We start from the raw sequence: 1153433 nt of genomic DNA on the forward strand, positions 1-1153433 counted from the left end.
AAATATTCTCCCATTCTGTAGGTTGCCTGTTCACTCTGATGGTAGTTTCTTTTGCTGTGCAGAAGCTCTTTAGTTTAATTAGATCCAATTTGTCAATTTTGGCTTTTGTTGCTGTTGCTTTTGGTGTTTTAGACATGAAGTGCTTGCCCATGCCTATGTCCTGAATGGTATTACCTAGGTTTTCTTCTAGGGTTTTTATGGTATTAGGTCTAACATTTAAGTCTCTAATCCATCTTGAATTAATTTTTGTATAAGGAGTAAGGAAAGGGTTAACTTCTTAAGGAGAGGCTTGACCTATTGTGTACAACATTGATTGTCCAGCATCCAACACAGTGTCTGACATACTGTAAGTTTTCAATAAAATTGTATTAATGAATAACTGTATAGTATGCACTTACAGTTTTAGTAGAATATCTGCAAATGCTACTTGAGAGATTACCAACTGGATATAATTAAAAACTAAATGGCATTGTACCAATCTATGCACCATTAGCTCTTTAATTTTGATTCTGACATATGAGCTTTTTAACAGCTGTTTGCTATTTGAAACGTTTTGGTTTTGTTTCTGAAAATATTTGTGGTATTAAACACTCAGAAGGCTGTTTTCAAGATACATTTTTATTACACTAATTTTATTATTGATCAGGTATGTTTGGTGTTTTATCTTGTGATGTAACTTATAAGTAAGTCTACCAATGCCTATTCCTTTTTTTTAGGGGCACTGGGGTGTTTTCAAAAATTACAACAACAGTTTACTTCTACATACTGCACTCTATAATAATGTTCCTGTTATCAAGGAAAGAGAAAGCGCATCAAGTTTTTCAAGATGTACGATGGGAAAATTGGCAGTCAACTTTGATAATAGCATAATAAAAACTTTTGCCTAAAATCTTTATATTTTTGTAAAAGAGAAGTTCTGTAAGAGTTCCAAGTTTCATTTGTATTCAAGTCTGCCATTTTTTCCTAAAATGAAAGATTCCAATTTAATGATTTTTATAAAGTACAATCTGGAGGTGAGAGAATATGCATTTGTAAAGTTAAAGAGAGAACTTTTCAAAAACAGTTATGGTTCTTAAACTCAATTTGAATCATTAACACTTTCTTCTATAGTTAAAGAAAATGAACTTATTTAAGAGTATGTTTAAGATTAATATTATACTTCATCCTCATTTCTTAGGATTTGAAATAATACAGAATTGTATATATTATTCAATTTAACTTTATATCAAATAAGATTTCAGACTTCTTATTCCAAGTTTGAAAGCTCATAGGGCAGTCTGTTAAAATTCTATTAACAACTTATATTTTGGCATTTAAAATTGACATAATTTCAACAGCTTGGATTTTTAATGTTTCCATATGAAATGATATCTAAAAATTTCATATAGTTCAAAATACCTATGATTTCATCATGCTTGATTAACATTAACGTAATTGCTTTAAGAGGAAAAAAAATCATTTTCTTTGATTTCATTTTATTAAGACAGATGGGTGGCAAATGGCCATTCAACATATAATTCTTTTCGTTAACATTTCATCTTTAAGGGTATAATAGATAAAAAGGAGGCACACTAAGTAAAGAACTACAGTCCTTTCTCATCTCTCTGATCCTATTATCTCCCTTTCAGCTTTCCTTCATAAGTTCTTTCTGCCTTTGCCCTTTCAAGGAAAGAAAGTCTTTGATTTTCCATTGCATCTTGTCTCTACAGGTAGTATTCGTAACCTCTTTGTACCTCACTAAGACTTCCAGTCGTTTTCTTTTCACATAAATGAAAAGGGCTAAACTCCTTTAGGAGTTTGGCTCCTTTAGGAGCCAAAGGCATCCAAACACAAATTTCTGCATCGTCTTTTAGTTCATCCATTATCTAACAATTTCTGGTCTTTTGTTCATAAAGTATATGAGCTCGCATTTATCAAGTTCCTCATTCTGTCTTCATTCCACACTAATTACTGCTACCATTCTGGGCAATTCACAGTCTAGTACCTAAGAACTTAATTGCACATTTCCTTTAATGTCTCAGTTCTGAAGACATATTGTTCACCCCTTTTCTTGGCTTTTCTATGGACAATTTCTTAACAAGAATTATAATAACTTAAAATATGAAACCATAGTATATGATACTTTATTCAAAAATTTTTTCTTTACAACTCTTAGGAAGCCCAGCAAATTGCTTTCTCCAGCTTTAATTATCAGATAATTATATACCATACAATTTCATATGGAATGTAGTATAACCATTAAGTTCTCTTTTAATTCCTTATTCTGAATGTGCAGACCACAATCTGAAATGACACACATTCTTCTTTGCTTTCCCCAATCACAATCATAGAACATGTCAATTATTCATTTATTATCTTTCTCTTTGGATGTCATCCTGTCCCATGTCTAGGTTTTTGGACATTAATTATCACTTTTTTTCTTATGGTCCCCTCTTGTCTCTACTAACTCTCTTCCTTCAACATACACACTGATCAAATAATAATTCTTTCTTGATTTATTTATTCATCAAATAAAAATTAATTGAGTACTAAATGCTTGTTATTGTTACAGGTGCTTGAGATACAGTAGTGAAAATATCAGACATAAATCTTTCCTCACATGAAGTTAGATCTTGGTGGAATCCTGAGTCTCCCTATGGCTACCACTCGATATATCAATTGTCTACTGCTGAGTGACAAGTTACCATATTTAAGGGCTTAAAATAACACATAGTTTCTACAGGTCTGAAAACTCAGTAGGCTTGACTGGTGTCCTACAAGGACAAAATCAAGGTATTGATAGGACTGGGCTATTATCTGGAAATTTTGTTGAGTAATCTGCCTTCAAACTCATTGGATTGTGTGCTGAATTCAGTTTCTTGCCTCTGTAGGACTGAAATCTCCATTTCCTTGCTTGCTTTCATCTGGGGGCCATCCATAGCTTCTGCAGTCTACCTGCATTTCTTAGCATGTTCTCCCACCAGCTTCAAAACCACCAATGGCGGGTAGAATCTTCTTCATTCTTTAAATCTCTGATTAATTTTCTGCTCCCTGCTAGAGAAGGCATTCTGCTCTTAGGGCTCATGTGATTAGATGAATCCACCCAGACAATCTGGCTATTTTAAAGTTGACTGTTCCATATATGATAATCATGAGAGCAATATATCATCATAGTCATAGGTTCTAGAAATTAAGGCACGGGATATTGAACTGGATGGGAAGTGCACTTTTAGTATTCTGCCTGTCACACTCCATATTTTTGCTATTTTTTTCTTTCACAATTATGCTCGTTATTGTGGTTAAAAATATTATTATTGTGGTTACAAAAATATAACATGAGATCTCCCATCTTAACAAAATTTTAAGTGTACAGTAGAGTATTCTATACTATTGAGAGACAGGACTAGCTGGATTTCCTAGGCCGACTAAGAATTCCTAAGCCTAGCTGGGGAAGGTGACTGCACCCACCTTTAAGCACAGGTCTTGTAACATCTGACCAATCAGGTAATAAAGAGAGCTCACTAAAATACCAATTAGGCTAAAAGCAGGAAGTAAAGAAATAATCAAATCATCTATCGCCTGAGAGCACAGGGGGAGGCAATGATTGGGATATTAAATCCCCGGCATTTGAGCCAGTGGTGGCAACCCCTTTGGGTCCCCTCCAGTATTATGGGAGCTTTGTTTTCACTCTATTAAATCTTGCAACTGCACACTCTTCTGGTCCGTGTTTGTTCCCGCTCGAGCTGAGCTTTCGCTTGCCATCAACCACTGCTGAACACTGCAGTCACAGACCCCCCATTGACTTCCACCCATCCGGATCTGGCAGGTTGTTCCCTGCGCTTCTGATCCAGCGAGGCGCCCATTGCCACTCCCAGTGGGGCTGGAGGCTCACCTTTGTTTCTGTGCCGCTAAGTGCCTGGGTTCCGCCTAATCGGGAACACCAGTTGGCTGCACACTAGTCGCTGGGTTCCACGGTTGACCCAGGCTTCTAATAGAGCTATAACATCCTCTGCATGGCCCAAGGATCCATTCCTTGGAATCCGTGAGGCCAAGAACCCAGGGTCAGAGAATAAAAGGCTTGCCCCCATCTTGGGAGTGGCCCGCCCCCATCTTGGGAGTTCTAAGAACAAAGACCTGCCAGTAACACTATAATCACAACTCTATAAAAGACACCTCTAAACTTTGCCATCCTGACAACCACCATTCCACTTTCTGCTTCAAGGGTCTGACTACTTTAGAAACCTCACATAAATGGGATCATGCAGTATTTGTCCTTTGTTATCTGGCTTACTTCACTTAACATTATGTCCTCAAGGTTAATACAGTTGTGTCATATGACATAATTTCCTTCTTTTTACATTTGAATAATATCTCATCGTCTATATAAATCACATTTTCTTTACATTTCTTCACATTTAGGTGTCCACTTGGCATTTCTGAGTAATGTTGCTATGAACGTGGGAGTGCAAGTATCTCTTTGAAAGCCTGATTTCAATTACTTTGGATAAATACCCAGAAGTGGAATTGCCAGATCACATGGTAATTATATTTTTAATTTTTTGAGAAACCTCCATACTCCATACTATTTTCCATAGTAGCTGCTCAATTTTACATTCCCACTAACTATACAGGGGGTTTAATTTCCTCACATCCTTGTCAATATTTATCCCTTGTTTATTCATAATAACCATCCTAACAGGTTTGAGGTGATTATATCGCTGTGGTTTGTGGTTTTAATTTGCATTTCCTTTTGTTCCTAGTTTGTTGAGTGTTTTTTTCTTTTTATCATCAGAAACGGGGTTGAATTTTGTCAGATGCTTTTTGTGCATCTATTGAGGTGATTATGTAATTTTCCCTTTGTTCTGTTAAATGTGATGTATTACACTGATCGATCTTTATGTTGAACCATCCTTGTATATCTTAGAAATTAATCCCATTTCATCATGGCGCATGATTCTTTTAATGTGCTGTTACATTCAGTTTATTAATATTTTGTTGAGAACTTTGGGACCTGTATTCATCAGGGATATTGGCCTGGAGTTTTCTTTTATGGTAGGGTCTTTTTCTGGATTTGTTATCAGGATAAATGCAGGATTATGCATGGAATGCTAGAAAATCTTTACTATTGGCCTTACTCTGTCTACCCCAAACACAGAGTTCATAAATTCCTTGTCCTGAAATGAGACTGCCTTCACACATGACACTAAAAACAACATATACAAATATTGGTGGTGTTATCTTATTTGTTTTTCAGATTATTTTCTGCTCCTAGGATTCTGCCAGAAATGTCAATCTGCCAACTTCCTGAAAAATTTATCCAATTTGTTAGTATTAAAATTATGTAATGAATACAATGACAATCAAATACAATACAATTTTTTGGGTGGACGGTGCTGTCACAAAGGGATATCAATGTCAATATAGAAAAAAAAAAGTTTCAAGGAAAAAAACAAAGGAAAGAATAATAGTAGGTGTGGACTTATTCATTAGACACTAAAATTTAAAGGTACAGAAGTTAAAATAGGAAAACATTAATAAACAAAATAAGAAATCCAGAAAATTTGAAAATATTTTAAAATATATTTGACATACATGAAAATATAAATATATTTCACATGTATTTGAAAACTCAGAGTAGAAATGTATAATCCACAACTGTAGCTGGAGACTTGAAATGCTTCTCTAAGTTATCAACAGAATAATACATTTTCAAATCCTCAAGAATAGAGAATAGTTAAGCAGTATCATAAACTGAATGGATATACTTGGCATTTATAGGACACTCTACCAAATAACAGTAGAATATACATTATTTTCAAGTTGGCATGCAATCATTCAATAGTATTAATCACTATCTTGTAAAAGATAATGAAACCTTATGTTAAACAATTGAAAGCACACAAGTATGTTCCTCGATCATAATGAAATTAAATATAACTGGAAAATCTGCAAATATTTGGAAATTTAAAAATATACTTCAAAGTTATTTAAAAGCTTAAATAGGAAATTCCAATAGATATTAGACAATATTTTAAACTGAACAAAAATTAAAATACAACATTACCAAAAGCAGTGCTTAGAAGGAGGTTTATTGGAATAAATGCTAATATTAGAAAACAAGAAAGTCTCAAATCTAAAATCAAAGCTTTTCTAAAGAAACTTGAAAAATTAAAAACAGTAATTCTAAAGAAATCAGAAGAAAAGAAATAATAAAAATAAGAGCAGAGAGCAATGAAACTAATAGCAGAACACACACATGCAAAATGAATAAAACTACAAAAAGATGGTTAATGGGAAAAATTGACAAAATTGATAAACTTGTAACTAGTCTGATAAAGAATAAAATGACGGAAGACATAAATTTTTGTCAGTATTAGAAATAAAACAGTGAATACTACTATAGACTATGCAACGGTTAAATAATTAATAAGAAGATACTGGAAGAAAACTCTATGAACAAAAATATTTACAACTCAGATGACACGGACCAACTTCTTGAAAGGGAAAAGTGTCTTCATCCCTTCTGTTGCTATCACTGAATTCCTGAGACTAAGTAACTTATAAAGAAAATATTTCTTAGAGTTCTGGAGGCTGAGAAGTCCAAGATTGGGCAGCCACATCTGGTCAGCTTCTGGTGAGGGCCTGATGCTGCATCATTACCTGTCATAGGGCATCACAGGGTGAGAGAGGTGCATTGAGAGCCAAACTGTTGTTATAATGGATCTACTCCCATGGCAACTCATTAATCCACTTATCCATTAATCTATTAATCCATGAATACATGAATCCATTTATGGGGGCAGAATCCTCATGACACAACTTCTTAAATGCCCCATCTCTTAATAGTGTTACGTTAAAGTTTCAACATGTGTTACAGAGGGACAAAACATTCAAACCATACCAGAAAGCCATCAAAATTTACTCAAAAATAAGTTAATTTATTAACAAACTTAAAATAATGGTTAAAATGGTATGGAAAAGGACACTTTATGCAAAAGTCATGTCACTGGTAAGTAATATCAAGCATTTAAAGAAAAAAGTCAATTCCAAAAATTTAAAAAATGGACAGGAAGTAGACCCTTTCCAATTTATTTTACGAGTCAAGAATAGCTGTGATATCAAAACCAGATGGAAGATAGTACGAGAAAATGAACACACAAATTTTCATCATGAACATAGATCTGAAAATCCTCAAAAAAATTAACAAACTGAATACAGCAATATATAAAAAATATTATACCATATCCGAGTAGGTTTTATTGTAGCAATAATAACTGGTTCAATATTCAAAAAAATCTATCAATGTAGTACATTATATCATCAGTATAAAACAAATAAAAATGTGGTTATATTAGTTGACAGAGAAATAGCATTTGAGAAAATTTAACATCTGTTCATTCTAAAAGCTTCCAGTAAACTTGGAACATAATAGAATCATAATAGAATGTTTACAAAATTTACCTAACCTACCTAACCTCATATTTAATAATGAAGTACTGAAAGTTTTATCTTAAGATCAGAAAAAAAAAACCATGAATGTCTACTCTCATCATTGATATTAAGCATTATACTGGAAATCCTAGCTGGTATAATAAGGCAAGAAAAATAAGTAAAATGGCACATATGTTTGAGATTAATTTCCAAGGTGTTCTTTGTGCTTCTGTATTTGATGTCTAGGTCTCTAGCAAGGTTAGGGAAGTTTTCCTCGATTATTCCCCAAATATGTTTTCCAAACTGTTAGTTCTTCCTCAGGAACACTTTAGGTACCTAGTTTTTGTTGGTTAACATAATCCCAGGCTGTTTGGAGGCTTTGTTCATATTTTCTTATTCTTTTTTCTTTGTCGATGTTGGATTGGGCTAATTTGAAGAGATTGTCTTTGAGCCCTGAATTTCTCTTCTACTTGTTCAATTCTATTGCTAAGACCTAACAGAACATTTTGCATTTCTATAAGTGTATCCAGTGTTTCCTGAAGTTTTCATTTTTTCTCTATGCTATCTATTTTCTTGAATATTTCTCCCTTCACTTCTTGTTTTGTTTTTCAGATTTCCTTGCACTGGGCTTCGCCTTTCTCTGGTGCCCCCTGATTAGCTTAATTAACCTCTTGAATTCTTCTGCAGGTAAATCAGGGATTTCTTCTTGGTTTGGATCCATTGCTGGTGAGTTAGTGTTATTTGGGGGGTGCGGGGGCATGTTAAAGAGCCTTGTTTTGTCATATTATCAGAGTTGGTTTACTTGTTCCTTCTCATTTGAGTAGACTCTGTCAGAGGAACCGTCTAGGGGTGAAGGCTGCTCAGATTCTTTTGTCTCACAAGGTGTTCCCTTGACGTAGCACTCTCCCAATTTTCCTATGGATGTGGCTTCCTAAGAGCCGAGCTGTAGAAATTGTTATCTCTCTTCTAGGTGTAGCCACTCAGCAAGTTTACCAGGCTCCGGGACTGGTACTAGGAGTTGTCTGCACAGAGTTTTGTGATGTGAACTGTTTGTGGGTCTCTCAGCCATGAATACCAGTATCTGTTCCAGTGGAGGTGTCAGCGGAATGGGATGGACTCTGTGAGGGTTCATAGCTTTGGTGGTTTAAAGCTCCATTTTTGTGCTGGTTGGCCTCCTTGCCTGGAGGTGGCGCTTTCCAGAGAGCATCAGCTGTGGTAGTCTGGAGAGGAACCGGCAGTGGGCGGGGCCCTAGAACTCCCGAGTATATGTCCTTTGTGTTCAGTTACCAGGGTGGGTAGGGAAGGACCATTGGGTGGGGGTGGGGCTAGACTCGGTATACTCAGACTCTCCTTGGGCAGGTCCTGCTGCAGCTGCTCTGCGGTTTGGAGGGGAGGTTCCCAGGTCAACGGAGTTGTGTACCTAGGAGGATTATGGCTGTCTCTGCTGAGTCATGCAGATTGCCAGGGAAGTGTGAGAAAGCCAGCAGTCAGGGGCCTCACCCAGCTCCCATGCAATCAGAAGGGCCGGTCTCACTCCCACCCTGAGTCTGTTTCCAGGCAGTGGGCAGAGCTGAGAACTTGCCCCAGGTTACCTGCTTCCCAGCTGCTAAACAAAAGGGAGGCTTCTCAGCGGGTTCAAATTGTTACCAAGTTCAGCTAGAGATTTCCTTCTCCCTGTGGCATTTTCCCCATGCCACTGGCTGCCCTCCTGAAGAATTCCTGTGATGCCAGGCCGGCATGGCCTGGTTGGAGACCAGCGAGCTCCTAGGGCCGTTCTCGCTGCTTCCTCTACCCCTGTATTTCACTGGGCTCTCTAAATGGATTCAGCTCCAGGTAAGGTCAGAATCTTCTCCTGCAAACTAGACCTTCTGTTTCCCCAGGAGGTGTGTGTGTTGGTTTGGGATGGTTGGGGAGGGCAAAGGATCTCCCTTTCCCACTTCCGAGTTTGGGCACTCACAGTATTTGTGGTGTCTTGCGGGTCCTGCAGAAGCAGTCTGCTTCCTTAGAGGGTCTGTAGTAGGTCCTCTTACGATTCCTGATTTATTCCTGTGGTCGTTCTGGAGCTAAAATTCACTGCGCGAGCCTCTGGGCACTGCTCTGTCAGAGTCAGAGCTGCAATCTAGTCTGCCTGCCATCCGCCATGATGGACCCAAAGTGGCACATATATTTGAAAAAAAAAAAAAAAAAAAAAAACCTACAATGGTTTCTCTTCACTGATGATATGATTATCTATTATAAAGTTCTAGTTTTTTTTTTTTTTTCTAAAAATGTCCTAAAACTAATAAGAGAATAACAAGATCACAAGTTATAAGTTTGGCATACAGGAATCAATTGCATTTCCACATATAATAATTTTGACTTCATAAGCAATTAGAAACTAAAATATCAGTACTATTTAGAATAGCTCTGAAATATAACAAGAATAGCTGTGAAAATATGAAATACAAATCTCACAGAAAATGTGCACTATCTGTCAGCTGAAAACTATGCAATATTGATGAAAGTAATCAAAGACCTAAATAAATGCAGAGACATAACAGGTTCCCAGTTTCGAAGTCTCAGCGTAATAAAGAAGTCCCTTCTCCTCAAATCACTTTATGAACTTGAAGTTAACGTTAGTCTAATCGAGGTCCCAGTAGGTGGTGTCATTGATATTGACATGGTAAATCGGAAGTTTATATGCAAAAGTAAAGGAACTCCAAAAAATGATCAATTTTGGGAAGAAGAATAAAGTTGGAGAAATTACAGTACTGGATTTTAAGCCTTACTAAAAACCTGCAGTAAAACAGACAGTGTGAGCTAGAATGATACATCGATGGATTAAAATAGACATTACATAAATATACTCAAATGTACTTGTGCTTCTCCTATACTTCCCCCAATAGTAGTCTACTGTTACTTGTTTTTCAGAAAGCTAGATGGCTTAGTGGTAGGACGAAATAAGCTGTGATCTCTGTTGTTCTGGTTGAACCTCTGTCTTAGGCATGCACTGTTTTCTTGTGTTTAGGGACCTCTTTAACTCTGCCCCTTCTATGGCTGTAGATGTGGGGGTCAGTGCATAATCCTGTTCCTCCCACAGAACTATAAATTTCTTTTTGTTGTTCTTTTATCCCTTCTTCAATGAGATGTCACCAATGTCCTTATAGGTTTTGTAGATTGAGGCTTTTGTTTCATGGTGGGGATAGTGAAGAACAATCCAGGCAAACTTTTTTGCTGCTTCTGCATAGGTGTGTTCTTTTTCTCCTCCAGGTCTGTCCTGCTACTTAGATTCTTTTTTTTTTTTTAATAATATTTTCTGTAAGCATCCAATGGAGTTCATGGAGGAAAACAACCTAAAAGATACATATTGCCCCAGTTTTTTTTTTTTTTTTTTTTTTTTTTGCCTGCCTCCTAGGTGTTTCACATTTCTGCATCAGCCTGCACTCCATTTTCACTCATTTTTTTTTCAATTATTCTATATTCTAACTGGTCATATGTGTAACTGGTTGCATTTACTCCAGATGTGCACATCCTCTCCTCTCTCCCCCTGCAGACATCTCCTTAGGTTTTGGGTTACTGGTTGTTATGGTACCTCAGCTTCTCTTTGTTAGATTTAAAAAAAGTCATAATTTGAATTTAATTTAGCTCTTTGTCTAGGTCTTTGTGGCCGTGAAGATGGGAGTAATGCTTCTTCCAACCTGGGATGGAAGGTAGAATTCCCTTACAAGTTAAAATTTTAAAAACAATTTATCGATTAATGTTTTTAAAAGTGAATTAGTCAGTCTTATTCATCTTTTTTTGCCTTGTTTTAGAATTTTTTTCTTTTTTTTATTGAAACAGAACCTTGCTCTGTTGCCCAGGCTGGAGTGCAGTGGCACCATCTCAGCTCACTGCAACCTCTGCCTCCCAGGCTCAAGCGATTCTCCTACCTCAGTCTCCCAAGTAGCTGAGACTACAGGTGTGCAACACCACGCTAGGCTAATTTTTGTATTTTTAGTGAAGACAGGGTTTCGCCATGTTGGCCAGGCTGGTCTCAAGCTCTTGACCTCAGGTGATTCACTCACCTCGAGAAAAATGTTTTGAGAGAATCATAGATTCATGTAGAGTTGTAAGAAATAGCAAGATTCTGCATACCCTTCACCAGGTTTTTTTCTGTGGTAATATTTCACATAAACACAGCAAAATCAGCAAATTAATATGGATAAAAGGCACCAACATTATTTGGAATCCACAGTTTTATAAGCACTGATTTGTGTAATTCATGTGTTTGTGTGCACGCATCTGTATGTGCATGTATTTATTTCTATTCACTTTTATCAGATTTGACGATTCATGTCACAACCACAGTCAAGATACAGAACAGAGAGTTTCATTTCAGCGTTCTTTCCTGATACACTTTTACAGAAACATCCATCTTCTTTCCATCATTCCTTCCCCAGTTCATAATCCCTGGAAATATCAAATCTCTTCTTTTTCTCTCTAATTTTGTAATTTCAAAAATATTTTATAAATCAAACAAGTATATCTAATCTTATGATTGGAAATTTTTACTCAGTAGAATTATCTTAATACACAAGTTGGTCTGTTTCTTCTTATCGCTAATTAGTATGTGTTCTGTGGTGTGATTGTACCACATTTTGTTTAACTGTTTACCTGGTGGACATTTGAGTTGCTTCCATTTTGGAGCTATTATGAGTAAAGTAACTATGGGCATTAGTTAATATACAGTTTTTTGTGTAAACATCGGTTTTTCTGTCTCTGATACAAATGTGCAAGAGTACAGTTTTGGGATGTATAGTAAGTGCATATAGTTCATAAGAAACTGACATACTGTTTTCTAGAGTGCCTATGTGATTTTGTATTTCCATTAGCAAATGTGAGTTATGCCGTTCCCCGACATCTTCATCAGCATTTGGTGTTATCGTATTTTGTTTATTTGTTAATTTTTAATGTAGTCATGCTGATATGTGCATAGTGATATCTCATGTGGCTATTGATTTGCATTCCCTGAGGATAATGATGTTGAACATCTTTTCATGTTGTCATCTGTTTATACTTCTTAGTGAAATGTCTGCTTCTTCTGCGTAATTTTAAATTAGATTATGTTTTTATTGCTGAGTTTTGAACTTTATATATTCTAAATCAAGTGCTTTGTTGCTAGTGTAATTTGCAAATGTTTTCTCTGTCAACAGCCCATTTTTCATCTTCACAGAATCTTTTGAAGAATTAAAAATGTTAATCCTAAATGTAATTATTACATTTTCCTTTTTTGAAACATGCTTTTGGTGTCAAGTCTAATAAATCTTTGCTAAATCTAAGCTAAGATTTTCTCTTCTTTTTTTTTTTCCTAAAAAGTTTATAACTTTACTTATAAGCCCATGATCTGTTTTGAGTTAATTTTTATATAAAGTGTGAAGTTTTAGGTTAAGGCTCTTTCTTTTACTTGCCATAATTTTGCCATTGCTCCAGCACCATTTGTTGAAAAAACAATCCTTTCTATATTTGTTTCTTTTCTTTTTCAAAATTTGTTTGACCATATTTATATGGTTCTATTTCTGGGCTTTTTATTCTGTTCTATTGATTTATGTTCCTTTTTCTCCACCAATAAAGCATTATATTGATTACCATAGTTTAGTATGCCTTAACATTCAATTGTATGAGTCCTCTACTTTAGTCTTCATTAAAATTATTGTAGTTATTATACAGCCATCTTGCCTTTCCATATATATTTCAGAATAAATTTGTCTATGTCTATTTATAAAACCTTGCTGGGATTTTTATAAGAATTGCATTGAATCTATTGATCAATTTGAAGAGAATTGACATTTTTGCTATGTTGAACCTTCGAATTCATGAACATGATATAATTCCACATTAAATTGTCTTCTTTAATTTCTTTAATCAGTACTATTTTAGAATTTTTAAATAAAGATTCTATACATTTTTTTGTTTATATATGAGTCTTTTTTGGAATACTTGAAAATGATGCAGTGTTTTCAATTTCGGCTTTTGCACATTTATTGTTGGTGTAGAGAAATTTAATCGAATTTTGTGTCTTAATATTGTATTCTGTGACTACTATAAATTTACTTATTACTTTTGGAGCTGTTCTTTATAGATTCTTGGAATTTTTTATGTATGTAAGCAGTCATTTAATCTGTTAATAGTGACAATTTTGTTTCTTCCTTTCCAATTGGCCCCTTCCCTCTTTCTCTCTTTCCTTCCTTCTTTCCTTCCTTCCTTCCTTCCTTCCTTCCTTCCTTCCTTCCTTCCTTCCTTCCTTCCTCCCTCCCTCCCTCCTTCCCTCCCTCCCTCCTTCCTTCCTTCTTTCCTTCCTTCCCTTTCCCGTTCCCCTTCTCTTTTCCTTTCCCTTTCCTTTTCCCTTTCTTTCCTTTCCTTTCCTTTCTTCCCAACTGAGAAGCACAGAACTTCCAAAAGTGATGACAGAGGACATCTTTGTTTTGTTTATGATTTTTGAAGGAAAACATGCAATCTTTCCATTAAGTGTGTTTGTTAACCATCGTAAGTTTTATAGATGCTTTTTATCATATTGTAGAAATTATCCTTTATTTGTAAATTTTTGAAAGTTTTTTTCATGGCTAGGTATTGGATTTAGTCAATGTTCTTTGGTATTTATCCTGTCTATAGAACAACAAGCACAGCCAGCTATCTTAAAATTTAAAAAATATATATTTTTATCAGTGTGGAAAAACTCTGTCTCATGTCTTTTGATCTTGTTTCTTGATTTGGTAAAGAGATACGTAAGGGAATTTAGAAAATCCTTTCACAAGGCAGTAGCCCATCTTATAAGACTCTAGTCTTGCTGCAAAATTCTATGTTAAATGTCTGAAACTAAACATTTATTCTTTATTTTTCATTATATTCATTTGTAATGATCATTTTCTAATCCTTCAGATTAATGCCTGAGTCAAACGGGCAGAAGGTCATACACTAAGAAAAAAGAAAAACATGTTCATATTTTCTAGATATCAACCTTCTCACATTCAAATAGTTGCTTGAAGGAGCTTAAATTTTTAGGCTTTAAGGTCATGAGAGAATACATTGATTTAGAATCTTTCTTAGAGTGCTTTCATATCTGGTTTTCAACCAGAAACCAAAGAAAATTGATTTATTGACCTCCTATGTGGCCTACTCTCTGTTTCTGCCTCCTTCCCACCACAATCCAGAATTCAGTTGAACAAAAGAAACCCCAAACATAAAAATCTCGAATTATTTCTAGAAATGTCTTGTGGTTATAGTGATAGGAAAAAGCAAGATTTTCTAATTAAACATCTTTACCCTCATTTTCAGGGAACTCTTTTAGAAAATGTGCCTGCAATTTAGAAAAAGCCAAGATATTAGTTTTTAAAAAGTAATTTTCCTATTGGGTAAATGTATTTTACGAGTATTATCTGTGACTAAAATTAATTCATAAATACTTTTAGTTACTGAAATAAGAAAATGGCAAGCATTTTCAATTTCGAACATTTACTTTTTTCTCTACTCTCTATTTCTAGAAGGAATTACAGTACAGTCATGAATGACCGAACAATGGAAATACATTCTGAGAAATGCTTCATTGGGTGATTTTGTCATTGTGCAAACATTATAGAGTGTTCTTACACAAACCTAGATAGTAGAGCCCACTATACACCTAGGTTTATGGTATAGCCTGTTGCTTTTAGGTTACAAACCAATATAGCATGCTGCTGTACTGAAGGCTGTAGGCAATTCTAGCACAGTGGTAAGTATTTGTGTATCTAAATATGTCTAAACATAGAAAAGGTACAGTAAAAGTATGGCACAAAAGAAAAATATTTTGTACATAAGAATAGACCTGTATAGGGCACTTACCAGGAATAGAGCTTACAGGACTGGAAGTTGTTGTGGGCAAGTCAGTGAGTAAGTGGTGAGTGAATGTGAAAGCTTAGGACATTACTGTGCACTACTGTAGACTTTATAAACACTGTACAATTAGACTACATTGTTTATTTCAAAGAGTTTTTCTTTAGTAGTACATTAACCTTAGCTTACTGTAACTTTTTACTTTATATACTTTTTCTTTTTAAAACTATTTTATTCTTCTTTGATAAAGCTAGCTTAAAACACAAATGCAATGTACAGCTGTAAAAAATATTTTCTTTTTTTATATCCTTGTTCTATATATTCTATTTGGGATTTTTTCTTTTTTTTACTTTGTATACTTTTTTTTTGTTACAAATAAAGCTCAAGCCCACAGATTAGCCTAGGCCTACACAGGGTCAGGATCATAAATATCAGTGTCTTCCACCTGCACATCCTGTCCCACTGAAGGGTCCTCAGGGGCAATAATACATGAATCTGTTATCTCCTATGATAACGATTCCTTCCTCTGGAATACCTTTTGAAGGGTCTGCCTAAGGCTGTTTTACAGTTAATTTTTTTAACAGGTAGAAAAAGTACACTCTAAAATAGTAATATAAAGTATAATATAGTAAACACATAAGCCAGAAATATACTTGTTTATTATCGTTATCAAATATTATGTACTGAACATAATTATATCTGCTATAAAGTCAAACACGAGATAATGACATTTTGGACAACAATGAACCATGTATACAATGACATTGTAAGATTATAATGGATCTTAATCATTTCTATTGTCTAGTGATGTTGTAATGTCATAACACACTTTATTTTTAAAATTAATTTAGTGCATCCTAGGTGTACAGTATTTGTAAAGTGTACAGTAGCGTAAAGTAATGTCCTAGGCCTTCACATTTGCTCACCGTTCACTCACTGACTCACCTACAGCAACTTCTAGTCATTGACGCTCCATTCCTGGTAAGTGCCCTATACAGGTGGACGCTTTTTATTTTTTATAACATATTTTTACCGTATAATTTCTGTGTTTAGATACACAAATGCTTACCATTGTGTTAAATTTACCTACAGCATTCAGTACAGTAAAATGCTGTACAGGTTTGTAGCCTAGGAGTAACAGGCTATATCACATAGCCTAGGTGTGTAGTCTACTTTACCATCGAGGTTTGTGTAACTATACTCTATCATGTTTGCACAATGCCAGAGTCACCTAATGAGGCATTTCTGAGAACGTATCTCCATTATTAATTGACTGTACTTTTGTACATCATTAATTACACTTTTATGCAAGTGGCAATGCATTAGGTTTGTTTACACCAGCAGCACCACAAACATGAGTCGTGTGTTACACTATGACATTACAATAGGTATAATGTCACTAAGCTCTATTACAATGTTAAGGGACAACCATGTATATGCAATCTATTGATGACCAAAACCACATTATGTGGCATGATTGTACATAAGTTAAAGAAGGAATCTGTTATCTAAATCTGAGAAGAAATTACAAAAATGTATAATGTTAGTAATTGAAAAGATAACAGAGATTATCTAGTTCAGGGAAAAGCAAGTTACAGCCTGTGGTTTAAAATCTTTGCCTATAAAGGTAAATTGGAACACAGATACACTTACTCATTTACATATTACCTATGTTTGCTTTCATGCCACAGAGGCGAAGTGTAATCGTTGAGACAAAGATTATGTGGCTCACACAAAACCAAAAATGTTTACTATCTGGCCCTTTATATAAAATGTTGGCTGCCTTGGGTTTAGTTTAGCCTTTTATTTTTGTAGATAAAAATTGGTCCTAAAAGACCGATTTTCGAATCATAGAACCAGTGCATTACTGAGCTTAAAATAAAGTGCAAGATATTTGTATTTGTACCTTTGTTTATTGTAGACTGATTTACAATACCTGATTTTTGTGTGTCAAATGGAGATAGATAGATAGATGATAGGTAGGTAGGTAGGTAGGTAGGTAGATAGATAGATAGATAGATAGATAGATAGATAGATAGATTACTTGAACTTTGGTTTATAGTGAACGCTCCACTCCAACTCCCCTTCAGAAAAGAAGAACTTATTTCCCCAACTACTGGAAGCTTTGCCAGAAGAAAGCCTTCATCAGTTAGAAACCTACAGGAATTGAATTGAGAAGAGCTGCCTTGACCAAGATCACACCTGCTTCACAGGTGGTCAGCCAGAAGTGGGTATAAAGGTCTGTCCCCATGAACTCAAGTCAGGGCAACATTGAAGGGATTTTTCTGCTATACATCTCCTCATGGATCGGCTAAAGAGCTTTCATGTGGCTCAGTTTCTCTCAGTACCTCACTTTGCTTCCTTTCTTTCTTACTCCTTCCTTCCACAGGTGTTGATCCCAAGAACATTTTCTAATAAGCCTCCTGCTGGCTGCTTCCCAGGGAGCACATCCTGGATAAACTGCCATTAACAAAATAAAGACTAAGAGCACTTCCAATGCAGTGTCTGAGGATCAACTCTCAGATCATTAATTCAACAGCACCTAGTTAGTAAAGATACACTATCTTTCATAAATGTCAGCTTTTCCTGTTTCTTTATTGAAAGGTATCATCAGTTGTTTGTGGAGTTCGTTTTCTGATGTGAGCTAATGGTACAATTATTGGAACTAATTCCTTCAGAAGATAAATTCTAGAATGCTACAAATTGTGGAAAATCTCTCTACCCTTTACACTGGTAAACAAGAGAGATATCTTGGCCCCTTTTAACGACCATGTTGCTAACAGCACAGTGATTAATGAAAACTGAGAACGGATCACTGTAATGGTGGAGGAAGGGGCACAGTAATATCCCACTGCCCACCAGCATGAAGTTTATCCTTCGCGTCTTTTTTTTTTTCACTCTTTTCTATTTTAAGCCTTTAACCATACAGAGAGAGAGAGAGAAAAATAGATGATTAGCTTAAATTTGATTTAAATCATGGTTTTACTTAGATATTAATGATTACTGATTCAACTTAAGTGAGAATTAAAGGGTTTGAACTACTGAAGTATGCAGTAATAATGGAAGGGCTGCTTGAGGAAAAAAAATACAGGTTATTATTTTTATTTCTGCTATCTTGTGACATTTTTAGTGGCTTATGTCAACTGAATGGCTTTACAAAGTGAAACTAAACAAAAGCGAATGGGGATATAGAGAGAAATGCTTAAGTACCCCTGTCAAAGATAGAATGATGAACTATTATAAATATTTGGCATGTTCGGTAAATATGTGGCACTCAATCAAAAGCCATTTAAATCTTGAAAGGACAAGAAACATAATACAACTGAATGAGACTCTTTCAGTTTTACCTGTTTTCTTAGAATGCTTTATTGTGTGTTTTTTTTTTTCTTTCAGATATGGATTTTTAACTCCCAAATTCACATTGAAGCATTAGCTTTTAAATGTGTCATCAAAATGCATGCTGCTGACACACTCACAAAAAAGGATTAATAGTATTTAGATTTCTGTCCTGGCTCATACAATTTACACTGAAAGCTTCCTGGTAAATCACTGCCCTTTCATACTATCACAAATAAGTGGAAATTCACTGCAATTTACTGATTGAATTGAAATTATGACTCTGAAATACATAAGCAACAATCTGAGAAAACTAACACCGTTATGAAACGCAAAGGCCGACTAATGCAATGAAACCTCCAGTTTGTGGTCCTATTTGCTAATATGTTTTAAAAGCAAACACAATTTTAATAAAATATGCCTATTAAAAACAGAATGGCAAACTCAGAAACTGCTGAGATTTTGTTGAGAGAAAGGTGGTCTTGTTTGAAGACTGTTATTTCAGCTGACCAGGTTGATATGTCTATGTATGTTTGTATATATTTCAATGGATGGCATTTCAGGGCAAATCTCAGAATTTAGCAATGATAACTGCTACTAGATGATTATACTAATATTATTACAACAGTTAATGCAGAAATAACAGATCATCCAATTTCAGGCATGAGTGACTGAGAAAATGATAAATATTAGTATGCTCACATTTTATTTAAAAACATAAATCTATTTTTTTATTAGACCAATGACAAGCTACCTTAAGATCCTTAACTTAATTTTATATTCTAGCACCCAATTTATTTTTAAATGCAACTGTCCAGTTTCTCAAAGCAAAAGAGCGAGAAAAAGCAAAAGGCTTCCAGGGCAGTGTTTCTCAAAGTACAGTTTCTATGGAATGCCTGCATCAGTGCTTCTGTGTGATTGGCTAAAAATGCAGACAACTGGGCCACACTTCAAACTCCTGAATGGGAAGCTTTGGGGATAAAGCTTGGAAGGTACATTTCTTGGAGGTTAGCCTCTTTAGAATTACCTATCCCCAATATTGTGTCCTGAAGCCTGGTATAAATGGCAGTGGAGCCAGAGGGATTTTTGGCTCTAATTCAGACTGTGGTTTCTAAATGCTCGAATGTAGCCTCCAGATGTACTGGAGACAGTCCATATGCAGGAAGTATGTGCGAGCTGCTGAGGTACCCAAACACTCATCACTGCTGTCACTTCAGGGGTAAGTGTGATCATGCCTTGCCCAGTCTTAAGTGATAAGAGGCTACAATACCTGGAAAAGGGATAATTGGATGCTTTTTAATTTTATCTGTAGCCATCAGTAATTTCCAATTTATCTGGCTTATGGTGGATGCTCAGCATGTTTTGCATTGAATGGGATGAATTCATTTTAGTCCCTGCTTAGCCACAGACACAATTAGCAACAGACTTCACTTCTCTGAACTTCATTTTCCTCATCTGTAGAATGAGATTGGTAATAATATCTTTCCTCAGAGGTTGTTTTAAGGTGAAATAAGATAACAGGCATGAACTTTCTCTGGAAATGAAAATCCTTCAAGTGATATTAACTGTGAAAGATTTGAAATGTGTGTATGTATTTCACTTATTTTGTTATATGTCAATATAGAAATATTTTAGTAGTAAAAAAAACAGTGCCAGTTTTCTCATGTACATAGTTTTAGTTAATAAAGTAGATAATCTTGATTGGAGATATACATTTTTATAAGACTCAAACTCTTTTAAATGTATAGCTTATAAATACTAAATTTTTTACATATTTTTCTAGTTTTTCATGCAAAAAAATATAAGCAGATAGTGAAGTGGTAAGATATTCCTGTACATTTGGGATCCTGCTAACCTCTCCATATTTAACTGCATTTATTCTTCTGTATAGTAACTAAACTACTATCAAATTCTAACCTCTCTGTGCATAAAAAAAAGATAAAATTTACTACATGACTTCTCACTAGAGTGTCTTATATAAATCTCAAACTTATACAGAAAGTAAAAAAAAATCAATTCTAGCTCTCTTCCTTTCATATGCAAATACATAATCCTCCCCCATTCTTCCCATTGGCTGAGTAACATACCATTCATTATATGGATGTACCAGACTTTGTTTTTCGATTTACCAGATGAAAAATGTTTGATATGTTTCTAGTATTTAGCAAAAAACACCATAAGCATTTAAATAAGTATTTTATGTGTGTGTGTGAACATTAGTTATTTTTTCTTGAAGAAAAGAAGAGGCACTGAAACTCTCCCTGGGGCTGTGGGAGAGGGCACCAATAGCATCCTCAGCACTGTCTGACTTCTGACCATGTGCATGTATTCATTTTTTTATTAAAAAAGTTTACATTGGCCAATAAAAGTCAACTCATGGCCCAGAAAGTTTCTGTCTTTCTCCCCAGTATCATCACATTTTTTTCGCTTTTTCTATATATCCCATCCTTCAATTTGTTTCTTAAATGTTGAAGAAATCCTTTACAAAAGTTCTTCATTCCATTTGGAAACTTTTCCTCTGCTCCCGTTTTTTCTCTTTTACCTGGCTTATTCTCCTTCCTTGATCCTTTAGAACAGGTTAAGATACTTGGTCGTACACTCTCATGACAGCTGCAGCATTTTCTTTGCAGCAGTAATGTGTTATTTAGAAAAGGTCCTGTTATAAGTGGGAAAAATCTACTCAATATGAAAAGAAGAAAACTAAATGTCCTCTTCAGTAGGAAAGTCCAAGTTTGGATACTGATTCAGATAAGGCTGCCTTCAGAAACAGGTTTCCAGTGCTGACTCTGCCTTCTGTTCTGTTGCCCTCCCATTTTCAGGTGTCACACGGTAGTCTCCAGCAGTCCTAGGTTCCCATTGTCCACAGTGAGAATCCACTGGTAAAGGAGCATTCTTCTCTTCATACAAGCAGTGAATATCTAATTGGTTCTAATTGTGTCATATGCTCACCTCAAATTAATCAGTGGAATTAGGGGATGAAATGCTGTGGGAAGGCCACCTACAAATATGTAGGACCTACTTCAGCAATAGAAAGGAGGCTTACCTTCAAAGCAAGACCATGGACAGAAAGTCCATCCTTTGAACTGGGTAAAGGGGAGCTCCTATAACTGATCCAGGTAATGTTAAGACCAGGCTTAGAACCAAAATATTATTTAGTAAACCCACTCATTTAGCAAGGTAGACAGTACTCAGTAATTGTAGCAGGGAAATCATAGGAGAAAACAGGAACTATAAAAGCATAAAGACTTTATATTCTAACAAATCTTTTTAAAGAATCAGCAATTATAATTTAGGAGAAGCAAATTGACCCTGGAATAAGGACTCTACATTTCCACAGAGGCTGAAACACTCAAAAAACCTTTTTATTGCAAAATAAAAGCAAATATACCTTACACAACACATTCATTCTATCAGAACTTAATAAACTGTTAATGCAGTTTAATTATTTGTTCCATTGTCAATGACAGGTAGCAAACTCAATATTCCCAGAAAAAAAAAATAAAGAAGTCCAATAATTGAATTCTTGAGAAAGGAATTTGTAGATATCTACAACTAAATACAGGCTTGAGAAGGATAAGGAGATTTTTAGACAAGCTTGCCCTGTCAAACCTTTATGCACCTTATTAAGTTCAAAATAGGGGACTGAAGTTAATGTTTTTACAGAAATTTCAAGATCATTTTGAAAGAAAACATTAAGCAAAGAATAAAAAGTACATATAATTCTTAAATAACCTTAAGTATTTTACCTGCATTACATGTATTGATTAATTATAATTATTATTATTAAATAATTATCAGTGACTACTAATTATTTGCACATAATTGCCTGCAGTAGCCGCACAAAAACAACTCGTCTTGAGGAAGCATACTTAAGTATTTCAAATAGCCAGGTGAACAAGAATTCAGATATTGGTCTGATGAGCCCTCAAAATAATGCCAATGTGGTTCCCTTATTTCAATCTTAAACTGACCAAGTGATTCCTAATATGTGTTCACATGAATGTGTTCACATGATTTTGGCAAAAAAATCAAGATGCCCAAGGAGTTTGGTGTGTCTGAAGCCATCCCTGAGCATCCTGTTATCAGTGTGTTGAACTTCTCAGTTTGTGAGAAGTGAGCATGTCTGAAGTAGGGACTCTATGTCCCTAATAATTTGTGTCCAAAGATACCTGTGGTTTTGGAATGATCCATTTTTCTGACATACTCACTTTTTTCAAATTGTTAAGTTTGTTAATTATAACTACATATTTGCAGAAGCCAATCTGTTTTGGTTATTTGTATGTACAGAGTGACACATTTGCCTGGATTAGTTTTGCTGTTAGCCATACTGTTGAAATTATCACCACTCCCAATATCTTCAAAAGCTCGAATTCAGGCCTGTTCTTTTAGCTAATAATTCTACCCAAAACACATGTGGTGGTAGGTCTTTCTGGGAATTAGGTCCTCAATGCTACAGCATGATCTCTGGCTCAGATACCCAATCTATTAGAAGCAATCCAGCCCCAAAAGATGGGGAGTCCATTACCAACTGTCACCCCACTTGCCACAATTCTGATGCACACACCCAATATTCCCAAAGGAATGACGACATTAAGTCTGCTCTTGAGCAGACTCTCACCTTCCTTAGCATCTTATCCTCTCATAGCACTGTTACCTAAGACTGAGGGCTTCTAGACAGGTATGACCCCAATAATTATCTTCTTACCTCTTTATCAACAAGTAGTGAGGGTTGTATGAGGCTGAAAAGATAGCTTATACAGCAGGAGCACAGACACCAGTGTTAGAGAGTCTGCACTTCAGCAATCTTTGCCACTCAAAGGCTATGTGACCTCTAGCCAACCGTTAAACCTCTGTAAATTTTGGAAATGATAATGTCAATAATACTTAAAAAATAAGGTCGTTGCAAAGATTTAATTAGTCTCTGATCACAAAGTAAAATTCCTGGAATAGAGTAAGGATAAAAATAAGTAGTAATTATGATCTTAGCCATATTTCCCTAATTTTCAGTTCTGTGATTTTTATGTAATCAATAGTAGCTTATGTCTCCATCGGTTGACTAGACTGTTGTGGTAGGCAAAATTCTAAGATGACCCAGAAAATTTTTCCCCCTGGTCTATTGCCTCATGTAATCCTGTTTGTTTGTATGTGAGTGGGATTTAAGCATGTGATGGGATTTTATTTTCATTACTATTGTTATATTGTGATCTAATAAGAAATATATATTTGGTTTTTATCCATGTCTCCTGGCACAGAACTTCTAAAACTCTTGTAATTTTCTGAGTTGTGGAGGTGAGGGAAGCATCTTTTGTTATTTATAATATTCCCTTTCAACCATACCTGAGTTCATGCTAATTGAGGTAACTCTTGGTGGATCCCTGCCTAGCTTTAGGATAAGGGCTGATTACCAGAGGAACCAACCATGTTATTAGAACTCCAGGGAGGGCAGAAGGGTGGAGATTGAGTTGGTCACCAATGGTCAATGATTTAACCAATTATGCATATGTAATGAAACCTTCATTAAAAAAACCTAAACAAGGAGGTTCAAAGACCTTCTTGGTTTTTGAACACATCCACATGCCAGAAGGGTGGTGCAGCCAAACTCCACAGGGACAGGAATTCCTGTGCTTAGGACGTTTCTGGACCTCATCCCAGGTACCTCTTCAACTGGCTACTTACTTGTATCCATTAAGAATAATTTGGTAAGAGTAAATAAAGCACTCCCCTAAATTCTGTGATACATTCTAGACAATTATCAAGCTTGAGGGTGGGGTTGTGGGATCTGCACAACTTTATAGCGGATCAGTCAAGAGTACTTAAAGCTGATGTCTGAAGTGGGCGCAGTCGCGTGGACTGAGCTCTGAATCTGTGGAGTCGGTACTAACCCTAGGTAGTTAGTGTCAGAATTGAATTTCATTCTAGCTCAGGCATTTGGCCTCTGGAGAGTTGGCAAATTGGTTGGTGAGGTGTGAGGAAAAAACCCCACATCTTCAGTATCAGGATTGTTACGGTTAACAATGCCATTTAATTATGCTATACTGTATAAGAGATTTTGCATGTGTAGTTAAGGTCCCTAATGAATTGACTTTGATTTAAACAACATAGAGACTGTCCTAGATGGGTGTGATGTAACCAGATAACTTCTTTAAAATGATTTATCAGAAGTCAGAGAGATTAAAAGTCAAAGACATTTTCCTGATGTCCTGGAAAAAAAGCAGACTGCTATGCTTTGGAGAGGGCCACGTGGCAGAGAATGACAGGCAGCCTCTAGGAGGTAAATGACCTAGTCCTACAGATTGAAAGAACTAAATTGGGTCCCAAACCACTGAAGTGACAGTAAACTCTGAACTTTAGATGAGATTGAAGCCCTAGTCAACACCTAGATTTCAACCTGCTGAGAAACTGACTAAAGGACCTAGCTTTTCTGTACTTAGATTCTTGACTCATAAAATCTGTGAGTTAATAAATAGATATTATTTTAAGCCATTAGGTGTGTGGAAAGTTGCTAAGCAGCAATAGAAAACAAATATAGGAGATTATATAAAAGCTATTCTAAGATGAATTTTATATTATATGTACAGTTAAATTATTTCAATACAAATAATATCTCAACCTGTTGATTTTAATTGAAGAAGAAAATAGGAAAAATATACTGTATATAATAAGAAAGGGCCTATGTTGATTGTGTTTCCTGAAATAATGATCAAAATTCTGTTAACCATGGAAATACTTGTATGTAGCTATTTCAAAAAAGAGAAATTGCTTTGTTATGCAACATCAACATTACAGGATAATTCCTGCTGACTTTCCAGGGTCAAATATATGTTCAGAATTTATTTGCAGCTCTTATAAAGAAGGGCATTTACAAGCATTTATCTATATTGCTATTTCTTTATTGTTTAGGACATCATAGGGAAAATAATATAAAAGGGGAGCATTTTGGTTCTGTTTATTATCCTCTTTTTATACGGAAGAGAGAAGTCATCAGTATGTCTGTTCGTATAGGTAAATCTCAGAGGCTTTACTGAAAATCGAAGAACAATAAAACCAGATGGTAGTTTTGTGTGAGAAATGTCTATCTTAACTCCACTTCTGAGGTTGTGTAAACATATAGGGACATAAAATAACCTAGGGCAGTACTGAATTATCTCACATCATTTAAATGGTGGCACCCCTAGGAAAAAAGATAGCTGCATATACAATCAACATCATGATTTGTACCCATTTGTTTAATTTCCTATTCTGGTCAAATTTTTATTTAAATGTCAAAGAAATACAAATCATTAGGAAACATATGTATCATCATTTCAGGATGGTAAAAGTTAACATCCACAGGAGAGAAAACTTAAAGGCATTCCTTCAGGGTATCATAGCACAGAAATAATTGAAGGATAGAGGTAAGCATTGGATTGAGTGTGATTTCTAAAACAATGGAGATGGCTCATGCCTGTAATCCCAGCACTTTGGGAGGCCGAGGCAGGCAGATCACGAGGTCAGGAGATTGAGACCGTCCTGGCCAACATGGTGAAAACCCATCTCTACTAAAAATACAAAAAATTAGCCAGGCATGGTGGCATATGCCTGTAGTCTCAGCTACTCAGGATGCTGAGGCAGGGGAATCGCTTGAACCCAGGAGGTGCAGGTTGTAGTGAGCTGAGATCGTGCTGCTGCACTACAGCCTGGCAAAAAAGCAAGACTCGGTCTCAAAAAAGAAATAATAAATAAATAAATATAAAAAAATAAAGCAAATACTCTGTAACACAGTTTCAGTGAGGAAAGGGCACCAGCTGCAGAAAGCAGTTAAGTTCTAAATAAATTTGGGCTATCCCAGCAAACATAGAAAAGTGAAATTATTATTATTTGAGATCTGTCTTGGTCTTGTTGCCCAGGCTGGAGTGCAGTGGCGCAATCTCGGCTCACTGCAACCTCCGCCTCCTGAGTTCAAGTGATTCTTCTGCCTCAGACTCCTGAAGAGCTCGAATTTCAGGCACTTGCCACCACGCCCGGCTAATTTTTGTGTGTGTTTTTAGTAGAGACAGGGTTTCACCATGTTGGCCAGGCTAGTCTCGAACTCCTGACCTCAGGTGATCCACCCACCTCGACCTCCCAGAGTGCTGGGATTACAGGTGTGAGCCACTGTGCCCAGCTGAATACTGAAGTTTTATATAGTAGTGAAGTTTCTGGCCACAAAACCATTTATTTAAACAAACAATAAATAAAATATTAGGAAAAATATTCTAGCAATCTAGGAAAAGAATAGTAAAACATTAATTTTTTTCTGGGAATACATAGATATTTCCAAATTATAAGTCCTCAGGATTATTTATTTCACCAGTGGGCAAGATTATAATTAGTAAAACCAGGATACCTACTCAGTAGTTCTGCAGTTCCTAGTTTAAGTCACACCTCTAAAATAAAGCAGAAACTGCAGAGAGAGAAAATTATCTGGCCATATCTCCAATGCTCTGAATCCTTGCCTCAGTTCAGTAAGTGTGGCATCTAAATAAAAATATATATGCAAAATTTATTTGTGATGTTTATGTAAAAAATGCCCAGCTTTGGTGAAATTTTAGCAATTTTCTTACAAAGGCAAATACATAATATCTGATTATGGTGTTAAAAATACATTTTATGAAAAATCTTGATCTGTACTATCCTTGTCTTCCTGACAAATCTGTTTAACTTGCCCTCCCAGGAAATAGTTGGCACCTCCCCCAGCTCCCACCAGAAGACTCCGAGGTCCTTGGGCAACGTGGTGTGCATATATCCTCTTCAGTTTAAAACTACATGGTTGCAAAATTCTGGACCCTGTCAAGAAAGGAAAGGGAGCAGGGAAGGCATTAATGCCAAATGGGCAATTAACAAATGCCCACTAAAAGAATTAAATTTAGAAAGCCTATTGTAATAACACAATATTTATGTTGAAAAAAACACACAAAATTTTCAACTCAAGAATTTAAAAAATGAATAACATACTAAACCAACCAATGAAAACTAATGAGAATAAAAAAATAGAGTTGAGATCAAATTTAGATGATCGTTTTAATGATAACAGTACAATACCAAAATTGGCTAGAATCTCATTATGGAAATAACCAGAGGTATTAAGTTAATTATCAAACAAACATAAATAAAAAGAGACAGCCAATATAGTTCTGCAGGAGGATCAGTAAACTCCTCAAATAATAGATGATTTAAAAATTGTATTTCCCTTTGATGGAGAAAACATATTTATTGATGCAAAATCCAACAACAAAACCCAAACCCCAAATGTAGTGTTACAATACTAAAAATGTATTCACACTTGGTACATAAGCACTCTTACCCCTGGGTATTCCAATAGGATGGTGGTGGCTTGGAGTTCTAAGTTTTATTTACATTGTGGGAAGTTTAGATCCATCAGAGAATATAATCTGTCTCTCCTAGTAAACAGTCACTTTTGGACAAAATGCTATCTTTTCATGTTCCACTCTCCTCCTCTTCCTCTCCAACTCTCCCCTCCAAGGCTTGGACTAGGTGTTTAGAGAGGGTCCGTGACCTCAGATTAGCAGAGAAAGCCTTAGGTATTTGTATGAACATGTTGTCCTCCGCAGGCTTGCTAGACTGTCTCCAGGGTGCCTGATCTAGTTTCCTCCTGGACTGGTAGCTCCTGAAGTGAGACATAAAAGCGTCTGGCTTTTTGAGGTTATGATGCTCCAGTCAGCGGTGGCTGAAGTCTTTGATCCGGGCCGTTTATCTCTTGATTCAAAGTCCCCACAGCTCACACGCCTTTATTTTAAAACCCAGGCCTCTGCTGGTGCAAAAACTTTCTTAACACATCTGTGTTTCCTTACTGGACACATGGACACTTATGTGTCTCTTTCTGAAAACTCATAGCACACAGAGATCCAGAATGACTTCCAGCTCACCTGTGTAGCTGCTTTTTGCCTGTTTTACAGCACTGTTTCCCTGCAGTGTTGGGAGAAGTGGCAGACTGTGGAGCATATCCTAAAGGCCTGAAAGTGGGCCAATACCCCCCAATCCCTCAGGTTCCCCATATAGCTAATTCTTTCTACTCCTGTATCTATGAGTTCATTCTCTGGAGGCATAATTCCTGCATGTTTGACCTAGAGCTCCCTATGTCTCCTGTCTCTTCCCATAATCGATGGGACTAAAAGACTTTGACTTTTGCCAAATCCTTTGAGTCTGGTTATGATCCCCCCCACTGTCTCCAATAATATTCTATATTTATGTTAGCCAGGGCTACCTCTTTTTATGATAAAGGTCAGAATAATGAAATTCAGAAAAGCTTTATCTCTGAACAGCTCTGTACTAAAGAGGTCATGAAAGTCAGCTTTAAGACTCAAAGCTGATCAATGACCTCTTTATTCTAGGAAATAAGCAAAGATTGCAGAACGTATAGATTTTCTGTGAAGACTAAATGACATAAAGCAGGCCAAGTCCATAGCACAGTGCTTACCATAGAGTGATCACTCACTGCATGTTGGCTGTTATGATTGTTGTGGTTATTCCCCTGTCATCAAAGGAGAGATTCCCAGTCATTTCTTAAAAGTCAATTTTTCTGTTCAAAGAATGCTTTTGAATATTGTTCTGGATATGAGGTTTCTCAGCAGGGCCCTACTCAGTCTTCTCAGACAGACCTTTCCTTTTCCTCCTCTGTGTAACTTGTCCTGAATTCCAATGAATTCCTCTGCATATTCCCTTTGCATACTCCTCCTGCCTACCCCTTCTCCTTACCCTCCCTGCATATTCTCCTGCTGCATTTCTCTGCATATTCTCCCTAGTTTCCAGCTCTCTCCCAACCTGAATATTTAGAAGTAATTAAATCCCTCTGTCTTATTTTGCATGATTCTTGTCTTTCACACGTTTCTAACTTCATCTGTAAGAGCTAAACTTTTCTTTTATAAATGTTTCTAATACTTTAATTCTTATTGTGTTCCTAATTGGCTTTCAGTCACCTTTAAAGCTAAAGTATTTTTCTTTCAGCTTAAAATACCTCACGGTCCTGCCATCTGCTTTGTCTGCGGTTTCTGTTAGCAATATGATTTCTTTTCCCAAATGATTCTGGATGATACTATTTTTTGCCTTTGCATTTGAAATTATTCTTCTTAGACATGGCAGAAACTGGGATGTACATGAGTACTCCAAAATCAAGCTCCACAGGTCATTATTTAGTCCTTTCTTTTACATTTTAGACAATCCCAATCTGCTGCCTTTCAGAAGTCAGTGTTTACTAAAGACATAAAATATGAAAAATGAGAACAAGATTTTCCTCAAAGAGATTAGACACTTCAAATTAATCTATAGTACGTCACTTACACCTTTTTAAAAATAGTGAAACAAACCGCATTGTGGATTCAAAAAAATGGATCTGAAGATTCTAAGGCAAAATATAAAAAACTATTAATTGTTTTTCCTTCCCCTTGTGTGAATTTGGGCCTCACTTTTAGATGGCTCAGAGATTTATATTCTCTCACCTGCCCTGTTAATTAAGGTGTTAGGTGTACTTAGTTGAGACTTTTTAGGAATCAATGGCTTTAAGAATATTAATAACCTAGGAATTCAGAGGTCTGACACTAGATTTGCCTACCATAAATTAAAAAGTGTCTTGATATTTACTAGATTTAGAAGAAATACCATAGTGAAAACTAAACTGTATTCCCTTTTATCTACTAGTTATTTGACATTATTTCTTTAAGTAGAATATTTTTTCAAAGAACAAATATTGTAAAATGGGTTTTATGTAATTCTTTTGAATCCTAACTACTAAATTGAGGATATTGCCATATACTTCTGGGAGAATATTTTGCCTGTGGTTAGCTCTAGTTACCAGGTGCACAAGATTACAAATTATAACACCAAAAAAAATTGTCCCTATGTATTAGGTATGATCTAGTTTTTAGGATTTTTGAAACTATACATGGCTTCTTTGGAATTTGAAAGGATGAGAAAGATTTCTAGGTGATAATATTGAAACTCTTTCTTGCTGTTCTTTTATAGGTTACCATGGTGACCTTGCTGCAGGGCTACAAACGGAGAGGAATGGGCCAAATTTCCTATCCATTGTTTTTAAAGAAAGTAAGTCCGGCAACATCTGACTTTCATGTCATATTTGTCGTATGATCAATAGAATCATTCTAAATTCTGAGGCTCAGTTACCTTCAGTGTTCTTTGATCAAACCTGTCACCCTAAGGCTAATGAGTATCAAGGCTGGGGGTGGAAAATGATCAAGTTCCCCTTCATAATTTACTATAATATGGCAGGCTTGGACAAAAAGAAAAAATTAGAATATAATTCAACTGAGAAAAAAGTAAACTTGCTGATTTAGTGACATGACAGGTGGCTGTGGCCATGATTTGAAAGAATGTAGGGGTTATGGGGTATCAAGTGCCAGGGAATTTGGAAATTATTTTATTGGGAAGCAAATAACTTTAGTTGATAAAGGTGGTGGTGGCAAAGCAGAAACAATGAGGGTTGGATTAAGAAGAAGTCAATAGACTTCTAAATCACTTCGTTGACACTATTTTATATGTCCTCAATGCGTATGTGAAGTAACTGACTCTCTTGGCTCTGATAGGGGTGAGGAAATGGGAAGGTGAGGTATGATATATAATACAAATACATTTTTTTTTTGGTCCCTTGTTCCTGGTACACAGTTTCAAAAATTCTTGGGATTTTCTGACTACAAAGGATGTCTTTAGGCTGGATGCAGTGGCTCACACCTGTAATCCCAGCACTTTGGGAGGCTCAGGCGGGCGGATCACCTGAGGTCAGGAATGTGAGACTAGCCGGGCCAACATGGCAAAACCCTGTCTCTACTAAAAATACAAAAATTAGCCAGGCATGTTGGCGGGTGCCTGTAATCCCTGCTACTCTGGAGGCTGAGGCAGGAGAATTACTTGAACCTGGGAGATGGAGGTTGCAGTGAACCAAGATTGTGCCACTGCACTGCAGCCTCGATGACAGAGTGAGACTTCCAGCTCAAAAAGAAAAAAAAAAAGTGTCTTTGTTATACTAATAGATGAGTTTTGGTAGAACCTTACATAGTTTCAAGACGGAAGATGGTCATTTGAAAGATGAAACATATGGCTTAAGGGTTAGACTTTCATCTGCCAGACATCCTAGGAAAGCAAGGGGTTGGAAATTAGATTAGATTATGTGGCCAATGATTTAATCAATCATGCCTACATAATGAAACAACAACAACAACAAATCTTTGGACACTGAGGCCCAGTATAGTGTGCTAGTTGGTGAACACATTCACCTGGTTGAGAAATACTGATATGCAGGTAGAGTATGCTCTGACTCCACAGGGAAATGGCACAGACACTCTCTTACTTTATATATATCCTTTATAATAAATCTGTAATCTTAAATATAATACTTTCAATGAGTTCTGTGCATTGTTCTAGCAAATTATTGAACAGGCATGGACTGTTAGAATATCTGTATTTTTAGCCAGCCAGACAAACACTTACACTAGATGGTTGGCATCAAAATTGTATTTCAGTATCCTCATTTGGTGTTATACCAATGAAGATAGAAACAGAATAGAAGGGGAAGAATCCTGGTTTTCTGATAAGTGTCTCCTGATTAAGGATGCATAGAGATAATGTCTTTGAATATAAATAGATATTTTTCTGCTTTATTTTCTGGCAAAGTCACTTCCCATTATAGTTAAGAGGAACTTTTTGGAAGTACTTTTCAATATAAGGTGAGAGCAACTTGGTAAATTGGTTTTTCTGAAAGCTGATGCATAGCCAGTAAGGAGGGCTGTGTAGTGGGGTGAAATTTGAAAACAGTCACTTAAGAGTAAAAATAAAGCTTGAGAGATTAAACAAGACTTTTATTCTGATATCCATAGGATCCCACTGAATGACTTTGAGCAAGATAGCAACACTTTTAAAGGACCACTTTAGCTGCTATGTTGAGAATAGGAAAAGCATAGGAATGGCAAGTGTGAACACAGGTGACCAGTGAAGATGCTATTGCAATAATTTGTGTAAGTGATGATTATAACAAGGAGACAGCAGTTGCTAAAGTAAAGGGAAGGGTCAAAAGTAGTATATAAAGTTTTAAATGAAATTACTCATGTAACCAAAAGCAATTTTAAACTTTCTAAATTACCAGGAGTAAAATACACACATACACACACACATACGCACACACGAACTTCTACCTATCTGTAAGTAAATGCAATCTCATCCCAGATATTGAAAGATAAAGAACATTGTATGTGTGTGTGTGCATATATATACGTGTGTGTGCATATATATATGTGTGTGTGTATATATATATATATATATATACAACACATTTTCCTTGTCTATTAATATCTGTTGAACAACTGGGTTATTCTCATATCTCCATATATTGGCTATTGTGAATAATGTTGCAATAAAAATGGGAGTGAAGATATTGCTGTAGAAGTCACACTTTTGATTATTTTGTATGTGCTGGATTATATGATAGCTTATATTAACTTTTGGAGGAACTCCATACTGGTTTCCATAGGTCCTGGACCGTTTTACATTTCTACCAAAAGTACACAAAGAGTTCTAATTTCTTCACATTCTCACTGTTATTTCTTTAAAAAAAACCAGCAATCCTAAGACACATAAAGTGACATTTAATTATAGTTTACTGAAGAGTACTAATACTAAGCTTGTTTGCATATTCCTACTCTTCATTTGTATGTCTTCTTTGAAGGAATGTCTATTCCATCCTTTGCCCATTTTTAATGAGGTTATTTTAATTTATTCCATTTTATTTTATTTTAATTTATTTGCTATTATCAGATATACCTGTTGGAAATATTTACTCCATTTCCCTGGGTTTTGGTTACATTCTGTTGATTATTTTCTTTGCTGTGCAGAAGTCTTACAGTTTGATGTGCTCCCACTTGCTTATTTTTTTCTTTTGCTGCTTGTGCTTTTCACATTAATCCAAAGAAACTATTGCCATAATAAATATCATGAAGCATTCCCCTATGTTTCCTTTAGGAGTTTTACAGTTTCAGGTCTATACTTAAATCTTTAATTCATTTGAGTTGATTTTTATGTATGGTGTAAGCATCTAGTCTCATTCTTTAGCATGTGGATATTTATTTTCCTCTGCACCACTCCTTGAAGAAACCATTCTTTCTCCAATGTGTAGCCATCATCCCTTCAGAACTAGAAATCTTTAGCTAATCAAAGTGATCTTTTGACTTCTTCTTCACTATATATGCCTAGTTATGTGCCAATTCCTCTCCATTTTTCTTCCCAAATATTTCCCAACTGGAAATCATACTCTGTTAACTAGCTCCTGCTTTACTAGGGGCTACCACTAATTCTTACTTGAGTAACAAAAATAATTTTTTTTAACAAGGATTCCCCCATTCCCCATGTCTCCTCTCCAGTCTATTTTTTATTCTGGACCAGTTATATTTCTAGAAATATTATTATGCCATTCTTCTGCTAAAAATCTATAATTGCCTCTCCATTGTATATAGGAAACCACTCAAACGTCTTCATGTGGCTTTCAAGGTCATTCTGCTTTATGCTGACTTTTCCAAATTCGTCTCTAGCTACTCATTCCCACTTACATTTTAAACTGTAGCTATCCCTCCTATTTATTTCTGGAGAGGGCCATTGTTTTCTCTTTGCCATCAGTTTTCTGTCTTAGTACATTCCCTATTGCTTATAACAGAATACACGTGACTAATTTACAAAGAAAAAGATTTATTTCTTACAGTTATGGAGGTTGAGAAGTCCAAGGTTGAGTGTATGCATCTGGTGAGAGTTTTCTTGCTGGTGGAGACCCTCTGCAGAATCCAAGGCAGTGCAGATCATCACATGGTGAGGGGGCTGATTGTGCTACTCCAGGACTGTTTCTTTTTATAAAACCACCAGTCCCACTCCCACAGTAACCCAGTAATCCAACTCTCAGTACTGCCACATTGGGGATTAAATTTCAACATGATTTTGGGAGGTCACAAATATTCAGACCATAGCACTGTCCTTCCACTGCTTCCTCTCATCCTCAATACCTTCCTTCCTTCTTTCTTTCTGTAATGTACCGAATATGAGCTGTTCTGCTTTATATGATGTATTTTCTTTACCCCCCTTCACTCCTGACTCCTGCTCCTTTCTTATATCTTGCACATATCAATTTGTCCATTCCTCAGGAAAACCTTCCTTTAACCTTCACATCTGGTATCCTAACAATATATCCTACCTGTCTCATTACACCATATTTTTAACATATATATGTTATACTTAAAATATATATATTTGAACAAATATGTTTCTCATACATTAATATATTCTCTCTCTATATATATTTGTCTCTACAAATCTTTCATTTTTGCGAATAAAAAAGTTCAATTAATTACTAAAAGTAGGAATAATATAAACTATTTTCTCTCAAAAATGCTAGATGCTGAGAGAGAGGAGAAAGAGACAGAGAAAGAGACAGAGAGAACTCCTGAAAATTAAATATGTTTTTCATAAACAACTATTGAATAAAAGAAAAAAGATAAAAGTTGAGATTGCAAAATATCTAGGAAATAATGATAGTGACTAAGATGATGCTGAAAACAAATCATAGACTTAAATGCTCAAATAAATAAATGCATAATGATCAATCCTTGAAAACATCTCAATTCTCAGTCTTTACAATCAGCTCTGGCAATCATATAAAATTTTTAGAGAAGAATTTTTGGCAACTCCTGAATTTGGTATCTACTTATATTTCCTTTAATTATTATTCTATATTAAGTGTATGAGGCTTCTGTTTGATATGTTCCATGTTTCATGGCTTTCTATTCTATCTTTTCTTCTCTTTATCACCTTTTCTTGCAGATGTTAGGAGGGCAGGTTGTCTGTAGTTTCCAGGACACTTAGCTCAGAAACTGAACCACAGAATTCTTTTTTGTTTGTCTATTTGTCTATTTGTTTGTTTTTTTGAGATGGAGCCTCGCTCTGTCGCCCAGGCTGGAATGCAGTGGCGTGAACTCGGCTCACTGCAAGCTCTGCCTCCCGGTGAACCACAGAATTCTTAAGCCCAGCATAGATGATTGAGATGACTAGAACTGGCTAATAGGCTAGGTTTTTTTGTGATGTCCACATGGAAATAAAAGAAAGGGAGGGGCTTTTATTAAAAAAAGTCGGGGTCGATTTAGGGAATTATTCATTCATTAGGATATAGAGATTTAAAATACAGGATCCTAATATGGGTCACAAGAAGCCCTAGTGGGTAAAAATTTCATAAACTCCACTGGGAAAGAAATTTTGAATCCCCTGAATTCAGCTTGTTATAATAGCTATATTGATCAATAACGGCCATCTTGTCATTCTCTTTTTTTCCCCTAGCCCTCCTTTTAAGATACCTTTGTGGGGAACTTGAAACATGTTTGTTTGAGGCAGACCACTGGCCTCTATCTGTGTGACGATGGATGGGGAAAGGTGAAGATTCCAATTTTTTTTTTCTATTTAGCATATAATAGGTAATTAATGATTTTTGACATATGATAATGAGCATTAAGATATATGTTGATGGCCCCCTTGAGTTATAAAGGATTAAGACAAGGTCACAGAAAAGATACAATCATAAGCCTCTCACTTTGTGTCACTTCTTATGAGGGTGACTTGAAGCATGTTTTTAATATTGGAGCCATAACATCTTTGAGCAAATGGCTTTCTTGGTATCAACCATTAACTGGGTCATTGACTGAATCATAATATATGAAAAATGCTAACCGATCAATACAATACCCTCCGTATCTATAGCCAATTGAGGTTTCTGTTATTTCATGACATCCTGTACACCTACCCGCTGCAACAAGACTACAAATAGAATATGTTGTCTTCTGGTTCCAATCTCAGTATTCTTTGATGGATATTTATTTCCAATTATATTAAACCTTATTTTGTGAGTAAAGGTGCATACATTAAAATGATATTTGGTACGTGTTTCTGACTATACTTTGTTATCATTGATCAAAATTAGGTGAAAGAGAATTAAGAACAAAAAAATAATTGCTTGCCTACAAATAGGCCAATATGTAATCTCCCCACTAAACTCTTCTCAAGTAATGTGGCACAGATTTGTTTTTGAATATTCATTAATATTAGATGCTATAGGAGACCAATGAGAATAAGGACACACATTTAGGTTAATTACATAATATATGGGTACCTATATATTTTGTATTTTGCTGGAGACTTTTTCTTGTAAACAAATACGTAAATTTCTACCTGTCTACTTATTTCTGGATTTGTTGTTCTGATTAGAAAAATCAATTTGCCCAAATATTATATAAATAATCCACATATTTAAACAACAATAATTGTCTTTACTTGAAAGGAAAACACTGCTAACTTCCTATTTAAAATTCTCCTAAAAATCAGTAAGAGAAAGACTAACATTCAAGAAGTAAGAACATAGCATCATCAATCAGCTATATTTTTCAAGATATAATCTCAATATATGCCCTTCGATTTTAATACAATATTGAATATGTGCAAAATTTTCCATCAACCAGGGATGGTTAAGTGAGTACGGGACATCTAAAAATGCAACACCGTGGAGATAATAAGTGGATGGTGAAGATTGTTTTCTCACTCTCTTCCTTTTTAATGTTCATCAAAATAAGTCATGTTCTCATGGTTGGACTTCAGAATATTTATTTTTAAATTATTTTTTCTTTACTTTTATTTTTTAAAGATATTTTTCTTATAAAGTTAATTTTAACAAACCAATACTTGAAATTAACTCTATTAATCTAATTGTTTAATCTTCCAGTTTTTTCTATGTATGCTTTTTCATACCTTATTGGAGTTAAATAAAAAGTATTATAACATTTATATTCCAAGTCCTAATTTGTGTTTGTGGATATTAGATGTTCCTACTTGCCTTAGTTTTATGTATATAACTTAAGGTTCCAATCATTACTTTCATATGGACCATTGAATTTCAAAATAATTTCATAAATTCACTTGCTAAAATTGAGGAAGCCTCTCAGGAATATAAAAGCATTTTTAATGGACTTCATGTTAGAGCAAATGATACTAAATAAGCCTGAAATGTTACATTGTTTACAAAAAACAGCTCATTGAACCTCCTCTTTCAAACTGTCTTTTTTGCACCATAAAATTTACCAGAATCCAATGACCATGTCTCTAAGTTTTTGTTGTTGTTGTTGTTATAGTTAACATGTAAAGACACATATCGGTTATATATTTAAATGTCAAATTTTCAAATCGTACCAGGGTTTGAAGTCACTATCTTTAATCTCACTCTGTAAGTCAAGAGTTTTCGATGTAGTCATACTTCAGTCAATGTTTATGACTTTCTGTATATGATTATAAATGATATTTTTCCAGAAGGTAGACAGATTTTACAATGATTACTTTCTGGCAATCAAAATCCTGAATTTCGGCCGGGAGCGGTGGCTCACGCCTGTAATCCCAGCACTTTGGGAGGCCGAGGCGGGCGGATCACCAGGTCAGGAGATCGAGACCATCCTGGCTAACACGGTGAAACCCTGTCTCTACTAAAAATACAAAAAATTAGCCGGGCGCGGTGGCGGGAGCCTGTATTCCCAGCTACTCGGGAGGCTGAGGCAGGAGAATGGCGTGAACCTGGGAGACGGAGCTTGCAGTGAGCCGAGATCGCGCCACTGCACTCCAGCCTGGGGAACAGAGCAAGACTCCATCCCCCCCCCCAAAAAAAAAAAGAATCCTGAATTTCATATTCTGCCGTGGAGTGTTTCAACTACACACAAACTACAACTAGAAGCTGAGTTGCATCATGCATTCCTATTGTGAGAAAGCTGTCATTCTGAACATTTGCAGCTATTTGAAAGCTTTTATTTTCCAAACAAATTGTACTTTTTATAGCTTCATTCTAGCTATTAATTTTCTAAACTTTTGCCCTGTCCATTGTTGTTATTGTATTATTGGGAATAACATTTTTTCTTGGGTGGGAATTTGTTTTATGTGAGTTTGTTTTATATCTTCTTTGAAGATTAAAATCTTTGTGTTGATAGCCCATAATTTGTCTATTAAGAGACAATGGACATGTACAGAAATAAAACGATCAATTGCCATGGAGATGAGCATATCACCATAGCAACTTGCATCACGTATGTGTGTATGAAAAATCCTGAGGGGTGGGTCAGAAAGACAGTGTGTTTGTGTGTGTTTTTTGAATTCTCAAAGACTGAGGAAGAGTCATTTATCTTCTTTTAATTAGAGACTATCTTAGCAATTTGTTGAAGAAATAAATTAACAGTCACCTTGTCAGTTTGAGTGTTTTGCTCTGTGTTTAAAACGTACTCATTCTATAGATTAGTTCTTCTCTTGCTGATCATAATATCCTGATATTTTGGAGTTCATAAATAGCATTTCCAATTATTTGCACAGTGGGTCAGCTTAATTAATAATAATAATAAAACACTGCAGGGCATTCCGAACACCGTAGGACACAAATAGAATATGATAGAGAATAGGCAATTAAATTTCTGAGATAAAATGGAGACAGGGACAGTGACACAGGTAGATACCAACAAAGAAATGAAATTTCTCATCCTGGTTAAATTTTACATTTTAACGATCCCAAACTTAGAATTACAGTGAGAAATACAAAAGTGGTATAGATTGTATTCACAATTAATAAGCCCCCTCTCCTTCCACTTGCCTGTAAGGATATTGATTATACATCTTTGCACGCTGCCATGTGACTTCAATGCAGAGAAATATACCCCCCATTACTTTGACTTTGGATTAGGTTTGTAACCTGTGGTGACCATTGGAATGTGAGTGGAGTTCACCAATGCTATGTGAGAGCAGGAGCTTTAAGAGACATTGTGGTGCTCTGCCGGCCCTTTACCTCTCTTTTTCTTTGCGCAAAAATGATGTCTCAATCCTCTCAGCCTGAGTCCTAGAATAGAGGATATGTGGAGTACAGTTCTTGCAACTTACTCTCAACCACCATTATGTACTCTGGAATAACATGTATTACATAAGCTACTTTTTTTTTCTTATGATTGCATAGTTAGCAGATATATTAGTTAAAGTGACTGACTTATTTATGTTGTTCAGTCATTTCTCATCTCTCCTCCCTTCCCGATTCTTTACGTGCTTTCAGTAGAGCTGACTCTACCCCAGCATTGTGGCTTATGCTGGATGGACCAGAGTATTGCTTTCTTCATATGGTCTACTGAGACAATAGAACCTCAGCTGAAATTGTTGGAAGACAGGCATCACATCCCTCATTGCTACATGGGGACAGAGAGTGGAATACAAGTTGGTCCTGCTGCAGCAACTTGTATCAATGAAGAGAGAGCCAAACTAAGAAGAGCTGTTAAATCAAGCAGTATCTGAAGCCACTAACCTTCAATTATTGGAAATAAATATTTTCTATCCTTGAAACCTATCCAGTTGGGTGTTTTGGTCACTTTGCTCTAGAGAATAAACAATTGTATTTTCCTAAATTTCTATTATTTATCTAAGTTTGGTTATATTAATGCTGCAGATTGGCACATAATGATTAATGACTCAATCTTTATGTGGATTTTGATTTTAATGAAATGTATCTACTGTGATTTTATTTTTCTAGAGTTCTATTTTGTCTTATGTAATCATTGTTGTACGCACTGGCTACATTTTATTATGTGTTACCTCATCTTTATGTTTTTGTCCTTTTTTCTGTCATTTGATTTTAAGTGTTTCAAGAAAACAACAAATATATGAGTGTTGTTTTTGAGCGAAATGTAATGTTTATCTTAAATAAGTACTTTTATATTTCTTATTTTTTTTTAATTTTTATTTTAAATTCAGTGGGTACATGTGCAGGTTTCTCATGCAAGTATATTGCGTGATGCTAAGGTTTGGGCTTCTATTGATCCCGTTACCCAGATAATGAATATAGTACTCAATATAAGTTTTTCAGCCCTTTTTCCCCTCTCCCTTCCTCTTTTTGGAGTCCCCAGTGGCTATCATTTTCATCTTTACATCTGTGTGTACCCAGTGTTTAGCTCCCATGTGTAAGTGAGGATATGCCATATTTGGCTTTCTGTTTCTGTGTTACTTCGCTTGGGATAATAACCTCTAGCTGCACCCCTGTGACTACAAAGGACATTATCTCATTCTTTTTTATGGCTGCATAGTATTCCATGGTGTGTGTGTACCACATTCTCTTTATTCAATCCACCATTGACGGGCACCTAAATTGATTCCATGTCTTTGCTTCAAATACTTTTAAAGTGATTGTGTATTTTGAGGTTTTATTTTTCCTTTGTGTAGGTTTTAACTGTTCTCCTTTGCTGTTTCTTAAATTATAATAGATCCATTATTCTTTACTTTTTTTTTTTTTTTTTTTGCCCTACGTGTAACTTAAATCATCTAGTTTGGTTCTGTTGGTTAATTCCCTTAGGTTATTATATTTTAAAATTATATTAGCCCATACTCTACGCAGTGTTCTCCATGATGCTTTTTTACAACATAAGAAAATAAGATGATTGCCCTTTTATATTGATCACTTCAGAGCAATATCCACATACTTACTTTAATTGCTTCCTAGTAAGCTTTAGTTAGTCATTTTTTTAAATAAAATCTCCTCATTTCACTGATTTATTTTGAAATGCAATATTGAAGTGAATATTTCTGTGCATGGAGATTTTTGTGAAGCAATCTAAATATTTCTTTAATGGAAATTACTGTAACTTTATATCATAGGTCAAACAGTATAGGTTTTTTTAAAGCCTTTGTTACACATTGCCAACTTACTCTCCAGAATAGTTCCACCAATAAATGCTGCCACTGTGAGTGCATGCAAATGCCTTTCTTCTCACACATTCATTCCAACATTGTCCATCTGATGAGTATAAATTATCTTCATGCTTAAAATACGTTTCCATAGATAGTTCTCAATCAAAATCAAGAATACACAAGTATCTTTTAGTGAGGAATAGGATGGGAAGAATTCCGACTCAAAAGTAGACTGCAGAAAAATCAAACCCTGTCTTATCTGTTTTCCAGCAGTTGACTTACTTTTATCTGTATAATGGGGGAAATATAGGTTCTATTTTATAGGGTATGTGTGAAGATTAAATAAGTAGAGTGATTAGCAGACTGTCTGTGTATAGGAAATACTACATAAGTATTGATTACTGTTATTATTATATGTAAGATAAAATGTTCAAGATATTTCGATTTTCTTCTTGCTTTTTATTATTTTTCTTTACAAAATTGTAGAACTTTTTACTTATATGTTGTTCTGCACTTTCCTTCCTTGTCTTTCATTTATTATTTTAAAAACATTCATTAAAATGTCAGCAATCATTTATGCTTTATAAATTACTTTTAATCGTTTGGTTGTTTACCATAATTTCTTCTCAAGCAGTGCACTTCAGAACTTAAATATGTACATTCTTATGCTCTACTCCAGATACATTGAACTAGACATGCTGGAGGGGGGAAGGTCCAATCCATGGTTTACAAGCTTTTCAGGTGGTTTTGATGCATACTCAAGTTGAGAGCCACCACTTAAAACTACTCTGTAGGGAATAAGGGAAGCAAAGGAAAGTGTTATGACTCTAGTCTCTGAATCAGGTAGTATAGTTTGAAAACTGGGTCTATTATTTAGCTATGTGACCTTGAGCAAGTTAATGTTTCCGTCTCAGTTTCTTTTCTTTTTTTTTTTTTTGTAAAATGGAGATAAAAGAGTTATGAAAATTATATGAAATAACATTTTTAAGCAGTTCAAGCAGAACCTACTCCAAGGAAATGCTTCAGTGAATACTAACTAATTTATCTGCCCTTTGCGTGAGTCCTCGGTAGTTCTTTATAACTTAGTCAATAGGACTATTTGGTCAACATACAGGATTTTCTGAATCTATCATTTATTTTCTTTCCCATGCAACATGAAAATGTTAACAAATGAGAAAAAGGAGAAAGGTATAGGATCAATACTTTAGTACATATTCTTGTCTTATTCCTGGTTAAAGATAAGTATCTTTAAGTTTACCTAACTCGCTAACTCAGTAATTTCTTCTGTTTCTCACTCCAACTTCAGTCAGAGCAGTTCTTCTTTTATCTATATTGATAGTTTCCACATAAAATTTTATTTAAATAAAGAACTCTGCCCAGAAGAAAAGATAAAATATCCAGTAATCTAGTCTAATCCTTTCATGTTAAAAATGAGGAAACTGAGACTCTTTAAAGTTAAGTTTCATATACAAGGTCACAAGGCATAACAAAAAATCAACATCAAAGTGCTGGAACTCTGATGTCTTAAGATTTTATTTTTCAGTAGTTCCACTTGGCAGCATGTGGCTAGAAACATGTCTATGTGCTTGCTAGCTTCTGATGGAAAAGGGATTAGAGTGTCACAGTATGTAAATAAGTAAAACTGTTTAATTTAGGCCTTTTCCTATATTCTACAACATATAGCCACTAAGCAAATGGTAAAAAGGCAAGAAATTTGAGATTTCTCAGTCTTGAGATTTTCTGCCTAAAGACTCCCTATTTGGGGAAGTTATCTGCTGTGTTTCTTTCTCTATTTTTATTTTATTTTATTTTATTTTTTGAGACTGAGTCTCGCTGTGTCACCCAGGCTGGAGTGCAGTGGCCTGATCTCGGCTCACTGCAAACTCCACCTCCCGGGTTCACTCCATTCTCCTGCCTCAGCCTCCCAAGTACCCGGGACTACAGGCGCCCGCTACTACGCCCAGCTAATTTTTTGTATTTTTAATAGAGACGGGGTTTCACCACGTTAGCCAGGATGGTCTTGATCTCCTGACTTCGTGATCCGCCCGCCTCGGCCTCCCAAAGAGCTGGGATTACAGGCATGAGCCACCGCGCCCAGCTGCTGTGTTTCTTTATTATTGACTCAGTTAAATTATACCTATAACTTTCTATTATAGCCTGAGATTTATACAACTGCTTTACTATATTCATAGTTTATATGTTATATATACTATTTATGTATTATAGATATATTTAATATATATTTAACATTTTTTTAAAAACCTTTATGTAAGTTTAGTTGTACATGTGCAAGTTGGTTATTGGTAAATTGATATCATGGGGATTTAGTATACAGATTATTTCATCACCTTGGTGATAAACATAGGACCTAATAGGTAGTTTTTCAATCCTCATCCTCCTCCCATCTTCCATCTTCAAGTAGGCCCTGGTGTTTGTTGTTTCCTATTTTATGTCTCTATATTCTCAATATTTAGCTCCCACTTACAAGACAGAACATTTTATATGTTTTTCTGTTCTGTTCCTGTGTTAGTTTCCTTAGGATAATGGCCTCCAGCTCCATTCATTTTCCTGCAAAATATGTGATCTAACTCTTCTTCATGGCTGCATAGTATTCCATGGTGTATACGTATCACATTTTCTTTATTCAGTCTACTGTTGATAGGCACTTAAGTTAATTCCATATCTTTGCTATTGTGAATATTGCTGTAATGAACATACACATGCATGTGTCTTTGTGGTCGAATGATCTATATTCCTTAGGATATATACCTAATAATGGGATTGCTAGGTCAATAGTAATTCTACTTTGAGTTCTTTGAAAAAATCTCCAAACTGCTTTCCACAATGGCTGAACTAATTTACATTCCCATATGTACATAAAGTGTTCCCTTTCCTCACAACCCTGCCAGCATGTTAGTTTTTTACTTTTTCATAATAGCTATTCTGGCTGGTGTGAGATAACATCTCATTGTGCTTTGGATTGCATTTCTCTAATGATTCGTGATGAGCTTTTTTTATATATGCTTGTTGATCATGTGTATGTCTTTTTTTGAAGAGTGTCTGTTCATGTCCTTTGCCCACTTTTTAATGGGTTTTTTTTTTTTTTTTGCTTGTTGATTTAAGTTCCTTACAGATTCTGAATATTAGACCTTTCTCACGTGCATAGATTGCAAATATTTTCTCCCACTCTATGGGTTGTCTGTTTCCTCTGTTGATAGCTTCTTTTGCTATGCAGAAGCTATCTATTTTAATGAAGTCTCATTTGTCAGTTTTTCTTTTTGTTGCAATCGCTTTCAGCATCTTTGTGATGAAATCTTTGCCAGGGTATATGTCCAGAATAGTATTTCCTAGGTTATCTTTCATGGTTTTTACAGTTTTAGGTTTCAGATATAAGTGATTAGTCCACCTTGTGTTGATTTTTGTTGTATGGTGTAAGGAAGTAGTTCAGTTTCAGTCTTATGCATAGGGCTAGCCAGTTATCCCAACACTACTTACTGAGTCCTTTCTCTATTGTTTGTTTATGTTGACTTTGTGAAGATCAGATGGTTTATAGATATGTGGTATTATTTCTGGACCGTCTACTCTGTTTCATTCATCTATGTGTTTGTTTTTGCAACAGTATCATGCTGTTTTGCTATTTGTTGCCTTTCAGTATATTTTGAAGTTGAGTAATGGATGACTCCAGCTTTGTTCTTTTTGCTTAGGATTGCCTTGGCTGTTCTGGCACTTATTTTTCTGCATGAATTTTAAAATAGATTTTTCTCATTCTGGAAAGAGTGTAACTGATAGTTTGATAGGAATAGCACTAAATCTGTAAATTTCTCTGGGTAGTATGGCCATTTCAGCAATGTCTCTTCATATCCATGAGCATGGAATGTTTTTCCATTTGTTTGTGTTGTCTGATTTATTTGAGTAGTGTTTTGTATTCTTGTTTTGGAGATCTTTCACCTCCCTGGTTAGGTGTATCCCTAGGTATTTTATTCTTTTTTTTTCTGACTATTGTGAGTGAGATTGCATTCTCGATTTAGCTTTCTGTTTGGATATTATTGGTATATAAGAATGCTACTGATTTTCATACATTGATTTTGTATCCAGAAAGTTTCCTGAAGTTGTTTATTAGATCAAGAGTTTATGGTCAGAGATGATGGGGATTTCTAGGAACAGAATTATATCATCTATATACAGCAATAGTTTTACTTCCTCAATTATTATTTGGATGCCTTTTATTTCTTTCTTTTGCCTGACTGCTCTGGCTATGACTGACAGTACAATGTTGAATACGAGTGGTGAGAGATGGAATCCTCATCTTGTGCTGGTTTTCAAGAGGAGTGTTTCCACCTTTTTCCCAATCAGTATAATGTTTGCTGTAGGTATGTCACAGACGGCTTTTATTATTTTGAAGTATGTGTGTTCAATGCCTAGTTTGTTGACTTGTTTTTTTTTTTTTTACATAAAGTAATGTTGAATTTTATTAAGAGCCTTGTTTTTAGTTCTATTTATGTGTTGAATCACATTTGTTGATTTACATATGCTGAACAGACCTTGCATCTCAGGGATAAAGCCTACTTGCCTATGATAGATTAACTATTTGATGTGTTATTGATACAGGAACTAAAAATAAATTATTTTTCCAGATAGTGAGGTTAATGAGTCTCAGCAAGGCTTCCCTTTTAACAAAGAGCAGCCTGTAAAATCAAGCTGCAAACATAGATAAGCAAGCTGAAAACTTGCACAGGTGAATGCTGGCAGCTGTGCCAATAGGAAAAGGCTACCTGAAAGCCAGGTATGTTCAACATGGAGACTCCATCTTCCCTTTCCTTTGTCACCACGTGTACAGTAAAAAAAAAAAAAAAAAAGAAACAACAACAACAAAAAAAAAACAGGCAACATGGCATGAACTAAGTAGATAACCCATCTGTATAATAAAAGATTAGAGTGGGGCAGCCAGCTTCTTTGTGTACTATGCAAATGGTACACCTGGTCCAACCAATCTTTCATGCCCTATGTAAATCAGACAAGCTCATCTAATAACTTCCTGCAGATTTTTTTTATCAAAGACCCTTTTCTGCACAGATAGTTTTTCTCTTTCTTTCACCTATTAAACTTCCACTCTTAACCTCACTCTGGTGTGTCTGCATCCTAGTCTGCCATGGCCATGGGACAATGAACCTCAGGCATCGCCCTAAACAATGATGCCACTTCACTATTGGATTCAGTTTGCTAGTATTTTCTTGAGAATTTTTGCATCCATGTTCATCAAAGATATTGGCCTGAAGTTTTCTCTTTTTGTTGTGTCTTTGACAAGTTTTGGCATCAGGATGACGACAAATGAGTTAGGAAATAGTCCTTCCTTCTCAATTTTTTTGAATAGTTTCAATAGGAATGGTATCAGCTCTTCTGTTTACACCTGGTAGAATTTGGCTATATATCCATCTGATCCTGGGATGAATTTTTTGGGTTTGTAGGCTTTTTATATCTGACACAATCTTAGATCTCATCATTGTTCTGTTTAAGGATTCAATTTCTTTCTGGTTCAACCTTGGGAGATGGTATGTTTAGAGGAATTTATTCATGTCTTCTAGGTTTTCTAGAATGTGTTCACAGAAGTATTCATAGCAGTCTCTGAGGGTTTTTTGTATTTCTTTTGGGTCAGTGGTAGTATCTCCTTTGTAATTTCTGCTTGTGTTTATTTGGATCTTCCCTCCTTTTTTTCTTTATTAATCTAGTTAGTAGTCTATATATCTTATTAATTATTTCAGAGAAAAAAATTAATAATTCATTGATCTTTTGTATGGTTTTCAACTTCCAATTTTCTTCAGTTCAGCTTTGATATTGGTTATTTCTTATCTTTTGCTACATTTGGTTTTGGTTTGCTCTTGGTTCTCTAATTCCTCTAGTGGTGACATAAGGTTGTTAATTTAAGATCTTTCTCAATTTTTGATGTGGACTTTTACTGCTGAAACTACTCTCTTAACACTGCTTTAGTTGTGTTCCAAAGATTCTGGAATGTTGTGCCTTTGTTCTCATTAGTATCAAAGAATTTATTGATTTCTGCCTTAATTTAATTATTTACCTAAAAGTGACTCAGGAGCAGGTTGTTTAATTTCCATTAAATTTTATCATTGTGAGTGATTTTCTTAATATTAATCTTGTTTTTATTGCACTGTGATCGAAAATATGCATGCTATGATTTTGAATTTTTTAATTTGTTGAGTATTGTTTGTGTCATTTGTGTGTTTGGTCTTTGAGTATGTGCTATGTGCAGATAAGAAGAATGTATATTTTGTTGTTTTGGGTGGAGAGGTCTGTAGATGCCTATCTACTATATACACATGACAGGTTCATTTTGTCACATGTCTAGTTCAGGTCCTGAATATCTTTGTTAGTTTTCTGCACTGATGATCTGTCTAATACCATCAGTGAGATGTTGAAGTCTCCCACTATTATTACATGGTTATTTAAGTCTTTTCAAAGGTCTCTAAGAACTTGATTTATGTATCTGAGTGTGCCTGTGGTAGGCACATATATACTTAGAATGGTCAGGCCTTCTTGTTGAATTGAGTCCTTTACCAATATGCTATGTCCTTCTTTGTCTTTTTAGATTTTTGTTGGTTTAAAGTCTTTTTTTTTTGTCTGAAATTGAATAGCAGTCCCTGCTTTTTTCTGGTGTTTTATTTACTTCGTAGATTTTTCACCATCTCTTAACTTTGTGCCTGTGGGTGTTATTATTGTATCTAAGATGGATCTCTTGAAGAAAGCATACTGTTGGGTCTTGCCTTTTTAGCCAACTTGCCACTCTATGCCTTTTCCTAGGGGAATTTAGTCTATTTGCCTCCAAGGTTAGTATTGATATGGGCAGATTTGATCCTGTCATTGTGTTTTTAGCTGGTTATTATGCAGAGTTGGTATGTGGTTGCTTTATAGTGTCACTGGTCTATGTACTTAAGTGTGTTTTTGTGGTGGCTGATAATGGTCTTTTCTTTCCATTTTTAGCACTCCCTTAACAATCTCTTATAAGGCAGGTCTGGTGGTAACAAATTCCCTTAGCATTTGCTTGTCTGAAAATGATTTTATTTCTCCTTCACTGATGAACTTTAGTTTGGTTGGAAATGAAATTCTTGGTAGAAATTCTTTTCTTTAAGAGTGCTACAACATAGTATTAGAAGTTCTGGCCAGGGCTATCAGGCAAGAGAAATAAATAAAGGGTATTCAACTAGGAAAAGAGAAAGTCAAATTGTCCCTGTTTGCAGATGACATGATTGTGTATTTAGAAAACCCCATTGTCTCAGCCCAAAATCTCTTTATGCTGATAACCAACTTCAGCAAATTCTCAGGATACAAAATCAATGTGCAAAAATCACAAGCGTTCCTATACACCAATAAGAGACAAACAGAGAGCCAAATCATGAGTGAACTCACATTCACAATTGCTTCAAAGAGAATAAAATACCTAGGAATCCAACTTACCAGAGATGTGAAGGACCTCTTCAAGGAGAACTACAAACCACTGCTCAAAGAAATAAAAGAGGACACGAAAAAATGGAAGAACATTCCTTGCTCATGGATAGGAAAAATCAATATCGTGAAAATGGTCATACTGCCCAAGGTAATTTATAGATTCAATGCCATCCCCATTAAGCTACCAATGACTGTCTTCACAGAATTGGAAAAAACTACTTTAAAGTTCATATAGAACCAAAAAAGAGCCTGCATTGCCAAGACAATCCTAAGCCAAAAGAACAAAGCTGGAGGCATCATGCTACCTGACTTCAAACTATACTACAAGGCTACAGTAACCAAAACAGCCGGGTACTGGTACCAAAACAGAGATATAGACCAGTGGAACAGAACAGAGCCCTCAGAAATAATACCACACATCTACAACCATCTGATCTTTGACAAACCTGACAAAAACAAGAAATGGGGAAAGATTCCCTATTTAATAAATGGTGCTGGGAAAACTGGCTAGCCGTAAGTAGAAAGCTGAAACTGGATCCCTTCCTTACACCTTATACAAAAAATAATTCAAGATGGATTAAAGACTTAAATGTTAAACCTAAAACCATAAAAATCCTAGAAGAAAACCTAGGCAATACCATTCAGGACATGGGCATGGGCAAGGACTTCATGTCTAAAACACCAAAAGCAATGGCAACAAAAGCCCAAATTGACAAATGGGATCAAATTAAACTAAAGAGCTTCTGCACAGCAAAAGAAACTACCATCAGAGTGAACAGGCAACCTACAGAATGGGAGAAAATTTTTGCAATCTACCCATCTGACAAAGGGCTAATATCCAGAATCTACAAATAACTTAAACAAATTTATAAGAAAAAAAAATCAAATAACCCAATCAAAAAGTGGGCAAAGGATACAAACAGACACTTCTCAAAAGAGACATTTATGCAGCCAACAGACACATGAAAACATACTCATCATCACTGGCCATCAGAGAAATGCAAATCAAAACCACAATGAGATACCATCTCACACCAGTTAGAATGGTGATCATTAAAAAGTCAGGAAACAATAGGTGCTGTAAAGAATGTGGAGAAATAGGAACACTTTTACACTGTTGGTGGGAGTGTAAACTAGTTCAACCATTGTGGAAGACAGTGTGGCGATTCCTCAAGGATCTAGAACTAGAAATACCATTTGACCCAGCAATCCCATTACTGGGCATATACCCAAAGAATTATAAATTATGCTACCATAAAGACACATGCACACATATGTTTATTGCAGCACTATTCACAATAGCAAAGACTTGGAATCAACCCAAATGTCCACCAGTGACAGACTGGATTAAGAAAATGTGGCACATATACACCATGGAATACTATGCAGCCATAAAAAAGGATGAGTTTATGTCCTTTGTGGGGACACGAATGAAGCTGGAAACCATCATTCTGAGCAAACTATCACAAGGACAGAAAACCAAACACCGCATGTTCTCACCCATGGGTGGGAATTGAACAATGAGAACACTTGGGCACAGGGTGGGGAACATCACATACCAGGGCCTGTCATGGGGTGGAGGGACAGGGAAGGAATAACATTAAGAGAAATACCTATTGTAAATGACAAGTTAATGGGTGCAGCACATCAACATGGCACATGTATACATATGTAACAAACCTGCAGGTTGTGCACATGTACCCTAGAACTTAAAGTATAATAAAAAAATTTTAAAAACTTTTTTAAAAAGAGTGCTGTATGTAAACCCCCAGTCTCTTCTGACTTGTAGGGTTTCTGCTGAGAGATCCACTATTAACCTGGTAGAGTTACCTTTGTAGGTGGCCTATCCTTTCTCTGTAGCTGCCTTTAACATGTTTGCTTTAATTTTGACCTCAGAGAATCTGATGACTGTGTGTTTTGTGGATGGTCTTCTTGTATAGTATTTCACAGGGGTTCTCTGCATTTCCTTAATTTGAATGTTGGCCTCTGCAGTGAAGTCGGGGGAATTTTCATGGATGATATCCTGAAATGTGTTTTCCAAATTGTTTGCTTTCTGTTCCTCTCTTTCATGGATGCCAATGAGTTGTACATTTGGTCTCTTTACATAATCCCATATTTCTCAGGGGTTTTGCTTATTCTTCTTTAGTTTTTTCTTTATTTTTGTCTGGCTGAGTTATTTTGGAGAACTGGTCTTTGAGCTCTGAAATTCTTTCCTCAGCTTGGTTAGTTCTGGTGTTAATACTTTTGATTGTATTCTGAAATTCTTGAAGTGAGTTTTTCATCTCTATCAGTTCAGTTTTGTTCTTTCTTAAAATGGCCGTTTGATCCTTCATCTCCTGTATCATTTTATCATATTCCTTAGAATCCTTTGATTGGGTTTTGATTTCCCACTGAATCTCAATGATCTTTTTTTTAATTTATATTCTGAATTCTATTTTTGTCATTGTGGCCATTTTATCCTCGCTAAAACCATTCCTTGGGAACTAGTATGGTCATTTGGAGGTTAGGAAGACAACCTGGGTTTTTAGTTGCCAGAGTTCTTGCACTGGTTCTCTGTCATCTTTGTGGGCTGATGTTTCTTCAGTCTTCAAAGTTACTGTCCTTTGGTCAGGCACAGTGGCTTATGCTTGTAATCCCAGCCCTTTGGGAGGCTGAGACAGGCGGATCACCTGAGGTCATGAGTTCGAGACCAGCCTGGCCAACATAGCGAAACACCATCTCTACTAAAAATACAAAAATCAGCTGGGCATAGTGGTGTTTGCCTATAATTCCAGCTACTCAGGAGGCTGAGACAGGAGAATCACTTGAACCCAGGAGGTGGTGGTTTCAGTGAGCCAAGATCACACCACTACATTCCAGCCTGGGTTACAGAGTGAGACTCTGTCTCAAAAAAAAAAAAAAAAAAAAAAAAGTTGCTGTCCTGTGATTTTTTTTTTTTTTTTTTTTTGGCTTTTATCTTCTTTGATGTCATTGGTGGTTTTACTGTAGTATAAGGTGGGTGGACCGCATTAATTTCTAGAAGATTTTAGAGGGCCGAGATTCAGCTCAGCATTGCTGTGCTGCGTGCTCTAACTCCAACAGGATTGCATCAGCCCTGGCTCTGTTCTCTGGCCCTTTGAGGCTAGAAACCTGCTGTGCTGGAGGAGCTGAGATATTCTGGATCAATGGCCACAACACTGCAAAGGGTGGTGACAGCCAAAACACTTTATTGAGTGGTGGAACCAGGATTTGTGCTTGTTTGTGTGTGCCAGGAGCTGCAGCAAGTTGAATGTTCGTCTACTGGGGTGAAGTACTGGCAAACATCCTCTGTGCAGGTTTTTGTAGCTGTGGCAGTGGTGGAGCAAGGATAAATATGTTGGTGGGTGCAAGGCTGGCAGTCTCCATGAACATATTCATGCCGGTGGCAGTGGCAGTGCAGGGTGGAACCAAGGGGGTCCGTGCACATACTCACGTCTGCCATGGTATCAGCATAGTTGTGGGAATTTGGTGGACACAAAGCAAGCAGCTTCTGTGTGAATATTCATACTAGTGTCAATGGTTGCATGGGATTGCTGGTCTCTATGCATGCATTTAGATCGGTAATGATGGTGCAGTAGGGAGGGGAGTAGGGTACACTCATGCTGGCAGCTATGGTATGGTGGGGTGCATGCATCAAACACACACACTGGCAGGGAAGGAGAGATGAGATCTGCCTGAGCACACATGCATTGGAAAAGTGATGTGGGGGTGACTGTGGGCAAGTGTGTGCTGGCAAAGTGGTGCAGAAGAGGCTGCAGTGGGGGTAGTGTGCAGATGTGCTAAGCCACATCAGTAAAGGCCACTCTGGTGGAGCTCTCCGACAGTCAGGTGTGGTTTGCCAGTGCAGAAGGTATGATACAGGGTCTCTGGAGGCACATCAGCAGGGCATCCAAACCTACACTGCAAGCAAGCATGGCAGTATCAGGCCCTGAGAAAGGCTAGAAGACAGAGGAGTGCTCAGGTTGGAGTGGCAACATCTGATAGGTAAGGGTGCCCTGCTCTGTTCAGATCCAAAAGTTCCCCTAAGGCTACAGTCTCATAAGGAAGCATGGCAAGCCTTGGGGCGAGGGGATTGGGGAGTGATGGGGGTATCTCTGCCTGTGTTCCACTGCAGATATTCCTGCACAGACTTGAGTACTGCCCCTACCACCTCTTTAAGCAGCTGTCCCTGCCAGATCAAGTGTCTATGTGGGTTGTAGGGTCTCCTGCTGCCAAGATTCCAGAGGTTTGTGGCAAGAGCAGATTGCTCCTTGCTTACCTTGCTCACCCCTTCCACAATAATTGTTGACAGCCAGAAACAAGTCCCAGTGCATTGTAACCCTGTGTAGGGTTCCCCATTTCTTTCCCCTTTAGCCCATCATCTGTGTCCTTCTTCTGTCCATTCTCAAATGAATTCCCTCTGGAGATCTGCTTGGAGTGCCTCAGTCTTCCCAATATTCCAGTTCCTCAGTGGCTGTTTCTAGTCAGCCATCTTGCCTCTAACATACTTTTAAAAATTCATTCAAGTTTTGCAGTTGATATTTTCTGTTGTCTTTTACTTGTATTACTGTCTGATACGGTCTGGCTCTGTGTCCCCACCCAAATCTCATCTCGAAATGTAGCTCTCATAATTTCCATGTGTCATGAGAGGGACCTGGTGGGAGGTAATTCAATCATGGGACTGGGTCTTCCACATGCTGTTCTTGTGATAGTGAATAAGTCTCACAAGATCTGATGGTTTTATAAAGGGGAATTCCCCTGCACATTGTCGTGCTTGATGCCATGTAAGACATGACTTTGCTCTTCATTTGCCTTCCATCATGATTGTGAGGCCTCCCCAGCTATGTGGAACTGTGAGTCAATTAAAACTCTTTTCTTTATAAATTACCCAGTCGTGGGTATATCTTTATTAGCAGCTTGAGAACAGAATAATACACTGTATATAGTTAGATTGTATCTAATTATAACATGACTGACTTTATCATTTATTTAACTTTTTTCACTTCAAGCTCTTTTAATGCACCTCAAATATTATTCAGTTTAACATTTATTTTATCAGTGTTTCATCTCATCTATCTGATATTCTTAGTTATATTTACTGATTTGCTGTGTTTCTTATAATGTTTATGATTTAATTTTTAACTCATATAGTTGCTTGAATCTTGCTTTGGCTTCTTTTGTTTTATTTATTTTAGCTTTATTTTGTATTTTTGTTACTCAGTGTATTTTTAGTATCACATTTGTTTTGTTTACTTTGCTTAGGCAATTGGACACAGGACATGTAGCTATAGGGAAAACTTAGGATGAGTTGGTCTCCAGGGATCCTTTTCCAGTTTCAATTAAATAACTCCACATTGTCCTCAGTGTTGAAACCCCAACCATAACTACTTAAACTAAAAAGGAATTTACTCCAACTCTTTTAAAAAGTTAACTTTATTGAAATATCATTCACATACCATAAAATCACATGATTCAAGCAAGCAATTCAATGGTTTTTCCACAAATTTGTGCATTCATAACAATAATAATTTTTTGAACATTTTCATTACGCCAAAATATATCCCATGCCCCATTGCTGTCACTCCTCATTCCTGCCTCCCTGTAGACCATAGGCAATCACTAATCTATTTTTTTTGTTTCTATAAATTGGCCTATTCTAAGTATCTTATGTGAGATAATACAATATGTGGTCCTTCACAAGTGACTTATTATTATTTTTTTGCATCATGAACTGTTTTCTAAGCAAATCCATGTTGTAGAATATATCAGTATTTCATTTTTATTGCTGAATAATACACCATTGTTTGAATATATTTCATTTTATTTATCCATTCATCAGTTGATGGACCTTTAAGTTGTTTCTATTTTTTGTCTATTATAAATAATGCTGCTATGTACATTTGTTTGGTATATTTTTCATGGACATATGTCTTTATTTTTCTTGGTTACATACCTAGAAGTAAAATGGCTGGGTTATATGGTAATTCTATGTTTAACCTTTTGATGAGCTACAAACTATGTTTAAAAGTACCTGTACCATTTTATATTTTCATCAGCAGTGTATGAAGGTTCCAGTTTCTCCATATCTGTGCCAACCATTGTTCTTATATGTCTCTTTTCATTATAGCCCTTCTAGTGGGTGTAAAGTAGTATCTCGTGACATTGAGTGTTGTGGTGTTACAAATTCTTGATAGCTAATTACATTGAGTATCTTTTCAAGTGCTTATTAGACATTGTGTTTCTTACTTGGAGAAGCATGTGTTCAGATCCTTTGCTCATTATTTAATCAGATTGTCTTTGTATTATTGAGTTGTAGCAGTTATTTATATATTCCAGTAACATGGTTTGACTCTCTGTCCTACCCAAATCTCATTTCAAATTGTAATCCCCACATGTTGAGGGAGGGCTCTGGTGGAAGGTGACTGGATTATGTGGGAGGTTCCACATGCTGCTCTAGTGATAGTGAGGGAGTTCTCACGAGATCTGATGGCTTTAAAAATGGCAGTTTCCTCACACTCTCTCTTTCTTTCTTTCTCTCTACCCTGCTGCCTTGTGAAGAAGGTGATTGCTTCCCCTTCTGACGTGATTGTAAGTTTCCTGAGGCCTCCTCAGCCATGCAGAACTGTGAGTCAATTAAACCTCTTTTATTTATAAATTACCTAGTCTCAAGTAGTATCTTTATGGCAGTGTGAGAACAGACGACTACATCTAGACACACATGGTTTGCAAAATGTGTTCCTTTTCAGATATGGGGTATGCAAAATTTCCTCCCACATATGTGTTTTGATAATTACATTTACTGGTGCTCTTTGTTTTCTGTTTTAGATTTAAACATCCATCTAAGTGTACATGTTTTCGGCCTGAAGATTTCCTTTAGTAGTTCTTGTCAGGAGGGTCTGCTAACAACAAATTCTTTTAGTTTTACTTTATTATGTGAGACTGTATTTTTGCTCTTTATTTTTGAAAGATGTTTTGCCTATTGCCTCTATTATTTCTGCTGAGAAGTCAACTGTTGATGTCATCTTGGTTTCTGCCATGTGACAGTTGTCTATCACTTGCTTCTTACAAGATATTCTCTTCACCTTTACCTTTCGACCATTTTACCACATTATGTCTGGATGTGGACCTTTTGTGCCTTTAGCCTGCTTGGAGTTTTTTGAGCTTCCTGGATGTATAGATTAATGTTTCCAATGTTTATCATCAAATTAGAAAAATTTCAACCATTGATTGTTTCAATATATATATTTTTTGCTGTTTCTTTCATTCTCTATTCTTCAGTTTCTGCTAGTGTGACCCTCATGGTGACATGTGGTACCCCTTGCTTGGAAACTGATGGGAGAAGTAGCCCCATCTTTTCAGCCACAGCCACTGCTTTGACATATCTCTGGAGCTTTCTCATATATTGTTAGTCATTCCATTTTCATGCCCACATGTTAGCAGCTTATTATAAGCTTCTTGAAGACAGCATTGGGTCTTATTTCTTTCTACTTATTCAGTAGAAACAGAAAAGTATTTCGGATGTACAATGTAAGTGATAATGAAAAGTGGTGATATAAGTGTATAGTATAAATTAATTACTTTCAAAGATTCCATTTTCTTATTTTGATATGTTTATTGTTACTTTACCAGAAATAGGTGACTAATCTTTTTGTTATTTAGAAGTAAATCATAAAAAATTAAATTCAAAGATTATTTAAAGTCACTCTTCTCTGCAGTATCATTTGTGTGATAGCTTGAAATGTTTGTTGGCTAATTACCCAAGGTGTCACTGGTGTCTGAAATTCTTCCAATTGTGAATATTCATCCAAATATTTACATATTTCCTCTTACTTTATACCCAAGAAAAAAGGAAGAAAACTGCCTTGCCATAAGCAAACCTTCATGGTTTATAGTCTTCCACAGGTTATAATCAAAGGAAAGACATGATCTGCTTCTGAAATTAGGATATAAAACACTGGAAATAATTTAAATTTGAATCCAAAGACAATACATAGTTTTAGAGATATATCTTTGAAAAGAGTCTTGTTGGAATTTTGATAACTCAAGCATTTATGTGGACAATGCAAAAAAATACAGGTTCTTTAAGAAAACTCAGGATATATGTTCAGATAGTTGTAGACCCACTTTCTTGTCTTCTCAAAAAACATCTGACATTAATATTTGGGTGTGTTGTTTAGAGAGTCAGTTTTATTTAGAGTAACTTTTTGCTGAATGAAATTTTTGCTACTGAATCAATTTATATATGTTTCGCCAATATTAAATGACATTTTAAAATATCAATAAGATGCAGGCTTCAGGCAAGTTTAATTTTAATCTATACTTGAACTCAGAAGAACTTTCCTAAACACACCAAGCCATTATTGTTTCATAATTTTATTTCTTAAACAACCTGTAAAAAAGATTAAACACAAATATGCTGGCTGGGTGCACTGGCTCACCCCTATAATCTCAACACTTTGGGAGGCTGAGGCAGGTGGATTCCTTGAGCCCAGGAGTTTGAGACCAGCTTGGGCAACATAGGGAGGTATTCATATATTAACTCTAAACAAGTATCTGCAGCACATATTAAAAGGAAGGGCTTAATATTCAATACATAGATTTATCATATATAGATATCAAATACCTAGATAAGAACCTGTTAAAATAATAATGATAATAATAAATTTCACAAAAAATATTCTTTTTAAAAAAGTTTACATATTTAAAGTATGGTCTTTACAATGCCCACTAAATGATTATACGTGTACACACACACACATTCATATATACTCATACATGCATACAAAAACATCTAAAAAAATTTTCAAAGCAAGAGTGTTTGTCACTAATACACAGGAAAAAAATTTAAGTATCAATAGGAGTGCTGCAAACAGGACTAGATTGAGAAAAGTACTAGCCAAGCAAGAATTCAAAACATGTGAATGATAAAATGAGTTTTTGGAAGCCACAAGGTCTCTTGGAAAACATTCTAAATCTCTTGATCTTGAAGAAACATTGAGTAGAGCTTAATGTTTACAACAGGCTACAATGTACAGTTTAAGCACACAACAGGCTAAGACGTGTGCTTAGGAAGGAGAGACATTAACAACACTGATTCTAAAAAGAAAGTCATCTGAGTATGAGGAGATCAGCCTAGCTGACCCATAGATGTCACAATTCCTGCAGAGAAATATATATAGGCTGATAGGCTCATAAAGACATGAAATGGTGGAAAGAACTAGATGTGCTCCAGTCAGTGCATGTGGAGGTGAGAGCAAACTGCAAATCCATGAATGAGTTCACACTGTTCAGCAATGAAATGACTAACCTTGATATTTACTCAAGCATCTTAGAGAGCATATTCAACAAGCTAACTAAAGCAGAATATATCCAAATTGTTGATAGATGATTGGCATTTTCTCATTTAATTTCTGACTTAAATAATTGAAATAAAAAGAAACTTTGTATCTGGTAGAGATTCCTTTCTACCCTTCAAAATTAGTAAATACATAATTTAATAATAAACAAAAATAGAATATATGTATACATGTAGATGTATTTCTGGCCAAAATCTCTGAAAGGCAAACACAAGATTTTAACCTGTATTAGTTCCCAATGACAGGGAAACTGATCTTCATCTAAAAGTACAGCAAGCAATTAAAAATATCAATAGAAATTTAAAAATGATAGTTGTTAAAAGTAGAGAAACCTACATAATCAATTAAATATTTTTCCATATAACAGACTGAAGATCTCACACATACTATAAGATGTATGAGATGTACTGGATAATACTATTTCAATTGATGTTTATATTAATTTTATATTACTATAAATTTTACGGTTTAAAACAACCCGCAGTTATCTCATAGTTCGGTAGGTCAGAAGTCCAGGCAGGATCTGTCAGGTTCTCTGCTCAGTCTCTCAAGGCTGAAATCAAGGTCTTGGCTGAGGGAGCTGTTAGCTGGAGGCTCTTGGGAATAGTTAGTTTCCAAAGTCACTTCTGTGTTGTCAGAATTCAGGTTCTTAAGGTTATAGGTCTGAGTTTTCCCTTTCCTTAATGGCTGTCTCCTGGGGCTACTGTCTCCTATTAGTGCCGGTTTAAATTCCTTCTTTTTCCTTTTTCCCATTTTCCTTTTTTTTTAAACACTTATTTTAAGTTCACGGGTACAAGCGCAGGTTTGTTACATAGGCAAACTTGTGTCATGGGGACTGTGGTACAGATTATTTTGTCACCCAGGTATTAAGCCTACTACCCATTAGTTATTTTTCCTGATCCACTCCCTCCTTCCATCCCCACCCTCTGATAGGCGCCAGGGCATGTGGTTCCCTACTGTGTGTCCATGTGTTCTCATCATTAGCTTCCACTTACAAGTGAGAACATTTGGTATTTGGTTTTCTGTTCCTGTGTTAGTTTGCTAAAGATAATGGCCTCCAGCTCCATCCTTGTCCCTGCAAAGGACATGACCTATTTTCAAAGGTGGCAGCAGCCCATTTGGTCCTTCTCAGGCTTCAGATCTCTCTGACTTTTCTTGTCTCCCAACAGAGAAAACTCAGCTTTGAAAGGGCTTCTGTAATGAGATTGGGCCTATCTGATAATCCTTTGCTTGCACACTTGCTCAACTGGCCCATCAGACTTCACTTAAAAAACGTAAGTTCTAAGGCGAAATTATTAAGTTTAAAGAAGGTGAAAGCAGAGCATTAAACCAAGTGCAAACTCCTTCTGAGCATGAGGCCCCTGCAGCTGCGTAGGCTGCCCGCCCTTGAAGCCGGATTTGACCAGGCAAACCGCGAACACTTTCTCCAATCTTATATAAGCATGTTGAATAATTTAGGGTGACAAGCAAAATTATAGAACCTCTAGCTGTAATTCCAAACCTCCAAGGAAAAATGGGGGAAGAGAAAACTGTTTCAAAATCATGTGATGCAGTGTGGACTGAAATGATTCACTCTACATTCATGTTAATGGTTGTCGTTGTAAAGATTTCAGGATATAATCAAGGACTCAGGGAAAACGTCGAATTGATTAATTTGTAAATTTTTATTTTTTAATTAAAAATCTAACAAAATGCAATATAAAAATATTTGTTTATTTGGGTTGGTAAATACTTGTGTGTAAACAGTAGTCTCTAAAAATGTATGTGTGTATGTGTATGTGTATAGTAAAAATAAAATAAAATAACTTCAGTTGTAATCCCACCAACTCAGGAGGTTGAGGTGGGAGAATTGCTTGAACCCAGGAGGCAGAGGTTGCAGGGATCATGCCCCTGCACTCCAGCCTGGGCAACAGAGCGAGACTCCATCTCAAAAAAAAAAAAAAAAAAAAAAAAAACACAAAAGCTAAACAACTTCAAATCACTTTTGATATCCATTAAAAAACAAATAAAGATCTCAAACATGGAGCTGCTATACTAAAATTAAAATGAACAATAAAATCAATTAATCATGTAATAAATAGATACATGTAACCATGATCTTAAAATATTTTAAATGTGGTAATAATTATTGAAAGTTCATATGAACATTGCAAAAAGTAATATTAATTGATTCAGTGTATATTTTTTAACATCTGTAATCTAATTGTCCCAGTATATTGACTGATTTCTGTCATGGATAGAGGATGCTTTTGATAAAATTCAACACTTACAGAAGATTAAAAAATAAACCCTGCCAGACCTGAAATAGAGAAACTTTCTTACCCTGATAACTATGAAATATGTACAAATGGTACTGTACCTAAAGGGAAACTCTAGCATTAGAACAAGAGAAGGCTACAACTTAACATGGAATTACTTCTAATGCAGTAAGAAAGAAAAAAGAAATAAGAGATATCAGAATAAAAAAATTTTAAAAAGTGCCATTATTTGCAATATTTGTAAATAATGATATTAAATAATTTAATATGATTATCTCCTAGAAAAAAATGGAAATAATAATCAACAAAACATGGTCACTTACAAAAGAGTTTGGTAAAGTCTCCACAAAAAAAAATGTATATTTACAAAAATGAATTACAACAAACTAACCACAAATAAAAATAAAGATATTCTTCATATTAGCAACAAAAATATAAGGTCTTTAAAATAATACAGAAAACCTCTTTGTATAAGAAATTAATATTTGATCAGAAAACATAAAAGAAGATCTGAAGCAAATTAAGCCATTTTATACTTTTCACGGGATGAATCAACAGTATCAAACATTGTTTCCCTTCAACATTTTAAAAGAAGAAACTAGGAAAGGAGTGAAGGAATCTGCCTCTCAGATTGTAAGGACTAGAAAACCCACTGATAGACCAAGGCATGTGTAAGAGTATGGTTTATAATGGAGCTGAGACAGACGGAGAGAGAGAGAGAGAGAGAGAGAAAACAGTAGAAAAAGATGAATAATTTAATAGTTTCCGAAGGTGGACTCAGTAATATCTTCCATCACACATGCTCTTCTGCAGTGTGACCTGTGACTGAACAGATAATTAGAAGAGAAAAATCCCAAAGGCCTTGAAGCATATGAAGAGATGCTGAAATTCATCCGTAATTAGAGCCAAACAAAGTAGTAATGAAATACCACACTGTTCCTATCAGATTGGCTTAAGTGAGAAGTTTTACGTTATCAATTGGTGGGGGGTGTCCCCTCATTCAGGCTGGCACATCCAGTGAATATTACAGTTCAGAGCAAAAATGAATATGTGGATAGCCTTTTGGCCCAATAATAATAGCACCTTATGGAGATCCAAAAGGAAACATACAAAGATGTTTGTTGTAGTTTTGTTTATGGGAATTAGAATTTTGAGGCAATGAAGGACCATCACTCGGGCTTGATTAAGTAAAATATGGAGGATACACTGTATAGAATATTCAGCAGCAGATAGATGCATGGTATTGAGAGTAGATTTTAAAAAGGGTTCTCTCTCTCTCTTTCTCTCACCCTGCTTAAAAACATGATCACATTTTTGGCAAATACCATTCATATAAAACAAAAATACACGCATACAAATTTCTAATGTATATTTTACAAGAGCCCATTTTAAAAGTAAGTCTGTTACATATATTAGAATGATTGCACAAGGGAATGGGGATAATAATTATAAATAAACAAATCAACAGTGAACCATGATAAAATAGTGATATAAGATGAAAGGTTTGATTAACTGAATCTAATACTAATTAGATTGAAAAGAAATTTATATATTTTCTCAAGACCTAGCCAATAATAATTGAGAGAGAGGATATGCGTTCAAGTATTTCTGATCATTTAATTTATTCACTTAAATCTTAAGTAGTCCCCCATTTTCCTGTGGCAACTACTAACGGAGTGGAACAATACATTTGTGCCTTTGGGATTACAGACCTGAAGTGAATCCTAGCACAGTGCAAGTTGCTGGCTGAGGCAAAGCTTCAGAGCTGCTCCTATATTTCCCAGGCCAAGTCTCATTTCTCAGGTGCCTTTGTCTTCCACATCTGGGAATTGCATTTGCCCCAGCACCTACAGCAGAATGGAACCCACTGTTCTTTTTCATTTATTTACTTCATGTCTTATTTCTGAGTAGAAAGATGTCACTAGCATTCTAAAGACATGAATTCTAGCCTCCCTTCTTAGCATGCTATCGTTGGGAGAATCATCATCAAACATCCAAAACAGAGGCAACGGTTTTCAAGCTCTAGCTCATTAGACAGAACATGGAAATCAGCCATTCTCCTAGCCTGCTTCATTCTGATGACTTTTGCTTTCTTATATTGTACATGCTGGGTTACGTGTACAATTTTGCTTTAAAAAAAAACCAAAAAGTCTGCTTCTGCAAATATGTAGGGCCATCTACTTTGTGCCAGAAACTGTGCATGGTAAGGACGGTCTTTTCTATAACGTGACAGAATTTTTAAAATCATGAAACATGTCTCTCTTTTCTTCCTTCCTTTCTTTCCACATTTACTGAGTATCATCAAATCATCTGTGGCTGGCTACTGACTAATAGAGACACGTTTTAATATTGTGCATTGTTTTGATCATTGGAACTGTGACCAAAACACAGATAATTAATTATATATGTGTTTCATGCTTAAATAATTATTAATTATTTGAACATATCTAGTTATGGAGGCACAAATGTGCAAGTCACGAGCTATGGATTTTCAAATCTGAGGATTGATACCACTCAGCCGTCCTTATTAATAAATATGCTGAAGTTCCCACAGTACTAAGAAAAGGAGCAGAATATTTTTGTAATAGAAAAAAAGGAAAGAATTGATTATAAATGCCTACCTCATTTTAGTTACCATGTAAGGTCAATGTTATTCTGTCTTTTTTCACGGAGGAGGAAATCCTTGAGATCCTGAGACTTTCAGTAACTTCTTCACAGTTACCAAAGCTCATAAGTAGAACAAAGACGCAGTAACAGCCATCCGTTACTGGGAGGTTGTTAGACATGAGGAATTTCAGGCCTCGCCCTTGACCTTCTGAACCAGAATCTGTTGTGCTGGAGCCAAAAAAATTGTGTTTTAACAAACCTTCCAGATGATTTTTAGACACACTAAAATGTGAGATCCTAAAGCTATGCTGATTTGTCTCTAAGCCTGTGTTCTCTTCATTATGCTATGAGAAGTTTCTACAAGACTTTATTCTCTTTCCAGCATACTTAAAAATTTTTGTCCTGAAAAGCAATATAAGGACACAATGGACTAAGGAAGACTGGAAAGAAAATATTTTTGGCCCGGCGCGGTGGCTCACGCCTGTAATTCCAGCACTTTGGGAGGCCGAGGCGGGCGGATCACGAGGTCAGGAGATCGAGACCATCCTGGCTAACACGGTGAAACCCCGTCTCTACTAAAAAATACAAAAACAAACAACAACAAAAAATTAGCCGGGCACGGTGGTGGGCGCCTATAGTCGCAGCTACTCCGGAGGCTGAGGCAGGAGAATGGCGTGAACCCAGGAGGCAGAGCTTGCAGTGAGTGGAAATGTGGCCACTGCACTCCAGCCTGGGCGACAGAGGGAAGCTCCGTCCCCCGCCCAAAAAAAAAAAAGAAAAAGAAAGAAAGTATTTTTATAGTATTATTTTTTCATCGATCATTCCAAAGAGGAAAACAATGTCACCTGAGTAACTTACTTTATTATGCAGGGGAATTCCATTGCATACTTGTATTAGAAAGCAAAGAAAATTATCTTTCAAATGATTGTCATTTATGGAGAAATCCTGAATCCTCTTAAGCCAAAGTTGGGATTTAAAATGAAGTACAATTCTTATATGAACTGATGCAGTTGATCCCACCCTGATTAGTCCATTAGTTCAAGGATTAATTGTGCCTTTCATTTCTCTGTTAAGTAGTGAATGTTTAATTTTTGGCTGCATTTGAAGTGTAATTTCATTTGCAGCACTTGCCAATGTAGGATCAGCCCTTATTTCTTTTCAGCTATGGTAATATTTTAAGTGTGATACATGAAATTTTTATCTACTGGTATAGGGTCCAGAAGTATCTAACAGCTGATTATTTAGAATTCACTATAAACGATTGCATGCCACACAGGGCTTGATTTAAGTGAGTCCGAATTGCCAGTAAATTTGGAAGGCTGATTAAGATTTATAAAAGACTCTATCAAGGTAGATACACAGAAAAGAAGATATTGCAATTTAAATAAAGATGGCAACTTAGTCGGATATGGATACATTCCTCTTCTTTTAATTAACTGTTGGGTTAAATTTGTAGTTGCTTGATAGTCTTGGTTCAATTTCCCTGTCATATGACCCCTACCTTCTTTTAATATTAATACATTTGAAATACTATTGTCTTTAAAAATATGCTTAAATATACGTACTCTCCAATATAGAGGCTTTTAAAATGCTCTTTTCTAATGTCCAGGTGCTGGAACCTCTCTCTAATATCCCTCAATACATGGTCAGCCAGCATCTCCAACACATTAGCCCACTGACTTGTATTTAGTTTGAAGGAGTTTAGACGACACCATTCCAAGTGTGTTGCTCAAGTATATTGAATACTTTTAGTTTAAGGCACTTGAAAAATAGCAGGTACAAAAAGAACTTCCTTCTTGTTCCTAAAAACAGGAGACCAAATTCGCATGTGAAAGATATTCACCCTAAACCTGAAGGAAAGTATCATTCCTACCAATGACAGGAAGCTGGGGACACAGAGAATCTGTACAAAGAAAACTTATTAACCCTTTCCTTCCTAGACTCTTCTCCACCCAACTAACACAAGCCCTTTCACTTTATCATATTTTCAAAATTTACTACTCTTTGTCCAACTCAGTATGCAAGTGTTCAACTTTAACTGGTTTACGTAGGAATCCATATAACATAAAACTTAAACTGAACAAATGCATATACTTTTCTTCTCTCAGTCTTATGTCAATTTAATTATCAGACCCAGCTGAAAAGCTTAAGAGGGTGGAGGTAAAATTTTACCTCCCGTACACATTTAAGTTGATCTGATCTATAAATATATTATCAAGTTTTAATTATGCTGCAATGTCATCATCATTGCAATTTTGATGAGTTATGATCTATATAAAGCCCTTTACAACAATTTCATACTTGTCATGTCAAGTATTATTTCTCTGTGTACTTCTAGATATCAAAGTCGAGTTCCATAAAACATCTAGCCACAGAGTCCACTTTATAACCTATGAATGTTTCTGTATTAATACAAATATCTAATCGTATGTTGTAAAAATATTTGCTCTGATTTAAGTAAATATATAAATAGAGTTTTGTATATTTAAACAAAATTGCTAACGTATACATAAACATGTATTTTCTGGCCTAGTTTAATTTTTCTTTATAGAAGGGATTATACTGTGTATACTATCTTGAAACTTGACTTTTTTACATAATGATCAATCATAGACAATTTCCAATAGCAGTACATTTAGGTTTATATAGAAAAGTACAGAATTTATATATTCTAATTTTTGTTTCTCATTATCTAACTGTAGAGGTTGGGGTAAACAAAAAAATACAAATGATGATAATATGTTAATTTGTTGTTTGTTTTTTATTCTTTAATTAAACACTATTATACTTTTCCCCTACCTCCTGTGAAAAAATTAAAAATGAGGTTATGATTTAAGTGTTTAGACTTTACATACTATATAGAATTTTGTTTAAACTATTGGTGAAATAAAAGTTTCATTTGGCTAGTCAACCTGACTAGTAAGAAGATATTGCAGTTTACTAAATTTGCCTTTCTGTGATACATTGGTCTGAGTAAATTGTAACTGAACTGTCTCCTTTTGGCTATCGTGTAAGTCAATTAAAGATAAACCTCTACTTCTGATGTGGTATCACTGGAAGAGAGAAACAAATAAGAAACTTTTTTATGTGTTAAGTCGATAACAGCTTATACTGCACGTTTGGCACATCTTTAACCCATTGGCTTGTGATACACTGAATGACATTCCTCATTCTTCAGCTCTCCCTGCATTCCAGTATATAAAACCCAGAGATCTATGCCAGGGTTCAGAGGGAGCCATTAACACAGCATCTGGCATCAGATTTATCAATCACAAAGGAAAATGACCAGACCTGGGGGAATATTGTATGCCAGGACCAAGCATGCATGTGGTCACGGGTGCTGGTGAAGTGGGGTGGGAGGCGTGTGAACAGGAGACGACTAACTCGTGGTGTGATACTTGGCCTTTTATATTCAGTATAAGTAAATATGTAATTTGGTTGAGAAATGTGTATCCCTTAAGATAGCAGTTGGCAGTTTTTTTTTTTTTTTCACAGAAGATCTGTGAGTAAATATTCTAGGCCTGCCAGCCTTACTGTCTTTGTAACAACTACTGATTTCTGCAATGTGGTGTGAAAGCAGCCGTATACAAAGATAATACATAAATGAATGGATGTGGCTGTGTTCCAGTGCAACTTTATGGACATTGAAACTTGATTTTTATATAATTTTCATGATTCATGAAAGAATCTCCTATTGCATTTTTTCAATTATTTAAAAATGTGAAAACGTATCTTAGCTCATAGGCCATAGAGAAACAGCACTTAAATAAGCTTATATATGTAAAATTTGAGTTTTAGCCCAAAGGACATATTCTGAAAGAAATAAAACGTAATCTTTAAAAACAATTTATGACTTATATTTAAATAAAAGGGATGAATAGATGATGTGTATCTAATAGGTGAAATAGGTAAGTAATTGATAGGTATGATATATGTCACACAGAAAGATGTTTATTCAGGAAATATTTACTGACGCAGATTATAGAGGAAAGATACAAGATAAAATCCCAACCCCTAAAGTAGTTTTAGAATTTATTGGGTGAGAATCAGCAATAAATATTAATATAAGAACAAATGTGATAAATAGTATAAAATTTGTATATTTTCAAATATAAAGAAGACAGATTAATTTTGATTAACTAAAGCAATAGTTTAATAGAAAAGGTAGCATTTTATATAAATTTTAACAGATGAGTAGAATTTCAAAATAAATAAAAAACTACTTTCAGGCAGATGGAGTAAGAGCAGCAAAAGCATTGAGATATTTAAAGTTTATGGAAACTGAAAGTTAAAGCTGAATGTTGTTTGGAGTCTTACATGGGAATTAAAGACTAGGTGGTACAAAATAATTTGAAATGAGGAGCTATTACCTTTATGGATAAAAAATTAGTTATAAACATAGATAATTTGTGTGTGCATGGAAAATATATTGGAAGAGATAGGATATTTAAGAAAGAGACAGGTATTAGAAAAGCATTAATTCAGTCTTGGCATGAATACATGGTTAAACCAGGGCATTGGCAGGGGAAATGAATTTGTCAGTTTAGAGAAATGTTCTTGAGATATTGTTTATTCTATAGAGAGATGGAGAAGATAAGTTATGGCTACATTAGCTTTCAGCCTTGGCGACAGGAAGGTGTTAATCCCAAGTGTTTAGGATTTTACAATTCAAATGCATTTCCACATATGGTATTTCATTTAAACTTCAATTGACCCAAGCAAATCAAGCATTGATATTTCCCCATTATTATTATTATTATTATTATTATTTTGAGACAGTGTCTCACCCTGTCACCCAGGCTGGGTGATCTTCACTCACTGCAACCTCCACCTCCAGGGTTCAAGTGATTCTCCCACCTCAGCCTTCTGAGTAGCTGGGATTACAGGTTCGTGAGCCACCGTGCCCAGATAATTTTTTATATTTTTCAGTAGAGAAGGGATTTCCCTATGTTGGCCAGGCTTGTCTCAAACTCCTGGCCACAAGCGATCCACCCGCCTCAGTCTCTCAAAGTGCTGGGATTACAGTGTGAGCCACCATGTCTGGCCTCTCCTTTCTTGAAAGAAAATTTAAATTCAATTAATTAAAATTTTGGTTATGTGGTACCATAAGGGCAGATAACAAAGTATGTTTGAGTCTAACTCTATTATCTTTTTTCATCATTTGAATGTTCCCTAACAGTATAAACTTTGGACAGGCCGAGTTTAGGACTAAAGAGACTTTTTGAAAGTTAGAAATGTAAGAAGTGTGAAGTATAGATTTTAATGGATGTTATTATCGAGACAGTAGCAGAAGTAGGGGGAATGAATAAAATTTCCCCAGGGCAGAAAGTCTAAAGTGATAGGAATACAGAAACTAATGTCTTTTTCAATAATGTTTGTGATGTGAACTTGAAATGAAAATACAGGGTGACGCGTGTCATGGCAATACCCTGCTTATTGACTTTGGGGCATTGCTTGATAAAATTCCTGATGAATGCTACATGATCAAAGTAGCATTTATGTGATCAAATGAAATAGGCACTAGTCAAGTGGGAGAATGCAAAGAAATAACCACAAGGAAAAACAACTTAGAGCAATTTTCTATAGCTATAGAGAGCTGCAGAGGGCATGAGCAGGTCTGTTAAACTTACATCCTCCCATTAGCAATAGAGGAGGTTTGCTGGGAAAACTGTGTATCTCAGACAATGATACGGAGTGTTGAAGAGCATAAATATCTGGATTTTATGACATCTAATATAATTATTTTTAAGATGAACCACACTTATAAATCAGTAATATAGGCAATCTACTGCTAATTAAATGCTGACAAAACAAATTTTTGTACAGAATTTTGTTTTGTGTTTAATAAATAAGTCTTTAGAGGGATCTTGATTTATATATAGCTTTGTACATACGTAAGTGGAAAATATAAGCAAAGTAAATTCAGGATATCATTAAAACTGTGTCACACTCATGGTCTGACCTACTGATGGGTCACTTTTCAATTTCACGTTATCATTTGTCAAAATAGCATCGTCTATGCTGTTACAAAAGTTGATGATTTAATATTTTATTTTAAAAAGTATTAAATATTGCTCTATTGGCTCTGGAATTTTTTTCAAAGATGTTGAATATCCTATGGGGATATGATGTATATGACATGTTCTCAGATGGCTTAGGAAAAGTAGATAGATGATTGATAGACTCTGGTGCAACTTCCTGGAACCACTGAATTGGCTCCTCTGTCTACTTCCTTGGTTTAATTTTCCCGTCTTATCTTTTCGTTCTCTAAAGTTACCTTTCTTTAATTTGAGTACAACTACATACTCTTTAAGATATATTGTCCCCCTCCCCCGCCCAGCATAGAATTGTCTATATGCTTTCTAGACAGGAAAGTTGGGAGTTACTTCTGCCCTATTGCTGGAACAAGAATTATCTCTTCTAATAATTGACACATTCTCATTGAGGACTGAAGAAAATTGCTGCTGCTGTTACTACTAAAACTGACAGAGAAGGAAAGAAGTCCATTGCAAATAGTAAAATACGAAAAAGGAAAGCAATTGCAAATGGCTTCGGGTTGAAAACTTGTACAATCAGACCGAATACTATGTACTGTTTTTCCTGCTTAGTAATCAAACTATCCATGGTATCTTATTATTTATGAACTTGTTCACAATGCCTTTAGATTTCTGTTTAGACACAGGAAAAAAAGTAGTGAAATGTACTTCTCACAGAATACAATATTATTTTCAATTAAAAATAAGATTAACATAATATATAACTTTCAAATTTAGATTTTTAAGTGAAAGGAAGTGATATAAATGATTACAATTACAAATACATGTTTATGTGTGTGCATAAAAGGTGTTTACGTATGTATTTGAAAATTGTATTCAAGAACCAATAAAACACTTCTTAAAAAATATATTTGCAGCCATTTATTTTTCCCAAAAATATACATCAAGTAGTTAAGGGAAAAATATTATCTATTGTTACATCCACCATGCCTGAGTACTGGAAGAAAGTACTTCCTTTTAGCAACTTTACCCTAGCTCACTGTTTTACCAAGCACTCTCTTGTAGACTGGCCTTGGAAAAGAAGTGTTAGTGACACATAGTCTGGAGAGTATCAGAAAAGGAATAAAAAAGTTATTTCTAGTTGTCTTCTTGATTTAACCTTGCATAGAAGTGAGAACTCAGTTTGCTGTTTGTATGTTTCACGTAGTATCAAATAAGATTGGAACAGAAGTGTGCAACACTCAGCAGAGGTCTACCAACCTATGACCGCTTATATTTATGCAACTAATAATACTCATTTAACAGATAAATACAGTATCTCACACAAATATTAAACTACATGGATATTGCAGTGGCAGGTGTAAGTCATCAGTTTTAGGTAAATGGGGAAATATCAACATAATAATTATAACTTTTAGTAACATTGTGTGCTTTTATATGCTGTTCTTTCCTTAACTCTATTACAGATCTAAGAATAGTTACATTTTATCAAAAGGAAAACTTTCCTATAAAATGTATATTTACACTTATTTTTAACTTTGCAGTTTAACCCTTAATGTGTAAAAAAAACAACAACAACAACATGATTTGGATAATGGTATTTGGCTTTTCCAAAGGAACATGCATTTTAATCATACATTTTTATACTTAAAATATATTCCTCACTCAGCTGAGATTTTCAGGTTGGTGCAGTATTAATAATCCTCTCCTTAAAAAATTACTCAGTAACATTGTTCATCTGATGATGGAATCAGTAGCATCAAGAGTGCATTGGGCCAATAAGGGAAGAAAATCATAACTTGTGTTTTGAAAAAAAATGTATTGCCCATTGTGATATTGCCTAGTGTGATTTTTTTTTTTTTTTTTTAGAGAAACCATAATTTCTTGGTAAGGTGTTATTAACAATGTCCAAAATGCCAGCCAGAAACCAACAAATTTAACAATTAGATTTGGGAAAGAATCAAAGGTAATTTTTCATTCCAAGTGGAAATTCTTTTCATATGTATAACTTTTTACTTTTTGGAATTATTTTTTAAATATGTATTTCAGCCTAAACTATTGCACACAAACTCAAAATATTTTGAATAATTTTTCTTAGCCCAATATTTGAGTTTAATATATATTTCTAGGGTATTGTAATCTACTTATAGAATTGCCGGGCGCGGTGGCTCAAGCCTGTAATCCCAGCACTTTGGGAGGCCGAGACGGGCGGATCACGAGGTCAGGAGATCGAGACCATCCTGGCTAACATGGTGAAACCCCGTCTCTACTAAAAACTACAAAAAATTAGCTGGGCGTGGTGGCGGGCGCCTGTAGTCCCAGCTACTCGGGAGGCTGAGGCAGGAGAATGGCGTGAACCCGGGAGGCGGAGCTTGCAGTGAGCTGAGATCCGGCCTCTGCACTCCAGCCGGGGCGACAGAGCGAGACTCCGTCTCAAAAAAAAAAAAAAAAGAATTGTGATAATATTTATCTTGTATACCTCTTCTTTTATATATCAATTACAACTTCTTGCTATATAATTTATATTAGTTTTTAATATTCAGACTGTTTCTATTTTTTTTTCTATTGCATCAGTGGATTACCTGGAAATTTGAAAAATGATCACCAAGTATAAAATAAAATATAAAATTGAAAAATGGACACTGTTTGTTTGAAGTGAAACTTAATCAGGCTCAGGATAAAATGACATGTCATACTGTACAAGGACCAAATGTTTCTTCAACTAGCTTAAATTTCCCTGACAATGTCATTCAGAGTTGATAACATATCAAAACACCACACAAAGTGACTAGGAAGTAAATATTAAAAGCGTATAATTTTGACTAGTTAGTGGTTATTGTAAATTCCCAAGTCATTGAAGTATCCTTAAAATGTATTGATACATAATAATCATACATGTTTATGGGATGCGTGTAATATTTTGATACATGCCTGCATTTTATCATGATCACACCAGGGTATTTAGGATATCCATCTCATTGAACGTTTATCACTTCTTTGTGTTAGGAACACCTTAAATCTTCTCTTCTATCTATTTTGGAATATACATTAAGTTATTGTTAACAATGGTCACCTTACTGTGATATTGAACACTGGAATTTGTCCTTCTATCTATCTAAGTGTTTATGTGTACCTGTTAACCAACCTGTCTTCCTCTCCTCTCTTGATTGAATTTAGAATTTAACTTTAACACCAGTAGTGGGAAAGAAGAAAAAATGTAGAAACAAAATCCCATCAGGAGTAATACATAACGTCGTTAATTAAGTGTTATTTGGCTTTGGTTTTGAATTTTTCCATATTTATTATGTCAGCTACTTTCTTGTTTTTCCCAAGAAAATGATACATTACTTGGGATTTCAAATATTAAAGGAATTAATTTACATTGCTCTAAAAAGGTCTATATACTTAATTATATTTAAACTTATGTACAAAAAGAATATGCCCTCTCTCCGACTATTTTATGATGTTTGGAAAAAAAATGACACGCCCAACTGAAATGTTTACTTTTTAATTAATGATAGATGTCTGTGTTTTTAAGCACTTTTCTTGGTTTAATATTGATGCCTAAGGAGCTTTTTGTATCTTAGATGACTTAAAATTAAAGTCTTAAATTCCATGGAGGCAATTATGTTTCTTCATACCAAGATTCCCTTTTAAAAATTTTAACAAAATCACTATCAAAGACACTAATGTGTTATTATCTTCTCTTTTCAAGCTAGTTATGGGACTTTAATAGCTTCTATTCCTTTGACAGTATCATTTTTTCCCGACAAGAAAAAATAATCATCCAATCAATTTATGGAAACATTTTTCCTCTTTTTGATTTCCTATTTAGAATGTCCTCTAAATTTAGATAAAGGACAATCTTCTTTAAATTTGAAATGATTCTCAAAATTGATTTATTTCCCTGCTCCCTACTTTTATTATTGCTTCCATTCCCATGAGCTCACAAATTCTTTATAAATATTTCTATTTAAAATCCTCTAAAAAATCAAATGTAAAGAGTGGTGCTTCTGGGACAAGACACTTGACTGTCTTAGATATCTAAATTTCACTTTGAAATAACTCAATCAATATAAAAAGTCATCTACTATCATCACTGGAAAGTAGAAAAGGTCCATCCACCTCCCTAAAATTTAAAGAAGCATTTTTCAAAATAAAAAGTTCAGAGTGAACTGAGAAAAATGGAACACAAGCCAAACATATTTCGTTGGGTACCAAAGGAAAGTCTACTGCAATAATAAGTGAGAAGTTCCCATCTTTTCTCCTGCTATCTGCTTGCATTCTATCACAACAGCAACCAGAAGTAAGGACAGGAGGCAGTGTGCATCGCAGGAAGAGACGGATCTTAACCACTCTCAGATCATCAAATCTGCTCCACTGACCATGGCAAGTGGACAGCCCAGAGATCTGTTCACAGCTTTTTCTCCCCACCTGATGTGGCCTCATGTTGGTCATTTCCCCACATCATGTGGAAGTAGGGCTTCTTTCTCTCAGAAAGCCCGTTTTCCCTATAGTTCAAATCCTTCTGCAATGCAGTCTCAGAGCATATTGTACCCCCCCACACACACACTTTGCAGAATTGTTGAGAATTATTTTATATTTGTTTGCATAATTATATGATTAATTTCTGTATCTCATGCTAAACTGCAACTTTCGTGAAGGTAAGTTTCTCATCTGCTTTTGCTCACCACTTTATTATAGCCAGCACAGTTCCAGTTATATTGTAGACAATCAATAAACATGTTGAAGAAAGGAAGAGTCGCTGATCTTTATTGGTAGTTTTGAGATAACAAAGTATGAATGCACTCCAGCAAAACAACTTGAAATTGTGTATTAGAAACCATTGCTTTAACATCCATCAGTCATTCTCTGCCATAGGCAATATTTCCACTGGCTATGTCACACTTAGATTCCAAATTACTACAATCTTATTCATTATGGGCTTTCTACTGCTACCTCAGGTTCTAGTCAACCAAATCTAACTCCTTTTCTTTGCAAAATAAATACTTTGTAATTTTATTTTTGCTTTTGTATCTTCTTATGAGCTTGCTATTAGATGAGGAGTGTTTCCGATTTACACTGATGGTCATCACAAAGCTGTTTTCTCAATGAATGGTGACAAAGTATAAAATCAGAGTGGTAACTATTTTTCTAAATGAAAATTTCCAAATTCATATATTTCTAAATTAATGTATTTCTTATTCCTATATGAATTTCCAAATTCATATATTTCTTATTCCTGTATTTTTGTGTTCTATAAAACCATATACATATATATATGAACACATACATGTGAACTTAAGATCAGTTATCTCAATGATGAATATATATATCTCTAAATGGTGAATATCTATATATAATATTAATATATTAATATATATTACATATAATATTAATATATAAATATTCACCATTTAAAGATAACTGCTCTTAAGTTCACATGTATGTGTGTGTATATATATGTGTGTGTATATATATAGTGTGCATGTATGTATGTGTATATATATAAATTTATGTGTGTGTGTGTGTGTATATATCCCAGGATAGATATGGTAGGTCTTTAGGGGTATCATAGAAGGTGTTATCTGAAGCAAATAGTCAACTCTATTGCTGAGCCTAGTGGGTATTGGAACTTCGGTTATAGAGTAGATTGTTGGAATTTCCGAAATGTAGTTTCTGAAATGTCTACGGTGTACTTAGGTAATAGTAAAAAAAGTTTGCATTTATAAAAAGGTTTTAAAGAACTAAATTTTGATGATCATCTCTTTCCTCTTATTCCCAATTTTTCAATAAAGCAATCCAAGTACATCTTATTTGATACAGATTTCTAAACATCAGCTCAAATCATATCAATTATGAAACATTAATAACTTCACTTACCATGTAATTTAACTCACACTATTAAATTAAAATGCTTAAAACAGAACTCACATGATATCTATTTTCTTCCACCAATACTTAAATTACTCTCTCTCCACTATACATATGTTTAGAATAAATAAGACGCTCTTATCACCAAACATATATAATTTTTTTACTGACAAAAATCAAACACTGAAGGAGGCAATGTATCTTTTTATTCTCAGATAGCCTAGCCTATTCACCACTGATGAAGCCGTTACTCATAAGGATATTCATGCTACTTGGAACCTCCATACATTTGAGCTAAGCTTCACTTCTGTGTAGTTCCATATCTAAAATAGGGAGCTCTGTTTCAGCATAGGTCCTGCATGGAGCAATGGACTATAAATGCTTTGCTATGTCATTCACTAAATCTGCACCAGAACCTTTTCTCTATAGCCCTGGCACTAAATAATCTTTTCTAATTCTAACAACAATTTCATGAAGTCTGGGGGTGGGGAGTGGGTGGAAGGGGAGGTGAGAATGGAGGAGTTTGCATTTCTTCTTTAAAGATAGACTGCAATAAATAAAAATACCAAGGAGTGAAGGCAAATGTTCCAACTAGATGTTATGAACAAATAATTATTTTTCCCCACCTTATAAAGTGGGATTTCAATGGTTCCGGGGGGAAAGAAAAATGAAAGAAACCTAAGGAGAAGAATAAAGAAACCAGAAATCAGAATCAAAACCAGACTGAAACTATCCTTAGGAATAGACTCCTTAATTTTAATGACTATTAGGGAGACAGGAAACAGGACTTTAGGAACATGCAACATACATTTAGGGTTCAAAGTTGTATAATCCATGTGATCTAAAAACCTTAAATTGTGACATTTATTTATTTATTTTTATTTTTTTGAGACAGAGTCTCACTCTGTCGCCCAAGCTGGAGTGCAATGGCGTGGTCTAGGCTCACTGCAACTTCGACCCCCTGAGTTTAAGCGATTCTCCTGCCTCAGCTTCCCGAGTAGCTGGGACTACAGGCGCCCGCCCCCACACTCAGCTAACTTTTGTATTTTTAGTAGAGACGGAGTTTCATGATATTGGTCAGGCTAGTCTCAAACTCCTGACCTTGTGATCTGCCCCTCTCCATCTCCCAAAGTGCTGGGATTACAGGCGTGAGCCACTGTGCCTAGCCAATTATGGCATTTATTTAGGATACCCGTGTGTGGTAGCTCCCCTAGTTACATTCCAAACATTCATAATAAAACTATAAACATTAATATTTGGAAGTCATAAACATCAAGCTGCAAATTCAAGAGTATCTACCTCTGGCTGCATGGGAGAGGAATGAAACTGCAAAAAAGTTTTACAGAGAACTGAACATAGTCTGGCAACATTTTATCTCTTAATCCACATAAAATTAGCATATTGTTTTCTGTAAGATTCCTTTTTAAACCTTTTTATATGTCTATAATATCTTCTAATAATTTACATTTTAAGTAAGAATATAATTAATTGAACAATTTGTGTGATGACATTAAACACGTCAAAAGCAATATATTAAGAAAAATATGAATACTATTGTCTTGATAAAAGATTTTTAAAATTTTAAAAATTTGCATTTTAATTAAAAGACAAGTAAAATCCAGGCTATCTTTGTATCATATAAACAAAAATGGTTAATACTGATGAATTTATTTTATTTTGCTTTTAACTTAAAACTATTATTACTTATTTTTTTTTTCATTTTTTTCTGAATTGGTGGAATACTGATATGGAGCACAACCCAAAATACACAAAAGGAATAGTTATCTTAGAAGACTATGAAGAATGTAACTGATTTATGAACCTACCAATAATGAATAGAGAAGAAACATGAATAAACAGTTTGCAAAAAATATTGAAATGGCTGATGTATGAAACTAGCATGTAGATTAGTTTCTATAGGCTAACCTTTTGTCTTCTGCAGTGAATTTCAAAATACGTTAATAGAATAAATTAGAGAAATTAGAATAAATGTTCAATATTCAGTTTAGTATTCAATTTTTCAGCATAAATTTAGGAAATGTTTGAAGCTTTATTTAGCCAAGAGCAAAGACTCGTAGCCCTGTCTCTTCCTAGTCCTCTTTGACCTCTGTCATGTATTTCTGTCCCAGAAGAGGACTGTGTTTTCTTAAGTCACTCTGCTCCTCTTCATTATTTGTTTGCAAGGTCCCTCCAGGTCTCCCTTTCTTTTCTTATTGAAAATGTACGTGAACATCCTCTAGTGCTGTTCTAGCTGTTCTGCTATTGCTTGAGTTTTTTTTTTTTTTTCTTCTTCTTCTTCTCCTTTAGATCCTTAAATGTGAATGTGCCATGTCATTCCATGTTGTAGCTGATTTTGTCATTCTTTCATTTCTTCTGTTTCCTTACTTATGTCTCTTGATGGTGCCTCTAAGAAACTGTTTCCCTGACTAGATGAGCAAGGAATGGCAAGGCGAGAGCACACAAGGACAAACCTGGGGATGCTGGGACTCTGGGTCTAGAAGAGCTCCACCTGTACCTTGAAGAGTTTATTACACTAGTAATGAGAAACTCTTTAGACCTCAGTTCTACCTTTCTCTTCCTGGTCATCTTGCATAAACTTATTGAACAATTCTCAGTCAGCATGGAGCTTCTACTGATTTCAAAGGTTTTCTCTTCATATTAAATTCAAAGAAAATGTTGTTATCTCATAGTAAATACAAAAATAAATTGTGCTAAGAACAAACCTTGAGATGTTAAAGATAAATTGAATTTTCTTGTGATTGCTTTCAAATTATTTTGGGGTACACTTTTAACTCAAATGATATTTAAACACATTAGCATGGTGAAGATTTTGATGAATAGAGGATTCCCAAAGTTTTATAGAGCTTGGGAGTATCAACAATAGTAATTTTTCGTAATTAGTATTTTGTGAAACATTGGCGGATTTTTCTCCAGTTCACATAATGTAAACCAAATATCTGAATGTTGTAAAAGTTCCGAAAATATTTAAACATTTAATATTGAAGGAATGAGAGCATTTATAGCTAGTTCATTTAAGGTCAAACAAAAAAATAAGATTTAGAAAAGTTAGAAGAAAGTTAAATACACACACACACACACACACACGTTGTCATATGACTCTCCATGATGAATACCACATACATATTTATATTTTATGATTTACTATATAATAAAATAATCAAGCTTATTAACTTATAGGCACAATTATATTTTCTAAAATGTGACATGTGGGACAGCATTGTTTATGTTTTGAAATGAACAAACACAAAAGAGATAAACTATGTCTCCATTTTTCCTTAAGGCATCCTCTAGGATCAAGCCGTTTCATTTCTGCTTCCCTCTATTTTCTGAAGCTTTGTGCTCAAATTACTTTTCTAATTAAAAGCAAATTAAATCATAATTTCTTCCCGGCAAACACACATAGACACATAAACAAGAATGATTTGCATTACAATTAGAACTCTTTCCATAGTTAGTCAAAGATAATGAGAGTTAAAGGATTCATACACTTGGATAATACGCAAAATCGTAATTCAAAATATAAATCAATGTACTCAGAGGGTATTAGAAATTCATTTCAAATATCAGCCCAAATTGTCAGGTAATTAAACTAATGCTTTATTGTAGGACATGATTATAGAGACCGCCATATTTTCAGTTGTTCTGACAGCAATGAAATGCCTTGACAACATAGTTACTGAAGGCAACTTCCAGTAGGAAAATAGGCTTTAACATTTTTTTCAAAAATAAGAAAATGTACAATTTCACCAATGATATCTCAAATAATAATTTTTTAAAATAGGTAAATAATAAATTTGTTGTAAATGTGATGCTGTTTAGCTTTGAAAATGTTTTCACAAAGATTAATTGTTTTGATCAACTATGCTAGTAAGAACATGACCATCATTCTTATTAGGAAGATTAGTGAACAAGTAATTAATTACATATCATTACATGTATTAGATAATTAATAAACTATTTAATGATATAATTGCAAACATTCCAGTCAAAATTGAGCTCAATGATTCTGAGCCCAAATTGTTATCATGTGTTTATTTTTAAATGTATAATCTCAACTTCCCTTCATTTGAAAGGCTTTTAAATTACTGGTAGATAAAAAAGGAGCAAGATATCTTGCATTTAAACCTAACTTCATTTTTATGTTTGGTTAATACATGGAAGATACTTAATCATTCTGAGTTCAATATTAATGTGTATCTTAGATTTCAAGTGATAAAAAGCCAACTCAAATCAATTTTCAAATAAACAAAAAAAGGAAAAGGGACATTTATCTGACTATGCCATTTTAAAGGCAAAAGGTATGCTAATACAACTGGATATGGACCTCAAAGATTCATTTGCTCTGGCTCTTTCTCTTTTCTCTTGATTTTTCCTCCCATAGTAAATCAAATTCATTCTCAGAAAGACTCTTCTTCATAAGGAATATAGTTATCACTAGCTTTCTATCCCTCACAGTAAAAAATATAGACATTTTTAAAAGATGAGATTCCCAAGCTGTCTTGGGAATGAGATGAGATAGTCTCAAGAGAGTATCTTGGGATATTCTGTGGAAAGTTACAAGTAAAACTCTGGTCATGCTTTTATTTATTTATTTATTTATTTATTTATTGCCCATCTTTGAAATAATCATCAGGGGAGTGAATTCAAGTATTCCAGCTGACCAGGTTGAGCTACCTATACTCCATGTGGTGGCAGTAGCAGGCATCTCTGTATGCTTGACAGCTCCTTAAAATTATGATAGTGAAAGAGAATGAGTCACGTCAGACCCATGTGTTGCAGATTGCTTGACAAATATTTTATATATACCACATTATTCTTAGGACTGCCAAGCATTCCTACACGCTTCTTTCTATATATGCTTGCATACTTACACCAAAAACTCCCCCGTTATATACCATAACACTATGTACCCTCATCAAAAGAAGCTGTCTTCAAGTTTTTCAAGTTACTCGACTCAGTTTCAAATCTCCGCTGCTAGGGTGATACTCATTTGTGTCCACCATTGCTTGCCAAGTGATGATGAAGAGATAAATATCATCAACGCTAATACACTCAAAAAGTTTTTAATAACCTATTTATAGGTTACATATAAAACAATATTTAGTAGAACAGGGAGGAAAGCCTTTGACAAGAATGTTTTTTAACTTACAAATGTGGGTGTGCAAGAAAATATCACATTATTTTATTTTCTATGAGTCAACGTTTTATTTCAAGTCCCTACTCTTTCAAAATAGTGAGAAATCCTACCACGGAGAGCATTGTCCTTCTTCAAGTCCTAATAGCTGTGAGATTCAGAGTATTAAGATATTGGGAGTGGGAGATACAGAAGAACTACTTGTAGGAGAGAGACCCCCATTGATGATTATGAGGACATGCGATATCCTTTATCTACATGGCATGTCTTCTTAAAAAAATCTTACAATATTGTCTTCTAACAATTCATTTCATCCCCCAAATGGAGGTTCTGTTAACATTTTTCTTGCATGCAGTGCAAACCTAGATATTTTTGGTGAAAATTCCTCCAGGATATCCAAATCATAGGTAGTTGAATCTGCACACTTATTATTTTACAAAATAAAAGGTGAGAAATTTCTCATTTTTGAAGAACTTTCTCTTTCCTTGTGATTCATATCACAGAAAGTTATTTCTGTATTATATATTGAGAGGGTTAGTCTAATATGGTAGGCAAATATTCAAAATGAGGTCCTGAGGAATTTGCAAACTATGCTGTATGTTATAGTTTAAAAACTTACTTTAATGATTATGCATGGTGAGATATATGTAACATGTAGATATCTTGGTTTCATGTCTTCCAATAGTTCCCAGTAACTCTGAATTCAGTCTAATTTTATAACTTATCATAAGTACTACTTTCAGTGAGACCGAGGTCAGCCCCTAATGTATTATCAGATGAGGAACTAAGTCTGCCAAAAAAGTATTAATATTTTTCAAAGTATAACTCTTTCTTGATAGTAATCTTCAACTCAGACTCTGGTTTACAGAAGATAGGTTGGATTAGAAAACTGTATTGCTTTTAAGAACAATGAATCAGAAATTAGATCTTGTATTCTTACACTTGTGTAATTGTAATTTTCAATACATCTGTGTATTGCACATAATCATGAATAATTACAGACTTAATAATGTTAGTGTGACTATATATATGCAGATGAATGTAAGCAATATAAACAGTCAAATTTCTGTTTCTATCAAAGGTCACTCTTGTCATACTTTTATCTATTATTTTTGCTTTTTGTTGAAGTCTCTGATAAACCACTGCTACCTGGAGAAACAAAGTAACATTATTCTCCATTTCATTTGTGGCATGTGCTGCCTAATTATGACCATTGAAAGTCATAATTAACACATTTTCAAGACAATTCTTAAATTCAGTAAAAATGCACATTAGCTTTTGTGTGTGTGAGAGAGTCAAGGAATGAGAAATAGGTAGAGAAGATTTTTCACTTGCAGTCTAAGGATTTATGGTTTCTAAAATGTGTTCTGCTCATGTTAGTGGGCATTACATATACTTGAATAGTTCTGGGAATCAAGAAGTTAAAGAAAGGCAGAGGTTGCTTTACTCTTGTAATTCTCAAAGTTTTTCTATTCTAAAGTACAATTTGAACTTCCAAGATGAGTAGGAGAATTCTGTGTTTCTCAGGCTATTTCACAATGAGCCATTTTTATGGCTTATCCCATTGAACAAATATGGGAAATTTCAATATAGGCATATTGTATTGGAGTTGTAAGTATCCTTGCAAATTACCTAGCTGAGCACATTTATTTTATTAATGAGAAAATTGAGGCCCCCCTCAAAATATTCTAAATTTGCCTAAATTCTACTTGATAGAATAAGAAATATTCTCATTTCAGATGAGGGATTTAGAATAACTTCTAAAACTGAAGACTTGTTGGAAGAATCTCTCAGTTCTCAGCTTTAGAAGTTACTCTCACATTGCTTTAGAATATTCCAGTATTGGCCAATCGTGAGTTTAATTTTAAAGATTGCTTTCCTATTCAAGTCAGGATAAAAAATAAACCAAAAATATTAAAGTTCTCACTATCAAATATTAGAGCCTGGAAACTAGGGAAAGGTGACATTTATACTCTCAAACCTTGAAATAATTTTAACAGGACATGTAACAGTTGAGACAAGACTACAGGATACTTCCTGTAATGCACGTAACCATGTGGGAGGTAAGGAAATGGGACCTTAGCAGAATTGCAATAACAATGCCAAGCTCAGTAGAGAAAGGAATGACAGTGAGGGTATATGAAAAATAATTAAATGGAGCAGGTTTCTTTAGACCTTGAATGATTTATCCCCAATGAAAGCTTCATGGTTGGAAAGGGGGGAAAGTCTTAACTCTGGCTAATTCTTAATGAGGTTAGATTTACCAATTAGTAGTGTTAGTACTAGATAAGCAAAGTCTTTGTAACCTATGTATTTGATCTAGAAAGAATTTGAGATAAACCTGGAATACAGAATACATAAATTCTACCCCCACTTAGCCACTGATTTATGTGACATCACTGAGATACAGCACTGAGGAGAGATAAGACAGTTCAGGTTTTTCCTGAAGGCGAACATGGGAAAGAAGAATATGTGTGTTTCAATTCATTCTCTTTTTCAAAAAAAAAAAAAAAAAAAAAATGTTTGTTACCCAGGGTCAGAGTTTACCATATATATATTTGTAATCTCTTGGTCTACCAGTGATTTCATGGGTCAACTCCCCATACATCCACTTGGAGTCAATGAAATGGAAAATTCAGTCTCTCAAGAGTCTCTTTGATTTTTCCTTCAGAAACCTGAAAGATATCAGGGTTGGGTATTACTTCAATTCATTTTAATCCAAAGCTACACTGTACAGTAGATCAATACACCAACCACTTCATTCTCTTCTCAATTTCCCACCTTGCTAGTTTACAATGAACACTAATTTATTGTGCTATATGTGCACATACTACAATATCACTGACTTTTTTTTTCAAATTTTCTATCATCCTTTCAAAGCAAGCATGTTGATTCCACAGAAAATATCTATTTCCTGAAAATAAATCTGCCATTTATTTTCTCAAAGAACTATTATTGCTTCATATTATAAAAAAGGAAAACAGCTTCCCTTGTCCTCTTGTTCTTCTTTTTTGTCTGTTTCTTTATCTGTCTCTTTACCATTTTATTTCCAGGAAGAGATCCTTATAGAGGTCTTTCTTCAAAGAAAACTGATAAAATTTCTTTATTATATTTTTTTCTCTGAACCAGATTATCTTCTGCGTCATGACTTTCCAAAGCTCTAGAATATCATAGTAATGCCTAGAAAAGTCACATTTGTCACCTTACAACCTCTTAATTTAGAAAACACAAGCAAATCCTTAGCAACAAACATGAATACCACAGAAGCTAACATTCTATACAACCTTATACAATAGCATCATCATCAAACCAAAGTTATGCCTTGAGGATCAATACTTAATATAATACAGACCCAAAATTCTCTTACTCATCAATGGATAGTCTAAATATGGTATTATCTGGGGAGAAAAAAAGAGAAGGATAGTTTTTATTTTCAGGCAATACATGAAAGTTCTCCAAAGTCCCACTTATGAGCATATCCTCAAAATGTTAATTAGGACACTAAAATTATATTATGGTAGGCAAATTTTTTAATAGCTCTAAAAATTATTTTCTCTCTGCAATAAGATCTCGTATAATTTAGAAATTTTTAAAATGTCGGCTCTAGTTTGATGATCTTTCTTGAGAACACTTTCTTCACTTATATTTACGTTGTTAAACATCCATTTCCATTTTCTGGAGTGCCTTTCCTGTAATAAGCTAAAAAAGGTATTTCTTTCATTCAGAAACTTGAAAGTCTCACCCTTTCTTTTTAAATCCAACATTAATAATGAAAATACTGATATCAGTTAGATTCTTCTTTCATTTGACTTTTTGACTTCATTCTTTTTCACGTGTTTTTAGATACTTTTTTTTTTTTTAATTTTAAGTTCCGGGATACATGTGCAGAATATCTAGGTTTGTTACATAGGTATACGTGTGCCATGGTGGTTTGCTGCACCTATTGTCCCATCTTCTAAGATCCTTCCCCTTGCCTTGCACCTTACAAAAGGCCCTGGTATGTGTTATTGCCCTCCCTGTGTCCATGTGTTCTCATTGTTCAACTCCCACTCATGAGTGAAAGCATGCAGTGTTTGGTTTTCTGTTCCTGCATTAGTTTGCTGAGGATGATGGCTTTCAGCTTCATCCGTGTCCCTTCAAAGGACATGATCTTATTCCTTTTTATGGCTGCATTGTATTTCCTGGTGTGTATGTACCATATTTTCTTTATCTAGTCTATCATTTACGGACATTTGGGTTAGTTCCATGACTTCACTCTTGCAAATAGTGCTGCAATAAACATACATGTGCATGTGTCTTTTTAATAGAATGATTTATATTCCTTTGGGTATTACGTAGTAATGGGATTTCTGGGTCGAATTGTATTTCTAACTAAACTAAAGAACTTCTGCACAGCAAAATAAACTATGTTCAGAGTGAACAGGCGACCTACAGAATGGGAGAAAAGTTTTGCAATCTACCCGTCTGACAAAGGTCTAAAATCCAGAATTTACAAGGAACTTAAACAAATTTACAAGAAAGAAAACAAACAAACAACCCCATCAAAACGTGGGCAAAGGATATAAACAGGCACTTCTCAAAAGAAGACATTAGGAGAAATACCTAATGTAGATGACGGGTTGATGGGTGCAGCAAACCACCATCGCAAGTGTATACCTATATAACAAACCCGCACGTTCTGCACATGTATCCAGAACTTAAAGTATAATACAAAAGGAGATATTTACGCAGCCAACAAATGTATTTTTAAAAGCTCAACATCGCTGATCATTAGAGAAATGCAAATAAAAACCACAATGAGATACCATCTCATGCCAGTCAGAATGGCGATTATTAAAAGTCAAGAAATAATAGATGCTGGCGAGGCTGTGGAGAAATAGGAATAGTTTAAAACTGTGGGAAAGTAAATTACTTCAACCATTGTGGAAGACAGTGTGGTGATTCTTCAAGGATCTAGACTTCATTCTTTAAGTGTTTTTATTGTCTTTTTTTTAAGCTTAGTGTTGTTTTCTTCCACAGCTATTAATTTTTTTGTAAATATTTGTTTCTCTTATCATCTAAGGAAATTTCCTTGTATTCTTTAATTTATTTCTATATAAATCATTTCTACTTTGTTTTCTCTATTCTTTCTGGAACTCCTAGTAGTTCAACATTAAACTCTCTACAATGTTTCTCTATATTTTTTCTCTTTTAATTAAGATTTTTTATGTTTAGGCCTCATAGAATGAGTTAGGGAGGAATCGTTTCTCCTCAATTTTTTGGAATAGTTTCAGCTGGAATGGTACTAACTCTTCTTTGTACAACTGATAGAATTCAGTTGTGAATATCTCTAGTCTTTGGCTTTTTTTTTTTTTTTTTTTTTTTTTTTGGTTGCTGGGTTATTTATTACTGCCTCAATTTCAGAACTCATTATTAGTCTGTGCAGGGATTCAATTTCTTCCTGGTTCAGTCTTGGGAGGGTGTATATGTTCAGTAATTTATTCATCTCTTCTGAATTTTTTTGTTTATGTGCACAGAGGTGTTCATAGTATTTTCTGATTGTTGTTTGTATTTCTGTGGGGTCAGTGATAACATCCCTCTTGTCATTTCTGACTGTGTTTGCTTGAATCTTCTTTTTTCTTCTTTATTAGTCTAGCTAGTGGTGTATTTTATTAATTTTTTCAGAAAAACCAACTACTGGATTCATAGATTGTTTTGAAGTTTGTTTCATGTTTCTATCTCTTTCGGTTCAGCTCTGATTTTGGTTATTTCTTATTTTCCACTAACTTTGAGGCTGGTTTGCTCTTGGTTATCTAGTTCTTTTAGTTTTGATGTTAGGTTGTTAACTTGACAGCATTCTAACTTTTTGATGTAGGCATTTAATTCTATTAATTTCCCTCACTGACTTAGCTGCATCCCAGAGATTCTGGTACGTTGTATCTTTGGTCTCATTAGTTTCAAATAACTTCTTGATTTCTGCCATAATTTCATTATTTACCAGAGAGTCGTTCAGGAGCAGGTTATTCAATTTCCATGTAATTGTATGGTTTTGAGTGAATTTCTAACTTTTGACTTAGAATTTTATTGCCCTGGTGTCCGAATAACTGTTTGTTATAATTTCAGTTACTTTGCATTTGCTGAGGAGTGTTTCATATCTAGTTTTGTTATTGATTATAGACTATGTGCCATGTGGCAATGAGAAAAATGTATAGTCTGTTTTTGGGTGGTGAGTTCTGTAGATAGCTATCAGGGTCATTTGATTTCGTGCTGAGTTTAGATCCTGAATATCTTGGTTAATTTTCTGTTTCAGTGATCTAATATTTTCAGTGGGGTGTTCAAGTCTCATTTTCTGAGGCCAGCATCATCCTGAAACCAAAACCTGGCAGAGATACCAAAAAAAAAAAAAAAAAAAAGAAAAAAAAAGAAAACTTCAGACCAATAACTTTGATGAATATCAATGCAAAAATCCTCAACAAAATACTGGAAATCCAAATCCAGCAGCACACCAAAAAGCTTATTCACCACTATCAGGTGAGCTTCATCTCTGGGACGCAAGCTTTGTTCAACACACACAAATCAATAAATGGGTTTCATTGCATAAACAGATCTAAAGATGAAAAACACATGATTATCTCAATAGATGCAGAAAAGGCTTTTGATAAAATTCAACATCCGTTCTTGTTAAAAACTCTCAATAACCTAGATACTGAAGGAACATACCTCAAAGTAATAAGAGCTGTATAAGACATACCCATAGACAACATCATACTGAATAGGTAAAAGCTGGAAGCATTTACCTTGAATACTGGCACAAGACAAGGATACCCTCTCTTACCACTCCTATTCAATATAGTGTTAGAAGTTCTGACCAGAGAAATCAGGCAAGAAAAAGAAAGAAAGTTCATCTGAATAGAAAGAGAAGTTAGACCATTCCAGTTTGCAGATGACATGATCGTATATCTAGAAAACTCTATAAGCTGATAAACAACCTCAGCAAAGTCTCAGGGTACAAAATCAATATGCAAATATCACCACATTTCTACACACCACAGCAGTCAAGCCAAGAGCCATCTTACAAATGAACCTCCATTTACAGTTGTCAGAAAAAAAATAATAAAATACGTAGGAATACAGCTAACTAGGGAGGTGAAAGATCTCTACAAGAAGAAATGCAAACCACTGCTCAGAGACATCGGAGATGACACAAACATATGGAAAATCATTCCATGGTCATAGATAGGAAGAATAAATATTGTTAAAATGTCTGTTCTGCCCAAAGCAATTTGTAGTTTCAATGCTATTGCTGTTGAACTACCACTGAAATTCTGCACAGAACTAGAGAAAACTCTTAAAATTCATATGGAACCATAAAAGAGACTGAATAGCCAAGGCAATCCTAAGCAAAAAGGACAAAACTGGAGGTATCATGCTACTCAGCTTCAAACTATACTACAGAACTACACTAACCAAAAGAGCATGGTACTTGTACAAAAACAGACACATAGACCAATGGAACAGAATAGAGAACCCATAAATAAGACCACACATCTACAACTATAGGTTCTTCAACAAACCCAACAAAGACAAGCAATGGAGAAAGGATTCCCTATTCAATAAATGGTACTGGGAGAACTGGCTAGCTATATGCAGAAGATTGAAACTGGACTCCTTCCATACACCATATACAAAAATCAACTCAAGATGGATGAAAGACTTAAATGTAAAACTCAAAGCTATAAAAACTCTGGAAGATGACCTAGTTAATACCATTCATAACTTAAGCAAAAGCAAAGATTTCATGAGAAAGACATTAAAAGAAATTGCAACAAAAGCAAAAATTGACAAATGGGACTTAATTAAACTAAAAATTCTAAGTCGGCATGGTGGCTCATGCCTATTTTCTCAGCACTTTTGGAAGCTGAGGCAGGAAAATCATGTGAGCTCAGCAGTTTGAGACCAGCCTGGGCAACATGGTGAAACCCTGTCTCTACAAAAAAATACAAAAATTAGCTAGGCATGATGGAATGCAACTGTAATCCCAGCTACTTGGGCGACTGAGGTGGGAGGATCACTTAAGCCCCTGAGGTGGAGGTTGTGGTGAGCTTAGATTACACCTTTGCACTCCAGCCTGGGCAACAGAGTGAGACCCTGTCTAAATAAATGAATAGCTTCTGCACTGAAAAATGAACTATCAACAGATTAAACAGACAACCTACAGAGTGGAAAAAAATTGTTGCAAACTCTGCATCCAACAAATGTCTAATATCCAGGATCTCCAAGGAACTTAAACAAATTTACAAGAATAAAGCAAACAATCCTGTTAAAAATAGGCAAAGAACATGAACTGACACTTTTCAAAAGCAGACAAACGTGACCAACAATCGTATGGAAAACAGCTCAACATAATTGATCATTAGAGAAATGAAAATCAAAACTCCAATGAGATACTATCTAGCACCGGTCAAAATGACTATTATCAAAAAGTCAAAAACTAACAGATGCTGGTAAGGTTGTGGAGAAAAAGAAATGCTTTTACATTGTTGGTGGGAGTGTAAATTAGTTAAGACATTGTGGAAGACAGTGTGGCGATTCCTCAATGATCTAAAGACAGAAATACCATCCAATCCAGCAATCCTATTACTGGTATACACCCAAAGGAATATAAGTCATTCTGTGATAAAGACACATGTGTGCAAATGTATATTGCAGCACTATTCACAATAGCAAAGGCATGGAATCAACCTAAATGCTCTTTAATGATTGACTGGATAAACAAAATGTGGTGCATGTACACTATGGAATATCATGATGCCATACAAAGATTGAGATCATGTCCGTTGCAGGCACATGGATGGAGCTGAAGGCCATTATCCTTAGCAAACCAACATAGGAACAGAAAACCAAATACCGCATGTTCTCACTTATACGTGGCAGCTAACACATGAACACATGAACAAATAGAGGAGAACAACACACACTGGGACCTTTTGGAGGATGGAGGATGGAGAGTGTGAGAAGGGAGAGGATCAGGAAAAATAACTCTAACGGGTACTAGGCTTACTATCTGGGTAATGAAATAATCTGTACAACATACCCCCGTGACACAAGTTTGCATATATAACTAACCTGCACTTGTGCCCCGGAAAGTAAAATAAAAGTTAAAAAATATTCTGTTTTTTTCATTACCTTCAGACCCTTTCTTAACTTCATTTTCTAATGATTTATTGGTTTTAAAAATTGGAAATCATATTTCTAATTAATAATGATACCTTTTTGTTTTTGTTTCTCCTTTTAGAAATTATATTGGTCTTGTTTAATAGATGACTAATGTCTTTAATCTTCCCTTAATTATCAGGAAGAAAGCTTTGTCTTATCTTTTCCAACTCTAGCCAATTCTCTTTAGTTATCTGGGCATTTCTTTGCCACAATTTAGGCTTTTCAGAAATATACAATGATTCATGGTTTTCCATTTATTTTTCTTAATGTGACAAGAATAAATCTGCTCTACATTTTACCTGAAATTTATATTTCTGTAGGCACAATTCCTGTTTTATTTTCTGCCTGGAATTCTCTATTTTTAATTGCTATATATCTCATTTTAAAACTGTTTCCTTTATTGTTTCCATCTAACATAGATTTTAAGTTCCTTGATTTTTTTCTATGTTTGTCTCTGCAGATCTCTCTTTCCCTGTCTTGACACACATTTTTTTTTTTTTTTTTTTTTTTTGGCTCTTGCATTTCACATAGCCAAATTGTGTTTTCTTGCTATTTCATTTGTGGCTAATGCTTTCCATTACAAGTGTGTATTTATTTTATTGTGGATTATGTAAACACTATTTCCTTGTCTCACTTTGAGTCTCATGATGGTGACTGAGTGTTAGAAAGTCAACTTTTCCATTGCTTGATATAGTAGTGCTGATGAGTGGGAAGGCTCAGCCATGAATGGTGGACATTGAACTCCATTTTTCCCTTGGATTTTACTAAAACTATAACAGCATCTTTCATTGAAATACTCTAGGGGATACAAACTTACTTTAAGTTATTCTCAGGAAATAATTAGCCCCAGGCTGCAAGTTGTTGTTGTTTAGTTTTTTTTTTTTTTCCCCTACATGTTACCTTTTCTTTACTTGAAATTGATACTAATTTCAGTCTTCATTAGAGAGAAAATAAGAAACTTTTTTTTTTTTTTTTTTTTTTTTTTTTTTTTTTTTTTTTTTTTTTTTCCTGAGAGGAGGTTTGCCTCTGACATCTACTTGTGCAAAGGTCTAGGTTATGCTGCATAACCTCAAAGTTAGCATATGTTACTCTCCCTCTCACCTGTACAGGAAAGTTTTTTTCTTGTCTCCATGTAACAAGGGAAAAAGCAGTAGTTGGGTACTTAATCAAACTATCCAAGGTAATTTGCAAATATTGCAAACATATGAAGTGGGAATACCTACTGGACCTAAAGTCTATAATCCAGAGTCAGTGCTTGCTTTCTGCTTTTTTTGTGTTTTTGTTTTTGTTTTTGTTTCACTTTGGTACTTCTAAATTTGTAATTCATTCTGAAGAGGTAACTGGATTTCTCAAAGTGTTTTTCAAAAAGGACAGGTAGAATTGAAGCGTATCCTTTCTTACTCCCAAACCAAGTTTATTTCACTGTTTCTCAAACAACTTTAAACAACCCAGATCACAGCTGAGGCAGGGGCACGCAAAAGGAGGGTGGCATTAAAAATCCATTACAGAAAATCAGTTGAAGGCTCTTTACACTTTGGAATCAAGTAAGGTTTAAATGCTTGATCATGAAGTCAAACATTTTTAGATGCATACACTTCAAGCCAGCCTGTGCATACTATTTTACTACAACTATAACAGGAACTGTAACAGATGGGTTGAAACATTGATGACCAAGGATGGCAGATCCAGTTATCCCTAAGGAAATGTGATTTAAGAAGTATCTTGATAAAGACAGAAAGACGAACTGAACAAAAACAGCTGCAATTGCCAAACAAAATAACAACTCAAATATGTCCTCTATTTGATGTGTATTCTCTTGACAATATAACTGTCCACAGAAGAAATGTGTGTGTCTGTGTGTATGTGTTTGTGTATAATCTGCAGACTTGAGACAGAGTTTGCACAAAGAACAGTATCAGCAGTTACTTTTCTTAAGAAATTGAATGGTAAGGATTTTTCATTGTTCTTGATGTTATCTTAATTCATTCTAATGCTTCTTAGTTCTACAATCTCCCAGACACACACATAACAAATTGGCTAACTTTATTGTTAGCATATGGTTAAAGAGTGACTTTTCATGAGGATGAGTTAATTTATGCGTGCACCTGGTGAAAGCAGCTAGAGAATCTTTTGTCTAACCAAAAAGGTTGGCTAGTAATGGAAATGGAAAATAATGTTCGGCATTATTTTGGAAATCAAGACTAATATTACTAGAAGGTAACTTAATCAGAACCTTAGCATGGAAGCAAAAATTTAGCTACTTAAATACCGTGAGTGGAAAAAAAAAAAAAATCTTGTATTCATTGCCAGGTCTTTGCTGAATAAAATGGTCAGCTCTTGCCAAGGAAATTTGCCAGACTCCAAGGTCTGACTCCATCAAAGCACATCTATATCATTTTAATTGATGTCCTCCATAAACAGATAGTAGAGAATCATCTTTTTTACTGTATATTATTTTACAAGCCAATGCACCTGACCTTGGTTCAGGCACACTATATCAGACTTGGAGATACAAGGACAAACTTGCAAAGTAATCCTGTCAGCAAACTACCCATAGGGGATTTTTGAGCTTTAGGTATCATGTTATCATTGAGCTTTATGGATTCCTTATACTCTGACTTGATTCTGAAGTTTACCTTTTGATTAGAAAACCCAATAAAGGTAAAGTGTCATTGTAATGGCTAATTATGGATGGAAACAATTCTATTTGGAGGTTTTTTAGCTGAGTCAACAACTGTCAAAAAGTTTCAGTACAAAAACAAATAATTTAAAGTAGAAGGGGAGGCATAAAATGAATAGAAAATGTAAGAAAATGTTATGCTAATACATTACCCAGGAGACAGGAAGTCTTGAAAAAGTTTTCTACCTGTCTGAAATGTAGAAAATGCTAAGGATATTTTACCCACTCCTCTTAGAACCTCTGCAGTGCCATTCTCCAAGTTAACATTTCAGATCTCTCTATGGAATTACACCGCAGAGTTTTTATATTTGGTGTTACCTTAGCTAGAATTATATAAAACTTGGGGAAAGTTGCCCTATATTGAAAAAGGAAAGAATATTGTAATTGAAGAGCAACTTTTTAAACTTTTCTCATTTTTTGATGCTTGGAATAGATTCATGGCTAGTGATTGAAAGAGATGTTCAAATATGCCCCCAACAAAATGTGGTGATGACGTTTGCGTAATTCTTTTGCTTTTACAAGGATTGCCTCAACCTAAAATAGAAACAAAAACAAAACAAAACAAAAATTCTTGGCTTCAGTTAATAGATAATTTGTTTCTTCACACAAATCCAGGATTTTTAGAATATTTTGTTTTTCACAAAGTATATGCTGTTCTTGCAAAGTCTTTTCTGCCTTAATAACTCAAAGCACTGAATCTTACTGGCATATTGTTTTTAGCTGATATATTATTTTAAATTTATTAGGAAGAAAGAATGCACACATTATGTCTTGTCACTTGCAGGACTCTTGGGGGCCACAGAATTTGTACACTTAATGTAATACCTACTTGAAAACATGCTTTTATAATGTGTTTTCATGTATGAAATAAAATTGTTGCTGTGCACTTTTATTTTTATTTTTTGAAATGGAGTCTCACTCTGTCACCTAGGCTGGAGAGCAATGGCTAAATCTCTGCTCACTGCAACCTCCACCTTCCAGGTTCAAGCAATTCTCCTGCCTCAGCCTTCCAAGTGGCTGGGATTACAGGTGCATGCCACCACACCCAGCTAATTTTTATATATGTAGTAGAGATAGTGTTTCACCATTTGGTCAGGCTGGTCTCAAACTCCTGACCTCGGGTGATTCACCTACCTCAGCCTCCCAAAGTGCTGGGATTATAGGCGTGAGCCAACCGCGCCCGGCCAAGAACCACTTATTTAAAGAATAACTGTAGTTCTCCAGCCCATGGCCCCCTCTAAGGCTCCCCATTTCATCTGTCACAGGGTCTGTCCCTCTTGGTCACTGGTAGGCATGGTCACTCACTTGAGGAGAGGCCAGACAAGAGGAACCACGGTGGAGGGAAGGTGAATAATGGCTTGTGGGAGCTTAAAAATAAAATGGTATGCATGGCTGAAACCAGGTAAGCAAGACTGATATTAATAAACATTAAAGCTTTTCTACAATGTATTTTAACCAGGTTTTACTGCTTAAAAAAATTGTATTGCAAGAAAGAAGAAGGAAAGCAATCATCAACCAGGGAACTCACACACAGCACACCAAAATTCTTTATCTCAACACAATGTCAGGTTTTAATGTATATTAGAGTATAACCAAGACCCTCTTCAAGATTTTTCGCACCGATTGGCAGGGATAGAGAGGACTTTTAAATTTCAGTTTATAAAGATGAGACATTCTACTGCTCAACAGGGAGGCATGACGCCTGCATGAAAAGTTATTATCAAATAAGAAAGTTATTTTTGATGTGTTACTCCCTTGAACAAGCTTCCCGAGTCTTTTACAGATCTTCAATGTCCTACCTCCTTTGTTCTTCAGAACAAATATGGTAACTTCCTTTGTTTTTACGTATAAATATGACCCCCTTTCAAAGGCATAGTTGACCTTTCAAATATATATTATCAATGCAACTTTTAAGTAGCCTCTTAAAGTTTGGTAACTTATGGCTACAACTTTTTTTTTCCCATCCACTTGGAATATCTGTTTATTATTTAAACGTGGTTTTCATCATAAGCTGTAACTTTTTAAACTAAAATGCCTCAGATATAAAATCTTATTCTTCTCTCATCTAAGCTAAATGATTTGAATACAAAAAGAACTCACAATTTATAATGCGGGCAATTATAATTTTTGTACCTTAGAAAGAATAAGCAAAGAAAACAAATAGCATTAGGGATATGAGTATAATAAACAATTAAATATAAATGGAATAACCTGAACATTAGAGCAAATATACTTTCATAAATCATTTTGGAAAAAATAAAGTAAATCCTTTGAAAATACTTTGTTTTTAATTGGAATCCTGTGAACCTTTATATTACATATGATCTCAATTTAAAATTGCTGCAATTGAGCAAATGTGATTTTCAGAAACTATAAAGAATCTACACACAGGATTTGGAGACATGTCAGAAAATTTTCTCCAAAATCATGCAAAAGAATATAGACATTAAAAAGAAATCTGTGATTAGTCAAAGACAGAGCTGTAACTAGAGAAATAGACAAAATTATAGGTAGAAATGCTAACATTTAGATACAGAATTTTGAAATTATAAGGAACTAACAAATTAAAGGACCACACATATGAAAAAGTAGTAGTCAAAACTGTAAGAGAAGGAACTAATCCTGAACTGAAAAAAGGAGAAAAAGGGAGTAAAAATTTCATACATATACATTTCAGTAAAAAATACATTGCATAAGTAGATACATACTGATTAAATCTTGAATACTTTTGCACAGAAAAAAATAATGTGAGCAGTCAGACATTAAAACAAATAAAACAGATGACCTAACTCCTTTCACCACTCTCCCAACCCCTTGAAAATAATCTGGGCAGCAGTCTCATTGACAATAAAAAATAGTTTAGGATAATAAAATAGATTCAGTATTTGTTGTTACAAAATTGTTATTGTAAGTTTGTTGTTATAAATTTGTAAACTAAACATACTAATGTTTATATAAAAGGACAAACTAAAAGGCAATTGTTCTCATGTAGGTTTTCTTTTTGTTTTTTGATAAGTTACATTGTAGTACACCTACCAAACAGTCAACAAAACATCAATGACTTATAAAGGTAACATGTTTATTTTCCATTCATACAAAAAAGAAAATATGATCAACATCTCAAAACCCCTCTTTATACATCAATCTGACCACAGGCCTCTGTCATTCCTTCAGGGCAACAGTATCATGATTTTTATTGTAATATTTCCTTTCATTTTCTTCATCATTTACTACCAATGATTATACAATCCATTTGCATTTTAAAAACCATTGTTTCTTTTTTCCTCCTATTTTTGCATTTTAAATAAATGAAGTCATGGATTATTGTGTTGGTAAATTTATGTGTCTTGTTTTTGTTTTACTCTAGTTTGTGTACAAGGTTGTAATGGATAATATGCCACCATTTATCCATTTGGCTGTGAATGGGCATTTTAGTTGCTTTCTTTTCGCGATTGTAAGTAACATATCTTGTATAATATTTTCTGGTATGCACAAACACTCATTTCTGCAGGGTAGGTAACAAGTAGAATTGTCAAGACATACTACACAATAGTCTCAATTTTGCTAGATAAGTTTTGATTTCCTGTCCGGATTACTCAGGAAGTTGGGCATACACACACACACACACACACACACACACACACACACACACACATATACATATATATATAATTATTATTATTATTGATATCAAGTCTGGCTCTTATCCTCCAGGCTGGAGTGCAATGGCACGATCTCGGCTCACTGCAACTTCTGCCTCCTGGGTTCCAGTGATTTTCCTGCCTCAGCCCTCCAAGTAGCTGGGATTACAGGATCCTGCCACCACTACCGGCTAATTTTTGTATTTTTAGTAGAGACTGGGTTTCACCGTGTTGGCCAGACTGGTCTAGAACTCCTGACCTCAGGTTATCCACCCGCTCCCAAAGTGCTGGGATTACAGACGTGAGCCACTGTGCCCAGTGCACCTTTTTATATTTTTTCTGGTCATTTGAATTTCTGCACTTTGTGATAATTGAAGTTAAGTCTTTGGTGCATTGTTCTACTGGATGGTATGCCCTTTACCTGGAGTTAAGACTTAAAAAAATTACACTGAGTGAGACCCTTTGTTAATTTCCTGAGTTATAAATACCTACTCCCACTCTATGATATATCAGTATATTCTGTTGATGGAGTGTTTGATGACTAGAGGATTTTAATTTTAGTTATCTCATTTGCCAAACTTTTTCTTGGAAGTGATTGTACTTTTCTCTTTCAAACTTTACTGTGGTCTAGTTCTAATGTAATAGTCTAACATTTATGTACATAATTCAACTGGAGTATGTTTTATATTTATGATATGAAGTATGACTCCAATTTTATTCTCATCCATGTGTGCATCAAGTGCGCAAGTTGTTTATTGGAAAAACTCTTCCTTCTCCACTACCATCTTTTTTAAATTATTGTATGTCCGTATATCTGCGGTTCTGTTTATATGCTCTCTTTTTTATTCATTTAATCTTTAGCTAAGCTGGCAACCTTACCACACCTATTTCCATAATTTAAGCTTTATAAATCTCCATAACATTTTTATCTTCAAGAATGTCTGCACATTCTTATTCCTTTACATTTCTGTATGCATTTCAGATTCAGCTTGCCATTCTGAACATGACACACATTTACACACACACACACGCACATTCCACCTCACCACCTCAGTAGACACATCTGTTAGCAAAGGATTGAGATTGCACTGTTTGTTAATTATGCACTGAATCTATAAATGATATGCAGAGAACTGACATCTTGACAACAATGAATCTTTGAATCTAGGAATCTAGTATATATCTGTATTTTTACACTTAACTTCTGGGCTTTAACATATTTAATGCTTTTTAAATGTTTTTGTGTGTCTTTATTTTAAGATAACACACATATTTACTGTGTTTTGCTGCAGTTTATTATGTCATATCAAATTTATGTCCAGTAAATTTGCTGAACTCTCTTAATTTTAATAATATGTCTAACGATGATTTGGATTTTTTACTGGCATAATTGTAGCATATGTGAAATAATGTTTCATCCATTAATTTTAAACATTTCCTTTTAAAAAATTATGGATTCATAGCCCTAATTTAAATGTATATAAATTATGTTCTAGATATTTGGATGCATCCTACTTTGCTTAATGCACAGTATGTTTATCATTCAGATAATTTTTTTAAATTTTTTGTTTTGATCTCTGAGCAATGGGTTACTAGAAATGCATTTTTCAACATTCAAGGATATAGATATTTCTACATATCTTCATTGCTGATTTCAAGTATTGCTTTGAATCAGACAATATATTGATTGTTGTGTTATTTGGTGACATTTGCTTTATGACCCAGTATACCTAATTTTAGTTAATGTTACAAGTACGCTTGTAAAGCATGCATATCCTATGGCTGTTTGTGAATTATGTGGTTCAAATCTATAACCTATTTTTTTGGTCTGGTAATTCTATAAATTACTAAGAAATGTGTCTTAAAATCTCTCACTATAATGTAAGGCATGTAGACTTTTCTTTTGTTTTTCCTTGGAGTGTTTTTCTATTTAGATTACTGGCTGAATAAAAATTACAGATTGTTTTATCTATCTTGATCAAACGAAGTTTTTATTATCATAAACAGATCTTTATCTCTAGTAATACTTTATTTTGTATTAAAATCTATTTTGCCTATTCTAATAAAATTATTTTGCTAACTTTGTTTGATGTTTAAATAATAGCTTGTCAGTTTTCATCATGTTTTTTGAATCTTTCTGAATGTTTATGCTTTGATGTGCCTCCTATGAACAACATAATATTATAATTCTATTTCTTTTTTTTGTTGGCTTCTTTTATTTTTTTAAGCTACATTTTATTACAGAGAAAGAAAAATATACAAGATGTGAGGAAACAATTATTTGCTTCTACCAAAAAGATTTTAATATATTTTTTGAAAAACATTATAATATATCATAAAAATATTTATATTTCTTTTAAAGATAAAGTGAAAGTTAAGTAAAAATGGTAGCACTATTTCATATTGCTCAAAAACTCTAGCCTGTAGATATCTACAAATTTTAGTCTTTTACGGATAACTAATGCCTTTAAAAATAAATTACAATAAGATTAAAATATTGTCTAAAGTAAGAATTTCAGTGAAATTTTATAAAATATAATACTCCATTGTTCATCTCCTCCACAGGAACATCAAATTGAACAACTTTTTATGTTAAACAAACAAACAAAGCAAAACAAAACAAAAAACACTTTCACAAGAGCTAAGTAAACCAGGCGAGAGATCACAGGACCTGGTTTTAGCATAATAACAAGAAAAGACACATTGAAGAGGGTAGAAAGAACACTTTCACATTGCCTACACAACCCTTCACCTAACCACAGGCAGCAGATAACAGTGAAGAAATCTGTTAACTTGGGGAATCAGGAGGAAAGTGTGCATGAGACTTTGCCTTGGAACTGGCCAAGGCACTGTGAGGATGTACTTGCATCCCCTGATTCCAAGCTGGTGCCCATGGATGGATTTCCTAGACTCATCTATGACAAAAGTAAATTTGTTGCCCCAGAAGGATGAACCTGAATCCTAGCTGACTCCCCTGACACCTGTCTAAAGTGGCCTCAGGCTCCAAATAAATTTCATTGGCAGGCAGGCTATAGCGACTATGGCCCTTGAGTGAACTTCAGTGCTATTGTATTCTGGGAGGTCATGAGCTTTGACTGCATCCCAGCTAGGTACCAGCTGTGCTAGACACAGGAAAGCCTGCTACACTTATCTCCTGACTCCAGGTAGCACAGTGCAGAGAAATTTGAGGGGAAGGAAAGGGAAGCGAGTGATGGACTTTGCATGCTAAACTAGAGAACTCTCCTTGAACTTACCCATGTCCTTCAGGGATAAAGACATCAGAATATGCTATAGAGTCTCAGCAAACAGAGAATTAAGCTGCCCTATAGTGCTGACATAACTGTATGACCCCAGGCTTAGGGCTCAACAGTCAGTTCCCTTTACATTCCTAGAAGGCCCTCTAAACAAGGAAGGGTACAAACAAGGCCACACTGTGACAAATGCAATAAATACTTAATTCTTCCATACACAGACATCAACATACATGTACAAGTATCAAGAACATTCAGGGAAATATAAATTCACTAAAAAGACTAAATAGGGCACCCATGACCAACCCTGGAAAAATGAAAATGTGTGATTTATCAGATAGGAAATTCAAAATAGTTGTTTTGAGAAAGCTTAGTAAATTTTGCACACACACACAAACGCACACACAGACAAAAAAGCAACTCAGAAATTATCAGTGAAATTTAATAATGAAATTATTTTAAAAATTATACAGAAATGCGGGAGATAAAAAATGCAATTGCTATACTTAAAAATGTATTAGAGGATATCAGAGCAGAAATGATAAAGCAAAAGAAAGAAAAAGTGAGTTAAAAGACAGGCTATTTGAAAATACACAGTCAGGTAAGAAAAAGAAAGAATAAAAAGGAAAAAAGAATGCTTATGATATCTATATGATAGCATCAAATAACAAATGTTAGTCATTAGTCTTCAGAAGGGATTAGAGAAAGAGAAAAAGGTAGAAAGCTTATTCAAAGAAATAATAGTACAAAAATTTCCAAACTTAGAGAAAGGTATAAATATCCAGTTACAGGAAGGTCCAGTATCACCAAGCAGTTACAATCCAAATAAGGACACCTTGAGGCGTATAATAGTTAAACTCTCAGCCGAGTGAGGTGGCTCATGCCTGTAATCCCAGCATTTTGGGAGACCGAGGCGGGTGGATCATGAAGTCAGAAGGTCCAGACCATCCTGGCTAACACAGTGAAACTCTGTCTCTACTAAAAATACAAAAACAAAATTAGCTGGGCGTGGTGGCAGGTGCTGGTAGTCCCAGCTACTCGGGAGGCTGAGGTGGGAGAATGGCGTGAACTGGAGAGGCAGAACTTGCAGTGAGCCAAGATTACACCACTGCTACCCAGCCTGGGTGACAGATTGAGACTCCATCTCAAAAAATAAAACAAAATAAAATAGTTAAACTCTGAAAGGTCAAGAACAAAGAGAAGATTCTAAAACCAGCAAGAGAGAGAAAAAAAAGGATAACATATAAAGGAACTCCAATATATCTGGAAGGAGATTTCTCAGTAAATCTTTACAGGTCAGGTGGGAGTGGTATAACATGTTTAAAATGAAGAAAACAAAAACAAAAACCCCCTGCCAACTGAGAATACTGTAGCCAGTTATTCTTCAAATGTGAAGAAGAGAGATGAGGTTTTCCCAAGAAAATGCTGAGAGAATTCATCAATAACAGAGCTGTATTTCAAGAAATACTAAAAGGAGTTCTTCACTCTGAAATAAAAGGACATTAATATGCAAAATATTAGAAAGTATAACACTAATTGGTAAAGGTAAGTGCACAAACTGAGAATAATACTGTAACTGCAGTGCATAATCCATTTGTATTTCTAGTATAAAAATTAAAGATAAATCTATCAAATATAATAATGACAGCAACTTAAGAGGCAACATAAAATGATGTAAATTTACACAATGAAATATCGAAATATGGAAGGATGAACTGAAAGAGTAGAGATTTTAAATTTTTTGCATTTTTTAGTTTTTGTTTGTTTCTATTTGTTTCTCTGTGATCAAAGGCAAATTGTCATTTATTTTTAATAACTTGTTATATTTATTAATTGTTTTTTGTAAGTCATAGGCAAATATCTATAGTAGATACACTAAAAATAAAAATGAAGAACCTAAAGCATAGTACCAGAGGAAATCAATAAGATACAAGGAAGACAGTAAGAAAAGAAGATAGAAGTTTCAAAATAACTGAAAACAAGTAGCAAGATACCAATAGTAGGTTTTTACGTATCAACAATAACCTCCATGGACTAAATTATTTAATTAAAATGCAGAGCAGCTGAATGGATTTAAAAAAAAAAAAAAAAAAAGACCCAACTATATGCTGCCTACAAGAAACTAACTGTCCTATACTGACACACCAGGTGAAAGTGAATGTACAAAAAGGATATTCCCTGCAAATGAAAACCAAAAAGGAACATGAATTGCTATACCTAGATAAATTTGACTATGTCAAAATATTTTTTAAAAAAAACAAAAGGCTATTACATAATGATAAAGATGGCCAGTGGATATAACAACTACACATTTGCTAAGATTTGCTTTGTGACCTAAGGTATGGTGTGTCCTGGAGAATATATTATGTGCTGTTGAATAAAAGGTGTGTATTCTGCAGCTGTTATGTGAATGCTCTGTAAATTTCTGTTAGATTCATTTGGTCTGGAGTGCTGTCTGTCTCTGATGCTTCTTTGTTAATTTTCTGTTTGGATGTTCTCTTCACTGATAAAAGTAAGGATAATGAAGTTACCTATTTTTATTGTATTACAGTTGATAACTACCTTTAGGACTCTTAATGTTATCTTTATATATTTAGATGCTCCAGTGTTGGGTTCATATATGTTTATAATTGTTATATCCATGTGATGGTATAATTGTTATATCCACTGGCCATACATACATACCAACAAATTGGAACACCTAGAAGAAATGGACAAATTTCTAGACACACAACCCTTACCAAGATTGAATCATAAAAATAGCATATTTTAGCATACAAATAGGAAGTAACAAAATTGAAGCCATAAAAAGTTATCCCATATGAGAAAAGCTTAGTACCTGAGACTTCATTGTTAAATTCTACCAAATATTTAAAGAAAAACTAATACCAATTCAGTTCAAACTATTTTTAAAAATTGAAAAATAGGAAATAATTCTAAACTCATTTCACAAGGTCGGTGTTACCCAGATATCAAAACCAAGCTAGGATAAAACAACAAAAGAAGAAATTTATTTATCCCCAGATAAACAAAGATGCAAAAATTCCCAGCAAACATACTAGCAAACTAAGTTCAACAAAACATTACAAAATTGATTTACCCTGCTCAAATTAGATTCATCCCAGAGTTACAAGGATTTTTCAACATAATAAATTAGTTAAGATGATACATCACACTAACAGACTCAAAGACAAAATTCATGTAATCGTTTCAATAGATGGTGAAAAAACATTGAAAATAATTCTCTTCATAATACAAACTCTTTAACAAATTGGATATAGAGCAACATACCTCCGAACAGTAAAGGTCACATAAGACAAAACCACATCTAACATCATACTTAAAGGGGAAAAGTTGATAGCCTTTACTTCTGAGATAGGAAACAAGGCAAGAAAGTCCATTCTGACCACTTTTGTTCAACATACTATTGGAAGTTATAGCCAGAGAAATTTAGGTAAGAGAAATATATAAAGGACATTCAAATTAGAAAGGATGAAATTAAATTGTCCCTGTTCACAGATGACATGATCATATATACAGAAACCCTACAGACTCCACTAATCCATGGTTAGAAATAATAAGCAAATACAGTAAAGCTGCATTATTATAAATCAATATACAAAAATCATTAGCATTTTTATATGCCAATAGCAAACTATCTGAGAACAAAATTAAAGAACAAAATCAAGAAAACAATAACAAAAATAGGAAATACATTGAAATAAAACCCAAATGAATGGAAACATAGCCTATGTTCATGGATTGGAATAATTAATATTGTTAAAATGACCATATTACAGAAAAGCAATCTACAGATTCAATACAATCCCTATCAAAATACCAATGACATTCTTCATGGAAATAGAAAAATCAATTTTATCATGTATATGAAAATAGTGGATTTCAAAGTAGAAAGTAGAATTGTGTAACCAAGAGGCTGGGGAGGGGAGAGGGGAGGGAAGAGGATGGAACTGGGAGAGGTTGGTTAATGAGTAGAAAGTTGCAGTTAGACAAGAAGAATAAGTTCTGCCCTTCTATTACACTGTAAGTTTACTATAGCTAATAATAATGTAGTGTGTATTTCAAGGTAGCAAGAAGAGAATATGTCAAATAGTCTCAGTACAAAAAAAAAATAAATGTGTAAAATGGTGAATATGATAATTACCTGACTTTTTATACAATGCATACCTGCATCAAAACATCAAACTGTACCCCATAAAATGTACAATTATTGTGTGAATTATAAATTAAAATAATTAATAATAATATAATGAACTATTGATATATGTACCATAGATTAATCTCAACATCATTGAATAAATTAGAGATTGTACCAAATAAATACACATATACACATAATGTATGTGTATATATTACTTACATATACCTATATAAGTATATTTTTGTAAATAATATATAAAAATGTGTTTTTATAGAAGAAAAATAAGCTGAAATAGCTACAGTATCTGATATCTTCAATGGAAGATTAAATGTAACCTTATGTTGACTTTGATATATGCTATGGTGGTGCTAAATGAGAGATAAACAATCAGAGCTAAAAGTTCCATTTCTTTTGGTGCTGTGTATTTTTAGAAATACAGTTTAGTGTAATTATTTGAATATTCTGCTATTTGTAAATGCAAGTGATCAATTTAAATTATGTTCATAATATACACTTCACAGGCCAAATCTATTGATATGCTATGTATGCATCCATCCTATATGTATTTAAATACATTGTATATGTATAAGCAATATTTATTTATATATGTATAAATAATATGTATTATATGTATAATATAGCTACATAATAGGTATACCTATCTATACATATACATATACAATACATATTTAGGCATTCCAAATGGTGGCTTTTAATCACATTTGAAATATCATATGGACTTTACATCATTAAAATTGTATTCAAGGATGACTATTTATAAGAAAGAAACAGAAAATAACAAATGTTAGAGATAATGTGGAGAAATCAGGCCTATTGCTCAATGTCTGTGTAAATATATAATGGCACAGAAACTATTGAAAACAGTATGATGGCTTTTCCAAATAGTAAAATAACTTAGCGATTTTACTTCTGCATATATACCCAAGAGTTGAAGGTAGTGTCTTATAGAGAAATTTGTATACCCATGTTCAAAGCAGTATTATTCACAATAGCCAAAATCCAGACAGAGTCAACCCAAGTGTCCATCAAGTGATGACTAGATGAGGAAAATATGATGTATATATGCAATGGAATATTTTCCAGCATTAAAAGGAAGAAAATTCTGATATATGCCACAACATGTATGAACCTTGGGGACACTATGCTAAATAAAGTAAGTCAGTCACAAACAGACAAATGTTGTATGATTTCACTTACTTGAGATACATAACATAGTCAAATCTGTAGTGACAGAAAGTAGAATGGCGGTTGTCAGAGGTCAGCAAGAAGGGGCCATGGGAGTTGCTGTTTAATGGACATAGAGTTTCAGTTTGCAAGAAGAGTTTTAGAGATTGGTGCACAGCAATATGAATGTATTTGATGCTACTAAACTGTACATCTAAAAGTACTTAAGATGGTAAATCTTGTTATATATATTTTACTAAAATTAAAAACAGTCAATAATGAACAAAATAGTTCTTTAAATGTTAAAAAAAAATTGCCACCTAATCTAAAAAATTGTCATTGTTTTCCTATAACTTGTGATCTCAGAGAAGTCACTTTTTTCGGACTAAGTATTGATCCAAGAACAAAATGTAACACCTTAAAATCTTCAAAATATACATTCCCACAAAGCATCTGTGAGTGCACTGAAATTCTCAAGATTTTTTAGGGAGGTAGATCATGGCAAGAGAAAGCGCTGTTAAAGGTTTTTAAAGCAGAGTCCTTAAAATATCCATCAGCAGTTCAAAACTGTGTAACTGCACTCACCTCTCAATCTGTCTACACTTCATCGTGTCATCCTTTGTCTTCCTTCTTTCTCTTTCCTTTTCATGACATTAGGTTGTAAGAATTCTAGGAATCATGAATGATGGGTTATCTTTTAACACAAGTACTTATTACACTACTCTTTCAAGCAAAGGCTGTACTCTCTTCCTAAGATGAATATGATGATTAGAATTATTTCCCTCATAGCTCTTATAGAACAACTATATTATAAATAAAATATTGGCAAATGCCCTCAGCTATATAAGAAAAATACAACCCTATAAGATGTTTCAGAAATGTATTAGTCTGTTCTTGCACTGATATAAAGATACTATCCAAGACTAGGTAATATACAAAGAAAAGAGGTTTAATTGACTCACAATTCTGCATGGCTGGGAAGACCTCAGGAAATTTACAGTCATGGTGGAAGGTGAAGGGGAAGCAAGGGCATCTTACATGGTGGCAGGAGAGAAAGAGAGAGCACAGGGGAAAGTGCCAGACACTTATCAAACAACCATATCTCATGAGAACTCCCTCACTATCAGGAGAACAGTAAGAACTGTGCGATCCAATCACCTCCTACCAGGTCTCTCCCTTGACATGTGGGGATTAAAATTTGAGATGAGATTTGGGTAGGGACACAGACCCAAAGATATCATGTTTAGACATTAAATATTTGAAAATACGCAATATTGTATTTTTTAAAAGTAGATTCAGGGAATACATGTGCAGGTTTGTTACCTGGACATGTTCCATAAAGGTGAAATCTGGGATTTCAGTGTACCTATTATCTAAATAGTGAACATTGTATTCAATAGAAAATTTTTTTCAACTTCACATCCTTCCTGCCTCCTACCTTTTGAGTACTCTGTGTCTATCATTTCCCTTGGTATGTCTATGTGTACTCATTGTTTAGCTCTTACTAATTGATGATAACATGTGATATTTGATTTTCTGTTTCTTTGTTATTTCACTTAGGATAATGGCTTCCAGCTCTATTCATCTTGCTGCAAAAGACATGACTTCATCCTTTTTTATGACTGTGTAGTATTATATGATGTGTATATAACACCTTTTCTTTATGTAATCATACACAGATGGACACTTAGGTTGATTCTATAACTTTGCTATTGGGCATAGTGCTGCAATAGACATATGAGTGCAGGTTGTTCATTTTTTTCATATAATAACTTGTTTTCCTTTGGGAAGATACCCAGTAGTGGAATTGCTGGTTGAATAGTGGTTCTATTTTTAGTTATTTGAGAAATCGCCATACTGTTTTCTGTAAAGTTTATACTAATTTACATTCCCACCAACAGTGTGAAAGCATTCCCTTTTCTCCTTATCTTCACAACATCCATTGTTTTTTTTAACGTTTTAATAGTAGTCATACTGACTGATGTATGAGTTGGTGTCTCATTTTGGTTTTAATTTTCATTTCAATGATGATTTGATGCTGAGCATTTTTTCATATGTTTGTTGTCTGTTTCCTCCAAATATAAAATATGAAAGAATTACTAGAATTTCTTTGTAGAAAGAATTGTAGTCCATGTTATAGCAACATAATTTTTACATTATAATCAATTCATTACCAGTATTTTGCTTTATGTGAGAAAACAGGCACTTTCCCACCAAATAATAACAAAACTTGTATCTGCTATCAGTACAATTATTGAAAAATTTTGATCATTCCTATTAATTTGTTTTGACAGCAGAGCAATTAAAAGTTTATAAAAATCTAAATGGTGGATGCAACCTATATTTTCAGATAATTGTTTATCTATTAAATTCAAGAGAAACAGGTGAACAATTGACCAATTATACCTGCTGAAGCAATAATTATATCATTAATTTTTGCCTGTTAATTCAGACTTCTAAAAATTCAATTTTCGTGTTTCATTTTTTATCCGAAATTATTATTTCTTTTGAAATAATATGATAGCTAACATTGATTAAGTATTGCTACGTTGGGGTTTGGCGAAGCACTTTATATCAGTAATTTCATAAGTAGATATTATCATTATCTATCATTGACACATTTTTAGTGAGTTTAAAAAAAAGTCTTGTTCACAGAGTTTTCTAGTTAGATTTTGAACATCCCAAATTCAAAATCCTGCCTTAATAATTCTGTTTTCCTATCCCCACTAGATTAAAAATAAATTATTTCTTTCACATGATAGATTTAAAGCCCAAATTTTATTAAATGTTATTGAAACTGATCAGAATAAATTTAACATTGTCTTTTACTTGAAGTGTGAGTCATTTACAATTTTTTATATTTACCTCAGTTCAGATTCTTACCATAGATGAATGAGGTACTGTTTTTGATATGAAATATTAAAGGAATAACGTGAAATGCCATCTTAAAAAAGAACTGCTTGTCCTCATCTAGGTAATACAGAAATTTGAAATTATCATGAGTTTAAAGAGCGGCAAAATACTTTCTAAAGTTGTCCATCCACACTAAAGCTGTGAAGGAATTGTCAAAAACCTATGATACTTAATTTGAATTGCTCATGTTGAATGTCCACCATAGTGATGTGAATGTTCCTTCAGTATTCCTTCCTCTAATCATTGTCTGTGAAAGCAGTTTCAACTTCTATCTAGAACAGAAAGTACAAGTGATCGATATGGCGTACCGAAACCTGAAGAGCTTAGCCAGAAAACTAAAGTCTTTCATTTTATTTTTGATAGTAGCCCTGTTTACTTCAGAAACAATATTTTAGGCCTGTTGTTTTAATAATATTGACAACAATAATCTCAAGACTAACTCTAATCTTTGCCATAGGCTAGTGAGATGTTACAGTAAGATGATGATCTGATTTTATCCTCAAGTCTTCTAGCCACTTTTGTTATCCATGATCAGTCCAAACCCTTTAATTACAGAATATTAAGGCAGTTTCAATCTGTAATAAAAAGAAAGCTTTTATACACAAGCTGAATTCTGATGGTGCTTGTTTACTGCATTTGGTAGGCAAGACCATCACTTATTTTTAACTCCAAAATCATTCTTCTCTCCAGAGCCCTCTTTCAATTAAGCATAGATGTACTTGCCTCCTTCTTTCTATTTAATTTTTCTTTGTCAGCATTAACACATTCAATATCTTAATTATTGAAATCCAACATTGGTTTTAGAGACACATCTTCTATAGTGGACCAAAGATCTCTTCCACAGGTTTTCCTGTTCAGTGCCAATTTAGGAATAGTCTAATTTTTGTATGCTTTGAATTCAATCTAAGTCATGAGATGACGTACTGAATAAATCCTGGTACATTGAGGCATGTAATGTGATGATACAAAGATATGACATGGTATCATATGATTGATATGATATAATTAATATATGAAATAATATGATATAGTGTGGCTGTTAGTATCTGGCCATGTAAAAGAATCAACACAGATAACTGTTCTAAACATCTCAAGATCTCTGGCTTCCACATGTCCTAACAATAAAAATTCAATATTTTAGATTTTCTTCTAAAGTGGTAATATTGTAACAGCTGCAGCCCTTCTAATTCTTCCCAGGTTGGATGATGTTCCTGATATAAATACTTTTCATTTTTCCTCCTCTTAGTTTGTCTAAATAATTGAAACCAATTTAAAAACTGTATGTTTGTTCTATAATCATATACAATTTATCGGAACAGCTTATTGAAATTTCTTTCTGGAATATTTGCTAGTGGGCCTAATAGTAATTTTAATAATGCCTTATGAAGATATTCTCTACACATAACATATATGATAAATGGCTGGCACACTGTCAAACTTAACTACTTTAACAAGAGAAATAAACCACTGTTGTGTGCCTTTTTTTTTTTTTTTTTTTTTTTAGGTCTTCAATTAGTTTTAATTTTATCTTTTCAAGTTGTGTGCTTTTAATGTGAAAATTGGCATCTCGAAATAGATTAGCAATCACAGATGCAATATCCTCACATAATATGATAATTAAAACTGATTCAATATGGTTACAACAGTCATAGATGAAAGAAATATATTAAGACCATTAGTTAGTTTGTGTCACCAGGGTTTCAATTGACCTAGTTGGTCCAAATAGCAAATTATTATTTTCAAGTTTTGTATCATAAAGGGAAATATTTCTGACTTCAATTTCCTATGTTCCTTGAGATAATGTGTTAGTCAATTTTCACACTGCTGATAAAGACATTCCGGAGACCGGGTAATTTTAAAAAAGAATTTTAATGGACTCACAGTTCCACGTGACTGGGGAGGCCTCACAATTATGGTGGAAGACAAAAGGCAGTCTTACATGACATCAGGCAAGAGAGAATCAAGAGTCAAGCAAAAGGGGAAGCCCCTTATAAAACCCTCGGATCTTATGAGGCTTATTCACTACCAAGAGAACCATATGGGGGAAGCTGCCCCCATTATTCAGTATCTCCCCACCAGGTCCCTCCCACAACACGTGGAAATTGTGGGAGCCACAATTCAAGATGAGATTTGGGTGGGGACACAGCCAAACCGTATCAGATAACATTAAATGTTTTTGGTCAGTTATTTTTTTTTTTTCCTACTGTGTCAGTAATGGTATTTCTTTTTATATACATATAGAATATTTTTGCCTGTAATCCCAGTACTTTGGGAGGCCGAGGCAGGCGGATCACGAGGTCAGGAGATCCAGACCATCCTGGCTAACACGGTGAAACACCGTCTCTACTAAAAAATACAAAAAATTAGCCGGGCATGGTGATGGATGCCTGTAGTCCCAGCTACTTGGGAGGCTGAGGCAGGAGAATGACGTGAACCCGGGAGGCAGAGCTTGCAGTGAGCTGACGTCACACCACTGCACTCCAGCCTGGGTGACCGAGTGAGACTCTGTCTCAAAAAAAAAAAAAAAAAAAAGGATATTATTAATATATTTTACATATAACATACATAATTTTTAAAACTTAGAAAAAATTTCAGATTTACTGAATTATTAAAAATAGTGTTCCCATATACTCTATGCCCTGTTTCTCCAGTATTAATGCCTTAAGTTAGTGTGGTACATTTAACACAATTAATGAACCTATACTGATACATTATTGTTAACTAAAGATCACACATTAGTTAATCCTATATCCTCAGTATTCCCTCAGGTTCTTTTTGTCTTCCAAAATCCCATACAGGGTACCAAATTACGTTTAATATTCACGTACGCTTTAGCTACTCTATATTTGTTTCCTAGGGCTGCTAAAACAAATAACTATCTGTTGGGTGGCTTAAAACAACAGAAATGTATTCTGGCACTTCCAAAGCCTACAAGTCCAAAAACAAGGTGTCAGCAGTACCACACTCTCTCTGAAGTTTCTAGGGAAAAATCTGTTCCATTTCTTTCTCTTATTTTTAGGTTTTGCCTGCATTTGTTAGTGTTTCGTCAACTTGGTGTTTAATGTACCTCAGTGTACATTAAATATTCTTGGTCAGTCTATTTTCTAATATATTCATATTGGCATTTCATTTTATATCTAAAATATATATAAATGGATGCAGCCCTCTAATCTCTGCCTCCACTGTAACCTGACATTCTCTCATTTGTCTATTTCTCTTCTCTTCTTGCTATAAGGGTACCTATCAGATTATATTTTTCTCTAGTGTACTAAGTTGTAAACTTAGGTTATTTTATAACCTTCCTCTTTTCTGATACGTGATTTGAATGTTATAAATTTCCCTGTAATGACTGTGTTCTCACATCCTACAAATTTTGATGACTTGTATTTTTATTACCATTTACTTCAAAACGCTTTTTACTTTCTTTTTACCTCTGTGCTATTTAGAAATATGTTGTGTAATCTCCAAATATTTGGTTACTCTCTAGCTATCTGTCTGTTATTAATTTCTAGTTTAATTTTGTTGTGGTCTGTATAATATCTATTCTTATATACTCTGTATAATATCTATTCTTTTAAATTTGATAAGATATGTATTAGGGCCCGAATATGGCTTTAATAAATATTCCATGAGAGCTTTAGGTGGGTATGTTTTTTGTTATGTTGGATGTGGTAGTGGCTAGATGTTAATTAGATTTATTTTTAAAGAATACTGTACAGATCAGCTATATTCTACTAATTTTAGCTTAATGGATTTATCAATTACTGAAAGAGAAAAATGTTAAAGTTCCAACTATAACAGATTTGTCTCTGTCATCTACGAGTTTTATCAGTTTTTGCCTCATTTTTTTTTGATACTTTATGATTAGTTATATACACATATAGAATTATTACATCTTCCTGGATAATTGATCCCTTTATCATCATATAATACCTGTCTTTGTTCCCAGTAATCTTTACTGATCTCAGCTTTCCTTTTCTAAAATTAATACTGGTTTTTAAAACAGTGGTGGCTTCATACAACTTTCTTCATCTTTTACTTTTAAATTTTATGAGTATTAACATTTAAAGTTGGCTTTTGTAAGCAAATTTAGCTGGATCATTTCCCTCCTCTTATTCACAATATATCATTTAATTGGCATATTTAGACTATTTACATTTAAAGTGATTGTTAATATAGTTTTATTAATATCTACAATATCTCTGCTATTGATTTTGATTTTGTTTCTTCTCCCTTTTTTGTGCCTTCTCTACTTTTAATTGAGTATTTTATATGACCCCATTCTATCTCCTTTAGCATAAATTATACTAAAGGATAATACCAGGGTATTGGTAATTACCCTAGATGTTGCAATTCACATTTTAACCTAAATAAGTCTATCTCCAAATAACACTATACCTCTCCACAATCAGTACCTCGTACAGATAATTCCCAATTTCTCCCACCCTTCCCTTACACTGTTGCTATCAATCATTTCATTTACTCTTATGCTACCATCACACAATGCATTGATACTATTATTGTATTACCAGTTATCTTTATATTTTATTAAAATAATTGAAATAAAATGTTTTATTTTACTTTTATTTTTTCTCTCCTAAACGCTTTCTTTCTTTACAGAGATTCAAGTTTCTGACTTATGTCATTTTCCTTATGCTGAAAAAATATTTTAATATTTCTTGCAGGACTGAAAAGATGTAAAAATGGGAGTAACGATTTAAAAACATTTTACATATTGAAGCCGAATTTGGAATTCAGTAATTTAATTCTTAAGCAGATAATTTGCAGAATCTCCCTGCTTCTTTAAAAGTTTTATATTTCTCCAGTTTATCTCAGTGTTTCTTTTTCTTGGTCTATGTGTTTCTTACATGACCTTGTAAATATATCTAAATATCTCCATCTATATATGTTGTTGTTTGTTTTGTTCTGTTTTTGGAGTCATGGTCTCATTCTCTTTCCCAGGCTAGAGTACAGTGGCATGAACATGGCTCACTGCCAACTTGGCCTCCAAGGCTCAAATGATTCTCCTGTGTCAGTCTCCAAAGTAGCTGGGACCACAATCGTAAGCCACCATGCCTGGCTAATTTTTAAAAAATTATTTGCAGATACGAGGTCTCCCTATATTGCTCAGGCTGGTCTCGAACTCCTGGGCTCAAGCAATCCTCCCACCTTGGTCTCCCCATAGTGTTGGTATTAAAGGTACGAGCCATCACACCTGGCCTTATATATCTGTTTTTATTGAAGAAAGAAAGACTGCATTGGTTACTTTATTTATTGGCACAATTTTTCTCTGTTATTAGGTAGGTATTTTCTGCCCCCAAACTATTCTAGATGAATTAGAATATCTAACTGGGGCTCTATCAAAGGGTCATGGATCAGTGGCATGGCGGCTCATGAATTTCCATTTTTTGAAATTTATTTTCATTATGTATTGAAAAATTACAGTTGTATATATTTATGGGGGTACAAATTAATGTTATAATTTTTAAACATAATAAAGAATGATTAAATCAAGCTAATTAACATATCTATCACCTCAAATATTTAACATTTTTTTGTGATGAGAACATCTGAAATTTACTCATAAATCTTCAAAAATTGAGAGGTTGGCATTTACACTGAATCTCTTCAAATGCTAGAATGAGGAGATAATTATTCTAGTGATGCCAGTACCATACCAACAATATTATTTTTTGAAGGTAGTTAGTTGCATTTATTTTTTAAAATCTCCCTGATATTTTTCTAAGTAATAAACAGCATTGTAGTAAACTTCTGTCGACAGACTTCCAACTAATGGAACTGTTTTTATAGCATTTTCACATTCCAGACTCATACCATCAGTCATCTCTTTTAGGTTTCTATTCCTTCAGTTATTCTCTCTCCTACTAGTATTCAGGACTTCAAGAACTATGGTTTGAATAATCTGTTAGCAAGCTTAATCTCTTTTTCAGCTTTTGGAAATGTGCTTATCATTCTCATCTCATCTCTGCCTCCATACCTCCCCAAACGTCCCATTCCTATTTCCACGTCACTTCATTCTCTCTGCTTTCAGGGATTTTTCCACACTTTTATACATTTTCTGTCATATTTTGCACAGAGTTAAGTTGAATAGAAGCAAAAGGACTTTGTGGGTTTTTTTCTCAGAATGCTTTTGTGACTCAACAGAAATTCAAATGATGTTATCTGAACACTTTTTGTTTTATAATTAAGTCACGTTATATAGTTACAGCCAAAATTATCTGGTCCGAAGTTGGATAAGAAAGAAAATAATGACACTTGCTGGAACCTTGACTCTATGATACACTATATTTCCTGTCTTCAAAAATATTAACATAGAATCACATATTCTATCTCCTGTTATATTATTGTTGTTTGTGCACATTTAGTTTCCTCCACTTGTGGCTGCAAACCTCAAAGATAAACGATAGCAATGTGCACACATATATTACCTTTCTTCTTAGGTTGCAAGTTCTTGAGGTATTAGAACACACACTCTCGATATTTGCAAACTACACAGTGCCCATTAAAAAAATTTAATATTGATAACATTTCAAAGGGGTATGAACAGAATTGAAGCATTAAAAGCAGCCTGTTAAAATCTATACTGATATGGTCTGATCACATTAAGTTTTTAACTCAAGCTCCTCTAAATAGAGATATTTTCTGCAGTATACACAGAAAGAAGTAATTCTAAATCACAACGTTCTTATCCTTCTAATATCAGATTTTCTTCAACGATTTTGCTTTTCCCTCAATAACTCCTGCCCCTCTGTTTTTCCACCTCTGGTGCAGAGAGCAAGATGATTCCATTGGATTAACTTCGTATAGACCAACATGCCTGATAATAGATGTAATATTCGTGATCCCTCTTTGGCTCCAAATTTACTGCTGCTATCTTTAGATATTTATCCTTATAGACAAAATTATAGAAGTTGTGATTTGCTTTCAGACATCATCTAAATGTATCTGATGTGCCCAATAGACACCTTTTTGACCTCCTCCTGCTCTGGTCCTAGAACACAAAGCCTGGGACTTGCTGGTCCATTTCTCCCAACTCGGTAACACTGTAATGTTTTCAGTGACTCTTTTACTTCTAAAAACCCATCAGAGAAACTGGGGCTCACTTGTTTTTAGCTTGCTTATTTCACTATGTCTAAGGGAACAAGGTTGAATACCACCATAAGCTAAATTATTATGTCCAGATCTGGAAAATAAAAAGTTAAAGTAGTCTCTTATTTATTTACTCAAAAAAAAGAAAAAAAAATGTAGCTTGCTTTGAACATTTTGTTTAAATGAAAGAGGAGTATAAACATCATTTGGTGTGATTATACTTCTCCATTTGGCAAAATAATCAGAAACAACTTTCATTAAGAGATGTTTCATGTTCCTATACTCATCAACCAAAATGAATAAATCAGAAATAATTTAAAATGTCTTTGAATACACATGCAAGCCTTGAAGAACTGAGTTACACACACACACACACACACACACACACACACACACACAGACTCATACACATACACATATTTTCAAATATGGCTCAAGGGCAGAAAATTTAGTCACAACACTAAAGAGCTAACAGTGAAAGAGCTAAAAAGATTCAACACTCTGGAATGCACAGAAAAGGCTTAGATTTCTCTTTTCCTATGTTCTTTATTTATTTCTTTTTTTTTTTTTTTTTTTTTTTTTTTGAGACGGAGTCTCGCTCTGTCGCCCAGGCTGGAGTGCAGTGGCGCGATCTCGGCTCACTGCAAGCTCCGCCTCCCGGGTTCACGCCATTCTCCTGCCTCAGCCTCCCGAGTAGCTGGGACTACAGGCGCCCACAACCGCGCCCGGCTAATTTTTTGTATTTTTAGTAGAGACGGGGTTTCACCGTGGTCTCGATCTCCTGACCTTGTGATCCGCCCGCCTTGGCCTCCCAAAGTGCTGGGATTACAGGCGTGAGCCACCGCGCCCGGCCAGTAGCTTCTATTTCTTAGAACTAATGGCCTGTATAACTGGAATAATTGTAAAAACTTTGGCCTTCCTTATAGATGAAGTTTTTCCGAGTGTGGACCTCTTATTTTGATAAAAAGAGACTTCTGGATCATATATTCCCTTCCTCAGCCCAGTTCTCCAGAAGGAGGTCATTTAGGGGTTAAGGCCAAATAACTGTATTCATTAGTGGTCTTTCAGCAACACATTGCTCTCAGGAATATGTGGTAAAGGTAGTTTTCTATTGCCCTGTAATAAATTACTACAAATTTAGCAGCTGAAAATAGCATGTATTTATAATCTGGAAGTTTCCATGAATAATGAGCCTGGGCAGAAGTTATCTGGGTTTTCTGCTCAGGGTCTCACGGGATGCAGTAAAAGAACTGACTGGGCTGCTTTTTCATATCAAGGCTCGACTGAGGAAGAATCCACTTCCATGCTTATTCAAGTTTGTTTCAGAATTCCTTTCCTTTTAGGTATAAGGCTGAGGCCTCCAGCATTTTCCTGACTGGCTAAAGACTACACTCAGATCCTAGGGGCTACCATAGTTTCTAGAGGCTTCCAGCAGTTCCTTGTCACGAAGGACTTCTTAACATGGCATTTACTTCATTAAACCAGCAGGGATAATCTCTCTCTTCAGCCTGCTTAGATGAAGTCAAATAACATCATGCAATCAATCAAGTGATATCTAGTAACCTTTGCTTTGTAATGTAACTCTATCATGTGGCTGCCATTCCGTCACCTTTGCCATGTTAGACTGGATAGAAACAAGCCATAGGCCCCACCTGTCTGCAAGGGGAGGCATTATACAGGGTGTGAATATGAAAACACTTAAGTGTTTGTCTGCCACCTCCTGATTGGGTTGGTATCATCAATACTGCATCCTGATTGTTTCTCTTTCCATCAGAAGTTTTCCTATCATTTGCTGTACATCATCAATTTGAGGTCAATGTATACATAACACATTATAATTTATGAGAGGGAGCTTTCGAAAAGCAGGATAAATAATTGACAAAATCACACACGGAGGGCAAAATTTCAAAATTGGGGCAAAATGATGTGGTTGGACTGAGATATTGGCAGGACGCTTAGAGTGAAGACATATCTGCATATCTAGTGCATTTTTTACACTATCGGTAATCTATTTGGAAGGGAATTGGATTAGTTTTAAGGACCAGGGCAGCCTCAATTCAAGGATGCACAGTTTATGTGTACAAGTATTTGAACTGATGGATGATATATTGTTTACTAATCAAGCTACCTGTTTTTTATTCTTTTACATAATGACAGCTGAGACACTGAATGGCACCAAGTCTTCAATATTCTCATATATATTTATGATTTGAAATATAAATCCCAACATAATATATTTAGGAAAATAATATTTTTAAGAAATAAACAGATAAAATTAATGTGAAAAATACTATGTATACTTTCTGTATTGAGAAGATCAGGAAAAAATGGAATTATCAGAAAGCTAAGCATCAAGGAAAAAGTTAGAAGACCTGTTTTTGGAACACTTTATCTCAAAGAATTAGATTTGCCAAGAGGCAAAAGGAAAGCCACAGTTAGCAAATTAGAAAAAAAAAAAAAAAAAAAGTCTTCAGAATTTTGTAGTGAACAAAAAGAAAAGCTCAGACTTTGAAAAGAGGACATCAGAAACTCAGGAAGATATAGGATCAACTTAAAAACAAATTTTGATCTTGTGGTCAAGACAAAACTTCTAGGCTAGAAAGAGAAAAGAGGATCCAACAATTCTTTTAACCTACATGTGGTAGAAGAAGAAAGAGACCAACTTGAGAAAGAGGTAAAATTTTTTAAATATAGATAAACTTTCATAAAGAAGGCAGATATACAGTATGTAGAACTGAAATGTAACAGAAAGTTTCTGCTACATAAAAATACAGTGGGCATATGCATGCCGATGCTGCTTTCAGTAAGAGGAAGTTTCTTCATGGCCTTGGATATTCAGGTACACAAGTGTATAAGGAAGCACACATGGAATATGCTGCTTCCTACAGCTTTAGGATACACAACAACAGCATTCCCAATTCAGTAATTTGTTGTAGTGAGTACCAACTAGGAAATGTTGCAAATTAAATGTTAAGTTTCTTCAGACATGCTGGATGTAAAGGCTGAAGGAATTGAGAGCCAGAGACGACAGCGTTGCAAAAATAGAAGCAAATGGAAAAAAAAAAAAAAAAAACCCAAAAATTCCTACCAATATTTTTAACGGTAAAATTAGCCATGGGTGTCTATTATCAGAAATGCAATACTTTGGACATCGAAGAGTAGATAGTTAGAAATATGAGTTTTCCTGTTAAAGAAAGAGAGAGACAGAGAAAGAGAAAGAAAGAGGCAGAAAGAGAGAATTTCTGGGCAGAAAAAAAAACCTATTAAATCTTGGAAATAAAAGGAAGGTAAAAATGAAAGTAGATATGAAAAGGGAAATTAGGCAACTTTCATATTGAGGATCATACGATGAAAAATATTGCATACATTTAGGACCATACTGTTACGGGATCTCTGGGGTGTCGATTTTTCTGGCCGGAAATTTCTGTGGCTGTGGCCCCTTTGCCTGAATTCTAGTCCTGCATCCAGGAAAAATGAAGTATACAGACAAGTGAAGGGTGAAGAAGATGAAGAAGAGTTTTATTTAGTGTTAGAACAGCTTAGAGGAGACCCACAGTGGGTAGCTCCTCTCCACAGGCAGATCTTCCCTTGGAGTGTTCAGCTACACTCAGTAGAGAGTAGGCCCTCTACTCCTCTCAGCAGAGAGGAGGCCCCGCATCAATACTAGGGAAACTGACCTCAGCATCACATACTCTTACATTTTGTCAAAGGAAGGTAAGCTATACCAATGGTAAATTTCTCCCCTAGATATGAAAATATTAGTGTTACATTTTAGATATTTAATGATAAATTACTTCAAATTGAGGGTCTTTCTTTCTTTCTTTCTTTCTTTCTTTCTTTCTTTCTTTCTTTCTTTCTTTCTTTAAAGAGAAGAGGTCTAAATGTGTGCCCAAGCTGGTCTTGAACTCGAGGCTCAGTCTCCTGAGTAGCTAGGATTACAGGGGTGCACCATCACACCAGGCTCTGAGTTTTTAAATTCAGAAGAAAGTTGGGTACACAAGAGAAGCTGAGTCTATTGAGATATTCTTCTTCTCCTTCCCTATCCCCTCTTATTTTCCTGGCCCCTCTCCTTGTCTCTCCTTCTCATTCTCCTCCTTTTTCCTTGTACATCCCATCTTTCCTAAGTGATATTCAATGTGTGTGATTGGCAGACACAATATAGGTCTAATAGCAACAAGTACTAAATTCTGACTTACATATTTTACTCAGAGAGGGGTATTTTGCTTCTTTTTTAAATAACTGAAATAATGTTGTTTGCTTCTTGGCTATTTTAATGTAATATTTGACACATTGACTAATGTGTCAATTAGTATATGACACACATGGGTATGTGTCATATCCCAACAGTCATCACCAAGATCGATGTCATGGAGATTTTCCCTTCTGTTTTCTTTTTTTTTTTTTTTTTTTTTTTTTTTGAGACGGAGTCTCACGCTGTTGCCCAGGCTGGAGTGCAGTGGCGCGATCTCGGCTCACTGCAAGCTCCGCCTCCCGGGTTCCCGCCATTCTCCTGCCTCAGCCTCCTGAGTAGCTGGGACTACAGGCGCCCACAACCGCGCCCGGCTATTTTTTTTTGTATTTTTAGTAGAGACGGGGTTTCACTGTGGTCTCGATCTCCTGACCTTGTGATCCGCCCGCCTCGGCCTCCCAAAGTGCTGGGATTACAGGCTTGAGCCACCGCGCCCGGCCCCCTTCTGTTTTCTAACAGAAGTTGTATGGTTTTGCAAATCGTGCTTCAGTCTTTAATCCATTTTGAGTGAATAGTTGTGTATGGTGTAAGATAAGGATTCAAACTCATTTTATTTGTGTGATTATGTGGGTACCTAGTGTTCCCAACATCATTTATTTAAAAGACTATCTTTTTTATTGTGTATTTTTGACACCTTTGTGGAATATTATGACCTTTGACCTGGAAGCACCTGCTTCAAGTTGCCCGGCCTTTGCAGACCAAACCGGTATACATCTTACACGTATTGATTCATGTCTCGTGTCTCTCTATAATGTACAATCAAGCTGTACCTCGACCACCTTAGGCTCATGTCTCAGGATATGTCATGACGTGTCCTTAACCTTGTCATAATAATCTTTCTAAATTGATTGAGAGCTGTCTCAGATAATTTTAGTTCACAAGTCTTTTAATATGCTGTTGAGTTTAATTTGTGAGTATTTTGTTGAGAAGGTTTGCATGTGTTTATCAGGGATATTGGCCTGTAATTTTCTTTTCTTGTAATTTTCTTGTCTGGCTTTGGTATGAGGATAATGCTGGCTTTGTACAATGAGTTTGGAAGTGTTCCTTTCTCCTCATAGATTAAGTGACTATGTTTCAAGTGATATTTCTTGATATTCACAATAGTATGTTTACACCAACATAGATATTGGTATTAATGTAAGTGAACCATGATTTTTACAATGAATTCAATAAGAGCACGTCTGAATAAATGTTTAATCCAAATCAGTGGTGATTTTTCTAGTAGTATTGTAGAAGACTATGAAAAGTAGCTTACTGTGTTATTAAAATGTATTTACATATTTAAATAAGTGGAAGTATAATAGTGAGAACTGATATTATGGTCCCTGTGGGAAGAGAATTGCCAGATTTGCAAAACAAAAATAAAAAATAGGTTTTAGGCCTAATTGACAATTTAAATATTGTCATGTTTGAAAGATTAATTGTTGATCCTCAGATGCTTAGGAGTTTAGCTGAGGAAGCTGTTTTTTTATATCCTTAATAAGCAGTTAATGGCCCACATCAGAAGATGGAAAATCTCCCATCAGTCTAATACTGTATGGGGTTTTCCCTTATTGCTCTACTATGTAATTTTTTAAAGTATGTTAATTGAGTTTTCTACTTCTCTAGAGGGAATCTTAAGATACAAACACATACATAAACAAACAATCAAACAAACAAAAACTAGACTGAATCTGCCAGTGTTTCCTTTAGTCCCTAGTAGGTCTTATTATTTTGTGTTTGCATTAATTTTAGTGGTTTTTTACTCCCTAGTTAATTATTAAATATAACAAACAAATCTATATTCCCCATTTATGCCAACAACAGTAAAGTATTATCATGTAGGTATTATTTTTTTCTCTCAACACTTTGGGAAGAAAAGACTTTCATGAACATATTTATGCCTATTGCATCTTCTAAACATCTTGACCTCTTTTCTTGTAAAATAACTCATTGAAATTAATCAAATTAATTATGTATTTTTCTCTTACTGTTTATATTTGATACAGATGGAATTGATACATTTGGTTAGAAACTGAGAAAAACATACTCCACAGGACCTAATTAGTTTTCAATATTGTACTCAGATTTACATGATAAAAAATTCAAAAAGAAAAATCAGTATACAAAGAAAGGTTTGAGACATTCAAAGAAACAATATCAATCTGAGGGAATAGAGATAATATTCCCTTATGAAACTGACATACCATTAGAAAGAGGTCCAAAGAGCTGGATAATAATCTTAAAAACGTATAATTTGTATTTATTAATGAGATTTGATATGGCATGTCATCTTTGACATGGGCATAATTGGAGATCAGAGAATGTTGTCTTATGAGCTGAAATATAACAGAGAGGGAAAATAGCACGTTGTATCATATAGAAATCCACATCAGTGTGTTGTCAAATGTTAGCCAATACTAGTGCTTCTCATTTTATCTCCATTATCATATGTTTTATTTTGGGGTAGCGACATCTTTTGAGTGGGTGAGTATGTTTTATTAGAGGACAAGCAATCTTACGTCCTTGATTATTTACTTAAGTTGTTTATTAAGCATTGGCACTAAGAAATACCTTTAAGGATATGTGTCCACAAACAATTCGTCTTTTACTACCTTCATATGAGCATCCATAATGTGCCAGATATTTTGCTAGGAGATGAAGCAAAAGTAATGGTCATAACATACAAAGTGTCTGTTCTTGTGGGGCTTACATCTCATTGAAAGAAACAGATAATGAATAAACAAATAAATATATACTATTTATATCATTTTGGTAGACTTAATAATGCCCCTTCAAAGATATTTTTATCCTAATCCCTGGAAACTGTGACTATGTTACTTTACATGGTGACAGGGACTTCTCAGTTGTGATTAAATTAAGGATTTTGAGAAAGGAATTATATCCTTAATTATTTAATTAGGCCCAATATAATTACAGGAATCTCTATAGGAGGCAGGAACTAAGGTAGGATAGAGAGAAGCAGAAGGAAGCAGAGTCAGAGAGGGATGATACACCACTGGCTTTGACAACGGAGAAAGGAACCATGAAGCAAGGAACAGCAGCCTGTAGGAACAAAATGGCTCTAAGTAAGAAAATGATTCTCCCTTAGATTCTCCAAAAGAAACACAAGTTTGCTGATTTGGTTGTAGTCCTGTGAACCTAATTTCTGGGAGACTTCTGACTCCCAGAACCAAAAGAAAATAAATGTGTGTTAAAGCACCGCATTTGTGGTAATTTGTTACAATCAGATTTAAATGATAGTAAGAAAAAATTAGACATGGTACAGAAATATAAAACATACCCATTTTAAATAATATGAGCAAGCAAGAAAGAACTTTCTGATAACATGTCATTAGTGTAGATGCATAAATGAAGAAGTGAAACACATAGCTACAACTATGTTCTGTGACAAGATAGTGCAACGTCCCTGAAGCCTGGTTGGTTGTATTCTAGGAATATGCACAGTACCATTGTGGCTAGAATATAGCAGCTTCGATGAAACAGAAAGGAGATACAGAAGAGAAGGGAGGGAAGCCAGAGCATTCAGGAACCCATGGACCATACTAGGAACTTTGCTTTTTTTGTATGTATATGGGATTAGAAAATGCTGAGATGTTTTCAGAGAAGCCATGACATGTAACAAGATTTCCTTAGGTGCTCTGTGAAGAAGAAACTATAGGATCCAAGAGGCCTGCCTGGTGCCACTGTCTGGACAGGAATTAGACAAACATGATTTTTATCCATATAAAAGCACTTTTATTTGTGTTTTTTAATATATTCTGATTTAACAAAGCCAGAGTAAATCCTTAATTAATAAAAACAACATTTAACATTTAATTCGGTACATGTATTAGAGTACAAAATGCATTAACTTTTCATTCATTCATTCATTATCTACAAATGGATAAACAAAATCTGGTATAGACACAAAGCAAAATATTATTCAGACTTAAAAAAGAAGAAAATTACACCATGTCTTAGTCCATGTGTCCTGCTATAACAAAAATACCACAGACTAGGTGCGTTATAAACAACAGCAATTCATTTCACACAGTTCTGGAGACAGAGAAATTCAAGATCAAGGTGCCAGCAGATTTGCTATCGCTTCCTGGTTCACACATGACCATCTTCTCACTGAGTTCTCACATAGCAGAAGAGACAAGGGAGTTCTCTGGGGTCTTTAAAATAAGAATATTAATTCGATTCTTGAGGATTCCACCTTTTGATCACTTTCTAATACCATCACTTTGGGAAGATGATTTTCAACATACGAATTTTAGGGGGACATAAACTTTCAGCCTATAGCAGGCAATGTAAAACAACATGGATAAAACTTGAAGAAATTACGCTAAGTGAAAAATGTCAGGTATTGTAGCACAAATACTGCATGATTTTACTCTTGTGAAATATTTAAAAAATCAAACTCATAGAAGCAGAGAATGGAATGGTGCTTACCAGAGGTCAGGCGGGAGAGTTCTCATCCAATGGATATAATGTTTCATTTACACAAGATAAATAAGTTCTAAAAATCTGCTGGATATCATCGTGTCTCTAGTTAAAAGCACTGTATTATGCATTTTAAGATTTTGTCAAGAGGGTGGATCTCATGTTAAATCTTCTTGACAATTTTTTTAAAGTAAAACTCTGTTGGCATATTTTATAGTGTTGTGTTTGAAAACATATTTCCGACATAGAACAGAAACTTCATCAACATATTAGCTTTAATGAAAGACTTGATACATAAAAAAAATCAACAATTAAATCTAACATAAAACATCTACTCCTCAAGTACAATAATCATATTTATGTGTACTGAAATATTTTCTGTTTTTAGAAAAGAATTCAAAAGACACAAAAAGCTATTATTAAAATATTTACTTTATTAAAATATTAGAATGACATATTATTCTCAAAATTACATTTTATTTTTCCTCCATTGATTTATTTTTAAAATAGTCCTGTAATCTGAGATGAATCTATGATAAAAATATTTTGCCATATCCTACATATACCTCTTTAAAATTTCTTTTGAAATGACCACACACACACACACACACACACACACACATACACACACACACATATATACACACACACATACAGTAAGAGTTATAGTAGTAGTATCAGCAATATCCTTAATTTACATAGAATGATGGAAGGAGCTTTGGGAAATATTTACAAGATTAGTGCTGTCAAGTATATATTTGAGACATCAAGCTGAAGTAGTTTGGAGTAGTCCTGGGGGGGTAAAGGGAAGACAACAATTGGAAGAGACCCATGCATTTTTGCAAAAGGAAAACTTGCCATAAACATCAAGATTGACTAACAGGTTTATAAATGAAGGAGATTTGTACTACAGTTGGAGAGGCATAAACCTTTAACATGGCCTGGCGGAAGTGGTGTTTAGCAAGCTTCTAACACCATCTCAATTTCTTCCCCTCCCTTCCTTATTGTACTCATGGAAAAGAATTCCCTGATTTCAGGTTATACTTAAAGTGTGAGAATTTATACTCTGAAACCTGATGGGCAGAGTGTTTACATAAATTATTTGAAATTCTTCTGTATAGGAAATTTGGTTATCCTCCTCCATTTATTTGCATAGTCAATCATGCATTTATATCAGTATAAACCCTTGGAAACTTATTGTATATTTTGGTCAAGGCTTCTGTAACCAGTACCTAAAAATGTGAAAGTGGCTTTGAACTGGGTAATTTAGGTAAAGGCTTGGGAATATTGAGGCTGGGATCACTGCCCCAGTGGTTCTAAAAGGAGAACACTGAACCAAGGATTGTTCTCAAGACTTGAAATCTAATGAAACTTGCTTTGCTAAGTTTTGAACTTGCTTAGAACCTATCACCTTTTTCTTGCCTCTGATTTATCTCTTTTAGGATAAGAATGTCTATCCTATGTCTGTTCCACAGTTGTATTTTAAAAGCATACTACTTTTTTGATGTCACACGTTCACAGCTGCAGAGGAATTTTGTCTCAGAATGAACAGTACCTTGAGTATCACACACATCTGATTTAGATGATATTTAAATTTTGGAATTTTGGCTTGAGAGTTGATGCTGATATGAGTTGAGTCTTTGGGGCTGTTGGGATGGAATGAATGTATTTTTCATATAAGAATATGAATTTTGGGGGACAGGACTACAGTTCACTATGGACTGAACTGTGTCCCTCCAAATTTCATATGCTGAAGCTATAACTCCCAAGATTAGTGTTGGTTGTATTTGAAAATAGGGCCTTTAGGAAATAATTACGGTTAAATGAGGTCATAAATATGGAGAATTAATCTGATAGGATTTGTGGCCTTATATTAGGACTATATGTGGCTTTATATAGGTTGGTGTAAAAGTAATTGCAGTTTTTGCCATTAAAGGTAATGAGAAAATCCTCAATAACTTTTGCACCAACCAACCTAATAAGCAAAACTTCTCTCTCACTCTCTCTCTGCCATGTGAGTACACAGGGAGAAGTCATCTGTCTGCAATCTGGGTACAGACCAATCTCCAGTAACCAGACTTTGCTGGGCCTTCATTTTGGACTTTCCAGACTCCAAACTGTGAGAAAATGAATCTTTATTGTTCAAGCCATTCAGTCTATTTTGTTATGGCAGCCCTAGCCAACTAATACAGGTTTATAACCCAACACAACATAATGTATTTTATGCTCAAATTATTCTAGCTTTGGCCATTGGGAGCTCTTTCAGGTGACTTCAGTATCCTTTTTAAATAGTCTCATTACTGTGTGAGGTAGGGATGTATGCGGTTTGTGTATGTGTGTGTGTGTGTGTGTGTGTATCTGTGTGTGTGTGTCTGTGTGTCTGTGTGACCACATGCTAAATATAACCTTACTTTCTGGCATTATAACATACTTCAGGCTCATAGTACATATTTTATGTTCTGCCAAGTCTTAGAATAATTCAGTCATTTCTGCGAGAAGATTTGGTACTTTGTATTGAATATTAGTATTAGAAATAAGCATTTCCTTAATAATATGTTCTATGTTCCTATGCTAGTTTAATTCTAGGCCCTATCAGCTGATAGATTTAAAAAAATGTACTTATAGCCTCTGTACACTCACCTGAACATGAGTTCATAGTGATGTCACCAACTGTAATTAATTACCATGTGTATCATTCTAGCTTCTTCCCCTTATATGCAACTTCCCCTTTCAACTGTGAAAAAAAATGGTTCTTACCATTCACCATCCATTATTTAATTGTTAAATTCAAGTACACACATACGGTGGTAAAATGGTGGTAAAAGAATTGATAATCTATACATCCATGGGGAACAACTTTATTAACTACAATATAGTATTTATATCCAGTTTATTTTGTCTTGAGTCTTACACACTCCTTTCATATCAAAATCAGAATTATATACCACAACCAAGTGGGGTTTATTCCAAGTATACAAGAATAGGATAGACAATTTTAAAGATGTTTACATGTTCTTGTTTAAACTGAAAATCTCTCATATAATTTTAATTTTTATGATGTTGAGAATATTTACTATGTTTTTCAACCATTTGTACATAGGGTGTGTGCGTGTGTGTGTGTGTGTGTGTGTTTAAAAAAAAAATTAGTCAATGGAAAGGAGATAATATTTGAAGTATATATTATTGATAAAGGACATGCAACCAAACTAAACACAACAGGTCAGTAAGAAAAAGACAAATAATCCAATAAAAAAAGATGTTCTTGATATAATTTATTTCTCCACTATTCAGACTTATTTACCACATATACAAAATATCACCTCATGCCTGGTGCTGTGGCTAATTATTGCCTGTAATCCCAACACTTCGTGGGGTGAAGGTGAGACAATTGCTTGAGCCCAACAGTAAAGACCAGCCTGGGCAATGTTACAAGATCTTGTCTCTACAAAAAAACAGAAACAAAAACAAAAAAACACTTAAAAAAAAAAAAAACTAGCCAGTGTGGTGATGTGTGCCTGTGGTCCCAGCTCCTTGAGAAGCAGAGACAGCAGTGAGCTATGCCACTGCTCTCCAGCCTGGGCAGCTATGCCACTGCTCTCCAGCCTGGGCAACAGAGTTAGACCCCATCACTAAAAAAATAAATAAATAAAAATAAGCAAATAAATAATCTCCTAAATCTATTCACTTATCTTATTCTGCACTTTTATTATCTAATACAAAATGTTGTCATCTTTTACATGAACACTATCAATTGCCTGTAAATTGTTTCCTTTCTTCCAAGCTGAATCCACAAATTTTTATCCTCTGCAGTGAGCTGAGTGATTTTTAAAGCACAAACATAAATCACATCTATGCTTTAAACTCATTAGTACCTTCCAATTGCACATAAGATAATATTCACAATTCATATTACAGTCTCCAAAGCTTAATATGTTGTTACCACTTCAACTTCTTACACCGTCTCCTACTCACATATATGCTTTATCAATTCTCGCCTTTGTATTGTTTCCCACATACACTGACTAGTATGCCTGACTTACATGATTTTCTCAGCCTGAAATTATTTTATTTTTGCATAGTGAGCTCTTCTTTGTCATTGAGATTTTAACTTGTGTCATTGACTAAGAAAACCCTTTACTTATCATCTAATTTAACATAATCTATGTTAATTCAAATGCTTATAGCTATATGTAAGAGAACCTCTTATGCAAGTGGCCTACATCATAAGAATAATATGTAATTCACTTGATATGAAGTCCTGAGTTGGGGCTAGCTCTAGTACAATTGCTAACGTGACTCTGTCATCAGAGACTCCATTTTTTCCATTTTATTACCAAATCATTTTTATGGCATCAGCCCAGGAAACATTACAGAGAAGGCACAATAACAGCTGGACAGGCAACTCGTGATGCCAGCTAATTGCAATCCTTGCTCTTAACATACATTTTTTGATAATCCCTTATTGTATTTCTCATTCTATTTCTCAGCCTAGGATTTATTACTATTTGATATTTTCTTATTTTTTTTTTTAGAAAAGGAATTATATAATGACAAAAGTTACAGATTCTGGAGTTTCCTTGCTTACCTTGAATGTCTGACTTGACTTTTTCCTGTTTAACCAATGTATCTAATCTCTGTGCCTTAGTTTTCATAGTAAAATAGGAATGGTTATATTGGGTATCCATATTAAAACGTTGTAAGGATTGAGTGAATTAATATAGGTAAAACACTTAAAGTAGCACCTGGCATGTATTAAGAGCTGTGGCAGGGTCTACTATATATTATTACATATAACTTATTGCTTTTTTAGTCTCCCCCTCCACAGTTACACACACACACCAGAGAATAAGTTATAACAGAGCAAGTTTTATTTATGTGACTTTGTGCAGAAAATAGTTAACATAGCAGATCTGAGATTGCTATCCTTATGAAGTCTGCTTACAAAGTAGGCTGTTGTCTGGTATTTGGAAACTTGGATTTCAGAATGGTTCCCACAATTCCATAACTGGTAAGAATGATTCACTCAGTCTAGACTGTGCGAGCAATATGGTTTATGCTAACTACTTGCTTTTCTTCTGGGACTCTGAAATGTTGTATATGTTAGGCAGAGTGTGCTTTTGTGAGGAACATACAATAAAACCCCTGCATACTGAGTCTTTAATGAGCTTCCCTGGTAGACAGTATTTCTCATGTGTTGTCACAGCTCTGCTGTAGAAATTGTATTCTGTGTGACTCCACTATTAGAGGCCGTACACCTTGTCTTTTCTAGACTTTTCATTATGCACCTATTCTCTTTGCTGGATTTTCTTTGTTTCTTTTTGCTGCAATAAATCATAGCCATGGGTTCAACTGTATACTGAATATTGTTAGCCCTCCTGGTAAATCACTAAACCTAAGAGTGTTCCTGGGGGCCCTGACACACACTTGTTTACCAAAATCTAAAACAGTGACTGATTCATAGTATTAGGTTCGTGCAAAAGTAATTGTGGTTTTGCATTACTTTCAATAGTAAAACCCACAATTACTTCTGCACCAACCTGATAGATTCTCAATGGAAGTCAAATACATAGATGAAATAATAAATGGATAGCTATCACTCTATATGGTCACACACCCATTTGGACAAACAACAGCATCAACCTTTAGCACAGAGAGCAGGTTGTTTCCACTGAAGAGACTGTGCTCTTTGATGGTTGTTTACTTACCACCATTTATCATAAATGACTCAAATATCAGAATGCTAGGCCATGAGGAAATTGGGGGGAAGGACAAATCATGATTCTACAAACAACTTACTATCTCTGCAAGCTGTTTTGGTCAATGTCTTAACCATCGGCTCAAAATTAGTGTGGAATATAATTGCTGGAGTGCTATAATAAAAAGCTACTTATAAAGATATGATAAGCATTATGGTAAAATCTGATCTTTAATTCTACCCTAGGTGACTAGCAAGGGGTAAGTGAGACAAGTGAGGTCATTTTAAATCAATGGAGTTAAGGAAAAGGGAAAAAACTCAGCAGTGATTCCGGAAGATGCAGCGGACTACGGTCCCTTGTTCCATGCGTGAGCTCAGCAGTTTCTCATTCTCTTTCCATTTTGAAAAAATTAAACTGTTAAATTAGTATGTTATTTATTTACTTTTTAGGCTGGATTTGAATACATTTAAGAGTAGCCTACACGATACTGTTGTTGATTTTTTCTTTCTATTTCTATTCCCTAACATAATGTTTGACAGACAGTAATTGCTCACCAGAGGGAAGTTTAGAATCATGGCTACCGGGGGTGTTCAATCTTCTGGTTTCCCTCGGCCATACTGAAAGAAGAATTGTCTCGGGCCACACATAAAAAATGCACTAACACTAACAATAGCTGATGAGCTAAAAAACATTGCAAAAATAATCCCATAATGTTCATGAATTTGTGTTGAGCCTCATTCAAAGGCTTCCTGGGCTGCATGCAGCCCAGGAGCTATGGGTTGGACAAGCTTGATGTCTACCATCTAGCAGGTGAATTCTCTTGGAATAGATTTCCCTTCTAGTCTTAGCACATTTAGGCAGTATTGGACAAGTAATTTGTACTGAGATTTTCTTTACTTATCTGTAAATTGTAATTACATTTAGTTTTCTGTGTCTGTGGGTTCTGCATCTGTGAACATGGAAGCTGACTGGGGGACTTGAGCATCTGTGGATTGTGGTAGTTGTGGAGGAGTGGGTAATCCTGGAACCCGTCCCCAACAGATACTGAGAGATGACTGTAATCATAGAGCATTTGTAAGAGTTAAATTGAATACTATAACTTAGAAAATACAAGCACTTTAGAAAGGCTGGATATTATTATTATAATCTAAGAAAGTAGTAAGAAATTAAAGAGCAATGTTTTGTCAGATTACATAAGGACTTGAATGTTAGCATTTATTTATATGACAGCAATAAAATTTTCAGCAGAAACGTGGCATAGTTATTGTTCTGATTTTATTTATATATTTTTATAGCCAAATCTTATTACTGCAAAGAGTATCTAGAAAAAGGTTACCAAGTTCGTTGTGAACATTCAGTTGATAAGAAATTAGCATTAGTGATGATTAGAAGAGAGGATCCTGATCTTTTTAAAAATACATTACATGTTTTGAGACATAATTATGTATGCCAGGAACATGCATAAGTATTATATGTCAATTAAGAAAAATAAAATTTTTCAAAAGAGTGGAAATACAAAGAAAATTGTGGGTAGACCACTTAAAGAATTTATCTATATTTTGATTCCTCTTAATTTAGCCTTTCATTTTCAACTAAACAATATCCTGTTTATTAATTTATACTACATATTGCCTGGTATAATTATTTCTTTATAAATTTAAAAATTGGAAAAATTTCTTCCATTATATTTCAAGATTTCTGACAATAACTATTTAGGAGTATACAATTTGTTTTTTAAATTTAGTTTTATTTTATTTTAGATTCAGAGGGTATATGTGAAGATTTGTTCCATAAGTATATTGTATAATGCTGATCGGCTTCCAATGAACTCATCACTCAAACAATGAACACAATATCCAATACATAGATTTAAAAACCTTGCTTTCTTCCCACGTTCCCCTCTTTTGGAGTTCTAGTGTCTATAATTTCTATCTTTCTGTCCATGTGTAACCATTGTTTACCTTCCACCTAGAAGTAAAACATGTGGCATTTGACTTTTTGTTTCTGAGCTATTTATCTCGTAATAATGGCCTCCGGATCCATCCATGTTGCTGCAAAACACATGATTTTATTCTTTTTGATGGCTGCTAGTATTCCATTGTGTATATATACCACATTTTCTTTATCCAGTCAATACTTGATGAACACTTATGTTTGTTCCATGACCTTGCTATTGTAAATAGTGATGCAATAAACATATGAGTGCAGGTGGCTTTTTGATAAAACAATTTATTTTCCTTTGGGTAGATTTCCAGTAGCAGGATTGCTGGGTTGAATAGCAGTTCTATTTTTAGTTCTTTGAGGAATCTCCATACTGTTTTCCATAGGAGTTGAAGTAATTTACATTCACACCAACAGTATATAAATACGTTTGTTTCTTTAAACAGCCCACAGCTTTTTAGATGGGTTTTTTTTTTAATACAGTCTACATTTAACAAATAATTTTGATAGAAAAAATCAATTGACCAATTAATGAATCATTGATTATTTTTAATCACAGGAAATCAATAGATGACAACCAAATCTTAACAACCCTTCAGAAGTTAAATCTACATTACTGTGAAGAAAGTCTAATATCTTGGTTTTTAAAAGTTTTAATTTTTTTTAATGGCAATAAGTTTTGAGAAAAAAATGTGCTCAATGATTTCTTAAAGGTATTATTTTTAGGTCATTTGAATTTAATAGTTTATAGGTAATGAAGTTTCACTTTTTATTTCTGCATGTTCAACTGTTTGAGGAAAGAAGGCTGAAAGTCAAATATGGTAACATTTTCTTTCACTTAATTCAAAAGGCCTCTGAAAAATAATAAGATTTATTCTGTAAATTACTTTATAATTGTTCTTTACCACACTGTGATATTTGATAATGTCAGAATGATTTTGCTTTAGGGAACGTGATTTTAGCCCCTGAAGAAAATTAATTACTCTCCCTAAATAAATAGCATTTTATATATTTTATATGAACTTAGGGAATGTTTTTAAGGTTAATTAATCTGTCTCTGACGATTGCAGAAAAATTGTAGGAAAAATTACTTATGCATTCAGGTCAGTTTGCTTATGCTAATATGCTAACCCACAAGAAAAATATCACATTCATTCAATCATATTTGAAGAAAATTACTTCCATTTACTCTGAAATCTAAGATATAACTCTATTGTGTTATCCAGTTCCCAATGTGGTTTCTTTAAAACCTTGTACCAAAAATTGTGCTAATCAATTTACCAAATGCTTCATTTACTCTAAAAAATAATACATATATTGTTTGCTTACTTGATATTTCATCCCTTAATAATCTTTTGTATATTATGCTAAACTCACCAAGGCTTTGCAGAGAGATATATGGAGATATATATATATATATAAATAGAGTCACAGATTAAAAATCCATAGGAAAAGGTCAAGAAGAATTACATCAATCTGTTCATTGTGCGTATCCTTTGGAAAGAGCAATGAGATGCAGGGGGAAGTAAGGAAAATCTACATGAGCTTTTAAAAATATATATTTTTTTCGGCCGGACACGGTGGCTCACGCCTGTAATCCCAGCACTTTTGGAGGCCGAGGCAGGCGGATCACGAGAGCCGGAGATGAGACCATCCTGGCGAACACGGCGAACCGCCCCCCCCGCCCCCCCGTCTACTAAAAATACATAAAAATTTAGCCAGGCCCAGGGGGCGGATCACAAGGTCAGAAGATAGAGACCATCCTGGCTAAGACAGTGAAACCCCATCTCTACTAAAAATACAAAAAATTAACCGGTCGTGGCGGCGGGCGCCTGTAGTCCCAGCTACTCGGGAGGCTGAGGCATGAGAATGGCGTGAACCTGGGAGCCGGAGCTTGCAGTGAGCAGACATTGAGCCACTGCACTCCAGCCTGGGCTACAGAGCGAGACTCCGTGTCAAAAAAAAATATATATATATATAAATTTTTTTCCATATTATTTATTTCTCATTACTTTTCACATTGTTCTAATTAATTTGAGGATTTGTACACATATTTTACATTTATTATTTGTATATGTTTTTAGAAGAATAAGAAAATCTCTTCCTCTGTCACTCCTGTAGTAAATGTTCATGACAGAGAGTGGGACGTCCGGCTTCAGAGCAGGAACCATCCTTGTGCCAGAGACGAAAAATAGAATTAAATATGGGTGATGTTAGAAAGGCAAGAAGGTTTTTCGTTCAGAAGTGTACCCAGTAACACACTATGGAAAAAGGAGGCAAGCACGAGACTGGGCCTAATCTCCATGGTCACTTTGTGCCGAAGCCAGGTCAGGCCATTGGATTCTCTTACAGAGACGCCAATAAGAACAAAGGCATCACCTGGGCAGAAAGGATACACTGATAGAGTATTTGGAGAATCCCAAGAACTACATCCCTGGAACAAAAATGATCTTTGCCGGCATTAAGAAGGCAGAAAGGGCAGACTTGATAGCTTATCTCAAAAGAAGCTACTAATGAGTAATAGTTGGCCACTGCCTTATAAAACAGAAGAAATGTCTCATGACTTTTGTATATGTACCATACTTTAATAGATCTCATACGCCAGAATTCAGATCATGAATGACTGACAGAATATTTTTTGGGCACTCCTGATTTAAAACAAAGACGGGCTTATGGTTAAATGAATATGTTCAGTTATTGAATTTTAATAGTAATTCCAATTCAGTAAATGCTATTACTGTTTACTCCTTCTAAAGATATGATTAGACTTCATTTGTAATGTCCAACTTTTCACAAAGATGATGACTGCCATCTTAAAACTTACTGGAAATTGGTTTATATTTAGATTTCTATAACTGGTCATGTGAATATATTTAAATACTGGGGAAATTCCTTCACTGTCTCAGAACCAAGCAAGATTCATCTGTGTTTTGTGCTCATTTGCCTCTTAAAGGCAAGGGTTGAAGATAAATAAGGTAGCAAAGTCTACTTAATATTTTTGGCCTTAATTATGCCAATCTAATTAGAATTCCCTGTATTTAAAATGGTTCTTTTTACTTATTGAAAGGCATTTTAGTGTGGTTTATGTGTAATATCAAAGATTATTTAACACTTCTCACATTTTATAGATGATCTATAGGGTCACATGTGTTTAAAATAGTAGCAAGTTAAACTTCACTCTTGAATTCTTTACAATCTAAGTCAAACTAAGTTACAATTTAAGATTTTCTAAACAGCCATTCAGATACATAAAACTGCAGAACTGCTCAGTATGTGTGATTGTGAATAGTGTTTCTGCCAACTTAAAAGAATTAAAGTAGAGGAGATATACATAAATTTTAAAATTATGTGTGATCATAAGACTTAAGATAATTCAAAAGAAACAGATCATGGAAAAAAAAAATGTTCATGGCAAAGAAAAGACATACTCTAAATACATTAATAATTACAAATGTGTCAAAAATACAATTCTAGAATTTATGATATAGGCATTAAGTTCATAATATACTATAATGAAATATGTAATTTAATTTAAATAATATTTAGAAATTATATCCATATATTCAACAAGTAATTATTAAGTGTATTTATGTTCCAGATACCATTCTAGGTGCCTGGGATGCATCAGTAAACAGAATACATCTAGTGCTGCATGAAGGAGCTTCCTTTTCAGTGAAGGAGGACATTAGACACATATGTATAAATGAGTCATTGAACAAGATAATTGCTGGCAGAGATGGATTCTATGAAAGAAATAAATCAGAGTGATGAGAGGGAAAGTGACAGAGACACAGCTTTAGGTTGGAGGCTAAAGTGAGGCCTTTGAAAAAATGATAATTCATGTGAGACTTGAATGACAAGATAAAATGTGTAGAGAGTTAGAGGCTGAGGATTACAGGCCAAGGAAATAGCCCCGTGCATATGTTGTGAGACGTAGCTCCAAGACATAGACATGCATAAAGTTTAATTCAATTTGATTCTTCCAGAAATGCATTGAAGGTCACTAGGCCTGGAGTATCAGGAAGCAGAGGAGAAGCTGTGAGAGAAGAGGTTGAAGTGAGATGTCCGTGTCATTTAATGAAGCAAATCACATGAAAAATATCATTGGCATTTATGATTATATGACTTATTTAAAAACAGCAGTAAAATTTACTTCCTACTTTATCCTAAGGTTCTGAAGACCTTTCGATGGTATTCTTGTGGGAGAGTTTACAATTTTGGTGTGTATCATGATTGTAAAGATACCCTGATCTCTTTATAAAATAGAAGTAAATCTAGAAATTATAAAAATAACACTTTCCAGTTCTCTTAGTCAATCACTGACAGTATGCAAAATCATTGTCTAGTTGATAAATTCATTCGAGTCTTTCATTTTCAGTTCAAGGAGACTTTAGGTTCCTCCTTTTGGATTATAAAATGGAAGTTACCTAGACCCCTTTTGTATATACTATTCATGACTTACACATACCAGTTTTGTACATGTATTGTAAATAGCTACTATTGTAAAAGAAAAAATAATTTGCACAGGAATATTTTCTGTGTATAACAGAAATGGCTTACTTATATGTATTTGCTGAAAATATGTCCATAACTAATATAAGGAATATTCTGAACTTTATTTAAAAATTTTAAAAGAATATTTTTATGGATAAGCAATCTCAATATTATAAAAATGACTTCTCTTTCCATGTAAATGTAAAAGTTCCCATCAAATTCTGACAGAACTTAATATTAATGGATCTTGATACAGCACATAAAAATCATGTGAAATATAAGGGACCAAAAAATTGCAAAAATATTTTTGAAAATGAATAAATAAATTAGTGTGACTTAAGCCATAATATAATAAGTCTTACAGCACCTGAAAGTCATATTGTGCAGAGATAGAGAAATAGAAAGCTAAGTAAAATAGTGATTCCAGAAATCAATCAAAAGATGAACACATACACACATATATTTGATGTATGACTATTGCCATTGTAGACTAACAGGAAAAAGAGAAGCAATTTTTAAAAATGATTAAAAATTAGTTATACATATGAAGAAACATGAGATTAGATTAATAATTCCTTCCTTATATTACATATAAAAATAAATGCTATATTTATTAGTCATACTATGTAAACTAACATTAGAAAGATTTTAAAGAAAGTATAATAGTATGTCTTTGAAACAAGATATGAAGAGCATTCTAAATAAAAACCCCAACAGTGAATCATAAAAATGATTGATAAGTTTGATTATATTAACATAAACATTTTTTCCTGAAATATATATTCTTCCTGTGCATGCACATGCATCTGTAAATTTAAAATAAAAACAAATTCAGTATACTTTTTATTTGTAAAAATACTAGAAATCTTATGTGATGTTGTTCTGCAAGTACTAGACATTTTATATTAAGAAAGCATTGTAATACGGTGTTTAAATATTGATACATGGGAGGATATAAGATCAGTGTCTGTAGCTAATATGAGCATAAAGCTGTAGATCATGAGAGAATAAAGGATATTAGAAAACTGACACTGTTGATAAGCCAATTCTCTTTAAATGTAAGACAATCACAAAATAAAACTTTTCTTGAATTATTCGAATTGCATAATTTCTACTTACCGAAAATTATTAAAAATCGTCTGGAACAGTTAAGCATTTATGATAGCAGGAGGTTTATGAAAAAATAATTTTGAAGAGTCACTAGATCTTTCAGATAGAGTTAGCATGCTTTACTTATTAAAACTGAATAATATTGTCATAGAAATAAACACATTAATCAAAAAGAAGTATGTAGATGAATTTTATGATAAAACTAGGATTTCCAATCATTAAAGAAATAAAGATAAATTCTTCATTGAATTGTTTTGAAAAAAATAATATGGCTCTATATTTCAAACTTATGCATTATTTTAAGTTAAATGTCACAAGGAAGAAAACTTTAATGTTAAAGAAAGAAATTAGAGAGTGACATCAGCAAGATGACTGGCAAGAGATGCCTGGCACTCATCCTCCCACAAGAAAATACAAAAGCAATAAACAGATAGATTAGATTTGCCTGAAGGGTCGGGGGCAAATGTTGGACTGAAGAGACACTTATGCAGGAGGGCACGGTGGAAGCACCCAACATCTGCAGCCCAATTTCTCCACCTTGATTGGATCTGCCTGGAGTCAGGAGGAAATTTCTGTTGTGGGCAAAAGGTAAGCATAAGTTCCCCAACATCCTCTATTGCCACTGCCGATAACTATAGTCCTTACTACAGGAGAATCCCACGGTCTGCACAAGCACTGTGCCCACATTGGAAAGATGCCAGGAATTCACACAGCAGTTTTGCCTTAGATTAGGAGCACAAGGTGTGCACTTCCACCCCCACTGACTCCCTGTGAGCCAAGCTGCTGCAGCACAGTACCATCTTGAGACCAGGGCCACCTCTGGAGTGCACCCTGCTCTGGGGACCAGGCCACTGCACCTCTCCAGCACTGGGGCTCCATCTTCATTATATTAATACCTGCACTATGCAAGGGGCTGAATACCACAACCCCAGTAGCATGGAGCCTGGACCCAAGACTCACTGTGATCCTAGTCCTACAAAGTAGGGAAATCAGCCCCTGCCACCCTCACTTCCACCTAGGGGAACAATCTGCCAGTCCCATGCAGGGCGAACCCCCCTTGATCTGGTCAAACCACTGAGCACCCCCCTGTGTCTGGGAGCGAGCCCTGAGCCTCTGAGCAACTAACCCACTCCTGAGCCAGTGAGTGGCTGTATACCCATGCCTGGGGCCTGAGAAACAGCCCTGTAGGCCATTCCTGGCAGACACTCAACCATGCAGGCCAAGCAGCCATGCACCCATGCCCCAGGACTGCAAAAAAATCCTGCAACACCCCCTGATAGGCCTTCCCCCAAGCCCACTAAGCAGCTGTGTGCCCATGTCTAAGACATCCCAAGAGACAACCCATAGGCCACCCCTGTGAGGCAGGCTTCCAGATCAATGGAGCAGTCTTGCACCCATGTTCCAGACTTGAGAAGCACTCCCACGGGCCACTCCTGGCAAACATGCCCAGAGGCTGGATGAGCAGCTATGCTTCCACCTCTTTAGCCTGAGAAACAGCCTCTTGGGCTACTCTCAGTAGACATACCCCTAGGCTGGCCAGGAAGCCTTGCACACCACATTCCAGGCCTGAGAAGCAGCCCCATGAGCCAATCCTGGCAGACCTGCCCCCAGGCAGGCCCAGCATTCTTTAGCTGTCACTGGGGGCCTGAGAAGAAACTCCCACCAGGAAATCCCCAGTCAGGAAGCAGTACAATCAAGCCTGGGGCTTGAGAAATTGCCCTACAGGCTGCTCATGGCAGGCATGCCACCAGGATGACTGAACAACCACGTGCCCATGCTCCTGGTCATAGCACCAGCCCTGTGGCCCCAAGTTGTGGGGCCCCACATGCCCCCATCCTGGGAAACAGCATGACAAGCCCACTCATGGAAAAGTCATATCACCACCACCACAAATTATCTCAGCTGAAGTCACTGAGACACGTGCAAACATCACTCGCAAGGATTACAGTTGAAAAAACTACATGGAAACTACACTAGTGCATCTACCTAGAAACAAAGCCAATGTACTCCACCCAACTGACACCCGAGATCCATTCACACAAGTAAGTCTTTCCCTGTGCAACCTACTCCATAAAATTAGACACCAGATGTGTAGAAATCAGTGTAGCAACACATCACACAAGGACACATAGCATCTCCAAAGAGATCCAATAATTCTCCATAACAAACCCCAATCATAAGGAAATATATGAAATACTAGAAAAATAATTCATAATAATAATCTTAAGGATACTCAGTGAGATACAACATAATACAAATATTTTTTATTTCAATGAAATCAGGAGAACAATTTGTGTTGTTGCATCCAACAACCAGTCAATGGATAAAGAAAAAGTTGTATATGTACACAAGGGAATGCTATTTAGCAATAAAAAAAGAATGAAATTCTGTCCCTTGCAACAATATGAATGGGAATGGAGGATATTATAAGTGAAATAAGCCAGGAACAGAAAGTTAAACACCACATGTTCTCAGTCATAGACAGAAGTTAAAAAAAGTTGATCTCAGAAGTAAACAGCAGAACAGAGATTACAAGAGGCCAGAAGGGTCATGGGAGGAAGGGAATAGGGAGAGATTTTTTAAAGGATACAAAATTACAGCTAGACAAAAGAAATAAGTTCTGGTGTTCTATAGCACAGTAGCATGGCTCTAGTTAACAAAAATGTATTATATAATTTCAGATAGCTAGAAGGAGGATATTGAATATTCTCAACACAAAGAAATGCTAAATGTTTGTGATGATGAGTATGCTACTCACCCTGATCTAATCACTATACATTGTATATATATAGAAGCATCTTTATGTCTTCCATAACATGCAGATAGCTCAGTGGGCCTGTCCCCCTTCCACACAATAAAAGTTATAACTCAGTATGAAGTTCCAGGACAAATTGAATTAGAGTTATGCAGAGGTAACTTAGAATTCTATTTCTCTAAGGATTCCTTGCGGTGGTGACATCAACCAAACTTCATACAAAAGTGGAACATGAAAGAAATTTTGCACCCAGGGCCAGAAGATTCTTTGAAAAAAAAAAAAAAAAGGCATAAAAGAAATGCACCCTCTGTCAGATACTTCAGCTGCTGCTAAACTCCCACTGGGAGCTTTGAGAAACAGAGAGCCACTCATCTAGAGGCTGCCCTAAAAGGCTTTGGGCTCAGGGTATCTCTTAAAGGTTGAATAAGTAAGATCTTAGACCAAAGTAAGATCTATTAATGACGTGGTAAGATTAGAAGATTAAATGTAAGTGACTGAAAAATTAAAGGTGACAAGAAATGATCATATGTCATTTAGAATATGTTAGCAGAGATACATGTCAAAATACATGGAAAAAATAATTTTAGGAAAAAAGTAACAAAAAAACTCAGTAAGAAGTTAGAGAGTTTATATCGCAATGCGTGAAAAAAAGGAGGCATCTGAAAAGGACTTTGCAGTAATTATATTTCAAATTCTTTCAAGAGATAAATGACAGAGTTGTAGTTAGAAAATAAGATTAATAAATTACCATGAGAAATAAAAATAACAGAGACTAGATAATAATGTAAAAGACAATGTTTGGGCTTCAAGGTGGAGTATAGAGAAAGAAATGAAAAACATCAAAGTGAAACACCATGAAAAATAGAGTGAAATATCTAGAATAAGTAATAGAAGAAATGATGGAAAGGCAATATTTTAAGAAAAACTGGCTCTAAAGTTTGTTGGATTGAAGAAAGATAGGTGCTCAGTTACAAAGCACACATAAATAAAAATAAGTGCATACCCAGAAACACTGTAGCTATGTTGTAAAATATCAATGATAAAGAGAGAACCTTAAATGCATCCAGAGTAAAAAGACAGATTATCAATGGAGGAAGAGCAGAGAGACTTACAACAGGCTTCCTGCAGAAACTTCAGATGCCAAGTGATAGTAAAACCTTCAAAGTACTGAGAGACAATAATTTCCAATGAAGAAATCTATGCCTATTAATACTAGCATTCAAGGAAGAAAAGAAGATACAATTTAAAATTACCACCAAAGACACTGTCAGAAATAATCCCAAAGGGTGTCAGTAAGAGTGACAAGAATAAAAAAAGGAACAAATGGAGAAAATGTGGAAAGAAAAGAGAAATAATAAGTTAGATTATTGATAAAAATAGATATAATCCAGTTTTGTAACCAGTCAAAAGTTATTTTTTTTCTGTTGTGAAAATGCAATTAAAATTCTCGATTATAATAGCATGTAAGGTAGGTAGTCACAAAAATTGTGAAGCTATAAACCTGTTCACTTAAAATCAAGATATATTAAATGAAACCATTAAAAAATATATACCTGTATATTTGAAAACATAACAGAAAAGATATAATTTTCTACAATGACCAATAAAAATTAAAATATTTAATTAGTAACCAAACTCTGTCAAACCAAAAATAACTGACCCAGTTTTAAAAATTCAGTAAGAGTTAATGATTTTTATTTGAATTATTTCTGAGATCTAAAATTTTAAGGCTGCCTAGTTTATTTTATGAAATTAGGTAATCTTGATACAAAAACTGAATAAGAACAATATGATAAAATTTATTTTTAATATTCAATTATAAACATTAGGACATCCACTAACAGTTGTGGAATTCTGGGCTATAGTCCAAATGGAAATTACATGTAACATATATCTAAATATTTGAAAGTTACAACTCAAATTAAAAAACCCAATTACTATTTATTTTTTGTTACTACTTTGAAAAATATATCAGTTTATTAAGGATCTGGGTGGCCATACTGATATTTAGAATTCGATAATTTCTTTGAGTTTCATGTGGGAATAAATTACTTTAGGGAGAGCTGGTCAATATTTTCTAGTCATCAGCTACCCCTTGTCTTTCAGCACTATTTCTTTATTGTACAGTGAATGGTTCTATGTATACTTATGGCCAACATCGATGTTTGCATGTGCAAGCTTTGTCTACGTACTACCAAATTAGCTACCCTTTAGGTACAGGCTCTTGTATCCAGGTATGCATACCTACCCATAAAGTAGTTCAGCGTCAGCAGGAAAGACAAGGAAAAAGTCTGTGTTAACCCTGGTAGTATGATCAAGGCCATTGCAGAAAGGCATTCAGAGATCATAAGAGCTCAGGTAAGGCATAAGGGATTGTGGGCATCGTTTGGTCACATCTCCTTGACCCTATGACCTTCTTACCTCCTTGAAAAAAGCAAGTCTGAGCCTAATGATGTTTCCAATAAATGCCAATGCAAATAATCTTAACAAAATGCTTGGTAAATTAAATTTAAAAATATAATGGTACATTTATCATAACCAAACAGAATTTAAAGTACACATGTATAATCTAATATAACTGTGGATTAAATAAGCAAACCATCTTACAAGATGATAAAAAACATGAAAAATTAAATCGTCTTAACATGATGAGAAAGATAATTCTTTATAAATTAAAAACGGAGGAGTACTCTCTTAATTCAATTTGTTAATCATATATACCCACAACCAATCAGAGATATCAAACTTACGATAAACTTTGACATCGATTCTGAGAAAAACAAAGATGCCTCCCCTTGCCTGCATCTTTTTCAAAATAGCTTTAGTGGCCTTTATTCATTAAATTAAATTAAATAAGAAAAGGAGACAAAACAAAAAATAATTTGCACGTTATTTGCTATTTTGTGTACCAAAAATTCCTAACAATGTACAGAAATGATTGAAACTGGCAAATTAATTCATCAAGTTGTAGAAGAGAAATAAATGTAAAAATCAATAAATAATTTGTGTGCAAATAATCATTAAATCTAAAAAATACAATTTTAAAAGCAGATCAACTATAACAGCTACAAAACTCATGAATTCGTGAGTGGACAAAACTCATGAATGGAAAAATTTTGGTAAAAGATATTCAAGAGCCCTATGAAGACTATAAATGAAACTAATGGAATTCATGAAGAGATATATGAGATACTAAGAGTAAGAAATATAGAGAAATGAATTTATAAAACAATAGAGACACAGAAATTTTTAAAGTAATAACCTTATTAATGTTACTAATGGCAAGAAAAGAAAAAAGAGTAAAGAAAAAAATCATTAAATATAGAACTTTTAAGAAAACTACATAGTAACACAAGAAAACAATTCAAAAATAGAGAAATTTAACAAAAAGATTATGATAATAAAAAATTAGAAATCTAGGTGCATTTTCCCCAACTTCATCTCTAAATATAAATTTAAGTAATTTTAATCACCAACAATGAAATAAGATGCCTAAAATTCACATGTAACTGTAAATACACCGAAATACTCGAAAACCTTTCTTAAAAACAAAAACAAAAATGAGGAACTTTTTTTCTACAAGGCATTCAAACTTGTAAAAAATTAAGCATAGCAATTATTTAACTTTTACATAAATAGTAACTGCGAAAAAGCTGCTGTTACCATAGTACGGTAATTGTTACAATAAATAGAGTCAAAGACAAAGAGTAGTGTTAAAATAAATTACTTAAAAATAACACATGCCAAGGAAGAAATAATAAAATGAATTATTTAGAAAATACTGCTATTTAATGCTAATGCTATTTTATTATATTTGTTTTTATTTGTCTTTTAAAATGTATGTATAGCTCACATTTATGTCCATTTTTTAACTTTTTATTTCAATCGGTTTTTGGAAAACAGGTGGTATTTGTTCATATGAATAAGTTTTTTAGTGGTGATTTCTAAGATTTTGGTGCACCCATCAACTGAGCAGTGTACACTGTACCCAATGTAGAGTCGTTTATCCTTCATCCTTTCCCCACTCTTTCCTCTGAGTCCCCAAAGTCCATTGTATCATTCTTGCCTTTATGTCCTCATTAGCTTAGCTCCCACTTATGAGTGAGAACATACGATGTTTGGTTTTCCATTCCTGAGTTACTTCACTTAGAATAATGGCCTCCAATTCCATCCAGGTTGCAACAAATGCCATTATTTTGTTCCTTTTTATGGCTGTGTAGTATTCCATGGTGTGTATATATACCACATTTTCTCTATCCACTTATTGATTGATGGGTATTTGGGCTGAATCTGTGAATTGTGCTGCTACAAAACATGCATGTGCTATTATCTTTTGTGTATAATGACTTCTTTTCCTCTGGGTAGATAGCCAGTAGTGGAATTGTTGGATCAAATGGTACATCTACTTTCAGTTCTTTAAGGAACCTCCATACTGTGTTACATAGTGGTTGTACTAGTTTATGTTCCCACCAGCGGTGTAAAAGTGTTCCCTTTCACCACATACACACCAACATCTATTATCTTTTGATTTTCTTACTATGACCATTCTTGCAGGCATAAGGTGATATCTCACTGTGGTTTTGAGTTGCAGTTTCCTGATCATGACTGATGTTGAGCATTGTTTCATATGTTTGTTGGGCGTTTGTGTATTGTATTTTGTGAATTGTCTGTTCATGTCCTTAGCCTACTTTTTGATGGGATTGTTTCTTTTTTCTTGCTGATTTGTTTGAATTCCTTGTTGATTCTGAATATTAGTCCAATGTCCGATGCATAGTTTGTGAAGATTTTCTCCCATTCTGTGCGTTGTCTGTGCTGCTCCTTATTTCTTTGGCTGTGCAGAAGCTTTTTAGTCTAATTAAGTCCCATCTCTTTATCTTTGTTTTTCTTGCATTTACTTTTGGGTTCTTGGTCATGAAGTCTTTGCCTAAACCAATGTCTAAAAGGATTTTTTCAATGTTATTATCTAGACTTTTTACGGTTTCAGGTCTTAGATATAAGTCTTTGATCTATCTTAAGTTGATTTTTGTATGAGCTCAAAGATGAGAATCCAGTTTCATTCTTCTACATGTGACTTGCCAGTTATCACAGCACCATTTGTTTAATAGGGCGCCCTTTTCCCAATTTATGTTTTTGTTTGCTTTGTCTAAGATCAGTTGGCTGTAAGCATTTGGCTTTATTTCTGGGTTCTCTATTCTGTTCTATTGTTCTATGTGTCTATTTTTATACCAGTACCATGCTGTTTTGGTGACTATGGCCTTATAGGATAGTTTGAAGTCAGGCAATGTGATGCCTCCATATTTGTTGTTTTTGCGTATTCTTTCTTTGGCTCTGTAGGCTCTTTTTTGGTTCCATATGAATTTTAGGATTGGTTTGTCTCGTTCTGTGAAGAATGATGGTGGTATTTTTATGGGAATTGCATTGATTTTGTAGATTGCTTTTGACAGTATGGTCATTTTTACAATATTGATTCTATCTGTTCATGAGCATAGGATGTATTATTATTTGTTTGTGCCATCTATAATTTCTTTCAACAGTGTTTTGTAGTTTTCCTTAAAAATGCCTTTTACCTCCTTGTTTAGGTATATTCCTAAGTATTTTATTTATTTTATTGCAGCTATTGTGACGGGGATGTGTTCTTGATTTAACTATCAGCTTGGTTGCTGTTGGTGTTTAGCAGAGCTACTGATTTGTGTACATTAAATTTGTATCTTGAAACTTTGCCGAATTCATTTATCAGTTCTAGGAGCTTTTTGGATGAGTCTTTAGGGTTTTCTAGATATACAATCATATCATCAACAAAGAGTGACATTTTGACTTCCTCTTTACCTATTTGGATGCCAATTGTTTATTTCTCTTGTCTGATTGCTTTGGGTAGGGCTTCTAGTAGTATGTTGAATAATAGTGCTGAAACTGGATGTCCTTTTCTTGTTCCAGTTCTCAGAGGCAATGATTTCAACTTTTCCCTGTTCAGTATAATGTTGACTGTGGATTTGTCATAGATGGCTTTTATTACCTTAAGTTATGTCTCTTCAATGCCAATTTTGCTGAGGGTTTTAATAACAAAAGGATGCTGAATTTTGTCAACTATTTTTTTCTGCATCTATTGAGATGATCATGTGATTTTTAAAATTCTGTTTATGTGGTGTATCACATTTGAATTGTATATGTTAAACCATCCCTGTATCCCTGACATAAAACCCACTTGTTCATGATGGATTATTTCTGTGATAATGCTCTTGGATTTGGTTAGCTAGTATTTTCTTGAGGATTTTTGAATGTATGTTCATTAATAACATTGGTCTGTAGTTTCCTCTATTTTTTTCTGGTTTTGGTATCATCGTGATACTGGTTTCATAGAATGATGTAGGGAGGATTTCCTCTTTCTTTCTTTTTTCTTTTTTCTTTTTTTTTTGAGATATTGTCTCACTCTGTTGCACAGGCTGGAGTGCAGTGGCACGATCTCGGCTCACTGCAACCTCCACCTCCCAAGTTCAGGTATTCCTCCTGCCTCAGTTTCCCAAATAGCTGGGACTACAGGCACGCGCCATCCATGCCTGGCTAATTTTTTTTTTTTTTTTTTTGTATTTTTAGTAGAGATGAGGTTTCATCGTGTTTGCAGGATAGTCTCAATCTCCTGACCTCATGATCTGCCTGCCTCGGCATTCTAAAGTGCTGTTATTACAGGCGTGAGCTGGACAATTTCCTCTTCCTCTATCTTATGCAATAGTGTCAATAGGATTGGTTCCAATTCTTCTTTGAGTGTCTGATAGAATTCAGCTGTGAATCCATCTGGTGCTGGACTTTTTTTGTTGGCAATTTTTTTATTACCACTTAAATATTGCTGCTTCTTTTTGGTCTGTTCAGAGTTTATATTTCTTCCTGGTTTAATCTAGGAGGGTTGTATATTTCCAGGAATTTATCTGTTTTTTCTAGGTTTTCTAGTTTATACATGCAAAAGTGTTCATAGTAGCCTTGAATCATCTTTTGTATTTCTGTGGTATCAGTTGTAATACCTCTTGTTTCATTTCCAGTTGAGCTTATTTGGATCTTCTCTCTCCTATTTTTGGTTAATCTTGCTAATGGTCTATCAATTTTGTCTATCTTTTCAAAGAACCAGCTTTTTGTTTCATGCATCTTTTGTATTGTTTTTCATTTGTTTGTGTTTCATTTAAACTCTGATTTTTGTTATTTCTTTTCTTCTTCTGACTTTGGGTTTGGATTGTTCTTTTTTCCCTAGTTCCTTAGGTGTGAGCTTACATTGTCTATTTGTGTTCTTTCAGATGTTTGATGTAGGCATTTAATGCTATGAAGTTTCCTCTTACTTCATAGTATTGAACTACCATCTTTGCTATATCCAAGAAATTTTGATAGGTTGTACCACTATTATTGTTCAGTTCAAAGAATTTTTTTCATCTTGATTTAATTGTTGACCCAATGATAATTAAGAAGCAGGCTATTTAATTTCCATGTGTTTGAATAGTTTTGAGAGTTCCTTTTGGAGTTGATTTCTAATTGTATTTCACTGTGGTGTGAGAGAGTACTTGATATAATTTCAATTTTCTTAAATTTATTGAGACTTGTTTAGTGGCCTATAATATGGCCTATCTTGGAGAATGTTCCATGAGCTGATAAATAAGGTGTATATTCTGCAGTTGTTTGGTAGAATGTTCTGTGAGTATCTGTTAAGTCCATTTGTTCTAAGGTATGCTTTAAGTCCATTTTTTTTGTTGTTGACTTTCTGTCTTGATGACCTGTCTAATGATGTCTGTGCAGTACTGAAGTTCTCCACTATTATTGTGTTGCTGTCTATCTTATTTCTTAAGTCTAGTAGTAATAATTTTATATATTGGGGAGATCCTATGTTAGGTATATATATGTTTAGGATTGTGATAGTATCCTGTTGGACAAGTCCTTTTATTATTGTCTAATGTTCCTCCCTGCTTTTTAAACTGCTGTTGCTTTAAAGTTTATTTTGTTTGATAGAAGAATAGCTACTCCTGCTCTCTTTTGGTGTTCATTTGCATGGAATGTCTTTTTCCACCCCTTTACCTTAATTTTATGTGAGTCCTTATGTGTTAGTTGAGTCTCTTGAAGACAGCAAATACAAGGCTGGTGAATTCTTATCCATGCTGACATTCTGTATCTTTTAAGTGGAGCATTTAGGCCATTTACGTTCAATGTTATTATTGAGATGTGAGGTACTATTCTATTTATTTTGCTATTTGTTGCCTGAAGACTTTTTTAAAATTGTGTTATTGTTTTGTAGGTCCTATGAGTTTTATACTTTAAGGAGTTTCCATTTTGATGCATTTCAAGGGATTATTTCAAGATTCAGAGCTTTTTAAAGCAGTTCTTGTAGTGGTGGCTTGGTAGTGGCAAATTCTCTCAGCATTTGTTTGTCTGAAAAAGATTGTATCTTTCCTTCATTTATGCATTTGTTTGTCTGAGAAAGATTGTATCTTTCCTTCATTTATGATGCTTAGTTTCACCAGATACAAAATTCTTGGCTGGTAATTATTTTTATGGAGGCTAAAGATAGGACTCCAATTTCCTCTAGCTTGTAGGGTTTGTACTGAGAAATCTGATGTTGATCTGGTAGGTTTTCCTTTATAGGTTACCTGATGCCTTTGCTTCACAGCTCTTAAGAATCTTTCCTTCATCTTGACATTAGATAACCTAATAACTATCTGCCTAGTTGATTATCTTTTTGAGATGAATTTCACAGGTGTTCTTTGAGCTTCTTTTATTTGGATGTCTAGATCTCTATCTCTAACAAAGCCAGGAAAGATTTCATCAATTATTCCTTCAAATATGTTTTCCAAACTTTTAGATTTCTCTTCTTCCTCGGGAACACTAATAATTCTTAGATTTAGTCATTTAACATAGTCCCAAACTTCTTGGAGACTTTGTCCATGATTTTTTTTTTTTTTTTTTCATTCCTTTTTCTTTGTCTTTGTTGAATTGGGTTAATTCAAAAGCCTTATCTCTGAATTCTGAATTTCTTTTTTCTGCTCGTTTGATTCTATTGCTGAGACTTTCCAGTTTATTTTGCATTTTTCTAAGTGTGCCCTTCATTCTCAGAAGGGGTGATTGTTTTTTATTTATACTATCTATTTCTCTGGAGGTTTTCCATCCATATCCTTTACTTTTCTTTTTCTTTTTTTTTTTTTTTTTTTGAGACAAGGTCTCACTCTGTCACCTAAGGTGGACTGCAGTGGCATAATCTTTGCTCACTGCAACCTCTGCCTTCTGGGCTCAAGCAATTCTCCTGCATCAGCCTCCTGAGTAGCTGGGACTACAGGTACTAACCATTGTTCCTGGCTAATTTTTGTATTACTTTTGTAGAAATGGGGTCTTGTTATACCCAGGCTGGTCTCAAACTCCTGAGCTCAGGTGATCCACCCACCTCAAACTCCCAAAGTGCTAGGATTACAGGCATGATCCACTGTGTTTGACTATTTTGTTAAATTTCTTTGAGTTGGTATTCACTTTTCTCTGGTGCCTTCTTGAGTAGCTTAATGATTGACTTTCTGAATTATTTTTCTGGCAATTAAGGGATTTCTTATTGGTTTGGATCTATTGCTGATGAGCTAGTGTGATCTTTTCGGGGTGTTAAAAAAACTTGTTTTGACATATTCCTAGAATTGTTTTTCTAGTTCCTTCTCATTTCGGTAGACTACATCAGAGGGAAGATCTGGGGCTCAAGAGCTGCTGCTCAGATTCTTTTATTCCACAAGGTGCTTCTTGGATGTGGGAGCTCAGGGATGTGACTTCCTGAGAACCAAACTGAAGTGATTGTTATTTCTCTTCTGGATCTAGCTGCCGGATGGAGCTACCAGGCTCTGGGCTGGTACTGGAGTGTGTCTGCCAAGATTCCTGTGATGTCATCCATCTTCAGGTCTCTTGGCCCTGTATACCAGTACCTGCTCTGGTGAAGGTAACAGGGGTATGAAGTGGATCTGTGAGGGTCCTTGGTTGAATTTTTGTTTACTGTGCTAGTTTTCAGTTGGTTTGACACCAGCCAGGAGGTGGCACTTTCAAGACAGCATCAGCTGCGGCAGTATAAGGAGGATACAAGATTCCCCTAGGGTTACCTGGATGTGTTTCTCAGGTCGTGGGCAGAGCCATAAAGTTCCCACTAAATTGTATCCTTTGTCATTGGCTACCAGGGCAGGTAGAGAAAGACCATCAGGTGGATGCAAGGTTGGGTGTGTCTGAACTCAGACTCTTCCTGGACAGGGCTTGCTAGGGCTGCTTTGAAAGATGAGGGTGTGGTTCTTAGCCCAACAGAGTTCAGTTCCCAGGGGGGATTATGGCTGCCTCTTCTGTATCATGCAGGTCTTCAGGGAAGTGGGGGAAAACCAGCAGTTAGGGCCTCATCCAGCTCCCATGCAGCCTGAAAGGTCAGTCCCACTCCCACCATGCCTCCCCCAACAGCACCAAGTTCATTGCCAGGCAGTGAGTGAGCAGGGCTAAGGACATACCACAGGTTCCAGGCCTCCCTACTGGGAAAACAAGCAGGACTTTCAGGTTTTGCACCTCACCACCTGCCACAACTTCTGAGCTGTGTCTGCACTCTCGTTTCACACTCTCCCCCAGATTCTGTCCAGGAAACTCTGCATTTGGTTGAAATTGGTACAAAGTAAAGCTGGAAGTTTCCTTCTCCATGTGGTCTTTTGTCTATTCCACTGGCAGCCCACCTGAAAGACGCCTTCATTGAGCAAAGTCAGAAATGGCTTCCCTGGGGACTGAGAGTGCCCACAGGGCTCTTCCTGCTCCTTTCTCTTCCTCTGCATTTTGCTCAGCTCTCTAAGTTTGTCTTAGCTCTGGGTAAGGTCAAATCCTTCTCCTGTCATCTGGACCTTCAGATTCCCCAGTGGGGATGTGTGTTCAGGGACAGACGATCCCCCTTTCACACTTAAGGCACTCACAATTTTTTGGCTGTCTCCCAGACCCTGCAGCAGCAATCCTAATTTAATGCTAATGTTATCTTAACTAGTGTGATGTAACTGTGTATAATCTAGTGTGATGAGTTCACATAGAACCTGAAAAGATATTTATAATAATAGGTTTTGTAAAATGTTGAAAATGAATGAATATACAAATTAGGAAATCACAGAAAAAAAGAAAACCAAAGAGAATAAAAGGCAAAATATAATAAAAATTTCAAAAAATAATGTGATAAATCTGAAATATAATTAAAAAAATTAAACAGGTAATTTTCAAGGAACCTGTAAGAAAATATATCTTAAAAAACTAAAACAAGCCAGACAGTGAAGACTGAAATAAATAACTAATCCTTGAATGTGAAGACATAGTTGTATGATCATAAGAAACAGGAGCAAAGAGGTAACCATGACATCCTCAGACAAATCAAGAAGCGAGTAACTGACCCTAATGAGACAATGATATATATGTGAGCTCTCACGTGAAGAATTAAAAATAGTACTTGTAATAAAACTACAAGATAACACAAAAAAGCAACTCAGAAATCTATCAGAGAAATTTAAAAAGAGATTGTAATAATAAAAAATTATAATTAAAATATCAAATAGAAATCCTGGAACTGGAAAAAATACATTTGTGAAACTGAAAAATACATTTGAGGCTTTTAACAGCACAATAGACTAAACAGAAAAGAGAGTCAGTGAGCTTGAAAGCATGCTAATTGAATATAGAGAGTCAGAAAATCAAAAACAATAAAAAGGAACAAAGAACTATATCTTAGAGGATATAGAAAATCAGCTCAAAAGAGCAAATCTGAGAATCATTGAGATTCAAAAGAGAGCTGAAAATAGTAAGGGCTAGAGTGCTGATTCAAAGAAATCATAATACAAAACTTTCCAAATCTTAAGAACGATAGAAATACTCAGGTACAAGAGGGTCAGAGATCACCAAACAGATTTAGCCCAATTAAAACAATCAAAAGGCATATAATAATCAAAAACTTCCAAAGTCAGTAGAAAAAGACAGGATCCTAAAAGCAGCAAGAGAAAAAATAACCAACTAGCATCATGATGTTAGCATTAAATTCACACATAGCAATGTTAACCTTAAATATAAATGAGCTAAATGCCCCAATTAAAAGACACAGAGTGGCAAGTTGGATACTTCAAGAAAGTCTCAGGATACCAAATTAATGTGCAGTTGGTTACAAAGACAATGTGCAAATTAATGGTAAATTGGATACAAAGACAAGACCCCACCAGCATGTTTTATTCAATAGACACATCTCATGTGCAAAGACATACATAGACTCAAAATAAAGGAATGGAGAAAAGTTTACCAAGCAAATGGAAAGCAGAAAAAAGCAGAGGTTGCAATCTTAGTTTCTGACAAGATAAACTTTCAAACAACAAAGATAAAAAACAAAAACTACAACAACAACAACAAAAAAGAGGACATTACATAATGGTCAATGGGTCAATTCAACAAGAAGAGCTAACTATCCTAAACATATATGTACCCAATACAGGAGCACCAAGATTTATAAAACAAGCTCCCAGAGACCTACAAAGAGACTTAGACTCCCACACGATAATAGGGGAGACTTTAACACCCCATTGTCAATATTAGACAGATCATCAAGAAAGGAAATTAACAAAGATATTCAGGACTTGAACTGAGCTCTGGATCAAGTGGACCTGATGCATATCTACAGAACTCCCCATGCCAAAACAACAGAATGTATGTTTTTCTTGGGGCCACATGGCACTTACTCTAAAACTGATCACATAATTGGAAGTAAATCACTCCTCAGCAAATGTAAAATAACTGAAATCAAAAGAGTTTCTCAGACCACAGCACAATCAAATTAGAATTCAGGATTAAGAAACTCACTCAAAACCATGCAACCACATGGAAATTGAACAATCTGCTCCTAAAAACTCCTGGGTAAATAATGAAATTAAGGCAGAAATCAAGAAGTTCTTTGAAACCAATGAGAACAAAGAGACAACATACCACCATCTGTAGGATGCAACTAAAGCAGTGCTAAGAGGGAAGTTTATAGCACTAAATTTCCACATCGAAAAGCTAGAAAGATCTCAAATTGATACCCTAGCATAACAACTAAAAGAACTAGAGAACCAAGAGCAAACAAACCCCAAAGCTAGCAGAAGACAAGAAATAACCAAGATCAGAACAGAATTAAAGGAGATAGAGACATGAAACACCCTTCAAAAAATTAATGAATCCTGGAGCAGTTTTTTTGAGAAAATTAATAAAATAGACCACTAGATACACTAATAAAGAAGAAAAAAGAAAAAAATCAAGTAGACACAATGAAAAACAATAAAGGGGATATCACCACTGACCCACAGAAATACAAATAACCATCAGATAATACTATAAACAGCTCTATGCAAATAAACCTGAAAATCTAGAAGAAATGGGTAAATTCCTGGACACATACACCATCCAAAGACTGAACCAGGAAGAAGTCAAATCCCTGAATAGACCAATAGCAAGTTCTGAAATTGAGGCAGTAATAAATAGCCTACCAACCATAAAAAAGGAAAAAAAACCCAAGAGCAGATGGATTTACAGCTGAATTATATGAGAAATACAAAGAAGAGCTGGTATCTTTTCTTCTGAAACTATTCCAAACAATTGAAAAGAAGGGACTCCTTCCTAACTCATTCCATAAGGCCAGCATCATCCTGATATCAAAACCTAGCAGAGATAAAACAAAAGAAGAAAACTCCAGGCAAATATTCCTGATGAACATCAATGCAAAAAATTATCGATAAAATACTGGCAAACCAAATATAGTAGCACATCAAAAAGCTTATCCACCATGATCAGGTTGGTTGCATTCCCAGGAGGCGAGGCAAGGTGGGTTCAACATACAAAAATCAATAAACGTAATACATCACATCAACAGATCTAAATACAAAAACTACATGATTATCTCAATAGACACAGAAAAGGCCTTTGATAACATTCAAGGTCCCTTCATGTTAAAAACTCTAAATTAACTAGATTGAAGGAACATACCTCAAAATAATAAGAGCCATTTATCACAAACCCACAGCCAATATCATACTGAATGGGCAAAAGCAGGAAGAATTCTCCTAGAAAACCTGCACAAGACAAGGATGCACTCTCTTACCACTCCTATGCAACATAGTGTTGATTGGAAGTTCTGGCCAAGGCAATCAGGCAAGAGAGAGTAATACAAGTATTCAAATAGGAAGAGAGGAAGTGAAATTATCTTTATTTGCAGATGACATGATCCTATATCTAGAAAACTCCATTGTCTGAGCCCAAAAGCTTCTTAAGCTGATAAGCAACTTCAAGAAAGTCTCAGGATACCAAATTAATGTGCAGAAATCACAAGCATTCCTGTATACCAGCAATAGGCAAGTAGAGAGCCAAATCATGAATAAACTCATTCACAATTGCTACAAAGAGAATAAAACACCAAGTAATACAGCTAACAAGGGAACTGAAGAACCTCTGCAAGGAGAACTGCAAACCACTGCTCGAGGAAACCAGAGAGGACACAAAGAAATGGAAAAATATTACCTTATGATCACAGATAGGAAGAATTAATGTTGTGAAAATGGCCACATTGCGCTAAGAAATTTATGGATTCAATGCTATTCCTACCACTGATATTCTTCACAGACTTAGAAAAAAACTATTTTAAATTTCATCTGGAACCAAAAAAAGGCTTGTATAGCCAAGACAATACTAAGCAAAAAGAACAATGATGAAGGCATCATGCTACTGGACTTCAAACTATGCTATACAGCTACGGTAACCAAAAAAGTATGGTACTGCTACAAAAATGACACATAGACCACGGAAAAGGATACAGAACTCAGAAATAAGACCACACGTCTACAATTGTCTGATCTTTGACAAACCTGACAAAAGTAAACAATGGGTAAAGGATTCACTATATAATAAATTGTGCTGGGAGAACTGGCTGTCCATATGCAGAAAATTGAAACTGGATCCATTCCTCACACCTTATACAAAAATTAACTCAAGATGATTAAAGACTTAAATGTAAAATCTAAAACCATAAAAGCCCTAGAAGAAAACCTAGGCAATACCATTCAGAACATAGGCACAGACAACAATTTCATGATGAAATCGCCAAAAGTGATTTTGCAACAAAATTTTGCTTTGTTTTGCTTTTGAAACAAAAACAAATTTGACAAATGGCATCTAATTAAACTAATGAGCTTCTGCACAGCAAAAGAAACTATCATCAGAACAAACAGGCAACCTACAAAGTGAGAGAAAATTTTTGCAACCTATTCATCTGACAAAGGTCTAATATCCAGAATCTACAAGGAACTCAAACAAATTTACAAGAAAAAAAAATTAAAAAGTGGGCAAAAAACACGAACAGACATTTCTCAAAAAAAGACATTCATGGAGCCAACTAACATACAAAAAATATCTCAACATCACTGATCATTAAAGAAATGCAAATGAAAACCACAATGAGATAACATCTCATGCCAGTTAGAATGCTGATTATTAAAAAGTTAAGAAAAAACAGATGCTGGCAAGGTTGTGGAGAAATAGGAACTCTTTTACACTGTTGGTGGGAATGTAAATTAGTTCAACCATTGTGGAAGATGGTATGGTGACTCCTCAAAGATCTAGAACAGGAAATACTATTAGATGCTGCAATCCCATTACTGGGTATAGGCCCAAAGGAATATAAATAATTTTATTACAGATATATGTGCATGTGTATGTTCACTGAAGCACTATTCACATTAGCAAAGACAAGGAATCAACCCAAATGTCCACCTATGATAGACTGGATAAAGAAAATATGGTATATACACACTATGAAATACTGTGCAGCCATAAAAAGGAATAAGATCATGTATTTTACAGGGACATGGCTGCAACTGGAATCCATTATCCTCAGCAAACTAATGAATGAACAGAAGACCAAACGCGGTATGTTTTCATTTATAATTGGGAGCTGAACAGCAAACACATGGACACATGGAGGGGAAAAACATACACTGGGACCTGTCAGGGGTTGCAGTGTGGGGAGGGAGAGCATCAGGATAAACAGCTAATGCATGCTGGACTTAGGATCTAGGTGATAGGTTGATAGGTGAAGCAAACCACCATTGGACACATTTGCACTCGCCTATGTAACAAAAATGCATGTCCTGTACATGTATCCCAGAACTAAAAATAAAAAATAAAATAAAATGTATTTATGGGCACTGAAAAAAAAAAATGCTCTAATTTGTCCTGAAATGGACTTCTCAGAATTAACATTACATGCCAGAATGGAGTGGAAGGACATATTCAAAAATAAAAATACAAAAAATAAAAAAAAATACAAATACAAATAAAAAACAAACTGTTACTTGAGAATACTTTGTCTAGCAAAGCTATCCTTCAAACCTGAAAGAGAGATAAAGTTTTTCTCAAACCAAAGCTGACAGAATTTATCACTGCCAGACATGTTTTATAAAAAATGCTAAAGAATGTATTTCCATCAGAAAAAGAAGGACACTAACACACAAAAAGGAAACATTTGAAGGTATAAAACTCATTAATAAAGTAAACAGACAAACTCAGAATACTCTAATATTGTAATTGTGGTGTGTAATGCACTTGTATCTAGGCATAAAGACTAAGAGACAAACCTATCCAAAACAGTACATAACTAATTAAGAGATAGGTAATATAAAAATGTATGTAACTAATTTAGAGTTAGGTAACATACAAATTTAAATAGAGACAACAAAAATTCAAAATATAAAAGGATATGTATTTATTTTTTATTTTTTTTTTAAATTTATTTATTATTATACTTTAAGTTGTAGGGTACATGTGCATAACGTGCAGGTTTGTTACATATGTATACTTGTGCCATGTTGCTGTGCTGCACCCATCAACTCGTCATTTACATCAGGTATAACTCCCAATGCAATCCCTCCCCCCTCCCCCCTCCCCATGATAGGCCCCGGTGTGTGATGTTCCCCTTCCTGAGTCCGAGTGATCTCATTGTTCAGTTCCCACCTATGAGTGAGAACATGCGGTGTTTGGTTTTCTGTTCTTGTGATAGTTTGCTAAGAATGATGGATTCCAGCTGCATCCAAGTCCCTACAAAGGACTCAAACTCATCCTTTTTTATGGCTGCATAGTATTCCATGGTGTATATGTCCCACATTTTCTTAATCCAATCTGTCACTGATGGACATTTGGGTTGATTCCAAGTCTTTGCTATTGTGAATAGTGCCGCAATAAACATACGTGTGCATGTGTCTTTATAGCAGCATAATTTATAATCCTTTGGGTATATCCCCAGTAATGGGATGGCTGGGTCATATGGTACATCTAGTTCTAGATCCTTGAGGAATCGCCATACTGTTTTCCATAATGGTTGAACTAGTTTACAATCCCACCAACAGTGTAAAAGTGTTCCTATTTCTCCACATCCTCTCCAGCACCTGTTGTTTCCTGACTTTTTAATGATTGCCATTCTAACTGGTGTGAGATGGTATCTCATTGTGGTTTTGATTTGCATTTCTCTGATGGCCAGTGATGATGAGCATTTTTTCATGTGTCTGTTGGCTGTATGAATGTCTTCTTTTGAGAAATGTCTGTTCATATCCTTTGCCCACTTTTTGATGGGGTTGTTTGTTTTTTTCTTGTAAATTTGTTTGAGTTCTTTGTAGGTTCTGGATATTAGCCCTTTGTCAGATGAGTAGATTGCAAAAATTTTCTCCCATTCTGTAGGTTGCCTGTTCACTCTGATGGTAGTTTCTTTTGCTGTGCAGAAGCTCTTTAGTTTAATTAGATCCCATTTGTCAATTTTGGCTTTTGCTGCCGTTGCTTTTGGTGTTTTAGACATGAAGTCTTTGCCCATGCCTATGTCCTGAATGGTACTACCTAGGTTTTCCTCTAGGATTTTTATGGTATTAGGTCTAACATTTAAGTCTCTAATCCATCTTGAATTAATTTTCGTATAAGGAGTAAGGAAAGGATCCAGTTTCAGCTTTCTACTTATGGCTAGCCAATTTTCCCAGCACCATTTATTAAATAGGGAATCCTTTCCCCATTTCTTGTTTCTCTCAGGTTTGTCAAAGATCAAATGGCTGTAGATGTGTGGTATTATTTCTGAGGACTCTGTTCTGTTCCATTGGTCTATATCTCTGTTTTGGTACCAGTACCATGCTGTTTTGGTTACTGTAGCCTTATAGTATAGTTTGAAGTCAGGTAGCGTGATGCCTCCAGCTTTGTTCTTTTGACTTAGGATTGTCTTGGAGATGCGGGCTCTTTTTTGGTTCCATATGAACTTTAAAGCAGTTTTTTCCAATTCTGTGAAGAAACTCATTGGTAGCTTGATGGGGATGGCATTGAATCTATAAATTACCTTGGGCAGTATGGCCATTTTCACGATATTGATCCTTCCTATCCATGAGCATGGTATGTTCTTCCATTTGTTTGTGTCCTCTTTTATTTCACTGAGCAGTGGTTTGTAGTTCTCCTTGAAGAGGTCCTTTACATCCCTAGTAAGTTGGATTCCTAGGTATTTCCTTCTCTTTGAAGCAATTGTGAATGGAAGTTCATTCCTGATTTGGCTCTCTGTTTGTCTGTTACTGGTGTATAAGAATGCTTGTGATTTTTGCACATTAATTTTGTATCCTGAGACTTTGCTGAAGTTGCTTATCAGCTTAAGGAGATTTTGGGCTGAGACAATGGGGTTTTCTAAATATACAATCATGTCATCTGCAAACAGGGACAATTTGACTTCTTCTTTTCCTAACTGAATACCCTTGATTTCTTTCTCTTGCCTGATTGCCCTAGCCAGAACTTCCAACACTATGTTGAATAGGAGTGGTGAGAGAGGGCATCCCTGTCTTGTGCCAGTTTTCAAAGGGAATTTTTCCAGTTTTTGCCCATTCAGTATGATATTGGCTGTGGGTTTGTCATAAATAGCTCTTATTATTTTGAGGTACGTTCCATCAATACCGAATTTATTGAGTGTTTTTAGCATGAAGGGCTGTTGAATTTTGTCAAAAGCCTTTTCTGCATCAATTGAGATAATCATGTGGTTCTTGTCTTTGGTTCTGTTTATATGCTGGATTATGTTTATTGATTTGCGAATGTTGAACCAGCCTTGCATCCCAGGGATGAAGCCCACTTGATCATGGTGGATAAGCTTTTTGATGTGTTGCTGAATCCGGTTTGCCAGTATTTTATTGAGGATTTTTGCATCGATGTTCATCAGGGATATTGGTCTAAAATTCTCTTTTTTTGTTGTGTCTCTGCCAGGCTTTGGTATCAGGATGATAATGGCCTCATAAAATGAGTTAGGGAGGATTCCCTCTTTTTCTATTGATTGGAATAGTTTCAGAAGGAATGGTACCAACTCCTCCTTGTACCTCTGGTAGAATTCAGCTGTGAATCCATCTGGTCCTGGACTTTTTTTGGTTGGTAGGCTATTAATTGTTGCCTCAATTTCAGAGCCTGCTATTGGTCTATTCAGGGATTCAACTTCTTCCTGGTTTAGTCTTGGAAGAGTGTAAGTGTCCAGGAAATTATCCATTTCTTCTAGATTTTCCAGTTTATTTGCATAGAGGTGTTTATAGTATTCTCTGATGGTAGTTTGTATTTCTGTGGGGTTGGTGGTGATATCCCCTTTATCATTTTTAATTGCGTCGATTTGATTCTTCTCTCTTTTCTTCTTTATTAGTCTTGCTAGTGGTCTGTCAATTTTGTTGATCTTTTCAAAAAACCAACTCCTGGATTCATTGATTTTTTGGAGGGTTTTTTGTGTCTCTATCTCCTTCAGTTCTGCTCTGATCTTAGTTATTTCTTGCCTTCTGCTAGCTTTCGAATGTGTTTGCTCTTGCTTCTCTAGTTCTTTTAATTGCGATGTTAGAGTGTCAATTTTAGATCTTTCCTGCTTTCTCTTGTGGGCATTTAGTGCTATAAATTTCCCTCTACACACTGCTTTAAACGTGTCCCAGAGATTCTGGTATGTTGTATCTTTGTTCTCATTGGTTTCAAAGAACATCTTTATTTCTGCCTTCATTTCGTTATGTACCCAGTAGTCATTCAGGAGCAGGTTGTTCAGTTTCCATGTAGTTGAGCGGTTTTGATTGAGTTTCTTAGTCCTGAGTTCTAGTTTGATTGCACTGTGGTCTGAGAGACAGTTTGTTATAATTTCTGTTCTTATACATTTACTGAGGAGTGCTTTACTTCCAATTACGTGGTCAATTTTGGAGTAAGTATGATGTGGTGCTGAGAAGAATGTATATTCTGTTGATTTGGGGTGGAGAGTTCTATAGATGTCTATTAGGTCTGCTTGCTGCAGAGATGAGTTCAATTCCTGGATATCCTTGTTAACTTTCTGTCTCGTTGATCTGTCTAATGTTGACAGTGGAGTGTTGAAGTCTCCCATTATTATTGTATGGGAGTCTAAGTCTCTTTGTAAGTCTCTAAGGACTTGCTTTATGAATCTGGGTGCTCCTGTATTGGGTGCATATATATTTAGGATAGTTAGCTCTTCCTGTTGAATTGATCCCTTTACCATTATGTAATGGCCTTCTTTGTCTCTTTTGATCTTTGATGGTTGAAAGTCTGTTTTATCAGAGACTAGTATTGCAACCCCTGCTTTTTTTTGTTCTCCATTTGCTTGGTAAATCTTCCTCCATCCCTTTATTTTGAGCCTATGTATGTCTCTGCGTGTGAGATGGGTCTCCTGAATACAGCAGACTGATGGGTCTTGACTCTTTATCCAGTTTGCCAGTCTATGTCTTTTAATTGGAGCATTTAGTCCATTTACATTTAAGGTTAAGATTGTTATGTGTGAACTTGATCCTGCCATTATGATATTAAGTGGTTATTTTGCTCGTTAGTTGATGCAGTTTCTTCCTAGCCTCGATGGTCTTTACATTTTGGCATGTTTTTGCAATGGCTGGTACCGGTTGTTCCTTTCCATGTTGAGTGCTTCCTTCAGGGTCTCTTGTAAGGCAGGCCTAGTGGTGACAAAATCTCTAAGCATTTGCTTATCTGTAAAGGATTTTATTTCTCCTTCACTTATGAAACTTAGTTTGGCTGGATATGAAATTCTGGGTTTAAAATTCTTTTCTTTAAGAATGTTGAATATTGGCCCCCACTCTCTTCTGGCTTGGAGAGTTTCTGCCGAGAGATCTGCTGTTAGTCTAATGGGCTTCCCTTTGTGGGTAACCCGACCTTTCTCTCTGGCTGCCCTTAAGATTTTTTCCTTCATTTCAACTTTGGTGAATCTGGCAATTATGTGTCTTGGAGTTGCTCTTCTCGAGTAGTATCTTTGTGGCGTTCTCTGTATTTCCTGGATTTGAATGTTGGCCTGCCCTACTAGGTTGGGGAAATTCTCCTGGATGATATCCTGAAGAGTGTTTTCCAACTTGGTTCCATTTTCCCCCTCACTTTCAGGCACCCCAATCAGACGTAGATTTGGTCTTTTTACATAATCCCATACTTCTTGCAGGCTTTGTTCATTTCTTTTTCTTCTTTGTTCTTTTGGTTTCTCTTCTCGCTTCATTTCATTCATTTGATCCTCAATCGCTGATACTCTTTCTTCCAGTTGATCGAGTCGGTTACTGAAGCTTGTGCATTTGTCACATATTTCTCGTGTCATGGTTTTCATCTCTTTCATTTCGTTTAGGACCTTCTCTGCATTAATTACTCTAGCCATCAATTCTTCCACTTTTTTTTCAAGATTTTTAGTTTCTTTGCGCTGGGTACCTAATTCCTCCTTTAGCTCTGAGAAATTTGATGGACTGAAGCCTTCTTCTCTCATCTCGTCAAAGTCATTCTCCGTCCAGCTTTGATCCGTTGCTGGCGATGAGCTGCGCTCCTTTGCCGGGGGAGATGCGCTCTTATTTTTTGAATTTCCAGCTTTTCTGCCCTGCTTTTTCCCCATCTTTGTGGTTTTATCTGCCTCTGGTCTTTGATGATGGTGATGTACTGATGGGGTTTTGGTGTAGGTGTCCTTCCTGTTTGATAGTTTTCCTTCTAACAGTCAGGACCCTCAGCTGTAGGTCTGTTGGAGATTGCTTGAGGTCCACTCCAGACCCTGTTTGCCTGGGTATCAGCAGCAGAGGCTGCAGAAGATAGAATATTTCTGAACAGCGAGTGTACCTGTCTGATTCTTGCTTTGGAAGCTTCCTCTCAGGGGTGTACTCCTCCCTGTGAGGTGTGGGGTGTCAGACTGCCCCTAGTGGGGGATGTCTCCCAGTTAGGCTACTCAGGGGTCAGGGACCCACTTGAGCAGGGAGTCTGTCCCTTCTCAGATCTCAACCTCCGTGTTGGGAGATCCACTGCTCTCTTCAAAGCTGTCAGACAGAGTCGTTTGCGTCTGCAGAGGTGTCTGCTGCGTTTGTTTACTTTACTGTGCCCTGTCCCCAGAGGTGGAGACTACAGAGACAGGCAGGTTTCCTTGAGCTGCTGTGAGCTCCACCCAGTTCGAGCTTCCCAGCAGCTTTGTTTACCTACTTAAGCCTCAGCAATGGCGGGCGCCCCTCCCCCAGCCTTGCTGCTGCCTTGCCGGTAGATCACAGACTGCTGCGCTAGCAAGGAGGGAGGCTCCGTGGGTGTGGGACCCTCCCGGCCAGGTGTGGGATATGATCTCCTGGTGTGCCTGTTTGCTTAAAGCGCAGTATTGGGGTGGGAGTTACCCGATTTTCCAGGTGTTGTGTGTCTCAGTTCCCCTGGCTAGGAAAAGGGACTCCCTTCCCCCTTGCGCTTCCCAGGTGAGGCAATGCCTCGCCCTGCTTCAGCTCTCGCTGGTCGGGCTGCAGCAGCTGACCAGCACTGATCGTCCGGCACTCCCCAGTGAGATGAACCCAGTACCTCAGTTGAAAATGCAGAAATCACCGGTCTTTTGTGTGGCTCCCGCTGGGAGTTGGAGACTGGAGCTGCTCCTATTCGGCCATCTTGCTCCGAGAAGGATATGTATTTAAAGTGCAGACTTTTACTAAGTTTTTTCTTTGTGTCTATTCTCTGTGATCAAAGATAAGTTGTCATATGTTTAAAATAACTTGTTACATATATTAGATTTTTTTGTAAGCCTCATGGTAAACACAAAGCAAAAACCTATTACAGATACAATAAATGTAAAAAGCAACAAATTAAAACATACTTCTGGAGAAACTCACTTAAGCATGAATGAAGATAGTGAGAAAGAAAGAAAAGAAGACAGGAACTACAAGACAACCACAAAACAAGTAACAAAATGGCAGTGGTAAGTCCTTATCTATCAATAATAAAATGTATCTAAATGAACTAAATTATCCAGTTAAAAATATAGTTTGGTTCAATAAATTTTTAAATAACAAGACTTAATTACATACTACCTATAAGAAATCTGTGTCACCTATAAAGACACACACAGAGCAAAAGTGAAGGAATAAAAATAACAAATTTCATGTAATTAGAAATGAAAAAGAACAAGGGTACACATACTTATACCAGATAAAATAAACAAGTCAAACACCATAAAAAGAGACAAAGAAGGTCACTATATAATGATACAGGATCAGTTCAAAGAAAGGTTATAATAAATTGTAACTACATGTGCACACCCAACATCAGAGCACCCAAGCATATAAAGAAATCATTAATAGATCTAAAGAGATATAGTCTACAATATAATAACATAAACACACAGTCTCAATAAAGGTCACAGCTTCCAGAAACAAAACACATCAAAGTTAAACTGCACACTAGATCAAATGAACCTATTTGACATTTAATGAACAATTCAGTCAACTGGTGCAGAATACACATTCTTTATATTAGCACATGAAAAATTATTCAGAATACAGCATATAACAAAACAAGTCTCAGCAAACACAAAAAGTCAGAATAACATCAACTATGTTTTCTGATACAATGGAATAAAACCAGAAATCAAAAATGAGAAAAGTCTGGAGACTATACAAGCATATGGAAATTAATAATATGTTCCTGGATTATTAATAGGTCAATGAAGAAATCAAGAAGCAAATTTAAAATGTTATGAAAAACATGAAAATTGAAATACAACATACCAAGGTCTATGGTTACAGAAAAAGCAGTACTAAGGGGGGAGTTTATAGCAATAAATGCCCACGTCAACAAAGTAAAAAGACTTTTTAAAGTAAGAACCTGGCCGGGCGCGGTGGCTCAAGCCTGTAATCCCAGCACTTTGGGAGGCCGAGACGGGTGGATCATGAGGTCAGGAGATCGAGACCATCCTGGCTAACACGGTAAAACCCCGTCTCTACTAAAAAATACAAAAAACTAGCCGGGCGGGTGGCGGGCGCCTGTAGTCCCAGCTACTCCGGAGGCTGAGGCAGGAGAATGGCGTGAACCCGGGAGGCGGAGCTTGCAGTGAGCCGAGATCTGGCCACTGCACTCCAGCCTGGGTGACAAAGCGAGACTCCGTCTCAAAAAAAAAAGGAAGAAAAAAAAAAAAAAAAAAGGAACCTAATGATCCAGCTTAAGAAACTAGAAAAGCAAGAATGAACTAAACCCAAAATAAGCACAAAGAAGGGGATAATAAATCTCGGAGCAGAAATAAATGAAATTGAGACCAAATAACAAACAATATGAGAGAAGAATAAGATGAAAAGTTGGTTTTTTGAAAAGGTAAGTCAATAAACCTTTATCTAGACAAGCAAAGGAAACAAGAGGAAGACCTATATAAATAAAATCAGAAACAAAAAGAGGAAAGATAACAACTGACACCACAGAAATACAAAAAAAAAAAAAAAAAATCATTAGGAAACACTATAAACAACTATATGCCAAAAAATTGAAAAACCTGGAAAAATGGATAAATTCCTTCAGACATACAACCTGCCAAGATTGAACCATAATTAAATAGAAGACCTGAACACACCAATAAAGAGTAATGGGATAGAAGCAACGATAAAAAAGTTGCCCACCAAAGAAATCCCAGGCTTCACTCTGAATTCTACCAAACATTTAAAAAAAAAAAAAAACTAATACTACTTCTATTCAAACTATTAAAAATATCAAAGAGCATGGGATATTTCTGAATTCATTATTGATATTGATAGCCAGTATTATCCTTATGCCAAAAACAGACAAAGCCACAAGAAAACCACAGACAAATATCACTGATGGACGTAGTAGCAAAAATCCTTAGCAAAACATAAGCAAATCAAATTTAGTACATTAAAGAGGGCATTCATCACCATCAAATGGGATTCATCCCAGGAATAAAAGGATGGCTCAATGTACTCAAATGAATAAATGGCATATATCAGAGGAATCCATAACAAAATTTCTATGATTATTTCAATGGATGCTGAAAACACATTCACTAAAATTCAACATTCATTCATAATAAAAACCCTCAAGAAACTGGGCATTGAAAGGAACATATCTTAAATCAGTAAAGGTCATATATGTCAAACCCACAGCTAACATACTGAATGGAAAACAATGGAAAACCTTTACTCTGAGATCTGGAATAAAATAAATATACCCACTTTTACCATTTTTATTGAATATAATGCTGAAAGTCCTAGCCAGAACAATTAATCAAGGGAAAGATATAAAGGGCATTCAAATTGGAAAGAAAAAAGTCAAATTAACCTCATTTGTAGACATCATTACTTATATTTAGAAAAACCTAAACACTCCACCGAAAAACTTTTAGAACTGATACATGAATTCAGTAAAGTAGCAGGATAAAAAAGAAAACACGCACACACAAATTTAGTAGCATTTCTATACCCTAACAGCAAACAATCTAAAAAAGGAATAAAAAGTCAATCCCATTTATAAGAACTACAAAAAGTATACAATACTTCGTAATTAATTTTACCACAGAAATTAAAGATTGTTACAAAGAAAACTCTAGCACACTAATGAAAGAAATTGAAAACAACACAAAGAAAAATGGAAAGATATCTCATGATCATGGATTGGAAGAATTAATATTGTTAAAATGTCAATACTGCCCAAAAAACTTTACAGATTCAGTGCAATTTCTGTCAAAATATCAATGATACTAGTCACATGAATAATCTTAAAATTTGTATAGAACCACAGAAATCCCAGAATTATCCAAGCAGTCTTAAGCAAAGAGAATAAAGCTGGAGGTATTATACTACCTGATGCCAAAATATACTACAAAGTCATATTAACCAAAACAGTATGGTACTGGCATACAACAGACACACAGACCAATGTAACAGAATAGAGAACTCAGAAATAAATCCACACATTCACAGACAACTCTTTTTGACAAGTGTCCCAAGAACATACATTGGGAAAAGGCCAATCTCTTCAATAAGTGATGCTGGAAAAACTGGATAACCATTCACAGAAGAATGCAACTAGACCCTTATCTCTCACCATATACAAAAATCAAATTAAAGTAAATGAAATATTTAAATTTAAGACATGAAACTATGAAAGTACTAGAAGAAAACATAAAGAAAAATGATTCACAAAGTTGGACTGGGCAAAGATTTTTTTGAATAAGACCTCAAAAAGCACAGGCAACAAAAGCAAATATAGGCAAATAGAATTATATCAAACTAAAAAGCTTCTGTAAAGCAAATGAAACAATCAGTAGTGTGAAGAGACAACCTATAGAAATGCAGAACACATTTTTGCAAATTATCCTAGAAGGGGTTAGTAACAAAAATACACAAGGAACTCAAACATATTAGAAAAATAAAGTAACCTGATTAAAACATGCACAACATATATGAATAGACATTTTCAAGATAAGACATACAAATGGAAAGCAGGTGTATGATTAAATATTCAACATTGCTAATCATCAGGGAAATGCAAATCAAAACCATAGTGAGATATCATCTCATCTTAATCAAAATGGCTTTTATTAAAAAGACAAAATACAACAGATAGTGGTGAGGATAGGAAGAAAGGAGAACACTCATACCCTGTTGATGTATGAGTATTTCCACTATGGAAAACAGTATAAAGCTTTCTCAAAAAACTCAAAAAATAATATACCATAGGATCAAGCAATATCACTGCTGTATGTATGTCCAAGAGAAAGGAAGTACATGTATCAAAGAAGTATCTGCACTGTCTTGTTAATTGCAGCTACTATTCATGTTAGCCAAGATACAGAATCATTCTAATTATTTATCAATGAATTAATGAATAAAGAAAGTGTGGTATATATACACAAAGGAATATGCTTTAGCCATTAGAAAGGAAATCGTATAATTGCTGCAACATAAATAAAAATGAAGACCGTATGTTAAGTGAAATAATCCAGGCACAGAAAGAGAAATATCACATATTCTTGCACACACATGGGAGCTAAAAAAGTGGTTCACGTGAAAATAGAATGTTCATCAGAGGCAGGGAAGGGAAGGGGAAAGGGAAGATGAAGAGAGGGTGATTAATGGGTACAAAAATACAGTCAGAAGAAATAAGAACTTGTGATTTATAGTTCAGAGGTTAACAATAATTTATTGTATATTTCAAAATAACTAGTAGATAATAATTCCAATGTTTCTAGCATCTTAAAAAATCAGAGAAATGTTTGAGGTGATAGATATCCCAATTACTTTTATTTGATCCTTACACACTATATGAATGCATCAAAATATTATATGTAATTCAAAAACATGTACAATTCTTAGGTATCAATAAAAAGAAAGGTGGTCTTCAAAATACATATATCTGGCATCATGATCTAATGTAAGCATTTCCTTTAAAAATCAAGAATAAAAAACGAGAGTAATTGTTTTCATCGTGTTTATTCAAAATGTTACTAGAAGTTACAGTTTGCAATGTAGAATAAGATAATTAAATAAAAAGTTTAGAAATTTGAAAAGAGAAAATGAAATTCTTACTGGGAAATATAACATGATTGTCTACAAAGTATATGCAAAATTTATGGGAAAATATTACAATTAATAAAGTCTAACACAGTCAATAGGTCTCAAATTCACCTGTTTACACTTGCCACAAGTCTAAAAATATGATTAGTAGATCATAACTTATAACAATAAAGAAATATTAGAAAACTTTTTAAAAATAATAAAATAATAGATGTGTAAAACAAGAAAATTATAAAACCGTTAAAAACATTTAACAATAAATATGAAAATTTATGCTATTATCATAATGAGTAAATGTAATAAAGGTATTTATAGTCTATAATTTTTTTCTACAGATTTGATGTACTTTAAATTGAAATCTGAAAGGACATTATCTGGGGACTTTGATGGATGATTTTAACTTTTATATGGAAATAAAATCAGATATTGAGAAAATACGAAATTATATTCATTAAGTATGATGTCAATAAATTGCAGACAGAAATAGAATAGTGTGTTTTCATATGTAGTCTGTCTCCAAATGGACAATTGAGACACCACATGCAAAAACCAAATTAAAGTGGACTGGAACTTAAATGTAAAAAACAAAATTTAACCACTTTCAAAGTAATGTATTGCAAATGTGTTTATATACATGCATATATAAATATATACACACACATACAATTTGTATATATTGTAGTATGTGCACATATACTACACACACATGCATACCTTTATACATAACAAAAGACAATCTGTATACAAAATATAAAGGCAACCCCACTAAAATGTTAATAATAAATTTTTAAAACTAGGCAGGAGTAATAAAATATTAATCAATATTAAAAGACATTGTATTTAATGAAAGTAAAATATACTTTCACTGCATTGACAAACATTTAAATATCTGATAATGTGAAGTGTTAACAAGGAAGCAAGGAAAGGAAATAAGATATTACTAGGTGGATTATAAGTTGTTTTGGCTTTTGTTTGTTTGTTTTATTGAGACGGAGTCTCGCTCTGTCGCCCAAGTTGGAGTGCAGTGGCACGATCTTGTCTCACTGCAAGCTCCGCCTCCCAGGTTCAAGCGATTCTCCTGCCTCAGCCTCTCGAGTAGTTGGGTGTCACCATGCTCAGCTAATTTTTTGTATTTTTAGTAGACAGGGTGGAGTATAAGTTTTTATAGTAGTTTGGGAAAGTCATTTGGCATTTTCCATTGAAGCTGACAAACTAGCAGTACCTACAAAGGCTTTCATAACCCATGATTGTTCAATATTGTAATTAAGAGAAATCAAGTCAATACAGGGAAGTGTAAACTCCTTACAGCACTCCACTGGTAGGGTTAAAATGATGAGGGCAGCAAGATTTCAAGTGTTGGTAAAACTCCCAACTTCCAGTTATTTACCAGTAACAACACGAGCTGGAAGCCTAGGTTTAAATATCAGAGACGCACCGTAAGTCATGGACTGAGGAGGAATCACATGGAGAAACCAACCCCTATTTTCTCTGGTAAACTAGTAAAGAGGGTCCTCTGAAAAGAGGGCAATTAGTTGAGTTGCACACATAATCCTTAGAAATTTATTCTTCAAAACTCTCACAAGAATTAGTTCTACCTCCATCCTACCCCTCACCTTTTCTTTATCATACTGGTAGTTTTGTTTTTTTTTTTTTTTTTTAGCAAACAAATATAGTTATCTTCACATCCAATAATGTATTATATTCTAAAAACTGCATTGTTAACTCCCTAGATTTGCTTAATTTGAGAGTTATAATTAGCTTCAGTTTTCTTGAACAGAGTGAATGCAAAGTGTATTGGATTTTAAAATGCTATTTCATAGTTGATTTAAGTACTAAAATGTTATACACAAATTGCACTTTTAGTCAAATGACTCTCAAGTATTTTTTGAAGTGTATAATTAAAATATTTAAATGTGCCGTGATAAGCCACTTTCAGAAGCTCTGGAGTACTCCTAAAGGTGACTTGGAAAAAAACCCAAAACCAAACTTTCCTCCTTCCACAACACCTGGTAGCCACTTTGAATAATTGGTTTTTGAAGTACTTCAGAATAAGGACGCTTTTCACTAGTTATTAACATAACTCAGCAGAGTTAGTGTGGTTTCCATTTTACAGGCATTTAGAAGCAGGATATATTTTCAAAAGACTACACCTCATTACCTGTAATAAGAGCAACCTTACGCTCTTTCAATAGAAGCTATTCACAACCTTCATTGGCAAGCGTGATTTAATAAACGTGTTTATCTTATGCACATAATCATTGCCATCTCATCATAATACAACCTTTTAAGCCCTTGACTTTTCTTCAAAAGAACTTATTCTTAAAAATAAATAACTTCTATAATTTTTTATGTTTACTTTCCACATTTTCTCAAAGAGCTCAGGTTGCCTGCAAGATACTGTTTTGTCATCTAAGCTATGTAGCCAGCTGAAAGAGACATGTGGTATTATATTTTATCACATGATAAAAGTAAGGTTGAAAGGTGGTTGTTTCATTGATCCTCTTGTCTCAGTAATCTCATTGTTTACTCTGTTGTACTCTGTATTGGATCAATAATTTTCTGCACAACGTGTATCAGTTACAATCATTTTTCACACAGTGGTTTGTATGTTAGTCTGTGGGTTGAAATTTATCATAAATCCGTAGAAGTTTATAAACTATTCACCTTTTCCCTGATATTAACCCAATTTGAGAAATCCAAATTGTTATTTATTAATGTGAAGGACATCCATCTCCTTCTTGTCAAATGTGATGTAAACCTTTTCCCTTCTAGAACCCATTAGGGCATACAGTGTCTTTTAGCCTTAATTTATCTCACATACATGGTATGCAGACCAGCCCTGAATCAGATGCTGTCTGTGTTCTCTGGTTATAAGACAGAGATTCAAAACAAGACCACTTTCTGTCCTTCATCAAATAAAAAATTTTGTCTTAAAATGAAGGTTAGACTGAAAAAATATATCACTTAAAAGAAAAATTAATTATAGGATTGGTGTAATAAGCTTGAAACTCACTGATAGCATCCTAGTACAATTTCAACAAAATGAAAGTAGCAGCTTTAAATATCCATGCATTATCATCCATGAGTGTATATTGCTTGCCTTCAGGGTCATAAGTTAACAGCTAACACTCAAGTGCAATAATTTTCAAATTGCAGTCAATGATCAGCCTGAATCAGAATCCTTTGAGGTCTTGGTTAAGAATGCAAACTACCTGGATGTTCTCCAGGCCTACAGAATTGAATATGTGCAGTAACATGGATGTAAGTGGAGGACATTATGTTAAGTGAAATAACTCATGCATCGAAAGACAAACTTCACATGTTCTCATGTATTTGTGGGAGTTAAGAATTAAAACAGTTGAACTTATGGAAATAGAGAGTAGAATGATGGTTACCAGAAACTAGGGAAAGCAGTGGGGTGGGGGTAGTGAGGATGTTTGATGGGTACAAAAATATAGTTAGATAGAATGAGTAAGATATATTATTTGATAGCATAACAGGGTGACTACAGTCCACAATAATTTATTGTACCTTTAAAATAACTTAAAGAGTATAATTAGAATGTTATAACACAAATGATAAATTCTCGAGGTGATATATTACTCATTTACCTGATATGATTATTATGCATGGTAGGCCTGCATCAAAATTTCTCTTGTACCATATATATATATATATATATATATGTATATTTATGTACACATATATGTTTGTGTATGTGTATATATATGTATATACTATGTACCCACAAAAAAATTGAAAAAAAAAATATTTAACCAGCTAGACCAACAGTCTTCACTGTATGAAAGCCCTGGAATCAGAGGAGTAAGAGCCACATATATCAACCTGCCTTACAGCTGCAGATCTGAAGAGATGATGTGAACATCAATACAGTGAATAGAAAGTAAGGTAAAATTGTAATACCAATAATTCCAATAGAAAAACACAAAGTGAGGCCATACTCTATTTCTGACATATTTAAAGGTATGTTAGAAGTACCAACATGAAGAAAGCAAGTAAATATTACAAAAGACAGGTTCGAAAAGCAAAAATGCTGCAGAGCAAAGAAAAAAGCACCATGCTGGAAACTGGTAGGATGGTCAGACTTCTGAAAATTGTTTCTATCGAAGCCGAATTCTTAGACATCCTCTCTCAGAGGAAGCAATCCTTGTGTACTAGTGAAAGACCAGAAAGGCTCTTTGAGAACATACTCCTTCAGTGAGTCTTATGGAAATGGGCCTCTCCCGCTCCAAGGATGAGTGCTGGGATTTTGGAAGGGAGACAACAAAACAATGAAATTGACTAAATTGAATAACGCTTTGCCCTCCTGGGCAAATAGGGCCTAATAAGCTCCAAAGGGCGGTACTCCTAGCACAGGCAGTCACATCTTTTTTTTTTTTTTTTTTTTTTAATTTATTTATTATTATTATACTTTAAGTTGTAGGGTACATGTGCATAACGTGCAGGTTTGTTACATATGTATACTTGTGCCAAGTTGCTGTGCTGCACCCATCAACTCGTCATTTACATCAGGTATAACTCCCAATGCAATCCCTCCCCCCTGCCCCCTCCCCATGATAGGCCCCGGTGTGTGATGATGGAATACTATGCAGCCATAAAAAAGGATGAGTTTGAGTCCTTTGTAGGGACTTGGATGCAGCTGGAATCCATCATTCTTAGCAAACTATCACAAGAACAGAAAACCAAACACCGCATGTTCTCACTCATAGGTGGGAACTGAACAATGAGATCACTCGGACTCAGGCAGTCACATCTTTATTGGGTTCCTCGTAGTGAGAGCAGGCACAACAGACAGAACAGGCTTAGAGAAGCTTCTAAGTTAGAAAACTGTGGGAAAGACTGTGACGCAAAGAATAGATATGCCCTGAAGAATCACCAGAAATGAGTATTTCTCAAACAGTGCTGTATAAAGAAATAGAAGAGCATTTTGGAAAAAAGTATAATTTTGGGTTTTTTTTTTTTTGAGATTTAAAAAATGTCTATTTTTGAAACTAGAACAACAATTTACATGAAGAAAAATGTTCGTATTTATAAAGTGTGACCGTAAGATATAGTACAGGATCATAGCATTTTAATTATAATAGAGTGAGCATTTCTCAAACATAAAACAGAATTTCATCAGCAAAAAGAAAAACAAAAAGAGGGAGGATAAATGTATAGATATTTTTAATTAAGAGAGAGAATGATTGGTTTATATTTACTTAGTGGCCATTTTATTTTCATAACGCCAGACTTGTCTTTTGCTCTGGCTAACCTACCTTGGAACTGGGTTTTCTTGTCATCTTTTAATTTCTAATTGCTCTTTTGATATACATTATTTCAACTTTTTTTTTTTTTTTTTTTGAAATGCCGTTTCACTTCTGTTGCCCAGGCTGGAGTGCAATGGCACGATTCGGCTTGCTACAACCTCTGCCTCCTGGGTTCAAGCGAATCCCCTGCCTCAGCCTTCTGAGTAGCTGGGATTACAGGCATGTACCACCAGGCCCAGCTAATTTTTGTATTTTTAGTAGAGATGGGGTTTTCCATGTTGGTCAGTCTGATCTCGAACTGCTGATCTCAGGTGATCCACTGACCTCGGCCTCCCAATATTTCAAGTTTTTGGACATTCTATGCCATCCATGTTTTCTTGATGTTTATATTTGCTGCTGCTGCTGTTATTGTTGTTGTTTGTTTGTTTGTTTTGAGATGGAGTCTCACTCTGTAGCCCAGGCTGGAGTGCAGTGGCAGGATCTCAGCTCACTGCAACCCCCGCCTCCCAGGTTCAAGCAATTCCTCTGCCTCAGCCTCCCGAGGAGCTGGGACTACAGGCGCATGTCTCCATGCCCAGCTAATTTTTTGTGTTTTAGTAGAGACAGGGTTTCACTATGTTTCACAGGCTGGTCACGAACTCCTGAGCTCAGGCAGTCTGCCCTCCTCGGCCTCCCAAAGTGCTGGGATTACAGGTGTGAGCCATCGTGCCTGACCTATATTTGCCTTTTAAATGTGTTCATTTTATTTAAAAATAATTCAATGGAAAATATTTTTCTTCTATATCTTTTGTCTGATGACCATTTAACTCTACAGAGCAACCCCTATTGCCAAACTCTTAAGCATTTTGAAAGGAACATAATGAAAGAAAAATAATAAAAGGAACATAATATGTTTACATAATACATATCTATAAATGACCATGTGTATATGTGTGTGTATATCTATGTCTATATTTATCTATATGTCAATTTCATGTTTATGTCTATATCTACATATACTTTTGATTATCACAACAGGAATTGTACCTTCTGTCTGAACCTTGCTTTTTTTTATTATTATACTTTAAGTTCTGGGGTACCTGTGCAGAATGTGCAGGTTTGTTACATTGTTATACACACGCCATGGTGGTTTGCTGCACCCATCAAACCATCATCTACATTAGGTATTTCTCCTAATGCTATCCCTCTCCAGACCCCCACACCCCAATAGGCCCTGGTGTGTGATGTTCCCTTTCCTGTGTCCATGTGTTTTCATTGTTCAACTCCCACTTATGAGTAAGAACATTTGGTATTTGGTTTTCTGTTCATGTGTGTGTTTGCTGAGAATGATGGTTTCCAACTTCATCCATGTCCCTGCAAAGGACATGAACTCATCCTTTTTTATGGCTGCATAGTATTCCATGGTGTATATGTGCCTCATTTTCTTTATCCAGTCTATCATTGATGGACATTTGAGTTGGGTCCAAGTCTTTGCTATTGTGAACAGTGCCACAGTAAACATGCATGTGCATGTGTCTTTATAGTAGAATGATTTACAATCCTTAGGGTATATACCCAGTAATGGGGCTGCTGGGTCAAATGGTATTTCTAGTTTGAGATCCTTGAGGAATCGCCACACTGTCTTCCACAATGGTTTAACTAATTTACACTCTCACTAAAAGTGTAAAAGCATTCCTATTTCCCCACATCCTCTCCAGCATCTGTTGTTTCCTGACTTTTTAATGATTGCCATTCTAACTGGTGTGAGATGGTATCTCATTGTGGTTTTGATTTGCATTTCTCTAATGACCAGTGATGATGAGCATCTGCTTGTTGGCTGCATAAATGTCTTCTTTTGAGAAGTTTCTGTTCATATCCTTTGCCCGCTTTTTATGGGGTTGTTCTTTTCTTATAAATTTGTTTAAGTTCTTTGTAGATTCTGGATATTAGCCCTTTGTCAGATGGACAGATTGCAAAAATTTTCTCCCATTCTGTAGGTTGCCTGTTTACTCTGATGATAATTTCTCTTGCTGTGCAGAGCTCTTTAGTTTAATTAGATCCCATTTGTCAATTTTGGCTTTTGTGGCCATTGATTTTGGTGATTTAGTCATGAAGTCTTTGCCCATGCCTATGTCCTGAATGGTATTGCCTAGGTTTTCTTCTAGGTGAACCTTGCTTTTTAACATGCATTTATATATCTCAAGTATTGTTACACATCAACAACTTAGTACATTTTAAAGAATGATACAATATTATCTTAAATGAATACTAGAGAATTTATTTAACCAGTCTCCTACTGGAAGACATTGAGGTCATTTCTTATCTTTTGGTATTACAAACTATGCTGTGATAGTATCTACAAAAATAAGACATTTTGTATATTTTTGCATGCATCAATAGGATATAGTTTCATGTGCACCTATAATATCACTTCCTAGAAGGAGAATTGCTGAGTTATAGAGCATTGAAAGATATTATTTACCAAATGTTTATCATAAAGGTTTTCTATTTTATAATCCAATTATTAATACAGAAGAGCATTTATGCCCTTTCTTAGAGTACATTAAAAAATTCATTGATTTCTGCTAATCAGAAACATTAAGACTATTTTATTGTATTTCAGTATTTTTTCTCATTTGGAGTGTGTTGAGCGTAATTTCTCATGGGTGTAATTTTTATCTTTCCAGATCATTAAAATTGAATAAGGCTCTCATATTTTTTCTGGTGTTATTTACCTTTTGCTTTGATTACTATTTATTTCATTTTGTTCTATGTGATTTTTTTCCTGGTTTTCCCTAATCTTAGACCAAACAAGCAGTTGATTGCTTCTCTAGCTCAAAACTGATCACTTTTGTAACTTTATTATTAATATTTTGCATGATACATGGCATATATAAAAGTTTCTTATAGAGTAATGTATTCTAATCACTAAGGCAGAATTTTCTTTTCTCAGTAATTGAATTATTTTGAATTTTTTAAATCTACAGTGAAGTTGAAAGTACAATAAATACCCAAACATTTCTCTTCTAGATTTACTAACTTTGAAGATCTTGCCACCCTCTCCATATCTATATCATTTATATCTATGTCTATATCTACATCTATATCTGTATCTATATATCTATCTATATCTACATCTATCTAGATCTATAACTGTCTGTATTTATATCAAATATAGACATAGATCTGTGACAGACATAGGTTCATATATCTGTCGTCTATCTACCTCTTTATCTCTCTATATGTCTTTTCATCCACCCACAAACACTTCCCTTTTGCTAACTCATCTAAAGGTAACTATATTGATAGTCTATCCCTAAATGTTACCCCAAATAATTAAATTCTTCTATGAAACTATATCACATGAAGCATATAAGATAATCAGCATTATTTCAATGCCATCATCCAATATATGGCCCACTTTCAAATTTTTCCAAATACCTTCAAGATGTCTTTCATTTTTTTCAATCCAAAATTCATTCAATGTCCATGCGTTGCATTGGGTGTTATGTCTTATTAGCCTCCTTAAATAAAGAAAAATACCATTGCTTACTTCTTTTGAGAAACTCAGGCCAGTATTCCTGACAACATGTAATTCTGAATTCAACTGACTGTTTTTACTTGATTAAATGGAGGCTGGTAATTTTCAGCAAGAGTGACACATAAGTCATGTACTTGTTCCACTGCATTACATCACAATGGCAATGCCAAGTTTGACTGGTTAGTTAAGACCATACCATCAAATCTTTCCATTGTAAATTCCTTCCTTCCTTCCTTCCTTCCTTCCTTCCTTCCTTCCTCCCTCCCTCCCTCCCTCCCTCCCTCCCTCCCTCCCTCCCTCCTCCCCTCCCCTCCCCTCCCCTCCCCTCCCCTTCCCTTCCCTTCCCTTCCCTTCCCTTCCCTTCCCTTCCCTTCTGATGGAGTTTCACTCTTGTTGCCCAGGCTGGAGTGCAATGGCACTATCTCGGCTCACTGCAACCTCCACCTCCCAGGTTCAAGCAATTCTCCTGCCTCAGCCTCCCGAGTAGCTGGGATTATAGGCATGCGGCACCACGCCCGGCTAAGTTTGTATTTTTCGTAGAGACAGGGTTTCTCCTTGGCGATCAGGCTGGTCTCGAACTCCCAACCTCAGGTGATCCACCTGCCTCAGCCTCCCAAAGTGCTGGGATTGCAGGCATGAACCACCGCACCCGGCCATATTTCTTTTTTATAATTAAATGTAATCTGTGCAGTAATACTTTGAGACTTCGTGAATATTCTGTATCCTAACTTTTTGCCCATTAGTGTTAGCATCCATTGATGAAATTGCCTGATACAGTTATTATATTTGTTATTATGAAAAGATGATTCTGTTCTAATGAACTGAAAAGTATATGTGCTGTAATTGTTTAATAAAGAAGATAATGTTAGAATGATATCTGTATCATTCACAGTGATAACATCATAATATGATTTAAAGGCCTTATATTAAAAACCCTTTTAAAGCCCACCACCAACAATTCTTATCCAAGAAAATTCATCCACTTTTGAAGTCCTTAACTTGGTTTAATAGCTTTAGTGTTTATTCTATTTTAGAGTTTTTGTTCTTTAATTTTCAAATAGATTAACAATTTCTGTGAACAAATTAAGTTACAGAATCACATGCCTATGTTTATGATTAATGTTTTACTAATATAATCTACAGTATAGGCAATATTCTTGTCGATGATCAACAATTCCAGTCATAATTAGGGATGAACAACTTATTATGGCAGCAACAGGAGAGTCGTGAGGATTTTCCCATAGACAAGCAGCATTGGTAATGCTCTGAAAACAGAGAACAGTTTTAGGGCAAATTACATCAAGGTATAAAAATGTAGAGGTGAAAAAAATACCCAAGTATGGAGAAAATGTATAGGTAGCCATGTATCTATATGATGTGGATAATTGTTACAGTTCTGTAACTGAATAAGCATAAACACTATGATTTGAGTACATCATTCACTTATAAGGCACTGATTTATACCATTTTACTAAAATAAAATGATCAGCACATAATTCATAGCAGGATCTTTTCTTGTTTAACAAATTGAAGTACTTGGTTTGTAACTAGCCATGTGAAAAGCTCATAAATATTAATGAAATATTCTGAAATGTTCCGTTTATTGTCCGTGAATAGTCGTGGAAGATAGTAAAAGAACTTGATTGAAAATAAGCCTTAAACTTCTTTAATAAAGACACACTCCATTGGAAATTTTCCTGTAATGTCACGGTTTTATCTTTTGTTATTCTTTTTCATCAGTAATATAGAACAGTGCAGTGAGGTGACTGAGAAGTAAAGGTCTTAGACTACTTACCATAGCAAAATTCATTGCTTACATGAGGCTTAATGATCTTTACATTTGTTAAGTATTTGACTCTGTAGATAGTCCTTTACCATACTCAACCAGAATATGATACAGTTAAATAATTTATCTTTTTTAGTTAATTAGTTATGATTCAAGTATGGAAAGATCAGATTATTAGGAATTCCATCTCCTTCATGGGAATCTTCTCTTCACTTTTGATTTTCTGAAGACTACACGGATCTTGTGCTGCCCAAAAGAGGTGTCAGTCTGATTTCCATAAATAACTGGGAAAGGTCCAGTGCCTGAATTGCAGGCTACTACTCCTTATTATTTTGGTGCACAGTATCACTGCAGAAGCTCCCCAGACTGGCAGGTCTTTCCTTCAATATGAAACCATTCTAAGGCAGTCTTCTATTGTAGAAAAATAAGGAGAGTTATCCCACTGCTTCCAAGCAAAATTAGAAAAAAAAAAAAAATCTTTGTGAATTTGGATTTCACAAATATTTTTTTAGATAAGATACTAAAAGCAAAATTCATTTAAAAAGATGCATAGGATTTCATCAATATTAACATTTCTTTGCTTTTAAAGAAACTATTAAGAGATTAAAAACACAAGCTAAACCTGAGGAATAACACATGCAAAACACAAATCTGGTAAAACCTGTGTCTAGACTACATTAAAAATATTCATGTGCTGGGTGCGGTGGCTCATGCCTGTAATCCTAGCACTTTGGGAGGCCAAGGCGGGTGGATCACCTGAGGTCAGGAGTTCAAGATAAGCCTGGCCAACATGGTGAAACCTGGTCTCTACTAAAAATACAAAAATTAGCTGGGCATGGTGGCAGGCACCTGTAATCCCAGCTACTCGGGAGGCTGAGGCAGGAGAATCTCTTGAACTTGGGAGGCAAAGGTTGCAGTGAGCCAAGATCACACCATTGGACTCCAGCCTGGATGCCAAGAGCAAAACTCCATTTCAATAAATAAATAAATAAATAAATAAATAAATAAGTATTCATAGCTTCATAAGAAATAAACTCATAGTTCAAAGAAGAAATTCATAGCTCAAATAAACAACAGCAAACTAACAAAACAATTAAATAGGCTAAAAATTTGAGCAAAAGATAAATGGATGACAATTTAACACATTTAAGATGCTCAACATTATTACTCTTTAGTAAAATGTAAATTAAAACCATAATAAAATATCACTACACACATATTTGGATGGATTAGAACAAACATACAGCTGAAAACCTGGCTATATCAATTGAAAAAATATTAGAATGCTCATACATTATTGGTGGGACTGCAAAATAGGAAGGTCACCTCAGAAATATTTTGGCAGTTTCTTTTAAACACATTCAAGAAACAACAAGGAGGCTCTTTTAGTTTTTAAATATAAAAAATTTAAAAAAGAACTAGTGGGAAATTTGGAGACAATGCCCTCCATAAATTTTAGGGAAGGCCTTCCAGAAAAAAAGAAGCTTAATTTATTTTTTCTATGAACAGCCAGCTATTTGAGAGTTTTGATTGGGATGGGGGAAGTAAAAATTATGATTTTGTCTGTTCTTTAGTACCTCTGGATTATAGAGGTACCAAAAACATACATACGATTTCATCAACAATCTATAATCCAGAGGTACCAAAGAAAAATCACATACACAGGTTAGGTAACACTGCAATTGTCTATGAGGAAATCATCAATAGATTAAGTTTATAGATTTGTAGGTAGAGTGAAATGGAAGGATTTCACATGTATTTTGAAAGAATAAGAACAAATATTTTCTGATTTACAGCTTTTTGGCTGTAATAACTGCATAAATTATAGTACATTTGATGAGAAGGGTAATAATAGGGGAATAAAATGTTCAGGGAAGATGGAATTCTAGTGGCAAACAAGATTTAAGATTAATCTAATCAATCTTCAAATTTAAGAACTTCTCCTTTCATTAAGCTGTGTTTCTCAGTGTCCACATAGACACTTGCCAAAGTTTTCTAGGCATGGTTACTACAATGCCAATGGCCATGTCTATGTTAGGATTACAGAACTTCTTATCAAAAAGCACCTTCCTAACAAAAAGCACTGTGTGTCCAAACTCCTTTAGCACATCCAAATTGTATTGTAAAAAATAGACAGTGTTAAGATAAGTTGGGAAACAAGTACAGAATAAAGGAAAAGTGAAATCTTGCCAAAAGTATAGAGTAGATTAAGAACCAATAAGCCTGGAGGAATTCTTTGCAAATAACACAAATGATTTTGTATGTATTTAGAGTATGAGTTGCATGATTGCATTCACACAAATAGTAATTAAGTATGAAAAATGTAGCCATTTCAGATCAACTCCACTAAGCATGGCAGGCCCAAGTTTTCTTTTTTGTACCCAACAGAAATACATCACACTTTGGAATTTCTGATAGTGAATTTGGGGATCCTCTGGCCATTTTTTCTACACTGCAAGGATCTTCGTGTTTCATACTGGTCTAGGTGAGAAAAGATAAATCGTGCAGGTTTATGAAGAAGAGCAGATGAATAGGATATATTTAATTGATATCTAGAGGACTAGTTTTACATTAACTATGTTTCATATATAAGGCAATCTCACTGATTAATCTCTTCATTTGAAGAATTCTATATAACAGTCTTGTAATTTGAGATGTCAGTATGTAGTGGGTAGAAAGTAATCCAGCTTTTCTTTATACGTGGCATTGGGACTGGCAAGATGAAGGCATTTCTGTCAAGAATGGTGATATAAAAGGGCAGGTATGAATTTTTTCCAGTGGAGTAGGCTTCCTTCAGTGAGACTGAAAGGAGGCAATGCTAAGTAGTCCCTTTATCAATTCCCTCAAAAGTAGGTTTATGTTGTGCATGCCATGACTCACCATCTTTTTTCCTTCCTTTCTTCCTTCCTTCCTTCCTTCCTTCCTTCCTTCCTTCCTTCCTTCCTTCCTTCCTCCCTCCCTCCCTCCCTCCCTCCCTCCCTCCCTCCCTTCCTTCCTTCCTTCCTTCCTTCCTTCCTTCCTTCCTTCCTTCCTTCCCTCCCCCCCTCCCTCCCTCCCTCCCTCCTTTCTTTCTTTCTTTTTTTCTTTTTCTTTTTCTTTTTTTTTTTTTTTTGACGGAGTCTTGCCCTGTTCCCCAGGCTGGAGTGCAGTGCCATGATCTTGACTCATGTAACCTCCGCCTCCTAGATTCAAGTGATTCTCCTGCCTCAGCCTCCCGAGTAGCTGGGATTACAGGCACCTGCCACCACGCCCAGCTAATTTTTGCATTTTTAGTAGAGACGGGGTTTTGCCATTTTGGCCAGGCTGATCTTGAACTCCTGACCTCTGGTGATCCACCTGCCTCAGCCTCCCAAAGTGCTGATTACAGGCGTGAGTCACTGCACCATGCCATGACTCACCAATTTTAATACAAAGAGAGACTCAATACACTCATACTGAAGGCATGCGTGAATAATATAGTTGCATAAATTTTAGTACAACTTTGGGTCTTCATGAGGAAAGGAGAATGGTCTGCGTTAATGAATTAGTTTATATCTAATTCACTATCTACAAATTTTATTTTAGTAAAATTGGGAGACCATGAAACTCCCAGGTTTATCCACTAGGTTTGCTGCCCTGATATCTTCCTTCAACCCTCAACACTGCATATGGTCTCATTTAAGCTATATAGAAAAAAATTGGAACCCCATGTATAGATAGCTATTAAATATGCTTATGTTGGAGTCAACCACAATTTCACTATGTGAACAAATACACTAATCAGTGCTGTTAGGTGATTCAAATGTTCTCAGTAAGTGTCATGCAGACTGTAGAACATAAATATGACCACAATTCTGTATGTTCTCAGTTAAGAAGTAGAAGGAAATCTTGGGACGGAAATTTTGGGAAGGAAATCATGTGTACTTGGGACCTACTGCACTGAAGAACATTCTAACTTAGAAAAGAGATACCAACCTTCCGCCTACCCTGTCCCCCAAAAGTAGCTTAATTTTCTGCAGTTTGGAGAAACCGTGGTAGTACTCATAAAATTGTGTTTGGACAAGCATGATACTATACGTGTGCTCAAGGCCGAAAGACTCTGAACTACCTGCCACTTAATTCTGCTAGGGACACATTAAGTTATGTTAGATACAGAATCGGAGGGTGACTGACATTTCACTTTTTCTGAGACACTAAGGAGTAGAATTCTCAAGCAACTTAACACCTCAAATGATTATTTTCTCTCTAGGTGGATGAGAGAAAAATGCTAAAACCTAGTGAGTAGTATCCTGGTGTTCAGGATGAACACAGAAGCTTTTGTGTTTTTTGTTTTTTTTTTTTTGTTGTTGTTGTTGTTGGGTTTTTTTTTTTTTTTTTTTTTTTTTTTTTTTTTTTTTTTTGAGATGGACTCTCCCGCTCTCTCCCAGGCCGGAGTGCAGTGGCGCCATCTCGGCTCACTGCAAGCTCCGCCTCCTGGGTTCACGCTATTCTCCTGCCTCAGCCTCCTGAGTAGTTGGGACTACATGTGCACGCCACGACGCCCGGCTACCTTTTTTTTGGGGGGGGGTTGGGGGGACAGAGTCTTGCTCTGTTGCCCAGGCTGGAGTGCAGTGGCTGGATCTCAGCTCACTGCAAGCTCCGCCTCCCGGGTTCACGCCATTCTCCTGCCTCAGCCTCCCGAGTAGCTGGGACTGCAGGCTCCCGCCACCTCGCCTGGCTAGTTTTTTGTATTTTTTAGTAGAGACAGGGTTTCTTGATCTCCTGACCTCGTGATCTGCGCGCCTCGGCCTCCCAAAGTGCTGGGATTACAGGCATGAGGCACCACGCCAGGCCAAAGCTTTTGCTTTTTGCAAGTGGTTGTAGGGTAGAAGAATAAAATGCTGGAATCAGCTCCTTAAGAATTGTGAACCAAGATCTTCCAGTAACACTACTGAGAAGACCGTGGTAACTTCTTTTAATATGTCTTATATGTGGCTTGAAAACAAAACAAAACAAAACAAAAAAACTCTTGAAGATTTAAGATGTCTGTATTTGAATGTTCCAAAATTTCACTGTGATAAGCTTGGTATAGGTGTTTCATTCTCATTAAGCCAATTGGTCGGAAGACTCTTTCAGTCTGGGCACTAGCAACCATTAGTTCTAATAATTATTCTGATACATATTAAACTTTTCTGAATTTCGGCTCATCTGTTTCCTCTGTTCCCTCTTTCTGAGACCCCTAGATTGCATCCAATCCACTTTTCACATCCGTTCTCTCTGTATTTCTCTTTTTGTGCTCTTTAATTGTATTTACTAAATGATTTCTCTTTCAGAAGTTCTATAGCCTTTTTAAAATATATGGTATCATGATTTTCTTTTTCAAATAACTTTCTACTGACTTTCTAATTTCACCTTTATTGTGTTAGATCAAGTCTCTGCTTTCTATCATGTTTACTTCTGTTTCCTCTTAAATATCTTTCTCAGTAAAGGTGCATCGGTCATAACTTACAGTAAGCAACATTCTTATTTATATCTTTACTTTTCTTTGAAAGTTTAAGACTGTGGTTCAGTTTTCAATTCCTTCCACATAACAACCCACCATGCCCACGATCCGTATCTATAAAACCCAGTATCATCTCACTGGTTTCTCCTATGTAGACTGATTCTCACCACCACTGAAGACTTCTTTTGCATATCTTCTGCTTAGCATTTGGCTTTATTTATTCTCATCCTTTTATGCTAGTGTTCTAAACTGGTGGCTACTGAAAAAACATAATTGTCTACTCAAATTACTTTCTCATTACTCCTGCAAGCAGATACTGGGGTTGTAGTAGTGTTAAGAGCTGGTTTGAGTGGTTCCAAATTCTTTTACTATCTTCAGTATACCAATTTTTTTTAAATACTATGACATAAAACTGAAATACTACTCTTATGTTGATACTGATAATGTTTTCTGAATTTTACTATTTTGATTTGATTTGTTTAACTTGTACTGGTAGTAAGATTCTATGTATAACATCATTGTTTTATCTTTGACTGAGTACAAGTTTGTTTTTATAACAAAAACAGAGAACCCTAAGCCAGAAATTTTACCTATATTCCAAACCTAAGCAAAGATTATGATCTAAATCTACATTCTGATAAAATCTATTAACAAATTTTCTCAGATTTTTCTCTTTTAAATGATTTGAATATGTATTCAAAGAAAATTATCAGCAAAGCAACCCATAAGAAGTCAAATCATACCTGTAACCTTTAAAGAATAAGAACACAAGGACCGGGCATGGTGGCTCACATCTGTAATTTCAACACTTTTGGAAGTGAAGGCGGGGGGATCACTCGAGCCCAGAAGTTTGAGGCAAGCCTGAGCAACACAGCAAGACCCCATCTCTACAAAAAATAAAAGAAAAATGAACCAAGTGCAGTGGGGCATACATGTGGTCCTAGCTACTCAGGAGGCTGAGGTGAGAGTACCTTTGAGCCCAGCAGGTCGTGGCTGCAAGTGAGCCATTATCAGGCCACTGCACTCCAGCCCGGGTGACAGAGTAAGATCCTGTGTCAAAAACAAAAAAACAAAAAACAAAACACGGGGCACATTATTATTGCTTAACTACAACACACTTGGAATTATAGGAAGTTAATTAATTATTTTTTACTCAAGCATTTTCAAATGTTTATGGTTCTAGCACATATAAAGCTAGAATTCTATTAAAACATATAATTAAGCATATCACATTTTGGCTAAGGCACACACACTAATAATACATTTTGAGGAAAAAGTTTTCTAGAATATTTATGAAGAAACAAAAATAAATTACTTAAAAGATATTATTGTGAGCAATTGTTTAAAAACTTTTGACCTATGATTTATCACTTTTGTTGTCATATTTATACCAAATTCTCAAGTTCACACAATTACTGAAACTATTGGTATCATAAACATCCAATTAGAATGGAAACTTTCTGTTCTGAGAAAGAAAAATTGGAAACATAAATTTACAAAGGGTAGTTCTTTACTATTTATATTGAAAAGTTTGCTAGGCTTCATAGGAAGCTGTCTATTTATGATTATATTTATTGTATATATTTATGATTATAGATCTTTTTTTGTTTGTTTGCTTTTGAGGCAGATTCTTGCTTTAGAGCCCAGGCTGGGGTGCAATGGCACAATCTTTGCTCACTGCAACCTCCTAATCCCAAGTTCAAGGTATTCTCCTGCTTTAGCCACCCAAGTAACTGGGATTACAGGTGTGCACCACCACGCCCAGCCAATTTTTGTACTTTTAGTAGAGACAGGGTCTTGCCATGTTGCTTCGGCTGGTCTTGAATTTGTGAGATCAAATCATCCTCTCTCCTTGGCCTGCCAAAGTGCTAGGATTAGAGGTGTGAGCCATTCTGCCCAGCCTATTTATGATTATAATTATAATTATATTTAGGATTACATGGTTTTTTGTGTATAACTGTGGTAAGCAAGAGTAGCATGCAAAATTGTAAGAAGACAAAGAAGGCTCTCTCCTTTCCTTGCCTAACCACTTCTTTGGGATTTTTCATGTAGTAGCATTCCGTCTCTCAATATTTCTTTGGAAGGGTACTAGTTTATAAATTGTTGATTGAGAAACATGGAAATCAAATTCTATGTCTTTATTCATCGATGGTCATAATATTTATAAACTAATCAGAAAAAAAATTATTCTGTGTGGTAAAAATAATATATATTTATAATTAGAATTGCTTGAGATGTTGGTCATCTTTTCTTATTGTTTTCTTATTCCTTTGTATAATACATTAAATAACTACTTGTACATTAAGGTTCATCATAAAAGATGTATGCTTGATAGTTTTGATTTTCTAATTGAACACAAACCAGAAAATGAAGAGTACTCCTCAGTAAAGAAAAATGTTAGCTCTTTCAAAGATGAGTCCTTTACTAATATATCATATTTAGCAGCTGGGATGAGAGTGGAGGTATGGCAAAGAAGTTGACTGTTTCAGTCTAGGAGATAGCATGATTATGTTCCTATTACTTCCTCATTCTATTCAGCTCATAAAATCATTTTTTCATGTTTTCTTATGTAATTTGAATGTTTCCTAATATTTTCTAAATAGGTATTAGGTGTCTTTGTAAGCAAAAAAAAATCATCATGAGCCAGAAAAAAATACAAATTTGGCTAGCCAATGCTTTCAGCATAGATTAATAAGAAAACTTCAATATTAAAATCATGATATTTCAGTTGAGGTAATAATGTCTGCATATTTAATACACTGACTATGTTTTTGAGATATACCCTTTGAACAATTCACTCAAAAAATAAATAGAAATCGTCTTTAGAAATTCTATCATATAGTCAAGATGCTATTTATGCTGCCATTTTTTAATATATGTTCTTTCTCGTTTTAAAAGTATAAGTACCTTTCTCTTCAAATCAATTGTGCATCTATGTAAATTTAAAATATTCTATGTATATTTAAAATATATTTCCTCTTTGTTGGCATAAGGCATAGGAAATACAACTTGTCTTTATAAAAATTATCTAAGATTTCAGTTAACATCGAAACAACAAAATGAAGAAATGATAACTATTCTCTGTGAATAAATACTGTTCAGTAGATATCTAATTATATTTTTATTTGTATGATAGCACTTCTTCTTTACATATAGTTGATACTCCAGCAGCACTAATTTGAAAACACCTATTGAGATTTACATAATAGTTTGCAAAATAAACTTTAAACAAATGTAAATTTCCTCACAGTGTAATGGAGTTCCACAGATAAGGGTACAAAAACATTCATCATACACATTGATCTCTTACATTTGCCGCTTGTACGCCAGGAATTGTTTTGTAGTTTGCATATCAGAGGTTTAATCTGACTGTAAAGCAGTATATTTACTGGGTCATGTATGCATCAGTAACGGCTATTACAGATTGGGTGTCAATACAATTATGGAATGTGAAATAACACTATTTGATAAATTTTTTTTTCTAATAAAATATCATGTTTCTTTCCCAGCAGAGCACATAATGCTTTCCATCAATTTTGTGATCAGTATTCAAGTTTCTCAAAAAAAGTACACTGGTACAATTCCATCTCTTAGTTTCCTTTGAGAAAATACTAAAAATATTTTCTGGTTGTCCAGACACTTAAATTGTAACACCGGAGAGCTCCTTTTTGTAAACATGAAAAGTTTTCACACTCTTTCTCCTTTATTTGGACAAAGAGTTGTTTCGTTAAAACTATCACACAGATTCAATTCTCCAAGCCCAAACAGATTCATAATAGTTTGGTCTCCATAGGATCATTTTACTGTGCATACTTATTCTAAGTTGTAATGCTTATATTAATATTTTTATCTCTAGCTTTCTTTTTATTAATTCAGTTTTTAACTGGAAAAATGCACTGAATGACAAATAAAAATACAAAATTAATGTAAACAAGAATAATTCTTTACCTACCTTAACCAGCTAGAAAAAAAAGTAACACAAAATAACAATTTTTAAATGAATAGGCAACACAAAACTCCAATCCCTGAAAGAAGCTTTAAAAAACAAGTGAGCATGAAAATTTCATCAGATCACTATAACTGAAAACAATCCCAAAGCCATAATTCAGGAAGGGAAAATTCAAACAGAGGAAAGCAGTTGTTACGCTTAGCTTCATAGGTCAACTTTGCTAGGTTATGGTGTCTAGTTGTTTGGTCATACACTAGTCTAGATACTGATGTGAAGGCATTTCCTAGATGTGATTAATATTTAAACCGCATTGATTTTAAGTAACGGAGATTGCCTTTAATAAGATGAGTGGACCTCCTACAATCAGTGGAAAGCCCTAAAAGCAAATATTGGGATTTCCTGCAGAAGAAGAAATTCTGCTTCAAGACGTTAATATAGAAATGCTGCTTGAGTTTCGATCGTGCTGGCCTAAACTACAGGTTTCAGACTTGCCAGCTCTCACAATCATGTGAGTCAATTCTTTAAAATAAATAAAGAAGGTAAACAAAAGCACAAATATGATAAGGAAAAACATCAGGTACGTAAGTGATGAAATAAAAGTTCTAGAGATAAAAATATATCAGGGATTTTTAAAATACCCTGAAATGAATTAATATCAAAAGAAAAATGTCAATGAAATTAAAAATATACCAATGGAAATTCTCCAAATGATGCAAAAAATATTGAAGAAAATTAACAGAGGATCAATGACATGTGGGACTATCTCAAATTCTCTAAAAAAAAAATGCATAATAGGGAGAAGGATGTAAAAAATATTTGAACAAAATTGAACAAATGTGATAAAAATATAAACCAAGACATCTAAGAAGCTAAAAAGCTACTCAAGCATAATACACATAGAGGAAACCACATAATGCATTGTAATTGAAGTACATATATCAAGTAATACAGAAAAATTTCAGAGCAACCAGAAATAAAAATAATTTAGTTATAAATGAATGAAGAAAGATAGTGAACTTCATATTAGAATATGTGCTAGCTCGAGGCAACTGAACAGCATCATTAGAACACAAAGAAAAAGAGAAGACAATATATCAACTTGAAATTTCAAGCACAACAAAAACACCTTTGAAAAATGAAAGTAAAATAAGGCACTTTTCAGATAAACAAAAGCTGAGAATATCCATTGCCTACACACCTTCACTATAATAAATATCAACTGAATGTTTTTAAACGAAGGAAAAATTTGCCAGATGAAATTTTGGATCTGCCCAAATAAAGAGTGCCAGAAATTGCAAATATTTGAGTAAATTAAAAAAAACTCTCTTTAGAGGTTAATGGAAGGAATTCTGGGTATCCAAGGCAACAGCAGGAATTTAGCTCTGATATTCCCAATTTCTCTTCTACAAAACAATGAAAACTAATTTTTAGTATTGGTGTGAGGATATTTATATACCCAATGGAGATAAACACAAAATCCAGAAGTAAGACCACATACTTACATCCAATTGTTTTTTAACAAAACGCCTAGGTAATTAATTTGGGAAGTAATATTTTTTCAACAAAAGGGCTGAAAAATGTTACTTATATCAAAAAAAAAAAAAAAAAAACAGGAATAAGGTTGACATCATATCCTACATAGAAAAATAAAAATACACCATAAACCTAAAGGCAAGCGAAAACTAGAAAACTTCCAGAATGAAACAAGAGAATGTTTTTGTGGCATTATGATAAACATAAAGTTATCAGTTAAGACAGGGCAAAAATATCCATGATGCGTTAAACAAATGAATAAAATGATCTTTTTCAAAAATAAAAGTGTTTGCACTTTAAACAATACATTTAGGAAAAATAAAAGGTAGTTCCCAGATATGAAGACTATATTTATAATGTATGTATGAAGGATATGTATCTAGAATGTATTAGAAAGTCTTACCATTCAATAATAAGACAAATAAACTGATCCAAAAATGGGCAAAATGTTTGAATAGAAAGTTATGAGTTCTTAAAAAAAGAGTAGATATGCAAATGGAAAGTAAGCCTGTTAAAAATAATGTTTTCATCCACTGGGGCAATAGAAAATGAAATTATAGTGGCATACCACTACACACTGACTAGAATGGCTAAAATGAAAAAAAAAAAAAAAAAGAAAAGACAGACAAAAGCATTTGTTAATGAGAAAATGGAGGAACTGAAATTCTATATTGCTGTTGGAATGCACAATGACGCAGCCATTTTGAAAAATAATTGGCAATATCTTATTAATCTAAATATGTTTATAAGATATAACATTCACACTCTTAGATATTTATACTAGATAAATAAAAACATATGTCCACACAAAGGTTTCTACTTCAGTGCCCATAGCAATTTTATTCATTATAGCTAAAAATGCTGGAAAATACCATTGTTCCAAAAGAGGTGAATAGGTAAACAAAATTTCATATGTTGACATACAATTAAAGACCAATAATACAAGCAAAAGAATTACTGATACATAGAACAACATGGATGAATCACAGAAGCACATTGCCCAATAAAGGAAGCCCCAAACAAGACAATATATATTATGAAATTCAGTTTGTATGTAATTCTAGATTCTAAGGAATCAAATAAATCGTTTCCAGGAGCTCAGGTGGGCCTAAGGAAGTGTCTGCAATAAAAGACAAAAAAACTTTTGGCCTAATGGAAATATTCTATAACGTAATTCTGATGATGGGTACAATACTGTATAGATTTGGCAAAATTTACCAAATAGTATACTTAAAATCAATGTATTTTATTATATGTAAATGATACAAGAATGAGGCAGCTTGAAAAGAGAAATATATATTGATGCACTATTAATCACCAATTTAGTACAAAGACTTTTCTGTACTAGGCCTCAGTGTAATTTAGTGATGACTCAAGATCGGTATAAAACTTCTGAAACTGCTTTATGGGACTTACAAGGAGTCTGAATCTCTCTCTTCCATCAGCATTCAGATTGTCTTTCATGTTCATCCTTCCTGTTGTGTATGCCATTCTCACTTTCAATTCTGTTACATTTGTGTGTGTGTGTCAGGGGGGCAAATACTGGATGATAGGACACAGGTTTATTTCCTTTTAAGATAGGCAGACAAAAACTCAAGTCACAGTGTTCGCATTATTTGCCGTACAGAGATAAGTTTATTTACAGCAAAAAATTAATATTTGTTAGACCAGGTTATGCTAACCAATGATCATTTATTTATTCTTTATACTTTAAAAATGATAACTACGCACAATAAATGGGTATTTAGACTAATTTCTAGACTGTAGCACTAAAAATAATGTGGAGGAAAATTCTAAATAATAAACAGAATGTTTTCATCCTTTGCAAGAAGAGAACGTAAAATGCAAAATTTAAGAATTATCCCCTGCAGAATCCCAATTTAAAGATGAAGAAATCAAGGCTCACTGTAGCTAAGATATTTGACAGCTAATAGGTTGCAGACATGAAGTTATGATAGTCAATGAGGTGCCCTTTACATTAGATTTTTTTCAAATATATTCAGTCAATAATTTTTGGTCTGTATAGGCAGAGTGAAGATAAGTTCACCAGTTATAAGAGACATATAGATGTTGACAAAAAATTGTGACACAGCTGATTGCAGAGATGTGGGATTCTCCCTACCTGTCAGTGATTCCTAGTTAAAAATTAAAAGTTTGTGGGGTGCATGAATGCCACAGATGTGAACTGAAGGGGATATTGTGATGCGTCTCTATAATCACTGTTGATGCACATACATCATTCTTGATTGTAAATACACTGAAGTTAGTCTTCTGGAAATATTTCTTATCATACACTGCAAATCCATGGTTACAAGTTAAGTGCATGTGTATATTTGTGTGTATTTTATATATATATATATATATATATATGTATGTATTTGATACCTCACCTCATGTATACATATATAATGCATACACTAAATATACACACAAATGTACACGTGTGAGATATACATTCTCTATATACACATTTTAAAGATAGATATCTAATCTATTAGTACATATCCTAAGTGGTCAAAAGCTGTTCCTTAACTTTTAAATATTGGAGAAAAATAAGTCATTTAAACATGATTAACAAAGTTTAGGAGAAAAATAAATACATTTATATTGAATAACTTAATTTCAGATTTCAATTTTAAATAGTTTTTTTTCTCCATCAGTGTAAGTGCTTGATGCCAGCCTGTGTGATGTTTAAATTCATACTTTTGAATAAGTTTGAATATCTTTCCTCAACAATTTGACAGTTTAATCAGTAATGTCAGGAATAAATGTAAATTAACAATGAAGTAGAGTAAGATGCAGCTTTATAATTTTTCGTTAATATTTCTAGCGGTTACATTGTATTCAAAGAGATTATAAGATGCCTTAGTGAAATGAACAGGCTGTTATGCTCATTAAGAGCTCTTAATTAATTTACTTCCTTCAGGTGACATCCTTGCACACTGATTTAGGACACTGCACAAATGACAAGGATGCCACTGGATCATTAGGAAGGTTATTTAATGAATGCCTAACCTAATAAAGCAGTGTGTGGATCATTTAATTGGATGAGTTATTAAATAACTGTTTTGTTCTGTTTTAGTATAGTTTGGTTGTTTTTTCTTTCCTACTCCTTTCATCTCATGTACAGAGGTGACTTTTCTTTCTTTGTTATCATTTTAATACTATATAGATAAACAGAATTGAAATTGAAGTAACCTTTAAAATACCTATGCTCATTAGTCCTCAAAGTAATTTAAAACGTTAGTAGGGGCATTATTTCTTCTCTATATGATTTATTGTTTTTCATTGGTTTTCATTTACTATAAAAATAATGACATGTTTAGCTATTAATATTTGCTTGCGAAATACACGTATGTGGTGGTTTACAAATCACACTGATTTCAAAACACTTCATAAAAGAGAATAGCAAAGATGATGATAATTGACAGGATTTTCTGTTTAAGTAGTAACGACTGACTAGAATTGGCAATTCAACACGTGGGGACAAGCTTTATTGGTTCTAAACATGGTTTCTATTAATTTTTCAGATAACCAAGAAGGTCATTTTTTTTAAACATCTCGATCACAGCAAGGATGGAAAGTTGCATCAAAGAGGATTTACTTTTACTATAATTCTCCTTTCTCCCAAATCTCATAGATGTTAGAATAATGTTATTCCAGGAAAGATGATTCTGATAGATAGAATTGAACATTTTTGATATTAAAAATTACTCTCAACTTACAATGATTTTGGAAGAGTCAAATACATATATAACGGTTTCCTCTGTTTAAAAAATAACCTGGTATAGTAAGTCATCACTCATGGTTTATTCTATCTCTAAAACAAACTATTCTAAATATGTTTGGGTGTAATAGGAGTAATTTGAGGATGAGGGAAATTCATCCTGTTCTTCCTAATTACTTATTCTTTGATGTACATTTCCTTTGTCTTTATTCTGCTTTGCCCTGACAGTTATGAAATTTAATTCCTCTTTATTTTACTACGGAAAAGTTATTTTACAAAATCCTTTTGCCTCTACATGCTTCAAGTTTTATGTTTTCTTCTGACCTAGCTTTAGTTTATTAATTCTTCTTTTTCTTCATGAGAGCCTCTTGCAAAAATAAAGAGCTACGGTTTTTTTTATGATAGGAAAACACTATTTATATATGTTGCAATCACTGAAATTTACTTTTGTCATGTCTGTGTATTTCTTATTTACTGGGTTTTCTTGTTTCTTTCATTCTGAACATTTTCTTCCCAACACAAAATTCTTCTACACTTTTGTAGGTCACAATTTGCCAGGAATTCTAGGATGATTCTTTCTTTGTCAACCAAACTCCTTTGACAACACAATTTGGAACAGAAATTGAGTTGGTTAATAGAGCGATTCTACTGCTCTACTTCTTTTTTTTTTTTTTTTTTTTTTTTTTTTTTTTTATTATACTTTAAGTTGTAGGGTACATGTGCATAACGTGCAGGTTTGTTACATATGTATACTTGTGCCATGTTGGTGTGCTGCACCCATCAACTCATCGTTTACATCAGGTATAACTCCCAATGCAATCCCTCCCCCCTCCCCCCTCCCCATGATAGGCCCCGGTGTGTGATGTTAGCCTGAGGACATATTCTCAGACTATCTAGTTAAGGAGAATTTTTCTGGTAGTTAAACTTTTTAAAAGGTAGTTAATATTTACCTTAGTATTTGTCCCCAAACTCTTTTCTACTCTTTCTCTTCATAACTTGCATTTTTAAGCAAGTAAATCACGTAGTCTGACCTTGGTAGTTGCCTTTTCCTGTGTGTGCCATGTTTGTTTGACCTTGAGTATTATGTATGGTTTATGTATTGCTTTGGGGCTGTCTGCTCTGTTGTGACTATCAGTTTTGTCTTGTATTCTATTTGTGTTCCAGAAATTCAATAGTGTTTCTTTTTTTCTGTTGCTGTTTTGTGTATGTATGTTGGGTGGTGGATTTATTGTTCTTGTTTACATCTTTTCTGCCACTTCAATAGACTTTGAAGTGAGATGGAGGTAAATGTATCCCAGCCTTTATTCACTCCAACAACTATTGATTGTGGCCTAATTTGTGTCAAACATTATTGTGTTGGAGATATAATAGTGAATAAATACAAATTTCCTAGTCTAATGGCCCTGGCATCATAATATGTGTTAAGAGAGATAAATGCATATAATATATGGATAAAACTATACTATTTCAAATACTGTTTTATACTATTAACAACAACAAAAAATAAGGCAGGGTAAGCAGGTAGAGATTGAAAAGAGGGAGGTGCTGTTTCAGATACAATCATCAGGATCAGAGAAAGCTCCTTTGATAGCAGTCATTTTCTCAGTCACCTAAATGAAGTGAGGGGTAAGCAAAAAGGAAAAAAATCATGTGAAGTAGTCATAAACATATTAGATAATGGAATACAATTAAGGAAGGCAAATAAGGATAATTTTGGCATACGAGAGAGATCAAAGAGATGGTGGTTGCCAAAACTTGAAGCCTCCTTCCCCATCAGATAAGGAGCATTCTGAACCATATGGCACATTTGGAAGACTTACATCCTCCTCAATATCTAATGCCTTGGCTCAAACTTAATAATTCTTCAGGAGTGCTTCCTTGGGGAGAAGGTTATTAGAATTAATACTGCAGAGACAATATTTTAAAAGACAGCTTTAATACAGGAGCTATGGAATCTATGTCATTTTCAGAATAGCACACTCACAACAGCATAAGGAAATGAGATTTAAAAATAAAATGAATAAATTTCCAACAGTGGAGAGTTCTCTGATATCTGAAATTATTACCAAGGGTTTAGATTATTGAAAATCGAGAAAACAATGTAGATTCAAATCCTCATCACCATAGAATGGGACATTCTACAATGTAATAAAAATGGAAAACTAGCAACAAAGAACTTAGTACCAAGAATGTATGGAAATATGAAATAAAATGTTGACTACTGGCTAAATAGGATGAATTTAATGGATATAATAATTTCCTCTTTTTAAAATTTAATAAATGAGAAATAAGATAATGTATAAAGTAACATAGACAAATAAAACCAAATAGAAGATAAAGACACGTAAGTTTCTTTAAAATATTGCAGGATGGAAAATAGAAGGAAGGGAGATAAATCCTGCTAACAGCAGAGCAGAGGAAGTTGAAATGTTTTAGCTCTCAACAGGAAAATGAAGTTAAAAAATAAATTTTTTGTCATCCTTGTTTGTTTGTTTGTTTGAGACAGAGTCTCTGTCGCCCAGGCTGAAGTGCAGTGGCGTGATACCGGCTTACTGCAACCTCTGCCTACCGGGTTCAAATGATTCTCATGCCTCAGCCTCCCAGGTAGCTGGGATTAGAGGCATGCGCTACCACACCTGACTATATTTTTAGCACAGACAGGGTTTCACCGTGTTGGCCAGGCTGCTCTCGGAGTCGTGACCTCAAGTGATCCATCTGCCTTGGCTTCCCAAAGCACTTGGATTACCACGCCCAGTCCCTCAAAAAGTTTTTGAATCTCAAGAACCCAAATGGCTCTGAAATTGGTTGCAGAAGATACCTGTGAAGCTTAAGTGTTTATGGAGCTGAAAGGAGGTGATCCGGTTGACACTCTGTATGTTAATTAACACTTAAGATTTCCACCAACAACCCCCACTAGAGATATAATTGCTTCTCATCCACAGTTATCTATGACAAAGATTTACCATATGCAAAACATGTGCCTAAGAAAATGTAGAATTTGGAATATCAAAAACAACTGTGTTAGGCAAAGGGGACAGTAAGTCAAAATCTGCATACTGAATGGTGAGACATTGCACCAGCTGATTTCATCTTCCTGATTCCCATGGTGCAGTGTGCAGAACTGGAAATTGGAAGTGTCATTGGTGGAAAACAGTGAGTAGCCAAGTATTAATGTTTAGTGGTTTCTCATTAAAATACCAGACATGGCTGGGCACGGAGGCTCCCGCCTGTAATCCCAGCACTTCAGGAGGCCAAGGTGGGCAGATCACCTGAGGTCAGGAGTCCAACACCATCCTGGCCAACAAAAAAATCCTGTCTCTCCAAAAAAAAAAAAAAAAAAAATTAGCCGGCATGATGGCCAGTGCCTGTATGCTAGCTACTCAGAAGGCTGAGGTGGGAGAATCGTTTGAACCGGGGAGGCAGAGGTTGCAGTGAGCCGAGATCTTGCCATTGCACTCTAGCCTGGGTGACAGAGCAAGACTCTGTTTCAAATAAATAAATAAATAAATACATAAATACATAAATAAATAAATATCACCAGACATCTAGTTAATTAACGTATGATGAGGAAAGACAGTCAACAAACGCTACCCATGTAAACATCACCTGATTCCATTTTTAGTGCTCCTTTATTAAATCCAAAGGAAAAAAAAGAGGAAGTTACATTTGAGTGAGGCATCTAACTGGGAAAATAAGGTCTTAGAATAAATACCAGGAAAAAAACAGTAAAGTAGAGAAAATTAGTGAATCATCAGAAAACCTAAAAGCACACTGCTCTCTACAAAAACATCTGGAAGTCTCCAAAAAGAAACAGGCACTATAATCTGGAATATTCAAAGAACAATAGTAATATTTTGTCAATTAAAAATTTGAACCCATACCCAAAAACACAGAAGTGCTGGAATTTTAAGCAATCTCTATCCCACAGAAAGTAGAAAAATCCTAGTAACAAACATTGACAATATCAGCAAAAACTCTAAAAATCCAGTCAAAGAAGGCTAACCTCATGTAAACAGATAGGCTTGAAAGAAAGAACAGAGAAAATGAAGAAGATAAAATTATCACAAAATATGCAACAAAAAAATTCTATAACAGAAGAGTATGGGTCTTCACTTCAGTAGGATCTTCAAAGACTCAAGACAATAACTAAAAATAGAATCCCCAGATACACCATTATGAGATTCTAGAAGATAAGATATATGTATATATAGATACATCTTCTGTATATCTCTACATAGATATATGTTGAAGATATATGTACTATATATAAATATAGATCCACCATATCTATATCTACTATATATAAATATAGATATATAGAGAAGATATAATTTAGATATAGATATATAACATATATACTATATATTTATATATAAATGTATATCTTCTCTCTAGATATATCTCTATATGTCTTCTAGATATTCACAGAGAGATATATATAGAAGATCTATCTATCTATCTAGAGAGAGAGAAACAGCAGAAAGAAAGGGAAGGGAGTAAAAGAGTTACTTTCAAACATTCAGTAAGGAGAATTGCATTGGACTTTTCAAAAGTAATATTCCCTTTTAGCATAAAATATAAAATATATTTCCAACTTAGAGTTTGAGAGTTTTTAAAATAGTTACAAATATGTAAGGTAAAATTAAGACTTTTAAAGTATTCAATGTCTCAAAAATACCACCTATGTACTATTTTTCAGAAAGTTGTATAATTTTATGATCCAGTAAAATGAGGGCCTAGGAAATAAGAGTATCAACACAGGACAGAAAGATGGGTAATTTGAAGAATGATATGAAGGGTGAAATAAAAGGAAATCTCAGAGTCCTTTCCATCCAGAAATTCTAAAAGCAAACAGCAAGATGAAATGTGACCAGGATTCCAGAAACTTCCTGAAAATAGCCATACCTGAAGTTTTTTATAACACTGGATAGAGTTAAAGAAAAGTCTAGAAAATGTTAAGCAGATGTATATAAAGAGAAAAGAATGGAAGAAATCATTGTTCAGGGCTGGACACTTGAGTGTGCAAACTTGGGTGTGCATCAGAATCTCTTGTGTGTTTATTAAATTGCAATTTGCTGTATTGTGCTCTTCCCAACTCCCAGCCCCCAACATGCACACACAACACGCACATCTGCCCAAGGGTTTAGTGTAATACTGGGGAAAGTAATGAGACTGGTTATGCGAGTACCAAAGAAATGTGGGAAATAAAATAGTAATTTTGCATCATGAGAAAAAACCTTTTCTGGGTTACTGACTAAAACAGAAAGTGGGCAGGAAGGTATACGGCCCTTCCCCCTTTTCCAGCTTTGCTGTCTCCCTCAAGTACTTAAGACCAGGAATTAGACGTTAAGCTAAACTTACAGAATACCTTAAAATTTAAATATGAGACTAATGATGATGGGTATTAAGAAATTCATTTAGGAAGAATCCTACCAAAAGCTAAGTCGCTATACGGAGTTTCTCTAATGAGAGATGTGTTGTTTTGGAAATACAAGACACGGAGACAAAATAAACAAGGGAATTGTGTATGCTTTAATTTAGTTGTTAACAATTGCCCCCAAATAATACTAGCATTACCTTGTCTCTGACAAAAAAGGTAAACTGAAAGTTGGGTGATTTAGCAGCTCTGTGGAAATCAGGCGATTTCATTTCCGTTTCACTAGCCTAGCACTGGCTGCCATCTTAAAGGTTCTTTGATGCTCACCGAAAACTGAAGAAGCTCTAACTGTTCTGTGGTCTAGAGTGGCAGAAAGATTAAGGTAGGAGAAACACAATAGCACACTTCCCAACTTAGTGTCCTGCATGTGGGTTTTCCCCAAATCTCACACAGTTTCATGCCACACATTGCTGCTGGTGAGGCACAGAAACGCCATCTTTTAGCCAGGCTTTTTGCATGTCTAAATAAGTTGTAGATTCTGTAATTAAAGAATGAGGATGTAAATGTTATTGGCAGGCAACTAGCAGGTGTGTCCCTGAAGCCCAATACAAAAGCTTAAATAGGAGTACTGTGTAATATTTGCTATAGTTTGAATGTATTTATCTGTCTAAAATTCATATGTTGAAAACTTAATCCCCAAGGCAACCGTATTAAGGCTAGTGAGGGGGCCTTTAGGTGATGATTTAATCATGAGGGCTCAACTATTATGAATGAGTTAGTTCCCTTATGAAAGAGATGCAGGGAACTAGCTAAGCTCCTATGCTCTTCTGTCTCCCACTATGTGGATACACAACATTGGCCCTTTCTGCCATTTGAGGACACAGCAATAAGATGCCATCTTGGAAACTAAAAAAGGATCTCATCAGACACCAAACAATAAGTTTAGGGGGAAAAGAGAGTTTCAGGAGAAAGAAATGAACGTGAGAAATAAAGGAGTTTCCAGGAGTCCAGATAATGAGTTCTTTTCAAGGGACTATAAATATGTCCCTTCTCTAGCTTTGCCTAGAGAAGTTTAGAATATTTTGGCTGGGTGCGGTGGCTCAAGCCTGTAATCCCAGCACTTTGAGAGGCCAAGACGCGCGGATCACGAGGTCAGGAGATGGAGACCATCCTGGCTAACACGGTGAAACCTCATCTCTACTAAAAAATACAAAAACTAGCTGGGCGAGGTGGCGGGCGACTGTAGTCCCAGCTGCTCGGGAGGCTGAGGCAGGAGAATGGAGTGAACCCGGGAGGCGGAGCTTGCAGTGAGCTGAGATCCGGCCACTGCACTCCAGCCTGGGCGACAGAGCGAGACTCCGTCTCAAAAAAAGAATAATAAAAAAAAAAATACATATATATATACAAATTCCATTTCAAAATAAGCAACCTCCTGTACAGTTTTGGGGGATGATAGATATATTATCCAAGTAATGCAAAAGAATACATTATTAGCTGGAGTTTTTGGCTCCGAAGTCTGAGATAAAGCTACATTAAACAGGTTCAATCATCCGGGGCTTCTTTATATGCTAAACTCCTAAGCAGTCTTGGACTAAATGTGACAAAGCTCTATTTATCTCCCCCTACATTAATTTCCAAACCTGACTCTCAGGCCAAACCCCTCTGATGCAAGGACATATAAAAAGCAGATCAACACACACACACATCTGTCAACGTAAATGGAGAGGAGTCCTTGGTCTGGTGCCCAAGTGGAGCAGGCACAGTGTAGCTATTACGCACAAGTTGCCCTCACATTGCCATGCCTGGCCACAGAGTGCTTTCCAGGCTACACATCTAGTACTTAATATGAAAAGTTTTCAATTTTTCAGTCCATGACCTCACTGATTCTTTGAGGTAAGTACATTTACACAAGAAACCTGGATTCTAAAGAGATTATGTCTCTTGCCCTGATCAGAATGGTTGAGCTGCTTTGTAAAACAAGGCAGCCTGAGTCCATAGCATTCACTCTTTCCCACTATGCTACCATTAATGTCTCATTGACAAAGTATTTTCATTCATGTTCTTTCAGTTGACCTTCTCAGCAAAACTGAGAAACACAAAGTAGGTATTACCAGTATTTCACTATATAAGATAGGAAACCAAGGTTCAGGGGATTTTATTCAATGTCCACAACTGCTAACTGGCAGAGTGGGGGTGACATGTTTTATAATCCCAAATCCAATTATCTTTCCATTCTGCCATCTCTTAAAATTTGTAAGGTACTGTTGTTTTCTGTTTTTAACTCATATCTAGGCAGCTTCAATTCAGTCACATGCTTTGGAGAATAATATAATACATTTCTTGAATATCTGGGGTCATCTATCAGAATTAGATAGTGACTCATACTTGTACACTTATTTTGCACATTACGTTTTAGTTGATAATAAAAGAAGTGTTCTGAAAACAGTAGGATCATCAGAGGCTTTACTAAATCATGTGGATCACTTCCTATCTCTGTCTGGACATTTATAGATTCAGAATTCATTCATTTAAATGTCAGGGCTCCTAAGTCAAATACACACACACACACACACACATATATATATAGCTTATTACAGAATTTGAAGTAGAATATATGTCCTTTAGTTAGGTTGTGTTTAAAGTTTTCATCCTGCCTGTGGAGTCTGAAACAACAATGTGGAAGAATAAGATTTCAAACATATGAAACATTATTGTTGTAAAGCCAAATTAAGTAGATGGGAGATAATAAAATTAAGGACTAAACAGAAAATGTATGGGACATTGATTCAGGAGATCTCAGTGAACTATAGGGAATGTTGGAGGAAGTTGTTGACACATACACAAACAGTACTAGCGTAATGCTGAGTCAATTTTCAACTCCAACTTTTAAAAGTTGAAAGCAGTCTTTTAAAAAAAGTGGCATCTAATTAAGTTGCATTATTATCAGGAAAGACTGCCATTCCCAAACCTTTTACAAAGTCTTTATTAACTTACTCAGTCCCAATGAAGTCATTTTAAAGCCAGAGGGAAAACATAAAGAGGCATACATGTCTATTAAATATTTAAAAAGAAAAGAAACACTGTGCTCACTTAAGAAATATCACCACACTGAGTCATAATGCCAGTTATGAACATTCTGCTCTCTAGTTTTTTTCATAAACTTTATTAATCAATCAGTGATTTATTTTGTCTATCTATATGTGGTATATATATTCATCAGTATATCTTTTTATTTCCTATCAATAGTTCATATAAATTTTGTATAATATTTTCTCTTAATAACTTTTAAGGTGAGTTTCCACATATCCACAATAGAGACTACTTTTGTAAATAGTATTTATTTTTAATTTTATTTATGTGTTCCATAAAGAAATGTAATCAGCCAAAACCTTTTAATACTCCATCCTTACTCCAAGGTCCCATTATCTTAATACTATCTTAGACCTATCATAATACTATCATTTTCAGTCTTCATAAATAAGAAAATGATTTACTTTTCCAGTTTTTCAAGTCTTCTTTGACAGCCCTCAGTTGCAATCAAAACTTTTCTTCATTGGGAGCTTATACATTTCCTGCCAAGTTATTCTTTTTAGGTATATTAATTTTTGCATTAATACTGAAATGAATATTTTATTTCATTATATATGTACAATGGTTTTTACTTTATAGATATATATATATATGCATAGTGAGATAGAGAAAGATATATGTTTATGTTATATAATTAATATTGATTTTGTTTATATAGCTAACATACTAATTTATCCTATGTTTTATTTTGATTGCTGCAGTTTTCATAAATAGTTTTGACTTTAATTCTGCTCTGTAATCTTACATTTATTTAGCCTTTTTCCTATAGTGAAAGTAATTTGATGCTTACCCCTGATTTTTTTTTCCACAATTTTTCTAGGGAGAAGATTCCTCTAAAAGGTCTTGGATTTTCACATTTCAGAACCTTATCTCTTGCCTTTATCCTTGGACAGTAGTTTGGTTGTGTATAACATCCTTGGGTTACAGTTCTTGAGGGTTTTGATGGCATGGCCCCACAATTTTCTCATGCACATGCTGTTATGATGAAATCTGAACCTAGCTTTATACTTTCTTCTCTTTTTTTTCTCATTTGGTCTGGTTGTTCTAAATATTCTTCCTTGTTTTAAAGTTTAATAACTTTACTAGACTGGAGAGGAGTTAGGCTGGGGATGGTTGGAGAGGAGATCGGCTGCTGGACAGCCGAACTCCATGGGAAGATCATCCTCCCGCTCCATCCCTTTTCCAACGTCCCATCCATCCGATTTTAAATGAGGCAATTGCTTTTAACATGTGGATTTTCAGTTTCTATTTCTTTGAAAATATTATCTGTATTTTTATCATATTTACTTTTCTTGAGAGGCAAGGGATGGACTCCAGTGGTTTATATGCTGGTTTTTCTTTGCACATCTCTATTATCTACCATTTCTTCCTAATCAGGTTCATAATATTTTGCTCACTATTCTAATTTATGATTTGTGTACCTTTTTTTCTCCTTAGTAGTGACCATTCCAAAACTGCCTTTCTATACTACTGATACAGACAGGAAACAGGGAAATACTGGATAGAAAAGGGCAGTTCCCTGGCAAAGACCCCACCCTTAAGCCTGGAAACCCACGGCCCTAAATGGGAACAGGTATTCCTGTTTTTGCACCCAAAAGTTGCCTTTTGGCCCACAATTCCCCCTATCCTCTATCCACATAAGCCACAAACCCCAGGCTCGGCTCCTCAAGAAGACAAACAGACGAGGATGAAGAGAAGAGCAGAAGAATGGCAGAACGGCATGGCAGAGAGAAGAGATGGAATATCTGTATGCTGAGAGGACTTTGGCTGGGGATGGTTGGAGAGATCAGCTGCTGGACAGCCACACTCCATGGGAGGATCATGCTCTCACTTCATTCCCCTCCCAATTCCCCATCGATCTCCCTGAGAGCCACCTCCACCACTCAATAAAACCCCCACACTCATCCTTCATGTTTGTATGTGACCTGATGCTTCCTGGTCACCAGACAAGGACCTGGATAACAAAAGGGCACTGAGCTGTTTAACACTTAACCTCCATAGACAGCAAGGGCATCCTTTTAAGTGTGCAATGTAACATTGTAACATGTGACCCCACTTGGGCTTCGGGAGTCACAGGCTCCCACCCCTGGACACTGCTGTGGGGCTGGATCCCAGGGGTGCTTGCCCTGGCTCCTGCACCTGCCCTTCTTTGTGCTCTCCCTTCTACAAGGAGTTTGACAATGCGTGGTGACCAAACAGATGAGCCACATCCCTGTTGCACGTCCTCTGAGGGGAGTCAGGGAACTCTCCCATTCCACCACCTCTACATGCTTTGTCTTTCTGACACTATCTCTTTCAATACTACCTCTGTTCAAATGTCATCTCCTGGACAGTGTCTCAACATTTTCTACATGAGATCTTGAATACCCAGTTCCCTACTCTACTGGCTTTTTAAAGGTAATAGTTCACTTATATTTTTTTAAGTCAAAATATTTGGTCATAATTTTGTCTGTAGCACAACATTCTTTGGCGTTTTGTTTAATCAGTTATGTATTTGGTTTACGGGTCATATTATGTATATTTCCGTCCCCATTATAGCTTCAGAAATATTTCCAGGAAATTGGAAATGTTCACTTAATACCATAGTCTTCAAACTGAAATGTTAACTTTTTAAAATAGAAGTATTAACACATCATTTTTAGTTTTTATATTCTAATGAATTAATATAAGTTTCTAAAATGGACTTGAAGCACAGATTCCGATATTTTGTACCTATAATTTTTAACATACACTTTCCTTTTAATTGATAAGATTTGAAAAACGACCCTTATAAAACTCAAACACACATTCTAGTTTTTTTGTGATCTTTCGGTTAAATTGCATTGAGCTTAGAAAAAGTTGTGTGTATATGCTTATTTATTTGAAATGTGTTATGACTTACTTTGTGATCCATTATGTAGTCAACACTTTGTGAATGTTTGAGGTTTAAATAGAGTATCTACTTTATTTTCTGTAGAGTCCTCTCACTTACCATCCCCAAATATACATACATATATACATATACAGTTATGAAATAAAACATAGACTTTAAATGTTCTAATTTAAATTTTTTACCATCTAAGGGATTTGCTTCAGAATGCCTGATTAGTGTTTAATTAAAGAAAATTATATATTAGCATTTTCCTTTTTCTTAATTTCCCTTGTTACATATTATTTGCTTTATGATGTTATATCTGATACTATTATGACCACATTATCCTTTTTGATTGCTATTTGTATTAGCTACCTATAACTGATATATAAAATTCTAGCAAACAAAATGGCTTAAAACAAAAAAATTATCTTATACTTCTTGAAGGTCTCACTTGAATGACTTCTGGTGGACTCAAATTAAGGTGTTGGCAAAGCTATGTTCCTCGCTGGAGGTTCTAGAAAAAAATTTATATTGGTGCCTTCTGCTTCTAGAGGTTGCCCACATCCCTAAACTCATTGACCCTTCCTCCATCTTTAAGGCCCCCAAGAACCAATCAAGTCTTTCTCACACTGCATCACTTTGACATGTATTCTACGGTGTCCCTCTTCTCGCCTGAAGGATTCTAATAATTGTATTGGGACCACTGGATAATATAGTTTAATCCCCCCCCTTTTTTTTAAAGATCACTAACTAGCAATCTTAATTACATAAGAACTTTTATTTCTCTTTGCCACGTAACTTTGCATAATCACATGTTCTGGAAATTAGGACATGGACATATATGGGAAGATATCATTCTTCTTACCATGATGTTTTCCCAATTTTTAAATTCTATCACTTTACTTTCAAAGGTAGGGATTATGTTCTTTTATTATGCTTAAGGTAAACGAGAGAAAGCTGGGTTTCTCTGTTCATTTATTTTTAGCTTGATTTATTAACCTTTATTTTTGATAGGTGAAGTTATCAATTTGGTGTATTACAATTACTACTGAATTTGCTTAATCGTACTTTCTTGTTTTAATTTTCGTTTTGCCATACATTTTTATCATATCTTTTTTTTCTCTTCTTGCCTTTATATTCTTTATTCACACATCTCCTTTCTTTTTATTCTGGTTTCCTTTGACTTTATACACAAACCTAATCATGTACTTTAATACCGCTTATTTACTCCATGAATTCCCCATCCTAGAGTTCTTGATATATAAAATTATAATTTCGGCCGGGCGCGGTGGCTCACGCCTATAATCCCAGCACTTTGGGAGGCCGAGGTGGGTGGATCACGAGGTCAGAAGATCGAGACCATCCTGGCTAACACGGTGAAACCCCGTCTCTACTAAAAATATAAAAAATTAGCTGAGCGTGGTGGCCGGCGCCTGTAGTCCCAGCTACTCAGGAGGCTGAGGCAGGAGAATGGCGTGAACCCGGGAGGCGGAGCTTGCAGTGAGCCAAGACCACGCCACTGTACTCCAGCCTGGGTGACAGAGCGAGACTCCGTCAAAAACAAATAAAATAAAATAAAATAAAATTATAATTTCTACTTTATAAACACAAAATACCTTTCTGTAGTCAATAAATAGATTTACTGTGTTATACTGAATTTATTTTCACATGTTATTTTTAATTTCTCATTTTATCTTTCTGTCTTCATTTTTTATTCTCTAAATACTTCATCAAGGTTTTGAAGATAACACATTTCGTTAGCTTTTTATGTCTGAAAATATGTGTCTTGATTAATACATTTTGCTGAATATATAATTTGAAGTGATAGTTACTTTCCTTCAACATTTTGAAGACAATACTAATTGTCTTTTTGTATCTGGAATTGTTTATTCTGTTATTAATCTGTGATTTTTCTGTAATTAGCCTAATTTTGTGTCTTTGTATATCATTTTGCTTTTTTTAGGTGGTTTTAATATTTTCTCTCTAACATCGATACTCTCAGTTTCACTACATTTTATCTAGGTATGAGTTTATTTTCATATATCTTCGTTGGCACTTTTAATAAATATTCCATCTATGAACTCACTTTTTATCAATTCAGATATTCTTAGTTATTGGATCTTTGAGTGTTTAATCTGCCATTACCTTTATTTTTTCTTGAAACTCCTTCCATACTTTAATAAAAAGTGTGTTAATAATTTCCCATTGCCTTTTAAAACCTCTCATATATTTTATTGGTTTTTCTATGCATTACTATCTGGGTCAATTTCTTGTTAGTAGAATCCAGTTAGTGCATTTTCACTTTTGCCATGTTTAGTCTAGGTTATCGAAACAGTCTCAAAACTAAAGATGGCCTCTGACTTCTTGAGGGTTAAATTTATGATTTTTAAGCTTTATGATGGTATGAAAGTGAAACACATTCAGTAGAACTGTACTCTGATCTCCATAAAACCACTCTGTTTTTCACTTTCAGTATGGTATACAATAAACTACACAACATATTCAACACTATTATAAAATAGCCTTTGTGTTAGATGATTCTGCACAACCGTAGGGCTTAAGGGAATGAGATATTACAAAATGAAAAGAGAACTTTGAGTCCCCAAACTTCTATGGGCATGAAGATAGTTGAGAAAACAACTTAGCTGCAAATACAAAATGATTTTTTTATGAAAAATAATGGCTAATTTAAGAAGCAGAGCCAAGATCCTAGAAGGGAAGAACTGAGAGCCATGATGAATCATTCTCAAGCAGTAGGACTGAGAACTCATCAAGAAACTAGCTTTTATCTATCTGCTTAATATCTTCCATTGTCCTGCTTACGTAGGGAATTAGCATGGCAGTCTCAGGAAGTGATCTCATTTTTTTTTTTTTTCAGTCTACTGTTTTTTTGAGAGAGAGACACAACGTTGATCCACAACGGCAGTTTGATATATTTCTCTGGATAGAAAGAGATAAAAATGACCCAAAGACCATACAAATATTGACATATTACATTCCCAGCTCAACTCTAACTTAGGCCATGAAGTTGTTACCCAATGTGCATGTTTGCTTGATTTTCTCCGGAATCTTGAGAAATCATAGGCAGAGTGTCTGACAAACAAATCGATCCAGGGCTAGAAGTTTGCTGGTGAATATAAAGAAAAGAGAAATGGAGCAAAAAGTTGTGTATTCACACAAGAGTTGTTAAGCTTTGTATAAAGCAATGCTACAAACGTAGGCATGGAAATTAAAGTAGGAGAGTTTGACTAGGGCAAAGGTAGAGATCAGGGAATGAGGAACCCCCTTGCTTGGATGACCTAGCTGCTTCAGAACAAATGGGTAATGGATGGTTTTGTAGAAAGGTGGGTTTAGAAAATAGATGTCTGAATTTGATAATTTGGATTTAGACATTTTGGGATTATCTAATGACTCAAAATATGGTCATGTGAATGAGTAGAATGGAACTAATGTTTACCAGAATGGAATAGTTCCATTTAAAGCATTGGCTTGGGGATTCTCATAGACAGCAATTTCCCCAGCTTGATGGCAAGACCAAAGACAATTACCTACCTGATAGGATAAGTCAGTCAGTGGTAAGAGGTTGAGATATTGATAGTTTGACCAAATTGGTAACATGAGCAAGCAGTCATATTGTTATTTAGCAAAAGTAGATATTTAAACAGTATATGTATGTGAATGTTATAACCACATAAGTAAATAATGTGTGTGTGTATGTATATATATATATAGAAAATCCTTAAAAATGACAAGAATTATGTGGAACAAAATGTTAACCATGCTCAATATCTTTGTCTTTTGTAGTTTTGTACATTTTTTCCTTCACTGTTCTATATAGCTTTTTTATAATAGAAAGTGAGAAATACATCTCTTTAAACCATATTTATATACTTTGAAAAATTTTAATGACATCTATAAATGTTTTAACTGTCTTTACCTTATTTTCTTGTGTTCAAACATGTTATGGTTCTCATAAAAAGCAATTTATCATTGAGTGATATGATATTATGTAAGAAAAACTAGTCAAGAATATTAACTAGCTGAATATTTTCATTTTCATATTTCTTTGCCTTTAGAACAGTCATTTATCTCTGTCCTTTATGTTCACTATGTGTAAAAGAGTGAATTGTTCTGAATAGTCCTTAAAATGGTTTCCCAACTCTAATATTCTAGTATTTTAAGTGTTTGTTAATTACTTACAATGAACTAATTATTATAAATAGTCTCTAAGATAAAAGACATACTTTGGGAGGCCAAGTTGGGAGGATAGCTTGAGCCCAAGAGTTCAAGACCAGCCTAAGAAATATAGTGAGACCTCATCTCTACAAAACTTTAAAAAACTAGTCAACGTGGTGCTGCATACCTGTAGTCCCAGCTACTTGGAGGGCTGAGGTGGGAGAATCACTTGAGCAGGGGAAGTCAAGGCTGCAGTGAGCCATGATAGCACCACTGCACTCCAGCCTAGGTGACAACGTGAGACAGTAGCTCAAAAAAAAAAAAAGAAAGAAAGAAAGAAAGGCAAAGAATGAGATGGAATCCCTAACTATAAAGCTATTAAAATTGAGATGATCATATAGCCATAAAGTCCCAGAGGATATTTTCCTGATGCATGTGTGTAAGTATCACGTACAGTTTTGGGGGTGACCTTTAATAAGATTCTAATGTAATTATGCTTATCATGATTTTGCTTGAAAATAATTTTACTAGAAAGTTTAGTAATTTATTTATACCTAGGGCATATGAATAGTGATGGAGGTATCATATCTAAAACAGTGACATCTGGTGGCTTTAAATGAGTCTTGCAAAGTTACTATATTTAAATTATAATATAAATGAGAGTAATGAGGCTAAGGTCCGTAATAAAATGTGACAAATATGTTTACATCTATTTCTTTAAGGAAAGATGCAAATACTTGTATATATATATGTAGTTTTACCTTACATGATTATGATATAAACTCTATTATGAAAAAGCAAAAGACACAAGATACCTTTGGTCCAGTATTCATTTTTGTCATGCTATAGAAATTACAAAAGTCCCATATTACCATAATTTTATGTTTACTTTTTATGTTACCTATTCCAAAATGGAAAATCTTGATTTGAGAGGAAAAAGGGCTATTCATCTGAAAAGCCCTGTCATATTCCTTTACTTTATAAGATATAAGATGTAAATAATATGAAAAGGCTCTCTCTCCCTGTCAGACTATTTTTAAGGCTATGTTTTCCTTAAGAGCTTTATTTACCTTTCAGAACTATTTTTCTTTTCTTGTATCTACTGAATCAAATATCTGAATTATGATTTCTTCTGAATAGCCATAACTTCTCTCATCTCTACCCTTTCAACTCTCCAAAAGATTGAGATTATAACTAGAAAACACTTTAAGGGCATAATGCATCTTCGATTTCTCTGAATTCTTCCTTGGAATTTGTACAGTGCCAGTAGTGCTGAGAACAAAGTTATGTGTTCAATAAATTCTTACTGAAACGACAGTCATCCTGATTCTGCCTTATTCACCACTGTAGTCATTTCCCTCTCAACCCCAAAGTAAGCCCTCATTCATACAATCTTCCCCCTTCTAAGGCTAAACTTTCTGCCTAGTCTCTTGACCCCACCTCTGACTATCTCTTCAGGGAACTTGCTCCATTAATTACACATTCTCTTTCCAGACTTTTCAATCATTTGCCTTTCATTTGACATCTTTTGTTTTTCTGCTTTAAAAATGTCTCCCCTATAGTTGAAAACAAATCAAACCAGCCAACCAAAAAAGCAAGCAAGAAGCAATAAGAAACTTTTTACCTTAAACATAATTGTCTTTATTTCCTTTCATGGTCAAAATTCTAAAATGTGTGAACTTCGGTGCTTCTTTTGTATCCTCTGACTCCCAACTAATTTAAGTCTGTCTCCAGCACTTTAACAAAACTTTTTATTTGAATTACCTCTCTGAGTACTTTTTTGGTCCTAAAGAACGTATGTTGAAAATCCCACATTTATCTCCCCATGCCCAATTATATCTGCTATTCAAAGTGGCATTATGTACATTGTACAATCCTGTGCCTTTGTGTCTTGAAGATTCTGGAGTAATAGTGTATTTTACCTAAATTAATGTCTCATCAGTTTGTCCCTCACTGATGTGGGGCCCCTACCTGACAACATTTTGTTCAGGTCCACTTCCATCATGCTTCTTATACTTAAAAAAAAAAAAAAAAAAAAAAAATTGTTATTATTGTTATGAGTACTGTGACTTAAATTATCCTTCTTTTCCTCAAATTCTGAGGCTCCTTTCCACCAAAATCAAGTCTCAGTTCATAGAAAGTAATAGAAAAATTTGTTACTTTATTAAAATCAGTTGTAAATTCCACTGAAATCTCTTCCACACAAACACATTTGCCGATTTTTTAAAAAACAAATGTTTTAAAATCTCCTAAGTAAAAAAGCCAACAACTACTGAAACAAACTCACTGCTCTACCCCATCTTCATATTGAAGAAGTGAATGCATTAATTTATGTTTAAATAACAGTATTTTCAACCAGGTGTAGTGGCTCATGCCTATAATCCCAGTGCTTCGGCAGCCCATGGTGAGAGGATCACTTGAGGTCAGGAGTTCAAGACCAGTCTAAGCAACATGACAAGACCTGTCTAAAAAAAAAAAAAAAAAGAATTAGTTGCATGTGGTGGGGTGGACCTGTAGTCCTGGCTACTTGAGAAGCTGAAGTGAGAGGTTCATTTGAGCCTAGGTGTTCAAGATTACAGTGAGCTATGATTGCAATACTGTACTCCAGCCTGGGAGACAGAGCAAGATCCTATCTCTGAACAAAAAAAAAAACTGATTATGCTCCATAGCAATCATGCCAGGTATTTTCTATAGCCTAAAATCTTGACTATGATTTATCTAATATTATTCTCACTCCAGTTCACTTCCAACAAGATGTCTTTTTATTACTTCAGCCTTAACATTTATTACTTTATTCTTAAAATAGACTTCTATTTTACTTCAAATTGTCTGCTTTGTCTGATTTCCCTCTAGTTTTATACTCCTGTAAATAAAAACAATTTTTATTTATTTCTACTATGAGTTTCCCACATGAAAATGGTTCTTCATACATATTTCTTATATATACATAATTAGATTTACTTGGTTATTCACTTGTAAGATTCATTTGTGGACTTGGTAATTTATGCAATTACTGGACTCATCACATTTAATATTAAATAATAATGTGGTCATTTCTTATTAAACAGAGAAGTATGTGTAAGGTGAGACATTTATAGTGAACATTCTCTGCTATATTTCTTAAAATTTACGTATATATCAGGCATAATAAGTGTGTGTGTATTTGTACATTTTTCTGCTTTTTATGCATTCCATTGCATACTTTTTTTCTTGTAGGTACAACTTCAGAAACAATGACAAAAGGACTGACCTTGCTAAAGTAATATTCTGCAAGTCGTAATCAACATTTACCTGCACATGAGGAGGTTGATGTAATTGTATGTTGACTGAAGCTCACTTAAGTACTTCTCTTTAACTTATTTCTTTGCTCAGCACTTTGTAAATTCAATCAAATAATTATATATAAAGATGATTAGAAAATGTTATGTATTACAATATATGTATAACATGCATACAGACATATTCAAAATATATTTTTAAAATATAACAAAGTACAAGTTCTGCACAGATCTAATTACCACAATTCCAGCACAAGGTAATGGGAATAGCTTAGATCTGAATTTGATTTGAATCTTCTGATTTTATTATTTCAGCTAGTGATGCTCTATTGATATTTCAAAGTTCACATTAGTCTATGTCAGATGCTTAACCTTCTGCATCTGAACTCATAAATTAATTTATCTGTCACTCTCAAGTTGCTAAAAACTCAAAGGTTAAATGAAGAGTTGTCATCTATTTTTATATCTTCAGTTCCAATATTATTATATGTTTCACAGATTTATGCACATTGAAATGCCAAGCACATTTAGTGCTTCTTAGAGTGCTCTGAAAACAAAAACAAAAATCTTCTACCAAGTTCCTAACATCGTAACATCGAAATATCTTTGACCATGTTATGAGAGGATAGATGTTTATGCTGAGAGTGCACAAAGATTGAGGTCTGAATAATAAAGTTCTTCACAAGTCTATATTAAGTTCTGTTGTATAACTAAGGACCTCCAATTATGACAATAGAAAGTTTGCTGTTTAAATATTTGGCAACCATTTAGGTATATACTGTACAAGCTATTAATAGTTTTGAAAGAAAATGCAAATTAAAACTGATCAATAGAAAAACATAAGATAACATTATGAATATTCAAAAAGTGAGAAAGTTATTTCAGTTTGAGAGATGAGTTCATGAAGATGATATTTAATGTGTATCTTAAAGGCTAAATTAGTCCGATGTTTAATGTAAAGGGTAATCTAATCATCTACATGGCCTTTTCAAATATTATGCTTAGATCACATTTAAGAAGAACTCCCCAATCCCCTTTTGTATTTAGATTCAGTCTATTCTACCTGTGATTTCCCATGGAAATATATACCTCTAGCTTTGCTTGTATATTTTTGGCATAAGATGCCTCTCACTATCTCTTGTAAAAATACAATATTATATTATTGTATAATAATAAAGGTTCAATTCAATGAGAAAACTTAACTCTCCTAAATATATACGCACCCAACATTGGACCATCCAGATTTATAAAACAGGTACATCTAGACCTGCAAAATACTTACACAGCTACCCAATAATAGTGAGGAACTTCAATACCCCCCTGGCAGCATGGACAGGTCATTGAGAAAGCTAACTAAGAAGTTCTAGACTTAAATTTGCCACTTGAACAATTGGACCTAATAGACATTTAAGTAATACTGAGACAGCCAAGCGGGAAGGGCTATCTGGCAAAACTCCCACTGACCTGCACACTAGAAGAAATGTGCACTGGAGTGCAGCCACAGAAGTTTGCACCCTTTGCAGTGGGAAGGAGCCTGGCCCCACCTCTTCCTGTATGGGACCTGGGATTCAAACTGCAAGGTGGGAAGGGCAACAGCAGGGACTCCGGCTTTGCGGAGGGTCTCTGTTTCCGTTCTTCCGTTTCACCCAATAAAACCTTGCCTTACTCACCCTTCAAAGCATCTGCAAGCCTAAATTTTCATGGGGGTTTCGTAAAGAACCCCCATCTTTAGCTGAACTGAGGAAAAGTCTTGCAACACTTTTGCGGTCCAACGTGGGGCTTGCAAGGCGGTGAGTAAAATGGGAACTCAAAACCGCTAACTGGCCGGGCGCGGTGGCTCATGCCTGTAATCCCAGCACTTTGGGAGGCCGAGGCGGATGGATCACGAGGTCAGGAGATCGAGACCATCCTGGCTAACAGAGTGAAACCCGGTCTCTACTAAAAAATACAAAAACAATTGGCTAGGCTTGGTGTCAGGTGCCCGTAGTCCCAGCTGCTCGGGAGGCTGAGGCAGGAGAATAGTGTGAACCCGGGAGACGCAGCTTACAGTGAGCCGAGTTGGCGCCACCGCACTCCAGCCTGGGCGACAGAGAGAGACTCCGCAAACAAACAAACAAACAAACAAAATACATCTAACTGTCATTTCTAAGTCTTTTCATCCTGGAACTTCTGAGGTTAAGGGAAACCAGGCCCCAACCCCTGTCGCTGCAGGGGGTCAGGAAGGTCGGCCTGGGTCTCCATGGCCTTTTCATTCCTTTCTTTGGACAGAGGAGCAAGCAGTGGTTCCCCCTTCCCCTTCCCGCCGGGCTGGGGCACGTGGCTCCGAGGGCGCCGCACTGCTGTTCCCTGCCATGCACCAGCAGAGCCTTCCTCTTTGCAAACCAAGGGTTTCAACTCTATCGGACAGTAGTTAAACTTTTCTCCCCCCGTGGAAAAACCACTTGCATAAGAATAAAAGGTTCTTCCTCAGGCGTTTTTAAATTTTTTCTTTTGTTTTATCTTCTCCACCCTATCAGCAGTTAACTTTTAAGCAAGTTTTTCTTTTTGTAAGATCTTTTACTAGGGTAAGAATGATAAGAATCACTGTTTATAATCTCTGTAAAGTTTTGGTTGTGGAAAAGAATCTTGAAGGGACTGAGTTTTCTTCTACTTGTTTGTGTAACTATACATGCGTTGTGTATGATATCTGTAGAAAGAGCTCTAATTAATTTTACCTAAAGGTAGACAAGCACTTAGATCTAATATTTTTTAAAGGGATGATAAAAGTTCACATGACTTTAATCTTCGAGAAATAAATACAAATTTAACAACTATTGATAAAATGCAGGTGTCATCAAAATATAAATAGGTGGAGTAAATTATGGAGATCAGAAGTAAGATTTGCTAAGTGTTTTAAGGTTACAAACTGCTTTTGGGGTTTTGAGAACTATTTGACTTTCTGGCTTCACAATCTTTAAGGCCTGGGAACATATTGAACTAACCATGCCCTTAATTATGCTGAAAAAAGTCAAACCTTGGCTGCACTTAGCACACAATTAAAACAAACAACTTACCAGGTTTTACATTAAAGTTAAAAATTGGTAGGATTTACCATTATAACATGTAATCGAGATTACTGAAAATAAATTTACATGCAAGCTGTGTAAGAACAATAAAATGTGTTTTTTAAGTAAAAGATTGTAAAAAGGCATGAAAATATAAATTTTTGCCGAGAGTTAAAGGATTGTTTAGAGTTAGATAGGAAAAGTTGAAAGTTCAAACAGGTAGTAGAAGGATTGTGGAAACTAATCTTGCAGAAGAGGTTCTCTGTGTGAACATATTGAGTACACTCAAAAAAAGGATATTGTATGGTTTTTCTGGAAATTGAACATTGAAGTAGAAGCACAACAAGGTATTCTTAAGGTGCTAATCTGCTTTTTGGCAAAATTTGTAAAGGGTCATAAAAGGTTTTTGCTTCTTTAAAATTTCTGAGTCATCATTTTGGCAAAATAAATAATTTATGGTAATCTGGAAATATATTTCATAATATCAAGTGTTTTAAACCTTGAACATATGTAACAGACTTCCCCAAATCAAACTTGTTTAAAAATTGTCTTTCTTAACGCCTGGGTTTTTGGATACTCCAGAGGGCCCCTGGAATGTCCAGAAAAGAGAGGTAAACAGGATTATTTGACATGTTTAGGCACCTGGGATTGCCAAAATGATGTTGAATCTTCTTTAGGTTATATCTTGATAAATAATGCTAATATATGTTCCAAAATTGTATGGGATTTCTAAAATTCTAATTTCGAAGTATATGCTATCAATCATAATTAGGGTTGTTATGTTAAGTCATTGTAAATCACGGAGACAACCAAACTTCTTTGTCAATTGTGTTTCTAACTGTAACTATCCTGGACATTTTGCTATTCACAGACAACTGTGGTCTTGTTTCAATCCTTTTCAATAGATGGTTTATAATAGGCTATAGAACTTTAACAGGTGCTCTCAAATACAGGCTTCTGATAATTTCGGAGATTGTAACATTGGAATTAAGGAAAATGTACAGGACTCATGAAGAGCCAAAATGGTCACAAGTATCAAGCAAAACAAGAGTTAACTAAATGGACTGAACTCAGAGAGCTGAAGCAACCTTTCTGATTTTGCTTGGAATATTGCTGATTCTTGTTTTGTTTTTCAGAGTCAAGGAAACTTATTTCAAACTATTTAATAATTGCGTAAGGTATACTCCTGTGAACAACATTTGGAGCATGTTTCTCTCCGAAACTTTGTTGGTTCCTCTAGAACTTGAAAACGATCTGTCAGTGTTCTTATGGCAATATAGTTGTCTGCATCATTACAATAAGAATCAATTTTTCCTTTGCAACAGGATGCAATTAGAAAAACTGGTTATCTTACCAAGACTTTGAATGGAAGGGTATGCTTCCCTTTAAAGACTCGATGTCGACTTGCAGAGCTGGTAAAAGCTCCACGGGAGACTGATCTCATACCCTTATCTACACAGCCCCTGCACAGGGTTCCTGACCTGTGGTCAGTAGAGAATGTCACTTTCTAATAGGTCCAAGAACTCCAAATTTTTGGGGGGACCTTAAGAGGAAAGGATCACCCAACTCACAGGTGTTTGAGGATACAAACCCATGGCTGGGCTGGGTGTTAAAAGGTCTTATCTGAGATTCCTTGGGGAACAGAGTTCTATTAAAGCCAATCCAATGCCTGTGTAGAAATAATTATTCTTGCTGTACTTTATGCCAATCATCAGGCCAAGTATAAGACTAAAGTCTATTTAAACAACTCAGTCCTGTGATGATTTTTCTATTTTTAGCAAAAATGAAGATTAACAACAGAGAAATTATGTTTTAAAACTTATCATATATTTGTCATTAAATTCTAAGCTAATTAGTTGTTTATACATTTTTTTTTTCTTTTTATACTTACCCTGCTTGTTCCTGTGAACCAACCAGCAATCTCTGGCTGCCCCTCAGAAAAAAAAAAAAACAAGTGAGATGGGTAATGTAAAAATCTGGATTAATATTCTAGTTCTGAGCAATTATCCTGCACATCCTGCCAGGTGATGGGAATAAAAAGGGTGCCCATCACCCGCAGGTTTCCTTTTTGTGAAAGTAAGACCAAGGGAGCTAACCGAAGCCAGGAACCATGCACCCAAATCCTAGCAAGCTTAACTATAGCCACCAGTTATCTGGGAGTGTCACAAGATATCCTTTACTGTCCTTTTGAGGAGGACTCAATTCCTCCAACAAGGAGGCTTCGCCTTAGCATTTAGCTCACGATGAGGAGTCCATGCAACCACCTCGAGACACATTTTCATCCCAAACTTAATTCCAAGCTTCAGGTCAAAACCCTAGGAAGAAAACTGGATCTAAGGGATCCAGAGGCAACTCATCACAGATGTTAAAAGGCATGGTGCAGGTGAATATGGTTGATTCCTGCCGATTCAGCCTAGCCCAAGCTTCCTGTTTTACGGATAAAGGCCACGTTAGTATCCATGGTATAAATGAGGTCTAAGGAACTCCAAGGCTACTTATAGTAGGTGGGAAAGAGACATAGATGAGCGCAGATAATTCCTATTCTCTAGGTCCTCCTTGCTTTATGGGTTCAAGCTGCTTTGACACTCTTGGTGGTGCCTGCCAAGGTCCCCAGGACTCAGGGATGCAAGGACAGAAGAGGGAAAGAGGACACTCTTTCCTTTCTCCCTCCTGTACCCCAGGTATCTGCTAGGAAAAGAAGGGAACCAGAGATGCCTGCTCCCCTCTTTCTAGATGAGTAGTCATTCATCTTCAGTCTGTACCCCTTTCTAAAGCATCCTGATCCCCTGGGACTCCTTTGAAAAAAAAGTTCTCTTTTTTCCTTTCTCCTCCTCTGTCCTCTCTTCACTAATAGGTAATTGTGTCTTTGTGCTATGGGACATTCCCTTCAGATGCATCCTCCAAAATGGAAAGAGTTAATTTCTCAAACTTCAATGGCTTAGGACTAGGCTCAGGGAAGGAGAACCCAGAAGCCTAACATGCCGGCAAAAGGGTAAAATTTTTGTCCGTTGGGCTTTTGGCCTCCCTCTCCCTCCACGAACTAGTAAAAGGCTTCAGAATTTCTGAGCTGTCCTTACCCCTCCCCTTGTTTTGTTTCAATACATGTGTTCTAATAGTGTGGTTTGTCTGTTCTTGCCTTCAGTCCATCAGACTCCAAATGGTCATGTAACAGGAGCCTCAGAGGATGGCCCCTTCTGCTGGGAACCCTTAGATAGGCCTCTCTTGGGGAGATCTGACTTCTGTTTTCCCCAAAACATCACCCCCTGTCAGCAGGAATCAGTTAAGATCAGTCTTCATCCTCATCCTTACACTTATTCTAACAGCAGTTAGATATACTTCTTTAAAGGGGGTAACGAGACAGCTGGGTGGGAAGAGATCCCTGGCAAAACTCCAATTGGCCTGTGCACTGGGAAGAATGCGCACTAGGGTGCAGCTGCAGAAGTTTGCGCTGTTTGCAGGAGGGAGGAGCCTGGCCCCGCCTCTTCCTGTGTGGAACCTGGGATTCAAACTGCAAGGCAGAAAGGGCACCAGCAGGTACTGTGGTTTTGCAGAAGGTTCCTGGTTTTTTTCCACCCAATAAAACTCTGCCTTACTCACCTTTCAAATTGCCTGAGCACCTACATTTTCATAGCCATGTGATAAGAATACCTGTCTTTAGCTGAACTAAGGAAATCCTGCAACAATACTCCATCCATCAACAACAGAATATATCTTCTTCTCATTTGCATAAATAATATATTAAAAGATTGACCACATGCTCAACCATTAAGAAAGTCTCAATAAATCCAAATAATAAAAATTGAAACCTTACCAACCATACTTTCAGACCACAATGGAGTAAAAATTAAATCAATAGCATGAAGATCTCTCAAAACTGTTACAGGTGTTCCATCTAGAGTGACTCCATCTTGAATCGGGGCTGGGTAAAATCAGGCTGAAACCTACTGAGCTTCATTACCAGGAGGTTAGGACATTCTTAGTCATACGATGAGATAAGAGGTTGGCACACACAGTTAACAAAGACTGTGCTGATAAAACAAGTTGAGGTAAAGAAGCCAGCCAAAATCCACCAAAACCAAGATGGTGATGAGAGTGGCCCCTGGTCATCGTCTCTGCTGAAAAGTCACTCCTATCAGTGCCATGAAAGTTTACAAATGTCATGATAATGTCAAGAAGTTATCTTATGTGGTTTAAAGAGACAAGGAACTGCGAATTGCCCACCCCTTTCCAGAAAACCTATGAATAATCTACTCCTTGTTTAGTATATAATCAGGAAATAAAAATAAGTGTAAGCAGCTAAGAAGTCCATGCCACTGCTCTGCCTATGAAGTAGCCATTCTTTTTTTCCTTTAGTTTCTTAATAAACTTGCTTTCACTTTCCCTCTATGGATTTGCCTGAAATTCTTTTTTTGCATGAGATCCAAGAACGCGCTCTTGCGATATTGATCAGGACCCCTTTACAGTAACAAAAACTCACAATTACACGGAAACTAAATAAACGACCTCAGTAAAGTTTTCAGGATACAAAATTGATGTACAAAAATCAGTATCATTTCTATACAGCAGTTACATTCAGTCTGAAAGCCAAATCAAGAATGCAATCCCATTTACAATAGTGGCAAAAATATAAAATATCTAGGAATGCATCTAACCAAGGAGGTGGAAGATCTCTCCAACGAAGACTACAAAACATTTCTAAAAGAAATGACAGATGACACAAACAAATGGAAAAATATTTCACGCTCATGGATTGGAAGAATCATCATTAAAATCGCCATACTGCAAAAAACAATCCACAGATTCAATGCTATTCTTATTAAACTACCAATGTCATTTTTCACAGAATCAGAAAAAAAACTGTTAAAATTTATATGGAACCAAAAGAGAGACCAAATAGCCAAGGCAATCCTAAGCAAAAAGAATAAAGGTTGATGCAACACATTACCTCACTTCAAATTATAATATAAGTGTCAGGCCTCTGAGCCCAAGCCAAGCCATCGCATCCCCTGTGACTTGCACCTATACGCCCAGGTGGCCTGAAGTAACTGAAGAATCACAAAAGAAGTGCAAATGCCCTGCCTTGCCTTAACCGATGACATTCCACCACAAAATAAGTGAAAATGGCCGGTCCTTGCCTTAAGCGATGATATTATCTTGTGAAATTGCTTTGCCTGGCTCATCCTGGCTCAAAAAGCTCCCCCACTGAGCACCTTGTGACCCCCACTCCTGCCTCCCAGAGAACAACCCTACTTTGACTGTAATTTTCCTTTACCTACCCAAATCCTATAAAACGGCCCCACCCTTATCTCCCTTCACAGACTCTCTTTGCGGACACAGCCTGCCTGCACCCAGGTGAAATAAAAAGCCATGTTGCTCACACAAAGCCTGTTTGGTGGTCTCCTCACACAGACGCGCATGACAATAAAGTCACCTAACCAAAACAGCACAGTAGTGGTACAAAAACATACACATAAACCAATGGAAAAGAATAGAGAACCTAGAAATAAGCCACACACCTAAAGCATGTAATCTTCAACAAAGTTAACAAAAATAAGCAATGGGAGAAGAACTCCCTATTCAGGAAATGATGCTGTGATACCTGTCTAGCCATATCCAGAAAAATGAAACTAGACTGCTACCTTTCACCATATACAAAAATTAACTCTAGGTGGATTGAACATTTAAATATCAGATTTTGAACTAGAAGAATCCTAAAAGAAAACCTAGGAAACAGCATTCTGGACATTGGCCTTTAGAAGGCTTTATTACAAAGATCTCAAAAGCAATTGCAACAAAAAACAAATATTGAAAAATGAGACCTAATTAAACTAAAGATCTTCTCACAGCAAAAGAAACTCTCAGCAGAATAGACAGAAAACCTACAGAATGGGAGAAAATATTTGCAACTATGCATCTGATAAAGCTTTAGTATCCAGACTGTATAAGCAACTTAAACAACTAAACAAGTGAAAAAGAAAAAACAAATAACCCCATTATAAAGTGGAGAAAATCATGAAGAGACACTTCTCAAAAGAAGACATATAAGCAGCCAAAAAACATGAAAAAGTGCTGTGTATCACTAATCATCAGAGAAATGCAAATCAAAGCCACAAGGAGATATCATCTCATACTAGTCAGAATGTCTATGATTAAAGCCAATAAAGAACAGATTCTGGGAAAACTATGGGAAAAATAAAACACTTATATTCTGTAGGTGGGAATGTAAATTGGTTGAGCCACTGTGGAAAGCAGTTTGGAGATTTCTTAAATAACTTAGAACTACCACATGAGCCAACAATTCCATTACTGCGTATATATCCAAAAGAAAATAAACTATTCTACCAAAAAGACATAGACTCATATGTTCATGGCAGCAATATTCACGACATGAAAGACATGGAATCAACCTAGGAGCTCATCAGTGGTGAACTGGATAAAGAAAATGTGATACCCATACACTGTGTAATACTATGCAGCTAAAAAAAGAACGAAATCATGCTTTTTGCGGCAACTTGGGTACAGCTGGAAGCTATTATCCTAAGCAAATTAACAAAGGAAAACAAAACCAAATACCATATGTTGTCACTTGTAAGTGGGAGCTAAGCCTTGGATACTCATGGACATAAAGATGGCAATAATAGACACTGGGGACTACTAGATGGTGGAGAGAGGTAGAGACATAAGTGTTGAGAAACTATCAGATACTATGCTCAAAACATGGATGATGGGATCAGTCATACTCCAAACCTCAGCATCATGCCATATACCCAGGTAATAAACCTGCACATGTACCCCCTGAATCTAACATAAAAGTAGATATTATGAAATTAAATATATGCATACATACATACATAAATTTTCTATTGTAAACTTCTTCGTGTTTCTAAATATATGTTTTCTGAAAAATGAATTTCTCAATTATTTCTCCTACACTGATATTTTTTGAATATGCTTAGTAAAGATTCCCACTCTCAGTCCTTGAATTTCTAGAAGTAAGATTGCTTAAAATAGAAAGTGTTTCTAAATTTTTAATATGAGAAGTTATTATTAGCTGATGGAAATCTAGGTGCCAAGGATTATACTTCAAAATGTAAAATTACTGAGTTGAAGCAATATTCAGAAACAACTTTTGCCTCCTAGATACCATAGCTTGTCTTCTGTGGACATGATGTACACTGGGAAGGGACTTCAGGCTTCTCTGACTTGTTAACTAAATAGAAAAATAAATAAGCAAACAAAAAAGGGAGCCCATGCAGACTCCAATGTCCTCTCTCATTGCCAAGTGTGACTATGCCACATGTGTGGGTATCTTGCTCCAGCTGCAGATACATCTGCTCATGCTTTTTTTGGCATCACAGTAGATATCCCAATAGGATTTCACCAAAACAGCAATCTGTCAGTGCAAATGTTTACCAGCACCATTTTCTGGAAGAAACTGGAAGAAAAGTCTTATTTTTATTTTCAAGAGAAATAACAAACTATTAACACATTTTAATTGAAATAAATCATTTTTACTGAAATAAAAAGTCTTTCATTGTGAACTACTTCTATCTAGTTAGAAAAGATGGAAGAAAAATATAATAAGCACTCTTTCACACTCCTAGTTATACCAATATTGGTTATTATGTGATATTTATTCAGGTCTTCGAAGAAAAAACATGACAGAGATAGTTGAGAGTCTATGTTTTCTTATCTAATCTTTCCTTCCTTCTCACCTTGATGGTAACTTCTATCATAAATTCAATGCTTATGATTTTATGTACATTTTACTAAATATTTATAAATATTACTTATCATTATTTTGCATATAGACTATTATTTAGATAGCTGGAATCATACACCATACATATGTATGTGTATACATGCATAAACCTGCAAATTGGAATATTCTCTTCATTATTTTTTAAAATATATATATAAAATGTACTCATTTTATCTTTTATCCAGTAAAGAGCTTGTACATATATAACATTTTCTTTATCAGTGCTCACATTGATTGACATTTATATTGTTTTCAAATATATTTTTTAAATATTCAAAAATTCACATATTTGTAACTGTACGCATAGCTGTATGGTTTTCTAATATGTAGAGAAATAAAGGGAATTCTTCATTTGAAAATCTTCAATTTTACGGTGTATTCTTAGATATCTCATACAAGGATATAAGGGCTTCTTGTTTTACCCATCTTTTCTAAGAAAAGTATTTGTCAACCTTTCCAGGTTTGCAAATGCAATGGATATAAAATGATGCTAGTTGTAGAAATAATATATTGTTCTTAAAAAATTTGTAAAGTTTGAAATTTTTCAAATTATTGATCTTTCTTATTTTCTTTCCTACTTTTATTTTTAGTAAATTTGTCTTTGGAGCTTTAGATGCACTCTAGATAATTACAAGGCTACATAATAAGACAGTGGTAGTTTTTACCCTCTTTTGTTCTTGAATTTGATGAGAATGTTTCTTAAAGAAAAAGTTTAATGTTTCTATTTTTTTTAAATAAGTTTTTGTCAAGTCAAATAAGTTTTTTCTAAATGTATTTGGCTGAGTTTTTTAAAATTCAAGAATGTATTTTGAATATTTTCAATTGCTTTTTCTTTGCTGCAATAATATTTAATTATTTTTATCCTTGAATTTTATAATACAGTTTTTAAATAATTTTCTGGTATTACACTCTCTAATTTAGATCAGCTAATATTTTATCTGCAACTTTCTTCTAGTTTTTAATGTAAAATTGAGCTATTGTGTAGTGTTTCTGTACTATCCTTAAAAAAAATTATTACAGTTCAGTGTCCTCTTAAAGGAGAGATATGGCTATTTCTTTTTGTTATTTTCTATAACAATTAATATACACTTAATATGATCTAGGAAATTTTACAACTCTGGGGTAGCATGACAGTATTTGCTTAGTATTTAAATATTCCAGAATTTGTACATAAGAACACTAGAGGAACTAGATAGCAAATGAAAACCGACAAATAGCATTAACACTAAACTAGATGACAAGGTGTCCTCATGGACCCCAAAGTATAAGGAAGTGCAAAAGGGAAAGGAGGGCATAACAAAATGAAGCAAAAACAAGGAGAATAGAGGGGAAACCACAAATACCCAAGATTCCAATATTCACTGGACTGGTCATTGTGGTAATTTGAGAATGTCAGTTGTATCTGCTGCTAGATTTGCCTAACTGAATCATGGTTTAATGCAAGGAGTCAGCAGTAAGTTCTATGAAGCTTGAAACATATGGACTAATGTCTTGGAAACAGATACATAGAAGCTTCCTTACAGGACAAGATTAAACACTGAAGGAAAACTTCTGGGAGTAGAATCATAGACAAAAAGATAAGGACAACAGAGTTGAAGGCAAAGAAGGTGGAGAGAATAACAAAGCAAATAAATCTCAAAAAACAAGAGTCATATTTTGGAGCACTTCACAGAAACAATGGCTTATGGGACACTGGGAAGTTTGCAAAACTATCCTGTTCAACGGTCCTTCTATACAGGCAAAGAACCATCACATAGATTAAAAACGTCACTAAACAACAAAGAAACAAAATACATGTTAAAATTTTATTTTGATAAAATATTTCTGAAATTAAAAATATTAAAATACATAAACTACACAGTGAAAAAGCAAATCACATATCTAGAATGACTAATAACAAGCCATAGTCTAGTAAAACTACTGGATTTTCAAGAAAAAAAATTTCCTTTGGGCTTCTCTGAAAAGCATGATCCTTAGTGTGGAAAAAAATGGATACATATGTAACAAACGAGGGGTTAAGTAAAAACTCCATCGTTCTAAATTGAAGTTGTGAGTATGAGTGTAAATACAAGTGAATATTTATCTTTAGAAATCATAATATTGCCGGGCATGATGGCTCATGCCTGTAATCCCAGCACTTTGGGAGGCTGAGGTGGGCGGATCACCTGAGGTCGGGAGTTCGAGACCAGCCTGACCAACATGGAAAAACCCTGTCTCTACTAAATACAAAATTAGCCGGGCGTGGTGGCACATGCCTGTAATCCCAGCTACTAGGAAGGCTGAGGCAGGAGATTCGCTTGAACCTGGGAGGTGGAGGTTGCGGTAAGCCGAGATCGTGCCATTGCACTCTAGCCTGGGCAGCAAGAGCAAAACTCCGTCTCAAAAAAAAAAAAAAAAAAAAAAAAAAAGAAATCATAATATTGTCCAATGAAAAGGCCAAGAACAATGATCAATCAGTAACAATTAGCCTTCCCAGCATCCAGATTGTGAATATGAGTTAGCATTTTCATCTAAAAGGAAACAGAGTTTCTTGGATAAATGGATGATTCCAGGTCTTAAGCAGGAAATGTGTAAGCTTACACTAATGTTAATATACCACCACAGAAGTTAGTAATTGAGCATAGAAGTGCAGCTATTCTTATTTCTTTAACATACTAATTTAATTTCCTTTTGATATATACTCAGAAGTGAGATTACTGCATCGTATAGTAGTTCTGTTTTTAATTTTTTGAGGAAGCTCCATACTGTTTTCCTGAGTGACTGCACTAATTTACATTCCTGCCAATGGTGTGCAAAGTTTCCCTTTCCTCCACATCCTCAACAACACTGGTTACCTTTTTTCTATTTGTTTTTATTCTATTTTTTTTTTTTTTTTTTTTGTAGCTCCAAATTAATTTTGGAACTCTTTTTTCTATTTCTGTGAAAGATGCCATTGGAATTTTGGTAGGAATTGGATTGCATCTGTAAATCGCTTTGAGTAGAGTGGTCATTTTAATAACGTTAATTCTTCCAATTCATAATATGGGATATTTTTCCATTTATTTGTATATTATTCGATTTATTTGACCAATGTTTTCTAGTTTTCAGTATACATATCATACATCTCCCTGGTTAAATTTATTCCTAGGTGCTTTATTTCGTTTTGTGATGTTAAAGTGATTTTAAAAAATTGGGGAGGAGGAGTTTCATTTATTTGTGTATAGAAATGCAATTGATTCTTGTACGTTGATTTTGTATCTGGGAACTGTGTTCAATGTATTTAATACTTCTAACAGATTTTTGATAGAGTCTTTAGGGTTTCTATATATATAAGATCATGTCATCAGGAAAGAGAGACAATTTTATGTCTTCATTTCTGATTTAGATGTCTTTTATTCTTGCATAGTAATTCTGTCTTCCAGCCCTATATTGAGTAGAAGTGGCAAGAATAGGCATTATTGTCTTGTTCCTGATCTTGGAGAAAAGACTTTCAGCTTTTCACTGTTGAGTATGATGTTAGCTATGGGCTTGACATATATGGCCTTTATTAGGTTGTGGTACTTTACTTCTATACTTATTTTGTTGAGGTTTTTTTAATATAAAAAGATATTAAGTTTTGTCAAATATTTTTTCTGCATCTATTGAGATAATCATAGATGAACGATTAATTTCATCATTCATTCTGATAAAGTAGTGTTTCACGTTTATTCATTTCCATAAGTTGAGCTATTCTTACAATCCAGGGATAAATACAAATTAAACATGATATATGATCCTTTTAATGTGTTACAATTAAACATGAAATATGATCCTGATAATGTGTTGTAGAATTTGGTCTGCTAGTATTTTTTTTAAGATTTTACATCTATTTTCATTGAGAGGACTGGCCTGTAATTTTCTTTTCTTGCTGCGTCCTTGTCTAGCTTTATTCTCAGGATAAGGGGTAATTACGCCCCTGTCAATAAGTTTAGAAGTGTTCTGTTCTTATTAGTTTTTCTGAATACATGAAGAAGAATTTGCATTAATTCTTCTTTAAATCTTGGTGGAATTCACTAGTGAAACTGTCGTGTCTTGAGATGATTTTTTGTTGAAAAGTGTTTGATTACTGATTCAATATGCATACTCAATATTGGTCTGTTGAGATTTACTCTTTTTCATGATCCAGCCTTTTTAGGTTATATGTTTCTAAGAATTTATCCATTTCTTTTAGATTATCCAATCTGTTGGCATATAATTATTTATAAGAGCCTTTTTTGATACTTTGACTTCTATGATATCAGTCATAATGTCTCCTGTTTCATTTATAGTTTTATTTATTTGAGTCTTTTTTCTCTTTATCATAGTCCAGTTAAAGGTTTGCCAACTTGTTGATCTTTTCCAAAATTATCTCTTAATGTCATTGGCCTTTTCTATTGTTGTTCTATTCTCTTTCACTTATTTCTACTCTGATGTTCATTATTTCTTTACTTTTGCTGACTTTAGAGTTGGTTTGTTGGTCTTTCTCTAGTTCCTTGAAGCATAAAGTTAAATTGAAATCTTTCTTTTCTTTTCTTTTTTTTTTTAACTAATGTAGGCATTTACTGCTATAAACTTCCCTCTTAAAATTTATTTTGCTACATCCTATATTTTTGGATATTGTGTGTTCCCATTTTTATTTGTTTCAAGATGCTTTTTATTTCTGTTTTCATTTATTCTTTGATATATGGGTTATTTAGGAGTGTGATGTTTAATTTCCACATATTTGTGAATTTTTCAGTGGCCTCATGTAGGAAAATTTATGTAAGTCAAATAACTATATGTAAAGATGCACAATATTATTTGTCATTAGGGATTTTCAAATTAAATCAAAAATAAGATACCACTACATGCCTATTAGAATAGGTAAAATCCAAAAATACTAACAGTACCGAATGCTAACGAGCATGTGGAGCTCCAGGAACTTTTATCCATTGGTGGTGAGAATACAAAATTGTACAAACATTGTGTAATGTATCTTGGCAGTTTCTTACAAAGCTAAACCGCATCTCGTTAATATGATCAAACAATTGTACTCCTAAGTATTTACACAAGTGATTTTAAAAGTGATGTCTACAAGAGTCTGTATTTGTGCATTTATAATGGCTTTATTCACCCAAACTGGAAGCAGCCAAAATGTCTATCATGGATATAAAAACTGTGATATATTCAAATAAGGAAATATTCAAAACTAAAAAGAAATTAGATATTAAACAAAGAAAAGATACGGAGGAAACTTAAATATATATTGGTAAGTGAAGAAACCATTCAGAGAAGGCTCCCTAAAGTTTAATTCCAATTATAAGATATTCTGGAACAGGCAAAACTTTTCAATCATTAATGTTTGTCAGGGATTTGGATGGAGGTTGGGGGACATGAGTAGATGAAGCACTAGAGACCTTCAGGGTGCTGAAAATATTTTGGTAATATTGTAATGGTAATACAAAACATTAATTGGCCAACACAAAAGTGACTCTTAATATATGCAAATTAAAAAAAATCATTTAAGGGGTCAGGGATCCCTAGAGGGAATGCAAGCTTCTGATAACGGAATAGAAATGTATTACAAATATATGTTACCACCTCACTGGAAAGGGCAGAGGAAATACCAAACTCAGTAACTGTGGAAATGAGTGGAGTCTGTACGACTAAAGACAAAACAAATTGCATGCAAACACTGTACTCTCATTAATAAAATTGCTTCCTAAGGGAGTTCAGGTTAACCGTTCTGATACTGCTATGTATTCATAATGGAGTTTGTGAACATGTGTGTGTGTGATTATACATAAATATATTTTATTTATTTATCTGCCTGCTGAAAAGCCTAGAGATGATGAGACCTCAGTCACATTAAGCACACTAAGTACCCACATCTTTGTTTCTAATATTATTTTTCCATAAAAGAAACCTGAGAAACTGGGATAAATGACTGACTCTAGGACTTGGGTAAATGTATAAGATGAGGCTGTAGTATTTTATCAAGTCAGAAAGTAATAAAATGCTAAAAATAAATAAATAAGAAGACACACATGAAGGGAGTATTTCAAAGGGTCAGAGAAATTAGTTGAAAGAGCTCTCAATGGGCAAAGTTGGAAAAATTTGAGCAACAAAATAAATAAAAAAGTACTAAATTATGCTGTAATGTAGGAAATATTCATGAGTCTACAATGATGTAAATAAATAATTGAAAAGGTTCATAAGTGGGAGACAAATGACCCATGTAGAATAATTACAAAAAGTTATGTGGATAATCCATCCTCAGTTAGATGGAGCTTAACATTCCTTCAGTGTAAGCTGCATGTAGTGACTTACTTCCAAAGAGTAGAATAGAATATGAAACAGAGCAAAATATCCCACTTTGCAGCGGTTAAACCTGACAAGCACTACCTCACCCAGGTGACCATGACAACATCAACAGTGGTAAATCATGTTGATAGTATGTACTGTAGATATGATGAGATGAAAAATGGTAATTAACCTCAGTAATCTTCTTCCCCCAAACCAACAACTCCAATGTAATCACATGAAAAATGCTCAACTAATTCCAACATGGAAGCATATACCTGAGCATTACTCCTCAAAAACATCATGGTCAACAAAAACAAAGTCTGAGAAGTTATCAGATCCAAGAGGAGCCTAAGTAGACGCTACAGCAAAATTTAACCTAATATATTGAATGGGATCCTGGGAAAAAATAAGAACATTATGCAAAAGCCAAAGAAAAATTGATAAACTTTAGCTAATACTTCTGTATAAATATTTGTTCACTAAGTGTAACAAATGTCTCATCATTGCAATATATTAATAATGGGGATACTGGGTGTTGAATATTTAGGGCCTCCCTCTATACTCTCTTCTCCATTTTTCTGTGTTTCTAAAACTATCCTAAAAAAAAGTTCAGTTAAAATTAGAAAAAATAATCAAAATTAAAAGAGAGAAAGATTAAATTTTACTTTTAAATTATGCACACTTTAGTAAAAATATAAAGAAGTGCAAAACAGTAACTATGAAAATCATGATGGTGGTTTCTTTTAGTAGACGGGAAATGGTTGTGATTGATAGGATCCTAATTCTTTATCTTGTTGATGATTTATAAGCATATAAAATATGTATATGATTGCCATTATGTTTTTACAAGTTTTCATTCTATTTTATAATGCATATAGTTCATTTTTTAATCTGATTATCTTTTAAAAAATACAATTCTGCATTCCCAGCTACTCGGGAGGCTGAGGCAGGAGAATCACTTGAACCCAGGAGGCAGAGGTTGCAGTGAGCTGAGATCACGCCAGCCTGGAGACAGAGCGAGACTCCGTCTCAAAGAAAATAGTATAAAATAAAAAGATAAACAAAAACGTTAAAAAATAAAATAAATACAATTAACATTAATATACATTTCTTATTCGGGAACACATAGAATAAATTTTATTTTATTTTGTAATTTAAAATTCTTACATTTTTATATCTCACTGATATAAAAAATATACAGAATATAATTTTAACTAATCACATTTCAGAATGCTTATCATAAAATTCTACAAATGTTTTCTACTGATGATGAGATCTTTTCAGGGGACATAAAGAATTGCAGGTTTTCAACTGGCCTCATTGACATCTTTCCTCTGGCTGGCCTATTCTAGTCACCAATTATTTTTGTTATGATTCGCTAAATAAACTTTATTGAGGTATACATTACCTACAATAAATTATATCCATTTAAGGTGTATGATTTGGTAAGTTTTGACAAACATATAATACACCTGGGCAATAATTACTATAATAAATATAGAGACTACGTCTACCACACCAAAAATTTTCTCCATAACCTTGGTTTCAATTCCCATCACCTCCCCAGATCTTATGTCAGGCAAGCAAGGAAAAAATGATGTGATTTCTACTACTAAAAATTAGTTTTATTTGGTCTAAAGCTTTATAGAATTGAATTTATATATGGCTGGCTTATATATGACATTTTTATATCCATTCATTGTATAGGATGTGTCAATATTTTGTTATGGTAAGCTGTATTAATATCATAGTTTTCTAATTCCACTTGTGACTTTTGGACCTATTTCTACTGCTTCTTTTTTTTTCTTCAGGTAGTATGTAAAATTTGCCAACCTCTTGGCATCCAGAGATGCTTCTTTTATTAAATTATCGACATGTTCTATGTTATTAGTTGAATGCCTAGATCTTTTTGCACTACTTTAATTACTGTTGAATTGTTTTTCTTTTGAGTCTTGCTTTATACTTAACAGTAGTGGTTCCAGATTAGCCTTTACTCTTGTCCTAATTTAGCCCTTCTTCAAAGGTATAGCTTTTTTTTAAGTCTCTACAGAAAATCACTAGTATTCAAGTTTTTCCAGTCTAGTTACTTAAAACTTCATTGTTTCCTGGCTTTCTTCTTAATGCAGTAGGTATAATTCTAGAACCAACTTACAAGATTCCAAGTACCTGTCATACTAACACCCTCTTCAGCTATTTAATCGAATAATAAACTAGATACAGCTGCGGTGGGATTTTGCAGCTATAAATGAAGTCACACATTGTTTGATTCATAATATTGAGATGATCTAGGTAGGCTAACCTAAACACATTAGGCTGTTAAAAAAAAAGAGAGTTTCTGCAGAAGACAAAGTCAAAGAGATATGCTCTGTCTGGCCTGGAATGAAAAACAAAAACCAAAACAAAACAATAACAACAAAAAAAAATCGATACTGTTAACTACCTAAGGGGACCTGTAGCAAGGAATTGTTCGGTGTCCTCTAGGAGCTGAGTGTGGTTTGTGAATGAGACATGGAAGGAAAATGGGGAGCTCTTTCCTACAGCCATAAAGAAATTAATTCTGTCAACAATGAGTTGGCTTAGAAGACCGTGATTCTAAATAAATCCAAAGCCATGGTTGGCACCTTGACGTCAATTTCATGGGATCCTGAAAGGAAAATTCAGTCTGTCATGCTCACATATCTGATCCATAGAAACTATAAGTTTTTTTTTTTTTTTTCCAGCTGCTAAATGTGTAAAAGTTTATTTTTTCAGAAATATTAAATATACCCCTGTAGTTCTTTGGCCTTAGGCAGTTTCACCCTATGTGTTACAGTTTAAATTTCTGTAATCCCAGCACTTTGGGAGGCCAAAGCCAGCAGATCATCTGAGGTCGGGAGTTTGAGACCAGCCTGACCAACATGGAGCAACTCCCTCTCTACTAAAAATACAAAAATTTAGCCAGGTGTGGTGGTGGGCACCTGTAGTCCCAGCTACTCCAGAGGCTGAGGCAGAATGGTGTGAACCCAGGAGGCGGAGCTTGCAGAGAGCCGGGATGGCGCCACTGTACTCCAGGTTGGGTGAAGAGCCACACTCCGTCTCAAGAAAAAACCAAAAGACAGAAAAGGTTTGTGAAGTGCTCTCTGTACATACTTCCTTCCTTTTGAATACTATGTCCTACATATGTCAACTGCTTTAGCCATCACAAACTCAGATTTCTGACTTTTCAGCTCAGGAACAATATCATTTTTTGGTTAGATTATCTCCCTACGTTGTAGTCAGATACACGCTTCCAGGGAAAAAGCTAGAGTAACATTTCTTTTACCCTCAAAAACCTTAGCCGTGTGTTTAATATTTGAAAGTGTTAAAAGATAAACTGGAGCACCATAAAATTGTAAAGAGTTTGTCTAACTGAACAACAATTCATGAATTTGGCAGTTTCAAACTGGAGGTTGTTTGGGGACTTGGGAGAGAACAGGGACCGCAAGAGGAAGGCTTTCATGGTGCAAACAGGGCAATAAAGCAAAGAAAATATTCAACTGGTTACAGTAACACAGTTGCCTTATTTGGTCTATTCTCTTGGAAGGTCCCTATATGAGTTAGATGCCAGCTTCTAATCGGTTAGTCTTAAGTATCATTTTTGTTTTAAAAAGGTATTTACAAGAAATAGCTTTGCCAGGCGCAGTGGCTGATGCCTGTATTCCCAGCACTTTGGGAGGCCAAGGTGGGTGGATCACCTGAGGTCGGGAGTTCGAGACCAGTCTGTCCAACATGGAGAAACCCTGTCTCTACTAAAAATACAAAATGTACCGGCCGTGGTGGCACATGCCTGTAATCCCAGCTACTTGGGAGGCTTAGGCAGGAAAATCGCTTGAACCAGGGAGGCAGAGGTTGCGGTAAGCAGAGATCCTGCCATTGCACTCCTGCCTGGGCAACAAGAGCGAAACTCTGTCTCAGAAAAAAAGAAGAAGAAAAAAGAAATAGCTCAATATAAGTTTAATGTGTGTTTGCAAATTAAGCAAGATTAGGACAATTTATGAGGTTTAATTGGCTTTGTCTGCCCAGGGATTCATCATGGCTTGCTCTGTTTTAATTTACTTTAACAAAAGCTATTGTTTCAAATATTTTGTCAGTTTTCTAGTTGTTTATGGAGGGAGCACTAGTTTGATACCATTTCACCAATAGACCCCAAAGTTGAAGCTAGAAGATTCTTAGGATTTCATCATGCTTTCTTCATTATACAACCCTTCAAGTGTAGTATGCATACATTTTTTATCAGATTCTATTTTTCTGTTGTTTGTTCCCTGCTGGTTTGGAGATTTTGAGTTATACTTACATAGTTTTAGTGATTGCCTTCAAATTTCTAAGCTATTTGGTAATCAATAATATTTTTTCCAAGAAAATCAGTCATTAAGTTTATATTCTTTCCTTTTCACAACATCCTTACTAGGAATTGATCATCATTTGAATAGTCTTCTCCAATATTATTATTTAAATATTTAAATTTCCTTTTTGCAAAATGAAAGTTTTTCTTAAAGTGTTAAATATGTTTATTGTTACATTATATCAATTTCTGTTCTCAACAGAGTTTCTGACATCTTTATCTCAGTATTTCACTTTTCTTTAATAGTTTTTTTAAGTCAAGTTCTGTGGGTGGTCAAATTTCCTGTTATTCTATGTGTCTATAGCTGAAAGACATTTTTATTTTGCTTACTCTTGAAAATATTATGCTTGGATATAAAACTATATGTTAGAGTTCTTTTCTTTTAACAGTGTGAATATAGTACCCCATTCACTTTGGCATCTATTGTTGCAAATAAAATGTTCATTGTCAGTCAGGCACTTCTTTATTGTTAAACTGTCTTTTCACTAGCAGCTTTTCTGACCTGTTTTATCATTAATGTACATTCTTCACTATAAAATATCTAGATATGGGGTTATTTATTCTATTTATAAGAACGCAAATTTTATTACAGCTCTCTTCCCCCCTTCAATTTTGAAAACATTAAAAAATACTCAAATACAGTTACTTCTTTATTTATTTATTTTTTATTTTTTTGACGGAATCTTGCTCTGTCACCCAGGTTGGAGTGCAGTGGCCGGATCTCAGCTCACTGCAAGCTCCACCTCCCGGGTTTACGCCGTTCTCCTGCCTCAACCTCCGGAGTAGCTGGGACTACAGGCGCCCGCCACCTCGCCCGGCTAGTTTTTTGTATTTTTTAGTAGAGACGGGGTTTCACCGTATTAGCCAGGATGGTCTCGATCTCCTGACCTCGTGATCCGCCCGTCTCGGCCTCCCAAAGTGCTGGGATTACAGGCTTGAGCCACTGCGCCCGGCCACTTCTCTATATTTTACTCTCTTGTTTTCAACTCTTAAATTATTATTGGAGATTTTGAGTGTATCCTCCATGTCTCCTAAGAGTTTTTTAACATTGTATAGTGCAACCTTTCTACATGTGTCCTGTCTGTTTTGCACGCGTTCTCTCACTATCTTGCATTGACCACTTAACTCTATCCAAGCTAGATTTGCAAAGACTTTTTTGAAAAATATTTTAAGTGAAATATAATTTATGTTATGATTTCTAACCCTTTTTATATTAATGAAATATTATTCTATTCAAAACTTTATGCTAACTTTAAATGTAATATGATACATTATTTCTATACTTGAATTATGAATAGAGTTTTAAAAAGTACTTGCTGAGATGGTAATGCAACTTCAACAGGTAAAAGTTAAAATTTCAAATATGATTTAAAAGATTTTTTTTCCCTGACATTAAATTTCTTCAGGGTCTTGGATATCTGCATTTTCAAGTGGGTTTTGTTTTGTTTTTGTTTGCTTTTTTGGTAGTTGTTTTTCTTCGATGTAAAATCTAGTACTCTATATTTGCATTTATGGCCTTGTAGTAATCTGGATAACATGGCAAATCTAGTCATCGACCCAAAATGGGATATCCTTTTACCTACCATTCGTTAGCTTAGCACTTGCAATTGCTCTAGGTAGCATTGGGCATTATTATTTTTCAGGCTCCTTTCTTTAGCATATGGGGTTCATATGGAGTCTGTAGTTCTAATATGTAAGTGTGATTCAGGTGCGCCATCTTGGTTGGGGGACGCTTAGCTCTTTGTTTTCCATAGAAGCAAAATTTCTGGATGCTGCCACCCACTTCTGTATTCATTAAAGCTAAAGGAGCCCATTGATTCAACACATTTGCCATTTTATCTTCTGTCATTGTTATAAAGATGTTTGTCTTGTATTTGATTTTTGACTGGTATGTTTTCATATTTTATATACTATAATTATTTGCCTAAGAGGTGCTTGAAACAAAACCTCAATTTACCAACCCAGATTTTAACTCTGAGAATAAAGTATCATACAATTCTATGTTTGACAAATTGGCAACTCTATTTCTAGTCAGACGTTTAAAACTATTTATTAATGATTTTCCCTTATGACAAATTTTTATTATAGTCATAGTATTCTAGAAAAAAAATTACCCTCATTTTAAACATGCATAAAACTAAATTAATTTTCCAAGAAAGAATACTTGTTTTATGCATATACATTTCAATGTTTAAAAAAGCATTTTAAAGCTTAAAAGTGACAAAATCTTTTTTGTAACTTTGAAATATAAAAAAGTTTGTAATTAAATTTTATAATTTTCACATTGACAGTTGTATTATTAGCAGGTCTTTTCCTAAGTCATTCTATATAATATAAAATTTGGTCTTAAATAATCATTAAAAAAAACCTCAACCAATAGAAGCAAATGAACTGTATGCTATTTTATTCAAAAAATTAGGATTTTTTTAACACTTAAATTCTGTAATACAACATGCTTGAATGGCAATCTTCTTATATAAATAAAAATATAATTTACTGAAATACTATTTTTCAAGTTTTAATGGAAGCAAATGTTTGAATTAACTTATTTAAATTAAATTACTGAATTCTATTACTTTCAGTAGTAAGTGTCACTAAGTTCAACATTTTGTCTAAAACATTGGGAGACATAATAGATTCATAGTCTCAACATATTAATGTAGACTATTCCCATAAAACTAAGCTGGCATTTAAAGCTGAGATGATTAAAAAAAACAAAGGTCGGGTTAATCATTCTGATTTCTGATTTCCATGTTTGGATATTTATGTCTTTTAGAAACAACGATTATCTTTATGGTTTAATTATGGTCAGAACAATACTAGTTTCATGATCAGATAATTATATTTTAGATACATAGTAAATGTAGCATCACAAATCACAAATTTTCTCAAGAGAAAATAAAAATTGCATTTGGTCTTATTAAACTTTGTGTGCACTGTGCCATAAAAGAAGAAAAATTTGTTGTTGAGTCTTTCTGGACTGTATTAGTAAATCAGATTTGGACTTCGTTTTATTTTAAGACTCAGTACGTGGAATCCTGTGCATGCTGCTATGGATTATTTCTGGTTGTGCCTGTGAGGATGTATATGAATGAAATTAGCATTTGAATCAGTAGGTTCTGTAAAGAAGACTGACCACCCATCAAAATGGGTGGACATCATTCAATTCATTATGGACTAAATAGAAGGACAAAAGAAGGGATAATTTATGCCTTCTCCCTGACTGCAGTATCTGGGACATAAATCTTCTCCTGCCCTCAATCTGAAACTCTCACTATTGATTATCCTAGTTCTCAGGCCTGTTGATCTACATTATTGGTTTATTTGGATCTCCATTTGCAGATGGCAGATCATTAGATTTCTCAGCCTCCATAGACATGTGAGTGAATTCTCCATAATTAAACATATTACATACACACACACACACACATATACAGACACATATATATTTAGTATGTACAGTTATATTAGTATATATATAAATTAAATATAATCTTCTATTGGTTCCGTTTCTCTACTGAAGCCTAATAGCACACTGCCTTAATATTTAATGTGTTTTTTATCACAAAAAATGTCACTACGCATAAAGCATTGGCAAAATATTTTTGTTTCAGCCTTTGAATTATAATAATATAATTTGTATGATTGCAATAATATCACATACACATTGTTATTTTTCTTTTGGTAGATCTTTATCTCAGTTGTTTTTTGTTATACGAAACTCATAGTTGTGCTTTTTAATAAGCAAAGTATTTACTTGAGAAGATATAAATTACTTTAAGACATTTATATCTTCTAATTTTTGATAGTGCATATTTCGGTTAGCATTCTGAAAATTTTATCTTACATGGGTATAAGTCAATCCATACATTATTGGTGATACTCTGTGAAAAAACTGCATAACACAGAGGAATGTATGTTATTGGTGCAATCCTTCCAAGAACATTTTCTGTAATTGACCATCATTCTTATCATTGTAATTTATTTATTCTATTTCCTTTTATCTGGGTCAAACATAGTACATTTATCCTTTCATCATGTACTTTTCTGATATTTCTGTTCTACGTTGTTCAGTTTCAAAAGTCACATGAATTTTATTATTGCATGGTTAATTTAATTATAGTCTTATTTCATTGTTCTTGTATCCATTTTCTTTCTACTGTATAGTGTAATATCCCATGTATTTTTAATAAACTTTTATTTCATAACGCCTTTAGATTTGTAGCGAAGTTACAAAAATGGTACAGAGCATTCCCATGTACCATGCACCCAGTTTCTCTATTAGTGCCTTAAATTAGTTCGGTTCATTCATTCATCTCAGACTAATGCTGGTGCCCGCACAGGCTGACCCTAGATCCCTGTCCCAGCCTGAGCCTGGATCCCTACCTCGGCCCACCCAAGCTGACCCTAGATTCCTTCTACAACCTGAGCCCAGATACTCATCTCAGGATAAGCCTGAGTCCCTGCTCCAAGCTAAGCCTGGATCTCTCTGGGCAAATCAGAGAAACTCGCTGGGATTCTCAGAGCTAGATGGGAATGGGGCTAAGAGCCCATCTGCAGTCAAGGCCTCATCTGAGGGCCAGACCCTCCCTCTGCCTTCAGCCTGACTTACTCATCCCCGTATGCTGGTGAGAGTGACCGTGCCACCCTTCTGAACATCCTGGAGGGGTGAGTGTCGTGGAGAAGCCCCATGGAAATATTAATAATGAAACGTTATTTTTAGCTAAATGCCATATTTTATTCATATTTCCTATTTTTTACCCATCGTCTTTCTTTGTTGAAATTCCAACAGGATGCCATACTATATTTGGTTGCTGTGTCTCTTTAGGTTCCTCTGGCCTGTGACAGTTTTTCAGACTTCCCTTGTTTGTGCTTACCTTGACAGTTTTGAGAAATACTGGTCAGTTATTTTGCATTATGCCTTTCAACTGGGATTCATAGAATGTCCTGGGTATTTTGGGAAAATCTACTGCAGTGAAGTTCCGTTTTCATCATGTCATATCAAGTGTACATACAATCAATCTAACTTACCTTTGTTGGTATCCACATTGATCATATGGCTCACACAGCATTTGTCAGTTTTCTCTGCTGTAAAGTTATTCTTCTTCCTCCCCGTTACATGTTGTACTCTTTGGAAAAAAGTCACTATGCATGACCCACACTTAAGGAAGTGGGAAGCTGTGTTTCACCTCACTGATGGTACAATAGCTCTGTAAACCCTATGGAATTCTTCAGCGCTAGAGGTTTGTCTATTCTCCCTCATGCATTTATTTATCCGGCTAGTTATATCGATATGTTTAGTTATTATATGCCTTTTCAGCGCGTCTGTGTCTTACATGAACATTGTTGTATTTCTTTGCAATTTTGCTTTTTATTCATCAATATTTGGGGCTTTTCTTTTTTTAACATCAGTTACTAGATTTTTCTTTCATTTTATTGGTTGCATTATGTTTAATGACAGATTTGACCGATTCTAAGATGCATAATTTGGGGACATTTTAGAAATTCTGAAATAGAGATGCCTTAAAATTAATGGTATCTTGTACTTACCACAGGTTGGGGGTTTTGTATCATATCTGTCACTGCCTATACCCATATATACTTGGTGAGAGCTCTTCATATTGTCATTACTTCAATTGCATTTGCCATGACTGTACTACCTGTGTTTAATTTGATATTTAATCGATTTTAAAAGCTTATGGTTTGATTTCGTATTGAAATGAAAATTTATTTTCCATGTAGGAAGGGGTAGAAACAGACAACAAAGTGGAAATTTAAAATAGAGAAAGTATTCTTCATTGTAGATTAGAATGCAGTTCCATGTTCGTTTGATTGTTTGCTTTTAAACAACATCCAAATGCTTTTTAGGACCTAAGAAAGGAAGATACCCTTAGCAACTATTACTGACAAATGCACAAAAGTTTAAATTTCATATGTCACACAATGCAACTATTTATATATATATATATGAGAGACAATCTTTTTTAATTGTTGAAATACATTTTACAGTAAATAATGTCTGCTTTTTATTAAAAGTTTATAAATAACTACATGAAAGCATTGTATTTTATTTTAACTGTTATTATTTGTAGTTTTCTCAATTACACTTACTATAAAAACTCATATTACTATCAGGTTTACCTTGCCTTCAATGTAATAAAGAAACATAAATTTATCATGATATTTTAAGTTATTCAGTTCGTTTATAATTTTGGCTTATTAAAGCTCATTCTTTTATGGATATGTATTTACATGACTGTTTATTTTTCATGTATTTATTCTGGGTAGATATCAAGTAATGGGATTGATGGTAACAGTATACACACACTTTAAAAAATAGTATATGCACACTTTAAAAAAATAGTATACACACACTTTTGAGGCTGTTATATTGTTTACCCAGATATTTAGAAAATTTTTTTCAATTTATCAGGAATGTGTGAGACTATAATTTCTCCCCTCCTTTGAAAATAAAATCATAAAATGTTTAAATTCCATAGTTGTAGACGTTTAAGTGTTGTGCTAGCAGAGTTGTAACTTACCATTTAGCTGCATTTACAACTAATAGTCTTTCACTGTTCACATTAGAAATGTCCATCATCAAAATCATGATGATGGAGAAAAAAGAGGGACAGAAATATAGGTCCTATTTGTTGAGTGTTGGGTTTTGTTCTTCTTGTTTTCAGAGTTGAAAAGGAGCAAACAATACAAATGAATGGCACTGTATTTCAGAAACAGTACCATTCCCAAGGACTAAGGCATACTTTGAGTTCTTTAAACCAAATAGAAGATAATCTTAGAAATGTAAAGCAGTACTAAATTGTGAAGTTCATTTATATTATAACAAGTAAAATGGACTTCATTCTTTAAGTGACAAAAGACAGTTAAGCCTTTATACATGTAAGTGACACAATCTGAGCTGTAGTAGTAAAGAAAATATTGACCATACTATGAGCAGGGTTTTAAGAAATCAGAGGTAAGAATATGCAACTAGTTATATAGAAATGTATTAGCAAAGAGGCAATAGTTATGGAGAGGTTTTTGGAGATTGACAAATGGAAGGGATACTGTGCAAATGCAAGTACAAAGAGAGAAAGACAGAGTCAGAGACACTGAAATCATCCTTGCACAGGCAACTAATGGATAAGAAGTTCATTTTATTGAAATTCAAATGGAAAAGACATTCATAAGATACAATAATATAGAAAGCTGTGATGGGGAAAAGATCAACTAACAGAGAGCCAACACCAACTTTAATTTACCTATCTGAATGAACTTAAAGAGTGGCAATTACCTTTGAGGACCAAATTTGATGACATAAGCACAATAATAGTGACCTCATCTTGTATAATTCATACTAACGTTACTCACAGGGGTATACATAGAAGTACCTTATGTCAGTGGAATCAATTAGGGGAACAGATGAGACCAAGGTAGTGACAAATTCAATTGAGGTGGCAATTAAAAAGCCATTTTATTGTGCTTGTCTTGGGTGTTCTGAGGCCCTGTTGAGCTGAATCCATAATGCATAATCCCCTATGTATACCCAGGCTGCTCTCACTTTAGCTTGGTCTTAGGAGAAATCCATTCTCTTTAGCAAATGGTCCCTTCCTATCTCCTGAACCCTCAGCCCCACCCCACTGCTTCTTTCTCAATGGCTGAAGAATCTGAATTGGGAGGTCCTTTATTATACTGTCCTTGATGCTACAGCTGATAGCTTTAATAAGTCATCCCAGAGTGACTGCCACCATTCAGCTTTAGAAGTCCAGAGTAAATAAAAGAGTATTCCCATCCTTTGTTGAAAAATTTCTCTGAGCTGGCTCTGGCTGGCAATTTTTTCTCAACTTTTCCGCTATCCCAACATCCAACCTCTGTCTTATTCCTGACTCATTCTCTAAACTAGGCCTGTCTGTAGAACAAACCATGGGAGAAAATCTACAATACCAACTTATTAATTAATAATGAAAAATAAAATATCAACTGTATCAAAATGCTTGACTTAGAAGAATTGCTGCATGAAGTTAATTTTAATGTGAGGCTCAGTTTATTACTTTACTGTGAGGAGGAATATTTTTAAAGCATGCAGCCATATTCTTCAGGTAGATCATTCTCTCCTTGTGGGCATAGTATTTGGAAGGCGAAATTATAATCGAATTTGTATAATCACAATTTTGTAAGTAGTGCATGGCATACGATTTGATTTTTAAGTGGCATCTCATAAAAGGAAAATGATGTTTAAATCACACAGTCTACCTGAAGTCTATTTGGACATTGTCTTTGAATTCCTGCACTCATTTCCCTGGACAGAGCTAGAAGAGCATTACTATCCTTTGTCTCTTTAGGTTTCCCCTATATAAAAAATATAAGAGATTGTGTATAATCAGCATTGAGTTGGTATATAAAGACAAAAAATGACATATCAAAAATACAGAAAAATGAAGTGAACAGAGGATGTATAAGGAATACAGCACTAAAGTAAAAGTATCATGAATTGGCAAGCCATGAGTTCAGGGGTAGTATAAAAAAGATACTATGTTAAACTAGTAAAAGAAAATAGGTTATATATTTTGTAGTTGTCTTCTCAGAAGAGCAATTGCAAATTTATGACTTCCATGATGATGAAGTAGTTTTAGAAGTTAAAAGGAATTGGTCATGGTAATGCTGAATAAATGCACTCTGGACAGGCACAACTGCCCACTACATCCATTTCTCACATCAAGAAACATTGTAGAAGAACTATGAGTTGGATCCAGAGGCATTCAGTCCATCTGAGACTCAAGCCAGTCTAAATTTAATCAGACCCTACAGCCAGCCAGAGTCAGCTTTCAAACAGGTAGAACTACTACTCCAAGTATTTTGTTGTAAGGTCACAGATAATCACAGATGGCAAACATTTGGGCTCATCAAAAGAATAAAGAATTTGGGAAAATGTTGCTTCTATAGGCAGTCATCAATATTGCCTCAATTTTTGCATCATACGAAGTTACAAACATAGTTACAGAAAAATATCCAATGAAATATTAAAAACACCTTCTCTCTGAAAGGCCTGCTTAGAAATGTATATATCTCAACAAGAGAAAAAAGGGAATGGACCAACTCTCTTATTCATTCCACCATTGACACATCTAAGACCTGTTGAACCACCTCAATTATGCCAGACTTAGTAAAGGATACTTAATAACAAGTGATTCTCAAGTAATCGACTTCAAATTTTATCTTCTTTTTGGTCACTTAGCACACCTACAGTTAGTTGAATTAGAAAGCAAGATCTAATTCCACAGTACATAGGCGATATCCAAGATGAATAAGTAGAAAAAAATAAAAATCCCCCACATATTTACTTTATTTTAAAGTGACGGCTTTCATAATAAAAAAGAGAATCAGAGAGACGTGCTGATATTACTTTAGATATATTTCATCTTATGTATGACTAGTACAGTGCTTGTTGCAGAAAGTTCACATTAGACTTGATGCACACAGTTGAGTCATTAAATTTCACCAGGAATATCCCACATATTCTTTGAGTGTTTGGAAAAGATATGAGGTATTTCTTCTGTACAGTGGTAGTCTGGCTAATGCAATTTGATGTTTTTATCAGTTATTCATAGCAGAATTTCTATTGGGGTACAAAGACGGGAGTTTGGGACAGGATTTAAGTTCTTATTTTTCAGCTTTGATTGGTCCTAGAAAGAGTCATTGTACTGCAGGATAAGGATGAAGGCCATTCTCCAGTCCTTTATCCAGGTTGGTTAGGTAGATGGGCTTAATGCTGTATTCCATACCTTAAATTTCATGAGAAGAAAACCCATCTCTCCCTTCAAACACACTAGTCCTGCTGATAGTTGCCATGTGAAAAGCAACTGCTTAGAATATAGTCTTTTCCTATGTTTTATTAATGATTGAAGCTAATAAGGCTAATCTGACTTGTAAGAATAATTGAGGTCAACATGTTCAGACTAGAGAGTGGAAAACTTACTGTTAAATACAAATGAAATTATAATCATCTCTATCTGAACAATAAGCACAGAGAAAGGAACACTCAAGCAAAGTGTAGTCTAAATAATTTAAAAAATTGAAATTCAGAATGCTTGGGTTACAATGTTTACCTACTTGACATTTCATGGTAGACTCAGCAGAGGATAAAAACATTATAGCATAAAATAACCTACATATCTCAATTACTTCTTACTAAACATAATTAAAATTTCTTTGTAATTTAATTGCCTGCCATCATGGTACATACAGAAGAAATAAACACATTTCTTAGTAAAATATCACTTGAACCTCTTTTTTTAGTAGATTCACATTCAAGAAATCACTTGATAAATAAAGTACTGTAGAAACAATAAAAATATAATTAATTTTAAGTATATGTAGATCATTGTAAAATAATACCCAAAGAAGGGCAATGAAAGCAATTTATCTGATTATAAGTACACATCATAGAATCAATAAGGGCATGAGACTTCACTCATTTATTTTTTCTTTCAAAATATTTTGTTGGACACTTCAATATACTGAATATTGTCCGCAGCACAATGTAGGCAACAATGACTTTTATATAATAATAAGTATGAACAAATATAGGTGATGATGTATTAAACCCGTGTACTTACAGCTTTTAAATAATTTTTTTATTAGAATAATGTGTATCAATAATATTAGTAAGCCAAAGAGTAGAAACGTATTTATTGTTAAATTTGTCATCAGACTTGGCACAGTGGGTACAAGCCAATAATCCCAGAACTTTGGGAGGCCAAGGCAAACAGACTACTTGAGCTTAGGAGGTCGTGGCCAGCCTGGGAAACATAGTAGAACCCACTATCTCTACAAAATATATATTCAAAACCAAAAAAGTGATGTGTGCCTGAGTCCCACCTACTCAGGAGGTGGAGGTGGAAGGATCCTTGAGCCCAGGGGGCTGAAGTTACGGTGAGCTGAGATTGTGCCACTGCACTCTAGCATCCAGCCTGGGCAACAGAGTGACACTCCGTCTCAAAAAAAAAAAAAAAAAAAAAAAAAAAAAAAAAATTTGACATCAAAAGTACTTTTGACAATTAAATTTTTAAAAATTATAGAGTATTGCCTCCCACATATTTTTAAATATACCCAGTTTGTGTATAAAATTAAAAACAGCTTTGCTAAGCACTATGTTGACTATGACCAAAAGTCACATGCCCTCATCTCTGAACATGCCAACTCTGTTGTGGCTTTTTCCTGCTAGGCCTCTCCACTCTTTCCCGTGTCCCCGTACTCTGCATAGAGTGAGGTAAAAGCTCCCTTTGGAAGGGAGGTTACTACTGAGAAGTCACAGCCTCAATCAAAACGACAGAGCAGTTACATCCAATAATGCTCTGTTGGAAGCTGGATGCCCTGCTGGAAGAGTCCAGCTGTCAGCCAAAGACCTGAGCTTAAAATTAATTGAGAATGCAAGGAAAATTACCTCAGGGAGACTTCAGGGATAAAGGAATTTGAAGGAAGAAAATGCAGACTACTTAGTCTCCAACTTGGACAAGCTAATAGTATCCTGAGCTGTAATTTGCTGCGTAGACTCTCATCCAAAATGAAGCAATAGCCTAAATACTTTGAATGTATCATGCTGATCTATTTCCTCACAGAACCAACAGAGTAAAATGCCAAACAAAAAACAAATGTGATATGAACAGGCTCTCATAAGTCCACAGTTTCTGACCTGAGAAAAATAAAAATAATAACACAGGAAGTACGTTGAACATCAAAGTTACTATTAGCTTCCAATCTAAACATTTCAGCTTCACTCATTCAAAGGGAGCTGATCATTTGAAAGAAAAATATAGTTTCATTGTATATATTTTTAATTGAGATATAATTCACATAAAATAAACTCCACCTATTTAAAATATATTATTTGATAAGTTTTCATGTAGGTAGCCCTGTGAAAACATCACAACCATCAACATAGTGGACAGATCCTTCAGCTGCAAAAGTTTCCTTTTGCATCTCACAGCTTCTCTATGCCTCCCTCTATCCTCATTCTTAGGCAACTGTGATGGTTTAATACTAAGTGTCAACGTCATTGGATTGAAGGATACAAAGTATTGATCCTGGGTGCATCTGTGAGGGTGTTGCCAAAGGAGATTAACATTTGAGTCAGTGAGATGGGAAAGGCAGACCCACCCTTAATCTAGGTGGGCACCATCCAATCAGCTGCCTGCGAATGTAAAGCAGGCAGAAAAACGTGAAAGGACAGACGGCCTAGCCTCCCATTCTACATCTTTCTCGCATGCTGGTTGCTTCCTGCCCTCCAACATCAGATTCCAAGTTCTTCAGTTTTGTAACTCAGACTCTCTCCTTGCTCTTCAGCCTGCAGACAGCCTATTGTGGGACCCTGTGATCATACAAGTTAATACTTAATAAACTCCTTTAAATAAATAAATATATATATTCCATTAGTTCTGTCCCTGGAGAGAACCCTAATACAGCAACTATTGATCTAATTGTTGTCCCAATGGATTGGTTTGCATTTGTATAATTTTATATAAAAGAAATCAAAGAGAATGCACTCTTTTTTGTCTAACTTCTTTCACAAGCTTTATCATTTTAAGCTGATGCTGAGAAGCATTCCACTGTATTGGATATACCACAGTTTGTTCATCCATTCACCTGGTGAACACTAGGTTTATTTTGAGTTTTGGGTTATAACAAATAAAGTTGGATAGAAATATGTGTACAAGTCTTTGTATCAAATGCGTGTGTGTGTTTTTAAATACATCCTTAGGAGTAGAAAGGTTGAATCATATGGTGGATGTTTATTTTTATAAGAGGCTGCCGAGCCGAGTGCGGTGGCTCACGCCTGTAATCCCAGCACTTTGGGAGGCCGAGGTGGGCGGATCACGAGGTCAGGAGATGGAGACCATCCTGGCTAACACGGTGAAACCCCGTCCTACTAAAAATACAAAAAAGTAGCTGGGTGAGGTGGCGGGCACCTGTAGTCCCAGCTACTCAGAGAGGCTGAGGCAGGAGAATGGCGTGAACCCGAGAGGCAGAGCTTGCCGTGAGTCGAGATCGCGCCACTGCACTCCAGCCTGATCTGAATAATAGTAACACTGATCACCAAAAATTGATTCCTTAATAAGTGGCAGGCATAATTTCCATTAATTTTTTAATGTTTTATTTTGTGGGGGCTGAAATGAGATGTTTGTCAAAGGGTACAAAGTTTCAGTTATGTAAGATGAGTAAGTAAAACATGTGACTGTATTTAACAATATTATATACTTGAAATTTGCTAACAGGATGGATCTCAGGTATTCTTTTTTTTTTTTTTTTTTTTTTTTTTTTGAGACGGAGTCTCGCTCTGTCACCCAGGCTGGAGTGCAGTGGCCGGATCTCAGCTCACTACAAGCTCCGCCTCCCGGGTTTACGCCATTCTCCGGCCTCAGCCTCCCGAGTAGCTGGGACTACAGGCGCCCGCCACCCGCCCAGCTAGTTTTTTGTATTTTTTAGTAGAGACGGGGTTTCACCGTGTTAGCCAGGATGGTCTCGATCTCCTGACCTCGTGATCCGCCCATCTCGGCCTCCCAAAGTGCTGGGATTACAGGCTTGAGCCACTGCGCCCGGCCGGATCTCAGGTATTCTTACCATAAAAACTGAAAGACAAAAATGGTAACTGAGGTGATATATATGCTAATTTTCTTGATTATGATTATTTTATAATGTATATGTATATCCAATAATTAACCATACTATTTAAATATTCATATTTTTAATTAGTAAATATATCTAATGATATTGTTTATAGAAATAGATAAAACAATTCTGAAATTCATATGGAATAACACCAAATGCTACCAAGGACATGGAAAAACAGGAACTCTCATTCATCGTTCATGGAAATATACATGGTTCAGTTACTTTGGAAGACATTTTAGTAGTTTCTTACAGAATGAAATAGTCTCATATCATGTGATCCAGCAATTGAACTTCTTGGTATTTACGCAAAGGAGATGAAAACTTGTTTCCTCACAAAAACCTGAACACACGTTTACAGTAGCTTAATTCATAATTGCAAGAACTTGGAAGCAACCAAGGTGTCTCTTAGTAGAAGAATGGTTACATGAATTGTGACACATCCAGACGATGAAATATTATTCAGTGCTAAAAGGAAATTAGCTAAGAAGCCATTAAAAGGGATGGAGAGTTGGGCACAGTGGTTTACAACTGTAATCCCAGCACCTCGTGAGGCTGAGGCAGGAGGATTGTCTCAGGCTAGGAGTTCAAGACCAGCCTGGCAACATAGTGAGACCTTGGCTCTACAAAAACACAAAGTAAATAATAATCCAGACATAGGTGTGTGTACCTGTAGTCCTAGCTACTCAGGAGGCTGAGGAGGGAGAAGTGCTTGTGCCCAGGAAGTCCACTCTGCAGTGAGCTATGATCGTGATACTTTATTTCAGTTCAGGCAACAGAGTGAGACTGTCTCTAAATTTTTTTTTTTTTTTTAATTTTCAAAAATACAGGGTTGGGAGGGTGGCTTACGCCTGTAATCCCAGCACTTTGGAAGGCCAAGGCAGGCAGATTGCCTGAGGTCAGTAGTTCCAGACTAATCTGGCCAACATGGTGAAAACTCGTCTCTACTAAAAATACAAAACAATTAGCCAGGTGTGGTGGTGTGCACCTGTAATCTCAGCTACTCAGGAGGCTGAGGCAGGACAATTGCTTCAACCAGGGAGGTGGAGGTTGCAGTGAGCCGAGATCATGCCACTGCATACCAGCCTGGGCGACAGAGTGGGACTCCATCTTAAAAAAAAAAAAAAAAAAACTATGTAGAGGAGGTGATTAAATGCGTATTACTAAGTGAAATAAGAGAATCTGAAAGGCTACATGCTATGTGATTGCAGCTATATGACATTCGAAGGAAGGGAAAACTTTGGAGATAGTAAAAAGATGAGGAGTTACCAGTGACTGGGGTGAGGGAGGGATGAATGGGCAGATCACAGAGGACTTGTAGGGTGGTGGAAATACTCTGCATCATAATATAATGATATATATATATGCAATTATACTTTGTTCAAACTCATAGAATATACAACACTAATCGTGAACACTAATGTATACTATTGACTTTGGGTGATTATGATGTGTCAATGCAGGTTCCTCAATTGTAACAAAGGTACCAATCTGTCCTTTCATATATGCCAAGCCAAAAACAAAAAGCACCACCCTGATGAGGGATGTTGAAAACAGGGGAAGCTACATATATGTTGGGGAAAGGGTATATGATGATTTTCTGCACTATCCTCTTAATTTTGCTGCAAACATAAAACTGCTCTAGAAAAATTAAGTCTTTTAAAAATTCAAATAGAAATACAAAAGGCCTTGATTAGCCAGCACAACTTTGGGCAAAAAAACAAAGTTGAAGACATCTCATTTCCTAACTTCAAAATATATTAAAAAACAATAGTTATCAAAACAGTATGGTACTGGCATAAAGACAGACATATAGACCAATGGAACAGAACAGAGAATCCAGAAACAAATCCATGCATGTACAGTTAATTGATCTTCCAGAAGGTTGGGAATACATAATTGGAAAAAGATAGTCTCTTCAATAATTGTCTTAGGAAAACTGGACAACCCCATGCAAAAAAAAAAAAAAAAATTTGGACCTCTATCTTACACCACACACAAAAATCAAATCAAACATTTGATTTGCTTGAAGATGTAACCATAAAACTTGTAGGTGTAAAACTCATAGAAGGAAACATACTGAAAAATTTTCATGACATTGGTCTTGGCAACAATTTTTTAGATATCATATTCAAATAACAGGCAACAAAATTCACCTGTATTAACTTGGTTCTTCTTAAAACAAAATAAGATCATATTATTGGCCAGATGAAAAACTGAATTTCAGAATGGCACTAATTACCACAGAAATGAAAATCCAGACTCCTCACATGGTCTGCAAAGCCTGTCTGCACTTCCCACATACAATTTTTCTTTCTACTTTCTGTCCTCCAGACTCACTACTGTTCTTTTTATTCTTTGAAAATTAAAGAACTTTCCAAAACTTGACATGTTGCTCTTGCAAACCTCCTGAGGGAAAATTCTTTATTCATTTCACATGGCTCACTCTTTCTGATAATTTAACTCTCGGTGTAAAAAATCTACTTGGAGAGAACTTGCATGACCTTTTATGACCTTGTGTTGATTATCACATTAAAATAATTCTTTATTTTTATCTATACCAATAATTATGATACATAAAATGTATTTACTTTACACTTTTTCTCATTAGTATTTTTTTACTATTTATGTTTCCAGCTATTCAATGTCTTTAATTAAGATACACCAACATTCCCAACTATCTATTTCTATCATTACTTTTGTAATCAAATAGCTTTGAAATTTGTAGTCTTTTTTTTTTCCATTTATTTCAATTCTTATATACATTCATATATCACATTTTCAGGAACATATTTCTCACTCACCCATTATAACTCCTTCTTCTTTTAACACCTGCTATCATATCCCTATTATATATTATCAAATTCTTATTATATCTCTTCTGAATCACGATGTGTTATCAGGAAAAGCAAATATTTTAAAGATCCTTTAAAAATAATATTTAAATTGTTTTTAAATGTTGATTTATTAGGTATAACTAGTTTTTTCGTACTCTTAATTGCATGTTGTTCACTTGAGATTGCTTCACATGAGATTACACTGTTTATGTTTATATTACTTATGTTTCCTGTTCTTTCACCATGAAACATGCCACACTTCTATAGCCAATTTGTAAGAAACACATAATTTACAGGAAATTTTGATAATAAAATTTATTTGACATAATATACAGCATTTTATCTAAAAATGTCCCTATTATATCCATTTTTCCTTGATCTTATAGAATCCTCCTCTCTTTGCTTTTACCTCTAGCATTCAATATTTTGAATCTTTACCTCCCTAATTAACTAATTTTTTCCTGTATTATTATCAAGGTTCTCGTCACATTGCTTCGATCCCAAGCACAGGGTCAATTATATAATTTGTTGGGCCCAGTGCAAAATAAAAATGTGGTCTCTTGTTTAAAAAGCAACTAACAAGCTTCACTTTCTCCTCTAGACTATTTATTTATTTATTTATTTATTTATTTATTTATTTATTAGAGATGGGGTCTTACTCTCTCAACCAGGCTTGAGTTATTGAACGACTAGGCTCAAGTGCTCCTCCTGCCTCTCAAACTGTTGTGATTAGAGGTGTGCACCACCACACCCAGTTAGTTTTAAAAAAACATTTTTTGGGGGGAGTCTCACTGTGTAGCTCGGTCTGGTCTTGAACTTCTGGCCTCAAGCAATTCTCCCACCTCAGCCTCCCTAATAGCTGGAATCACAGGTGCAAACCACTATGCCTGGCCTTCCAGTCTCTTTTTAACCCTCTTATGGTGCTTTTCTATTTGCTATTTAATGATACATTGCCTTTGACATAGTCATACTCATGGGGCCCCTACTTGGGAGACTCCCAGATGCCCCAACTACTCCACTGTTTGTTACATGGGGCATGGGCCAACTCTACATTTTCTTATGCCCTGAGCAGTAGCTGGACAGGAGCAGAGGTGAAGGCACCTGAAAACCTATTGTAGGAAAAAGAGAGGCAGTAAGAGGTAGGATTGCATTTCAGCCAGTTTCAAGCCCCTGATGCATGCTCTATTGTCCCATTAGGGACATATCACTATGTCCCTAATGGGATTTAATTACATATCACAATTCGAAGATAAAATTATTAAGAGTTTTAAGAGAAAGGACCAGGCACGGTGGCTCATGCATGTAATCCCAGAACTTTGGGAGGCTGAGGCTGATGGTTCACCTGAGGTCAGGAGTTCAAGACCAGCCTGACTAATGTGCTGAAACCCCATCTCTACTAAAAATACAAAACTTAGCCAGGTGTGGCTGGTGCCTGTAATCCCAGCTACTTGGGAGGCTGAGGCAGGAGAATCACTGGAACCCAGGAGGCGGAGGCTGCAGTAAGCTGAGGTTGCCCCACTGCACTCCAGCCTGGGTGACAGAACAAGACTCCATCTCAAAATATATATACATTTTGAATATATAAAGAGAATATATACATTTATGTGTGTGTGTACGTGTGTGTATATATATACACGTATATATGTGTATATATAGAATTTTGAAGTCTTATAATTATATATACATAATATATAATATATGTATATATTTATATATATTTTTATGTATTGTGTATATGCATATGTATATATACATAATACATAAATATATACATATGTATGTATACATATATACATAATACATAAATACATATATTTATATATGTATTATATATGCATAATACATGAATACATATACATAATACACATATACATAATACATAAATACATATACATAATACACATATACATAATACATAAATACATATACATATATACATATGTATATATACATAATACATAAATATATATACACATATATGAATTTAGAAGTCTTACAATAAATGTGTGTGTATATATATTTTATATATATATGAAGAGAAAATAACATAGCATTAAATCAAGTACAAAGCTCTTTACTGTTAGTAGTAGCAGAATTAAGAACTATTAAATTATATTAAATTTTGTATAAAAGCTTTACTGATTTGGGATGGAGTCTTATAAAATATGTGCAAGTAGCTGAAGTAAAGGAAACTAGCATTAGAAACAAAGCAAAATGGATGCTGAGTTTCTAAAAGGCAGGAAGCTGACTTCAAAGATTTTGAAAGATCTTCTATTCTCAGATATGTTCCCTTCTTCTTACCTCCTAACTCAGAGAAAGATAAAAATACCTTCTGTGGTCATTGAGTCATTCAGGGTTCATGTATGTGGTAGAGTTTATAGATGTAAACAAGTGGGATATTGTGTAATGTCATTGCATGATAGAGGAAACAAATGTCACAAAAGAATGTTAAAACATGTGTTGTATATTAGGTTGGTGCAAAAGTAATAAGATGATATCTCTACAAAAATAAGTTATTCAATTATTTACCACACTTTTCTAAAAGTCCCCTGGCCAAATAGAGATATGTGTTCATTCAATGACCATGGAAACATCATTAAGGAAAAATACATCATCCAATTTGGTTGGTGCTTGAAATGTAAATTTTGCTTATATTGTGGAAATTTTTTATATGTTTTATATAGACTTTGTACAATGGGAAAACACAAAGTTTTTGATGAGAAATATATGATAATAGTTATGCTTAGGGAAGAATAATGAAATATAATGATATACATATTTGAGCAGGGGTGAGGTACAGATAGAACCAAGCTGAAGTCTAATTAATGTAAACGAAGAGATATACCAGATTAAAGCCAGGAGGGCAGCATTTATTGGTTCCAATTAGGCATTCACATACAGATGGGATAATCCAATTAATTTATGTATTTTTCGCACATAGTTATATCTATGTATTTTCCATGTGCAAATCCTCATATGGATGCAAAACATAATTTGGTTTTTCTACCTTTAATGGATATAATGCATTTTTATATTGAACATAGAACAAGAAACGCAGTTGTTACTTATCCCATATTATACCGTCTTCTAAGATTGATTTTTGTCATAAAGGATCTTTAGTTTGCTGAGTTAACAATCTCTTCATGCGCACTATAACTTATTGTGTATTTGAAAAATTGAATAATCTTTGGAACTTTTAAGCTTTCAGATTGAACTGGGCTAGAATTAGATTGATTTGAATAGACAGGACCACAAGTCACACAGAGTCCTGGACTCAAAAGAGCTTTGTACTTGATTTAATGCTATGTTATTTTCTCTTGATATATATAGATATAAAATATATATACACACATATTTATTGTAAGACTTCTAAATTCATATATGTGTATATATATTTATGTATTATGTATATATACATATGTATATATGTATATGTATTATGTATTATGTATATGTGTATTTATGTATTATGTATATATAATACATATATAAATATATGTATTTATGTATTATGTATATATACATGTAATATACGTATATACATATAAATATATGTATATATACGTGTATATATTATATATTATGTGTATATATACATATATACATATAAATATATGTATATACATATGTATATATACATAATACATATAAATATATATACATATATTATATATTATGTATATATAATTATAAGACTTCAAAATTCTATATATACACATATATACGTGTATATATATACACACACGTACACACACACATAAATGTATATATTCTCTTTATATATTCAAAATGTATATATATTTTGAGATGGAGTCTTGTTCTGTCACCCAGACTGGAGTGCAGTGGGGCAACCTCAGCTTACTGCAGCCTCTGCCTCCTGGGTTCAAGTGATTCTCCTGCCTCAGCCTCCCAAGTAGCTGGGATTACAGGCACCAGCCACACCTGGCTAAGTTTTGTATTTTTAGTAGAGACGGGGTTTCAGCACATTGGTCAGGCTGGTCTTGAACTCCCGACATCAGGTGAACCATCAGCCTCAGCCTCAGCCTCCCAAAGTTCTGGGATTACATGCATGAGCCACCGTGCCTGGTCCCTTCTCTTAACCCAATTAAAAATTGACTAAAAACTTGAATAAACATTTCTCAAAAGAAGAAATGTAAACACGCAGCATGTATATGAATATTTGCTCAATGTCACTCATCATCAGAAAAATGTAACCCCATACCACAATGATGTATATAACCTCATTTCCATTAAGATGACTATGATCAAAAAGCAAAAGACAAGTATTGTCAAGGATGTGGAGAAACTGGAACCCTTGTACACTGTTGGTGAAATGCAAAATGGCTCAGCTGCTCTAGCAACAGCATGGAGGTTCATCAAAATATTAAAAACAGTACTACCATATGGTTCAACAGTCCTACTTATGTTATTATCCAAAATAATTAAAATGATCTTGAGGAGATATTAGCATCCGATGTTTACCATAGAACTCTTCACAATTTTCAATATGTGGAAACAACCTAAATGTTCATTGACAGAAGAATAAAGTAAATGTGGTATATACATAAGTATTTGTCAAGGTTCTCCAGGGAATTGACACAAATAGGAATTGACTCACATGATGTGGAGGCTCAGAAGTCCCAAGATCTGCCATCTGCAACTTGGGTAACCTGAAAAGTTTTAATTAAATCTTAGTCCAGAGGCCTAAGAACCAGGGTAGTTGATGGTATAATTCCAAGCCTGAGTCTCAAGGCCTGAGAGCCAGGGGTGCTGGTGGCTGAGGACAGGGGAGAATGTATGTTTCATTTCAAATATGGAGAAAATGTTTCCTTTTTCCACCTTTTTATTCTATTCAGGCTCTCAGTGGATTGGATGATGCCCACCCTAATTGGTGAGGGTGATCTTCTTTACTCGGTCTATTTATTCAAATGCTAATCTTTTCCAGAAACACCCTTACGGACAGACACAATCAGAAATAATGCTTTACTAGCTATCTGGGCATTCCTTAGCCCAGTCTAGTGGACACAAAAAATTAGCCATCATAACATATAACGCAATATTATTCAGTCTTATAAAAGGACAAAATCTTGCAATATGCAATAACGTAGATGAACCATGAAGATATTATGCCAAGCAAAATAAGCCAGTAACGGAAGCACAAACACTGAATGATTCCACTTACATAAAGTAGATAAAATAGTCAAACTTGAAAAACCGCAGAGTAGAATGGTAGTTACCAGGGCCTAAGGGGGGGGGGGGGGGGGGGAGAAGAAAATTTAAAATTACTAATAAATTGTTATAAAATTTCCATTAGGTGAGATGAATACATTCTAGAAATCTGTTATACAATATTATGCCTATGGTTAAAATATTGTATTGTATACTTAAAAATGAATTCAGAGGCCGGGCATGGTGGCTCACACCTGTATTCCCAGCACCTTGGGAGGTCGAGGTGGGTGGGTCACCTGAGGTTGGGAGTTCGAGACCAGCCTCACCAACATGGAGAAACCCCATCTCTACTAAAAGTACAAAATTTGCCAGGCGTGGTGGAGCATGCCTGTAATCCCAGCTACTCGGAAGACTGAGGCAGGAGAATCCCTTGAACCCAGGAGGCAGAGGTTGAGGTGAGCCGTAGCAAAACTCTGTCTCAAAAAAAAAAAAAAAAAAAAAAATGTATTAAGGGTCCATCTCATGCTAAATGTTCTCACCAGAATAAAAAAAAAAAAATAAAAAGGAAGAAACCATTTATTTAAATTAAAATATATCTTCTATATAAACCATTTGTCATATGGACACAAAAGTGGAAGTATAAAGACGAATTCAGGAGAGTTTGTAACTTCTAGGAGAGAATTGATGGGGACTTAGACCACAGTGGACATACAGGTGCCAAAGGGGGGGAAAAAAAAGCTGGCTATTTGATATATTTTGTAAATAGAATTGATTTTGTGTCTTGCAGAATTGAGTTTAAGAATTTTTTGAGGCTGAAGGAGCAGTTAAAGAAATCTAGATTTCATATTGCACAACTTCTTAATGCTAAATATAAGTATAAAACTGTAGAAGGAATGGAGCAATCAGATGAAATTTTCATTAAAGAAGTTTCTATTTAAAAAAATTATTTTGAGATGTTTAAGACGCAGCCATGTGGTGAAATCAAGCAGAAATTGGGCAGAGGCTTCTTAAATTTGGGTAATAAATCTATGTTAAAGTAGTAGATCTTAGGATCAACATAAAATTTGTGGACAGAATTAACTCACAGATTCTGCGTTGTAGGTTAGAGCAATGTCAAATATTGTAGATCAATTATAGAAAGAGAATATAGTATAGGAGACTGGTCAAAGGTAAAGAATGCTATTTGGTATTGAGAAATACGAGGATCGAATTTGTGGCTGATTGGATATTGTCTGTAATACTGACAAGAACAGTTGAAATAGCTATTTTAAGCTAAGCACTACAATTTTAAATAGTTCATTTAAAAAGCTGGTGATGAATGCAAGCGGGAAAAATATAATGGTTGGAGAAGAATGCAGTTAGGAAATGGTTTTCTTTAAATGGGAATTAAGATAATATCTTTGGACGGAAAAAGCAAATACAGAGCAGACAGGGAGAGTCACACAGGCAAGAGGGGATAATACATGCAGCACAACTTTGAGAGAATGGAGAGGACGGGATCGAGTCAACGTGTGGAAGGACTGCCTTTGAGAAGAAGGGAACGGTGACTTTTTTTGTAAAAGAAAGGATGAAGATGGTTCAGTGAAAATAGGACTCTAAATTTGACAATAGGAACATGAAGAAATTGAGTTGTAATGGGTTCTATTTCTTCAGAACACAGAAAAAAAAATTGTGAGAGGTTTGAAGAGAAAGAAATCATTAAGGAATCCTCTCATAGAGCAAAAAAGCATGGCCACTAGTGGATAGGCTTGCAGGACAAAATTGATTACTCGATTCTGATGTAAGATCGTTAAAGTGAAAGTAGTTTACTCAGTTATATGATTTTCTGCAGAAAAGTCATGTGTGTGGATGGTCTTGGACAGCATTAAAGAGTAAGTTTGCTGTCCCTAGCCCATAAAAACACTTATACCAATTCAAGCCTTTATTACTCATTAAATGTGTCAAATATTGGGAAATTGTTATTCTGCAAGCCTTCATCCCATATAAGACCATTAGGTAGGAAATCAGGTTGCCTATTTGCTTTACAAGACAATAAAGGATTGCTCTGTGTGTGTGTGTGTCTCTGTGTGTGTGTGTGTGTATACACACATTCTTTTATAGAGGAGAAATGGAAGCAAAGAGACTACATTGAAAAATCCACAAATAATAATTTACTTTTGAGAAAATCCCCCAGTACTTCTATGAATAAGATCAAGGGCAAAAGCATGCTCTTTTACATGCCAGAAACCTCAAGAATTTTTCCTAAGGTAGAGTTCAAGGAAAACCAAGCAGCTCTTGACTCAACAAATGAAAATGTAAGTCTGTCTGGAGAATTAGTGAACCAGGGCACCCAGTCAGCTTTCTCCTAAAATAAATTTGGAGAGCTGAAAGATATGGATGAGGTCAGATTTCTAAAAAATCAGTATACGCAGAGTGTTTTAAGAGTAAAAAAACAGATTGAAAGAAAAAATAATTTGTAAATAACAGAAGCCACACCTTAGAGATAAAAATAACTGTCCTCTGATTAACAGAACTTTTAGAATGATGAGAAAAATTAATAACACAGTTAAATATATCACAGTGACTTTTAAAAATATTTCAAGGTTGAAGAAAAAATATTCCTATAAGAAGGAAGACTGAAAAAGAGAAAGTAGAATGAATCAGGTTGGTATCAGAAATTTCAATGACATACAATGAAGGAATAAAGTGGAGCAGCAGCTATAGTTTTGAAACAATGTATTTTACAAGGTTCCTGTACCCAATCAAATTGTAACTTATGTGCTAGGACAATAGAGAAGTAATTTTAGCCAAATAAATAATCTGAAATTATAGCATCTATGCACATTTATTGAAACAAGAAACTCACAGAAATCAAAATAGCAGAGAAATTAATAAATAAAATATTCAAATGGAGGAAAATACATTTTAGAATAAAGCATAAAGAGTAATAAATCAGTATGATTTTTTGAAAGTATAAAAATTGTTACTTTTTTCTATGAATATTTGCTCAAATTTAAAGTAGTAGATTTAATGTTGTAGCAGAAACTGCTAAGTATTCAGCCAAGAGATAGAACTAATAAATAAAAATGATAGTTCTTTTAAAAAAACACAAAAATAATTATCTCATGAGTAGCCTAAGAAAAAATCAGAGAAAGCATGCAAATATATAATTTAGAATAAGGAAGGACGTAAAATATGATTTGGAGAACATAAGAGAACATAGATATGGACAAATGTAAAATCTTGATAAAATAAAATTTATTTCTTTTCTAGAAAATACTCATATATTTAAAAAATAAATCCATCCTGGTAATTGTGTTCTAGTTTTAAAAGACTACTCCATTATTAACTGATAATCTATTTAGTGGTGATAAAATATATTTTCGTAAAAATGCTTTTGTTTTCTATTAATTTGCTATATCATTACCAAGATTATTATTCATGAGAATAGGGAAAATTCTTCTCTTCCCATGTGTATTATAATATTCCGAAAAGAATTACACTGTCTTATACCCAGCCCTTAACCAATTGCCAAGTGCATTGTGTGTCCTCTATAATTGGGTGAGGACCATTTAGGGTAATTCAAATTATCTTCCTTGAGGAAATGGTGTTGAGCTGAGGTGGGAAACATAAATAGGAATTAACTAAGAAAAAAATGGTGGTAAATTATATTTTTCAAACAGAAGGAAAGCGTATGCACTATAAGAATATGTAATAAGGCTAATGTGACTAGGTGAAGAGGGAGTAATTTGGTACAAGGTGATGCCGAATATGTAAGTAAGGACTAGTCCAGGAAGGAAATGTGTATATTAAGTGACTTTACCTTAACTTTATGAAAACAGAGCATCATTCAGTAGTTTGAATCTGTTTCCCTAAATGACTAACTTCTACTCTCAGAATGGCCTTTGGCTCTGTGGTGTCTACAGCGACCTCCTCACAGTCCTTAATTTTGGGTGGAACATTTGACAACTTCAGTTTAGGAACTGTTTGTTTCCTCTGACCCAAACAAAACCAGCCATTCGGCAAACCCAGGCCACATAAACAGAACTCCCAGTCAACTTTTCTAATCCTAAAAGAATCCTCCACAGGGGAAACATGTCCACATGTAAACAACAGAGGAAAATTATGTAGTTATAATAATCATCGTAATCCTTTATTCCTAAATATCAAAAGACAATTAAGAATTTCTGGGCACAGGTGAATGAATAACCAGCACCATAAAAAGGAAAGATTAAGATTAAATATACATGTATTAATTTATAAAACTAAACTCAAGGGAACTGAAGGTAATTTAGGGCATCAAAAATAAATATATTGCTGTTTCAAGATATTTGGGAAAAAATATTACATCCACAAAAAAGCATAGAATGACCTTCATGCATGTGGTAATACAAATATTTTTGCCAGACTATGTTGAAGCAGCATTAGGTACAATCATCCGAAAAACAAAACACCAGAAGTTAAGAATCATGAGCCCCGAAGCTTGGTTGATCTTCAATCCTTTCTGAATATTTTAAACAGCTATAAGAGCTTTGAGGCAATCCCAAAACCAAAACCTGGCCTCTCTTAACCCAGAAACTGTGATTCAGTGGATGCAGTGTGATTCCTGGACATCTGAAGCTTTTAGATTTCTCCAGAGTATTTGACGGTGCATCCAGGTTTGAGTCCCACTGCTTTAAGACAGATACTGCCACACAACCCTGACCTTTGTTATTTCCACATAATATTTTAAATTCTGTCTGATTTCTATTCCAGGCTGGAGATAATTTTCATAAAAGCTTTTCACACTGTGCTACAGTGCTATGTTCCTCATGTGAATCTGTCTTCAGAATTCATAATAGTGCATGATACATAAAGTAGATTGAAAGGAAAAAATAAGTCTGTTTATTGATGGTACTCCTTAATTCCAACAGGAATTTACTAGTTCTAAAATGTATCATTTATAACTTATTATAATGTACCATTTTAAGAATGCTCTCAGCTTGCAAATATCAGTCATTTGTGATTCTGTTCGATTTCATTTATTTTACAAATGGTGAGCTGTTCCTTTTGTCTGATGCAGATGTGACTCCAGACTGTACTTGAGGGGAAGAAAATGCATAGCTGCTGTGTTTTATAGTGGTACCAAAGCCATTCAATAGAATGATTGCCTTTTTCTATTATATATTATTATATAGTACATAATATATTAACTTTCTGCCATTGAATAGCAAAAATACCTCTCCTCCATCGTGTGTTCCTACATATCATGTATCACAGTATTAATAAATCTACATTCTCTTAATATTAGTCCCTGAATTGATTTAGTTTTATGCAGCAGGACATTTAAACAGCCTTGTCAATTCAGATCATATGTATCATTAAAATTGTAATTGAAATAACAAATCCATGAGAGCCCTTAAGATTTCAAGAATATATTTACATGGCACAGAGCTACAAAATGAGAACTGGTAATTTTTCTTCCTTTTTTCCTGTGGTTACTGTTTCCAAATGCAAAATTTTATGTCCGTGTTCAAATATATTGGTGTTCATAAAAACGCAAAAATTCATCACTTGCCATTAACTCTTATGCCTATAGGCATAAAGTTATAAACAATTTTGTAAGTGCCACACCCATGTGACTACAGCATTAAGGCTTCTGAAACTGGGGATAGAGATTGCCAAGAGTTCCCTGAAATGGCACAGTGCTCTTAAACTCTTACGTAAACAGTAATTGAATGAGAAGACTTCTATATAAACTGGTCAGATATAATAGATACCATATGCAAATTATGATCAAGTATGAATTAGTTGAAAGTTGAGAAAGATAAACAGATAATTTATCTTTTCAGAAAATTAAATAATCCTCTGAAAACAAAATTTAGTGAGTATATTTAAAAAAGTAAGAATTGAAATACAAATCTGTCTTATGGGGAGTCAAACTATTCTGGAAGGGCTCTGAGTCAATTAATCAGCTCCCTTTGCAGATGAATTTTATTCCTTAGCTAAATTTCTACAATGTATTTCTTAAAATAATGAGATGCAATTTTCCAGCCATATCTTATGTTTTTGCATGTCTTTCAACAAAGTTTGTCTGCACAGACAGCACAGACAGCTTTAATTCTGCACTATCCTCTTTCAAAGATGTTTGCATCACAAAGAGCATTGAAAAATAGAGATCACTTTGGCTTGTGGAGTAGAGAGCTGGAATGTTTGTTGTTCAATGTAATTAATAGAATGTCTCACTCTGGGGCTATGGTTGAGCACATTTTCCTGCAGCCCATTACAAAACATGTGGATTTCTTAAACTCAGGATTATCTGGCTATGAAGCAATCTCACTGCCTACGAGGCATTCATGGGTCTACTTACCTCTCTTTCTTTGGAGACAAACAGTTTTTCCCATTATGCAGCCTCTCATTGACAGACAGCCTCTCAACAGACAGCCTTCACATTGAATTGGCATAGTTTACTATGACTTGGTATATTACTATTAATCTAGAATCTGAGGAGGGATGGCTACCTTAAAAAATGTGGCTTTATTAAGAATAAGAAGGAGAAGATGCACACTATATAAGAAACCAAATATCATTACTTGTGAAAATTTCTGGTATTAGAATTTTAATACGATAGCTTGTATCTATGTGTGATCTTGATATTAATATGTATTATCTGGGCAGTTTAGGCTTATTTATAATTTGGAATGATTTTTAAAATTATCTTCTGAAATTTTCTAAGTATGACATTATGTTATCCACAGAGTGATGATATTTGAAAAGAGGAGGCAAATAAATACATAAATACTTCTCATTATTTTCTTTTAAGCTGTTTAATCCAAACAACATAGAACCATTTTGATCAAAGCAAACATTCTTACTTTTTTTTTTTTGACACAGGGTAGCCCCGTCATCCTTGCTTTGTCATCCAGGCTAGAATACAGCAATGTGATCTTGGCTCACTGCAGCCTTGATCTCCTGACTTCAAGCGATCCTTCTACCTCAGCCTTCCTAGTAGGTGGGACTACAGGCACATGCCACCACACTTGGCTAATTTTTCTGTATTTTGCATAGATAAGGTTTCACTATGTTGGCCAGGCTAGTCTGAAACTCCTGGGCTCAAGCAATCCACCAGCCTTGTCTTCCCAAAGTGTTGAGATTACAGGCGTAACCCATAGCAGTTGGCCAAAATAACCATTCCTGACCAATCATTTCTAAATTTTATTTTAATATGCTTAAATAAATATATTTTGGCTGGGCACAGAGGCTCACGCCTGTAATCCCAGCACTATGGGAGGCTGAGGCAGGTGGATCATGAGGTCAGGAGTTTGAGACCAGCCTGGCCAATATGATGAAACCCAGTCTTTACTAAAAATACGAAAAAATTAGCCAGGCATGGTAGTGGGCACCTGTAATCCTAGCTACTCAGGAGGCTGAGGCAGGAGAATCGCTTGAACCCAGGAGGCAGAGGTTGCAGTGAGCCGAGATCACGTCACGCCACTGCACTCCAGCCTGGGCAACAGAGCAAGACTCCGTCTCAAAAAAAGAAAAAAAATGATATATATGTTTTATTATTTATTTATTTTTTAGAGACAGGTCTCACTCTGTTGTTTAGGCTAGAGAGCAGTGGTGTGATCATAGCTCACTACAGTTCTGAATTCCTGAGCTGAAGTCATCTTCCTGCCTTGGCCTGTCAACATGTTTGGATTACAGACATGAGCCTCTGCACCCAGCCTGACCAACCATTTTAAAGTCATATTATTTTCTAAATGAACTGACCAGTAAAAAGTGGTTTTCATCTAACAGAAATTTTGAAGCTTAATAAATGGTGGTAAAATTAATCTGGAAGAAATACCAAGAATAACAGTTTTAAAAGGTATATCACGTATAAGCTCCTTACTAAGAAAAAAAATTATAAATTTACAGTAACTATATCAGCTTGATTGTGGTATAGGAATAGACAGATAAATTACTGAAGGTATGCATCCTATTTAAATATGAATCCAAATATATGTGAATATTTAGTATATGACAAATATGGAACTTAAGTTATCATGAAAATAATATATTTCAATAGTTATGAGACTGCAAATATTCTGGTTGCCTCGTTAAATTATTATACTAAAGATAATGTTGAGACGTATTAAGGATATTTATGTAAAAATGAAGAATAAAAGCACTAGATTAATTATTTTAAAATAACCATATAATCTCTGGGTAGAAATGATCTTTTTACATATTTTAGGCATAATGTATCTAGATACATTCTACTCTTAAATAAACTGCATAGATGATTCCAGTAAAGTCTGTACTTTGAAAATAAAACCAAGGCCTGATTTTGAGATCCAGCAACTATTCTAGAACATTCTAGATGTCTTGTGCTAAGTGTAAGATTGGTTTGTCATAATTTTTATGGCAACAATGGAAAAGTAGTACAGGAAATCCTTGTTTATGTGATACTCAGGTCAATTTTTCAGAACTAACAAAATTACAAAATTAATTATTCACGGACTTAAATATGTAATTTCTATTGACTTACATTTCGACCGTCCTCAGATGGACACACAGAAATAAAAGATCCAAAGATACTAATTTTTAGCATTGTTTGTACTAGCAAAACTAAAACAAATAAATAAGAACTACATAAATAGCCATAAATAAATTTAATTTTTATAATACACAATATAATAAAATATTCAGCAGTATATTGACATAGACTCCTCACTGTTGACACAGAAATATCACTGAGGTAAAATGTTTGCAGCCTTTTAAAAAAGTTAAAAAGATTTGTATGTGTGACATGGGAATATCGTGATTCTATATCATTGATAAGTGGAATACATTTCTGACTATAGACTCTCTCTTTACATGAATACATTAATCTAGAATGTTTTATATCTAATACCCAAATGTAGGCACATTTTTCAGTAATAGTTTTGGGGGAATAATAGGAATAAAAAAGTCAGGAAAGTTTTTATTTGTATTTTTCAATCTTTTACATTTTTTAGTTTCTACAAATGCTGGCACTATTTAATAATCATGACATGGACAACTACTTTACACTCGGAGCATATCTTGTGTTTCAGGAGGTGGATAAGGTGTACATGCGTACCTATTATTATATGTGCTCCATATCCCAAAATAAAAGATTTTCATTTACATGACATAATCATAAGAATATACCTCATTGGATAGTGAAAACTAGAGGAAGTAGCCATCCAGTTCCGAGAAAATTCAAGGAAAAAGCAGTGGTGGTAAACGTAGATCAGTTTATAGACTGTGCTATGGACATTCATACAACTTTCTTTACTGAGAAACAGCAGCATACTTGGATAACAGGGGGATAACACGTTGCAAAAACCCTCAAACACCTCCAGATTTGTAGGTCAGGGTATGCGACAAGCTTCACCCATGGGTCACTGAAGCAGCAGGCCACATATACAGTCCCTGACGGTGTAATCAATCACAATTCCACACAGCACAGTGGAAAACACAAGTAGGAAGACAGGATTTGGAGATCACTCCTGTTACAGCAAGTCATAGGAAACAGAGAGGGATAAATGCAGCAACGAGCTGGCAGAACGGGTAGCTTAAGAGAAAAGCTATGAAAGAAAAAGCACCAGCTTCATCAAAGACAAAATAAAAAAAATACAGAGATCAATTTCTCCTGGACTGCCAACAGTTCTGACACCCCTCCCAATTAAGCTGATTCACTGCTCAAGTAGTAACATAAATTTACATTAGCCAGAGTTGCAGCTTAAGCTTTAAACAGACCTTCTAACAGATTGCAAGTGGACGGTTACTGGTACCAAGGAGAAGCCACACATGAAATTTTTAGTAGAGTAAAAAACGTCTGGGTATCATTGATGTCAGCTAATGAGAAAAACATTCAGAAAAATAGCATAAAGTCTATAAACTAATTTCGCAGCTTAAAGAAAAGATTTGAGACTGAGAAAAGTAACCACTTTTATAAAAATAAATAATATAACAACAAAATTGATAACATGTCAGCTTTGTATTTTTCAAATCTTGTTTGAAAAAACAGAGTGGCATTAGACAGTACATATTTAAACTTCTGTGAGATAAGCAAAGAAGTGCTTGGAAGAAAATACAAAGCCTGAAATACTTTTATTTTCAGGGATAAAAGAATAAAAATAGTAAAATTAGCATTCAATGCAAGAAGGCTAAGAAAACTACTAGGAGAAATGAATTCACAAAGACAAAAAATAAAATTTTCAGAACCTAAAATCAATGAAAACAGAAAAAATTTAAAAATTAACCCCAAAATGGGTTCTTGGAAAAGATTAGTAAAATTAATTTAAAAATAGTTATTTAAAAAATAACTATTAAACATCATATTGAAAAGTGGGAAGAATATCTGTAAAATGTGAGTCTGTAATATAAAATGCTGCAATATATTTTGGAAATATATATTTATATGTATATACTTAACACATAAACACACACAGAGACAGAGAGAATGTGTGTGTGTGTGTGTATGTGTGTTGGTTTTAAACTATAAACTAAAGCTGTTTAGGTACTATAATTGAGATATGTTTCGTTCAAGGAGTGGTTAATTATGATGTAATCAAGGATTATAATTCAGAAGTAGTTATCATAAATACTTCAACTTCCTTTAACTCTAAGTCACCATTATAGGACTTTTAAAAAATTAGCTACATGAATGCTACAATTATTTTTTCAAATTGATTAAATTGTGGTAAATCAAATATATGGAGTTGCTAGAAATATAATATAAATACAGTATAGTATTAAATAAATTGTGCATGAGTAATGAACACTGTAGTCTGCACTTTGAAATTGAAACTGAGCTTGGTTTTGAGTCCTGCAACTATACTGGAACACTCTAGGTTTCTGATATCTAGATAACTGTAAGTTTAGTTGAATCCTGGATTACTGCTATATGTCTCTATGGAACAATTTAGTCTCTAACACCCATTTGTCCCCTTTTTCTAACTTTTGGAACCTACAGAAACCAAATGAGAAACTTTCACATGAACAAAATAGTTCAGGTAAATTTGCAACATGCATACACAAAATGTTAGAATAATAAAGAGGACATTATCATATCTTTTGTAAGTTATGAACAGTTTATAAGACAACTACATGTAGACTCAAATCATTGAAATAAGAAAATCCTCGATGAACTAAACAATCTTCTAGGAAGAAGTTCTCAAAGACTAATGAACATAAAACTAAAATTTAAATATGGTCTTAGATTTAAAAGAATCAAACTGCTTCCCAAAACAAGGCTTAAGATTATTTACAAATACAAAAATATTTAGCACTCAATTAGATAAAGTTTACAATGTCTGATGTCTAATAAAACAGTATGAAGTATGGGATGAAACAGGAAAATATGATCTATAATGAAAAGAAATGAATTAGTTGAAAACCACTCAGAACTGACACAGATGTTAGAATGGGCAGGCACAGGCATTACAACAATTAGTGTGACTGTATTCCATATGGTGAAGAATAGTTTAGTAGCTTCTTAAAAACTTAAAATTATACCTACCATATGATCCAGATATTCTACATCCAAGAAAATTAGAAGCATATGTTTATACAAAATATTTGTAAGTAAATGTTCATAGCAGTTTTATTTTTAATACCTGAAACCTGGCCAAGCACAGTGGCTCATCCCTATAATCCCAGCATTTTAAGAAGGTGGAAGTGAGCGGATCACTTACTTCAGCCTAGGAGTTTGAGACCAGCTTGAGCAACCTGGAAAAACCCTGTCTCTACAAAAAATACAAAAACTGTAATAGCTGGGTGTGGTGGCATGTGCCTGTATTCCCATCGCCTGGGGAGGCTGACGTGGGATAATCACCTTAGCCTGGAAGGTTGAGGCTTCAGTGAGCTGTGATCATGCCACTGCAATCCAACACGGTGTCAGAGTGAGACTCTGTCTCAAAAATAGTATTATTAATAATAATAATACCTACAACCTGAAAACATTTCAAATATTCAGTCACAAGCTATGCGATAAACAAATCATGGTATATCCATATAATGGGATGATACTCTGCAATATAAAGAAATGAGGTAGTGACAGATAAGAAGAATGAATCTCAACATAATTATGCTATGTGAAAGAAGATAGAGTACATGTTGAAAAATAATTTATTTCTATGAAAGTCTAGAAAAAGCAAACAAATCTATAGTGACAGAAAGGAGAACAATTGTCTTCTGAGAACTGGTGGTAGGATAGAGGGTTTACACAAACACACAATGATATTTTGAAGGGTGATGGGCATATTCATTACCTTTACTGTGATTATTTTCTTATATGCGTATATACACAGAGAAATTTTTCTCTGTATATACACACATATATGCTTATACATACAGACAGACATATATGTATAATCTACATATATGTGTGTACTGCCAACATTTATCAAACATTAATATGTATAATAGACAAAATGTGAAAACAAGCCAATGTCAATCCACAAGCTCTTGGATAAACACTACTATTTATTTTACGTCAATTTATACTTCAATAAATCTGTATTAAAATGCCAAGAAAATGTAGTTTTTACTAGCTAGAAATTAAAAATTACCAAGTTATAGAAAATATCTGTACTATTTTAACTGTGTGTCATCATAGAAAACTAAAAAATTTCTTTCATATATTTCTACCAAACATGATTTTAAATTTTTAAATAGTACAAAAATGTAGTGTAATTTCATATTAAGAAATTTTAAATAACATTTTGAACAGACTCCAGAATTAACCTCAATAAACTAGAGGAATAATTATTATTGTTTTCTTCCACACTATTTTATAATTCTATTTTAAATATGAAAAATTAATTAAAAGTAAAATAATTCACACAAGAAAACAAAAGTATTTCTATTTTATAATAACAGTCTCTGCAAAACTCCTAATACTTAGAAAGACCATAAGAAAGTATACAATTATTACAAGATCTGATTAAAATGTAGAAATACAAAAAAGTAGTTTCTCATAGTTCTTCCACAATCATTTATAAAATAAAAGAAATAAAAATTGTACTAAAGAATACAAAATATTCAGAAGTATAGTTAACATGCAATAAATGTCCTATGTGAAGAAAATATTAAAACTTTACTGAGCGCTATAAGAAGGCATAACAATGTTTAAGACATTTCTTATTTTTTGATAGGATAATTTAGCCTTGTAAAGATGTCAGTTGTTCCTAAAAGCTTGGGAATATTGTCTTAGTTTCATGTTGCTGTAATAGAAAACTGGAGACTAGATAATTTACAAGAAAAGAGGTTTATTTAGCTCACAGTTCTTCAGGCTAGGAAGTATAAGAAGCAAGGCACTGGTGTCTGGTTAGCTTCTGCTGAGGACCACGTGCTAGGTAAAAACATGGTAGAGAAAGTCAAAGGAGAAGTAAACAGGTGAGAAGAGAGAAAACCTGAGGGGATCCCTGGCTTTATCACAACCTATTTTGGAGGAAACTAACCCATTCTTGTGAGAATTAATCTAGTCTCACCAGATTGAGGACACACTACCACAAGAAAGGCACCAAGCCATTCATGAGGGATTCACCCACATGACCCAACACCACCCATTAGGCCCCACCTCTCAACACCTTCACACTGGGAATTACATTTCAATATGAGTTTTGGTGGAGACAGTTGTATCTGGACTATAGCAAATACCTATATTTAAACGTATGGTCTTTGTCCCTGTAGCTCAGTTTTCCAAACACTGTTTTCTGAACTTTAATATCGCTGTGTTAATTGGGAAATAATGACTGATTTTACAGTATAAGTTTTCTATAGCCATTAACTTATTATTATTATTATTATTATTATTATTATTATTTTGCTGAAGATGAAAAGGAAAGAGGGATAATGTAAATTTCTGTTTAGGAATATATTCCATTATAGGGGTACTCACAGACATACAGAAATACCTACCTTTTCAAAGAACTCCTGTGCAAAAATAACCTGTGTTAATTTGTCCCATTTCTTATAGGATATTTCATAAAGTTCTAGGAAAGTCATTGTGTTAAATTTCTGTTTCAAGAGTCCAGGTCCTTAGTGGCTTCATGGTATGAGTCCTATAACTTATACTGCAAACTCCCTGGAATATTGAATGCTAGGAGTGGTTTTTGTTTTTCACTATCAGCTCTTGGCAGCAAAGTCAACCCTAGCATTGTATTTCCAGTTCATCTGTATCTCTGTGTTATATCATACCTTTGGTCTTCCAGCCAAATTCTTTAGTAGGAGTTACTAGATAGCATAGCATATTGAACATTACAGCATAAAACGCTTTAAACCCTATTCCCTAGCATTTTTTAGGCTAGTACATCTGGGTAAGAGTACTCAGCATTAAATAACTACAGCTCAATCTAGCTTCCTGCTGTTTTGAATCCCCCTTTATATTCATAATTATTGCTTCCAGTGTTGTTGAGTTTTTTCCTATGGTTCTGTTATGAAGAGTTCATTGTTTTTCTCCAAAAATATCAGGATTTCAAATGGAAAAAAATTGGTACAAATTCTTATTCTGCATAAGTCTTTCCACAATGTTCAGGGACATATGAAATCATGTCCTTTAACTATCCGTGGGTCTATCTTGACAAATCACAAAAAAGGGTTAAATCATAAATTAGCAGATCTTGGTTATAAAAATATTGAGAAAATATTATGTACTTAGTACAGTTCTGCCACTGGGGAATCATTTGAAAATTTTAATTTAACAATTATTTATTGAGTACCTACTCTTTCTCTCTCTCTCTCTCTCTCTCTCTATATATATATATATATATATGTATACACACACACACACACACACACACTTTTGGTTATGTGCTTCAGAGGACATGAAGGTATGAAGGTGAATCAGAAACGCTCTTTTGCTCAAGCTGCTAGTACTTATCTTGGCATTAAGCAAATGAACATATTTTTACAATACAAAGTGTATTTGTATAAGAAGAACAATAAAAATGCTTTGTGGGGTTTGATGATTCTAAAGAGGAACAATTAACTGCCTGAAAAAAAAAAAAGAATGCACCATGAAGTCAATACTGAATAGGAGACATTTGAAATGAAAGACAAGTTGAATTCTACCATCTCTTTACATTTGTATTGAGAGAGTATAATATAGTTGTTCTGAACTCTGCATTCTTAGATTGAATTATTATTCCATCTGAACAAGCAATATAACCTGTGTAAGGCTTCAAATACAGTATATATGATAGCGATAATAGCATGTTAGCACAGTGATGCTCTTAAGTTTAAATGAGAAAATATTTATAAAGCACGTAGCACTGTCCCGGGTATATAGTTCAATCAAAGTTAGCTATTATTAATATTGCTATGATGGTAATTGTCATTATTACATCTACTGGTGGAAAAGACATAAGAACAGTGAAACAAATTGAGCAAAAACCTGGAAGCCACAAAGCATGAACTTTTCTGAGAAATGGTTAAATTTGATTTGATCATAAGGTTCATTTGGAAATGAGTGACAGAGTAGCAATACTGGCAAAAATAGATTAAGGATCTATGGAGGGACTTAAGTGCCAGATTAATAAATATATAATTAATTTGGCATACAACAATGAGTTACAGATGTTAATTGAGCATGGCAGTGGCATAATTGGGCCTATTCTTTAAGAAAACTAGCCATAGACCTCAGTAGAAAAAAAAAAAAGAGAGAGTCAGGAAGGCCAGTTTGAAGACTATTGAAGTTGTTATTGCAAAGTGAATAATATGTTTTACAAGAATAATAGCTATAATAATAGAAAGAAGTATTCTAGGAGGATTAGTGAAGAAGTAACTGAATTTTTTTGCTCCGGGTAAAAGTAGAATATGAGGAGGCATAGTTGACCAAGACCAATCTCTACAACTAGAAGTTGAGTTGGGATTATAAATAAATACAGGGAAGTAAGGTTAGAAGTGAGTTTGCTCCATGGAAAATCTGGCGCTTTTTTGTTTAGCACATAATAAGCCTAATGAGCCAATGAAACATACAGTTTAAGGACAAGAAGTTAAAGACCGCGCTGGACCTGGAGAGAGAGCTCAGGGCTGTAAACAGATATTTTGGAGATACTTACAATGAGTGTAAGTTTAAGACATTGAAGAAATTAAGCCCGAAAGATGAGAGGTTTGAGAAAGAAAATAAGGGGTTGGAGGAGACTCCTAGTTTAATTCTTCATGTCTTCTGACCAGTTCCAATGCAACTGGGTCATGTAGGAAGAACAATCTAAATTGTGGGCTTCTACGGTGAATTACTCCAAATCTTAGCACACACAGGTTATACATGTCTGTAGGACCCTATGTGCTTGTTCATTCGTAGTTCAAAATTACTTATCATCCACTATGCAGAAGGGTAGAGGTAGTAACCAAGGTAAGCAGCTGTGTGATCTGTTGTCTATACTGACTTGTACCTCAGTAATGAAGCAATCGGTTAGTGACTTACCTAGGAATTCTTCAATAGGCAGGTTCAGTATAAACCCTTTTCCCTCATGATTTTATTCTCAGTCAGCTACTACAACTCAGCTTAATTTCACCCTTAGATTATCCCTCAAGGCAAAACTATTCTGTTAAAGTCTTTCTAAATTTATTATTCTTTTTTTTATTGTACTTTTCTTTTTGCAGTACCATTAGGATGAGTGTCTTTTTTTTTCCTCCCCGGTTGTACCTTTGATACTTTGGAAAACAATGATCTTGACTCATTCCACCTTTATGATCATATTCTTGCAAGCACTGAAGAATTCAATTAAACATTGAGAGTATCCCCTGAGTTCACTGAATTCAACATTTTTTTTGAAATTATGTTGAATTAATCTCCCTTGGCTGGGCGCGGTGGCTCAAGCCTGTAATTAAAGCACTTTGGGAGGCCGAGATGGGCAGATCACAAGGTCAGGAGATTGAGACCATCGTGGCTAACACAGTAAAACCACGTCTCTACTAAAAACAACAACAACAACAACAAAAAAACAAAAACAAAAAACTAGCAGGGCGTGGTGGCAGGCACCTGTAGTCCCAGCTACTCGGGAGGCTGACGCAGGAGAATGGCGTAAACCCAGGAGGCAGAGCTTGCAGTGAGCCCAGATCTGGCCACTGCACTCCAGCCTGGGCGACAGAGCGAGACTCTGTCTCAAAAAAAAAAAAAAGAAAAAGAAATAATCTCCCTTGAACAATACATAATGCCCTCATCAATATTTTCTAATTAATACTAACGACAGAACCATAGGCAACTCCTCTTTTTCTTTCAACCACTGAAGAAGAAAAATAGCTTTTAAAAAACACAAAAAGAAAATTTTCACAACATGAGAAATTTCCTTTAAAAAGTTTTAAGGGAATGTCAAGTTGTCAAAACACAGAAAAACTAGCAAGGAACAATTTGGTAATCTAAAGGTTTTGTTAACAACTGAGGGATACATTTCCAACCAATATTAACAAAGAAAATTGTACTATAAGCTAGAGGAAAATGAGGTCAACACATATCATCAATTATTTCAAAAGTTAGGCATTTATGGAAGAAGATTGGAATTTTCATCTAAATAAAACTATCATATTAATGGTCTTAATATTATTGCCTTTGGTTTTCATATTGTGAAAAGAACAAGGAAAACAAGGGGAAAAAGGTAGTAAGATGGTAAAATCCTGGCAAAATATTTAAACTAGTATTTATGATGTATTCATATTAGTCAATATTAATAATATTAGGTTCTCATTTGCTTTACCTTGCATTATTTGCCAAAAATGTTGAATCTAAAAATAAATGAATTGATATTTCTAGTTTTCATATCTTATTCAAGTTTTTGGATCTAATTTCCAATTAATAGTTTCAAATCCTATCTCCTCTCCACAGGGCAACAAAAGTGTTGATTCTTCAAAACGTCTCTTAAAATTGTTATTTACTGTTATTCTAATTGATGGAATAGTGTTCTTTTCTTTAATCCCTAGGGCCTGTAAAGAAAAACGTCACAGATTCTTAAGAGACCATTCTTAATAGCCTTCTTTCAAAAAGTCCATTTTATCACAGCTAATATTATTTATCCTAAAACTTTCAACATCTACCTTTGTCTGCAGGGCACTGTCTGTCACTCAGGAAACATGAATTACAGTGCTTAGCACCTGTTAACACTCCCTCGAGTTACAACACGCCCATTCTAGACTTTAAATGCCCCTTTGAATAGTTCATGACTATCAAATCCTAACCACAGAATATTCTTACTTCACTGTAATCCTCCAATTTTCTTGACACTTCTAATTCTTTCTACAGCTGACATTCATATTCATAGCATTCTACCTTATAGTTTATTAAATACCTTCATATGTATATCATATATTTTTATGTTTTACTATCTTCCTTATCCTGGTTCTTGAAGCTAGTCCATTCTATATACATATAATGAAAAAAATATAGTAACATAGTAATTACTTGTCTCTATCTATCTGTATTTAAATACTTCCATAGATATTATATCTTATTCTCATTTTGTAACTGAGAAGAAATCAGTTCAAGGAGGTTAATTAACTTGTCCGTATAAGGTAGCTAGTACATGGCAGAGGAAGTCCCCAATTTCTGTACCTAGGCCATTTCCTATACTTCAAGCTCACTATTTTCTTTCATTTCCAATTACTTTCTCCACATAAATATAAAAAGCCCAGCACTATAGAACAAAGTGCTGTATATAGATTAGCATTTGTATTTTCTATTTCTTCAAAGTGCTAAAGTGCTGTCATTAAATGAGAACTTTGGGTTTGACTTTGCTTTGGATAATACACCAGTTAAGAGATGCAAGCTTCAATCATACAGGATAATAGATAATCGGCTGAAGAGAGAAATTGATTTTAAAGTTGTAATTTACTTGAAGTGTTTGATGATCTCATAAAATACAGGCACAAAATTGAAGTTATTTAGTATTTCATGGCTCCCTTACAGCTTGAATTACTACTTCAGGGCCAAAGTCCTCACAAAAGAGCCACAGGTTCCTGTATTACAGACTACATATTTATTGCAGTGTAAATATATTTCCTGGTACAGAAGCTTTTCCTTTACTCTCTTAATATCTCATTCATAATATTTCTCTCTCTCTGTCTCTCTTTCTGCACCTCAAAAATTACCCAATCCCATGTTGTTTGACTGTCTGGTCATGGTTTACATTTCTGTCAAAAAATGGTTTTGTTTAGGGAAGTGGAAATGACCCTGCGTGTGTTGTTAGCTATCAGCCACTTCCCTTTAACACCTTTCTATTTTGTATTATTATATGGGACTTTATAATTTACCTTTACCATTTACCATTATTAGGCATATTTAAGCAAAGACAGTAACATCCAGAAAGGGAATTAGAGAAAAGAGTCTTCTATGGCTTTTCTTTTCTTTTTTTTTTCATTAAAAGAGAGTGAAGTAGTAGCATAAGAAGCTTGAAGGGTTGCTCTAGTGCAGTGATTCTCTATCTAGGAAGCATAATAGAGGTGCCTGGGGACCTGACCAGACAAATCAGAATCTCCGGAGGAAACAGATTTTTAAGCTCTCCAGGTTATTTCAATGTGCAATTAATGACAAGGACCACAGCTTTAGTGGAATCCCTTTATCTGAAACATGAGAACATTGGAAAGAACTACCCTTTCAATCATGTATGTGTGTGGAGATGTATAGGTAGGTATGCAGGTAGGTAGATAGATAGGAAAAATAAAAATCAAATTAAAGTATGTATTGTATCTCTAAATTGGTCCAAATCTATAAAAGTAAAACAAATGTGATTAATTATCATTAACTCAATGCTTTACTTGGGGCTAATATGTTGCCTACATCTTCTATAGATACCTGGAAGTATGAATGACTAGATAATATGGATCTCATATATATATTTTTGACAACTAAATTTCTATACACCTTTTTTTCTATACATTCTTTTTAGTGATGTCTAAAGACCAATTTTAGAAAGAACCATTATTTAAATCAAGTTTGTAAAAGCATATATAGTAAATAAAAATAAGTGGGACTTTGTTTTGTTGCTGTCATAGTGGTGATGATGGTTTTTGAAGTGTTGTTAGGCTGTGCTTAAAAATAGAATTTTAAAATCACAAAGGCATTGAATTTAAATACTCATGACAATTTTAAGAAAATACTCCTATAATCTTTGTATATATATGAATACCAATTTAGTGAATAACTTAGCAGTATTTTGGTACTCAGCAAATAACTGCCTAAAAATTTACACTAACATTATATATTTGATCTTTAGGTAGCTGGCAAAGAGAGTAGGTCTACTTTATTTTCACTCATCTATAAAGAATCATCCGTAAATCTTTCCATTTGTGATGGAATTTCAAAGCCAAAAAATAAAGCAAAGAATGATTTTGCAAAACCTATTTTTAGAAATAATAAACACTCAGTAATCATAAAAATAAATATGCAGGGAGAATTAGAATAGGAAATAATTATCATTTACACTCCTATATTTAATAAGGATATAAAATCAATGTACAAAAATCAGTAACATTTCTATATACCAATAACATTCAATCTGAGAACCAAACCAAGAATTCAATCCCATTCACAATAATCTCAAAAAAATGGAATACCTAGGAATACATTTAATCAAGGAGATGAAAGATCTCTAGAAGGAGAGCTAGCAAACACTGATAAAATAAATCATAGATGACACAAATGAAAAAAACACCCCATGCTCATGGATTGGAAGAATCAATGTCATTAAAATGACCATACTGCCCAAAGCAATATACAGATTCAACACAATTCTTATTAAATTATCAATTGTCATTGTTCACAGAATTAACAAAAATAATCCTAAAATTTATATGGAATAAGAAGAAAAGCTCAAATAGCCAAAGCAATCCTAAGCAAAAGAACAAAGCCAGAGGCATCACATTACATGATTTCAAACTATACTACAAGGCTATTGTAACCAAAATAGCATGGCACTGGTACAAAAATAGGCACAGATCAGTGGAATACAATACAGAACCCTGAAATAAAGACACCTACCCATAGTTAACTGTTCTTCAACAAAGTTGATAGGAACACAATAAGGAAAACATATCTTACCCAATAAATGGCACTGGGAAAATTGGATAGTCATATGCAGAACAATGAAACTGGACTCGTACCTTTTACATTATACAAAAATTAACTGAAGATGAATTAAAGACTTAAACATAAGACCTGAAACTACAAAAATACAAGAAGAAAACTTAGGAAAAACTTTTCTGGACATTGGCTGACGCAAGGAATTTATGGTTTAAATCTCAAAAGCAAATGCAACAAATGCAAAAATAAACAAATGGGATTTAATTACACTAAAAATCTTCTGCACAGATAAAGAAATAAAATAAACAGCCTACAGAATGTGAGAAAATATTTGCCAACTCTGCATCCTACAAAGGACGAACATGCAGAATTTACAAGGAATTCAAACAAGTCAATAAGGAAAAATCAACCCCTTTAAAATCTGGCCAAAGGACATGAATAGACATTTCTCAAAAGAAGATACAAATGGCCAACAAACATATGAAAACATGCTCAACATCACTAATCATCAGAGAATTGCAAATTAAAACCACAATATGATATCATCTCACATCAATCAGAATGGCTATTATTAAAAAGTCAAAAAACAATAGACATTGTCAGGGATATGGAGAAAAGGAAATGCTTTATACACTGTTGGTGAGTATGTAATTTAGTTAAACCTCTATAAAAACTACTATGGAGATTTCTCAAATAACTGAAAATAGAATCACCATTTTACCCAGCAATCCTACTATTGGATATCTACCAAAAGGAAAAGAAATCATTTTATCCAAAATACAACTGCACTTGTATGTTTGTTGTAGCACTACTCACAATAGCAAAATTGTGGAATCAACTTGCGTGATTCATCAACAAATAATTGGATAAAGAAAATGTGCTATATATACACCATGGGACACAACACATCCATAAAAAGAAATGAAATAATGTCTTTTGCAGCAATATAGATGGAGCTGGAGGCCCTTAGCTCAAGTGAAATAACTCAGAAAAAGGAAATCAAATACTGCATGTTCTCACTTATAAGTGGGAAGTAAACAATAGGTAAAGATGGACATAAAAATGGAAATAATATACCCTGGGAACTCCAAAAGCAGGGAGGGTGGGAGACAGTTGAGGTTTGAAAAATTACCTATTGGGTACAATGTTTACTAATTGGGGTGATGGGTAACTCGAAGTCTAAACCTCACTATTATGCAATATAGTGCATATAACATGCACATAACACACTATATATGCACATAACATACTATACATGCACATAATACACTCACATGTATACACCCTGAATCTATAAAAATTTTAAAAAGGCAAAAAGCCTTTTAAAAAGGCAAAAAGCAAAAAACATTGGAACCACAAAAGTAATTGTGAAGATACTTTTTAAAATTTGCTGGAGTTATTTTAATGGTAAACATATAATCAGTAGCAAATATGCACAATGTTTGATGTAAGTTAAACTATATGGTAAGTTATAGAATTATAGACATTGTCAGAATGTTGATTTATCAATGATTACACCTAGTAACAAAGTTAATACTCTTCACTGACAACTGTTGATAAGACAAATAAATAAATTCAGTCAGTCATTTGACATTTATCAGATAGTAGTTGCCCAAGAATTTCCAATTTCTAAACAAGAAAGTCTGCAAACTTGTCCTATACCTATAACTGAAAAAGATCATTTTCAAACTGGTTGCTAACTTACTTATTTGAAAACAAATGAAACTCAGCCTAGAAACTACGTTTTAGAAAATGCACACAGGATGCTAAAGCCATAGTGAGTCTAATGTGAGTATTGTTCCTCAAATCCCAGTTACTTCAGTTTTGCTGCTTTGGGTGCAGAATGGACTCAAATATACACACATGAAAGTCCACTTCCCCACATACACTGCATGAAGAAATGTGTAAATCATATAATAACAGGCCATTCAATTTTTATTCTCTCTCTTTCTCCCTATGTCCCTCATTGTCTCTATCTCTCTGTTAGACCATAAACAACTCGTTTTACAGTGATGCTTATTTATTGGCCTTTTCTACACTAACCTTTTCTTCCTACATTATTCAAAGAATCTACGGTCTTCTGAACAAGACTGTTGTTTCAGAGATAGTACACGCATCCTTTGTTTAGCTTTGCATGTTAGCAGACTTCGTTAATTCACTTATCTTTAGAGACACATTTATATCAGAAAATTTAACTTGATGATTAAAAAATTGGTGAAATACGTGTAGACTTTTGTAATTGGATTTATAGTTTCATCTAAGAACTCACTAAAAATATTTTGAACTTCAGGAAGAGATTTTTAAATGGCTTTGGTAAGCCATTTAAAAGCCCTATTTTCCCAAACGAATTAGTGTTGGTGTGTGGATGAGGAACTTTGCCATTGCTCTCTGAGCATTACCCGATAAGAACTAATCAGATGACAGATGGAATCTGAAGCTTGTTCAGATGAATTTTTGAGGTGAGTTGGTTACACACAATTTCTGTTTTACTAAGAAATTTATGCATAATAACCTATCCTAGGAGAAATCACAGTTAAACAATTTTGACCATTCATGACTATGTATCTATGAGTTGAAAATCTCAAGATACAGAGCATCATAACTATAGTACAGAATTGGATTTTTGCATTATAATTTCTAATTTTTAACTAGGTGACATCAAGCAATTATCAATTGTTTTGACTGTTTTCAGCCTCATGCTTTTCTTTAAAATTATTTACAGATAATATATCTTCGCAAACTAGGTCAAGACTTTCGTTTTATAATCAATCTCATTTTAATATGTCTTTAATTAAATGATGATTTGATATTCTATTTTAAATTTCATTATTTTACATTTAATTTGGCAAGTGATATGGGAATTTTTTTTTAAGACTGTCACCCCGGCTGGAATGCAGAGGCACTATCTTGGCTCACTGCAACCTCCGCCTCCTGGGTTGAAGGGATTCTCCTGCCTCAGCCTCCCAATTAGCTGGGATTACAGGCATGCGCCAACACATCCTGCTAATTTTTTTGTATTTTTAGTGGAGACAGGGTTTCACCATGTTGGCTAGGCAGGTCTCAAACTCCCGACCTCAAAAAATCCTCCCATCTCGGTCTCCCAAAGTGCTGGGATTACAAGAGTGAGCCACCGAGCTCAACTGGGAATTTCTTTAAATGAAATGATATATAATTCTTAGTAATTTTTAACAAATTGAGGAACAAGTGGATTTAAATAAGTAACAGTAACACAGTGGTGTGCAGGCACACTACATAGTTAAGATGATATAAAAATGACTGAAGTTGTTAAATATTGCTTACATCAGTGCCAGTTATTCTCTATGCCACTTACTTCATATTGACTTACTCTCTTAAAATATCCCCTTCTCAAATATGAAAAATACTATTTGAGCAGAAAGATATCAGACTAGTAGAAGTACAGCAGATAGAATTAGCTATCTATCTGTTTATTTGATTGGCAGAGACTGTTTCGCCAATTCAGGGAAAAAAACCAGTAGGGAATAATAATTAAAAAAAAAACTTCTCACTTTCACTGAAGCCTGACTGAATTTATTCTGTTTCTCCACTGTCCCCACACCATTCCATGAAGTTCTATCTCCATAATAGTGTATTCTAATTTAATTTTTGAACTTCTAAATAAATATTGGCTAGCAAAATTTTGTAAATATTATTCTTCCAGAATAACAAAAAAGTGGCTGGAAGCGGTGGCTCATTCCTGTAATCCCAGCACTTTGGGAGGCTGAGGTAGGTGGATTGCTTGAGGTCAGGAGTTCATGACCAGCCTGACATGGTGAAACCCCATCTCTACTAAAAATACAAAATTAGCCGAGCACGGCAGCACATGCCTGTAATCCTGGCTACTTGGGAGGCTGAGGCAGGAGAATGGCTTGAACTCAGGAAGCGGAGGTTGTAGTGAGTGAGCCGATATTGCACCATTGCACTCCAGCCTGGGTGACAAAAGCGAAACTCTTTCTCCAAACATAAATAAATAGGGCTGGATGTGGTGCCTCACGCCTGTAATCCCAGCACTTTGGGAGGCCGAGGTGGGCAGATCACAAGGTCAAGAGATCGAGACCATCCTGGCTAACACGGTGAAACCCCGTCTCTACTAAAAATACAAAAAATAAAAATAAAAATTAGCCGGGCGTAGTGGCGGGCACCTGTAGTCCCAGCTAGTCTGGAGGCTGAGGCAGGAGAATGGTGCAAACCCGGGAGGTGGAGCTTGCAGTGAGCCGAGATCGTGCCACTGCACTCCAACCTGGGCGACAGAGCGAGACTTTGTCTTAAATGAATAAATAAATATAAATTCAATAAAATAATAAACAAGTGAAACTAATGTAATGAACATGTACCACTAAGTCTTCTGCCATATTTTCTTTACATTTTCCATCAGCTAATAAACTAACACAGATACAACTGTATTTAAAACATATTTTGTACCCCCATTTGTAACATAGTTTGAATTAATATTTATTCATTCCTCTCTCTCTAAAGGAAATCAATTTCTGTGTGTTTTAAGCATCTATATATCCATAATAATGTATTTATTCTTTAACATAGTATTGTTTTCTAACATTTACATAAATCTATCATACTATTCAGGCGTTTTGACCTTTTTATTCAAGAAATATGATGTTTTAGAATTAGATATGTAGAGAAATACAGTTTATAAGTTGTAAATGCTGTATTGATTCAATGAAGGAATATTCTATATTTTATTTATGTTTTCTTCAACTAATAGGCACTATGTTATTTCCCAATTTTCAGTATCATAAATAATTGTGAAGATACTTTGAAAAATTTTCTGGGGTTCTTTTAGTGGTAAACATAAATTGGTATTTCAACATCATAAGCATATTCCATGATTATTCTTGTGCACGTGTATTTTTATGTATATGTAAACATTTATCCAAGACAGATTCATAAAGGAAACAATGGATAGTGTTACGGTCTTTCTGCTCCTTAGATCAGCTTGGTCTAAGTTCTTGTCTCACCAGGAAGCATTAGGTGCACAGACACCACAGAGTGAGTACAGTAAAAATTTATTAAGCAAAAGGAAAGCTCTCAGCAAAGAAGGGGCAGGGGTGGTTCCCCTATCCAAAGGCGGGAAAGTCTCCCATGTGACTGGTTCTGGGGCCTCTTGTGGATTCCTAAGTGTGTTGATTGGTTTGTGAGTATGCAAAAAAAGATTAAAGTGAAGACACCACTCAAAGGTAGGCACAATAGTGTAGAAGACCAGTTAGGAAAGGGTAGGTATATGTAAAATCGGTGAAGGGTGGGGATCAATCAGAGGAAAGCATGTCAAACAGGAAGACAAGTTCTCAATCCATTCTGAGGATTTAACTTGTAGCTTGCATTTCAGGCTTTAAACTGTCTTCAGCTTGGAGGTGGAGTTTTACTGGGGACCTGCCCCTATTTGCCTAGGTATTTGGTTGTCTCCTGCCACTCTCAATAGGCAGTTAAATATTTCAATCATAAAATTTAAAATGTACTGCCAAATTGTTATCAAAAATGAATGGGTCTTTATATCCTATTCTATAGTAAGAGAGCTCCACCTTTCCAAATCCTTAATACAAAGTGACAATGTCAATCTGCAATTTTGCTAATCTGATAGTTATGAATGTACTCATTTTATGCTTTCTTGATTCCTAGTCAAAAGCACTTTTCACATGCACATTGGCTACTTTAGTATCCTCCTCTGTTAGTTACCTGTTTATATCCTTTGTACATTTCTCCATGTAGGCTGTGGAATCTTTTTTAAATGAAATAAATTTTTGTAAATTCTGAGTATTTAATTTTGTTGGTTATATACATTGAAAATACATTTTCCCCAATGTGGCATTTTTCTAGTCTTACCTTATAGAGTATTTTCCATACCAATAATAAGTTTTAAACTTTAGTCTGATCAAGTTTTTTTTTCTTAATGGCGTGTACTTTGGTGTCATTGAGAAAGGCTTCAATCCCTAGAGGATATGAAAATATACTACTATGAATATTTATAAAAGTTTCAAATTTTTCATTTTACCAATAGTTTTATAATCTATGTGGATTTTTGGTATGCTATGAGGTGGCAGCATAATTTTTATTTTCATATGCAGATGCTATTATTGTATACAATTTATTGAACACTTGAATTAATCCCCACTGATTTGCCATGCCGTTTTCTTCTCTGTCACAATTGTCCTTAAATGTTTGGGTCAGTTTATTTTGTCCTCTATTTTTTAGTATTGGTCTGTTAGCTTTTCACTCTGCCAACTCCACAGTATTTTTTTTTATATATAACTTCAATATGTCTATAACTTCAATAAGTCTTAGTAACTGTTAAGTAAAGGTCAAATTTTCTCATGTTTCTTCTTAAAATATAATCTTGGTTATTTCTACTTCTGTATTCTTCTCTATATCATTGTGATCAGCTTAATATTTTACATGTCTTTATCGATGCTGCTTGAAATTAATATATAAATTTGGAAAAAGCCAATGTGGTTATTTATGATATGCTGCATGTGACGTGATTTTGAGTATTCTCATCCATGCAAATGGCATTGTCTGTTGCCTTCTGCTAAACTTGAGATACAGAACTAAGTCTTGTATTTGTGGGTTAGAGATTCTGTATTACAATTATATTAGAGATACTTTAAATCCAGTCGCTGGATTGTCCTTTCAGTAGGTGCCTTTTCTTTCTTGGCTGCATGCTTGCATATGTTCACCCCAACTTCTCTTCTAAGCCCCTTTATATAATCCAAAAACACATGCTGTGTTTCTCAGCTTCTTTTAAGATGAATATACAGCTTCAAATTTTAAGCAATGAAGCTGATGTTGTTCCTCATCTTGAATTAACAATTTTTGTTGTTGTTTTTCTTTTCAGCAGCTACCTCTCATTTATATTTACAAAATAAAAAGCAGCTGTCAATTAGCTTCAGTTCTAGGAATCCTTTTGTTTACAATCCATATTCTGTTCTTTCACATGTATATTTTGTTATTTAATGTAGATATATTTAATTCATTTTAGTTTAATATTTAACATATCATTATTCTCTATTTGGTTCTGAGAATTTCAAAATATTAACTCGCAATACTGTACTGACCGGAAATCTACTGCTAATAATCTTTAAAAGTTTGAGGGATGAGACATTTTATATTTGTTTGTTTTGTTTTCAGAGGAAGTTGGCAGAAGCTATATTGGGGCAGTCATTAACAAAATCAGTTGAATTAGATGACTGAGAAAATATTACTAAAAAGATAAATATAGTGAGTATAATGAATCTATTACCTACATTCTGATAAAAGCATTTAATGATAAAACTGTAAGCACATTTATTACAATATCAATGGTGATTGGAACTCATTAGAGATTGTTAAACTGCTATTCCTTAGAATAAAGAAGTTAATTAGTTTACTTGAAGTTCTTATTTACTATCAATTAAAATTTGGTAAAGATAAGTTGTGTTGCTCAATAGCTCACAATGACTTTTATTTTTAGTTGTAACAAAAATAGTCTGAAGGCTTTGCCTTGAGGAATTTAAATTGAATTAAAGCTAAATAGGAATTAAAGTTATATTTGGCAATAATGACTTCAGGGAAATATAGCCATAGCTACAATTTTTGACTTCAATGTGGATATATGAATAGATATATAACTGGAATACACACAGACATATGCACAAAAAATTTACAAAAACTATGACATTACAGTCCTCACTTATGTATCTGGTCACATTTTAATTGCTGGTATTTATAACTACCTCTTTCCACTACTCATTCTGTATTCCCTTTGTCTTCAGCAAGCGCCTGAGCTGGTCTTGCTTCTTCACCTGGTATGGTGACCCAAATCTTCATTCTAGAAGGGGCTGGACCATGAGTTGTCCTGCCTGAATTGAGTTGTTGTAGTTTTCCATTGACCTTAATTGCAGGGCACGGTAATACTGAGAGACACTCTAAGGAATCCCCTATATTTAAGACATATTTTTCCTTACCTCTAAGTTATAGTAGTAGTCCAATTTCTCTTTGTTCATCAAGATCAATTATCTCCAACAGCATTGTAATTCCTTCTTTGCCTGTTGATTCAGAAGTATGAGGAACCCAAAGTGGCCTGCTGGAAGTCTTACTTTCCAGGTCTATGAAATCACTGTTGTGTCTCCTGGTAGAACTATTCCTCCTTCTGAAAGTAAGACCAACAGGCCCCCAGAGCATAAGAGCACAAGAACAAGAAGTTAAAAATTTGCTAGTGTGTCCAATTTCACCCCGTAATTCCTAGGCCCATAAATTCTGCCTATTAGAGGAACAGTGCCAAATAATGTTAATTTGGAGTATATAAACCCCTCTGGAAGACCTTGCCCTAATCCTGCAAGGTACTGCCACCTAGCTGGTGCTGTAACTGAATCTTCTAAAGGCCTTTCCACTGTTCTAGCAAGCCAGATGCTTTAGGGTTGCAGGAAACATGGTAGGACAAGTGAATTCCACGAATGCCCCCATGTACCCACTGCCACACTTCTTGGGCTAAATTGAATTCCTTGACCAGAAGCAATGCTACATGGAACAAAACGACTGTGGATAGGCTTACCGTATTCTGTAGGTCCACGGGTGGTTGTTTTGGAAGAAGCATTGCATGCAGGGAAGGCAAATTCTTCTCCAGAGTAAGTGTCTATTCTAATAAAGGCGACACACTTGCCTTTCCATGTTGGAAATAGTTCAGTGTAATCGACTTGCCACTAGGTAGTTGGAATGCTGCCATATCAGGGGGTCAGTGTTGATCTCTGCTGCTGACAGATTGGGTGCTCAGCAGTGCTGTAGGCAGGCTGATTTTGGTGTGTGGAAGTTCATGTTTCTGAGCCCATGCATAATTTTCATTCTTACTACCATGGCTACTTTTTCATGAAATTTGAAAAATACATTAAAGTGGCTGCATTTTCCTTGGATTCATGGCATTAACTTTTCTACTGCCAGAATAAATAGAACCTTCACTAACGTGCTAAGGTTTTTTGTTAAAAATACATTTAATTTCTACATTTTTTCCTTCAAGTTTTGCAATTGAAAATTCACCCAATCTGCATACATCTATGTCATCACAATAGCACAAAATTGTTCACAATGCTTATATTTTTATCATATTTATATATCTATTGATATATCATTAGATATATAATCATATATAATTTCTTAGGATAGAGAGAACTGTTTGGCAAAGTGAATAAACATTTTAGCTAGTTAGTTATATATTTCCAGAATGTTTTTCAAATGTTTTTGATGAGTGGACAGCTACACCTTTTCAAATGGGAGAAACTGGCCAAAACAAAGGAATTATAGGCCCTGTACAATTCTAAAATCCAATGAGCCAGTCAAATCTTAAAGGTCCAAAACAACCTCCTTTGATTTCATGTCTCACATCCAGGTAACACTGATGCATGAGATGGGTTCCCATGGTCTTGGCAGCTCCACCCCAGTAGCTTTTCAGGGTACAGTTCCTCTTTTGGCTGCTTCCACAGGCTGGCATTGTCTGTGGCTTTTCCAGATGCATGGTGCAAACTGTCAGTGGATCTACCATTCTGGGATCTGGAGGCCTGTGGCCCTATTCTCACAGCTCCACTAGGGAGTGCCCAGTGGGGACTCTGTGTCAGGGCTTCCACCCAACATTTCCTTTCTGCATTGCCCTAGCAGAGGTTCTCCATGAAAGCTCTGCCCCATTCAGCACACCTCTGCCTGCACACCCAGGCATTTCCATACATCTTCTGAAATCTAAGTGGAGGCTCACAAACCTCAATTTTTGACTTCTATGTACCCGTAGGGCTAACAGCATGTGGAGGCTGCCAAGGCTTAGGGCTTACATCCTCTGAAGCCACAGCCTGAGATGTACCTTGACCTCTTTTAGCCATGACTGGGACACAAGGCACCAAGCCCCAGGACTGCAGAAAGAAGCAAGGGCCTGCACCTGGCCCAGGAATTTAATATTTCCTCCCAGGCCTCTCGGCCTGTGATGGGAGTAGCTGCCATGAAGACCTCTGACGAGCCCTGGAGACAATTTCCCCACTGTCTTTATGATTAACATTTGTCTCCTCGTTACTTAAGCATATTTCTGCAGCTGGCTTGAATTTCTCCCCAGAAAATGGGCTTTTCTTTTCTATTGCATTGTCAGGCTGCAATTTTCCAAACTCTCATGCTCTATTTCCTCTTGAATGCTTTGTCACTTAGACATTTCTTCTGCTAGATACCCTAAATCATCTCTCTCAAGTTCAAAGTTCCACAGATCTGTAGGGCAGGGGCAAAATGCCCCCAGTCTCTGTTGAACACAGCAAGAGTGACTTTTACTCCAGTTCCCAACGAGTTCCTCATTTCCATTCGAGACCACCTCAGCTTGGACTTCACTGCCATATCACTATCAGTATTTTGGTCAAAGTCATTAAACAAGTCTCTAGAACCCAGTCTTGATACAAATTTACTGTGTTGGTTCATTCTTATGCTACTAATAAAGATATATACAAGACTGGATAATTTATAAAGGAAAGAAGTTTAATTGACTCACAGTTCCACATGCCTGGGGAGGCCTCAGAATCATGGTGGAAAGGAAAGCAAGACATGTCTTATGTGGCAGCAGGCAAGAGAGATTGTGCAGGGGAACTCCCACTTATGAAACCATCAGATGTCGTGAGACTTAGACATTACCATGAGAACAGTATGGGGGAGACCACCACCATGATTCAATTACATTCACCTGGCTCCGCCCTTGACGTGTAGGTAATTGAATCATTACAATTCAAGGTGAGATTTGTGTGGGAACACAGCCAAATCCTATCAGAGAGGTTCTAATGTTTAAATAATACATTAATCCTATTTACAAGGATAAAGTTTTAAATCATGGCAACAGATATGAAGATAATTATTTATACAAGCACATATAAATGGAGTGGGGACTGTGGACATTTGTGGAGTTTCTAAGTTTATCCTATTTTGTCTAGAAACTAAAACATAGTTGAAAGTAAGAATTAAGAAGTATTTGTCAGATATTTGAGGAGAAAGAAGAAAGTAGAGAATACTTGTCATGACAGAATGTTTGGACTAAGGAAATATAATATGAGTGCTGGCAAGTGCTATGCAAACTATTTCTGTGCGCACTCATGGTCAAATCTCTCTTTATTGAGTATAAAGAAGATTACTCTTCCAAGCATCTTTGCAGTTACTTGGCTCAGTGTGATGTGTTCTGCCCATTGACTCTGAGTAGAAAAGGCATGTGTAATTTCTCATCTGAAGTCAATGGAAGCCACCTTTCAAAATGGTGCCATCAAAGAGTGGGCTAAGTCTGCATGCTCAATTGTAGGTTGGATGTGAGATACCTTGGTAACGTGACAAACCTATAGCAGAGTTGCGTGGGTGGAAAATAAATATATGTATGTTAAATGGCTGTTTTAAGATAAACTTATGTATGTTAAATGTCTTTGTTTTGTTACTATAATGTATACAAATGTAACCTGAAATAATTGAGCGCTAAAAAGCCACTCTAGCACTAGTGGTTATGACTTTAAAAGTGAGTTTCTTTCTCTTTCTTTCTTTCTTGCTTGCTTGCTTTCTTGCTTTCTTGCTTTCTGTGCTTTCTTGCTTTCTTCTTTTTCATTCTCTCTCTTTCTTTTCTTTCTTTCTTTTTTTTTTTTTTTTTAATAGAGACAGGGTCTCACTCTGTCACCTAGGCTGGAGTGCAGTGCAGTGGCAAAACATCCTGTGCTCCAGCCATCCTCCTGCCTCAGCCTCCTTAGTAGCTGGGACTACCAGTGCAGCACCATGCCTAGCCATTTTTCTTTTCCTTTAATTTTTTATAGAGACACAATCTCTTGCTATGTTGTCCAGGCTGGTTTCAAACTCTTGGCCTCAAGCAATTCTTCTTTTGCTTTGGCCTCTTAAAGTGCAGACTGTTGAAATTACAGGTGTAAGCCACCATCCCCAACCTAAAAGTCATTTCTTTAAATAAATACGGTAGCAGGGGTCCAGGTAGAAGGCAGGCAGAATATTGGCTTCTCCCAAGGAAGTATAAAAAAACAAGAAAGGGGCACAAAAGTTGAATGAGTATACAATGAACTATTAGATTACTAGAGCAATGAATTAATACTGGGTTGGGTGAAAAAGAAGAAAAGTAAAATTCAGGAAAAAGTTGTAGGAGTAATAATTTGTGGTTTCTGAGAAGCTCAGAGAATTGTTGGTTTTGAGGTAATAGGATGAATATGGAAAGACGGAGTGATATGGAGAGATGGAGTTGTTGTAAAGAAAATGGAGCACTTGCAGTTGCAATTTTTGTGTGTAGGAATATGAGCAAATCTATGGAATGCCATCAGAGTAAGGGGATAATATGGAGTAGGGCACTTTGACAGAGAAGGAGATTGAAATAACCAAGAATTTTGTGAAAATAAATGACCATGTAGTCGGTACATAATGAACCACATCTACTTGAAGATGCGTGTCTTTTCTCAAAATTAGTGCAATTTTCTGCTATTTGTTTTACAATTTTCTCTCACCTGAAATAATTCTATGTAAAAGTTTCTTCTGATTTTCTTTTTAATTTTGTTTACATTTGCTATTATATTGCAATCATTATATTAGAACCATTTATCTGTTTTTCCTAAGTTCAGGAAAAATGTCTCAAGGTACCCTTTCTATTATACTGGTTACTATTCCCATTGCATAAAATATCTGGCACTGGTATATTTTAAATAAATATTCTATTTTCTTATCAAAATATAAGATATGTAAGAATTACAGAAAAAGCAAATATATCCTGCAAAGAACCAATATCCCTTAATTCTCTGGAAAATTTCTGTCACATAAAGATGTACCTTATGCTTTCTAATGACTACTGATCTCTAAGTTAATACCCAACATTTTAAAACAGCTTCCTCTGAGATTTCTTCTTTTTTTTTTTTTTTTTTTTTTTTTTTTTTTTTTTTTTTTTTTATTTTTTTTTTATTTTTTTTTTTAAATTTATTTATTATTATTATACTTTAAGTTGTAGGGTACATGTGCATAACGTGCAGGTTTGTTACATATGTATACTTGTGCCATGTTGCTGTGCTGCACCCATCAACTCGTCATTTACATCAGGTATAACTCCCAATGCAATCCCTCCCCCCTCCCCTCTCCCCATGATAGGCCCCGGTGTGTGATGTTCCCCTTCCTGAGTCCGAGTGATCTCATTGTTCAGTTCCCACCTATGAGTGAGAACATGCGGTGTTTGGTTTTCTGTTCTTGTGATAGTTTGCTAAGAATGATGGATTCCAGCTGCATCCAAGTCCCTACAAAGGACTCAAACTCATCCTTTTTTATGGCTGCATAGTATTCCATGGTGTATATGTGCCACATTTTCTTAATCCAATCTGTCACTGATGGACATTTGGGTTGATTCCAAGTCTTTGCTATTGTGAATAGTGCTGCAATAAACATACGTGTGCATGTGTCTTTATAGCAGCATAATTTATAATCCTTTGGGTATATACCCAGTAATGGGATGGCTGGGTCATACGGTACATCTAGTTCTAGATCCTTGAGGAATCGCCATACTGTTTTCCATAATGGTTGAACTAGTTTACAATCCCACCAACAGTGTAAAAGTGTTCCTATTTCTCCACATCCTCTCCAGCACCTGTTGTTTCCTGACTTTTTAATGATTGCCATTCTAACTGGTGTGAGATGGTATCTCATTGTGGTTTTGATTTGCATTTCTCTGATGGCCAGTGATGATGAGCATTTTTTCATGTGTCTGTTGGCTGTATGAATGTCTTCTTTTGAGAAATGTCTGTTCATGTCCTTTGCCCACTTTTTGATGGGGTTGTTTGTTTTTTTCTTGTAAATTTGTTTGAGTTCTTTGTAGGTTCTGGATATTAGCCCTTTGTCAGATGAGTAGATTGCAAAAATTTTCTCCCATTCTGTAGGTTGCCTGTTCACTCTGATGGTAGTGTCTTTTGCTGTGCAGAAGCTCTTTAGCTTAATGAGATCCCATTTGTCAATTTTGGCTTTTGCTGCCGTTGCTTTTGGTGTTTTAGACATGAAATCTTTGCCCATGCCTATGTCCTGAATGGTACTACCTAGGTTTTCCTCTAGGATTTTTATGGTACTAGGTCTAACATTTAAGTCTCTAATCCATCTTGAATTAATTTTCGTATAAGGAGTAAGGAAAGGATCCAGTTTCAGCTTTCTACTTATGGCTAGCCAATTTTCCCAGCACCATTTATTAAATAGGGAATCCTTTCCCCATTTCTTGTTTCTCTCAGGTTTGTCAAAGATCAAATGGCTGTAGATGTGTGGTATTATTTCTGAGGACTCTGTTCTGTTCCATTGGTCTATATCTCTGTTTTGGTACCAGTACCATGCTGTTTTGGTTACTGTAGCCTTGTAGTATAGTTTGAAGTCAGGTAGCGTGATGCCTCCAGCTTTGTTCTTTTGACTTAGGATTGTCTTGGAGATGCGGGCTCTTTTTTGGTTCCATATGAACTTTAAAGCAGTTTTTTCCAATTCTGTGAAGAAACTCATTGGTAGCTTGATGGGGATGGCATTGAATCTATAAATTACCTTGGGCAGTATGGCCATTTTCACAATATTGATTCTTCCTATCCATGAGCATGGTATGTTCTTCCATTTGTTTGTGTCCTCTTTGATTTCACTAAGCAGTGGTTTGTAGTTCTCCTTGAAGAGGTCCTTTACATCCCTTGTAAGTTGGATTCCTAGGTATTTTATTCTCTTTGAAGCAATTGTGAATGGAAGTTCATTCCTGATTTGGCTCTCTGTTTGTCTGTTACTGGTGTATAAGAATGCTTGTGATTTTTGCACATTAATTTTGTATCCTGAGACTTTGCTGAAGTTGCTTATCAGCTTAAGGAGATTTTGGGCTGAGACAATGGGGTTTTCTAAATATACAATCATGTCATCTGCAAACAGGGACAATTTGACTTCTTCTTTTCCTAACTGAATACCCTTGATTTCTTTCTCTTGCCTGATTGCCCTAGCCAGAACTTCCAACACTATGTTGAATAGGAGTGGTGAGAGAGGGCATCCCTGTCTTGTGCCAGTTTTCAAAGGGAATTTTTCCAGTTTTTGCCCATTCAGTATGATATTGGCTGTGGGTTTGTCATAAATAGCTCTTATTATTTTGAGGTACATTCCATCAATACCGAATTTATTGAGCGTTTTTAGCATGAAGGGCTGTTGAATTTTGTCAAAAGCCTTTTCTGCATCAATTGAGATAATCATGTGGTTCTTGTATTTGGTTCTGTTTATATGCTGGATTATGTTTATTGATTTGCGAATGTTGAACCAGCCTTGCATCCCAGGGATGAAGCCCACTTGATCATGGTGGATAAGCTTTTTGATGTGTTGCTGAATCCGGTTTGCCAGTATTTTATTGAGGATTTTTGCATCGATGTTCATCAGGGATATTGGTCTAAAATTCTCTTTTTTTGTTGTGTCTCTGCCAGGCTTTGGTATCAGGATGATGTTGGCCTCATAAAATGAGTTAGGGAGGATTCCCTCTTTTTCTATTGATTGGAACAGTTTCAGAAGGAATGGTACCAACTCCTCTTTGTACCTCTGGTAGAATTCAGCTGTGAATCCATCTGGTCCTGGACTTTTTTTGGTTGGTAGGCTATTAATTGTTGCCTCAATTTCAGAGCCTGCTATTGGTCTATTCAGGGATTCAACTTCTTCCTGGTTTAGTCTTGGAAGAGTGTAAGTGTCCAGGAAATTATCCATTTCTTCTAGATTTTCCAGTTTATTTGCGTAGAGGTGTTTGTAGTATTCTCTGATGGTAGTTTGTATTTCTGTGGGGTCGGTGGTGATATCCCCTTGATCATTTTTAATTGCGTCGATTTGATTCTTCTCTCTTTTCTTCTTTATTAGTCTGGCTAGTGGTCTGTCAATTTTGTTGATCTTTTCAAAAAACCAACTCCTGGATTCATTGATTTTTTGGAGGGTTTTTTGTGTCTCTATCTCCTTCAGTTCTGCTCTGATCTTAGTTATTTCTTGCCTTCTGCTAGCTTTCGAATGTGTTTGCTCTTGCTTCTCTAGTTCTTTTAATTGCGATGTTAGAGTGTCAATTTTACATCTTTCCTGCTTTCTCTTGTGGGCATTTAGTGCTATAAATTTCCCTCTACACACTGCTTTAAATGTGTCCCAGAGATTCTGGTATGTTGTATCTTTGTTCTCATTGGTTTCAAAGAACATCTTTATTTCTGCCTTCATTTCGTTATGTACCCAGTAGTCATTCAGGAGCAGGTTGTTCAGTTTCCATGTAGTTGAGCGGTTTTGAGTGAGTTTCTTAGTCCTGAGTTCTAGTTTGATTGCACTGTGGTCTGAGAGACAGTTTGTTATAATTTCTGTTCTTGTACATTTGCTGAGGAGTGCTTTACTTCCAATTACGTGGTCAATTTTGGAGTAAGTATGATGTGGTGCTGAGAAGAATGTATATTCTGTTGATTTGGGGTGGAGAGTTCTATAGATGTCTATTAGGTCTGCTTGTTGCAGAGATGAGTTCAATTCCTGGATATCCTTGTTAACTTTCTGTCTCGTTGATCTGTCTAATGTTGACAGTGGAGTGTTGAAGTCTCCCATTATTATTGTATGGGAGTCTAAGTCTCTTTGTAAGTCTCTAAGGACTTGCTTTATGAATCTGGGTGCTCCTGTATTGGGTGCATATATATTTAGGATAGTTAGCTCTTCCTGTTGAATTGATCCCTTTACCATTATGTAATGGCCTTCTTTGTCTCTTTTGATCTTTGATGGTTGAAAGTCTGTTTTATCAGAGACTAGTATTGCAACCCCTGCTTTTTTTTGTTCTCCATTTGCTTGGTAAATCTTCCTCCATCCCTTTATTTTGAGCCTATGTATGTCTCTGCGTGTGAGATGGGTCTCCTGAATACAGCAGACTGATGGGTCTTGACTCTTTATCCAGTTTGCCAGTCTGTGTCTTTTAATTGGAGCATTTAGTCCATTTACATTTAAGGTTAAGATTGTTATGTGTGAACTTGATCCTGCCATTATGATATTAACTGGTTATTTTGCTCATTAGTTGATGCAGTTTCTTCCTAGCCTCAATGGTCTTTACATTTTGGCATGTTTTTGCAATGGCTGGTACCGGTTGTTCCTTTCCATGTTTAGTGCTTCCTTCAGGATCTCTTGTAAGGCAGGCCTAGTGGTGACAAAATCTCTAAGCATTTGCTTATCTGTAAAGGATTTTATTTCTCCTTCACTTATGAAACTTAGTTTGGCTGGATATGAAATTCTGGGTTTAAAATTCTTTTCTTTAAGAATGTTGAATATTGGCCCCCACTCTCTTCTGGCTTGGAGAGTTTCTGCCGAGAGATCTGCTGTTAGTCTGATGGGCTTCCCTTTGTGGGTAACCCGACCTTTCTCTCTGGCTGCCCTTAAGATTTTTTCCTTCATTTCAACTTTGGTGAATCTGGCAATTATGTGTCTTGGAGTTGCTCTTCTCGAGGAGTATCTTTGTGGCGTTCTCTGTATTTCCTGGATTTGAATGTTGGCCTGCCCTACTAGGTTGGGGAAGTTCTCCTGGATGATATCCTGAAGAGTGTTTTCCAACTTGGTTCCATTTTCCCCCTCACTTTCAGGCACCCCAATCAGACGTAGATTTGGTCTTTTTACATAATCCCATACTTCTTGCAGGCTTTGTTCGTTTCTTTTTCTTCTTTTTTCTTTTGGTTTCTCTTCTCGCTTCATTTCATTCGTTTGATCCTCAATCGCTGATACTCTTTCTTCCAGTTGATCGAGTCGGTTACTGAAGCTTGTGCATTTGTCACGTATTTCTCGTGTCATGGTTTTCATCTCTTTCATTTCGTTTAGGACCTTCTCTGCATTAATTACTCTAGCCATCAATTCTTCCACTTTTTTTTCAAGATTTTTAGTTTCTTTGCGCTGGGTACGTAATTCCTCCTTTAGCTCTGAGAAATTTGATGGACTGAAGCCTTCTTCTCTCATCTCGTCAAAGTCATTCTCCGTCCAGCTTTGATCCGTTGCTGGCGACGAGCTGCGCTCCTTTGCCGGGGGAGATGCGCTCTTATTTTTTGAATTTCCAGCTTTTCTGCCCTGCTTTTTCCCCATCTTTGTGGTTTTATCTGCCTCTGGTCTTTGATGATGGTGATGTACTGATGGGGTTTTGGTGTAGGTGTCCTTCCTGTTTGATAGTTTTCCTTCTAACAGTCAGGACCCTCAGCTGTAGGTCTGTTGGAGATTGCTTGAGGTCCACTCCAGACCCTGTTTGCCTGGGTATCAGCAGCAGAGGCTGCAGAAGATAGAATATTTCTGAACAGCGAGTGTACCTGTCTGATTCTTGCTTTGGAAGCTTCCTCTCAGGGGTATACTCCTCCCTGTGAGGTGTGGGGTGTCAGACTGCCCCTAGTGGGGGATGTCTCCCAGTTAGGCTACTCAGGGGTCAGGGACCCGCTTGAGCAGGGAGTCTGTCCCTTCTCAGATCTCAGCCTCCGTGTTGGGAGATCCACTGCTCTCTTCAAAGCTGTCAGACAGAGTCGTTTGCGTCTGTGCAGAGGTGTCTGTGTGTCTTAGTTTACTGTGCCCTGTCCCCAGAGGTGGAGTCTACAGAGACAGGCAGGTTTCCTTGAGCTGCTGTGAGCTCCACCCAGTTCGAGCTTCCCAGCAGCTTTGTTTACCTACTTAAGCCTCAGCAATGGCGGGCGCCCCTCCCCCAGCCTCGCTGCTGCCTTGCCGGTAGATCACTGACTGCTGCGCTAGCAACGAGGGAGGCTCCGTGGGTGTGGGACCCTCCCGGCCAGGTGTGGGATATGATCTCCTGGTGTGCCTGTTTCCTAAAGCGCAGTATTGGGGTGGGAGTTACCCGATTTTCCAGGTGTTGTGTGTCTCAGTTCCCCTGGCTAGGAAAAGGGACTCCCTTCCCCCTTGCGCTTCCCAGGTGAGGCAATGCCTCGCCCTGCTTCAGCTCTCGCTGGTCGGGCTGCAGCAGCTGACCAGCTCCGATCGTCCGGCACTCCCCAGTGAGATGAACCCAGTACCTCAGTTGAAAATGCAGAAATCACCGGTCTTCTGTGTCGCTCGCGCTGGGAGTTGGAGACTGGAGCTGCTCCTATTCGGCCATCTTGCTCCGCCCCCCCGAGATTTCTTCTTATGTTTACCTTTGAAATATGAAGCCTGCCTTCCCCCACTTCATCCTCACGTACTACTGGAGACAGGATTAAGTGCTTTGCATTTTATTCCCATTCATTGCCAAAATAATTATATATTACATATATAGGATAAAATATTTAATATATAATTATGTTATATATTAATTACATAGTATGTGCTATCAATATGTTAGATTACGTTAATTATAATAATATATTACATATTAGAAGTCACATATTAAATCATTAAGAAAATCATGGGCTAATATGTAACATAATTACATGGTCATACATGAGAAATAAAACATAAGAAAAAGATTAATAAAGATAGTTGGAAATAGCATGATTAATGAGAAAAAGTTAGCAGATTCTGGAAATTCTAATATTTGAAGTATGTAAAAAACAAAGAACAATTTACTTATGCAATAGTATGATAAACTTGAATTTAAGGGAAATTTTTTAAAAATAGGATTATAATTGAATTTAAAAAGTGTATGAATTTTAAGTTTATGTTGTATTTATTTGTAAAAATTGAAATTGCGTAAATATCAACATAGATTTGACATGTTAAAGTGAATTAATTATACAAATAAAATACTAGGTAATCAGGTAATCAACATCTCAAACGTAAAGTTTTTAAAATTGAAATTTATTTTAAAAAATTATTTTGAATATTAATATAGTTTTAAGAGATAAAGAGGGGAGAATCTGATATCAGTACCATTTTTTTAAGAAAAATGGATAGAAATCTAATTGAAGTAGCATTTCTTAAGTCAGGAAGAGTGGAGAGATATCAGCTTAGAATATAGGGGTTTATAAACTTTATAAATGTTGTGAGAAGTACCTTGTTACAAGCTAAGAGACTTCAACCTTTATGTAAATACATAAACATATGCATATATAACTCCACTTATCCTTCAACAAAGCATGAAAATCCCACATTTAGAAAAGTGTACTCTTCCTTATTGATCATAATATCACAAGTGTGAAACAAAATATTTCCTTTGAAAAATTTTAAAAGAGGGAGAAAGAATTGCTTTTTAAACATGAGGTAATACTCTTGTCATACACAATATTATTTATAAATCTACATATTTAAGTGGAAAAAACCTAAATTTGGCTGCGGAGATGTGTCTTAGGATGAGTAAAAATCAGAATTTTATATTTACTAAATTGCTTTTAAATGATTATAAACTACAACAACGTATATTTGTCTTATTTCATTTCTATGATGTAATTTTCCTTTATTTTATAAATAAATTTATCCTTTGTTAAAGAATTTATCTGATTTAATTTTTTTTTCCTCCTGCAGGAATATAATTCTCTGTCATTTGCTTTATTTATTTATTTATTTAGAGACAGTCTTGCTCTGTTGCCCAGGCTGGAGTGCTGTGGCAGGATCTTGGCTCACTGCAACCTCCAACCACCCAGGTTCAAGCGACTTTCCTGTCTCAGCCTCCTGAGGAGCCGGGATTACAGGCATGCGCCACCATACCTGGCTAATTTTTGTATTTTTAGTAGAGACAGGGTTTTACTATGTTGTCCAGACTGGTCTCAAACTCCTAACCTCAAGCTATCTGCCCACCTTGGCTTCCCAAAGTGCTGAGATTACAGACGTGAGCCACCGCCCCTGGCCTGTCATTTGCTTTTATAATAAAGTATATACACAGTATTTGCAAAGACAGTTACATCTGAATAAAATATATTTATAAATTCTTACAATATTTTCTCAAAAACCGCTTAACCACCTTTTAAACTTCAAATATTCTGTGACATTCTGAGAATAGAAGATAAAACTAAAAATGTTATAGGAACAAAGCTAATAGAGAACTGTTTAACTGGGAGATGGTGGGGAAAAGAAATAAAGGTGTTGACATAGATGTAGCCATAATCTAAAACACATCTCATTTAAATTTAAAGATTAAATTTGTTCCACTCGGGTAAAATGTAGCCTCAAATATTAATTTTGGGTTTGTTATCACAAAGTACATAATGCTATAGACTGTGTAACAATTAGAGAAAGAGGAGAGAAACATAAAGGGCGGCTCGACAGTAACAGTGACAGGTTTATTTTGAATAAACCTGAGAGGGGCAGCTGACGAGTTAGGTCAGAGCTATACTCTCTTATAGACTAAGAGTTTTTAAGGATTCAGGGTGGGAGAGTTTATCAGAGGCTTGGACTGATTCTGTGCCTCTTTGTTGTGCTTATCTGGGAGGGAGAATTGTGTGTCTGTTCCCATACATCTTTCTGCAGCTGCAGGCATACCGGCTGCGGAGTCTGCTTTTAGCCTCCCTATCTCAGTGCACCTGAAAGGAAAGGAATGTGCTTATTAAGCCCCACTGTTTTACTGGGGCCCATTGTATGAAAGTGAAGTTTGGCAGTTACTCGAGAATTTTCTCCCACCTCCCTCTGTGCCCGAGCTGTCTTATATGTGTTTTATGGTCTGCTCTTTCTGGCTGCTTGTAGTTCCAAGAGAAATGATATACTTGAAATGCATGAGGCTAGAAAAGGAGCTGGAATTTAAAGTGGTGGTGTTTGTGTGAGATGATGGTGCTCCTGCTCTATCAGACTGAAATTTACATTACATACCATTTGATAATTTCAAAGAAGAGAGTACTAAGATATATACTGAAATATGTGTTTCTGTTTCTCTTTGGGCTCTTTGGTCTGCCTTTGTTTCTTTTTTATTTATGCATTTGCATAAAAGATTAATATGTGATTTTTAATTTTAGAGCAATGTACTATTTCTAAAATTTAAATACATTTTGACACACTAGGACTTGATGGTTTCATTCAAGATTATGTTTTTGGAGAGAGTCACATTGATACATGTAGCTTGAATTTATTCATTGTAGCTGCTATATGGTATTCCATTGAAAAGGGAAACATATATTTATTATTCTAAAGGGGACTGGTTTTAATTTGTTTGTTTTTTCAGTTGTTGGAAAAATGTGTTGTAATGAACATCTTCAATATCTTTCCTTAGATGTAGCTGTGTGTCCAAGAATTATTCCAGGTGGGCACTGACAATTAGAATTTCCTTGTGATCTGGGCATGCACTTCTATCTGTTTAAAACAGTTTTTCTGCCAGCCCTCAGGTCACAATTTTCAGTACAGATTAATGCTGTACCAGTTTGTTGGGGATAATAACATTCCTTTGCTTTGTTGGCTGAGGAAGGCAGAACTAAGTCTATTTCTCTTCGCTGGAAGGGTTGTAGTAATTTAGGAAGCTCTGATTTCAGATTAATCTTATCAGCATACTCCAGAAAGGAGGCATTTGCTTAGTTTTCTTTCTTTCTGACAACTATCACATCTCTGTCAAATATCTAAATCCTGGTAATATCACTTTTTGCAACTCTGCTTTATCACAATCCATGGGATATTTTGAAAATCCATGATAAATATACATGTGAATTCTATTAAGGAACATGAGAATTGCCTCTAGATGGCCTGTACTAGACTGTAGTCTAGGGTGTATAGTTGGTCAAAAATGCAATGAGTACAATAAAACACACCATAAATTATTCTTTCATAAATTATTCGAAATAGGCACAGGTCTTGCTTAACAGGATAAATGGGTCTGACCTCTGTTGTCTTCATTTATCCACAATTGTTGCTTCATTTCCATCTGTAATTCAGTCACTATTTCCTTTCTCAAGGAAATCTTGAGATAATGATCTTGGTTTTATATTTTGTTTTCACATTACCTTCAAGCATACTGAAAACATTCTACTATATCACTATGATACAAATAGTGAAGTTGACTAGATTTCACCAAATCAATTTTTAAAATAAAAAAAAATACAGATGTTTTGCTGTTCCTGCTCCATTTAGCAGTTTTACCACGTTTCTGAATTCTTCCTCAGATTAGGAATATATTTAACTCTGCTCTTGTATTATAAAAACTAACTGTGGTATCTGTCACTGTTAAATGCATGATAGGACAGTGTCTTCCAGGCTCATCCACATTGTGGCAAATGGCAATATCTCATTCTTTTTTCAGGACTGAATAATATTTTATTGCATATATACATATACCATGATTTATGTATCCACTTATCCATTGACAGAGACTTCGTATCTTGGCTGTTGTGAATAATGCTACAATGAACATGGAAGGTCAGGTATCTTTATTAGGTGGTAATTTAATTTCCTTTGGATATATCCTCAGAAGATGGATTGCTAAGTCATATGATAGTTCTATGTTTATATCTTTATTTTTGTTTTATTTATTTTATTTTAAGTTCTGGGATACATGTGCAGGATGTGCAGGTTTGTTGCATAGGTAAGTGCGTGTTTACCTATATAACATCACCTAATACCTAGGTAGTAGGTATTATTCCTTAAGTATTAAGACCAGCATGCATTAGCTATTTTTCTTGATGCTCCTCCTCCAGTTACACCCCAGCCATGACAGCCCCCAGAGCGTGTTGTTCCCTCCCTGTGCCCATGTATTCTCATTGTTCAGCCCCCACTTGTAAGTGAGAACATGTGGTGTTTGATTTTCTGTTCCTGCATTAACTTTTGCTGAGGATAATGACTTCCATCTCCACCCATATCCCTGTAAAGGACATGATCTCATTCATTTTCGTGGGTGCATAGTATTCCATGGTATACATATACCACATTTTCTTTATCCAGTCTATCATTGATGAACATTTGGGTTGATTCCATGTCTTTGCTAACGTGAATAGTGTTTCAGTGAACGTATGTGTGCATGTATCTTTATAACAGAATGATTTATATTCCTTTGGGATTCCTGACTCAAATAATATTTCTATTCCTAGGTCTTTGAGGAATTGCCCCACCGTCTTCCACAATAATTGAACTAATTTACATTCCTATTAACAGTGCAAAAGCACTCATATTTCTCCACAGCCTCACCAGCATCTGTTGTTTCTTGACTTTTTGATAATTACCATTCTGACTGGCATGAGGTGGTATCTCATTGTGGTTTTTGATTTGCATTTCTCTAACAATCAGTGATGTTAAGCTGTTTTCCATGTTTCTTGGTCACATAAATATCTTCTTTTGAGAAGTATATGTTCATGTCTTTTTGCCAACTTTCAAATGGGGTTGTTTGTTTTTCTTGTAAATTTGTTTAATTTCTGTGTAGATTCTGGATATTAGACCTTTTTCTAATGGCAGCATGCAAAATGAGTAAATTTTAGCTGCTCTTACCATAAAAACACACAAAAAATGGACAACTATGTGAGACAATAAATATATGAATTTGCTTCACTATAGTAACCTTTTTGCTATCTGTATGTATCCTATAACATCTTGTTGTATACCTAAATATATAAAATAACATTTATTTTTAAAATTAAAAAAATGCATGATAGAGAGCCCTTCTTAGAGGCCCAACTGCATATGAACTCTTTTTATTTATCCTTCTAAGTATGTTTTTTTCTGGAACCTGTAGAATCTCAGTTTTGGTTACTATATGATATGGATTGAAAGAACTTTTTTCTATTGATTATGTGTTCTTCCATAAACTTTGCTTTTACCAGGTCCTGACATTTGAGAATAAAAAAGTTAAAATCTGGCCCTCTTTTTCCTTCTGCCTGTACTCTAATCATCCATCCTTTCCTTGAAGCGATAAGTATAGCACACCTTAGCTACCTTCCCTACCATAAAGGACTAAAAAGTGATGCAAGGATTCAAAAACAGAACAACAACAAAATATTATTGATACATGAAGACATAAATAATATTAATTCCAGATTTACATATCTGGCTTTAAAAAGGAAAGGTAAGATGGTCTTGATTTATACTTAAATGAAAATAATTAGAAAACAAGGAAAAAACTAGAAATCATCTATTTTCAGTTATTGTACAATAGACAGTGGCAAAGTATGATTCTTGAGAAACAAGAAACAAATGAAGTGAGTCTTACTATGTCGAGGCAATTCCTGACCTGTTTTCTAGTAAGAAAAGAAAATATAATTCCGCGATGTTGATATGTTGAGAATTTATTTATATGACATGAATTTAGAATAGTCAAATACACTTTGAAAAAGGAACACTTTTGGAAGACTGACACTATCTGATTTCAAGACTTAACAAAGTTAAAAAAAAAACACATTTTGGTCTTATTGTAAGGATAGTCACATTGACCAATGGAACTGAATAGATAGGCCTATTCATATATAATTCATTTTTGTTTTGACAAAGTTCCTAAAGTTCCTAAAGATGACAAGTTAGTATAACACAAGAAAAAATAGTATTTTAAACAAATGGTAGTGAGACATACAGATATCTACATGGAGAACAAAAAGAAAGATCAAGCTCAAATTCCATGCAAACAATCCCTAAATAAATCATAAATCTTCAGTTAATATATTCCTTCTATAAACAATAAATTTTGAAAAATGACTTTGGGTTAGGTAGATATTTTTCAAGTAGTACACAAAAAGTACTCAAATTATACATGCAAAAGTATTGAAAGAAATGTATTTATAAACAAGAAAACGGCCAGGTTCAGTGGCTCACACCTGTAATCCCAGCACTTTGGGAGGCCGAGGCGGGCGGATCACAAGGTCAGGAGATCGATACCATCCTGGCTAACACAGTGAAACTCTGGTTCTACTAAAAATACAAAAAAAAAAAAAAAAAAAAAAAAAAAAATTAGCCGTGGCAGGTGCCTGTAGTCCCAGCTACTCGGGAGGCTGAGGCAGGAGAATGGCGTGAACCCGGGAGGTGGAGCTTGCAGTGAGCGGAGATCTCGCCACTGCACTCCAGTCTGGGCGACAGAGCGAGACTACGTCTCAAAAAAAAAAAAAAAAAAAAAAAATATATATATATATATATATATATAAAATAATATAATATAATTAAAAAAAAAGGCACCAATGACTGGATTTAGAGTCCATTCTGAATTCAAGGCTATTTCATCTTGATCCTTAACTAATTACATCGGCAAAGACCCTGTTTCCATATATGATCACATTCTAAGGTTCTAGGTGGACAGGAGTGGAGGGAAGAGGCACTTTCCAAGTCTCATACCATACTTTAAATATAGATTGATTTTGTTTTATTTAGGTGATTATTTTGGCAAGGAACAAATACTCAAGTTACATTAAATATGGGAAATTCATCATATGAATATTAAGCATAAAATCAGGAAAGAGCAAGAATCTAAGTCATGAATAGAATGAATAAATAAAACCTACAAAGGTGAGAGCAGGAGTGTTAAAATCCTAGATGACCATGTTTTTTCATACTACATGGGTGAGAGTATAAATGTGCTTTTTTCTTCCTCCTGAATTTTTACTCCAAGGATATGTAATGAATTATACAGATGAACTTTTTTTTATAGTAAATGCTTTGCTATTATTGCAATACAAAAAACAAGAAATAAACTTACAAAGTACTATCTAAATTATTTATATCCACGTAATGGATGGAAAGTTAAATGATGTTTGAAAAACTCCTTTAGCTGTCAGAAATCTATATATGAGATACTTAAACTACAGAGTACCTTAATAAAAAGAAATACAACATAATTAATTTACGTGTTAGAAAAATAAAAGCGACTTAAGATTTTTCTTTCCTATGAAATACAAGTCTGACTCCAGAGTCTTATATTTGTAGTGAGAAATAGTTCTGTAACAACTGTTTTCTTTTCCCTCAGTGTTATTGATTTAGTCAGGCTTCCTGTAAACATGGATAGTTCTATCAATCTATATATTATCAATATTTTCTAAGTTTTAGCATAGGCTATACTACTATTTAATTTTTCTAATCTCTTGAGTACTTAAGTCAATATACTTGTTATATTTTATTTTTCATCTATATATTTGTGTCTTCTTCCTTTTTAATTGGTTAGCCTTACTAGATTGTAACTATTACATTGATTTTTTTTTTTAAAAAATATGTTTCATAGAATAATTTTATGTCTTTGCTTATAAAATAAGCTGTTTGGTACTTAGAAATGTATATGTGTATATTTCAGAAATTACATCATGTAAATCGATGTGAGCAGACACAAGAACTCTGTGCAACAGCTCTACCCTGAGAAAATCTAGCAATATTAGTCAGCCTTAGCAATTAACTTTAGCATTATATATGAGTGGTATGTCCAGGTACACTTTGGTTGTTTGTTCTAATGCCTATTGCAGAAAAATAGCACCATTAGCAGAATTTGTCCAAGCTGGGTTGAGAAAGCCTGTAAGTTAAATTTATTTAAACAAACAAACAACAACAATAAAACACTACTGAGACCCAAGTAATTCTGTTATGCCATCCTTTTGTAAGTGTTAAAATTCAAGAAAGAAAAAAACGTATTTCTCTATTTTACAATGGAGAAGTAAGCATCATTTATTAGCAGAATGGAGTTGATGTCTTAAGAAATATGACATAAGTAGAAAATAAGGGCTTGCCGTGGACCAGGGCACCTGTGAAGTCAGGGCCCCAAGTGGAATGGAGGATAAATGGCGGTTCCCAAGCAGGACAGCACCTGCTGAGTGTGTGACAGCCAAACACTAAGAGATGTGTTCTGGTAACCAAAAAAGATTTTTCTCAGTTATGGGATGAGGCAGGTTTTCTTTTGTAGAGTGTCATACTCAATTGTACTTTCAAACTATTCTATAATGAAGTTAAATTTTATGTATGTACTTGTTATAATAAAAATTTTACTATCAAAATAATTTTACATGAAAAAACATGCATTCATTTAAGAATTCTAAAAGATTCACAACTACACAAATATATTTACATTGTTTAAAACACACAAGGATTTTTTAAAATTTGGAATACTGAAACATGAATTCAACTTTAGCTATTCAATTTCTTAAAATTAAAAAAAAACCTTTTAGTTTCAGAGGTATATGTGCAAGTTTGTTATATAGGTAAATTGCATGTCATGGGGGTTTGGTGTACAGAATATTTTATCACCTAGGTAATAAGTATAGTACCGGATAGGTAATTTTTTTAATCCTCACCCTCCTCACACTCTCCACCCTCAAGTAGGCCACAGTGTCTATTGTTCCTTTCTTTGTGTCCATGTGTACTCAAAGTTTAGTTCCCATTTATAAGTGAGAACGTGTAGTATTTGTTATTCTGTTTCTGAATTAGTTTGCTTAGGATGTTGGCCTCCACCTCCATCCATATTGCTGCAAAGGATATAATCTAATCCTTTTATATACCTGCATAGTATTCTATGATGTATATGTGTCACATTTTTTTATCCAGTCTATAGTTGATGGGCATTTAGGTTGATTCCATGTCTTTGCTATTGTAAGTAGTGCTGAGATGAACATAGGCATGCATGTGTCTTTATGGTAGAATAATTTATATTCCTTTCAGTATATACCCAGTAATAGGATTGCTGTGTCGAATGGTAGATGTGTTCTAAGTTATCTGAGAAATCATGAAACTGCTTTCCGCAGTGGCTGCACTAATTTATGTTCCCACCAGCAGTGTACAAGTTTTCCCTTTTCTCTGCTACCTCACCAACTTCTGTTATTTTTCTGACTTTTTAATAATAGCCATTCTGACTAGTATGAGATGTTATCTCATTGTGATTTTGATTTGCATTTCCCTAAGGATTAGTGATGTTGGGCATTTTTTCACATGTTTTCTGGCCATGTGGATGTCTTCTTTTGAAAAGTTCTGTTCATCTCCTCTGCCTACTTTTTAATGGGGTTATTTTTGGCTTATAAATTTAAGTTCCTTATAGATGCTGAATATTAGACCTTTGTCAGATGCATAGTATGCAAATATTTGCCCCCATTCTGTATGTCGTCTGTTTACTCTGTTGATCATTTCTTTTGCTGTGCAGAAGCTCTTTAGTTTAACTAGGTCCTATTTGTCAATTTTTGAATTTCTGTTGCAGTTGCTTTTGGTGTCTTTGTCATGAAATCTTTGCCAGGGCCTGTGTCCAGAATGACGTTTCCTAGGTTACCTTCCCGGGCTTCTATAGTTTTAGGTTTTACATTTGTCTTTAATCACTTGAATTGATTTTTGTATATGGTACAAGGAAGTGGTCCAGTTTCAATTCTCTGCATATGGCTAACCAGTTTTCCATAGCTGTTCAATTTCAGAGTGCAAGGTAATGTTTATAAGCCCCCACAAGTTCAAAATATTATAGAATCAAGATGATAAGCAAATTACAATTCATGCACCTGAATTCACCTAAAAGGCAAGATTACTGCAAAATAATGTGTCCCAGAACACGGGATAAAAAAGACAATGTGTGAAAAGAATCATAAAGCATTTGTAGTTTGGTTATTCTTTTATTCAAAATATTAGCTTAGGAGTCAGAGTCACCTACATAAATATGTAAGTCTACTAATTACGAGCTGTATGTCTTTTTCAAAATTACTTTATGTATCAGTTTCCATTTCCTTGTTTATAAAATAGCACTAGTAATAACTGTCTTATTAGATTTTTAAAATAAATATTATATGGGAAAAGATATAACATAATGAGCCCAGTGACCCATATAATATTCTCAAAATGGAAACTGTGATTAATATATAGAGTTAAATATTAGTTCATAAAAGTATTGATGACTTTAATTACACTACTACCTTGATAAAATAAAATGTATTTGAATGGTCTTTCTGATTTCCTGAAGGTCTCCTCACTTCATTTCTCATGCCACTAGAAGTTATAAAACGTGGTGTATGTTTAATTAAGAATTCCCATATCCCTATTATAATTATAGAACGCACAGCCTCTGTTAACATACAGTATGCAGAACACGTTTCCTAAAGCAAGTTCTAAATGGGGGTAGACTCAGAGGTCCCTGAAGGCAGTTACCAATCAGCTGACTGCTAAATGGAATAACCTCAGAATTGCATTAGAGACTTTGATCCAACATAAAAAGCTCTTGTTGAACAGACATAATGAAAGAACGCATTAACTATGGGGTAGCTGTGTGTGTGTGTGTGTATGAATGAATGAGATCATATCATTTTTCAATTAGAGAATAGTTAACTAATTGTCTGGTATTTGTATTATATGTGGAGACAGCCCCTGTGTTGGTCTCGATTTGGGTTAGATTGCTAAAATTCATTTGTCATTCCACCTTGAGTTTTAAGATCTATTATGAAAAGTTTTACATTTTACTGATTCAGAATTAAAAGATTCTTTTGGCTTGTGAGTCTACAAAAATATAGAACTCCCCAACTCAATTAAACACTTTTTTTATGCTTTGTGGAAGGAGCAAGTCCTGAGAAGTTATTGTTGTTTGGATTATTTCTGGTACCTGTGTTTCTTGGTTGTCTTCCAGTTTTGATTTTTTTTTTTTTTTTTTTTTTTTGAGACGGAGTCTCGCTCTGTTGCCCAGGCTGGAGTGCAGTGGTGCCATCTCAGCTCACTGCAAGCTCCGCCTCCCAGGTTCACGCCATTCTCCTGCCTCAGCCTCCCGAGTAGCTGGGACTACAGGTGCCTGCCACCTCGCCCAAGTAGTTTTTTGTATTTTTTAGTAGAGACGGGGTTTCACCGTGTTCGCCAGGATGGTCTCGATCTCCTGACCTCGTGATCCGCCCGTCTCGGCCTCCCAAAGTGCTGGGATTACAGGCTTGAGCCACCGCGCCCGGCCCAGTTTTGATATTTAAACTGTCTATTTTGTAGAAGCTCTTCCACTGCCCATTCTCTTCTTTTTAAACACAAATCAAAAAGCAGCAACATATTCCATAATTGCAAAAGCTATCTTTAAAGCCAAATATGATGAAGTCAAAATTAAACTATTAGCTGGCATATAAAACAACTATGTAATTGCTTTAGTTTACCTTTTAGTTGGTAGTCAAATGTTTAATGTTACAAATTTGAAGTTCTATTATCCTATGTTTAATTGTCCAAAAAAGTTCACTATACAAAATTTGAATCCACCAGTGTAGTAGAGCAGTAAATTATAAACACAATATATTATAACTTGCAATTGCACAAGTTGTGTAAATACCACACAGGTAGACTACCACTAGAGGCCTTTTGTTGCAAAATTTCTATCTATCTGTCTATCTCTCTATCTCTCTATCTATCTATCTATCTATCTATCTATCTATCTATCTATCTATGTATCCATTTATCTCAATAATCTACCTTCTCTTACCCCCACTGTCTTTTGCCCAGTTGCTCTATTCTTTGGAACAGGCCCCCTGAGACTTCTCTGAGTTTTTAGGATTTGGCTTGCATCTCAAGCAAGACATGGCATGACATCCTCCTCATTGTACTTCTGCAACATTTGTTCAAAAGCACTCAACAAAGTTTATAATTATTTCATTATTTGAATTAAGTTTGTGGCTGCCCCATGAGATGTGTTATCATTTAATATGACATGTATTAAACTATAACAATATTTGTGTGATTTATGAATTCAGGAAGACAGAAGTTAGAGCAGTGTAAAGTGCCTTAGTTCAGGAGACAAAGAAGAATTAAGTTTTGTGTATGCACTTTTGTGTTTACGGACTTTTGTTTTTTTGAGATGGATTCTCCTTCTGTCACCCAGGCTGGAGTGTAGTGGTGCAATCTCAGATCACGGGAACCTCTGCCTCCTGGGTTCAAGCGATTCTCCTGCCGCAGCCTCCCAAGTAGCTGGGATTATAGGCATCCCCCATCACATCCAGGAAATTTTTGTATTTTTAGTAGCAACGGGGTTTCACTGTGTTTGCCAGGTTGTTCTAAAACGCCTGACCTCATGTGAGCCGCTCGCCTTGGTCTCCCGTAGGGCTGGGATCACAGGCATGAGCTACGACGCCCAGCCTGTTTATGGACATTTTAAGTTTGTGTATATGCCAAAAATTGTGAAAAAAATTAATAATTTGGTAGTAAAACAAAATATACATGAAGGAAAGTTTTCTGGACTAGAGATGTGTTGAAATCCATGGGAGCTAATGAGATCACAGAGTTAAGCAATTATGTACTTAACTAAGAAAGCTAGAAGTCATCTTCAAAACAGCGTAACTTCCAAGTTGTTAGTATATTATGTTAAAAGTAATAGATTATAGGCCGGGCACGTTGGCTCACGCCTGTAATCCCAGCACTTTGGGAGGCCAAGGTGGGCGGATCACACGAGGTCAGGAGATCGAGACCCTCCTAGCTAACACAGTGAAACCCCATCTCCACTAAAAATGCAAAAAATTAGCCGGACGCGGTGGCGGGCACCTGTAGTCCCAGCTACTCCGGAGGCTGAGGCAGGAGAATGACGTGAATCCGGGAGGAGGAGCTTGCAGTGAGCCAAGATCACGCTACTGCACTCTAGCCTGGGCTAACAGAGCGAGACTCCGTCTCAAAAATAAATAAATTAATTAATTAATAATAGATTATGTTAAAAATTACATTAAAAGCATAGAAAGCTGGAAAGAGTGTTGCTTTCATCCTACAACAGGAAAATATCTGAAATAATTTCATATTCATTTTTTTAACCCATTGGGAGATGAGATAACAGAAACAACTAGCCCCAAATCAAATAGAAAGACCAGCAGGGAGAGATGATATTCAAGTACTTGCTCACCTGGAGTATATTAACATGACTGATCACAAGTAAGACGAGTTTAGCCAGAACTGTTGATGACTTGTTGAGGATGGAAAGCAAGCTGGTAGGCCAATTTGAACCCCCAGAGGGCCACATAACTGATGGAAGTTCAAGACCTTTTGCTGACTCTTTTCTCTTTTCTCAGCAGTCCCACTGATTTCTAAGAAGGGTTCAGAGTGGTGTAGATCTTAGCTGGGAGGTGGGAGGAGGGCAAAGGTATTGGGAACTGTATGCAAAAGGCAAGAAACTCTACCCAGATAATTCGCTCCTGCAGGAGGAGGGGTGAATTCAGAACTTGAAGGGAAAGGGGAAAGAAGCAATGCTTTCCTTTGGCATCAATAAAACTCATGGCAGCTGGGGGAACAAAAAAACGGGAAAAATTCTACTCTTGCAGCAGAAGCAACATTATACATTGGACAGTGGTTTACACGGCTATAAATAAGGAAAGGACAGGAGAACTAAGAAAGTCACATCTGTGACTTTCCAGGACACATTCAAAACCTTAGAACGATTAGAATAAGAGACTCCTAGCACCAAGCTAATAAGGCTTAAATAACAACAGCTTAACACTACTGGGAGAGAGAAAGGAGAGGAACAAGGTCCTGAAGAATGGTCCTCTCTGATAACATTTCAAGGGGAAGGTGAAAGCTTTGAATCAAACATGCTCCAGTAAATCTACACCCACCCTGTAAACAAAGCACTGCTATAAACTTTGAAGCCTGGGATGCACCATGTACTATGCACATAGTATAACAAACCTCAAACACAGGCAAACCCCTACCTAGCTTAACTCAAACACGACAAACGCCTGGCACAAAGAATGCTTTGCTCTTTTCAAGGCATAAAAATAATTCACCTTAGTCTCTAATGTCTTATACAAAATATCTGGCTTTCTAAAGAAATGTAAAAGCATACGAAAAGGAAATATAAGACACACTTTGAAGAGATAAAATAATCAGCAGAATACTCAAATATGGTACGCATAGTGAAACTCTCTGACATGGGTTTTTCAATAATTATAATTAGTATGTGAAATGCAGAAAAATTCCAGAGTAACATCTAAAAGCACATGAGTAATATGATCAGAAAGATGGAAATCATAAGAAATAACCAAATGGAGCTGCTAGAAATGGAAAAGACAATAACAGAGATGAAGAATGCCTCCAGCAAGCTCACGGATAGATCTGACACAAATGAGAAAGAACCAAACAACTTGAAGACAGGTCAAGAAAACACACACACACACACACACACACACACACACACACACACACACAGAGAATGAAAGAAAAAAAGCATAAAACATCCCAATAATATTGGACAATCTCAAATGATCTAACATGCTGATAATTGGAATTCAAGAAGAGAGGAAAGAGGCAGAAGGAACATTTGAAAAAATGACAGTTGAGAGTTTTTCTAAATTAATGATATAATGATAAAATCCCATATTCAAAAAGCCCAGAGAAGACCAAGCAGGATGAACACCACTGTCCCTTAAAATTGAAGGAGAAATACATATTTCTCAGGCAAACAAAAATGAGAAAATGTCTTGCTTACATAACTACTCTACAAGAAATGTTAAAAGAAGTTCCTCAGAAAGAAATTATAAGGAATTAGAGCATAATCTGGATCTATACAAATAAAATAAGAAACGTTGGAAAAGGAATATATAAAAGTGCAATAAAATTACTCTTTTGTGTGTGTTTAATTACTGTAAGAGATAACTGGCTGTTGAAAGCAGAAATGGGACTATTTCATGATGTAATACTTTTTACATCATGAAATAAGTACTTCTACTTAGTACATATGTAAAAGTAAGCAGCATGACAGCATAGCCCAAATGACTGGAGGAGGGTTTTGAAAAAACAGTATTAAAAAGTTTTAAAACTTCATGCTAAATGGTATTATTTTAATGTAGTGTAATTCAGACTCTCTTTAATGGGTAGTTTTAATTTATTTTAAATGTATAAATGATATACCAGTAGAGGACAGAAAATTAAACACAAAACGTTTTGAATTGACACAAGAGAATATTGTGAAAGAAAGGAGAAAAACAAAGGAGCAGAGCGTACAAATTGAATATGAGCTGCCAAGATGGTTGAATTTAATCAATCATATCAATAATGACATTATGTGTGAATTGTCTAAACACAACATTTAAAAGACAGAGATTATTAGTTTGGATTTAAAAAAGTATAAATGATGGTAGAGTTATATTATTATCAAATAAGTCAATTTCTAGGTAGAAAAGAAGTCTTTCCAAAGATGCCGTCATTCTAATCCCTCAAACCTGTGAATATGTTACCGTATATGACAAAAGGGATTCTGTAGATGTGACTAAGTTAGGAATATTAAGATAGGGAGATTATCCAGGAAGGCCCAGTGCAGTCACAAGGGGCCTTAAAAGATGAAAGCAGGATTCAGGAGGACGAAAGGAGGAAATTCAATGGTGGAAGCAGAAGTCACAGAGAAAGAGAAAGATTTGCAAAATAGGCAATATCATCCCACATTAAAAAGATAATTGAGAAATACTATGAAAAAAACTCTATGTCACTATGTCCGCAAAATTGACAGCTTTGATAAAATGAACAAATTCCTTAAAATCCACAATCTATCAAAATTCAGTCAAGAAGAAATACTCTGAATAATTTTATATCCATTTTAATTATTCAATAATTGAAATTTTTAGTAAAATAACTCGTAACAAGAAAAACTCCTGAGCCAAATGGTTTCACTGGTGACTTCTACCAAACATTAAAAGAAAGAAAACCAGGAAAAACAATAATAATATAAAAAGTAAAATAAACAAACAAATTCACGCATAATTAATTTTGAATCTACCTTCTTTTGGCCATCTCTAGCATCATTAGCTCTGCTCATGGACCATCAGTCTATAACTTGTATCATTGCAATGTCTTCTTAACCAGCGTTCCTGGGTGCAGCCTTGATTCTTCTAGCATAAAATCAATGCAGACATCCGCACATGTGCATGCTTGTTTACGTCTCAATTTACGTCACTTAAAGCCACTCAAATATGTTCCATTGTCTCTAAAGCAAATCCAAATTCCTTACTAGATGTACAAGATTTACGGGTCCAGATCTTTTCTTTCTATTGGATCTGATCTTGTCCACTTCTTGGCTCACTGTCTCTGGCACCCTTGCGTAACTAAGATTTATTCAAATTATTTAAGTTCATCTCTGTCCTAGAAATGATACCTCTACCTAGAATGTTCTTGACCATTCTCTAAATGACTTACTTCTTTAATTTCATAGGTTAGGATTTAAATTTCACTTTTTTTAGGAATCTCCCTGACTAAAGTAGGTTTCTAAATTAAGGTTCTTATTTACACACTTAATAAAACTTATTGCAAATTGCAAGTATAGAATATATAGGTCATATATAGAAAAAGCATAATTTTAGTTCTCTCTCTCTGATACAGGTAAATATGAAATCAGAATTAGCAATCTTTAAAAAGGAACTTCTAGGGGCCGTGGCTCACGCCTGTAATCCCATACTTTGGGAGGCAGGGGCGGGTGGATCACCTGAGGTCAGGAGTTTGAGACCAGCCTGACCAACATGGTGAAACCCTCTCTCCACTAAAGAAATACAAAATTCACTTGGCATGGTGGTGCATGCCTGTAATCCCAGCTATTTGGGAGGCTGAGGCAGGAGAATCGCTTGAACCCAGGAGGTGGAGGTTGTATTGAGCCCAGATCCTGCCATTGCACCCATGTCTGGGCAACAAGAGAGAAACTCTGTCTCAAAAAATAAAAAAATGAATTAATAAGTAAATAACAAATAATAAAGAACCCATGTTAATTAGAGAAAAATTCAAAAGCAAATCATTGACTTCTAAAATTGCTTTGTTATTTCCAGTGATTCTTAAACTTGTATGTGCATCGGAATTACATGGAATACTTATAAAAATGCAAACTATTGAGCCACGCCCACATAATTTTTGACTAAACATATCTGGGTTGGGTTCCAAGAATTTGTAGGTCTAACTCGTTCTCCCTTGAAGGTGATGATGCTGGTGCAGACACCACTCTGAGAAATACTGATGTATTTATATTTTCATGGCACAATGCAGTGCTGAATTTTTAAACTGAAAAGTGATATGTTTCTGAAACATATCACTTTTTTTTATAATACAGATAGCTAAACAATTTGAACAACTAACTAGTTTGACTTGAAGCTTTCAATTAAGGTTAAATTTATATCTACTCTGTGCTTTATTAATGTGACTGATTATGCTGTTTTAGTTTCCTGTCATCTGATGCACAAAGATAAGGACCCCATCATTTTCAAACTATTTTATTAAAAAGCTGTACTTGACCCATCTGAAATGTAAACCTCTATATTTGTAACAATGATTTGTGATGCACAGTTTATATAATTGTTGAAAATTATATAGCATGTTGTAATAGGCAGAAAGATAGCCCCTTGTAGATCCAAACCTCTGGAAATGTTGCGCTACATAGTAAAAGTGTTTTTGTGAATATTTTTAAATTAAATATATTGAGATGGGGGAATTATCCTAGAATATCTGATAAGCCCAATGTAATTACAAGTTTCTGTATAAAGGAAAGAGGAGGTAGCAGAAATAATCAGAGGGGACGTATCAACATAAGCAGAGGTCTAAGTGATGGTATTCCTGGCTTTAAGAGGGAATGAAGGGAAACTAGTTGATTGGTACACATACTTGAGTTAGGTTGGTGCAAATGTAATTGCTCTTCTTGCCTTTACTTTTAATGACAAAAATAGCAAGTACTTTTGCACCAACCTAATAGCTAGAAGAAATCAATTGCAATGTCTGAGAGTAGAATAGGGCAATTATAGTTAACAACAATGCATTATATATTTTAAAGTAACCAAAGAGAGACCTTGAAATCTTTGTAAAATGTAGAAATGGTAAATACTTGAGGTTATAATACTTAAATACTTGATGATCACTACACATTCCATGCACGTAACAAAGTATCAGACATATCCCATAAAAATGTACAAATAATATGTATCAATGGAAATTTTCAAAAGAAAAATTTATTTTAAAAAAGGGACCAAGATAGGTTTAGAAGTTGTAAAAAGAAAGGGAAGAGATTCTGGTCAAGGCTTTCGGAAGACACATAGCACTGCCAACACCTGGATTTTAACCCAGGGGTACCCATTTTAGTCCTTTGACTTCCAGAAGTATAAGATAACCAACAGGAGGCCAATACATATATTAATATTTGCAAGACATATAACTCATAAATTATACTTTTGCTAATCATTTTAAATAAAGCTTAATTTGCAATAAGCACAGGGGATTCTTTTTTCTTATTTGGAATTAGAATTATTTTCTTTAACACTGAAATCTTCAGTGTAACTTTGGTTTTGAAACAGATCTTTCAGTAAAAGTGCTTGACTAAGTCTAAATATAAATATACCAATGTTTATCCTCTGTTTATTTGCTTTTGTGCATGTATTCTTTAGTATAATGCAATTTTTTAAAAAATTGGTTATCTTGTTTATGAGTCTATTCCTACAGCCAGTCACACAGCCTGACATATGATGAACACTCAATAGCCATTTGATATAACTACCTTGATTAAAAAGTATAGATAAATGATACATACTGGATATAAACTATGGAAGCTTGCAATTTCATTAAACTACACACTGTGAACAACTGCTTATATTAGCTTAAAGCATTCTTTGTGTTTTTAAAATGCCTCCCTAAAATTCCTTTCCATGAATATACCACACTTAACCAATTCTCAGTGACAATATGCTTTATAAATAGTGATTTCAGGTGAGAGTATAATTGTTCAGCTACAGTGATTCATCCATCTAATAATTCGCCTGAGATAAATGTACAGAAAAGGAGTCGAAGGATCAAAGGTGGTGGGATTTCCTCTTGGGAGATTGTAATGTAAGAGTCCATATTACCCACCCCTCACAGGGCATAATCCCTCCTTTTAGCTATTGCTAGTATAAATGATAATATGTATTCTACTGATGGTTGAACTTTCACTTCCTTCATGATTAGGGAGAGTTTCTAACACAATGCCTGGAAGTTCACCAACACAAGTGAACAGCTCAACATGAGTGTTATTGGTACTAAATTTATCTTTTGCTCAACTGTCACTCCAATAGAGAATTTAGTGAAGACAGAACACATATTTTATCATACTATGTGATAGTACAAGCATGAAATGGTTTTTACCTTCTCCCGACATTAAAAAATGTATCATGAACACAGAATAAAGCAAAAGATATTGTCAACATAATAATACATCAAAATTACATGATACAAGACAACACTTTCTGGTAATTAGTATTAAAAAGTAGTCAGAATGAACCTACACTCTCACCAACAGTGTATAAGTATTCGGTTTTCTCCACAACCTCACTAGTATGTGTTATTTTTTGACTTTTTAATAATAATCATTCTAACTGCTATGAGATGGTATCTCAAAGTTTTGATGTGCATTTCTTTAGTGATGAGTGATGAACTCTTTTTTATATGTTTGTTGGCTACATGTATGTCTTCTTCCGAGAAGTGTCTGTTCATGTAGTTTGTGTATTTTTAGTAGGTTTGTTTGCTTGTTTTATTATATTTAAGTTCCTTATAGATGTTGGATATTAGACCTTTGTCAGATAGCTGGATTGCAAAAATTTTCTCTTGTTATGTAGGTTGTCTGTTTACTCTGTTGATAGTTTCTTTTGCTATGCAGAAGCTCTTTAGTTTAGTTAGATCACGGTTGTCAATTTTTGCTTTTGTTCTAATTGCTTTTGGTGTATTCATCATGAAATCTTTGCCTGTACCTATGTCCTGAATGGTATTACCTAGGTTTTTCTCAAGGGTTTTTACAGTTTGGGGTTTTACATTTACGTCTTTAATCCATCTTAAGTTGATTTTTGTATATGGTGTAAGAAAGACATGGAATTTACATCAATGCTCATCAGTGATATAGTGGATAGAGAAAGTGGTGCATATACACCATGGAATACTATGCATCCATAAAAAAGAAACTAGATCATGTGCTTTGTAGGGACATGGATGGAGCTGGAGACCATTATCCTTAGCAAACTAACACAGGAACAGAAAACCAAATACTGCATGTTCTCACTTATAGGTGGGAGTTTAATGATGAGAACACATGCATATATTGGGGAGGAACAACACACACTAGACTCTAGCAGAGGGTAGTGGGTGGAAGGAGGGAGAGGATCAGGAAGAATTGCTAATGGATGATAGAGTTAATACCTGGGTGATGGGATGATCTGTGCAGCAAATCACCGTAGCACACATTTACCTATGTAACAAAGCTGCCCATCCTGCACATGTACCTCTGAACTTAAAATAAAAATTAGAAATTAAAAAAAGAGTAATCAGAAAATGTAAGCCTCCAAATCAAGGGCAAATGAGGAATCTACAACGGTCTGCCCAGTAAAAGTGAAGAAAAAAAAAAAAAGGAAAAATCTGACAGAAGAGGGCAAGGCTAATAGGCGGAAGAAAAAGAAAGAAGAATAATTGAGACAGAAAAAGGCCGGACTCCCATTGGTTTTGCACCATTATGTGTACTTTCTGTACGTTTGTGACTAACACTAGTCGCGATCATATTTAGCATTTTCAGATATTTGGAGTCTATAAAAGGTTCTATTAGTAAAGAGGTAAAATAGGAAGTTGGGGAATATTTGGCTTATTCTGATCATTGATGTTCCACCTAATCTTCTGCAGTCAAACACTTTTGTGACTATTCTAGACATCCATAATCAGAAATCATGTGGATTTTTATATACCTAGTACAGGAAATATACACTCTATATATCTACTTCCTCAAAGACAATGTCTTCATGTATTTCCAGGAAACAATGCCTTCATAATATTTACCATCAGGCAAATACTCTCCATTACAAATCTTATGAGAAAGGAAATTCATTTTGAAATCCAAGTAATTCAGCATTAGAAGGGACTGGTTGAAATATAGAGGAAACATTAGTGGGACGTTGGTATTAGAAAGAGTAAGAGGAGATTTTTACAACCTTCTGTCATTTGGCTCAACTTATTCTATTTCTTTTTGTACAGTATTCTTTTGTATAATTAGTATTAGGCTCCTAATATTAAAAGATTTATGAATGCATGACTTTGAATAGTTATGACAGTCTGAATAAGTGATGCAAGCACCTAATTTGAAATGTAGAGAGAACTTGGGTCTCAAAGTGTGAAATCTTAAATTCTTGTCTAATATCTGGCATTTAGTATGTATGTTAACTTTGTGAACCATTTAAGTCTTCTGGGTCTCAATCTCATCATTTCTAATATGTTTTTCTACAAAATCATTAAGGCTTAAAGGAGAATGTGGAGGCAACTTGTTAAATATTATATTTGATAGAAATGCATTGTTTTCAAAATTAATTAATTTTTCCCAGCTGCCCTCCTTTTGGAAGAACTCTGTTGTCTGACTCTATGTGGCTCTTGTGGGGACTGTGGATTACTGCAATCAACTTCCAGGGCACCAATCAAAGGCAAAAATGTTATCTCCCCCACTTCCACATCAGTGAAATTCCTTTCCTGGGAATTTTTAATTGGAACCAATGAAAGCAAGTCTTTCTGTCTGATGGTGAGGATGTGATGATGTGGGATAAATGGAAAGAATAAAATCAGCATGCAGACATAGGCAGATATTTAGATAGAATGGAGACTGGCATATCCCCCTGAAACCCTGCCTCTGGGGTTCAACTTCATTCAAACTCTTCATGTGGTTTTATTCTCTGAGCCAAATAATTTTTGCCCAAGTAGATCAGATTGAGTTTTTGTAACCTGCAAACAAAAATGATCTCATACAACTCTAAGAAAAAGGTCAACATTCTTTAGCTTCCCGGTGGTCCTGCAGCCCAAAAAAAAATCAAGGATATTGTTTCCTGGAGAAGATAAACTTATTTTTCACTACAAATAAATTTAATAGGTATTAGATAATAAGATATAGATGTTTTTGTTCATATGACCACCCTCTCCATAATGAAAGCAGAAGATAATGGAGATAAGACATAGCTATAATTTTGAAGGCAACTTTCTGAATATAAATTTGGTTCTGCCAAAATCTTATTTCCTTTAATTTCTAAGCAAACATTTTACACAGTTCTGAGGTCATTGTTTCCAACCCAGGATAGTACTGAAGTTTCATTGGTTTGTCACTATTGAAAAAGTGCTGTGATCTTTTGGATGATGAGTAGATATATCACATTTATATAGTTTTTTTCCCAAATGCTATCTATCCAGTTCATGATAAATATTATTTGTACTGTACAGTACAAATCAATATTATTTATACAGTAATTAAATCTTATTTCATCATATGTATTGATATATTTCAATTTATTCATCATATCTGATAGTTTTTAATATAATTCAATTCAAAGTTTAAATGTTTAGCTTGCTTTTTTTTTTTTTTTTTTTTTGCATTTTCCTCTTTTTTAAAAAATAATTTCTACTACTGTGGAAAATGCAGGATAGAAGCAAGCTATCCTGCCTGCCCCAAGACAATCCCAAACAAATACACAGTGCCAAGATTTTTACCAGCAACAAATCACAACTCAAATCTGAGAATTAAGATAGATCCTAGGGACACAAAGAAGTTAAAACAAAAAACAAAAAAAAAACAAAAATAAAATCTTCTGGGCAGATGGTAGGAGAATCAAACTTCTACAGCAGTGATGTGCCTCAACCCTGATTCTGCTCCTGTAAGAAGCACACAAAAAATCATCCCCCACCTCATGGTACTAGTACTACACTGAAAATAGTTAGATTGAGATGGTTAACCAGCTTTCCCACCATCTTGGGTTACCTGGCAGGAGACCTGTCCTTGCCTTAACCCATGGGAAGCATGTGACTGTCTGAAGAAGAGTGATTCCTAAGGTCAGTCAGAGACAAAAAGGGGAAGTGGGACTGTAATTTTTACCTCTGGAAACTTCTCTGTAACTCAGACCAAAGAAATGCGAAATCAGAGCAGTTGTTCAGCAGTAGCACACTGTAGAAGATATGTCCCATGGATTCCTTGGGCACAAAACCCTGGCCAGTCTTTCCACACTACCAGGATGATTCCTTGCATTTCTACCATTTGAGATGGGCAGCACTGGGCTTAAGACATCAAGATGAGCTTAAAAAAGGGCAGAGACCTAACAGTCAATATTTGTGAAGCAAATATATCCAGTAAAAAACAAATCAAGACAGAAAGATACAACTGAAATAAATAATCTTTAAATGAAAAGACATAGACATACACTCACAAGAAACAGTAGTAAATGAGGAAGCATGACTTTCTCAAAAGGACAAAGCAAAAATCCGGTGACTGACCCTAACAAGCTGGTGGTTAGTGAGCTTTGTGACTATGAATTCAAAATAGCAAGTTTAAGGAAACCCAATGATCTTTGAGCTAACACAAGAAAGGAATTCAAAAATTTATCAGAGGAATTTAGCAAACAGATTGAAATAATTTAAAAAATCAAAAATCTTGGAACTAAGAAATAACATTTGCTGCACTGAAAATCTCAATAGAGACTCTCAAGAGCAGAATGTACCAAGCAGAGGACAGAATGAGTGAGCTCAAAGACTGGCTATTTGAAAATACATAGAAGAGAAAAAAGAAAAAAACAAAAGTAACAGAGACTGCCTACAAGATACGGAAAACTATTTCAAAAAACCAAATCTAAGAAATAATGGTGTTCAAGAGCATTGGGTAGAAAGAGGATTCAAAGAAAAAATAACAGAAAACTGTTCAAATATTGAGAAAGATATAAATATACAGGCACAAGAAGCTCTAAGGCTACTACAGAGATTTAACCCTTGTAAGACTATCTCAAGTCATATAATAATCAAATTCTCAAAGAATAAAATAGAGAGAAGATCCTAAAATCAGCAAGAAAGAAGAAGCAAATATCATATCCCGGAGATTCAATTCATCTGGCAGCAGACTCCTCGATGGAAACAATACAGGCCAGGAGGGAGGGGAAAATGTTCTTAAAGTGCTCATAGAAAAATACTGCCATTCAGATCATTGCCTGCAACAACACTATCTTTCAAATATAAAGGAGAAATAAAGTTCTTTCCCAGACAAATAAAAACTGAGAGAATTCAACACCACCAGACACGTCATACAAAATACTAAAGGGATTTCTTCAGTCTGAAAGAAAATAAAACACTCACAGGCAAAAAAGACAACTTTCTTTGGTATAAAACCCTGATTAAAAACTGGTAAAATTAAGAACATGGACAAACCCATAATACTCTAATGCTGTAATTGTGATGTGCAGTCTACTTATAAATCTCTTCTGAAACCACAGAGACAAATCTACCCAAAACACTAATAGCAACAGAGGCCGTTAAAAGATAGATAATTTAAAAATATGTAAATTGAGCAATTAAGTCAAAATGTAGAAAGGAAGATGTAAAGTGTGCAATTTTTGGGTGTTTGCCTATGTTTCCAGTCTTTCATTTGTGATCTAAGATAAGGTGTCATTTCTTTAAAATTACTTGCTATATCTACAAGATGTTTTTTGTAAGCCTTATGGTAACCACAACACAAAAACATATAATAGAATCTCTGAAAATATGAAGCAACCAAGTAAAACATACTACCAGAGAAAATTATGTAACCACAAAGTAGACAGTAAAAAATAAAAGAAAGAACCCTCAAAACAACCAAAAACCACAACAAATTAGGTGTAGTAAGTTCTTACTTATTATTAATAACACAGAATATAAATGATCACAGTTCTCCAATTACAAGGCATGGCTGCATGGATAGAGAAACAAGAACTAACTAGATGCTACCTACAAGAAACACACATTATCTACAAAGGCACACATAGACTGAAAGTGAACGTATAGAAAAAGATATTCCATGTAGCTAGAAACCAATAAGGAGCAACAATAGCTTTCTTATATCAGAAAAAATAGACAGCAAATCTAAGATTATACATAGAGACAAAGAAGGTCACTATATAATGGTAAAGAGTTCAATTCAGCCACAAAATATGACAATAATAAGTACTTAAGCACTCAACACCAGAGCACCCAAATATACAAAACACTCATTAATAGATCTAAAGGAAACAATAGACTACAATACAATAATAGTGGGAGAGTTTAACATCTAACTCTCAGCAATAGATCATCCAAACAGATTAGCAACAAAGAAACAGCAGAGTTATGCTACACACTGAATCTAAGAGGCCTAAGTGATGTTACAGAGCATTTTACTCAACAGCTTCAAAATAAACATTCTTCTCATCAGCACATAGTACATTCTACAGAACAGACCATATCATAGGGCGCCAAAAGTTGTAAACAAATTTTTTAGAAACATAATTTTATCAACTATTTTCTGATAATAATAGAATAAAACTACAAATCAGTAATGAGAGGAACCTCAGAAAGTACACAAACACATGAAAATTAAACAACATGCTAGTCAATGACAAATAGATCAATGAAGAAATTAAGGTGGGAATTAAAACATTTTTTGAAACAAAGAAAAATAAAAATACCACATACCAAAACCTATAGGACATGGCAAAAACAGTACTAAGAGAGACGTTTATAGCAATACACATTTATATCAAAAAAGTAGATTTAAAATAAACAACTTAATGATGCACCCCAAGGAATTAGAAAAGCAAGAAAAAAAAAAGCCCAAAATAAGTAAAGGGAAAGAAACAATAAATATTAAAGGATAAACAAATAAAATTAGGACTAAAAAATGCAAAGGATCAACAAAATAAATAGTCATTTATTTGAAAAAGTTAACCAAAATTGACAAATCTTTAGCTAGACCAAAAAAGAAGACATAAAATTAGAAATTAAAAAGGAGACATAAATGAGACCTCTGAAATTCAGTGAATTATTGCAGACTTTTATGAACAACTATATGCCAACAAAATAGAAAGTCTAGAAGAAACGGATACATTCCTGAACACATACAACCTACCAAGATTGAATTATGAAGAAATGGAAAACCTGAACAAACCAATAATGAGTAATAAGATCAAAGCCATAAAAAGTTTCCCACTGAAGAAAAGTTCAGGACCTGATGGCTTCACTGATGAATTCTTCCAGACATTTAAAGAAGAACTAATACCAGTCCTACTCAAATTCTTCAAAAAACTGAAGAGGGAGGAATAATCCCATTACCTATTTTATGATTCCAGCATTACCCTAATACCAAAACCAGACAAGGACATAACAAAGAAAGAAAACTACAGATCAATATCGCTGATGTTCATAGATGTGAAAATCCTTAACAAAATACTAGCAAATGAAATTCAATAACATATCTAAAAGATCATTTACCATGGTCAAATGGGATCCATCCCAGGGATGCAAGCATACATAAATCCATAAATGTGATCCATCATAGTAACATAATAAAGAATAAAAATTATGTGATTACCTTATTATTTGACAAAACAGCATATAAGATTCCATATCACTCTATGATAAAATCCTCATGAAAATCTTTATTGAAGAAACATACCTCAAAATAATAAAAGTTGCATATGACAAACCCACAGTTAACATTGTATTGAACAGGAGAACATTGAAGGCCTTTTCTCTAAGGACTGGAACAAGACAAAGATGCCCACTTTTACTTTTATTCAGCAAAGCTCTGTAAGTTGTGGCCAGAACAATTAGGTGAAAAAGGGGAAAAAAATGGTATCCAAATTGGAAAGGAATAAGTCAAATTATCCTTGTTTGTAGCCATTATTACTTATATTAGGAAAACCTAAAGATGCCACCAAAAATCCTCTTTGAAGTGATAAATTCAATAAAGTGGCAGGATGCAAAGTCAACATACAAAAATCAGTGGCATTTATATACACCAACAACAAACAATCTGAGAAAGAAATCAAGAAAGCAATCACATTTTCAATAGCTACAAAAAATATAAAATATCTAGGAGTCAATCTAACCAATAAATTAAAGATGTATACAAGAAAACCTATAAAACTCTGCTGAGAGAAACTGAAGAGGACACACAAAATAGTGGAAAGAGATTCCCTGAGCATGGATAGGAGGAACCAATATTGTCAAAACGTCAATACTACTCAAGTTAATTTACAGATTCAATGTAATCCTTATCAAAACATCAATGACATTATTCTTCACAGAAACGGAAAAAAAAATCCTAAATTTTATATGGAACTATAAAACACACCAAATAGCCAATACAATCCTGAACACAAACAGAAAGCTATAGGCATCAGACTGCCTGACCTCAAAAGTTTTACAAAGCTATAGTAACCAAAACAGCATAGCACAGGCATGAAAACAGACACACGTAAACCAATGGAACAGAATAGAGGATCCAGATATAAATCTACACATTTACAGCAAACTCAACTTCAACAGAGATGCCAAAACATACAATGGGGAAAGGACTGTCTTTTCAATAAACGATGCTGAAAAACTAGATTAACTGTATGTGGAAGAATAGAACTGGACACCTACGTCTCCCCCAAAATCAAGTTAAATATATTAAATATTTACATCAAAAACCTGAAACTATGAAACTACTAGAAAAAAACATTGGGGGAAACACTCCAAGACATAGTTCTAAGCAAAAATTTTTTATATAAGTCCCCAAAAGCACAGGAAACCAAAGCAAAAATAGACAAATGGGGTTACATCATGCTAAAAATCTTTCTGCACAGCCAAGGAAATAAACAGTAGAGTGAAGAGACATCCCATAGAATGGGAGAAAATATTTGCAAAGTATCCATCTGACAAGAATTAATGACCAGAATACATAAAGAAAACTCAATGGAAGAAATCTGATTTAAAAATTCTGAGTAGACATTTCTCAAATAAGACATAAAAATGAAAAACAGGGATATGTAAAAATGCTCACCATCACTAATCATCAGAGCAATGCACATCAAATCCACAATGAGATGTCATCTCACTCCAACTAAAATGGCTTTCACTAAAAACACAGGCAATAACAGATGCCAGTAAAGATGTGGAGAAAGTGGAACGCTTTTACACTTTTGATAAGAATGTAGATTAGTACAGCCACTATGGAAAACTATGGAGTCTCCTCAGAAAAACTCAGACTAGAGACACTATATGATCTAGCAATCCCTCTGCCGCTCATATATTTAAAGAAAATAAAATCAGTACATTGAGGAGATATTTGCACTCCCTGTTTATTGGAGCACTATTTACAACCACCAAAATATGGCATCCAACTATGTGCCCATCAATGGATGAATGGGAAAGAAAACGTGATACACATATGCAATGGAACATTATTTAGCCATAAAAAAGAATGAAATTCTGCAGAATTTGAGGTAATTATATTAAGTGAAATAAGCCAAACTCAGAAAGACAAATAGCACATGTTCTCACTCACGTATAGGAGTTTAAAGGTAGATCTCATGAAGACAGGGAGTAGCTAAAGGCTAGGAAGGATAGTGGAGAGGGGGAGGTGAGGGGAAAACTACATATAAATATTTATTACCACTGCACCATACATTTGAAAATGATAAGCATGGTAAATTTTTTATGCATATTTCATCTCAATAAAAAACAAAAATGGAAAAAATGAACTTATCTTGAAGTATCTCACTTTGATTAGAAAGTGAAAAAAATCATTATAATGCACAACTCTAGTGTTTAGAGAGTAAATCTATGTAATGTTCCGTATATTAAAAATAAATGCATTATCAGGGCCGGGCGCGGTGGCTCAAACCTGTAATCCCAGCACTTTGGGAGGCCGAGACGGGCGGATCACAAGGTCAGGAGATCGAGACCATCCTGGCTAACACGGTGAAACCCCGTCTCTACTAAAAAATACAAAAACCTAGCCGGGCGAGGTGGCGGGCGTCTGTAGTCCCAGCTACTCGGGAGGCTGAGGCAGGAGAATGGCGTGAACCCGGGAGGCGGAGCTTGCAGTGAGCTGAGATCCGGCCACTGCACTCCAGTCTGGGCGACAAAGCGAGACTCTGTCTCAACAAAAAAAAAAAAAAAAAAAAAAAAAAAAAAAAAAAAGCATTATTAATAGTTGTAATAAAACTCTAGAATGTTACAAAGCCAAATTTAAATAGACTATTGAATAATATTTAGTTTTATTTTAAATGTTAACATTTATTTAATGTGTTAACATTAAATTTTAGCATAGATTTTAAAATACACTATAATAAATATAACACCTCTGAGAACTATCAGATTATGTCCTTTGGTTTAAAAAATTCAAGTAAACTAATCAGTGTGGCAAGAAATATATTATTTGCAATAAAAATAGCAACTGTTTAAGAATGAATAAAAATCATAATCGAGGGTAGAAAATCAAGAGATCCAAATGCTACATAACTTTCACAATTACTAATTTCATCAATATTCCCATTTATTTTTCCACAGATTTTTCTACCCCAGGTTTTTAAAATATATAGATGTATTGGGAATATTGGTAAAGTTCAATTAAGAAATGAAACTTTTCTTTGCCAATCTGTCTGTTCTGTTTGTGTGTGTGTGTGCACGTGTTTATTCATATTAACTCTAATTACTTATCTTTATCAGAAATAATCTTTACTTAAGCAGTGGCCCTATAGTTTTTAACACTTTTTCACCGATTAGGATTTTCAGGGTTTATAATCTCATTTTTCAGTAACAATATTTTCATATTATTCTTTCTATTTTTTAGACATCTCATTTACTCATATTTTCTTATCATATAGGCTTGTTACTCCAGAATATATGGTAGAAATAGAACAATCATCACCAGAAATCCTAAGTAGGATACAGATGCAGTACCACACTGTCATATTCTTTTGTAAACAGCATCCTAGAAACCATTCAAAGAAATTATCTGTGGACTCCAATAATAAAATGATCTGAAAATGAAACAAACAAAACAAGTGCTTTAAAAGATCTAAATAAGTCCATTACACAAATCTTGGGCCCGTCATTCAACGTTAAGATTTCTAGGGAGATTTTAATACAAATGCAAAAGATTTGGAATTTTTAAGATTATTTTTAATTTTAATAGGCTTAATAGCACATCTTTGCATTATTAATAATGTTACTTAATATTGGAGGTAAATAATTTGTAGTCTTTTTTTAATATAATTTTTCTACTGAAGCATGAGTCATTATCATAAATGTGTATGTGTACGTGCATATGTATTTGTTTTTGTGTGAATGATTAAGAGTTTCTACTCATTCATACAGTTTTGAAAACATCATCTTCTTATCAATTTGTAGCAAGTGATTTTGACATTATTGCACAAAATAATCTCTCAAAAATTATTTAATATGATCCCACAAAAACCCCTCCAATCTAGCCTTCTCCTTTTTAAACCTTGGCTGATGACTCTGGGAAGCAGTCCTACCATGTCACAATATCTCAAAGCAAATCCCCATTAAAACACGATAAAAAATCTTCCTAACCATTTTATTTTTCTTTGTTATAGTTCCCGAGTTTAGTAAAACCCTCTATTGTATCAGTATTTCTACATGACGTTTTCTAGATGTCATGTTAGTCACAGAAGACATTTTACAGAATAATTCTGGACTCTAGATAGTTATAGATCTTAAATTATTACTTTGAACAGAGTTTTGGGGGCATAAACTGGAGATAAAAATCAACATGTTAATGACATCAAAACACCTATAATTGGTTGCACTTGACTGGAGGCAGAATATTATATTACTTTAAGAAATGCATATCCGGCTAAATAACCTCTGTAGTGTCTCAGATGCCAGAAAAGTAATAAATATATGTGAAGTAGGATGTACCCTGTTTTCTGTAACTAATCCATGTGCTGTTATTTTTGAACTGACATTATATTTACAATTACTTTTTCAACTATTGGTCTCAAGAAATAATCCATTATTAAATCCTTAAGAAGAAATATCACTGTATTTTTATTATAATTCTAATCTCAGAAAGTACCTCATGACCGTCTATGAAATATCCAATAGACTTAACTCTACTATGCACATAGAAAATCAGAATACTGCTAAATTTTCTTAGTTAAGAATTTCCCTCAATGCATATTATCAGATTATAGTTGTTAATATTCCGAAGGTACATAAACTTACTTACAGAAAAATACTAATTGTAAAAACAGTTTTCCTTATAATCACACAATTTAATATCCCACTATATTTTAAAATATATTGATATTTGATAATTTATAACCATCCATAAAGAATAGACTGCTCATGCTTCCAGTTCTTATTGTACATGACAAAGAATAGTTATTTCTTTACCAAAAAAGCTTAATATTTTAAACCATCAATGTTATTATTGCATAATTACTTTCATTTGAAACATAACTGATGAGAATTTATAGATACTGATTTCTAAGATTAATAACCTCTTGCTAGGCAAATTCTCTCTGTATTGTCCCTTTTGTTCTGCACAGATGACATTTCTCAGATAAATGTTGCTGTTCTTTTCTCTATAGGACCTATGGTTAGAATATATGGGCTTTGTTAGTGATTAAAAAATTATCTCAAGACCAAAATTTTTGAATGCACATGTATAATCCATGATTATACTAATAAAGAACTTTAAAGTTTTACAATAATCTCCCTTGCAAATGTAATGGTAAGCCATTTTTCCCAGATGCTTTTCCTTTAAAATTAAACTGCAGTCTAACATATATTTAGACATTTTTTTTAAGGGCGAGAGAGAGTAAAATGATCCTGATATAATTCTTAGCAAATTATATATTATAGCTTGATAAGAGATTTATGTGGAAGCAATTACTGAACAATATGGATTATATATTTTTAAAAGAAATATAGTGTTAATAGTCTGAATTACTCTAATGTATTTTTGAACTAAGTTTGCATAAATGCCTAGTTGGGGAACTAATTTAATAAATAAATGAGTATTTGGTAATTAGCATATCAATGCTCTGTGACAAGAGAGAAGATGATATTGTGTGTTAAAATAATTTTGCACATCCAATACCAAATTCATTTACAGTAATTTAAAAGTACTAAGTTCTGGTAAATAAAAGTAACATATAACTTTGCACTTCTTTATTCTGCCTAGTTATGCACACACACACAAGGACATACTGGAGGCTGAACCACAACCGTAGTTACTGGATTTTTCTCTGCTTTTAGGACCATCTAATGTTTGCACTCCAGATCCATTGTCTTTAACCCACAAATAAAAACAGTTTTTGTATCGCTCATGTTACTTGACTGTTGATAACTCTAGCTAACTTAAGTGCAAAAAGAAATTACTGGAACAATATTAGGGAATCACAGACTCACTTAGAAGCCTGGAGAAAGAGGCCTGGAAATGAGCAAGAAGCAAAAGTAGAAAAGCTTCTATAACCACGACCATTGTCAGGCCACTGGAAAGTCTAAAAGGTTTTATAAATATATGATGTTTTATTTTTTTTAATTATTATACTTTAAGTTCTGGGATACATGTACAGAACATGCAAGTTTTTATGTAGGTATACATATGCAATAGTAGTTTTCTGCACCCATCAACCTGTCACCTACACTAGGTATTTCTCCTAATGCTATCCGTCCCCTAGCCCCTCACCCCCCAACATGCCCTGGTATGTGATGTTCCCCTCCCTGTGTCCATGTATTCTCATTGTTCAACTCCCACTTATCAGTGAGAACATGCAGTGTTTGGTTTTCTGTTCCTGTGTTAGTTTGCTGAGAATGATGGTTTCCATCTATGTCCTCGCAAAGGACGTAAACTCATCCTTTTTAATGGCTGCATAGTATTCCACAGTATATATGTGTCACATTTTCTTTATGCAGTCTATCATTGATGGACATTTGGGTTGGTTCCAAGTCTTTGGTATTGTGAATAGTGCTGCAATAAACATATGTGTGCATATGTCTTTATAGCAGAATGATTTGTAATCCTTTGGTTATATACCTAGTAATAGGATTGCTGAGTCAAATGGTATTTCTGGTTGTAAATCCTTGAGGAGTCTCCACATTGTCTTCCACAAGGGTTGAACTAATTTACGCTCCCACCAACAGTGTAAAAGCATTCCTATTTCTCCACATCCTCTCCATCATCTGTTGTTTCTTGACTTTTTAATGACTGACATTCTAACTGGCATGAAATGGTATCTCATTGTGGTTTTGATTTGCATTTCTCTAATGATCAGTGATGATGAGCTTTTTTTCATAAGTTTGTTGGCTGCATAAATGTCTTCTTTTGAGAAGTGTCTGTTCATACCCTTTGCCGACTTTTTGATGGGGTTGTTTTTTTCTTGTAAATTTGCTTAAGTTCCTTGTAGATTCTGGATATTAGCCCTTTGTCAGGTGGATAGATTGCAAAAATGTTCTCCCATTCTGAAGGTTACCTGTTCACTCTGATGATAGTTTCTTTAGCTGTGCAGAAGCTCTTTAGTTTAATTAGTTCCCATTTGTCAATTTTGGCTTTGTTGCCATTTCCTTTGGTGTTTTAATCATGAAGTCTTTGCCCATGCCTATGTCCTGAATGGTATTGCCTAGGTTTTCTTCTAGGGTTTTTTTAATGATTTGGGGTCTTACATGTAAGTCTTTAATCCATCTTGAGTTAATTTTTGTAAAAAGTATAAGGAAGGGGTACAGTTGCAGTATTTTGCATATGGCTAGCCAATTTTCCCAGCACCATTTATTAAATAGGGAATCCTTTCTGCATTGCTTGTTTTTGTCAGGTTTTTCGGGGCTCAGATGGTTGCAGATGTGTGGTGTTATTTCTGAGGCCTCTGTTCCGTTGTTCCAAATATCTGTTTTGGTACCAGTGCCATGCTGTTTTGGTTACTGTACCCTTGTAGTATAGTTTGAAGTCAGGTAGCATGGTGCCTCCAGCTTTGTTCGTTTTGCTTAGGATCTTCTTGGCTATATGAGCTCTTTTTTGGTTCCATATGAAATTTAAAGTAGTTTTTTCTAATTCTGTGAAGAAAGTCAATGGTAGCTTGATGGGGATAGCCTTGAATCTCTAAATTACTTTGGGTAGTATGGCCATTTTCAAGATATTGAGTCTTCCTATCCATGAGCATGGAATGTTTTTCAATTTGATTGTGTCCTCTCGTATTTCCTTGAGCAGTGGTTTGTAGTTCTTGAAGAGGTCCTTCACATCCCTTGTAAGTTGTATTCCTAAGTATTTTCTTATCTTTGTAGCAATCGTGAATGAGAATTCACTCATAATTTGGCTCTCTGTCTATTATTAGTGTATAAAAATGCTTGTGATTTTTGTACATTGATTTTGTATCCTGAGACTTTGCTGAAGTTGCTTATCAGCTTAATGAGGTTTTTGGGCTGAGATGATGAGGCTTTATAAATATACAAATCATGTCATCTGCAAACGGAGACTATCATCCTGAATGGGCAAAAGCTGGAAGCATTCCCTTTGAAAATCGGCACTAGAAAAGGATGTCCTCTCTTACCACTCCTATTCAACATAGTATTGAAAGTTCTGGCCAAGGCAATCAGGCAGGAGATGGAAATAAAGGGTTTATTTGTTTTTTTTTTTTTTTTTTAGAATGAGATTATACCTTCTATAATATTCTGAATGCTTTGCTTCCTGCACTTCTTCCATTTCCGTAATTAATCAGTCTTCTCAGCTGGCGCTCAAGTCACCTGCTCACAAGAGTAACAAATGCTCTTCTCCCTTATGAATCCTTTAAAACTAAAACCCCTGGTGTGTTTAATGAATGCAGACAAAAGGCCTGTACACATTTGCTTCAACTAGTTCCCTAGTGATTACCATGGTATTAGCAACTGTTATGGGGTGACATGTGTCCTCCCCAAATTCACATATTGGATCACAAAACCCAAATGTGACTGTACTTGGAGACAGGACTTTTGGAGGTAATTAACATTAAATGAAGCCGTAAGAGTAGGGCCCTAATCCTATAGGGTTAGTGGTTTTATAAGAAGAGTGAAAGAGAGCTCCCACTCTCTCCCTGTCCATATGGAAGAGAGATCATGTGAAGTCAAAGCAAAAATGTAGGTAACTGCACCAGAAACTGAATCAGTCAGCACTTTCGTCTTTGATCTTCCAGTCCATAAAACCATGAGAAAATAAATTTTCATTATTTAAGTCACTCAGTCTATGGTATTTTGTTATGGCAGCCTGAGCTCACTAACAGAGCAAGTATTATTTAGACTACCGTTTACTGTATCATGTGGTAAGTATGTAAGTCTATAAAATTTGAATTTGACAAGAAAATTGTATGAAAGCTAGGGTAATTGAGAAATATTCTGTAAGTTTGCTTAAAAACTGCAATCATTTTAGGCAGGTGAAATAGGCTAAAATTCTAGAAAATATGTACTCTAAAAAGTTTCTGTACTCTGTTTCCTTTATAGCTTTCTTAAAATGGTTTCATTTTAAATAAACTCAAAATAGGAATTTTTAAATTTTTATTATGTTGTGGTTTATACAAGAGATTTAGTATGGAACTACAATCAGCGGACTAGTCCTTAATAATGATGCCTTAGCCCTTGCTGAAAAAATTCATGGATAAATGAAAATAAAATGTTCCAAGTGACATGGACATCATTTAAGGCTATTTACATATTGCATGTATATTTGATAAATATTCAGGTTAATATTACTGAAATGTTGGCAAATAAAATAAAAGAAATAAATGATGGTAACTATTAACATTAAAGTGTATATGTATATAATCTTAATCTATCAGAGACGTCTAAACCATGTCCCATTTTGTTCTTTCTTCTGTATTAGTTTGCTGGAGATGCCATAAACACATACCACAAACTGTGTCCTTTAGACAACAGAGATTTATTCTCTCACCATCTTGAAAGCTAGAAGTCCATGATCAAAGTGTTGGTAGATTTGGTGTTTTGAAACCTCTCTCCTTGGCGTGCAGATCGATGCCTTCTTATTCTGTATTTATATGGTGTCTGTCTTTGACCTAATCTCTTTTTATAAGGACTCCAGTTATATTATGTTAGGGAGCACCTGGATGACCCCATTTTACCTTAATTACCTCTTTAAATGCCTTAACTCCAAATCAGAAACATTCTCATTTTCATGTACTGGGGTTAAGACTTCAGCTTATTAATTTTAGGGGAACCCTTATCATTCCCACAAACAATTTTATAATCTAAACAAAATCCTTCTATTATTTATAAAATATAAGATGATATACCATGTTCAACTCAGATAAGTGGACTTACTGGGAATTTTTCCAACTTTTCACAGTTGAATGAATTTTTGTGTATTTTTCCTTAACATAGTTCACTGATCATTACTAAGGTTGACCAAGACTTCTAGCTATTTAATTTGTTGTTGTTGTTAAGTTAATCTTTTAAAATGTTTGACTGGTTTTCAATGTATATTGTCTTGTTGTAATTTGAAAGAATTCTTTACATCGCGTCTTAGTTTGGGCTGCTATAACTTAGTACCATAGACTGGGTGACTTATAAACAATGAATTAGTTACCCACAGTTCTGGAGACTAAAAGTTCAAGATGAGAGTGCCAGCATGGCTAAGTCCTGGTGGGGACCCTTCTCAGGATTGCAGACTTCTGAATTCTTCCTATGTATGTTCTCACCAGGCAAAAAGAGGGCAAAAAAGCTCTCTGGAGTCCTTTTTATGAGATTAGTAACGCCATACATGAGGGTTCTACCTTCATGACTTTACTATATCCCAACCTAATTACCTGCTAAATGCCCCACCTCTTTATACCATCACACTGGGGGTTAGGATTTCAACATAAGAATTTTGGGAAATCACAAATATTTAGACTAAAACACAGGGTGAGTGCATTCATTCTTTTTTTCTTTCCATAAAAGTTGCAATTTTTCTATTTTCTCATGTTTTGTCTTGTTTACACTTTTCACTTAAAAAATCTATTAATGTTTAAATTATGTCTTCTATTTTTGACATTTTGAAGACATTAAATAATGTCTTCTCATTGTTCTAGAGGTCTTCTTACTCAGTACAATACCACAAAAATAGAAATATAAATATTGAAAATAAATAAAAATAACATTATGCTTATTTATTATTATTGTATAAATTATGTATATATCACGTATCTACTAACAATTTTAACTAATTGGGAGATATAATTAGATCACTGGATAAAAGGTCAATTGTACTTTTACTTATAAGAGAAAATAAAAAATAAAATTAAAAAACATGTTTTACAATAACATTCAAAAATATGCAATTCTGAGGAATAAATCTACTTCTACATGAAAATGTGACATATCACATATTCAAAGATCTGTAGAATATTTGGTTAACAAATAGCAAGCCTCCATTAATATACACAAAGGATTGCCCTATAGTCCAAGGATATATACATATTTGTTTTCTAAATTTCACATGAAAATTTATGTAGTGAGAAAAAACTAAAATTACAATGATTTTCATAAACAGAGATTGTATAGGCCATATCAGCTTATCATATCCAGTGAAGCTGAAATTTTAAAGGAATATAAATATTTAGAAAGAATTATTGTGATATTATTTGAAATTTGGAAAAAAAAGATCTCCTTTAAGTTGCTAACATTGGGTGGAGGGTGGGAAGAAGGTGAGGATAGAAAAGCTATTAGGTACTATGCTTATTACCTGGGTGGAAAAAAATCTATGCACCAAAGTCCCATGGTACCCAATTTACCTATATAACACATTTGCGCATGTACCCCCAAACCTGAAATAAAATAAAACCACAACTTATTTTATTGAAAGAATGTACTTTAAAAGGTTTAGCTATGAATATATTTCATGAAGTTCTCCCTGTATATGTCTTTATTTTTATGAATGAATGTTCAAGGGCTATATATTTTACACTGAGTTTATATTTTATAATTAAATCATTTGTTTTTTTTAAAGTGAAGACATTGACTTTAAATTTTACTTTATTATTCTATTTTTCTTTGTGATTGCCTTGTACGTTTTATGCTCACATTTTTCTATTATCAATTTTGCTTTAGGTCAATTCTAAAATTAATGTCTTTTTAAAAAGTAATTCCGTCACTTGTCACTTATTTTGATAATAGATGCACTTATATTTTTTATATTATTTTCCTCTTAATATGTGTGGTTATGTTTCATTTTCTTACATCTCATTTTTTCAAGACTTTTCTCATTATTCTGGAAATGCACTAGTTAATCTTAAATATGTATGTCTTTGTTTCATTAATTTTTCCTGATAGTGTTTTAAACCGAAAACTTAAGTAATATTGAGATTTTGATTTTTAAATTATTTCTGTAATTATTAATTCACCATTTCTTAATGTTCTCATCTGAAATTACTAACTTTTAGGTTTTAGGTATTCTACTCTCCCCATTTTTTATCACATTAATTATTTAAAAATCACTTTTTTTCTTTGATGTTCTCAGTGAATTTTCTCTCTTCGGTTTACCTATTCATTTCTAAATAAACAAGTTATGTTATTCCAGTTAGAAAGAATTATTGGTGTTGCATGCTAAAGTATCCTTGATTCTCTATGCATTGTATTAAAATTCTCTCCTATAAATGAACCATAATAAATCCAAGAGTTCATTCTGTTTTCTTTTTTCTGCTTTTTTTTTTTCAGTCTGTTCAGTCTTGATTGTTCAAATTACTAATTCATTGTAAATGAATTACAATTTTTATTTGACTGTTCATGTTGACATGTGACCTCAGTACCCAGATAAGCAAGCTATTGGGATGGCTTAGGCAGAAGAAAACAGATGGGCAGTAGAATTTTGGAAAGATTTGTCCTTTATTACCTGGCATCTAATGAGCTGGACAACTGTCACCCTCTGCTGAGATATCATGATGAAGTCTCTTTGCTCCCACATTGCTGCCATTGCAAGTATTATGTTCTTCCAATCACTCAGATTTGGGCTATCTGTTGCACCTGTGGAGACACATGCAAGGTTAGCAGATCTGGGCAATGCTTCCAAGGACTACAGGCAGTAAGCCAGCCGACCACATTCCTTCTCTGTGAATTCCTTAGCCTACCCTCCACGGGAAGGGAAAAATGATGAGAATTTAGCTCAGGCTTTAATAGCTGGCAAGCATTCTTTAATGTCTGTGTTGTCTGAGATTTCATCCAAAATATTGCATAATGAATCACTGAACTGTCTTACTCAAAGATACTGGCATAATAATTTATTTCCTTTACTAACACCAAGTGAAACTTTAACTACATTGGCAATAATTTTATTCCAAGCAGAGAGCTGAAAGAAAAAGATGGGTAAAGAATTTCTGTTTTGGTCACTGATATACCACTTTTGGTTATTTTTAATAGTTGTGCATATTACAATAAAAATATTAATTCAGGGGCCGGGTGCGGTGGCTCAAGCCTGTAATCCCAGCACTTTGGGAGGCCGAGACGGGTGGATCACGAGGTCAGGAGATCGATACCATCCTGGCTAACACGGTGAAACCCCGTGTCTACTAAAAAATACAAAAAAACTAGCCGGGCGAGGTAGCGGGCACCTGTAGTCCCAGCTACTCTGGAGCCTGAGGCCGGAGAATGGCGTGAACCCGGGAGGCGGAGCTTGCACTGAGCTGAGATCCGGCCACTGCACTCCAGCCTGGGCGACTGAGCGAGACTCCGTCTCAAAAAAAAAAAAAAAAAAAAAAGAAAAAAAAATTTATATATATATATATTATATATATATATATATATATATATATATATATATATATTCATCTGGAAGCACGTGTGTGTGTTTGTATTTAACTCAAAATTTATCTAAAAGTTGAGCCAAATTTTATGATTCCACTTGCTGAGAGAGACACACTTTCAAACTACAACATGTTGGAATTTTAAAAACATATTTGTTTTTATTTATCTGTCCAGTTGTAAAGACAAGCACACAACACTAATGCAACACCTGTAGACTGTTATAATATTTTTTCTATTTGAGACATAAACAATTTCATTCACTTGTTTCCAAATATGTAGTTGAATACTTGCCTTAAGTGTTCTTCACATTGTTTGCACCTTTTTCTCTTTTGAACTTGTCAATCACCCTACCAGATAGTTATCTAGATTATGAATTGCTCAGTGGTAAGCCCAAACTTCTTGTGTAAAATTCTTAGTGTGTCAAGACCATTGAAGATCCCACTGTGGTTCAGAAAGATAATATCGTCATTCTATCTGCCACAAGAAAAATCTCTATCATGTGAAAATAGTAATAATAATAAAAGCAGTCATATTACCAATAATATTTTAACTTTTAGATGCTTTATTATGTATTATGTTATATACCAGACACTATTTTAATTTCAAGGATTTTCATTCATTAAGTTATCTAGTCCTCACAATAACACTAATAAAAATGTTATTCTTACTTAGAAATGAGGAAATCAAGGAACAGAGACAGTAAATATCTTACTCAATTTTCCACAGCTAGTACATAAAGAATATTGGGACCATATTCTTTGTTGAATGGGTGTGTCTGTGTTCCATTTTATCTGATTTCATGTAAGTTTACCTTAATCAAAACATCATGACAGATTTTAAAAAATGAAAGAAGCTAGACTTAAATTTTTTTAGTTGATGTAGTAGATTCTTCATCAAGAATGGTTCTCTATACAGGGATAACACTTAAATCGCATCCATGTACTTGGCTACTTGGTTCATAGTTGATTACTATCAAAGTGAGCCCCTAAATTAGGATAGAATAGGCATTTTGTCTTCCCCAAGAGACACAAATATTGGATTATTGCATTGAATCTTGTCAATTCTATCTCATATACTTTAAACCTGCTATTTAGATACATAGAATGGTTTTGTTGCCTGTCCTTAAAAAGGCTTAGTTCAATTATTTCTTAAATTGTGTGACAACCTGCATTATTAATCGGGGTGTGTGTGTGTGTGTGTGTGTGTGTGTGTGTGTCTGCGTGTGCATTTTTCATTCTCTAAATCAAGTCCTTTGTTGAAAATAACAATGGCTTCTCAGTTTTTAGCCCATTTTGTTAATATATATAAATGATGATTGATAATATATATAACACTTATGAAGGATTTGTAAATAATATAACATTTAATTTTGTAAAATTAGTACATCAAAACTATATGGTGCCAGGTATGAATTATACTTTATTCCTTGCTTACAATGAACTTCTACAATGAAATTCTACTGCAGTGTAAATAAATAAGAAAATAATATGCTGAAGATGCACATGTGCCAAAAACTAGCTAAGATAAAATAAACAAAAACAGAATGTAAAATAATTAATAAAATCATAATTTATGAATAAATGTCTAGTAAAATACATTCTGATCTGACTTGTGTTTCATATATACCTTAGACACATAACTTCTATGTAATTCATACAATCTGTTTAATAATTTTGTGTGTGAAACAAAGTTTGTGTACAGGGGACCATCAGAAAGCAAGGATGTCACTATCTCAGCCACCTATGTGGACAATCTTAGTTGATTGGCACCATCCTCGCCTGAAAATTTCTTAAACTTATTCACACATAAGTACTTAAAAAATTTTAAATATCGTTAATGCAGCAAAATATAATGTGTTCAGTGTAACTAAGCAGCTCATTAAGATCACGAGAATACCTGGATCAGCTGTGAAACAAAAGCAAAAACAAACAACTGCAGGCTTTCAGTCGCCAATTAAGATGCTGTGTTTTGATACAAGTTAATGTACACTGGCACTCTGGGAGGTTGATGAGGGCGGATCATTTGAGGTCAGGAGTTTGAGACCAGGCTGACCAACGTGGTGAAACCCCATCTCTACTAAAAATACAAAAACATTAGCCAGGTGTGGTGATGCACACCTGTAGTCCCAGCTGCTCGGGAGGCTGAGGCAGGAGAATCACTTGAACTTGGGAGGCAGAGGTTGCAGTGAGCTGAGACTGCGCCACTACACTTCAGCCTGGGCAATAGAGTTAGACTCTATCTCAGAAAAAAGTATTAATATACACTGGTTTTAATTTTTTTGTTGAAAAACATTAGAAGCATTTAATGGACCAGGAAGCAGTTCCTCTAGTGGTGAGGAGGTTTTCTGTTGAAAGGCTTTTAAAAATATTTCCTCCAGAGTCATCTGTCTCATTAATAATCATTCTTGTCTTAGAAACCTTTCTTTGACTTTATAAACTAACATAAAAACTTGTTGTTACCAATTTACACAACTCTAATCCTTCAAAAAGCCCATCACACATTTTCTTCACATTGTCTCCAGGCATTTTTTCTCAGTGTTAGCAATATCATCTTCATCATCACTGATATCATAATCACCTTGCTTCATCAACACCAATGGCCAATGAATAAACAACCAGAGCCACATCATTGATGTTAAAACATCTTCAATATCTACATCTTCCAGCTTACTGACAAACTCTGAAGATATATTTATTTTTTTGCATATGTAAGATCAGACTTGCATCCATCCATACATCTCTTTTCTTCATCCCTCCCTTCTACTGGCATCTTCTCTCCATTTTTTTTCCCACTCAACATAAAAAATCCTTCAAAGCTAGCAGTTTCTTAATCATCATCATTGAACACAGTTACAAGCCAGAGGTTGTGCCGGGCATGCACAACTGTGTCTTTAGTTACTGAGTTCCAAGCATTGACAACACATATACAGTAGCCTTCATGCTAAATTCCTTTTGAAAACCATCCAGTCCCGTGCCTCTGTTTACTGCTGCTAAAATGCTGTTTAAGAAAGCATTTAAGAAGTACTGTTTATATTTATTCGTCATTGATCTAAAGATACCCTGGTCACATGGCTCAATCAGTAAAGTCAAATTTGGAGGAAAGTACATAGCATAAAGTTTTTTGGTGAAAAATTGAGCTTGAAGATGAGAAGAATGGTTGCCAAAATAAATAAACAAACAAACAAATAAATAACAAAATATTTCAGTTGTTATCCTATCCAGCTTTCTTGCAGTGAGCATAAACCACTAGTACCAACTCTCTGTGGAACCAATCAGAAAATAAGTTCCTGGTTTCCATGATATTTTATTAGCATAATGTACTGGTAAAAAATCCACTGCTTGAAAATGGTGAGGATGCAAGCCTATCACAGCAAATTTACACTTATGCCTGACTGCTGCATTGGCACATCGCAGCATAGTTATTCTGTCCTTGGCATTCTCAATTTTTGTAGAAACTGCCTCATCAGTTCCTTTCTCATTAGTGTCTTTCTGTGGCAATAATGTCAAAATTCTAATGTTTCATCAACATTAGAGACTTGTTCTACATCACATTTTCATTGGTGATGACTTTGGCAACCTTGTCAATGAATTTCTCCATGGGTTCATGATTATCAGATGCTTTACCACCGTAGATCTTTAAAAATTTAATGCCATGAATTTCTTCAACCCACTGAATATTCACAGTTTTCTACAATTTTCTGTTGTTTTAGATGTTTGCTTGTTTCTTGATCAGCATACCATTAGGTGGCATGTGTTCACTACAATGTTAACAGTTTCATTCTTCCAATACACAGTTGAGATCTTCATTTTTAGATTCATACAGTGTTTTCTATTTTTCATTACCTTCCGTTGATCACTTTCAGCATATAACTTTAGCAGTTTATCTTTTTGTTTCTTCAAGTCATATATGGTGGACATTCCAGTGTCATACTCTTCTGTATATTTCAAACTCTCCCCATTGTTCAGAGTCTCTAGTAGCTTGAATTCTGTGCTAAGTATAAACAAAATTGTTTCCTCCTTTTATCACTGTTACTCATGTAGGTATCTGCAGGTCTTTTTGACATTTTCAACAATACAATACCTTTCCGTTACAGATCAAAGGTTAGTGGACATAGGTCTTGGCCCCATGTAGAGCATTGTAAGGAACCTGCCACTGATGTGTATGGCCTTCATAAGTGCGATTTTGTTAACATTTGTGGAATGCTTATATAGGGGAATCTTGGCATGCATGGGAAAGATACTGGTATGGTTGGCTGTGTTTCCATCCAAATCTCATTTCGAATTGTATTTCCCACAATCTTCATATGTCATGAGAGGGACCAGGTGGGGGGTAATTAAAACATGGGGGCAGTTATCTCCATGCTGTTCTCATGTTAGTGAATGAGTTCTCACAAGATCTGATGGATTTATAAGGGGCTCCCCCTGCCTCTTTGGCTCTGCAGTTCTCCTTGCTGCTGCCATGTGAAGAGGGGCATGCTTGATTACTCTTCTGCCATGACTGTAAGTTTCTTGAGGCCTCCCAAGCCCTGCAGAACTGTGAGTCAATTAAGTCTCTTTCCTTTATAGATTATCCAGTCTCAGGTATGTCTTTATTATCAGTGTGAGAATGGACTCATACAGATACATTCCAGCTGAAGATGGCTGAGATGATCTTTTTACCTTAGAGTCACTGAATGAACTGTTGTGTGCCTGTGTTTTGACTGGACCCATCGAATGACATCAGGTGTGGATTTTCCACTTGTGGTGTCATGTCAGTCCTTAAAAGGTTTTAGAGTTTGGAGCATTTCAGATTTCAAGTTTTTGGATTGTGAATGCTTAACCTATACTTACATCTTTAACATTTCAAATTTTATCATAGTTAAGCTTATTATGTTCAAAAAGATAAAATACAAAACTACGTATATCAGCAAAAATAGTGCACTGTGAAAAAGCAGACTATTAAAGTATCGTATAGGAAGAAGGAAGGAAAACAGAGAATAAAGGCTTTCAAAAGACAATTTTAGGTAGATATATTGGTGTGCATCTGTGGTCCTAGATACTCAACAGGCTGAAGCAGAGGGATCTCTTGAGCCCATGAGTTCAAGTCTGGCCTGGGCAGCATAGCAAGACCTGATTCTAAAACACAATGAATTTTATAAAAATTTAAAAAGACAATTTATCTGAGAGCCTATCCTCTTAAATTAATTAATGAATTATAGAGAAAAATGGGTATTTTGTGTATTGAAAGGGGATAAAATACTGTACCAATGGAAATATCCTTCAGGAATTAAGGATGAATAAAAATATTTTTGGATAAATAAAAAATGGGATAATTTGTCACCAGCAGACCCACACTAAAGGGAATACTAATGAGCATTCTGAGAAAAAATAAAAAACTATCCAAGAGGAAAAGAATTATAATAAATAATCAACACGATATGCAACAATAACATATGTCTTAAGAAAATATTTATAAAACATCATATATAATATATATAGTATATATATAACTTAGTGAAAGAGGTAAAATTAATTTTTTAAGATGCTTGCCTTATTCAGGCAGAAAATAAAAATGTCACTTAACATTAAATTTTGTAATTTAAGGCTACATATTATTATCTTTAAATAACTACTAAAATATAAATATTACAGATTTTAAAAATACAACTATATAAAATATGAACACACACAAATCAGTTGTGTTTCTATATGCCAGCATTAAACAATTTGAGGGAAAATTAAGAAAATGGTTGGTTTTACAAAAGCATTTAAAGAATAAAACACCTATGAATAAATTTAATTAAGGAGGTGAAATATTTTTACACAGAAAACTATAAAACATTGCAGAAGGAATAAAGTCCTAAAAAATGGAAAGACATCAAACGTTCATGGGTTGTAAGAATTAATTTTGTTAAGATGTCTTTACTATCCGAAGTGATCTCCAGATTCATTGTAATCTCTTACAAAAATTCTACCAATGTTTATTTCAGTCCTCAAATTCATGTGGAATTGTAAGGGGCCTTCCCAAATTTACTACAAAACTACAGCAATCAAAACGACACAGTACTGGCATAGCGATAGAACTATAAATCAATGGAATAGAATTGAGAATCCAGAAATAGAAACAAACATATAATATTAATTGATTTTCAACATAAGTGCCAAGACTATTTATAGGAAAAGAATAGTCTCTTCAACAAATGGTGCTCGAATACCTTAATTTTCCCATGCAAACAACTGAAATGAAAGATTTTTATGTACCTCTCTCAGAAATGTATCAAGTAAACAGAAAAATGTTACAAAAACTCAGTAAAAGTATGTAAGAATCGAACATTATTAACTAAATGTACCTATTGTATACACGTAGAATGCTTTACTGAACAACCTCATAATACCCATTGTTTTTAGAAACATAAGGAAATTGGTAAAAACTGTTGTATTGTTTGATTTGTAAGAATAAAATGATATATTTAACTTCACGGATAAACAGATGAGGCAAAAATAGAAGATACTTCCTATCTTCCTTCTGTCCTCTTCCCACATGTCTGAATTCAATTATTTCTCCCGATTATTGAGGCATTCTACACTGTCACTCTAAAACAAGTATTTTGTTTAGTCTAAATTTTAAATTTCAGCTTATTGACAGCTTTTTTTGCCACAGTTCCTCAAGTGAACTCTTAGAATGCTTAAAACAGTGTCAAGAAAAAAAAAAATCTTAAAATTTTTACACTTTCAAAATTGTTTTCTATAACTTTTATAGTGAAGGACAGATTGGCTAGATACAGAATTCTTGGCTCAATGTCTTCCTTTGAGTGCTTTTAGGCATTGCTGTATTCTTTTGTGACATTAAATTTTGCTGTGAATAAATCTGAAGGCAAACTTTATTTTTTCCTCTCATAAGTTACTTGATATTTTTATCCCGGCCGGAGAAGGAATCTTTATATTTAAAAGATCAGAATTTTTACTAGGTTATATTGTGGTGTTGATGCTTTTGTTCCTGTTATCCTTTATATAGGGTCTCTCTCTCTCTCTCTCTCTATATATATATATATTCACTTCTTGAATGCATTCTCAGATTTACATTTTATTATTTGGTTTTCTTATGTTTGTGCCCCAATTAGGCATATCTACTATTCTATTCGGCTAAATATATTTACAATCTATTAGATCTTCTTTGCTTACCTATTATGACTATGTTAATTTTCTTGACATTGTAAAACTGTTTTATTGTTTTGTTTTGTTAATTTATATATACTGTGTTTTTCAACTGTTCATTCCACAGTGACTAGTATTTCCTTTCGACTTCAACTTTACTTCCGTGATATTTCCTTGATTTTTAGCTTCTTTTAAAAATATATTTTAATTCATTGTTTTATTTTCATTCTTAAATTATAATTATATTTACCTATGTGGTTAAAAGAGATGTTTCAAGTATATATGCATATATTATGAAATGATTAAAGCAAGCTAGTTAACCTATCCATTACCTCATATACACTAATTTTGTGTGTGTGTGTGTGTGTGTGTGTGTGATGCAAACATTTAAAATCTACTTTCTTAGTAATTTGGAAATACAGCTGACTTTTGGACTACCTAGGGGTTGGGGTGCTGACCTCCTGCATAGTTAAAAATCTGTGTAAAACTTTTGATTCTCTAAGAACATTAAATACTAATACCTTAGTGTTGACTAGAAGCCTTACTGATAAAATAAACAGTTAATTGACACATATTTTGTATATTATATGTATTATATGTCTTACAAAGTCTATTGTTACAATAAATTAAGCTAAGTATTTATTACTTGTTAAGAGAAACTGAATCATCAGAACCTTCATCCTCTTCTTGTTCACATTGAGTAGGCTGAAGAAGAGGATGGGTTGGTCTTGTCTCAGGGATGGCAGAGGAGGACAACTGCCATTTAAGTGGACCCATGGAGTTCAAACCTGTGTTGTTCAAGAGTCAACTGTATGCATTTTATTATTATTAACTATAGTCACCATGCTGCACAATTCATCTTAAAAACTTCTTCATTCTATCAAACTGAAACTTTACACCCTTTGACCCATCTTTTCCCATCCTCCTTTCCTTTAGCGACTTATAATCTTCATTCTACTCTCCATTTCTCTGAGTTCAACTTTTAATATATATATATAATTGACAAGTAAAAGTTGTATATATATGGAGTACTACTGTCACTTGGATATAGTGTGTTTGTCGCCACCAAAACTCATATTGCAACTTGATTCTCAGTGTGGTGGTCTTGGAAGGTGGGGCCAAATGGGAGGTATTTGTGCATGAGGGATCTGCTCTCATGATGGCTTGGTGCCATACTTGAAGTAGCAAACGAGTTGCCATTCTGGTGAAACTGGAAGCATTCTCATAGGGAAGAATTGGTTTCCCAGATTCTGGGAAACAAATCTACTGTTATTGGTTGGATTGTTAAAGAGTCTAACTTCTTCAATTTCATTCTCCCTGCATCCTGTCTTGCACACACCACGATCCCCTTTTGCACACACCCTGTCCCCTTTTGCTTTCCTCCATGAGTGAAAGCCGTCTGAGGCCATCATCAGTTACCCAACTCTGAACTTTCCTGACACCAGAATGATGAGCCAAATAATCCTCTTTTCCTTATAAATTATCCAGTCTCAGATATTCTGTTACAATAAACACAAAATGGACAAGACAGGTACAAGGTGATGTTTTAATGTATGTATACATTATGGCATTTGAGAAATATTATCTACAAACTGCTGATTATTAAAAATAACTGCTCATTTTCTTTGTTGGTTCCAATATTTCATTTTGGTGGTATTTTTTGGATTTATACGTGATCAACTATATCATCACAGATTACTAAAAGTATAAAGTTTCAGGAAAAAGACGTGTAGTTTACCTAGTTAATGGAGATTTATTACAATCTTGCATAAAACACAAAACACAAAACACAAGTAACACTGATTTCTTGTTAATAAGAATTTCAGAGAAAATATATTTTGGCTGTCTGGCAGGTGGTATTGTACTTTGGAATAGTACTTTTTAATTGAAGAGAGAAAACACATAAAATATATTTTTTTAACTAGAAAATTTTCATATTATGCTCTTTTAATTTCTTAATCATAGACTACATACTGGGCAAAGTCATTTTATCCCACCTCTAATTTAAGAAATGGAATGTGACTATCAACTTGTGGGGTGCTGACACAAATTTTATCTTCAGAACTATTGATTCAAAGCTTTTATTATTCAGTAAATGAATGTACATGAACTGTAATAGACTTGAGTTGGACTTGCCGGTGGGGTCACCTAAGTAAACTGTTAAAGTGAGGGTTACGGCTCAGCTCCTGAACTAAATAAGATTTTTCTATCATAGATAGACCTAAGAATTTTAATTTCTTTTCTAGTTTTAGAATAAAACAAATGAGAAAATAGACAAAAAGAATGAAAATCACCTTTTAACTTCTTATGCTTCTAAAATATGTCCAAATAAAATTTACACAATGTTACAAGAACAAAATTCCCTTTTTTCTTAGAGCATTGAAGAATGTCTTCTAATATAATTATATGTTACACTTTATGTGATAAACCTTATAAGTCTTTAGAGTAACATTAACGTTAGAATTTCCCTAAACTTAGATTTTAATCTTATGTGTTGGAAAATGAAGGTCCATTACCAAGAAGTTGTGTTGATATTGTCAACACAGCTATAACAATTCAAATACAGTCATGCATATAAAGCACTTTTATATTTTACTAACATGCTTCACAACCACATTAAAAACAGTTTACTACACTTTACCCATGAGACGTTAAGAAGCAGTGGTGAGGAGAATAGCACAATGCTTCGTCCCAGCAAAATGGACTTGCTTTCTAACACCAAACTCTTACCCAAAGTCCCATGTTCATGGTCACATTTCTTACTTCCTATAGACCCAAATTGTCTCTCCTATTTTTTAAAAAAAATCTTTAAATGCACATTCCTCTGCTTTTTCACCAGACCTATGTGATGTGTCAGGAAGCTTAAAACCTTAGTATGGTAGTTTTTCTTGTCATTTCTAGTCTTTCCTTTTCTTTACTCCACCATTGAAACAAATAGTTGCCCTCATTTAATACATCCAAGAAGGTAAAGAATAGTGTAGATACATACGTTGACTTTGACGAGAAATGCATATTAAGATGTGTTTTCCTTAAAAATTGAAGTTTGTGACCACTTTGACAGGAAAAACAAAACCAAAAACTCTCTACTTCCTTGTCTCATGGACAAACTCTCCCATTTTATGTCATCTGCTAGGGGAGAAGCAAGCTTGAAGTTTCTCCTGAGGAATCTGGAGGCTCTGGGTATCTTGATATGGCCTAAAGTTTAGTCTGACAATCAATGAAATCATGGAGTAAAATGTGATTTTCGACATGGTTGCATTTAAAAGTGTTGCAGAGTCCCAGAATCAGTTTTGAGGTAAATAGTATTTTTTTTTGTGGAACTATATTTAATGGATTGTGCCTGACTTTTTCTTCAATTCTGGCTCCATGAATCTTTACAGAGCATACTAGAGCTCACTAAGGCCCATTTCGACACTTCTGATAGAGTTGAATTTATTTTTCAACTGGGAAACTGATATCTACAAGGACAAGTCAACCACTCTAAAGTCATGCAGTTAATTCAGAGGCAGAACTAGCAGTAGAATACGTAATTTATCAATATGACTTTTTGTTCCTCTAAAAATGAGATGGGTCTAGAGATGTAACTGCATCTGAAAGCCATAGGTGCTGATATGGCCAGGAATTATTTTTTTATTTGACAATCAGCCTTTTTATCCTATCGTTTTCTGATAACATATCTTGATTGGGTGAAAGGAAAAAGGATAGAAGACACTAGTAGAAGGGAGGGGTGAAGAAAAGAGATGTATGGATGGATGCAGGTGGCCAGTATTACACGTTTCAAAATTTTGCCCAAGGTTTACCTTTGCATTCACTGATGCTATAAAAACACTTTCTGTCAGTTGCTGCCAGGCTATGCTGACCTACTTTACTTACAGGTTATTCTAGGAAGATGATATCAATCCTGTGATGTGGTTCCAAATCAATTACTAAGTTAGATCAACACAAAATATGAAATAATTTTCAGAGAGCTGAAAAAGGTAGACAAGATGATAAGATCAATTGTGCTTATTTACTGAATGGAGGCAGTAGCCTCTGGGACCACCACCCCTGTAAAATCTGATGCCCAGTCAACACCTATACCAAGTCCATTAGGGAGAACTTCAGGGGAATACATTTTATCACTCACATATAATATCAACATCTCCATTAGAAATGTTCCTATAACAAAATTTCTGAGATCATAAGCAATTTTTAAACTATAGATATATTTTAGCTATTTGTATACATGTCTACAAATATGCATGGGTTTATGTTTTTTTGAAACATTGAAGAATTATGGAAAAAATGATTCCAGGTTTGAACATTTATTATTTCAACTATTTTTTCCTAATGTTATCCTATAAGTCTAATAAAAATTCTCATTTTTGGGACTATAAGTAAGCAGAGCCAATAGATTTCCCATTAAAACTCATCTTTATTAGCTCAATTGAATATAAACCAATAATAACTCAAATTTGCTTCCTAATTTAGTTACTAAATAGTTTGAACTTTTGACTCCAACAAAACAATACTTAGGCTTTATACAAATATTTAGTATTAGTTTTTGAACATTTTATCCATTTAGTGTCATTCAGTGTTCACCAGAAATATTAGGGATGCAGATGACCTGGCATCAACATACAAGTTCATGTTTTACTGATTTCCAAGTGTATGCTTTAATCACTGAAGCTCTTTACCAGAGCATATTTACTTGAGTTTGCATCAAGTTGCCTAGCCTAAGAATTGCTCTTGTCTGAATATTGTTAGCAAAAAAATTCCTATAATAAGGAAGTGTACATGAAATTTATATAGATATAAATATAGATGTCTATATAGGTAGATAGATCAACAGATGTGATAATTTATATTTTTTGTTACATAGGGCAGCTAATGATAGTGAAAAATAACTTTACTGTGAATTAGGAAACCATGTAAGATTAGAGTCAAAAAAGCACATTTTTACAAAATTGCATTTGACATAATAAATACTTATCTGAAGTCAAGACCACTCTGCCCATAGCAAATCTAAACACAACATTTATTTATGTTTTATATATTTTTATACAAATAGACTTAAAATAATGTTATAGAATATTTTAAATAATTTTGTGCATGAAACAAACTGCTATTGAGTCATCAGAAAGCAAAAGTGTCAGGTGTAGAATTTTGCACATGTGGTGTCATGTCGACACTCAAATAGGTTTGAATTTTAGAGCACTTCAGATTTTGGATATTTGAATTAGTGATGCTTAATATGTAATTTTTTTCTTAGGAATGATTGTTTTAATCATTTAACCATATTTGTTATTCTTTAATCTAAATCTGTATTAAAAAATCCTTACATCGGAGAATTTTTAGCAATTTATATCAATTTTTGGCAGTAATTTTCTAATTGTATGCAACAATTCTGCAGTAATCTATCTGTATACACATGAAAATGCATACATGTACATATAAACAGGTGTAAATCTTTAGGCTTCAGTAGCAATTAAACTCAGTTGTGTATTTTAGAAACCCTAAATAAAAATGGTTTAATCAGAACAGTACAAATGTGACTCTTTCAAAAAATTGAAAAATAAGGAGTTACGGGTTGGTATCATGGCTCAATAGATACTAGGAACCTAGTCTCCTTTTCTATTTCCACTCTTCTCAGCACATTGCTTCTATTTTTGTTGATACATAATACTTATATATATTTATTGGATACATGTAACATTTTAATACATGCATATAATATATAATGATCAAACCAGAGTAATCAGGTTATCCATCATCTAAAGTATCATTATTTATATTGGCAACATTCCAAATCTTCTTTATATGGCTATTTTGAAATATGAAATATATTATTAACTATAGTGATCCTAATAATGATCCTACTCTTCTAATGGACAGTGGAACTTATTTCTTCTAGCTAACTATATCTAGGTATCTATTAAGCAACCTCTCTTCATCTCCCTCTCCCTCCTACCTGTCTTAACCACTGGTAACCATCATTCTATTCTCTACATCCATGTGATCAACTTTTTTACTTTTACAGAATAAGGACATGCTCTCACTATCTTTTTACGCCTGGCTAATTTCATTTAATATAATCTCCTCCAGGATCATCCACGTTGCTGCAAAAAACAGAATTTCATTTTTTAATGCCTGAATAGTACTTCATTGTGTAAACATACCACTTTTTCTTCATTCATTCATTCATTCATTCATTCATTCATGAATGCTTAGGTTGATTCCATATCTTGGCTATTATGAATAGTGCTGCAATAAACATGGGAGTGCAAATATTTTTCAACATACTGGTTTTATTTTATTTTTTGATATATACCTCGCGGTGGGATTGCTGGATCATATGATATTTATATTTTTAGTTTTTTGAGTAACTTACATACTGTTTTCCATAATGGTTGTACTACAGTGAAAACTACAGAACACTGATGAAAGAAATAAAAGAATGCAAAAGAAAGTAGAAGGTCATCTCATGTTTATGGATTGGAAGAATTGATATTGTTAATATCTTTATACTATCCAAAGCAATACCCAGGTTCAATATAGTTGCTATTAAAATGCAAATGACATTTTTCACAGAAATAGATCCTAAAATTTGTATGTAACCACAAAAGACCCCAATTAACCAAAGTATCACACTACCTGTCTCAAAAATATGCTACAAAAGTAAAATAATCAAAACAATGTGGTACTGGCATAAAAGCAGACACACGTATCATTGAAACAGAATGGAGAACTCAAGTAAATCCACATATTTACAGCCAGCTGATTTTCAAAAAAGATGCCAAGAACATACATTGAGGAAAGACAATTTCTTCATTAGATGATGCTAAGAAAATGAGATATTTATATGCAGAAGAATAAAACTAGATACCACATACAAAAATCAAGACCATAGGAACCCACCTCTTGCATCAGCATGACCTGGGTGTGACACGTGGAGTCAAAAGAGATTATTTTGGAACTTTAAGATTTGACTGCCCTGTTGGATTTTGGACTTGCACGGGGCCTATAGCCCCTTCCTTTTAGCCAATTTCTTGCATTTGGAATGGGTGTAATTACTTAATGCCTGTACCTGCATTGTATCTATGAAGTAACTAATTGGTTTTTTATTTTACAGGCTCATAGGTGGAAGGGACTTGCCTTGTCTCAGATGTGACTTTGGACTGTGAACTATTGAGTTAATGCTGAAATGAATTAAGACTTTGGAGGACTGTTGGGAAGGCATGATTAGTTTTGAAATGTGAGGACATAATATTTTGGACGGTCCAGGGGTGAAATGATATGGTTTGGCTATGTCCCCACCCAAATCTCATCTTGAATTGTAGCTGCCATAATCCCCATGTGTCATGGAAGGGACTCAGTGGCAGGTAGTTGAATCAGTGGGGCAGGTTCTCCCGTGCTGTTCTCATGAGAGTGAATACAGCTCATGAGATCTGATGTGTGTAAAAAGTGCAGTTCCCCTACACATGTTCTCTTGCCTGTCACCATGTAACACATGCCTTTGCTCCTTCTTCGCTGTCATGATTGTGAGGCCTCCCCAGCCATGTGGAACTGTGAATCCAGTAAATCTCTTTTTTTAAAAAAAAATAAATTGCCCGGTCTTGGGTATGTCTTTATTAGCAGCAGGAGAATGGACTAATACTCTCATATACTTTTTCCTAGCTGAAAAACTAATGAAGTCTAAGCTAAAAATAAATGTGACACTGTTATATACTTCAGTAATTCACAAATGAAGGCTTATCTGACTTTCAGAAATATTTGTATTTTACCTGCATAATACATTTACTTCAATCATTTGTTATAAAAATGTGCTTATTTTTACATTTGGAGTAATACATAAGTAGCCAACCACAATGATTGCTTTCTGTCAATAAACTTTTAACATCGGTTTGTAATCTTCCACATTCTTGTCTTTGCATTTTGAAATTGACACAAACATGCATACTTATATTTTATAGAGATTTGTTTAAATAATACAAATTTGTTATTTTATATTTTTCTTAATATAGAATGCATAATGGATATTTTTTTCCAATTAAAAATTACACTTTTACATTATTCTAGGTTGGTATGGTATTTTATATTAATTTAGATTTGTTTTTACTTAATCCATCTTCTTTGACAAGACTATCAGGTATTTTTCAACAGTGCCACTCTCAACCTTACAGAAAAATGGCTGAATATATACATTTGAAATGGAGAATATTTTCACACACAAAAATATATCTTTAATACCAAGAGAATTAACCTGTCTTGATGGCATTTTATATTAGGACAAACTTCTTAATGGCATTTTGTTTCAAGGTAAACATATTTGCTCATCCCTTTCCTAAATCATACCAAGGACATCAAAATAAGACAATTTCTTATAAGACAAACATAAAATTAATATGATGTACTGCCTTTGTTTAGCAATTAAAAGCCATGATTATTTTCTTCACGTTTTCTGAGTACAGTATAAGAATCCCTGAAAGATGCAATATGGATGCAAAAATTCAAGGTCTCAAGAAGTATACTTATCATTAGAAGTCTAACTTTAAAGAAATTTTGTCAGTTGGCTGTATGATCAGTTATCCACAGGTAAACTAAATATTCAGTTCTGACAGAGGCACAATAACAATCCCAAGGCAGTTAAATCCGAAGAACGTTTTTTAAACAAAGCATTTATAGACCTGGTGTCAAGTATTATTCAATGTAGAATAATGAGTGGAAATACTGATATGCTAAGAATTAGAATAATTTCTAAAAATAGAGCTTTAATTTGTGTACACAAATTAATTGACTTCAAGTCTACATAGTAGACTACAAATTGACTTCAAGTCTACACAGTTGTTAGAGAGTTACTTGGTTTTCCAGCTTATTTTGCAGATAAGAGTAGTTGTATGAGTCAATTTTAACCAGTGGTATATATGCAGACGACATCTGGCGGGCTGGTTGGAAAAGTCTTACTCTCTGTTAAAGTATCAAGCATGGAAGAAAGTTGCTTAACTTGCCCCTTGTATCCCTTCTCCCTGACTCAATAATGGACATGGCATCTACAGCACTACCTTCTTTGAACGATCGTGAGGCATTTAGCACAAAGACAAATAACCTGCACTATAGGGATTATGACACAGATCCTGGGTTGAAATCACAACTGAGTCATTACACAAAACCTAAAATTGCCTATACCTTGTTGTCTTGTTAGGTAATTTAAAATGGCCTCATATTTGCAACCAGTTTTAGTTTGTTACTTTCTCCTGAATGCAATCCTAACTAGTATATTTTTATAGCTGTATAATTTTTATAGCTGTATAATTTTTGCTCTATACGTTCCAGTTTCAGAAATGTTACGTTGCTTTAATTTTTCTAATCCCATTTAATTGTTCTTTAATATCTTGTCTTTTGGGGGTGAGAAATATTTATCTCACTCAATCATGGTCAAGGCTGGGGAACTGTTTCCTCCTCACTGGAATTTTACAATTGCTCCATGGAGATTTACACTGACCAGAAAATTGGGGTAAAGCACTTCCCCATGCCCACACTTACTTCCCCTTATGATCTATTCAATACATGGAACCAAGACCTGTGCTCATTAAAAACTTCCAGCTTAGTTGGCTACTATCTTGTTTCTACTATCATTTACATAGACAGACCTAGTTGTCTAGTTTCAGATCAAAATCCTATGTGTCATTTTTCACATTCAGTCATAGGCAATTGCAAAGGCTTTGCCCTGACAAGACTCACAAGGGGATACCACAGTGCCCACATTAGACTTGGTACACAGCCAGTGAATTGCACTCTCTGGAAAAAGTTGCAGCCAAGGACTCAGGATCCTTAGTTGTCCATGTTCTTACATATATCTGAATTCTTAATCCAAGTGCCTTCAATTTCTGGCTTATCAGGGCCCGTTGCAAAGGCCTATCTCAGGCTCCTCTGTCCAGATCACTTATCAGGGGTTTTTAAAAATATATTTCTCTACTCTGTTCTTAGCTGTCCCATCTGTCTTCCCTCATCCCTTGGGGCTATAAAATTGCAGAAACTTATTGTTCCCAGATTTCTCTGCAGTGAGACAAACCCCATATCTGCAGGAATCTCCCTGACCATCAGCTAGGGCAATTTCAAGGGTTAACATGGAACATCATCAGAACCAGCACTTTCTCCTGTGTAGCCTCTTAATCATACTACTGCAGTAAATGATTATAAAGGTTTGACCATTACATTCATTTGACTTGTTGTCATAATTCACTAACTGGACATCTGGGAGCTAATGTCTCCCCAGCTCAGCTCAGCTCTTGATAAGACCCATAGGAGACACAGAGTCACACAACGTGTTGGAACTATGACTGGCCGTAGGGACATTTTTTGGGAAAATATCTAATAAACCTGTCTTTGAGGGTATATAGCTTTTTTCAGTTATGTCTTTTTTGTGTTTCCATATTTTGAAACATTGCTCTTCTAAAATTTGAATATCTTTCAAAATATTGTTGGGATTTTACTGTTGTCCCCTCAAATCCAGAGACACCACAATTCCTAGGACATGAAATTTATCTGACTTTGAGGGGGAAGATAACAGATGCATCTCATTCTTTTTTTTTTTTTTTTTTTTTTTTGGCAACAGAGTCTTGCTCTGTCACCCAGGCTGGAGTGTGCAGTGGTGTGATCTCTGCTCACTGCAACCTTTGCATCCCGGGTTCAAGCAATTCTCCTGCCTCAGCCTCCCAAGTAGCTGGGATTAAAGGTATGTGCCATTACACCTGGCTGATTTTTGTGTATTTAGTAGACACAGGTTTCATCATATTGGCCAGGCTGGTCTCCAACTTCTGACCTCAGGTGATCCACTCACCTCGGCCTCCCAGAGTGCTGGGAATACAGGCATGAGCCACTGCACCAGGCCCCGCCTCTCACTCTTTAGTGTTTAGGGTACAGTTGCAAGAATAAAAGAGAAATTAGCTTCCATTAAACAATCCTGTCAAATTTGTAATAGTACAATCTGTTTTCCATGTTTCAGTACTGTTCTTGGTTCTTTTATTTCTCCTATATCTTAAGCCAACTACTGTCTTTCTTGAGTCTCACCCTGCAGACTTGCCTCTGCTTCCTATGTGCTTAATATTTATGATAGCAGGTTTTTGACAACATTCTTTCCATTCTCTCTTATGATCTTTTCCTTTGCAGTCCTTTCTTTTTCTTTTTTTTTTTCTGAGAAAGAAAACTCAGACTCTTGGCCAAACTGCTCTGTTACATAGCACAAGAAAACAAAAATGACAATATGACAGGGAAATGAAGCAAACACATGCTCATACACACACATGCACGCACACAAAAACACACATGCACCATCAGAATAGTGGATACTGCTCTGTTGCTAATGATGTCGTGCTTTATTCTTCTTGAAACTGTCTTTTTGTATTCTATGAATTTGCCATGCATCTGATGAATGTATCTAAAAGAGAGAGAAAGATAGAGAGGATATTCATGTCCTATTCTCTTCTCACATGGTTGTTTTTCTCTGTTGAGAAGTTACAGATCCTTTTGGAAAATGTAAACTTTTCCTCCTTAGAAGAAAAATTGGGTTTTGAAAGGAATAATATCATAAAATTTTGTGTCCTGTGGACAAACATAATTGGCTGCTGTAAGTCTAAAGCAAGAAAGGTAGAAGGGAAGATAATACAGCATATATTATGGAAATCTATATTTCTCTCTAAGATTATAAGAATATTATGATTTATTCTATTTCTTTATATTTCCTAAGTTTGAAATGAAGAATAAAGCCAGTCCCTTAAATATTAGTTCTCAAACAAATTTTAATATTTTAAAGAAGGCAAACATGTTTGCTTTGCTCCTTCAATAAACTTATAAAAATTAAATAATTTTATCTTAATATTGCTTCTAGATGCATCAGAGTTATTAGGATCTGAACAATAGTATAATACCAATCAAAAATAAACTATATCTTCAGTCCTACTTGCCTTTCTTTATGAATATGTAAGTGAGGTATTATCAAATCATTCTTTTCAATTATTTTAGGCAGATCAGAATTCTGCTGTCAGTTGCTCAAACTTTTGACATTTTCAGGTTGTGATTTTTTACTTGTAAGCTCACAATTGAGCTGATCTCCAAAAAAGCAACTTCCTATTAAAAAGTCCCTATATTTTTATTCACTAAAATAATTACCAAAGAAATAAACTAAAATAATGATGATGATGATGATGATTATCATTATTATTATTTTGATAGAGGAAAGTCCTTGGAGAGCTTTCTGACTCTTTGGAGATGTAGGAACAATGCTAGTAAAAATAGAATGTTTGCTGATTAGAAAAAAAATTTATGGAAATCAGATTTGCAAGATAATAACAAAACACATTGTACCACTATTATTCAGTAATCTTTTGATTACACGTGATACCAGTTCAAACTGAATTAAGTCACAAGAAGAACTCATTGGTCCACACAGTGGGAGGGCTAACTAGCAGTGCTAATTTAAGGTAAAGGTGATTCCCAGGGTTCAAATATGCTACTTGCAATGTGTCATTTTCTGCCTCTCTTGTTTCTGATTCTTTTTCTAGACATACTCTTTTCATCATCATAAATGTGGCTCCCTGAGCTTCAGTGTAATTAAGCACCTGTTTTTTATGATCTTACATGCAGGGAAAACCTTTTTCTCAGCTTTCATATCAATATCTTCACCTATCTCTCTTTCAATCACTCTGACAAAAGAATAAGTCACATCACAGCAAATCAAAACAATCAATCAAATAATCAGTCATAATTCCGACTGGCTCAGCTTGAAGCAGGGTGGTCATTCTTAAACCAGTTACATGTGTGAGTGGATGGAGTATTCTAATTAAAAAGTTGGTCGATGTGTGTTGCAGCGATTATTATTTCTAAACAAATTACTCAAAAGCCTAGTCTTAGAAAACAATAAAAAAATTATTAATTTTGCTGGTGGATTTTGTATATCAGGAATTCACATCAGGCTCAGTGGGGGAGCTTTGTTTGCTTCACTTAGTGCCTGCCAGGGGGGCCTCAGAGGCTGTAGCCTGGAATTGTCTAAATTCTTGCCCACTTACATATCTGGAGGTTGATGCTAGATGGTTTTGAGGAGCATAGGTATAGGATAGAGAAGAATCCTCAGGAATCTGTTTCTTGCTGTAGGTGTTCTCCTCTCCTGATCTCCCAGTATGAAAGCTTTAGGGTAGCCATAATTTTACATGTCAGCTGAGAGGTGCAGGGAGAGAGTCAGATGGAAGTTGTATTTTCTTCTGACTTATCACAGGAAGTCAAAACTGGCACTTCTGACACATTCTATGCATTAGAATTGAGTCAGTAAGCTAGTCCATGTTTCAAGGACTGTTTGAGAGGAGGCTTAAAGTATTCTAGGATGTATTTAAAACAATTTCAATGTGACTAACTTTGGGAAGGATAGATGACACACCTTGATAAAAATTCTCACCAGGGAGGAGGATAAGTAACAAAAAAATGTTGTGTGGGAGACTGTGTTTGTTACCAGAAGATGAGAAAAGAATATATAGCTAGAAACTACAATTTATTTTAGCTTCAGAGGTGTGATATACCATAGACATTACCTTATTAATTATAATTTGATTTCACAGTTCTAACAAAATTTCTGATTATTTACATTAACTCTGTATTATCCCTAAGGCTTTCCAATTGTTATACATTTTACCAGGCTTGGTGTTTAGGAGTATTAATTTTTATTTTTCTCTCAATTTATAAGATTATGTCTGTATACAATATTTTAAAGGAATGCAAACACATTCATATTTTTTGAAACTTACTTTGAGTATTTTTTATTTAAAAATATGACTGCATAGAAAATTATCTTGTCACAAGCTTTTATTTTTTAACATTAAATTACTGATGCTGTTTTACTTTTTATGTTTTTCTTCCATCCTTTTTAGTTTTAACAGAAAAGGTGAGGGTGATTAGTTTGTTTATTTTTTACTATCTGTATAAAACTGATCTTCATTTTTTACTTTGCTTTTGACATTTTATGAGATGAAATTTCTCCTACAACCCCATTTGTTTTACATGTAGGTGTTTCAAGAATGATGTTGTATGAACTATAGTGAACTCCCTTATTATACCTGCAGTAAATATATAATTATGGCTACCCCTACTGCCCTATTTGTTTTGTTCTATAAGTAATCACCAATAATCTGCATTTTAAATTCCAGTTTGCAGTTTCCATAACTACACTACATTACATCTTTTCTCTTTTAATTTTCATCTGTGTCCTGTGTATTCTGGGAAAGCATTTCAAATTTTTCCCTATATTATCTAGTCAATAACTTATTTTGTTCTTCTGAGAATCCAGTACTATTTACCAAACATTTTTCAGATCAATGCCATAAATCATTTTCCGAATTAATATTATTCTTTGAGTTTTTGTACATCATTCAATATATTTGATTCTGCATTAGATTTCCATAAGTTACAAGTTGTCAGTATTTTTATTTTTTCTTTTAATATCATTTGAATTGCAATCTTTCCAAGATTGTTTATCAACAGATGGAGTAAGTTAACTATATCTCTATCCTTATGACAGTGCCACCCTGTCTTGAATAATGTAATTTGTAGTGAGCTTTGAAATTAAGAAACATACATCTTCCAACTTTTTTTTTCAAGATTATTACAGTTATTCTGGGTGTCTTAAATTTCCATATGAGTGTTAAAGCAAGCTTGTAAATATCTACAAAAAAAAAAAGTAGAATTTGAAAGAGAATGCATTGAATTTGCAAGTCAATCTGAGGTGGTCTGTTGACATTTAGCAATGTTAAGTCATCTGATTCACGTATATAAGATGCTTTTTATTCATTTAGATGTTCCTCCATTATTTTCAAAGCTGTTTTAGTTTTCAGTGTACAAGTTTTGCACTTGCTTTGATAAATTTATTTTTAACATTTTATTCTTTGTGAAGCTCTGGCAAACAGAATTGTTTTCTTAATTTCCTTTTTTGATTGTTCATAGCTACAATTAGAAATACAATTGATAGTTTATATTTATTTTGTATCCCGAAACCTTGCTAAACTTCAGAATTTGGTAAGTTTTTGGACATTATTGCCAGGTGAGGTATCAGAGCCCCAGCATCAAAAAGTGTTCCACTCACGGGTCATATGGTAGTAAGAAGAATTTGCTGACAACAGCATAGCTTTGAAAAGGAAATTTTTATCAGATAGAAATATCACTGCCAAATTTTACAGCAGGGTGCCTCAGCAAGAGAGAACTGAGTCCACAGTGGATTTTTCCTTAGGGATATGTACAGACCTTAAAGTGGGATTTTAAGGGTAATTTGAACCACATGAGCCACATTGGTCATTTTGGTGCCTTAATGTCAGCAAGGATTGCGCAATGAATTTTGATATACACGCATTCCAGAGATGTATAGAAATTCTAGTTACTTATAAATTTGGGGAAAAGACCCTGGAACCAGATGCCTGCTTTAGATAATAGAAAAAGCTCATTACTTCTGAATTCCTCAGATACGGAGTTTTGCCTCCGGATAGTCTGCTTGATGTCCACCAAGCGATCTTTGCTGTCAATTACTATTTTTCGCTCTCTGTTCCTTTCCTCTTCTGGAATTTCCATTATGCAAAAATTGGTATTCTTGATGTGGTAACATTGTTCTTGAGACTAGGTTAACCGTTTTTATTCTTTTTTTATTCCTCTTTCTCTACCTGCATGATCATATCTAACCTATCCTTAAGTTTTCTTATGTTTTTGTCTTTAAGGACAATTCAGCTGTTCTGTCCTGCTAGTGAATATCTAATTCCAATTACTGTAATTTTTGACTCTATAGTTTTTAATTTTGTTTGTAATTTCTCTCTCTTTACTAACATTCTCTATTTTACAAAACACAATTCTCATTTTTTTTTAGTTCATGAGAAATAACTTATTACTTGGAACATATTTATAAAAGCTGAAATAAAGTCTTTTAAAAGGAAATGCAAAACATGAGTTTCCACAGGGCCAGTTTCTTTATTCTTGTTTTGTTTGTATGTACCACACTTTTCTGATTCTCTGAATACCTCAATTTTTTTTCTAAAACCTTAACATTTAAAATAATATAATGTGACTATCATGAAAGTTAAGATTTTTCTCCCTCTACAGATTTTGCTGCATTTTTATTTTTTATGTTTGTGGGTACATAGTAGGCATATATACTTATGGAGTGTATGGTATATTTTGATACAGGCATATGATGTGTAATAATCACATCGGGGTAAATCAGGTATTCATCACCTCAAGCATTTATCCTTTGTGTTACAAATAATTCAACTATACACTTTTAGTTATTTTAAAATGTACAATTAAATTGTTATTGACTACAGTCACCCTGTTATATTCTCAAATACTGGATAGTATTCATTCTTTCTAACTTGTTTTTTTTTTTGGTACACATTGACTATTTTCACTTCCCCTCCAACCCCCCACTACCCTTCCCAGCCCCTGGTAACCATCATTTTACTCTCTATCTCTGTTAGTTCAATCATTTTAATTGCTAGCTCCCATAAATAAGTGAGAACATTAGAAGTTTGTTTTTCTGTCCTGGGCTTATTTCATTTAACATAATGACCTCCAGTTCTATCCATTTTGTTGCAAATGGTAGACTCTCTTTTTTTCATGACTAAATACTACTTCATTGTGTATATGTACCACATTTTCTTTATACATTCACCTGTTGATGGACACTTAGATTGCTTCCAAATCTTGGCTATTGTGAATGGTGCTGCAATAAATATGAGAGTGTATCTCTTCGATATGCTGATCTAGCAGTGGGATTGCTGAATCATATAGTAGCTCTATTTTTAGTTTTTTGAGCAACTTCCAAATTATTCTCTCTAGTGTTTGTACTAATTTATTCTCCTACCATCAGTGTATAAGGGTTCCCTTTTGTCGACATCCTTCTCAGCATTTGTTATTGTCTGATTGTTGGATAAAAGTCATTTTAAGTGGGGTTAGATATCTCAGTGTAGTTTTCATTTACATTTCCCTGATCATCAAAGATGTTGAACACCTTTTTATAGACCTATTTGCTATTTGTATGTCTTTTTTAAGAAAAGTCTATTTCGATCTTTTGCCCACTTATTAATCATATTGTTATATTTTTTTCTTGTAGAGTTGTTTGACTTCCTTATATATTCTGGTTATTAATTTCTTGTCAGATGGATAATTTGCAAGTATTTTCTCCCATTCTGGGTTTTTTGTGTTCATTTTGTTCATTGTTTCCTTTGCCATGCATAAGGTTTTTGACATAATGTGATCTCATGTATCCATTTTTGCTTTGGTTACGTGTCCTTGATTGTGAGGTACAACTCAATAATTTTTTGCCCAGACCAATACCCTGGAGAGTTTCCCCAAAGTTTTCTTGTAGTAGTTTCATAGCTTGAGGTCTCAGATGAAGGTCTTCAGTCCATTTTGATTTGATTTTTGTATATGGCAATAGAGAGTGGTCAAATTTCATCATTTTGCATATGGATATCCAGTTTTCCCACCACCATTCGTTGAAGAGACTATCTTTTCCCCAATGTATGTTCCTGGCACCATTGTCAAAAATAAGTTTACTGTGTAGATGTATGAATTTGTTTCTGGGTTAGTCTCTTCAATGTTTCATTTGTCTATGTGTCTGTTTTTATGTCAGTACCATACAATTTTAGTTACTATAGCTCTCTAGTATAATTTGAAGTCAGGTAATGTGATTTCTATACTTTTGTTCTTTTTGCTGAGAATAACTTTAGCAATTTTGTATTTTTTATGGTTTCATATAAATTTTAGGGCAGTTTTTTATTGCTGTGAAGAATATCATTGGTATTTTGATAGGGATTGCATTGAATCTTTAGATTGCTTTTGGTAGTATAGAGATAGAAGCAATATTGCTTCTTTCAACCTGTCAACATGGATTATCTTTCCATTTTTTGTGTGTCATCTTCAATTTCTTTTATTTATTTTTATAGTCTCATTGTAGAGGTATTTAACTTCTTTATAGTTTCATTGTAGAGGTATTTGACTTCTTTATAGTTTCATTGTAGAGGTACAATTTCATTGTAGAGACATTTAATTTTATTTGTAGCTATTGCAACTGGAATTACATTCTTGATTTCCTTTACATATTGTTTGCTGTTGGCATGTAGAAATGCTACGATTTCTGTATGTTAATTTTTCTTATCCTGCAACTTTACTGAATTTGCACCTCAGTTCTAACCTTTGTTTGATGATTTCTTTAGGGTTTTCCAAATATAAGATTACATCATCTGCAAGTGAATAATTTGGCTTCTTCCTTTCCAATTTTTCTTTTATTTCTTTCCTTTGGCTAATTGCTCTAGCTAGGACTTCCAGTACTATGTTAAATAACAGTGGTTTAAGTGAGTATTCTTGTCATGTTATCAATCTTAGAGGAAAGACTTTCAATTTTGCACATTCATTGTGATACTAGCAGGGGTCTGACATATATGATATATCATTTTGAGGTATGTTTCTTCTATAAGGTTTTCAAGGGTTTTTATCATGAAAGGATGTTGAATTTTATCAAATGCTTTGTCAGTGTCCTTTGAAATGATCATATGGATTTTGTCCTTTATTTTATTGATATGGTATATTACATTGATTAATTTGCTGATGTTGAATCATCTTTGCATGTCTGGAATAAATCACAGATGGTCATGGTGAATGATCCTTATAATGTCCTGTTGAGTTCGATTTACTTTTATTTTGTTGAGGATTTTTGCATCAATATCCATCAAAGATATAAGTCTGTAGTTTTCTTTAATCGATGTGTCTGTCTGGTTCTGTAATTAGGGTAATACTGTTCTTGTAAAATGAGTTGGGAAATATTTTCTCCTCCTTTATCTTCTGGAATCATTTAAATAGGATTGGTATCGATTGTGTCAAAATCTTTGGTAAAATTCAGCAATGAAGCCATTGGGTCCTGGGCTTTTCTTTGCTGGGATATTTTTATTATGGCTTCAATTTCATTACTTGTTACTGATCTGCTCAGGTTTTTTATTTCTTCATAGTTCAATCTTTGTAAGTTGTAAGTGTCTAGAAGTTTATTCTAGATTTTTAAATTTACTAGCATATTGTTGCTCATGGTAGCATCTAATTATCTTCTTTGAATTTTTACAGATCTGTTGTGTCTTCTTTCTACTCTCTGATTTTGTTTATTTAGGTTGTCTCTCTTCTTTTCTTAGTCTGGCTACAGGTTTGTCCATTTCCTTTACATTTTCAAAAAACCAAGTTTTCATTTTGTTGATCTGTATTTTTTTCTTCATTTTGATTTTATTCATTTTTGCTCTGATATTTATTATTTCTTTTCAACTGACCTTGGGTTTCATTTGCTCTTGCTGTTCAGGTTCTTTAAGGTGTATTATTAGGTTGTTTATTTGCAGCTTTTCCTTTTTGTTCACATAGGCACACATTACCGTAAAATTATCTCTCAGTATTGTTTTTGGTATATCTCCTGGGTTTTGGTATGTTATATTTCCATTATGATTTCTTTTAAAATTGCTTTCAATTTCCCTCTTAATCTCTTCATTAGCCGACTGGTCATTTGAAAACATACAGTTTAATTTTTTTCTATAGTTTCCAAAATTCCTCTTGTTATTGATCTCTAGTGGTGTTCCATTGTGGTCAGAGAAGATACTTATTATGGTTTTAATTTCATTAAAAATTTCAGACTTGCCCTCTGGCCTAACATGTGGCCGTTCTTTGGTACCATATGTGCTAAGGAGAAAAATATACATTCCTCGGCCACTGAATAAAATGTTCTTCAACTACCTATTAGGTCCATTTGGTCTATAGTACAGATTAAGTTTAATGTTTCTTTGTTCATTTTCCATGTGGATGATCTGTTTAGTGCTGAAAGTGGGATGTTGAATTATCCAAGTCTTATTCTATTGCGGTCTCTCTCTTTAGCTCTAATAAAATTACTTTATGTATCTGGGTGATCCAGTGTTGATTGCATATATATTGATAATTTTTATATACTCTTGCTGAATTGACCCCTTTATCATTACATAATAACTTTTTCATTGTTTTTTACAGTTTTATTTCTGTTGAAATCTGTGTCATCTGATGTAATTATAGCTACTCCTATTCTTTTTTTTTTTTGGTTTTCATTTGCATTGTATGTCTTTTTTAATGTCTTTATTTTCAGTCTATGTGTGCCTGTATAAGTGATGTGTGCTTCTTGTAGGCGGGAGATCATTTAGTCTTTTTTTTTTTTTTCATCTATTCAGCCACTTTTGTCTTTTGATTGGAGACTTTAGTCCATTTACATTCAATATTAATATCAATAGGTAAGAACTTACTCCTGCAATGGTGTCATTTGTTATCTGTTTTTTAGTAGTCTTCTCTTCTTTTTTTCCTTCCTTTCTGTTGTCCTTATAATGAAGGTGATTTTCTCTGGTGGGGTGTTTTAATTTCTTGCTTCTTATTTTTTGTGTATACATTGTATATTTTAGATTTGAGATGACCATGAGTCTTGCAAAGAATCTCTTATAACCCATTATTTTAAACTGATACAAATTTAACACTGATTGTATAAACAAACTAATAAGCCAAAAGAAAACTGTTAAAAACTCTACACTTTAACGTTGTCTCCCCACTTTTTAATGTTTTACTGTTTATATTTATATCTAAATGCGTGGTTTATCTCTTAAAAAATTATTGTAGGTATTATTTTTATCAATTTATATTTTCGTCTTCATACTTAGGATATGTTTAGTTTACCCACCACAATTACAGTGTGTTTTTTCTAACCCTAATCCTGCCCCTAACCCCAACCCTAACCTGAAGCTCACAAGCTTACCAGTGAGTTGTATTTTCAGACAATTTCTTCTTGCTCGTTAATATCCTTTCTTTTTTCTGAGATTGTACAACTCCTTTGGTCATTTCCTGTAGGACAGGTATAGTGTTGATGAAATTCCTCAGATTTTGTTTGCCTGGGAAAGTCTTTATTTCTCCTTCATATTTGAAGAATATTTTCACCAGATATATTCTTCTTGGGTGAAAATTCTTTTCCTTAAGCACTTTAAATATGTTATGACATTCTCTCTTGGCCTGTAAGGTTTCCACTAGAATGTCTACTGCCAGATATATTGGAGCTCCATTGAATGTTGTTATTTTTCTTTTATCATGCTGCTGTTAGGATCCTTTCTTTATTCTTGACTTTTGGGAGTTTTGTTATTAAATGCCTTGAGATAGACTTTTCGTTTAAATCTGCTAGGTGTTCTGTAACCTTCTTACACTTGAATGTTAATATTTTTCTCCAGGTTTGGGAAGTTCTCTGTTACTATCACTGTGAATAAACTTTCTGCCCCATCTCTCTCTCTCTACTTCCTCATTAAACCCTATAATACTTAGATTCATCCTTTAGAGTCTGTTTTCTAAATCTCGTTGGCATGCTTCATTCTATTTATTATTTTTTCTATTATTTTCTCTGACTGTGTATTTCCAGATATCCTGTCTTCAAGCTCAATAATTTCTTCTGCTTGATCAGTTCTGCTACGAAGAGACTCTGTTGCATTCTTCAGTATGTCAATTGCATTTTTCAATTCCAGAATTTATGCTTGATTCTTTTAAATTATTTTAATTTCTTTGTCAAATTAATCTGATAGGATCCTGAATTCGTTCTCTGTGTTATCTTAAATTTCTTTGACTTTTCTCAAAATAGCTGTTTTGTATTATCTATCTGAAAGGTCACATATTTCTGTCAATCCAGGATTGGTACCCAATGACCTTATTTTGTTTATTATTTGTTATTTATTTATTTATTAGGTACCAGGATTGGTACCTAATGGCCTTATTTTGTTCATTTGGTGAGGTCACATTTTCCTGCATGGCCTTGATTCTTGTGGGTGTTCATCTGTGCCTGGGAATTGAAGAGTTAGTTATTTATTGTAGTCTTCACAGTGTAAGCTATTTGTACCCATTCTTCCTAAGATGTCTTTCCAAGTCTTCAAAAGGACTTGAGTGTTCTAAGTTTTTCGTCATTGCTGCCCCATCTGCGTTAGGGACCACTCCAAGCGCAGTAATGCTGTGATTCTTGCAGACTTGTATTCTTCCACCTTGGTGCTCTTGGAAAATATTCAGAAGAATTATCTTGTTTACCAGGCAGAGACTATTGCTTTTTTCTCCTTACTTTCTCCCAAGCAAGTGGAGTTTCTCTCCTTCTTTGTTCTAAACTGCCTGGTGCTGGGAGAGAAGTGACACAAGCACCCCTGTGGCCTGGGGGTTTTGCTGCGTCATACATGAAGTGAGCATAGCATTGAATTTTGCCCAAGGCCCACTGTAATCGCTATCTTGTTACTACCTATGTTTACTGAGGAACCTAGGGCTCTACAGTCAGCAAGTTGCAAAGCCAGACAGGCTTGTGAATTGCCTGAAGAGCAGCAATTTCTTGTGGGCTTCAGGGAGATCCAGAGTTACCGTGTAGGAGCCAGATCTGGAGGTGAAAACTTAGAAATGTACTAGTGCCCCATTTTACTGTGGCTGTGCTAACACAGAAATCACAAAGCAAAGTCTTTCCCACTCTTGCCTCTCCATTTTCCAGGCAGAGGAGTCTCTCATCATGGCCACCACAACCGCAGGTCCATGGCAACTAGTGCCAGGATATGACCGACGTTCACTTAATGCCCAAGGGCTCTTTAGTCAGCTCATGTTGAATGCTTCCAGGCCTGAGACTCAGCCTTCATAGCCATAAACTCCCTTCTGGCCCACAGTAGGTCCAGAAATGCCTTCCAGGAGCCAAGGCCTGGAATCAGAAACCCGAAGAGCCCGCTTGGTTCTCTTCCCCACTGGCTGAACTGGTACCTAAGCTGGAAGATAAAGTCTCTTTCAGTCTTTCCTCTGCTTTTCTGAATCAGAACACATCTGTCTCCTTTGCCACCACAGCTGTGAATGTGCTAGGTCACAACTGAAGCCTGCACATCTTAGAATCTCAACCAAGGCCCCTGGCATGCGCCATCTGGTTACTGCTGCTGATTATTCAGGGCCCCAAAGACTCCTTAGTAAGCAGTTGATGAATCCTGCCAGGACTGCGTCCTTCCCTTCAAGACAGGGGATTTTCTTCCTTCCCAGGGTGTATTTAGAAATGTCATCTAGGATCTAGGGCCTAAAATTGTGGCCTCACAACTCTGCCTCATGCTCTATCCTACTGTGGCTGAGCTGGTATCCAAGTTGTAAGTCAAAGTCCTCTTTCCTTTTGTCTCTCCTCTTCTCAAGTTGAAGAAAAACCCCTTTTATACAGCTCTTTCACCTCCTTGGTTACATTCATTCCTAAAAATATTATAACTTTCATAATTATTCTGAATAGCATTATTGTCTTAGGTGTTTTATTTCAGATGTTAATTGTTAAGTTTATAGAAATGCCATTAATTTGTGTATTGATTTTTCATTCTGCATCTTTACTGAATTCCCCTATTAGTTTTTAACAGTTTTGTAGGCAAACATGAGGCTTTCTAAATATAAGTTTATATTATTTGTAAACAGGGACAATTTTACTTCTTTTCTAATTTCAATGCCTTTTGTTCCTTTATTTCCCCTAATTACTCTGGCTCAGATTTGAATACTAAATTGAATAGAAGTGATGCAAATAGGCATCTTTGTCTTTTTCCTGGTTTTGGAGAAAAACTGTCAACTTCAGAGAATTAAGTATAGTGTCAGCTATGAGCATGTCATATATTGTGTTGAGCTACATTCTTTCTATATGTAATTTGTTGAGAGTTTTCATCATGAAAGAATATTGGATTTTGTAAAAATGCTCTTTCTGCATATATAATGTGATTATATGGTATCATAGTAATAGTTATACCAATTTCTAAAATTTTGAGATGAATTTGAGAAGGTTTGGTACTGTGATTTGGGTATAGTTTGTTCTCAGCAAATCTCATGTTAAAATTTGATTCCTAGTTTGAGGGTATTGGGAGGTGGGACTTAGTGGGGATTGTTTGGGCCACAGAGGCAAATTCCTCATCAATGGCCTGGTTCTGTTTTCACAGTAGTGTGTGACTTCTTGCTCTCACGAGACTGGATTGGCTCTTGGGAGAATAAATTGATTCCTCTAAGAGAGTGAAATGTTTTAAAGCCAGATGTCCCATGAGTTTTCTGCCTCTTCACAAATTCTTCCCCATTGACCTTCTACACTGCATTTGGATGCAGCACAAGAGCCTTTGCCAGAAGCAAGAAGATCCCTGTGCCATGCTTTTTTACAACCCTGAGAACAAAGAACTAAATAAACCTCTATTCATTATAAAGTCCTCAGCCTTGCGTGTTCTGATATAACAATACAAAAATAGACTAAGAATATTGGTACTGATTCTTCTTTAAATATTTGGTAGAATTCACCACTGAAGGTACCTGATCCTGGGCTTTACTTTGATGGGAGACTTTGTATTACTGATTCAATTTCCTTCCTCATTATTGGTAGATTTTCTTTTTTTTTTTTTAAATTTTAAATCTAGGGGGTACATGTGCTTGTTTGTTACATGAGCGTTAGATGAATAATGGTGGGGGTTTGGCCTCTAGTGTGCTCATCACCCAAATATTGGACATTGTACCTAGTAGTTAATTTTTTGACCTTCACCCACCCAACTCTTCTCCCTTTAGAATATCCAGAGTCTAATTTTTTCATCTTTATGTTCATATGTACCCTTTGCTCTCACTTCTAAGTGAGAGCATGTGATATTTGATTTTCTGCTTGTCTTAGTTCACTTAGGATAAAGGCCTCAAGCTTCATCAACATTGCTGCAAAAAATATGATTTTATTCTTTTTGATGACTGTATAGCATTTCATGGTGTATCATATTTTCTTTATCCAATGAACTGTTGGTTAACACTTAGATCATTTCCATGACTTTGCTATTGTAAATAGTGCTACAATAAAGAAACAAGTTCAGGAGTCTTCTTAATAGAATGATCTTTTTTTCTCTCTAGGTGTACATACCGTAGTGGGATTGATGGGTCAAAAGATAGCTCTGGTGCAGCAAACCGCTATGTCCCCTGATATATGCCTATGTAACAAACCTGCATATTCTAAACATGTATCCCCTCCTTTTTTAAAGAAGAAATAAATAAATAAAAGAAAAAGAGAAAGAAAATTCTATTTTTAATTCCCTAAGATATTTACATAATGTTTTCCATCAAGGTTGAACTAATTTATATTCACAACAGCAGTGTATGTAGAACACATAATTTAGTGTATGTAGAACACGTAATTTATATTCACAACAACAGTGCATGTAGAACAACACATAATTTATATTCACAACAACAGTGCATATAGAACAACATTCCTGTTTTTCTACATGCACGTGAACATCCATTGTTTTTGACTTTTGAATAAAAGTCATTCTGTTGGGTATATCTTGATGTCTGTGTGGTTTTAATTTGAATTTATCTATTAATTAGTAATGTTGAAAGTTTTTTATGTGTTTCTTGTATTTCTTCTTTGGAGAAATATCTGTTCCTTTCCTTTGTCCACTTTTTAATGAGACTGTTCATTTCTTGTTGAATTGTTTGAGTTCTTTGCAGATTCTGGAAATGATATATTTTTTTTCTTAGAGGCATAATATGTAAATTTTTTAATGTTGTCCATGAACTTTAGAATTTTTTTTAAATTCTGTAAAAATAGTGTTTGTAATTTAATATGAATGACATTAAATATATAGATTGCTTTGGACACAGTGGGCATTTTAACAATATTGATTCTTCCAATTAATGATCATGAAATGTATTTCCATTTATCTCCGTCATCTACAATTTCTTTCATCTGTGTTTTATAATTCTTGTAGTTACCTTTCACCTCATTGGTAAAATGTATTCCTAGGTGTTTTTTTTTTTTTTTTCCCTGTGGCTATTGTAAATAAAATTGAATTCTTAATTTTATTCTGGCTTGAATGTTATCAGGGTTTAGAAATGCCGCTATTTTTTTGACACTGATTCAGAATCCAGAGACTTTAGTAAAGTTGATAATCCAGGTCTAAGAGTCTTCTAGAGGAGTCTTTAAGGTTTTCATGGTTATGTCATCAGCAAACAGAGATAATTTGACTTTCATTTTTTTTCAGTTCAAATTTCTTTTATATGTTTTTCTTGCCTGAGAGCTCTGGCTAGAACTTCTAGTACTATGTTGATATGTAGTGGTGAGAGTGGACATCCTTATCTTTTTTTCCAGTTCTTAGAGAAAATGGTGTCCACTTTTCCCCATTCAGTATGATGTTGGCTGTGTGCTTGTCATATATGTTTCCTACTATTTTAAGATACATTTTAACTATGATGACTTTGTTGAGGGTTCTTATCATAAAATATCATTTGTTGGATATTATGTAGTGCTTTTTCTGCATCTATTGAGATGACCATAAGTTTTTGTTCTTAATTCTGTTTGGGTGATGGATTATATTCATTGATTTGCATATGTTGAACCATCCTTGAACCCCTGGAATAGAGCCCACTTGATTATGGTCAATTATCTTTGGGATGTGCTGTTCAATTTTGTTTGCTTGTATTTTGTTGAATTTTTTTGCGTCTATGTTTATAATGGAATCTGTAGTTTCCTTTTTTGTTGTGTTCTTGGCTAATTTTGTATCAGAGTGATACTGGATTCATAGAATGAGTTAAGAAGGGATTCCTTCTCGATGTTTTGGAATAGTTTCAATAGGATTGGTAACAGCTTGTCTTTGCACGTCTGTGCAAATTCCACTGTGAATTCATCTTATACTGGGATTTTTTGTTGTAAGATTTTTAAATTAATGATTTGATTTTATTTCTCATTATTGATATGTTTAGGGTTTCATTTTCTCTAGGTTTACTAGTTGGTCCTCATAGAGATATTAATGGTATTCTCTGACAATCTTCTGTTTCTCTGATATAAGCTGTGATGTCACTTTTATCATTTCTGACTGTGCTTATTTCAATCGTCTCTCCTTTTTTTTAGTCTAACTGTCAGTCTGGAAGTTTTGTTTATCTTTTCAAAAAATCAACCTTTCATTACATTGACATTTTGTGTCATTTTTTGGTCCTAATCTCATTTGGTTTTGCTCTGATCTATATTTCCATCTGCTAGATTTGGGTTTGGTTTGCTTTTATTTTTCTAGTTCCTTGAGCCGTGATGTTAGATTGTTAATTTGAGACCTATCTTTTTGATGTAGGCATTTAATGCTATACATTTTCTTCCTAGCACTACTCTTGTTGTATCCTAGAGGTTTTGTATCTTTGTCTCTATTTTCATTCATTTCAAATAATCTTTTTAATTTTTGTCTTGATTTTGTTGTTTACCCAAAAGTCATTCAGGAGTTAGTTGTTTCCATGTACCTGTATAGTTTTAGGAGTTCCTCTTTTTATTGATTTCTAATTTTATTCCATTGTGGTCCAAGAAGATACATGATATAATTTTTTTTGAATTTATTGAGACTTGCCATATGAACAGGCCTGTAGTTGATTTTGGAGGATATCCCCTGTGCAAATGAGAAAAATTTATATTCTATAGTTGTTAGGTAAAATATCCTGTAGATGTATATTAGGTCTATTTGGTCTATAGTCCATTTTCATTCCAGAATTCCTTTGCTGATTTTCTGCTTTGATGATCTGCCTAGTGATATCAGAGGGGTGTTGAAGTCCCCCACTATTATCATATGGCTATCAATCTGTTTTCTTAGGTTTGGTCATTTCTCTTGTGAATTGGAGTGCCCCAGTATTGTGTTCATATATATTTAGAATAGTTAAATTTTCTTGTTGCATTGAATTCTTTGTCATTATATAAGGCCCTCCTTTTATTTGTACGGTTGTTAGTTTAAAGTCCATTTTATATGATAGGAGAATGGGTATTCCTGCTCACTTTCGTTTTCCATTATTATTATTATTATTTTTTGCCCTTTTACTTTGTGTCTGAATGTGACTTTAGCCAGTAGGTGAGTGTCTTGTAGAGAGCAAATGGTTCGGTCTTTTTTTTTTTTTTGGAGACGGAGTCTCCCTCTGTCGCCCAGGCGGGAGTTCAGTGGCCAGATCTCAGCTCACTGCAAGCTCCGCCTCCCGGGTTCACGCCATTCTCCTGCCTCAGCCTCCCAAGTAGCTGGGACTACAGACGCCCGCCACCTCGCCCGGCTAGTTTTTTGTATTTTTTAGTAGAGACGGGGGATTGGGTCTTTTTAATCCAATTTGTCACAGTGTATCTTTTAAGTGGAGTATTTAGGCCATTTACATTAAAGGTTAAAATTTATCTGTGAGGTTTTATTCCTAACATAGTGTTGTTAGCTATTTGTTTTGGAGTTTTGATTGTGTCATTGCTTATAGGATCTGTGAGCGTAGTACTTATGTGTCCTTTTCTAATGGTAAGTATAACCCTTTTGTTTCCATGTTTGGAACTCTTTCATTTCTTGTAGAACCAGGGTAGTAGTGACAAATTCTCTGTCATTGCTTGTCTGGGGAAGGCTTTATTTCCCTTAGTTTATGAAGCTTAAATTGTCTGGATATAAAATTCTTGGCTGGCTTTTTTTTTTCTTTAAGGAGGCTAAAAGTGGGTCCCCAATCTCTTTTGGCTTATAAAATTTTTGTTTAGAAGTCTGTTTTTAGTCTGTTTTCATTTGTAGGTGGTTTGACCCTTTTCTTTAACTGCCTTAAGATTTTTTCTTTAGTATTGACCTTGGGTAGTCTGGTGACTATATTCTTTGGTGATGTTCATCTTAGAGTATCTCACAAGTATTCCCTGGATTTCTTGTATCTGGATGTGAACCTAACAAGATTAGGAAAATGTTCTTAAATTATTCCCTCAAATATGTTTTCCAGGTCTTTTTAATCTTTCTCAAGAATGCCAATAATCCATAGGTTTGGTTAATTCTTTATTCCTTGAAGGTTTTGTTCATTAAAATCTTTTTTTGTTTGTTTTTATCTGACTGGATTAGTGTGAAAAAACAACCTTCGAGTTCTGAGATTCTTTGTTCTATTTGGTTTAGTCTATTGATAAAGTTTTCAATTCTATTTTGAAATTCTTTAAGTGAATGTTTTGTTTCCCAAAGTTCTGATTGATTTTTCTATGCATATTTATTTCTTCCTTTATTTCTTAAATTGTTTTGTGTTTTTTTATATTGATTTTCAATCTTGTCTTTGATCTCATTGAGCTTCCTTTTAATCCATATTTTGAAATGTTTATCTGTCATTTCTGAGTTTCCATTTAGTTAAGGTACAACCCTAGAGAGCTGACATGATCCTTTGGTGTTGTCACAACATTCAGATTGTTCATGGTGCCAGAATTCTTATGCTAGCTCCTTCTCATCTGAAGAGGTTGCCACTTCTAATTTTTCAAATGATGTTCATGTGGGTAGGATTTTTTTTTTCTTTTTTTCTTTATTTTTTTCTTTCCCTTTCCTCCATTTCCAGAGAGTGTGACTGTAGAGTATGTGAGTTTGGGTCTTTTGGCTCTGCCTTGATATTCCTATGCAATTCTGTTGGTGGGTTTTATTTTGGGCTATAGGGTTCAACCTATAGGCCAGCAGATGACGCTTATGGGTAAGAGCCAGCTGTGACACAAGCAGATGTGACACAAGAGAGCTACTCATAGTGCCAAGTTTATCATGAGGTCTTTGTTTACTATGTTTTACTAGGAGGTACTCTCTGTTTACTATATTTACTATGAGGTACTCTCTGTTGTTTTAGGTGATGGACTGGACGATGGAGTGTCTAGTGCCCTGAGCTTCCTGTTCCATGGATTTGGGGGTACACTTCTGTGTGGAGTTGGGTCCCCTTGCTTGCCCATGAATACCCAAATGGTGACTGTAGGCGCCAACCCTGACAAGGGTAGTTGGGCTGTGGGGAACTCCTGGTGAAATTTACTGATGTCTGTGTAAGGTTTGAGGGGGCTGCACTGGCTTCATGTCTTAGATAGGCAGAAACTTGATGTCGTCCCTCTCAAACTCCTGTCCTGGCACTCATGACTGCCTGCTTAGATGCACACTATAGTTTATTCCCAGACATCAATGTGGCTGAGAGCCATGGGAAATACCTATCTTGTGACTCTTTGTGAGAGTGGTTTTGAAGAAGAACCTCCTCACTCGGCCCAGTAAAGATAGCTGTGTGGCTTCCCTATTCTCCGATATGGTAAGGCTGCTGCTTTGTGTGTGTGTATGGGCTTTACCTTTGGGCTTGTCAGTCTTGCCACTTCCCTTGTAAGTCCCAGAATTATCTCTATCTATTCCAATAGTCCAGTAGATCCAAGTAACTTAACAAAGCTACTTTCTTCAATGCCCTAGTAAAATGTTCCAAATGCCTCATGACATAAGTTGGGTCTCCTGATCATCTCTGAACTGATTTCTGTGGGGAGGAGAATGGGAGTTCTTAACGGAGTGTATGGTGAGTCAATACCACAGAAACCTTCAAGTAGAAATGGGGGTTGGAGATGTTATTTCACAAATTAAAAGTTGGGTGCCTCGGTAAAAATTCTGAAGCATAAATGTTGGATCAGGGAACAACAAATATCAAATTTATGATGAATACCCTTAATAGTATTATGCATTCCCTATAGAGTCGGTTTTCTCCACATGGAAGGCTTACTCAGCACGTGTGACGCTACTTCATCTCTGTTTTCTTCAACAGTTTAAAGGTTTTCTTAATGCCTTTTTGTTCTTGGCTTCTCCTGTGTCAACATTTTCAGTTCTAACAAGTTTTTGTTTTCACACTTTGATATTGTTCATAGGGTGTTTAGATGCTGTTCTATAACAGAAAGGCTTACATGAAGAAGCAGTACATAAATTTTGCAGCCAAAATCTGTCTTACAATGGCAGTCAGTATTGTAGTATTTGTTATTCTCTTGCTCTATTGACAAATGAAAGCAAGTGAATATAGTTTGAAGAAATCTGTTCAACTGTGCAATTATCAGGGTCAAGCTAAAGGATGTAGGCTGGCTGCTTCGTCTGATTACATATTCATTTGTCCTCACAGGAAAAAATAAAGAAATGATGTTGACAGTCTCTGGAGTGCACAGTCAACCCGATACGAAAGATCCCTCTGACGAAGGAATCAGACCAATTTTAGAGTCCCAAGATATGCTGTACTTTTCTGTAGAAATACGACACAACTTTGGAAATATATTTAAACTAGGAATGTATTCACATTATAAAACATATATGAAGCTCTGGACTTTTTATCTCCTAGCTGTAGGTGTTAGTTTGAACAAGAGCAAAAAGAGAGACCCTATCTTTAAATATAAGAAGTTGTTTAGAGAAGAAATGCGTAACTACAAAAATAACCATAATAAATCTACCTAAGACTGCTGAATGGTAAGGTTTAGAATTTCATTTAGGAAACTTGGAGTTTTTTTAATGATTAACCCAAAGTCTTAAACTTCAATTAATTATTTTACTTGGTTATGTAATGTATAATGTTAAAGGATTAAAAACAGGCTTTTTTTTTTCCTCTAACAAAGTAGGCATTTAATAAACATTAGGGAAAAGAAGGTACAAAAAATAAAAGGGTATATCTTGATACTGCATATTTTGTTGTACTGAGAATAAAAATTAAAATGTTATAGAGGTACAGATTTTAATCCTCATGTTACAGTTTATAAAATTGGTATATATGGTAGATATATACCAATGGTATATATTGTATGGTAGATGGTAGATATAAACTTTCTACATCTTAGAAACAATATTGCCAGTGTGGTCAGGCAATCAGGAAACTTTCCAGAGAAGAAAGCATAAAAGACACATACAGTCAGATGTTTTGAGTTCAAATAAAAGAAAGTCCCCAATTTCCATTAAATAGTATATATATGAATTATTGCATACAAGGTATTTAGAGACAGGACCAACAAATTTAGAAATTTCAGCCACCCAATGATGTCAACAGAAATCCACTTTTCATCTTTCCTCTCTGTCATCGTGACTGCCTTTAATTTGCCTTACCCTTAGATGAGGTTAATGCCTGGCGGACAGTAGGGAAGGTACTACATGTTAATGCAGTCATAGCAGAAAAATTCACTCCGCATTAAAAGCAACTTTTCCCAAATGACAAAGCTGATAAAGTTAGTTAGCATAAAGCCACAAGTAAAATTTACAGTACAGTTGCCCATATTACCAAAAACCCTTGAAAAGGTTCCCATTGCGCCCTTACACAGTCATGTAAGCAAACGTAAGACTAAAATATTTCAATGAGATTCTATCCTAAATACACTGATTCCTTGTGCACCCTGTAGAGATTTCTACAAGACTGAGATTTTTCCTCACTAAATGTGAATAATTAGCCTTTTACTCTAGTGTGACATGAGTAACCACTGCTGTAGTCATTCTGAGAGTCTTATGTGCTCGGTTCTATTTAGATATTTTGTATTTCTTAATTATGCAAGCTAATTTTGTCTGTATTTTATCTAGGAGTAATTTTTAATGTTAAATTTGTGAGCAAAATTGTCTATATTGCTGAAAAATATTTTTAGTTATTATATATTTTTTTATTTTATTGAAAATTTGAAAGACTAAGCCAGTAGGTGAAAAAAACACATTCCGGCATTTTTATTCTTTACTTTACAAATGGCAATATAAGGCCATATATTTTCATGCATATACACCACAACATAGTACTAAAAAAAATTTGCATCAATATGAACATTTTGATCTGCTGTATTTTCTTAAATTATTTTATAGAAAAAATGAACTATCTGATCATAGCACTGTAGGATATATAATTATTGCTATTAATACAATTCATTAAGATAAAAAATAACAAATTACTTTTATTGAGTCTCCTAGACATAAATTTATTTCAGTCTACAAACTCATTAATATCTTTGTAGTATATCCAAATTAAATTAGCACTCTGACGTTGACAGAAGTGCTCTTTCTTTGCAAAGTAACAAACATAGCACATAAAACCATTTTCTTTTTTTTTTTAAATTTATTTATTATTATTATACTTTAAGTTGTAGGGTACATGTGCATAACGTGCAGGTTTGTTACATATGTATACTTGTGCCATGTTGGTGTGCTGCACCCATCAACTCGTCATTTACATCAGGTATAACTCCCAATGCAATCCATCCTCCCTCCCCCCTCCCCATGATAGGCCCCTGTGTGTGATGTTCCCCTTCCTGAGTCCAAGTGATCTCATTGTTCAGTTCCCACCTATGAGTGAGAACATGCGGTGTTTGGTTTTCTGTTCTTGTGATAGTTTGCTAAGAATGATGGTTTCCAGCTGCATCCATGTCCCTACAAAGGACACAAACTCATCCTTTTTGATGGCTGCATAGTATTCCATGGTGTATATGTGCCACATTTTCTTAATCCAATCTGTCACTGATGGACATTTGGGTTGATTCCAAGTCTTTGCTATTGTGAATAGTGCCGCAATAAACATACGTGTGCATGTGTCTTTATAGCAGCATAATTTATAATCCTTTGGGTATATACCCAGTAATGGGATGGCTGGGTCATATGGTACATCTAGTTCTAGATCCTTGAGGAATCGCCATACTGTTTTCCATAATGGTTGAACTAGTTTACAATCCCACCAACAGTGTAAAAGTGTTCCTATTTCTCCACATCCTCTCCAGCACCTGTTGTTTCCTGACTTTTTGATGATCGCCATTCTAACTGGTGTGAGATGGTATCTCATTGTGGTTTTGATTTGCATTTCTCTGATGGCCAGTGATGATGAGCATTTTTTCATGTGTCTGTTGGCTGTATGAATGTCTTCTTTTGAGAAATGCCTGTTCATATCCTTTGCCCACTTTTTGATGGGGTTGTTTGTTTTTTTCTTGTAAATTTGTTTGAGTTCTTTGTAGGTTCTGGATATTAGCCCTTTGTCAGATGAGTAGATTGCAAAAATTTTCTCCCATTCTGTAGGTTGCCTGTTCACTCTGATGGTAGTTTCTTTTGCTGTGCAGAAGCTCTTTAGTTTAATGAGATCCCATTTGTCAATTTTGGCCTTTGCTGCCGTTGCTTTTGGTGTTTTAGACATGAAGTCTTTGCCCATGCCTATGTCCTGAATGGTACTACCTAGGTTTTCCTCTAGGATTTTTATAAAACCATTTTCTAAGAGGCAAGTTTGATATCACTTTCAAATAAATTAATAACATCTGACAAATTTTCTACTTCATTTTATTTTTATTTTTATCTTTTCAAATGGGTAAACTCAGGCATCTCTATATGAAGATGTGCAGTAGAACCATAAAAAAACAGTTTGAAATAGTCAGTTACATAGAAAAAAATTCATGAATTTCTTATACAAAAATTTGCAAATATTGTTGTATTATTGTAGATATAAAAATAAAAATTGTAAACTCTAGGGTCAAGCTGCTTAGATTGAAATTCTGGATCAAACACTTTCTGATATGGGCAAGTAACTTAAAACCTTTATACCTTAGTTTTTTTATATTTAATGTAAGCACAATTTTAGCATCTTCCAAATGAGTTATTATGACAACTGAATGTTTTAATATAGGTTAAAAACTCATTAGGTTCATATCATTCAAATTACTAAATAAGGGAATAATTTCTGTACCTTCAACCTACTTGTTTTACATATATAAATATTATGCAATGCCTGCATATCTGTACATACTATATTTGTTAATTATATAATATACATTAATAACAGGTATGCTATCCATCCATCTATCTGTCCATTCACACACACACATACAATGTATGCACAAAGTAGAAAGTAGGACCTTCCAGAAGATGGTAAGTATTACTATATTTTGCTGGTAATTTGAATTAGTATTTTAAAATGTTTTTTTCTTTAAAATTTGTATTAATTATTGCACTTACTCATGCCTACCTTTCTCTGCCTCTTTTTGCCTTTAGGTACATCTTATCATTCTCATAGACTCTTCTTCTATTGGCTTGACGCTGCAGCGTATTAGGTCTTAATGCCAACTCTTTAACACATGAATTTAAAATGGCATACCTTCTAAGACGCACCATGCAAACGCAGCAAATGCAGAGCACAGAAGTGGTCTATTTGTGGTTAAAACTTGAAGAGACAATTCTACAACAACTAATCAGTTAACTATTTTGAAATGCTGAGAATTTGGAGGTAAGCATTGATAACCTAATCAGATGGTTTTGTGATCTGTAATAGTGTCCAATTTTAATGACATATCTGACCAGAAATTAAAATGTTATGTATAATCACCACTGGACGTTTTATTTTAAGATGTACGAGATTCCTGTTGATTTCATGGTATTTGTTTTATTTTCCTTTTTAGCTTGCAAAGGGCCCCAGAACTTTATTCCTCCAATTATCATCTGCTTTTGGTAGCTACTTCGTGTCAAGAACTGTGTTAGCCTGTCATATTTTTATAAGTCAAGCAAAAGACATGAGACTCCTGGGTCAAGGACAAAATCCCTTATTACTCGTGGCACAGAAGCCAGCATGAGCTGCACACTCGCATGTGTTCTCCTTGTCCCCAATTATTATCAAAATGATGTGCAAGAGGGCATGCATATTGAATGCTGTACACTCAGTGGTTTGTGTCACAGCTGAAGAAACTTAACATTTAAAGCACGATGCTAGCAAACATTCTCCATTTTGCCCTGGAGGAGGGAGATATTGTCATTAATGTTCTAGATAGCAACAGTAACCACAACCACAATAATGCTGGCCTATTCCCCAGAGGAACACACTATATATATTTTCTAAGGTTATTTGCCATTAAAATTCTTGAAAAGATAGAAAAAAAGTTGTCAGCACCTCTGCTGAGATGATTTAAAGAAATATAATAAACCCATGGAGAATGATGTCCTAATTTTTAGGTTTCTTACATTCATTATTATATCAAGGAATGTTAATGGCCAGTGTAAATGGGATAAAATCTTGTATAAACTTTGGGAACATATGCTCTGAATATAGAGTACAATTAATAGAACATTTATCTCATATAATATATTTATAAAAAACCCCTGTGGATTAAGGATTTAATACGAACTGTAAAGTCTAAATCTTTTAGAAACATAAATAAGAATATCTTTTGATTCTAAGTTGTGATGTACTTACAAACAACATGCTAAAATTAAAGGACTGATAAATTTAACTGAATTTATAAAATAGCATGTGTAAAAATCTTTTGAAAATCAGTTATAAGCTTTTCACAATATTGATTCTACCCATTCATGAGCATGGGATGTGTTTCCATTTGTTCTTGTTGTCCATTATGTCTTTCAGCAGTGTTTCGTAGTTTTCCTTGTAGAGGTCTTTCAACTCCTTGGTTAGGTATATTCCTAAGTTGTTTTTTTTTTTTTTTTTTTTTTTTGCAGCTATTGTAAAAGGAGTTGAGTTCTTGATTTGATTCTTTGCTTGGTCTCTGTTGATTGTGTAGAAAGGCTATTGACTTTTGTACATCAATCTTGTATCCGGAAACTTTACTGAATCCTTTGATCAGTTCTAGGGGCTTTGTGGAGGAGTCCTTAGGGTTTTCAAGGTAAACAATCATATCACCAGCAAATAGTAACAGTTTGACCTCCTCTTTACCGATTTGGATGCCCTTTCCTTCTCTTGTCTGATTGCTCTGGCTAGGACTTCCAGCACTATGTGGAAGAGGAGTGGTGAGAGTGGGCATCCTTGTCTTGTTCCAGTTCTCAGAGGGAATGCTTTAAACTTTTTTTCATTCAGTATTATGTTGGCTGTGAGTTTGTTATAGATGGTTTTTATTACATTAAGGTATGTCCTTTGTATGCCAATTTTCTCCCAGCTATTTTGAAATACACAATAAAACACTGTTAACCATGGTCAGTCTGGTATGCAATAGAACCCCAGAACTTATTCATTTTATCTAATTGTCACTTTTTACCTATTGGCCAATCCGTTCCTATGACTCCATACCTTCTAACCTTTCGAGCTTCTGGTAGCCATTATTCTACTCTCGACTTCTATGTGATCAACGATTTTAGATTCCACATATGAGTGAGATCATGTGGTATTTATCTTTCTGTGCCTGGGTTATTTCATGTGATATAATGTCATCTAGGTTCATCGATGTTGCTGCAAATGAGAGGATTCATTATTTTATGATTAGATAGCATTCCCCTGCATATATATATGATCCCAGTAGTGGGATTTCCGGAGCATAGGTAGTTTTATTTTTAATTGTTGAGGAAACATTATAGTGCTTTCCATAATGGCTGTACTAATTTATATTACATTCCCACTGACACAGTGTATGTTATCTTTTTTTATCATCAGCAGCATTCGATATATTTTGTCTTTTAGATAATAGCCATTCTAAGCAGGGTGTGGTGATATCTAATTTTGGTTTTGATGTGCATTTCCCTGATGATTAGTAGTGTTGAGTTTTTTTTTTTTCATATGCCTAATGGCCATTTATATATACATTTTTTTGAGAAATGCCTATTCACATCTTTTGCCCATTTAAAAAAAAATCAGGTTTTTTTTTTTGTTGTTGTTGTTTTTGCTATTGAGTTGTTTGGGTTTTTTGATACATAATCTCATTATTAATTCCTTGTCAGATGCATAGTTTACAAATATTTCCTCCAATTATGTAGGTTGCCTCTTCACTCTGTTGATTGTTTCCTTTGTAGTACAAAATATTTTTACTTTTACAGTCTCACTTGTCTGTTTTGGCTTTTGTTGCTTCTGCTTTGGGGGCCTTATCTGAAAAATTCTTGCCCAGACTAATATCATGAAGTATTTCGCCTATGTTTTCTTCTAATAGTTTCATAATTCCAGGTTTTACTTTTAACTTTTTAATTTATTTGAGTTGATTTTTGTTTAGTATGTAGCTATCCAGATTTCCAACCATTTATTGAAAAGGCTGTCTTTTCTTCATTGTGTGTTTTTGGCAACTTTGTCAAAAATCAATTTTAACTGCCTGAATTTATTTCTGTGTTCTAATTTCTGTGCCATTTGTCCATGTTTCCATTTTTTATGGCAGTACAATTTTATTTTGGTTATTATAGCTTGTCGTTTATTCTGAAGTCAGGTAGTGTGATGTGTCCAGCTTTGTTATTTTGCTCCAGGTTGCTTTGGCTATTTGAGGTATTGTTGCTCTATATGAAATTTGTGATTGTTTTTCTATTTCTATGAAGTATGTCATTAGTATTTTGATAGGGATTACATTGAATGTGTAGATCACTTTGGGTAGGATGGACAATGTTTATTCTTCCATTATATTATCACAAAATATCCTTCCATTTACTTGTCTCTTATTCGGTTTCTTTCACCAATGTTTTCTAGTTTTCAGGGTAGAAGTTTTTCACCTCCTTGGTGAAATTTTGTTCTATTTTATTTTTGGAAGCTGTTGTAAATGGGATTGTTTTCTTGATTTATTTTTTTTCACATAATTTGCTATTACTGAATAGAAATGCTACTGACTTTAGTAAGTTGATTTTGTATTTTGCAACTTTACTAAGTTTTGTATTAGAGCTAAAAAATTTTTAGTGGAGTTAGTTTTTTTCTATATAAGACAATATATTGTCTGCAAACATGAACAATTTAACTTCTTCCTTCTCCAGCTTAGGTGGCTTTATTTGTTGCCTAATCGCTCTGGTTGTGACTTCCAATATAATGTTGAACAGAAATGATGAAAGTAAATATTCTTGTCTTGTTCCAGATCTTACAGGAAAAACTTTTAACATTTTCTCATGCAGCATAATAATTAGCTGTGGACTTGTCATATATGGCCTTTAATGTGTTGAAGTATATTTCTTTAATATCTAATTGTTAAGAGTTTTTATCATGAAGGAATGTCATCAGATTCTTTTATTCATTTATTGAAATAATCATATGATTTTTGTCCTTTATTCTCTTGATATGATGCATGATGTTTATTTTGTACGTTGAACCAACTTTGTATCCCTAAGATGAATCTCACTTCATTGTGATGAATGCTCTTTTTAATGTGCTGTGGAATTTTATTTGCTAGGATTCTTTTGGGGGGAATGTTTGCATCTATATTTATCAGGAATAATGCCAAGTTATTTTCTGTTTTTGTTGTGTTGTCTGGTTCTGGAATCATGTTAATGTTAATTTTGTAGAATGAGATTAGAAGTATTTTCTTCTCTTCAATTCTTTAGGACAGCTTGAGTAAAACTGGTATTCTTTAAACTAAACGTAGAGTACATTGGTAAAATCATCAGGTCCTCAGCTATTCTTTGATGGGAGACTTTTTATTATTGATTCAATCTTATTACTCATTATTGATGTGTTCATATTTTTCATTTATTCATGCTGTATTCTTCTTTGGTTGTATGTGTCCAGGAATTCATCCATTTTTTCCAGGTTACCCAATTTAGTGGCACATAATTGTTCCTAATAGTATCTTATGATCCTTGCATCTCTATCATATCAGTTGTAATGGCATTTCTTGATCTATGATTTTTTTATTCGAATCTTTTTTTCTCATTTAGTGTGATCAAAGTTGTTGATTTCGTGTATCTTTTCAAAAAGCCAGCTCTTCATTTTGTTGATCTTTTGTATTATTTTTTAATCTCTATTTCATTTTTTTTTGATCTTTATTATTTCCTTCATTTTTTGATTTTTGATATGGTTTTTCTTTATTTTTCTTGTTTCTTGAGGTACAATATCAGGTTGTTTATTTCAGATCTTTGTTCTATTTTGGTGCAGGCTTTATTGCAATAAACTTCCCTCTTAGAATTGCTTTTGCTGTATTTCATAGGTTTTGGTATATTGTATTTTTGTTTACATTTGTCTCAAAAATTTTTAATTTTCCTTTTAATTTCTTCTTTGGTTCTTTAACCGTTAAGGAAAATGTTGTTGAATTTCCATGTATTTGTAAAATTTTTGAACTTTCTCCTGTCATTGATTTCTAGTTTTATACCATTGTGGTCAGAAAAGATACTTGATATAATTCTTATTCTCTTAAATTTGATAAGACTTGTTTTGTAGCCCAGCATGCAAGCTATCCTGAAGAATCTTCCTGGTGCAGTTGAAAATAATGCATATTCTGCAGTTCTTGAACAGAATGTTCTGTAAATGTCTGTTAGGACTATTTGGTGTACAGTGCAGTTTAAATATGTTTCTTTGTTAATTTTTGGTTTTGATAATCTGTTCATTAATGTATGAGTAGGGTTGAATCTTCCTAAACATTACAGTATTACAGTTAATTTTTCCTTTTATATATATTATTATTTGCTTTATGTATTTAGGTCTTCCAATGTTAGTCCTATATATTTAAGACCATTATATCTGCTTCCTAAATCATCCCATTATCATTATGTAATGATACATTAAAAATCTCTTTTTATCCTTTTATTATGCAAAGTTTGTTTTAACTGATGTAAGTATAGCTACTCTTGCTCATTTTTTGTTTCCACTGGCATGGGGAGTCTTTTTCTATCTCTTTATGTTCAGTCTATGTGTGCCTTTAATATTGATGCAGGTGTTTTGTTGGCAACACATAGTTGGTTCTTGTTTTTTTCTTTTTTTTTTTTAATCCATTCAACTATCCTATGTCTTTTAATTGGAGAATTTAATCCATTTACATTAAAGGTGATTATTTATAGGTAAAAACTTTTTACTGCCATTTTGTTAATTGTTTTCTAGCTGTTTTGTTAATCCCTTCTCTTTTTTTCTTTTTTTCTTTTTCTTTTTTTTTTTTTTTTTGAGATGGAGTCTTGCTTTTTTGCCAGGTTGGAGTGCAGTGGTACAATCTCAGCTCACTGCAACCTCCACCTCCCAGGTTCAAGCAAATCTCCTGCCTCAGCCTCCTGAGTAGCTGGGACTACAGGCATGCGCCACCATGCCCAACTAATTTTCGTATTTTTAGTAGAGACAGGGTTTCACCATGTTGGCCAGGATGGTTTTGATCTGTTGACCTCGTGATCCGTCTGCCTCGGTGTGAATGCTTTCTACCTTTTTTTCCTCTCTTGCTGCCTTTAATTGTAGCTAAATAATTTTTAATAGTTATATGTTTTGATTCCTTGCTTTGTATATTTTGTGTATCTATTTTGAATTTTTGCTTTGTGCATACCATGAAACTTACAAAAACATTTTATAGACATAGCTAATTTTTTAAAGCTATTAACAACTTAACTTTTATTACAATTAAAATATACTTTACTTTTTAATTATACCATCTCCATTTTGGATTTTCGATGTCCCAATTTACATATTTTTGTATTGTATTTATCTTTAAAATTGATGGTAATTATCATTTTAATAGTTTTGTTTTTTAACTTTCATACTACAAATGTAAGTAATTTACAAGACTTCATTATAGAACTAGAGTATATTAAATTTGTATTTTTTTATATGAGTTTTACTTTCAAATGTTTTCATGATACTCACTAGTGTCCTTTCCTTTAAGCTTTAAGAATGTCTTGTAGCATTTTTTAAGACACGGTGGTGAGGAACTCCCTCAGCTTTTGTGCATGAGAAAAATCTTTCTCTCTCTTTCATTTTTAATGGACAGATCTGCCAGATGTAGTATTTATGGTTGACGGGTTTTTATGTTTTTTTTTTTTTTTTGTCTTTTACCTTCAGCACTTTATATATATCATCACACTCTCTCCTGGTTTGTGGGGTTTCTGCTAAGAAGTTCACTCATACTTGACACTCCTTTGCATATGATGTGTTTCTTATCTCTTGCTGCTTTCAGAATTTTTTTCTTCATTTATTATTTTTGATAGTTTGGTCATTATATGTCTTGGTGTAATACTCTTTGGGTTGAATTTTATTAGAAACCTCTGTGCTTCTTGTACTTGGAAGTTGGCATCTATCCCTAGATCAGGGTGGTTTTCAATCATCATCTCTTCAAATAGTCTTTCTGACCCTTTTTCTTTTTCTTCTCCTTCTACAACACCTCTTATGCAAAGATTTGGTCTCTTGATAGTATCCCATACATTTTTGTAGGCTATCTTCATTTAAAAAAAATTTGTCATTTTTCTCCTCTCTTATTTTTATGTTTTAATTTTTTAAAGTTTTTAGATCCAGAGGTACAGATGACTAGATAATTGTCAATACTCTGTCATCCAGCATATTAATTCTTTCAATTCTGTTGTTAAAGCTTTCTATTGATTTTTTTTCAGTTTAGTCATTGTATTTCTCATCTCTAAGATTTATTTCTTAATGTTATTGTTTCTGTTTATTTGGTGATTTGATTTTTTGTGTATTTTTTCCAGATTTCATTAAATTTTCTATCTATATATTTGTCTAGTTCCTATATGTATAAATTATATATTTCTGTATATATATGGCATATATATTTGTATAAATTTATATATACATTTGTATATATGTATATATTTGTATATTTTCTGCATATAAATATATAAGGCATATATATTTATATATTATATATATAAAAATCCAACTTTTGGATTATCCTAAATAGTTCAATTTTTTTCATATTCATATATATATATGTATAGTAGTCCAATTTTTTTCAGTCATTTCATGATCTCCATTTGGAGGGGCTCTGTTATTAGAACCTTATTAAGTTCTTTTTGTGGTTTCTTGATTTCCTGATTCTTTGTAATCTTTATGTCCTTGCATTATTATCTGTGTGTTTGAAGAGATAAACCCTCTTCTGGCCTTTACAGGTGCTTGTTGGCTGGAATAAAATTTCACTGTTTTGTCTAGCTTGTTCATAAACCTGAAGCAGAGTTTGTTGTGATTTCTCTAGTTGTCTGGGCCACTGCCTTTGTTCTCATGTCAAATGAGGACGCTAGCTGGGTCTCACTGACCTGTGAGACCTCTGGTTGGGATTACTACAGGGAATTGCTGTTTGCTGGGTATTACAATGACTTCTGTTCAAGCTGATCAAGTGGTGTATTTCCCGGGCAATTCTGCTACTTAAAATCTGCAGCTTGACAGGACTGCAGGTTGTGCAATCAGGTTCGGTGGAGTTGGTCAAGAAAGGCAGGAACCAAGGCAGTGCTCTTTAGAAATGCATAACTGGAGACTGCCTCCCTGTCTGGGTGGTGTTCCGGGTGGAGCTCAGTCTTCGATGGAGCTGAGTGGCAGTATGACCTTCTGGATTAAGCAGAGCTAAACCTTGTGTTTTTCCAAAATGCAAAGAGTTGGGTGTCTCCCCACCTAGACTGGGTTGGTGAACAGGATTTTTGGCTGAGTAGTCTCTGCTTGCTTTGCTGGCTCAAGTTGGTGAAGCCTCTTTAATTCTCTGAGGTCTGTGGAGGTGGAAATCTCCCTACCTGGGCCAGGACTTTTGGGTAGGTTTTATGTCTATGTAGGGAGACTAGTAGTCTAGGGGCTGAAGCTAGATTGTACTTCTTCTATAGGAGACCAGCTCAGCTTTGCAGGTGTGATATGACATTACTTCTGATGGAGTACCGCACCTACCAGGAACACCAAGATGCACACACTGATCACTTTTTTTGTTCCTACCTGTACCCCAGATGATCAATCCATTCCATATTCCCTAGTGTTCCCTGGGAAGTGACATCAGAGTAACTTTCCCAAGAAGCATCTCAGAATGCTAGGGAACCAGAATCATGGCCCATGGTTTTTTTTACCCGTGAAGAAACTGTGGGCATGGACAAAAATCTCTCAGTCTGGAGTTATACTAACTTGGAGTGAAAGGTAGTGTTGCACAGTTGTAATAATACTGTTCATCTTAACCTGTAGATTTCATTCAGTTCTGTTTACCATGTGGATGTCTCAGGCTCATTTCCAGATGTTAGGTTATTCAAAAGAATGTTCTAGTCTGCAGATAGTTGCTTGCTAAGCTTTCTTTGAGGAGGAGTTTATCCCAACACCTCTTACACTGCCATCTTGCTGACATCATTTGCTATGCTTTAGATTTTCCATATCCTTGCACCACTCAGTAGTTTAAACTTGAACAGCACTTGATATTGTAGTTTAGTTCTTAAAATCTTTGCTATACATCTTGGTGCCTGTTTGCACATATACAGATAGAGTTTCCACCCAGGATATTTTTTGGTTTACTTAGAATTAATGATTTCTTTTCTTCAGTGCTCTCCTGGAGGATTTTCTTCACTCTCTAACTCCCAAGAGTACTTTTTCTTATTTATCTGATAAGAATGATGTGTTTCCCTCAGAGTGTCAGTCCCTTGGTTTGTTGCATACATAGTTCAGCATAGTTTGAATCACCCTCTAGGCAAAGGAGAGGGAGAAGAGGGGCAAAGAAAAAATTAAAAACAATTCTTACCACATTCTTTGAACCACTGTGAACCATTCTCTGGTTCCTCTGAGCAGTGGAATAGGAATTTCTTAGAGTTTTGCATAATGTGATGCTGCTTCAGCTATATCACAGCTCCATTACTGGGGGCTTCCTTTGGATGAAAGCCAGAAGAGGAGAGGAAGAATCAAAGAAAAAAAAGTAAAACAAAACCAAACAAGGTTTTACTCCTTCCCACCAACCCTACTGTCCACTTCACAGAAGTCCATGTTTTTTGTCCTCTTGCCAGAAAGAGATGACATCTTATGGGTTTTTGCTGTTCTTACTTTTCTACTGTGCAGTTCTGCAACTTGGGCCATCTTCAGGCCAAAGCAGGGAGATGCAAGGGGAAACATCAAAACAAAATAAATAATTAAAGAGTTACTGGTACAGTTTCAAGTTTTGACTTCTTTGCCTTATCTGTTTGAAACAAGTTATTTAAAGTCACAGCCCTCAGGTAGTTGCTTGTTGTATTTTGTTTAGAAATTTAGTTGCAAGTTATGAAAGCTATAAACTTTAGGGGACCTACTCTATCTGGGATGACACAAAAAGCAAATGAAACATTTCTGAAAGTTAGAAAAACTTTCTGTATAGAAGAGATTTTAAGATGATATACTGTTATCTGCAAGGAAACACTTGTAATACATTTATAAATACCTCGTAAGCATGGATATGAATGGTCCTAGTGCAGGCAGTTGCTGATGTTGGAACCTGTATTTCTGTACTCCATGTATCTTATCTTCCCTATCCTTTTATATTTTCTATGCCATTGTCCTTCCTCCCTAGTTTCACAGATTTTTTCCGTCCAGTCTGAACTTCTTTCTCTCTAATTTGTTCTTTATTTTACCTTTTCTGCTATTTATTCCTTTATTTTTGCTATCAATTTATAATCTTCATTCTTCCTTCTTCCATTTGTTTCTTTTTATGACTTCCTCTTCTTGTTTCATATTACTAATGTCCTATATGACCTTATGGGAGATATTATTATAATAATTATGTTAACTTCTAGATTTTTAAATTCTAGTTATTCTGGTTCATGTTGTACATGTAACTTGATTGATGTCTTTCTTTTTTAGAACTAGAAATTATGATTTATCTAGTTACTTTAGCAAATAAGTTACATGGCTGACAGTATCACTTCTCCTGTCTGGTAATGTGTAATGGAAAATATTTAGATCATATGAAAGTTTTAAGCCCTTTGAATGGGTTGAGGCAGAAGACACAGAAAACTACTTATAGTTACTTTTGGCTGTTAACATCCTACCAGACAACCACTCCACTCATTAAACACAAAGGGGCTGGCATTGGAAAAGATACTCTCTGAACTCCACAGTTTGATGTACCACTGGTTTTTTGTTGTTGTTATTTTGTTTATTTTTTTGAGATGGAGTCTTGCTCTGTCGCCCAGGCTGGAGTGCAGCGGTGCGACTCGGCTCACTACAACCTCCACCTCCTGGGTTCAAGCGATTCTCCTGTCTCAGCCTCCTGAGTAGTTGGGATTACAGGTGCCCACTACCACCCCCGGCTAATTTTTGTATTTTTAGTAGAGATGGGGGTCTGCCATGTTGGCCAGGCTGGTCTTGAACTCCTCACCTCAGGTGATCCACCCTCCTCAGCCTCCCAAAGTGCTGGAATTATAGGCATGAGCCACTGTACCTGGTCAATGTACCACTGTTTTTATTAAATGACATTCACGTTGTGTTTTGATTCAAAACCTTTTATCTTTATATAGTATCTAAATAATTACACTCTTTACCCTTACTATTTATTATTCAAATGATACACACTCTTCACATTTCATTTATTGTTTTCAGGAAAGAAAGTATTGTCTACTCAAATGGATCTTAAACCCTTAATTATTTAGTTAGCACCATGCCTTATACTTTATTTTTATCAGTTATGCTGTATACTTTTAGAGTAGGTGTTAAATGAATAGTTATTCATTGTTAAAGTATATAATTAATCGAAAAACTGAATTTACTAACCTTGTTGAATATTTAGGATTATATTCTACATGATGCTATCTTATCTTTCGGTTAGTTATAACCTCTACCTGCATTTAAAAGTATATTATTATTATCATGACCATTCATAGCACTATTAAAATAAAACATATTATTTAAGTGTGTGAAGAAAATGTAAGATGTGCTGGAGGCGTGTCACCTCTATTTCAGCACTGTTTAATAAAAGATTGTAACTAGGTAGCTTATCTATTACTATGCATTATCTAGTACTCTGGGCATTTCATCAGCAGAATGTATTATTTGCATACTAATGAAGATACATGCTCTGGGACAGGCATTAAATCACTTTTTCACATTTGCTTTCTTTTTCTACAGACTTCTAGCCCAGGCTTCCTACGAAAATATCTGCATTTCATAGTGAAGAATAGGAACAATTTATGCATTTGAATTCCTCTCAACAATACTTTATCATTTCAGCTTTAAGTAATGAATTATTTTATCTTTCAAATAATCAGGTTATAATAGTTTAAAAATATATATTGATTACAATATTTCAGTTGAATTGTTGAATATTTCAGTTGAAATATTGAATTGAAAATTACAATCTTCAAAGCCTCTGAAAACAAGGAAATGCAAAAGCAATCCTGCAAATTTTCTACTGAGAAACATGGAAATAATACAAATAATACTAATGCATTCTAATGTATGCAATTAAACAATTCTGAAATATGTTCTTGGTGATTTGAGGATTAAAGGACTGGAACTCCTTTTGGATTTTGGATTAAAGGACTGAATCATTTGAAGGAATCAAGTTCAGTGGGGCTTTTAAAAATTAGGGAAAATTGCAAAAGATATTAAAGATTCTTGACAAATTAGAATGACCACATTTGTTTCCTCCAAAATCAGCTCTGGAGAAAATACAAAAGTCACAGGTGAGTCTGGATATAAGAAATGAAATAAAAATTATTGAAAAAGCATAGGGATTAAAATAAAAACAGTTATAAACTGTGAACTCATTGAATGGGAGATTGTATTGCCTTCGGAAGAGAATACATTGGGGCAAGATTTAAGCTCTACTTTTGTCATACTCTTAAATTATTTGAGAAAACTTTGATTAACCTACCACAATAGAAATGACTAGCATCATCCAGGCTACTTAGTGTGAGTGAGATAATGCCATTGGGTTTTTTTGAGCACAGGAATTTGTCTGGCTTGTATGGAGAAATTTCAGAGCAATGTATAAATAGCTATCTGCTACCTTCTCTGCAGTGATATAACTGTACTTTGGCCTCTATTGAGTATAGTCTATGGAAATGTAATAAACATGGATTTACAATCTCTATTGAACATAGATTCAAATATTATTTTACTTTTTACTAGTTCTGTAACTTGTGCAAGTTACTTAAACTCTAATACTTGAGTTACAATGTCTATGATAGCATTAGCTTATGTTGCACAATTGTTTGACAATGTGTTTTAATTCAGTTCCACGACTCTTTTCAAAGAAATGTAAAGGGGTGTGAAGAGTAGGGCTTAGATGCTCAGGTCCTGTTGATACCTTCTATGAATGTCCTGGTTACAGCCTTTCTACTGACCTCTACCCAGTTCCTACTTTAAATCAGACACTGAAGGCCTAAAGATGACTACATTGCTTAGTGGAGTTTTTCAAAATGAAGGACAACTCCATTTGTAAGAATATTTTATTGGAATAGTACTTAAACGAAGCTACCTTTGTTACGAAGTCTGAAAGGGATTTTAGTGAAAATCTTTTAGTGTTGTGACTTAGCTGTGTATACAAAGGGGCCTCAGCTGAGAGACATATTCAAAAAATGATAACTTTGCTATACTCAAAGTTTCATCTCTCATCTAATAATTACGGTCCTTCATGGGCTGGGACATTTTATCTGGTTTTTCTTCTGTAATGAATTATCTCCCTGATTAGTCCTTAGTCCCTAATGTGAAGACCATACTATTTAGTTGATATGTAAACATGCTCCAAATTGTATGATAGTCAGTGAAATTTTATATTGTTTCTGATTTTTCTTTATAATACATACTGGGAAAATGAATATCTCCATTTTGAAGTCTTTTTGCTTACAATTGTTTATTGCTTTGGGATCACTTCCCAGAAATGGTATTACTTTTTCAAATAACATGAATATATTTATGATTTCAGATGAACTATTTAGAAAAAAAAAACTGTGAATAAATTTATAGTTCTTCTAAAAGTGTAAGAACTGAGCCAATTCCACTGTACATGTACATCACTGGGAATATTAAAAGAAGAAAGAAAAACTATAGCAAAATGCAATTTAGCATTATGAAAATAAGTTTGAAAAAAGATAATATGAATGATTTCTACAAAAACATAAAATATATTATTATCTTAAAGCCAGAAAAATGTAACTATACCAATAAACTTAAAATATATTGGATTTTTGTCAAAAAATTACAATACAAAAGGCAATAATCCTAGAACATTATAAGGTGAATTATTTCAAAAACATAATGGTCATGCTAAAATCTGATGTGTATCATATGATTTTAAAAAATAAAACAATAGCAATAAATTAAAACTACTTCTACAAAAAACAATTAGCATTCACAATTATCACCAATATCCAGAAAAAAATTAGCATAAAATTTTATTCATAAAAATAATGGGAAATATAAACCATTATGACATTGATTTATATACAAAGGACACTCAGAATTAATTTGAGGAAAATAGACAAGTCAGTATCACATATTTAGGGATAACCAATAAATATAGCAATTATTTGTATGGCAATGGTGGAGATGGAGAAGCTGTTCACAATTCAAGTGAATCAGAAATATGTAAGATCAGTAATATAGAAGTAAAATGGAAGATCAATGTGAACTAACTTGTCTTATCAGCTATGAAAACATATTAAACATCAACAAAATTGATGCCTAAGTAGAAAGATTAATATAAATATCAAATAAAATTTAAAAAATAAATTAATACATGACAAGTTGACATCCCAATCCTGTATTTAAAAAGATCAACAAAACCAAAAGAAACAATAGTGTTGAAATAAACTCATAGCCATCTGGATAACCACATTTAGAATTTTACTCACATCATATACTACCATAAGTTCAAAATGAATCAAGAATTTTGAGTAAAACCATTAAAAAAATACAAGTTACAAAAAATCTTTGAATAATACTTTCAAATATAATATACCATAAATTAAATAAGCCATTTACAAAAATGACTCAAATTTGTGTATTATAAAAATAACATGCAAACACACATGCATACTTTAAAACTAAAAAATAAATTATATATTAAAAAAAACTAGGAATAGTATTTCCAGTTTGAATCAGAGATAAACTCCATAACATATAAATCTCCATAATACATAAGAATATTTGATTGTAAAAGATCTACAAGAAAAGAATATCAACCTTGCAGAAAAATGCATCAAGTCACATGATACAGATGAATAATTTTAAATGATCTTTAAACATAGGGAAACAATCAACTATATATATTAAAGGAAACGCAAAGTAAAATTACAGTGATATCACTTTTATTAAAAATTGCCAGAATTTAAAAATTTGACCATACTCTCTTAGCAAGGATGTAGGGAAACCAGCATACAAAACGTTATTTGTGTCAATAAAATCTGTTGTTATACCTACCGAAATTTCAGATATGTAAAGACATTGACCTAGCAATTCTTTTCTATATACTTCTTATATATTTAAGCAATTTCTTAGCATTATTTATTAGGCTTATTTGTAATTGAAAATTGCTTTGAACAAGTGATAGATTCAGCAATAGAGAATAGTTAAACAAATCATGATATGACTGTAAAGTGGAATAGCTAGACAAAGGTTCAAAAAGGATGAGAACATATTTTTAAGGTAAATCTAAATCAAAAATTCTAAATCTAAATATTTAAAATTATTAGAAATTACAAATGCATGCAAATAAATACAAATAAATCAGAGAATAAAATGAAGGTAGAATTTAATACTGCAAACATACACGTGATTCAAAAGTGAAGACATTTTTTGAAAGTTTATTTAACCAAGAAAGCCAGTGATTTCCATAGATAGATTTACATTAAGATTACAAAAATTAAAAAATAATGACACTTTCCCAAAATAAATTAGTTGAACATAGAAGAAAGCCAAGAAAGTGTTTGAAAATAAATACAAGGAATATGATTAAGGTAGCTTTCCAAGTTTGGTAATAAGAACAGAATATTCAATAAATGTAGCCTGGATGCAGTGGTGGCTCATGCCTTTAATTTCAATACTTTAGGAGTCCGAGGTGGGAGTACTGCTTGAGCCCAGTAACTCCAGACCATCCTGGGCAACATAAGGAGACTCCGACTCTACCAAAAAAAAAAAAAAAAAAAAAAAAAAAAATATATATATATATATATATATAAATCAGGTATAGTGGTATGTGCTTGTGGTCCCAACTATTCGAGAGGCAGAGGTAGGAGGATCACTTAAGCCGAGAGATCGAGGCTGCAGTGAGCTATGATTATGCTACTAAACTCCAGCCTTGGTGACAGAGCAAGACTCTGTCTCAAAGAAAAAAAAAGTAAAGAAATGTATAAAAAATTAATAAATTGATAACTATAGCTTTATCTGATACTCCAATTAAATAAAGAATATTTTTATAGTGGTTATAGTAAAATAAAGTTAATATTTGTTGGCCTTTGCTACATGCTAAATATATTCCCTAAATCACCTTACCAATACTCAAATATCTCTGGGTTCATAAAGCTCTTTTACAAATCAAATTGATATTCAAACATTCAAATAGATAAACTATGAAAGGTTAAAAGTGTCAGTGAAAAAGGACACAATGTTGCTTGATTAAAAAAATATTTGATTTATAGTATCACTAGGGCTCATCTGGCATAAAAATAGAGTAAAAATGATCTCTGTGTGTGTGTGTGTGTGTGTGTGTGTGTGTGTGTGTGTTTCTTTTGTTCTTTCTGTATGTGACGGATTCTTTTCATCACTGACATCGTGACAAAGAGATGGGGGGAACTTACCTGGCCACCATCTTTAAGACAGATAGTTAACAGCAACACTTTCTCCAAAACATTAAACAAAATCCCAAGGTTAGAGCCTGATTGGTTCTTTTTATGGCACTTACTAATCAACAGAGTTATCATTATGGCCTCAAAATGCTTATATCAATGAAGTTAAGTCTCAGTCACATGCTACAACTTACATGTAGCTGGATGGTGATGGGAAAAAATAGGGGTACTGTAACCCAGAATAAAGGAAAGCTGACTCTATCAGAGAAAACACAAGCAAATAATCATGCCAAATATGTGTGACAACTAAAGTATAAACATCATAATATTAAGAATATTCTTAAATCACTGAGATATAAACTAACACTCTTCCAAAAATATCAGTTAAGAAAATAATACGAATGTTTCTGTTAAAAAAAAAAAAATGAAAAACGCCAACGCAAGGGGTGGGGCGAGGCTTGGGTTCTTTAGTAGTGATGAATGAAATGGCTAATTAAACTATAAAGTGATAGAAATTTAGGCCTATAAATTGTCCTGTAATACTTTGATTTTCTTAAAATATAATATTCTTGATGGTAAGAGAAAGCAAAATGGTTAATTTTGATGCTAATAGAAGCGTCAAGTAAAGCCTATCTATCTATATACACGTCAATAATTTTAATATCTATGCACAGGCACCAATGTGTGCATAAGTATATTGATATATGCGTGAGTGTGTAGCTAGGATAAATTTGATAATGTCTTTGAAGACCAAAAAACCTTCTCTACCATGGTTTTTAAAAACATTTTTTTAAACTTTAGATACAGGGAGTACATGTGCAGGTTTGTTACACACATATTGCTCTCCGGTAGTCAGCAGAGTACCCAATAAGTAGTTTTTTGACTCATGATCCCCTATCTCTCTCCTCCCTCTAGTATTCTGCAGTGTCTGTTATTCCCATGTTTGTGTTCATGGGTGCTCAGTGTTTAGCTTCCAGTTTTAAGTGAGAACATGCAGTATTTGGTTTTCTGTTCCTTCGTTAATTTCTTAGGATTGTAACCTCCAGCCCCATCCATGTTTCTACACAGGACAAGATTGCATTCTTTTTTATGGCTGTGTAGCATTTCATTATGTGCATATACCACAGTTTCTTTATTTAATCCCTCATTGCTGGGTAACTATGTTGATTTCATGTATTTATTATTGTGAATAGCATGGCAATGAATATCGAGAGTGTGTCTTTATCGTAAAAGAATCTATTTCCCTTTGGGTTTATACCCAGTAATAATGTTGCTGTGTCACATGGTAGCTCTGTTTTTAGTTCTTTGAGAAATCTCCAAACTTCTTTCCACAGTGGCTGGACTAGTTTACATTCCCACCAGCAGCGTATAAGTGTTACCTTTTCTCCACAGCCTTGCCAGCATCTGCTATTTTTGGACTTTTAATAGCAGCCATTCTGACTGATGTAAGATAGTATCTCATTATGCTTTTGATTTGCATTTCTCTGATGATTAGTAATGATGAACATTTTTTCATGTTTACTAGTCACTTGTATGTCTTTTGACAAAGGTCTGTTCATTCTCTTTGTCCATTTTTAAACGGGATTATTTGTTTCTTAATTGCTGATTTGTTTAAGTTCATTGTAGATTCTGGTTATTAGATCTTTGTCAGATGCATAGTTTGCAAATACCGATTGAGAGAGAAAGATTGATTTGAGAAAAATATACATATATAATGATGATGGAATTTACTTCTATTTATAAAATATCTAGTAATTTCATTCTATGATTGAGAAAACAGTGGGAAAACCTCCAACTGTAATACCTTCTATAGAAAGGTATTAGACAGTGAGGTCAGAGTTAACTCCATAAGAGAAGTCCTCTTAAGAGTGTCCATAGTCAAGGGATTTTGATTGTTTGAAGTCCGTCAGGATTCATTTTTACCATTAGAGACATAGGTCAAGTTAGCAGCCTTATTAAATCTAAGCACAAATATGATGGTGGGTCTGACTTTTATTATGCTTCCTGTAAATGTCATGAGTATCACTCCCTCTCTTGCAAGATTGAAGCTGACTTTGGGCCAATCAACTGACTCATATGCATAAAAAAGAAAAGTGTAAAGTCACACAAATAGGAATGCTAGGATTGACAACAATGATGTAATCTGTCGACCTCCAGTAATAAAACCAAAACCTTAGGATGGGTTCCATGTTCTGATACTAACACTTTGGTGACTTTAGCAACAGACTTAACGCCTGAAGTATTCACGAAACTATTGCATTCTTTGTTACTACTTTTATTTCAAAATCACTCTTTTTCTCTCTAGCTCTCTCTCAATTTCTTCCCACATATGTATACGTGTTTTGTGTGTTTTATTGGTTTGTGTGTGAATGTGTGTGTGTGTGTATATATATGTGTGTGTATATATATAGAATCAAATAGAAATTGGAATTCATGTATACTAAATAAAATATAGTTTGAGATTTAACAACTGCCATCTATCATCTATTCATTTTGTGTATTTTGTATCACACAGAAATGATTCATGACTAGTTTCCACTAATTTTACAACTATATTTTCAGAAGCAGTTTTCATAATGTTTCTTGCTCAAAATGTATAACTGAGTCAAACATTCTATAGGGATATTAGAAAAAACAAAGAGCATTAGCCTGATTTAAAAGATGATTTAAACCATATCTATCTGGTTTAAAATATATCTATCACTGGCATGAGAAATACTCTGGCAACATATTATTTTCTATTACAATAGTAACAATTTTAACTCAATCTTACAAATTAGTTCAGTTCATCATTTTATAACATAAAAAATTTTTAATTAAATTAGGAAATTCCAGTAACTTCCTTTTAGTATTAAATAAAGAAAACAAGCTTTCATATTTAACTGAATTATGGTTGAATATAATTTATTTTTAGTTTTTTTGTGTGTATGTCAACCTTGGGCAAGCCACCAAATTTATATTGATTATAGGGGTTTACAGGTTCTTATTCATCAGCTAATGCATCTCTGCCTCAGAAGTATTGATATGGTTTTGGTGTCTCCACCCAAATCTTATCTTGAATTCCCACGTGTTGTGGGAGGGACCCAGTGGGAGGTAATTAAATCATGAGGTCAGATCTTTCCCGTGCTGTTCTTGTGATGGCGAATAAGTCTCAAGAGACCTGGCTGTATTATAAGGGGGAGTTTCCCTGGCCAATCTCTCTCTTTACTGCCATCCATGTAATATGTGACTTGATCCTCCTTTCCTATTGTCATGATTGTGAGGCCTCCCAGCCATGTGGAACTGTAAGTCATTAAACCTCTTTCTTTTGGCAATTGCCCAGTCTCAGGTATGTCTTTATCAGCACCTATTGAAAATTGTATCAATTGTATCAATAGGGAAATTGTATTGAAATTTTTATCAATTGTATCAATAGGGAAAATATTACAACTGAAATATTTTTGTTTACTGTCTCATCTAAAACCATGGGCAGAGTGAGATTAAACAGAAGTTGTGCAATTGTTTCCCAAGAGGGGAAAATGGCAAAGCCGTAGTATTCGGAGAAAAATAGTTAAAATTAGTTGAAGGAAATAAATGATCACCATAGTGGTGGAGAAGAAAAAGTGAGCTGAATGGTAAAATCTTCATGAAATGAGGTTGGAACAACCCCACATTCTGTAGAAGGCTAAAATGAAGAGAAGCAGCAGCTTTAATAAGCTTGTTGGCGTGAGCTGTAAATGAGCTGGAGGTTTAGGATATAAAAATGGAGAGTAAATATGAAAGTGTCGATAAAGAATAAGGAGAATACTTACCCACCTCCAGGCTCTGTGGAGTATTGACTACAGAAACAAAAATGAAAACAAACAGAAAACAAGCTTCACTATAAAACGTGTTCAGAGAAGTGCTTGAAAATACAAGTTATTGTACTAATGACTGAAAATGCATGCCAGAGATATAGAGGAAGAGTTCTTGGTTTGTAAAAGAGTAAGGAATTGAGTTAGACTAAGAAATTATAGACCTAAATGGGGATGAGAGTCCATAAAGGAGTCAAAGTAGTAAAGATTTTAGAGGGATTTCACTAAGATAGTTTCTCCTAAAGTTAAGGCACAAGTTTCAAAAGCGTATATGAGTAACAAAAAAATGGTGAAAATGAAGGTAGACTCTGAGCAAGAATAATTATAATGATGGTTAATGCTTCTGTATTTATTTTAAACAAAATGGTTACATTTCTATTATGAATATTTAACTTTTATTTAGTTTTCGTTAATTTACAAAGCCCTTCACATAATCCTTTCTACTTGATCCCCATAACCAGAGGTACAAATAAGGTAACAACCTCCACTATTTTCTAAGGTCACCAAGTTAGTGAATAGACAGCTAAATATTTGAATCTGGGTTTTCTTCTGTTATAAAACTTATTTTCTTTTTTTTAAGCATCACCTTTGTGTATAATAAGCCAAAAGTCCCTGACCCATTAAAAAGGATCTCTCAATTTAGAAACAGAGGTTAACTTACTTTAAAAATCTAATGCAACCTCAATGTTACCATGATTGCATCTACTATGAGCAATAGCATTTAATAATCATATAATATTTGGATATGCTTTGCTAATGATATGTGCATTTATTATATATTAAAAGAAGGACTTGCAGATATTATTTAAAAATTACCAAATGTGTAAAAGTAAATCTATAGCAATAAAAATAACAATATGTGCTGTCTAATTAAGTGCGGAGACATCCTGATTAAAAACATCTTCTGGCCTTGAAAATTAAATATAAAGACTGCAAAAGCATAGAAGTGGTTATGATGAAGATCACAGTCTTTATATTTAAGCCTTGTTAAATAAAAGCTTAGAATATATAGCAAAATAATGTTTACGTTTGATGTGAAAAATTGAAAAGGAAATATATGATAGGAAAATATGAAATAACAGTTGTTTGGAGGGTAGACTTATGGGTAATTTTCTTTGCCTTTTTAGAAAAGTTTCATCATATGTTTGTCATCATGTTTGAATTATTTAAGAAAAAGGAATGCAAATTTTGATGCTACCATCTTGATAATTAAGTGTATCTTTGCATGATTGTACCTATTGGATATTTTTCACTTGCATTTGCCATTACTCATTCTCTGAGCTTTTACTTAAAGCTGTGATTTTGAACATAAATTTAGTGCTTGTAGTGATCCTCAACCTCACTCTGCAAATGCAGAAAAGGTTCTTTCTGTTTTACCTCTATTATTATTTACTAGATTCTATCAGGCCAGTTATCCCTCTTCTGCCTGTTGAAAATTGTGTCCAAAGGAGTATGAATGTTGACCCTCGGTTCATATACATAATTGTGGAGAATAGAGAATGTTTATGATATTAGAGCTGACAACAGCCATTATTCCAAGTAAGAAGAACAAGGACAGCAACGCTCAGGTCAGTTTTATCATAACTCCAGTTGTGTTATTTGTGACATTGTCCTTTATATTCATGGATGGTAAATGAATTATTCACAATACAATTAAAAATGTACACTCTTAGTTTTACTTTCTTTAGCAATTTAAATGATCAATGTACAGTGTGATTTAACAAGCTCTTTCAAAATCCCTTAAAATGGGCAGTTTGTTAATTATCCCAGGCTACAATTTAAATCAGAAATGAATAAAAATGTATTATAATAAAATTCTATACAACTTAAAATATGCAGTTAGTGGGACAATTTAAAATCCTCTGGGAAAAAGACATCAGTTTTTACCATGAAATGCAAAATACATGAGATCTAATTAACAAATTTCAATCACTTTCAATAATCAGCACTTGCCAATTTCATAATCGCTTATTTTGAGCTATTTAAATATCATTTACTTATCAAGGGCAAGTAACACATTCTGTAGTACCACTAAAAGCAGGACTTATACCTCTTGTGTAATGCTAGGATTTTTCAGGCAATTTTCTTCAGTTTAAGTAGCAACAAACATATCTCACTAAAATAAATACTCTAGTGGATTTATAGAAGTAATACCAGTGAAGGCAAAAGGAATAATTTATGATCAGACCAAAATGATCTTGAGCTCAAAGGATTATTTGGGAAAATATATTCATACTGATATACGACATGAAAGCTGTAGAACACATGGCTTCCATCTGCTTGTATTCACTCTTGATGATGTTAAGACACAATCACCATCCAAATTCATGAATCTCCCGAGTAAAGTGTCTAGTCCATCAGTCATGGGCATACATGTTTCAAGACAGGTGTCAGACGTTGAGAAAAAGAAACACTGGTGATTTTAGGTAATTGCATTATATTTAATATTATATTGATTATGAAAGCAAAAGGGACCTGAACAGCAAGTATACCTTGTTATAAAATATACCAGTCTGAATCAATTATTTCCTTTTCTCTCACTCACATTATTTCTGTAAATCCACTAGAGTATTGGTTTTAGTGAGATTTTTTTTCACTACTTAAACTGTGGTATGTGAAATATACTACTCTTTTATGAATAATTTAGAAAAGCCTCTGAATTGCAAAAGCTAAAAAGCCAATATTTAACATGTATTTTTTTTTACAAATATAGAAAACATAGGAAAAAGGGTGACATGATTAAGAAACAAATTAAGATTACTTAATAAAAATGGCATATGTTTGTTTTAATTTTCATTAAAGAAAATAGTAGCTTCAAGTGAAAACTTATTTAAGGAAAAATGACTTTATATTTTTTTTACCTATAAAGATATTTGATATTTTAAAATGTATACTTTTCATTATATTTAGGAATTCTTCTAATGTCAAGATATTCAATAATATGAAAGTTGGATTTATTTTCCTATTTATTTCAATTTTATTTGTCACAGCAGAAAAATAATAGTGACGAGTATGTTAAGAATATTGAATTTAAATGTAATTATATGTTATTATTAATAAATTTGAATATTAAAAAGACTGTTATTTAGTGTACAATATAAACAAGATTAAGTTTAAAGACATATTTTGATTGTGATATATATTTATACAAAATGATTTGATGAACTCGGTAAGTAGTTTTATGATTATAATTATATAAAAAGTGTATTCTTTTAAAATTCATTTAGATTAATATAAAGGAAAGCAGAAAAGACCATTTGGCTTTACTAGCAGTTTTAAATATAAACTGAATAATGATTCTACAGGTGGTACATCTATAGATGTTTACTGTCATTAAATTGCTGGCCAATTTATTAATTGGATATTTGTTTTCCCAGGATGTTAAAAAATTTGTTTCAGAATAATAAATATATTATTTATTATTATACCTAATTATACCTATTTATTATATTATACCTAAAATCCTTCATGTGTCTTTAAAAGAAAGGAGGCTTAAAACCAGTTTGGATTTCTTTGGTTCAGTTTTTTAGTTGCAAGTGTCAAGGAGCATCCCCTCCTCCCAAGGCTTCTGTGATGTGCGAATGTAAATTACCATTCACTTTTGACAGGCTGCTGTTTGGACGAATGTGGCTATTTATTTCAACAGGAAATTTTTCCAGGTTACTAACCTTTCTAGTGTTGAAATGAATTTTCTAATACACAACTGACCTTTCAACTGTCTAACCTCTAAACACATAAACAATTTTCTTTTCTATTTTTTAAAATTACTCTCAATATATTATTTGTTGTGCTTCTCTCTATGTATGCATTTTCCCAGAGTATGGTGAGGGTAGATGGAAGAATTAATAGGAGGGAGAAGTTACATTTGTGAATTCATAATTCATAAAAAATATTTTAAAATGAATTACATTTTTCTTTCACTAATGAGGAAGGATTTCATTCTAATTCCTATAGTAAACTTTATACTTTTTATGTGTTATTTCACCTGTTTTTCTTTGTTTTGAATCATAAAATTTGTGAGTAATAAATCTAAATCATTTAAGAGCTTGTAGCATGAAAATAATGGTCCATTGGTAGAGAGAAACTGAAAAAATAATTATGGTGTTTTTTTTTAATCTCCAGGAGTTAAAAATATAAATGGATAGACAAAATAAAGATGATTATTAAGACAAAAACATTTCCTGCTGAAAGATGCCAGGGGTATGAAAATGTATAAAAAGTGACTTCTATGTCATAATAACTTCAAATACATATGTGTCCTAAAGTTAGCATCTTATTTAATGGGAAAACACTAGAGTCATCATCACCAAAGTTAGTAATAAGTCAAGAAAGCCCACAGTTTTCATTTTTATATTGTTGGAAATATTAGTCTATAAAATTAGGAAAAGGGCAATATATGCAGGCATAAGGTTTGCAAAATCACAAATACTATTATCTATATGGATGATATGATTTCCATCACCAATTCCTTTGTGTTGCTCATGTAGATTAACTCAAAGCAAAAAATTATACACACACACACACAAACACACATACACACGATGCAAAATCAACAGACAAAACTAAAGAACTATTGTGTACAAAAAAATAGAAAGTTTAAAATTATAACGAAAAATAAGAGCTTATTTACCATGGGTGTGCAATTCTATCAGAATACCAATGATATTCTTTATATAAATAGCAAAAATCATTTTAAAATTTGTATGGAAGCACAAAAGACCCCAATTAGCCAAAGCAATCTTGAGCAAAAAGAACAAAGCTGGAGGCATCATACTACCTGACTTCAGAATACACTACAAAGCTATAGTAAACAAAACTTCATGGTATTGACATAAAAAGAGACACATAGATCAATGGGACAGAATAGAATATCCAGAAATAAGTCTACGTTTTTACAGCCAACTGATTTTCGACAAAGACATCAAGAATACACACTGAGGAAAAGACACCCTCTTCAATAAATGGTGCTGGAAAACAACTGAATTTTATATGCAGGCGAATGAAACTGGACCCCTGCCTCTCACCATATGCAAGAATAAAGTTAAGATGAATTAAAGCCAGATGTGAGAAATAAAACTAAAAAACTACTAGAAGAAAACATGGGGAAACACTTAGGACATTGGTCTAGACAAAGATTTTATAGCTATTACTGCAAAAGCCAGGCAACAAAAATAAAAATAGATGAAATTATATTAAACTAAAAAGTTTATGCACAGCAAAGGAAACATGCAACAAAATGAAGAGACAACATTTTAAATAGGATAAAATATTTGCATCTGACTGGGGACTAATATCCCGAAAACACAAGGCATTCAAACAACTCCACAACAAAACCAAAAGACTCATAATTCCATTAAAAAGTGAGGTAAAGACATGAATAGATATTTCTCAAAAGAAGATGTACAAAGGGCCAACAAATACATGAAAAACACTCACTAATCATCAGGGAAATGCAAATCAAAATCATAATAAGACAGCATCTTACACAAATAGAATGGCTGTTATTAAAAGATAAAAAATAGTGGGGTACAGTGGCTCATGCCTGTAATCCCAACACATTGGGAGGTTAAGGTAGGAAGACTGCTTGAGGCCAGGAGTTCCAGACCAGCGTGGGCAACATAGTTAGATGCCATCTCTACGAAAAGCAACCAACAAAATTAGCTAGGCATGGTGGTGCATGCCTGCAGTCCTACCTAGGCGGCTCAGGTAGGAGGATTGCTTGAGCCTGCGAGGCTGAGGCTGCAATGAGCCATGACCACTGCCACTGCACTTCAGCCTGGGTGACAGAGTAAGAGCCTGTCTCAAAAAAACAAAACAAAACAAAACAACAACAACAAAAACTTTGGCAAGGATGCAGAGAAAAGGGAACATGTATACAGCACTGGCGGCCATGTAAATTATTACAGCAACTATGAAATAATGGTATGGAGATTTCTTGAAAAAGGAAAAAGTAGAACTACCATATTATCCAGCAATCACACTACTCAGGATTTATCCAGAGAAAAAGAAATCAATATATCAAAGGGATATCTGCATTCTGATGTTTATTGCAACACTGTTAACAATAGCAAACCTAAGTGTCCAGCAAGAGATGATTGAATAAAGCAAATGTGGCATATATAAACAATGAAATATTATTTAGCCATAGAAATAAATAAAGTCATGTCATTTGCAGCAATGTAGGTGGAACTGAAGGTCATTATGTTAGGTGAGATAAGACAGGTACAGACAGATAAATATAGAATGTTCTCATTTATATGTGGGAGTTAAAAAAATTGATCTCATGGAGGGTAGAATGACAGATACCAGAAGCTAGATAAGGCATGTGGGGAGGTGGAGGGATAGATAGGTTGGCTAACAGGTAGAAAGAAACCTACAATTAGATAAAAAGAATACATTCAATGATAATGTTTGATAGCAGAACAGTGTGACTATAGTTAAAAATAATGTATTGTATATTTCAAAATAGATAGAAGAGAGGATTTGAAATGTTTGCAACACTTAGAAATGATAACTTGAGCTGATGGCCACCCCAATACCTTGACTTCCTCACTTTAACAAAACATCAAATGCATGCCGTATATATGTGCAAATATTTGTATCAATATAAAATAGTAATGTAATGAAATAAAGAATTGTAGAACTTTAGTATATAATAAAGGTAATATCCTAAATTGCTGGGCCCAAAATAATGTTGTTAATAAATGATGTTAGGACAACTGAATAGCCACTTAGTAAGGAATAAAATAGCATCCATTTTTAATATATACCAGTAAACTTTAATGGATAAGATATTATGTAAAAGTGAACATTATAAATGTAGCAGAAGAAAACATAACAGCATTCCTTTTTTTTTTTTTTTTTTTTTTTGAGACGGAATCTTGCTCTGTCACCCAGGCTGGAGTGCAGTGGTGCGATCTCGGCTCACTGCAAGCTTCGCCTCCCGGATTCACGCCATTCTCCTGCCTCAGCTTTCCGAGTAGCTGGGACTACAGGTGCCCGCCACTATGCTTGGCTAATTTTTTGTATTTTTAATAGAGAGAGAGTTTCACCATGTTAGCCAGGATGGTCTCGAGCTCCTGACCTTGTGACCCGCCTGCCTCGGCCTCCCAAAGTGCTGGGATTACAGGCGTAAGCCACCGCGCCTGGCCCATTCCTTTAAATTCTAAATGGAGAAAAACATTTTCAATTACATTTCTAAATTCAGATTCAATAATAATGATTAATAATTGAATATATAAAAATTGTAAATCATTTCATTTTGGAGAGTAAAAGAGTTAGTAATAAGAAAAAAGAAATAACTAACTGGGTACAAATATTTGCAACATGTGCTGCAAAATAAAAGGGCCATTAACCTTATTGCATAAAACAGAATTTCTAAAGACCTTGAGGGAAGACTAAAAACTTGTGTTAATTAACAAGGCCTGAAATTAATTTTTAAGATGTTCAAAAATATATTAAAAAGGTCTTACATATATGAAATGACACTAAAAATCGCTTATAAGTGAAATACAAATTATAACTATACTTAGTCACAATGTCTCACCTATTGGATTGACAAACTCAAAGACATGATAACATATACTGTTGGCCAAGCTATGGGAAAATGATGTATCACTGCTTTTAGAACTGCAAAATGATACAACCCTGATGGTGAACAATTTGGCAATATCTATCAAAACTACATATGTACTTACCATTTGTTTCATAAATTACACTTCTCACAATTAACCCTGTAGTTTTGCTTAATGCATTAGGTGAAAAAAAATGGCACTAAAAAGTTCTAATTTATTGGCTTTGCATAGGAAATAACAGGAAAGAAATATATATGAACAGACTTGCTTAGATTTGCAAAAAAAAGTATTGGCTGCTTACAAGAAATAGGATAAAAAGAATGGCAGAGAGAAGAGAAAGACCAATGCCTGACTTAAATGTTTTTAATTTTTTTTGTTTTTGTAATTGAGGTGAAATTCACATAACATAATAAAGTGAAAATTCAGTGGCATGTATTACATTCACAATGTTGTAAAAACACTATTTCTATTTATTTCCAAAATATTCTCCTCACCCCCAAATGAATCACCATACACATTAAGCAGTTACTTCCAATTCTTCCTTCTCCCCATCTCTAATCCCACACAACTGGAAACTACCAATCTGCATTCTGTCTCAACTGATTTACCTCTTCGAGATATTTCATATAAATTGAATCATATCATATATGTGTGTCCTTTCGTATCTATCTTCTTTCCCTTATCATAGTATTTTCAGGGCTTATCCACATTGTAACATTCACTTCATTCCTATTTATGGCTGAAATGTTATATCATCCATTGATGAATACTTGGGTTGTCTCACTTTTTGGCTAGTGTAAATAGTCCTGCTATGAACATGCATGTACATGTATTTGTTGGAGTAACTATGTTCAATTCTTTTGGGTGTACACCTAGGAGTGAAATTGCCAGGTTATGTGGTAATTCTGTTTAACCCGAGGACTCACAAAACTGCTTTCCACAGAAGCTGTACCATTTTACATTCCTGAAGCAAAGTGAAAGAATTCCAATTTTTCCATATCCTCAACAATGTTTGTTATTATATGTCTTCTTGATCATGGCCTTTCTAGTGGGTGTGAATTAGCATTTACATTTGCAGTGTGATTTGCATTTACATTTCCCTAATGACTAATGATGTTAATATTTGCAAATATTATCTACCATTCCGTACATTGTCTTTTTACTTTATTGATAATGTTCTTTGATGCATAAAGTATTTTCTATTTTTATTAAGTCCAATTTGTTGAGTTTTTGATATTGTTGCTGATACTTATGGTTTTATATCTAATAATCCATTGCCAAACCCAAGGTTGTATTTATCCTTATGCTGCCTTCTAAGTGTTGTATGGTTTTAGTTTCTATGAGTAGGGCATTGATCCATTTTGAGTTAATTTTTATGTGGTGTGAGACAGCAGTCTAACAACATAATTTTTCATGCAGTTATACACTTGTCACAGCACCACTTGTCCAAGAGGCTGTATTTGTTTGTTTGTTTAATGACCTTAGCCCCCTTGTCAAAAATCTATTGCTGGTAGATTAGATGTGTATGTGTTTTTTTGTTTGTTTGTTTTGTTTTTTGCTTTTCAATTCTATTTCATTTGTCTGTCTGTTCATATGTCAGAAGTGTACTATTTTGGTTAGTATATCTCTTTAGTAAGTTTTAAAATCAAGAAGTGTAAGTCATCCAACTTTGTTCTTCTTTTTCAAGACTCATTTCGCTATTCAGGGCTCCTTGCAATTCATGTGAAAGTGTTGGAAGTTCATACACTTTTTCATCTATACTCAGATTATAAGAGGACATTTGGGAGTAAATTAAAATATGATACATGACAACAGACTGCCAATGTTTGTATACCAGACTCCATTAAAAATATAAGTAAGAGTTTCTAACTTAATTCATTTAAATTTGAAATTTAAAATGCTAAATTAGGAAGGCAGGGAAGAAGGAAGAATGAAGAAAGAAAAAAAAAAGAAGCAACTGGTAAGGCACGGTGGCTCATGCCTGTAATCCCAGCACTTTGGGAGTCCAAGGCGGGCAGATCATGAGGTCAGGAGATCGAGACCATCCTGGCTAACACGGTGAAAACCCCGTCTCTACTAAAAATACAAAAAAAAAAAAAAAAAAAAAAAAAGCCGGGCGTGGTGGAAGGCACCTGTGGTCCCAGCTACTGGCGAGGCTAAGGCAGGAGAATGGCGTGAACCCGGGAGGCAGAGCTTGCAGTGAGCTGAGATGGCACCACTGCACTCCAGCCTGAGCAACTGAGCAAGACTCCATCTCAAAAAAAAAAAAAAAAAAAAAGAAACAAAAAATTAGTTCTGACTGGTGGTGCATGCTTGTAGTTTCAACTGGAAGGCTGAGGTGGGAGAATCACCTAAACCCAGGGCATTGAGGCTGCAATGAGTTATGTTCATCCCACTGCACTCCAGCCTGGGCAACAGGAGTGCAGACCCTGTCTGAACAAGACAAAACAAACAAACAAACAAAAAACAAACAAATTTTAAAAAGCTTTGATTTAAAGAAAAAGTTTAAAACTAGCAAAATAATTATTTTGAAAAGTAACATAATTGGAACATTGATGCTGACAAATTTAACTACATAATTGTGTCTTTACATTTTTATTAAGTACTAGATAATAAATTTTAAATGCAAGACCTATTTGGAAATAAACAAGACAAAGAAAGGAATCTGGAAGAAATTGATACACACCAAAGCTAAAATAAATTATGAAACAGTTAATATAACTAATAAATCCTAGAAAGGTGGCTTTTTGACTGAACTAAAAAATAAAAGTCAAAACTAAAAATAGTAAAAGTTTGAGATTTAAAAATTAAACTGTTAGAAAAAGACAAGCACCTATAGTCTCAGTGACAGAGATGATTGAACAAAAATGATTACATAAACTCAATGTAATATAATTTCTAAATATTCACAAACTTCAATATTATGAGTATATTTTAATTGTATATGAGTATTATAAATTGCCATTATTTATTAAGGTGGAATTTCTTTTTAGACCAATGATCTGGTCAGGTTGTAAACTGTTTCATAGAATTGCAATAAAAAATTCTGAAACTGAATTTTTTGTAATAAAAATCTATAAGCAAAGTATTACAGGATATTAAAAATTTCTTAGTTTATAGAAAAAAGATGCAGTCCAATTCATTTAATAAAGCTAGTCTAAACTGACACTTAAAACAACAAAACTAAAGAAATTACAAAACTAAACTCAGGACCAAGCAAGTGATTACAAATTGCAAATTATAAAAATGTTGTGGGGATTTTGAAAAAATTATTTTATTTTCTAGGTGATTTTATAAAAATATATAAACAGATTATCTTACTAGACAAGAAAATAACATTTAAAATATTCACTGTCCATTCATAACTTTAATAATAGTTTTAAGAATATGAAAATAGAAGTATAAGTCATAATTTTAAAAGATGCAATCTTATAATCAACACCTTACACAGTGTTGATAGCAGTCGCTTCTAGTTTTCTACATGTGGCCAATTTCACTTTATTAATAGTCCTTGTCTGATCCAGAGAAAGAAGTATGAGATGTTGATTAGGGTATTTTTTACTCAGTGAATAAAACAAAACATCAAAAGAAACTCATTAACTTTTTCTCTTTTCCGGTCACCTTTTTCCTTCTGGGGTTTAAGATGTGATTGCTGTAAGTGCAGGAATCATCTTGCAACTATGAAGACAAAAGCCTCAGAAAAGAACGGCAGAGCAGTAAGGTAGAAAGAACTTCAGCTTCTGCTGACCATTGAGCAGCTGCAGAGCTTGTACTCCTACCTCCAGGATCTCTGTGGTTCAGTTTCTATTACGAGTAGCAGAATAAAACACAAACGATGTTAGCATGATATTTATGTGTGATTTAATTGTGACCATCACTACACTGTGTCATCTATTGTTTTATAAATTATTGATGAAAACAAATGAAAAATAAGGAAAATAAATATTGGAAAAGAGATACCAACATTATTATTGATGATATGTGTGTTCAGCAGGAAAACAACTCTGCCAGTTGAAGAACTACTTGCATGGATATACATATATCCATATATATGGATATATGGTTCCTTTGACAAGGATGGCATGAGAGGAAAGGTCTGGATGAGTAGAGAAAATGCTTAGGAAGAGACAGCATCTTCTTACAGTAGTTACATTTTATTATATATATATAATATATATTGAAAAATTTATAAGCTATAGATGAATATGAAATAAATTGAGTTTCCCTAACAATTTTTAAAAGTTAAAAAACATATAGAGGTATATGAGTTTCTGATACCAGAAACAGAACACAGAGTAAAGACTGAGAAGTTAGTATATATGTGAAGAATTTATATGAATCAAATATATGCATTTGATATATATTTATATATTTTGATATATATTTAGAAATGTATAAGAATTTTATCTATTATATATGTATTATATAAATATGTGTTTGTCATATATAAAAATTCTTTACGTATATATGAATAATTCACCAATGTTCAAATATACATGCATTCTTTTTCTTAAGTAAAAATCAGCCACAACATTTAAAGGTCTGTGTACGTAATGATGCTAAACTGGGGATATGGCAGAACATTCTTGGGAAAAAATATCAAAGTTTCCAAGAACATATGCTTCAAAAATCACTGTGTCCAAACAAAAACAAGCATACTCTTTACAAAGTCTTATCCTCCTCCTGTATTCTCTGTTAATGCTACCATGACCTTCCCAATCAATAACATTACTTTCAGTCCTATTTTTTGCTCACACACTCCTAACCAATAAGTCACTATATTCTGTCAGATCTTTCCCTTTAATATCACTGGAGTTTATATTGTAATTTTTATTCCTATTGCCTTTCCCTTCGTCCATATTATCATATCTCATTTCAATTACTACAACTGCCACGTAAAACTTTTTTGTAGTATGACCCCTTTTAAATCCTTTCTCTTCTCTGAACTGCAGTTGACTTTCTAAAATACAAAATTGCTCCTGTCACTTCCCAGCTAGATTAATAGCTATAATAGTTTATTTTTAAAAATATAATTGTTTAGGTTTATAGTCTATGCAACCTACAATTCTGGCTGACATCTTAACTGGCAATATATAAAACAGTCCATGGATATTGGACATTGCCAAGTATCTAAAGGGTGATTAATAGAAGACACAGTGTTCTATATAGCTAAGGGAGGATGCATTTTTTTTAAAAAGAAGAAAGTTATCAACTAGAAAAGCTGAAAGATAACTTTCTTTACTAAATAAGAAACACCAAAATGGATTGTCAAAACTATGTATTATAATATACATATAGTACACATAGAGTATATTGTCTTCTCCAAATTTCTAAAGAAAGAAACGATGCTGGTGTTAATATGAAAAACTCCAGGATATTCAGCCGTTCTGTAAATGATTTATCATCTACACTCTTCCTATCTTAGAAATGCATGTAGTCTCTTTCTACTGTATTCTTCAGTGCTTCTCTTCAGGTTTATCTCTAAATTAGTGGAGACTCCAAATTGAGGCAAGTAAAAAAAAAAAAAAAAAAAAAATTAAGTCCTCACAGTCGTTCTTCTGTGCAGTTGTTTTGTCTATTCCTTCTTTAGAGATGAAAAATCTGAAACTCCAAGATACTACACTATGACATCGATAGCCCCATATCTATTTTATACAAGAGTAGAGTGTTGTTCAACATAAGAAAACTGTTGAGAGGGTCAGAGTATAGTCAATGTCAAAACAGAAGTACAAGTCTGGCTTACTCAAATTATAGTTACAACTTAATGGTGATACTTGTCCTGAAACTAGGATATCTAGTTTAAAATATTTTTTTTTTTTTGTATGCTTTATATTCTGAAGTACAGGTGCAGAACGTGCAGGTTTGTTATGCACATATACATGTGCCATGGTGGTTTGCTGCACCCATCAGCCCATCATCTATACTAGGTATTTCTCCTAATGCTATCTCTCCCCTCGCCCCCCACCCCTGACAGGCTCCAGTGTGTGATGTTCCCCTCCCTGTGTCCACGTGTTCTCATTGTTCAACTCCCACTTATGAGGGAGAGCATGTGGTGTTTGGATTTCTGTTCTTGTGTTAGTTTGCTGAGAATGATGGTTTCCAGCTCCATCCATGTCTCTGCAAAGGACATGAACTCATCCTTTTTCGTGACTGCATAGTATTTAATGGTGTGTATGTACCACATCATCTTTATCCAGTCTATCATTGATGGGCATTTGGATTGGTTCCAAGTTTGCTATTGTGAACAGTGTTGCAATAAACATATTTGTGCATGTGTCTTTATAGCAGCATGATTTATAATCCTTTGGGTATATACCCATTAATGGGATTGCTGGGTCAAATGGTATTTCTAGGTCTAGATCCTTGAGAAAATGCCACGCTGTTTTCCACAATGGTTGAAGTAATTTACACTCCCACCAAACGTGTAAAAGCATTCCTTTTTCTCCATATTCTCTGCAGCATCTGTTGTTTCCTGACTTTTTAATGATCACCATTCTAACTGGTGTGAGATGGTATCTCATTGTGGTTTTGATTTGCATTTCTCTAATGACCAGTGGTAATGAGCTTTTTTCCATCTGTTTTCTGGCTGTATAAATGTCTTCTTTTGAGAAGTTTCTGTTCATATCCTTTGCCCACTTTTTGATGAGGTTGTTTGTTTTTTTCTTGTAAATTTGTTTAAGTTCTTTGTAGACTCTGGATATTAGCCCTTTACAGGTGGATAGATTGCAAAAATTTTCTCCCATTCTGTAGGTCACCTGTTCACTCTGATGACAGTTTATTTTGCTGTGCAGAAGCTCTTTAGTTTAATTAGATCCCATTTATCTATTTTGGCTTTTGTTGCCATGGCTTTTGGTGTTTTAGTCATGAAGTCTTTGCCCATGCCTATGTCCTGAATGGTATTGCCTAGGTTTTCTTCTAGGATTTTTATGGTTTTAGGTCTTACGTTTAAGTGTTTTGAGTTAATTTTTGTATAAGGTGTTAGGAATGAATCCAGTTTCAATATTTTGCATTTGGCTAGCCATTTTTCCCAACACCATTTATTAAATAGGGAATCCTTTCCGCATTGCCTGTTTTTGTCAGGTTTGTCAAAGATCTGATGATTGTAGAAGTGTGGCATTATTTCTGAGGTCTCTGTTCTGTTCCATTGGTCTATATACCTGTTTAGTTACCATTAAATGTTATTTATGTTACTGTATACTTTGGTATAGTTTGAAGTCAGGTAGCATGATTGCCTCCAGCTTTGTTCTTTTTGCTTAGGATCGTCATGGCTATGTGGGCTCTTTTTTGGTTCCATATGAAATTTAAAGTAGTTTTTTTCCAATTCTGTGATGAAAGTCGATGGTAGCTTGATGGAGATAGCATTGAATCTGTAAATTCCTTTGGGCAGTATGGCCATTTTCACAAGATTGACTCTTCCTATCCATGAGCATGGAATGTTTTTCCATTTGTTTGTGTCCTCTCTTATTTCCTTAAGCAGTGGTTTGTAGTTCTCCTTGAAGAAGTATTTCACATCCCTTGTAAGTTGTATTCCTAGGTATTTTATTCTCTTTGTAGCAGTTGTGAATGGGAGTTCACTCATGATTTGTCTCTCTGTTTGTCTGTTATTGGTGTATAGGAATGCTTGTGATTTTTGCACACTGATTTTGTATCCTGAGACTTTGCTAAAGTTGCTTATCAGCTTAAAGAGATTTTAGGCTGAGGTGATGGGATTTTCTAAATATACAATCATGTCATCTGCAAACAGGCACAATTTGATTTCCTCTTTCCTAATTGAATAGCCTTTATTTCTTTCTCTTGCCTGATTGCCCTGGACAGAATTTCCAATACTATGTTGAACAGGAGTAGTGAGAGAGGGCATCCTTGTCTTGTACCGGTTTTCAAAGGGAACACCTCTAGTTTTTGCCTAGTTAGTATGATATTGGCTGTGGGTTTGTCATAAATAGCTCTTATTATTTTGAGATACATTTCATCAATACCTAGTTTATTGAGTGTTTTTAGCATGAAAGGCTGTTGAATTTTGTCGAAGGCCTTTTCTGCATCTATTGAGATAATCATTTGGTTTTTGTCATTGGTTCTGTTTATGTGGTGGATTTCATTTACTTATTTGCCTATGTTGAACCAGCCTTTCATCCCAGGGATGAAGCTGACTTGATCATGCTGGATAAGCTTTTTGATGTGCTGCTGAATTCAACTTGCCAGTATTTTATTGAGGATTTTCGCATCGATGTTCATCAGGGATATTAACCTGAAATTTTCTTTTTTTTGTTGTGTCTCTGTCAGGTTTGGTATCAGGATGATGCTGGCCTCATAAAATGAGTTAGGGAGGATTCCCTCTTTTTCTATTGCTTAGAATAGTTTCAAAAGGGATGGTACCAGCTCCTGTTTGTACCTCTGGTAGAATTCAGCTGTGGATTTTTTTTGGTTGGTAGGCTATTAATTGCTGCCTCAATTTTGAGAACTTGTTATTGCTCTATTCAGAGATTCAACTTCTTCCTGGTTTAGTCTTGGGAGGGTGTATGTGTCCAGGAACTTATCAATTTCTTCTAGATTTTCTAGTTTATTTACGTAGGGGTTTTTATAGTATTCTCTATTGGTAGTTTCTATTTCTGTGGGATCGGTGGTGATATCCCCTTTATCATTTTTTATTGCATCATTTGATTCTTCTCTCTTTTCTTTTTTATTCTCTCTAATTCTTCTTTATTAGTCTTGCTAGCAGTTTATCTATTTTGTTGATCTTTTCAAAAAACTAGCTCCTGGATTCATTGGTATTTTTTGAAGGGTTTTTCATGTCTCTGTCTCCTTCAGTTCTGTTGTGATCTTTGTTATTTCTTGCCTTCTGCTAGCTTTTGAATTTGTTTGCTCTTGCTCCTCTAGTTCTTTTAATTGTGACTTTAGGGTGTCGATTATAGATGTTTCCTGCTTTCTCTCCTGGGCATTTAGTGCTATAAATTTCCCTCTACACACTGCTTCAAATGTGTCCCAGAGATTCTGGTACATTTTGTCTTTGTTCTCACTGGTTTCAAAGAACATCTTTATTTCTGCCTTCATTTCGTTATATACCCAGTAGTCAGTCAGGAGCATGTTGTTCAGTTTCCATGTAGTGGTGCAGTTTTGAGTGAGTTTCTTAATCCTGAGTTCTAAATTAATTCCACTGTGGTCTGAGAGACAGTTTGTTGTGATTTCTGTTCTTTTCCATTTGCTGAGCAGTGTTTTGCTTCCAATTATGTGGTCAATTTTAGAATAAATGTGATGTGGTGCTGAGAAGAATGTATATTCTGTTGATTTGGGGTGGAGAGTTCTATGGATGTCTATTAGATCCACTTCATCCAGAACTGAGTTCAAGTACTGGATATCCTTGTTAATTTTCTGTCTCATTGATCTGTCTAATAATGACAGAGCTGTGTTAAAATCTCCCACTATTATTGTGTGGGAATCGAAGTCTCTTTGTAAGTCTCTAAGGACTTGTTTTATGAATCTGGGTGCTTCTGTATTGCGTGCATTATATATTTGGAATAGTTATCTTTTCTTATTGCATTAATCCGTTTACCATTATGTAATGCCCTTCTTTGTTTTGTTTGATCTTTGTTGGTTTGAAGTCTGTTTTATCAGAGACTAGGATTGCAACCCCTGTTTTTTTGTTTGTTTGTTTGTTTGTTTTTGTTTTTTCTTTCCATTTGCTTGGTAAATATTCCTCCAATCCCTTTATCTTGAGCCTATGTGTGTCTCTGATAAGGGACAGACTGCCTCCTCTAGTGGGTCCCTGACCCCCGTGTATCCTGACTGGGAGACACCTTTCCAGTAGGTGCCGACAGACACCTCATACATGAGTGCTCTGGCTGGCATCTGGCAGGTGCCCCTATGGGATGAAGCTTCCAGAGGGAGGAACAGGGAGTCATCTTTGCTCTTCTGCAGGCTCCGCCGATGATACCCAGGCAAACAGGGTCTGGTGTGGACCTCCAGCAAACTCCAGCAGACCTGCAGCAGAGGCGCCTGACTGTTAGAAGGAAAACTAACAAACAGAAAGGAATAGTATCAACATCAACAAAAAGGATGTCTACTCAGAGACCTCATCCAAAGGTCACCGATTTCAAAAACCAAAGGTAGATATATCCACGAAGATGGGGAGAAACCAGTGGAAAAAGGCTGAAAATTCAAAAAACCATAACACCTCTTCTCCTCCAAAGGATCACAACTCCTCACCAGCAAGGGAACAAAACTGGACAGAGAATGAGTTTGATGAATTGACAGAAGTAGGCTTCAGAAGGTGGGTAATAACAAACTTTTCCAAGCTAAAGGAGCATGTTCTAACCCACTGAGAGGAAGCTAAGAACCTTGAAAAAAGGTTAGATGAATTGCTAACTAGAATAACCAGTTTAGAGAAGAACAAAAGTGACCTGATGGAGCTGAAATCACAGCACGAGAACTTCCTGAAGCATACATAAGTATCAATAGCCAAATCAATCAAGTGGAAGAAAGGATATTAGAGATTAAAGATCAACTTGAGGAAATAAAGTAAGAAGACAAGATTAGAGAAAAAAGAGTGAAAAGAAGTGAAGAAAGTCTCCAAGAAAGAAGAGACTATGTGAAAAGACCAAATCTACATTTGGTTGGTGTACTTGAAAGTGACAGGGAGAATGGAACCAAGTTGGAAAACACTCTTCAGGATATTATCCAGGAGAACTTCCCAACCTGTCACGGCAAGCCAACATTTAAATTCAGGAAATATAAAGAATACCACAAAGATACTCCTCAAGAAGAGCAACCCCAAGACACATAATTGCCAAATTCACTGAGGTTGAAGTGAAGGAAAAAATGTTAAGGGCAGCCAGAGAGAAAGGTCAGATTACCCACAAAAGGAAACACATCAGACTAACAGCAGATGTCTCAGCAGAAACCCTACAAACCAGAAGAAGACAGTGGGGGCCAATGTTCAACATTCTGTTTTTTGTTGTTGTTGTTGAGATGGAGTCTCGCTCTGTCACCCAGGCTGGAGTGCAGTGGCGCGATCTCGGCTCACTACAAGCTCCACCTCCCGGGTTTACACCATTCTCCTGCCTCAGCCTCCCGACTGGCTGGGACTATAGGCACCTGCCACCACGCCTGGCTAATTTTTTGTATTTTTAGTAGAGACAGTGTTTCACCATGTTAGCCAGGATGGTCTCGATCTCCTGACCTCGTGATCCACCTGTCTCGGCCTCCCAAAGTGCTGGGATTACAGGCGTGAGCCACCGTGCCCGGCCTCAACATTCTTAAAGAGAAAAATTTCAACTCAGAATTTCATATCCAGCCAAAGTAAGCTTCATAAGCAAAGGAGAAATAAAATACTTTACAGACAGGCAAATGCTGAGAGATTTTGTCACCACCAGGCCTGCCTTACAAGAGCTCTTGAAGGAAGCACTAAACATGGAAAGGGACGACTGGTACCAGTCACTGCAAAAATGTACCAAATTGTAAAGACCATTGACACTATGAAGAAACTGCATCAACTAACAGGCAAAATAACCAGCTAGTTTAAAATATTTAAGTTTTAAATGCTCACATATTCATCGCTAATGATATTATGTTTCCAATATCTAAATACTTTTACTTTATTAGATGTCTACAGACTGCATTGGGTATATGTTTGCAGTTGTGACAGATAACATGAAATGAATCTGATTAGTTTCATAAGTAAATTAGAATATTAATAATAAATTATGGACTTTAACAGCTGGATGAAAGGATTATTTATTCCATTAACTGTCCAGAGTAACATATACATGTCTATGGACAATTTTTGGATGTTTAACTCTAGATTCAAACAGATGGGGTTAGAGAAGAAGTATACAGTCTCTGGTCTTCTGGTCCTATAAGATAAAAATACATTTTGAATGCCGAGGTAATGAAAATTATTCAATTGTTTCTAACAGAAGAAACAGAAAGTTACCAATCATTGATATATAAACAAATGATGTTTACTCTGGTATGTTATTCAAATAAGTGGATTTTCCTTAAGTGTCTTGCAAAGTGCTTGTTGGCACCTGTGTATATGTAAGACCAAGAAAATACCCACATATGTCTAATGGTGCATGTAATCCAGGCGCTTTGGGAGGCTGAGACGGGTGGATCACCTGAGGTCAGGAGTTTTAGACTAGCCTGACCAACATAGAGAAACCCTGTCTCTACTAAAAGTAAAAAATTGACCAGGTTTGGTGGCGCATGCCGGTAATCCCAGCTACTCGGGACACTGAGGCAGGAGAATCACTTGTACCCAGGAGGTGTGGGTTGTGGTGAGCCGAGATCACACTATTGCACTGCAGCCTGGGAAACAAGAGAAACTCTGTCTCAAAAAAAAAAAAAAAAAAAAGAGGGAGGCTTTTATTTGCATAAAAGTAGTGAAAAGTATAAAGGAAAAAGGAGTTTAAGTTTCATAAAAATATTATACTTGAAGTGCTGCTTTTATAAGTGCAAATATAAGAAGCAATAAGAATTGATAAAATATAATTATTGAGAATATAAATAACAAAAGTATTAAATTATTTGACATATATAAATTATCTCATATTTCACATTTTAGAAAGTCCTAATAGTTTTGATAAGTATACAGATGAATAAATGCATATGAACATAACATGTATAAAGTTGTCAGTTATTTGAAATATACTTATTTCTATTTGTATTTTATTCTACATTTTCCTCTATCACTGATGATTTTATCATGTTTTTGTATATGTATCTATTATAAAATATACATATATCTATCGTGTATCTGAAATATTAATCTGTTTCTAAACATATGTACTCTAAAAAATGGCAAACTTGGATATTTTACTCTTTTCTTATTCCTTCTATTCTAGTCTATCTTCATCCTTGCCCATCCATTATCACACATCCCTGTAAGAAAACATCTCATGATTTAAAAATTTATTCTTTCTCTACTCCTTTTACACAGATGAGCAGATATAGGTATATACTTTGTTTTTCTGATATATAGAGTTATGTGCTGAATTTTGTTCCCCCAAAATTCATATGTTGAAGACCTAATACTCAGTTCCACAGAATATGACCATATTTAGAAACAGGGCCTCTAGAGTGGTAATTAAGCTTAGATGAAGTCATATGAGTGGACCTTCATTCAGTAGGACTGGTGTCATTATTTTAAAAAGAAAATTTGGACATAGAGACACAGGATGCATAGGTACAGAGAAAAGACCATGTGAGGACACAGGAAGAAGGCAGCCATCTGAAAGAAAAGGAGATAGACTTTAGGAAAAACCAAATTTGCTAACACCTTGATAACAGACTTAGAGCCTTTTTAAAGCTGTGAGAAAATGCATTTCTATTGTTTAAACCACATAGTCTATGGCATTTTGTTATGACATTCTTAGCTAACTAATACACATAGTTATAAAGCCTTATTGTATGTATATATGCAGCAATTGACATTTAAATTTGAAAATAAGAATAATTATTAGGGATCATTTAGCCATAAACCTCTGGAAGCTATCTAAGTACATACAAACAGAATAACTATTAAATTATGTTACAGCCAGTAGACATAATTTTTTGTAGTTATTATTACAGTTCATTTAGATGAATAATTATATAATGTTTGTAACTTTCTGTGCTAACTGGTTCTAGAAACTACATTTGGAAAAATAAGTACACGAGCAATAGAAAACAACTGCAAAGCCTCTTCTTATGTTGTAGCTTTTGTGTGCCACATTACCAACTTTAACCTTACCCGTACTGGAAGCCCGCAAAGTATTTTTCATAGTTTTTGGATCAATGTTTTGTAAAAATCATATTAGTAACTGCTAAGCCACTGAGGCAAGGAAGCAGTCTGTGTCATATGGTCAGAGTGCCAGGGAGAAGTAAGATGAGCAGTAAGCACAAGGACAGTACATTGCTCTCAGTCTTTAAAAAAGCCTCCGATGCAGTGCTGGCTTCACCAATTCTGTCAACAATGCAAGAAGAAATATATTTGCCATTTAGAAGAATCAAGTGATGGATGTGAAAGAAAGTAAATAAAAGTGCTATATTTCCTCAGCACAGATGCAGAAATGGCACCAACTGCTGACCTGAAAGAAAGCCTGTCTTTTGCTTCCAACATAGCAAAGTATGATTGAAGCAGTTTGATAGTGAAGATTATTTTCTGTTTTCTGTAGTATTATTCACCTTAATTTCAGTACTTGATGCACTTCCAAATATCAAGCCTGTTTCATGATGTTAGCAAATTGAGCATTGGGAAATGATATCCTTGCAAACAAAGGGGGTCCAAAAGTAAAACCGGAAATTATATTGAATGGTTGAAATTTCTAAGAGTGAAAGGGAAATTCTCAAAGAGTAGAAGAAATATCTGTGGCTTTGCTTTAGAGATTTGAGTATCCACAGGAGTAATCTACTAATTTCCAAACCCATAGTTTGTTTTTATTGTCCAGTTATGGCAGGAAAAATAACCCATGGTCAAAGTGGATGTTTTAAGGAGATTTTAATAAAGGGGGTATTTTTAAAGATGTGAGGAGAATTTAGACAAAATATAAAGAATGGTGCAGTACCAGGGAGCTGGTAAGAGGAGGAGGAGGTCTGTCACACTCCTTTCTGGAAACAGGTCAGATAAAAGGAGAGTAACTACTGGAACTGGAAAGACAGAGTCACAATGTACAGGGTGTCCTTGGCCCGAGCCGTGAAGTCCATGGTAACACAGCCAATACGAAACCAAAGGGCTGATTTTTTTGATGTCTTGCTTCCCTCTCCCTCATAACTCCTGCTAGAATTCACCATTTAATAAGCCTAGATGTTAGGGAATATGAAGGTTAATTTTAGGTGTCAATTAGGTTGTGTTATAGTACCCAGTTTTTAGTCAAAACACTGTTCTGGGTGTCTCTGTTGAAGCCACGTCGTTCGTCAGGGGTCATACCTGAGGTTCGTTGCCTCATGCTGAGGAAATCAAGGACACCGACGCACGTAGTGTAAGGTTAAGAGCAGAGGGTTACTTTGGGAGGCTGAGACGGGCGGATCACGAGATCAGGAGATCGAGACCATCCTGGCTAACATGGTGAAACCCCGAATCTACTAAAAAAAATACAAAAAACTAACCGGGCGAGGTGGCGGGCGCCTGTAGTCCCAGCTACTCGGGAGGCTGAGGCGGGAGAATGGCGTCAACCCGGGAGGCGGAGCTTGCAGTGAGCCGAGATCCAGAGGGTTAATAGGCAAAGAAAGAGAAAAGCTCTCCCTGCTGCAGAGAAAGAGGGGCTACTGAGTGGGTCTTCTGGTTCCCTGGTGAAATGCACGGGGTTTTATAGGTGAGTCTGAGGAGGCGATGTCTGATTTTAGGGCACGAGAGATGGGTTGGACCAGATGTGCCATTTGTATAGAGCAGGAAGAAGCTGGACGCCCCACCTTAATCTTTTATTATACAGATGGGTTCTCTACCTAGTTGGCACCATGTTGCCTGTTTCTTTACTGTACACGTAGTTGACAAAGAGAAGATGAAGCCTCCATGTTGAACATGGCTGGCCCCTAGGTAACCTTTTCTTATTGGCACAGCTGCTGACATCCACCCTTGCAAGCTTCCAACTTGCTTTTCTACGTCTGCAGTTTGATTTTTCAGGCTGCTCTTTGTTAGGAAAGAAACGATTTGCAGATTGCGATTTTGTTAAAAGGGAAGGCTTACCAAGGACTCTCTTACCCTCACCAACTGCCTAAATAATTTCTTTTTAGCTCCTGTATCACTATGAAGGTAGTTTTAGAGACATGATTAACATTTATATTAGTAATCATTGAGTAAAGCAGATTACCCTCCATAATATGCATAGACTCCATCCAATCAGTTGAAATCCTTAAAAGAAAAGAGGTCTCTCTGGGGGAAAAGAATTCATCATCCAGACTGCCTTTAACCCAAGAAAGATTGCAACACCCATTCTTGCCAGAATTTCCAGCTGTTGACCAGTCTTGCAGATTTTGAACTTGCCAGGCCTCACAATCACATATCCCAAAGTCTTAAAAATGTTTTTCTAGATAGATAGATAGATAGATAGATAGATAGATAGATAGATAGATAGATAGATAGATGACTTCCTTTATTTCTGTTTCTCTAGGGAACTATGACTCAGAGAGAGAGAGAGAAAAAGAACTCACTGAAATAGTATATATATTTATATATATATCAGCGTCTTGAAAAAAGAGTAGGGTGGAAAAAGGGGAAGAAAAGACCAGTTGAGATGAATAAAAAAAATCCAGCATGATCATCAATCGAATTTTTACGTACAGTATCTGTGCACACATTTTTGCATACAGATACAGTAATTCTTCCCTATCTCTGAGGAATATGTTCCAAGAACCCTAGTAAATGTCTGAAACCATGGATACCAAACCATATATATACTGTTTCTTTCCCATATATACATATGTAATAAAGTATAATTTATAAATTAGGCACAGTTGGAGATTAACAATAATAACTAATAATAAAATAGAACAATCGGCCGGGCATGGTGGCTCACACCTGTAATCCCAGCACTTTGTGAGGGCAAGGCGGGTGGATCACGAGGTCAGGAGATCAAGACCATCCTGACCAACATGGTGAAACCCCATCTCTACTAAAAAATACAAAAATTAGCCAGGTGTGGCAGCACACGACAGTTGAATTGCTTGAACCCAGGAGGCGGAGGCTTCAGTGAGGCAAGATTGTGCCACTACACTCCAGCTTGGGCAACAGAGGGAGACTCTGTCAAAAAAAACAAAAACAATAGTAATAATAATAAAACAGAAGAGTTATAACAATATGCTGTAATAAGTTATGTGAATTAAGGTTCTCGTTCTCAAAATATATTCCTGTGCTGTACTCGTCTATTTTCAGATGTAATGGACTGCAGGAAACTAAAACCATGGAAAACGAAACCACAGTTAAGGAGGGACTAGTATAATACTAGCTATAATGAAAACAATTTGAAATTTTCCAGAGAATACTAAAAGGATAAACAAAACTTTTGGAAGTTACCTGATTGACAATATGTAAACCTTGACCTTAGATAAACCTGTCTTTCTACTGTGCTAATGTAAGTGTCCAAAGACAAACCTAATTATTTTACAGCAATGAAAAAGTCACATCATTATTACCTGGGAAACTGTTAGAAATACAAATTCCCTGGTACCACCCCAGATGTACAGAATCAGAAACTTTATTGTTAAGGGTTAGCAACCTGTGTTTTAGGCAAGCTTCTGAGTAGTAATAATATATACTGAAGTTTAAAAATCAGGGTTAATTAGTAAAATAGAAAATCGAATATATTTTTAACATAGTGCTAGTTTTGTATTTATTATTATATTACTCATTTCGTGATTACAGTAAGAAATCAAAATCACCATACCATTTAAGTATAGTCTATATGCACTTGTACCCCGAACTTAATATAAAAGTTTTAAATAGGAAAATATTGAGTTACAAATTTAGTAAAAAAGTTTTTTGAAAGTAAAGCCTATTGATGTACATTTTCAGCAAATGTACAGGTAAAAAACTAGAACTAGGGCTGTTAGCAGGCTTTTGTTCCAAGCCTGTCGATAGTGGTACCATGGAAGTCATGGACAAATATATGAATATGATACATTAGTCATGATTTTTAGAGAGAAAGTCACCCATGGAGAGAAGGAAAAGCAGCCTTGACTTGCTGTGGGAGGGAAATGGCAATGCAGTGTGGAGAATCTGATCCAGGTGTCAAAATTGGGAAATAGAAATATTAACGAAATATTAGTGCCTATGTGATCAGAAACTCCTATCCGGTACCGGTCCCAGATGATGACACAGAGAAAAAAATAATCAGTGCCCAGGCTCAGGGTATGCCATGGAAGGATGTGGTATGCAGGAAATGAAAGTGGCCAGTCCCAGGCTGTGGCACTGAGACTGCTTTAAAGCACAAACCATCTTAAATTCACAGAAGAGCATAAGGAGGAGCAGGACATCCGCCACTCTCCCGACGTACATATTTAATTAATGCTAAAGTGACTGATGTCATCAAGGGAAATGCACTAATGGAAAAAATAATTAGATAATTGAGGCATACAATTGCTGTTAAAATAAAGATGACAAGCTGAATAGATTTATAATAGATAAAATAAAGCTATTGAGGGCTTGATATAAGTATTTGCAATGTGAAAAATCATGGAAACACTAAATGTAAAAACGATATTTTAAGTTTAAAAAATTTAAAAACAGAACAAAATTGAAAAAAATAATTATTGAGCAGAATAATCTGATTGAGTAACACTTTTCTTCACAGCAAAACATGATAAAAAATGGGAAAAAGAAAAGAAAATTTAAAATACATGGAAGATAGAAAGAGAAATGTCAATATCTGTATACTAAAGTTCAGTAGTTAAATGTTTGAGGTCATAATTTCTGTTCTTAGGATGCCACAGAAGTTTGTATTGGACTAAGACTATATATAGCTCATAACAATGATAAAATCTGACTTTAAAAAAGATGATATTTAAAGCCATTGGATAACAACCATATGAAGGAGAAACAACATAATCCATCTCAGGCCTTCTAGATCATCCAGTATGCCAGACACCAGGCATATGGGCAATGTCATTCAAGATCGCTCAGCTCCTAGCTGGCCTAAACCAGAGCCACCTATCTCAAACTGCTAAATTGTTGGGGGAAAAACAGCTGTTATAAATTACTGTTTTATGGAAGTTTGTTAAGCAGTAAATACAGATACCCAGGGAATATCACATGTAACTATATATAAGTTGGATGTCCTATTTTATAACTTCTCCAATATTGTATTAGAGAAACAATTCACATTATCAATTCTTTTAATTTTAATTATTCTTATCACATGTGCTAGTATTTGGTTGTGATTTGACTTTATGTTTTCTTAATGAATAATAATATGAGCACCTTTTTGTCCATCACTGTATTTTTTTTTTTTTTTTGGTCAAGTGTAACATTATTTTATTTTATTTTATTTTTTATTTTTATTATTTTATTTTATTTTTATTTTTATTTTTTTTGAGATGGAGTCTCGCTCGTTCTGTAGCCCAGGCTGGAGTGCAGTGGCGTGATCTCGGCTCACTGCAAGCTCCACCTCCCTGGTTCACGCCATTCTCCTGCCTCAGCCTCCTCAGTAGCTGGGACTACAGGCGCCTGACATCATGCCCGGCTATTTTTTTTTTTTTTTTAATTTTTTTTTAAATTTTTAGTAGATATGGGTTTTCCCCGTGTTAGCCGATGGTCTCTATTTGACCTTGTGATCCGCCCCCCTCGACCTCTCAAAGTGCTAGTGCTGGGATTACAGTCGTGAGCCACCGCGCCTGGCCAAGTGTACCTTTTTTTTTTTTTTTTTGAGTCAGAATCTTGCTGTGTCACCCAGGCTGGAGTGCAGTGGCGCGATCTTGGCTCACTACAAGCTCCGCCTCCCAGGTTCACACCATTCTCCTGCCTCAGCCTCCCGAGTAGCTGGGACTACAGGCGCCTGCCACCACGCCCGGCTAATTTTTTTTTTGTATTTTTTTTAATAGAGAGGGGGTTTCCCCGTATTAGCCAGGCTGGTCTCGATCTCCTGATCTCGTGATCCACCCACCTCAGCTTCCCAAAGTGCTGGGATTACAGGCGTGAGCCACAGCGCCTGGCCAAGTGTACCATTTTTAATAGGGTTGTTTTCTTACTGGGTTTTGGCAATTCTTCATATGCTGTTATGAGATATAACTTGCAAATATTTTCAACCAATCTGTGGATTTTAATTCTCTTACAGTCTGATTTGAAGAGGAAAATACTTTGATTTGAAATCCAATTTACCAATATGTCATTTTATGGATTGTATTTTTGTAGTTACATCATAGAAATTTTAGTCTAACACAAAGTCACAGAAGTTTTGTTCTATTCAAGTCTTGGCTTAGGTGAGATGAGTAAGTGACCTACGGCACACAACTTAAGGAGGCACTCAAAATCACAGTCACGCAAGAAAAGCCGGTGTATTTTCTCTTACCTGGGCCCCTCCCACCATTAAAGTATAATCTCTGTGAAGGTAAATGTTTTTGTCTGTTGAGCTTTTTTCTGTATTCCCAGTTTCTGTCACATACTAGAAATTCAACTGGTATTTGTTCAAAGAGCAAATTAAGAAATGTTTTTTTAATTTCAGAGAGCCAATAAAAAGGTAACTACAGGATGAGAAAAATTCATTGTACTCCCATTTATGTATGAGATTTAAACATTCTGCAGAGGACTGATATACCGATTCTAGAAATAAATATATGTTTATTTATAATAGCTATGAGATTAAGGAGTCAAAGTGATTTCAGTTTTCTTCTTTATAGTCTTCTAGTTGCAATTTTTAAAATGATCATCCGTTCTTTTAATAATTGAGAGAAGAAAGGCATGAGGTTGATGAGTTAAGTTAAATTCCACTAGTATAACCAAAGCATGCTCACACATCCTTTTAAATGCTGGATGTAATTTATTTTTATTCTTAAAATCATCAGAGTCATATAATGCCTGGTATACATTAGAACTAAATAAAAAATGATATACTATTCCATTTCAATTATGAAAGTCATGTATTATCTCATATTTTAATTAGTCACTACTGCACACCATAAGTAGATCTTTAAATATTTAACTATAAACAGTAAAATTATCTGTGTTTAGGTCAAGCAAGTTGTCTCCAAAAAATCATATTGGCTTTTCTGAAAAAGGGAAAAGATCTGATCTCTAGGATCTAAAAAGCATGTTGCCTTTGTAGATGCTATTACTTTTTACACAGATGTATTATAAAATAATTTATTTGCATTAAGCCTTCAATAAAGAAACAAGTTTACTTCTCTTTGTGGTTCTCCTTCCCTCAATATCTCCACCAAGCAAATACACCTACCACGTAGTAGTTGGGAAGGGTGTGGTCTCTCATGCTTCTATCAGTTTTTTCAGCTTTTTTTTTTAGGAATGACACAGCGTTAAGTATGATTCATTCAAAATTTACTTTTGGTTTATCTATCATTGCTATTATTACAGTTTTTTTTTCAATTTCTCTCTTCAATTTTTTTTTTAATAAGAGTGTTATGTCTAAATCTCAAATTTTATTTGAGGGCTTAAAATAATGATTGGAAAGAATATGAATGCTTAACTTTTGTCAAATAAGTAGGGATATGCATGCGTGTGTCTGTGCGTGTGCATGTAGTCACAATTGTGAGTAGAGACTATAATTTTAAGTTACATTATTTATTTTCTTTAGAATTCTAAAACTAGCCTGTTATGATTTACTAACTTTGGTTTATTATAGAGTACATTAGTCTTGATTTTTGAAGAAATAATTGGTATCTTTGGTGTTTGTTATCTTATTTATTTTTTTATAGATTGAGAGGGTACATGTGAAGTTTGTTACATGGATATGTGGTATAATGGTTAGGTTTGGGCTTCTAGTTTATTATTATTTTATAGTGTATTTGCCTTGAATAACAAAGTCCCTGGAATATTTATACTATTTACATTTTTAATATGTCTAATTTATAATGAGTACATTACTGAAAACACCTATCTAGTCATTAAACCATAATTCTTTAATTTTTAGGTTCTATTTAAATGGGGTTACTAATAAGGCATTAATGCTTTTTGGCCAAATTTGTGGCCAATGGTTTAGGAAGTTTAAATCTACCAGAAGGAGTATAGTTTGCTACCAAATTATTTACCTAATTACCTCTGCTTATTTTATTCCCAATATTTGGTACATGTATTACAAATAATGCCTCCATAAGATATTTGTTTGTAGGAATGCTGGTTTATTTACTCAGAACAAATACCTGGTTATAATCAGTAAAAAACAATCTTATAATTAATTGTTCCAATTTATTAAAAGTGTTGAGGAGCAGGGTAGAGAGCCAAAAATTGCCACCCAAACTTGGGAAAACATAAGAATCTGGAAAGACAGGAAAAATATCTCCCAAATATCTTTTGCTCTGAAGGAATTTTCAAGCAAGAACATACTGAGGCTTTAAATCGGTGATGACACAAAAGTCAAGGTTCAGGATCTCCTCATTATAGGAAACCCATATTTAAAAAGCGTGAACCCCAAAGATTACAGAATTAGGAATGAAATTAAAAAGAAAACACTTTTTTCCATGAGAACCCTTACTTCCAGGAGACTGCAGGAGTGGAGTAGACAAAAAAGAAAAGGAAAAAAATATATCTCTGAGGAATCTTGGTTGCTGTAAGTCAGCTCTCTTACATTGTTGCTGTTTTTGTTTGGCTTATTTTTTGTGGCTAGTTGATTTGATGCTATAAATGTTATTTAGCCTTGTCTCTGACTACCAGAAACTTTGATACCCTGCAGAAGCAAAAGACAATCCTCTCCAAAATACCTGTTTTTCAGATTAGAAGGAATCAATATAGTTAATACAGGTATCACTCATTGAAGACAATTTGGTTCACAATATAGTATATATGAAATATATCAGATATAGAAATTGTTGGATGTGTGTTGTAAGATAGTAAAATTTGATATTTTTGAAGAAACATAATTTTACAATATCTATAGAGAAAAAGAAATTATATAGCAAGATATTACAGATATAAGAAAAAAATAGAATATACAAAATCAGGAGTTCAAAGGTCACTTTGACAACCAATGTGATGGAACAATGAGAGAATAAGCTAACTGGAAGAAGGACCAGAAGAAATTATCCAGAATATGGCTCAAAGACAAAAAAAAAAAAATTACCAAAAGAAACAGAGGTTTAAAGATTTAGAGGACAGTATGAAAAGGACTAAGATACATTTATTTAGAATATCAGAGAGGAAAGAAAGATAAAAACAGAGGCAATATTCAAAAAAAAAAAAATGGCAAACAGTTTTCCAGAACTGAGGAAAGGCACAAGCTGCAGATTCAAATTCACAATGGAATTGAAGTAGATTAAATACACATGATTTTACACTGATAGTGCATCCTGATGAAATAAAAACAATGAAAGAAAAGAAGAAAAGAAAAGAAAAGAAAAAAAGAAAAATAAGCAGTGATTATAAAGGTAGCCCAAGGGAAAAGATGGAGTGCCTAAAAAGGAATAGCAATAAGATTGAAGATTTCTTCACAGTTTACTAGAAACCTGAATACAGTTAAATTATTTTTCCATTGGAGAGGGAAAAATAATCACCAACCTAAAATTCCAATACTAACAAAAATGAATTCCATAAATGAGGAAACAATAAGTATAATTTTTAAAAACACACATATATATACACACACACAAGCATACACACATTAATTACCAGTAAAGCCGTTGTAAGTGAAATTCTAAAGGCTGTAACTCAAGCAGAAGGAGAATGAGCACTGAATTAGAAAATTGATATGGAGCCAAGGTATGATAAACAACTTAGGTAAATAATAATAACACATTATGAGATTTTTTAAAAATGGCATAGAATTAATAGTCATGACAAGAAAACGTATGTTGCAAAGTATGTATGTGGCCTAAGGTGTTTAAAATGTATTAACTATAAAAAATGGGGTTTTTAAAATTCAACTTACATGTTGATATAACTTCATGATTTAACTTTGAAGGTAGCAAATGGAAGAATGGACACATATATAACTTTCACATTAGTGTAGTGGCAATAAAATTAATGAGAATAAATGAGTCAAACAAGGAAGACTAAAGAAAAAATAAACATGGGTAAAGCAGAAAAATTATAATGCACAAACAAAATGTATTTAACAGGAATATGTCAGTATTTATATGAATATTATATGAACCAAATGCTCTATTAGAAAAAGAGTACAATTTTTTAGTAGATTTATTTTTTTAAGAGGCCCAATTATTTATAAGGATAAATCTGAAACTAAATTCAAATAATAAAAAAAGCATGAACCTAAATGGTGATACTGCTACGGGATCTTTGGAATGTTGCTATTCTGGTCAGAAACCTTTGACTGGTAGCACCTTTGCCTGAGTTTTGCTCAGGTCTGCTAGGCTCATTCTTCCCACTTGGCCTGGCAGGTTGGGCTTGGCTCATGCTACCGGACTGGATCCCATGGCTCCAAGGGAGACTGCGAGTCAGGCATGGAACAGTGAGAGGTGTGTGAGAGCATGGTGTCTGGCCACTGTACAGTCAGACATGCCAGCTGCTTCCGTGGGGTGGGCAGCTCCAGGTGCCAGCATGGGTGCTGGCTCACTTCAAGGCTGCGGCTAGACCAGGCACATCTCAACATCTTCCCTGGCTAGCACCAGGTAATGTGGTGGTGCCTGGAAGCTTGTAGATGCCAGGAACCTCAGGGCCCCAAAGAGGGAGTCACAGCCCTGGTTCGGACAGCTCCAAGGTCTCGACTCCTTGAAGGACCACAGCTTTTCTTTCCCTCTCTGAGCCTGCAACGTGGTGAGCAAGAGACATGTTTCAGCCCTGTTTGTGTTATAGCTCTTTTAGACTTGCCATCTGTCAGGGCCCAAGTTCTTATCCTGCCACCAGGAAGAATGAGGTTCACAGAAAAATGGAGGGCGAGAAAGACTGAAAGGAGCTTTACTGAGTGATAGAACAGCTCAGAAGAGACCCACAGTGAGTAGAACCTTTCTGCAGCCAGGTTTTCTGGACAAATGTTCAGCTCCCAGCAGAGAGGAAACCCTGGAGTGGTAAACTCCTCTCTGCAGACAGGTTGTCCCATTGAGTGCTCATCTCCCTAGAGTGGAAAGCTCTTCTCTGTAGGCAGGTCATCCCATTGTCTCTGCATCACTCATCAGAGAGGGCAGCTCCTCTCTGCAGCTGGTTGTCCCATCTCTCCAACTCTAAGCAGAGAGGGTAGCTTGACTCTGCAGCTGGTTCTCCAGTAGTCGGCTCTGCTCTAGCTGAGTCCAAGGTTTTTATGGGCCTCAGAGGGGAGGAAGGATGCCCCAATTGGTACATGAGCAGCCATGGACAGCCCAGAAACGGCACCACAAGTTCCCACTCTCATCTGTGGGATTGGTAGCTCAACCACCAGCCCTCGGGACTTCCCTGGCCTACAGGTGGGGCCTCACCAGGGACCCACCCCCTTCTCCCCGAGAGCCTTTCTGCCTCTTGCTGATGTCCATCCACCCAGGCTGTTCATGCCAAGGGGCACCCATAGGCCAGTGCTGAGCTGCTCTCAGCTCCCCTCTAGGCTTCCCCACTGTGCTTGTTGATGGCCAAAGCCTGGAGGGGCCTGAGGCCACAGGGGGATTATGTGTCAGTACTACCCCAACAGTGCACACACCCAGCTGATCTGTGACAGCACCCAGGCTCACCCTCAACCTTTCTCTGAGATCACAGTGGGCACTGGGAGCGGGTAGAGGCCAAGCAGTGGGAGCAGACACCCCTGAGCCTGTGAGGGGCATGGGGGACTGTCCTAGATCCCTAAGGGTGCAGAGTGCAGAGATGCCTGGTGCCTATACCTTTGTAGGTGGGGCTCCCACTATCTCTGTGGAGTGTGCAGACAGCCCTGGTCTTGCCTCCTCACAGCTTGAGCCAAGGCTCCAGGTCCTTACTGGGCCTAGGCTGGCGTCTAGGGCAGGGTGATGTCACCACATGTTCATCCTGTGGCCCTGGTGCTCAGGGGTGGCCCAGGGCTCCCCTTCACTTGTTTCAAGGCCCTGACCGTGGGGGGTTTCTTCAGGAGCAGATCGTGGCCCTGGGCCCAGTCACTGGGAGTGTCAGGCCCAGCGGTCGCCACAATGCGGGGCAAACCCTGGGGATGCGGCCCTGGTCGGCCCCTTGTGGAGGCTCCTCCTGAGGCCCAGGAACCGAATGCCATCAGCAGAGTGGGCATATGGTGGCCTTGCTGCTAGCGAGGTCCCCAGAGCAGGCACTGCTTCTATTTCCTTTCCTGGGACCCAGAAGAACAGTCCCAGCTTCATACCCTGAGTCCAGTCCTCACACTCCAAATGCAAATGCAGCACTACTCCAGCTCCAGCTCCACTTCAGGCCCCTTTCTATGTGTCTCTTCATGCCTACCATGCTTCTCCCTTGCTGGTGGGCAACTCGGCCACGTTCCAATGCAGCAGCCCCCAGGGCAGTGGGCTCCCGGGGACTCCCAGGGGCAGACTCTGGGGACTGTCCACCTCTTCCCCACATGGCAGGAGAGAGCAACGGTGTGGGGCCAGGGTCTGCAGTGTTGGAAGCTCTGGGCCTGGGGGCAGGTTCTGCCAGGCTGCATGAGGATGGTGGCAGGGCAGTTGGCTGCCTTGGGGATGTGGTGCGCAGGGGCTGTGGGGCACGGGGTTCCACTGCCACCACTGCTGCTCCTGCAGCTGCTCCTGATGTCACCACTTGCACCTCCCCACTGTAGCCAATGTGATGGCAGTTACCATCCTGGATGGCCCGCCAGCTGCCATCAATACAAATATAAAGCATGCAAATGATAACCAAAGAGAGCTGGGTTAAGAATTAAGTATATTTATTCAATAATTATTAAATATTACTTTTCCAGAATGATATAGCTTTATGCATCTAGACTATAGCTTGAGTATACAACAAAGATGAAAAACTATTAGAATTAGATATATCCATTTTGTCTATTTTTATAGTTGACAAAAAATGATTAGAAAACGAGAAATGAGAGAGAAAACCAGAAACAATCAAATATGGAGGGAGATTTGAACATTAAATGGACATTTATAGAAGAATATACTTAACAATTGTAGAATGTACATTTTTCACACACACATGGATCACAATACTGAACATATACTAAGGTATAAATATCATGTTGCCTTACAAGAATTATTTGGAAATCAGAAATAAACCAGAATACCCTCATATGTTTGGAAATTAAGAAAGAAAACACTTTTTTGGATTACAATACTAGAATAAAAACAAAATTTAGAACCAAAGGATAATTAAATGTCCATCCAAAGAAGTATTGAACAGAAAATTTCTAGCTTTATTTAAAAAGAGAAATATCAGAAGACTAAGCTAAGTATTTATCTGAAATGTTGATAAATAAGGAAAACACCAGAAAAGTAAAAAAAATCATTAAAAATATATATTAGCAATGTGATATTTAACCTAAGTCAAGCCATATAGTAGAATTTTTTAAAAGTCTTAAAATAGTAGGTAATATCAGCAACGTATAGATTTTACTGCAGTGTTTGACATGCAAATTAATAACAGAATGCTACTATCTTTTTTTATTATACTTTAAGTTCTAGGGAACATGTGCACAATGTGCAGGTTTGTTACCTATGTATACATGTGCCATGTTGGTGTGCTGCACCCATTAACTAGTATTTTACATTAGGTATATCTCCTAATGCTATCCCTCCCCACCTCCCCTCCCCACAATAGGTCCCAGTGTGTGATGTTCCCCTTCCTGTGGCCAAGTGATCTCATTGTTCAATTCCCACCTATGAGTGAGAACATGCGGTGTTTGTTTTTCTGTTCTTGCAATAGTTTGCTGAGAATGATGGTTTCCAGCTGCATCCATGTCCCTACAAAGGACATGAATTCATCCTTTTTTATGGCTGCATAGTATTCCATGGCATATATGTGCCACATTTTCTTAATTCAGTCTGTCATTGATGAACATTTGGGTTGGTTCCAAGTCTTTGCTATTGTGAATAGTGCCACAATAAACATATGTGTGCATGTGTCTTTATAGCAGCATGATTTGTAATCTTTTGGGTATACACCCAGTAATGGGATGGCTGGCTCAAATGGTATTTCTAGTTCCAGATCCTTGAGGAATCGCCACACTGTCTTCCACAATGGTTGAACTTGTTTACAGTCCCACCAACACTGTAAAAGTGTTCCTATTTCTCCACATCCTCTCCAGCATCTGTTGTTTCTTGACTTTTTAATGATCACCTTTCTAACTGGTATGAGTATATGTTTGGATGGTATCTCATTGTGGTTTTGACTTGCATCTCTCTGATGGTGAGTGATGATGAGCATTTTTTCATGTTTCTGTCGGCTGCATAAATGTCTTCTTTTGAGAAATGCCTGTTCATATCCTTCGCCCACTTTTTGATGGGGTTGTTTGTTTTTTTCTCGTAAATTTGTTTGAGTTCTTTGTAGGTTCTGGATATTAGCCCTTTGTCAGATGAGTAGATTGCAAAAATTTTCTCCCATTCTGTAGGTTGCCTCTTCACTCTGATGGTAGTTTCTTTTGCTGTGCAGAAGCTCTTTAGTTTAATTAGATTCCATTTTTCAATTTTGGCTTTTGTTGCCATTGCTTTTGGTGTTTTAGACATGAAGTCCTTGCCCATGCCTATGTTTTCTTCTAGGTATTGCCTAGGTTTTCTTCTAGGATTTTTATGGTTTTAGGTCTAACACTTAAGTCTCTAATCCATTTTTAATTAATTTTTGTATAAAATGTAAGAAAGGGATCCAGTTTCAGCTTTCTACATATGGCTAGCCAAAACTCACAGATAAATATAAAAGCAATGAAACAAAATAATGAGTAAAACATTTGAGCAACACTTTACAAAATGTAAATTCAATTAGGAAATATAAATTTGCAAGTGTTTAAAGCTTCATTAAAATAAAAAAAAAACAAATTAAGTCATATATTCACCAGATGGGACAAATTTTAAAAGTCTGAAAATATGAAGGGATATAGAATACTATGGTCTCAATGTTTGTGTCCATAAACCCCTAAATTTATATGTGGAAATCGTAACTTCCAAGGGATGGTATTTGAAGGTGGGGCCTTTTGGGAGGTGATTAGGTCATGAGGAAAGAGTTTTCATGAATGCAATTAATACTTTTGTGAAATAAATCCAAGGGAGGGTTTTGCCTTTTCTACCATGTAAGAACACAGTAAGGAGACACTATCTACAAACCAGATACTGTGTCTGCAGGCCTATTCTTGGACTTCCCAGACTCCAGAACTGTGAGAAATTTCTGTTGCTCATAAGCTACATAGTCTATGGTTTTTATTATAGTAGCCTGAATGGACTGAGAAACTGAAGTTGTGGAGCAATGGGCAAACTTTACACCATACCTTTGTGAGAATACATTGGTAATAGCACTTCAGAAAATATTTAGACATTTACTAAGATTGAAGATAATTACATCCAGGGAACTGGCAGTTTCACTCTTAGGTATGAAACTTAGATCGGGGTTGTCAAACTTATATGTGTGTGTATCCTTTGGCAGTTTGATGATTCCTAGAGATCGCTTCTCAGAAAGAAATTTTAAAGAAATGAAATAAAATACACAAAATTTCAAGGAAAAAGTTATCAAAATATCAAAACAAACATATACAGAGAGAATATTATAGAGTTAATCCATTCATCTAAATTATTTTACATTTATTTATAAATTATTTGACTACATATTTACTATATAGCACTATAGGCAAGAAAATGACATTAACCATTGCAGAAAGTTTTCTATGCAACAAATAAAGAGAAATATCAAGTTCAGAGATGCTATTATGAGGGATATTGTTAACTGGGAGGTGGGAAGTTAATGGGAGGTGTCTGAATACAGAAATTGGAAATGTGAGTATGGCCTCCTCTTATATGCATTTTTCAACAAATGTTTATCGAGATGTTCTTGTATGTCAGGCTTATCTATAAGAATCTGATAAAAGAGTTAATACCCTGCTGTCATTTACCAGATAGTCTAATGTTGAGAAACTTTAATATTAAGTAGTAATAAAAGCTATGACAAACACAAGATTGGATGAGGGGATAGGTGATACAGATGTGAAGAAATAATCACAAGTTGTAAGAATACCTGGGGAGAGAGTATTACCATTTCATAAAAATTTCATTAATTTTTAAAATTTTGAGCAATTCTGAGATGTTACACTTCTAAATTTACATGATGAAGTCATTTAATTTTTAGGCTCCTGGAAGCCAAATTGTTGTATGCTTACTTTGTAAATCCCAGGGGAAAAAGTGATTATTTATTCCAGTAATATTGAGATGAAATGGTGTGGGTTCTATTAAAACTTGTAAAAGTTAATGTATAGAAACCCAATACTTTTAAGCGTATTTTAATAGCATACTTAATTAAAGAAAAAAGGAATTTAATGACAACATCCCCAAATCTAGAGGTAGTCATACCAGTGATCATGACCAGGGGCAAGATAATGAGCATTCACTGGAGGATTCACAATGAAACAGAAGCTGAAATTATATATACGTACTAATTTCATACAGTAGCTTACATTTCTCTGCAAATGTCATTGGCAGTTCACTAAACTATTAAATTTTATAATCTCTCCAACTGTTTTTATGGGTAGATAACTAGAGAGTCTGGCATGCTCACATATAAGACACAGCTTGTATTTCTCCTGTAGGGCAATGAGCTAATGAGCATCCGGTATGATTCATATTAAATTACTTGATGATTTCTGACCTACATGTAGCATTTAGAAAGTATATAATATATGCCATTCCTTACTTTGGAAAATATATGATACACACTGGTTAGTTTATTCTTGTTCTTAGAAACAAATTTGTATTGATCCTGGAGTCAGAATTTATGGAAAAAGGGTTTAATGCTTCCACTTATTACCTATGTCATGTGAGAAATTCACCTAATAACTTTGAACCTTCATTTACTCTTCTTTAAAAAAGTTGATAGTGATTGCCCTGATATATTATTAAAATTTCTATATAATCTTATATTTTGTAATGGTTACCATGGTGTTTGGCACATGGTATTAATAATATGGTTGCTCAATATTAATAGTTATTGCAAAATGTATTCCAAGTAACTATTTTCTATTTGGATGTTTGTAGTATAAAGTAGAGCAGATAACATATTTTTTGCAAATATGATTCTAAACAAAATAAAATGAATTTAGAATATTCATTAATAAAACAAATGTAGAATGTTTAGCACTGTCCTGACCTCCACCCACTGTCAGTAGCACCACACTAGTTGTGAAATATAAAAATGTCTCTGAACATTTTCAAATGTTCTTAGGGGAGCAAAATAGCCCATGGTTGAGAACAATTGATATAGATGATTTGTCATCATGAGAAAATTGTACCATCAATATACGATAGATATAAGAGTAAAATCAAACCTGTTAGAATTGTAGATGGAAATATCCTTTTACCATTGGTCTCAATCCTGTGTTGCCCCAGAAATTACAGATAGAGAGTGGCATAAAAGTAATCAATCGACTGGGTAAGACATAAGCTCTTCCAACCTCAAAAGACCCCCATTAAAAGGTTTATCATTAATTTTGCCAATGTAGAAGTGACATTTGATTTGCTTGTGGCTTTGCAGACAAAATTCAAAAAGCTCCTTAGAGGGGGAAGAAAAGGGGGAAAGTGTTTTATTTAATTTGCCTAATCCCAAAGGTCTTTAAATGCAAAATGATAGTAGAGTTTTATTGGAGCTTTATCACAAACAAATTATATGAGAAGAAGATAAAATTAATCTAAAAGAGATATATTTTTAAATCTGTTAACTCAACGTATTTAGTAAAAATGTAATTTATTTACACCTATTTCTGGAAGCATGGAACAGTAAATATGGAGAAGAAATTTGGATAATTTTTAAAAAGTTTTAAATGCATAACTGAGCTACAAAAAAGAGAAAAATCCACAAAGTTAAAATATGTAGAGAAAGCAGAAAATCGGAAAAGTAGAAACTACAAAGATGAATTTGTTTATATTTCACATATTTTAAATCTCATGCATGAAAATCTGCTATTTATTTGTAGTTGAAAATTTTTATAACAATACCTTTTAAAATATTAAATTATTTATACAAATAACATATTTCCATTGACACACATTGAGTAAGACATAAAATCAAAACAAAAATACAAAATTCACCTAAAATCCGACCATCATGAAATAGAAATTTACATTTTCTTGGCCATCTATTTATGCATAATATATGCCCCAATATATTCATCAACACACTCAAATAGAATTAATGTAATTGAAACCACACACAGCCATCAACACACTCAAATAGAATTAATGTAATTCAAACTACACATAGCGTTTGTATTAATTTTTAAAAGTCTCATGTGTACTCTTGACAACTTGTTTTACTCCTGACTTAGTAACACACGGTGGAAATCCTCCTAAATCCTTCTCGTAGATTCAACTCATGCATTTTACCAACTGGAATACTAAACAATTTGTTCATTTCCCTGTTTGTGTAAATTCATTTTGTAGTCAATATTTAGTACAATAAATAAGGCTGCCATAAGCATGTTGGATGCATTTCTATACATGGTAAAAACTTATTTTATAATTTAAAAATTTCAAGATTTAGTTCACAAAAGATAAAATAGTATGTTAATGGACACTGTTTCATGTATACCTTTCAGAATGAAGTGTAATAATTTTTTGAATTTTTATTTTCAATTTTTAGATAGAAATTTTTATTAAAAAGTTTTTCTAATTTTAATAATGGAATTTATCTAATGTTTATAATGGAATTACAGCTTTTTTATTTAAAATGCTTTCTGTCATAAAATTCTCGGACAAATGTAATACATTTTAAACATATATTTTTGCTATATATGTCTAAAGTCTTATCCTCAGTATATAGAGCATATACGATATATGCTGTTGAATTTTATTGAATGTTTGAAGCTAATATAATAGTTTTGTTGCTATTTCTGAATTACTTGGGTGTCACAAAGTAAGATATTTGTAGAGCATATTCAATAGTGTAACACTGGTGGTAGATAAGAAGGAATAAAGAAGAAATATATATATGTGTGTTTGCAAGTGTGCGTGTGTGTGTATGTGTGTGTGTGGAGGGGTGTTTGTATTCGATGATGACTCTTTTGTAGTTATAACCAGTCAAAATTATTCCATTAGTAATACATTCAACTCTTTAAATGTAATTATTTGAAGTGGTCTTCAATTAGTTTATCTCCTATACAATTAGAGGTCCCAAAATGTGAGGGGGTACTACTTCACAGAAATTTTAAAAATGTAAACAATAAGGTAACTCTCTCATGTAAGTAGAGGAAATCTTTGTTTTATTTAATAGGTGGAACCAAACATTTTGCTGAAAATAAGAGTAATCTTTGTAGAATTATCCACTGATTTGGAGTGCCATAAAGAAGCTGTTGTCAATAAAAAACTGTGATTATTACAATGTTTTGTTCCATTTCTGTGGTAATTGGTTATTATCATTATTTACTACTTTATTTTATGGTTATTGCTTGCAATTTTAGACTTTAAATATGAAAAGCATAAAGAGTGCTAATTTAATTACAGTATTGAATTCCTGAAAACTGTATGCAGTGTTAAGATTATTAATAAGTATATTTCAAATGGATATTCTAATTACAATTTGCATTTCTGCCTGGTTTCTTGTTCATCATAATTTTGAGCAAATTGATACGTTTGTAGTCTTAAAAATTGTCATGCAGAAATGAATGTCATTCTCATGGGGCTGGTTTTAGGAACTAAATTTCGTGATTTTGTAGTTAAATAAGGAAACAGAATACTGTGATGGAGAGAATTCTTAATAAGTGTCTTAGTGCATTTTCACACTGCTATAAAGAACTGCTCAAGATAGGGAAATTTATAAAGAAAAAGTTTTAATTGACTCACAGTTCTGCATATCTGAGCCTTAGGAAACTTACAATCATGGTAGAAGGCACAGGGGAAGCAAGTACTTTCTTCACAAAATGACAAGAAAAAGAGAAAGAAGGGGGAAGCACCAGACACGTATCAACCAGATCTCATGAGAATTAACTTGAGAACAGAATGGGGGAAACTGCCTCCATGATCCAATCACCTCCTACCAGGTCTGTCCCTAAAACATAGGGATTATAATTTGAGATGAGATTTGGGTGTGGACAAAGAGCCAAACAGTATTATTCCTCCTCTGGCCCCTACCAAATCTCATGCCCTTTTCACACTTCAAAGCCAATCATACCTATCCAACAGTACCCCAGAGTCTTAACTTACTCCATCATTAACCCAAAAGTTCAGGTCTAAAGTCTCATCTGAGACAAGACAAGTTTCTCCCACTTATGAGCCTGTAAAATCAAAAGCAAGTTAGTTAATTTCCAAGATACAATGGAGGTACAGGCACTGTGTAGATGTTCCCTTTCCAAATGGGAGAAATTGGCCAAAACAAAGGGGCCACAAGCCCCGTGCAAGTCTAAAACCTGGCAGGGCTTGAGTTCATGTTTCACATCCAGGGCATGCTGATAAAAGGGATGGGCTCCCATGGCCTTGGGCAGCTCTCAGGGACAGTCATTGAGTTCCTGTGGCTTTTCCAGGCACATGGTGCAAGCTGTCAGTGGATCTACCATTCTGGGTTCTGGAGAACAATGACCTTCCTCTCACAGCTCCACCAGGCAGTGCTCCAGTGGGGACTCTGTGTGGGGGTTCCAACCTGACATTTCTCCTTTGCACTGCTCTAGCAGAAGTTCTCCATGTGGACTCTGCCCCTGAAGCAGACTTTTGCCTGGACATCAAGGCGTTTCCATGCATCCTCTGAAATCTAGGTGGAGGTTCCCAAAGCTCAACTCTGTGCACCTGCAGGCCCAAAACCCACAAGGAAATCATCAAGGCTTGGGACTTGCATTCCGTGAAGCAATGGCCTCAGTTATACCTTTGCCCTGTTTAGCCGTGGCTGGAGCTGAAGCAGATAGAATGCAGGTTACCAATCCTGAGGTGCACAGAGCAGCAGGGCCCTGTCCTTGGCCCACAAAACCATTTTTAACTTCTAGGCCTCTAGGCTTATAATGGGAGGGGCTGCCACAAAGATCTCCGACATGACCTGGAGACATTTTTCCCATTGTCTTGGTGATTAACACTGACTCCTTATTACTCATGCAAATTTCCACAGCTGGCTTGAATTTCTCCACAGAAAATGGGGTTTTCTTTTTCACATGGTCAGGCTGCAAATTTTCCAAATTTGTATGCTCTGTCACCTCTTTGGAACACTTTGCTGATTAGAAATTTCTTCCACCAGATATCCTAAATCTTTTCTCTCTAGTTCAAAGTTCCACAGATCTCTAAGGAAGGGGCAAAATGCCACCAGTCTCTTTGCTAAACAATAGCAAGAGTAACCTTTGCTACAGTTCCCAGAAAGTTTCTCATCTCCATTTGAGACCATGTCAGCCTGGACTCCATTGTCCGTATCACTATTATCATTTTGGTCAAAACCATTCAACAAGTCTCTAGAAGTTCCAAACTTTCCTACATCTTCCTGCCTTCTTATGAACCCTCTAAACCATTCCCATCTCTGCCCATTAACCAGTTCCAAAGTCGCTTCCACATTTTCAGGTGATCTTTATAGCAGTACCCCACTCTACTGGTACCAATTTCCTGTATTAGTCCATTTTCACACTGCTATAAAGAACTACCCAAGACTGGGTAAATTATAAAGAAAAGAGGTTTGACTCATAGTTCTGCATGGCTGGGGAGGCCACAGAAAACTCACAATCATGGTGGAAGGTGAAGGAGAAGCAAGTACCTTCTTCCCAAGGCAGCAGGAAAAAGGGGGAGTAAAAGGGGGGAAGCACTGGACCCTTATCAAACAACCAGATCTCATGAGAACTCACTCACTATCATGAGAACACTATGGGGGAAAGTGTCTCCGTGATCCAGTCACCTTCCACCAGGTCCCTCCCTGGACACCTGGACACAGTTCAAGGGATTACAGTTTGAGATGAGATTTGTGTGGCGACAAAGAGCCAAACCATATCAATAAGTTATATATATTCATTGTTTAAATAATTCTTCTTAGAGAAACATAAAAGCTATTCAAATATCATATAATCTGAAAAAGTGTAAAAAGGAAGGACATTTATGCATCGTTCCATTTGTTTCCTCTTTGATAAGACATGATAAAACATAGGGTTTCTGACAAATGTAAGGTAGAATGGTATATAATTTATCTCAAACTTTGCTTAATCTATTCAACTTTATACTTTCAACAACATGTAATGTTTATCAAAGCATCCATGATTTGCATTATTAAGACTTTAATAGATTTCATAAGTGAGAAAAAATAATCCCATTTGAGCAACTAGAAATTATCAGGAAAAAAGTATAAAAATCGATGTGATTAAGGGTATTTTGAAGGTCTTCTTTCATACCTTAATGAGAGTCAGTACATTTAGAAAGAGTAAGGATGTAAGTAATGTGGCAACATCCTCTTGCAACAACATCCTTAGATTGATCAGAGATAAAAGGCATTCCTGTGTAGAGTAGGAAGGGCAATACCCACCATGTACACACATGTAAACACACAAACATATATACACACACACATGCAGAATATAAAGATTCAGTGGAGTTTTCAGATTCACAGAGAACAAGACAGAGATATTTCCGTAGAGACAGGGATGTAACTGAATGTCTTCATCCAGATTTCCTAGGAAAAACTGAAAAAGGAATTTGCAGGCTAGAAGGGTGTTGAGCAGTGTTGTCAGGAATAACATCTGTGAGAGAGCAAGGGAAGCAGAACTTAGGGAAAAAAAAGAACTAATCACCTTCAGCTGGTTCCATCAGGAGCTCTGAAACTGGCATAACCCATCAGAATCATTGCCCAATGAGACATCAAGGAATCTTAGAATCACTATGCAGACTAGTCACTGGAGGTGGGCTGCTGCTGATGAATCTGTAAACTTGGGCAAAGCAGTTCTTTAAGAGCAAAGGCAATTCTCAGGAGGAGACTCCGCTCTGACCTGTCAGTTACCAAGACTCCTGAAGACTGGAGGAATGAATGACTGAGTTCTAAAAAGAGGAGCTGGGTGGCACATTGTATCATCGACTTCAATGTATGGTTTCTGAGGATGATATATATCTCACAAAGTTCTCAGAGGTGACATAAGCAAGATGGAAAACTAGGAAGCTCCAGACCTTATCTCCCCACAGAAGACATCAAGTTAACAACAATATGCAGACTAAAATGCCTCTGAGAGACCAGCTGAGAGCACAGTGGCCAGGCCAAATTAAAGCCAAGGAAAGATCCCAGCAAAAGGAACATTCAATGTTTTGTGCATCTATCTTGGCCCATCTTCTAAGTGGCATAGCACATGCATCCAGGAGGAAACCTCCTATACTGGGGCTCCTCCTTCGGGAGGGAAATGAAAGATTGGTCCGTGCATATATCAACACTCGCAAACCATATATATGATAATGGGTTGACATGCAAAATATATATGAAATGCATACAATTCAGTATCAAAAATCCAAATAACCCAATTAAAAAATAAAGGACTTAAAGAGACATTTCTTTAAAAAAAGACATGAAAATGGCCAATAAGTATATTAAAAATGTTCAAGATCATTAATAATTATGGAAATGTAAGTGAAAAATGAGGTATCACCTCACACATGTTAGAATGGCTATCATCAAAAAGACAAAAGATAAACAAGTGTTGGTGAGGATGTGGAGAAAAGGAAACGTTTGTACATAGCTAGTGGAAATGTAAGTTGGTACAGCCATTATGGAAAACAGAAAATAATTTAAAATAGGACTACCATATGATCCAGCAATGCCACTTCTAGGTAGATATTCAAAGGGAATATCTGCGCTCCCATGTTTATTGTCGCATTATCTGCAACAGCCGAAATATTAAAACAACCTGAATGCCCACTGACAGATGAATGGATACAGAAAATATATGTGTGCATGTACACACACACACACACACACACACAGAAATGCACACATTCAGTGGAAATACATGCTACAATTGTATATTACATGCATACATGCAGGGAAATGTTATTCACCCTTTAAAAAAGAAATCTGCCATTTGTGACGACATGGATAATGCTAGTGGACATTATACTAAGTGAAATTACCCATATACAGAAAGACAAATATTGCATGATCTCACTTATATGTGAAATCTAAAATCATTAGCAGTGATAAATTTTAAAAATCTCTTCAGGTAGAATTCAAGCATCAACATATTTAAAGTTTCTTAAACAAAATCATGTGCAGCCAAGTTAAGAAAACCTGACCTAGTAAGGCATTAAACTAGTAAGTAGACCTAGTAAATGCCTCTAATACTCAACTTTCTTTTGTTTAAAATGAGCATAATAATACTGGCTCTGTTATTCCCAATATATGAGAAAGAAATTTCTAGACCTCAAGGAATAACCCCCACCCCCTACACCCAAAATCAAGCTTTAAAATAAAATCTTGATGGTAGAATCTAGATGTTAGGTATCTGGATTTTCATAAATTCTCTCAACTCTACTGTATATTTGAAAATATTTTCAGTTAAAAATCAGGTTTTGCTGTCTTGCAACAAAAAATGCTTCCCTAAAATTAGACATTATTTTATAGCACTAAATTTAAAAATATTCTTAATCATTTGACAGAGTTGGTCCTAGTTATTTTCTTTGCCTCCCAGTGAGAGAATTGTGTTTCATTGCCCTGGGAACATCAGGGTTGGCCTTGTGACTTCCGGGCAATTAAACTTGACCAAGAATGACATATGCCTGGCAGTTCTGAAGTTCTTGTTATCTCTTTTTCACCGTGGCTCTTACTTGTCATGAGGCTATTTTTCCCCAGGGTGGATTTGCTTCTTCAACCTTGATCACAGAATGAAGAGAAGAACTTAACGTGACCCGTAAGGATATGTAAGAGGAACAAAAATAAAAAATAAAACACTGTTGTTAAAAGCAACTAAGTTGTAGGAGTCTTTTATTAATGAAACAGGAAATAAATTCACTTGATGAAGAAGAAAATAAGCTAACATCCAAGGAAATTAGTTTGTATAGGGAGTTTCAGAAACATCTAGTTTTAAAAAAATAAACAAATTATAGAATGAAGAACATGTAATTAACTATACAGTTGACTCACAAACAACAAGGATTTGAACTGCCCATATCCACTTATGTGCAGATGTTTTTTCAATAAATATACCAGAAAAGTTATCAAAAATTTGTTACAGTTTCAAAAGACTTGCAAACAAACCATGTAGCCCAGAATATTAAACAAAAAGAAAGAGGTATACCATAAATCAAAAAATATATGTAGATATTAGTCTATTTTATCATTTATTACCATAAGATACACAAATTTATAAGAAGTTAAAATGTATCAAAACATGGACACAAACAATTACAGACCATGCATGGTGCCATTTGCAGTAGCGAAGTAAATGCAGTAGAGAAATAAATGTAAATAAGCAATATTAAATTCTAACTGCATAAATTAACTCTAGGACAAATCACACTGCTGTAATAATTTTACAGCTACTTCCTGTTGCTATTGTGGGGAGCTCAAATGTGAGAATCTATTTACAAGGCTGTGCTATGCTAATCATTGTGTGACCAGTCGTGTCTTCAGTAAATTGCATATTACAGTAAATGATCTTGCAGTTCTTGAGTATCTTTCCTTGTGTTTAGGTCAATGTTGCGAACTCTTGTAAACTTTGAATAACATTATGGATCCCATACGAAGTGCCACTAGTGATGCTGGAGGTGCTTCCAGGAAGCAGAGAAAAATCATGATATTACAGGAGAAAACTAAATTACTTGATATGTACGGAGGACTGAGGTCTGCAGCTACAGTTGCCTGCCATTTCAGGAAGAGGTTTATTTTATAAACAGATGACATATACTTACAGTATCAATACATACAGTACAGTACTGTAGGTATATTTTCACTTCTTTATAATTTGCTTAATAACCTTGTCTCTTACTTTATAGTAATGATACAGTATACGATACATATACAAAGTATGTGCTAATCAACTGTTTGTGTTATTGGTAATGTTCAAGAGTAGGCTTTTCGCAGTTAATTTTTGTGGAGTTAAAAGTTATATGTGGATTTTCAACAATGAGGGGTGTTGGCACCTCTAACCCCTACATGTTTAAGGGTCTACTGTGCTCTTAACTTATATCTGTAACTTCCTGCATGTAACACTGTCTTTTGTGTCATACCTATTATTACAAGTGAAACCTACCATCTTTTTTTAAAGGATTTATAGTATTGTATTTTAAAAAGCTGTTTATACTTTCTTTAACCAGTTTTCTAGTTGAAACAAGATTTTAATTTAAGTTTTATTAATATGAACAAGGCTGTAATGAAAATCTTTGTAAAGTTTAAATAGAGTTTACTAGGTAAACTTACTTTCTTGTGTTTTAAGGACTGCGCCTTTAAGTTTGCTCTGTGAGCTCATATCTTCTCCACGCTATGTAAACACTTGTGCAAGTCCTTCAGTTTCTCAGTCAGGTTCAAGTAATAAAATGTTTTCAATCATTTATGGTAAGACAGCCTAATAAATATCATATCAAAGTAATGAGTTTTCATTTGTTTATCGTCTCCAGTTTGGACCTGCCCCGACTGTGAAATCTGCAGGGAAGTAGATAACAAGATAAGCTTGTCTGTCTTTCTTGTTCTTATTTTTCCGTTCAGTAACTGTGGTTTGGGGCCCTTCTAGGTCTGGAATATCGAGTAATGGAGAAAAGAGAAAGTATCAGAAATATTTCATTTGACAGGTAGAAAAACCTTGCAAGAAATTCGGCTGGTAAGATTTTAATCTAATGCTGTTGGCCTCTGGATGTGATAGAATCCATTGTTTATTCTTTCCCTCCCGTTAGCAGGTTTGAATTCTTTAACTAGTCCTTCACCTCAAGTTGCTGAGGATCTTTCATCCACAGTGCATTTGCCATGGGCAATGCAGTCTTCAATGGGCAACTGAAAAATCTTCCTTCCCATTCGAGTTCCCGAAGTACAGCCCTTTGTAAACGGCATCTCAGAATTCCAGAAGTAGTTAATATGGAGTCAGTATCTGTTCCATGGGAAACTTGCACACTTCTGCAACTACAGCCTCGGTATACCTCTGTGCTTGTGCCATCCCACAGGCAAGCGCAGCTGCAACGCCAGCATCTTTCTCTTTGGATGAGAGTGAGACACTGAATGCTGAATACTTTTTAAACCACAGGTTAGACACAACAAGCAATCTCTGAATTTTATTGAAGGCCCATTACTTGGCTTGAGAAAAGTGGTAATTCCTTTCTCTCTCACATGGGGAAAATGTGGAATAAAGTCGTGTACTGAAATATTCTTAAGTTATCTCTGAAGTTATCCTCATTAGTGGCTCCATGAATCACTCAATAAAATGATACAATTTTTCTCGGCTAGTGTGAAGTAGATGGATTTAGGGCATGAGGATAATGACAAATTGGTACAGAAAATAGGAAAATAAGAAAAACGAACACTCATTTTTCTTATTGGTTCGTAACTTTATAGTTACATGTAATCTGTGTTTCAGATTTATCCCTAGAGGTATAATTGTTTTGTCAAAGAAAATGTGCACATTAAAGTTACTGTCTTAATACTCTCCAAAGAGTCCTCATTCATTTCCACTACAACAAAGAGTTTGAAATGGCTTGTTGACCCAGATCCTTGTTTCACTCACTTATGAAGAATACTATTTTTGTCCTTTGGATACGTGTAAACACTATAGTAATTTTTTTATTAATTCTTTTAAAAATTAATGAGGTTGCATATCTTTTCATTTGTTAATATGTCTTTTTACAGATCTACTCTGAGTTTATATATAAAAATATGTACTGCTTCATCTATTTACAGGTCATTTTACAGATAATATAATAATATTTAAGTATAATTAAATTTCTCCATATTTGTGTCAGATTGAATAACAATGGGGTGTATTGGGCTGTTCTTGCATTTGCTGTAAAGAAATACCTGAGACTGGGCAAAGAAAAGTGATTGCATTGGCTCACAGTTCTGTAGACTATGCAAGAATGGCGCCAGCATCTGCTCAGCTTTGGGTAAGTCTCAGGGAGCTTTTACTGATGGTGGAAGGTGAAGTTGGAGCAGGCACATCAGGTGGCAGAGGCAGAGGAGATACCCAGTGGGTGAGGAGGTGCACACACTTTTAAACAACCAGCTCTCATGAGAACTCACTGTCATGAAGCCAGCACTGAGTCATGAAGGATCGGCCCCATGATCCAAATACCCACCATGCCCCACCTCCAACACTGGAGATTACAATTCAACATAAGATTTGGAGGGAACACGTTTTCAAACCAAATAAGGTATAAATTGTTCAATGATAAAAAGATTATGTTATTATATATTATTTAATTCACTGACAATCATATTGATAATTAAATTGCATAAGCCAGAAATCTCAGCATCGTCTTTGACTTATCCCTGTTCAAAGTAAGAATCTTTGCTACATGCCCACTTTTGTTTATTCACAGGTCACATCACATGCTTTAGAATTTTGTACATATTTTGACTCAGAAATTCTACATCTAGAAAGTTATAAAACGTGTTCAATGATCTATGTACGGAAAAACTGGTATAAGTTCTATCAAGCAATTGAGAAATGTTTATGTAAATTAATTTACTTCCATAGTAAATTAAGTAATTCATAGGCTTGCCATAAAGCATTTATTTCAAATGCTTGTTTTTAAAATATAAAGTAAAAGATATTTTAAATAAGTACAGTATTATATCATTTGCCAAAGCAAATTTTTCCATATATGTTTGAATATATATAATATATAATTATATATGTATCTAGAGCCAATTCATAGAATATAGAATTTGTAAGCGACATATACAATGTATGTAATTATGTATGCATTTATAGGCCCATCGAGGGGGCTAGAGCTAGTTTTAGAAACACATGTAATTTAGCTACAGTACTTGGTATATTCTTGCTTTAGGTAATGGGATTCTTCATTCTTCTATTGTTTTTGTTCTTTAAGTACCCTCTATTGATCATGCAAGTTGCACATGAGAAAATAGTTATATGTGATTTTAATATATATGAACAAAATATTTGTAACAATTTGAGTGAGAATAAATGTAAAATTAGAACAATAATGCAAGTAAATAATAATAATCAATTGTGATTTTAGAAAACAGAAATGGATATATATACTGTTGTATATCTGCTAGAGATGAACCATGAATTCTATTCTTCTTTACACATCAAAACACATAGATAATAATAGAACTACTAAACTGGCAGGTCAGAAAAATCACAAGTTTTGCGGGAAGTGAAAGTTTAGTGTCTTTTTCTCTTTTTGTCCATTTAGAGAGGGCCCCGTAAAGTGTAACAAGAGGCCTCTTTTCAACATTGCTTCTTAGGAATAGTGACAGGTTGTATTAAGTGGTCTTTTAATACATTCCACGTTCATAAAATAATAGTATGTATTCTATTACTTGAAAACATAAAAAACCTATGGCAAAAAAAGATAAACTAGCACCAAAAGAAAAATAATTTTTGAGGAAGTAGGATGGATGAAAAAGGAAATAATTTCAAACAGGTGTCAAAGCTCATGATTCTCCTATATAAAGTTTGATCTTGATTATATCTTTAAAAGGTTAACATTCCCTGTGGGAAGCTCCCTTTCTGGGTAAAAACCTTCTATTTTAGAATTACCCATGGTGAAAACCTACACGTGCCCTAAAGTAAAACTATTTCTGAGATATTTAAGTAAGATATTATTTGGAGAAATCTTCAAAATAGAATATTTCTTGAAGGTGAACTGAATGTTCAGAAAAATTATTTTAACTGACTCTTTACAATTCTACCATGAGAGAATACAGTTTATAAAAAATATCCTGGAGGAAAACTTAGAAGTATGGAGGAGGATGTGTATTGTTTAACCAGCTGCTATAAATTTAATGTGGTAACATTGTAACAAAGAATTTTATTGACTTTTTTTCCAAGTTACTTATCTACACATTCATTGTGTGAGTTCCCAAATTTATTTTACTCTGAATTCCAGTAAGAGCATATTAGTTAGCTGATATTTAAAATGGAAGTAAAAAAACCTGAATTAGTTTGAAAAAGATTTAACGGAATACAAAAATTATGCTGACATTTAAACGCTTCATTTTTGCTTGATTTTGAAAAATGTCACATAAGTTGAAATTTAATTATTTTAACAACTGCAGCTTGACTCTTTGAAACAAAATTTCAGGTTGTGTTCTTTTCCATTGTGTGTTATATTTATTAATCTAAATGTATTATTCACTTGATCTGTACCAATACCATTAAAATCTGTGGATTCTTACAACAGTTTGCTTAGTTTTTTAAATACAGAAAGACAATCTGTCATACAGGGCGTAGGATAGTGAACCTAGCAAACAGTCCTTAATTGGCACTCTCTTTTCCTATTTTATAACAGCGAATTAAAAACATTAAGATGAATGTCATTTTAGGAATGTTGCTTACAAAGATAGTACTTCATTTCTTAGCTTACTTTTGCCTTTCTGTTTAAATCTGCAGGTGTTCAAATCTGAACCCGAAGCCATTTTAATTACTAAGATATCACAACTCACAGTTCTTCCTCTTCATGCAATTCTGGGAGAGAATGGGTTTGTGGGACACTAGTAATTTGTTTATATGGTGCTAATTCTTTGAGCTATATACTTATAGTTTGTGCATTTTTTTGCATTTATCTAATATTAAAAAAGAAAAAATCTCAATATATTATTTGTGTCTTTCTATGCTAAAGCTGATGTTCTGTAACCTGATTTCAGCATTTAATGCCTAATAACAGCCTTCATCTGTATTTCATGAATACTGGCCCATGCTTCAGATATTGGAGTTTAAAAGGGCTATTAAATGACATCCCTCCTACCAACTAGCTGTTACTACAAAAATGCTACATACTGCAACATGGCTGAAAAGCACAGTCATTTATTCTCATGGATACAGATCAGTTGGGAATTGTTGGTGTAGGGTGGGTTTGGCTGTGTGACTCTACTTTGCACCTGGCTTTGGTTTGGCTGGGATTAACTAGGGAAGGCCATTTTCCGTGTGTTCATGATAGTATCCATGCTGAAGGAGCAGAAGCTGAGAAGGGGATCATAATTTGGCAAAGTGCAAGCCTCCCAAGGTCTAGACTCGGGATTGGAACATTATCAATTTCTCCTCATTCATTAGCAAAAGAACATTCCTTTCTCCTGATTGTAATTCCAAGCCAACTGAAAGAAAGAGAAGAAATAGTAACTGAAATGTAAGCTTTAGTTATGGGTTAATTTAGCACAATTATGTTTCACCCCTTTGTTAGGCTAGCTTAACTCATATGTTTCTGGTATCAGTAAAAAACTGAAGACTCAACTAATTGTGAGTTCTGATAAACTTCCGACACTCTAATACTGGGCTGCATATGCCAAATGTGTTCGCATACCTCCATTAAATTAACTACTCCTTTTAATCCTGGGGTGGGCCAAGAAGACACGTTACAGAAAATTGGTACAGAAAGAAAAATAAGAAGTGAAAAATGAATTTTAAATAAAATAAACAATAAATATAATAAAAAAATAAAATGTGTAAAATAGATTAACATAAATGAATTTTTAATAACTGAATTTTTAAAAGAAAGAAGTAAAACAGAATAAGTAGTACAAAAAGAAAAGATATTTGGGTGATGAATAAAGTGGTGAGGCCCTGCTTTAAAGACTATGTCATGGTGAGGGTTCATGGACACATCCCTCTTGTAACATATAGTAAAGATATAAAATAGGTTTGATTGTTATTCTTACAGGCATAGAAGTAGAATAGTGTCCACAACCTCTTTAATTCTTGGTGTGACAAAAGAAGTGTGCTTATTCTGGAGAGAATGTTACTGAATCCAACACAGTTAGCATTCCAGAAATCATACCTTCATAATGTTCAATATGTTTGTAGGGAAAAAGCCAATAACATCTATGTGAATATACAACAATGGAAGTTACTCTAAGGAGAGACAAATCATAGTATTTATTTTTAACTTGGGTAAAGCATGGGAGAAAACAAGTGGAAGCCTTAAAAGTAGGTAAGAAAAAGGAACAGAAATGTTAAAAAAAAACTTTTCAAAAACTGGGCAAAGTCTAACATCGCAATTTAGAATTTCTATGTGTCCCAGACACAGGACAGCATGCATCTACCTGCCAGAAATTTCCATAGGCTTTCGTAGCATCCTCCTGAAAGACACAGGTGCAAGAAAAGAGATCTAAGACTCCCTTCATGGTACTGATATTCAGGACTTTCCAATGTTTGAGGGTAGAGGCAATATACTTCGAAAACATACATCCATAATTCGCTTGTATGTAAGGTGAAGATTGTAGGTAAGATGAAGAAATAACTGGTTTATAGGCATAAAACCTGCCTGTGCCCTTGCCCCCTACCTGATACCAATTAATTGTGTGCTGCCTTTGAGGAAGGGTAGAAAATGTACTCACTCCATCAGAACGTTTTATTGACACTAGATTATAAGACTCTGCTGCTTGTGTAGCAGAAACATGCTTGCTCGTATCTCCAAATCCCTGCTGATTCAAGGCAGAGTTATCCTGCCACAGGTAGGAAGCACAGGAAAACAACCTGTGCTAAGTAGCAGTATGCTGGCTAGAGTCTGGAGCTCATTCCATCTCTCAGTCTATTTTTGGCAAGTCTGTGAGCTAAGAATGCTTTTTTACATTTTATAATTGTTAAATTAGCATATGTGACTAAAAGCTTAAAATACTTACGATCTGATTATTTATAGAAAATCTTTTATAGCCTTGATTTACAGCTTATAATTAATAATAAGCATTTTTTTTCCCCTGAGAAATAGGCAGGAGTGTTATATAAGTGTTGTTTCCAAGTTATGGTTACACAGTGCCTACCTAAGACTGAGTCTAAAGAAAAGAGAACTGAGGAACTCCTATGAACTCACTATGAATATTGAATCAAGTAACACGCACCAATGGAGAAGAGAGATGTCTTTTGTGATACAGGTGTGCGTAGTCCGCTGATCTGAGGATGAATTGGGGTACTGAGAAGAACTCTTCAAGCCCTCTAGGCCTCATATCGAGCGCAAGTAAGCAACCTAACCCCTTTTTATTGAAGTTACTACTCTTCACACAATGACCTTGAAGCAAATGGTACATTGAAAGTCAGCACACTAACATAGTCAATCCTCACTATTTGTGGCTTCTTTGTTTGCAAATTCATGACCTTGAAGCATATGGTACATTGAAAGTCACTACACAAACATAGTCAATCCTCACTATTTGTGGATTATTTGCAAATTCACCTGCCGCTAAAATTTATTTGTCATTTCAAAGTCCATGCTTGTAGCACTTTTATAGTTATTTGTGAATGCACAGAGGAGTGAAAAATTTAAGTTTCTTGATGCACACATTCCCAGATGAGGTCGAAGAGGGAACTATTCTGCTTTCTTGTTGCAGACCTTATATTGTAAATGCATCCTTTCCAAGGATTACTTAATAACACAGTTTTTTTATTCTTATTTTTATTTTGGCCCGTAAGTATTGTGCTAAAGTGTTTAGTGTTTGGAAGCACAAGAAGGCTAGGATGTGCCTTACAGGGAAAATGCCTATGTTAGATTCTCTTTGTTATATTAAACAAGTTGTCTTTACACAGGGAAACAAACAAAACAAAGTTATATATTGATTGGTTAATAAAAGTATTGTAACCAGAAGCGCTCAGGAACTTAGATCTGTATTTTTCCTAGAAGCAATGGTTCAGTGTCTGGAAACATTTCAGAACATAACTACCACAGATAATGATTAGTGACTATACAAAATAAACCAATTCCAAATCAGCTACAGATTTACAAGATTCCACTCCAACACTGATATTCAGACAGAAGAAAACACATGTTAAACAGAAATATTATTTCCAGTATCTGTTCTTTTGCACACAATGTTTAGAATTAAAATGGAAATAAGGCTATTCACAAATGCAAAAGAACTACAACCTATTATTAACAGATATCATAGAACGAAAAGAGACACAGAGATGTCTATCAGATGTTCTATCAGAATGAAAACAAAAATAACTATGAAAAATGTGTTAAATAATCTTGATAAATAAGACAACATATTTGGAAGACACTAGGAATTTCAGAACTATAAAACAGAGTAAAACTGAAATGGCAGAAATGAAAAACACAATTATCAAAGGTGAAGAATTCCTTTGATGGGATTATTACCAGAACTGACAAAGAAGACTAGTATACCAGTTGACGTGAAGATAAACAAATATAAATTCTCCAAATTGTAGCACAAGTGAAAAAAGAACAAAGTATCCAGCACCTATGTAAGAATATAAATGCTCTGTACAATATTTAAGAATATAAATGGTCTGTATGATACATACACGTAATTGAAATACTGAAAGCAGTGCAAAGTGAGTAAAAGAGAGAGAAATACATAATCAATTTGAAAGAATTATAATTTTGCAGGTTTCATGAAAGTAAAAAACCTAAGTGTGCCTGAAGCTCAGAGAAACACCAGTCGGATAAAATGATAATAATAACCTACTGTGTTATAGTCTAATTTCTGAAGACTGAAGATATAAAGAAAACCTTGAAGGCAGCTAGAGAAAAACAAAATATCACATATTATCTAACTAGGATTAAAATGAGAGCAGACTTTTCCTCAGAAACTATGCAAGTCAGAGAAGTAAATCCTGGATAATCTCTAAAGTACGGGGGGAAAAAATAAGTCTCAACCTAGAATTACATTCCCAGTGAAATAACTTTTAAACATAAAGACAAATAATTCATTTTTATATAAACAAAAAGTGGGTATTTACTGACAGAAGGTATATACTATAAGTATTGTTAAAGGCACTTCATCTGGCAGAAAATTATGACACCTTATAAAAATCAAAATTTATGAAAGTAAATGAAGAACACAAAAATGTTATAACTGTGGGAAAATGTAAATAATTTTATTGGATTTTTAAATTGTATCTAAAGATAATTGAGTAAATAGAATAAAAAACTGATACTAATAGACAATATCTAAAACAAAATTGGCAGGAGAGTGATGCCAGCAAAATGGTGGATTAAAACTTTTCAGCAATTATCTCCTCACAGAAACATCAGTTTGAACAATTATCCATCCACAAAAATACTTTCACAGAACAAAAGGATGCAGATAAGATGTTACAGTAGTTAAGATTAACATGGAAATTAAAATTGATGTATTATAAATGTTAGAAAGGACAGTTTCAAATTATCTACATCATTCCTCTCACAAGCCTGGAAAGCACAGTATGGAGAGAGATATCCTTTGCATAAATAAAGGAGAGTGAATTGAGTATATGATTTCATTGTAAACGCAGCATCAGGCCTACCACAGAAAACCTGGGGACAACAGCAGCAGAAGACACATTCTTCTTAAGCAAGTATGTAACAACCTCCGTGATACATCATATGTTAGGCACTAGAACAAGTCCCAATAAACTTAAGAATATCAGAATCATATCAAATATCTCTACCAACCACAGTGCAAGGAAACTAGAATCAGTAACAGGTGAAAAAATTAAAAATTTATAAGTATGTGAAAAATAAACAACATATTATTGAACAACCAGTGGGTTATAGAGGAAATCAAAGCAAAATTTTAAAAATTATTGATAGAAATGAAAATGGAATCACAACATATCAAATGCAGCAAAAGTAGTTATAAGAAGGAACTTTAGAGTGATATATTCTCACATTAAGAAAAAGGAAGGATCTCAAATAAACAATCTAACTTTAAACCTCCAAGAAGCAACTTAAAAAATTAAGTCAGGAGTTAGCAGAATAAAAGAAATAACAAATATCAGGGAAAATACAAATAAAATTGGAAGTAGAAAAAATATAAATAATCAACATAACTCAGTTGGTTTTTTGAAAAGATAAACAAAATTGACAAATTTGAGCTTGACACACCAAGACAAAAAGAGAGAGGACTTGAGTCAATAGAATTATTAATCAAAGAAGAGACATTACAACTCATGTAAAAGAAATACAAATAATTTAAGACACTGCTGATGAGAATTATATGTGGGCAAATAGGATAACCCAGAAGCAAGAAATAAATTTCAAGAAATATGCACCCTGCCAAGACTGAACAATGAAGACATAGAAAATCTAAACAGTTCAATAACGAGTGAGGATATTAAATCAGTAATCAGAAACCTCACAACTACCAAAAAAACCCTCAGAACCTGATAGCTTCAATGCTGAATTCTACTAAACATTTAAGTAACAAGTAATACCTATTCTCAAACACTTCCAAAAACCTCAAGAGGAGGAAAAACTACTAAAGTCATTTTAGAAGATCGCCATTACTCTGTCACAAAAGCCAAACAAGGACACCACAAGAAAAGCAAACTACAGGATAACATCTCTGTTATCATTGATGCAAACATTCTCAACAAATTTTTATAAATCTGAATTAAGTAGCACATTAGAAAGATCAAACACCATGATCAACTAGGATTTATCCCCTTGTGGTAAGGAAGATTGGACATATGCAAATAAATAAATGTGATATATCACGTTTAGAGAATGAAGGGAAAAATAATAGGATTATCTCAGTGGATGCAGAAAAAGCATTTTAAAACTTCATATCTTTTTATTATAAAACTCAACAAATTAGGAGTAAAAGGAATATACCTCAACACAATAAAGACCATATATGACAAATCCATAGATAACATTACACTCAATGATGAAAAGTTGAAAGGATTTTCTCCAAGATCAGAAACAAGACAAGGATGCCCACTCTTGTCCAATCAACCTAAGGGTCCATCAAAGGAAACATAGATAAAGAAAATGTATGTGTGTGTGTATGTGTGTGTGTGTGTGTCTGTATTTGCAACAACATGAATACACCTAGAGAACATTATGTTAATTAAATAAGCCACACACCAAAAGATAAATCTCATACTGCATTATTTCACTCATATGTAAATTCTAGCAGAGAGAAACTCATAGAAACAGAAAGCAATGGTAGTTTCCAGGGATTGGGGGCAAGGGAGTGAAATGGGGAGATGTTGGCCAGGTGGTACAAACTTTCAGATAGACAAGAGAAATAAGTTTTTGGGGTTTACCATGTAACATGGTGACCATAGTTAATATGTATCATGTACTTGAAATTTGCTGACAGAGTAGATCTTAACAAGTATATGTTTACAAAAAGTAAACAAAGTATGTGATGTGATAGATATGTTAATTACCTTGATTGTGATAATAATTTCAAAATATATATGAAGACATTCCATGTTACAAAACACAAGCATAGAATAAAAATAGCTGTAAGACCTGCTTACTGTAAGAAAAACATGTGGCAGAAGTTGAAGACAATGAGAAGAATCATAATACCTGGAGTTATTAGCAGGTACTTACCACAAAACATGGAGGGTCTGTCTGGGAGCAGCAGTAAAACCACAGATCTTTAAATTCACATCAGAGGATATGAGGTTGACTATGATACGGTTTGAAAATGCTCAAGAAATCTGAGTCTAAGAAACTTTCAAAACCAATCATTTAAATATCCTTTCTACAATAAAGAAATATATCAGAACAAGGACAAAGAAAAGGGGAAGTGCAGTTAAAGTGCAACAAGAAAACAGTGGAGGCAAATTTCAGAGAGTAGGAGGGAACATTTTGTCATTTTACAAAAAGAAGAGAAGAAAGAATTGTCAAATTATGCACACAGAAAGACTACTCTGATATGTCTTTCCCTACTAAAGGTACAAAACTTACGTATAAAAATTGTGCGACCATAAAGGACTGTGTTTAAATCTCTCATACGTTTACTCTGCATTATTGTAAGAATCAACATAATGATCCAACAGTAAATGAAAGCATGCTCAAATACAACTCTGCAAACTAGTAAAAATAGTTTCTAATTTTACAAAATAAGTTCAAAGAACTTTAGGAAATCTAGGTGTATACTCTGATTCATCAAATAAAAAAAATCAAAGCAATGAAACAGTATAAATATCAGTATAATGTAATAAAATCAGTGTTATTGTAAATGAGTTTATTACTACTGTCTTATTATTCCTAAAATAAATTTAACCACACTTAAAGCTACATACTGAGAGGGCACACCGCTTACCTGCAAAATAAAAGCAGATTAGCCAGCCTTGAAATATATTCTAGTAATCACATTTGTGATTGAAAGAGAATGAAAAAAAAAAAATTATGAGTGTCCAAATAAAGACAATGTCACTTATAAGAAAAAGAAAATTGAGGATTCAACAGACAATTTTGACAGAAATGTCCAATTTCAGTGAACAACAGAAAATATAAATATGTGATATAGTCAAGGGTTATAATTGTACAAAGATTTATACTCGGTAAAACATGACTTCAAATATAAAGCCTGGGAAGAACTGTTACTAACATAAGATAACTCAGATAACATAAAAGTGAAACTTTTCTTAAGAATCAGCTAGAACCTTCGGACAAACACAATAATGATGAGAGATTAAAATAATGGTGGTGCACGTTAAATACATTTTATAGAATTTATAGAATCAAGGCAATGTAATGGCCAACAGGGAGACAGAGCAGTATATAATGGATATATTCTTTCCTAATGTATGTATAAAAAATGGTGTGAGGTATGAAAATCACACATACAAAGTTAAGTGAGCCCTCTAAGAGCCTTAAAGAAGTATTAACTAAAAATAACAAGATCTTAAATGAGTTGTTGGAGGTAAGGGCAGGGAAAGGGAATAAGAGGCTACTAGTTAATTTTAATATTACTCTTAATGGAATAGCAGTGGAAAATGGATTTCTCATCAAAAGTAAAAGATAAAACACTTATATTATCCTTGAGATAATAGTACAAAGGTAAAAGAAAAAATTTTTTAAAAACCTTCATAGAGAAAAAGTATTGATATATATGTGTATATGTGTGAATGTGTGTATATATACATAGAGAGAGAGAGGAAGGGAATATTTTTTCACAGGATTACATAGGTAGAAAATCTTTATTTCAAAATAGAAGACAAAAGGCCAAAATATCTAATTTCTGTCTTTGTTCATTTACAAATTTAATGTAATGCTAACAAAAATACTAAGGGATATTTTTCACTTATCAAATGGGCAATATCCAAAAGTTTGATGACATACTCTCTTGAAAATCCTATGAGAATATAGTTACTTGCAAAATTGCTGTTGTAAACTAAAAATAATACAACCCCAGTTTCAAAACCCTCATTTTGAAAGACATCACTCGAAACCACTCTGCAAATAATAAATTTCCTTGAACTCATCAGAAAACTGAGGTTGTACGGCAAGCGACCAGACTGAAGAATGAAATGTGGTAAGATTATAAGGTTTTGAATTTAAAACGATTGTCAGAGGTCAGAAGATTATATTTTACTAGGGGGAAGAAAATAGGTGTGCCTAAAGGAAATGTATTTAAAGTGATTTTTCTTCTCTCTCTCTTATTTATTGATTTTGGAGAGGAGGAAAATGGTCCAGAAACAACACCTGGTAGGAGAGAGAGAACTAATTTCATTTCCCTAAAGTAGAGAAAACACATTATTTTAGCTAACCCCTATTAAGGGATTCCAGAACATAAACAAACATTGGACACCCCGTAAAATTTGAATATCAGATAGATAAGAAATATGTTTGAGACTTATGTTCCGTATAATAACTGGGATATTCTTATATGAAAACAATTATTCATTGTTTTATCTGAAGTTCAAATTTACCTAGGCACTCTGCATTTTATCTGTCAACACTATTTAGGAAAAATGTGATTAATTTCACAAAAAAAATCATGTAACTACTCATTTATACTATGAATTGTCACTCAGAAGCTTGGCATTTGAGTAATTTTTTAAAACTATATTGAGAGCAAAAATGATGTGAAGAGATAATATACAGGAATCTTTGTTTGCAGGTTTTTTTTTTTCTATTTCTCCTGTTGTATCATGAGTTTATGTTCCTATGTAACTTTATAATCCAACGTGTTACTTAAAAGACAAAGATGTCATAAATATATTTAGTTAGATTAGTATATTATGTAAGGTTCATTGGGTTGCTGGAGAACTCGAGAATCATGACAAATTAAGCTCTTTGGCCATGTACAGAAGTAGAGGGTAGAGTTGATAGATGAGAAGGAAGCAGCTGCAGATTCTAACTTCATTTCTCAATTATATTCATTTTTCTTAGTGGCATAATGAGTATCTAGGGAATGCCTAATGCCAAGAGTGGAAAATAAATAAAGTAGAGGAAGCGTAAGATGAAACAAAAAGATCCAGAAAAGCCACATGCAACCTGAAGATATAACTCACTATTTTGACCCTCATAATCAATATACGGTGAAATAGAGCATTAGCAAAGGAGTGGGTACCCCTAAAACTTCCTTCTCCATTTTAATAGGCTGCTGTAGACTTTCCAGAAGTAAATTATGTTTTAACCAGAATTTAAATGTTATGTTCCATACTATAGTTATATTTCTTTCTAATTATAGTATATATTTAGAGAGAAATATGTATGATGGTTTTAATTGTGTTAATTGTTTGGTTTAGAGAGGGCAAGACCTAAAGGATATCGCATAGTGGCTAATATTGCTAGCATAACTTATTTTAATTTTAATTTACCCTCTCTCTCTCTTTCTCTCCCTCTCCTTCCTCCTTATTCTCTCCCTCCTCTTCCTTCTGATTTTCAGAAAACATGCTTTAAAAGAGAGATTATCATTGCTTGCTATAAAATTCTGGTCTTTAATTGACTCAAGCTTCACTACAAAAACGCATAATCAATGTGCCCAAACATGATTATGCCTGCCTAGTTGCAGAATGCAACCCTTAAAGTAAGAAGAAAACATTTTTGTGTTCCTAATGGTTAGTTCATTAAGAAATACTCAATGGCTGAAGAGTTGCTGACAAAAGTACTGAAATCTTATAACACTATATCCCATTAAAAAACATTCAGCTCCCTAACAGCTTTGAAATTTTTAAACAACAGAATCATGGTCATGCTTATTTGCTACAATTATTTGTAAGCCCATGGTAAAATAGAAAGCTTCCTGGATCTGAAAAGGAACATTCTTAGAATGATACTAAAATGATCTTAGGTTTCTGTGTCCACCTCCCTGGCCTGGCCTTGATTCAGTTGCACATGGAATCCCTCACAGTGTTTCTCTGTGGATCACATGATCAATAACTACTTATATCAAACAGTGTTGTTCCCCGCAGGCCCCCAGAGATGCAGTCTCGCTATGTTGCCCAGGCTAGAGAGCAGTGGCGCAATGTGGGCTCACTGTAAGCTCCACCTCCTGGGTTCACACCATTCTCCTGCCTCAGCCTCCTGAGTAGCTGGGACTACAGGCGCCGGCCACCACGCTTGGCTAATTTTTTTCGTATTTTTTTAGTAGAGAGGGGGTTTCACAATGTTAGCCAGTATGGTTTTGATCTCCTGACCTTGTGATCCACCCGCCTCAGCCTCCCAAAGTGCTGGGATTATAGGCCTGAGCCACCATGCCCGGCCCAGTGTACTATTTTTAGTAGGGTTGTTTTCTTACTGGGTTTTGACAATTCTTCATATGCTGTTATGAGATATAATATAACTTGCAAATATTTTCAACCAATCTGTGGGTTTTAATTCTTTTACAGTCTGATTTGAAGAGGAAAATATTTTAATTTGAAATCCAATTTACCAATATGTCATTTTATGGATTGTATTTTTGTAGTTACATCATAGAAATTTTAGTCTAACACAAAGTCACAGAAGTTTTGTTCTGCCACCACGCTGTGCTCGTTTTGTGTATTTTTAGTAGAGACGGGGTTTCACCGTGTTAGCCAGGATCGTCTCTATCTCCTGACCTCGTGATTCGCCCCCCTTGGCCTCCCAAAGTGCTGGGATTACAGGCGTGAGCCACCGCGCCTGGCCCAGTGTTTTACTTTTGTCTTTAAACTTTGTTACATATTTTTACCCAAATATTTTGTGAAGTCCTTAGAAATAGTAAGGTTTATTTTTAATCATGTATTTTCCATAATACCTACCACTTTCTATGTAAATTTATATGTGAGTCCTTTCTCAGCAGTTACTTATTTAAGCTCTGTTGTTAGGTTACATGCATTACATCAATCACTCTTTCTTAAAATAAGAGTATTATCACTTTCCTCTTTTTCTAGATGTGTAAAGTGAGATTTAAAGAAGTTTTGTATCTTTTAGAAAATCACACATACATTGAATGACACAGTTACTATTTTAAGAACTAGGGGTATTTAATTTCCCAATTGAAATAGAGATGAGACACTATGCAATCCTGCCCCTCTCTATCTTAAATGCCAAATAATTAATGAACTATCAATTAATGTGATGTTTCAAAGTACAGACTCTCATGAGGCAGATAATATTCTAAAAGAAGTGTGAACTTTTTATATTCTTCGTTAGCATAAGTATCTATTGAAAATAATGTGGGGTTATGGGTTCCAATTTAAACTTCTGATTTTGTGTTAAATGATTGTGCATGTATTAAAACCCACTCCAAAATAGTGAAAACTCATGAATAGCTATAGTCCTGTGGTGGGATATTTTAGGAAAATAATAATATAATAATAATAGTAATGCCATGTCTCAGAAGCAATCTATTGTTCCATTTATGGATTGGAATAGACCTAGTGCTTCTCAATGTGATTGTGCAGAAAAGGCACCTGGGAGGCTGACATAAGATTCCAATTCATGGGCTCTACTCCCAAATTCTAATTCAACACATATTGGAATAACTCCATACATATGCATTTTAAAAAAAACCAGTTTATTCTAATGTAGAAAAGTCAACATTCAAAATATTCACTCAGCTTGTTGCAACCACATTCTTAAATGAGATAATCACTTGACATTGCAACAATATTACCTTCCATTTCTCCTTTAGAAAAAATGGGAACTTCATAATGGTTAAAGAACAAACATAAATTCTCAATGAAATAATGAATGGATGTAAAAGTATTAGATAAAAGATCAATAATTTTAAGTTACTCTGGTAGTTAACAATAAAAACAGTATGAACAATAATTTAAATAATTTTAAATGCTTAAATTATAATTGAATGCAAAACAAGATTTTTGGAGATAGTTAATTCATAATAGCATTGCATTTTATATGCTTTAAAAGCAATGTTTCCGTCACATATTTTTCACTTGTAATTGTCTTTCTGTTACATTTTAATTGTCTCTTTTATACACTGTATACTGTAAGGGAATACCAAAATGTTTAATGCATGATCTTCAGCTATCTTGTTTATTTCCCTTATGTAAGCAAATCCCTCTCAAATAAATCAAAATGTAGCAATATCTTTAGGTGTAGTTATTTTTATGACATTCTGAGGATTTCTCAAGTTCATGAGCTCTTTTTAAAATAAGTCAGAAAGTGGAAGTAATCATATGAAAGGCAGGTTAAGAAAAGAAAATTTAATAAATATAAAATTTTAAAACTCTTATATCAAGTAGGCATAACTTATTTTTTTTTCATTAGGATTAAAGTTGACCCTGAGAATAACTAAAAATAAACAAATAAAAATACCTATTGAACACTTAGAATGTGCCTGATACTTTCTTGAAACATACTAACAAGTTCATCACAACCCTGAGGTAGGTATAGGGGAGAAACTGGAAAAGACATTTATAAGTTACTTTTACAAAGCCACATATTAAATAATATAGTTGAAGATTAAAAAGACAGATTAAGCTTATCTTAAAGAACATGTTTTTACTGTGCTATAAAATCCTGGGGTGGGGGGTTTGGAATTATCTTAAATCTTAAAAATATGTAACCTACAAAATTAGATTAAAATTATTTAGTTGGTGGCTGTGATGTATAACGATGAAAGATTCAAATAGTTTATTTTAATGGGATAATTTATCAACTGTGATAATCCATTGTCTAAGACACTTAAGAATATGATCTATAATACAATTCTAGATATGTAACCATAGGTAAACAAAATACACAAAAAGCATAAAATGACTGTTAATATTCTTCTTTGCCATCAATATTTTGCATTACTTAACTGTATATGCAGTAAAGCATAAAAATCTGAGTGAATCATAATCATTTCTTTATGAAATATTTTTGGCATTTGAAAATCTTGCAATGAAGAAATCAGACACCAAAGTCCAAGCAATTTATCTTACCATAGATAAATGTACAATACATGTGTACTTGATAAGAAACATTAATCAGAGTTACCAATTAAGATAGTTTCACATTTTAGGTATTATCACAGAATACCTCCTTCACGTGGTTCATAGTAAAACGTGGGAGAGATATTTTTAAAATATCTAAAATACATATACTTTTTTCAAAAAGAAAAACAAATGCCTCTCGTAATGTGAAAGAGAAACCAAATCCATAAACAATAAGAAGACAGAAGCCCCAGGCCTACTGCCAACCAGTTTTCAAACTAATGTTGATGTCAGGGAGCTGCATTTGGTGTGGCTATAAGGATCAAAATTCCTTATCATAGAGGAGTGGATAAAGGATGTTTGAAGGGACAGACACAAAGACAGCCTAATAATAAACAGGATTTTTAAAATACTGCAACTTTTTATAAAACCTTTAAAAATGTCTTTGTTACTCAACTAGAGTTTCACGTATAATTTCTAATTTGAATCTCTTGCCTTGTATCTGCCAGTGATTGTTTTTTACCCCATATGACTGAATTTGACCAGAGGTCACCTACTTACTCCTGACAGAATCAGACATAAACAGTTTTTTTGGTTGAATACAGTAAAGAGGGAATTGGGGAGAGAAAATGCTGAGGACAGAAGGAGAAAAGAGGTCTTTTCCTTTGCCAAGATTGCGTGTGTGTGTGTGTGTGTGTGTGTGTGTGTGTGTGTGTGTGTTTTAAATGAACCAAAAGAATAAAACTGAAAGCATTTATAAACACATTATTAAGTAAAAGATTCCTGGGTAAAAATAAAATTGAAGTGGTTGACTCAAAGATGACATCAAGCACCATTAAAAATGCATAAATCAAGAACAACCAGACAGAAGATCAACACAGAAATCAGCACTTCTATTTAATATAGTAATGAAAGTCCTAGCCAGAGCAATTAGATTAAAAATAAATAAATAAAATGCAACCAACAGAAAAAAAAAAACATAAAATGGTATCTTCAAAAGACATGATGTTATTCACAGAAAATTCTAAAGAATATACACACACACACTCACACACACAAACCAGTTAGAACTAATAAATGAATTCAGAAATGTTGGATGATACAAAAATCAATACAAATAGCCGCATTTCTATACACTAACTGTAAACTATCCAAAAAGAAATTAAGAAAGCAATGTCATTTATAATAGCATCAATAGAACAAAATACTAAGGAATAAATTTAACCAAGGAGACAAAAGACTTATGCACCAAAAATTTCAAAATATTGTTGAGGAAAATTAAAGAAGACACAAGTAAATTGGAAGACAGTACATGTCCCTGGATTTTCCATGGATTTGAAAATGGTCTTGTTAAAGTATCTATACTATCCAGATTGATCGACAGATTCAATGTAATGCCCATCAAAATTCAAATGGCATTTTTCTGTTTGCAGAAATAGGAAAAGAAAACTAAAATTCTATGGAACCTCAAAGTAGTCTCAATAACAAAAGCAATTTTGAAAAAGGAAAAGCCAGAGGTTTCACACTTCATGATATCAAAATACATTGTAAAACTGTAGTAACCAAAATAGTATAGTATTGTCATAAAGACAAATAGACCAATGGAATAGAAAATAGAGTCCAGAAGTAAATTCTTGCATACATGGTCAAATAATTTTTCAAGGGTGTCAAACCACACGATGAAAAAAGAATGGTCTTCTCAACACATTGTGCTGGGAACACTAGATATTCACCCACGAAACAGTAAAATTTGATCCTATTTTTATGCCACTTGTAAAAATTAACTAAAAATCAATTAAGAATCCAAATGTAAGACCTGAAACTATACAATTTCTAGGCCTAAATAAATGGGGAAAACTTCATGACATTGAATGTGACAACACTTTTTGGATATGACCCCAAAATCACAGGAAAGTAAAGCATTAATAGATAAATGAAAGTACATCAAACTTTAAAAGTTCTGCACAACACAGGAAACAATAACAGAATGAAAATGCATTCTACAGAAAGGGAAAAATATTTGCAAACCACATATCTGAAGAGGAGTTAATGTATAGAATATACAGTTTTAGCATCCCTTATCCAAAATTCTGAAATACAAAAAGTTTTAGTGAGCATTTCCTTTGAGCATTATGTTGGTGCTCAATAAGTTTCAGTTGGAGTATTTCAAATTTTGTATTTTTGAATTAGAGCTGACACTTGTGTTAAAAAGTTTTACAACTCAAAAACAAAACACTAGTAATCTAAATTATAAATAGGCAAAGGACTTGGATAGACTAGACTTTTCTCCAAAGAAAATATACAAATCACCAATTGGTATATGAAAAGATCATCAATATCACTGATTATCATGGAAATGCAAATGAAAACCACAATGAGATATCATTTCGTACTCTTAGGATGGTAAGTCTGAAACAATAATAACAAGAAAACAAAATAAGAAGTATTGCCTAGTATGTGGAGAAATTGAAATTCTTATAAACTACTGGTGGGAATGTAAAATGGCATAGCCACTAGGGAAAATAGTATAGAAGTTCCTCAAAAAATTAAAAATAGAAATACTATATGATCTAGCAATCCCATCTCTGAGTATATATCCAAAAACTTAAAAACAGGATTTTGAAGACATATGTCTGTCAATGTTCATTGAAGCCTTACTCACAACAGCCAAGAGGTTGATGTCACCTAAATGTCCATAGACTGAGGAATGGATAAGGAAAATGTGGTACATATACATGTAATGAAATATTATTCAGCCTTAAAAAAGAAATCCTTTCATATTCTGCAAAGTGGATAAACCTTGAAGACATTATGGTAAGTGAAATAAGTCAGTTACAAAGAGAAAAATATTGCATGATTCTACTTACATGTGGATTCTAAACTAGTTAATTTTTTAGAAATAGGATGTAAAATGAAAATTGTCAGAGTCTGGGGGGAAGTGGGGGATGGGAGTTGTTCAATGGAGTGCAATAAGAAAAGTTTTAGAAATCTGATACACCACAATGTGCATGCAGTGACACTTTTGTACCACACACTAAAAAATGGTTAAGTTGGGAAATTTTTTATTATGTGCATTTACCACAATTTTAAAAATACATAAGTAGTATGTAGAAGAAACATATGCTTGTCAAGTTAATGAAATTCAGAGATACAGAAAGAGTCCTTGAGGCAGCCGGGTGTGGTGGCTCAAGCCTGTAATCCCAGCACCTTGGGAGGCCGAGGCGGGTGGATCATGAGGTCAAGAGATCAAGACCATCCTGGCCAACATGGTGAAACCCTGTCTCTACCGAAAATACAAAAATTAGCTGTGCATGATGGCATGCGCTGGTAGTCCCAGCTACTCAGGAGGCTGAGGCGGGAGAATTGCTTGAACCTGGGAGGCAGAGGTTGCAGTGAGCCGAGATTGTGCCACTGCACTCTACTCTGGCGACAGAACAAGACTCTGTCTCAAAACAAAAAAATAAATAAATAAAAGAATAGAATCCTTAAAGCAAGTATTAAAAAAAAATCAAATCAATTATAGGAGAACATAATCATGCCAACCTCCAAAGTAACATTCAGTTTTAAAATAGAGAGAGGCATACAGTAAAACTTACTGGAAAAGCAGGTATTTACATGAGAAAGGGAAATAAAACCAATGTTATCGATACAAAAAGGCACCAAATAGAAAAACAAGCAATGAGAAAGAAAGAAACAAACAAAAAATACACAAAACAATCAGATAACAATTAATAAAATAAAGGAAGTGTATCCTCACCAATCAATAACAACCTTGTAGGTAAACAGTTTAAATTCCCCCAAATAAATGCTATAGACTAGCTGAGTTAAAAAAAAAAGAAGAAGAAGAAGAAGAAGAAGACCATATTGTACACTCCCTATGAGAAACTAATGTCACCTAAGAAGACACACATAGACTAAAAATATAAATGGACAATGACAATCCACACAAATGAAAACCAGTGATGTAAAAAAGTAAATATATTTACATTACACAAAATAAACTTTAAGTAAAAAAATATAGAAAAAAGCAAAGAAAGTTATGTAATGATAAAGCAGTCAATTAAAAAGAATATAATAATATAAATATATATGTATTCAAAACTAGAGCACCCGGATACATAAAGCAAATATTATTAGAGATGAAGGGAGTGAGTGATAGACTCCAAAACACTAAGAGTAATGGACTTCAACACCATACTCTCAACATTAGACAGATCATTGTGACAGCAAATTCACACAGGGGAATCTAATTTAAACTGCACTATAGATCAAATGGACCTAAGAGACGTTTGGAGAACACTTCATCCAGAAGCTCCAGAACAGACATTTGTATCAGCACATAAAAATTCTCCAAAATAGACCACTTGTTAGGCTACAAAGCAACTATCAATGAATATTTAAAAATCAAAATTATATCACATATCTCCTCAGACCACAACAGAATAAAACTAGAAATCAATAAAATAAGGAGGTTTCAAAGCTGTACACATGCATGAAAATTAAATAAAATGTTCCCTAATTACCACAGGGTCAAGAAAAAAATTAAGGAGAAAATTAAGCAGAAAAATCAAAAGATTTCTTGAAACAAATAAAAATGGAAATGCAAAATACCCAAACCCATGAAATACAGCAAAAGCAGTACTAAGAGGAAAGTTTATAGCAATAAATCCTTACATCAAAAAAGTAGAAATATTTCCAGTGGACAACCTAATTATGCATGTCAAGGAATTAGAAAAGCAAGAACAAACAAAACGCAAAGTAAGTAGAAGGAACGAAGTAAAGATCAGAACAGAGCTAAATGAAATAGAGATCGCCAGGTGCGGTGGCTCAAGCCTTAATCCCAGCATTTAGGGAGGCTAAGGTCTTAGGATTGTTTGAACCCAAGATCAGCCTGGGCAACATGGCAAAACCCCTTCTCTACTAAAAATACAAAAATTTGCTGGGGTGATGGTGCACACCTATATTCTGAGCTACCCAGGAGGGTAGGGCAGGAGAATCACTTGAACCCTGGACGCAGAGGCTTCTGTGAGCCAAGATTGCACCACTGCACTCCACATGAAATATTCAATATTCAACCAGAAAAAGAATAAAATCCTGTCATTTGGAGAAACATAGATGAGCCTGGAGGAAATTGTGTTAAACAAAATAAGGCTGGCACAGAAGGACAAATATTGTAGGTTCTCACTGATATACAGGAGCTTAAAAAGTTGAACTATGGAGGAAGAAAGTAGAATGGTGGTTGCCGGAGGCTGGAAAGGGTACGGAAGAAAGTGAGAATGAAGAGAAGTTGAATGAGTACAAAATTATAGTTAGATAGAAAAAACAAGTTCTAATGTGTGATAGCACAGTAGGGTGATTATAGTCATCGATAATTTATGGTGTGTTTCAAAATAGTTAGAAAAGAAAATTTAGAATGTCTTCAATCCCCAACAACGATAAATTCTTGAATAGATGGATATTCTAAGTGTCCTGATTCAATTATCACACATTGTATGCGTGTATCAAAATATCGTACATTCCCTATATATATGTATAATTTTAATGTATGAATAAAAATGGAACTAGTAGACTCAAATAAATTATACACCATGACTATGAGATATTTATCCCAGAAGCATAAGGGTATTTCAACATATAAAAACTAATATGTTATATAAAAAAATACATATAAAAACAAATACACATAAAAACTAATAACCTAATATATTATTGACATGAAGGAATAAAAAAATGACCATCTCAATGTAGAAAGCTATTTGACACAATTCAACATGTTTTTATATTACAAATACTTAGCAAAAAGGAGTACAATAAATTTCTTCAACCTACCAAAGAGCAATATAAAAAACCCACAGCTAACGTCACACTAGATGGTGAAAGACTAAAGGATTATTATCTCTTAAAATCAGGAACAAGAGAATGATAGCCACTTTCACCATTGCTACTCAACTTTATACCAGAAATGCTAGCCAGAACAATTAGGCAAGAAAACAAAATAAAAGTCATCCAAATTGTAAAGAAAGAAGTGAAACTATATTTATTTTAATGGAAAATGATTATGCATACATATATACATGGATGTATATATACGTACATATACACATGGATGTACAGATATGTACATATACACACGGATGTATATATGTACATATATACACACATGGATGTATATATACGTACATATATACACACATGGATGTATACATACATACATATATATACACATAGGTGTGTATATCCATACATATATATGTAAAATCCTAAAGAACTCCCATACATACACACAAGTACACACAACTGCTAGTGCCAGAAAAATTAATTCAGCAAACTTGCAAGGCACAAAGTTAACACAAAAAATTCATTATGCTTTTGTATAGCAGCAATTAATCAAAACAGAAGTTAAGATCAATTTTATTTACAATAAAATCTAAAAAATAAAATACCTAAGGAAGTGTAAGACCTGTACACTGAAAGCTATGAAACATTCCTTAAATAAATTAAGGAAAACCTAAGTAAATAAAAAGATGCCTTGCATTCATGGATTGGAAGGCTTACTATGGTGAATATGTTAATACTCAAACTAATCTATACATTCAAGGAAATCCCTATCAAAATCCCAACAGACATTTTTTCTTTTTTTGTTTTTCTTTTCAGAAATGGAAAAACTGATCCTGAAACTCATACAGAATACCAGGTACCTCATGTAGTCAAAAAAATCTTGAGAAAGAGCAGTAAAGTTTGAGGACTCACTTCCCAATTTTAAAATACACTACAAATCTACCACAACAGTGTTGTACTAGCATATAGAGCCCAGAAATAAACCCACATATTTTTGACAAATTAATTTTTGGCAAGGGTGCCAAGATTAATCAATAAGCAAAAAATAATAGACAAAAAATAATCTCTTCAACAAATACTGCTCAGAAAATGATATTCAAATGCAAAAGAGTAAAGTTGGACCCCTACTTTACACCATACACAAAAAGTAACTTAAAGTGGATTATATCTAAACAGTAAAGCTTTCAGAGTAAAACACAGGGGTAAGTTACATTTTATTGATCTTGTTCAGGCAATGGATTTTTAGATCAGAAACGAAAAGCATGAACAACAAAATAATTTTTAAAAAGCTAAATTTGACTTTATTAAAAATGAAAATGTGTATTAAAGGAAAATATAAAAAAGTGAAAAGACAACCAACAGGGTGGGAGAAAATTTTGGTAAGTCATATGCTAATAAGTATCTAATATCCAGAATATATAAGAAACACTTATAATTCAACAATAACCACAAAAAAAAAGCCCAATTTAGAAATGGGCAAAATACTTAAATAGACATTTCTTCAAAGAAGGTATTAAAATGGCCAACCAACACACAAAATGCTGCTCAGCACAATTAGTCATTAGGAAAACACATATCAAAATCATATTGAGATACTACTTCACAATCACTAGGATGGTGATTTTTCTTTTAAAGAAAAATACCAAATGTTGATAAGAATGTGGACAAATTGGAACTCTCATGCCTTGATAGTGGGAATATAAAATGCTGCATCTACTATGGAAAATAGTGATTCTTCAACCAGCTTAACATGGAATTATCTCATGACACATACTCAAAATAATTGAGAAGAGACATTTAGACAAATATGTGTACACAAATGTTCATAATAATACTATTCACAATAGCTCAAAATGGCAATCCACTCAAATGTCCATTAATAGATGAATGAATAATCAGATTTTGGTGTATATATATACAACACAGTATTGTTTAGCCATAAAAAAGAACAATGTCCCAAAACGTGGTACAACTTGGATGAATCTCAGAAGCATTAGGCTAAGAGAAAGAAGAGTGACACAAAAAGTTACATATTGCATTATTTCATGTTATTATATGTATTGAATGGGTAAATCTATAGCGACAGAAAACAGATTAGTAGATACCAGAAGCTTGGCTGCGGGAGGAATGAGAATTCATTGCTTAATGGGTATGAGTTATTTTTGTGGTTGATGAAAATGTCTTGTCACTAAACAGAGGTATTGGTTGCAGAACACAGCAAACTTACTAAATGCCACTGACTTGTACATTCTAAAATGGTTAGTTTTACGTTACAGGAAATTTTATCCTCAACCCTGTAAAAAGAAAAAAGATATATTCAGTAAGATCAGTATATACAGAATACAAGTCACTTACTATAAGAAAAAAAAATTGAAGAATGCCATTCATTTCCCTTCAAAAAACTCAATTTCTAGAGTTTCACAGTTAACGTTTACCAATTATTTAAATAATATATTTCTTTAGTGGTTGGATGTGTTCCAAAATATTTAAAAACAAGACATAGCCTTTGATAATTTCAATAACTAAATTATAATAATTTATTTCTGGTAATAGAAAATGGTTTTTATACATGTTGAACTTATATCCCGCAATGTTTCTATCTTTAAAAAGTTAAGTTGTTGATTCTTTTAGATTTTCTTTAGAGACAATCATGTCATTTCAAAGACAATTATTTCTTCCTTCTAAAATTGTATATATTTTATTTCATTTTCTTGTGTTACTGTATTGACTACGACTTCCTCATAATTTGAAAAAGCCATTCTTGATATGTCCTCCATGTTAGGAGGAAAACACCTAGTTTGTCATTATTAAGTATAATGTCAGCACAAGGATCACATATGAAACTACCTCATTTCTTATAAGATTCCTGTGGTGTTTGCACTACTAGCTATATTTTACAAATAAAATGAATAGAAACACAAAATTAAACATTAAGTATGTTTAAGTTATATCAATTGGTCCTATCTATACTCAATATCTGTGTCTCAATAGTGATAAACTGATCATCTGAAATGTCTATCTACATTCTTTTCAACATTAAAACAATTTTAAAACATCAAATGTGGCTGGAATATATTAATATATATTTATAGCATTATAATACTTGCTGATATTTACTTGGTTACCTGAAGAAGCACATCAGTTGGTTGCAGTTGATATCTGCCCTCGGTTAGCACATAGCATAGACCCTCCCATGCTGTTGGTTAAGTATATATGAATCCCTCACCACTGCAAACAATACATTTTTTTTCTATTATAAACTAATTTTTTAAGACTCAAATTAGCAACCTAACATCATACCCAGAGGAGCTAAAGAAACAAGAGCAAACCAACCCAAGACTAGCAGAAGTCAAGAAATAATTAATATTAGAACTGAGCTAAAGAAAAATTGAGATGTGAAAAATTATATAAGAGATTAACAAACAATCAGAAATGACAAAGGAGACATTACCACCAACCCCACAGTGGGAGAAAAAAACCCAGATACTACTACAAATGCATCTAGGTACACAAACTTGAAGCCCAGGGGAAATGGATAAATTCCTGGACACATACGGCCTCCCAAGACTGAACCAGGAAGAAATTAAATTCCAAAACAGACCAATAATGAGCTCTGAAATTAAATTCTTCATAAAAAGCCTACTAAGCAAAAATAGCACAGGACTAGATGGATTTACAGCCAAATTTTACCAGATGCATAAAGAAGAGCTGGTACCCATTCTATTTTAACTATTCCAAAAAATTGGGGAGAAAAGGACTCCTTCCTAACTCAGTCATCAGGATGAAGTCAATATCATCCTGATACCAAAAGCTAGCAGAGACATAACAATAACAACAAAAATCTTTAGGTCAATATTTTTGATGAACATAGACACTAAAATCCTTAACAAAACACTTGGAAACCAAATCTAGCAGTACATCAAAAGCCAGTCCACTACAGTCAATTAGGCTTCAACCCCAGGATGCAAGGTTGGATCAACATACACAAATCAATAAATGTGATTAATCACATAAACAGAACAAAAACCACCTGATTATCTCAATAGATGCAGAAAGAACTCTTCACAAAATGTAAAATCCTTCATGTTAAAACCACTCAGTAAGCTGGGCATTTAAGGAGCATACTTCACACTAATAAAAGCCATCTATGACAAACCTACAGTCATCATCATACTGAATGGGCAAAAGCTGGAAGCATTCCCTTGGGAAACCAGAACAAGACAAGGATGCTCTCTCTCACCACTCCTATTCAACATAGTACTGAAATTCCTGTCCAGAGCACTCAGGCTAGAGAAATAAATAAAGGTATCCAAATAGGAAGAGAGGAAGTCAAACTATCTCTGCTTGCGGATGACAATGCTATACTAGAAAATCCTATAATCTTGGCCCAAAAAGCTACTTGATCTTATAAAAAACTTCAGCAAAGTTTCATCTTGTTAAACAATGGTTTCAAATTATGTCGATTGTAAAATCAACATACACTATTTATCAACAACATCCAAGCTAAGAGCCAAATCTGAAATGCAATCTCATTTGCAGTTACCACAGAAAGAATTAAATGCCTAAGAATACAGCTAACCAGGGAGGTTAATGATCTCTACCATGAGAATTAATAAACACTGCACAAAAAAATCAGAGAAGACAAAAACAAGTGGAAAATCATCTCATGCTCGTGGATAAGGAAAAATCAATATCTTTAAAACGGCTATGCTGACCAAAGCAATTTACAGATTCAATGTGATTCCTATCAAACTAACAATGATGTTCTTCATGTAATTAGAAAAAAAAAATGTTTTAAAATTCATGAAACCAAAAACATAGGCCAAATAGCCAAGACATCCTAAGCAAAATAACAAAGCTAGAGGCATAGTGTTTCCCAACTTCAAACTATATTACAAAGTGACAGTAACCAAAACAGCATGGTAATGGTAGAAAAACAGACACATTGACCAATGGAACAGAATGGAGAGCCCAGATATAATGCTGCAGAACTACAACCATCTGAAATTTGAAAGGTGACAAAAACAAGCGATGGGGAAAGCACTCCTTATTCCAGAAATGGTGGTGGGATAACTGACTAGCCACATTGAGAAGAATGAAACTGGACCACTTCCTTATACCATATACAAAAATCACCTCAAGATAGATTAAAAATTTAATTTTAAAGCCCAAAAGTATAAAAACTATGGAAGAAAATCCAGAATATACAATTCTGGACATAGGACATGGCAAAGATTTAATGATGAAGGTGCCAAAAAAAATTGCAATGAAATCAAAAACTATAAATGAGAAGTAATTAACCTAAAGTGCTTTTGCATAGCAAAAGAAACTATCAATAGAGTAACAGACAACCTACAGAATAGGAGAAAATATTTGCCAACTGTGAGTCTGATAAAGATTTATTATCTAGAATCTGCAAGGAGGTTAAACAATTTATTTATTTATTTATTTATTTTTAAGATGGAGTCTTGCTCTGTCACCCAGGCTGGAAGGCTGGAGTGCAGTGGCGTGATCTTGGCTCACTGCCAGCTGCTCCTCCTGGGTGCATTCCATTCTCCTACCTCAACCTCCTGAGTAGCTGGGATGACAGGCACCTGCCACCACATCGGGCTCGTTTTTTGTATTTTTAGTAGAGACGGGGTTTCACCGTGTTAGCCAGGACGGTCTCGATCTCCTGATCTCATGGTCCGCCCACCTCAGCCTCCCAAAGTGCTGGGATTACAGGTGTGAGCCACCGCCCCCAGCCGGAGCTTAAACTAATTTACAAGAAAAGGAAACAATCCTATTAAAATGCAGGTAAAGGACATGAAGAGACACTTTTTCAAAGAAGACATATGCAGCCAACAAGCATACGAGAAAATGCTCAACTTCACTAATTATTAGATAAATACAAATTAAAACCACAATGAGATACCTTCTCACACCAGTCAGAATGGCTACTATTAAAAAGTCAAAAAATAACAGATACTGACGAGGTTGTGGATAAAAGGGAATGCTAACACACAGCTGGTGAGAATGCAGATTAGGTTCAGCCATTGTGGCAAACAGTATGGCGATTTCTCTAAGAACTTACAATAGAATTATGATTTGATGCAGCAATCCTATTACCGGGTATACACCCAAAGGAATATAATTCATTCTACCATAAAGTCTAATGTACATATATGTGTATTGTAGCACTATTCACAATAGCCAAGACAGGGAATCAACCTAAACACTCATCAAACATTAGACTGGACATAAAAAAAAAAAGTGGTACATATACACTATGGAATACTATACATCCCCCACAAGAAAAGAATAAGATAATATCCTTTGAGCTGGGCGCGGTGGCTCACGCCTGCAATCCCAGCACTATGGGAGGCTGAGACGGGAGGATCACAAGGTCAGGAGATCGAGACCATCCTGCCTAACACGGTGAAACCCCGTCTCTACTAAAACTAAAAAATAAAAAAATAAAAATAAAAAAGCTGGGCGTGGTGGCGGCCGCCTGTAGTCCCAGCTACTCCGGAGGCTGAGGCAGGAGAATGGCGTGAAGCCGGGAGGCGGAGCTTGCAGTGAGCCGAGATCACGCCACTGCACTCCAGCCTGGGCGACTGAGTGAGACTCTGTCTCAAAAAGAAAAAAAAAAAAAATGCTTCGCAGCAACATGAACACAACTAAAGACCATCATCCTAAGCAAACTAACACAAGAACAGAAAACCAAATATTGTACATTGTCATTTATTAGTGGGGTCTATAAAAGGAGAACACATGGGCACAAAGAAGGGAACAATAGACACAGTGGTCTACTTGAGGGTGAAGGGTGGCAGGAGGGATAGAATATTTTAAAAATACCTATTATACCTTCTCTCTCATCATTGTTTATTCTAATTATGTTTTCCACAAAGATTAAGTATGAAAATAGAATTGTATAATGACATTGTGTCTTTTCTAATAGAAAATGAATTGACCATGAGTTTTTAATTTAATTTTCTCTTGCTGGTTTTGTTTTATCTTAAGCCAATTTGGCATTTCTTTTCATGATAATTTGTGAAGTGATACCTTGTTACTGAGGAGTGCATTGCTTTATGCTTCTGACATGATTCTTTGCTTTACTCATGAAACGTACAAGGAAGTAAGCTATCTTCCTTTGCTTTTAGAATTAGATATTAAAGAAAAATGGCATGCGTCGTATTTCAAAGGATGCTCGGTAATAAAATTCAAGGCAACATAAAATAGCATTAGGCATTTGGTTAGAACAGTGTGTACTCAGGCACATCCTGGTCAGTTGATTTTTAAGTAGAAAACAAAAAATGTTGGGCACACAAGACCACCCTGGAGGCTCATCAGAGTCCTGCAGCTGTTGCCTGTGTGAGACTAAACCTCTCCGAGAATTACTTAAGATTGGCAACAGTTGGTATGACTAAGGGCGAGTTCATTTTCCTGCTAGCTCTCTTTGTCAAATACACTCTTCTGTTAGTTTGAAATGTGAATATGAAAAGCATGTGTTTGTCGATGAGACAGGAAATATATCTATTTCCTAAAGTTGTTTTACTTATGAATTACAATAAAGAATTTTATCCACCAAACAGCAACATCATGATGGAAAAAATTTTCTACATCAGTTTTCAGTCTATTTAATTTAATCATGGAATGTTATTTATGTCATTGGAGTTTTTTCATAAGGATGGATTTTCACATTTTTATTTATAAAATTTCTCAGGCATAATTTCAGAAACTTAAGAAATATAACTAATTTTACTTGTTAGGATTATTTGAGTACCACATAATACATCATCTTGTGAGTTTATTTTAGTATATTCTATGACATGTAAGGTTATATTTTTTTCTCAAAAGTTTATAAGGAAATCTATACAGATAATTTACACAATTAATAGAAATATACATATAATCCTTTGGACAAACACATTTTTACATTTTATTTGGTTTTTAATTTACAAAATTTTTTTACGATTCAAGTTTTTAATCTTATAAAATAACTTGTAAATACCAGATTATTTAAGATTTATGTGTTCTTTGTATACTTTATTGTATTTTATTTGCAGCAATAAATATTATAACTACATTCACATTGATGTCATTACATAAATATATTTCTGACAATTTCTTGTCTGCATGATACTTTCTAGCAGATGTAGACTATCATTATAACCTTAAGGAAAAGATGTTATTTCTGTTTCTTGCAAGTTTAAGTTAAATATGTACAGCAAAGATGGGTTAATAAAACCAAGAAAATGTAGATTTTCTTCATTTACCTATACACATTTGTGTGTTCAATAACAGAATATGACTCAAATTTGGTACATAGCTATTTCTCCACAGGGAATAGATCTCACCATCACTCATTAATTTGTATATAGTAGAACTCTACAGAAAAAGAAAAGTTAGACGTTGAATGTTTATTAAAACATTTTGTGGTATTTATTACAGTTGTTCATTAAAAATTTATAATTTAAATATATTTAAATGAATGTATTGTGACCTGTAAAATGTTAAAATATTATATTTCCATTAAAGAAGAAAGATAATATTGTAGATAATTTATGAATAATAAAAAATAAAATATGGTATTAGTCTAGCTATATTGTAGCATTCAAATTCCTACCACTTTGCACACTCTGTATGCAACACATTACAGTTTATCTAATACATGTAATAATTCATGACTCTGTACTCATAATCTATGGATTTTTCCAGTTATTCAATTTATTGATGGAAATTTGTGGATTCCCTATCTTCGCATCAAAATATTTTCTTCATTTGGCTTCACTTAAAAAAGAAAATTCAAGGGCGGGGGTGGTGGCTCATGCCTGTAATCCGAGCACTTTGGGAGGCCAAGGTGGGCAGATCACGAGGTCAGGAGATGGAGACCATCCTGGCAAACACGGTGAAATCCCGTCTCTACTAAAAAAAAAAAAAAAAAAAAAAAAATAGCCCGGCGTGGTGGCGGGTGCCTGTAGTCCCAGCTACACAGGAGGGTGAGGCGGGAGAATGGCATGAACCCGGGAAGCGGAGCTTGCAGTGAGCCGAGATCGCATCACTGCACTCCAGCATGGGCAACAGAGTGAGACTCTGTCTAAAAACAGAAAAAAAAAGAAAGAAAATTCTAGTTTTTCCACCTCATTAATTTCTTCGTTTAGTATATTTCACTATTTTAGCTCACTTTCTCTGTCTCCAAATGCTGTCATGCCTTATTTTCTTCTCTTATTTCTCTCTTTGTTACTGTTTCTCTTCCTAATTTCTTCTTCTATTTATACCTCTCTTTCTGTATAATCATCCAGTATTAGAGTTTCTGATACCTTTGACCTCTCCATTACAGACCTTTCCACTTCTCTATAAACGTTTTTGTATTAAATTCCACACAAATATGTAATTGACATTTCAAGATTCACACATAGAAAAAATGTACCAATTTTCTCTCTAAATTGTCTCTTTCAACAGTCTTTCCTACATGTATAAGTGGAAACACCAATCTCTTTCTACTCAAGGCAGGTATCTTGGAGATTGCGTTTACTTTCTTTTTCTCAAATCTCATAACCAATACATCAGTTAGTACTGTAAGCTATATCTGCAAAGTATTTCAAACTTCTGAGAGTGTGTCTTTATCCCACTGTGCATCAAGCCATGATCATGTCTTATCTGGAGCAACTGCCTACCTAGTATCTTTTCTTCTGCACTTGCTTTCCTGGTGTCTATTTTGGACACAGCAGCCAGAATAATTCTCTTAAGCTGTAAATCAAATCTGGTCACTCATCTACTCAAACTCTCCAGTGGCTTCCTGTCTCTCTCAGCGAAAAATACTAAAGTCTTCACAATGACTTACAAAGTTCTACATGTTCCAGGCTCCTGACACCTTTCTTGAGTCATCCCTTGTTAGTCTCCTTTAGATTTTCTGCTTCAGCTAAACTGAATTGTATCCTGTTCTTTCCATTGGAAAGGGATGTTCCTGCCTCAAGGTTTTTCATTTAAACACTATTCTATCACTATTTGTCTCCTCCAAGTACATGTATGACTCATCACTTTCAGGTTCTTACTCAGTTACTCAAAGATGTTTAACTAATCGTGTTATTGAATTGCAATTGAAACTAACCTCTCCAAGCCCAGAAATCCCATGTATAATTATAGCTTAAGTCTATTTCATAGCACATTTTCTCTTTACCATTCATTCATTCATTCAATTGTTCCTTTCTTATTCATTTATTTATTTGTTTTCTTTGTCTTCTCACTAGACTATAAGCTGCATAACAGCAAGGGATTTTGTCTGTATGCTTCACTGCCATATACTAAGTACGTAGTATTCAATATATAGTAGATTATTTAATATTTATAAATTAGTGGAACTTATTTTGTATAATATTCTAATTATAAAAGTACATTTCTTCTGTATCACATCAGAGACTACTACATATATTGCTAATGATATGATCATTATTTTTATTTTGTATTTTTGCCTAATTGCAAACTCTCTGAGAGAAAGAGCTATCTTATTCATTTTCGTGTCTCCACTACCATACTGGGCCACATTCCTTGAACTCAGTAGATATTTATAAAGTGAATTGGTGGAACCAATTTCAAAGTGCAGGTTAGCAGAGGTAAAAATAATATAGTGCTGACTAAATACGTAAGTGCTACTGAGGAAATGCTAAAAAGTAATCAATTTAGGTGGTATCAAGTGCCAATTTTTTTCCAGAAATATATAATAATACACAATTCTTTTCTTCAGCTGACAAGGTCACTTTGAGAGAAGTGAATATATCACCCTGGTGTTTACTCTCGCCTACTGATACAGAAATTGCTATGTGAATTAAACATATTGCCAGGTGTAGAATGTCAGATAGATTCATAAATATAACTTGTTTCCTGCTTATCAAGTGACGGTTGTCCATCCCTTCTATTCCTCAGCACCAGATGTAGAGGACAGCTATGTATTCTGACCCCACACATTTCTACTTCGAAAGCACACCTCTGCCTAATCTGTTAGGGGTCATGAGTACCTCTGGGTATCACCACCATCTTTGTGTAAAAGCACTGCCATTTCTGTTTTACTACTGTTTCTGCCAGAAAGACCATTGCTGGCGGGCCCCACTATCTTCCTCTGGGTACAGGTACTCATTTGGTGAGTATTACTATGTTTGCTGCATACCACTTACACATGTTTGGCCCTACAGCTAAGGAGATGTCATGACTAAAGCCTATTGATTGATGAGTTCAGGAGAAATGCCTCTTTCCTATTTTGGGAATGCTCTGTTATACTTCAGTGTCTCGTGGCTTTAAGAAAGTAATTTTTACAATGTAAATACTTCCCTTTTACAACCTATCACAACAAGAAACTGAAGCTGACCAGTAATTGAAAACTGAGTAAAAATATTTTCCTGTGATGAAAGCTAGAAGCCACTGTTCCAATGGCAAAGTGTATATGGACAAATTTGTTCTGTCTAACAGCAACTTCCTTTAGGATTTGTTCTTACTAAGTGAAAGAACCTCATCATTTTCTCATTAGACATAAATGATCAATTTTCAACTCTGCAAAGGATGCAGATTTGGCCCAACCTAGATCCCATCCCCAATTCATAAAGTGTGTTTAATTATCCCTCTTATAAATGTCACAACTACTTTGTGAACTTGATCTCATAAGTATTATCTTCATTTCAAAGTTTCTTTGATGTTCTAAGCATTGAAGTGATAACTGTTGAGTAATTACTTAGTGATAGAGTATAATCACAAGTTTCTGTATAAATATAAATAATTGCATTATTCTTTCATAAGAACTCTAAGAGATAATGCAAGAAAAATATTCTGAATGTTACAATGAATTATGTCAGGATAATTACTTAATTCCATAAATTGACTTAAACATTTATTCTCAGTCTGAGTTTTGAATAACATAAAACATTAGAAATACATTTAGAATAGGCAATTTAAAATATTTAGTAGAATTTCTAGCCTAATTTCAGGACAAAAAGTTTTTTTAGTACAGTTTAATCCTTGATAAAGATGGTTTTTAAAAAAAATTGATTGCTTTTACTTAAAAGCATATACCAAAAGGTAATAATCTCAGAATATGTATAAAATAGATACTTCTTAAACTTTAAATATCAATAAAGCACAGGGGAAAGATGTATAATATCATAAGAACCACCTGTTCTAATAAAGAGCAATGCACTTCCAGGTGGAAAATCTGGACTCATTTCACTCAGAGGTACTAGTCACATAAGAAAGGGGGCTCCTGGGTGCTGAAGATGGGAGCAGGATAAGCAGGACTGATATTAAGAGCACTAATCCATAGAGAATTAATAAGACATTGGACAGAGGTAGAATTTAAAGTAATTCAAAAGTACAACTTGATTGAAGAATCAACTATAAAGGACTCATGGGGAGGAAGATCCAAACATGAGAAAATGATACGAAAACCTAGAATGCAATTCAAAACCCAGATGTGAAATGAACACATGGATGTAATGGGGGACATTTCCTCAGGCTGCAGCATTAGCTACAGCTGTTTGTTTAAGGTCTCATTAGCTTCTACCAGAAGACCCACTGAAGAGCATGGTTCCCCATGGTTTCACCAATTTAATTCAGCCACATTATAGTTGTTTGTCATTTTTATTGTTCCTTTAGAGCCAGAATTATAGCTGCATAGGAAAAGAATATTTCTTTACTTATTCAAATATTACGTATGTAAGCATGGGTTGGAAATATTTACTTATATCAGTCCAATAGAAAAATCTGACAAATTGCAGTAGGATCTTTCCATGGTAAATGACGTCCTTCCACTCCAGCTCAGATTCTCAAAAGGGATCTTTAATACTTCCATGTCCCCAACTCAAAATTACTCATCTAAGCTATTTGATATGTACTCACATGTATACAACATTTTAAAATATTTAATATTTTAAGAGTACGTCAAATATCCCAATCACTATGCTACTTAGGGTATATATAGATGAACCCAAACTTAAGTTTCTTATCAAAGAATTTAACATATGGTGGACTTATCATTTTCTTCCTATTCTGTAGTTGGCTCTGAAATATTGCATATCTTATGTGGATGATTGTGAACATACCAACCAGCTAATTCTGCCCAGCAATATTTCTCCATTATGGCCCATCTACTAATAGGCTAAATATTTGTAATATAGTATTGCTTATGTCACCTTCTGTAAGGAAAATGACTGTGCTTTAGTAAGGAGTAGGCCGTGGCGGCCTCCTGGAGCAGCACGACTCAGTGGGTTTCGAGTGCAGGCACATAACCCTGCACATTATGTAACCATGCCATGTGAGGAGCATTAGGTGGTCACCCACATGAGCTTGTGATTGGCCCTGAGCCACTATTGTCTGTAAAAGGTATAATAAAAGCTGTACATAGGCTCACTCATGCCCAGAGAGAGAGTAAAGCCATGTGAAAACTGTCTACGATTCCTCAAGTGTTTTCCAAGTTACCTGCCACTTGCCGACCAACTCCCCTCGGACCTCAGTTAGAACCTGACAATTGGCATCACGAACAGGGTCCTGAGGTGAGTGAGCCTTCATACCCTGTTAGCTCTGGGTCAGCCAGGTGGCTGCAACATGGGTTGTGGTACCCGGTGGCAGCTGTGCTGCTCGGATGGGCCTCAGTGGAAACCTGAGTGGAGGTAGATGGTTCCCCGCAAGCATGGAGAGGGCGCTGAAGCAGCTGGAAGCACAGCATGGAGAGGGAGTGATCTTTTGCCAGAAGAGTTGAATAGACACTTTTGACTGTGCTACAAGAAGTACATACCCAGTCCCTGAGAGATGCAGTGCAGGTCAGGGCCCTCCAGGTGCAGGCAGGGCACCTAGAGGCCTAGCTACACAGCTTAGAAAAAGAGATAGATACTGCCGTGAATGGACGCCTCCAGACACAGGCAGGGCACCTGGAGGCCCTGCTACACAGCTCAGAAAAATAGATAAAAGCTGCCATGAATAGAGACCTCCAGGTGCAGGCAGGGCCCCTGCAGGCCTGGCTACAGAGCTTGGAAAAGGAATTAGAGGCTGCTGTGAATGCAGGCCTGGGTCCCTCATCTCAGTTGGACACCCCCACTCATCTGACACCAAGGAGGAAGAACCCCCGGTTGTGCGCTTGTCCAGTGGTCCATCAGAAGGCAGATCATGAACAGCCATTGGGGCCCCAAAGGCAAACTCGGGGACTCTCCAAGGTAAGGCAACATACCTCATATATTGCCTATACCCCAACTGAGTTGCGGGAATTAGGCAAGCATTGCTGTCAGCATCCAGGGGAACCTCTGCCTGCCTGAGTGCTTCATTTGTGGGAAGAAGAAGCAGATAGTATCTCCTGTTCTGCCTCTGAGATGGAAAAGCTGGCCTCTATCACCACTCACCCCTCCCTCCATCAGCAGTTGCAGATGAGCAGGTGGTTGGGCAAGGGCAAGGTAGCCACACCCTGACTGAGTGACTATGGGAAGCCATACAGACTGTGGAACGACACCAGTGAAATATGCAAAACCGTGAGTAAATGGCAGTTGTATGCCGATTTGGTGCAAGTCATCCGAGAGATGAGTATGTGGCAGGCTATGTTTGACCTGAATACCCAGGGACCAGATGATGAACGTTTCACCTCCCACATGAGGAATATTGTGTTGGGTTCTGCACCCCCAAGTACCTTTGGCTCCCTAGCTACTGTCCTCATCCCATACGTACAGTGCTGCATACATAAAGTGACCACTGCTATGATGGCTCTTGGGGAAGCTCTCAGTGAAACAGAGGGGTCCACGCTGTAAAGAAGGGGAGGATATCCCACCTGCAGGGGTCCCACAATGGAAGAAAAGACCCCCAGTGAGTGGCACACTCACATGTGTGGATAGATTTGATTTTGGCCAGGGTTGACCATAAGCAAATTGATACACAGCCCAATAAAGTACTCCTAACTTTGAGGAGACGTTTGTCTCTGGAGCAGCAGTCCCAGAAAATGCCTAAGGGGGAGAAGGATATTGCTGTGTGATCCAGTCCCACCGGGGGATGTAGCTCAAAGACTACTTGCTGCAGACAGGCAGAAATATAACGCCTTTTTTGTTTGATTAGGGAGCTGGCCGAGGGGCCCGGCTTGGGGGAACACCAGCTGACTGAAGGCCATGTATGGAATTAGCGATCCACTGGTTCTCCCACCAGCGTACGGTGAGTACAGGCACTGGTTGATACTGGGGCAGATTGCAGCCTTCTTTATAAGAACCCGGATAAGTTTCCTGGCAAACCTACTTACATTGATGATTATGGAGGCCAGTCAGTGAAAGTGAAACCTGTATCTCTGCTCCTTGGCATCGTCCATTTGGCTCTCCATTTATATGCTGTGTATGTCTCTCTCATACTGGAATACATTCCGCGGGTGGATATCTTGCATGACCTGATGTTACAAACCATGGCCAGGGAATTCAGACTCTGAGTGCATGTGGTGAAGCTGGTGCTGTGTGGGCATATGCATCACCAGCCTTAGGTTCTACCAAAACCCAAGTCAATATCATTTGCTGGGTAGGCGTATGGAGATAACTGAGATAATTTAAAAAGCTGAAGGATGTACAAATAGTGTGTGGCACCCACAGCCCCTACAGTTGTCCAGTGTGGCCAGTTAGAAAGTCTGATGAAAACTGGTGGATGGCGGTGGACTATCAGGAACTGAATAAAGTAACACCCCCTTTGCATGCAGCTCCACTCTCGATCATGGATTCAATGGACCATTTGACAAGGGAACTGGGAGAGTACCACTATGTAGTGGACTTGGCCAACGCATTTTTCTCCACAGACATCGCCCCAGAGAGTCAGGAACAGTTCGCCTTCACGTGGGATGGGTAACGATGGACTTTTACAGTGTTGCTGCAGGGCTATGTGCATAGCCCCACAAAATGTCATGGTCTAGTTGTCATGGATTTAGCCACTTGGCTATGTCCAGAAGGGGTCTGCCTATTCCATCATATTGATGATATTATGTTAACTTCTGTTTCTCTTGCGGATTTAAAAGTGGTAGCACCCCTCTTACGGCAACATTTGGCAGCATGTGGTTGGGCCATCAACAAATTCAAGGTCCAGGGGCCTGGATTATCTGCCAGATTCTTAGGAGTTATCTGGTTGAGTAAAACAGAAGCCATCCCAGAGGCTATCACTGATAAGATTCAGGCGTATCCCCAGCCCACCATGGTGAAGCAGCTGCAAACTTTTGTGTGCCTCCTGGGATATTGGCAGGCATTTGTGTCCCATTTAGTTCAAATGATAAAATTGTTTCATATGTCAACAAAGAAGGGAGCTACCTGTGATTGGGATGATGCAGCTGAGACCACCTTCCTGGCAGGCAGTCAGGCTATTCAGAAGGCACAAGCTCTTTGGGTAGTTTACCAGAGGTGCCCATTTGAGCTGGGCGTGCATGTGAGCACAGATGGTTTTGGCTGAGGCCTGCGGTAGCTCACAGAGCACTTGAGAATGCCAGCAGGCTTTTGAAACTATGGAAGAGAGCTGACCTCCACTATTCCCTGATAGAGTAACAGCTGTGTTTGGCACCCTTCAGGCTTGTGAGAGTGTGACAGGATGGGCTGCCATCATCATGTGGATGACTTATTAGATAGCAGGATGAGTGAGTTCATGGGTAACAGACCCCTGGACTGGAATGGCACAGACATCTACTTTGGCAAAGTGGGGCGCCTACTTGGAGTAGTGGAGTATGCTGAGTACAAGTCCCTTAGTAGCAGAGCTGCAAGAGATCTTGGGACCAGTAGTCCTAATGCAAGATAAGTTCACTGGGCTTGAGGCACCCCTAGACCCTGAGCCTTCACCATTTAAGGAAAGGCATGCCCCTCATTCCTGATGGGGCATGGTACATAGATGTGTCTAGCTGAGGTGCTACTGTTGCCTGTATCACTGTTGTAGCCCAACCTAGTACTGACACCATATGGTTTGAAATCAGGTGTGGACAAAGTAGCCAATGGATTGAACTTAGAGACGTATGGATGGTAATCACCCAGGAGGTGACACCTATGGTAATCTGTACCAATAGCTGGGTGGTCTACTGAGGCTTAGCCTTGTGATTAACTACCTGGAAAACACAGAAGTGGCTAGTTAGTCACCAACACATTTGGGGCCAAGCCATGTGGCAAGACTTCCGGGAAACTGGACATCAGAAAGAGGCAACTATTTATCATGTGTCATGCCATATGCCTTTGGCCACCCCGGCAATGATGAGGCAGATGCCTTGGCCAAGTTTCGGTGGTTAGAGTCAGTACCTAGACATGATGTGGCCTTGTGGCTACGCCAGAAACTGGGACATGAGGGGGGTAAACTGATGCAACAGGTCACTAAGCCCTGGGGTCGGTCTCTGCCCACACAAGACATTTGAGAAGCTTGCACATGCCTGGCATGTGCTCAGGCATACCCTACACGGAGGCAGGTGCCCATTGTTACACAATAAGTAACAATAGGGTGAGTGGCCTTGACCAGGTGGCAAGTAGACTACACTGGGCCCCTGCCAAATGCAGGGGTGGCCAACCAACAGCACGCCATCCAGGCCCTGAAACATTTATGTGCCCTGTGTGGTCACCCTCTGGCTGTTGAGAGTGATAGGGGAACACATTTCACTGGAAAATAGGTAAAACAATGAGCACACTACATGGTCAAAAAGTAGGGATTCTATGTGTTATACAACCCGCAAGCTGCAGGTAGGGTTAAGTGATGTAACAGGCTCTTGAAGAATGGGTTACACTTGCATGTCACATTCTGTCTTTGTGGGGCTGGAGTTCCAGGCTGGACCCGGTGCTCCAAACCTTGAATGAATGGCCATGGAAAGGTGACCCTTCCCCAGTGGAGGCTTTGTTACACCAGGCTGCTATCCACATTTAGTTTCAGATGCATACCAAGGATGGCCTCCTCCAACCAGGTATGGGGATGAGTGGTAACCTGTTGTTGCCTGCCCCAGTGCCCCTACAGGTAGGGGAACAGAAAACCTGCCCGTGACCGTGGACCTTCCAAGCCCTCACTGCCAGTGGCTGGCCATCATAGCTCCCTGAGGGGAGGACCTATAGTATGACTTTCATGTCACTCCTTGGGTGTTCAATGCATGGCCCCCATGGTTGACTGTTCATAGGGAATAGCCAGGGAAGGAACCCTCCTCCAGAGGACATATGTTTGACAATCTATGTGGCTTATTATGATCTCCCCCATGACTTTGGCATAGATACAGGACCTAAAGGAACCATGGGGAGCTGAGAAGCTATGGTACCATTGCCCAGGGCAGAAGCCCTTGGAGGCTGCATTGTTATCCGGGGATGAAAGGTTAGCCTGTATTTTGTCTGAGGGATGTGATTTACCTCCATCAGTACCTGTGTCTTCTCTGTCATTTCAACCATAGGTTAACATGCTCCAACTGCATTGTGGACTGGCACCACACCTATGCGGAGGTGACCAAGGTTTCTAACTGTTGGATCTGTGCCTCCCTTCCAGCAGCAGCTGCAGATGGCTTGCCTTAGCACATATATTCAGTGCCTGCAGAGAACTGGACATGGCTGGAGACTTGGGGTTCCATGGCCAATGCCTGGAATGCAATGTGACAAGCTTTGAACAAAGGATCCACAAGACCCATGGTATACTTGCCCCCTGACTGGCCCATAGCATTTATGATGTCTGGGGCTGGCTAGTGGGGAAATATGTGGTAGCCCCAGCCGAGGAACCACAGTGCATAGAGCAACACGGGCAACACCACTGTAGGGCGGGTACCCATCACAGCCTGTGTAAACATAACACACGTTGCCACACTGAAGGTACGGTGGAACAAGTGGCCCCTCCAAGGTCAGGCCCCGATGGATTTTGTGCCCCCTGGGAGTTTATGGGTCTCTGGGGACAAAGGGTGGCTTACTTACTTACCAGTGGATTGAACTGGGTGGTGTACCTGAGGGTGGCCTTATGTACCTGCCACTGTCCTCCCCATGTTGCCCAGATGCCCACATAACTGGGAGGAGGTACAACACACTTGGTTTTTGTGAGTGTGATGAGCCCCCTCGTGGTTATATCCCTTGGCAATGACTATCTGGAGCAGGTGCTATAACAGTAGAAGCACAAGTTACTGTTCTTGCAGAGCACACTGCTCAGATTCTAAATTACACCTGAGTGGTCCTCCTCCTGTTAAAAGATGAGGTTGATCAGGTCAGAAAGGTGATATTACAAAACCAAATGGCCTTAGACATAATAACTGCTGCCCAAGAAGGCACCTGTGCCTTTTTAGGAACACAATGTTGTACCTTTATCCCTGACAATTGGCAGAACATAACAGCAGCCCCGCAAAGGGTCTCACGGGACAGTAAGGTGCTCAAGAGCTTTACTGACAACTCCCTGCAGAGATGGTGGGAATCCCTAGGCTCTGGCCTACATTGGGCCTTTATAGTCATAAGTTGCATAGCTTGGATCCTAGTAGTGAGCTGTTGCTCTCTGTATTGCTGTTGTGGGTTATGGATTCAGGGCTTCGCCCTAATGGCTCGTGTCTCTGCCCATAGGACAACCTCAGCCTAGAGAGTGGGGTGTAAGGGAATGGCTGTGCTTTAGTCAGGAGTAGGCTGAAGCAGCCTTCCAGTGCAGCATAACTCAGCAAGTTTGGAGTTCAGGCATACACTCCCACACATTATGTAGCCATGCTATGTGAGGCACATTAGGTGATCACCCATGTTAGCTCTTGCTTGGCTTGGAACTATTATTGTCTGGAAAAGGTATAATTATCCTGATAACACCATACATATGGCTTGCTTGTGCTCAGAGAGAGAGTAAATCCATGTCAAAACTGTCTATGATTCCTTGAGTGTTTTTCCAGCTACCTGCCACTTGCCCACTCAGTTAGAACCTGGCACACTCCATCCTGAGAACCTTCATTGTCTTCTCACTGACTGAACCCTGAAGACCATATTTAATCTTCAAGGCCTTTCACCCTCAAGTCCATGTTTATATTTTCAGACTAATCTGCCTATTACTTACCCATAAACATTTCATCTAAGGAAAAAATTTCTTTTTATTATTTGAAACTACAGATGCTTAATGCTCATTCTCTTTTTAACAATAGCATGTTACTCTACTCATAGTCCCTTTATGTATTTTGATTTTTTGTGTGTGGCAAAATATATATAACATGAAATTAGCATTGCAACCATTTTAAGTATACAATTCCTTGGTATTAGCTGCACTTAGAATCTTATACAACCACCACCACTATCTGTTTATAAAATGTTTTCATTATCCCAAACAGAAACTTCATAACCATTGAGCAAAACCCTCAATCTTCAATCCCATGGCGCTTGGTAACCTCTCATCTACTTTCTGTCTTTACGAATTTTCCTGTTTTAGATATTTGATGAGTGGCATCATATGATATTTTTCCTCTTGTGTTTGGCTTATTTTACTTAGCATAGTATTTTCAAGGATCGTACATATTATAGGATGTTTCACTATTTTAAGGCTAAATAACACATCATTTATATACACCACCTTATATTTATATATTCATCTGTTGATGAATACTTGGGTTATTTCAATTTTGTGGCTATTGTAAATAATGCGGCTATGAACATCAGTGTCAGAAATCTCTTTGAGAACCTACTTTAAATTATTTTAGATATATACCTAGAAGTAGAATTGCTGTATCATGTGTTAATTTTTGTTTGTTTGTTTTGAGGACTAACACACTGTTTTCTGTAGTGGCTGCAACCATTTTACATTCTCAACCACAGTGCACAAAGTTTCCAATTTCTCTATATCCTCATCAACACTGACATACAAGTAACTGCATGAGTGACTGTTTTCATATTCTTTGGGTATATACTAGGAGAGGAATTGCTTAGTCATACAGTAATTCTGTGTTTAGGTTTTTAAAAAAACTTCTAAACTATTCCACATAGGGGCTTCTCCATTTTACATTACCACTAACACAGTATCTTCATGGACTTGCCCAAACTTGATATTTTCATTTTATGTTTTTTAAATTTTTTTAAGTTGTTGAAATGATGCAGAATTTTTCTCAGCCATTTTGCCAGCTTGAGACCTCCGGCTGGAGATTTCCAGCCAGCAGTGCCTCTGCTTGACCCACATTCTCCACAGGAGGTGCCCCAACCACTCAGCCACTGGGCCACACCTGGCTTTCACTCTGGCATGAATCCTGCAGCCACCATGATTATGAGCTCAGCCCCCAGATGAAGAGGGTGTATAGGCAAGTGAGTGAAGGGTCTGGCCAGCTGCTTCAAGTATTGGCACAGGAGTGGGCTCCATGCAGGACTTACAGCTTGACCAAGCATGTTGCAAGTGACTTCCATGGTGGACTCTAGCATCTAGACAAGGGGAACATGAAGGCACTCAAGCAGGGAAGCCCATGACCCAGAAGTCCCAGATTGGGTGTTACAGTGTGAATAATAACTCTTTTAGTCCCACTGTCCATAGCCCAAGGCACAGTGGCCAGTTTTATCTCCTGAACTCAGAAATGTTTTGCTGTTTTACCCAGAGCAGAGTTTTCTATTGTGACTTTGCTCTTCTGGAGCCATTCCACTTCCATGAAAAAAAATGTATATTAATCTGTCTTTTAATTTTCATACCTATTGTCATTTGTCTGTTTGGTATTATTAACTGAAACAGCAGAAAGAAGTGCTGAGAAAATTATATTTGTGATCAACAGCATTTCATTACAGCCTCATTTTTCATCGTAACTTAAAAAGGGAACTTGAACAAGGTCTTTGAGTCTCAATAAATTGGCCTGCAAAGTGGGGATAATACATACCTAACAGAGATGTGATGATTAAAGATGATACTGTATTGTCTTTCTCTTATTTAGAAAGCTTCCCCTTACCTTCCTGGCAAGATTCTTCTCTTTAGCTAGGTCCCAGTTGACTTACCACTTTATTTCTAAAGTATTTCTCTTTACTTTAAGCAGAATTAATCGCTGCTGCTTCTGTGATCCCACAGCACCTATTCACAAGCACTTATCACATTTTTAGCTACATTCCAGATTGCCCTTAGCCAGCAACAATTTGTGAACATTTTTTAAGGCCAGTAATGGAACCAATTTATCTTTAAAAACTTAGCACTTTTCACTTTACCTATCATGGAAATAAAAAGACATTCATTGAATTTCAGTTGAATTGTCTCCTCTGCAGAAAATCCAAATACTTGGTCATTTTATGTTTAGAAGGTTGTTTGCACCTCTTCAGATCAGAGGTAGGGAGTAAAGTGACCTCAGTAATCAAGCCAATAGGCCACCCCACCCCCACCTCCCCCATCTGCTTTCGAAGGACACACATCCCAAATTTACCAGAATATTAAGGCTAATTTTTCAGGAATGGTGCCCTCTATATTTGACAGTGGTAGAGACACATGGAGGGTATTTATACTTCTTTAATTTTATATTTTGTACATTCTGAAGACAATTTATTTTCTTAATTCACTTCATTGTTTCAGGCAGTCAGGTTATAATATAAATGATTATCAACAGCTATCATTATTTTTCACATTCCATCTATGTGCACAATTCATTCGCAAAAGAATGCTGGATACTTCTCAAGCAACAAAGTATTTCTAAGAAAAGGCCCATTTCCATAAATGGATATGTATTCATTTAAAAAGCATTTCATTAATTGTACTTCTCAAAAGACACTATTTTGCAGGTAGTGGCTTTAATTTTGGTGAACTGAATGTTTAGATCATGCAAAAGCACATATGCAAAGAACATAATGAGTGAGGTTGGGTGGCATGATATAATAAAAATGTTAAATGATATATGTTAGATTCATTCACTTAGTGAAACCCTTTGTCTTGGAAGAAAATTTTCGGTAAAGATGATAGAAAATTTCCGTTTTTGCAAAATAAGTGAAAATTAGCCAGGGATTTTGAAAAATTGTTTTTGGGGTCTTAGTCAAAGTCTTTTAACATATGAAAACAACAAGGAGGAAAATATGTAAATTTAAAATGTATGTTCAGGTTTCCTGAAAAATTCAGTCTTGAAAAAGTCTACCAAAATATAACAACCAAAAGAGACAATAGATCTTGTTCAAGGCAAATTTATGGCTATTGCATTGCTTTTTGCTTGTGTCAGTTAACCCTGGCAAAAAAGAATCCTTTTGCTATTGGGGTGCAACCTGTAAGCTTAGATGTTTTCTTCCTCGCTCTAAAAATCTTGTTTATATCTTGTGTCTTTTTCCATTCACCACAGCTATATTTAAATGTGGGTAAAATTTTGGAATGTTTGATTTTTATTATACTAAGGACATTTATGTTTAACCTGACTGTGTAATTAATAATTAATTGTAATTAATAAATATTCTTCTTTGTCCTTGTATAGCAAATACTTGTTAATTTGAAAACATACCTTTTTGGTTTGGCATTACTCTGCTTTTAAATTAAAACAAAACATAAAAATAACTATTTTTTGTAGGACATGTTAAAAAAATAATGCCACTAATTTTCATTTGTAGCTTACATAAATAATTTTTATATATTACATGCAAACTACATGTCTATGTATGTAAAAGCACTAGGCATTATTCTATATTCTATGTTGTATATATCATTATGTTGATATATGAAATATGTACATAAGATCTACAGTACACTACATGCAGGGGCATGGGCTTCAAAATTGTATGATTAGATTATTTAAAAATATTTAAACAACTACAATGTAAGCTTGATTAAAAATGCTCTGTCATTTATGTTGCCTTTACTATATATTTAATTTTGACTGTTGTATTTAATAAATTAGAAGCATTTTCCTTTTATCGATGAGTAGTTTTGTGTGTGTGTGTGTGTGTGTTGTTTTATTTTGTTTTGTTTTGTTTTGTTTTGTTTTGTTTTGGAGATTTAGTCTGATTGTGTCGCCCAGGCTGGAGTGAGGTGGCACCATCTCCGCTCACTGCAACCTCTGTCTCCCAGGTTCGAGCAATTCTCCTGCCTCAGCCTCCCAAGTGGCTGGGATTATAGGTGCATGCCATCATGCCCAGCTAATTTTTGCATTTTTATTAGAGAGGGTGCTTCACCTTGTTAACCAGGATGGTCTCGACTTCCTGACCTCGTGATCCGCCCGCCTCGGCCTCCCAAAGTGCTGGGATTACAGGCACGAGCCACCGTGCCGGGACGAGTTCTCTTTTTTTTCATCATCACCAGCATTTGATATCTTTTGTCTTTTTAATAATAGCTATTCTAAGCGGGGTGTGGTGATAACTCATTTTGATTTTCATTCCCCTGACGATTAGTGCGTTGAGCATTTTGTATATATATGGGCTAACAAAGGGCATTTTCAGGGCTAACAAAGGGATTGTTATATATTATATATACAACTATATATTGTATACACTATATATGTGTGTGTGTGTGTGTATATATATATATATATATATATATATATAGTGTGTGTGTGAGAATCTCTTTGTTAGCCCTAATACCAAAGGATAGTTATACTTTGTTGCCTAGTACAATTGATGATGACTTTAAGTTATTTATCTATACTATGTCTGTCAAATTGAGGCTAATGTTCTCCTGACTCCACAGCTAATTTGATTGCTATGATAAATCAATAGGTACATGAGAATCCAAAATCCAAAGCTTAAAGCACCAGCAGTGTTGCATCAAGACTCTTTTTTTTTTTTTTTTTTGAGATAGGGTCATGCTCTGTCCCCCATGCTGGAGTGCAGTGGTGCAATCATGGTTCACGGCAGGCAGCCTCGACCTCCAGGTTCAAGTGATCCTCTTACCTCAGCCTCTCTCCAGGAGATGGGACTACAGGTATGCGCCACCATGCCCAGCTAATTTTTGTATTTTTTGTAGAAATGGGGTTTCACCATTTCAGCCAGGGTGATCTTGAATTCCTGGGCTCAAGCGACCCACTCACATCGACCTCCCAAACTGCTGGTATTACAGGCATTAAGACACCACAGCCGGTTGAGGACTCTTTCCAAATGATTTATTGTAGATATCACACTTTTAGAGACACACTTCTCCGCTTCAAGCATCTCCCACGTGTAATCTGTTGTCTTGCATATAAACAGAAAGGGATACGCTAGATAGAAAAACTGTAGTATAGTGACCACAAAAAAAAAAAAAAAAAAAAAAAAAACTATAGATATAGGTAGATAGATATACATATAGATGTAGATAAATAAAAGGCACCTCAGATTTGGGGTTATAAAAACTGTAAGACTGGGATCAGCGAGACATAATGTAGGTACCAGAAGAGGCAACCATTTACCACTCTTTAGCATGTTAGACTTGCTTTTTCACATGTAAGACAGAATTTAGCAATATCAATTTTCAATTGTAAATTCAATTTTAATTATAGTGGTTAAGTAAGTAAGGAAATTTACCCCCAGATTCGAATAGAAGTTTGTCTTTTAATCTCTTCGTTTTTATTGTTGCAAGATTAATTTAAAATAATCAATAAAATCCCTATTTATTGATGTGCTATATACATGTTAGGCACTGTTTCAAAAAAAGTTTTACGTAGTATTTGATTTGTTCTTCACAATGCCTAATGTAGCTGATATTTACTTATTTACTTTTCTTTTGTTTTTGTTTTTTGAGACGGAGTCTTGCTCTGTCGCCCAGGCTGGAGTGCAGTGGCGTAATCTCGGCTCACTGCAAGCTCCGCCCCCTGGGTTCACGCCATTCTCCTGCCTCAGCCTCTCAAGTAGCTGGGACTACAGGCGCCCGCCACCACGCCCGGCTAGTTTTTTGTATTTTTTTTGTATTTTTAGTAGAGACGGGGTTTCACCGTGTTAGCCAGGATGGTCTCTATCTCCTGACCTTGTGATTCGCCTGCCTCGGCCTCCCAAAGTGCTGGGATTACAGGCGTGAGCTACCACACCCGGCCACTTATCTGCATTTTTTAAAAAAGACAAAGCCAGTATTAGAAAGATAAACTTACCTACAATTATACAAATGATAATTGTGAATAATTAAAACCGAACATTGTTCAACTTCATGTATGGGATTCCTGTACTCTTATGACTCCTTTATTTTGTTGTATGCTTTTATATTCTCTTTTCTGAGACTTCTGTGGTTGTTCTAGTGAAAAAAAATTGATACGGTGAGTCATGAACTTCTAATTAGAGGTTCTCTTGAACCTGAAAAAAATTTGCTCAAGTAAACTTCTGAGATTCTAAGTTTTTACTTATTCACCTTATCTACTAGAAAGATGAATAATGACCAGTCTTTTGCATTTTATTGATTAAACCACATATATAAATAGATGGATAGACAAAATCCAAAAATTAGTGATGAATATAAAAACCAAATTACAGTCCATTATTTGACCCAGAAGTGAAAGTTTGAAGACAAATAAGTATATAACAGTAAGTGATAACATTTGAAATTAAAAAAAAAACAAAAAAACAAAAAGGTGTCACTTATGAACATCAAACAAATATAAATGAAGAAAATTCTTAAGTGTGAAAAACCAGTGTGAAGAAAGCTTTATATGGCTAGGAGCTATAAATAATAAAAGCAAAATATAGTAACTAATGCAAAAGTTGTGCATAAGAATTGTATTTTAAAATGATAATATTTTAGTGACTATATATAATAATTTTGAAATGCAATATGTCACTAATGTTTATTTTTAACATGTTGTATCATGGACTTAGCAGTTTAGGTAGAAAGCTCTGTGAAAGTAAAAGTTATCCAGAGGCTATAAAAGAGCTTTCAAAATTCAGGGAAATTTTCATAAGCCACCTCAAATTCATAAAGCAAACTGTCAACAGGATTGAACAGCAATATTTACCTACTAAAAAATATTTTCTTTCTAAACGTAAAGGGTAGTGAACATATCACTCAGTACAACTACTTGTTTGAAATTGTTGTAATTACAATTTCTGTAACACAGCATCAAAATATAAATTTAAGAAATCAGTATTTGCAGGTGCCAGACTCCAAGAAGCGTTTTCTTGGAATATTGAATACATTAAAGTCACAAAATTGACAGCCCGGATAACTTTTATAACTAGAATGTCAGCAGCCTTTTGCATTTTTAAAACATGTGAGGGATGGAATTCATTTTCTTACTTAGATTCCAGCTGTGGGAGGCCCATGGGAGTTTCTGAATTCTCTGCTCCTTAGAAATATGCTGAGTTCCATCACTGGAACAGGGACATAATTGACTCAAGTGTCCTATTTATAGTAGAAGCAAAAGGCTTTGTCTTTTGTCTCTTTGTAATTTGAAAAAAAAATAGTACTTTAAGTATATTATATTATAATCTCCAAAAGGATTCCAGATTTACTTGCAGAATGACCACCACACCCATATGCAGCTATTGCAAAGTGTCCTTTAAAATAGTGATAAGTACAACACAATGAAAACACAACCCTACCAAGAAATTCAAACTGCTAGTCAACCTACTAAAAGTGTGTGAGGGGCTGTGGAGGTAATAGGCTACTAATAATGCTAATGGAGTTATATTACGTGAAATTTGTTTTCACCTCAAGCCAAAGTTACACCTTGATACATAAAATAGATCCCATAGAGGAAATAAAGCCCCTCTTGCACTATAGGTCCCTCAGTGTAGAAACTGCACTGAGATAATGGGATAGCTATCCTGCACTGCACTGGATATTTCTTTTAGAGGTGAAGTCCAATCACCCGTTTTACCCTCAACCCTTAAACTATATAAACTACTCAAACATAGCAACTTCCAGAGAAGAAAAGTGAAGAAAGAAAGGGACTGGAAGAATCAGTAAGTTTCATATGTCACATTTTTCTATGGGAGAGTTTCACCATAAATATACTATTCTAAGCAGAAGTAACTACAGCAAGAGTTCTCCTGCGCGCCACTTATGGTGGAACCTTTACCTTTTATTTTTACATTAGTATAGTGTATTATAAAACCAAGTTTTAAAGTTAGACGTCACAGTTTAGTGCAGTAGTCTTGCACTGGAAAACTTTCTGAGAAATTAAAAAATTAGACCAAGAACCATGCCCATCAACCTGACCCACATCTTAAATTTGAGACAAGAATTCTGTCATCATCTAGTGGAAAATAAACCTTAAATTTTAGAAAATATCGATCGGGAAGATATTTATGTATACATAATTTTTTTGTAATAAAAAAATTTTAATTAAATTAAAATTTAAATTAAAAAATTAAATGGAATTCAAATTTTAAAAATCTATGTTCTCATATTCCGTCAGTGCTGGTTTAAACATTGTTAGATTTCTTTCATATGTCTTAAACTTCAGGCCAACTGTTTGTGTACTTTCTCTTTACTTAACCATGGCTTAATTGGGTATAGGTAGAGAGCTTACTTATAGTCCATTGCCACAAAATAAATTTTGCCACTTTGTAATTTCATGTCAAATGTGAAGAAAATGAAGCAGTAGGAACTGAAATATATTTATGAGCTTATTTTCAATTGACAAAAAATGGTTGTGTATATTTATGGGGTATACAATTTTGACCTATGTATTCATTGTCCAAAGAGTTAATAAAGCTAATTAACATATTCCTCACCTCATCAGTCTGTTATTTTTTGTGTGATGAAGGCATTAAAAATATATTCTTTTGCAATTTTGAAATATACAATACTTTATTGTTAAATTTGGTCATGATGCAGTGCAAAGGATCACTAAAACTTTGTCCTCCAGCTTAACTGAAACTGAAAGTCTGATTTGTGAATTGAGCAGACCAGAACCAGGGGAGGCTCAAAGCCACTCTGTATTGCCCTGTGGTCCAAGAGGATTTAGGCATAGAAAGAGGAAAGAGATGTACAGTAAATAGAAGTGAGGTAGAGAAACAGCTGGAATGGTTACAGCATAGCATTTGCTTTATTTAAATATGGTTTGAACAGCTGGCTGCCTTTGATTGGCTGAAATGTGGTAATAGGCACAAGAGTAAGTAACAATCTGTTTATATATTCAATTAGGTTACAGTTCGCTATGTACAGAGAAACTACAGGTCAAATTTAAAATACCTATGGAAGCAGCTTTAGGCTCAATGTAATTTAACATCTTTGATCAACATTCCCCCTTTTCTCATATCTCTGCCTCCCTTTCAGCCTCTGGTGGCCACCTTTCTACTCTTTGTTTCCATGAAATCGACTTTTCCATTTGGTTTTGTCCAGATGTCTGTGGTGTCAATATTATACTTCAATTTTAGTGCTAATATAGGATTAAAGCAAATAATCTTACAAACAGTTTGCCACATGGAAAACCTTTGTAATATATTGGCTTTTGTTATTAATACTGCTTGTTACAATGTGGAAATATTTGACACTTGGTGGGATCACACTTGATAGTAGGTATGAGCATATTTAAATTCTAATAAACTCAAGTAATCTAAGTCAGCCTCTTCAAATCTCTTCCAAGGCTAATTTTCATTCACTATCTATTAGGTTGTCCTGTTTATTTTCTTCATAGAACATACTACCATCTGATATGTATTTGCTGGTTGAACAATAAAAAAATTAAGTATAGATAATAGTAATTGCATCCTCACAATATATCAGTCCTTACACATCACTCATTTAAGCCTGATTCTCATCCTGCAAGAAAAGGCATGAAAATTTGTATATTTAAGAGGTTATTGTGGTGTACTCATATGTTAAGTAATCACTTTAAGATCAGATGATTATCAGATGAAAACGTAAGAAATTAAGAAATTAAATCCAAGTTTTTCTTATATAGTAGCTCTCACTATGTTATTCTGCTTTAAGTAATATAGTTAACATTTTATATTATTCTACTAGTTATAATTTAATTTATTACTTTAGTCCTACTATTGCAATTTTCTGACATTTTCCCACACACAAAAGAAAAAAAGTAAAAGATAATAAGTTTATGATCTCATATAAAGCCAAGCATTTATTTATTTTCAATCCTTCATGAAAAAAATATGCTTTTCCTTTTTTGCAAGATGATTGAAATACCCAAGATAGATCTTTCTTGTGAAAAAGAGTTGACATTAAACTATTAGAGCAATAAAGCAGAATATCCAGAGAGACTTTAACACTGTGAAAAGCGGTTGCAAAATTGTTCTGCTAGAACCGGAGTCTCAAAGGGCTCTGAGTGATAGTTACAACACAAAATAACAACTGAAACATGGGTAGAAACAAACTGTAATCTATTAGAAATGCAAATTATCTTTATTGCAAGGGTAATATATGCTTACTGAAGAAAATTTAAATAACCTTATCCAAAATAAAACAAGAAGAAAAATCTAAAACTCACATGTAATCTCACCAATTAAGAGACGACGATTGTAAATATTTGGCTATAACATTTCAAAATCTTTCTATATTTATGTTTATACAAATGGGTTTATATTATACATAATTTTTAGAGTTCTTTCACTTAACAATAGGCTGCAAAGATCTATTCATCACAATCACTTAGTTATCTGTATTATTATACTATTAACTATGTTTCCATTGTTGAACTCAGGAGAGTTTTTTAGTTGTGTTACTAATTTAAATATGCATGTGAATCAACATTCTTGCAGGTGAAAACCTGAGCAGACTCTTTGCAACTCCTGTATGATAAATTCCTAAATGTGAAGTGGCTTTACCAAAAGGGACACACACACACACACACACACACACATATATATATAATACTCATTTGTATACATTCACTCATTCAATTTGCACATCCATAGGTTGCTAGTAAACATGGTGATTTTCACCCATATGAATGTGGGTGACATTTTCAACATCTCTACCATTATTAACTACTCAGGCGTCTAAATTATATGTATTAACTAATTATTTGTAAATGCTTCCAGCCTTTCTCATGTGATTAGTTTTTTCCTAGGGTATTTTTCTTTCCTCATAATTTTTACATGCTCTTAATTCATTGAAGATTTAATGTTTTCCTCTACCATATGTTTCAGATAAGCATTTCTGCATCAACAGCTATCATTTAAAGATGAATGATAAAATAATAGTACCTAGTTACTAAGTAGAGTATAACAGGATGGATTGTAATCAGAAAATCATTAATAAAATACAATATATTGAACATCAAAGGGATTATACAAACGATAATCTCAGGTGATATAAAGTTTCTTTTTAGAAATTATCTTCAACTTCATTCGTCTTCTCTTCCAATTTTGCTGTTAATAAAATAACTATTCTAATCCTTCCATATGAGCTCTAGATGCCTTCTCTTTTTGCTTTCTCATGAACTTTGCTCATTTTATTTCTACTCTCCTATCCTGTAATTACAATTTATCCATATCTATCGACATTAGTATTATATTCAGATCAAGTTCTAGGAAAGACAAAGCTAATCTACAGTGAAGAAAAATATGCACACTGGTTGCAGGATTTTGGGAGAGTTTTGGTCTATAAATAGATTCAAAAATGGCATAAGGGAACTAGTAGTACAGCTGAAATCCCGTGGGTGATCTTTCAGGCCTGACCATAGTCAATCACAAAGGCTTGGTCTGGCAGGTCTCATGGGGCAAAGCTACATACCCGACATCAAATTTAGCATATAGCCAATGCATTGCACCAAAAAACTCAGACCCATATGGTCAGCTGTGCCCCGACAAATATCTGCATTCTTATCCCAGGTGCCTTCATTTGGAGGCCCCCTTATCTGAGGTCTTCCTCAGGCACCTCTGCAAACACTTCCTTATGGGGGTAGAAGAAGAGGCAGGGGGACTTTGAGGACCCTTCTCTCCACTCTGACTTAGTACTCCATACATTTTTATTCCTAGCTCTTCCATCTAACCCTCTCCAGACCCCAGCTACAAAAAGCTGCAGGAGACTTTTAGAAAATGCACTGCAATGAATGCGATGGAAATAAACTGCCACAAAACACACACACACACACACACAAACTGAGATGCTGCTAACAGCAACAGGAAACACACAGGGAAAGCCTGGCCCTCTCCCCTTCTCCTCCAGCTTCCCAGTTTCCCTTCTGGTCTCAGAAGAATCTGAGCAGCTGGTGATGTTGAAGTGTGATTTGCAAAGTTCCAAACACTCGTTGCCAAACAGAGTGGAAAGTAAAGGGATTGGAGCTGAAAGATGATTATTTAACAAAGGGCATACCATTCAACTATTACCATAACACCTATCACCTCAAGCCTCAATGTCCTCATCTTAAATGCATATATATGTGCGTGTGTGTGTGTATGTGAATAATGATTAACATATACACATATTTATGTACGTGTCCAAATACACACAGATATAAATACACATGTATGCCCTATACCAGACCAATAAGATTATTTGACACTAAATGCGGAGGAAAAAAAATACTCGGGACACCCTAACCAATAGAAGAATGTGATTTCTAATATTTATAATAGAATATTGCTATCGGAATCACTGCAGTTTTTGCTTTTACATAATTAAATTTTGTTTGAAGTTTTTATTTTTTAACAAAGGAATTATTTCAAGTTTAAATTGTGTTTGTACTATAAAATAATGGTAACCATAAGATATAAATTGACAATGCAATATATCAATTATGGTCTGATCACACATAATATTCAAATTTTCAAGTATCCTGGAAAATCTTGAAGTTTATTATTGTAAAGATATGTTTTGAGCTATACATTTCTCTTTATTTTATGGAAAACAAGGACCCTTCAAATAGCATGTAGGAAGCATTGGTAATCAATCCAGTGGGTGCCGCCCAGAATGTTTCTGAAAATTTGATGATGATGATGATGATGATGTGTGTGTGTGTGTATGTGTGTGTGAATTTAAGGCCTGTAACAGTACCTGGAATAGTAGGTTCACAATAAATATTTCTTAAATGCAGACATGGGAAATATCATATACATACGTTTGTATATTAAAAGGGCAATGCAACAATTTAAAGACTAAAATAATAAAAATAAAAGTGCATTGCAGAACTTTTTCTTTAAGGTCCAGAAGGAATTTGGACCTTTGGGTGGACTTAATCACAAGCCTTACATCTTTCAGCAGATAGCCTATTAGGGCCATTTATCATGCTTGAGATGTGCACTTTATTTTGCTGACTTTGTTATAATAGATTGCATTTATTGCCATTTGTAGGGTATTTGCACTACTTGAATAAAACATATGAGTTTTTCAGGGTAATTGTTTCATTTGTTAGTCTTCTTTTTGTCTCCTTTATAGCTTTCCTTTTTCTTGACTTGCTCCTTTTTAGTTGCTTCAGTAAATTTTTCTCATGCCTAAATTCAAGGCAAGTGTGATAGAAATTATGTAGCTCCTTATACTGTCAAAGGAGTTTAATATAGCTTAACTGCATATAGAAGTTAGGACTAGCTATTATTCCATGGAATAGTTCAGAACCTGAAGGGAAGAAAAGTATGTGATTTTTACTTTTTTAACAAATGTGAAATAGTTCATTTTTAAAATTTCACGGTAGTGAATTGTGTATTGGTTACATGCATAGAGGGAAGAAGTCTATATTTATAACTAAATCATTGAGATAGAAAAATAATCTCACTGACTATATATTTTTACAATTGTGTTTTCCTTCCTGCCTATTCTCTCTTCAGGTTTGGCTCCAGGAACCAAAGTGACTTGTTCTTGTTGCATCTTGGGTTTGATGACTTTGGTTAGTACCACTACCTTCACCTTCCCTCCTTATCCACCTTCATTTTGGAAATAAATTTCTGCACACGTTGAGGGAAAAAAGTTCACTGCAGCAAATAGAAACAATAAATATCCTTCCAAACTCTAAAGCTAGAAGACTTCTACATCTGCTAACATTAAGTGGTCAGTGACTAAGTGCCAGTCATTGGGCTAAGTACCTATGTACATTTTTCATTAAACTTGTGAAGATCACATGAGCAGATGGTACAGAGACAGCATTCAAATGTGGATATATTTGCCTCCAAAGGTATAATTCTTTATCATTTATTCTACAATACTTCAACAATTTGTCACCTTAGTACATGCTAAACTTGGAACTATGGTATTTAGTCACTAATTTATATGAAGGAATTTTGTTTTTAGTTTTGGCACCTTGTAATAATGTAAGCTGAGCATAAAAGTAGTAAGTGGTTGAGATCTAAAATAGATACATGTTAGAGGTCAATAGCACAGAACATTTCTTCCATGATCCTTCAAAACTATGGCCTTTTGAAAAGTGGTATTTTAAAAGATCTCGTTCTGGCATGATAGAACATGCATTGTGGAAAAGGCATACTCTTGTTTGTTGGTTTTAAATCAGATTACCTATCTAAAACCAAATACAGATATCAATCAAGATACTAAAGTAGGGAAAAATCAAAATTATCTAAAAGACTGACTTCTTCACTCTGGAAAGCAATTTGGAGATTTCTGAAAGAACTTAAAGCAGAAATACCATTAGACCCAGCAATCTCATTACAGGACATATATCAAAAAAACCCAAATCATTCTACTAAAAAGATGTATGCACTCACATGTTCATCGCAGCACTATTCAAAATAGCAAAACAAGGAACCATCCTGATGTTCATCAGTGGTGGACTGGATAAAGAAAATGTGGTACATATATACCATGGAATACTATACAGTCATAAAAGATGAAATAATGTCCTTTGCAGCAGCATGGATGCAGCTGGAGGCCATGATCCTAAGCAAATTAATGTAGGAACAGAAAACCAAATATCACATCTTCCCACTTATAAGTGAAAGCTAAACATTGAGTACTTATGGATATAAATATGGCAACAATTCAAACTGGAGACTACGGGCGGGGGGGAAGTGAGGGGAGAAACAGTTGAAAAACTATTGGGTATATGCTCAGTACCTTGGTTATGGGATTATTCATATTCCAAACCTCAGCATCACACAATATACACAGATTACGAAAATGCACATGTATCTCCTGAATCTAAAATAAAAGCTGAAAAAAAGGTAGGCTTCTAAATAGCATTTTGCACATATGACAGTGTGATAAATGATATAACACAAGATTCTTTTGCTATACAGGACAGGGAATCTCCATTTTATGCTTCCTTCTTGACACAATGTAGTGAATTTACTAGGCCAAGCACCAAACTCTTCCACAGAGCAGACCAGAACAATAGATTTGTGGTTGTTGACTAAAATTCTATTTTTATTTCACTTTAAAACATACAGATATCAGAGGCACTACTTCAGGAAATACTGGGAAAAAATTATTTTCGTGGCTTGCTTGCTACTCTCTCTCTCTCTCTGTCTCTCTCTCTCTCTCTCTCTCTCTCTCTCATTGCCTGCTATCTCTGTCTCAACCTATTTGTACATGTGCTCACACAAACATACATACACACCTCAACTTTCTCGTGTATTGCAATTATGTATAGCATACAGTCTTACTCAGCTCAGGCTGCCATAACAAATCACCATAGATCAGGTGTCTTAAGCAAGAGGAATTTATTTTCTCACAGCTCTGGGGGCTAGAAGTTCAAGATCAAGGTGCTAGCATGGGTGGTTTCTGGTGAGGGCTTGCTTTCTGCCTTGTACACAGATGCCTTCTCACTGTGTCCTCATATGCAGAAAGAGAGAAAGGGAAAGAGTGAGAGAGAGAGAAAGAGTGAGAGAGAGCAAGCATTCTGGTATCTTTTTTTTGTAAGGGTACTAATATCATCATTAAAACCACACCTTCATGACCTCATCTAAACCTAATTAACTCCCAAGCACCCCCCCAAATATGATCACGTTGGCGAACAGGGCTTCAGCATGAATTTTAAGGGAGCACAATTTAGTCCGTACCAATGCTCTATTTAAAATTGTTTATGAAAACAACTAATGTAACCCTCATTATACCTTTTATTTATCATTTTCCAATTCAAGTTAACCTTCCACATTTTTTAACCTGAATTTTAATAGAATTCAATTCATCTATGTCTTGTCCAGAATATCTAGCAGATACTTCACCTGGACTTCACTTAGAGTATGTATTTTCAATATTACATATGCTTTAAAAACATGTATCTTATCTCTTTCTGTTTAGATATTCAATAGACAACGAGAGATGCTACCTAATTCTCTCACAAATTGCCAACTCTGGCTTTTTCTAATTTTATATATTCAGATGAAATGTTGAAGAATCAGAATTAATTCCCAGAGGCATTTTCAAGTGTGTGAAATATGTGAAATAGCACAAAAAACAAAGGTTACTTTGTGAAGACTTTATGATTATTGCCTATGTTACTCCTTCTTTATCACTCTCCTAGAAGAATAGCTGAAATTAAAGCAGTTAGTATTTAACACTACTTTTTATATTATCTCATTTATTTTATTTCAATACATAATGGCCATTATTTTAGTCTTGGTTTTGAACTTTAAATTTTATGCAGAAAGTTAGATATTCTTTTTTATCATTGAGTTTCATAGAGTAATGAGTTATATGTTATGGGAGTCTCAGACACTTTAAATGTGTTAAATATGTATGTTCATTAACGTACATATGTCACACACACACACACACACACACATTAAAAAAAAAAACCAAAAAACAAAAACCAATTCTAAGTCATTCTTTTAATGAAATAAGACTCTGGGACTATCTAGCTCCAAACAATTGGAGGCAAAACCCAGGATAACTTTACTATGCTCTAGTGTTCATCTGTAACATAAGAAAGTCCTGTTTGATGTTACTGAACCTCAGAATTGCTCCTTTGAAAGTCTGATCATTTTATGGAATGCACTAAGAGGCACAGCCTTATGCCACATGAGAAGGTTTATCTGAGACCTGGACATTATCAGTGCCAGTTCTCAACCCTTAGATTTGCTGTTTTAATAAGAGCTGCTCTCCACGGCACCAGGAAATGAACTTAACTTCATCTTGGTGTAGGTGTGTGAATGTGTGCTTTCCATGGAAACAATCAATCTCACAGCAAATCAACCTCTTAATGCCATACTATTCCACAAGTGTCTCTAAAGCACAGAAGATTATGGTAAAACATGGCTTGTCTGTTAGGCACAGTTCGGAGCATACCAATGTGTTCATATTTATCTTATAACCATGACCTCAAGGCCATTCTTATTTCATGACCATGACAAAATAGGATAGAAGTACATCATATCTCTGAGAAATGTTCTGTTTACCTCAGCTTCCAGATTTTTTTATTGTTGATATTAGGCATTCTACTTTACCTTATGAATTGGCAGTCATCTTAAATAAGAAATGTTCCATAATAACCCACTTCATTTATCCCATCAGTACATGTTTGAGCTTTTGGGCAATATTCATTCTCATGCTATAGAAGCTGATTGATTACTTTTATTCTAATTTCATTATTTCAAAGCTATTATCATGAAATCCTTCAAAATTCCTCAACCAAAAGCTATTTTTTTCTAAGCTATAAATATGAGCACAAATAAAAGCTGGTGTAAGCTTATTATATGATGATTCTTAAATGCATATATATAGCCTTAAGATGTGTGTAATCTTTGACTAGTAGTTCATGTCCGAAAACATGTCAATGTCATAAGAACATATTTAAGCTTGTGAGCAAATTTGTCATTAAAATGGTGTATGCCATATCATTGTTTATCATATCAAAAATTGAAAGACTACTTGATGGATAAACTGATACAGCAGCTTTGAAAGACAGTCTATCAGTTTCTTACAAAGCTAAGCATAATCTTTATATATTATCTAGCAATTATGCCTGTACTTATCTAACCATATGAGTTAAAAAGTCATGTCTACACAAAAAATCTCCATGCAAATAGTTATAGCAGCTTTATTCGTAATCTCCAAAAACATGAAGCAACTCAATGTTCTTCAAAGGGTGAATGAATAAGCAAACTGTGGCACATCCATACAATGGAATAGTGTTCATTCATAAAAAGAAATGAGCTATTGAATCACAAATAGATGTGGAGGACTATTAAATGCATATTGCTTAGGGAAAGAATCCAGTCTAAAAAAAGTGCATGCTATATGATCTAACCATATGACATCTGTCAAAGGCACATCTCAAAGATGTAGAGACAGTGAAAATGTTCAATGGTTACCAGGGCTTTGGGAGAAGGAGGAGGGATGAATACATGGAGCACTGGATATTCTTTAGGAAGTGAAACTATTCTCTATGATATTGTAACTGTAGAAACATGATATTATGCATTTGTCAAAACTCGTAGAATTATATAACACAAACCATGAACCCTAACACAAACTATAAAATTTAGTTCATAATAATGTATCAATATAAGTTTATCAACTAAAATATATGTGACACACTAATACAAGATGTTAATAATAGGGGAGACTGTGAACAGGAAAGAAGGAGAATATTTTGGGGACTCTCTGCACTATTTACTCAATTTTCTGTAAACTTAAAGCCATCTTAAAAATAAAGTTGTTTAATTCAAAAGAAATGAAAGTGATTCTCCACTCCTAACATCAAGTACATTTTGAGCCATGTAAATACTTATTTATAATTATTTAGGATGCTAAATATTATCAGAAAGATAGAAAATTAGAGAAAGAGAAACAAAACAAAGCAAATTGGTAAAACTTATTATGATGAAATTTAATAATTATTTAAAACTTTTAATCAAATTATTGCTTATTTATAAAAGTATTTGGGACAAAACAAAAGAATATCCTAAAATTTAAAGCAATATGTTGTGACTCTGTACCAGAGCAAAATGCAAATATGTAAAGAAATAAAAATTATAAAGTAAAAATAAAAAGGCAATAAAGGATAAATTCAATATATCTAGCTACTGTGTATTGTGATTTCTATGAGATAAAAATCTAAATCATGGAAAGCATAGCAAGAAATGAATTGCATTAGTTTATTGAAAATAGCAGCAAAAGACTTAGCTTAGGTTTTTGACTAAATGATTGCAAATTCAAAGAAAGATAATATGTATTTCAAGAGAACAAAGTGAAGCTACTTAGCAGTTAGAGAAAATTATCCAACCAACATTATGTCAAGGAGATAAGAGAAGACATGGGAATAGAAAGTAGATAATAACGGTTGAATAGCATCTGGGTCATAATCAACATAAGTTAGCAAAAGAGAACTCTTTCTACAATTTTTAAAAAGTTTTAAAATACTGCAGTAGCTACAGAAAAATAAAGTTCAAAATATATTTTTATAAAATGGGAACAATAAATACATATTATTGGCTAAGGACAAGGCACTAACTGTCCAACAGAGTGAATACACAAAAGAGAAAGGATATGTTCAATGAGGAAAGTTCTTAAGTTATGTCGTCAAGGAGAACAAAAATGGCCCAGATTAGGAGAAGAAGGACTAATCGTTTCAACAAATGAGACTAGATAAGCAAGACCTGTATGCTGATGTTTCTAAGTTTGTGAAAGACACAATAATTTAAGGGGAAATTATGGAAGAAAGCAGCACAATTTTTTTGAAAGTACAGCTGGGATTTCTATTATTGGTCTTTGTATTTGGAATACTGTTTTTTAAAATGGGTGAAGTAGGGTATAGAGGTAAAATTAAGTGATTGATAAATGGTACTGAGGACATTTTAGTTTAAAACTCAGAATTGTTATTGGTGACCAACTAGTTCAATGATTTTCTCCAATTGCACACAGGAATGCAGATATAGGACTATTAGAGTTATTTAAAATTTTCCCCATTTTTCTGTTTATTTTTCTCTTTTCGGGGGAGGGGCTATGTAACTAGAGTAAGACATGAAAGGGAATTCAGATGCTGGCAAGAGAATATTTATTTATTTATTTATTTATTTATTTATTTATTTTTTTTTTTTTGAGACGGAGTCTCACGCTGTTGCCCAGGCTGGAGTGCAGTGGCGCGATCTCGGCTCACTGCAAGCTCCGCCTCCCGGGTTCACGCCATTCTCCTGCCTCAGCCTCCTGAGTAGCTAGGACTACAGGCGCCCGCCACCGCGCCCGGCTAATTTTTTGTATTTTTAGTAGAGACGGGGTTTCACTGTGGTCTCGATCTCCTGACCTTGTGATCCGCCCGCCTCGGCCTCCCAAAGTGCTGGGATTACAGGCTTGAGCCACCGCGCCCGGCCAAGAATATTTAAATGTAAATAATAGGATGCAGAAGGTAAGTTAGCTTAGCTGATGCATAATCTAAGAAACACTGCCTATCATGAAAGCATAACTCTATGAGGTCTAGAATTTATGAATGGGAGTGAGAAAGAGATAACAAATTATGAGGTTGTGTCCAAAGATAGTATTGAATTTTAATATTTACTTGGTGAAGTAACTTTGTGGGTTAGAATATCTAGGTCAGTGTTTCTCAAAGTGTAAGCAGGAGTACAACCAGAATCAGAATTGCTTGGGGTTTTTATGACTATGGAGGTTCTAGGGCCCTGTTCCAGAACTAAGAAACCTCTGAGGGTGCTGCCTGGGGGGCATTATTGTTTACATAGACCCAGATGATTCTAAACCACAGTTGAAAAATCTGTAATAATAATTGCGATCACTAAGGATATGGCAGAAGCTGAAGTGAAGTTAACTGGAGTTTGGGAATTAAAAGATAGTGAGAGTAGAATTTTAAAACCTTAGATATTGATGAAAAATATTGGAATGAAGAGAGAAAATAAAATGAAGTATTATTTCCTTAAGTCATCAAATAAGTATACATTGCAACAAGTATGAGCTTCCTTGCTGATATTTGCTAGTCTGAATCAGGTGAAAGCTGGAGTAAACAATCCATGTATACATAGTGAAAGTTAGGAACCAATGAATCACAGATCAATGGTAAAACCTCAAATGCAATGCTGAGTTCTATAGCGCAGCCACTGATTCTTTCCATATGCCTCAATCAAATAGCCTTGACAGATTTATTATTAATGTCACCGATCTTTGATATATAGGAATGTTGAATATGCCAGAACATTTAAAATACTTTAATTCACCTTTTTCATGCTATCATCACTACCCATCCTTACCATCAGGGAGTCAATTGGTAAAATAAAAATTCTGACATAGTATTTAGCTTTTATTTAAAGGAAGTGAGGCAAATATTTAGGAAGAAGCACATTGAGACATTTTCACTTCTGGAACATGGCAAGAAACAGGGAAAGCCTGGGAAGAGCTGTCATCATGAGCCCAGGAAGGATCAATATCAAGGCATTCTGAATACCACCAGACAAAAGCTAGAGTTATTTCCTTACTTCATTTACTTCTGTGAGGGAGTTCATTATATGATTCCTTTCTTATACAGAATGAGATCAGGAACATGTAAAACTGAACTTCAAGAGTTTGACAGCCATGACTTCATCTGGAAGAGTTACAGAAATTCAGGAATTCAGAGGCAGATCCATTTAACTTTTAAATGAAGCACCCATAGGTATTAGCATGATCTTCCGTTTTCAGTTGTCTCTTGTGTGGAAGGAAGTGCATCCAATGTGGAAGCAGTTTTGCATAAAGGAAGCACGAGATGGTTTGACTTGTGCAACAGAGGAGAACATGTATTTATAAAGCATTTAACCAAAGAGGAAATAATATAAATCATAAACCTAGGGACCTCAAAGTCATTGAATAGTGTGTAATGAAAGGTGTGTTTTAAATAGAAATGCCAGCTTTTGAGAGCTTTTCTTTCATTCTTCATGTTTTGATTCCTCAATATTGGAGTTCTCCAGATAGAAAACAAAGAATAGGCTGAAACAATTAGTTAATTGATCTCATTCAAATAGAGTTAAAATTGCAAAGAGGGATTTGAATTAACTGTGTTGCAGAATTTCAGACTACACTAGACCCCAATCAAAAGCCTCCTCATATTTTTGCTTCTGTGTGTGTGTGTGTCTGTGTGTATGTCAGTGAGGAAGAGAGGGAGGGAGAGACAAAGAGGGAAAGAATGTAAGTGTGTATATGTAGAGTATTACATGAGCATAGTCTACAATTCCATGTATTATTGTGTGTTTTGGTAGTAGGCTTACTAAAACATAGAAGGTAAGGCACTGAGAATTAAATTTGTTCAAGCTGCTTCAGATCTCTGGATATTTTCAATATATGAAAGATCCCTGACATGTCCCTTTTTAAATGGAGGAGTGAGATGTGAGATTATACTGTAAAGTGTTATAGTGGCCTTTTCTATGCACAAAAATGTGGACTGAAACACAACGAACATTTTTTAATGACTTGGTTCAGAATTCACACCTAAATAAAAATTTACTAAGATGCTTTTTGATCCAGAAATAACAGACAGTCAAGTGTATGTAGTTAAATTGATTAAAGAACAAAACCAAATGCAGAAAAATTGTTACTACCAACTCTGACTACTGTGTCGTCGTTAACCTAAGTGCACTCGCTACTAATTTCCTTAATCCAATCCAACCAATCAAACAAATAGATTTTGAGGCACATTGTTATTTCCTAAAATAGTCAACACAATATTTTGAATGTTGTTAGACATAATCATGGGTTATTTATACCATTAAAATAGCTTGATGCCATTGAATGTAATACAAGAATAATCTTCACTAAATCGGTGTTTTTAGTTACCTGGAAAACACTGTATTGAAATGCTATACTGGTTGTAGGTAGAATTCTGCCACAGTCAGCCTACCTGAAAGCTGCTACCACTCAGCTACCCAGCTGGATATCAAAGAAATCTCTTTGATCCAGCAATTAAATAAGAATTACTGGCCTAACTGGTTTATCTAGGATCCTGCTCTAGCTGTAAGACTGGCATGTATGTTGAAGAATTGGTGCTACACCAATTGTTAAAGATTTTGAACATTGCCTCTGCCACAAACTCATCTGAACTCAGAGACACTCAGTCAAGGTATCTGAAGATGATATAGCCACAGAGGGCAACAAGAAATGAAAACAAAGGAACATATTTTTAAAAATCTATATTGATGCCCAAACCTACAGTTTGGAGAAGCTGAACTGAATTACAGGCAGCAATGTGATTTTGATAAGCTAATTTGGAGTAAACAACTTCACACCAAACCACACACTTAACAATTGCAGGAAAGTATCTTCAATGAGAGAAAGACAACAAAAAAGCCCAGAACTTATCACTTGTCTCATGTGCCTGGTGATAATCTGGCTCAGGTTGCTAGACTACTGCTGGTTAGTCTCCTGCTGGCTGTCAGATGGGACGAGGGAAAACATAGCAGACAGCTGGGCCTGCACACAGGGAGCGTACCTTGGGGCCCATTATGCTTATACGGCATATGTGCAAGGCAGAAAGGAGGGCTTCCAAAGCATGCCTGGATCTCATCTCATGGACGAGGCTGTGGTTTACAGCACCACAGTGGTATGAAAAGGAGAAACGAAGCCACTTCCACGCACATCACGCCCAGCACACTTTGATCCTGCCAACATGTAAATCACCATCCTGCAATCTATCACTCAGCTTAGTATTAATATCCGAAGTGTTTTTTTTTAAACAATTTACAGATTTGACCTTATCTACGCCTACAAATGCTATAGATAATAAGCCTAGTGCTTTCATATGTTTCTTTAATTTTGTACATTATACTTTGAAACTCATTTTTGCATAAATGTTGAAGGTGACTGGGTAGAAATTATAAAAAAAAGAGAAAGGCTGCTTGCTAAGACAGGGCTTCACAAATAGAAATGGAAGATTAAAATCTAATCTGTAGTTTTAAACATACGATATTTTTCATGTTTATTTTCCCTAAATTTTCCAAAAAGAATTAGATATGCCAGGCACAGTGGGTCACATTTATTTTATAATCCCAATACTTTGGGAGGTTGAAGTCGGAGGATAGCTTGAGCCCAGGAGTTTGAGACTAGCCTAGGCAAGATAGAGGGACCCCATCTCTACAAAAAACAAACGAACAAAAAAATTAGCCATGTGCATTGGACATCTCAGCAATTTGGGAGTCTGAGGAGGGAGGATCACTAGAGCCCAGGAGTTGGAGGCTGCAGTGAGCTATGACTGTGCCACTGCAATACAGGCTGGATGACAGAGTGAGATCCTGTGATGGTTAATATTGAGTGTCAACTTTATCGTACTGAAGGATGCAAAGTATTGTTCCTGGGTGTGTCTGTGAGGGCGTTGCCAAAGGAGTTTAACATGTGAGTCAGTGGACTGGAAGAGGCAGACCCACCCTCAATCTGGAAAAGTACAATCCAAACAGCTGCCAGCACGGCTAGAATAAAAGCAGGCAGAAGAATGTGGAAGAACTAGACAGCCTGAGTTTTCTGACTTCCATCTTTCTCCCGTGCCGGATGCTTCCTGCCCTTGAACATCGGACTCTAAGTTCTTCAGCTTTTGGACTCTTGGGGACCTACACCAGTGGTTTACCAGGAGTTCTCCAGCCTTTGGTCACAGAATGAAGGCTGCACTATTGGCTTCCCCACTTTCAAGGTTTTGGGAACTGGCTTCCTTGCTCCTTGGCTTGCAGATGGCCTCTTGTGGGACTTCACATTTGATCGTGTGAGTCAATACTCCTTAAAATTCCTTAATAAACTCCCTTTCATCCATACATCTTTGCTATTCCTCCTGTCCCTCTAGAGAACCCTGGCTAATACAGACGCTAACAAGAAAAAACAAAACAAAACACAACAAACAAACAAACAAACAAAACCTGATGTATAAACTAGGATTTCTTTTCCTCTATACAGAATCAGAATAAATAAAGTTACCTGAAGACTCTTCATAGGAACAAGCTCTGGAACCTATAACTACCATCACTGCTATAAAGACATATTTGCCATGTCAAAACACTCACCTTTGTGTTGGCACAAGGTCATCTGGAGAGAGCTCAAGACACATCAATAAATAGTTACTCTAAACAAAAACTCACTTCATTCAACTAATTCTACGATTCATAACGTTATATACATTAAACTTCCCTTAATTTTTGCCAAGTTTAAAGATTACTTAGCAGTTGTCTTGATTAGATTTCAGCATATTGTCAGCCACGTATATGCAGAAAATATCCTTGGGTGAATTACTTCTACAAATAATAAATAATATACATTAGGCATTGAATTTTGAGGCTTGTCTGTCAGTTGGTCATTTTATAATCAATCTCTGAAAGAAAGTTACTTTAGCCCTATGTATTTCTTCTTTTCTTTTCTTTTTTTTTTGAGATGGAGTCTTTCCCTGTCACCTAGGATGGAGTGCAATGGCACGATCTCGACTCACTGTAACCTCCACCTCCTGGGGTCAAGCAATTCTCCTGCCTCAGCCTCCCAAGAAGTAGCTGGGATTACAGGTATGCACCTCCCTGCCAAGCTAATTTTTGTATTTTTAGTAAAGATGGGGTTTCACCATGTTAGTCGGGCTGGTCTCGAACTCCTGACCTTGTGATCCACTCACCTCAGCCTCCCAAAGTGCTGGGATTACAGGTGTAAACTATCACGCCCGGCCAGCCCTATGTATTTCTAAAGCATTCTTGCATTTAATCCTCACGTGCCTAGAGAATAATCTGGGGTCCTACTTGATGTTTTTGTTTTTGGTGTGTTTGTTTTATGCTGTCCACACTGGCCTACTCACTTGTGTCATATATTTATACCATCCATTATTCTTTCTAGTTGCTCCCACCTATGGATTTCTTGGCAACATTTTAGTATTAGTTTAAGATTGTATCACCTGACTCTTTGTCGTTCTCTTTACTCAAGTTCAGTAATAGATTATGCAAAGTTAATTAGGCATGCAGACTGACATCCAACATGTAAACTTCTTTTTTTTTTTTTTTTTTTTGAGACAGAGTCTTGCTCTGTCGCCCAGGCTGGGGTGCAGTGGCCGGATCTCAGCTCACTGCAAGCTCCGCCTCCCGGGTTTAGACCATTCTCCTGCCTCAGCCTCCCGAGTAGCTGGGACTACAGGCGCCCGCCACCTCGCCTGGCTAGTTTTTTGTATTTTTTAGTAGAGACGGGGTTTCACCGTGTTAGCCAGGATGGTCTCGATCTCCTGACCTCGTGATCCACCCGTCTCGGCCTCCCAAAGTGCTGGGATTACAGGCTTGAGCCACCGCGCCCGGCCCAACATGTAAACTTCTTAATTCCATAACGTTCTCAACTTCTGGGACCTTCACTTTGACTCTATTTCAGCCATTGATTTCCTTAATTATCTACACTCACTGCAATTCTGAACTTCTGAAATCAACTCTCCCACTTTTTCCATCCTAACCTATCCTTGTAGCTTTCACATGTGACTGCCCCCTAGACCTGTCTTGCATTCTCACCAAGAACTCTAGGCCTATTATTCCTGTAATATCTCTTTATTGATTAGCCTCCTAGCCATATCCCCACTACTGAATTTTCTATCTTCCCCTTTTATCTAAATTCTCTGCTGCATCATTTTAATCATTCTCTTGCCAACATCTCAAATTCTTTTCCTTATTTGCATGCCTATTACATGCTGCCAGTTAAACTGTGATTTTGTAAAAGTCTAAATATTGGCTTCTCAGCTTTTCCATCTAGCTTTCAAAAGCTACTGGAAAAAAAATAACAACTTTAAGTGTTATTGTATTCTTAATTGACAAATAATGATTGCACGTATTTATGAAGTAAGACTGGTGGTATTATATTGTCCAGGGATCATTCTGCATTTACCTCATCATTGTAAGTATTGGTAATAGTCTCTAATTCTCTCAGAATATCTATCTCATCATATCTGCCCCTTATTTAGAGAAACATAAAGAGAAATAGAAGCCTCGCCTCATGAATGTCATTAACTTTTTGGAACCACATCATATTGGAATTTTATCTCAACGTGACACAATTCGATAACTACAGCCTTTCTCTCCTTTGTTGTTCTTAGTTCGCATCTCTTCCCTTCCATTTTTAAACATGTTTAATGTCCTCACCCATTTAAAAAATATTCCATTGACTTTAGATCCAAGTAACAACCAAAAAAATTTTCAACCTTTTCACAAATAAGGTACTTGAGATAATTTTATGTATTTGTTATTTCCAACTTTTACCTTCTCTGTACTCCTACAATAAAGAGTATGTGTAATCACTCACATAAACTGTTCTTGTCAAAAAAGGCACACGTGCAATTCATTCCAATGAATACTCCTTAAAATGCTTGACTTCTCTAGCACATTTGACTGTGTGGACTGTAAAATAAAGCAGACTTTGAATATTTCACTTCCCACGATCAGGAGGCAGGCTTAGAGACTATATACTCTAAGAGGAGTAGTATTCAAAGAACTATAACTCAAGAAAGTAGTTTTGGATACATCCAAATAGGTATATAGGTGCCAATATTCTTCAGTGTGGAGAATTTCCAAAAAAAGTTGGGGGTCATTTTATGAGTAATGGCAAAAAAATTACATAAGCTTGAGGCCTGAGGGCTTATGGTGATGGTATAAATCCTATTTATGGGGTTGAGCTATGTAGTATACTCTATTTTTTCTTTTCTGTTCTCATCACCTTTAGTTCTTCAAGGTCAGTGCATGGCATGAAAGTGTTCCAATATGCTTGCATGTTTCAGTGGGAAATCAAAGGGGTATCAAAGCAGAAAGGCATCTTTGGTAGAATGATTTACGACCATGGGCAAATATCTAGGATCAGGGACTTCTGCCATGAGTGCCAGTATATCATCAACTCACTGATGAAATTCACTTGCCCTCACTGGTTATCCCAGAAAGAGGAGCATGGCACCAATTTACTGCAGGTCTCAGAGTATTCAGAAAACACAATGTGTATATGTGGACTTCATCTCTCACACCATGAGATCATGTTAACCATACCCCTTTTTCCTACATCCAGATGACACATCAAACACGAGCATATGGGATATGAAAATAAATTTTAATCACACGGTAAGTTGCAAAAAGACACAGTCGTTACTTTGGGCACGGATTACTGGAACTGGCCATTATGACACTCCCTATTCCTCATGCACCAAGCAGAGTAAGGGAGATAAAATCAGCAACAAAGAAATAAAGGAAATAGCTTTTCTTTTCCCGTATAATCTAATATGTAGGTAAATTTATGACTAGACTAGAGTTACACTACTGTTATTCCACTAATTGTTAAGTTTTAAGGGAGAAATTCAATTACTTTAACTTCTAATTTCCTCACTGATTGAGAACAAGAACCTGTGATTATTAGTTTCTTTCCTATAACAATTGTGTGTAAGTCATTTTATCTTCAAACCTTTTTCTCCTATTATACTGCTTGGATAGAAGGCCTAAAATGATCCCACTTTATGTAGCGTGTCTTTGGTGGACTTCTTTAGGTAGTAATATAAGTAGTTTTCTCAACATGTAGACAATTAGAAGGATGTGCTTGCAGTTGGTTCTGCTAGGTGAGAAGAAAATAAATACCTTCAACTTCGGCATAAACACATTAGCTACATGTGAAAATTTAAACCATTTAATTTGCATAATGATCATTTTATGCCACATTATTTGCACCTGGTTTACAAATTTACTGAGCTTTTCACAACAATTATCAATGATTGTATCAAAATGTCAAATATCCCAAAGTGACATTTTGCTAGGCAGTTATCAAAAAGATTTGCTTTCCCTTTGATATTTCTTGACAGTTTAATTTGTGGCAATTTATTTTGTAAGGAAAACTATTGGAAGAAAGTTTTTTTTCACATTTTCTTTATTAAGGAAAGAATGAAGAAAAATAGATGAAGCTTAGACCTCTCAAAATTTCAACATTTAATATTGTTTCAGAGACAAACATGTACATCTTTTTAAATATGCAAATTACAAAAATTATTGATGACAAATTTTAAAATGCAGACAAGCAGCCAAAACACATTTTATGTCCTAAATCTCACTCCATAAATTGTAATATTTGTTTCCTTTACTTTCAGCACTTTATATTATGCCTCTCTTTTAAATACAGTGAAGTTGAATAGTTAGTTTTGTAATCCTTTATCAATATAAATTGTATAAAAATAAATAAATCTGCTATAATTATTTATCAGTAAATCATAAACATGTTAATGCAGATAATATTTCTAGTAAATATTTTACTTTTTATATTGCATTTTATTGCATTGTATTATAATTTATCTAATCAAAGCCCTACATTAGATCATTATAGTGTTCCTAATTTTTCTATTGTAATGAAGACTGTGATGGAAATCTTAACAGTTCAACCCTACAATAGATCTGTGTATTTCCTTCACATAAGTGTTTTAAAGAAGAGTAGAAGTTTTAGGTCACAGTTTAAAGTAAAAATCTAATACATTTTCGTTAGTATTGCTAAATGGCTTTCAATAATTATTGCAATAGAATAATACATTTAGGAAATGATTATTTCTCATCTTTTGATCTTTTCTATTATCTGTATTTTTATTATGTGGCATTCTTAATACATACAGATATGTACCGAGAAGTATTATTGAAACTTTAGTGAAAAGAATGCCTTGTATCTACCATTTCTTCTCAGAACCCACAACCTTAAAAGTGAAGTAAGCAGAGCTCTTCCTGTTTCTGAAATATATAAGAAATACACCTTTTGGATATATTTTATTTCCACTAGTTCCATATCCCCAGCTTGCATCCTCCCCTATTCAGTTTGTGTGTGTGTCTGTTTTTGCTTTTTTTTTTTTTTTTTTCTTTTTTGAGACAGAGTCTTGCTCTGTTGCCCAGGCTGGAGTCCAGTGGTGCGATCTTGGCTCACTGCAACCTCCACTTCCTGGGTGCAAGCAATTCTCCTGCCTGGCCTCCAGAGTAACTGGGACTACAGACGCGCACCACCACGCCCAGCTAATTTTTGTATTTTTTTAGTAGAGGTGAGGTTTCATCATGTTGGCCAGGCTAGTCTTGAACTCCTGGCCTTGTGATCTGCCTGCCTCGGCCTCCCAAGGGACTGGGATTACAGGCGTGAGCCACCACGCCCAGCCTGCTTTTGCTTTCTTAAAAAATAATAGTTATTGCCGCTTTTAATAAAATGATTAAGGATTGCATAGAGCTTTATGTACGCTCTTATTTCATTTCCCCAGTGACTAAATATTAATTTACCTGAGGTCTTTCAGAGTATATTAGAAAGGCATAATCGATTATTTATTTGAGATATATTTAATATAGAGTTTCTCTAAAATTTAGGATGAATATTTGTGTAATTAACAATCATATCAGTTTTTTTTACCAGCAGTTAAAAATATATCCAATGAACAACAAATCTCTGGAACTGTTTAGATTAACTTCTTTAAAGGCAGCTCACATTTGCTGGAATTTTGTTTCGCTCTTTGGCTAAAGTCATAACACTTAGAGTCACATAACCTTTCCAACCTTTTAAAAATATAAGCCCAACATCTGAATTCAGGAGATCAGGATAATATGTTTACTAAAAAATACATTTTTGGGGACAGAAATAAAACTTCAAAATAATTGATAGTATTGATAATTGCAAGTGATCTTACTAAAAACCTTAATGATTGTTTTGTGTGAACATTAATATTTGGACAAAATTCACTTATTTTGTAGCTGATTCAGGGCCTGTGGATTGTGATATTGATCATTCCATTGATTTCCTGTCTGGCACCAAGAGAGGTACTTAATAGCTATCTGTCAATACTTCTTAAAATATGGAGTTGATTGTACTCATAATACTGTTTTGAAAGCTCAGTGGTAAAATGTCAAAACAATTACAAATCAACATATTTTAATAATGTCACTTTCATGTATTGCTAGCATGACTGCCAATTTGTTGTCATATTTTAAAAACTGCTCATTTATCCTCAATCTTCTCCAATGCCCATCAACTCACAATTCTTATAGGGTAGAAATTCCCAAAACAGAATGAAAAATATATTTAAGCAAAAATTCAAAAAATATTTAGGTTAATACTTTAAAACTCTTTATAAATGTTTTAGGAGAGTAAATAATACCCTTGCTGTGAGAAAACAGTAGGCATTTTCCCTCTGAAAAACCATGATTTTGAAACTGGGATCTTAGAGAAAATATGCACAAAAATAGAAAAATTTTAAGAATTTAAAGATAAACTATTACCTCAGAAAATTCGACTTACAGATTGTGCACATATATACTTGTGCATGCACACACACACACATGCACACACTCTCCCATAATTGAGATTTAGGCTGTAATTTCCAACTGCATTAAATATTTTACATAATGAACTGAGAAAGAAAAAATGAGCTTTTCTGGAGACACTTATAGTAAGCTAAAGCATGGAACTTTTTTTTTTTTTGCTCTGCCGTAATACATTACATGTGAGAGAGGTAAGAAAGTAAGAAACCACAAAAATGCATTTAGCAGCTACTGTGAGTCAAACCTCTTTCAATTAGTTTCTGCAACCATGTAAAACAGAAAACACTCAGAAAGAAACCTTAAAGTGTCTCCAAAGAATTTAGAAAAAAAAAAAAAAGGTTTTTGGGCACAGGGGAGGACTAAGATGGTTTTCTGACAATTAGACTAATTAATTACACTAATAGTATGTGATAGTAATAAATGATATAATATACACTGATAGCAAAAATTAAGTAAATTGTCTGTAAAGGAAAACATCACAACCATGTTCAATCAAGATGACATGGGCTAAACTCAGAACTGGAAAATTGTAATACAAAAGGGATTAGATTGAATTTATTGTACTTGATGGAAAATCTTTACTAAGGAAATGTTGATAGTTAACATGAATTAAGAAACGAAGAATAAACAGAGTTTGAGAGTGTTTACTCAACACTGTCCATATGAATAATCTTGAGACTGGAAAATAATCAGTAATCATTATTTTTGTCACAGTAGTGAGCTGTATTTTTTTCCTGAGAAAAAAAGAATAATCTATGAGTCTTCTCCATCGTTTGGATAAAATGGTGTTTGTTATTACTTTCTTTTTTAATGTATTTTAAACTGTTCTTTATCTAGCATACTGGTTTCCAAGTGTTGTTTCAGGATCAGAAGGGTCCATTTATGTTATCGCAATTTAAATTATATTTTTCTGCTTCAGTCTCTGTCTTCAAAACAAAGGACCAGAACTTGGAACCTCTAGATAGTCTTTGAGTCTGAGCTTTCTTATCCGTAAAAGGAAGAAAATTGTATCAATAATGATGATGCTGATATTGTTTGAACCATTTATATTAAAATATAAGATTTCTTATTAACATAATAGTATTTTAATGAGATATAATCATAATTTTTTACAAAGGAGATTTACATATATACTGTATATATACTGTAATACTATATTAAAATATACATATATAGAAGCACATTATTATAAAAATAGAAGAGAAAAAAAGCAAATATCACAGTGTCAGCTGTGCCAATTTATATGAAGGTCATATTCTAGAACTATAGAGTAGAAGTCTGCACACTAAGAACCACAGACCAAATCCCGCTCACCTCCTGTTATACTGTAGCCTATTTTTTCTCTGAGCTAAGAACAGTATTTACATTTTAAGTGACTAAAAAAGGGCAAAAGAAGAATATTTTATGACATACAAACGTTATATGAAATCCAGATTTCAGCATCCATAAATAAAGTTTATTGAAACACAGCCATGCTCATTTATTTAAATATTTTTTGGCTACTTTTATTCTAACTACAGAGTTGAGTAGTTGAGACAGAGACCATATGACTCAGGAATACAAAAATATTTACTCTCTGGCCCTTTATGGAAAACATTTGTTAATTCCTGCCCTAGGTTATTTCTGTCATCTTATTTTTGTATTTCTCCTGACTTTTTTCAAATTTTGAAAATCTAATTAAAATTTGTTTTGTAAAATTAAAATAATTATTTACTAATAATTGTAATTCAATTTAAAACATCATTACATTTCCTTGAATTTGTATCCAATTGATTCCTTTAAATAGTTATTATTACTCTTACAAAGTAAATATGAAAATACTTTATTGGTCACTTCATTTCAAAAATATTTCAAATAGGCCGGGCGCGGTGGCTCACGCCTGTAATCCCAGCACTTTGGGAGGCTGAGGCGGGCGAATCACGAGGTCAGGAGTTTGAGACCAGTCTGGTCAACATAGTGAAACCCTGTCTCTACTAAAAATACACAAAAAATTAGCCAGGTGTGGTGGTGTGCGCCTGTAATCCCAGCTACTCAGGAGGCTGAGGCAGGTGAATCTCGTGAATCTGGTAGGTGGAGGTTGCAGTGAGCCAAGATCGTGCTACTGCACTCCAGCCTGGGTGACAGAATGAGACTCCATCTCAAAAACAAATAAACAAACAAAAAATATTTCAAATAATGTTACTTTGATATTTTATTTGTACATTTTATCATAAAATGTGTAAATTTATATATTTCTTTTTTTTTTTTTTTTTTTTTTGCTTTCTATGATTGAAGTTAAAGCTTCTGTTAATGGTAATATTTGGCCAAGTTTTAAGTTGAAATAATGCAAGTGAGTATAAAGATTATTGTACCTGGCTTGTGCCCAGAAAAACTCTCAGACAGAAGTATCCCAGGAGAATAATCTGTCCAACCTTTCAAATATCAAATGGTTCACTGCAGTTCTAATTACTGCCTCCCTTCAAAAACAACTTCCCGTTGAGAACACATTGAAATGAAATAACAAAGTATATTCCTGTGAGATAAGATAATTGATTATGGCCTTTAAAGGCACCGATTATAGAAGATTTGGCTTGTGAACCATGAATACATAGGTGTGTACATACATATATGTATGTATCTGTGTGTATGTATATATACACACACAATACAGAATAACAATTTAATAATATGCCCTATGCTGCACCATATGCAATAGAATGAAAACTCAAGTTACATGTCCATTTAATTTTTAAATATAGAAAAAATTAACCTTAAAACCCTTTAGCTGAACTCCTTAGGTACATATTAGTTTTGAACATTTATGTTTGAAGGAAGAGTTAAAAAATATAGGGCTATGCATGTAAATATGGGAATTCATTATACCAAAAACGGCCAAATAAATAAAATGTTACATGATCTATTATACATCAAGCTCTCCGAGAGAGTAATTTTATAACATCCTTTTGCCCTGTATTCTGCTTCTGTTTGCTAGACTGAGGAAACCAAATATTACACATAATATGTGCCTTTGCTCATCCTTTTCTAGTGCTCTAGAAAGCATTTATGCACTGCTTTGATGAGCAATGTGTAGTTCAATGATGTTTATTCTAGGGGTGGCTAGTGTAAATTGGATTCTAGGAATTTAATTATAGATCATCTTGGTGCCTTCTTCCAGGAGTCTAATAGAGACACTAATTTGATTGCTAGTTGCAGAGTTTCATTGAAGAAACTTCCCCAGATAGGATTTCCTGCCCACTGCCTTACATTTCTGTTTATGCAGGTTGATCAATGTTAAGATTATTAAATGTCAAGGACCACAAATTTAAATAATTTGTTCTTATTTTTCATGTGTGTTTATGTTTCTCTGTAGCTGGAATTTAAATTGTTTTAGACATAAAGGATATTTTATGTTAAATTAAAGTTGTTTAGCATCTTTCCCATGTGAGACATTAGGTTTTCAGGGAAGATACAAAAATGAAAAAAATATGCATCACCTAGTAATTTACTCAAGTCATTACAGATATTATATATGAAAAAATGGGATTTTTTTTTTAATTGTAGGTAATAGACTGATTGATTGTCAGACTATGAGTCTTTCTTGTAGAGCAATTTTTAAGGTCATGCGATATTCCGAGATGTGGAACAAGAAGCAGTCCATTACTAAGCAGTGGAAGAGCCATTGCGAAGTTAAGCGGACTATGGGAATTTCAAGAAAAAGGGAGATATATTTAACTTTCTTTATTTGAGCAGGCGCTTTCTTCAGTATTGTCCCTGACAAAAGTTGCCTTCGGCACTTAGGGACATTAAAGGATGCCCTTGGCCACTGGATCTGCCAAATTATCAAGGAAAACAAGAATTTCCTGGGAACTTCATGGTCCCTGGGACAGCCCATGGCCAATGACTGACCTGTGGGGAAAACACAACTCATGCCTTCTGTTACTGAGCTCAGTTTATATTCTACAGTTCCTAGGAGACCAGGTTGAGGCTGGGACATCACCTGTAATGACCACTCATTTGACTTCTTCCCTTTTCCTAGCTTGCTTCCTTCACTCCGTTGCCCTGGGAAGAGTTTTCACTAAATCACTTGTATTAAAATACTTAGATCTGCTCCTTAGCGAATCTAACACTAGAAAACACACTCACAGTGCACATAAGACTGTTTTTCTGAAACTTACAAATTAGTAAGAATAACGGGCATGTTCACAATCAGGTATAGAGTTAGTTGAAAGAGATACTTACCATTTACAATATGTTTCCAGGTGATTTCAGTGAAGCATCCATGGTCTGAGAAGGATAAGTAATTTTCATTTGGCATATCTATTCATATTAATTTAAAATGGCTGCCTGAAATATTGTCTGGGATGATGGATTCAAAAGGATTCGGCTTCTCAACCAAATATTACAGAGCCTGACACATAATAGAAGCTAAATAAAATATTTTTCAAATCTCTCTTAAATGAAGGAAAGAAAGGAATAAACTGTTTTATAATTGTGGCTTGGTGATACTGCCTAATGAAGTTTTAGTATGCTTTTATCTCTTTGTTGTTACAATGACTCTAGGTTGGTTTTTTTCTAGAAATTATTTCTCGAGAGGTTTCCACTTATAAATCACTGTAAACAGTACCTGAGAACTAAACTAGCCTCATGAGAAGTACCCATTTATATCACTAGAAGACAAAGCCAAGAGTATTCTTTATGTAGACCTAGGATTGCTCAATTAAAGAACATTATCAACAGATTCAGCTATTTGGCTAATTTTCTTGTAAACTAAAAATAAATCATGGTAAAAGAAAGAGGTATGTAGAAGAAATTTCCCCACAAGGGAAAATGGTAGAACACCTTATATATAAACAAAAAATCTTGGCTCAGAGAAAGAAACTCATTATCTACATTATTTGAGCCAGAAATAAAGAGGCTATAAATTTTTTTAAGATATTTAAATCAGGACCTATAATTAGTGCCTATAGTAAAATAAAACTCATTACTTTTTTTATCAGAATAGAAAGTCATTGTAAAACTTAACCTTGTTAATGATAATTAATAGTTCACAGTTGGAAATACTGTAAAAGTCTAACAAATCCTCAGTTGTGATGGACATTTAAAGTTCAGTATTTACTGTCTCTGAAACTTGCCTGTGTCCTAAAGGGCATCTACTTTCTAAGTTCTCAGCTATCACTATTACTTTACTGGTAAGGGATAATAGGATGTTTGAAAATTCATAAACTCAGTAATGAAGAGTAAATAGTCTGGTGTTAAACAGAATCAGAATCTTAATACTTACATCTGTGTGACCTGGGAAAGTTATTTAGTCTCATAGAGCAACAGATTTATTTTTGGCAAAATGGGATTGAGGTTTGTTGAAAGACAGGACAAGAGGAGGGGAAAGGCAAATTGAAGGAAGAAGTGAAAAAAATCCATTGCATGTTGTAAACTGACAGTCTCTCAGATTCAGTAGAAAAATCAAAGGTTCCAATATGCAGTATAAAATATTAACTAACCTAAAGCTAAATGAATCAGAAAGGGATAAAGCAAAATGTGTACAAAATAAGTAGGAGTTAAAATACTAATTTCATATTTAAAACATTACTGTATGAGAAGAAAAATGAAACATTACCAATATAGTCATTTAAAGAGTGGAACATTTCTAATAAAAATATGCGTCATGAATGTTCATAACACTAACATGAACAAAGACATCAATAGGTACTGACAAAGATTCTTTACCAAATGTTATTTATCCTACTGAACATTTATTTGACCCAGCTCCCTCCTAAGTCAATCTAACAAGAACTCATTCTCCTTATCTGATCGCCCTCAATACCTAATCAGGTTCTCATCCTTGACCACCCCCAAATGATATCTGATTAGCCCATCTTCAGCAATAATCCTGTTAGGTGGAATTAGCCAGATTTCTCCTCGCCCCTGAGGTTTCCTCTTAGTAATTTACCATCCACACTGATGCCCATCATGTTACTTGCCTACAAATTTTCAATTCTCATGCTGCTTTTAGAACTGAGGCAAATTCTGTGCTAAAGTATCTTTTTCCATGTTGCAATATTCCTGAATAAAATCTGTTTTTACCACTTTAACTGCTGTCCAGCTTTCTAATTTTTCTTTGATAGTATGTACCCACATGCTTTGTAAATGATACATTTTATTGTATGGTTTTACTATGACTTATTTACCCACTGTTTTATATGTTTGACATTTTAGAGATATCTAGTTTTTATTAGCATAAAAACATAATATACTTGGCTAGGTCTCTATGATATATTACCAATATATACTTAATAAGGTATATCCATGTGTACATATACATATAGACATATACACCCACATCTATAATATGGAATGTATTATACATTAGATATATGAAATATTCCATCAGATATTTTGAAACTCCATAAACTTATTTTTATTTACAATTATTATGAGCACTTTATAGTTGTATATTTAGAATACATGTAATGTCTTCATAAAGGCATACAATGCATAATAATCAAATCAGGGTAATTAAGGTATCCATCACCTGAAGTCTTTATCACTTCTTTGTGTGAGCAACATTCCAATTCCACACTTACAGTTATTTTAAAATATGCAATAAATGATTGTTAACTATAGTCACCCTATAGTACTACTGATACTAGAATTTCTTCATTCTACTAACTATATTTTTGCACCCATTAGCCATCTACACTTTATCCAGTCCTCCTCATGACACACCCCCTCCTCTGGCAAACATTGCTTTACACTCTATCTCCACGAGTTAAATTTTCTTTTTTAGCTCTCACATGCACTTGACATTATGTGATATTTGTCTTTCTGTGCCTGGCTTATTTCAGACAACATGATGTTTCCCAGCTCATCTATGTTCTTGTAAATGACAGGATTTTTATTCCTTTTTATGGATGAATAGTATCCTATTGTGAATACGCACACAGAGACACACACACACACACACACACACACACACACACACTTCTTTTTCATCCAACAATCCACTGATGAACACATGGTTTGCTTCCGTATTTTGACCACTGTGAATAGTGCTGAAGAAACATGGGAGTGCAGATAACTCTGATATACTGATTTCCTTCCTTCTGAATATATCCTCAGCAGTGCGATGGATGGATTACATAGTAGTTCTATTTTTAATTTTTTGGGGAATCTTTATAAGGTTATTCATAGTGGTTGTACTGATTTACTTTTCCACCAACAGCGTACAAGCATTCCCCTTTCTCCAAATCCTTGTAAACATTCATTATTGCATCTCTTTTGGATAAGAGTCATTTTAACTGGGGTGATATATCTCATTGTGGTTTTGGATTGCATTTTCTCATAATTAATAACATTGAGCAATTTTTAATGTGCCTAAGGGTCATTTGTATGTCTTCTTTTGAGAAATGTTTATTCAGAGCTTTTGTCTACTTTTCAATCAGATTATCAGTTTTGTTTCTGTTGAAATACCTGAGCTCCTTATATATTTTGGCTGTTAATCTCTTGTCAAATTCGTTCTTTGCAAATATTATTAATACATTCACCCACTCTCTGTCTTTGGTTCGGGTAATTTAGTTCCTTTTCTTTCAATGTTATTATTGATAGGTAAGGTCTTACTTCTGCCATTTTGTTATTTGCTTCCTAGTTGTTTCATTGGCCCTTCCTTCCTTCTTTCCTTCCTTCCTTCCTTCCTTCCTTCCTTCCTTCCTTCCTTCCTTCCTTCCTTCCTTCCTTCCTTCCTTCCTTCCTGTCTTTTGTATAAAAGTGATTTTCCTTTCACTATATTTTAATTTCTTGCTTTTTGTTTTTTGTGTATCAGTTATAGGTTTTTGTATGTGGCTACTATGAGGCTTGCAGATAACATATTATAACAAATTATTTTAAACTGATGACAACTCAACTTTTATTACAAGAAAAGAGAAAAACAAGCCAAAAAAAAAAAAAAAAAAAAAGAAACCTAAGAAATTCTACATTTTAACCTCATTCTCCCTGTTTTCTGACTTTTTGCTTTCTCCATTTTTTTTTTTTTGAGACGGAGTCTCGCTCTGTCGCCCAGGCTGGAGTGCAGTGGCGCAATCTGGGCTCACTGCAAGCTCCACCTTCCGGGTTCACGCCATTCTCCTGCCTCAGCCTCCTGAGTAGCTGGAACTACAGGCACCCACCACCGCGCCCGGCTAATTTTTTGTATTTTTAGTAGAGACATGGTTTCACCGTGTTAGCCAGGATGGTCTCGATCTCCTGACCTCATGCTTTCTCTATTTAATTATTTATATGGCCTATCTCCTAAAAATTGTTGGATTTTTTTTTTTCATAGGTTTGTCTTTTTGTCTTCCTACTGATGATATGAGTGATTTATATCACCACTATTATAGTGTTATTCTGCCGTTTGTCTGTGTACTTACTATTACCACTTAATTTTATACTTTCAAATCATTTATTGTTGCTTGTTAGCCCTTTTTTTTTTTTTGATTGTAGAACTCTCTTCAGCATTTTTTGAAGACAAATCTAATGTTAAAGAAATCCCTCAGACTTTTGTTTTTCTGGGAAAGTCTTTATTTTTGTCATAACTGTAGAATAATTTTGCTGTTATAGTATTCTAGGTTGGACTTTTATTTTCCTTCAGCATTTTCAATACGTCATCCCACTCTCTTCTCTTGCTGCTTTTAGAGTCCTTTCTTTATCCACGACTTTTGAGAGTTTGATTATTGCATGCGTTCAGGTAGTCTTATTTGGGTTGAGTCTGCTTGCTATTTCATGGCCTTCTTTTACCTGGAAATTTATATCTTTCTGTAGGTTTGAAAAGTTCTCTATTATTATTTATTAGATTAAAATGTTTATCCTGATCTACTTTTTTTATTATTTACTCTCCTCTGATTGTGTATTTTCATATAGTCTGTCTTCAAGCTGACTCATTTTTTCTTCTGCTTTGTCAGTTCTGCTGTTGAGAGACCCTGATGCAGTTTTCAGCTTTTCAATTGGATATTTTAGTTCCAGAATATCTGCTTACTGTTTAAAAAATTTTTTCAATATATTTTTAAAATTTCTCTGACAGAACTCTGCTTTCCTTCTCTGTGTTATCTTCGTTTGTTGAGCTCTCTTAAGACTGCTTTATTGATTTTTCTGTCTCAATAGTCACATATCTCCAACACTCTGAGATTTGTGACTGGTGCTTATTTAGCTTGCTCAGCAAGGTCATGATTTTCTGGATGTTCTTGATACTTGAAGATGTTTGCTGATGTCTAGGCATCGAAGAGTTAAGTATTCTAGTATTGACTTGTTTGTGGTCATCCTTCTTGAGAAAGCTTTCTAAGTATTCAAAGGGAATTGAGTGTTGTGCTCTAAGCCTGTAGTCACTGCAACCATACTGGCACTGGGGGCATGCCAAGCCCAGCAATGCTGCAACTCTTGCTGACTCTTGGGGGTGCCACCTTGGCAGACTTGGGTAAGATAAGTGAGAATTCCCATAGTAACCAGGCAAAGTGTCTCACGCCTTTCCTCTTTTTTCCCCAAACAAAGGAGTTTCTATGCATTGTGCTACCTGGAATTAGAGAAAAGTTATGTTAGCATTCCCATGGATGCTGTAGCTGGCACTGCACTGGGTAACACCTGAAGCCAGCACAGTACTGAGTCTTGCCCAAGGCCCATAGCAACTACTGCCTATTGCTAACATTTATTTAAGGCCAAGGGGCTTTTTTATACGTGGTGGTGAATTCTGCCAGGATTACATTCTTTCTTTAAAGGCAATTGATTTTATTCTGGCCTGGAGTGCATCTGGAAATGCCATACAGAAGCTAAGGCCTGAAATTGGAGGCTTCAGGAATCTGCTTCATGCCTTATTTTACTGTGGCTGAGCTGGTACACAAGTTGCAATACTAAGTTCTCTGTACTCTTTTCTCTTCTTACCACAAGCAAAAGGAGTCTCTCACTGAGCTGCATTGTCTAGAGTTGGGGGAGGAATGATGTAAGCACTCCCTTGACTACCACAGCTGGTGTCATGCTAGGTTACACATACCTCAAGTCCACTGCCTTTGAGACCAGAAAAACATTAGAGCTTATACAATGACTGCAGTTCTTGTGGCCTGACTGCTGCTCAATTTTCTTCCAGATTCCAGGCCACTTTAGTCAGCAAAAGTGAAGCCAGCTAAACTCAGGTTCCTCCTACACCGGTGGGGAATTCCTTTTGGCCCAGGGCTGATATAGATGGTCCCCTGCAGAAACCAGCAGAATTCTGCCATGTGTCATGTTCCCCTGTGACAGAGCAGTACTGAACTCCAATGCAAAGTTCCATGCTCACTTCACTGTCCCTCTCCCAGGACACAGATTGTCTCTCCCTATGACACAAGGAATGGGAGAGGGGTAATGTAGGTAATGCAAGAGTCTTCAATGCCTCTTTCCTAGATATTATGTTAGAACTAGGTGCTGTCACTACTCACCAGATTTTTATTTCTGATAAGGATGCTTTTTTTGCATGGATAGTTGGTTCAATTTGGTGTTGCTGCATGGGGACAAACGTTGGAGAGTTCTATTCTGCCATCTTGCTTTGCCTCCTTCTTCTATAAACTTATAATTAATAAATGAATAAGCAAAATCAATTATTCATAATAAAAGGCCTAGGTGAAGGCATTTTGGTTTGCAATATACATAGGTTAGCATTTATAATTGCTGGAAAAAAATTGGTTATTCAACAGGTAATGTTTGAAAAAAAATACTTACCTCCGTTATTCCCACCAAAGCAGGAAAATAAGGTCTCCATATCACGTATGAACCCCAAAAAGAACTCTAGTAACTTAAATATTATAAAGACAAATGTAAAATCTAAAATTATTTTTAATATCTTTGTTATTTTCAAGTAAGGGAATCATTTAATAATTATTTTTGCGAATGTACATATGAAATAAATATTGATGGGATATGTTTTTCTTTTAAATGTATGCCATATTTCAACATAAAAGAAGTTTTAAATGTGAACATCTTCACCTGACAAACTATTTATATAAGCTAATAAGAAGAACATAAAGATTAAGAACATGGGCTATGATCTGTGTGACCTGGGGAATCTACATCGGTAAATGAATTGAAGTACAAATGCTGATAAACGGATAAATTGCTATGATACTTCTGAATGAAAATTTTAATTAAAACAATTATAAAATAGAAGGAAGGAAGATAGTAGATAAGAGACGGGGTGTGCAGCTGCCACTTGGATGGACAGAACAGTGTGTGGAGACTCACACAGTGAACTTTTGTTTCAAGAGCCACTGTGGGAATATGCCAGGAAACTAAAAGAATTCACTAATCCCTTGAAAGAGGTGGCACACCGCTGCAAATTCCACCAGACAGGTGAAAAATTGTGTGTTCCCAAAATCTGAGGAGGGAAAACCTTCCTTCAAACACATATCCCCACCAGGGAATCTGAAAATCCAGATCACTAGAGAAGGACATAACTTGAGCTAGAGCAAGAACAGATTTAGGGAGCCGCGTGAAATGTAAAAGTAGCTGTGGGAAGACGTTATAGGCACTCCCAGTCGCCAAAGCTCAAGCCTGGGAAAGCCATCCCTGGGTATATCTCACAGGGGCCCTTAGGGAAGGCAGCCAGCAGAATTAGGGAGGAGTCACAGGGTATAAGAAACTTCTGAACAAATTTTGTAATAATTTTGACCGGGCAAGGGCTTTTTTGAGTAGAATCTGGGGAGCAAACAGAAACTGCTGCAGATACACGCATGGGAGCCACCGACGACATTGTGGGAAGACTGAGAGGGGAGAGGCCTGAAAGCCGAGCATGATTTCTCAGCCGGGAAGTTTACGGCCTGGAACAAGATCAGTGTTCTGCAGGCAGGTTGCCTGGATCTAAACTTGGTGCTGTTAGCAGGGCGGGGAGCAAGACCAGCCTCAGCAACTGTGCGGGAGCTGGGTGAGATCTTTTGCTACAAGCTATCTCTCACTTCTGTGGTGAGCTATATGTCACAGCAAAGACAGCAATAATCTCCTCGAAGGTAAAACCTCATTGGCCTGAGAACCACACCCCATCTCCCACAGTGGCTGTAGCAAGCCCCCCGCCCAAGGAGAAGTCTGAGCTCAGATCGCCTAACCCTGTTCCACCTGATGACATTTCTCTACCCACGCTGGTAACTGAACACAAAAGACAAAAACTCTTGAGAGCTTTATGGCCCCACCCATCACCTGAGATATCAGAATATCTCCCCTGATCAACTTAGGCCAAGCTTATATTCCACTGCTATTACCACAGCTGATGCTCTCTTGAAAGCACCACCTCTTGGCTAGAGGCCAACCAACTCTTGCCATTACAGCAACTCATAACAGAATAACCCTGCTAACAGGAAGGAGAAAGCAACAGCTAATTCTACTGCCAGAATAATCCTGGCTAACCAGAGGTCCTGGTTACCTTTCTCAAATGCTGGCTATGCTAGCAGTGAAGTTGCTAGCAGTCATGGACAACTTCACTGCTAGCATAGCCAGCATTCAAGAAAGCCAGAACACTAAACACATCTTCAACCAGTGTTCTCACCAAGTCTACTCTACTTCCCTGCCACATCCACTAGAGTTGTGCTGGTATACATGGCTGTCTCAGAGACCTGAAGATGGATCACATCACAAACTCTTTGCAGGTATTCCCCAGCACCAGCATGGAGCCCCACTGGGTGGCTAGACCCAGAAAAGCAGTAACAATTGCTGCAGTCTGGTTCTCAGGAAGCCCCATCACTAAAGGAAGGAGGAGAGCACCACATCAAGGTATTGCCTCATGGGATAAGAATCTGAACAGCAGGCCTTGAGTTCCAAATCTTCCCACTCGTAGGTACTTTCTTTCTCACAGCAGAGACACAGTTTCAGTGCTAGGTGAAGTAGAGAATGCCTGCCCTTATTCTCCAACAGGCAGGCAGCCTCTATAATCATAAAGGGCCTCAGAGCAGGGGTCCTTGTTCCCCACTGGCATACTACCACAGACACAGCTGGGGCTTCCCCCACAGGAATGCAGCATGGATGCACCTATAGACTGCCTTTCTGGAACAATCCAGGGTGAGTACAGCTCCACAGGAGTAGTGAATTCCAGATTCAGCCCTGCACTAGAGGTAGAGTCATAATTCCTCCCTACTTGGAACATCAACCTTCCTATAGACAGAAAGAGGTGCCTGTACAATCTGAATAGTCACAACACTGGGACAACAAAGTGAGACCGTGAGATGGATGGCTTTCCTGCTGACCTGTCAGGGGAACTGAAATAGCTCCTAATCTTCACCCTGACAAAACCTCAACACGTCTAATAAAAAGTTCCCCCAGCAACTTTCATCAAGGCTAGGACATCGGCCGACCAATGGGCATTACATCTACACACCTGCCTTAGCCACAACAGGTGCCTACCCAGAATTACCTACCATCAACTCCGTAAATAAAATACCAGGAAAATAATAAATAAATAAATAAACTATACACTATGAGAGAACAAGATAAGTTTCAAGGGATACCTACCATCTCAACTCCATAGAAGACAGAGAACTCGCCTATACACCAAAAATACAACTACTACAGCAGGCATTGGACAAAGTCAGCACGCAAAGACTCTGTAACTAAGGACCTTATACAGTCTTCACCCACACAAGCACCAAAATTCAAATTAGGCTAAAATAAATATTAAACTCTAATCCTTAAGAGGAAAAAGCAAGAACTAAAAAAAAAAAAAAAAAAAAAGTCCAATCAGAAATAAATTCAAGAACAATTTTTTGAAATAGTCTTCCCAAATGAGACGAAACCAGAAAAGTAATTCTGGTAATATGACAAAACAGGGTTCTACAACACCCCCAAAATATCATGCCAGCTCCCGAAATATGAATTCAAATCAAAAAGAAATCTCCAAATTGCCAGGTAAAATAATTCAGAAGGTTGATTATTAAGCTATTCAAGAAGGTACCAGAGAAAGGTGATAATCAACTTAAAGAAATTTTGAAAACAATACGCAATATGGAAGAAAAATTCTACAGAGAAATAAATATGAAAGAAAAACAATCACAACTTCTGGAAATCAAAATCACACTTATAGAAATATAAAATGCACTGGGAAATTTCAACAATAAACTAGAATACATAGAAAAAAGAACCTTGGAGGTTGAAGACAAGGCTTTTAAATAAACCCAATCACACAAAGACAAAGAAAAAAAGAATTTAAAAAAATGAACAAAATCTCCAAGAAATTTGGGATTATGTTAAATTATTAGCCAAACCTAAGAAGAATTGATGTTTCTAAGGAAGAAGAGAACCTAAAAGCTGGAAAAGTTTATTTGAAGGAATAATTGAGGATAACTTACCTGGCCTTGCTAGAGATGTAGATATCCAAATACAAGGGTCTGATAGAACTTCTGGGAAATTCTTCACGAACAGATCATCACCCAGGCACATAGTCATCAGCTTATTAAATTCAAGACAAAGGAAAGAATCTTAAGAGCTGTGAGACAAAAGCATCAGGTAACTTGTAAAGGAAAACCTATCAGATTAACAGCTGGTTTCTCAGCAGAAACCTTACAAGCTAGTAGAAACTGGGGTCCTATCTTTAGCCTCCTTAAACAAAATAATTGTCAGCCAAGAATTTTGTATCCAGCAAAACGAAACTCCATAAATGAAGAATAAAGCATTTTTTAGATAAATTTAATACTACCAAGCCAGCACTATAAGAAATATTAAAAGGAGTTCTAAGTCTTGAAACAAACCCTCAAAATACATCAAAACAGAACCTCCTTAAAGCAGAAATCTCACAGGCCCAATAGAACAATAAGACAGTGAAAAATAAACATGATATTTAGGCAACAACCAGCATGACGAATAGAACAGTACCTCACATCTCAATACTAATATTGAATTTAAATGGGTTAAATGCTCCCCTTAAAAGATACAGAATGGCAGAGTGTATACAAATTTACCAACCAAGGATCTGCTGTCTCCAAGAGTCTCCAAGAGACTCACCTAACACATAAGGACTCACATAAACTTAAGGTAAAAGGGTGGAAAAAGATATTCCATGAAAGTGAAAACTAAAAGTCAGCAGGATTTACTATTCTTATATCAGACAAAACAGATTTTAAAACAACAACAGGGTAAAAAAAGACAAAGAAGGACATTATATAATAATAAAAGGATTAACTTAACAGGAAAATATCACAATCTTAAATACATATGCACCTACCACTGGAGCTCCCAAATTCATAACGCCATACTACTATGCCTAAGAAATGATATAGATGACAACACAATAATGTTGGGTGACTTCAATACTCCACTGACAGGACTAGACAGGTCATCAAGACAGAAAGTCACAAGAAATGATGGTTTTAAACTATACCTGAGAGCAAATGGATTTAACAGATTTACAGAACATTCTACTCAACAAATGCAGAATATACATTGTTTTCATCAGCACATGGAACATTCTTCAACATAGACCATGTGATAGGCCACAAAACAAGTCTCAATAAATTTAAAAAAATCAAAATAATATAAAATATTCTCTTACACCACAGTGGACTAAAAGTAAAGATTAACTTCAAAGGGAAATGGATTCACAGCTGAATTATATCAGACATTCAAAGATGATTTGTACCAATCCTGCTGAAAGTATTCTAAAAGATTAAGAGGAAATCCTTCCTACATTTTTCTAAGAAGCCAGTAGCACCCTAATAACAAAATCAGGAAAGGATATAACAACAACAACCAGAACAAATAACTAGAGACCAATATCCCTGATGAACATAGTTACAAAAATTCTCAACAAAATACCAACTAAACTAATCCAACAGCATATCAAAAAGATAGTACATCATGATCAAGTGGATTTCATACCAGAGACACAGAGATGGTTTAATATATGCAAGTCAATAAATGTGATACCTCATATAAACAAAATTAGAAACAAAAACCATATGATCAATAGACACATAAAAAGCATTCAACAAAATCCAGCATCTGTTTATGATTAAAACCCTCAGCAAAATTGGCATAGAAGGGATATACCTTAATGTTTACAAACCCACAGCCAACATAATCCTGAATGGGGAAAAGTTGAAAGCATTCCCTTCGAGAACTGAAACAAGACAAGAATGTCCACTTTCATCACTTCTATTTAACATAGTACTGGAAGTCTGAGCCAAAAAAAAAAAAAAAATCACACAATAAAAAAATAAAAAGGGCATATAAATCAGTAATCAAACTGTTGTTGTTTGCTGATGTTATGACCTTATACATAGAAAAACCCTAAAGACTCATCTAAAGAGCTCCTAGGTCTGGTAAAGGAATTCAGTAAAGTTTCAAGGTACAGAATGCATGTGCAAATGCTTTACCTTTTTATGACTCAGTCACCAGTAATGTAGGTGAGAAGGTCCATTTCAATGATAAATAAGGATCAACTGTGAAGGAAAGGGAGAGTAAAGTTAATGGACTGATGAGCAGAAAGAGACGATTTTAGAATATTGAAGTGAAGGGTTTGAATCTGGGAAATTACGAAAGCAGCAGACAGAAGGGAGAGAGACAGGGAAGCACAAACTGGGGCATTTTCAATATGTTTTTTCCAGTGCCCAAAGTATCATGCCTTATTCACAGTACCATAAAGAGTCTAACAGAGCCTGACTGAGTTTGAGGAAGCTCTCTTTAGCATAAAATCTTATTTCTTCTGCAACTTTTTCACATATTTATACTACTAAGAAAGTTGTCATTTCAGTAGGAAGAATTCAAAGCCAGAAAGAGGGAGACCTTTGTGGTACATTGATAAATAAGTTGGTAATTGGCTATACTGCTGCTTTTTATTTTTTTTTCAGTCCTTTATTCATTCCTTTGTTTGTTTCCTATTCACTTCTTAAAGTTCTTCATTTCTTCTATTTTTGTTCCTCCATTGGTCCCTCCCTTCACAAATATTTACTTCCCTTGTAAAGTATGGTGGATCCTTTACAAGGTGCTAAATATGAAGAAGAAAATGAGACATTGTTCTTATGCCAAAGGAATTCACAGTCTAGTGTTTCTATTACCAAAAATAAGTACTAGGAAGAAAAGCCATTTTCAACCATACATTAAAAAAATAAACTTCACAAGTTGGGTCTATTTTAATTAAGTGAGAAATAAAATTATATGCATTTATTTTGGATTTTAACTTTTTAATGAAGAGTTTAAAGATGGAAATGAAAAATCATCTCATTTTAAAATTTCACTCTGTATTCTTGGACCAGTGTCTCCCATTTCCTCCAGCCCCCAGCCCCAGCAACCTCCAAAAATCATCTTTAATTAAACAGTACAGATGTTGGTTTCAGGATGTTTTCACTCTTCTTAATCTAATTCTGCTGTGTATATATTTTTAGCCTTACTGTTATTTCTCTGCATAATATAATTTATATGCCAATAACACTTGCTACCTGGAGTCATGGAGGGGATCATGCTCTAAGGCAAGGTTCACCAGAATCCTTGGCCTAGGTGGAAGGACAGGGGTGGGAAGTGTTGTGGAAGGGAGGATCAAGGGAAGTTAAAGGGTTGTAGTAGAAATTTATATGTGCTGTTTTTATTTGCATTTGCATTTTTTCCTATGGATAATATTTATGTTTTTCTTTAGATCATCAGAAAGGTCTGTGATTTCCCTAAGTTTAAAAGCCATAGGTTTAAATTCAAATATAAATTAAATATGCTACTTTTTACTTCATCGACCCTTTTACATATTTTTTTTCAGATTGTTCCATTAACACAGAACTTTGGCAAACACACCAAAACCAGAACAAAACAAAACAGAAAAAAGTATATTTAAATAAACACTTTTCTTCCCCTTTCAAACACTTGCCTTAGCTTAGTTATCTGTATAATATAGTTACAACAAGTATAAATTGGTTTCTAAAAATTAATTTTACATAACATCTGAAATATACTTTCTACCAATACAATTATAGACATTAACATTTTTGTTTCTTTACAGGAAAACATTACCTTAACATCGTATCCTACAGAGACATTTGACTTCTCAAGACTGAAAACATGAGAATATCACATTGTTTGTTATCATCACCCCAACCCAAACACATTTTTGCCCAAAATTTGCAATTATGTCCACTTTTTAGTTCATGATATTACACCCATATCTACATTATCTAGTAAAAATGACCATGGCAGCAGCAGTAGTAGGAGAAAATTAGCTGGATTGAAGAGAAATTAATTCTCCATGATTATTTAAATTTATTTCCTTAAAAAAATTGGCAGTTGTTTTTCAGTATAATCCTCAGAGCTGTAAGGAAATGCACAGAACTGATTACTTAGGAATAGAAAAGCTATTTTGGATCCAGGGCTAATAGATTGCAAATAGTCCAGATGTTGCTATATGTACTTCAGACAGATTATTGAAGTCCCTAGTGACACTACTTTCCTAGTTAGAGAAATGTTTTTAAAACTTGGTAGATAGTGTATTTTGAGAATATTCCTTCAATATAATTAAAGAATTACAGAGAAGAAATATCTACTGAGAGATTTTTTTTTTCCAATCTCAGAAATGCTGCTTGAAATTTAAAATCATGTAGAGTCAATTCTGCTCCTTGGAGTCTAAGAATCTGACACTGGGTTTTGATACATATTGTATTAGAACAAGATAATCTCTATATAGTATGAACAGAGTATTAAAATGGACTCTTACACATAAAATGTTGTTCCTGCTATTTCACCACTACCCTGGTTTCCCACTTCTTAAGGCCTTGTCTTGAAAATAAACCTATTTAAAGGCATGTTACTTGAGGAGAAACAGCTTTAGAAAATTTGGTGGGTGAATTTATCACTATATTTTTATCCAGAAAAGCAAGGCCCTACAGAACTAAAAAAAAAAAAAAAGAAGAAAAATAAATTTTAATTAAGCCACATGGGAGTATGGCAAAGGCATTAAATTTATTTATTTATTAAACACTTCTTTTTAGTTTCTTTCTTCATTATATTTACCAAGTATATAAAAGTGACAACAGTTCAAAACACTGTGCTAAAATTACAAGTGTCCTTAGAATAAAAATAACAGTTTCTGAACTCTTTAAGCATACCTTCTGATTGATGAGACAAAAACAACTACTGTCCTTTGATTCTAAAAGTAATATATGGTAATTGGGAAAACTACATGTAAGGTATTTTTTAAATGTAAAAGCACATGCATACACAAATAAACACACCACACAAGTAGTCTTACCCATTCTTTAATTCCAATTTCCTAAAGTAATTTTAAAAGATATTTTTGCTTGCTAATTGTAATTATTAACATATCTCCAACAGTTTTCTTCTTTCTCTCTTCTTTAGCTTCAAGTTGAGCTCTCTATTTTTATATTTCTGACAATTATTAAGGAAGAGAGTAACGGGGCTCTATGAGTCCTGGTCAATGGAGAAATCTAACAAATGCAAGAGAATCATGAGCATCTCCCTGGATAAAAAGACATTTCATATGGACTTGAAAATGGAGATTAAGTAACTCCGTGCTTGGGAAGTATTATGAAAGTATGGCTTTCAGGATTTTTGAGAGCTTGGAGGTGGGAAAGGACTATATGACTTCTGGTATAGAAATAAGGCCAATCTAGTTGATATGAAAAGCTAAAGTTTCTGGTTTACGATGCAGCTAGGCCAGTAGGCAGCAGTTAGCTCCAACTGCTACTTTCGGACAGTTTATGCTGAGAAAAGCCTTCTCAGCTATGGAATGTTACTGAAGGGTTTTAAGTAAGTTCCTAGCATGATCAGATTTGAATTTCTGAATTATAACCCAGGATGCAAATCACAAGAAAACCGTAGTGGAAAAACACGGATGGAAGTACAATAGTCATAAAGCTATTATAGCAGTCATAGGGATCAGAGATGGTATTTTAGACAAAAGTCACAGCAAAAGGAATGGAGATCTATTATCGAGGTACAGTCTCAGTAGTTCAGTATGAGGTTCTAGTGAGGATGATGAAGACTTCTAAGTTTTAAATTTTACCTAAAAATAAAATATACCTATACTTAAAAAAAAAACTTGAACATCTATGAAATCAGGAGTAAAAACTTAGTCACCCATAAAGATTAAGGCAGAGGAACCCCAAGACAGAAAGCACTTAAAGTCGAGTTACCTGCTTTCTAACTTTGCCAAACCCAGGTAAACCCCATGCGTAATGTGAATACCACTTTCCACTTTATCCTTCATTAAAGATGTGAGGTATATACATTAAATCTGGGATAAAGACCTATTTGCCTCTAAAATCTGTGTTTCCATTTCTGATTTACCTACAAAACTCACATGGTGAATTTTTCACCTCTCCCTAAAATACTTAGAAAGGCATAGACATGGATAAAATTTTAATATAACCCATGAAAGGTGAGAATGACAGCCTCTTGTCAGAATCTCAAAGAACTTTCCACTTAATTAAAAAGTGACAGTTGATTGGTAAATCACTACCCAGTCTTCACCTTAAGCTTATCCCTACTTCACCTTATGACATAGAGTGCGCGCCAACAAAATGATAGTGATCAAACTTCCCACACAGTCTCAGATAGGTTCTCTACCAACCAAAAGAGCAAGCTGCTGTCTACCTTGCATTCAAGTGAGAAATGTGAAGGGACCCTGAGACGTATCTTTTCCACCCTAGTTTTGTTCAAATTCTGATCTTTATCTATTCAGCAACTATTTATATATTCCTTAATGGCATAGAGCTAGGATCTGAAGATACAGTGGTGAAGGTTCACAATGACCCTGTCTTCCTAAGATCTACGGTTTTCAAGAGACTGCAAATTTAACACTAATAGGACAAGATAGTAATTCACAGGTGCACTTTGGGTCTCAGTTCAATGTTACTGAATGGTCTTCTCTGAATCTCCCAACTCATAGGTTGCATTATAGTGGCCTGTATTCCTTTGGAATCCTTTTCAATCAGGTGTAAATTTTGTGAGTTCTGTCAATGTGTAGACATTATCAGCATCAGCCATCACCCACCACTGAAACTCTGATACTAACAGGAATCAACAAATGGCCTATGTATGGCTTTGGAACTAATAACAGTTCTCACTTTTTCAAAGGGTTGTAGAAAAATTGGGGGAAGAAGAAGTAGGAGGAGGAAGACAAGGGGCAGGATACTACAGAAAACAAAATGTGTGTGGTCCACAAAGTCTAAAATATTTACTGTCTGTCCATTTACAGAAAATTTGCTCACCTTCTTAGCACATAGTAAAGACCCAAGTAATATGTATTAAATAAATGCATAAATGATGTTTCAGAGCATTGGGCACTCAAAAGTACAATGACACAGATAGCTCCAGATACTCACATGCTCACTAATAATTACCAATGGCACGTACTAGGAATTGTGGTTTCTATGAGCTTGATTAGTTCAGAGTGAAAAATAAGAGCTGGAATAAATAAGTTATACTTATCAAAAGAACAAGTGTTCACAATGAAAGTCCACTAAAATGACATAATTAGACTATAAGATGGCGTATTGTCTTAGTATATATCTGAGAAGATTAATTTTATTTGTCAACCTGATGGGGCTAAGGGATGCTCAGATAACTGGCTAAAAATACTTCTGGGCATGTCTTTCTGAAAGAAATTGCCATTCGGATCAGTAAAGAAGATTTACTCTTCCCAGTGTGGCCAGGCATTGTCCAATTAGTTGGGGCCCTGAATAGAACAAAAAGGTTGAAGAAAGACAAATTATCTGCATCTTTCCTTGAGTTGGGACACATATCTTCCCCTCAGGCAATAGAAATCCTGGATCTCAAGCCTTTAGACTCCAGGGCAGGAAAACTTACAGGAGTTCTCCCCACCCCCGCCATGTTTTCAGGTCTTCAGCTTTGGACTGAATTACATTTGCTTTCCTAGTTCACTAGTTTTCACTAGTTTCTAGCATCCATGTGACAGATTATGGGACTTGCCAGCCTCTATAATTGTGTGAGTTAATTTCCGTAACAAATCTTCTATATCTATATACTAATAGTTTTGTTTCTTTGGAGAACCTTATACAATATCAACAGAATAATTCATGATGTTCAGAATAGACAGTTAAAATGAAGTGAAGAAACACTAAGAAGAAGCTTGTGGATAAAGAGTACTTGCCTGTTAAGAAACATCTCGTTTTAATTATATAGTAATGGAGATGGGGACCACCTTGTTTTGTTTTGTTTTGTTTTGAGATGAGTCTCACTATGTTGCCCAGGTTGGACTCAAATTCCTAGGTCAAGAGATCTTCCACTTCGGCTTCCCAAGTGGCTGGGACTACAGGAGATCACCTTTTCAAAGCTGAATATCGAAGTCAGAAAATCAACTAAATGAAAGGTAGATTTATCTATAAAAATCAAAATGTTATTTATCATAAAATTCCATAAATAGCTTTGAATAAAAAGACTTTGTAAATAATGACTGCCACATTCAATCATTCATGATAAATTTATGTATTCCTGTCATATTCAAGTATTTTCCAGATTTAGTTTTTTTAATTAAAAAATTCTATGCTGCAATAAAGAACTAAATCATGAAAATACATTTCAATCAGGAATGACTACACAAAATAATATGTTTCATCTCAAGCAGAGAAGTACTCAAAAATTGAGGTTAATGGTATGAACTCTATAATAATAATGGTCACGTTCAAATAAACGTCAACTCTAATGGTCCCTGTTGTGAGGACAAAGCTATTTAATCACTTTTTGTGACTATTACTTTATCCACAAATGAACATATTAATAGTACCTACTTCAGAGCTATATGAGAAATAAATGAGTTAATACAGATAAGGAAATTAAATGAATTTAATACAGTTAAAGACTTAGAACAAAAAATAATCACTATATACCAGTAATGGTGTTAGTAATCCATAAAATAAAATTTAAAACAGTGGTGATTATACCACCATGTTACACCATTTCGATTTACCAAGATTAGAAAAAGAAAAAAAAAAAAGGCCAAACATGGTTGCTCACACCTGTAATTTCAGCACTTTGGGAGGCTGAAGAAGGAGGATCATTTCAGTTCAGCATCTCGAAATCAGCTTCTTTATCTTATTTTCTCTTTGCATTCTAGTTTGAATTTGTACTGAAGGATCCTCAAGCTCACTAATTATTTCCTCAGCCATATTCAGTCTGCTGATGAGTCCATCAAATATATTTTTAATTGTTATTAGTTCTTTTATTTCAAGCATTTTCTTCTGATCCTTTTTCAGTTTCCATCTCTCTGCTTATATTACCCATCTATTCTTGAATGTTGTCTAATTCTACCTGTAACATATTGGCCATTATAAATATCCCTACATATGTGTGTCTGATAATTTCAGTGTTACTTCTGAGTCATATTCAGATGCTTGCTTTGTCTCTTCAGACTGTCATTTCCTGACTTTTTTAATGTCTCACAATTTTTTTGTTGAAAGTTGAGCATATTTGTATCAGATAATAGGAAATTATGCAAACACACCTTTACTGTGAGGCTGTCTGTTAATTTGACTGTGAGTTGTGTTGTGTTTAATCTTTGTTATAGCTGTAGGTGTCAGGAGTTTCAAATTCCGCTAGCATCTACTTTCTTTCCTCTGTTGCTTTTGTGTTCTCCTAGGAACTTCTTAAAACCTGAGACTTGCAGCTATTTCAACTGTAATCCACAGTTATTAAACTGAAACCTTGTTGATTTGGTGGTTTTATGGGGGAAAGGAAGCTTTCTATAATATTATAATTAAATCAATCTTTTAGTGACCTTGCATCTCTTGGCGGTGACCTTCACACGTGTTTCTTTCTCCAGCTGGTGAGACAGAAAGGCCAGAGGATGCTTCGTTAGATAATTGTCCTATTCCCAGGTGTGATAATGATCTGATAAGGTCTTTTCTCCTACCTGCCAGCCAGGTTTTTGTTATGGAGAATGATCTGGGTATATTTCAAGTTGGTTTCTCTACTGCTCCCCAGGCCAGAAGCACCAGGGAATTTCTTGATTCTTTACCATAAGAACTTACTGGAGGTAAAACCCATCAACATGTTAGGGACTTCAAAGACTGCGAACCTCAGGAGTTTATTCCTCATGCTATTTTGCACTCCACTTCCAGCCATTTGTTAAAATTACTCTTTAGGTGCTTCTATCAGGTCATGGCTTCGGCATCTTCTATTCCAGGTAAGCTGATCTGTTTCTTGTGAGATCGGTGATTTTTCGGGCAGTGTCTCCATATTTCAGGGTACCAGTTTACTCTACTATCTCAATTCTTTGATTGTTCCTAGAAAATCCATTGATATTTAGGTTGTTCTGGTTTTCTCGTTAAAAAAAAAAAAAAAGGTTAATGACCAGTATGCTCTTAACCTATTAGAGCTATCGCTAAAGTCAAATGCTTACAATATAATGTTTGAAGAAAACCATGTTTTATTTTTAAAGAAAGAAAACAGGCCGGGCGCGGTGGCTCAAGCCTGTAATCCCAGCACTTTGGGAGGCCGAGACGGGCGGATCACGAGGTCAGGAGATCGAGACCATCCTGGATAACACGGTGAAACCCCGTCTCTACTAAAAAATACAAAAAACTAGCCGGGCGAGGTGGCGGGCGCCTGTAGTCCCAGCTACTTGGGAGGCTGAGGCAGGAGAATGGCCTAAACCCGGGAGGCGGAGCTTGCAGTGAGCCGAGATCCGGTCACTGCACCCCAGCCTGGGTGACAGAGCGAAATTCTGTCTCAAAAAAAAAAAAAAAGAAAACAGATCAAAATGCAGAATGTATAGAAATTATTACAACCCTGTTAAACCTACTAACAGTTTGAAATGCTTCCCTTTAGGTGGGAGGGTTACAGTTGGTTGTCTGTTTTTTACCATTCTATGTTTTCCAAATTGTGTTCAGTGACCATATTTTACTTTTATAATTACAAATATATTTGGAAACATTCTAGAACTCAAAGCAGAGACATAATGTAGTTATCTAATGACTTTGGAGAAAATCTGCTTAGTTTGGATTCTTGGCTTTCCTCGTATTCTGAGTGATCCTGGGTGACTTTCTTAATTTTTCAGTGTCTCAGATTTCTCATCTATAAAATAAGAATACTAGTATTGGTATCCCCATAAAACCATCATCAGAATTAAGAGATTAATATATGTAAGCTTCTTAGTATCTTCAAAAACCTTTATTTATTATATTATTTGAAATAAGCAATTGAGAAATCATTTAATTGTTAAAACAGATGTAATCTATTTTTCATTTCCCTTGACAAAGCCATAGTCTGAGTAACTCATCATCTTCCCAATTAACTATTCCTCACCATCTGTCTGGCCAGTGATCTAGTCCCTTGCTCCTAGTCATATGCAATGGCCTTTAAGAGTGTGGAGGTCTAAGAATGCCGGAAGGACACCAGATTGAAGAGAATTTGGCCATGAGAAATCACCAGAGGGGGGAAAAATACATAAATATTGTGTGTGTGTATTGTGTGTGTGTACAAATATTTAGATGGAATAAAATATGCCACTTTAAAAAATTGTTTTTGCAATCTTATCTTGGCTTGCAACTCTGACATCAGTACAATAAATGTGAATATAATGTTGACCCACTTGACTGTCATTCCTCTGTGAAAATCAATGTGTCGTTTGTGTGAGGGATTTTAGTGGAGTTGGCAGGGATCATATCTGACCTTCCTTGTTTATGATACCTTTTGCTAATATTTGTTTTATTCTTCTTTATAAGAACAAACATATTTCTTTCTGACTCTTAAAAAATGAAATATTTTAGTGGGATTGAATCTGTCAGCAGCATGACTTGATGTATTTGATTAACCCATTCCTGGGAAAACGGGTAAACTTTAATTGTTAATGGTAAAAAATAAAATGTATAACAATACTGCATTATAGAAAGCTTCTTAAACTATGCCTGTCATCGCCTAATATTTTTCATACTTGTCTGTAATCCACAGAGCTTTAATTGACACTACTGTTTTTAACATGAAAGAGAGTAGAATTTTTCATTCTGAAACTGCAATTTTAAATATGATTTTGAAAGTAGATTCTAGAAAATTACAGAGAATTTTAAAAATGTTGGGCAGTATTCAAAAAGAGTTTATTCAAACTCCTTATTTACAGTTTATCTTGTATTCAATATAGAAAATGCAAACAATGCAGGGGTACACAATAATTTGAACCTAATATGGAGCTATATGAAAACCATGTTTTTCTCTATGATCAATAAAATATCTCTATTAACTTTAAAGAAAAACAAATTTAAAATGCAATGTTAAATGCTGATAAAAATAACTAATTTTTAAGCCCGTGCACACAGTGTTGTATACTTTAAATCTAATATCCCTTTTAATCTTCACAATTGCCAAGGAAGTAGACGCTCCTGTCACTATCACTGTATGTATGTAAGTAATAAAGTCCTTGGGAAATTTAGAAGTGTTTTGTTATCAGAGAGATATGATGATACATAACAGTTAGCAACAGTTCTGAACAAAGTCACAGGATCATTAGGTTTCTACACAAGAAGACCACAATCTTTGCATATATAATTCAGAAAATTTTGATAACTAAAAATGCATATCACACAAAAAACAGAATGAGAAGTGTATTTTGTGGGTAGTATTAATAAAACGTGGTTTTTTGTTTGTTTGTTTGTTTGTTTGCGACGGAGTCTCGCCCTGTCACCTAGGCTGGAGTGCAGTGGAGCCATCTCGGCTCACTGGAACCTCTGCTTCCCAGGTTCAAGCAATTCTCCTGCCTCAGCCTCCCCAGTAACTGGGACTACATGCATGCACCACCACGCTCGGCTTTTTTTTTTTTTTTTTTTTTTTTTTAAGTAGAGACAGGGTTTCACCCTGTTGGTCAGGCCTCGGACTCCTGACCTCAAATGATTTGCCCACCTTGGCCTCTCAGAGTACTGGGATTACAGTCATGAGCCAATAAAACATTTTTAAGAATACTTTTCATTTCATACTTCCCCCATAAACTAGAATGACATTCAAATTGAAAAGATGGTTGTAAACAAGCATATCAAAATCTGTAAGTTCAAAAAAATTCTATTTGTCCAACACTTGGAGAAGCACTGTTGGTAAATATCTGAAATTGAAAAAATAAGAACAGTGTAGACTCTCACGGCAGCGGCCGGGAACACTAGCCATTCACGTGTTGGGTCCTCCTTGGCTGACTCGCCGCCCTCGCCGACGCACCATGGACTCCCCGAGGCAGGTGGTCAACTTTGGGCCTGGTCCCACCAAGCTGCCGCACTCAGTGTTGTTAGAGATACAAAAGGAATTATTAGACTACAAAGGAGTTGGCATTAGTGTTCTTGAAATGAGTCACAGGTCATCAGATTTTGCCAAGATTATGAACAATACAGAGAATCTTGTGCGGGAATTGCTAGCCGTTCCAGACAACATTAAGGTGATTTTTGTGCAAGGAGATGGGTCCGGCCAGTTCAGTGCTGTCCCCTTAAACCTGACTGGCTTGAAAGCAGGAAGGTGGTGACAGGACTATGTGGTGACAGGAGCTTGGTCACCTAAGCCTGCAGAAGCCAAGAAGTTTGGGACTATAAATATTGTTCACCCTAAACTTGGGAGTTATACAAAAATTCCAGATCCAAGCACCTGGAACCTCAACCTGGCTGCCTCCTACGTGTACTATTGAGCAAATGAGATGGTGCATGGTGTGGAGTTTGACTTTATACCCAATATCAAGGGAGCAGTACTGGTTTGTGACAAGTCCTCAAACTTCCTGTCCAAGCCAGTGGATGTTTCCAAGTTTGATGTGATTTTTGCTGGTGCCCAGAAGAATGTTGGCTCTGCTGCAGTCACCGTGGTGATTGTCCCTGATGACTTGCTGGGGTTTGACCTCCCAGAGTGCCCCTCGGTCCTGGAATACAAGGTGCAGGCTGGAAACAGCTCCTTGTACAACAGGCCTCTATGTTTCCGCATCTACCTCATGGGCTTGGTCCCCGAGTGGATTAAAAACAGTGGAGGTGCCACGGCCATGGAGAAACTTAGCTCCATCAAATCTCAAATCTCAAATGATTTATGAGATTATTGATAATTCTCAAGGATTCTACGTATGTCCAGTGGAGCCCCCAAATAGAAGCAAGATGAGTATTCCTTTCTGCATTGGCAATGTCAAAGGAGATGATGCTCTAGAAAAAAGATTTCTTGAGAAAGCTCTTGTACTCAATATGTTGTCCTTGAAAAGGCATAGGTCTGTGGGAGGCATCCAGGTCTCTCAGTATAATGCTGTCATGATTGAAGATGTTCAGAAACTGGCTGCCTTCATGAAAAATTTTTGGGAGATGCATCAGCTATGAACACATCCTAACCAGGATAAACTCTGTTCTTGAACAACATACAAAGTTTAAAGTAACTTGGGGATGGCTACAAAAAGTTAACAAACACAGTATTTTTCTCAAATGAACATGTTTATTGTAGACTCTTCTTTCTTGAAAGAACAACAGCAAAACATCTACGGCTCTGTAAAGCTGGTGGGACATAATGTTCACCTTAATTCTGACTTGAACTGGAAACATTTTAAGAAATCCTGTTGCTTTTCTAACAAATTCCTACTTGTTTTGCCTTTGCTGCTACTATTTCTAGTTAGATTTCAAACTTGCCTGTGGACTTAATAATGCAAATTGCAATTAATTTTTTCTGGAATCATGGGAACACCCAGCATAGAGTGTAGGTGGGGCCCTCTAGGTGCTGAATCTAGACATCTGTGGGGTCTCCTTGGTTCAGCAGCAGTTGATTCAAGGTCAATATTGACCATTGGAGGAGTGGTTTAAGAGTACCAGGCAAAGGGTAAACTATAGATAGATCTTTATACTGTTATTACAAGAGAAGTGACATACTTTATATATGTTTATATTAGCAAGGTCTGTTTTTAATACCATATACTTTATATTTCTATACATTGATATTTCTAATAATATGGTTATCAGTGATACATGTAGACACTTTTAGAATTTATTAAATCCTTGACCTTGTGCCTTATTCCATTAGCAACAGTTTCACCTCCTCCCCAGTCTTCCCCTTCCTCTTTTTAAGCTGTTTTATGAATAAGATCTAGAAGTTCTTGATTTATTTTTACTGTTCTTTCCATAAGTAGAAGAGAAAGTTGATTGGTTGGTTGTTTTTCAATTATGCCATTAAACTAAGCATTTCTGTTAAATTACCTTATCCTTTGTTCTCTTGACTGTTTTCTTTGTAATGTTTGAGGACGAGAGTGATACTTCGCTGAAAAGTCTTTCCCCTATTGTTTATCTATTGTCAGTATTTTATGTTGAATATGTAAAGAACATTAAAGTCCTAAAACATCTTAAAAAAAATAAGAACAGTGTAACAAATTTGGTTCTGGGCAAAATTTTAAAATGAGGAGGAGCAATCTGGTAGTAGATGGTATTAAATTGACAATAGAAAATTTATTTAAATACCATTAAAAATAAACCAAATTTAGAAACTTTCATTTCCTGAAGACATGGCATAAAAAATAATAGGCCCCTGTTTTTCTCCTTCCTGGAAGTCGTGCCTAAAGATAACACAAAAGTGAGTTCAAAAATGAAACATCTGAAAATCTAAGACCAGAATTCTGAGAAATCCCTCATGGGAGAGATGGTGTTTTGTCTCCAGATGTGAATGGAGAAATGGTAGGGAGGGAGGAAGAGAAAGGACAATAAACCATAGGCAAAATAATGCTGGGGTTTCCAGAATATCATATAGTTGGAATAATGCAGTATGCAGCATTTTCAAATGGCCTTCTTTCACTTAGTATTATTCATTTAAGTTTCCTCTAAGTCTTTTCATTGGCTTGAGAGTTCACTTCTTTTCAGTACTGAAGAATATTCCTTTGTCTGGATGAGCCACAGTTTATTTGTTCATTCATCTTGAAGGACATTTTGATTACTTCAAAGTTTTGGCAATTGTGTATAAAACTGTTATAAACATCTTTGTGCAGGGTTTTGTGTGAAAATAAGTTTTTAAATCATTTGGATAAATACCAAAAACACCATTGTTGGATTGTAACAACAGCATGCTTAGGGAAATGCCAAATGTCTTCTCAAGTAGCTGCTATGGACTCAACTTTGTCCCCCCAAAATTCATACACTGAAGGGCTAACCCCCAATGTGATGGTATTTAGAGGTGGGGCTTTTGATAGATAATTATGTTTAGATGATGGCATAAGGGTAGAACCCTCATGATGGGATTAGTACCCTTATAAGAAGAGACACAAAAATATCTTGCTTGCTTTCTGTCCACCATTTAAGAACAAATGGTTCTTAAAACAAGAACCATTCTATATTCCCACTAGCAATTAATGAGGGTTCATATTGCTCTACATCCTTAACACCATTGGTTGTCATTGGTGCTTTGGATTGTGTGTGTTCTAATATATGTGTAGTGAATCTTATTCTTATTTTAAATTGCATTTCCCTGATGACATAGGATGTGGAGCATCTTTTCATATGCTTGCTTTCCCTCTGTATGTATTTTCTGGTGAAGTGTCTGTTCAGGTATTTTGTGCATTTTTTAAATTCAGTTGTTGCTATTGGAAGGTTCTGTATGTATTTGGGATAACGATCCTTTATGACATATATCTTTGCAAATATTTTCTTTGAGTTTATGGCTTATCTTCTCATTTCCTTAGCAGTGTCTTTCATAAAGCACAAGATTTTAATTTTAATGAATTTCAGCTTATTGATAATTTATTCCATGGATTGTGCTTTTGGAGTTATATCTGGAAAGACATCTCCGTACCCATTTTTTTACGTTATCTTCAAGTATTTGTATAATGTTGTATTTTAGAATTAGGTCTATGGTTAATTTTGAGTTAATTTTTGGGAAGTGTGTAAGGTCCAGTTTATTTCTTTCCTCTCTCTCTCTTTCTTTTCTTTTTTTCTTTTCTTTCTTTCTTTCTTTTTTTTTTCAACTGGAGTCTCATTCTGTCGCCCAGACTGGAGTGCAGTGGCACAATCTCGGCTCACTGCAAGCTCTGCCCTCTGGGTTCATGCCATTCTCCTGCCTCAGTCTCCTGAAAACTGGGACTACAGACACCTGTCACCATGCCTGGCTAATTTTTTTGTATTTTTAGTAGAGATGGGGTTTCACTGTGTTAGCCAGGATGGTCTTGATATCCTGACCTCGTGATCTGCCTGCCTTGGTCTCCCAAAGCACTGGGATTACAAGTGTGAGCCACCGCACCCAGCCTTTTCTTTTCTTCCCCCTACTCGCTCCCTCCCTCCCTTCCTTCCTCCCTCCCTCTTTCTCTTTTCTTTCTCTCTCCTTCCTTCCTTCCTTCTTCTCTTCTATCTTCTCTCTCCTCTCCTCTCCTCCCTTCTCCTCCCCTCCATTTCCCTTCCCTTCCCTTCCCTTCCCTTCCCTTCCCTTCCCTCCCCTCCCCTCCCCTCCCCTCCCCTCTCCTCTCCTCTCCTCTCCTCTCCTCTCCTCTCCTCTCCTCTTCTCTATTCTCTTTTATTTTTTTTTCCATATGGCTGTTCATTTGTCTCAGGATCATTTGTAAAGAAGAACACCTTTTATCCATTGCGTTTCCTTTCTTCCTTGTCAAAGATTGGTTAACTAAATTAATGTTGGTCTATTTCTGGGCTCACTCTTCCATTCCATTAATATATATGTCTATTATTTTACCAGTACCAACACTGTCTTCACTGCTATAGTCTTATATTAAATCTTGAAGACAGGTAATGTCAGTCCTTTAACTTTTTCCATCTCATGCAATATTATATTGGCTAATTTGGGTCTTTTTCCTTTCCATATAAACTTCAAAATTAGTTTGCCAATATCCACAAAATAATTTGCTAAATCTTTGGTTGGAATTTAGTTAAATCTACAGATTAAAATGGGATGAACTGACATCTTGGTGATATTGAATCTTTATTCATGAACTTGAAATATCTCTCTAAGTATTTCTTCTTTGATTTCTTTCATCAGAATTTTGGAGTTTTCTTTATATAGATCTTGTACATCTTTTGTTAGATTTACAAGTGTTTTGTTTCTTAGGGTGCCAGTGTAAATGGTATTTTGTTTTTAATTTCAAGTTCTACTTGTTTATTACTGGTATATAGAAAAGTGATTGGCTTTTTAGTACGTTAACCTTGTATTCTGTGACTTACTATAATTGCTTCATAGTTTTGCAATTTTTTTCAATTCTTTAAGATTTTCTACATAGATAATCATTCATCTGCAAAGACAGCATTATTTCTTCTTTTTGAATCAGTATTCATTTAATTTCTTTTCTTTTCTAATTGTTAACTAAGACTTTAAGTATACGTTGAGAATAAGTGGTGAGGGAACATCCTTGTCATGTTTCTGAGTTTGGGGAGAAATATTTTAGCTTCTCACAATTAATTATAATGTTAACTGTGTTTTTTTTTTCATAAATGTGCTTATCAACTTGAGGAATTCACTCTCTATTTATAATTTGCTAATTGTTTTTATCAGAAATTGGTTTTGAATTTTGTTAAGTGCTTTATCTGGTTCTGTTGATATGATCATGTGATGTTTCTTTTTCACTCTGTTGATGTAATGGATTACATTAATCAAATTTTCAATGTTGCGCTAGCCTTAAATGCCTGGAATAAGTCTAATTTGGTAATGGTGTTGAGGCAGGAAAGAAAGAAAGAAAAATAAACTTAAAAAAAAGGAAAACAGGCTTCCTATATTAGGCTGACTCATCCCAAAGATAGTAACAGGCAAAGCCTGGACCCAGGTGACATCTTAATAACATTATCTAGGAAGCTAAGACTCAAAAGAATGTGCTTTGAAGACTCTACCAGCACTCCCTCAATATAAGGATAAGAAAAAATAAATTTTCCTCTCTCCTTTTGTAATTTCCCCCTCGAATCCCACTCCCCTCCACGTGATTGTACCTTGCTCTGCAAGTTTTATAACATTATAGATTCCTGTTTTCTGTAACTAGTAACTTCAAGTGTTTTTTTTTTTTTTTAATCTGAGTAGTACAGTGAAGTTTATAAGACATGCCTGAGCTGGCCTGGACTGCAGCCATGTAGGCGCCATGGCAAAGGTTATGAGATAAGCCCATGCAAGGCACCTAGAGTAAGCCTAGAAAACAGCCATCTGGGCCGCAGAGCAAGAGTCACATGTAATCCTAAGTTATGCACCTTTTACAATTTGATTAACTGCCTTTGTTCTGCCTCTGTATCCTTACTTTCATGCCACTGTGCTTTGCACCACTGTAAGCTTGTTTCAAGCTAGCCCACCGCCTTTTAGCAGTGTGTATAAAAGTCAAGTGCTGTCTTTGTTCTGGGCCCAGTGTTTGGATGTTAATCTGCTGGGTCTGAGTGCACTCAGTAAAGTCCTCCTATACCACCTATTGGTCTCTCCAGTCTCCTGATTCCCACAACCGTGTATAATTCCTTCCCTAAATTGTTGAATTCAGTTTTCTAATATCTTGTTAAGAATTAAGAATTTTGCATCTTAACAGATACTGAAAGATACTCGTCTGTAGTTTTTTTCTTTTTCTTGTTTTTTTTTTTTTTTTTTTTTTTTTTGATAAGATCTTTGTCCAGTTTTGGTATTGGGGCTATGCTGGCCTCATAGAATAAGTTAGAAATAATCCCTCTGCTTCTATACTATAAATGAGATTATAGAGGACTTTTATAATTTCTTCATTAAATGTTTTGTAGGATTCACCAGCAACCCATCTGTTCTGGTGTTTCTGGTTTAGCAGGTTAATAAATATCGATTAAATTACTCTAGTAGATAAAGCCCTGTGTTAGTCTGTTTTCACATGGCAATAAAGATGCTACTCAAGACTTGGTAATTTATAAACAAAAGAGGCTTCATTGACTCACAGTTCTGCATGGCTGAGGAGGCCTCAGGAAACTTAAAATCATGGCAGAAGGAGAAGCAGGCACCTTGTTCACCAGGAGATAGGAGAGTGAGTGCTTGTGAAGGAGGAACTGTCAAACACTTATAAAACCACCAGATTTTGTGAGAACTCACTATCATGAGAACAGCATGGGAGAAACCACCCCTGTGATTCAATCATCATCTCCCACCTGGTCTCTCCCTCGACACATGGGGATTATGGGATTACAACTTGAGATGAGATTTAGGTGGGAATACAGAGCCAAACCATATCAAGCCCTATTCACATTGTCTATTTCTTCCTATGTGTTAGCAGATTGTGTCATTTAAGAAATTGGTCAATTTCATCAAGGTTATTGAATGTGTAGGCATTGACTTGTTCATACTATTTCTCTATTTTCCTTTTGATATCCATGGGATCTGTAATGATGTTCCTTCTTTCACTTCTGTTATTAGTAATTGTGTCTTCTCTTTTCTCTTTGAGTTAGCTTGGGTAGAGGTTTATCTGTTTCACTGATCTTTCCAAAGAACCAGTTTTTGATTCTTTTGATTTTTCCTACTAATTTTCTGTTTTTGATGTCACTGATTTATGTTTTAATTATTTTTATTATTTTATCCTGCTTATTTTGAATGTAATTTGCTTTTCTTTTTCTAGTTTTAAAGGGAGAAGATAAGATTATTAAAATGAGACTGTCTTACTTTCAATGCTAAACATTTATCAGTAAGCACTGCTTTCACTGCATTCCACAAATTTAATGTCATACTTCTATTTTAACTTACTTTAAAGAATTAAAAAATATTCTCTTGAGATTTCATCTTTGGTCTATGCATTATTTAGAAGTGTGTTGTTTAGTCTGTATGTATTTTGGAATTTTTCTAGTTTAATTCCATTGGTGTGTAAGAGCATACACTGTATAATTATATTTTTACTACATATACTTTATCACATATCTGTCTATTTATCGATACCACTACATATCCATCAATCAATCTTGCTTCTTTTTTTAAATAAAAATACATTTCAGAGTAACTTTCTGACTTCATATGTTTCTTCCTAAAATATTATTATGCACATTTTTAATATAATGTTTTCTTACAAATTTTTCTTCTCTAGGAAAATTTACTTATGGGAAAATTTATAAATCTTTATCATACCACTTGATGAATTTGATTGTATGTACACTTGTGTAAAGCAAACTCATCCAAATAAAGAACTTTATTATCATCCTAAAACATTTCCTTATGCTCATTCTCATTCAAATACTTTTACTCATACTATAAATATAAACAATGTCCTCATTATTTTCCCACCAGAGATTAATGAAACCTCCCCTAAATATTCATACTAATTGAGTCATAATTATGTACTCTTTGTATCTTATTTGTTTTACTCAGGATAAGCATCTTTTTTATTGTTTTGTTTTTGTTTTTGAGAAAGGACCCAACTCTTGTCTCCCAGGCTGGAGTGCAGTAGCATAATCATGGCTCACTATAGCCTCAATCTCCTAGGCTCAAGCCCTCCTCTCACCTCAGCCTCCTGAGTATGTAGGACTACAGGCATGTGCTACCAAATCCAGCTATTTTTATTATTATTATTATTTTAGGAGAGATGAGGTCTTGCTATGTTGCCAGGCTTGTCTCAAATTCCTGAGCTCAAGGAAGCCTCCCGCCTTGACCACCCAAATGCTGGGATTATAGGTGTGAGCCACTGCACTTTGCCAAGGATAAGCACCTTAAAATTAATCCATTTCATATTGCAGATCAGAAATTCACTCCATTGGGGGGGGTGGAGCAAGATGGCCGAAGAGGAACAGCTCCAGTCTCCAACTCCCAGCGCGAGCGACACAGAAGACCAGTGATTTCTGCATTTTCAACTGAGGTACTGGGTTCATCTCACTGGGGAGTGCCAGACGATCGGTGCTGGTCAGCTGCTGCAGCCCCACCAGCGAGAGCTGAAGCAGGGTGAGGCATTGCCTCACCAGGGAAGTGCAAGGGGGAAGGGAATCTCTTTTCCTAGCCAGGGGAACTGAGACACACAACACCTGGAAAATCGGGTAACTCCCACCCCAATACTGCGCTTTAAGCAAACAGGCACACCAGGAGATCATATCCCACACCTGGCCGGGAGGGTCCCACACACATGGAGCCTCCCTCATTGCTAGCACAGCAGTCTGTGATCTACCGGCAAGGCAGCAGCAAGGCTGGGGGAGGGGCGCCCGCCATTGCTGAGGCTTAAGTAGGTAAACAAAGCTGCTGGGAAGCTCGAACTGGGTGGAGCTCACAGCAGTTCAAGGAAACCTGCCTGTCTCTGTAGACTCCACCTCTGGGGACAGGGCAATAACAAACGCAGCTGAAACCTCTGCAGACGCAAACGACTCTGTCTGACAGCTTTGAAGAGAGCAGTGGATCTCCCAACACAGAGGTTGAGATCTGAGAAGGGACAGACTCCCTGCTCAAGTGGGTCCCTGACCCCTGAGTAGCCTAACTGGGAGACATCCCCCACTAGGGGCAGTCTGACACCCCACACCTCACAGGGTGGAGTACACCCCTGAGAGGAAGCTTCCAAAGCAAGAATCAGACAGGTACACTCGCTGTTCAGAAATATTCTATCTTCTGCAGCCTCTGCTGCTGATACCCAGGCAAACAGGGTCTGGAGTGGACCTCAAGCAATCTCCAACAGACCTACAGCTGAGGGTCCTGACTGTTAGAAGGAAAACTATCAAACAGGAAGGACACCTACACCAAAACCCCATCAGTACATCACCATCGTCAAAGACCAGAGGCAGATAAAACCACAAAGATGGGGAAAAAGCAGGGCAGAAAAGCTGGAAATTCAAAAAATAAGAGCGCATCTCCCCCGGCAAAGGAGCGCAGCTCATCGCCAGCAACGGATCAAAGCTGGACGGAGAATGACTTTGACGAGATGAGAGAAGAAGGCTTCAGTCCATCAAATTTCTCAGAGCTAAAGGAGGAATTACGTACCCAGCGCAAAGAAACTAAAAATCTTGAAAAAAAGTGGAAGAATTGATGGCTAGAGTAATTAATGCAGAGAAGGTCATAAACGAAATGAAAGAGATGAAAACCATGACACGAGAAATACGTGACAAATGCACAAGCTTCAGTAACCGACTCGATCAACTGGAAGAAAGAGTATCTGCGATTGAGGATCAAATGAATGAAATGAAGCGAGAAGAGAAACCAAAAGAAAAAAGAAGAAAAAGAAATGAACAAAGCCTGCAAGAAGTATGGGATTATGTAAAAAGACCAAATCTACATCTGATTGGGGTGCCTGAAAGTGAGGGGGAAAATGGAACCAAGTTGGAAAACACTCTTCAGGATATCATCCAGGAGAACTTCCCCAACCTAGTAGGGCAGGCCAACATTCAAATACAGGAAATACAGAGAACGCCACAAAGATACTCCTCGAGAAGAGCAACTCCAAGACACATAATTGCCAGATTCACCAAAGTTGAAATGAAGGAAAAAATCTTAAGGGCAGCCAGAGAGAAAGGTCGGGTTACCCACAAAGGGAAGCCCATCAGACTAACAGCAGATCTCTCGGCAGAAACTCTCCAAGCCAGAAGAGAGTGGGGGCCAATATTCAACATTCTTAAAGAAAAGAATTTTCAACCCAGAATTTCATATCCAGCCAAACTAAGTTTCATAAGTGAAGGAGAAATAAAATCCTTTACAGATAAGCAAATGCTTAGAGATTTTGTCAACACTAGGCCTGCCTTACAAGAGACCCTGAAGGAAGCACTAAACATGGAAAGGAACAACCGGTACCAGCCATTGCAAACACATGCCAAAATGTAAAGACCATCGAGGCTAGGAAGAAACTGCATCAACTAACGCACAAAATAACCAGTTAATATCATAATGGCAGGATCAAGTTCACACATAACAATCTTAACCTTAAATGTAAATGGACTAAATGTTCCAATTAAAAGACACAGACTGGCAAACTGGATAAAGAGTCAAGACCCATCAGTCTGCTGTATTCAGGAGACCCATCTCACACGCAGAGACATACATAGGCTCAAAATAAAGGGATGGAGGAAGATTTACCAAGCAAATGGAGAACAAAAAAAGCGGGGGTTGCAATACTAGTCTCTGATAAAACAGACTTTAAACCATCAAAGATCAAAAGAGACAAAGAAGGCCATTACATAATGGTAAAGGGATCAATTCAACAGGAAGAGCTAACTATCCTAAATATATATGCACCCAATACAGGAGCACCCAGATTCATAAAGCAAGTCCTTAGAGACTTACAAAGAGACTTAGCCCCCCTTACAATAATAATGGGAGACTTCAACACTCCACTGTCAACATTAGACAGATCAACGAAAGAGAAAGTTAACAAGGATATCCAGGAATTGAACTCATCTCTGCAGCAAGCAGACCTAAGAGACATCTATAGAACTCTCCACCCCAAATCAATAGAATATACATTCTTCTCAGCACCACATCGTACTTACTCCAAAATTGACCACGTAATTGGAAGTAAAGCACTCCTCAGCAAATGTACAAGAACAGAAATTATAACAAACTGTCTCTCAGACCACAGTGCAATCAAACTAGAACTCAGGACTAAGAAACTCAATCAAAACCGCTCAACTACATGGAAACTGAACAACCTGCTCCTGAATGACTACTGGGTACATAACAAAATGAAGGCAGAAATAAAGATGTTCTTTGAAACCAATGAGAACAAAGATACAACATACCAGAATCTCTGGGACACATTTAAAGCAGTGTGTAGAGGGAAATTTATAGCACTAAATGCCCACAAGAGAAAGCAGGAAAGATCTAAAACTGACACTCTAACATCGCAATTAAAAGAACTAGAGAAGCAAGAGCAAACACATTCGAAAGCTAGCAGAAGGCAAGAAATAACTAAGATCAGAGCAGAACTGAAGGAGATAGAGACACAAAAAACCCTCCAAAAAATCAATGAATCCAGGAGTTGGTTTTTTGAAAAGATCAACAAAATTGACAGACCACTAGCAAGACTAATAAAGAAGAAAAGAGAGAAGAATCAAATCGACGCAATTAAAAATGATAAAGGGGATATCACCATCGACCCCACAGAAATACAAACTACCATCAGAGAATACTATAAACACCTCTACGCAAATAAACTGGAAAATCTAGAAGAAATGGATAATTTCCTGGACACTTACACTCTTCCAAGACTAAACCAGGAAGAAGTTGAATCCCTGAATAGACCAATAGCAGGCTCTGAAATTGAGGCAATAATTAATAGCCTACCAACCAAAAAAAGTCCAGGACCAGATGGATTCACAGCTGAATTCTACCAGAGGTACAAGGAGAAGTTGGTACCATTCCTTCTGAAACTATTCCAATCAATAGAAAAAGAGGGAATCCTCCCTAACTCATTTTATGAGGCCAACATCATCCTGATACCAAAGCCTGGCAGAGACACAACAAAAAAAGAGAATTTTAGACCAATATCCCTGATGAACATCGATGCAAAAATCCTCAATAAAATACTGGCAAACCGGATTCAGCAACACATCAAAAAGCTTATCCACCATGATCAAGTGGGCTTCATCCCTGGGATGCAAGGCTGGTTCAACATTCGCAAATCAATAAACATAATCCAGCATATAAACAGAACCAAAGACAAGAACCACATGATTATCTCAATAGATGCAGAAAAGGCTTTTGACAAAATTCAACAGCCCTTCATGCTAAAAACGCTCAATAAATTTGGTATTGATGGAACGTACCTCAAAATAATAACAGCTATTTATGACAAACCCACAGCCAATATCATGCTGAATGGGCAAAAACTGGAAAAATTCCCTTTGAAAACTGGCACAAGACAGGGATGCCCTCTCTCACCACTCCTATTCAACATAGTGTTGGAAGTTCTGGCTAGGGCAATCAGGCAAGAGAAAGAAATCAAGGGTATTCAGTTAGGAAAAGAAGAAGTCAAATTGTCCCTGTTTGCAGATGACATGATTGTATATTTAGAAAACCCCATTGTCTCAGCCCAAAATCTCCTTAAGCTGATAAGCAACTTCAGCAAAGTCTCAGGATACAAAATTAATGTGCAAAAATCACAAGCATTCTTATACACCAGTAACAGACAAACAGAGAGCCAAATCAGGAATGAGCTTCCATTCACAATTGCTTCAAAGAGAATAAAATACCTAGGAATCCAACTTACAAGGGATGTAAAGGACCTCTTCAAGGAGAACTACAAACCACTGCTCAGTGAAATAAAAGAGGACACAAACAAATGGAAGAACATACCATGTTCATGGATAGGAAGAATCAATATCGTGAAAATGGCCATACTGCCCAAGGTAATTTATAGATTCAATGCCATCCCCATCAAGCTACCAATGAGTTTCTTCACAGAATTGGAAAAAACTGCTTTAAAGTTCATATGGAACCAAAAAAGAGCCCGCATCTCCAAGACAATCCTAAGTCAAAAGAACAAAGCTGGAGGCATCACGCTTCCTGACTTCAATCTATACTACAAGGCTACAGTAACCAAAACAGCATGGTACTGGTACCAAAACAGAGATATAGACCAACGGAACAGAACAGAGTCCTCAGAAATAATACCACACATCTACAGCCATCTGATCTTTGACAAACCTGAGAGAAACAAGAAATGGGGAAAGGATTCCCTATTTAATAAATGGTGCTGGGAAAATTGGCTAGCCATAAGTAGAAAGCTGAAACTGGATCCTTTCCTTACTCCTTATACGAAAATTAATTCAAGATGGATTAGAGACTTAAATGTTAGACCTAATACCATAAAAATCCTAGAGGAAAACCTAGGTCGTACCATTCAGGACATAGGCATGGGCAAAGACTTCATGTCTAAAACACCAAAAGCAACCGCAGCAAAAGCCAAAATTGACAAATGGGATCTCATTAAACTAAAGAGCTTCTGCACAGCAAAAGAAACTACCATCAGAGTGAACAGGCAACCTACAGAATGGGAGAAAATTTTTGCAATCTACTCATCTGACAAAGGGCTAATATCCAGAACCTACAAAGAACTCAAACAAATTTACAAGAAAAAAACAAACAACCCCATCAAAAAGTGGGCAAAGGATATGAACAGACATTTCTCAAAAGAAGACATTCATACAGCCAAGAGACACATGAAAAAATGCTCATCATCACTGGCCATCAGAGAAATGCAAATCAAAACCACAATGAGATACCATCTCACACCAGTTAGAATGGCGATCATTAAAAAGTCAGGAAACAACAGGTGCTGGAGAGGATGTGGAGAAATAGGAACACTTTTACACTGTTGGTGGGATTGTAAACTAGTTCAACCATTATGGAAAACTGTATGGCGATTCCTCAAGGATCTAGAACTAGATGTACCATATGACCCAGCCATCCCATTACTGGGGATATACCCAAAGGATTATAAATTATGCTGCTATAAAGACACATGCACACGTATGTTTATTGTGGCACTATTCACAATAGCAAAGACTTGGAATCAACCCAAATGTCCATCAGTGACAGATTGGATTAAGAAAATGTGGCACATATACACCATGGAATACTATGCAGCCATCAAAAAGGATGAGTTTGTGTCCTTTGTAGGGACATGGATGCAGCTGGAAACCATCATTCTTAGCAAACTATCACAAGAACAGAAAACCAAACACCGCATGTTCTCACTCATAGGTGGGAACTGAACAATGAGATCACTTGGACTCAGGAAGGGGAACATCACACACGGGGGCCTATCATGGGGAGGGGGGAGGGAGGTGGGATTGCATTGGGAGTTATACCTGATGTAAATGACGAGTTGATGGGTGCAGCACAGCAACATGGCACAAGTATACATATGTAACAAACCTGCACGTTATGCACATGTACCCTACAACTTAAAGTATAATAATAATAAATAAATTTAAAAAAAAAAAAAAAGAAAACTATGCTAAGTGGGAAAAGCCAGATGAAAGGTCACACATTCTATGATTCGTTTTATATGAAACATACAGACTAGGTAAATCCATAGAAACATAAAGCACCTTAGGGGATTTCAGGAGCCTGGAAAGGTAGGGGGTGAGGGGTGGATAGGAGAGTGACTGCTAATGGATACAGGTGTCCTTTTGGGGAGATGAAAATGTTTTGGAACTAAATAGAGGTGGTGGCTGCATGGCATTGTGCTAAATTTGCTAAATGCCACTGAACTGCTCACTTTAAAATGGTGAATTTTATGTTATATGAATGTCATCTCAATAAAACGAATAAATAAATAAATTTAAAAAAAAAGAAATTCACTCCATTATATTACTAAGAAATATTTCACAGCAGGAATTTATCTTACAGTTTATATATATTCCCTGGGTCAGGGACACTTTTTCCAGGTTTATGATATCACTAATTGAACTACTATTTCCGTTTTATTGGCAGAATTTTTATTTATCTAGGTGTGAGATTGCTATGTTATAGAACAGGTGCGTGTTTAACTTTATAAGAAACTGAAAGACCGTCTTTCTGTAGTGCTTGTGGTACTTTACATACATCCGAAGTGTTCTGGTTGCTTCACTCCTCAACATGTAGTTCCCTGGTGGCTATACAGTGATATTTCACTCTAGATTTAATTTGCAATTACCTAATGGCAAATGTCTTTAAGTACTCTCTCATGTGTATATTGGTCATTCATACTTCTTCCTGTTAAGTGCCTGTTTAAATCATTACCCCACTCAAAATACGGGTTTTTTGTCCTTTTAATGTTGAGGTATAATTTTTCTTTATTACCAATGTATCAGTGTTTTTTGTTAGGTATGTTTGTGAATATTTTCTCCCTGATTATTCCTTGCCTATTTATTTTTGACAAAGTTTTCTATAAGGAGAATTTTAATAAAGTAAAATTTATTGATGGCCAGTGCTTTCTGTGTACTGCCCAAATAACTTTTACTATCTCAGGTCATAAAAACATGGTCCTTATTTTCTTTTGGAAAGATCTTTAGTTTGGATTTTAAGCTAAGATCAATCTCCAATAGAGGGTCAAGGTATATATACATATATACACACACACATATATACACACACACACACATATATGTGTATGTATATGTGTGTATATACATGTATATATATATACCATGTGGCTTTCCATTTGCTCAATGTTACTTTTGTTTTTTCTATATTTTATCTATCCATATGGCTACACAGCCCAGTTACTATATATGCTCTGTGTTTTCTCCATATAACTATCCAGCTGTTATAAAATATTTTATGGAAAGACTTTCGTCATCCATTGAATTGTTTTGTGCTTTTTGTTTTGATTTTATTTCTTGGGTGTATATTCTGTTCTGTTAATATTTTGATTGATCTTTACGGCAGTAACCCACTGTCTTGAATCCTGAATCTTTTTATAGTTCAACTTTAAGTCAGATGGTGAAAGTGCTTCAAATTTGTACTTTGATTTTTAGGATTGCTTTGGAAAAATCTATGTCTTGTACATATACATTTATATTTCTAATAAAAAATGCTAACTGGAGCTTATGATTTGCATTTTGTTGTATCTACATAATGAAGATAATTGAATATTAACAATACTGAGGTTTCAACACCATGGACATGACATATCTCTTCAATTATTTAAGCCATTTTTACTTATTTCAGAAAATATTTTACTTTCTGATTGTATGTATTTATGCATTTTCTGTATCTTTGTTAAATTTCTCATTAATACTATCAATATTATTGATACTTGAAAGTGGTATTATTTGTTGTCAGTATGCAGAATTACAATTCATTTTTAAGTATTGTCTTTTTTAAAATTATGTATTTATGTATTTATTTATGTATTTATTTATTTATTTATTTAGAGACCAGGTCTCTCTGCCACCCAGACTAGAATGCAATGGTATGATTATAGCTCACTGCAACTTCATCTACCCAGACTCAAGCAATCCTCCAAGTTTAGCCTTCCAAGTAGCTGGAACTACAGGCAGATGCCACCATGTCTAGTTAATGTTTTAAAATTTTTTTAGTAGAGATGGGGTCTCACTTTGCTGCCCAGGCTGGCCTGTAACTCCTGGGGTCAAGACTCCTGGTATGTAACTCCTGGGCGCAAGCAGTCTTTCTACTTTGCCTCTCACAGTGCTGGGATTACAGGCGTGGGCGACCATGCCCAGCCTAGTATTGTCTTTTTATAGTGTGGTCTTGCTCAGTTTAATTATTAGTTCAAATAGATTTTTTGTAGACGCCATAAGGATTTCTAACTAAACCCTTATGTCATCTGGAAGTAAAGAAGGTTTTACTCCTTTTCAAAAAAAAATCAATAGGCTTTATTTTTTTTTTCTGACTTTATTATAATAGGTAGATCTTCATTAAAATGTGAGAATGAAATGATGACAGTAAAAACTTTGCTTTAGTCTCAAAATTGAGAGGAAAGTATTCAAAATGTCATGACTAATGCATTTATTTTCCATTCTTTTTCTAGTATATTATTAAACTTGTGTGTTGTATTAACAAATTCCTTCATTTTACTTGTGTTTTCAGTTTGATTTTTTACTCTATTCTCTATTTAAATCTTAATTTTTTCGAAGTTTTCCATTGTCTTTTTAAACTTTCTTTAATATATTAACCATTGCTCTTTTAAAGTCTCCAACCGATTTTTTCCAATAGATTATTTTTTCTTCCGTTGCTTTTTGTTTGCTTGTAGTTTCTTGTCAATTAACTTTGTTTCTTGTTTGTTTATTTTGATTTGTGTTTTAGGTTTTTTTTTTCTTTTTTTTCCCCATGGCTTACTAATATATTTAGATATCGAGAATCAAAGATGGAATTCTGGTTCAAGATGGCTGACTAGAGACATTGGACACTCGCCCTCTCCAGACAAGAACCAAAATTATGAATAGATAATAACACCTCAAATGGAACATCTAGGAAAGAATACTAGTCTAACAGAGAAATCACAGGATACAGCTGAGACACAGAAGAGAAGGGAGCAAGAGACCAGCTTGGTGGAGGTGGGCCAGGAACCTAGAGGGAATTGGCATTGTGGGGATAGAGTAAGTGTAAGAACTTCAGTGGCCCACATCCTACCATGGACTGCTGCAATCTGAAATACAGGAGAACTCCTCTGCCCACATGAATGCTGACATAAGTGTGAGCAGTGATCTAGAGACTCTACGAGGGCATCACACCAGTCAGGGACCTTGGCTGGGTCGCTCACACCCTCAAGACCTAAGCATTGCAGCAGGACATCATTTTAAGAACATAGCCATTATGAAACTGCATGCTGCCTTAGAAACCACAGCCCCCATGTCTCTACATCCCAGGAACCACCCCCAACACACACACACCCTTGTCCATCTAGAGGGCTACAGCAGCACAGCACTAACTAGAGCCAAAGTGCTGTGGGTCCCCAATACTGAAGCCTACTCCCTGAGGAAAGGATGGTGCAACACACCCAAAAGATATCCCAGGGACAAAGGAACCCAAAGAGTGCATTTTCAGAGCTGTAAGAAATAACCTTGCCCTTAGTAGTGGCACAAATTCTGTGCTTGGGCTCCCAAGAAGATAGTGAGACCTCCTGCAAACACTGCTTCAGCAGTTGCTGCCACCGGTGAGCCTGACAACGGACTGTCGGGTTGGGTACAGTGACCCCACCCCCACCAGTGGAGCAACCTCTGTGCTCAGGCTCACATAAAGAACATAGAGCACAAGATACCTTTCCCCATCTGCACAGTGCTGCAGCTGTAGCCACTGCTGTTGCCACGAGGGGCTGGGGCAGGTGAGCAGAAGGCTGCCAGCCTGGGGCTGTCAGTGACAACCTTGTCTCCTCTGTCAGCATGATCTCCATCCTCAGGCTCAAGTGCTAAGGGCAAGGTTCCTCCCTCCCTTGCATGGTGCTGTGGCACTACTGCCACCAAGGACTAGTAAGCCTAAGTGCTGCCTGGGGTTCTCTGGGGCCATGGATAGTGATCCCACATCACAGCCACTGCCAACACCAATGCACACTGCTGGGGACCCAAAGAAATAAAAGGCATCCAAATTGGAAAAGAGGAAGTCAGATTGTTTCTTTCTGCAAACTGACTTGACCTCATGTCTAGGAAAAAAAAAAAAAAGACTCCATCAAAAAACTCTTAGAACTGATTTTAAAAAATACATTGAAGTTGCAAGATACAAAATCAACATACAAAATCCAGTAGCTTTTCTATGCATCAATAATGAAATGGCTGAAAAAGAAATCAGGAAAGAAACTCCATTTACAATAGCTACAAAAAAATTGCCTAGGAATAAATTTAACCAAGGAAGTGAAAGATCTCTAGAGGGAAAAGTACTACACACTGATGAGAGAAATTAAGGAGGACACAAACAAATGGAAACACATCCCATGCTCATGGATTGGAAGAATCAACATTATGAAAATGACCATACTGCCTAAAGTATCTACAGATTCAGTGCAATACTAACAAAATAGCAATGCCATTTTTTTCACAGAATTAGAAAAAGCAATCCTAAAATTTGTCTGAAAGAAAAAAGAGCCCGAATAGTCAAAGATATCCTAAGAACAAGAACAAAACTAAAGGCACCACATTACCTGACTTAAAAACTTATTGCAAGGCTATAGTAACCAAAACAGCATGTTATTGGTATAAAAACAGACCAATAGACCAGTGGAACAGCATGGAGAACCCAGAAATAAACCTACATATTTGCAGCTTTGACAAAGCCACCAAGAACGTACTTTGGAAAAAGGTTACCCTCGTTAGTAAGTGGTGCTGGGAAAACTGAGTAACTATATGTAGAAGAATGGAAAGGGACCCCTATCTCTCATCATATACAAAAGTCAACTAAAGAGGGATTAAAGAGTTAAACATACTCAAAACTATAAAACTACTAGAAGAAAACATAGAGAAAATTCTTCAAGACCTTAATCTTTTTTTCTTTTATTTTTTTTTTGAGACAGAGTCGCGCTCTGTCGCCCAGGCTGGAGTGCAGTGGTGCACGATCTCTACTCACTGCAAGCTCTGCCTCCCGGGTTCATGCCATTCTCCTGCCTCAGCCTCCCAAGTAGCTGGGACTACAGGCGCCTGCCACCACGCCCAGCTAATTTTTTGTATTTTTTTTAGTAGAGACAGGGTTTCACCGTGTTAGCCAGGATGGTCTCAATCTTCTGACCTCGTGATCTGTCTGCCTCGGCCTCCCAAAGTGCTGGAATTACAGGCGTGAGCCACCATGCCCAGCCAAAACATTAATCTTGACAAAGATGATATAGTTAAAATCTCAAAAGCATGGTCAACAAAAACAAAATTGGACAAATGGAGCTATATTAAACTGAAAAGCTTCTGCATAGAAACAGAAACAGTCAACAGAGTGAAGAGATAACTTCTTGAATGGAGAAATTATTTGTGAATTACTCATTTGACAGAGGACTAATATTTAGAATATGCAAGGAACTCAAACAATTCAATAATAGGTAAACAATAACATTAAAAAGCAGGCAAAGAACATGAATAGACATTTCTCAAAATAAGTCGTACAAATGACCAACAAACATTTGAAAAAAATGCTCAACATCACTAATCGTAAGTCAAATACAAATCAAAACTACAGTGAGTTAGAATGACTTATTAAAAAGACAAACAATAACAGATGCTGGTGAGGATACAGAGAAAGGAGAACAATTACACACTGTTGAATTGCTTCCATGACTATCATAATCTCAACTGTATATGGCAACTAAATATATAATATAGTACAATATATTATATGGAAATATATTTTACTCCTATCATCTTGAATATTTTGAATATTTCTATTGCATTGATCAAATACATATGTAACTATAAATTGAAGTCTATTCTTCCTTCATAATATTATATAAAGGAAGTCCTGTGCATTGGAAAAATATACTGGACTAGAATAAGAAATAACTGAATTTTTTAATCAACTCCACGAATTTTATGGTATTTGATAGATAGTCAATTGGTCTTATGTTGTTAGATAAGAAATGTAGGTAAAATAAAGTAAATATGACTGACAAAGGGAACCAATATAGGATAAAGCAAGTTATTTTGTTCAACTAAGTCCATTTTAAAAATTAACATAAAACCTAATCCCTATTACCATCACTTTATAAGAGAAAGAATATATTCCAATGAAAATATAAAAACAACACAGTCTTAAGAGTTAAAAGACACATCCATTAATGGAATAAATTTGGTTGTAGGACAAATTCATCAAACAATCTCTTTCCAAAATTAATTTTGCTTTGGATTGTTGAAAATTTTACCATGAAATTTTGTTACAAAAAAATAAATAAATAAAGGAAACTTTACCATGAATCTTTACTTAGGATTAGATCAACTGTACTAAACCTATTTTCTCTCCAATTTCCCTTTAGTAAATTCGAAATATTTTAAGTTTTACCAAATAATATCTGAGAGGATTAATAAGTAACATGGGGAATATATAAGGCAAATAAAAATATTTCAGAGAAGTATATAGTTTAAATTTTAAGAATATATGCAACTTAAATAATTCCTTCCTGAAAAGCAGTGTGCCCTAAACAATTGAAAAATATTTTGTTTTGTTTCATTTCTATACATTAATAGATTTGCCTATCCACTTTTCCAGTCAGCCACTATGGTTTATATGTATATTTACTTAATAATTTTATCAGTTCTCATGCATTTGGACAGACACAAAAGAGGCGTAGAACTGTTAGACAGGTGGTCAGATATTTAATCGTCCTGGGAACACTTATGTAAATATGCTCTAAAGCAATTTGCATATACTTATTTACATACGTATTTTTGTGAATCACTCATGATAGAACACGTGCCACCTATCATTATGAAGAACTAAGAACGTTTAATTGTATGTAACATGTGAGATTTGTTTTGATATTTTTCTAAGGACTCTGACAGGTAAATGTTTGTGAGTCAATCATCTGGCAGATTAGTGCAGTCAACTTGATGACATAAAAATAGGACTTTAAGTAGAGCAGCTCCTAGGAGCAGATGGGAGAGCAGTAAGACTTCAAAATCACCCGTCATTTTTTATGGGTCTTTTTGGGACTACCTACGGGATAGAATATAGTTGGTTAAGCCACACAGACTACATTAACAAAGACTCTTGGACTAAATACTTTCAGTAAGGTGGGGATTCTTGTCCAAAAGTAGGAGAGACACAGTTCCATATCTGAATGTGCCGGAAAGGTTAATAAAGTATATGTTCAGCTACATGGATTAATTTACATACAAATACTTTTACTTCTAAATGAAACTAGTTTGGTGCTTCTAAAACTAGCCAATATAAAACACAAAATATGCTTATGTATAAATTATTTTTTAGCTTTTACTTTTTTCTTTTCTTTTCTTCATATCTCCCGCCTTCCATTACTTCTACCTTACCTCTGAACTGCCTATCACAGATATAAAACATATTATATGATGTATTAGGTTATAACTAACTCTCATTAGATATGCAGAGCTATTAAGCAAAGAAGAGGTAAACAAACTCCTAATACTCCACAAGTTGACTATGTATTAAGAAAATAAATATCTCTACATTTACAAACAATTTCTAATTATTAAATAAAAAGATTCAGGGCTTATAATTACATTTATATGTATAAATATCCCTGCTTTTATATTTCATATTTTTGCCCTTAGGTATATACGATATTAAAATTGCCCCTTTGCTATTTTGCTTATATTTTCTCAGAAATATATGTAGTCTGTTTTTTGTTATAATGATTTGAGGCCCTACATCTTCTTATATTGGGTTGTTCCTTAAACAATCGACAGATATTAATATTGGAAAATAAAATTTAGTTCTGGAACCAACAGAAAATATTTTCTTAAGAGACTTAACTTCCTTTATTTTAGCACATGAGATCTATATAAAGTGTTTTGATCTAGGCCTCTTCAGGATAGAAGTGTTACAGTTCAACTGCTGTGCATACTAAATATTGGTAATTATGAAATTTAAAGGAAGCAGAACAAGAAAAGGAAAGAGAGATTAAAGATTTGTGAATAAAAAAGAGAGAATAATAAACAGGATAACAGGTTTGAGCCTAATTATAAGAGTCAAGCAGTAAATTCTCTTACAGGGCAAATGACTAACAATTAATTTTAAATTCTTGCTAGAATATGTTTTGTCATTTTTCCCCAATGCCTCTTTCTCAAATCCGTTGCATACTATATTGAAGTGATTGTTCTTTGGTGAATGAAAGGGGTAGGATGCTATTCAATAGGTCAGCATTCCTAGAGAAGGGACATCCTATTCAGATCGTAGAACTACACATATAGTTGACAATGCATTAGTAAGAAAATCTCTGTGTTAGAGGTGCCTAGAAAACTAGGAAAAACACTTGACACTCATGAATGCCATATACAGCTTCTCGTTGCATTAAGGATGGAATTTGAGACATGCATACTAAAAAGTCAGAGTGTAGGTTAATCGCTGTGAGATTCCCAGCTGCTATTAAAATAAATATTAATGATTAATAAATAATATTGTTAAGCATTAATGTCTTTACAACCTCCCCAGTCGTCACTCGTAATGTGAAATGTCTTCTTTTCCATGGCCCTCTTCACTTTCTAGGACTTGCGCAATAAAATAAAATGTGTTTTCAGATACATTTTTTCATATTATATCTGATTTTTAGAAATCTATAGAGTACATAATAATCAAGAATTATTTAGATTTAACTGCCATCCACCTTCTGCTACCGATAATCATTGCCTCTCATAAGTTATACCTTTCTTTATTGAATTCTGCATGCTAGCTTATTTTTCGTTTTTGTCTGATAAGTCATTAAATATGAGAACTATTGTCTTACACAATCCAATACTTTCTTAAAATGTAGCTGTGCTCTGCAGACCCAGCTTAGTAGAATATTTAATCACAGGAGCCAATCTTCACAAGAGCCAGGACACCTGCTTGACACTTTTGGTAAAGATGTACAATTTCTTACAAGAAGGACCAACTCCACTTTGAACTAGGTCCTATTGAAAAGGCTGTTCATGAACTTTACCAGCCAGTAACTCTTGTCCTTTTCTTGTTGGATGCAGAAGATGAAACATCCTGGCTAGAAACAAAATGGCCATGATTTTGGAGAGATGAAGTTTCAGGACAACTCAAACTGGAGAGAAACAGAAATGGAAGGTGTGTGTGCTGCATAAGAGCAATGAGCTAGAGCAACATTAGAGAATTAGCTACATAGAGAAGTGAGGTGAGGTGTAAAGGAAAGATAGTCATCTTTGATCAGCTGTTCTTGGCCAAAACTGGCCATATCCTAACCTCTGTTTTTCACAAATGTGTGAAGTTTACAGGCATTTTGGCAAAAATCTCAACTTCCATAATCACATGAAATACTGTTTCTTCTCCAAGGGCAGGAAATTCAAAGGCTTCATAGGTAGGGTTGACAGGTGGGAATCTGAGACTCAAGAAACTACATCCTGCTTTTGCATATATCAAGATTATTTTGGTGCCAAAAAGTAGATATTAAATAAGAAATTGAATTAATTTTAAGTAAAACAAAGTTAATTTTGATGTTTGACATGACCATTGAACCAAAAAAAAAAAAAAAAGCAAGAATGACTGATACCATGTTTATTTTAAAAACTATTTGGAAATCTTTGGGAAATGAAATAAAATTTTAAATCTTGGAAAAATTGTTAATAAAAAAATGCTATTTAAGGAGATTTAGGATCAACAAGCATCACTTAAAATCGTAGCTCCAACATAAAGTAAATAGCTTTAGTGCTTGAGTATGTCACTTAACCTCATTGATCATCATTTTCCTCTTTTGCAAAAGTAATATAATATTGATACACAGCTAACATACTGATCACAATTCCTAATATAAAATAAGCACAAATAAAAACAGCTATTCTTACTTTATTATTTCAGTATAGAATAAAATGAGAAAATATGAGAAGCTTTTTCTGGCACAGAGTGAGTATTCAATAATGCTAGTCATTATTTTATCATCATTATTATAATTACTAAAGGGCCATAATAAAGAGGCTATGAGGGATAATATATAAAATTAATATTTTTCTATAAAACAGTTATAAATTCATTTCTGATAAATCAAATCCATAGACTGCCTAGGAACAAATTTTGAAAGATATGTGCAAAATTCTTGTGATGGCAAATGAAATTTTATTAAGTAATATACAAAATGAATAAAGAAAGACACATAATGACTAGCTTATATGGAGCTTATTCTATTCCAATCTTTTTAGCCTATGAGTGGGGAAAAAAGTTGCTCATGTGTTCATGTCATTCTATAATTTCAGTCTGGAATTGCCCGTATGTACTGACATCCTCTCCTTGCTTGTCTGCTCCTTAAGTCTGCAGGCTCTGAGGATGGAAAAGGAATAACAAAGAAAAACCAAGTGACTGGCACATTGAACAAGAAGCTGAGTGAAGAAGCAGAATAGACCTGGCAGGAAAGGCATTGGGTTTAAAAGCTAAAGCAACTATGCCTAAGAGAGGGGAAGAAGAGGTCAGAGAAGGGAGACTCTCAGGACTCCTCTAAGGTGGACCTCCTGTGCTTGGATAAGTGGTTCTAGCAGAAAAGTAAAAAATAATTATGTACCACATCTGACCTCTGTGTGTCAAAATGTAAGATTGCTGGTAATGGACTTTGGCTAAATCAGTTGCATAATAAAGAATATCTATCTATGCATCTGTCTATCTATCTATCTATCTATCTATCTATCTATCTATCTATCTATGTATCTGTTTTATACATATACATATATCATTATTTTGATAAAATTATAGTCTTTGTTTTCTTAAACAAAGTTGCTGCAAGTAAGAGAGAAAATATAAACAAATTTATAACTTGTATTTTCAATAAGGTTTAAGAGGATGTAATGACTATGGTAAAAAAAAAAAAAGAAGCAGGAAATGACAAACTGGATTAATATCTTAAGAGGCAAGTACATAGTAGATAGAGAAGTAATGGGTTAAAAAAATACAACATCATTTTCCAGAGGTAAATAAAACCTGAGCCTTAAGATAGCAATAATTCATTAAGTATTAAGTAAAATAACAATAATAATACTGCCATCAAATTAGAATACCTCAAACCCATAGATATCCTTATGATTTCTCAGATTAATTCAGTTATACATATTAAAGTATAACTTACAAACATAAAAGAGATTACTTGCAGACTTCTTTCCAATAATAAATATTTACTGGTAGTTGGTATAAATTTAATTTTGTTCCCCACCCCAAATTCATATGTTAAAATCAGTACCCCCAGTACCTCAGAATGTGACCTTATTTGAAAATAAGCTCTTTATAGAGATAATTCAGTTAAAGTCATTAGTGTGGACCATAATCCAGTATGACTGCTACCTTTATAAAAAGGAGACATTGACGCAGACATGCATGTAGAGAAAAGGCCACATGAACATGAAAGCCGTCATCTGTAAGCCAAGGAAACAGGCCTGGAACAGATCGTAACCTGATAGCCTGCAGAAGGAACAGCGTCAACACCTTCATTTTAGACTTCTAACCTCCAGAAATGAGAGACAATTTTATTTTGTCATTTAAGCCACATAAATTGTATAGGTATTTTTTTTTTACTGTGCTTCTCTTTATGGCACTTTGCAGATACTGTATTTTTTGCAAAATGAAGGTTGTGGCAACCCTGAATCAAACAAGTCTATTGGTGCTATTTTTCCAACAGCATGTGTTCCCTTGGTGTCTTGAAGTCAGGTTTTGGTAATCTCACAATGTTTCAAACATTTTTGTGATTACTGTATTTGTTATGTTGATCAGTGATCTTTATATTACTACTGTAATGGTTTGGGGACACTACAGTCTGTACCCATATAAGAGGGCAAATTTGATCAATAAATGGTATGTGTGTTCTGATTGCTCTACCAGCTGGCCATTTCTCCAATCTATTTCCATCTCTTTAGGCTTCTCTGTTCTCAGAGAAACAAGAATATTGAAATAAAGTCAATTGACAACCCTCTAATGATCTCTTAACTGTTCTCACATCTCTTAAAATCAAAAGCCAGGAATGATTAAGCATAGTGAGGAAGGCATGTTAAAGGCTAAGATAGGCCAAAAGTTAGGCCTCTTGCACCAAGCTGTTAGCCAACTTGTGAATGCAAACAAAAAGTTCTTGAAGAGTATTAAAAGCGCTACTTCAATGAAAATATGAGTGATTAAAAAAGAAAAACAGACTTACTGCAAATATGAAGAAAGCTTTTGTGGGCTGGATAAAAGACCAAACCTGCCACAACAGTCCCTCAAACCAAAGCCTAATCTAGAGCAAGACCCCTAACTCACGTTAATTCTGTGAAAACTAGGAGAGGTGAATAAGCTATAGAAGAAAAGTTTGAAGGTAGCAGGGGTTCGTTCATGAGGTTTAAGAAAAGAAGCTGTCTTCATAACATAAAAGTACAAGGTGAAGCAGCAAGTGCTGACACAGAAGCTGCAGCAAGTTATCCAGAAGATCTAACCAAGATAATGGATGAAGATGGCTACACTACACAACGGATTTTCAATGCAGACACAACATCTGTTTATGGGAAAAGATGCCATCTAGGACTTTCATAGCTAGAGAGAAATCAATGATTAGCTTCCAAGCTTCAAAGGGCAGGCTGAATCTCCTGTTAGGGGCTAATGCTGCTGGGATATTAAGTTGAAGACAATGCTTATTTATCTTTCTCAAAATCCTCAGGCCCTTAATAATTATGCTAAATCTACTCTGCCTGTGTTCTATAAATGGAAACACAAAACCTGAATGACAGCTTGTCTGTTTACAGCATGGGTTACTGAATATTTTAAGCCCATTATTGAGATCTGCTCAAAAAATATTCTTTTCAAAATACTACTGCTCATTAACAATGCACCTAGTCACCCGAGAACTACAATAAAGATGTGCAAGAAGTTTAGTTTTGTTTCCATACCTGATAACACAATATCTATTCTCATCCCATAGGTCATAAGTAATTTTGACATTCAAGCCTTATAATTTAAGAAATACCTTTTGTAAGGATATGGCTGCCATAGATAGTGACTCTTCTGATGGATCTGAGCAACATAAATTTACAGCCTTATGGAAAAGATTCATTACTCTAGATGTCATTAAGGACATTCGTGATTCATGGGAGGAGGTCAAAATATCAACATGTACAGGAGTTTGAAGGAAGTTGATTCCAATCCACATGGGTGACTTTGAGTGTTTAGAGACTTCAAATAAGGAAAGAACTACAGATGTGGTAGAAATAGCAAGAGAACTATAATGGAATTGAAGCCTTAACATGTGACTGAATTGCTGCAATTTTATGATAAAATGAATAAACAAGAAATTCCTTCTTATGGATGAGCAAAGAAAGTGGTTTCTTGAGATGGAATCTAATCCCGGTGAAGAGCTGTGAAAAAATTTTTAAATGACAACACAGAATTTAGAATAGTACAAAAACTTGTTGATATATCAGCAGCAGAATTTAAGGGGATTGATTTTAATTTTCAAAGAGGCTCTATTGTGTGTAAAATGTTATCATTAGCATCACATGGTATAGATAAATCATTTATGAAAGGAAGAGTCAAACGAAGTGGCAAACACCATTGCTGTCTTACTTTAAGATATTGTCACAGCCACTCCAACCTTCCACAACCACCACCCTGATCAGTCAGCAGTCATTAACACAGAAGTAAGAACCTCCACCAGCAAAAAGATTACTACCTGTGTAAGGCTCAGCTAATTGCTAACATTTTTGGCCTTTTATCTTGGGCCAATTCCCCTAGAGAGCAACTCTTTAGACACTTATGTTCAAAGGCTGCAGGCCTACTAGCCCATTTAGAGCCAAGAAGAAGGGAGCTGAGATGCCACTATTCACAGTGTAGACATTACTTAATTTTCTTAATATCACCATGAGACCTTTATGATACATTTTCCATCAGCTACATCTAGTGTCACAAGACCAGATTTTCTCTGGTCCACCATTGCAGGGAAGTAGACATCTATTACTGTGCCTAAGAGACTGGGTCAATAATTAAGGTGTACAACCTAGGACATGAAATAGAGTAAAGGCTTTAAAAAGTACTTCTGAGTTCCAGTTCAATTACATCACCTTCGTGGGCACCTAGTTTCTCAAGATCTGAGCCCCTCTGAGGTGCTATGGTGTGACTCAGTTTACTTCTTGGTTTGGCTTTCAGCTCTTTTAGCCCTACTAATTTAGTTACCATACATTCATGTGTTTTCTAGCTCCTAACCCTCCGTTAACCTCCTAACTTCTTTTTGTCATGGCCTCCTCTCTTCTCGTATCCTTGTAGTTTTGTGTCATGTTAATTTGTTATTGCATTGTAGTAACTTTTCAGAATAAAGTGGTGAGAAATGAGTAAGTAATAAGTAAATAAGAAATAAGTATGTTTAATCTACCTTTACACAATTTAAAAATACTTTTTTCCTGAATGTCATATCTTATTATTTTCATTTTTGCATTTTTTGCATTATTTTCATTTCTGCATCATTTACTTAGCAATCTTTCAATTGTCTCTGAAAACCATTATTTGTGTCCTCACAACCAAATACAAGCATACTTTATTGCTTAGACTTGGTAATATGATTTTGGCTTAGATGTAGATATTTATCTTCCACTACATTTTTTTCTACTTGGGAAAATCATCTAAAACTACAGATGGTAACCTCTAGTTGTTAAGACTGTGAACTCTAGTACTAGACTCACTAAATTAAAATCCAAGCCTTACCATCTTATAATTGTGGACCACTAGCAAATTACTTGATCATCCCACAGGTTAGTTCAACATTATATGAATTGATTCCATGTATTACAGCAATGCAAATACATAGTAAGCACTAAAGTAGTTATTAAGATAAATTGATACAAATCAATCTACCAGTGCCATTGCCAAGCTATATATATTTTTCTACCGGATGAGAAGCAAACAAGAATAGTAGACTCCTAATGTTCATCACTAAGAAACATCAAAGTCTCCAAGCTTAGTCCAAAAAACTTTTGTCCATATTTAGTAAGAAAAACAAATTAAGACAGTAACTAAAGTATTTTGTTAAGGTTTTATTCCTCCCAAAAGGCCAGCTTCTGTTTGAGCTTAGTGCTTGCTTGCTACCTGGCTTGTTAGATGACAATTTTACAAAAAGTTAGCAAAGCTTAAAATACAGCATATCAAAGAAAATAATTTTTTCTTTGGATATTTCCATGAGCCCTGTGTTTTGCCCTTTGTGAAAAAGTAAGTGGGACTCACCCCTTCTCCTCATTTTCCTTTTTCAAACCATCTTCTGGCCTCACTTGCTTATAAAAGTAGAACTGTAAGTCACAGGGAAAAACTTTTATTGGGATGGAGAGACTTTTCTTCCAGAATGATTATAAGCTGTTCCTTTGATTGTAGAAGCCCAACTTCAAGGGCAAAAAGCTACATCAGAAACATTTAAATAAAAATAAGTCTTGTGATTAATTAGGGATATGGAGAGAAAAAATATGTAGATGGTTTTATGTATTTTAGTATTCTCCAATTTCTGTTTTATGCTGTTCAGAATGTCAAAGCCTAGCTTTGCCTAGAAAACGGACTTTCCTAAGTTTTGACATATTCGACTTTTATTTTATATTTTTTCTTTGTATTTTTCACATTCACTGTCAGTATTTTGGTTATATTTACAAAACTGTAACATTTTATTTTTTAAAACTATGTTCAAATCTCTTTTCAACAGTTTTATGCCTCAGTCCCTATTGCAAGCTATGTTCCCATTTGGTGAGTTCTTCTTATCAGTTTCTTTGTTTATTTCTTAGACTGAAAAAATGTATGCCATTAAATACTTACTTTTAAGGAGTTTTTTAAAAAATTTTATTTTTCAACCTTTGTTATCAATAATAATGAACATCGAATTGAGCTATTTCTGTGTTCCTCATACTTCCTAACATTCTTAGATACACATCTTAACTAATCTTCTCATTAAACCTCCAAGGTAGATATTATAATGAAGAAGCTCAGATAAATAGATTGCCAAATATACAAAGATAGAAGTTGAGAGAGCTCAATTTCAAACCTAAATCTGAAGCCTAGAAAACCCAAGCTATTAAACACAGCGCTATACAACTGTATGCAAATTAATAACTGTGAATGTCTTTGTTTTTCCCTCACTCATAGAGGCTAATTAGTTACATAAAAATGGTGAGTGTTAGTGATGAGGGAAAGATATTGAGGATTTCTTTTTTAATTGGTTTATGTTTATATGTGGAGACACTCTCATTAATGTAACATTCTTATCCTGTCTCCACTTTCTCACTTATATTTCTCATATGTGATGTAGTGGAGTGACGCAATAGAGTAACATCTTGGGGTTGAAATAAACCAGGGTAGCTGAGCCTCTTCCTTCCCTTTTCTCTTTAGAGTCAGGCGGTTCTCAAAAGTGTGCAATTCTTGCCTAATTTTCTGTATTTAAATGTGCAGGGTCAGACACCCACTGAGGAAGGCTTGCAATTGGTTGATTCCTTCTTGGATTTGGATTAGTAAATCCAATTTTTAGATTCACTTTCAAGAAACCCATTGTTCCTGCATAACTAAGGACTGTGCCCAAACTCAAGCTTTTATCAGTATAAAGGTAACATTTTGGATCTGTATACCTGAATAAATTGTCTATTTCTCCATTGTTTTCTAAATTCAAATGTGTGTTTAACTTATGGCTCTTTAATTAAAGCTCTCAAAAGGTGTTGCAGTCCTTTTACCTTTAAAATATCTAACACAGAATTTATATCCATTCCCTTTTGTCTTATTTTCATTGTTATGGTCAGTGACTCTATGTCTGTTTTCTTTGTAGGTAGCCTGTTTTATGGGTTAACATTTAATAATTTTTTAAGGTTTTAGGAAATTTGCTATTAGTTATGTTAATATTCTAAGTTTCGTTGATTTGACTTGTATGGCTGATACTACTATTGAAATGCACATGAAAGTCTTTAGCTCAGGAGAATTATATTTATTACAACTTTATTATTACTTCTATTTATAATTAATACTTCAAGAATACCATTTATACATGTGTTGAAAGTATTATATTGCATTTTCTTCTATCCTCTTGTATTATCTCTCGCAGACTCATTTTGTTATCACTTCATAATTTTCTGTGAATTCTAGAAAAGATTGTTTCTATTTCATCCTAAAGGTTTACTGTCTCAAATGCAAATTGTATTTCTTCTGAAGTGCTTTTAGTTTCTTTTAAGTACTTATATTAGATTTTTTTTATTTTCCTGCTTTTTTGAGATCATTGTGTTCCTTTTCTTCCCTTTTTATTGATTTTTTCTCTTGTTTTTATTTTAATTTTGTCAAACATGTATGTGCATATTTTAGAAAAATTTATTTCTACAAGGTTTGTCACTATATCTTGTGCAGCCCAATTCACTTACAAATTCATAGTTTCCAGGTGATAATTATTTAGGTATTTAATTCTGTATCTAGGAAAACATGACTTTTTTTATATTTATAACTACTTTCACTTTTACTTATGCTTGTTATCATTGTTATTATTATGATTACAATGATTAAGTTTCAGGCATTTTAAAAGGTAAGATTTTCACTTTATTTCTTTCTCTTTCCTTTTGGCCACTCAATCTTTTTTTTCCTGTCAGTAATTTTATATAATAGCCCCTTCTTAGTCACAGAGGATATGTTACAAGATGGCCAGAAGATGCCTGAGAACATAGATAGTATCAAGCCCTATATATACTGTTTTATTCTATGTGTACATACGTATGATAAGTTTAATTTATAAATTAGGCATAGTAAGAGATTACCAGCAATAACTAATAATAGAATAGAATAGTTATAACAACATGCCAGCATCACTACTGTTGTTGTTTGGGACCATTGTTAACTAATATAGGCTTACTTGAACACAAGTACTGCAATACCGTGACAGTTGAGCTGATAATGGAGATGGCTACTAAGTGACTAAAAGGTAGGTACTGGTGATAAGAAGAAGTGATTGAGGATTTTTTTCTTATTGATTTATGTTTGTATGATTTATGTTTGTATCAAGATTGTGTTTGCATCCAGTTTGTATCCAGATAATGTTTGTATTGAGTGATATGCTCATTAATGAAAAACTCTTATCCTATCACCACTGTCTCACTCACATTTCTCAAGGTTGGTGGGGTGATGTAATATTCCAGGTGGGATAATTAATATATTAATTATATAATAAATATCAATTATATATTAACTATATATTAAAAATTAATAAATTTAAACCTTTAATATTGAGTGAAACATTATTATATATAATTATATATCAATTATATATAATGTATAGTTATATATAACATTATTATATAACACAGTTCTAATACAGTATTAATACAGTTATATAATACAGTTATTATTCTATTATTATATAATACAGTTCAAGTAATCCTATGTTACTTAACGATGGTCCCAAAGAACAAGAGTAGTGATGCTGGCATATTGTTATAATTATTCCATTATGTATAGTATATATAGTATATTATAACTATATTATATAACTATATTATATCATAACTATATTATATAGCTATCATATATTATATAATATTATAGATATGTTATATATAATAGATATAATAATTATATATAATAGATATATAATATATACAATAATTATATATTATGTAATATATAATGTTATATATGTTATACACAATAATTATATATATTATATATATTATATATTATTATATATTACATAATATATAATATAATTATGTGTAATTATATAAATTCTATATAAATATATAAATAAATATAAGATGTATTATTATGTATATTATATAATATATAATATAACCTTATATAATATAGACATAATATATTATATATAGTATATATTATAGAAATAATATATAGACATAATATATATTATATATTATATATAATACTGTATATTGTATATTACATAGTATATTATATAGTATAATTATACATATAATATATATTATATAATACACAATATAACTATATTATATCACTGTATAATATAATAATGTATAATAATGTATAATAATGTTTCACTCAATATTGAAGTTTTAAGTAATAACTATGTATGATATTCAGGGACAAGCTACATAACAAATTATAACTAATTCTATCTTATCTGCACAAATATCAGTTTTCCATGTACTCAAAATTAAGATTTTTAGTTTTTAGCCTTTTTTGGCAAAGATTTTGGGCACTTGTCAGTAATTTTATAATTTACCACAATCTGAAGTGTTTGCATTTTATGAATAGCATTCAATTGTCTCTCTGAGAATTCTCTTTATATAGGGCTTGATGCTATCTGTGGTTTCAGGAATCTCTTTTGTTTGGTATCTCCTATTTCCTTTTTAATTTCTCTCTCATTCGACTGAGAAACATTTCTAATGGGCTCTTGAGAAAAAGCATAGGGAAAGTAAATTTATTGAACCATTCCATGTCTGAAGATATCTTCATTGTGTGCTCACCTTTAAGTGATGACTTTGTTGGACAGAGAATTATAGTCTGGTACAGTTTTGCTTCATAATTGAGAAGGTATATTTCATTGTTTTGACCATTCAGCATTTTATTAGAAATTTAAATGAATTAGAATTTCTCATTGTTTGTATGTGAATGATTTTATCTCTTTTATGAAATTTCACAAGTTACTTGAATGAGTGTATTATCAACTACTTTGCTCAATATTCTTTGCAGGCTTTTCATTTGTTCTTTTTTTGAAGGAGGAAACTTTATTATTTTTTAAATTTTTTATTGCTATTTAAATTTTTAAAAGTAATTCAAATATTGTAATATTTTTAAACTTTTATTATTTTTTAAACTTTTTTCTACTTTTTTCCTTCTTTTTTATTTGTAAAAACCTCTTGGACTGGTGATCTAATTTTTAAAAGCCTGTTTTCAGTAAACTTTTATTTATATTTTCTCAGAAAATTCTTCAACTCTGTCTTATAAAATTTATATTAAATTTTTAATATCTGTTTTTATACTTATAAGTTCCAAGAGCTGTTTTCATTTTCTAAAAAAGCTCATTTTAAAAAAGGTTATTCAGGGAGCACATCAGTAAGATGGCAGAATAGGAGTTTCAAGTTTCCAAAAACTTGGAAATAAGCCTGAGATATCTTTGTGAACCACAGAACTGAATAAAACCTGCTTTATATGGATAGGAGACCATTCCTCTCATTTTGAACACGCTGTCCCTCCCATTCCCCAAGTTGGCACAGTGTTACACAGAGAGGATTCCTTTCGAGGACCTTAGTTCCTATAGATGAAACATAAAACCAGAGATGGACATTTATTTCCCGAGAATTCCAAGACACTTCTCAGGAAGTCCAATTTGGACTCACCTCATGGGTAGCACAGAGGGTAACAGTATTGCTAGACCACTTGGGTGAGAGAGAAACAAAAGAAGGAAGCATTCCTCATAGAAACCAGGATCTTGGCTGTAGTTCTCTGTTACTACTGCCCATGAAGTACCCAGTAAAAGGCACAGTGACATTACTCACCAATAAAGCCAGACTGGTCACTTCTAGAAGCCTGCTGGAAATTTAATCTGGCTTAAGTCCTGAGACAGCCAACCTCCAAACACAACCTCAGACCCCATTCCAAGGCCTGTAAGGGAGATACCTGTGATGGAGATACTTTTATTTCAGAAAAACACAGGTGCTATACTTGTGCCCCCAGACATTCAAATAGCAGATCCACCTTAAAGCCAACCTGAAGACTTAACTTAGAGAGAGATGCCCACCAAAGTACCCTTCAGCAAGACACAGAGACACAGAGTCTAGGTGTACACCACCTGGGAGTTCAAAGAGTGGCTAAGTTCAACCTCCAAGCTCACCTCAAGAGCTCACCCAAGGAGAATGACACCCACCACAATGCACTTGGCAAAGTGCAGAGGCTAGGCTTTAGCCAATTGGCTTTCAAACAGTGCCTCAACTCAGCCTCAAACCCACCCCTATACTTCACCAAGGCAGGAGGCTAAGCATCAGACATGTATTTCTACTGAGCATAGTACCTTGTTCCAAGCATCCTGAACAAGGCTTTATCTAACCTCAGGACCCAATATGCAATCCCACTCAATTCCAGAACTCAAGTAATGGTACCTTCTGTGAAGGTCTATCACTGTCAAAGAATACCTGTAAAGATGAAACGAAGTGGCTGTGTTCTTAAATGCACAGACACCAATGTACAGACACAAGGATTATGAAGAATTATGACCCCTCCAAAAGAAACTAATAAAGCTCTAACAATGGGCTTAAAGAAATAGAGATCTGACAAAGACTTCAGTGAACTACAAGAATGTATGAAAGAAATTTTAAATGAAATTGAAAAATAATACATGAAGTAATTGAGAAATTTGACTAAGAAAAAGAAATATTAAAAAATAGGAATCCTACAGATCAAGAACACAATGATTTAACTAAAAAATTCAGTAGAGAGCTTCAAAAGCAGAATGGATCAAGCAAAAGAGTGAGCCTGAAAACAAAACATGAAATTATTTAGTCAGAAATGCAAAAAGAAAAAAATATAAAAAGGAAGAAAGCCTTCAGGTATTATGAGACATCATCAAGATACCTGATATTCACAGAATAGGAGTTTCTGAAAAAAAAGAAAGAAAGAAAGAAAAGATGGGGGCTGTGGAAAGAGCCAGGAAGTATATGTAAAGAAATAATGGCTGGAAATTCCAAATCTGAGGAAAGATGCCAACATCCAGATACAAGATGTGCATAGATCTACTATTATATTCAACCTGAAGTTAATTCACCAAGACACACAACACTGAAACTATCAAAAACAAAAGACAAAGTACTCTGAAAGCCACAAAACTTTAAAAAAAAAAATCATGTATGTGGTCATTCCAAAACAATGATTAAAGATTTATTAGCAAGAGCTCTGCAGGCTGGGAAAACGTAGTATCATATATTTAAAGTTCTGAAGGGAAAAAATGTCAATCAGTATTACTTTACCCAGCAAAGTCGTCTTTCAGAAATAAGGGAGAAATAAAAACATTCTTAGACAAACAAAAGCTAAGGAAATTCACCACCACTAGGCTTGCGTTAGAGAAATTACTAAAGGGAGTTATTGAAGCTGAAACCAAAGGCCACTAATTAATAACATTAAGACACAATCTCCAGTGCGTTGTCAAATATTAAGCAATAAATTACAAAGAGAGTTAATATGGTGCTGTGTGAATTATTTGTGTCATCTTTATAATTTCCTTTAACATTTGGTGGTAGATGACTAAAGAGTTCATCATACTCTCTGAGTAAATAAATGGGTGTATCCATTTTGAGCGTTCTTTGCCATTTGTTGAAGGAGGCCTTATGTCATCATCTTTTAATCTTTCCCCTCAAAGTGATTTTCACATTTCCTAAAGAAACCATTTTAGATTTCTTACCAAGAGATTGAAGACCTGGCTCTAGCTGTCACCTTTGCCTGATTTCTTCTAGTCAGGAGGACTGGAAGGAGTTCTTTCCAATGTGTTTGGAAAAGGAGAGTGAATTAGTTGTTGAGAACATAAGGTGCAGAAGGGAATTATTGATCTAACTGTTTCTAAACAGCTTACACTAGCCTATTATATGAGTTTATAGTAGTTCCTATTATTTTAGGTCTTCTTCCCACTGTCACCCTAATTTTGAGGTACATGGCACTCCCAAAATCTAAGTCATTTGATAATTCTATGGAATAAGTTGAGTTGTTTCTTGGATTTTCCATCTGTTCAAATAGTATTTGGCTTTCTTAGCTCTGTTATGTAAATTATTACTAATCCATCTGAATTCTCTCATTATGTTGCTGTTGCCTCTTCTTTTATTTTCATTACACTCATGAATTTATGCCTATTTAGGAGATAATTGCTTTACTGCAGTATTAGTGGGAGTTTATGAAGAGCAAAATTGGATCAGAAACCATCTTCACCCGGAATTCACCTAGTGTTTTTTGGTCTCAAATTGTTTTTCACCTACAATATTCCTTTCCTCTTTCTAAAAGGCTATATTTGCTTCTAATATATTTGAAGGTGCTAATCAATTTTCTGCTATTTACAGCAGTGTTGTAACTCCTGAGATTTCCAAATGCTCTTCCTCTTTCCCCATTCTACATTTTCTCTCTATTGGTTTCATGTTATTATTTTCTTTGCATTTCTGTCAATTTACTCATTTTTTTTAACAAAACAATATTTGTCTAGAGCCAGTGTTTTCCATTTTTTAAAGTCCTTATATAATAGTATTTCACTAACTTAAAAAAATCTATAATGCAGAAAGGGGTAGACGCCCTATGTCCTGGTTACTAATGTCCTAGAGGGGGGGAAAAAAAAGGAGGGGGGGAGATAGGTGGGTCTCAGGCATCGTCTCTTTAATAAAGCTTACTTGCAATATAAAAACAAAAATAAAAACAAAAACAAAAATAAAAAATCTCTAGGCCTGTCATAATGGCTCATGACTGTAATCCCAGCTTTGAAAAGCTAAAACTGACAGATTGCCTGAACTCAGGAGTTCTAGAGAAACCTGGAAACATGAAGAAACCCCTTCTCTACCAAAAAAAACTAAAAACAAGAAACAAAGCTTAGCTTAGCATGGTGGCATGTGGCTGTAGTCCCAGCTACTTGGGGGGTCTAAGTTGGGAGGATCGCTTGGGCCCACGTGGTTGAGGCTGCAGTGAGCCAGGCTCACACCACTCTACTCATCCTGGATAACAAAGCGAGACCCCGCCTCAATTAAAAAGAAAAAAAAAAGAAAGACAAAACAACCAGCAAGTTTGCTTATTAATCTGACTCCCTGTACATTACAACTATTATTAATACTTCCCGGATGTTGCCTTTTTCATGGTTAGTTTTTTTTTTATGTTTACTTCTCTATTTTTGTGTCTTCATTAATTATTTTCCTGCAAACTTCTGAATGGCTGCTTTGAAGGCTACTAATATTGTTTTTTGTTGCCATTTTTTGTTTTTTGTTTTTGTTTTTGTTTTTTGAGGCAGAGTCTCCATCTGTCACCGGGTTGGTGTGCAGTGGTGCGATCTCGCTCACTGTGACCTCTGCCTCTCAAGTTCAAGCGATTCTCCTGCCTCAGCCTCCCAATTAGCTGGGATTACAGGCACGCATCACCCTACCCTGCTAATTTTTGTATTTTTTTTTTTTTTTTTAGTAGAGATGGGGTTTTTGCCATGTTGGCCGTGCTGGTCTCGAACTTCTGACCTCAGGTGATTCACCCGCCTCAGCCTCCCAAAGTGCTGGGATTAAACGTGTGAGCCACCGCGACAGGCCGCAGATATATATTTTTTTAGATTTTATGTGTATTAATATATCCTGCATTAGCTTAGAGCTTTGAAATTCATTTTGTTTTATTTCTTCTCCAAGATAACCCTCAAACCAAAAATTCACAGTAAACCATTTTGAAGCCTGTGATCATTTTTATGATAATATTATCAGCAACCTCAAAAACCAACAGGGAAATGACAATCTTTATTTTCTTGCTGTAAATGATAGAAAAAAAATCCGAGCAAATTTTTTATCTTACATTCTGGCTTTCTCGTAACCACATTGGCAAAGTTCTGTTTATTTATAAAAGAAAAGATGAATATTTACTATTCACTAAAAATTATAGCAATTTAGCAATTGTATGAGACAATACATTGTTTTACTTTATTTATGTTTTAAATCAATGTTTTATACAATGATTCATTTCCACATAAATTGGAATATGACCTAAATTACGCTGTCTTGTTTTCATTTAACTTTGAGAAACCACAGTAGTCATAATTCTCTGAATTACATTTTTGAGAAGTCATAAATTCTGATTTTGTTTTTACATCTCAAATGATTTTATTTGATTGAATCATTTTACTCTTAGATGATTCAGATTACACTGACACAGCATAAAATAGCTAGTTGATAACACAAATTCACTATAATCAACATCCCTTTACCTGAATCCAATCTGCTTTCAATAGTGAAAAACTGACTGAAAATTCAGAGTATAATACTGTGTAAATTTAAGTAAAAATTTCATGAAAGACATAAAAAATCAGTGTTATCTCTAAATTTTTAAATCTTTACAAATTTGGGTTACAAAAAAAGTATCAAGTATCAATATTTTAGGCTAAAATATTACTCAAAGACACAGAATTTGTCTTTTTGTTTTTTAGACACATTGTCTGGCTGTGTTGCCCAGGCTGGAGTGTAATGGTGTGACCTTTGCTTACTCTAACTAAACTCTTTGCCCAAACCCAGGTTCAAGCAATTCTCTCGCCTTAGCCTCTCAAGTAGCTGGGATTACAGATATGTACCACCATGCCCAGCTAATTTTTGTATTTTAAGTAGAGACGGGGCTTTATCATATTGGCCAGACTGGTCTTGAACTCCTGGCCTCAAGTGATCAGCTTACCTTGGCCTCTCATAATGTTGGGATTGCAAGACTGAGCTACCATGTACAGTGAAATTTGCCTTTGTATAAAAAGACTAGACCCAAATATGGAATATCATCATTCAGGTTAGGTATTCATTTTTCTTTTAGCACAGGATCTCCTCTTCTGAGAATAAACAGATATTTTAGCGTACAGAATTGTGTGTTATTGAATGACTTTGTGGAGGTCCTATTGTATGATTAAGCAACAATAGTACATGCAAACTTATCTTTTAATGATTTCATCTTCTTAAATATTTATGGCCTGATGTTTAAGTGTCACTAATAGTTCCAAGAGTCAACGATTTAATTACTTTCAGGTAAACAGTCACAATAAAAAAATGTCAATGTGGCCACTCTTTAACTATTTTATGATAGTTGTTAGAGTTGTCAAATGTTATGAAGATAATTTTTAAATAATCTATATTCAATAATATTTAAAGTCATTTTAACTGATCTTTCACACAGAGAGTTATTTAATTTTTTTCTTTATGGGAAAACTTCTCTCTTTGCTATACTGAGAAAGTGTATGAAGGTATTTGTGGTTGGGAGGGAAAGAAAAAAGCATCAGCCTACCTAGTGAATGCTGACTAATCAGGACAAATAATGCTGGCAAGACATCTGCAACCATATGACCCTCACAATCTGTTGGTGTAAATTTATATGTTTAATTGACTGTTATCTTCAAATAAATAGTAAATTCTGTAAATTGTTGATAGAATTTGGTTTACACAGAAGTGTGAGGTATCTACTATCTATGGAGATATCAATGTATCAAATTATTTTGAAATAATTTGTAGTACAGTTTAGTTTATCATGTTAAAACTGATGAGATTTCTTCAATTTCAGATGTATATACTATCACATATTTAATATAATCATTCTCAATCATTATTCTCAATCATAATCATAATTCTCAATCATAATCATTATTCTCTATTATTTTGATTGGTGTTTGGAATTCAATGCCTTCTGTATTCTTTCCACAGTTTTTACATTTACTAAAAAATAGACATCATATTAAACACTATCTTTCTCTCTTTTGATATGTGTAAATTAATCTGTTTTCTTTGAAATTATTCCATATACCCATTTGAGAAAATAACTCACTCTGTTTGGTTTCTTTTTAAATTTTTTTAACAAAGTCAGAATCAATAATACCTTGGTCTAGAAGACAAATAGAACAGCAGATTCACCTCATCTCTTCAAATGGTGATAAAATTGTTTATTCATAAACTATCAAAAAAAGTTTTCAAGTGATTATTTTTTAGAAAAATGATTACATTAGTTTTTCTTACCAAATTGCGATGAGAACCAGTTTTGAACAGGAGTTAAAACTTCGTAAAAGTTTATATAGAGATTTTTTTTTTCCCTTTTTGCTTCCTTTCTTAGAAAGTATTCTCTGGTTCAGATGTTCTTATACTATTTTTAAGGCATACATTTTGTAGACATTCCCTCTGATTTTTAGTACCAAAAGTTAGGGCAAACAATGAATTAAAATTATAATTATATGCAGTTAATAAAAGGAATGAATAACTTAATATATTAATAACTTAATATATAACTTAATATATATATAACTTAATATATGCTATCTGCAATGGAAACATTAATTCAAGTTGTAGATAAAACTTTTTTTCTAGTATTTGTGATATGACAGAAAAATAAATTGAGAACAGAATGTCTGAAGTCAAAAATGAATGTGACTTACTCAATTTTGCAGCTGGTAATTGGGCCGTGGAGGATTTATCACACAGAGTTACTCTCTTTACCTGCGGTACCTGTCTCTTCCATCTTTTTCTCTTAGCAGTCTCATAGCCAGGTTTTTTTTTGACAGGAGCCCTGAGGACAAACACCTAAAAAAACAAAATAAAGCTAGCTTTGGGGGTCAAATTAAAAGGACCTTGGCTTCATTCAGTTAAGCTGTCCTCTCAGGAATTGAATCATATGTAATATGAAAGAAATTACTATTTTGTTCTGAAGGGGAAAAGTCAAATTTGAACTTAAGCACTCATCTTCTATAAGTGTAACACCATGTTTTGTTTAGAGAACATTTTAATACTTTCTCTTAATAGTCTATTGAAATTATACCATGCCTTTTAATCTGCCTGCTATCTTCGTGAATTTATTGTGATTTAGAACATATTCACTGAAATTAGAATGGTTTTGAGCATTATATATAAGGACATAGAGCTCGGTGGTCAAGAGCTGGATTTCTAAAACCAAGAGACACCCCCAAGAATGGCTAAAATTAAAAAGACTGGAAACACAAAAATTGGAGGAAAATGTGGGACAATCATAACTTTCTTATTGCTAATGGGAGTGTGCAATGGTATAACCATTTGCAGAACTGTTTGCCAGTTTCTTGAAAAGTTGTCATCTACCTTCTGACTCAGCAATTCTACTCCAAGTTATTCTACTCCAAGTTATTCTACTCCAAGTTATTTACTTGAGAAAGGAAAACATAGGTCCACTAAAAGAGACCTGTACAAGAATAGTTAGAGAAGTGTTATGAATTATCCTCCTTCCCCCAAAGTAAAAACTACTCACGTTTATCAATACAGGACTGGATAAGGAATCTGTGGCATATTATACAAGAGAATACTAGTTCACAATAAAAAAAAAAAAAACAGGCAATTAAATAGGCAACAATATGGATCAAAGTTTAAAACTTTATGTTGCACAAAAGATGCCAAGATAAAATATTATATACTATATTTTCATTTATATAAAATTCAAGAATAGGCAAAGCTATTCCTGAGGCTATTTCCTCAGGAGTAGGGATTAACTGTGGAAAGCCTCTGAGATGTTAAGAGCTGTTCTATAATGTGGATTGAGCGGTGCCCTAGTGTACATGACTGTCAAAGCTCATTGAACAGTTCGGATCTGTACATTTTAATGTTTGCAGTTAGTTCCAATTTGAAAATTCTTCTTTAAGCTAGAAATCTACCATCTGAAAGGATTAGAATGCAGGCTCCTCATCCTGATAGGTGTATCTCTGTCGTAAGTTTACTTATCTGGTCTGTGCTTCCATAAAGGAAGTGTCCGGATCATAGTACGTCTATTGGGAAGAAATCAGTAGTGACATATGATGAACTCAATATATTTTAGCTATTGTCATGTTTCCATGGTGTATATTTGGTATTTTTTTCAATTGCAACCACTTTAATAATAACTATAATTACATTTTATTGGCCAAAATTTAGTGTATATTTGATTTTAATATATCATTTTGTCTTTTATGACATGAACTATTTTTGTGTGTGTATGTGTATGTACAGAGAAAATTTAATATATTCAGAATTAAATATACACACTTATGGATAAAGAAACTTATTCAATGCGTTTGAATTATTTGTCAACAATCACAAAGCTACATTTGACAAAGCTATTAACTCAGATCTCTCTTCTCTCTGATTTCTTCACTTAAGATCTTTCACAGGAATTCTCAAAAGGAAAGTAATGCATAGGATAGGACTTCTAAGTTGACTGATTAATTGGTTGGTTGATTCATTTGAAAACTTTATTCAATTTTTGTGCTATGTATATAATTATTATTCCTTACCCAGAAATTAAGGAAATTTTGCACTCTCTGATTGCATGACTCCTTCAGAGTAAATGTTTATTTTATTTTATTAATTGCTATAATATGGCCTCATTTTGTATTTAAATTGGCCTCTCAACTTTGAGAGAATTTTGTTTCTTTAAACATGTCTTATTAAAAACCATTTGATAAATATATCTAACCAAATCATGTCTACATCAATTATACTATCATTACTAATATAATTATTATATTAAAAGTTATACCATGTGATTTTAAAATTCATTTAACATAATTTATTCATCATCTCTATTTTTGCCTAGTTCAACATGGCTGCCATAAACTGGATATTGTTATCTATGAATAAGTTATTGCCATCTCCTTAGAGCCCTATCTACTTTGTATTTTTCTTGTGTATCTAATTTATGCCTATGTAATATAGATATCAAGTAATGAAACTATATCATTCATTCCATAAATGTGCTTTTTCTTTATCAATTTCTGTTTTCCTTGGGATTTTAATTAGAATTATGTTTAATCTGTATATTCAATTGAGAAAATTCTATACTTTACAATATTGAGTATTTCTTTAAATCATTCATTAAGAAATCAATTTGTCCTAGCAGTATTTGCTTGTTTTAATGTAGAGGTTTTTATATATTTTTGTTACATGGTTAATGTACTGACAGTTAATGCAATGATTTCCATTAATAATGCTACTGTTGTTTTACTCTAGTTTTTGTTTTCTGTTGTTGCTGATTTGTAAATATACTTTCTTTTTATAAACAAGGGAGGGGGGCTCATTATTAGGTTGGTGCAAAAGTAATTGCGTTTTTGGCCATTAAGGTCACAGCAAAGATCACAGTTACTTTTGCACTAACCTAATATGTTGCCTAGGCTGGTCTTGAACTCCTGGGTTCAAGCAATCCACCCACCTTTGGCCTCCCAAAGTGCTGGAATTATAGGTGTGAGCTACTGCACCTGGCCTACAATTATTTTTTAAAAATATTAAACTTGAATCCAGCAATGTTAATAAATTTCCTATTGATTTTAGTAGTTTGCCTATAAATTATTCTGGATTTTCTACATATATAAATATTTCAGTGTTTCACTATTTTTCTGTAATAGCCTTAGAACAAATAATGCTACTTAAGGCTTGTTTATCATTATTATTATTGGAAATATAATTTTAAAAGAATGTATTTCTTAAATTCACAGTTTTTTATCTTGGTTTATATTGTTGATTCTTTTGAAACGACCCATGTTATTTATATCCTGAGAGAAAATAGTTCTAACATTACATATATATGTGTGTATGTAAATGTATTAGATATTTGTTATATGTATGTGGTTTTCCCAACATTAAATAAATATAACAATCATATTGAGGAATTTTTAATGTCTGAGATGAGACCCAGATGCATGTTACGTTACCTTCTTTCTAAACCTCTTCTCAGATTTCTACTTTTTCAGTATGTATTTCTCTTGTTCAATGTGTGTAGATTTTATTTTGCGACTAATGTAGTAAATTTTAATTTTGATTGGTGGCAAGATCGTGAGAACATGGAGGGAAATAGAACACTGACATGGATCTGTTTCCTGTTAGGAACCTGACTTTAATTGAGTTGAATGAGTAGTGGAGAAAGGACCAAAAACCAATACATTTATAAATCTGTTTCACAAGTAGCTTGATAAAAATTTGATCAAATGGTGCTCATTAGTGGTTAAAATATATGTTAAAATAAGACTTTGTGACACTTGTGGTAAAAGAAAGGCTTCTGGCCGGGCGCAGTGGCTCACGCCTGTAATCCCAGCACTTTGGGAGGCCAAGGCAGGCGGATCACGAGGTCAGGCGATCAAGATCATCCTGGCTAACATGGTGAAACTCCATCTCTACTAAAAACAAAAAACAAAAAACAAAAAAGTTAGCCAGGCCTGGTGGCGGGCGCCTGTAGTCCCAGCTACTCGGGAGGCTGAGGCAGGAGAATGGCGTGAACCCAGGAGGCGGAGTTTGCAATGAGCCGCGATCGCACCACTGCATTCCAGCCTGGGCGACAGAGCGAGACTCCGTCTCAAAAAAAAAAAAAAAAAAAAAAAAAAAAGTTTCTTTCAAATCCAGGTGAAAAATGTTCATATAGATTTTGGGAGGGGCAGTTATTACCATTAAGTCTATAACACAGCGATGCTCTGGCATCATGAATGTTGGAAGCAATATGGGCATTCCAAAATTGCACCCTTTCTTTCCATGTCAGAGGTATTTTCATAGCAGCTAGGAGCAGCAGTGTTGTTTCTCTGAGTTGTTCTGCAGGCAGTGAATCCAATGGACAAGTTGGAGGTAGAACAGTTAGAGAGGACAGGGTGACATCAATGCATTTATATACATATGGCAAGTATTTAGCTATGCCTGAAGTAATAGGAATGAATTTCATCACTGCAAAGCATTCAAATATTCAATAATGTTACTATATCTAAAATAATATAAGGGCCCCAGATTCATTCATTAATGTACCAAATGGTATTAAGAGTCCAGTTGCATACCCATGTGCTTAGTGTCTGATTCATATAGCAGTTAAAACTGGGAAGAGAAATCATTTAACAATACAATAATTTTATGACAACAGATTAATGATTAACTTTAAAGAACTAAATCTCTATCAAAATAATTATAAAATATGATTCAGCAGGTTTATATGATTTTTAAAAAATAAAATCATAGAAGTAGAAACACAAATATTTTTCTAAACAAGGTAAAAACTCCGTTTAGTTATTTTTTCATACATATATGATAATGTATTCAGATATTCTTGTGAAATATTTTAAACTATGGAAATACGTTTAGTAAAATATAAATATCTCCATTTGTATTCACCCCAGAAATTATCATTGTCAAAACTTTCCAAATTTGTCACCTTTTATGTAGTTATAGGTCCATATCTATATTTAAATATATTTAGATATAGACACATTCACAAGCATAAACATACATACATAAAATAGACATAAAACATAAAAATAGACATATTTTATCCTTTGTATATAATATGGATAGTACTAGTTGTATTTTTTTCTTAATAAGCTTCAATGCATTTATAAACTATATTGAAAACACATACATTTGCATAAAATATAAAGCTTCTACATTAAAAATAATAAAAAGCCAACTCTGGTTTCATCAGTAACAAAATAATAGATTAGTTGATGATACTCTTATGAGAAAAGTCATTTCCTCTTTTGGAAAGGAATGGAATATCAGCCAGAGTTAGAGTAGCAAGGAGCATATTTAATTCTACCCTTGGGAAAGTTTAGAATAAAACTAACTAATATATAGTAAGGTTGCGAGGAATAGGAGTTTTAATGAATTTGCTTAAATATAATATTTTATACTGAATCTATTTTTCTTGGAAATTTTGTAGGTCTTAAAGTCATAATGAATTCCCAGGTGGCAAAGTACAGTCTCTGAAAATGATGAAATAAAGATTTATGAATTTATATAGAATCAGTTATCTGTCTAATGGCATTATTGAATGGAAGCAATCCCCACTGTAGTAATAAAAACACAAAACAAAACAAGTAAGCAGGTTAACAATTAGCTTTGATTCAAACAGCATTCTTTGTGGGAATTACCTGAGGATTCTCATTTTCGAGTGAGAAAATTTGGCACCAGTTAAATATATTTTTCATGGCTAGTTTATTGTTTCATTTTTTACAAGGTGATTGATGATCACCATGGTAAGTAGAATTCTCCCATCTGTATTAGATAGTCAAAAATCAATCAATTACTTAATCAATGAAGGGTCTATTACATTTTTTATACTGTTAGCTCTGCAGCAGGAGTTAAAAGTAATCTAGAATAAATGAAAAATATGACCTTCACCAGCAAGAAGGGAATATGAAATTGAAAAGTTAAGATCAGTACACTGTAAATATTTACATCATCTAAATCACAATATTTGCAACACATTTATCATAAAATATATAAATCAGTAATTTGAAGAATAATTCTAGTTAGTTCAATATTATTTCAAGAAAAAGGAAGTTTACTGTGTATTTTATTAGAAATAGAAGAATTCTTGAGGGTGTATGAGTGGAATATTGGGTAACATTTGTGTAAACTAACAGGAAAGACAGATCATTTCAACAAAATTAATACACATGAAGACTGTATTAGGAATGATATGCTCGGGAGGCCAAGGCGGATGGAGCACCTGAGGTCAGGAGTTTCAGACCAGCCTGATCAAAATGGTGAAACCCCGTCTCTACTAAAAATACAAAAATCGACGGAGCTTAGTGGCACATGCCTGTAATTCCATTTACTCAGGAGTCTGAGGCAGGAGAATTGCTCGAACGCAGGAGGCGGAGGTTGCAGTGAGCCAAGACGATGCCATTGCACTCCAGCCTGAGCAACAAGAATGAAGCTCCATCTCAAAAAAAAAAAAAAAAAAGAAGAAGAAGAAGACTTGGTGGACTAATGGGCTACCTGATCTTAATGAGTCAAACCGAAAGATAATGCGAGTGAGCAAAATCAGCCTCATCTCCTGCACATCCTTCTTATATCACCATTTGCAGGGTGTTGTTATTCATCACTAAGTGAGGGAGAAAGTGATATTCTGAATGTAAAAGCTGACTTATGTATGTTAAATCAAGATTCCTAAGTGAAAATAATTCTATACCCATTTTTAAATTTAGGCTTTAAGTGGGAAAATGAAATGATGCAATCATGGTATTTAGTGACAGTAGGATTAAAAATGATATACCTTTGGTATGTGTCATAATATTGTAAAAATCTATTTATTATTGATTTTAAAAATTAGCATCCAACGTTGTACAGATGATAAGGATAAAAGCCTACATTTTATCATCCAGGTAGTTTTATAAGTATATTTTTCTCACATATGGTTACAGAGCAATTTGTTTGATTGTCTAGTATGTTAAGTTTCACGGGAGGATATAGAATATAACTGAAAAATAAAACAGCTTGCTCATTTTTGATCTATTCCTGGTAAACAGCCAGTTTATGGACACAACAGAATATAAGAATAAAGATGAAAATTGTACTTCAAAGGTGGAGATACCTACTAGCGCATAGTTAGATTGTAGTGATTCTCAGAAGGGAATGCCACAGCCTTACACAATCTTGAATGATATTGTTCCTGAAATAAATCACGGGTGTCACCAGACTTTGAATAAAAATGTCCTCACAAACAAAGAATTCAGGAATGAAAGAAAAGGAAAATAAAAAGTATGGAAGCTAGCCTGGGAAACTTTCATGGGCCAGACTTTGGAAGAAGATCATGAGCAGAGTGTGTAAAAATTATTACGGGCCAGGATTCATGACTTTTGTCCACACAATATTGGCATGTTGTTTCCCTAAGTAGAAAGAAGTCTGGAAAATATAGTGGAGCTTTGTGACTAGGATAGGAAGGAGACAGAATTTGGTAACATAAAGCAGTCTTTAATTATCCTTCCTGAAATCAAAAAGTAGCTTGGGATAATGTCAGAAATGAGTAATACAAATAGAATATGTCTTATTCCAGTTTGTTTGGATGAAATCACAAAGCTATGTATCTTATAATGGACACAATATGTAAAGTATCCAGGGCTTGAGAATAATTCAGTATGAAATGCAGCCGTTTACCATCAACCATACGTTTATCTGACAAAACCTTTTGCATAAAGAAAATAAACATTTTCAACGACTTTATTCATACATCAAATCTTCAAAAGTAGTCATTTGGTTCACTTTTAAATGAACTTTATTAAAATTAAGGTATAATTTATTATTAATCTTAAAATACCTGACAGGAATATACTTCTTCCAGGCGGTTGCGTATAAATGTAAAATTCAAAGAAGGATTCATTCTCCTGTGAGAAGAAAAATTTAAGTATCCAACTGTGTAAACCAGGTAAAACAAGGATCAATTGTTTGTATTAAGAAAGTCTCATGGTAGGCATCCTTTAATGATGACTCTTCCAACTTAGATTTTAATTGTGAATTACTTATAACACACAACTTAAATAATTTACATTTGGGCTTTTGAACATTCTTGTGAAAAAATGAGATTTTCCACCGTAGATTTAATTATTGAATCATTAATTTTCTCATATTTATCATCACATAAATAAACACAAAACAGAACTAAGTAGACACCATAAAAGAATGTAAAACTAGACCCAAAATTGTCCTGTAGAAATAAATTCTAAAATACTAAATAAAGTTGGATTATTTCAAGAATTCAAGGTGGTTTACCTGTACAAACTAAATCAACATAGTTCCTTACATTAATAGATTACAGGAATATATGGAAAAATATTGATCAATATAGAATTTCCAGAGAATACATGTGAAAAAATTCAATACTATTTCTGATTTTAAAACACTCTTGATAAATGGTGCATAGAAAGGAACTTCGTTATCCTAATAAAGAGCATCTGGAAAAATCAAAAAGTAAACATCAGTATCATTAATACTGAAATGCAAAAATTTTATTTTTAAAATCAGGAGCAAGATTAAAATAGTGGCTATGACTCCTTCCATTCATCATTATATGGGAGGTCCTAAAGTGCTTAGGAATAATTAAAATCAAACATAACACTTGTAAGAATTGGAAAGAAATAAACCAAGCTTTTAAAGTTAATAAAATAACAAATACAGAGATAGAAAGTCAGTGTTCAAATATTCAAATATCATTTATGTCTCTATGCTTAGAGACAAAGCATTAAAAAATGGAACAAAAGAATAAAATTTTTAACCACATACATAAGAACTCAAGGAATTCATCAAATAATACACGTGTAAACTATGGGAGGAAAATATATAACTGTAGGAATACATTAAATAGTGCATAGGTAAATAGAGAAATCTGATTTCTTCATAAATATAAAAAGCTAATATTTTAACAAAATAAAAAAAGGTCAAAATGACACAAAATTTATGCTATATCATTGAATTCTGGTGGGATTTTTGAATGGAATGCAACAAATTTTAAAATTTATGTGACAGGAAAAAAGGCCAATAGTCATGAAGACCTCCTTGAAAGAAGATTGACTAAATGTAAATTTCAGTCCTAGACAAATTGACCAGTGGCACTCAGTAGGGAGCCTAGATGCACACTCACACATGTGGAACTTTAAGGATCATAAAGGTAGCATCTGAGAAGATGAAAAGAAATGACTGTTCAATATAAATACAATATAATATTTTTTCATATTTAAAAAATGTTTAAAAAATTGATTCATACCCTGTGCCACAAACAAAAATAATTCTAAAACAATGAAATATTTTAAGTCAAATAAAATAATTATTTACAAGAAAATGTAGAAAGCTATTGTATAATTCAGGGTAGAAAATAATTTCTTAACTAAAAAACTAGGGTAACTATAAATAAAATGATGCATTATAATTATAAAATGTTCAAATGCAACAGACACTGTGGTCTACTTAAGGGTGCCCACTTGAGAACGGAGGGTGGGAGGATGGAGAGAAGTAGAAAAAATAACTATTGGGTTCTAGGCTTAGTTCCTGGGTGACAAAATAATCTGTACAGCAAATCCCTGTGACAGGATAAAGAACAAACCTGCACATGTACCCCTGATCCTCAAATAAAGGTTAAATAAATAAATAAATACAATTTTCTATAATGCAAATAAAATAAAATAAAAATAAAATGTTCTAATGTATTCAAAGATTCCATAAGAAAACACCAAATAATGCCGTTGGCAGTTTACACCTGCCACACTTATAATTACCAAAGTGTTATTGTTTAAAACATGCAAACATGTAACTACACATGCATGTAATCTCTTACAAATAAAAAATGATACAATGTACAAATTTATAGGCAAAAGAAATAAAAGGGCATTTCAGAATATATGAACCACCCACAATGAATAAATGTGAAATGATTAGTAACATTGGTGATAGTTCAACTGACATTAATAATTAAGTAAATAAAAAACCACAAAAATACAATTTACACCCATTAAGATGGCAAATTTAACTCTGAAAACTTAATTTTTGAATTATTTAAAAAACAAAACGAATTCATATTGTTGGGAGTAAAATTTGAAAAAAACTGATTTGGGGAAACACTGTCATATTCTTGTAAAATTAAATTTGTGGAGACCCTAAATCCCAACAATCTCTCTCCTAAATTACCTTTAACCTTCCCTTGCCTGCATTCAGTATGCACCAGAAGAAAGACACTAGTATCCACTGTTGGATACAAGTGTCCACTCTTTGCAGAACAGATAAATGGAGTAGTGTCTAAGTATCCTAATGGGCACATAAAAAGTAGAGTTAGTAAGATCTACTATTTGATAGCACCACAGGGTGACTATGGTCAATAATAACTTAATTACACATTTTTAAATAACGTAAAAAGTATAATTGGATTCTTTGTAACTCAAAGGATAAATACTTGAGGGGATGGATACCGAATTCTCCATGGTGTGCTTATTTCACATTGCATGTCTTTATCAAAATATCTTATATACCAGATAAATATATACACCTACTATGAACCCACCAAAAAAATTAAAATTAAAATTAAAATAATAAAAACAAAAATGCAACTAAAAAACTAGTATATAATATAAGCTAATATTTATATATAGTGTGTGTGGGAATCGTTTTACACAACAAAATGAATCATTCCTAAAAACAAAAGTTTACATTAGAAAGAAAGATTCAGAGGAACATATACAGACAGAAAACATGGACAAATGTAAAAAATAACAAAACATATATAATATAGTTCTATAGATACATGCAGGTATTCAAGACATTATTAAAAAACCAACAGGGTAAAAATTTTGAAAATGTCAGTATACCTGTTTAGTGAAGAAGGACAAGTGAATAGGATCAGAAAGACAAGCACGTTAGGGATTCCAGTAACAATGAACAAGTTATACTTACTTTTTAAAAAGAATGTTCCTAAATTTCAATTAGGCAGGGAATTGTCTATTTTTTTTAAGTTTTATCTTATTTAGTTTTGTAATGATATTATAATCTCAACATTTTGAGGTTTGTGGACATTTATTTTGTGACTTATTACATGGTTAATTTTTGTCATTGCTCTTTGCGTGTTTAAAACATGTGTTTCGCAAGGAGTACAAATTGTTAGAGAAGGTTATGAATTCAGTTTAAAAATCCCCTGAATGCTTTGTTCGTTTTTTCTAAGTCATCTGAAGTTTTGAGAGATTTGTTGTTGTTCTCATTGAATTCTCTCATTTCCATTGCGAGGTTTTAAATTTCCAGACATTTGTATGTCTTTCATATATGTCTTCATAATTTGAATAGGATTTATTTATTTATTATTTATTTATTTTTTTGAAGCAACAAAAGCAGATATTTATTGAAAATGAAAGCACACTCCACTGGGTGGGAACAAGCCCGGGCAAGAAGCTCAAGAGCGTGGTTAAAGAATTTTCTAGAGGTTTCCATTGGTTACTTGGTGTATACCCTATGTAAATGAAGAGGATATTCCCTGTCACAGCTGGCGTGTTGCCATTTAATTGAGTTCTAGGAAGTCCTTAGGTTTTCTACCTCTAGGTCTTATTCTCCTGTCTCACTAAGTCTCTCTTTCCAGGATTTTCCTCTGTCCCAGGACAGGTCCAGAAATGTCATCAAGGAGCTAAGACCCCAGTGTGGCTGAGCTGTTACCCAAGCTCAAGAAAAAGTTTCCCTTACTCTTCTCTCTCCTTTGCTCAAGTGGAAGGGGTCTCTCCCCATAGCCAACACAGCTGGTTATGTGCTGGTTCACACTGGAGTCAGCATGGTTTTGAGGGTCACTCAAGGCCCACAGTGAGTACTGCCCGGCTACCATTGCTGCTTGTTGAGGGCCCAAGGGCACTTTAGTCAGCTCATGATGAATTCTGCAAAAACTGGGTCCTTTCCTTGAAGGCAGTGAGTTCCATTCTGGCCCAGGATGTACTTCAAAATGTCCTCCAGTATTTATTTTTAGAGGAGTTTTAGGTTTACAGCAAAAGTGAGCAGAAGGTTCAGGGATTTGCCATATAACCCCTGCCTGTTCCACACGTGCACACACAGCCTCTCCCACCACCTACATCCAGTGCCACAGTGGTACATTTATTACATTGATAATACATCATCATCACCAAAGACCATAGTTTACATTAGGCTTCACTCTTGATGTTGTACATTCTATGTGTTTGGAATGACATGTATCCACCATCATAGGATCATACAGAATGGTTCCACTGTCCTAAAAATCTCTGTGATCCACAAGTCAGCCTTCCCTTTCCATTAACACTAGGCAACCATTGATCTTTATACAGTCTCCATAGTTTTGCCTTTTCGGAATGACCCTATAGTTGAAATCATATATTGTGTAGCTTTTTCAGGTTGGCTTTTTTCACTTAATAATATATATTTAAGGATTGTTTGTCTTTTCATGGATTGATAGGGCATTTCTATTTAATGCTGAAAAAATATTCTGTAGCTTAAATGTACGACAATATATTTTCCCATTCACCTACTGAAGGACATCTCAGCTGCTTCCAAATTTTGACAACTATGAATGAAGCTACTATAAGCATCAATGTACAGGTTTCTGTGTGAACATAAGTTTTGAACTCATTTAGGTAAATTCCACGAGGTACAATTCATGGACCATGTGGTAAGAGTATATTCAGTTTTCGAAGAAACTGCCAAACTGTCTTCCAAAGTGGCTGCACAATTTACATTTCCACCAGCATTATGTGACAGTTCTTGTTCCACATCCTTGCCAGCATTTGGTGTTGCCAGTGTTTTGCATTTTGGTGATTCTAACATGTACAGTGTAGTGGTACCTCATTGTTTTAATTTGCATTTCCCTAATAACACATGATGTGAGAATTTTCTTATGCTTATTTACCATATGTATATCTTCTTTGGTGAGATGTATGTTTGGGTGTTTTGCACATTTTTTGGGTCAACTTATTTTCTTTTTGTTGCTTTTGAACAAATTTTTGTTTATTTTGGATAACAGTTTTTATCAGACATACATTTTGCAAATGTATTCTCTCAGTGGCTTGTCTTCTTATTCCTTTGACACTGTCTTTCATAACGCAGAAAAGTTTAATTTTAATAAAGTACAGCTTATCAATTATTTCTTTCCTGGATCACATCTTGGTGTTGTATTAGAAATCTCACCAAATCTAGATTTTCTCCTTGGTTATATTCTATGATTTTGTAGTTCTGTGTTTTACATTTAAAATAAGGATCCATTTTGAGTTAATTTCTGTGAAGTAGCATTTGTTAACCATTATATATTTTGAAACCTGATTTTTAGGATAAAACAGGTTCATGATTATTACATAATCTTGGTTTAAAGTAACTTTTTTCATCATCAAATTAAACACAAGTTTCAGGATTTGTCTAATAGTTCAGAGTAGTCAACGAAGTTAGAAGAGAGACTGGATAATCTATTTAATAGGAAAATATTTTCTGGAAATGAAGCAAATAAACATACCTGTAACAAAAAGCAGAAAAACGAAAAGAACATCTTGTTGATATATTGTAATAAATTTATAATGTCAAAGATATATCAATAATTAATAAAAACAGAAAAACAGCTACTAACAACAAATAAACAGATTTTTATTAGATAATATATTGGCAAAATTGGGTTTAAGAGGACTACAGAGCAAAATCTTTTTTTTTTTTACAGAAAAAAATCATTATGAATTTCAAATCTACAAACGATCAAAAAATCATCCAAACACACACACAAAAAAATTATGCTCAATGATTTAAATACTGAAGAATTTTAACACTTGTAGAACACATCTGAAAGAAAACAAAATAAAATCAGTCAGCAAAATAAAACAAAATCCACAAAGTAACATGTAGGATACAAGAAAGGAGTCATAAAAAAAGAATTCAATAATATATATAGGTAAGTTTAAATTGAGTCTATTTTTATATTAAGTGCAATGTGTTTAATTTACCTACAAAAAACATAAATTCTCAGATTAGATTTTGGGGAAAACAGCTATAGGGCATTTGTAATAGGAACACTTAAAAATATTACCAAAATTATTGAAAATGAAAACATGGAAAATAAATAACAGAAAGAAATAGTTATTACCACAAAAAGTAGTAGTGTCAGTTATAATTTTAAGCAACATAAAGAAACAAGAATAAGAAGTGTGTTGTTATATTTCTTGGTTTAAGTGGTGGATTGATATATGTTTTCTATCATACTAATAAAGAATTTGTAAATGTCAAATGTTTCATAATTTAGCAATGTAAAACATGACAGTAATCAAATCCAAAAGTAATCTAACACATTTAAAAGCTAAACATATTTAGGCCGGGTGCAGTGTCTCATGCCTGTAATCCCAGCATTTGGGAGGCCGAGGCGGGTGGATCACCTGAGGTCGGGAGTTCGAGACCAGCCTGACCAACGTGGAGAAACCCCATCTCTACTAAAAATACAAAATTAGCCAGGCGTGGTCGCTCATGCCTGTAAACCCAGCTACTCAGGAGGCTGAAACAGGAAACTCATTTGAACCTGGGAGGTGGAGGTTGTGGTGAACCAAGATCGTGAGCCAAGATTGTGCCATTGCACTCCAGCCTGGGCAACAAGAGTGAAACTCCATCTCAAAAACAAACAAACAAACAAACAAACCAAAAAATTAAACATATTTACATATATGTAAATAAGTTCCCAGGTTATGCATATATATGTGTATGTACATGCTTTTGTTTTACAATCAAATTGTGCACATAAATGTGTTCTGTGAACTTTAGACATGTTGTATATTGAGAATTCCCTATAGATGTAAAGATTTTTAATAAAATTATTAATAACAAAGTAATATTCCTTATATTGAGAAAACTATAAGTAATGTCATTATCTAACTACCTTGAGGCCATTGCATTGTCTTATTTTTAATTATTTCTGTTTGTTTTTGTTAGAACTGTCTCTTTTATCGTACCTTTTTATTGCTATATCACAGTTGTACATATTTCAGGTATACCTGTGGTATCTTGGTATATTCACAGAATGGAATTTTTCTATATTCTATATTCACAGAATTCTTTTTGGCTGAATAAAATTTCATTGTGTATATATACAACATTTTATTTACCCATTCATTCACTGATGGACGCTTAGGGTGATTTCATACCATGGCTATGGTCAATAGTGCTGCAACAGTGCAAATATCTCCTTGATATACTGATTTCCTTTTTTTTTTTTTAAGAAGTGATAGTTGATGTTTAATATTGCATTTAAGTGTAACATGTTAGGGACATTCTCCCTTTGGAATACATACACAATATGTATTATATTATGTGTTTACGTGTTTCTAATGCTACAGTGGGTTATTGGCAGAGTCTTCCTCCTTCAAAATAATTTGAGGGATTATAATATCACACTAAATATAGTGATATGTTAGTGTTGCCAATGAAAAGTGAACTGTGGATTTGTGTTGAACAATACAAAGCAATGGTGACTGAGGCAAGGGTCATTTGATCTCTTTTCTCTTTTTTTTGGTTTACCTTTAATTTTCTTTTCTTTTTTCTTTTTTCTTTTTTTTTAAATTATACTTTAAGTTCTAGGGTACATGGCCACAACGTGCAGGTTTGTTATATATGTGTACACCTGCCATGTTGGTGTGCTGCACACGCTAACTCATCATTTACATTAGGTATATCTCCTAATACTATCCCCCATCACTCCTCCCATCCCATGACAGTCTCTGGTGTGTGATGTTCCCCACCCTGTGTCCAAGTGATCTCATTGTTCAATTACGACCTATGAGTGAGAACATGCGGTGTTTGGTTTTCTGTTCTTGTGATAGTTTGCTATCACAAGAATGATGTTTTCCAGCTTCATCCATGTCCCTACAAAGAACATTAACTCATTCTTTTTATAACTGCATAGTATTCCATGGTGTATATGTGCCACATTTCTTAATCCAATCTATCATTGATGGACATTTGGGTTGGTTCCAAATCTTTGCTATTGTGAATAGTACCACAATAAACATATGTGTGCATATGTCTTTACAGCAGCATGATTTATAATCCTTTGGGTATATGCCCAGTAATGGGATGGCTGGGTCAAATGGTATTTCTAGTTCTAGATCCTTGAGGAATTGCCACACTGTCTTCCACAATGATTGAACTAATTTACAGTCCCACCAACGGTGTAAAGTGTTCCTATTTCTCCACATGCTCTCCAGCACCTGTTGTTTCCTGACTTTTTAATGATCACCATTCTAACTGGAGTGAGCTGGTATCTCACTGTGGTTTTGATTTGCATTTCTCTGATGGCCAGTGATGCTGAGTATTTTTTCATGTGTCCGTTGACTGCATAAATGTCTTCTTTTGAGAAATGTCTGTTCATATTCTTTGCCCACTTTTTGATGGGGTTGTTTGATTTTTTCTTGTAAATTTGTTTAAGTTTTTTGTAGATTCTGGATATTAGCCCTTTATCAGATGAGTAGACTGCAAAAACTTTCTCCCATTCTGTAGGTTGCCTGTTCACTCTGATGGTAGTTTCTTTTGCTGTGAAGAAGCTCTTTAGTTTAATTAGATCCCATTTGTCAATTTTGGCTTTTATTGCCATTGCTTTTGGTGTTTTAGTCATAAAGTATGTCCTGAATGGTATTGCCTAGGTTTTCTTCTAGGGTTTTTAGGGTTTTAGTTCTGACATTTAAGTCTTTAATCCATCTTGAATTAATTTTTGTATAAGGTGTAAGGAAGGGGTCCAGTTTCAGCTTTCTACTTATGGCTAGCCAGTTTTCCCAGCACCATTTATTATATAGGGAATTCTTTCCCCATTTCTTGTTTTTGTCAGGTTTGTCAAAGATCAGATGGCTGGAGATGTGTGGCATTATTTCCGGGGTATCTATTCTGTTCCATTGGTCTATATCTCTGTTTTGGTACCAATACCATGCTGTTTTGGTTACTGTAGCCTTGTAGTATAGTTTGAAGTCAGGTAACGCGATGCCCTCAGCTTTTTTCTTTTGGCTTAGGATTGTCTTGGCAATGCAGGTTCTTTTTTGGTTCCATATGAATTTCAAAGTAGTTTTTTTCCAATTCTGTGAAAAAGTCATTGGTAGCTTGATGGGGATGGCATCGAATCTATAAATTACTTTGGACAGTATGGCCATTTTCACAATATTGATTCTTCCTATCCATGAGCATGGAATGTTCTTCCATTTGTTTGTGTCCTCTTTTATTTCATTGAGCAGTGGTTTGTAGTTCTCCTTGAAGAGGTCCTTCACATCCCTTTTAAGTTGTATTCCTAGGTATTTTATTCTCTTTGAAGCAATTGTGAATGGGAGTTCACTCACAATTTGGCTCTCTGTTTGTCTGTTATTGGTGTATAGGAATGCTTGTGATTTTTGCACAATTATTTTGTATCCTGAGACTTTGCTGAAGTTGCTTATCAGCTTGAGAAGATTTTGGGCTGAGATGATGGGGTTTTATCAATATACAATCACGTCATCTGCAAACAGGGACAATTTGACTTCCTCTTTTCCTAATCGAATGCCTTTATTTCTTTCTCTTGCCTGATCGCCCTGGCCAGAACTTCCAACACTATGTTGAATAGGAGTGGTGAGAGAGGGCATCCCTGTCTTGTGCCAGTTTTCAAAGGGAATGCTTCCAGTTTTTGCCCATTCAGTATGATATTGACTGTGGGTTTGTCATAAATAGCTCTTATTATTTTGAGATACATCCCATCAATACCTCATTTATTGAGAGTTTTTAGCATGAAAGGCTGTTGAATTTTGTCAAAGGCCTTTTCTGCATCTATTGAGGTATTCACATGGTTTTTATCTTTGGTTCTGTTTATATGATGGATTCCATTTATTGATTTGTGTATGTTGAACCAGCCTTGCATCCCAGGGATGAAGCCAGCTTGATCACGGTGGATAAGATTTTTGATGTGCTGCTGGATATGATTTGCCAGTATTTTATTGAGGATTTTTGCATTGATGTTCATCAGGGATATTGGTCTAAAATTCTCTTTTTTTGTTGTGTCTCTTTCAGGCTTTGTTATCAGGATGACGTTGGCCTCATAAAATGAATTAGGCAAGATTCGTCTTTTTCTATTGATTGGAATAGTTTCAGAAGGAATAGTACCAGTTCCTCTTTGTACCTCTGGTAGAATTCGGCTGTGAATCTGTCTGGTCCTGGACTTTTTTTGGTTGGTAGGCTGTTCGTTATTACCTCAATTTCAGAACCTATTATTGGTCTATTCAGGTATTCAACTTCTTCCTGGTTTAGTTTTGGGAGGGTGTATGTGTCCAGGAATTTATCCATTTCTTCTAGATTTTCTAGTTTATTTGCATAGAAGTGTTTATAGTATTCTCTGATGGTAGTTTGTATTTCTGTGGGATCAGTGGTGATATCCCCTTTATCATTTTTTATTGTGTCTGTTTGATTCTTCTCTCTTTTCTTCTTTATTAGTCTTGCTAGTGGTCTATCCATTTTGTTGATCTTTTCAAAAACCAACTCCTGGATTCACTGATTTTTTGGAGGTTTTTTTATGTCTCTGTCTCCTTCAGTTCTGCTCTGATCTTAGTTATTTCTTGCCTTCTGCTAGCTTTTGAATGTGTTTGCTCTTGCTTCTCTAGTTCTTTTAATTGTGATGTTAGGGTGTCAATTATTGATTTTTCCTGCTTTCTCTTGTGCGCATTTAGTGCTATAAATTTCCCTCTACACACTACTTTAAATGTGTCCCAGAGATTCTGGTATGTTGTGTCTTTGCTCTCATTGGTCTCAAAGAGTATCTTTATTTCTGCCTTCATTTTGTTATGTAAGTCATTCAGGAGCACGTTGTTCACTTTCCATGTAGTTGAGCGGTTTTAAGTGAGTTTCATAATCCTGAGTTCTAGTTTGATTGCACTGTGGTCTGAGAGGCAATTTGTTATCATTTCTGTTCTTTCATATTTACTGAGGAGTGCTTTACTTCCAACTATGTGGTCAATTTTGGAATAAGTGTGATGTGGTGCTGAGAAGAATAGAAGAATTGATTTGGGATAGAGAGTTCTGTAGATGTCTATTAGGTCTGCTTGGTGTGGACCTGAGTTCAATTCCTGGATATCCTTGTTAACTTTCTGTCTCATGGATCTGTCTAATGTTGACAGTGGGGTGTTAAAGTCTCCCATTGTTATTGTCTGGGAGTCTAAGTCTCTTTGTAGGTCTCCAAGGACTTGCTTTATGAATCTGGGTGCTCCTGTATTGGGTGTATATATATTTAGGATAGTTAGCTCTTCTTGTTGAATTGATCCCTTTACCATTATGTAATGGCCTTGTCTCTTTTTATCTTTGTTGGTTTAAAGTCTGTTTTATCAGAGACTACGATTGCAACCCCTGCTTTATTTTGTTTCCATTTACTTGGTAGATCTTCCTCCATTCCTTTATTTTGAGCCTATGTGTGTCTCTGCATGTGAGATGGGTCTCCTGAATACAGCACATTGATGAGTCTTGACTCCTTATCCAATTTGGCAGTCTGTGTCTTTTAATTGGAGCATTTAGCCCATTTACATTTAAGGTTAATATTGTTATGTGTGAATTTGACACTGTCATTATGGTGTTAGCTTGTTATTTTGCTCATTAGTTGATGTAGTGCCTTCCTAGTATCAATGGTCTTTACAATTTGGCATGTTTTTGCAGTGGCTGGTAGCAGTTGCTCCTTTCCATGTTTAGTGCTTCCTTCAGGAGCTCTTCTGAGGCAGGCCTGGTGGTGACAAAATCTCTCAGCGTTTGTTTGTCTGTAAAGGATTTTATTTCTCCTTCACTTATGAAGCTTAGTTTGGTTGGATATGAAATTTTGGGTTGAAAATTCTTTTCTTTAAAAATGTTGAATATTGGCCCCCACTTTCTTTTGGCTTGTAGAGTTTCTGCCCAGAGATCTGCTGTTAGTCTGATGGGCTTCCCTTTGTGGGAAACCCAACCTTTCTCTTTTGCTGCCCTTAACATTTTTTCCTTCATTTCAACTTTGGTGAATCTGACAATTATGTGTCTTGGAGTTGCTCTTCTTGAGGAGTATCTTTGTGGCGTTCTCTGTATTTCCTGAATTTGAATGTTGGCCTGCCTCACTGGGTTGGGGAAGTTCTCCTGGATAATATCCTGAAGAGTGGTTTCCAACTTGGTTCCATTCTCCTTGTCACTTTCAGGTACACCAGTCAGACGTAGATTTGGTCTTTTCAGATAGTCCCATCGTTTTTGGAGGTTTTGTTCGTTTCTTTTTACTCTTTTTTCTCTAAACTTCCCTTCTTGCTTCATTTCATTCATTTGATTTTCAATCACTGATACCCTTTCTTCCACTTGATCAAATCGGCTACTGAAGCATGTGCACGCGTCACGTAGTTATTTTGCCATGGTTTTCAGCTCCATCAGGTCATGTAAGGACTTCTCCACACTGTTTATTCTAGTTAGCCATTCGTCTAATCTCTTTTCAAGGTTTTTAGCTTCTTTGCAATGGGTTCGAACATCCTCCTTTAGCTCGGAGAAGTTTTTTATTACCAATCATCTGAAACCTTCTCCTCTCAGCTCATCAAAGTCATTCTCCATCCAGCTTTGTTCCATTGCTGGTGAGGAGCTATGTTCCTTTGAAGGAGAAGAGGCGCTCTGATTTTTAGAATTTTCAGCTTTTCTGCTCTGGTTTCTCCCCATCTTTGTGGTTTTGTCTACCTTTGGTCCTTGATGATGGTGACGTACCGATGGGGTCTTGGTGTGGATGTCCAATCTGTTTGTCAGTTTTCCTTCTAACAATCAGGACCCTCAGCTGCAGGTCTGTTGGAGTTTGCTGGAGGTCCACTCCAGACTCTGTTTGCCTGGGTATCACCAGTGGAGGCTGCAGAACAACAAATATTGCAGAATAGCAAATATTGCTGTCTGATCCTTCTTCTGGAAGTTTCGTCTCAGAGGGACACCTGGCTGTGTGAGGTGTCAGTTGGCCCCTACTGTGAGGTGTCTTCCAGTTAGGCTACTCAGGGTCAGGGACCCACTGGAGGAGGCAGTCTGTCCATTCTCAGATCTCAAACTCCGTGCTGGAAGAAGCACTACTCTCTTCAAAGCTGTCAGACGGGGACGTTTAAGTCTGCAGAAATTTCTGCTGCCTTTTATTCAGCTATGCCCTGACACCAGAGGTGGAGTCTACAGAGGCAGGCAGGCCTCTTGGAGCTGTGGTGGGTTCCACCCAGTTCAAGCTTCCCGGCCACTTTGTTTACCTACTCAAACCTAAGCAATGGTGGACGCCCCTCCCCAAGCCTCACTGCCACCTTGCAGTTGGATCTCAGACTGCTGTGCTAGCAGTGAGCGAGGCTTTTATGATCTTTGTTGGTTTAAAGTCCATTTTGTCTAAAATTAGGATAGCAACTCCTGCTTTTTTGTGTTTTTCCATTTGCTTGGTAGATTTTTCTCTATCCCTTTACTTCAGCCTATGTGTGAGATAGGTCTCTTGTAAACAGCATGCCATTGCTTCCTGCTTCCTTATCCAACTTGAAACTTTGTGCCTTTTAATAAAGGCATTTAGCTCATTTAATTAGAAGTTAATATTGATATGTACAGATTTATTCCTGTTTTCAAATTGTTAGTTGGTTATTATGCAGACTTGTTTGTACGATTGCTTTATAGTGTCACTGGTCTTTGTACTTAAGTGTCTTTTTGTAGTTGTTGGTCACTGTCTTTCCTTTTCATGCTTAGCACTTCCTTCAGAACCTCTTGTATGCGAGGTCTGGTGGTAACAAAATCCCTTAGCATTTGCTTGTCTGAAAAAGATGTTATTTTTCCTTCCCTTATGAAGCTTAGTTTGGCTGAATATGAAACTCTTGGTTAGAAATTTTTTGTTTTAAGAATGCTGAATATAGGCCACATTTTTTTTCTGGCTTTTCGGGTCTCTCCTGAAATATCCACTGTTTAGTTGGTGAGGTCCTCTTTGTGGGTTAACTGTCCTTTTCACTAGATGCCTTTAACCTTACTTCTTTCATTTCAACCTTGGAGAGCTTTTGCCTATGTGGCTTGGAGATGGTCTTCTTGTGTAATTTTTACAGGGGTTCTCTGCATTTCCTGAAATTGAATGGTGGCCTCGCTAGTGAGTTTGGGGAAATTTTCATATACAATATTCTCAGATATGATTTCCAAGTTCCTTACTTTCTCTTCTCTTTTTCAGTGATGACAGTGAGTTGTAAACTTAGTCTCTTTACATAATTTCATGTTCCTTAGAGGATTTTTTTCATTCGTTCATATCCTTTTTTTTTTTTTTAATCTCAGTGTGTTAATTCAGAGAACCAGCTCTGAGTTTCTTTTCTCAGCTTGGTCTATTCTGCTATTAATACTTGTGACTGAATAATAAAATTCTTGTAGTGTGTTTTACAGCTTAGCATATCAGTTTGCTTTATTTATTTATTTATTTTTTCTGAGATGGAGTCTCACTTTTTTGCCCAAACTGGAGTGCAGTGGCACAATCTTGGCTCACTACAACCTCTAGCTCCCAGGTTCTCCCATCTTAGCCTCCCAAATAGCTGGGATTACAGGCACTTACCAGCACACCTGGCTTATTTTTTGTATTTTTAATAGAGACGGGGTTTCACCATGTTGGCCAGGCTGGTATCAAACTCCTGACATAAGTGATCCACCTGCCTTGGCCTCCCAAAGTGCTGAGATTGCAGGCATGAACCACTGCACCTGGCCACTTCTTTCTTATAATGGCAGTTTTGTCTATCAGTTCCTGTATCACTTTATTGTAATCCTTAACTTCCTTGCGTTGGTTTTCAACTTTCTCCTGAATCTCAATGATCTTCATTCCTTTCAGTATTCTGAATTGTATTTCTTTCATTTCAGCCATTTCAGCCCACTTAGGAACCCTTTCTGGCTGTATGCAGTGGCTCACAGCTGTAATCCTAGCATTGTGGGAGGCTGAGGCCAAGTCATGTGGTTTTCTTGAGATAAGGAGTTCAAGACTGTCTGGGCAACATGTTAAAACCCTGTCTATAAAAAATATACAAAAATTAGCCGGGTATGGTGGCACACACCTGTAGTCTCAGCTACTTGGGAGGCTGAGGTGGGAAGATCACCTGAGCCCAGGAGGCTGAAGCAGCAGTGAGCTGTGATTGTGACACTGCTTTCCTGCTTGAGTGACAGAGTGAAACCCTGTCTTAAAAAAAACCCAGAAAGTAAAAACAAAACCTTGCTGGGGCACTATTGCCATCATTTAGAGAGAAAAGAAGACAGTCTGGCTATGTGGGTTGCCAATACTCTTGTGCTGTTCTTTCTCATCTCTGTGAGCTGATGATTCTTTACCCGCTGTGTAATTTGAGTAGTCAGTAGACTCTCTTCTGGATGTTTTCAGAGGACCTAGGCTTTGTGCAGGGCTTTTATTTTTAGCTGAATTACTGTCGTTGATTTCATAGGTGGGTGTATTAGGAAAGTATTTTTGGTGTTGAAGTTTGGGCAGTGATCCAGTAGATGGCACTTAAGTATAATGGCCTGCAAGTAGGCTCTTGTTGAACCTCATGGCTCCTCTGCATTTCTTCATGATTTCAGTCGTGCACCTTCTCAATACTGTGAAAATGCGGGTTCCTTTTTTGCTAATATGCTGTCTGCAGGTCTCAACTTGACATCCTGGGCTGCACACTGCAGCTCTGGAATAAACTCAGGCTTCATATTGCCTACCCAGCTTAGAGGCAGCTGGGGAACGGACATTATCAGTGGCTGCATCACAGGGCCTTTCACTGGTCTCCTGGGGCTCCACCCCAGAGATATGCAGAGCCACTACCAATCAGTGTGATCGGCCTGGGGTGGAGCTGTACACTCTGCACCCAAGTTAGGGGTGGGGCATCCTTGGTTATGAGTGGGAGGTGAGGAGTTTACAGGGGAGACATATTCGTCTCTTCTCTGTAGGGCAACTGTAGCATGCTTGAGTTGTGTTCAAAGTGCTCAGAATCTTTGTTCCTTTCCCAGTTCCTGGGCAACAAGGAGAGTACCTCTGCTGTGGCAGTGCCAGAGGGGATTTTGCTTGCTTCTGGGAACTCTACCTCAGAGAAATTCAGATCCTCTGCTACCGGAAATGCCCAGCTGGGCATGCCACAGTCATGAGTGTGAGTGAAGCCTTCAGGCTCTTTGTTTCTTCCTCAGCCTGCTCAGACTGCCATGGTAGTGGCGGAAGGGCTGCCCTGGAGCCACTACCAGTGAATATGCTCAGGCAGAGGTGGGGGCAGCTGTTGTGTGGTCCCAAGCAGTGGCCTCTGCCTGGTGAAGATTAGAGAGTGAGGGCTTACAGGATACAGATATTGTGTTCCTCTCTGTGTGGTGGCTGTAGTTTGCTGGTGATGTCAGCATAGCAACCAGGCCCTCTTTTGCTTCCTCAGCCCAAGGGCAGTTAGTGTGATTCCACTGAAGCTGCAGTGGCAAAGGGGTCTATAGGCTGTTCTGGGATTTTCAAAGAAATGCAGAGCCACCTCTGACTGAAGTGTTCAGGCAGGGGCAGGGTAGTTGTGGTGGAGTCTCAGGTTGGGAGGTCCCAGCCAGTGAGGAGAAACAGGAATAGGAGCCCATGTGGAGAACAGTCTGGCCGCTTTTCCATGAGACAGCTTCCCTGTGCTAGGGGTCTGCACAAGTCCCTAATCACTGTGATCCCTCCAGAACCTGTGGGCAACAGCTGTGAGGACTGTGGGGTAGCAAAAATGGGGGCCTGCCTCTCCCACTAGGAGCTCTGTTCCAAAGAAGTACAGAGCTGCTGTTGGCCAAAGAGTCGGGATATGGCTGGTGTGGCTACACTAGTGTCCCAGGCCAGAGGGTCTTATCTTGCAAAGTGCAGTGGAGGCTAGGCCTGCATTTGTTACTGTGTAGCCCTCTGGATTCATCCCCTTTCCTGGCGGCATGCAAGGGAGCCTGACCTCCTCCATTGCTGGAGCTGTAGTTGCTGATGCCAGGATGCCCAGCATTATGACATACAAGGCTCCTGGGACTCCATGTATGCCTGAGTGATGGCTCTGCCCAGGCTCTATGTAGCTCTTCGTGTTAGTCTGGAGGCTCCAGTAGGGAGTGGGGACCAAATGGAGGAATCTCCTGAGCCCAGAGTTGCGAAGGTGTATGGCAGACATGTGGTTCTCCTCAGACTTTCACACAACATTTCCCCATGGTGGGGGAGCCTCCTGGGGCTCCATGTCATGCCTGTATGGGTACCACCCATCTTTCTTGCTCCTTTCTGTTACCTGTGGGTCAGGTTGTTTCCTTGATGAATTCTAATGTGTGCACTTGAATGTTCCAGTGGAAAAACTGGTATTTACTCACCGTTCTTTCTTTTCTAAGTTTGGCACACACCAGCTGCTTGTAGTCAGCTAGCTTGGTTCCTCCACTGTCATTAAGATTTTGACTGGGATTGCATTGAGTCTGTAAGTTGCTGTGGATAGACATTTTAACATCAATGATTATTCTAATCCATGAGCAAGAGATATCTTTTTATTTTCTTGTGCTTCCTTTAATTGCTTTGCCAGTGTTTTATATTTAGTTTTCTTTGTAGAGATCTTTCACTTCTTTGGTTAAATTCTTCTTTTTTTTGTATGTGTGGCTATTGTATATGAAATTGCTTTCATGATTTCTATTTTAGATTGTCCATTGTTGATATATAAAAATGCTACTGATTATTATATGTTAATTTCATATCCTGAAACTTTGTTTAATTTTCTTATTGTTCGCAGAGTTTCTTGGAATCTTTAGGTTTTTCAAAATTTAAGATCATGTCTTCTACAAATAAGGATACTTTGGCTTCTTCCTTTCCAATTTGGATGCCCTTTATTTCTTCTTCTTGGCTAATTGCTTTAACTAGAATTTTTAGTACTACGTGGTCTAAAAGTAATGAAAGTGGATATCCTTGGTGTGCTCCAGATCTTAATTTTCATTTTTGTTTTCCATTCAGTATATTAACTGTAGGTTTGTCATATATGGCCTTTATTGTGTGATGTGTCTTCATTTGATGAAAAAAATAAACTCTGCTAATTATTTTGAGTTTTATTCTGAGTCAACTATGAGTGAACAGGGCCCAAATCACAGTCTCAGGAGGTCCTGAGAACATGTGTCCAAGGTGGTTGAGTTACAACTTTGTTTCATATATTTTAGGGAGACATAAGACATCAATCAATTCATGTAAGTTATACATTAATTTGGTTCAGAAAGACAGGACAACTCAAAGCAAGGGTTACATGTCATAAATGGATTCAAAGATTTTCTGTTTGGCAATTTGTAGGAAGAGTTGTCACCCAAGATCTGGAATCAACAGAAACGAGTGCCTAGGTTAAGACAAGTGGTTGTAGAAATCAAATTTCTTATTATGTAGATGAAGTCTCATAGTTGGCTGCCCTTAGAGACAATAGATGGCAAGTGTTTCCTATTTAGATCTCTCCAAGGTGCTGGATTCTCAGTTAACATCTTTAGAATTGGGAAGGTTTCAAAGGAGAAAGATCTATGTTAACAGAGATTCTTTGCAGATGCAAACTTTTCTCCGCTAAAGACAGCTTTTCAGGGCCATTTCAAAATATAGCAAAAAAACGTGTTTTGGTGTAAAATATTTTGATTTCTTTTTTTATCTATCATGTGATATTATACTAGAGTCAGGTTATAATTTGGTAAGTTATTGTTGCAAAGAATCTGTTTGGTCAGTCTTAACATCTTTGTTTTAATGTTAATGCTAGCAATTTGTGCTTGAACCCAAAGAAAGGAGAGTATAATGAGGCATGTCTGATCCTCCACTTCCCTGTCATGGCCCAAACTATATTTCCATGTTTCTTTGGGTTCCCTAGGCAAAGAGGGGTTTTCTTTCAGTCAGCTGGAGGGCTTAGAATTTAATTTGGGTTAAAGTTCCTTCTATGCACAATTTGTTGAAAGTTTTTATTATGAAGGCAGGTTGAAATTTATTGATTGACATTTTTATCCTTTATTGAAATAATATGGTTTTTGACCTTGTCTATGTTGCTGTGATGTATAAAATGTATTGATCTGTGCAGGTGTAACCATTATTGCATCCTTGTGATGAATACCACTAGATCATGGTGAATGATCCTTTTACTGTGTTCTTGAATTTGGTTTGCTAGTTTTTTTGTTTTTTTTTAAGAGACATTTTGCATCTATGTTCATCAGGGATATTGGTCAATAGTTTTCTTAGTTGTATCTTTGTCTAGTTGTGGTAAAAGTTAATGTTTGACTTATAGAATGATTTAGAACAATTATTTTAAGCAGTCTTTTTATATTTGAAAATATTTGAACTTCTAAAATTATTTCTTAAAATATTTCAGTGAATAAAATATGATATTAAACTTTAAAAACAGAACACACACCCATAATCAAATGAAAAGTTCAATTTTTGATATAGAGACTTTCAGAAATACATTGTAGTGACCAAAGGAAAACTTCCCTTTCATCCTCTGAAAGTTTGCTGAAAAATTAACTCACAAAAGATGGATTAATTAGCAAAAAGGCATACAATTTTTATTAATATGTACATGGGAAGCATCACTAAATGATTACTCAACTCACTAATGGATCAGAGAAAGTTGCTAAACCATCTTGATGTTACAGAAAGATTAGCGATTTGGATCATGTCAAATCAGGTTACAGGAGGGAGAGGAGATGTGGCCTTGCTAGCAAAAACATTCTTGTTGTGTAAATAAAACCTCACAGGTAGCAGCCCTCAGAGAAAATAGATGCTAAATGTTTATTTTAGACCTTTACATGTATCAGATTCTCACTTATTATTTTTAGAGTCAGCAAAGGGAAGGACTGGCTGCATCAGTGCAAGATTCTCTACAGATGCAAATTTCCACAAAAGACAGCTCTTCAGAGTCACTTAAGTTGGCTGGTCCTGTTTCAGCTGTCTCAAAATATGTCAAATATATATATTTTGAGGTACAATATTGTAATTTCCTTCAATATCATTAAAATATGAAAAATTGCAAATTCCACAATTTTTTTAAATGTGTGTTAAATATTCAAGAAGTAGTTAGTAACTATTTTCCTCCTTTCTTTTTTGCTTCTCACTGCTTGTACCTAAAGTGGCACAGGTTTGACTCAACTAAATTATTGAGCAATTCTCTTCATGAAGTTCTGCAGTATAAACCAAAAAGTATCTGAAGCAAGTCTCAATCAATTTATAAAGTTTACCATGCCAAGGTTAAGAACACATCTGTGACACAGCCTCAGGAGGTCCTGATGAAGAGTACCTGAGGAGGTCAAGGTACAGCTTGCTTTTATACATTTTAGGGAGATGTAATACATCAATCAATACATGTAACATTTACACTGGTTCTATCTGGAAGGGTAGGGCAACTTGAAATGGGGGAGTTTCAGGTCATAGATAGATTTAAACATATACTGATTGGTTCACAGTTATTATCTATGGAAAGGAATGTCTAGGTTAAGATAAAGGGTTGAGGAGATTCAGATTTTACTATGCAGAGGAAGCCTCCAAGTAGCAGGCTTTAGAAAGAATAGACTGTAAATGTTTCTAGTCAGACTTAAAGTGTGTGTTGATGTTAATCTTGGAGGGGTATACTGAGGCATGTCTAACTCCCACTTACCGTCATGACTTGAACCAGTTTTTCAGGTTAAATTTTGAGGTGCCCTGGGTGAGGAGGAAGTCCATTAAGATGGTTGTGGGGAGGCCTTCAAATTTTGGTTAACACAAGCAATTCCTATAGGTGGTAAATTTTTTTCAACAATTTTATTTCTAGAAATGTATTTTCTTACCATTTTCTCATGAACAATAATGTGGCCAGAAATAGACAAATAGTTTTACATTTGGGGTGATTTATTTGTGCTTCATCATTGTGAAAGCATCATTTCTTAAGCAGATCTCTTGTCATTGTGAGGCAGGAGAATAGGGTCTGGAGGCAGGGAACCTAAGGCCAACATGGGTTGACTTCCTAGAACGGAATCAAAAGGAAGACTCCACCTCTCCACACCCAAATAACAAAAGGATCAAAGGCTACTCCCTTTGTAACCCCACCTTCTCCATGGCTTCGCAGATGAAAACTGGAAAGTACCTCCAATTGTTCACCTCCTGCAACTGATCAGACTGGTCGCCAGCCGGGTCTTCATTTACATAGGGTGTAACTAAGTCACCAATGAGAAATTTCTACAGGGTATTTAACTCCCCCAAAAAATCTGTAACCAGTGCTCTTGAGTTGCTTGTTCAAGGCCAAACCCACTCCGTGGAGTGTCCTTTTTTTTTTTTTTTTTTTTTTTTTTTTTTGAAATAGAGTCTCACTCTGTTGCCTGGGATGGAGCACGATGGTGCAATCTCTGCTCACTGCAACCACTGCGTCTCTGGTTCATGCAATTCTCCTGCCTCAGTCTCCTGAGTAGCTGGGATTATAGGCATGTGCTATCACACCCAGCTAAATTTCTGTATTTTTAGTAGAGACAGAGTTTCACCTTGTTGGCCAGGCTGGTCTGAACTCCTGACCCCAAAAGGTCTGCCTGCATTGACCTCCCAAAGTGTGTGGGGTGTGCTTTTGTTTCAATAGGTCTGCACTCTCATTGTTTTGTTCCTTAATTGCTTTGTTTCTATGTTTTGTCCCACTCTCTGTTCAAAATGCCAATAACCTGGATGGTTGGTAGTCAAGACCCTCCACTGGTAACAATTATTGCTTCAATTTTTATGCCAAATTTATGTAGGCAAAATATATACATATATATGCCTTGCTTTGTGGCAAAATTATTTTTCTCTATGCATTTAAGTTTGATTTTTTTCTCTATTGTTGCACATTTCTAGTTATGAATTTAGGCATTTCCTTAATTGACAAAAAGTTATTTTCTTTCTTGTAATAAATTTTATATATTTTATTACAATCCTAATTATCCTTATTTATTCTTTCTTAAGTGCTCTGGCAAAGTTTGAAAATTTTACCTCCTAATTTGTTTATTCAAACTATTATTTTCTTTAACATTTCCACTTCAATTCTTCTTTGTTTTTCTCTCTTATGTATGTTTATATTTTTACTTGAAAAACTTACCATTGATAATAACATAGTCTATTAAGCCCTTTTTATGCAAATATAAAAATTTAAATATTTTTCTTCTCAACCTCTCTTACTGTATCTATTACTTCAATATATTTCAATATGTATCTATTATTTCAATCTATTATTTCAATATATTTACAAATAAGTTACCCTCAAAATTTTACTTTCAAAACTTGTTCTCATCCTTAGCATTTCTTTTAAAATAATACTTTAAAATAATTGATTCTTATTTTTCTTATCTGTGGATTTAATATTCATTATTGTAGTTTTAATACAATATCCTATTTTTTTTACATTTTTATTTTAATTTATGTAGTGTAGTAGTTTTTTAGGAGAGGTATATAATTGCTATATTTTAAAATTCCTTGAGCATTTAAGCATGATATTGCTTTGATTACACACATAAATTTTCTGGTGATAAAATTATAAAATTATAATTTCTTCTCTCAAAATGTTGTAGCTATTTTTCCAATAATTTTTGACTTGTAAGTTTTTTATGGAAAAAGACTAAGATTATGCTTTTTTTTATATAAGAATACTCCTATTATTGTTTTCCCTTGTCAGGTTGCTTGTCAACTTTTAAATTCAAAATTTTGATATAGTTATAAATTCATATATGTAGATGTGTAACCACTTTACATTAAAATTGGGCTTTGAACATGGTGAAATAAGGATTATGACTTTTATTTCATGTGTGGTAGTGGAAGGTGATGTAAACTATATCTGTAAATTTCCTTAGTCACCACAGAGAAATCTATCACTAATAAAGATGAAGCTGAGTTTATATTAGGATTGTTAGCAATTTTACTTCAGTACAGAATAGGAAATATGTGCTAAATAGCTAGAAATTTCAGATATTATAGCAGTATGACTAGAGCATATCTATTTTCTTTTATACATCACAAAGTTTTTTTAAAAAAATTAATTTTAATGTTTGGGTTCTTTGTACAAAAAAAGAGAAAGCAAAATCTTTTATATATATTTTAATTATTAACTCTACCATCCTTGTCTTCTTGCTGAATTAATTCAGAACAAATATCCTAGCTTTTTCTCATTTAGACTTTTACTTTTCATTTGAAGCACAGTGATTGGAATTTACTCTTAAAAGCCTTGCTTTTATTTTCGGTGCCTCTGTCAATCTCTCAACAATTCACTTGACCTTTCTTTTCAATTGGTAATAGCAGTGGAAGTAATGACTTTCTCCTGCAATAATAAACATAAGAGAACAAATAATTTTTATAACGACAGTCTACACTTAGTGAAGAAATTGTTCTACAAAAGAAAGATTTATTATCATTATTATATAATTTTCTTGTATATAAGGCAATTATGAGACCTTACTTGTATTTCTGGTATTTTCAGAGGACTGCTGAATGACCTTAAATATGTTTCCTAAATTCTCTATTTGTCAGACAATGATGGAATCAATGTATGTTTCAGGCTTTAAATTTTTTTGAGAGAGAATTATGTTTTTTAAAAAGTTACTCTTTTCCTCTGCTCTTATTTATTAATTTTCCCTGGTACTTGATAAGCCTCCATTTTTTCATTCATATGAGAAGTATATATTACTATTTCTTGAGCTACATATTTTTTTTTTTTTTTTTTTTTTGAGGCAGAGCTGGAGTGCAGTGGCACCATCTAAGCTCACTGCAACCTCCACCTCCCGGGTTCAAGTGATTCTCCTGCCTCAGCCTCCCAGGTTGCTTTTTCTATACTCAGTTCTTTCCTCCTGGAATTATCATGTTAAGTGTGTTAGTTCTCTTGAATTTCCTCATAACACCCGCTAATTTAATTATTTCCTTTTATTTTTGTAAGAATTCTAGCTTTAAGTTAATGAAGCTGTAACTCATTACATTAAAAAGTTTTGCAGTTTTGCATTTTATTTAAGATAATTTTCTCTTCCCCAAATTATTAAATTGTTTGCGATTTAGTATTTCTGTCTTACTAAGGCCCAACTATATATTTAAATTAAGTATTCTAAATGTATTTTTTTCTCTTTTTCTGATTGTAACTATTGATGATGTCGAACCTCTAATGCTATTTCCTTCTTATGAGCCTGTGATTTATTAAATAATTTTACTTGTAAATAAAAACTAATATTTACAGGCAAATGGTGTGGGTTTTGACTAGAATGTGGGTTACAGTTTCAAATATCTGTTTCATATAGATTTTTGCTCTAAATAATACACTTTTTATTCATTATTAATTTATTTTCTTCATTCCTTCTTTTTTCATTCTTCTTCATTGATAAATTTGGCTATAAAAATGTATTTGTTAGCAAAATGTAATTTGAATTGACATGAGGATGAAGGATGCACACACACACACACACACACACACACACACACACACACACACATTCTACCAACTGAATAAGCATAAACTTCCTGTTTCTGGAATCAATTTAGATAGTTTTAAAAGCCCTTTTTTGTTTATATTAAACTAATTCTTCTCATTATTCATTTATTAAGGAACATTCCTTTGCCAGACAGTGACTATACCTGCTTATTTCTGTAAGTCATTGTGTTTTATAAATTTATAAGACATGAGAATAATGTTGTTAATTTCAGAATTCAGTAGGGATTTCTGAAAAAAACATGAGCTGAAGCACAAGCTGTTATCATTAACATACCCTCTGGAATGATGTTCTTACTAAAAATAATTGACTTCCTTTTATTTTTACAGTAATAGCCTTATTATTTTGCTGTGAAAGATGACACCCCCAATAAGAAAAACTTAACTCTTTAGCCACATTCCAGAAATTCACTTATTTTAAAATATGAGCAAACTAGTGAAAGAATAAAAGGGCAATTATACAGTATTATTTCTCATGGATAGAAAAAGATAGGATTGGGTAAATTAAATTTAACTTTATTAAAATACTCTAAGCCTTTCTAATGATAAGAATATTAAATAGAATATATTCCATTTCAAAAATACTTTCAGAGTTGTAATAAGTAGCAAGAGAAAATTTACATATCATATACAATTTTCCAATTTATTAACTTGATTACATTATAGCAAATTGATAGTATAGGATAAAATTATAATTTAAAATGCATATCAATGCAGACAAATTAATCTCAAAGTGCTTTATAAATAATTTTATATCCAACTTTCAGCTCTATGTGTTTTCATATTATTTTAGAAAAATTAATTACAATATATACATATATGAGTTTGAGGCCCTATCTAATATACATAAATCTCAAGAGTTGTAACAACCCCAACCTACTTTCTTCCTTTTTTTAAATTGATAATTTTAAGTCTAAATGTTATTTGTTGTTATTTTAAGTCAAAATATTATTTGAACTGATACATGGATGTAGGGGATATGTAACCTTCACTAATGTTAGTTGGAATGAATGTATATATTTATCTGCAAAATTATAATGGATGGCTTTAATTACAGCATGCTGTTCCAAACCATTCATGGCATTGTCAGTGATGCACAGCTTAACGTGTTCCTTACTATTACGTACTATGAGTTTAGCTATTTAATGTTTCCTCCATGCATGCAAGAGTTTAAATTGTTATAACATTATAATTTCATAATTGTGATGGAGAATTACATGGTGTCAAGAAATTATGCGCATAGAATAGACTTAGGAATTCAAAGATAATTTAGCTAAAGCCTAAAAGATAGGAATTAGCTAGGCAAGTCACTTGAGTGGAATTTGGGGAGATTATGAAAAAAATCGTTTTGAGGCCGGGTGCTGTGGTTCACCCCTGTAATCCCAACACTTTGGGAGGCTGAGGCGGGCATATCACTTGAGCCCAGTAGTTCAAGACCAGGCTGGGCAACATGGCAAAACCTCATCTTTACAAAAAAAAATTTTAGAAAGCTAGGCATGGTGGGGCACTCCTGTAGTCCCAGCTACTCAGGAAGCTGAGGTGGGAGGATCACCTGAGCCCAGGAAGTGGAGTCTTCAGTGAGCTGTGATCACACCACTGCACTGCAGCCTGGGTGATGGAGTGAGACACTGTCTCAAAAAATAATAATAGTAATTTTTAAAAAGGAGTTTTGAATGATGAGTATAGCATGTGTCACAGTCCTGTAGCTTAAGAAAACAGAATGAGTTCAAGAGCTACAGGAAGATAAGTATGCCTATAGTGAAGATCATGAAGGTGAACAGGGTGTAAATTGAGACTAGTAAAAAGGGTAGGGTTGAGTATATAAGAATTACTATATTACGAAGTTGTTGTTATCATAAGATCAATAGGAGGCCTTTGGGATGTTAACAAAGTTGTCTTTGGTTGATTTTGGAATTAGGATTTTGCATGGCAGTTAGTGGGAAGTGAGGTAGCTAGATCAGTAGATCAGAAGACTGTAGGAATAGTTTAGGAACATAACCTGTAGTCTTAGATAATCTAAGACTGGGATGGAAATGGTGGATACTGAAAATAGTAAACAGATTCAAGAGAGATTCAAGATATGTGTTTAAGGGAGGAGATATCATGAAAAAAATGTGTATTTCTTGAATGAGTAGAACCCTATTTACAGATATGAAATTGGAACAGGTGTGGCTAAGAGGGAGGAATTGTGACTTCCATTTTGGACATTTTGAGTTTCAGATTCCTTTGTAACAGCCAAGTGAAGATTTTAATATAACAATTGAATATATGAGTCTAAAGCTTAAATGAAACTGCTATGCTAAAGATGTAAATTTGTGAATTATCTATTTATATGTGGCCATTAAAGCTATCAATATAAATAAAAATACCTAGGAAGCCAGAGAGTTGAAAAAGAGTAGGGCCTATGATTGAGTACAACACTTTTTAAGAAGTTGAATTCTCAAAGTAAAAAGAGAAGAACCAAAAATATAAAGTGGAAAATAAGGAACATACTGAGTCATGATATTCAAGAAAAAAATATTTTCAAGAAGGGGAGCCATAAGGAAAATTTCTATAAGCCAAATAACTTAATGTGTTGAAATATGTACTTTGTGTTTATAAAATTAAGGTCTTTGACAGAAAATATAATCTGAATAGCTAGCAATTGTATATCATGGACAATGACTGATCAGACACTAATTTTAAAACTGAAACGAGACCCTAGAAAACCCCTGGTATGGCAAGCCCAACATAAAGTCAGTGATGATAATGAAAAGGAGAAGAGGTGTTGTCTGATAAATTTTATTTATTTATTTATTTATTTATTTATTTATTTATTTAATATTTTGAGACAGAGTCTCATTCTGTCTCCCAGACTGGAGTGTAGTGTCAGTGATCTCAGCTCACTGCAAGCTGCGCTTCCTGGGTTCAAGGGATTCTCCTGCCTCAGCCTCCCGAGTAGCTGAGACTACAGGCACGTGCCACCACCCCTGGCTAATTTTTTGAATTTTTAGTAGAGACGGGATTTCACCGTGTTAGCCAGGATGGTCACCATCTCCCGACCTCGTGATCCGCCCACCTTGGTCTCCCAAAGTGCTGGGATTACAGGCCTGAGCCACTGTGCCCGCCAAATGTTTTTACACAGTACACTGAGAGAAATAAATATGTAACTGGGTGAAGATAAATAGTGAAATGGAGTTGTTTGGTTAAATAATAATATGTTTTATAACCAATATGACTTATGGGGAGACATGGGGAGAAAATAAGCAATAAATTGCACACAGTGGTTCATGCCTGTAATCCCAGCACTTTGGGAGGTCAAGGCAGGTGGATCACCTGAAGTCTGGAGTTCGAGACCAGCCTGGCCAACATGGTGAAACCCCGTCTCCACTAAAAATACAAAAATTAGCTGGGCGTGGTGGCACACACCTGTAATCCTAGCTACTTAGGAAACTGAGGCAGGAGAATCTATTGAACCCGAAAGGTAGAGGTTTCAGTGAACCGAGATCACGCTATTGCACTCCAGTCTGGGCAACAAGAGCAAAACTGTCTCAAAATAAATAAATAAATAAATAAATAAATAAATAAATAAAATAAACAATAAAAAAAAAGAATAAATTGACCATTGTGCATAGTAACAGAGTAAGTTAATAAGTGTACTCACTAGATTACAAAGTTTTGACATTTTGATTATGGATTTGAAGTTGAACCAATTCATCATGCTTGTGCATTTCTGTAAAAGTATGATGCATGTCTCGGTCTCTTTGGATGTATCCTTGAAGAAATGGAATCATTGAGTTTACCTGTTTATCCATGGACGGAGGGTAATGAAGCAATAGAGAGTAATGGAATTTAGTGTAGTGTTAAAAGATCATCCTTGGTAAAAGCATGAACCCAGGCATTGTGAATCAAAGTAACTGAAAAGCAAATATTCCAGGACAGGAAAAATGAGAACGGTCAACATACCTAAGCAGGAACACTGATTTGATAGCTCTATGCTGTCTTCTTAGTATGTTTTCCATCAGCCGTAGATCAATAAGAAAGAGTATGGTTCATCCAAAACCTCTATCAAAAATACATCTAAATTCATATTACTGCATCACATCCTCTCTTGGCAAAATTGTACTGAACAAAAGTGATATAAAAATGAAAAGGGACTATTTCTTTGTGTTTAGAATAAAGCAGAGTTTTTAATTTGCAGCTATAAATTTGAGGAGCTGGTTGTTGAAAAGAATACCTCTCATGCTCTGTAAATCAACCTATAATTTTGTAGTAAATTCATCATTTCAAATATTATATATTATTTAACTTGAAGATTCCCTTGTTCCGTGAAGTTTTCTCTAAACACCATAAGTTAATTATTCAAATAAGTCTAGATAAAGGATGGATATTATCATTGCCTTCAGTTATTTTACACAATGACTGAATTAGTCCATGAGGGTTTCTTTTTCTTTTTACCTCTTACCACTTCTACCAGAAAATGAAGAATCTGCATTTTCTCTTCCCATTATATAAAGTGAATGCTTTCAGAGCTTAGCTGAAAAAAGATTTAAGCCAGATCCAAAAATTTTTAAAAAACAAAATTTTACATAAGGAATATATATTTTTGTAATTCTTATTTTTAATTTTTGTGGGTACATAGTTGATGTTTATATTTACAGGGTATATGGGATATTTTGGTACAGGCATCAAATCAGGGTAAATGAGGTGTTCATCACCTCAAGCATTTATCCTTTGTGTTACAAAAAATCCAATAAAACTCTTTCAGTTATTTTAAAATGTACAATCGAACTATTGTTGACTACAATCATCCTATTTTGTTATCAAATACTAGATCTTATTTATCCTATTTTTTGCGCCCATTAACTATCCCTGTTTTACACCCCCACACTCCCTACTACTCTCCCCCGCCTCTGGTAACCATCATTCTACTCTCTCACTTCATGAGTTCAATTGTTTTAATGTTTAGCTTCCATAAATAAGTGAGACCATGTGAAGTTTGTCTTTCTGTACCTGGCTTGTTTTACTTAACATAATGACCTCTTCTTCCTTCCATGCGGTTGCAAATGACAGTATCTTCTTCATTTCTATGGCTGAATTTTCTTTATCCATTCATCTGTTGATGATCACTTAGGTTGCTTCCAAATCTTGGCTGCTGTGAATAGTGTTGCAATAAACATGTGAGGACAGATATCTCTTCAACATACTGATTTCCTTTCTTTTGGGTATACATCTAGCAGTGGGATTGCTGGATGATATAGTAGTTCTGATTTTAGTTTTTTTGAGGAAACAACCTCCAAACTGTTTTTTATAGTATTTGTGCTAATTTCCATTCCCACCAACAGTGCACAAGTGTGCCCTTTTCTCCTATTTCGATAGGAATTTCATTAAATCTGTAGATTGCTTTGGGTAGTATAGACATTTTAACAATATTGATTCTTTTATTCAATGAACATAGAATATCTTTCCTTTTATATGTGTCCTCTTCAGATTCCTTCTTCAATGATTTATACTTTTTATTGCAGAGATCTTTTACTTCTTAGGTTAAGTTAATTTCTAGGAATTTAATCATGTTTGTGGCTATCACATTTTTTATTTCTTTTCCAGATTGTTCACTGTTGACATATAGAAATGCTACTGATGGTCAGGCATGGTGATTCATGCCTGTAATCCCAGCACTTTGGGAGGCCGAGGCAGGCAGATCACTTGAGGTTAGGAGTTTGAGACCAGCCTGGCCAACATGGCGAAACCCCATCTCAACTAAAAATGCAAGTATTAGCTGGACATGGTGGCACACCCTGTAGTCCCAGCTACTTGGGAGGCTGAAGCAGAAGAATTGCTTGAACCTGGGAGGCAGACGTTGCAGTGAGCCAAGATCGCTTCACTGCCCTGCATCTGTGCGACAGAGTGAAACTCCATCTCAAAACAAACAAACAAACAAGCAAAAAAGAAATGCCACTAATTTCTGTATGTGAATTTTGTATCTTGCAACTTTGCTGAATTTGTTTCTCAGTTCTAATAGGTTTTTGGTGGAGTCTTTAGGTTTTTCCAAATGTAAGATTTTATCATCTGAAAGCAAGGGTAATTTGATTTCTTCTTTTCTGATTTGGATGCCCTTTTTTTTAATTTTTATTTATTATTATTATTATACTTTAAGTTCTAGGGTACATGTGCATAACGTGCAGGTTTGTTACATATGTATACTAGTGCCATGTTGCTGTGCTGCACCCATCAACTCGTCAGCACCCATCAACTCGTCATTTACATCAGGTATAACTCCCAATGCAATCCCTCCCCCCTCCCCACTCCCCATGGATGCCCTTTCTTTCTTTTTCTTGCCTCATTGCTTTACCCAGGACTTCCAGTATTATGTAAAATAACAGAGGTGAAAGTCGGCATCTCTGTCATGTTCCAGGTCTTAGAGAAAAGGCTTTTTATTTTTCACCATACAGTATGATACTGTCAGTCTCTAGTATGTGGCTTTTATTATAGTGAGATATACTCCTTCCATGCCCAGTGTGATGGTTAATATTGAGTGTGGAGTTTATTGTATTGAAGGATGCAAAGTATTGTTCCTGGGTGTGTCTGTGAGGGTGTTGCCAAAGGAGATTAACATTTGAGTCAGCGGACTGGGAGAGGCAGACCCTCAATCTGGGTGGGCACCATCTAATCAGCTGCCAGCACAACCAGAATAAAGCAGGCAGGAGATGATGGAATAGCAGACTTGCTGAGTCTTCCAGTCTTCACCTTTCTCCTGTACTGGAAGCTTTCTGCCTTCTGACATTGGACTCCAAATTGTTCAGCTTTTGGACTCTTGGAATTATACCAGTGGTTTGCCAGAGGCTTGAAAGCCTTCAGTCACAGACTGAAGACTGCACTGTCAGTTTCCCTATTTTTGAGGTTTTGGGACTCGAACTACCTTCCTTGCTCCTCAGCTGGCAGACAGCCTATTGAGGGACTTCATCTTGTGATAGTGTGAGTCAATACTCCTCAATAAACTTCCATTTATATATACATCTATCCTATTAGTTCTGTCCCTGTTGAGAGCCCTGACTCATACACCCAGTTTTTTAGGTTTTTATTTTTTTGATCGTGAAGGGATACTGAATTTTCTCAAATGTTTTTTTAGCATCAATTGAAATGACCTAAGGTTCTTGTCCTTCATTCTGTTTATATGATGTATCACACTGATTGATTTGCATATGTTGAACTACTCTTGCATCCCTGGGATACATCCCACTTCATCATGGTGATCTTTTTAATGTATTGGCGAATTCAGATTGCTGGTATATTGTTAAGAGTTTTTGTGTCAATATTCCTTAGGTATATTGGCCTGTAGTTTTTCTTTTTTGAATGTGTCTCTATCCGGTTTTAGTATCAGAGTAGTAATACTGGCCTCATAGAATGAGTTTGGAAGTATTCCTTCCTCTCCTATTTTTTGGACTAATTTGTTTAGGATTAGTATTAGGGTTTTTTTGTTTTTGTTTTTGTTTTGTTTTGTTTTAATGCTTCATAAAATTCAGCAATGAAGGCATTGGATTCTTTTTTTTTTTTTTTCTGGGAGATATTTGATTTCAGCTTCAATCTTATTACTTAGTATTAATTTTTTAGATTTTAGATTTCTTCATCATTCAATTTTGGTAGGTTGTATGTGTCTAGAAATTTATCCATTTCTTCTAAATTCTCCAGTTTATTTGCATGTATTTGTGCATAATAGCTACTAGTGATTCTTTGAATTTCTGCAGTTACCAGGTGTAATTTATCCTTTTTCATCTATGATTTTATTTATTTGAGTCTTCTCTTTTATTGTTAGCGTGGCTAAAGGTTTTCAATTTTGTTTATCTTTTCTAAAATTGAGATTTTTTTTCTGTTAATCTTTTGTATCTTTTTGTTATAATATTCTATTTTTTTCATTTCACTTCAATTTCATTTATTTCTACTCTGATCTTTATTATGTCTTTTCCTCTGTCAACTTTGGGTTTGGTTTGCTCTTGCTTTTCTAGTTCATTACGATGCATTATTAGGTTGCTTAGTTGAAGTTTTTTTTGTTTTTTGTTTTTTGTTTTTCATTTTTTATGTAGACATTTATACCTATAAGCTTCCTTCTTAGTATTGCTTTCCCTGTGTCCCAAAAGTTTTGGTATGCTGTGTTTCCACTATTGTTTGATTCAATACATTTTTAAATTTTCTTCTTATTCTCTTCAGTGATCCACTTGTCATTCAGGAGCATATTGTTTAATTTTCATTTATTTGTATAGTTTCCAAAATTCTACTTGTTATTAATTTTTAGTGTTATTCCACTGTGGCTAGAAAAGATACTTGATAATATTTCAGTATTTTTAATGCTTTAAGACTTGCATTGTTGCCTGTGTGGTCTACAATTGAGAATGATCCCTGTGCTGAGGAGAAGAATGTGTATTCTGCTGTCACTGGATGAGATGTTTTGTAAATACTATGTCCAACTGGCCAAGAGTGCATATTAAGTCCAATTTTTTTTTGTTGATTTTGTGTCTGAATGAGGTTTCCAGTGCTAAAATGAGTTGTTAAAGTATCCAGCTATTATAGTATTGAGTTCTATCTCCCTATTTAGCCATAATATTTAATTTCTGTATCTGGGTGCTCCATTGTAGGTGAATGTATATTTATAATCATTATATCCTCTTGCTGAATTGACCTCTTTATTACTGTATAATTATCTTGTCTCTTCTTACAGTTTTTGTCTTGAAATCTATCTTGTCTGATATAAGTATAGTTACTTCTGCTCTTTTTTAAACTTCCATTGTCATGGAATATCTTTTTTCATTCCTTTTTTTATTTCAGTCTATGTGTGTCTTTATAGGTGAATTGTGTTTTCTGTAGCCAATGGATCACTGGGTCTCATTTTTTACAATCCATTAAGCCATTCTATTTCTTTTTATTGGAGAAGTTAGTCCATTTACATTCAATGTTATTATTGATAAGTAAGATCTTACTCCTGCCATTTTATTATTAGTATTTTTTTTTCTGGTTGTTTTGTGTTCTCTTCTTTTTTCTTTTCTTTTTTCCTGTCTTCCTTTTAATGAAGGTAATTTTCTCCAGTGGTATGTTTTAATTTCTTGCTTTTCATTCTGTGTAGCCCTTGTATGTATTTAGATCAGAGGTTACCATGAGGCTTGCAAATAATATCTTCTAAGCCATTATTTTAAACTGATAACACTGCCAATTAACAAATAGGCAGAGAAAACTAATAGAAACTCTACACTTTAACTTCATCTTCCCACTTTATAACTTTTTGTTATTTCTATGTATGTCTTATTGTATTGACTATGTCTTGTAAAATTGTTGCAATTATTATTTATGATCAGTTCATCTTTTCATTTCTCTACTTATGACTAATTTACAATTACAATGTTATAATATTCTATGTTTTTCTGTGTACTTGCTATTACCAGTGAGTTTTGTACCTTCAGATGATTTCTTCTAGCTCGTTAATGTCTTTTTCTTTTAGATTAAATAATCCCTTTTAGTATTTCTTGTAGGGCAGATCTGGTGTTGATAAAATTCCTCAGCCTTTGTTTGTGTGGGAAAATCCTTTTTTCCCCTTCAAGTCTGAGATATATTTTCACCAGATATGCTCTTCTAGGGTAAAAGGTTTTTCCTTTAACCCTTTAAATATTTTATGCCAATGTCTTCTGGTGTGTAAGATTTCCAATAAAAAAACTGCTGCCAGATATATCGGAGCTCCATTTTATGTTACTTGTTTATTTTCTCCTGCTGCTTTTAGGATCTTTTCTATATCTTTGCCTTTCGGAGTTTATTAAATGCCTTGAAGTAGTCTTCTTTGGGTTGAATCTACTTGGTGTTTCATACCTTTCTTATATAGGAATATTTATATCTTTCTTTAGGGTTGCAAAGTTCTCTGTTATTATCCCTTTGAATAAATTTTTACCCCTATCTATCTACTTTTATGTTAAGGTCAAGAACTCTTAGATTTGCCCTTTTGAGGCTATTTTTAGATACCATTGGCATGCTTCATTATTTTGTATGTTTTGTTCTTTTGTCTCTTCCTTTCAAATAGTCTGTCTTGAAACTCACTAATTCTTTTACTGCTTCATCAGTTCTGCCATTAAGAGACTCTGATGCATTCTTCAGTATGTCAATTGTACTTCTCAACTCCAGAATTTCTTTTTGATTATTTCTAATTATTTCAATTTCTTTGTTAAGTTTATCTGATAGGATTCTAAATTATTTCCTTGTGTTATCTTGAATTTCTTTGAGTTTCCTCAAAACAACTATTTTGAATATTCTCTCTGAAAGGTCACATAACTTTCTCTGAAATTGGTCCCTGGTGCCCTATTTAGTTCATTTGATGAGGTCATGTTTTTCTGTATGGTCCTGATTGTTGTGACTGTTTATCAGCGTCTGGGCATTGAAGAGTTGAATGAAGCCAGTGAAGCTTGTGTACTTCACTTAAGGGTGGCAAATTTCCTCAGACCCTAGACCCATACAGAGATGCCTGGAGCTGGAAACCTTAGAAATCTACCTTGTGCTCTATTCTATTGATATTGAGCTACTGCCAAACCCACTAGAAAAAATCCTTCCTATTTTTCTCTTCCCTTTTGGCAGGCAGAGGAGTCCCTCCCCATGTCCACCACTATCACAAGCCCAAGGCAAGTACCGCTAGAGGGCTGCCTATGATCATATCTTCTGAGAACATCAGAGAAAGACTGTCCTTGCCATCTATCTATACTACAGCAAAACTTCAGGACCTTGAACTTCAGGTTCATAATCTCACTACTGAGAAGGATCCTTCCATACTCTTGGAACAGTGCACCCATTGGAACTTTGAAGGTTACGCTCACCAGGAAAGTTTCTCCCCAGAAGAAGATAACACCCTTACTGTGAACAGCTTTTCCCAAAATCATGGATTGAAATTTCTCTACAATCATGAGACTCTTATCTTTGAATATTTTCCCTTGCTTATGTTTCTATGGACAATAGTCGTGAAAAGGGAGTCTGTTGTGTGCACTTATGGGGTACACTTTTATGTGTGAAGGATTTTTTCAGCCAGGCTTATACATGGATGAACTTATAGTTTAAGAGATAAAAGACAAAGACCCAATGCAGGTAAGAAACTTTAGTGGTACATATGTTGCCTCATAGTCAGTCCGAAACAGAATATTGATTCATTCCTCTTAACCCACATTATGGGTTAAAGAGAACGTTGCCCGGAGGCCTTCACTCTTCTAGAAGCACACGGCATCATTTGTTAGGTCCTTTATCCATGGTTTAAAGTAGAAGAGGCAATGATTAAAAATGTATCCCTTATGATAGGCTCTATAGTAGATTCTACTGTAAATGCTATGATTTCACAATAAAATTTAAATTCTCTTATAAAATTTAGGCTGAATAATGGAATTGACTAAACAGAAAAATATCTGTGCAGCTGTTGGCACTTACAGCCTGTGGAGAAAACATCAGGTATCATAGAGATTCAGGTGTAGGAGATTAACAAAAAGACCACCTAGTTAAGTGAGTAGATCCTTTATCTAATTCACTCTTTGATCTATTTGATTTTAGGTGGTTTGGTTTATGGGAACCCTGGGTAAGGAGCATACTCTAAACTCTTGGTCTCATCCTCTTGATAGTCATAATAGTAGTCTTTTTGGTGCTCTATATTCTCTCAAATGTTTTAAATGTTTGCATACAGCCATCTTTAGAATGTCAAATGGTCTCTCTTCAACTGAAATGACAAGAGTTGAAAGAAATGTACAATCATGAGGACGCCATACCCTATACATGACATGCTGAGACCAGAAACCCAATTATGATGGTGACAGAGAGTGACGCTAAGGCCCTAAGTTTTGGTCACACTCTCACTTAAGTGAGAACCTGGCCAAAAAGGAAGAATTAAATATATATGAGAGGCTATTGTTTTGGGCTGAGCTCAGGCACTAGACCCCAAAAGACCAAATCAAATCAAAATAAAGTTGCTCACGTTAAGTGTCACATAATCAAACTAAGACTTTAAGATAACACATAGATCCTAGACCAGATAAGGGAAGTTTTTGTTTTTCTCCTGAAAACAGGATGTTCCAGCATAAAGAGGTACCCTCTACTCAGTCGTCACTCCCAACTTACAGAACCCACTGTTCTACTGTTGCCCAGTGGGTTTCAAGACCAACGACAATATCAATAACTAAAGTTTTGGTCAATCTCTAAAAACAGAAAATGACCAAAAGGGGGCAATTGTTAACCAAGATTAGCCTCAAGCTGCCTCCTTACATATTTAAGTTTGGCCTAAAGGCTTTTCTGTACATGATGAACTATAACAAGTGGAGGTGTAAATCAATCATAGCCTACACCTGTGCTAATCACTGAGTTTTGGCCAATCAAATGTCGCCATTTGTTTGAACCATGTTCAAATAAGGCAAACACCAACCTGTAACCAATCCAGCTGTTTCTGTACCTCACTTCATATTTTTCTACATCATTTCCCTTTATTTTTTAATTTTTTTTATTTTTTCTCTGTAAATCTTCTTCCTACCATGTGGCTGTGTTGGAATCTCTCTGAATCTGCTGTGGTTCTGGGGACTGCCCGATTTGTGAATCACTCATTGCTCAAACTCCTTTAAATTTAATTCAGCTGAATATTTTTTTTTCTTAATAATAAGAAATTCAAGAAAGCACCCTATGAAATTAAGAACACTCTTCTTTTTTTTTTTTTTTTTTTTTTTTTTTGAGACAGAGTCTCGCTCTGTCGCCCGGGCTGGAGTGCAGTGACCGGATCTCGGCTCACTGCAAGCTCCGCCTCCCGGGTTCACGCCATTCTCCTGCCTCAGCCTCCCGAGTAGCTGGGACTACAGGCGCCCACCACCTCGCCCGGCTAGTTTTTTGTATTTTTTAGTAGAGACGGGCTTTCACTGTGTTAGCCAGGATGGTCTTGATCTCCTGACCTCGTGATCCGCCCATCTCGGCCTCCCAAAGTGCTGGGATTACAGGCTTGAGCCACCGCGCCCGGCCAAGAACTTTCTTAATCCACAGAGCATGAAGAAGTCAGGGCAATGGGTGCCAATGAAAAATAATTATGTACTATTTTGTAACTCTCCTTCCCCATTTCAGCCAAAGATAGGGTCAGATAGCCTCTTGCCATAGCAAAAATGTAGAAAAAGCAAATGCAACTCCTATCCCCAATATTGTTAGCACCATTGCTATAAACTGACAAAGAGACGTGTCAATAAAGTAGGCTACATTTACCATTAATTATTCACTCCCCCAAGGAAGCCTTCTGGTCTAACCAATGCCATCACAAATATTTCTGATCACTCCAATCTTCCCAGGAAGAATCCTCCTTGCTTGTATTTTATCTTTCAGACTGTTTATCTCTGGCTCTTTACAGCAGATCATGTGACTCAATCACTAACCTCTTAAAACCCCCAAATACTCCAATTTGTAATTCATGATCAAACGATCCTGTAACATCTTTAGTCGTATCTGTGAAAGTTTGTTTTCCCCTCACTACACTGTTTTCAATGACTCTCTCAAGAAAATACTATTTTATATACACTCTACATACAACCATGTCTAGAAGTGAGGCAGTTGTTGTCCTTGTTCCACATAGCATCTTTCTACCCCTTCCTGCCGAGACCAGCTCGGTTGGGAGACCCTAACCCAGCGGTGCTAGAGGAATTAAAGACACACACACAGAAATATAGACGTGTGAAGTGGGGAATCAGGGGTCTCACAGCCTTCAGACCTGAGAGTCTCAAACAGAGATTGACCCACATATTTATTAACAGCAAACCAGTCATTAACATTGTTTCTATAGATATTAAATTAACTAAAAGTATCCCTTAAGGGAAACGAAGGGATGGGCAGAGTTAATTGCAGCAGGAATACACCCTTAAGACACAGATCACTCAGGCTTTTGTTTGTGGCTTAAAAATGCCTTAAGCGGTTTTCCGCCCTGGGCGGGCCAGGTGTTCCTTGCCCTCATTCCTGTAAACCCACAACCTTCAAGCTTGGGCGTTAGGGCCATTATGGACATATCACAGTGCTGCACAGATTTCGTTTATGGCCAGTTTAGGGGCCAGTTTATGGCCAGACTTTGGGGGGCTTGCTCCCAACACCTTCCTATATATGAGAATGTAATTCTCATATTTTCACTAAATCACGTTTCCTCTGTGATAATACCCCACTCTACAGTATAACCTATATTTTTCTTTCTACTTTTTAAAATCTGTATAATAATAACTGTAATATTTATGGTCTTAAAGAAGAAAAACCAGTCTTTTGAACCTAGATTATTTACCAGTTGGTTTCTTACTTTTATGCTGTCTTCTGTGGTGAAACAACTTGAAGACTTAATGTTTTGCTGTCTCTATTATCTTATTTCCAACTCTGTTTAATAGTCACATCAGTCAAACTTTTGTCTCCACAGTGTATGTTTTATTCTGTGTTCAAAGATCACCAATGAGATTCCCAGTTGCCAAATCCAATCTATAGTTCTCATCTTAGTTCCTCTGAGGAACAACTGAAAAAGGTAGTCATTTCCTTTTCTTTTCTGAAACACATGAAACAATGAAGAATAAAAGAATAGCAAGTAAGCCAGAATAATAATAAGTTTATTTTAGAATATTTTGAGTTTAGTTTAAAATACGTGTGTGTAAATCTTTATCTGTGTAGGATAAGCTCTGTCTTGGAGCTTATTTTGCATATTTATTATGGTATATCCCTTGTTCCATTAGAGATCCCAGCTAAATGGATAGCATATGATAAAGGTTTGCACATTTTGATGTGACTCTGGATTACCCAAGAATAGCTGGATAGCAGAAAATCCTTGATTGATGATACCATTTGGGTACTGCACAACTTTTAGGTAGCAGGTCCGTAAGAATGGAAGAGAAATCATGTAGAATAAGAAACAACAAAGACAAAGAAGAGAGGCCTAGGAACCAGTAGCCTGCAAGAGGCATGCACTCATTAGAAACCAGTATTAAGCTGTAAGAAATGCTCAAAAATATTCAATGTTCACTATTATGGAAAAATGAGTAAATTATAGAAACTGAAATAGTAAATCAATTTTTACTGCATTATAACTGAACTTAAAATAAAACTCGATTATGTTGTCTGATAAAGCATGTTAATCATGTGTAAATTATTATTTTTACCTAAGCTATTATTTGAAATGACCACATATTATGTGTACTTAAAATACATGTAGGTATCACTATGTAAGAATTTAGTGCATCTAAAAATAACTTCTGCTTCCACCAATAAATTACCCCTAAAATGAAGAGAAAAGCAGATTCCAGAACTTGTTTCTTATTATTTCTATAATGATAGGACTGAAATGGCATTTTAATGATAGTAGTCCCAGTAACTCCATTCAGAGAAAGAAGTGAGAATTGCACATTTATTTTAGCAAATAAGCATGCAGTTAATTATAGGTCTTGGCTTTAGTCTGCCTTTCTCTCACATCTTTGGAAGCTAGATTCACATAGTTCATTAAAATAGCAGTTTTTGTAAGAATTACAATGTTTCTTTAAAAAATACAGATATAAGAACTCATCTGCTACCTAAGGGGAAAGTGCTTGCCTTTTATTGTAATGACCCAATAACTATTTATTGCCTAAACAAATGGACGGTTGAATGGTGAAGTATTACCAATATTGATGTTCATCTACCTTTCAAATAACTTTGTGCTAACCACCATATTTGTTTTCCATTTCTGTCTTAACTGCTTGCACTCTGAATGTCCTGTGTTTGGGTGTACTGCTCATTGGAATTATAATAGATTTTTAAACTTAAAATGTGGACCAAAAATGGATATTTATGTTACATAAATATGGTTAAAGAAATACAAGTTGCTGGCCGGGCGCGGTGGCTCAAGCCTGTAATCCCAGCACTTTGGGAGGCCGAGACGGGCGGATCACGAGGTCAGGAGATCGAAACCATCCTGGCTAACACGGTGAAACCCCGTCTCTATTAAGAAATACAAAAAACTATCCGGGCGAGGTGGCGGACACCTGTAGTCCCAGCTACTCGGGAGGCTGAGGCCGGAGAATGGCGTGAACCCGGGAGGCGGAGCTTGCAGTGAGCTGAGATCCGGCCACTGCACTCCAGCCTGGGCGACAGAGCGAGACTCCGTCTCAAAAAAAAAAAAAAAAAAAAAAAAAAAAAAAAGAAATACAAGTTGCTTCAAAACCCTGTGATGACAATACAATGGAAATTCAGGGGTCCCCTGTAAGCTTAATATGAAGACGTGAGGAACATAGAAGCAGCCGCAGTCTCATGGTTGGCCACCTAAGGGTTTCACAAAGAACACATAATACATATAAATATCACAAGGAGCAAATAATTCCCATAGGCAAAAATAAAAGGGATTCTAAACAAAAACAATAGAAAAACTCCACATAGCTAAATGTGGCCATATCAATGCAATCTATACAAGGAACTGAGTAGTTGTGAACTCTCACTCCAACTCCAATAGCAAAAGGTGTTAAACTAATCCTTTTAAGGTGCCACGCTGGATACTTGCTGTGGTGAACCTTTGATCATTCTAAAGCACACGGTGAGATCAAATAACATCCTTTTGTATTGGTCCCGAATTAATGGGGTCTAGTGAACATTAGGTCCTATGGAAATTGGTCCTTGTGGGGTTCATAACGTATTTACTCCACTCTACAATTAATAAGGAATAGAGAAAAAAAGAAACCTACTCCAGACTACCTATATTTTTATTGCAACATCCAAATAAATGAGACTCTGCTTTATGGGTCTAAATTGAAAAATACTTTATTTAATAGTACTTTTCCAAAAATGGAGGAAAATTGGGAGTTTTATCAAGTGTTGTGATATTTAAATTTCAACAACAGTAAGAACCTAACATGGAAACATATTTCATGTATGCTTCAGACCAATGTTCTCCTGTTGTCTTTGAAAAATCTATAACTACAGTCTAGGAAGCTCAGAAGTACTGAATCAGATACTAGTTTTATATGCATAATTTTAAGAGATTTTTGACTATGTGTTGCAGGGAAAAACTTTAGAAATAGATACCACAAGGGAAACTGCAAGCTAAAAAATATGAGTACATTTATGCAAAAATAATGAAGTCACTCCCGCTTCAAGAATGAAAGATCTCCCACAATTCTCTCCCAGTTCAGCCAATTATTATCACCTTAACAAGCCACCTTTCACATTCAGGTGAGCAGTTACACTGCTCAGAGAAAGGTAATAGTATCTTCACAGATATGGCACTCCCCCTATCCGGCAGTAGGGTTGTTTGCCATAAGTAACTGAAGAAGTATGCTCATGCTTCAGGAACCTCAAGTGGAATTCGGTCATCTTAATCACCTCTGACAGATAAAAAGGAATAACCTTTTCCTTACCAACCCCCAGAATTTATGAAACATAGCAATGTGCAATTAGCATTCACAAGTCCCTCATTATATGTGAGCAGTCCCGGACCCTGGAGCCAGGATACTACTGTATTTATTCTCCTCAACATCCAGCATCAGTAATATATCAAAACAAAGCAAACAGAACATTAAATATAACCTGCATGGCAATTTTGGGAAAGGTAAAGTATTAAAAATCGAACTTTGTTCAATAATATGCACAGACACACATACACATGTGTACATGAGAATAGTAAGAATATGCATAGTGGTTAAACAACGCTTCATTAACTAGAATATTAGAATACCTCAGCAACATAAATGAAAGAAAAACAAAAATTTAGAGGGAACTGCAAGCTGATGGACAGAGTCTTTTGTGCCAACCTTACTATTTTACTGTCTAACAAAATTAACATTGTTCCTGCCCTGTTTGAATAACCTATTTTAATCACATTAACTTGTTCATTTTAATGTTTTTTTAAAATAATATGGCATAGTACACCAAAAATCTAGCTGCTAGTAAATGATAACCATTTACTTAATATCTAAAGCTAAAAATTCTAGTGCCATATTTTATTCTTCTCCCTTTATTACTCATGGCTTCATTACTTCATCACATTTTGTGAAGGTTAACAGAAAAGAAGTTCCTAATAGAGATTATTTTTATCATAAATATGGTTCCATTGAGGCACATATTTGTTGAATAATGGATAATTTCTCTTTCTGAGGTATACAAACAGCACCTTAATATATTTCCCTGCCACATTCTTGAAATTCCAGCCCACTCTCTACTTTGTAACCAACGTTGTCATTGTCAACATTGAAATTGCTCATACCTTACTATGCTAGGCTGAATACAATTCTTCACCACCATCCCCCCAATGCCCATGCCCTCATCTTTAGAATTTCTGGATACCTTCTTTTACATGACAAAATGAACTTTTCAGATATGATTATGTTAATGATCTTGAGGTGGGGAGATCATTCTAGATTATTCAGTGGGCTCAATGTAGTCACAGGTGTCATTATAAGAGAGAGTCAGAGGAAGACTTCACTACAAAAATAAATAAATAAATAAATTAATTAATTAATAATAAATAAGATGTGACGCTGGAACCAAAGGTTGATGTGACACACTTTGAAGGAAGTAGAAGAACACCTGAGCCAAGCAATGCAGGTGGTCTTTTGAGGCTGGAAAGACAAGGAAATTGATTCTTCCCTGAAATCTCCAGAAGGAAAGCAAACCTACCAACGTCATAATTTTTGACTTACAAATCCCGGAAATGAAAGAGAATCAATTTATGTTGTTTGGAGTAAGCTATTAAGTTTGGGGTATTTTGTTATGGTGGCAACAGGAACCTAGTACAGATTTTAGTACCTGAAAGTGGAATGCTGCTGTAATAAATACCCAAAAATGTAGAAGTGGCTTTGGGATTGGTCCATGGGTAGAGTCTAGAAGAATTTTCAAAAACACAATGGAAAAAGTCTATATTGCCTTGAACAGACTGTTAACAGAATTATGGATAATAAAGATTTTGTCCATGAAGGCCCAGAGGGAGTAGATGCATGATAAAGGAAAACTATATTATCTTAGAGAAGCAGACAGTAGGAAACATGGATGCTAGACCCACTGCTGAGGGCTCAGAAATGAGTGAATATGTCATTAGGAACTGGAGAAAAGGAGATCTTTGTTATAAAGTGCCAGACTCTTAGCTGAATTGCTTACTAGTTACATGGAAAGCAAAATTTGTAAGCTGAGATTTCCTAGGAAAATATTAAAGGTGTACCCTACTTTCTTCTTCGTGCTTACGGTAAAATAAGAGAGGAAATATAAATTGAGGAAAACATGCTAAGGGGAATCAGGGCTTGATTATTTGGGAAGTCCTCAGCTGATCTAAATTGCAAAAGAATAAAATTGGGAAATTTACTGTCAGAAAATTATCTTCAGGAAAGAAAGCCAAGATGGTGACTGACAACCTTTTTAATGCCTGACAAAGACAAAAGGTCACGATATTCAGTCACACAGAAGACTCTTTGAAGGGATCATATAACACATGGATCCCCTCAGCCATCTCAGTAGAAACCAAAAGTAGAAATGATATAATCTAGGACAAACCTGTGGAGAAGCTTCTTGTCTAATGGCAGGAATCCCTAGGACATACATGGGAACTTTACAATGTTCTTGAGGATAGCAGCAGAAATATTACCAGCATCAATCGAAAGAAACAGACAGGGGGCAAAATGAATGGACGTCATCAGATTACCAAAATTCTGCAGTCGGGAAACAGGTTGATAAAACTACTCAGCTGCAAACAGATGCTACCCTTTATGAATAAAGAAAAAAAAAAAAAAAAAAAAGAATGACTCAGAGGTCAGAGCCTTGGGCACAGAGGGTTAAGCTGAGGGCCACAGCGGTGAATCTTGGCGGGTGAAACTTGGACACAGGGGATGAAAATGACAGCCACAGATTATTTCTAGGCCTTAAAACCTGAGAGTTTGTCTGGTTAGATTTTAAATTTGCTTGGGACTGGTGACTCCTTTCTTCCATTTTCTCCTTTTTGAATGGGGATATCTATAACTCTTATATTATTACTGCCCCATTATAGTATTTTGGGAGCAGATAATCTGTTTTACAGCTTCACAGGTACAGAAATTGTGTGGAATTTTGCTAGACATTTGTTTATACCCAGATTCTCACCCATACCTGATTTAGAAAAGACGGATAATGAGATTTGGGACTCTTGAAATGATGTAGGTGAAGTTTTGGACCTTGAGTTGATGTTGTAATTGGTTGAACTGTTTAGGGATGTTGGAATGGAGTGAAGGTATTTTACATTAGGAATGGATCTGAATTTTGTTGGGCCAGTGGACAGACTCTATCAGGCTAATTAGTGACCCCCAGCATATCCATGAACTCTCATAATCTATCAATATGTTACCTTAAGTAGCAATAGGAACTTTACAGATGTGATTAAATATCTTATTCTACCAGATAGGACTGATGCATCTAATACAATGACAAGTATCCTTGTAACAGAAAGATAAAGAGAGATTTAACTGCAGAAAAATGATATATTGAGGGAACCAGAGATTGGAGTGATGTACTTTGAAGATGGAGGAAAGATCATGAATAATGGAATGTAGATGGGCTCTAGACACTGAAAAAAAAAAAACAGTCATGGATTCTCCCATAAAATATCCAAAAGGAATGGAAATCCTGCAAACATCATGATATTAGACCTCTGACCTCCAGAAATGTAAGACAAATTCATGTTGTTTTAAGCTACTAAGTTTGTGGCAATTTGTTTCAATAGTCCAGGAAACTCATAAAATTACCTCAATTACCAGAAAGCAAATTGATAACTTTACACCCCTTAAGGACATAGTCCAAATGTATCATGACTCTGAGATATTTATACCCAGTCCAAAAATACATCACAAATCATGCTTATAATTAAATGCTCTTATGAACTACACTCTAATTTTCATTGGTTTTCTAACATGACCTATTAATGTTAGATAAATATATCATGAATATTTTTCTATTTCTTAAGTGCTTTCTGTGAACTTTATCACTTGCTAAATAGTCCTTTTCTCTAATTATTAGCTTGAATTTCACTTCCCCTCTGTACTCTCCTTTAACTCTAAAAGAGGCATGACCTACTCCTCTCATGTAAGCACTGTAATGGCCATACTTCAACCATACAAATTGTTTTCTGGCATTTGCATCAGAATTTACACATCTGGCTCTCCTAGAAGATTGAGAAATTCTTCATAATGAGGTCTGTGCCCTAATCATTTCTCCATCTGTTATTATTAGCAAAGTGTCTGATACAACGTGGTCGGGAAAATGATTCAACGTATATTATTAGCTGGATCTACGAATTTACAAATGTATGAAAAAAATGAATAGATAAGTGCATGAATGAGAAAAGGAATAATAAAGCTTATATACAGTATTGGAATAACATTGCAGCTAAATGAAATAGCCTCAAATACGCAAAGGGTATAAAATAATATTTAAATATTTGAATTGATCTTGCTTCAGGGCACATATTTGATGAATGTGATATGCATGAAAGATAAAATGAAAGTAACTGTTTGAGGTCATATAAAATAGGTCTTCAAAGAAGAAAGATAACGATTTCCCATATACTTTGATAGATAATCTGTAAAATGACAGTAATAATGTACACATTCAGGATTTGTAATAAAGTGTAATTGTTCTCCACCGAAAAAGGAGAATAAGAGAAAATAAACTAAAATGTCCTCAGCATAATTTTACGTTAGACCTAAAACAGAACAAAGAAAAAAAAATGTACTTCTACAATAATTCAAATGATCTAAGTAATCCATATACCTGTTCTTTCTTGTAGAAAACAGGATAGTGATAGTAATTCCCTGCCCACATTTTGAGTTCCATTTCTATTCTAAAAAAAAAAAAAAATGAACTCTGTTGTGTTATGAGGAATCAATGCACTTTTCAAGCATGTATTTGTGAAATTTATCCAATTCCTTGAAATAAATCTTTTTCCACATGTAACTGTAAAGTGGCTTAGTTTTAGTTTTTTGATAATCAAAATTCATGTACTTATTTACTCAGAATGTTTATGAGCATCTTCACACTTCCAAACACTATAACAGATACTGCAGATACTATTGTGAACAAAAACAGGCACAGTTCAAGCCTACAGGCCGGTGGGAAGAACAAAATTAATCAAACAATTATAAAATACATCCATAAATATAAATGGGGATAAGTTCTATGAAGGGAAAGGACATAGTTCCATAAAATCTTGTAATAGACAGAACTAATTTTACTTAGTGGGAAGGAAATTTCTCTCTGAGAAGTTTTTATGTTAGTTTTTGTTTGTTTGTTTGTTTTGAGATGGAGTTTCACTCTTGTTGCCCAGGCTTGAATGCAATGGTGCGATCTCGGCTCACTGCAACCTCCACCTCCTGGGTTCAAGTGATTCTCCTGCCTCAGTCTCCCGAGTAGCTGAGATTACAGGCGCCTGGTTAATTTTTTGTATTTTTAGTAGAGCTGGGTTTTCACCATGTTGGTGAGGCTGGTCTCCAACTTCCGACCTCAGGTTATCCACTTGCCTTGGCCTCTTAGTGTGCTGGGATTACAGGTGTGAGCCACTGGCCACTGAGAAGATTATGTGTTTATATGTGAGATTTTGAGGATGAGTAGAAGTTAATTTGGTAAAATCTATATGAGTGTTAGCTTTATCTTAGATTAAGTAATAGTTGTTGAAAAGGTGGCTGTGAAGTTTGATATACTTGTAAGGAAAGGGGTTTTAAAGTAGAAGTAAAACAATAGCCAAAGCTCAATAATAAAATAATAATGAATAATAAAAGTATCAATTAATTTAAATTAAATTCTGATTTGGCAATGGGACTACAGAATGGGATGAAATGATGGAGGAAAAAATGGTGTATTTTGTTTGTGATTGTAATATAAATTGTTCATTCCTATTTACTTATTTAGAGACCAGGTCTTGCTCTGTTCTTCAGTTTGGAGTACAGTGGAATGATCACAGCTTGCTGTAACCTCGACCTTCTGGGCTCAATCCTCTCACCTCAGCCTCTGATTAGCTTGGGCTACAATTATGCAACACCATGCCAGGCTAAATTTTTCTTAATTTTTTAGAGATGGGGTTTCACTGTGTTGCCCAGGCTGGTCTCAAACTCCTAGGCTCCAGGTATCCCCTTTCCTTGGCATCTCAAAGATGGGATTATAGACATGACCCACCACACCTGACCCATTCCTAATCATTATAATATAAATTAAAATCAGTTTGGTAAAATTTTTAAACAATTATTAGTACAATGTGTCTACAAATAGGACACAGAATATTTTTTTCAATGCAGGAATGAAAATTTAATAAACCCAGCAAAAACAGAAGAAAACTCAATAAATAGAATGACAAGATTATTACCTAAAATAAGAACAAGGGATCACTATAGTTGCAAAGAGGGCTAAATGCCCTGTTAAAAGGTATCACATTTTGGCATATTGCTTATATTCAGCTATATGCCATTTTTCAAGATGTTATTTTTCAAACAAAATGTTTTCTCTCTTTTTCCAGTGTGATAGGCAACCTTGAAAATGGCTCCAAATAATCCCTGCCTCCAGGTATTCATGCTGTTGTCTAATTTCTTCCCCTTGCAGATGGACTGGATTTGATGACTTTCTTCTATCAAATAGAATATGACAGAAGAGATAGTATGTCACTTTCACTTGAGGTTTTGTTTTGCTTTGAAATAAATACATTAATCTTCACTGGGTAAATCTGTAACATGACAATGCCACTCAACTTGTATGTGGCAGTTTTTGTCACATCTACATCTCCTTTTTACAGACTAACAAAACAATATTTGTGTCCAGAACAGTTAAAGAGTTGTGGCAATTCTAAGGTAATCTTTAGCATTCTTTGCTCATTTTATGAGCTTCATTTGAACGGCTTATGTAACCCTCTTCTGCCACAGGTATATGAGTTAAGGGACATTTAGGGTGGGTACGAGAAGGCTTTACTTTCCTAAAGATATAAAATAATCATAATCATAATCATAATAAATTAGTGAAGGCCTTCCCTCCTGTTCTTTGATTTTAATGATGGATAAGCAGAGCCACAGAAACCATGTTATAGATACCAGAGAAAAACGACGACAGCTCTGACATCATAGAGCAAGTTTGTCAAATTCAGCAACAGCTGTTTTATAGACTTCTCATCATATGAGAAAAAACAAACCTGATTTTATTATGCCACTGAGAGTAAGATTCTATAACTTGTTGCCCCCAAATATCTCTGATTTGTTACACATGAGAAATATATATACTTAGTATTGACACATCAGAATCTCAAATATACTTTATAAAGAGCCACCAAAATAATGACACCTGTAAGTAGTCTGCGAAGGGAGTCCACCATCCTACCTGTATCATCCATTTGTCTACCTAAATAACATGCTCTAAGTATATACTGTGTTTCAGTCCCAAGCGATATGATAGTAGTATTAGTTAGAAGTGATATTTCTGGCTCATTTAACTTCAGAGATTTTATCGCTTAGAATCTTAGTATGCTCTAAATGCAGAATCTGAGGTTACAACCTCAGCCAGAATTCTGAAAGTAGCCACCACAATCTATTTTAAAAAGCAGAAAGTTATTCTATAGGAACCTCATCTATCTGTATTACAATTCTATTGTGTTCTAATATAAATTAATATTATAGTTGCAGAATATTTCATCATATTTGTAAAAAGAGTGAGTCTGAGAACCAACGAAGCAACACATATGTCTGAATCAAAAATTCTACTAATATTTTCTTTTCCCTTTGGAAATGTTAAATGGGCTGATTAAATTAAGGATTTTCATGTTCATTAATCTTAAGTGGGTAGCTCATAGCCATTAAATATTTGTGCTTATTTATAAACCATTACAGACTCAGAATAAAGTGAACACCAGTAGTTTTGAAGAATTAAGTATCCAGATATTAGGTTTAGAATGTTGATTGTTGAGGTGACTGTTTTATTTTCTAAGTAAATTTGAATTAGATTCTATGTCACAACTGCCTGTTTGACTAGAACTGTGTGATGTAACACAGTTTACTGTGAAGAAACCTAATTTAGACCAAGAAATATCTGAGTTTATTTTAGTTTCTGGCATTTTTTATGTAAGTGATCTTGAGCAAAATATTTCTGAACATTCATTTTCTCATATGCAAAAATAGGTAATAAAATGGTTAACCTGGGCCAGGCGCGGTGGCTCACGCCTATAATCCCAGCACTTTGGGAGGCCGAGGCAGGCAGATCACGAGGTCAGGAGATAGAGACCATCCTGGCTAACACGGTGAAACCCCATCTCTACTAAAAATACAAAAAATTAGCCGGGCCTGGCGGCGGGCGCCTGTAATCCCAGCTACTCAGGAGGCTGAGGCAGGACAATGGTGTGAACCCGGGAGGCAGAGCAGTGAGCCGAGATCACACCACTGCACTCCAGCCTGGGCAACAGAGCAAGACTCCATTTCAAAAAAAAAAAAAAGAAGAAGAAAACAAACAAAGTGGTTAACCTGTTAGAATGGAATGTCACTGTAATCATTAATGCCGGTGACCAAATGTACGTGATCTTTCCTTTTTTGAGCACGTGATTATTGCACTTTTCACTTCTATGGGTTGGGTGGAGCCAGGTGACTTGTGCCAGCCAGTAAGTTGTGAGCCAAGAGCTGTTTCTTTGGGCAAGGGAATTTAATTGCTGTAACCAGATCAGCAAACATTGTCTTTCCGAAACTCTGTGCTAATGGCAAGGCATGTTATGTGTAGTAGCTATTCCATGTCCCAGAGAGAGGAAAACGCAGAAAACAACCCAAGCCAACCCTCGATGGACATGTAGAACAAGCAATAAATAAGCCTGTCGTTTTCAAGCCTCTGACCTTTTGGTAATTTTATTGCATCACAACCTAAAATATCTTTGGTGACAATTCTTAAGATGACTAGTGCTAAAACAAAAAAAGAAAAGGAAACTATGCTAGTTCTGAACATTTGAGGGTGCCTAATAATTAATACTCACAGTTACTATTGGGAATAGTCATTGTCTTTGTCACTTGGTAATTTTATAATCTTTCTGGTAACTGCATTCCAGAATAAAATGACTAATTTTAATGACCAGTGTGGTAGTTTCCACCTGTAGGTTGAAAGGTAAAGAGGATTTTAAAAGATGTGATTGAGGCCAGGGGTTGTGGCTCTCACCTGTAATCCCAGCACTTTGAAAGGCCTAAGCAAGAGGACCACTTTAATCTCAGGAGTTCGAGACCAGCCTGGGCAACATAGTGAGACCTCATCTCTACTAAAAATCAAAAAAAATTAACCAAGCGTGATGGCAGGAGACTGTAGTCCCAGCTACTTAGTAGAGGTTGAGGTGGGAGGATTGATTGAGCCTGGGAGATACAGAGTGCTGTTAGCCTGATTACACCACTGCACTCCAGCCTGGGTGACAGAATGAGAGATCTTGTCAAAAGAAAAAAAAAAGACATGATTGAATAAAATGATGGAAAAACTCTGCTGTATCTAATACTGAAGATTGACAGGAGCTTCATTCTCTAAAGCTAGGTTTGATATCTAGAGCCTAGAGTAACTGACAAAGGTGGCAGTATTTTAAAGGAATTAGCTTATATGGATTTCAGTTGTTTTTCACAGGAAACCAGTAAACCAGTTATTGTTTTCTTGAAATAATAGTAATAAGTAATAATAGAAGTCTTCAAGCCAGAACAGGAATAGCAACGATACTTTCACAGTTTATGCTTCAATGGTTTCTATGGCATAAACTGAAAAAAATTTCTATCTCTCGATTTACTATGGTACCTTCAAATGACAATCACAGTTAAAATCATCTATAACAAGAAAATATATAATGCATATATGAAGTATCTCTCCCCGCTCTTTCCCTCTCTCCCTCCCCACTCTATGTATAGAAAACACTCTCATACACCCACACAAATATGTAATTTCATTGTTTCAAAATTGAGAAAATATTTCCTCTGCACCAAGAAATCATTAGAAAGAATTATTGTATCTCAAAATTGTTTTGTTTTCTCAATCATATCTTCAAAAACTCATAAAATTATTTTAAAATGTGTCATATATTATATTGCATATTTCAATCTATGTCAAAAAGGACAATTAATACTATAAATTTATGATATAATATTATGTCTTACAAAGTATAGATACTATGATATGATTTCTTAATACCCAGTAAGAGAAAAAGCCTGCTGTATTAAATTTCCAAATGAAATAAAACAATGATTTGGATTTTTGCAAATCTCATATTTTCCTAATTTGGGTCTATGTCTACACTACCAATTCTTCAGGAGTGAAGAAATTCTTCCATGAATTTTTCGCTTCTTCCATATTACAAATCTAGCTCTGGTGTTATCAGTAAAATGAATTTTCATCCTGGGATTAAAAAAAGCTTAAAACCAGAACTATCCTGTTGAAGATGTGTACCTGATCATTGTATTCTAGAATGATTATTGACCATACTGCTTTTCCCATTCCATCATAAATTTGTATATAATAATAAAACAAATACTCAGCTGTTATCGAGTTTCTCTAATTTACACTAATTATTTATAGTTGTTAATATGTAAAAAGAATAGTTTGGACAAATTATTAGAAATTTATTTTCCCATTCAGTATTACAATTATATGATTTTTTAATTAGCTTGTTATAGACATCAAAATATATAAAATTTCTAAGTAGACATTATGAACATCTAAGCTACAGTCATGTTAGGAAATATATTAATTAGATTCTATGAACTCTGTAAGCGAGAAAAAAAATCCCTACGCCCCTAAAGTGACACTAAGGGAAAAATAAAAATTCAGCTGATAAATTTTTATTTATAAAGCAAGAACGGTCTGAGATATTAATCCATGAGTTTCTGTAAATCTTAATCTTCTTAATCTATTATACTGTTAAGTAATATCATCTTATTAATAATGATACCATAAGATATAGGCATATTTGATTGTGTAAAAGTAAAAAAAGAAAGATAAAATAGGATTAATAATTCAACATTATTTTTAATAAGGTTTTTATTGAGATAAAATTTACATAACATAAAAATTACCATTTTAAAGTGAAAAATGCAGTGTCATTTAGTACAATAGTGTTACACAACCACCACCATTATCTAGTTCTCAAATGTTTTTATAGCCCCCAAAAGAAACCCTATACTCATTAAGCAGTTGCTTCCCATCCTCCCTCTTCTGAACCACTGGCAAATACCAATAGGCTATCTTTATTAATTTACCTAATCTGGACATTTTATATAAATGAAGTCATACAATATGTGACCTTTTATATCTGGCTTCTCTCATTTAGTGTAATATTTTTGAGGCTTATCTGCATTGTACCATGTATAAGTACTTCATTTCTTTTTATGGATGAATATGGTCTCTTATATATACCATCTTTTGTTTATTTATTTATCTGTTGATGAACATTTGCATTGTTTCTATCTTTTAGCTGCTGTGAATATTCTATGAGCATCCATGTGTAAGCATTTATTTGAGTATCCGTTTCAATTAATTAAATATATATATATATCTCTAAATATGTAATTTCTGGTTCATACGACAATACTGTTTGAGGTTTTGAGGAATTGTCCAAATGCGTTCCACAGTAGCTGCACTATTTTACATTCCCACAAGCAAAATAAGAGTTTCCAATTTCCCTAGACCCTTATCAACATTTGTTACTTTCTGTTTTGCTTTTTAAAGTATTATTATAGCCATCCTAGGAGGTAGGTTTGAAGTGATATTATTTGTATTTGATTTTTATCTCCCTAGTCCTAGTTACTAACACTGTTGAGTATATTTTCATGTGCTTGTTAGACACTGTATATCTTTGAAGAAATGCCTAATCAAGTCGTTTGCCTATTTTTAAATTAGTAGTTTGTAGTTGCAATATGAGTTCTTTATACATTATGCATATTAGATCCTTGTGAGATCTGTAATTTACAAGTATTTCCTTTCATTCTGTAGGCGTTCATTTTCTTGATAATATTTTTAGATGCCCAGAGGTTTTTCATTTTGATGAAATGTAACTTTTTTTGTTGTTGTATCATTGCCTATATTTTTGTTTTTATGTCTAAGAATTAACTTCCAAATCCAAATCTATGAAGATTTACACCTATCTCTTTTTCTAAGACATATGGATTTAGCTCTTACATTTAGGTCATTGATCCATTTTGAGTTAACTTTTTAGAAAGGTGTGAGTGGGGATCCAATTTCATTTCTTTATATGTAAATATCAATGTGTCCCAGCAATAATTGTTCTAGAGACTTTATTTTTTATTGATAATCTTGGCATTCTTGTCAAAAATCAATTGACCACCTAGATGTGAGCATTTATTTCTGGACTCTCAAGTCTATTCTATTGGTTTATCATTATGCTAGTACCACACTATTTTGATTACTATAAATTTGTAGGAAAATTTGAAATCAAGAAGTGTGTCATTCAACAATGTTGTTTTTCGAGATTGACTTGGCAATTTGGGAAAACTTACAAATCTATATAAATTTAATAATTGTTTTTTCCATTTTGTAAAAAAAAAAAAAAAAGGCCATTCATTTTGACAGGGATTGCAATGAAACTAGAGACAGCTTTGAATAATACTGCAATCTGAATAATAGGTCATATAATCTACGAAAACAGGGTGTTGTTCCCATTCTTTAGTCCTTCCTTAATTTCTTTTAGCAATGCTTTATAATTTTTAGTATACAAATGTTGCACCTCATTTGTTAAATTTATACTTAGCTATTTTATTCTTTTGAATGTTCTTTTAAAATGGAATTCTTTTTTTTTTTTTACTTTAAGTTCCAGGATACATGTGCAGAATGTGCAAGTTTTTACATAGGTATATGTGTGCCATGGTGATTTGCTGCAAATATTAATCCATCACCTAGGTTTCAGCCCTGCATGCATTAGCTATTTGTCTTGATGTTCCCCCTCCCCTCATTACCCTCCCTCTTCAACAGGCCCTGCTGTGTGTTGTTCCCCTCCCTGTGTCCATGTATTCTCATTGTTCAACTCCCACTTATGAATGAAAATATCCAGGGTTTGGTTTTCTGTTCCTGTGTTATTTTGCTGAGGATGATGGCTTCCAGCTTCATCTGTTCCTACAAAGGACATGATCTCATCCCTTTTCTGTGGCTGCATAGTATTCCATAGTGTATATATACCACATTTTCTTTGTCTGGTCTATCACTGATGGACATTTGGGTTGGTTCCATGTCTTTGCTATTGTGAATAGTGTTGCAATAAACATACACGTATGTGTATCTTTATAATAGAATGAGGTATATTCCTTTGGATATATACTCAGTAATGGGATTGCTAAGTCTAATGGTATTTTTGGTTCTCGATCCCTGAGGAATCACAACACTGTCTTCCACAGTGGTTGAACTAATTTACATTCCCACCAACTATGTAAAACCATTCCTAGTTCTCCACAGCCTCACCAGCATCTGTTGTTTCTTGACTTTTCAATAATCACCATTCTGACTAGCATGAGATTATTGTGGTTTTGATTTGCACTCCTCTAATGATCAGCGATGATGAGGTTTTTTTTTTCATGTTTGTTGCCTGCATAAATGTCTTCTATTGAGAATCATCTGTTCATATCCTTTGCCCACTTTTTGATGGATTTGTTTGTTTGTTTCTTGTACATTTGTTTATGTTCCTTGTAAATTCTGGATATTAGACCTTTGTCAAATGGGTAGATTGGAAAAATGTTCTCCCATTCTGTAGGTTGCCAGTTTGCTCTGATGATAGTTTCTTTTGCTGTGCAGAAGCTCTTTAGTTTAATTAGATCCTATTTGTCAGTTTTTGCTTTCGTTGCAATTGCTTTTGGTGATTTTGTCATAAAATCTTTGCCCATGCTTATTTCAGGAATAGTATTGCCTAGGTTTTCTTCTACGGTTTTTATGGTTTTGGGTTTTACATTTAAGTTTTTAATCCATCTTGAGTTAATTTTTGTATAATGTGTAAGGAAGGGGTCTAGTTTCAGTTTTCTGCATATGACTAGCCAGTTTTCCCAGCACCATTTATGAAATAAGGAATCCTTTCCTTATTGCTTGTTTTTGTCAGGTTTGTTGAAGATTAGATGGTTGTAGATGTGTGGTCTTATTTCTGAGATATCTATTGGGTTCCATTGGTCTCTAGGTCTTTTTTGGTACCAGTACCATGCTGCTTTGGTTACTATAGCCATGTAGTATAGTTTGAAATTGGGTAGCATGAAGCCTCTAGCTTTGTTCTTTTTACTTTCGGCTGTCTTAATTATACAGGCCCTTTTTTGATTTCATATGAATTTTAAAGTAATTTTTCCTAGTTTTGTGAAGAATGTGAAGGTTAGTTTGATGGGAATAGCATTGAATCTATACATTACTTTGGGCAGTATGGTCATAGTATTGGAAGTTCTGGCCAGGGCAATCAAGCAACAGAAAGAAAAAAGCGTATTCAAATAGCAAGAGAGGAAGTCAAATTGTCTCTGCTTGCAGATGACATAATCCTATATTTACAAAACCCCATCGTCTCACCCCAAAACTCCTTGAGCTGATAAGCAACTTCAACAAAGTCTCAGGATACAAAATCAATGTGTGAAAATCACAAGCATTCCTAATACCAACAACAGACAAGCAGAAAGCCAAATCATAAATGAACTCCCATTCACTATTGCTACAAATAGAATAAAATACCTAGGAATACAGCTAACAAAGGGTGTGAAGGACCTCTTCCAAGAGAACTACAAACAACTGCTCAAGGAAATAAGAGAGGACACAAACAAATGGAAACTTTGAATAGGAAGAATAAATATTATTTTTTTGCATCATGCAATTTTGTATAGAAGCACAGGTAATTTTAGTGTGTTAATCTTATGTCCTACAACTTTGCTGAATTTGATTTTTAGCTGTAATAGTTTGTGTGTGTATATGTGTGAATTCTTTTGGAATATTTGTATATAAGATCATGTCATCTGTGGATATATATAGTTTTAGTTCTTCCTTTTCATTTTTGATGTGTTTTATTTATTTTTCTTGCCTAATTGTTCTGGCTAAAATGTAAGGTACAATGTAAATATCAGTGGTGATTTCAGGTCTCCTTTTTTACCTAAAGAGTAATTTTTTGTTGTTGTTTTTCACCACTGAGTTTATTATTAGCTGTGACTTTTTTAACCAATGCCTTTTGTCATGCTGAAAAAGTTCTTTTCTATTATATATTTTTTTCTGATTTTTTTTTTTTTTTGACATGGAGTCTTGCTCTGTCACCCAGGCTGGAGTCCAGTGGCAGGATCTCGACTCACTGCAAACTCCACCTCCCGGGTTCATGCCTCCTGCCTTAGCCTCCTGAGTTGCTGGGACTACAGGTGCCTGCTACCATGCCCAGCTAATACCTTTTTTTTTTTAGTAGAGGCGGGGTTTCACCATGTTAGCCAGAATGGTCTCCATCTCCCGACCTTGTGATCTGCCCACCTCGGCCTCCCAAAGTGCTGGGATTACAGGCATGAGCCACCGCGCCCGGCTTCTGACTTTTTTTTTTTTATCATGAAAGGAGATTGGATTTTTACCAAATGCTTTTACTATGTTGGTTGGATGATCATGGTTTTGTTTTCGTTTTCATTTGTTCTGTTAATGTGGTGCATTGGATACACTGATTTTCTCATATTATGTTCTTAGAATAAATGCTCCTGGTGTAGAATCCTTTCCATATAATATTGAAGTTAGTTTACTAGAATTTTGTTTAGGATTGTCTAATCTAGATGCATAAGAAATAGTGGTATATAGTTTATTTTCTTGTGATGCTTTTATATGGTTAGTATAAGGGTTATTTTGGACTGATAGAATAAGATTTAAAAAAATGGTCCCTCTTCATTTTTGGAAGACTTTGAGAAGGATTGGTGTTAATTAATTTTTAAATGTTTAGTGGAATTTACCAGTGAAACCATCTGGCCCTGGGCTTTCCTTTATTGGGAGGTTCATAAATACTAATTAATAATAACTAATATTATGAATTTATATTCACAAATTATTTACGTATTATTTCACAAATATTTAATTAATATATAATTTGTTATATAACTGTTTAGATTTCCTGTTATTTATTGGCTCAGTTTTGTTATTTGGGAGTTTCTAGGGAGTTTTTATATCACTGATGTTATCTAACTTACTGGCATACAGTTGTTCCTTTTATAATCTTTTTTTCGAATTTTTGTAAAGTCAGTGGTAATATTGTAGTTACTTCTCGGACTTTGGTTATTTGCATGTTCTCTCTTTGTTTCTTTGTCAGACTAAAGTTTTATATTATTGATTTTTTAAGTAAACAGCTTTTGTTTCATTGATTCTATTGTTTTTCTATCTTTTATTTCATTTATCTCCACTTTAATCTTCTTTCCTTCCTTTTTTCCTTCCTTCTGTTATATTTGAATTTAATTTGCTTTTCTTTTTCTAGTTCCTTGATGTGTTAAGTTAGGTTATGAATTTGAGTTTTTTTGGTTTAAGTGGAGATATTTAAAACTGTAATTTTTTCTCTGAACATTGCCTTTGCTGCATTCTAGAAATTTTCATATGCTGTCTTTTTGTTTTCATTTGTCTCAGAATAATTTCTAATTTTGCTGTGATTCTTTGATTCATTGATTTTTAAAGCTGTATTCTTTAATTTTCATAAATCTGTGTATTTCCTAGCTTACCTTGTGTTACTTATTTCTAGCTTCATTCTGATCAGAGAAAATACTTTGTATACCTTCATTATTTTAAAATAAGGAATGTATTTAGAGTTATTTTGTTGTGCAATACAGTGGTCCCTAACCCCTACTCTGCAGACAGGTATCGGTCCATGGGCTGTTAGAAACCGGGCCGCACAGTTGGAGGTGAGCAGTAGGCAAGAGAGTGTTACTGCCTCCACTCCATCTCCTGTCATATCAGCAGCAGCATTAGATTCTTATAGGAGTGTGGCCCCAATTCTGAAGAGCACAGGTGAGGGATGGAGGTTGTGCATTCCTTATGAGACTCTAGCTAATGCCTGATGATCTGAGGCTGAACATTTTTATCCCAAAACCTCCCCACTTGCCAAGTCTGGAAAAAATTGTCTTCCATGAAACTGGTCCCTGCAGAATTTTCTACAAGCATTTGAGAATAATATGTAATAACAATATTGAGAATAATTATTCTGTCATTGGCTTGAATATTCTGTATGTGTGTGTTAGATCTAGTTGGTCATCTAGTTAAGTCTAGATAATCAGGATCATCTCAATAGATACAGAAAAAACATATGTCAAAATTCAAAACCTTTCATGATCAAAAGCACTCAGCAAACTAAGACCTGAATGAAACTACCTAAACACAATAAGACCATAAAAGAAAAAAACACAGCTAGCATCAAACTAAATGGCAAAAGACTGAAAGCTTTTCCTCTTATGATCAGGAACAAGCCAAGGAAGTCTGCTTTTGCCACTTCTTTTCCACATAATATTGGAAGTTTTAGTCACAGCAATAAGCAAGAAAAAGAAATAAACAATAAAACTATCTCTATTCACAGATTTTATGATCTTATATGCAGAAAATGCTGAAGATGCCATATGCAAAAAAATTAGAACTAGTAAATCGATTCATGAAATTTCAGGGTACAAAATCAACACAAAATAATTCATTGTGTTTCTGTTCACTAATAATTCAAAAAGGAACTTAAGAAAATAATTCAATTTATAATTGCATCAAATTAAATGAAATAGAGATTATATAAACAAGAGATGTCAAAGATTTGTACACTGAAAATGACAAAACATTGCTGAAGGAAATTAAAGACATTAATAAATACAAAGGCATTCTGTGTTCATGGTTGAAAAACTTAATATTGTCTGGATGTCAGTACTGCCCAGAGTGATCTATAGGTTCAGTGCAAGCCCTATCAAAAGCCAGTGATGTTTTTGCAGAAATAGAAAAGCCCATCCTAAAATTCATATGAGATCTCAAGGGGTTTCACATAGCCAAAACAATTTAGACAAAGACGAGCAAAGTCAGAGTTTTCACATTTCCTAATTTCAATATGTACTGCAAAGCTACAGTTATCAAAACAGTGTGATATTTATATAAAAACAGACATATAGACCATGAAATAGAAAAGAGATTCCAGAAGTAAATTCTTGCATAGGTGGTCAAATTATTTTCAACACGGATGCCAAAACCACTCAATGGGGGAAAGATCGGTCTTTTAAATCAATACTGAAAGAAACATCAAATATTTACATGCAAAGGAATAAAGTTGGACCCTTATCTAAAACTGTATACACATATTAGCTCAACTTCTGCACAGCAAAAGAAACTATCAAAAGAGTGAACAGACAACCTATAGAATGAAAGGAAATATTTACAAACTATGCATTTGACAAAGTCTAATATCCAGAATCTATAAGGAATTTTAACAATTGAATAAGCAATAAACAAACAGTCACATTAAAAAATTATCAAAAGACATGAATAGACACTTCTTAATATAACACATACAAGCAGCCAAAAACATGAAAAATGCTCCATATCACTAATCATCAGTGAAATGCAAATCAAAACAACGAGATAGAATCTCATACCAGTCAGAATGGTTATTATTAAAAAGTCAAAAAGCAGCAGATGTTGGTGAGGCTGTGGAAAAATACTTTTACACTGTTGCTGGAAAGTAGGGACTAGTTTGGCTACTGTGGAAAGCAGTTTGGAATTTCTAAAAGAACTTAAAACAGACTGAGCACAGTGGCTCATGCCTATAATCCCATCACTTTGGGAGGCTGAGGTGGGTGGATCTTGAACCAAGGAGTTCGAGACTAGCCTGGGCAACATGGTGAAACCTCATCTTTACAAAAAATATAAAAATTAACCAGACATGGTGGCATGTACCTGTATCCCCAGTTACTCAGAGCCTGAGATGGGAGGATTGATTGAGCCTGGGAGGCTAAGGCTGCAGTGAGTCATGATCACTCCACTGTACTCTAGCCTGGATGACACAGAGAGAGAGAGAGAGAGAGAGAGAGAGAGACCCTATCTCCAAAAAAAAAAAAAAAAAAAAAAAATTGAACTACCATTTGACCCAGCAATTCCATTACTAGGTATATAGCCAAAAGAAAATAAATCATTTTACCAAAAGACATGCACACGTGTTGATTGCAGCACCATTCACAATAGAGAAGACATGGAATCAACAAGGTGCCCATCAATAAAGATAATGTGGTACATATATACTATGGGACACTACATAGCCATATAAAAGAATCAATTAGGTCCTTTGGAAAAACCTGCATGGAGCTGGAGGCCATTATTGTAATTGTTTTGTGTTGCCATGAACAGAGACCATATAAAACGAAGAACTGAATTGATAAATGTCTGTGTTCTGACTACTCCATGGAACAGCCGTATTCCCATTGTGTTAGTCCATTTTCATACTGCTTTATAAAGAACTGCCTGAGACTCGGTAATTTATAAGGGAAAGAGGTTTAATTGACTCACAGTCCAGCATGTCTGGGACACACCTCAGGAAACTTACAATCATGGCAGAAAGCAAAGGGGAAGCAAGACACTTTCTTCACAAGGCAGCAGGAAGAAGAAATGCTGAGCAAAGAGGAGAAGAGCCCCTTGTAAAACCATCAGATTTTATGAGAACTCACTCACTATCATGAAAACAATATGGAGGAAACACCCCCTCTATTCAGTTACCTTCAGCGGGTCTGTCTCCTGACATGTGGAGATTATGGGGATTATAGGTATTGCAATTCAAGAGGAGGTTTGTGATTTGGGTGGGGACACAAAGCTTAACCATATTATCCATCCTTCTCTCTCTCCTCAGGATTCCATATTCCCTAAGACACAAGAATATTGAAATTATGGCAATTAATAACCCTACAGTGACCTCTAAGTGTTCAAATGGAAGAAAGAATCTCATTTATCTGACTAAACCTAAAGTTAGAAATAATTAAGCTTAGTGAGGAAGGCATGGCTAAAGTTGAGATAGGCTGCAAGGGAAGCCTCTTGCACCAAACAGCCAGCTTGTAAATGCACAGTAAGAGTCCTTGAAGAAATTCAAAAGAGCTACTCCAGAGAACACATGAATGATAAGAAAGTCAAACAAACTTATTGCTGATTTGGGGCAAGTTTTAGTGGGACTGCATAGAGCCACAATAGTCCCTCAAGCCAAAGTCTAATCCAGAGCAAGCCCCTAACTCTCTTCAACTCTATAAAGGCTGAGACAGGTAAAGAAGCTACAGAAGAAACGATTGAAGCTGGCAGAGGTTGGTTCATGAGGTTTAAGAAAAGAAGCTGTCTCCATAATATAAAAGTGCAAGGTGAAGCAAGTGCTGATGCAGAAGCTGTAGCAAGTTATCCAGAAGATCTAGCCAAGATAATTGATGAAGATAGCTATACTAAATAACAGATTTTCAATGTAGATGAAGTAGCCTTATATTGATATTGGAAGAAGATGCCATCTAAGACTTTCATAGCTTTAGAGAAAAGGTCAGCGTTTGGCTTCAATGCTTCAAAAGACAAGCTGACTCTAGTTAGGGACTAATATAGCTGGTGACTTTCAGTGGGAGCAACTGTTCATTTACTATTTCAAAAATGTTAGGGTCCTTAATAATTAGTCTAAATTCCATCTGCCAATGCTTTATCAATAAAACAACAACAACAAGCTTCAATGAATGACAATGGATTCAATTTTTCAATGAATTCAATAATGTTTCCTTAACGATAGCACGTCTGTTTACAACATGGTTTACTGAATATTTCAGGCCCACTATTAGGATCCACTGCTCAAAACAAACAAAAAATTCTTTCAAAATATTTCTGCTAATTGACAATGCGACTGGTCACCCAAGACCTCTGACAGAGATTTACAAGGAGATTAATTTGTTTTCATGCCTGCTAATATAACATCAACTTGGTAGCCCATGGATCAAGAAGTAATTTTGCCTTTGAAGTCTTGTTAGTTAAGAAATATATTTTATAAGGCTATAATTGTCGTCAGTAGTGATTCCTCTGATGATCTGAGCAAAGTAAATTGAAAACATCCTGGAAAGAATTCACCAATCTAGATGACATTAAGAACATTTGTGTTTCATGGGAGGAGGTCAAAATATCAACATTAACAGGGGTTCGAAGAAGGTGATTCTCATGAAGGACTTTGAGGAATTCAAGACTTCAAGGGAGAAAGTAACTAAAGTTTTGGCAGAAATAGTAAAAGAACAAGAATTAAAAATGGAGCCTGGAGATGTGACTGAACTGCTGTAATCTCATAATAAAACTTTCAAAAATGAGGACTTGTTTCTAATGGATGAGCAAAGAAAATGATTTTTGAGATGAAATCTAATCCTTGTAAAGAAATGACAACACAGATTGGTCCATAAAGTTGATAAAGCAGTAGTAGACTTTAAAAAGATTGACTAATTTTGAGAAAAGTTCTACTGTGGATAAAATGCTGTCAAGTAGCATCACATGCTACAGGCATGTCTTCCATGAAAGAAAGAGTAAATCAATGAAGCAAACTTCATTGCTGCCTTATTTAAGAAATTGGCACAGCTTCCCCAACTTTCAGCAACCACCACCCTGGTCAACCAATAGCCATCAACATTGAAGCAAGAACCTCCAAAAGATTACGACTCGCTAAAGGCTTAGTAGATCATTAGCGTTATTTTAGCAATAAAGTATTTTAAAATTAAGATATATACATTGTTTCTTAGACACAATATTATTGCACAATTAATAAACTACAGTGTATTGTAAACACAACCTTTATATGTATTGGGAAATAATAAAAGTATTATTTATTTTATTGCAATAGTTTAGAACCAAACCTACAATATACCTGAGGCATTCCTGTAATTATAAAGAGATTAATTTTTTAGGAAGATACATTAATCTTGAAAGTGTAAGCATCTAACAATAGTGAGTCACAACCAATGAGATGAAAAAATGATAAATCTGGGAAGACAGAAATTCAGTATCATAGTTGCTGACTTCAATACCCTTTTGTCAGTAATTAATAGTTCAAGTTGGTAGGAAACTAGTAAAGATATAGATTATCTAAACAGCACTATCACTCTAATTAGTGAATTAAATTTATAGAACAATCCTTTCAACAACAGTGAGGACACATTCTTCTTTACCTCCCTTATAGAACTTCCACCAAGATAAACCATATTCTGGGTTGCAAAATACAGCTTAACAAATTTAAAGGGTAGAAATCATACATACATAGTATGTAATATGGTCTGGCTCTATGTTTTCACCCAAATCTCATTTTGAATTGTAATTTGGATTGTAAACCCCATGTGGTGGGGGCGGGACCTTGTGAGAAGTGATTAGATCATGGGGGCAGTTTCCCCGTGTGCTGTCATGATAATTGGTGAGTTCTCATGAGATCTGATGGTTTTATAAGGGGCTTCCCCCTTTGCTCAGCACTCGTTCTCCCTCCCACTACCCTGTGAAGAGGTGCCTTCCACCATGACTGTAAATTTCCTGAGGCCTCCCCAGTCATAAGGATCTGTGAGTTAATTAAACCTCTTTTCTTTATAAATTACCCAGCCTCAGATATTTCTTCATAGCAGCATGAAAACAGACTAATACCGTGTGTTTCCATACCACAATGGAATTAAACTTGAACTCAGTAACAGAATGGTCATTGAAAAAATTCGCAAAATATTTTGAGATTTAACAACATACATCTAAATATCACGAGCCAAAAAATCTTAAGAGAAGCTAAAAACATATTTTTAACAAAATAAAAATAAAAATATGACTTAAGAAGAATTGAGAAATGCAGCAAAAACAGTGCCTAGTGGAAAATTTATTGCATTAAATACATGTATTGGAAAAGAGTATCTAAAATAAAAAACCTGAGCTTCCAATTTAGAAAACTAGATGAAGAATGGCAATGTAAACCTAGTGTAAGCAGAAGAAAAAATAACAAAAATTAGAGCAATAATCAATAAAATTGAAAACAGAAAAAAATAGGGAAAATCAATGAAAAAAACTCATTCTTTTAAAAGATAAATAAAATTGATAAATGCTTAGGCAGATTTCATTTAGCCAGAGAAATAAAAAAATAAGACACAAATTACTTATATTTGTAAGTCAATGAAATGAAATAAAAAAGATGTAGAAATGAAGGAGGAGCTATCACTACTAATTCCACAGCTATTAAAATGTTAATGAAGGAATACTATGAATGACTGTTCTCACCATTTTGATAACCTGAAATGAAATTAATCAAATCCTTATAAAACATAAGCTACCAAATTTCAACAAGAAAATATAAGTAATGTGAATAGGCCTGTGTCTATTAGAAAATAATAAATAAATAATTAATAGCCTTCCAAAAAAAGAAAACAAAAACGGCCAAGATGGGTTTACTGGTGAATTCTACCAAACATTTAAGTCAAATCTTACTGGTTATGATCATGCTTTTTTGTTTGTTTGTTTTGAGACAGTCTCGTTCTGTTGCTCAGGCTAGAGTGCAGTGGTCCGATCTCGGCTCACTGCAAGCTCTGCCTCCCAGGTTCACACCATTCTCCTGCCTCAGCCTCCTGTGTACTACAGGTGTCTGCCACCACACCCGGCTAATCTTTTGTATTTTTAGTAGAGATGGGGTTTCACCGTGCTAGCCAGGATGGTCTTGATCTCCTGACCTTGGCCTTCCAAGATAATGTTGTTATGACTAGTTTATTTATAATAAACTAATAAATGTAACTTAAGTGCTCATTTGAGTTCTGTGAGCTGATAATAAGTAAATCCATGGTCTTTATTTTTGGTTCCTGGCACAGAACTTTTAAAAAGACTGTAATTTTCTGAATGTTAAATTGAAAAGAACATTTATTGTTATGTATAATAAGCCCCTTTATGCCATACCTGAGTTGATGCTAATGACATGACTCTTGATGGGTCCCTAGATAACTTCTGGATGAAAGCTGGTTGCCAGAGAAACCAATCAGCGATAAAAGAATTGGGACTTTCAGCTTCACCTTCCCTACCTCTGGGGAGGAAAGAAAGGGTAGATACTGAGCTCAATCTCCAATGGCTATTGGTTTAATCAATAACGCTTACGTAATGAAGCCTCCTTAACAACCTTAAATGATGGAGTTCAGAAAACCCCAGGTTCACCAAAATGATGAAGACGTTCATGTGTCTAGGGAGTAGCCCACCCTAACTCAGTGGGACAGAAGCTTCTGTGCTCAGAACCCTTCTGTGTCTTGCCTATGCACCCCTTCTTCTGACTGTCTATTTGTGTCCTTTATAATGAACTAATAAATGTAACTTAAGTGCTTATTTGGGTTCTGGGAGTTGTTCTAGCAAATCATCAAACCTCGAGAGAGGATTGTGGAAATCCAATTTATAGCTGGTTGGTTTAAAATGTGAGTGGCTTAGACTTTCTATTGGTATCAGAAATGAGGGCACTCTTGTGGGACTGAGCCCTTAACCTGTGGGGTCTGATCTAAGTTCAGATAGTTAGTGTCAGAATTGAATTGAATTGTAGGACACCCAGTTGGTGCCTGGAAAGTTGGAGAATAGGTTGGTGGGGGGGAAATGGTCTTAGAATCATTCTGAATATAAATAGATCATAGTATCTATTCTCCACAATTTTTGAAAAAATAACAAAGGCTTTCAGTGGAGAAATAATAGACTTTTCAACAAATGTTACTAGAAAAATTAAGTTCATGTACAAAAAAAGAATGTAGACGGACTTTACAATTTACAGAAATTGAAATGCATTGTAGACCTAACGTTAAAATGTTTAAAAATTTAAAAATATTTAGAAGAAAACTTCGGATAAAACTCCATGTGACATTGGGCTTGGTAATGAGTTTCTAGATACAGCATCAAAAGCATGACATAAGAAATTTAAAAAAATGATAAATCAGGCTTTGCTGAAATTAAAAACTTTTGCTCAGGGAAAGACAGTTTAGAGAATAAAAAGAGAAGCCATAGACTCGAAGAAAGCATTTGCAAAAAAAGCATATCTCATAAGGAACTTATATCCAAAATAAAAAACAGCTTTTATGCTTAACAATAAGGAAACAACCCCCAAGTTGGCAAATGATCTGAACAGATGCCTCAGCAAACAAGATATACAGATGGCCAATAAGCATAGGAAAAGATATTCAACATCATTTATCATTAGGGACTTGTACATTGAAACAACAAAATGCATTACAACTAATTAGAATGACTAAAATCCAAAAATAAAGAAAAATAAAACCAAAGCCCAATAAAGAACAGCTATTCCACTTGCTGACGAGGATGAAAGGCAACAGGAATTCTTATTCTTTGACGGTGGGAATGCAAACTGTACAGCTACAAAATGGCGCAGCTCCTTTGGAAGACAGTTTGGCCGTTTCTTACAAAGCTAAACATAAATGTAGCACACGATCCAGCAATCCTGTTTCTAGATATTCACTGACTAATTTCAAAACTTATGTTCACACACCACACACACAAAAAGGGTCCTGCATATGTTTATAGTAGCTTTACTTATAATTTTCAAAAATGGAAACAACCAAGGCCTTCTGTAAAGGATGACTGGATCAACTGTGGTATGTCAATAAAATAAAATAATAAAAAGAAATGCACTATCAAGCCCCCAAAAAACATAATTAAATGTAAATGAATACTACTAAGTGTAAAAGCCAGTCTGAAAAGGCTACTTTCTGTATGATTCCCTTTATATAACATTCTGGAAAATGTAAAAGAAGAGAAACGTTTTAAGTAAGTAAAGCCCAGTAGATATTGTTTAATGCAGTGAAACTATTCTATTTGTTGATGTAATGAAGACTACATGGCAATATGCATTTATAAAGCACATAGAAATTTACAGCACAAAGAGTGAATATTAATGCATATAAAAATTTTAAAAAGCATTTAGAGTATCAAGAGATCCCAGAAGGTAATGCAGAATGTGAGAAAACTATATTATAAATGCATGAAACCTCACTGAATGGGGTGGGTGTAAAGAGTGCTGACCTAAGTAATTTTGGAAACAAGTGGGTTCCATAAGACTAAAGGCAAAGAAACTGTATAAGTACTGTGTTCCAACTGATGAAATATTGGCTATGAGGATAGGGTTTAAAAATTCTGATTCAACTATATGCATATTCTGGAACTAAAAAATTAAGTAAATGGATGACAGATGGCAGGAGCCCGATTTCTCACTGTTGTAGTGGAAAGTTACAGATGAGCAAAGAGAAGTTGCTAGAAAAGTCCATGTGGTAATAGACTAGAATTGGAGATATCAATGTGAACTCATTTTTACACTCTTATAGATGTTGTTGATGACATATAGAAATATTTATATGTATATACATAGACTGATAAACACACATATATGTCCCTCTTTGTCAGCTGAGTAGGCCTAGAAGAAATGATATCCGGAACAACAAGTGTACACCTAGCACTAACATCTCAGTTTCTAATACCATCCTCCAACAAAAAGAAACAAACTTATGAGAAAATGACTGAGTTTGGCCAGGCACAGTGGCTCATACCTGTAATCCCAGCACTTTGGGAGGCCGAGGAGGGGCAGACCACCTGAGGTTGGGAGTTCGAGACCAGCCTGACCAACATGGAGAAACCCTGTCTCTACTAAAAATAGAAAATTAGCCGGGCATGGTGGGGCATGCCTGTAATCCCAGCTACTTGGGAGGCTGAGGCAGGAGAATCACTTGAAGCCCGAAGGTAAAAGTTGTAGTGAGCAGAGATCACACCATTGCACTCCAGCCTGGGCAACAAGAGTGAAACTCCATAAAAAAGAAAGAAAGAAAGAGAGAAAGAAAGAGAGAAACAGAGAGAGAGAGGGAGAGAGAGAGGGAGAGAGGGAGGGAGAGAGGGAGAGAGGGAGGGAGGGAGGGAGGAAGGAAGGAAGGAAGGAAGGAAGGAAGGAAAGAAGGAAGGAAGGAAGGAAGGAAGGAAAATGAATTTAAGATCAGAATATAGACAAGATAAGCCTAGTGCATCTTTTAGTGTAAACACATGCACACAAAATGATGAGGTTATATAAAGTGTCACAGAAGCCCACAGAAAGAGCTGCCAATGGCCAAAGATAGAACAATTTGAACAATAAAATTATAAAGTATTCAATATTTTATTTTACAAAGTTCACAGAAATTTACCCCACACAGAGTGAACATTAATATATACAAAATATTTAAAAAAATTTAGAGTATCAGGTGATCCCAGGATGTCATGCAAAATGTGATGGTAAAAAATAAACTATGAATCACTATGGATACAGATAAAAGCAATGAAAGTCAAAGAAAGTGTCATAGCCAAATGAAACCTAGGAGCAAGATTTGGACTACATTAAAATGTAGCATTGAAGTACAGGGGCATTTATTAGTGTCATTGTTACATTTTGCTATGTTTATTCAAACACAAGTTTAGATTCTGGGCTGCAATCTTTGAGGGTAGTACCACTTAGATAAAATAATCAATGTAAGCAAAGAGAAGGTCAGGAAAATAAAGCATACTAGATACCATGTTGGAAAAAGAATTATGCATTATTCCTGCCTGTGTTATGAACATTTAGAAGGCAGAGTTTTGATACCCACCTATCCTTCATATACACCATCATTCTAGATAATAAAAATATATTATGTACTTTTAATCCCAAAGAGAAATGTGTTTCCCTTTCCTCACCTTCTTTGAGTTAGTTCAGTAGGCTATACTGTTCCAATTAAATCACAAGTAGATTTATGGTCAAGTTGTCTGGTAAATGATTTTTTTTCATAATATGTTTTCTACAGGGTATCTTTTATCAAACCATGATTTATTTGTGAAAAGAACCAAAGAAATTCCTCTCTGCTTCTTACATCAACCTGTCCCTTTGTCTGAGCAGCCAGTAAGTTATTAGCCCAAGAGTAATATATTATTTACTTTTCCCTTCATATGGGTATGTATTATATTTGTGTGTACGTGTGTGTGCACTCAACATTATTATTAGGTAATTGTTTATTAGACAACATAGTCTATACCTTAATGCAAAGATGTGGGATTTCATGATGTTGTCCCTCACGGAAATTTAAAGATTTATTAGTAGAAGGACCTCGTTGAATATGTAAGTATTGCTCTTGACCCTACAGAATCGCCTTCTGTGGCATTTTAAGGAAATGCTAGTCAGAAATGTCTTAAAAGGCATTACATAGCATTGTTTAAATCCCCCACTTCTCTTCACTTGCAAAAGAAAACTTCTTTTCAGTCATATTCTTCCATTGCCTAATAAAATTCTTCATCTGATGAAGTCAATGAGGATAAGAGTTCAGATAGTTTTGTATCTTTTGTTTCAGGGCAAAGTGTGAGACGTAACACCAAGGTACTTACTTAGAGAGGGGGAGAGACTGATTTCTCTGCTCTTTCCCAAGAGGCCACTCGCTATTGATAATCAAGATTATTCTTCCATTTTAATTTGGTAAATTTTTAATGCATTTCAAGATTTTTCTGTAGCAGATAATACTGCTGGGTGAATATCTGTTTTGTGAATTGGGCCCAGGTATATACTGAGTAGATCAATACTAAGTTATTTAAATACTATTACTTTTTTCTTTCTACTCTGGCATCATAAAATCAGTTGTCACAGCATCTTCTAATAGTCATCTAGAAGAAAGTGAAGCTTTTTACCACTGGTTTTACCTTATTTTTGACTATCTGGTCTCCTGAATCTCAAATGATCCCCAATCACATTGAAAGTTTGAGAGTAATTTAATCATTGCTAATACCAACCTCCAGTAACTGAAGATGTTAATAAACCTAGATACTATTTTTTTAAAAAAAGAAAAAAAAAATGCTTCTTTTGCTTTGCTTCTTTTGCTTTCTGGTCTTACCAAAGGAAGCAATAGGAATTAACGTTATGTTGGTCTTACCTGATCTTTTGGTTGAATTGCTTTTCTTTAATGATGCTTAGCAGAGCTCCTCTCTATTTTCGGTCACAATCTAGAATGTTTGCATCTTCCATTGGACACAATGCAATGAACTGTTAATATTAGCATCCTGGCCTCTGATTATGCCTCAAATATTATGACCAGTATTTTCATTACTTCATATCCACTAATGTATGTTTATGTACTCCAGTGTGCAAGATATTTAAAATCTGGAGTAAATGCTTATCCCGGCCCGCGGGATAGTCAGAGCAGGCCCTGGAGGAGGGGGTGGGCATTTGGGGAACAAGAGACATGAGAAATGGAGACAAGACAGTGCTCTGATCAAGTCTTGTTTAATGGCGGTAATGCACTGCCTTATATACACTTGGAAGGGAAGGGGGTTGGGCTAAGGCGGAAATGATCTCATTGCCGAGGGCGTGGCCAGGTTAGTTTCGGTTTCTCCGGGTCGGAGGTCATGTTGCTCTTGCGCTATTAAGTAACAATTTTCCCAGGCACGGGAAAAGTGAGTGAAGAAGAAGCAGGAAGAGCGCCATCTTTAATGAGGTATTAGTACAGGGGAAAAAAGGCAAAGATAGGGAGAAGGTGTGGGGTGGAAATGAATATAGCTCAGGCGTTTAATCCTCAATTATTATTCGCTATGGCCGGGGCGTGCAGCTCCGGACAAATGCTGATGGACGTTTACGAATGCATCGTTCTTTGTTTTCACACTGTATTCCATATAGTCAGCTTAAACATTAAGAGTAGAGGAATAAATGAATTGTGGTGTGTTCATGCAACAGGAATTATCCACTAATTAAAATATGCATGTCACCTTAGACCTCACAGAGAGTATAAATCTCACAGATGTAATACTGAGCAAAAACAACAGACATAAAAGAGTGTATATAGGTGCAAGCATGTGCATAATGTGCCCAGGCAGAATTTGTCTGCTCTAATTTTTAAAAAAAGTTAATTTCGAAATGAAAATTCCTGGAAGAGGGCAGAGGAGGCTTCTTTCGTACTGTCAATTAATGTTTTTTGGTTTGAGTGGCAGTTGTATATGTTTTTACTTCGTAAAACTTTGTGGAACTGTAAATATATGTCTAATTTTTTATGTATGCTGTGCTTAAAACAGTTTAAGTAAAATAAAATGTAGGAAAATAGAGGACCGTAATTGTTGGAATAATCCCCAGATCAGTGCCAGGGTGTGTGTTACCATGGGCCAGTGTTGTATTTGATTGTGAGATGGGCATGATGTTAGACTAGAGATTTCTGGCCAGGCGCAGTGGCTCACGCCTGTAATCCCAGCACTTTGGGAGGCCAAGAAGGGCAGATCATGAGGTCAGGAGTTTGAGACCATCCTGGCCAACAAGGTGAAACCCCGTCTCTACTAAAAATACAAAAATTAGCTGGGCGTGGTGGCGCATGCCTGTAATCCGAGCTACTCGGGAGGCTGAGGCAGGAGAATCACTTGAACCAGGCTGGTGCCAGAGCGAGATTCTGTCTCAAAAACAAGGATAGAGATTTTCACAACCTCTCTCTACAACAGGTCCCACTGTGAGAAGCTGGAGTTCATTATTTTTTCAAAGTCCTAACTATGCATGTTTTATTTCAGTCTCATCATCTTTATACTTCCTGAAGATTTTAACCCAGAATTTTCCATTAGATAAATGTTCAAGAATTTAGGTGGTCCATCGACCTTGGTTTTTCTTATTCTCCTCTCCGACCATGCTAATCTTCTTGCTGTTTTTACACCTACTGTTTCTTTTGCCTGGATGCCTATCCAGGGGCAGATGTGAGACTCCATTAAACAACCAGCTCTCTAGGTGCACTAATGGAGCCAGAACTCACTTGCTACCGTGGAAAGCACACAGAGCCATTCATAAGGGACCCGGCCCCATGACCCAAATGCCTCCTACCAGGCCCCATCCCCAACATGAGATTTAAAGGGGACAAATATCCAAACCGTGTCAATGACTGGAATATTCTGTTTATCATTCTTCTACATGTTTCACTCACTAGAAATAGGATCCCCAAACCCCTGCGCCCTTTTTTTTTCATTGCTACTTTCATAACTTCACAAAGTGCCTGGCAAAAGGTATATTCTCAAGAAACATTTGCTGAAATAATGAATAAAATATGTCAAGAATTATTTTTTTTTCAACTACAAAGCCCTTGGTTTCTTTTTAGTGTATAGACAAATGTAAAATTAATGAAGAGACAATTATTGTCTATACTGACATGAGATGCAAATCTGTTTTTATTCCTTGTTGTGTAGAAATTATAAATTGATTGATGAAAATAAAGTAAGTTCACAACACCTTTGAATATATTTCTCTTGATAAAATTAAAACAATTTACAGCAAATATTATCTCGGAATCTAGTACTTAAATGGATTATTTATGCAAATATAAAACAGAGATAAGAGGAAAATTTCAGGAAAATAATGCACTTTATTATGTCATAGCATCAAAATGAGATTTATATTCCTGACAGAGATTAAAGAAATATTCTATTCACCACCCACACAGGCATATGATCAAATCTTCACAGCCTTTTTTTTTGTTGGTGTTTTTTCTTTCTAGTCCCCTGCCACATGATGTATTTTCTTCTTAGGTAGGCATAGTGATGACATTACTGGTGAAGTAAGTAAATGAAATAAGATTGCATTTCTCTAAAGAATTCCCAGTTGTGAAAAGGTTGTGAAAAGAAATGTTGGCTCATATATTCAAAGCAGTAATGAATCTAAAATGAAGAAATAGATAAAATGAGAAATAATAAACATATAATCAGAATAAAAAGAATAATAAATGAGAATGTAAATGGACTATCTGCTGACAATTAGTTAACTTCTATTTGTTAAATGTGGATAGCAGTAAGATTATTATTTTTAGTATACTACCTGGAATTGAAAGCACAGAGCTATTTCCTTTGTACTCTCTCTCACTAACCCATCAGGTGTTTTGTTGTGGTACAGACATGGTTCAAAAATGTTTTACCCCTCTTGACCATTTTATTTTAATGACTTTTATTGCCCCCTCACCTTCAGAAGACTTTAGGGCTTATGGAGGCAGTAGATAGTAAGTGGATACCATCACATACTGTGAATGTGTATATATTTTCTTGAAATGTTACTATTTGAAGTGTTACTATTTTGCTATTCTCTAATGTTACTGTTTCTGTTTCTGTTAATCTGTTTCTGTATGGGAATTTGAAGCTAGTTAGATCAGTAAAAGTATAATGTGACATGTTTTCTCATGTTTATTATATTTTAAAATACAGGGTATCTCAAAAAAAATGGGAAATTAATATTTCAAGGTATTTTCAGCTCTGAACTGGATGCCCCAGCTGTGGTGCTGTCACAGCTCACTGCAACCTCTGCTTCCCAGGCTCAAGCCATCCTGCCACCTCAGCCTCCCCAGTAGCTGAGTCTATAGACACGCACCACCACACCCAGCTAATGTATTTTTATTTTTATCTTTATTGGAAGAATGGGATTTCCCATGTTTCCAGTCTGGTGTCAAACTTATGAACTCAAGCAATCCACTCACCTCGGCCTCCCAAAGTGCTGGGATTGCATGTGTGGGCCACTGTGCCCAAGCATATTTTTTATTTCTACTTATGTTTCTAAAACTACATGCATATCACGAAACTTAAGATATTCAACTATTTTATATCAAGTGTTTTCCTCATGATCAGTCTGGTCCATCAGCATATAGCCTATTGTCAGGTTTGTATAAATAGTCTTTGTACAAATTTATGGCTCTTTCTATGCTGTCCCATTATAACAGCTTAGTCCTATCATGACTTACTCCTGACCCTGTGTGTGTGTGTGTGTTTTTAAGAGCCTGTCATTTGCTTTCAAATGTATATTAATGAGCCTTAATTACTTACCAGACATTAAGTAACTGGTGATAACATTTGAATTTTCTCTAAGCTTCCAAATGTAAAATCAAATATAGTGATAAAGCCATAGTAGCTGGAGATCAAATCTTAATGAGAGTTTTATAAAGTAGATATTTAAACACTTACTTTAAAGTCATTTTTGCCTATATTAATTCACTAAAGTATTACAGAAAAGCATTCTTAGCAACAGGAGCAATCTGCATACTACTAGTGAAGGACAATAAACAACATTTAATATACAAAAAAATTATATGAAAAAAAGTCATTTTAAAATAAAGACATTAAACATAAGACATTTCATACTGTTTAATAAGTATTTTTTAATTTTATAATTTAATCTCTCTCAAGCATTGCAACAAAAATCAACACACTTTTATTATTTTGCCATGACAATTATTTGTGTTCATTGCAACTGTAAAATTCAGTGGAAGCTTATCAACACCTACCTCCTTCTTTTAGAAAAATGCACTTCTGTGAGTCTTCAGTGTAATTACTGTGCTTCATAAAAACTGTGTTATTATGTTGGCTTAGTATAATATGCTTTTTACATCAAAATAACTTATAGTTATTCTCTCCTCTGTTGGTAATTATAACCCGAGTCCATTGTGGTAATAAACTTGGGCTGAATACTTGATGGGCCACTTTATTTTATTCTAACTACCCTTTTTCTATTATGACTATTTATTATGTCTTCATAAATGTGATGCACAGCAACAGTAAAGTGCAAAGACACCAACACATCTAACTCGTTTCCTGAGGTAGGCTCTTTTTTCCTTAGGCAAAGGCTTCAAGTTTTATTTATTTGCAATATCAGAAAGTATTCAAAAGCCATATTATCCCAGGTGTTTTCATCATGAAAAGGAGCTTTTTGAACATATATTATTGGACAGAACCAACATTCCCCATAAGAAATGGCCTTGTTGCCTATAGTCAGGCAACTTCACACCTAACTTTACTGCAAAAAAGAAAGAAAAAGCATTTGGATTGAACACAAGGAAGTGTTTTAGTAGGTGGAAACATGCTTAGTTGTGTCCATTATTGGGATTACTAAAAGATGAGAATTAGTCTAACATACAGTCTTTTCAATATTGATCAAAGGAAAGATGAAATCTACCCATTAAGTTTTTATAGTATGTATTTTATACGTCCTCTTCTTTCCATAACAAGAATGATTATTTTGTTTTATGCATTCTTTGTATTCTTTTTATGACTGTAGAAAATTTACAAATTCTTTTGCAGAGATAAAACATTTCCTGAAATTTAATGTACACAAAAGGTATTATGTGACCTGTTATAAAAGGCATGTGATAATCTCACTGCCATGACCTCCAGTCATAATTTTACAAAAAAAAAAAAAAAAACTAATAAAATGCTATTTAACTGGATTGTGTTGATGTGTACATTTTATGAGCCCATGTAGGACAACACAGTAAAAAAATATTGCACCTAGTGGTATTGTTCTCCAGACATTTTCACCTATTATGATCCAATCTAATTTGTCCTATCCTAAATATATCCAAATGTTTACATTATTTCGCCTCTTTTGCCAAAATTAAAATCACTTTTCCATCCCACATCTGATTTTTTTTTTTTTTTGCATGTAAATGTTTGCTACTCCTTTCACATAGGTTCTATATTCTCTGAAGCTTTCTAATTCTAGGAGTTACAGCATTACTCAACTTAGAAATACCAAAAAACAGAAAAAAGCCCCCCCCAAAATTTCATTCATGTAAATTCTTCCAGATGGATCCATGATCCATCCTGTGGCATTCGTTTTTAAAAAGAATGTTGGGCTTTACTAATATTCTTAGTGTTAAATCACTTTTTTCCTAAGCTGAGCCTTCTATTCTGAGACACTGAAATTGTAATTAATATTCCTAATGATTCAATTCCTGCATTTCTGAAAACACACTCTTTGGCCCTAGATCTAACTCTAAGTGTTGAGGTTGTGAAAGTCACAAATCTGTGTCAAATGTTTAGGTTTGTAGTATTTATTAAAAATTATTTTATTGCATAAATAATTCACATATATGATCTTTAATTGTTGAGATTTTTATGCCACTAATAAATGCTCATTTAGGAAAACAAAATAAAGAATTTTTAGAAGCAAATTTATCAAAAATGTAACCTATAGAGATAATCATAATTAATATAAAATATAGTTTTAAAAATGCAAATATGTTCATGGGTATGCATCTTACCCATGATAGATAAACCAATATAAGAAATCTTATATATTATTTACATGTTCGGTCATATTATCCACCTCTTTTTGCTAATAGACCTGTAACTAGATTCATGTCCCAACGGAACCAAAGAGTGCATTACAAAGTGAGGTTCGCTATGAGGAGGTGAGATAAACACCAAAAGAATTGCGTAAATTTTCAAATTTATGTCGACATAATTAGCAAAATATGTGTGGAAACGGACATTTAGGATGTGGAATTTAGCAGGAAGGAGTAAGAAAGGAGATCTATTTAGATTTAGTGATGTAGGTCCATTAAATAGAAATTTTAGATTCAATGTTTTACATGCAGGGATATTTTCATTAGATATTAAATTCTGGGTTGATGGTATTTTCATCACCGTTGTATCATCTTCTAATTTATAGAATTTCTGATAAAAAATAACTGTCATTCCTAAAGTTTCATTTTTGAAGGAAATGCATATATATTTTTTCTTTTAGCCATTTTAAAATGTTTGTCCTTGACTTTAGTTTTTAATATTTTTATTTAATGTACCCTACGGGCTATGTGTGGTGGGGCAGGGAGGTTATTCTGCTTGGGGTTTGCATGGCTCCTTGAATTTTTGTGGGTAGGATTTGTATTAATTTGATAAAATCTCTTCTACTATCTATTCAAATATTGCTTGTGAAGCTATTCTAAACCTGTTTAGTATTTTGATCACCTGTATATTAGAACTGTACATTTTTTTCATAATCATTTTATGCTATTATCTGTATTTTTTAACTTTTTCTACCTTCCTGTTTCACTCAATGTTTTCTACTGATCTGGAAAATATTCTGGTGTCTTCTTCTGGTTGGGCTCCTATAATTTAGTAATACAGACTGGGTAGCTTAAACAACAGAAGTTTATTTCTCACAGTTCTGAAGACTGGGAAGCCCTAGGGTCTGAGTGCTAGCTATTTAATTACTGATAATAGTCTCCATTGTGACTTGCAGACAGCCATTTTCTTCCTGTGTCCCCGCACAGCAGACAGCCAGCCATCCAGCTCTCTTGTATCTTCTTATAAGGGCACTAACCCTATCATGAGGACCCAACTCTCATGATCTTTTCTTAACCTAATTAGTTTCCAAATGCTTAGTACCATTTCAATGGAGATGTTACGTCTACTCTATACTGATTTTTAATTTTGGTTATTATATTTTATTATAGAATTTCTATATAATTATATATTTTTAAGATTAGGTTCACTTGTGGGATGCTTCATCTTGTCATCTATTTCTTAACCATATTAAGCAGAGCAAACTGAAGGTCCGTGCCTGATAACCCCCAAATCTGAACTGCTTCAGGTGTCTTTATGTTGACCTTTTATCTTAGCATTTGGTCACTACCTTCTATTGCACCATGCAGCTACCACATTTTATATTTAATTTTAGATGCCATATATATTAAATCACAGAGCCTCTGGATGATACCACATGTCTCCAAATAGAAGATAGTTCTCGAATGGACAGTAGTGCGAGTAGGATGAATAAGCAACTGACCCCATTAGCAACTGCATTTGTTTGAAGTCCTTTGGACCTGGAGTGGTTGTTAAAAGGGAGGAAGTCATGTCTAATTCTAGTTTGCCCTACTCCTAGGTTATATCTTATCAGGGATCTCAATAGAAATACTACCATGCTGACCAAGTACACAGTTTCTTGTTAAGCTTGTGCATTATATATATATATATATATATATATATATATATATTTTTTTTTTTTTTTTTTTTCCTCAGATCTATGAGCCAGCTTTATAGCTGGTTGCTGTCTCTTACCCCTTTAGAATTTGGCAATAAATTGTGATCTAAATTCACATAGAAGGTCAGGCTCATATCTGTAGTTTCCTTTTCTTGGCTTCTAATATCTGGTTCCCTAATCTTGGTTTCAAGACTTTGCTACTTTAGTTGATCTGGATTCCAATTTTCATCTTCCCAGACCTTTGATACTTTTGCAAAACCTCTAGGTTGCTGCTTTTGACCAGGCTGCAAATTTTTGCATCAGGAATCAAGAAATGACCTTAGAGGAGAAAAGATTCTGGGAAAGAATATTTCTTCTATCCCCTTCAAGTCCTGAATTTATTGCCCACTTTCTCATGACTTCAAACAGTTGGGATTTTTATTTTCTCCGTGTGTTATCTAGTTTTATAGTTGTTCTCAAGAAAAGAGTTTGTATAATACAAGTGGAGCCATGGTAGCTAATTATAGAAGTGTTTCATTTAGTTTTATTTCTTTTTCATCAAGTACTATGAAAGTTCGATATAATAACTTTACATGAGAGCTCTTTGACAGTTATATATGATAGGTTCTGATATGTAGTTTATTTTCTAGATTCTGAAATTTTAATTTAATCCGTAATTGTTTAAAGGGAGTTTACAATTTTCCAAGTACAAGGTCTATTGCCTGACGTTTTATTATTCATTTATAATTTTTTTGAATTTCCATAGGAGAATGAGTTTATATTTTTATAAATTTATTAAGGCTTTTTTGTGGTTTCATATATGATGACTGTCAAAAGTTCCAGTGATATCTGAAATATTATATTTTGATATATTTCTATATCTCTCTTAAAAATTGCGAGCTTTTTGAGGTTACAGGATAAATTTTCTTCCGTGTATGTGTTATGCCTGACAAAAGAAAGCTGCCCAATGAATTGCACTGATTAGAATGCTGAAATAAATGCCATACATAATTAAAATACTGTTCCTGATTTATTAGAGAAATAGCTCTTTTAGAGGAGATAAAGCTTTGTATTGGGACAGATTTAATATCCCTAAATTATCCATCTTTTCCTTCAAGAGAGGCAGCATTTTTATCTTCTTAATCACCATATACCAAAAAGAAAATTAGACATATTCTTTTAAAATGGTTTTGATGCTAATGTTATGAATAATTTTCTCCTTCCTATTTTCTTGATTTTGGACATTACTAAATCTCATCCAAATAACAGAAAAAATTGTTTAAAACACAAGTAAGTAATTAAAAAACAAAGTAGTATTTAAATAGTATTAAATAGTATTAAATACATAAGACTTTTTAAAATATGATCTTGTTAATTCAGAAAAGTCTGCCTCCTGTTTTTTCTTCCCAAAGTAAAGATTAAAAATTCTACTCACTGAATACCAAAGATGGTGATGGCAAACAATAGGGGAATTAGCAGTGTTGCTAGTAATATTCTCTATCTTTCCACTGGTTTGTCTAGCTACCTACCTATTTATGTAACATAAGGACCTCTGCAAGGAAGTGCACACTCCAGTGTTTTCTCCTACAGATTTATTTATTCATACTTACTGAATTTCTCTTCATACATTACGTAGTTAACACAATACAAATTTTACACTATTTCTATATTTTGTGAGGCAGAGGGTGGGGGTCTTTTGAAAATGTGTTCCATCTCCCCTCGTTCTCTTAAAGAAGATTGCTTCTTAACATTTAATACACAATAGGAAATGTTTCCATTTTCACGTAAAGTTCAGAATTTTAAAATCTTATTATCTTTTAACATGACATCAATAGTGAAACATAACAAGAATTCTTTTCGAGTAGTAGATAATACTATGAAATGTCAACTTTTATTATGTGTATTTGAGTATTCTTAAATGACAACTTTAAAATGAAATTGTACCCTGACCAATAGCTTTTAAATAAGTTTTATAGATTTAACAGGTACTTTCTTATAAATGTGTTACATCAAGAGTAGTGTAAATGTTCTTTCTTTCCCAACAGTAACTTAATGTCAAAACCTAAGGCAATAGTAACAACAAAAGTACCAACAAATATTTTCTTTTAATATTCAAGTTTTGAACATTTATTTATTTAGCAGCATCTAAGCATGTGAGATTAAAAAAAAAAGCAAGAAATACAACAAACATCATACATTATATGTTGGATACCATTATAAAATTAACACAACTATTATCATAAGAGTAGTAATTTAACAATCCTCATAAATATTTTAACATACAGCCTACTATTTTTGAAATACTTTAAGCCCTCACTTTCTGAGTTGGGAATCTCACACACACATCTCATCCCACTCCACCTCTGACACGGATACACACACAGAAAAGAGAGAGAGAGAGAAAGAGAGAATATAATAGTTTAAGAGCAAACCTTTCACAACTGAACTATGCATTCAATTTGGACGTTGATTAGCATATTTTGAGCCCTCACAACAGGATAACTGATTTCAAAAAGGTATGAAATGTAGTTATCACAAAAAATTTGCAATGTGGATTCTACTTTTATTATTAAACATATCATTACTTAAAGAGGAAAATATTCAAAAGACCTCAATGTCTCACAACTGGTAAATGGTGAATCCTGAATTTTAATTCTAGTCTAACTACTTTCAATGTGCATGCATTTTACCTTGTATGTCACTACTTTCAGTCTTAGATCTAGCAAGAAGTATGATGTTAAATTGGGTTAGGAGACCAGTGGATCACAGCCTTGAAGGCCAACTAACTGAGATTATAAAATATAAAACAGCATGCCAGGTGGATATTGTGCTCGGAAAAGATGTCCTCATCATCTATTTATGGGATACATGGAATATATAGAAGCAAGTAGAGACAAAATAACCAAGGAGATATACTCATCTATGGCTTAATTCTAATTAGTTAAGAATAAGTCAATGGGGCCACGGACAGTGACTCACACCTATGACCCCCGCACTTTAGGAGGCAGAAGTGGGAGATCAGATTGTGTGAGTCTAGAAGTTCAAGACCAACTTGAGCAGTACAGTAAGACTCCATCTCTATTAAATAGAAAAAAAATTAAAAACAAAACCAAAGAATAATCCAATGAGCCTTGGAAAAATAATGCTATTGGCCATTATTGAAAAAAGTCAAAAAGGGAGAGAATAAAAAGCTCTAAGTAGAAAGGAATTAAGACAAATTATATAGAAGAATGAAAAGATGGCAAATTTAAAATTACATAAGATTGTGTTATTAGGAAAATTTGAAGCAGTGTGAATATTAACAATAACTAACTTAAAAACACCTCCAGTAAGTGTGGGGAGGGGAATTATGTTTTTTAATTCCTCATATATGAAAATCATTCTTTTAAAAAAAAAATGTATATAGATATTAGTATGTGTTCCATGGAGCAGATGAATAAAATTAGTTGCCAAATTTATTGTCAAGCAACCGATTATTTAAAATCTTTCCTTATTTTTTTACTCTGTGGTCATTAGGAAAAAAGAAAAAAATATATTAGTTTTATTTACTCACCTGTAAAATAGAAATATATACATGGTAATATGATGAAAGTGATATAAGATGCATATCAATTATGCTTGGATAATATAATATTTCAGTAAAGAATGATTGTGGGTTATTACTGCATCATTATTTAATATACATCCTTTTACATCAAGTATATGTAAACCTTCAGATTTGTTTTTATAACCTGATTTAAAGGAATTATTTAGCTATAACCCCAGTGTGTATTAAGTGATATATTACTGCCTTCTATGTTTTTCTTCTATAGTCAAGTTTTATATTTGCCAATGGTGAAGCACATTGAAATAAAACTTTTGAAATAAGGAGTTGGGTGCTCATTTGTTTTCCAAAACCAACATATACAGGAATATCTTTGCAAATATTAGCCAACAAAGATTGTTAAATGTTCTAAAGGTCACTTTTAAAAAAGAGTATTTCATCGAGAACTCTAATCTGATTGTTCCCCCACTCCTCATAATTATCAAAAACTGCAGTGATAAATCCTGATGTTTTTTAAAATTGATTTTATTGTTCCATACTTATGGAACAAAAATAGTCCTTAGTACAAAAAAGGACTATTTGTTCTATCACTCGTTATATTTTTTACCATTTTTTCTGCACACAGCATTGCAAATGATCTTTCTATTGATTCTTTTTCTCTTCATATTAGTTATTTTCACTTATTTTTCCATTAAAAAAATTAATACAGCAAAAAAGTTCCTGAGTTTGTCTTCCATGGTGCAACTTTTATTTTTGGCTTCATTACATCAGCCTTTTACTGCTGCCAGTATGGATTCTGTAAATTTGCTTTAATTTCTTTACACATTTTACTTCATGCATTCTTATTTTGTTGCTCCCAATGCCTGTTTCTTTCTCAGATTTTATATCCTCATGACTTTTTGCTACTAATTTACAGGAGCTAGATATTCTTATATTCTAGAGAAGTGGTCCCCAGCCTTTTTCAGCACCAGGGACTGGTTTCATAGAAGACAGTTTTTCTACAGATGGTGGGTTTGGGATGGTTTCACGATGAAACTGTTCCACCTCAGATCAACAGACATTAGTTAGATTCTCATAAGGAGCATGCAACCTAGGGTTCACTCTCCTATGAGAATCTAATGCTGCCACTGATCTGACAGGAGGCAGAGCTCAGGTGGTAACTGAGCAATGATGGGAGGCTATAAATACAGTTGAAGCTTCACTCACTCACCCACCACTCATCCCCTGCTGTGTGATCTGGTTCCTAACAAGACACAGACCAGTATTGGTCTACAGACCAGGTGTTGGGGACCCCTGTTCTAGAGAATATCAAATGTTTTCTTCTGAATCTTGTTTCACTTACTTTCAAAGATATACTTCTCTTTCTTTGTGATTTTCAATGTGTTCAATGTGGTCAGATAAATTATTTGCAAGATATAGGGAGACTGAATTCTCATTGGGCCTGTTTGCTATTTATGCCTATGGTAGTAAGATCAAAACCTTTCTCAGACCACTAGAGAAAGTGACACAGGAATTTTCTCTTGGTCCCTTTGCTGGACTCACAGCAGGGATGCTATGTCTACTTGGCCTGCTACACTCAACCCCTTGCAGGAAGAAGCATGTGAGCAAGTGAGTGCAGGATCTGGTTGGGCACTCAGTTGGCCCCTGGCCCTTTTGTGAGTGGTGGCTGCCCTCTGCCAGTGAGGGCAGAAGGCCTGTGAGGCAGACTTTCTGGGTATCCACTCTTGGTGGATCCCAAGTTCTTGTCCAGCACCCAAGAAGAATGAGGATACACTGACAATCAAAGAATGAGCAAGTTGGGGAGTTGTATTGAATAATGAAACAGCTTTCCACAGGAAGAGGATGCAGGGGCGGTCCCCCTACCAGAAGGCAGAAAAAGTCCTCTCAATGTGGCTGAGTCAGATTTTTATGGGCTCAGAATAGGGAAGGAGCAAGCTGTAGTATAACAGTATTGGAAAAGGCAACATTTGTTTTGTTAAAAGGGATTATTTAGAAAGAATCAATCAGGAAAGGGTGGGCAAACAGGAACAAAAGTTCTTACTCTGGGTTGTGGGTTTCATGCAGGACCAGCAGTTAGATCTTTCAGCCTTCAGACTGTTTTTTGTCTTTAAGGTGGGGTTTTACCAGGGACCCATCTTTATCTGCCTAGCCATTTGGCTGCCTCCTGTCACTATCAGAAGTACAGGTTAATACATGGAAATTCAACTCAACATTATAGGTTTAAAGATTAGTCCTCAGTAAATACTGCTACTTGGTTTCTTTCAGTGTTTTCCCTTTCCTACTATTTTATTCAAGTAGATCAAATCAAAGATTATAATATCACTTTGCTTGGCAAAATATAAAATTACTGTGAAAATTTAAGGGATTGCCCTCTTAGTTTTTCACCTGCACAATATTTTCTTCCCTTTACTATATCTAAAATAGTGATGGATTATCATAGATGAGTTTCCATAAGAAGGAGACTCTGACAAAGATTTGTGTGCATGAGGTGATTGCTGAGGAGAGCTTTGGAGAAAAATGTATGTGAGTAGGTGAGGAAAATACAATTGCTTAGAGGGGAATATTGTACTATAATGCACTTTTCACAGAGTAGGGTATCTGGCTCCAAAATCTCCATTCAATTATCAAAGGTCAGATTTTCTAAGAAAGAGTCTTAAAGGGAGATTTACTTGCAGAAGATTGATTGAGGAGAGTTCTCAGGACAACACCTGTAAAGAAATGGAAAGAACTGACTTTCACAGAGGGAGAGGTGAAACTGAGATATATTTGCCTCCAAAGCTTCAGCATATTGTATGGCAGCTGCTGCTGAGATTCAGAGTTGTTCTGAAGTCAAAAGATTTAGCCTTTGTACCCTCCATCAACTAGTTATTGAAAATAGGCCTGCCTCAAAGAAGGGACATAACTTCAGATGAGACAGCTCCTCTTTGCCAAGGTCAGTCAATGGAGAGGGATGCAATGCCATTAAGAGGCAATATTTCCAACACCTAGTAAGAATGAGTACCTTTGTCTTGAGGGTACTGTGATGTCCATGACAAGGATATAAAAACTATTAAAATATGTGTAGTGGTTAAATATATTTGCAACCGTTTATTCATTTATTTCAGGATCTTCTATGTCTTTTTGCCTTTTATCTCCATACTGACCTATCAAGGGGTATTTGATGCCACCTAGAACTAAAATGCAATTATTTACATATATGTCACAAAACTTCTTGTATGAACATAGCAATGATATTGTTTTAAGAGAATCATTAAGAGAAAAGAGGTGTTTCTAAATTCTTTGGCCTGCCACTGACATACCAGGGACCAGAACTACAGGGTTTTACCTTGGTGTTTTACAGAATGGAAGTCTTCTCAGGGAGAAGGAGGAAGGAAATAAAGCAGAATATTTCTAGGGCAGAGGACTACAGTAAAGGCAAGAGACAGACATACCCATCTTTGTGCTTTTTTCTCTATTTCTCTCTCTTGCCATTTGAACCTCAAGGAGAGATAAATTTAAAATTTGAATAAATTGGCCAGCCAATGATGAGTAAGGGCATACTTAGACAGGGAAGAATAGCTTGGAAAGACTCCAAACCTTTAAGCCATACCCAATATGTCCTTGGAGAGAGGGTACACAATTTGCTGGGAAATGTGTCCTAATTGACAGCCTTACAGAACACTCCTGGCCCAACAAGTTCCACAGAGGGCGTGCATGCACTCCAAATGTTCCAATAAGTCACAATGAGCGATTATGGAAGGGAGGAGAAGGCAGGACCACAAGCAGTGGACTGGTACAGAACAAAGAGATAGGGAGAGTGGATTGACACCGGTGTAAATTTCTGATCAGACTATGGCAATGGGTGCTATTCAATGCCCAAAAGACTAGATTGAACAGTTTGCAAATTAGTGGACATAAATCCAGGGACCAGAGTAGCAAAAGACATCACAGACTAGAGGAAATACCCTTCAGCTAGAATTGTGACACCTTCTCCCCTATCCTAACCACTCAGAAAGCCATCTGGAAGATGAACAGGCAGTATAGGAAACCTGAACAATCACCTGGAAGAAACTGATTCATCAAAAGGAGACTAAACTAGCTCAGAAGAAGACTATGAATCTGAATTCACTGCAAATTTAAGAGACCATTCAAACTGGAGGATATTGTGAGGTCATTAATTAGTAAGTTACTTTTCCCATCTCTCCAGCAAAGAGAGGACAATGAAAGTGATTATTCACTTACGGGATATAAGGATGTTAGATTTTGAGTAGCATGAGTAGCTTGAGTGAATGAATTAGCTATACTATTCCAAATGTGTAAGTGAATCGACTTAAATTCAGAAAGCTCATTTAAAACTCTGTTTTTTTTTTTTTTTGTTTGTTTTTGTTTTTTCATTTACTTCCTCTATTTAGTGCATAAAGGCCACCAGGGATTTAAAAATAAGCTCATCTGTGGAGAGCCACACTGATCGAAATTCAAAAATGCCCATCAGTTTTAAAATAAGAAACAGAGGGATATTCTGGAACTCAATAAATTTAAGGCAAAATTGAGAAAAGTGAAAATAAGTATAAAAGAGAGTCATGCAACATTACAAATATATTCTAATAATTAATTGTCAGAAAGAAGATAAGCTCTTTGGAATCCTAGATGAGAAGGCTAACATCAGCAACTGATCTTGCTCGTACTTCACTGTCTGGTAAACATGAGAATTTCTGTCACAAGAAAAGAGTAATCTACTTTAGGCCAAAAGATGTTTACTCATTTGTTCAATCAGTGAATACTTGAGTGCATAGAATAATTGAGACTCTACGCTGCACATGAGGTGCTCAAAGATGAAGAGGACATGGTCGCTGTATCTAAACATTCCACGGTTTTCTGGGAATAATAGACAAAAAAGCAAATCATTTCAATAAGGTGTATTAGATACTATAATAGAGGTTTATGTGGGGGGAGATCATGTGGTTTGTAAGGTTCATAAAAGACTTTTGAATAAAGGTAGGAGATAACTCTGAGTCAATGCTTGGTGTTCAAACTGAGGAGAGACAAGGGGACAAACCTAAAAACAACTGAATTTTTAAATGGCCAATAAAGAGAAGCAGAAACTTTATGAGAAAAAGAATGGGGTGGCTGGATATTCGGTGGAAGACAAAATTGATTCCATTATGAGGAGTTTGCTTTGGAGGCCAAAAGAAGGTATAATTTCAAAATAGATATATTCATTAGTATCATCCTATGCCTCAGAGAAGGGAAGTCAGAAGAGACAAGTGCCCAATGAATGCACAGGCAAAATGATTAAAAAGTAAATAATAATAATAATAATAATAATACAGAGTAATCTGCTATTTTTTTTGAGAAATTTGGCTACATACAAGGGAAATTACTCCTGAGGTCACATTTAAAATAACAAATTGAGGCCAGGAATGGTGGCCCACGCCTGTAATCTCAACACTTTGGAAGGCTGAGGTGGGTGGATCACCTGAGGTCAGAGTTCAAGACCAGCCTGGCCAACATGGTGAAACCCCATCTCTACAAAAGTACAAAAATTAGCCAGGCACGATGGTGGGCACCTGTAATCCCAGCTACTCAGAAGGCTGAGGCGGGAGAATAGCTTGAACCCTGGAGGCAGATGTTGCAGTGAGACAAGATAGCACCATTGCACTCTAGCCTGAGTGACAGAGCCAGACTCCATCTCAAATAAGTAAATAAAATGCCAGATTGAATTTTATTCTCCTTAAAAAAAAATGAGGCAGAAAGTTTAATTAGCAAGGAAGAAGTTGTAGTATTGAAGATAATTTTTAAAAAGAGTTGTTGAACTAGATTCATTAGCAGATTTTGGTATTACTGGCATGTGTACCGGATCGGGCCCTCTTTTCCAGGGTTAGGGTTTGAACTTAAATGAGGTAGAAGGATGCAGTAGGGAGGGAAATTTTAAGAGGTTTACATTTAATGACCTTTTCTCATCTCAAAAGAGAGTTGTACTCTGTTGAGGGTCTAAGGAGAGGTGTCAGGTGTGGAGATTGAAGACAGAATATTATTTGAAAAGAGGTTACAAAACATGAGAGAACAGCACTGAAATCGTGTTGTTCAGTGGGGAGGACCAACTTGTCTATTTTTCTATCTAATAATAGATAAGAAAAAGTTGGAAATGTCAGGAAATATGAGGTGTCTATCAAGTTGGAAAAGAGGAACAGTGGAGGAAGAAGAGGTGCTTGGGACGGTTCTGGGCATTCTGAGTTTGATGATGTAGTGTTGAAAATGTCAGAAATAGTCTTTCCTAGAATGCTACCATTTTAAACAATTTCATCAGCCTTCGTCAAATGAAGGGAGAATTAGCAAACATTTTGAAAAAAATAGACCAAGGGACTGCCTCATTTGTGGGGCTAAATTCAGTTAGCTTTCCATTTCCGCATTAGGTTTGTTATAGATACAAGTTGTTTTACTTTGGACAATCCACAAATATTCTTTGCCTAAGTTTCTTATTCATATAATGTTAAATTGTAGAATTCTTGAAAAATTGTAGTAATTCACATTTTACTGAATATTAGATGTGCGTGTGAAAACCTTTAAATCTTACTAGCTCAGAAGATGAGCAGATGTTGCCATTTTAGTTATTAAATATACAAAAATTAAGTGGAATTAAAAAAATATTTTATAGCTTATGGTAACTAAAATGTAGTAAACACCAATAAACAATAATTCCTTTAAATGACCATATTACCAGACCCCTATAGCTTGCAAATATAATTAAAATCTGGTTCCATAAATACTCTAAACGTTAGCGGTTTCATTTACGGGTAACAGAAAAAATGCCGGCAGGGTTTCAAAACAAATTTGAAAAGTAGTTGCCTCCTTTAAGGTATTTGTTAGATAATAGCCTCCCCTTATTCATTTGAAGTTTCATATAATTAGATGTTATTGTGGGAGTGAACTAAACATATAAGAAAAATTCACATGGGTATTTTTGGAGAGGCTTTTGTGTTAGATTAATTGGAGTCTAAGAGGGTAATGGAAATGTAAGTATATTTCATTAAAAAGAAAGAAACATAGAATATGTAGCTTCACATAATATTTTAGTTCCTCATTGCTACCAGCATCCTAATGACACATTCAGTTCTTAATCTTTATTTGCCTTTTGTCTAATTTAATGTATGCTGTTTAGGCTACAGGCACTAATCTCAAAGCTTCATAAGTTGCTTTCTTTTTATCAGTGAAACATTTTGGGGATATGCATATTTATTTAAGAATTTTAAAAAACAGTAAAGCAATGCCTGAGTTAAAATATTAAATTTGAGTGAGTGGAATTGTGTTACCTTAACAATATTAATATTTTACAAATGTTCTGTCTCAAAGCTTTTGGATCAAATCAGCTTGAACAGCAAAGCATTTTTGTTCATCTAAATTTTAGATTTAAATTATAACAGTGATTGAAGCTTATCTAAGGGGTCAGAATTTAGTTAATGAACAGTATCTTTACAGTATCTCCTAAAATCTGCCTTTATTTTTGATATACTTAAAAAAAATTTTCCATTAAAAAGGTAATTCCAGAATGGTAAAGATTTGGAAAAAAAAAAAGCATACAAATCAAACATAGCCTGATTTGCATAACACAAAGTGTAAATGTGTATATTTACATTTGATCGCTAAAGCTTCCTAATTGTTGCAAAGCCATTTATTAAAGGAAGGGTAATATTTTCCATGGATAGTGATGGTGTAACTGGACATCCATAAGCAAAAAACAAACAAAACAAATGAAGCCCTCAATTTAACTTAAAACTCACACTTTATTAAAAAAACTAACTCAAATGGATTATAGATTTAAATGTAAAACTTGAAGACTTTTAGAAAAAAAATATAAGAAAAAATGCTTGGGGCTTGGGACTTGGGATCTAGGGCAAGATGAAGACTTTTCTTAATCTATAAAAGAAAAAAAAGTAGATAAATTGAACTTTGCCCACCCCCAAAAAAAAAGTTATTATGTAAAACATGGAAAGGCTGAAGATTGGGAGAAAATATTTGCAAGCCACATATCTGACAAATAATTTACATTTAGAATATAACTCAAAACTCTCAAAACTCAGCAATAGTACCACAGAAAAATAAAAAATGGGCAAAAGACATGAATAGACTTTCCACTAAACATGCAATATGTGTAACAAATAAGCACATAAAAAATATATTGAACACACTAGATAGTAGAGCAATGTAAATTAAATCAAAATGAGATATTACTACACACCTATCAGCATGGTTAAAACGTAAACATAAATAAATAAATAATAATACCAAATGCTGGCAAGAATGCAGAGAAACTCGATTGCTCATACACTGCAAGTAAGAATGTAAAATGACAGAAGCACTAACAAATTATTGGGTAGTTATGTTAAAACCAAGTGTATTGGCCGGGCGCGGTGGCTCACGCCTGTAATCCCAGCACTTTGGGAGGCCGAGGCTGGCGGATCACGAGGTCAGGAGATTGAGACCATACTGGCTAACACGGTGAAACCCCGTCTCTACTAAAAAAAAATACAAAAAAATTAGCCGGGCGCGGTGGCGGGCGCCTGTAGTCCCAGCTACTCGGGAGGCTGAGGCAGGAGAATGGCGTGAACCCGGGAGGCGGAGCTTGCAGTGAGCCGAGATCGCGCCCCTGCACTCCAGCCTGGGCGATAGAGTGAGACTCCGTCTCAAAACAAGGAAACAAACAAGCAACAAAAAAAAAGCCAAGCATATTGTTACCATATATTCCAGCAATTGCAGTCTTAGATATTTATCTCAGAGAAATAACAACCTATATTAACACCAAAATTTATAAACAAATATTCATAGAAGCTTTATATATAGTAGCCAAACACTGGACACAACTCTGTCCTTCAATAGATGAATGACTACATAAACTGTGATATGCACATTCCATGGAATATTAGCAACAAAAATAGACAAACGATTTATACATGTAACAACTTGAGTCTATCTCAGAGGCCTTGTCTTTAACAAAAAATCCCAATCTCAAAAGGTTATACACTGTATGATTCACTTTAGGTAACATTTTTTAAATGGCAGCGCTATGGAGAACAAGAACAGATTAGTGATTTATAAAGGATAAAGTGGGGAGGCAAGGTAGAACTATAACATCAAAAGGAAATTTCTTTGTAGTGGGGAAACAGTTCTGTCTTGATTGTGGTGGTCATTACATCTCCGGACACACACACGCGCACACACACACACACACTCTCATATAAAAACTGGTGAAAACAGTGTGAAGTCTAGTTCACAGCATATACCAGTGTCAATTTCCTAGTTTTCATATGCATTACAGTTATATAAACTGTTACCATTGGAGGAAGTTTAGTAAGGGTGTACAATTCTCAGGACTATTTTTGTAAATTACACTAAATTATAATTATTTCAAACTAAACATAAAAATATAAATAATTTAAAAAGAGCAGAAATTAATGAATTTAAAAAATTATGTTTAATTTGAAGAAACAAGTAAAATAGCCAAAAGTCTGACAAATACGATGATCAAATAGATACTATGTGGGAATAAAAGAAGCAACTATAAATAGATTTAACAACATATGATTAAAACACTTAAAAAAATATGCCCTATGTGTAAACAATTTTTGAAATAATTATTTGCAAATATAAATTAAAATACTATGAAAAGAAAGTGCGAAAAAAACATGAAAAAATTTGAATCAGTTCTTAAAAGCTGCATGCCAAAAATCATCCCTGCCACACAACTCAGAGGGAAATTTTACAAACATCAAAGAATGAAAATGCACCTATATTTCACAAATGTTACACATTAATAGATAAGGTCACGAGGCAATGTGTCTAATTCTGTTACTGCACTAGAGAATTCTTGAGAAACCCAAGCTGAAGAGGACATACGCAACAGAAATAACTCAGTTATGGATAGAGAGGCACACATCATAAATAAAGTTAGACAAAATCGTGTACATGCAAAATTGAAATTCATGAGAAAGATGGGTTTTCTCAGCACACTAAGAATTACTTATAAATTAGAATATCAATTGATGCAATGTACTACATTAAAGCACTAAAGGAGAAAAACATTTATATCAAGAGATGCAAAAAGCAAATCCATTAGATTTCCTATTAGCGGATATTATGTATGTGAGAAATTTTAAAACATTTTTAGTAATTTCGGTATAGCAAAGAACATCCCTATTTAGAGAGAGTACACAAATATGTAATACATATATTTATCATTGGCAAATATTAGACCATTTAAATCCAAGAAAACAATAAAGAATTTTCTTGTACTGGGAATAACAATTAGTGGAGGAAGAAGAACATATAGATAAATGAAGAAGAAAGCAGTCCTTTCATAGATGATGTAACTATAATAAAAGAAAACCCTATAGGTAGCTGTAAAATAGAAGATTTAATTAAAGAACTTAGCAAATTTTTGGATGTAACATCAACTTTGAGAAATCACTTACATTCTATATACTAGTTATAAACAGTAAGTATACATCATATCTCTTTTCAAAGTCCAGTTCATAAAGATAAAAGTATGATGTACATAGAAATAAATTGAACTAATATGCATAAGACCTTCATGGATAAAATTATAATATTTTTGAGAAATCTATTTGAAATGTCCTACAATGAAAGATATTTGAACTTTATGAATGGAAAAATACAAACATTTAAAACATTAAAAGCATATTTATAAATTCAATGTAATTCCCCAAAAAATTTCAAAATTTCACCAATGTTTATAGAGCATGAGACTTTTATTTCATCTAAGAGAAAACAGTTACCAGTGCCAGTTATGTATGTTATTCACATGAGAGGAGAAAATTACCAATCTACATTCTATAAATAGTCTGAATTATGAGAAATAATAAACATTAAACGCTTCTAGGAAAAAAATGTAGGAGATTATGTAACATGTTTTTGGTAAAGAAAAATTCTTTAAATAAAACAAGGCTGAGCAACATGTAAAAGAAGAGTTTGAAAAACTTAATTAAAATAATATAAAGTGTTTTTGTCAAAAGCTATAAATAAGAACTGTAGAAAAAACAAGTTATAATCATGAAAATGGTGTATACAAGCAATATGAATGGAAAACGATTAATATTCGTTTGGAATATTTCAAAATTTTATCCTTTATTCTGGGGATCCTGAAAGGGGATTTTTAAAAAACTTTTATTATCTTCTATCTCTCTCTAATAATTCTTTTTATCTTTAATCTCTCTCTAAGAGTTAGAGGAGTATAGACTGGCAGGCTTAACTTTATTTGTATAAAAGAGGAGGGGTAGTAATGGCATCTGCTCCAATGCAAAAGTAAACAAAAATCATTTGGCGTGGTAATTTGCGTTCAGACATTCTATGTCCTCCCTAAACATACCACTCCACTTCTTTAAAGAGTTTATTATGTGCCTTAACCTGTAGGCCAAAGCAAATGCTGTGCAAGCAGGATAGTATATGGGGAGTATTCCTTCCACAGACAATTCTTAACTCATCTCTTCAATCTTTGCCCCACTTAAGATTTCTTCTCTCTACAGTTGTCAAATACAAGGCTGCCTTTTTGTTACCTCTAATTGACTTTATCCATTAAAACGATAACTCACATTTTCAGTTCCGAAATAAATCTAAATCTTCGGGCTGTTGAAATCTTCAACTCTATGTCACGTGTGTCCGTGTGAAGAGACCACCAAACAGGCTTTGTGTGAGCAATAAAGATTTTTAATCACCTGGGTGCAGGTGGGCTGAGTCCGAAAAGAGAGTCAGCAAAGGGAGTTAGGGGTGGGGCAATAATCATATATGTTTTTAAATAGGAAAGCAGGCAACATTTAAAAAAGAAAAAATGAAGTAACTGAAAATGGAGAATCTGAATAGGCTGGGTGAGTTAGGGAGTAGAAGGGCAACCAGCATTATGGTGAGTTAAGAAGAATACCATGGATTTCTCTTTTGTAAGACAATTATAGAAAGTTCTGTATTAGTAAAATTGAAGACTACATGTAAAACATAATTACAGTAAAATACAATAAAATCATAGGGATTTATAAGGATTCCTTGATCTCTTGAACCATGTTTAACAGTGCTTATTACCACCTTTGTTAATTTCTTCAAACTGACTAAAAAGGTGACAGCCTTCATAAAACTTGAATAGTCAGTAGATTTCTGTATTCACAGGAGAAATTGTGTACCTAGCACTAGTCTGAGCTGCTTTGCATGCACCACTGATGCTCAATGTAATGTTGCGATTAAATCCAGATGCTTTTTTCCACTTGTAAAATCATATTAAAGAAAGGATAATGTACAATATTAATCATGTCATTTTACTTGATAAATCATAAGGGCTTCTCCTAAATAATCAAAGGCACTAAATAATCTAAAAACATAAATGCCATTAAAAGAAAATAAGTGAAATTCTCCCATGGGTTAACAGTTCAATTAAAATGGACATGCTTCATCAACACTTGCAATCTGCAAGATGAGTAGATTAGGGAACATCATCCATGAAGTAATGGAGAAAAAAAAAAGTCAAGATACCAGTATCAGCATAAAGAGTTTAGAGATAAATTCTAATAGTTTAAATGTTCAAGCCTAACTTACAGCCAGCCCTCTTCATTAGCAGACTTCAGGGTATAATTTCAGTGATTAAAAAAAAAAAAATTAATGTCTAGCAAGTGATGTTTATTGAAAGAAGTGTTATTTAACAAGTCCATATACACAAATACCTCTCCTTGTTCACTAAAAGTAAATACATAAATGCATAAATTACAATACAAAGCTCAAATTATATATAGACATATGAACAAAATTATATTTAAGTACAAAATCTGGAGAGCCTAACCTATGCTTGAGGAAACCTTAGATCCTTTACAAATAGTCTTCTGGATTGCAAAAAAGCATAGAATTTTGTGAATTGTATTCAGTTGAGTTCAAGTATACAAATATTTCAGAGACTCTGCAAGAGAAAAGGAAGTTTTATAAATTGTTTTGAGGTACATACACTTTATGAAAGCCAGAGAAAGAAACAAATAATTTTAAATAAAATGTGGCATTTTGAGATGTTAATATAAAGATACTCACACATGAGATTATGAGGGGTGACAGGAAAAGAGATGGAGAGCTGGGTATAGGAGAGTTATGGAGCAGTGTGAAAGTCACAGAGGTATGAATGAGTGACTGACATGGTTTGGCTGTGTCCCCCGCCAAATCTCATCGAATTGTCATAATCCTCACATGTCCTGGGAGGGACCCAGTGGAGGTAGTTGTATCGTGGGGATGGTTACTCTCATGCTGTTCTTGGGATGGTAAATGAGTTCTCATGAGATGTGACGGTTTTATAAGGGGCTTTCCCCCTTTTCTCAGAACTTCTCCTTCCTGCTGTCATGAAGAAGGATATATTTCCTTCCCTTTTTGCCATGATTGTAAGTTTCCTAAGGCCTCCCCGGTCATGTGGAACTGTGAGTCAATGAAACCTCTTTCTTTTATAAATTACCCAGTCTCAGCTATGTCTTTATTAGCAGCATGAAAACAGACTAATATAGTGACTCTTTCCACCCCTATTCCCAAACAGTTAATACGGTGAGCATCTTGGACAAGCCTGGAGTGTGGATAACTCTACACAATTTGGATCTATTCCATGATGATTAGAGACTGTGGATGTTAAGCGGAAAAGTGAAATAGTTGACTGTTTTCCAGGAGTTCATAAAGAATGGCATGGTGCAGTGGAGGCTACTGAAGGAAGTCAAAACTGATAAAGACCTTCATACATTGTCAGAAGCAGGGTCTAAAGAGGAGAGGCAAAATTTTACAGATATTTTTTAATACAATTCATGTAGTCTTGTGGAGAGATAGATTGATGTGATGAGTGGAGAAAGCCAGAGGAAAAAAAGTGAATTATATGTTTGTGTTTACAGCTTGGTCTCTGTGTTATAGCTGAATAGCATAATTCAAAACATGGTATTGACAGGTAGTATGAATAGGAGGCTGGGACTGAGGATTTTACAAGACCTAAAATGCATACCTTTTGAGTATTTTTTTAATGTTTGAAATGCCTATGAGATGTATAAGTGGAAACATCCTGTAGACAACTATAATTCTTCAAATAAATGACAAGGGAGAAAAGTTTAGAATTATCACTATTTAGACATTAGTAGAAGCCGTAGGAATCTTTGCAATCCACCGGGAAGAAATTATGGATCAGAAATAAGAGGTCTTTTTTATTGTTGAAGGCTTATAAATAAACACTCTTAGGAAATCAGTTTCAATTTGTTGGAGAATTTAAATTCTCATGATCAATATGAGTCATGATCAATATCAATGTTTTTCTTCCTACATTATAAGGTGGAAAACAATTTTTTTCCACTTTAAAATAAGTGTTTTCCCTCAAGACTAAATCCATCAGAAATGAGGAAAAGAAAGCAGCAAAGATATCTGTCATTTATTGTGTTTTGGGGGCCAGAGTTTTTTTAGAAGCTGATTATACAGTTACCATTGTCAGAGAAGTAAAAGATAGAAGCTCACCATTAGTAACTCAGGGTGAAATTAAAGCCCAACACAGAACTGATAGGCAATGAAAGTAGTTTGTACAGAAAATTTAAAAGGTTAACTCTCCAGACAACAGTCCCTTTGCTTTGGCTCTCTCCTAGTTTCAGAATAGAAAAGTAAATAGCAAAAGAGAAATCTCCTAGGTGTATATCATGTCATAGAGATGTGTAAAAGGTAAAAATGCCGGTAGCTTTCAGAATGACATTTCAACTATTTGCTTCTCTGAGAAATTAACTGTATCCAGCTTCTTGTTCATTTTCCACTTCCCCAGTCCCCTTCCCCTCAATTCCCCAGTTGTCTGTGCTTCTAAACAGTGCATGTCTTTTAACCTGTACACATTGATTTAGATCCTGCTTAATTTCATAATCTTTTCAGGCCACTACTGTTCACGTAGACAATATCCCCTTAGCTTGGATTTAACCATGAACCATTGATCATTTACTTGGTTTCTCTTGGAGTTCAACATAATCATTCTGGTTTAGTTCAAAAGGACATTGCGTTTGGGTAAGAGAACCTATTTGTTTATACCCTTGCTTGTTACTATTCCCTCTACCAGTTCTGCTCTTCCTTTCTCCCTTGCATCAGTGTTGGGCTATGTCATTAAGCCCAACACTTTCCACAGCATCACCCTTCCTCTACCATTGTAAGTACACATGCACAGTTAGCCGTCACTCTCTCCCATGTGCTACAACACTAGGCACATGCTGCTATTGCAGCCCTCTCCATATTTGGGAGCTCCTTTGAGACAATAACCATCTGGGTTAATGTTCATCCATCCTACTTGGTATCTACCATAGTTCTTAACACTCAATAACACACAGTTGTCAAATAATCTGTTAATTATTGTCATATTGCAAGATGTAAATGCTGTATCTTTAGTCACATCAATTTTGATATTTTATGTCTAGACTCCTGATGTCACAGGAGATGTTCTTATAAATCCTAAAAGTATGAAAAAGAGAGAGAGGGAACCCCAAAGATAGATAACCAGTCTTTTGAGATAGAACAAGCAATAAAACAAATATGGAAAATGCAAATTTTTACAGACTTCATAGCAAATGTACAGCTCTAGGGCTGGTAATGTCATGGACAGATAGGTGGACACATATTCATGTGTTATACCCTTTGCTTAGAGACTCTCAGCACTTTTTCAAAGCCATTTTTTTATGTAATAAAATAACTGATAGTGGTATATCTGATCTCAGCATATAAGTCATGAAATCACTATCAGAAAAATAGGTTTCCATTTCCATATTTTACTTTTTAATTATACATTGACAAATTATAGTTGTATATATTTATGGGTTACACAGAGATGTTATGCTTTTTAAATATGTGAAATAATTAAATCAAACATTCAAATATTCATCACAAGTATTTAACATTTTTTGTAATAGGAATATTTCAGATCTACTCTCTTAGTGATTTTGAAATGTATGGAAATCAATTATTAGCTATACTTACCATGACATACAATAGATATCCAAAAAAAAAAATTGAATTTTTTTCTCCTGTCTAACCGAAGCTCTATACCCTTTGACTATCATCTCACCATTACCCTCACTCCTCAGCCTTTGGCAACCATCATTCTACTCTCTGCTTCCATGAGTTTAATTGCTTTAGATTTCATATATACAGCAAAGGAAATAATTAACAACAAAGGAAATAATTAAGAGTGACCAATCTTAGATTGGGTAAAATATTGCAATGCATATATCAGATAAGGAATTTAATAACAAAAATATATAAAAATCTCAAACAACTTCATAGAAAGTAAATAAAATAAAATAAAATAAATTCCAGTTAAGAAATAGGAAAACGACTTGAATAGACATTTCTCAAAAGAACACATATGGGTGGATAACAGATATATGAAGAAATTCTCAAAATCACTAACCATTAGGAAGGTGTGATACACATTACAAGTTCAATGTGGTATCAGCTCACTTTTCTCAGAGTGACTATAAACAAACAAAAGATAACAAATGTTGGTAAGGGTGTGGAGTAAAGGGAACCTGAGATGGATCAGGGACCTTGTCTTAGGGACCTGTGGGCTTCCATCAAACTGGAAAGTAAAGGAAAATGTTGAGTCCTTTCAAGGGAAATTCCTGTCAACTAACTATCCCTGAAAAGTAAATAAGCAACTTGATAAACAAGAATGTAATAGTCGCCTAAAAAAAAAAATGAAGGAAGCTAGAATTGTGAGATGTTTGGTTCCCTATAGAAACAAATGATAACATTTTACCATTCATCTCTGAGTTGTTTTTCAGAAACCTGGACCTCCGCCAAGGAGTCCACCAGCATGTAGAGCTCAGGTAAGAGGTAACTGAAGACCAAACTCTGATCACCAGTGTTGTAAATTTCCTCCTCCAGGGCCTGGAGGAAGTCACGGTCATGAGCCAAAACATGTCTGCTTACCTTAAATTTGCAAACAAAGCTTATCTTCCTTAACCAGCTGCCAGTGAGGAAATCTTTGAATCTACCTATGGTCTGTAAGCTCCTGCTTCAAGATATCCCAGGTTTTCAGGACAAAAACAATACCCTCTATGTATTGATTTATAATTTTGCCTACAACTCTGCTTTCCGGAAATTTACCCCTGCCTTTAAAAACCGTAAAACCTGCTAGCCATTGGAAAGATTGAGACTTAAGTGTGAGCTGCCTAATCCTCCTTGCTTGGTGCCCTGCAAATAAATGCTTTCCTTTCTTCCTCCAGAAACCTCGGTGTGGATATCTGGTCTTAGTGCACCAGGGAGTGGACCCGAGTAGAATTCTATAACAAATCCATGCACACTGATGGTAGAAATGTAAATCAGTAAAACCATCAAGAAAAACAGTGTGAAAGTCCTTCAAAAAACTAAAAATAGAATTACTGTATGATCCAGAAACTCCACTTCTGAGTATATACCCAAAAGATTTAAAATCAGCATGGCAGAGAGTTATGGGCACTTCCATGTTCATGACAGCACTATCAAGCCAAGATACAGAATCAACCAAAATGTCTATCGATGGACGAATGGGTAAAATGTGATACATATACACAGTGAAATACTATTATTTCAAAAAAAAAAAAAAAAAGGAAATTCTGTTCTTTTCAAAACCATGGATGGAATTAGAGAACGTTTTACTAGGTGAAATAAGCCAAACATAGGAAGACAAAGAGTCCATTTATACCATCTTTTCTATGGGTCTCATTTTCACCAGTAATTCCTTTGCACTAGTGAAGCAACTTTGATTTGTTAGCTTAGTTTCGTTTATCAGGTTTTTAAATCAATTATGTTTATCTACAAATCTATACAAGTATTTAAGTTTGAAGAGTTAATATTTGGATGCTTTCCATATTGCTTCGTAAATTGACTATATATGCATTTATCAACATTTATCGGTTCCATTTAAAAATAACGAATGGTTTGGCTATCCAAGTCCATTGCCAATGATATATATATATGACATATATGTATGACATATATATATGACATATATATACACACACAGACATATATATATACAAATGCTATTAAGACTTTCTAACCCCCTTCACCCCTTCATTATCATGAATTTAATTCTGTCTTCCATGCCCTATCAACATGTCAAAAAAATCTGTAGTTCTTTTATTTTCAGATTACTGTTGTTCAAATGATGTATAGGATACTTTTTTATGGATAATGCTATCGATATTTGTCTTAGTCAGCTTTAGCTGCCATAGCAAAATACCATAGACTGGGTGGACTAAACAGTAGACATGTGGTTTTTCACAGTTTTCGAGGCTAGCAGTCCAAAATTAGGCTGCAAGTTTGGTTTATAGTGAGGGCCCTCTTCCTGGTTTGTAAATGTCTGCCTTGCTGAGTCTTCTTGAGAAAGAGGGTGATCTCTTTGGTGTCTCTTGTTATAAGGGCACTAATTTTGTCATGGCAGTACCACCCTCATGATCTCATCTAAACTTAATTTCCAAAGGTGTCATTTCCAAATACCATTACACTAGGGGCTAGGACTTCAATATTTATATTTGGGAGAGACAAAACCTTTCAGTCTATAACAATATTCACAATCAGTTTTGTAGTATGTTACTTAAATTTAAGCTTATCGCTATTTTAATTAATTCTAATTCCAGAAATCATTGCTACATTTGCTTATAGTATGGCCTTGCCATTGTGAACAAATAAGATTGACTTATCCTTTGGCTCCTTCTTATTTATCTTCCAGTGATTCCTTTCCAAAAGTTCTATGAGTGCTATTTATGAGTCATTCTTTATTTGAGAATATTTCCTGGTTGCCATCCACATGGACAACAATTTAATTTGGTTTGGTGTAAGATTCTTCAAACATACCTCTTCCCTAAATGTGTTCATTTATTCATTGTCTCATGGCTTGTACTGTTGCAAAAAAAAATCTTAATCTAATCTGATTTATGTGTGAAATTTAACCTTCATTTTCAACTGTCTCAGCATACTTAGGACTATAATTTGTTCTTACAGCACTAACAGTAATGAAAACAACAACAAAACGAAACCATCTTTCTTGGTTAGAATCTACTTTAAGCCATTTGTCTGAAACATCATTAATACTTGCATTTGTAACAGCCTGATGGGTTTATCTTGCACAATGTCCAGAAAAGTCAGTACACTGAGAACAGGAGGTATTTCAGCAAAGAAAGAGTTTAACGATCAGAGGCCGAGCCAAGGGGTAGGATGAGACTCGCTTCTCAAATCTGCCTCCTCTAGAGCTAAGAGGGTAGGGTTTTTAAGGATAATTTGGAGGGGAGGGGGCAGGGAATGGGTGCTGCTGGTTGATTGGGGATGAAATTAAAACAGGGTCCAAACTGTCTTTGTGCACTGAGTCAATCAGTTTCCGGGTGGGAGTCGCAGGACTGGTTGAGCCAGTTTTCTGGTATAAGTCATGGGTCTGGGTGGCATCAGCTCATCCACCGAAATGCAGAAGTCTGAAAAATGTCTTAAAGATCAGTCTTATGTTTTGACAATAGCGATAAAATCAGTAGGAGAAGTTACAAATCTAAAGGCCTCTGGCTTCATGACACAGGAGCAGTAGATGATTGCAGAAAAGCAAGCTAGGGAAAAATGGCTGGTTATTGTTTAATGATGTATAAACTTAGCAGAATTCATGCCCCTCCCATAATCCTAACCTCGTGGGGTTTCATTAGTCTTACAAAGGTAATTTCAGTCCCAGAGCAAGGAAGAGGCTAGTTTGGGGAAGAACATGTTATCACCTTTGTTTTAAATTTAACAAGGGCAGCTAGTTCGTGAAGTTGTAAGAAAGATGGAGTCACCTATGTCAGATTTCTCTCACTATTATAATTTTTGCAAAAATAGTTTCATGATGTGAATAAGTATATTTTACCTCATGTCAGAAATTGATTTCTTATGATTACTTCTTAAGTTATTGTTCTTTATTTGTTCTTCTCTTCTTTAGAAACACCTGTCTCTGGTAATAGTAGTTCTGAGTTCTTGCCACTCCACATGTATCAACTTTCTTTTTGTTGTTGTAGTTTCTCTGTTTTTATATTCTGTGGAGAGTCTTGGGTTTGTCCTCTAAATCTAGATTTGATTTTGGAGAGAGGAACTTTTATTTTATTTACTGCCTGCAATATACTTCACAACTTGGCAATTGTGTTTTACTTTCTGGAAAATGCTTGCTTATTTCACGAGTCTCACTTCTTATCTCATTTTGGCCTATTTTTATCTCCTGGCTTCTGTTCATCTTCACCTCTCTTGTTCTCTAATCATGCCGTTCTCTTGATTTATCAAGGTCATTCTACTGGCATTTTATATTCTAGTAAGGGTTTTAAATCTTTTTTCCTAAGTTTATTTTTGTGAATTTATAGTACTTTATTATTATTATTATTGTTAAACACTGCCTCTCGGTCTTGAAAATAAAAGTCTACTTCACTCCACCTGACCTGCCTCAATTGGCTGCAGCAGAAAAAAATATACTTTATGTATTCTATATTTCTCTGTGCCCCCTGGGAATGAGTCCTAACCACCATATCTAGAATCCAAATTCACATTCCTGTTCACTTGTTGGTTTCTAGTGAGCATCACCATAGTATAGACTTGATCATCATTTCGGGCTTTGTTTTCTTTCTTCCATTGCATTTGTCTAGTTAAATTTTCTGATCTACCATTTTGAATTACTTTTCATTGTTACATTGACCCAACACTCTTGTATACCCATTTTGTCTATCTGAAATTCTTCTCTTTCTCTCTTCATTCTGAGAATTCTGTGAGCATTGATTCTTTCTCTGATAACATTTTTTTTTCATGCTAACTCTATTTCAGAGGAGGTATGTGCCATTTTAGTCTACCTCCTTCACTAGTCTCCATTTGTGTTCTGCGACACAGTGGCTAGGCTTTACTTCCTAACCATGTAACCTTCAGAGGTTACCTTACCAACCACCTAACCCCTTTAAACCTCACATGCAAAAGTAAGATTTTAACATTTATTCTCCAAAGGTTTGCTTTTAAAAATGAATACACACCATGCAATGCTGCTTCCATATAATCCCTGACATGTAGCATTGGCTTCTCATGAATTGTGCTATTATCATTCCTGTAAATTGCTGACTTGCAGTGATTATAGAAAGGTGGGCTAAATACTTCAGTAATCTGATTACTGGAACAGAAACAAATAGTTTTATGGGGCAGAACCTCACGATTCTGAGTTCAGACATAGGCAACTGAGTAGGAGAGATACATCTTAATGTGAAACATTTGATCTTGTTTAAATTATTAAAGCTCAAAAATACCAATTTGTGGGTAGGTAGTATGTCCAAATTAACCTATAAATGCTTCGTGGTTAGCAGGACATTTTCCTCAATTAAAATTGGAATTAATACTTTGTGGTGTCAACCTAAATTAATCAAAAGGGTCAGATTCTAGTAGAAAGAGTATTTATTGAAGTGTCAAACTTGAGGATGGCTGCCTGGAAACCACAAATTTTAAAGAATGGAAACGAATGTTTTGAAGTATAGACGTTTAGGATCGCTTATCTAGATAAAGTTTCAAGAAGCTTAACAGAATTTCAACATTATTCTATGTAAAGCTTAATGCATAGTTTTTAAACATCTGATTAGGTAAGTTTTTTGTATGTTTGTTTGCTTTGTTTTGTATTGTTTTGTTTTCGGAAAGGTAGAGTTAACATGACACACTGAAGATGTAGCAGTCATGGTGTCTTTTGTGCTATCTGGTCTGAGTTAGGTATAGAGACAATCTGCAACAAAGAACAGTGATTATAAGCAGGAATAGGGGCAGGAGATCTTGTCTCTGATCTCTCCTAGTATCTTACAGGAGAAGAATGATGAGGAAGAGAGTTAATTTATAATCTAACAAGCAGAAGTTACGCACATTCCACATGACTCAGCCTCCAGGGCTTAACTTCCTACTTGGCATCATAAATTTAGATCATTTTTAAGTTTGTTTTTTTCTTTTACCTTTTTTTTTTTTTCTTTTTTGCATTTGCTTTTATTTTAAAAATTCAACTAGGAGCTAGGTTGAATGAGAAGTTCTTACTCTGATTTCAGTACTCGGGGCCTGACATTTGTGGTAGCCATCTGTTTTTTTCTTCTATTAAGGCTACTAGAGCTCATTCTTCTCTTTCTGTTTTATTTTTCATTTCTTAGTGCTTGAATTCACCTCAGTTATTTTAAGTCACTCTTCATTGTTGGAAGATAAGAAAAAATCATTTCCTATTTTTAAATGTGTTTTTTTTCTTAAACTAGGTTAATCATTATTATTATTTTATTTTTAGGCTTAATTTTCTAGAAAAACAGCAGGGGTATTAAGGTTTTTCTAATTCATTATAAATTCTGTAGTTCACACTCAAAACGAACAGACTATGTCATAGATATACTAAGATTATACTATGTGAGTAAATAATATATTAATGTATTGCTGTTAATATTCTTATTTTTAAAAGTTCATTATAGTTATACGTTAAGCTGACTGAGAGCAAGAATCTTCATGTTAACTTCTCTGTTTCTGGTGCTTAGCACAGTGTCTCACACAGAGTAGTCACTCAACTTGTTATTTTTCGATGATTTAAAGAAAAAATGGGCAAATGTGTATTACAATTATCAATAACCTTGGATAATTTTATTCAGTTGGTTGCATGATTTTCAAAGGTGAATTCTTTTTTTATAATTTCGTCTATGTTTGGATCCTGACATTATTAATCAATGCCTAGTATGGTGCTAATCAGAAGTCATACATTTACTGAGAACAATCCAGTGACCAAATACTGTTCTGCAGACATTTCTGGCAAGTGAAGTACATGAGACTAAATATGCGAACAAAATAGAGAAGCTAAAGGTATTCACACTGTATTTGCCTCAGATCAAATTAATACACCCATATTTTGTAATTATTTATGCTTCCACCATGAGGCCTAGTTATCCACAAGCTTTCCTTGCAAACAATTGCATTGAGACTCGGAATAGAAGATTTCCCTCAGAGATCTCATGGAACTCTACACTGGATGTTTTTTCTTTCTTCTCAAAGCTCTTTCAGTTCTATTTTGCCAGATTTGATTCCATGTATCATTTATGCCTACCACCTTAATATAGAGGGCCAGTCCACAATTTTCTTTCAGTGTGAATTTAATCATGTCACAATATATACATAAGTCAAAACATCATGTGTCACATCTTAAATACATACATTTTTATTGGTAGACTCTAATTCAATAAAGCTGGGAAAAATAAATTACATTATTTCAAGTACTATTTTGAGTGTCAATTTTTTTAAAAAAAGGCCTAGGATATAATCCACAGCTCTTCGTGCCAGAAACTCACCAAACTTGGCCTCATTCCTATTCTGGGTTGGTTAGCACATCTTTCAGGACCTTGGTAAGCAGTTGTGCTGCCTCATCTTAATAACTAGCATACTTCGCAGACACAATAAGGATGATCTGTGAATTTCTAGTAATTTGTCAAAAATTCTATGTGGCTTTTTTCTCTTTATATGAGTAAGAGCAAGAGGAAATTTCTCCTGAAGCTCACTTGCTAAAAATAGAATGGCTTTCTAGTGAGAATAATTGATCCCTTTTTACAGAGAAAAATCTCTTTTTCCTTCAGTCATGTCTTTGTTTTGTAGGATACAGGACCTACCTTTGATCCAAATAAGCATATCATGAAAGTAAAATAGCACCTATGAGATTTGTGGAAATGAACTGTTAAAATGAACTGTTAAAAGTCTGTGTAAATGTGAAGGAGTTTTCCCCAGAATAATTCTAAGAAGTTTTGAAAGATAACATTATTGTAGCATTCATCTTTAATTCCAGTGTGTTGCAGTGAAAGGTTTTGGAATATTGCCCTAATAAACTTTGTCATAAATGAATTAAGAAGTTTGTGACCAAAAGATATGGTTAACTTTTTGGCTATTATTATCTTCTCTATTAAATACCAATAGATAGAAGAAATCCATTTAAAATAGTGCTTACAACATAGAATGTAATAAATTATATGCATACCATTTAGAAAATAATTAGAATGATTAAAAATACACATTAAGTATATCCAAACAGATTTGTTAGGATAGATAAGTGACTTTTTAAAAGACTAGTAGCAATGACAATGAATCTTGAAAAATACATGCCTCTAAAACAACAACAAAGATGAAGTTAACTAATATCATATGCATGTATTCAATAAGTGATTATCTACAATGTGTAAGATATTCTTCAGGTGCTAGGTACACATCAAATCCAAGATCTCAGAGGGTGTGTAAGGCTAATAAATACCTAAAGAAAAAAATAAAATTGTGTTATGTGTGATTAAAACATAGATTCAAGTAATAGTGTTTGGTTTACTTTAGAGAAGAACTTTCTGAACTTTCTGAAGAAGCGACAGCTAATCTGTACTCTGCTTATCAGATACTATGCTAAGAAAAGAATTATATTTTCTGCATAAAAAGTGAGTATCTGTGGAGCATAAAGTGCATATTAGTCACTCTGGAGTTATAAAATTGCAACACCGTCTCTTCTCTCCAGGAGGCTGAAATATAGTATCTGAGACCTGGTGTTTACACACAGGTCTAATATAAGGGAATTTGCTTAAATAAGGTTACTCTAGTTTCGTTCACTATATTCCAACCCTATTATGAAAGTTCTCCACATTTTAACACTTTTAATCCTCCAAATGCATTATGAGGTAGCCTTTACTATTATATATAAGCAAACTGAGACTAAGGACTAAGTTTCCCTTGTCAAAAATATAATAGTTTGCCAAATTTGGGATTAAATTCAGTCTAGCATGCAGCTTACATTCTTAATTTCTATGATAAGGAATGAATGCTATGACGTAAATGCAATACTATAAAATCATAAAAAGTAGGTTTCTGAGATGATCTGAGAAGGTGACAAGGTGTATTTGTTCAAAGGTAAGCTGCTCATAGTGTATCCAAGGAAATATGAAAGGAGTTATCTTTTAGAGATGTTTCCAAGACAACAATGACAACAATCACATTGATACTAGATTGGCAACACAAGTGGCAAGAGTAGCTTAGATCATAAAAGACCCTGTGGAGTCCACCGAGAAATTTCTCTTGGGACATTTGCTCTATATCCACAAAGTGTTAATATTATAATCATGCCTGTTCTTTAAAAAAATCTCCAAATATATATATAAAACTTCAAATGTATATATATTTGAAGAATGTTTAAAGAAGTGGCCTGGTTATATTATTAACATACTTATATACACTAACACATGTTAGTGTATCTTATAATATTAACATACTCAAGTGTTATGTGTAAACATTAAAAAAGGAGAGCCATGGTTATTAAACAAAAATAAAAGAAAGAATATTAATGATCAAATGTCTCATGGAGATACATTCATTTTGAAAAGCAATCAAGAAAATGGCAATTTAAAATGTAAGTTACATTACAATAACATTGACAAAGAAGAAAGAAATGAAGGGCAGGAGAAGGAATAGAGGGATGGTCCGGAAAGAAGGAAGAAGGGGAAGAAAGATCTCCAGCATCTCAAAAATGTGGAAAGCAGCAATCTTCAAGTAGAGGAAATATCTTACAAACATATTTAAAAACCTGTTAACATTTCAAGTCCTTCAGCAAAACAAATTTGCTTCAGTGAGGTAAAAACACATATAAATGTTTAATGTAATGATTTAAAAATGTATGGATGACTATCATAAAAACAATTAAAATGTAAGTACACTTACTCATGTAAAAATACACTAAAAATGAATTGAGTTGAAAAATTATGCATACAGACTTCCTATTTTGCCTGTAAATGGAAATATATTTTGTCAGAGTCAGGTTTATTTGAAGCTAAGAGTTTATTTTAAAATGTAATAAATGTCTGCTAATCCAACCTTTTCTATTTCAATTTAATATATAACACTATGGCACTTTTATTCTATTAATATAAGAAACATATCAACTTTAAAATTGCTATAAGTTTGAATACATTTATTAAGGTATATCTGTTCTTCTGTCTAGTTTAAAAGAAATCATTTTTCCATATTTTTAAGTGTATTCTCTACAATTTAGGCATGGTTGATTTTGATTCTTCTAGCATTGATTTTTTTATTGCTTTTGTTTCTTTTAAAAGTGTTTGCAAGAGAGAGTGATTTGTACAAATATATTATTTAGCCCTATTGTATTTTTTAATTAATATGTGTACACTGAGTTAATTATAGATTCACAGTCTGTTGTAATAAAATATCGGAGAGATACTATGAATGCTTTACCCATTTTTTTCCCCGATAGTGACATCTTACAAAACTGTAATACAATATCACAACCGGGATTTTGACATGGGTTCAGCCAAGATAGGAGATATTTCCATTCTCCGGAGGATCTTTCGTATTGAGCTTTTGTAACCACACCCGTATCTCTCCCTTGTTCTGTCCCTAACCCTTAGCCTGTCCCTATCCCTTGGCAGTCACTGATCTGTTATCAATTTCTATAAATTTGCAATTTCAAAAATGTTGTAAAAACAGACTATGCAGGGCTGGCATGGTGGCTCACACTCGTAATCCCAGAACTTTGGAAGGCTGAGGAGGGTGGATCACTTGAAGTTAGGAGATCAAACCCAGCCTGACCAACATGGTGAAACCCTGTTTCTACTAAAAACACAAAATTAGCCAGGCCTGGTAGTGGGCGCCCGTAATCCCAGTTACTTGGGAGACTGAGGCATGAGAATAGCTTGAACCTAGGAGGCAGAGGTTGCAGTGAACTGAGATCAAGCCACTTCACTCCAGCCTGGGCCACAGAGTGAAACTCGATCTCAAAAAAAAAAAATACACACACACACACACACACACACACACACATATATATATAGACTATGCAATAGGTAAACTTTTGGGATTGGCTTCTTTCATTCAGCATGATTTAATGATAATTTATCTCAGCTTCACATATATTAATATTTTCTTTCATTTCATTCCTTAGTAGTATTCTATAGCATGAATGTATCATAGCTTGGTTTACTATACACATGTGAAGGACATCAAATTACTTCTAATTTGGGGCTATAACAAAGTTTTTTCATTTAGAAACTGTTATATAAATGGAATAATGCAGTATGTGACCCCTTGAGATTGGCTTTTGTTTTTTCATTTAACATAGTGCCCTTGAGATTTTTCCAAGTTGTTACATATGTTACTAGCTTGTTTTCTTGATCCCTGATTAGTGTTAGATGGTACATAAGAATCACAGTTCTTTTAGCCATTGGCCATTTAAGGACAGGGTTGTTGCTAGATTTTGGATACTATGAATATTAATAAAACTGCTATGAACATTTATTTAGGTTTTGGTGTTACCTTAGGTTGTCATTTCTCTAAGATGAAGGCCTGAAAGTGCAATTCCTGGATCATATGGTAAGAACGTTTTAGTTTTATAAGTAATTGCCAAATAATTTTCAGAGTGACTACATCCTTTTATGTTCTTACCTGCAATGTATAAATGATTCAATTTCTCCACATTCCTGTCAGCATTTGGTATTATCATGATTTTATTTTGAAATATTAGCCATTCTGATAGGTGTGTTAGTATAGCTCATTGTGATTTTAACCTGATATTTTCTAGTGGTGAATGAAGTTCAACGTCTTTCTTGCTTATTTGCCATCTGGATATCCTGTTTGATTAAATGTATGTTCAATTCATTTTTTCTTATTTTCTGATTGGATTGTTCATTTTATTTTTGAGTTCTTTATATATTTTAGATAAAAATCTTTTGTTGAATAAGAGGTTTGCATTTATTTCTTTCCCAGACAGTAGCTTATCTTTTCAATTCTCTTAACAGGGTCTTTCACGGAGCAAGGGATTTTAATTTTGATGAAGTCCAATTTATCACTTTTTTCTTTTTATGCTTTGTGCTTTTGGTGTTAGGCCTAAGAAGTCTTTGCCTAACTGCAGTTACAAAGATTTTTTCCTACTTTTCACAGAAAGATAGTGTTATATTTTGCATTGAAATACAATACACATTTATTTATATTAACTTTTGCATAAGGCGTGAGGCTAAGGTCAAGATTTTTTTTTTTTTTTTTTTTTTTGGCATATGGATATCTCATTGCAGCAATATCATTTGTTTGAAAAGCTATTCTGGATGGATGTGGTGGTTTACGCCTGTAATCCCAGAACTTTTGGAAGCCAAGGTGGAAGGATTGCTTGAGGCCAAGATTTCAAGACCAACCTTGCCAACACAGTGAGACCTTTGTCTCTACAATAATGTTTTTTAAAAAATAAATTAATCAGGTGTGGTGGCATGCACCTATAATCCCAGCTATTTAGGGAACTGCAATGAGAGGATCTCTTAGTCCAGGAGTTTAAGGCTGCAGTGAGCCATGATTGTGCCACTGCACCCCAGCCTGAATAAGCGAGTAAGATCCTATCTTCAAAAACAAACAAACAAACAAACAGAAGGCTATGCTTTCTGCATTGAATAGCTTTTGTGCCTTTGTGGGAGTCTAATGTTAGGTTCTCTGTTCTGTTCTATTGATTTATGACCTATTCTTCCACCAACACTACACTCTCATGATTATATAGCTATATGGTAAGACAATGTTGAATAGAGTCATCTCAAATTATTATTATTTTTCAAAATTGTCGTAGATATTCTAGGGCTTGTGGCTTTACATAAATATTTTAGAATAAGCTTGTCAAAGTGTAAAAATATGAAACAAAACAACAACAACAAAACTTGGTGGGATTTTCATAGGAATATCACTGAACCTGTGAATCAATTTGAAGAGAAATTCAGCTTTACTATGTTGGCTCTTCTTGTGAGCATGGTATACATTTACATTTATTTGGTACTTCCTTCATTTCTTTTTTTTTTTTTTTTTTAATTTATTTATTATTATTATACTTTAAGTTGTAGGGTACATGTGCATAACGTGCAGGTTTGTTACATATGTATACTTGTGCCTTGTTGGTGTGCTGCACCCATCAACTCGTCATTTACATCAGGTATAACTCCCAATGCAATCCCTCCCCCCTCCCCCCTCCCCCCTCCCCATGATAGGCCCCGGTGTGTGATGTTCCCCTTCCTGAGTCCGAGTGATCTCATTGTTCAGTTCCCACCTATGAGTGAGAACATGCGGTGTTTGGTTTTCTGTTCTTGTGATAGTTTGCTAAGAATGATGGTTTCCAGCTGCATCCATGTCCCTACAAAGGACACAAACTCATCCTTTTTGATGGCTGCATAGTATTCCATGGTGTATATGTGCCACATTTTCTTAATCCAATCTGTCACTGATGGACATTTGGGTTGATTCCAAGTCTTTGCTATTGTGAAGAGTGCCGGTCTTTTATCAGCATTTTGTAATTTTAGTGTACAGATACTGTACATATTTTGTTAAGTTTGTACCTAAATATTTTGTAATTTTTTTGGAAAAATTATAAATGGTATGATTTTAATTTTGGTTTTGATATGTTCACTGTTACTATTTAGAAATATGATTCTTTTGTCTGTGTGTCTATGCATGTGCTGCTTTCATATGCTACAACCTTGCTTAACTCTCATATTAGTTCTAAGAAATGTTTCTACTTTGCAAATTACTTGAAATTTTCTACATAGATAATTGTATCATCAGCAAATAGAGACAGTTTGTCCTTCCTTTCCAATTTGTGCCTGCTATTTCTTTTTTACTTGATTCACTGTAGTTTTATGTTGAATAAGAGTGATGAGAATTGCCTTTTTTTGCCATGTTCTTCACTTTAGAGTGGAAACACTAAATATTTCAACATTAAGTATGATATTACTTTTTCCAATTTGTGCTTTTTTCCTTCCTTTCCAATTTATGCCTTTTATTTCTTTTTTACTTGATTCACTGTGGTTTTATGTTGAATAAGAGTGATGAGAATTGCCTTTTTTTGCCATGTTCTTCACTTAAAGTGGAAACACTAAATATTTCAACATTAAGTATGATCTTACCTCTAGGTTTGTTTATATATCTTTATCAAGTTGAGATTTTTTTTTCTACTGAAAATTTGCTGAGTTGTTTATTATTATTATTATAAGTAGATGCTAGCTTTTCTCAAATGATTTTTCTGCATCAATTGATATAATTGTGTGATTTGCCTTCTTAGTCTGTTGATACGTTGTATTGCATTTTTTTTTAATATAGAACCAGCTTTGCAAACTTCTAATAAATCCCACTCAATCCAGTGTATCATTTTTTAAAAACATTGTTCAATTCAATTTGCTAATATTTGGTTGAGGATTTTTGTGTCAAAAATTATGAGAACTATTCATCTTTTTTTGGTATTTATTTTTGTTTCTTGCTCTTGGTTTTGGGATCAGGGTAACATTATCCTAATAAAACGAGTTGAGAAATATTATCTCCTCTTCTTTTTCAGAAAAGAGATTGTGTCAAATTGGTGCTAATTCCTCTTTATTTAATGGAATTCTCCAATGAGATCATATGGGCCTGTAGATGGTCATTCTATGAACTTTTAAATTACGAATTAAATTTCTTTAACAGTTTAATACTGTTCACATTATTTATTTCATCTTGGTTGAATTTTAATAGCTTGTATTTTTTGAGGAATTGATCCATTTGTTTCCTAAATTGTTAAATTTTGGAACATAAAGTTGTTTGTAATATACTGTGATTATCCTTATAATAGTAGCAGGATTTTTCAGTGACAACCCTGCTTATTCCTGATACTGGTGATTTGTGTCTTTTTGCTTTGCTTTTGATGTTTGTCAGCCTTACTAAAGGCTTACCAATTGTATTAACATTTGGAGGAACAGGTTTTGTGTAATTGATTTTCTTAATTTGTTTATTGTTTTCATTTCCTTGATTTTTAATCTTATCTTTATTATTTCCTTTGCACTGCTTTTGTAGATGCATTTGGACCAGAGTGACTCCATTTTGAGTGAGGGCTTGGAAAATGAGGCTGAGACTTGCTGGGCTACATTCCCAGACACTTAGGCATTCCTAGCCTCTAGAAGTTTATAGTTAAGGGAATGAATTAACAATGTTTACTAAGCAGACCCAGACTTGGGAGTGCCCAGATACTCCAATATCTGGAGAACAAAGGCGTTCCTAATTTTGCTTTAAAGATTATAATATCAATTCTTGCACAATAAACTAATTAAGAAAATTAATCACTTATCCCAAACCCTTATAGCAGAATACATCTGTCCATATATACAAGCATTGTACATAGGGTGGGTACGTTCCTCCTCTTGCTTTCCAACTCTGTCTATGGAGTCCTTTCACCACTGTGCTTTCTCAATAAACTTGCTTTTACTTTGCACTGAATTCTTTCTTGCTTGAATTCCAAGAACCCTCTTTTGGGGTCTGGATCAGGACCACTTTCCTGTAACACTTTTACTTTAAATTACCTATGCTGTAGCATTTGAAATCAATTATTTGTAAAACAACATAGAGTTGGTTTGTGATTTTCCCTCCACTCCACTGATGTTTGACTTTAATTGGTATTTCTATATTATTTTCATTTAAGGATAATACTATGGTGTTATAACTTAAAACCATGATATTGTAACTTAAAACTGTTATTTTATGTTTTTGATTTATTTTCACTACGTGTTATTCCTCTGTATCTCTTTTATTACCATTATGAACTCTTTGTCTTAATTTGTTTTTTGTTGCTGTAATGAAAGGTCACAGAGTGGGTAATTTATAAACAACAGAAGTTTGGTTGGCTTGCAGTTCTGGAGGCTAGGAAGTCCAAGAAAGTAGCACCAGTGTTTGCTGAGGGCTTTCCTGCTGCATTATCCCATGGAGAAGGTGGCAGAGCAAGAGAGTGTGAGAGTGAGAGAGGAAGGGGCCAAACTTATCCTTTTTGTCAGGAATCCACATCTGTGATAACTAAATCTCTTCTACGATAACAGCATTAGTCCATTCATGAGGGCAGGCCTCTCATGATCTAATTACCTGATAAAGTCCCACCTTTAAATACTGTTACCCTGAGGATTAAGTACCTAACATATGAACTTAAGGGAACACCTTCAAACCATAGCATTCTTTCATATTCTTTTAGTTATTAATCATTTGCTTACTGTGTTTTCAGTCTCATTTCTCAATTTTATTTCATATATTCTGTTAATAATATGAAATTGCCTTAAGTTTCTTTATGTCCCCTAGCCTTATCTGATTTAGCAGATTTTGTTGTCTTTGCTAAAAGTATCTTTCCCCAAATTTTCATTTTGGTCACATTGTACATATTCTTCAGGATTTAGCATTGTACTCTCTATTATAGAAAATATGCTCTGCCTTATTTTCCCCAACCTTGAAACTTTGCCCCAAAACTTGCATTTCCTTTACTAAGAATCACTTATCCAAATATTTATTTTATGTCATGTATTTCTCAATTATGAAACCCATTGCTGCATTTTATAATTATTGATTTACTTATTTGTCCCCCATACCGATTCTGAGCCTTTTGAGATCTGGGTTTACATTATAATTCTCTTTATATTCCTATTTCTTAGCCCTATATCTGACATATAGAATTCACTTGTTAAGTTCTGGTTATATAACATTAAAATACTTCACATATAATTTATTTTAGTGAAAATATGTCAATAAAGATATTTTATTATTAATTTTGAACTTCTCCACTTAGAAAATAAAGTGTTAATTAACAAACACTAAACATTTCTAATTATATGTTCAGTACTGAATTGGGTAGGGTTTGAAAATACGTAAGAAGAGCAATCTACTCTCAGGTTATAGTAATCTGTTTGATCAGGTATGCTTCCACCATAAAATAGTGCAAACTATCCAAAAATTAATTGGTTTTCAATGAAATGGTGGGTCAATGAGCTTTTGCACTAATCAGGAAGGAAAGATAGGAAATAGTGTGAGTCTGAAAGCAATACTTTCCAAGCTATAATTTTCAATTGCTCCTGGATATTCAAATATTTTATTATGGCCAAACCAGTTTATTCATAGTTAAGATCAACAATAAAATAGAGGAGGGTAGCCAGAGAGTAAAAGAAGTTTTATTATGTAAACTTAGAAAAGTTAAACTTTCATGCATTGCTTTTCTCTTTGCTTACAAATATTGGGTTTTAAATAAAATTATATCTATTTGTGAAGGTTATGAATAAAATAAGGAACAAAAATCTGGGTCTTATAAAAATGGAGGATCTTCAAAAACTAAGCAGAAACATTATCAATCTGCTTATAACACTGAAAGAAATATTTTCTCATGATAGAAAACAGTATACTCTAACATTTTTAATCCAAAATACTTTTTATGGACAAACTTGTCTGAACAGTACTCTCCTGAAAGCCCATAAACCCCTCTGAGACACTCTCATATTAATGAGTTTTAATGGTGCCTTTGAGTAACACCTAGATGACTACAGCACTACTTAAAAGAGAAACACATCTCTCACACTAATTAGAGTTCTTGAATGACATTGAAAGAGCGAACTGGTTAAATCATTTTCTGCAGCACCAGGTTTAATTGACATAGATATAATGCCAGTGATAATTTTATGCAATTGCAAGATCAGGAGTTTAATATATCTGGCAGTAAGGCAGGGATTTTCTTTCTCTGACAGTGCTGAATAAACCTCTCTAATCCTTTTCCTTTAGCTTTCCCTTATTTCTAGGCTTAAGTTTAATAAAAGGCTAAAAAAAATCAAGATTCCTCTAGGCTTCTCAAAGCTCAAGCATAGAGAGAAAAAGATGTTATCTCAGGGAGGTTGTGGCTCAGAATCATTAAAAAGACTAATGGCAGGATCACAGGGCTAAGTTTACAATTCCCTTTGTATATCGCAGAGGCACCCTCTCTTGTAGTAAACACTTTATCTACTTTCATCTTGCTTCCAAATTGCCAAAACGGAGGCAGGAGTCCAAGAGGGATTGGATGATTATAAGGTGCTCAAAATGTTTCCTTGCATGTTCAATTTGGCTTACCTATGATGCTTGTTTATTCACTTACAAGTTATTCCAAAGCTTTGCTATATAGAACTAGGATATTTTGACAAAGTGAACTTCCACAGCATGTTTTCTGTAACATTTAATGTTTTACAGTTTAGAATTGTCATGTACTATAGAAGGCAGCATCTTATGGGCCATTTGGCAGAAGTGATAAAAAGCATAATATTTATGAAAGCCTCTGAAATAGGCCAATTGATTTTCAGTGTAATCATCCAATTTTTTTTACTTTGTTTTAATTATAAATTGAGAAGTGCAGAACTCAGGCATATCTAAAGCCTGAATCTTTCTGCCCCTGGGACATTCCTGCTTTCCGTGTTTGTTTTATGCTTTCTTTTTAACTTTTTGAGCAGAATGCCTCGTTTATAATGTTCTTTCTTACTTGACTTTTGATCAGTATTATAAGTGGTCATATACAATGTTTCTCATTTTCATTGTTTTCTAAAGCTTATGTAATTGTGTTTTTTAAATTAACATTTATACCCTAAAATTATTTAATGGAATATATTTTTTCTTGTGGCTATTTTTCTCCTTTATACCTTTGTAAACCATATTTTAGATTGAATGCATGATGATCATAAAAGGTAGCCTTTGAAATAACTTCTTTTAAAAATTCATTGAGATTTTATTTGTAATCTAAAGTGTAATTTTCCTTTTTTTTTTTTTTTTTAAATAGGCTGTGGAAATTAAAAGGGCAAGTTGTAGAATGGAATTTCATAAATATTTATCAAGTCCTTTGAAATAAAAAAACATTATTTATAATATGTTTAATTTTAAAAAAGTAAAGTATTATTTGACCAATAAAAATGAAATAAAAAGTACCTGTAAATTGATAAATAGATCAATGTAATTCCATATAGTAGCATAATATGCAACTATTAGAATTTATGGCATATGAGAATGTTACCAAGTTATATTATTCAGTGAGAAAAGCAGGTTAGTAGAATATACAAATAATGTTCACAAACAATATATCTTGTTTTTTTGTAATCCCCAAAGGATAAAAAACAGATGCAATCACATTAAGTCAAATTTTAATTTGAGGACACTACATAGCATCAAAATAAAGAATACAGTGTGATAAAATCATGAAATTATATGTAATTCTGATTCTTCTCCTTCTCTCTCTTTTTTTAATGTAGAAAGGGAGAATGATTTGAAAATGGTAATGAGGAAAAAGAACGTCACTGATACCACCTCCAGGTCCCATGGAATGAAATCTATAGTAAATAGTGTTAACTATGGTCCTTAGAAGAGGTTCAGATTTACATTCAAACATAAAGATGAAAGAAATATTTTGAGCACATGATGAAAGTATGAGATAATTAACTGTTAATGGAGCGTACATTTCAAATGGTATATAGACACGAGTTTAGAATTTGAGGAAGCATTGAAAAGGAGACAGAATAGTAGATACATAAAGGTACATGATGATTCATGTGAAGAATACAAGACGTTACTAGGAATATGAGCGTTTTCTTGGGACTAAATTAATGAGATAAATCTATCTATCTATAGATATATAGATAAAATAGATATATATATAGATAGACATAGATATAGACATATAGAGAGATTAATCCTGGTGAGTTTAAGGCAGTGTTTGCATCAGGATAAAAGAGAGGAATAGATATCTCTTTACTGTAATACTTGGGTAGATAGTGAGCAAGGAATGGTCTTACACCCAGGGTGGCAGCTCACTCTGACTTCCTGTTTAAGGAGAAGAGATCTTATTCCAGATACATACACTATCTTGATAGCTTACAGAATTCTGTAGAAGGTATGTATGACAACAATCACAAGAACCCTTTTATTGTAAGAAAGTTATGCTTGTGAGTGTATATACATTTGTACATATGTGAAAATGTCTACAGACATGTACTTTCTATCTGGTTTTGCTAGATAGAAGTGATGCATTAAAAGTCTATATATTTTTTTTTTGCCTCAGAAATCTCTGAAATATTATTTTGTCTTTTCTTCCAGATACCCTTAAAAAAAAAAGGAACCTACCCATATAAAGAATTTGATCACCATTACTAAAGCTGTAGAATTTAGAGGACATGTACCTCATGAGTGTCTGGAATTAAAATCTCAAAAGAATCATTAACTTTTTTACACTCACTTGAAATTCTGCCTTTATGAGATTTTTTTCTGTTGAAATACTTCTGTATATTCAGTTCTTAAGGAGAACAATTTGCCATCATGTGTTTTTGTCCTCTGTTGATGTAACTGAATCTAATGCTTGCATGTATTTGTGAATTTTTTATGTGTATGAAGGTTAAATTTTGGCTTAGGCAACACTGGGCTATTACTTTCTTGTGTGGTTTTATGAAATATTTGGATATGATCACAAATCTTTCACTGGTAAAGTTTCTTTTTAAAAAAAACAAAAAATATATCAGGGATTTTTCTTTTTTTTGTAGGTAGGATTTTTTTTTATGGACTTCATTCTTGCTTCTGGAACACCCAATTGGGAATCATCTAGTTGGCAAACACTTTTTGTTACTTGACGAAATATAGAAAAATTGTGTTTTGTTTTATGCCAGCCATTATATTTTTTGTTAAATGGAATGACTTATTCATTGATTCACAAATTACATATTGAGTTTCTACTATGTGCCAGGCAGAGCTTACAGTGTCTGGAAAAAATGGTAAATAAAACAAACCATAATGCTTGCTAATGCCTCGCTTATATTAAAATGACTGGGATGAGGGAATAATATCAATTAAACAATATAAATGTGAAACAACTAAATATAATGGTTAGAATACGGTACTTGTTATGGAAAAAATAGAGTTGGGTGAAGGGAATTAAGAGTATGAGAGTGATAAGTGGGTTGCAATTTTACATAAAGTTGTTGGCTCAGGTCTTACTAATCAGGTGATGTACATGAACATATTGGGAAAGCAATACAGAGAGAGGGAACATCCCAGTGCAAAATGCTTGAAATGGGATGGGACTTGTGTATTTGAGGAAAAACAGAGAGGTCACTATGATAGGAGCTATATAAGCAAGATAGAAGGAAATGAGGCCACAGAGCTAACGGCGTCAAATAATTTTGACCATTACAGGCTATTTTAAGAACTTTCCATTTAATTCTGAATAAATAAAAAGAGAGAGCATTGAATGACTTGAATAAGAAAGTGGCATGGTCTGACCTCTATGTCATAATGGATAACTCTGACTTCTGTTTTGATAATAGACTGGTAGGGGCAAGGAGATGAACTTAGAGGCTATTAGATCAATCAATAGCAGAAACAAAGATGGCTTGGATCAGAATTGTAGTGTGTAGATAATGGTTGAATTATAATGTATTTTTTAGTAAAGTCAAGAGAAATTCTTGACAGATTCGATTTAACATGATAGAAAAAGAATCAAAAATGACTGAAAGCTTTAGTCTGAACCATTAAAGGAAAGAAGTTGTCATCTGCTGAAGTAGAGAAGATTATGCTTTGTGTGTGTGAGTATGTGTGGGGGTGTATCTGTGCGTATTTGGGATATCTATTAGGTATCTTAGTGGAAATATAGCAAGTTGGATATATGCCTCTGGACTTAAGGAGAGTGACCAGCCTGACGATAACGTTTTGAAAGTCTAGGCACACATTTGACTATAAAGACATCTAACTGAATAAAATGATGGTACAGTCAACGTGGTCAGGAAAGAGAAGAAGGTCAAAGGCTGATCTCTAGTATCTACAACACTAAAATTTTGGAAACAGAAAAGGAATTCAGCAAATAGCCCTAAAAAGGAGAGACTGGTAAAGTAGGAGGAGAAAATAATTATGTGACACCTTAGAAGCTGACTAAAAATGAATAAAAAATGAGGGGTTTGTAATAACTTAAATGCTCATAATGGTACATTCCATAAAATGTGAGGCTGGTGGTAATAGTAAGGAAATTTAATTAGGATGAGACACAAGCAACTTAGAGTTAGGAGGTCCAGAGTGGAAGGGAATGAAAAGGAAAGCATGAATATCTATATTCAAGAGAGTCCAGCATGGAGTTTCTTTGGGACTAGCCGACTGTCGCCTAACTTCTCAAGCCAAAATCATCCTCCTTGGAGTAAGTAAGACTTTTGGTTGCCTGTTGTCACCATACCTGCTGGTTCTGATGTGTTTGTTTGATTTATTTAGGCTGTATGTGACCCCTCTCACTTCTGGTGTAGATCTCTCATTCTGTAATACTTTGGAAGAAGAAACATGCTAACTAAAATATTTCTTTGCAGCAAGTTTTAGAATTTGGTTTTCCTGAGGTGAACATCCAAATTTCTCCATACTCATCATATTTCTAGAACAGAACACATGACATAATATGACATAGAAGAAATCTTGACATTCCATCTCTGACATTAATAAAATTTTTAAAAATCCTGCCATTTCACTTTAACAAATGGAAATTAGTCTCTGTGTGGGTCAACCTCTCTTGAATCTCTTTATAAAGTAATATAATTGAGTTGCATGAGGTAAAAGCTAGAGACAACATCTTTCAGCAACTTTCGTAGCCTAAGACATAGCAAATTAACCAATGAAGACCATCACGTCAACAGTCTAAAGAAAAAATATTACATAATCATGTCATTTGATACAGAAATAGCATCAAAATACAGAAACAGCATTTGACACAGAAACTAATTCTCATTTATGATTAAAAAGAAAAAAATACTCAGAACACTAAAAATAGAGGGTGACATTCATAATTTAATTTTAACATTTAAAAAAATCCCAAACCAACCAAACAAAAATCACCTAACCTCATTCTTAATGGTGAGAACTTGAATGTTTTCTCTCTAACCTTTGGAACAAGGCACAGATGTCCTCTCCACCATTCTTATTCAGCATTGTACTGGAAGGTTTAGCCAGTGCAGTATGACAAAAAGAGAAAATAAACGATATAAAAATGGGATGGGAAGAAATAAAACTGCATATATTCACAGATAACATGATTTTTTCTGTAGAAATCCCAAAATATCAACAGCAACATTAGCAATGACAACTCTTTGAATAATAATAAATTATTCCAAGGTTTCAGGATACAAGATTAACATACAAAAGTCTATTGCTTTCTTATATATCAGCAATGAATAACTGTAATTTAAAATTAAAAGCACAGCACCGTTCACATTAGATAAGAAAAAAAGAGAAATACTTAGATGTAAATTCTAACCAAACATGTATATGATCTGTATCCAAAAAATTACAAAGTACTGATTTTAAAAATCAAATATTTAAATAAATGGATGTTCTGTGTTCATGAATTGAAAGAGCCAACTTTAAAGTGACAGTTCTTTCAAAATTAATCCATAGATTTAACGCAAACTCAGTTAAAACTGCAGTAAGCTCTTTTGTCGATATCAGCATTGATTCTAAAGTTTACATAAAATGCAAAAGACCTAGAATAGCTAACATGATACTGAGCAAAAAGAAAAACAATGTTGGATGACTGACATTACATTATTTCAAGACTTATAATAAGGCTACCATAATCACAATCATATGGTATTGGTGAAGAATTAGACACACAGATCATGGAACAGAATAGACAGCTCAGAGAAAACCCACCCAAATACAGTCGAAATGTAGTAAATTGATCCGGAGCAAAGGCATGTGAATGAAGAAAGAAAGAATAGTCTTTTTAAAAAATCATGGTGAGACACCTGGATGTCCCATAAGTAAAACAATGAACCTTGACACAAAATTAACCTTACAAAAAAATCAATACAAATTAGATTATACATCTAAATACAAAATGCAAAACTTCTTGAAGACCACCTGGGATACAATCAGTAGGACTTTTGTGTTTGATCAAATGTTTAAATACTGAAATAAAAAGTTGATAAGCAGATTATTGATTATTCGTTGTGTTTGATAAGGGAGGGTTAAATAGGTAAAGCACAGGGATATTTTAGGGTGGTAATTTTATTTTGTATGATTCTATAATTAAGCGTTTGCCAAAACCCTCAGAAATTTACTATGCAAAGAACAAATCTAATGTATATAAACTTTTTAAAAATAGTATTGAAAATTGGAGGATGCTAGAACAAAAGGGAAAATGTTACCAAGGAATTTAAATCTATCAGAAATGTATTAAATAACATCAATTAAAAGGCTGGTAGAATCAGATGATGAAATACGTAACTTTGAAATGCGAAGTCTTTGAGACTAAAGTAAAAATAACTATGCATAAGTGTTATATCTTGTTGGAAAGTTGTGTCCTATGGGGTTATGGGTTAAAAATTCCAAAACCACACTACATGGATACAGGAATTGAATTAAGCACATAAATATCAGATGGTGGTGGGGGGATTCCATGTTTCTTCTTATTGCAATGAGAGGTTACAGATAAATATGGGGCAGAACCTAGAACGACCCATGTAGTACGGATTAGATTTGGAGACATCAGTATGAACTCATGTTCAGCTTAATATCTATACAGATGATTTTGTATAGAATTATCTATACATATTTATGTACATAAGTTAGTGTACACTCGTATGTTTTCTTCCTTTGTCAGCTGTAAGAACCTAAAAACAACGACATTTCAGTGCCAGTGAGAAAACTTTACATCTAGATCTTGGTTTCCAATACCATTCTTCAATAAAAGGAACCAGGGCTGCTTGGATGAATGACTCACTCTAGGACTGGAGCATAATATATACTAAATGCAGGCCGGGCGTGTTGGCGCACGACTGTAATCCCAGCACTTTGGGTGGCCGAGGCGGGTGGATTATGAGGTCAGGAGATCGAGACCATCCTGGCTAACACGGTGAAACCCCGTCTTTACTAAAAAAAAAAACACAAAAAATTAGTCGGGCGAGGTAGCGGGCACCTGTAGTCCCAGCTACTCCGGAGGCTGAGGCAGGAGAATGGCGTGAACCCGGGAGGCGGAGCTTGCAGTGAGCCGAGATCACGGCACTGCACTCCAGCCTGGGCTACAGAGCGAGACTCCGTCTCAAAAAATATAAAAAAATAAAATATACAAAATGTGCCTGGAGCCTCTTGTGTATTATAGTGTGAAAAAGTATGAAAGTGCTCAATAAACCAAAACACAACACACACACACTGTCAGGGACTATGAAAGGGACATAGGAGCAAAGGAAAGAGTTCCAAATGGCAACACTGGAACAATTTCAGCAATAAAATAAGTAAATTGTGTATGATTATAATCCAAAATATAAAATAAATATTCATAATGTAAATGATCAAACTCATAAACAAATGGAGAATAGATAAATCTCACTTGCAGAAGAATTTCAAATAATGTATGCAGTAAATGAACCCTTAAGGATGTGGAGCATCACCCCCGCTCCTTAAAGGTTTTCTTCACATAGTTTATTCTAAAGAGTACTATGTGTAAATTAAATAAAAAAGAGTAAATTTACTCTTAAGGAAGAGTAAATTTGAAATGGAGAAAAGTGACAAATAATTCAAGCCAGGCAATCAAGGTGAACAATTACAATGATAAGTTACATATTGACAGTGTATGCCCTTGATATGATGTGATACCAACTTTATCACTATGATTTTCCTCCCAAAAACCCCGCAGCTCCTGTATAATCACGAGAAAAATATCAGGCAGTTCCCATTTAAAGGATATTCTGTAAAATATCTGAACAAGTAATTCTCCAGGCAGTTAAGCTTATCAAAAAACAACCAAAGTCTGAGAAATATCACAATGATTAAGAAATTAAAGGGCCATGACTACTTAAAATAGTGAGGTATCATGGATGGGCTCCTGGAGCAAAAAGAATATTGGGGAAAGACTAAAAATCTGGATACAATAGACTTTAAAAAATAATAGTATATCAATATATTGGTTTACTATTGGTGACAAATATACCTTATCAGTGTAAGATATAATGTCCTTCTATCTCCCAGAAATGTCTACCTCCTAATCCCCTAAATCTGTGAAACTGTTACACTACATGAAAACAGGAAACCTACAGATATAAATTAAGGGTCTTGAGATGGAGAGATTATTCTGGATTACCCAGATGTGCTTAATCACAAGAGACATTATAAGAGAGAGGCAGGATTCTCAGAGTTATCGATGTGATGATGAAATTGAGATAATAATGGAGAAAACCCAATGTGGATCATACAGGAATATCTGGGTTATCTTTGAAATAATTCTGTTAATCTAAAACTGTCCCAAAAATAGATGATTAAAAACCAATTTCAATAATTGAGCTGTATGACATGAAACCCAGCACCTGGGGTAACAGCTTACAGGCCTCTGACATATAGCCCTTAGAGCACACACATAGCTGTGCATTGTCTTCCCTCTGTCTTTGCTTATTTCATTACCAATGGTTACTCAGCTCTCTGCTCAAGTGTCTCTTCCTTAAAATGTTCTTATTTTATCAACTCTAAAATCAGAATGCATTTCTTCTTCAGATTTCTCTAAATTTGTTTTCTTCTCTAAAAATAATGTTAAGGAGTATAAATAAATGTTGAAAATTGGAAGAAGAGAGTATTTTGCCAATTGAAACTGTTCAAAATGATTTACAATGAAACCATGTAATAAACTATCATGCAGCCTTTGAAAACAATGAGAAAAACTAAAGGAGGCTTTAGGGAGGAAAAAAATAAAACAATAATTGCAGTTGTATTTAGATATATATACATATGTAACTAACATGGTTTCTACTGGCTCAAAATGACAATGCTATCCTACCCCTTAATAGTGGTTTTCAATAAATATTTAAAAATCATTAGTGCCAGTAATATATTGTATACTACAAAATAGCTAGAAGAGAGGCTTTTGAGTGTTTTCAATACAAAGAAATGATAAATGCATGAGGTGATAGATATGTTAAATATCCCTGATTTGATAAATAAACAGCATATATAGATATTAAAACATTAAATTGTACACCTTAAATATGTACAATTATAATGTGTCAATTAAAAAATAAATAAAAGCTGGGCATGGTGGCTCACACCTGTAATCCCAGCACTTTGGGAGGCTGAGATGGGCAGATCACTTGAGGCCAGGAGTTCGATACTAGCCTGACCAACATGGTAAAACCCCATCTCTACTAAAAATACAAAAATTAGCTGAGTGTGGTGACCCACACCTGTAATCCCAGCTACTTGGGAGGCTGGGGATGAGAATATCTTGAACCTGGGAGGCAGAAGTTGCAGTGAGTCGAGACTGGGCCATTGCACTCCAGCCTGGGCAACAGAGCGGGTCTCTGTCCCTAAATAAATAAATAAAATAAAATTATTGGTGGACATTATTTTTCTGACAGATAAATTATAATATTAAAGCACATTATGTAAAACACACAAAACTAGAGCTGTCCTGGTATGAAACTAAATAGAGGTAAAGAGAACCTTACAAGGCTTCTTCCTTCTTCCCTGTATGCCTCCTTTCAATGAATTATTTAATGTTCTTGAATTTCCTATCAACATTTCTATTTATGTGTTTATAAGTTATAGTTACACACTACCATACTAACGTATTTTATATCATACACAATATACAATGTTTGAATCAAAACATTCACATTTTTAAAGGGTGAGATTTTAAAACTAATTACAAATTCAATTGTAGTATTTTTTTCTGATGCACTGATGCATTCTCTTATACACCGTTTGATTGACTTACATGTGACTTCAGAGACCATGACCCTAAATCAACAATCCATAGAAGGCTGTTTTCAATCTAGATGCAGTCTGTGACAGAATTCATAATTGTAAATAGTGATACCTGATAAATAAGAACAACATAATAAACTGTTTATAAAGTTAGATTAAGTTTGGAGAACAGTCCTTTATTCTGAAATTATTGACTTTCTTGTGTCTAGCAAACTAAATAGCATTACTTTATATTCTGAATGTCATTGACAATATGTGTATATTGTTCTAATTTTTATAGTTATTAAAGTCTGCTAGTTTCCAATGTCTGGGAATTGCAGTTTGGCAAATAATTGTTATATGTGTACAAAATAAATAGAATGAAGAAGGCATTGAAGAGATACTGATGACGTCTGCATTCAAATGATGATTATATTGACATTCTGAATAGATCTCCACTAAGTGCCACAACAGTGTCACAGCTTACTAGTGATATCTCGTAAGTCCCGTTCCACGTAAGTGGGGAAAACTTCTGTCTATTAGAAATTAAAGAAAAACACATCTTGGGGCAAAGATATATCTTTCTTGAGTACTTTTGCAAAGTGCAAATGTAACTATAGTAAATACCACCAGAGATGAGAATAGTCAGTTCACTTATCTCTAGTTAAATATGAGAGTAAAACTACAATTTTAAGCCTAGAAAATACATGCTAAAGGCATGTTAACTTGGAATTTGGAACTTGCTCTATTGACTACATTTTTTCTATATTGGTAAAATCAGAAAAAAAGAAATGGAGAATTAAACATTATAGAAAACTAAAGAAGAGCAAAAATATAACATGCTTTAATAGAAATTTTAAAAATATAGCACTTATCAAATTTAACCATGACCCTGAATTTATTTTTGGTTCTTTAACTTAACTCATTAAAGAATGTGAAAGATCAATGGTATCTAAGTTTGATCAATGGAATAGTATCAAAAATACTTTTTCACAAAGTTAAAGACTTTAACGTATATAAAAAAGCTTTTTTTAAAAAAATAAATAACACATTTTTCCTTATATATCTTCTCAGTTGCAAGAAACACATACGTAAACTTATTTTATGAATGTCTGATTGATGGGAGAAGAGTGCTCCAGTTACCTGCTATACAAAACTCCAATGTGAAAAAAAAAAAAAAAAAGGTTGCCCAGAACTCCGTTCACAAGTGGTGTCATGAAAACTTGAAGGCAAGTTCTCTAATCCTCAGTGGCTCATTCCAAAGCAGTCATCTAAGTATTGCAAATAGAAATATGTTTCCCCTTGAAATATAAAGTGGCTAAAAAGTAATTTCAATATAAAACTGTTGTAAAACAACAGTAAGAGCTAATCTTATTTTATATTTGACTTATTTAGAATAAATTTTAAACACATATCCAAGAGTAAAGTAAACAATTTAAAAATGTTTAGGACCAAATGTATTTCCTGTTGTGGAATCTAATCGTTCTGGCAAAGGATGGCCAAGGAGAAATACAAAATAAGTAAGTGAATTGCTGACTGCTAAATGATACACGAGTAAAGCCAGTCCAAGGAAATCACCATGAAGAAATATTCTGAGAGAAGTTCCACACTGCGAACTTTTAGAGAAACATCGTTAGGCTCTTTGCTTAGTGAAATGTCCTCAGATAGACAGAGATATGAAACTTCTTGATATTCTTCGAAATACTAACATTTTATACAAAATATGACTTCTAAATGTTCAATAAAACCTCATGGCACTGAACATCTAGGACACAGGAAAAATAATGTCATGGCAAAAATATAAGTTTGTAGAGTTTCCATGTACAAAACATCAATTTAGTAAGTATTTCAAATGTTCTCAACTTGTAGATATATGTGGAGAGATATGTAGAATAACGAGAAACTAGCTCTTTAAGAATTTAAGACATTATTATCCATGCGTTGTTTAAATTTTCCCCCACTAACAGACAAAATGGACTCTCCTTGGCTAACTGAGCTTCTCAAAGTTAAAACAGAACCAGGCCACCATAGTTAAGAGAGGGAACAATCACGTACTCTGCATTCTTAGAAAGATCTAAGTGTCACAGGACCTCCTTTTTACAACCAAGCCAAAGAAGTTTCCGTTGTCAGTGTCAGGATTAACTGTGACCAGAAACTCCCCCTGTCACTCACTGGCTGTTTGAAAGAAACATCTGACAGAGACTTGGCCGATTTGGGGTCTAGAAACTACCTCATCAGGGTCAACTATTTTGACCAATCAGAAATGAACAAGTTTGAAACTTTCATTTGCCTAAGTGGACCTGGTTGATAACCTAGGTGAGAACTTTCCCTATTTAAGCCAGTCCCTCCCTTTGTTCTGTGGAGAGCATACTTCTATTTGTATTGAATGTTATGCCTCCTCAATCTACAGATTATTTTTTAATAGAAAATAAGCTTTCCCTTTTTTCTCTAAAGATCTCATGACCTTTTGTTGACAATGTGAATAAACCTTCCAAACATGCACACAGTTAATCATCTATGACAATTGCTTTTAAAAAAGTGGTAGTATAATAAATGTTATATTATGTTATCTGGACATGGTAGCTCACATCTATAGTCCCAGCACTTTGGGAGGCTAAGGTAGGAGGATCACTTGAGTCCAGGAGTTCAAGACCAGCCTAGGCAACAGAGGGAGATCCTGTCTCTATGAAAAAATAATTTAAATACATTTAAAAATTATAAATGAGAATAAATGTCATATTGTTCAGAAAAGAGATCAGAATTTAGGAAAGATGCAGTGGAGAAGGCAGGAGGGAAGTTTTCCTAGAAGACTACAACTTGAGAGATCATATACGAAATATGTCAGCTTTCAAAGTATGCCCCACCTTGATCCCTGGTCTAACCAGATTTATGATTACTTTGGCCTCACTGTATTAGAAGACAAGGCCCAAAACCTAATTGTGATGTAAATAGTTTTGTTTGTTTGTTTGTTGTTTGGTATTGTATGGTTGTTATTTTAAATACTCTCTTCCTTTTAAATTCCTCACAAATGATTGGCCTATGTTTTTGAGAAAGAACACTAATACTCTCAAGAACTTGAAAAGAAAAATATCAAATTCATACGACTCTTTGTCTAAAGAGACCATTTATCTCCTGAATAGCTGCCCAGCATCAGTCATGTTCAGAGAAGGGGAAGTAACATTGTCTCCTCTTTTTTGGCCTGAACAATTTGTGGATGGTTCCTCTGTGAAATTTTTTAGAAATCGTGTGTGTGCGACCATTTTTCTAAAATAAAGTTGTAAAATGATAATGTTGCCAAAATACGCAAACCAACATATGTGTTTTCTTTCTCTACCACCTTTTTGAAAAGCATTTTTGGGCTGGGGAAGGTTATCTTAAAATTGTATTTCCCAATAATATTCAAAAAATAAGGAAATGCTGGAGAAGCAAATTCCTATGAAATTAACAGCAGTAAAGGCTCAAAGTGGTGAGAGTTTGACTTAGTTGAAAAATAACACAGGATGTCAGTGAAGCTGACTTTTGTGAGCTAGAAAGAGAATAATAGGAGACAAAGTTGGAGAGGTAAGAATATGTATTTACCTACATTATTAAGGAAATGCCATAAATAAGAATTTATGTTTTATTCTAATTGCAATAAATAGATGTTTATAGTGATTTACACTGTATCTAATTTGTATTCATAAATGAACCAATGGGCTGCTATGTTGAGAATTAGTTTAAAGGCTAAGAATATAAGAAGGGCAGCTGCTATTATGGTATCCTTGGAAAGACATAATAATGCCTTGTTTTTTTTGTTTTTGTTTTTGTTTTTGTTTTTGTTTTGAGATGGAGTCTCGCTCTGTCGCCCAGGCTGGAGTGCGGTGGCGCAATCTCCGCTCACTGCAAGCTCCGCCTCCTGGGTTCACACTATTTTCTTGCCTCAGCCTCCCCAGTAGCTGGGACTACAGTCACCCACCACCACGTCCAGCTAATTTTTTGTGTTTTTTAGTAGAGACAGGGTTTCACCATGTTAGCCAGGTTGGTCTCGATCTCCTGACCTCATGATCCGCCTGCCTCAGCCTCCCAAAGTGCTGGGATTACAGGCGTGAGCCACCGCGCCCTGCCAATAATGACTTTTTAAAGGTGAAGAAAACTTTTCTTCCACCCTCTGAAGGTCTGAGCTCTGTAATGATCTTGACAGTAGACAGATTAGTAAGACAAATCTGGATGCTCTGGCTCCTGCCTGTAGTCCAGCTATTCAGGAGGCTGAGGCAGGATGATCCCTTGAGCCCAGGAGTTTGTGGCTACAGTAAGCTGTGATCCATCCCAGGTCACTGCATTCCAACCTGGCAAGACTCTATCTCTTAAAAAAAAAAAAAAAGAAAAGAAAAGAAAGGGAGAAAAGGCATACAAATTTATTATATGCATATGCACAGGAATCCCACAAAATATAAGACTCAAAGAGGGGCCAGATGGTTGAAGCTTAAATAGCATTTTGAGCTACAGAAAGAAATAGGGGCTTGTTGTGGAGAGGTGACAACACAAGCCATAGGAGGTTGAAGGGAGGACATCCATGATGAACAAAGGTTGTTTTACTGTACAGATCAAGTTTCTCAGGCAGCCTTCAGAATAGGTGATGGGCTATGCAAAATTCTTTCTGGGCTAAGCATTGATATGATCTTTTCTAGATCTGTTTTAGACAGATAAGGAGGCTCAGAGAAAGCCTGTTCTTACATTTGCTGTTTACTAATGTAGATAGATGTAAATTTCTTTTACAAAAGGACAGCTTTTCAGATCTATTCCTGTGTCTGCAGCTTCTCTGAATAGTTATCTCAAAATATGCCAAGAAGTATATTTTGTGATAGCATAGATTAGTCTCCTACAGTCCCATTTTGGGGTGGTATGTCCTGAGCCCCAACAACTTCATTATTAGGAAATACAAATAAAAAAAGGGGACATCTATACTTTGTAATTAAAGCAAAATGTAAAGGTCAATACAATATATGTAGAGAGGGAAGAGGGACAAAAAGCGTAACCAAAATAATCCTTATGATTTTTGGCTGGAGCAACAAGATAGGTGTTAAAATTCTTAACTGAAGTGAATAAAATTGAGAAATAACAGATTTGGGTGGAGTAGAATACAAAAATAATTTTGATTATCATTTGTTTTCAGTCCTTTTGAATATAATACAAGATGTCCATCTATTTTTTTAATCCTTGATTTTTCATTATGTTATGGCATTCTGCCTTATGAACATACGCTAATCAAATGAACATCTCTCTATTATTGAATATTTGTTTCTTTAAGTGCTTTGAAGCTATTGACTGTTGCCCTCCACAAAGACCACCTGAAAAAGCTGTTGATTAAGCAAATTTAAATTGATGAGACTTACTGCAATAAGGAGGGAATATCAACTTGAAATAGTATTAGTAGTGTCTCAGTATGAAAACAATTGAGGATAGTTACAGAGTTTGATGACCTGATTTGTGTAATATTAAGATGGGACTTGTAATCTGTGTAAATGCCTAAGATTAGGAACAGTTTATGATAAAGTAGCTTTGAATTGACTGGCAACGTGAATTAAGGGTCTTGAAGTAAGTCTTGAGTAATCTGTTAGTCTTGATAAGAAAGCTATATTAGGCTGGGTGCGGTGGCTCATGTTGCCATCCCAGCACTTTGGGAGGCCGAGGCGGGGAGATCACGAGGTCAGGAGATTGAGACCATCCTGGGTAACACAGTGAAATCCTGTCTCTACCAAAAAAAAAAAAAAAAAAAAATACAAAAAATTAGCCAGGTGTGGTGGTGGGCACCTGTTGTCCCAGCTACTGGGGAGGCTGAGGCAGAAGAATGGCGTGAACCTGGGAGGCAGAGCTTGCAGTGAGCCAAGATCGCACCACTACACTCCTGCCTGGGTGACAGTGCAAGACTCTGTCTCAGAAAAAAAAAGAAAAAAGAAAAAAGAAAAGCTGTTTTAGTTGGCTCACTGTCATATCTTCCAGAAGCAAATATTTGATTGTCCCTAGCATTTTACGATAAAGACACAGAAATTGTCCAGTATTGTTCAATATAGGGACAGGGAATCACATTGATTTCAGCCCTCAATACATATTGTCAAATAGCCCTCAGTGAAGTTGGCATTAATTTAGACGTTTCTATATTTACTCCTACTGATTATATTTTTACTTGAATTTAATGAATAATTACCTGATTGTTTATCATACTCAGATTTTGATGTGCTATATTGCTATATCTGATTTTTATTCATCTTTTAATTTTTAATATCAGTTCATAACCCAATAAAGGATAACTAATAATTATAATTATTCAATAAATATAATTATTAAAAATATGCATGTGGAAACTAAGCATTAGTCTTCTAAGAAGAAATACTAATTGAGATAAAGGTGTTGAAAACAGTGCCCTAATCTTTAGGGAAAACATATGAATGTCTCTTATAAGAACCACTTTTGTAATATTTTCATTATAGCATTTCAACTGTCAGAGGGATTAGTGAGCAAAGATGGCTTTGGCATATTTTCAAAATGATCCCAAGTATTGAATCCTTCATTTAAGGAGCCATAGCAATGTTAGACAGATGATGATAGACTTTCTTCCCAGTGGGAACACTTGAGTTGCATCCCTCACTTATCATTCTCATGCATAGTGACTATCACAAATAGCTGTAGGAGATTAGCCTGTTTGGCTGGTTTTATCCAGGCACAGCTTTCATGGCAGGTATCAAAAGAAAGACACCTAATACTCATAATCCTTGTGAAATATAACCTAAGGGGGAGAAATTCCATTTTTTATAGAAATTTTGCTGGAAAATGTTTTATAAAGCAAAAAACGTTTCAGATAATGCGTTGCAATCTAATTATTTCTCTATTGGCAACAATGACCCTTTTTACTAAAAAAACTTCCTTAGACCCAAAACAGTTACAAAAGAGTAAAAATGTCTAATTTATATTCTTTAAAATTGCAGATACACATACATATATAACCTTTTTAATGCAAAAGAGTAAAATGCGAAGGGTACTAACTTGTATTTTTTAACATGATGAGTGAATGCAGCATATAGTGTGAATTTAACGGGTTCCTGATAAGATTTGGCTCTGTGTCTCTACACAAATCTCATGATGAATTGTAATCCCCATGTGTGTCAAGGAAGGGACCAGGTGGGAGATGACTGGATAAGAGGGTAGCTTTCCTCATGCTTTTCTCATGATATTGAGTGAGTTCTCATGAGATCTGATGGCATTAAACTGGCACTTCCCCCTTTGCCCTCTCTCTTCTTCTGTCATGTAAGACATGCATTGTTTCTCCTTTACCTTCTGCCATGACTGTAAGCTTCCTGAGGCCTCCCCAGCCATGTGAATTGTGAGTCAATTAAACCTCTTTCTATACCCAGTCTCAGGTAGTTCTTCATAGCAGTGTGAAAACGGCCTAACACAGTTTCTTTTCAAATTTTATCAACATTTTATCATAAACTGACATTATTTATTTAATATTTTACTTAAGTTTTCAATATATAGGTTTACCATGTAAATATGTATTTTCATATCAAGAAAGCAGTACCAAATATTTTTAAATTCTTAAAAAATAAAAAAATTATTAACTATATTATCAGAAAGTCATTGTTAATAGTTTTATGTATATGTATGTGTGTGTATATATATATATACACACACACACACACACCTTATTTACTATTCAAAAATTTAGATCATGCAGCACATTTTTTGCAAATTTCCAATAAGCTATGATAACACATATATATGAAAAAAATGAACTGAGTAAACCATTCATTTCATAGAACTAGAAGACAGAATCAAATTACAGAAGTATAAAATAAGAAATTATATTTTTTAAAAATGTAACACAATTAACCAATTCTAAGACAATAAACCATGAAAAATTATGTGATTGCTAGGAGTTGCATAGATGGCATAAAAGCTTACTATTAGAGCCTCTAAGTCAGTTCCAGTCATCATTCCTCCACTGTCCTGTACCAGGCCATTTTCTACTGGACAAATTTTCATTCCTCTAGGGAAACAAAATTCTATAAACTTTCTTAAATGGAAACATCCTGTTACCTCACTAACTCTTCAATAATTCTACACACACACACACACACACACACACACACACACACACAAATTTATTCTTAGAAAAGCAATTGTAGCAATTATGTTATCACATAATATTATAGAAGTAGGTGGGTTTTTTTCCAAATAATTGGAGTTTGTGCTTTTCATAATTTTCCAATAAGTGCCGTAGTAAAAGTTTTTTGGTCCCCTGGCACAACTGTCATGCTAAATATTTACCATAACTGTCACTGGAAAGGAGTCCCAAAAGAGGATTCTTAGATCTTACACGAGAAAGAATTTGGGGCTAGACTACAAAGTTAAGTGAAAGGAAGTTTATGAGAGAAATAAAGAAACAAAAACAATGGCTACTCCACAGAGGAGGGCATTCCTGAAAGCAAGAAGAGAAACATGCCCACCTTAGGCAGAACCCTTGTTTATATAGAAGTTAAAAAAGCAAAAAACAAAGAAAAATATTGCATTAGTCTGTTTTCACGCTGCTGATAAAGATATACTTGAGATTGGAAAGAAAAAGAGTTTTAATGGACTTACAGTTCCATATGGCTGGGCAGGCCTTACAATCATGGCAGAAGGCAAGGAGGAGCATGTCACGTCTTACATGGATGATGGCAGGCAAAGAGAGAAAGCTTGTACAGGGAAACTTCTCTTTATGCAACCATCAGATCTTGTGAGACGTATTCACTAATATGAAAACAGCATGAGAAAGGCCCACCCCCATGATTCAATTACCTCTCACTGGTCCCTCTTATGACACATGGGAATTGTGGGAGTTACAATTCAAGATGAGATTTGAGTGGGGACATAGCCAAACCATATCATATATATATATACACACACACACACACACACATACACATACACACACACAAACACACAAATATATGTGTGTGTGTGTATATACACACACACAAACACACACATATATGTGTGCATATATGTATACACACATATGTATATGTATATATGCTATACCACTAGGGTTCATGACAAAGGATTGTTAATCTTTGTGTAATTCTACTGATTTTGCAAAAATCTACATAATTATCTTAAAGCAAAATATTCTTAAACTAAGAATGCTTTTGTCTTTAAGATGTGGGGACATCAGGACACTTTCTGGGTCTGTTAAATCCTGGGTCTGTTTAGTAAACATTATTAATCTGTTCCCTTGACCATCAACATCTTATGATTATGAATGCCTAGGTTCCTGGGAATGCAGCCCAGCAGGTCAGTCTCATTTTACCCAGCCAGTGCCTCTTCTGGATAGATCACTCTGGTTCAAATGCCTCTGACATATTCACAAATAACACAACCTTATGACTACTTTGAACTTGTATTATTTTTAACTGTAACAAGCAATCCTTTTGATACTATCATTTAAAATAAATGACAGTTTAATCTGTGAAGAAAAAAAGTACATTTTTATCTGAGGAATGTGAGCTCCTGTAAATTATGAGACCCAGAAAGGAATTTGAATGAAATAGCAGTCACATCTCTCCCATTAGAGCAAAACAATTACCTCTTAAAGGCACTTGCTATGTGAGTTCTAGATTAACTGATGCCAAGAAGCCTTTAAATCCCATGTGATGGGCACCCTAACTCATAACATTAACTCAATAATGTATAGCCAATCACTAATCGATATCTCTGTAGTCAATGAGAATTCCTATTAGATAACCTTGTATCAGTCCACTCCTTGTTTTCTTTGCCTTTAAAAACCAGTTGGTAACAAGGGTTGATGGAGCTCTCCCCAAAACTACTTGGAAGTGTGCCCTACACAGCTAACCTCACTCTGGTTCATGTAAACTCTTAAAATTATATTTTGTGCTTCAGTCTTTTTCTCGTAGGTCAACAAGTGAAAAATAAGAAATCAAATGTATTTTTAAACTACATTATTTTCCTAATTTATTTAATAAGAATTTAATTAGAGTTTAGGAAAACAAAATTCTATAAATTTTTTTAAATGGAAACTCCCTGTTACCTCACTGGCTCTTCAAAAATTCTACACACAAAAAATTATTATTTAAAAAGCAATGGTAACAGTGATGCTATCACAATACTTTAGGATTAAAGATTTCTTTCAAATAATTGGAATTTGTGCTTTTCACAGTCTTCCAACAAGTGCCACAGCTGAACTCTTACTCATTTTAATTTCTTTATTTTTGAAAAAATATATGTATGTATATATAAATATTTGTGGTTATTTACTTCAGAGTGATTTAAATTATTTTCTTTAGCCTTCCTTGTTGCATTCCTTCTCACACTGCTGTAAAGAAATACCTGTGACTGACTGGGTAATTTATAAAGCAAAGAAGTCTAATTGGCTCATGGTTCTGCAGGCTGTACAGAAAGCATGGCAGCATCTGGTTCTGGGAAGGCCTCAGAAAAATTATGATCATGGCAGAAGGTAGAGGAGAAGCAGGCAGGTCTTACATGGTAAGAGCAAAAGGAAGAGAGAGGGGAAAGTGTACACACTTTTAAACAACTAGGTCCCATGAGAACTCACGATGCCTATGACAGCATTGTCATAGGAATGGTGTTAAACCATGAGAAACTGCTCTCATGATTCAATCACCTCCCTTCTCACCAGGCCCCACCTCCTAATACTGGGAATTACATTTCAACATGAGATTAGGGTGGGCACACAGATTCAAACCATATGATTCTGCACTTGGCCCCTTCCAAATCTCATTCCCTTCTCACGTTTTAAAAGACAATTGTTGCAGGAATTTTTCTTAATTCAGCTAAATATGGGTTTTTTGTTCCATGGCCATGAAAATTCAGGGTTACAGACAATTTAAATGGTGAGTAAGACAGGGTTTTACTGAGTAAAAATGAAGGAAACCGGGAAACAGGGACTCTCTTCAAGGCCAGAGTGCCTGCTAGAGTGCTTCCTGCCTTGAAGTTTGAATCCCAGGAAGAGAAGGTGTCAGGCTCCTCCCTGTTGTAGATGTTGCAAACTTCCTGAGGCTCCACTGCAGTGTGCAGGCTGGCTGGAGTTTTGCCAGGGACCTGCTCCCACCTGGCTGTGTCACAATCATCCCTTCACAACAGTCCCCCAAACTCTTGACTCATTCCAGCCTTAACTCAAATGTCCCAGTCCAAAGTTTCATTTGAGACAAGACAAATCCCTTCTGCCTTTGAGCCTGTAAAATCAAAAATAAGTTAGTTACTTCCAAGATAGAATGGGGTTACAGGCATTGGGTAAAGGTTCCCATTCCAAATGAGAGAGATTGGCCAAAAAAAAAAAAAAAAAAAAGTGCCACAGGCCCCATGCAAGTCCAAAACACAGCTTGGCAGTCATTAAATCTTAAAGCTCCAAAATCTCTTTTGACTCCATGCCTCACATTGAAGGCAAGCTAATGCAAGAGATGGGCTCCCAGAGCCTTGGGCATCTCTGCCCCTGGTATAGCACCTGTGGCTCTTTCATTTTTGGCATTGAGTGCCTCCAGCTTTTCCAGGCTTATGGCACAAGCTGTTAGTGGATCTACCTTTCTGGGGTCTGGAGGATGGAGGCCCTCTTCCCATAGTTCACCGAGACAGTGCCCCAGTGGGGACTCTGTGTGGGGGCTCCAACCCCACATTTCTCTTCTGCTCTGCCCTAGAAGAGCTTCTTCCTGAGGGCTCTGCTTCTGTACCAGACTTCTGCCTGCACATCCAGGCATTTCCATACATCCTCTGAAATCCAGTTGGAGGCTCCCAAGCCTCAACACTTGCACTCCGCACACCAGCAGGCTTAACATTTTGGGAAAACCACCAAGGCTTCTGGCTTACACCTGCTGGAGCATCAACCTAAGCTGTTTCTGGGCCCCTTTAATCCAAAGCTGGAGTAGGAGACACATCTGGAACTGGAGCCACCAGAATACCGGAGGCAGTGTCCTGAGGCTCCACAGCAGTGGAGCCCTGGGCCTCACATACATCATTCAGTCCCCCTAGGCCTCTGGGCCTGTGATGGAAGGGGGCTGCCAAGAAGGTCTCTGAAATACCTTTGAGGCCTTTACCCCATTGTCTTGGATATCAGCACTTGGCTCCTCTTTACTTATACAAATTTCTGTAGCCAGTTTGAATTCCTCCCCAGAAAATGGGTTTTTCTTTTCTACTGCATGGCCAGGGTGCAAATTTCCCAAACATGCTCTGCTTCCTTTTAAAATTGACTTCCTATTTCAGGTCATTTATTTGCTCATACATATGAGTATAGGTAGTTAGAAGCAACCAGGCCACTTTTGGAATGCCTTGCTGCTGAGAAATTTTTTCTGCCAGATACCCTAAATCATCACTCTCAAGTTCAAAATTCCATAGATCCCTAGAGCAGAGGTGTAATATAGCCAAACTCTTTGCCAAGACATAAGAAAAGTGACCTTTACTTCCATTCCCAATAAGTTCCTCATCTCCATCTGAGACCTCCTCAGCCTGGACTTCACTGTTCATATCACTATCAGCATTTTGGTCACAACAATGTAACCAGTTTCTAGGGAGTTCCAAACTTTCCCTCATCTTCCTGTCTTCTTCTGAGCCCTCCAAATTGTTCCAAACTCTGCCCATTACCCAGTTTTAAATCTGCTTCCACATTTTCGGGTACCTTGATTGCCATGGTCTACTCCTTGGTACCAGTTTTCTGTATTAGTCGATTCTTCCACTGCTATAAAGAAAAACCTGAGACTAATTGATAACAAAAAGAGGTTTAATTGGCTCATGGTTCTGCAGGCTCTACAGGAAACATGGCAGCATATGGTTCTGGAGAAGCCTCAGAAAACTTACAATTATGGCAGAAGCTGGAGGGGAAGCAAGCAGGTTTGATGTGGCCAGAGCAGAAGGAAGAGAGATGGGGGAGGTGCACACACTTTTAAACATCCAGCTACCTTGAGAACTCACTATCCTGAGGAGAGGAGTGAGGAGTGGTGGTGTTAAATCATGAGAAACCACTCTTATGATCCAATCACCTCCCACCAGGCCCCACCTCCAATGCTGGGAATTACGTTTCGATGAGATTTGGGTGGGGACATAGATCAAAACCATATTACCTGTGATTTTTAAAATGTCTGTTATTAACCCACATTACATTTTGATTAAAAAGTCTAAGTTGAAAGGTTGTTTAAAAAAAGGCTGCAATCATATTCAAGACTAATAAAATACTAAATGTATGTTTTTCATTAACTATTTCAATTTTATTATTCATCTCCTCTTGGGAGATACTGCTTGAGTTTTTCCTTCTATTAGTGTACCATATTTTGTTTATCTAATCACATTGTATTGGATATTTAAACGTTTTTACAATTTATTGATTTCTATATAAAATTCATAATGAATATAACATGAATATAGAACTCTGAAAATATGTTGTTTGCTTTCATAGGATGTACTCTTTAAAAAGGTGAGCTGAAACAAGTATATGTCATTTTTCAAAGAATTTTATGATGTTGTCTGCATTTTGGTCCCTCTCCCTTGAGATTTTTCTCTTCAAATTTACCCTTCCTTCAAGAGTTTATGAATTTAACCATTTTCCAAAGGTCTTTTTTTTTTTTTTTTTTCCAAAGGTCTTAATAACACTGGGCATTGCCATCATTTCTACTTTTGCCAGTTTACAATAAAAAATTCCTGTTATTGTGTTTTTTGATTAATAATAAAATTAAACTTTGCATATGTTTATAGAATTTTTCTTTAATAATAACTTTTTAAAGGCATTTGTACATGTAAAACTGAGATTTGCATGATTTTATTAAACTTAATTTTAAAGATTCATTTAAAATTAAGGTGCAGTGGCTCACACCTGTAATCTCAGCATGCTGGGAGGCTGAGATGGGAGGATTTCTTGAGCCCAGGAATTCAAGGCTGCAGTGAGCTAGGATTGTGTCTCTGAAATTCATCCATTCATCCAGTGATCATGTCTGGGCAACAGAGTGAGATCATGTCTCTAAAAGTTTTCTTTCTTATATTTATTTTTAAACTGATGAAAGTATGTCTATTAGCATACATAGTAAACAACTTTTACCTCATATCGACATTTTTCCATAATCTGTGGATTTTTGTTTTGACACAGTGATTAATTTTTAGTATCTGTTTATTTTTAATGTGTTGCAATTTTTTATCTCAAACTTAAATATTTAAGCTTCCTATAATTATTTTTGTGTAAAATATGAGGTAGCTGTCTAACTCACACAAAAATCAATCTAGCTTTAATATTAAAAAAATTATTGTATTCCATGTATTCTTCTGTCATTAATATTAATAATATTAATAATTGGAAAGCCTTTCTTGACATAATTCATTTGTTTTCAATATTTTGAAAATTATTTCTTTTTATAGGTGCTATAGTATTTTTTTAATTGACAGAAATATTATCTGTATTTAAGGCGTACAATATGATATTTTGAAATATAGAGTCTGTATTTGTGTTGTAATTGTTCAACATTTATGTCCATATACCAATGTTTGTTATAAGTACTGAGTACATTTAAAAAATTAAATTTTTTTTCTTAGCTCAGTAATATTGAAAATAACATAAGAATTATCTCTTAACCTTATCTGGTAAATTCTGGAGGCCTTTAGCTTCCCTAGAGGATACTTAAGTGACATCACAATATTGAAAACGGCAGTTGAGTGTGATAAGAAAAAAAAAAAAAAAAAAAAACCCAAGAGTTCAAGCTTTAAAGTCAGAAATTCCTGGGTTTAATATGTTAGCCAAGCAGATCTTTTGAAGCAGCAAGTTATGTCTTTAATTGGACATAGCAATGTTGCCTGATTTATGTAGGTACCCCAAAGTCTTGACTATATCTGGCACATATCAAAGTTTTCTCATTATTATTTAAAAAGCTGTTTCTATAGAGTACTTGAAAAATAACAGAGCATTATCATAAATGAACTATAATAAAAGCATAAAGTTTATCCAATACTAGTGAATAAATTTATATAATCAATGACATCAATAAGAAAATAAGAAATTACCATTACCTGGATAGCCAAAAAAGACTTCTGAAAAAATACAACATTCATTTTGTATATAAACTTAAACCTAATTAAGAATACAAGCATACTTTCTTTATCTACTAATGAATAACTGTTTTAAACAAAGACCCAAATTATTTAAGTCAACAACGAAAATAATGTAAGACACTCAAGAGAAGTTTTCATGTAATGGAATTCTAAAACAATAGCTTTTTCTTTTACTTCTACTTTTTTTTTTTCTTTGAGATGGCATCTCACTCTGTTGCCCAGGCTGGAGTGCAATGGCACAATCTCAGCTCACTGCAACCTCCATCTCGCAGGTTCAAGCAATTCTCCTGCCTCAGCCTCTCAAGTGACTGGGATTACAGGTTCATGCCATCATGCCCAGCTAATTTTTTTGTATTTTACTAGAGACGAGGTTTCACTGTGTTGCCCAGGCTGGTCTCAAACTCCTGAGCTTAGGCAATCCTCCTGCCTTGGCCTCCCAAAGGGCTGGGAATTCAGGCTTGAGCCACCGTGCCCAGCCAACAATTGTTTTTTCTTACATCAGTAATAATTGGGTAGAAAATATAATTAAAAAATGATGAATGTTTAAAATAGCAAAATATTAAATATTTAGAAAAAATAGCATAACAATGAATAAGTATAGAGAAAATTATTAAATTTTACTAAGCAAGATAAAATTTTTGAGCACATTAAAAGACCATTGTGTTAAAAGCCTTATTTTATCCAAACTGCTTTTCAAACCAAAAGCAATATTTTTTCGGGTTCTAGACAATGATGTGCTCTTCTCATAGAATTTACCACATTTGCAACTCCTCTAATGAGTCAATTCATGGATGCAAAAAGGCCATTTGATAGAGTGAAGATAAAGAAAGACACGGTGTGAAGGGTAAATAATCTCTTCAATAGCTGTTGAAAGAGCACAAAGGCAGCCAATACACACATACATAAAGTGAAGGGCAAAGTTATACTGCATTAATGTCAGGGCATTCATGTTATGCTGCAAATTACTACTCCTGAACAACTCATGGTGCATTCAGTCCAACTAGGAAGTTGTGGTATAGTTCAATAAAATTACTTAGATTTTTTGCAATTCCTGTCTCTTTAAATGCTATAGAAATTCTTGTAGAAAATCCTCTCTAGGCTGGGCATGGTGACTTATGTCTATAATCCCAGCCAGCATTTTGGGAGACTGAGTCAGGAGAATTGCTTGAAGCCAGGAATTTGAGACCAGCCTGAATAACAAAGCAAGACCATGTCTGTACAAAAGATAGAAATCAAAAATTAAATTAAAAAAAAAAGGAAATCACCTCTAATTCAGGAGTCACTCATTACTCCTTACTGGAATAGACAGTTTTAGTTTAGAAAATCCTAAAATCTCTATATATCTGTATATTTGCAGAAACTGAAATTATATACAAGCAAAAGTTCATTTTATTTAATATTGCATCAGTAATATCTATTTGTGTATTTAAGATTGAGAGAGAAGGACAGAGGCAGAGATGACAAAGACAGATAAAACTGTATTTCGGGCCAGGCACGGTGGCTCACGTCTGTAATCCCAGCACTTTGGGAGGCCGAGGCGGGCGAATCACAAGGTCAGGAGATCGAGACCATCCTGGCTAACACGGTAAAACCCCGTCTCTACTAAAAATACACACACACACACACACACACACACACACACACACACACACACAATTAGCCCAGCGTGGTGGCACACGCCTGTAGTCCCAGCTACCAGGGAGGCTGAGGCAGGAGACTGGCATGAACTCAGGAGGCCGAGCTTGCAGTGAGCCGAGATGGCGCCACTGCACTCCAGCCTGGGTGACAGAGTGAGACTCTGTCTCAACAAACAAACAAACAAACAAACAAACAAACAAACGTCTATATTTCGATCTGCATGCCTATTTATCAACAAGAAATGACCAGGTCTCTCAATAAACTACTCCACCTCCCACGCTCCCCGCCCCCCGACCACATAGACACACACAAACACTATCAAGCATTATTGTGAAATAAAAAGAGAAATGTAGGTACAAATTGAGAAATAGACCAAAGTTCTGGATGGCAACTACTGAAATACTTTCATAATTAGTTTATAATTTTAAATCAAGTAAAATGAAATTCTATATTCAAAAGTTTATTTATATGCGTTACTAAATAAGAAAAGATTCTTGTAGGAATTTTTCCTGTGAATAAAATAATAAAATTGTTTTATGTTTGTCATAACTGTGCAGGTATTTTCTTTTTTGTGTGTAAATTTATGTAATTTCAAATTTATAACATTTACAAGGATTAATATAATAACTTTCACCGGGATTTTCCGTGTATGCCCATATTTGATTTGTTCATATTTTGCTCCTATTTTCTCTGTTTTTCTTCTTCTCCCTCTCCTCTCATTCTCTTTCTTATTTATCTTCTTTTAGATATTTTCTCAGTATCTAAAATATGTTTGCATATGTATGTATACTTTTGTGTATGTGTATGATATATATTTTTTCTTTTGAAAACAAGAAAATAGAAATTCTGTTCCTTGCCTCTTAATAATTTAATTCTAATATCACAAGAAGAAGAAAATTATGTTAAGTTTAGTTTCTTTGCCAAAACTGAAGAAATATAAATGCAACACGATTGCCTCATATTCATACTCAAATTGTTTCAAATGCCTAATAATGCCATTAAAGACTGATGACTTTTTCCCATACAGGATTCACATGGCATTTACTTAACATGTGTTTTTAGTCAACTTTAATTCAGAGAAAATCCTGAGCCTTTACATTTGTTTCTGTACCTTACATCATTGGCCAGTTATTTTGTTGAATGACTCTCTGTTTAATTCTGTTGGATGTTTACTCATTAGCAATTCGATGTATATACTCTTGGCAGGTACACAACTGAAACAATGTGTCCATTTCAGTGCATTGTATTAGCGGGAACATGGAATTTGCTTCCATAATAGTGATATTAGTTTTGATGATATAATTAATATGGTATTCTCCAATTTTCTTCACTGTATTTTTCCCCTTTGTAATGTAACAGTACTTTTTACACAGACACTGAGACTAGTTTTAGCACTCAATATTGGGTTTCTAACTTCATCATTTCTTTTACTTTTATTAGTTACCATTATACTATAACAAGCTTTCTTTCCCGTTACTAAATTTTATCTTGAAAGTTTTGAAACAGCTCAAGTCAGTAATACAATATAGGTTAGGATTAAGTCTATTAGGCTCCAGTCATACAATAGAATACCATAACTATTGACATCATAATGGATGGATAGATAGACAGATACAAAAATACATGCATACATGCAGACTATTTGTCATAGGAGTTTAGATTCACCACAAAACTGATTAGAAGGTACAGAGATTTCCCATATACCCCAGTCTCCCACAAGCATATTCTCCCCCAATATCAATATGCCTCACCACCATTTTACCTTCATTATACTTGATGAAGCCTACACTGATACATCGTTATCAACCAGTCTATATTTTACATTAGAGTTTACTCTTTGTGTTATACATTCCAATGACATGAATCCATCATTGTAGTATCATACAGAGTAGTGGTCATTACCCTAAAAATCCTGTATGCTACACATATTCATTCCTTCCTCCTTTCCAATTCTTATCAATCGTTGATCTTTTTACTGTCTTCATAGTTTTGTTTTTCCAGAATATCTTCCTTATATTGGGAATTAAATGATATGCAGCCTGTTCAGGCTGGTTTTCACTTAGTAATATGCATTGAAGAACATTTTAATGGCGTAATAGCTCATATCTTTTTGGCACTAATTAATATGCCGTTGTCTGGATGTAACACAATTTACCTATTTCCCTGATGAAGGAAATCTTGATTGTTCCTTAGTTTTGACAATTACAAGTAAAGGTACTCTAATAATCAGAGTGCAGATTTTTACATGGACATACATTTTTTACTTCTTTTGGTAAATATCAAAGGGCACAATTTTGGGGTTGTAAGGTACCAGTGTATTTAGTTTGTAAGAAACAACCAAATTTCTCCCAAAGTGGTTGGACCATTTTGCACTTCCACTAGCACTGAATGAGAGTTCCTGTTGCTGCCCATCCTTACCAGCATTTGGTGTTCTCAGTGTTCTGGATTTTGGCCATTCTAATAGATGTGTAGTAATATATATTATTGTTATTTTAATTTTTGTTTCTCTAATGTCATATGATGTAGAACACCTTTTCATATGCTTATTAGCCATCAAAATATCTTCTTTGATGAGGTGTTTGTTAATTCCTTGCTTCATTTTGTAACTGAGTTGTTCATTTTTTTTTTATTGCTGACTTTTAAGTGTTCTTTGGGTATTTTAAATAATTCTTTATCAGATACATTTTTCACAAATATTGTTTTCTCCCAGGCTGTGGCTCGTCTTCTTGTCCTTTTGACAGTGTCTTTCAGAGAGCAAAAGTTTTATATTTTAATTTTGTCCAATTTATTAATTTTTTTTCCCACAGATTGAGCCTTTAGTGATATATCTAAAAAGCTGGCCAGGCATGGTGGCTCACGCCTGTAATCCTAGCACTTTGGGAGGGTGAGGCGGGAGGATCACGAGGTCAGGAGTTTGAGACCAGCCTGATGAACATGGTGAAACCCCCTCTCTACTAAAAATACAAAAATTAGCCAGGTGTGGTGGTGTGAGCCTGTAATCCCAGCTACTTGGGAGGCTGAGGCAGAAGAATCACTTGAACCCAGGAAGCAGAGGTTGCAGTGAGCTGAGATCATGCCACTGCACTCCAGCCTGGGTGACAGAACGAGACTCCATCCCCACTCACCGCAAAAAAAAAAAAAAAAAAGCCATCACCAAACCCAAGATTTTCTCCTACATTATGGTCCAGGAGTTTTATAGGTTTGTGCTTTACGTTTAGGTCTGTGATCCAGTTTTTTTGTTGTTGTTAATTTTGTGAAGAGTGTAAAATCTGTATTTAGATTAATTTTTGTTACATGTAGAATGACTGTTGTTCCAACATCATTTGTTGAAAAAGACCATCTTTTCTTCATTGTATTGCACAGTCTCCTCTGTCAAAGATCAGTTGACTCTATGTTGGTCTATTTTGAAGATTTTTATTCTAGTTCATTTAATCTATGTGATCATTCTTTTACCAAGAACACATTGGCTTGATTTCTGTAGCTGTATAGTAAGTCTTCAAGTTGGTAGTATCAGTCTTCCAACTTTGTTTTTCTCCTTAAGTATTGTGTTGGCTATTCTGATCTTCTGCCTCTCCATACAAACTTTAGAATGAGTTTATTGATATCCACAAAGTAATTCACTGGTATTTTTACTGGGATTGCATTAATTCTCTAGATCAAATTGAAAAGAACTAACATCTTGACAGTATTGAGTCTTTCTACATGCAAATATAGAATATCTCCACTTAGTTTTTTTGATATTTTTCTTAAAAGTTTTGTAGTTTTCCTCATGTAGATCTTATACTCATTTTTCTAGGTATATAGATGATTATTTTAGAAGATGGTGCAGACATATATTTTTGACATTAAAACATTAAAAAGTTATTAAAATGTATCATTATAAAGAAACAGAAAAATAAACCCACTTCAAACCACATTTTCTCACTACTCCATACTTCTACTAAGAGCTTTGAAAGATCTTTGTATAAAATCATATCTAATTTTAAAATCCCAGGGATCACCAATTTAATTGAAATGATTAAATACATATAAAATACAAAAGCAGCAGAATAAATTTTGAGGAAGGGGAGTCAGAGTACTACTATCAAACACAGTTTCAGAAAATGTGGGTAATAAATAATATTTATTCTTCATTGTGTGCATCTGTAAAAATTCTGTATCGATATCCATCTTTCCTTGAGATGAAGATGCATGCATTTTTTGTATTTTTATTTTACAGAATTAAATAATTGCAGAAGTAATTTTTTCAGTTATTTTTTGGAACAGAGCTCTCTCCTTTATGTTCCCCTTAGAATTAGTCCACCTAAATGGGATGCTCATAAATATATGCTTTTTTCTTTTTTTTGAGACAGAGTCTCGCTCTGTCGCCCAGGCTGGAGTGCAGGGGCACGATCTTGGCTCACTGCAAGCTCCGCCTCCTGGGTTCAGGCCATTCTCCTGCCTCAGCCTCCCAAGTAGCTGGGACTACAGGCGCCCACCACCATGGCTGGCTAATTTTTTTGTATTTTTAGTAGAGATGGTGTTTCACTGTGTTAGCCAGGATGGTCTTGGTCTCCCAAAGTGCTGGGATTACAGGCGCGAGCCACTGTACCCCGCCAATATATGCATTTTTTTTTAACTTTAAAGCTATAAAAAGTTTAAGCATTAAATTAATATTTTTGAGGACCAAGTATATGCAAAGAGCTTAGAGGATTCAAATATAATGAAAGAATTGTAATTACTTCGTTACCATGCTAAATAGAAACCATTGCAGCCACAGTTGTTCTTTTCTAGTGCCTTCTGAGTAGACACTTTTTGTCATTTTTCCTTCGTTTTTTATCCAGAACAAAGTCTGGCACAGAGCTCTGCATATAGAAAGTGTCCAGTTCTTTCTTGAACTTGTACATAAAATTTACAACTCCACTGAAAAATCTGTAGTTGAAGGGAATAAACACAATTTAAAGTAAGTAATGAACATATAAAATATTCAGAAAAATATAACACATCACATAGTTGTACTCTAAAGTGCCACAGAGTTGCCATCAATGGCAATTATTTGTCACATCTCAGTGAATTCATTTGAGAGATTCTTAATATTGCTCTAGAGATACTCAACAGTATTAGAGTAAACTTTACTGAGGAGAAAGAAGAAATTTAAATTAACACTATTTTTCCTCTCTAAATTCCTCAGTCAAGTGGACCTTCTCCACCCCTGACACCCCCTGACACAACCCCTAAAGAACTGAAGAGTACTCAGCTTACTTTTTCTCCCTTTATAGAAGCTCTCTCTATCTCAAAGGAGAAGTATTCTGTTGGCATTTTTATATCTTGTTTGGAGGTAGTGCGGGCTCTTATGACAAGCATATAAAAGAAAAACAAATGATTTTCTTTCCCTTTTAATACATAAAATGGATACTATCTAACTTTTTGATATAATGTTTCTGGATCCTTCAATACTTTAAATATTCCAGAAACCATAGGATGTCTAAAACACAGGAATTTATAAGATGTAGCATTGTAGATTTTGAGATACATAGAAATCTAGGAGATAGATTATATTAGCATAATGAAGATGGCAACACCAAAAGCTGTCACTCAGGTTTTCTTTTGTCTCCTAGGAGGTGTAACTAGCTACAGTGATACGGAGATTAGTGGTATATGGCGAAAAGCTAATACAGTGGTTCCTACATACTCATGGGCTCTACGTCCCTAGATTCCACTAACCGCAGATTGAAAATATTTTTAAAAAGAAAATAGATGAGTATGTCTCTCCTGAACATGTACAGACTTTTTCTTCTTGTCATTATTTTCTAAACAACATAATATAACAACTATTCACACAGTATTTAATTGCTATTAGGTGTAATAAGTAAAGATGACAAAATAGACGGGAAGATATGTGTAGGTCACATGAAAATACTACACCTTGTTATATCACGGACTTGAGCATAAGTAAATTTTGATGTCTTCAGGGGTCCTGGAGCCCATCACCCACAGATATTGAGGGACACCTGTACTGAGGGTAAAAGTATCCTCTGAGGCACAAATAAAGTGGTTTCACCCTCATTCATGGCATCCCATGGCCACTTGTTTTCTCTCTCTCTCACTCTCCTCACCGTCTTTCTTTCTTTTATTCACTTCCCCTCTTTCATTTTTCCACCCCCAAACCTAGAGTAAACTGGACTTTGAGGTTTAAGGCACAGTTCTCCAGAATGTCAAATCTGCCCAAAACTTCTGACTCCAGCTGCAAGAAATTAGGTTACAGGGAAGAGTCCAAAGTTAAAAAAAGAGAGTCCTACAAGACAACTTTTAAAACCACACTCATGTTTAATAATTCACTAAAAAGACCCATGGAATGCATTGAGAGCTACTATACTTATGGGTATTTATACTCATGGATGTACTTATTAAGGGGAAAGTTTACAAACTAGAATCCGCTAAAGAGAGAGACTCATAGGGCTGACTGCCGGAGAGTTCTAAATTTGAAATTTGCATTGTCCTCAGGATGTATTACCTGCTGATATTCATGTGTGAAAATATGCCTGGGGTATTACCAACCCAGAAGTTCACTTGAGGTTTAGGATCCAGTCTTATGGAGACTTCATTATGTAGGCACAATTGGTTTATTGCCCACATGGCCGAAAGCCTTCTGACTCAAATCCCCACCCTAAATCCATGGCTGTCTTTCTGAAATGATCAGCCGCCACACTGACTATCATATATAGCTGAGCAAACTCTGAGTCTTCTCCTTAGCCTAAACTATCAGTTGTCAGAGGAGCCCACCATGAGTATAAAAGGACCAGGAGAATCAGTATTACCTAGAAACTTGTAGGAAATAAAATTCCTGAGCTATTCGCAGGCTACTGCATCAGAAATTATGTGAAAGGGGCCCAGAAATCTGTTTTTAACAAGCCCTCCAGGTGATTCTCATTCATGCTCAAGTTTGTAATCCATTATTCTAATCCTGAGACCCATAATAATCATGTGATAAGGGAGAAAAAAGAGTACAGTTTAAGAGCTTTTTCAGAGAATCAATATCACTTTAAAAACAAGTAGTATTTGAATACACAGATTGCTATTCATTTAGTTCTTAAAATTTAAATTAAGTTCTTTATATTTATGTAGAGAAAATTTACATGAGACACCTTCTTTATCTTCCTTTCTGGCATCTTTTGTTTCATTTTCAAAAGTTACTAATTTAGGGTAACAGAAATTATCAAAGAAGTGTGCAAGAATATTTTTAATGAAATAAAAGCTATGCCTACATTGTCAATGTTGGGTTTGTATAGAGTATTTTTTTCCAGTTGAAAACAAAGATTATTCTCTCTTAAGTGAAGAACTTGTATCATATTCTGAAATATGAAATAACTTTTTTAATAGCTCAGCTATAAACCATTCAACTTGGGGTCCATGATATGAAGGCCGACAGTTTGTAATGTAGGATTTAATTAAATTGGGCACTGCTATAATTAAGGGTTTTGAGTTATTAATGCATCACTCTGGCAAACATTTAATTTTTTATCTCTCTAGTGAAACCAATATTAAAAGAGGATATTAGGACAGTTAAATAGAATTTGCTGCAGAAATGGTTTGGATTTTTAGATGTAATTCACCATAATACACTGCAGTAATTGTTTTCTTTCTTTTTTTTTTTTAATTGTTTTCATCTCAAATAAAAAAGAGAACTTTTAGAAGCTCAAGAATATGAGTATATTCTGAAATAAGAGAGCAATTTCATTTTTAAAAATTTTTTTTTTTTTTTTTTTTTGAGATGGAGTCTCACTCTGTCACCCAGGCTGGAGTGCAGTGGTGCGATCTCTGCTCAGGGCAAGCTCTGCCTTCCGGGTTCACTCCATTCTCCTGCCTCAGCCTCCCGAGTAACTGGGACTACAGGCACCCAGCACCACGCCTGGCTAATTTTTTTTTTTATATATTTTTAGTAGAGACGGGGTTTCACCGTGTTAGCCAGGATGGTCTCGATCTCCTGACCTCGTGAACCACCCACCTCGGCCTCCCAAAGTGCTGGGATTACAGGCTTGAGCCACTGCGCCCAGCCTCATTTTAAAAAATCTTATATCAGGTATAATAAAACTAACTTGGAGAAGAAATTGCTCTAAATGTTCAATTTTGAAAATCTGTCTATGCTTACCCCAAACCACCCCAGCAGTTTGGGCTCTCAAATGGCATCTGAAGTTTAGGTTATTTTAGTATCACACACTATTTTAGAAAATATTTTGCATATTTCATTTGCATCTACACAAGGCAAAGGGGCAGACAGATGTTTAACCTGTTGATTACCAGTTTTCTCTAATAGTTGATATTAATTAAAAGCATCATTTTTATTTATCCACCATAGGCTCTCAATGACTCTCCCAAGTAGGGGTATTTTTCTTAGTCCATATTCCAAGCAGACGCAGTGATATTCTTTCACTGATAGTTAGAATCTGAACTCTGGAGTGTAGAATCACAAAGTCCAGCATTTCCCAGAGAAATTTCTAAGGAACTTTAGTTTCAGGGTTCATTCTGCCATAAAACAAGCCCAAACTTACATAAAGTTGATTTGCCAGGCACGGTGGCTCAGGTCTGTAGTCCCAGCACTTTTGGAGGCGGAGGCGGGTGGCTCACCTGAGGTCTGGAGTTTGAGATCAGCCTGACCAACATGGAAAAACTCCGTGTCTACTAAAAATACAAAATTAGCTGAGTGTGGTGGCAGACACCTGTAATCCCAGCTACTCAGGAGGCTGAGGCAGGAGAATCTCTTGAACCCAGGAGGTGGAGGTTGAGGTGAGCTGAGATTACGCCATTACAGTCCAGCCTGGGTAACAAGAGTGAATCTCCATCCCAAAAAATAAAAATAAGTAAAAATAAAATTAAAGAAAAAATTTAAAAAAGATTCAAATTATTTGACAGCATATTATAAATTATGAGGAGTCATCTGGTTAGAAAATATAGAAAATGTTATTTATTTCAACATTGATAGAACTTAATTTAGCACAGGGTCTCTTTTTCACTCTGCTCATAATACAGTTCCAGAGAACACACATTGGAAAATGCTGTTATAATGAAAAGAGGGCTGGTTTAGGCATTAAGAGACCCCAAATCAATCCTGCTTTCATTATTTGCTAACGGTATTAGCTTAGAAAAATTAATTAAATTCTTGAAGATTCAGTTTCTCAACTTGTTTTAAAACAAGGTTGGTAACTATACCTACAGGCTTATTGTGAGGATTAAATGAATATATAGTCTTAGAATCTTGATAAACTTTAAAGTGCAATTGAAAAGTTCATTTTAATTTCTTTGTCTTGTCAACTAAAAATAATCTAAAAGGTCAGTATCTAGTTTAAAGAGAGTTTATTCAAGCACAAAATGTAAGGGCAGACTGCCCGGGAAGCTAAGATTCCGAAGAATGGAAGTCAGTGTTCTGAGCTATAGAAGTTTGGGTTGAATTATAAAGACGAAATTTAGGGAAGTTTAAAAGATGTTCAGTATCTTTCTATTTAATGCTTAATGTCTAGTTACAATGATTTGATTAATTTAGTTGGTCTTTTCAACCTTTTTTTTTTTTTTTTTTCAGACAGGTTCTTGCTCTGTCACCCAGGCTGGAGTGTAGTGGTGTAATCCCGGCTCACAGCAGCCTTGAATTCCCAGGCTCAAGTGATTCTCCTACTTCAGCTTCCAGAGTAGCTGGGACTACAGGTATGTGCCACCACGCCTGGCAAACTTTTTAAAAAATCTGTAGAAACAGCATGTCCCTATGCTGCCCTAGGCTGGTCTCAAACTCCTGTCCTCAAGCAATCCTCCTGCCTCAGCCTCCTAAAATACTGAAATACTGTGATTACAGGTATGAGCCCTGCACCCAGTAAAAATGTTTTTTTCTTTTGGAAGGGTATATTTAACATTCCACACTGAAGATATAACCTACACAGGGTCTTGGGTGCCATTTGGTCTGAGTTATGTAGAGGATAATGAAGGAGGCAGTTAATCTATAACAAAGATCAGTGATTAAAATGAAGGGGAGGTCTGGTCTCTGGTCTGTCCTAGTCATTTACAGAACAAGAACCGAGGAAGAGAGTTAACCTATAATCTGAGAAGCACAATTGCAAACATGCTATGTAAAGCAGTCTCCAAGGCTTAACTTCTCCCTTGTTATAATACATTTAAAGAGTCCTACAATTTTCTTTTCTTTTATATTTTCTCCTTTTCTTAAAATTTTTCATAGAAAGCATTGCAGAAGAATAATGTATTTAGGACAAAATCACACATCACTCCAGAGTTCAGATTCTACACTCCAGAGTTCAGATTCTAACTAGGAAACTAATAAAAACTCCAAAACAATGGTTAGGGCTGGAATCTAATAACAGGTATCTTATAGTTTTCCTCTGAAACAAAATAGTTCCCTCTTTAGTTCCCAATTTTTACCAAATAGAAATCTTAGTAAGACCAATTTACTTGCAAAGCAAATTTTGGTGTTATACTTGGCATGATTATTTGCACAAAGTGCAACAGAGATAGTGAACGGCCATATGGCATTTTAAAATTGGCTTTTCTGGAACGTTTTTCATAAGGTATAACTTATTAGACTTGTAAAAGCCTTTCTAGGTCAAGAAGCAAAGACGGTGATTCACAATGAGACTGTGCCTATACAAATTGGGTGAAATGATCTTATTTTGCCATCCCAAAATATCTTGAGGTTCCTGGGTCTGTCAGGAAGTGACATTCTTTAGTTACCACAAGATCAGGAATCTTTAAGAGAACTATGTAGACAAGGTACCAGGCCAGTCTTTCCAAAAGGCTTTTTTTATCAGCTCCATGAGGTCAACCGTAATTCCTCAAAGGAGTGTAGTCAGATCTTAAAATACACCATTCCAGTCAAAGCCCTGGTAAATAAAACAAACAAACAAACAAAAACCAATGTCTTCAATTGTGTACTGTTGCAAAAAAAAAAAAAAAAAAAAAACATATTCTTATTGAATTTATACAAATGACTATATTTCCATAAATCAAGAATACTCAGAAACAGTCCCCAAATTCTGGAGAAGTCAGTTTAAGAGAAAAGCAAACATTTTAATTTTCCTCACAAATATGTGCTTTACCCAATTTCTGTGAGCTATAGATCAAAAGAAGAAAGGTTTTCTTGACTCTGGAAAACATCATATAAAAAGAATTAGCACTCTTAAAAAAAAGTCATAAAAATTATTTTAGTCCACTACTAGTTCAATTCCATGTAATTAATTATTGTTCTGTTTGATGTTGGGTTACCAATTCTTACGAATGCATCAGCTATTTAATTAAATTTTGAAACTTTTTAAACAGTCCAATTGTATGATCTTCTGTATTCAAGAGGACTGGTCAAAATGTCTTTTAAAATAATTTTCTATCTTAAAAAGGCAAAATTTGGACTGTAGCCAATTGCAAACCACTTTTTGACAAACGACTTAAGATAGCCATGGCTAAAGATACAATTGATAAGAAAATTTGGTTATTTATGTGGCATACAACAATTTAACATGACAATCATAATTATGGCTGATAATATATACCAAAACATACAAGAATTTAGGAATATCATACAATTTTGGAGCACATATTAATTCACATTTAAATATAAACAACATTAGAATTTGAAATTTGATTTGGGGAAGTATGTGAAATATCAAAAATTTAAAATGTTTAATATCAAAATAGAACCACAGGTCAATTCCTTTTGGCAGAGTGATATTTCAAATATTTTAAAAAGAAAAATCCTGTACTCTTTTAGAGAGGACACTATTCCCCCAAAATCAAAAGATCCAATGAAATAGTATGAGCCCAACAGAATCTAACTCTCCCTCCATTCCTTTTGTCAGTTTACTGACAAAACCCCCCAAATATTTTACTATCACTTATTAATAGTACATGAAATTCTTGTTCAAAGGAGAAAGCTGAATTTCATTTTATATTAGTGTGTTATCAGTACTAAGGCTAATTTTAATAAAATCTTATAAACAAATGAATCTAATATTAACGAACTTTGACCACATAAGATTTCCACCGTTTTATAACCTCTTACAAAACCTTTGTATTTTTTTCTCCCTCCAACATATCAGATCAACTTATGCCCTTCCTTCCTTCCTTGCTTCCTTCCTTCCTTCTTTCTTTCTTTCCCTCCCTCCCTTCCTTCCTTTCTTCCTTCCTTCTCTCTCCTCCCTCCCTTCCTCCCTTCCTCCCTCCCTTCCTTCCTTCCTTCCTTCTTTCTCTATCCTCCCTCCCTCCCTCCCTACCTTCCTTCCTTTCTTCCTTCCTTCTCTCTCTCCTTCCTCACTCCATCCCTCCCTCCCTCTCTCTTTTTCTTTTTTCTTTCCTTCCTTCCTTCCTTCCTTCCTTCCTTCCTTCCTTCCTTCCTTCCTTCCTTCCTTCCTTATTTCTCTCTCTCTCTCTCTCTTTCTGTCTTTCTTTCTTTCTCTTTCATCTCACTGTGTTGTCCAGGCTGGTCCAGTAATCCACCTACTTCCACCTCCCAAAGTGCTTGCATTACTGGTGTGTGTCACCATGCTGAGCCTAAATTCATTTGGTTATACATAAATATAATCTTTCTTTCATTTCAAAACAAACTTTAAGTAACCTTTAAAGTAGATAAATTTATATTGTCTCTAATAAAAACATATTTTAATCTCTTTTTTTAATAAACTTGAAAAAAAACATTCCATTAGCTGTGGCAAATCCAACGGGTTTGCAGCAAACTTTGTACTTGCCTCCTCAAAGCAAAGAATTTGGCTCAGGGGCATAAGGCAGAGGGAGAGACCAAGGCAAGTTTTAGAGCAGGAATGAAAGGAAGTAAAGTACACTTGGAGGAGGCAAAAGCAGGCAACTTGAGAGCGCCAAGTACCTCATCCACACTTGGACTCGGGGTACTTACACATTAGCATGCTTGGGGGGGTTTGCATTTCTCTTCCCTTGGTGTTTCCTTGAGGCAGTCTGTCTACAAGCACAGTAATCTGCCAGCTCCTGGGAGGGGCCACATTCACTGTGTTTACTGAACTTGTGTGCATGCTCATTTGAGGCATTTTTCCCTTACCAGTTGAATGTTTTTAGAGGGAGGTCATATATCAGTTAAATTTCACCATTTGTCCTCTTAGTATCCATGGTTGAGCTTGCTTGCCTAACTCCCGAAATCTTATCAGAAATCTGCAATCTGCTTATCACCAGGTTCAGATGTTTCCTAACTATTGGGAGACTGCCTTTTCCTGGTGTGGGCTGCAGCCAATTATTATTTTAAACAGAGACTTTAACAATCATCTGATGGGCACCTGACATTCCTGAGTATGGGGGGCACTCTCCTGCCCAACTCATGCCTGCCTAGCTACCTCACATTTCCCCTGTCAAGAGTCTGTGACCCAATTCTTTGGGAAAATAGACAGAGGTCAGTCTTCTGTAACTGCTTCCTGCTGACAAAGGGACCGTGGTGGTTGTTTCATGGGTTTTGAACTCTTGCTAACTGTCAGGGTAGTGTGGCTCTGTGGGTTGGTGAAAGTGCTATTCAGCCAGGTTCAAGGGAGACGGGGCAGAATTTTGCCTCTGCTGTGTCCCACTAATGGACATTCTAAGGGTTCTTTATAGAAGGGTGGATCTTAAATATTGAGAGGCCAGTATCCCTCACTGAGGGTTATCTGGAGCTTGATGCCCTAAAGATGAGAAGAGACAAATCACATTATTAGGTTTAGAAGACATGGACCAAAAAGGAGCAAGAATAAGAGAGTAACAAGTAGGCCTAAAAAGGGAAGAAACTAGGAGAATCATTTCCAGGTTCTTTCCCAATTTAAGCAATACTAAGAGGCTTGTTCCCGTAAATGAGAGGCTTCATTTAGGAGTTGTTTGATGTTGTCATGTACATCTGCTGATTTATTTACCTAAAAGCAACATTCTTCATCTAAGGCTAAACAAATTCCTCTATGTGCTGCCATTAACGTATCTACTCCTCAACAATTTTGGAAGGCTATGGTTGCTAAAGAGCCCATTTGTTCTTGCACAGTTACTAAAGTTTTAGCCATGGTGTCAATCTTGTTGGCTATTTTCTTTGAGAGTTGGCTATAGGTCAAGAAGACTTCTGTAATTCCTGCAATTCCAGGTCCTGTACCAGTTATAATGCCAAGTCCCATGAGAAGGGGGAATTAACTGGATAACCCTCCTTACCCTGGGCATAATGGAACGCCTATAGATTGGTACTGAAAGAGAGAGATTGCCAAGGGCTATGAAGATATGCAGGAATACATAGCCTGTTGTATAAGTTCCAATACAGCTAGTAGAGAAGCATTGGCAAACTAAGTGGCCAAGAACATAGAAGTTTCCTTGCATTTTAAGACAGGTGAAGATGTCAAAACAAAATAAAAGCCTGACTTTTTCCAGGATAGCTAGGGGACATAGCTGACTCCTTATGTTCCCAGTCCTTACCTAGAATTTAATGACTTTAAAGCAGGCAATTTGTACAGTTATTAAAATTCATAGCATCAATTTATGACCTTAAAGCATTCAGTACTCCTAATACCCTTTAAAATTGTACTACATTACTTTCACAAATTCCATTTTATGTATCTTCTTATGACTTACATGGACCATTTATGACATGTTTGGACTTTTTGACGTCCTAAACATTCCTCTTTTTAAACAACCGTTTATTTCAGTTTAGGACAAGAATTTACCAAACAAAATCTCTTTTTATACAAAATCTCTTTTCTTTACTACCTTCCTTACCAAAAATACTTATTTACTTTTATAACCTTTTAATTAGACAGAAGTCTTTTTTCTTTTGTTAGGAAGTTATAATTTTACTACATGTTGCTATGTGAGTCCAGTAAAGAGGGGAACAGACAAGGTTATCTACCTACTGTAGAAGTTATCCCCAGTTTATCTGGGGATAAAAGATTGCTCAGATAAATGTTTGCTAGGACTTGTCAAGATAAGTGTGGGCTGTTTCTAAACCCCTGAGGTTGGAATTTCCAGTTTATCATTATTGGTTAAAGATTTATGTGTAAATAACAGATGAATTTAGATGTTGGAGAAATATTAAGCAGGCACCCATTTTGGAAAGTGTGTTTTTACCCCAAAGGAGTATGATTCTTTTATTTTGGAGGTACAGGGTGCCATTTGCCCTTATTACCCAACAGGATTTGGAGGACAGTGGCTCAGAGAAGATTAGCACAGAGTAGGCAGCCCTTAAACCCAAAAGAGAAATTTGTAATTTCACTTCCTACCTGTAGGGTTTCCCTTGGCTTTGTTCTGTTGATAATCATATCTGATTTGGAAGCCAGCTGGAAGAGAAAGCCCCTTCAGCTCAAGGCCATCAGGGCCTGGGATTCTGTCCCAGGGCCCTTCGGACCTCAGGGCCATCCTGTTTCCAGTGGCCAAGCTTGCGGCAGAGAGGCCAAGTCAGGTGGGGCTTTTTTCCATTTATCCCACTGGGGAAGTTTGCCTTCCAGTGGCCTGGATTCTCACACTGATGATGACAGTTACTTGCAAAGGTATTCTGAGGACAATCTGAAGTGGGCTTCAGGCCTGGTAAACCAGTCAATAGCTGAGCCTGCCTCTTGTCCATGTTTCTTCTTCTTCTTAGTCTTTATTTATTCTTTATTCTTCTCTTTTATAAAACACTGGGGAGGCTAATTTGAGCATTTTCTGTATAAGGGCATTGACTGGGTTCTATGACTGACTTTTGTAACTTTCCCCCAGTTTGTATTTAGGCCACACAGTATTACAAAGGAAACCTAGTTGTTTGTTTCAAGATTTGGGGGAATCAAACTTTTCCCAGTTTTTGAGGCTATATTTGAGGGGCATGTCCTGTGGTATGGAGATGCTATTACCCATCTGCAAAGAGAAAGCACAGAAAACAAAAAAGAGATATCTCCTCTTATTCCCTATTATCCTTTCTTGAACAGAGCATCCTCCATTCATCCTTAGGGTTCCAGCATGAAATTGTCTCACCAGATACACTTAAGGTCCCATTTCATCACAATTATCCACTTGAGAATGGAGGAAATACCAGAATGAACAAGGGGCCCCCTATTCACCCTTGCTGTTCCAGAATGAACTTTTATTTCCCAGTACCCCTAACCTTGCCTTCATCTCTGTTCTAATGGTAATCTGTTCTGTGTCTAAAGTCTGGGATCAGCCTTCATCTCTGTCCTATGGGTACTTTTGTTTCTTCTGCCTGTGGTCTTGATCCAGTCTATATCCTGGTCTCCAAGATCTTAAAGTGACTCTTGTTCAGAGCATCCTAGCAACAAAATGATTATCTCTTTTTCTCAGATTCCCATAACCCATTTTAGTTAAGTAGATGAGAAACCTGATTTTTAGCTAGGTGCCACAGATGGGCAGGACTTTCCTCCTTTTGAATATGACCTTGAAGTGTATTGAGAAAAGCATGAAAGTGATTAGAGGAATGGAGGAAAATTTGTATTTGGGGTTCCTTGTCTTCCTGGGGTAACATGCAGAACAAATTTTTAACTGGACAGGACAATCACTTTGCTACAGGAGATAGTGGGAGGAAGTGAGAGAGATACTCATAGAAAGCTTTCAAATGCTCGCAAAAACAGCAGCCCTTGGGTTCCACAGGGAACGTTTATTTGCTCTGTTGACATAAATGAGGACCTCTGGAGGACTTGGGGCTTGGAATAAGGGTTTGCATATGGCAAATGAAGAATTTCCCCCCCTTCAAGAAGGGTGCTGAATCAAAAAAAGCAAGTAGGTGCATTCCTTAAAGGTCCATAGAGTGAGGCCCTATGCAGGTGGACAAACTGCTTCAAAAGCCACCATAAACCTTAGTTCTGGAACAAAATGGACAAAAAGCACATGGTAGGTCATAAGAAGCTAGAAGAGCCAGGGTTCTAAGTAGGGTCTATCCTAGCAGTGAGTCAACAGACAGGGGAAGGGTTGGAGGTCGTCTGAACTAATAAGGTAAAAGCAAGTATAAATCTCAGGGGATACCAGCAAAAGAGCTTGTCTCTTGGCTGTCAGGCAAACAGCAAGAGCCATGGGAACACAAATAACAAACAGGGAGTGTTTGTTTAAGGCAGAGAAGGAAGTCACGTAGCACAGAAAGTAAAAACAGAGGAAAGGCAGACCGGCACCCATGGTGGACGGTCTGATGAGTATGCAAGTACATTTTAGAATACAGATAAAGAAAACAAGAGAAGAGGTGGTGTGGGTTTTGGGAAAGAGCTGATTTTAGTTGCAAAAGTCGAGGAATCCCCAGATATTTCATGGTCTTAGGCTTCAGCCCTACAATACCCATTAGCCTCTCATCCAAGAGGGCCATTAGTATCTCAGGTCTCCTCAGTGTAGACTCCAAGGTTCTTCCCATTCCCACAAGACACCCATCATGGTGAGCAGAGAGATCAGCTGGCCAGAGAAGAGCTACTGTGGCAGAGATGAATTGTTCTGAGAATTGGTCAGTAAACAGGAGCAAAAGGAGAGAAAAAAACCATGTTACAGGCACTGAATGCTTCCAGCTGAAGAAGGCAAAACATAGAAGTTTCTTGCCACTTGGGAATGTATCCACATCACAGCACCAAAGTATTTTAGCAGCAGCAAGTCCAATGAGTCTGTCGCAGACTTGATTCTTGCCTCCTCAGAGAAAAGAAGTCATCTGAGGTCCATAAGGCAGGGTGAGAGACCAAGGCAAGTTTTAGAGCAGGAGTGAAAGTTTATTAAAAAGTTTTAGAGCAGGAATGAAAGAAAATAACGTATACCTGGAAAAAGGCCAATCAGGCGACTTGAGAAATCCAAGTGCCCTTTCTGACCCCTGACTTGGGGTTTTTATATATTGGCATGGTTCCAAAATTTGTGTTTCTCCTCCTTTGATGTTTCCTTAGGGGTGGGCCATGCAGTGGCCTGTCAGCACTTGGGAAGGGCCACATACACAGTATGTTATTGAAGTTGTATGCATGCTCATTTGAGGCATTTTTCCCTTACCGGTCAAATGTTCCTAGAGGAATGTTACATACCAGTTAAACCCCACAATTTTGCCTCTTGGTGCGCATGCTTAAGACCACTTGCCCAACTCCTGAGATCTTATCAGGAAGCTGCTGATCACTAACCTCAGATATTTTCCATCTATTGGGAGACTGCTTTTTCCTGGCATTGGCTGCAAGCAATTATTCTTTTAGAGACAGTTTAACAACCAATTGACCATCACCTGATGGTCACCTGACATTCCTGTGGGTTATGAGGGAGGCCCTCTCCTGCCTTGCACATGTCTGCCTGGCTACCTACTCTAACAATCCCACTTTTCTCATACAATTAATATGTAGAATTGTTTTTCTTATATTTATCTCAATTACATATATTAATTTTAATTTTAATTCTTAGTAATCCTAATTTTCATTGAAAAACTTAGGAAGTAAGTAATTTTGAACTGTTTTATACCAGTGTAGATAAAAACCATTTCATGATTTTTAGAGATATGTTCTCAATTTTTTTTTGTTTATTAACAGATCTAAATATATTTAGCTTTTCTGTACCATATAAATATAAGATGCCAATATATATAAACTTAAACTTTTATTTAATAATGTTTCTGTATTTTAACTTACTTAGAAATGACTCTGAAATTTTATGACTACATATTAGTTAATTTACCATAACACGACTTTAAGATTTTAAATTACTGAAAAGAATTTTGAAACTATGAAAAGTTCACTTATGACCTTTTATCACATTTACATTCACTTAATTTATTCTTAACAATTATGCTTGAATAGTTCATTAAACAAAGCTAGCCATCATCTCAAGTTAATTTTTCTCTTCATAATTTTTATATTACTGTGTGTTAGGCAAGTATCATAAAAGCAAAATCCATAAAGTTAAATACATGTAGTTTTTTAAAATAACTTAGAAGACATAGTTGTTTTTATTAAGCCAACAATTTTCAACTAGTATTACTTGTGAAAGATGTAGCCAAGTCATATGAACTAAAAGGCATTTGACCTAGGTTCTATTTTTTTGATAAAATACTTAAGTGTTTACTTTTTCTTTAAGACAATTAATTAGAAGTCTTTCATATATTTTGATAGTGAAATATCACAAACATGTGACATATATAAACATGTAGACAGAGACACTCAGATAGAGGCAAATTTCATAGCCTCTTAAATCCTTCCTCTGCCAGATTTCAAATAGTTTATCTTTTCCCTTTACACTATTCTAAACAATTGTTAGCTAGTCAACTCTTGAATTTGCACTTTCAAAAACATGACTCAGGTGGTATTTACATCCCAAAGGAACAGAACTTAGGTCCCAATACCATTATTTGCTGAGACAAAATAGGACTTAGGTAAGGGCTTAGACAAAACAAGATTGCCCAGAAAAATATCTTAAAGGTGAGGCTAGCCGTGTAAGCTTAAAGCCAATGTCTTCTCCATTATGCAGAGAGAGAGAGAGGTCTTTTTGTGTGTGAGAGACAGAGTTATACTCCATCTCCCAGGCTGAAATGCAGTGGCATTCCACAGCTCACTGCAGCCTCGATCTTCCAGGCTGTTCATGTTCTTTGCTCACTTTTTAATGGGGTTGTTTGTTTTTCTCTCGTACATTTGTTTTAGTTCTTTATAGATGCTGAATATTAGACCTTCACCAGATGCACAGTTTGCCAGTATTTTCCTGTATTCTGTAGGTTGTCTATTTACTCTGTTGCTAGTTTCTTTGTTGTGCAGAAGCTCTTAAATTTAAGTAGATTCCACTTGTCAATTTTTGCTTTTGTTGCAATTGCTTTTGATATCTTTGTCAGGAAATCTCTGCCTGCTCCTGTGTCCAGGATGGTATCACCAACATTGTCTTCCAGAGTTTTTATAGTTTTGAGTTTAATATTTAAGTCTTTAATCCATCTTGACTTGATTTTTCGTTCATAGTGTAAGGAAGGTGTCCATTTTAAATCTTCTGCATATGGCTAGCCAGTTATCCCAATAGGATTTATTGCATAGGGAGTCTTTTCCCCATTGCTTGCTTTTTTCAGCTTTGTCGAAGTTTAGATGGTCATAGGTGTCAGTCTTATGTCTACACAAAGTACATTTAACACAGAGAAGACTCCTTCAAAGAATTTGATAATCAACTTCCTGAAGGTCAAGGAAAAGGAAGGATCCTAAAAGCCACAAAAGGAAAGAGACAAATAACATACAGTGGAGCTCCAATACATATAAATGGAAACGTTACAGGCCAGGAGAGAGGGGCAAGACATATTTAAAGTGCTGAAAGTAAAATCCTTTTAGCCTAGAATAATATACCTTACAAAAATATTCTTCAGTCATGAAAGATTAATAAAGACCTTCTTAGACAAACAAAAGCTGAGGAATTTCATTAGCACTAGACCTGTCCTACAAGCGATGCTAAAGGGAGATTTTTAGTCTGAAAGAAAAAAAATGTTAATGAGCTAGAAGAAATCATTTGATAGTTAAAAACAAACAAACAAACAAACAAAAAAACTCACTGGTAATTGTAAGCACATGGGAATGCACAAAATATTATAACACTGTAATTGTTGTGTGTCAGCTACTCAAGTAGAAAGACTAAATGGTGATTTAATAAAAAATAATAACTATGATCACTTTTCAAGACACAGACAGAACAATAAGATGTAAAGAGAAGCAACAAAAAGTTAAAAAGTGGGGGAACACATTTTTACTAGTTTTTTTTTAATGTAATCAGTACTAATTTGTCATCATTCTAATATAATGGCTTATTAGATAGTATTTTAAAGCCTCATGGTAACCTCATGATAAACATACAATGTATATACAAAAAATAAGAAGTGAGAAATTAAATCATACCACCAGAGAAAATCACCTTCACTAAAAGGAAGACAAGAAGGAAATAAGGAAGAGAAGACCACACAACAACTAGAAAACAAATAACAAAGTGGCAGAAGTAAGTCTTTACTTATTAATAATGACATTGAATGTAAACAAATTAAACTCTCCAATCAAAAGGAACAGAGTGGATAAATGGAAAAAACAAACAAACAAAAAAACAAACAAAAAACACCCAATGCTGTTGCCTACAAGAACACACTTCACCTATAATGGTGTACATGGACTGAAAATAAAGAGAAAAAGATATTCCATGCCAATGGAAACAAACAAACAAACAAAAAGCAGGAGTAGCTATTCTTATATCAGGCAACATAGATTTCAAGACAAAAATTGTAGGAGAAAACCGAAGATCACTATATAATAATAAAAAAGATCAATTCAGCAAGAAGGTAAAATGATTGTGAATATAAATGCATCCAGCACTGAAGCACCCAGAATATAGAGCAAATATTATTAGATCTAAAGAGACTTTAATAAAATAATAGCTAGAGACTTCAACACCCCACTTTCAGCATTGGACAGATCTTTCAGACAGAAAATCAAGAAAGAAAAATTGGACTTAATTTGCACTATAGAATAAGTTGATCTAACAGATATTTACAGAACATTACTTCCTATGGCTGCAGAATCACATTCTTCTCAACACATAAATCATTCTCAAAGACAGACTATATGGTAGGTCAAAAGTGAATCTTAAAACATTAAAAAATGTTGAAATAATAGCAAGCATCTTCTCTGGCCACAATGCAGTGAAATTAGAAACCAAAAACAAGAGGAATTTTGGAAACTACACAAATAAGTGGAAATTAAATAATATGCTCCTGAATGACCAGTGAGTCAATGAAGAAATTAAGAAGGAACCTGAAAATTTTCTCAAAATAAATGATAATTGAAGCATGACATAAAGAACTTATGGGATACAGCAAAAGCAGTAGTAGGAGGAAAGTTTACAGCTATAAGTGCCTCCATCAAGGGAAAAACCTAAACTAATGATGCATCTTAAGGAACTAGAAAAGCAAGAGCATACAAAATCCAAAATTAGTAGGAAAAAAGAAATAATAAAGATCAGAGTAATAATACATGAAATTGAAATGAAAATACACAAGATTAATGAAACAACATGTTGGTCTTTTGAAGAGTTAAATAAAATTGACAAACCCTTACCCAGACTAATGAAGAAAAAAATAGAGAAGATAAAAATAATAAAATCAGAGATGAAAAAGGAGACATTACAACTACAACTGATACTACAGAAATTTAAAGAGTCATTAGTGGCTACTATGAGGAACTATATGCCAATAAATTGGAAATCTAGATGAAATTGACAAACCCCTAGGCACATACAACCTACCGAATTGAACCAGGAAGAAATCCTGGGACCCAATAATTTCACTGCTGAATTTTACAAAACATTTAAAGAGGAACTAACAGCAATCCTACTCAATCAACTACAGATTTAAAAAATCTTAAGAAAACACACAAAAAATGAAAAAAAATTCCATGTTCCTGGATTAGAAGAATTAATATTGTTAAAATGTTCACAATGCCCAACAATTTACAGATTCAATGCAATCCCTATCAAAATACCAATGATATTTTTCACAGAAATAGAAAAAAACCCTAAAATTTATATGAAACCATAAAAGACTCAGAATAACCAAAACTATTCTGAGCAAAAAGAATAAATTTGGGGGAATCACATTACCTGACTTCAATTATACTACAGTGCTATAGTAACCAAAACAGCATGGTACTAGCATAAAAGCGGACTCAGTACAGTGGAAGAGAATAGAAAACCCAGAAACAAATCCACACATCTACAGTGATCCATGTTTAAAAAGGGTGTCAAGAACATATACTGGGGTAAAGACAGTCTCTTCAATAAATGATGCTGAGAAAACTGTATATCCATATGCAGAAGAATGAAACTAGCCCCTTGTCTCTTGTCATATGCAAAACTCAAATAAAACTAGATTGAAGACTTAAATCTAAGACCCCAACCTATAAAACTACTAAAGAAAAACATTGGAGAAACTCTCCAAGACGTTTGACTGGGCATAGCTTTCTTGAGTAATAACCCCAAAGCATAAGCAACCAAAGTAAAAATGGACAAATGGGATCACACTAAGTTAAAAAGCCTTCTGCACAGCAAAGTAAACAATCAAGAAAGTGAAGAGACAATCCACATAATGGGAGAAAATGTTTCCAAGCTAACCATTTGATAAGAGGTTAATAACCAAAACATCTAATAATCTGATTTAAAATGGGCAAAAGATCTGAATAGACATTTATCAAAAGAAGACATGCAAATGGAATAAAGTTATAATCACTGATTATCAGAGAAGTGCAAACTAAACTACAATGAGATATTGTCTCACCTCGGTTAAAATGGCTTTTATTGAAAAGACAGACAATAACAAATGCTGGAAAGGTTGTGGAGAAAGGCAGCCCTCGTACATTGTTGGTGGGAATGTAAATTGGTACAACCACCATAGAAAACAGTTTGGAGGTTCTTCAAAAAACTAAAAATATAGCTACCATATGATCCAGCAATCCTACTGCTAAGTACATACCAAAAAGAAAGAAAATCAGCATATCAAACATACATCTGCACTCTCATATTTGTTGCAGCACTGTTCACGATAGCAAAGATTTGGAAGAACCTAAGTGTCTGTGAATAGATGAATGAATAAAGAAAATGTGGTACATATATACAATGGAGTAGTATTCAACCATAAGAAAGAATGAGATCCTGTCATTTTCAAAAACATGGAAGGAAGTGGAGGTCATTGTGTTAGGTGAAATAAGCCAGGCACAGAAAGACAAACATTGCATGTACTCACTTATTTGTGCAATCTAAAACTCAAAACAATTGAACTCCTTGAGATATAGTAGAAGGATGGTTATCAGAGGCTGGGAAGGGCAGTCAGGGGCAGTAAGAGGGAGGTGAGAATTGTTAATAGGTACATAAAAATGCTTAGAAAGAATGAATAAAACTTTGTATTTGATAGCACATGGTTACTATAGTCAATAGTAATTTAATTGTACATTTTAAAATAACTAATAGAGTATAATTAGTTTTTTTAAACACAGATAATAAATGTTTGAGAGGAGGATACACCATTTCCCAATATGTAATTATTATGCATTGTATGTTTGTATCAAAATATCTAATGTGCCTCATAAATATATATACCTATGATACCCACAGAGATTAAAAGTAAAACATTAGAAAAAATAAAACAAACAAACAATTAAAAAATATATTTCTTATAGTTCTAGAGGCTGGGAAGTCCAGTATCAAGGTGGTGGCATCTTGTAAGGGCCAACTTGCTTTGTCATTCCATGGTGGAAAACCAAAGAATAAGAGGGGACAAAAGGAAGAAGAGAAGGGGGCCAAATTTATCCTTTTATCAAGAATATACTCTTCCAAAACTCATCCACTTCTGTCCTGTAATAATGGCATTATTCCATTCGTAAGGGCAGAAGCGTCATTAATCACCTCTTTAAAGTTCCTACCTCTTAACACTGTTGCATTGGAGATTAAGAGGATTGGGGACACATTCAAACCACAGCAGTATTCAAGTACAATAAAAGAGGTACAAATCTATATTCATGAAAGTTTCTACTAGCTAGTAACAGTATTTACTTTAAGCAAAACAATTGTGTGTGTGTGTGTGTATAATTATATATATATATATATAATGTCTTTGACATGTATGCGAATTATTCTTTTAAGACTTTATTCAAATCATTAGAAAGAATAAAGACATAGTATTTTCTCACACAACAGGGTGACTACACTCAAAAATAATTTAATTGTAAATATAAAAATAAATAGAAAATATAATTAGATTGTAACAAAAAGGATACATGCTTGAGGTGTTGGGTATTCCATTTACCCTGATATGATTATTATGCAGGCAAAACTGTATCACAGTATCTCATGTTACCCATAAACATATACAACTAGTGTGTACTCACAAAAATAAAAAATAAAAGTTAAAAAAAAATCAGGTCTCCTACAGAGAACAGGTGGTCATCCTCAAAGAGAATGTGAAATATCCCCCTTAATAAGGGAATAATCCATTGATCAAAAGACAAAGAATTTCTTCAGGAAATAAGACTTGGTTAGAGTATGAATGTTTGCAAAGAGAGAATATCAGAAAGACAATGTTTTGTCTAAAGTAAAGATTTTTCTTATGAACAGTGTAGGAGTAGAAGTGGGAAGAAATAATTTAATAGCAATGTTATTTTCTTCTTGGTGATGAGAATCTTCCTTGAGAAGATCGAATAGAAGTGATGGATCTCCAACAGACTTTCTCACAGACATGCTTATGTCCTGCATCAACTTGATCATGGTAAGAAAAATAGTTTCTATTTTTACAAAGTAAATGTTTGAGAAGGACATACTTTGCCTCTGTAGATTACTTATTATAAATGATCCTGGATTTATAGATGTATAGAACATAACTGTCTAGAGAATGGGAAGTTATCCAGTACGCACTTTGTAGTCATACAACTAACAGAGTGTAACACTGGCAAGCCCCGAAATTGAAAAGCTTCTCTTGTGAACTATGTTTTTTGAACACATCATTCAGAAACTTAATCTGTTAATCCAATAACAAGCAGTGTTCTAATGTAAGAAAAAAAAATTATTGGGAACTGTGGTTAATAGTTGCCTGCTCCTCCAGAGCATAGATTTTGATTGGTTTTTGTTTGAATCTCTGAATTATTAATCAAGTGTGGTATCAGGTGAGAATTATCATTCCTATGAGCCTGCTTTAACAGTTTAAACCTTTGTGTTAACACAGACGGTTACAACATATTTGTTATTTTAGCATCATTGATTACCATTCACCATGCATATTCATATGGACATGGATCACGGGTAAAATACTCTTTCAATGTCCCACCCAAATCAAAATCAGAATTCCTAGATTTCAAAAATTTTGTTGCAAGATCTCAAGCAATTAATAAGCCCCATAAAGTTTTATAACTGCTATCATGGGCTGCATTTTTAAAAGAACTTCAGTTGGTTTGTAATGGTTTCATCCAAAATATAGTTTGTACCAGAAATTTTATATGCCAGATACTGTAGAGTAACAGGGTTCACTAAGAGAGGAGTTTGTAATATTGTATACCACAGGAGGTGACTGACAGTAAATGATTTTAATATAGGATAGTCACATCGAGGATTTAACTGATTTTTCAAAAAGAAGAATCTAAGCATGCCATCTAATGTTTATTTTAAACTTTTAAATACTTTAAATATTGAAAAATGACCCCTTTTTTTAATAGAGAACTTAATGCAGATCAAAATTCCTGAATGTAGAGATTATAAATGTTTAAATTTTCTAGCTTTGGAAATAGTCTTTTACTTCTTGACATCTTTCCAAAAAATTCTATGACAGTGGCAGTATTTATCAACCTTATAAAAATCACATATTTAAAAATCTAGCGATCTCGTGCAGTATCTTACTTGAATAGTCTCCATTTAAATGCAAATTTTAGGTTCTTTCTGTCATAAAAAGGATTTTTCAATAAAAAAGAGGTGTATGTTTTTTAATGCTAATGGACTGTTTATTCCACTACATGACTTGGCATTAATACCCAAGCACAGGAGGTTGGTCCTTGGAAGGGGATAAAAAAGATAGATGCACAGGAAAATCACATAAATCTTTTTGGGGATGGGGGCAGATTTACTAATGACATATGAAAAAGTTTTTAAAGAGGAATTTGAAAATGGTCTCTGTTAGAAAACTTAATTCTCTTTTATAATAAAATATAAAGTAAAATAGTCTCACTGGCTGCAATTTCCTGTAGGGGAAAGGATTTGCCGTTTTATAAATCTTTTGATGACAGTATAAAGAGATAGATACCACTGGAGTCTGCTGAGTTCAAAATTTAAGCAATGTCTTTCCTTTTTCCTAATAGCCTGTAGTTTTTAAATGAAGAGTGTTTAATAGGTATTGAATAAGTGTTTACAGCAGGTCCCTTATGCAAAAGGCACCGTGGTAGTCAGCATGACGGGATGGTCAGCTCCAGCTTTGCTTTCTCTAGTTCTATTCAGTTGAGTAAATATATGCCTCACAGATTTAGGAACTATTCCAATTCCTGCACCAATTCTAACTAAGCAGGTAATTGGAGCAGTACCTGAGTCTTCCCACTTTAAATATACTATGAGAGATATAACATAAAGATGATTACCACCAAGACAAGGCAAAAATGTCATAAGTAATCAATACGCAGAGAAAAGACAGGAAGAAAAATGATGTTGGCTTCAGGAAACTAGTATCATTTAAATCTTGAAGAGAGGCAAAGACGTATATGAGGAAATGGTGAAAAAAGTGCATTTTCCATCTGGAAAAGTTAAACAAATAAAAAGACACTAAACTAAATATTAAAAAGTTTTACTTTGTACAGTAATTTTAAAGCAATATAAGATACGGAACCAGTAAAATAAAAGTTTGTTTGAGGTCAAATTGTGGAGGGCCTCAGGTTGCAATGGACTTAATTGTAATTTGAGGGGTAATAAATTAAAAACTATAAAAGGCTTCTATAGAGAAAATGCAGATATCAGAACTATATCACTTGGAAAACTTAGTAATTCAATCCTGATCACATTATTCAATGTATTTTTGTTCTGCTTTCTAATGTTGATAGCATTTATTATTATACAAAAAGAAGAAGACTGTTTCCAACTCACTCTAGCTTCAAGAAAGCACTAAATTTAAGTCAAGGCTAAGAAAGTGATTTTGTGAGTCAAAAGCTGGATTCTGCACTGTAGTAGCCTCATGTGCTTACATTTTTTTAATACCAAGTTGACTCTCCAATAAAATGTTCCCTCCCAGTTTCCTGGTGTATAACAATGGTTTGGCTAAGGTTCTCAATTGAAAATTTCTATGGATTGGCAATTTAGATCAGCTCTGCTTTGGGTCTTCAGAACAGACCTCTCTTTCCCTTTTTATCTTTGCCTCTCTCTCTGTGTGTCTTAGATTCATTATCGCCTTCAACAGGTTGGCATAAGTACATACAATGAGACAAGGGATCTGAGAGGCAAATCATATCAGATCGACTAAGTTAAAAACTAGTTTTAGTTACAACTGAAATTCTGTAGGTAAGGTCTTCAGATTACCAAACAAAAACAAAAACAAAAACAAAAACAAAAAACCCAACAAACTGGCATTTGTATTAGGACAGAATTTGAAAATAAAACCTGAATGTCAGGAATTATTTCTAAAGCAGGATTAGTTAGGCAGAGCCAGTTGTATCTCAGGAAAAGTTAGGAGGTTTAGGTTTTCTTTCATTTCCCAATCCCTCATCTTTTCATCTCCACCCATGAAACTGTTTACTAGAGGCAGAGCAAAGGCATCTGAAAATAGAAATAATTTTATGAAGTAGCCTTATAAGTTTTCTTAAATAAGATTTTCAGTAAAATTATTATTTCATATGATGAGTGTTCACTTTTCAACTGCTCCTACAGTGATTTGTTCGTTTGATTGTTTCTTTTCTTTGATTTGTATATTTCTGTGCTATTTTCAATGAGAATCTTGAGGGGGTTAAGAGAGATGTGCTTAACAGTATATGCACAAACAAGAGCAGAGGCTTTTGAATGGTACTTGGAGAACAATGTGGAGATGTTTCAAAGGTAGCAGTATTTCAAATGGAAGAGGAAAGCAATCATGATTAAAGAATTCACTCCTTAGGTAACTATTTTTTTTTTTTTCTATTAGTATTAACAATGCTTTTGAAATTAGAGCCAACATTTTGGGGAAAAAAATTAATGGAAGATCAGGAGTAGAGGGATACTAAGGGTCATTTGAGGGCTTGGAAAAAATACTTATTGTGATACAGGAAAAAAAAAAAGCTTCCATGTCTAAGAGGAGGTAAGAATAGTACTCATAAAAGTTCCTGTTTGTATTAGTCAGGGTTTTCTAGAGGTACAGAACTAGGAGCATATATGCATATATGAAAGGGAGTTTATTAAGGAAAATTAACTCACACAATCATAAGGTAAAGTCCCACAATAGGCCGTCTGCAAGCTGAGGAGCAAGGAAGCCCGTGGTGGATCAGTCTGAGTCCCAAAACCTCAAAAGTAGGGAGGTCAACAGTGTAACCTTTAGTCTATGGCCAAAGGTCTGAGAGCCCTTGGCAAACCAGTGGTGTAAGTCCAAGAGTCCCAAAGCTGAAGAATTTAAGTCTGATGTTCGAGGGCAGGAAGCATCCAGTATGGGAGAAAGATGAAGGCCGGAAGACTCAGCAAGGCTAGTCCTTCCATTTTCTTCCACCTGCTTTCTCCTAGCAGCACTGGCACCTGGTTAGATGGTGCCCACCCAGAGTGAAGGGGGTCTGCCTTTCCCAGTCCACTGACTCAAAGTTAATCTTCTTTGGCAACACCCCCATAGACATACCCAGGAATGAAACTTTGCGCCCTTCAAGCCTATCAAGTTGACACTTAATATTAACCATCACACTGTTGAAGGCGCAAAGGCAGGAAAGATGTTGCTAAGACTCATTCTTCATAAGTCATCATTAGAGAATATTTTACTTACATAATTCAGAGATTTAAATGTAAAGTGTAGCCTTCAGATCTTAAATTCATAACACCAATCCTGGGAAACTAGAAGATTAAAAAAGAGAGGGTACTCAAAACAGGTATTGCTGTTGAAAATTCTACAATGCCTACGTTGGGTAGTAAAATTGTATTCTAACACAAGACATCAAACTAATGAGAACAACCTTGCAGAACACCAATTAAAGAATTTTTGTCCAAGCCATAAAAGACTAATTTTTCTGGAGTAAATTTGTATGAGCGCACTATGCATTTACTTTGTTGACAAACTAAATTTAGCAGCAAAGATAGCAATCTCTTAGAATTTTAGCTGTACAGATGACATGAAGGAAATCTGAAAATGGTAAGACATTACCATATAGAAGCTTGGCTGGCTGGGAGCAGTGGCTTACACCTGTAATTCCAGCACTTTGGGAGGCTAAGGTGAGAGGATCATGGAGCCTGGGGATTTCAGACAACTCTGTACAACAGAGCAAGGCCCAGCCTCTACTAAAAACAAAAAAAATTACCTGGACATTGTGGAACATACCTGTTGTCCCAGCTACTTGGTAAGCCGAAGCAGGAGTATCACTTGAGCCAAGGACTTCAAAGATGCAGTGAGCTATGATTGTACCACTGCACTCCACCTAGGCAACAGAATGAACCCTGTCTCAAAAAGAAAAAAGAAAAGAAAATAAGGCAGGCAGGAAAAGAAAGAAAGAAAGAAAGAAAGAAAGAAAGAAAGAAAGAAAGAAAGAAAGAAAGAAAGAAAGAAAGAAAGAAAGAAAGAAAGAAAGAAAGAAAGAAAGAAAGAAGAAAGAGAGAGAGAGAGAGAGAAAGAGAAAGAAAGAAAGAAAGAAAGAAAGAAAGAAAGAAAGAAAGAAAGAAAGAAAGAAAGAAAGAAAGAAAGAAAGAAGAGAGGGAAGGAAGGAAGGAGGGAGGGAAGAAGGAAGGAAAGAAAGAAGGAAGGAAGGAAGGAAGGAAGAAAGAAAGAAAGAAAGAAAGAAAGAAAGAAAGAAAGAAAAAGAAAGAAAGAAAGAAAGAAAGAAAAGGAGGGAGGGGAGGAAGGATGGAAGGGAGGGGACAGGGAGGAAAGAAGGAAAGGTGGAAAGAAAATAAAGAAGAAAGAAAGAAGAGAGGGAGGGAGGGAGGAAGGAAGGAAGGAAAGAAGGGAGGGAGGGAGAAAGAAAAGAAAGAAAAGAAGAAAGAGAAAGAAAGAGAGGAAGGAAGGAAAGAAGGAAGGGGAGGGAGGGAAGGAAGGAAGGAAGGAAGGAAGGAAGGAAGGAAGGAAGGAAGGAAGGAAGGAAGGAGTTGGCTATATCTTTTAAGTACAGATGCAGATTGTAACCACTTTTATATTTCTTTTGCCACTTCTACTGAAAGGAAGAGGAGGAAACTAAGGGAACTTGGATAGGTAACCTAAGTTTTTTACTTACTTATTTGCGAAAATTCACACAGACTATGAGTACTTACTTTGCTCCTTATTTTTGCAAAGTATATTCTCATGTTGGAAAAAAATAAACACAAAGGTAGTTCTAATAATTATTCTCATGACCATTATTACTATATATTCCATTCAGATTTCTTACACTATTTAGTCTTAGATTTTCTATCCTATTTCTATTTTTTAAAAGTCTCTTGAACTTCATTTTCTTCCAAGTTTATTGGTTTCTATGGTACTGAGTATTATACTGTGATTATTTCAGTTGAAACATATTCACTTTAAATGTTTTGCTCTAATTTTTAGTACAAACCTATTTACAAGGAGTTTGGCTCTACTTCACCTTCAGAATAAATAATACTACCATCTTGATTTCTTCACTAAACAGTGCCACTTAAAACTAAAATATTTTTCAGTCATAATATTGAGGGCTTGTGGAAAAGAATACTTTCAGTTTCCACTACATCTGGAGTACTGTGTGAATGGAATCATACAGATTATAAAGTATGGTATTAGAATTAATTTTATTACACCAGCACTCAATTTTAACTTGAGAACACTCTGTGTTATGTAGGGGAAAAGGTCAGTCTATGCAAAGTCTATAAATGAATATAAAAATATGAGAGAATAAAACAGCTCCAAAATTATTGTGTGCATCAAGTTAATATGTTTCCTATTGAAGAAGATGCTAAGTAAAATTGCTGAGTAGCTCCTCAAAAGAAAATAATAATCTGCTCATCATCTTGTTCAGTCTTCCAAAAGAAAATTATCATTAAAACAATAATGAAGTTATTACTTTCATATGCCTTGAAATAAAATAATTAACATACATGTTAAATTGTAATAAAATATTTTTTAAAAAATCTTAAACTTGGTATATAAAAACAAAATAGCAATATTTTATTATCTGTGTTTTTTAACTAGAATATTACTGGGAAAGACAGGCAATTATTGTTTCATTGCACTTTCTTATGCCTGATTAAGGAAGAATTGCATTTTACACGTAACTGAAAAACAAAATCAATTACACATAACAAAGTCCAAAGCAACAGAATGTTAAAAGAGTCACTTCTACATATTGTATCTTTTATTAAATTAGAGGTTAACATATAAATATTGGTATATATAGGTATATTTGGCTCTATAAACAGATCTCCATTTTGCATTACCCCAGATGATCTCAGCCTTACCTGACCTCTGGTCTATGCTACTTGCTTTGGTGCTGGGTTAGAGGTCATTCCCAAGGTCATAATGGCCTTTGCTGATGTGATTCAGCATGAAAATGAGAATGTCACTAGTGAGCAGACCATGTCGTTCATCTGAAAAAGAAGATGCATCCGTAATGCCTCTCCTTCTGTTTTCCTTCTTCACTTTCCCCAAGCTTCCACTACTTTTGTTTTTCCCTCAGTCTGTCTTCCCAGGATTGTACCTTCTAATAAAGTGTTAGTTTCAAAATTTACCTCATGATTTGTTTCCTGGGAAACGCTTTAAAGAAAAACTGCATAATCTACTATTTTCCCTTAAATATCTTCTTGACAGGAAATGCAAAGTGTCTATAAAATGCTTTATCATTTCATAGCACTAAATTACAATTTTTAAAATAATTTTGGCACCTTTGTTTATATCACCTGTGAGGGATTAAAAAAAGGTAGAGCAGTATCAGCCTGTGAGCGACACACTTTCTAAAGAATTTCATTCTATCTTGACTTGAATATATAAGTAAACAGCATTTTGAGATGGTTTGCTTTTATATACAGGAGAGATAGCTTTGTACTGCCCAGTACTGAAATTTCAGAGAAACTTTCTTTTTTTTTTTTTTTTTTTGAGACGGAGTCCTGCTCTGTCCCCCAGGCTGGAGTGCAACGTGCAATCTCAGCTCATTTCAATCTCTGCCTCCCGGGTTCAAGCAATTCTCTGCCTCAGCCTCCCGAGTAGCTGGGATTACAGGTGCCCACCACCACACCCGGCCAATTCCTGTAGTTTTAGTGGAGATGGGGTTTCACCATCTTGAACAGACTGGTCTTGAACTCTTGACCTTGTGATCCACCTACCTCGGCCTCTCAAAATGCTGGGATTGCAGACATGAGCCACTATGCCCAGCCAAATATTTTAATTCTCAGTTATTATTTAAACTCTGATCTTCTAGTGAAAGTTGTTGAGTAAAGAACAATTAAACATTTAATTTTTTGAGTGATTTTAAGAGAATGTAAAAAAAAAAAAAAACAAAAAAAACCCCTCTCTTATATTGAGAAGTGAAGCTGGCTGGGCTTCCGGGTTGGGTAGGCACTTGGAGAACATTTCTGTCTAGGTAAAGGATTGTAAGCACACCAGTCAGCGCTCTGTACAATGGACCAATCAGCAGAACATGGGCGAGGCCAAATAAGGGAATAAAAGCTGGCCACCCAAGCCAGCAGCGGCAACCCACTCGGGTCCTCTTTCACGCTGTGGAAGCTTTGTCCTTTTGCTCTTCATAATAAATCTTGCTGCTGCTCACTCTTTGGGTACGCACTGCCTTTATGAGCTGTAACACTCACAGCAAGAGTCTGCGGCTTCACTCCTGAAGTCAGCGAGACCACGAACCCACCAGAAGGAACCAACAACTCCGGACACATCTGAACATTTGAAGGAACAAACTCCGGACACGCCATCTTTCAGAACTGTAACACTCACCGCGAGGGTCCACGCTTCATTCTTGAAGTCAGCGAGACCAAGAACCCACCGGAAGGAACCAATTCTGGACACAATATGAGATAAAAACATGGCAGAATTTCATGTGCTACCACACCCTTGACATTATCTGAAAACAGAGCATGTCAAAACTAAAACAAACATACAAACAAAAATTATGAAGAAAAAAAAAGAAACAATAAATACAAGTGCCAAATTCTCAGGTGCTTTCAACAGCTGTTACCAGTCAAAAAGCTTAGTCTCAGAACAAGAAAAACTGAGGACAGAAAATTGGAGCATTAGGGAAGAGGCCTGAGTGTGAGATGCAACACACACCGGAAAGACAGATGACGCCCTGAATAAGAAAATCCTAAAAACAGTAACCAGGTATATTTGATTTAATCACAATAAAGCTGATTTAAAAGAATAAGCACAATTTAGGGGGATAGCCTCAATCCATGTAGTCTGGAGGTATCAAAAACCGAGAGGAAGGAAGGAGTGTCATTGGCCAGTGGATGACGAAGAAAAGAATAGGGAGATTTAGGCCACTGGAAGACATATTAAGACCACAGAGTTAGAGGATCTGCAGCTTCCTTCTTACTATACAAAAAAAGCAAATAAACCCTGCTAAAGTGCATGGACTTTGCTAGACTGACAGAAGAGTGTCAGCAATTATTTAAAACAGTTCATTATATTAAAAATTAACAAAACCAAAGTCAAGTCCTGCAGAGAACTGTTGCAGGAAAGCAGGAAAAATAAGTTAAAATAAGAAAAAATAATCATAAAACAGAAGAAAACTGTAATCTACATTTTAAACAGTTAAATATACTCAAAAATATATTAGAATATGGAAAATGACTTTCAAACAGAAATTCCAACACTCACACACACGCACACACATGCGCGCACACACACAGACACACACACACAAACAAACACATCAGGAAAAATACAAAAGAGCTGAACTCAGGAATAAAACCAATGAAAAAAGATAATCTCAGAATTGAAAGAATAACTTACAAGCTTCCCAGGGGAGAATCTAACTAAATTAAACTTAATAACGGGCATAGAAGACAATTAAGCAAACCAAGAATAGAAGATGACATAAAGAAAGAAGAAAAAAGGATCAGCAGAGAAAATATTGAAGAAGTCAAAGAAGAGATAGTATCTATCTTACGGAATTTTTTGATAAAGAAAAAGAGAACAATGGAACAAAGCTAATATTTAAAACTATATTCTAAGAACATATGCCAGAAATAGAAAAATATTAACATGTACAAATTGAAAGGGCTCAGTGGATATTTGGAAAAATTACAAGTGTGAGAATAAATACAATTTAAAAGCTGTTGTAGGCCCCTAAAACACTTTAAGCCTTGAGAGAGTAGTAACTGTAATCTCAGTCATATTTGGTTACAACTTCTGTTCTTAGATTGTAGATTAACTGACTTTCTCATTTTTCTTGTTCTGGGCAATAACTAGAGAGAAGCAAATGATGTCAGGGGCAACAACCTGCCTTTTTAATCAATGGCCCTTTTTATGTATGTTAATTCCCCTTTGTTGTCCTGCTTTGCTTAGATCAGATGACAGAAAACCTATGACTAAGAAAAATTGCTGAATGTACCCTTTCCAGAAAGAAACACTGCCTGTAACCAATCAAGTTACTATAATTATGTGTTAACCTTGTGTGAATAATACTGTAATCCTGCGAAAAATTCCTTATCTCTACCTATATAAATGAAATCTTAACTGGAACTCTGACTCCATTCCTTTAGATCTGACATTTCTGGGTGGTCCATCTTTGTAATTTGCACATTAATAAACTTTAAAAATTAGATTCTGACTTCATTATTGTACGTTGACACCAAGAGTGATGAGCTCCAAAAAATATCATAGTAAAACTATTAGATTTCAAAGATGAGAATAAGATCCTAAGAACTTGAGGCAAGAAGAACAAATAACTAAAAATGGCAAAAAAATTTACACTAGCATGCTTTTCAAAACACCCAAGCAAGGTCGCATTTTTTTAAGTCACTGAAAAAAATGTCAACCAATTTAAAATTTTTTTAAAAAAATTTTCTTAGAGAAAGAGTGTCACTCTGTCATCCAGGCTGGAGTGCATTGGCACAATCATAGCTCACTAACTGTGAATTCCTGTTCTTAAGCTATCCTCCCTCTTCAGGATCCCAAGTGGTTGGGACTACATGTGTACACTACCATGCCTGCCTATTTTGTGAAATATATTTTATAGAGATGGGGTCTTGCTGTGTTGCCCAGGCTGCTCTGGAACTTCTGGTCTCAAGTGATACTCCTGCTTCAGCTTCCCAAAGTGCTGAGATTACAGGCATGAGTCACAGTGTGTGGTCAAAAATTTGTTATTGTTCATATATTAGATTTCAAAAAAAAATGTTTCATAAGGTAAAAATAAGTATTTACAACAATAATTTCTGGTAACAATGCAAACTAGAATTAAATAATAATAGCAACAACAATAATACAAAAAGATCTATTCATTTTGAATTAAGAAAATAAATTCTAAACTACTTTAAATCAACTTCTACTTGAAAAAGGGAATACAAACTGAAATTATACACATAAAAATAAGAAAACAAAAATATTACATAACTGAATCTATGAAAAGCATTCATGATAATAAAATTTATTGAACTAAACATTTATATTGATAAAAAAGAATAAAATTTAAATAATTATATTCTTAGTTCTGAACACCAGAACATAACAACAAATTAAGTCAAAGAGAGCACAAAAAAAGAAATAATAAAGAAGCAGATATTAAAAAGGCAGATACTTTATTTTATTTATTTATTTATTTATTTTTATTATACTTTAAGTTCTGGGACACATGTGCAGAATGTGCAGGTTTGTTACATAGGTATACACGTGCCATGGTGGTTTGCTGCACTCATCAATTTATCATCTGCATTTGATACTTCTCCCTAGCTCCCCATCCCCCGACAGGCCCCAGTGTGTGATATTCCCCTCCCTGTGGCCATGTGTTCTCATTATTCAACTTTCTCTTATGAGTGAGAATATGCAGTGTTTGGTTTTCTGTTCTCTGTTAGTTTGCGAAAATGATGGTTTCCAGCTTCATCTATGTCCCTGCAAAGGACATGAACTCATCCTTTGTTATGGCTACATAGTATTCCATGTTGTATATGTGCCACATTTTCTTTATCCAGTCTATCGTTGATGGGCATTTGAGTTGGTTCCAAGTCTTTGCTATTATGAATAGTGCTGCAATAAACATATGTGCGCATGTGTCTTTATAGTAGGATGACTTATAATCCCTTGGGTGTATACCCCTTAATGGGATTGCTGGGTCAAATGGTATTTCTGGTTCTAGATCTTTGAAGAATCGCCACACTGTCTTCCACAATGCTTGAACTAATTTACATTCCCACCAACAGTGTAAAAGCATTCTGATTTCTCCACATCCTCTCTAACATCTCTTTTTTCCTGAATTTTTAATGATCACCATTCTAACTGGAGTGAGATGGTATCTTCTTGTGGTTTTGATTTGCATTTCTCTAATGACCAATGATGATGAGCTTGTTTTCATGTTTGTTGGCTGTATAAATGTCTTCTTTTAAGAAGTGTGTGTTCATATCCTTCACCCACTTTTTGATGAGGTTGTTTTTTTCTTGTAAATTCGTGTAAGTTCCTTGTAGATTCTGGATGTTAGCCCTTTGTCAGATGGCTAGATTGCAAAAATATTCCTTCATTCTGTAGGTTGCCTGTTCACTCTGATGATAGTTTCTTTTGCTGTGCAGAAGCTCTTTAGTTTAATTAGATCTCATTTGTCAATTTTGGCTTTTGTTGGCATTGCTTTTGGTGTTTTAGTCATGGAGTCTTTGCCTATGCCTATGTCCTGAGTGGTGTTTCCTAGGTTTTCCTCTATGGATTTTTTTTGTTTTAGGTCTTACATTTAAGTCTCTAATCCATCTTGAGTTAATTTTTGTATAAGATGTAAGGAAGGGGTCCAGTTTCAGTTTTTTGTATAAGGTGTAAGGAAAGGGGTCCAGTTTCAGTTTTCTGCATATGGCTATGCAGTTTTCCCAACACCATTTATTAAATAGGGAATCCTTTCTCCATTACTTGTTTTTGTCAGGTTTGTCAAAGATTAGATGGTTGTGGATGTGTGGCATTATTTATGAGGCCTCTGTTCTGTTCCGTTGGTCTATATATCTGTTTTGATACCAGTACCATGCTGTTTTGGTTACTGTAGCCTTGTAGTATAGTTTGAAGTCAGGTAGTGTGATGGTTCCAGCTTTGTTCTTTTTGCTTAGGATTGTCTTGGCTCTACAGTATCTTTTTTGGTTCCACATGAAATTGAAAGTAGTTTTTTCTAATTCTCTGAAGAAAGTCAATGTTAGTTTAATGGAAGTAGCATTGAATCTATAAATTACTTTGGGCAGTATGGCCATTTTCAAGATACTGATTTTTCCTATCCATGAGCATGGGATGTTTTTCCATTTGTTGTGTCCTCTCTTATTTCCATGAGCGTTGGTTTGCAGTTCCCCTTGAAAAGGTCCTTCACATCCCTTTCACATTGATTTTGTATCCTGAGACTTTGCTGAAGTTGCTTATCAGATTATGGAGTTTTGGGGCTGAGATGATGGGGTTTTCTAAATACACAATCATGTCATCTGCAAATAGAGACAATTTGACTTCTCTTCCCTTTTGAATACACTTTATTTCTTTCTCTTGCCTGATTGCCCTGGCCAGAATTTCCAATACTATGTTGAATAGGATTGGTGAGAGAAGGCATCCTGGTCTTCTGCCGATTTGCAAAGGGATTACTTCCAGCAGAGAATTTTAAATAAAAGATCTAATAAATTCAATCCCAGGTTTAGTTAAGAAAATAGCTATAGCTATAAGCTATAAGCCAATAGCTAACTTTATCAGGAAGACAAAGCAGAAACAAAAATATACACAGTAAAAAAATAACAAGAGGAAATAATAATTAAAAAGAAGAAATCATAAAGAGATTAATATGTAGACTTTCATGCAAATATATTTGAGAACCTAAATAAAATCGATAATTTCTGCAGGAAATTCAGGTTACCCAAATTGACCCTATTGGAGTTAAAAAGCTTAAACATACAAATTCTCATAGCGTATGCAAAGATACTAAGAAATACCCTTCCCCAAATTGAACTAGGTCCAGATATTTGAGAGTGTAATTCTATCAATTCTTCAAAGACCAGATAGTCCTAATGCTTTATTGTTCATTGCAGCCTATTGAAAAGGAACAAAATCTTTCTAATCATTCTTGAGATTCAAGGATAAATACAATTCGAAGAAGAAAACTTCAGACCAATTTCACTAATAAATATTGACAGAGAAATTCTAAAGAAAATATTAAGAACAGAATCTGACACCACATTAAGAAATGAATACACGATAACCAAGTGAGATTTATAAAAGGACTGCAATGTTACCTTGGTTTTAGAAAATCCAATAACAACACACACATTATGAATATACCTAAGGGAAAATATGATTATTTTTCTACATGCCAAAAAAGCCTATAACCAAATTCAACACCCATTCTTAATAAAAAACATTCATTAAACAGGAATTAAAAGTTACATTCTTAACATGATAAAAATACATTTACTTTTGTCCTAAAGCCATTGTCTTATGTTATGAGGAAACACTGGAGGTATTTTTGATAAAATTGGGAATGCAGCCAGGATGTCCACTATTTCTGGCACTATTCAATATTGTGCTAAAGGTATTTGCCAGTGCAACTCAAACACAGAAATCAATTAGATGCATAAGAATGGGTAAAGAGGAAACAAACTTATTTCTAATTGCAGGAGGTAGAAAGAAATTATTTAGGCAGGTAGTGAGGGCAAAAGAGTCCTCAGAAGAACTTCCCTCCGAACAAAGCAGTCCAAGAAATTGTTATTTTTTTTTCTAACAAAGAGCAGCCTGAAAAATTGAGCTGCAAAAATAAATAAGAAAGCTGGAAGCTTGCATGGGCGAATGCTGGCAGCTGCGCCAATAGAAAAGGACTACTTGAGGGCCCGGCATCATGTCCACCATAGAAATTTCATCTTACTTTTTTTTTTTTTTTTTTTTTTTTTTTTTTGAGATGGAGTCTCACTCTGTCGCTCTAGCTGGAGTGTGGTGGTCAATCTCGGGTCATTGCAACCTGCACCTCCCAGGTTCAAGTGATTTTCCTGCCTCAGGCTCCCGAGTAGCTGGGATTACAGGTGTGTGCCGCCACACTCGGCTAAGTTTTGTATTTTTAGTAGAGACAGGGTTTCACCATGTTGACCAGGCTGGTGTCGAACTCCTGACCTCAAGTGACCCGCCTGCCTTGGCCTCCCAGAGTGCTGGGATTACAGGTGTGAGCCACTGTGTCTGGACCCATCTTCCCTTTTTGTTTGCATGTGTACAGTAAGAAAGAAACGGGCAACATGGAGCAGCTCAGGCTGAAATCTCGCCTGCATAATAAAAGACTGGGGTGGGGGCTGCCAGAGATTCATGCCCTATGCAAATGGCACACCTGGTCCTAAGCAGTTTTTCATGCCCTATGTAGATCAGACACAACCTTGACATCAACTCATCTATAAAACCCCCTGCATTTTGCTAAAGATTGGCAACCCATTTTTCCGGGACCCCTCTCTGTAGGAAATAGCTATTCTCTTCCTTTTGCCTATTAAATTTCTGCTCTTAACCTCACTGTTTGTGTGTCTGTGTCCTTGATCTCCTTGGCTGTGAGACAAACCTCAGGTGTGTCCCCAGACAATGAGGCTGCATCAGTAGTATACCTGGAAAATCCTAGAAAACCATTAATATAACTAACTAAATGAAAGTATTCAGTGAAGCATGATATGAAATTAGCATACAAAAATTAACAGCCTTCATACATACAAATAAAAAAACAGAACTGTTGACGAAAAGAGTCAAACTCTGAAGTTTGAAGAGATTTATTCTGAGCCAAATATGAGTGACCATGGCCCATGACACAGCCCTCAGGAGGTCCTGAGGAAATTTGCCCAAGGTGGTCAGGGTACAGCTTGGTTTTATTTTTTTGAATTGATCATCTATTTTATGGAAAGCAGAAAATGTGGAAGGTATATTTTCTCAAAATGTATTTTGAATTTCTGCTACGGTTGCAGCTTTCTATTTCTTATGACTTTTTTTTTTTAAGTTCTAGGGTACATGTGCACGACGTGCAGTTTCGTTACATATGTATACATGTGGCATGTTGGTGTGCTGCACCCATTAACTCCATTAACTTGTCATTTACATTAGGTATATCTCCTAATGCTATCCCTCCCCCATCTCCCCACCCCACGACAGGCCCCGGTGTGTGGTGTTCTCCACCCTGTGCCCAAGTGGAACTGAACAATGAAATCAGCTTGGTTTTATATATTTTAGGAAGGCATGAGTCATTGTTGGGGAAACCTGCCCCCCACCGCCCGGTGGGTACCCCGAGTCCGGCGCAGACAAAGGAGTTAGAAAGAGACAGAATAATTGTTTAAAAGGCGGGTCCAGGGGACTGGAGCATCGCAGGCTTGTTCACAGCCCAGAGCTCTCGGGTTCCGCCCAATTTATTGGTTTACAAGCTCCTTGTTCTTAGGACAGAACAAGCGGTAGGAAGGGATGAGGAAAAGGATTAATCAGTGAAGGAGAACTCATGAGTCATTTAATAAGATGTATAGCAGTGGTGGTTTCTGTGAATTTCCTTGAGCAAAGGCATGTGTCTAAACTACTTAAGATCTTTAACTTATTGGAGCTGAAACAGGTGGGAGTGGGTTTCAGGAGGAGCCAAGATGTTTGATTATACTCCACTGCTTCAAGGGAGTGTTACCTCCCTGATCCACCTGTGGCATGCCACTGAGCGGTTATGCTCTCGGGGCATAAAGACATGAAGGCAATAAAGAGACTTTTCTCTTCAGAGGTCGCCCATGGCTCCCACGGGTGTCTCACACAGGGGAGACCAACTCATCTGGCACCCCAGAAACTCTCTTTCCCACAAGCTGTCAAGCAAATACATTTAAGAAATACATTGGTCTGGTTTAGAAAGGTGAGACAACTCAAAGCCGGGGCTTCTGGGCTATAGGTCAATTTAAACATTTTCTGGTCAACAATTGGTTGAGTTTATCTGAAGACCTGGGATCAATAGAAAGGGAATGTTCAGGTAAAGATAAAGGATTGTGGAGACCAAGTTTTATTGTGCCGAGGAAGCTCTCAGCCGACTTCAGAGAGAGCAGGTTTTAAAATGTTTTATATCAGACTTAAAAGGTTGCCTGGCTTTTAGCTGATTATCTCCTGGATCTGGAAAGGAAGGAAGGAAAATAAAGGGGAATGAGGATTCTCTACAGAATGTGCATTTTTGCCACAAGAGACTTTGCAGGGCAATTTCAAGGTATGTCAAGGAAATATATTTTGAAGTAAAACATTTCGATTTTATTCCTTGTTATGCCAGAGACAGACTGGAAAGTAAGTCACATTGTACAGGGTTAAATAAAACCCATCTGATGAAAAAGTAGGGCACGACTCTCCAGACCCCTTAGATAGAAATTTGGGCAAGATAAAAAATCAGATCTTAGTCCTCAGAACATAGTAATACATAGAATCCTATTTATAGCAACAAAGAACACTAAATACTTAGGAATAAAGTTAACAAGAAAATGCGTCAAACCTCTCTTTGAGAAATTTAAAAATGCTACAGATCCTAAAGACATAAAAATACATTTGAAGAAATCAAAAGATCTTAGGTAGGTTCATATGTAAAGTGACATATCATAGAGATTTCAGTTTCAAGTTAATTTATAAATTCTATGAAATTTCAATAAAATAGAATAAACTATTTTATATTGTTAGAACTAAGTTGACATAGAAGTTTATATGGAGGGGAAAAAAAATGCAAGAATTGCCAAGATATTACTGAAAAAGATAAACTACAAAGATTGACTAAGCCCTACCAGCCATTAAAACACACTATAAAGCCTCTGTAATTAAAACAACATGTTCATGGAATAAACAGACTGTATAATAGTGTTACCGAAACACCAGATATTCGATCCAGGTACTGCTGCTTGCGGAACAGAAAGCCAATGACTGTGATGATGAGTATTGCCCAGAAAGAAGGCTTTAATCCGGTGCTGCAGCTGAGGACATAAGAGCTCAGCCTCAAACCCCTCTATGACCGAATAAACTTAAGGGTTCATATAGCAGGGAAGAAATGTAACTACGTGTGAGAAAACAGAAACTTGAGGGGTAAGGAAGCTGAGGAGAGCAAAACCACCTGGTGATTGAACAAGTCCCAGAGGCAAAAACTTCTTATCTGAGCAATTTAGAAGGGAGCAAAGACCACCAGGTGACCATCTAAAAGGCCATCTGGGCTGGGTGTGGTGGCTTACGCCTATAATCTCAACACTTTAGGAGGCCAAAGAGGGTGGATCACCTAAGGTCAGGAGTTCGAGACGAGCCTGGCCAACGTGGTGAACCCCGTCTTTACTAAAAATATAAGAATTAGCCAGGCATGGTGGCGGGTGCCTGTAATCTCAGCTACTTGGGAGTCTAAGGCAGGAGATTTGCTGGCACCTGGGAAGTGGAGGCTGCAGTGAGCCAAGATCATGCCATTGCACTCCAAACAGGGGGCCTACAACAGCAAGACTCAGTCTCAAAAAAGAAAAAAAAAAAAAAAAGGCCATCCGGAGGCCAAACTCCTTATCTGGGGAATTTAGAGGTAGTCAGACTTCCCTGGTATCTAAGCCGACATCTCATTCTGGGCCTCTTTCAACTTTGATAAGTAACTAAAATTTCTATACATACTGAAACTAATTTTACAATCCTAAACTCCTGCCATAAGTCCATAAATGCTCCTAAGGAAAATCCACCAAGGCGTGCTCAGTACTCTTGCTGAGGCTCCCCACTGCACCCTTTTGCACCATTATTCCTTTCTAATAAACCTTCCTTTTTCAAACCTATACTGTTGTCAGAAAATTCCTTTTATCAATCTGTGAGTTGACCACTTCCCGGTGCCAGGGCTCTGACACCTCGCCCAGCAGAAGCAATCATCATGAATGAGGGACCTGAAATCTCGTTGTCTGAATGCGATGATCTGGTGAGTTTCAGTTCTTTGATACTTTTTAAAAGACCTGGGGGTCCTTTCCTGAGGAAGGCACTCAGATAAAACAAATGTAGGTTTTAAGCATTAAGACCAGAAGGGTCAATTTTTATGTTTATCCAAAAAAAACTATCTATGGGACTATTGGGTAGGTTTCAATAGAACAGTAAGTTCAGCTTAAGATCCTAATAACTGTTGAGGAAAGAAGCTACAAAAAAGAAAAAGGATTGGCTAAAATTAGCTAAATGGTATTGAATTAAAAGCCAACATACCATTATAAACTTATTATTTTTAATAAATAGATAGATAGAGATGAAATCTTACCAAAAACCCAAAATAGCCTAAAGGATTTCCAAATGGCTAAAGCTGGCATAAGTTGAGCAATAAAACATTTATAATATTGGACTGTAAACCAAAAATAAAATTCTAAGTTCCCCAACCATCTGAATGGACTTCCTTTTCTGCCAGGGCACTTAAAATTTAACCTGAAAGGAAGAAGAGATCAGATATGCCTCATTATACCTTTTGGCATTAACAACAAAGACTTTAAGTCTGATAGGACTCATTTTACAACCTTATCTCCCTGAAGCCTGCCAGCAAAAAGCTTCATCTGCGTAGTAAAACTTTGGTCTTCACAACCTATTATGGCAACACAGACCCTTCTATTGATCTCAGGATTTTAGACAAATTCAACCGTTGTCAACCAGAAAATGTTTGAATTTACCTATAGTCTGGAACCTACCCCCTCGCCACCCCTGCCAGCTTCAAATTGTCCTGCCTTTCTGTACCAAACTAATGTGTTTCTTAAATATATTTGATTAATGTCTCATGCCATCCTAAAATGTATGAATCCCAGCTGTACCTGGACCACCGTGGGCACATGCTCTCACGACCTCCTGAGGGCTGTGTCACAGGTCATGGTCACTTCACTCATATTTGGCTCAGATAACATCTCTTCAAATATTTTACAGAGTTTGACTCTTTTCAGAAAGATTATAACCATCAAATAAAATGAGCATTGATGAACGTATACTAACACAAATAAATAAATAGAGCAGAAGGATTCTGTCTTCTTTTTAAATGTAAAATGTAAGAGGGAAATAGATCACCATTTGGAAAGAGGACCACTTTAATAATTAATGAAGACAGCATTCACTGGCCGACATTAAAATTAGTGAGTAAAAATTTAAGGAGAAATAGAATTACAAACTCTCAAAGCATGTACTCAATATATTCATTAATTACAAAGGGAATGATAGTGACTTTATAGTGGTGAAACCTGGAGAAACTACCTTGCACAAGTGATCCAGGGCAACACCACCAGTAATAAGATATATCAATATCATGATCTCTGGAATGCAAATGCACTGAGGAAACACTGCCATTTCTATGGTACTCTTGCCGAGAAAACGCAATTTAGTCCATTCATGAGGAAACAGCATACTCAAACTAAGAAACAATTGAAAAATGCAACTGATCAATGCTCTTCAAAAGTGTCAAGGTCATAAAAGACCAAGAATAAATGGGGAAAATGTTATAGACTGTAGGAGACTGAAGAAAATAAAAAAGTGTATGCAATGTGGAATTCTAAGTGGGATTCTGGAACAGAAATAAAATAATTGTAGTTAAAAAAAAACAGGTGAAATTTGAATAAGTTCTTTTAGTATATACTATTATGCTGGTTTTAATTTTCTGGTCTTGATCATTACACAGTGGTTATGCAAGATGCTAACATTTGGTGAAAATATGCAAGAGATATATGGAAACCCTCTTTACTATTTCTGCAATTTTCTGTAAGTCTAAAATTAGATCCCTTCCCCAAGAGGCTTAAAAACATCAAAATAGAAGGTAGCCTTACTCTAACAGATAGAAAATAGATGACTTACTGCTACACTGTATTACTCTTGTTTGGATAAAGCCCTGAAATGCAGTATTATCTGGAGGTGGAAAATATACAGGCCAAAAGCATACCCTGCCCTGGAACAAAATACAGGAAAAATAGAAAGACAAAAATAATTAGTTCTCCACCCTTGTCTAGCTATGCCCAATAGTTATGCCTCTCTCAAAAGCTTTTCTTTCGTCCTTTTAAAAATTTTTGCTTGACTGAAATTTCAATCATGTGTAGAAAGTAAATAATTTAAGAATGTGGTTTCTATAGCCCTTTAATTAAAAATTACTGAAACTGTTTCTCTTTATTGTGTTATTCTAGGTTCTTATGGGTTAATATAAATATTCTCTTTGATTTTTTCTTTTTTGAATTTTGGTAAATGGCACAACCAGGATGGATAAAAACAAGGTTGGACATTTTAAATAAATATATTAAAACCATCCCTGCACTGCAGATGTACAAGCATACCTATTTAACCTAGGAGTTTCTGAAAGTCATGTGTCCCTATAAGTACATAAAAACTGTATAAAAAGATACCAACTTAGTGCCAAAATTTGTTTAAATTAATCCTCCAGAAAGGAGAACTAAAAACAATGCCTGAATATTACCAGGAGGTAGATGAAAAGTTATGAAACGTATATCACTTTTACAACTGTGCATGAAGAAATGCATTATAAACGTTTAGGGTTAAATTAGGAAAAACGAAATCATTCAAAGATACTTGGTGACAAGTTCTTATAAAAATTTGTCATGTATGAACAATAAAATCATGAAATCCAAGACTAATTAGTGTAATAAAAAGAAACATTCAAATTAGTCAAAGTTTTACTACGTTTTATTTGAATTCTATTCAAACGTATTTGATAACACTAACTTAATTGTATTGTTATTGCTGTACTTATTCTCTTTCTGAACTTAGCACTATCTTAGCACTATCAGTTGTTAACTTAGTATGATGCCCAGCCCAAAGTAGACATTCTATATATACTTAAAACAATACATAAAAATAGTATACTAGTCATTTTGGATATTTCACAATACAGTTCCTACTTCTTAAATCTATTCTTTTCAAAAAGTACTGCTATTTTCTTAATTAAAAGTTATGTGTATTCTCTGGGATAATTTGGAAAACTAAAAAAGCAAACTCAACAGCCACCTTAGACATAACCACTGCCAGTGTTTGGAAATCATGCTTTTAGTATTTACCACTTTAGCTCTCTATATACATCAGGTACATTAAGTTTGCTTTTGCATTTACATGGCATATTGGGTATATTCTTCTTGTCATTTAAGATTTTTCTGTGATGTTACTTGTAATTATTCCACAACACTCCATTATAAAGAGGTACCATATTTAGGCACGTTTTTGATTATTTACATCACTATAAATATTAGGAAATATTATATAACTGTGCAATAAATGTTCTTGAGACTAAAATTGAGAACAACTTTGTGTATTTTGAATTCATCCCTCATAGAAAAATTCCTCACTTCAATGTGGTGCACATGATAAAATTTTACTATTTATTGTCAAATTGTTCTCCAGGAGTGCTGTGCATTTCCACCCACAAGGGTAGGAGTTTCTGCTTCTCAATAAAATGCATGCTTTAATATTATTTGGAATGGATTATTTCAATCTAACTAATATAAGCTTATTTTAAATGATATTATAGAGGAAAGCTATGAAATAATATGAGCCATTCAAATAATTAAGAACATATATGAAAGTATAGAAAGACAGAATATATCTGATCCATCAAGCTCACTTATATAAGCCAGTATTTTAACAGTCACTTGCATATTCTAAGTAAGAGAAGTAGGAACAGTACTTACTTTCCTTGTGGTAAAAAACAGTAGTTCAATACATATCTACACAACTGCCACAAAATTTTTTTAAAAGCCATTAAAACTCTAAAAACCACAGCAGAAAAAGAAGTAGACACTTCAAGGGAATTTATTAGTAGTTCCTCCAAGTTATTCAGTAACTATTATTAGTTTACAAACTATTTAGCAAAGGATACAAAAGTTTAGCTGAAGGGAGGTGGTCATAGTAAACAGAAACTGTTGCAGCTTTGCAACCTCTAATTACAAAATTCTGCACTTGGAGCACAAATCTACCAGTGCTAACTTCAATGTAAAGACTAATTGAAACAAAAGAGGTTAACAGTACAGCAGCACATGTTATAACACACATATATGCATATATTATACAAGAAATCTATATATTATGAAAATATATGACAAAATAATTGTGAAATATAAAGGGTGTGTATATTGTATATTGTAAAACATGCCTATATATTGTAAAAATATCTAAATACATAAATAAAATTAAAGGTATGTGTATGTGTGTATATATACCTATATACATCTATAGAATATGGTATACACCTATATATACCTATGGAATAGAATATATATAGGTGTATATATATAGGTGTATATATATACACACACACACACATACATACACATGCACACACAGACTCTTTCATATTTGGGGATATTTTCAGGAACCACTCTTTCACAATAAGTGCCCCTAATGGGAAATCTTTCCTGAAGGAACTTTCTTAATTTTCTAACCATAACCTCACTCAACTTCAACCAGGACACATTCTATGTTGGAAAAATTCTTCTCATTGCCTGGGGAGGATTCCTGAACAGTTTCCTTTCCTATAATATTTAGTTACTGAAGCTCATTTTATTACGGTATTCACTATTCTTTGAATAAGTAATACTTTAAAGATGTAGATTAAAATTATGAAAGAGAATATAGATGCAATAATGTAGAAATAATGGTAATTTTTTCCAGATATCATTGGTATAATCAATGTTTATGACAAGTGCAGTAATTTCAAACGATCTTTTATTAACATACTTAATTTTTAAGAAAATAGTTTATTTTTTGGAATAAATACAGGTATTCACTACATATAAAGGATTGTTTCAGAGTGAAAATGTGCAGGCCTTGTTATCAAGAAGATTAAAATTTATTGGAAGATCTAAAATAGGAACAATTATCAGTACAATAAGGTAATATTTAAAAAGTAACATAAGGCAAATACATAGTGCTAGTAGGTATAAAATACCAAGTTTAGACTACGAGAGAGCTTTATGAGAAAGCATATTATGTAGATTTTTTCTCAGCTTTAATGAGGTATACTTGACAAATAAAAATGAAATACATTCAAGACATAATGTGATGATATGATATATATCTATATTTTGAAATGATTATCACACTCAAATTAACACATCTATCACAATTAGCTATGATTTGTGTGTGTGTGCATGTATGTGAGTATATTTAAAATTTATTCTCTTTGCAAGTGAATAATGCAATAATATTAACTATAATCACAGTACTGTACATTCTGGAAATATATTCATTTTATAACTGAAACTTTTTACCCATCGACCAACTTCTCCCATTTCCCCTACCCTACAGCCACTGGAAACAACTATTCTATTTCTGCTTTTATGAAGTCCATGATATATATTTATACACACACACACACACACACACACACACACACACATATATATATGAGATATCTATACCTTTTTGTTGTGTTCATTGCAGAATTATTTACAATAGCCAAGATATGGGAAGAAATGAAGTGGCCATCTATGGATGAATGAATAAAATGTGGAATGTTATTGGAATATAATAAAATTAAATATTATTCATCCATAAAAAGAAAGAAAGCTTGTCACTTGCAATAACATGGATGCATCTGGAGGATGTTATGCTAAATTGTATAAACCAGAGACAAAAAGGCAATTACTGTATAATCTCACATATGGAATCTAATCTACAAAAAATGTCTGTGGATTTTAAATAGATTACTTTCTTACATGGATATTTGCTACTGTTGTCATATGTATTACATCTGTGCACATTATCAATCCCATAGTACAATATTATGCTACTCTTTTTTTTCTAAAAGTTTTATAGCTTAATGTTTTACTTCCAAGTCCATGATGAATTATGAGTTAGTTTTGGTATAAAGTATGACATTTAAGTCTACATTCATTCTTTTGGCCTATGGACATCCAAATACCCCAGAATGATTTGTGAAAAAGGATATCCTTCCTGCATTGAATATTTTTGTGTGTATGTGTCTTTGATAAAATTTAGTTGGGCACATTTGAGTCTATTTCTGGGTTCTCTATTCTGTTTTATTGACTTATGTGTTTATTTCATTGCCAATATTGCCCTGTCTTGATTAATATAGCTATGTATATATTAATATAGTATAGCATTAATACAGAGTGGAGAGATTTCTTCTTTTATTATTCTTTGTCCAGATTGTTTTAGGTATTCTAAGATCTGTATATTTCATAATGATTAGAAAAAGCTTTTGTATATGCACAAAAACTTGGCTGGAATTTTGATAGAAATTGCATTAAAACTGTAGATTAATTTGTAGAGATTTGACATCTTTACTGTGAATCTGAGTCTTCCTGTCTATGAACATAGTATGTCTTTTCGTTTATTTAGGTCTTCTTTGAGTTCTTGAGCATTTTATAATTTTGAATATATATATATACAATTTTGAATATATATATATTTTATATATACATACACTGTACATGTTTATTAGGTCTATTTCTATGTATTTCATTTCTTTGAAGCAATTGTAAGTGGTGCTATATATTTAATTTTGGTTTCTACATGTTCCATTTTAGTAGATAGAAATGCAGTTTATTTTTATGAGTTGATGTTTTGCTACCGCCTTACTGAACTTTGTTATTGGTTTTGGGAGTTTGTTCTTTTGCATATTCCCATGTCTTCTGCAACAACAACAACAAAAAAGTTGTATTTTTTCCTTTCAAATATAAATGTGGGTTTTTAATTTTTTTGTTTGTTTTACCTTATTGCAGTGGGTAAGACTTTCAGTACTATGTTGAAAAAGTATAATGAGACTGTATATCCTTGACTGATTCTCAATCTTAGAGGTAAATAATTTAATATTTCACATTGAAGATAATGTAGTTACAGGGATTTTGTAGATGTTCTTTACCAAGTTGAAGTAGTTTTCATTCATGCCTAACTTACTGTTTTTATCACCAATATACATTGAATTTTGTCAAAAGCTTTTTCTACACCAAATATTATAATTTTTATTCTGAAGATTGTTGACATGGAAGATACCATTGATTGATTTTCAAGTGTTAAACCAGATTTACGCACCTGAAGAAAATCCCAGTTAATCATGCTGCATAATTCTTTCTGTGTATTGTTAGATCTAATTTTCTATGTTTTGTTGAGTATTAGAATACCTAACTTCCTGAGGTAACTTTATCTATATTTTTCTTTTTATATTGTCTTTGTTTGGATTGAATATCAGGATAATATTTGCTCAATAAAATTTCCCTAATTTGCTATTTTCTGAAAGAGATTGTGTAAAATTAATATTAATTATTCCTTAAACGTTTGACAGATTCTTCAGTTAAACCATTTAGAATCTGGAGATTTCTTTTATTGAGAAGATTTTAAATGAAACATTCCAGTTTTATTGGTTATAGGTTGAGTCAGATTATCTATTTCATCTTTGATGAGTTTTTGCCGCTTTTGGTTTTAAGAAATTGGTTTGTTTCTAAGTTGTCAAATTTATGAACGTAATTTTAAAAATTATTCCTTTATTATCCTTATAATAAAGGAATTGTAGTGCAGGATCTTTCGTGATAACTCCTTTTATTCTTAATACTGGTGACTTGTTTATTCTCTATTTTTGTCAGTATTACCAAATAGAGTTTAATTAATTTTATTGAATCTTTCAAATTACCAGCATTTAGTTTCATTGATTTTTCTCTATTGAGTCTCTTTTTGTCATTCTATTTATTTTGGGGTCTCATCTATATTATTTACTTTCTTTTTTTCCTTTGGGTTAAAATAACCAATGAAATAGATCTTCCCATACTAGTCACTCAAGGTGGGACATTAGATGATTGATTTGATACTTTTTCTTTTTCCTAACATAAGTATTATTACTATACATGTTTCTCTCAGCATGGATTTAACTGCATCCTACATGTTTTAGTATGTTATATTTTCATTCTCAATTATGTATTTTAAATATTTTTAGACTTTTTTACACATGTGTTATTGATTTTGTTTCTTTTTATTTCTAAGTATTTCGAGATTTTCCTGTTATCTTCTGTTTTCAACTTGTAGTTTGATTCCATTATGGCCAGAGTGTAATTTCAATCTTTAACATTTGTTGAGGTTTATTTTAAGCCCCAGGATATTGTCTTTGTTGGTGAATTATCCATGAAATTCCTTTTTTTTTTTTTAAGATGCATCCTAATGTTATTCAAGTTTTTATAATATTAACCAGAATTGTAGTTACCTTACAATTTCAAAAAAAATATGTATATCTAAGAAGTTACCTGAAGTGTAAATGTCTAATTATGGCTTAATGTGTTATGCATCTAAAGAGTTCCGCTTACTTCTAGAATCAAAGTGTAGTGTCAGGAAGAAAAAAGTCCCTAGACTGAGAAAAAAGGGTTTGGGATGCTGTATTTGACCTTGAGCTCTGCCTTTTGTTACCTCTTTGATTTGGGGCAATTCATTTAAACACTTTGAAGTTTGGTTTCCTTCCCTGTAAGATAATAATTATATAGGGCTTGATGTAGAAATATTCCTTAAAAATACTGAAATATTCTTTAATACCTGTCTAAAGAAAATGAAACTTCACGTGATAAACTAGTAAACTCTCCAAATTATATTCTCTTTCATTGTAAAATTTATTATTTCAGTGGGAAATGTATTTTGATGACATAAGTGCCGAATTTTGAGGGGACAGGTAGAAATTGGGAGAAAGGCAGTGATTTTTTTTTAACTCATTGACATGTTTATCAAATTGTACCCTTAGAGTTAAAAGTAACATATTGAATTTGTTCCCTTTACCAAATATTGGTCTGAGATTCAGAGGAAAATTAGGCACTATTCCTGCTGAAAGAGGTTCACATGGTGGGGGAGATGAAAACAGAAATAAACAAGAAATTGTTTTAATATGGTCATAGAGATGTGAAAAGCAGAAGGAGGTTGCAAACCAGGCAGCTAGAAGAGGAGTAACATAATTAGCCTTAATATGGGATTTCACTGAAAACTCAGAAGGAGCTCAAATCTGCCCTTGGTTGAGCCATTATTCTCATGTTGAGCATTCAGCTCCTGAAAGGGACATTACAACGAAGCACAACTTAATCCTCATATTCCAACTTTGAAGCTTGAGAGTGTTAGTTCCAGAGTTTGTCCAGTTTTAGTGTTTCCTCTAACTTTTGTATAATTCGTTGCTTTTTTGTCACTTTCACTAAATTATGCTTATTGGTAGAGACCAAAGAATGTGTACATTTTACAGAAAAAGCTACAACACTTATTTTTCACATATGAGTTGTTTGGTACATTTTAAATTTAATATATAAATAAACTATATAAAGAAATTTCCTTTTTTTCCAAGTTTAAAATTTCATCAATAAACTGATATGATGGCATATATAAAGCACCTCTCTTTAAAAGTTTTGCTAACTTATTCTTTTTGTTCTTTTATTGTACTTGCTGATTTACTAAACAATAAATTAGAGGGGAAACCAGTAGCTTGGTTTCCTCAATCAACTCACTATGTGGCACGGGCCACCGCAAGTCTAATATTCTGTATCTGATTTCCCTGCTTATAAAGCATGTTTTGTTGCTGGTGGTACTAAGGACTGTCAGGAAGATCCAGCTAAAATAACCTGCCATCTGTAAATAAATCTATAGATACAATAAAACAAAAACTATTCCCCTCTACTTTACTAACTCCGTATCTCCATCCGGTGGTGCCAAACAGTAACTTCAGGCAATAAAAGCTGTAAGAAAAAAACAAGTTTTGCTTCAGTGTTCATCATTCTTGTATTTATGAATGTGTTATGGCAAATATTATTATCTACTGCTCATAAAAGAGCATAATTAAATAAGGTGTTTATTTTCTAAATTATAATATACAATACTACACTAAGTTATATGTTGATAGAAAATTGGAGGTGGTTGAGAGAAAAATAATTCTTTACTTTTTAGATGGAATTTTTGACTTAATTTAGTTTTTGACTCATTTCTTTAAATAAAAAAATGAAGGTAAAAAAATTCCATATTTACATCATATTCCCTAACTAAATATGTAAATATTTGTTCTTCATTTTATGGTTGTTGATTTATCTCAGTACAAGAAGAAATTATGACTGCAAAAAATATATTATTTAAAACTTAATGTTACTAAAGAAAAATTGTGCTGAGTTTTGGCAATAACTTACAGTTTTAACAAGTTATCTGTGTAAGTTATTACAGGAACCACCCAGTGCATTTTTTCTCTCTCAATTCTTGTCAATTTTTGTAAAATACCACTTTTTGTTGCTTAAATGTTCCTCTGCTCCTTAAAAAAATACTCAACAGAAGTCAAAAATTTCTACCTTTGACAATGAATATAGTTGCTATGGAAATAATTATGACTTTTGGTATAAAAAGGATCCAAAACTAGAGAATTTGAAATGTTAAGAAATAAATATACCATTATCATGCAAAACTGCTTGGTAAAAAGAGACATTTAAAAAATGTATACTGAATTAATCAGAATTGTTTCTAAATAGATTTCCAAAATCCTTTTCTTTTTTTTTTGGAAAAGTTTTGTCAGCCTCAAAACTTTTAATAAAGTGCAGTAAGCAAATGGAAGCTTTTATGACCCCTCCACACTGACTCATGAGTTACTTACATGTAAAGCAAAGAGGTTTTAAAAATTGAATATTTTTTTCCCAATAAAAAGTTGAATACTGAGATTACCTGGCATGGTTAATATGCAGTTTAAAAATAATTATTATTTTCTACTGTAGGTAATGGTTTTACTTTTCCCCTTTCTGTTGTCATATTTTTATCCTTCCTATCTCAGTTAAATACATGATTAGGAAATAATATTAATATAGCAGCTTCTTTTTTTATTATTATTATTACGCTTTAAGTTCTAGGGTACATGTGCATAACGTACAGGTTTGTTACATATGTATACTTGTGCCATGTTGGTGTGCTGCACCCATCAACTCGTCATTTACATCAGGCATAACTCCCAATGCAATCCCTCCCCCCTACCCCCTCCCCATGATAGGCCCCGGTGTGTGATGTTCCCCTTCCCAAGTCCAAGTGATCTCATTGTTCAGTTCCCACCTATGAGTGAGAACATGCGGTGTTTGGTTTTCTGTTCTTGTGATAGTTTGCTAAGAATGATGGTTTCCAGCTGCATCCATGTCCCTACAAAGGACACAAACTCATCCTTTTTGATGGCTGCATAGTATTCCATGGTGTACATGTGCCACATTTTCTTAATCCAATCTGCCACTGATGGACATTTGGGTTGATTCCAAGTCTTTGCTATTGTGAATAGTGCCACAATAAACATACGTGTGCATGTGTCTTTATAGCCGCATGATTTACAATCCTTTGGGTATATCCCCAGTAATAGGATGGCTGGGTCATATGATACATCTAGTTCTAGATCCTTGAGGAATCGCCATACTGTTTCCCATAATGGTTGAACTAGTTTACAATCCCACCAACAGTGTAAAAGTGTTCCTATTTCTCCACATCCTCTCCAGCACCTGTTGTTTCCTGACTTTTTAATGATTGCCATTCTAACTGGTGTGAGATGGTATCTCATTATGGTTTTGATTTGCATTTCTCTGATGGCCAGTGATGATGAGCATTTTTTCATGTGTCTGTTGGCTGTATGAATGTCTTCTTTTGAGAAATGTCTGTTCATATCCTTTGCCCACTTTTTGATGGGGTTATTTGTTATTTTCTTGTAAATTTGTTTGAGTTCTTTGTAGGAAATAATATTAATATCACAGCTTCTTTTTAATTATTTGTGTTCAACTGTAAACTGAATAAGTAAATAGAGTCCGTTTTTATACTATTATTAGAGTCAATGTCCACTAAATATATTTTTGAGAATTGAAAGAATATTCATGTGTGAATGCATACACATTGTTCCAAGCCTTTTTATTTCACATTTTCACTTTTTTCTTAAGTATGCATCATGCATCTCTCCATGTTAGTACATAAGGATTTACCACAGTGTTTCAAATGATTGTAAAGTATTAAAACTATAGATACATTGTAGTTACTTAATCAATACATGATTAAAATGCATTGAGAATTTTAAAATGTAAATAGTATGCATGTGTAAAATGAACGTATTACATAAGTAGATGCACATACATATGGAAAACCAAAGGGAATTTTTACAACCATTTTGTGAAGTCTCTGTTTATGCACATACTTTTTGAATCCATGGAAGTTATTTTAATTGGATAAGTTTAAATCATTTAAGGAAAATAAATATCATTTAAGGAAAATAAATATATTTTTAGAATTTTAATTAAATTTTCAAAATTGACCTTCACAAAGACTGAAACAGTTCATGTCATTTACTGTCAGTAGTGAGAAATTTTAATATTTTGGTAAGAATGAGACATTTTATTGCATGTCAGACATTAATTTAGACACAGGCTGGGCACAGTGGCTCATGTCTGTAATCTCAGCACATTAGGAGGCCAAGGTAGGAGGATCATTTAAGCCCAGGAGGTAGAGACTGCGTTAAGCTGTGATCATGTGCCTGCACTCCAGCCTGGATCACAGAGCAAAGCCCTGCCTCAAAAAATAAAACAAAATAAAATAAAATAAAGCTAAAAAAATAGACACATAATATATACTTAAGGGAAAGGCAGCTTTATAAGAATTACAAAAATGTTAAAACAGTTACCACGGAAAAATATAAGTTATTGTTTAAATATGTTTAGAGTTCTGAAAAAAAAAAATTCTGTGATGGGTCTTAGGAAATCCAATTTAAGTCCTCCATTAATGCACTATGCTTTTGTTATTATGATTTTTTTAGGTCCTGTGAAGTTTCCCTTAGATGCTTAGTTTGCTGGAATACCCTGAGAATGTGGGAAAACTATAAACTTTCTAAAACTTGGTAATTTCAGACCCACAAACATGAGTAGTAATGACCTTCAATAAATCAGCGAAATAGCATAGTAAAGTCAAAGATTAAGTAAACTGAACTAAACTCCTGCCACAGTTAGAGAAGTGAACTTCTTTCAGTTGTGTTTTTCTTCACATGACAATATCATTTACAGTTGCTCTTCCCATAACCATGAAAATGTATCCCAATGATAGGTAAATGAACACAATTAGGGGCAATGCAGCTTGTGCCTCAGTGCAGAGATGCTCACACTCAGTAGTCTCATATGAACAATCATTAAAATCAATTGGCAGAACAAAGAATGAGGAATGGATGTCCCTTCATCAGCAGTTTCGGATGAGAAGCCAATGATAACAGGAATGTGGTTGTCAGAAATGTGATAAGCGCAAACTTATGAAAGATGTTATTTATGAAAGATCAGTCACTATTTTAATTATTCTTTCACAGGATACAAATAAGCAAATTTTACATTAACAAAGAAAGAAATACCAACATTTAAAATGGTAGCCCTTAGCAAGACCTACTGATTCAAATCTCAAGCATCTGTTTTTCAGTAATTATTGTAATTGATGTATTTTACCAATATACTTTGGCCAATTAACATTTAAAATTACTTTTGGGTCAGGAAGCTTTCAAAATCTTGGTCATGATGCAGTGACTAAAGTTTCTGGTGAACTTCTCAATATCAGTAACTATGTTGTATAGCCCCACTTTAGACGATTTGACAACGATGAACAATTCCAGTTTTTTTCCAAGACAACCCTAGTCATACAAAAGGATAAATAAATGGGATTGCAGAATGTCATGGTATGATGATGATAATAACATTAGCAATTATAATAATAACCAATTACAATAACAACTGATATTTACTTATGATCGAAAAGGTCCAGAGTTTATGTGAAATATTGTTTTAACCAGGATAAAATAGGTTTATGTTACATTAGGATCACACACATACATGCGCACATAAGCATATACAAAGAGAAACAAGTTCATTTCTAGCTTACATGAAATCCTCTGTAGGTATCATGAAAGTAGAAAGCAGCTGACCTTCATGGAGCTGTTCAGTGGTCTGAACTGCTGCAGTTTTGTTGTGCTGACAATGGCCACTCATGCCTCTGAAGGCGAAGAAACAGAGAATGGTGCACTAATGCCTACTGTTGTATACTTTTGTCTTGGAGAAGGTACTGTGAACTTCTCTTCTCAGCTCATTGGCTCTGCCATGTATATATGAGGAATGAAGGGAAGCAGGAAATACCTGAGGAGCGACCGTAAGCACTTTGTGTATATTTAATGTTCATAACAGCCCTGCGTAGGAAAGCAAGAAAACTACCCCAACGATTCAAGAAAGCTTATGACTAGAGGCACTCAATTTCAGTTTTGTATCTTCTGTTGATGTCTTCACATTGAAAATGAGATTACTGCCTCATATAAGTAATTAAAGAAGTATTATCAAGCAAGATCACTCATTCGAACTACGTAAATACATAAAACATATTTTTATGCCTAACTCTGAGCCTAGTTAAACAGTTATAATAAAAGAGCATTTAACACATATAGTAAATGACAGTTTTGATTAAATACTATTCAGTAGATGCATATATATAAAAATAGGCATATATATATAATGAAATAAAACAATGTTAGAAATAATTAATAAAAATTACCTACTGAATAGTAGTTTACAAAGTACTTTCAAACCATCTTTTGGTTGATGAAAAGCAGCTGAACACAGTCATTAATAGCACAGACCTTGGAGTCTGAATTGCTTGGGGTGCATCTGGTAAACACTTAATTCTGCATTTCTATTTTGTGTGTAAAACATCAATGATAATACGACCAAGCTCAAAAGGCCATGTGCAAATTAAATGAATGAATACATATAATATTCTTAGAACCATGCCTGGAATATAGCAAACATACAATAAATGCTATTTTTGCAGCTATTATGTAAATTTTCCAGTCGCTTCTAGGGAAGCTTCTAGTTGCTTCTAGTCAATATTGTAAGATTGGCTCTTGTACTCATGAAGACATCCAGGCTTAGAAAGTGGAATTGTGCCCAAACATCACTTATTGCTCTACTTCCATGTCTAGCATTAGAGGCAATAAGTAAAACTCAAGGATTAGCAGTTTTCCAAACATTTCTCTATTCAAGTCCTAAAAATCAGCAAAATTTCCATGCATGTTTTTAGTGTTTAGTCAGTGATCATCTGGGACCTGTGATTGCATATAAAGGCTTGTGATTGAATGAAGACTAGTTTTCCATTTTTCTAATACCTTACAGGAGTTTATTCACGTCATTAAATTTGTAATCTAAGTGCTGACAAGCTCATAATGTATCTCAGCGTAAAAATCCTCATTCACATTCTTCTTACCGTTATATTTATTTTCTGGGTTCAGGCACAGGGGTGGACTGTGAGGAGAGGCAGTGTTATGCTTCAGTAAGAATAGAATATTTTCTTAGTCATACAGATCTGGATGCAAAATATACTTCTGTCATTAACCAGCTGAACAACAATAGAAATGTCTTTTTAAAAGTTAGCCCTCCTCTGTAGAACAAAAATTAAAATAGCTTTCCCATATGTTATTGTAGGAATTAAAAAGTAGTTTAAGTTTCCCTTGGTCAACTTAAAAATGATTCAATGTATGCATCTTGTGTTGGAACACGGATTTAAATGAATTTATGGAATGAATAGGTAAAAGTCAAACTATAATTACCCATTAAGGGAAATAATCTACTACTGTTATTAAAACGATAGAATCTTAGGAGTGTTTTATGACTCTGGCATATCTTGCCCTTTGAATGAATTAATCTAAGGTCAGATAAAGGAAAAATAATATTTGGCTTTCTTTAGTTTTTTAGTTAATGAACACAGAAGGTTCTTAAAACATCAGAGTAAATTTCAGCCAAAAAAGAGCAACTGGCTATTAGCTAATGCAATCTGCCCAATAGCAAACTAAAATGTCTACAGAAAATCAAAAATTATGGAAATGAAAAACGACTGTGAAAACTAAAACTAACAATTTAACCTACATTTTGGAGTCTCCATTCACTAAAAGGTATTTAGCACCAAATTTTAAAAAATGCAGAAGCCTAATTAACATATTATTGTGGGGAGCAAGAAAATATTCTGTACTTCTCCCATTTCTAACCATGCTTTGGAGACAGAGACCTATGTTTTTATTCATTCCACTGACAGATATTCCCCTTTCAGATGTCACCTACCTACTTCTCTTATATATTTCAGATAACAATATGGCAAAAATATAATAGTTGAGGGTACACTGAAAACTAAAAGTTATAAAACATACCACGTAAATATGTACATCTAAGAGGCGGGCATATCATGAGGTCAGGAGATGGAGACCAACCTGGCTAACACGGTGAAAACCCATCCCTACTAAAAAATACAAAAAATTAGCCAGGCGTGGCAGCAGGTGCCTGTAGTCCCAGCTACTTGGGAGGCTGAGGTGGGAGAACGGTGTGAACCCGGGAGGCAGAGCTTGCAGTGAGTGGAGATTGCACCACTGCACTTCAGCCTGGGCAACAGAGCAAGATTCCATCTCAAAAAAAATAAATAAATAAATAAAAATAATAAAAGAACATTATTTAAAAAGACAAAAAGTAAAAATAAAAGTTATGAAGTCACTAACAATATTGTTTCTGAAATGAAATTCTTGGACAAGATGCTATGTTTTATCTATAAAATGTAATACTGTACTTACCTCATAGAATTGAATGATGGATGCATTAATTTTATATTTCCTGAATTCCCAGAAATGTGAGAATGACTTAGTCTTCACAGATCAAAGGTACTTTTGCTGAATATAGAACTCACAGTTGGTAGAGTTTAAGTTCAAAATTTTATGTGTTTTCTTCAATTGTCTTCCTATGTAATGTTGTACAGAAATCTGAGAAAGCCCAATTTTGGAAAACAATAATAATTATTAGTTTTAAATTCCCTGATTTTTGTGAATTCAAAACTGATTACGTAAAGAGATACAAATGACGTGGTACTAAAATTTCACACATTGGGTTTGGACCAAAAAATTGGTACAAGTAGATGAAGGAAACTGTTAGTGAGGCTTCAAATCCTTAAACTTTCCTTGACCTTTGGATCCAAGGATTCCAATATGTGTAATTTATTACTAAATACTCAGGAAAATATAAAAATATATGAAGAAAAATATGTTTTTGATTATGAAAGCCTGGAAATACACTTTTCATTGATAAAGAATACAGCTGTCTAAGAGAATAAAACGCAGCCACTAAAAATAATGACATAGAGAAAGAAATAGGTACATGGAAAACAATTCTTAATATGTTAAAACCACTTTTCTGAAAACAGTATTTGTAACATGATTCCATTTTTTGCATGTCTTATTTTACTTTATTAAAAATTATAATGTGACATGCAAAATGTTTAATGTAATTTTTCTAGGTATTGACCCTTAGTTTATCTATTTTCTTCTATTTTATTTCCTGTTTGATCTTACTATTCTTGAGACTGGACTCAAAATAATTCAAGAAAAATAAAATCAACTTTTAAAATCTAATAGGGTGTTTTTGGATCTTTTGTGTTATTTGTGGTATTGCTAGGCTGATAACGCTCTCTAGGTTTTAAATTTAAAAAAAAAAAACATATTTTTACTTATTTTCTTCTCTTTCTTTGAAACACCCTGTCCCCTAGTCCATAGAATTTTATACAGTTTCAAAGACATACTATTTGCGAACAGTTAAAGTAGTCGGCAAATAATATGTTTTAAATAGACAAAAGCAATTTTTGCAAATGCAATAATGTTATGTCTCATTTAGCATACCAAGTAGAGGACTATTTTTGTGTGTATGTGTGTATGCTGTGTGTGTGTTTGTTTTCCAGTCTGCTTTTAGGAGAACATTGGCCTCTTCTTGTTTACACTAAACATAGACCACTTTTATCATTAAAATGACACATTTTTAAAAATTAAATCACTGTTTTGTTCTTTCCCTAACATTATTCCCTCAACACCACACATAATTTGTATATCAGCTAAAAAATATGAAACTATAAAAAAAAAATCATGATTTTTGGAGTTCTTGCCATTTGAGGAAATACTGTTATCTTTTATAAATAAATGCAAGAGCTGTAATTTTCAGGAAGCATAATCACATGTTTAAGTTAAAGGTATGCCTTTTTACAACTTTTGACCTTTCTAATAGTCAAGGCAAGATATGTAATTGATGCTTATTCTTTAATGACTAAAGGAATGAGTAAAAGTGACCTTTTGATAGCAGCTCTACTTAGTGATTGTGCCAAGCCTGCAATTGGCATAATAGAATTTACAAAATGGGGCCCAGGTATGTGAGTGTGTATAAATGTGTGTGTTCTTTAAATACCCATAATGAAATTGAAATACTAACTCGACATAGGTTTTCTGCCAGCTGGTCCTAGACAAATAACATTCAGCTCTTTTATGATTCACCTTCAGGTGACAGACATTTAGATTGCAAGTTTTCTGTTTTGCTTTGTTTTGTTTTTTAAACTTTTATTCAGCCACTGCATTAAATCTGGCAGTACAATGAGCTAACAATTTAGTAATAAAATCAATTATATTGTGTTTCCCAGGGTTTTTTTTAGCACTTTTGCATTTATAATCTCATTGATTTATTAAATCATAGAAGGTAGATATTAATAAATGTGTAGATATTAATATATGCATAATTTTCTAATGTTAGACAAATGTCAAGCATATCTTCTGTCATAACTACTATTTAGCCTTTACTGGTGGTCTTTTCAGTGCAATAAGGCAATGGAAATAAATAAATAGTATAAAAGGCATTAAGAAAAAAATTATAATTGATTTTATCAGTTGAACACGATTGTTTAAATAAAAATAAAAAGGAATCTACCCCAAGCCTACTAAATCAAATAAGTGAAATCAACAAAGGTACATGAAAAATGTTTAAATGAAAAAGCAAGTGCAATTTTATACATGCACATATATATATACATACATATATATATATAGATATATATATAAAACCTTAGAAATTGAATAAAACTTTCAGTGGCAATAGCGGAAAAATAACATAAAACACGAGAAATAGATTTAATGAAATATATGAAAAACATACTTCCTGATAAACACAAAGCATTAGTGAGAAAAAATTATGATAATTTAAATAAATAGATATATAATGCTTCTAGTTGTTAAATGTAATGTCAGGAAAATGTTGTTTCTGCCAAATGACCTATAGAATCAATGCAATTCTGATTAATATTCCAAATGTATTTTTTGTAGAATTTCATAAAAATGAAGTAAGACTTATCCAGCGATATAAAATCTATGGATTTTTCACGATTATCTTGCCAAAGAAGAATAAATTTGGAAGACTCCATACTGTCATATTTTAAGTTCTACTATACACCTATGATAATTAAAACAGTGTGAAGTTTCTGCAAGATTAGACAAATAGTGAAACAGAGAGCAAAGTTAGATATACATATATACAGTAAATGATTATTTATAAAGGTGACAATAAAAGCAAAGGTAATAGACATTCATATATTTTGCTAGAAAAACTGAATCTATAGGAACAAAAATGAACAATGTTAAGCTATATTTCATGCCACACAAAGTTGACAGGGATGATTGTAAATCTAAATGCTAAAGTGAAAACTGTATAGCTTCAAAAAGGAAACATAGAATACACTAATTACCATGAGTTAAAAAAAAACAAAAAACCTTTTTTTCAGACAGAACTCGCAAACACTGAAAATGAAAGAAAGTAAAATAAATTAATTGATTCCTCTTTTTATCAGAAGAATAGGCCAGCTTCAGATTTAGATTAAATATTAATAATACATATATCTGACAAAAATCTTCACAAACAAAATATATAAAATAACTCTTGGGTGAGTGTGGTGGCTCACACTGTAATCCTAGCACTTTGGAAGGCGAAGATGGGTGTATTGCTTGAGCCCAGGAGTTTGAGGCTAGCCTGGAAAACACATCAAAACCCCATCTCTACAAAAAAATACAAAAATTAGCCTGGCATAGTGGAATGTTCTATCATCCCAGCTACTCAGGAGGTTTAAGTAGAAGGACCACCTGAGCCAGTGGAAGTCAAAGCTACAGTGAGTGGTGATCATGCCACTGCACTTCAGCCTGGGTAACAGAGTGAGAATCTGTCTCAGAAACAAAAACTACAACAACAAAAAACTAGAAATCCAATTTTTTAATAGGCTAAAGTATAAAAATAATGTTGAAGAGACATTCCACAAAATAAGATATATGAATGGTTAACAAGGTTTTGAAAAGGTATCCAATATCACTAGTGATTAGTGAATAGCAACTAAGTCAATGTGAGAAATTACCAGAAACCTACTAGAATGATGAAAGCTAAACCAAATATTGAGGAAGATACACAACAACTAGAACATTGCTAGGACAAAACTCATTGGCAACAGAGTGTAAGTTTATCATAGAGCTATCATATGACCTAGTAATTTAATGTCTTTCTAGATATTTATAGGACTATACACAAAATTGATTTCACTATGGGGAAGATTGTGACTCACTGTAAAGGACTGTGAAAGATAATCTTTGGGTTTTGGTTACACAAGTGTTTTAGTTTGTTTCATGCTGCTAATAGAGACATACCTGCGACTGGAAAGAAAAGGAGGATTAATTGGACTTACAGTTCCACATGACTGGGGAGGCCTCAGAATCATGGGGGCAGTGAAAGGCACTTCTTACATGGTGGTGGCAAGAGAAAAAGAAGAATATGCAAAAGTGGAAATTCCTGATAAACCCATCAGATCTCGTGAGACTTATTCACTATGAAGAGAAAAGTATGGAAGAAACAGCTCCCTTGATTCAAATTATCTCCCAACAAGTCCCTCACACAACTCTGGGGATTATGGGAGTACAATTCAAGATGAGATTTGAATAGGGTCACAGAGCCAAACCATATCATTCTGCCCCTGGCATCATGTCTTCACATTTCAAAATCAATCATGCCTTCCCCACAATCCCACAAAGTCCAAAAGTCCATAGTCCCAAGTCTCATCTGAGAAAAGGCAAGTCCCTTCTGCCTGAGCCTGTAAAAATCAAAAGCAAGCTAGTTATTTCCTAGATACAATGGGGGTACAGGTATTGGGTAAATACAGCCATTACAAATGGGAGAAATTGGCCAAAACAAAGGGGTTACAGGCCCCATGCAAGTCTGAAATCCAGTGGGGCAGTCAAATCTTAAAACTCAAAAATGATCTCCTTTGACTTCAGGTCTCACATCTAGGTCATGCTGATGCAATAAGTGGGTTGCCATGGTCTTAGGCAGCTCTGCCACTTTGACTTTGCAGGGTACAGCCTCCCTCCTGGATGCTTTCCTGGGCTGGTATTGAGTGTCTGTGACTTTTCCAGGGACATGGTACAAGCTGGCAGTGGATCTGCCATTCTGGGATCTGGAGGACAGTGGCCCTCTTCTCATAGCTCCACTACATAGTTTCCCAGTAGGGACTCTGTGTGGGGATTCCAGCCCCATAGTTCCCTTTTTCACTGCCATAGCAGATGTTCTCCATGAGAGCCCTTCCCCTGCAGCAAACTTTAGCCTGGGCATCCAGGCATTTCCATTCATCTTCTGAAATCTAGGTAGAAGTTTCCAAACCTCAATTCTTGACTTCTGTGCACTCACAGGCTCAACACCATGTGGAAGCTGCCAAGTCTTGAGGCTTCCACCCTCTGAAGCCATGGCCTGAGCTCTACATTGGCCCCTTTAAGCCATGGCTGAAGCTGCTGGGATGCAGGACACCAAGTCCCTAGGCTGCACACAGCACAGGGACTCTGGACTCAGCTCACAAAACTTTTTCCTTCTAAACTTTCAGGCCTATGATGGGAGGGGCTGCCATAAAGGTCTCTGATATGCCCTGTAGACATTTTCTCCATTGTCTCAGTGATTAACATTCTGCTCCTTGTTACTTATGCAAATTTCTGCAGCCATGCAGAATTTATGAATTTGAAATTATTTGAAATTATGAATTTCTTCTCAGAAAATGGGATTTTCTTTTCTATCATATTGTCAGGCTGCAAATTTTCCAACATTTTATGGTCTGTTTCTCTTTTAAAACTGAGTACCTTTAACAGCACCCACATAAACTCTTGAATGCTTTGCTGCTTAGAAATTTCGTCCTCCAGATACCCTAAATCATCTCCTTCAAGTTCAAAGCTCCACAATTCTCTGTGGCAGGGGCAAAATGCCACAAGTGTTTTTGGTAAAACATAACAAGAGTCACCTTTGCTCCACTTCCCAACAAGTTCCTTGTCTTCATCTGAAACCAACTTAGCCTGGATTTCATTGTCCATGTTATTATCAGCATTTTGGGCAAAGTCATTCACAAGACTCTAGGAAGTTTGAAACTTTCCCACATTTTCCTGTCTTTTTCTGAGCCCTCCAAACTATTCTATCCTCTGCCTATTACCCAGTTCCAAAGTTGCTTCCACATTTCCAGGTATCTTTTCAGCAGCACTTCACTCCTGGCACCAATTTAGTCTATTTTCATGCTGCTGATAAAGACATACCCAAGACTGGGAAATTACAAAAGAAAAAGAAAGAGGTTCAATGGACCTTACAGTTCCACATGGCTGGGGAGGCCTTGCAATCATGGCAGAAGGTGAAGGCACGTCTCACATGGTGGAAGACAAGAGAATAGAGCTTGTGCAGGAAAACTCATGTATTTAATACTGTCAGATCTTGTGATACTTATTTACCATTGTGAGAATAGCACAGGAGAAATCTGCTTCCATGATTCAGTTACCTCCCACCGGGTTTCTCCCACAACACGTGGGAATTGTGGGAGTTATAATTCAAGATGATATTTGGGTGGGGGCACAGCCAAACCATATCACAACCTGTGAGTACTGTTTCATTAACATAACTGTGACATTTATACCTATTATAAAAATAATTATCTCCATTATGTGTTATAAATTATATCAGTATTTTAATAATTGATAATTTTAACAAAGTAATATTTATATGTTAAAAGCTTCCTATAATTTGTTTCTTCTCCTCCATTACTTCATCTAAAGCAGAAGTTTGTAAACTATAGCTTGTAGGTAAAATCGGCCTCTCCACCTGTTTTTGTAAATTAAGCTCTATTGGAACATGGTTATATTCATTTGTTTATGTATTGTCTAAAGCTACTTTTTTGTTATAACAGAAAACTAATTGCAACACAGCGTATATGCCCAATAAAACTAAACTATTTAATATACAGAAAAAGTTTGCCAACCTCTGATTTAGAGCAATGTTCTGTGTAACTTCCAGAATCTGATGCAAGAGCAGCTTCATCATATTAAAAGATTTTTCACTCTGCTGATTTTCAAATTGATAGTAACAGACTGATTTTAAATGGAAACCAAACAATCTAATGTGTCTATGTGTATAGCATGCTTTCATGAAATCCTGAAAACTGTCAAAGTTGTGCATCTTACTTACAAATTTTAATGTTAATTTCTCTCATTTATTTGTGGAGGAATATGTCAGCGTAGTTCCACTACTCAATTTTACTCATATTTAGAATAAAAGAGGTGATGTTTAAGACTTACTCCATTAGTAAGCTGCAATTCATGAAATCTACATATAATTGACTGAGCCTGGAAATTTTTTTTATAGTTTGTAATAACTCTTCTATAATATAAATTGAAATTAATTTCAAAATGGAGTAAAAAGGAAATTGAAAATATAAAAATAAAAATATCATCTCTAAAACACAACGGGACCGAGGCAGATCTATTAACTGATACTGATAGCTGATATCATGATAAGTATATGCTATATAAACTAAAGCACCACCAACATCAACCTTGCAATTACAGTGATATATTTACAAATATCTAAAAGAAACGTGAATTGAATTTGAAATATGAGATCAAAATCAAGTCTGGATACATGTTTTATTTGGTCCCAAAAAGTACTCACATATTGCTATAATTAGTATGAAAATATCACTAGTAGTCTAAGTGCCATAACTATGTTTTTAAAAAGCCCTGAAGCAAAAAGATGTAATGAGAGAAAAGATGGGAGAATAAAACAGGAGAAAATAATTCCCTATATATTCTCCAACATGAATATATCTTGTTACATATGGTAAGAGTCAAATTAAGGACTGGCCAGCTGGGCAGTTGCCCATGACACTTAAATATAAAATATAGAATTTTCAAAATGAAACAATTTGGAAACATATAAATCGGCCCTGTTTTCACTTAGAGGGTGATATCTTTTTACTTTTCATTTTCCCAGTTCTATCAAGACACAACTGACAAATGAAAATGACATATATTTAAGGCATACAATGTGATCTTTTGATGTATGTATACATTGTGAAATGATTACCATAATCAAGCTAATTAATATATCCATCACCTCACATAGTTACCATTTTGGAGGATGGGAAAACATTTAAAATTGACTCTCAGCAAAGTATACAATACGTTACGATTAAATACTTTTTTTAAAACAAAAATTATTTGATATATATATCCATAGCAAAATGGTTACTGCCATCAGGCAAATAAACGTATGTATCAGCTCACATAGTTAATGCATTTTATTTTTGTGGCAAGAGCATTTAAAATCTACTGTTTTAGCAAAATCTTAAATATGTTCATTTAAAAAACAAAACAAACAAAAAGTATTTAACACAAAATATTGTCCAGTACGTTTCATTAAGCCATGTGTACATTCTGTTGCAAAGAATGGGTAAATTTATCCTGGGCATTCCAACTGGTGGTGATCAGATGTGGAACTGGAATCTGAAATTCTGTTTGTTTGTATACTGTATTCTACATTTGTCCTTCTGTATTTCTGTAGGTGTTACAAGTTTTGTTTTTGTTTTTGTTTTTTAACTTTTATTTTAAGTTCAGGGGTACATATGGAGGTTTGTTACTTAGGTAAACTTGTGTTTACTGATGTGTTGTACTGATTACTGGTGTGTTGTACTGATTATTTTATCACCCAGGTATTAGATCTAGTACCCATAGTTACTTTTGCTGATTCTCTCCCTCCTCCCACCCTCCATCATCCTATAGGCCCCAGGCTGTGTTCTTCTCCTCTATGTGTCCATGTGGTCATCGTTTAGCTATTTAGCTGCCACTTATAAGGGAGAACATGTGTTATTTGACTTTCTGTTCCTGTATTAATTTCCTAAGAATAAAACCCTCCGGCTCTATCCATCTCCCTGTAAAATACACACACACAATCAATCAAATACAAAAATTACAAGTAGCAAACTTAATACAGAGTCAATGTCCCAGACATTGTGATAATGTCCCTTTATAAGACGATGTCTCATAATTATGATAAAATTTCTGACTTCAAAAGCTTATATTTAGTAAAGTTATGATAAACATATGAACATATGTATACACAAACATGCACACACATCCTCTCACACGAAGACATACATATATACTAGAGGGAAGGAGGAAAGAGAGTGGAGGAAAAGAGAAAGCTGACCATGTGGAAATCCAGTAGAAGATTACGAGAAGTGGGTGCAGGAAATATCAATGCCTTGAAGAGTTCCAACTGTGAATTCACTGTTGTACATGACTTCAAGCCTTTTACATATTTTAATTCTACATTTTTCTTGCTAAATCAATTTCTGGGTTCACTTATGCATCTTGATTAGACTTTATTCCTTCAAGACAGAGAACATACCTAAATGACAAAAATTATCTTTTGGTATTTAAAGTAAATGCATGGTTACATTACAGTACTAACTTCCTGTGAAAATTAGCTTTGCATTAGTATATAATGATGTGCTGCCTAAAATACTTGGAAAACGACAAACATAAAATAAAATTAGTAATGTAAGCAGAAGACATACATTTTGAGAAATGCATTATTAGGCAATGCTGTTGTATTTGTTTTCATGCTTCTGATAAAGACATAGACAAAACTGGTCAATTTACAAAACGAAGAGGTTTAATGGACTTACAGTCCCACATCCTGGGGAAGCCTCACAATCATGATGGAAGGTGAAAGGCACCGCTCAACATGGCAGCAAACAGGAGAAGAGAGGGTGTGCAGGGAATCACCCCTTTTTAAAACCATCAGATCTCATGAGACTCATTCACTATCATGATAACAGTAAGACCTGCTCCCATGATTCAGTGACCTCCCACCGGGTCCCTCCCACAACATGTGGGAATTCAGGATGAGATTTGGGTGGGGACTCAGCCAAATCATATCCGTTTTCATTGTGCAAACATCATAGAATGTACTTACACAAACCTAGATGGTATAGGCTACTATACACCCAGGCTGCATGGTATATTCTATTTCTCTTGTTAGCGGTGGAGAATCCAGAGCAGTCGCCAGCAACCTCAATTCTTGCCTCCTCAGAAGAAAGAATTTGACTAAAGTGCATAAGACAGAAGAAGACACCGAGACACATTTTAAAGCAGGAATGAAAGTTTGTTAAAAAGCTTTAGAGCAGGAGTGAAAGGAAGTAAAGTACACTTGGAAGAGGGCCAAGTGGGCAACTTAAGTGATCAAGTGCGTGGTTTGACCTTTTGACTTGGGCTTTTCTACGTTGGCATACTTCTGGGGTCTTGCATTACTTTTTCCCTGATTCTTCTCTATGGGTTGGCTGTCTCCATGATCAGTGGCCTGCTAGCACTTAGGAAGGGGCAGACACAGTGTGTTTACTGGAGTTGTACTCATGCTTTCTTGAGGCATTCTTCTCTTACCAGCATGGCATTTCTAGAGAAATGTCATATACCAGTTAAACTCTGCCATGTTTTCCCTTTAATGTGCATGCTTGAGCTCACTCACCCAACTCCTGAGATCTTATTGGAAAGTTGCTGATCACTAGTCATGTGTTTTCTATCTATTGGAAGATTGTCCTTCCCTGGTGCCGGCTGTGACAAATTAGTATTTTAAAGAAACAGTTAACAACCATCTGACCATCACCTTATAGTTGCCTGATATTCTGGTGTGGGCTGTGGCAACGGGTGGGGAGTCTCTGCTGCTCTGCTCATGCCTGACTAGCTACCTACCATAACATTTCATCTCCGTCCTATGGGTTTCTTGTGCCTGCAGCCTTGGGCTGGCCTATATCCTTGTCTCTGTTACTTTGTAGTGACTCTTACTTAAAGCATTTTAGCAACAAAATGATTTTTTTTCTCACATATTCCGATTTCCCATGTTCTTTAAGTAGATGAGAAGTCTGTTTTTCAGCTAACTGCCACAAGGGACTGGACCTCCTTCCCTACTCCCTTCCAATATGACCTTGAAGGTTTTGATGCATGTTAAGAAGATGTAAGTAATTAGAGAAAGGGAGGCTACAGGAGAAAGTGAGAGGAAGTGAGAGGAATACTCATGAAAAGCCTTCATGCGCTCACAAAAACAGCAGCCCTTGCATTCAAGAAGACAATGTTTATTTACCCTCTTGATGTAACGTAGGAACGTCCAGAGGACTTAGGGCTTGGGCTAAAAACTCACAAGTGACGAAGGAAAAATTTTCCCTCCTCCCAAAGGGGTGCTAACTCAAAGAAAAGGAAGTAGGTGGGACCTTAAAGGGTCAAAGTGAGGCCCTATGCAAGCAGACAAGCTGCTTTAAAGGCCACCAAAAAACTTGGCCTTGGGGCATAACAAGAATAAATACCATATGGTAAGTCATAAGGAGCTGGGAGAACCAATGTTACAATTAGTAACTGGCCTGCCAATTTGCCAGCAGACAGGGAAGGGTTGGAGATCATCTGAGCTGATAGGATAAAAATAAGTATAAATCTTAGGGATATCCTCAAGGGAGCTCATGTCTTTGCTGCTTGCAAGTGCAGTAAAAATGATAGGTGCACAAATAACAAGGAATGTGTATAAGTCATATGTCATGTGAAATGAAAGCAAAGGGGCAATTTGCCCATGAGGCAGCTGGTCCAGGTGGTGCCCAAGGCCATTTCCTCATGTTGGTGCAAAAGTAACTGAGGTTTTTCCTATTACTTTCAATGGCAAAGACTGCAGTTACTTTTGCACCAACCTAATAGAACAGACACAGAGAAGACAGGTAAATAAGCAGCGCAGTTTCTTGGGAAAGTTGATTTTAATTGAAAAAGCAGAGGAAACCCCAGACATAGCACAGTTTTAGGCTTTAGTTCTACTGTTCTAACGAGCCTTCTGCCCATTAGTGCCTCAGTTCTACTGGGAGTAGACCCCAACCTCCTTCCCACCCCTACAAGCCACCCATCAGTGTGAGCTGAGAGATCAGTCAGGGGATGTGGGAGCAAGCCACTTGTGCCCAAGAGAAATTGTTCTAAATGTTGGTTAGTAAGCAGGAGAGTGAAAAGACAGAAGAAAACTGCATACAGAGGTTGAACACCTCCAGCCAAAGAAGCTGAAGTGTAGAAGTATCTTACCACTGGGGAATATACCTGAGCCAGGCGGAAACTAGGTATGTTATTGGTGGCAGGTGCCCAAGTTACTGACAGTGAATCCATGACTCTGCAGCAACCTCAACTCTTGCCTCCTCAGAAGAAAGAATTCGACTGAGGGGCATAAAGCAAAAGAAGACACCAAGGCAAGTTTTAGAGCAGAAATGAAAGCTTATTAAAAAGCTTTAGAGCTAGAGTGAAAGGAAGTAAAGTACACTTGGAAGAGGGCTAAATGGACAACCTAAGAGATCAAATGCATGGTTTGACTTTTTGACCTGGTATTTTATACGTTGACGTCTTTCTTGGATCTTGCATTCTTCCCATGATTCTTCCCTTGGGGTGAGCTATCTGCATGAGTAGTGGCCTGTGAGCACTTGGGAGGGGAGCGTGTGCTGTGTTTACTGGAGTTGTACACATGCTCACTTGGGACGTTTTCCCCTTCTCAGTGTGGCATTTCTAGAGGAAGCTCATATACCAGTTAAACTCTGCCGTTTTGTTTCTAAATGCACATGCTTGAGCCCACTCACCCAGCTCCTGAGATCTTACTGGAATGCTGCTGATCATCAGTTTTAGGTATTTTCTATAATATCTACTGGCAGACTGCCCTTCCCTGTGGCCAGCTGTGACCAATTATTATTTCAGGTAGACAGTTTACCAACCACCTGACCATCACCTGATGGTCACCTGACATTCCTGATGTGTGTGTCTTGGGGGGCCTCTGCTGTCCTGCTTATGCCTGATTAGCTACCTACTGTAATACTCCTAAGCTATAAAACTTTACAGCGTATGACTGTACTGAATGTTATAAGTAGGCACTTATAACACAAAGGTAAGTAGTTGTGTATCTAAACATAGAAAATCTATAGTAAACCTATGGTATTATAATCTTATGGGACCAGTGGTACATACCTGGTTGTTTGTTGGCTGAAATATTTGCAGTGAATGACAATATATACATATAAGTGTATGTTCGTACGCTTCACAACAGCTCCGTAGATAAATGATCAAGCATTAACTAAAATAACAGTTGCTTTCTGGTCACATCTTCTCCTTTGTTACAAGTTGTTTGCTGACATTTATTGGTAAATTTCAAAACGCTCATAATTTTGACTCAGCAATTACACTGCTATGAAATTATATTGAATAGTAGTAGTATTCTATATATATTTAGAGTAAAAAGATATATAAGTAAATAAATATATGGGAGAATGGAGTAAAAATAGCTAGTAACATTAAACTGTGAAAGAAATGGTGTTATTTGAATATTAGTTAGAAAAGAAAGATTGGCAATTATATTTTATTCCTGTTATAAAATCATCTTTAAAATCACGCATAAGAAAACTTCAGGGAATATATATGTTAATACAATAAGTTCTAACCCTAATGCAATAGGAAAATGTGGGGTTGGATCCCCCACCCATTGTCTTTACTGGGACAACACCTAGTGGAGCTATGAGAAGAGGGCCACCGTCCTCATGATCCCAAAATGGTAGAAACACTGCCAGCAGATTATTTTGGAGCTTTCAAATTTGCCTGCCCTGCTGGATATTGGACCTCCACTGGGTCCATAGTCCTTTTGTTTTGGAAACGGCTGTATTTACCCAATACCTATACCCCCATTGTATCTAGGAAGTAACTAACTTGCTTTTGATTTTCCAGGCTCAGAGGTGGAAGAGATTTGCCTTGTCTCAGATGTGACTTTGGACTGTGGACTTTTGAGTTAATGCTGAAATAAGTTAAAACTTTAGAAGACTGTTGGGAAGACATTAATGGTTTTGAAATGTGAGGACATGATATTTGTGAGGGGCCAGAGGTAGAATGAGATGGTTTGGCTGTGCCCCCACCCAAATTTCATCTTGAATTGTACCTTCCATAATTCTCATATGTCATGGGAGGAACCCAGTGGGAGTTAATTGAATCGTGGGGTGGGTCTTTTCTGTTCTGTTTTCATGATAGTGAATTAGTCGCACAAGATCTGATATTTTTAAAAATGAGAGTTTCCCTGCACAAGCTTTCTTCTCTTGTCTGCCACCATGTGAGACGTGCCTTTTACCTTCTGCCATGATTGTGGGGCCTCCCCAGGTATCTACAACTATAAGTCCCTTAAGCCTCCTTCTTTTGTAAATTGCCCAGTTTCGGGTATGTCTTTATCAGCAGTGTGAAAATGGACTAATACAGGCTGTAATCAGAAAAGGTTTTATATTGTACTATAATTATCCTTTTACTTTTGTTTTGTGTGTGATTTTTTTGCTACTGATCGATGAAAATGAGGGTAAGCTCCGTGATATTTGGATCACAGTCAAATAAAATTGCAATCTCAATTAATAAATAATATGTCAAATCTAATATAATTATAAGGCCTTTAGATTTTACTTAAAGTTGTAGTTGCCATCCTTGTTTGCTTGGACTGGAAGCAGGTTGGTCTTTTGTAGAACAAAAGAATGTGTCCATCTCCTACCCAGCTGACTCATGATTTCCAGGCCATCCAGCTATGCTAAATAGAGAGCAAGTGAGAAAGTGGGCAGAAAATTTCTTACTTGACTAATATTCTCATGAGGTAACATTAAGTTCTTTGGGTATGAGAGGTATTTAATCTATTTAATTTTTCTGTAGGAAAGAAATAGAAATCTAACCTGTTAGCTGGAGATCTCAAATGTGAAGTTCCTGTGAAGTGTGGAAAAGAATACTGAGTCCACAGTTTTGTTGATTAGCTCTGTTTTCTAAGCCTTTTGGCATCAGAGGTTGACTTTCATTCTGGTGAGGTATAGCCCCCATTCTAGGTGATGACCATACCCTGAACCCCAGACTATTGTGGCTCATATCTGGTCCATGGGAATCACTCACTTTTTTTCTGAGATACTTTGGGAGATCAGACCAATCCCCACACACCCACCTCTCCCTGGCCCCATAGTTAAGTCAGGCTGACCAACTCTTACTTTCTAGACTCTAGACCATGTGAAACACACAGTCTCTTATTCTCTCTAATCTGAAGAGATCATTTAAAACGTCTCCAAGTTGGAGGAGCTCTCATTACAGCATCACTTTTTGCACTTGGGATAAGGGGGAAACATCAACAACTTTGACAATATTAAAATATTCTCTTTACTTGCCAACAACTTCCAATTCACTATAGTTTTTGACAGTAAAATTTAAGAGCTTTGAAACTAGATCAATTACATCCTTTATACATTTTACATCCTGACTTCTCTATCACCTTGGAGTGTGGCACTTACTGCTTTAGTGACCCAGGCAAAGGGCTGAGCCTTTGAAAGGTAGTGAAATCTGTGCACAGCAAAACTTTAGAGTCTGCGAATGACACTACCTGGGCTGCTGTGGATGGCAAGACTTATATACCAGAAAAGAAATGGGAAAAGTTGCGCTTTTTTTTTTCTTTTTTTTTTGAGACGGAGCATCGTTCTGTTGCCCAGGCTAGAGTGCAGTGGCGTGATCTCAGCTCACTACAAGCTGTGTCTCCCGGGTTCATGCCATTCTCCTGCCTCAGCCTCCCAAATAGTTGGGACTACAGGCGCCTGCCACCAAGCCTGGCTAATTTTTTTTATTTTTAGTAGAGACAGGGTTTCACCATATTAACCAGGATGGTCTCCATCTTCTGACCTGGTGATCTGCCTGCCTCAGCCTCCCAAAGACCTGGGATTACAGGCGTGAGCCACCACGCCCGGCCAAAAAGTTATGCTTTAACATCCAATTGCTCATGTAACATTTAATATTATCAGGAATTTGATGAATAAATTCCAGTGTCTTATTTACATATTTGGTCATCATTGAAATCTAAACATATTTTAATACTTGTCATATTTGATAAGGCAGTCCATCTTTAACAAGGCAAGTCCCCTGGTCCCTCCTTTTTGATGAACTATGATTTCTTTAGCACCACCTGGGTTTGTTCTTCTGATATTACAAGTTTATTGGTTTCTTCTCAGGTTCAGTCGTCAGCTCCTCCTCTTTAATTTATCATTAAATATTAGAGATCATTATAACTCAATCCTGGACACTATTATTTCTTATAGTGTCCATTTTCTCTACAGAATCTCATCCAATTAACTCAGGTAGCATTTATAAGATGATGTGTCCAGTATTATAATTTTAAGTCATGCATTGCTATAATAGGTGTAACTGTCTACCTAATATGTCTTTTTTGAATATCTGAAAGATACCTCACATTGAACATGTCAGTAACTGTATGTATGACTGACATGCACACAGCCCAGTCTTCTCAATTTCTTCTTCATGTTCTTATATTTATGTGTCCTCTTCAAGCCTGTATTCATCGGTTTCTATAAAAGTCCCACAGTACATACATCATGTACAACTGTTATGGGATCCTTGGGTTGCTTTTCTGGCCAAAATCTTTGTGGCTGGTGGCATCTTTGCCTGAGTTCTGCTCAGGCCCACTGGACTCATTTCACCCCCTCAGCCTGGCAGGCTGTGCTCAGCTCATGCTACCAGCCTGGATCCCATGCCTGACAAGGGAGAATCAGGTGTGGAATGGCAAGGGATGTGTGAGCAAACATGTGCACACTGCACACAGTCAGACATGCCACACACTGTGTGTGCACTCGCTTCACTTCACTGTATCCAGCACAGAGGCAATGGCCATTCCAGACAGCCTATGGCTGCCTTTAGAACCCTCATATGATTCCACATCTGTCTAGAACTGCTATCCTCGATCTCCTTTATCTAGTTATAGGATAATTATTAAAACAAAGTCTTAGTTCAAATAGTATATTCTTGGTGAAACAATTCTTAGGCTTCTAAACAAGGTCAGGTCTCATTTTATATGCTCTTCAATCTAACTTCTGATTAAGTTTTCCTTAACACCTGTCAAAATACTTTTGACTGATTTTTTCCTTTTTTTTTTTTTTTTTAAGATGGAATTTCACTCTTGTCACCCAGGCTGGAAAGCAATGGTGCGATCTCAGCTCACTGCAACCTCTGTCTCCTGGGCTCAAGTGATTCTCCTGCCTCAACCTCCTGAGTAGCTGGGATTACAGGCGCCCGCCACCATGCCTGGGTAATTTTTGTATTTTTAGTAGAGATAGCATTTCACCATGTTGGCCAGGCTGGTCTTGAACTCCTGGCCTCAGGTGATCCACCAGCCTTGGCCTCCTAAAGTGCTGAGATAACAGATGTGAGTCACTGCGCCCTGCCTGATGTTTTTCCATAATTTTTGTTACTCCTAAAGGTTCTATGAAAATGGAGACTTACTATTTTATTCACCACGGAAATTTTAATACCTAACCTATTGCTTGGTTAAAAAACAGCAGACTATTTTTGGATGAATAAATAAACATGTTTCTACAGAGTGTAGTGAAATTAATAAAAAATAAAGTGTGATTTTTATACCTTTATTATTAGGGTAAATTATGTAAAAATAACAAACAATGACTTAGAAAACTGAGGACAATTAATCCTTTCTAGCAAGAGTAAAATTATTTCAATATAATTAAGTTACAAAGAAAAGGGAAAATAAAAAATAATAGCATGTTCCTAGTGAATAATTATATAAAATATTAATATATTTTTTAAACTATGAAAAACATAAGTAGCTATTTCTAAACTACTTGAGAAAAATTAAATTTATTTACATCAGGAAGACTAAAATTAACTCTTTCTTGTTTTCAACTTTTTTTCTGTGTATTTAAAAACTATGCAATATAAAAGATTTAAGAAATAATAAGTAAATACTTTGGCGGACTATATATGAATAAATATGTGTATGAATATTTCTTCTTCCACTGCAGTATTTTCTTTTCTTTAATTGTATACTCTGCAAGGATTGCCAGTATAGTATTAAAAGTTATACAGTATTTAAATATCTGTCTATTATACGACATTAAATGTCTGTGTCTATTACACAGATATTTTAATACTAGGTTTTATTACAAAGTATTGTAGGTTTTATTACAAAGATATTATGTCTAATGTATCTATATTAAGCATGATGCTTGTTGTGGGTTTTTGACTGATACATTTTATTAAAACAAGGAAAAACATCTCTGAGCCTATGTTGATAATACACAGCATGAATAGATTTTTTAATTTGATCCAATACTTCTTTCTGCATTGTCTTTGATGATCGATTCGTTTTATCTTAAATATTTTTAATTTTTATTTACATTCAGCAGTGTTCCAATAATAAACCACCCTTGCATTTCTAGAATATAGTCTGTCATGTCATATAATATGCATGTAATGTGCATGTATGTATTCAAACCATTCAAACATATATGCGCATGTGTGTATACATCATATTAATATGTTTCATGATAGATATTACACATTTTCATACACACTATATATACTTATATTTACGTATATATATATGTAAAATCTAATTGTATATACTAATTTTATGTCTTAGCATATTGTATACAGTTTCCTAATACTATATAGTGCTTTAGAGTTTTAAATTGTCCGAAACAAAAAGAATGGTGTATTTTTATTTTCTTAAACTCTCCTTGCCCAGTTGTGATATCTCAATTATACTAGACTTATAAAATGATGTGGGTATGTTTTATTTCCTCTAATATCTGATAAAGTTTATGTAAGATTAGAATGATAATTTCCTTGGGTGTACTGTAGAACTCATCTGTATAAACCAGATAAATGTATTTTCTACGTGGAATTTTTAAAATATAGATTAATTTTCTTCACTGTATAGGAGAAAGATTTTCTAAGTGTGTGTAAGTTAGAATTTCAAAAATTTAATAAAATGGCCAGGCGCAGTGGTTACCAGCACTTTGGGAGGCCAAGGTGGGTGGCCTCTACTAAAAATACAAAAAAAAAAAAAATTAGCCAGACATGGTGGCAGGCGCCTGTAGTCTCAGCTACTCCGGAGGCTGAGATAGGAGAATTGCTTGAAACCAGGAGGCAGAGGTTGCAGTGAGCCAAGTTCACGCCACTGCACTCCTGTCTAGGCAACAGAACGAGACTTTGTCTCAAAACAAAACAAAACAAAATCAATAAAACATATTTTCATATTGAAATTACATGGGAAAATTGATTCTGCTTCAATGAAATGGAAAGTGGTATCCAGTGAAAATTAAGAAGCAATACAAATAAGGAAGCAGATATTCTTATTAAGTATATGCTCTATCTCTGGGTATTTTTATGTTGTGCACATGACATCACTGTTAGCTGAAAAGAGATGTCTGCTGGAGAAGAAAAACCAAACCAAACTAAACTAAGCAAAGCTGGAGAATTATTTAATAAACATATATTTATTAATAATATGGTACCTTATGTCAAAACTATGTTATTTAAATATATCTAAATGATTTTGTAGGGTCAAAAAAAGGTGGTTTTTCATATGTTCTCACTTATATGTAGGAACTAAATGATGAGAACAGATGGACACATAGAGAGAAACAACACACATTGCAGGGTGGGAAGAGGGAGAAGATCAGGAAAAATAACTAATGGATACTAGGCTTAATACTTGGGTGATGAAATAATCTGTACAACAAACACCCAAGACAAAAGTTTACCTAAATAACAAACCTGCACACGTACCCTGAACTTAAAAGTTAAAAAAGGAGATTTTCAATAATAAAATTTGCTTGCAGAAATAATTTTCAAGCCAATTTTGTTTCCATTGGTGAAAGCAGAATTCGTTTTGTTTTGCTTTTTTTTTAAACTACCCAAATATTAATTATGTATCTTTGTTTTAATTCTGTATTCAGTTTTCTTTCCCAAGTTTCAACAGCAGACACTTACAAAAGCACATCAAATGTTTTAATGCAATGATTAATTCAATAACTTTATTCTTGTCCCCAATTGTATCATAACAGTACAGCACTTTAAGATAAACCCGAATTCTTTAGGCTAAATGAGTAATCAGAATACTTTAGTTTTATTTTATTTTTGTCTCTCAAACAAGCTAGACATAATTATTATTATCTTATAAAATTAATGTTTATTTAAATTTACCAACATGTTTCTCAACTTCTTCATTCAGTATATCCCTATTCGTCTTGGGCTTTTCTTCTGGGATAATTTTTTGCTTTCCAGAGTCTGTTTTTTGGAAATTATTTTAGGAGAGACTCATTGATGGGAAATTCTGTTTTTTTTTTTAATTTATCTACAAATGTCTTTATTCAACTGAATTTTTTATTATTTCTAGATATAGATTTTGAGATTGAGTATCATTTATTTTCCTCAATTTGGATGTAGTCTATCTGTTTTGGGTTTCTCTTGTGTCTATTGAGAAATTATCCTTCAAGCTAATTGTCTTCTTTCTCCTGTGGAATTTGTGTGTACGTGTATCTTTCCAGCTGCTTTCAATAATTTTTAGCCATATGTGTGTAATTGTCCACTCTGTGTGTCCATATGTGTGTGTGTATGTGTTCTGTGTTCCGTTACAGTCATACCACCACTAAGAAACCTTCTTTTGATTATCACTAAGAATGTATAAGCATCATTATGTTGAATATTGTCTTTTGCCACTTTATTTTTTTCTCCTTCTGAAACCCCTAGTGAGAAATGAAAAATTTCTCATGTTTTTCCTATATTTCCAAACTTCTCTGAAAAAACTAAACCTGCATCTGGAAAGAGTAATGCCATCCAGAATCAGCAAGGCACATAAAACAAAGAAAAGATAAAAAGCAACTTGAATTTTTTAAAGTTACATTATTGAAGGACATTCCCAGTAACACAACCAGTGTTTTATGGGATCTAACAAACGGAATCTACAAACTATTCGAGGGCAAATCACTGGTGAGACTAGATTTAGTTGCCTAAAAGCTTAAATGCAAAAAATAGCTAAAAGTACAGAACAAAAAATATGAAAGTGTGAGGAAAGATCAGAGATTGGAAGTGACATCCAGGGGACTTAGCACATATATAATAATAAATATGAAGGAAGATAATAGAATAGATGAGATTTTACAAAAGCAAAGAAATGCTCACTGAGCTATAAAAAGCCCTGAAACTGCAGCCTGAATTGCCTCACTACAGCGAGGAAAAATTATGAGAAAAGACGTGTATCTCAGTATAGTCTGTAAAATCCCTTCAGTCTTGTGAAAATTAAGAGTGTTGCATGCCTCTTGAAAGGAAGATTCATAATTTCCATAGGTAAAGCATCTGCTGCTTTAGACTTATCTGCAAAATAAGATATTGAAAAACTATGGAATAGATGCTATAGACACGTGAGAAAAGAGTCTTGTGACCATGGACACAAAGCTAGATATACATAGGTATTTGGAGACATGCAAGAATTTAAAAAATGCTGTCATCCACATAAAATATCTAAAGAAATACTTTAAAAATTAATCTTTTTAAAAAAGAACAAGAATGTGACATTAATACAGAAAAAAACTGAAGAGGAAGTAGTGGAATCAGTAAACCCACCAAAAATAATGCATGAAATAGTGAAAACATCTATTGAATTCCATAAGGAAACACCAACAAAACCATATGTTGTCAGAGGTCAAAAGCAAAACTGAAAGCATTCTAAAGGCCTACCGAGAGGCATAAATAGGAAGATGAGGGAAGGAATAGTAAAAACATTATAAAAGGATCATTGTATTAATCAAATTTTTGTTGCTTATAATAGAATATCTGAAATGGTAATTTCTGTAGAAAATAAATGTATTTTTACAGTTTTGAGGCTCAAAGTCCAAGGTTGAGGGGCTACCCCTGCTGAGAGACTTTTTGCTAGTGGAGACTCAAGGGGTTCCAAGCAGGTGCAGGGCATCACATGGCAAGGGGCTGAGCGTGCTAACATGCTAGCTCAGGGCTCTCTTTCCCATCCTTTCAAGCTATCAGTTCCCCTCTCATGATAACTTTTTAATTTATTAACTCACTAATCCATTAATCCACAAATGGAATAATCCATTCAGAGTTTTCATGATCACCTCTTAAAGATCCCACCTCTCAACACTGCCGCATTGGGAGTTAAGTTTCAATATGAATTTGGGAGGCAACATCCAAACCATAGTAATCATCCTATTGGGGTTTAGTAATTAAAAGAGAAACAGTGGGTCACCGTCAGAAAAAAAAAGTTGGGGTTAACTTCAAAATTGTAGTAGAAAAATAGTTTCTGTTTCTGAGTTTTGAGCGCTAAGAAAAAAATGTAACTTCCATTTTTCTGAAAGGTAATGTGTCAATATGTATCAAATATAAATATACTTGATGCAGCAATTCCATCTTCAGACATTTATTTTTATGATAAAATTCCACAGATAAATGTTTATCAGATGTTCTTCAAAGAAATTTTTAAACCACTATAAATGCTTAGTGATGAGATTGATGAAATAAATTATAGTGCATTGCAAATGTAGTTTCTATAAAGTATGATGCTAAAAATAATTTGTTGACTTTAGAAAGCTTCTCTGATGATAATACAGCTTATGATATAGTACTATGTCCTTCCTACAAAGATCTATGTGTGCATTAAAAAATGACCAGAGAAATAGATGACTAAATAGTTTCAGAGATCTTTTGTTTAATCTATTTCTGGTCAGTTTCCCTTATGCTTCTATATCATATCAGTAGATCATAATGTGCATCCATAGTTTGAAAGTTTAAAACAATTTTAACTTAGAAATCAATAGGAATAATATTATGATATAAAAATGATTATCATATGGTGCATAATTACACAAATGTTATTCGCAAATTGTTATCAATTAGTCAACAGTTAAACAGTATTTCATTAACTCACATTGAAAATTGAGAAAGTATTAATCCAGAAAGAAGCTGAGTATACTCTTTTTTATAACAAACTTTCCAAATTTGTAGCAAATGAGTAGAAAATGTATTCAAATTACAAATGAAAGAGGGGGATTATTACCAACTTAATATTTGCTAAAATGTACCAGTGCAGCCATCTGGGCCTGGGCTTGTACTTGTGGTCATTGTTTTCCATTATACTATTATTTACTAATTCTAAATTTTCTTCAGTAAATTTGTATCACCAATAACATATTTTAAAATTATGTTAATTCATAAACTTAACAACTTTATTAAATTAATATTTAATAAAGATATTAAAGGGACACAAGTAATAAAGCTAAAATTCAATTGACAAATTAGGAAAATCACATGCCTGTAATGTTAACATTTTGGGAGGCCAAGGTGGGACAATTTCTTGAGGCCAGGAGTTTGAGATCGGCCTGGGCAATGCAGCAAAACCTTGTCTCTACAGAAAATTTAAAAAACTAGCCAGGCATGGTGGTACACACCTTTAGCCCCAGCTACCAAGGAAACTGAAGTGGGAGAATCACCTGAGACCAGGAGTTCAAGGCTGCAGTGAGCCATGATCACACCACTGTACTCCAACCTGGGCAACAGAGCAAGATCCCATGTCTAAAAACAGAAAGAAAAAGAAATGTGAGGTATTTTGCAAATAAATTGACACTTTTGGAAGAACATTTTCTTTTTCAGTTTATTTGTATTTTACTCTTTCTTTTTGTTCCAGTTCTTCTGATGTCCTCAAATTGATTCAAATTCAATTAGAGAAATTTTTTTTGAGAGCCTAATATTTGTTAGCCCATCAAATGATGACTAGAATAAAGTGATGAATGAAGGTTGCTGACTTAAACATGATTCAAGTTCATTTAACTATATTTTCATGAGGTAAATTTTCCTCTAATTTTAAATTTAAAAAAATTTTCCTGTCCTATAAATTTTTCAACATTACAACACCGCCACCACCAGAACAACAAAACCTGTCTAGGTACCTTAGGTATTTTAATATTAAATAGCAATTTGCTTTGTACTTAATGGAAGATGAATCTCCAATTCCATAAACATAAAACAGAATAAGATCATAGGAAATGTAGACATCTGCATTTACTTAGAGATGGAATCAAAATTAGGTCCTTCTTAGAGCCTCTAAGGCTGAACTGTACTAAAACAGCTCATGGCAATTTACCATTTTAATATTCATCCTATGATATATAAATACATCACAAGCATGGCAAGAGGAAACTCTAGAATCTATAGCAGTGTATTTTGCTTTTGATGATATGCTTTTGCTGTTCACATTTTCCATTTGAGTCACGTACTTTGGTAAATTTTTAGTTGTCATTTTTTTTTTACTTCAAAATTATCTTTATTGGTGAGTGAGTTTAACTTTTGTGATAAAGCTTCTTGTTAAAATATTTTTAATATGAAATGATCACTTCAGTCATAATTTCATGGCTAGAGCATTCACTGAAGGACATTTAAACTTATTTCCTTTCCCTTCAATCTCACATATTCATAGTTAAAAATTTTAGGTTCTATGTAGTAGGCTCCTGTAGTAACCTTTTGAGAGACTTTTGAAAAAAACAAAGTTCTTGTGGTCTTTAAATTTTACTGAAGAAAACATTTATATTGTAAAGGCATATAAAATATAAGGAATTATTAAATACTTAAAAATGGATAAAACACACATGCACACAGTGTCAGGTTATTCTTACTTTCTAGAATGGCTTCCTCAATGTAAAGTTTTGGTTTTGATTTGAAGCTAAAAAACAGGTTCTAAAATTCTCCAACCCTGTGAAACATTCACCAATTAACACAATGTCAATCTTTTTGAATCATATTAGAGAAAATTAGTAATCTACAAATTTAATCTTTATGGATTTAACGAATATCGAATTGGTTTGCTAGTGCTTTTGAGTCGTAGACTGACTTGTATCATACAAATATTTCACATAAAACAATAAAAACATCAGGATCAGGAATCTACTTTGTTTTAGATGGTTTGAAAGTCATCATCCAAATCATAAAGTTATTTTTAAATTATAGGCTCATATTTACCTACTTCTATAAAGAAGTTTTAAATATAAGTGTACCTTAGATTTAGCTGAATGATTATGCCTTTCAAATCATTCGATTATCATTTAAACTACCTACTTTGGGTAATTATGACCCTTGGGAATTCTACTTTCTGTCAAGATGGAATAACATGGATAGATTTATCCTGAAATGATGGAAAACAGATGAAATTTATAAAACAATGGCTTTTAAGACACTGGAATTTAGGCCACAAAGAGCGCTGATTTCTGAGAGACGGAAAACAAATAAGGTGAGCCAATGATAAATGCAGCTGGTGAACCTTTCTAGGCTGAGGATTGGGGTACCCAGCAGGACACTGGTGGACCCCTGAAATTGAAGAGCTAGATCTGAGAGCCCAAGAAACTTAGGTGGCAAAAATTCATGGGATAGAGGACTGGATAAAATACTGCTGCACAGAGAGAGAATTCCAGAAATCTGCAGAGGTTCCGCTTTGAGTATTTAGCTGACAACTGATCAGTGCAATTATGTGAGAAAATTAGCCAAGGCTGGAGAAAGAGCCTATCTGAAAAGATGAGAGGTAACAGTGCTCCGTACTCACACAGGTCCAAGAATAGTGCCTCTTCCCACCATAAAGTGAGAAACTTCGTGATTCACAGGAAATTGTGTAGAGTGCAGACTGATTGTGCCTTAGTAGTGGGAAATGAGGAGAATAATCAGACTCAAATTGAGTACTTGCTCAGGTCCTGACAAATTTTAAAAGTAAAACCCAGAAGGATGACACTGTGTTCAAGTAACATTACTGCATATCAGAAAAAAATCCCCAAAACAGGAATACAATACCATCTCCAGGAATACAAGTATTTATCAACCACAGAACTGTACTACATGAAATGTTAAAGGAAGTCCTTAAAACAGAAGGAAAATGACACTAGATAAAAATATTGATCTACACAAAGAAATAAAGCGTGCTGGAAGTGGTGGCTACATAAGTAAATATACAAGATTTTTTTTTATGATTTAAATATCTTAAAGTTAAGTGATCCTTTAAACAAAATTAATGACAATGCCGTAGGGAGTTTATACCCATAAAAATAAAATATATGACAACAGTAGCACAAAGGACAGGAGAACAAAATGGGAGTATATTATTGTGAGGTTCTTACACTATATGTGAAGTGATGTAATATCACTTGAAGGTAGACTCTAAAAAGTGACAGGTGTTTAGTATAAACCACAAAACATGCACTAAAATAACAAAAAAAGAGTCACAGCTAACACAGGAAATGAAATGGAATCCCAGAAAGAAATTTATTTAAAAGAAGGCAGATGAAGAGGATAGAGGAACAAAGTAAGATGGGAAAAATGCAGAACAAACAGGAAAATGGGAAGTTTATTAACTTAAACATAAGGATATTGATCATCACATTAAATGTAAGTAATCTGACTACCTTAAATAGAAACAGAATATGAGATTGCATTTGCTAAAAAAAGCAAAATCCCACTTTATGCTGCCTAAAACGAACACACATTAAATATACAGAAACCACGCTAACACAAATTTTTAAAAATCTGTAATGACTACATTAATATCAAAGTAAATTTCATAGCAAAGAATATTACTGAAGACAAAGAACTTTGTTTCATAATACTAAAGAATCAATTCAAGAGGACATACTAATCCTAAATATTTATATACCAAATAAATGAGATTCAAAATACAGAGCTTACGGAACTCAAAGATAAATAGATAAATCCACACTTATAGTTGGAAGTTTGAATACTTTTCTCTTGATAAATGATATAAAAAGTAAATAAAAAAACAGTAAGAATATAAGTGATCTGAACAACACTCAACAAATATGACTTAATTGCCATTTATAGGATGCCACACTCAACAATAAGATAGTATATATTCTTTTGAAGATCACGTGGAACATTTACCCAGAAGACCATATTCTGGACCGTTGAAAATTTCTCAGTAAATTTAGAATGAATCACATTATATGAATAATGTTCCCTGGCAACAATGGAATAAAATTAGAAATGAAAAACAGAAAGATTGAAGGAAAATCTGCAACTATTTGGAACCTAACACACCCATAAATGAAAGATGAAATAAAAGTGGAAATTAGAAATTCTTTTGAACTGAATTAAAAAAAAGTCACAACATACCGAAATTTGTGAATTGCCAACAGAAAGTAGTAATGTGGAATTCATACCACTGAAAACCACTATTAGAAAAGAACAAAGGTTTCAAATCAGCATCTACCTTAAGAAACTTTAAAAAGAACAAATGTAACCAAAGTAAACAGAAAAAGGAAAAAAAAAAAAAGGATCAGAGAGAAAATTAGGGATATATAAAATAAACAACAACAACAACAAAATAGAGACAAACCATTATACCAAAAGTTGCTTTTTTGAAGAGCAACACGCCTGTAGTCCCAGCTACTTGGGAGGCTGAGGCAGGAGAATGGCGTGAACCCGGGAGGGCGGAGCTTGCTGTGAGCCAAGATCGCGCCACTGCACTCCGGCCTGGGTGACAGAGCAGGACTCTGTCTCAAACAAACAAACAAACAAACAAAAACTGTATTTCTACAACTAAAATAAAAATTGACATTAAAAATACTATTTAAAATAGCATTAAAATGTGAAATAGGGATAAATCTGACAAAAGATATGGAAGACCTGTACAGTGGCAACTACAAAACATTGATGGGATTAAATAATATCTAACTAAATACAGAGAGGTATTTTGTTCATGGGTAAGACTCTCCAAAGTTTTCTATAGGTTCAGTGTAATCCAAATCAAAATTTTAGCAGATTTTTTTTTTAACTGATGAATTCTAAAATCCATATAGAAATACAATGGACCTAGAATAACAAAAACAACTTTGAAAACATAGAACACAGTTGGAGAACTCACACTATGTGATGTCAGTAGTTATTATAAAGCTGTAGTAAACCAGACAGTGTGGTAGCATGTCAAGTTCCATAAAATAGATCAATAGAACAGAACGAAGATTCCAGAAACAGACGCACACATATATGGGCAAATGATATTTGGAAAAGGTACTTCTGTTGTTCACTCTTGTTAAATCAAAAGAAGGAAGGAATTTTGGACTCTTATTCTTACCAGATCTGCTAAGACTTTTCAAATTTGTTCCTTCTAACCTCATTTCACTCTATAGTGAGAATGTAACATATGCATTAATACCGTTTTTATTTGTTTTTTAAATAAACTTTTTGTTTTACTGATTATAAAAGTAATACATGTTCTTCATAGAAAATATAAATAATTCAGAAAATTAAGAAGAATATAAGGCTCATCTATAATCCTGCCACACAAAGATAACCACTGTAATTTTTTTTTATTATATTTTAAGTTCTAGGGTACATGTGCACAATGTGCAGATTTGTTACATAGGTATACATGTGGCATGTTGGTTTGCTGCACCCATCAACTCATCATTTACATTACGTAATTCTATTAATGCTATCCCTCCCCCAGCTCCGCCACGCCCCAATAGACCCTGGTGTGTGATGTTCCCCTTGTTCCCCTCTCTGTGTTCATGTATTCTCATTGTTCAACTCCCACTTATGAGTGAAAACATGTGGTGTTTGGTTTTCTGTCCTTGTGGTAGTTTGCTGAGAATGATGGTTTCCAGCTTCATCCATGTCCCTGCAAAGGACATGAACTCATCCTTTTCATGGCTGCATAGTATTCCATGACGTATATATGCCACATTTTCTTTATATAGTCTATCATTGTTGGACATTTGGGTTGGTTCCAAGTTTTGGTACTGTGAATAGTGCTGCAATAAATGTTAAATTGATCATACTTGTGAAAATTGGGGAAAAAAGTTGTACAGATTATAACATAATAACATTCTTGAAACCTAAATCCCCAAAAGAATCTGTTAGAACCAGAGAAACCTTCCTCATGGTCACTTGAAGTGACATTCCTGCCTACCTCTTAAAAGGGTACCATTAGCCTGATCATTATGGTAAAACAAACAAACACAAACCTGTTTGTTTTCTTTTAGAGTTTTACACACAGTTTATCTTCGCTGAATTTTTGAAACATGCAAAAATGAATTAAACAGTATGCATTATTTTTGTTTCTGGTTTCTTTCGCTCAGAATTATGTTTGTGAAGTTCATTCATGTTTTTTAGGCCTCGCTTGTTAATTTGTCAGTATTGGTAAGTTATATTTTTCTAGGATATTGCTATTCCATTTACATTTTCAATTTCATTGGTACAAATATCTTCATAATATGCATTTTTTGTGCTTTAGTATCTGCTGCAACTAGGTGGATATTCTAATTCCTTTCATGAATTATTTGTTTACTTTCTCTTTTTGTGATCATTCTTGTTATTTAATTAATTTTTGGATCTCTTGGAACTAACTCTAGTTTTCTTAATCCTCTATGTTGTACCTTTTTTTTTTTTTTTTCTTTTCCAAGCTTTTGGAGGATTTCCTTAGCTATTCTTTTTTATACCAGCAGGATATGGAATACATACACTGAAATTTGTTTAATTTTGTTTCCAATTTATTTTTAAATTTTAAAAAATGCTTATAAATTAAGCTTTTGAGAATCCTTAATCATCAAACAAATATCAGTGACAGAAGCTTTCTCTTCCTAGGATGACACGGATGCTTTACCAGCCAGGTGCTAGGCAGGGGCTTTAGTGCTGGTCTTTCGGGCTTGCTTCTCCTGGTGTGGAGCAACATCCCTATGGGGGAGTTGGGGTAAGGGAGATGAGTGCCCCAGGATTCTTAGGTAGAAGGGGGGAGCTCACAATATCCTGACTACACTCACTTGGAACATGGAGCTTGAGGGAAAAAGAAATGCCAGTGTCTTGCTCTTTCCAGGGAGATTCCACAGCCCTTGACTGGGAACTGGGGGGTGAAAGGAGCCTAATCTTCTTAGCCATACCCACTCAGAGTGGGGCTTTGGTCACACTGACCTGAGGGTAGGAGGCAAACGTGGGTATGGCTCAAGTGCCACAGACTCTCACTCCTCTTTCTGAGATTTAGTAGCTTTCCTTGAACAAATGTTTCTTCATTTGATATACGCCCTTAGTATTGCAGGACTTTCTCCTTAGTTCAGCTAAAACCGGGTTCTTGTCACATGACTAGGAAAGATTAGACTCACAGACACATAGAAGGGTGAGGAGCATAATTTGTTGGGCAAAAAGAAAAAAATAAAACTCAGAAAAGTGAGATGGTGTCCTCCTAATAGGCCCTCCACCTCACAGATTGAATCGTAGGTCACCATACAGGAATTGAAGAGGCCTGGTCTCTCAAACTCTATCATTAGATCACCTGTCTTTACAACTAGGAATTGAAGAGGCCAGGTCTCCTGTCTCTATCTCCTATCTCCTGTCTAAATTAGGACAAAATTTCCAAAGACTTTTATATGTGTATATTGTACATAGATATAAACCTATGACAAAAGTTATATATGTATACTAATTTTTCCAGTTATGATTGCTTCACTAGGGAGCATATCCACAGAGGCCCTCATGCTGTCATCCTGCAAGTTCTTCCATATTTTTTTCTTTCTGTTCATTTATGCACTTATATTGTTGCCTATCTACTTCCCCTCAAATAAGTATATCCTTTAAAACAGAGGTCATCAAATTACTTCCTTTGTGTGAAATCTGTGCCACTGCCTGATTTTTTTTTTTTTTTTTTTTTTTTTTTTTTTGAGACGGAGTCTCGCTCTGTCTCCCAGGCCGGAGTGCAGCGGAGGGATCTCAGCTCACTGCAAGCTCTGCCTCCGGGGTTTACACCATTCTCCTGCCTCAGCCTCCCGAGTAGCTGGGACTACAGGCACCCGCCACCACGCCTGGCTAGTTTTTTTTTTTTTTTTTGTATTTTTTTAGTAGAGACGGGGTTTCACCGTGTTAGCCAGGATGGTCTCGATCTCCTGACCTTGTGATCCGCCCGTCTCGGCCTCCCAAAATGCTAGGATTACAGGCTTGAGCCACCGTGCCCGACCCCACTGCCTGATTTTGTAAATATTTATTGTAGTACAGTCTTCACTATGTGCTTATATATAGTCTGTGCCTGTCTTTGTCAGCTATGTATCACTACATCAGAGATAAGCAGTTGTGACAAAAGCCACATGGCCACAAAGCCAAAATATTTGCTGTCCTGCCCTTTACAGAAAAACATTTACCAACTCTGCTTTAGAGTATTCGAGTATTCATATTCTCCATCCTTCTCTTGATTTTTTTCATCTCCTGGTTTTAGATGATATATTTTTTAGCTTTTTAGTTCTGTACATATATTTGAAATTTCTTTACAGCATTACATTTTATAATACACATATTTTATAATAATTGTCTACTATTAATTCTCGTTATCCTTATCATATTGTCTGCTTTTTTTAAAAAAAAAAAAAAAAGGGAATTTTTATTTGTTGGTTAGAACATTTTTTTCGAGAACTTTTCTTATATTAATTGTATGGATGCTACCCTCTTTGAATTCTTGCATAACTACAAATTCTTTCCTTTTTCCTGAGAGGTGAAACTATTGTAACTGGAAAGAAGATTTTTGGGTCTCTGTACCCTACTTTGAATAGTTTATTTGTTGCTCTTCACTTTTAGTCTTCTTATAAAGGATACATCTATTGCTAAATTTTCTTTCTCTGTTAAGATATTTATCCTCTACTAATAAGATCATTGTCTTTAGTCTCAGAATTCAAAAATTTCACTATTGAAAATTATTAATATTAATATTGAATTTTAATTTTGTTATTCAATATTGATATTGAATTTGGTTTTCTTTTAGTCTTTCCCAGGCCTTACAGAAGTCCTCCAGTCTGCAGACTCAATTACTTATTTACATAACGAACACTTTTCTCTACTAATTGAGCCAATCTTTCTCTCTAATTTTCTGTTTTATGGAAAGCCTATGTGCTCCGTGTTACATCTCATGTAAATGTACATCAAATTGCTATCTTTTGATCATTTTTTCATATCTTTTTGGTTTTGCTAAGAATATTAAGGTATTTCTTCCACAAGAAATTCCAGAAGATTAAATTGGTTCTTAGTAGTTACCCGCAAACTTTTACTCTGTGTATTAAATTTTAAAATTCAATAGGCTAGGCTTAATGGACCATGTCTTCAATCCCAGCACTTTGGGAGCCCAAGGTGAACAGATCTCTGAAGTCCAAGAATTCAACACTACCCTGGGCAACATGGAAAAACCCCTATCTTTACCAAATAAAAAATAAAAATATATATATTTTTAAATATATATATATATAATCAAAATTCTTGATACAGGTTCTTAAAAATATTTTATCTGTTAATTTAATCTCTTTGAAAATCTGTTTATTATTCTTTGTATTTAAATTTCCCATGTGGATTTCCAAGTTCTACTTCAGTGAGAAATCCTACTCTTTATACTCAGCTTCACCTTTTTCTTGGTGACCTGCGTTCACCTAAGTTTAGCAGTACTCAACATTGGCTGCACATTGGAATCACCTGTGGTGTTTTTGAAATTACACTTTACTGTCTTCCAAAAGGGCTTGTAGAGCATGAAATTGTCCCGGTGAGATGCCCTTCAATGAGCTGCCAAGGTTGAGTTCTACTACTCGACTTGGTTGCTTGATTATGGTTTGGTACACTCTCTAACCTTGTCTCTCTTATCTGTTAACTGAACAACAATTATGACACTGGAAGCTAGGACATAAATATTGGATCAAAAGTTAGAAGACTCATGCTGAGATATTGCATAGCCATAAATTGAAAAGACACTAAGCTCCCCAAATCATAATTACTCTTAGATCATAAACCTGAAAAATTGACTTTTTAGACAATTAAAATATAACTCATACAATGCACAGTAAATTTATTTTCATTTTACAGATGCTTTATCAGTATCTTAAAAAAAATAAATACATATAGGGGCTAAACTCTATCCCAAGCAGCATGGTGGTAGTGGGGGCAAGCAATATAGGGTGGGAAAAATGTCCTCAGATGCCCTCCATATTTTCTTGGGCAAGCGTTAGTTTTCCTCTCCTTATGTATCTTTTTTCTGTGTAAATCACAACTGGGCATGATGCCTACACTACTTCATTCATAAAACTGAATATTTTCAGATTAAGAATCGGGGGTTTAAAATAATTTGTTAGCATCAACTTCTCTCTAAGTATTTGAGTCCATGTTGCCCAAATAACCTCTGCCTCTAATATACTCTACAATTCTAGTTGGCTTATCCAAAGAGAATTTCACTGTTAATATGCATCTTGAGGTAAATCATTTTCCTCTTCCATTCTACTCTGAACTTTGTCTCATTGAACTAAAATAAAACCACTAATTTTAACAATTATTCATATACTTTTTTCTATAATTGTGCAGTTCGTGACCACATGTCTTGATAATGCAAGTTACATGATATTGGGGTCAGCACCTTATTGTTCTTTATAATCCCTTTGAACCCTGGCATTATGTTAGACAAATGACATATATTAATATGACATTTTTATCCTTAAACTAGTTATATGGATATACTGTAAGAAAATGAAAACATTATAGAAGCATAAAACTCAGAAAGTTTACTGTATTCCCATTCTTCAAAGGAATAGTTTATAAACAGTTAAACATACTAATTTACAGTTAGTTTCTGTTGGTATGCTATCTTCTATTGAATATATCATTTACTTTTCAGAAATGAGGTCATTCTATAAGTACTCTTCAGCAGTTTGCTGTCTGTCACCAACAAAAAATCTTAAGCATTTTTGATGCTTGTATACATTTTTGTAATTAATTTATTATAAGAGCTAAATAATTTCATTGCTATTTTTGACTTCATAGAAATATCCTTATACTATGAGGCTTAAGTGAAATTTACAATTCTATATACAAACAGGGTGTTTAACATTATACATTTAATATAAAGATAGACAAATATTGGGGAAAGTGTGGTGTCATATTTTAGGGTTAAAGCTGAGCTATGTATGAAAATTTTTCCTTCTGAACACCTGTTTTCTTCATCCTCCTCCTTAGAATCTTTCTCCTCTCCTCTTTATGGTACCTGAACTGATTAAAAACAAGCTGCATTTGCTTTCTTTGTTGGAATACAGTCCTCACATGACGAGACTAAGTGAAAGAGAACATGGTTTCCCAGGGAAGAAAGCACGGACTATTGCATAGGTCTAGCTTCAGTCCAGGCTTAAGAGTAGAAATCATTTTCTTTTATATTTGTAGCCTGATTAGCTTAGCTCTCTAGAGCATTAAAACACCAATTTCAGGAATAAATAAGGCTGAAAATCAACAGCTCAGGCATGTATGATACTCTGCTATCTCCCTAAAAACTTAATTAGAAATTAAATTAATTATTGGAGGTTGACCTCATGTATTTACATCTTTTCAATTTAATAATAAAATAAAAGAGTTTATATTCCCAAGGACAAAGAGAACTGGAGGAAAGGCCACAGTGGATCTGATATTTCAACCAAATTTGAAGACTAAAAGGGAGGTAGAAGAGCGGTAAACTGATTTAGGAAGCAAAGTTATTATCCGAGTGACTGCAGTGTGGAATGACAATAAGCTAAAAGCCGATTGTGTCACAGAGCCTTCTATAGTCTTATAGGAAGAAATTGAGTACGGCAAAGGCTGGGATTGAAAAGAAAGACTGGCCAAAGACTTGCAGTTAGAATCTCCAGATACTATTTATCATTGGGAGTCATCCAGCAATACCCATTTTCTACATGGTAGAGAACACGGTATAGTCTGTGAGTAATTTGAATGTGAGATACTTCAGATGCAGAATCACAAGCCACTCTGGAAATCTGGAGTAAGTTACCTGTTGAAAACTGAAGGATTGATTAAAAACCTATGCATCTACATATTTACCTCGTCCTGGGTCCAGCTTTTGCAAAGCAAATGGTTAGGTTTATACCCTATAAACAAGAGAGAGGCAAAAGAAATTCCCAGGTACACAAAAAGGCACCAGCTCAAGGCACTGACAAGTTTATTGTGATTCTTGAGGATTTAATTCTGTAAGAAGATCTCCATGTATGAACCGGAGAAGTGTGAAGCACACTAAATAGCTATATATTTGGTGGGTGTACTTTTGGCAACATTTTTGACACATATATGGCCGATCTATTAGAGCATTTGGAATAAAATAAAAGTAGAAACCTTATTTGGAAAAAATAAAAAGAAATAACTGCAAGAAGAAACAAACAATTTAAAGGGGTTAATTTTGAGAATTGAGGTTGAAGTAGATATAGAGGCATTGGCAAGTTGTTTTTCATTGTAAGTATTTTTAGGCATTATTTTATCTTTTTTGATTATGGGCTTACACTACTTTAACAAAGTACTTTTAAAAATAATATTTAGGAATTCAGAGATAAGACAAACATTAGTTTACCAATTGTTGCCTTCAATTGTTTGCTTCATTTATAGCTTGCCTTTGTTGATATTCATAAAATCATGCATATTTAAATACCTATATGATTGAGTTAATTATGTGAATAAGTCATATTATCGGGGAAATATGAAACCTTTTTAATAACATTTACATAACAGGACTTTGGACAATAGAAAAAAGTTGAAAGATAATAAAAGTAATAAGTTAAAATACTTTTGGTGAAAGTGAAAGAAGTTGAAACAGGTAAAGTTGCTTTTTTAAAGATAGGGTCTTGCTTTCTTGCCCAGGCCAGACTGCAGTGGCACACTCATAGCTTATTGCAGCCACAAACTGCTGGGCTGAAGTGATCCTCCAGCTTCAGCTTCCCAAGTAGCTGTGACTACAGGCACAGGCTACCAAACCTGGCTAATTTTTAAACACTTTTGTTTTGGTAGAGATGGGGGCCTTGTTATATTGCTTAGGCTGGTCTCAAACACCCAGTCTCCAGTGATCCTCTCCCCTCAGTCCCTGAAAGTGTTGGGATTATAGGTTTGACCCACTGCACCTGGCCTAAAGTTGCTTTTAAAGAAGTGGATGTCTGTAATAGAGTAGAAGCAGAATAAAGAACAGCGAAGAAACGGAAACCTTAAATCATGAATAATTTGAATATTTAGGTTTTCAAATACATTATAATCTGTAGTGGGTGCTACATAGCAAAAACGTAAATTTGTAACTCTCAAATAAAAACAGTAATACATTTTGTTAAAAATATTGTCCTGGAAGCATAATTTATCTTGTACCTTCTGGCCGAAACAGGCAAGGTATTCATCAAGACTGTTTCTTCTTTCTCACAGGGAGCTAAACGACATTTGTCTAAAGCTTGGTCATTATAACCTCCTCCCCCACAGTGTTATGGGGGAGGAGGTTATAATGACCAAGCTTTAGACAACAAAAAGTGATCAGAAGGTATGTGCTTTGCTTCCAGTCTGTCCAGAAAATCTTCCATATGTTTTCCTCTAAACTCTTTTTAATTTCTTTTGTTTGATACTAATGATCACTGAACTCTTGGAAGCCCTTTGTAATAGATGGCAGAACTCCAAATGAAGGAAGCCTGGATACAAATATCACCATTGCTTTGAGAAACATCAATCAGAGACGTTTATTTTTACTCTGTATGGTCAAAAAAATAAATTTCCATCCCATTTGAACCATTACACAGTTTTTGGCCTGTGTGTTACAATAACAAATATATTTTAACTAATACATTCCCTATATAAAATGAGTGAGATGTACCAGCAGGTGAAATAGTGATGTCAAAATAGGCAAAGGACTCTCTCCAACTGAGGTCTCCAGTGGAAGAGTATGCAAGAACACTGAAGGAGAAGAGGGTGTGCTCTCAATTTGCCAAAAATAATCCAATTAAACCACTAAGAAACATTATGAAAAGGGAGATTTCTGAATTAAACATGATTTTTAAAAATGTACAATGGCAAATTGTTCTCAAAAATGGTTGCAGCATGTAATATTCTTACCTGGAATTATAATATTATGTGATTGGTCTTTCCTCCCCTTAACTTTACTAGTTCTTTGTTAGTTTTTCCTCTTCTAGTGCTTATTATCTTTTTCTTATGAATGCATAAGGATATTTTGTATGGTAAGGAATTATATTAATAAATGTTTTGTATATATTATAATATATATAATATAATATACATAGTAGCTACTCAATGTGTGCCAGAGATTTCTATATATTATATAATATATGTTTTATATATTATAACATATATTATATTTTATATATATATGTTCTTTTTTTTTTTTTTTTTTTTTGAGACAGGGCCTTACTCTGTCACCCAGGCTGGAGTGCAATGGCATGATAATGGCTCACTGTAGGCTTGACTTCCCAGGCTCAAGTAATCCTCCTACCTCAGCCTCCCAAGTAGCTGAAACTACAGGCAAGCACCACCATGCCTGGCTAATTTTTTAAAATTGTTTGTAGAAACAGGGTCTCTTTGTGTTGCCCAGGCTGGTCTAGAACTCCTGGCCTCAGGAGATTGTCCCATCTCAGCCTCCCTAAGTGCGGGGATTACAGGTGTGAGCCACTATGCCTGGACTACATTTCCTAACACTATTCAAAAATCCGATTTTTATTTAATACTCAGCATTTGAACAACCATCTTTAGAGTAACATATTAACCTTCCATGGCCCTGGATTTTCTTGCTATAGAAAAGAAGTGCCCTTCAGTGCCTTTCAGAATGTCTGTGCATGATCATTTACACCAACCATCAACGTGAGCTGGCATTGTCAAAGCATTCATATATGCAAACATCCATGAGAACACACTTTTAGAAATCCAACCTTGAACCAATTTGGGAAAATATCATATGCAGAAATAATCTCTGGCACACATTGAGTAGCTGTGACTTTTAAAAATATATATTTATTTATTTAGAGTCTCACTCTGTTGCTCAGGCTGGCGTACAGTGGCACAATCTTGGCTCACTGCAGCCTCCCCTTCCTGAGTTCGAGCAATTCTCCTGCTTCAGCCATCTGAGTACCTGGGATTACAGGCACGCACCGCCATGCTCGGCTAACTTTTGTATTTTTAGTAGAGACAGGGTTTCACCATCGTGGCCAGCTGGTCTTGAACTCCTGGCTTCTAGTGATCCACCCCCCTCGGCCTCCCACAGTGCTGGGATTAAAGGCATGAGCCACCCCACCCAGCCAGCTATGCCTTTTTAATAACCTTGAAATTGAAAATAATTATTACTTACAGGCATCCTGAGTACCTTTCACACATTTTCGTTTTTGAAATTGGACATTATAAGTAGAAAAAGGTAGTTTAAAATTAATCGTGTCTAATTAACAACTAATGTGGCTTTAAGCCTCTTACAATCTTATGTGGGGTTACTATTATAATTTCTATGTTTGTAGTCCTCTTAATTTTCTAAGTGTTTCTGTAATTACGATTCCACTTGATTCTCATAGCAGCCTAATAAAAAGAGATTATTGCTTCTAATTTATAGATTAGATTAAGAAAATGAGGTTTATTTTTCTAAGTTAATATAACCAAGTGAATCTTTATGTCAAACCACTGTCTCCTTCTCTTTTCTCTTCAAAGATCATTTTCATCAATGTTACTTCATAAATGTTCTTCAGAACATAGTTTCCACAAGATAATCTATAATAAAATGTTCAGTGTTATTTAGAGAAAATATGCCTAAAATGCTAAAAGTATAAGAAATTCTACTGTAATTAGAATGTATATATATTGATTTTCTTTGAATAGAATTCTCCAAAATGATTCTATTACAGAACTTACTTTTCATGTAATACCTATTTATATTTTAGGAATAGAACTTTAAATCGAAAACTTACAGAATTCTGAATGCTTGTATTTCAATAGATTTTGTTCCTCTTTAAGTGCTATGGATCATTTCTAAATATCAGAAAATAAAATCTCCCTAGATATGCACTCTTGTAATATAATATACTTACTCTTATAACTATTGATCTTGGATAGTTCTAACGTGTCTCCATCTTATGTAGAATTTTACTCTAAATTTAACTGCAGGCTTGGCAATTATTTGTGTAAAATAAATTAGCAAATATTCACAGTTATCTTCATTTAGCTATTCTTGTTTTAAAAATGTTTTATCATGTGGCACGTGTTTCGTAAGCACCTGGAGGTAAATAGTGAACAAAAGATACACAAACCATGCACTTTATAGTCATAAATATTGTGTAGGAACAGATACGGATTGCTCACAGTTATTGCTTTCTAAGGACCAATGGGTATTCTATATACTTAATTTTTATATTATTCTATTCTATATACTTTATATATATTTTGAGTTAAATTTAGTATATATTTTATATTATACTTATTCTATATATTTAATTTTCAAACTAGTTAGTTATGCTTTATTCTTATGCTCTGTAAAGGAAAGATCCCAAAGGTTAAATAATTTTTGGACAAGGTCACAGAGACAGGTAATGGCAGAACCAATATTTGAGGCCAGCGTATGTCTCTGAATACTAGTAAATGCTACAAATAATTGGATGAACAATATTTAAGAATTTTAGCAATTGAACATACAGATAAAAAATATATTTAAACAATTTATATTTGACAGCTCTAACCTAAAACATAGCCAGAGGGTCTCTGCAGGGTAAAACAGAGTTTCATGGTATCCCCGTCTTATTCAGAAAGAACTGTAAATTCTACTTATGGTTCTGTTTTTATAACATTAATAACACTGGTGTCATCCTGTGGCACTAAAATAGTAATAAAAGCTGTAATATTCTGGAAGTAAAAGATGGTTATAAACAGTTATATGTGTTGTAAAGGAAAGAGCAGGGTGCTATGACAGTTTATAATAGGGGTCAGCTAATCCATCCATGGATTATGTCAGTAGAGTAGCAATTTGATATGTGATTAAGATTTAACTGGGTCCAGAGATGGGGCAAGCATTCCACCAAGAGGAACCAAAAGAGCAAAACCTCTGTGACAGGAATGAAGGAACATGGTGTGTTCAAGGAACTGAATGAGGATCGGGAGGTAAAGCATAGTGAGGAAAAGGCAAATTAGTTTGAAATGAGTAACAAGAGGGTCTGCCTAAACACATTGAGAGAAACTCCCTAAAATAAAATATTTATTCAGGAATGGACATTGCAATGGGAATACATGTGCCATAGTAAACCATGTGCATATTCAGGAAGGTAAAGAAAAACAAAGGTTTTTAAAGGACAAATGAGGAGGATTATAAAGTTTTTTGAGATAATTATTCTTGGCTTCAAGGATCAAGAGCATAGGTGGCACCAGTTCAAGGTTTGTTAGGCAGGTGTTGGGCAGATGTTCTTGCTGAAGTATTTCTTTTTGTGCAGGTTGAGATGGTCTTTGTACAAGGTCTTAGTTTTGGTAAAGTGTTTTATTATAATTCTTGTTGCCAGGCATTTCTGCATGTAAACCATTCACTTCATAGCCTTCCCTGGCAACATTTGTCACGGTTTTTTAAACAGCGGTGACTCTACTTTGATTCTGACAACGTTCACAAGAGAAAGAAGGGATCTCCTCCAGGCAAGTCTTTCGGACCATGAATTTAGCTATGATACCAAATGCAACAAGATGTGATTGCAGAGTTTAAAACTGTATAACATAATCAGCTACATTTCATGAAAGATCATCCTGGCTGCTATGTAGCACATGAATCCGGAGAGGCCCAAGGCAGGAAACACAAGCCAAGTTGGTGGTCAGCTCGAAATTTAAAGGAAAGACCATACTAATCTGTGCAGTAGATGGTGCTGATAAAAGAGGGTAGAGATGGCTCAATGCAGAATATATCCTGGATGTATATTTTCATGTAGGAGGAGGAAGGAAAATGATGTGTCAAGATTTCTAGCATTTTAACCAGATATAAGGAGTAGAATTTACTCTATGAGAACAACATGGGAGTGAAACATTTGTGATGAGAGAAAGAAAAAATTTGGATTTTCTAAGTATGAGAAAAATATATAACATATATAGGAATATATAAGTAAAGCATCTAAATATAGACACTTGAAAGGAGAGCTCTGGGCTTGATATGAAATTTGAGAAATATCTGCATTTGGTTATTTTTGTAAAGAGTTGGGAGTAAATAAGATTGGTGTGTACAGAAACAGTACAGAAGAGTAAAGCACAGGTAAGAATCTATGAAATATTAACTTAGTTTCATGTAGGCACTGATAAGGGTGGCCAAAAGTTGAATGTCAGAGAAGTATTAACTTCGATTAAATGTGTTAAGAGGCCAATTATGTCCATTAAATTTAACAGTGGGGGGCCGGGCGCGGTGGCTCACGCCTGTAATCCCAGCGCTTTGGGAGGCCGAGGCGGGCGGATCACAAGGTCAGGAGATCGAGACCACGGTGAAACCCCGTCTCTACTAAAAATACAAAAAATTAGCCGGGCGCGGTTGTGGGCGCCTGTAGTCCCAGCTACTCGGGAGGCTGAGGCAGGAGAATGGCGTGAACCCGGGAGGCGGAGCTTGCAGTGAGCCGAGATCGCGCCACTGCACTCCAGCCTGGGCGACAGAGCGAAACTCCGTCTCAAAAAAAAAAAAAAAAAAAAAAAAAAAAAAAAAAAAAAAAATTTAACAGTGGGTAGCATACTAGTGACTTCCTGCAAAGACATTTTATGTAATGTTGTAATAGTAATCATACCACATTGAGTTAAAGAGCACATTGATTGGTGGAGAAAGACTGAAAGACAGAAAAGAGGAAACTCTCCATCTGAGTGAGAACATTGTCTATTCAAAGGCAGTAAGAGCTAGAACATATCTGGGGTATCTTGCAAGGTCAAAAGATGGTATTGTTTCTTTGGATTTTATGCTTCATTTATTTTTTTAATTTATATTTATTACTTTGAACATACAGAAGAAAATAGGCAATTATACCCTGTATCTAAGTACCTTATACTGGAATAAAAGAAATGCTAAAATTTACTTCTGATACACTTTTCTGTTAAAAAAAAAAAATATTGCTAAGTTTCCATTCCACCTCATATTTTTTCCTTCTTTTCTCCAAAGAGGCAGTACCTTACATAAAGTATGTGTGAATGTGAATCAAAAATGCAAGTTTTGCATTTTTAGTTTACATGAGCTTTAAAATAAATAAATATAGAATTTTGTTGTATGTTTTGCCATTTATAAAAACTGTCATATTCACAGTCACACATTGAGAATGTGTGTGTGTGTGTTTGTGTGTGTGTGTGTGTGTGAATTTAATCTATACAGTTGACCCTTGGGCAACATGTGTTTGAGCTATGAGGTTCACTTATATGTGGATTTTTAAAAAATGAAGTGTTTGCCCTGTGATATGTTTTGGCTCTGTTTCCCCAGCCAAATCTCATCTGGAATTGTAATCCTTATGAGGATTGCAGGGAGGGGCCTGCAATCACCACATGTTGAGGAAGGGCAATGATTGGATCACTGGTGTGGTTCCCTCAGGCTGTTCTTACGATAGTGAGTCCTTGTGATATCTGATGGTTTATAAGTGTTTGGAAGTTTCTCCTTCTCACTCTCTTGCCTGTCACCTTGCGAAGAAGGTGAGGAAGGTGCCTGCTTCTGCTTCCTCCATGATTGTAAGTTTTCTGAGGCCTCGCCAGCAATAGGGAACTGTGAGTCAATTAAACCTCCTTTGTTTATAAATTACCCAGTCTCAGGGAAGTTCTTTATAGCAGTGTGAAAACAGATCAATGCACCCTGTATCCACAGGTTTCACATCTGCCATCAAATACTGATAGAAAATACAGTATTAGGAGGATGCAAAATGTGCCTATATGGAGAACCAACCATTTAGATACAGGTTCTTTAAGAGGGCCTGTGGACATTGAGTAGATATGAATTTTGGGATATGCAAGTGTTCTGAGACCAGTTTTCCATTTACAAAGAAGGATGATTTTATATGGATTATGTATAGCTTTCCCAAGACTTAATTTTAATTTGGTTTTTAAATAATAAATGTTGATGTTAAATCATCAACATCATCATAATCATAAGCAGTACTTATACAATACTTACCATGTAGTAACAAGCACTGCTCTAAGTACTTTGCATATATTAATACATTTATTGTTAATATCAACCCTAAGAAGTGTATACTATTTATAGTATAAATTAATACCATTTTAGATGAGGAAATAGAGGCATTAAACTTTAAATCTCATCCTTGTTTTGCAGATGATAAATGATGAAGTCTGGATTTCAATGAGAGAGTCTAGCTCAGAATTAGTGTTGAGTCCTCTACTACAATGGCTCACAACTTCACTTACTACTAAAACTTCATTTACTTTATTTTCTCATACATGGAAATGGAAGTACATCCAGCAAGTAATCTGGAAGAAGTGGACTAATATCAGAATGAGAAAAGAAATGAACTACAGTTTTAAAACAACTGAGGAAATTATTCTGAGTTGTTGATTGTGCAGAACCACATAGAATTATCAGGGACTCCTGACCATTTCTCAGTGTGCCTTCATGATGAAAACAGGTTTTTAGGTGATACTGAGCTTGGGCTGAGAACCAGGGAAGTTCTGTTCTCTAGTTTTCCTCAAAAGGAAAGAACAAACGAATGGGTTTTTAAAAGCTTTTATTGGATAACAATGTCACCATCAGTAATGAAAGGGGCCACTTCACAGCTTGAAATTAGGTTCTTTCGATTAGACAGCAGGTTACATAGTTCAGTTAATGTCACTAGTAGCTGCTTGCCAGTTAAGGGGCTTTTTGTTTCCTAAGAAATCTGTGCTAAGACAAGTTTGTATTTTTTTCGTTCTCCATCTTGCCAAAGAGCTTCAGCTAAGTTTCTACATTCTTTAATGTATAAATTAGGAACTTAAATTAGTCTTGCCAAGTATATCTATGGTTTCTTTCCACCAATCTGAAACTTTGTTGTGATGTTCCAAAAATCTTAAAGAAACAAGACTATAACATAAGAATGCTGGTGTTTATTTAAAGAAAATGATTACCATTTTACTTTTTTGTTTCTTTAAAAAACTTTTTAAAGCATTATTCCAATTAAGAAAATGTATGCCAAACAACCTGTTTCATGTATAGTGAAGAGAAGACACTGTCAAAAAAGGCAAGTATTTTCACTTTCACACCCATATATTCACTCCTACCTGAAGCTTAAATGGGAGCTCTAACATGGGCAGAATGTTGTTCTGAATGCAGTTCCTGCTTTTGCATTTAAGGACTAACAACATTCTGAGAATGTTTCGAAGCTGGGGAACTCTTTAAACAAATAACAAAAATAATAGCAAATAAAAAATGGTAATCATATTAATAACAGAGGTTGCTTTCCAAAGAGGTGTTTTTGCATATTTGACTTTTATACTAGGAAAATTGAGACATGGCAATACATTTCCCATTGATAAAAACCATAAACATTTTACTCTGTAAAGTTATTCAGTTCAATCAGTGAAGCATGCACCTTAATCAAGTACAGTGAATGGGGAAAAACACACAAATTGCAACAGTAAAGTTTGTTTCTTGAGTTGTAGAGCAATCTAAAATTATGAACAAACCAGACATCTATGAAATTATGCAACATTTTAATCAATTGTGCCCTGAAATGCCTTGTTAAGAGAGTAGACAAATTAAAATCTGGAACTCATTTATAGAATAGTTCATATCGATCATTATATTAATGTTCTTGATTACTAGTGGGTAAATACACATCAAAATTCATCCTATTTATTTCTAACTTTATATCTACTAAAAATCCCAACCAAAGAACCACGCCAATAAATTATCATATACATGAGATATATATATCTCATATATATATATAAACACACACACACACACACACACACACACACACACACCCCAATATCTACATTTCCTTAAAAAGAAAGAATAAATGATAAATGAATGGATTTAAAATAGCTCTTCCTGGGTAATGATGTCAGCCTCGGTGATGAACATACATATATATACACTTTTCACAAACCTCATACATCCCAGCGTTCATCATTAACTACCTCTGGGACCCAGGGAACACGTGAAAAGATATTCAAGTAAATGCTGACTGAGTTTGACTGTAGCCTTGAATTCTGCAAATATTCCATGAGTCAGGAGAAAAATAAACTAATTCTGCATTTTCTAGCTGTGTAACTACACACAATTTCCGGATCCTATTGTTAAGCTAGACCTACAAAAGATATGACCTCATCAATTGGCAAAAGGATTCAAGGTTGTCTCAGGTTCTTTCCTTTCCTTTTTTTTATGGTTGGGAAATGAGGCTCTCCATTTTTTTTACATGAAGCACTTAAGGGAGTTGAGACTTCTTCCTTTTATAATGTAAATTCAATAATTTTATCTAATTATAGACTTTATAATAGAATAATTATAAATGTGAGGTGAAAAAGCATGACTCTTCCTTTGCTGTATCTTGCTGTTTATTGTTCCTCCATCCCAGCTAACGTTTTATATTACTATTGTCACTATTCTTTTATTTCTAATTCTTCACATTTCCAATTTAGATGATCACAGATTACTCTCTCATACTCTCCCATATCTCCCATGATTCATTATACAAGTACATAATTCACAAATATATACACCCACATGCATAAACACACATTTTTCGTGGCGGATTAGCTTCCAAAAATGTCAACAATATGATTAGAGCTATGAATCACAAAGTATGTAGAAGGGCCTTTAATTTTAATATAACATGCTTTGTAGGTTGTCGTTTGGTGCCAAGCCACCCACAGGCCCTCATTCAAAAAGTATAAAAGCAAGGTAGAAATATAAAAAAGAAGTAAAAGTACAATGATATAAAAACAACAGTGTGAGCATGTGGAAATGGGGTGGGGGGAATAAACAAAAATGTATAAAACTATATCTGAAACACTTTGTACAATATGTAGACCCAAACTTTTGTCAACCTATGATACGTCATGGTGGTTGATTACCAATGGGTAACTACACATCAAAATTCATCCTATTTATTTCTAACTTTATATCTACTTAAAATCCCAACCAAAGAACCATGCCAATAAATTATCATATATATGATATTATCATATATAGGATGTCATATATATGATAGAAAGGCAAGACTCCTTAAGTCTTCCCTTTCTAAATGTTATAGCAATAAAATTTCTACGTATTAATAGTCAAATCAATTTGAGCTTTATAGGATGACCTCATGTTCGGCAGCAAGCTAGTGTTCTGGAAATATATGAAAATAAAGCACCACTTCACTTATTTTTAAATATTGAAGATAGAATGAGATGGTGTAGATGGTGAAAAGTCAGTCTAATAACCTTCCTGGCTTTCCTGGATATAAATCACAGTTTTCTCTAATAATGAGTAATGAAATTGTTAGGTATCTTAAAACAGGCATTGTATATGAAACAGAAAAGTTTCTTGCTGTCATTTATACTGTGTGTCAGGTCCTGTGGATTTGCAATGGGTGATCTAAAGAAGCATAATCTATCAGAGAAATATATCTATAAAAAAATAGAGGGACATGGTAAAAAATGTAACTGAATACTTGCAAGAAAATTATTATCTTGAACTAAAGGCTTTTAGAGAAATTTAGTTTGGATCACTAGACATATTTTGACCACATTGATGAGGTATCTGATTTAACTCACGTAATGTTAATAATATTTGCAAAGACTCAAATTAAGAAGTTGTTTGGTATGTTAAAAGAATGGACATTTGATTAGTGTGGCTGGACTTTCATTATAGTTAGAAATAATGTGCAGAAACTGATTATGAGCAATTCTGTAAGTCATATCCAAAGCCCTAAAATTGGGAGAAAAATCATGCATTCAAGATTCTGTTCCCCTATAAGTACATGATCTAGTGTATAAACTGATTTCCTATATTAGTTTAAGATAGTTTATTCTTATTATTCACTTTAGGTAAGTTTTTATCATGGATATGCATCCACTGTTATCAAACTTCTGTTATCTATCTAACCACCAGTTGTTTACTTTTTTGCCTTTAATGGTTTAACATAATGAATTGAGTTGATAGGTTTTCTAATGTTGAATCACCCTTCAATTTCTGGTCATGATGTATTCTTCTGCTCACCTGGAGTAAGTATTCTAATGTATTTGTTTTGGAAGCTTAGATCTACAGAGTGACTGAGAGTGCTATTTTTTTCTCTAATATCTGTTTTATCATTATCGATTCAGTAATAAAACCTAACACTTTAGCTGAGGATGACGCGTAGGTGGAGACTGCATCTCTCACCCTTCTATGTAACTAATATTGGTCCGGTGACTGTGTTTTAGCAAATGATAGATGAGAAGAGGTATGTGCATACAGGTTATGGCCTTTGAAGGAAGCTGCTCACTCTTCCTGACTTTATTCCTAATTCTTCTACTTTGGAATTTGGATATAGTCATAGTAATGACTTATTACTGACAATGTGTGCAAAGTAACTTAGGAGATGGAAGAGGAAGGAAAAAAGAAATCTGTGAGTCCCTGGATGACCTAGGGAATCAGAAGTGTCCTGTCTTCTTTTACAACCCACGTATGGAAAATTTGTATTAAGGGAAAAGAGAAACTTTAAAAAGCTATTTCCTCTCTCTCTACTTGATAGTAACTTATATACCATACAAATTATCTGGTTTTAAAAAGTTTGATAAAATTTAGCTATAGAAACATGTAGCGCTAACTTAATGATAGATCTCCCTTTACCTTCCTTTAAAAATACTTTTATCAAAAATCAAATCTGAAAAAAAGGATATTTATAACACACATGAATTTCACATTAAATAAGACTAATCACAAATCAAGGGCCTAATCGTAGAAACTGACTCCTCCATGTCCTGTTTCCCCATCTCTTCTGGGCTCACCTCATATTCAAGCCAACAATACTCTTACCTGAAATTATTTGCTTATCACTCTCCTTTTTTTCCCTTTAAAGTTCAAATGAATATGTATATATTCTTATTATAAGTATTATTTATTACTGCAGGCTTTGAAAATTTATATACATTAGATAGTGCCAAATGTATTCTGCAAGTTTATATTTATTCAACAGCATATTAATAAAGTTCATGCATGATTTTGTGTTTCTTCATTTTTATTTATTTTTTAAACTTTTTAAAATTTTTTAATTTTTTTGAGGTTTGACTTAAAATTGTTTATTTTATTTTATTCACTTATTTATTTATTTTTTATTATACTTTAAGTACTAGGGTACATGTGCACAATGGCAGGTTTGTTACACGTGTATACTTGTGCCATGTTGGTGTGCTGCACCCCTCAACTCGTCAGCACCCATCAACTCGTCATTTACATCAGGTATACATCAGGTATAACTCCCAATGCCATCCCTCTCCCCTCCCCCCTCCCCAAAATAGGCCCCTGTATGTGGTGTTCCCCTTCCAGAGTTCAAGTGATCCCATTGTTCAATTCCCAACTATGAGTGAGAACATGCAGTGTTTGATTTTCTGTTCTTGCGATAGTTTGCTAAGAATGATGGTTTCCAGATGCATCCATGTCCTTACAAAGGACACAAACTCATCCTTTTTTATGGCTGCATAGTATTCCATGGTGTATATGTGCCACATTTTCTTAATCCAGTCTGTCACTGATGGACATTTGGGTTGATTCCAAGTCTTTGCTATTGTGAATGGTGCCACAATAAACATACGTGTGCATGTGTCTTTATAGCAGCATCATTTATAATCCTTTGGGTATATACCCAGTAATGGGATGGCTGGGTCATATGATATTTCTAGTTCTAGATCCTTGAGGAATCAGCATACTGTTTTCCACAATGGTTGAACCAGTTTATAATCCCACCAATAGTGTAAAAGTGTTCCTATTTCTCCACATCCTCTCCAGCACCTGTTGTTTCCTGACTTTTTAATGATTGCCATTCTAACTGGTGTGAGATGGTATCTCATTGTGGTTTTGATTTGCATTTCTCTGGTAGCCAGTGATGACGAGCATTTTTTCATGTGCCTGTTGGCTGTATGCATATCTTCTTTTGAGAACTGTCTATTCATATCCTTTGCCCACTTTTTGATGGGGTTGTTTGTTTTTTTCTTGTAAATTTGTTTGAGTTCTTTGTAGGTTCTGGATATTAGCCCTTTGTCAGATGAGTACATTGCAAAAATTTTCTCCCATTCTGTAGGTTGCCTGTTCACTCTGATGGTAGTTTCTTTTGCTGTGCAAAAGCTCTTTAGTTTAATGAGATCCCATTTGTCAATTTTGGCTTTTGTTGCCGTTGCTTTTGGTGTTTTAGACATGAAGTCCTTACCCATGCCTATGTCCTGAATGGTATTACCTAGGTTTTCTTCTAGGGTTTTTATGGTTTTAGGTCTAACATTTAAGTCTCTAATCCATCTTGAATTAATTTTCGTATAAGGAGTAAGGAAAGGATCCAGTTTCAGCTTTCTACTTATGGCTAGTCAATTTTCCCAGCATCATTTATTAAATAGGGAATCCTTTCCCCGTTTCTTGTTTTTCTCAGGTCTGTCAAAGATCAGATGGCTGTAGATGTGTGGTATTATTTCTGAGGGCTCTGTTCTGTTCCATTGGTCTATATTTCTGTTTTGGTACCAGTACCATGCTGTTTTGGTTACTGTAGCCTTGTAGTACAGTTCGAAGTCAGGTAGCGTGATGCCTCCAGCTTTGTTCTTTTGACTTAAGATTGTCTTGGAGATGCGGGCTCTTTTTTGGTTCCATATGAACTTTAAAGCAGTTTTTTCCAATTCTGTGAAGAAAGTCACTGGTAGCTTAATGGGGATGGTGTTGAATCTATAGATTACCTTGGGCAGTATGGCCATTTTCACAATATTTATTCTTCCTATCCATGAGCATGGAATGTTCTTCTATTTTTTTATGTCCTCTTTTATTTCACTGAGCAGTGGTTTGTAGTTCTCCTTGAAGAAGTCCTTTACATCCCCTGTAAGTTGGATATCTAGGTATTTTATTCTCTTTGAAGCAATTGTGAATGGAAGTTCATTCATAATTTGGCTCTCTGTTTGTTTGTTACTGGTGTATAAGAATGCTTGTGATTTTTGCACGTTGATTTTGTATCCTGAGATTTTGCTGAAGTTTGTTATCAGCTTAAGGAGATTTTGAGCTGAGATGATCGGGTTTTCTAAATATACAATCATGTCATCTGCAAACAAGGACAATTTGATGACTTATTTTCCTAACTGAATACCCTTTATTTATTTCTCTTGCCTGATTGCCCTAGCCAGAACTTCCAACACTATGTTCATTAGGAGTGGTGAGAGAGGGCACCCCTGTCTTGTGCCAGTTTTCAAAGGGAATGCTTCCAGTTTTTGCCCATTCAGTATGATATTGGCTGTGGGTTTGTCATAAATAGCTCTTATTATTTTGAGATATTGGTATTGAGTTCCATCAATATCGAATTTATTGAGAGTTTTTAGCATGAAGGGCTGTTGAGTTTTGTCAAAGGCCTTTTCTGCATCTATTGAGATAATCATGTGGTTTTTGTCTTTGTTTCTGTTTATATGCTGGATTACATTTATTGATTTTCATGTGTTGAACCAGCCATGCATCCCAGGGATGAAGCCCACTTGATCATGGTGGATAAGCTTTTTGATGTGCTGCTGGATTCGGTTGTTTGCCAATATTTTATTGAGGATTTTTGCATCGATATTCATCAGGGATATTGGCCTAAAATTCTCTTTTTTTGTTGTGTCTCTGCCAGGCTTTGGTATCAGGATGATGTTGGCCTCATAAAATGAGTTAGGGAGGATTCCCTCTTTTTCTATTGATTGGAATAGTTTCAGAAGGAATGGTACCAGCTCCTCCTTGTACCTCTGGTAGAATTCAGCTGTGAATCCATCTGGTCCTGGACTTTTTTTGGTTGGTAGGCTATTAATTATTGCCTCAATTTCAGAGCCTGCTATAGGTCTATTCAGGGATTCAATTTCTTCCTGGTTTAGTCTTGGGAGAGTGTAAGTGTCCAGGAAATTATCCATTTCTTCTAGGTTTTCTAGTTTATTTGCATAGAAGTGTTTATAGTATTCTCTGATGGTAGTTTGTATTTCTGTGAGGTTGGTGGTGATATCCTCTTTATAATTTTTTATTGTGTCTGTTTGATTCTTCTCTCTTTTCTTCTTTATTGGTCTTGCTAGCGGTCTATCAATTTTGTTGATCTTTTCAAAAAACCAACTCCTGGATTCATTGATTTTTTGGAGGGTTTTTTGTGTCTCTATCTCCTGCAGTTCTGCTTTGATCTTAGTTATTTCTTGCCTTCTGCTAGCTTTTGAATGTGTTTGTTCTTGCTTCTCTAGTTCTTTTAAATGTGATGTTAGGGTGTCAGTTTTAGATCTTTCCTGCTTTCTCTTGTGGGCATTTAGTGCTATAAATTTCCCTCTACACACTGCTTTAAATGTGTCCCAGAGATTCTGGTATGTTGTATCTTAGTTCTCATTGGTTTCAAAGAACATCTTTATTTCTGCCTTCATTTCGTTCTGTACCCAGTAGTCATTCAGGAGCAGGTTGTTCAGTTTCCATGTAGTTGAGCGGTTTTGATTGAGTTTCTTAGTCCTGAGTTCTAGTTTGATCGCACTGAGGTCTGAGAGACAGTTTGTTATAATTTCTGTTCTTGTACATTTGCTGAGGAGTGCTTTACTTCCAATTATGTGGTCAATTTTGGAATAGTGTGCTGTGGTGCTGAGAAGAATGTATATTCTGTTGATTTGGGATGGAGAGTTCTGTAGATGTCTATTAGGTCTGCTTGCTGCAGAGATGAGTTCAATTCCTGGATATCCTTGTTAACTTTCTGTCTCGTTGATCTGTCTAATGTTGACAGTGGGGTGTTGAAGTCTCCCATTATTATTGTATGGGAGTCTAAGTCTCTTTGTAAGTCTCTAAGGACTTGCTTTATGAATCTGGGTGCTCCTGTATTGGGCACATATATATTTAGGATAGTTAGCTCTTCCTGTTCAATTGATCCCTTTACCATTATATAATGGCCTTCTTTGTCTCTTGATCTTAGATGGTTTAAAGTCTGTTTTATCAGAGACTAGTATTGCAACCTCTGCTTTTTTTGTTCTCCATTTGCTTGGTAGATCTTCCTTCATCCCTTTATTTTGAGCCAATATGTATCTCTGCATGTGAGATGGGTCTCCTGAATACGGCAAACTGATGGGTCTTGACTCTTTATCCAATTTGCTAGTCTGTGTCTTTTAATTGGAGCATTTAGTCCATTTACATTTAAGTTTAATATTGTTATGTGTGAAGTTGATCCTGTCATTGTGATATTAGCTGGTTATTTTGCTTGTTAGTTGATGCAGTTTCTTCCTAGCATCAATGGTCTTTACATTTTGGCATATTTTTGCAATGGCTGGTACTGGTTGTTCCTTTCCATGTTTAGTGCTTCCTTCAGGATCTCTTGTAGGGCAGGCCTGGTGGTGACAAAATCTCTAAGCATTTGCTTGTCTGTAAAGGATTTTATTTCTCCTTCACTGATGAAAGTTAGTTTAGCTCGATATGAAATTCTGGGTTGAAAATTCTTTTCTTTAAAAATGTTGAATATTGGCCCCCACTCTCTTCTGGCTTGGAGAGTTTCTGCCGAGCGATCTGCTGTTAGTCTGATGGGCTTCCCTTTGTGTGTAACCCGACCTTTCTCTCTGGCTGCCCTTAACATTTTTTCCTTCATTTCAACTTTGGTGAATCTGACAATTATGTGTCTTGGAGTTGCTCTTCTCAAGGAGTATCTTTGTGGCGTTCTTTGTATTTCCTGAATTTGAATGTTGGCTTGCCTTACTAGGTTGGGGAAGTTCTCCTGGATGATATCCTGAAGCGTGTTTTCCAACTTAGTTCCATTTTCCCCCTCACTTTCAGGCACACCAATCAGACGTAGATTTGGTCTTTTCACATAATCCCGTATTTCTTGGAGGCTTTGTTCATTTGTTTTTCCTTTTTTTTCTCTAGACTTCTCTTCTCGCTTCATTTCATTCATTTGATCTTCAATCATTGATATTCTTTCTTCCAGTTGATCGAGTCGGTTATTGAAGCTTGTGCATTTGTCAAGTATTTCTTGTGTCATGGTTTTTATCTCTGTCAGTTCGTTTATGGACTTCTCTGCATTGATTATTCTAGTTATCCATTCTTTCATTCTTTTTTCAAGATTTTTAGTTTATTTGCGCTGGGTACGTAGTTCCTCCTTTAGCTCTGAGAAGTTTGTTTGACTGAAGCCTTCTTCTCTCAACTTGTCAAAGTCATTCTATGTCCAGCTTTGTTCTGTTGCTGGTGATGAGCTGTGTTCCTTTGGAGGGTTAGATGAGCTCTGATTTTTTGAATTTTTAGAATTTCCAACTTTTCTGCCCTGCTTTTTCCCTATCTGTGTGGTTTTATCTGCCTTTGGTCTTTGATGCTGGTGACATACTGATGAGGTTTTGGTGTGGGTGTTCTTTTTGTTTGTTAGTTTTCCTTCTAACAGTCAGGACCCTCAGCTGTAGGTCTGTTGGAGATTGCTTGAGGTCCACTGCAGACTCTGTTTGCCTGGGTATCAGGAGTGGAGGCTGCAGAAGATAGAATATTATTGTACAGTGAGTGCTGCTGTCTGATTCTTGCTCTGGAAGCTTTGTCTCAGGGGTGTACCCCACCGTGTGAGGTGTGAGGTGTCAGTCTGCACCTATTGGGGGATGTTCCCCAGTTAGGCTACTCAGGGGTGAGGGACCCACTTGAGCAGACAGACTGTCCGTTCTCAGATCTCAACCTCTGTGCTGGGAGATCCACTGCTCTCTTCAAAGCTGTCAGACAGGGTTATTAACCTCCACAGAGGTTTCTGCTTCTTTTTTTTGCTTTTTGTTTGTTTGTTTGTTTGTTTGTTTGTTTTTGTTTTTTGGCTATGCCCTGTCCCCAGAGGTGGAGTCTACAGAGACAGGCAGGCCTCCTTGAGCTGTGGTGTGCTCCATCCAGTTAGAGCTTCCTAGAGGCTTTGTTTACCTACTTAAGTCTCAACAATGGGGTGCGTCCCTCCCCCAGCCCCCCTGCTGCCTTGCAGTTAGATCTCAGACTGCTGTGCTAGCAATGAAGGAGGCTCCCTGGGCTTGCGACCCTCCCGGCCAGGTGTGGGATATAATCTCCTGGTGTGCCGTTTGCTAAGACCCTTGGTAAAGTGCAGTATTAGGGTGAGAGTTATCAGATTTTCGAGGTGTTGTGTGTCTCAGTTTCTAAAGGGAGTCCCTTCCCCCTTGCACTTCGCAGGTGAGGCGATGCCTGGCCCTGCTTCAGCTCTCGCTGGTCGGGCTGCACCAGCTGACCAGCGCCGATTGTCTGGCACTCCCCAGTGAGATGAACCCAGTACCTCAGTTGAAAATGCAGAAATCACCCTTCTTCTGTGTCACTCCCTGGGAGCTGGAGGCTGGAGCTGTTCCTATTTGGCCATCTTGCTCGCGTCCTCATTTCTTCATTTTTAGTGCCATTTGTATAAAAATTCCATAATTTTGATTTTTTTCACATATTTATTCATATATATATAGTGAAAGTTTTCTATTATGAACACTTTGTATTTCTTAGAACATATATATCAAAATTTTCAGAAGCATATTAATAACAGTAGCATCCCTGAGGGTCACAGAATATGCATATATTTGATTTTGTAAAATAATGTCAAATTATTACTGTAATGGAGCAATTTACAATTTCAACAGCCATAGTGTAGACATAAGCACCAATACTTGACATTCATTGTTAAATGTTTTAATATATCCCAGTCTCGTGAATATAAATAGTATCTTATTTGTTTATTTGTATTTCTCTAAATATTAATGGTTAATTATATATTAAAATATTAAATATTTTAATGCATTTTCTGTCACTTCATGTATCTTTCTATAAAGCACACAGTCAAGCTTTTTACCTACTTTTCAAACCTTTAAAAATATTCAGGCAATACATTCTTTGTCATGTTTATGTGCTGTTAACTTATCTCAGTTTGTGGATTACTTATTTATTTTCTTTAACATCTAAGACCTTAATTTTAATGTGTTTGAATGATCAATCATTTCCTTTATAGTCTGTACTAAATGTGTTTCATTTAGAATAATTTAGACCTTTCTCCCCTCAGGAAGAAAGACTGGAGCATTTTTCCTTCAGCTCCTAAAAATCTTGACAGATGACAGGTCCCTCAGCTGAGTCTCCACTTTCCCTCCACCATGGCCTCCACCACCCACACTGCATGGAGTATTTTGTTGGGTGAAGAAAACTATATTAGTCCTTTCTCAAGGTGCTATAAATAACGTCCCTGAGACTGAGTAATTTATAAAGCAAAGTGGTTTAATTGACTCATAGTTCCACAAGGTTGGGGAGGCCTCAGGAAACTTACAATCATGGCAGAAGGGAAAGCATGTACCTTCTTCATAGGTTGGCAGGAAAGAGAAAATTGAAGGAGGAACTTCAAAACACTTATAAAACAATCAAATCTGAGAACTAACTCACTATCATGAGAACAGCATGGGTGAAACTGCCTCCACGATCAAATCACTTTCCTTCCTTGACACGTGAAGGTTACACTTTGAGATATAATTTGGGTGGAGACACAGAGCCAAACTCTATCAAAAACCATATCCACAAAAGTTTTCTTTCTTCCTTTGAGGCATTTTGTGTATATCAACTTGTCATTATGGTGATAGTAAGGGATGGCCCCTTGCCCCACATTAGGACATTTCAGTAGGGCCATCTCAGTCCCAAAACTACCACTGGGATTCGCCGAGGTCTATGTTAGGACTGTATGATAATTCTGTAACACAATTTCTTCCTCTGACCAATCCTGCTTCCCTAACTGGTAACTAACAATAGCATTCCTTAATCTACGTAATTAAAATAAAGTAAAGGTGAATGATCCAAATGCTGAGGGTTATCAGCCACGCCAATTAAAAATAAAATCACTGTCTTGAGTGAAATCTTAAACTACGAAGCTATTGACTGAAAGAGATGGCAGATTTCCATGGGAAGATGATGTGGGGTTCCCTTGCAACAATATAAAATGATTATTTTGTAATAATTCCCCAAGCCCTTGCTTAAAGAATCCTATTCAGGCAATCATACACAAGGAAAGGGGAATACTCAGATATTTTGAGAACTGTTAAATGCAGGGTACATATAGACATGGACATTTGAGGAGAGAAAGCATCATTTATAATTCCTTGATAGAGCAGGATTATATGAGATAGGTTACAGATGGAGTTCTGGCCAAGGTGTGGTTAACATTGTGTTCACTGTATTCACTATGTTCACATACCCATCATGGGTCATTTCCCTGGTCTTGAATTGTATATTTGAAATAGATATATTTCACAGTTGAATCAATAATGAATAATCCAAATGGTTTTGTAACCTGTAAGGGCTGCCATAGTGAGAAAAGCCAAATAGAATCCTCTAACATAATGATGCCTTCACTGCTTCCAGCAATGCTAGTAGATCAGAATCAGTAGCACATAAGGGTAATGACAGACAATAGGGACATCTTTGAAGACTCAAGGGATTAGGAGTCATGATCTCCATTATAACTCCATGTAATTTACTTGCATGGATGCTAAAAAAAAAAAAAATGGAATATTACAAAATCAACCAAGAAGTAACCCCAATTAAACCCACTGTGGCAGATATGCTACCTTTGCCAAGTCAGATAAGAAACCATTGTGGAAGAGAGTGTGGTGATCTTTCAAGGATCTAGAACTAGAAACACCATTTGACCCAGCAATCCCATTACTGGGTATACCCAAAGAATTACAAATCATGCTACTATAAAGACACACGCACACATATGTTTATTGCAGCACTATTCACAATGGCAAAACCTTGGAGCCAACTCAAATGTCCACCAGTGATAGACTGGATTAAGAAAACGTGGCACATACATACCATGGAATACTATGTAGCCATAAAAAAGGATGAGTTTGTGTCCTTTACAGGGACATAGATAAAGCTGGGAACCATCATTCTCATCAAACTACCACAAAGACAGAAAACCAAACACTGCATATTCTCACTGATAGGTGGGAATTGAACGATGAGAACACTTGGACACAGGGAGGGGAACATCACACACTGGGGCCTGTCAGGGAGTAGGGGGCTAGGGGAGGGATAGCATTAGGATAAATACCTAACGTAAGTGATAAGTTGATGGGTGCAGCAAACCAACATGGCACATGTATACCTATGTATCAAACCTGCATGTTGTGCACATGTACCCTAGAACTTAAAGTATAATAATATAAAAAAGAAAATGAAGACCAAGTGTGAATAATTAAATTACTATTCAGTTTCAAGAGCCAGACAGTTGAAGAATCAGCGTTTGAATCAAAATTCATGGACACAAAATGTTGTGTTCTTAATTAATTTGAAATAGAGCTCATGTACCATAGATTGCTTCCTTATTCTATCATCAGCTGTTCACTGGCCCATCACTTAGCCATGGAGATATCTTCCTGGTAAGAGGAAATTTTAATGATGTTTGGTAAAAAGGGACCAATTTAGTCCAATTACTAAATATCCTAGTAAAAATCTTAAGCCAAAAGCCATATATTTGTCCTTTTTGGCTTTCCAACCTCTTTGTATTAAAGAAAAAATTACCAAAAAAGGCAGGGAACAGGCAGTTAGAGTCTGGCTATCTCCATAAAAGCCATTATAGATAAGATTTTACATCACTTTACCTTCTGAGAATGCTGGTCAAAGATCATTTGTGGCAAATGTGACAGAAATAAGGGCCCAATGATATGGCAGTAATGGGTGTGGCAGCTTGAACAATGCACAAAACCTAATCAGCATTACTTGTAATACAATTTTAGCTTGGCTGTGTTTCTCTTGGTGCCCACATTCATTGGATTTGAAATATGATTATGTAAGCTAATTAATGTATTTATGAATTCATTTTTTCTTTTTTCCCCTCCCTTTCTCCCCTTTTCCCTTTTCTTTCTTCCTTTCCCTTCTCCCTTCCCTTCTCCCTTCCCTTCCATCTTCCTTTTTCCCTGCCCTTCCCTTCATTCCTTCCCTCTTCCCTTGCCTTCCCTCGTCCCTTACTTTCCTTTCCTTCCCTCCCTTCCTTCCCTTCCTTCCTTTTCCCCTTCCCTTCCCTTCCCTCCCTTTTCCTTCCATCCCCTTCCCCCTCCCCTTCCCCATCCCCTCCCCTTCCCCATCCCCTCCCCTCCCCTCCTCTCCCCTCCCCCCCTCCCCTCCCCTCCCCTCCCTTCTCTTCCTTCATTGTTTCTTCTTTCTTATTTCACCTAAAATTATTTGAACTGGATCTTGTTGTTTGCACATAAGAAAGACAATTACTTGATCACCATGTGGCATAAAGTCCAAATGGAAGGCAAGGCTTTTGCCTATATAAGCCAACTACTGCAATAGAAACAAAGGGCATAAAAATTCAGCAACTCTATATTGGGCTGGTATAATTTTGTTGAGACTTACACAACTACCAAAACCCGATTCAATATATTTGATGACTGTTGTTAGTTGTTTTCAGAAAATGAAATTTAAAGTACCAGTAATTCTGTTATAATTTAAGAGGAAAACAAGCCAAAATTTTGGGAAGCAGGATGCTGTCAATAATTTGTCATGTTACAATCACTCTGCAGCATCACTACAAAAAAAAATGCAGAAAATAGTATCTTCAGCACTTCCTGAGAAACACAGTGTGGGAGTGAGCTACAGACCTCTTCAAAGCATTTCAGTGACCATTCTCGGTCATTGACAATCAAAATAGACTTCATGATTTCGGGAAGCTTAGGAAGATTCAAGAAAGACAAATAACAATGAGTGGCACTTAAATGAAAGATGCAAAGGGAAGCTAAAATTATAATCGGAATGGTTTTGTCTGTAGATATATTCAACAATGGCTAATATAATATAGAAATAAACAGGTAGTCTATGTAGGTAACTATTATTTTAAAAATGAAAAATATTACACTAGTTGAAGATATGTTTGACCTGAGCCCCAATAGTATGCAGGTGGTATTAAGAATGTAGGCAAAGTTCTAGTCTTGAGCTCCATAAGGACTATCTAAAAGATCCATATAAAGTTTAGTTACCAGAAGCCTCTCTAAATAACTGCACAACATTCTGGTCCCACCAGTGCAATCCTCATGCCAAAGCAGAATTAGACAAGGGTCCGCTGTAATAGTATTCTTTTGAAATGGGAAACATTTGAGTGGCAGGTAGTACAAATGCATTCCTTTATTAAACTTTTAGTTGGTTTCTGCCACTGTCAGTCTGCTAAATTGCTTTGCACTTGTCACATGCTTTGGATGACCCTACATGACAAGCTCTCACTTGCTACACAAGGGAAATTAAGAGTGGTCACAGTGTGCTTTTCCTTCATTACAAATGCTTGCATCAATTCGATTTTTACTGCTTTCTATTTTTGCTTTCTATTCAGAATAAACTTTGCATTAACTCTCACTGGTTAACTCTATCTGATGTCCCTCTGTTGAACTACTTTTCCTAATTCAAAACTAAAACAAGACCGATTTCTTTGAGTAAATAGTCTTGTCTTTGATTCTTTACCTCTAAGTTTCAATAGAATTTCTTTTAACCATACCAACCTGGGACAATCACAACCCACTTCTTAGTGCCAAGCAATCTTGTTTTATTAGTCATACTGCGTGGGAAAAGTCAGGCTTTTTAGATAGTGCTATCCCTTCCTACTCCACCAACCCACTCCCCATAATTTGATGCTTGGCTTCTTGATTTATAGAATAATTGTGGATTGTGTGTCTTCTTCTTCACATATAGTATAGTTGGTGGCTGAATATAATAATGTCTGTGAAAGTACTTTCTATTCCTTAAATCACAAAGAGATAGAAATAGTTTTTATATTAATCTTCAAATATACTTCCCATTTTTATATTATTGTAATTTTTATAAAAATATTCTCTAAATGTTGCTTTATTAGCTCATTCATATCTCCTACAATGCCTTTGATATAGTTTTCTATGTCTCTGTTTCACAAGAAAAGCAAAGAAACAATCTGACCTGGGTTAAAAGTAGTGATAAAGTCAGTATGAAAGCAGCTCCAAGATTCAAAATTAGTGGGACAAATTATTCCCCAGTTCTTGATCCCTTTCATCGGACTATATTCTCACATTTATTCCAAACTATGCTCTTATGGCATCATATTGGCTCCCATCAAACTGATTTTTTAAATGTTTTTAATTTCAGGGATACATGTGGCAGGCTTTTTATATAGGTAAAAGTGTGTCACAGGGGTTTACTGTACAGATTATTTCATCACTCAAGTATGAAGCCTAGTACCCATTAGTTATTTTTTGGGATCTTGTCCCTCCTCCTACCCTTCACCCTCTGATAGATCCCAGTGTGTGTTGTCTGTATGTTTCTCATCATTCAGCTCCCACTTATAAGTGAGAACATGCCGTATTTGGTTTTCTGTTTGCTAAGTATAATGGCCTCCAGCTCCATCCATGTTCCTGCAAAGGACATGATCTTGTTATTTTTCTGTGGTAGCATACTATTTAATGGTATGTATCATATTTTCTTTATCCAGTCTATCATTGATGGGCATTTGGGTTGATTTCATGTCTTTGTTATTGTGAATACTGCTCAATGAACATACGCGTGCATGTGTCTTTATAAAAGAACAACTTATATTCTTTTGTGTATATACCCAGTAATGGGATTGCTGTGTCAAATGGTATTTCTGTCTTTAGGTCTTTGAGGAATTGCCACACACACTCATAGATAGGAAAAATCAATATTGTTCTAAAGGCCATATTGCCCAAAGCAATTTATAGATTTAATGCTATTTCTATTAAACTACCATCAATATTCTTTACATAACTAGAAAAAACTATTTTAAAATTCATACGAAACCAAAAAAGAGACCAAACCACCAAGGCAATTTTGAGCAAAAAGAACACGATGCTATAGGCATCATGCTACCAGACTTCAAACTATACTACAGGGCTACAGTAACCAAAACAGCATTGTATTGATACAAGAACAGACAAATAGACCAATGGGACAGAAGAGAGAACGTGGAAGTAAGACTGCACACCTACAACCATTTGACCTTTGACAAACAATTCAAAAACAAGCAATGGGGAAAGGATTCCCTTTTCAGTAAATGATCATGGGATAACTGGCTAGCCATATGCAAAAAACTGAAACTGGACACCTTCCTTACACCGTATACAAAAATTAACTCAAGATGGCTTGAAGTCTGAAATGTAAAAGCCAAAATGATAAAAATCCTGGAAAACAGCCTAGGAGATACCATTCAGGATATAGGCATGGGCAAAGATTTCATGACAAAGATGCCAAAAGCAATTGCAACAAAAGCAAAAATTGACAAATGGGATCAAATTAAACTAAAGAACTTCTGCACAGCAAACTGAATTGCTTATAGGATTTGAATATAGCATAGGTTTCCCTGCCTCAGCAAATTTGTTTAGCACAATATTTACCATGTCAATATCTTTCCATTCTCCCTTTTCATCTCCATTCTGATGTCCTTTCCTGATCTGCTGTGCCAAATGTGAGTTCATTCTTCCCAGGTCTCTAGGTCTTTGAATTTTCATTAAGGCACTGCCCACACTCTGCTTTATGTTAGGATTGTTGTTGCATCTGTCTTCTTCCCACATTCTTGTAAGTTCTCTGCGGGCAGGGTCTACACTTAAAAATTTCTACATCCTCTACAAAGCATACTATGCCCAGAGCAGGAACAATTAACATTTTGAACTGAATAAAATCAAGGAGTGATTTAGAGTAATATACTGGAATGCATCTTTTAGAAAGGCTATTACAAAGTTTACAACTCAGCCAGGAAAACTCTTTAAACGTAAATTATCAAGGTGAGATTGATTGCATTAGATCCAGAGCAAAATTATGACTGAAAGTAGAAAGATATTACATGTTCTGCAGATACCATCAGAGTCAGGAGCTTTGCTGTTAACCCATGGCTACTCTGGAATTTAGATGGCAGAAATATTTAGCTGTAGGCTATTTCCTTCTACTCAGCATGTGACCATGGGCTCACTACAGTTCCTCACGGACGTCCACTATGTAACCAATTCTAAACCTATCCATTGCAAGGTTTTTGTTTGTTTCCTCCAGAATGTTTTCACTTTCTCTTAGCAGTTAGAAAAACACAGATAAGGACCATAACTGCTCCTTTGGGGGGTTGTGAGAGACGTTTGCCATATACTGATGAAGCAATGAAATACTATTTTGTCTTCTAATGAAAAGTTCCAAAGTATTTTTTAGAACTACTTCGAACCTTTTTATTTTTGGTAGCAGAAGATATCCCTCTGATTTAGGCTTACTATTGCATTTGATTTTTAATTTTGCCATTGTTGACCAGACCCTGACTAGTTTATGGATCTTAAAAATTATCAAATCTTGAACACTACTTCCATGAAAATCCATGCAAATAGAACTTACAATGGACTTCCAGATTATGTCCATTGTCAAGACCCAGTTATCGACAGCTCTCCAGACCCCTTGAAACAAGGGATTAGGCTGTGTTCACACAGGTGAGGAGTAAAGATGTCAACTCTTCACCCTGTATTTTCCTATCTAGATAGAAGAATGAATGAGAAATAAAATTGATACCTCCTAAATAATAAACAGCAATTTTATAACTTCTGTAAAGAGTACTGAACTAAAGGAAATATTACAAGCATGTAAAATATTTCTGGTAGCTATGTCCTTGAGAACACTATATTTATCCTTTCTGAAATAGCTGAGCATATGAATTTCACATCCCATACCTCTGAGAATTGAGAATTACAGGGATAAGTTGTTTTGTAGCTATGTTTATAACGGCCAGCTAATATCTCTTGTTTGGTAGTTGGTCTGTTACCATATTAAAAATCTATACTCATAAACTGCTCTGTGGAATGTGTTTTAGCATAAACTGACAAGCAATTTCGTCATGGTTATGATGATGATGATTAAAATGAAGTAGAAATATAAGACCCTATAAGAACCTATTACAAGTCTTGGGATAAAAGGGCTTGAAGTTACCAAGGTATCTTGGGTGGGCATTTTCAAAACACAAATATGATTCTCTTTCTTTATTGAGTCAAAACATAATGATATATATATATTTAAAAAGGTAACAGATTGAGTACACTCATGATCACATTCTTATCAACAAATACTTATTATAATATTACATTTCTGCATGACAGAAAAGCTAAAAGTCCATAAATTAAAAATACCAAGACATTGACATCAATTATTTCTTAGGGGTATAATCTATTTCATTTTCATTGTTTGTGCTTTTTGTATTTCCCAATACCTTCAAATAAATTAAAATAATATTCAATATGAATTACGAGAGACTTTTTAGTTATTTATGGTCAGAAAACTGTGGACCTAGAGCCAAATATAGACCACCGCTTGTTTTGTAAATAAAGCTTTATTAGAGTACAGGTATGCCCGTTTATGCCTATTTGTTTACCCACTGTCTAGGGTGTTTTCATACTACAAAAACAAATTTGAGTAGTTGTTAAAGAGACCATATGGCCAGCAAATCTTCAAATACTTATTATCTGGCCCCTTACAGAAAAAAGTTTTCTTAACCCTACTTTATATCATTGTTTTTCAACTCACCCTGTGTAGGATAGTCACACAGAGTGTGTTCTACACCCTGTGTAGAACAGTATATAGGCCAACAATTTCTTTAACACATCATCTTACTTTTATAAAGAAAAAGGATATTTCCTAGGATTGAGTTGTTACACAGCCAGTTTAAATTCACAGGTGGAAGAATATGTCAACAGATGCAAAACTTTGATTCCTGTTACATTTTGGTAAGCTATTTCAACAGTCATTTTTATTTAGTTAAAAATATTTTTATTACAATTCAAGCTTAAATAAGCTCTGTGTCTGTCTGTTATGATACTTTCATTTTCTGGCCTTTCTTCTGAATCCTTTTCTGAATAAAAAACAGATGGGATTCCAGAACTAGAGAAACTGTATGCATATTTGAGTTATACTTGTTTTTAAAAAGCAGAAAAAGAGAAAAGTATATAGATATTTTAAAATTAAATAAATAACCTAGAAATTTAACGTCTTGCATGCAGACCCTTTATGACAAAAGTTGTTGAACCATTGTTTTGCTTATATATAATTTGTATAGTTACAATATATGTGATTAAGCAATGTAAATGCATTGTCTTTCAACAAGTGGATTATGCAGATACCTGACACATAGCAGTACACCAAAGGTAGATCAAACTAATACGGCTGGATAGATCGAATTGAACCAGGGAAGATGTTCAATACTTTATTCATGAGTCTTCAACATTCTTATAGATGGGTCATAGAGCTGATTAAGATTTCACCCAGGCAACATAGAACGGGAAGTTTCCTTAGTCATAGCGTTTCTTGTTCACCAGTTGAAATAGATCCATTGCCCAGAAGCGTGAATGTTCTTACTTAGTACAAAGCCAGGCAAGGCTTTCCTTAGGATGCTTCATAAAGAGGACACTGAGTGATTGAGAGCCCCCTCCACCTCATTCATGCAGTAGCAAGAAAAAGAAACTTTAGGCATTACATTATAAGTTGATGATATCACACAAGAAAGGACAATTCCTTTATGTATTTATTTATTTTAGTGAAATAATGTTCTAATGAGTAGCCTACTCAGATCTAAGGCAGGAATAAATGTTAGAATAATTAAAAATAAGTTAATGAATTATTTAGCTGGTCAAAGAAACTGCTACATATATTATACATATAACACATACATGTAAAATATCATAGGTAATATGCATGTTTTAATGTAAGTAGATATACACACAGATATAATTTTCTCAAAATTTTTCTTCATATAGTGAGTGAAAATGACCCCACAAAAGTCAAATAACAACATTGTTAGCAATGGATTTCTTCTACTTAGAAGTGACTGATTTGATTTCTTTCTTTAACTGTGTTTTCCGGAGTCTAAAATAGTCATATTACTTCTTTAATAAGATACAATTTTAAACAGTTATGCACCTCAGTCTATTATAATAGTCTATCAGATTACTGATTTTTCTCCCCTTTATTACATGTATTAACTTTTTTATGGTTTAGTCTTCAATCATCATTTATAATTTTAAAGTGGACCTGATGACAAGTTTGAAGCCCCCTTACTACCACTAAGTAATAGTACACTAAAATCATAAGGGCAGGCCGAGGAGATATAATTAACCTCAAATATGAGAGAAGGCACCTGTGATATAATTATGAACATGTTGCCACATTTAATTTAGAGTTAGTATATGTGTAAGGATTTATTGAAAACCTTAAATTATCTAATAAAAATGTGTCAGGTATTTCTTGTAAGCTTCTCAGTAACCAAATAAATACAAATTAAGAAGGAAATGCCATGTTTGAATTATTAAATTACAATGTTTCATTCATTTTTTGATGCTAATTTCTTCACCAGTGAAAGCATGTAGGAATTCTTAGAGCATGCTCTTAAAACTATTATTGAATACAAAACTTCTGGATAATTGTTTATATATATCAAAGCATGACCTTGAAATAATTAATTTGTAGGAGTTTATACACAAAAATAACAGCAGAGGTGTGCCAAGATTTAAATACAGGGATATTCTCACTTATCAATCAGTTCCAACAAGCAAAATAGAGGGGATTTAATAGAAAGAATTGGCTACACAAGTAATGGAAGAGCTGAGATGTCAGTTGGGGAATTGTTAACATAAGGTTGACAAGAGCACGAATCTCCATTACCCTAGAATGGAGGGTCAAAGGAAGCAGGCTCAGTACCCAGAAATTGACATCGTTTGGTAAGAGCAAGAACCATGGTGAGCTTTTTCAGTGGGAGCTGGAGCCTCAGAGAAGATGAAGCTGATACCAGAGATATCACTCAAGGCAGAGAAAAATAGAGAATACCCTCTCTCTTTTTCCTGCCTTCCAAAGTCTCCTTTATCAAATCAGCCAGAAGACACTGCCTTAGGAACCCACTCAGACAGCCAGCAGGAGGCTGTGTTGCTGTGTTTAGTTAAGATTAAAATTAAAAATTTTAATTTCAAAATTAAAAGGTTGAGAAGAGCAGGAGTCATTACCACCCTAGGATGAAGGGACAAAGGAAGCAGATGCATATATTACCTCCTTCTGCCCTCTTTTTCTCTCTTCCTCTCCCTCTGTTTTCTTCTCTCACTCACTCCCAAAGACTGAGAAAATAAATTATCAGACACATATTTAAAAAAAGAAGTTGTTTTGTTTGATGTTTCTTGATTATGATGAGGGTTACAGTTTAAATGGGGTTGATGGGAAGTCTGTGATCTCAACACATACAACATAATTGCTATACTTAGATTTGAAGCTTTCAGCAAGCTACAAGAAGTAATTATCTTCATAAAATTAACAAATATATATTAACATGTTTCAAGCACTACACATTAGATATCATACACACTTCCATTTGAATTTGGAAAATTTGTTTATGCAAAACTTAAAAGCCTATATAATTTGGATTTTATCACTTCAGAGATTCAGGTGTACACGTACTTTTAAGGTCTATCTATCTACGTGTATATGAATCCCATATATTTGAAGGGGTTTAGCAGGACAAAACTGTGCAGTTAAAAGCTTATTCCTGGTTGACTTGAAGATAGAGAAACAAGGAAAAAATTAACACATTCTCAATGCTATATGGTTTTATTAAGGAAAAAGCAGAAGTTTGGTTAAGAAAAGTAAAAAAGAAAGAGAAAGATATAGGCAGTTTTAGTATTGGAAATATTGACAGACAGTGGTATTGAGGAAATAAGTCCTTTTACGGGAATAAACCTTTTTTGAAAGCTTTATGTTGAAAAACTGAAACCCTTCCCAAAAGTTTGCTATCAGTATGTCCATTATGGAACTTTTGAGAAGTTTCTTAACTTACTTTTGCAAAGACATCTTCCCTCCAGGATATCACACGCATCTCTCTGCCGGAATGCCAGGGAGTCTCCTCTCACCTCCTGCACACACTAAACGCTACCCGTCCTGGGTGTCATGAAGCCTTCTTCCCATGATGCTCACAAAATCTTTCTCAGAAATGGTCTTGATTGGTGCTCTAGGTAAAAGACAGCCTGCGATTTTATGTAAGGGGTGTGACACTCCCAACTCCCAACTAGTGAGAAGTTTTTTCCTTTCTGCAAAGCAGGTTTTTTTAAACAAATGATTAAAATTATCCATAAAAGATTTTGAATTCTGAGTCTATGGTTTTATGTTCCATAATAGTGAAAAGATGTAAGGTTGGGGAAAATGACATTAAGGTAATATATGCATGTTTTGTCACACCAAGTTTTATTATTTTAATGATGTATCCAAGTGGAGATGTCCTATTTGAAAATAGGGCTATAGAACTAGATTAAAAGTTAAATCTATGATGAATATTTGATTCAATAATGTCATAATTGAATTGTGTGAAATAATTCAGAATTTCTGATTATTGTTAAAAATAAATTAGATACTCATTTGCTCAGGACACTTAAGCATTGTTCATTTTAAAGAACTGTTAATAAAATGTGTTTGTATAATCACAATCTTTGCTAAAAAATTTTAAAGAAGAAACAGCACATATACACTTCAACTTTGCAACTTAAGACATACTATAAGTTATTGCAAGTTTCTTCCAATGTGTTTTACTATAGGAAAAAATTTAGTTTTTTTGTACCTTTTTCTCATGCTAGAGTCAAGAAAGTATTTTTATTGGAAGTTGTGAGATACATGAAATGAAATAAATCTTAGTTCTCAAATAGAATCTTTATTCATATTAAAATTTAATCTTTGAATAGCATTATTAAAATTTTTCTTTATTGATATTAAGGAATGCCACAAAATTTCACTGGGGCAGAAAGGAATACTTTTAAATCCAAAAAACCACCCAGACAGATGGCTCATTTTGGAAACATAAAAATTGTAATTATTCTTATTTCTTAGATAATTTGGCACTTTTAGTATATACAATTTTGAAACATAAACTTAAGAATTATCATATTATTTGTATATTTTCTATATTGTCTTGACTCATGATTCACCTACACATATTTGAGGTAAGGAATTGAATTAGATTTTACTTTCCTGATATTATAAATCTCTGCTGTTACCACATGAGAAATGAGATGTAAATTTATTTATCGGCTTGCTTAAAAAATATAAAAAGATTACGACATTTTATATCTCACCTTGCTTTTACATGTAAGGAAAATATATGTTCCATAGATTGTCTTTAAATTATAAAGTTTTAATTAATTAGAGTTTTCTGGAGAAGCAAATTAGTTGACATGTAAATAATGAGCATTTTACAATTGAGATTTAATTAGTCTTCCTGGATCATAGACACTACATTTATTTTGTATTCACCACCTTCCATTTTTTCCTAAAGATTTTCCTTAGGCATACAAGGGTCTAAGCAATACAAAATATGTATCATCATAAAATTTTACTTTTATATATTAATGGTTTACTGTAAGCACAATTGAAACAAGGGATATCATATCATTTACTACATCACTTGGTGTTTAATTGCCTAAAACTTATTCAAAATTATAAAATATATAGAATTTATGGAATAAAAATAAAATTTGAATTTGAACCATATTTTAGTAAAAACAATCTCTTTCCTTGAGAACTGCCTCTTTTGGTATGCAGCAAGTTTATTACTACTTGAATGTAGCTAAGTTGCAGAAAAGTATTTCATTTTACTTTGATGTAAGAGTGATATTATAAGTCAATATGTTACAAAATTTCAATAAGCATTTATACTTATCTAGTAAAATCTCAAGGTAAAAATAACAGTGAATATATATTTTAAATATAAGTGTTACTGTACACCTATTTTGTTTATATTAAAAATAATTTGTAATTGAAATGATAAATAGCACTTGAATAAACAGTAGAAGGGTTTGTCATGGTTTCCAAGGCCCTGGATAATCTGATCCCAACTAATCTTTAAAATCTTATACAACACTCACATTATCTCACTGTGCCCTGGACTCACTGACTTTCCTCATGCTCTTTCATCATGCCACACTCATTCCTGTTACCGGGCCCCAATTCATTACATGTGATTTAGTAGATGACTTTACACTTTGTCCCTTACTCTAGTTTCAATGCTAGAATAAAAGAAATTATGAATATTTCCTCATTGTTCTCAAACGTAGCTACAAATGTAGTCACCCACACATACATATATATGTATCATGCCTACACACATATACACCACACAAACACTTTCGATTTAATAACTCTTAGGTTCATGTGTTTTGGAATAAAAATAAATTATTTATCTAGTTTCTTTCATAAAAAATGCTTTTCTATTCAAGAAATAGAAAAAGAGTGTTGATGAGAAGAGTCATACTCTGTAAAATATTTGAAGATATTTATTCTGAGCCAAATATGAATGACCCATGACCCATGACACAGCCCTTAGGAGACCCTGAGAACATGTGTCCCAGGTGACTGGGACAAGTACAGCCTAGTTTTATACATTTTAGGGAGACAAAAGACATCAATTAATACATGTAAGGGGTACATTGGTTTGGTCTGGAAAGTCAGGATGACTGGAAGTGGGGGGATTTCAGGTCATTGGTAGATTGAAAGATTTTCTCATTGGCAGTTGGTTGAAAGAGTCAAGTAACTGCCTAAAGACTTAGATTCAATAGAAAGGAATGTCTGTGTTAAGATAAAGGGGTTGTGGAGACCAGGGTTTTATCATGAAGCATCCAGGTAGCTGACTTCAGAGAATAGATTGTAAATATTTTTTTATCAGACTTAAAGAGTCTGTTCTATCAGTAATTCTAAATGAGAGGAGGGTATAATGAGGCATGTCCAGCTCCCCTTTGCCATTATGTCCTGAACTAGTTTTTCAGGTTAACTTTGGAATAGCCTTTGAGGAGAAAAGAGGGCCTTTCCAATGGCTCAGCAGCTTAGAATTTTATTTTTGGTTTACACTGGTATTATACACTTAATTCGTTTTGTTGTTACTAAATCATATCAAAATAAATAATGTTTATTGACATACAATATTTTAACTGTATATAATCAGCTGAGTTCAATTTGATAATTAAGTTTAGATCTTATTATACAAGTGAAAATTATATTTTCTAAGTTTCATGTTGCAAAGCCATTAGCAAATTTATTAGCACTAAAATGTTTGTGATGAGATATCCTAAGGTTAAATTATTAAGCCACTAAAAGTTTCATGCACAGAAACAAGTTCCTAAACTTGAAATTAATCAGATCGTAGAAAGAAGTTCTCAAAACATTCAATATTATGAATAGTTATAATACAACATTCTAATAATGACAGTGCTGTGAATGAAAGCAATAGACTCATAATTTATGAGAATATTGATTTTTAAATAGCAATGTATGTGAGTAAATGTTATTAAACAGTACATTAACAAAATAAGTTACCATCCTCAAAGAATGAAATATCCTAGAAATTCAAGGTTCAATAACTGAAAATATAATACATAATTTACTTAGTTAGCATATTTTTATTCAGCACCTACTATGTGCCTAGCACAATTAAATGTCTATGGGGGCTGAGGCGGGCAGATCACGAGGTTAGGAGTTCAAGACCAGCATGAGCAATATAGTGAAACCTCATCTCCACTAAAAATACAAAAATTAGCTGGGCGTGGTGGCACACACCTGTAGTCTCAGTTACTCGGGAAGCTGAGGCAGGAGAACTGCTTGAACCCGGGAGCTGGACGTTGCAGTGAGCCGAGACTGCGCCATTTCACTCCAGCCTGGGTGACAGAGTGAGACTCTTTCTGGAAAAAAAAAAAAAAAAAAAAGTCTATGGGATACAACAGGTACAAAATTACCCACACTCATGAAACCTGCATTTTAGATAAAGGAGAGAGAAAATGATATTTAGCACAATATTTAATTTGTTTAGTAGGTTAGAAGGAGATAAGTGTTTTCAAAAAATAGGAGAGAATAAGAGGGATTGAAATTATTCATATTGCTCAATTTGACAAGAATAAAGGTAAGAACATTGATAAATAAAATCTAAGAAATTTAATACTGAAAGGAATTTGGAAGATGAGATATCTATCTAAAATATTAGGGACCTTGGGAAAATAGAAATAGAATAATAATTTTCCATCATAAAAATATCTGCAGCTGAAATTAACAATCAATAGAATTAGTTTCCGTTGTGTGTGTGTGACCTATAGCTTTTTCTATTTTTTTGTCCTGAAAATGTATTAATTCATTATAATATATATTTTTCCTGTGTGCTCATCTTGGATTGAATTTTGGTTCTTTTTCAGCTAGCATAATTGTTTTCCATCTTTTTATTTTCAATCTGATATTTATTCATTCATTTAATAAATATGTCTTGAAAGCCTACCAACTTCCAGGCACAATAATTTTACTTACAAATGTCAATGCATAAAATAGACACAAACGATAATCATCACTAATAAGTGAATTATAAAACATTAGAAAGATCAGAGTTATGGAAAACAATAAAGGGATATAGAACTCATAGATTGTCATATAAAATACATTGATCAGAATAAGCCCATTGAGGAGGTAACATTTTAGCAAAGATTTAAGGAGGCTAGGAAATTTTCCATGATGATATCTGAAGTAAAATTTTACCCGACTGGGGAAATATACAGGTCTACAGACAAGACGGGGCATAGTGTGTTTGAAAAGAAGCAGAGACAAAGTATGTGAGGAGTGAACATGTAATGGGGAGTAGTAAAATGTAAGCTCAAAAAAATAAGGGCGGTGGAGGCTTGCACAAGTCCTTGTGTGCTACTGTGTGTATTTCGTCTTTTAACTCGAGCAAGATGCAGAATCATTAGGTGATTTTAAATGAAGGAAAAGCAAAATCAGGCTTATATGTTAAAAGGAACATTCTGTTATTTTTAGGTACAGACTGGAGAGGAAATTGTCAGAAATAAGAAACCAAGCATTTATTGCAAAAATCAACATTACCTGAGAGATGATGATGTGTGGGAAGCACCAGGATGTTAAGCCAGTACCTAAGGAATAATATGATTATATTGTCAGGGTAGAAGAACCAGTATTTCCTGGAACAGTGGATTTGTTATGTGATGAAAAATGATCAGCTATTAAGATAGGACACTTAGAATATGTGTTGTCATAAGCTCAAATAAGAAGATTATGCATGGAATAAGTTTGAGAGGGAAAAACAAAAAGTTTAACTTGGATTTGAAATGGCAGTGTTTGCTAGGTCTCCAAGTGGAGATGTTGAGGAGAGAGCTGGGTATGAATCTAGAGTTAGAAAATAAATATGAGCTTTCAATATAAATTAGGGAATGACCAGAAATTAAGTGATTTTTAGAGATCACAGAAGGAGTTAATGTAGTTAAATCAGAGAAGAGAATCAAGGACTGAATCATGGGAGTGAATCTTGAGACAGAATCCTTAACAATGACAAAGAAAAAAAGTTGTTTAAGAAGAAAAAATAAGTAAGGTAGAAACACAACCACATGAGTGTGGCATATTAGAAATCAAATATATACAAATGAGGAGCGCATGATAACATTTTACCAACACTTCAAATAACAGTACTTAAAATTAGGCATTTGGTGTAGCAATTGTAAGGTTAGTGATGACCTGGGTATGAACAATGGAATGGTGGAAGAAAAGCCTGATTTGAATAGGTTTAGGAGAAAATTAGAATACAAGTATTAGAAACAATGAGTAAAGAAATCTGTTCTTAAAAGTTGTCTGCAGATAGGAGCATAGAAGCGGAGCATAACCTGATAGAAAGGTAGAAAAATATTGCCATATTAATACTTTATAAAATTGGAAAAATATCAGCATAGTTCTATTTTGATGGAAATTATATAATAAAGAGGAAAACTTAACCAAGTATGAGAGAGGAAAGAATCTTTGGAGTCACTTCTTTAAGTTACTGAGAAGGGATGAGATCTAGTATATAAGTAGAGATATTGGCTTCATATAGAGCACAGATGGTTCACTATAGTAACAGGTGGGAAGGTAGATAATTTGGGTACAGATGGTGGAGGGTTCGTAAATGAAGTTGTGGGAGTTTATGGAAGTTTTCTTCTTATTATTTCATTTTTTTCAGTAAAGTAAGAAAAGTTCATCAGCTGAGAGTAAGCATGGGGAACATGTATCATAGAATTTTAAGATATAGAAAAGGTAAAATAATTATCTAGGGAAATCATAAAATATATGGGTAGAAGAATCTGGTATAGTGTACGTTTAGAGAACACTTCGTGATCGTGGTCATGAGTTAAAGTGGGAATGTCAATATGACTTTTTTTTCCCATAGCTACATTCAGTTGCATGGGTGTGGGTGTGGAGTAGGCTGAATTATATTTAATCAGAGTTGTGATCTTAGGAAGTTAGCATGATGATGCATGAGCCAATCTGAGAGTGGTGAAATGGAGGGTGTTTTCATGGAAGCGATTATGGTGCTGGACCATGGAAGTTAAGTTCAGTCCATAGAAAAGAACCAGGATAGTGAAAAGGTAGTGAGATAAATAGATTGATTGTATTAGTGGGAAAAGGATTTTAAGGCAGTAGAAGGTGTGAGAAAAACGTGTATGGGTTTGTGGACATGAGTGAGATGCACCAAATGAAATTTGTGGAAGGATTATAGTTACTGGAGAATGAATATTCTATGATAAGACCTTGAGAACATGTGGTTGAAAGTGGTTGATGGATACCACCATTTAAGGAAAGTTGAAGGAAATGAGAGACTAGAGTGTTGGGAGGATCACCCACATGTATTACCAAAACCACTGAGAATAAAGGTAGAAGTCATATGAGAAAGACTAAACAGTGATCCAGAAACAAATTCTTCAAATTCTTGAGAAATTAAGGAGAATGACTCACTGATAATTAACGACAACACTGAAGGGAAGTCTAATGCTAGGCTTTTAGGTAGTACAATATTTTAGTTGGACTAAAATTGTTGGGCATATTTTAACACCCCTCCCCAATCTCTCATTATCTTAATATCTTTTTACCAGCTCCCACCTCTGCTCCATTTCTCTTCTTTCTTTTTAACAAAAATAAACTTACCAGAGTTTAGCTTTATTCCACACCCAAAACTTTTAGTGTATCCTGGATTATTTTATGCTTTTAATCTTTGAGTATCTTATCCTAGATTTTTAATGTGGGTCTTTGTGTGGTAAAGACTCTGAGGGCTCGAATGTTTGTGCATATCTGGGGTATGCGATAACATTTGAATGGTGATTTGACTAAATACAGAACTACAGAATAAGGTGCATTTCTTGAACACTTTAAAACTATCATTTTATTATTTTTTACATCTAGCATAGTGTTCAAAATTATTTTATAAATCTAGATATTGTTCTTCTGTAGTTGATGTACAATTGACTCTTTCAACTTGGAATTAAATTTGTCTGCTGTAGTCTTTTACAATAATACAATGCATATAGGTCGAATTTTGCCTTATCCCTCCTATTTGTAATTCTATAAGCACATTCAATCTGTAATTTTCCATCTGTTTTGAATTTAGAAAAAAGTGTCACTGTATCTTCAGATATTCCCCATTATAATTTATATTTCTCTTCTTCTGAGATAGCTATTATGCACACGGTGTCATGACTATCTCCCTTCTCTATATTCCATGGGGTTTATAAATTTGTTTTCATTTCTTCATTGTTTTATATTGCCTACCATTTTGCTTCTACTGTCATTTTTTAAATGTAGCATTCTGAAGGCATTGCAATGTCCTTAGGAATGTCACTTTCATCTCCCTATCTGTTGTTGGCCTAAGGAATTTTGTCAGCAAATATCTTCTGGGCAGCTCTAGTTTCATCCCAAGTTTGTACTGACTAATTTTCTCTTATTTTCTTAAGACTTAAGTATGTGTGTTTGTGTGAAAAGAGAGAGACTGTAATATTTTATCAAGCATTTTCAGGTGTTCTGTAGCTGGGGAAATTTTCAGAATATATAGTCTGCTATTTTTTTTAGGTCTGTAAATCCCACGTATGTCTAACTTTTAGTATTGTGGATGAGAAGTTGAGTCCTATGTTGGTATTTTTTTTTCTTTTATAGGTAACTCTTTTTTATAAACTCTCCTCTCTTACATATTTTTCTTTATCATACGAATTCATAAATTCCAGCAAGATACAAGTGCATTTTTTTTTTAAGTTAGTATATCTGGCACTCAAACATTTTAATCTGAAAATCTAAGTTTGTCATGCTGGGGACTTTATTCCCTCATCCATTTCTTCTGTTTATGATTTCTTCATGTCTAACCAATTATTTCCTTCAGTAACTACTAATTTAAAAATATAATTTCTTATTTTCTATTTTCTTCAGAGGTTGCTCACTTGTGTTTTCATATCATTTAGATCAATCTTCCTTTAAAAAATGTTTTACCTGTGCTATAACACATACCCTCAAGTGAGCCATTGTTTGGATTTTTCACTGTGTCTATTCTTTTGCCACGAAATAAACAATTGCAGTCTGTAAAACGTCATGTCATCTTTCAGAAGATGATTTTCCAAGACATATTCTTCTGTATCTTTCCAGAAGAGTTTCTTTTTCTGGTTCTGCAGTGTTTGCTCCCATGACCCTAAAATATAATTTGTTAGGGTTGTTCTTTAAATTAATCTCCTACTGTTACCTTGATCTTACCTTGCAAAGCAGCAACTTGATGACTACAATCCTCAGGTTAATTTTCAGTTTTCAAATAATTTTCTCCTAGTGACCCTCTATTTTCCAGAAATGGAAAGTTCTATACCTTCACTGCCTGTTTTGTTGTTGTTACTTTAATACTCTGAATAAATCAAATGTTTCAAAAATAGTAATCAAAACAATGTACTTTACTATGCTTGCTCCTCCCAGAGCTTCCAAAACAGTACCTCTGGGTTCTTTAAATCTGTGAGTTGGAGGAGATACTATCTCTTGAAGCAAGAGATCATATATGCTAGCTGTGGTACAGGCAGAAGGCTATCAAATTCTGGCTCCTCATTCAAGAGGCTCAGAAGCTGTTTCCTTAGTAGTGCTGTAACAGGTTTCCTGGATTCTTCAATGCATATATAGATATATAGGCAGTGCGGGAGATAGAAGTAATTCTCACTTTTGCAAGTGATCTGTTTTATAAGATGTTTACAGAAGAGCTTCTTCTTGGTATATTTTGAGTAGGGAGTTTCTTCAAGCTCTTGCTAATAAATTATAATTTGGGGGTGGTTTGATGAGTTGTTGCAAAGATTATTTTATATTCCTAATCTCTTTACAGATATTGTCATTAGAAAATGAAATCAACTACACTAGGGACAACTATTCAGATCTCCTTTGCAGAGAAGTCATAATTTTATTTCTTTTGTGCAGATATATCTGATTTTTGCTTTAGAATCCAACTGATTCATTAGGGGATTAGAAATCATAGACCTGTTTTTATTTAAACTTCTATCTAATAACTATTTCTTCTGTTATTATAATATTTGAATTTTTTAGATGGCTTGTGTTTTGAAAGGTCTTTTATTTTTCATATTTAGGAGTCTAATAATAGACTTTTAAAAAGTTAATATAAAAGGACTGAATACATTTTTGTGGAAAATCCATGCCAGGGATGTTTTCTAATGCCACAGGAATCATAGTCAGAAATTTTAAGGTAAATTTTTTAAGGTAAAATAATATGATATTTTATATTTAACTTATTGAGAACTTTTTATTTTATTGAGTAAAAAGTAAATATGTAAAATTAGAGCTGCACTGTTCTGCAAAATATGGTTTGTTTGGTTTTGTTTTGGGGTACTTCTAACTATACAAGTGGTAAAAATGGTGGAAAGGGAGAGTACACCTTTAAAGGTGTAGATGGTGGAATGAAAAGGCATTACGTTTCTTTGCTACAATGCTCTCATCCCCATTTATGATTCAATTTTGATTTCTCCCAAACACATTTAGCACAAGTACTCTTCTTTTATTCTGTTTTGCCAGATTTCATACAGGTTCTGATGATTGAATTAAGGCATTTTTAACAGTAGAGTGCAATGACAGCCCCATATTTATGTAGGTGTATGTGTATTCGAAACAAAAGAAAAACAAAAAGAAGCATCAGTAATGTCCTCAGGATGAAAGAGGGTTGCCTAGGCACTGACTGCTGTTCTCTTATCATCATTTCTGCTGCCTAACAGTCTAACAGTCAGAGACTCAGAATATATGCCAGCAGATTCTGTTTAACTGGCAGACACAGTCATAAAACATAAAAGTAAAGAAAGTGATTTTTTTGCAAGTCTAGAGAAGCTAAGAATTAGTGAGACTGACACTGAGTTTTGGCTTCAAATTAACTCACAAAGTCAACAAATAAATATATTCATTACACATATAACAAATACACACATAACCATATTTGTTCCTTAAGGAGATTTAGAAGTTTTTGAATAGTGTTACTTTCATTCTAAACATACTTTTCCCTCATTCCTGATCTACCAAACTTATTTGATTTCAAAATAACTTCTTATTGATTTTAAAACAGATTTTAAAAAATCACAGTGATTATAAAATAGAATGGAATGAATATAAGATAGTCTTTAACTTAAATTGTAGTCATTTGGATACATCAAGATAATTTGTTTCAAACCCCACAATATTTTGTATCATTAAATGCAAAATATCAACTGCATCATTGTTATAGGAATAAGTGCTGTGATAGCAATCTTACTACTGTCATTGTCCATCTGAACAATGAGTTCTGTAAATGCATTAGATGTTGAATTATGTTCCAGTTAGCTATGGCTTTACAACAAGTGTCTCCCAAACTTTGTGGCCTCAACCAACAAACATATTATTTTGTTTCATTATTTTGTGGTGAAGAATTAGAGTATAGATCTCAGGGGAATCTTTTTGTTTCAACACAGCATTGGTAGGGATCACTGAATGGTGGTTAACTTGTGGTCTGGATGGTCCAAGATGGCTTCACTCATATGTATGACACTTATTAGGGATGGATGGAAGACTGGGCTCAGTTGGGCCCTTCTTTTTCTCCATTCAGTTTCTGGAACCCTGACATGATCTCTACAGTAGGGTTGCTGCCCTTCTTACATGGTAGCTGAGGGAACTAAGAGCAGTGTTTCCAGAAACTCAGCCAGGAGCTGTAAAACTTTATATGACTCAACCTTGGAAATCTCAAAGTAACACTACTGCCACATTACACTGGTCAAGCATGTCTTTAAGGCCAGCCCAAATCAAGGAAAGGGGCATTAAACCTCATCTCTCAGTAGGATGATTGCCAGTGTATTTGAGGCCATGTTTAATATGCCACAGCTGTGTTTGATTGTTTAGGCCTAGCTCCTATCCAGGACATCCTAGATAAATAAATAGCTTTTTGTTTCTAACATTAAGAAACTTTTGAAAAAATAATAGTTTCTGGGAATAAAGTCCTGATGGCACTTCTAAGAATCAAAGGAATTCATAAGATTAAATACGTAACCTTTCCTCTGGAGGATGAGAACATTTTTGGGCAAAGCAGAAAGGTTTCCAAATTATGAGGTAGAAGAAACTAGAGAAGAAGTGAATAGAAAAGCAGTTGTCATGGTGAATCTGAAAGACATAATGGAAGGAGAGAGTGAAGAGGTAAATTAAGATATCATGAGATTAAACTCAGCAGTAGCAGAAAATTAGATTCAAACCTACTCATCTGCTGCTTGGAAACTGTAGCCAATTCGTTTTTTAAAGAAAGAATTTATTTCCTAAGCAGGACCCATAGTTGTAGAGCTTGGTTACCGCCAGGTTATGCATTTCATCTGTTCTTTGTTAATAATAATGTAATTTTGTAAATTTTACTTAAAGGCTTAATATTTTTGAGTTGTAATTTATATTGTCTTTATGAAAGCAAAACTAGACAATGGGTGGAGAAATTGACAAATCACCATGCAAATGTCAGCTTCCAAGTCAAAAGTGCTTTGGATAAGATGGCCTCACTAACAAGACAGAGTTTGGTAGGGTGTATTTTTTAGTGATACCTAGGGTCAGAACAGAGTGGTATATGATAGTCAAAAAAGAGGATCAAATATAGTTTGGATATTTGTCCCCTCCAAGTCTCATGTTGAAATGTAATCCCCAATGCTGGAGGTTGGGCCTGGTGGGAGGTGTTTAGGTCATGGGGATGAATCTTTCATGAATGACTTGGTGCCTTCCCCACAGCAAGGAGTACGTGTGAGATCTGGTTGTTAAAAAGAGTCTGGGACAGCCTTGCTTGCTCTCCTGCTCCCTTTCTTGCCACGTGACATACCAGCTCTCCCTTTGCCTTCTGCTATGATTAGAAGATTCCTGAGGCCCTGACTAGAAGCAGATGCTGAGATCATGCTTTTTATACAGTCTGAAGAACTGTGAGCCCAAATAAACCTCTTTTCTTTATCAACTACCCAGTCTCAGGTATTCCATTATAACAAAATAAAATGCACAATTACAGGGTCACTTGAAGGGAACAGATTCTAGAAATGAGATATTAGAAAGTGTCAGAAACCACATACATTTCTTTAGCTATTTGGCAATCGGGGATATTAAAGTCAAAAATAGAAGTAAAATGTATATTTTTGTCCTGTAAGCCTCAAAAATCATGTGTCATAGATTAAACATTTTATTTTATTTTATTTTATTTTATTTACCAAATTGAAAAGGAGTTTTAGTGGCCATATATAAAGAAATAGAGGTCGCTGATGGAGAAATGAAGGCCCTGTTTCCCACAAGGCAGGAACTGTATCTTTACAATGATTTTAATGTATTTTATTTCAATAAATCCATTCTAGTCAAAATACATATATGTCTATAGCACAAACAGTTAGTGCATACCTTATTAATGAAATCAGTATAAACATCTTTGCAAAAAAACTTATTTACACCCAGAAATTTTATTTCCTATCATCAAATACAGAGCAACCTGATTTTGGAAATTTGAATCCAATAAAGAATTTCCAAGAATCCACAATCCATGTTCTGTACCCAATTATTAAAATTCAAGTGATAGATAACTATATAATCTTAAGAGAAAAGCAGATTATAAAATATAATATTGAATCAATTATGTTAAAAATGTATATAAAATACTCATATATACATACATCTTCTTTATGTTTTCTGCATCTTCTAAATTTCCTGCAATAAATACATAGAGGGCTATATTTAAAAAAAAAAAGGGCTATATAAATAGAATTATTTTGCAATGAGACATGTAGAGACTTGGGCCATCATCTCAAAGAAAACATGTAAAAGAAAAATCCTTATTCCTTCTTCCCCAATCAAAATGCTCACAATTTAAATTCCTTTTTATTATTATTATTTTTTATTATTATACTTTAAGTTCTAGGGTACATGAACATAAAGTGCAGGTTTGTTACATAAGTATACTTGTGCCATGTTGCTGTGCTGCATCCATCAACTTGTCAGCACCCTTCAACTCGTCATTTACATCAGGTATAACTCCCAATGCAATCCCTGCCCCCTCCCCCCTCCCCATGATAGCCCCTGTGTGTGATGTTCCCCTTCCTGAGTCCAAGTGATGTCACTGTTCAGTTCCCACCTATGAGTGAGAACATGTGGTGTTTGGTTTTCTGTTCTTGTGATAGTTTGCTAAGAATGATGGTTTCCAGCTGCATCCATGTCCCTACAAAGGACACAAACTCATCCTTTTTTATGGCTGCATAGTATTTCATGGTGTATATGTGCCACATTTTCTTAATCCAGTCTGCCACTGATGGACATTTGGGTTGATTCCAAGTCTTTGCTATTGTGAATAGTGCCGCAATAAACATACGTGTGCATGTGTCTTTATAGCAGCATGATTTATAATCCTTTGGGCATATACCCAGTAATGGGATGGCTGGGTCATATGGTACATCTAGTTCTAGATCCTTGAGGAATCGCCATACTGTTTCCCATAATGGTTGAACTAGTTTACAATCCCACCAACAGTGTAAAAGTGTTCCTATTTCTCCGCATCCTCTCCAGCACCTGTTGTTTCCTGACTTTTTAATGATTGCCATTCTAACTGGTGTGAGATGGTATCTCATTGTGGTTTTGATTTGCATTTCTCTGATGGCCAGTGATGATGAGCATTTTTTCATGTGTCTGTTGGCTGTATGAATGTCTTCTTTTGAGAAATGTCTATTCATATCCTTTGCCCACTTTTTGATGGGGTTGTTTGTTTTTTTCTTGTAAATTTGTTTGAGTTCTTTGTAGGTTCTGGATATTAGCCCTTTGTCAGATGAGTAGATTGCAAAAATTTTCTCCCATTCTGTAGGTTGCCTGTTCACTCTGATGGTAGTTTCTTTTGCTGTGCAGAAGCTCTTTAGTTTAATGAGATCCCATTTGTCAATTTTGGCTTTTGCTGCCGTTGCTTTTGGTGTTTTAGACATGAAGTCTTTGCCCATGCCTATGTCCTGAATGGTACTACCTAGGTTTTCCTCTAGGGTTTTTATGGTATTAGGTCTAACATTTAAGTCTCTATTCCATCTTGAATTAATTTTCGTATAAGGAGTAAGGAAAGGCTCCAGTTTCAGCTTTCTATTTATGGCTAGCAAATTTTCCCAGCACCATTTATTAAATAGGGAATCCTTTCCCCATTTCTTGTTTCTCTCAGGTTTGTTCCAATCAATAGAAAAAGAGGGAATCCTCCCTAACTCATTTTAGGAGGCCAACATCATCCTGATACCAAAGCCTGGCACAGACACAACAAAAAAAGAGAATTTTAGACCAATATCCCTGATGAACATCGATGCAAAAATCCTCAATAAAATACTGGCAAACCGGATTCAGCAGCACATCAAAAAGCTTATCCACCATGATCAAGTGGGCTTCATCCCTGGGATGCAAGGCTGGTTCAACATTCACAAATCATTAAACATAATCCATCATATAAACAGAACCAAAGACAAGAACCACATGATTATCTCAATAGATGCAGAAAAGGCTTTTGACAAAATTCAACAGCCCTTCATGCTAAAAACGCTCAATAAATTCGGTATTGATGGAACGTACCTCAAAATAATAAGAGCTATTTATGACAAACCCACAGCCAATATCATACTGAATGGGCAAAAACTGGAAAAATTCCCTTTGAAAACTGGCACAAGACAGGGATGCCCTCTCTCACCACTCCTATTCAACATAGTGTTGGAAGTTCTGGCAATCAGGCAAGAGAAAGAAATCAAGGGTATTCAGTTAGGAAAAGAAGAAGTCAAATTGTCCCTGTTTGCAGATGACATGATTGTATATTTAGAAAACCCCATTGTCTCAGCCCAAAATCTCCTTAAGCTGATAAGCAACTTCAGCAAAGTCTCAGGATACAAAATCAACGTGCAAAAATCACAAGCACTCTTATACACCAGTAACAGACAAACAGAGAGCCAAATCAGGAATGAACTTCCATTCACAATTGCTTCAAAGAGAATAAAATACCTAGGAATCCAACTTACAAGGGATGTAAAGGACCTCTTCAAGGAGAACTACAAACCACTGCTCAGTGAAATAAAAGAGGACACAAACAAATGGAAGAACATACCATGCTCACGGATAGGAAGAATCAATATCGTGAAAATGGCCATACTGCCCAAGGTTATTTATAGATTCAATGCCATCCCCATCAAGCTACCAACGAGTTTCTTCACAGAATTGGAAAAAACTGCTTTAAAGTTCATATGGAACCAAAAAAGAGCCCGCATCTCCAAGACAATCCTAAGTCAAAAGAACAAAGCTGGAGGCATCACGCTACCTGACTTCAAACTATACTACAAGGCTACAGTAACCAAAACAGCATGTTACTGGTACCAAAACAGAGATGTAGACCAATGGAACAGAACAGGGTCCTCAGAAATAATACCACACATCTACAGCCATCTGATCTTTGACAAACCTGAGAGATTAAACATTTTAATCCCCCACCCAAACTGTTGTTTCCTTGTTTACCAATATGTAGACCACTAAGGTGGGCAAAAAAGGGCACCCAAATCCCAACTGTTGGTCTAGAGATATTGTACATGATCAAGGCTTTCCCAGATTAGAAGCAGAGGAACTTCAGTAGAATTTAACTACAATAAACTTGAAATGACTGGGACACATTCAGAAACACGTTTTTGGAAATTGATGTCACTGGAGACATTCAAAGTGTCACATCTTAAAATATGTGTCCAGTCAGCTGGTATAAGTATTATTAATAGAACACTGTGTGAGAAGTTTACTTATGTATCTTTCAAATTATTAATTTGGGTAAAATGTTTCTGTATATAATCCTAATATTTAGTTGAGTTATCCACCATGTGTCCAGTATCATACTAGGTATAATGCACTGGATATATTTACATACCTAAATTCTGGCAGAGCCTTTTTTCTGTACTGGTTAATGAAATTATTCTTAGAGAAGAATTAACTTTATTGGGTCTATGAATTTAGTGTAAAAAGCAGTATAGTTTTTTGTTGCTGTTTTTTTGAGACAGGGTCTTACTCTGTCACCAAGGCTGGAGTGTAGTGATGGCTGCAACCTCTGCTTCCCAGGCCCAAGAAATCCTTTACCTCAGCTTCCCAAGTAGCTGTGACTACAGGCATGCCCCACCACACCTGGCTAGTTTTTGTATTTTTAGTGGAGACAGGGTTTCACCATGTTGCTCAGGTTGTTATCAAACTCCTGACCTCAAGCAATCTGTCCTCTTTGGCCTCCCAAAGTGCTGGGATTACAGGTGTGAGCCGCAGTGCCCAGTCAGAGCAGTGTAAATTAAATGGATTTTATAAAACATTTATCAAATGATTGTCTTGAATTTTCATGGAGCTCAAAAAGTAGTGTTGAACAATATAGACATATAAAGGTTAAGAAGGTTGAGAATCATCATGCAGACAAGAAAGATCACAAAATTAAAGAATTACCGAGGATCCATTTTTAATAATAGCACATAAAAGTTTTCTTTATGGAGTATAATATTGCTTATTTTACTTCTTTCAGAAGGATTAAGCAGCACAGGGATAGGTGTTCCAGGTCAAGGAATTTCTTCTCTCATGAATACTTAATTATATGGCTGTCTTAATGTTTTTAAAAAATAATTTCAAATTTTATTCTAGATTGGGGGGAGTACATGTGCAAGTTTTTTAAATGAGTATATTGCATGATGCTGAGGTTTGAGGTACAAATGATTACATCAGCCAGGTAGTAAAAATAATACCCAATAGTTAGTTTTTCAATCCTTGGTCCCTCCTGCTCTCCCTTCTCTTTCTAGTAGTCTTCAGTGTTTACTGTAGCCATTTTTATGTCCATGAGTACCTGATGTTTAGCTTCCACTTATAAGTGAGAACATGTGGTATTTGACTCTCTGTTCCTTTGTTAATTTGCTTAGGATAATGGTCTTCAACTGCCTCCTCATTGCTGCAAAGGACATGATTTTGTTCTTTCATATGGCTGCACACTGTCTTCATTTTCTTAAAGCAATTTATAATTTTCTAATTGCCTACGTGCTTCTTAATTAACGCATCCAAAGCAAACATGTAATACAGCTCTTTCTGATTTAATAGATAAGAAAATAGGCACTATCCCACTATCTAGCCCTAACAGGCCCACTTTCTCCAAATGCTTTCCCATCCAAAACTTGGATTGTTAAGTGGATGAGAGTTGCTGCCATTTAAAAAATATGTATATGTAAAGATGCGAGAATTGGAGGTCATTAGTCTGGATCTTCACATAGTAAAAAAATTCAATAAACAGTAGAAGACACTGCTTTACATTATCAGTTTTAGTTTCAACTTTAAAAACAATTTAAGTGAGCCTATAATAGTTTCTGTTGAGACATGTGTTTTGGAGAAAGAATGAATGTTAGATAACACGATCTATCTATTAACCATGAGTAGCCAGGAATTATTTTATATATGCAATATTAAAAAGAAAACAAAAACAATTCTAAATTCATAGTTGAAGCCTGAATTTTATGTTCCATAATCAATTTGTCAAAAGTAAAAATGGGGCTAAAGAGGATATGTAAAGAATCTATGATTAAATGTTTTAGCTCTTAAGGGAGTTAGAATTAGTGTGAGTGAGAAACAACTCCTAGGAATTGTGTTGCATTGTATGCAAAGTGCTTTAACTGGGACATAAATAAATCAGAGTGAATTCCAAATAGAGAGCTGGGATACAGTGAAGACACTGAAAGCTATGACATGTGCAAGGTATTTAACTGGGGTGTGTTTATGTTTTGGAAGAGACCCATAAAATGGCACAGGAAATATTTCCTCAAATGCTTGAAAAACTGACCATGGAAAAGAAAGAAGTGTTTATGTGACTCTAGAGTCATAGTAAGGATGAGAGAGTGGAAGTTTCAGAGAAAAACATTTCTCCTCAATCAAAGGAGAAACTGCATACTAATAAAAGCTATCAAAAACAAGATAGGCCTATGGCAAATGCCATAATAAGGGTATAAGCACACAATATTATGTTTGGACCTTAAGGAAAGAATGAAGCAACATCTAGAGAATAACACTAGGCAACTTCTAGAATGTTCTAATCCCTCTTTCTGCTATTTGGTTAAATGATATACTCAAAATTACAGGCCTTATTTATTCAAGGTTGATTTTTAAAATGTGGTAGACAATGCTGCCAGAAGAATTAAGTCTTGTGTACCTTATATAAGTTTTCATTTTACATGATTTTTAATCTATAGTTTGTAATCTATTAGTAAGCAAGAAACCAATTTAGCAGCTAAGAAGAGCATTTTCAAATAAATTAAGTAAAAGAGATAAAATTGCAAAAGTGAAATTTCATCCAACAAGGATCAATATTGCTTTGCAAATCTTTTGTTTGAACATCTCTATGTGTATGTACATGCACGCACACACAGACACATGCAAGTACTCTGTAATGACACAAAATGTGCTTTTCACTGTGAACCATGTTCTAAAACTTTTTTTTTTTTTTTTTTTTTGAGACGGAGTCTCACGCTGTTGCCCAGGCTGGAGTGCAGTGGCGCGATCTCGGCTCACTGCAAGCTCTGCCTCCCGGGTTCCCGCCATTCTCCTGCCTCAGCCTCCTGAGTAGCTGGGACTACAGGCGCCCGCCACCGCGCCCGGCTAATTTTTTGTATTTTTAGTAGAGACGGGGTTTCACTGTGGTCTCGATCTCCTGACCTTGTGATCCGCCCGCCTCGGCCTCCCAAAGTGCTGGGATTACAGGCTTGAGCCACCGCGCCCGGCCTGTTCTAAAACTTTTTAAAAACACTGTCTGAAACCATGATTCCATGTATATTTTACATAATTTTGACTGCATTGGATAATGAGAATAATAATAATATTGTAAATAAGTAACCAATTGCCTAATTTTTGCCAATAAATTAATTTTAATTACTTTTATTTAAATTACCATAATTCCATTTTAGTAGTCTTCTTCCATAGTGTTTCACCCTTGAAAGTGATGGCAATTTCTTTCTTTGAGATTAGATTAAGACTCTTTGAAACAAAGAAGTGTTTAGGGACTGATGTTGCAAACAAGAATAGTGAAACTCCTGAATCCAGTGTGCATTTAACATTGAGGTTTGATTCTAAACTAAGTTTAGAGGAGTTGGTGGGAAAATTAGTTTTAGAACTGGGTATATCTGGATTCAAATATTGGCACTTATATTTGTTTAACCTAGGACAAATTATTTCATTTTTCTAATCTCCACCTTTCTATATATAAAATGAAGATTACATTTTTCAGAGTTTGACTTTTATGCAATATTCCTCCCCTAAATCTAACTTCATAGGACATATCAGGTTACAGAGAACACTAGAGTGATTACATTTTATAGTGAGGTCTTCAGTTTTAAAAGAGAAAAGAGTCAGACAGAGGAGAAAGAAAGGAAAGGGAAAAGAAAAAGACAAGACAGACAGACAGACAGAAAGAAAGAAAGAAAGAAAGAAAGAAAGAAAGAAAGAAAGAAAGAAAGAAAGAAAGAAAGAGAAAGAAGGAAGGAAGGAAGGAAGGAAGGAAGGAAGGAAGGAAGGAAGGAAGGAAAGAAGAGAGAGACAAAGAAGAGAGAGGGAGGGACAGCGGGAGGGAGGGAGAGAAGGAAGGAAGGAAGGAAGGAAGGAAGGAAGGAAGGAAGGAAGGAAGGAAGGAAGGGAGGGAGGGAGGGAGGGAGGGAGGAAGGAGCGAGCAGTCAAAATTCTTTTCATTTGTTTACTGTCTGTATTTGTTATTTTTTATGGAGAAGACTATTCCATCTATTTAGGAAACCCTCTCCTTCTCATGGGTATTTGAATCCAGAATAGGGAATTTAAGAGTTGGAAAGGGATCAAGAAAGGTGGATCTTGTTCCACAGCCATAATTTGATTGGGGTAAATGGGATACTTGCTAAGACTTTTCTCACAGGACCCCAAGGTAGAATGCCATCTAGGAATTTGGGACAGAAGGGCTATCTAAGAATTAAGAGCATTATTTTGACTAATGACAGCTATGTCATGCCTACTTGAGAATCCTAAATTTTGTTTCAGGTGGAAATTTAGTGTTCTGAGTCTTAAGAACAAGTCCCCAAAACTCTGAAGCAAGGTTCCCAAAGCAAATATTATTTGTAATGGTCCATTTCTTTATCTCAGCCAACAAGATTATCACTAAAGTAGTTGACATTTACAGACTATATCCTTATATCTAAGGATATAAGGCTGACTACTACATTTTGATTATAATAGGACAACTTAAATTAAGATGCGCACACACACACATGCGCACACACAAAGGTGTGATTATATTTAATATTTTGGATCCAGCTTCAAATGGCTCATGAGAGCCAATTTTTAAATTTTCAGAAAAGTTTTTGAAAGTAGTTGTTAAACACAGCCAGTTTTAAAAATTAAATTGCATAAATGTACATTTTTATAAATCCTTTTAAAGAGATAAATGCTTAAAATACTCAAATTCATCACTTTCTAATTAGCTTGATCTATTTCACTATTATCTATACTCTTGAGGTTATTATTCTGTTGTTTCATTATATTCATAAATACACTGGTGTGATACTGCACATCATTTTCCCAATGTTCATTGACATCATGGCATTAACTTGAAGTAGATATTGTTGGAAATATCTACACCACAGATACTGGCAGGCACTATAAATCAAGGCTTTGTTGTTGTTGTTGTTGTCGTTGTTGTTTTTAGAAGCATCAGTTGTTAAACATGGCCATTACACTCTGGATTATGTCAAAAGATTTCAAAAGTATTGGCGACACACATTTGTTTAGGAGGCCCCCAAAAAACGAATTCTTACCTATGTTAACTTCATTATTACGCTCCACCACAAGGGACATTAGCCCTTTTAGAGGGAAGAGCTGAAGCCACTTTGTCCAGGGACAGCTGAGGGCCACAGTATATGCAGCTAGCCCCTTCCACTGCCTGAGAATCACTGAAGAAACTGTTCCTTTTTTTTTCTCTCTTTTGAGACAGTCTCACTCTGTCCCCCAGGCTGGGGTGCAGTGGCGTGATCCAGGCTCACTGCAAACTCCCCCTCCCGGGTTCATGCCGTTCTCCTGCCTCAGCCTCCAGAGTAGCTGGGACTACAGGTGCCCACCACGGCTGGCTAATTTTTTGTACGTTTTTTTTGTTTTGTTTTGTTTTTTTTGAGACGGAGTCTTGCTCTCTCGCCCAGGCTGGAGTACAGTGACGCAATCTTGCTTCACTGCAAGCTCCGCCTCCCGGGTTCACGCCATTCTCCTGCCTCAGCCTCCAGAGTAGCTGGGACTACAGGCGCCCGCCAGCAGTCCCGGCTAATTTTTTTTGTATTTTTAGTAGAGACGGGGTTTCACCGTGTTAGCCTGTATGGTCTGGATCTCCTGACCTCGCGATCTGCCCGCCTCGGCCTCCCAATGTGATGGAATTACAGGTGTGAGCCACCGCGCCCGGCCAGTGTTTTGTATTTTTAGTAGACACGGGGTTTCATCATGTTAGCCAGGATGGTCTCCGTCTCCTGACCTCATGATCCGCCCACCTTGGTCTCACAAAGTGCTGGGATTACAGGCGTGAGCCACCACACCTGGTTTCCATTTTTTTAGATAAGACAAGAGCAAATTGAGACACTGTGAATAATTCTTGAAACAATTAATACACAGCATTTATTTTGAAATAACTTTTTTTTTCTTTTATCAGTGTGATTTTGTTTCTCCTTAAGCTGAATAATTTACTCTGCACAAATATAATTTAATACACAAACATGTAATGGAAAATAAATTTTCATTAGATTGCCACTGGATCATTGTTGATCTATAGCAATGCCTTTTCTCTATTCTCTACTCTTCATGCCAAACTTCCACTACAAACAATAACTTTGTTCTAATACTGAAATTCAATGAAAAGACCAGTGTGTAATAAAGTATCAAAATCATGAATCAACAATAGGGACTCTACTGACAGCTTCATAACCAAGTACAGAACACATCGATCTTTATGCTAGCTAGAGTTCTATTGCTGCATCAAGAGGGAGTTCATATATAGGGGTTTTCTGTCTACTAAGATGGATATAAAAAATGTATATTACCAAGATACAGTGAAAAGTTAAGGGTTTTTTTTTTTTTTTTTTTTTTTTTTTTTTTTTCAGACTAGAGGGTAAAAGAAAGAAAACCGCTGTATAGCTGTGGAAGTAAGAGCCTATGGCAAACTGCCTGCTGTGTCCTCTGTGGATAGAGTTCTTAATACAATTTATTCTGTTATCATTTCTTTGGAAAAATATATTATCTTGAGGTGTAAGATATTTGAAGATCTGTCTTGTTCAAATGCTGTATTTTAGTAGATGGACTTTTTTTTTTTCTATTAGAGCATATAGTCTATTCTCTTCCTGTGGATGCCATCAAGATATTTCTTTTTTAATAGATTTTTTTTAGACAGTTTTAGGTTCTCAGCAATACTGAGCAGAAGGCACAGAAATTTCCCATATACTCTCTTTCTCCACAAATGCATAACCTCATTCATTATCAATATCTCCCACTAGAGGGGTACATTTGTTAGAACTAATGAGTCTAAGTTGACACATCATCACCCAAAGTCCATATTTTATATTAGTCTTCACTCTCGGTATATTCTATAGGTTCTTGAATTTTGCAATGCTTTATAAACTTTGTTTCTAAAAAAAGCCAAATTATTTTGTGCAGATTCTACTATGGGGTATATCACTATGCATGAATTTAAAATTTTAGTAAGTGCACTGGGAAATCGACTTACCACCTAATCTTTTCTCTAGCAATAAGCCATTGTTCAAAATGTGGCAGGGACTCCGGCACTTGCCTCAAAAATGAGAACTGTCAATAAGATCGTTATTTATGTTTAGTAAAAATCAATGTAGTCTGAAGCACTCTGAAGAGAATTACACGTGGATTAAAAGTCAATTATAAGAATCAGAATCTTCACTAACATAATGTTCTCCAGACTTTGGTATTCTTTTCTTACCTTCACATTTACATACATTTTTATTCCTCCATACTTTCTCTTATGATTGTTGATGTCTTGCATAGGTTACTCCATTTTGTAGAAAGATTAATTAAACACTTCATTTTTGGGAGAATCTCAAGCTCAAGTTCAGACCAAGATAGCATATCATACTCCTGTGATATTTGGAACTTATCTTCAAAATAGGAAGGAAAGGTAAAGTTATCCATTCAATGTTAGCATAACCTATTGTGATAAATAACAGTTTGTTTCACTTCTAAGGTTGGTTTTTAGTAAGTTAGTATGCAGATGATATGTTTTATTTAGCTTTGTCTTACTTTTAGGCATATTTCACTATAGGTTATTAACCTCCATAATAGAAAGATATGTTCTGTAAGGAAAATATGAGGTTGTCTTAAGTCAGATAAACTACAGGAGCCTGAGATATGAATTCTAATCAAGTGATTCATTAAAGCAGTGCTCCAAAGAAAAGGGGAAAGGTAAAAGCTAAGTAAGCATGTAGACTTCCCTCAGCCTGCTCGTGTGGTGAAACTCTGGAGCTTGACTTATATTCACGGAGTTAGTCTTCTCTTTGAGTCAAAAAGACTCCCTTTCTACTCCCAAGTTAATTAATCAATCACTGGCTGTGTACTATAGGTTGTAATTGCCCAAGAACAATTTTTTGAAGAAGGGCAGCTATTAACTGCTAGTATGCAACAATCACGGGGTCTAGAGGATGGGTCTGAAAGAATACCCACTTTCAGTGCTCTCCTCTTCATTGAAAGTCATGGGGCCTAATTATTCTCTGTGATTCTTGATGCTTGGCTTACAGTAGAACTGTCCTTGCTGCATTCCTCCAAGATAAAGGAGAGTCTAAATGGGGCATCAAGAGAAAGCATTAGAGAGATTTAGAAGAAAATTAACTAATAAACATATATATTTACATTAATTACATATATATAATAAAAATATTTGATGCCTATAGTCCAATTGCAGTGTGAAGATTTATTTTTGCCTAATTACCATTTTGATTTAAATTTATCTGAATCAGAATGTTTCTAGAGTAGATGTGACCAGACACTGCTTTCTAAATTCCTATAGTATTATACTTATTTACCCCACAAATTTTTATTTTAGCCCCCTTGGATCCTGAGGGATCTGAATCTGCCAAATAAGGTATAGTTGTATTGGAGGAGCTTAATTGTAACAGCCTAGGATAGTTATCTCAAAACTAGGATAGGGTGAGGCTAGGGCTAGGATACTTATCTCAAAACTATTCAATCTTCAGTCACCTCTTGGTGCTACCACTTTTCAAATCTTCGGTTTTACATCATAAAATCAGTATTAAAGAGCTTCAAGGGCTTAAAACTACCTAATTTTATAAATAAAATAAGTTATAAATGGTGCTTAACACTTGATGAATGAATATATAAAACAGATGTATATGTGTATGTATCATTATTATTGCTAATTTTGCTAATCTTGTCATTATTTTTATCCAAGTAGCCTAAGACAATGCTAAAGCACAGAAAGAAGTTATTGGCCTAGAATTTTTCAAGTAGTGAGCAAAGAGTCAGGACTTGATTAACAAATTTGGGATCAGCACGTCCAACTAGATCAAAAAACTGAACTTGATCACCAAGATATATTTTCTTTTCTACAATTTCTAGTGTGAGTCCTTACAATCAATACTTTTTCTATTCTACAACTGAAATTTTTCCAAGACTAGAGCTGAAAGAGAATACCCACTTTCAGTGCTCTCCTCTGCATTGAAAGCCATGGGGCCTAATCATTCTCTGTGATTCATGATGCTTGGCCTAGAGTGGAACTGTCCTGGCTGCATTCCTCCAAGTACTAGGTTCTGCTTATTGTCTTAATATCAGAAATGCTTTTTCCATTCCCTTAAATTTCTATTAAGAAAACCTCTCCTCAGTCATTGTCTATGATTATGTGCTGTGGTGAAAGAATGACATCATAGGAATGAGCAAGTGAAGTGCTGGTAAGAGTGGGCATCTGCTAATGGTAACGGCTGAGTTTATTACCCTTTTTGATGCAAGTGTTTTCAAGACCTGTTAACTTGTGGACTAAATAAGCAGACAACAGGCATAGATTTGTCTACTTCACTTCCCTTCATATTTGAAAATTTCTTTGAATCTCACCCATTGATCTCCCTTGTGCCTTGATTTTAGTTGAGATAGCATCATGTACTCTCTTCCAATTTCCAGAGCATTAATTCATTTTGGTTCTCTCTCTCTCTCTTTCTTTTTTTTTTTTTTTTTAAAGACAGCTCTCTGGGCTCACATATAATCTTAACATCTTTTCAAGTATTTTCTGATCCTGTGCCTTTGCACTGTGATTTTCTAATTTTCCCTATATTTGTGGTTGCTTTTGTATGTCCTACTGTTTAATGCCTGCCTCCCAAAAGAGGAAAAAGATAAAAATGAAGAAGGTGAAAAGGCACTGCCCTGGAAGTTATTTCAGCTGCAGAGAGTGGTTTGCAACAATATGAAGAGATGCAACAGCAGTGACTGACTGCTTCTGTCTCTGCCCCTCCAGGATTAGAAGCAGAAATCAGTGATCAAAACACTGATGGCTGACATTTGGAGAACAGTGTCCTTATTACTCACCTTTGATCTTACAAAATGCATGTATACTGCTCCAGGAATATGTACGTAGTTGCCTACCATAGGGGAGGGAGGTGGAGGATGGGTGGCTGTTGCCAAGCTAAAACTAAAATTGACCAACACTAGCCACAATTGACTGTCCAAGCCTCCTTCTGGACATTGAATGCCTTTGATAGATTCCAAAGTTCAAAAATAGTCACATCAGACAATCCTGCCAATGTAATTGTTGTCTGAGTTGAGAGATGGATTTCTGGTATATCCTACTCCACATTTTCCCATAATTCTCTAAGCTCTTATTTTTATCTTTATTTATTCATTTTCTCAGCTTTTCTTATTCATTATATCTACAATTCTTTGCCAAATTATTTATTTATTTATTTATTTATTTATTATTAGTCTTTTTTTAGAATAAAAATGCTCACACAAAAAATTATCAGAAAAAAAAAAGTTGTTCCAAGATCTCAGCTTGGTCACCTCAGTCATCCTCCACAAAAACACTGAGGGGTATTTTTAATTTTATTAAAACTGGTGAGTAAACCTATATCTCTAAATAATGGTTTATAAACCTTGTTAATGTTAATCTTCATTAATTATCAGTTGTTCATTTAATATTGATGATTTGTTCTATCCATTGCTATGTTTTCTTTTTTTGCCCTGAAGACTCCCTTCCAGGGAACTCTATGATCTGTAGACCAGCTGTGACTATAGGACTCCTGTTCACTTTTTTCTGGAATTAGTGCCACTGGTTACTGATTATCCATGGCTTTCCCTTTATTTTCACATCATTTTGCATGTAATAACATAACATGAATCTCAAAAGCATCATGCTAAGTGAATCAACCCAGATACAAATGACTAAATACCTTATTATTTTATTTATATGACATTTAAAGAATGGTAAAACTATACAAAGGCCAGTAAACAGATTGGTATTTGATACTGTCTGGGAGATGGAAGGTGATTAACTGTAAAGAGATGTAGTGAAAATATGTGAGATGGTGAAATGTTTTATGTTTTGAATTCGGTTATGGTTATACAACTGTACACATATGTCAATATTCATTGAGTGGTATCATTTATAAAGATGAATTATTTTATGCTGTTAATATTTCAATTTCAAATAATTGTTTTTTTAAAAATTCTGTTATTTATGGACAGTTTCGATATTATTACAAATATCTCCAAATTTTCAATATCTTAAATAGATATTTATTTTTTCTGCCATAAAGTTTGAGTTGGTATAATATTTCTCTTCAACAAAGGCAGCAAAGGCAGTCACGCCTGCTACCCTCAACCTCAGAGAGTTGAATATGACTACTCTAGCTTATGCCCAAATTCAATGAGTAGCAAAAATGAGGAAAAAAACTAAACCTATTTATTTTAGGAACCATACCCATTTATTTTAGGCACCTATTGGAATTGTATTTGACATTTTCTACTGACCTGATGTGTACATAAACAAAGATAACCCAAAGGAGAACAAGACACAAGCTATATATTTAGAGTTTGCAAGGGTGTCAACCACTGATGCCTGCATTTGGCACAAAGCTAAAGGCAGGTAGACGAGGAGAAAACTTTATAGAAAAAAAAAATTGGAAAGGATTCAGATATAATCTGTTTGTATATTTTTTTGCTGTAGGAAGTTGGAGCCAGGCTAACTAGAAGTGAGTGTCTTATGTGCTTTGTTTGGTTGGAGCCAGGCTAACTAGAATTCAGCATCTCGTGATTTATTTGAAAACCATATTTGGGTTTCTTTGGCCCTGAGTTGGATTCAGGGGCAAAATTATCCAAGCAAACAATTGATGACCCAGTACTGACAGTTCTCAGCCAATTGCTTCAAATTTTGTGGTTCAGCTTCTCAAGTGGTTGATGCAGATTTTCTGCTTTAGAGTTCTATTGTCATATATTGGCAGGCCATTGCCTACTTGTATATTCAGTCTAATAAGCAATTGGTCACATGGCAATACTTTCTTAAAATGGAGACTAGGCAATGTATTTTGTTTTTCTGGTTGGGTATCATCAAGCCGAATGTATATTTTTATACAAAAAGTGAACCCCCATACCCACACTTCATTACAGCCAAACATTTGTGTATATATTTGTTCCCATGCATAGAATACATTCAATGATACCCTAAGAGATATAATCCAATGTCCAAACAGATTATTGCTTACAATCTAAAGTTTTGGATCTTTGAGTTATATACTGTTCCCTTTGTGTCTCTATATAATGTCCTCTTGGTGAGGATGTCCATAAATTAAATACATATTCAATATACAGTAGTTGAGTAGGAGCAGAATAATTGCAATTCAATTTCCCATCAAGGAGAATGAGAAACATGTCATTGCCACCATTGAATAAAATGACTAGATCCTGTAATGAAGAAATTGCTAAGAGTCCCCTACTCCAGAAGTAGAATATGTTCTAAGTTCCTTGGATAGCCCGCTTTGATACCACTGATTATGCTTTCTGAGTGCTACATAGTCAACCTTAACCTAGTGCAAAGTTTTTTTCCTTTTACATTATCTTCTCTGGCCCATCTGAAGTAGGCATTAAAAGAATATGACCTTCTTGGAATCAGGTTTTCCAACTTACAGTCTACTAGTCAGTTTGGGGGTCTCTCTGAGGTTATTTCAGGCATCTAACAACCGTAGGATTGCTCAAGCAAACTCGTATTTGGAGCAATATAATCTCTTCAAAACTTTAGTAGGTTTCTGTCTATTGGATTCCAAATAATTCTAGGGCAATGATATTTAGAAATAGTTTCTAAGCCTAAAATATCTAGTCTTTTATATACTTGTCTTGTGCTTTGTCCATCAGAGTCTCTCTGAACTTAATCACATATAACTTGGGGCCATCTGAAACAATAGGTTTCAGTGAAGAGAAAAAGACGTTCTTTTCATCTATCCTGCTTGGCTGGCTCTCATTATCTGGTAGAAAACAATTACTGGGAGATGTTTCAAAAAGGCTTAAGGGCACAATCTTATTTTTTGAGAGCCATCTCTTATAACAGCTTTATTTTAGGGATAGGGGGATAGGTTTTTTCCCATTTTTATAGAGTTCAGTCATCTTGAAGTTCAAGCTATAGCCAAAGAGCATCCCTAACAGAGGTGTTTGCAAAAAAAAACTTACCTAATGTCTATATTTAAACTGAATTCATCCTGTTTTATAAGACTTTTGTAAAAGCAGAGAAAATAGTAGCCATATGCATTAAATTCTTATTTAAAAATTATTAATTTACTTTTGTAAAAGCAGAGATAATTTTAATATGCATTAAAATTCTCATTTAAAAAAGTTATTTCCTCTAGAATTTTGAGCTCTATTGGTATATAGTTTACCTTAGAAGGTATTGTACACTCTACAGAAACCACCAGAATTCTAGACTATGTTATTTAGTCCTTGATGTCCAGTACTTCACTGCTAAGCCATGTCACATATTTAAATATTTAAGATTTTGCTAGGTCATACCCCACTTCTAGATATTAAATTTTGTGTAGGATAAGACAGCATTTCAACTGATATAGAAGAAACACAAAATTAACAATGACATAAAAAATATTCATTTATATCATTTTCATATGTAGTTGAAGCTTGTAGATTGAATTTTTATGTTGAAACTTGACATGGTCCTAGGCTCCCTGTAGCTTGTTGCTTTTTTTCTGTTCTCAATTGGTGGCTTCCATTTCACATACATGATGACTGTTCCAGTGTTTGCTACCATTCCAACCAGTAAGCATAAAGGAAAGTCAAGCAGTGACAATTAAAAGGCATAATCAGAATTGTATATTGTCTAGATCGTGCTTATATGTTGATACTTGGCTGGAAGAAAATTTAGGAGATATATATTCTGGCATAGAAGTTCACTGCATGTGATTCAAACTATTAAAGAAAGTTTACGAGATAAAAGGAAAATAATACTAGATGAGGACTGAGATACACATAAAGGAATTATGAGCAGTAGAAATGATAAATATGTGGGTAAATACTTTTTAAAAAATATCTAATTTATTTAAAAGATAACTGAATATTTCAAACCAAAAATAATACACTGTGAGGTATAAAAGGCATTTAGAAATAAAAATCTATGAAAATAATATCCCAAGATAGAGAAAAGGAGCTACAAGAAGTATATTTTCATAAGGCCTTTTCCACATATATATGGAGTAATATGATGTTATTTAATTATAGACAGTAATAAGTTAAACATGCATATACAATCCCTACAGCAATCCAAAATAGAGGTAAATATGTAAAATGGATAACATAATCAGCTATTATAATCAACTAACAGTAAAGGAGGAAAATGAAGAAACCTGGATAACTTTCCCATTTTTATTTTTTTTTATTTAATTTAATTTAATTTAATTTTATTTTTATTATTATACTTTGAGTTCTAGGGCACATGTGCATAATGTGCAGGTTTGTTACATATGTATACTTGTGCCATGTTGGTGTGCTGCAGCCATCAACTCATCAGCACCCATCAACTCGTCATTTACATCAGGTATAACTCCCAATACAATCCCTCCCCTTTCCCATTTTTATAAATTTTTATTTGAGAAAAGTTCCCACCCAGTGTAATAAATGAGATAACATGGATAACATAATCATCTATTATAGAAATAATTAACTAATACAGAAAGCAGAAAAATGAAGATATATTGGATACCTTTCCAATTTTTATGAGTGGAAAAGTCCTCACCTAGTGCTATAAGGTAAAACTCCAACAGAAAAACGATTGTCTGAACTGACTTGAATAACCAGAGTATGTAAATCCAGATAACTGCCACAACTGGAAAAGGAGGAGGAAAATTTCTTTAGAAACAGAGCAACAGAAGGCCACGTCTTTCTTACTTATAAACTAGATCTAAATATTGGTCAGGTCTGCAAAATTCAAATTCCCAGAAAATACTCCAAGTAACACAGCTAGAGCTAAAAGAACAGAAAAGATTTCTGCTGCTTTCCAACACAGGAGAGACAGACATCTTATTTCAAGTACTGACATGTTATCTTCCTTTTAAAACAAACAACATTAAAAAAATAGAAACAGGTCACCTCAGAAGGCCAAAACAGAATCCAGTCTCTACAATGTATCATTTACAATGCCTAGGAAAAATCTAACATTATCAGATATGCAGGGAGAAATATGACCCTATCTTAATCCATTTGTGTAGTTATAGCAAAAGACGATCAACTGGGTAGCTTATAAACAAAAGAAATGTCTTTCTCACAGATCTAAAAGCTAGGAAGTCCAATGTCATCATACCAGCAGAATCAGTATCTGGTGAAGGCCTGCTTTCTGGTTCAGAACTAGATTTTTTTTTTCTGTGACTTAACAGGGTGAAGGAGCAAGAAATCTCTCTGAGGTCTTCTTTACGAGGAGAGCAATCCCATTCTTTAGGGCTCCATCTTCATGACCTAATCACATGCCAAGGTCCCACCTCCTAATACTATCACATTGGGGTTAGAATGGCAACATATGAGTTTTGGGAAACATATATATCTAGACCATAGTAGACCTACATGGCAAAAAATAGGGGCAATCAACTGTGATATACATTGAGATGAACTAAATATTGGCTTAACAGAAAAAATTATAAACTAACTAGTATAGTAATGATAAATGACATAAATGAAAATATGCTCATAATAAATGAAAATATATAATTTAGTCAAAATAAGATTTTTTAAACCAAAAGCAAATTATATTTAAAAAATAAAATTTATAAAATTAAAAACAAATAATTAATGAACTGATCATCATCATAAACATGATAGAAAAGAGAGTCAGCAAATGTAAAGACAAATTAATAGAAATATCTGATTTAAAGAGCATAGAGGGACCACTAGAGAGGAAAATGATGAATCTTTGTGATCTGTGGGACTATATCAAGAGGTTTATCATATCATTTTAAGGGTTTAAGAGGTTTATCATATCAATTTAAGAGCAAAGTACTTGATAGCCTAGAGAAAGAGAAGAGATATTTGTGGAATAACAACATATTTCATGACTTTTTCTAGAAGACTTAAAAAGGCAAAAATTTCCAAATGTGCTAAAATATATTAATTTATAAACATAATAAGTTTAGAGAACCCCAAGCACATATAGTATAACTGAACATTTAAGGTACATTAAAAAAATCTTACAAGCAGCTAGAAAAAATTACATGGAATAAAGAAAACAGCATTATGAATTATTACTGACTTCCTTTTAGAAAAGTTATGAACCAGGAAACAGCGGAAGTCAAATAACAATATGGCAGGCATAATAGAAAACATATAACAAATCACACAAAATATAAAGGCACCAAATAATCCAATTAAAATGAGAGCGTATCAGGATGTATTAAAAAAACAAGACACAATTATATGTTGATTGTAACAGATTCATTTTATAGTTAAAATTAAACATTTGGATGCACTATGCAAACACCACTTACAGAAAGCTAATGTCTCCACATTAACATCCGACAAAATACACTTTAAGACGGTGAATGCTACCAGTCACCATCTTAAAGTAGTGCTTCATAATTTAAAAATAGTAAATTTATTTAAAAGATGTGACAATGCCAATGAAGATAAAACCAATAAAGATATTCAGAATCCATGATGCAGAAACTCACAAATATATTGAAAGATTGTTAACATCTATTTCTCAGTAATTGATATAATAGACAAAAAATAAAGATGTAACTGATTTAAACAACTTCATAACCTAACAGTTATTTATAAAAATTGTACTCAAAAAGGATAAGATCAAGGTTTATTTTTGAGACAGAATTTTGCTCTGTTACCCAGGCTGAATTGTGGTGGTGCAATAGATAAACATTTTTTTCAAGCATACATAGATCATTTAATGAGATGGAACGTATGTTGAGTGATTCTTTTAAAAGTCTCAGGAAATATCAAAGATTTGAAATTATACAGAGTTTGGTTTTTCATTACCAGGGATTTAAATAGAAACCAATAACAAAAACATATCTGGAAAAATTCAGAACAATTTGAAAAATAAGAAACACACTTTTATGTAACTAACTAATCAAAGAAGAAATCAGAAGGATATTTAGAAAATATTTCAAGGTGAAAAAGATTTGTAAAATATCTTATTAAAATGTGTGGGGTACAAATTCCTTCTATATGCTTAGAAAAATTATAAATCTTGAGCGCTTGTACTAGAAAAGAAGAAAGGTTTAAAACGCATACTTTAAATATTCACCCACAATTTTAGAAAAGAAAGTTATATCCAAAAAAATAGATAGAGAAAATGTATCAAACCAAAATTTTGCTCTTTAGAAAGACAAATAAAAAGGAAAAGCCACTATATAATCTGATGAGGGAAAAAGAAAGAAAAAACATAAATTGACACTCTCTGTAACACAACAGGGCACATGACAATTGATCCTATTTATACATCTAGATATGTCTAAATTAGGAATCAGCATATTAAGTTCTCAAAACCAAGTATTGCCTACAGCCTGTTTTTGTGGGGGAAAAAAATTGTACTGTAACATAGCCACATCCATTTATTTTTGTGTTCTCTATGGCTACTTTCACATTACAACAGATTTGAACAGTTATGTCAGAGACCACACTAATTGAGAAGCCTAAAATATTTCCAATCTGGCTTCTTACAGAAGAAAAGTTTGCTAGCCTCTGCTACAAGTGTTACAACAATAAAAAGAAAAAAGTATCAGTAAATCTTTGTCAAATTTGACATTCTTGATGAAATGTGCAAATGCTTTAAATAATATAAACTAACAATATAACTGAAGAAACATAAAACCAGAATAACACTATGTCTGTTAAAGAAATTAAATTAATTAATAAAAATATTCCAATAAAGAAAAATCCTGGGCTAATTACTTTCGTTGGTGAATTATATCAAATATTTCAAGAAAAAATAACACTTTTACACAAAACTTTTCCAAGAAATTAGTGGAAAATACTTAAAACTCATTTTAAGAATTCATCATTACAGACCAAATTATGTCAAAGCTTTAAAAATACAAACGAGTACCCCTTAAATATAATGCAGTGATTTTTTACAGAAGTTTAACAACCAAATCCAGCAACATAAGAAATATTTTATTCCAGGAATGAAATGTTAGTTTAGCATTCAAAATCAATTAAGGTATTTTCTCCACATTGCTATAATTAAAAACAAACAAACAAACAAACAAACAAAAAACTATAGTCATCTCAAGAAGTACAGAAAATGCTTTTGACAAAATTAAAAATTTATTCATTATAAATATGATCAGAAAAATATAAATAGCTGTATAAAGGGTATCTGTAAAAATTCTACAGTAAGGATCATATATAATGGTAGAAAATTCAAGAAAGAAAATACATTTGCTTCCATACTTCCAATTAGCATTCTACTAGAGATCCTAGCTAATACATTTAAGCAAGAAAAAACATTTAAAAATATATTGACTGGAAATAAAGGAGTATAATGCATTTGTTTACAAATGACTATTTATGTAGAAAATCCTAAGAAAGATGTTAAAAATTTAAGAACAATACGGAAATTTAATATGGCCTGCAATACAAAGTCAATATATAGTAGGAATAGACCTTTGAAAAATAAAATTTTAAAAATACAATTTTAAATAACATTACACAACATTAAATAGATAGGGATAACTTCTATATCCCTAGTAACTTAAACCTGAAACAAATGTTTACAGCTAAGTCTGTTTATTTTGGAACTGACAGTGTAACTAAGATTTCCACTTATTAATTTCCACGTGCAATACAATGTTTATTACATTTATGTAGGAAGAATGTGTTGATTGGAAGGTTATATTTTATACTCAAAAAATTTACTAAATTCCCATAGTAACCATAGCAATTGTTTCTCAATTAAACCAGGAACTAGTTTTATATTTAGGGGGAGAAGCATTTTTTTCCCCGATGATTATAAATGATAATAATAATAATCAAACTCACGTTTTTATTATTGTTTTAACATATTCCACATTAATGGACTCTAGTGTGTTTCCTGGAGCAGCAGCTGTAGTATTATTTGTCATTGTCTTGAAATGCAACTTCTTGAGCCCTATATCAGATGCTCTTAAATGTTTGAGAATGACCGCTCCTTAGATAATGCACCTTAGATAATGATAACATATTAACTGCACAAGCATTGACAGCTCATACAACTTCACTCTTGGTATTTGACTGCCCCTTATATTCTCCCTCAAATCTGTTTCTCCTGCAGTCTTCCTCTTTCACTTAATGGCAGCACTATTTTTCCTGTTGCTTTCTCTCCCTCTTCCTATAACTATATATGCAGGTTGATGCAGAATTGGTGCTTGCTAAATATTTTTGAATGAATGAAAGAATACTGAGACCCCAGGTGACTATGTCACCTGTTCAATTTCACAAAGTGTATTAGTAACTTTTTATATTCTTAATATTATTATTCAAATACATGAGCTTCAATAGCTAATATTTAAGTGCCTACTGTGAATCAGGCACTGCTCTAAGATCTTTGTATGTATATTTGGGTTTTAAACTTGAAAGAACTTGATGTGAGAGGTACTATTATTATACCTGCTTTATAAACAAGTACATTAATATATAGAAAGTTTATAAATTGACTAAGGTAAAGAAGCTAAGAATTATGGAGCCAGAAATTCATCACAGGTCATTTGATTATAGAATCTATGTATTAATACTTAACTGTTTTATTTATGTATTGTTTCCTAACAAATAACCCCAAAACTTAAGAGCTTATTCAACAAGCATTTGTTACATCACAATTTCTCTGAATTAAGAATACAGGCACTATTTAGCTGCGTACCTGTGATTCAGAATTCTCATAAAGCTACAATTAAGGTCTTTGCCAGGGTTGTTATTATTTAAAGCCTCCACTGGGGGTAGAATTCTCTTATAAGGTCACTTACTTGGCTGTTGGCTGCCCTCAGATTGTTACTGGCAGTTAGCCAGAAAGATAAGCATTTTGGCACACGTGCCTCTCTGTAGGGCTGTTTATAGTATGTATTTTAATTTAGGATCCTTAAGATAGAGAGTATTATTTCAATGATCTGGCAAGACACAAGATGAAAATAAAGATTTTATTACTTAGAGGTCGTGAGACTTACACTCATGCTGGAGGCCACTCAAACAGATCAGGGATTGTGCAGAGAGAGAGAGAGAGACAGAGAGAGAGGCCCCTATCAGCCAATGCCTTTATTGGATCCAGGACCTTATCCAAATAGGTTACCCACAGAGAGTTCTAGTTGGTGGGTTTAAAGCAAGTAAACATGAATTTTAGAGTTCCAGGACGTAGTGCTGTGACTGGGAGGTAGTCACTGTGACATACCTGTACAGTTCATGTGAGGTCTGAGGGTCAGTGGGGCCAGTCAGGTAGGCTATATCTAGCTGTCCCATAGGGAAGTAGAAGTGGTCACCAGGGAGCAGTTGTTTCAGACAAATATGTGGACCAATCAAATTTGGGAACTGAGTGGGGATGTGGTTAAAGAACTAGAAACTGTGTCAAGTGTGACTGAGTCCTGCTTCTAGTATGAGAACGTTAGATTTACATTCAAAATGGATGCTGGGGCAAAACAAAAGTATGAGAATTCACTAAAACATACCTTCCTGTTTTCCTTAGAATCAGGGCTTTGACAGAGAGAAAGAGTGAGAGACAGATGAACAGAAAGAGAGACAGAGAGAGAGAAAGAAAAAGAGAGAGAGAGAGAGAGAGTAAAATAGGGCCTAGTAAAGAAAAAGTCATAATCCCTTTATAATCAATCTTGGAAGTAACATCACTTTTTCCATATTGTATTCATTTGAAGTGAGTTACATGGTCTAGTCCATGCTCAAAAAGAAGGGATTCCACAATGACATAAATACCATGATTTGGGGATTGGTCGGGGGCCATTTAGAGTTTGTATATCATAGTAACATCCTTTCTGAATGGACAGATGAATGAACAAATTAATTTTAAAATGTAGCAAGACTGGTTAAATATAATGTCATGCTTACCATGCACTTACAATAATGGTTACATTTTAGTCATAAGTGTATATAAATCTTTAATCCTGAATTTTAAAAAAAATTGCAGGGTGTATTTTTTGTTGGTCTGTAGCAAAAAACAAAGCTCATTGCATTATTGATCTTTTAGTTCTTAAGGCCTTTGTGGTAATCTAAGCATCTACTTGTGAATGCATTGTATGTGTCAGTGGTCATTATTTATAATTGACTGAAAGTCAGCTAATTATAAATCTGGTCCATTTATAGGACTCTCATGGCAACAGGTCGAAGAGTGAAATAACTTGTATCCAAAATGTTTTGTTTTATTGGTTCTAAATTTACCTATCATTTATTTGATTCAGTGACCTCTTGTTTTCAAATGATGAGGCAATCAATTATGTTTGGTATTTTTGTTAGTTACCATGTAGGTCCAGCAATTAAACCCAATTGTAGAGTGATTTATTCTCAATGGGAGGAATGTATTTTGCTGTTTCTCTCAGTCAGTAATTTCCAGTCTCAATCCTACCCAGGGTGCTAAAAGGTTTTTAGCCACCTAATGGTTAGGTGCATGTCAGCAAAAATATTTCCATATTTATGTTCTTAGGCAGTGGTCCCCAATCCCTGGGCTAGGGACCTGTACCAGTCCATGGCCTGTTAGGAACGGGGCTGCAAAGCCACAGGTGAGCAATGGGGAGCAAGCATTACTGTCTGAGCTGTCTCCTCTCAGATCAGTGGTGGCATCAGAGTCTCACAGGAGCATGAACCCTACTGTGAACCATGCATGTGAGGGATCTAGGTAGGGTGCTCCTTATGAGAATATAATTCCTGTTGACGGAACAGTTTCATCTGCAAACTGTACTCCCCACCCCATCTGTGGAAAAAGTGTCTTCCACAAAACTGGTCCCTGGTGCCAAAAAGACTGTGGTTCACTGTTCTTAGGTATCTGAATGACGAAAATCCAATTGTGACTACTGGAGCAGTGAAAAATATCTTCATTATTATCTTAATAAGGTCCTGTTCTAATATATAACTGCATTGCTAATGTGAAAGATAAGAGAATGAAATCTGCAGTGTATATGCCACTAAATAAATTGTAGAGACTCAAAAAATATTACTCAACCTCACTTTTCTTAAAAGTGATTGATATAAATTAAGGCCCGTGAAATAAAAAAAAAAAAAAAAACAAAAAACAAAACACAAGTTATTTTGTATTAGGTTGGTGCAGAAGAAATTACAGTCTAATTAGAAGTATGTAGAAAACACTTAGAAGTATGAGTGTTTAAATTATAAAATAGATAAGAATTAATCCACTTATGCACAGAGAGATTGTTGTTATATGAGGACAATCATGGGAAATTCTTTAAATGTGGAATGAAAGGATTAAGCTGTGAGGCCAACCCCATACCTGGTGAAAGGAGTTTTGAAAATATCAAGTAGACTGAAGTGTGTTTCTTCCATTAGTCCTTGGTGACAGTTTACTTACAAATGATAGTAATAAAAATAATATAATTTGCCTAAAATATCACTTTTAAATATTAAATTCCATATAATGGAGTTTTACAGGAAAAGGTATATTTGACAGCTATATTGTGATTCAAGTGTAAAGGTAGTATTATTTTCTGTCATAACGTCACAGAAATAATATGATCACTTTCTGAAAAATAAAACAAATATAGATATACGTGTTATGATCTGTCCCCCATAACACATTTGTGCCCCCTGCCACCAAATTCACATTCTGAAATTTTAACACTCAGTGTGATAATAATAGGAGGTGAAGACTTTGGGCGGATATTAGGTCATAAGGGTCAAGCCCTCATGACTGTAATTAGTGCCCTTATAAAAGAGAACACAGATAATTAACTTGACCCTTTCACCATGTAAGTGTGCAGTAAGAAAATGCCATCTATGAGAAATGCATGCTCCCAGACACTGAATCTGCCAGTGCCTCAATCTTTGACTTCTCAGCCTCCAGAACTGTGAGAAATAAATATGTGTTGCTTATAAACCATCTAGTATATGGCATTTTTGTTATAGCAGCCCAACTGGACTAAGACACTGTGTAAACAATTACAAAGAAAGGTCCATTCCATTAGGACATGGATTGTAATGAACAAATTATAAAAAGGGAACCAAAGCATTTTAATAATGAATTAGTAAGCTTTTAATAATGAGTTAGTAAGATTAGTCCTAAGCTGACAGAGTTCTGAGTAGAAATGCAGATCCATTTTCTGATGTAAGAAGTTGTTCTGTAATTAGAAAATTATAGTGAGTTGGTTTTAAGAAAAGATTTGGGGCAAAAAATTAAATTATTAATTTATGTGTGGGTAACAGAACTTTCAATTCATATAATACAGAAATGCAAGCTCTTAGCTCCTTTCCTCAGATACTGTAATAGAACCAAAAATAAAAAAATAACTTAAGGTAAAAACCTTTTGTAAACTCAGGCATACTGAAGTCACCCTATGTGCCCTGAACACTTCAGTCAGGTAGAAGATTTGTGAGAAAATAATGACTCAAAGAAAGGAGATTGCCCTTGTTTGGAAAAGGCAGAGAGGTCCGTGAGAATTCAGGTTAAAAAGTACGCAGAGGACCTTCACTCTTTTCACCAGCAACGGTTCTGAAAGGTAGAAAGATGTCAGAAGGAATAGGTGTTTTATGTGCATAAGGAGGTTTAGAAATTTAAGAACCTGCCTCAAGAAAGATTGAGAAGAGAGGCAATGTTTTGTATTTTTAGAAGTAGGGGCTTGAGTTTGAGCAAAGAGAATATTCGGCACAAACCTGAAAAACCAGGAAAGAGAAGACTGTGTTAACTATCTACTACTGCATAGCTTATTATCAAAAATCTTTGTGTCTTAAAGAAACAAGCATTTATCATCTCAATTTCTGAGGATCAGGAATTTAGGCATGGCTTATGGGCACCTTTGGCTCAAGGGCTCTCCTGAATTTACTGTCCAGTTGCCAGTTGGGGTTGTGATCTTATCTGAAGATTCATTTCAAAGGAGGTGGTGGAGGGATCTTCTTCTAAACTCACTCATGTGCTTTCTGATGGACCTCAACACCACCACCCTGTGGATTACTCCACAAGACTCTGCCTCATATCATGAGAGCTGGCTATCTACAGAGTGAACCATTCAAGAGATCATCTGAGACTGCCTCACATCATGAGAGCTGGCTATCCGCCCAGTGAACCATTCAAAAGACCATCTGAGAGAGAATACCCAAGATGTAAACAACAGTCTTTTCATCACCTGTAATTTTGAAAGTGAAATAGTTTCTTAGAATTATTTTGAAGCCAGTCCAGGTCACACTTAAGGGAAAGAGGGGATGACCTAAGGCTGTGAATACTATGAGGCAGGAACTATTAGGGGTCATCTTAGAAGCTGCCTACCACCGGGTACTTTAGTATGTTTCAGATACTTTACCAGCAAAAACAACCAGTATGGAATTTTCCACTTGTCCAAAGGGATGGAAGATTGAAGACCCAGGTAATTTAAAGATAAAAGCAATGATTTTTTTTTAACTTTGTGCTTTTGAGATTAGCATTCATAATGTCACAAAGAGAGAAATGAGAGTCAATGGCTCTATAAGTGAAGTTTCTACTATTTTCAATTGTTTTGACAAACTTAATGGCACAAACAAAAAATAGTGAATCAGGAGCAATGTGAAGCCATTAACATCCCACTCTCAAGAGGTAAAAGGTTGAGGTCCTGAGACAATATAACAATATTAAGATCTTATTTGATTTTTTTCATTCTCTCTCTATTTCCTCTCATGTGTAAAGTAAGTAGAGTTTTCCAGAGACTACATAATGTATGATATCACAACATACCGAAAGCAGAAGTAGATCTAATAAATCAGTATGTCTTATATTAAGTCAGGCATTAAAGAAATTGTAAAAATATAAAACAATGCCATTCTTTATATCTGTAATGAATATTGCCAGTGAACAGGATGAATTTTTTCAAATGTAATATCCAGCATAAAATCAAAGATAACCTAGGACAGAAGGAGGCAAAACAAAATGAATGAAAACAAGGAAAAAGAGCAAAACAACAGAAAAGACAAGCTAGTGATTGAGAGAGACCGGAGGCAGACAAATCCTTAGGCAGATTGGGACGGGTTCCCTGTGAAATCCAACCTTCAAGCTGGAAACTGTGCTGGGTAAAGCCTTGGATTGGATTGAGACCCACCTTCTTGTTTGGTATGCTTTCTTCTGATTGATCCTCATTTTTCACCCATTTTACCTATTGTTTTCTTTTCTTTTCTTCTCTTTTTTTTTTTTTTTTTCAGACAGAGACTTGCTGTGTGGCCCAAGTTGGAGTGCAGTGGTGGGACCTCGGCTTACTGCAACCTCCGCTTCCTGGGTTCAAGCGATTCTCATGCCTCAGCCTCCCAAGTAGCTAGGATCCTCCCAAGTAGGCACATGCCAACCTGCCTAGCTAATTTTTGTATTTTTAGTAGAGATGAGGTTTCACCATGTTTGCCAGGGTGGCCTTGAACTCCTGACCTCAGGTGATCCAGTATCCTCGGCCTCTCAAAATGCTGGGATTACAGGCATGAGACACTGTGCCCAGCTGCCTAATTGATTTTCTACACTCTCATGCCCACCTTTGCGTGGTGTCTTTGCTTTAACCATTTTGCATACTCACAAACCTATCAGCACACACTACCTATTCAGCCCATAAAAAACACTAGGCTCAACCATGTTGGGGAACTTTCCTGTCTTTGGGTAAGAGAATCAACCCCCACATCCTCTCTTTTTTGCTGAGAGCTTTCCTTTCACTTAATACATTCTACTCCACTCACTCGTTGATGTACACTTGTCTAATTATTCCTCGTTGTGAGACAAAAATCTGAACTAGCTGAGCTAAGGAACAAAAATTGTGCGTCACTAGTAGAATTATCCCAGGTAGTAGAATTATTCTGAAGATAAAAAACAAAATGTAAACATTTTATTAAATAATTGGAAACCTTAAAATTGGCATTTCAGATGTGAAAAGGAAACAATATAAAAAAACACAATAGACAGGTTGGAGAGTAATTGATAAGGAAATTAATGATCTAGCAGATATGTTATAATAAAGTATGTAGAATCAAACGTGATAAAGAAACGGATAGAAAATATTGTAGAGTGCAAAGGTTAATGAAAAGTCTTACATATAATTACGGGCTCAAGAAAGTAGAACAAGAACAAGGAAGATATGCTTCTAAATGAATTATTAATTGAAAGGGAAAAATGAATCCAAAGCAGAAAAACATGAAAAGCAATTCAAAACCTGATGACACAGAAAGGAATTACAGAAACATAGAGTAAAAGAGAAAAATATCATGGAAAGTCAGGAGAAAAACAGATTACCTTTAAAAGAACACCTTTAGCTCTTAACTTGCTAAGTGAAACAATGTAAGTGAAAAGACAATAGGATTATAACTTCTATGCCCTAAAAGAAAATAATTTATAATCTTCATTCACTTATAAACTTCACAAGTGAAGATAATACAAAAACCTATTTAGATCACTGAAAACTGAAGTACTCCACTAAGACAGAACCCACACTCATGGTTACCTTTGAAACAAAAATGAAATGGTATTAAGTGGTAGTTTATAGATTCAGGAAGTAATAAGAAACAAAAAGTTGTATTCAAATGGGTAAATTTAAATGAATATTTACAATGTAGCATAATAAGAGCAATAACGATGTTTTGAGGAGTCATAGCATTTACTAAAATGTATTATAAAAATAGCACGGAAATTGAAAGGGAGAAATAAATGGAGTTACAATTTTAGAAGGTCTTCATTTTCCTCTAAATTGAGGCAAATATTAATTCATGTTATAGTTTAATACATCATGAATGCATGTTGTAAATGTTAGGATACTCTAAGTGTCAACAGAAAAACAGAAACTTTCTGCCAACAGAGGAAAAAATGGAATAAAGGAATATGATTATGAAAGCAATAGAAAATGCATAGTGAAATGGTAGATTTAAGGGAAGTGTAATTTAAATATATTCATAGGATGTGGACTTTTTCTGTAAACTGCATGTAGTTATTTTATTTGGTTTTGATTACTACTGTTCTTATTTTGTTCCCCAAATTATCCAGAATTGTATCTGTTGTATTAGAGGTAATATAAAATAATTATATCAGGGTGGAGAAACCAGAGACTGACAGCAAAACCCACTCTATACATTTGACGTAATATTTATAATCATGCATGGTATACTATATAACATAATTTCAAAAGTTTAAAATGTATGCATTTTAATTTCAGTAAATATTATGAACAAAAATTATGAGGATAAATTATTCAATAAAAGATAAATTTGACACACATATAAAAATGATTGATGGCATTATTATATAAATAGTCCTAAACAAATTAAAATAAAAATAATGCTAACAGGCAATTCAAAAATGAAAAATTGAACTAATAAAATTAAAGACTATAAAAATTAAATGAGATAGTATGTGGTGTACTTGAACTTCAAAGATATTTGGATTGTTTCTTCTTTCTAATTAAGATTATTTTGAGTCAGGTGAAAGAGGGCCTCCAGCCATGACACTTAAGAGTTTAAACTTATACAAATTTTCCCGAGTGCAATTTAGGGACACTTATCAGAAATCCTAAAAGTAATTGCACTTTGGGCTCAATAATTCATTTTTTAGACATTTACCCTGAAGAAGCAGAGGTAATACTTACAAGAATTCCTGCATCAGAATGTTCATTGACCAATAATTTTCAAAACGTTCTAAATATGTTTAGAATGATTCAACTATAAAGAATAAAATCATTTGATTTTAGTATATTGAGAGCATAGAGTTTCATTCAGTTTTGTATGTACTTTTAAAGGAATCACTAATAATTTTAGAAAATTATAGCATATTGTCAGTTTGGGTAGAATGCCAAAGTGAAATAAAACACATTTTCAATTTTGTAACAAATACAGGTATAAATACTTTAATGAAAGCTCTCAAAGGATATATACATATGTGTAATAATCATTTTGGGGGTGTTAGATTTATTGTTAATTTTGTCTTTATTTTCCTTACATTTTCCACATTTTATAATTGGATCCATGTTATAATTCATTAAATAAAAAATGTCAATTGACAATTGTTGTAATTCATCATTAAAACAAAGTGACGCTCAGTCTGCTAAGTCACTGTTGTGTTGGAAGTATTATGCACTGGTTTCTAAGAAAGCTCATTTCTGCATCTTTTCCTGGTGCTATGTTCAAGATCTCATGTCAGTAGCTTGAAATTGGCCACTGGGAATTTTTACACCATGAAAATCTGAAAATACCATAAATCTGGCTTTTTATTATACAAAGCTAGTTACTAAACATTTACCATCACACCTCAGTACTAAGAAAAAAAAAGATATTTCAGAAAATATATTTGTATACAATTCACAATTCTTCTGAAAGAGATAGATGTATACACATTTATTTCTTCAAAAATAATAACATTTATATTTAAATAACAGCTAGCAAATATATTCTTTCTGTGACTCTTATTTCATGGTGTTCTTGTCATCTTACTTTACATTTAAGCTAAGTTATTATTTTCATTTATTCTTCAGTCATTTTTGTTTACTGCTTACCCTCATATAATTATGCAAAAGACCCTAGTAAGATTCACACCTCTAGCAGTCACTATTTATGAAGTAAACAGATACTAGAGCAATAGCTATAGGCTTGGTTCCACATAATAACATAGCAAAATGAGCGATATATAAATATAACACATATTAATAAAACTGCATCTTGCTGGGAGAAACTCAGGCTTTTAAAATCACAGGTGTTAATGAGACCATCCCTGCTGAGAATGAGAGAAGCCGAACATCTTATGCAGATATATGGATATAATACTCACTGTGAACTTTGTATCAATGTTAGCGGGTCCTATAAATGAAGATTCATAAACCATGTGGAGAAAAAAATGTATTTTAAAGCTTGTATTTTTAATATGGTTTAAAAAGTATTTTTGTGGATTTTGAATGCCAGATTTTTTATACTTCTTCCTAAAAAATAAGCTTATTTTTTGTTATTAATAATTGAATAATCTATTGTTACTCATAGTTCATAGAAGAACATCAATCTCATCTTGAAGCTTGTGAGAAGCATAGCTTCTCAGGTCAGTACAGAACTACTGAAACACAGCCTCTGTTTTAACGAGATGCCATCATATATATGAACATTAAAGTTTGTGATCTAATTGACTCTAATCAATACTCATTGTCACCTTAGTAGATAGTTTCTTTTTATTTGTTTTAAAACCAAGCTAGTTTATAAATCAACTATTTTAAATGAATGTGATTGATGTTACCTTATTCAGGTAATTATTATTTTACTATAAAATTTTAAGAAACTATGTCATGCATATGCTGTATACAACAATATTCTTTTAAATGCCACTTTACAGAGTCATATTTAGCCAAATCCATATTATAGAGCTATATGAATTTATTATACTATTACATTTATTACGCTAGCTGGAAAGGTAAAAAGATAGCCAAATCCATATTATAGAGCTATATGAATTTATTATACTATTACATTTATTACGCTAGCTGGAAAGGTAAAAAGATTCATTTCTTTCAGTATTTGATTTTATTTGTAGTATTGTGCTAATGCTAGCTAGATATCTATTTTTGCCTGGTTTATTATAGAAACTACTTCAAATACCTTTGGAAAAATAAAATGAGTTTGTTGATAAAAGCTGCTGACATGCATTAGTTAATAGAAATTTGTTCATTTAAATTTATTAGCATGTAGATTTCTGATATATTTGAAATATTTGTTTTTCTAAATTCTCCAAATCAATGTATTAGAGGCATATAATTGGCTTTGATAATCAAGATCCAGTTTAGAAAGTTTATTAAACCTGTTCTGGGTATCGTAAGTTTTTTCAACCATGCTACAAAACAAAAACAAAAACAAAACCCGATTAGCTTGTTTTATTAGGTTTGGCACTAAGGATGCTTCATGTGATCATCCCACATAGGAAGCTTGAGATTCCACACAGAATCTTGCCAGATATTTTATTGTTTTGGAAAGCATCTAAGGAATGGAATGCAGATATCTTGAATGCAATTTGAAGCAAACGACTACAGTGTAATCCTGTGACTTTTATGACTATACAGACACCAAGAATATCATAAATGACCGGATCTGGCATGCAAATAATCTTCCTGATAGGGTTTCTTGAATACCTTCTATAATCCCAGATGATTTTTAGTGCATTCTTGGGGGGTGTCATAAGTCCTCTAGGTCTTGATTGAATTTCATACACTCTAAACTAGAGAACAGGTCCTTTAAGTCTTGGCTAACTTAAGACTGTCTTTAATAATGTTCATCATAGTATTATTTACAATAGGAAAAATTTTAAATAACATACATGTTCAAATATATTAGACAGAAAAATTAAATATGGCATGTTTTTACATGGGGGTAACCAGTTGTAAATATATATATATAAATATTTGTTGACATAACAACCTATTTATATTATTTTAGTATATTGTTCTATCTGGAAGAATATAAACCAAACTTTTAAAAGTGATGATATCCGGTAAAAATACAAATGATTGTTTTTACTATTTAATCATCTTTTTTTCTGATTACTAATTAAAAACAGATATTTGATCGTATGTTCTATAAAATAAATCCTTATTTCAAATTTAGAATTTCTTGCAAATTTTATGTAAAATATCACAAAATTTTAATGTTCATATGCTTTATGATGAACGTTAAGAAACTACTATTTATTCACTCATCAATAGAAGGCATACAATTAATTTAAAGCACTATAAGTTGATTCAGCCTTCCATTTTAATATGAAGCAAAAATGAAATCAATCAAGATATCCATGTAAAAAAATGGTATATAATCTTTAAGAAAAAAATGTAGCTGTGCTTCCTTTCTCTGTTGCAGTTTCTCTGTTCTAATATCAATAACTTAGACATTTTTGACAATAGAAAAACAACTGAACAATAAATCCAGGTAAAATATGTGATTACACTGCAGAAATGTGATATCAATTTTTCATGAAAGGAGCTTTTTTTCTACACATAATACTTTTATATGTTAACAAATTATAAAATTGAATATAAAATAAAAATAACATACATGGTGAATATTAAAGTTTACTTTCTATATATGTTTAATATTTTGTATCAATGACTTGTCTAAGAATATTTACCACTGATTTGAATATCATTTCTGTGTTTTAAAGAGAACAGGAAAGAGTATTTGTGAGTTGCACAACTGACAGAACAATAATAGATTTGAGGAGTTGAAAAGAGATTTCTTTTCAAATAACTTCTATGGAGCAAACCACATTACTTGAGTAGAAATATCAAATAACTAGAACTGTATTTAAAAAGTCATCACTTGGTACAATTTCATGTAAGTTATACAAAAGATGAGTAACTCAAGATTTATTCTTATTTTACAAGCATGTAATTTTTCAATTTTTACAAGGTTATATACTCATTTAACATATTTGGTAGATATCAAACCGAAACCTATTTTTTCATGTATCATGCACTTTCTTACACATTGTAGATTCTCTTGTCATCTCTTAATCTTTCTTTCATGACCTTCCAGATTATTCTAGCATAATACACTGTTTAATGGTGTAATTTGTCATTGTAATGAATTGATTCTCTGTGTGATTCCCGCTGGATATATAGTGGCAAAAAACCAATTGCCATGACTATGTTTCTTTATATGACAGAAAAGAATAATAACTATTGTTTAGAGGTAGCATTAGGTATTGTGAGACAGCAGAGGCAGCATTTTATAAAAAGTTTGGTTCCTATTTTAATATTCGGCATATTTCACGAACACTACAAAGAATGATTCTACAAAGAAGGGTAGTATAAGATAATTCAGTAATGCAGCTTTCATTCTTTTAACACGTGGATTGAAACACCATGTAAAAGTCATGGTGATTCTTAATATGTAGGGTATCAAGAATAAAACTGTCATCTCTCACAGAATATTTACAGTGAAGATACGACCCAAAGCATTATAATGATCAAGATTTTTAAGGTTAAATATAATAAGAAAGAAATACAATTAGCGTGGAGGACATTTGGAAGAGAAAATAATTTCTTTTTTCTTATGGAGAAGGGACATAAATTCCAATAATGTAACTTTTCTGAGTATGTAAAAAGATTTCCTATATGAGGAGGAAAAACAAAGTAAGCTTTGAAGAAGATATAAAATACAATGCATCCTATTGTTAAATAAACTGTGACTTTTGCTTTTAGATTTCAGGAACCACGGTAGCTTTCATAATTAGAGGTTTGATTATTTGTTGTACGACTTGATTGCTACATTCTGTATCCTAGGTCTCCTGTGTTCCACATTAAAATGTTTTATAATTAAAATACAGCATCTCCATGTTGTATAATTAATTATAAATTCTAATTTCAAAAGGAACAAAAACATGGAAAATGAAATGAAGTGCTATCTGACATGTGAAAAACAGTTCAGTGCATGAGGTTAAGGCTGATGTTAACTTTTTCACAGAGCCGGTTACCTGGGTTAATTGTTAAGATTGTGAGTGGCACTTTCATTTAAAATGAATTGTAATGACACTTTTTTGAGTCACTAGAGAGGTACCTGAAGTGATTCAGTGTTTCACTAAAGCAAAGTCATAAAAATAAGTTTTTTTAAAAAATAGTAATTCATAAAAGTATGCTTTGAGTTCATATTCCTTATCTTTTTTAAACTTTGCTAATTGAGGGATGGTGAAGAAATGTTAATGAAATTTGGCTAAGTTTTCTAGAGTCAGCAAAAATCCCAATGTATGATGTATCTTTATGCAGTTGGGGGAAGATCTCAAATTTATTACAAGAACCAACAAATGTTGCTACACATAACGGAAATAATACACTGATTACAAAATTAAATGCAACTTTTCAAAAGTTTTTCAAACTTCTTGGTTACTTCTTTACCTGTCCCAGAGAGAATGAGGACATTTTCACTCTCATCTGGCTTTAAAATTCCTAAATTAAAACCATTCGATTTGTAATTGTTATCAAATAATTACCACAATATCTGTTAGAAAAGTTTTGGCATACATTTGTGTAGCCATAACAAAAATAAATAATATTCAAGGACTAAAGTCACTTTTCACATATTGAAAATATTGGATTCAATTATTACAAAGCATATGGTTCTTAGCAATGTCTTTAATCAAATAAAGATAATTTAGGTAATAGAGACTCAATGCTTCTGTTGGTTACATAAAAATACATTTCCCAAGTCATTAATTTAGAGGAAGTATTGTGTCTCAATAGGCTGTATCCTCTGTCTTTAATTAATTGCTATTATTCCCCAATGTTGTAGGTGTACTTCTCTGATAGACTAGGAAGGGGACAAATTTAGGATCCCAGTGGCAAGCGTAAAAACTCCAGAGATCATGGACAGTAATATAAGATCAAGTCTACAATAAAAGTCAATTTCTCAAGTTTAATTTTCAGAAAATGTACAAGAATTGAATTAGAGGGCCAGATTCTCAAGCTATTAGTTAGATGTTGCTTGAGCTGTTGGAGGAATACAGGCAAGGCTCCAAAAGTGAATTGCGTTGCAAGACAGAAATAAGGACATAGCCAAGGCAAAATAATAACTTTAAACTCTTTTATTCAACTGGCAACTCTCAGAGAGGGTAAATTATATTTTAGATATTTTGTATCCCCAGAAAATTGTTCTGTAATTGTCATGAATTATATATTTAGTATTTTGTACATGGTTATCACTAATTACCTGACTTTTAAAGAGAAAATGAAAATGACAGTCTAATGTTGAGACAAAGAGAGAGAGGTGCCAGGATATAAATGACACAGATAAATGTGCCTGTGTCTTTACCTCAGTTAATCCAACATAAATTAGAGGTGGATATCAAAAGAAGACTTTTAAAACACAGAGGGTGAGAAATTGGTCAAAAGAGGGAATTTTTAAGTTTGGGACACAATAAATATTATTATTGTTATTCTTTATAGGACTCAGGATTCCATTTGTGTACTTTTCTTTAATTCATATTTCTTGTACTTTGTAGACATTTTAACTTTAACATATTTACTTTTTTCTTTCCTCATATACAAATTCTATTGTAACAAAACACAAACAAAAATAAAAATATACCTAATGCAAAGCCACAGTCAACATGTGGTTCACCTAGACATTTTATATTAATATGAAATACTGATTTATGCACACACATGTGAGCATATATAGATTAGCACACACGTAAATTGGGAGAAGATAATTTTGGTTTGCTACCTAGTTTTACACTTGACTATGTATTAGAGATCACTACATATTCTCTTACATTTTAATGGGCTCACAGTTCTCCATTGTATGAGGAAATATGACTCTTGTTTTTTTTTTTTTTTTTTTTTTTTTGAGACGGAGTCTGGCTCTGTCCCCCACGAGACCATCCTGGCTAACACAGTGAAACCCTGTCTCTACTAAAATACAAAGAAATATGACTCTTTAACACAGGATTAGCTTCTTGTATAGTTCTAATTTTTGCTCCTATAAAAATAATTTATAAAGATCCCTGTAACTGTGTCATACTTTTATTATTTATTTAGGATTAATTCATTGAAAGGAATAGTTTAGTAAAACAAGTGCACATTCCATTTGCTAAATGTTTTTAAAAGTTGCCAAGTAGAAAACCAGAAAATTTGCCAGTTTTTAGTTCTTTAAAATATGTAGGATAGTGCCCATATCAGTTCATTGTAGTCACTGCTGAACATTGCAACATATTTTTAGTTTTGATTATTGAACAGAAAAATGTGACAGCTTGTCATTTAAAAAATGTATTAATTTGACAGTTTTTTGAGGTCCAACACTTCTTTAGATACATATTAATATTCAAATTCTTTATTTTATAGATTACTTTCAGTGAACGTTTTTCCACTTTTCTATGAGTTAAATTTTTATTGATTTGTAAGAGCTCTTTATGAAATAGTAATATTTTTTATTTGCATTTATTATAATTTTAAAAAAATTTGCTTTTTATTATTAATTGTTACATATTTAAATAGGTTCCTAAATTATCTCCACTTTCAATGTCACGACTAGGCAGTTCTTCTCCAGCCAAACTTTTATACATATTTGCATATAATATTCTATATTTGTAATAATTATCTTATCACATATATATACTTGTTATGAAATAAATTTAATTTTCAGTAAATGCGGGGGAGGAATCTAACTTTAAATTTCCCTGAATCGTTAGAAACTTGTGTCAAAGTCATTCAGTGAATAATCTAATTTTATCTCCTCTAATTATTTGTAAATATTTTTTGAATTATTAAATCAAAATATATATTGAGATTTTGATAGAAATTCTGTTCAATCAACAGATTAGTGGATTTTTCTCTTATAAAAATATCATCAGGGTAATAACACTTTGTTTTCTATATTTGCCTCTCAAAAAAGTTCTGTGCCGTAAGCTTACTATTTTGTTGTGTATCACAGTAATGCTGTTCATTTAAATGTGAACATTGTTCTCTTCAATAGAATAATCATATCACCAACGAATAGAAGGATATACTGATTTTATTTTAATAATCACAATACTTATTTTTGTTTTCTTGTCTAGTTTCAGTTGTTAGAATTTCCAGAAACAAATGTTAAGCCATTTATATGCTTGAAAAAATTGTTTTTTCTAATTTTAAATGTTAATGTGGATGCCTCACAGTAAAATAAACTCAACACTTGTGTGGTATATGTACATATCTATATAGATGTTTATATACATTTTATAGAATTTTTAAATCACTGTCAAGACAACTATTAAATTTTTCACTCTGTACCATTCACAGAATAATTGTATTTATAAGCTGAAATGTTCATGAAATAAATTCATCTTCAGAAGAGCTTATTAAATTCTTAATATAAAATGAATTCAATATCCCAGCTTCGTAATATAGGTTCCCCCAATATTCCTAAATAACATCTTGCTGTATTTTCTTCTCATTGATATTGTGGTGATTGTTTTCTGTGCTCCATCAGATTTTGGAATCAAATAGAATAATTTTTATATAATCTAGGACCCATTAAATATTATAAATTAGTGAATATAAAAGGATTTGAAAAAAAAAGCTTAAAAATAGCTGGGACTCAAAATTTGGAGTAAGAATTTCTTTGCATTATGTTTTCTTTTTCTGGAGTTATGGTCTTCAGGTTTTTTTACTTATTTACATCACAACTTCATATTTTCCTAGAGAATTAAAATGCTAGGTGATTCCCTAACTTAATTTGAAAAAAAATAGTCTTTGCTTTTAAAATAAAACAATTAACCTGACAAATAAGTATCTTTTTAAAATTCTTATGCTGCGTGTTTCATGTTTTTTTTAGTAAACATGTTAGGAATGGCAGATTATTGGTCTTTTTAATGACACGGCTTTATTAAAAATACTTTTTAAAACAGTTTTATAAATGTATAGTGTAAATACTATATATTTTTCTTTTCTGGACATTTCATAAAAAATGAAAAATCCAATATATAATTTTTTGTGTCTGGCTGCAGACTGTGCATATATCAAATTTCTTCCTCTTTTAAAAATACTTTTGGCTAGATTATTTTTGTTTTCACAAGAACTTTTTAACCAAATGTTGGGCTCCTCCAGGATTTGAACCCAGGACTTCTCGCACCCTAAGTGAGAATCATACCTCTAGACCAACCATCTGCACTCACAAGAACTTTTAAATGGCTTTTCAGTTTCTATATTAAAGCCAGCTTAGATTTTGATTGGGATTGCCTTAGCTCTATAGATATTTCGGGGAGAATTGGAATATTAAGAATATTCTGTTTCAACCAAGGCGCATGGTCTATTTATTTTGGTCTTCTTTAATATCTATGAGCAACGCTGTGTAGTTTTAATGCACATATCTTGCACATATTTTGATAAATCTGGTTTCATATATTTTAGGTTTTAATGCTATTATAAATGGTAGGTTTTGTGCTTCAGAAATTTATTACATTTTCTTTTTCGGGTACTCAATGTTTTGGCATATAATTTTTCATAGCAGTCTCTTACTGTCATTTTTATTTCTGTGACATCAATTATGTCTTCTCTTGCAATTCTGCTTTTATTCATTTGAGTCTTATCTTTTTTTTTTTTAGTCTAGCCAAAGGTTTGTCAATTTTGTTGGTCTTGTCAAAAACAACCTAATTTTCATTGTTTTTTAATCATTTTATTTGTGTCTATTTTATTTATTTCTATACTAATCTTTAATATTTCCTTCTTCTTTTGTCTTGGACTTATTTTGTTTTTCTAGTTCCTTGAGGTGTAAAGTTAGGTTAGTGGTTTAATAACTCTCTTTGTTTTTAATGTAGAGATTTATTAACATAAACATTTCTCTTGCTACTACTTTTGCTGCATCTCATAAGTTTTGGTGATTTCTGTTTCAGTTTTAGTTTGTCACAAGATGTTTTTTAATTTCTCATTGGATTTCTTTTTGACTCTGGTTGTTCAAGAATGTGTTGTCACTTGCAATGTATTTGTGAATCTTCCACTCTTTCTTCTGCTATCATCTCTTGTTTCATTCCACATATATTAGAAAATGTACTTGGTATGATTACCATCTTCTTAAATCTGTTAAAACATGTTTTGTTACCAAACACTATACATTCTAAACAATGTTCCATGTGCATTTGAAAAGAAGGTGTATTCTGCTGTTGTTGAGTGGCATGTTCTCTATATGTGTCTTTGGTTAATTTGATCTGGAGTGTTGTTCAAGTTAAATTTTACTTTTTTGTTTTTCTGTCTGGCTATTTTATCCATTATTAAGAATGGAATATTGAAATATGCTACTATTATTGTCTTGCTATTTCTTTTTTTAGTTTTATCAATGTGTGCTTTATACATTTGTGTGCTCTGATGTTGAATACATGTATATTTATAATAGTTATATATTTCTTGTGAATTGACCCATTTATCATTATATAATGTTCCTCTTGTCTCTTGTGACATGTTTTGGCTTAAAGCCTTTTTATCTGTATCATTATGGCCATTCTGGCTGTTTTTGCTTACTGAATATACATTTTTTCATTCCTTCATAGTTAGGCTATGCGTGATTTTAAAAACAAAGTGAGTCAAGGCCAGGTGCGATTATTCATGCCTGTAATCCCACACTTTGGGTGGCTGAGGCAGGTGGATCATCTGAGGTCAGGGGTTTGAGACCAGCCTAGGCAACATGACAAAACCCCATCTCTACAAAAAAATACGAAAATTAGACAGGCATGGTGACGAACACCTGTGACCTCAGATACTCGGGAGGCTGAAGTAGGAAGATGACTTGAGCTTGGAGGTCAAGGCTGCAGTAAGCCACGATTGCACCACTGCACTCCAGCCTGGATGACAGAGTGACACCTGTATCAAAACAAGAAACAACAAAAGAACACACAAAAATAAAGTGAATCTCTTGTAGAGAGACTTATACTTTATAGTTAGATGTTGTTTTATATGTCTTTTTAAATGCAGTCAGCCATTCTATAATTTTTTAACTGGAGAGTTGAATCTATCCACTTAGGCCAAGGCAGGAGGATAACTCTAGGCCGAAACTTTGAGACCAGCTTGTACAACATGGTGAGATCTCATTTGCACCAAAAAAAAAAAAAAAAAAAAAAGGAAAAGAAAAAGAGAAAGACAAAAGACAGAAAAGAAAGGAAGAAAGAAAGAATAAGAGAAAGAAAGAAAGAGAGAGAGAGAAATACAAGGAAGAAAAGAAGGAAGAAAGAAAGAAAAACAGCTGAGTGTAGTGATGTGTACCTATAGCCCTAGCTAGTAGGGTAGTTGAGGTGAGAGCATTTCTTGAACCCAGAAATTTAAGGCTGCAGTGAGCTATGATTGCACCACTGTATTCCATGCAGGAAAAGAAGGTGAGGCCCTGTTTTATAAACATTTTAGTTCCTGTTTTCTTGTTTTTCAGTCCTCCTGTGTACTTCACTGGTAATCTTTACTGACATCTTATGATATCTTTCTCATTTTCTTTGTGCAATTTTTATACCTTTTTAAGTGGTTACCAACTGGCTTACTTAAAACATAGTATAGTTAATAACATGATATTTTAGCTTATAACTTAATTTTAAATAAATGAAAAACTCTTTTACTCCCCACTCATGCTTTAAAATATTGATATCACTAGTTATATATCTTTATATTCTCTTCAACAGTACATTTTTATAGTTATAGCTATTTTTTATACTTTTTTATTTTACTTCTGTACCAATATTTAAAGTGACTTATGCACTACCATTTCAGTATTATCATATCTGTATTTGTTTATGTCTTTACCTTTACCAGTGACCTTTATATGTCATTTGCTTTTGTGTCACTTACAAGCATTTTTGCATTTCAACCTGAAATTCTCCATTTAGTATTCTTGTAAGGGAGATCTAATCATGATGAATTCACTTTTGTTTATCTATGAAAGTATTTTTCTTTAAATTGAGAGATAGTTTGATGAATATAGTATTTTTGGCTGACAGGTTTTGTTTTTGTTTTAGTTTTTTATTTTCAGCACTTTGAAAATACCATTCCACTCCTTGTTGGCCTGGAAAGTTTCTGCTAAGAAATCTGGCAATAGTCTTAGGGAGGTTCCTCATACATTAAAATTACTTCTTGCTTCTTGCAAAAAACAAAACAAAATGAAAACAAAAACAAATTGTTTCACTTTTGACCACTTGATTATGTATCTCGTTATGTATTTCTTTGCCTTCATTCTGATTTTTGCCCATTTGTTTCTTGAATCTGGATGTCTGCCCATTTGTTAACCACGATTTAGGTAGTTTTTCTTCATTATTTTCAAAAGTAATTATCAAAAATAATTAAATAATTATCCAAAACTAAATAAAAATAATTATCAAAAAATCTTTGATCTTTTTATTATCAAAAGAGTGGAATTAAACAGAGATTTTACAGAAATCAGCACACTTTCCTCTTTTAAACTTTTGAAGTTTTTCATTAACCTCAGGAATTTCCTACATGCAATGGTATTGTTCTTAATTAACTATGAGGAATGATCAGTTCCTGGCACTCAAGTTATCACCACCTCCTATTATAATCTTACTTACACAAGACAAGGAGCCATTGTGGGTATTCTCTCAGATGGTCAGTTGGCCAAAACTGAATAGAGTTGAAATGCCAAAAATTCCTTCATATAATGTAGAAGGATGAATCCAGTGATTTTGGGAGTAGAAATGTTAGATGATTTACCAAGGATTCACTGAATGATTCTAGATATGTCCCATAAGAAAGCAGGGAGCATAACATATTTACCAAAGCTTAACAAATTTTTTTGTGTGTGAGTTGTGTAGTTTTTATTCTTTGTATGATGGTTGAATATTTAATTTTGGAGCAAATTACTAGAGCTTGGTCATGAACTCACTGGAGTCTCTGTGAGATTAATCTAAACAAAAGTTCATTTATTATTCAACCCTCTTGACTTCTACTTCAACTTATGGATTAGAAAGGTGCTGTGATCACCCAAGAAATGAGTTAACAAAGAGCTAGTGTCTAATAATTTTTGAAAGCTCTGGGAATTTTATTTACTCCGTGAGTCCAGTCATCTTATAAATAACCTCTGTTTATACCTTTAGGCATTCTAAGAATATTTAGAGTAAACAGTTGTGGAATATTTTACAGACCTTCATTACTATCAATTTCCATCTTAATGTGAGAGTATCTGGAGCTGCAAATTGAATCAGACTTGGAACTAAATGAAAGATAACGAATGTCTGTCTTACCACTCAGATTAAGTTCCCATTGCCATAACTAGTTTTTTGTTGTTATTGTTGTAGTTGTTGTTGCTTCCAATTATAGAAATAAAATTAGACTGTAATTTCTTATAGTGTATTTTCTTTCCTAGTAGCACAATAATCAATTAATAATTGCCAGTGATTACTTGGACAAAATCAGTTTGACCTCTGGAACCTGCTACATTGTATGCTAACTACTAAAATTCTGGCCTTTAATCTCTCAAACTCTACGTTTGCATCATCCCTTGAGAAACGAGAATAAGTATTTATGTTCTGTAATCTCCCACTTAATCCACAGCTGACAAATTGCAATCACTACAGTTTTCCCTCACTAAAATCTCAGGAATAAATTGTCCTCCTTTCCCTTTGGTGGGGCTTACATGAGATTGAGTTAATGGGTTAAAGTATAAATCAAATGTGATACCTCTAAAGGTTTTGGATGCCTTCCTCAACATTAAACTTGAATTCCTGGTATCTCAACCCTTTTTAATGTTTTCCACTATTGAATCTAGGTTGGACTTTCCCAGTTGAGCAAGGATACAGAAATATTTCTAGCTAGTTGAGCTGAAATGCATAATGCAGTATCTCTAATAAATATACCATCTTGACAAATTTGACTTGATCCAAAATTTTCTTTTTTAGACCTACTTTAGCACATTTAAATTTTATTTTGCATGTATATTATTTGGGTACTCTTGATAAAATTCATCAAAATATAATTCTTACAGTATGTGGATTTTTTTTCCTTTGCTCAGCTTTTATTTAATGATTCATTTGTTTTGTGTTTAGAGGTCTGATGGCAAGGAAAGGTAGCAGATGTGAGACATGCAAGGAAATAGGTATCCCATTCCTCAGGTATTATTATTTCTGAAAAAGGGAGAGTGTGATTCATCAGACAGTGAAGAAGAAACTATGTCTCCAGACAAAAGAGCTCTGGGAATTTTGGACATAAGTACTTAAAATCGTATAATTGCCTAAGCATTCCTATTTCAGTTTTTTGAGTCTTAATCAATCTCAAGTAACACCTAACTTTTACATAGGAGATCTGAAAAGATTATGAATTCATCATAGTAATTCAACAACCCACAGGCTGTAACTTTGACTGTACTTGACCACTTCAGTCTTATGCCTTTACGATAAAAAAGATTGGTTTAAGGAAGTAATAGAAACTTGTTGGTCCTTTAGTCACACATAAAGCCAAGCTATTATCTTATCATTTTATTTACTTAAGCTGCACAGTAGAGATAAATGCAACTAATTTACTCTTGAATGTATGTATTTTTCATTGCCTTAGTGTCAAAAGGCACTTCATTCTTGTTAAAGGAAATATTTTAAGTTATCCTTTTCCCTCTGAATGCCATGGTGAGTGATGATGAGGGAGTCAATCACATAAGTGAAATTTATTCAAGATTTTTATATTTCTATATCTTTATGTTTCTTCCTTTTTTTTAAAACAGCAATCTTATTTTCTAATGGAAAGAAGTTATCACTACCTACAAACTCTATCAGGTGATAGAAGTTCTTAATTTGTGTGCTTGAGGGTTTGTTGCTTGCAATCACTTCTTAAAGTTTCAAATACTTTTTAAGTCAAGGTTCAGTTGCAAAAAATAGAAACAATGCTAGTATATTAAAGTAGAAAGCAATTTAATACAAAATATTAGATTTTTTACACAATCTTTAGAAGAGCTGGATAAATATTCTCTATCTTGAAATGACTTTCAGATTAACATTGCCAGCCTGATCCAAGAGGGCTGTTGTTACTTTGCTACAACTAAAAAGATGGAAATAAGGAAGCTACCTCTGAATATATTGAAACAAGAACACACCATTTTGTCTATGATCTAAATATCAAGATATCTGCTACTATTATAAGTAGCTAAACCACCATCTAGGTCTAGGGAGGATCTTTGTGTCCTATTCATTACTTGCTTAATAGTGCAGCAGAAGAGAAATAACATCTGCAAAAAAACAAAGCCTCCTCCTTAATCATATCCAAGCTCCCAGCTGTAAGATTGTCTGGAAAAAAAGAAAAATCCATATTTGAGTTGTCCTGCCCCTTCAATATAGATGGACACTAGAAGAAGGGTGGAACAGACACTGAGAGTCATTCAACCATATATCCCATTTGCTGGCTATTCCTAAGGGGACATATTATTCCATTAATTTATATCGCAAACTCAGTGAGACTTTAGATTGGAACATCTTTTTGGGAGCAACCCCACCAAAATCTGGCCATAAAGTGGCCCCAAAACTGGCCACAAATAAAATCTCTGCAGCACTGTCATGAGTCCATAATGGGCCCAAGCTGGAAGGTTGTGGGTTTACGGGAATGAGGGCAAGGAACACCTGGCCCCCCCGCAGGGAGGAAAATCGCTTAGAAACAATGCTAATGACTGGTTTGCTGTTAATCAATGTGTGGGTAAATCTCTGTTGGGGATCTCAGCTCTGAAGGCTGTGAGACCCCTGATTCCCCACTTCACACCTCTATATTTCTGTGTGTGTGTCTTTAATTCCTCTAGCACCACTGGGTTAGGGTCTCCGTGACAGAGCTGGTCTCGGCAAGTGGCATCCATTGTGGGGGCTCGAATCCAGGTTGAAGTGTCGCTGGAGCGACGGTTGGAATGGAAAACTAGCTGGAGGACACCAGAGTACTCTTAAAACAATCCCTGTGGTGAGTAAGAAGGGGAGCTCAGAAGCGTCCGGGTAACAATGGGACATGTACGGGGTCTGGTTTGTTCCACCTTGGAACTTTTTAATACTACTGAGGAGGAGGAAGGAGAGTAAAGTGAAGTAACAGAAGAGGTTACAGAGCATGTTTATTTGCCAGCTAAAGCTAAAGCGGCAAAGGAAGGAGAGGTTCATCCCTACCCTTCTGCACCCCCTCATTATTATTTTAAAGAAAATGACCCCCCAGATCTTTCTTTTCTGGAAGACACTGGGTGAAAAGTAGTTGCCCCCGTGACTGTTTGAGCAGTTTCTCGAGCGACTGCTCTTAGTTCTATTTAGGCAGGAATTCAGCAAGCAAGACAAGAGGGTGATTTAGAGGCTTGGCAGCTCCCTGTTAGAATACACCCCTCAGATCAAGACGGAAATATTATAGCTACATTTGAGCCTTTCCTTTTAAATTACTCAAATAATTAAACAGTAACATTCTTTAACAGTCCTATTACAAAAGGAGAACGTGGTCCATACTGATTTATTGCTTGTTTTTAATTTAGCATTATTTGGTGAAAAGATCCAGTAACAAAAAGTTGGGAAATAGGTAAAATAATAACTTGGGGTAGAGGTTATGCTTGTATTTCTCCAGGCCAAAATCAACAGCCAATTTAGATACCACCAAGACACCTGAAACCTTATCATGAACCAGATGCCGAGGAGGAGATTCCGGGAGGATCCCGAGGACCCCCGGTTGCAGCCACGTCGAGGTTGACGCTGAGGAGGGCCCCATCTGTCACGAGCAACACCCGTCGAACACAGCCAACCACCTGGGCACAGATCAAGAAGCTGTCACAGATGGTGGAAGGAAACCTAAGGAAAGCGGGACAACCAGTCACAATGAATAATTTAATGGTAGCTATGATAGCAGTTATCACCACTGCCCTAGTATTCCTTCAATAAGGGCTGGCAATAATGCCTGGATGCAATCACTTTGACACAGTTACACATGCTCTCTGATCTCAGTATTTACCATAATAAATCTGCTCCTATAATTGAGGCATACCACCCTCAAAAAGCTTTTTGTAAACAGGATTGGACTCAGTTAGAAAAAAAATGAACGTACTTGTTTAGGAAGATTGCTTTGCAGAACAGGCAGATGTGCTGCACAACGATTCCTATGGAATCATTATTAATTGATCTCCTAGGGATGTTTAGCTTGAATTGCACCTCTCAGTCTGCGTGCCATGGCCACACTATGTTCAGATGATCTGAACAAAACGGTCAGATGGTAGAAATGATAAGAATTACAGCCAAAGTTCCTATTATCTGGAACCATGGAATATAGTGGCACCTCAACCTCAAATGATATGTCCTGCTCTAGGAGCTAAACAGAAGGATTTGTGGAAACTAGTACATGCTCTTAAAAAAAAAATTTGGGAAAGAATAAAAACGCTTCTAGAATGACACTCTACAAACTTGATTTTGGATATAGCAAAATTAAAAGAACAAATATTTAAAGCATCCCCGGCACACCTGACCTTAATGCCAGGAACTGGCGTGCTTAGAGGAGCTGCAGACAAATTAGCAGCTAGTAACCCATTTAAATGGATGAAAACATTTGGAAGCTCTGTGATTTCAATGATGATTGTACTTTTAATCTATGTTGTTTTTCTTTGAATAGTCTGCAGATGCGGATCCCGACTCCTGCGAGAAGTAGCTCACTGTGACAAAGCTGCCCTTGCTTTTATTTTTTTGCAAATTAGAGAAGGGAGACATGTTGGGAGCAAGTCCCCCAAAATCTGGCCATAAACTGGCCCCAAAACTGGCCATAAAAAAAATCTCTGCAACCCTGTGACATGTCCATAATGGCCCTAACACCGAAGTTGGAAGGTTGTGGGTTTACGGGAATGAGGGCAAGGAACACCTGGACCGCCCAGCCCAGGGCGGAAAACCACTTAAAAGCATTCTTAAGCCACAAACAATAGCAAATGATTTATGCCTTAAGGGCATGTTCCTGCTGCAGTTAACTAGTCCAACCTATTTCTTTAATTCGGCCCACCCATCCCTTCATTTCCCATAACGGATACTTTTAGTTTATTTAATATCTATAGAAACAATGCTAAGGACTGATTTGCTGTTAATCAATGTGTGAGTAAATCTCTGTTTGGGGCTCTCAGCTCTGAAGTCTGTGAGATCCCTGATTTCCCACTTCACACCTCTATATTTCTGTGTGTGTGTCTTTAATTCCTCTAGCACCACTGGGTTAGGGTCTCCCCGGCATATCTAAAGAAAATGTCGGTATATTATTATTATTGTTGGTTGTTGCTGTTGTTTTCTTTTCATGGCTTCTTCACTAATTTTTAAAAATCCCTTAATTCTGCTTCAAAATTACTGTGACAGCCAATTTATTTGCTTGTTCTGTTACCCAGTAAATGATTCATTAAAAAAGAATAATTATACACACACACACACACACAAAATATATGACAAAACTTGTAGCAGAATTAAAATGCTAGAAAGGATGTTATTAAAGAATCAGAATATTAAAAAAATTGCTGATATAAAAGAAATGCCATTAACAACTGAAAAAAGTACAATGCCATACAGCATACAAGTCACAGTGAGTTTTCCCAAAATAATAGCTCAGATTCCCAATTCAGTTTCAGAAGAAGAGGAGAGTGAGAGAAGCCCACAGAGCAGCCACTAGGGTAATTAATTACACAATTTGGGAAAAATTGTCTCCTCACATGCTGTGATGTTGAACCCAGATTAAATCCAGAAAACCTTCTCTTTCTATGATGAGAATAAGCCATTGGGAAATTCCTTTGCTGACCCTATGGATGAGAGATAAACATGGCAATACTTGCACATGACTGCCAGCTTTCTCTAGAGACGTGTTTAATAATGTTTATGTCTGCACAGTTTATTACTGTCAAAAACTGGAAGTAACCCCAATTTCCATCATCAATAGATTAATAAATACATTGTGGTATATTCATAAAATGGATTGTTATACAGCTATAAAATAAACTAAATGGAACAGCATGCAATAGCATGGATGGATCACATAAATATAATATTGAGTGAAAGATGACACACCTACAACAATCCATCCTACATAATTACATCTATTAATATATCAATTTCAAAGAACAAATCTAAATGATGATCTTTAGATATTTACACATTAGATGAAAAAATATATCTTTATATCTATCTTAATTAAAATGTCAAGATGGTAATTATCTTGGATTATATAGACAGGAATGAATTTTGGAGGAGAACATGAAGTGGGGAGTTTTGGGGTGCTGGCAATGCTCTCTTGACATGCCTTATGGATACATAAATATCCATGTTGTGATAATTCATCAACCTGTAAAATTCGGTGTATGTACTTGTTTTGTATGGATAAATTATTTTATGGTTAAAAAATAATATCAACAGTATTGTATACAGCAAATTGAAGAGGAATTAACTATCCTCAAGCCAAAAAGCAAGAAAAATAAAATATATTTTTAAAAGAAAATAATCAGCTTTAAATACTAGCCTCACAGAAAACCAAGAGATTTTATATATTTGAACAAGAAGAACCAGTGGCGAGAAGAGGCGACAGACAGAAAGCGAGAGGGGAGAATGCTCTTGAAGCTGTTCCTTGAAAATAAAAGAATTGACAAGTATAACTGCATAACTAGTTATCATATTAATTACATAAAAAACCTGAGGAGTCCTTTTAGAAAATTGTTCAATACAACAAAGATAAAAATTATGAAAAACTTGAGAGGTTAATAATTAATCCAATGTTTTAATATCCATTTATTATTTATGGGAAAATCCAACAAGAAGGATATAAGGTAACATCCATGCACAAATACAAACACATAATTAAAAAATATATGCCAAAGCTTATAAAAAACATGGAAAGACACCAAAGTATCTTTCAAAATTATTAACATTAATTTGAAATAAACTCATTAATATGTACACAAAAAATATTAAATTCAAAAGATAATCAGAAGTACTAGATGTCCTACAACAGGAGACTACATTTACATGAGAATGAAGTGATGGCAGTTTGTAGACTATTTACCTCAAATACACAATATGAAAATGGTGGAACACTGCCTTCAAATTCTAAGAGTAAATATTTTAACTTAGTATCCCATAGCTGGACAAACTTTTGGTCAAGATGAGGCAAAATAAACCCTTTTGGCAAGTGAGGACTCATAAAGTTTATATCCCATATATTCATCCTAAAAAATAATTACTGAAATCTAAGAAAAGAGAAGACATAGATATAAGAAATGTGATGAGAAAAGTAAGTACTAAAACATATAATTAGGACTAAGTTGCAGAGAATTCACTTGAGAAATTTAAAGCAACTATTAGGGATTCCCAAAATAGAAAAAATCATAATGTTTAAGAGAATAAACTTCCTTTTTCCCCCCTAAAATATACAAACAGAAGAAACAAAAATGGCCAAGGGAATTTTAATAAAAACTGTGACTAAGGATATTTTAAGCAAATTTCAATATCAATAAAAGCAGAATCTATAATATTAAAATTATAAACAAAATTACCCATAATAGCATTAAACAAATTATAATAGCGTTTTAACAAGATTTACATAAAATCCAACAGATTAACAACAAAATTCTTTATGCACCTTGAATGATAACATTATATCATAATGTTGAAACTATTCAATATAAAAGGACAACAGATAATCTCAGTGGGCATATTTAACAAACCCACTTTCAGATACAGGTAAAGTCAGTCAAGAAAATGAAATTAGGGCACCTATAGAAATTAAGAAAGGTGTAAGCATACCTGGACAAATTTTGACATACGAGTATGTTGTAATTGAACTTGCCAATGAAATGAAGTATCTTTAGTGTACACTATAGAACTTTGCATGCTGAAGACTGATTCTTGCTTTATATTCTGTTCCAATAATTGATCCAACCATTTCTGAGATTCTATCAAACTGTTGTAATGATTGTGGTTTCAAAGTGGTTTAATGGTAGCCAATGTAAATTAGCCACTATTCTTTTAAATTAAGATTTTCATTGTTGGCTCTGCAGCATTCTTACATTCTCAAATTCCAAAGGTGATCAAATTTGTGATGATGAAGATAATTTGATCTTTAAACATCTGAACATAAAAATAGGTTTATGATAATATTGAGTTGTCTTGTCCATCTCTTTAACTTGTTTTTTGCCTCTCACTAAACTTTAAAACCTGCTTAATTTTTTGTTTCCTCATTGATTATGGATGGGTTTCCATCTCAACTGCATTCCCTAACCAATTTTAAGCTGGTACTTCCTCCAGTCTGGGCCATTCTTTCTCATCTGCTTGCTCTTTCTAATAAATGTGCTGAAAGCTCTTGTCTATTATGGCTCACCATCACTACTTCTTGCTTATGTGAATCACTTTCCCTTATCTTGCTTTACAAAAAGTAAATGCAGTGATTGAAAGTTGAGACATGACTTTATTTCTCCACATTTAATTGAAATTCACTATCTGTGTTTAAATATTCTTATTTGTATTTTGCATTAGAAGCCCAGCTGTGGGAATCTTCTTGGGAGAAAAGTAAGCTAGCTGACTGACTTAAGTTAATTTATTTTCACTTGGGTATATGCATTTAGAGCAGCAAGCAGGATTGTGATGTGTTGCTATATAACAATATAAACTTCTGTATTTTATTTCTTTTTATAGCAGGACGAGCCACAGACAAGAATCCTTCAGACATCGAGTTGTGGAAGGAAAGGACTTTATTCAGCTGGGAGTATCGACGGACTCATGTCTTTAAAAACCGAGCTCTCCAAGTGAGCAATTCCTGTCCCTTTTAAGGGCTTATAACTCTAAAGGGGTACATGTGAGAGGGTCATGATCCATTGAGCAAGCAGGGGGTACATAGCTGGGGGCTGCATGCATCAGTAATAAGAATGGAACAGAACAGGACAGGGATTTTCACAATGCTTTTTCCATGCAATGTCTGAAATCTATAGATAACATAACTAGTTAGGTCAGGGGTAGATCTTTAACCAGGCCCAGGGTGCGGCACTGGGCTGTCTGCCTGTGGGTTTCATTTCTGCCTTTTAGTTTTCACTTCTTCTTTCTTTGGAGGCAGAAATTGCACATAAGACAATATGACGGGTTATCTCCTCCCTTATTCTAATAGTTTTGATTCTAATCAAATGATTTTTTTTTGAAACTCATATTAAAGCAGATAAAGAATTAAATTTAAAACTATTCCTTCTAGAAAATATTATAAAGAATGATGATAAAATATAAAAAAACTATTGTTTTCCACAAAAAACAAAAATGTTCCTGGAAAGGCTTACAGTAATAGAACAAATAAAAATATATCTTCTTTCTACTTCTACAATTATATGTAACTTAAACTTTACTTATTAAAGAATCCTAAGAAACATATTATTCACTAAAGGATAAATAGTTTTACTGAAGCAGATAGCTCAATTCATTTCATTTGTATCATTTAAGTTAAACATTTTCTGAGGAGTCGGAGGAAGAGAGAGGATATATGGAATTAGCTGGTCGATGTTTGCAAAGGATACAAAAATTGATTCTTCTCACTAAGCACCTCCACACAATTTATCATTATTCCATTTTATATATACATGAGAAGTAAAGGGCTAAAGTTGACCAGAAAAGGAACAATGCAAAGTTGTGATTTTAGCCCATAGCTTCTCTGAATTCTCCTGAGTTAGAAATGTCAAATGGGTGAATTAATTAATTCTCATGCACATAAAAATTGACATAGATTAAATGTTGTCCTATGAATTTTACTTATTTTAGGGAACAATGCTCAATTATCCCATGTAATTCAATGGCATGACGAAAATTTGGAGGCCCTTTTATGCTTATCTGTGATAAAAAGGTCAAAAATAGCCATGATCTGTTAGTAAAGCAAGAATTTTATTTTAGCCAATTCTCTCAAATGACTTTGTGGCAGCTTCCAATTAATCATAACAAATATGACATAAGATGGAATAATCTGATTCATCCAGTTAATTGGAGGCTGCCTCAGTCATCTTTGTGGTGAAAAAAATCTTAAGACTTTTAAAGGATGTTGCATGGTCCATCGCCATGCAAGGTGAACTGTTTTCCTCCCAAATCTATGACAGGTGTCCATGTGTTTGTTCCTAGTCTAAAATGGTCCATTCTCTACAGAACATTTAGAAGCCTTGATAAGTTACTTACTTTCCATACTTAATTTATCTTACTACTTCCTCACTAACTATATACATCTTTATCACTCTCCAGTTCCACCCAAATTCATCTCCTTGTAAAGGCTTTTCTGTTAGTTGCAGGTCTTTCTTTCAGTTCTCTGACATTTACCTGCATTTATCTTCTATCACTTTCATTTGTGGAGATTAAACGTGACTCTGTATCCTGTTTCTTTTTATCACAGCTTTCCAGCAAATACAGAAAATATAGAGATTGTGATTTATACTTTTTACCCATCATGACACCTAGCCCAGTTCTACATGCATATGAGGCTCATAAAATATCAAATGTAAATTAGTAAGATTTAAAACTAGCATTTTTCATTAAACATAGTGCCTTTGAGTTTGGCTTATTTTACAGCCTCTAGTATATGTACAGCTGTAAATAATTAAGTCACATTCATAAATGTCACCACTATATATCTCTACAAAAATATAATAAAAATGCTTATTTTTTCTTCCTACATTTTTTAAGATAATGAGCTACATAGACATTATTAATACCTATTTTGCTCTCTGAAAATCAGCATATTTCTACAAAGCTGAGAGAACTACGATACACATATGAAGAGGCTTTTAATTCTCTTTTATTTTTTCTAAGCCCTTTGTGGTGAATTTGATAGTAAATAAATTTAGTACATTTTTTCTATGACTTAACACTAGATACAACCTATGATATTCAGTGGACACATCCTCTTATTTCTTCATTGATTTATTCATTGAGCTATTGAATTAATATCTGAAGATTATATACTTACTATGTGCCAAGGCCTCTATTAAACTGTAAAAATAAAATGAGAGATAAGACGCCTACATCCACAAACCTTACAGCATATAAAGAGAAACAGATACAATTACAGTAGAACTAGGTGGGTGCTACAAGATAAGATGCTTGAGATGCTTTAAGAACCCATAGTTTACCCTCGTATGTCTGAGATTGATGATCTCCTCAAGTAAGCCATTTGAGCTAAGATGTAAAGAAATTACACCTTGGAAAAGAGAATCAGCTATGTAAAGACTCAGAATCCACCAAGACTCCTAGAAACTTTGTGAAAATGAAAATAATTTAGTAGGTCTGTAAGTAAAATGTATGGAGGATGTAGAAATACGTGACTGGAGAAGCATCTTTGTAAGTGATGTTAAGGTATTTGTGAGAGGTGAAGCCAACTGGGCTTCTGGGTCAGCTGAGGACTTGGAGAACTTTTCTGTCTAGCCAAAGATTTGTAAACACACCAATCAGCGCTCTGTGTATAGCTAAGGTTTGTAAATGCATCAATCAGCACTCTGTAAAAACACACCCATCAGAGCTCTGTCTCTAGCTAAAGGTTTGTAAGTGCGCCAATCAGCACTCTGTAAAAATGTACCAGTCAGTGCTCTGTGTCTAGCTAAAAGTTGGTAAATGCACCAATCAGCACTCTGTAAAAACAGACCAATCAGCACTCTGTAAAATGGACCAATCAGCAAGATGCTGGCAAGATCAAATAATGGAATAAAAGCTGTGCCCCCAAGCCAGCAGCAGCAACTCACTTGGGTCCCCTTGCACCATGTGGGAGCTTTGTTCTTTCACTCTTCACAATAAATCTTGCTGCTGCTCACTCTTTGGGTCCGCCCTACCTATATGAGCTGTAACACTCACAGCGAAGGTCTGCGACTTCACTCCTGAAGTCAGTGAGACCACAGACCCTCCTGGAGGAACAAACTAACTCTGGAGGCAGCACCTTTAAGAGCTGTAACACTCACTGTGAAGGTCTGCGGCTTCACTCCTGAAGTCAAGTGAGACCACGAACCCACTGGAAGGAAGAAACTCTGGATACATCTGAACATCTGAAGGAGCAAACTCTGGACACACCATCTTTAAGAACTGTAACACTCACTGCGAGGGTCTGTGGCTTCATTCTTGAAGTCAGCAAGACCAATAACCCACCGGAAGGAACCAGTTCCATACACATTTGGACATTATCCAGGAGGAAATAGTGCACCCGTGAAAAGTCTGTATCAGAAGTATTTTTATGATTAAACTCAAAGCATGACATTAGGATTCTTGACTTTGGAATCAGCTAGCATGGATTCCAGTCTCAGAACTAACACTGGGATTTGTTAATTTATGACAAGTAACAACCTCTGCATGCCTCCATTTGCTTGTTGTAAAATTAGGGAGTTGTAACAATACCTATCTCATAGAATCATTTGGAGGCTGAAATGAGCTAATGTTTGATGCTTAGAAAAGTGGCACATATATAGTGTTAAATCAATATTAAATATTAATATTATTTGAAACATTCATTATTATTAAAGAATTGAGAATAGATAGAATCAGGAAACTCAGAGAAAGATCAATGAAAGCAATATTAATGTAAATGAAACAAACAAAGATTGGTGGACTCTGATTCTACCAGGAGTCCCACTGATTCCATTAAGGTGGAAGCTGAGGCTGCCCTTTGTCACTTTAATCTCTCATACCACTGACAGAACAGGCAACCAAAGAAATTACTATACTACTTGAGGTGTTTTATTTGCACTATTAAGAGTAAATAACAGAACTATGGATGAGTCCTAGTATACCTCTAAGGTGTGTTATTGTATCTAGGAGCCAATGTGTGGGAGACTATAGTAAAACAGTATCACTAAGGATTAGATCTTGGAAAATTGAAGCTTTGATTATACCCACTAGGTAAAGAATCCCAATGAAATAATTTCACTGAATGAGAAGAAAACCTATAATAGATAGTAGAAGAAAGGAGTAAAAAACCCAATAGCCTTAGGACCACTGGCAGAAACAAGGACTGTAGGATCTACCTTTATGACTTTTTAAAAGTATTTGTATTCATTTGTGTAGCGAAAAGGGACACATTAGTTAAGGCCATTTTTGAATAATTGCTTTTTATTTACAACATTTTTATCAACACGAGTCAGTCTTTCCCAAATAGAACCCAATATCCTTAGATTTTTCTTATAACAATAGTGCATTCCTGTAAATTAGTTATACCAATCCAGCATGCATTTTTGAGGCTTGGATTAAGAGGTAAATGAGCAAGGGATGGAAACTGATCTTTTGACAAGTGTAGTTACTATGGTAGTAAACTGTTTAAGAGCAGCATATGGAGAAAAGAGGGATGACATCAAATTCTTATTTCAAAAGGATAAAGCATAAAGAACACATTGCAGAAGAGGTAAAAGAGTGTATGAAGTTGGAATAGTCAGAAAGAAAATCATTGTAGTAATCTTAGGCAAGAGATGATGGTGATTTGGACTAGGGTTAGGGTGGCGATTCAGCAGAGGAACATGCTCATTAGAAATGTGCTGCAGATAAAACTGGAAAAGCACCTTAATGAACTACTAGGAGTAGTGAGGGAATCATGGGGCTGGAAATGAGGAATCAAAGGCCTAAGCTTATCTAGATAAATAGCACATGGAATGATTACTCTTGTGAGCATATTTTACTGACTATTTTTAAAAGTTATGTGTTGCTATAGTTGCTTCTGGGGTATTAGTCTGTTATCATTCTGCTATGAAGAAACACCCAAGACTGATAATTTATAAAGAAAAGAGATTTAATTGACTCACAGTTCTCTGTGGCTGGGGAGGCCTCTGGAAACTTACAATCACGGCAGAAGGCTCCTCTTCACAGGCAAGCAGAGAGAAAAAAGAGCCAAGAGGAGGGGAAAGCTCCTTATAAAACCATCAGATCTCACGAGAACTCACTATCACAAGAACGGCATGGGGGAAACACCCCCATGATTCAATTACCTCCTACTGGGTCCCTCCCACAACACATAGGGATTATGGAAACTACAATTCAAGATGAGATTTGGGTGGGAACACAGTCAAACAATAACAGTGGTGAATAAAATGTAAAAAGTAAATAAGATAAAGCCTTATGAAAATAACTCACTGAGAAAAGTAGAGAAATTATTGTCAAAAATTACTGGGATTTTTTTTTTCCTTTTTCTTAAAATCAATGACATAGTTCTCGTCCAAAACCTCTTTGGGTATGTGTATAGATAAATTCCTTGGAGACACAGTTTCCTTAAGAGCCATTTTTAAAAAACTGAAGTGCAAGTAGAAACAAAATATCATATATCATTGTTTCCTCTGAGCTTTTCCATGGATAATTTTTTTTGTCTTCAAGTGAATTACCTAACTTTGAAATGAGTTATATTAGTCAAGTAAGATGTTAATTTTGCAATTAAGAAATCAGATAATTAACCATATTTTTCAATGTCAGTAAGAATACAGGCTCTTCTTCTCAATCTGATAGGCATAAACTAATTATGAAGAGAGATTATTAGAGCAGGTGTTGGGCCATGGAAAGTTATTTACTCTTCCCATGAATGCCAGAAATTAGTAATTTTTATATATACCCTTTCTGACTTTATGTATGGGAAAATTACTTTTGTTGGTAGAGAAAATAAATTGTTGTTTAACAGACTCTATTTGTCATATTACCTTGTTTACCATGATTTCTGCTTTTTTTTTTAGATAGAATTTCGCTCTTGTTGCCCAGGTTGGAGTGCAATGGTGCAATCTCAGCTCACTGCAACCTCTGCCTTCTGGGTTCAAGTGATTCTCCTGCCTCAGACTCCCAAGTAGCTGGGATTACAGGTGCCTGGACTATAGATTTTGGCATTAGATATTTCAGTAGTTAATTTTGAATCATGATAACTTGACCCAACTAATCTTGATTTTTTATTTTAAATATGGTACAGTAATGTTTTCCTTTGTTAGCTTTTTGAATGTTTGAGAAAGGAATAAAGATGAAAAATTATTTTTCAGATATTCAACAAAAATGTCAAACATCAGTATTCCACATTCAAGAACATGCAATGCAAAGTATGATTAGGGGGGAAGAAAAAGTAAGAAATAAACAGGAGGTAGGGAAATAAAGCTAAGTAAAATGGAATTTGGGGGGTACTGGGTGTTGGATCAACTAGCTTTGGAACTGTCAGAATAAAAGTAGTCCTAGTAAGCCAATTGTGTTAATCTTCTCAAGAAGAAGAGCTCAGTCATAAAGCACCTGACTTTAGATCAGTCTGCCTGAACTTTTCTTGTGGTACTAATGTTATTTTGAATAATTTAAGTAATTCTTGTGCATCTTATTCTATTTCTTCTGTAGTGGGGACAATATTGATCCAGATGAAAAAGATGTTTCAAGAAAGAAATGAGTTAGGATCTATGATGATGATGACGATGATAATGATGATGTAAGTTTCTGTGAGTCTGGATTAACAGCACAAACTCCAAGGTCTACTGAGTAATTATTTATATTGCTCCTGCCTAGGTCATCTGAAAATCCAGGCACAACCCAGGCACAACCCAGGCATACTAGACCTTGACCTCACTAGAAGTGCGTGAGCATGGGGATGTGGTGTTTAAAGAAAGAAAACATAGGGACAGAAATACAATACTGGAGAGATCACTTGATGTCTTTTCTGATGGCTTTTATCCATGCTGCCCAAATAAAATAAACAAATTTCCCTGATATTTTACAATGTCATTAATTTTTTTTTTAATTTTATACTTGGTTTGTATTTAGCAGGATTGCTCTAGTGTTCCTCTGATCTAAACTAGCTGCTTCTGTGCTTTTTCTACTTAAGCCATTAATATGCTAGTAAACTAATAACCAACATTTATATAAGGCTCTATATTTAAAATTATTTCATATTAATTATCTCACTAAATTCAATTTATCCTACTCCACAGAGACAACCTGATATTTCTAAAGTATAGCTTCTATAGAATCATTACTGAGTTTTTCCATTATTCCTATCTTATATTAATGAAGGTTATTACCGTTAGGTTTTTAAAAGAATCATTTTGATAGTACCTTAAGCTTTTACTGAAAAGTTAAGTAATAATAAAAATATATAGCCTAAAAACTACCTATAATTGTAATAACAACCAATTAGTTCTCATAGTTTATTTCCCATCTGTATGTTTTACCTATTGAAATTACACTCTTGCAGGGTATGCAGCACTCATTTCTGCTAATGGTAAACAGCTCAAGTAACAGCACTTACTGTATAATCTAATATTTACCACTTATTTTAAAACTTTAACATTATCGCAGTCTGCATTTGGATGATTTCCTGGATCTCTAGTTCTGAAATTATTTTTGTCTTTTATAAAATTCACTTTGAATCTGAGTATCAGAAAATTTTAATTATTAAAGCCAGTAGCACGTATCAATCACTTAAAGAACAAGTGCTCCTCTATGATTCATTTAGTTTATATTTCTGGCTATTCCCCATCTGAATATATTTTCATTGGTAAAAATACAGTCAATGAATATTTGCATATAGCTATATGGATGGGTAAATAGATAAGATAGATAAATAGATAATAGATACATAGACAAACAGAAATATAGATACAGACATGTGCATGTGTGTGATAACTTTTACACAAAGTTGGGTCTATATATTTCCAGTTAGTATTTAAATTTTAGGAAATGCATGTTTTTCCTCGTGATTAATTTTAGTTTGTTTTAAAGGTAAATAAATTACTCCTTTCCTAAGTCAAATATATATAACAAGATATATTCCCTTCTAGAATCTATCTAAAGTTTACACTGGAAAATATTGATCTACATCTATCTATCTATCTATCTATCTATCTATCTATCTATCTATCTATTTATCTATCTATCTATCAATCATATATATGATATTGTGAATAAGCTGTTAATTTCAGCCCTGTTTGTAAAAGACTGAAAACAATTCAAATAGCCATTGCTTGAAAACTGATTGAAATAAACTGTAGTATGTTTACAAAGCGAATACTACGTAGTTAGAAAGGAAATTAATCCCTCTTTATACTAATACATGTATTTTTAAATGGAAAAAGAAAGTTGCACAACATGTACACATTTGGGTTCATCACAACCAGACACTGGTAAGAAGAGATCAGCTAGAAAAGTTGATAATTTGGTGAAGGCCAAGTGTGGACTGGCAAAACAGTATAAAATACTTGAGAGTGTGAAAATGAATTTTCTCCCACTTTCTACACATTCTTGCAGGCTGTTTCTCCATGCACGAACCTCACTTCACACTCACAGAAAATACTGGAAAAGCCCTAGGAAGTGTTCATCATAGAGCACAACTACAGGAGGAGAATAGTAGCTGTGCAGAACGGGCAAGAAACTCTACCTGAAACTGTCTTTCCTGTATCTCTTGTGAACCAAAATTTTAACCTATGGTGGAAAAGGTAGCAAGGAACGCTTCCTCTTTATCACTCTCCTCTTTTTTCAGGGCACACACAAAGCATTTGCTATACGTAAAAATTTTAAAGGGATGAGTGCAAAGTACAAATGTGCTTAATCCATGCATGAATAGAGATGGGTTAAAGGAATTGCTGGAAGGTATTGGTGAACACTTTTTTAAGCTGGGAGAAGAGAACAGGGACACAGAGACAGGAATAAGTACTGAATCCAAAACTATATATGGAAGCAGAGCAGGCAAATAGCAAACATTATATCCGCTGATATCCAGAGAGAAGAACCTGCCTAAGGCTGATCCTTAATCAGAATAGCTAAAAAATACATTCCACCAACTGTATATAGCATTCTTGACATAACTAATTCCATCTTAGATAAATATCCCATTTTATATTTCATAGGGGACTTTCCCAACAAGGATAAGATATTTTGCTTAATAAATGAATAGAATAAGACTACATCCAACCAGATAAGGTCACAAACAAGTACACTCTTCAACTATCAGTTCTCACCAGAAGACTCCATAACCATAAAAGAGAAAGACTTTCAACAGCTCAAAATGACTATCTTAACTGGCACCATCTTACAGTCACTTATGATAAGAACTCTTCGACTTCTGCTGCCAAAGATTCTGCCACATCAAAGACTCTGGAATCTTCCTTGCAAGACCTAAGGACCGCCCTGGCCCAGACCAGGACTCCTTTTGTCTTCACTTTCCACGGACTAGTTTGTTAATCCTTTCTCCTATCTCTTTTTCTCTTGATGTTAATTCTTACCTTGTTTGTTGTGTAATGTTTAATCTACAACATTTATATATTGATTAAGTGTACTATTATGTATGGTTCACAATATTGATTTACTTGTGGAGTGGCTTGACCTGTGTGCCCACAGCTTTGACTACCAAGTGAATAAAAAGTACTAAGAAAAATTTCCTCCTTGGGAACTATATGTAGCTTGTGGCTTTTGTGATTAAACTAACATCAATAAAAGTCTGACATTGTAAAAAGACACAAACATGCATAGACTTGGTTATCGCTAATCTTACACCTCTCATGACACCAACCAAGCTAAAAAACCTCAAGAAACAAGCAACAGGAGAATACCACTGGCAAACCTATGAAGAGCCCAGTGAGACCTACCACACTTCCAACTTCCAACACAAAATATATGGTAGCCCCTTACAGAATGGTGAAGGAATAATCTCTGAAAAATTCATCCCACCAAAAATACAATGAAAACACTGGCAAAAATTGTCCAGCTTTTTCAGAGCTTAGAAAATTCACCAAAGACTTAGGAAATCTGAGGAGGACTTAAAAAAAAAAAAAAAAAGTGGAGCACAACTCTCTCTTGAGTATGTCTACACTCCCTTTTCTTGAGTGTGTACTTTTTGCTTTGCAATAAATCTCCTTCCTTTCATGAGAGAAAAAAAAGGGTGAATCTTGGTAAGAAGAAAACTTTGTAAAGTTTTAATCTTATTACCATCCTTCTTTCCTCAGCTTTATGAAGATTTTAAAAAGAAGTTTCACAATTAAAGTAGCTATGAAAGGTTGTAGGCTAGTAGTTACTTAAAAGAGCATAACAGATTTGAAGGTACCTATAAACTCCATCCCTAAAGAACTGTGAGTGTTTGACCTGTTTGGCAGTTCTCTGGGAAATCTCTCTATTAGGCTTTTCTTTATTTAGCCTGATTCATAACTTACTCATGAAGAACAACCTTTCCCTATGGCATTTATCAAAAATAATCAGCAGCAATTGTTTAAACCTGCAGCTAACCAAGCACGTACTTTAGTGGCCTCATCTGACAAAAAATATGAGTTCTAAATAATTTGCTTAGAAAAGACACCAAACAAGCAGTCACAATAACAACAACAACAATAACAAAATGAAGCCCTGGAAATGAAGTGAATCGACTTCCAGAGATTTTGTATATTGTTTTCAAAGTCCAATTTTTTAATTAAAAAGTATGTGCAAAGGTGTAGGAAAGTATACTAGTAGAATTTGCTTCTAAAATATCCTAGACATTATAATTGCTAGACAAACACTTTAAATCAGCTATCATAAATATGACCATTGTGATGGTTAGTTTATGTATCCAGTTGGCTGTTTTAATATAAGTTATTTGATCAACACTAATCTTAAGTGTTGCTGGAAGCTATTTTGTAAATGTAGCTAACATTGACAATCAAGTGACTTTAAGTAAAGGAGATTATCCTTATTAATGTGTGTGAAACTCACCTATTCAGTTGAAAACTCTTAAGAGCAAGGTTGCTTAGGAAAGGAATTCCACCTCTAGACTGCAACATTAACTCTTGCCTGAGTTTCCAGCCTGCCAATTGATCCTATAAATTTCAACCTCATCAGCCCCCACAGTTATAGTGCATTTCTTTTTATATCCTTATATGCTATTAGTTCTGTTTCTCTAGAGAATCTTTACTGATACAGACATAAAATTGAAAGTAACCATTGCCATGTCTATGGAATTAAGGCATAGTGTGAGAACAATCTCTAACCAAATAGAATACAAAAAACAAATAGAATGTGTGTATGTGTGTGCATGTGTATGTGTGTGTGCATGTATATGTGTATATGTATAAATATAATAAATTACATGTACATATAATACAACACAAATAATAAATTCTAGAGTTGAAAATTAGAATAACTCAAATGAAGAGTTCTCTAGAGTGGTTCAATGGAAGATTTGATCTGGTAGAAGAAAGTATTAGCAAATTTGAAAAAGGAACCATTGACATTATCTGCTGTAAGAAGCCGATGGGAAAACAAAAAAGAAAAGTGAACAAATTCTCAGAGGCCTGTGAAATCACATCAAGTCTACCAACATTCACATAATGAGATCTTAGAAGCTGAGTGAACTCCAAATATGGAAAACTGACACTAAAGATAAGAAGACATTCCATAGTGATGAAAGTGTGAATCTATCAAGAAGATAAACAGCTATAAAAAATATGCATCTCTCAGCAGAGCTTCAAAATAAATAAAGCATAACGTGGCAGAATTGAAAGACATAATATATTATTCAACAATAGTAGTTAGAGACTTCACTTACTTTAAACAATTGATAGAACGACTGCTCAGATCAGCTAGAAAATAGAAGCCTTGGCCAGGCATGGTAGCTCATGCCTATAATCCCAGCACTCTGGGAGGCCGAGGCGAGTGGATCACCTGAGGTCAGGAGTTCAGGACCATCTTGGTCAACATGGTGAAACGCTGTCTCTACTAAAATATACAAAAAAAAAAAAAAAAAAAAATTACCCAGGAGTAGCAACAGTGCCTGTAATCCCAGCTACTCAGGAGGCTGAGACAGGAGAACTGTTTGAACTTGGGATGGTGCAGTGAGCTGAGACTGCACCATCGCACTTCAGCCTGGGTGACAAGAGCGAAACTCCATCTCAAAAAAAATAAAATAAAATAAAAAGTAGAAACCTTGATCAATATCATAAATCTACTATATCTAACAGACATCAAAAGATATGACATTCACAATAGCAGAATACACATTCTTCTCAAGGGCGGATTAAATATATTTTAGAATAGGCCATATGATCATATGTAAAACAAGTCTCAATAAATTTAAGGAATAAAAATCACATGAAATATATTCTCTAACAACAATGAAATGAAACTGGTTATTAATAATAGAAAAATAACATTTGGGAAAGTTACAAATACATGGAAATTAAACAACACTCTGCCCCCAAATAAGTAATAGAACAAAAAAGAGAAAATTATAAAAGATACATAAAAGAGAAAAACACAACATACCAAATTTTATTTAATTCATTTAGCTCAATGCCTAGATTGATTTGCTAGCTGGAAATAGCTGCATTTTAAAAACGTATCTCAAATAAATAAGAAAAACTTCCACCTTAGGGAACTAGTAAAAGAACAAAGTAAACCAAAGCAAGCAGAAGGAAGAAAATACAAATAATTAGAGTCTATATAATGCAAGAGAGAATAGAAAAAAATTGAAAATAAAGAATAGAAAAATAGAAAATTTGTCAAAATAAAGAACATCAACAAATATTTAAAGTATATTTTAAAGTATTCATAAATTGACAAACTTATAGCTAGATTGATCATGTTAAAAAGACAGGAGGCCAGGCACAGTGGCTCACACCTATAATCCCGGCATTTTAAGAGGCCAAGGTCGGTGGATCACTCGAACCCAGGTGTTTGAGACTGGCCTGACCAACATAATGAGACCCTATCTTTACGAAAAAACTTTAAAAACATTAGCCAGTCATGCTAATTAAAACATTAGCCAGGTACACACAGGTGATGTGCACCTTTGACCCCAGCTACTTGGGAGGCTGAAATAGGAGGATCACATGAAGCCAGGAGGTTGAGGCTGCAGTGAGTCATGATTGTTTCTCTAGCCTGGGCAACAGAGCAAGATCCTGCTCCCCTCCAACACTAAAAGATAGGGAATTCAAATTACTAAAATCAGCAGTGCTCAGAATGAAGACTAAATAAATAAATACAGCAGTAAAAAAGGGGTAATTACTACTGATCTTAGAGAGTTAAAAAAGATTGTGAAGGGATACCATTAACATACCAATTTTATGCTAATAAAGAGGGCAACCTAGATGAAACTGACAAATTTATAGACATAAACTACTGAGCCCAATAAGATGTAACAGTGTATTGCTGCTGAGTAAAATAAAGCAAGCAAATAGATTGAATTCGTATTTAAGAAAAAAAAAATTGTTTTTCAAAAAGAAAATCCAAGGTCAAGATGTCTTTATTTGTTAATCCTACTGAACATTTAAGGAAGAATTAAACAAAAAAATTACACAAACTGTTCCCCAAAAATAGAATAGAAAGGTACTTCAAATGGTTGACTGGAGACATACAATACTCACCTCCTTCACAAAGAAGAACAAAAACAACAAGTAAATAATCACACTTCAAATACAGCATCTAAAAGAACACTGGAATTTAACAGAAAATTGACAGGGAATACTTGAATCACGGAAGGAGAAAGAAGGTAGGCAGCCAACTTTGCTGTGATTGGCTGGGAGCCTAGAGAGGTTCCCCAGGCAAATAAAGGGCAATTGAGAGACACCTAGCAGTTTACATTCCCACCATGGACTCCTGCAACCCTAGCCATAAAGTAATCCCTAGTAGGCCCTGAGAATAGCCTGGAGACCATATTATGGCTTTGCTCCAGAGAAGGAGCTGGCACCAGGTCTCACATACCTCCCAGGGCCTAAGCAGTTGCAACACTATACCATTTTGAAAGTCAGTCAGCATGAGACTACATTCTTCCATGGGGCCAAATAACCCTTACATCTCCACATCCCTGGAGCCTCACTGACATTTCTCTCAAATCCACCCAATGGGCTGCAAATGTGTGACACTATTCAGATCACGCAGAATAGCAAGGTCTTCAGCACTCTAGTAAACACAGGGTATTGTACCCTGAGAAATGGGCAGTGCAGTGCACAAAGGAGGCTTACTCCAGGACAAAGGGAGCCAAAGTGTGTCCTTCTTAGAACCTGAGAATAGTTACCTGAGACAGCTAGCACAGACAGTAACCTGCACTCCCAGCAGTAGTGGTATCACACACACACTCTGAGGTCATGCTCTGCTGCTGCCCTTCATAGCCACTACTGCTACCACTGAGAGCTGAAGTATACACCCCAGAGTCTTACAATTACATGTCTGTAGCTGCAGTTATTGTCAGCAATTTTACTCTCCAATCAGCGGGGAGAGCCACAGCTCACTTGCATGTGCCCTGTGGATAGGCTCCCCTTGCCCACCACCGCTGCTGCTGCAGCCACTTAAGCACTCCTCCGGGGGGCTGAGATATCACCCTGCCCTCCCCATCACAGCCTGCCTGGCCTGACATTGACCTTCAATGAGTGCCTGAGCATACAGTCCAGGGACTTGGGGATTACCCCACCCCGTGCATGCACCACTGGCATCACGCACTCCCCCAGAGAGACAGAAAATAGACTTATCTAGTCTACTGCTTTCACCACAGCTGGCACCCACCCAAATGTGCCACCTGGGAGAATAAGGACTGGCTCACCAAGTCCATTGCAGTACTACTAACACCATTATGTGACTTCATGGCCCAAAAGTTGTCCTGCGACCTCTACTGCCATTGCCAATGTTACCCAAAGTACCAAGAACCAGCTCATTCACCTTACTCACCACTTCCATTGCTATAACCAGAGAAAGAAACCTGGCAGCCCCAAATTTAGTCCATTTGGACCCACTAACACCAGTGCCTGAGTATACCAACATGTGTCCCAAAGGCAGGCACATTCAGCCCACAACTGCCACCATTGAGACCCAAAGACCCAAAGACTGACCACCCTGATGTCTTCATTCCCAGCAAAACCTCACCCAAATTACTACTAACAACTGTAGCCTAAGACACAAAGGGAATCACAGACACTAGTTAGAACACTTACAGTTGAAAAAAAAATGATATGGTGACTACACTACTGCATGCACCAGAATCAAAACTAAAATGTCCTAGCCAATAAACACCAAGATGCATATTTAGAAAAAATTATTCCCTTATGAAAGTCAATGCAAAAAAATTGAAGCAGTAACTGTTATACCAGATGCACAGGTATTAATGCAAGAATACAACAAACATGAAATAAAGAAGATATAAAACCTCCAAAGAAACAGAATAATTATCTAGCAGCAGCTACCAATGAAAAAGAAAAAAAAAATTATAAATCCCAGAAAAAGGACTCAAACTAATGTTATTAAAGAAGTTCAGCGAGACAAATACAACACCAATAAAAAATAAATCAGAAAAACAATAGAAGATATTACTGAGGAATTCACCAGGAGGCTAGAGATCATTAAAAAATGTAAATTCTAGAACTGAAGAATTCAAAAAGTAAAATGAGCAAACTCATTACAGGGATTCAACAATAGACTAGAACAAGCAAAACAACAAATTTTAGAACTTGAAGACAGATCTTCTGAAATGACCCAATAAGACATAAAGACATAAAGAAAAAATAATTAACAAGAATGAACAAAACCTATATGACCTATACAACACCACAAAGCAATCAAATATACAAATTTTGTTCCAGAAAGTGAAGGGACCAAAGGAACACAAAAAACCTACCTAATGAAATAATAGTCAAAAAGTTCCGAAGTCTACCATGAGATTTGATACTAGATACTAGAAGCTCAGAGATCTCAAAATACATGCAACCCAAAAATCTGTTCTCCATGGCACATTATACTCAAGTTGTTCAAAAAACAAAGAGAGGAACAGATAGATTGAGTGAGTGAGAGAGAGAGAATTCTTAAAAAAAGCAAGAGAAAACTGTTTAGTCACATGTAAGGGAACCCGGATTCAGATTAATAGTGGAATTATCAGTAAAAATCTTACAGGCTAGGAGAGAATGGAATGATATTTTCAAAGTTCCAGGAAAAAAAAAAAGCCTGTCAGCCAAGAATACTATATCCAACAAAGTTTTACTTCAGAAACAAAGGAGAAATAAAGTTGTTCTTAGACAAGCAAAAACTAAGCAATTTATCACCACTAGACTGGCCCTATAAGAAATTCTTAAGGTTGTCCTACACCTGGAGGTGAAAGAATATCTACCATCATGAAAACACCTGAAAGTATAAAACTCACTGATACAGCAAACACAGAAATGAAGAAGTGACGGGATTCATATGTTCTTGCTGCAGAAAGCCACAATAATAAACAATAAGAGACAAAGAAAGCAACAAAGGATATACAATTCAATCAGGCAACAATGAACATAATGACAGGAATAAATACTAACATATTAATAATATGTTAACACCTCAATAATAACCTAACATAATAATAACATTGGGTTTAAATGGACTAAATTTCCCACTTAAAATAAAAAGACTGGCTGAATGGATTTAAAAAACAAAAAACAATAAAACCAAACAAACAAAAAAACTCACAGGACCCAATTATATGCTGCCAACAAGAAACTCATTTAATCTATAAGAACACATTTAGATTGCAAGAAAAGGGACATATGCACTTCCACCTAAAGAGAAACCAAAAGTGAGCAAAACTAGCTATATTTATACCAAAAGAAAAACATACTTTAAGTTAAAAATAGTAAAAAAAAAAAAAAAGATAATGAAGGTTATTATATAATAATGTATTGACCTATAAGTGAGCAATTCAAGAAGAGGATATAATAATTATAAATATGTATGCACCCAGCACTGGAGCACATAGATCTATAAAGATCTACTAATAAGTAGATCTAAACGGAGAAATAAACTCAATACAATAATAGTTGAGGACTTCAAAACTCTATGCTTAACAAGAGAAAAATCATCTAGACAGCAAAGAAATATTAAATTTCAGCCACATTTTGGAATAAATGGGCCTAACTGACATATACAGAATGTTTTCTCCAAAGTTGCAGAATATACATCCTTCTCATCAGTACCTGAAAAATTATTCAGGATAGAATCTTATATTAGGAAACAAAACAAGTCTGGATACATTTCTAAAACTCAAAACCATATCAAATATCTTCTCAGACCACAATGGAATACAACTAGAAATCAATAACAAGAGAGATTTTGGAAACTGTACAAATATATGAAATGTTTAAAAACAGTCTTGAACAGTCACTGGGCAAATGAAACCATTAAAAATATTATGAAACAAATGAAAATGAAACACAAACCTATGGAATACTGCAAAAGCTGTTCTAAGAGAGAAGTTTATAGGAATAAATGCAGACATTATAAAAGTAGAAACATTTCAAATAAAGAATAGAACAATGCACCTCAAGGAGGTGAAAAAGTAAAATGAAACCAAACCCCAAATTAATAGAATAAAAAATAATAATAATCAGAGCAGAACTAAATAGAGAGTAAAAAAATATAAATGACAAAATGAAAAATGGTTTATTTTAAAGACAATGCTGCTAGGAAAAAAGGAAGAAGACTCAAACAAAATCAGAAATGAAACACTAGATATAACAACTGATATTACAGAAATACAAATGATAATCATAGACTATTATAAACAACTATATAGTAACAAACTGGAAAACCTAGAGGAAATGAATAAATTCCTGGACACATACAACCTATCAAGACTGAATTGAGAAGAAATAGAAAACCTGAACAAACCAGTAACAAGATTGAATCAGTAATAAAATATTTTCCAACAAAGAAAATCCTACTATCAGATGGCTGTGCTGACAAATTCTACAAAACTACAAATAAAAATTAACACCAACTTTTCTCAAACTATCCAAACAAAATTGAAAAGGAGGCAGTTCTTCCTAGCTCATGCTATGAGGCCAGCATTACCTTGAAACCAAAAGCAGACAAGAACACAATAAAAAAAATCTTTAAAAACTACTAGCTAATATCCCCAATTAACATAGGCACAAAAATCCTCAGCAAAATACATGCAGACCAAATCTAACAACATGTCAAAAAGGTAATAGACCATGATAAAATAACATTTGTCTTAGGGATGCAAGGCTTGTTAGACATACTCAAATACGTAAATGTGATACATCACATCAATAGAATGATAGACAAAAACCATATGATCACATCTCAATAAAATTTTCAAGAAACTAGACATAGAAGAAGCATATCTCAAAATAATAAAGGCCATAAATGATAAACCTACAGCTAATAAAATACTAAATGGAGAAAAGCTGAAAGCCTTTTCTCTAAGAACTGGAAAAGACAAGGATGCCCACTTTCACCGCTCTTACCTGATAATACTCGAATTCCTAGTCAGAGCAACCAGGCAAGATAAATAAATAAAAGAAGTCCAAATTGTAAAAGAGGAAGTCACATTGTTTCTCAGCAGACAACATGATCTTATGTTTAGAAAGATCTGAAGACTTCACGATAATACCTTAGTAATCATAAACAAATTCAATAAAGTTGAGGGATACAAAATCAGCATACAAAAATCAGTAGGGTTTCTATAAACCAATAATGAATTAGCTGATATCAGGAAGGCATTTTATGTAGCTATAAAAATCTATAATAAATTTAACCAAGGAGGTGGGGTTAGTATGTTTGCATTGCTATAAAGTGCTACCTGAGGTTGAATAATTTATAAAGAAAAAAATTTTCATTTGGTTCTTCAAGCTGTACAAGAAACATGGTGCCCGTATTAGCTTCTGGTGAGGCAATCAGGAAGTTTCCACTCTTCCACTCTTGGGAGAAGGGGAAGGGGGGGGTAGGCATTACATGGTGAGAGAGGAAGAAAGAGAGGGAGGAGGGAGTTGCCAGACTCTCTTTTTATTTTTTATTTTTATCTTTATTTTTTTTTACAGTGAAACTTGCAAAAACTAAGACTGAGAACTCATCCACTGTCATAAGAATGGCACCAAGCCATTCATGAGAGTTCACCACCATGACCCAAACACCAATCATCACATTCCATCTCCAACACTGGGGATCAAATTTCAACATGAGATTTGGAGGGGGCAAATATCTAAACTCTATCAGAGGTTAAAAACGAAACATCTAAAAGGAAAACTACAAAACACTGATGAAAAAAATTGAACGTGACACAAACAAATGGAAATACATATCATGCTCACAGATCAGAAGAATTAATATGGTTAAAATGCCCATACTACATGAATAAATCTACAGATTCAGTACAATCCCTAGGAAAATACCAATGTCATTTTTCACAGAAATAGAAACAAAAAATTCTGAAGTGTGTATGAAACCAAAAAAGAGTCCAAATAGCCAGAACAATCTTGAGCAAAAAGAGCAAAGCTAGAAGTATCACACTACTTGACTTCAAAATACATTACAAGGCTATATTCACCAAAACAACATGCTATTGGTATAAAAATAAACCAATGGAACAAAAATAGAGAATCCAGAAAGAAATGTATGTATTTAGAGCTGACTGATTTTCAAAATAGGCACCAAGAACATTCATTGTAGAATAGATACCTTCTTCAATAAATAGTGCTGAGAAAACAGAATATTCAGATACAGAAGAAAGAAACCAGACTCTCACATATACACAATCTCTCACATATCTCTCACATATACACAATCAACTCAAAATGATATAATGATTTAAACATAAGATCTAAAACTATCAAATGACTACTAGAAGAAAATAGAGAAAACATTTCAGAATATTGGTCTAGGAAAATTTATGGCTAAAACATCAAAGCACAGGCAATAAAAGCAAAAATATACAAATGGGAATATATTAAACTAGAAAGCTTCTGCACAGCACAACAAACAACCAATAGAGTAAAGAGACAACCTGTTGAGTGAAAGAAAATATTTTCAAACTATATATCCATCAAGGAACTAATATCCAGAATGTACAAGGAACTCAGAAGAACTCCACAGCAAAATAGCTAATAATCCCATTAAAAAATGGGCAAAAGACAGAAGCATTTCTCAAAAAAAGCATGCAAATAGCTAACATGTATATTTAAAAATGCTCAGTATCACTAATCATTGGGGAAATGTAAATGAAAACTACAATGAAATATCATCTTACTCTACTTGGAATAACCATTATCAAAAATACAAAAAACAAAAACAAAAACAAAACAGATTCTGGAAGTTGTGGAAAAAGGGAATTCGTATACACTGTTGGTGGGAAAGCAAATTAGTAGAGCCAGTATGGAGATTTCTCCAAACAAAACAAAAAAGCCAAAATAAAGAAAAAAAAAAGTACCTAAAAAGAGAACTACCATATGATCCAGTATTCCCACAACTGGGTGTTTATACAAAAGAAGAAAATCAGTACGTCAAAGGAATAACTGCACCACCATGTTTATTGCAGCACTATTTACAATAGTAAAGTTGTGTGATTAATCTACATGACCATCAATGGATAAATGAATAAAGAAAATATGGTATATATAGACAATCTAATACTACTCAGCCATTAAGAAGAATAAAATACTGTTATTTACAGCAACGTGAATGAAACTGGAGGTTATTATGTCAAGTGAAATAAGCCAGGTGCAGAAAGACAATTATCAGATGTTCTTACTCATATGTGGAAACCAGAAAAAGTTATCTTTTGGAGGTAGAGAACAGATGGATAGTTACCAGAAGATAGAAAGGGTGTGTGTGTCATTGGGAAGGGATCAAGAGAGGTTGGTTAATGGGTATAAATGTAAAGTTAAACAGAAATAATAAGTTCCAATATTCAATACCAGAATAGTGAACTATAACTACAGTTAACAGCAATGTATTGTATATTCAAAATAGCTGGAGGAGATGACTTGAAATGTTCCTAACACATAGAAATAAATACTTGAGGTGATGATGGATATCCTAAATACACTGATTTGATCATTATGCATTATATATACATATAATATATAATAAACAAATATAATAAATAAAAATATATAATAAATATATATAATTATATATATATTTTATATATATAAAACAAAATGTCACATGTACCCCATAAAAATGTACAAATATAGTTGTTGTTTTTATTAAATAAAGAAGATACTTCCCAACTTATTTCATAAACCTGTCTTACCCTGATGCCAAAATCAAAGTCATGACAGAAAAAGAAAACCTATCAAACTCTTAAACATATCACATTCTTAAAACTTATGAAAAGGCAATATAAAAAAACCCCAAAAGTTGGCCATATTAATTTTTTACTATGGCCAGGTACATATGAAAATCAATCTGTTTAAAATACCATATAAATATACTAAAGGACAAATCAAACCCATATGATCATGTCAATAGGTGCAGAAAATGTATTTGACAAAATCTCAACACATTCATGCTGAAAGTACTCAAGAACCTAGGAAGAAGGGAATTTTCTCACTATGACAAAAGGCATCTATGATAAACTGTAACCTAACATCACTGAAAGAATTAAAGCATTCCTTCTAAGATCAGACACAAAACTACGTCATCTGCTTTGGACACTTCTGTTCAATATTTTACTAAAGGTTTATCCAGATAAATATGCAGCAAATACAGATAAATATTAATATTAGAGTGAAACAAGTAAAACTATTTACAGCTGACATAATGTTGTATATAACAAATCCTAAAAAAAAAAGAAAGAAAATTGTTAGAACTAATAAATGAGCCATAAAAGTTACAGAATACATGATAAATACACAAAAATTAATTAGGTTCATATACACTAACAGTGAACTGTGCAAAATAAAACAGTGCAACTTAAAATAGCATCAAATAAAATAGAACATCTAGAAATAAATTTAATAAAAAAGGAAATAATATTTGCAACAGAAACTACAAAATATTACTAAAAGAAATAAAGATGACTTAAATAAATAGAAGGACATTCTGTGTCAATGGATTAGAAAACCAGATATTATTAAGATGGTAATGCTTCGTAAATTGTTAAAGATTCAACACAATCTGTATCAAAATTCTTTTTGCTTTTTTGGGAGAAGTTGACAAACTGATCCTAAAGTATAGACAGAAACACAAAGGAAACACAATAGACAAAATTTTGAAAAGGAACAAGGTCAAAGGATGCACACCTTCTTTTTCACAACTATTAATTAGCCATAAACATGACAGTGAGATACTGGTATATGGATAAACATATAGATCAATAGAATAGGAGTGGCAGTGCAAGATAAACCTATTAATAGTTGGTCAATTAATTTTCAACAAGTGTTCAAAACAATTCAATGTATAAAAGAATGGTCTGGCTGGGCGTGGTGGCTCATGCCTGTAATCCCTACATTTTGGGAGGCCGAGGCAGGTGGATCACCTGAGGTCAGAAGTTCAAGAACAGCTTGGCCAACATGGTGAAACCTCATCTCTACTAAAAATACAAAAATTAGCTGAGTGCAGCAGCGCACGTCTGTAATCCCAGCTACTCAGGAGGTTGAGGCAGGAGAATCATTTGAACCTGGGAGGTGGAGGTTGCAGTGAGCCGAGATCGTGCTACTGCACTTTTGCCTGAGAGACAGAGCGAGATTCTCTCTCAAAAAAAAAAAAAAAAATAGTCTTTTCAATAAATGATGCTGGGACTACCAGATGGCCACATGGGAAAGAATGAAGTGGAATCCTACATTGCATGATATATAAAAATAGACTTGAAATAGACCAAAGATCCAACTATAAGAGCTAAAACAATAAAACTCTTACATAAAACATTGTTATACATTTTCATTACCTTAGATTAGATAATAGTTTCTTAGATATGACACCAAAAACAAGATAAAAATAGACATATAGTTTATAACAGTTTTTTGAAAAAGTTTTGCTTTTTGAAGGTCACCATTGCTAAAGTAAAAAGACAAATTAAGAAACAAGAAAAAAATATTTGCAAATTATATGTTTGACAAGGGACTTGTGCAGAGAATATTAGGAACTTTAACAACTCAATAATACAAAGAAAAATAGCCCAATTTAAAAATGGGCAAAGGTCAGGGATTTGAGAAAACTTAGGTGGTAGCCAGGTAGTTACTTTAGGCCTTGGGCAAGACTCAGTGCTGTGCTGGCTTCAGGTCTGTCCCAGCACAGCCTCAGTGGTAGTGGCCACAGTGATGCTTGTGTCAGCCTACTACCAGCTCCACGCAGCTGAGAAAAGTGAGAGACACTCCATTTGGTCGAAAGGAAGTAGGGGAAGAGAGAGTCTCTGTCTGATAATCCAAAGAGTTCATCAAGATCTTATTCAAGACCACTAAGGTTGTGCCTCTACAAGTCTTTAAGTGCTACAGCATTACTCAACTTGGGATGCCCCCTAATGCAAATGTGAGTTAGATTACAACACCTAAGTCCTTTTGGATACCTGGAAAGCCTTCCAAAGTAGGACAGGTGCAAATAAGCCCAGATTGCAAAGACTACAACAAATATCTGACTCTTCAGTGTCCAGACACAGATGAGCATCCAAAATTATCAAGACAATTCAAGAAAATATGACCTCACCAAATGAGATCAACAAGGCACCAGGGGCCAAATCTGGAGAAAAAGAGATATGTGACTTTTAAGACAGAAAATTTGAAATAGCTGTGTTCAGGAAATTCAAAGAAATTCATGATAACACAGAGAAGGAATTTAGAATTCTATTACATAAGTTTAACACAGAAATTGAAATAATTAAAAAGAATCAAGTCAAAATCCTGGAGGTGAGAAATGCAACTGACATACTAAAGAATGCATTAGTGTCTTTTAATAGCAGAATTGATCAAGCAGAAGAATTAGTGAGATTGAAGACAGGCTGCCTGACAATACATAGTCAAAGGAGAAAAAAAAATAAAGAACACGAAATAATGAAGCATACCTACAGGAACTAGAAAATAACCCCAAAGGGCAAATCTAAGAGTTGTTGGCTTTAAAGAGAAAGTAGAGAAAGAGATGGGTGTAGAAAATTTATTTGAAGTGATAATAACAAAAAATTTCCCAAACCTAAAGAAAAATATCAAAATCCGAGCACAAGAAGGTTATAGAATACCCAGTAGATTTAAACCAGAGAAGACGACCTCATGGTATTTAGAGCCAAACTCCCTGATATGGTTTGACTGTGTCCCCACCCAAATCTCATCTTGAATTTCTATGTGTTGTGGGAGGAACCCAGTGAGAGGTAATTGAATCATGGAGACAGGTCTTTCCCATGCTGTTCTCATGATAACGAAGTTTCACGAGATCTGATGGTATTATAAGAGGGAGTTTCCCTGCCCAATCCTCTCTTGGCCTGCCGTCATCCATGTAAGGTGTTACTTGATCCTCCTTTCCTTCCAACATGATTGTGTGGCCTCCCCAGGCATGTGGAACTGTAAATCCAATAAACATCTTTCTTTTGTAAATTGCCCAGTCTCCCGTTTGTCTTTATTGGCAGGCTGAAAATGGACTAATATACTCCCAAACATCTAGGATAAAGAAAGGATCCTTGGCCGGGCGCGGTGGCTCAAGCCTGTAATCCCAGCACTTTGGGAGGCCGAGGCGGGCGGATCACAAGGTCAGGAGATCGAGACCACAGTGAAACCCCGTCTCTACTAAAAATACAAAAAATTAGCCGGGCGCGGTGGCGGGCGCTTGTAGTCCCAGCTACTCAGGAGGCTGAGGCAGGAGAATGGCGTGAACCCAGGAGGCGGAGCTTGCAGTGAGCCGAGATCGCGCCACTGCACTCCAGCCTGGGCAACAGCGTGAGACACCGTCTCAAAAAAAAAAAAAAAAAAGAAAGGATCCTAAAAGCAGCATGAGAAAAGAAACAAACAATATTTAATGGAATTCCAATACATCTGGCAGCAGACTTTTCAATGGAAAACTTAAAGGCAAGCAGAGAGTGGCATGACACACTTAACACACTGGAAAGAAAACAAATTTTACCCTAGAATAGTATATCTGAAAAAAATCCTTCAAACGTGAGGGAGAAATAAAGACTTTCCCAGACAAACAAAAGCTGAAAGAGCACCTTAATACTCAGTTGGTGGAAACGTAAATTAGTACAGACACTATGGAGAACAGTTTGGAGATTCTTCAAAAAACTAAAAATAGATATACTGTAAAATTCAGCAATCCCATTTCTGGGTATACAACCCAAAGAAAAAAAAAATAGTGTCTTGAAGAGATATCGGCACTCCCATATTTGTTCCAGCACTATTCACAACAACCAAGAACTGGAAGCAACCTAAGTGTCCATTAATAGATGAATGAGTAAGAAATATACAGTAAATATACATAATGGAGTACTATTCAATCATCAAAATGAAATCCTGTCATTTGCAGCAACATGGATAGAACTGGAAGTCAGTACGTTAAGTGAAGTAAGTCAGGCACAGAAAGGTAAACTTTGCATATTCTCACTTATTTGTAGGAGCTAAAAACTGAAATGATTCAACTCAGAGAGAGAGACAGTACAAGGATTGTCACTGGAGGCTGGGTTAGAGAAGTGGGCAGTTGGTGGAAGAGGGGATGGTTAATGGGTCCAAAAAAATTATTAGAAAGAATAAATAAGACCTAGTATTTGCTAGCACAACAGGGTAACTATATTCAAAATAATTTAGCTGTACATTTGAAAACAACTAAAAGTGGATGGGCACAATGACTCAGGTCTGTAATCCCAGCACTTTGGGAGGACGAGGCAGATGGATCACCTAAGATCAGGAGTTCGAGACCAGCCTAATCATCATGGAAAAACCCTGTCTCTACTAAAAATACAAAATTAGTCAGCGTGGTGGCGCATGCCTATAATCCCAGCTACTCCGGAGGCTGAGACAGGAGAATCACTTGAACCTGGGAGGCGGAGGTTGTGGTGAGCCAAGATCGTGCCATTGCACTCCAATCTGGGCAGCAGAGCAAGACTCTATCTCAAAAAAAAGAAAAAAGAACAACAGCTAGAAGAGTATAGTGATTGTAACACAAAGAATAAATGTTTCAGATGATGGATACCCCATTTAACCTGATGTGATTGTTACACACTGCATGCCTGTATCAAAATGTCTCATCTAATCCATAAATATATACACCTGCAATGTACCCATAAAAATAAAATAATTTCAAAAAAATGGACACAGGACCCAAACAGAGATTTCTTCAAAGAAGATATATCAATGGTCAATAATCAGAACACTTGAAAAGATGCACAATATTATTAGTTATCCAAGAAATGGCAAATCAAAAACACAAGGAAACACCACTTCAAACCCAAGGGATGACTTAGATTTTTTCTTTTAATCAGAGTATAAAGAGTGATGAAAATTATGTGGAGAACTTGGAACTCTCATATATTTTTAGTGGGAATATAAAACGGCGCAACATCTTTGGAAAATGCTTTGTCAGTTCTACAAAAACTTTAAATATGGAATTATCATATGACCCGGCAATTCCAGACCTAGTTATATACCCAAGAAAAATGAAAATGTATATTCATAAACATTTTTACACATGTTTATGGCAGAATTATTCATAATAGCAAAAAGATGGAAACAGCCCAAAATGCCCATTAACGAATACATTCATAAACTAAGTCATGTCTCTCCATACAGTGAAATATTTTTCAGCCATAAAATAAAATGAAATATCGATACATTCTATAACATGGCTGACCATGAAAATATTAAACTAATTGGAAGAATCTAGACATGAAAAACCAGAAGATATGATTTCATTTATATGAAGTGTCCAGACTAGGTAAATGCATAGAGACAGAAAGTAGAATAATGGTTGCCAGGGGTTGTAGGCAGGAGGGAATGAGGAGTACTTGCTAATGGATGCAGTATTTCTTTCCATGATGATGATTACACAACTTTGTGAATAAAGTATAAATAATTTAATCAAATATTTTAAAACATACAAATAAACTAAGAACATAGGAATTACACTTCATTCTTTTTCTAGGAAAATGAAGTCACCGTACCTGTTAGGGTAAAGTGACCCTATTTCTCACACTAGTTTATCAATTCCTGCTCTATTGTAAGTATCTTCTTTGGAATATTGAACCAGTTCTTAATATTCTTGTGATCCCATAAGTCAATAAAAGGATAATTTTATTTCTGTATATTATGTTAAGTATCAAATGAAGATTTGGTAGACTAAATAAAGATCTAAGATATTTTAGAAAATAAATATGTTAATGGCAGGGATCAGTTTGGGGTCCCTGTGACAATTTTTTGAGGTGGTACATGGTGGTTTTAAGCTGCAAGGAGGAACGGAACCGTATGTGGAAAGAGGATGATCTTGGGGATTTCAAGTGAAGAGCATCCACTAATTCACATTACCCATAGGCAGCACTGGAGTGCTCTGCCAATTATTTGATATTGGCACACATAACTAACACCTTCCTTGCTACCTTACATGGTCACTTGGTCTTAAAAAGTACAATATAGGGCTCAGTCATATGGCTATGTAATGTTAAAACTGAGAGCCAACATTCACTGTATTATTAAGAGAATGAGTTTAGCACTGTTAAATGCTATCAACTGGATGGCCAGTTAATTGCTGGCTTGAGGATTTTTATTAAAATTCACATGTTTCATCCTGAAGATAAATACATTTGCTAGCACTAAATTTCCACGAAGCCACTGCTTTCTGTCAGACATTCCATTTGCTGATAGCTACTGGATGCATTAATATGCATCATTCTAGCTGTAGCTTCTGAGTTTATCATATGTATCAGTTGCAGCAGGGGGATGTATTCAATTTTTCACACTCTTTGAACAAGTTTTGAATATTAAAGAACAGACACAAAGAAGGACCACACTACCGGAACTGCTGACAGGGCTTTGGGTCCAGTTAATTGCTGTAAACAGAACGGTTCCTAATACTCTTTTTACTTATGTGTTTGCGGCTGCCAGCAGCATTCAATGGGGCTTTTACAAATTCCCTCTTTATCTCCGACTCCAGTTGATTGACATGTGAACCATGAGCTGGTGGTGTTTGAGGAAGTGCACTGGATTTCTATAAAGCTATGAATATTTCCTGAACCAAACACAACCAGATCTAAATACTACAATTTCAACTGAAATTCTTTAACGTCTGAAAATCACTGGGGTGAAAAACCAGTCAAATATTTTAGTGTTCAGTTCATTCCTTCATTTACTGAAAATGCATTCAGTGAGTACAGATTTTGTGGTGTGGGTTTTTTATTGCAATATTTACTAACAAATCTATTAAGTATTTACCCGTTTACATTTTTGTTAAGAATATAAAATAAAGTTTCTATTTTGGTTTGTGCTCTAATTTTAATTATTTATATTAAGAAAATATTGGCATAATGCAATTTGCTTGTTTTTTCACAGATTATATGTTACTAAAGCTATAAACAAGCCAATTACTACTAATATTGAGGAAATACTATAATTGTGATTTTTTTTCAGAGAGGAGGTACAATATTTCTGTTCTTTATCAGTAAAACATCCCAGACAATAATGTAAATACACTTCTCTGTCTCTTGTCTCTGTCTCTCTCTTTTTATTGTACACCTCTGTGGTAACTCACTGTACTTACAAGGGGAAGAAGTTTTATCCATGAATAGTTCTGTGAAATATTGAAATAGCACTATTTATAGGAATGGAATTAAAACACACTATATTATATAGTTTGACCTAAAATTATCTGTCTTAAAATGGAAGAAATTTCTCATCTGAGAGATAGTAATTACAATTTTTTTCTCTGTTATAAATCCTTATTAAATTTTTCTAAAAAAGATTGCGACAGGGTATAATCCGATATGAATTGCCAAGGAAAAGAATACATTAGACTTTTTTTTATGCTGTAGGTTGCAACATTCTGCAGTGAATCTTCCCTTTGATAAGCAACTTCATAATAATTCTCATCTGCAATTGTACCTTTATATACTTTTTTCACTTCCTTTGTCGAAGTGTAATTTTTATTTTTCTTTGTGATATTTAATCTTTTCATAAACTGATTAAAGATGACATAGTTCTTAGGCATCGGCAGTGAATTCAGACAAGGATGATGAACAATACGGTCCAACCAGCAATCGATATTTTCTTTTCTTTTCTTTTTTTAAAATAAATACAGAGTCACACGATGTTACCCAAGCCAGTCTCAAACTCCCAGGTTAAAGTAATTCTCCCACCTCGGCCTCCCGAAGTACTGGGATTACAAATGTGAGCCACTGTGCCCAGCTGGAATCAGTATTTTTTATTCTGAAAGAAGCATAGCCTCTTCAAAAGCGTGACTTCTTGATACAGGAATAGTTTGTTTCATTATAAGTAGTATTGTATATTTTTTCATATTATTTGGTAACCCAGGGTTCATTCTTAGGTTTTTCTTCCAGTCTTTGGGTTGAACAGAAAATACTGATTCCCTGAACTCTATTTACTGGGCCATGTGAAATTAATTTGAAAGTGTTAAGCTGAATATTTTATGTAAACACAAACTTCTTTAAGGATACAAAGACTTAAGTTTAGGCTAATCGTGTCATGATCTCTACATGATTTAAGGTTTCTGGTTAATCGCTCAAGGTCTCAAATTGATCATATCTGAAATAAGAGATCAGGAGAAAATGATCTCAAAAGGTTTTGTATTCTAAAACTGTGATTTTTTTTAACAAATAAAGATGTGCGGTGTTATCTTTCTAAATGATATATTTCCTTGTGGACATAGCAATATTGGATAACATGTATTTGTTTACCTTACTGTTCTACTGAAATGACAATAGAATATTCTTACAGACTTATTTTATAAGCTACTAATTTTTAAAGCATGGACAAAACAATGAGAACTCAATTGAACTTGACAGTGACAGAAGTTACTGCGTGCTAAAAAGTAATGGCTCTGATTATGCCTTGGCAAAACTTTTGGTACATGTAACACTCATCTGTTACGATTTGGAAACCAGACTAAATGACTCTGGAGCAATGGATCTTGTTATCTAACCACCAGAATGTTGGGACATAGTGGCTGTATCTACGGTTTTTGGTAACAGAGAGGACCTCCGAGAAGAGTTAGACAATTGCTGAAAAAAATGGAAAGGAATACAGTTCTGTGAAACGTAGCTCTCTGCATGTGGGCTATCATCTAAACTGACTAGGAGTCCACTAATTTGGTATGTCAAAGCCTTGGAAAAGGTAATTGATTAAAAAAAAAAAAAACTAAATAGGAAAAGAAAATATTTTATCTTAGAGCCTTCTGGGAGGACCTCCAAAGCAATATTCTTGGCTATAATATTTGCAAGAAAAGAGTCAAAGATCCAATTATTTATTTGCACTTTTATAATTTTGCCATGAATTTTTTTTTTCATCTTCTCGTCGAGGCCCATGGTCTTCGATGAACTCAAGAAGGCAGAGACTGAAAAGCCAAGAAAAGACACCTTTAAATAAAAAAGAATATTTAGGTTTAAAAATTATGATCAGACGTTTTGGCTGTGCTTATTTTACTGTAGAACTTACCTGAACCAAATCAACTGGATTCTTTTAAGTTTTTAACAGAAAATTCATTGCCAAGAAATCTGCAAACCTAGCCTAAAAATACTTGTGATAATTTAACCTATACTCTAAATATAAAAGCCTAAACCGGCAGGAAATAGGGTAAAAATCCCCTGCAGGCTTTTTAGGTAGAATCTTTTATTGCAGCATTCTGCTTTCAATTCGTATAATAAAATTAGCTCAAAACTAAACTGAATAGAAAATTCACGTATATATGAGGATTTATATATATTACAGGTAAATATTATGGACTGTATTAAGTTATATTAAAACCATGACTCACAATTTGAGGAAAAAAACAAAGTTTTTATATATACTTTTTATATACTAAAATAAATTCCAGGTGAATGAAAAAGCTCACAAAACAGTATACACACAAACATAGATACCAGCACTTACATATACAGTAGTCTATGGCTGTAGATATACACAATTAAAGATATTAATATATAGTATGTATATAGACATTTAAACAATATTTTTGGCCTTGATAAACAAGAAGACAAACCATCCAGAATTTATACAGAAAAAGATTGATGGATTTAATTATATAAATTAAATCAACATTTAGGTGGCAAAGATAATAAGAACATTTAGAAAAACAAGACATCCTGAAAAAAAATGACTGCAATAGTTTATTTGCAATATATATTACAAATAATAAATTGGAACACAATTATATAAATTTTTATTTCAAAAGAATAAGGGATCCCACAGAATAAATGGGAGCAAGTGTTATGAACTGTCATTAACTATGGACATGAGTCAGTTACTATAAGAAGTAATACAACGACCCATAAACTAAACAAACATAGTGAAAGTGTTCAATATCTCAAATGACCTCTGAAATTCAAATTAAGAAACCTGTGGAATACCATTAAACCAATTAAAAAATACTTGATAATTGGCAAAGTTAGGAGAAAACGCTCATTCCACACACAATTGCTGAAAGTTTACATGGATAGCCCTTTCAGATGATTTGGCTACCAAATACAAAATGCATATCATTTTATCCACCAATTACATGCTTTCTATTTATCAGAAATACTGGAAACAAAATGCAAAGTTATGTGTTCAAGAACATCCATTGCAGCATTTTATAAAAGAGAGAATATTTGGTACAGAGTAATACCTATTATGAGGAAAAATTTTTAGGAATATTCTGCTGTGCTTAAAAAAATGATAGACCTATTTTTCATACAGTGGAAGAGTTCCAAAATATAATTCGATTTATGTAAAATCAAAATCCAGGATAAAAATATGAGTATGTGGTACTTAGAGAAATATCTGTGAGGATAGTAGTTTCTGAGGTGTGTCATGGTACTTTGTGGGGACATTTTAATATAGAATGCATAAACGAGTACCTATTTGGATGTCTTAACAATAATAATTATAATATTAATTTTCTAAAATATCAAAAAAACAGCTTTTCTTTTGTGGATTGTACTATTGCTATATGATGACAATTTATTTTGAGGTTTAATATGCATTGGCAGGGGTTTTGAAGAGTATTTATTTAATATATTTCTAAAAATAATTCTAAAATAATAATTTCAAATATAATCTGTTTAGCTGTCTGAGGCAAAGTCTTTATCTCTTCATGTTCATTACAATAGAATAACTTGGCATGTATATATTTTGAAGAGCTGGAATTTGAAAAGAACTAAAGATTCCTAAAACCGTGGGACAAATTGCATGATTGTTTTTCATGAATAATAAAACATCTGCAGAATCACACAAATAATGTCTACAAAATAAAGTGAACAACAAAACATCTGTGGAATACAAAGCTTCGTTACTTAAGTAGACAACAGAATATTACATTTTACTCTTATTTAATTAGCTTGTATGCTTATAAGTAAATGTTTAACCTGTTGAGATCTTAATTTTTGTCACTATCAAATGAAATTATAGACTAGACAATACGTACATTAAATATGGCTTTTGTTTCATATTTGTTCGATTTGTTTTTCAAAATCCCAGTTAGAAAACCTAATAGCCTCCCAAAAAGCATAGTCGCATTTCTTTCCTGTGTAGTGAAAAAACAAAAAAAAAGTTGAACAGGGATTAATAAAAGTTGTTGCAGCTGAAAGTACAACAACTGAGTTAAGGAGTAGGAATATTTTAAATTTAACTTTAGAAGCGGGGCACTGTGGCTCCTACCTGTAATCACAACACTTTGGGAGGCTGAGGCGCAGGAGGATCACTTGAGCCCAGGAGTTCGAGTCTAGGCAACATGGCAAAAACCCTTCTAGACAAAAAATACAAAAATTAACTGGGTGTGGCGGTGTGTACTGTGGTCCCAGCTACTCTGGAGGCTAACTAAAACATACACTATTCCAACTGTGCAGATAAAAATAATCTAAAATTCTAATACTACCATCAGGAAGATTCACGTGACAACTATATGAATAGTAGTATATATAGTCGGCCCTCTGTAAACGTGGGTCCCACGTCTATGGATTCAACTAAGCATGGATTGAAAATATTTGGGGAAAAAAAGAATGATTGCATCTACACAGAATATGTACAGATTCTTTTCTTTATTATTATTTTTCTCTAAGCAATGAAGCATAACAACTGTTTATATAGCATGTACATAGTATTAGGTACTATAAGTCATCTAGAGATGATTTAATGTATATAAAAGAATGTGCACAGGTTATATGCAAATACTACACCATTTTATATAAAGGAGTTGAGCATCCAGGAATTGTTATATCCACAGGGAGCCCTGGAGCCAATACCACACAGATACTAACAGACAACAAAGTGATAAAGAACTGAAGAATTATTATGTTTGCATTTGAATTTAGCATCTACCAATAATGAGTGAACATTAGAAAACTTGCTCCCAATCTATGGCCTCAGTTGTCTCATATAAACAATCAGAAAATAGCATAAGCATAGTTTTAAGTTTTTGTGTGTAGATTAAATTAGTTAATATACATAAGTTCTTAGAAGAGTTTCTCAAACATATTAAAAATTCAACAAAAATGTCACTTCTCATTGCTGTCATAGAGGTTTCCAGATTTTTTCTGACTTGAGAAGATTTTCTTTTCTTCCTAGGGGATGGATTTAGTTTAAATATTTTGATGCACATTTTTTAGTATTACTTCAAACAATGAAGACACATAACAGAAAACAAAATCTTGTTAAGTTTCCCTTAGGAAAACAATACAAATTATAAAATTGTGCCTTTTATATGTTTTTCTCATATCCATAATATCCTGAGAAAATGGTGATTTATGCTTGATCCTTTCAAACAACTACTCCAACTTCTCCTGAAAAAAGAAATACATATATATAATTTATTACTTGTCATTATATATAATGTATATATACACATTATATATGTATTAATGTAATTAATATATTGATATATATGCACATACATACATAATAAATATGTATACATATGTGTTAGTAAGATACTATATGTATATATGTACAAATATATGTATATGTGTTCATATAGAGGTGTGCGTGCATGTGTATGTGTGCACACTGTCAGTATCCCTTTGACTCTTTCTGGTTCATTGTCTTTTAAACAATGGCTCTTGCTCTCCCACTAGTTCATTTAAAATTTCAACATCTGCCTAAATGTCTAAATCCTGTTCCTGAATGTGTGTGTATGACTTCTAATTTTCGTGGGGCTTTTCTATGATTTCAGTACATTAAATTATATGATTTGATCACTTATTTTGATGTTAGTTCTAAGAAGTATTTCTTCTCTAATTCAGCCACCCATTCTCAAATGACTGTATATTTTATCAATAAAAATGATCATTAATCTTCAACTCTTATTTCTCCAGTTTATTGTCTTTTTAACTTTTTTTATAGCAATAAATTATATTCTCCACACCTTTTAACTTATACCTGATGAAAATTGTAATGAAAATCAGAAGACATGTATTTCAATGGCACCTAATAACAAATTATAAAAGATGCTGTTGGTTTGTTTTTATTTGAGCACTACCTGCCTTCCTGTTTTTTACCACTAGGCTGCAGAACAAGACTGTAATTGTCATGAGTATTTCCTTCTTCTGTTGTTAAAAACATGTTTGTGCATGTATACACTTGTACTAAGAAAATATGTTCATTTTATTTCCTTTCTCCTTTATCATGTGACATAAGATTTATTGACTTCATATCAGCATTTAAGTATTGTTAACTTTATGTAATAGTATTTGGGTTGGAGATTTGTGTGTTTCTGATGGTATGAAGGACCGTTGTATTATGTTAGGCATAATTTTGACCTTATTGTTGTCTTTATTTGAAGATTATGCATGATCTCAGAAGACGTGTATGTGTTCAAGTTGACAAGAGGTGGGCTTGTGATGGTTAAATTTGTGAGTGTTAACTTGATTGGATTGAATGATACAAAGTATTGATCCTGGGTGTGCCTGTGAGGGTGTTGCTAAAGGAGATTAACAATTGAGTGAGTGGGCTGGGAAAGGCAGACCCAGCCTTAATCTGCGTGGGCACAATCTAATCAGCTGCCAGCATGGCTAGAATGTAAAACAGGTAGAAAAATGTGAAAAGAAAAATTGACCTAGTCTCGCAGCCTACATCTTTCTCCCATGCTGAATGCCTCCTGCCCTGGAACATCAGACTCCAAGTTCTTCAGTTTCGGAACTTGGACTAGCTCTCCTTGCTCCTCAGCATGCAGATGGCCTTTTGTGGGATCTTGTGATCGTGTGAGTTAATACCTAATAACCCCCCCTTTATGTATCTATCTATTTATCTGTTTTATTAGTTCTGTCCCTCTAATACAAACAGCAAACAGAAAAAAAGGAACAAAAAGAACAGTAGAAAACAACTAAGATTGTAGTTTATTTAAATCTAATCATATCAATTATTGCATTAAAGCAAATGGTCTAAAAATCCAAATAAAGTGCAGGGATTTGCAGATCATACAAAATAACAAGGTCTAACGTTATACTTTAAAACTACTTAAAATAGAAAGAAAATATGGATACATTGGAAGTAAATGATTGGAAAAAATATGTATCATGCCATAATTAGTTAAAAGATAACTAAAGTACTTATGTTATTACATATTATTATTAGAAAAAGTAGAATCCAGCAAAATTAATTTTATCAGAAAAAAAAAATACGTAAAATTGCCAATTTACAAGTGCTTCAAAATACACAAAGGAAAAACTGATAGAAATAGTAAATTCTTGAATTATTTTTGGAGACTTTACCAATTCTCTTTTGATACTAAATAAGACAAATAGAGACAAGATCAGTAAGAGTATAAATTATCTGAATAGAATTATCAAGTAACATAATCTTTATTTATACTTATATTTATGTAACATTTCCATTCAAAATAGATTGCTTATTATTTTCAGGTATGCAGAAATTTCAGCTAGATAGACAATATTCTGGACCATGGAAAAACTACCAACAAACTTAAAATAATTAAAAAAATAAATAATAAAAGGATTTTCTCTGGGAAAGGGAATTAAACTAAAAAAAAAAAAACAATAAAAGAGAATTCCCAGATATTTGGAAGTAAAACACTATAATCTTTAACTACCATAACTCAGATAGCAAATGGTAGTGAAATTTGAAAGCATTTTAATTTGAATTTAAACTGAAACCCAGATAGGCTACAGATAGAGCAGTGCTTAGAGGAAAATCAATAGCCCCAGAGCTCATATTCACAACTAAGAAAGTATCTTTATTTCTGAGTTTTCTGTTCTGTTGGGCTGGTCTATGTGTCTATTTTTATACAGGTATCATGGTGCTTTGGTTACTATAGCTTTGTACTATAGTTTGAAGTTGGGTAATGTAATGCCTCCAGCTTTTTTTTGTTTGTTTGTTTGCTTGTTTGTTTTTGCTTAGGACTGCCTTGGTGATTCAGGTACTTTTCTGGTTTTATATAAATTTTTAAATAGTTTTTTCCCAGTTCTGTGAAGAATGGCATTATTCATCTGATAGGAATGACATTGAATCTATAAATTTCTTTAGGTAATATGGTCATCTTAATAATATTGATTCTTCCTATCCATTAGCATGGAATGTTTTTTTCAACTTGTTTGAATAATCTCTGATTTCTTTGTGCAGTTCTTTGTAATTCTCATTGTAGAGATCTTTTACCTTCCTAGTTAGCTGTATTCCTAGTATTTTATTCTTTTTGTGATGACTGTGAGAGGGATTGATTTCTTGAGTTGACACTTAGCTTAGATATTGTTGGTGTACAGGAATGCTACTAATTTTTGTACATTGACTTCGTATCTTGAAACTTTGCTGAGCTTGCTTATCTTATCAAGGAGCTTTGCAGCAGGAACTATGGGGTTTTCTGGGTAGAGAATCATATGATCTGCAAAAAGGGATAGTTTGACATCCTCTCTTCCTATTTTGATGCCATTTATGTTTCTCTTGTCTAATTGCTGTGGCCAGGACTTCCAGTACTATGCTGAACAGGAGTGGTGAGAGAGGGCATTTTTGTGTTTTTCCAGATTTCAAGGGGAATGCTTCCAGCTTTTGTTCATTCAGTAGGTTGTTGCCTGTGCTTTTTCCTCGATGGCTTTTTTATTTTGAAGTATGTTTCTTCAAAATCTGCGTTGCTAAGGGTTTTTAACAGGAAGCATTGTGGAATTTTATTGAAAATATTTTCTGCATCTATTGAGATGATCATGTGATTTTTGTTTTCAGTTCTGTCTATGTAATTAATTACATTTGTTGATTTGTGTATGTTGAACCCTCCTTGCATCTCAGGGATAAAGACTACTTAATTATGGTGGTGTTTTTTTTTTTTTTTTTTGATATGCTGCTGGATTCTGTTTGCTAGTATTTTGTTGAGGATTTTTGCATCTTTGTTCATCAAGGATATTTTCTTTTTTGTTGTATCTCTGCCAGATTTTTGTATCTGGATGATGCTGACATCGTTGAATGAGTTAGGGAGTTCTTTCTGTTCAATTTTTTGGAATAGTTTGGAATGGTACCAGCTCTTTTTTATACATCTGGTAGAATTCAGCTGTGAATCCATCCAGTCCTGGGGTTTTTCTGCTTGGTAGGCTTTTTACTACTGATTCAGCTTTGGAACAATTACTGTTCTGTTGAGAGATTCAATTTCTTCCTTTTTCAGTCTTGGGAGGTTGTATGTTTCCAGGAATGTATCCATTTCTTCTAAGTTTTCTGATTTGTGTGCATGGAAATGTTCACAGTAGTCTCTTATGGATTTTTATATTTCTATGAGGTCACTGGTAACATCCCCTTTGCAATTTCTCATTGTGTTTATTTGGATCTTCTCTATTTTTTTATTTATTAGTCTACTAGCAGTCTATCTATCTTATTTATTCTTCAGAAACTAAATTCCTGACTTTGTTAATCTTTTCTGATTTTTTTTTCCATCTCTATTTCTTTCAGTTCAGCTCTGATATTGGTTATTTCTTGTCTTCTGCTAGCTCTGGGATTGGTTTGCTCTTGCTTCTCTAGTTCTTCCGGTGTCATGTTAATCTGTGGACTTTAGATCTTTCTAACATTTAGAATTGGGTGTTTAGCACTATACATTTCCCTCTTGCCACTTTCGTAGCTGTGTCCCAGAAATTCTGGTATGTTGTATTTTGTTCTCATTATTTTCAAAAAGTTTCTTGATTTCTGCCATAATTTCATTATTTATCTAAAAGTGATTCAAGAACATGTTGTTTAATTTCCATGTAATTGTATGGTTTTCAACAGTTTTCTTAGTTTTGATTTCTATTTTTATTGTGTTGTGGCCTGAGAGTGTGGATAATATAATTTTTGTTTTTGTTTGGTTGTTTTTTTGAATTTGCTTTGGGTTGTTTTATGGCCAATTGTGTGGTTAATTTTACATCATGTGCCCTGTGCAGATTAGAAGAGTGTATATTCTGTTGTTTTTAGGTGAACAGTTCCATAGATGTCTATTAGTTTCATTTGGTCAAGTGTTGAGTTCAGGTCCTTAATATCTTTGTTTTCTGCCTTGATGACCTAATTGTAAGTAGGGTGTTGAAGTCTCTTACTATTATTGTGTGGTTATTAAATCTCTTTATAGGTCTCTAAAAACTTTCTTTATAAATCTGGGTGCTTCTGTGTTATATGTGCGTATATGGTTAGGATACTTAGGTCTTCTTGAATTGAATTCTTTCCCATTGTGTAATGTCTTTCTTTGTCTTTTTTGATCATTGCTGGTTTATCATCTATTTTGTCTGAAATTAAAATAACAATCCCAGCCTGTTTCTGTTTTCCATTTGTTTGGTAGATTTGTCTCCAGCCCTTTACTCTGAGCCTACAGGTGCCCTTGCATGTGAGATGGGTCTCCTGAAGACAGCATTCTATTGGGTCTTTTCTTTCAGCTATTGTATTGTTTTATTGCAATTCTTAAGATTTCTTAGATTGGATTTTGACTTTCTCCTGAATCTTGGTTATCTTCGTTTCCTATCCATATTCAGAATTCTATTTCTGTAATTTCAGTCATTTCAGCCTGGTTAAAAGCCCTTGTTGGTGAACTAGTGTGGTCATTTGGAAGAAAGAAGACACTCTGGGTTTTGAGTTATCAGAACTTTTCTTTTATTATTATTTTTATTTTTATTTTAAGTTCTGGGGTACATTTGCAGGATGTGCAGGTTTATTACATAGGTAATTGTGTGCCATGGTGGTTAGCTGAACCTATCAAACCATCACTTTGGTATTAAGCCCAGCATGTATTAGCTATTTTTCATAACGCTCTCCCTCCCCTGCACCCCACGTCAGGCCCCAGTGTGTGTTGTTTCCCTCCATGTGTCCATGTGTTCTCATCATTCAGCTCCACTTATAAGTGAGAAAATGTGGTGTTTGGTTTTCTGTCCCTGTGTTAGTTTGCTCAGGATAATGGCTCTCAGCTTCATCTATGTTCCTGCAAATGACATGATCTCATTCTTTTTTATGGCTGCATAGTATTCCATGGTGTATATTGTGAACTCCCAAAATCTGAGGGAGGTCTCATTTAATTTAGAAAGTTTATTTTGCCAAAGTTGAGGACATTCGCCTGTGATACAGCCTCAGGAGGTCCGGATGATATGTGCCCAAGGTGGTCAGAGAAGAGTTTGGTTTTATACATTTTAGGGAGACATGGGACATCAATTAACATATGCCAGATGAACATTGGTTCAGTCTGGAAAGGTGAGACAACTTGAAGCAAAGACAGGATGACTCAAAGTTGGGGGGGCTTCCAGGTCATAGGTAGATAAGAGACAAATGATTGTATTCTTTTGAATTTCTGATTAGCCTTTCCAAAGGAAGCAATCAGATATACATTTATCTCAGTGAGCAGAGGGGGGACTTTGAGTAGAACTGGAAGCAGGTTTGTTCTAATTAGTTCCCAGCTTGACTTTTTCCTTTAATTTATTGATTTGGGGGCCCTAAGATTTATTTTCCCTTCACAATATATACTACTTTTTCTTTATCAAGTCTATTGTTGACAGGCATTTGAGTTTATTTCATATCTTTGATATTGTAAATAGTACTGCAATGAACATATCTGTGCATGTATCTTTAAAATAGAATGATTTATATTTCTTTGGGTATATACCCAGTAATGAGATTGCTGGGTCAAATGGTATTTCTGGTTCTAGATCTTTGAGAAATAACACACAGTTTCCACAGTGGTTGAACTAATTTATATTCATACCAACAGTGTAAAAGCATTCCTATTTCTCTGAACCTCTCCAACGTCTGTTGTTTCTTAACTTTTTAATAATCACCATTCTGAATACCTTGAGATGGTATCTCATTGTGGTTTTAATCTGCATTGCTCTGATGATCAGTGATGTTGAGGTTTTTTTCATGTTTTTTGGCCACATGAATGTCTTCTTTTGAGAATGTCTGTTCATGTCTTTTGCTCACTTTTTAATGTTTTTTTTTTTTTTCCCTTGTAAATTTGCTTAAGTTCCTTGTAGATTCTGGATATTAGACCTTTGTCAAGTGGATACATTGGAAAAATTTGTCCCACTCTGTAGGTTGCCTGTTCACTGTGCTGATAGTTCATTTTGCTGTGCAGAAGATCCTTAGTTTAATTTGGCCTCATTTGTCAATATTTGTTTGTATTGAAATTGCTTCTGGCAATTTCGTCATGAAATTTTTGACCATGCTTATATTCTGAATGGTATTGCCTACATTTTCTTCAAGGGTTTTTATAGTTTTTGGATTTTACATTTAAGTATTTTTCTCCATTTTGGGTTAATTTTTGTAGAAAGTGTAAGGAAGGGTCCAGTTTCAATTTTTTTGCATGTGGTTAGCCAGTTCTCCCAGCACTATTTATTAAATAGGAAATCCTTTCCCCATTGCTTGTTTTTGTCAGGTTTGTCAAAGATCAGATGCTTGTAGATGTGCAGTCTTATTTCTCAGTTTTCTATTCTGTTCCATTAGCTTATGTGTCTGTTTTTGTACTAGCACCATGCTGTTTTGGCTACTGTAGCCTTGTATTATTGTTTGAAGTCAGGTAATGTGGTGCCTCTAGCTTTGTTCTTTTTGCTTAGGATTGTATTGGCTATATGGGCTCTTTTGTGGTTCAATGTGAATTTTAAAATAGTTTCTGCTAATTCTGTGAAGAATGTCAATGGTAATTTAATGGAAGTAGCATTGAATCTATAAATTACTTTGGGCAGTATGAAAATTTTCATGATATCGATTCTTTCTATCCATAAGCAAAGAATTTTTTTTTTTTAATTTCTTTGTGTCCTCTCTGATTTCCTTGAGAAGTAGTATGTAGTTCTCTTTAAAGAGGTCCTTCACTTTCCTTGTTAGCTGTATTCCTAGGTATTTTATTCTCTTTGTAGCAATTGTGAATGGGAGTTCATTCATGATATGGCTCTCCGCTTGTCTGTTGTTGGTGTATAGGAATGCTTGTGACTTTTGCAAATTGACGTTGTATCCTGAGATTTTGCTGAAGTTGCTTATCAGCTTAAGAAGCTTTTGGACTGAGATGATGGGCTTATCTAGATATAGGATTATGTCATCTGCAAACAAAGACAAATTGACTTCTCACTTCCTGTTTGAATACTCTTTGTTTCTTTCTCTCGCCTGGTTGCCCTGGCCGGAACTTCCAATACTATGCTGTATAGGAGGGGTGAGACAGGGCATCCTTGTCTTGTGCTGGTTTTCAAGGGGAATCCTTTGAGCTTTTGCCCGTTCAGTATGATATTGACTTGGGTTTGTCCTAAATGTCTCTTATTATTTTGAGGTATGTTCCTTCAATACCTAGTTTATTGAGAGTTTTTAACATGAAGAAATGTTGAATTTTATTGAAGGCCTTTCTGCATCTATTGAGATCATCATGTAGGTTTTGTCTTTAGTTCTGTTTATGTGAAGAATTACATTTATTGATTCGTATATGTTGAAACAACCTTGCATCCCAGGGATGCAGCCTACTTGATCGTGGTAAATAAGCTTTTTAATGTGCTTTTGGATTCAGTTTACCAGTATTTTGTTGAGAATTTTTTCATCAATATTCATCAGGGATATTGGCCTGAAGTTTATCCTTTTTTGTTGTTTCTCTATCCAGTTTGGGTATCAGAATAATGCTGGCCTCATAAAATAAGTTAGGGATGAGTCCTTCCTTTTCAATTGTTTGGAATCATTTAAGAAGAATGGGTATCAGCTCCTTTTTGTATTTCTAGTAGAATTCTGCCGTAAATTCATCTGGTCCTGAGGTTCTTTTGGTTGGTAAGCTATTTATTACTCACTCAATTTCAGTAATTGATACTGGTCTATTCAGGGATTCAACTTCTTCAGTCTTGGGAGGGTGTATGTGTCCAGAAATGTATCAATTTCTTCTAGATTTTCTAGTTTATTTGTATAGAGGTGTTTATAGTATTCTCTGATGGGCATTTGCATTTCTGTGGGATCAGTGGTGATAGCCCCTTTATTATTTTTTACTTTATCTATTGATTCTTCTCTCTTGTTTTCTTTATTAGCCTAGCTAGCAGTCTATCAATTTTATTAATTGTTTCCAAAACAGTTCCAGGATTCTTTGATTCTTTTTAAGCATTTTTGTGTGTGTTTGTGTTTCTCTATCTTCTTCCGTTCTATTCTGATCTTGGTTATTTCTTGCCTTTTGCTAGATTTGGTGTTTCTTTGCTCTTGATTCTCAAGTTCTTTTAGTTGTGATGTTAGAATGTTGATTTGAGATCTTACTAGCTTTTTGGTGTGGGCATTTAGTCCTATAAATTTTCCTCTAAACAATGCTTTAGCTGTGTCCCAGAGATTCTGGCATGTTGTCACTTTGTTCTCATTAGTTTCAAAGAACTTCTTGATTTATATACCCAGGAGTGACTCAGCAGCAGGTTGTTCAATTTCCATGTAGCTGTTTGGTTTTGAGTGATTTTCTTAATGTTGAGTTCTAATTTGATTGCACTGTGATATGAGAGACTATTCATTATTATTTCAGTTCCTTTCATTTGCTGAGGAGTGATTAACTTCCAATTATATGATCAATTTTAGAGTAAGCTCCATGTGGTGTCAAGAAGAATGTATATTCTGCTGTTTTGGGGTGTAGAGTTCTGTAGACACCTATTAGCTCCACTTGACCCAGAGCCGAGTTCAAGTCTTGAATATTGTCGTTAATTTTCTAATATTGAAACTTATGGTATGTTAAAGTCTGCCATTATTATTTTGTGGGAGTCTAAGTCTCTTTGTAGGTCTCTAAGAACTTGTTTTGTAAATCTGGGTGCTACTCTATTGGGTGCATATACATTTATGGTAGTCAGCTCTTCCTGTTGAATTGACTGCTTTACCATTATGTAAAGCCCATTTTTGTGTTTTTTGATCTTTGCTGGTTTAAAGTCTGTTTTGTCAGAAACTAATGATGTAATGCTTGTTTTTTTCTCTGTTTTCCATTTGCTTGATAAATTTTCCTCCATTCCTTTATTTCCAGTCTATGTGTGTCTTTGTTGGTGAGATGGGTCTTTTGAATACAACACACCAATGGTTCTTGACTCTTTATCTAGATTGTCATCCTGTGTCTTTTAATTGGGTCATTTAGCCCATTTACATTTAAGGTTAATATTGTTATGTTTGAATTTAATCCTGTCATCATGATGCTAGCTGGTTATTTTGCAGACTTGTTTAGGTAGTTGCTTCATAGTGTCATTGGTCTGTGTATTTCAATGTGTTTTCATAGTGGTTGAACTATTTTTCCTTTCCACATTTAGTGCTTACTTCAGGAGCTCTTGCAAGGCAGGCCTGATCATGATGAATTCCCTCAGCATTTGCTTGTCTGAAAAAGATTTTATTTATATTTGCTTACAAAGCTTAGTTTGACCAGATATGAAATTTTGGGTTGGAAGTTCTTTTCTTTAAGAATGTTATCTCTGCAAGCCTAATCTCTTCTGGCTTGTAGGGTTTCTGCTGAGAGGTCTGCTGTTAGTATGATGGGCTTCCCTTTGTAGGTGACTCGGTCTTTCTCTCTGGCTGCCCTTAAATTTTTTTCCTTCATTTCTACATGGAGAATCTGACGATTATGTGTTTTGGGGTTGGTCTTCTCATGGAGTGTCTTACTGGGGTTCTCTGGATTTCTTGAATTTGGACATTGGTCTGTCTTGCTAGGTTGGGGAAGTTCTCCTGGATGATATCCTAAAGTATGTTTTTCAAATTTGTTCCATTCTCCCCATCTTGTTAAGATACCCTGTTTAGTTTTAGGTTTGGTTTTTTCACATAATCCCATAGTTCACAGAGGTTTTGTTCATTCCTTTTCATTCTTGTTTCTCTAATCTAGTCTACTTGCCTTATTTCAGCAAGATTGTTTCTAAGCTCTGATGTCCTTTCTTCCACTTGGTCTATTTAGCTATTGATACTTCTGTTTATATTGTGAAGTTCTCATGGTGTGTTTTTCAGCTCCATCAGGTCATTTATGTTCCTCTCTAAACTGGTTATTCTGGTTAACAATTCCTGTAATGTTTTATCATGGTTCTTAGCTTCTTTCTTCTTTGCATTGGGTTACAATATACTCCTTTAGCTCAGCAAAGTTTGTTATAACCCAGTTTCTGAAGCTTGCTTCTGTCAATTCATCCATCTCAGCCTTAACCCAGGTCTGTGCACTTGCTGGAGATTTGTTGAAATCATTTGGAGAAGTGACACTCTGCCTTTTTGAGTTTTCAGTGTTTTTACATTGATTCTTTCTCATCTTCATGGGTTGATCTACCATTGATCTTTGAGGCTGCTGACCATTGGACTGTGTTTTTTGTGTGGTGTTTTTCATTTTTGTTATTGTTGCTTTCTGTTTGTTTTTCTTTCAGCAGTCAGGCCACTGTTCTGTATGGCTGCTGTGGTTTGCTGGGGGATCACTCCAGATTCTATTTCCTGGGTTCCTCCTACACCTGGAGGTATCACCAGTGGAGGCTGCAGAACCCAAGATGGCAACCTGCTTCTTCCTCTGGGAGCTCTGTCCCAGAGGGGGGACCAACCTGATGCTGGCCGGAACACTCCTGCATGAGGTGTCTGGAGACCCACATTGGGAGTTCTCACCCAGTCAGGAGGAATGAGTTCAGGAACCCACTCAAATAAGCAGTCTGGCTGCCCCTTGGTGGAGCAGTTGTGCATGACTGGGGGAATACTCCTCATTTGAGCTGCCCTGACTCTCCCAAGCTGGCAGGCAGAAAAGACTAAGACTGCTGACCTCAGATACCACAGCCGCCCCTTCTTCTAGGGGCTCATCCCAGAGAGGTCAAAGTTCTGTTCATAAATCCCTGGCTGGGGATGCTGAAAATCCCACAGGGAGGCCCTGCCCAGTGGGGAGGAATAGCTGGGGAAACTGGTTAAAGAAACAGTCTGGCCGTGGACTGTCACAGCTACTGTGCTGCGCTGTGGGGAATTGCTCCTGGCCCAAACCACTCCGTCTCACTGGTACCAGTGGCAGGGGAAAACGGCTGACTGGAACTGCAGTAATGGCAGCGACCCCACTCCCACCAGAACTCTGTCTTCTTAGATGGTCTCCAGCCTGCTGTGTTGGCCAGTGGGGATGCCAAGCGAGTAGGTTTTAGCTTGTGGGGTTCCATGGAAAAGGGTCAACTGAGCGAGGCTGCTTGGCTCCCGGGTTTCAGCCCCACTTCCACGAGAATGGATGGATCTTTTACCTCACCACAGTTCCCAGAGTTGGAGTATGCAAAGACTCTTGTGTCTTAGTGTCTGCTCAAGTGGCGCCTGTATGCTCCTGATCTACAGGTTGCAAAAATCTGTGGGAAAAGCATGGTTTCCAGGGCAGAATAGGACAATCCCTCCCAGGCCCCTTGGCGGGGGGAGGGAGCTCCCTTTGTCCCATAAACTCCTGGGTGGTTCCTCGCTCCATTTTGCTTTTCCTCACTGTCTGTGGGTTGTGCCAATTGCCTAGTCAGTCCCATTGAGAAAATCTGGGTACCTCAATTCACGATGCAGAATTCACTCACCATTTTCGTTCTTCTCGGTGGGAGTCACAGACTGGAGCTGTTTCCGGATGCTCCATCTTTTTTAAGTTATCAGAGTTCTTGTTCTGGTTCTTTCTCATCTGTATGGGCTGATGTTCTTTTAGCTATGATTTGAGAACAGTTAGCTGACTTTTTTTCCGGATGTTTTCAAAGGGCTGCAGCTTTGTGTGAGGCCTTTATTTGTAGCTGAATTTTTGTCCTTGGTTTCATGGGGGTGTGTTAGCAAAACACTTTTGATATTGAAGTTTGGGCTGTTATCCTGCAGATGGCATTTAAGCATAATAGCTGAGTGGGCACTTTAGCCATGTGGCTCCTCTGTATTTTCTCACAATGGGAGGCGTGCTCCTTCTCAGTGTTCTGACACTGTGGGTTCCTCTCCTACTTGAGTGCTAGCTATAGATCTTGGTTTGGCATTCCCAGGCTGCACACCATGGCCCTGGGGTGAGCTCAGGCTTTATGTTCCCCTCCCAGCTTGGAAGGAGCAGGGGAAGGAACCTTGACAGTGGCTGTGGCAGAGGGCCTTTCATTTGTCTCTTGGGGCTTCACCATCCCAAGAGAAACGCAGAGTCACCACCACTCTGCAATTGGCCCAGGAGTAGGATGGCTGCATTGTGGGCCCAAGCTGGGGAGCCCTGCCTGGTGATGAGTAGCAGGACCAAAGGGCTTATAGTGGAGACAAACTGACCTTTCCTCCTTTGGGTGCTATGGTTTGCTGGAGGTGTGGGTAAAACACTCAAGGTTTTTGCTCCTACACCAGTCTGAGTGCAGCAAGGACAGTACCACTGTATTGGCAGTGGCAGAGGGGCTTTTAGTTGCCTCCGGGAGCTCCACCTCAGAGAAACACAGAGTCTTTGCTACAGGGAATGCTCTGCCAGGGGTGGGGTGACTTTGCTATTCGGCCAAGCTGGGGACCCTGATATGATTCGGCTGTGTCCCCATCCAAATCTCGTCTTGAATTGTAGCTCCCATAATTGTGGGAAGGATCGGGTGGGAGATAATTAATCATGGGAGTAGTTTCCCTCATACTGTTCTCAGAGTAATGAATAAGTCTCAAGAGATCTGATGACTTTATATAGGTTTCCCCTTTTGCTTGACTCTCATTTCTCTGTTGCCTGCTGCCATGTAAAACATGCCTTTCACCTTCCACCATGATTGTGAGGCCTCCCAAGTTACATGGAACTGTGAGTCCATTAAACCTCTTTTCCTTTAAAAATCACTCAGTCTTGGGTGTGTCTTTATTAGCAGCATGAGAACAAGCTGATACACACCCCACTTAGTGAAGAATGGGAGTTTGGGGGCTCACAGAAAGGAGAGACTGGGCTCCTCTCTGTATGGTAACTGGGGTATGATGGAAGCATGAATGAAGTGCTCAGGTTCCTTGTTTCTTCTCCAGTCTGAGGTGTTCAGGTGCGGCAGGGTGTTTGTACTGGGGGCCCATGTTGAGAGACACTGCCCAGTGAGGAGAAGCAAGGATGGGGACTTGCATGGAGAACCGTTGGGCCACTTTTCCTAAGACAGTTGTTTTGTGCTGGGGGCCCACATTAGTCCCTAATTGCAGTACTCTCTCCAGAGCCTGAGGGCAACAGCGGCAATGGCTGCAGAGCAACAAAAATGGCAGCCTGCCTGCTCCTTCTGGGAGCTCATCTCTGGGAAATGCAGGGATGCTACTGGCCTGAGAGTCCAGGCAAGTGATGGCTGGGGTCCTAGGTTGGAAGGCCCTGCCCCGTGAGTAGTAGCAGGGTCAGGGACCCATGTGCAAAATAGTCTGGCTCTTTTTTCATAAGGCAGCTGTGCTGTGCCAGGGGTCCACATGAGTCCCTAATCACTGTGCCTCCTCCAGAGCCTGAGGGCAACCGGAGTGACGGCTGTGGAACTATAAAAATGGCATCTTGTCTGCTCCCTCTGGGAACTCCATCCCAGAGAAGTGCACAGCTGCTTCTGGCCCCAGAGTTCAGGCAGGATTGGGGTGGCCATGCTACAGCCCTAGGCTGGTGGGCCTTGTCTCCCAAGATGAAGTGGAGGTGAGGCCTTCAGTTTGTCCTCTGACTAGCTTCATGGATTCAGCTCCTATGTCAAGGGTGTACCAGGGATCCTAGCCTGGTGCCAGGGTACTGGCAACCCAGGGCTCCCAGAACTCTGTGTGTGCCTAAGTGGTAGCTCTGCCCAGCCTCCACATAGCTCTCTATGTTAGTCTGGAGGCCCTGGTTGAGGGTAGGTCATGGTGGATCTCTTGAGCCCAGGGTTGCAAAGGACTGAGGCAGAAGTGTGGGTCCCCGGAGACTCTCACTCACTTACTGCTTCCCCATGGTGGAGGTCCTGCCATTGCTCCATGACACTCCCTGGTAGGCAGCTGTTCTGTCTCACCCCTCTCCATTCTCCTAGGTTGTATTGCTTCCTTGGTGAATCCCAATGTCTCCACTTGCATGGTCTAGTTGAAGAGCTTGTGTTTACTTGCAACTCTTTCTTCTCTCCAGGAGAGTGGCACAAACCAGCTACTTCTAGTTAGCAAACTTTCACATTATTTTTAAATTTAGAAAAACAATGAGTAAATGAAGGAAAATATTAGCTTTTTAACTTCTTACTTTTTTAATTAACAAATATTTCAGGCAAATAATATTGTATCTCCACTTTTTCCCCTAAGTTTTGGGAGGTCAAAAATTCTATTCTTATTGTTAAGATTCTGATCATTCTGTTTACAACCTAAGTTCCAACAAATTAAAAAGAAAAAGGAAAATAAAAATGCCTTGCAAGAGTATGTATTCAACTCTTGTTGAATATCCCTAATTCTGTGAAATCACTTGTTGAGCTTAAAGTTCTCTACAGGATTATGCACTAAGATATTTTTTCTGCTTAAAGTCCTTCCATTTTCCTTTATACCTTGAAGCAAGAATTTAAGTTAGTGTTTGTCAGTCTCTCACTCTTAATGCTGCTATGAGCAGTGTTCTCCTTTGGTGTAATAGGAAAGATAATGATCAAGTTTCCCAACAAAGGCCAAAATAGCAATGGTTGAGCAAGATAAAATTTTAATGTTTGCTCACACTGCAGTCCAAATATAAGTAGCCTAGGGCTGCTATGAACATTCCTCAGTGTGGATATGACATTCTAAACTCTTGGATTCCATATTGTGGCCTAAAGTTGTTGCTTCAGCACCTTTCAAAAAGATTATTTTCTATTCATGGGAAACGTTGGAAGAAAAAGTAAAGAGCATGTCCCTTTTTATTAATGGTGTGACTCAGCTTTCATAAATACATTCATTTATAATCCATTGGCTGGTCCTCAGGTACATGATGATACCTAACTACAGGTAATCAGGCATATGTAGTCTTGGGTTGGCAACCAGGTACAACCCAAAATCTTGTGGTTCTCTATCTAAAGGAATAGAATCACATGAATAAAGGGGAACAAAAAGTAGCCTTTATCACAGCTGTCATTATTCATCTTTAAATTGATCTATCCCCAAATTGATCCATTAATCACAGTCTTCATTCTCAGTGATCATTGTAATTATTTGAATACCTAATTTCCCAGTACATTCTGTATAATGCTATCCCATAGAGAATATATATACAAATCTTGCTGAATACAAGTGATCTGTCTGAATGCAGCAAGATTTGTATATGTATTCACTATGGGATAGCATTATATTTTATATTATTCAAATAATCACATTTCTTTCTAATAATTATGAATTATATCCTACACTTAAAGTCTTTTGCCTACGTAGTTCTTTTTAATCAAAGAGATTTATTTGTAAGTAACAAAACCCAAATCTAGTTAACTGAAGAAAAACAAAAGATTTTGTTGAAAGTATAGTGAGTGGCTCAGATTATTGAAAGGACAGTGACCAGCAGACACTTGAGATGTTGTCTCTCTTACTAGGATGGTGCCAGTTCCTCTTATCTCTCTATTTGTTTTTTTTTTTTTTTTGGAGGCGGAGTCACTTCAAGTTCTGTCTCCTGGGTTCACGCCATTCTCCTGCCTCAGCCTCCTGAGTAGCTGGGACTACAGGCGCCTGCCACCACGCCCGGCTAATTTTTTTGGTATTTTTAGTAGAGACGGGGTTTCACCGTGTGAGCCAGGCTTGTCTCAATCTCCTGACCTTGTGATCTGCCTGTCTCGGCCTCCCAAAGTGCTGGGATTACAGGTGTGAGCCACTGTGCCCGGTCATTACCTTTCTATTTATTTGAATATGTTTTTGACTTTTAGGAAGAGATGACACAAAAATTGCTCAATAATATTGTTCCCTAGCCTCTCAGCGAAGTATTTTATTCTCGTTGAGCATCAGTTTTATATATTTAAGATTAAACTATTATTTTATTCCATGTTCCTTTGTGTATTTACCTTAGATAATTACTATGATACCAATTATAAGAAAGACTTAAAAATACTATTTTCTATGCCTGCCTAGTAATCAGTATTACAGAATTATTTAGTTTCTAATTCTTGCATTTCTGCTTCTTTTTTTTTCTTTTGGCTTATGTACAAAATTGTAAACTCAAGAGATTATTCATTAAGCCAAATTGTTATCTTCTAAACTGCATAATTCAGAGCTAATCACTTATTTAGCATTCTATAAGTACTCCTTTATTAATTGATAGTTGTACCTAAGTTTTTCAACTGCCACAGTTTTATGTTTTTCTCAGATTTAAAAGATAAGAAAGGGCAGGGCGTGGTGGCTCACACCTGTACTTTCAGCACTTTGGGACACTGAGGCAGCCAGATCACGAGGTCAAGAGATTGAGACCATCCTGGCCAACATGGTGAAGCCCCATCTCTACTAAAAATACAAAAATTAGCTGAGTGTGGTGGTATGCACCTGCAGTCTCAGCTACTTGGGAGGCTGAGGCAGGATAATCGCTTGAACCCAAGAAGCAGAGGTTGCAGTGAGCCGAGATCATGCCACTACACTCCAGCCTGGCAACAGAGCAAGGCTCCATCTCAAAAAATAAAAATAAAAATAAAAATAAAGAAGGAAGAAACTAATGTTATTATATAAACATCTACAAATCTATAACCCTCCATATGTCAATTTCAGTTGTTTGGGCAATGCTATGTGGAGTTTGTTAGTGAATGTCTTGATGCGTGTCTTGACTGATTAAGATTCAGTGGAAAAGTTTGCCTTGAGTAATTATGGTGATGGTGAGAGTATGGAAACATGTATGATTACCTAATAAAAGATTGGACATCTCAAACTGTCATAAGCAATAGAAAGCACTTGGGGGACTTGTTGAAATGCAGATTATATTTCCTAAATTCTGGGGTGGGACCCAAGATTATGTATTTTTAATTACTTGTCAAGTGATGTGGATGCTTCTAGTTCACAGGCTGTACTTTGAGTATGAACGTGATAAATGTTTCCCAATCAATTAAACCATTTCTCATGGAGAAGTTTTTTTTTTTTGGCTTATATAAATGAAGATTCATACATGCATGAATGCAACAACAAATATTTATTGACTCTTCCTGTGTGCTAGGCAATTTTCTAAATGTAAAAATACAGCCATGAATAAATAAGTCAAGTTCCTGTTCTTACGGGTTTTATAGATCTTACATTTGTGTGTGTGTGTGTGTGTGTGTGTGTGTGTGTGTGTGTGTGTGTGTGTGTTTAAGCTGTGGGAGTGGAGCAGCACAGGAGAGGAGTAAAATGGTAGAAATTAAACAAGTTACCAAATAAATAAGAACCTAAACAAAGGGTATCTTGTAATTGGACTATTTACCACAACTCCTATTATCAGTTTAGAAGCTAACTAAGTCATTTATTCAAATAAACAAGCTTGAGTTATTCTTTAGCAAATATAACATGCTGAATTGAGCAAAGAAAATACTAGGTATCCCTGAGATCTTTCTGGTCCACTTAGATCTGATTGTCCTGCCTGACATAAATCATACAACAACATCGATTCTGATATCAGGTGCCATAACTTTGTCCTAATGGATCAAATGAGTCAGCTGAATTAAAACAACTGTAATTGCTTCATGGGTTCGTCCTGCTTACTGCACAGGCAAAATCAATTCCCTGACATCACAGCATTGCAGTAGAGAAGGCGTTTAATTGACATGAGGCCAGCCCACTCAGGAAAACTGGATTTGTCACTCAAATCTGTCACCCTGAAGGCTCAGAGGCTAGGGTTTTTATGGACAATTTTATGAGCAGGGGACTGGAGAATGGGTGGTGCTAATTCATTGGGAATGAAATCATAGGGGTGTGGAAAACAGTCCTCAGGCACTGAGTCTGCCTCTGTGTGGGGTCACAGGACCAGGTGAGTCATGAGTTTTGGGTCTGGATTAGGTCAGTCTTAAAAACATCTAAAAAAAAAAAAAATCTTAGGTTCTACAATAGTGATGTTATCTATAGATGCAACTGGGAAAGTCACAAATCTTGTGACCTCTGGCCACATGAGATTTGTGAACTCTGGCCACATGACTCCTGAGCAGTAAGGGATTATAGAAACTACACTTACCTTGTGACCACTCATTAGTCTTACAAAGGTGGTTTCAGCTCCCAAAGAGGGAAAGGATCAGTTTTAAAGAGGGACAAATATCATTCTTGTTTAAAAGTTAAACTGTAAACTGAATTTCTCCTAAACTTACCTTGGCCTACTCTCAAGAATGGCCAAGGACAGCTTGGAGATCAGAAGCAAGGTGGAGTCAACTATGTCAGATTTACCTTATTGTCATCATTTTGCAAAGGTGATTTCACAATCACTAGTTTAATGGTTAGTCTAGACCTCACCCTTGCAGAGATAAACTGGCATATAAAGGGGTGTGTGTGTGTGTGTGTGTGTGTGTGCGCGCACGCGCGCATGCACGCACGCGTGATGTGTTTGTGTTTAAGCAGTGGGAAGGAAGTAAGGCAGGAAGAGAAAAATGGCAGAAATTAAACAAATTAGCAAACAAATAAGTACCAAAACAAATAGTACCTTGCACTGGGAATATTTATCCTAACTCCCTATCAGTTTAGGAGCTAACCTAGTCAATTATTCCTAAGCAAATAAACAAGCTTGAATCACTCCAGTTCCAGCTCAGGACTGTTTTTCACCATTACAATTAAAACACAGTAAGACCCTCACCCACACAGCCATCATATAAATAGGAGAACCCTGAAAAGTGGAAGAGCTTGGGAAAGAGAACTCAAACCTGAAGAGCTCCAAGACAGAATTCATCAAATGGGATTTCAACCAATCCTAAATAGAAGAACTTTGGATCAAATTAATATTTAAGCTGAAATAAAACTGATCAAACTAGAAATAAATGAGATACTGTTCACTGACAAGTCTAAGTGTACCTGCTACCCACGAAGGGTGGAAGCTCATAAAAATGAAAGAGAAGTGACAAAACCGTTACACATTTTTGCACATTTGATTTTAGTGTCAGCAGCTTAATGATTACATTATATAGCCACAGACTAAATCCTTAGACCCTTCTCTTTTGGTCCTGTTTTTTGTATCCTTCTACTACAGAGGACTTTTGTGATATTGTCACTCACCTGGACACTGATGCTGTGCAATAATAACAGAAAAAAATTACATGCATCCTTTGCTCTGGGAAAAAGTTGAATGCTCTTCATATCTGACCATAACCCAACTAAAATCTGAAGATCTTGGTGAATTCATTGCATAAAAATAAATTCAGGCTGGGTGCAGTGGCTCATGCCTTTAATCCCAGCATTTTGGGGGGCCAAGGTGGGAGGATCACCTGAGGTCAGGAGTTTGAGACCAGCCTGGCCAACATGGTGAAACCCCACCTCTACCAAAAATACAAAAAAGAAATTAGCCAGGCTTTGTGGTGTGTGCCTGTAGTCCCAGGTACTCAGGAGGTTGATGCAGGATAATTGCTTGAATCCACGAGGTGGAGGTTGCAGTGAGGTGAGATCATATCACTGGACTCTAGCCTGGGCAACAGAGTGAGACTCTGTCTCAAAAAAAGAAGAAAAAGAAAGAAAGAAAAAATTCAGTACAGTGGCTAGATGAGTGTAGTTACTGAAAGTGGATTTTCTAAGAGATGGTATTCCCTTTGAGTTCATTGTCTTTCCTGGACTACTTTACATCCTCACATCACAGTTATTATGCAACAGCACAAAATGAACAATCATTTTTTGCCCACTTGGCAGCCTTAGGGGGAAAATCATTTCCATGGAGTACACATAATTTTATTATCAGAAATGAAGGTAGCATTTCAGCCTGAAGTACCTCTCTCAGTTATTTCACTATTCACAGGTGCAATAAGGACAACTATGAGTAGGTCTTGTCTTCCATCTTTATGACTTGAAAAGTCCACTCTGATGTTGTCTGTCCCAGAAATAAGTGAGACTATTTCCCCAGAATGATTCCAATTTTCAAATTAAAAGCTAGAGACTCCTTCAATACAGTAGACAATTTTTCAGCTGAAATTAAAGTTTCAACTGAGTCTTTACTCAGGGCCTAATTTCTCTTCTTCTCCTTCTTCTTCTTCTTCCTCCTACTCTTCTTCTTCTTCTTTCTTCTTCTTCTCCTTCTCCTTCTCCTTCCTATTCTTCCTCTCTCTCTCTGCTTCCTTCTCTCTCTTTTCTCTTTCTTAAAATATTCTAGATACTGCCTAGTCGAAAAATAACTCCATCATCTTTAAGCACTTGAGTATAAATGAAATGAGTACAGTCAACTATCCATATCCATGGCTTCTGCATCCCTAGATTTAATAAACATGAATCAAAAACATGTAGAAAAAATAATTTTGTCTGCCTTGAACATGTACAGATGTTTTCTTGTCATTATTCCCTAAACAATACAACAACTATTTATATGGCATTTACATTGTATTAGGTATTATAAGCAATAATCTAAGTGATTATACATGATGATTTAAAGGTGAGGATGTAACTAGCTAGAGATTATTTAAAGTATACAGGAGAATGTGCGCAGGTTACATGCAAATACTGTGCTATTTTAAATGAGAGACTTGAACATCTGCAGGTTTTGGCGTCTTCAGGAGGTCCTGGAAACAATCCCCCATGCGCACAAAGGGACACTGTAGCCTAATGAGTATATTATATTTTTACAAGACTATATACACTGGCCATTTTGGAAATTTGTTTTAAAAATCTTTTTTCTCTCTAGTTTGTTCTTTTCTTCTGTACCTCTGAAAGAAGCTGTATTCTTTACATTATTTATTTTGCCAAGAGGGATGACATAGAAGGGGCCCCTTGGCACAGACTGTTAAGGAAAGGTGGTCAAGGCTAAACACTATTCAAGATAAAGAAGAATTTTGAAAGGTTAAAAAAATTGGAAAATATACATTCTATTATTGATGTGAAATAGATTTTTTTATTTGGAGAAAAAAAAGGAATTGGCCTTGATGGCAGAAAGGAAATGTTAAACTCACAAAAGTCAAATGAATGCTTCTTCTAAAGTTGAAATAATGTAATTATCAATCATAAAGTGCCCTACATTTTATATCCTGTTACAATTTCTAAATGCTTCCCCATATGTTTTGATATAATTTGTCCTCATAAATATCCTTGTGAAGGAGGGTGGGGAGTTATTAATTTTCTCTGTTATTCTCAGAGGCAGCCCCAAATCCTTGCTGAGTATATTAAATATGCATAACTTCATTTTTCATTCCCTGACTGATTCCAGAGTCAATATCTTAATATTGCTAAAAGAAGTTGCCTTCCTTAAACTAAGTCCTCTGTGATACAGGGAGAATATTTATAAGGTAATAAGTAAAGCATTTGTATGAAGAGGAGCCCAGGCATTATGAAAAAAAGTATTTCACATTTATTGTATATCTTTAATTATTGGAAGGGGAATGTTTCCACTAGGTACCTAGAAATATTTCCCATAAAATAGTGATACATGCTTTCATTAAAATACGTTTTTAAAATCAAGTTTTTCTGCATTCTAAGATTTAACTGTTGCCTACAAGATAAGACTCTGAGTCTCTTGCAGACTCAGGAAGGGCTTGCTTCCCAAATACGGAATCTGTGAAAGAGAACACCAAACCGTGTATCAGAGGTGATGATCTCTTGTTGTGCACCAAGCCCTGGAATGGAAGTCAGAGCATCCGATGAGGGTAGTAAGCTTCACAAACAAATGCAAGCTCAGAATTAGGAGAATGGAGTTAACTGCATTGAATTCCAAGTCACACAATGTTAAAATAAACCCTGGGAAAATGAAAATGACATTTTTATAAGGAGCAATGAACATGGCTCTTCCTTCTAGGAGGAAGTCAAGGAAATAAAGACAAAGAAAAACAAACAAACAAAGCCAAGTAGGTATCTCCATACATCTCTGTGATACTTATTGTTTAAGACTATCATGAAAACATTTCATTACTCAGACAGAGTCATTGTTTGGGAAGTAAGTCTTTACAGATTTTTGTGTTCCATGCAAATGTACATACACATATATTGCAGCCATCCATTTGAATATATATATATATATATAGTGCCCTACATTTTATATATATATATGAAATGATAGAAAATATATATATTCTATCATCTCAATATCCAAGACAGTGCTGTCTAGTAGAAATATGTGAGTCATAATTTAATTTTTATTTAATTTTTATTTAACCCACATACCCATAATGCTATAGTTTTAATATACATAATAAACATTTAATAATATATGATTATATATTGTAGTATGTAATCGGCATAAAGGTAATATCTCATATTCTTAAAGATGGAGAAAACTAGGACAATTTGTGGCATTATTTATTTCTATATCTATGAAAACCCAAAACCAAAAACAACCAGGTCTATACCTTTTGAACCTAGGAATAACGACATGTTCATTTCATCCATCATGTGCATGTATTATGGAAAAATGTGAAAAATAGTTTTCCTTATCTTTATTCTTTTGGGTAATTAATACCTGAAACACAAGTCAAGCACAAGTCAAGTTCTAGTAGCAACAAAAAATTCCTTGGCAATATTAAATAAATTGGAAAAGAATTGGTTATTTGATGAAAGTTACTCCTCAATTTTTGTGTTATGAGCCATGCTTGATAATTATCTTCATACACATATATTTGCCCGAAGGTACAACAAAATCATTGGAAATGCAAGTCATGTGAAAAGAGGGATTTGCATAGAAATAAGAGTATAGCTTGGTCTAAGATATTTGGCCACTATCTTAAGTTCTTACTCAGCTACCTTTTTCCTGCAGTTACCTGAGGACATTAAGATGCATGTAGGAGACAATAGTTCCTGAAGGAATATGTATCCAGGCATTCAGAAGTTTAATCCTAGTGATGTTCTGGAATGAGAAGACTTGAGTATATGTAAGTATAGGTGCTCATGCTAAAGAAAGGAATAAAAACAAGTCAGTTCCTCCCTAACCAGTAGAGACAGGTACAATCCTGTGTCTTTGTAGCCTGTGATAAAAAGACATGTTTGTGAGTGCATGCATGGCTATGAGGAGGGTATTAAAACCCTTCCCCCAACACATCCATAATGCCTCGTGTTCTGTCAAAGTTCCTTTCTCAACCTCTTGAGAAAACAAGTCTTTCCCGTAGCAGAAGCAAGAAAGGTAATCATCTACATGAAAACATTCAGGAAATGTACTTAATGCATTTCATTTTGCAAAGTACGAAAGTTTATGAATTCCATAACAGTTAATAGAAGCAAGTCGTTAACAAAGCAATGATTTAGTCCTTTAGTCATTCTGCCAAATCAGGCAACTTATTTTTACAAATTATTTTGTTCTCTTTAATAAAAAAAATGCCATGTAAACAAAAACACTGCTGTCACTCAAATGGACAAGTCAATGTTCAAGTCACACACCTGTTTTGGCAGTACTTGGTCCAGATTTATTTTACCTTGTTCAAATACAGAAATTAGGAGGTGATGTATTAAGTACCGTAGAAATCGGAAAGAGGAGGAAGGAAAGATCAGTATTGAAAAGACTTTAAATTGTTAAAAATGAACCACTTCAGTTTCCAGAGGAAAACTTTGATGTAATTGATAGGCTTTCTACGTGCAAAGTGAGATTAACTCCATAAAAGTGGTTCAGAAAGTCACCAGAGGAAAAGGGTGAAAAGAAAAGGAAGAAAGATAAATTACCAAGACAAAAAAGTGGTGGGCAAATGGAGAATGATGGGACACGGAAAATTTTCTATACACTAAAATGTTCACAGAGTTTATTTGTTGTTTGTGCAGTTACAGTGAATTTTAAAGCTTAGCTTTATTTTTATATATTTTCTAAAATCCCTGTAGTGCATGTGAAATAACTGTATAAAACAAAAAAATTTTAAATGGTATGAAATTTAAAGAAAAATTTAAATAAGAATAAAAAGTTTTGAAAATATACAAAAACATTATAAAATAATGGGTCTCCAGAATTAATGATTTCACTTACTTCATGTAAATTTTTAGAAAACAGATTATTCTAAAAATACACAAAACAAGAACAATATAGCACAACCTAATGTGTGTTTTGAACCTAATTTATATTTATAACAAAAGATAACTACAACAAAATGTTAATGAATGTATCATATTATAAGTCAATATTCTGAAAATATTTACTAGGAAAGAGAATCAAATATTTCTGAATGTCATTTACGTAACATTAAGTAGAATGTAATACATAATATAACAGGTTGTCACTATATAAGAAACTCTAGTCTAGATTATTATAGACTAGAAGTGTTGCCCACTTCCCTAAAAAAACACAAATAAACAGTATTTTACTTTTTTTACTAAAAATTTACTAAAATTTTAAAGTAGTTATAGCTTTCTGATACATGTATATATGTATGTATATATAGATATATACGTATATTATTGTGTGTACATATGTATTTATGTATATTTTATCTGAATATCTTTGCAGGCTCTTTGGTATAGCCTTTTAAATATTAGTGCTATTATTTTCTCCTATTGCATGAACTAGATTCTCTGGAAAAAAATTAGGAGTAATGTAGGTATTATTTTTAATAGAAACACAATTTATGGTATTCTATCCTTAGGGTATTAATTATTTTAAAACTATATATCATTATTATAAATAAAGTCTTCTCTGTTACTTTTCCATAAAAATACTAGTAGCTATTTTTTATTGTATCAAATATCTATTTAACATTTTAAGAAGATTATATATATTTTCTAGTTTCTTTACATGTTGATGTAATGAATTATGTTTATAGATTTCTCAACAATAAGAAGAGCAACTGCAATGATAATAATTTAAATATTTTTTCTGGTTTAAACTTTATTTATACGCACTCTATTATTCTTAACCTGCCATCTTACCTCTTTCAGAAATATTATTAGATTGTTACAACATTTAGAGGCTTTATATTATTTTTAGAGAAAGCATGTTCTTTGCTTTTGTGAGGCTTTCATTCATTCACTGTCTCTCTCTCTCTCTCACACACACACACACACACACACACACACACACACACACACCTCTGCATCTACAGCTGCCCATCCATCCTGCAACTTTGCACCCAGGAAACTGCAGCCTCTTTCTTCCCTGGAGCTGAAAATTCTTGTGGGCATCAAAGGACAAGGCACTTGGAGTCAATCCACGAATGTGATTATCACTCTAACAATGTAACTACTAGAGATTTCCTGTATATAGACAATTCTTTCTTTACAGGGCTATAGTCAGTTCTCTGTTTTTTTAAGTATGTTCATGAATAATTTTTAGCAATAACTCACTAATAGAAGCAAAATTAGGTAGAATTTGCAATATAGCTTTATTTATAAAATATGATTCTTCCTAAATTTCTGACTTTATTTTAAAATATACTAATTTTATAATAAAAATGCCTTCCAAATAGCTTAATATAATTACTATTTAATTTGAAAAGCACATACATTAGCTAACTACAAAGCAAATATTATAAAATGTATGCATTTGACAAAGGGAATAATTTATTAATGCTAGAGGAAAACTATGGCAGTATGATAAAAAGGAAAGGTAGAAATAATTTTAAATCAAGTCTGTTTCATTTAACTACCTTGCTCCTTATAAAAAAAATTCCAACTCACAAACACTGTTTTTCTGATTATAAATAATTGAGTCCTCTGCAGCTGAAATGACTAGGGAAACTCACAGATAGAATGATTAAACCCAATTTCAGTTTATGATCATGAGACATTAGCTCACCCTTAATGCCTTTAGGCAGCCACACTAGGAGTCCCTGATCCACTCACACTTCATTCTTTCTCTTCTCTCACAAACTATTTCTCACCTCTTGTTTTCTGTGATTTAAGCCTAATACCTCTTTATCCATCTTCATTCTCCTTTGATGCCCTTGCTTTCTGCTTCACTGTAAACTTAACTGAAGACAGGGGAAGAGCAAACAAACACCTCTCCCAATACCAACCCTGATCCACCACCTGGACCCAGCCCCCATTATCTCTCTCATGAATTCCTATAAAGGTCTTCCTGGCCGGGCGCGGTGGCTCAAGGCTGTAATCCCAGCACTTTGGGAGGCCTAGACGGGCGGATCACGAGGTCAGGAGATCGAGACCATCCTGGCTAACACGGTGAAACCCCGTCTCTACTAAAGAATACAAAAAACTAGCCGGGCGCAGTGGCGGGCGCCTGTAGTCCCAGCTACTCGGGAGGCTGAGGCAGGAGAATGGCCTAAACCCGGGAGGCGGAGCTTGCAGTGAGCTGAGATCCGGCCACTGCACTCCAGCCTGGGCGACAGAGCGAGACTCCGTCTCAAAAAAAAAAAAAAAAAAAAAAAAAAAAAAAAAGGTCTTCCTAACTGCAAGCTTCTCTAACTTGTTTTCCCAAGTATGCCAACTGGTATGTTAGGGAACTAACCTAATTACTGTATCAGAACAGACTCGTTAGGTGGTCCTATGTCACACAGAGGTTCAGTTCTGAATACAGCATGGTACCATCTACTGGGATTTTGGCACACGGGGTCAGGTGCAGGAAGGATTGGATTCCTGTGGTGTCTCTACAAACAGAAAGAGAATAGCAGATGTCCCTAGGGCCAGATGCAAGAAACAAGCATACATACAGACTGTCAACTTTAAGATACTCGCCCTTGAGAGTCTCATTTGGCTTCTTGTCATCTCGGTAAGGTTTTGGCAGTTTATAATCAATGGCCCTAGAACTGTAAACGTTCCAGATGTGTCCAGGTTCCTAATATATTGACACTTGGGCATGTGCCAAACCTATATCTGTCTTTCCTAGCTATCCAGCATCCATAAATCAAAATATTAAATACCTGCTGTGTAGCAGATAGACAAAATGTGCTCCCTAGTTTTACATATCCAAATCACCAAGCTGACTAAAAAACACAAGTCTTCTAAGATAAGGAAATGGATATATTGTGGAAGAAAATGTACTTTATTGTAATTGGAATTAATAAAGAAAACGAAGACCATAGTTCCTTAAGCTAGTAATTCATTCTAATTTTGATTATATACATATATTTCCACAAAACCGTAAAGTACTTTGCGCTGACCAATGCCAGTTTTTTTTTTTACTTTACATTGAACCAAACTATTAGACAGACTTCCATGTATTTTAAACATGATTAATACTGCCTTCAGAAAACTGTATCAGTGTAATCCACCACATAGTATATTTAAACTCTCGTGATTCAAATGACTTTTTATATGAGCACCCTGCTGTGACATTATCAAGATGAGCCAGGCTTTAAAAAAAAAATAACAATTCTTTTTTAGCCACAGTTTATGACAGAAAAGAAAGGAAATAAAGGCATTGATCATGCTTTAATTGGTTGGCACATTCCATTTGATTGCCATTTCTCAAGATGATGACAATGCCCTTTCCTTTTTGCTGATCTGTCAATATGATTTTTGAATGTTGCAAATTACTCAAAGGAATTTGACATCTAAGAAGATGATGAAAAATTATCTTTCATCCAGATGTAATGTTCTTACAATTCTGAAGAACTGAGAATTTCAAATGTGTGCTTAAATACCTAAGCCTGGTGTCAGCATCACAGCCACCTCTGAATTCAGGAATACTATGGGTCACAAAATCTCTATAGTCTATGCATATTCTATTTTTGATTGTTTTATTTTTTTCAATTTATCTGTCTTTCTCTGATTTCTCTCATTCTCTGTGTGTGTGTGTCTCTCTGTCCCTTTGACTATCTTTTTTTTCAGTTACCCCTACTACTAAAGGCTTAAGTTGCCTTCACACTTTAAAAAATTTGCCCACATATACAGTCTACCTGGAAAAATTGTAAAATGCACCTGCTGGCTCTGATGGCTAAGGGCCCCCCTCTGGACTCATCATTTCATCCTCTCTCTGCTAGGCCCTCTTACTAAAACTGGATTTCAAATTTGAGATTTGCTTTTTTATATTTATATCTTGGTTACGTACTCCATCCAAATTTAGTTTTCCTTTTAATCCTAGATTTTGTTTCCTGGGTTAATTTTGGCACCATGATCTGCAGCCTGTCCTTCCCTGGTTCCAGTCCTTCTCTTCTTGACTATTCTTTAAAAGAAAAGAGTATGAAGGAAAAAAATGAAAGAAAATAAAATGATACTTAAGGCAACAGCTTCTTTCTGTGTATATTGGCATAGAAAGGAAGGTAGATCTCAGATTGTGGAAAACCTTCATTGCCAAAGCATATAACCAAAGAGGTCTATTAAAACTTTTGTAATTAAGGCAGTAAAATGTTGAAAATGATATTTCTTGAAGCTTAATTTGACAAAAGTGTACAAGAGGGATTAAAGGAAGATAATGCTGAAAGAACAGAACTCAGGAGGCAGTGTGATGTGTAAGTGTGCTTCATAACCGAGTGGAATCAAGAAGATGGAATTTCTTTTCTCCTATTTGAGTAAATGTATTCAATATCCTAAGCCCAATGCACTAGGAAAAAGTGCTTTGATTTACAAGTAATTATTGAATTTTCCTCAAGTTCATTTGTCTTGACTTACAGCTCTATATTTGCAAGACAGTGATTATTTTTTGAGAATTGTTTCCCAGGATTCTATTTGCACATGTGTGCTTATAACTCCTTGAATTTTCCAGTCCTATGAGCATGGAGATATATTTTGATAACCACACCACATGCAAATAAATTATGTCCCCCCTTGAAATTATTTTATGAAGCTCAAATAATTAGAAAATGATTGCTGTTTAAGATTTACATGTATGTTCTTTACTTTGCTGTGAATTATATATCTCTCTTAAATTTAGAAAGTTTAAAAACTACTGCAAGTCAAAAAGAGCAGTAAATTTGATTTCAGAGTGTACACATGAAACATAATCAATTCTTTGTTCCACATCGTTGCTCAATGTGATAAAATAGGAAAAAAATGAGCTTCGAGAGAAAGGCCAGTATTTTAGTTTTCTATATAACTACTAAATTTAGTATATTTTAGAAAATATGAATACCAAGTGCAAAACATATTTCATTTACCGACATAGTATCAGAGGATATATTTCAGAATTATAATAGCTTAATATGGAAGTGCTATATATTCTTAACACATGTTAGCTAGAGTTGTGGACTTGTTACTTGATACCTTGCAGAACTATTTGGTAATGAAATGTGTCATTTCCAAATAGGAATGGAGTGAGAAAAACACTGAAAAATTATTAATATCAACACTTTGTTTTAAAAGAGGCAAAATAAGAATGAAAGAAGTTAATTTATTTACTCAGTGTCTCCTGAGCTTGACATCACTGAACTAGGACTGGGGCTAAGGTTTCCCAACTGAATTCATTCCAAATTTTACTCAAGGGAATCTTCCTTTAATTCTGGATGGCATTCCTTATGTCTTTCCTGTGAAAATTCAGGTATGTTTTTTAAGGTTTAAATATGACACCAGAATACAAGTTTCGACAATCCCTATGCACAAATATTACCTTGAAAAAGGCACAAATATTTTCTTCTCCAATGCTGATGATGTGTTTTCTTGAGAGCCTCACTAGCATGTGTATGCATATGTACACGATATTTCCACATTTCAAGTAGCACTTTTAAGTGTATGATTATATAAGTATACACAATTTTGCTCTACACATTCAGCTCTAATTACAAAAGAACTTGGCTCATTTTTCCTAGTGAAAGTAAAGAAAATTAGAAGAAACCCTTATATTTAATTTAAATAACAAAACAAAATACTGTTGAGCAACATTATAATAATAATAATTATTATTTTTTTGAGACAGAGTTTTGCTCTTTTGCCCAGGCTGGAGTGCAACGGCTCTATCTCGGCTCACTGCAAACTCTGCCTCCCCGGTTTCAAGAGATTCTCCTGCCTCAGCCTTCCGAGTAGCTGGGATTATAGTCGCACAGTGCCACTCCCGGCTAAATTTTGTATTTTTAGTAAGGATGGTGTTTTGTCATGTTGGCCAGGCTACTCTCGAGCTCCTGACCTCCTGTGATCAACCCACTTCAGCCTCCCAAAGTGCTGGGATTATAGGCGTGAGCCACTGTGCCCAGCCAACATAATTATTTTTTAAAATAAAGTAACGGAGTTTAATTTTTTTAATTTACATTTTTAAATAGGAAAATATAACCACGTTTTTCAGTTTCACAAAAGTGTTATCTATTCTCATGCTAACATATGTTTTACAATTTGAAAAAATGTTTTCTAAACTAAATAAATGTTATAATGTTAGCAGGAGTAGGTAGCACTAAATCTATGTAAGCTTCTATAAGCACATGAAAAATACAACAGTTAGAACATTTATTAAAATAAAAACACTAATACAACTAACATTTTAACCATCCAGTCATGTGACATCAACATCATCTTACACACGAGATTTTGAGGAGATAGGTGACATTGCCCAACATTTTATGTTGTTGAATTTGGCAGTAAATATTATCGGGGAGGCTAATATCCAAATATTTATCTAAACTCCCTCTTAAAATGATTTTTTCCATGACAAATTTAGTCTGAGTATCATTTTTTTAAGAGATGGGTCTTGCTATGTTGGCCAGGGTGGTCTCAAACTTCTGGCCTCAAGCAATTCCCCTGTCTCAATCTCTCAAAGTGCTGGGATTACAGGCACAAGCCACCACACACCTGGTTAATGTCAAACTTTTTTTTTTTTTTTTTTTTTTTTTTTTTTTGCCAGAGTCTTGCTCTGTCACCCAGGCTGGAGTGTAGTGGCATGTTCTCAGCTCACTGCAACCCCTGCCTCCCAGGTTCAAGCAATTCTCGTGCCTCAGCCTTAAGTAGCTGGGATTACTGGCTAGCGCTTGCACGCCCAGCTGATTTTTGTATTTTTAGTAGAGACGGGATTTCGCCATGTTGGCCAAGCTGGTCTTGAACTCCTGTGAACTCAAGCAAGTTACCCACCTCCACCTCCCAAGGTGCTGGGATCACAGGCGTGAACCACCGTACCAGCCCAAACTTTAAAAATACCTCCTACATGCTCATAACTCCCACATTAAAATGTTCACCTGGGACTTCTTTTTTGTTTTCATGCTGAGCTCTTATATGTTAGCAAATATTTCATATCTTCACTTGGATATCTAATGCAAGGACTGACAGACTTTTGCTGAAAAGAATAAATAGTAAGTATTTTAGGCTTTGTGGGTCATATTGAGCCTCTTCACATGTTCTTCTTCAATTTTTCCCACCCTTTAAAAATGGTTCACATGGAATATAGAAACAGGCCTTAATTTTCTGACTCCTGATCAAATCCACTTCTGTCCTATAGAATTATAATGTGAACTACAGATGTAATTTTAAATTTTCTAGTGATTAATTTTAAAATTTTACTTAATCTGATGCATCCAAAATATTATTCTGTTGACTTGTAATTCAATATAAAATTCAATATAATTATATTCTATATAAATTATTAATGAGATATTTAAGATATTTTACATTCTTTTGTTTCTACACTGTTTTCAAAACCCAGTGTGTATTTTTCTCTTATTATTATCTTAATTTTAATCATTCATATTTTGAGTGCTCAATAGCTACATATGGTTAATGGCTACTGTATTGGACAGCATAGGTTTAATCATTTAAAACTTAACTGTGTTTAAAACTCTTGATTTTTCTCTGTATATATGACTTATGGTCTCCGTTGACTCAATAAAATATGATCCTTCCTAAGCCACAACATGAAGATATACTATTAATCTCACCTTTAGTATTAATCCAGTATCAAGTTCTACTGATTCTGCCTCCAAATAGAAAGCTAGACTCACCGTACCTGACTGCATTTCTCCAGTCTCTCTTCCAAGATCCTGACAACACTCATCTAGACCACTACAGCGGCCATACTTCTACATCTGTTCTCTCTAATTTTTCCCACTGTTATTCTGTTACTTAAATCTACATCATACTAGGTCACCCCTCCACTTCAGACTTGAAAGTAGCTCTCAGATTTTTTTGTTGAATCTTTAAGCTGTTCTTTATACCTGATCATGTTACAGAAACATTCTGATTCATGATTTAAGCTTTTCTACATATGTGGTCATGTCACAGAGATGTTTGTACTTCTTTCTTTCTAATTCGGATTCTTTGCTTTTCATTTTTCTTGTCTACTTGTTCTGGCTGGGACTACCAGGCTTCCATGGACGTTCTATGTTGAATAGAAGTGGGTGGCAAGACTGGAAATCCTTACTTTGTACTGGATCTTAGAGAAAAAACGTTAAAGTTTTTTACCATAGATTATTGTGGATATTAGCTGTGAACTTTTAAAATATGGCATTTATTGTGTTAAGCTATTTATGTATCCATTTTCGAGATTTTTGATCATGAAAGAATGTGGAATGTTGTCAAATGCTTTTTTTGGCATCTCTGGAGATGATTATGTGGTGTTTATCTCTCATTTTGTTAATGTAGTGTGTAACATTGATTGATTAGAATATATTGAATTATCATTTCATATGAGGGATGAATCCCAGTTGATCATGGTGAATAATCAGTTTAATGTGATGATAATTCTGTTTGCTAGTAATAAAGATTTTTGCATCTATGTTCATTAGGAATACTGACCTATAGTTTTCTTTTCTTTTACTGTCTATATTCGGCTTTGATATTAGGGTGATGGTGGTACTGAGAAATGAATCTGGAAGTGTTCCCATATACATATATATATGTGTGTGTGTATGTGTATATATATATATATGTTTTACAAATTTAAGAAGAACTGGTATTACTTTTTTGCATGTTCAATCGAATTCACTTGTGAAGCCATCTAATCCTGGGTATTGCTTTGTGGGGAGGTTTTGATTACTTGTTTAATCTCTTTATTTGTTATTGATCTGTCCAGGTTTTCTACTTCTTTTTGATCCAGTATTAGTGGGTTTATGATTCTAGATTCTATAAATTTATTCTTTTCTTCTAGGTTTCCAATGTGTTGGTTATATAATTGTTTATGATCGTCCCTTGATTAGTCTTTTAAATAAACAAATGCAGTAAAGTTGCAGGACATGAAATCAATATACAAAAATTGGTGGCATTTCTGTATACTAACAAATATATGAAAAGTAAATTAAACAATGAATTCACAAAGTTTAGCAACATAAGTAATAAAATTCGTAGGAATACATTTAATGAACGGAATGAAAATTTGTGCACTTAAAACTATAAAGCATTGATGAAGGAAATTAAAGAAGACACAGAAAATGGAAATTCATCCTTTATTAATGGGCTGGAAAAATTAATATTGGGAAAACATCCTTACTGTCCAAAGTGATGCATGCTTTACAGAAATAGAAAAATACAATATTAAGAGTTATATCACACCATAAATACCCAAAGTACAAAGAAATTGTGGACAAGAACAAAGATAGAGGCTTCAAACTTTCTGAATTCAAAGTATTACAAAACAATTGTAATTAAAATGATATGGTATGGGCATAAGAACAAGAATAAGACGAATGGAAAGGAATACAGAGCCCAGAAATAAATCCACACAGTTATCGTCAACTGATCTTCATGTGCCATGAGCACAGAGTAGGAAAAGAATGGTCTCTCCAACATAAGGAATTAGGAAAACTTGATATTTACATGCAAGAAAATAAAATTGGACTCTTAATCATGCCGTATACAAAAATTAACTCAAAGTGGTTTAAAAATGTAAATATAAGATCTAAAACTATGGAACTGCTAGAAGAAAATGTAAGATAAATCCTCCTTGACATTGGTCTTGGCAATAGTTTTTTGGCCATTACACCAAAAGTGCAGACAACAAAAGCAAAAATACACAACTGGAATTGTATAAAATTAAAACACTTCTGCATAGTGAAGGAAGCATTCAACAGAGTAAGAAGATAGTCTACAAAATGGGAGAAAATATTTGCAAACATGTATGTTATAAGGGGTTAATACACAAAATTGTTTAAGGAATTTATATGACTCAATTGCAAAGAAAACTAATCTTGTTTAAAAATGTGTAAAGAACCTAAATGAACATTTCTCAAAAGAAGATTTATAAATGGCACAAAAGTACATAAAAAGGTGCTCACATCAGTAATCATCAAGGAAATGCAAATCAAAACTACAATGAGATATCACCTCATATCTGTTAAAATGACTATCACCTAAAGGACAAAGATAAATGTTGGCAATGATATAGAAAAATGGGAACCCTGGTACACTGTTAGTAGAAATGTAAATTGGTACAGCCATCATGGAAAATAGTAAGAAGTTTCCTCAACAAATTTAAAATACAACTACCATATGATCTGGCAATCCCACTTTTATGTGCATATCCAAAGAAAATGAAATCAGTATATTGAAGAACTATCTTCACTACCATGTTTATTTCAGCATTATTCACGATAGCGAAAATACAGAAACAAGCTTTCTGTGTATCTGCAGAAGAATACATAAAGAAAATTACACAGAAACATACATACACACACACACACACACACACACAATGAATATGCATCCTTAAAAGAGAAGGAAATCTTGCCATTTGCAACAGTATGAATGAACCTGAAAGACATTATGCTAAGTGAAATAAGACAGATACACAAAGACAAATACTGCATGATTTCACTTATATTTGGAATCTAAAAAAGGAATAGAATAGAGTAGAAGACTGGTTTTCAGAAGCTGGGGGTTGGGGCTAAAGGGAAAATATTGGCCAATTGGTGAGAAGTTTCAGTTATACAAGATAAATTGAGGAAGGTGGCAGGACTAGACTCTGGAGTTGGGGCTCAAACTCCAGACCAAACTGAAGACTAGCTGAAATTGGAAGAGGTGAAAGCACCTCTGCATAAGACATGCCAACCAGTGGCATATCAGTTTACAATTGCCATGGCAACACCCAGAAGTTACCACTCCTTTCCAATTGTAACAACTCAGAAATGTCGAACTTTTCCTAGAAAATTCTGAATAAACTGTGCCTTAGTTTGCATGTATTTAAAATTATATATAAATATGACTGCAGTACTCCCTTTCAGCTGCTGCTCTGGGCACACTGCCCATGGGATAACCCTGCTTTCTAAGAAGCAGTATCTCCGCTACTGCTGCACACTACTGCTTCAATGCAAGTTGCTGTTTAACACTATTGGCTCACCCTTGAATACTTTCCTGGGAAAAGCCAAGAACCCTCCCAGGCCAAGCCCCAGGTTTTGGGCTCACCTGCCCTGCATCAAAATGCGTTCTGAAGATTCAATGTGCAGCAGAGTGTCTACAGTTAGCAATACTGTATTGTACACTTAAAACTTGTTCAGAGAGTAAATCTTTCTCACCAACATAAATACCTAAATAAACGTAACTGTGAGGTGACAGAAACGTTAATTAGCTGTGTCAGTAATCATTTAACAATGTATACATATATCAAAATATCATGTTGTATAACTTAATACTTATACAATTTTTATTTGTCAATTATACCTTAATAAACCTGGAAAAAAAATGAGGCTCAGTCCCATCACCTTTAAAATCCTCCCTCCTTGTCATGGCATACAAGTTCATATTTAATATGAATTTCTTCTCCTGTCAGTCATTCTACACCATAAATTATTATGAGCATAAACTCATTTAGTGAATATTGATAAGCTCTTACATTTTTAAAGGTCTGCATGAATGTAATTTTTTATTTATCTGTAAAGGAAGTATCTTCCTTCTGGATTTCTGCTGAAGGCAAAGTGTTGGTGTAAGTACACTTAATGGAATTATCTGAGAGGTGACCTGATAAATGAAAAACCAACAAGAACATGGAATAATATAATTAATAATAATCTTAATAAATATTTTATGAAAAGGGAAGCAATTGAGGAAGATTTCATCAATATATTATTTGATGATATTGGCTAAATAAATTCCTCAACACATAAAAAACACTAATAGGAAACATCTGATTTATCCATGGCACTTTTTTTTATTTCTCTAAAATTTTGCTACTACTTCAGTACTGGAGACAATGTGAGCAGGTGGGGCCCAAACACGTTTTTCTTCAAAACTATACGGAAGTATTTTTTACAGAGAAGAAAGAATGCATAGAATTAGTTGAATATCCACTTTCTCTGATGGCCTTGACAAGCTTTAAAGTAATAATTTAGAGTATTTCTCATTACATTAATATACATATGAAAATTTAAATATAATTTAGTATCAACTTACATAATATTAAAATAATACAATAAAATCTACATGTCACTCAAAAGAAGTATAAAGGTAATAACTCGAAGTGTTCAGTGAGTTTAAACTTTTAAAACATAACCTCAGATATAGGTTAAGGACTTTCTTTTTTGTTTCTTTGTTTGTTTGTTGGATTTTTTTGTTTGTTTTGGGGACAGGATTTTGTTCTGTTATCCAGGATGGGGTAGAGTGGCACAATTGTAGCTGACTACAGCCTTGTACTCTTGGGCTCAAGATTCTCTTGCCTCAACTTTCCAAATAGCTTGGACTAAGGTGTGCATCACCACGCCAAACTATCAAAAAAATATTGTAGAGATGGGGTCTTGCTGTATTGCTCAGGTCAGTCTCAAAATTCTGGCCTCGTGAAATCCTATGGTGTCCACCTCCCAAAGTGCTGGGATTACAGGTATGAGCCAGCATACCCACCCTGTTGTTTTGTTTGTTTGTTTGTTTTTGGTTGTTGCTGTTGTTTTGTGCAGCAGTTCAATCATAACTCACTGCAGCCTTGAACTCCTGAACTCAAGGGATCCTCCAGCCTCAACCCCTCTGTAGCTGGGACTACAGACACATACCACCATACCCAGCAAAGACAGAGCTTCTAATTACTTTACTTATGTAATTTATGTAGCCTCATTAAAGCAAAGTTTTCTGACTCTCATTCACAAGACTTCAAAAGCCAGTTCATAATAAGCCTATTCAAGCTCCTTCTTCCACAAACATAAGGCATGCACTGCAAAGAATGCATAACCTTTGGTTAATATTTCCTAAATTTGTAGAAATTGGGCAAAACCATTTCACTATGATTTAATGTTAAGAAGGCATCAAAAATATATTTTCAAATCTTAATGTATGACAGAAGTTGGAAAACAAAACAAGTTTTTAATATGTTATAAAGAATAATTATGTTATATTATAGACTACTCTCATATCCTGGAGAAAACATTAAATTATTAGAAAAATAATTATGTTCTCTCAAATATTTTAATTGTAATATTATAAAATACAACTTCATTAGAGTTAGCTTGGCTCTGCAGTGGCTGTATTATAACAATAGAATCACTAAGGGATTCTACTACAGTATGCACATATCCTAATTAATTAACATACAGTCCTAAATGCTATAAATGGTGAATCTGACTTTCTTCTTATTAATGCTTTTTTTTTTTTTTCTTGATGGTTATTTTACACATGTAATTACTACTCACAAGTTTGAAAGTAACAGGAAGGAGATGTTAATTCTATGCAATAAAAGGTGTCTTACTCAGGAAGTCAACAGGGTTAAAGGTCAAACAAAGGTGACGGAGAGTCAGCATAAATAGAAAAATCATAGTACAGTTTAAGTTTACAGACATTCTGTTTGAAATTCAGGCATGTCACAAGTTAATACCAGCACAATAACATGCTTCTCCCACTCAGAAGGACAAGAAATAAAAGAAGCTTATGTGAAATTTGGCTTGGCATTTATTGGCATGCTAACCAAACGTTTTAAAGATGAAGCAATCCTGTGGCGAGATTTAGAAAACTCCAGTGTAGTTAGTAATTTTCCAGGATAAATACTTAATGAAATAGGCACTTCTTAGAATTAAACTCTATCTCTTAGGTTTAATACATCTTTCACATTTCCAGTGTTTTATAGTTTAAAATTTGCTGATTCCTTTTACCGCATAGGTATTGTGGCTCAGAAAAGCAGTTTGAATAATATCACCCTGGCTTTAAGAGTGGAAGCTTCTAACATAAACAAACTCTTCTGACTGTAATATCCTTTTTGACTGCACAGTATAATTCTGCACAGTAATTCCACTTAAAACCTTTGATCATTCTTTTGTGATAAACTCTGATATTATTTAGTTTTGAATTTTGTTGTCTCTCAGTAATTTTGTCTTTTTATTATTGTTAATGGTAATCCTCATGCAATGGTGTAATTTACTAAACCAACTATAATTAATTTTGTCTCTTTCTAGTGCTCCTACCAAATTTGGATACAAGTCTAAATTTTTCAAATTGTAAAAATGTGCTATGTTATGTTTTCTTTATCTACTATTTTCAAACAGCACTATCAAAATATAACTTAAATACAGTATAATTTGCCCATCTAAATTATACAATTCAGTGGAATTAATAATTTACCCATTTAAAGTATACAAAGAACTTTAGTATATTCACATATATTTGCCCTCATCACCACAATCAATTTTATTTTATAAATAAATAAACTTTTCTCTTAGATTTAGGGGTTACATGTGCAGATTTCTTATGAGAGTATATTGTGTGATGCTGAAGTTTGGGGCACAATTGATTTCATCACCCAGATACTGAGCAGAGTACCCAGAAGTTAGTTTTTCAACCTTTGCCTACCCCTACATTCCCCCTCTTATGGTCTCCAGTTTGTATCATTGCCATCTTTATGTCCATGAGTACCCATTGTTTAGCTTCCACTTATAAGTGAGAACATTTAGTATTTGGTTTTCTGTTCCTGTGTTAATTTGCTTAGGGTAATGGCATCCAGCTGCATCCGTATTGCTGGAAAGCATATGATTTTATTTTTTTTTATGGCCACACAATATTCCATGGTATGTATATATATGTGCCACATTTTCTTTATCCAATCCACCACTGATGGACACTTAAGTTGATTCCATGTCTTCCCTATTGTGAATACTGCTGTGATAAACATGCAAGTGCATGTGTCTTTTTGGTAGAACAATGTATTTCTTTTGACTATATACCCAGTAATGGGATTGCTGGGTCAAATAATAGTTTAACTCATAGTATTTGTGAAATCTCCAAACTGTTTTCCACAATGACCGAACTAAATTACATTCCCACCGGCAGTGCATAAGTATCCTTTTCAACACATCCTCACCAGTATCTGTTGGTTTTGTTTTTTGTTTTTTTTTTTTTTGGCTTTTTAGTAATAGCCATTCTGTCTGGTGTGAGCTGGCATCTCATGGTTTTGATTTTCATTTCTCTGATGATTAGTGATGATGAACATTTTTTCTTATATTTGTTGGCCATTTGTATGTCTTCTTTTGAGAAATGCCTGTTCAGGTCACTTTTTAATTGGATTCTTTGCATTTTTCCTGTTGATTTGTTTAAGTTCCTTACAGATTGTAGTTATTAAATCTTTGTCAGATGCATAGGTTGAAAATATTTTATCCCATTCAGTAGGTTGTCTTTTTACACTGTTGAGGGTTCCTTTTGCTGTAAAGAAGTCCCGTAGTTCAGTTAGGGTCACACCTGTCAATTTATATTTTTGTTGCAATAGCTTTTGGGGACTTAGTCATAAATCGTTTCCCAAGACTGATGTCCAGAACGATATTTCCAAGGTTTTTGATGGGAATCTTACAGTTTGTGGTCTTGCATTTAAATCTTTAATACATTTGAGTTGATTTTTGTATATGGTAAGAAGGAGGGGTCCAGTTTCAATCTTCTTCATATGGTTAGCCAGTTGTCCCAGCACCACTTATTCAATAGGAAGTCCTTTTTCCATTGCATATTCTTGTCTGCTTTGTCAAAGATCAGATAACTCTAGGTGTGTGGCTTTTTTTGTGGGCTATTTCATTCCACTGGTCTTGTGTCTGTTTTTGTACCAGTAGAATACTGTTTTGGTTACTATGGCCTTATAGTATAGTTTGAAGTTGGGTAATGTGATGCGCGATGCATCAGAATTTTTTTTTTGCTTAGGATTGTTTTGGTTATTTGGGCTTGTTTTTTGTTTCACATGAATTTTAAAATAGATTTTATTACTTCTGTGAAAAATTACATTGGTAGTTTGCTAGTAGTAGCATTGAATCTATAGATTGCTTTGGGCAATTTGGTCCTTTTAACAATATTGATCCTTCCAATCCAGAAGCATGGAATGTTTTTCCATTTGTGTGTAATCCATGATTTCTTTCAGCAATATTTTGTAGTTCTTGCAGAGATGTTTTATTTCCTCGGTTAGATGAATTCCTGGGTACTTTTGTGTATGTGTGGCTATTGTAAATGGAATTGTGTTCTTGATTTGGCTATCAGTTTGAACATTATCAGCATATAAAAATGCTACTGATTTATATACATTGATTATGTATCCTGAGACACTGCTGAAGTCTGAAGTTGTTTGTCAGTTCCAAGAGCCTTGTGGATACAGAACCATATTGTCAGCAAAGAGAGGTAGTTTGACTTCTTTTTATATTTGGATGCCTTTTATTTCTTTCTCTTGATTGATTGCTCTGCCTAGGACTTCCAACATAGTCAATTAGGGCATTTTCATCAACTTCAAAAGTAAATTCTGTACCCATTAGCTATCACCCCTCTACCTCCCCATTCCTCCCCCAGTCCTAAGCAAACAGTGATCTTCTTGTAGTCTCTATGACCAGAAATGCCTACTCTGGGAATTTTGTATAAATGGAATTGTGTAACAATGGTTTCATTTTCACTTTCTTTATAGTGTTCTTTGAAACATGAATGTTGATAATTTTGAAGAAGTACAACATATCTTTTTTTTCCTTCCCCATGCTTTTGGTTTCATACGTAAGAATCTATTATCAAATCCAACTTCATGAAGGTTTCTCCCTATATATTTTTAACAGGTTCATCATTTAACTCTTATATTTATATCGTTAATCCATTTTAGTGAATCTTTATATATAGCGCAAGATAAAATTAACTCTTCAGTCTTTTCCATCTGGCTATCTGACCAGAACCACCATTTAAATATAAGTCTTTCCTATGGAAGGACTTGACACCCTTGTTGGAAGTCAGTTGACTGTAGACACATGATTATATTTCTGGATTCTTAAAGTTTATTCTATCGATGTATAAATGTATGTTTATGCTAGTACTACACTGTCTTGATTACCATTGCTTTGTAATAAGTTTTCAATTCTGGAAGAGTAACTCCATCAACTTTGTTTTTCTTTTCTAAGATTGTTTGGCTATATTGGGTCACTAGCAATTCCAAATAAGTATTAGAATAAGCATTTCAATTTCTACACATAAGATAGCTGAGATTCTAATAAGGATTGTTTCAGATCTGCAAATCAATTTGGAGGTATTGTCATCTTAATGACATTAAGTCTTCCGATCCATCAACATGGGATCTCATACCATTTATTTGGTTTTGCAGTTATTTTGTTAAATTTACTTTAAAGGATTTTTGGTGCTTTTTAAAATGGAAATGGTCTCTTAATATCATTTTTTGACTTGCACATTACTACAAAGCAGAATAGACTAGATTTTCATAAACCAATAGCTATGGTCTGAATGATGATGTCTCTCAAAAATTAATATGTTGAAACCTATCCCCAAGGTGATGGTATTAGGAGATGGGAACCTTTAGAAGGTGGTTAGGTCATGGGGGCAGAGCCCTCATGAATTTGATCAGTGCTCCTATAAAAGAGGCCCAATGAATACTCACACTCCCTTCTACCATGTAAGGACACAGCAATCAGCCACTATCTATTAAGCAAAAACTGGGCCATCACCAGGAGGCAAATCTGCCAGTGCCTTGATTTTGGACTTCCCAGACTCCATTATATGTTATGAATAGAGATACAAAAATTTGGAAGAAAAGTTTTACAAAATACCACAAACTTGGTGGCTTAAAGAAATCAAATTATTTCTTCACAGTATAAATTTATTTCTTTAACTCACCCAGTTTGTGGTTTTTTGTTATAGTAGCCCCAACAGATTAAGACACCAATCTTGAACCTGACAACCTTGCTGAATTCCTCTACTATTTTAAAAGTTTTGTTTGTTTTTAGTGAGTTCCTTTGGAGTTTTAAAAATGTGCATGATCATGTTATTTGCAAATGAAGATACTTATACTTCACCATTTCCACTCTGGATGCCTTTTATTTCTTTTTCTTGCCTAATTGTCATTGCTGGAACCGAACCTGCAATTCAATATTGAACAGATGTGTCAAGAAAAGATGTCTCCATCTTGTTCCTGGGTTGAGAGGAAAATTATTTAATCTGCTGCCCACCACAGCCTCCCAAAGTTCTGGAGTTACAGGCATGAGCCACCATGCCCAGCCTATTTGCTTATTTTTTGATAATTTGTATCTTTTTAGTGATATTCTCTATTTGATATAACATTGCCATGACACTTTGCTTTAAATCTTTAATCATGGTTTACTTTAGTTCTTCAAATATATATTTTAATGACTACTTAATGACTTTTTTCCCTATTAAATCCAACATCTGGTTTCTCTCATAGGAAGTTTTTATTACCTGCTTTGTTTCCAGTATATATGTCATACCTTTATTGTTCTTTGTATGTTTTGTCATTTTATTCTTATTTTCTTGAAAGTATTTATTTTAGATGTTAGATATATTTTAGTAACTCCACAATCTATCTATCTATCTTCCAGGACTTGGTATTGCTCTCTAATTGCTTACTTGTTTAGTGACTAACTGGATATTTCTAGTGGTGTATATTTCTCCTCTAATACGTAATACTAAGCTCCTGATGTTTCTTCTCAGATGTTCAGCCTGAGTCATCCACATAGTCAGCTTGGGATGACAGTAATTTTGGTAGAGTTCTCTTTAGCTATCTTTTTCCATAAACACACTTGTATTAGTCTGTTCTCATGCTGCTGTAAAGAAATACCCAAGACTGGGTAATTTATAAAGGAAAGAGGTTTAATTCACTCACAGTTCAGCATGGCTGAGGAGGCCTCAGGAAACTTATAGTCATGGCAGAAGAGGAGGCAAACACATCCTTCTTCACATGGTAGCAGGAAGGAGATGTGCAGACAGAAGTGGAGAAAAGCCCTGTATAAAACCATCCAATCTCATGAGAACTCACTCACTATCACCAGAACAGCATGAGGGAATGACACCCATAATCTAATCACCTCCCACAAGTTCCCTCCCACGACACATAGGGATTTTGGTAACTAAAATTCAAAATGAGATTTGGATGGGGGCACAGCCAAACAATATCAACACTCAACATTTAAGCTCCACTAATTGTGGACTGATTGATCTACTGTTTTCAACAATGCCATGGAGTATAAATTGCTCCCTAGACTAAGCCAATGGAATTTGGCTCATTTGGAGGGATAGTCCCAAGGTTAGTGTTTGAGATTCATTCAAACCACAATCAAGTTTTTTTTTCTGCTTTCACCTTTCCTGATTCTCTAGGGAAAATAAACTAGCCTACAATTGAGCCCATGTATCCAATATATTCACCAATCTCCACACAATTTTTTTTAAAATCATAACCTCCACTCTCTTCACAAGTGCCTTTAGGCTTGAACTTCTCTACATTCTGTTGGAAATTGTTAGTTCCTTTGGGAAGGAGGTTAGAAGCTATATGTTTTACAGTTTGCTTTTACTACCAGTTAACATTTATAGGACAGTCCTCTGGAGCTGAGCATGAGACCAATGGCAAACTCCTATCTGAATAACACCCCAGCTTTAGGACTTGAGAATTTGGTAGAGTCAGGAAAGTGGGCTAAGATGTTCTTGATTTGCCTCTCCTGTAATGGAACCACTGATTTATGAGTTGCAGCTAGGGCAATTGAGCCTCTAATATTATTAATAATATCACATGGAAGGTAGAACTTATATCTTACAGGTCATGGGAGACCCTGTATATTAGCTACAATCCCCTGACACTTAGCCTTAGTAACAAGCAGGTAGGAGGAAGATGAGAATTCTCTCATGAGGGAATGCTGTCATTTTTCATCTTCCTCCCGCCGACTTGTCATTGCATGTCTCAGTACAAAATAACACAAACTGTCATGATTCTTATTGAATTTGAGTATATCTCCATGAATATATGTTTCTTCATGTACTTTATGTTTTGGGAATCAATTCCAGAGGCTTTAAATAGTTTTAAAAATAATTTTAAACATTTTTTTAAACAGCTTTCCTGGGGATTAGACTCATAAACTCTTCATGATTCCATACTATTCTTTATTTATTTTTAAACAATACAATTTGTTTAAAAAAATAAAAATAAAGAATGTTATTTTTTTCAGCATTAACTCATGATGTAAATTATTTTCAGCATTCTCATTTCATTTAATATGTTGTCTCTGTATGAATGTAACAGAAATAAGGATAAAGATTAGGCAGTTTTTCTTCTACTAATTCATGCTTAAGTTATATGAACATGGCTGAATTCTCTAATTCTAAAATTATTAATCTGAAAGTTGTATCTTCTCAGAGCCTGGAGTGCTAGCGTAACTCGGGTAATCTGGAAAAATGGTGGCTCCTGTCCAAGTTTTCTTTACATCCTAGCATAGTGTTTTCTCTCAGAATATATGATATTTCAGAATCACAGAATTAAAAGTCTTACATTAATGCTTTTATTTTAAACTTGGAGAAAATAGGATGATGTTTACTGTTATGCTCAAATTCACGGAAGTAATTTATGAGATCAGGATGACAAACTAAATTTGAAGTTAGTGCCCCCTAATTTTTCAGAGAGGGTATCAACTGAGAAATAGAAAGTAACAATACATTCCAATTACAGAATGCAAGACCACAAATAAAGATCTACACTCAAATATAATGTGTGGTATATTCTGCCTGTGGGTATTTTCAATAAATAATACAAAAATTTGATTATAGTTTCATTTAATTTAAGTTTTAAAAGTTAATGATGCAAATAAAAAGAATTGAAATATATTTAGTGACCAATATTATATCATGGACAGCACTGAGACAAAGGAAAAATATGTAATATGGGAAATAGTAAAGGAGTATAAAACCATATAACTAAATTAAGAATAGCTTAAATATTCTACTTAGAGCGCTGTTAATTAACATGTAAGTTAACAAAAACAAAAATCAAATACTACAAAGTCCACTTTCACATTGAAAAATATCTAAATAAAATATCAGACAAGTTGAACACAGTAAAATATTTAAAATAAAATATATTATGTCCAAATATGACTTATTAAAATAAGCATTAATGACATTATTTTAAGAAATTGAGATTCTATAGTTAGTCACACTGATGGTCAAATGAGAAAATACATAACTTCAATCGGTAAAACAAAGACTCATCATTTCTTATGTAGATAAATCATATGTTAAATGTGTCTTGTATTTCTTGTATTTATATATGGACAGTTTACATACATACGTATGCATATATATGTATATATACATATTTTAATCGATTACTATATATTGTTAATTAAACAGTGTGAATATGTATTTAATGTATAAACACACACATACTGCTACTCAAGTTAGAATGCAATATTTTAATTATGTATATAATATATACATATTGAAATATATAGCTGAGTGAATGCAATTATATAAATATATACCTTAAATCAATAGTTTAAGATCTATATGTAAAATAGAAATATAAATACTAATAAAGTTAGTACACAGATGCACATAACTGGTTATAGAAACCATTATGAAAATGTTTCCAAAGATTTAACTAATACAAAAGAAAATAGCAAATGTGTGAAATTTATAGAATATGAGTAATACACAGAAATTACTTAAAATATAAAAATGTAAAATAGATAAGATTAAAATAAATAAAAAATCTAATTTATCAAAGTTCTAAGATCTGCTTACTTATTTTTTTTTTTATCTACTGATACTTCAAATAACTTGTTAAAAATTGGTTATATTTCTTTTTGGAGCAAACACTACAATAATTTCTAGATGATTTAAAGTATGAAATAATATAGAACTGAACAATGGGGAAAAATAAAGATAATTCGTTTTTCTATGATTTGCATTAGTATAATTCTTTCTAAACAAGACATTAAAAATAAAAAAAACTACCAAATCAAATGTATCGTATATAAAAAAGAAATATAAATTAAGAAACAAATTTTTAACAAAGGAGTATTAAATATAGAAACAAGATTAAAGAGATTAAATAGCAGTTATTTTCAATTGAGTTTGCAAATAATACATTAAATTTTAATTCACAACTCAAAATATAAACAAAGCTATAAATGAGCAATTTACAAAAAAAGCATAAAAATACTATTAATAAATCATAAGGAAACCATACAGATTAAAAAGTCCTTCAGCCTTTTCATCTTTAAGTTAGCCAATCAAAAAAATGTAAATTTAATTTATTAAAATGATTAAATATTTTGTATAATGCTGCTTGAATACATAGACATCATATTACCTTTCTACCAATTATTCAGAAGTTTTTTATAATATTCTAAATACACATTTCTTTCAATCTTGAGCCAATGAATCAAGGTCTAGTAATGTTGCTTTTTAAAAAAGTAAGAAATGTGTCTATAAATTAAGCAGATTGGTATGTTATTTTAATTCTTTGTTAAATATTAGAAATAATTTTGAATAACTACACTTTGGAAAAAGTAAAAATTTGAAATATATCACCTGATACAATTTTCTGAAGTAAATGATTATTATGGTTAAATAAACCTATTTTCTATGACTACTTTATTTTTTGAAGAAAATAATCCATGGTGAAACACAATATAACTATAAGCTGGTTCCTAAAAATGTTTATAAAATTAATACATTTTTACTTATATTGATATAGGAAAAAGACAAAAACATTGGGATGGAAATAGATCCAACTTATAATAAAAAGATAATAAGGACTATTAAGAACAAGGGAATACTTATATATATGACAACTTTGCTGAAATGAATAAAGTCTTGAAAAACACAACAGAAACTCAACCAAGAAGAAATTGCTAACCTGAATAGGCTTGCATGTATTAAAATACTGAATTATTAGTTGAAGACTTCCAATAGTGATAACTTCAAACTTAGATAATTTCACTAGAGAATAATACCAAACATTTGAGGAAAAAATAATACCAATTTTACACAATATTATACCTAAATTTTTAATTATTATGATTATTCTGCTAATGATTTCATTGAAAAATTGGGAAACATGCAAGAAAAGATGGGTAATATAAAAAAGAGATTAAAATTTTAAGTGTGAATCTCAAGGAAATCCTAGAAATAAAAGACACCCTAACAAAAAGAAAACTTTTGATTGGCTTATCAACAGGCAGACATGACTGATGAGAAAAGCAATTACTTGAATATATGTCAGCATCTACTTCCCAAACTGAAAAGTAAAAAAAAGGAGAAAATGAAATAGAGTATAAAGAACTGTGGAATAATTACAAATGGTTTTATGTACATATATAATAAAATATAATATAAATAGATATATGTATATATATTTTATATACTAGATATACATTTATTTGAATATATAATATATTAATATACTTAAATTATATAAATATCATATATAGATACATATTTACATATAAATATATGAATATATTATATGAATATATTGTATCTATTCATATTATATTAATATATTATATTATAAATAGATATCTATTTATATTATATTTTATTTATATATACATCAGACCATTTGTAAATATTTCACAGTTCTATATAAATATATATATGTTCACACACATATATAATGGAAATACCAAAATAATAAAGAGAAAAAGGAACAGGAGAAATATGTGTATTCATAATAGTTAAGAATTTTCAAAAATCAATGACAGACAACAAACCATAGATCCAGAAATCTCAGAGAACAACATACTAAATAAGTACTCAAAAATCTACCTGTGGTTATGTCATAGTCAAACTGCAAAAAAACAAAGAAAAGGGGAACATCTTCAAAGAAGCCAGAGGTGGCAAATATTTTAACCTCTAGAAGAACCTATAGAAGAAGAAGAAGAAGAATTATACTTTACTTTAGAACCAATAGAATAGAGTGAAATATTTAAAGTGTTGAAATAAGAAACACAGTATACAGCAAAATTATCCTTTAAAAGTAAAGGAGAAATAGAAAATTTATCCATCAAACAAAACCTGGGAGAATTTTTCACCCGTTGACCAGTCTTGAAGAAGTATTAAAAGGTCTTCAGAGAGAAAAATAAAAATATTGCTCAGAAAGTTGAATCTACATATGGAAGGGAGCAGCATTAAAGAATAAATAAATGCAAATCTGAGAATACTTTTCTAATTCTTAATCGATCTAACAGATAACTGTGTATTCAAAATAATAATAGCAAAAATATATCAGGTGATTATAGCTTCTAGGTAAGTAAAATAAATGACAGAAATGTTATTGGGGACAGGTGGACTCAATTGGGAATACACTGTTATCTGGTACTTGCACTACCTGTGAAGTAGTAAAATACTACTTGAAATTGACTTAGATTAGTTGTAAATGTATATTACAACCACCAAAAGAAATTCAAAAAGTGACAGAAAACAGAATCATACAAACTGCTCAATTAAAACCAAAGAAAGAAAAACAAACAGCAATGGTAATGAATAGAAAACAATTAGAAACATGAGAGATATTAACCAGGTATATCAATAGTCAATATATAATATGAATGGTCTAAAGTAATAGGCAGAAACTTTTAAAGTGAATAAAAACACCAGACTAACTATGTGTTACTGTGGTACAATGGGAAATAAATATTTGATCTTTGCTCCTATTTCCTGGCATGCAGCTCCTAAAACCCTAGATATATCCAGAGTGATATGCAGGTCTTTTGAATACTAATGAGAATCCTGGTGGCTGGAAGTCCTAGATGAATTAAAGATGAGGGCTGATCCCAAGAAGGACCAAGGCATGATTAAGAGAACTCAAATTTTAGCTCTACCTCTTGACCTTTGGGGCTGAAGATGGAGGTCATCACCAATAGCCAATGATTAAATCAGTCATGGTTACATAGTGAAGCCTTCATTAAAAACTCTAAATGATAGAATTTGGAGAGCTTTGGGTTGGTGAACACATCAATGTGCCAGGAGGGTGAAGCCACTTGAGAATGTGGAATCTCTTCACCCTTCCCCAAATGTTTTTGCTTTATGCTTCTCTTCCATTTGGCTATTCCTGAGTTCTATCCTATAAAATAAATTGGTAATAGCAAGAAAGCTGTTTCCCTGAGTTTTGTGAGCCATTCTAGCAAATTATCAAACCATGTGGCAGGGGATGAAGTAGTGAAAAGATTCTGTTTATAGTCAAGGCAGAGAAAAGGGTGGTAACCTTTCCCCTAAATATTTGGGCTTGGTGTCTGAAGTGACAGCAGTGTTGTGGGACTGAGCCCTTATACCTGTGGAGTTTGATGCAAACTGTGGGTAGTTAGTGCCAGAATTGCATTGAATTACAGAGCATAAAGTTGGTGTTATGTGTAAGAAACCCATTTTATACATAAAGAAACAATTAGATTTGAAGTAAACGGATGGAGAAAGATATGTCACGCTCATTTTACCTAATGTAAATGACGAGTTGATGGGTGCAGCACAGCAACATGGCACAAGTATACATATGTAACAAACCTGCACGTTATGCACATGTACCCTAGAACTTAAAGTATAATAATAATAATAATAATAATAATAATAAAAGAAAGCTGGAATAGCTATAATAGTTGCAGACAAAGTAAACTCAAAAACAGAAAAAAAATTATTTGTGATAAAGTATGGCATTACCTAATGATAAAGGGGACAATTTTCTTAAAGAAAAAACAATTCCTAATGTCTATGCACCTAAAAACAGAATGCCAAAATATGTGGGGGAGTAAGTGATAACAGCTTCTAGGAGAAAAAGACAAATCTACTGTTATAGTTGGAAACGTCTATATACCTCCATCAGTAATTGACAGATACAACAGGCAGAAAATCAGTAAGGATATAGTTGAACTGAACGACACCATCATTCAATTGGATTTAATTGACCTGCATAGAATAGTTCCATAACAACAACAGTAGAATATACATTCTTCTAAAGCTCAAATCAAATGGTCACCAAAATAGGCTACAATCTAGGCCATAAAACACACTTTAGGAAATTTAAAAGAGAAAAATTCATACAAAGCATGCTCTTAAGTAACAATGGAAATAAACTAAAAGTCAATAATAGAGAGAGATACGTGGAAAATCTTAAAATACTTGAAGATTAAACAGCCCACTTCTAAATAACACATGGATGAAAGAAGAAGTCTAAAGAGAAAATTTTAAAGTAAAGCAAAACAAAAATGATAAATAACCCCAAAATGTGTGAGATTCAAATAAAGCTGTGCTTAGAAGGAATACAGCATTGAACAAATACATAACAAAAAAGAAAAATCTAATATCAATAATATAAGCTTCTGCTTTACGAAACTAAAGGAAGAAAAACAAGTTAAATTCAAAGTAAACAGAGGAAAAGAAATGGTAAAATTCAGAGTAGAAATCAATGAAATTGAAATCAGTAGAGAAAACCAATGAAACCAAAAGCTAGTTCTTTGAAAAGATTTTTTAAAATGATAACTCTCTGTAGCCAGGCTAACCAAGGAACAAAGAGAGAAGATGTAATTTGCTAATATCAGATATGAAATCATGGCTATCACTACGGATTCCATAGCATTTGAAGGATAATATAGTAATATTATGAACAACTCTATGCCCAAATTTTTTTTTTTTTTTTTTTTTTTTTTGAGACGGAGTCTCGCTGTGTCACCCAGGCTGGAGTGCAGTGGCACGATCTCGGCTCACTGCAAGCTCCGCCTCCCGGGTTTACGCCATTCTCCTGCCTCAGCCTCCGAGTAGCAAAATTTTATAACTTAGATGAAATGGGCCAATTTCTCTAAAGATACATTCTATCAAAACTTATACAAGAAGAAATAGATGCTCTACACTGACCTATATCAATTAAAGAAATAGAATCAATGATTAACAAACTTTCAAAACTGAAAGCATCAAGTGAATTCTACCAATTAATAAAAAAGGCAATTTTCATTCAGAGAACACTCTAGTGCCCAAATCAAAGATGTTACAAGAAAGTAAAAGTATAGGTTAATACGTGTCATGAAAACATGCAAAAATTCTCAATGAAAGCTTAGCAAATTAAACCTATAATATATGAAAAAATTATATGCCATAGCCCAGTAGGGATTTCCCCAGATATCTAAGATTGATTCAACAATTAAAAATCGGTTAATAATATTCATTACATTAACATGCTAAAAAATAAAGTCATACGATAATATCAACAGATGTCAAAAAAACATTAGACAAAATCCAACACACATTCATGATTTAAAAAGAAAGCTCTAAGCAAACAAGAAATATAGTGAAATTCCTCAACTTTATTTAAAAAATCTACAATTAACAAAAACTGCCTCTGAAATCTCACTTAACAGTGAGAAACTAGAACTTTCTCCCTAAAGCCTGAAGTTTTTGTAGAAAATTCCAAAGAACTGACAAAACAAACAAACACAAACCAAGAAGTAGTAACTTATAGTTATTATTATAGCAAGGTTACGTGATACAAGGTAAGATATAAAAATCAATTGCTTTTTTATATAATAATGACACAATTTAGAATTTTAAAATATAAGACATACTAGTTATATTACCACACAAGAAATGAAATGCTTAGATATAAATCTAACAAAATATGTACAAGACCTATGTGAGAAAAAACACAAAAGTTTGATGGAAGAAACAAAATATTTTATTAATAAATGAAGAGATATTTCATATTCAGAGAACAGTAGGCAATATTTTTAGGATGTCCGTTCTTACCAACATAATCTATAGAATTAAGGAAATCTCAATTAAAATCATGGCCAATTATTTTGTTGATATTGACAAACTGATTCTAAGGTTTCCATAAAAAGGCAGAAAATCCATAATAACCACTAAAATATTGAAGAAGAACAGAGTTGGATGACTGATATAACTAGACTTCAAAACTGACTATAAGGCTACAGTGATAAGGACAGTATGGTGGTGGCAAAAGAACATACAAATAGCTTAATGAAACAGCATAAGGAGTCTGTCATCAGATCTATACTAATATCAACTGATCTTTGACAAAGAAACAAAGGCAATTCAATGGAAAAGGATAGCCTTTTTAACAAATAATGCTGGGAAAACTGGACATCCACATGCAAAAATAAAAATGAATCTAGAAACAAATCTTACACATTTCACAAAAATTAGATTGTATGAGATCTAAATGTGAAATATAAACCTAGAAAAATTGTAGGAAATAGCAGAAAATCTAAGTGATCTAATTTTGGCAATGAGATTTTAGATACAACACCAAAAGCAGGATCTGTTAAAGGAAAAAACTAAAAGTCAGATTTTATCAAAATGAAAAACTTGTACTCTGAAAAATTTCTAAGAGAACGAAAAGACGAGCTGGAAACTGGTAGAAAATATTTGCAAAAGATATCTAATAAAAGACTGTTATCAAAAACATACAGAGGACTCAATATAAAACAATAAGAAAAACAAACCTCATGAAAAATGTGCAGAGAATCTCATAAGTACCTCATCAGAGGAGACATATAGATGGCAAATAACCGAGTGAAAAAATGTTCAATATTTTGCATCATTAAGGAATTACACATTCCTTACAACAAGGGCATACCACTACACAACTATCAGACATGTTAAAGTCTGAAACACTGACAATAACCAAATGCTGGTAAGGATATGGAGCGATAAGAAGTCTCATTCATTGCTAATAGGAATGAAAACTGGTATATTCACTTGGAAGACAGTTTGGCAATTTCCTATAAAGCTAATCATAGCTGGGCGCAGTGGCTCACTCCTGTAATCTTAGCGCTTTGGGAGGCCGAGGCGGGTGGATCACCTGAGGTCAGGAGTTCGAGACAAGCCTGGTCAACATGATGAAACCCCATCTCTACTAAAAATACAAAAAATTAGCTGGACGTGGTGGCGGGCATCAGTAATCTCAGCTACTCGGGAGGCTGAGGCAGGAGAATTGCTTGAACCCAGGAGGCAAAGGTTGCAGTGAACCCAGATTGCACCATTGCACTCCAGCCTCAGCAATAAAAGTGAAACTCCATCTTGGCGGTGGGGGAGGGGGAAGGCTAATCATAGATTCATCACACAATCTAGCAGTCATGTTCCTAGATATTTACCCAATGAGTTGAGAACATTCAAAACCTATACAAAAATATTTACAGCAGCTTTATTTATATTTGCCAAACTTGAAAGTAACCTATATGTCCTTCAATAAGTAAATGCATAACAACAACAACAACAAAAACTGTGGTACATCAATATAGTAATGAATATTATGCAGTGATAAATATAAATGAGCTATTGTGTCAGTGAAAGACATGGAAGAACCTACAATGCAATTGTTAATGAAGTCTATTTCCATGGCTACATACTGTACAATTTCAACTAGATGACATTCTAAAGAAAGAAAAACAACTCTAGAGACAGTTAAAATATCAGTGGTTGCCAGGTGTTTTAAGAGATAGAAGAGAGGAATGAGTATGTGAAGCAAGGGGAATTTTTAGGTTGGTTAAATTACTCTCTATTATGCTAGGATAGTGAATCAATGTCATTATGCATTTGTTAAAACCACAGAACTGTACAACACAAAGAGTGAACTCTAATGTGAGCTATATACTTCAAATAATAGTGCATCAATATTGGTCATCAATTGTAAAAAATGTACGTTATTACACTAAGGCATTATGCTAATAATAAAAGAAATTTTGTTGGGATATGAGGTAAAGCGGATACATGGAAACTCTTGGTACTTTCTGCATGATTTTTTTTTTCTATAATTATAAAACTGTCCTAAAAAATAAACTCTATTAAACCTTCGGGGAAAAAAAACATATTAGAAAACTCAAGAGACGAGAAAGTAATGAAACAGGACTCCCAACAAATCTTAATGCCATAAGGCAAAGATTTTTTTATTTTTAACTTCACTTTTGTCTTAAAGATACCTAGAAACTACTAGTAAAAATTTTAATTATAATGATGCATAATGATAATAGCTCAGTACATTTTCAAAAACTATAAAAGCCTTATCTTCAGCTTCCTTAGCATTATCTATGATAGAAATCACAGCTACTAAGATGATAGTGATTCTGAGATATTATTTATACAACTTTATTATTTTAGTGAGTGGAGTTGGAGGTTGTAATGAGAAAAAGTATAAGACTAATATTTTGCTGCATTTTCTATGTAACGACCAATTTAAAAAAAATAGTTCGCAGACAATGGTATGCAATGGAAAAATATTTACACTCACTTGCATAGTGTTTGCTGGCAAAATGAAGTAGTACAACTTACTATGTAACTTTTCAATAGCCTGCTATGTTATCATCTAAACAGAGCCTTAATGTGTGCTTTCCTTTTATGGCCTGTAAATTTGCTAAATATAATACCATATATTCTCTTCTTAGTATCTAATAATCTGTCAGTTAAGGGCGTGAACATTTCATTCAGATCAACACTTTCCATGCAATTTGCATACATTGTGGACAATTTTATTTTCCTTGCCAGAGAAGTACTCTTAAATGAAATTACTCTCTTTGTAAAAGATATGCTATACTAGCATTTTATACTGTAGGAGTTTTACATCCACCAGATAGCAAGAAATGACTCCTTCTAAGAAACATAATATAGATACACTTACTGAAGTAATGAGATCAAAATTTCTCTAAGTTGCTATCTATTCCTTAGAGACAACGTCAGATAAAATTTTTTTCTCCCTCCTGAATATGTCTGACAATTTTGAAGGTGAATGGTCCTAATCAAAATGACATGCTAACCAGCATTGTCCAGTTTCATGATCCTACCTACCTTAAACATTACCTCTGCCACTGACATATGTTCTTTTCATGTCCTGTTAGATTCTGGATCCTGATTAATAACTTTCATTATGTCTCCTTTTCTTTTTTTTTTAAATTTATTTATTATTATTATACTTTAAGTTGTAGGGTACATGTGCATAACGTGCAGGTTTGTTACATATGTATACTTGTGCCATGTTGGTGTGCTGCACCCATCAACTCGTCATCTCCTTTTCTTAAATGACGTGATTGTTTTTGCAAAGTCCATATAAGTTTTCTGAAGATATTGTTTATCATGATAAACTAAATCTCCACATTAACCATTCAGTTCTTCTTTCATGTTCATAAATAACATGATCAGAATAAAAGTGTGGCCAGCCATAACTGCAGGAAGCATTATTGGCAAAATGAAGCTGGAAATTGTATGCTTCATGGGAGCATGTTTGAATGCATCTTATAGTCACTGTAATTGAATTTTACTGCCTGTGGTTTACCACTATCTTTAAATTATGTAGGGCCATTACCCCAAAAAGTATTTCCAACTTCAGCTATAACATATCCTTACTAAAACTCATAATTTCATGCTCATTACACTATATTCATGAATGTTTATTATTATAGTCAGTGTAATATCTGGGTCTGCATAATGTCAATTCCTATTTGCTGTTGGCAGAACCACATATCATTTAACTTAAAGTGTTTATTTCCCATTGCATATTTCCTACCGTGGTAATTTTTAAATCTTGCCTGTGAGTGCCTTAATTACATATTTATGTTGGATTCCTTCTTAAACAAGTTTGCTGGGCAAACTCTTCATTTTGGAATGGGAGATCAAAACTGTATAGATTAATTTTGATCACTCTAAAAATGATTCAAATAATAAAACAAAAATAAAACATATCATGAGAAAGTAAATCAAACTTTTAAAGAAGCCCTGAATGAAAAGAAATGCAGAACAATTATGCCAGAAATTCTTGTTGCAAAAATAAGTTGATGTTTTTTCAACAATGCCCTGAATTACCTACAAGAAAAGTTTTTTAATGAGTTTTCTGACATCTGCAATACCTTTGTTTTCAATATGAATGCATAAGTACTTGCCAGAGTAGAATTAAAAGACCTCTACAAATAGGTTGCTAACTTGAAAATCTGAATCATTTTAATATATGGAGATAAGACTTCTTAGTCTACAGCCAAACTGACAAGACTTGCATCCTAACTCTACTTTTCCTACCTGTGTGCCCTTGGGTAAATCACATATTTCTGGACCTCAGTGTCCTTGAGTTCCAAAATGAAGGAATTAATAGACCTGTTATATTAGATATTGATGATGCCCTGTCCAGGTTTCCCAGAGTGCAATTATCAGTTTTGTGGTGTAATAATGTCCCAATGGTTGTGGTGCTTGGGTACTTTCCCTAACAGCTCACTGAGCATTTTAATAAAGAGAGTCTGTGGGAAACTGCGGCTGCCTGGCCTCCTCTCCTCTTCTTTTGACTTGAAAACTCTATCCTTTGGGACCACAGTCACTGCTAGACAGGAACAAAAGCCTGGCTTCTTTTACCCAAAGCAGGGTAGAGTTTAGAGAGAGAAATTTACCATTTTCAGAGGTGTTTTTTTGTTGTTGTTGTTTGTTTATTTTTATTTTTATTTTTTTTAGAAAAAGGTTTAGTTAAACCACTTTTGAACCCACATTATTGTATGAGTATAACTCCTTACTCTTTCCTATCTGGCTTTTTTTGCATGGAATTACTGTTACTCAAAGAGTACTGCTTCAATAAATCACATACTCATAAGTCTTCTTCTCAAGCTCTACTTCTGGGAAACTCAATCTAACTTATCTTTACCCTCTTGAGTTATTATAAGTATTGAGTTAATTCATTTAAAACATCTAAAGCCATGCCTGATGGATTGTGAGCACTCAATAAATGTTAACTATTTTTTTTTGAGACAGAGTCTCACTCTCTTGCCCAGGCTGGGGTGCAGTGGTGCAATCTTGGCTCACTGCAAGCTCTGCCTCCAGGGTTCACACCATTCTCCTGCCTCAGCCTCCTGAGTAGCTGGGACTACAGGCACCCACCACCACACCGGGCTAATGTTTTGTATTTTTTAGTAGACACGGGGTTTCACCTTGGTCTTGATCTCCTGAACTTGTGATCCGCTTGCCTTGGCCTCGGCCTCCCAAAGTGCTGGGATTACAGGCGTGAGCCACCGTGCCTGGTCTTAACTATTATTTTAATTTTTGATATTGCTTAATGAGAGGCAAGTTGTAATAGTTTAAAGGGTTAATTTTGACATGTTGAAGATAGAGGAGATGAAAATTATATGTGAGCAACTTCAGTAAACTGATTAATCTGTTAATGAATTATTATGAATCATTTTATTAAATAGCCAATTTAAATGCATCTCAGTCAATAGATAAACATGTATATTTTTAAGTTTAAAGCAAGCTGGTGCAAAACAACAACAACAAAAATACAAGTAGATAGTGTTTGCAAACAATGTTAGAAGACCTGAAAATAATTCTATGTTAAGAATGCTTCAGTGTGTGGATGTTTGTATGCATGTATTAGTATATAACTCATGACTATGCCTCACGTTCATTCTACAACTATAAAAAGTGTGTACAAAATTAATGACAGCTCTTCACATCCACATAATATATAATTGGGAGAAAATGGACTGAAAAGTACAAGTTGATAATCATTTGCTATTTATATGATTTTACAATGATAAAATAAATATGCATGGAAGATGACTAGTTAGTAACTTAATACTTTGAGGAAATCATGATAGAAGTTTCAAGGGTAATTGATAGGATGCTATCCATCAGAATATCATTAACATTTAGTCAACACACAATAAGTTTAAATGACAAAACTGAGTCATTGTGTTCCATGTTTTGTGAAAGGCCATATGAAAGTCTGACATTAGTCTGTTTTAGCAAAGCTAAATTTTATAATTAATTAAATTGTTTTACTTTGCATCAGTAAAAATGCAAAGTCATGCTCTCAGTGTGAAAATAATTAACTATTATTAAAAACAATATTCACACCAGTAACTTGATTTTGTGCTAATATATTTTAAAGATAAAATTAGAATAAATTAAATTTTTTATTTCATAGAAACCACAATTCACAAAAAAAGTTTTTTACTGAAAATTAATAACTATTCATTTCCTAAAAGCAGTCATTACACACAAAATAAAGTTAATAATAACCACAGTATTTCACTACTTAGAGATAAATATTATCTTTTTTGCTGGATAGTCTTCTAGTAATTTCATATGCCTATACTCATTTTTAACATAGATGTCATACCTATATACTAATTGTAACAGTTACAAATACTTCTAGAAATACTATGAACAGTCTTCTATATCATTACATATTATCTGTGAAATTCATCAAATGATTATGTTCTATGTATAAATTTGTATATCATTTAACTACTTTTTATAATGTATAGAAATTTGAATTTTCCTAATGTTAAACACCGTAGCGATGCAGATAATCTCATACCAGTGTCTTTGCACTTATTCAGGGTTACTTCCTCAGAACAATTTTTTTGAAAGTTTGAAACAATATATGCCCATATGCCCATTTAGTTGTATTTGACAGTGTTCAATTCCCAGAAACTTTGCTCTTACTTAGCTATTTTCTTTCTTTTTTTTTTTTTTGTAGAGACGGGGTTTCACCATGTTGGCCAGGATGGTCTCGATCTCCTGACCTCGAGATCTGCCCACCTCATCCTTCCAAAGTGTTGAGATTACCGGCGTGAGCCACTGTGGCCAGCCTATTTAGCTATTTTCTAATGATTGACAAATTCATATTTTTAAATTTTTTAAATGTGAAACTGAAAATACTTTCCTTTGCTTATTAAATTTATATTTATTTATTATATTCACATTTTGCACATTTCTATAGAAATTTCCACAATTTTATTATTGTTATATTTTATATATCATATATAAAGAGATCTTATCTATCAATTAATAAAAACATTGTGGAAATTCTTATTTTTATACACAGTTCTATAGGAATTTCCACAATTTTCTTATTAATTGATATATATATTACATATATAAAGAGATCTTATCTATCAATTAATAAGAAAATTGTGGAAATTCCCATAGAAATGTGTATTATATATGTAATGTGGTTGTTTTGTTTTGTTTGAGACAGTATCTCACTCTGTTGCCCAGGCTGGAGTGCAGTGTTGCAATCTCAGCTCACTGCAGCTTCCATACCCGGGATCAAGAGATTCTTGTGCCTCAGCCTTCTGAGTAGCTTACATTACAGGCCTGTACCATCACACCCAGCTAATTTTTGTAATTTTAGTAGCAACGGGGTTTCTCTATGTTGGCCAGGCTGGTCTCGAACCTCTGACCTCAAGTGATCTGCTTTCCTTGGCCTCCCACAATGCTGGGGTTACAGTTGTGAGCCACAGCACCTGGCCTCTCTTTATATATATCTATTTTATATGCTCTAGGCTTCTTTTGTTTTGTTTTTTACTTCCAATTTTCATGGTATATCTAGCCATTGTAAAAACACTAACCATTTATATACAGCACTCAGTATTTTATTGCATGGATTTAAGACATTTTTATGGAATGTTGATAAGCTTTATTGTCAATGGCTTTAAAGTGAATGTAACAAGGGCAAGGGTGACAAAGAGTGCAGTGAATAAAGAAAGCACACAGAGCCAGCTGTGGTACAGAGCAGAGACTGTCTTTGAACCGATCAGGCTCAAGCTAGGACCCCACCGTTAGGACTTGGACAGTTGCAACAGACATAGAACAGCTTACTCAATAGCAATCATCTATAAAAATGCTAGCGGTATTTTCAAGCTTCAGAAATCATTTTAGATATCCAGCTTCATTATTTAATAGCACATAAGTAAGTTAAGGGTTCACAGAAATATCAGTTGGGGAAATGTTTAGGAAGTATTCTGAACTTCTGGGTAAGATAGTCATGTGGAATTTTAGGTGCTCTCTTTGTGACCTTATCAGGAAATGTTATTTACCAATTATAAAGATAACACTCAATTTACTTAGTTCTGCTTATTAAAATATCACTACTGGGCACAGGCCATATTTTTTGCTTACACACGGTTGCTGTTTCTTTTCCTTATGTGACATTTTTTAATCCCTATGTTCTTGCTTTTTATCTTTGGATGTCCAATCTAAAAAAACTCTGTTTTTATTTTGATAATGAACTTACATTTATAGTCACAAATATTTTGTCTGATTATGCTACATGCTCTTTTTTTTGAAATGTCAGACTATTTTTGTAGAAAGGGTGATCAATTTCAGGTAGCATTACTACACATGACTAAAAGGATGTTTAATAAACTTTCTATTTTAGAAAACTTTTAGATTTATAATAATGTTGTGAAGACAGTACAAAGATATCCATACCTATTATTAGTGCCTTACTTTAAAGAGTAAATTTTTATAATTAATAAACCAATAACATTATATTATTATTAACTGAAGCTCATGAAGTATTCGGATTCCTTAGTTTTTACCTAATGTCTTTTTTCTGTTCCTGGATCTCATCTAGTAGGACACTTTACATCTAGTAGTCATTTCTCCTTAAGAGCATTTTGGCTGTGAGTTCCTCAGACTTTCCTTGCTTTTCATGATCTTGACAGTTTTGAGAAGTACTGGCCAGATATTTTGCGGAATGTCTCTGAGATTTTTCTGATGCTTCTCTCATGATTACCCTGGGATTATTTGTTCTAGGAGGAGCCAACAGAGGTCAAGTGCCTTTCTCATTACATAATATCAAGGGTACATAGTATCAATGTGACTAATCACTGTCAACAGTAACCTTGATCATCCAGCTGTAGGTAGCTTTCGTTAGGTATAGGCATACATTGAAGACAGGAATATACTTTTCCTTTCTATCTATGAAAGTACTACATGGCATCTTCTTCCAATAGAATGCTATTTTGTCTGCATTGAAAATCCGTTGTTTAGTATATCCATCTTCACCAATATTCTTAGCTAGATCTAGATAATTTGTTGTAGCTTCTTCGTCAGCACTTGCTGCTTCACCTTTTAAGTTATGGAGATGGCTTCTTTCCATAAACCTCATGGACCAACTTCTGCTATGTTCAAATTTTTCTTCTGCTGCTTTCAGCCTCCACAGAATTAAGAGACAGGTTTTGCCCTGGATTAGGTTTTGGCGTAAGGAATGCTGTGGTTGGTTTAATCTTCAATCCAGACCACTAAAACTTTCTCTATGTCAGCAACAGTAGTTCCACTTTTTTATCATTTGTTTGTTTGCTGTAATAGCACTTTTAATTTCCTTCAAGAACTTTTCCTTTGCAGTGACAAATTAACTAAGTGGTGCAAGAGGCCTAGATTTTGGCCTATCTAGACTTTTGACATGCCTTCCTCGCAAAGGTTAATCAAAGACATATGACTCTTCTTTTCACTTGAACACTTGGGGGTCATTGTAAGATAATTCGCAAAATTTTAATACTATTGTGTCTCAAGGAATAGGGAAGCCTGAAGAGGAGAGAGATGAGGGAATGACCTGTCTGTGGAACAGTTAGAACACATTTACCAATTCAGTTCATTGTCTTATAGGAACACTGTTTGTGACACTCCAAAACAATTAGAATCATAACATCAAAGACATGGATCACAAATCGTAAGGGATATAGCGATAATGAAAAAGTTTGAAATATTGCAAGAATTATAAATATGCAATACAGAGACTTGAAGTAAGCACAGGCTGTTGGAAAAGTAGCTCCAACAGACTTGCTCAATGCAGGGTTGCTACGAACCCTATGTTTGTAAAAATCACAATATCTGCCAAATGCAATAAAGCAAACACAATAAAACAAGCTATGCTTGCACCTTCACTGCAAATTTATTCTCTTTTCTCCATTTCCAGATTTTAAAAGAAAGTCACTATGTATAGCCCACACTTTAAATGTAGTTATACTGTCCCTCCTCCACCTTTGAGAGTGGGCCATCCACACTGTTTAGAAGTGTACTACATGAAAAATTTGTGTTTTAGGCTACCATTATTTACGTATTCAATTACTTATTTATAGTAATGTGAATTTATAGATATTTACCTTATACTTTGGGTTATAACCTACTGTTATGTTATTTATTGGTTGCTTAGATTGTTCCAGCTTTGGCTATTAGGAACTCTTTCATTGGTTTCCATATTACTTTCACATACCTTCACAGTATGATTTTAATATTGTTATTGTGTTGTTATTATTTTGAGTACCTCCTAAATTTCCAGAATAATAAGATGTTCAAGATTCACCTGTATATTCCTTATTGCAGCACTAGGATAAGCTATTTTTTTCCTAGGAGTACTGGTTCTACTTTTTTTTCTTCTGAAAAATGGCATCAAAAACCAAAATATGGTGTTAGGCTTTTTGTTACTCTTAGGGTTTCACTATTCCGTGTTGACTCAGAGCATAGAAACCTATGTGTGTATACTAACCCTAACCTTTGTCTATACAGCTGATCTTCAAATAACATCATTTTATTATAATGTTGATGAGAAAGAAATCAATTCCCAGACAGTAACTGTCTTTGTGGAGTTTGCATGTTCTCCCCATGTCTGTGCGTGTTTTCTCTATGTTTTCCAGTTTTTCTCAATTGTCAAAGAAATACACATGAGGCAAATTGGTTTTCCTTCATTGTCCGGGTCTGAGTGAGTGTGGGTGTGTGTGAGTGTGCCCTGAGATGGGATGGTGTCTGTTCCAAGGTTGGTTGTTGCTGCCTGGTACCCTGAACTGCCTTGATGGCCTCTGGTCACCTATGATTCTGAACTTAAATAATTATCTTGCTTGTTTTTTCTCTCTCTCTTTTTTTTTTTTTTTTTTTGACTCTTTCTCAAATGTATATACAGCTCTCATTTATTTTAATGTTTAATACTAGAAGTGTGTTGGTCTTTATTTAGAAGTTTGGTAATGATTTTGTAATTAGAAACATGCCATAGGAACTTAAATCTTGTTTTTATCAATTACCCTTTTGTAAAATTGGTTGTGTTACAAGGCGTCGTGTAAAGTTGAATTTCCAAGGAACTATTAGCAACATTAAGTGAGAACTTATTGTGTATAGATATCCATAAATTATCCATCTCTATCAATGTTAAGCTAAACACAAATTCATGCTGATGTCTCCAAATCTAATCTATTACTGCATGCATTATTCTAACCTTCTCTGCTTGTCTACAATCTCCAACAATGAGAAACCTGGTTCCCACCAACTGACACCAACTTACTTAGATTTTTAATTCTAGTATACTTATTATATAGTGGTTTCAAATCTGGTAACCTATATTCCCATGGAAACAAACAAACAAAAACAAAACATTATTAGTCACAGTACAGTGTTCCTGTATAGTTTCTTTTACATTTAGTCTTACAGTTCCCTCTCATTTCCAAAATTATTTAAGGCCAGCACCTTTTCCCTCACCCCCTTCAGTAAGGCTATTTCATACACTCGTAATAGACTGAGATTTTATTAACACAATCTGCATTCCATCAGGGGTGCTGTGATACCGCAAATTATTTTTAAAAACTTGTATACATTTAAGGTGAACTCTTTCTGTTATACAGTTCTATGTGTTTTGTAAAATGCATAATGTCTGTAACCATTACAATATTACACAGAATAGTTTTATAACCCTAAAAATATCTCATGATTAATCTCTTTAACCCTTGGCTTTTTCCAGATCCTTGAAAACTACTGTTTTTTTGTTTGTTTTTGTTTTGTTTTATTTTTGTTTTGTTTTGTTTTTTAGCTATTATTTTAAGTTCAGGGGTACATATGCAGATTGTTACATAGGTAAACTTGTGTCATGGGGTTTGTTGTACAGATTCTTTCATCCCTCATGTATTAAGCCAAATACTCATTAGTTATTTTTCCTTATCCTCTCCCTTCTCCCACTCTCCCCTCTCCAATAGGCATCAGTATATGTTGTTCCCCTCAGTGTGTCCAGGTGTTCTCATCATTCAGCTCCCACTTATAAGTGAGAACATGTGGTATTTGGTTTTCTGTTCCTGCATTAGTTTGCTAAAGATAATGGCCTGCAGCTCCATTCATGTCCCTGCCAAGGACATGATCTTGTTCTTTTTTAAGGCTGCATAGTATTCCATGGTGTATTTGTACCACATTTTCTTTTTCCAGGTTATCATTAATGAGTACTTAGATTGATTCCATGTCTTTGTTATTGTGAGTAGTGCTGCAATAAACATATATGTGCATGAGTCTTTATAATAGAACAATTCATATTCCTTTGGGTATATACCCAGTAATGGGATTGCTGGGTTCAATGGTCATTCTCTTTTTAGCTCTTTGAGGAATTGCCACACTACTTTCCACAATGGTTGAACTAATTTACACTCCCACCAACAGTGTATAACTGTTCCCTTTTCTCCACAACCTTGCCAGCATCTGTTATTTTTTGACTTTTTAAGAATAGCTATTCTGACTGGTTACAGATTATATCTCATTGTGGTTTTGTTTGCATTTCTCTAATGATAAGTGATGCTTTTTTTACATGATTGTTGGCTGCACGTATGTCTTCATTAGAAAAGTGTCTGTTCGTGTTCTTTGCTCACTTTTTAAACAAGTTGTTTCTTTTTTTCTTGTACATATATTTACGTTCCTTATAGGTGATGGAAATTAGACCTTTTTCAGGTGCATAGGTTGTGAAATTTTTTCCCATTCTGTAGGTTGTCTGTTTACCCTGTTGATAGTTTCTTTTGCTCTGCAGAACCTCTTTAGATTAGATGCCCTTTGTCAAAATTTGCTTTTGTTGCAGTTGTTTTTGGTGTCTTTGTCACGGGATCTGCCCATGCCTATGTCCTGAATGGTATTTCCTAGGTTGTCTTCTAGGGTTTTTATGGTTTTGGGTTTTACATTTAAGTCCTTAACCCATCTTGATTTAATTTTTGTATATGGTGTAAGGAAGAGATCCAGTTTCAATTCTCCATATGGCTAGACAGAAACCCACTGCTTTGTTAACCATGTTTACAATTTTGCCTTTTCCAGAATACTGTATAAATGGAATCATAAATTACATAGTTTTTTCAGACTGTTAGTTGCTTTTCATGGTTCCTTAAATATTTTCTATCTTCAGCTATGATGACTATAATATGTCTATTTTTTTTATCTTCAAAATTTCAGAAACAATTTGAAAAAAAATGTTACTTTGTATCAGTTAGCCACCTTTACATTTTTGAAAAATTCATTTTTATCTCTCCTGTTTAGAAATCAATTTTAAACATAAATCAATTTTAAAATGAAATGGAATGCATTTTAAAATGTATATAACATAAAATAAAACAATATTTATCTTTCTGTATGAAGTATAAGAGAATTTGCTCATTTAACTTTTCCCATTTTATTTTCCTTAATTTTTTCTCTGTTTTATGTTGGTATGGCAAGACATTTTTGACTATATTTATATAGTTTTAAATATTTTTAGAGGTGAAATTGTGGTAAAATTCATTAGCAAATTCATTCTAAATATATTCACCATTTAATAAGTATATATACTTAGGTTTTTAAAATTTACATTATTTTGATAACCTTTTAAAACATTGCTAAAGATAAAATTTTAAAGTATTTTCTAATCATATTTATTTTTTTAACCCAGAATGTTTATAAGACTGTTTTTTGCACTGTTGATTCAATTTGCTTTTCATTTGCTGTTTATTTGTTGATTTTTTTTATCATTTTTAAAGAATGTAAAATCATACTGCAATTAATATCCATCAAACGAGAGTCTACTGTGAGATACCAATATCTGCCCTTCATTGAGTGTCAGATTACATATGTTTAGATCCAGTTGATGCTACTTACTCTATCAAATGGTAAAGGTTTCATTTTCATGTCCCTCATAATCAGAAATAAGAATGAAATTCTCATTCTCATACAATCAAACAGATTGGTCAGACATTCTATCAATTTGTTCCTTTCAAAACAAATTTTAGAAGTTTGTGGGGTGAGAAGCATGTTTTAACTTGCTTTTCAGTGTTAAGTCTTGTTTTCTTATTCTTGAATTTCTTCGCTAATTTCTATGAAAATTTAGGAGACTAGGGGTCTTCAACCCATGGATTACACTATGCTATTTTCAGGAAATGTAAACACATTTTAGTTTTCTTCTCCTTAGATCACTTTGACAAAACTGTATTTATTTTCCTGTCATTTAAAGTAACTTTAAATTATTAAAGAATAGATGGCTAATGACAGCCAAACAATTTTTGATGAAGAATTATTAGCAGCATTACATAGAAAATGTATGTGTCTATCCTCTATTTCTATCCCCTTCCTCATCACAAAAAGAAACAAAGAATCTATGGCACAGCCTAGTATTTTACCCAATACTGTTAGTGTATGATAATTTACATAATTAATGTTTATTTACTTGTGGTTTTTTTCTTAATGTAACACTGCAAGAAGCACTATACACACACACACACACACACATATATACGCTTTGGTTTATGACTGAAATAATGGAGCAAATTATTAAATACAGAGGGACTTAAGAGATAACTGAAAATTAAAATAACTCCTCTGAGAGAAAAAAATATGACACTGTTACGATGTTTAATAAAGTTGCATGATCATTTTTCATATATCTACTTGAGGCTAAAAGACATTTGCATCACTAATGTTTTACAAATATATTTCTTTAAGGGATAATATTCTCCAATCCCAAAACAGATACTAGGATAAAAATTCACTAAGAAACACTAATTGGACACTTGAGTATAAACATTTCACCTGTCTTTAAAGAATGTTTGTGTGTTAGCAGCAGAGTATTCCTACTATAAAAATATCTTAATTCTAAGAAAGGTATATATAGCAAAGTCCTAATATTTATTCATTACCCAGAATTCCCTCTGAACTAATATTTCTAAAAAGCTTACCTTATAAAAATTTCATGATTAAAATGATAATCCTGAAATGCACATTTTTAAGGCATTCTGAAAACATTAAAACATTTTAGCATGATTTTGGTTACTAACTACATTGGTTTATAAATATTCAAACAAAAATATACCAATTATGTTATATACCACACACATCAAAACTATTTCACTAAAAAGAAGGCCTAGATCCATATTTTTATTTAATAATTGAGCTATAACTGTACTTGACTAAAGACACTTACTCATACACATATGTTTTATGTTTAAAATATTAGTTGCTCCTGGGCGTGGTGGCTCATGCCTGTAATCCCAGCACTTTGGGAGGCCGAGGCGGGTGGGTCACCAGGTCAGGGGATCGAGACCATCCTGGCTAACACAGTGAAACCCCGTCTCTACTAAATATACAAAAAATTAGCTGGGCGTGGGGGCGGACGCCTGTAGTCCCAGCTACTTGGGAGACTGAGGCAGGAGAATGGCATGAACCTGGGAGGCAGAGCTGGCATTGAGCAGAGATTGAGCTACTGCACTCCAGCCTGGGCAACTGAGCGAGACTCCATCTTAAAAAAAAAAAATTAGTGGCTGGATGCCACTTCTACTTACATTGTAAAAGCCTCTTCTATCTCCTAGAGTCTTCTCTACTGACTTCCTTTCTCTGGGTAACTTTTAGTAATAGTGCTTGACATCAAGGTAAGAATTACACACACCAGCACACACACATATTTACCACAAATTCATTTTTTACTGCTTCATGTAATATCAGATAAAACACATACCAAAATTTAACTTTTAAGTTGTTTTCAAATTTTTTATAAATCCTCACCCTAACTCTTCTTTGCAATGTACACCTGTTATCCTTGACTTTATAATGACATTAAATACCTTAAAAATTTCAAGTGTGTTAGAAATGTCCCACAAACTTTAATAAGTAAAACATTAATTTCACTTTCATCATTAACAAAGCCCTAATCAACAGAATGATCAGATGTTTACAAAATCCATATTAATTTCCAATTCTTTCAACAAATGAATTTGAGTAAATTAAGTTTCTAAATGAATGCCACTGTCCGGGCTCACTTGGTAGCCACCTCTACCCCCTAATCTCACATTTCACAACAATGATCAAAACAATACAAACTGGAAGGAGGAAAACAATGTTAGTAGAAAAAAAGTGAAGGAGAGTGCTGAGGAGGTTTTAAATCATGTGTCCCTGGTTTTTTGACACACTTCTTTCCATTGGCAGTCTCCTTGAGGTCTGGTCGGTCTTGTGACTGCTTCATCATGGACTAAATGATGGTTTGATGCTGAGGCTCCAACATCTGAGATTAGAACCATGTGCTACTAAATAAGACCCATGTATTAGTCCATTTTCATGCTGCTGATACATACCTGAGACGCGACAAATTACAAAAGGAAGAGGTTTATTGGACTTACAGTTCCAAGTGGCTGGGGAGGCCTCACAATCATGGTGGAAGGTGAAAGGCACTTCTCACATGGCAGCAGAAAAGAGAACAGAACTTGTGCTGGGAAACTCCCCATTAAAATACCATCCGATCTCATGATAGTCATTCACTATCAGAAGAACAGCACAGGAAACACTTGCCACCATGATTCAATTATCTTTCACTGGGCCCCTCCCCAAACACATGGGAATTCAGGATGAGATTTGGGTGAGGCCACAGCCAAACCATATCATTCTACTCTGGCTGCTCCCAAGTCTCATGTCCTCACATTTCAAAACAAATTATGCCTTCTCAACAGTCCCCAAAATCTTAACTCATTTCAGCATTAACTCAAAAGTCCACAGGTCCAATGTCTCACCTGAGACAAGGCAAGTCCCTTCCACCTATGAGCCTGTAAAATAAAAAGCAAGTTAGTTACTTCCTAGATATAAGACACTGGGTAAATAACAGCCATTCCAAGTGGGAGACATTGGCCAAAACAAATGGGCTATAGGCCCCATGCAAGTCAAAACTCCAGTGGGGCAGTCAAATCTTTAAGCTCCAAAATGATCTCCTTTGACTCCACATCTCACACCCAGGTCATGCTGATACAGGAGGTGGGCTCTCATGGACTTGGGAAGCTCCATTCCTGTGACTTTGAAGGCCACAGCCTCCCTCCTGGCTGCTTTCATGGGCTGGCATTGACTGTCTGTGGCTTTTCCTGGCACATGGTGCAAGCTGGCAGTGGATCTACCATTCTGGGGTCTGGAAGACAGTGGCCTCCCTCTCACAGCTCCATTAGGTGGTGCCCCAGTAGGGACTTTGTGTGGGGGCTCCTACCCCACATTTCCCTTCAGCACTGCCCTAGCAGAAGTTCTCCATGAGAGCCCTGCCCCTGCAGTTGACTTCCACCTGGACATCCAGCCATTTCCATACATCCTCTGAAACCTAGACAGAGGTTCCCAAACCTCAATTCTTGACTTCTGTGCACTTGCAGGCTCAACACTACATGGAAGCTGCCAAAGCTTGAGGCTTGCACCCTCTGAAACTATATTTTGGTCCCTTTCAGCCACTACTGGGATGCAGGGCATTAAGTCTTTAGGCTGCACACAGCATGGGGAACTTGGGCTTGGCCCATGAAACATTTTCCTCCTAGGCCTCCAGGCCTGTAATGAGAGGGCTGCTGTGAAGACCTCTGACATGCTCTGGCGACATTCTCTCCATTGTCTTGGGGATTAACATTTGGGTCCTCATTACTGAATGCAAATTTCTGCAGTGGGCTTGAATTTCTCCTCACAAAATGGGATTTTCTTTTCTATTGCATTGTCAGGCTGCAAATTTTCTGAACTTTTATACTGTGCTTCCCTTATACAACTGGATGCCTTTAACAGCACTCAAGTCACCTCTTGAATGCTTTGCTGCTTATAAATTTTTTCCACCAGATACCCCAAATCATCTTCTCTCAAGTTCAAAGTCCCACAAATCTCTAGGGCAGGAGCAAAATGCCACCAGTGTCTTTGCTAAAACATAACAAGAGTCAGGGCGGCAAACAGCAGTGGTGGACGGTGAGCGAAAGTTCAGCTCCAGTCATAAAAAAACATGGACCAGAAGAGTCCAGTTGCAAGATTTAATAGAGTGAAATAGTGAGAAGACAGAGCTCCCACATAAGGGGAGGGGACCCACGGGGATTGCCGTAGCCGGCTTCAATGCCTGGGTTTATATCCTGATCCTTGTCTCTCCTGCTGTGCTCTCAGGCAATAGATGATTGGCTACTTCTTTACCTCCTGTTTTGCCTAATTAGCATTTTAGTGACCTCTCTGATTGGTCAGGTGTGGGCTAAGTTGTAAGCCCTGTGTTTAAAGGTGGATGCGGTCACCTTCCCAGCTAGGCTTAGGGATCCTTAGTTGCCCTAGGAAATTCCAGCTAGTCCTGTCTCTCAAAGCCATCCAATCCCAGTTACCAGTCATGGGAGTGAAAAAGCTTTCAGAGTCATTCTCATCCTTTTGGCTCCCAGCTGAAGTCACAATGTAAAGCAGAGTTAAGCCACCCCCATTGTACTCCATCCATATTCCTTTCCCCAGAATCGGTGTGCACAACAAATGAGGCATTTTGAGCTGCTAAATTTTAATTAATTTGTTTCAAGACTATAGTACCTTTAAAAATGCCCATCTGCCTGAAGAATAAAAGATTTCGCTAAAATATACTGTAGGCTGGATGAGAGAAGGGGAAATTGGAACCCAAGGATTCACTCGACGTCTGTTCTGTAATAAACGAAAGGAACTCCAAAAAGAACCATCTTGATCCTGACTTCATTAGAGTAGCAAACAGAAGTTGTAAATGAAGGAAGGCTGTAGGGCAGTGGGTCTAGGATGCTTGTTCTTGAGTTTGAGAGAAGTAAATTTTAATCTCACTAGCTATTCCTGGATGTATATTTAGGGTGGTCATAATTGAAAATACTATTTCCAATTTACTTTGTGTTGGTCTGTGCCTTTAATAACATACTGTATCCCTATGCAAGCCTTTTCAATACGTCCATTTGAAAAGGAGACAAGTGTTCCAACTTTCTACACACTTCTAAACATCTAAGAAGTAGAAATATATGAGCATATTGCTAAGGTGCCACCCTGCATCTGCCAAGAGTATATCTTGTGCTGCCCTCTCAAAAAGGAGCTGTCCCAAGAAGAGCATTGAGCAGAGCAATGACATGGTTTATGATATTTTTAAAACATCATCTTGGCTGTTCAGTGTAGAATAGATTGGCAAAGAGAAAGAGTGGGATTGTAGAGATTTCTTTCAATAGTTAGGTGAGTGATGACAGTGCCTTAGACGAGGGAGGTCACAGGAGACAGAATCTCAATTTATCTTGAAAGTAACCTATAAGAATTGTTGATGATTTGGGCCTGTGGTGGAGGTAGTAGGAGGTTATTTTTTATTGTTTTCGATTTATTTTATTGTTTCTTAGGGTGAACTTGTTTTGCATTTGGTATTTGAATGTGTGTGTGTATGTGTGTGTGTGTGACTTTACTTTTCTGACTATTAAGAAATGTTCAGAAACTTTTCTAACCAATAATCATCTTTATGATGCCTTTAACTTAATTACGACTTCTATATTATCTCAAGGAAATTAACCCGTTCACTTTACTATGTCTTAAAAGTACTTTCCCATCTTGTCACTCTCCTTTTACTTTTGTTTATAGATTGACTAGATTGCATTATAGAATTGAACGTTTTTATTTGAAATTATTTGGCTTAACAAAATGTAACACTCTAAAAATGATTTATGTCTCTAATCTAAAGCTAAGCTGTAGCTTATGCCAGTAATGCCAACACTTTGGGAGGTCAAGGCAGGAAAATCACCTGAGCCCATGTATTAGTCCATTCCCACGCTGCTATGACGAAATATCTAAGACGGGGTAATTTGTATGTTTAAAAAAAAAAAAGAGGTTTAATTTATTTATAGTTCTGCATGGCTAGGGTGGACTCAGGAGACTTACAATCATGGCGGAAGGCATCTCTTCACAGGGTGGCAGGAGAGTGAGTGCTGAGTGAAGTGGGAAGCTCCGTATAAAACCATCAGATCTCGTGAAAACTCACTTACTATCACGAGAACAGCATGGGAGAATTGCCCCAATGATCTAATCACCTCCCATGAGGTTCCTCCCCTAATATGTGGGCCTTACAATTTGAATTAAAATTCAAGATGAGATTTTGGCAGGAACATAGTCAAACCATTTCAGTCCGGGAATTTGAGACCAGCCTGAGCAACATAGTAAGACTTCCATCTCTAAAAGAAAACTAAAAATTAGGACGGTGTGGTGTTACATAACTGTAGTCCCCGCTACTTGAGAGGCTAAGGTGGAAGGATCACTTCAGCCCAGGAGGTCAAGGTTATAGTGAACCTTGACCCACCACTGCACTGTAGCCTCAGCGACGGAACCAGACTGTCTCAAAGCTAGATAAATAAAATAAAATAAAATATAATAAAATAAAGCAAAGCTAAAGAAACAGACACCATTGTGGACTCATTGAAAAATTATGTTCTCTCTCCTCCCTAAATTTTAAAACATTTAAAGCAAATAAACAGAAAATTATATCTTTGGAAAATAATTTATAACTCAGATCATTGGCTTTACTCAAAACAAATTTGATTTCTGGTTTCTGAAGAAATGTTTGTACTACGAAGAGATCATTTTGCTCAGAAACTTATGCTACGTGTATATTTGATTATGCTTTTTTCTCCAGAATGTCAATCCTCTATGATTAACCTTGATAAGCAGTGTCAGATTCCCTTTGCAATTATTTTATTCTCTGCATCTCTAAATAAAGAAAGAAAATTCAAGAAATCTGATTATTCTTTTTAAATTTTATTTTGGTTTAAAAGATATGGACAAGACACAACTCATGTCTTCAGGAGAGCTGTTATTAATTCTAAATCCTGAAACAAGAGATTTCTATCCATATGGAGGGGCAAAACAATTTCTCACATTTATTCACATGTATTTGAGTGATTTTTACCTTCCTAGAGTGAATTCTGACTCAGCGACTGGCTCATGGCATTGTCAATGTTTATACCCTGAATTAATAAATGAATCATGTGCTGGTACATTTTGAAATGACAGTTATATAAATATTTGATTTTATAAAATTACACTAATTATTTGTAAATTTAATTTCATTGTTCAAAAGATGTGATCAATTAAGAAATTGGAGGAACCACAGATATTTATCTCATGGCATAAGGGCAAGAGGAAGAAATTAGATAAAGTGTAGTCATATTTGAAAGATGGCAACAGGAGACTACTTGACAGAAGACGGAGAGATGGGGCAAGGGTTGTAAAACTAGCTGTTGGGTACCATGCTTAGTATCTGGGTGAAGGGATCATTTGTATCCCAAACCTCAGCATCACACGATATACCCCAGATAACAAGCCTGCCGATATACCCCATGCAAATAAAATAAAACCTGAAAAATACAAAAAAGGGTACAGTCATCTTTGTCTTTATATCCGAAGCTAATAATCATATATATCGATCCATACATATTTCTTTTTTTAGAAAAGGAAACATTAAAAAAGAAATAATGCTTACTCTTTGGAAAAGGGAAAAAGGAATCAAAGTACAAAACAGAGAACTTTTTGAATATTATGTTGATGTACCCTCTAAAAATTTGTTATCCTATGTGTACTTTTTGTTGTTGTTGTTGTTTTTTGACACAGAGCCTTGCCCTGTCATCCAGGCTGGAGCGCAATGGCGCCATCTCGCCTCACTGTAACTTTTGCCTCCTGGGTTCAAGTGATTCTCCTGCTTCAGCCTCCCGAGTAGCTGGGACTACAGCTGCCCACCACCATGCCTGGTTAATTTTTGTATTTTTATTAGAGACAGGGTTTCACCATGTTAGCCACGATGGTCTTGATTTCCTGACTTTGTGATTCGCCTGCCTCAGCCTACCAAAGTGCTGGGATTACAAGCGGGAGCCACCGTGCCGGGCTTTATTTTGTTAAAAAAAGAAATGGAAGATAATTTTCATACAAAAATGGTATGTATGAGTTGGATATTTGTTTGAGTTCATGTGTGAGAAACAATGGCAGTACTCAAATACTTTTGCGGCAGGTTCATTTTCAGTGGAGCATTGTATAAAGTAGTTTAAAAGGGATCAATTTTTTTTCTGCAAAAATTCCGCTTGATTCAGTGATCTCACCTCTTAAAATCTTAGAGGACTCACTCCACTGTGTCTTTCCTCAGACTTTCAGCTAGTTGTGGTTCTGAGCGTGGGCATATTTGTTTCAAGGCAATGAACCATGACAGAGCCAGGCTTGTCTCTCTGGACAGGGGAGCCTTCATAGTATTTGCTTATACACACAGAGCAGCTATAGCAGAATCAAGATAATCCTAATAATCTTGGTTTAAAAAGCAAGAGACACTGTCTTTGCAATGTAACGGTTTATTAATGTAGTAAGAAGAGAAAGCAACAGTATTTCATATTTTTATTATGCCATCAAAATTAAAGAAATAAAAGTAGACTCTGGGATTTTCAAGTGGTGAAAAGACACTCTTTATCGTGTGAATGCACTAAAATAGGTAAATAAAAATACCATGTTGGCTAATCCTTTCATTGAGCTTTCATTTCTTGTTTTACTTCACAAATTATAAAAGTTAATCTATTTCTTCAAAGCAACTGAGATAAGTAACTTGGTTTATCCTATTCTAACCAAAAATAGGAATTAGAGAAATTGTCATTTACAACTTTGAAAACCTTTCTCAGCTTACAGGTCATACAGAAAACAAGCAGCCTGTCCCTGATGTACATTAAAAAGCCACCTTTGGGTAAGGAAAGAACAAGGGTTTATCATTCTTCTGCTAGACAGGACAGTGGTATGTGTCTTTTTAGCAGTAGCGAAATATTTACACTCAATTTAGACAATGATAAAATAAGGCAAATAAAAATGTCTATAATTCTTATCTCTCTTTACTATCTTTTCTATCTACCATACATGTATGTATGTAAGTCTCTATGGCTATTACCATATAATAGATATACATATACAAATGGCTTCTTTTTTTAACCTAAAATTATTTTCCTTATTGTTACAGAGTGCCATTAAATGCTAAAGGTTATATAATATATTATTATATTGATTGAAGCAATTTACTTAGTCTAAGCACATATGGAGCAATAGTTAGATGATTCGTTCCAATTTTAAATAGACAATGCTAAAAATGAACATTTTCCATTTGGGAGAGGTTTTTTTTCCAGCTCAGGATTAGTTTTCACAAGAAAAACTATATGTCAAAAGATGAAAGCATATACATGGTTATTGACAAATTTTTTTGAAACTGATGTGTGCATTTGTTTGTTTCACACTGCTATAAAGAACTTCCAGGGACTGGGTAATTTATAAAGAAAAGAGGTTTAATTGAATCATGGTTCTGCATGGCTAGGGAAGCCTCAGGAAACTTACAATCATAGTGGAAGGGGAAGCAGGCAGCTTCTTTACAAGGTGGCAGGAGAGCGAGTGAGAGCACAGGAAAAGCTACCATTTATAAAGCGCTCAGATCTCTTGAGAATTTACTCATGGGGAAAACCTCCCCCACTATTCAATCATTTCCCTCCCTCCAAACAAGGAGATTACAGGTCCCTCCCTGGATACATGGGGATTACTATTGGAGATGAGATTTGGGTGGGGATACAGAGCCAAACCATGTCAATGTACCAAGTGTTACGCTAATTAATATGTCCCACCAGAAATATTCTCCACACACATATTAGCATTCATGATTTTTTAATACTTCTTAAATGCAGTACTATTTCCTTTTTGTTTTACCTGGTGTTTGTTTTACTACAAAACATGACATTTTCCTATTTTCAGAACTTCTGATTCTATTTCCCATCTGAGAATTGCCTCTTATGCCCATTCCTACTATACCTATTGGAATATTGACATATTTTTATTAATACTTACATGCTTTTTTCCATAAAATGTATTTATAAGTGGGCTCTCAGAATTGCCTGAAATATTTTCTGAGTTTGTTTTTCTTTTTAATTATATTTATGTTATAAAGAAATTAGTTGCATTTTATGCAATTTGGTCATGATGTTTTTCCTTGTGTCTCAAAGCCTGTAGCTTCTATATTTTTTTTGTATTTTGAACCAACTTTTGTACAATTTTAAATGTTTACTTTTCCTTTTATGTCTTTCTGGACTTTCATGTTGTTTATGATATGAAATACACATATACAAATTTTAAGGAATTGATCTTTTTAGTGAAAAATCTGCATATAATCCCAAACCACAAAACTGGCATAGCTAAAAATAAAAGTCTGCAATCCTTTCTCTAAAAAATAACTTGCAACAATTTATGCTGACCCATTTCATCACAGAGGTGGTCACATTTCATGGCTGTCGCTAAAGCAGACTTTTATGTGTAGGATACTGAAAAGGCTGCCGCAGAGGCTTTGAATCAGCAGACAGCCACGGAGTTTGAATGGACTTAGACCTTTTTTTTCTGAAAGGAAAAATAGAAAGTGTGTGCATTGTGAAATCAATACACCTTGGTGATTCCCAAAGTGTGGATCCTGGACTAACAACAGTAGCATCACCTGAGAGCTGTCAGAAATGCACATCTCCACCCATACCAACTGAATCAGAAACTCTGGGAATGAAGTTCAGGAATCTGTGTTTTAATAAGCTCCTCAGGTGATTCTGATGTACACTCAAGTTTGCAAACCTGAGAATGGCTGGTATACAAAGCAAGACTTGTATTTGACCAAATAGGTAAACATTTTATCATTTTCATATTTTATATGTTTAAAGATATTTTATTATTAATTTCTAGTCTGAACATTAATTTTTAAAGAAGTCAAATTCTTTTATAAAACTATGGTATTTTGGAAGATATTTAACTTAATGAAGAGTCTGGGTTTTGATAATTGTCCTTTTTTAAAAATAAAGGTAAAACTGTAAGATCCTTGCAATTTATAGATTAATAAAGATACTGTATCATCTCTAATATGAAAGCACTTATACTATAGAGAACCAAAAAGAACACAGTTAAAATGGATTATTTTGTTTGAAAATAGGAATATGCATGCATTTGTGAATATGAAAGGAGAAAAAGAAGTGAAACAGATCTCTATGTGTTTTAAATTTTAGTACATGGTGGCTTAAATCCATAAAGCCTCAAAAACTGTTATGTAAACAGAAGAAACTATGGCATATGCAATTTAGTTCCTGATGTCCTAGATCAGAAGCTTTTGAAGAAAGGTCTTCAGATTTCATCAGAGTTTTGAGAATATCAACAAAATGTGTGTGTGGCGGGGGCATACGTGTATGCTTTTAAAATTCTATGCTAGTTCCTACATTTGCATCAGTTTTCTGCAGATATTATTAAGCTTCCTACTAAGTTTTTGTGAGGGTTAAATGAGATAACATATGTAAACTTAATTACGGAGGTAGGCCCCACACAGAAAAGACATTGTATAAATGTTACTCATCATTGTTGGTGTTGTTATTATCGCAAAAGTTATTTACAGAGACAAGCATCATTAAAGTATATTTCAAATGTAAATTTAAAGAACAAATGTTAAAAAATTGTATAGAAAGAGAATATGACAACTGAAATTTTATGGTTACCGCAATCGCACACTGTATTTATATTAGACTCCCTTGGATCTAGTTGTCAAGATCTTAATTGCCTTATAAAAATATTAGCATAATATATAACAAAGTACAACATAATGGTATATATATAATAAAGGATCAAGTCATATTTTCACCCCATCTCAATCTCATTCACTTACTGCAAAATTATGGGAATAGTTTATTATTTGGGTTCTTTACTGAAGAACATCTGGATAAATAATGACTATCCACACGAGTTCTGCAAAATAATACAATCATTTCTCAAATAAACACTTTTTTAACTAATAATCTATGAGAAAGCTAAATGATTGCTTTGGAAAACCAAAACAATTTAAATTTTATATATTCTTTACTGTCTTCTAGGGGGTCATTGGGCACGGTTTAAAATGTATAGTTTGCCCTTCTAATGTCAATGTTTTAGGTAAGCTTCTGAAAAGTGCTAGAATAAACTCAAATCATGTACACAATACTTTGCAAGAAACAGTTTGATCATATATACTAATTTTATGATAAATTATCTTTGGAACTAAAGAAGTTTACAAATGAATTTTGAAATTTGGGTCCTGTTGTTTAATGCATCACCTTATCTTCAGTTTTCTCAACTATTTTGAATGATTCATAGTAAGTAGGTGACACAGTTTCTGAGATGTCCTAGATACATGTGCAATAATTAGTTTTATATCCTCTCTTCTTCATCTTTAGATCTTTCCTCTCTATAACTCCCATCAGTGAAAGCTTATAACATTGAAACAGATCCTAGTTTGTGGGTTCAAAATACTGTGTGTTTGTGTATGTGAGTGTGTTAAAGAAACGTTAAAAAAATATTAAGGATGCCGTCTCCTTAAAAAATATATATTATTCTTATTGCTATCACGGATGTTAGTAATTCTTTATTGAACCAAGCTTGCATTGATCTCACTTAATTCTCATAGTCACTTAACATTGGAACTCTTATTATACCAGTTTGGATAACAAGATAAGACAAGTTGGTAAGTTTCAACAGTTAGTAAAGTGCGAAACAATACAGAATGCAGTATATCCTGTTGATTTACACCCCCAAAAGCAAATTAAAAGACATAATAACACAAAATAGTACCAATGATAGTACAGTAAGCTAAAATAGATAAGCAGAAAAATTTCAAGATAACCTCTCCACAAATAAAGAATAAAGGATTAATGTATCAAAATATTCAAGAAAAGCATTAAGGACCTAGCTAAATAACCACCTTATGACAGAAGAAACTTCACGTGGAGAAAATAAAGAAAAAATAAAACACTGAAATAAATAATTTAAAAAAATATTTAAAGTTTAGAAATATTTTTTCTTCTTTCTTTTTTTTTTTTTTTTTTTTTTTTTTAGCTACAGAATCTCCCTCTGTTGCCCAGGCTGGAGTGCAATGGAGCAATCACAGCTCACTGCAGCCTCAACTTTCTGGGCTCAATCGATCCTCCCACCTCAGCCTTCCAAGTAGCTGGGACCACAAGTGCACGCCCCTATGTCCAGGTAATATTTTTATTTTTAATTTAGTAAATACACATTATCCCTTTTTCTCTGGCTGATCTCAAACCTCTGGGCTCAAACGATCTTCCTGACTTGGCTGGAATTACAGGCATGAGCCACTACATCAGGCCTTGAATTTTCAAAGAAAAAAGAAACCTCCTGGAAACGCATGTTTAATTAGGGAAAGGAGGCCAATCGATACTCAGAAATTGAAGATAACCTCTTTTTATTAATTATTACGAGAGAAAATCGCAAAAAAATAGAAAAACATTTTGACTGATTTTGTCCTTTCCAAATACATCACTGGAACATGATCACTACAAACATTTTAGTGTGTAGTTCTAAAACTTATTTCTACTTTTAGACATGTGCAAAGATTTATAGAATTGTGGTCAATTCTACACAAATTTCCACTTTATAATCTGCTTTTAAAATTTAAAATACATTATAAGGATATCTCTATATCAATATATAATATATTATAAGAATAATGTATTATGAGGATATCTCTATATCAATAACTACCAAAACACAACTAATGGTAAAGTCTAAGTAGTGCCCTGTTGTATATGAATCATTATTTAGCCAATCTCCTATTGAATGACAGCATTGCAATTTTAAGTTTTTAATTGTGGTAAAATACACAACAGAATTTACCATTTTAACCACTTTTTAGTTTATTGGTCAATGATGTTACGTATATTTAAATTGCTGTGCAACCCATTTTCAGAACTTTTTTATCTTGCAAATTGAAACTCTATACCCTTCAAACAACAATCCTTTAACCACTCCTCCCAGCCCCTGGAAGCTACCATTTTGCTTTCTGTTTCTATGAATTTGACTATTCTAGGTATCTTATATAAATGAAATCGTACAATATTTGTCTTTTGGTAACTGGCTTATTTCACTTAGTGTATTATCTTCACGTTTCATCAATTTCATGGCATGAGTCAGAACGTATTTCTTTTTAATGCTGAATAATATTATATTGTATGTATTAACATCATATTTTGTTCATTCCTTCATCCATCAAGGGATATTTGGGTTGCTTCCATCTTTTGACTATTGCTAATAATGGTGTTATGCACATAGGTGTACAAATATCTTCCTGAGATTCTCATTTCAATTATTTTGGATACATACCCAGAAAATGATATTACTAGGTCACATGGGAATTCTATATTTAATGTTCTGGGGAAGTGTCATACTGTTTTCCATAGTGACTGTGTCATTTTACATTCCCACTAACAGTGAACAAATGCCTCGATTTTTCCACATTCTTTCTTGCTAACACTTATTTTCTGTTTTTTGTTTGTTTGTTTGATTTTGAAAGTAGTATTCTAATAGGTATGAGGTAATATTTCAGTGATTTTTTTTCTAATAAAAACTTTGTATTTTAGGTTCAGAGGTACGCAGGTTTGTTATATAGGTAAACTCCTATCATGGGGATTTGTTGTACAGATTCTTCCATCACCCTGGTACTAAGTCTAGTATCTTACAGTTACTTTTTTCTGCTCCTCTCTCTCCTATGCTCTACCCTCCACTAGGGCCCAGTGTGTGTTGTTTCTCACTGTGTCCAAATGTTCTCATCATTTTGCTCCCACTTTTATTTTTTTTTATTTTTTCAGACAAAGTGTTGCTCTTGTCACCCAGGCTGGAGTGCAGTGGCATGATCTCGGCTCACTGCAACCTCTGTCTCCCAGGTTCAGATGATTCTTTTGTCTCAGCCTTCCCAGTAGTTGGCCACCATGCCCATCTAATTTTTGTATTTTTTGGTGGAGATAGGGTTTCACCATATTGCCAGGCTGGTCTCGAACTCGGGACCTCAGGCCATCTGCCTGCCTCAGCCTCTAAGAGGTGCTGGGATTCTGTTCCTGCATTAGTTTGCTAAGAATAATGGCCGGCCGGGCGCGGTGGCTCAAGCCTGTAATCCCAGCACTTTGGGAGGCCGAGACGGGCGGATCACGAGGTCAGGAGATCGAGACCATCCTGGCTAACACAATGAAACCCCATCTCCACTAAAAATACAAAAAAATTAGCCGGGCGTGGTGGCGGCGCCTGTAGTCCCAGCTACTCGGGAGGCTGAGGCAGGAGAATGGCGGGAACCCGGGAGGCGGAGCTTGCAGTGAGCCGAGATCGCGCCACTGCACTCCAGCCTGGGCGACAGAGCGAGACTCCGCCTCAAAAAAAAAAAAAAAAAAAAAAAAAAAAAAAAAAAAAAAAAGAATAATGGCCTCCAGTTTCATCCATGTCCCTGCAAAGGTCATGACCATGTTCTTTCTTACGGCTGCATAGTATTCCATGGTGTATATGTACCACATTTTCTTTGTCCAGTCTACCCTCAGTGCATATTTAGTTTGATTTCATGTCCTTGCTATTATGAATAGTGCTATAGTGAACATATGTGTGCATGTCTCTATGATAGAGCAATGTATATTCCTTTGGGTATACAGTCAGTAATGTGATTGCTGGGTTCAATGGTAGTTCTGTTTTTAGTTGTTTGAGGAATCGCCACACTGCTTTCCACAATGGTTGAACTAATTTACACTCCCACAAACAGCTGATAAGTGTTCCCTTTTCCCTGCAACCTTGCCGTCATTTGTTATTTTTTGGCTTTTTAAGAATAGTCATTCTGACTGGTATCAGATGGTATCTCATTTTGACTTTCATTGACCTTTTTCCAATGATCAATGATACTGAGTTTTTTTTTTCATATGCTTGTTGGCCACATGTATATCTTCTTTTGAAAAATGTCTGTTCATGTTCTTTGCCCACTTTTTAATGTTTTTTTTTTTTCTGATAAATTTGCTTAAGTTCCTTATAGACCTTTGTCAGATGCAGAGTTTGAAAATATTTTCTCTCATTCTGTAGGTTGTAACTTTACTCTATTGTTACTTTCTTTGGGTTTGCAGGAGCTCTTTAGTTTAAATAGATCCCATTTGTCAATCTTTGCCTTTATTGCAATTGCTTTTCGCATCTTTGTCACAAAATCTTTGCCAGTTACTATATTCAGAATGCTATTGCTTAGGTAGTCTTCCAAGGCTTTTATAGTTTTGGGTTTTACATTTAAGTCTCTTACCCATCTTGAGTTGATTTTTATATAAAATATAAGGAAGGGATTCAGTTTAAATCTTCTGCATATGACTAGCCAGTTATCCCAGCAGCACTTATTGAATAGAAATTCTTTCCCCATTGCATGTTTTTGTCAGTTTTGTTGAAGATCAGATGGTCATAGGTATGCAGCCTTATTTCTGGGTTTTCCAGAAATATTCCATTGGTCTATGTGTCTGTTTTTGTACCGGTACCATGTTGTTTTGGTTACTGTAGACCTGTAACATAGTTTGAAGTCAGGTAGCATGATGCCTCCTGCTTTGTTCTTTTTCCTTATGATTGCCTTGGCTATTCAGGCTCTTTTTTTGGTTCCATATGAATTTTAAAATAGTTATTCTAGTTCTGTAAAGAATGACACTGTTAGTTTAATAGGAATAGCATTTAATCTGTAAATTGCTTTGGTCAGTATGGCCATTTTGACGATATTGGTTGCACCTATTCATGAGCATGGAATGCTTTTCCATTTGTTTGTGTTATCTCAATTTTTTTGAGCTGTGTTTTGTCATTCTCATTGTAGTGGTCTTTCACCTCCTGATTGGCTGTATTCCTAGGTATTTTACTCTTTTTGTGGCAATTGTGAATGGGATTGCATTCCTGATTTGCCTCTCAGTTTGGCTGTTCTTGGTGTACAGAAATGCTAGTGACTTTTGTACATTGATTTTCTATCCTGAAATTTCGCTGAAGTTATCAGTTTAAGGAGTTTTGGGGCTAAAACAATGGGGTTTTCTAGCTATACAACCACATCATCTCTAAACAGGTGATAGTTTGATTTCCTCTCTTCCTATTTGGATGTCCTTTATTTATTTCTCTCATTGTAGTTTGATTAATATTTCTGTATATTTATATTTGATTAATGATGTTGAGCATCTTTTCATGTGCTTGTTGACCATTTGTATATCATCTTTGGAGAGATTTATACTCAAATCCTATGCCCATTTTTAACATTGAATTATTTGTTTGTGATGTTATTAAATTTTAGGAGTTTCTTACATATTTTAATGTTAACCTATTATCCGATTTATACATTTTATTTTATTTTATTTATTTATTTATTTATTTATTTTTTTTTTTTTTTTTGAGACGGAGTCTCGCTCTGTCGCCCAGGCTGGAGTGCAGTGGCGCAATCTCGGCTCACTGCAAGCTCTACCTCCCGGGTTCACGCCATTCTCCCGCCTCAGCCTCCGAGTAGCTGGGACTACAGGCGCCCGCCACCACGCCCGGCTAGTTTTTTGTATTTTTAGTAGAGACGGGGTTTCACCATGTTAGCCAGGATGGTCTCCATCTCCTGACCTCGTGATCCACCCGCCTCGGCCTCCCAAAGTGCTGGGATTACAGGCTTGAGCCACCGCGCCCGGCCCGATTTATACATTTTAAATATTTTTTCCAATAAATGGGTTGTCTTATCACTGTGTTGATTGTGCACTTCAATGTATGAAAGTTTTAAATTTGTATATAATCAAACGTATTTACTTTTACTTACTTTTGTTGCCTGTGTTTTTGATGTCATGTCCAATAAATCTTTGCCTAATCCAATATAATGAATATTTTGCCCTATGTTTTCTTCTCAGATTTTTATGGTTTTCAATCTCACAGTTAGTTCTTTGATTCACTTTGAATTATTTTTTGTATATGGTGTAAGGTAAGGGCCCAGCTCCATACTTTTGTATACAGATACTCAGTTTCACAACACCATTTTTTGAAAAGACTGTCCTTTTCTAATGGAATGATCTTGGCATCCATTGTGGGAAATCATTTGACCATAAATGTGAGAGTTTATTTCTGGATTTCCTATTTCATTTCATTGGTCTATATGTCTATATGCCATAATTTCTATAGGTAGGTCTATACGACATAATTTCCCAAAAATTATAAATTTAATTTCATAGAGCCATAGAGTCTATGTAACTTTGTTGCACTTGGTCAGTTAGTTTCCTGAATAAATATCTAGACATATAATTACTGGATAAAAAGAATGCATGCTTTTACCATTTCTTCCAGATATCCTCCAAATAATTGTAAAAAATTGTTTTTAAAGACTTATTATCACTGAATATGAACTATTAAACTTGTAAATATTTTCTAACTGGCTCTGTTCTTTGCCTTTGGTCTATTAATTCATAGGTAACTATAAATATTATTTATCAATTTTATCAAACTGTAAGGTTTACATACTTTAGGTATTTAGGTTTACATACATTACATGCACTAGACATTTACATAAAATACATGCATTAGGTTTACATACATTAGGTATTAGATTTACATACATTACATACATTAGGTATATACATAACAGGTATGCCTATTATGTATGGGCAGTGTGTGTTTGAAATACTGTCTTAAGAAATACCAGTGAATATTAATGATAGAAAAATATCACATAAGCATCTATTCCAAAAACACAGGTAATCTACAAAGGGTGAAAAGGTATCTGGTTGTATTTCAATTTTTCTTTTTTTTATAATTCAACTCTTTTTGGTATTCAGGGGGTATATGTGTGGGCTTGTTATATATGCATATTTTGTAATACTGAGATTTGGGGTCCAAATGATCCCATCACCCTGGTAGTCAAGATAGTAATCAATAAGCAGTTTTTCATCTTTTGTCTTCCTTCTTCTCTCTCCACTCCAGGAGTCCCGAGTGTCTATTGTTTCCTTCTTTATGACCATGTATACCCAATGTTTAACTTCCACTTGTAAGTGGAAATGTGATATTTAGTTTTCTGTTCTCGTAATTTGCCTAGGATAATGGCCTCCATCTGCATCTATGTTGCTTCAAAGGACATGATTTCATTCTTTTTTATGACTATCTAATATTCCATGGAGGTATGTACCATTTTAACTTTATCCAGTCTACCATTGATAGGCATCTAGGTTGATTCCATATCTTTGCTATTGTACATGGTGCTGTGATGAATATATGAATGCATATGTCCTTTTAATATAATGATTTATTTTTCTTTGGATATATACGCTGCAATGGTATTGCTGAGTCAAATGGTAGTTCTGCTTTAAGTTATTTGAGAAATCTTCAAACTGCTCTCCACAGTGGCTAAACTAATTAACATCCCCACCAAGAGTGTGTAAGTGACCCCTTTTCTCCACAGGCTTGCCAACGTCTATTGTATTTTAACTTTTTAATAACAGCCATTGTAACTTTTGTGACATGGTATCTCATTGTGGTTTTGATTTGCATTTCTCTGATTATTAGTGATGTTTAGCATTTTTTTATGTTTTGTGGCCATTTGTATGTCTTCTTTTGAAAAGTGTCTGTTCATGTTTTTGCTCATTTTGCAATGAGGTTATTTACACTTTGTTTGTTGAGGTTTAAGTTCTTAATAGATGCTGGATATTAGATCTTTGTTAAATGCATAGTTTGTAATTATTTTCTCCCACTCTGTAGGCTATTTACTCTGTTTTTAGTTTCTTTGGCTGTGCAGAGTTCTTAATTTAATTAGGTTCCACTTACCAATTTTTGTTTTTGTTGAAATTGCTTTTGAGGACTTAGTCTTAAATTCTTTCCCAAGGCTGACGTTCAGATTGATATTTCCAAAGTTTTCTTCTGGAATGCTAGTAGTTTGATGTCTGACATTTAAATATTTAATTCATCTTGAATAATTTTTGTTTATGGTGAAAGGTAGGGGTTCAGTTTTGTTTTTCTGCATATAGTTAGCCAACTATTTTCCCAGTCCTTTTCCCACTGGTTTTTGTTGACTTTCTCAAAGATCAGATGGCTATAGGTATGCAACTTTATTTCTTGATTCTCTATTCTGTTCCATTGGTCTATGTGTCTGTTTTTGTACCATTACCATACTATTTTGGTTACTGTAACCTTATAGTATAGTTTGAAGTTGGATAATACGATGCTTTCAGCTTTGTTCATTTTATTTAAGATTGTTTTGACTATTTGGGCTCTGTTTTGGTTTTCTATGCATTTTAGAATAGTTGTTTTCTAATTCAGTGAAAAATGATTTGGTAGTTTGAGAGCAATAGCGTTGAATCTGTAGCTTGCTTTCGAAATACAGTCATTTTAACAATATTTATTCTTCCAGTCCATGAGCATGGAATGTTTTCTTCATTTTTGTGTGTTTCATCTGTGATTTGTTTTAGCAGTATTTTGTAATTCTCCTCATAGAGATCTTTTACCTCCTTGGTTAGATGTATTCCCATTTATTTTATTTTACTGTTTTTCAGCTATTGCATATGGGATTGCATTCTTAATTTGGCTCTCAGCTTGAACATTATTGGTATAAAGGAATACTCTCAATTTTTGTATACTGACTTTGTATCCTGAAACTTTACTGAAGCCATTTAATAGTTCCAGTCAAATTTCTCTCAATATAGAATGGTAGTAAACAATGGATGCATAATTTGAAGTTGAAAGATTATGATTGAATAAGTTGAAATGTGCTAAATCATCATTTTTTTACAAATGTCTCACAAATAGACTCTCTAATATACAATGACTCATTTAGTGTGCCAGCCACCTCAAGCCTGGAACTATTACATATGAATTTAAAGTTAAATAATAATAAAAGTATAACATAATGATAAATAAAAATGACCAATAAACAATGGTGCCCGTTGGTAAAGTATATTTTCTAATTGCAAATTGAGGTACAGAAAAAATTAAAATATCATTAAGATCAGATATTTCATAGAAGTATAGTAATCTGACCCTCAAGTAGCTTAGATTATCATGATAATTAGAAATTTCTAGTAGTATAAAAGTATATTTTATACAAGTTATCTCATACCTCAGGTCTTAAAAATGGCAGATTACAGGAGAGATAAATAATATCCAAATCATTTTAGCCCAAGTGAGGAAGATTTGAGATGTGTGCTTAAAAATAGTGATAAGAATTAAAAACATAAAGGAAGACAATCAAAGCTGAAACAATCAAGACTTGCTTTTCTTCATCTCAAATTATGTAAAATATCATGTAACTGAAGTATGACATTGTGATATAATAAGACATTTATATTTTGTCTCTGCCTCTGGTTCCTCCTGGCACACAGCTCCTAAAACCCTTGGATTTCCTAGACTGATGATTGTTGTTTGTATGCTAATGAGATGACTGGTGGCCAGGGACACCTAAATGATTTCAGAATGGTGCTGTTCACCAGAAAGACCAAAACATAATTAGAGGATTGAGACTTTTAGCCCCACCCCCAACATATAAGGAAGGGAGAAGAGCTGAAGGTTGAGTTGACCATCAGTGGCCAATGCTGTAATCAATCATAACTTCAGAAATTATGAAGCGTTCATAAAAGCCCAAAAGGACTGGGTTTGGATAAATTACATATTGCTGAACATGTGGAGATACTTGGATGGCGGTGCATCTGCACAGAGCATGGAAGCTCTGTGTCCCACCCTCCCCATATTGCCCTTTTAATCTCTTCATCTGGTATTCATCTGTATTCTTCACAATATCCTTTACAATAAAATGGCAAATTTAAGTGTTTCCTTGAGGTTTGTGAGTCACTTTAGCAAATTAATCAAGTCTCAGGAAGGTGTCATGGGAACTCCCAATTCAGATTTGGTAGGTCAGAAGAACAGGTTACAACCTACTACTTGTGATTGCCATCTGAAATAGAGCCAGTCTTGTGGGACTGCATTCTCAACCTGAGGGTTCTGAAACTACCTCCAGGTAGCATCAGAACTGAGTTCAATTATAGTATACCTTGTTGGTGTCCACTGGAGAATTGTTTGGTATGCAGGAAAAAATAGCCACACATCCAGGGTCAGAATTGTGTGAAATGGTGAGTACGAGCAGAGAGTAGAAAAAACCCTTTGGTCTAAGGTAAACTTGCAAATATTATTAGCAACATTATTTTATTGAAACAAAACAGATAACTTTACAAATATTAGGGTAAATTAAATTAATATGTCATGACTTAAAAACCTCACTATCATTTTTGACAGTTAAAATATAGAAAAAGCAAACATTCAGAGAAATATTAATGTGATCATAGGTGTGTATGTATATTAAAAGACAAAATATTATAAACTATTAAATATATATGTATACAGACAGTCATATATTATATATTAAACTCCAAATAAATCTCTAACATTTTTCCTACAGTTAAAAGCATAGAGTGTTTTTATCACAATTAAATAAATATGTGAAATAGTAATTTAAAAAATGGTAAATCTCGGGAAAAAATTAAAAATTAACATTTATGAATAATGCTTTATCAAAAAAATAAAAACTTATAAATGTAAGCTTAAAATGTTTAACTCCAAATTAAAAATAAGAAATAATGTATATTATTTTAAAAATTGAGGATATTTTCTGTAATCCTAACACGCTGGGAGGCTGAGATAGGCAAATGGCTTGAGCCCAGGAGTTCAAATCTAGTTAAACTTTATCTTTACAAAAAATACAAAAAAATTAGCCAGGCGTAATGGTATGCATCTGTAGTCACAGCCACGAGAGAGGCTGAGGTGGGAGGATTGCTTGAGCCCAGAAGGTTCAGGCTGCAGTGAGCCATGATTGTGCCACTGCACTCCAGCATGGGCAACAGAGTAACATCTTGTCTCAAAAAAAAAAAAAAATCAAGGATCAACACTGTGGGAAAAGTTTATTCTCTTAAATTTTTATTTTTTACAAAATAAAAAAAAGCCTTCACTGCAAGACTTAGAATATGAAAAACAACAAGGAAAAATATAATGGCAAAGTCTCCAATGATGATTTATTAAATAAATAACAAATTATTTGTTGTTTAATAAATCTAAGCATGTTTCGGGCCAATAAAATTTTTTGCTACATTTAGTAAATAAAATTATTATAAAATAACATTATAAATTGTAAAAATCTGATGAACTATAATGAGCATGACTGGTAGAAAAAAAGAATATTTATAAATATTTATATTATTAATACATTTTTTATAATTAAAAATACATTTAAATTCATCTAGAGTTTAGAAAAATTGAATTTTTCTAAAACCCCTTAAAAGAATCAAGATGAACACAGGTTAAAAATAAAATAACAAAAAAAATAAAATAAAATAAAATAAAATAAAATAAAATAACAAAGTGAAAAAAAAGAAATTACAGATAAAAAATTATTCAAAAATGTCCAAAATTGATTTCATAACAGCACAACATTTAAATTACAGAAGCAAAAATATAGTTGGTATATTAGGTATCTATGAATATAATTTACTACATTAATAGTTCAAGCAAGAAAAAGTCATTTGACCATCCCTATTAATGCAAAAGGCAATTTGAAAAATTCAATACCAATTCTTGGTCCTCTCTGAGGAGCTACAAATAGTATAATTTCTTTTTAAACATGATAAATAAAACCTATTTAAATGTACTAGCCAACATCAGACAATGCAGAAGCATAATGCCATTTTTTAATGTTCACTTCTTTAACTTTTTTTTGTAGTTTCTGATTAATAAAATAAAAAATCAGAGGAGTAGTTTACAGCAAAGCAGGAATTTTTCTTGAAAATTACTTAAAAACAGAAAATTATTTAAACAGATTTTGGTATATTCTGTTAAGAGTTATGCATAAAAATATCTGTTGATATGAATATATATGTATTTTTAGTAACAATATCATACTAAAAAATACATTTTAGCATTATTGTAAATTATATAGGTAGGTGTACCTGTATATGTTTAATCATAAGATGATTTTAGAATGCTGCGGAAGACATTGTGTTATCTCTAAAGGAGTGTACTATATAAAATATATATTTTTAAATTTCAAGTTTTACATGTTGAGTATGTATTACTTGAAATGAAAAGTTATATTCTATAAATGGTGCTGTGATATCTGGCTGTTGATATGCAGAAGGAGGAAACTGGACCCCTCCCTTTCACAATATACAAAACTTAACTCAAGATGGCTTAGACTTAAATGTTAAGACCTCGAAGTATAGGAATCCCAGAAAAAAAGCCTAGAAATACAATATCTTACTCAATATTGACCTTGGCAAATAATTTATGACTAAGTCCCTAAAAGCATCTGCAACAAAAACAAAAATTGATAAATAGAACCTAATTAAACTAAAGAATTTCTATACAGCAAAAGCAACTATCAAGAGTAAACAGACAACCTGTAGGATTAGAGAACATATTTGCAGACTATGCATCCAAATAAAAGTCATTAGACTTTGAACCCAGAACCTATAAGAAACTTAAACCACTCAACAAACAAATACAAATTACCCCCATTAAAAACTGGGCAAAGGACATGAACAGACACTTCTCAGAAGAAGACATACAAGTGCCAACAAACATGAAAAAACGATCATCATCACTAATCATCAAAAGATGCAAATAAAAACCACAATGAAATATCATGTCACACTAGTCAGAATGCCTGTCATTAAAACATCAAAAAATAGCAGATGTTGGCGAGGCTGCAGAGAAAAAGGAACACTTATACACTCTTGTTGGGAATCTGAATTAGCTCAGCCACTGTGGAAAGCAGTTTGGAGATTTCCCAAAGAACTGAGTTGAACTACCATATGACCCAGCAATCCCATTACTGTGTATATACCCGAAAGAAAATAAACTATTTTGCCAAAAGAACACATGCACATATATGTTCATCACAGCACTATTCACAATAGTAAAATCATGAAATCAACCCAGGCACCCATCAATATGCGTTGGATAAAAACAATTTGTTACATATATATCATGGAATACTCCCACAGCCATAAAAAGAACAAAATAATGTCTTTTGCACCAACGTGGATGCAACTGTAGGCCATTACCCTAAGCAAATTAACATAGAAAGAGAAAAGCAAAAATACCACATATTCTCATAAGTAGGAGCTAAACATTGAGTGCACATGAATATAAAGATGGAAACAATAGATACTGGCGATTACTAGAGGGGGTGGTAAGAGAGGAGGGCAAGAACTGAAAAACTACATATTGAGTTCTGTATTCACGGAACCCATCACTACCAGCATGATGGGTTCAGTCTCACCCAAAGCATAGCATCACACAATATACTTTGTAATAAACTTGCTCGTGTCCCCTGAATCTAAAATAAAAGTTGTAATTACCTTTTATTTAGTGGGAACTTTCCTTCAGCAACTGTGGTTAATAAGAAAGGTGTATTATATAACACTGAATTCCTCAGTTCCTTCTGAATATGGAATCTTGATAGTAAATGATAGGATCTACTACCTCACTCATATTTATAATCCTTTCATAGTCTTTGAATTTTGTACCCTTCAGGGATTTCTTTTTTCTTCACTTTGTTTTTCTCATTCTCTTATTTTTTCTTTCTCTCTTTCTTTCTCTTTTTCTCTCTCCTTATTCCTTCCTTCCTTCCTTCCTTCCTTCCTTCCTTCCTTCTCTCTCTCCCTTCCTTTCTTTCTTTCTTTCCCTCTTTCTTTCTTTTCTTTTCTTTCTTTTCTTTCTTTCTTTTCTTTTCTTTCTTTTCTTTCTTTCTTTCTTTCTTTCTTTCTTTCTTTCTTTCTTTCTTTCTTTCTTTCTTTCTTTCTTTCTTTCTTTCTTTCTTTCTTTCTTTCTTTCTTTCTTCTTTTTCTTTCTTCTTTCTTTCTCAAACCAGGTTCCTTCCTCCAAATATTATTGAAAAGATTCAGGGAGTTGCTATATGTATGTTCCATCAATATTGCAAAAATTAATAAATCTGCTCGGTCATTTCTTGACACCCCACACACAGACCTTGCCCTAATTTTTAACAGTGATGGCATAATCTAAGCTTTACAATGTTTCGATGGCTTGTAAAAAATTTTTTAAAAGGAGTTACAGCCAGAGCTGGTTATTACATGCATGGCCTCCATGCTTTCCTTATTCCATGGAGTCACCAGCTTACAGAGACTGGGTCACCTCAGAAATTGATTGACTTCTAGCAGCATCAGTTGTCCACTATACTATTCTCATCACATACTCCCTAAGGTCCTTTACTTTTCATCCCAGTACCTTCGGGGGACATTGACTTTGTTGGGATGATGATAGCTTTGCATTGGGAAACTTTAGGACAATCTGCAGGAAAATACAACAATCTTTACTAATTTTTTTCTAAACACATAGACAATCTGAAATGCATGTGAGGCATCAGCAAAATGATTGAAGTTGGCCTCCGCCTCTGTGTCTCTACCTGTTTTTCTGCCAGTGCGAAACTAAGATGTCTGTATTAAGCCATTTTTTCATTGCTATAAAGAATGACCTGGGCTGTGCATGGTGGCTCACGCCTGTAATCCCAGCATTTTGGGAGGCTGAGGCAGGTGGATCATGAAGTCAGGAGATTGGTGAAACACCATCTCTACTAAACACACAAAAATTAGCTGGGCATGGTGGCGGGCACCTGCAGTCCCAGCTACTCAGGAGGCTGAGGCAGGATAATGGTGTGAACCCGGGAGGTGGAGCTTACAGTGAGCCGAGATCACACCACTGCACTCCAGCCTGGGCAATAGATCAAGACTCCATCTCAAAAAAAAAAAAAAAAAAAAGAAAAGAAAAAAGGAAAAAAAAAAAAAAGAACAACCTGACACTAGGTAATTTATAAAGAAAAGAGATAGATTTAATTGGCTCACAATTCCATACTCTGTACAGGAAGCAAAGCTGGAGAGACCTCAGGAAACTTACAATCATGATGGAAGGCAAAGAGGAAGGATGTACATCTTACATGGCCGGAGCAGGAGAAAGAGAGCATGGGGAGAGGTGCTACACACTGTTAAACAACCAGATCTCATGAGAACTCACTCACTATCACAAGAACAGCAAGGGGGAAATCTGCCCCCATGATCCAGACATCTCCCATCAGGCCACTCCTCCAGCCCTGGGGATTGTAATTTGACATGAGATTTGGGCAGAGATACAAATTGAAACCATATCATTTCATCCCGGTCCATCTCAAATCTCATGTCTTTCTTACATTTCAAAATGTGATCATGCCTTTTAAACAGTTCCTCAAAGTGTTAATTCATTCCAGCATTAACTCAAAAGCCCATAGTCCAAAGTCTCATCTGAGACAAGGCAAGTCTCTTCTACCTATGAGCATGTAAAATTAAAAAGCAAAACAAAACAAAAACCAAGTTAGTTACTTCCAAGATACCGTGGGACATACCAGCATTGGGTAAGTACACCCATTTCAAAAGGGATAAACTAGCCAAAACAAAGGGACTACAGGCCCCATGCAAGTACAAAACTCAGGATGTCAGTCATGAAATCTTAAGGCTACGAAACAATCTCTTTTGACTCCATGCCTCATATCCAGGCCACACTGATGAAAAGAATAGGTTTGCAAGGCCTTGGGCATCTCTGCCCTTTTGGTGCTGCATAGTGCAGCCTCTTTAGCTGCTTTTACCAGCTTGCTTTGAGTGTCTGCAGCTTTTCCAGTTTTATGGTGCAAGCTGTCAGTGGATCAACCATTCTGGGGTCTGAAGGATGGTGGCAGTGCCCCAGTGAAGAGTCTGTGTTTGGGCTCCAACCCCACATTTTCCCTCTGTACTGCCCTAGTAGAGGTTCTACATGAGGGCTCCAGTCCTACAGCAGACTTCTCCTTGGACATCCAAGTGTTCCATAGATCCTCTGAAATCCAGGAGGAGGCTACCAAGTCTCTACCCTTGCCCTCTGTGCACCTGCAGGCTTAACAACACATGGAAGCTGCCAAGGATTATGACTTGCACCCTCTGCAGCAGCAGCCTGAAATGTATCTGTGGCCCTTTTAGCCACGGCTAGAGATGGAGTGACTGGGATGCAGGGAGCAGTGTCTTGAGGTTGCACAGGACAGCAGGACTCTGGGCCCAGCCCACCAAACTATCCTTCCCTCCTAGGCTTCTATGCTTGTGATGGGAAGGGCTGCCATAAAGATCTCTGAAATGTTTTGGAAGCATTTGTGTTACTAACATTCAGCTCCTCTTTACTTAAGCAAATTTCTGCAGCCGGCTTGAATTCCTCCCCAGAAAATGGGATTTTCTTTTTTACCAAATGTCCAGACTGCAAATTTTTCAAACATTTATACTCTACTTCCCTTTTAAATATAAGTTTCAATTCCAGGTTATTTCTTTGTTCAGGACACATCTTGAATGTTTTTCTATTTAGAAATGTATTCCACCAGATGCCCTAAATCATTACTTTCAAGTTCAAAGTTCCACAGACCTCTAAATCAGGGGCACAATGACTCCAACCTCTTTGCTGATGCATAACAAAAGTGACCTTTGTTTCAGTTCCCAATAAGTTTCTTATCTCCATCTGAGATCACCTTGGCATGGACTTTGTTGTCCATGTCACAATCAGCATTTCAGTCACAACAATTTAACTGGCCTATAGGAAGTTCCAAACTTTCCCTCATCTTTTTTTTATTCTTCTGAGCCCTCCAAACTGTTCCAATCTTCTGCCGTTACCCAATTGCAAAGTTGCTTCCACACTTATAGGTATCCATATGGCAATGCCCCACTCCTGGTGCCAATGTTCTTGTTAGTTCATTCTTACATCCCTATAAAGCAATTACCTAAGACTGGATAATTTACAAAGAAAATAGGTTTAATTGCTCATTGTTCCACAGTCTGTACAGGAAGCATGGCTGGGGAGGCCTTAGAAAACTTACAATCATGGCAGAAAGTGAAAGGAAAGCAGGCATGTCCTACATGGCTGAAACAGGAGGAAGAGAGAGAAGTGGGAGGTGCTACACACATTTAAACAACCAGATCTTTTGAGAACTCACTCACTATCATGAGAATAGCAAGGGGAAAACTCACTCCATGATCCAATCACCTCCCACCAGGTCCCTCCTCCAGCATTGGGGAATATAATTTGACATGGGATTTGGGCGAGGACACAAATCTAAACTGTACCAATGTACTTCTTCCTCTCCTCTGGCCTGTGGATCAGATACCCTGCGGTTAGCTACCCGGCCACAGATCTTCCTAAAACGCAGAATAATTTTTGGGAGAAATGCAGTCTAAATCTAATATTACTGAAAGAAACATTATATGCACACATTAGAGCCAATATAGTAGCCATAACTTTTACAATGAAGAGACTGATATAGCCTCAACGGGAGCACCAACTTTACATAAATGGCAGTTTTTCACTTTTCAAGAGACAACTGGTTTTTAAATGGCCTTTATGTTTAGATAAAAGCCTAGAACAATTTCAAGGACGTAGAATCCACTGAGGATAAAAACATTTCAGCAAAAAACATTTTTATATAGTAATTGAGACCACATGACATATTTATTATTTTCCCACCTGTTAATCTCAATTTGAAAATCTATATGGTAGCTTTAGGGTTTAGCATCTTGTGGTGAATGAATGGTGTGATAAGTCATTTGTCAGTGTACCCCACAGAGAATACCCACTAGCATTGTGTGAATATTTTGTCTGTGAAACCCCTTGAGTATCTTGATGTGGTTGTAATATTCTACTGCTTTCCAAAGCAGTTCTATTTATAGAAATCTAAGGCACCACTGAGGAAGAGCGGTGTGAAGCTTGTAAGAGGGTCTGTGGTCCACCGCAGACATTTTTAGTAAGTCTTGTCTTGACTTAAGAATTGATATATCTTGGCTTCCAGAAATGCCAGAAGTTTTACCTTCAACTCAACAGAATAAATGAGCACATATTAATTTAGTAATTGGATATAACATATTGCTTATGTTTCCTCCTTAATAACATTAGAAATAAGGACAGGGACTTTTAAGACTGTTGAATTGTTCTGAGGCTGACACAAATTATAAAGTTTGGATTTATTAAGAATTCCCAAGTTTGAATTATTTTTATTACACTCTAGACACAATTAACTAACTCTAGGGTGATCTTTAATATAAATGATAATTTCTACTGTATAAGAAAAGAATGGAGCTAGTTCTGGTGAATACGAGTATTCTTTATGTCATGTTTATTTAAAGATAATGTTTAATTAAAAATTGTATTAATAACACTATGTTTCTAATTTCTTTGTCATAGTACTGTGTTTTCTGAGTTTCATGCAATGATTAGATAAGTCTAAGAATTAATTTCGTGGTCACCATCTTTTAAGTACATGTTTTTAAAACATGTTTTTTTTTTTAAGAAGTCCAAATAATGTCTCTCTTATTTAAGATATATTTTTCTTCAATTAACCTTCAGTGTAAAATGCTTGTTAATTGGAGAATGCCAGTATTGGTAAAGTGATGTATAAAATAACTCATTCTGAAAAGGTCGATCATTTTCAGAAACAAAATTATACTAGTCTTCAATTCTGAAAATTTTAGAAGGTAGACCTTCAGGGACAGATAATTTAGGACCAAAAGAAACTGTCAAGAACAGTAATGATTTCAAACATTATATTTTCTTAATTTGGAAACATAGATGATCTTAATTTGCATTAAGTAAATTATTTCCATCTTGAAGTTGATTAACTTTAAAATATATATACATTACTAATCATTAAGTCTTTTAATAATTTTAACACAATAAAACACAGAATTCATATTTTCAATTTAGTTCATACTGAATGTGCTTTCTATGACTCAAGACCTTTCTAGAAAAATTCGTGTGCTTAGATCTTGCCCTTGATTTGTGATCTCTGAATTCCCTTAGCCCTCAAGTAATAGTCCTACTTAAAAAGGATAGGAGGTATATTTTAACTCCAGGGAACATTAAGTAATATTTGTAGGCATTTTAGGATGTCATAACTTTAGTGGATTGTTGTTACTGGTATCTAGTGAATAGAGATCAGGGATGCTACTAAATATGCTATAATGCACAGAACATCCCTCACAAAAATAATTTCCTGTTCTAAAATGCCAGTAGTTCCCAGATTTAAAACTCTTGCACTAATATATCTGTTTACACATGAAAAATATAACTTTAAACACTGAACCCAGAATTTCCTTTGAAAGCAAATCAAACTGCTTTGACATCATCGGTGAAGGCTATTTCAAGAAAGAGTGTTTCATTTAAGTGTTGCATTTAGTCAAGTGACTTATTAAGTTAACAAGTCAATCAACCACAAGTCTCAAATCAATAATAAAATAAGCTTCATTAGTTCCAACATTTTCTCCAAGGAACAGTTTCCTAAATCATACCAAGTCAAAATGATGTCATATGTGTGCAGGTCTTTGAGGCAACAAGAGAATACTGATAATACACGATTTTGTTATGTGATGGAAATATTGAACATATTGTTTCTTTATTACTCAAGCAGCCTTTTACTCTGAAATTTATCCATTTTTTTTTGTTGTTATTGTTGTTGCTGTTGTTGTTTTTAAGACGGAGCCTTGCTCTCTTGTCCAGGTTGGACTGCAGTGGCACAATCTCGGCTCACTGAAACCTCCGCCTCCCTGTTTCAAGGGATTCTCTTGCCTCAGCCTCCCAAGTAGCTGGGATTATAAGTGTGTGCCACCACGCCTGGCTAATTTTTTATATTTTTATTAGAGACGGTGTTTCACCATGTTAGTCAGAATGGTCTCAATCTTCTGACCTCGGAATCCACCCGCCTCAGCCTCCCAAAGTGCTGGGACTACAGGCGTAAGCCACCACGCCAGCCCATGGGTTTTATATATTGGTTGTGTTCACAAAAGCCGGCTATAATATTAAGTCAAGAAATAATTCTTAAATCAGCAATATTTTCATAAATATGGATTTCTGAAACAACGAATGATTTGGGTTATTTAAATAATACCTCCTTTTGATGTATATTATGTTATATAATATACATCTGTATGTATCATGTGAGATGTATGTAGTTGTAAAATTATGGGTCTATGTTTATAAAAAAATAGTCAAACTCAAAGACTTGCTTATGACTGAAATGAAAAGTTAATATTGAATAAAAATTTAGAAATTACAGCTCAGGCATATCATCTATATTATGATTAACTTAATGAAAATTTGACCTAAAAGAAGAGTGTACATAAGGATTGAATTGTTATGCAGCCTAAGAAGACTTGCATTATGAGAATTTTGCTGACATTTCTGTTGACAGAAAATGACTTCCAGCCTTACAAATTTGTTCTCTGTCAAAAGTTGCAAGAGCCAAAGGAATAATTCACCACATTCATATTCTACACTTTCAAAACTCAGCCTATCACACTCCTTTGCCATGCAATGTAGATTTTTAGTATGATCTTAATCTAAATTTTAAAATATATAAATTATTCCCTTTAGAAAGGCAGGACTCCTTGAAAGTTAGATATATATCATAATTATTTGTATTTTCATTTATAATACCATTCTGATCCAATAGTAGACACTCAGTTAGTGTCTTGTCATGGAGAAACACATTCTTGCCTTTCCTAGTCCATTGTATGATCAATGATTAGGTCAATTGTTTGGTTAAAAAAATTATATCTAATCTACACACACCCACCCACACCACAACAAAATGCATATGTTCTCTCTCTCTATATATATATATATAGATCGATATATAGATATCTCTCGATCTATAGATATCTATATATCGATCTATATAGATAGATGGATATCTATATATCGATTATATATATAGAGAGAGGTGTGTGTGTGTGTGTGTGTGTACATAGATAGATAGATAGACATATATCTATCTATATATACATCGTGAAAGGTCTGGTAACCCTCAGCCCAGCAGCTTTCTACCTATCTGTCTTCTATCATTAGGTTTAGTTTCATATGAATGATACCATCCTTACCTTTATATGGAGATACAGTTATTCTTGGAAGCAGCTCAGCATTCTCCATTGTCCCCCTGCTGGAGACTAGTCTGGTCTCAGCCCACACAAACTCTATGTGAGAGGGAGGATGCTCAGAAGTTACAGCTCCCACACTTTTCTTTATTTGGAGGGAGTTCATTGCCTAACTTAGTTCCGCAGGTTAGTCATTGTCCATATGACTTAATTTAGTATAAAAATCAACCTGAGCAGGAATGAATCTACCTCCAGCACTGAAGGGGACTTATATTCCTGCTTGTGTTCCCCCACATGCTCAGAGCAACTGATCTGGGCCAGCCCTCGATGGGCCATCCTAGTGACTAAGGATGTGAGCTCTGGCGTCTAGCTGCCTGTGTTCTAACACTGGTTTCACCAAATATTAGCTGCATATTCTTGAAACATTTATATAAAAGTTTGTGTGTCAGTTTCCTCATCTGTAAAATGAAAATAGTAATAGTATGTATCATATATGTTTGAAAAAATAGACTAACATCTAGTCTATTTTTGGAGCAGTGACTGTCGTAGAGTAAGGATTAAATAGATGTTAGTTGTTGCTTATATTATGATGATTGCTGTCAAATCTGATTACCTAGTCTATCACAGACAGATGACAGGTTGCTCTTCCTCTGTGAGCTGTACATCAGCTGAGCCCAACAGTAGTAATCTGAATAGATCCATCAAGGCATCTTTGGGGTTCTAGCTCCTGTGTTGAGGTATAGAGCATACATATACCCAGTCCATTTGTCCTTTGAAAAAGCTCTTGTGTTCCTGTTGCAGGAGTGAATTACTTGCTTGCTCAGAGTAGGCAGTCTGTTTTGCCTCCCCTCCAATTGGACAACATCGCCTCCTGAAATAAAGCCTCTGATCTCAATTTGAAGTATAAGTAATGATCCCCTAAAAATAAGTTTTGATTCCCTCATAGAAGTTTCCAAGTCTAAATGTTTTAATCTCCTACTAATACCTACTTCAATTTCACCTTACCTGTATTAAATATATTATATTTTATAAACTTGAGCTGTACATAGATGTGAAAACTGAAGCCCTAAATTTTTTAAAAAGTAGGCCAAAGTCTTATTAATAGCTGGTATCTGCACAGTTCTAGAACTCTAGAATTTCACCACACTGTGGCAGGCCACTTCCATTTCCTCTCTTAATTTCTAGTAATATCAATATTTCTTTGGAGATTTTTCTTTACAGCAACGGCCCATTATAGAAAAGTTAAATGTGAACATTTTTATTCAAAAAATGTTTAAAAATGACTATATTTTCATAAGCAGTAACTTGTGGCAAGTAAAAAGTTGCACAAGACAATCAAATAAATGTGTAAGTGTATGTGACCATGTGTGTGCATGTGTACACATGTATATGAGAAATCAGTATTTTTTTCTTATTTCTTTTTTTAAACTTTTACGTTTAGGGGTACATGTGCATGTTTGTTTTATAAATAAATCTGTGACATGGGGGTTTGTTGTACAAATTATTTTGTCACGCAGGCATTAAGCCTAGTACCCATTAGTTATTCTTCCTGATCTTCTACCTCTTCCCAACCTCCACGCTCAGGTAGGCCCCAGTGTCTGTTGTTCTCCTCTCTGTGCCCATGTGTTCTCATCATTTAGCTCCTACCTATAAGGAAGGGCATAAATATTTGGTTTTATGTTCCTGAGTTAGTTTGCTAAGGATAATGGTCTCCAACTCCATCAATATTCCTGCAAAGGACCTAATCTCATGCTTTTTATGGTTGCATAGTATTCTATGGTCTATATGTGCCACATTTTCTTTATCCAGTCTGCCATTAATGGATATTTAGGTTGACTGCATGTCTTTGCTGTTGTGAATAGTGCTGCAGTGAACATATGTGTACACGTGTCTTTATGACAGAATGATTTATATTCCTTTGGGTACATGACCAGTAATGGGATTGCTGGGTCAAATGGTAGTTCTATTTTTAGCTCGTTGAGGAACAAACACACTGCTTTGCACAATGATTGAACTAATTTACACTCCCACTAACAGTGTATAAGCGTTCCCTTTTCTCAACAACCTCGCCAGCATCTGTTATTTTTTGACTTTTGAATAACAGCCATTTTTACTGATGTGAGATGATATCATACTGTGGTTTTGTTGGCATTTCTCTAATAATGATGTTGAGCTTGTTTTCATATGATTGTAGCCGCATGTATGTCTGCTTTTGAAAAGTGTCTATTCATCTCCTTTGCCCATTTTTTAATGGGGTTGTTTGTTTTTTCTCATTAATTTAAGTTTCTTATAGATGGTGGATATTAGACATTTGTCAGATGCATAGTTTTTGAAATTTTTCTTTCATCCTGAAGGTGGTCTCTTTACTCTTGACAGTTTCTTTTGCTGTGAGGAACCTCGGTATTTTAATTAGATCCCATTTGTCAATTTTTGCTTTTGTTGCAATTGCTTCTGGCATTTTATTCACGAAATTTTTGCCTGTTCCATGTCCGGAATCGTATTCCCTAGGTTATCCTCCAGGGTTTTCATAGTGTTGGGTTTTACGTTTAAGTCTATACGTGTTTATAATGGAGTGTTTATTGCTCTAATTCATTAAGTATGCAATTAATCAGACTCTTAGCATCTAAAGTAATTGATGCCCTTGTTTGGAGATGAAGAAAAAAAATTATTGAATCTATGATGCTCTTAATATCATTTTACTGGTAGTTAAGCCTGGATCATAACACGTTGCAAAGGGTGATAATGCCAATGTGATAGGACACAAATGATGAAAAGACCTGAGCAGGCCTGCTAACACACCAGCAATGAGAGTCATTAAATAAATTGAAAGCCTGTTTTCTCCTTTGAGTAAAAAGTTGGTAGCAAAAAACACAAAATATCTACAAACTGGCTTAGATAAATATTACTGACTCTATTAGGAAAAATCTGAACATGTGTTAAATAAATGCAAAAATATTGGTATATCTGTCAATACAAATTTTGATACGAAGATACATACATTTAATAGTCAACACAACCTTGGGAATAATATACTATAATCCTATTATCTCCCATTTACAAATAAGGAAATTGAGTGAGGAATGCTTAACTTCATTATTTATATCAAGCAACATAGGGACAAGGGTCTTTGTTTGGATCACTGATGACAGTCAATGCCCAACAAATATTTTTCAGAGGGAGAAATAGCTACTAATCATGAACTAGAATGCAAACCCATTTCCTTTTTACTTCAATATTCTTTTTTCCTAATACATTATTTTGGTTTCATTTGAAAAAAAATGTACCAGTGGAGCAGAAAGGGAAAAAAATATTGATCAATAATCCATTTAAGGCTTTGTGGGTTAGCAGATGAAAAATAATACCTGAGGCCGGGCGCGGTGGCTCAAGCCTGTAATCCCAGCACTTTGGGAGGCCGAGACGGGCGGATCACGAGGTCAGGAGATCGAGACCATCCTGGCGAACACGGTGAAACTCCGTCTCTACTAAAAAATACAAAAAAAAAAAAAAAAAACTAGCCGGGCGAGGTGGCGGGCGCCTGTAGTCCCAGCTACCCGGGAGGCTGAGGCGGGAGAATGGCGGGAACCCGGGAGGCGGAGCTTGCAGTGAGCTGAGATCCGGCCACAGCACTCCAGCCTGGGTGACAGAGCAAGACTCCGTCTCAAAAAAAAAAAAAGAAAAAAAAAAAAGAAAAGAAAAATAATACCTGATTGGGCGATTTCAGTGAAACTTGTCTGTATAGTACTTCACAGAGGACCATGCACAAACAGGCACTATCGTATGATGATAATGAATATAGTTATCTAGTCAGTAATTATAAAACTTTTTTTTTGTGAAAATTATTATAAGCTACACCTTGTAGAAGACCAAAATTAATCAACAATGGCAATATGATGACATTTACTAAAATATAATTTCTTGATAATAATTTCTTGATATGTCAGGATGATACTCAGAAAATAATAAATAATATGACTAGTTTATTAAATGTATTTTTTTATCAGTTGCATAAACATAACTTATTGGCAATGTTGCAGCACTAATCATTTTACAGGTCTTTCAATCATTATTTAATCAACTCTCAAAATATCTGTACTATATAAATTTGTGTTACAATCTTCTTTCTTATAGAAGATAAACATGAGATGTAAAGTGTAATGAGGTATGCCAGCATGGTTCAGATACAAAAATAAGATTAGAATGTAAAATACTGACTCTAACCAATCTACCCCATCTGATGGACTGCTAATTGAATGTGTGTATGTAATCAGAAAAGACATTTAGCTTAAAATCATTTACAAAATATTCCAGACCTTTCTATAATGAAGTCAGAAACTTGAATTTATAATGTTATCTGAAATTAATTTATCATAATTTAAAATGAAGCAACATTATTCTGGTACCATCTTCCATCCTTCTGATTCTTCTGTGTTGCAGAAAGAAAAGTATAGCTATAGAGAAATGATCAGAAAACTTATCAATTCATCAAGTTAATAATTTTTTTTCATGTTTCTTGTACTCCTTTTTTGTAAATTTTGTTACATGGTTGTACTGATTTACTACAATTTTGCCTTCCAATTTTTTCATTTATCTTAAAAACGATTTTCATATTTTAGGCGGTGCAAACATTTTATTGATTGATAAACATTGAAGACAAACATTGATAACATTGAAGACAAACAATAATTATAAATGCTTGAGCCAAGAGTTGCTGCTTGGTAATGGAATTTCTAATAAGTATTGACAGTATTGGCTGTAATATAAAAAACTCATGGTATGTAAAAAACATGATGTTACTACACATTGAATTCTATTTATAGCTCTAATTGTGAGATATTGAAAAGGCTATTAAGCTTAACTATAGTTTTTTTGGCTGTATGTTTATATAGGTGATGTTTATACTACATACACTGAGAAGTTAAACATACTATTAGTATATTATTGAACAAAGTTAAATGACATATAATCAGAGTAAGTATTGTTTCATGAGAAGTACTATTAGTTTGGTAAAAGGTATTCTTTTCTGTGGATGATGTTAAAAACTATATATATACTTATACATGAAAGCCACTAAACTAAAAGTCACTTTCTATAATTTTATCTAGTTCACTAAATAATATTCTGTCAGCTTTGCCCAGTTTCCAATTAAATCTATTTGTGAAGTTATTGACTACAATTATTACGTTCACAGGTTTGGAATTTTGATTTGATACTTGTATACAGATTCTACTTCTGTACTGAAATCCTCCATCTTGAGGTCTGTTAGTTTTAGCATAATAACAACAGTTATTTTAAAATCTTTGTCTGAAAACTCCATTATTGAATCATCTATGAGCCTGTTTCTATTATCCATTTTTTTTTTTTTCCTCTTGCAGTACTTCAACTAAATCAAGCAGCCACCTCTCTCGGGATTATTTTCTTATTGTTTTCTCTGCTGTATTTCTTTCTTTTCCTCCTTTATTTTTTCCTAGTTCATTTCTATTCATACTGTAGGTTACACAAAGTTTGGTAATTTATTCATTCTATGGATGTATGAGATCAGTTTACATGAATGGCCGTTAAAATATTTTCAAAGACCCTTTTCCCAATATTCTATTTATTTTTGTTGTTATTGGTTTAATTTCCAAATTTCCATACCATAACATCAGTTGAAATTGTGGAATATTTATCACATGTTGCACGTTATCATTATCTTCTCATTAATAGCGTAGATGACCAATTTATTTTTCTTGCATGATAAGTTAGTTCATTGGTTAGGAAAATGAGAGAGAATATTTTCTGTGACTACATAATAATATAATTGACTACATAATAACATAATCAGTATCTTTATTAACACACATATTGGGATTAAAGATTAGGAGTATGGGCATCAAGATTCCTAAATGCAGCTGAGCACATATAATAAAATTGTATTTTTCTTTAAATTTTTAACAAGTTAAGCAACCAATTATCACTACCATCAGAAATGAGGTGCTTTTAAATTAGGATAAATTGAAGAGGAAAAAAGGGGTGTTCATTTTGAAAAAGATGATTTCAGGATCTTCATGTTAAAATTGAATTATGTATATAATTGAAATGTGTCTTGAGGAGTAAATTATTTTTAAGCATTTGCTTGTATAGTGTGGGTTTCAAAGTGCATGTGTGTGTGTGCAATTGCCTTTGCAAAAATAACTGAGACAGTTATTACAGTGAAAGAGATCTGAACTAACTGACTCCAACTTGCTTCTAAACTCCAAGCTGTGCTTGTTCGTTCCTGGGCACAGGCCAAGCTAACTTTGGGAGGAATTTAGTTTATAGTTTAGTTTTGAAACAAAGACAGTAACAACTCTTTTCTAAAACAAATCCTCTTCCTGCCTGGGAACTAGAATGCCTTTGTAGGACTAACAAATTAGTTGTAAGATTAGAAATTACTGTGTAGAAATCATGCAGCTAGAGGCTGCAAGATTCTAAATGTTCCAAATTGCTCCTAGAGATAACATTATTATTGTATTTTTAAAACCTAAGATGAGTGTTTGAGATATTTTGCAGACCCTGTGCTCAATGGGTCAGCTGGCACCACCCAGATGGATAAACTGGCTCATCTGGTCTTGTGGCCACCAGCTGGGAACTTACTCAGTGCAAGAGGACAGCTTTGACTTGACTCCCTATGATTTCATCTCCGGCCTGACCCAAATCAGCACTCCCCACTTTCCAACCCCTTACCCACCAAATTATCCTTAAAAACCTTGATTCTCAAGTTTTCTTGGAGACTGATTTCAGTAACAATAAAACTCCAGTCTCCTGTACATAGAGCTCTGCGTGAATTCATCTTTCTCTATCACAATTTCCCTGTCTTGATAAATTGACTCTGTCTAAGCAGCTGGAAAGAGGAGAACCTGTTGGGCGGTAGTGTGTGTGGGTGTGTGTATGTGTGTGTGTGTGTGTGTGAGGGCAGACACGATCTGTTAACTATGTTCTTTTACCAGTTAAAGAGTCAAGTTAGGAGGTTTAGGAATATTTGGTAAATAAGAGTAGGGAGATGTTTAAATATTGAGAATAAAGAAAACATAGGTACCACATGGACTTGATGGCACGGTAGAGCGAGAGCAAATGAAAGGTATTGGGAAATTGCTGTGTTTTGTTATATTGTTTTCTTTGGTTTTGCTTGTTACTTTTATTTGTATGTTGGATTGGTTTGTGCTTTATTTGCATGGTGTGTATATATTTTTTTGCTCCCAACATCCATCCTTACCTGTCATCTCATTTATACTGCTAATATAAATGATTCATTGAATTTTATTAGTTTAACAGGCCTTTAGAGTCCTGAGTTCTAGCCAAAGGAAGGGGGTATAGGTCCACTTTCCTAACGACCTTGCCCTAGAAGTGATACATATCAATTCTGCTCATAGTCCATTGGTAAAGATTAGTTACATTGGTCCCCACCTAGATGAAGGATGTGTCTTGGCATGCACCAGGGCAGTTGCTTTTTAATGACAACTCTGAAAGGGCTGCAAAAATGTGTGGTTTTCGTCCCATATTTTTTCCTCCCATTTTCAGTCCATATGTCTTTTTAGAAGCTGTTTTCCACAACTACCCCAAGGGTAGAATCCATGAACTGTAAGTAAAACACCCAGAGAGTCTCATTTCTCTGGACACAGAATGTTATTCAGGTGTGAACAAAAGGTACCACTAGAGCCAATGAGACATTTATTGTTTCTTGAATATTAATATACATAGGACGGGAGCTATCTTAAACCCAGAATCAGAATGGAAATAACGCATTGGGCATTAGGTCTGAGAAATGCATCAGAGGAAAGAAGTGATACATTGAATTACTGGATCAAGCTGTATCTGACTATGTTTTAATTTACACGAGCTAAAACAATTGCTTTCATTTTACTTTCATTCAGTTTGAATTAAGATTTCTTTTTTTTTAATTTATTTATTATTATTATACTTTAAGTTGTAGGGTACATGTGCATAATGTGCAGGTTTGTTACATATGTATACTTGTGCCATGTTGGTGTGCTGCACCCATCAACTCGTCATTTACATCAGGTATAACTCCCAATGCAATCCCTCCCCCCTCCCCCCTCCCCATGATAGGCCCTGGTGTGTGATGTTCCCCTTCCTGAGTCCAAGTGATCTCATTGTTCAGTTCCCACCTATGAGTGAGAACATGCGGTGTTTGGTTTTCTGTTCTTGTGATAGTTTGCTAAGAATGATGGTTTCCAGCTGCATCCATGTCCCTACAAAGGACACAAACTCATCCTTTTTGATGGCTGCATAGTATTGCATGGTGTATATGTGCCACATTTTCTTAATCCAATCTGTCACTGATGGACATTTGGGTTGATTCCAAGTCTTTGCTATTGTGAATAGTGCCACAATAAACATATGTGTGCATGTGTCTTTATAGCAGCATAATTTATAATCCTTTGGGTATATACCCAGTAATGGGATGGCTGGGTCATATGGTACATCTAGTTCTAGATCCTTGAGGAATCGCCATACTGTTTTCCATAATGGTTGAACTAGTTTACAATCCCACCAACAGTGTAAAAGCGTTCCTATTTCTCCACATCCTCTCCAGCACCTGTTGTTTCCTGACTTTTTAATGATCGCCATTCTAACTAGTGTGAGATGGTATCTCATTGTGGTTTTGATTTGCATTTCTCTGATGGCCAGTGATGATGAGCATTTTTTCATGTGTCTGTTGGCTGTATGAATGTCTTCTTTTGAGAAATGTCTGTTCATATCCTTTGCCCACTTTTTGATGGGGTTGTTTGTTTTTTTCTTGTACATTTGTTTGAGTTCTTTGTAGGTTCTGGATATTAGCCCTTTGTCAGATGAGTAGATTGCAAAAATTTTCTCCCATTCTGTAGGTTGCCTGTTCACTCTGATGGTAGTTTCTTTTGCTGTGCAGAAGCTCTTTAGTTTAATGAGATCCCATTTGTCAATTTTGACTTTTGCTGCCGTTGCTTTTGGTGTTTTAGACATGAAGTCTTTGCCCATGCCTATGTCCTGAATGGTACTACCTAGGTTTTCCTCTAGGATTTTTATGGTATTAGGTCTAACATTTAAGTCTCTAATCCATCTTGAATTAATTTTCGTATAAGGAGTAAGAAAAGGATCCAGTTTCAGCTTTCTACTTATGGCTAGCCAATTTTCCCAGCACCATTTATTAAATAGGGAATCCTTTCCCCATTTCTTGTTTTTGTCAGGTTTGTCAAAGATCAGATGGATGTAGATGTGTGGTATTATTTCTGAGGACTCTGTTCTGTTCCATTAGTCTATATCTCTGTTTTGGTACCAGTACCATGCTGTTTTGGTTACTGTAGCCTTGTAGTATAGTTTGAAGTCAGGTAGCGTGATGCCTCCAGCTTTGTTCTTTTGACTTAGGATTGTCTTGGAGATGCGGGCTCTTTTTTGGTTCCATATGAACTTTAAAGCAGTTTTTTCCAATTCTGTGAAGAAACTCATTGGTAGCTTGATGGGGATGGCATTGAATCTATAAATTACCTTGGGCAGTATGGCCATTTTCACGATATTGATTCTTCCTATCCATGAGCATGGTATGTTCTTCCATTTGTTTGTGTCCTCTTTTATTTCACTGAGCAGTGGTTTGTAGTTCTCCTTGAAGAGGTCCTTTACATCCCTTGTAAGTTGGATTCCTAGGTATTTTATTCTCTTTGAAGCAATTGTGAATGGAAGTTCATTCCTGATTTGGCTCTCTGTTTGTCTGTTACTCGTGTATATGAATGCTTGTGATTTTTGCACATTAATTTTGTATCCTGAGACTTTGCTGAAGTTGCTTATCAGCTTAAGGAGATTTTGGGCTGAGACAATGGGGTTTTCTAAATATACAATCATGTCATCTGCAAACAGGGACAATTTGACTTCTTCTTTTCCTAACTGAATACCCTTGATTTCTTTCTCTTGCCTAATTGCCCTAGCCAGAACTTCCAACACTATGTTGAATAGGAGTGGTGAGAGAGGGCATCCCTGTCTTGTGCCAGTTTTCAAAGGGAATTTTTCCAGTTTTTGCCCATTCAGTATGATATTGGCTGTGGGTTTGTCATAAATAGCTCTTATTATTTTGAGGTACGTTCCATCAATACCGAATTTATTGAGCGTTTTTAGCATGAAGGGCTGTTGAATCTTGTCAAAAGCCTTTTCTGCATCTATTGAGATAATCATGTGGTTCTTGTCTTTGGTTCTGTTTATATGCTGGATTATGTTTATTGATTTGTGAATGTTGAACCAGCCTTGCATCCCAGGGATGAAGCCCACTTGATCATGGTGGATAAGCTTTTTGATGTGTTGCTGAATCCAGTTTGCCAGTATTTTATTGAGGATTTTTGCATCGATGTTCATCAGGGATATTGGTCTAAAATTCTCTTTTTTTGTTGTGTCTCTGCCAGGCTTTGGTATCAGGATGATGTTGGCCTCATAAAATGAGTTAGGGAGGATTCCCTCTTTTTCTATTGATTGGAATAGTTTCAGAAGGAATGGTTCCAACTCCTCCTTGTACCTCTGGTAGAATTCAGCTGTGAATCCATCTGGTCCTGGACTTTTTTTGGTTGGTAGGCTATTAATTATTGCCTGAATTTCAGAGCCTGCTATTGGTCTATTCAGGGATTCAACTTCTTCCTGGTTTAGTCTTGGAAGAGTGTAAGTGTCCAGGAAATTATCCATTTCTTCTAGATTTTCCAGTTTATTTGCGTAGAGGTGTTTATAGTATTCTCTGATGGTAGTTTGTATTTCTGTGGGGTCGGTGGTGATATCCCCTTGATCATTTTTAATTGCATCGATTTGATTCTTCTCTCTTTTCTTCTTTATTAGTCTGGCTAGTGGGCTGTCAATTTTGTTGATCTTTTCAAAAAACCAACTCCTGGATTCATTGATTTTTTGGAGGGTTTTTTTGTGTCTCTATCTCCTTCAGTTCTGCTCTGATCTTAGTTATTTCTTGCCTTCTGCTAGCTTTCGAATGTGTTTGCTCTTGCTTCTCTAGTTCTTTTAATTGCGATGTTAGAGTGTCAATTTTAGATCTTTCCTGCTTTCTCTTGTGGGCATTTAGTGCTATAAATTTCCCTCTACACACTGCTTTAAATGTGTCCCAGAGATTCTGGTATGTTCTATCTTTGTTCTTATTGGTTTCAAAGAACATCTTTATTTCTGCCTTCATTTCGTTATGTACCCAGTAGTCATTCAGGAGCAGGTTGTTCAGTTTCCATGTAGTTGAGCGGTTTTGATTGAGTTTCTTAGTCCTGAGTTCTAGTTTGATTGCACTGTGGTCTGAGAGACAGTTTGTTATAATTTCTGTTCTTGTACATTTGCTGAGGAGTGATTTACTTCCAATTACATGGTCAATTTTGGAGTAAGTACGATGTGGTGCTGAGAAGAATGTATATTCTGTTGATTTGGGGTGGAGAGTTCTATAGATGTCTATTAGGTCTGCTTGCTGCAGAGATGAGTTCAATTCCTGGATATCCTTGTTAACTTTCTGTCTCGTTGATCTGTCTAATGTTGACAGTGGAGTGTTGAAGTCTCCCATTAATATTGTATGGGAGTCTAAGTCTCTTTGTAAGTCTCTAAGGACTTGCTTTATGAATCTGGGTGCTCCTGTATTGGGTGCATATATATTTAGGATAGTTAGCTCTTCCTGTTGAATTGATCCCTTTACCATTATGTAATGGCCTTCTTTGTCTCTTTTGATCTTTGATGGTTTAAAGTCTGTTTTATCAGAGACTAGTATTGCAACCCCTGCTTTTTTTTGTTCTCCATTTGCTTGGTAAATCTTCCTCCATCCCTTTATTTTGAGCCTATGTATGTCTCTGCGTGTGAGATGGGTCTCCTGAATACAGCAGACTGATGGGTCTTGACTCTTTATCCAGTTTGCCAGTCTGTGTCTTTTAATTGGAGCATTTAGTCCATTTACATTTAAGGTTAAGATTGTTATGTGTGAACTTGATCCTGCCATTATGATATTAACTGGTTATTTTGCTCGTTAGTTGATGCAGTTTCTTCCTAGCCTCGATGGTCTTTACATTTTGGCATGTTTTTGCAATGGCTGGTACCAGTTGTTCCTTTCCATGTTTAGTGCTTCCTTCAGGGTCTCTTGTAAGGCAGGCCTAGTGGTGACAAAATCTCTAAGCATTTGCTTATCTGTAAAGGATTTTATTTCTCCTTCACTTATGAAACTTAGTTTGGCTGGATATGAAATTCTGGGTTTAAAATTCTTTTCTTTAAGAATGTTGAATATTGGCCCCCACTCTCTTCTGGCTTGGAGAGTTTCTGCCGAGAGATTTGCTGTTAGTCTGATGGGCTTTCCTTTGTGGGTAACCCAACCTTTCTCTCTGGCTACCCTTAAGATTTTTTCCTTCATTTCAACTTTGATGAATCTGGCAATTATGTGTCTTGGAGTTGCTCTTCTCGAGGAGTATCTTTGTGGCGTTCTCTGTATTTCCTGGATTTGAATGTTGGCCTGCCCTACTAGGTTGGGGAAGTTCTCCTGGATGATATCCTGAAGAGTGTTTTCCAACTTGGTTCCATTTTCCCCCTCACTTTCAGGCACCCCAATCAGACGTAGATTTGGTCTTTTTACATAATCCCATACTTCTTGCAGGCTTTGTTCATTTCTTTTTCTTCTTTTTTCTTTTGGTTTCTCTTCTCGCTTCATTTCATTCATTTGATCCTCAATCGCTGATACTCTTTCTTCCAGTTGATTGAGTCGGTTACTGAAGCTTGTGCATTTGTCACGTATTTCTCGTGTCATAGTTTTCATCTCTTTCATTTCGTTTATGACCTTCTCTGCATTAATTACTCTAACCATCAATGTTTCCACTTTTTTTTCAAGATTTTTAGTTTCTTTATGCTGGGTACGTAATTCCTCCTTTAGCTCTGAGAAATTTGATGGACTGAAGCCTTCTTCTCTCATCTCGGCAAAGTCATTCTCCGTCCAGCTTTGATCCGTTGCTGGCGATGAGCTGCGCTCCTTTGCCGGGGGAGATGCACTCTTATTTTTTGAATTTCCAGCTTTTCTGCCCTGCTTTTTCCCCATCTTTGTGGTTTTATCTGCCTCTGGTCTTTGATGATGGTGATGTACTGATGGGGTTTTGGTGTAGGTGTCCTTCCTGTTTGATAGTTTTCCTTCTAACAGTCAGGACCCTCAGCTGTAGGACTGTTGGAGATTGCTTGAGGTCCACTCCAGACCCTGTTTGCCTGGGTATCAGCAGCAGAGGCTGCAGAAGATAGAATATTTCTGAACAGCGAATGTACCTGTCTGATTCTTGCTTTGGAAGCTTCCTCTCAGGGGTGTACTCCACCCTGTGAGGTGTGGGGTGTCAGACTGCCCCTAGTGGGGGATGTCTCCCAGTTAGGCTACTCAGGGGTCAGGGACCCACTTGAGCAGGGAGTCTGTCCCTTCTCAGATCTCAACCTCCGTGTTGGGAGATCCACTGCTCTCTTCAAAGCTGTCAGACAGAGTCGTTTGCGTCTGCAGCGGCTTCTGCTGTGTTTGTTATTGTTTACTGTGCCCTGTCCCCAGAGGTGGAGTCTACAGAGACAGGCAGGTTTCCTTGAGCTGCTGTGAGCTCCACCCAGTTCGAGCTTCCCAGCAGCTTTGTTTACCTACTTAAGCCTCAGCAATGGCGGGCGCCCCTCCCCCAGCCTCGCTGCTGCCTTGCTGGTAGATCACAGACTGCTGTGCTAGCAATGAGGGAGGCTCCGTGGGTGTGGGACCCTCCCGGCCAGGTGTGGGATATGATCTCCTGGTGTGCCTGTTTGCTTAAAGCGCAGTATTGGGGTGGGAGTTACCCGATTTTCCAGGTGTTGTGTGTCTCAGTTCCCCTGGCTAGGAAAAGGGATTCCCTTCCCCTTTGCGCTTCCCAGGTGAGGCAATGCCTTGCCCTGCTTCAGCTCTCGCTGGTCGGGCTGCAGCAGCTGACCAGCACCGATAGTCCGGCACTCCCCAGTGAGATGAACCCAGTACCTCGGTTGAAAATGCAGAAATCACCGGTCTTCTGTGTCACTCGCGCTGGGAGTTGGAGACTGGAGCTGTTCCTATTCGGCCATCTTGCTCCGCCCCCGAATTAAGATTTCTGTTACTTGAAACTTTAAATTTCTTAACTGACACAGCCTTTTAATCTTTTAATTGGGGAAATAATATTTTAGAAATAAAGTATTGAAGGTATTGAAGGCAACATTAATTGTGATAGTAGCAATTGACTGACTACTTGATTTATTGAATCATTGGTGGTTGTAAGATTAGTTGCATAATTAATTGACTAATGCATTCACCCATTTTAAAATATTTTGTCGAGCATCTACAATTTGTCACTATGGCGCTAGGGTGCAAACTGTTGTAGTACAAAACAGAAAAATCAAATATGATGCTACCAAAACGTTATTGTAAATTTCAATAAGAAATGCAGATATGTTCTTATTTCTAGTGTTCCCATGGTCTGAATATTGTAGGATTGTTTTATATGCAAAAAAGTGTCAGAATTGGAAAGGGGCCTCATGTTACTCACATGCAGTGTTTTATTTAGTTGTCTTTTTTTCTCTTAACATTCAATTGTGTCTGGGGTAAGAAAGAGAAGGATTCTTCAAAACCAGTCCATCACTAGCATTTATTTGTTAAAACAAGTTCATTTTTGGAGCAATAAATATATTAACCCTAGGTAGAGTGGTGTGCTGATACAAATGTTTAAAAACTGGCTTTCCAGCTGTAATTCCAACATGAGTATTTTCTGATTTTTTTAAATTAACGAGTTAGACAAAAGTGAAACAAGACAGACATATATTGAAATTTCATTTGTTTTTCAGTGACATGAGTTACTGTTTTGTTCAATCAGAAAATAGTTTTCAAAAACTGGAAGAATTTTTCTCATTTTTGTGCTATTTACAATTTGTAGGTTGGTGCAAAAGTAATTGAGGTTTTTAAAAATGCCATTACTTTTGCATCAACTTAATAAATAGCTTCAGGCACAGTACATTTTAAAATTTAATCTATATTATTAATATTTTCTGTATCACCTTCTTAAGTCTAGCTACATAGCAAAACAATAAATCACACTTTTTTTTTTTTTTTTTTTTTTGTTTTGTTTTTAGACAGAGTTTCGTTCTTGTTCCCCAGGCTGGATGCAATGGTGTGATCTTGGCTCACTCCAACCTCCACTTCCCGGGCTCAAGTGATTCTCCTGCCTCAGCCTCCTGAGTAGCTGGCATTACAGGCACCTACCACGCCTGGCTAATTTTTATATTTTTAGCAGAGATGGGGTTTCACCATGTTTGCCAGGCTGGTCTCGAACTCCTGACCTCAGGTGATTTACCCTCCTCGGCCTCCCAAAGTGCTGAGATTATAGGCGTGAGCCACCTTGCCTGGCAATCACACTTAATTTTCAACCTTTGCTGAGTTGCTTTGTTACAATAGGTAGCTAGTCAGACATGAACAGGGCAGGAGAGGGCCCCCCTCCTCAACCCAGGAATATCAGATGACCATCAGGTGATGGTCAGGTAGTTGCTAATTGTCTCTCTAAAACAATAATTGGTCACAGCCAGCACCAGGGAAGGGCTGTCTTCCAGTAGATAGAAAACACATGAAACTGGTGATCAGCAACTTCCCAATAAGATCTCAGAAAGTTGGGTGAGTTGGCTCAAGCATGCACATTAAGAGACAAAATGACGGAATTTAACTGGTATATGACCTTCCTCTAGGAACACTGTACTAGTAAGGGAAGAATGCCGAAAGGGGCCATGTGTTGAACTCCAGTAAACACACTGCACATGCTTCCCTCCCAAGTTCTAGCAGGCCACTGCACATGTGGACAGATAACTTCAGGGGAAGAATCAGGAGAGAAGTAACATGAGACCCCAGAAGTGTGCAACATACAGAATCCCAAGTCAAAACGTCAAATCGGCATTTGTCTTTGAAGTTGTCCCCTTGGCTCTCTTCCAAGTATACTTTCCTTTCTTTTGTTCCTGCTCTAAAGCTTTTTAATAAAACGTTGATTCCTGCTCTAAGACTTGCCTGGGTCTCTACTTCTCCCTTCAGCCTCCTAGGTCGAATTCTTTCTTCTGAGGAGGCAAGACTTCAGGTTGCTGCAGACTCGTTTGGATACAGATTCACCGCTGGCAACCATTTCTATGTTGTAAACACTTTCAACATTGTCAATTTCAAGTGACCCAAGGTGTGGTCTCTAAATGCTCTTTGGGATAACAAAGAAATCCTATTATCTTCTTAGTATGTGAAGTCTCAATTTGGTAAATAAAAATATTAAGTCCATCATGTTGATCAATACTTTATATAAATTGGAAGCATTTTTTCCCCATTCCCCCAGTAGGACCAGGTGCAAATGGGCTATCTGCTACCTAGGAAAAAAGAGGAAGTATAGTCAATTTCTCTCATTCTTGCTGACCCCCTCCCACACTTACGAACTGCTGTTTTGAACTGCCCAGGAAACGTCTTGGTTGACTGTTATTACTGTAAAAAGGATTTGTGATCTCTGAGCCTAAGAGATGTTGAAACATATTTCTTTTTTTGTGAATGCATTGATAGATCCTCAGTAGCCCTATTAGCAACAATAGACGAAGAATATACTTTTTATCTGGAGTTATGTGGTGCCTGTCCAGACTTGATTGGTTTCCGTTTGTTTTCTGTTTATTTGCCTGATTTGGCAATGCACTCACACAGACTCTTTCCGTTGTGGGATGGTGGAGGAGGGATCTCATCAGGATTTAAAACAGCTTCAAACTGACCCTCTCTCTCCCACATAGCCCTCCTCTCTTCCATGGAAAACACATGTACCTATTTTTATCCATACAAACTTTGAAAATGAAATTCAATTTCAACACAACGCTAACTTTCCTTTGCTCTGGAAAACCTATTGTTTATCCTCTGGATATACCAACAGAAATCAGATACCATCCCTTTCTGCTAGGCTCACTGTTGGCAACACATAACAAGCTCTTCAAGGTGCCTGTGGAAGTCCCTATCACTATAGTTAAGCTGAGGAGCCAACAAACCCACCACTTTTTCTTGGGTGAAGGGTGTGTGTGTATGTGTGTATGTGTGTGTGTGTGTGTGTGTGTGTGTAAAGATGATACCAAAACAGCTTCTTCCAGGCAAATCTTCCACACAACATCCTCTACTTTTTTCAACTTTCTTTACCATTTGTATCATTACAGTGTGTTCAAGAGACTTTTGGCCACTTTCTTTTTAAATTCTGCATATAATCTAGCATGTACTTTGGAAGATAGAACTGTTAGATCCTGGTACTTGAAACAAAATTTGCATTTTAGCCAGTTATTACACTATAGATATGCCATTTATTGCACTCTAGCTGTAGAGAATATCCTGTGGTTTTCCCAACATACTATCAAAGCTGTTTTTATATCCTGAATTCAAACAAAGAAAAACGTATACACACACACACGTGCACACACACACACAAACGTGTATTGATAGATATCACACATGACATATTCATTAGATTTAAAATTAGAAAACACAGACAATTTTACAATAAAAGATGAAATCAGATATTTCTATAATCCATCTTCCAGGAAAATCTGCTCTGAATATTTTATTTTGCTTTATTTACAGTAATAGACTCCCTTTCACTGCCCTTAACTATCTGAGTTCTCTGCCCCCCCTTCCTTACTTTATACATGGTGGTCTAATTTCTTATCAGCAAATATCACCCTTTATTTTAATTTTAATGGCAGCATGTGTTCTATGTTATTAGTATATTAATTTTCCCTTCACTCATCCTCCACCATTAATATTTGGGTGGGGTTTGTGTTTCTATATTAAACTACACCACTATGAACAAATCGTATGTGTACATTTATATTGATAAATTTATTTTCAGCAACCACAATAATCCTGCCTCTTTTGGCATGCATTTGCATTTTAATAGGTATTAAGCCTTAAGCCAAAGGCACACATTTCTAAAATAGAAATTCAAGTATCAGTTAGTGGAAAAGGAATATATTTGGGGGACATAGTATTCCTTTCTGTTCCTCAAGAAATCTTAGTAATGAGACAATTGCCTGCAACTGCCTACTCATAAATCTGATTCAAATTATATGTGTTATTTATGTGATAAGCCCCCTTAATTATTAATATTTTGGCAAACAATCTAAAACCAAGGCTCTTTCTAAAAATATCCATTTGCAGTGATCCACAGCAATTCTAAATGCTTATGTAAAATTCACTTAAATTTCTCACGTCTGCTAAATTAGGTTAGCAATCTTACCTAGCAGTCTCTCCCTGCATTACATTGATTCATTCTCCTGGATTATTTTAAAGATTGTTATCTGCCAGAGGATTATGGAATAAACTTGTAAAAACGAGGAAAAAATGGAGGTGATGCACTGTATGTATGTTTTTCAATGTCTGCACAAGCTTAAAGAAAGTGTGTAGGTTCTTTTAAATTACATATATCAGGTGTTTTATCATGTTATCCCTTCTACTTCTGAAGATATTCTGCACATTTTAGAGTAATATCATGATAATGCAGAACTCAAGTGCTTTTGTTTTTCTGGAAATGCACATTACAATAAGTGATTTGCATAAGAAATGATTTGCATTCTAAATGTAGATGATTTAAGGAAAGTGGCTGCACTAAGAACCTCAAGCTAGAATTCTACTCTTATCCCTTAGTTACCTTCACATTTGGCAATATACTATAGATTATACCTGCTTTAAGACTTAAAATGTAAACTTTTAGAAAGTAATGTTCTAGACTGTTCAATAAAATGCACAAAATTATAAAATGCATTTTATTGTCAAAGGTTGAGAATTTTAAAATCAGAGTTAAACATTTTAAAGGTAACCTGTTTAAAATTGATTAAAATTGCATTTTTCCCTTGAGTAAGATTGCTTCTGTAAGTGGTTAGTTTAAAACAATGTAAATAAATAAAACAAACCAACAGCAACAGTGAATAAAACTTAAATTTCAACGATTTCTGTCATTTGCAAAAGATGATATATCTCCAGTGACATGTGCAGAGAAAACAAAATTCAGGTCATGGCAACTCTGAAAAATTATTAATTGCATAGCATTTAGAGAAGCAGTATTTTACTTAATGTTTGGTATAACTAAAAGGAACTCCTTGGCATAAACCTTTTAAATTATTGGAGAGAAAAAAATAGTGATTCTGTGCCTTTAATTTCCCTTTCTGAGCGAGGGAAGGCTGCACACCACTGACAGGCTCACTTGTTCCCGTCTTTAATGTGCAATCTGTTTTCTCCAGCGGAGGGCACTCAGTGTATCACAAACTCAAGCATTAGCACCAACAAGCTCTGAGCATCATCAGTCTCTGGAAAGCCTTCTGAATTAGACAAGGGCTGCCTCTCAGCACAGCTACAAAACACTTTAAACCTGACCAGCTAAATGGATAAACCTAGCCTGCATAGCTTTTAAACTGGGGTCTCATACAGCACAGGAGGCCTACTTGCTTCAAGAACTGAAAATCCAGAGGATGAATTGCTTTATCTGGGAATGGCAAAAGCCAGCACAATAAGGAATGCCAGGTATTCTGAAGATTTTCTTTTTTTCCTCTCTTTTTACGGAGAAGTTGGTTACCTCCGAGATGGGCTGTAGCTCTTTTACACAGATTGCCAATTACTGCTGATGGGTCTCTGGTGAATTACACAATGGTCCTCAGAGCCTAGAGTCCCTCCCCCCTCCCTATCCCCCCAACGGCTTCCTTTTCCCTGCCCCCCTCACCATCCCACCCTGTGCTGATTTTTATATATATATATGTATATATATATATGTATTTTTTTTTTTTTTTTTTTGCCTGTCCTCTCGGGGAAGTTTGTATGGGGCTACTAGCTCACATGCGGGATCAGAATGGTGTGAATGACAGCCGCACTGTGTCATGAAGGTGGTGGTGGTTTCCGCACAAGAGACCAAATAAGAAGAAAGCTGAGAGAGGGGGGAAACGTTTTTGGATGACAAAGGATGGGTAAGTGAACTTTTGTTGTTTTCTTCTGAGCAAAGCTGATCCTCTTGGCTTCCTAGCCTCAGTCGTGGCATTAGCAGATAAAAGACGGGGAAACAGGCAAAGAGCAGCAGCCTTTGAGTTTGCCAGTTGATTCACTATACTTGCTATTATATTTTTAGATCATTTTCCTTTTTGCAGTGTTTTTTTTTTTTTTTTTAATCTGTAAATGCACAACACGAACTTAAACAGACTCTAGAGAAATATCTTTAAGACTGTCTCTGCTGTCTGCGTATCCACAGCTTGGGAATTGAGCATGAGATAAATATTGTGTTTGCTTCTATTTCTTGATAATATTAACGAGGCTTATGTTTCTGGTAGCTGTCACGATGACTATTAACACTTTGCTGCGTGTGTGTAGGGGTGGGGTCCTTACTTTATCAGAGGTTGCACAAGGGCTTGTTTTATCTTTGAAGCTGGATTCTGAACACAGCTTCCGAATTTCCAGCAGTCATTTGCCAGTCTTATTTTTTCAAGTGTGACTGGCTTTTTCCCCCCCCTTTCTCCTGTCTGGAAGAGCTGGAATGTATTTCAATGAGTCTGTAGCTGGCAAGAGGACAGACAGCAAGATCGGGTTTTAAATTTAAAAAAAAAAAAAAAAAAAAAAAAAAAAAAAACTTAACTGTTTGAGAAGAAGGATGGGTTTTAGATCAGGGATTTGGTTGATTGCCTCTTGGTTAAAATTTTAAAAATTTAAGGAAAAAAAAAAGAAACTGCAACACATGGTAGTTGTTTCTTTTTTTCTCTCCATTAAGAAATAATAAATCTACTGTTGACAGAGGAAAGAAGTCCCTTAACATGCAATGACTTGGAAATGCAGTGTAAGTGCCAACAGATTGTAACTTTGCAGGCTTTCTGAAGTTAATTGAGGTTGGGGAGAAAAAAGTCAGTGAGAAATAAGCAGAGATCAGGGTGATGTGGAGAAAAATAGTAGTTGGCTGCTTCTTTCCTTGTTTATCCTTCGAATTTGCAAAAGCAACTCTGTTTAAAATAATGACAAAGTAATACTACACAATATTTTTTGCTTTTTAGGCAAATATTTAATAAGAATTTTGACAGTCTTAACTTTGGAGTGTTCTCCGTTATGAGTATTTAGATATCTTAGCTCCTGTATCATTGGGCAGGGAGCCACAGTATGCAATAATCTATGCTTATTAACAACTTGAGAGCACCTCGTACTGGTATTTGTCTTCATCCAATGCTTCATTGGCTGCCTATACTACTCTCAATGCTGTTTTTCCAGAGCTCACACATTGCGCTCCTATTATACAATAAGTACACGATTCAGGCAGGGCAAACTTGGGTTACCTTGACAGCTTATTGAAGCTCTTTTGCCAAATCACAGCCTGTTTGCTCCACTAGGAAAGACGTACAGGCACCAGGTTTACTGTGTCACATTTTTGACCTTACCAGAGTACATCGTACACTTCCTTTTGGTACTGTCGTTCAATACAGTGGCTAGCCAAATATTATTGTTATTAAAATGTCAGCATTCAGTGGTGAGAAAGGCTCTGTGCTTTTCAATGTTGAAATAAGTAGGAACTCCTGAAACTCAAAAAGGCTTTTCTTAGTTCTATGGGACTGTGGTGATTTGAAGATCAAGGAAGAAAAAGTGAAACCTAAGCAGCAAACATGCAACACTGAAGAAAATAATGCTCAAAATGTTAATGCATTTTCCTTAAATCAACTGTCCCATTCCTACAGTAGAGGAAATGCCCCTGTTATTGGTAAACCGGCGGTGATTTATTTTAATAGCTTCACAATGTGCATCTGTCTTTTTTTTAATATCGTAGGTTTCCATTTAATTACGCAGCTGAAAGGCATGAGTGTGGTGCTGGTGCTACTTCCTACACTGCTGCTTGTTATGCTCACGGGGGCTCAGAGAGCTTGCCCAAAGAACTGCAGATGTGATGGCAAAATTGTGTACTGTGAGTCTCATGCTTTCGCAGATATCCCTGAGAACATTTCTGGAGGGTCACAAGGCTTATCATTAAGGTTCAACAGCATTCAGAAGCTCAAATCCAATCAGTTTGCCGGCCTTAACCAGCTTATATGGCTTTATCTTGACCATAATTACATTAGCTCAGTGGATGAAGATGCATTTCAAGGGATCCGTAGACTGAAAGAATTAATTCTAAGCTCCAACAAAATTACTTATCTGCACAATAAAACATTTCACCCAGTTCCCAATCTCCGCAATCTGGACCTCTCCTACAATAAGCTTCAGACATTGCAATCTGAACAATTTAAAGGCCTTCGGAAACTCATCATTTTGCACTTGAGATCTAACTCACTAAAGACTGTACCCATAAGAGTTTTTCAAGACTGTCGGAATCTTGATTTTTTGGATTTGGGTTACAATCGTCTTCGCAGCTTGTCCCGAAATGCATTTGCTGGCCTCTTGAAGTTAAAGGAGCTCCACTTGGAGCACAACCAGTTTTCCAAGATCAACTTTGCTCATTTTCCACGTCTCTTCAACCTCCGCTCAATTTACTTACAATGGAACAGGATTCGCTCCATTAGCCAAGGTTTGACATGGACTTGGAGTTCCTTACACAACTTGGATTTATCAGGGAATGACATCCAAGGAATTGAGCCGGGCACATTTAAATGCCTCCCCAATTTACAAAAATTGAATTTGGATTCCAACAAGCTCACCAACATCTCACAGGAAACTGTCAATGCGTGGATATCATTAATATCCATCACCTTGTCTGGAAATATGTGGGAATGCAGTCGGAGCATTTGTCCTTTATTTTATTGGCTTAAGAATTTCAAAGGAAATAAGGAAAGCACCATGATATGTGCAGGACCTAAGCACATCCAGGGTGAAAAGGTTAGTGATGCAGTGGAAACATATAATATCTGTTCTGAAGTCCAGGTGGTCAACACAGAAAGATCAAACCTGGTGCCCCAAACTCCCCAGAAACCTCTGATTATCCCTAAACCTACCATCTTCAAACCTGACGTCACCCAATCCACCTTTGAAACACCAAGCCCTTCCCCAGGGTTTCAGATTCCTGGCGCAGAGCAAGAGTATGAGCATGTTTCATTTCACAAAATTATTGCAGGGAGTGTGGCTCTCTTTCTGTCAGTGGCCATGATCCTCTTGGTGATCTATGTGTCTTGGAAACGCTACCCAGCCAGCATGAAACAACTCCAGCAACACTCTCTTATGAAGAGGCGGCGGAAAAAGGCCAGAGAGTCTGAAAGACAAATGAATTCCCCTTTACAGGAGTATTATGTGGACTACAAGCCTACAAACTCTGAGACCATGGATATATCGGTTAATGGATCTGGGCCCTGCACATATACCATCTCTGGCTCCAGGGAATGTGAGGTATGAACCATGATCCTCCTAAAAGCATTTCTACTGCGGGGAAGGAGAGGTAAATGTTTGAAGCCCTAGAGGTGTCTCTAATCACTAGAAAGATTAATGACCCTTTTGCTTTTGGGTTTTGCTCAGTATGAAAGGTTACTTAATTAAATTACAACCACCAGGAAATTGACTGCTTTTTTTTTTTTTTTTTTTTTAATGGTTGAAACTTGAAGGAAGTTCATTCAAGGATAAGTTGGAATAAAGCACTATGTTAAAACATCTGCTTTTTAACAATTTGTATACAGGGGTTGGACTTAAAAACACACATACAAACAAAACTCTTTTCGTTCTGAAATTTCTGTCTGGTTCTTGGTGTTTGACTTTTGTAATGGAGTAAAGAAGAGGGGCCAGCTTAATTTAAAAATAAAGTGAGTTTACCAAAATTCCAGAAGGTAATGAAGATTTAAACCAAAGAGCAATTTTCCCAAGGGTTGATTTTGTTGTAAATTTTTAGTTTGAATGAAAGCATGCAACAGGGATCTTACACCCGTGTTACTTGCCATTTAGTTATTATACCAGCATAGAGAATGTCAGAGGCCTACTGTGTAATTGTATCAGATTCCTAAGGTGTCTTTTATTTTTTTTTCCTTCTTTCCTACTTTCTTTCACTCCTTCCTTTCCTTCCTTTTTCTTCCTTTATTTTTTTGTTTTGTTTTGTTTTTTAATTACTGGGTTATAGATCTGATTTAAAAGGTTTTTATGCACTGGCTATTTGTGTTTAATCAGAATGAAACTTCAATTCCATGCTTTGGCTTTGTCCCTGGTAACTAAAATCAGGTCACAATTTTGTGGATGATTTAGCAATGACAAAATGGCAGTCATAGCAAGGACTGTTTGTCAGTATTGCTGTCATCCCCAAAAGAAATGATATGTATTCTTGTTAAACTTATTCAGAAGTAAGTGATACAAATATTCATAAATAAAAGGAGAGAGGTTTGAGTTCTGGGTATTCTCCCTTTCTGTAACAGCCTCAAATAAAGGCGTACCTTCCATGTTATATTATTTTTGTTTTTATAAGAATAAATTTGGACCCGGTTTCTGATTATTTAATTTTAAAGATCACTTACAGGAACGTGTTAATGAGTAGACACATAGTCACAAATTTCAAACTTGTCAATAAATAATACAGGATGTAGATTGTTCTTTTCTTGGTAAAGTTGATCCTTATGTGCAAAGACTGACTACCAAGGCCTTGTTGCTGGAAGAAACTAGTGAAGAGAGGTTAAAGTCTGGGAATATAATGTTTTAGTATCTGATTTTAGATGATTACTCTTTCAAAAGACAGTTTTAATGAGTATTTAAAGATGTTGCCCTTTCTAATGCTAGTTAACAGTTGGAAAATATAATTTGCTCTTTGATAGTGTATACTCCAATTTCTCCATAGTCCTAACTGCAAATGCTAATGAAAATGTTTTCAGACAAAGCACTGAATTTGAAATAATCTCTAACTCAGTACAATTTGGACTATTGAACTGTTCTTCAAAGAGTTCATTTTCGCCTTTTTTTGTGTATCATTGAAAATAAGAGAAGTAATCCCAGATAGTAAATTCCTAAAAGGAAACTGTATAAGCAATTGCCCTTAAAAATTAAAGAGAATAAAAGATTTTCTATAAAAGTCTAACAAGGCTTGATGTTTTTATTGCAGGCCCACAATTATACAATATACTTGAATATTAGTAACACAAGTTCATCATATTTTATTCTGGGTTCTCCTTATATTTTGTGATCCTCTTAAAGGCTGGTAACATAAAAAGTAAAGAAAAATCTAGATGCATTAATTCATTTTCTCTTGACGTTTGGAGTAGAATGATGATTTTTATTTTTAAGAATCACCAAGAAGAAGGAAACATTCTTAAAGAACCAGGACTTGAGAGCCAGGGTTCTAAAACTTTTCCAGAGATCTTAAGTTTCACAGATTATTGCATCAAAAACCCTAGGCATTACCATGATAGAAACAAATTTAAAAGATGGTTCATTTAATTAAAACGTGTATTTAAAACCACATTTTGATATTGTATGTGTTATATAGATTGACATTTAATGTCATGAAATTGCACTAGTATTGTTGGAAATGAATCTGTTGTTAAGGCATTAAATAATGAAGAATGTAATTAAATATTGTAATAATTCTGTTGAGTCAAAATGGAATCCTTACTGAAGTAGCTCAAACTTTCTGTGGCCTAAAACATGGAAATTAGAAGGCTATACATTTAAGATCATATGTCCATTTAGGATGAGGAGGGGGGGTGCTATAAAACTACATTTAAATGAATTTCAACTTGTTTTAAAACAAAAACATACAAAAACAAACATTGCAGGGGTCACCCCATTTTTTGGCAGAATGTTTGCTGTATTACAGTTATAGGTAGATATAAACAATGAGGAAAAGCAAACTCTTAGAAATTGTTATACAGAAAGCCCTAATTACTTCCTACTTCTTTGTCACTCAGAGTAAATTTTCTCCTGTTGAGAAATATTCCTTTGGACAAAATTTCTCTACAAAATAGAGTCAAGAGAGGGCAGTGATTTGCCTAAGTTTACAATGTTTTTGGAATAGTAGAAGTATGCTGAATTTTAACCTGGCATTGTTTCATAAGTCTCATACATCACTAGTTTAGCAGAGAATCATTAATATATTTATAAGACATTTTTGTGAGGTAGGTTTTTTTAAAAAAATATTCAAAACACCAAACTCTACCCAATAAAGCCATAAATATTTAATTGGGAAACTTAGCACCAAATGCTAATTTTCTAAGATAGTGCCTTGAAGAAATAAAAATTGCATTAAATTTAAAATTCTGCTTTCCACCTAACTTTATATTCAGTTACCATTACCTAAATATGGTTACAAGATCCATTTTGTTTGTTTGTTTTTTTTTTTTGAGAGGATTTTTTAAAATTGAGATTATTGATTAGATTGGTGTTTGTGAACTTCCATACAAATATAGCATGTAATTTTCAAATTAAATAATTTTGTCTCTATGTTTTGCAACTTTTAATTCTGAAAAGTCCATGTGCACATACCATACTGATAAAATGCAGGATAATATTTTAATAACTTGGGCAGTAAAAATTGTTCATATCTATAAAAGAGAAATAGAGTAGATAGTTATGAGTAATTAATATGATATATAGCACAAGTATAAGGGATACATACATCTCAATCATCATACTTTGAGTAGAACAGTGTGCTTGGTTGAACTGAATCATTCACTTTGTTCTCAATATGTACTCAGAAAAGAGAATTTAAAGCCAAAATGATACAGCTTTTCCTAAAACTGTCAGGTGTTACTATAAATAGACAAAATGCAAATATTTACTTTTAAAAATAGCTTGTGTAGCTTGGCATAATGTTATCTCATTAAAAAATATGATCAGGGCTATAAAGTTGCTTCATTCTGCATATCAAATTTTTCCTTCGAAATTGTAAAGAACAAAGTTTTGAATTTCTAGTTCTTCTAGAATTTGTTTCATCAACTAAAAATAACAAGGGCCTTTATATTAGACAATGTGAATACAGGACAAGAAAGAACATTTGTAGTGTGGTTTGTACATTTAAAAAAATTAAATTGGTAAAAACTTAAAATGAATGAATGTAGTCTCTAAAGAGACTCTCCATCCAAAGTGTTTCAATAGTTAAGTAATTGAAATATAAAGTTTAATGATCCCATAGTGCTAACAGTGCTGCTATTAGGAAAATAGCAGTAAAGGTGACATTATAGGTGTATATTTTCCGAATATTTAATATTTTCGTTACTTTCTTCAAAATTGAGCAAAATTAAAAAAAATTACTGGTTTTCAGTTGGGGTTATATAATTTCTTTCACTGTTATGCAGAGGGTGGTATAAACCATTTCTAACAATTTATATTTATTGACTATGTTAGGTCAGGTTCAAACAATTAGCATAGAGTAGACCATTAACAACTTCTCACATTTTAGATATTTGATATTTTGCAGTGTGCTAAGTGAATTTCCAAGGACTACTAAGCAAAATGTATGTACAAAGACGATTCTAAGGAAAGCAGACCCAGTTACCTTGAGTTTAATTAACGGTTTATCAACATAAAGCTATAGAAAACAAACTATTTAGGTGGCTGACTACAACTGTGTCATGATACAATGTTATAATTGAAACTGTATTTGTATATTAAATAGAATGTGTGTGTGTTTGTATATGAGTTTATCCAGGTATGTATGTCTGTATATATGTGTGTGTGTGTGTGTGTGTATTGAGAGACAGAATATAAACATTTTTCCATCAGAATTAATGTCCATGAAAATTAATTAAATTTTGTTACTACAATTTAAATTATTAGTAACAAAAATTTGAGGTCAAAATTACCAAGATTTGTTTTAGTTAGGAATATGGTCCTTAAGGTAAATGTATTACCATATCTAAAAATTTTAAGTGTCGTCAGGTGCGGTGGCTCATGCCTGTAATCCCAGTACTTTGGGAGGCCAAGGAGGGTGGATTACTTGAGGTCAAGAGTTTGAGACCAGTCTGGCTAACATGGTGAAAACCTGTCTCTACTGAAAATAATAAAAATTAGCTGGTCATGGTGGTGCATACCTACAATCTCAGTTACTAGGGAGGTTGAGGCAAGAGAATCGCTTGAACCCAGGAGGTGGAGGATGCAGTGCAAGATCATACTACTGCACTGCTGCCTGGGCGACAGAGAAAGACTCCATCTCAAAATAAATAAATAAACAAAATATAAATTATAAGTGTTTTACATCTATGTAGTCTAAAATTCTTTTTTAAAAAACAAAATTTAACATATAGTCAAGTCTGTATTTATACTACATATTGTCATTTTTTGTGTTACTTTAGACTTGTCACTTCATTTCTCTGTGACGCGTCACTCAAACGAGTGACTCAGCTGGCACAGTGTTTCCCAACACAAAGCAATTCCTAGATTAGCATAAAATTTGTAAAATCTCAATGGTCATTCTCAGAACTAAAAATGCAGGATGAGCTATGGAGAAAAAGACTGAGCTACTTACATTCATTGGTCAATGAGAAAAGAAAGAGCTTCTTCAGTTACTAAAAACTGGGGTGCCCAGGTAAGCAGCCACACAATTTCTTTATGCTTGAGGGGAAAATATGTACCCCACACATACAAACATGTGAGCACATGAGTGCACGCTCCCACACACATATATGTCTTTGAAATTCTGCTAAGTAACTAGATGTTTTGAAAGCACTTAAAACTATGTCCTCTTTTTAAAAAAATCGATTGTCTGAATTAGGTCCAATTAAAATCTATTTGTGAATAGAGTTTTCATTAGAATTCACAAATGGTAGTGATGAAGAGTGACAGCTGCCAAAAAAAGACTGACATAGCTAATTTAGGAAAGATTTTAAACTGACAATAAATGACCCTTTTTTTTTTTCTAGAATTAGTTGGTATTAGCATCTCACCGACAAGGTTTTAATAAATGATTGCTCTCTAAGACTCTAAGCTGAGAAGTCTACGGTCTTAAGAATGTGTAGCTTTTGACACACCCCAATAATATCCACAGGATGCCAGAATTTCCTTCATGAGACCTTTCTGTGTTTATAAAATGTAATCATCCCTAGTTCTTCTCAGGAATTGCATTTAGAGATAGTTTTATGCTTTAGGAGTTGCTCAGTAATATTTTCACTGGGGACTTGGTGACTCATCTGAATTTTCATGTCTCTAGAGTTTCATGATTCACTAAATCAAAGCGAAGCAGAAGCAACCTGTATATCACTAGACACTGAGAGTTTTGAAAAACTAGTATGTCTTTTGATCAGTGAAAAGCATGAAGTGATATTGAATATGTTTTAAAAATTAAAATTGCTTTTTATAGTACCAGAAGAACCATCATTCACTGAGTCAGTTTAATAAAATCTCAATATTCATGAAAGGAAAAAGAAATTACAAGACTATTTTTCTCATGCACTCCATAAGCCATTAAAATTGTAACTGTAAGGTAGGAAAGGTTGAGAAAAAAAAGCACAGTATTTCCTAAGGTATCAAAACAATTGGTTTTTTAAATAAACATCTGCTAGAAGCTGCTAGATAAGTTCAAAGACTATGTATTTAAACTCCTGCTAAAGAGTTTAAAAATAATGCTTTCACTGCCAAGAGAAATTAAAGTCTAAACAAACATAACCACGGAAAATTAGTCCTTTACAAGGGAGGCCAGGTAATATGGTAGGTACACCTATAGTCCCAGTTACTTGTGAGGCTAAGGTAGTAAGATTGCTTAAGGCCAAAAGTTCTAGGTTGTCCTGAGCAGTGTTTGAGCCTGTAATAGCCTCTGTGCTCAAACCTGGGCAAAACTTAGGGGCTGTCTCTAAAACTTACAAATAATGAAAGGTAAGACCTTAAATTTACTTACATAAAGTTTGTAAACTTAAGTTTGGGGAATGAAATGATAGCAAAGTCATTTGATTTAATGTCATAAAGTTTGACCTTAAGTCAAATCGATACATTATAATATTGCAAACATAAGTTTGGGGAATGAAATGACAGCAAAGCTGATACATATTAATAAAATATTTAAAAATGGTGAAAATGTAAGAAATTCAGAAAAAAATATGAGGAAGCATGATTAAAAGGAAAACCCTGAACACAAACTTTAAACTATTAGTATATTTTATTTCCATATACAACAATAATAATAAATGTCATAACCTTATTATGTATTTGCTTAAAATAAGTTAGCAAACTTGCTTAAAATAAGTTAGCAAATGTGCTTAAAATAAATGCATATGAGCAAATATATAACTCAATAAGGTTATGGCATTTAGCATTATTGTTTGTACATGGAAATAAAATATACTAATATTTTAATGGTAATGGATTAAAATATAAATATCAAAGTAACTTTGAAATATTTCATTTAAACAGCTATATACAATTAAACACTCATGTATCTTCTATAAATATTTCTAAAATACTAACATGTATATTGAATACAGATGGTATTGCTTTTGAATACAGACAGATAATTGCTTTTTAATAAACACAGTTCTGTACTAACTTATCCAGTTTATATGCATTGTCTCAAAATTAAATATTTGTGGAAGATACATAAAAAGGAATTTAATGACAGACATTTTTTATTTCCTCTCTCATTGCCTCAATTTGGTATGACTGTTTTCCAGATTTGGGGATGTCCACATACCATAACTTGTAAGGTATGTTGTCTTCTTTACCTAGTTTTTCATCTCTTTGTTTACTGAATGCAGACCTCAGAGAAAGGTGGAAAAATGCAATCATTACATCTAGCAAGAAGAATCACTTTTTCCATTTTTTTTTTAAACACAAGTTCTTCTAGCGGAAGTAATTAAGGTATAGTAAACATTTTGACTGCAGGTTTTAAAATACAATGGTCAGGTGTAGGGTAACTATAATGTCAAAACTTATGACACATAATTTTTACTTTTACCTACATTTTAATGGGTCAGGCCTTCAAATATCATTGATTTAAAACCGAAAAATGAATAAATTTTTAACAAACAGACAAACTAAGATAAACATGGATGAGTTGTTTAAGAGAATTCACTATATTTTTAGGATCTAAATAAGCAATATATGCTTCAAAATAGGAATATATAGAGTTATGATTTGATTCTATTTGGGCTAAATTTTTAAACTTAAAGCAAAATTACATAGACACTAATTTTGGAGTAGCAAAAAATATAGAAAAAAAATGCCTGCAAATGTTCTTTTATTTTGGAAGGACAGTGCTACTTAATTCGTATTCACTGTATATTTTTCACTTTCAAAGTATAACAATTGTTGTTTAGTTGCCTTCTCTTAAAATAAAATGTCATTAGGTAAAGCCTTGAAATTGTGATGATTTTATTGAGACAAATAGAAACAGTCTTTGGGTATAAATTCTAAATTTGCATTTCAATTCTTCCCTCCTTCCTCAAGCCACATTAACTGAAACATACATTCTTTCACTTGCTCTTGAAGATCTAAATATTTGAGGTGTTAAATTATTAAAAGTTGATTCCTTATTTCCTTTCACTGACTCATATTAAGAAATGACACCTTAAAAATATGTTTGTTTGTTTCATCATAAATTTCATCATGATGCATTCATTTCACTATTAAGTGCTTTGATATTTACAGTCATAAATTGATACCACTCTTGTCAGTTGTTCCTAATAAGACTTAAAGAAACAATGGAAATACACATTAATTAGGTTTGAGTCTTTTTTAGTATGGTCACCATAGATGAAAAAATGATATTTTCTTCTCTGTTTATAGTTCTGTAAAAGTAATAGCAGAGAGGTCAGCCTTGAAGTACTTTAGGTTGATGGTCAAACCACAACATGGACAAATATTGCCTTGGTCCAGTGGTTAGATCAAGGGGTGAAAAAGAGGTCTTAGATTTGAAGTGGACTCACTTTACTTCTTTAATATTGGACAAGTAAATATATATCTGACCTTTCTGTGATATAATTTTTTCATCTATTGAACTAGGATAATAACTTTCCAAGTAACTTGTTGAAATGATTAATGAGGTACTATTCAAAAACCACTCTGAACTCCACCATAAAAAGCTTCAGTGTAAATAAGAATGATTATTAACCATAAGCCCTACTGTTTACTGAAAAATGCAAAATATAATGTAGCTGTATTATTTTCATTGTTATTATTAGTTACAATGCTGGTTATAATACTCCCTGATGTAGAAACAAGTGTTATGGTTACATTTTTACTAAAGTGAATAATAAACATGACCTTTCTGTCCCTTGTCTGAGCTGTAATTTAGTTTGGGTACCAGAGTTGGCAATATTTAATAATACCTCAGGATTTGTAAAATACTCCCTTGATGGAACATTTTATTCACCTTGCAAAGAAAGCAGCATTTATAATTATTTTGTTGTTACTATGTCTAAAGAAGAAAGGAGTTAGAGAAACAACTTATAAATTCCCGATCTTATCAGATATCATACTTCAGTTCATTTTAACAAGCAGAACAGTTTGTTTGTTTGTTGGCTTTTGTTTTGTTTTTTGTTTTATTTTGATACAGAGTCTCACTCTGTCGCCCAGGCTGGAGTGCAATTATACCATCTCAGCTCACTGCAACCTCCACCTCCTGGGTTCAAGCGATTCTCCTGCCTCAGCCTCCTGAGTAGCTGGGACTCCAGGCATGTGCTACCATGCCTGGCTAGTTTTTGTATTTTTAGTAGAGACAGGGTTTCACCATGTTGGCCAGGCTGGTCTTGAACTCCTGACCTCAGGCGATCTGCCCTCCCTGGCCTCCCAAATTGCTGGGAGTACAGGTGTGAGCCACTGTGGCCGGCCTTGGAAACAGTTTTTTCATTCCCCAGGTGTTTATGCATCACACATGGCAAGTGGGAGTTTTCAGCAATACATTAGATATTCCTTTTGAATTCAGAAGTTATTAGTAAGTGATTTAAAGAATAATTGATATGGCTCTAGGGCATATATATGTGTGTTATATATAATTTAATAATTTGTACATAAGTATTTATATTGGTTAAGTATAAGCTCTTGTATTTGTAGAAATATGTATTGCATCATTCTTATTATTGTCCCCATAGTGAAATATATTTTAAACTGAATCACATTTCTTTCTAAGTTTTTCAATGGAATATTTCTCGTGATACGATTGTGTGCTATGAAATAAGAGAGGGCACCACTGACAAAAAAAAAAACAAAAACAAAACCAAAAAACAAACAAACAAAAACCCATAAAGACAAAATAGTAATGTTACATTTGCTTGAGGAGACAAATGATTTTCTTTGTGATTGGTAAAGCATAATGGTTGACATATCTATTTTGATTATGTACTATGGAACTAGGGAAATAACATGGTTTGGGTTCTCCCTGTGAGATGGAGCAGAGTTAAAATTGCATTAATCAGTTGTCCTCCATGAGCCCTTACTCTAACTGGAGGATAACAAGGATGTTTTGGATCTTCAAGAAATTAGTGTCACTTCAGGGTTTGCGTGGAGTAATCCCCAAAAAGTCTGATTACTTCACATTCCCCAGTACACAGTCACCTTAGAAAATAATTATAGATCTCGCTGGAGAAGGCTGGGGGAAAGTTTAACAGCATACATTTTTCATAGTATAGCAGGGTCTTTCCTCAAGAGGACCTGTCTGCCTTTTCATTCAGTGGATTCTGGGTCTGTAAACTGACTCAAGTCTGGGAATTGATTATGGGATCATGACTCTTTTGGTGATTCAAATTAGACTTCCGTTCACTTGAGCTAGAACTCTTCCACTTATGCAGATCAAGTACGAATTCAATGAATTTCTATGTACTTCTCTTCTAGGGACACCATGATTAACTAGTCAGCATCATAGATCTTTTTTGAGTCAGGGTATTCTGATCACTGCTTTGACTCATCATGGTAACCATGCTCACCTTGTCTTTGGTGATTAAGTTCTGACACCAGGTCCATGCCACTCTGGAATTCCATTTTGTTCATTGCACTTAGGGATTCCAATTTGATAGTAGCTGTTTGCTCTGTAACTTCTGAACCACAGAGAACAAATATTCTCAACCACTTTTTCCTCTCTCACATTTGGGACATGGCGTGTAGTGTTCTAATTAGAATTTCTTTTCTTTTATCTTTTTTTTTAATTTCTGAGAAGTGTTGCTTAGATGTCAATCTTGAAACTTGAGAGGTAAGGGAATTTAAAATTTAAATATAAATTTTTAACTTTTGCAAATCATAATCTCTTTGGTTCTCTGACAACTCACAGTGTGGCTTTTCCCAAATGACTGGAGGATAAGAGATTACTTAAAATAATGTGTTCCTCCTATACCTTTGGTATAACGTCTTCCTTTGGAATGTGTATATGATTCTCCAACAAAACATGAAGATTGACAAGGAATCCTTGGGCTAGAAAGAAGATAGCATTCATTCTCTTTCTCACTGAGTTTTTTTTTACTAAAAAATTATTGAAACAGATTATATAATTAATTATATAAGCAAATATATGATTTTTATCCTACAATGTTTGACTATTTCTACTCTAATTATACTAAACAATTAGAAAGATACAAGTTATTCTGAGATATGAACAAGTATAATTTTGTGGATTAACATGATACATTTTAATTTCCATTATTTTCTAGTTATAAAGTAAATGAATGCTTTTTAAGAAAATATTGAAAACATAAAGTTATTTATAAAAATAATCAAAATAATTATCAACAAGTCCCACTATGCAGAGGTAATACTTTAAAAATTCTGGCACATAAATTCTATCATATGCACAGGTACGTGACTGTGGCTATTAGAGAAAATTAATTTCATATTAGAAACTGTATGTATATGATTGCCTCGTATTACTTTAAAGTTCACACTTTATTATGAATAGGGATGCTTTTAAAAACATAATTTTTGAAAGTATATTCCTAAGATGTGTCATTTTTTTACTTATGCCTCCCTTTTTTGTTGAACATTTGCGATGGTTCATTTCACTGTCACAAAAATGTCTTAAATTACCTCATCATATTGATAGATTCCTACAAAAGAAAATACAAGGCCAGAAAGAATAAAAAATGTAATCTACTTAACACATCGCCAAAATTACTCTCTCAAAAACGTAACTTTTTATATTTTTTATCTTACCACATGCATTGTGTAGGAGTTCCTATTTTTCCACGTATACCCCTAACATTATTTATTATCTCCTTTTTTAACAATTTGACACGTTATTTTTTAGCATGTAACGTTTACATGTTTGACGTTAGTGTAGTAGAACCTTTTTTTTCGCATTTTGTGTTACTGGATTTCTTATTTTGAAATGTGGAATATAAACAGTCTCTGAGGTCAACAATAATAACGTTATTCATTATGTTTTCTTACATTGCTTTTACTTTAAAAATGTCTTTCTCATCCTGTGTATGCTAAATATTTACTATATTTTAATAATTTCCTCTATAGGTTTATTTTTACGTTTAATTCTTAACCTATCTGAAACATACTTTAGCGTATCCATGTAAAATAGAGAACTAGTTTTTTTCCTGTTAAAACATTATAAATCTCTCTGTATATATTACTTAATAATAATGTAAAATTTTAATATATCCAGGTCATTTTTTTGCTTTCTATATTCCACTCAAGGATTCACTCTTTTTTACAATGTAAGAACCATATTTTCAAACGCCATTATAGTTTACAATATATTTTACATTTTATAAGTAAGTATTCTTGCTCCAACCACTAAATTCCACATCTACTAAAAAAGAATTGTCATGGTTTTTCTTTACCATTTATATTTGAAATGAGATTTTTGCATCTCTCTCTCTTCCTTGAACACATGTATTTGGTATTTTGACTAGAATTATGTGAATCTATGAATCAATTTGGAAATAGTTGAATCTCTACATCTTTCAAAAGGAAATATTATAAAAAGTACTGTTATAGAGCTCGATTTATGTCATTCCTTTCTATGTCCCCTTTAAAAAGTGTTCATTTGATTCACTTTAAAATTCTAATACAGACATGATAATGCATGTGTATTTATGTCCATATTTATAGGCATCCATATTTTGAATATATACATTCATTTTAGTAGAATAATTTTTTTAAAATTTTAGTTCAAAAATAATTTTGCAAAACAGAGTGTTTATCTTCTCTTTTAAATAGTTACATTTCTTATTTATTATACTTCTACATATGATGAGGAAATCTTCTAGAATGACATTATATAACTATGGTGATTTGGAGCAACTTTTTTTGTTTCTAACTTTAATTTCACTGCTGTAATTTGGTCCACTTCATTTATTTATTCAACAAAAATATATTGTGTACCTATATGAATATGTGGTAACACTGGACTCAGTGCTATTTTTAAACTAGGAAAACACTGTTTTTTAGCAAAATCTTATTTATCACAATTATCATATAGTCTTATTTATAAAAATTAACAATTATTAGGACAGACACAAATTTATTGAATGAATTTCTAGCTTTTTTTTGGTGAGGAATATCTTTTTTCCTATACTTTGGTTTTTGATTTTATGAATATTTTATATATTATTTCGTAATATTAAATGTGATTTGTATTTCTGGAATAAATTGTGGTTGTTCTTTCATTATATTCTTTTCCAGATCAGCTCATATTGAGCTCACTTTGATTTGTAATTTACAATTATCTCTTAAATAAAAAGAGATATCAATATTATGTTCTTTATTAATCGAGTTATATTTAATAATTTGTCTTTTTCTAGCTCTAAAGTCATTGAAATAATATGGAAATTGTTTTCTCTTGAAACGTACAAAATATTCATGAAAATTTGCCTTTGTAGAACTCCTTTTGGATATAATGCTGAGAAAAAATTATAAATTTTATTCAGATTTTTCTTTTATATCTGTGAAGCAGAATGTTAAACTACAGTTTCTTATAAAATCCACATATCATTGAAAATTTAGCATGTATAGCAAATTGTTTATGTAATAATTATCCTTAAACATCTTCTCTAGTCATATATTTGTTCATTCAATTACTATAGACCACTGCGCTACAAACTATAAATAAGGGATGTTAGCTCCTTGAGTCTGTATTCTAATAAACAGAATAAAATTCTTAGATCATTAGATGTAATTTTTCCCTAAGATTATAAATGCCTTAAAGTTCTGTTTCATTAATTGATTCTTGTTTATAATGGCTAAAGATCTACAGATTTATTGACTTTTTTCAAAGAACTAGTGGAGAATTACCTTCAAATTAAAGGAAATTATATCAATGTTCTACTTCCCAGGGTATAATACTGCCAATGTCTGTATGATTCCTCCATCCAATACTCTCTGATATTAAGTAATTTTACCTTATCAGTTACCTTTCACTTTTTTATGTAGTCAAATTATTTATTTGATCTGGATCAGAGGGCAGCAAACTATTTCTACAAATAGTAAGACAGACAATATTTTAGACTTTATGGGCCATATGGTCGATGTCATAACTACTTTGTCACTATAATACAAAAAGCTATAGAAAATATGTAAAGGATGAGTACATTTGTGTCCCAGTAAAACCTATTTACAAAAAGTGGTGGCAGGTTGGATTTAGCTTGTGTGTTAGAGTTTGCTGACCTGAATCTATATCATTTTTACAGGCTTTTAAACATACTTGAGTATTCCCACTCAAGAAAGGGGGGGAGGGAGAGAGAGAGAGAGAGAGAGAGAGAGAGAGAGAGAGAGAGAGAGAGAGAGAATTTTCCTATAACTTTAAATTCTCCTCTATTACTGCTCTGTCTTATACTTCCCTTTCATAGAAAATCTTTACAAAAGATTCTACCCCAGTCTACTTTTCCCCATCAATAGCTAAGTTCTTCAGCCTACTATCATATGGCATTAGAGCCCACTATGCCATCCAAACAGCTCTAAGTTGCCACTGACTCCATTATCACCAAATTTTATAATTTAAACAGAAATTCTTTGCTTTACTTTGATATCTCAATAATATTTAACAGTTGGCCTTTTTTCTTTCTTTGAATGTTTTCCTCCCTTGACTTCTATACATGGGTTCATTCATTTTTCATTTAATCATGCACCTTTTCCATATCTTTGTAAGTTAAAATTCCTCTACCAAGTTTTATGTTTTTCTTATGGCTATACCCTTGTGGTCTTCTCTTATTCCATCATATTCTCTCTCTCTCTCTCTCTCTCTCTCTCTCTCTCTCTCTCTCTCTCTCTCCCTTTCTTTCTGATCTCATTTACACACACAGAATACACTACAATTTATTTGCTAAAATAAACATGTTATTTCTCTGTTGCTTGACCTCTTCTCTGAGTTCCCCATATGTATAAATATATACCAGCTTCTTACTTGATACCTGAATTCAAATATCTGAGACATCTTAAACTCATTTCCAAAAGTAAGCCAATATCTTTTCTCCACATTTTTCTCCCTGGTATTTCTTGTTTTCTGAATGAAGCTATCCCTTGTGACAAGCCAGAATCTCAGGAATTATCTTTAAAGCCATCCTCACCCTCATACTCCATAAGCAAGCTATCTTGGAGTCTTATTGATTTTACCTCCTAAATATATCTCAAATTCATTCATGTCTTTCCATCTTTACTAGTGATAATTTTTGTCCTATTTAGTCTCCTTAATTCAATTCTTGTTCCATTGAATTTCTTTCTCTACTACAGGTAAGGTGCAGCTTTCAAAACAAAGGTGGATCATGTTACATCCTCCTTTATTTATTTAAAGCAATTTAGTGGAGTCCTATTCTTGATAGAATGAGAACCAAAATATAAGCTAAAAAAAAAAAAAAAAAACCTGAATGACCTGGCCCTGCCTTCACAGATTTTCATTTTACACTGTCTTTGCTCTACAATCTCCGATCATGGATGACTCTACTCTCAGCACTGGCTTTATTTTGCTTTCCTCTTATTTGCATCCTCCCTCCTTTGACAAGGTTTTGATGTAAGTCCGGCCCTAGATTACCATTCACCTCCATATAATGAATTCCCATTCACCAGCTCCTCAGGAAGCCATTGCAGACATCTTTGTATAGGCAAACCACCTTGTTCTATTCTTGCTCACCCATCTGAGATGTACCCAAGTTGAGATAATCCCTTCTTTTTCATAATGATTTGATTAATGTCTGCCAATACTACTTGATCTAATTTACCCAGCAGAAGGTAACATATGACTTTTTTTTTTGGACTTTATAATTCCAGTGCCTCACTCCATGTCTTATATACAATAAAAGCTTAATAAATACTTACTGAAAGAATAAATAATTACATTCCTGAATTTTACTTTTTAAAAAATTTTCTGGCTTTTAAAAATAATTAGATATCTTCTTTGAAAAGCTTCTTTATAAATTTTTATTTCAAAATATTTATAAATTTATATCACTAAAGTTCAACACTATAGATTAACTTTATGGTATAGAGTTTGTGTGGCCCAGTTTTTTAATATAAAATTTTTCTCTCATACTTTTGTTCATTAATATGCCATTTTATTACATGTTTATGTTCAAAATGATAAACTATATAAGAGCAAAAATTTAAAAAATTTATGTAACTTTTATGATCTTTTTTCTAAAACAATTGTGTATGCATTTTTATTACACAAAAATAATAATGTAAGCAAATTGCTTATAATCTGCCATTTTTGCTTACTGTCTTGTGAATATCTTTATATATCAGTAAGCATTCATCTACATATATTTTTAGTTAGTGAATAATATTAATTTATTTTACATGAGTTCCAATTCTCTTTTGGTAGTGTTTTCAATATTTTCAGGAAAAGCAAATTTAGGATGATAATGTTTGCACTTAGGTCATTTCTGATATACTTAATGATTAACAATTTATAGTGATATTTCAATTCATTTTCTCACCTCAACATTTAAATTTTTTTTGCAGCGATTTGTTCTAATTGAGATCAAATGATATTTTATTGTTCTATTAATATTCACCCCCAGTGTGATTACTAGTGACACATGCAATTTCTTACATTTGACATTTGTATATTTTAATTTCTGTATTTTATGTTCATTTTCTTTGCGTGTTCATAATTTTATTAACTTATAATAGGTTTTAAGTAGTTTATTAATCCTTTAGCTTCTATAAACATTGCAAATTGTTCAGAGCTTGCCATTCGGCTTTTATTTATTTTAGGTGGGATTTGATTGTGTGATTAGAAAATTAATTTCATTTATATATAAATTATTCTATATTTTATTTTATTGTTTCTGTCTTTATTGTATGGTACAAAGATTCTCTGAAAAAAATAGTAAATAACTTTTCACTTTATTTTCTAATAGTCTCATGCTTTTTATTTGCATTAATTCAACTAACTTTTTATTGTCAAGCATTTTACGTAGTTCCCCAATTTCATGTCACTTAGTTACAACTACAAAATTTTATATTTAAATTGTAAATCATTAAGTAGTTACTTATGGATACATACATTAACATTTTATGCATTATATTTATATGTTATGCGTATGGACTATGTATTCATATATATGTTTTCATATATACAAATATATATGAAAACACCTGTGCTTCTATTAAAATTTTTATTTTACTGGTGCTTTTGGCATACTGCTTAATCTAAAAGATTAAATTATGTTTAATTACTCTTGTTTAAAAATATATTTGGGGTATTATTTTCATCCAGTTTTTATATTTAGTTATAAAATGATATATATACATATATAAAATTATATATAATTATATTGATAAGAGTGGTTCTTTCCCACTATCTTGTCTTCTATTGCCTTTTATCCTCTCCAGAACCATATTCTAGAAATAAATCATTGTTAACTCTTTGTTCTGTTTTCTTCTGGATACTTTCTGTACTTATATGAATGAATATTTTCTTCTAAAAAATATTATACTAGCTATACTGATCTAAATTCTGTTTGTATGCTTCTGGAATTATTTGTTTCACTCAATATATCTTGGACATTTTCTCATTACAGTAAATAAAGATCTACCTCTTTGTTTTTAATTTATTAAAATGATTCTCTAGTGGTAGACAAGTGAGATGTTTAGGATATTGAGATGAACTTTAGAATTATTATGTCAGTACCCTAATAAAGTGTCTTTGATACATTTAATTGGAATTGCGTTATTTTTTAAAAATAATCTGGAGTGAATGATTATCTTTTAAATTCTTAATCTTTCATTTTGAAATATGATAAGGCTCTATTTACTTATGGTGATTTTTATTTATAAGTCAAGTGTGCAGGAGAATACTACAATGTTAAGCATACAGGAGAAAATTTATTTTTAAATATATTACAAATTATTTTATGATTTTATTTCTAATATGAACATAGTAAGTTTTCTTTTTAAATATTTTCTGATTTTTGATCTTCTGTAATACAGATTTTTTTGTTTGTATGGTTGTATGTTGAATGCACTTATTACAACCAGAAACAATATGCCAAATATTAATTCCAATTGTGCTGTTTTTTAGTTCAATAAATAATACATTTTTATTTGTTTTCCATTAATCCCTGAACACCATCCATTGTTCAAATCCACATTTTTTAAAATCAAACTTCTGAAATAATGTTGATTAATTAGGAAGCTATGAGAATGCTTAACAACTTTCTCCTCTCTCACCTCCACAATAATTCTGAGGAAGAAAAGCATTACTGTGGGGCATTTGGTCCAAGAACATGGAGCATTCAAAGTGATGGAAGATTGTTTACAACTGATAGTAAGACTCTTCTGCAGGAAGAGACTGCAGTAAAGTGGCCTGGCAGCTATCCTCAATTGAGAGTGTCTTTATCCTGGGGAAGTAAAATTAGACATGCTAAGCTATAAAAAGAAATATCACTTTTTTTCTTTGGTCTCTCCTATTTGGCTCTACTAGATCTTATAATTTCTGGAATGACAAGTACAAGAAAGTCAAAGTAACCATGTGCTTTAAGGGCAGATTTTTAGGAACGTGCTCGGTTTAAATTTGACCATGGGTTGCATTTAATCAAGCCTAAGCAAACTCATATGCCTTCCAGGGAAGGAGAGGTAAGTAACATAGATGATACACAAAGCAGCATATATAAATAAAGATTATTAACTTTCAGGGACCATGGAAACTTACAGCTTGCATAATGTCTATGAAAGCATTCAGTATTTTAACACTATGCCGGACAAATAAAATAGGCTTAGTTATAGCTTTTTTGTGGTTCATCTAGTTAGAGTGACTGACTCTGGACTTCAAATAATTGACAACAGTCTTTGTGATTCACATGTTGTTCATTCCAGTTAAGCAAGGATAGAGTGAGGAACTAAAATCATTGCAGAGCTAGGGAGCTAATGAAGCTTATTTGAATTCTTTATTCCTGTCATACCTTAATATCTTTGCATCTCAGAGACGAGATTGACACCTGGTATAGCTGGGCAGGGTCAGGTAAGTGCATAGAGAACTGGGACCAGGAAAATGTGACCTTAGGGACTTATAAATGCTAAGGCAGTTCTTCTTCCCATTGGCACATTTCTGGACAAAACCAAACAAACAAATAAACAAAACTCTTGAAGTAGGAAAGCATCTATTAAAGGGTTTCTCAGGTTCTACACTATTGACATTTCGGACCAGGTAATTGGTGGGGGCTGAGGTCTGTCCTGAGCATTGTGATAAAAATGCCTGGGCTCTACTCACAGATACCAACATCAGTGTCCACATGCCAATCGTGACAACCAACAGTGTCTCCAGATATTGCCCATTAACCCTGTGGGGAAGCAAAAGCAAAATCACCCATGGTTGAGGATTATTAATATAGTGCATAAAACCTGCTCTTGGAGAGGCTAAAAGTACATTTCTACAGCCAAGGAAGGTTCACTTGCAATTCCGAAACTTCAGGAAGTGGATGTCATATGTAGAGAGCAAGGTGTAATCTATGTAGACATTTGTAGGTATCTCTAAAGTAAACTGACACAAACTTCTAAATTCAGAGAATTTCTATGTGCAGACATTTAATAAAGTGGCATTAGGATTTTGTTGATGACATGGATGATATGCTTCCCATGTTGAACTTGAAGAGCTGACAGGTTAGCAGACAAAACAATAATAGTCCTGCTACAGGATGAGAAAAATAATTTGTTGCCATAGTAGTAATACTATGGGCTTAAATAATTTTGGATCTGGTGAGGCAATGTTAGGAGTAAGTAAGTACATGGTAGAGAAAATACACTATCCCACAGGGTGTCTGAGTAACTGGGTTTGGGAAACACAAATAGCACCCACTAGGCCCAAGAATATTTAATGTTTAGTTAGGCATCAGTGAATTTAGGACTATTACTTTGCTTGTTTGCCTATCGTATGTATGGGAAGGGAAGAGATCCTAATAAGAGAGTGTCTGAACTCAGTTTAACAATGGGAGCCCTGCAAAGAAAGATTCAAGGGAGATCCTGAAAAGCAAATAAATGGTTTTGAACACACCAAATGAAAATGTGCAGGAGGAAACTAGCCTCAGGGAAAAAATTTGGAGTCTGGCAGAGGCACTTCTGTAATTTTCTACAATCGCTAAAAAGACAGTTTTGTAGATGACATGCTCTACTAGAGGAAGCAATTTTCACGGATGGTAGAATTTTCCTCTATTATATGGGAGAGACATGGTTAAACTCTTGATGAAAGATTTCTTCCAATTGAGTTTAAGGCTCACAGGTAATGAAATCTGAACAAATCTGAACAAATGCCATAGACTGACATGGAGAGACTGAAATTAAAAAGAAAATAATATTTTTTTCTTCTCTCTTCGGAAACATTTTGAAGTCTAAAAGACCTGTTCTTAAACACTAGCTCTGCCATGTTTAGCTCTTGAATCACAGTCAGACTATGTAGCTATGCCAATCTGTATTTATAACTATAAGATAATGATTCTCTTACGACTTTATAAGATGATATGAAGACATCACAACATCATATAGTAGAGGACATTACATAGTCTGATACATAGTGAGTACTCTTACCAAATGGTAGCTATTATTGTAATATTGTTATTCTGTTTGTAATGTGCTAACTCAGATATCACTAATTTTTGGTGGTGACTATTACTGGTATCGGCAACTTGAGCCTAGAATAGAATATCTGGTATGATTTTTGGATATGCTATTATATAAGATTATATATTATAATTATATACATGTATAATTATATACAAATCCATATATACACAGATATATGTGGGTATGCATGTTTGTATGTATCCATGCATACACATATATGTATATAGTATAGTGGGTATGTGTGTGAATATAGATGTAGACATGGACTTAATATTTGTCTTCTTTAATTTTTAAAACTAGAAAAGTGTGGCATAAGGCAGAATAAGTGTGGAATAAGATTCTTATTGTAGGGTCCCATAAAACAATAGCAAACCCACAACCAGAACTTAAAGGAAATTTGTATCAGTATATTCCTATATTAGAAAGAAAAAGTATCTCCAATCCATGACCTTAGCTTCTACTTTGATAAACTAAAAAAAAAAGAGCAAATCAAACACAAAGTAAGCAGAAAAATAATTAATAAAATTCACAGTTGAAATCAACAAAATAAAAAGCAGAAAAACAATAAAGAAAATTAATGAAACTAAAAGCTGATTCTTTAAGAAAAGCAATACAATTGATAAAATTCTAGTCAGATCGATTGGCAAAAAAATGAGCAAATATACAAATTACCAATATCAGGAATAAGAGAGGTACGATCACCACCAATCCTAAATATATTAAAAGCATAGTAAGCATATGTATTCATTAGAAGAGAATATAATAAACATCTTTTTGCAGATTACTTTGATAACTTAGTTGTAATTTACACATTTAAAAAATACATAACCTATCAAAATTTACTCAAAAAGAAATAGATAATCTGAAGATCCCTATGTCTATTTTAAAAATTAACTGTGTGCTTACAAACTTACCCACACATAAAAATCTAGGTGTAGGTGGCAACACTAGTTAATTCTACCAAACATTGAATAAAGAAATAATACAAATTCTATATAAGTTGAAAAGGTTTGACAAAAAAATTGAAGAGGAGGAAACACGTTCCAACTCATTAAAGAATGCCATCACTACATCATTATAATGACGCAAAAGCGGATAAAATGCAAGAAACAAAACTATGGGCAAGTACACTTTATAAACATTTGTGTACAATTCTATACACATTTTACCAGTCATACCCCAAAATCATTACCAAATCAACTGCATACCAGGAATGCAAGGTCAGTATAGCATCCAAATATTAGCCAATGTAATTTATTACATAATTAACATAAAATCATCCCAGTACATGCAGACAAAGCGTTTGAGAAAATTTAACATATAATTCTAAAAATAATTCAGCAAAATAGGAATAGCAGGGAACTTCTTCAACCTGCTAAAAAAAACCTTCTGTGAAAAGGTGATTACTAACATCATAGAGAATGAGGACAAAAGAATGTTTTCACCCTAAGATCAGGAACAAGACAAAAGTGTCTATTCTCACCACTCTATTTGACATTTTACAATAGTTCTATCAAGTGCAATAATTCAAGAAAAAGAAATAAAAGGCATAGAGATTAGAGAAAAATGTAAAGCAATCTGTGGTAAAGCCATCTATGTGGAAAAAGTAACTGAATCTGTTAAGAAAGCTACTAAAATATGTGAGTTTAGCAAGTTTACAGAGTACAAGAATATTACACAAAAATCAACTACATATCTATATTAATAGCAATCAAAAATATATAAAAACAATTCCATTCATAATATAAAAATATGAAGTACTTAGGGATAAATCTGACAGAAATAACCAAAACCTGTACTCCAAAACCCACAAAATATTGCTGATATAAAGAAGATGTAAGTAATGGATGAGGTGGATTGGAAGACAGTATTGTTGAGATGTCACTTATCTCCAGATTGATTTATAGATTCAGCATGATCCTAACCAAAGTCTAGGCAGCCTCTTTATTAGTAGAAATTGACACATTTTCAAATATTAAAATTCATACAGAAATGCAAAGACCTAGAATAACCAAAACAAATTTGTAAAGGAAGAACAAAATTAGAGTGTCAACACTATCTTATTTCAAGACTTACAAAACATTGGTATTTAAAACAATGTGGAATTGACATTAAAACAGACAAACAGATCAATGAAACAGGGAATTCAAAAATAACCCACACATATAGGGACAACTGATCTTTGACAGAAGTGCCAAGGCAGTTCAGGGGAGAAAGCTTAGTCTTTTCAACAAACGATGTTTGCCATCCACACGCCAAAATCAAGCAAAAATAACCCCACCTCATACCTCATACCAATTTGATTTCATGGATCATAGACCTAAATGTGAATGTGAAACCATAAAAATCCTAGAATGAAACATAGGAAAAATTAACGGTGACCTTATGTTAGACAAGTATTTCTTATATATGACAACAGAAGTTTGCTGCATAAAACAACGAAGTGTTAAACTGGACTTAAATTTAAAACTTCTGCTCTTTGAAAGGTACTGTGAAGGAAATAAAAATATAAGCCAGCCACGGACTGAGAGAAATAGCTGAAATAAAAATGACAGATAAAGTATTGGCAAAGATGCAGAATAACTAGAACTTTCATATATTGCTAGTAGGGATGTAAAATTATAAAAATCATTTTGGAAAGCCATTTGGCAGTTGATTAAAGTTAAACATGAACCTAACCGTGTACTTAGCCATTTGATTTTTAGGTAACCAAGAGACACGAAAGCATATGCCCATACAAAGACTTGTGCATGAAAGAACATAGTGACATTATTTGCAATATCCAACTCCTGGAAACAATTCAAATCTCCATCAACAGATTAATGGATAAACAAATTGTACTGTATCCCTATAATGGGATACTATTCAGCAATAAAAAGGAATACACTGTTGATATGACAACATAGATGAATCTCAGAGTATTTATGTTGAGGGAAAGAAGCCAAATCAAAACAGAGTATTTTCTGTATGATTCCATAGACATTTTTAAATAAAATTCTAGGGATTGCAAAGTCGTCTGTGGTGACAGAAGTTTAGTTGTTTCCTGGAGATGAAGGAGATTGGTGGTAGGAGGACTGAAGAGGGGAACAACGAAACTTGTGAGTGGTGAAAACATTCTCAATTTTGACTGTGTTAATGGCTTTCTCAGTACATGCACATCTCAAAAACTGTTAAATTATATATTGTTTAAAATGTGTAGTATATCCTACATCAATTATAACTCCATAAATCTATAAAAAATGCAACCTGAGTCTTGAATGAGAAGCTCTAACTAAACCATGAAGAATATAAAAAAAAGTAGGAAAAGCAGTACATAGATCTGGGCATTTTTCAGAGTGGTAGAAGCAAGAAAGGAGGAGGCAGACTCTTTTAATCCACTGCTGATCTATAGATCTCAGCCTCTGGAATGCCTAGGAGAGGTATCTAAATGTTGGAGAACTGGACTGAGGGACCACAGGCACAACTCATTAACCATTATCCACCACTGTGGAGAAGAACCACTACAGCAGTGAGCAACATCACAATGAGTTGGTAACAGAGAACTAGGGAATGGATTGCCTGAAGGTCAAAAACAGAAACAAACAGATGAAGTTGTTAATAGCACTGTGTCTTTTCATTTTTTTAAATTTAGTTTCTTTTTGCTTTTTTACATTTCTAGCTTCATAAGTAAAAACTTGGCATGTCTTCTGTGGTTCATTATTATATACAAGAAAAACAGTTGATTTTCACTGTAAATCCTTTAGCCTATTAAGAAAATACTCTATTTCTCCCAGTTTGTGATGTTTATAATAAATACATATTAAAGTTTATCACATAACTATGCAATACCAATGGAGATTTCTATTAACTAATCCAAAAAGTCAATTTATAAGGTTTCCTAATTTTAACTATCCTTGCTTTGCTACTAGAAATTCTATTTCAATTTCATAGTATAGTGTGATAAGATATGGCTGAAGTAAATTGCCTATTAAATATCAAGTATTTTGTGTCAATGTCTGTAAAGACAATTCATAGGAGAAGCTTGTGTAATTCTGATAATCAAAATGACAAAGAAAAAAATACTGACTTTCTTTACAGACATAACACATAAAAAATGGATACTTATTTCATTGATTTCATCCTTATAAAAATGGATATTTCATTGACATCATACTTACAATTCTTTGGGTCCTACAACTTTTGGGGGAAAGATACATTTCTAAACTCATTTCTATATAACTTCTACAGACATGAGTCAAAAATATTATATGGTCTCTCCATGAAACTGTATTGAAATACCTATTTTTTAAAGAAATTGATCAACTTTTAAGAGATTCTCAACTATATTTACAGAGTAATATAAATAAAGTTTGAATTTGAAAGTGAAATAAAATGACAGTCTTTCTATTTACAGTTTTATAAATGACTTCTTTTTCTGTGGACTTAATGCCTTTCTTAAACACTGATGTCTAGTCTGCTTTCTGGGTTTTACTTTCCAGAAGTTTGAATGTATATATCATTGTTTTAAAAATGGCTATAAGAAATCATTAATGAATATAATGTGTTGTCTCCTGATTTCTTATTACTGATTCATTTTCCCTGTTTGATATTTATTAATTTGTATCCTTCCCTAAATATATATTCTATGCCATTTATATTACTAAGTATAAATTTTAGTTTTCAAAATTTCCTTTCTTGTTGCATAATAAACATATTTAACACCATGACTTTTTTCAGAGTACAGTGTTAAGTACATGCTATGAATTTTGGCGAGTATGTTTCTATCACTGATGATTTCTAAATAGATTTTATTTGTGCCTTTGTTTTATATTTTGGCCTTAGATTTATTTATTGTTATGAGGTTTTTCTTTTTTTTTTTTTGTCAGTATGTATTGATTTGTAAGACTTTTAAAAAGCATTCTAACTAATTTCTAATTCTATTACATTGATTTGTTTTTACCTTTTGAGACAAATTGAGATTTTCCTAGATTGACCAGTGGATAAAGTTTTAGTAACATGAGATTTGGGCATTAAAATGTATTATTTATATCTAGGGGACAATTTTCAATACATTAACTATCCTAATGATAATATTCACATTGTATAATGTTTGTCCTGCGTTTTGCTTATTGATCTCTCAAAACTGAGAGCTGTGCATTGATTTCATAAAGTACCCTTATACCATGATTCTTAATTTCATAATGGATCCTTACATCTTGATCCTTTTCTTTTTTAGTATGAATAGATTTTTATATATGCGTTGTTACTCCATATTATTTCGTATATAAAGTTGCAGGAATTTGTATGTCTCTTGGAAATAGCACCAATTAGAAATCTATATTGAAGCCAGGTGCAGTGACTCACACTGGTAACTCCAGAACTTTGGGAGACTAAGACAGGAGCTTCTCTTGAGGCTAGGAGTTCAAGTCCAGCCTCAGCAACATAGCAAGACCCCATCTCTACACAAAATTAAAAAAATTAGCCAGGCGTGATGGCATGTGCTTGTAGTCCAGCTACTCTAGAGGCTAATGCAAAAGGATTCCTTGAGCTCAGGAGTTCGAGGTTATAGTCAGCTATGATCATGCCACTGCACTCCAGCCCGGGTGAGAAGACCCTATCTCTAAAAGAGAAACAAAACAAAACATATATTGATATATTTTGTACACAAAATGCTTTCTGGATAAATTCTATAACATTTTAATTTTATGAACTTAAAAAATTTTCTAATATCCCTTGCATACTTTTAAATTTTATGCATAGTTTTAAAAATGTGGGTCACTTTTCTTTGATTTTAAGGGATATCTCATAAAATAATTTACATATAATTCAATTAAATTTCATCCTAAGAACCACTTGAAATCATTCTTCTAATTCGGTGATATATTGTGTCTTATAATATGATTTTATATTTTCTATTTTTAGACATTGCTTTTGTTTTCTTTGTTCTACGTTTTTGCATATCACCTGTATAGCCTTGCCTCATCTTTATTACCATTTCAGAAAGTATATGTCTTGCTTTATGTTCTTCAAAAATGTGCCTTTATAATTTTAAGGTTTTTAAATAAAATTTCTGATGTCTCCCACATTTAAAAGAGTGAAAAATGAAGAAATATAAATAATTTCATTCCAACTGCCTGAGAAAAGGACTCTTATTCCTTTACTCTTTTGCTCTTCTTCAAAAATATATTCTGGTTATTTATAGATATAATGTTGTTAATATATTATCACACAATTTTAATATTCTTTTTAATACTGTTTCTTTTTTAAAAAAAATTATTTATTATTATTATACTTTAAGTTGTAGGGTACTACTGTTTCTTATTTTTATATTTTTCTTCAGTATTTTGTAGATTGATGAAGAATTTTTTTCTTTTAGACTTCTCTCAATGTTGCCCCATTGTATTACTACGTGATAGGACTTAATTTATTTGCTGGGTGGTGTGGAATCTTACTTTATAATATTCATGTATTTAGTCAGGATGAGTCAAACTGTTGGATTGATATTGTTTGGAATGTGATGAGCCATTTTAATCTATATATTGAATTTTTCCATCTCAGGGACATTTCTAATTTCCATATGATTTTTTGTTGTTGTTGTTTTACCTCCTTTATCTCTTTTTCACTACCATCTTTTTCCATATTTGGCTTTCATATACCTTCCTCTTTAACTATCTTCTAGCTGTTCAGTATTTTCAACCTTTGTTTACTGATTCTTCCTCATTCAGGCAATCATTTAAAAACTTTTCTTCTGTGTCACTTTACTTTTCAACAGATTATTTAATGTAGAGTCTTTCTCTTCAATTTGTTCTCTTAAAAATTATTTCTCAAATCCCTTGTATATCTTCTCTCTCTCTCTCTCTCTGATCTTCTCTTCTGTTTTGTCATCCTTTTGCATTTATTATGGCAACTTACATTCTTATTTGGATATTCTATCCTCTTTGGTACATATCCAGATTAGTTTTACCTTATTATATGAAAAAAATGAATCATTTGTGAACGGTTGCACTGATCCTTTTCAACACTTTTCAGTTTGCTTTTTTTTCCTTTTTTTCATTTTACTATACTACTTCTTATTGGACTCACATTTTGTTCTTTCTAAAACAAACAAAGAACCATATTTGTTCCAATATGGTGTTTGCAAAAGCACAGGGAACAGGACTATTGTGTCCAGCATTGAGCTTGTAGAATTAACTTCTTAGATCAGCAGCAACTCTAGAAGTTAATTTGAGATGCTTTCAGACTCAGTTCAAAGTTTTAGCAGGTGGCAATGGTTTATCATCTTCCCCTACCTAGCCTGCCTGTTTATTTTTATTTTTATTTTTGATACTTTATGGTAAGGTAGCATGGAAAATAACAGTTTGTATCTCATGACAAAATATTTCACCATCTGCTAAGGATTTTTCTTTTGTGGATTGCACCTCCCAGTAAGTACTGCTATTCTCACTATAGGAGGAACTTAAGTCTCTGTAGAGATATTGTGTTTCTTTTCTTTCCTATGATGATTTTTTTTTACATTTAGCTTTACTTTTATTTCAAATTTATAAATAGTTTTCTCAAATACTTAGTGTATCATCAGCTTTCCCTTTCTTTTATAACACTTTTTTTCATTTTTATCTCTTTATTTTTCTTCAAGTCTTGTGAGATAGACTCAGTCTTCAATTTTTTGTTTGTTTGTTTTGAGACAGAATCACACTCTGTCACCCAGGCTGGAGTGCAGTGGTGCAATCTTGGCTCACTGCAACTTCCGACTCCTGAGTTCAAGCAATTCTTGTGCCTCAGCCTCCTGAGTAGCTGGGATTACAGGCACCTGCCACCACGCCTGGCTAATGTTTGTATTTTTTAGTAGAGATGGAGTTTCACCATGTTGGCCAGGCTGGCCTTGAACTTCTTACCTCAAGTGATCTGCCCACTTCGGCCTCCCAAAGTGCTGGGATTGCAGGCATTAGCCACCATGCCTGGCCAAGTAATTTTTAAGAGAACAAAACAGGCATAAGGGATATGACCTCTGGATCTTTCTACATATAGATACGTTTCACTGTTCACACTCATAAGTTAGCAAGACTGAACCCAAAGTTACTTTTAGATGCATACTTCTCCACATCTGGTATTTTGTGTTGCAAATATGGAACGTGTTTGAGAATCATAAATGGAAGAGCTAGCTATCCAGTTTTCTTTGTGTCATGGTTCTCTAATATTAGGTTTTGTAATAACGGGTTTTGTCATATTGGTCTGTCCATCTACAATTCTTGCATGTTGTAAGAGAACATTACTAATTTCTTTAAATACTAAATTATTTAAGCATGTTCCAAGGCTGACTACAATAATTATTCTTAAGCACTGTGGTCCACATTTTTGAAATAAAGAAAACTCTTAAATATGCATGTTGTTTTAAACGTTGATATGTTTCCTAAAGGAAATGTAATTATCAAAAAAGCAAAGTAGTTTATTTTTGTGAACACAACTATTTTTGGTTATTTCTCCTGTTGATTTGTGTAACCATAATTCATAGTCTATATTAGAAATTGTTGTTTAAATATTTTGAATATCAGTAGACAGTTCCACAAATCACAATAAAAGCAGACCACTAAAGAAGACCAATAAATGGTTGGTAAATTGCACTTCTGCATAAATGAAAACTTGAAGGACTACCTGTGGGCATAACTTATGTGCTATCTGCTACCAAAGGGTAATATTTCCACAGGTTCAGACAGATTATAGTCTTCTGGACAAGAGGCAATTTGAAGATATCAGAAGTAAACGTCATAGAGTAGTACTGAAAAATGAAGATTTATAGAGAGACCATTTGGCCATCATTGTATGTATTACTAATACATATACCTGTTAGGTAAAATAGTAGGTTTTTGGTAATGGTTTATGACATTTTATAGTGTCACAAGTTGTTAATTGATTATTAAGGTGACTTACTCTATACCAAATAGTTCAGTGCTTCATGTGAGACTCATTGTAGTAACAGATTCAAATATGGTCAAGACATTGAGTGGATAGGAAACGAGGACTTCAATCAATTTTATTAAATTCAGCAATTGACTAGATCATAGAATCAGAACTTAATTCAAATTGGTTTTACTTTGTACAAAAGCAGAGCTTGTTATATTCCTTGATAAATCTGCAAATATATCACTTTAAAATTCCATTAAAGTCTCAACATGTTGCTCTTTCTGTCACGGGATCCTTGGGTGTCACCTTGCCAGGTGAAAAACTTTGTGATCAGTGATGCCTTTGGCTAAGTTTTGCTGGGGCCCACTGACTTCATTCCACCCATTCGGCCTGGCAGACCACGGTCTGCTCACGCTACTGGCACTGATCTCACACCTGCCAAGAGTGAGTCAGGTGTGGAGCAGCGAGGGGTGTGTGAGTGAGCGAGCATGGCGTCCAGCTGCTGCACACAGCCAGTCTTGCCAGCTGTGGTAGGGCAGGCAGCTCCAGGTGCTGGCATGGGCGCCGGGTTCCTGTGAGGCTGTGGTTGGACCAAACGTATCACAAGTGGCTTCCAGTGCTGACACTGGGGAATGTGTTAGTGCCTGGAAGCTTGGAGATGCCAGATACTGCAGAGCCCCAAAGAGGGTATCATAGTGCTAGCTTGGGGAGCTCCTAGGTCTGGGACCCCCAAAGAGCCACAGCTCCTCTCTCCTTCTCTCTTCCCTCCTTCTCGTTGCCTGCAACATGGCAAGCAAGGAGTGTGTTTCAGCCCCATTTTTTGGTTACAGTTCTTTCAGATCTGCCATTCAGCAGGTCCCAAGCTCTTGTCCCAAGTCCAGGAAGAATGAGGTATGCTGACAACTGGAGGGTGAGTGGGGTGAAGTGCTTTATTGAGCAACAGCACAGGTCTCAGGAGACTCAAAGTGAGTAGGTCCTCTTTGCAGGCAGGTTGTCAGGACAGCAGGAGTCTGGCTGAGTCCAGGGGTTTTTATGGGCTTCAAAGGGGAGGAAGTGCATGCTGATTGGTCCATGGGTGGCCATAGGTAGGCCTGGAAAAAGCACCATACGTTCTCACTCCATTCCGGGGAATTGGCAGCCTGGTCCCCAGACTTCAGGCCTTTGGTGACCTGAAGGTGGGGCTTTACTGGGGAACTGTCCCTTTCTGACCAGGAGCCTATCTGCTTCCTACTACCGTCAACCTACCATTCATGGCACCCAGGCTCTTCATGCCGAGGGGCACCTGCAGGCCCACACTGACTCTTGGCTTCTCTTCTGTGCTCATGGGAATCCAAAGCCCAGAGGAGGCTGAGGTGGGAGGGGGTCGGTGTGTCAGCACCACACCAAGTGTGCAAACACCCAGCTGGATCATGACAGTGCCCAGGCGGCCACAACTTTACTCTGAAATCAGAGTAGGTACTGGGAGTCGGGAGAGGCCAGGCAATGGGAGCAGGCACTTTCAAGTCTGCAGAGGCAAGGAGTTTCTTGGACCCCCAAGAGCACAGGGATGCACAGGTCCACAGCCAGGGCTGGGTGGCTGCAGATGCATCCAGATGTGCAGGGCTTCTACCCCACCAACTCAGAAGGGGGTGGGGCTCCCTCCTGTTCCTGGCTCCCGCTGGCTCTGTGGATCCAGCAGCCCTGGCTGTGCCTCTCTCACTGCAACTGGTGTCTTTGCAGCAGCTGCTCCAGATGGGCTGCTGCTGCCATTATTTCTATTTAATTTTTAAATTTTTGTTAGGTACTGGTATATAAGAGGAAGTGAAACATAATCTTTCAATATGATTTAAATTATGTGTAGAAGTAGAAATGTTTAGCTATTGAATTTTGCATTTTTTTCTGCATGCAATGTCATCTCTGATGGTCATCTTTCATTAAAACAGGAAGAAAACATTTCTAGTATGGATCTGTCATTTTTAGATCTTTATCAGAAGAGTTGGAAATGAGAATATCATCCTTACATACAAAAAAATGGTATATCTCTTGGTGTATTAACTCATTACTTCCTTACAATGCACTTACTTAAAAATATACATAGGCCAGTGATTAATCACACCCTCTGTGTAAGATAGAGTTGCTTAGAGTAATTTTCCTTATATTCTCTCAAATATTTGTTACATTTTACATTCTGTGCATTCATTATATACTAAATATAACTGGCATGTCCTATGTTTAAATTTTTTTAAATTAATTTTTAAAATTTGTTTAATATTAAAATTATTTTTTTCTTAAGAAATATGCCATTATACTGGATATATTCTTGTAATCCATAATCTATAATTATGCCATGTCTTTTCTTAACATGTTTATAAAATAAGTACATTATAGTTTCTTATATTATGGTACATTCCAATTGAAAGAATGAATAAGAAAGATACTTTATTTTATTTTTCTAAAACAGACAAATATATAAGAATGGAAGGCAATTTACCAACCCCTCCGCCCTGTTTTTGAGTAAGGAAAGGATAACATATGCAATATTTAAATTTTTTTTCTAAATCCATTAGTTAATATATTGTTAACTTCCATTAGAACAACTGCCACCCCTATTTATTTCTGATGACAATGCTTTATTGAATTGGAAAGAAATGGATATTCCAATTGATGTGAAGCAATAACTAATTAAAATAGTCTTTATGGCTTAATTGTAGAAGAAGCATAGATATAGAATAATCACTGGATATTTATTAAGCTTGTCCCTGGAATGCATGCTAGGGGTTCTAAATTTTATTTTTTTTAGGCTGGGCATGGTGAGACACACCTGTAATCCCAACACTCTGAGAGACTGAGGCAGACGGCTAGCTTGAGCACAGGAGTTGGAGACGAGCCTGGGTAAACATGGTGAAACCCCATCTCCACCAAAAATTTAAAAAAAAAAAAAAAAAAAAAAAAAATTAGCTGAGTGTGGTGGTGCATGTCTGTAGTCCAAGCTACTTGGAAAGCTGAGGTGGGAGGATCACCTGAGCCCAAGATGTCTAGGTTACAGTGAGTTGTGATCATGCCACTGCACTCCAGCCTGAGCAATGGGAGTGAGATCCTGTTTAAAAATAAATAGGAATAATGTCATCCCCTCCTTTAAAGAGGTGTATGAGAGAAGCTGCCAATCTTCACTTTTGTTTAGTGCTTCCAGGCTGTCTTGTTCAAGAACAAATCCATGTCACAATCCTTACTTGAAAACTTCATTGGTTCCTTTTATTTTCCTGGCAACATCCAAACTCCTAACCTCTTCTTAATCTTTACAATCTTATCTAAAGCCTTTTCTCTGGATTCAAATCCTGGTAACCCCATTATACATTTCTTTGCACCATGACCATTGGTTCACAACTGTATAAAAATATCATGTTCTTCTTCAACCTCTGTGTCTTTGTTCATTGTTTTCTTTACATGTAGATTGTTTTATGTCCTATTTTATCTACCTGGAAAATCACCAAGATTAAAGATCCAGTTCAAATTTTATCTTCAGTTTTCCCTGTGACTTTGTGATGCCTTCTCATGTTTTCCCAAGGTTTACTTGCTCTCTTTGTCTCTCTCCTCACATTATACGACCCACTTTTAAAACATTATGTATTTACATACTATTCTCCACATTTGAATTTGGGCTTCATGGAGTAAATATCTATATTATATATATATTTTATATCTAGGAGTCTAGTAAATTATCAGACACATGGAAGGTTGTCGAAATAAATTTTAAATGTAAACATAGTTTGTAGAACATGCTAAATGTTGCAAATAACTAATTGAAGAGAAAACAGTTGTGGAACTTGAAATAATTATACTAAATATCTAATTCATTAAGCATTTTTTAAACTTGAGTTTTCCTAGTCTTTCTGCACAGTTTCAACACCTAGATACTCCTTGGTGCTATTTATTGATAAACATGCTATTAACTTCTGTTTGTGCTTGGGTAAACTTAGGTTCCAGTAATTAAATTCAGTGAATGCAACATTGTTTTTATTAACTGTTAAAAACAATAAAGGAAATGTGAATTTATCTTTACAAAAGAAAAAAAACAAAACAAAACCCTGAAAACTTTTTAAAACTTTGAAGCATTTTTATTTAATCAAATAAAAATAATTTTTATTTGATCAAATTTACATTGCCAGCACCAAATCACTTGTGTGGATGTCTGAAATATGTGTTTTTACTTGATATAACCATAATTATTAATTTAAGCAAATTGTATCCTAATTACTAATGTTCTGGCTCCGGGCAATGCCTTGACCTTGATAAGATCCTTAAAAGGTAAACTATAAAACTAGAAAAATCAGAAAGTCCCCATACCGCAGACAAATCTCAAACCTATGGACACCTCTTTGCAGTCTCAAGTCTTGCTCAAAGGTATAATTATTCCTTTAAATACAGACCACTAGTCTTGCAAAAATATGTGAGTAATTCCCTGATCCAATATAGCATAATCCATCATAAAAGGGCAGAGAAAGGCTATTAGAGAGACAGAGAAAAAAAGGAGAACATATTGAATATATTAGATACATTAGCATTGGGCTATAAAAACCACTCACGTTATCTACGTAAGAAATCCCCTGTTGTTAGCTCAAGTGCTTAGTCACCCAGTAACCACAAACTCTGACTTGCTATCTCAAACATACACACTGCCTGCCTGTGAATGCCAGCATTTGTTTATTGATCAGTATTGTGTGTGTCTAGATACCCTTTAATTAGGCTCAAACCATTAAAATAAATGCAGCTAAATTGCACTTCACTGTGCTGTGATCTAATGGTAATACAACAACATATATGCTTTGGGATCTTTGACAAACTTTGTAAGACTGAGTTACTGGTGATGTGAAAACAAAATAAAACATTACCTTGAGATGGTGAGATGAAGTTTCTATACAAGATTGACAGATAGACTCTCTGATACAAAATAATTAATAAATTCAAGCTATTACTATTAAAGTTAATTACTTTTCTTTTTTTTTTTTTTTTTTTTTGAGACGGAGTCTCACGCTGTTGCCCAGGCTGGAGTGCAGTGGCGCGATCTCGGCTCACTGCAAGCTCCGCCTCCTGGGTTCACGCCATTCTCCTGCCTCAGCCTCCTGAGTAGCTAGGACTACAGGCGCCCGCCACCGCGCCCGGCTAATTTTTTTGTATTTTTAGTAGAGACGGGGTTTCACTGTGGTCTCGATCTCCTGACCTTGTGATCCGCCCGCCTCGGCCTCCCAAAGTGCTGGGATTACAGGCTTGAGCCACCGCTCCCGGCCTAAAGTTAATTACTTTTCAAGCTATTACTTGGATGATAAGCTTGCTATACTAACCAAAATTGATGTTAGTAAAATCTACTAAGTAGACTAAGTTGATTTTTTAATACCAATCCCCCAACATTTTCTTGATCCACATTCATTCAGATTTCAATTCATGGCAGAGGCATTTTTGTTTTTCAGCTACCTAGAGCTTCTACCACAAAGACGAAACTCCACTCAAAGTCCTCTTCCCTGCTGGGCATGGTGGCTGATACACTTTGGGAGGCCGAGGTGGGTGGATCACTTGAGGTCTGTGATTGGAGAGCAGCTTGGCCAACGTGGTGAAACTCCGTCTCTACTAAAAATACAAAAATCAGCTGAGCGTAATGATGCACGTCGGTAATCCCAGCTACTTGGGAGGCTGAGGCAGGAGAATCACTTGAACCCGGAAGGCAGAGGTTGTAGTGACCAGAGATCATGCCGTTGCACTCCAGCCTGGGCTACAGAGAGACTCTGTCCCCCTCCCCACCAAAAACAGTCCTCTTCTCAGGACTTTGTCATTTTGTGTTCTAAACTTGATTATCTTCCAGATAAATAAAAACAATTTTTGTACAGTCTTTTAAATATTCATCTATAGTGAAAAACTTACTTACCTTACATAAATTGTTAGATGATGTATATGCATTGTAAATTAGAACCTAATGGCATTTAACACAATGCGGTGGAATTTGTTTTTATTATTTATTTATTTATTTATTTATTTATTTATTTATTTGAGACAGTCTTACTCTGTCTCCCAGGCTGGAGTGCAGTGGCACGGTCTTGGCTCACTGCAACATCCGCCACCTGGGTTCAAGCGATTCTCCTGCCTCAACCCCCTGAGTAGCTGGGACTACAGGTGCCCGCCACCACGCCTGTCTAATTTTTGTGTTTTAAGTAGAGACAGGGCTTCACCTTGTTGGCCAGGCTGGTCTTGAACTCCAGACCTTGTGATCTGCCTGCCTCAGCCTCCCAAAGTGCTGGGATTACAGGTGTGAGACACCATGCCTGGCCAATAAGGTGGAATTATAGATAAGCTTTTAAAAGATATTTGCAGAGGGACAAAAAGTTTTATTATTTTTCAGTTAATACTAGTTAGCTTGCCTAATAAATGAAATACATTATAAATAAAGGAGTTAAGGACATTTAAAAACTTGCTTTTGATGATAGTTACCCTCATTATTTGTATTAAAATTACAGATAAAGAAAATATTTTTTCATGTCATCCTATGTCTAAAAATGTACCAGTCTTCATATTATGTAATGATTTTAAACTTTTAATAAATTTCTTGTGTGACAATTCTTTTCCTTTCAGAATCATGACTTCTCTAAAATTTAAATCAAGTTTTATTTCCTAATGCATTCACATAGCATAAATCACAGGTCCTTGTGGGGTGTGTGTGGGGGTGTGTGTGTGTGTGTGTTTAAAAAATATTTCTATGGATTTTTTTGTGTTCAAAATGCATTATTTTATGGTAATTTATATTTCTTTTTTTATTTCTCTGCCTCTTCATTTATTTCATGAAGTCTCAAAAATCTCATGTAGGGTATTCAATTTACAATCCAATGCCTTGCAGGAAATCAAATGAGAAGTAAAGGTTCCTCTTGTTCTCTCACAGTTGGAATAAAGATTGGCAAAATCATATTGGAAAAAAGCACCAGCAACTTCAAATTAGTGAGAATCATCTATGGTCATTCATAACATGCTTCCTTCATCTATTATCTTCTTTTGTTAAAAAAATCACTAATTCGAGCTCAGGACAAGCATAGCAATCCACTGACCTGAATATATAACATTTGATTTGAAATTTCAGAACATTTCTTATTGTCTTCATCTAGCTGGTTAGAAATCAGAGTTGTACACTAATTTTAGGTTGTAAAAATTGCAACAGAACTTTAAAGCAATCCATGCCTGCTGAGAGAAGTGGTGTATTTCATGCTTGGTGTCAGGTCCCAAAATAACTAGAAGTTAAAAAAAAAAAAAAGAAAGAAAAAGAAAAAGAAAAAAAAAAAAACCCTTCACTCTCTTTTTATGTTAGTCTGTAGTAATGTGAAATAAGTTAACCTAAAGCTGTTGCCTTCATCCTTTGGATAGTCACACATTTTTGGAAAAAGGACTTTCTATTTTATGTATCCACAGATAGAAACTGACAAGGAATATCTGAGACAAATAGTATACACATCCAGAAAGAATCTCACGGTTTCAAATTAAGAAGCAAAGAACACAGAAGGAGAAACCAAGAGTAGCTTCTGGTGCATGAGAAGACTTAGGGAAGTGGATCTCTGCCCTTGACATTTTTCCCCCCCTCTGGCTGTATGTAGAAGATAAAGGATGATCAGGCTCCAAAAGTTGGAGAACCACTATTTTTGGATGGATTTAATTTGATTAAGCCTCTATATTTGAGTCCTTTGTCAAAGGTAGAATACATTTACCTTATCTGTTCATTCTGCAGTGTGCAATAAGGAGGGGAGAGTAATGATTTGCCTTGCTAAACCAGGTATTATTCATTGTTAAGAAGGCAGGATCTCAAACTAGACTGCCACATTTAAATCTCAGCTCTACCATGTTCTAGATCTGTGATCCTAGGCCGGATACTTACTGAGTCTCAGTTTCCTCCTCTCTAAAATGGAGATAATAATAGGCTCTGCTTCACAGGGTTATGACAAGAATTCCCTGAGCTAACACATGTAACAGTTTACGTTAGAAAAAAAGCTTGGTACAGAAAAGATATTCTATAAGGTTAGTTAATATTCATGTTGTGTTTTCCTGATAGGTGCCACCAGGTAGGGTCTGGGTGTATACTCCTAGTGGAAGACTTAGGAACATCTAGTTAGGGAATAGGTAGAGGAATGGCAAGTGCTGTATTTCTATGTCAATCATATACAAAAAGTCTTATATAAATTGAAGACTTTGTTACATGGGGAAGTTTGGGATGTGTTGGGTAATTCAGTGACTCTTCGTTGCATAATTTGGATGTAGGGTCCAACTTGAAAAAAGAGAAAATCCTGCATGAGAGCTATTCTCTCTCTCTCTCTCTCTCTCTCTCTCTCTCTCTCTCCCCCCCCCCCCCCACCCCCCAAAACAGCCACACATAGCAAGTTTGTTTTGAATGTCAGAGTGCTGGAGAGTGATGCTGAATGACTCATACGGGTTATTCTTTTTGTAAATTGTGAGATTTTATGCCTGTACTTTCTTTTTTACCTCCTGCTGCTGGTAGTGCTTAATATGCCTGCTTTATTAATAGTGGCAGTGTGGAGTAAGCAGAAAGAAATCTATCTAGGAATTGAAATGATACATTAATTGATTTTCTTGAGCTCGCTTGCCTTCACAATGCTGAGTTGAACAAGTGTTCAGTGTGCACTCAACATCAACCCTGGCTGATGCAGTTGATGACTTTCCATGGACTGTGCTCTCTTCTCTTTGCATTTCTAACCCATTAAAATTGGAAATATAAACTATTCTTTTGGAAAAAAGGAACAAAAATGAGCACAAAGCATTTCTAATGAAGAGTGAATGCCTGTTGAATCAATCGAAAATAATCTGCTCCCCTGCAATCGTGTTGGAGATATTTTGCAGGGGCTCTGCCAGTCTTCTTCTCTGTAGTTCCTTCTACTTGAACATTTTCTTTTTAAGGTAGAAATTCACAAATGTCAACTTTACCGATTAGTCAGGATTTGCAAAGGTTGATAATTAGAGGCAATGTCGTGTAATGGTAGGAGCATGGGCTGAATCAGACCCCATCTCTCTTTGACATCAAATTTCAATGCTGCCTGGCTGGCCAAGCACTCTGGCTCTGTGAAGTTCACCTTCCTCCTCTAGATGGTGGTAATATCACCACCACATGCCAAATTAGGCTGAGAGCAATGGTAAAATAAGATCCTAGATAGGAAAATGTCATGTCATATGTAAAGTATTATTTGAAATATATTTTTACCTAGACATTTGACCTTTTCCTATTTCTGTATTATTCAAATATCAGCTGGTTTATAGCTTTTGTGAGAAGATAAAGCATACAATCATTCTAAAGAAGTCTGATGAGCTCTAGATGAGAAAGAGAGAGAAAAAGAGAGATCGAGAGAAGAGAGAGAGAGAGAAGGAAATATCACAAAGAATTGGCAGGTTTCCTTCCCTAACCTCGAGACTGACTGTGGCTCTGGATGACTTACAGGGCAGTCACAAACTGTGTACCTCCCGCAGGTCACATTGCTTTCTCAATCAAAGACACTTGTCTGGTAGTTATCTTTGTTTAGGAGTCTGGAGAGATTAGCGTCCTGCTAAGGTGCACACTGTCCAGTAAACCCCGACGACTTGCTTTTTGAAACCTCCAGAGTTATTACAAAGTGGACTGACTATTTGATCTTTTTTTTTTTTGTCAGATATACTTTGTTAACAGAAAAATATTCATTTCTGGAGTATCAGACTTCCTATATGGTTTTATAATGGCTGTTACAGAGCCCATTCAGAGACTTTCACATTTACTTTCATATATATTAAAAAAAAAAAAAAATCAGACCTTAGCATTAATGAAAAGGTCAAAAAAGAAACTAAATTGCTTAGGGAACAGAAATGTCCTTACATAAAAATACTGAATTACAGCCGGGCGCAGTGGCTTACGTCTGTAATCCCAGCATTTTGGGGAGCCGAGGCAGGTGGATCACTTGAGGTCAGGAGTTCAAGACCAGCCTGACCAAGATGGTGAAATCCCGTCTCTACTAAAAATACAAAAAAATTAGCCAGGCATGGTGGTTCATGCCTGTAATCCCAGCTTCTCAGGAGGTTGAGGCAGGAGAATTGCTTGAACCTGGGAGGCTGAGGTTGCAGTGAGATTAGATCGCGCCATTGCACTCCAGCCTGGAAACAAACAAATTGAATTACAGAAAGTCACTATAGGAGTGAATCAAGACTAGCACTTTGTTTTTTTTTTCTTTTTTAAAAAGACAAAAACTCTGAACACATCTGTGGCAATTATAGCAGACACCATCTTCATATCAAAGACCACTTACGGGTCTAGAAAAGTAAGTGCCTCTGAAATGACATGAACAAATAGAACTTCATTTTATCTAATTGAATCTCTTGAAAACCATATTGTTTTCAAGGAAAGGTGTCAGTGTGTGTATAGCAGTGCATGTGTACAAAAGAATATTTCTCAACCAACTGGAGGTTGTGGAAAGTGTAAAATTTGCTCTGCACTAAATGAAATGTTTGCGAATATTTCTTTCCTTAGAAACCCAGAGAAAAGAATGAAATTTTTAAAATGCTAGCTGCTGATCTAGGACACAATATATTTATATATAAAAGTTTTCTAGGTAATCTATGAGGATTATAAAAAGAAGAGACTGAGGAGTAAGAAGTTGATATCAATGACGGCTCTCCATTTTGAAGATTGTGAAACCTGAACTATGTCTTAATATTTGCATAGGTGTAGAGATAAATTACCAACTTTAAAATAACATTTTTATCTTAAATCTTGTTTTGTAGTAACAACAAAAAGATGATTTTCGTAAATAAAGTTTGAAATGGTTTGTCCCCATTATCTCCATATGAATTCTGATCAACTTAATCTGTGAGATTGAAAAGAAAATAGATGAAAAGAAAAATACTAAAGAGGCAGCAAGTAAGAACAGGGACAGCTTTTGATTCTGTAAAACCTTAATTTAAATTTAGCAATTTAGAATATATGTGGCCTTGAAAAAGATACTGAAAACCTATATGAGCCTGGCTCCTTCATTCATAAGATGAAATTAGCAATAATTGCTTCATGTGGCTTTTTTTTCCCCCTTTTCATTTTTTTTTTTTTTTTTTTTTTTGAGATGGAGTTTCACTCTTGTTACCCGGGCGGGAGTGTAGTGGTGCGATCTCGGCTCACCACAACCTCTACCTCTTGGGTTCTAGGAATTCTCCTGCCTTAGCCTCCTCCCAAGTAACTGGGATTACTGGCATGTACCACCACGCCCAGCTAATTAATTTTGTATTTTTTTTTTTTTTTAAAGTAGAGACGGGGTTTCTCCATTTGGTCAGGCTGGTCTCAAACTCCCGACCTCAGGTCATCCGTCTGCCTCAGTCTCTCAAAGTGCTGGGGTTACAGGCATGAGCCACCATGCCTGGCCTCATGTGGCTTTAAAGGGCACAAAGCATTAAATATACTTTCAAATACTATATGGCAATGACAGATATGCATCTCACAGTAAAATTTATTTTAAAAGGAAGATAAATGGAACATAATTTATCTATCTGCATTTATGGCAGAGTTTAAAATAAAGCTTCAAATCTGAAGAACAAGCTCTTAACTTGACAAATTTCATCTCAGAATTTCCTTTAGCCAGCATGAGAGTATTTCTGATTAAGAAATTTATTGGTTTTGCCATGGAGCTCTCCATCCATGATATCACTCAAAAATTTTCAGATATACCTCACTCAGTATGTACTTTTACTTTCTATGATGACTCTTGATCCAACTATACATGATGCTAATGATTCCATCATGATGGTGTACACTCTATCTTCATGATGCTAATGAACGCATTATATGGTGTACACTCTATCTTCGTATCTCTGTCTTGTCCTTCTTGTCCTCTTGCTCTCAGCTTCATTCCTTCTTTTTTTTTTTTTTCTTTTTTCTAGTTCGGGAGAGTGCATTAGAAAGCCCAGTAACCAATTCTTTTCACATTTATAGCATAAAAAAGTACACACATACACACACACACACACACACACACACACACACACACACACCTCTTACAAATTTATTATTACACATAATTCTGCATTTAATTTTGCTATTACTAAAAGTAGCATTTTTTTGGCCAAGTGCGGTGGCTCACGCCTGTAATCCCAGCACTTTGGGTGAATCATGAGGTCAGGAGATCGAGACCATCCTGGTTAACACGGTGAAATCCTGTCTCTACTAAAAATACAAAAAAATTAGCCAGGCATGGTGGCGGGCACCTGTAGTCCCACCTACTTGGGAGGCTGAGGCAGGAGAAAAGCATGAACCTGGGAGGCAGAGCTTGTAGTGAGTCAAGATTGTGCTACTGCACTCTAGCCTTGGTGACAGAGTGAGACTCCATCTCAAAAAAAAAAAAAAAAAAAAAAGTAGCATTTTTCAAAGAGAAATTAATAATGTACTTGATGAAAAATAGAGAATTAATTATAACTTCACTCCTTAAAAAATACCACCATTTACTTATTTTTTTCTGGTCTAATACTACTACTTTTGCACCAAATATACTGTAGTAAATTGTTCATTTAGACCATTAATTTGTAAAATTCGGTCCATTACTATAAATAATATTTGTACCTCGCTTTAGCATGACAATTGCTCTTGTCATGAAATATGTCATTAGAGCATTTTTTGGAGATTATGTTATCTACCATAGTGAAGATTTTCCAAAACAAATTTGGCTTTGAGTTTCCAATTCGTAGTTTCTACTCTTTTCATTATATTCTTCAAATTTTCTAAATGGTGCTTTTGGACTTCTTTTTTGATATATGAGTTATTAAAGAGATTATCTCTTTTTATATATCTAATATTTTACAGGAAAATCAATTTATGGCTTTTGTTGCATTGCAGTCAGATGATTTGACCTGTATATTTATCAATTTGAGTTTCTTATTCACATCATTATATAACAATAATAATAGTTTTCTGAATAAATGAGCATGTGAAAATAGATAATATCCTTAAACAACTAGAAAGTATTAAGGTAGATGTTTACACAAGTATGATTGGAAGAAGAGCATCAGAGGCATAGCACTTATAAGACAAATAAGAAGACACGCTTTTGCAGTGAGTCCATTAATGAACTCACATGGTTTATGAATCTTTCACATCTGTAAGCGCAATTTCCTGAGCACTTTTTCTCGCTGAGAAAAGACTCTATTGCTTTTATTACATTTTCCGGTATTTCTGCATCAGAAAACATCAGGATTAATCAATAGGGAAATATAATAATTAATTTTCTCTTTGTGTAATGAAACCTTAAACTAAATTATAAGAAAAGAGATAATGTATAGAATGAAGTAATATAGTTATTTTATTAAATAGAAAAAGTGGGCCTTTAGACAAATTAATCAGTGATAAAATGCCATATATCTTAAATAAAAATAGGCATAGAATGTAAACAGGCAATCTGAGGGAAAAAAGAAATATAAATTGGCAATATATAAAGAAGTGCCTAAATTCACACATAAATAAAAAGCACGTAAAGTATATACTAATTACACCAAAAATTTATTACCTTCTCTTTTTTTTTTTTTGCCAGATTAGTAACTATTTGTAAGTCTAGTATTGGTAAGAAAATAGGACAATGGGAATTTTTATGTATTAGTGAGGGAACATGTCAATCTTTGTAGAAGACAATATAGAAATATAAAACACTTTAAAATATGCATATTATTTAATCTAAAAAGTGTTTCTGAGTAACTCACTGAAAGGAATAATAGACCTTTACATATGCCTTATCTGTAGAAGAAATTCTATAGAGAAAACAAATTTTATTTGAGATCACTATATATTACTTAAATAAAATACTATGTGCTTATTTAAAATACATGATATATTTATAAAAATATTTTAGACATTGTCATGATAGTAACGTGATATCTAGCAATATAAAATGAGTTATTAAAAAAATGCTGGCTATCTATCTGTATCTATCTGTACAAGGTTGAAAGTTTGAAGTATTTTTCCCAAAAGGAAAAATATGCCCATAAACTTAATATTTAAATTTATCATGAGCAATAAATTGGTTGCTCATGAATGAACTGAGGTGCAAAAACAGTACCACCTGTGCTTCTTTATAGGTGTGAATTGGAGTTGCTACCGCTGCAAAACACACTTGGTATATTAGTCAAAAAACAATTTTCTCATCTTTAACATGTTTTGGAGAAAAACATTTTCCCCTCAACATACATTTTCTATCCTGGTCACAAATTTTTCTTGATATCTGTTTATCTGATTTTCAGAAAGTCAGTTGTCTACAATATACTCACTTCCCTCTTTCTCCCACTTTAAAGTTGCTTCACAAAGTGGAGTTTGGACATGTGGATATCTTCTAGATGAGCAAAATTTTATATTATCATTCTGTGATGCTGTCTGAAAGTCAACAATTAAGTTGTGAAAATATTAAATATATTCATATTATGAAGGCATGTGTTATTTGAACATTTCATCATATTTACCCTTTATTATTTGTAATGAGCACAATATGAAAGAATCACTGATCCCACACCCAACATAATTGAATCAGAGGTAATCACTGCTACATCTGCTGGGAACAACTAATTTTGATCCTCAATCAAAACATATTGGATTTAAAGCATTCAAATATAGGTTGATTATAAAGTACAAGGAAGAAATCTAAAGCTCAATGAAAGATTTTTAATTTTCTTTAAACAATTTGGTACCAGAATTCCTATAACACTTATTTGGATTTTGACCAGTCTATTATCTTGATTTAATTTACACAAGTGTTGGTCTCTAATCTATTATATTGATTCTATTCCAATCTTACTCTTGACATTGCTGTAACCACCTCTATAGAAGTTTCTACTGAAATAGGTTTCTGTGGCTATTTTATATACAATAAATAATCTGAGAATTGGCAGTTGGGCTTAGTCAGAAAGCCATATAAATGTTTAAGTCAACAAAGGAAAAAAAATGGGGATACTAAAAAAATCACCTATATAAATAGCGACAGCCCCAGACAGATACCTTAAAATCTACTGAATGTCTTTTGTTTTTCTCTATCAGCCGTTGTCCTCCTCTTTTGTGCTTTTTCTCTCTCATCTTCCCTCCCTCATTTCTTTTCTTTGTGTTGGACTATGCCTCCACACATGTTAACTTTTTTTTTTTATTATTTTATTTATTTATTTTTTTGAGACGGAGTCTCGCTCTGTCGCCCAGGCTGGAGTGCAGTGGCGCGATCTCGGCTCACTGCAAACTCCGCCTCCCGGGTTCACGCCATTCTCCTGCCTCAGCCTCCCGAGTAGCTGGGACTACAGGCGCCCACAACCGCGCCCGGCTAATTTTTTTTGTATTTTTAGTAGAGACGGGGTTTCACCGTGGTCTCGATCTCCTGACCTTGTGATCCGCCCGCCTCGGCCTCCCAAAGTGCTGGGATTACAGGCGTGAGCCACCGCGCCCGGCCCATGTTAACTTTTAAAGTAATTTTCTTTTGATTTCTTTTTTCTGAAAATAGAAGAAAAGCACATAAATTTTTTGAAACTCATGATTGACTTTTTCTTTACCTCTGACCCAGAAATAACAAAAAATCATATTTCTGTTTTAGTGTAATAACCAATATGAGACAATATTAAAACAAGAACAAAACTCACATCCACCTGGCTCACATTCTAAATAAGTAAAGTGACAAAGAACACTTGCTAAATTGCCAGGAATAATTGAGCAAATGGTTATTTGTAAGAATGATGTACAAGTAGGCTTGGCTTGACGGTTGCAGAGCTTAGAATTCCACCTGCCAAAGAAAATGGAGAAAATGCACAATGGAATGAAATCTCTTTTTCATTTCTTTATTAGTGTCACATACGCTGGTGCCAATGAAGCTGTCAGGCAGATGTTTCGGCTTAAATACCCCTGGCAGTAACTTTATTGAAAATCAACACAAATCATGGTCAACTATCACTTCTTACTCCCCAAAGAAACAATTAAGTCAATGTGACAGCTCAGAAGGCCTCATGAGGCAAAAACTAAAGCTCAAGGTCTGTGAGTGGAAGGTGTTCTGTGTCACAGTTGTCAAGCTGCAACTGGGTCAATGGTCCTTTCTTTATTTGATTTTACTTGTGCACAAGCCCCACTCATTTCTAGAAAGGAAAAAAAAAAAAAAGGCTAATAGAGCTATCAGGTGAGCACTGTGCATAAAATCAATCCCATTAGCCTGAAGGAAAAGCAAAACTCTTGTGTCTGAGTGATGTTAATTTGTGTGTATGGCTTTGATTTCACATGGTTTCTTCTTATAAAAATGAGCTGATTTATCCTAAAACTGCCTCCTTAGGATTTTATTGGTAAACATTTGTTTTAAATATTAGAAAAATGATTAAGATTGCATAATGATTATTCATCATCTCAAGAATATATCATAACATTTAGCCATTTGCAAATTGCTTTTATATTCAGTATCCTCCTTGATAATCGGACAATCCAGGAAGACGGGCAGGGAAGATAATGCGTATATGTATAATAATGCCCCCTAAACTGCAGAAAAAAGTAGCCTGAGATATATTTTCTGACTCTAGTTCCTTGATCTTCAATCTACTCTAGGCTGCTTCCAGGTTTAATTTTTGCATGTATCTATTTAACATTTTAATGTAAAAGTAATAATAGATCTTCATATCACAATCGATTTAATAACAAGTAATACAAGATTGCTGTGAGCAAAAGATGATTAATTCAGCTTAGAATTATGTATACCTGATATTGACTTGTTTAATTCATTTATTTATTCCTTCCTTTATCTCATTCACCAGCCATATAGTTTATCCACCAGCTTCACCTGGAATGGTTGGGAACTCAAACCAGTACCTGTTTTCACATCTTAGCATTGACAGTTACCATTGTTTGATCTTGAGCAGGTGTTGACCTGCTAGATATATGTTTCTTTAATGTAGAATGCATGCAGTAGCCTCTACAACATTGAATTTTTGGGAAGGTCAATTGATATAATAATGTAGTATTACTACTCGGCACCTGCTACATTCTTGGTATAGACAAAGCCCTGCTCTTACAGAATCCCCTTCATTTTAGGGAGGACTATAATAATGAAACAAAAAAAGAACACATACAGTTGAATCTGATTCATGGTAGTTATCTTCTGTAAGTGTCCATGAACACTGAGTTAGCACGTCCTATCCCATTGGTCCAAGTGTAAATACAGGGTAGGTTCCTGTGAGCCTCTCGTAACAACACTTTTGTCAATCAATCAGTATATAATTTCTTTGCATGTGTTTCTGTTTAAAGACACTTTCTTTATTATATGTTGTTGATTCACTAACTTTGAACTTACAGCCCATTGGTGCTATAACTTATTTCTGAACGAAGATCATCTAACACACATATTTTATCTGTCAGGTACATTGCAGTCCTTTCTCACTTAGCAACACTAGACCGCACGTCAGCACTACACTTAGGGGCCATTTCACATAGCAAAATCACCAAGAAAAAGCACAAAATTGTAAAAAGGTGGTATACAATAGACTGCGAAGAGGACACTTGTTTAAATATGAGAGCTGAAAAAAGAAGACAGAGATTTGCCTTTCTAGACTGTCAGCTGGTGCCCTGAAGGTGATGCAAATTTTTCACAGCTCAATGCAGGCTTATGAATGACCATAAAAGCACCACAAGGATTAGATTTGGGGTTACAAATGCACTTCAGTAAGTAGTCAAAGTTGTAAATATAAAATTTACACATAATTAGATAAACTGTATATGTGTGTGCATCTGTAAAACATACCTGGTGGCAAAAAGCATCATTGAGGAAAATAAATCAGGATAAAGGAGGTAGAGAATCTTGTTGCTGGTGATGGTGAATGTGTGTTATATATCTAAAGTAGTCAGCGCAGACCACTGTAATAAGCTGGCATTTGAACAAAGACCTCCAAAAAGTTAGAGAAGGTATCAAGTGGATTTCCAGGCAAAGAACATCAAGGGGAAATGATTTGAGACAATATCATAATGGGTTTGTTTGAGGATTAGCAAGGAGACCACATGGCTAAAGTGGAGGAGATGGGGCCAGAGAGGTTGCCAGAGGGCAGACCATGTGAGGCATTAAAAAGGCAATGGCCAATAAGTCAAGTGAGGAAGGGTGTGAGAGTTGAGTGACATAATCAATAAGTTATTTGGGCTTTGTAAAGAATAGATGGAAGGGTGCTAAAGATTAAAGTATACATTTAGGAGGCTATTGTGATTCCAGAGTTTATTATAATAGTTTGGCTGACAGATGATATTTTGAGCCAGGATGGTTAGTAGTCAGTCAATCTTGGAATTTATTTGGAAAATAGAGTTGATAGCATTTGCTGATGGTGTATAAGGTATAGGAATAAATGAGTCCATAGTAACTGTATGATGACTATCTGAGCAGCAAGAAGAACAGAATTGCTTTCAATGAAGAGGGGCTGTATACAGAGTAACTAAAGAGGAGAGAACAATCAATAATCTGGTTTTCTGTATGTCAAGTTTTTAGGTGCACACTTAAAATGCAAGTGGAAATGTCAAGACTGTGGCAGTCATTGCATCTGGAGTTTAGGGAAAAGGCCTGAACTAGATATAGATACATAGATATATAGACATCAGAAGTCAGCAACATATGGAGGATGTTTAAAGCCAAGACACTAGAGAGAATCACCAAACAAGAAGCACTGAGAGAGAAGAGGTCCTAATAGTGAGTCCTGCAAATTAAATTACTAGATGACTTGTGGTCTTAAGTCTTTATACTTACTTTATTGGTATTAATTGAGTCCCACCAAATTTCCTATGATTTTTGAAAAAACTGGCATGCTTCTGCTGTATCCTAATCCATATAATCTAAATGGAAAGGCAATGTTGTCTATTTAAAAAACATTGGGTTTTGTTTTAGAGACTGCAGAGAGTAGTTTTGTGTTCTCTCACTACAAAAGCAAAATCTAAAGACAAACGTTATAATGAAAAACTCAGATGAAGCATTAATTCTGATCGGAATTCACCCTGTGGTACCAGGGTACATTTTTACAGGCTGTCAACAATCAAGGTTGTGATTGTACCTAAACTTTCTCATAGTACCTGATGTAACATCCTTGGACCTAATGCTTACTTAACTGATTCACCTTTCTGCTTAGTGTTTCTCATTGTAGCAAATGAATGCCTTCTTGTAGTTCAGTATTTTAGTTGTTCTAAAAATACACTCTTATGTCTTCCTTTTCAAAAGTATTTTATGCTTTCAAACACTTGCTTTGTGTTATTTGGTCTCTGTTTTATGTAATTTTCAACGTATTTGGCATCAACTTGGTGTGCCTTCCAAAATTCTTATGTCCATCCATCTGCCTGTCCATATGCCAACAACTAGGATATATGGCTCTTAATCCTTAGCTCTTAAGGGAAAAGCAAGACTATTTGTAATCAAATATTCTACCTTGTCATATGATATGTAATCCTGAACAACAGGCACAGCTTACTTGCCTAGTATTGTGCATTTTTGAAATGGTTTTCCTCACAGCCCAAATATATGCCCCTGTTTTCGATATCAGTCCTAACAAACTATGCCTTATAGAGCTAATACAAATCCTGAGTGACTTTCACTTCTTATCCTCTCTGACCCAACCATGCCTTTCAAAGCAGTTTATAATATTAACTTTCCAGAAATATAAATTCATGGTGATTAACTGCACTTTTATAAATAAGAAGTCTTTGTTTAAATTAACTACCATATTAAACTCATCATCGCTTAAAAATGGAGACAATTAGATCTGCCTTATCTGCCCTTAAGAGTTGTATAAAAATGTCATCAAGAGTATAAAGTACTATAGAAGAAGACGGTTTCCCTTGAATATGTATAAATTATAATACCAAGCATAATTATAGCAATATATGTATTCATATATATGTTTTAAATATATATGCTATACAGATATAAAAAAATTCAATCGTCTTCCCTTTCCAGAGTGAGATTGATATCTTTAGTTTGCCACAATTCATCATCTCGCTTTCTTAAAATCTCTTTATATATTCATCAAAATTAGGGCCTTTATTCTGGAATCAGATGGAAATGAAATAAAGTCTTTGGCTTTCTCATTTGCATAATTGCAAAATTTTGATTTATGTGTTAACCTGGCACTAATTCCCGTCTATTTCTTGGCAGTGTCTTTACTGTTAGCAGCAAGCTTATTTTTTCAGTACATTAGCTCTCTATTACTAAATTTCAGTTCGAATTCTTTGTAGGATTTTTTTCCTGCCCCCTAACACATTCTCTCTTTCTCCATCAAATAGGCTTCTGTTTTAGTAGTTTATTAGTGGCCTTCTGTGAAATAAAGACGCTTCTGTGTGGGCTGCAGTTGCCCATGGCCCCTGCTTTCAGAGGCAAACCCTTGCTGCTTCCTTTGCCCAGACATACTCTGCAGTTATTAGAGATCACCACTGCAGTCTGACTACTTTCCCCAAATGTAAATGCTTAAGCAGAAATAAGCTAACCTCTTTCCCTCTTGCATTCATTTCCTCAATGTCTTTTATCCTTCCTTTAAAGAAACTAGCTGAAGTTGGGTATTAAAGCACAGTTTCCGTACTTCTTGACTGAGGCTCCATCTGCACCAATGGGGCATCGTTCAGCCATGCCTAAGGGAAGAGCTGGAATCATTTTCCATTTCAGTACAAATGTAGCAAAAACAGACATCGTATGAGGTTATTCTAAAACATTAAGATCTCAGAATGGGTCCGTTTAGCAGATGTTTTCTGTCATGTCTGCAGTGACTGAAGGTGGGGTCTTTTGCTGCTCAAATGTGAGAAAGGAAAAAGGATCCATTTGGAACTTAGGGATATGGCCTGTGTGGGGGTAGACTTCACATCATGAGAGTTTGGCCAGGACATTGGCACCAGGAGAAGAGCAGGGAGAGAGCCAGGGTAGTATGTGATGCCCTCTAGACTCCTCCAATCAGAATGTTTGTCCCCAAAGCTAGAGTAAGAGCACTAGCATGACCCCAGAGTGCTCTGTACCAAGGCCTGTGCTGGCATTCACCATGCTGCATGGGGATTGCCCCTTGACGTGTCTGTCTGCTCTATTAGCTTCAAAGCACAATGGGGACTTGGTGCCCAGATACTTCAGTATTTGAAGATTTCCAATACTTGAAGAATAAATAGGAGAATACTTCAAAAACACTGGAAGCAAACCTTGAATTCCTAGCATGCTATAACACAATGATCATTTTGCCCATTCTTGTCTTCTTCTAGACAAGAAATGTGTATGATGTGCTGTAAAATTCTCAATAAATAATGGTTCTTAGTTCACATGCTGCCCCAAACATAACATACTACCATACTTATATTGAAAAAATAAATATTTGTCACATGAGGACACAAATGGAAAAATGAAAAAAAATTATCAGTGATACCTAAACATAAAAATAATTAATGTGGTTTTGATGAAGAAGTCATCCTCTGCTACTTTCCTATTCTTTGGTTTCTATTCTTTTGAGAAGAAGTGATGGGAGGGTATAAAATACATACCATATCATCGTCACTGGCAGGATATTCCATGATGGATATTTATAACAGCATGAAAACTTTGGAGAAAAAAAAATCTAATGAAATAAACAATACAAAAATAAATAGAAATCCATGTGGCATGACTTTTTTACCCCTTAGCTGACATAGAGAACTATATAAGTACCTCTTTTTGTAACTCAGAAGTAAACAGTACTAGGAGAAAACAGACAAATCAATAAATAACCTTTATCTATATTTTTTAATATTTTTTTTTCAGTGTTGATACTCAATTTTTTTTTAGCACACAAAAATGTGTTTCTTCTCTTAAGGTCTTGTCATTTTCCCTACCATCCAAACTTAAGATCACTCTGTCACATATTTCACATATTTTTCTTATAAATGTATAATTTTTAAAACAAAATATAATTTTAAATTGTGTCCAAAGCTACTGTTACATTATATATGAACTCAATCTCAGTCTAACTAATAAACTGCTGTGCTTGGGCCTATTTTTATGTTAACATGTATTATTCTTAGCATACGCTTAAAAGATTACTCCTACTATCTTGATGTTTAAGAATACAAGTGTTCAAGGTTACATGTACACATGTGCACTCATAAATGTGTAAGTGAATATGTGTACTGTTGGGCCATCTGAAGTGGAATTTCATCCAAGCATCTAGACTGTAAAAAAAGTGACTAGATGGCTTTAGTCATCCTTGATAGTCACTGGTGAATAAGAATCCAGAGCAGCAACTGCATGGCTTTTGTCCTTTCTGAGTCCTACATGATAGAGATGTCATGTGTGGAACTGTCCATGGATGGGGCTGAGTCTTGCTGTCACTCGTCACATTGGGCATTCCAAACTGATAATCCATGAGTAAATAAAGGAACACTGTGCTGATTACCAGGGCCAAGTGGGAGGGCAAAAAAAAAAGAGTCAGAACTGTGGATGAGACACATCTTTTAACCACACATATTCAACTTCTTCTCCCTAACCAAAATAATCAAAGTGATTACAACAACAACAACAACAAAACAGCCTGTTTTATTTAAAAAAAGTTAGCGTGTGAAATTTAATTATTTAATTTCAGTGCCAATACTGAGTTTATCAAACAGAAAACAAAAGTTGCCATAGTTTGAGGCCAGGCACGGTGGCTCACGTTTGCAATCCCAGAACTTGGGAGGCCGAGGCAGGCGGATCACTTGAGGTCAGGAGTTTGAGACCAGCCTGGCCAACATGGTGAAACCTTGTCTCTACTTAAGATACAAAAATTAGCTGGGTGTGGTGGCGGGCGTCTCTAGTCCCAGCTACTTGGGAGGCTGAGGCAGGAGAATCAATTTAACCCAGGAGGTGGAGGTTGCAGTACGCTGATATCATGCCACTGCATTCCAGCCTTGGCAGCAGTCTTGCTCTGTGTCAAAAAAAAATAAAAAATAAATAAAAATAAAAATAAAAATAAAAAAGTTGTTATAGTTTGAAATTTTTTATCATAGCACTAAATATTTTATTGGAGACAGATTCTTTCAGAAACAAATAATTGGAATTTTGTTGGGTTGGCATCTTATATACCTGAATTTGTCCATTTTTGACAAAGAAAAACAGTGTATAAGAAGCATCACTTAAATGTTAATAATATAAAATGAAGATACGTCTTAAAAATGGACTAGTAGATGGATGAAATTGTTCATTAAATGACTCTAGTGGACTGCATCAGCTACCTTCACTTCCTTGAATTAAGGCATCTCTCTCAGAACATTAACCTCACGTTTGAGACTGCAAAACTTGAAAGACATACTCAGCTGCCAGATATTCTCATTATTTTATTTTTCTTGCTTAGTGGTAGCCACGATCGATTTAATTCGGACTCCCCTGAAGTAATTAATTTAGGGTCTTTTAGAAATCAGAATTCTGCAGAAACAGAGTTCTTTTCACCTCCATCCAATTAAATTCACAAGCCTTTACTGTCCCCATATGCCCCTTTCTGATAAGCTTTGTTCAGAATTGAAACTCTGCTGAGAACTGATCTGAATTTAATTCTATTGTTTCTAAGAAATGTATCCCATAGTTAAAGACTTGTTGCTTCTCTCTAAAACAAAGATTTTCTCGTTACATAAAAGGAGTCACGGCTGCTTAGGGCCAGAGTTAGACAAGTATTATGCTCTATGAATGGATTATAATCGCTAAGCAAAACAGAAGTGCAAAGGGAAAAAAGTCCATATTGCATTTGAGAAGCCTGCTGCTTTTATCATTACCTAGTTGCCAGCTCCCTGTATGTATTTTTCTGTAATAGGAATTTAATCAGTAAAGAGGCCAGGAACACAATATCCATGCAAACCAAAGAAATGTTGCTCAAACCAATAAATAAATCCAAACAGAAACCATAACTTTGTAACCATTGTATTCTGGAAGAAAATGCTTTCCAGGACCACTGATAGGTAAAACCTTTGGCAGAAACATGTGTTTCTTATTTATATAAGTATTAGTTTGAACCAAGTTTGAGTGGGCAGGAGAATCTTAGGTTCCTCTCTGTATTATAAAATTGTTGGAAATTTTCCTTGACCCCCACCCCTCCCCGTACCATTTTTACACGGGAGAATAGCAAGCATAGAGCAACCTCCCTTACGGACTAAAGAAGATCTCTTCTGATGTTTGCTTTTAAATGCAGATATCCTTGGGAGAGGGACTAGAACACAGTATTAACAGCTGTGATGTTATAAATTCACTTTTCTCCCTACAGCAAAAATGAACAACAGTGGGGAAACGTTGTGTCAAATTAAAACCCCATAAGTATAATCCACCTTTATTTCACACTATCTTCTCAGATACATATTATGTTCACTTTGTGAATGAATGAAATTTCAATTCACATGGTTTACTAACAAGCTAAAGGAAATACTTCATTCATTCATAAGTCAAGCATTTGTTGAACACTTACTATTTTTTCAGTTGTGATTTTAATAGATAGATACTATATATTATATGAATACCAGACATCAATTCTAAAGTTGGTGAAGACTGTATGTTACCGGAGGCAGAAAGACCATTTAAAAAAACTAAATTGCAGTGTGGGACTTTGAGCCTCTGAGACTATGAAAATGATGTATTCCATAATTTTTGTTCTCCAACATGCTTTATCTCTAGGTAAAGAATAATTAGATTCAATTCGACCCTAAAATATTAATGGTTTTGTGTATTATATGTCTTTATGTTATTTGTTTATTGGAACAGAATATTTTAAAAGAGCTGTTTTCAATAATTAGTTTATATAACACACACCTGGTTAGCTTGTCAAACAATGCTGATTTTTATTGCCCAATCCAGAGGTTCTGGTTTTGTCATCCTTTGTAGAGAGTTATTTTATTAAGTGTCTCATATGATTCTGATGCAGAGGGTTCATTGGCTACATTTTGAGAGGCAATCTCATCAAGGAATTGATAGTTAATATTACTTATCCAACATGATATCAGACCTCACCACGAGAGTTCTGAAGAACAAAAAGTTCCTAAGACCAGTTCATAACTGAGAGCTGCTTGTTCCATCCATGTGAATCTGTAGCCCTTGAAATGTGCACAGTCCAAATTAAGATGGGCTGAACATGTAAAAAATGCACTAGATTTTGAAGACTTAGTTTGAAAAAAAAAGAAATAGCTCATTAATAATTTTGATATCAATTACATGCTGAAATAACATGTTAGAAATATTAGATTAAATTAAATATATACATTACTTTTACTTTTTCTATTTTAATGTGACTATTAAAAATGTAAAATTATATGTGTGATTCACATTAGCTTTCTATTAGACAGTACGGTCGCAAGCCAAATATGAGTCCTTATTTATTTATTTAAAAATCTATAGAAAGTGATTTCATTGTTAACCTAAACTTGCATTCCAGGGTCATGTTACTGTGGCACAGATGGTCTTGCTGATTCTTCACTGTTCTTACCTCATGTGATAACTGTAACTGGCATGTGCGCTCTTCCCTTCCTAGGTTCTGCATCAGCCTGCATCCAGGTCATTTTCCTTGTCTGTCCTTCAAAATTAGAATTTATCTCAATTACCCGATGGTCCTACTAGTCCATCAGGCCCAGTCACAATTTCATCTTCTGTAAGAAACATTCACCATTTACCAGTAGTATTTATTGTATAACTTTGTATTCATCGATTCATCAATTTACTCAAAAAATTGCTGACTATCTACTATTTACTAGTAAGCATGGAAGGAGCTGTTGTATAATTGTGCACTGGTAATATTTCTTAACATTCTATACTGTATACTGCCACCCCCCATGTGGTGTACAGAGGAAGTGTACAATTCCCAACTATGCTAACACTATTCAATGTATCGCTACAGCTGCTGTTGCAGTGCAACTATGATAAAATATGTACATCACTTTCATTATTCATATTTTACTTGTAAAAAGGGGGTTGAACTAGGAGGAATGTAGCAAGGTCTGTGAATGAGAAAAACAATCTCAGCATCACTTTTAGAAGTGTAAAATATATAATGGCCTATTATTTATAGAAAATATGGTTGCTATTCTCTAGTGGTTTTTTTGGAGGATAATTACAATTGTAAAAATGCACTTAGAAACTATAAATATGTTCCATAGAGTCGTGTTGCAATGTGAGTATCTGCGAGCCATTTTGAATTGAATAATTATGAACATGTGGGAAATTTTGATTTATTGATTAAAAATAATATTTATGTGGAGGTATAATATTTGAGATTTTCAATGTACAGCATATTCATGAAAATACCTTGACATTAAAAGAAAGGGTTTTGTTATTTACAATCATGTGCCACATAACAATGCTTTCATCAATGATGGGCCACATATACAACTGTGGTCCCGTAAGATTATAATATTGTAATTTTAGGTACACAAATGCTTACCATTGTGTTAAAATTGCCTTTGGTGTTTAGTACAGTAACTTACTGTGCAGTTTTGTAGCCTTGAAGCAATAGGCTATACCATACAGCCTAGGTGTGCAGTAGGTTATATTATCTAGGTTTGTGTAAGTCACTCTATTATGTTCACACAATGACAAAATCACTTAATAATATATTTCTCAGAATGCATTTCCACTGGTAATAAAGGCATACTACATTTACTAAATCAATATAATCAAATAGTTAATCTGGCATTAATAATTCTCCCTAGTTCTTTAGTCATTTCTTCTGTGTAACTTTCATAATATTTGACCCCCACCCCCCTACACACACAGACACACACATGCACACTGTTCTAGAATGCTTCCTTAAAATAAGGAGGTTGCCCTAGTCTCAAAATCTTAAAAGCCATATGTGCATTGATTTCTGCACAGGTAGGCAATTTGTGATTTTATTTTTCCTTATGCTGATTGCTAATTAGGGCGGATGCAAGACCTACTTTGTTTCCATTTAAAAGCCTTTGCTTGGGAGTATTTCATCATCTGTGAATCCAGCAACAGCATGAATATCAAAAAGAGAGCTATTGGTAGTTCTTCCTGCCACCTGTTTTTATTTTTTATTTTTATTTTTCCTGGTGAGCCAGCGGTGAATTTCCATATGTTAGGACATTTCCTTTTAAGGTTTCCTTATTTCATAGCAGGAGGTTTATTAACTGATTGGTGATAGCCAGAAGTGAGATTAGGGCCTGGGTCAGGAAGTGTGAAGAGAATGCTGGTCTCCAAGTAATCCTTGTTGTTATTTTTTACTGAGCTTGTTCAAATTCCTATTAGAGAGAAATGCTAAGCCACAGTAATTCCTATGTGATGGAAGACTATCCATATATTTGGACTAATTGCCTTTTGTTAGCAACAATAATAATTCCCTTGAAAGGTTTGGTTATATTTTGATAATGGCTAATTCTTTCTGTCAGATATTTCAACATCTACTGGAAATGAAATCGTGAATACTTCAGAGCTCACATCATGGCTTTCTCAATACTGTGAAAAAGACAACAGGCAAACTAACCGTTACAATAGGGCATAGTAAGAGTTTTGTATGGAATATTGTGGGAACAAAGTATCTGAGGCATTTAAGTCAGACTTGCTGAAGAAAGTGTCAATTCTGCTGCTAGTTTAAATGAGTAGATAACTAGGATTAAAAAAAAAAAAAAGACTCTTCAGTTGTTCTCAATTTGCATTCACAGAGGAGTGAATTCCAGATACCATTTTATTTCAATGCTCAAGTGTTATGGACTGACTAATGTTAATGAATACACACAGAAAGAGCAACCAGTTTTTGCTAAAAGAAAGCAGACAACGCCAACAATAGGAGAAAGAAATAGCAGTTCAGTCAGCCTTTTGAGACAATTGATTGAAAATTCTTTCTGTTGGTTGCTCCGTGTAATTCAGTATTCCCAGGGCAAGAGAACAAAATCAGCCAGAGCAGGGCATGCTCAGAAAAAGTCTATAATGTTCCCAAATCCTCAGAACGAATTGAATTAACTGTGAAGAAGTTGCTTAAGTCCACAGCAAAAGAGGAGCATGTGTGTAATTTTCTTCTTTCTGAAAAAAAAGCTTGATATTTGTTATTTTGAAAATCTCAAAAATAGTCATTATTGAAAATATGCTATTCCTTATGATTACAGTTTTGTGCTATATTTCTATTTTATTGCATAGAAGTAATTAGAGGTAGGGAATGGGTATTTTAACATTTCAGTCCATATGGCACTGGAAGTTTGTAATCTCTTCCATGGCAGGAAGATGTGTGTATCCAGTGAGAAATCCAAGATATTTAACCAGCACTCAAATGAGCAAAACCAGGGAAATTCAAATATTGGGGCTGCTGGCAAGTACTGAGTTTGAATAAATTTCTCTGCAGTTGAGGGTATGTACAATAACCAGAAAGCAAAATCCATAGAAGCGATGGCTATCTGCAGGAGATTCATAATCTGTCCCCATATATTTTCATGTTTTATAAAACAAATATATATTTGAGTCAGAGGAAAAGACTTCAAGGTCAGCAGATAGAACTCTCTTTCTCTTTCTTTCTCTCTGTCTCTCACTGTGTGTGTAAATGTATGTATATAAAAATATACTGACATTTACTGACATTTTAAAGAATTTTAAAGAAAATTTAAGTACATCAAAAAGTCAATTTAAAATGATTGCCTCTAGGTTTAAATTTTCTGTTAATTACTTATTGTATAATTTTCAAGATCTTTAAAATGTAGTCTATATTTTATTTCTAATGGGGGTAAATATTAGTTTTTAAAAAGTCAGGCTTGGGGCAAGGGACATGGGTTGCAATTCCTAGTGTCACACCAGATGACTAACATGCAACTGCCTTATTCAAAGTTACTCCTCAGCTGGGGTGAGGGCAATGCAAACTTTTTATGTGGCTTTTATACTGGTCCTTACCTTTTGTTTTAAAACTTAGTAACAGAGAACCAGTAGCTCTAAGAAATGCAAAATGCATTGTCTAACTAGCAAATCAAACACTTAAAATATTATCATTTTCCAAGCAGCATATATTTAAGACAATGCATCATTTCAAAAAATGTACTTCATAATCAATTAACTTATTGTATGTGAATAATTATTTTCGTCAATGAACCACAAAGATCATCATTTTAAGTTCATTTTTTATGGTTGTCAGGACTTACTAAAATGACCTCAGAAAATAAACTACCTGGGGAAGTTTCTTTATTCTTGCCTGGGCCAAATGAATATGCAAATATTATTTATTTTCTTCCTCTTCAGACCAGTAGCTATAATGACTTCTCTCTTACTGCTAACAGAAAGCTCACAGTAGTGAAGTAACTTAACCAAAGTTATATGGCCAAGAAGTGTGCAAATTCAGCCTTGTCTTAGTCTGGCAGTCATACTCCTTCCACATAATAAAATGCAGTTAATATGTTTAAAAATAAATCAAAAAGAAATTACATTTGTCTCTGGTATGAGAAGCAGCCTAGGTTACTTGAATACATGGGGGATATTCAGGGAGTCAGAACACTAAGCATATTAAACACATACAAAAATGTATATTGATCAGCAGCTATCCAGTTATTTAGGCATTCTTTCAGTTTCACATGTGTTTTCTTGTATTCCTCTGGGTATCCGTGGTGAATGCAGACATGGAATTCTTTCAATTAGTTCACTCAAGTGGAAGGAGAAACGTAGTAATTTGAAGATTATCATTTTTATCATGATCATAGAATAGATTGGGATTTGATGAAATGGCATTGTAATAAGAAGCATGTGTCTAAACATAGTAAGAGGCAGAAGCTCATTGCTAAAAGGCATGATTAGCTCATGAGCATTCAAAACTTCATCAGCATAAATGATTATTCAAAAGCCCCAGTTTGATGGTAAGGTGTTTGTTTGTTTGTCTGTACGTTTGCTTTATTGGGGAGATTTTTTTTTTTTTTTTTGCTAAAACCAGTTTATACACTAAAAGTATGAAGCTTATAATGTGAGTCATGAAAAAATAACTCATTTCTCTGTCTCCTATTTTACTGAAATTTATTTCGTAGGGGCTTCACCTGGGTTTGACATTAAATATGTTTAACATAAACTGTTTATACAAGTGTCATGAATTTCATGATATGATGTTTTGTAAGGGAGCAACATTTTATAGTACTTACTCTATAGTGGGATCTGTGCAGAGGTATCATCAAAAGTCAACTCCTAATTTTTAGAAAAAAAAACTAAATTTGTATTTTATTAAGGACTTTTACAATAAGGTTCATGAGAGGACCTACACCCTTCATTGCTGTATATGTCTATGTATATCTATTTATTTAAACACAGAAAATAATTCTTATTTTAATGTGTTGAGTGTCAGGTACACCTGAAATAATCAACTTATCTGACATTCAAAAAAATAAAATAAAATGATGCTTCAATTTTACTGCCCCTGAAGTGATCCATAGCTTAATAGCACAATAACAAAAGTTAAGTAAAAACCTGGCACATTTCTCCCAGGAATGAGGTGAAGATAAAGTCAAATTTTTGAGAAGATAAATAATAGTACCTTCAGGCATTTTATAGAGTGGAGCTTTTAATTTTACTGTTTTTTATTGTTATTATTTTGGACAAAAATGAAGGCCGGAACTTTTGGATAAATATAAATAACAGATTGTGATATATTTCAGGTTTTTTAAAGTAAGACTTTCCATACAGTTAGTATAAACATTTTAAAAATCCACAGAGAAGACAATATGGTATCAGAAGCAGAGAAAGAAACAAAGGGCATGATTTCACAAACCTGTGGGTATGGTACTGCAACATCGGTTGCATGTGTATGTAATATGGCAATCAGAGCTCACATATTTAAACTTTCTGCCTCATTTTTGAATTTCCACTGAAATGACAGAAATAATACAATGACAATCCCTAACAATATTAAAATCTAGGATGCCACTCAAATTGGGAAAATATTGACAAATTTCTACAGAATAAACTGTAACAATGGACATGATGAAATGACAGTTAGCCATCCACTGAACCTTTGCAAGGAAGGAATAAACCTGCCTAGATACAAGGCGTGGAAACTGTACTATAAAATCTCACTAACATACTTTATTTTGCACCAGCAGAAGCCGGAGCCAAGGGCAGTTGATGGAAAGTGCAAATGGATTTCATTATTCCCCCAGATTTATACCAAACACTGGAGTCAATTCCATGGGACAACCTGCCACAGTGCTGCTTCCCAGGTTACATTGGCAAGTATGGCTTTTTAAATAAAACAAGGCAGTGCTACAACTGGCTCCAAATGAAGAGAGTGGTGCCAGCTCTAAAGAGTGCCACTGACCCAGCTAATGCCTGCTGCTCTGAGAAATACAAAAAGAAACGACTTGGCAGAAAGGTGAAACGCTATGTCTCTGCTCTTTCTGGCTATAGCTCCCTTGTTACTCCATGCTGGCAAGTGAAACTAGAGGAACTCTAAAACTTGTTATTTATTCTTTTGTCTGATCCTGAAATATTTGAACAGAGATTAACATCTAATCTGATAGATCCCACCTCAAATCCCAAACCTGAAAAATAATTATTGACTGTCTGTACTCCGAGGGATAAAAAAATATTGGACATATGCAAGAACTAGGTTTTTGAAAAAGGAAGAGTCAATCTACGGATTGAAACCAGTGCTCCCTGTGAGCGATTTGGCAGTACCCTCACCTGGATAATTTTAACTGCCATCCAATTTGGGCTCCCTGCCTCTAGCCTGACTTCCTTTCTCTAAATCCATTGTCTGCGCTGAAGCCAGAGTGAACTCTCTAAAATGAAACTGTGGCAGCAGGGCAGGGTGATCCAGGAAGGCATCTCTTACCAAGTGACCTTTGAGCTGAGGCATGATGATGAGAAGGTGCCAGGTGATGATATTTGGAAGGCTGTTCTAAAGAAAGGAACCAAAAAGGTCAAGGCATTAATTTAGGAGTAAGGTAGGCATGATGGAGGGACAGAACCAAATTGTATAGTTTCAGTGCAGAGGCAAGACAGAAGAGGAGAAAGGTATAAGAGGACATCAGAGATTTATAAAGTGAACAATAGGAAGATTACATTATGTTTTATAGTACCAGATACAGCATTACATTTTCTTTTTTGTAAATGGCAGTGGAAAACTATTGGAATGTTTTCAAGTAGGATAGATATATGATGTAATTTGTCTATGAAAATATTATTCTGACTGTTGCATGGAAAATAAATGAAGGCAGGAATGTTGATGTGAAAGTTCTCTTGTAGCCCAGCTAAGAAGTGAAGGCAATGGGGTTAGAGTTGTAGATAGAGAATTAATTATGTACAGATATATACGAGGTCTTGAGGAGTATTTAGATACACCTGTTTGGAAATGGAGGCAATGAGGGAAAGAAAGCAATCAAGAATGACTTTAAGCCTATCCAACTCTCATTTACTGAGAGATAAAAATCTGAGATAAAAACAGATTTTGTGGTGACAGGGGGAAATAAAATGTACTGACATGGCTTTGTTAAGTTTAAGATGCCATTATAACTCTGGGGAATGATTAGGATTGGGGACATGATTTTAAAATTAATGAGCCTATAAATAGTATTTTTAAAAATCACTGAGAAAAAATCACCAAGAGAAGAGAAGCAAAGGCTTGTCAAAGAATTCCACCTTGTGATATAGCTATATATCTATAGATATATAACTATATCTATAGATAAAACTATATATCACAGTTCCAGGTGAAATATATATATATATATATAAAGGGGCCAAATATATTGGAAAAAGTTACTGATAACTGATCTTGAGTACTGTTCTCTCATATTTTGGTTTTGAAATAGACATTGAGGTACTTTTACAAATTAGTATAAAAATCACATTTTATATATATGTATAACAATTGAAATGTATTATATATTATTTATGTTTATTTTATATATACAGAATGTATTCAAAGAAATGAAGGGTTGGAAGATGAGGGAAAATGAAGGATGGTGTTACAGAAAATTAGAGAAGGAAGTATTTCAGTAGAAGGCTGTAAATAACTGTGATAAACGTTGAGAATGACAGAATAAGATAAGATCAGGCTACATACCATGGATATGGCAAGAAGAGGTGATTGGTGACCTCCTAAGAATGCTTTCAAGAGTAGAGAGGTGAAAGATGTTCTGAAAGACAACTGAAAAGCAAGCTATTGGAGATGTAAGGCACAAGGTCAAGAGAGATTTTAATGTGAGATAAACTACATTAAAACATTGGTAGATGGGAGTAATACAATGAAGAGAGAATGAGGATGTTGGAGAGAATGAGGATAAATTCAAGAGTGAGGTCAATGAATGAGTCAAAAGGAATAGAAACTGTATTTCAAAGGGACAGGCAGGCTTCAGTTATAAGCATGGACAGTTAGCCTACTTTAGTTTGAGAATGCAAATTATTTGTGGAAAGAAGTCAGTAGAAATATTTGATAAAAGGAAAATAAAACCAATTCTTTTTTAAATCATTTTTCTATGAAATATTAGAAAACATCATTAGTTGAATATACGACTTGGGGGAAAATAGTAAAACTTTCAGAGAATTTTTAGGGTAGCATAGTAAATAGTAAACAGTAGACTGCATCAGGAATTTATGGATTAAATGAGTGTCCATTTGAAATTTATGATCACAAGCATAAACTGAATTTAGTCAGTAGGGATTTGTGATTTTCTGTAGCAATGTCTCACTGATTGGGTAAAATTCATTTTGGAATTTTGATTAAAGAGCTCAAGGTAGGTGACATGGAGGGATTTATGCATGTTGACAAGGAGTGCACACTAGTTACAGAAAGTCTACATCAATCTAGAAAAGAAGTGGAGTCATGAAACAGGTAATGAATAAGGAAAAATGGATAAAAACCAGAGGATTACTGGCAAAGGAGTTTAGGAGAGAGGCCATAAAAGTTAGTATTCTGGAATGGTGGAGAGTGATATTGGGAGAGTGGGCTGTTCCAAATGAAGATTTTATCGGAAGAGCAACTTTTATTGGAAGATATGGCTATGCATGTAGAAGGCTAATGTGAAGTGATAAAAAAGGAATTTGGGGTGTAGGGGATCTAGGAACTAAGAGGCAGGGTGTTGGACAGATGAAGGATGAGGACAGAACACGGAGCCATGTAGTAAATAAATGAGAGAGAGTGACCAGCAGCATAGAGGTAATGGTGAGAGAGGTGCAGGAGGAGGGAGAGAAGAGAAGAGGTTTGAGAAGAATAGGAAAAGAGGGTATGAAAATAAAATGAAGAGTGAGAGGTATATGTACCCCTCCTTAGGCTGGAAGTATGTGGTATGTTGGAGGCAAGCTTATTTTAAAGAAGACTGCACGGAAAACCCTGTCATATGGAGCCACTTGGATTTCAGGTGGATCAACTAGGTTACCATGGCAAAAAGGGGTCAAATATATTGGAAAAAATTACTGATAACTGATCTTGAGTACTGTTCTCTCATATTTTGATTTTGAAATAGACATCGAGGTACTTTTACAAATTAGTATAAAAATCACAATATTTGAAAAATATTTTGAAAATAATACGATAGTCTCTATGTTCAAGCTTGCATGAAATTTCAGGACATTCATTTAAAAATGTGGCATTTATTTATTTATTTATTTAGAGACAGAGTCTCGCTCTGTCACCCAGGGTGGAGTGCAGTGGTGCTATCTCAGCTCACTGCAACCTCTGCCTCTCAGGGTCTCAGGGTCAAGAGATTCTCCTGTCTCAGCCTCCTGAGTAGCTGAGATTACAGGTGTGTGCCACCACACCTGGCTAATTTTTATGGTTTTCGTAGAGACTTGAGTTTCACCATGTTGGCCAGGGTGGTCTCAAATGCCTAACATTCAGTAATCTGCCTGCCTGCCTCAGCCTCCCTAAGTGCTGAGATTACAGGTGACAGCCACCGCGCTTGGCCAAAAAAAAAAAAAAAAAAAAAAAAAAAGGCAGAGGGCTTTTAGATTAAAAAGAAAGAAGAAAACTCATATTCATCAACACATATTTATTGGGCATCATTTATATGTTAAATATTTACCTACATGCCAATGATACATTATTGAGTAAAGTTACTAAATGAACTAGTTCGTCTATACTTTCTCAAGTTAAATGACTAGCAAGATATAAAACCAAAAAGCAAATGAAAAAAACCTTTTTCTTTCTGTGACATTTACTGGATTATGTCCATAGTACTCTGAACAGTAGCGGTTCATTGCTTGTCAATATCCACCAAGAATGTACACGGCAGCCAGTGGAGATTTACGCTAAACCTGAGTCTGTTGAGTTCGTTTGTAAATCTGTTTCTATGTTATGGTTCTTTTGTATTGTTGTAATTCAATTAAATATGAAAAAAACTTTGAGAAGTGTTTATTCGATGAAAACTAACTTGAATGCTATAAAAAATGCAGTAAAGAAAAGTCACTAACAATCATTGCTATGTAGCATTAGGTGTGACTGTCACAACTTTAAATGATTGGATAAAAGTACTGAAAAAGCAGATTCTTCTCTCAGATTCCCTGGCTAGGGTGCAGAAGTTCTTGTTCCTCTTTTAGGAATTAAAATACAGGTGTTCATTAAAGAATAAGCAAAACTACATTTACAGGTTTATGTTAAAATTAAAAAAAATATTATTTGCATTTCTTTATGAATTTCTGCTTTAATAGACATTATAGAATAATTGACCAATTACAAGTTCCAGTATCCTATTACAATCAAACAAATATATAATTCTAAACTATAATAGGGGCTTTAAAAGAAAGTGTCTGGTGTTATGAGAGGAGGTAGTAAGGTGAGAGGTGGAATCTGTTGTGTGGGGTATTCAAAGAAACTTCGAATTGACATCTGAGAGGTAAGCAGATGCTAACTAGGTGAACCAGAAAAAAAATTGCTCTAGAAAATAGAAATATTACAAAAATTTGGCCAGTATAACAGAAAATGGGGGTAAGAAAACAAAACAAGGAAAAACAAAAAATTAAATACTATTATGAAAGTATAAATTAAAGGCTATGAAAATAAATGTGAATTGATTAAACAATTTATAGTAAGACAATTTAACAATGTGCTTTTTATGAAAGATATACCCAAAAGAAATACCACAGAAATATCAAAAGCAAAACAATAATGAAATATTGACAAGTAAAAAATGGAAAATATAACATTACTTTAGATAGATATAGTATATCAAGAAAAGCAGAATTCAAGGATAAAATTTATCAAATACCATCGATAATTATGTTATAAGGATCAACTGTGTAATCTTTACTTAAGACATACCACAAATGAATTTTTCCATCCAATGACTTAGAATCAACATTGCAAATAAAATAAAAATTCAAGAAGAAACAGATAAAATCAAAATTACAGTGGAATATATTAAATACCTATCTTTTTGTCATATCAAAAATCACAAAAATATGGACATTAGAATTTAAATAATATCAGTAATAACTCTAGTATTTATATGTTAAACTTTCTACCCTTTATCAAAAAGTTAATTTCAAGTATGCATCGAATATTTTTATATAAGTTTATATATAAGGTCACATGGAAATTAACAAATTTGGTTGAGGCAATAAGAAGCAGTCAGTCTTATGGTAGAGAGCACTCAACAGACACTTTAGAAAGTGAAAACGTAGTTCTCAGCTTTTCCAGTGACCTATGGTATACTGAATCTGAGTTATAAAATCTTGGCTACAAAAGCCATCATTTTAGTTACTGTTAACCCATTCTCAAAATTCCCTTTCTATTCTTGAGTATGACTCTCTAGCAGGATCAACTACATAATTTGCAGGGCCCTGTGCAAAATGAAAATGCAGGGCCTCTTGTTAAAAAAAAGTATTAAGAATTTTAAGAAAGTGATGGTAAAGCAATAAACCAAGTGTGGGAACCTTCTGCAGTCAGGGCCCTGTGTCACGTGCAGGTTGCACATCTGGTCTCCTTTGATAGCTCATTCCTCTGCCTCCTAACATCATCCATTAAAATAATATTGCTCTATTTTATTGCTCTAATTTCTCTAATTTAGCTCATTCTGTCTTGCACTTCCTCTTACATAGACAAAACTCTTCATTTGTTAGAAATGTTATTAAAGCGGGCTCATGACACACTCATTCTTAAAACCCTCAACGTTTTCTTTTATCTCTTTTCCTTTGCTCCTCACATCCAGTCCATCAGCAAGTCCTGTTGGTTCCACCACCTAAATATATGCTGAGTTTGTCAACTTCTTCACACCTATCTGACTGTCATCCTGTTCCATGCTGCATACTCCACTGCAATAACTTAAAAAATTGTTTCCCTTTATCTGTTTTCATCTTCAGTAAGCTAGTCTCCACAGAATTGTAAAAGTAATTTTTTTTTTTTTTTTTTTTTTTTTTTTTTTTGAGACGGAGTCTCGCTCTGGAGTCTCGCTCTGTCCCCCAGGCTGGAGTCCAGTGGCGCCATCTCGGCTCACTGCAAGCTCTGTCTCCCGGGTTCGCGCCATTCTCCTGCCTCAGCCTCCCATGTAGCTGGAACTACAGGCGCCCGCCACCGCGCCCAGTTCATTTTTTGTATTTTTAGTAGGGACGGGGTTTCACCGTGTTAGCCAGGATGGTCTCGATCTCCTGACCTCGTGATCCGCCAGCCTCGGCCTCCCAAAGTGCTGGGATTACAGGCGTGAGTCACTGCGCCCTGCCTAAAAGTCATTTTTAAAACTATAAACCTGATCATGAGACTCCTCTAACTAAAACCTTTGATGGCTTCCCACGGCATTTAATGTGAAATCTGAACTCCTCTCAGTGGTCTGTAAGGAGAAGCTACATGTTCCGTCCTCCTCCACCGCCAACCTACATCTAGTTCTCCAACTCCCCTCATTACTATTCTTCCTGTAGCCTGTAAATAGTTACCAGAAGCGTTAGTAATTTTCCCTTTAAACACCTCAAACTCATTGGTGACTCAGCCTTTGAACTTTTACAAATCCCTTTGTCTTGAAGGCCCTGCCCAGTCCATGAATAGCTCCTTCTCACTATTTCTGTCTCGGCTGCAACTTCAACAGATTTTTTTTTAACCTGAAATGGCCTCTTCCTTCTCACCTTTAGTTTCACTGCACCATGCATTCTATTTAAAGTAATTATCACCGTCTGAAATCACCTTATTTATTTATTTATTTGATTAGTAAGTTAGTTCTGTTTTCACCTACTGCAAAGCAAGATCTAAGAAAAGAGTATCTTGTTCACTGACATACTATCAATGCTTCGAATAGTACCTAGAATTTAAGAGAATTACAAGTATAGTGCAGACCTCATTCTCTAACTCCTGCAAGAAAATTAAGAATTAATAATAAAATAACGAGCAAGCACACAGAATTGTTTTCCACACATCCAAAATGAGGCAGAAGTGTACCACATCTAATTCAGTATTCTGAGTCTCACCTCTAATCAAGTCCAGTGAACCTCCATGTTCCATTTTCCAGCTCATCAGAAAGAAGAGCACTGATGCTCAGATTGCATCTAAAAATCAATCAACAGATACTTATTGATTGCCTTTTATAGGCATTGAGCAGGATTAGGTGATGTGGGAAAATAAAAAATATATAACATGCAATTTTTATACCCCTTATTAGAGGAAAGTGGATTCTATCTAACAATGAAGTACATAGAATACATTCAAAAAGCTCAATAAATTCATTAGTGAGATTGGGATGGGGGTGATCAAATGTGACTACAGAAAAAAACTAGTCTTCAGATAAGACTTTATATGATGAATTAGGCCTGACTGGAATTGAATAATAAGACTTAAAATGTGGATATGATACTCTCCAAGGGAATTTTATGGGAAAGTATATGAACTGTTTTGGTTATTGCGAAAGTCTGCCTATAGAATTTTTGGAAAATAAGTTGGAAAGTTATATTTAGTTAGACTGTGGAACTCCTTGAATGCTAAATACATTTAAAAATTACAACATAGGCAGTGACGATTCATAAAGCCTTTTCAGTTGGGAAATAATATTGGGGAATATAATATGTTGGAATTTAATCTACGTGTGTGTGTGTGTGTATATATATATCTATATGTAAATAGACTGGGCGGTCAAAAACTTGGACCTGAAAATAAATGTTAGAATATTTTAATTGGTTAGCTATAAGGTGATAAGTGCTTCAGCTGGAATGTTTATGGTAAAAATTGAACTGGGAAGATGTAAACAGCAAGCCATTACTGTATAACAAGATATAGGTTTTTTTTGGAAAATTGAGAACCAAATTCTTGGGTATTGTTTCAACTCTGAAATCTAGAGACAAAGAGAAGCAACAATAGTAGTTGAAGATTCCTATTAAAACTTGTTTATTTGCTTACATTGATATGTTGCATTTGTTTTCCATTTTGTAAAAGTTCAGCCCAATGACAGTGCTGATTATAGGCACTTAGGTGTAGAATAAATACACCTTATTCAGCTTTATAAATAAAAAATAGTTAAAAACAGAATCAAAAACTATATAAAGCTTTTTTCTTCCTATGTTATTGGCTAAAGATTGAAATTTAGGTTTAAGTTTCAGACTAATGGATTTCAAGAATATATCTTAGCTACTGTTAATAGCATGTGGTAATTTTTATGATGTACCTTGTAACTTTGTACCTGATGAGATATGTATGTGTGTGTCTGTGTCTGTGTGTGTGTGTGTGTGTGTGTGTGAGAGAGAGAGAGAGAGAGAGAGAGAGAGTTTTAATATTATATAACTCCTAAACTGTTGAATAACATCTCTCTAAAGCAAATATGAAGCTGTATCAGGTGTCATATAAATATCATATTAAAAGTGTTTTAAATAATGCTTCAATGAGTAAACATTTTCATGACTAAAGATTTATTTGATATACAGTTGTTTCATGGTTGCCATATGTTTACCTGAACTAGGTGCTGGGAATACAACACTAAATAAGCCAAGTGTTTCTGACTTGGAGTTGTATGCATTATTACTATAGACTTGGTACTGCTTAAGTA

At 34.8% G+C, this 1153433-nt stretch overlaps 1 protein-coding gene, 2 long non-coding RNA genes and 2 pseudogenes across 8 annotated transcripts in view; 4 read left to right on the forward strand and 1 right to left on the reverse strand.

Moving 5' to 3' along the window:
- Positions 1-132677: 132677 nt before the first annotated feature.
- LOC107127191 (cytochrome c-like) lies at positions 132678-132988 on the forward strand (annotated as a pseudogene).
- Positions 132989-276907: 143919 nt separating this feature from the next.
- On the forward strand, positions 276908-830216 carry LOC123568352 (uncharacterized). The gene is made up of 4 exons (XR_006691610.2): positions 276908-277251; positions 711274-711356; positions 745974-746095; positions 830089-830216. It is a non-coding gene; the product is annotated as an uncharacterized lncRNA (long non-coding RNA).
- LOC135966955 (uncharacterized) lies at positions 448165-499124 on the reverse strand. The gene is made up of 6 exons (XR_010580665.1): positions 499070-499124; positions 494265-494407; positions 493129-493268; positions 485570-485781; positions 480681-480912; positions 448165-448465 (listed from the first exon to the last, which is right to left on the reverse strand). It is a non-coding gene; the product is annotated as an uncharacterized lncRNA (long non-coding RNA).
- LOC102145071 (phosphoserine aminotransferase pseudogene) lies at positions 545105-546243 on the forward strand (annotated as a pseudogene).
- Positions 830217-1080175: 249959 nt separating the features above from the next.
- Positions 1080176-1153433, forward strand: part of LRRTM4 (leucine rich repeat transmembrane neuronal 4) — a 785356-nt gene continuing 712098 nt past the window's right edge. For 2 of the 6 annotated variants that reach the window (XM_074011448.1, XM_074011447.1), the window contains exons 1-2: positions 1080176-1080831; positions 1082661-1084207. In XM_074011448.1, coding sequence (XP_073867549.1) covers positions 1080828-1080831; positions 1082661-1084207 — 1551 coding nt within the window. In that variant the 5' untranslated portion in view covers positions 1080176-1080827. Of the gene's footprint in view, positions 1080832-1082660; positions 1084257-1144580; positions 1151764-1153433 lie in introns of those variants that run through there. The other 4 variants (XM_015433498.4, XM_015433497.4, XM_074011449.1 and 1 more) reach the window with 4 other exon arrangements.

The sequence above is a fragment of the Macaca fascicularis genome, chromosome 13 (genome assembly GCF_037993035.2).
Source record: "Macaca fascicularis isolate 582-1 chromosome 13, T2T-MFA8v1.1".
Taxonomy (NCBI): Eukaryota; Metazoa; Chordata; class Mammalia; order Primates; family Cercopithecidae; genus Macaca; species Macaca fascicularis.